Source organism: Stenella coeruleoalba (genome assembly GCF_951394435.1).
Source record: "Stenella coeruleoalba genome assembly, chromosome: 9".
In the NCBI taxonomy this organism is placed as follows: Eukaryota; Metazoa; Chordata; class Mammalia; order Artiodactyla; family Delphinidae; genus Stenella; species Stenella coeruleoalba.
In genome coordinates this window covers 104,031,152-105,173,627 of record NC_137155.1, presented here as the reverse complement: position 1 = coordinate 105,173,627, position 1,142,476 = coordinate 104,031,152, and the positions used below count along the sequence as shown (strand labels likewise).

The window sequence follows — 1,142,476 nt, the reverse complement described above, 5'->3', positions numbered from 1 at the left end:
CTACTTTGGAACATCACCTTTCCCTTAAATTCAGGTCCTTGTGATCTCAGAGAAGCAGCAGCAAGAGGTGGTATGAAGCGAGATCTTAATGCCCTGCCCAGGAATTGAACCTGGGGAGCCTGGATGAAAACCAGGAATCCCAGCCACCACACACCCTGGCTCTCGCCCCCACTGAAAAATGCACTTCTCACAGAGGCAAGACTGTAAAAAGAGGTACAAAGTTTATTATTAGAGACATAGCACAACAACAAGTGGGAAAGCACACAGAGAAACAGTTTGTTTAGTTAAGACAGAAACAAGGCAGAGATGCACACCTGGAGAGAAAGGGTGTGGACACCCTCCCTAACGAGGGGGAGCGCAGTAAAGAGGCGGTTAAGTCATGTATACAGGGCAGTTCTTCCGGGTCTTTGTTTACCTCTGGCCAATTATCTGGTTTCTTTTTCCACACCTGCCCTACCCTAGGACCCTCCCCAACATGCGTGTGCAACTTTTTTCCAAGATGGATTACAGCCCAGAGGCCTGTGGGACGGCCTTAGCATCACATATTATGGGGTGGTGGCCCCTCCTTTTTGACCCCCAAGGAGCCTTTCTGCGCATGTGCAATGTCTCCTTTGCCCCAAGGATGGGAAATGTATGACTTCTTGATCTTTTAACAGGGTTTAGTCCCACTCTGTCCCCGCCATAAATAAGTCCAATGTCCGGTTACCTACCCTATTCCTGTTGTTGTTTCTCACATCGAAGTACAGATCTCGAAATTGAGACAGGATTCTGGTCATAAATATGTAGCCCTGGAGCCCGTTTGTCACTTGCTTCAGGAAATGTAAACAGGGAGCTGGTAATGAATGTCTGGCCTGGAGCCCACCTTCTTCTCATTCCAGGAGGTGTGAACAGGAGGCCATTTGTAGGTGCCTAGCCTACAGCCCATCTATCTCCTGCCTCATTTGGTCCTAAAGATCATTATCTTGCTGAACTTGACCAACAGGATGCAGGCCTCAGTTTTTTCACTCAATGACCTGGGGCATGTCTCGTGCTTTTATTTATGGCTTTATAGTTAAGCAAGCCTGCTTCATTCCACAATGTTCCCATAGCTTTCTTGAGCAGTCATTCATTAACTTACAGTGGTCTCCCAAAGTTTCCTAGGTTTTCCTCTCTGTCTGTAATTCCCTAATGTGACTTCTACAACTACCTGTATAACTATCCTACTCTATCCCTATCAGGAAGACACTGCAAACATCAGAACCTCACACCCCATCTTCCTACCCATACTATTACCAAAGTCTCAGTCTCTCTACACTGACAGCAAATCAAAATCATGGAGACAGAGTTTGGGTGAAGAAGAAAAGAGTAGCTTTATTTCTTTGCCAGGCAAAGGACGCCACAGCAGGCTAGTGCCCTCAAGACTGTGTCCCCACTGAAAGGGTTTACTGAGTAAAACTTATACTGTTGGCTCAAATCAGGGTTCTTTTTTTTTTTTTTTTGGCTGCATTGGGTCTTCACTGCTGCGCGCAGGCTTTCTGTATTTGCAGCGAGCGGGGGCTACTCTTCGTTGCGGTGCACAGTCTTCTCATTGTGGTGGCTTCTCTTGTTGTACAGCATGGGCTCTAGGCATGCAGGTTTCAGTAGTTGTGGCACGTGGGCTCAGTAGTTGTGGCCTGAGGGCTCTAGAGCACAGGCTCAGTAGTTGTGGCCTGCGGGCTCTAGAGCACAGGCTCAGTAGTTGTGGCCTGTGGGCTCTAAAGCACAGGCTCAGTAGTTATGGCGCATGGGCTTAGCTGCTCCGCAGCATGGGGGATCTTCCCAGACCAGAGCTCGAACCCGTGTCCCTTGCATTGACGGGCGAATTCTCAACCACTGTACCACCAGGGAAGCCCCTAAAACAGGGTTCTTGATAAGGATCAGGGCAGGTGCTGGGTCTTCATTTTTCTCTGCTCATGGAACGTTTTAAAACCATCAAAGTTGGTGTGAGGAGGTCCAGAGATAGGCTCTGGTGGTCTCTGGGGTTATCGTACCATGACCTTCTCTCTGGAATGAAGAATGCTTACAAAGAAAAGGAGCGTTAGGGATTCACATGCTGAATCCCTAACCCCCAGGACCTCAGGATGTGACTGTATTTGGAAATGAGGTTTTTAAAGAGGTGATCAAGGTAAAATGAGGTCACAAGCCTGGTTCCTAATCCAACAGGACTGATATCCTACAAGAAGAGATTAAGACACATTTAGGCACAGGGGAGACCATGTGAGGACTTGGGGAGAAGATGGCTGTCTACACATCAAGGAGAGAAGCCCCAGGAGAAATGTTAAACTAAAGTTCCTTTGTTCAGCTCACAGGGAAATAATCTGACCCTGCCCACCTGTGAATGGCTGCAGAAGAGAAGAAATTAACACATCCCCTCCCTGAGGCTGGCCATTCTAGGAGATGTTCTGCAAGACTGATGGCCCTTTTTACTTTACTTCTTCACCACCTCTCCTGCTCTGATTCTATAAAAGAAACTGGCATCTAGACCCAGATAAGATGGATTTTGGGGACCCTACTCTGCCATCTTCTGGGTCTGCTGGCTTTCTGAATAAAGTCGTATTCCTTGCCTGAACACCTTGTTTCCCAATTTATTGGCCTGTCGTGTGGCGAGCAGAGCGAGCTTGGACTCAATAACAGAAGTCTCCGTGGCTCTAGGCTTCCCCCTCAAATGTAAGTGCGAACCCTGGGTTTTCACTATCTATCAGTCGTTTTTAACTTCCCAGGACTGTTCACTAACCCAAGTTCCTGTGAAGCTTGATCGGAAAGTCCTAACCATGATGAAACACAAGCGCTCTCTCCCCTGCAATGCTGCAGCCACCTGGCTGTGGGCATGGGGGAGGGAGTGGTGCCTCGTCGGCATCCCTGCTGTGCCCACCTGCACCCTTCTTTCCACAGCAGTCTCATGCCACCTGTTGGAGGTTCGTATTAGTTTCTTATTGCTATTGTCACAAACCACCACAAATATAGCAGTTTAAAACAACACACATTTATTATCTTACACTTCTGGAAGTCAGAAGGAAGAATATGGGTCTTATGATCCCAGCAGGGCCACATGGGGAAGCACCAGGATCAGTCAGGAGGCAGGAGGGGTTGGGGAGACACGCACAGGAGCCTTTGCTGGGGTTCCCACGGCAAAGAATGGGTGAAGCAAGGGAGCAGCCTTAGGATCTGCTAGTTGGAGTCATTTCAGCAGGCTCTGGGGTGCAGAGGCTGCCCTGTGCTGCCTGAGACCTGGCCCTGGGTGGTCAACAGGGGTCTGACTGGAGTGCAAGTGTGGCCTTGGATGCCGGGTTTGCATGTGAAATGCACACTGCTGGCAAGCTCTTCACCAGCTAACCCTGGTAGGAGCAGTCCCTTTAGTGTCAGGAAGGCTTCAGCATTACAATAAAAAGATACACTGAATACAGTAGGAGGAGAGGAACTGAAACATGCATTCTCAATCCACCCTCTTCAGCCAGAAACTCTTTAATTACATTTTACGGTCTTAAATCCTTTTGAGAAACTCATAGGGATAAATGTCTAGACTCGAACTTTTCCCATACGATTTTTGGGACCTTTTCCCATACGATTTTTGGGACCTACTTGCTAAGGTCCTCCCAGGGAGTCCTTTGGAAAGTATGTACCTGTGTATATAGACTTAGTCTACTCCTACATTTCGTTTCATTTTCATGGTCTTACTGCATACTATTAGGTCAACTGGTTCCTAGATGTTAAGACATCTGAAATATAAAAAAAATGAAGGCTGAGGAGGTTTGGGTGGGTTCCTGCATTGACCAAATTGCATGAATGTGGTGCTGTCACATGAGTGATCCCTGCAGTTTATCACTCACAGATGTGGTCCCTTCGCTCTGATTGTTCAGACAACAGCAATAACTGATTGGAAGCTGGCAGTCCAGTTCTGCCCATTCAGCCAATGAGTCATAGTGTGGGGCTATAAGAGTAAAAGCAAATCAACTGCATTGTAGCTGAGCCATCTGCTGAAACAAAAGGACGTTGGCGTGGGCTTGACGCCACCACTGCCTAAAAGACTCTGGCTATCAGGAAACTCACTTCCATTACTTGCCAGTAGGAATTGGCCACAAGCAGATGCTTGACCTAATGTAGAAGGGACTCAAATAGGTCTTCTCTTGTTATGGGTAAAGCATTGGCCCTTCTAGCTTGGTTCAGGGATTAGACTGTGCTATGGTCTAAATGTCTGAATCCTTTCAAAATTCCTATGTTGAAATCCTAACCCCCAAGGTGATGGTATTGGGAAGTGGGGACTTTGGAGGGGACTGGGTCATGAGGGTAGAGCCTCCATTAAAGGGATTAGTGCCCTTATGAAAGAAACCCCAGAGAGACCCCTATCTCCTACCACATGAGGACACAGTGAGAAGGCACCAGCTATGAACCAGGAAGAGGGCCTCACGGGAACATGCTGTCATCTTGATCTTGGACTTCTAGCCCCTGGAACTGTGAGGATAGATTTCTGTTGTTATAAGCACCCAGTCAATGGTATTTTGTTATAGCTTCTCAGACTAAGATGGGCTGTTGCATGGGAAACATTCAGGCTGTAAATGAATAGACAGTTCTGAAACATGAAATTTGACTAAAGGCAGTTTCTAAGTCTTAGGATAGAATCTGAAATCTCTGGAAATAGAAAGAACACTTGTTTCTTTATGGTTTACCTTCCTGAAATATCTTTGGGTGATAAAAAGTCCCTGAAGGTTGAAGCTTTTTAGTATAAAAGTGAAGCTCTTCACAAAACTATAGCTTGACACGCTCAGTTTGTGGTGGACAGTCATGTCAGGTTGAGATAAGAAAAACACGGGCATTTAGCTGGGAGAGGAGAGTCAGGGTGGCCCTTTGAGGATACTTCCCCTTTGTCAGAGTCAGGGCTGGGGCTGTGTGGAAAATTACAAAAAAGAGCAGTTTGTTTCCCAAAAGGGAGACTCCAATCATAGTATAACACAAATATTATATGTCCTGAAGGGCAATTTTTATTTTGAAGATCAAGGTGAACCATTCGTAAAAGTAGTAGTGAAAATAAAACTTAAAATAAAAACAGAAACAAAGAAGGGCTCTTAATTTCGGTTCACAATTATGAAACATATCTGTTTTTCATAACCAGATCCCCATTTTGCATGTGCTTTTTGTTGTTGTTCCACCCCCACCCTGTCTGCCCCTCCTCAACCCAGAAAATATCTTCACGGAGACGTTCACACTCACAGCCTGCCCCAAGGAGGAGCTGAGGCCCAGACCAGTCCCAGGCCCAGGGCTCCTCCCAGCTGCTATTTGTGCCCCTTCCATCCTGCCTACACTCAGTTTCCCCTTTGAGGGATTTAATAATGGTTGTCATTTACTGAGGGCTTCCCGTGGGTCAGGTTGTTTTCGGAGTACCTTAAATGTATTTTCTCATTTAATCTTCAAAATGGTTTTGAGATGGGTCCTATTATCTCCATTTTACTGGGAAAACTGAAGCCCAACTGGAAGTGGCAGAGCCATTATTCAAACCCAGATCATTTGACTATGGAGGTCACGTTCTTAGTCAATCAACTATGCTGTCTCTAAATAGTTGACATCTTTATGAATTAGATCATTTAGAAGTTTGGAGACCCTTCAAATGGAACAATAAATTTTAAAATCTTAGATAAAACGATATATCAATTGTAATATGTAATGTTGCCAGTGAAGATCTACTCTGAATTAGAATTCAGTTATTTCATAAATTGTACAATGAGTTTTAGGAGCTAGGGGATCCAGGGACCAACCCCATTCTTAGTCTCCCTTCAATCTGGTGGTGAGATGGCAACAAATTCTGCCATGTGCGGTCTGGAGGGTGCCCGTATGGGAGCAACAGTGAGTAAACATTAGCACAGCCCTGCCACAAAGCCAGCTCCTCCTCCGGGAAAACGCCGTTCATTCAATGTTTACAGATTATTTTCATAGAATAGTAAAAGTGTGACTTTGTTCATTAAAAAAAAAAAACTAGTACTTGGAAACTACTAAATTACTAATATGTTTTTTAAATTCTCAGGGTCAGTCTTAGGGTTAATAGATCATTATTGAATATATTCAGATCTAATTAGGAAACAATTATGATTTATAGTCCACTTACTTTCAGAAAGAATTTGTGTCAACTAACAGTATTAAAACCACACAAAATAGTCCAGGTCAGAGGAAAACATAATAAGAGTCACCAGCCACAAGAAGCAGAGAAGTATCCAGACGTGGCATTTACAGGAGTTAACTGAGCTTCCTGCCAGCAGGACCAGGAGGTGTTGAATCTGTGGATTGTCTGTATCTCAAATGCTCCAAAAGCCTCTGGGGGTCATCGGTCAGGCAGAGCTCACACCCTGTGCTGCACCTGGTCACTTCCTCACCAGACCCACCTTGACTTCTCCAGCCCGCTTCTCAGAACTCCCATTCTGTCCTCATCTTCTCCATGAAGCTAGAGCTTTGCATCTTCCAGTGATTTATAATCACTGGCTGCATTGCATTAGTTAGTCAGAGGCTAGGAGCGCCCTTAGCATCTCAGGGTTGGCGTCCTGGACATGGGGGCTGCCAGGCAAGCCCTCCTGCAGCTGCTACAGTGAAGGGCTGATCCAGTTGCTGCTGTTGAGACAGCCTGAGGCAGATGAGCCAAAGCCTTGGGCTTCAGTTCAGAGTTGCCCACAGCCCTTCAGCTATGACAAACAGCATGTGAGCACACCCTCCAAAGATACTTGCTGGTCCGATGTCGCCCTAGGAGCCATCTGAGGGGCAGCTATCATGTCAAATGCATGGAGTCAGGATGTTAGAGTAGAATGGGGATCAGAACTCCTGAGATGGAAACCAATCTGTAGACTGCCTAAAACTTAATAGTAGGCCAAGAACTATTTGTGGAACAAATACATGAATCTAAAACATTCCCTAGTTGTGCCAACGAAGACCCTAAGCTCAGATTAAGTACTTGCCTAAAGTTGTACTGGAAGTTGGTGACAGGGCTGTACTGAGATCCGAGGAGCCTCAACCATGGTTCCCCAGAGTGGCTTTACTAGAGCTGAAATCACCCACGTAGGCGACTCTTCACGTTGCAGGTCTGAGCACAAAGGCGATGTCGTCCTCAGAGAAACCTGCCAGGTTGTTGTGACCAGCCTTTGTGACGTGGATGGAGTCCTCAGCCATGTTCCATTTCAGAGTTTGTGTCAAGGTGTGAGGCCGCCCCTGGGGGGTGGGAAACCCACATGCCAGCAGAGGGAGGAGGGAGATGGAAGAAGCAGAGGGACGAGGGAGGGCGCCCTCTTCACTCCTGCCCCCAGGAGATACTTAGTGTTCAGCAGGACAACATCCCCAAGTGCCCCCAGAGCCTACACAGAACTCACGCCTCAGGTTTAAGCTGGGCTTCAAAGATGCAGCCTGAGCACTGGGCAGCTCAGGGTAGGAGGACAGGGTATAAAGGGCAACAAAAACACAGGATCAACAGATGTGTGTTCATGGACCATTAAGTTCCTTCAGATATATTCTGGAAAGATAAAAAAATTACTGCTAAAACACTGATACATTTATTTAAAAAGAAAGCCACACATATCACAGAGTAACACTCGTTTAATTAACAAATATTTATTGTGTCCACTTTGTACAAACAGTGTGGGAAATGATGAACCAACGAGCAGTAGGAAGGAATTCCTACCAAGAAGAAATAACACAGACTCAGGGAGCTGCATGCGAGGCGTGGCCATGTGCACAGATGCCAGTTCAGAAGCCCTTCTGAGGAGGTAGCATTTGAGCCAAGACCCAGTGAAGGGGGAGCAAGGCGTGTTGATGGCTATCTGGGGGAAGAGCAACAGAGCAAGTATACTTTTTATTAACTTTAAAGATAAAACATAATTTTTAAGATGTTTTAAGTTAGGTACCACTTCAGGACCTTTGGTTCTTCCCTCCAGCTTCTTGGGTTACATGCTTACTCTTCCTCTCTCTTAAATGCTCTAAGAAAAATGTCTTATTTAGGTGTTGACTTCTCTTATTAAAAGGCAAATAAATCAGCGCTAGTTGGTGATAGAGTCTTCAGAGAAGGGGCAAAACACAGTTGACTTTCATGGTTAAGGAAAGCCGGCCTGGAACAGCAGGACACAGGGGGCCTCCTTGTGCCCCTCAGCAAGGGTAGGAGGCCTTGAAGAAGATTCTTCCCTGGGGTTAGTGTCCTTCAGTGTCTTCATTCGGAGTTCTGCCTGCCCCATTGACTTTTCTCCCTCAAGCCACCCTGTCTCCAGCACCTCTCACCCAAATATGCCAGCCTGTCTTAATCCTTCCTTGTTTGAACTTCCAGATCTGACAGGTTTAGCATCTAAGGACTCCATAATTACTTCACGTAATAAAAGACTTTGCATTCCCAAGTAGACAGAAGCCTGCTTCAATGTGAGGCGCCAATTCCATCTGTTTACTACTTATATACAATGCTTTTTGATTGTCCAGAAAGGGAGAGGGAAGTGTAGGCTGTGATAACCACATGGGAAGAATACCATGAACAGGCCTAATCTGGGGCTGGGGAGAAAGCGGTGGTGAGAGGACGGGTGGAGACAGGAAAGCTCTTCAGCATTAGTGTAGGGGCGGGGGTTAGAGGAGATGGGCTACTGGGGCTCAGATCTGACCTGCGGGACATCCTGATGCCACCGGCACACCACCTCCACCTTTCGGTTAGAACTAGAGGCAAGAAATGCAAACTGTACAGCACGGGTTAGTGAGGAGCAGCTTTGGAGACTCCACTTCTTTGGTAAATAGCTTCAAATAAAATAAATTTGGGGCTGCCAGAGGGAGGAAATGAAAGGTCATCTTACGATTGAAGAGGCACATGTTGTGCAATACTTTTCTGGCATAAATACAGCTGAAATAGATCATTTTGTAAAGGAAAGTTGCTGATCTACACTTGTTGGCCTGTCCCAGATGAATAGACTCAGAGAGACAAGGAATGAAAACCAATGAAATGTGTGACACTTCAGACAGAGTGACCTCTTCAGGCTCTGGGTTTTAGTCTTTTATTGCATATAGGATAATAAAATTCAGGTTTAAGACCCTTCCAGCTCCAAAATCTTCTGACCCTGGTCTCATATTAGATTCCATGTCTAAGATGTATTTTTCTTATTTGTAGTAAACTCCTTAGGATTAGACACTTCTGTTGTACTGGATGTGTAGCAGACAATTGTGGATGAATATTCTACATTTAGGAAATGTCATCAGGCTGAAGAGTCTTTGACTTTGAGGTCAAACTAATCTTTTCCAAAAGCGTGGAGAAAAAGAGACTAAATTGCTTAACTTTCCCTTAACATCACGTTGAGTTTAATAGTGACAAAATATACCAAAACAAGTCAGACAACTATTGAGCAGAGCTTCAATAAGATAGTTTTTTTTTGTTTGTTTTGTTTTTAAGATAGTTTTTTTTTTTGAGGACAAACTATTTTTGAGGTAATTATCTTTTGCCCCAATTTATTAAGAAGCTGTAAGCGTCCTCATTGTACTGTCTCATACCGTTTGGTATATTCCTTCCTCCTTAGCTGACATGAGCAAGAGAAAGCAGCTTTCTGAGAGTCTATGTACCTGTTGTACCTACAGGTGTAGCAAGTGATTCTATTCCTGCAGCTTGAGAAGTGATGAATTTCTTCTGTGTTTTCTTAGAGGAGCAAACACATCTCTAGGAGAGAGCTGTGGAGAAGACGCTTGGCATCTTCTCAGCTGCCTCAGAGTAAGACACAAAGAAACCTCGCCAGTCAGCTACACTCTGGGCTTTGTATGACTCAGATCCCACGAGACCAATTACAGTGGCAGAATTTCACCATAATCCACATTGCAGTTCCTAGCAAAGTAGAACAAGAGGTGTCCACCAGAGGTCCAGAAATGGGCCTGCTCATCAGAATTACATGGGAAGCCGGACCAGAATCTCTGGGGTTGAGCATAGAAATCTGTATTTTAACAGACTCCAGAGGTGATTCTCATGGACTCAATCAGACACAGGTTTATGCATCAAGATTTGGGACTATTGACGGATATTGTGCAACATCCAAGACAGGTCTTAGTTATTGAACTAAATTTGGAAGAAAACAACCCAGGCAAAAGTTAAGGCAGCATTCCATTAATAATCCTATAGACTGAATGAAGAGTAATATTTAGAAATGAGGGGAGAGAAAGTATGCCTTTCTAGCCAATACTCTCCAGCAGGTCTGGTTCAAGGCATCTTTAGAAATGAGGGGAGAGAAAGCATGCCTTTTAGCCAATACTCTCCAGCAGTCTGATTCAAGGCATCTTCTGCATTTTGAATGATGCTTTCTGCCTGTATGAATCACATGATTCACTGAAGTGGTGGCAGTTCTCATATATTTCCTGTTTATAAAAATTTATTAAATAATCTATGATAAATGAAGAAACATTCTCTGAATGATTTTTTTTAAGCCCAACTCTAACCTGTTACTGCTATACCCAGAGATTGAAGACAGAAATAGTTGTACTCAAAATCATTTTGAAGAGCCAAGGCCAACCAAAATCTTCCTTCCCTTAGGAAGCTCTTCAAAATTGATTTACATTCTTGCCTAAAGTTACTTTTAATTTTCCACTGAACCAGGACCCACTTAAGAACTTTTTTTAAATTTTTTCAATTTTATTTTATTTTTTTTATACAGCAGGTTCTTATTAGTCATCAATTTTATACACATCGGTGTATACATGTTAATCCCAATTGCCCAATTCATCCCACCACCACCACCACCCCCCGCCACTTTCCCCCCTTAGTGTCCATACATTTGTTCTCTACATCTGTGTCTCAACTTCTGCCCTGCAAACCAGTTCATCTGTACCATTTTTCTAGGTTCCACATACACGCATTAATATACGATATTTGTTTTTCTCCTTCTGACTTACTTCCCTCTGTATGACAGTCTCTAGATCCATCCACGTCTCAACAAATGACTCAATTTCGTTCCTTTTTATGGCTGAGTAATATTCCATTGTATATATGTACCACCTCTTCTTTATCCACTCATCTGTCGATGGGCATTTAGGTTGCTTCCATGACCTGGCTATTGTAAATAGTGCTGCAATGAACATTGGGGTGCATGTGTCTTTTTGAATTATGGTTTTCTCTAGGTATATGCCCAGCAGTGAGATTGCTGGATCATAAGGTAATTCTATTTTTAGCTTTTTAAGGACCCTCCATACTGTTCTCCATAGTGGCTGTATCAATTTACATTCCCACTGACAGTACAAGAGGGTTCCCTTTTCTCCATACCCTCTCCAGCATTTGTTGTTTGTAGATTTTCTGATGATGCCCATTCTAACTGGTGTGAGGTGATACCTCATTGTAGTCTTGATTTGCATTTCTCTAATGATTAGTGATGTTGAGCAGCTTTTCATTTGCTTCTTGGCCATCTGTATGTCTTCTTTGGAGAAATGTCTATTTAGGTCTTCTGCCCATTTTTTGGATTGGGTTGTTTTTTTCTTTAATATTCAGCTGCATGAGCTGTTTATATATTTTGGAGATTAATCCTTTGTCCATTGATTCATTTGCAAATACTTTCTCCCATTCTGAGGGCTGTCTTTTCGTCTTGTTTATGGTTTCCTTTGCTGTGCAAAAGCTTTTACGTTTCATTAGGTCCCATTTCTTTATTTTTGTTTTTATTTCCATTACTCTAGGAAGTGGATCAAAAAAGAACTTGCTGTGATTAATGTCAAAGAATGTTCTGCCTATGTTTTCCACTAAGAGTTTTATAGTGTCCGGTCTTACATTTAGGTCTCAAATCCATTTTGAGTTTATTTTTGTGTATGGTGTTAGGGAGTGTTCTAATTTCATTCTTTTACATGTAGCTGTCCAGTTTTCCCAGCACCACTTATTGAAGACACTGTCTTTTCTCCATGGTATATCCTTGCCTCCTTTGTCATAGATTAGTTGACCATAGGTGCGTGGGTGTATCTCTGGGCTTTCAATCTTGTTCCGTTAATCTATGTTTCTGTTTTTGTGTCAGTACCATATTGTCTGGATTACTGTAGCTTTGTAATATAGTCTGAAGTCAGGGAGTCTGATTCCTCCCACTTCGTTATGTTCCCTCAAGACTGCTTTGGCTATTAGGGGTCTTTTGTGTCTCCATACAAATTTTAAGATTTTTTTAAGAACCATTTTTTAATTCTCCCAGTACATAGCCCAATGTCTCTAAAAAAGAGTTGCATTTTAATAGTAATCATTATTACTAGAATAAGATTATGGTAATCTTTTATGGACTAAAAATATAGAACAGTTAAGAAGACTAGGGCAATGTTATTTTTAGGGGCTGGCTTATCACAGATTGGATACATTATTTTTGGATGGGATAGAAACATTATATTTTTGGCCTCTTTATATTCAGACAAATTGATATACTTAAGTTACAAAGGATTTTCTGAAAGCTTTTTCAAATTTGTCTTCCATTGATCCCATAATCCAGACATTTTCAAAATATAGTGCTGTTGAAATACTGTTAATGAGGATCTGCATAAAGTGTTGGAAAATTCCAGGGCAACATAAGTTCTGAACAGAAAGTACTTACTCCACAATTTTTGCTGATGTCATTCCAAAATGTTTACTATAACAGCATACTTAAAATCACACATGAGACTTGTGAGCTTCAAACATTTTGTTTGTTTATATCAGAAGGAAAATTCATAGTACTATGCATTTTCTTGCATAGTTTTAAATTGACAGCTAAAATTTATTACCAGTACCTATAAATGATGTGATTTCCAGCATAATGTAAATGCTGGCATCCTAAAATGAAACTATTGCACCATTCTTTTAAATGTTACCAATGAAATCTAAATATACTAGCAGTTTGAGACCCACCATCATCCGTTTAAAAATACATGAACAAGTTCTATGCTAACAGATGGAAAATTTACACGGAGCTCATTCCCTTTGAACTCTTATTTACGTTTCCACAGAGTTTTATCTTAAAGTAATTTTTTTTGCTGTACAACACTTTTTTGATCAATTATTTTATACAAATCGAAATTAATATTTTCCCCAAATTTCCTGGTACCAGGTTCTAAGTATTAAAAATGTCTTCTGGATTGAAGTATAATTACAATTACTATTAGCACACAATGCATCAAAACATAAACATAAATTTTCATAATTATCAAACTGAAAAAGATATTTAATGAAATTGCCTCTCTTAGTGAGATAAATGGGACTAACCTCCATAATTAGTTCATGTATCTTTTGATGAATATTACTTATTGATAGATTATGACAGGATCCACTACTAATTCTATACCTAGCTTTCACTTTTATAAATGTAAGTGCTAAGAAATCTTATTCACATACATAAGTAGATGCAAATAGAAGGAATATTCTTGCAGCAATATCAATAAATTCTCAACTTCTTAAGAGTTTTTGATAAAAGTTACAGAATGAGTTATTGATGCAAATTAATTTTATAGGTGAGTTGAAGACTTGAATGATCCTCATCCAACTTTGTTGAAAGCAGTCTTGGAATCCATCTGGCCAACATAGGGCTTGTCACGTGGTCATCTGTTGCTTTCCTGGACAAGCACTCATGATTAAAACTGGCCCTTAGTGTGGAAAGCCTGCACTCAGTCCAAGAGTGGATCCAAAGGCAGTTCTCTTTTATCAGCGAGAACATAAGGCAGTTAGGAAGCTAGAAAACAGTTCCCTTAAAACTATCCATGTCCATGGAGAATCTTCACATATCCCCAACAATATGCATTCTCACTTTAAGACCAATTCTCTGTCCCTCAACATAAGTGAGCCAGCACTGTTTGATGAGTGATCATGATGTACTAGGTATAACACTTGTCTTTTCCTAAGATATTCAGATGTTGCTAACACCCCCTAACTGGGAATCAAGCTGATTACTCCATTAAGTGTCCTCTTTGATATACTTTAACTTTTCCAAAGGAAAAATTTGTTTAATCACGTTTGTTAAATCCAGATGTGTCAACACAAAACTAGAGAAAATCTTGCGTTTAAGTGAAAAATAAGCAAACTCTAGATTAACTCTCATGTACCTCATTTGAAAAGTTCCATAGCACAAAATCATCTGTAAGTCCTATTAAATTGAATAGGAGTGACGCATAGTCACCAAGTGCAGTTTTATTTTGAGTACGGTCAAGTTATTTCAATGCAGGGCATCTACTCCTTAGATTGTTACAGAGTGAAATCTTCTTTAAACATCAAAGTACCTCTCGTGAAGTAATAGTGTCCTTTTGAAAAGCAGTGCATAAATAGACATTTTATGAATGGAACTATATAGTCCATAATTAAGCAATTTATTATTTAAAGGTGATTTTTTAAAATAAAGAGATGTCCTTTCCTCATGAAAAAGCACTTGCTAATGTGCCTTTCTTGTTAAATTGTCACATAAAGTGTTTGCTCAGGGGGCCACTGCTGTCTCATTTTACTGCTGCTTTGCCTCAAAGGGTTTTGCCTTTTTTTAACTTTATAAAACTGTGCACTCTGTTCTCAGCTCTGGTAGAGAGCCCAACAACTGTCCTATGAAAAGAATATTACAATTTTTAAAATCAAAAAATGCATGTAGCACTAGTCATAAAGAATGACTTAAAAGTTATTTAAGAGCTCTCAGAATCTTATTTTTTTCATAATAAATATTATTTATTAAAAAACATAAAAGTGAAAATACAAGTTACAGATCAGAAGAGATTTTTGTAACTAATTGTACTCAAAGTATATTTAAAAGAACTTTTAGAACTTAGTAAGAAAAAACCCCACAAAGTAGAAAAATGGGCAAGAGACTTAACAAGCAATTCACAGAAGAAACCAAATTGGGAAACACAAGATATTCAACATCACTAATAATTGGGGAAATGCAAATAAAGACCACAGTACCTTTTTATACCCCCTAAATTGGTAGAAATTTAAATGTCAGATACGACCAAATACTAAGAATATGAAGCAGTGATAACATTCATACTCTGTTATAGGAGTGTAAATTGCTGCAACCACTTTGGAAAACAATCTGATATCTTATGAAGTTGAAGTGTATATACCCCATTACCCTACTCCTAGGTCTTGTTGCATGTGTGTACCCCCAACTCCAGCCATAGGCAATCACTAACCTACATTCTGTTTCTATAGTTTTGCCTACTCTGGACATTTCATATAAATGGAATCATACAGTATGTGATCTTTTGTGACTGGCTTCTTCACTTAGCATCATGTTTTCAAGGTTCGTCCATGTTATCATGTGTATCAGTACAGTTGACCCTTGATCAACGTGGGTTAGGGGTGCTGACCCTCCATGCAGTCAGATCTGCCTATAACTTTACAGTCAGTCCTCCACATCCTTGGATACACCAGGTATCATGTAGTACTGTGAATATTTTACTGGAAAAAGAAACCCATGTTGTTCAAGGGTCAACTATACTTCATTCATTTTTATTATTATTATTTTAATCTTTATTGGAGTATAATTTCTTTACAATGGTGTGTTAGTTTCTGCTTTATACCAAATTGAATCAGTTATACATATACATATGTTCCCATATCTCCTCCCTCCTGCAACTCCCTCCCTCCCACCCTCCTTATCCCACCGAATCTTGAGTCTTATTTCACTGGAACATAAATAAGCAGAGATTATTATAAAAGAGATTATTTTTGTTGATAGGATGTCAATTATATTCTTTACTGCTATGCAGATCCAGCAAATGAAGGATCTTAGTTCATAGTTTATAAGATTACTATTTTACTCAACTATATCAAGAGAAAGGGTGTTGATACCTTTTGAACTTCTGATGGAAAGAAACTGCATTCAAATTGTGTATTTTGAGAAAGACTCTCTCTTTATTAGTTAAAAAATACCAGTTGTTTTCATGCCCACCTGCAGGAATATATCTGGGGTTAAAATCATTTAAATAAGTTCTGATTGGTGTTTTATCTTAACCCTGGGTTACACTCTCCAGGAAGGATTGCCCTGACTTGGGAAAGCAAACACACTAAGTCCCTTAAAAATAATAAATGTAAACAGTTTTCACTCAGCCTTGCAAATAACAGTTCAAGCTCAGCAGGAAAAAATGCTGTTCAGATTGTGGTTTTGAGCCTGTGACGAGGACACAGATGACAAAAAAAACCATCACCAGCATATTGAATTTTGTATTATTCATATCCCCCATCTAGAGAAAAGAAAAAGAAACAAGAGAGGATGGGGAAAGTAGGGTCTATTTGGGAACAAAAGTGTGTTTTATGATTTTTTAAGGGTGTAGCTACATTTGAAAAAAAGTCTTGTTTTGGTATAATACAATGTTTTTCTGAGCCAGCTTCACACAGCTTTGTCTCAAGCAAACCTGTTCAGGACAGAGCTCTTGGCTCAACAAGATGTTGAAATGATGACTGCCTTCATCGGATTGGATACAAATGGGGCCACACCAGCAGATCTTTGCTTCAGATCTTTTAAATCCATATTGGACACTGCTCTGTTAACATGAAGTGGGGTATCAGCCCCCTTTCCATTTCATCAACTAATGCCCTCCACCCTCCATTTTTTCCCTTTAGCTTTCTTTTTTTTTTAATTTATTTTTGGCTGCATTGGGTCTTTGTTACTGCACGCAGGCTTTCTCTAGTTGCGGCAAGCGGGGGCTATTCTTAGTTGCAGTGTGCAGGCTTCTTATTGCGATGGCTTCTCTGGTTGCAGAGCACGGGCTCTAGGCACGTGGCTTCAGTAGTTGTGGCTCACGGGCTCTAGAGCGCAGGCTCAGTAGTTGTGGCGCACGGGCTTAGTTGCTCAGTGGCATGTGAGATCTTCCCAGACCAGGGCTTGAACCCATGTCCCCTGCATTGGCAGATGGATTCTTAACCACTGCACTACCAGGGAAGTCCTCCCCTTTCGTTTTGAGGCTTACAATTAGAGAATTATGGAACTATAGGTCTGGAATATTGAGATATCATCTTTTAGCATTTCCCACAAAAATGTACCTGATTTCTGTAATATGTTATTAGGTTATACGAGGAAAAAGTTTTCTAGGGTAGAAATGTTTGGAAGATGGGCTGACAAACGCTAATAAGTTTCCTAATTATGGGTGCTCTCAGAACTCATAATGAGTGGATGAATGTTGAGAATCTCCAAAGTGGGCTGGGTAGGCAGTGTTGATACAACTCGTTCAGTTATCAACTTTTTTCATGCGACATGTTCTAGGTCTCCCACTTTGCAGAACTTGAGTTGGGATGCTGTTCTGATTCACTGTGGCCGGTGCTTCTGTAATTAAATGTGGCTATGTGGGGGCCACCCTCCTGGACTTGCAAGGTCCTTGGTCCTCCCCACTGCCAAGCCTGACTGATCTGTCCATGGGCCATCTGTGTCTTTGCCATGGGTCCACTCATGTGGTATATTTTTGTTTGATTGTGAGCTCTTTGTGGGCACAGTTCACAGCTGAGCGTTCTTAGTACAGTGCACTTCTGGTATAATTCTACTTATATAGTGATTCAGTGAATATACTTACCTGGAGGATCCTCTAAACCCACGCTTTGCAAAACGGTGTGAATAAACTCCAGAGCAGAGCCACACATTTAAATATAACATGTTCCTTATGTGAGCTGCGTATGGAATTTAAAATTTTCTAGTAGACACACTGAAAGGGCAAAATGAAAAGATGACATTAATTTTAACAATACATTGTATCTGAACCAATATATCTAAAATGTTATATTTTCAACATGTAATCAACATAAACAGATTATTAATACACAATTTTGAATTTTTTTCATACCAAGTCTCTGAAATCCTGTGTGTTTAACACTGGAAACATATCTCAATTTGGACTGTCCACATTTCACGTCTTCAATAGCCACATGTGGCTAGTGGCTTTTTTATACATTACAGACAACAAATTAAGCATAATTGATATTTAATGCAACTGAGTCTGGGATACTAAACCAGCTGACTGTGTAGGAGTGGGTTCCTATTTTCCTCTCTTCACTGTCTTTCTAACCAGTTTTTCCGGGTCTGCCTGTGTCACGTCTAGATGGTATCTTAGGGGTCCAATTGCTTAGATTTTACAGTCTCTGTCAGGCTTCTTGGCCTCATTTTTATTTATTAAGAAGTTAAGATTAAACCAAACCTTTAACATCTGATCCACTTCAAAACATCACTTGGACCCCCCAGCCAGGGCCTGACCTGCCTCATAATCCTAAAGAAAGGAGGGAGAGTGTGGTCCGTGATCCCCTTGTGCTATCTCTCCACCTTACCCACGTGGTGTCTGAAGAGGCCACAGTTGGGGTGGAAGGAAAGAGGCACAGGACGGAGGATCCGAGTGTGTTGATGCAGATGCTCAGACACTGCCTCATTCTCTCCAGGGACATCTGTGCTCTGTGGAGACCTCTGGGCTGGAGACCCCCACTCCTGCTGTGTCCTGGTCCAGGCACTGCGCCATCTGGACGACCAGCTGCTGGCTCCTCAGCTCCTGTTCCAGCCACGCTGGCACCTTCTTCTGTGGAGACTAGTTCGACGTAGCAGGCAGGCCCTAAGGCTGAGGCTTCTCAAGACACCCTGGACATTCAGGCTTCTCTCTCGTTTAACCACCACGGGCAGCTCCAGCCTTCAGACATTTTGGTCAAGACTTAGGCTACAGTGTCTGTACTCCTGGAATCCTGGGACCACCGTTAAACTTCTTGACGAACTCACACAATGCTTTGGTCCCACAGAAGCACAGAGCAGGCCTGCAAGTTTCACGGCTCAGAGGGCATGTGATGTCCATCGGTGTTCCTGGAAAACAGGGGCTTCTCTGGAAGACTCCCTCCCTTGGTGTGAGATGGTGGATTTGAAGTACTCACTCCCTGTTTCATGTGAGAGAGAAGAGGAATTGGTCAGATTGTGAAAAATCTTTAAAGAAATCCTCACTCACTCTGATCAATCTTATTGTCTCATATAGGCTGGAGGTGGTCAGCAAGGGAAAGATCCCAGACCCGAGCTCGCTAGAGCTTGATGGTCCACCACCTTCACCTGGTGTGTGGGTGTCCCGCCTGCATGGGCACAGTGGGCATCTCAGGCAAAACTTTGAACAGTGTCAGTTAGCCTGTCACATAGGAAGAATCCCTGGTATCCTCACTCCTTACATGAGTTAGGTGATCACAGGCCAGACCAGACAGTGAAACATCCTAGGGGAGGGTGGGAACTCTACAGCAGGCGAAGTTGATTTGGCACCCAGATTCCCATTACCTTTTCCCCTTTAAGATGTGTTGCTATTTACAAATGTCCAGGTAGCAAATTTCTAAATTACAGTATCTACTTTTAATTAAATTGATCTGCATACTTGACAAAGCAATGAAAAATTCCTGAAAAAAGGCTAGATTGAAGTGAGGGAAATGTCAGAGCTCACACATATTGGATTACTTCTATTTAGAGTACTTCATCAGCCATATTATGAGATAAAACAACAATGAGCTAATCCCATCTGGTAAAAAGCCAATTACCATGATGACTTACTTGTGATATGGATTTACCTTTACTCCTGTTAGCAGTGAATCCCATCTTAATTTTATATTGTATCTGGAGATATTACCTAGTGAGGATGTGAAGTCGTCTATGATTAGTGAGACTTTAAAAAAAACTGGACATTCAAGAACAAAAAAGAAACTTCTGCAATTAAAGAGTGATGTAAAGAGAATGAATAATGAATTCAGTATTTCACAAGACTTTATGGGTAGAGCCTCCTTGAAGATTTTTACTTAATAGTGAAAAACAGGCAGATACACACCATTGGAAAAAATTTTCTTCATGAAAAGTTTATGTAACTTTTAATTTAAAAAACACAGTCATTAGATGTATGCATTCTAAAATTGAGTATTACATCATTAAGAACACTTGGAGACCACTGACCTAACAAACTTTCAGATGGTTAACTGCTCTTAAGCACAAGTCTGAGGATGAAGGACCCAGGTCCAGACCTAGAGGTTACAGGCAAGGCTTGCTTTCTTCTAGTCTTCATCATGGGACTGTGCTCCCCAACATGTTGGGGAAGGAACTGAGCAGAGGTCTCTTGAGTCAGGGGCTCAAGAGGTCTCCATCTCTATGTGGTACAGTAAGGGTCAGTATTTACAGGCCTCCAGAGTCAACGCTCACTTTTACTCTTCTATTCCAGCCCAGTGAGCACTCCATGTTTAGTCCATGGTCAACCAACATTTTATGTCTCCAGAATTTCATCAAAATATTAGAACCAAAATATTCATAAGTTCATTTCTGGTCACCATCTTTAAAGTTGAGCTGGTCATGAGTTTTTTCCTAAAACAAGACTTTTTGACTCTATGCCATTGCTCAAAATCCTGTGATGAATTCAGGGAGAGTGAGCCTGTGGGTTAGGAAGTGGACAGAGAAGCCTTGAGTGGGTAGCACAGCAAAGGGTCTGTTTTCCCAGCTCCAGCAGAAGTGGACGCATGGGGCCTGCTGCTTTTGGAAGATCCTCTTAGAAGTAAGGAAGAAAAATCCTTTAGGCTATGATCTCCTGAAAGATGAGCAGCTTCCTCACAGAATAAAGTAAGACTTTCCCAGTGGTCTGTGATGAGACCATTTCTAAGACACCAGCATTTATCTACAGGAAAAGCCCAAGTCTGGTCCCAGCACAAGAAGCTCATTTACTGAGGTGTGGGCAAGGCCAAAGAAATGATACAGACCTGTGAAACATACACAGGCTAGCAACAAATTAAAGCCTTTAATACCCACAGGCTATAAGGGGCCCACCAGGGCCAAGCTGTAATGGAAGAGGGAGTGCTAGGTAAGCACTCACTGGGACTAGGCTTCTCAACTGGGATGATTTTGCCCCATTTTGTAAATGAAAATCAAAAGAAAACCAGGGTAGCAATACTTATATCAGACAAAATAGACTTTAAAACAAAGCCAAAATAAATAAATAAAAATAAATCTAAAAAAAATCAATAAATGGTTTGGGAAATTTGTAGAGTTATATGCAAAAGAATGAAATTGGACCATTTTCTTACACTATTTACAAAAATAAACTTAAAATGGACTAAAGACTTAAATGTAAGACCTGAAAACATGAAATTTCTAGAAGAAAACATAGGCAGAACACGCTTTAACATTGGTCTTAGCAATATTTTTTTTTTGGATCTGTCTCTTCAGGCAAGGGAAACGAAAGTAAAAATAAATAAATAGGACTATATCAAACTAAAAACCTTTGCACAGTGAAGAAAATGATCAACCAAATAAAAAAGAATCCTACTGAAGGGGAGAAGGTATTTGCAAATGATATATCTGTTAAGGAGTTAATATCCAAAATATACAAAGGACTCATACAATTCAACATCAAAAAACAAAAAACCCGATTAAAAAATGGGCAGAGGAGCTGAATAGATATTTTTCAAAAGAGGACATACAGATGGCCAACAGGCACATGAAAAGATGCTCAACATCACTAATCATCAAGGAAATACAAATCAAAACCACAATGAGATACCATGTCACACCTGTCAGAATGGCTATCATCAAAATGACAACAAATAACAAGTATTGGTGTGGATGCGGAGAACTCTTGTGCATTGTTGGTGGGAATGTAGATTGATGCATTCAGTATGGAACATAGATGGAGATTCCTCAAAAAATAAAAAATACAACTGCCATACGATCCATCAATATCACTTCTGAGTATTTACCAGAAGAAAACAAAAAGCCTAATTTGAAAAGATATTTGCACAATCAATATTCATTGCAGCATTATTTACAATAGTCAAGATGTGGAAGCAACCTAAGTGTCCATCAATGGATGAATAAATAAAGAAAATGTAGTACACAAACACACGCACACACAGGAATATTATTCAGCCATAAAAAAATGTAATCTTGATAGGAACCAAGATGGTGGAGTAGAAGGATGTGCTCTCACTCCCTCTTGTGAGAACACCAGAATCACAACTAGCTGCTGGACAATCATTGACAGGAAGAAACTGGAACTCACCGAAAAGGATATCCAACATCCAAAGACAAAGGTGAAGCCAAAATGAGACAGTAGGAGGGGCGCAATCACAGTAAAATCAAATCCCATAACTGCTGGGTGGGTGACTCACAGACTGGAGAACACTTACCACAGAAGACCACCCACTGGAGTGAAGGTTCTGAGCCCCACATCAGGCTTCCCAACCTGGGGATCTGGCAACCGGAGGAGGAATTCCTAGAGAAACAGACTTTGAAGCCTAGTGGGAATTGATTGTAGGACTTCAACAGGACTGGGGGAAACAGAGACTCCACTCTTGGAGGGCACACACAAAGTAGTGTGTGCATCAGGACCGAAGGGAAGGAGCAGCGACCCCAGGGGAGACTGAACCAGACCTACCTGCTAGTATTGGAGGGTCTCCTGCAGAGGCAGGGGGTGGCAGTGACTCACTGTGGGGACAAGGACACTGGCAGCAGAAGTTCTTGGAAGTACTCCTTGGCATGAACCCTCCCAGAGTCTGTCACTAGCCCCACCAAAGAGCCCAGGTAGGCTCCAGTGTTGGGTTGCCTCAGGCCAAACAACCAACAGGGAGGGAACCCAGCCCCACCCATCAACAGTCAAGCAAATTAGAGTCTTACTGAGCTCTGCCCACCAGAGCAACAGTCAGCTCTACCCACCACCAGTCCACCCCCATCAGAAAACTTACACAAGCTTCTTGGATAGCCTCATCTACCAGAGGCCAGGCAGCAGAAACAAGAAGAACTACAATCCTGCAGCCTGTGGAACAAAAGCCACATTCACAGAAACATAGAAAAGATGAATGGCAGAGAGCTATGTACCACATGAAGGAACAAGATAAAACCCCAGGAAAACAACTAAATGAAGTGGAGATGGGCAACCTTCCAGGAAAAGAATTCAGAATAATGATAGTGAAGATGATCCAGGACCTCGGAAAAAGAATGGAGGCAAAGATTGAGAAGATGCAAGAAATGTTTAACAAAGACCTAGACGAATTAAAGAACAAACAAACAGAGATGAATAATACAATAACTGAAAGAAAAGCTACACTAGAAGCAGAATAACTGAGGCAGAAGAATGGATAAGTGACCTGGAAGACAGAATGGTGGAATTCACTACTGCGAAACAGAATAAAGAAAACAGAATGAAAAGAAAGGAAGACAGTCTAAGAGACCTCTGGGACAACATTAAATGCAACAACATTTGCATTATAGGGGTCCCAGAAAGAGAAGAGAGAGAGAAAGGACCAGAGAAAATATTTGAAGAGATTATAGTTGAAAACTTCCCTAACATGGGAAAGGAAATAGCCACCCAAGTCCAGGAAGTGCAGCGAGTCCCACACAGGATAAACCCAAGGAGAAACACGCTGAGACCCATAGTAATCAAATTGGCAAAAAATAAAGACAAAGAAAACTTATTGAAAGCAGCAAGGGAAAAACGACAAATAACATACAAGGGAACTCCCATAAGGTTAACAGATGATTTCTCAGCAGGAACTCTACAAGACAGAGGGAGTGGCATGATATATTTAAAGCATGAGAGGGAAGAACCTACAACCAAGATTACTCTAGCTGGCAAGGATCTCATTCAGATTCGAAGGAGAAATCAAAAACTTTACAGACAAGCAAAAGCTAAGAGAATTCAGCACCACCAAACCAGCTCTACAACAAATGCTAAAGGAACTTCTCTAAGTGGGAAACACAAGAGAAGAAAAAGGCCTACAAAAGCAAACCCAAAACAATTAAGAAAATGGTCATAGGAACATACATATCGATAATTACCTTAAACGTGAATGGATTAAATGCTCCAACCAAAAGACACAGGCTTGCTGAATGGATACAAAAACAAGACCCATATATATGCTGTCTACAAGAGACCCACTTCAGACCCACTAGGGACACATACAGACTGAAAGTGAGGGGATGGAAAAAGATATTCCATGCAAATGGAAATCAAAAGAAAGCTGGAGTAGCTATACTCATATCAGAAAAAAATAGACTTTAAAATAAAGAATGTTACAAGAGACAAGGAAGCACACTACATAGTGATCAAGGGATCAATCCAAGAAGAAGATATAACAATTATAAATATATATGCCCCCAACATAGGAGCACCTCAATACATAAGGCAACTGCTAACAGCTCTAAAAGAGGAAATTGACAGTAACACAATAATAGTGGCGGGTTTAACACTTCACTTACACCAATGGACGGATCATCCAAATAAAAAATTAATAAGGAAACACAAGCTTTAAATGACACAATAGACCCGATAGATTTAATTGATATTTATAGGACATTCTATCCAAAAACAGCAGATTACACTTTGTTCTCAATTCTCCAGGATAGATCACATCTTGGGTCACAAACCAAGCCTCAGTAAATTTAAGAAAATTGAAATCATATCAAGCATCTTTTCTGACCACAACACTATGAGATTAGAAATGAATTACAGGGGAAAAAACGTAAAAAACACTAACACATGGAGATTAAACAATACGTTACTAAATAACCAAGAGACCACTGAAGAGATCAAAGAGGAAATCAAAACATACCTAAAGACAAATGACAATGAAAACCCGACGATCCAAAACCTATGGGATGTGGCAAAAGCAGTTCTAAGAGGGAAGTTTATAGCTATAAAATCCTACTTCAAGAAACAAGAAAAATCTCAAATAAACAATCTAACCTTACACCTAAAGGAACTAGAGAAAGAAGAACAAACAAAACCCAAAGTTAGCCTAAGGAAAGAAATCATAAAGATCAGAGAAGAAATAAATGAAATAGAAACAAAGAAAACAATAGTAAAGATCAGTAAAACTAAAAGCTGGCTCTTTGAGAAGATAAACAAAATTGATAAACCATTAGCCAGACTCATCAAGAAGAAGAGGGAGAAGACTCAAATCAATAAAATTAGAAACGAAAAAGGAGACCTTACAACAGACACCGCAGAAATACAAAGCATCCTAAGAGATTACTACAAGCAACTGTATGCCAATAAAATGGACAATCTGGAAGAAATAGACAAATTCTTAGAAAGGTATAACCTTCCAAGACTGAACCAGGAAGAAATAGAAAATATGAACAGACCTATAACAAATAATGAAATTGAAGCTGTGATTAAAAATCTTCCAACAAACAAAAGTCCAGGACTAGATGGTTTCACAGGTGAATTCTATCAAACATTTAGAGAAGAGCTAACACCCATCCTTCTCAAAGTCTTCCAAAAAATTGCAGAGGAAGGAACACTCCCAAACTCATTCTATGAGGCCACCATCACCCTGATACCAAAACCAAAGATACTACAAAAAAAGAAAATTACAGACCAATATCACTGATAAATATAGATGCAAAACTCCTCAACAAAATACTAGCAAAGAGAATCCAACAACACATTAAAAGGACATACACCATGATCAAGTGCGATTTATCCCAGGGATGCAAGGATTCTTCGATATATGCAAATCAATCAATGTGATACACCATATTAACAAATTGAAGAATAAAAACCATATGATCACCTCAATAGATGCAGAAAAAGCTTTTGACAAAACTCAACACCCATTTATGAAAAAAACTCTCCAGAAAGTGGGCATAGAGGGTACCTACCTCAACATAATAAAGGCGATATACGACAAATGCACAGCAAACATCATTCTCAATGGTGAAAAACTGAAAGCATTTCCTCTAAGATCAAGAAGAAGAAGAGGATGTCCACTCTCATCACTATTATTCAACATAGTTTTGGAAGTCCTAGCCATGGCAATCAGAGAAGAAAAAGAAATAAAAGGAATACAAATTGGAAAAGAAGAAGTAAAACTGTCACTGTTTGCAGATGACATGATATTATACATAGAGAATCCTAAAAATGCCACTAGAAAACTACTAGAGTTAATCAATGAATTTGCTTAAGTTGCAGGATACAAAATTAATGCACAAAAATCTCTTGCATTCCTATACACTAATGATGAAAAATCTGAAAGAGAAATTAAGGAAACACTCCCATTTACCACTGCAACAAAAAGAATAAAATACCTAGGAATAAACCTACCTAAGGAGACAAATGACCTGTATGCAGAAAGCTATAAGACACTGATGAAAGAAATTAAAGATGATACAGACAGATGGAGAGATATACAATGTTCTTGGATTGGAAGAATCAACATTGTGAAAATGACTATACTGCCCAAAGCAATCTACAGATTCAATGCAATCCCTATCAAATTACCAATGGCATTTTTTATGGAACTAGAACAAAAATCTTAAAATTTGTATGGAGACACAAAAGACCCCTCATAGTCAAAGCAGTCTTGAAGGAAAAAAACGGAGCTGGAGAAATCAGACTCCCTGACCTCAGACTATACTACAAAGCTACAGTAATCAAGTCAATATGGTACTGGCACAAAAACAGAAATATAGATCAATGGAGAGGGATAGAAAGCCCAGAGATAAACACACACCCCTATGGTCAAATAATCTATGACAAAGGAGGCAAGGATATACCATGGAGAAAAGACAGTGTCTTCAATAAGTGGTGCTGGGAAAACTGGACAGCTACATGTAAAAGAATGAAATTAGAACACTCCCTAACACCATACACAAAAATAAACTCAAAATGGATTCGAGACCTAAATGTAAGACTGGACACTACAAGACTCTTAGAGGAAAACATAGGCAGAACATTCTTTGACATAAATCACAGCAAGATCTTTTTTGACCCACCTCCTAGAGTTATGGGAATAAAAACAAAAATAAAGAAATGGGACATAATGAAACTTAAAATTTTTGCACAGCATAGGAAACCATAAACAAGACGAAAAGACAGCCCTCAGAATGGGAGAAAGTATTTGCAAACTAATCAAGGGACAAAAGATTAATCTCCAAAATATATAAACAGCTCATGCAGCTGAATATTAAAGAAAAAAACAACCCAATCCAAAAATGGGTAAAAGACCTAAATAGACATTTCTCCAAAGAAGACATACAGATGGCCAAGAAGCACATGAAAAGCTGCTCAACATCACTAATTATTAGAGAAATGCAAATCAAAACTACAATGAGGTATCACCTCACACCAGTTAGAATGGGCATCATCAGAAAATCTACAAACAACAAATGCTGGAGAGAGTGTGGAGAAAAGGGAACCCTCTTGTACTGTCAGTGGGAATGTAAATTGATACAGCCACTGTGGAGAAGAGTATGGAGCTTCCTTAAAAAACTAAAATAGAATTACCATATGATCCAGCAATCCCACTACTGGGCACATACCCAGAGAAAACCATAATTCAAAAAGACACATGCACCCCAATGTTCATTGCAGCACTATTTACAATAGCCAGGTCATGGAAGCAACCTAAATGCCCATCGACAGATGAATGGATAAAGAAGAGGTGGTACATACATACAATGGAATATTACTCAGCCATAAAAAGGAACGAAATTGAGTCATTTGTTGAGACGTGGATGGATCTAGAGACTGTCATACAGAGGGGAGTAAGTCAGAAAGAGAAAAACAAATATCATATATTAACACGTGTATGTGGAACCTAGAAAAATGGTACAGATGAACTGGTTTGCAGGGCAGAAGTTGAGACACAGATGTAGAGAACAAACGTACAGACACGAAGGGGGGAAAACAGTGGGGGGGGGTGGGGATGGTGGTGTGCTGAATTGGGCGATTGGGATTGATATGTATACACCGATGTGTATAAAATTGATGACTAATAAGAATCTGCTGTATAAAAAAATAAATTAAATCAAATTCAAAAATTAAATTAAAAAATGGAATCTTGCTGTTTGCGACAACATGAATGGATCAAGAGGTATTATGCTAAGTGAGATAACTCAGAGAAAGACAAATACGATATGATCTCATTTATATGTGGAATCTAAAAAACAAACAAACAAAATATAATGAAAACAGACTCATAGATACAGAGAACACTCTTAGATGAAGGTAACCCCTCTGGTACCAGAAGGGAGGAAGGTGGGGGATGTGAAATACATGAAGGTGATTAAGAGGTATGAAATTCCAGTTTTAAAATAAACAAGCCACAGGGATATAATATAGTGCATGAGGAATATAGTCAATAATATTGTAATAACTTTGTATGGGCACCAATTGTTACTAGACGTTAAGTGGTGATCAGTTTATACTGGATGCGTATGTCAAATCACTACGTGCACCTGAAATTAATGTAATATTGTACATCAACTATATTTCAACAAAAACCCCACAAATTCTAAACATAAGTTCCAAGCAGACACTGCTGATCCCCTCCAGGCTCCAGCAGGCCCCACTTGTCCCAGCTCTGGGTGCTCTGTGGCTGGTCACTAGGAGGATTGCCCCAGATGTGGGGTTGCCTCGCCCAAAGAAAGCCCTACCAGAGAACCTCCACCTCACCTCCACCCTAAGACAAGCACCGCCTGATATGAGGGAACAAAACCCCAGTTCTTTCACCCAAAGGCAGGACCAACTCTGACCCCAACTGACCCTATCACATTCTGGGCAGGAGTGTGACAAGTTCCCAACCCACAGCCTCTGTTTCTCTTTTCATCCCAGAGGGGATAGGCCCAGAGGCTTAAGATAGCCCTCTGCTAGTGTATTTAAATAAATTTCCAACTACAAATTCCTATTACTTCTGAATTCTCAGACGTACATCTATGACTAAAACATACTTTAAAAAAACATACATCTCTCAAACTTACGGCCTAATGACTCTAAAAGATAGTACCCAGTGGTGGAAGGCCCATTGCCTGCCCCTGTAGTCTGGAGAATTTTGAAAGCAACTCAGAACTTTAAAATAACCCCTGGATAAAAGAAATAGCCTAGTTCCTGGTATAAGATACATCAGCAGTTTTGCAGGAGATGGTGATCTATTTTCAGTCTTTAAGTTGCTTAAAGAAACATGTGAACTTAGTTCCCTCCAGAGTGTAGCCTCAGTTCCTTCTAGTCTCCACCTGACCCCTGGCAAGATGTTGCCCTGCTGCCTACCTTTGCTCTTACCAGGCCAGAGGTCCAAACTGTTGCTCTCTCCCTCCTTTCTGCCTAGAATCTGAACTATTTTTCAAGACTTAACTCCCCATGGAACCTGCCTCAAGGACCCAACCTCTGAGAGATATTTTTCTTCGTTAGGGAGGACCTGATGGTAGGCGCTATGGGCCCTCACCCATGTCCCCATGGCACTCGCCACGCCCAGGCATGCCCGGTGGATTCCAACTGCAAGTACCTGTGCCTTTTCTCCCTGGAGCCTTTGTTTGGCTTCTGGAATCCACCTGTCCAGAGAGCAGGCTGGACATCCTGGGAGCAGTTCCACACCAATTGTGACATAAGCTGGTGGGTGAATGCTCCAGCTGTGGCACATGGTCTGGGGTAGTTGGGAGCGTGCTCTATACTGGCTCCCAAAGTCCCACAGGGGGCTTGAGCCCCAGGTAAGCCCTTCTTTCCCTTCCACTTTTCCCTTCCACTTTTCCCTTCCACTTTTCACTTTCCCTTCCACTTTTCACTTTGCCTCTCCCCCATGGGGGCTTCCTAAGAACATATCCCAAACACATTGCTTGCACACACATGTTTGTCTCAGGGTCTGCTTCTGGGGGGAGCTCAGCCTAAGACAATCCCCACAGAGCTTACCAAAGCACTCATTTATTAATTATGGCTTTTTGCTTTCTTCTATCTGTTATCTCATCTATGAGATCACAAACTGAAGACAGAGCTACACTTATTGCATCATCAATTTTCACTTACTCTAGAATAGTACAGAGTTCTATGTAGTAGAGATAGTGTGATTTAACTTCTCAGGTACAAAAGTTTTCTATCATATTGCAAGTTTTCATTCATATCACTTAGAATTTAGGAAATGGGATGCTCATGAGTTTACTAAAATGCATTTAAAATATGTAAATACTATTTAAATATAAGATGTTATTATTGGTACCCAAGCTCTTGTTTTTGGTTATACATAATTTTCTGTACATATCCAACAAAGGGAAGGTCAATTTGGAGAAAGTAGCCCATGCTGTCAGAGTCAATGATTTAAACATAACATGAAGACTTTTTTCCTTTTGAAGTGAAAGGTGGAGGGATGTCTGGTTGTTATTTACAGCAGTTCACAATATTATAGAGTCAGAAGGACCTTGGGACCATCTAGTATCTGACCTTCTCCTATCCAGTTGGTAATTTGCAAGGAGATCAAGATAGTCCTAATATTTCAACTGTAAGAGAATGAAATCTCCTTGGTAAGCCAGCTGAAGAAAAAAAAAAGAGTGGAAAATGGTCTCCCATCACAGGCTATTTCAATTTTCTCTGATTCTCTGTGTGTAGAATTATTAAGCTTTAGAGATGGACAGAACTGGGTCCTAGCTCTGTCACTAGTAATTAGTTTTAGAAAAGTCACTTTTCTTTAAACCTTACTCTTCTTATCTGTAAAATAGGGAAATAGTAATGGCAACACTTCATAAAGTGCTTGTGAGGATTAAAGTAAATGAGATGACTATGGTGTATAAAGTATAGTGTTGAGCACCTAATAAATTCTTAGTAAGTGGTCCTGCTGCTGCCACCACCGTCATCCTCCCCCTTAGCGGGGCCTTGCAGCATCCTTATAACAAGTGGGACGTGGAGCACATGCAGGGATTTAACAGCACCGCTGCGTGAACGAAGGCTCTGGTTCAGTGGGAAAATGTGGCAACTCTGGGAACAGCAGGTCCTTTAGATCCTTCGAGAGTTTGACAGAGTGTGGCTGCTGGGTCTGTAACCCGTCTTCTCTCTGGGGAATTTTATGAACTCCTCTCACCGGCTCCACCTTAAGCAACACTCTGAAGCTGGTGATGTTTTCTTGCACTTTGCTACATCCCCTTTATTCTCCATTCCCCATGATCTAAGCTCCTCCTGCCTGCTCCCAGTTTCTCCTTCTCAGTGAACATTTCCTCTCCACTGAGACACGCTTCAGTGACTATCTCAATGGAAAGGGTCTCACCATCCAATTAAACTAAAGAATTAAGTTTGCATTTTATCAGCACTCAATGCCTTAATCCAAAAAAATAAAATCTTACTGTGCAAGTTCATGCTTTTAGGAAAGTGGGTGAGCAGGGATGCAGATGTTTATTCGTAGACTTGACCTGAATTCTTCAAATAAGCAGCAGGATGCTTGAGACCTAGAATAATTCAGTCCACTAGTTCTTATGTTTACTGACCGTTGTACTGGGTTGAATAGCATCCTTCAAAAATTCAGTTCTACCTGGAATCTGTGAATGTGATCTTACTTAAAAAGAGCATCTTTGCAGATATAATTAAGATGTAAGTAAAGATGAGGCCATATTGGTTTAGGGTAGGCCATTAATTCAATCACTGATGTCCTAATAAGAAGAGACCAAAAGACAGACACACAGATATCATTGAGAGGAGAGGCCACACGCTGACGGAGGCAGACAGGACTGAAGCTGCCACAAGCCAAGGAATGGTTCTCCCCTGGAGCCTCCAGAGGGAGCGTGGCTCTGATGACACCATGATTTTGGATTCTAGCCTAAGAACCGTGAGAGAAATAAATTTGTGTTCTTTAAAGCAACTAGTTAGTTGTAATTTGTCAAGGAAGCACTAGGAAACTAATATAAACATCCACTGAGTACTAGGAACGTGATAGGAGCCTGGATAAAAAATACAAATAACTGGCCACTGACACTGAGTATTCCATGACATGGGGAATAACAACAGAGAACTGTGTGTATCTGTGCCACTCTTCTCACAGCCCTGGAAGGCTAAGCAAACCTGAATCTTAAACCTCCTCTCCTAGGTACCTCAAGGTGGGTGCATGGAGACCTACCTTTGCATTACATGGCAGCAGGGGCAGCAGCTGCTGAGCTGAGCATGACTGAGCACCATAGCATGGCATCATGAGTGGGGGCAGAAGGGAGTGATGGGTGACATAAAGATGGAAGATCACCTGGCAAGGATACCACTGCCCACAGTGACCAACATGATGAAATGGCTCCAGGTCATCACCATTTCTAGAAGTACAGGTGACTGGGCCTTGTGTGGGACATGGAGTGTCACTGAAATGGACTGAATATCTGTGCCCTCACCAATCCACATGTAAAACCGTAATCCCCAAGGTGATGGTATTTGCAGGTAGGGCCTTTGGGAAGTGATTAGGTCATGGTGGTGGGTCCCTTATGAATGATATTAGTGTCCTTATAAAACAGACCCCAGAGAGCTCCCTCGCCCCCTTCACCATGTGAAGACACAGTGAGAAGAAGGCCATATATGAACCAGGAACTGGGTCTTATCAAACACCCAATCTGCTACTGTCTTGATCTCAGACTTCCCATCCTCCAGAACTATGAAAAATAAATGTTTGTTGTTTAAGTCAGGGGTCCCCAACCCCTGGGCTGTGGACTGGTAGTGATCCATGGCCTGTTAGGAACCGGGCCGCACAGCAGGAGGTGAGCAGCGGGCGAGCGAGCGAAGCTTCACTTGCCGCTCCTCATCGCTCCCCATCGCTCGCGTTACCATCTGAACCATCCCCTCCCCTGCCCCCGCCCCGGCCCGTGGAAAAATTGTCTTCCATGAAGCTGGTCCCTGGTGCCAAAAAGGCTGGGGACTGCTGGTTTAAGCCGCCCAGTCTATAGTATTGTGTTGAGCAGACAGAAGGGAGTAAGACAGTTACGTTTCTAGAGTCTGCACCCTTTCCCTGTCCCTCAAGGCTGTGTCTGTTAGCTGAGGCCTCTATGTTGCAGGCCAAGACAATCATTGCCCAGGTGATGCATGAAAAGAGTTTAAGTGTGTTGATGTGTAGTGTATGAAGCACCAGTTGTGTTATATTTGACAAAGGAAAGCGGAAAACCTTGTGCACTCATCACACAAATGAGGAAATCAAGGCCCAGAGATATAAAATAACTTGTTGAGATGACATTCGTGTAGATTTGGAATTCAAGGCTAGATTCTTTGATTTCAAATCCAAGTACTAGCAGCAAGGAAGAAAACAACCAGACAACAAATTACATTAAAGCGGTGAGATTAACACCTAACATGGTCCCCGCCTGGGCAAATCCCTTACCTGTCATCTCATTCATACCTCTCAGTGATCCAGGGTAGTTGATATTATATTTTCACTAATTCAGTACAACCCTGAATATTTATTATAATGACTGTGAGTCATAAGGAAAAGTCCAAAGTGTGGTCAGTATTCTCTGATGAAGAAGACTTGCATGTATATGAGTGGAAATATGCGTTAGCTTTTTGGAAAATTCACTTATGTAAAAGAGGCATATGCTGCTGGTGTTAAACGAAAAATTCACACTGTAAATAATTTTAATAATACAGCTGGCTGTTTCTCTCCAAACAACTCAGTAATAATTTAATATCCATGAAAAATGGACAGTAAATATCTAAGATTTATTTCAGCTAGGCCCAGTAATAATGCTAGGCATTGTGAATAAACCCCCAGGGAGTCTGTTGCCTTGAAGCGTCACCTTCTAGAACAGTACTCTAGGCGTGAGCACATCATGTTCTGACACTGGGCGGGTTCTGAAGAACCCAGTATATATGTGAAATCTAATTTGTTGATGTATTTCTGGGGGGTTTCAACAATCCAAAACTTGTTTAAAATGTAAAATATAAGTATTTTTATTAAACAAAATTAAAGTACTAATGCCAGGATAATAACTTACTTTCAAAATCCCTCCATGGCCTGCATCAGATGCAAAATCAGCTATATGTGTTTCAAAGAGAAAGTACATTCTTCTAAGCTTTGTAACTTTCAGGATTAACTGGTTGTAAATATCTTTTTCTTTTTTTAATTTGGTTTTGTCTCTTGATGGGAAAATAAACATAAGCAGAGAAGCCCAGCACATAATACCTCCCTAGGCACATGGACTTCTCTCTGCAAATGCACTTTCTCTCCCTGGGTTCCTCATGTCAAGCATGCAGTGTGGTGGTAAACATGGCTTTGGGATCGGGTTAATTAATTAATTCAAACCAGCATTTATTGAGTTCCTACTGTGTGCTCACTGAAGACACAGTGGTGAACAAGACAGATTAAGCCCCTGCCTATGGAGGTCTTATTCTAGTGAAGGAGACAAACTAGCAGAGAAGGAAATAAATAATAGAATTTCAAATGGGAATACATGCTGTGAAGAAACAACGCAAGGTCAGAGATTGTTGAGGAGACACTGAATGTGAGAAAGTGACCTTATGGAGATCTTGGGGAAAGTTCTGAGGTCGAGAACATGGCAAGCGTCAGGGGCTGGGGGTAGGAGGAAGCCAGCACGTCAAGGCGGACTTTGGTGAAGAGCTTAGCTTTTATTCTCAGCATAATGGGAGCCTATTAGAGGACTGGGCAGGACAGAGCCGGGCTGCGATGCCTGTTTCAGGTAGGTGGCTCTGGGCACTGTCAGGGGAAACGGAGCAGATGCAGTCAGGAGGCTTCTCTGCAATCTGGGCAGAGACTCAGCTGCTGAGAAGCGAGTGGGCCAAACAGGGCTCTGGAGACACAGCCCCAGGATCTGGTGGCGAGCCAGGAGACGAGATAAAGTTTCCTTATCTGGGGAAATGTTTTTGGCCTGAGCACCTGTGTAGGCCATTACCCGAAGAAAAAGTCGATGATTGATGATTAGAAGATGTGGTTGGGAGTGTGGTGACATCCTTGAGTAGCTGCGTGGGGCTTGTTCCCTCGGAGGGACACAGGGTTTATCCGCTGAGACTGGACACAGTCCAGCCACAGCCTGTACATGGGTTCAGGTACAAGAAGGTAGCAGATTCCTGGTTGGAAGATAAGGTTCCAGTCTGACTGCTCATGTTTCATTTGTGAAATAAAAACAAGACATTGCCTGAGTCCGACACAGAAGAGGATGTGGTCGAATCCTGAGGCAGCAAAGATGTGACAGTGGCCTTGGGGGTAGAGAGGACTCCACACAGCCAGAGAACACTTAGGGTTTGTGGTCAGAGGCAAAGTGAGACCACTCAGCGTGTTGCAGCTTGGAGTCTATCAGATTAGGGTTACATAGAGCCAGAGGGGTCAACCCCGGGTGACCTGTGGATAGAAAGCGCAACAGGTCTACGAGGGCTGGTAGGACAGTGTCCCCATCTCTCCCGGGAAGGAAGAGGGAAATTAGCTCTAATTGGAGCTGCTCGCAGGATGTGTCCGAAGCATTTGGGAGAAAGGCTGTCTGGATCTTGGGGGAGGAGACAGTTGTACAAGGAACACGTGGGGCTCTGGGAGGCTTCCTTAAGTCCTGCCTTGGCAGGGTCACGACGAGGAGTGCTCGTTCCAGATGTGGGGTGAATCCAGCCCTGGCGTTCAGTAACTCGGTGACCTCAGGTAAGGCATTGCCCATCTGGAAAGGGAGGTAACAATCTTCCTTCGTTCAAGGTTGTTATTAATGCTGGAGAAATTGTTAGGCAGCACCTGGTGCATCTTCAGGTATAAAAGATCCATTCAATAACTGTTAGGTATTATTATTATCATTATTCTTATTATTTTAGTTTTTATTGGAGTACAGTTAATTTACAATGTGTGTTGGTTTCAGGTTTACAGCACAGTGAATCAGTTATACATATACACATATCCACTCTTTTTTAGATTCTTTTCTCATATTGGTCACTACAGAATATTAAGTAGAGTTCCCTGTGCTGTACAGTAGGTCCTAATTAGTTATCTATTTTATATATACTATTATTATCTTTCAAAATCCAGTTCTCTCACCAAAGATGAATCACCTCCATACTGTGTTGTTTCACTGTTTCCCAAAAAGGAGAGTGGATATTCTGAAAAACTGTCAAGTATTAGAAGGGCCCTCTTGAGAAAAGCACTAACTGAAACTCTGGCCAGATTTATGATAACAGCTTAGTGTTGGAAACAGTTTCTCCAATTGAGTTTGGGTGCATGTGCACAAGCTCACAGAGACACGTGTGCATGCACACACACACACTCAGGCGCCTGTGGGCTGGGTGCCTATGCAGACAGTTTACATCATGTGCTTTAGCAGGTGGAGGAGCTGTCAGGTCGCATCCTGGTGACCAAAGAGTCTGTCATTATCTTCCTCTCCTGAGTACTGCCCCATCCTCCCCTTTCTCTGTTTTAAAATTTGACTTCATTTTTTAAACTAGAAGAGTAAGCTCTCACCAGCTGAAGACTTGAGACTGTTTATATGGCTGAAACCTGTGGAACACAGCTGCTCACATCTCCAGCTTCTAACTCCTTACTAAGTCATCGGTGTAGACTTCCTGGTGGTGCAATGCTGTAATTGTGTTTTCTGCTGTGCTGGTGGAATGTGGCATCGACTACAAACAAAAGAATTGCAGATTATATTGATTGCCATGTGTTTCGTGGATGTTGAGTGTCCTGTAACTGAAATGGAGACGATCTAGCCCATGCTTTGTAAACTGTAGATGAAGCCGGCTAGCCATATGGGTTCAGGTATAAGCAAGTGTCAACCACCATTGACATTTCAGTGTGTCCCTTCCCACCACTCCCTTCCACATCCAGTTTTGCACAGGTGGACTTTCTTGGCAGAACTTAGGTTATGTATGGATCCCTAGCTGCAAGGGAATCTGGACAATGTAACCGTGACTTCTCATTTCTATATTTAATAATATAAGCATAGAGTGATGTAGAGTGAGCCAACCCACACAAGGTCTGTTCATGTTAATAAACACACTTCTACAATATCATTTTTATGGTTGCATAGTATTATTATTTAAACTAAATTTCCTTGATTGTTTCTTTAGGATATATGCCTAGAAATAATAATTTTGGTTTAAAGAGCCTATGATTTTTTTCCAAGGCTTTTGCTATGCCCTAACAAATTGCTCTGCAGGAACATTACACCCATGTGTCAGAGTGTACACTCAAACTCTAACCAATGCTGGATATTATTTTCTTCCAATATTTTCCATGTTCGTAGCCAAAAAAAGAACCACTTAAAAAAACATTTCTTCTAACATTTTCAATAGCCTTATTTTAAACTACAAAGCAGAAGTAGCATAACTAAGTAAAAACAAAATAAGGTAAATGGCAAGGATTCAGGGTTTGGAAATGTGTTAGGTTTCAAGCCGTGTTCTGGCTCATCACTACAATGACAAGAAAAAATGATTCTTATTAATTCAAGAACTTCCAATGCATTATAGCTATTTTCATTTAGGTAAACATTTCAGTACCAAGCTAAGCTCGATGCTTTTAAGTCTTATAAATGTTTTTATGATTCAAGGAGTTATCAATTTTACCCACTTTATCTGGTCCCATTTCAAAACATTGCACATTAAGGCTCTTGTACTTTATAAGCAGCACTAACAGTATTTTTTCTTTTCAATTTTGTATTCTGAATGCCTTTTAATCACTGAATTTATCCCAGGAAAGAGGCACAGACATTTTTCACACTTATAAAGTAGTTCTGAAAATTTCAGTCTTAAGAAATGTAATTGATGTCTGATTTGAGGTGATAACTCCTAAACCAGCAAACTCTAAATAACTGAAGGTAGAAGGCTGGATATATGTGTTCAAAACCTTTAAATAAGAAATCTTTATATTTTAATGCCTACTCTTCCCTCTTGTAGTTTAATTGGTTCAAACCTAAAGCACAGGATTATTCCTTGAGAATTTTAATTCCTAAGCTTTCAAAAAACCTGAAAAAGATCTTGCCTTGACAATTTAAAATATGATTTCCCATCACACAACATTTTTCTCAGTCCAGACTCTAGCCACAATTCGACACCTGTGTCCTTCCTTCTTCCTGAACATTTAAACAGTGTTTATGAGACAGATGGCATGTGCCCAGCTGGGTGTCGGCTTGAATAAGATGCCAGAGAAATATGAAACATGATTCATTCCTCAACTAACTCATAGACGAGGAGACCATACCAAAAAATAAATTAAAAAGTGGGGCCTTGGTAGCAATCACCTGGATCAGGGCAAACCGTGGCCCAATCTGGCCTGATGACTGGTCTGCACGTAAAGATCTATAGGAGCACAGTTGCACTCACTCATTTACGTCCTGCATTCAAGCCACAGCAGCACAGCTGAGTGGTGTGACAGAGCCGTGCATCCCACAGGCTCAGATGTTTACCTTCTGGCCATTCACAGCAAGTTTGCTGGCCTCTGGTCTAGATCACTGGACCATCTCCTGCTGAAAAAGCTGAATAAATGTATATATTTGATGTATATATAAATTGATATATACAATTATATACTAATGATGGTGAAGAATCACAGGGCCGAGTTCCCTGAGAGGACGAAATCAAGAGAAGTGACCGGGCTCTGGGGCCTTTCTTCTGGGAGAGTCTGTGGGACTGAGCCTCTGGGCTGGAGGGGGCGCTGACATCCAGGGCCCGGAGGGTTACATCAGTCCTGCTGGAACAAGCGTAACTGGAAGTAACTAGCTGACTACTGTGGTTACCACTGCCTAGCTATGAACCAACTCAACCCTGGAAAACTGACATCTGGCTGAGCGAAAAAAAAATACACCTGGGAGAAGGTAATGTCCTCCCAAGACTCAGATTATTTCTACAGCAAATTGTCAAGTATAATATTCTCAACATGAAAGAAATCTCACCACGTTCTGGCCATGATGGAATGAATGATACCGCACTTATTATCCTGCCACTAACAAATATAAAAGCTGAATAAAATACGCAAAGCTGCTCTTTGCAGGCCTTTGACAACAAATGCAGGCTGTGACCTTTGAGAGAAAAGAAGCACACATTTGTCCTTGCTTCTCTCTGAGAGCATCTTCCAAACTTTAGCACAGGGGATGGAGCTCACGTGGAGACCACAGGCTCTCTGGACAGAGGAACAGAGGTCAGAACTCAGGAGTTTTAAGTGGCTGTGATTTAAGTCAGGAAGAGTACAGAGCTGAAGGGAAGTTAGTCCAAAAGTCTGTAGTTTTCGTGCACCCTTGGCTTACTCAGAGCAGCAGACTCACGGGGCCCCCTGAGGGAACAGCTGAGAGCTGGCACTGAGCAGATTCCAGAGTTCAGAGATGCTGGAGACACTGGAATTTGGGCCGAGCCAGGATGGAGAGACAGGCCATGCCCTGGGAGTAAGGACCGCCTCTAGGAGTGAGCACTGGTCCTGGGGAGGAGGCCAAACGGAAGTAGCCGTGCTTCCACAGGAAGCAGTTGCTAACTTCAAATCTCAAGGAAAGGATTAAAACAGAATTCTAGCTTGACTGGAGCTTGAAAGATGAGTAACATTTGGGTTACTGAGATTGGAGCTGTTTAAAATATGCTTTAAAAATAATCAATGGGTGTTAAATTTCAACAAATGCCTTTTCTGCATCTGATGTGTTAGAGGCCTGGGCGTTCTCCTGGTTCTGTATAAATCTCAGGAACGCTTTCCACCACAAGCATCCTCTAGGGGAAGTCATAATTTGCATTTTATAGATTTTTGTGTAAGTGAATCATGTAGTATGTACTCATTTTGCTTAACTTTTTTCATTCAGCTTTTAATGATTTTTGAGGTTTATTCGTGTTGTACCATCTCTCAGTGATTCATTCCTTTTTATTGGTGGGTAGCATTCCACTGTATGGAAGTACAACACTTTGCTTACCATTCACCTGTTTATGGACTTTTGGGTTGCTTCTAGTTTGGGGCTATTACCAAAAAAACAAAATCAAAAACCCTGCCATGAGCAGTCATGTACCAGTCTCTGCATGGACATATATGGTTCTATTGTTAGGTTAAACATCCAGGAGTGGAATGGCTCTGCTGTATAGTAGGCGTGTGTTAGCTTTTTAAGAAACTACCAAACTGTATTCCAAATTGGTTGCACCATTTCACACGAACAGCGCGTGAGCGCTCCAGCTGTTCCGTTTCCTCACCAATGCTTGTACCATCAGTCATTTTAATTTTAGCCAATTTGAAGCATGTGAAAGTGGGATCTCATTGTGGTTTTAATTTGCACTTCTTTGATGACTGATGACGTTGAGCATCTTTTCATAGACCTCTTTGCCATTCGTGTGTCTACTTTGGGGAAGCACCTCTTCAGGTCCTTTCATCTGACCTGTGCATGACGCAGCGGTGCAGCTGAGATTGCATAGATGGTCCGAATGTCAGTTTTGTTCTCTGGGCCTTTCCTGTGCATGCATAGCTTTGGAATTCGGTTGAGACTTGTGCAGATTCATAGACAGAGTTGGAGCCCCTTTTCTGGCTCTCTCGCCCTTCTGCCATTTCCCCACATGCTTCGGCCTTGAGGGGCCCCTTTGCGTGGTGCCTCTCCAGAAGATAAAAAGGAAGAAAATCCACATAGGTCACCTCTGTAACTTGTAACTTCCTTTACAATCTTCCCGTTTTTATTTATTTTCCAGAATCTTCAGAGTTTTAAAAAATTTGTCCAGTTTTTAGTTGTAATCAGAGCGAGGAATGGGCTGTACTGTGCTTACCCCACCACAGTGGAACCGGAATGAAATTACTACCTTGTGGGTAATTGCTATGTAACCTGGTCTTTCTTAGCATATATATGATACTTTGTGTCCTCAAGAACATACAAATACATCAATAAATGAATTGGAAACCAGGACAATTTGCAGGTATAATATTTCAAAATTGGGAGCTACTGAGACTTGGAATTTTCACAGAATGCCAAATATTTCCCACCTTGAATTTATGAATTTTTCTCAAAAATGTCTAGGCATGTTAAAATTTTTACCAGGAATTCCAGCAATAATTTTCAGATATCATAGCCTCCACAAACGTAGACAACTGTTAGTAGCTAATGAATGGCTATTTGGTTTCGGCTAACCTACCAAACTGAAATTCAGTCAGATTTGGGGGGCGTGCACTAGGGTAGTTGAATCGGAAATATTTTTGTGCATTTCACTACTGAATGGTGAGGAGACATTCCGCACGTAATAGATTTCTCATTTTCCTGTAAACTGTTTACATTCTCTTTAGTAAGAATGAAAAGATTCCATGGGTTTGGTGGCAGATTTAGAGGGACGCAACTACTTGCAAGAATCTGAGTGGGCAACAGCAATTCTGTGGTAACAGTCCAGCCTCACGGGTGAGAAACACGTCTCTAGCTTTGGGTGAACTCCCTCCAAGGCCCTGGATTTCCTGGAAGAAGCATCAGAAAATAAGGGTGCATCTGTGCTCAATTGTAGATTTGGTAGTATGAGCCAAAGAATCAGCGGTTTAGTCTCTCTCACTTAGCAGGAAAGTGGAGTATGACTCTGAGTTCATCCCAGTGATAAAGTCCTGTGTGCTGATATCCTTCTGCAGAGATGATTAATCTGCCAGGAACATGTGTGAGGATTTGGACCTGCTTCAGAAAACATTTCAAATATATAATTGCTCTGCAGTTTCCCCTAACTGATTCTGAATAAGTAGTGCCGTAACAATACGATGACAAATGAAGCTCTGAGAGGTGTTAGCTGAGTGGTAAGGTGTGGTCAGTAATGCCTAAAAACTGGAAAGCAACCTAAGGAAAGACCAAGATATCTTCCTTTACCAAGTTTCAATTTTTATTGTAGTCATGGAAAAAACGCGACTTTATTAAATTTACTATGGAAAATAATCACTTTTCTTCTTCGGTGGGATTTTCTTTATTTTTAAAAATTAGATTGTAGATATTTTGCTCAATTGCGAGGGTATAGGCAGGTATCAGAACATGAACAATTATGTTTCTGCTATGAGTACAATACACACACCTGAAATACAGCAATTCTCAGTAACCTGCCAAAGACTTGAATCAGATTGAATTTAGAAACAAAAACAGCATTATTTTTATAAACTTTGAGCTGAAATAATCGGCTTGGCGTATGTCACGTTTAATTATGTGGTCTTCAAAGTCAGGAAGAACTGGGTTCAAACTCAATTTCGGTATTAATATTACTGCACAACTCTGGGCAAGTTACTCATTCTCTTGTAGCCTTAGGTTCTTCATGCAGAATGTGATAATATGATTGTCGGGAGAATAGATTTTAAGGTTTATGTAAAGGACAGTGTAAGTGCTCAATAAATGGCTTCTATAAGTATTTTTTAAATTATTATTACTTGAAACTGTGGGCAGTATAAAAATATACATAACTACTTCATTAGTGCTACTCAGAATTGAAACTATAGACCTAGTTTTGCAAAACAAAACTCACCAGGTGGATCTCTCATTTGATTCAAGTCCCTGAGTCGAGTCTTTCAACGGAGCTCGCAGGACCCAGAGCATCAACTTTCTTTGTCTAAAAACTCTCTACTCCATCCTGTTTGACCCCCAATTTTTTGTCTCTCTTTTCTCCACATCTGCCACTTTTTTTACACCTTGATCACTTTTTCTGTAAACAGTTCTGCCTTTCCTCACAAGTCAGATTTGTGTATGCCAAGCCCTGTGGAGCCCTCCTTTCCAGTTTTCTTGTGTGGTGTTTGGTGTCTGTCAAAAATATCTAAAATGCCTATATTGCCGAGAGTTACGAAAATGTGACAGGCAAATTTCCCCCGAGAAATGTGTAGAGAACACAGGAGATGCCAATCCTTCTCCTCGGATGGAGTTACTCCCTGAAACACGGTATCCAGAGCTTTCCCCGCCTCAGCAGAGCGTTCTGAGTGAAGAAAGCTTGACAGATTTCTAAGACAAAGCAGCCTCAACACAAGCTATAACGTGCAACCATCAAACCTATTTATCTGAGATACTTTGCATGATTTTATTTCTCTTATTAATGCTTTTCCATTATGTTAAGTTTGTATGTTACAAGAGTTAAATTTAATGCTAGGTTTATTATCCAGAAGATAATGATAAATATGAAAGTCTTTAATAATTTATCTTAGGGCTTCCCTGGTGGCGCAGTGGTTGAGAGTCCGCCTGCCGATCCAGGGGACACGGGTTCGTGCCCCGGTCCGGGAGGATCCCACATGCCGCGGAGCGGCTGGGCTCGTGAGCCATGGCCGCTGAGCCTGCGGGTCCGGAGCCTGTGCTCCACAATGGGAGAGGCCACAGCAGTGAGAGGTCCGTGTACCGCAAAAAAAAAAAAAAAAAAAAAAAATTATCTTAGAGGGCTAATTTTTAAATTCACAAACATATTCATCATTTTTTCATGAAGAGGCCAATCTCATTTTTATTTAGTTCATTTTCATATTGGAACTCTTTCTTTGTTTGAATCAAGTGAAAACATAATGTTTCCAAAATTCCTGTTTATACCTTTTATGTATAGCAGCACCAAGCCATTAGAAGAGAATGCATTTGCGCTGGTTATGCCTTAAAAACAAAATAAGCACAGTAAATTCTATTAACTTGGATCACATGGCAGACTATATTTTGAATGATCACATAATGATTTCAACATTTCTTATGTTTCTGAGAAGAAGCTCTCAGAAACTTTTCTCAGCATCTATTTTTAAGAGTCACAGAAAGCTTGAGAGTTTGTGTAATGATCTGTCTCTTGCCTGCAGGCAAGATTACACTTACGTTATCCCCAACAGGAAGCTATAGCACTCTGAAAATGTTTTTAAAACTGCCCTCATGTGTACAAAGTATTTACATCAGAAATGCCAGCAAAAAGAAAAAAACAGGCGGGGGGAGTAAAAGATAATCACATTATTTTTGAGGGGCTGCTGACAAGTCTTACTTTTCCTTCCCTTTGACTTAAAGCATTTTGCTCATTTTGGCTTAGCTTTTCTTTCATACTAATTTCTTTTCTTTTCTCCTTCTTATGGGTCTAATTATATTTTCCAAGAAAACTGATGATTCAGGAAGAGGAGCGACAGTTTGAGGGCAGTTAGGCTCCAATGATAAGTGAGCAGAGGTGGACGGTTTGCACATGGAGAGCTTTTGTGATTCAACTGTTCTGAACAGAGGCTGGGCTTCCTGGAACAGCCTGGCCACCCTCTGCTGCTCATCAGTGTCAGGTCCACTGATTGCCAACTGTTTAACAGGAACTTTTTGTGCCCCTCAGGCTCGCCAAGTTGATTTGGGTGCTTTGAAATAGAAGCCAAGTGTGCCTGCCCACAGCAGAGTCTGCACTGACCGGCCCCAAACCACCGATCTCTGGAGGGGGGAGGTGTGTGCAGGGGTGCGAAAGGCCACCAGGGGCCACGCTCAGTCCAGAGCTCTGGGCTGACAGCAGGGCCACTGGCCTGAAGGTCTCTGAGCCATAGTTACTGTAGTGGCAGCATCCTGAGAGCCACTGGAAGTGGAGAAGTAGGGAGGCCAGGTCGCTGAGAATTTCAGTTAAGTTGAACAAATGAATGAGCTGTACTCAATGCTTCTGCCACTGGAAATTAAAAACCACTAAGTCCTAGTAAGTTTCAGAGATTATCCTTGACTTTCAAATTCATAACCTGCATTTTAATGGCATCATAAGATAGACTGAGGACAGGAAGCCCTTTTCTCCTAAAGCTTGTGTTCTGGTTGGCCAAGCATACACCCTCTTCCAGTCACACCTGTCAGGTCCACATCAGTAGGCCGTTCCTGAGGGTTCCTGAGACCCTCAGGAACAGCCTCGTCTGTAGTCTATGGCAACTTTCAGACCACACCCATTATGTGAAGCTGCCGTCCATTCAAGCTTACAAACTCTAAATTTGTTGAGATCCATCTCTCAGAGTACCTTAAAGCTGTGCTCACTGCCCCAGATCCTGACGTTTTGTTTCCTCATCTCTCCAGAACAGTCCCACGGCCTCTGACTCTGCTTTAGCCTCACTGGCTCCAACTCAGTGTAACAACGTTCCTGGGGGACCCTGAGAGCCCTTCACTGTCTTGCCTTACTTCCATGTCCATCTTCCTCAAATTCTGCTTTCTCCTGTTCTGTCCTTGGTTGTTGAACATAGCTGGAGAAAGTAATCAACTATACCAAGGGGACTTCCCTGGTGGTGCAGTGGTTGAGAATCTGCCTGCCAGTGCAGGGGACACAGGTTTGAGCTCTGGTCCAGGAAGATCCCACATGCCACAGAGCAACTAAGCCCATGTGCCACAACTACTGAGCCTGTGTGCCACAACTACTGAAGCCCGCGCGCCTAAAGCCTGTGCTCCGCAACAAGAGAAGACACAGCAATGAGAAGCCTGCATACCGCAGCAAAGAGTAGCCCCTGCTTGCCGCAACTAGAGAAAGCCTGCATGCAGCAACGAAGACCCAACGCAGCCAAAAATAAATAAATTAATTAATTATAAATAAATAAATAAACGATACCAAAAGTCTTGCATTCCTTACTTGGTAAAATGATTGCTTTCTTCACTGAAAAATCTACAGGCTTTGTCTCCCTCCCCACCTATGACATATCATTCTGCCTTAATTCTTTACTTCTGCACATCTGTTGTACAATCCTTTCAGATGAGGACAAAGTCTTATTCATCTTTTTACCGCTCATAGTACCAGATCAATATAAAAGAGATAATATATATCTAATAGATAGCGTTTAATAAGTATTTATTAAATTGGATAAAAAGGAATGAAGAGAAGAATGGTTTGATTATTGCTAAAAAAAAACCACCTGTACAGGTAAGATTTGTGTGATCTGCAATATCTGGTTGGATATTGTCTTATGTTACGAACATATTGTTTCTTGTGTGTAAATCTCATCTAAATGAGCACATTGCAAGGTCTGTAAGTAAATAGTGCCATGCTATATTTATCTTGAAATTCCAACATCATTTATCCAATGGCTAATTATCCACCAAGTCACAGAATGAAAAGGAACTCTAGAAGTGGGTGCACAGACTAACTACATCAGAATCATCCAGGAGGTTTACGAAATATGATTTCTTGTACTGTACGCAGGACCCACTGAATCAGAATTTCTGGGGCACAGATTCACATTCCTTTAAGGGTTCCCAATGCAATTCTGTTCTAAAGATAGGTTTTGGAACCACGAATTTAGTCCAAGTGTCACAATTTACAAATGAATAATCTGAGGGAGGGCCAGGGAATTTAAGTGATTGCTTAAGGTGGAAGAGCAAGAAGGGTCTGATGTTCCTTACACTCTTGGTGAATTGACTTTGCCCAGGTCTGGCTGTTTCTCATACAGACCTCACACCCCCAGCCTCACCCTAGAGCACCAGGTCATCTCCGCACTGCTGCCCACTTGGGGAAGCCTGTGCCTTACCTCAAGCTTGAGCCGCACTTTCTGCCTTAGGGCTTCTTGATGCCTGTCCTGCATACACACACACGCAAGTTATAAGTGCACGGAGGCCATTTCCCAGCCAGTGGGAGGGGGCAGAGTCTGGGATCTGATGCCCTTCACCTTCACTCTTTAGCAGATAATTTTGAAAGGCATTTTATACGCCCTGCAGAAGGTCCTGGTGACCAATAGATAAGGCCTTCTTGTGTCAACTCTCCCTGTTTTCCTGCCTCACTTCCCCTGGTCTTTCATTTCTGCTTCCTGGGGTCACTTCTGAGGTAAATAATGTGCACGTAAGTCCCTGCCTTGGGTTCTGCTTTGAGAGAGCTCAGACTAAAACAGGACCTTAGTAGGAGATTTTGGAGCCAGGTCTGACAGCAATGAGGACCCCATTGCTAGTAGATGCCATGCACTAGCATCCTCAGTAAGACTCTTCCCTGGTAACTGGAGCGGATCAGTTGGAACACGGGACTCGCCGGGCTCTGGGAGCCAAGTGATTCAGGGACAGTATAAGTGAGATGATCATGGACTTAGCTGGCTTTGGTTAGCTGCTTGAAAGACTTGAAAAGAAAGAAAGTGGTCGGCTTAGGAATTAGCAACCCAGCCAAGGACCCCTGAGGCTGGTTCTCGAGTGTTGCTAGGGTGGCACCAGGAAGACACTGATATCCTCCAGGAAAGAGCAGAAATGGCACATCAGCCTTGCTAGAATCTTGAGGAAGCGTCAGAGTTTTGGAGAGGTGGGAATATTAAAGCAGATTTATCATGTGATACCAATATACTCCTTTGGGAGACCCTGGAGAACATCTGCTACAATAAGGCTATTAACAAGCCTCTTGATGAAGGATGCTGGCATCATACGGTAACGTGGGGTGGCTACTGAAATCTGGGGTTGACAGCAGGAGACGTAGCTGGAATTGGATTTTCTCATATCATTTGGGATTACAGGGTTCCAGAATGGCAGAGGCCAGGCAGTGGTACCAAACTTTAGGAGCAAAGTGGTCGAAATTGCTGTAAAGAGCAAGAAGGAAAGCACAGAAATCTGTGTCAGGCCACGGTGGGTCACTCACGGTGTCAGGCCACGGTGGGTCACTCACGGTGTCAGGCCACGGTGGGTCACCCACGGTGCTTCAAGTGGAGAGACAGATGAACGGCTGACTTGGTGTTGTTTGGGTTATAGAACAAACAAAAAATGAAGCTGTTGAGACAACTATCTTGTGTTTTCAAAAAGTCACTTTGTATTGTAGAAATTAGGATGTAAGTAGCAAATGTAGGTATAGGAAGACAGTTTGGGGGCTTTGAATGATTAAGGTGAGGTAGGAGGGGCGTAGCCCAGGCCAGTGGGGGAGATGAGGGGAATGGAAGGACTCGGAGGGGCAGTGTTTGCAAGTAGAGATGATAGAATTTGCTGAAAGACTGGATGCCAGGTAGGATGGGAAGAGGAACAAAGGATAATTCCCATGTTTTTAGCTCAAGCAACTTAGAGGATGGTGGTGCCAAGAACTGCCAGGGGAAACAGGAAGAAGAGCAGGCTGTGGAAGAAATGAGCATTCGCCTTAGGAGAGGCCACATTGTGAAGCTGGTACACATCCAGTGGTCACGCCAGATAGGCTGCTAGATGCAGGTGGACACACAGATTCAGTTAATACCTTCGCATCACTTAATATCACACTCTTGTATGAGAATTCCTGGAGAAACCCTACAGATAGGGAAGACAGAGATAGAAGGCCACTGACATACTCTGGTGCTCTCTAAAGTTTAATGTCTTGTGGAGGAGAAGGATCTAGGAAAGGATACTGAGATGGTGCAGCCAGTGAGGCCAGAGGAAGCCCAAAGGACTGTGTTGTTGAGAAGAAAGTGCTTTAAATGGGGAGAAAATAAAAAGGCCAGAGTGACCAACTGTGTGGAATCTTCTTGAGAGGTTAACAGCCAAGGACAGAGAAGTGACTAGTGGATTTGGCAAAATGGAGGTCAGTGATGATGTTGACAAGAGTCATTTCAGTGGCTGGACGCAAACCTATGGGAGGGAGGTGCGGCTACCACCGTAGGTAACAGGGTGGGACAAAAAATCTGCAAATAACACCACATTCATTACGAAGAGGCCACTAATCCTATTTAATTTCCTAGGAAAAACAGGTTCCATATGAGTCATGAGAAATTAGCAGATTGAGAACATTGTGTGTCTCTATTTTGAGACTGGAAATTCAAAAGGTGGTAAAGATTAAAAAGACAAGCCATGTATAGATCTGGAGGAAAAAAAAAATGGCTGGCAAATCACATGGGCATCCAGGAATAGTAGGGAGAGATGGAACTGAAGCCAAGAAAACATCCTGGGGCCACCACGAGGGTCAGAGAAAAGTTTAGCTGGGTAGGGCTTAACATGTTTCATAATAAGGATACTTTATTCGAACTTTGGAATATATCAATTCACTTTTGTTTTTACTATTTAATTTTTAAAAAGGAAGTATAATTTACCGAAACATACTGGAAATAAGGATTTATATGTGTGTAGACAAAACACATATGATGGATCATATATTATACTCTGATTCTTTCACCATCCAAATCTAACCACAGTTTATGCGCTATGCCTGACCCATGACCTATTGTTCGCCGTGTAGCACCTACATAAATTATAGTCGTTATGGCTGGGACGGCATGGAAAGATGAAATATAAACAAATATTCCATGAGGATTCAATTTTCTAACCATGAATACATGGAGAGAAGATAAATTAAATGTGGTCAATGAAGTTCAAGTTGATTTACTTGGAAAAGTTTTTTGTAGCCCTGCCATTATTATGCCTTACAATATTTTTAAGGTCAGGCAATCCAGCCATCACCCAGTCTTACTTGTAGCCAGTCACAAACACTTAGAGGCCAAAAGATGCCTTGAGGTACACTGGGAACTTTGTTCATGCTGTTTAGGCAGAAATGGAGCTGATGTGTTTTATATATAAAATTTGAATTGCCCAAATCATGTTTTTTTTTTTTATCAGAAGTGAGGCTCAGCTAACATTTAAGTGCTAATTCCTCTTGTCAAAGGAAAAGACTGCAATAAAGACATTTGTAAACTCAACAAGTAAAAAAGCTTTTTCATGGTTCTTCTCTGCTGTAAACATTAACTGGCTTTTCCTTTTTATTTTTAATTAGTAAATGTAGAGTCTGAATCTAGCCACCCACTTCAGGTTGCCTGTAGATTTGCTATCTGGAGAATCCCTAAATACGCAAGATGTAAGAATCCTGTAGTATAATCATGTGCTGTGATTTATTTTATAGTGCAAACATGTGACATAAGTAGATACCGAATCTTTTAGGAAAAATGAGATCTTGTCTCAAGTTCTCATGGGCAAAGCACGCTGCAGCTCTGTGGGAAGGAAGCTCATTTATGTGGGCCAGCTACTTTCTCTCATGTGACAGGAACAAAGAACAGCCAAGGATTTGGGATCCAGCAGCTAGCGTCTCTGAATCTTGGGTTGGCTGCCCAAAAGTTTTCCATTTTTATTCTCTGAGAAGTTGACTGAATTGTAGGATTATGTGCAACTTTCCAATTTATCTCTGCCCAGCAGCCAGAAAGTCCATGATTCCCAGAATTTCTTGAACAAAATGGTCCAAGGTCAGCTTCCCTGCTGTCTACTAATCTACTTGAAGGCAAGCTCAGAATTGACCTTCCCTTGGGAAGAAAGGGCAGCACCCCACTGATGACTGCATTGTTGTTTTGAATGTGTACGTGTCATGTGGCATGTCAGGCTTCAGGATAAGGCAAAACCAAAATAAACTCTTTGTTCCTCTGAGCCACTAGTACTGAAATTGCCTGAATTGGTTCCCTGAAAGACAATATGTGCTTTGAATAAAATTAGATTGAAATCGCTAGACTAGCACCCCAGATTTGTGTAGAAAATAGAATGGTGTGGAAATCTTCTCTTAAATGATTAGTTTACCCATCTGCAATCTGGTGGTAAGGCTGTTACTTATATCTTGGGGTTATCATGATAATACACACTGCTCATACCAAATCTTGGGCAAGCTCCTGAACTTAAATTGGAATAAAAGGCAAATACATATACCTAAAATTACCTTTTGAATAAGTTGACCATCTTGAAACCAAATGGTAATCAATAAGTGTTTTCACTTGAACAGAACAGCTTTAAGTTTTAACATATTTCAGTGAAACAAAACTATGATTAGAGTTTTCAGAGACCTAAACTGGGTGTAGAATGGCTAGATATTTTAAAAGAACTGTTTCTTATTTATTCTTCTTTTCACATTTTCTTGACTTGTTATAGATTTAGAAAATTTTTTGAAATAACTATAGATTCAGAAGAACTTGCAAAGATAGTACAGAGAGGTCCTGTGTACTATAACAAATATCAAAACTAAGAAAATGGACATTGGCACAATGTGTGTGTATAACCCTAAGTCATTTTATCAAAAGTGTAGGTTCATGTAACGATCATCTCCACGTGAAATGTAGTGAATTCTCTCAACACAGGGAGCGATTGCCTGTGGCAATGATGACTATCAAATTTAACAGTAAAAATCTACAGTTCTCGCCCTGGCTCCATCATTCATGAGCTACTTACCCAAGGAAGTGTCTCAGCACTTCTGCCTCCGTTCCCTCATTTTTCATGGGTTGGTTGTAATAAGTAATAGATAAATTAATGGACATGAAAGTCCTTAGTGAACTCGAACATAAAAATGCCAGGTGTTGTTAAGATCTATCGACCAGAGACCAAGGAATAAAACTCAGAATCCCCTGAACCTCATTGTGGAGCCTCATTCCTCTTATCACAATGTGTTACTCTAGCCCTAAAGGGTGGGACTGAAGACTGGGACTTGTAGCTCTATGGAACTTCATCTCACAGCAAGACCTGGGTGTATTCGAGTGTCAGCTGGGAGTAAGGACTCTCTCTGTTAGGTTTGCCTTTGCAAGCCTGGGTTGAAGAAGTCACTTCTACCCAGTCGACTGTAGGAGTAGATAAAATCTTTATCAACCAAAAATATATCTTCCGTTGACAACCATAGTTCTTTGTAATCTCACTTGAGTCACTTTGAAATCCGTGAGTCAGCCCATGACCAAAACAGGACTTTCATCATTCCTCTGAAAGACTTTTTGTAGCCATTATCAAGTTCATGAAACTGTAAGCCAATTCTGACCAAAATTATTGCACTAAAATTAGAATATTTGAAACTATACCATAGTTTGCAACACTGAAAAATGAAAAATTACTCGAATATTCACCATGGGTGATTTGTTAAATACTTTTTCACAAACAAAGTGAACTTTAAAAGACAGTATAGGAAGCATTTACTGACATATAAAGATGTTCACAATGTGTAATTACATGAAAAATTTATGAAGCAATATATTCAGTATATATTAATAGAAAATAATCCAAAACATTATGTATCAAGTTGTTAGACATTTCTTAAAGATTATTTTCATTTAGGAGAAGCAAATATATACTCCTGTTTCCTACAAGGAATGCATGTTCTTTCTTTTATAATCTGTTACATTGTTGTATAGTTTGAATGCAATAAAGTTCACTTATTTTAAGAGTGAAATTCAACGAGTTTTGAAAAGTGTATACAGTCATGTAAACATTAGCACCATCAAGATAAGAACACATTTCCATCACCTCTCAAAATCATCCTTTGCTTTTTACCACCAGCACCTTCCTCAGGTAACCACGGCTCTGCTTTCTGTCACTAGTTTTGCCTTTTCTAGAATTTCATATTACTGGAATCACACACTAGGCGGTCTGTGTGTCTGTTTTTTCTTCTTCACGTAACATAATACCTTTGAGATTCATTCACGCATGCTGTTGTGTTTATGAGTAGTTCATTTCCTTTTATTGCTTCATCATATAACGTTATACGGATATACCATAATCTGTTTATCCATTTACCAAGTGAAAGACAGTTGTTTCCAGGTTTGGCAGTTGTGAAAAAAGCTGTTATAAAATTTTTATTCAAGACTTTGTAAAAACCTGGAGTAGAATTGCTAGGTTAAATGGTAAATATACGTTTAATTTTGTAAGGAATTCCCAAACTGTTTTTCAAAGAGGCTGTACCAGTTTGCATTCCCAACAGCAAAATACGGAGTTCCCATTCATTCACATCGTCTTCAGTGCTCGGTTTTGCCAGTCTTTTTCATTTTACGCATTCTATTAGTTAGGTAATTGTATCTCTTTATGTTTTTCATTTTCATCTTCATTTTTCTAATGCAAATATCTTTTTTTGGTAATGTGTTCAAATCTTTTACAAAGGTTTAAAATCAGATTGAATGTCTTATTATTGGCTTTTGAGGGTTCTTCATATAGTCTGAATACAAGTGACTTACCAGATGTATTTTTCTCCCAGTCTGAACCTTGCCTTTTCAGTTTTTTTTAAAGAGTATCTTTGGAATAGTAAACTTTTAATCTTGAAGACAGCCCGATTATCAATTATTTCTGTTAAGATTTGTGCTTTTGGTATCATATCTAGTTTATCTTACCTAACGAGGTCACGAATATCTACTACATTTTCCTACAGAAGTTTTATAGTTTTAAGTTAACATTTATGTCTATGATGCATTTCCTGCTAACTTTTTTGGTATATGATGTGAGATAAGGGTAAAACTTTGTTTTTATCCATATAGATATCCAATATTTCCAGTAATATATGTCAAAAAAATGATCCTTTCTCTATAAAATTGCCTTAACTCCTTTGTAAAAAATAAATTATGTGGATTTATTTCTGGACTCCATTTATTTCCACTGGTCTATATAGCTATCCTTACATTAAAATCTCATTGTCTGGATTAGTATAGCTTTATTATACTTTTGTGTGTGTGTGTGTGTGTGTGTGTGTGTGTGTGTGTGTGTGTGTGTGGTACGCGGACCTCTCACTGTTGTGGCGTCTCCCGTTGCGGAGCACAGGCTCCGGACGCGCAGGCTCAGCGGCCATGGCTCACTGGCCCAGCCGCTCCGCGGCATGTGGGATCTTCCCGGTCTGGGGCACGAACCTGCATCCCCTGCATCGGCAGGCGGACTCTCAACCACTGCGCCACCAGGGAATACATTTTTAAATCATGTATTTTAAGTGCTTCAAATTTGAAATTTATCAAAATTGTTTTGGCTATTCTACATTTTTTAATTTAACGTGAAATTTTATAATCAGCTTATAAATTTGTACGAAATACTGTCTTGGAATTCTTTTTTTTTTTAATTAATTAATTAACTAATTTTTGGCTGCATTGGGTCTTTGTTGCTGTGTGCGGGCTTTCTCTAGTTATGGCGAGCAGGGGCTACTCTTCATTGCGGTGAGCAGGCTTCTCATTGCTGTGGCTTCTCCTGTTTCACAGCACAGGCTCTAGGTGTGCAGGCTTCTGTAGTTGTAGCGTGTGGGCTCAGTAGCTGTGGCACACGGGCTTAGTTGCTCCGCGGCATGTGCGATCTTCCCAGACCAAGGCTCGAACCCATGTCCCCTGAACTGGCAGGCGGATTCTTAACCACTGAGCCAACAGGGAAGCCCCTCCCTTGGAATTCTGACTGGAGTTTTGTTAAATCTTTACAGCACTTTCAGATAATTGACATTTTTAACAATAAGACTTCCAATGAATTGACATGGTATCTCTATTTATTTGTCTTCTTTAAATTCTTTCAGTAATGGCTGCTGTTTTCAGTGTATGGATACTGCAATACTTCGTTAAACCTGTCCTTGAGCAGTTTATGTTTTGTGATGCTATTACGTATGATGCTTTATTTTAATTTCCAACTATTTATTGCTAGTATGTAGAAATACAATTGATTTTTGAATATTGACCTTGTACCCTAAGACATTTCTAAACATACTTTTTAATTCTATGCAATAGATTTTTAAAGATATACTAGATAGATAGTTATGTTGTCTGTGAAAAAAATGAGTTCTACTGATTTCTTTTTAATCTGTATGGGTTAATTCTTTTCCCCCTTAGTGCTCTGGAAAGGACTCCTGGTACAACACTGCACAGAAGTGCTGACTACGGTGCCTAAGCTGCCTTGGTCCTGATCTTAAGGGGGAAACAACCATCTTTCACTATCAAATGAATGTTAGCTGTAGGTGTTTTGGAAATTTCCTTCTATTTCTAATTAGCTACATTACACTGCTGTTGAATTTTGTGAAAAAAAATGTTTCTGTGTCTTTTGGTTGGTTGGTTGATTCTTTTTAGTCTCTCAACGTGGTGAACTACATTCACTGATGTTTGGATGTTGAAACAAACTTGCATACCTGGGGAAGACTCTACTTAGTCATGATGAATTATCCTTTTTTTGTACTGCTTATTCAATTCACTTATATTTTGGTAAGGACTTTTCTATCTACGTTCATGAGGGATACTGGTTTTTGTAGTTTTCTTGTGATGTTTCGATTTGCTTTTGGTGTCAGGATGATGCTAATCTCATAAAGCAGTGAAGCGTTCTTTCCTTTTCCCTTTTCTGGAAGGGTTTGTGTAGAAGGGTTTTATGTTTCTTTAAGTGTTTGGTAGAGTGCACTAGGGACTAGAACTGGGGTTTTCTTTTTCAGAATGTTTTACCATGAATTCAATTTTCTCTAATAGATAATGGGATGTCAAAGTTACACATTGAGTGAACTTTAGTAATTTATGTTTTTCAAAGAATTTGTCCATTTAAGTTGTCAAATTTTTAGCATTCATAGTGTTTCTTTGTTGATAGTTTATACCTATAGCATCTGTAGCGATGTCCTCTCTGTTCCCCAAATGGGTAATTTGTGCTTTTCGGATGTTTTTTCTTATCAGTGTGGCTAGAGGTTTATTACTTTTATTGTTCATTTCAAAGAGTCAGCTTTTTGTTTCTAATTTTTTCTATAGTTTTATTTCTACTTCACTGATTTCTGCTCCTATTTTTATTTTTTCTTCCTTATGATTAGTGTGTGTTTAATTTGTCTTATTTTTCTTAGTTTCTCATGGTGGGAGAATGTTTTTGTTGCCCCCGTTTATTTGTCGTTTAAGTTCTTTTGGATTTTGCTACAATTTTCTGAAGTTTTAGTATTAGGTGAATACATATTTAGGATGCATATATATTCTGGATGAATCGATCCATTTGTCTTTATGAAACATTTTACTTTATACCTGATAATATTCCCTTTTCTGAAGTCTACTTTGATATTAAAATAGTTAATTCAGATTTTTTTTATTAGTGTATGCATGGTACACTTTTTCCTTTTTTTATTTTAAAAAATAGACATAAAATTTTCCTTTTTGCAGAACATTTTAAAAATTGAGTTATAATAAGTAAAATTCACCCATTTAAGTATACATTTCTATGAATTTTGACAAGTGCATACTGACACGTAACTACTATCAATATCAGATATAGAACATTTCCATCAACCTCCAAAATTCCTTCATGGCCCTTTTAGTCAACACCTCCTTGCGTCCCCAGCCCCTGGCCAACACTGATCAGTCTTCTGTACTCGGTGATTTGCCTACCACAGTTGTCATACTAGAGGAATTACAGAGTACTGAGCTTTTAGTTTGACTTCTTTCACCTGAATGAGGCATCTGAGGTTCACCTATGCTGTTGTGTCCTAGGTGCACCGTGCTGAACTCCCACGCATGCTTTAGACCTCCTCCACAAGTCTCCTGGCCCCTTCCCAGGCTGGCAACTCCCAGTTCTCTTAGGTTTCCCTCTTGGACAACGTGACACTACCGTCTTCATATTGTTTCACTATACTTAACAAACTATAGAAAAAACTGATTACTTATCTGCTTGTCTTCCTCACTAGGCTGTGTTCTTTGAGTGTTAATCTTTGCATCCAAAAGCCTGCTTAGTGCCTAGTTGTATTAGTTAAGGTAAGGCGGGATACTATTATAAATAAACCACAAAATGCCAGTGCCTTGGCACAATGAAATTTAATTTTTAACTACATTAACAGATAACTGAGTGGGTCCCTGGCCATCAGGAAGAGGGTGTCACTAACATGAAGTTCATCATGCCGTTCATCAGCTCAAAGACTGACTGATGGGCGCTCTGTTGCCTCAGCTTCTTCAACTCCTGGCCTCCAGTGTTGCTTGAAATATAGGTATTCAGCCATTAGAGGGGAAAAGAACATGGAGCATCACAGGTGGGAGGCTTTTCTGGGGAAGGCCTGAGAGTAGTAAAGATTATTCCTGCCACGTTTGCCTCCAAGTACTAGTTCACACGGCCACACCACGGACAGCTGAGAAATGTATCCTAGTCTCAGAGTGTCTGTGTTGGGCAGCCACTGCCCTAGGACAACCATGTAAGAAAGAGTGTAAACTGAGGTCTACAACTGTCTCTACACTAGCTGTGTATGGTAAGTACCCAGTAAACTAATTGAACGAGTGAAATCCTTTCCATTTCAATGTTGTGGCCCTAGGAGAGTTTCTTATATATGTTTATATGCTATGGAATATTTACATATGTAATTTTTATTAAAATTGTTTTAGAATCATAAATATTAAAGGTTTTAATATGAAATTATAATCATGAGCACAGATGTCCACAAAAGCGAGCTGTCAAATCAAATATAATCAATTGGTTCTGAGTAATTAAAGTTGGTATTCCTTTACTCTTTATTTATTTATTTTGCCATCTGCTGACACTTGCTTGTACTCTAGTGGTAGCAAGTGCCAAAGGTTTAAGAAAAATCAATAAGAGAAAATAAAATAAAGAACAGTCAAGCTACTTGCTCACTACATTTTCAAAGGAAAAGACCAGCATTGCTCATCTTTGGTGAGGGAACACTCAGGACCCACGGGCAGAACATCAGTGTTCCCTAGGACCACAGTTTAAAAAATCACTGGTTATGTGGAAAACTGGGTTCTAGAACGTGAGGTGCAGAAGTGGTCAAGAAAGGGGAGAAAAAACTAGCAAGATCCAGCATAGCTGGTAATATCTGAAGAGAGCAGATTGCATGAGACTCAGGAGAAGGCCCAGGCAGTGAGAGTGCAGCCCGGTAGACCCTGTGCTAGCCTGAGGTCTAGAGGCAAGTACGAAGAAGAACCTCTCTGGCTTTGCCTTCTGTCCTGAGCCTCGGCTCCAGCCACTGATTGCCTGCTGGCTGTTTCCATCTAGCTACCCTGATGCCCTTCAGATGCAGACAAATCCCCTTTACTCCCAAAGCAGTGCGCCCTCTAGCAGCCCCACTTCTGTAAACAGCGCTGGGATCTTCTGCTGCTGCTGGTTACTTGAGCTTGAAACTTTGGCTCTCCCCATTTCTTCCCCACTTGCCTGCCCAGAGGATTCTTCCTGGCTAATGCTCTTCCAGTCTCTTCCTTTCCATTGTCTCAGTCGACAGCACGGTCCTTGTCCTCAGATGTTTCCACTGACTGTGAGTAACTGACTCCTCTGATCTGTTTCCTTTCCCTCTAATCAATCCTATGTTTCCTCATCATGTTCTTGAATGCACTGAACTATTGAAGACACTGGGATAACTTGCTTAACTTTGTTTAATCAATTATTTCCCAGACTTTTAAACTGTGGATCTCCCCTTCTTTTTTGGAGGTACACTTATTAATAACCCAATGAACAAGCCTTCTGAAAAATAGTCTTTGGGAATGTGATCCACCAGATGAAGTCAAAATTTCTTGGTTTGACACTGGTTTGACACTTTCCCCTACCCCTTGCTCCAATTTCATCCCTCATTATTCCTTTCTATTTGGTGTTCTTGACTGTACTATGCACACGCACGGTCCGTGCCATTATGTTCTTTCTCCATGACCACCTCCGGGCTTCTGGCTTATTTACTGGTTTATCTCATTATGTTTAAGCCCAGCCAAACGTCAACCCTTCCTTCAAGGACACCTGACTGTTTGGTCCCCCGAAGTTATCTTTTCATGGACTCGTGTGTTACTCAGCATGTGTACCACTCATGTGTCATGCCTAGAAGAGGCACCTTCAATGTGGGAATTGTCTTGTCTCTACCAGGGCTGGTAGCTCTCTCCCAACCTGAGCTCAGTGTTTGTGGGACTGCACACCTCTAAGTTTCAGTCACATCCTGCGTCAGTAGGGTCTGTTCTCTTTTTGTATGGCAGCCCCTGCCAGGCCCACTATACTCTAGCTCTGCTATTTTCTGTGTCCCCAAGGATGTGTGACTATTTCTGGTTCTTTCCACAGCACAGCACACAGGAGCTACAAGAAGCTTAGGTGCCGACTCCCCGCCCCCACTCCTTCCTGCTAGACGTCCTCACATGTGTTGGACTCTGCACACAGGGAGAATATTCCCAGAGTTCTAGGCAGGGAGTGGGGCACACATCCTTATGCATCTGGCTTTATCCACAGCCTCTCTAACTCCCTCCCCCAGTTTCTGGCATTTCAACTCGGACTGAGTGAGAAGCAGAAGCCAAGCTACTTGCTCACTTCCTGCTCGTCTTCCTTCCCACTTTCCAGGCCAGAGCGCCCTGCTTTCCTGCTCCTCATATCAGGAGGAGTTTTCTCTGCCTTGTCTCCTTCTTCTCCCCAAAGCATTTGCCCACCCTTCCCTGATTCCATGAAAACAGAATGACATCTGGAGGACATACTCTTTGTGAAAGAGAAGAATTTTAAAAAATACTATCAGTTTAATATTTTCAAAATATTAATGTGTAACATATGTGGCGGTGTTATATAAATTATAAAGCTTGCAAAAATATAAGGGAGCATAATATTATTAACAATTATTTGGAGAAATTGAATGTGGAGAGAAAACATTGAAGGTGGCTTTGCCTTTTGCCCAAGTCCATTCTGGGCTCAGTCAGGACACCGGGGTGATCTGGGAGAACCCCAAGTCCATTGTCCAATGCCCTGAGAAGTCCCAACGGTGGCCACACTGATGTCACTTGGAGGCAGAGGCCAGTGAGCCTGTGTGGCTACTGTGAGCATCACGGGACCTGTGAAAGATGCTTCTCTCCATTACAAACTTGTTTATAAACTTCTCATGCCCCAGGCCTAGCTCTGCCAAGGATAACGCTGAATGTTTCTGTTTGGAGTGCTCCAAACTCAAGAGTCAGAGCAAGTGTCTTCATCCCTTGGTTATCACTAAAACAAAGCAGTTCTCCCTGTTACAGGGACATTCTGCCAAGTCTGACTGCAGATCTGTCCCCAGCAAAAACGCCACCACCACCAACAACAAAAAGACAAAAGAAAAAAACAAAAAAACAGATCTGTCCCCAGCATCTCATGTCTCATTACTGAATCACCAAAGCCAAAAAGTCAAATGCCTAAAAGCAAAAAGGAGATTTGGGCCAAAATACCCTCCAGAGCCAAAGCTCAAGTTTCTGAAGAGATAGATTTATTTCTAAAATTAGCATCTTTCCAAATGAGATCATAGTCTGTAAAGCATTTACTGTCACAGGCCAAGAAAACAGGAGCAGCATGAATTTGCATGTTTACTGAAAGGTGGTCAGCTCTTCTCAAAAACCAACCCAAAATTCCTAGGGCCAAGGGGGTTTGGATAGGCCTTCCTCACATAATAACTCCCAAAAAGAAGGCTCAGAAAGGCCTCAGGCACACTCTCAATTAGCATCCAAGTCTGGCAGCCACCTGACCATTTAGTCACCTTTGATTAACGAACTCAAACATTCACCAAGTTTGAGAACATGCCAGGCAATGCGCTAGGAACGCGGCAATGAGCCAGACAGGCCCCTCCTCCGGGGTGTCCAGGTCTGAGCAGAGCCATGCTGAGCAGAGCCATGTGCCCTCAGATGCTGTGCTGCTGTGGACGGGGGCACCGGCACTTTCCTGGACTGGCTTCCACGGCTGCTACGTAGCACCCAAGACTTAAATACACCTTAGGCTCAAACTCCACGGAAACAAAGCACCTCATTCTCTCCATCTCAATCCAATAGAAAGTCTAGCAGTAAATGAAGTTCCACTGACATCCAGCAGTTTGTTTCTTTGGTGGTTTATCTGGGTGGACATTCCTCTATTTTTGGACACAGACGAATCTTGGAAACATTTTGGTTGGTCAAACAAATCACATTCAGGGGCCGAATTCAAAGGTGGTGTGGCCACAGCCCCATCTCCCGCACCTCCAGCAGCTGCAGCACAGGCTGTCACAGGCCCTCGTGGCTTGACAGCAGCCCCTGATCCTGAGCCCACCTGAGCAGCCGTTAGAGCTGCTGCTCTCTCCAAGGAGCCCATTAAAAATCCTTGGTGGTCACTGGGACCCTCTTACCACACCCTCCAGGGCAGTTCTCAAAGCTCAGAGCCTGTTTCACCTCAGGTCTCAGGTGAGGTTTTGCCTTCATGCCACAATCCTGAGTCTGAGGGTCAATTTGCCTGCTCTGGGCCTGCAACCGGAGGCCTCAAGTCCTTGGCCTGTCTCTCCTCAGAGGGCGTCCACGCCACACCATCAAGCTGGGGTAGAGAAGGAGGAGGTCAAGCAGCACCTGCTGAGTCGTCTGTGTTCCAGCCTGTGGGTTGTTTGTGGCTGTGTTTAAAACTGGCTGATGTCATACAGATTCAGTCAGGGTATCATTTCCCCCAGGCGACAAGGACCTGGAGATTCTGCTATGGGGACTGTTACTCACTGCCTTCTCAAAAGCCTGAGAAGTTGATCTCCACTCTTTTTTCATTCCTCTTGACCAAGCCATTATAAGAACTTAAGAGGGAGCCTGAGGGACACAGATAACAAGTTGCAAACAGCCCATCACTCAAGTTTTGTGACTCCTCACTCCTGTCCTATGTTTTCTATCCTCTGACTCCTGGCCAGAGTCTTTCCTGGTCTAAGATGCCTCCACATCCCACCCATCAGTTTGAGCTCCATCACTCAAAGCCCGTTTCAAATGCCGTAAGGAAATGCGAGTACGTTTAAGCCTACTGAAGACTTCAGAGGCTCTGCCTTACGGAGATCCTAACAGGCGGTGGACTCGACCCATTAATGCAGAGTAGAGTCAACCTGAAAACACCTTTGGTTTGGAAAACATGTCTTACGGTTTGGAGATAAGTGTCCGTGCTTTATGTTGGTGTTATTGGCGTGGAGCAGCATTTCCCAAACTTTGGTCACTAGAGTGTTACCCTTATGATTTTCTACTTTATCTATATACAACCTATACTGACAGTTCCTTAAGATGTTTTTCTTTGCAATTGTTCCCTTTTAACTTACATTTATTTAAAAGGGTATCTTAAGTAATTTTCTGTTCTTTAAAATGTTTCAATTTTTTTTAGTTTGGGAAAATTACATCAATGGAAAAGCAGTATCACTTGTTTTATAGGAGGTAATTTTAAAAATAAATATTTTTAAAACAAAATAATATTGTTAATTACAAATTTAAATAACAATAAATAAATGTTTTCATGCTGAAAAGTAGGCAGTGAGGAGAAGAACCCCAGTTCGCAGGGTGGGAGATGAGCCCTTCAGGGAGGACCATAGAGAGGTAGCATTGGCTTAGGGGAGGGAGTAGACCAATGGACAGAAGAGAAAGTCCAGAAATAAGTCCACACATATGGCCAATTTATTTTCAGAAAAGTACCAAGGAAAGTTAGCAGGCAAAGAAAGCCTGTTCAGTAAGTTGTGCTGTAATTTACTAGATATCCTTATGGTAAAAAAAAAAAAAAAAAAAGGCTTAATCTCAATCCTACCTCATTCTATACACAAATGTAATTCAAAATAGATTTTATATCTAAATATAAAACCTTAAACTCTGAATCTTCTAAAAGAAAACAAAAACTTTCTTAACTCGAGGTAGGCAAAATTTCTCTAGACATGAAACAAAAACAAAACAACAATAAAAAAAGTAACCTGCAAACCACAATGAAATCTGATAAACTGGACTTCATCAAAATCAGCAACTTCTGCTCATAAAAATACACTTTAAGAGAATGAAGATAAACTACAGACTGGAATAAAATATTTACAATATATATATAACTGACACAGTACTCTAAAATATGCATTAAACTTTAATCAATCAGTAAGAAAAAGACAAACAATCCAATTAAAAATGGGTAAAAACTTGAGCAGACATTTCACAAAAGAAGATACATAAATGGCCAGTAAGCACAGGACAACTTGCTTGTCATCAGAGACAATCAAATAAAAACCTCAATGAGGTATCACTTCATACCCACGAGTATAGATAATAATCTAAAAATCAAACACTACCTTGCATTGAGAAGTGAGGCATCTTTCACATATTACTCATGAAGAGCAAGATATTAGGATTGCTTTTGGAATAAAGGTGGCATTTTCTCATGAAGTTAAACATAATTTATCCTATGACTTAGGCACTCCCCTCCTGGTATGGAACAAAGAGAACTGAAAACCTATGTCCACAACAAGACATAGAGAATTTCATATCATTTATACATAATATAATATTCCATTGTATATATGTCCTATGTGTTGTTTATCCGTCATCTATTGAGGGATACATGAGTTGCTTCCACCTCTTGGCTACTATGAATAAAGCCGCTATGAACAAAGCTGCTGAGAACCACAATAAAGAATAAAACAGCAGTGGGGGAAAAACACACTAAAAACCTGCTGAAGTAGAGAAACTTACCAGTAACATGGCCTTCCTGGCATCCTGCTGAACACTTTTCCAGGAGGAATTCTGCATGGTTTCAGTATTATGCTGAAATATAAACCAAATACCACACCAAACTTACCGTATGTCAGATCTCTAGCTGTTTAACTATGTATGCTCAGTTACTAAACATTCTACCCCCATTTACACCCGAAGTCAAACAGCGGGACAGAGTGTAAAATGCATATTATAGCGTGTCTTAATTGGCACTGAAAGTTGAAGAACCAGTTTCTGATTGGGAAGAAAAAAAAAGAATGGAAAATATCACTTAAAAATAAAATTCTCTCCTTCTTCCCTGTCAGTTTAAATATGTGTTAGAATTAAAGAAACATAATATACAAGTTCTACTTCCCTGTTAAATTCTCAAAATATTACTTTAAAACTTAATGAGTTAAAACCCTATAAAAAGCTTCTGCTGCCCCATCCTTTTCTCATACACTTAAAATGACACAGCTTCTTAAGCCAAGAAATTTTGGACCAATAGCTGGTACTGAAATGTTCATGTAGCTGATTCAGCAAAGTGACTCAGCTATATGTATACGTATATCCCCATAGCCCCTCCCTCCTGCATCTCCCTCCCACCCTCCCTATCCCACCCCTCTAGGTGGTCACAAAGAACCGAGCTGACAGCGTGGCAGGAGGTTGAACTGTTAACATTTTGTGTAATGTTAATTCATTTAATTTGTTCAGCATATGTCTATTGAATCTGTGGTACATGCTGGGAAATGTTCTGAGGATAGAGTAGTGAAACAAAACAGGTAAAATTCATGTTTTCAGGGAGATTATGTTCTAGTGGGGAGCCAATGTTTAATAAAAGAAGAAAGTCCCACTCATCTGCAAGAAGAAAACTCAATGCTTCAAAAAAACAGGCATTTAATTCTGGCCAGACTTGCCAAGGATTTCGGTTTATGCTCATGTATTTTAGTGGACTGACTGTGCAACAAGCCCTTCCCACCCCAGGAACAGCTAAGTGGCTCTTAGCACAGCTACTACTGAATTTACCAAAATCCTGAAACAGCCAGTTTTATGATTGCTGCACACAAAATTTTCAACTCTCTGAGTCTTACTAGACAAAATGTAATCGAGCAACATGTAAAGGCAAGAATTTTTGTGATTTTGCTTGCAGTTTGTTTGACATAACTCGCGGTACGCGGGCCTCTCACTGTTGTGGCCCCTCCCGTCGCGGAGCACAGGCTCCGGACGCGCAGGCTCAGCAGCCATGGCTCACGGGCCCAGTCGCTCCGCGGCATGTAGGATCCTCCCGGGCCGGGGCACGAACCCGCGTCCCCTGCATCGGCAGGCGGACTCCCAACCACTGCGCCACCAGGGAAGCCCCCTGACATAACTTTTTAAGAGCTCGAAAGTTCAAAACCTTTTCACCAAATCCTTAAAGATAATTGCTGTTTCAGGAAGATGCACCTACCTTAATGCACAGCCTCTGTATATCATTGCTTGATCCTGACCCCTACGCAACAGTTTGAGAAGCATAAGTGTAGAGAGAAAACAGTGACCTTTGGAGTCAGGTCAGCCAGGGTCTGAATTCCAGAGATGCTATTTATTCTGTCCCTAAAGTGGAGATAATGATGCCTGCCCCTTATATTTATTGTAGGAATTAAATGAGACAGGTGATGCAGGAAAAGTATCTAGCATAGTATCTTGCACGTAGTAAGTGCTCAGTAAATATTACCCATCACTTTTGTATTATTGTTCAACGATGTTCATTGCGCCTCCTTCATATGAACAATGGAATAAATCACGGGAATGCTAATTTCTCTATGAAGTAGTGTTTTCTAAGAAGGTCTCTTTGAGAGACTATGCAGTTAGACATGTGGCAGAAAAGCTGAAAGAGAAATTTCCTCTCTTCTGACACTTTTCCAACTTGGTGTTGGAAACTTTTGTTCCACTCTTAACTCCATAGTTTTTTCAGTCAACATATTTCCAAACCTTATCTTTTTGCCCATCTTTTCCTTCTCCCTCCCTTCACCCAACATATTGACATTTTGTTCAGATAACTCGAGAACACTCACACAGGACGTTGTGTGTTGGGATTAACTCAACTGTGAGAACTGGAGCCCAGGCAGCCCCAGGGAAGAACCGGTTCACACTCTGCAGAAGCAGAATACAGATTCCCCACCAGAGGTGAAACAATGTGATTCTCCTATTTAGCAGGAAGCTGTAGATTCTTTTGAGATAAACTTTGAATTTGGGGCTCACCATAGTCTCTGCTTCTGAGGGACAAGGACAATGATTCCCCCCAGAAAATCCTCTCATGGGGACTTCGGGCTGCTTTCCATGTATGTGGTCCTCGTCGTGAGCCTCAGCTGCTGGATCTGCTTCAATGATTTTGTTTACAGTTTTTCTCTATGTTCCTAATCATTGTTTTTGGGAGAAAAAAGCCACTTGTTTAAGGTAACTTATCCTCATATTCCCAGACTTAACTTGATTGCTGGCTATAAACACAAAGGATTAATTCTTCTCTTTTGAAAAGAATGTTCTTAAATATACACAGTAGAAAATGTAAGCACTCATGTTCCTTCATTACCTGAATTAGAAATAATGAGTGTAAGAAAAAAGTCAGTGTAGGAATTCTTTATTTTAAAAGTAAAAAGATGTTTCCAAGAGACATCTCACTCTTGACCTTGTAATTTTAGTGGGAGGGATTCATTCAACCCCATAACATTCAACTTCAATTATTAGAAACCACAGTAGGCTGGACCAGGGATTTATAAACCAGGGTCCTACTCCCGTGCAGTGCCCCAGTGGTGGGTCTTTGCTCGGTTCAAGTAGTTTGTTCCTGGCCTTCTTCTGAAAACTAGAAATGATAACATGGCTGCAGGTACTTCCCAGGTTTGCTGGTGGGGGCGGGGGGTGTCAAATCCTACAGCGCAGACTTCTCAACGGAGTCAGAGAGAATGTTTGTGGGAAAATGGGTTGCTTTGTCTCCTGCTTTGATTTGGTTTTAGTTATGCTCTTTAGTTGGAAATTTGAAGCATCATTAAGAGAGCTCATAAATAGTGGCGTTTGTCAAAGTGGGACATGGTTTTAAGAGTTTGAGAAGCGGTGAGTTGGGGTTTGTGCTTTGTGTAAATGATCTTATGCTAACAGCATTGTAAACATTCTCTTAAATGAATACAACTATTTTCCTCAAAAATAAAACACAATTCAAATATGTTATACTTTTTAAACTGAGGCAGAGAAGCAGTCAAGTAAACTTTTGAAGATTTCTGTTGGACTGAGAAAGCTTTCTGGGTTTCCTGAGTTAAAGCAAGAACTGCTTCAAATTCCTCTCACTTGGATTACAGGTGTCAATTTACCATATTGCTCTCGAATCTGGGTGGCTTGGGGTGATCTGGGGGGTGAAAGCATGACTACCCTGTGGGCAGATAAGAGGTCAGAGGGCTCATTACTTGGGATAGGACAGTGAGCTGAGGCGTCCGTGGGCCTGGGGGGCGGAGGAAGAGCGGCAGCACATTGTCTAGGGGGGTTGCTGCGGTCAGCTCTCACCTTCCCAGACCTCCGTTCCCATCTCCTCAGACAGAGGCCGTCTCCTTGCTTATTTTTACAGGATATCCATGGTTCTTTGCCCCAGCCCTGTGCCTCTTTAGGAAAGACCCAAGTGAAAGGGAACCTGAGAAGCCGTGAAGGACCCTGTCTCCCCGCTTCTCTCTGCCTGTCCACACCAGACCCTTCTGCCCGGGCTTTGTGTCCACTTCCACACCCAAGAAATGCCATTACATTCCAGGAACTGTGCCAGGCTCTGAGAATACAATGCTGACCAAAACAAATGAAGTTTACAATTTAGTGGGAGATACAATCGATTAAAAAGATAATTTTAAAGAGAGTGTGATATAGATTTGTATGGGGCTTAAAACAAGGAGAAAGAGACTCTCTCCTTTTCCCTGTTGAACTTGCTGTCAGTGCCGCTGCGGCTCAGATCTGCTGCTTCCTATCCACTCCACTGACACCCCAAGCTCCTTCCCCCTCTCACATATACACTTACTGGCAGCTAAGAATAGTACACAATTTTCAAGGGAATAAAGAGTTGCTTAACTCATAAGTGTTTTCCAAGATTATTTAAAAATCACATCCGTAAGTGATAATGTGAGACTAGATTCTCTGCCAAATTACCAGTTCCTCAGTCACAGTCTGGACTCTGTCAGGCTTGTTTTATTTATTAATCACTTAACATCTGGAAAGACTCAGTTGTCCCAGTGAACTTGGACACAGCCACCAGGAAATCACCTGACTTCTTTTCCCTCTGCAATAGTTTTCAGATGGTATTATCTTGTTAGTGTGGGTGATACCTCAACAGTGCTGCCGATATTTCAAATCATCCTGCTTCTTTTATCATCATCCGAGAGTGGAGAAGTCATGGGACAGACGACATGATGGTTCAACCCAGACCAACCCTTGGGCAAGATGGATCCTTCAACTTCTCCGCAGTGAGAATTTCCCAGCCAAGTGACCTTGCCACTTTTTAGCACTTGTTCCAATTAAGAATCCACAATTCCTTTTTAAAATTAATTTATTTTTTATTTTTTTATGTTTGGCTGCATTGGGTCTTTGTTGCTGCACACGGACTTTCTCTAGTTGTGGCGAGCGGGGGCTACTCTTCGTTGCGGTGAGCGGGCTTCTCATTGCGGTGGCTTCTCTTGTTGCGGAGCACAGGCTCTAGGCGCGCAGGCTTCAGTAGTTGCGGCTCGTGGGCCCTAGGAGTGCAGGCTCAGTAGTTGTGGCAGGCAGGCTCAGCAGTTGTGGCTCGCAGGCTGTAGAGCGCAGGCTCATTAGTTGTGGTGCACAGCCTTAGTTGCTCCACGTCATGTGGGATCTTCCCAGACTAGGTCTCGAACAGTGTTCCCTGCATTGGCAGGTGGATTCTCAACCACTGCGCCACCAAGGAAGCCCAAGAATCCACAATTATTTTTTAAACCCCCAATTCCTGGTATTGGTCTATTGATTTGTACACACAACAGATAGCATCTCTCCGGAGAAATGTGTGCTCGTTCAAGCTGAAACAAGACAAGTCCACCCAGCACGAGACAGAGTGAGGAAGCCCAACCTTCCAGCAGGGCTGCCGTCAGCTCCTCATAAGCCACTTCTTGTCACTAGGGTGTTGGTAGCTTAGGGCTTAAAGATTTGCCCTGAGTATACTACTTTTATTTTGATATGAATATCTAGAAATTTTTAAGACCCAACAGAATGAGGCCAGAAGGGATGGAATTTCAGATACCATCTCAGAAAATGCACTTAGTAAGAAATCTTACATCTGCCATCAGTACTCAGGCAAGTAGATGGTTATTCTCACTCTACAACCAGCAACTAAAATCGTTCATGGAGCCTCCACGAGGCTGAGGGAGTCACTGTAGGTCTGGCAAAATCAGCCCTACCCACATGCAAGTACACAGGTTCATCACTCTACCAAGTGGAATTTTAAAATCTATCCATGTTCCTGCTCCTGTACATCAGTAAAACACTCAAATGATGATACTGTAAGTGTTCAACCTAACAGGAGGTGCGATAGCATCCTGTTGTTGGAATACGAATCATAAATACACGATGACAGACTGAACTCCTGGCCTCACACCGCCGCCTCCCTCGGTGCGCAAGCTCTCTGCCATGGGACTCTGCAGTTCCTTCCATTAGAGGCAGGTGTACTGTCTCCACATTGATGTTAGGCTTGGCCTGTGCCTTGCACTGGCCAGGAGGACTGCAGCAGAGGTGATCTTACCAGAAGCTTGACATGGGGCTCATCCTCCCATGTCTCTGCTGACCCAGCCAGCTGATGGGTGGGGTAAGAGACAGGTAGAGCAGACCCAGACCCACCTGTAACTTGGAACCAACTAAACAGCCCAGATCTATTGACTTTCAGTCAATAACATGCTAAGGGAAGTGAATGACTGCTGTTTCCAACAGCAAGTGCCAACCGATAAAAATGCATATAAGTTATTGGTGGTTCTCCGTGGAGTGTGCAATTGCTGAAGATTGTTTTCTTCATTGTCTTTGCTGCGTTTTCTAAATATGCTGCACTTACGTCAATAAATGAGATGTTGCTGTGATCTCCACTGGCCTTAAGTGACTTGGAACTGAGACGGGCACTGAAAAGCGTTAGAGGTTTTCCCTGTGCTATTTCCCAAGGGCCCTGCTGTATTCCCAGAAGACAACCTTTGAAAACATGTGCAGTAACAGACATTTTTACTATTTCCACATTTGTACTATTTTCTCAGATTCGATAGCCACAGTCATAAATTAGATGCATTGTTTTAAGTCCAAAACATGTACCCACCATTAACTGTTGAACTTTGATTCCAAGAGGTATTTTTAGTGCTTACTTAAGAGGTAGAGGGGCATGTAGAGGAGGTCTTTCAGAGAAAGGCTGGAACCCCAATACAGATTTTCATAAAGACCCCAGGTTTAAACTTGACGTTTCATGTAATTTACTGTCTTTCTAAACACCAGCAGCAGTTAAAATGTAATTACAAAGAACTACATATATAATCCTAATAAAAATATGAGCTCTCGAGAAAAAAAATCTAACAAATTATGTGCAAAATTCTTACGGAGAAAGTGATATAATTTAATTAAGATTCATTAAAAAGACCTTAATAGAAAATGCACCATGTTCATGGGTAGGAAGGCAATATTATTAACATTTTCCATAAAAATTCATTATAAATTTAATTCAATACCAATCAAAATCCCAAGAGGGTTTCTTTGGTGGTCTTTAGTGAGTCAATTCTGAAATGTATATGAAGGAACAGAAGACCAAGTATAGTTAAGACAAATGCCTCCTAAGGTTAAAAATCTCACCACATGCAAGAGTGTTGCATAAAGTCCTACAGAATCACTTCAATGTGTACATTTCCTAATCTTGAAAAGTCAGCATGAGGTAATTTGATCCAAATACTACCAGTAACTTAATCCCACTCCCACCTTGATTAGAAGCAGGAAGCCCCATGTGTTAAGTCCTACATGCTGTTTGCATTTACCGGCAGGATAGCTGGGACTCAGAGGACGGCTATCACTACAAATGTGAAGGACCGTCATGTGGAAGAATCCCATCCCCAGAATCCTGGAGTGAGGAAGGGTTTTCTAACTATCGGAGCTTACAACAGCTGAGGTGCAGCCTGTGCAGAAGAAGGCTGCCTGCCACAGACAACGCCTTATCCCCCCTCCATCCATTCACTAAACAACCCATTCAACAACTGTTCACTGAACACCTACTGTGCACTGATGTAAACCGTGTAGATGCTGCAGAACAAAACAGACATGGCCTCCGCACACGCAACTCACAGGCTACTGGTGAAGACAGCAGTGTAAAGAAACGGACACTGATCACATTCTGCAATTGTGTGCACATGTCGCTACATATGCACGTAGTCATATACATTATTTTAGACTTACATACAATTTATAATGTGAAATATATAATTAAATTAATATATACTTAAATAACTAAATATACAATTGCATATGTATAATTATTATATGGCATATAATAATTGTAAGATACATATAATTAAAAACATGAAAAATATCTCAGTGAAACCAACAGAACACAGTGAGAGTGGGTAATGAACTGGGGCCCTATTAGGGAGGATGTTCAGGAGAAGAGTGACTAATGTGCGAGGGAGGTGACCTTCTGGAGGCGGGCAGTCCCTGGGCAGAGGAAAGAGCATGAATAAAGCAAGGAAAGAGCTGGGAATTCTCAAGGAAAGGAGAGAAGGCCAGTGTGGCTTGAGCTCAGTGGGCAAAGGGAAAGTGGCAGAAGAGGAGGCTGAAGAGGACATACACGGCCTCACAGGCTGCAACCATCAGCTTATTACTCTGAGTAAAGGGAAACCACTGAAAGGCCTTAGGCAGCTAACAGTGCTGTCTGAGTTTTGTGGGCTCCAGCTGGAGGGTGGATTTAGAACTGGGCAGGAGTAGTAGCAAGAAGACAGGCTCTTATCATTGTCCTTGGGAAACAGTGATGCCCTGGCTCCGTGAAGACATGACGGTGCCCGGTTCCATCGTGGTGGCAACTGAGGTGAAGGGCAGGGAATATAATGGCGATAAATGTAAGAGGGACAAGTCAGAATGACTGACTGGTGGCTTGACTGTCTGTCTTGAACAACTGGGATATACTGCTGTGCCATTTGTCTTGCGTCTGTTGTTGGTCGACTACTGCGTTATTTTCCAGGCACAGTGCTGAGGTTACAGTGATTAGTGAGATCAACACACAACAGTAAGGTGCTCCTGGTGAATATTATACAGGAGAACCATGCGACAGCTCGGGAGGCGCCCGAGAATATCTAGGATGAAGTGACATGTGCTGTGGGGCCACCTGCAGGCTGTAAATAGTAATGGAAGGTGGCACGGTTATGTTATGATTACGGTTCTACCACCTGATTCTCCTGAACTCTTACAATGAAGGGTTACCTTTCTTTTTTTCTTGGCTCTTCCAGTTATTTATTTATTTATTTTTGTTTTTTGGTTATCTATTTTAAATATAGCACTGTGTGTACATGTCAATCCCAAACTCCCAGTCTATCCCTCCCCACCACCCTTCCCCACTGGTAGCCATAAGTTCATTCTCTAAGTCTGTGAGTCTGTTTTGGTTTTGTAGATAAGTTCACTTGTATCACTTTTTTTAAGATTCTGCATATAAGTGATATCACATGATATTTGTCTTTCTCTGTCTGACTTACTTCACTTAGTATGATAATCTCCAGGTCCATCCATGTTGCTCCAAATGGCATTATTTCATTTTTTATGGCTGAGTAGTATTCCATTGTATATATGGACCACATCTTCTTTACCCATTCATCTGTCGATGGACTTTTAGGTTGCTTCCATGTCTTACCTATTGTAAACAGTGCTGCAATGAACATCGGGGTGCATGTATAATTTTGAACGAAGTTTTTATCTGGATATATGGTCAGGAGTGGGATTGCTGGATCACATGGTAGCTCTGTTTTTAGTTTTTTAAGGAACCTCCATACTGATCTCCACAGTGGCTGCCCCAGTTTATGTTCCCACCAACAGTGCAGGAGGGTCCCAGGAAGGGCTACCCTTAATTAACACCGAAACGCAGGGAATTTCTCTGGGCTGCTTCTGCCTTCCTCAGACCCATCTCCCACTCCTCGGCCTCCCAGCTACCTTTCAGTCAAACTTATTAATATGGAAGCTGATAAATGGCTTAAGGTATTGTTCTTTCTTGGAGTTCATGGATTTGAAATATGAATTTTTAAACACAAAATATCTTAAAGTTCAAAAGGAACAAATTTATAATAATCGATAACAGTATAATTTCAGAATGTGCATTACTAGTACATGTATTTGGAGAAGGTCCTGGGGATTATTTTCTAAATATACCTTAGCTAATGCCCTCATTGTGTGCATACCTGCCCCAGGTACATAGTAGAAGCCCTAAAAAGCAGCAGACTTGCTAGGAAACAGGTGCAGAGTGACTCCACAACAAAGAAATGAGGGCTCTGAGCCCCTGGTTCCCCCAAAGTCACTGTCGGCTGCTGGTAACACCTAAACTCACACTCCAAGATACCTCAGTACCTGGGCATGGCACGAGGGAGAAAGTGGAGCTAATAGGAGGAAAGGTCCAGAGAACGGAAAGTTTATGATCATAAAAAAGCAATTTTGGGGCTTCCCTGGTGGCGCAGTGGTTGGGAGTCCGCCTGCCGATGCAGGGGACACGGGTTCGTGCCCCGGTCCGGGAAGATCCCACATGCCGTGGAGCGGCTGCGCCCGTGAGCCATGGCCGCTGGGCCTGCGCGTCCGGAGCCTGTGCTCCGCGACGGGAGAGGCCACAACAGTGAGAGGCCCGCGTACCGCAAAAAAAACAAAAAGTGAGTTATGGAAGGAGCTGACCTCAAAATAGTAAGGTAGTTCATTACACAGTGTTTGGGGCTTGTTGACATCAGTGGGCGAGGAAGCACGTGTGCTGAGGAAGAGACGAGACACTTTGGTTCCTCTTTAGAGGCTCCGTTAAGAAGCCGAGGAGAAAGAGCTTGAAGGCAGCTAGGCTGAGAGCACATTTGAGAATGTTTTACACTTGTCTGATGTCTTATTTATTCCCCCTGGGATGTAAATTATTTGAGAACATTAACAGCCTGAGGTAAAGAGCTAAGAGAGAAAGAAACGCTGAAGCCTCAAGAGAGAAGAATAAAATGAAAATGATGCCAGTAGGCAGGGGAGGTTATGGAAAAGTCAAGGTTCCCGAACGAGCTCTGCACACCCTCCGTCCTCCACGGGCCTCTGAGAGACTCGCTCATCAGCCAACTGTAAATCCTGGGAGTTTACAGCCCTTTTGAGAATTGTAAAAATGGGGAAACTTGGAAAATGGAAAGAACTGTAAAAATGGCTGTTCTTTCAAGTTTGGTATCTGTGACCTCTTTCATGTTTACCATTGCTCATGAGATGGGACGGGTTAGCATAGGTAAATAGCAATTCATATATTAATCTGGTTTGCCTGGAAAAATTCAAAAGTCAGTGAGAACTTTATGAAAATCCTCCTATTTCAAAACCAAATCAGGGACTTCCCTGGTAGTGGTAAAGTGGTAAAGAATCTGCCTTCCAATGCAGGGGACGTAGGTTTGATCCCTGGTCAGGGAACTAAGATCCCATATGCCACGGAGCAACCAAGCCCGTGCGCCACAACCGCTGAGTTCACGAGCTTCAACTAGAGAGAAGCCCGCGCACCACAACGAAAGATCCTGCATGTCTCAACAAAGATCCCGCATGCCGCAACTAAGACCCGATGCAGCGAAAAACATAAATAAACTTTTTAAAAAAGCAAATCAATACTTGCTCTATGTGTCCCTTTTTAGGGGATGGCAGCTTGGACACCCTCGACCACAGAAAGTCGACAAAGGAGGGGATGTGGTTGGAAGATACAGTGGAGGCAATACTGAAAGGACATCAGGATCTAAACTACAACCCAGGTTAGTCTCCTTCTGAATCTAGTTGGCTGAACAGCCCTTGCATTTCATTCAATTTTCCTATAACATAAATTTGTCAGGCCGTCTGTTCTCATTTTATTTCAGCGCATATGGCTTAAATAGAAATAGGATTCTCCTTTTTTTCTACATTTCCATCTAAATGAAATTCTATTTTTATTCAAGTGAAAATTCATTGGTGATCAGAGTATGTCTGTTCTAAAGATAGAGTTCATTGCCTAGCGATTCCTTAGGTGGCCTCACCTCGGAGTGGAGCCTTCAGCCGCTATGCATGTGCGACAGTGGGTTTCTGCTGCGGGTCTCTGAGCCATCCAGTGCTACTCCTGAGGCAGACTTCATGGGTCGTTTCATTTTAACAACTGGAAAACAAGAGGTCCTGATTAACAAAACAAAATATTATATTGGGACCACCTGCTTCGTTAAATTTATGTTAACATTGTCTCTATTTTCTGATTCAGCTGTACAGTTTTCCTTTCAGCAAAAATGCTTTCTGTTTGCTATACAACATTGTATGGGGGATTCTCCCGCAGTGGTTAAGAATCCACCTGCCAATGCAGGGGACACGGGTTCAAGCCCTGGTCCGGGAAGATCCCACATGCCACAGAGCAGCTAAACCCGTGTGCCACAACTACTGAGCCTGTGCTCTAGAGCCCACGAGCCACAACTATTGAAGCCCGCACACCTAGAGCCCGTGCTCCGCAACAGAAGAAGCCACCGCAATGAGAAACCCGCGCACCGCAAGGAAGAGTAGCCCCTGCTCGCCACAACTAGAGAAAGCCCACGCCCAGCAACGAAGACCCAACGCAGCCGAAAATAAACAAATAAAATCTATATTTAAAAAATCGCACATATAGTCAACAATAACGTCTTGTGCACTTAAAATTTTCTTAAGAGGGTAAGTCTCATGCTAAGTATTCTTACCGCAATAAAATTTAAAACTTTAAATGTTATTTTTTTCAACTCAACAGGAATTTCTACCCTTCTCTGGCTTTAAATTTTTTCAGAGTAAACTCAGGAGCAACAAATAGTTTTAGCTTTTTTTTTTTTTATGTTCTCAAATCTAAATTTTTAACTCTATCCTATAAAAGTGAGATTTTGTACAATATCTTAATATGACAATTTCTTTAGTTAAGAAACAAGACCTTATTATCATCATTATTAATTTTATAAAGTCACTAAGTTTCCTTATCTGCAAGTGAACATGCATTTGTTTGGCGATTCCAAGACGAGTGCCTTAAAGAAAAGCAACTGAAATTTTATGCCAGATTGGTGGGAAAGAAGAGTTACTTAAATACAAACTGTGCCTTTGGGGCCCATTATTCCTGCAGTATTTCCTATCTTACAAGCTCCATAGAATGCCGAGATGTGAAAGTGGCTGAAATGGGTTAACACAGGCTGAGGACACTGTCCTCTCATTGTCCTGCAAAAGCCCTGATGCTTCCTACCCTCCAGGAAGCATCAGCATAGGTGTATGTGTGCAGAATAGGTAATTGGACCACAGGAGATGTTTCAATATTGGGGGGAATCTATTGGTCCTCCCAAACCCCAATATTACTTATTAAAATAGTGTTTTGGTTAATGACACATAGCCTAACGACCACAACTTACATTTATTCAATCTACTCTGTGCCAGACAAGTTAAAGTTCTTTCCCAAGTTCTGACTTATCAGTTCTAGTTGAATAGGTAGAGCCCTGATGCCACAGAGTTCTCAAGTGTAGAGACGGAGACAAGGGCAGAGGTCTTTCACGCTCTGCATGAAAAATGAGAGAAATGTAGAGAGACCTGAGGTGTTGGGACTGGATGGTGGGAGGGGCCGGGGGAGGTGAAGATGGCGCTCTGTGGGGCAGTGCAGACACAAAGCTCAGCAAAGGGTTTTTCACTCTCCACCTGTGAAATCAGGTTTATTTATGTTAATGGAATGATCTCAAGGTCTTGTTGGGGGGTGCACCTCGTGCTTACAAGGACCAGAAGTCACCTGTTGTCCAAGGAAGATGGAGTGGCAGATGGTGGGCCACTTTGAGTTTTAAATGCTCTGGGCTCTTTACTGTGCATCTCATATAATAAGCACCTAACAATTATGTGCAGATTGAATAAATAAAAAGTAAACAAATCTATGAAAAGACTTAGGAAAATGTATATCAAAACATTGCAGATACGATCCCTGAAAGATAGAAATGTAGACAGTTTTAATTTTCTTTGAGTCTACCAAGTTTTCTACAATGAACGTTTATTATTTTCATGATTAGAAAAAAAAAAAGATTTAAAAACAGCATCAACAACAAACTCATCAAGTGAAAGTAGCATCAGGGTAAGAAATGATGGCAGGCAGGGGGACAGAGGAGGCACCGAACACACCAGACTCTTGAGCACAGGTGTCCTGGGTGTGCGGGGCTCTCAGGGCAGAAACTCGGTGCTGCGAGGTGACTGCTCCTGGCCAGGTGCAGCTGCTGGGCACTTGAAAATGCAGATGTGCTGTACGTGCAAATTACACACCAGGCTTCAAAGAAAAAATGTAAAGTATTTTATTATGATAATTCCATGCATTTATGGCTTCTTTAATTCTCTCTGCATGTTTTGTAGTTTTCACTATACAAGTCTTTCACCTCCTTGATTAATTCCTAAGTATTTTATTCTTTTTGATGCCATTGTAAATGGATTATTTTGTAATTTCCTTTTCAGATTGTTCATGGTTACTGTATAGAAATGTAACTGATTTTTGTATGTTGACTTTGTGTCCTGCTACTTTGTCGAGTTCATTAATTCGAACATGGGTTTTTTTGGTGGAATCTTTAGGATTTTCTACATATAACATCATATCATCTGTGAACAGAGAGAATTCATTTCTTTTTTTCTTTTTTTTTTTTTATATAGCAGGTTCTTATCAGTTATCTGTTTTATATATATTAGTGTATACATGTCGATCCCAATCTCCCAATTCATCCCACCACCACCACCACCCCGGCCACTTTCCCCCCTTGCTGTCCATACGTTTGTTCTCTACATCTGTGTCTCTATTTCTGTCTTGCACACCGGTTCATCTGTACCATTTTTCTAGATTCCACATATATGCGTTAATATACGATATTTGTTTTTTTCTTTCTGATTTACTTCACTCTGTATGACAGTCTCTAGGTCCATCCATGTCTCTACAAATGACCCAGTTTTGTTCCTTTTTATGGCTGAGTAATATTCCATTGTATATATGTGCCACATCTTCTTTATCCATTCATCTGGTGATGGACACTTAGGTTGTTTCCATCTCTGGGCTATTGTAAATAGAGCTGCAGTGAACATTTTGGTACATGACTCCTTTTGAATTATGGTTTTCTCAGGGTATATGCCCAGTAGTGGGATTGCTGGGTCCTATGGTAGTTCTAGTTTTAGTTTTTTAAGGAACCTCCATACTGTTCTCCATAGTGGCTGTATCAACTTACATCCCCACCAACAGAACAAGAGCGTTCCCTTTTCTCCACACCCTCTCCAGCATTTGTTGTTTGTAGATTCTCTGATGATGCCCATTCTATCCGGTGTGAGGTGGTACCTCACTGTAGTTTTGATTTGCATTTCTCTAATAATTAGTGACGTTGAGCAACTTTTCATGTGCCTCTTGCCCATCTGTATGTTTTCTTTGGAGAAATGTCTATTTAGGTCTTCTGCCCATTTTTTGACTGGGTTTTTTTTTTTTTATATTGAGTTGCATGAGCTGTTTATATATTTTGGAGATTAATCCTTTGTCCATTGATTCGTTTGCAAATATTTTCTCCCACTCTGAGGGCTGTCTTTTTGTCTTGTTTATAGTTTCCTTTGCTGTGCAAAAGCTTTTACATTTCATTAGGTCCCATTTGGTTATATTTGGTTTTATTTCCATTACTCTAGGAGGTGGGTCAAAAAAGATCTTGCTGTGATTTATGTCAAAGAGTGTTCTGCCTATGTTTTCCACTAAGAGTTTTATAGTGTCCGGTCTTACATTTAGGTCTCTAATCCATTTTGAGTTTATTTTTGTATATGGTGTTAGCGAGTGTTCTAATTTCATTCTTTTACATGTAGCTGTCCAGTTTTCCCAGCACCACTTATTGAAGAGACTGTCTTTTCTCCATTGTATACCCTTGCCTCCTTTGTCACAGATTAGTTGACCATAGGTGCGTTGGTTTATCTCTGGGCTTTCTATCCTGTTCCATTGATCTATGTCTCTGTTTTTGTGCCAGTACCATACTGTCTTGATGACTGTAGCTTAGTCTGTAAGCTTAGACTGTAGTATAGTCTGAAGTCAGGGAGTCTCATTCCTTCAGCTCCATTTTTTCACTCAAGATTGCTTTGGCTATTCAGGGTCTTTTGTGTCTCCATACAAATTTTAAGATTTTTTGTTCTAGTTCTGTAAAAAACGCCATTGGTAGTTTGATAGGGATTGCATTGAATCTGTAGATTGCTTTGGGTAGTATAGCCATTTTCACAATGTTGATTCTTCCAATCAAGAACATGGTGTATCTCTCCATCTATTTGTGTCATCTTTGATTTCTTTCATCAGCGTCTTATAGTTTTCTGAGTACAGGTCTTTTACCACCTTAGGTAGGTTTATTCCTAGGTATTTTATTGGTTTTGTTGCAATGGTGAATGGCATTGTTTCCTTAATTTCTCTTTCTGATCTTTTGTTGTTAGTGTATAGGAAAGCAAGATAGTTCCGTGCATTAATTTTGTACCCTGCAACTTTACCAAATTCATTGATTAGCTCTAGTAGTTTTCTGGTGGCATCTTTAGGATTATCTATGTATCGTATCATGTCATCTGCAAACAGTGGTAGTTTTACTTCTTCTTTCCCAGAAAAAGTAAAAGAAAATCTTTTAGGATTTTCCACATATAACATTATATCATCTGCAAACAGAGATAATTTATTTCTTCCTTTCCAGTTTGGATGCCTTCTTTTTTTTCCCCCCCCTTGTATAATTGCTGTGGCTAGAACTTCCAGTACCGTTTTCCTCACACATTCTTTTCTTGACTTTCTTCACATCTTCTTTTAGTTCTTTGAGCACCTTTAAGGCAGTTGTTTTAAAGTCTTTTTCTGGTGTATCTGCCATCAGGTAAAGGTACAGTACATTCAGGGATGGTTTCTGTTGAATTTTTTTCCCTTTGAATGAACCATACTTTCTTGTTTCTTTGTATGTCTTGTGATTATTTTGTTGAAAATTAATTTGAATCTAATAATCTTGTAACTCTGGAAATCAGATTGTTTTCCCCTTCCCTAAGGTTTGCTTTTCTGTTACTGTTTTTGTATATTGCTTTTGTTTGGTTTGCTTTGGTTGTTATAGGCTGTCTCAGTGCCAAAGATCAGCCTGAGGTGTAAACGTAAGATGTTCTCAGGTCTCTTCTGAGCCTGCACCTTTCCCAGGCATGTGTGGTCACTTTCTAACTTACCCTGTATATGCAATTGTTTTTGAATGTCCTAGTCTTAATGTCTGGCTCCCAAAAAGTGAAAAAGAGAAAACTGTTCAAGCCTTCAATAGGCCCAAGATAGTTACATCAGACAGATTCTGCCAGTTCAGCTGTGGTCTAGGTGGGGGACAGCCTCCTGCTGCTCCTGCTTCACCAGTTTCCTGGAGCCCCCTGCAGTCAGCTCTGATGCTTTCTGCCTTTCCAGGAACCTGTTCATTTCACCCGAGTTATCAGTTGCTCTTAGTACTTCCTTGTACCGCCTTTCATTTCATGAGGTCAGTAGTGATGTCCCCTCTTTCATTCTTGGTTTCAATAACTGGAGTCATCTTTCTTATTCCCCTGGTCAGTCTAGCTAAAGGCTTGTCATATTGATACTTTCAAAGAACTGACTTTTTGGTGTCACTGCTGTTTCTATTGTTGTCCTATTTTCCATTTCACCTGATACTGCCTTAATCTTTGGGTTTATTTTCTCTTATTTTCCCAGTGCCTAACGGTGAAAGTCAAGGTTATTGATCTAAGATCCTTCTTCTTTTTTAATATAGACATTTAGAGCTATAAACTTCCTTCTAAGAAGCATTTTAGCGGCATCTCATAAATTTTGGTATCTTGTGTTTTCATTTCCATTAATCTCAAAGTATTTCCGAATTAACCCTCTGACTTCTTTCTTGATCCATTGGTTATTTAGAAGTGTGCTGTTTCATTTCCACACATTTGTGTGTTTCCCAAATTTCCTTCTGTTAATGATTTCTAATTTGATTCCGTTGTGGTTGGCAAAGATACTTTGTATAATTCAATACTTTTAAATCTATTTAGGCTTGGTTTGTGGCTGAGCATATGGTCTATCCTGGAGAATGTTCCATGTTCTCTTGAGAAGAATGTGTATTCTGCCGAGGTAAGGTGGAGCGTCTTAAAGATGCTACTAGGACCCATTGATTTATATTGTTGTTCAAGTCTTCTGTTTCCTTGTTGATCTTCTGCCCAGGAATTCTATCTAGTATTTAATGTGGAATTCTGAAGTTTCCAACTATTATCCTTGAATTGTCTATTTCTCCCTTTAATTCTAACAGTTTTTGTTTCATGTATGTTTGGAGACATGTTGCTAGGTGCATATATGTTATAATATCTTCCTGGCTGGTTGACACTTTAATCATTATGCAACATCCCTTTTTAATCTCTAGTAACTAGTTTTGTTTGTTTTAAAGTTTATTTCATCTAATATTAGTGTAGCTACTCCAGCTCTTTTATGTTTGTTCTTTGCCTGGTATGTTTTTTCCCATTCTTTTACTCGCAATTTGTTTGTATTTTTCAATCTAATGTGTGTTCTTTTGGACAGTACATAATTGGATCTTGTTTGTTTTTTTTTTAATCTAATCTGACAAATTTTGCCTTTGAACTGGATTATTTAATCAATTCAGTTTGAATGCTATCATAATATTGTTGAACTGACATATGCCATTTTGTTTTTTGTTTTTATATGTTTCATATTTTTTGTTCAAGTATTCCTCCCTCACTGCCTTCTTTGCATTTAGAGAATATAGTGTAACATTTAAATTCTTTTTATTATTTTTAAATATAATTTTTGTGTTATCGTCTTAGTGTTTGCTCTAGGGCTTACAGAATACATCTTAACTCATCGAAATCTACTTCAGATTTATACTAATTTATTCCAATGATGCATAGAAACTTTCTTCCTATTTAGCTCCTTTCCCTCCCCTTTTTGTGATATTACTGTTATATATGTTCCAAGTCCAATGATACATTTTATTAATTATTGCTTTATATAATCTTATGTCTTTTATCAAAGCTAAGGAAAGGAGCATAAGTATGCATTTGTAGCATCTGTCATATTAACCTTTTTAATTAATTCTTTTTGGTTTTCTTAAGTTATTTCTGTGGATTTGAATTAGTCTGGTGTCATTTCCTTACTCCAATGCACTTTGTTCCCTCCCAGTCCATTGTACAGTTATTGGCCAATATATTACATTTCAGTATGTTATTGGCCCCCTAATTTATTATATACATATTGTTTTATGCAATTATTTTTAATCAGTCAAAAGAAAAATGGAGAAGAAATGTGCAGTGTTGCTGTACTTTGTAATTGGCTACATAATGATCTTTTCTGATGTCCCTTTCATGTGTGCATGGATTTGAATTACCGTTTTGTGTCCCTTGTTTTCAGCCTGAAGAACTTACTTCTTGCAGGCAGGTCTTCTAGCAAAAAAGTCCCTCAGTTTTTCTTTATCCAACAAGGTCCTTGTCCTGACTTTATTTTGAAAGATAGTTTTGCTGGACGTTTTTTAGTTTCCACACTTTGAATATGCCATTTTGCCTCCTCTGGCCTCAACTGTTTCGGATGAGAAGTCAGCTGCTAATCTGAATGTTTGGGGATGAGTCGGCTTTCTCTTGCTGCTTTCAAGCTTGTGGCTGTCTTCAGCTGTCAACATTTCAGCCATGATGTATCTATTTGTGGATTTCTTGGCTTTTACGCTTCTTTCTTTTCCTTTAATTTTTTTGATGGGTAGATTAATAGTTTTCCTCATGTTTGGGAGGTTACCAGTTATCGTTTCTTTGAATAGTTTTTCATTTTCTTTCTCTTCTCCTCAATTACCTCCTTTGCACATATGTTGTGCACCTAATGGAGCCTCGAATTTGTCTTCAGTTTCCCCCCTCTGTTCTGCAGTGTGTGATGATCTTTCTTCAAGTGTGCTGATTCTTTCTTCTGCCAGTTCAGATCTACTGTTGAGCCTCTCTAGTGAAGGTCTGATTTTGCTTATTGTCATTTTCATCTCCAGAATTTTTACTTTATTCTTTTCAATAATTTCTCTCTTTATTAATATTCATATCCTCTGTTTAATGAGACACTGTCCTCCGACTCGCCTTGAGTTCTTTAGGCATTTAGTTCTTTGAACACCTTTATTATCGCTGCGTTGAAGTCTCTGCTAAGTCTACCATGTGGGACCCTTCAAAGGCAGTCTCTCTTGCCTGCTTTTCTCCCTGTTTATGGATCACACTTTCTTGTTTCTTTGCATATCTCAGAATTTTTGGTTAAAAACAGGATATTTCAGATAATACATTGTAGCAACTCTGGATACTGATTTTCCCTCCCTGGTGTTGTTGTTTGCTTGGTTGTTTATTTGTTTAGTGCCTTGGCTGACCCAGTTCTCTGAAGTCTATCTCCTCACCAGTTTGGCCCGCTGATATCAGGTGCAACCTCTAATATCTCCAACCAGATTTACCCCCCATTTATTTTTATTTCTTCTAGTCTGGCTACCTAAGTTTCACCTCTGGGTCAGCACAAGTCACTTTTTTTGTCAAAGGCCGTGTTTAAGCCCCCTTAGGGAGATTTTTCACCCTTTAACATGCTATGTGTGTGGGGCTTGGAAGCAGCTAACACAGCTCAGAAAGTTTACCTTCTTTACCTCCTACTCATCCAGACAGCGGGAGCTTGTGCTTTCCCTTTCTGACCTCTCCTGAGAGACACTGCATGAGGCTTGAATACAGTCTTTCTGCTGCCAGGGTTGACTCACTATTACTTACAGGCCTGGCTCCCTAGGAGTTACCACTGGGTCAGAACAGCTTACTGTTTGCAAAGTTTTGGTCACAAGTCCCTTGTGCCTGTGTGACTTTGCCATGTGTTGATGGTCTGTGTGTGGCTGGGAAGTGTTTTCAAGTCTGCTGTTCTTGAGGTGTGCACAGCCTCACTGATGCCCAGAATTGATGTGAGCCCAGCAGAGCCCTTGCTGTCCCTGGCTGTCTCCACGAAACTTCTGGCTGCTCTGCCACTTTGCTTACAGCGTGGAGCTACCAGCCCTCTTCTTAGTTTCTCTCTACCAAGATGTCTATAATTGTTGACAAGGCGCTTGGGCGAGGGGCTCCCGGTGAAGTCAGGCCATCGCGCAGGCTGCAGGGCTCCTCCAGGTTATGTCCTGCCTTCCTTCTGCACCACTGCCGCAGAGTGGTGTGGGGAGGGGGCCCTCTTCTCCTGGAGTGACACCCCTGCTCTACAAGTGGGTGCCAGGAGGGGAGAGGGGGCAGCCCTGATCTTCTGGCTTGGTTGCCCTCCCAGCATGGAGTCTCTGCCCTCGAGTGGGCTGGGGTGCAGATCATGGGACTCAGCTGCTGGGGAAGAGCTTCCCTCCTACAGATGGGAACTGAGGAGAGGAGAGACTGGTCCCTCCGGCTGCACCTGCTTCGGCCACGTGGTGCAGGGGGAGAATGAGAAATGGCGGCAGCTTGTCCTTCCTAGGATGAAACCACAGCCCCAGCCCGGGAGCTGGAGGAGAGGGAGCCCATGTGCTCAGCTGAACCTGCCCAGGATGAAGCCTCTGCAACGCAGAGCCTGGGGGACAGGAGGAATCGGCCTGGTCGTGGCTCAGATGTCTCTACATTAACATGGTAAGAAGCAGGCAGAGAAGTTTTAAATCATCGTGGCCAATGCCAGTTGAGGCTCAATCAGAAATCATGATATTAAGTCACTATAGACGCTTGTACCTCAGCAACGAGTGCTTTTGCAGAGCTTTAGTAAGCTAGTCTCAATTTCCTAAGCAGATGAGAGTTTTTGACAGGGCCCCCAAGAGGCAAGAGGAAACATGCAGGGCAGGGTGGGCTTCCCTCTGGGACAACCCAAGGCCCCCAGGCAGCTCAGTGTGCACAGGAGTCCCAGACAGCTCGGAGAGGAAAGGCAACAGAGCCAGAAGTCACGATGACCTGCTCAAAACTGTGCCCACAATTGACTCGAATAAATCAGGAGTCTCCTGCATTCCTGGATGAAAAATCTGCAAACTTTAAGAAGCTAGAATTTCTTCTGTCTGGAAAATAAAATCATAAATCCTGGTCAGGCAGGTCAGTCCACCCACAGGAAGTTCAGAAGCACTTTCTCTGGCTTGGTGTGTAGGAGTTTCTGGCTTAGATGAGGCACCCAGTAACGTACTGCTTTTCAGGGAAGATGGAAACTAGCAGGGCCCAGGCCCCTTGTTGTATTAATGAGGCCCAGAGAGGTGAAATGATTTGCTGACGATCCCCCAGGCGTGGGGGCCAGTTCCAGCTGCAGTCCCTCTCTCTGATAGAGGAGGAGCTTGAGGACCCAGCATCCCTCCAGCAGCAACTGGGCCAACAGGCTTGAAAGTGGAGGCGTCTGCTCTCCAGCAGAGACTGTGTCGGACTCAGGAGGGCGGGTTGGTAAGACAGGCTTTCCAAGATTAAAGTGAAATTTTACAGCTTAGCACATTAGCAAGTCTAGCCTCTCCCATCTCCACTTACTTTCTTCCTTCAGCTTTAATTTTTTAAAACTCACTCCTTCGGGTTAAAGCCTTGGAAGCTGGTATGAAAAGCCAAAAGCAGGTCACCTGAGTGGCTGCCATTGTGACCACCGTTAACAGCTTGGTGTTTAATACTTTGTTGGATTGACGCTTGCCCAGTTGAGGAACGTTTGGGAAAAGGCTCAGTGTGAGGAAGACCCAGGCTGGTCAGTCCACATGGGAGCCCCCGGGCAGGTGGGGAGGACGCAGGTGGGGAGATAGACCAGGGCCGTTAACAGAAGCAAGACCACCACGAGCAACTGCCAGCTCCTGCCAGGTCCTTACTCTGTGCCTGGCACCGTTCTTATTTATGTTTCATCTTATTTAGTCTTCACAGCAACCTATGTCAGTGATATTATTATTATCTTCATTTTGCAGCCCAGTACCTCTACTGCCTTGCACACAGTGATAGCATTGGGATAAACTCAGGTTACGTTCTGGGTCAAAAGCTATGCTCCGCTCCACTGCCAAAGCAAAGCAAACACGATGATTTTCCCTAACACCATCTCCATGGATTATTGTCTCCCGGGGGTAATCTTTATCAATGACTCTCAGTGACATCCCAAGTTACATCCGATGCCATAGGAAAGGCAAGGTGAAGGAGTATTTGCCAATGTGCAGATCCATCTCCACCGCTAGAGAAGTGAACCTAAGTGCCAGGCTTAGCATCAGGCCCCTGGTTGCATTTAGTAAAGGGCATGGAGCTTTATATGTTCCCTCAGTTTATTCCAGGATGCGACAATGTCAGTTTTGAAATAGGCAACGGTAAATCTCTAAGGGCCAACAACTGCATCTCTACGGTTTCCAGCCACCCAAACATCTTCTGGAAATTGGCCTGAAAGATGTAAACTTCAGAGCAGTTGCTTGTATTTCCTGGTCTTTTGCCGTTGGTCCGGCTCCCTGCCAGACTTCCTGCGATGAGGGCTGTGGTCTACACACAGCAGGTTTTTGTGGACTGAACTGAATTCTGGCTGTTAAGAGTAAATAGAAAAATTTTTTGAAGTGTTGCTCTCTCCTGGAAATAAATAAAACTTGAGCTTTGGAGGTCTTCACAGAGTCCTAATGGCTTCACCTTGCTGTGCGAAGCACTGGGGACTCTGTGTGGAAGGAAGACCGTGAGAGAAGCGGCAGACGCGCCCTACACCCCCCACACACCCGGTAAATGAGACATTCAGGAAAGGACTTCATTTGCACCAAAATCTCTTAATTTTTTACATCAGGAGTAGGGAGATATTGCCTGAAATACCCGAGTAATTATCTCCACTTCACTTTAGTTTTAAACCACAAATTTGTGACTTAAGAAAACATGACAAAGGTAAACAGAGGTTTCTTTGTTTCGGTTTGGTTTCATGTGGGCCATTTTTAAAGTCTTTATTGAATCTGTTACAACACATCTTCTGTTTTATGTTTGGGTTTTTTGGCCGCGAGGCATGTGGGATCTTAGCTCCCCGACTAGGGATCGAACCTGCACCCCCTGCATTGGAAGGTGAAGTCCGCACCACTGGACCGCCAGGGAAGTCCCAAAGGGAGTTTATTTTTATTTTCAGCTGTAACTTAGAAGCAATTCTGATGTCTGAGCACAGGGTGCATTGGAAATGCTCTCACGACCTCAGCATCCCCATCTCCAGGACATGTCCACCTCAGGCAACCCCAAGCCTCCACCTGGGACCTGGGGCAGGGGGAGCCCCAGTGGCACGTGAGAACTGGAGGAGAAAGGCCTTGGCATTGGTGCCCCTTGGATGGGACGACCCTGGGGCCTCTCCCAGTCATCCACAGTGATACTCCGCTTATTAATGACCTTCTCCTCCCCACGGCCCCACCAGTGACTTGGGGGCCACCTCCCAAATAAACCACTTGCTCAGAGTTAGCTGCAGAGTCATTTGTGACATAGAGAAAAAGCTATAATTTCCTACTGATGGAACCAAGAAGGGCACTGTTAAGAAACAGTGCCTGCTATTTGCTTCAAGAACTGTTTTTGATTGGCTTTTGTAGTATTTTCACTGTCTCTCAAAGCCATGTGAATGTATAAAAACATTAAAATATTCTTAAAATCCAACTAACTGGCTGAAAAGTATGCAAAAAGTTAAATGTTAGAGTCCTCAGTCCTTCTCCAAGTGGACTTGAGTGGACGCCATGATCTGGGCAATGAAGCCACTTCCCTGTGACGATAAAAATTGCTGCTTCAGGGGCTTCCCTGGTGGCGCAGTGGTTGAGAGTCTGCCTGCCGATGTAGGGGACACAGGTTCGTGGCCCAGTCCGGGAAGATTCCACATGCCACGGAGCAGCTAGGCCCGTGAGCCATGGCCGCTGAGCCTGCACGTCCGGAGCCTGTGCTCCGCAACGGGAGAGGCCGCAACAGTGAGAGGCCCACATACCACAAAAAAAAAAAAAAAAAAAATTGTTGTTTCAAATTTCTGGAAAAGAGCACATAAAATGAGCAAATTGTAAGTACATAAGTCAATGAGTTTTACACACACATACAACCCCATGTATCCAACCCCCAGATCAACATATAGAACCTTTCTGACACCCTCGCCACTCATGATTCTGACCTCTATCACCATGGTTAGGATCTTCTGTTCTCAAACCTGGTATCGTTGGGCTCACCCTTTCTAGACTCTTGTCTCTGGTTTCCTTCCCTTTTTGGTTTTCCTTTACTGAAAATTCTTAGGGTGATAAGCTGACAATGAGCTGTCCTGTGCCTAAATGATCACAGATGCTGAGCCACTGAGTCCCACCCACGAGAGTTCGCATGAAAATGACACATACGGGGCTCAGCCTGGTCCTACAGCTGTAGAGTCCTTGGTCCCGTCATCTGCGTGACTGCGGTGGGTCACGTGGACATGCAGGCACAGGTTCTGCCTTGTTGAAAGTTCACAGTTCGTGGCACTTCACCTACAGACACGAGCTGGGCATCCAGGTGCCCCCCGCTCCCCTCCCGTCCCTTCTGTCTTCTCAGAAAACAGCCTCGACTCCCATTTCCATAGCACCGTGCTGTCCAAATGCAGCCCCGTCATGGTTTGATTTGTTCCCGTGGTGACCTTTGAGACAGATGACAGGCATGACACGGCTGATCTCCATGGTGAAGCCGAGTCAGAAGAAGAGCGGGTTCCTGGCCGACGTGAGGCTGCGGGGCGTGGAGGCAGGGCTGCGGAAGGGCCATGTCTCTAACCCTGGCAGCTCTCCCCTGCCCCACGCGTCACCAGGTGGCACCCACTCCTCCGGGCACCGCCCACCAGGTCACAAGCAACGGAGCCCTGACGCCACCTCCCCTGCTGCTCAGGGGCTGGGAGAGGCCCCAGGTAGGAGAGGCCACGTGGAGAGACAGGGAGGCGGACACACGAGTGAGAAGCCGCGTGAGGAGTGGCTCCTCCGGCCTCAGCCAAGAGGGTCAGACAGCGGCCCCGTCCTTCCTGCACTCCTGACCCGGAGTCACGTGCAAAAGAAAACGGGTGTTTTAACCCCCTAAGTTTTGCAATAGCTTGTTACAGAGCAATAAGTAACCAAAACACACCCTGGTGGGGAGGGGTGCTGCCCACCTACGTGCTCTTCTGAGCACCCGATGCAGGGAGCAAACACCCAACCACTGATTTCATCCCAGAAAAGGCACTAAGATCTCTGCCTGGGGCTCAGCGACATCGTGTCTTCTGCGCTCTTCCCGTCTCGTCTTCAGTGACGTAAACCTCAGGAGTGGACATCGTGGAAGCTGAGAGGGGCCTCCGGTCAGGCAGCTGTGGGCTCTGTCAGCTCCTCCAGCAAAGTGAAGACAGAGGCTCGAGCCTCCTTCCTTAGGAACAGCCGTGCACGTGTGCAGTGAAGGGCTTGGTAAATGACACCCTGGTAACCAATGGCTCTAATTACGAGCCGGCGAGTCTTCTAAGGACTACTAGCTTGAGGTCTAAGGATAACATCCCTGGGGCTGCGTCTGAATCAGAGGCTGACCGGAAGCCTTCAAGAAAGGTGCTGGGTTTGTGGTCCCCGCTCACCTGGAGGCCTTGTGTTTGAGGCCCGAGCAGGACCCCTCCCTGCGGATCAGGTGAGGAAAGGGATCATCTGTCAAGTTCCTTTTGCAGCTGCAAGATGTTCGACATCACTAGGACCTGTTTCGGCTACTTCTGCAGAACAAATCACTTCACAACTTAGTGCCTTCAAACAAGCACTTTATTTTGCTTTTACACAAATCTGGGGAGCCAGGAATTTGGCAAGAACGTGGCTGTGCCGTTTTCACTTGGGGCCTTTCACGTAGTTGTGGCCCAATGTCAGCAGAGGCCGCAGTTGTCCAAGAGCCCTGGGGCTGGACACTCGGGGGGGCAGGGAGCTCACTTCTGGGAGCACGGCTGGGCACGGAGCAGAGACCCTCATCCACACGGGTAACTCCTCACACAGCCTCCCACGCTGGCTCCCCCACTGAGAGTCCCAGGAGAACCAGGTGGAAACCATGGTGACCCAGCTTTTAAAAAGTGAAAAATTCAGAGTTTATTTTTAAGGACAAATTGGAAGACTATATAAAAATACAGTGAATAAAATAAATTTAAAGAGCAAAATATTTCATGAACTTTAACTTCAAAAATAAGTTACAATTTCATTGGTTATTAAATTTACTGTGAAATTATTTCTTCTTGTGTGGAGCTTTCCCAAGCTCATCCAGACCTGCCGGAGGTGCGTCACTTTGCTGGGCTGCAACTGCCTGGGGGGCCGAGGGAGGGCAGACGAGAGCAGAAGCGACGGGGCCAGGTGGGCTTGGTCACTGCAGGGTGATTCTGAGTATTACTAAGGAAGGAACAGAGAGGAAGGAATGCCAGCATGGGAAATGGCTCCAGAGAAGTTGTGCCGGGTGGGAGTTCACTGCTTTTACTTGGACTGAGCAGAGCGTCGGAGTGAGAAGGTAACAAAACTGCGTAGCGTAGTGGAGAAGTCAGGAGAAGAGGCAAGAGGCCAGCTCTCGGCACTGAGCCACGTGGCTTCGCGGAAACACTCAAGGGAGAGCCAGCAGGGCTCCCCAACCCCCGTCCCTCCACCATCACCACACCGACCTCGCGAGTCCCCAGCCTTGGTCTCCAGCTCGAGACAGGGCGCTTTAGTTTTCTATTTTCCTAGGAATTAAATTCTAAGAAGATGGCATTAGAATTGCATTTTCAAAAGAGCGTTTCATAAACGGAACTGTAAGGAAATGGGAAATTAAAAGGAACATTTTCTTATTCAAAGGGAAGAGAATGAGAGCAGTGAAATTGCATTAATAAAGGTCACATGGGCCTGTTTCTCATGGATTCTTCAATCTCTTTAATTTGTCCTAACTTACTCTGATTCCCTGTCCAGAAATTAAGGGCTTGCTACAAGCCTTCTGGGTGACTATACACTTTGGCACCGAAATCAATAATTAAAACTATATATATAGGGCTTCCCTGGTGGCGCAGTGGTTCAGAGTCCGCCTGCCGATGCAGGCAGGGGATGCGGGTTCGTGCCCCGGTCCGGGAAGATCCCACAGGCCGCGGAGCGGCTGGGCCCGTGAGCCATGGCCGCTGAGCCTGCGCGTCCGGAGCCTGTGCTCCGCAACGGGAGAGGCCACAACAGTGAGAGGCCCGCGTACCGCAAAAAAACAAACAAACAAACAAAAAAATAACTCTCTCTATATATATACATATATATATGTGTATATATATATATTCCTTTTCCACCTAAAAAACAAAGAAAGAAAACGGGTCTACAGTATCTGCATCAGTGGCTGGCCTGGGCCTTGTCTCCAGCTGCGCAAGTCATGCGGCTTCTAAACGATAATGACCGTTTCTGGATAACTGAGGTTTTCTTCTTCGACGAACAAGCAAGGGCCCGAGCGTGGTGCCGGGGAACCCTCTCTGCTCGAGGACGAGGCGAGGTCGGCGGCCCGCTGGGCAGCGCGGGGTCCCTCCGCCCCAGTCCGCCTGCTGGCTGCGCAGGCCTGATGCGGCTCCCCACCCCGGGCCGGGCTTCACTCCGGTCCGTGAAGGGCAGAGGCTCAGCTGGTGCCAAGTTAAATCGCCAGGTCCTCCTTTCTGAACCCCAGAAACGAGGGGCCTCAGGAGGAGGAAGCATGAGGCAGACGTTAGTTACGGCCCGAAAATCAGACGCTGGGCCTCCACATCGGGCTCGCCTACCTCCCTTTTGTTTCCTTGTCACTGAAACGGGGCCACTGAGGTGGGGCTGAGGGCGTTTCCTAAGACAGTCACCGAAAGCGCCTCACAGTAAATACTAGCTGACGGCCTCTCGGGCGGGGCCAAGGACGGAGCCCTCCCTCGGGAGGGGCCGCCCCCGCCCGGCTCCAGCATCTCCCAGAAGCCGGAGCCGGACTGAACGCCCGAGGCCTCTCCCTTCTTCCTGCCCTGACAGAGGCTGGTCATCCAGCGCCGTCCTGCCCTCCGGGCTTGGCCCCCAAATCCTTGCAACGTGCGTGGCCTTCCAAGAAGGTTCGACCAGCGGGTCACAGACAGCCACGGCCTAGGAGGCGGCCTGGGGGGCTGCGAGGCCGCTAAGCATCCCCGCCCGCGGGTGAGGCAGGCAGCCCTGCAGCAGGCCGCCCTCCGCCGGCCCGGGCTGCACACCAGGGCTATCAACACCCTGGTGGTGCCGAGAAAACACCAGCTGCTGCGGAACCCGCGGGGAAGCTTACCCGGTGACGACATCACCACGTCCGCCGGTCGCACGCAAGCCGGATGCAGCCGCCCACACGCAGTGCGGAAATCGCCTTCCGCGGTCTTCCACGCAGGCGGAGGCGGGCGATGAACCGTCCTGCCCGCACCGTGCCTCTCGATCTCCTCTTCCGGTTCCCAGCGTTCTCGTACTTCACGAGCTGCAGAGAGAGCGCACTGCAGAAAGAAACAAAGCAGGATGTGAACCTCTGAGGGATGAACACCTTAAAGCAATCAGCTAAAGTGCCCTCAGTTACAACAAGGCCCATTCTCAGGAGAAGCGTGGGCTGCTTGTGGGTTTAACACAGCTTCGTTTTCTGCAGTCACATCACGTCCAACTTGGTTGTTGACTCATAAAGGCATTTGAGTTAAAGCTCAGTGTTTACTTCATGTATAATCATCTGAGTTCTCTGGGACGGGCTGGTTGAGTTTACCGGAACAAAGCACAAGGACCGCACAGCTCTTCCTGTCTCCCAGCAGACGGTAAACCCTCCGAGGCCTGTGATAAGTCTCCAGTTCTCAGGGTTGTTTCTCCTCAAAGGTCGAGCGCTGCCTTGCATGCACTGGGCTGGTTGCTAACCAGTTGGACATTCAGGTTTTCTAAACGGCATGCTCCTCCGAAGATGGGCTGGGGGTAGAAAGTTGCACAGATATGCAGCGAATACTGCATATTTAAGGCTTGACCCTCACCGTAGGGGTTAGCAGAAATGTGGGTCACGGCCCACCCCTGATGACTTTTCAACCCGGCTGAGAGGGGCGGACCTAAAGCAATCAGACAGCTGCGCAGATTGGCGTGTGATTAACTGTCAAAATGAGTGGGACAGACTCCAGCCATCATCTCTGCTGGACGGTCAGTCAGACCAGGTCCTAGCAGTGTTCTCCTTGCTGCCTTGCAGCTTCTGCACAGCTATATGGGGCGGTGAGATGGGACAGTGATGGGAGGGAGACAGCGGAGCCCCTGGGTTCTGGAAATGCCCTTGATCTGGTTCCCCAGCTGTTTACATACGCAAAACTCGTCAGCTGGACACTTGTGCGTTGTGCCCGTAGCTGTGTGTGATTTATGCCTCAATTTTTAAAAGTAAAGAGGGAAATGGTGTTTTTAAAGTACGGCCACGTGCACCATTTAGTTCATTCTGGAAACTTGTATATTTGCCGCACAAAAGCCTTGCTGGCGCCTGGCAGTATCCCCGGGGAAGTGACTGGCCACCGCCATACTTTTTCTCTCAGGTGAAGGGCTGACACCAGATTGCAGGTTGTAGGTCACATCGCACAGTGAGGGTAAGACCCTGCTTTGATAACAGGCTGCTTTCTCTGCTTCCAGGTGTGAAAACAGCCCTGAGCTTTTGTCTTTTAAAGATGCATAATAAAATAAATTATAGTAAAGGAAATTTTTTCCAGCTTTGAAAGCAAAGAAGGTAAAAAGCCGCATTCTGTTCCATTAAAGACTTTAAATAAATAAGAAAATGCAGCTGAATCTAATTTTAAGTATCGGTTTAGCTCGCTTCCAGAGTGTTGGAGGTATTCAGAATAACCTATGAGCCTGTCTACCAGCTCACTGTACAAGTGGGAAGGCTTATGTCCAAGAGGTAAAATGATGATACCATGGTCACGTGGCAGGACCGAGACAAAATTCCTGGATTCCAAGGCCCTTTTCTCTCAGCTACCACAGCTTACTTAGGGATTGGGCAGCTTTGTCCTTAGTGAGAGGGAAGCTCTAAGTAGCCACTAGCAGTACGAGGTCTCGGGAAAGCCTTATGTAGCTGTGGACAGTGACTGAGAAAATATTCTGTGTTCAGCGCGTGACTCGCAGGACCCTCTCCCCTCCCTTTGCCAAAGTGCATCTGGAATTATGGAAAGGACCTCATAACAGGAATTAGAGAATAGGAAAAAAGACTAAACAACAGCAAATATACAGCAATATTTTAATGAAAGGAAGTAGGACCAAACTTTCCGATATTTTTATTAATACCTCTGGTTTTGTGTGTAAAAGGAGTCAGGGATGGAGAATCATTAGGCAAGAACATCCTGCACTTTCACGTGGTGCTTCAGATGCTCCTGGGAGAACATTGGTAACCATCCAAAGGGGCCTTGAGTCATTAATTATCCTCCACTCTTCACTTTAGAAGCAAACTTTTAAATTTAGTCCCATTTGCCAGTTTACTCCCCAGAGTCTCATTTCTGCTGAATATGCTGTTAAAAACATTTCTTTATTTCGTCTTCCTTTAAACTTACTCATGTTCTTCTCTTCTCCCTAAAAAAAGACAGAAACAAGTCATTCGAAAGGCAGCACCATCTCTCAGATCCTGCGCGTGTGCGGTCTGTCCACGCCGCGGTCAGAGCTGCCCCTGTGAAAGAAACACCAGATGGGGCCCTTCTCAAAACTTTCCAGCCCTTTGCCCATGGGGCTCAGCAAATCCCACCCCGCGGTGTGGCCCCCGGGTCCTCCAGATCTGCTCCCCGGTCCCAGCCCCACGCTCCGCCGCCCCCGGCCCTTCACTGCCCAGTCCCTCATCTCTGCCCTCCCCATCTCTCCCTTTTCTCCTTCTGGCCCTCCTCTCTGGACCTGTCACCCCGTCGGTGCCCTCTGGGTACCCCCACCTGTCTCCCCGCCAGCCAGCTCTAAGGGAAGGACCCCGCTCTTGCACAGAGCAGACACGTGACAAGCCAAGGCTCCGCCATGGACGTGGATGGAGTGATGAGCATCCCCCCTCCCCACCCCCCAGGGCCCTGCGGCAGGGTGCTCGCTGCCCAGGCTTCTCCCCTCAGAGAGGAAGGGTCTGAGTTACCAATTCATGTTAGACATGGGTGCTCTAACATCTGTCACCTGTGCCCCAAGGCCGGGGCCTGGCGTAGACCACAGCTTCTCCTCGCAAGAGCTGCCGGCTATGCCTCTGCAGGTCCCACCCAGCCTGGTGAGGGAAAGCTGGCACAGGGGACACTCCCCTGGGCCCCTTCGTGCCCAGCTCCCCGCTCTGTTGGGTGAGGACCCCGGCCTGGCCTGGCACTAAACTCTGCTTAGATGGGTGGAGGGTCTCCATTTTTCCCTCAGCAAGGAAAAACAAGATTACTTGCCAAGCCTGGGGGTCGGGGCAGCCTCTCCTGTAGCAGGGACCCTGGAGCTGAGAAGGAAGGAAGGCGAGGTGCTCACCTGGGGCTCGGTGGGACCTCAGATGGCCCAGTCAGAAGGAGCAGCTGTTAGGCGAGCAGTGGAGAAGGGGGTGAGGGTAGGGAGGGGCCAGATCACCTGTGGCCTTAAAGGTACGGTGACTGTGGAATAAGTGCAAACCAGGACAGGTCTGAGAATGCAAGGGGCACTGGTAACGGTGGTGCTGGGGCAGCGGGAGGGGCAGGCATGGGCTCAGCTTGTGGTGCTGAAAGGTGTGTAGGTGGGCAGTGTAGAAGGGTGCTGGGCTGGGAGGTGTCGTGCGTGGTCACTGTGCATTTCGAAAGTGGGTTTGGCGGGTGTTCAGCAGCGCCTGTGTCTGCAGACCTCCCCCTGCCCTCCGCCCCATCCCTGCAAGGAGCTCATCATCGGGGCTGTCCTTCGAGCTCTGCAGGGACTCCGGTCTCACGCGCTCTCCTGTCATGGCCCCGACCACCTGCGCGGTGCCTCCCCCGGGTCACACCATCAGCACCTCTCACGGTGGCCTCGGATAAGGTCCCCACGTCACTAGATCTTAGCTTTCTAAGCTGATGATGAGTTTCCTTTGAAGGCTGTGCCTCTCCAGTGGCTTTGTTGACGGTTTTGGAGGGTAGGTCTTTACGGTGAGGAACTGTTTGCTGCATGTCAGGGTGCTGTGCCCCGGCCTCACTGCGCTGAGGCTCACAAGCCCCGCGCTTGCTGCACACAGCCTGGCGGGGACGGCTCCACCGAGACAGCCAGTGGTCTGAGGCCTGCGCCCCCTCCCTCACAGTTCGTCATCCTGGCGGCCAGCGAAAGCGAATCTGCCTTCCCGGTGGACCCTAGAGCTGGGGCTGAGGAAGAGGGTGCGGGGAGGACGGTAGTCGCGCAGGGCAAGTTCTGCCTGTCAGGACGTCAGCTTCGGAAAGGCTGCCCCGCCCCGACCCAGCGTCCTGGGTAGAAGCGGCCCTGAGCCCTCGCCGGTCTCTTTACAGAAATATGTGTGACTCAGGCACCAGAGACGCTAACCGCCACGGAGAGGCTTGTGAAAGAAAAGCTGAGGAGATGACAGCTTAACATGGAAGCAGCTGCCTCGTGTGGCAGTGACCGGCAGGCAGCAGAGGCCCTCGGAGCCCCCGGGGCCCCTCTGACGGCTGACCAGCCTGGGCAGCTCGGGCGCGAGCAGGCAGCTGCGGGGCAGTCACGGCACCGTTCGGGGTCATTTAGAGCAAGAGGTGACAAGCACACGTCCAGACTGCAGAGCCTGCGTCTTAGGAGGTGCATTGGAAGCTTTGCTCTGCTCTCCCCCTTCCCTCCCGCTGGGAGCGATGCACAGTCTGCGCTAAGTCCTGAGGATCTGACCGAACGGAGTCGGTGGAGCGGATGCAAAGGGCACCGTTCAGTCGAGGTCCCTACGCTCTCCAGGCTCTTAATCTTCAGCTTTTTTCTTTAATTCATCAGCTCTGGAAAGTCAGCCTGCCATGTAAAACGTTAAAGCTACAACTACCAAGGCTTTCCTGGTCTTAAAAAAGTACAGAATATCTCATCGCTTTGTCACTTAATCTGCTGATTGGTTAATCAGTTGATCTGTTTTCTCTGAACTTAACCAAATGTTGAGTAAATGTTGGAGTCCATCTGATTTATACTCTGCAAAGCACTTTGAAAGGTAATCCAGTACATTTATGAAAATATCGTGCTGTGTTCCACCCACCTCTGGCTTCCATAGGCTTCCAGTTTCTAATTCGGGGTGTGGGGAGCTTGGAAGCCATTGCTCCTGCCTGCATAGCAAGAAAGAGCTGAACAACCTGGACATCATCTTAGACACATCAGAAAATTGAGGTCAGAGGGCAAACCACTGGCCCCCCCAGACGAGAGACAGACCTGCTGGTACAGAGAACCACAGCTAACCAGACAAAAGCTCAGGTGCAGACACCTTCGTGGGAATCAGGGCTGGGGTGGGAAAACCTAATCTGTAATTTATTAATTGATGAAGGTTCACTGTGGACAAAGTTGAGAGTTAAAAACTCCAGGGGGGGCCCGGTACCAGGGGGGCCTCACACTTTTGTGACTTTTACCTTCAGGAGTGGACCAGGTGCTCACAGTGAAAATCCCTTCATGCTTCCAGCAGCAGGTGGAAAGAAGGAATCATTTTTCAGTACTCCAGAGCTACCTGTTCCTAACAAGGCCTGCCTCTGGGGGAGCTGGTTAACCAGAGCCTGACCTACCTGCAGACAGGGAAATACTCAACTCCAGCCCCCTCTGGCCGCCCCATCCTGCTTAAGGGGAAGAAGAAAACTGAGAAACACTTGTGAAGTTCAGTCCAGGGACGTGGGCTTCTGTAAAGACTGAGGCCTCTCACAGGCCTGTAAGCCCCCTCCCACACCTCACCTCTGCCTCATCAGTAGGACCCCTGTACAACAGCGGGGAAATACACTGAAAGACCTGCACACCTCAGACCTTTTTAAAAAACGAGATCTCTAATGAAAACCAGAGACAACAGAGGAGGAGAAAACCAAGGGCACAAGAGGAAACTTTAGCCTCCAATACCTACAGCTATAGCAAACAGTAAACATAGCCCAACTCCTAGCCAGATGATCCTAAAAACTAACACCAAAGACCAGTTTACCTTAGTTGTTTTTTTGTTTTTTGGGGTTTTTTTGCGGTACTTGGAACTCTCACTGTTGTGGCCTCTGCTGTTGCGGAGCAGACGCACAGGCTCAGCAGCCATGGCTCACGGGCCCAGCTGCTCCGCGGCATGTGGGATCCTCCCGGACCGGGGCACGAACCCGTGTCCCCTGCATCGGCAGGCGGACTCCCAACCACTGCGCCACCAGGGAAGCCCTACCTTAGTTTTTTAACCAAGTACATCATGTCCAACTTTTAACCAAAAAATTACAGGACAAACTGTAAGACAAAACTCAAAGTTTGAAGAGGCAAAGCGAGCGTCACTGGAATTATCAAACGTGGAAATTAAGACAACTGTGATTAATATGCTAAGGACTCTAAGAGAGAAGAGGACAACATGCAAGAACACACAGGTAATACGAGCAGAACGTGGAAATTCTGTGAAAGAATCAAAAGGAAAGTCTGGAGAATTAAACACCATTAACAGAAATGAATGTCTTTGATGGGCTCATCAGTAGTCTGGACATGGCTGAGAAGGAATCAGTGAGCTTGAAGAAATGTCCATAACAATGTCCCCAACTGAAATGCAATGAAGAAAAAGAATGAAAGAGATGGAACAGAAGCTCCAAGGACTGTGGGGCAATTACAGAATGTGTAACACGCACATGACGGGACGAGCAGAAGAAGAAGAAAAGGAAAGAGAGAAATGAACAGGAAATATTTGAAGCAGTTAGGACTGAGAATTTTTCAAAACTAATGATGGACACCAAAGATCCAGGAAGCTCAAGAACAGCAAGCAGAGTGTGTACCAAGAACGTCTGCACACAGACTTATCACATTCGATTGCAGAAAATCAGAGACAAAGAAAAAATCTTGAAAGAAGCCACAGGCAAAAACTCTCTTACATATAGAGCAGCAAAGACAAGAATTACACCTGACACATCTTCAGAAACCATGCAAGGGAAAAAGCTTCCATTGTGGACTCAAATCAAGATGGCAGAGTAGGAGGACACGGAACTCGCCTCCCCCTACAAACACACCAAAAGTGCATCTATGTGTGGAACAATTCTCCGTGAAAACTAACTGGAAACCGTACAACCAAGGCTGCAAGAAAGATCCTCATGGAATCAGGTAGGGAGGGAAGAGAAGCGATCAGGCCAGGACCTAGGCCCCTAGAGAGGCTCAGAGGGAAGGGCAATCACTCAGGCAGAGACCCTCCCTGGGGCATGAGCGGATCAAGCCACGTATTGAGCACCTCAGTCCTGGGGTCCGACTAAGGAAACACAGTCCCCTTGGCCGGTTGGAAGACCAGTGGGACAAACGGGAGGGCTGTGGGAAGCCTGGACTCTTGTGAGGAGCTTGTGGGGGGGGGGGGACATATGAGTGCTGGCTCCTGAAGCTGGGGCCGGGGGGTGGGCAGAGAGGGTGGGTTGAAACAGTGGCTAGCTGACTGCCCAGGCGCGTGCCCCAGCCCGAGCCCAGCAAACACTCCAGCACCGCTTGCCTCACGTGGCAGTTCCACACAGCAAGGGCCGCCATGACCAAGGAAGAAGCCTGGCTGAAAGATGCAGAGGAAACCCTATGCAGCGTCTGGGCAGGAAGGGCACAGCCATTGCTGGTGTTGGCACAGGCAGTGACCAGAAGCAGACCAGATTGGTGGGCAGACCGCCACAGCCCATGCCCAGACTCTCGTGGAAAACCCACAGCAGACCCTCTTGCTCCAGCACTGCCCCCCCTGGGCTCCCCTCTGGTGCCAGTGCCGGGAGGGGGAAGAGCATACGTTTAAAGGAAACTGAGCCAGCTCAGACCTGAACCTCAGGGCTCCTATGCCAGCAACCTGGAAGCTGACCCTAGCCCTGACAGAGTGGCGAAGCCCCTGAGCAGAGGGAGAACGCTGCCTCACAGCTGGCCCCAGCCCTAGCCCCTCCTCTCCAGCCCCCCCTCCTACCAAGGGGACAGCCGCCAGCACTCCCTGAGGGAAGACAGGACATGTTCACATCCAATCCAGCTCTCCCACCGAAGCCACTGGGCACACGCAGACTCCATAGGGATGCTCCCACATAAGGACACCCTTCAAGACTGCCAGAGGAAACTGTTTCACCTCATTTCATAGAGAGAGAAAGATAAGCAAAATGAGAAGAGAGAGGAATTTGCCTCAACTGAAAGGACAAGAAAAAAACTCTGAAGAAACAACAAATGAAACAGAAATAAACAATTTACTAGATAAAGAATTCAAAGCATTAGTAAGAAGAATGTTAACTGAATTAGGGAAAAGACTAGATAAACACAGTGAGAATTTTAACAGGAACTAGAAAATATTGGGTTGGCCAAAATGTTTGTTCGAGCTTTTCCATAAGATGTTAAAACCCAAACGAACTTTTTAGCTAACACGATATTAAAAGAACCAATCAGAAGTGAGGAATACAATAACTGAAATGAAAAACACACTAGAAGGAATGAACAGCAGATTGGGTGATACAGAAGACCATATAAGTGATCTGGAAGAGAGAATAATGAAAATCCCACAATCAGAACAGCAGAAAGAAAAACAAGTTTTAAAAAATTAAAAGTTTAAGGGATCATTGGGATAGTATCAAGCATACCAAAGTTCACATTATAGGGGTCCCAGAAGGAGAAGAAAGAAGGAGGTCAAAAATTTATCTAGTGAAATTATGGCTGGAAGCTTCCCAAGCTGGAAGGAGGAAACAAATATCCAGGTACAGGAAGCACAGAGGGTCCCAAACAAGATGAACCAAAACAGACCCACACCAAGACGTATCATAATTAAAATGGCAAAAGTTAAAGAGAGAAATCTAAAGGCAGCAAGAGAAAAACAAAGAGATATAAAAGGGAACCCCCAGAAGGCTATCAGCTGATTTTTCTGCAGAAACTTTGCAGGCCAGGAGGGAGTGGCATGATATACTTAAAGTGCTGAAAGGGGAAAATCTGCAACCTAGGATACTCTACCCAGCATGATTATCATTTAGAAAGGAAGGAGAGATAAAGAACTTTTCAGACAATAAAAAATCTAACAGAGTTCATCAATACCAAATCTATCCTGAGAGAAATGTTGAAGAGTCTTCTCTACGTGGAAAAGAAAAGGCTATAGGAAGAATGTCTACAGGAAAGGACAAATCCCACCAGTAAGGCAAGTATATAGTAAAGGCTGAGAATCAACCACTTAAATAAGTTAGTATGAAGATCAAAAGACAAAAAAATGTAAAATCAAGAATAACTACAGGGACTTCCCTGGTGGTCCAGTGGCTAAGGCTCCATGCTCCCAACGCAGGGGGCCTAGGTTCGACCCCTGGTCAGAGAACTAGATCCCACATGCATGCCACAACTAAAAGTTCACATGCCACAACTAAGAGTTCACATGCTGCAACAAAATCCTGCACGCAGCAATGAAGATACCACGTGCCACAACTAAGACCCGATGCAGCCAAATAAATTAAAAAATAATAATAGTAACTATAAACTGTAAAGGGATAAACATGAAGATGTATAAAATGACATTAAAAACACAAAGTGTGGGGGAAGGGAGTAAAATATATAGAACTTTCAGAATGTGTTTGAACTTAAAGGATGACCTGTTTAAAACAAATAGTTATAGGTCAGGATATATGAACCCCATGGTAACCACAAATCAAAAACCTATAATAGATACACAAAAACAAGAGAGAAAGGAACACAACATACCACTTCACCACCAAACCACAAGAATAAAAACAAAAGAAGAAGAAAAGAAAAGGGAAAAACACTAGAAAACAACTAACAAAATGGTAATAAGCATATACCTAGAAATAATTACTTTAAAGGTTGTCAACTTAAAAAAAATGCACAACGTGAGAGGTGGGAGTTAAGTATTATTTGGGGCAAAATGAGGACTGCAGCCCGGAAGACAGCATCCCAGATAGCTCTGAGAAACCGCTCCAAAGAGGCAGGGGGAAGGTCAGTATATACGTGATTTTGGTGAAGGGGGAATACAGGCAATCAAGCACATATTTTTTACAGAAGATTTCTGTTAGTCTCGTGCAGGTTACTGCTAGTCACGAGGACCAGGCATCACCATGAAGGATTTTAGTGCTTTTCTAGGTATGAGGAGATACAAGAACTGGGCTCATAAAATTGGCTCCTGAAAATATCTAACTATCTGAAGACCTGTTCTGCCAGTTTTTCCCAAGCACAGAGGGCCTCATTTCAGCTCTCCACGCTGAACTCCTTTCAGGGGGTGTTGAAAGTCAGCAGCTGCAGCAGCACACGATTTAATCCTTGTAGATGAAGGTGGCAAATGCCAATGGAAAATGCCAGTTTGTAGTTGACAATGTCAATGGACTAAATGCACAAATCAAAAGGGATAGGGTGGCTGATTGGATAATTATTAGAGAAATGAAAGTGAAAACTAAAACGAGGTACCACCTCACACCAGTCAGAATGGCCATCATCAAAAAGTCTACAAGTAATAAATGCTGGAGAGGGTGTGGAGAAAAGGGAACCCTCCTACACTGCTGGTGGGAATGTAAACTGGTGCAGCCATTATGGGGAACAGTATGGAGGTCCCTTAAAAAACTAAAAATAGAACTATTGTATGATCCAGCAATTCTCCTCCTGGGCATATATCCAAAGAAAATGAAAACACTAATTCGAAAAGATACAAGCACCCCAATCTTCATAGTAGCATTATTTACAATAGCCAAGATATGAAAGCAACCTAAGTGCCCATCAACAGATGAATGGATAAAGAAGATGTGGTATATATATGCAATGGACTATTACTCAGTTATAAAAAAAAAATGAAATTCTGCCATTTATAACAACGTTGATGGACCTGGAGGGTGTTATGCTTAGTGAAATCTGTCAGACAGAGAAAGACAAATATCATATAATATCACTTATATGTGGAACCTAAAAAAGTAAAGCAAATGAATAAAAAAAAAAAAACAGAAACAGACTCACAGAGATAGAGAACAAACTAGTGGTTACCAGTGGGGAAAGGGAAGTGGGGAGGGGCAAATAGGGGATTAGGAGACACAAACTACTAGGTATAAATTATGATAAGCAACAAAGATATATTGTACAGCACAGGGAAATATAGCAATTATTTTGTAATAACTTTAAATGAAGTATAATTTATAAAAATATTGAATCACTATATTGTACACCTGAAACTAATATGATATTTTAACTATACTTCAATTACAAGAAGAAACCATGCAAGCAAAAAGAAAGTAGAGGGAAATATTTAAAGATTTGAAAGAAAAAAAAACCCCATCAATCTAGAATTCTGTTTCCAGCAAATTAACTTTCAAAAGTAAAGGAGAAATAAAGACTTTCTCAGACAAGCAAAATTGAGGGAGTTGGTTGGAAACAGTCCTGCCTTGCAAGAAATGTTAAAATAAATTCTTCAGAAAAAAGACAAATTACAGGTTAGAAATCTGAATCTCCATAAAGAAAAGAATAGTGTTAAAGAAGGAACAACTGAAGGTAAAATAAAATCTTTTAGTTATTTTTATTTCTAATTGATCTAACAGGTAACAATTTGCTCAAAATAGTAAAAGAAACAGTGTATTTTGTTATAGCTGATGGATGAGTAAATTGAATGACGAATTATAAAGGACAGAAGGATTTATGTGGGATACTTCGTTATAAGGTACTTGTGTTATTTTTGGTTTATTGTTGGGTTTTTTTATATATATATAACTTTGTGAAATAAAACTTACTCAGAAGGACACTTCTATACTTTAACAGTTTCCCCCAAAAGACTTGTTAAAATTTCAAAGTGTTAGAACCAGAGTAGGGCTTGAGAGGTTGTCTTGGCCAACTTTCTTATCTTACAGATGGAGACTCCCAGGCCTGAGAGAGAAGGGCCACACAGTAATGCCAGTCCCCATCTGGGATGCAAACCCAAAGCTCTTGACTTCAGTGAGTTTTCTTTCCCTGTGTTTTGACCGTCTTGTGGTTACACCTATGCAGGGACGTGTCCTCTTTCATAATGTAGCATTATTTGAAAGTGGACTTGAATAGTTGTAAATGTGCATTATATACTCAGGGCTATCACTAAAAAGTAATTTTAAAAATGTATAATTGACATGTTAAGAGAGGATAAAATGAAACCACATAAAATGCTAAAATAAAACCAGAGAAGAAGAGCGTGGAAGACCAAAAAACAAAAACACCCAAAAAAGGCAAGGAATAGAAAACAGTAACAAAAATGGTAGATTAATCCAACTATATCAATAACCACTTTAAATATCAATGATCTTAATATACACCAATTAGAAGGCAGAGATTGTCAGAGTTGATTAAAAAACAAGGCCCAACTATAGGTTGTGTACAAGAAACTCCCTGGTGGCACAATGCTTAAGAATCCGCCTGCCAATGATGGGTTCAAGCTCTCGTCCGGGTAGACCCCCCGGGTAGACCTCAGAGCAGCTAAGCCCGTGCGCCACAACTACTGAGCCTGTGCTGTAGTGTCCGTGAGCCACAATGACTGAAGCCCGCGCGCCTAGATCCCGTGCTCCGCAACAAGAGAAGCCACTGCAGTGAGAAGCCTGCGCACCGCAACAAAGAGCAGCCCCTGCTCGCCGCAACCAGAGAAAGCCCATGTGCAGCAATGAAGACCCAACGCAGCCAAAAATAAGTAAATAAATAAATTTAAAATAAATAAATACATAAAGCTACAGCTAGATTAAAAGGAAAAGAAAGGAGAAAGATACATCTCGCTAACACTAATCAAAAGAAAGTCTGAGTAGTTATTTTAATTTCAGACAAAGCAGACTTCAGAGCATGGAAAATTATCAAGAATAAAGAGGGGCATTACATAATCATTAAAGGGTAAATTCTGAAAGAATATATAACAATCCTGAATGTGTATGTGCATAGTAACAAACCACCAAAATACAGGCAAAAACTGATAGAACTGCAAGGCGAAGTGGCTGAATCTGCTATTTCTGTTGGACTTCAGTACTCCTCAGTGAGTGGTTGGCAGATCAAGCAGGCAGGTAATCAGTAGAGACATAGTTGAACTGAACAATGCCATCCATCAACTGGATCTAATTGACGTTTATAGAATATGCCATTCAACAACAGCAGAATACACATTCTTCTCCAGGTTACCTGGAACATTCACCAAGATAGATCACATTCTGGGCCATAAAACACACTTTAACAAATTTAAAATCATAGAAATCATACAATGTGTGCTCTCAGACCACAGTGAAATTAAACTAGAAATCAGTAACAAAAAGATAGTTGGAAAACCCCCAAATCTGGGGAGATTAAACAACATACTTCTAAATAACATACTTCTAAATAACATACTTCTAAATAACATCTAACAGAAGTTTTGTGAGAAATTTAAAAATATTTTGACCTAAATGAACATGAAATCCAACTAATGAAGTTTTCAAGATACAGAGCAAACAGTGCTTAGAGGGAAATTTACAGCATTGAATGCATACATTAGAAAAGAAGAAAGCCCCAAACCGGCCATCTCAGCCTGCACTTTAGGAACTGGAAAAAGAAGTGCAAAGGAAACCCAAGATAAGCACAAGAAAGTAAATATAAAATGTAGAGCAAAAATCAAAGAAATGGAATACAGGAAGTTGATAGAAAAAACATCAATGAAACCCCAATGCTTTTTTTTGCAAAGATCAATAAGATTGATAAACTTCTAGGCAAGTTAACTCTGTGAGTTAACTAAGGACAGAAGACACAAATTACTAATATCAGAAATGAAAGAGGGGCTATCATTATTGATTCCATGGACATTAAAAGGGTAACAAATATTATGAACAACTCTGTGCCCACAAGTTTGATAACTTAGATGAGATTAACCAGTTTCTTGAAAGACACAGTCTACCAAAACTCATATAAAGAGAAATGGATAGGGTTTCCCTGGTGGCACAGCGGTTGAGAGTCCGCCTGCCGATGCAGGAGACACGGGTTCTTGCCCCAGTCCGGGAAGATCCCACATGCCGCGGAGCGGCTGGGCCCATGAGCCATGGCCGCTGGGCCTGTGCATCCAGAGCCTGTGCTCCACAACGGGAGAGGTCACAACAGTGAGAGGCCCACGTATCGCAAAAAAAAAAAAAAAAAAAAAAAAAAAAAAAAAAAAAAAGAGAGAGAAATGGATAATCTGAATAGGTCTATAACTATTAAAGAAATTGAATCAATAATTAATACCCTTCCAATACAAAAGCACCAGGTCCAAATGGATTGATTGGTAAATTCTACCTATCATTTAAGGAAGACGGTATACAAATATTCTACAATCTCTTCCAGAAAACAGAAGTAGAGGAAATATTGCTAACTCATTCTATGAGGCCATCATTACCCTAATAACAAAACTAGACAAAGACATCGTAAGTAAAGAGAATTACAGACTAATATCGCTCATGAACACAAATGCAAAAATATTCAACAAAATATTAGCAAATCAAATTCAACAGTGTATAAAAAGAATTATGCAGCACAAACAAATGAGATTTATTCCAGGTATGCAAAGCTGGTTCAACATTTGAAAAGCAATTAATATAACCTTTCACATCAACAGGCCAAAGTAGAAAAATTATATTCTCACATAAAGTAGATGCCGAAAAAGCATTTAACAAACCCAACTCCCATTCATGATGAAAACTCTTAACAAAGTAGGAATTGAGGAGATCTTCCTCAATTTAATAAAGAATATCTAGGAAAAAAATAAAAACCTACAGCTAATATTATACTTAATGGTCAGAAACTAGGTGCTTTCTTGCTAAGATCAGAAAAAAGGTAAGGATGTCCCCTCTCACCACTCTTATTTAATATCATACTGGAAGTCCTAGCTAATGCAACAAGATAAGAAAAGGTATACAGATTAGGAATGAGGAAATAAAACTGTCTTTTTCACAAGTGACATCATTGTCTATGTAGAAAATCCCAAAGAACCAACAAGAAGAAAAGATCACTTGAAACCAATAAGTGATTACAGCAAAGTTACAGGAAAGAAGCTTAGTATATAGAAGTCAATTGCTTTCTTATATACCAGTAACAAACAATTGAGACTTGAAATTAAAAACACAAAATACCAGTAACATTAGCACAAAAAATCTTGAACTACTTAGATATAAATATGTACAAGATTATATATAAGGAAAACTACTGAATTCGGATGAATGAAACCAAAGGAGAACTAAATATCAACAAATGGAGTGATATCCTATGTCCCTGGGTAGAAAGACTCAATATTGTCAAAATGTCAGTTCTTCCCCACTTGATCTGTAGATTCACCGCAATCCCAATTTAAATCCCAGCAAATTATTTTGTGGATATGGACAAACCGATTCTAACATGTATATGGAGAAGCAAAAGACCCAGAATAGCCAACACAATACTGAAAGAGAAGAACCAAATCAGAGGACTAATGCCACCAGACTTCACAACTTACGATAAAGCTACAGTAATCAAGACCAGATGATACTGACAAATAATTATCAAATAGATCAGTGGAACAGAATAGAGAACCCAGAAATAGACCCTCACAAACACAGTCAGCTGATCTTTGACAGAGGAGCAAAAGCAATTCATGTTGGTCTTTTCAGCAAATGTTGCTGAAACAACTGGACATCCACGTGCAAAAAAGTGATTCTAGATACAAATCTTATACCTTTCACAAAAATTAACTCAAAATGGATCATAGACCTAAATGTAAAATGCAAAACTATAAACTCCTAGGAGATAACATAGGAGAAAACCTTGGTGACCTTGGGTTTGGTGATGACTTTTTAGATGTAACACCAAAAGCACAATTCAGGAAAGAAAAATTTGGTAAGTGGAACTTTATTAAAATTAAAAACTTCTGCTCTGAGAAAGACACTGTTAAGAAAATGAGAAGATAAGCCACAGACTAGGAGACAATATTTGCAAACCACTTATCTGATAAAAGACTAGAATCCAAAACGTACAAAAAATTCTTAAAACTCAGCAATAAGAAAACAAATGACACGATTTTTAGAAATCAATAAAAGATCTGAATAAACATTTCACCAAATTAGATAGATAGTAAATAAGCATATGAAAAAATGTTCCACCTCATATGTCATCAGGGAAATGCAAATTAAAAGAATGAGACACCACTATACAAACATTAGAATGTCCAAAATCCAGAGCACTGACAACACCAACTGCGGGCGAGGATGTGGGGCAGCCGGAACTCTCATCCACTGCTGGTGGGAACGCAAAGCGGTGCAGCCACTTTTGAAGAGTTTGGCAGGTCCTTACAAAACTAAACGTACTCTTTGGGGCTTCCCTCGTGGCGCAGTGGTTGAGAGTCCGCCTGCCGATGCAGGGGACACGGGTTCGCGCCCCGGTCCGCGAAGATCCCACATGCCGCGGAGCGGCTGGGCCCGTGAGCCATGGCCGCTGAGCCTGCGCGTCCGGAGCCTGTGCTCCGCTACGTGAGAGGCCCGCGTACCGAAAAAAAACCAACTAAACGTACTCTTACCATACGATCCAGCGGTTACCCCCCTAGGTTTTACCCACCCAAATGAATTGAAAACTTTTGTCCACGTAAAAACACGGTCACAAATGTTTTTAGCAGCTTTATCTTTTTTTTTTTTTTTTTTTTTTTTGCAGTATAGTTAATCTACAATGTTGTGTTTGTTTCTGGTGTACAGCACAGTGATTCAGTTATACATACATATGTATATTCTTTTTCATATTCTTTTCCATTATATTGATAGTTTATTACACGATATTTACTATAGTTCCCTGTGCTGTACTGTAGGACTTTGCTGTTTATCTTAGCAGCTTTATTCACAATTGGAAGAAACCCAGACGTCCTTCAGTAGGGGAGTGGGTAAATAGACTGTGGTCCATCCAGATACTAGAATATTATTCAGTGCTAAAAATAAATGAGCTGTGAAGCCTCCAAAAGACATGGAGAAAACTTAATTGTATTTTATTAAGTGTAAGTAGCCAATGTGAAAAGGCGACACGCTGAGTCCAGCTTCATGCCATTGTGGAAAAGGCAAACATGGCGACGGTAACCACAGACTTTAGTTAATAATAACATTGGCTCATCAGTTTTAACAACGTGCCATGGTAGAGCAAGATGTTAATAAAGGGAAAATGTGTGTGGAAGGGTGAGGGATATGGGAACTCGGTACTTCCCACTCAGTTTTACTGTGAACATGTAATGCTCTAAAAAATAAAGTCTGTTTACAAAACCACAACTTGCCAGATGCGTCTCATACACCACGACCTTGCTTCCTTTCCTCTTGGGAACCCCTGAGGACAGGTCTCTCTCCAGATGTCTCTGAAGGCCTCCGGGCCGCGGGCCTGAGAGTTAATGTAACAGACGTCGGGACAGCTCAGCCAGTTATGTCAGTGTTCAAGCCCAAAGGCCAACACAGTTATGATCAAGTCCCCCACATCCAAGTTGAGGGGCTAGACCGTCAACAGCGTATTGCCAGGGGCGTGAGCCCGAGGGTCTGTGAGCTCCATTCGGGACCCACCTCCAGGCTGGTCAGAGAAGGCTCTGGCAGGGGGGATTCTCGGCAGCAAGTGTCCACTGGGCTCACCATCTCCCTTCTCCATAAAGGTGCTGGGCGTACTTTCCCGCCCTCAAACCAAGTGGAGGGGCCTCAAGATCCATTTGGGGAGCTCGGCCTGAGTCCTCTGCGGGCGGAAGGGATGGCTCTGACTCTGGCCTGGGAGTCAGAAGGAGGGGCCACAGCTGGCGGGCTGCCCAGCTGCCGCAGCCCGCTTCTTGTTTGGCAAAGCAAAGGATATGCTTTTCTTCTCATTAGCCAGATGCCGGCACCGGGGACCATCTGAAAGTCTTCTCCTGAGAGGACTGTCTGGGGAGGGAGGCTGATCCCGACGGAAGGGAAACCTCTGGGGGCAGCAGGCATCCTAAGAGGCGTCCTCCCTCTGCATTGAGGGGCTGCAGGACGCTGGGTCAGGAGAGGCCTGAGGAACTCACAAAAGCAGCCCCAGCTGTACCAGTAAGTAGGGCGTTCTGACGCCTCCCACCCTCCCTTTGACCCTGGAGGACGCCCAGCCTGCGGCAGTGGAGGGGGCAGAGGAGAGATGCCCCACCTCACGCTCACACCGCTGTCCACAGCTCCTAACCGCAGTTTCAGGGCCTGCGGCAGGACTGGGTTGTGGCGAGAGACCTTTCACCTTTAAGGAAGTCAAGAGCTTTGCCATCCCTAGTACTGGGCTTTTTCATGTCTGGAAGAAAGACTGTCACTAGAAAAGGGCCCAGGACCACTGGGATCTTGCAGGGATGCAGCTGTAAGGGAGCTTTGCCCTAATGAATCCGTCTCACTGGACAGGTCGGTTAGAGTTGAAAACAGAAGGGGCTGGAAACCACACAGAGCAGATGAGCAGGTCAAGCGGGTTGCTGACCTGTCCTGAGGCCAGAGCCCAGGCTTGGCCTGTGAGTGCCGAGGCGGGCACAGGGCAGCAGTGGGCCAAGAGGGGCCCATCCCCAAGGCAGCACTTCACATCTGTACCCTTTAAAAAATGTTTGTGAAGCCTTTCCATGGCTGGTATTTGATTTTATCTTCATAATCATCTTGAGAAGGAGGCCAAGCACGTGTTAGGAATTCTGCTCCATGGCCTGGGGATCTAATTCAGTCTATGTGACAAGCACGCGTGGGACACCAGCTCAGTGCCACACTGTAGTGCGAGTGCTGGGGCCACCGAGGGGCCAGGATGCCCTGTGCCTATAGGACCCAGGACACAGCCAAAGAAGACACGCTCTAAGTTTTCTTCCAGGAACCCACGAGGCACAAGGCCAGAGTCCAAGCTCAGAAGAGTGCTCCCCCGACCGCCTGCACATCCCCCCAATCACAGCTGTGAGTGGGCAAAGGACTTAAAGCTCCAACTCCCCTGTCTTTTTTAGGGGGAGGAAGAAGTAAATTTTTCATTGAAGTCTGGTCTCCCAGCTTTCAAAAGACACGAAAAGAGGGACACAGGCAAATGCTGTGTTTCTTCATAGGTACAAGTTAAAGATGTACCTGGGGGCTGTGGGCATGTCCCCTCCCTCCAAGCTGACGTGGTCCCAGAATTACTCATCCAGACAGAGCAGAGGGACCAGGCGAACCTCAGAGAGTCATGTGAGGCTTCCGTCCTCTTTTGGACAAAGTATAAAGTACCAGCAAGGCATTTATTTCTGAAGCGATTTCACTCTCCCGATCACGAAGGCCCAAGGCTTCTCTCACTGAATCCATAGGTTTCCAGGCTTCGGACATGTGGGGTCAGCTTCCACCATCAGAGATTTGGTTCTCTCCCCTCAAAGCTCAGCCTGGAAACCCGGGGAAGCCGCAGGTATGGGAGCGGAGAGGGGCGAGGGTGTCCAGGCAGGAGGGTGAGGAGGGCAACTGACAAGTGCCTCACAGGGTCCGCCCCACCTGGGGCCTCAGAACACAGGCAGGCAGGTGCTGGTGTCCAGGGCCGCGTGGCCCAGGTCAGAAGAGGCCGCAGGAGCAGGAGACAGAAGTGGGGTCCTTGGGACCAGAGAGGGGGCAGGGACCCACGCTTCCGCAGGCATCAGCACAGCACAGCCAGGGGGCTGCCACACCTTAGGGGGCCAGTGACAGAGGTCCAGAGACAAGACCACCAGTCCCACCACATCAGGCACCCACAGAGGAGCCCTTCTCCCAGAGGCCCTGGGTACACACAGACCACACTCCCTGCAAGGGGAAGTGGAAAAATTCTTGGAAGAATGGCCATTTACCCAAAAGAAACAGAGTAACCTTTAATTGACAAATATAAGTACCACCCATCCTAACATCCATTCCGAACAAGGAAAGAACAGTCAGACTATAAAGAACCTTGTGCTGTGCATTCTCAGCGTTTAAAAGTTTCTACTCTCATATAATCCAGATTTTGCTCTCCACTGAGTGAAGATTGTCTTTCAGGGCCCCAGGCCGCCGGAGTTGACCATCTTTCCTACTCTGATGCGCCCAGCACAATCCTTGTCCCTTGGGCTTCTGTCCAGGTGCTCCATCTGATTGAGATGCCGTCTCCCTCCATTCTGATCTCTCACTCTTAACCATTTTTCAGTCCCATTTAGACATTCACTCCACCAAGCTCCTCCCAGGAAAAATGGACTTCTCCTCCCCTCCCCTCCCCTTCCTCCTCCCCTCCCCTCCCCTTCCTCCTCCCCCTCCCCCTCCCCTCCCCTCCCCCTCCTCCCCTCCCCCTTCCCCTCTCCTCTCCCTTCCCCTCCTCCTCCTCTCCCTCCTCCTCCTCCCCCTTCACCCCTCCTCCTCCCTACCCCCTTCCCTCCTCCCCACCCATTTGCCTGTATCTCGTTCTTACCACACTTTTTCTCGCAATCACACACCCCCATCTGCTGGACTAGAGCACAGTATTTACACACACAGAAAGAATCTAGATTCTCACTGCAACCTGACCCTCGAGGTGAGGAGCAGGTATCGCCACTCTCATTTACACAGGCACTTGGCTCAAAGTTCATTGCTTGTCCAGCTTCAAATAGTGAGTAAAAGAAATATTTGTCAAATTGGATCCAGAGTCAATAAGCTTCCAGATCCCGAGCTGCATACCCAGAGTCCAGATCTCAGCCCGAGTCCAAATCCTGTCTCTGCTACTGTTCCCCACCAGACAGAAAGACAGATGATAGGTGATAGATAGAGGATTAATGGCTGATGGATAGAGAGATGACAGACAGACGAAGTTATTGATGGATCTATTGGGGCATGAGTGTGGTCAGAGAGAATACAAATGACAAAGCCAGTGAGGTAAAACTTTAATAGCTGAATCTAAATAAAGGGTGAAAAGATGTCCTTTGTCCTAGTCTTACTTTTCTGTTAGTTTGAAATTATTTTCAAATAAAAAGTTAAAACCACAACAAAATTTCCTGTTTTATTTTTCATTTCCAGCGCTTCTCCTTGTGCTGGATAACTACTGGCTTTTACGCCACACTATCCTTCCGGAGGTTCCGAGGCAGGTGTGGGATGAGGCCGGGTCCAAGGCCCCTGCAGCCAGCGCCACCCATGGCCCACCTCTGCAGCAGGGGGAGACACGGGCAGGACTGAAGACCAGCCACCGCGCCAAGTCTGCCCCCACCAAGATGCACTCCACGCGTCTTTTTCTAGGTTTTCGGTTGCCCCAACCAACTCCAGTGGCTTCCAAGGCAGCCCACATGCTCTTCCTGCCACCTTCTTGGGGGTCTTTAGGTTGTTTAACAAGGACACAAGTAAGGGCCGGTCTCTGACCCCAAAGTGGGTCCCTCCCGAGTCGCTCTCCCGTCCACCTCTTCCTCCGAGTTGTGCTGGCCCAGCACGCCCACCTGTGCGCACCCCTCACCCGCTGCTGAACTGTCGGGGGGAGCGAGCCCAGCACGGGGCTTACAAGGGAGGGGCCAGGGGCGCGGGGAGGGGGATACCGACGGAGGGGGCGGTAAGGGAGCGGGGCGGGACGTGGGGCGGATACCCGGCGCCGGGACGGAAGGGAGCTCGGGGGCGGGGGGCGCGGGGAGCGCGGGGCGGGGACGGGGTACCGCGGGGGCGGAGCGGCAGCCTCGGGGCACAACCCGGGCAGGGGACTTGTCGGCAGCCGCCGGGCGCCGCGCAAGGACCTCGGGAGGCGGGAGCCGCGTCGCTGCGCACGGGCTGCCCGGCCCAGGTCCGTGCCGCGGAGCCGGGATGAGGGCGCCCGCGCTGCTGCTGACCTGCTGCGGCTGGCTGCTCGCCCCAGTGAGTGCGACCCCAGCCCCCGCCCGCCCTGCCCTGCGCGCCGCCCTCCCCGGAGGGAGCGCCCCCGCGCCCGGCTGCGCTGCGCTCCCGAGTCCGGCCGCGGGCTGGGCTGGGGGCGCGGGGAGCGGGGCTGGTCTCGGGGTCCCCACCCGCCCGCCGGGCTCGCGGGAGGGAGCAGGGCCGCCGGGGACGCTCTGGACCCTCCCCGCCGAGCGCGAAGAAGCGAGCTCCCCGGCCGGCCGGGTTGGAGACGGGCTGGGAGGATGCGTTTGCTCTGTCCCCTCCACCGTCCCGGGTTCGCTGGGAATAAGATCCAGTTTCTTGCTCGACGCCCTTCCCAGCGGAGCGGGTCCGGCCGCGTCCTCCCGGAGGCTGTGGCCGGCGAGGACGGTTCGCGGGCCCAGGGACGCCCGAGTCGGGTGGTGGGTAGGGCTTGGTCACCTCCGCAGGCCTCACGTTTCCGAGGGAAATTGCAGTTAGCTTTGTCTTTAACTACTTCCCCTTCCGTCTCCTAGTACTGTTGCTGCTTTTTGTTTTGCTTCAGTGTGTGTCAGGGAGACGCTACGGATGTAGCTACAGAAAGTTGATTTTTTTAATCATTATTTAAGAGCACCGGAAGAAACGATATGCTGAATAGAAATTTGTTAAATGAGTGTATTTGTAGATTATTTAATTCTCAGCAATTCTTCCTTTTATTTGAAGACCCTTGGAAAAAAACCACAAAAACTGTGAACCCTATTTCTTGCTTCCCTCTCTGACAGACTGGAGTCAGTGTTGGCGTGTGTACACGTTCGCATTTTCTATCGCGGCCAGATCACTGTCTGTATTGACTCATATCCCCCTTAAGGTTGTGGAGCCAAGGATGGAGCTATTTAGAGAAAGTTGTCATTGCTGAGGATATTTTGGGTTCCAGGAGGGCATGAACCTAGCCCACCCCTCAGGGTTGCCAAACTCCCTTGTCTAGTGTGAAGGCAGACCAAGTCTTTCCTCCCTCAGAGGGATGCTGTGAGGATAAGAACCTCCCTACTAATTTTAGTGCTTTGAAAGAGCTAGTTAAAAGTACCAGGAATTATTACGGTTAATGCTGCTTTAACGTCTAGGATGTCCCCAAATAAGTCATTGCTGTGCATATTCCAAGAATGTCAGATATCATGGTGTCTTTTAATACCTTAACAGAAATCCATTTTTCTTTTTAAGGCAAAATAATTTCCCTAAATCTGAAATTTAAGCTGTTGACTTGTTCAGGTGTGAAAAATACGGCCTGAAACCAGGAGTTTGTACAGTGGTGGCTGCCCAGTGATGAGCCAGCGGGGGGGGGGGGGGGGCGGTGAGGGGGACCCAAGCTTCAGGTCTTTTTAAAAATGAGGGTAAATGTGGCAGAAGTATTCAGCATTAAGTTTCTTCTCAATTTTGTTAGGAAATGTTATTCCTGGTTAGAATTCTGTTGACTTATTTCAATAGTAGGATAATTAAACATAGATGGCCATAATATACGCAAGAGTATGGTTTTCTTTAGTAAAAAGTTTGTTCTTACATGAGAGCAGGGGGGCACAGCTCCAGCCTACAGCGTATTTGTGGGCAGTGGGAGGTGGCCAAAAAAAAAAGAGAAAGTTGGACCTTTGTGGAAATAGAGACCAGAGAATGTTGTCTTCCAAGACTGAAACAGTATGTGGCTTTGTCTTCTGCGCACGTTGATGGACAGTGTTGTTCACCGTTTGTGTCACATCTTTAGTCCCCGTGATGGAGCCTGACGGGAAGTCCCCCACGTCTTGCTCAGTGGAAACCTCAGTGCTGTGACTCTCACCCAGGCCTCTCCCTACTCACCCCTTATCTTTTTGAAAAGCTCCTTCACACCAGATTCTAAAGTTCAGTTTTGAATGTGACCTGCAGCCTCTAAAAATAAAGCTATCCTATTAGGGCTTTCCAGAGCCTGGCCTTAGATGAAGCACGCTGGCGTCTGGGGTTGTGTGCAGTCATTGAGAATGGGCTTAGGAGTAAACATGTATTTACTTTGATTAAATCAAGGGCTATGAAGTGGAGGACTCGAATATTGAAAGATTATTGGATTAAAGAGCTCTATTGCCACCAAATTAGTACTAACAACATAAAATGTATTACGTTAGTAAGTTTGTTTTCCTGCCCAGAAAAAAAATTCTATCAGGTTTTATATTTGTTTACTAATTCCTTTACAAAGTAAATAGTGAAGCTTTTTTTCCAATAACCATGCCAAAATATGAGCGTGATTGCTTTTAAATGAGTGTTAGTTTGGAAGCAGTTTAGAACTGTGAAGTTTTGAGGGCTTTTATGTAGAAATTTTACTTGACTTCCCCATTATAGTGGAATTTTCAGTTATTTCTGTTTCTTTTAACCTTGAGCAGGTGAACAGCATTCACCCGGAATGCCGGTTTCATCTGGAAATACAGGAGGAAGAAACAAGATGTGCAGAGATTCTAAGGGCCCAAACAGAAACATTCAAAGGTAAGGCAGGTCCCTGGCGAGTGGACTGTGCCCGGATGGTGTGCACGAGCTGACGTGCAAGTCGCTTGCACCTCACTCGGAGAACTGGCGTTTAAGGTCACCTGTATGTTTTAAAAAAAGTCTGCTTCCACTGTCGTTTAATGAACTGCTGGCAAAACTCATAGCATTGTGAGTAGTGGGCAGCGGGGTGTGTTTGGGGCGGGGGGATCATTCACACAAACCTTTTAAAAGAAAGCCTCACCCTTAACAGTGATAGTTTCCGTGGTCTGAGATAGTAGCAGCAGTTACTGAAGTAATTTAATGGGCGTTGTTACACTTTGCAAAAGCAACTCCATCTTCCATGGAATGAGTATTCATGCGATTTCTTGCATTTAAAATTCTTAAGTTACATCACAGATGATTTTGATCCAGTTAAGAATGGTGGGAATTTATCAGAAATCAAACAGGAAAATGAGACTTTTGCTTTCCTGAAGGACAGACCGGTTATGAGTACAGTGAGCTTGCTGACTTTACTTCTCTACGTCCCAGAAGCAATGCCAGGACAACGTGCACTCACCCTGGGCACCATCTCGTATCTGTAAACTTTGAAGGCTCTGGGATAACATCCAGATCATAAACAATAGCAAAAACCTCTTGTCCTTCCGTTTTCTTTTTCTCTGTTCTGTGTCATCATTTGTTCTCCTCAAGAAAAAAAAAATTAAAATCAAAGTACAGCCATGTGTTCAAAGTCTGGTGTCCTGCGGAGGCCTCAGGTGGGAGTCACAGACATGGGCGTGTTCAGACCTGTGCTGCCCAGTAGAAGCAGGGTGCAAGCCTCACGGGTGATCTTGAACTTTCTAGTAGCCACGTTAAAATAAGTGAAAAGAAACGTGATTTTAATTTTTAAAATATATTTTATTTATCCAAATATATCTGAATCATGATCATTTTAACTTGTAATCAATATAAAACATTGATGAGAAATTTAACTTTTTTTTTTTTTTTTTTTTTTTTTTTGCGGTACGCGGGCCTCTCACTGTTGTGGCCTCTCCCGTTGCGGAGCACAGGCTCCGGACGCGCAGGCCCAGCGGCCATGGCTCACGGGCCCAGCTGCCCCACGGCATGTGGGATCTTCCCGGACCGGGGCACGAACCCGTGTCCCCTGCCTCGGCAGGCGGACTCTCAACCACTGCGCCACCAGGGAAGCCCAAATTTTACTTTTTTGTACATTAAATCTTGGAAACTCAGTGTACATTTTGCACTCACAGTGCATCACAATTCGGACCACACATTTCAGGTATTCATAGGTGGCCAGCAGCTCTGGTGTGCCCCTTCCTGTGCCCCTGGAGCCTCCACTCCCTCGGCTGAAAAATGAAGACTCTGGCTGTAGGGTTCCTTCCAGCCTTCAAGACCTGTGATTCTGCAGTGTACACGAGATCCCGAGAGCCATGTGTTCCAAAAGGTCTGCTCGAACTCTGTCCAGAGGAAGGCAAGCAAGGTGGCTCAAACGTGGCCTGAGGATCTGTGCTGTGCAAAGCCACGTGTGACCACTAGCCAGCTACTAGGATCCATGAGGCCAGGTCTTGCCAACCAGGGTCTCAGGACAAGACAGTTGTCATGGCCACTGAGGTCTGTTCCCTCAGAGAAATTTAAGAGACTTAGGGGAGCTAAATGCCGAGAGGAGACAGGCTGAAACCCTTGGGAGCACCTAGTCGGTGGCAGGGACCAGGTCCAGTGAGCACAGCACGCTGTCCACGAGGCCTCCTGAATGGGGGTGGGGCACTGTCTGCCACATCCGCAGTGGGTGACCCTTGGCCTCTGTTGGGAGACTTCCGAGGGAGGGGCCTCTGCCCCCTCACGCCATTATCGGGCAGTCTAGTTGTTGGGCTCTGAGGCTGCCCATAAGCGGCATCCGCGCACTGGCATGAATGGGGGGCAGCCGTGAACAGAACCCCTTCTTCACGTGGGGCATCTGCGGGCACTGAGCGGGCTCACAGCTCTGCTTCCTCTTCCCGGGGCTGAGTACCTCCAGTTCCTACAGCTGTCACCGGACACGCTGCCGGGCCCTCGGCCACAGGCTCCGGACACATGCAGACACTCTCGGAGCAGGAAGGGAGGAGAACTTTCCCACTGACATAATGGAAGGCATACTGAATTGTAGTCAGTTGATGACTGTTGATAAATCCTCTGCCCACAGCCCACCTGTCCCTCACGTTCACCTGGGAACTGCTCCCCTCCCCTCGCCCCTCTCATAACTGCTGTTTTGGGGGAAATCTCCCGAAGTACCATCTTAGTGTTTCTTTCTTGTCACTCTTCACTTCCCATACTCACCAAGAACATTTTGTTAACACGACAAAACTGGCAGAGCACGCGGCAGGGAACACGTAACTTTTAAGGAATGGAGTTTGGCTGTGACTTTCCCTTGGAGGAGACGCCCTCGCGCTGGGTCAGGGTTGACCGGGCATCGGGTGCAGCACCTGCACGTTTGTGTCCACAACTCACCTTGACAGACGTGGCACCTGGGGGAACAGGGCGAGTCCAAGGAGGCTAGTTCTGTCCATTGTGCAGTAGGGTGTGTGATCCTTGATCAGGTTTCTTTAATAAAAAGACTCTTCACCTCTGGTTGGCTCCGGTAGATGGAGTGTGGCCTTAATTAGCTCAAAACAGTGTCCTTTTAGTTCTGCTCCTTCCAAGGGCTCGGGTCTGTCCCTGTTCCCTGGCCAGCAGTGCCCGAGTGTGAGCCGTGGCGTGTGGCCGGGCAGAGTGGCGTTTGGCCGCGGGGATGTGGGGAATGTCCCTCACCACCTACTTCTTGCTCTGGAGAAATGCAAGCGCCGAATTGCCCAGCTTCCTATTTTCACAGGACGTCAGAAATGCAAACTCTAGGTAAAATGCTCCAGTTCTTAAAGTTTGCAATGAGTACTTTTTAAAAAGTTCTTCAGGAGCAGGCAGACCTCCTGTGTGGTTGCTGCCTGAGCTGCCAGGTTGCTCTCTGCGTGGCAGCTGGGCCAGGCGGGCCCCAGTTGGGGAGCCCCTCGTGGTGCAAAGATGGGCCGGGACGTTTAAAACACTCAACAGGGCTCCCTCGCAGGCTCTGCTGCCTGGTTCAGCGTTCCTCAGGGTGACCTGTGTGTGACCCACACAGACGTGCTGGACAGTGGACGGCACAGCCTGTGAAGATCTTGGCATCAGCTTGAGCAGAAAGAACGTCTTAGGTAAAGGCCATAAAACATCTCCCCTGTTTGGAGCCATAGGGAAAGGTGTCATTCACTCTTTGCAATGACAAGTATCAGTCCTTGGACATTTTCTTATATTGAAGGCTCTTATTTTAATAATAGCTCGACAGCAAAAATACCTGCCCCTGAGCCCTTTCACCTTTGACCCGTGGCAAGAGCTCGCGGATGGCAGCCGCCCTCGGGAAGGAGGTGACGCCACGGTAGCCGGCCTGGTGCCCTCGGCTTTCTGTAGAAAGGCAACCCGTGTTCTAAATTCCCGTTTTTCTTGTTGCTCTTTGAGATCTGCATGGCTCGAATACCAAGGATATAAATAGTACTGAGTTACCAGAACGAAGGTACTATAGATGAAGCGAGCTGGGAGCTGAGTGAAGGCCTTGCAGCTGGATGGGGTGCGGGCGATTCCAGGGCCAACAGTGTGCACCTGCTTCACGAAATTGAAAGTGAGATGAGATATTGAGGGTCTGTAGGAGCTACAAGCGATGGGTGTGAAAGAGCACCAAAGACGCAAGAAAATGAGTTTTCAGTTCTACTGAGATAATTTGTATAAGTCTAACAAGGAATTCTTTTTATTACATGTTGAATCCAAATTCAAACAAACCAACACATAAATCTAGACAAAACCAATTTTAATTCTAAACCCCTTTAAGGGATTCACTTTGTAAAAAAGGAAAGCTTAGGAGGTATTTAGAGCTTTGTGAGCTAATACTGATTCATAGCTAAGACTAACTTAATCCTGCCAATGAGGCAGTCAGGCCACGGATGCCTGAGAATATAGCTCAAGGCAGCTCTGTCCCCGCACGGGGGGTGCTGACCGCGGTGGTAAGCAGTGACTCAGCTCTCCAGCTCTGCCCGGTGTTCCTGCCTGTGCGTGGGTCACATGGGAACTTCCCTGTGACTTCACATCATTTTTGCCCAGATCGGGGCGGGGAGGGGGGGGCGGTGGTGGTGGTGGAATGTGACCTATATTTCGGAAGGACAAGGAGGTACCCATGTTTCTTGACAGCTCCACAGTCTGGGCCAGGTCCTGAAGGACCCACGGTCCTGGGCCGTGGCTGAGGTGGGTATGACAGTGAACATTAGCTCAAGACCGGGGCCCCGGGGAGGTGCTAGACGAAAGAACTTACTTTTCTCTGACGTTTCTCAAACAAAGAATACTGGACTAACTTTGATCCACTTGTCAAGGAGCTGTGGCGGGCATGGATACTGCCCCCTTCAGGCTAACAAGTCACCCTGCCACGGTTTCCCGGATGCCCGCAGAAGGCACGGGCGCTGTCAGACAGCATCATCAGAGGGAACCTGCTCCTGGCAGCGCGGGCAGTGTGGGCGCCACGCTCCCACTCCTGTGGGTTCCCTTTTCCCCAGGCCCTTCAGGACCTGTGTGGAGAGGCCCACGGTGCGCTTTTGTCCTGGCTGAGGAGCCTGAACTTGGGAGACCCCAGTGTCACAAGGAGGCTGCTGGTGTCCTGCCCAAACTCCGCTCCAGAGAAAGATGCATTCTTGGTTATTGAGGTCAGCCTGAGGGCCGCACTCTCTGTCTGCCAAGGCTGTTGCTCTACAGACGTCCTCAAAAAGAGTCCGGAGCAAAGCTGCCAGTGCCTTTTCCCAAGACACGCCCATGCAGTGGGCGTGCTCCAGCACCAGCTCCAGCTCCAGCTCCCAGCTCCAGGAGGGCGACTCTCAGGAGGCGTGGACGTCCTGCTTCTCTTCTCCAGGGCGTGCTGTGGCCTCTGGGCCATAACTCCCCACTCTGTGCTGTCGGTCCCTCTACGACGTTGTCCACTGTCCTTGCAGCCACAAGATCCTGCACAGCACTTGGCATTTAAAAAGGTGTCAAATAAGCTTTTGCTGAACAAATTAATGAAAAACTTCATATTAAAAATTGTGATATATGCACATAGAAAAAATGCCATACATACACAGCATGTGTGTCCCTCCCTCTTAGAATTCACGTGTGCACAGTGTACGTGCATCCCTCCCCATTTCACTGTGCAGATGGAAGCCAGCTCTGGTCTGTACTTTGTTTTTCTTTTTTTTTTTTTTAACTTTAGCAATGTATTTGGCAACCGTTCTGAATTGGTTTATACTTTCCTTTTAAGAGCTATGTAGTATTCTAACAGATTTCCTTAGTCTGTCCCAGGCTCCTGGACTTTTAGGTAGCTTACAAGCAATACTCTAGTGACTGCATTTCTTCATGACAGTAAAATATTTCACCAGCAGTTGAGGGTTGACTTCAAGCCACTATGCATGAAATCAGAACGTCCTTCTCATATGACTAAATAACATCATTTTAAGAGACTTGCTTATTTCTGTGATGGTTGTGTCACACAGAATATAATTAATTACATCCCACTTTTCATCTCGTCTTTCCTTCCTGCATCTCTTTGTCACAGAGGAAACTAGGCAGCTTCCTGAGCGTGTTCTCTTCAGAAAGTCCCGTGGCGGAGTGACCCTTGTCTGCAACTCTTCTCTGACCCCCCGCCCCGGCCCCGCACCGAGGCAGCGCTGCCTCTGGCCCAAGGGCAGGTGGTGGTTGCCCCTCTCCCTGACGAGCGTCTGTTCCTGGTCCTTAGCTGACCTGCGAGTGGGACTTGTGAGCAGACTTCCCTCCATCTTACCTCCTTACATCCATGTGGGTCAGAGGGCGCCTGCTGCCTTTCTGAGGTCAGCGTGATGTGAGGCCCATCATTCCCTTTCAGTTTTCTCTCTGATGTAGTACGTTCTTGTTCTCGTCCAAATAGCTCTTTGAGCTGATAAGGCAAACAGCCTGATCTGTTTTTCCTTAGGGTGGGTCTTTTGTATGCAATTTCTTCTAACTTCTAAACTCAATAAGGTCAGCTGCCAGCCTTGGATATTTAAATAATAATCACGTATTGGTTTGATTTTCTGAAAGTAATGGCTTTAACTTTACTTTTTATAGGAAACAAACTCGCTGAAAAAAAGTCTACTCTGAGTTAAACTTTTATGCTTAAACTCATGAAAGGCATCATGCGTGAGAAGTCAATTACTAGCAGGTAGAGCATCAGCACACCTGGAAGCCACAGGTGAGGAGGCTGTAACCCGTGCTCTGCTGGGTCACAGGAAGGAGCTTTGTGCCACTCGGCATTGCTGCTGTTGGGGACCAAGCTACTTCTCCCGCGCATCTTTCTAAGGTGCTGGTGACCCCAAGACACAGCTCAGCCAGCTGCTCGCAGCCGCCTCCCCCGCGAGCACCTCTCCGCCTTCCATGCCCCCACTTAGTGTCACGCAGGCCGCGTCCTGAAAAGGTCCCGTCACTCTTCCCGCCGGTGGGGCTGGTTCTGAGGCTGCGGCCGCCCCTCCAGAGGAGCCTGCAGTGCAGGTTCGGGCTGTTGAGTGGTTTCCTGCGGTCCACCGTCTCGCATCCTGTGATGTGAAAGCGCAGGGTCCCTTTCTGGGGTGGGAGAGCCTGCAGGAGGCTCCTCGGCACACTGCACTTCAGTCACAAGCGGCCAGTGAAGCCGCTGTCCCTGCTGCAGCCCCCGCCGTCTGGCGCTGGCTCATGGGCGCATGGCCGGTGCTGCCACGATGGGGGCAGAGTTACACGTGTCAGCCACGCGCCCCCCCAGGTTCCCGGGGCTTCAGTTGTGCATGTTTTGGTCGCTTGGGCCGGTCGCAGCCCTTCCCGGGCACCCATTCACTAGCGAGTTTTTGTAGAGTTTTCTGGGTCAAGCATCCATTCCAGTGGTTGTCTCTGAGCCCTCGTAGCTGGGCCTGTTCTTGGGGGGTCGCCTTGGATCATGGAGTGGACTGTCATTGCTGGAGCCTTGGCTGGCTCTGTCGTTCACTGATTTTTCCAGCATGTTCTTATTGAGCAGATACCAGGCTAGAAGGGTGATGAGAAATTGGGCAGGACACGTCATCCCCTCTGGGAACTCCAAATCAGGCCCCCGATGGCAACGCACAGGGCGGGGAGCAGGGATAACGGGGCTTCGAGTCAAAGGACTGAAGGGTTTCTGGGGGGAAATCGGAGAATCTGAACATGGAATAACGTCAGTCTACTCTGAACGAGAAACTGACAGTGACAGAAAAATGGCTAAGGGCTTATTTTATCTTTACTCGGAGATTACGGCAGAAAAAAGGTGAGTGGGGAAACTACCAAGAAGAATGGAAGCTTTTTGACCATAAGCTAATTGGTGATCGGTACTTTGGTAATTGACTATATAAACTTGCTGTGTGTTCGGGGACGGTGGTCTCGGCTTCCATGGTGCCCTGTGCTCGGCCCTGGAGCAGCCCTGTCCCACCTGCAGCTGATCACCACCACCCAGCCCCAGCCGCCTCCTTGGCCTCTGCACTGGGTGTGGCCCTCCTCATGATGATGACCGCACCCCCTTGTACTCCAGGGTAGCGGCCCATCTTGGTTCCTCAGCCTCTTGGCACCAAGGCATCTGCCAGGGACCCTCCTGTCCGGCGTCTGTTGACCCAGGAGCAGACATACGGACCTTCCCGGTGCCCAGGACGGAGGGAAGGCTCCGAGTGTCCACTCTCAGGACAAGGACGGGAGATGTCCACAGAGCAGGCGTTGGGGGGTCCCAATCTTGATGCTGGAAGGTGGTCGTCAGCCCATCAAGGTGAGGAAATGGGAGTGGACTTTCCAGTCTCTCATCCAAGCTGGTGGCAGAGCCCAGCTCCCTGGACACTAAGTCAAGCACTCTTTTCACAAAGCCACACTTGGCATCTTAGAAAGAGAGCCATGCTTTAGATGAAGGTCTTCCTCTCCAAAGCCTGCTTCAAAGGTGAGGGGCCTCCTCTGAACTGCCATGGCTACAGGGAGATTGGCCTCATGTCCATCTAATTGTCTGCACCTTCCACTGAAGCTTCCCCTTGGGGTGAGGATCCCCACCAGTTCACTCACTTTGTGACAACAGCCCCTTCTCTCCTCCGGCCCACGGCGAGGGCTTTGGGGCAGCACGTTCATTTGGTGAGTCCTCCTTGACTTCCTGGCCATCAGCTTCCTCATGACACGCCTGGTTCTCTGTGTATCAACAGGAACCATCAGAGGCGGCCGGGGTTCAGCCGCAGGCGGAGGCCCCGCAGTGCAGGACGTTGAATCAGGGCCCAGAGCGCCCCAGATGTCTGCACCTTAAACATCGCCCGGGCTGTGACCTGCCCTGGGTAGGGCTCCCGCAGCTCAAGAACTGACACTCTCAAGGCACCTCTCATCCACCCCAGGGAAGGGTTACTACTGCTTTGCGAGCAGTCTCTGACTTCTTACAGCTACTTCCTTCTCTGCAAGGGAAGGACTGAGGCCTGTGTGAGGGGACACTGAGGGTGAGGCCAGGCCTCCTGGCTGCCCACTGGGCCCCGGCGACGAGGACAGCACGTGCCTCCTGTGTCCCCCCGGCAAGCGCTGTCGCTCTGCTCCCGTGTGGCCCCGTGCAAGGCACCCGAGCTCACCAAGTTCGGGGGGGGGGGGTGGGGAGCGTTTGCTCCTGGGGCTTGTTGCAGAGCTCGGAGCTGGTGGGCTGGCCGCGCGGGCAGGTAGGAGAGGTGTGTGTCGGCACCCAGAGCAGCCGGATCCAGCCGTCGGGAGGGCTGGGGGCACACACAGGGGATGCGTGGGTGAAGGAAGGAGCACAGCGTTGACCCGCAGCCTGGAGCTGGCCCCAGGGGAATTCTGAAAAGTGCGCTGTCTGCCATGAGCTGTTTCATGACGGTTCACGGAGCAGACACTTCTGAGAGGAGCTGGGGGGGGCCTCGCAGGCGGGTCACGTTTCAGGTGGAGGTGACGCAGGCATGCTCCACGGCAGAGGACGGGAGGCTGGCGGAGCAGAGGCCAGGCCGCAGGGAGAGGGTGGCTGAGAAGGTGCCGCGGCCACATGGTGGTGGGGGCAGCCGCCCCAGGAGCGCAGGAGAAAGGAAAGCACACAGGAGGAGCTGGGGCCCGGGGAGGGTGCCTTCGGGGCTGTGGTGAGCAGCGGCTGCTTCTGGGGAGCCTAAGCAGAGGCAGAAGGAAGGGCTGGGAGGGAGGCTGGAGCCTGCTCACCAGTGGGACCATCTGGGGCAGCAGGTCCTGGAGGCAGGGGGAGTGGCCAAGGGCGGACCTGAGGGGCTCGGCCCAGAAGGAGGGGGAGAGAGGGGACTGAGCGCCCGGCACAGCTCCCGGGGTGGACGGGGCTGGAGGGGCCAGCAGGATGGGACCCAGGGCACTGAGCTGTGGACGTGCCGGGGGCCCCTGGCCCCCAGCCCTCGCACACAGCCTGGGAGGATGGTCCCGCACGAGGCCGGTCTCGGCCAGGAGCTGTAGACGCCACAGCCAGGCGTCCTGCCCTGGGGGGCACTCGCAGCTGTGCGGCTGCTGTACTGTATGAGGACGATCTGTCTTGGCGCTGGTAGATGGATGTCCCGGCTCGATCCCAAGACATCGCCCAAGTCCTGCTCATAAATCCACGCAAGATTACCCTGGGAATAACATGGCAGGACTCCCCACGCATCCAGTCCCAGCCTGTCAGCTGAGTCCAGACGTCCCCTCGCAGACGCCGCTCGGCTCTGCTAGCCTGGGAGCTCATGTGACACCACCAGCAATGCCCCAGGTGGTCACAGACATTGGAGGGAAGGTTGTTGAGAACGTGTACAAAAGACACCAGCAGACATCTCGACGGTGAAAGGCACAGCATCTGCACAAATTTACCTCCCCAGCAGTTTTCCTAAACTGACCCTGTAGCAGGACCTCACCGGGACTCCCGAGGGCCCCCATTGTACGGATGTCGGAGGAGAGGCGTGAAGGTGCTGGGCCCGTCTCGGAGGGATCTGCAGTCAGTCCTCGGGCAGCCGTGCTGGCCGGGACGCCGACCGCAGGCACTAGGTTCACCCAGTTTGGAGGACATTTTGATGTTTGGGGTTTACTGGATTCAGCGTATTCTTTAGACAGGTTCAAACTGGATCTCCGGATGTTCCTTTGAAAAACTCTTTTGTTCAGTTGACAGCTTTGGTTAGTTCTGGGTTTTGAGTCTTGGTTTAACGTTAGTTCAAGTCCCAAAATACGACTCCAACTAATGGAATCCGTCTGAACTGAAGTTAAACTTCGCTACTTCCACATTCAAAGCTCCAAAGTGATTTGATCGAGGTGCCGTCCGGTGGCACTGCCCCCCAAGATGGTCTTTCCCAGGCTTTGGTTCATAGGTCGCCTCTAGCCCACCAAGGGTGGGATCATTGTAGCACCCTAGTTAGGATATTGGGGTGTCCAGGAGTTGTCTGAAGAATGAGTTCCCGGTAAAATACTCCTCGCAGCCCTCTAAGGCACTTGGAGTCGGAGCTCTGTCGTGGCGCCTGGGTTTGCCCCTGTGTAAAATCCAGGCTCTCATGCAGGGGGCCTAGGGAGCAGCATGGCCCTGGGCCTCGGTCCACACCCGAAGGCTTGACCTGCTGTGTGGACTCAGTTACAAGCAGGGGGATGTTGAAGAGCCAGCCCGCCTTGGTGCCCTGGTCGGCTTGTGAACTTGCAGTGTTCCTGCTGCAGGAAGACCTGGTGAGGCCCTCCTGGCCCAGGGCCTCCATCAGGTACCTCGGGCAGCCTCAGACCAGTGGGCGCTCGGGGAACATTTGTTGGAGAGACGAATGCTCGTCACTGCAAGTTTTAAGAAAGCATGGCTGCAGCTGGTCCAAACACTGTGCCGAGTCACGAGGAAAGGACAGTCTGCTGTTTGGAAGATGAATTGTTCCATCTCTGTCTGCACGGGCAGGGGTTTGTTATCAAACGCCCTGAGCTTGTTCTGTAAGTTGCTTTTGAGTCCTGATTGCAGCAGCTCCCCTCCCAGCATGTGGCCGGATTTCACCTGCACTGACTGTCTCTGAGAAGCGCGCAGCCCAGACATAGGCTGTGATTAGTTCTGGTGGGTTGTCACTCGGGGCGTTTCCCCTCAAAAGGCTCCTTTCCACTCTCTTCTGCCACTAGCAAGTACTGTCATCATGCCTGACTGCAGCATTACTAGAAAGGCCTTTGGCTCGGTACCCAGCATGGATGTAGCTCTCCTTATCTCACCACATGTATTTTAGGAATAAATGATGTAGATATGCATCCTTAGAGCAACAGAAAGAGAGACTCCTCCATTTGGTAGAGTTTGATCATCACTGTTAGTGAGAGATTAGCTGGACTCTGTAGGACGCAGAGAAACAGGATATTTGTAATTGGACCCCTGAACAGGAAGCATCAAAGGTGCCCAAAGAGCAAATCCAAAGCTGAGAGCGGGGCTGATGGGGATGTGGGCCAGTGTTGCAGAGCTTCCAGGTCCAGGGCAGGGTTCGCAGCGATCGCGTCGCCATCCGCAGGGCTGGGGGTCTGGACCCGCTCAGCATCATGTCTGCTTCCGCGGTGAGCGCTGAGACGCCAGGATGCAGCAGGTGGAACAGCGGGGCTCCCTGTGCCGCCGCTGCGGGGATAACGTCCACATCTCGACCCTGCCAACCCTGAGGTCAGGAAACAGACCCCCTTCTTGTGCTGTATGGCCAGCTCAGACCACTGGGGAACAGGGACTTGAGTGTCCAGGAATGGGAGTATTTGGAGGGGTGGTCTCAGCAGAAAGTCAAAGCAAGGTGATGGTGAGGATATGGCGAGATTTCTGCCGGTCGTGACTGCAGCTGCCCTTTGAAGGATCCAAACGCAGGACCAGGGCTGAGAGTAGAAGTTGCACAGAGCCCCATTTTGGCCGTGGGGCATAGGACAAATTTGACAGTGACCGGAGGCCCCAAGGGGATGGCTGCTCGTGGCCGCGCTGCTCTCGCGGCCCTGGGAGAAGTGAGAGGGTCGGGGCCGCCCCGGGCCACCTCTGTGGCCTTTTGAATTCCTCTCTTTAGAACGGTTAAAGCAGAGTTTTAGCGCTCAGAGGATCCATGGAAATCTCCTGGATCAGCACGGTCCCCTCACGGGAGGAGAGGCAGGCGGCTGCCTGAATGTCAGCATTCTGGTGCCCGTTATGGCCCTCAACATCCCATTATGCTGTTTGGTCACCGCTTGAAAGTGACTCCAGGATCTTGAAAATGAAATTCTTCTTTCCCTTTGCAGTTGGCAGGTGGTCTGTGGGGCTGCAGGTGGTCTGTGGGGCTGCTGGGCTTTCCCAGGCTTTCCCACCTCCTGGCTTTCGTGCCCTGTGGACGATTCACGCTCGGTCAGCCGGTATTTAAGGTCCAAAATGTCAGCTTTTAAAATTCTAACCATTCTTTACATGTATTAATTAGCGTTCTCTTGAAAGAAGAGCTGTTCCTCATCATTTGGGGAAGAACTACAGTCCCTTCTGAAAGAGTGGGGGAAAAGTCCAAGCACCTCGGGGGTATCTATTAAGTACTTAATAACTAGAATTCTGATCAGACAATTATTTCATCACTGCTATTCACAGCACAAGTAAAGTGGGTGTTGGAACATGTAGCCATTAAAAAAGATGGCACACATCACAAATGACATGAAAAATACGACATGTATATTGTTAAGTGAGAAAGCAAGGAATACTCCAGCATATAGGATATCCTGTGTTTGTGAGAAGAACGTACGTGACATCTCGGTGTATGTGGTGTATGGGCAGGTGTATAGGATGTCATCGGGCCCTGTAGGGGCAGGAGCCAGACGCCCATGAGGGGCCAGGAGGAGGCCGCTAGGAGGGGGTGTTTCCCCAACACTCTCAGCATGGAAGGCAAAGGGGGCGGGGGCAGGACTGTTTGGGGAGAGGGTTTCTTTGGGGAGAGTCCTTGGAATGCTCTGTGATGTCTGCTCTCCTGTGGAGGGGAGGGAGGTCCCCCACCGGTGAAAGGACTTTCATGTTGCTGGGGGACACAGGGATGAGAGGTGGCTGGCAGCCGTCTTGGTGCAGCTGGGCAGAGAGGTCCACTGGGTCTCTAGTTGTCCTCTACTCAGGAGGACAGCCACCAGGGCAAGGGCCAAGAGGGGTCAGGGGCCACAGCTGGGGGGAGGCGGCCCCTGGTCCATGGGAGAGGAGGTGCTGGCTTCCACCACGAGCACCTGTGCCAAGACCCCTGAGTGCCTCCAAGCCCCCTGGAGCCCCGAAAACCACCACCAGCAGATCCGAACCCCAGTCTGCCCTCCACTCCCACTAGCCTGAAATAAGTCAGGTGGAGAAGGCATGTTAACTAAGCAGACCAGGCTGTGCCTTAGACCAGAGTGATCAGAAACACGAGGGGCCTAACCTGAGTTTCCTGCAGGACAGAGACTGTGCCCTGAGCCAGTGGGAAGGGCCCAGCTCCACCTGCAGCACAGACGTCTCTCCAGGTAGTCCATAAACATGAGCGGGTTCACCGCCGCTGCAGGCTGCACACGGGCTCACAGCACGGGCCACACCTCCTCGTGCCTGGACTGACGTGCTGTGTGATTGCACGGTCCAGGGCGTGTGCTGCTTTCGTAATTTAAGATCGCACGCCTGGAAGAGTCTGTCGAATTTTAAGGGTGTCTCAGTGAGGGGTTCGTATTGTTCCCTTAGGTACTGAGAAGTTCTTAGTGGACAGAGGCTGGTGTAACAGGATGTCGCGAAGGCTCTGATGTGCATGTAATGGGTCTCAAGACCTTGGGGGGTCATTGAGCCTCTTTAGGTGTGGACCCCCGCTGTGAAGCAGCGTGTTCGCCGAGAGCCAAAAGGTCCTTCCCAACTCTGAAGTTCTGCGGTCCTTTTTTTTTTTTTAATTTTTTTTATTTAATTTTTTATTTTTGGCTGCGTTGGGTCTTTGTTGCTGTGCACGGGCTTTCTCTAGTTGCGGTGAGTGGGGGCTACCCTTCGTTGCGGTGCGCAGGCTCTAGGCGCGCAGGCTCAGTAGTTGTGGCTCATGGGCTTAGTTGCTCTGTGGCATGTGGGATCTTCCCAGACGAGGGCTCGAACCCATGTCCCCTGCATTGGCAGGCGGATTCTTAACCACTGAGCTGCCAGGGAAGCCCCTCTGTGGTCTTTTGAATGACCCCCAGCTGGCCCTCTGCCCCGAAGTCCTTGTTCACCAGGCAGAGCCCCAGCACTTACTTAAGGGGCTCACGAGGAGGATGACAGATGGAGTGAGGAAACGTGACATTGCTTCTTAAAGTGCTTTCTTCCTGTTCAGAGATGCCCAGCAGTTAGTGTGGCCTGAATCAGCGCAGACGGAAGCACAGGAAACAAGAGCAGCCCTGACAACAGCCCCTGCCCCCGAGGCACCGCCCAGCCGGCGCGTGGCCTCTGCGTCCTCGGCCCAGCAGTGCACCCTCGGACCCCACAGCAGGGAGAACAGCCCTCACCAGGGGCTCCAGGGTCAGGGGCCCCTTGGGGCCACACTCCACCCAGGAGGTGCAGGTGGGTCGGCGACGTTCCATGCTGCCCACCCCCAGGCCGGGCTCAGTGCTGCCAGGGACGGCCAAGGGCGAAAGCGGCCTGGCTGGGCTGGGCCCCCGCTGTGTGTCTGTGCCCCACCCAGCCCGACCCACAGCACAGTGGCGCTGTGGGCAGGGCTGGGGAGCCTCCGGCAGCTCAGCCAAGCTCCATTCAATGCCTCGTTTACTCGTCTGTGCGATGAGACTTGGGGACACCCCGGGCCTGTGAGTTTGGGGGATGAAATGAGCTCATGAGGGCGGGACCCAGCCCCGCTGCTGCTGTCACTGCCCGTCCCGAGAGCAGTGCTTTCCTCAGTGGGCTCGCGGGATGCACTGGTCATCAGCACTGCCTTCTGGGTCTGTGGAGGTGCTGGGGGCCGTCGGGTGGAGCGTCCAAGGACGCCCGGCCCTTCGGCGGCGGCGTGAGACCGGGAGTCACCCCGCTGGCCAGACAGGCCTCCATGTGCCAAGCAGGCCACTGATGAGTCGCCCGGTTGGCTCACCAGCACTCACCCGCCCTGCACGGGAAGAAGCCAGGCTTGGCGAGGTTGGGGCTGTGGCCTGGCGAGCTGTGGGCTCCAAGCCCGCCCTCCTTCCCGTGCCAGGTAGGGCGTGACTGCCATGAGCCCCTGAGCGGTTCAGCACCACCACAGGGACGGGGGTCAGCCTGGGTCTCTGGCGCAATGGCCTGGGGTGGGGCACGGGAACTTTCTAACAAGTCGCCAGGGGCTGCTGCTCTGGGGCCCCGTCAGCACCCGCACTTGTAATCCTTGAGGTCCCATCCAGCGCCTGCACCCCAGGACTGTGGGTCTCAGCCCTGGGTACACGCTGGAACCTCCAAGAATCTTAAAAACTGAGAAGTGCTGTTCGGGGGAATCAAACCAGAACCCTGGGTGTGGATACTAACAGCGGGCCCCGGGGGCGTGTAGGAAGGACCCGGGCACACCCTCCACTGCCGCTTGGCTGCCCCATCACCAGCCTGGGCTGAGGGGCACTGACCTGCCCTCTGACAGGGTCGTCCACGGGGCACACGAGGTGCTGCCTGTCAGGTGAGCCTTGGAGACCGTGTCGTTCTGGCCACGGCAGATTCTGTACAAGGAGTGACCGGGGAGCAAGAAGCGCCGTTTCTCTGCTTTCTCTCGAGCAAAGGTTAAAACGACAAAAAGCAAATGAAGATCTCTGTAATGAAGGGACTTGGCCTGGAGGGTGTGCTCATCACGGCGGGAGAGGCCAGTCGAGCTGAGCTGACCCCAAGCTGAGGCCTCTGCGTGGCTCTTCCTGCCGTCGAGCAGCAGCCACTCTTCAGTGTCCCTCGCCGTCTCCCCTTGTGTCGTCTTCACACTGACACCCGCGCTCGGCCGCCTGCCCACCGGGGTCGGAGCCAGGAGACAGGAGAGGAGGTGACGGGCCCTTCTTCCCATCTCGCCGCGCCTGTTCTCACCTGTTCACCGACACAGGCGTGGCTGATGCACAGAAGCGCCTGGAAACAAGTAAACGGTGTCCAGTGCTGCGTCCACCACAACCAGCAGTTGAAAGTCCTCTGACGGGACTGGACTGGGCTTCCCTGAGGCTCCGGCTTCATCACCAGGGGCAGAGGAAGTGGGATTGGGAGACCCCCACCCCAGGAGCTGCGGCTTGAGGGGTGTTGACAAGCCCGGTGATGAGGTCCCACCAGCCCATCCCAGAGGAGGACGGGTAGACCAGGTCCGCACCTGCTGTCTGCGGGCTGGGGATCCAGTGACCAGCACGGCTCTGGCCTCGGAGCCCAAGAGCACTTCCTGGGCTTCCCTGCAGCTTCTGATTCTGGAAGAAGCTTTGCCACTTATGACTTCAAATTTAAACTAAACTTTGGAATGGAAGGTGTTATTGGTAATGTTAGCTGTCGCCTGGCCTCATACGTTAGTGCCAGAAACAGTTTTCTTTCTCCTTTTCCTTTGCCCACGCCTGCTCCTGTGGCACCTCCCCTGCGCTCCGTCTTGAGCAAGGTGACCCAGGGGACGAGGCCTCCCACCACTGGATGCCCAGGTGCTGGTCCGCCCACCCTCTCCTCACAGGCCGGGCCGCAGGAGCGGAGACCTCTCCCTGGAGCTCCTGGTCGCGGTGGGAAGCACCTCCATCACACTGTGGCCACCGTCGAGAGTCAAGCCTGCCTGGGTACCTCTGCTGTCCCACTGCTGTGCTGTCTCTCTCTGTGCGTCGGTGCTGGTAGGGGACTGGATTTCTCTCTTGGTAAAAATGTGGACAGATCGGAGCACAGCCACTGCTGGGGATGCCCCAGGAGCCTCACCCAGAGAGGGCGGGAGACCACGTCAGTCGTGGTCACAGCCTCACCTGAGACATCAGCCCTGCATTCACTGGACGACTGCTCAGAGCCGTCTTAGTCTGCTTGCGCACCTGGACTCGGTTCATGCCTCTGGCTCTGTGTCCAGGGCTTTCATCATAAAGCACCTTGAACGTGGAAGACTGGAGTGGTAGGAGCACATCTCCCCAGGTCCCAGGAGGTCACAGAGGGCCAGTGGGGACAGTGGTCTTCCAGGGAGAGGGCAGTGACAGCGAGACGGGTTCTGGCCCCAACCTTGCTCTGCGAACCCATGAGCAGGAAACATAGTGTTTGTAAAACTCTGCCCTAGACGAAGTGTAACACCTAAGTAGTGACTCACCTGATTTTCTTGAAAACGAATTGCTGTTTATATCATTGAAATAATGAGAAAATAAACTTGGGACTCAAAACAACACGTGTACCATCATCTGTGAGAGTATGACTTGCTGGGGATATTTTGGAGAGAGAGTTGGTTTTTCGGGTACAAGTTTCTTTTCCATGGTGGTCGGTTCCTCCCCCTTCATAAGACTGCTTCAGGGGCTTCCCTGGTGGTGCAGTGGTTGGGAGTCCGCCTGCCGATGCAGGGGACGCGGGTTCGTGCCCCGGTCCGGGAAGATCCCACATGCCGCGGAGCGGCTGGACCCGTGAGCCATGGCCGCTGAGCCTGCGCGTCCGGAGCCTGTGCTCCGCAATGGGAGGGGCCACAACAGTGAGAGGCCCGCGTACCGGAAAAAAAAAAAGACTGCTTCGGGCCAGGTGAACTGCAGCTGTCTCCTCTGAGTTCCAGAACACAGGCGCGTGTTCTAATAGCAGCCTTTCCTGAGCACAACTCATCCATGTCCCGAGTATGTTCCACTCAAGCTGCCGTGAAGTTTAAGAAATTTCTGGAGGCTGCACCGTGCGTAAGACAAGTTTTTCTGGACCTCTTGATCTAGAATGTTCCTTTCAGGGGACTAAGCTGCCTTCCCAGGAGGAACTTAGGAAGCCACCCCCGCCGGTTTACGCTGGGCTCCTGTGCGCTCGTTCCTGCGAAGCCTGGCGGTTGGTTCACGGAGGCACCTCGCTCAGGCCCTGGTCGGGGCTCCTCCCACCTCCTCTCTGCAGCTTCTGGGACACTTTGCCAAGTGTACAACGTGTCAGTGCCTCCCGAGTCTGTTACTCACCCAGGTGCTAAATTAAACAGTATGGAAGCTGAGGAGTACAAAAAAAAGCACTTGTTTCTGGGAAAATCAATTTGTGTGCTTTGGAAAAACTGAAAAATTGAGTTGCTAAGCAGCCGTAGGGTTGGAGGTGAGCATGACGGCTAGGATTGAGTCTGGAAACCTAGCTTTGCGGGAGCCTACGTCAGCCCACTTCCAGTGCTCTGAAGTTGGAAATCACCGAGGACAGGTCAGAGTATGATTTACACAAGAAAAGCAAAGAGGAGCCCAGTCAATAAGCCCACACGCAAAGGACAGGCTTTGGCTGTGTGTTCTGTGTTGAAGTGATAGAAACACACCTTGTGTCTCAATCAATGGAAGACACTTAAGGTACTGAGCACCTACCGTGCTTTTCAGTTCCCCAAGCCACTGACCCCCACTTTGGATAAGAGACCTCCTCCTCCTTGTTTTGGGTTTTGAAAGACGGAGAAGATTTGTGTGATAAGTGACAAATAAATTTTTACCAAAAAATTCTCATTCTTGTTTATAATTTATTCATAAAATATTTCAGGTAATTTATACGGCCATTTTTAGCTGAAAAACCATGACCTGATGAAAGTTGCATCTGTTTGGGCTAATTTACCCCCAGCAATAGTTTATGTACAGTAATGATGGGTTTGTTATTTTCTCTCTTTGCTTTGTTTCTTGATAGTTTGTAAGAGTGGCTTTTTAGTTTTATTTTTTGCTCGTTTTAGCTACAGCTCGAGGGTGACGCTGTCCTGGGATGATGGAAATGTGTGTCTGAGCTGTGAGACGAGAGCCACCAGCCACATGTGGCTACTGAGCATTAGAAGCGCGGCCACTGCAGCTGAGGAGCTGAATTTTCCATTGCATTTAATTTCAGTCGATTTAGGCTTAAACGGCCACATGTGGTAACCACGTTGCAAAGTGCAGTTCTAGGGTTTTTTCTCTTCTTTATTTTAGCGAATCTGTTCAGTTCATTTTATCTATTGTTTTAGCTAAAGCGCTGATGTATCGTTGAAGCATGATGGTGACAGCAAGTGCCCAGTAGGGTCCTGGTTTGGGTTGTACACTGTGCTTAACCGTTTCTAATAATAGCTACTTCTTTTAACAAATGGTCTTTGCTACGTTAAGGCAGTCTCAGTATTTCGTTATTCTATTTAGAGCTTTTAAAAATTAGCAATGGCTGCTGAATTTCGTCAAGTAGCTTTTCAGTCTATTGATGTGAACAAAATTTTCCTCTTTTCAGACTGAGCCTTGATTTTGTTATCACCACCTCAAATATCTAGGTTGCTACGATAGTGGAACAAAAATAAATTCTCACGCAGACCCTGCTTGCCTCACCCACGCCACTTTTTCTCATGCAGTCTGGATTATTCAGCACTTTTCAAACAAGCCTCCTCTCCCCAGTCTGTCCTGGGTCCAGCTGAACTCTGCTGGGAGTCGCCCCTGCCTGGCAGCTCTCTCCCCTTTCTCCAAGCTGCGCCCCCACCCCCGCCCCGCCCGCCGAGTCCCTTCACGGTTGTGGTTTACGTTATTATGACCACAGTTGACCCTGTAACAGTCCCAGGCTCCTTTCCGGTGTAGCTCTATGTTATTCCTGGAACTATAAGTTAGTTTTCCACCTCTCTATCAATAATTAGCATCAAACTTTGTACCAGAACAATGGCAAGACACTCTCGCGATGATCTAGTACACAGGGTGGTCACCAAGTGCTGTTCTCGGAGCCACTCCTGTGCCCTCCGTCCCGTGCCAGGCGGCCTGGTTGGTCCGGGGCTCCCTGGTGCTCCTCCAACAGAGCTTCCAGAAACACCCAGCAGGGCAGGAAAGTCTGGAGTTCTCAGAGTTCAGAATTCAAACTCGATGTGATTCTCCCAAACGTAGGCCCCCTGTGCCCTTTAAGGGCACCCCCATTGCTCACCTCCTGCGGGCTGGGCTGCCGCCCCCTTTGCTGCACCTGAATCTTTAACACACATACATGCTGTCTGTCTTCAGTTTTATGACATCTCTAGGAACTGCCATTTCAAATTTCTCAACTGCCATTTTCATGAGACTTGGGAAATGGAGCGAGAAGCTCCTATGTCCCCAGTTGTCTGTCTCTTGCCCTCATCGCGTAGGCACATCCCTCCTTACCACCCTGCTCATCCGTACACTCCCAGGTCTGCAGGCTGCACTGCCCACCGGCCGGAGGTGTGTTTCTAGTGATGTCTTTGTCCTTGATGATGTGTCCTAAGTAGTTTTTCAAAAAGCAACGTTTTCTTTAAATATGTAAGAATGTTAATATAGTATGAATTTATGTACTCAATCTTCGGTAGGTAATTCAGTTTTTAGGATGAATGTATTTTCATTTTATTTTAAAAAGCCTTTAGAAAGTATTTTCATGGTTTCTTTGTTTGTGTTTTTAGCCGCACCGCGCGGCATGCAGTATCTTAGTTCCCCAACCAGGAAACGAACCCAATCCCCCTGCAGTGGAAGTGCGGAGTCTTAACCACTGGACCACCAGGGAAGTCCCTATTTTCATCTTTTTTTTTTGCAAAACTTGGTTTGTAGCCAACTTTTCATTACCTCTGTTCTTAGAAGTAAAACATTCCCGTGGTCAAACCAAAACTGCATAACTCCATTGATGTGTTCGCGCAGTTACCGTACAGGAGTGGGTGGCGTGTCAGAGAGCAGAACTGTTGTTTCTTTCTTTGTTTTAATTGAGGCTAGCACCCTGCTCCTCCAATACTGAAGTTTAAATGAAGTATAAAAGTTTAGAGGTCACAAAATACAGTAGAAACACCTTGGACTTGTGATAAAAATTTCCTGGGTTCAAACGTGGATTCACTTACTGTCTGTTTAATGTTGAGAGGCCCCTGGACCATTCAAACCTCAGTGCTCTTTGTCAGTGAGATGATTAATACAGTGTTGGTATGAATTACTGTCGTGGGGTGGTTATTAAACCAAATAAGAGATCTGAAAAGTGTTTTAAGCTATAACATAATGCAAATTAAGTTTTGATAACTCCACGAGGGTAGCCTAAGATTTCACCGCTAATATGTCGTCTTGACTGCTGAAATCAACTAAATCTTTTCAAATATTTAAATTTGCAAATTGTCCTTGAAGTCAGAATCCATAAACGCACAAGTATATGTGCATCTAGGGGACTCTAACCTCCAAGACTTACACAATACTCAGTGTTGCCCATTTTATCACATGGGGGGTGGGCGGGAAGCACTTCAGCAGGAAAAAGTAATGATTCTACTACAATTCGAAAGTGTGCAGTGCATGCTGGGTTCCTCAGAAACATTCTACCGCAGATCTGCTTATTCCTCCAAAGCTGATTGCAATGAACCCATGCCAAGTATATTCTCAATACTATCGTGGTGCGAGTTTCACAGAAAAATAATTTGCAAGATAATTACCTAATTAACAGGCTTTCTATTTGAAAAGCTTCTGAGCAGATCCGATCCCACCACCCTGGGCACCCCACACGTGGCCTGAGGGTGCTGCCCTTGTGCTGGGCAGAGGGCCCTGCTCACCCCCGTCTCCCCTCCAGCCTGCAGCGGCGTCTGGGACAACATCACGTGCTGGCTCCCCGCGGATGTCGGCGAGACTGTCACGGTGCCCTGTCCAAAACTGTTCAGCAACTTTTATAGCAAACCAGGTACTGTCGTCTGTGTTGTTTCTGAGCTGTGCCGGGGGTGGGGGGGGGTGCATACGAGGGGCCGGCTTCTCCATGGAGGCACAAGAAGCAGGGCGTCAGTTTCCAGTGAGTCAGGGAGCAGCTGTGCTGAGCTGGCCTTAGAGACTGGGAGCACAGAAGGCTTCCTGCCAGGTCGTCCACCCTACAGCACACACGGTGGGGCGGACAGGAGACCCTGGGCAGGAGCCAGACACACAGGTGCCCAGCGCAGACGAGGGGCTGCGGCACCAGGCAGGGAGAGAATAGAAACACCTGCCGCACTTGGGCACCCGTAACCCCCAGAGAGCGTCCTCCAGGGTGTCCCTTCTCAGCCGGGAACGCACTTTCTGCTTCACGGGAATCCTCTCCTTTCCTGGACCGACTCTCTGGGTTCTCAGCCCCACCCTTGACCCGGCCCCCTGTCACCTGAACACCTGCAGTCGCGGAGCTTCCAGCCTCAGAAGGTGCTGACCGAGATGGGCCGCCCCCTCCTTCCGGGGCTTGCTCTGCACACAGGCCCAGGAAACCCAGATGTTCGAGAAATAGACCCGTTTTTTATAAAAAGTTGTAAGTGGGAAATTGGGGGGTGTCTCTACACATCAGTGCGTGTTGTCATGGCAACCAGCACGTTGCTCTGCTGTCCCCATGCGGGTGAGCCCTGGGGCCCACGTGAGGTCCCCCTGAGCCGGGCTAGGAAAGGGGATGTGAACAGGCGGGTGGGAGACTCTGCTTCTGTGGGAGGGGAGAGCTGGGGGACTGGGCACAGTTCCGAGAGCAGGTCTTGGCAAGGGACAGTATCAAACCATCAGGTGACGGAGGGCCAGGTTCCAGGACTCGGAGGTTTATTCTGACGAACTGGAACCTTAGGGCATCATGGATGCCGTTAAGTATTAGTGTTCTCTCAGCTGGGGAGAAGGCGCCTATGCTCTGCGTCCAACAACGACACAGCCAGGAGCCCGTGCCCTCGGCCAGGCAGCCCAGCTCTGAGTTCTGCTCCCCGTCTTCTCCAGAAGCCACCTGGCCAGTCCCCAGAGGGCTGCGAGGGCCCTGGCCCGCCCCTGACTCAGAGCCTGAAACGGCCCGCAATGGGAGCACATCCGGTGGACCGGCCGCAACCTGGAGCCTGCCCATCACTCCCGCCTCGGCCCAAGCCAGGACCCTCCTGACAGGGTCTGAGCCCAGGTGGCCGTGCTCAGGGCCAGACGTGTGACTGTGGCCTTTTCAGGACAGTCACACTCAAGCATGCACTTAAGGACTGAGGACAGGAGTGTGCAATCAGCTTTAGGGAGCTGGGGTGGGGCTGTGCTGAGGCCCCTACACTGCAGCTAAATCGGGGCCACGGTGGGGAGAGGCATGGAGGTGGCGGGGTCCTCACAACAGCTGACCAGACTTCTGAGTCCTAAGCTGTGCCCCACTTTTGTTCTCAGGTCCCTCTCTCACCTCCCCTCACCCTCTCCCTGAGCTTCCCCTCACTTCCCTGCCCTCACCCCCCGCCCCCTCTCCCTCACCTCCCACACCCTTCTCCCTGAGCTCCCTGGCCCCGCTCTCACCCCTTTGTCCATCTCTCTCCCCCGATGCCTCTCTCACATCCGTGACCCGTCCCTCACCTCCCTGCCCCTCTCTCATCTCACCTCCCTGACCCCTCCATCACCTCCCCAGCCCCTCTCTTTACCATCTCAGGCATTTCCTGGAAGCCCACCTTCCACTTTTGCCCAAGGTTTCACTGAGGAGTGTGAAGCCAGGCAAGATGGCAACCCTGTGGGCGAATCTCGACTTCGTAGGATGAGGTTTATTTAAACGTCCTCCTTAGCGTTTGCCATATTGTAAGTGAGGGATGGCCAGCTCAGCACTCCTTGCCCTTACACAGAGCTTACGGTACAGGTCCCAGGAGCAGGTAGGTAGCAGGTGTGCCGTGCAGGTGAGGAGCTGACTGCCCAGGTCTGAAACGGGCGCCTCGCTTGTAATCTGGTAGCTTTGGGCGGGTGACCCAGCTTCTTTAAGCCTCAGGTTTCTCACCTGTAAAATGGGATCATCAAAGGGCCTCCTCATGTAGCTGTCAGGATGGCGTGAATTAAATACGGAAGAGCCGGGAGGAGCCGGTGAGCCCTACGCTGCCGACACCACTGTTGTTCTTGTCCTTTCTTGTTCCCGACTCTGACGGGCAGGTCATTCCCTTCTGTGGGCCTCGGTCTCCCTTCTGTAACGTGGGGCAGGGGAGCCAGACTTCAGCAACCTTGCCCCTTTCAGGTCTCTGTCTGGCCCACTGCACTGCAGTCCCTGTGCCCGAGCTGCCCGCAGGCCCCCCGGGAGCTGGAGCAGGAGGTTTCGGGTCTGGAATCGGAGGACCCAGGGGATGGCGGTGTTGGAGTGAGGCTGGGCCGGGAGAGCCCAGGTGCTCTTTTCCAGGGGCTTTGCTGAAACCGACCCAACCCACTTCCTCTCCAGCGGGTTGGGGTCTGGACTCCCCCGGCCTCTCTCCCCACGGGGAGCAGAGTGGCTTACGCTTCTCTCCTCCCCAGGGCGGACGCACCGCACTCTTGGTCCCATCTGATTCATCAGTCAGAGCAGGTGAACCGCTGCGCTGCCCTGGGGTAGAAGAAATGAGGGATTTTTAAGCACAAAACTCAGTTGTTACTGACCCTCAGAGCCTCACTTTTCCATCTATAAAATGGGAACTGTGATGCCACCAAGTGTGCAAATAAAAAGAGATGGTGTGAGGAAACGTTTGCTATTCTGAAAGCCCTGGGCCTGTGGTCCCAGCAGGAAGCAGAGACAGCAGGGCCAAAGTCGCCGCGCCAGCCTGGGTCCGAGCTCCCGAAGCCCACCCAGCAGGTCCATCCCCTTTCCCTCACCACCCTGTGTGTCATCTGCTAAAGACGCCTGTCCTGTGCAGGGGACCCTGCATTGCTGAGTCTGACGTGCACGTTAGGTTCCTAGGAGCAAACAGTGGGGCTGTAAAGTCAAAGCTGTCTATTTCATGCCACGTGAACCTGACGTCCACGGCCTTTCCTGCAGCCACAGCGGCCAGTGGTGCCTGCCCTGGCTGCTCTGGTCACTGTGCCTCGGGGCCGCGAGGTGAGGACTGGCCCAGGGGAGCAGGAAAGCGCAGGGCAGAGCAGGGCAGAACGGCCAGGGTCTGCCCACGATGCCTCTCAGTGGACGGAACAGCCTGTTCGCTTGCACCCCGCTCCGTAGTGAGTAGAACACACCGGCACCTCTGTCCCATCATAATTGCCCCGGACACCGCGCCCGTGCTTTGGCGCCGAATCCGCTCCCTCCAGCCGCCGAGGCCCCGGGGATGCAGGGGCCACTGCCCAGCCTTCGTGGGCGAGGATGCCAAAGAGGGGGACGCACCCTGAGCAGCTGCCCCGGGTTCAGGCCCGGGCCCCTAGCCGGCCCCGAGGGAGAGGGAGCCTCTCAAGCCAGCGTAGGTGCAGGCGGGGGCCCTGGCCACCAGGCCAGTCCTGACGTGCAGATCAGACACCTAGCCTTTACCTTCCAGGAAACATAAGCAAGAACTGCACGAGGGACGGGTGGTCAGAGACGTTCCCGGATTTCATGGACGCGTGCGGCTACAATGACCCCGAAGATGAGAGCAAGGTAAGGGCTGCGCGGGCCTCCCTTTCTGGTCGTTTTTCCGAGGTGCCTGGTAAACTGCGACCATTTGCTGCTCCAAGCCTAACTCAGGTGTTCTTTCACTTCTGGCCAAATCCTGCCAGTGAGGTCCCTGGTTTCAGTTCAGCCACCCAGCCTTTGGAATTATGTGCTGGTTCCGTAGTCTTGGAGCTGGGAAAGGCTGGTTTTCTCCACCTGCTGTGGTATATCTGGAAGGTGACACCGAGAGTGGCTCTACCTGCCGAACTGAGCTTAGCCAGTGTCCCTTCTGCCATGAGGGTTTCCTTGTTCCCTTTAGGGTGTTGCCACCCGTGGCTGTCGAGAAGCCACGCGGTTGTTCTCTTAGCCCTGAGCCGGCAGCGGGGATGGAACCACACTTGGAGCAGCTCTGCAGACTCAGAGCCCGCGTTGCTGGTTGGGCTGCCCAGGCTCTGCTGGCCGCTGCTGCCTCTCTCGGGCCGTGGTGGAGACTCGGCGTGGGGCAGGCATAGTGTGAGGAGAGCCTTTCTCCGGGAACGCGGTCCTTTAAGCGGTGGGCACCCGCACCCGGCCGTGCCCCGTGGTGGGGTCTGTTTCGTTTGCCACTGGGAAGCCAGGTCAGTGTCTCCCCTTGAAGCCCATCGCTCGCCCTGTGACCCCATGTGGATGGGTAAGGGCCTTGGGAGCCGGGAGCCAGGCTGTTTCAGACGTGCTCCCTGACGACGGGTGTGAGGCCCTGGGGAGTGCCTGCCCCCGACGCCTGAGCCCACACGGTGCGGGCAGACCGTGTCTGTGCCGCCGAGGCCCATCTCCTGCCCCCCGCCCATGCCACCTCACCTCCGCTGCCCCTGGGTCCTGCCCCCAAGTGAGGCCCTTAGGGGTGTGGCTGTCCCATCACTTCTCCTGGGTAACAGAGGGGCTTCCTTTGCTCTCCTCACTAAGAGTTACAATTTAAAGCCGGTTCTTTTCCTACCAAATTAGTAAACCCTCGGAAAGGAAGTTCATTGTATTTTAGCTGGTATCCCTCTAACTGGATGACAAGTGACCTGTCACCAGTGGTCAGCGAGGGTAATCATGGTGGTGCAGCTCTGAGCCCTGCATCATGTGCTTCTTACTGATGGACGTGGTATATATTTAACGTACACGATGTGATGTTCTCACATGTATACAATATGAGATGATTCCCCAGTCCATCGCCTCACAGATTCCCTTTGCTTTTATATATATATATATATATATATATATATATATATTTTTTTTTTTTTTTTTTTTTTTTGGCTGCGTTGGGTCTTTGTTGCTGCGCGCGGGCTTTTGCTAGTTGCGGCAAACGGGGGCTACTCTTCACTGCGGCGCGCGGGCTCCTCATGGCGGTGGTTTCTCTTGTTGCGGAGCATGGGCTCTATGTGCGAGGTCTTCAGTAGTTGTGGCACACAGGCTTAGTTGCTCCGCAGCATGTGGGATCTTCCAGGACCAGGGCTTGAACCCGTGTCCCCTGCATTGGCAGGCGGATCCTTAACCACTATGCTACCAGGGAAGCCCCTCCGTTTGCTTTTGGTGAGACACAGAACCTATTCATCTTATCACTGCAGGTTTGTGCTTGTTGACCGATGCCCCCACATTTGCCCACCCCTCATCTCATTTAGTCTGGGTGACAACCCACTTTACAGATGGAGAAACTGAGGTTTAGAGAAATGATGTGATGTGGCCAAGGGCCCCGCCATTCTGACGAGAGCCAGCCTCTTTGACCCCCTCCTCAGGGGCCGCTCCCGGGCCCCCCGCTCTCCCTACACAGGTGGAAGCAACAGCAATGGGCCTGGGACACACCTGGGCGGGCAGCCAGGCCAGGGCTGTGCTGACCCTTCCCAGCCATTGTCCCCCCCGCCCCGCCCGTGGACTTGTGCCCCTGGGGCATTCTGCACGAACCCCTTTTGTTCTACAGGATCCCACAGAGAAGGCCCAGCCTTTCCCCATGGGCGTGGCCAAGAGGCAGGTCTCGCGGGGCCCCCATGACAGCAGCACAAATGGTGAAGCCCCCCAACGCTGGGCCCGAGGCTTGGGCAGCGTTTAGCCTCTTCCGCCGTCAGCCGTTCCCCGCCCCCACCCCGCTCCCTGGAGGATGGGCGTAAATGCCACTGCCCACGTGCTTGCCGGTGGCCGGGTGCACAGTCAGGTCAGAGGCCGCTCGTGGAATCAGGGTCCAAGCACGTTTTCATTGGACAGTGAGGGGATCTCAGGTTCCAGACTCGTAGCAAACTGCTGTTCAGCTACTTTAATGTGTCCAAACCAGGAAGCCGTCCTATTGGTGTCTAAGAATAAGACCTTAACTCGTGTAGAATTTAACCCCAGTTTCAGGGCTGTTTCCGTAGAGAAAAGCGTCCCAGGCCCTGTTCTGAAGACCCTGAACTCTGACCAGGGGTGATGACAGCCCCACGGTGGCCGGGACCCTGTCACGTCCCACCTGCCTCCCAGGTGGCCCTGCAGGACGGGGACAGCAGCTGGAGAGTGTCCAGACTTCTGTAGGAGTGGGTGGGGTGGGGCCCCAGCAGCCGCCTTCCATCACCCACGTCTCCCTTCTACCTCGGCAGCCAGCCCAGCGTTCGTAACTCCGAGGCCTCGGGACACACGTCAGGGCGAAGAACACAGCGTCCTGAGGCCTCGCCAGCAGCATTTATTCAGAGCCTGTACTTGTTCCGCAAGTAAACATTTCCCGGAACCGTAACGTTCCGACTCTGTCCTTGGGTTACAGAGAGCCCAAGGTGGTTGTAAAGGACATCGTCGTGGGAACCATGTCAGCTCAGAGCCCACGAGGACAGAGCACCTGTGATCTCCTCATGCTTTTCTGTCCAGTGCCAAGAGCTATTTTTCTTCTCAATTAAACATTTCAGAGATTCTGCAGTTATCACGAATGCATATTCTCTGCCAATGGATTAGAAACTCAAAATATTTTAACGTGCGAAGGTGAAGAGAATAATGGCACAAGACCAAAATGAATCATTTTCTTCCTGGTTGCAGCTTCCACTGCTCTCACGCTTCGAATTCTCGGTTGCTTAAGGAGCCGCTTGGAAGATGAAAACCGCAGCTCGCTGAGCTGCCCAGAGTGAGGCCGGGACGGTCTTCCCCGGGGGGAGGGAGGGAGCGGCCCCTCGATCCACGGGGCCTCCTGCTTCCACGTCACTCCTCATCTCATCAGCCACTCTCTTTCTTCCCAGTTTTACGATTTTAATTGGGTTTCCTGTGCTCGGGCAGCCAAACTCTGCCCTGGGCACTGTGTGCGCAACCTTTGTTGGTTTCAAAATTAATTAAATTCAAGGGAAAAAATCAGCTTCCACAAAAGCCACATACAGTGAGGGAACTGAGAGACAAAGCAGTTGGGAATGGGAGTCTCGTGAAGGAAAAAAGAGTTTGAAGACCCCAGAGGACCCCTTGGACGACGCGGGAGCTGTGATTGCGAAGCTGCTCCTCGTTTGGACCATGGGAGCCCGCAGAGTCGTGGAGGGGGGGTGGCGGTGGCCCAGGCCTGCGTGTCCTGGTGCAGTGAAACCCTGACGCCAGCCAGGCTCGGCTCGGGGCGCCCGGTCACCACATCCCGCTTTCCATAAAGCAATGTCTCCCCAGTCTGTGTCGCTCTCCCAGCAAAACCTGCCTCAGGTGTGTGCATCTTCGTCTTAGGCCTTTTTTCTTTCAATCCTTGGATAGAGGGTTTAATCCCATTAAGAGGCTTTCAGGACCCCCTGCCAACCCCAGACCCATGGGGGCCACACCAGCAGCTCCTCTCCCCCTTTTGCCTTGTCCCAGCTTGCTGAAGCCTGCAGGGAGAGCAGGCCAGCCAGAGACCACGAGCCCCTCTCGCTGCCCCCACCCTTATCATGGGAGCCTACGGGTCTCCCGAGCCGAAGAGGCTTTCCTGGCATCAAGGTCTCAGCCTCAGGCGGGCGGTCGTTCCACCTGGTGCCGTCTGCCTGGTCACCTGACCCCCCAGGCCCCCTGACCCATCATGCCCCAGACCCGGGGACTCTCCTGACCCGGTGGCTCCTACTGCGGCCCGTCGGGTGGACCCTGGTATCCTGACCTCCTTCCTCCACCGACGGCTGTCTGGAGGCTTCTGGTCAGAGCACTCCCTGGCCAGCCTGCCTGCCTCAGTGTCCCACCCGCTGCCCAGCGTTCCCGTCTCTCTGATCTCCCAGGATGCTGAGAGTTGGCAAAACATGAAAAGTGCTAGAAATGAGCGCCCGTGACAAGCCTCGTGGGCCCAGGGGGCCTCCTTTTCCGTTATTGGGGGTCTCCCAGATGAATCCAGAAGGACTCCAGGGCTGTCCCCACTCCATGGCCACCACCCGCGACTCAGTCACCACATAGGATTCTGCGCCCGCCCTGCTGCCGCGCCGCCCTGCCGAAGAACAGCAGCGTCAGTGACAGGCAGGCACCCTGTGCTGGGTGGACACACCAGGCAAAGCGGTCCGTACGTCTCCTGCATTATATATTTGCTACTATCGTTCTTAAATAAAGAGCACTTCTGCTAAATTTAGCCAAGAGAACTGTTTGGCATTTCAGCCTTCCCGTGCTCCGAGTGCACACCTCTCTTCCACATGCGGCCATGTTCCCGTGCTCCGAGTGAGCACATTTCCTCCACACTCTGCCATATTTTCCTCAAAATAGTTTTGCAGTCTCTTCTCAGCTTTCGGACCATTGCAGTAACTCTTCGCCACTGACCGCTAACGTCACCTCCCCAAGGGTCCCTATCCCTGGCGTGCTCAGTCCTTCCATGTCAGGCGCCCTCGAGCTCTCACTCCCAGGCCCTGCAGGACCCTTGACGTACCCATGTCAGAGGACGGTCGGGCGGGGACATGCTGAGCAGCCTGTGGGAGGTGGAGGCCAGGACTGGAGCACCTGGAGGTGCAGGAGGGCCTCACACTCGCTTCCGCTATGGTGGCCGATTGCGTTCCGCTTCCGAACACACACCAAGGGCGGTGGCTTCGCTTCATTCTGCATCAAAGGGCGGGAAGGAGCTTCGCCGTGGCTTTCAGGGGCACGTGAGGGCCACACTCCCGCGTGGACCACTCATCGAACGATGGCGAAAATCCATTTTCCTCTGACCCGTCCGCACCAACAAAGGAGCGCTCCCCACAGTGACTGAAGACAGGGGCGGGTTTGGTCAGCGGCAGCGAGGCAGGCAGGGCAGGACCTGGGGGTTCAGGACGGGGGAAGCGGTGCCAGTGGGACTGGGCGGCAGCCATAGCCAGCACCACATACCACGCCGCGCGCTGACGGTCCAGGCAGAGATGTGACCGCCGGCAGAAGCGTGATCAGAAGATTCGCGAGACAGACGAGATTACTGGCCAGTTTCACCTGAACCTGTAAGCGTGATGCTTAACACTCGCCCGATAGAGGAGTGAGTCTTTCCAAGGCCAAAGGAGACCCAGGGCGAGGGAGAGGAGGTTAGCCAGGACATCAGCAGAAGCGGGGTAGGTGCCTGGCTCCGCGAGGTTCTCCTACAAGAAAGGACAGGAGGGCACAGAAATTAGGGTCGAATAATGGAGAAGCAGCTCAGGAGCGCGTAGGAAGCAATGCAGGTGTCCAGGGAAGTACAGAGAAACAACCCGCCTTCGGGGAAGGAGACGCAGGGTGCCTGCGAGGCAGGCAGCCCCAGCCTTGCAGGGGTGAGGGGCCGAGCCAGGAGCCCACCCCACTGCGGACACCAGGCCGTTTCTGTAAGACAGCCAAGGGGGCCAGCCGTGTCCACAGCCCTGGGGCATCAGGCAGGACTCGGGGCTGGGCCCCGGCACAGCACTGGGGGCACCGGGCCGGTCTCAGCCAGGAACAGGTCTCTGAGGGAGGGTCCGATCTCCCTGATGACCCCCTCTTCATTGGGCTTGTACGTGACAGCCTTGCCTGGGGGAAACAGACATTTGGGGCCCAGGCAGCTGGCAGTAGGCGAAGCTGGGCGCACCGGCCGTCCCAGCCAGGCGCTCGAGGTGGGGACGGGAGGGAAGGCACCGTTTCTGGGGCAGGTTGGGGGCAGCCAGGACATTCACTGGGCGATCCGGTCAGTTTCTCCATGTGACCTACAAGTTCAGGACTAAAAGTTTGTGGTCCTAAGAGATAATTGAAGAAGATATGGCAATTAGCAATATTTGCTTTACTGGGTACTCGCAATCTCTGTTAAAGACCTAGAAAAAAAGAAGACAGAGTTTTGGAAAGGTTCACCCACCAATTGTCAAGTTGACACTACCTGTCACATGGGTGTGATTTGGGGAATTCGAGCGGCTGGACATGGGCCTGGAGAGGCCGCAAGCCAGGAAATGTGCTGATGAAGGACAAACAGTGGCCCCGTTACTGCAGGTTCCCTTTAACAGTTTGCCTATATTTTCTACTTTCTCAAAAATCAGCAAATACTTAACTCTTGTGTTCAAATAAAATCAAATTTTAGGTCCCCCCCAAATCACTTAAATTTATGCTGTTTGACAAATCATTTCTCAGTGACATTTGCTTCCCACCAGGGACCCTGACAGGACAGCGAGGAAACTTCCCTCTGTCGTGCGTTTCCTGAAACCTGTTTTGAAGCGATGTAGTAGCCGGGTTGGTGCAGGGGAGCCGACTGGCCGGGGCGCCCCGCGGCCTCCGCGATCAGTGCGCGGGTGCGCGGCGGGCGTGAACGCGGACATGGCGCCCGAGCTGCGCACATGCACCGTCTCAGCTCGTGAACGGCGAGGCCGTCCTTCCTAAAGGGGCGTGTGCTGTGACGTAGCCTCAGCACCGGTACCAGACCTGGGAGGTTTCGAGTTTTACACAGCTGCCATCTAACCCGCCGTCCGGGTCCCAGGACGGTTCTCAGGGCATGTCTGCCAGCACAGGCGGCACTGGCGCACGTGACCCAGCCTCTTCCCACCCCTCAGCCTTGCTCTTTCATGTGTCGTGTTTGGAGAACATCGGCCTCGACCTCACAGACGTCACAGGCTCTCGGAGGGGTTTGTCTGATGTTTCTAGAATCAGATGCGCGTTATCTGCCAAAGGTGAGGACGCTTGGTAGCAAAACAAAGTCTCCCAGTCCCTCTGTCGTCGCCTTTTCTTTATCATAAACTCTGTGCTGTAAATAGGTCTCAGTGGGAGAAACTGCTCCAGAATATCTGGAGGTTTCTTTGCCTCAGAAACGTCGTATTTGGATTTTTAAAAGAAAATCCATTTTCCTCTAACACGTTCACACCAGCAAAGGAGTGCTCCCCGTAGCGACTGAAAAGAGGGGCTCTTTGCCAGCCGGTCACACAGCCCTGGCGACCGTGCCGACAGCTCCAGCCCCGCATCCCCAGCGCCACCTCCTCTGAGATGTCACCGCCGGGCCCACGGCCAGGGCTGCCAGGTGCCCTGCTCCCAGCTACACAGCAGTGCAGCTTCCATGGGAAATCAGCCCTGTGGCAGGTGGGCGTCAGTCACGATGAGCATCCGGACGCCCCCCCTCCTGCCCCTCCACGAAGCATCAGACACCTTCCCGACATCTCCGCTCGTCCTCAGGAGAGAGGTGATCTCGGGGACAAGGAGAGCAATGTCACCTGTGTGTCACCCAGACTGGCTGTGCCGGGTGCCTGGTCGCTTCCGCCCGGGGCAGTGCTGTCCAGCGCCCTCTGACCTGAGAGCCCAGCGCCCCCCTGGGGTCGGTCCGCTTCCTCAGACGGCCCTGAGGGCTGCAGCGAGACTGGAGGAGGCCCCCGCGCAAAGCCAGCGTGCTTGCGTCTCCCCTTTGGGTTCCTGCAGTGCCTCTGACCGCCCACAGACTGAAGGGGGCGCCGCCGTCAGCAGGAGCCCTGCCCGTCCGCCTGTCCTTGCGTCCACCCGTCCCCTCACCCTCCACCGCAGCGCTGGTCAGGGCCGCGCGGGCAGCGGGAACCACGCTGAGCGTAGGGGTGGGGGACCCCAGGTCCTCTGCGAAGCAGACTGTGTACAAAGGAGGCTTGACTCAGGAGGACTCGGGTCGTTGGGCTTAATAACCTTGAAGACCTCTTTCGTCATAAAAATGGTTTTTATTGTAAAATCAAACCCAGTCACATGAGTCACTTAGGGGCATTTACTAAGAGTGTTTACAAGCTCTTTACTGGGATTATCTCGTTTAATCCCCCGACAAGCCCATGAGGTAATGCGCTGGTTTTCATCATCCTTTTATGGTTGAGGGAAACTAATCCACAGCCTCATCAGTGAACAGCACTTACACCACAAGCCCCAGGGTCCTCACGCCCATTCGCTGTGGATTTTACTCTTGGTTGCGTTAGACCAGCCTGATGATACCGCGGGCTGTGCTTGGGTGTGGAGCACCTTTTCGTTTGCCTGTTTGCCATCCGGTCTGTTCTGTGGCGAGGTGCCTGTTAACGTTTTTGGCCCATTTTAAATTGGGTTGTTTGTTTTCTTATTGTTGAGTGTTAAGAGTTCTTTGTATGTTTTTGGGTTTTTAGTGTTTTTTTTGCGGTACGCGGGCCTCTCACTGTTGTGGCCTCTCCCGCTGCGGAGCACAGGCTCCGGACGCGCAGGCTCAGCGGCCATGGCTCACGGGCCCAGCCGCTCCGCGGCATGTGGGATCTTCCCGGACCGGGGCACGAACCCGTGTCCCCTGCATCGGCAGGCGGACTCCCAACCACTGCGCCACCAGGGAATCCCTCTTTGTATGTTTTGAATAACAATCCTTATCAGATGTACCTTTTGCAGATATTTTCTCCCAGTCTGTGGCTTGTCTTCTCATCCTCTGCATTTCTTTCACAGGGCAGAATTTTTTAACTTTATTGAAGTCCACCTTATCAATGATTTCTTTCATGAATGGTGGTGCCTTCAGTGCCCTATTTTAAAAAGCATCATCAACTCAAGGTCATCTAGGTTTTCTCCTATGTTATCTTCTAGGAGTTTCATAGTTTTGCGCTTTACATTTAGGTCTATGACCCATTTTGAGTTAATTTTTGTGAACGTGTAAGGTCTGTGTCTAGGTTCATTTTTTGCATGTGGATCCAGTTGGTCCAGCAACATGTGTTGAAAAGGCTGTCTTTGCCCCATTGTATTCCCTTTGCTTCTTTGTCAGAGACCAGTGACTATTTACATGAGTCTGTTTCTTTGCCCTATTCTGTTCGTTGACGTGCTTGTCTGTCCTTTCAGCCACACCAGTGTCTTCATTCCTGCAGCTTAACAGTCAGTCTCATGACTCTGCTCTGGGAACCCCCAGCTCCTGCTGCCACCTGTCCCCCCACTGTCCTGGGGCAGCTGTTTGTCCTGTGTCCTCCCTTCCCTCGTGGACCCAAGGAGATGGTTGATGTTCCAGTCCTTTCAGAGTTCTACTCATTGTTAGGATGCAGTGGTGACGTCCACGCTCCTTACATGCAGAACCGACCGATTCCTCTTAAAGGAAGAAAGTAACGTTCCCCAGGGAGGGCGGCCTCCGAGGGAGGGGACGCTAGGGTGCGGGTGGGCTCTCAGCCCTGCACCTTGGTGGCCTCGTGTTCTTAAACTGACCTGTCACCCCCAGACTCAGGTCCCCCATCTGTATAAGGGGAACGTGGCAAAAATACTCCGTCTGCTGCTTCACAGGCTGTTGGGAGGAGTGAATGAATTAACTTTTGTGTTATATTTTGTAAATTGCAAAGCACCCAGCACTACTAGGCTATCATTACAGTCTCCTAAGCAGAATAAGTGGGTCTTAAAAGATATTTGCCAACGACTTTCAGGCAGAAAAATTCAACTCATAACATTGTTGCAAATGTGACAGTGAGCCTCACTCGTCCTGAATCTGAGATGGTGCCTGAGTCTGGGGAGTAGCTTTGATGACTGCGTGCGCTTTGGACCACATTCCCATGAAAACAGGCTGTCATTTCTGATGGTCTCTAAAACATCTGCTTTAAAACAAAGAAGCCTCAGCCTTCCATTTTTCAGGTGAGAACAGGCACCTCCTTGCACCTGAGACAGAGGCTGTCCCTTGGCCCTGGCGAAGGCTGCTGGTCCAGGGGCTCCGAGGTCCTTCCGCAGCCCTGCTCCAAAGCCGGCACGAGAAAAGGCCCCGGACTGGCCACTCCACTCGGCGCACTCTGCTGAGTGAAGCAGACGCTGCCCGCTCGGCCCTCTGCCTGCTGCCACACAGGACATGGCGTGTGTGGGCCCCTGCAGCGCCCTCTCGGAGGAGCCCAAAGACCTGGCCGAGGAATCAGAGCTGAGGTGCTGCCCTGGGAAGCCAGGGAGCCGGGGAGAAGCAGAGTGAGCATCACCCGTGACTAATGTCTCCACGGGGAGCCCAGACGACCCTGCCGCACCGGCCAGCGACGTCGCCCGGGTCCCCAGCACTTGGCACGTCTCCTCCGGGCCACCCGCCCATCCGTGCTGCCCTTCAGCTACTAGGTGCCCCTGCTCATGCCTCAGCCACTCGCTCTGAGTTCAGAGTAAGAGACGCGGGTCAGCATTTTTCGGGGTCTGTGTTGGTCTTATTTACCCAACAAGACCTACATACCCCGGAGACAGGGGCTGTGCCTTCTGTTCCAGGGGGACCCGTCCTTAGACAGATGCTGGGTAGCCATGGTGGTTTCACTCACATTCCCTCGGCCCTTCGTGCGAAGGTTAATCGTTACTAAAAGGTCTGGGAGGAGCCACTGTTTCCCAGACAGTGATGCACGTGGCATCAGCAGGTTCAGAAGAGAACACGTCAGGGTGTTTCACGTCAGCCGAAGAGTGAGGCGTCAGGCCGGGCAAGGTTCTAATCAGAAAGTTTCCTGAATCAGGAACCTCTGGTCTAGCCAAGGGGCTTTCAAATTTTTTTAATTAAAATCCACAGTTAGAAATGCATTTCACACCGTGACCCAACACAAACATTTCACAAAGCCACATTTTCTGTGCTACCTTCTTTAAATATTGGTTGTTACCTAGGAAATTGATTGCGTGGCCCACTACTGAGTTATAAATAGGGTCATCGTATAAAAGGTCAGCCAAACCTGGCCTCTCAAGAGAAAAAGGGGCGCTATTAATAGTCACTCCGGGACAGCAGACATAAACCAGGCCTGGCCCAGGCAAGCGGAGGCTTCAGTCGCCTAGTTATGTCTCAGTGTTTGGAAACACTGGCCGGCCCGCAGTGTTCCTTGAGGAGGGCTATGCGTGTAGCTCCAGGGCCATGTATGATTATGGAAAGTTAGAGCTGGAAGACGACTTGCACGTCACCCGGTCCCACACACTTGCTGGGGACTAGGAAGCCGCCCTGGGTGACAGCCAGTGGGGAAGGGCCGCCATCTCCTCCCAGGCAGGACCCCCACGGAAGGCTCAGAGTGGCGGGTCCTGTGTTTGCCCACCGCAGTCCCCTCAGAAGCGTGGAGAAAGGGGAGCGTATTCCTGACCTGTTCTCCTCGCTGCCGGATCACGTGATGATGGCGACACATGTTCAACTCCTTTTTTACAAGTAAATCCAGTCTCAAACTTGCGATTGTAACGTGTGACTGTTTGAGGACATCTTCCCTGGTAAAACCTTGCGGTGACAGGAATCCTGGTACGTGTGCATCCGGTGTCGGTGGGGGGCTCATGCCGAAGCCCTGGAAATGTGTCCCCCGGCTGCCCCTCGGGCGTCCCACTGGCGACATTCTCAGGCCCACCATTGCGGACCGGTGTTCATGGACACCTGTCATTTAATCATCTTCGGGGGCAAGCGCCCCCCACCCAGGTTGTCCTCTGCTCTCCACACTGAGTGAGGCCACAAGCCCAGGAATCGTCCTGTGGGCCTCACGCTTAAACAGTATGAGGACTTTCTGTAAGAAAAAGAATACGACCTTAAATATAAAAGTGAATGTTTATTCAGGATAAGAAAGGAGATGGCAGGGTCCTTTTCATGGACCTCAAGCATAGGGGATGCCCAAAATACTTACAAAGAAAAGAGTTAAAAACTGCAGAGTGTCCTACATGTTCTTTGATCACCTTTTGTTGGCTTAAGGAAAACAAGCCCTTATAGATGTCCAGTCCTAAGACTTCTATAAACTCATAAAGCTCATAAGAATGAGTGTTGGGAGGATGTCATCCTATTATCCTGATAGTGTCAAAAATGAATATTAAATTCGCCAGACATTTGGAATAAATCTTTTGTGTATCAAAAAATTATCACAATGGAACATTTAAATAAGTCCCCCACCCTGACAGGGAGCAGCACATTCTAATCTCAAAGAAGTTACGAGGGGAGAGTGAGCCCTGGACTCACTGCGTTTCCCCCAAGGACTTGCGCCTTTAGTTCTGTTTTGTGAAGTTTGTGGTGCAGATTATGGATGTTACAGGTGGTAAAGAAAATAGGTATTTTCTCCCTTAGGGACTTGATAGTAATTTTACTAGGAACTGAAGACTGAAGGCCCTGTTACAAACCCATGAACAGCGGACTGTTCTCGTGTGGTGCGTGCGTAACTGGTTCCCGTTTCTGCCCCTCTGATCATACATGCACTAGTGTGAACAGGAAAGGGGGGACCTTCCAAGAGGAACACATGAGCAGTACACCACCCCTGTCTCTTCCCCGTTTTTATGTATTTACTTCAAAATTACCATTGTACTTAATGTACACTCTGCTTGTTTTGTTTTATAAAGTATATCATGAACATTTTCTTAAATCAGTCAGTATCCTTCGAAAACAAGATTTTTAAGGGCAGTGTGATATTCTATTTTATGAATATGCTGAATTTACTCAATTGTTCACAAATTAGGTTTTGTCTAATATCTTGTTATTTTAATCAATAAACAAACCTGTGCACAAATCTCAAATTCCTGGTTAAAGGATGTGAAGTAAGACAAGGATATTTTTCATCTTTTTAATTATACTGTCAAACGGCTTTCCAAAAAATGTGCCAGTGCATGTTTCCACTAGGAACAGATGTGATGCCTATTTAGCTAATACCTTCACCAGCAGTTTCATATTTTTTCAGTTATCACCAATTTTATAAAACAAACAAAAATGCTCTCTTATTATTTTAGTTGCACCTGGTTCACTGCTGATGGGCTCAGGCTTTTCCTCGTCATGATTAACTTGTTTGCTTCGCCAGCTCCCCTGCTGAGGTGTCTTCCTTCCCATCTACCAGGCTTTCCCGAGAATCTGTCGCGAAAGGTGTGCCTTCCTCCAAGTTGGGTTTTCTTGTTATGCTGCCCAGTATGGAAACTCTGAGCTGAGACATCCAGGTAGAGCGTTCCTGAACTGGTAGCATTGGGGAGCCTGGCAGATGCAAACACGGGTTCTTCTGGAAGAAAATCCTTGCCCAGGCCTCCCAAATTCCCATAGATCAACCCCAAAGATGAGCTCACACCTAAATGTACAAACTACACAAAGAACCAGTCAGCAGATGACGAACAGTGAAATTACATCCTCGAAACTGGAGACAATGGATTCATCTGGCAAAGAATACAAATAAGTGCATTTAAAATGTTTTGTTAGGGCTTCCCTAGTGGCGCAGTGGTTAAGAATCTGCCTGCCAATGCAGGGGACACGGGTTCAAGCTCTGGTCCAGGAAGATCCCACATGCCGTGGAGCAACTAAGCCCGTGTGCCACAACTACTGAGCCTGTGCTCTAGAGCTCATGAGCCATAACTGCTGAGCTTGCAAGCCACAACTGCTGAAGCCCACACACCTAGAGCCTGTGCTGTGCAACAAGAGAAGCCACTGCAATGAGAAGCCCAGGCACCGCAACGAAGAGTAACCCCTGCTCGCCGCAACTAGAGAAAACCTGTGCACAGTGACAAAGACCCAACACAGCCAACAATAAAAATAAACAAAATAAATAAATTTATTTTTTTAAAAAAGAGGAAATTGAAAATAACCAAAAATGAGATACTCTAAAAAGGACCTGATCTGGGGGAAAAAATAGACCTTAAAAAAAAAAAGAAAATTAAAACATACAGAAATCTGTTGCATTTCTTTACAGTAACAATGAAATATCGGAAAGGGAAAGTAAAAAAAAGATCCCTTTAAAAATTGCATCAAAAAGAAAAAAATACTGAGAAATAAGCCTGACCAAGGAGTTAAAAGACTTAAATGCTGAAAACTATAAAACATTGATAAAGGAAATTACAGATGATTTTAAAGATGGAAAGCTATCCCATACTCTTGGATTGGAAGAATTATTATTGTTGAAATGGCATACTACCCAAAGCAATCTACAGATTCAATGCCATCCCTATCAAATTTCCCATGACATTTTTCATAGAACTAGAACAAGTAACCCTAAAAATTATATGGAAGCATAAAAGACCCAGAATTGACAAAGCAATCTTGAGGAAAAAGAACAAAGGGGAGGTATAACCCTCCCAGACTTCAGATGATACTACAAAGCTACAGTAATCAAAACAGCATTGTATTGGCACAAAAACAGACACATGGATCAATGAAACAGAAGAGAGAGCACAAAAATAAACCCACACACCTACAGTCAATTAATCTTCGGTAAAGGAGGCAAGAATATACAACGGAGAAAAGACAGTCTCTTCAGCAAGTAGTGTTGGGAAAGCTGGACAGCTGCATGTAAATCAATGAAGTTAGAACACTCCCTCACACCATACATAAAAATAAACTCAAAATAGCTTAAAGACTTAAATATAAGACGGGACACCATAAACCTCCTAGAAGAGAACATAGGCAAAACATTCTGTCACATAAATCAAAGCAGTGTTTTCTTAGGTCAGTCTCCCAAGGCAATAGAAATAAAAGCAAAAATAAACGAGTGGGACCTAATCAAGTTTATAAACTTTTGCACAGCAAAGGAAACCATAAACAAAATGAAGAGACAACCTACGGAATGGGAGCAAATATTTGCAAAAAAAGCGCCCAGCAAAGGCTTACATTCTAAATATACTAACAGCTCATACAACTCAATAACAACAAAAAACTCCAAACAACCCAATCAAAAAATGGGCAGGGACTTCCCTGGTGGCACAGTGGTTAAGAATCCGCCTTCCAATGCAGGGGAAATGGGTTTGAGCCCTGGTCCGGGAAGATCCCACATGCCACAGAGTAACTAAGCCCGTGCGCCACAACTATTGAGCCTATGCTCTAGAGTTCATGAGCCACAACTAGTGAACCCCTGTGCCACGGCTACTGAAGCCCACGTGCCTAGAGCCCATGCTCCACAATAAGAGAAGCCACCACAATGAGAAGCCCGTGCATCACAACAAAGAGTAGTCCCTGCTCGCCACAACTAGAGGAAGCCCATGGGCAGCAATGAAGACCCAACATAGCCAAAAATTAATTAATTAATTAATTAATTTAAAAAAAACGGGCAGAAGACCTAAATAGACATTTCTCCAAAGAAGACATACAGATGGCCAATAGGCGTATGAAAATATGCTCAACATTGCTAATTATCAAAGAAATGCAAATCAAACCTACAATGAGGTACCACCTCACACTGGTCAGAATGGTCATCATTAAAAAAAAATCTACAAATAATAAATGCTAGAGAAGGTGTGGAGAAAAGGGAGCCCTCCTACGCTGTTGGTGGGAATGTAAATTGATACAGCCACTCTGGAGAACAGTATGGAGGTTCCTTAAAAAACTAAAAATAGAACTACCATACGACCCAGCAATCCCACTACTGGGCATATATCCAAAGAAAACTATAATTTGAAAAGATACACGCACCCCTATGTTCATAGCAGCACTGTTTACAATAGCCAGGACATGGAAGCAACCTAAATGTCCATCGACAGATGAATGGATAAAGAAGATGTGGTCCATATATACAATGGAATATTACTCAGCCATAAAAAGAATGAAATAATGCCATTTGCAGCAACATGGATGGACCTAGAGATTCTCATACTAAGTGAAGTAAGTCAGACAGAGAAAGACAAATATCGTATGATATCACTTATATGTGGAATATAAAATATGATACAGATGAACTTATTTACAAAACAGAAACAGACTCGCAGACATAGGAAACAGACTTATGGTTACCAAAGGGCAAAGTGGGGGAGGGATAAATTAGGAGTTTGGGACTAAGATATGCACACTGCTATATGTAAAATAGATAAACAAGATCCTACTGTGTAGCACAGGGAACTATATTCCGTATCTTATAATAACCTATAATGGGAAAGAATCTGAAAAAGAAAATATACGTGTGTGTGTGTGTGTGTGTGTGTGTGTGTGTGTGTGTACACACACACACATATATAACTGAATCACTTTGCTGTACACCTGAAACTAACACAACATTGTAAATCAACCTTAATTTTAAAAAATGAAAATCAAGTAGGTATATCAAACAGCACATCAGATACAGATGAAAAGAGAATTCTGGAACAGGGAAGGTAGAAACTGCCCGGATGCAGCAGAGGGACGAGGGGGCGGGAAATAGAGCAGTTTCTGGGCATCCGGTGGTGGCCCAGCGTCAATCGGATCACAGTCTCAGCAGGAGAAACGGAGACCCCGACCACCGCAAGCACCGTGAATAAAAGAAAATGCACAGCCAGGCCACTGTGATGAAACTGGAACACACCAAATTGCGGAGAACCTTAAAGACAGACTGCGCGGACGCAGCCGCCTCCCAAGTGGGGGCCTCGTCCGCACCCAGAACCCACCCGCTGAGCTGCTGCTCAGAATTGAAAGAGAAACAAAACCCGATGGGTCCACAACCAGCAGACCCCCACTAAACGTGCGTAGGGAGTGTGCTTCAGGGGAAAGAAGAAACCGGAAGGAAGAACTGAGAATCAAGAAAAATGTAAGACAAAAAGGCAAACATGGGGAAACCCAGCAAAGACAATGTAAAGCAATACTAAAGGGCGGGCAGCTAAGAACAGGGGGAAGCGGCACAGGACAGCAAGCAGCGCAGACACACGCGTGAAGGTGTGAAGGCTCACGGGGGGCGGGGTCAAGCCTCGGGGTCGGCAGTGGGCGCCCCGCAGTTTTACTCAATGGCCGGTTAGGTTCTGGCGTCTGTCAGCAGGTGCGTGTGCGGTCATCACGTTGTTTTCTGTGCTTTCAGTGGGTTTGAAATATTTCATTTTCCAACTGTTTAACCTGAACTGTTGCCACAGGTGACGCGGTGGCAGCTGCCCCGAACACCCCAGTCCTGCCTGTAATCCTGCGTCAGGAGGCGAACAGGAGAGGGACAGAACCTGAAATCAGGGTTTCCAAGGACGGTTCGGAAGCCCAGCTCTCCCTCTGCTTTCTCCCCCGCAGGCTGGAAGCCACGAAGCGACAAATCCCACACGCCGACCTGCGAGGCCTCAGACGGGGTCGCTCGAGGCAGGATTTGCTGTTTCTTCACACTTAGCTCCGCCGTCTTCGCTGCCTTAAGACCCAGATCACACCAGGAATTCACTGGGGGAGGAAGAACGCACCCTGCGGGAGGCAGGCGGCAGCCCCTACGTAGGGCGGTGTCTTCCTGGTCCAGACCCGCTTGGTTCTAGCGGGAGCTGGCAGGGTGGCCTCGGGGAAGACCGCAGGGCTGGGCCAGCGCCCACCTCAGCGGGCTGCTCGCTCCTGGAGGTTAAGACGGGCTCAGTGGTTTTCCTCTCTCCCACCCGGAAGGCTGAGCGCGTCCAACCTGCTGCTTCGGGGCGGCGCCTCGAGGCCTCCTCCGAATGTGGTCCCCACGTCCTTGCTTCCTTTGCTTCCCCAGGCGGCTCCCTCCATGCAGGTTTGCTTTATGGAAACCATCCCAGGTTGTTCACAATGAATTATAGGGGAACAGGTTGGTGTTTAGAGTGCCATTTTGGGCTCAGGATGGAGGTGGAACTCCAAGACAAGGCTGCCTCGTGTGTTCCAGCATCAGCAGCCCATAGCCCGACCTGAAGGGAACGCACGGTGAGATCAGGAACCCAGCCCGTTGTCCAATGCCAGCCACCAGTAGCTTACAGATGCACTTTCCTCTCTTTCAGATCACGTTTTATATTCTGGTGAAGGCCATTTACACCCTGGGCTACAGTGTCTCTCTGATTTCCCTTACAACCGGAAGCATAATTCTTTGCCTCTTCAGGTAAGTGGCAGAAATACGCAATCCTGCCAGAGACGTGAGACGGGAAATCATCCATTTAAGCCGTCTCGGCCCATCAGAGGAGGGCAGAAACCACTGTCTCGGCCCATCAGAGGAGGGCAGAAACCACTAGCTCCGAGCCCTCCTCTGTGCCGAGCCAACCAAACTCCCTGGGAAAATGCCAGCATGAAATATGATGCTAATGTTGACATTTGTATTTAAATCCTCTGCATTGCTCATATGAGGAGACAGTACTGACCACGGATAAGAATGCAGTTCAGGGGCTTCCCTGGTGGCGCGGTGGTTGGGAGTCCGCCTGCCGATGCAGGGGACACGGGTTCGTGCCCCGGTCCGGGAAGATCCCACATGCTGCGGAGCGGCTGGGCCCGTGAGCCATGGCCGCTGAGCCTGTGCGTCTGAAGCCTGTGCTCCGCAATGGGAGAGGCCGCAACAGTGAAAGGACCGCGTACCGCAAAAAAAAAAAAAAAAAAAAAGAATGCAGCTCAACTGTTATTTACTAAACAGCAATATGCAAATGCTTTGAAAATACAGAGGCACCCTGGCCTTCCCCTCCCACTCAGAAGCACCCACATCTGGGCCTCACAGTGGGTGCTGTGTTAAGAGACACTGTCATTTGTTCAGGAGCATGAGGACAGGTTCAAATCCTGGGTCAGTCTCTTAGCAGCTGTGTGACCTTGGACAAATTGCTTAACCTCTCTGTGCGTCTACATGGAGGCTGATGGAGCCTACATGGCATGTGGGAGGTGCTCTCTGAACGGCGCCTGTTTTTCCCCTGCTCCTGGACCCTCCTAGGTCTGTGCTAGGTCTCTGGGAGTTAATGACAGACGTTGTGTGGCTGGTGGTCAGGGTTCAAGGATGGAGGTCGACGCTTCTATCTGGGAAAAGGTTCTAGTTTTTAGGATTAAATCTGTGTCTTAAGCATCAATAGCCTTAAGTAAAATGGGTGATATCCAGCTTATTTCAACAGGGTTTTGATCACCTGTCAAAAAATAATCTGTAGGGCTTCCCTGGTGGCGCAAGTGGTTGAGAGTCCGCCTGCTGATGCAGGGGACACGGGTTCGTGCCCCGGTCCGGGAAGATCCCACATGCTGCGGAGCGGCTGGGCCCGTGAGCCATGGCCGCTGAGCCTGTGCGTCCGGAGCCTGTGCTCCGCAGCGGGAGAGGCCACAGCAGTGGGAGGTCCGCGTACCACACACACACACACAACAACAACAAAAATAATAATAATAATAATCTGTAGAGAACAGAGAGCATTATTTGGGGTCTCAGGAATTGCAATTCGAGAAACACAGACTCAGGTGAAGCTGAGAGGGTTCCAGGGAAGAGAAGGAGTCGGGGCTTGTAAAGGCAAGAGCCGCAGGTTGTTGAAGTTGTCTGGCAAGAGCTAGGATTGGCTCTTATGCAGAAGGAAATGTTGTCCTTAAGGGACAGGCTGCCACAAGGTGCTCAGGGGGTGGGGTCTGATATGTCCCTGAGTTTCTGGAACACTGTGCAGACCTTCTGGACGCCTCGTCAGGACAGTGAGTGGTCAGAGCTCAGATCCCGTCTGGCTGAGACGTGGTGGCCTCACTTCCTTGCGGCCTCTGGCTCCATCTGGAGGTTCTCTTGGCAACACCAACTCCGCTTTTATTTTCCTCCCACACACCACGTATCTTATTTCCCTTTGCTAAAGTATAGTTCAAATGTTAGCCGGTCTTCATATAAAATCAGTGATATAACAAATGGAGTGTTTTTAGAACATTAGGAGGTCCATACTTGGAAGAAAACTGACTGAGTGGAGGTGATGGAGCAGGTAGCGGAGATCTCAGCAGACGTTAAGTGGCGCTCCTCTAGTTTCAGGCATCTCGGCTGTGTGAGGTAGTTGATAATTCTCAGAAAGAATGAGGCAATGCCTTTAACCCAGAACTGCACTTTGAAAAGTGTGGGGAAGACCTATAATATTTTATATGATAAAAAAAGTTCTTAAAAAAACACTGGTATTATATTAATATTTGTTCTGCTATCTTCTGCATTTTATTGTACATTTTTAAATCTTGAAATTGTTAAATATAAAAAAGAAAGGAAACATTTAGGGAGGTAAGCCAGCACAGGGTAACTTGAATTAGAAAATTTTCAGTTTGTTTTGAAGAGCTCCCATGTTGAGCAATCCATATTCTTGACAGCAGTTTCCCTCAGGTTTGCACTTCATGATGTATTGAACAACTAGCCAGCAACAGCATTCTGGGATTATTGCAAATACGGTCATGATCCATTAAGAGAGTCTCCAATGCTTCTATGCGCATCACAGTCTTCTTTACATGGACATCATTCTTCAGCTGCAGGTGACACTTCTTAGTTAGAAAAAGGATGTGTCTGCATTGACTGTCATTCTGCTGGTTCAGTGTGCAATGATCCCAGGAAAAAGTGCCCAGAGCCCAGGGATGGAGTACAGTCCCAGGCTCTGCCTTCAACTCAGGCACCCTTCCCACTTCCATCTGCTGATGCCACCTCCCTGGAGAGCTGAGAGACTGAGTTAATTCTAAAATCCATGTTATAAAAATAACACGCTCCATTGTCATGGTGATTACACCCAGGAAACGGAATTCTTTGCAGTCATCGAACATTTATTCTCCAAAATATAGCCCATAAGCTACGAAAGCATCAAGCAACCATGTTCTTTTTTTTTTAACATCTTAATTGGAGTATAATTGCTTTACAATGTTGTGTTAGTTTCTGCTGTAAAACAAAGTGAATCAGCTATACGTAGACATATATCCCCATATCCCCTCCCTCTTGCGTCTCCCTCCCACCCATCTAGGTGGTCACAAAGCATCAAGCTGGTCTTCCTGTGCTATGCGGCTGCTTCCCACTAGCTATCTATTTTACATTTGGTAGTGTATATATGTCCATGCCACTCTCTCACTTCATCCCAGCTTACCCTTACCCCTCCCCGCATCCTCAAGTCCATTCTCTAGGTCTGTGTCTTTATTCCTGTCCTGCCCCTGAGTTCTTCAGAACTTTTTTTTTTTTTAGATTCCATATATGTGTGTTAGCATATGGTATTTTTCTTTCTGCCTTACTTCACTCTGTATGACAGACTCTAGGTCCATCCACCTCACTACAAACAACTCAATTTCGTTCCTTTTTATGGCTGAGTAATATTCCATTGTATATATGTGCCACATCTTCTTTATCCATTCATTTGTCATGGACACTTAGGTTCTTACTTTACAGTGGAGAAATGGAACATCTCATTTCTTCATCTCTTTCTTTCCCAAAGGGCATGCAGACTTGGGTATCAAACGCGGGGCCTGGTTCTGTGTGGGAGTCATGGGCGGTCACTGTTGCTGGCATCCTCGAGTGTGGCCTGTGGTCCAGGCACTGACGAGGCAGCCCCGGTCCTCACAGGCCCGGGAATAGCAGCAGTAATTGCTAACACGCTGTGCCATGCATTTCATAGGGGCTTGTTAATTGGGTCCTTACGACACCTCCACCAGGTAAGTGCTCTCACGTCCCAGCTTTACCAGTTAGAGGAGGAGGCCTCGGAGGTGCCATGTGTCCCAGGGTGCTGAGCGGATGAGCGCAGGGCCCCGATCCACCACCACCTTCACCCCGTTCGCCTTCGGGAGTCCATTCATGCCACCATCGGGGGGCGGATTCCAGCCTGGCTCATCTGGAGACACACTTTCAGTTACATCCGTCATCCGTTAGATCAGTACCTGGAAGTGAAACTTTAAATGTGTGGTGAAGGCGTCGCTGAGAGACCCGGCAACGTGACTCGTTTGGACAGCTTGCTGACCTGGGGGGGCTGTGCTCACCTGGGGGACAGCAACAAACCCCAGCCCCGCTCAGTGGAGAGACATGGGGAGAGGGAAAGGGAAGAGGAGTGGAGAAAAGAAGAAAAGAAAGAAAAGGGTTTGGAGAGATGAGAGCTCCCAGCACGAGGAGCACACGAGGCCGAGGCAGCGTCGAGCCTGCAGCCGTCGGACCACAGCGCAGGGTCACTGAGCTTCAGAACTGCTCCTGTGTCGTATTTAATGTCGTCATTACCGAGGTCTGGGGTCACGCTGAATACACAGAAATGGACTTTTCTGAGTGAAGTGTGCATGCAGGGACGTGGGCAGGGCTCCACATGCAGCGTGATGCTTGTCCCCAGGGAGCACAGCGCCCAGGTCGCCATCCAGCACGGTTAGCACCAGGAGCCGGTCTCCAGGCCGCTGCGTGTCCGTCACCACCCACTTCCCAGAAGGTGACCGCTATTCAGAGTTCTGACACCACGCACTGCTTTTGCCTATTTTAGGATCTTACAGAAGGAACGCCCCAGTCTCCCCAGTTCAGCGTTTTGCAGGGAGGTTCTTCCGAATTGTTGCGTGCAGTTATCCTGTTCTTTTTTATTGCTGTGTGAAGATAACACAACTCATTTCTTTGTTCAGTGTCCACGGAGACGTGGGTGCCTCTCGGTTTGGGGCGACCACAAGCAGGGCTGCTGTGGACATTCTTGTGAGTTCTCTCCTGCACGCGCGTACACAGTTCTTCAGATGTGCGTGTGTGTGTGCACACTTATATTTATATTCATGTTTACTTTACGTTCATATGTCTCTCCTGTCGTAGGCCATGCACAGGTGTAGTCCCTCCAGGTACTGCACGTGCCCACCTGCCTTGCGGAGACGCCTTCCACTCCACCTCCCCCCCCCATTGTCTATAGTAATATAGAATTGTGTTTTTAATGTGCATTTCCCTGGTGAATAATGATATCATGTGTTTGGAAACTTTTTTTCCTGCAGGACCATTTCAAGTGTTTGCTCATTTTTCTATTCAGCTGTCTGTCTTTTTTTAAGTTAATTTTTAGGAGTCCTGTGAGAGCAGCCTTTCGTCAGATATGGGTATCACAGATTTTATCTCTAGCACTGTGGTTCGACTTTACAGCCCCCTAATGAGTCTTTTGATCAGCGAAAGTTCTTCATTTTAATGAAGCCTGTTGACCATCTGTCTTGATAGTCAGAGCTTCCTGGGCCTGTTTAAAATATCTCTGGCATGTTCTTCTTTGTTATCATCTAGAAATTTTTATTATTTTAACTTCTCATGTACAGGTTTATGATCCACTGGTGATTTATTTTTGTGTATGGTGTGAGGTAGGGGTTAAGGTCATTCGCTTTCTCTGTATTCAGTTTCTCCAGGACCATTACCTGGAAAGCCCACCTGTGCCAGTGCGTTGCAAAGGCATCTTTGTGACTGTGTATCAAGGGACTGGATGCCCTGCTCTGTCCTATTTCCCTCTTTATCTATCACGTGCCGTTTTTACATTGCTGTCATTGCTGTGCCTTTGTAATAAGCCCTGACTTCCAGCAGTGTAAATCTGTCAGCTCTTCTTTCTCACTAGGAAGAGGCTGGTCATCTGCACTTACATGTGAATTGTTTTAATCAGCTTGTCAGTAGCCATTAAAAAAACTCTCCTGGGATTTCATTTTGGATTGCATTGAATCTGTAGATCAGCTTGGATAGACTGGACATCTTTACAGTTTTTAATCATCCAACCAGTGATTATAGTAGATCCTTCCATTGGTTTGGGCCTTCTTAATTTCTTTCAATAATATTCTGTGGTTCTCTGAGTAAACATCATGGACGTCTTTTGATAGTCATGCTGAGGTATTTGTTTATGCTGTCATATATATTTGTGTACACATAACGTTTAGAAAAGGAATTGACATTGATATATTGATCTTGCTTCAGCAGACTTGCCAAACGTATTTATGAATTTTATAATTATTCTGTAAACTCATCTGGATTCTTCTTATATGCAGCTCAAGTTTTTGTGAAGCACAGTATGAATAGAAGTGATGATAGAGGACCACCTTTTCTTATTTTTGAGCTCAGGGTGAAAGTTCTCAATATTTCACTTGTAAGCGTGACGTTTGCTGCAGATACTTTGAAGATACTCTTTACCAGATTAAGAGCATTCCTTTCAATTCCCAGTTTTCTGAGTTTTTAATCACAAATGGATGCTGAATTTATGATGATTTTTCTGCATATATTGAGACGAGCAGATGGTTTTTATCATTTGTTCATTTAATGTGAAAAAATACATAGGTAGATTTTCTGATATTAAATCTACCTTTCGTTCCTAAAATTAACCCTAGTTGGTTGTGATATATTATCCTTTTACTATATAACTGGGTTTAGTTTACGAGTGTCTTGTTGAGGATTTTTGTGTCTACAGTCATGAATTTGATATAATTTTCCTTTCTCGTAAGATAGGCTTTGATATGACAGTTGTGCTTGTCCATAGGTGAATAATAAAGTGCCCCCTTTCCTATCCTGTGGAATGATGTGGGTTAGATAAGGTGCTATTTCTTCCGTAGCGTTTGTGGAATTCACCAGTGAAGCCATCTGGGCAGAGAGCTGTCATGTGGGAAGGTTTTCTTTTAAGGTTCAAGTTTTTAAAACAGACATATGACAATTCAGATTCTCTGTTTCTCCTATGTTAGTTATAAGTTGTATTTTTCAAGGAATCTATTCATTTCACCTACATTTCTATATCTCTTATTATATTTTTCACGTATGTAAAAGCTATACTTATATCTCCTTTCTCATTCCTGGTATTGGTCATTTTTATTTTCCTTCTTTGTATCTTGATGAATCTTACTGTATAAAGCTTTATCAGTTTTATCAGTGTTTTCCAAGAACCAACTTTGGACTTTAATTTTCTCCCCTGTATGCTTATTCATTAATTGACTGGCTTGTGCGCTTATCTTTATTGGTTCCTTCCCTCTGTGTTCTCTGGCTTCCATGTGGTAGCTTTTTCTAGCTTAAGTTAGGTGTATGTTCAGCCTTCCTTTGTTTAAAATGCGTTTATTTATACCTACGCATTTCCCTCTCAGACCTGCTTTAGTTCCATCTTTTACATTTAAATATGTGTTTTCCATTATCATTGAGTTCTAATTTTTCTAAACTCTTTTTTTAAATTATTTTTTAACTCATAGGCTACAGAAAACTATAGATTAATTTCTAAGCTGAATAGAAAATTAGTAACGAGTTGGATTGTGGCTTAATTCATGGTAATCTGGCTTGATTCCTGGTAATCAGAGAGCATACCACATGAATTAAATCCTCTACAATTTGTTGAGACTTGATTCATGACTCAGAATGTGGTCTATTTTAGTACAAGTTTCATTTTCATTTGAAGACAATGTAATTTCCACAGTTATTGGTCTGTATGCTACATATGTCATTTACATAATTTTGATGATCACGTTATTTAAATATTCTAAATTTTACTGTTTGTTTTAACTACTTGTTCTATCAGTTACTGACAGACATGTATTTAAATTTCCAACTATAATTGTGGACTTGTCTATTTCTTCTTTTATTTCTTTCACTGTTTGCTTTATATATTTTAAGGTTATGTTATTAGGGGCATACCCATTTAATGTTTTATTTTCCTATTAAACTGTCCATGTTTAGTAATGTCCCTTGATTTTAAAAAATCTCCTCTTATATTAATGTAGTTATATTAGCTTTCTTTATTTGATATTTGCAAGATATATTTTCTGTGCTTTTACTTTGAACTTCCCTGTTTTATATTTAATTTGAGTGTTTTACAAGCTCCATTTATTTTTTTTACAAGCTCCATTTAATTGAGATTTGCTTTTTATTTCCAGTCTATTTTTATTTTTACATACAGTATTTTACACTCACATTTAGACTAGTTACTGACAACTTGGAGTTTTACTCCGTCTTCTATCTCTTTGCTTTCAATTGTCTCAGCTGCTTCATTGCTCCTGCACTCACTTCGTGTTTCTTTTTAAATTGTCAAGTATTTTTATTATTCCAATTTTCCCCTTTCAGATTGTTAGTTATATATTCTATTATTCTTCTGGTTTTCACCCCATATTAACAAAATGCATCCTTGTCTCATAGGTGTTAACCTCCAGTTACTATTTTTACTGCTTCCCAGTCAACTCAAGACTTCATAGCATTTTATAAGTACCACAAGGCATGATTACGGTTGTTGTCTGGAAGTCAGTGTTTATTTTCAGTTGCCTGTCTGTCTGTCCTGGTGCTCTTCATTCCTCCTTCAATTTTCATGTTTCCATCCAGGATCACTTTCCTCCTGCCTGAAGATCTCCTTTTAGTGTTTCCTTCGGCACAGGCCTCCCAGGAGTGAATTCTCATGATTTTTGATTGCCTGAGATCATCTTAATTTTGCCTTTTTTTTTTTTTTTTTGCTGTACGCGGGCCTCTCACTGCTGTGGCCTCTCCCGTCACGGAGCACAGGCTCCGGGCCCGGCCGCTCCACGGCATGTGGGATCTTCCCAGACCAGGGCACAAACCCGCGTCCCCTGCGTCGGCAGGCGGACTCCCGACCGCTGCGCCACCAGGGAAGCCCTGCCTTCATGTCTGAGGATGTTCTTGATAGTATTGCATTTTTTGTGGGCAGTTGTTTTCTTTCCTCACATTAAAGATGTGCATCATTAGTTCTTTTGAAAAAGTCAGCTGCCAGTCTCACCATTATTCCACTGAAGGATGAGTCTTTCTCTGGGTGCTTTGAAGACTTTTTTCTTTGTCTTTGGTTTTTAGCAGTTATACTATCATGGGCTCTAGTGTGGTTTTCTTTGTAATCCTCCTTCTTGAAGTTAGTGGAATTTCTTTAATCTGTTATTTATCAATTTCAAAAATTCTTGGCTGGTATCTCTTCAAACATTGCTTCTACTTTATCCTCTCTCCTCTCCTTCTGAAGCTCCATTTTCAAGTATGTTTAACATTTTCATCATTTCCCATATATTTCCTATTTCTTTATATTTAACATTATTTTGTTTCTCTCTATTTTCGTCTAGACATATTCTACTGATCTATTTTCCAACTTATAATACTCTGATTTACAGTGTCTACTCTAATGTTAGACCCAGCTATTTAATTCTTAATTTCAGGGTTTTTTTTTAAGTTTTCAATTTTCCATCTGATTTTTACAATTAATTCCATCCTCTAATAAGGTTCTCCATATCTTCACCAATTTTCTTGGCTATATTAATCAGAGTAATTTTACAGTCCATGTCTTAAAATGCCAGCGTCTGGATCTCCTTCTATTCTCTGTTTATTTTTGTTTTTGTTTTTTCCTTTTTAACTGTATTTGATCACTTGGTACTGTTTATAGCATACTTATTAATTTACTGAAATTACATATAATTAAATTGTAGAGACTTTAGATGATCTCTTACTACAGAGAGGATTTAATTTTTCTAGCAACATGGGCAGACCAGCCTGAGCCAGGCAGGGATTGAGTTGACTTGAGGCTGTATTTCAGGCTCTGTGAAGGCTTTTTTGTCATTATTCCTACGTCATAGCCTTTTAGGGGTTTCAGATGAAGGCCTGGGAATCTTTCTACTCATCCAACACATGAACACCTTAGGAAATGGAAAAAGGAAAGGAAAACCTCAGTAGATAACTGCGTGCTGAATTTTGGGCTCTCTGTGTTTTCCTTTTCTCCAGAATCATTGCTCCTGGAGTCTGTTAACTTGAAAGCCCTTAACTTCCTTTGTTGTCCATTCCGTCCAGTGATGATGTTACAAGCTCTGGGCCCCTGTTCTCTAATTGGCTGCTGTGCCCTGAGACATAGGTTAACCAACAGCCCAGGAGACAAGAGGAGGTGGGTGCCCAAAAAGCCCCAGTGCCTCCTTCCTCACCAGCACCCTGTCCTTCGAGTCCTAGCTGCTTCCGCTGCTCTCCAAGTAGATAATTTTTTAAATCACGTTGACCCCCTAGTGGGAGGGAAGTCAGATAAGCTTCCCTTCGTAGCCACAGGTGGAAGTCTATTTTAGTATACATTATTTAATGTTCTTCAAAAATTGTAAACTTTACTTAACCCTAAAGAGTTAATGATTAACAATGTTGGAAGTGCATCTGTGTGGGACAGCTTGTTTCTTAAAGACTCCAGACAATTAAAAGTCAGAGTTAAAGCAAGTATCCAATTAAGTCTTCTCCAAAGCAGAATTTAAGTGTTGTAAAATAACTATAAACAAAATGTTCTGAGCATTTTTTAGAGAAGCAAAATATCACATAAAGTTAAGTTCAGAGACAGGTCCTTTGATGTGGGTCTTGCCGGAAATTTGCTGCAAAGATGGGTGGTCTGCACATCTGTGAAGTGGGGGCATGCCACCGCAGGCTCGACTGAGCACGGCTTTGCTTTATACTTTTATGCTGAACTCCTGTTTCTAGGACTCTGATCTAAGGCGCTAAGTCAGAAATAAGGGAAAAGGTTTATGCACAAAAATATTTATCATAATGCAAAGCTGTAAACATCTTAAATATACAATAAGGAATAGTTAAATAAATGATTAACTTCCATAAAAAAGAAGCCTTAAGATTAAAGCCACACAGGCAACTATGAAAGTGTGCCCCAAATCAGTGTTTGATTATCTATTTCCTCCCCCTTCCCATCCCCCTCCAATTCCCCTCCAATTCCCTTCTGTCCCCATCCATGCCTCCCCCTCTCCCCCATCACCCTCTCCCCGCCATTCTACTCCCCTCTCCCCTCCCACCACCGCCTCCCCCCTCCGCAGGAAGCTGCATTGCACCAGGAACTACATCCACCTGAACCTGTTCCTCTCCTTCATCCTGCGGGCCATCTCGGTGTTGGTCAAGGACGACGTTCTGTACTCCAGCTCAGGGACTCTGCACTGCCCCGACCAGCCGTCCTCCTGGGTAAGGCTGTCCCTGTGGGCGGGGTCCTCTCATGGGGGGCAGGTGCCTGTGTGAACTCCAGCTCCACCGAACTCCCTCCCCACCGCCCATCCCTTTACTCCAACCCCACTTGGCATCGGGAAGAAGTCCCAGAGCCGGTGGTCCCCGTCAGGGCGCGGGAGCGGGCCTGAGCTCGGAGCAGGCCCACGGTGGCCAGAGACACAAGGTGGGCACGTGGGCACTGCCCGGTGGGAGGTCACGGCCGGAGTGCTGACCCCAGGCAGAGCCGGCCTCCCAAGAGGCCGCTGCCCCGAAGCACCAGCGGCAGCTCGAGCCGGATGTTCCTGGCACGGGTGGGCACGCACGACGCCGTTTTCTCCGCACATGTCCGGGATTCTGAGCAGTAGATGCTTCCCCTGACTGCTGGGTGGAAATCACCTGCGCGGTGAGTGCGTCCCCGCAGCACCTGCTGGGAGCGCAGTGCGCGCCCGTGACCCGCGGGCTCAGCTCTTTGCAAGAGGATGAATCTCCTTAACTGTTAGTTTCTGCAGTGCAGGCTTGGCTTGTGGTGGACATCAGTGGGCCTTTAAGGCATAGTTGAGTTTAGTGCGTTTATATTGAGCTCCTCTGAGATCAAGTCCTTCTACCCAGTCTTCCGACACCCAGTCGCACCCTCCACCTGGGTTCTACACGGCACCCTAGTCCTGGTCACAGCTCTTCCACACTAGCCAGAATGCTGTTCTCCACCCGCCTCCCAAGCGGATGGATTCATGTGCTGGCACCCTTGCTCTGGACTGAGCAGATTTGAGTCAATGTCGTTTTAACATAGTAAAGGCTTTATCACACCGAAGAACTTCAGCTGCTTCTTAGGTCTGCAGGTGCAATAAATACCAATATACTCCTGGGATAATCTTGACCAGGAGGCATGTGGACTGAATATAATAAAGAAATTAGCAACAAGATCCTCCACCTGGCCAGTCCCAGCCGCAGGTGGAAGTGCGGCCCCTGGGCTCTCGTCCCTAGATCGAGCCTCCGCTGCACAGCTGGGGGTGCACCCGCAGGCCTGGAGCAGGGGTGCCTGGCTGTCCTCCCGCTGAGGAGCCTTCGGTCCCGTCTCTGTGTCTCAAAGCTCTGCTCGAAGCAGCGCTCCGTACTTAGCTCTTCATTAAAGGACGTAGTGACCCTGACGGGCCCACAGACAGCAGGCCCTGGAGCGGTGCTCTCAGCTTTCTCCTGCTGTGTAGACGGAGGATCTGGCTGAGGGACGGGCAGCAACAGGGACCTGGGTGTCCCTGCCCTGAGTCCCACCTGCCTAGGGGTAAGCTAGGAGGCCCTGGGCTCTGCAGTGAGGCTGACGCATCTGAACAGGGATGCACCCGGCCCAAAGCTGAATGCTGACCAGCTGCTTGCTGTCACGGGTGGGTCGGGGGGAGGCGGAGAGCCAGAGACAAGGGCTGGAGGCTGGGCTGGGGGTCTGCACATTGCAGAGGGTCCTGGGCCCACTGAGCTGCCACGTAGGCCCACAGCCCAGGCCAGAATGGCAGAGGGGGCAGGAGAAGGGGAAGTGAGAAGAGCCCATCAACACACACAGGTGCACAAGTGCACACACACGCAGAACACATGCACACAGAGGTGCACAGGCACGCAGAAACACACAGGCATGCGTACGCTCACACAGAGACACAGGCGCACAGACCCAGGCACACACACACCCTTCAGACTCTGTCCCATCACGAGTTTGGCTCCGTCCCTGGAAAGACGGCTCCAAAGGAAGGGGCTTTGCATGGTGCTGGGGGAGCCCATGTCCTCAAGTGTGGAGCAGCTGTGGACACAGGACGAGTGAAACTGCACACGTGGACATCACCACGCCATCGCCTCTGCCGCTCACTGTGCACTGAGGGCTCCAGGCATGAGACCCACAGAGGCACCAAGGCCCATATCCCCAGCCCTGCAGCTGTCATCGTCACATGTTTAAACAAAATATCCTGTTGACTTGCTCTTAGCCAGCACCTGAAGATGCTGTAAGTCTTCCCAGCACTCTAGGGAAATGCCGTCTGGCCCCGTAGAGCCTGAGAGGACACGTATCTCCAGCTGTGACACCTGATTTTGCCTTTGACAACCCTCATGGTAGGTGCTGTTTTCTCGTCCTTTTCAAGGAGTTGGGCCTCAAAGAAGCCAGTGTCTTTATTGGATCAAAACGTGGACCAGGAGACAGAACCCCTGCCTCCGTCCCCACCTAGGCCAGCCCGCACATGTGTGGGCGCCTCGTTCTCTGCACTTGTTGGTCTGGGTTTGATCTAAACCTGTGGAAACCGTGCTCCAGTCTAGAGAAAATCCTCCAACAGGATATCCTGGAAATCCTCTGAGTCTAGCGGTGTCTCAGGGTCTGCTTTGAATCTACCGTGCAGGTGTGACGTAATCTGCGCGACACCCTGTTTTTGTATCTTCTGTCCCCACAAGCGTCAGTGTACGTGTATCTTCGTGCACCAGTGCTCTCACCTCGGTCAGGTGGGTCTGGAGAGAGACTGGAGGGACCAAAGGGCACACGTGTTTACACTGCGACAGATAGTGCTGGACAGCTTTCCAAAGGCAGAGATGCCACGGGTGCTACGGATGCTGCGTGTGCAGGACGTGCCCTCTGCGCCGGCCAGCAGGGCTCACCACAGGTTCCCTCCACCCGTGGGTGTGGAGCTCTTCCCTCCTCGACACCCAGCACGCGCCTCTGTCACTGTCCCAACGAGGTCTTGGGTCGCTTCTCCTGTCTCCACAGCAGTGTTGTCACGTGCGGCTTTCCACTTACGGCGGCCCAGCCCCGATGTCCAGAGGGCCGCCTCCACATGCAGACCCCCTCCCCGCCCTCAGCATCAGTAAACCGTAACCGCCTTAGAAAGAGACGGAACCACACTCCACTTAGGCAAGAGAGACCTGGTGCGAGGTCAGGGGCTGGAGCGTCCTGGAGAGGATGGAGCCGCTGTGAGTCCAAGCGCCTCATGACCCCGGGGAGCCAGCTGAGAGGCTGCCGTGCATTGCCTGCAACTCTGTCCACCCCATACACGTGTATGAGTGTGTCCACATATATGGAAGTACATCCACCCATCAGCCACATACACATATTAGGGGAGGCGGCTGCAAAGATACAGAAGAAGGATAGAAGTAAAAGTACTGTTCTTGTTTTCAGCTCACTTACATAAGCTTAGTGATTGAAAGCCTCAATTTCATGTTTGCTCATGACGTGGAAATACCTGATATGTTTACTTATATGAAGGTCTGAGAGATTAAAAATGCCTTTACTTTATGTAATACATAATTTTTCCCTTTCAAAACTCCTGGGGAAATAATGTATTTGGTGGGTTTCTTGTTTATTCCTTTATTTTTCCATCTCTTGTTAAGAGTGCACAGTGAGGAAGAACAAAGGAGAAAAAGTGGAAGTGAGTGGAGGGTAAGGATGCAGCGAGGAGAGGGGGATGCAGGGAGGAGAGGGGGATGCAGGAGGAGAGGGGGATGCAGGGAGGAGGGGGGATGCAGGAGGAGAGGGGGATGCAGGGAGGAGGGGGGATGCAGGAGGAGAGGGGGATGCAGGGTGGATGAGGATGCAGGGAGGAGACGGGGATGCAGGGAGGAGAGGGGGATGCAGGAGGAGAGGGGGATGCAGGGAGGAGGGGGATGCAGGGAGGAGAGGAGGATGCAGGGAGGAGAGGGGATGCAGGGAGGAGAGGGGATGCAGGGAGGAGAGGGGGATGCAGGGAGGAGAGGAGGATGCAGGAGGAGAGGGGATGCAGGGAGGAGGGGGATGCAGGGAGGAGAGGAGGATGCAGGAGGAGAGGGGGATGCAGGGAGGAGAGGAGGATGCAGGGAGGAGAGGGGATGCAGGGAGGAGAGGGGATGCAGGGAGGAGAGGGGGATGCAGGGAGGAGAGGAGGATGCAGGAGGAGAGGGGGATGCAGGAGGAGAGGAGGATGCAGGGAGGAGGGGGATGCAGGGTGGAGAGGGGATGCAGGTAGGAGAGGAGGATGCAGGGTGGATGAGGATGCAGGGGGGAGAGGAGGATGCAGGGAGGAGACGGGGATGCAGGGAGGAGAGGGGATGCAGTGAGGAGAGGAGGATGCAGGGTGGATGAGGATGCAGGGGGGAGAGGAGGATGCAGGGAGGAGACGGGGATGCAGGGAGGAGAGGGGATGCAGGAGGAGAGGGGGATGCAGGGAGGAGAGGGGATGCAGGGAGGAGAGGAGGATGCAGGGAGGAGAGGAGGATGCAGGGAGGAGAGGGAGATGCAGGAGGAGAGGGGATGCAGGGAGGAGAGGGGGATGCAGGGAGGAGACGGGGATGCAGGGAGGAGAGGGGATGCAGGGAGGAGAGGAGGATGCAGGGAGGAGAGGGGATGCAGGAGGAGAGGGGGATGCAGGGAGGAGAGGAGGATGCAGGAGGAGAGGGGGATGCAGGGTGGATGAGGATGCAGGGAGGAGACGGGGATGCAGGGAGGAGAGGGGATGCAGGGAGGAGAGGAGGATGCAGGAGGAGAGGGGGATGCAGGGTGGATGAGGATTCAGGGAAGAGAGGAGGATGCAGGGAGGAGAGGGAGATGCAGGAGGAGAGGGGATGCAGGGAGGAGAGGAGGATGCAGGGAGGAGACGGGGATGCAGGGAGGAGAGGGGATGCAGGGAGGAGAGGAGGATGCAGGGAGGAGAGGGGATGCAGGAGGAGAGGGGGATGCAGGGAGGAGAGGAGGATGCAGGAGGAGAGGGGGATGCAGGGTGGATGAGGATGCAGGGAGGAGACGGGGATGCAGGGAGGAGGGGGATGCAGGGAAGAGAGGAGGATGCAGGAGGAGAGGGGGATGCAGGGTGGATGAGGATGCAGGGAGGAGACGGGGATGCAGGGAGGAGAGGGGATGCAGGGAGGAGAGGAGGATGCAGGAGGAGAGGGGGATGCAGGGAGGAGGGGGGTCAGGAGGAAGGAGAGGGAGGTCAGCCAAGCGTGCCAGGCCCCACATGGTCACTCTCAAAGTTACATGTCACCCTCAGGGACACTGTGCATCTGCCTGGGCCCCATGCTGCCCTCCAGCGAGTTCCAGGGCCTCACCTGAACAGGCACACACCTCCAGGCGGCACCTCTGTGTTGGGTGGCCACGTGCCTCGTGCAGCACGGGCTCGCGTTGGGGCCTGGAGCCGGCTGCCCGCCCCGAAAGTCCTCATCCAAACGCAGTGTGCTCTCTCACTCTGTCTGTGGCATCCAGGTGGGCTGCAAGCTGAGCCTGGTCTTCTTCCAGTACTGCATCATGGCCAACTTCTACTGGCTCCTGGTGGAGGGGCTGTACCTCCACACCCTCCTGGTGGCCATCTTCTCCCCCAGCCGGCGCCTTGTGGCCTATCTCCTGATTGGATGGGGTAAGGACTCCCCCCGACAGCCCACTGCCACCCCCAAACCCCCCAGGTTCCTGATTGCTGTCCTCTCTGACCTATAAATGCAGGTGCTTTCAGCTCAGAAAAATGCTGTGCCGCCCCTGTAGGAAGAGCTTTTCTAGAGCCAACAGCTTAGTATTTCTGGGAGCCAGGACCTGATTTAAAACTGCTCTGACTCTCATTCCTGGGGCAAACCCTGATGGTGGGCAAGTCAGAAGGAAGGGGCCTGGGAGGAGAAGAAGCAGGGAGGCCATCCATCACGAGGTCCCACTAACGTGCCCATCAGCAGGGCTGTGTGTCAGCTGCGGGACCCCCACCTTCACAGCGAGGGACTCCCCTGCAGGTCTTTGCCAAGTCTGAACACAGCCTCCCAAGCACATTGACACCGACACCCAGAAACACAGAGATGCGTTTCAGGACCATGAAGCCTTCAGACACATACTCAGTTATCTTCACTGCTTAGTAAGGCATGAGCATAAGCCTGTATGTATTTATGAAGAGCTTCCACTTGATCTTTTCATCGGAAGGCCCTTGTCCCTGACCATCAGGCTAATGAAAGCTCCCACGTGTGCCCCTGCTGGGCTGGTGCAAGTAACCAGCATGGGGTTGTGGTCACCAGGTGTCTTTCTGCAGGCATCCCCACCGTCTGCACAGGTGCGTGGACTGCGGCCAGGCTTTCACTAGAAGACACAGGGTGAGTGCCATGCCTGTAAAGAGAGGTCAAGCAGCACTGAGGTCCTGGCATCACTGGTCTTGGGAAACCAGAGAGAAGCTTCGTATCTGGTCAAAGGCAGCCTTTGGACACGGATGGGGAGGACGTTGAACTGCACGGGGAGGAATACGGGTTGGAGTGCTTGGAGAAGAGCCCAGGGACAGGTGGGGCTGAGCTGGGCCTGGCAGCGGAGCTGAGGTTGGGGTCAACCAGGCAGAGACGGAGCAGCCAGCCCAGCGAGGAGGCCGGGTTGAGAGGCCAGCTGGGGCGCAGCTCTCCGAGGTAGCGCGGTTGGACCAGGGCCCAGAGCACTTCTGCCTCGTGTGCACAGTGAGCCAGACCGTGGCCCAGACCCAAGCACCAAGAGCTCCCACCACCGGCGCTGTGCCTCATGCGGGACCCAGGGTCTACCAGTTGTCCACTACCAGTAACAAACCACCCAAAGCTGGGAGCTCACATAGCCCCAGTTGATTTGGTGTGTTTCTGTCCCTGGAACTTGGGGCGGTTCTCCTGGCCTCAGCCTGGCTCACTCACACGCCACAGGCACCTGCAGGGGCAGCCAGGGCCGTGGGTCTAGGCAGCGTACGCTGGGTTCCAAGGACTCCACATCCTGCTGTCAACCAGCTAGGACCCAGGACGAGGGTGGGTCTCTGCCCCTGCTGGGAAGGGGTGTGGGTGACGGAGTGAGCTGGAGGCATTTTACAAGCCGCCCACCCCAGCTTCCTGCTGGAGAGAGCGCGTGGCAGTCAGGAGGGACCCCCTAAGGAGCCGCGTGAGTGAGAGGGCTCACGGCCGGGGCGCTTTGTTTCGCAAGCCCCCGGGGAAAGTGTTCAAGCCCCCGGGGAAAGGGTGAGTCTGCAGCGTGCTTATCCTCCTGTGCTTGGTTTGTAGATGGAATTGGTGGTAACGTGATTTTCCTTCTCTCTTTTCAACAGTTGCTGGGATACCAATGACCACAGTGTTCCCTGGTGGGTTATACGAACACCAATTTTAATTTCTATTATAGTAAGTCATTTCTGTATTGAAACGTGAGTTGCCTGCCGGGTTGCACACTTGGGCAGAGAGCGAGCCCACTGTCTGGTAGTAACTATAAGGGGCCCGTTCTACTAGGTCTTCTGAGACAAGTACCCTGAGGCTGAGCTCTTGCATGGTGGGCTTGGCCCACCTTCAGGACGAATTCTCAGTGAAGCGGAGGGCGAGAAAGAGACAGTCCTCCAGGGGAACCTCGGGGTGGGGTGGGGGTCAGAGTCAGGTCCCCCAGGTGTGCAGCCTTAGAGCAGAACTGGATTTCCACCTGCGGATTTCACGTCTCAAAATTAATTTTCTCAACTCAGCTGCCACGCCCTGGGGTCGGAACGTATGTGATGCAGCAGAGAGACACCGTCTGGCTCTGACTCAGGGGGGTGGGGCAGGGAAGAGCAGAACTAGGGGCAGGGCCCTGGTGCTTCTGAAACAGCAGAGGCACACACATCCCGGCCACACCACCTCCCTTGCAGGGGGACTTCACACACAAACGTGTCGTCTCTTTTTCGTGCAGGTCAATTTCATCCTTTTTGTTAGTATTATACGAATTTTACTGCAGAAGTTGACATCCCCAGATGTCGGCGGCAATGACCAGTCACAGTACAAGTGAGTATTTGTTTAGCTCCAGCTCTGAGCCACCCTCACCAACCTCAGGCAGCCTGGAAACTCTGAGTATATGTGTGGAGAGCAGCAAAACTGGGGTGCGAGACCCTGCAGATGACCCCAGCTTTTCTCCTTTAGTCGCAGGAGTGTGCTCTTGGCCACTTTACAGGGACCCCCGGAGATGGACTGTCTTGTCCAAAGGCCAGCGTTGCCATGGCAATTTTTCAAGCCGTGTTCCTCTCCTTCATTCCAGCGTGGATGTCCTCTAGAGAGCAGCTTATTGAAGTGTTCTGCCCGCTCTCCTGTTCTGTAATCTGACTTTTCTCTCCTTGGCCACATGTTGTTTGTATTTTATATTTAGTTCTTTCTTGCCCATCAGACCACAGGGTCCAGGGGACACCTCATGTCGCGCCCTGTACTTAATAATAACTCAAGTGATGTTTGTTGCCTGGATGACAACATGAACATGGCTGTCATCATCTCCCTCGTGGGGAAGAGAAGTTAAGTAAATCACTCCCCATCATCCAGCTGATTAATAAGGGTCTGAGAACTCCGTAAAGGAACTTGAGGCTCATATGAATTTCTATCAAGAATTTATAAAGAAAAGATAAAGCCCACAACTCGAGTATAAAATAAAGCCAGGTTAGTGTGGAGTGGTTGGTCCAGCTGATAGGAGCCTTGGATACAGGCAGATTGGGGTTGGAATTGCAGCTGCAGAAGCTGCGTGACCCTGGGTGGGTTACCGGACTGCCCCTGCAGGGTGGGCCCCCCCTCAGCTGTCTCCTTCCCTCCCCTCCTTTAGACAGCAGGGTGGACCTGGGGAGACAGGAGGCATCCCCTGTGGTCAGCAGCCCAGTGCTGGGTTATGTACCAGCTGGAGGCCTGGGGGAGGTAACTGCACTGCTCTGCCTCGGTTTCCTCACCTGTGAAGTGGAAATAATAATAATACTTGTCACAAGGTTATAAGGACTGATAGAGTTAATATTCAAAAGACATTTAGTGGCTGCCACCAGCAAAGTGTTGCGATAGAGTTTGGTAAACATATACATATAACTGTGCCCTGAGGTGTGACAGTCTCTGCCCAGCCCACATCAGAGGTCAGGCCTAGAGATAGGATTCCACGTCAGACCACAAAGGATAAAGTGGTTTCAGCCGAACCTTCCAAGTAGCATCTTTACTGCTCAGGTGAGAAGCCGGGCTGGTTCCTGGACTCGCCCCATGCCTGCAGCTCAGGCTGCCCTTCCAACTGAACTTCCAGTTTCTGCACGTCTTGTTCAGGGCCACGCTGACCTTTCCTCTGGGCTCTTTGGGAGCGTTCCTAAGCGGATCTTAGAGATGGATGCTTTTACTTTGGAAACAAAATAAAGTGGGCATGATAGAATCTGTTCTTTTTCCAGGATAACAAAAAGGCAGAGCACATCTTTTCTGTGTATCTGTCTCGTAACAGTAGTGGCAGATGTCCAGGCACAGGGCCCCAGGGGTCCAGCTTCTAAATCCCTTTTCTAGAAACTAGCACAACAGCAAATTCCAGATGGATCAATAGTGAGAATCCAGGCAGGTTCTCTCTAACATTTAACTAAAGGGCAGCTCCCTGCAGAATCCCAGCCTTCACTCACTGGGCTGGCAGAGACCCGAGGTAGTGAAGGCAGCAAGTGCACCGTGGGTGTTGCAAAGTCAAAGGTTCAAAGCTGCACGTGGTGGCAGCTGGGTGGTCAGTGAGGCCTTCCCTGCCCACCAAGGCCCAGGGCGTGCTCACATCTGCTGCAGAGCGGCTGGGATTCAGAGTCTGTGCAGATTGCCCAGTACAGAGGAAATCTTGTTGTAAGTGCCACAGCGCCTCAAAAATATGTAAAGCAAAGGGTGACTTTTTTCCGAGTGTGGGCTGGGGTCCACCAAGCAGAGGAGACGCGGAGGAGCACGGAGGTGCCTCCCGCCTCAGTTCCCACCGCTCAGAGTTGCCAGGATGAGGCGGGTTGTTTTCCGAGTGTGGGCTGGGGTCCACCAAGCAGAGGAGACGCGGAGGAGCACGGAGGTGCCTCCCGCCTCAGTTCCCACCGCTCAGAGTTGCCAGGATGAGGCGGGTTGTTGGAGCGGCTGCCGGTTCTGGGGTCACCCAGGGGCCTGGACATGCACACGTACCACCTGGGGGCCCAGGCCCCTGCATTCCTGACCAGCCCCGCGGTGGTCCCAAAGCTCCTGACCCTTAGAACGTGCTGGGCTTGCTACACCAAATGTGGCCAGGTTGAGTCACCTGGGAAGGTGCTGGGCCACCTGCAGAGACCTGATTTAACTGGATGAGGGGCAGCCTGGACTTGAAGAGGTTGAAAAGCCCCCAGATGATTCTCATGTCAGAAGTGGCTTATAGAAGTGGTCCTCAAAGTGGGGTCCCGACAGCAGCCTCGGCATCTCTGGGCACCTGACAGAAGAATTCTCAGGTCTGCGTTTTAACACGACCTCCAGGTGGTTCTGGTGCAGGTAGGGCTGAGAAGCCCTGACTTAATGTGTCCTGTACCTGCTCGGGGAGCGGGAGGGGCTTCGAAGGCGGGGGGTGGGGGAAGATTGAGGTCAGGTATTTTATTTTCAACACAAATGCAGTGAGAAGAAAATCTGCTCTTTGATTAGGGAGGGTAAGAGCTCTTTGATAGGCAGAGAAATTAGATCTGGTCCAGGTTCCCTGATTCCTCGGACTCTGTGCGATCCAGAGCAGGGTCGCCTGCCAGGACCCATAAACAGCCGTCTGTGGGAACACTTTCTGTCACGCTTGTGCTCAGGGGGCCACCCCTGCTTTTGATCTGAAAGTAAAACTTGCCCCCATCCTCCAAAGGCTGGGGATGGTCTCGGCTGTTAAAGCCAGTGGCACACGGGGCCGTCAGACCCGCTCAGAGCAATGTCATCCTTGGCAAACTCGTCAGGATTTCTTGGAAGAGCTTTGCTGCTTTATGAGGCAAAGTGGTGGCCATCATCGCGTTTGCACACTCAGTCCATACGGGGTGGGGTGGTGTCAAAGCTAGGGGGCCCCTGGGCTGGCCAGCAGGCGGCCGTCGGGTCACCTCGGGAGCTCGGGCCCCCCCCTGTGGTGCAGGAGGCTCACCAAGTCCACCCTGCTGCTCATCCCTCTCTTTGGAGTCCACTACATGCTGTTCGCCGTGTTTCCCATCGGCATCTCCTCCAAGTACCAGATACTCTTCGAACTGTGCATCGGATCCTTCCAGGTGCGTGGCAAGGGGCTGGGCATCCCGGGGAGGGGAGGGTGTGAGTGAGCTCTGACCCACCGCCCTTCTCGCTTGCTTGCAGGGCCTGGTGGTGGCGGTCCTCTACTGCTTTCTGAACAGTGAAGTAAGTCCTTTGACCTCCTCGGGAAGCACAGGTTCTCGGCTTGTGAGGGAGTCCCTGAAACGCCCCTGAAACCCCTGGGGAGGGCCCGCCCTGCTGTGGGGTCAGTGCCGTTGCCCGGCGCCCGCGGCGCTCGGCTCCGTCTTCCCGCACACCTCGACCGCCCCCGCCGACCCGCAGCGTCCCAGAGCCTGTCCGCAGGCGAGCGCCCGGACAGCCCCGCCCCCAGGCGGCCGCGCCCCCCGGACAGCCCCGCCCCCCAGCCAGCCCACACCCCCGGCGGCCGCGCCCCGCCCACCCGCCGCTTTGCCTCTGCCGCGCCCCGCATATAACCTCGCCTCACCTGGGCGGCGGCTGCGTCTCCAGCGGCTCGCTCGGCGCCTCGCGCGTCTTCCTTGTCGCCCTGCGCGGTCCTCAGGGTCCCCTCCCTCCATCGCTTTCCTCGCTTCATTCGGGGCTGCCAAGCGGGAGCGCCAGCCAGCATCGGCGGCGGGAGTAGCAGGAAACTCCAGGCCGAGGAAAAGCGCCGGCTCTGCTCTGTAAACGTTTCCCATCCCTAAGCAGCACCTCCGCGCAGAGAGTCCTCAGATAGAGGAGGGTCAGCCTGGAGACCCCTCCGCGCCCAGAACCCCGGCTCTGGACCGCGGGCGGCGGGGAGGCGGGCAGGGGACGCCTGGCTCCCAGCCGGCCCCGCCCCCTGCGCCGGGGCGTCCCAGGTCCCCCGTCCGGGCCCCACCCCGGCTGTGTCCAGCCCTCTCCGCTCCCCCGGCCGAGCCGGCGTCTGCTGCGTGCTCCGTGCCTCCCTGTCCCGTGTCGTCTGAGCGACTCCTGCACCTCCCTCCCCTCGTTCTTTCCGGACCCCCCTGACACCCCCGCCCCCCGGGAGCCAGGGAGCAGAACCAGGACTGTAGGGCAAAGCGCTGGGGCCCCGGCTTCCACGGGAGGTCTTTTCTGAAAAGGCGAATTAGCCCTCTCGGGCTCTCGGTGTAGCGGCCGCTGCCTCTGGATTGAAGCCTTGGGCTCCGTAGTCTGACCTCCTTTCTCTTGGTCCCTCGTCTGGTCCCGCATCCTTCTCCGCTTCTTCATTCCCAGGCCCGTCTGTCCCCGCCCCGCGTCCATGGATATCACACCCTCCACACCCAGAAAAGGGCCGAAGGGGAAGCGTTCATCCACGGGCATTCGCCCTAGGGGGAAGCTGGGGTCTCGGTTCCAGCTTGCCCACCGCCTGAGCCCCGCCTGCCCTCGCCCCCGCCCCAGGTGCAGAGCGAGCTGGGGAGGATGTGGCGGCCGACTCTGTGCCCCAGCCGGCCCTCCGGCCGGGACTGCAGGCTGCACAGCTTGTCCGGCTCGAGGAACGGCTCGGAGGGCACCCTGCAGGTCCCCCGCAGCTCCCGCGCCCTGTCCTTCCTGCAGACAGAGACCTCGGTCATCTAGAGGTGCCTCCACACCGCAGCCCGAGCCCCCAGCCAGGGGTGCCTGGGGTGAATCGGTTCGGACCCACTGGAGCGGGCTTGGCGTATCCCCGCCGTGGAACCGGCTTACCTTGTAACCGCCCGGGGTTTAAACCTAACGGTTGTTACACTCCAGCATTTCCGTAGTTTTGTGCTTTATGTTGTTTGGCCGTGCAGACAGACCCATTTTCAAAGAGACCAGGAAAGATCAAGGTGGCAGTAGCCCAGGACTTGGGTCCAGCGACTGTGGAAGAAAACGGGGGATTTTCTGATCTCAGTGCCTGTTCTCAGGGGGCACAGGCCTGGGCTGGGATGCTGGCCCTGAGTGACGTGGTCACCCTTCCTCTGCATGACCTACATCGCCGGCCTCAGCCCCCAGGTCCCACAGGGCAGCCCCTTGTGTGCAGGACACACAGGCGCCCGCTGAGGGCTTCCGTGGAACCCTCCCGCAAGCCCAGGTGGGCCCCGCCTGGCACAGTCATGCTCACACCGCCATCCAGGCTCTTCTTTCTGTGCCGCTGCACTCGGTTCTCCAACCCCTTTATGATACTGGTCCCCTTTAACAATGAGGCCACAGAGTCTTCGTTCTGAGGCATCACAGACCTGAGCGCAAGTGCCAGCCATCGGGATGACTGGCTCCAGGGGGCGGGGCCTGGCAGGCAGGGCCAGGCTGGGCGGGGGTGGTGGCTGGACGTCCGGGGGCGGGGGTGGGGGGCGCCGCGAGGCCGTCGCCCTGCAGCGTCCCTCTGGGGTGTGCACCCAAGCCCCCTGTGAGAGGAGCCTGGTCAAAGAGCGGCAGCGTCCACCCGGAGCCCCCGGCAACCCGGCTCCCCAGCTCAGGCGATTTGCTGCGACCAGATCTGCACGAGCCAGCTCCCAGGGTGCCCGGGGCCGTTGGTGGAGCGTGGGAGTCAGATGTGCACCTGGACGTCCGTCAGCTGCCGGGAGCCAAGGCCGCGGGCCTGGAACGGGGAGGCCTGGCCTGACTGACAGCAGAGGGGAGAGTGAATATCACTCACTGTTAGCAGAGGAGGGGGTGACCAAATAAAATGTTGTAAACGCGTGTGGAATGTCCTCAAGCCGCCATGTGTGACCGCTTGAGTGAAACCCATTTCGTGTCTGTTCGCTGGGTGACCCTGGCCAGCAAATGCTGAGGCCCCAGGATCTCAAACTGAGGACATTCGGAGGAGATCTTCCCGTGTCTAAAGCGGAGCCTGGATGGCGTGCGGGGTGGGAAGCGGGGCACGTGGCAGCTTGCGGCTTTTGCAAGCAGCCACCTTCCCCAGGGCACTTACGCCGCCTGCCTGGATGTGCTCCTTGCAGCATCCGGTCAGCGGTGGGGGTGATGCGCGGGGCGCCCGGCAGCCCTGCAAGGGGGCGGGGGGCACCTGCGGCTCCCAACACACCCACCCCACAGCTCCACAGAACCTGAGAACCTGCTAACTAGGGCCAGGGCTGAGCACATGCGTGCCTGCATATGTGCACGTATGTGTGTGTGCCTTCTGGGAGCTAACCCCTAACTGCATTTGTGCTACAGACAGATAAAATCTATTTCTAGTAAGCTCCATGTTCAACCAAACTGCTTCATTCCAAGAGGAATACCGCACACTGCTAAAGGTCAAGTTCTCCAAAAGCTGACTTAGAAATGAGCAGACGGACCAGCCTCCTGTGAGTTTCTGAGAGCCCCAGGTGCCAGGTGATGGTACATTGTCAGCTGTCCACTGGTGGAAAGAGCTTCATGAGAATTTGCTTAAGGTAGGAATACGTTGCATTCGCAAGGAAGGGAAGTGAATAGGTGATGTCGGGACGGGCAACAAGCACCTTCCTTTCTTAGCAAGAATGGCGTTTTTTCAATGGTGCTTTTTATCAGGTTTTCAGGTTAGAGAAATTATACAGAGGAGTTACCAAACCTCAGATATTATAGGCAGATATTACCCAGAAGGTGAAAAAGCTCTGAATTTCGCCCTCCATCTGGCTCTTACTGCTTGAGAAGTAAACATCCAGAGTGAATCGTCTTGTTCCCAATAGTTTCCTCTACGTCTACGCAAACCTCTCCCTCCCTCCCTCCCGCGCTTTCTTCTTTTTCTTCGTGGAAAGTAGGTCATATTGTGTAGAAGTTTCTGCTTTTTTAGTTAAGACGGGCTGTGTGGGTCTTGCCTGTCTGCACACAGATGTGCTTTACTTGTAACAGCTGCGTGAAGTTCCATGGCACGGACGCGCTTGGTTTATTCCACACCCCCGTTGATGAATGTTTGAGCGCTTCTGCATGTGCTGGAGCATCGCCACAGAACAACGTCCCGGAAGTGGGAATGGGTTCCGGGCCTGCGCTTTTGGCTCTGGGCGGGTACGGCCCTGGAAGAGGTGGCCTCAGCGCCGCTCTCACCAAGCTGCGGTAGACACCAGCATCACTGGGGTTCCCATCTCTCTTCGCCCCAATCTGCTGTCTTTAGTCTTGGAGACAGCGAGCGTCTCTTCTTTACAGAGAGCTTTCTCTTTAGTTCTGAGCCTCAGCCTGACCCACGGACGTAGACGTCAGGTAGCCAGGCCCCTGCTTCTCCAGTCAGCTGCCCCACCTGGATGCAGGTCCTGCTGAAAGTTTACAGATTAACTTCCTTATTCGTGGAAATGGGGACAGGACTCCGCAGAGGTCGTGGGCGGTGTGTCATCGTCATCTGTTTGCATCGCCGACCACCGGGCCCTGTAAGAGGTTGGGGACCTGCTTAGCTTGGGGACGTCACAAAGGATTTAGGGCATCGTTTATACTGAAGAGTGTTCTTTGCAAGATGGAGAGAAAAGGGCCTGTCACTTCCATTATCTTCTCTAAAGGTTTAATGAGGAAAGTGGAGCAGGCACAGGTGGTGGGGGCCCCCACTCGTGACAGCAGTCCCACCACCCCTGCCCAGGGGCGTCCCGGACTGAGCCCTGGATAGCAGGCCTCAGCGCCAACAATGACCCCAGAGCTGTCACTGGGATCTTGGTTAAAGCTACTTATATTCATTATATTCAACCCCTGACACTGAAGGACCAACAGGGCGAAATAAACTATTGGAATATAATTACAAAATAATGAGGCCAAGTAGCACCAATTTCTCTTTTGGAGATTTAGGACTTTACAAATCCTTATATGCTGAATGCTATAGATAGCAAAGTATAAGAAGCAGCAAGTGAACTCAATACACCTGAAAAACACAAGCTTTCCTGGTTTTAATCATTATAATCATGAGTCTATAATATGCAAAATTTGTGATTTTCAAGTCATCACAAAAATAATTACAATTCATTCAGATTTAAAGGCACACAATATACTAAAACCCGTCATAATGTGACTCATCACTGCAGACTTTCACATGCATGGGCACATGTGTTCTCCCAGACCTCTCAGCCTGCTGTGAAAACCCACGTACCATCTGTTCTGGGCTCTGTAGGAGCCCCAGCTCTGTAAGTTTAGTCCCAGTCTCTGTGCGCGCATGAAACACACTCATGAATGCTGGACTAGGCGTTTCCGGAAGCAGCCCCGGCCGCCTCCCCGGGGCCTTTGGAAAGGGTTTTGGCTGTCTTCCCTCCCCACCCACAACCGAAGAGAGTCCCTCCTTGTCAGACAGGCTTAAGGCTGGGGGATGGAGAAGCTGAAGGAAGAGGAGGGGGGCGGAGAGCGTTTACTCTTGGGGGGGCGATGGGCAACTTAACAGAGCAGCGCTGCAGATAGCACGTCCGTGAGCAGAACAGGGGTGCAGGGAAAGGGAGCTCGGGAGTTACCGAAGGCACCAGGCACCCACTGGTACAGAAGGTAGAGAGGGGGCTTCCCTGGTGGCGCAGTGGCTGAGAGTCCACCTGCCGATGCAGGGGATGCGGGTTCGTGCCCCGGTCCGGGAAGATCCCACATGCCGCGGAGCGACTGGGCCCATGAGCCATGGCCGCTGAACCTGCATGTCCGCAGCCTGTGCTCCACAACGGGAGAGGCCACAACAGTGAGAGGCCCACATACAGCAAAAAAAAAAAAAAAAAAAGAAAGAAAGTAGAGAGGGACCCAAGTTACTTAAATTACCTTCATGGACTTCGCTGTGGCTCACGGTCCTCGACCGCAGCAGGTCTGCATTGTGTCTCCTTCTCCATCCCTCCATTTGTCCATCTGGCCGTCCATCTGGCCGTGAGACCATGCAGGGCTTTGCGGACAACAACGCCGAGAGCTCAGGAGGGGAAAGAAGGGTCAGAGTGCAGGGCAGAGGCAGTGAGGGGCTTCAAGCCCACAGGAGAGGTGGCGGGTGGGGACAGCTGTGGCCCGAACGCAAGGCTGTGAGGGTTCAGCAGCCCCACACCCTGTGCCCAACTGGCCGCTGCTGAGAAAATCTGTGAGGCCGGAGCCAGGCTCGTGCTCAAGAACCATGACTGGGTGTCCACTCTGTGACCACCAGCCGGGCAGTTGGAAAGCGCATCCTGGGGCCACCTCTCCTGGCATTCACCTGCTGGCCCGTGCCCTTGCAGCGCTTGGAGCAGGGGTCAAAGCAGACTGTCGGTGATGCCACCGACCCCCACCCCACGTGGCCCCATGCCGCCCCCGGACCTTGGCTCCCAGCCTCGCCGGCCTGACGACAGCCTTGCAACGGCAGAGGGAGGCCACAGCCCAGGAGGGAGCGCCTTTGGCTGAGGCCACGGGGTAAACGGGCCGAGCTGGCCCAGGGCAGCCCCGCCCTCAGCAGCCCGCGGCATGCCGGTCACTGCAAGCTGCCTAGGCTCTGTGTCAGGTGGGATATCCATAAAGCACCAGCCCCCCTGTGTGCCCAGCCCCTTGCTCTGGTCCCCAGGCCCCGCCCAGGGTGAAAACTCAGCAGGGAATGAGAAAGACAAGTGAGGGGGCCTTGAGCTTCTTCAGCGTCTGTGCGGGGTCACCTTCGGGCAGACCTGAAATCAGATGATGTGAGTGGCCTCTGCCAAGCTGCCTCTACAATGTCCCAGCTGCTCCAGAAACGCCAGGGCTCAGGACGCAGGATGTCACCCTCCTCTGCGGCTTCGGGCAAATTTCTTGAATAACCTGGGCTTCCGCCATCTTCCCTGCAGAACAGGAGCGGGGGAGGAGAGGACGCGGGGCAGGTTCCCCTAAATGCCCCAGCGCCTCCACCTGCCCCGCCTGCTTCCAGGGCCCTCCCATCCCTGCTCACGCCCCCCGGCCCTGTCCCCACACTGATGAGGCCCCCGTGGAGACCAGTGGGCAGCTTGCCCACCAGACCAGCGAGGGCTAGACCAAGCCCGGCCTGTCCTGCCGGAGACACTCGAGGCTGCCTGGTAACTGAACCTGGGTCAGCGAGAGGGCTGCTGGGAGGCGTCACGTGCCCCCCCGCTGATCCTGAAGGCACCGTGGTGGGCCGTCAAGAGGGTGACCAGGAAAGGAGGACGTTCCCCACGGCACCTGCTCAGTCCCGGGTCAGGGGGCACCTTTATCCCTCGGAAGCGCAGGGTGACCCTGCGGCAGGCGCCCCCCAGGAGCGGGAGGGCAGGTGACCTCATGTCTCCGTCTGCCCACCCGGGGCTGGGGAAGCATCTCCGAGAATGTTTTCTAAATAATGTTTAAGAGCAAGTTGAAAGGACGCTTGTTTGCAAAATATACCAGAAGAGTGAATGGTGTCCCAGTGGCGTTTGACTGTGATGTCATCTGAGCAAAGTTCCCGATGGGCTGGGACTCACCCAAGCCTCGGCCCCCTCTACGCCCCCTCCGGATGGTGCAGGGGTCCAGGCCATCATGGCGGGGACGGCGTTTGCCCCCCGGCAGCCCCGTTCTGGCCCTTGGCTCTCAGAGGAGCCGGGATAGGACGGGTGCCCAAGCCCACTCCCTCCGTCATCCGGGGACCTCCCCCAGGCCCACCTCCCTCCAGCTGACCAGCAAGGGGCCAACGTAGGGAGCACTTCCTGACAGGCACGTGAGGGGCGCGCTCTGGCTCCTCCCACACGGGACGAGGACCGCTGTGCTTGTGTGCTGATGCGGCTGCCTCCGAGCTACAGCCTGGGTGTGGGGGGACTGGCAGGCTGGGCCCCGAGCCCACTCCCAGCCTCATGACCTCTGTGGGGACAGACTGTGTCCACTGCAGATGCCCTAGAACCAGCCTGATGCCAGTAAGAGCTAAATGAGTGTCAGCCAGTCCCGACTTCTTCTTGTGGCAGAAACTCCATCTCCCCACAAGGAGCTTCTAAGTAAGAAAAGTATCAACACTTAGAAAACCGACTAACAGAAACAGATAATCAATGGTCAAAAATTATAAAAGACAGAAAGGATGAGGAAAAGGTTACACTCCCCATAAGTAAAATAAAAAGCTGGATGCCGTAATTGCCTGTAAAAATGGCACTGTTCAGAGGCTACAGCTGTATTATGTGGTGTGGCATCACAAACTTTATATCTAGCGGCTTTATTATGCCATAGCATTATCATAATACAATACAACTCATATCATATAGCATGTTATTATTCCATATTTACTCTATAAACTTAAAGATATTCTAACTTTAAAATGTTCATTTCATTTGGCCCAGTAATTCCATTTCTAGGAATTTTTCCCATTTAAGTATTCAGTTGTGCACACGATTCATGTGCAAGAATAGTCGTCACGCTGTTATTTATGATATCAATGTCAAAGAGAAACAACAGCAACATTCAGTCATTCCAGAGCGATTAGATGTTGCGACTGGACCACAGCGAGGAGACTGAGATGGAAGGCACAGGTGGGAAGCCTCACCACGTCAGCCAGGAGCCGCTGGGTGCTCTTCAAAGAGGCCAGAATCCTGGGAAGGAAACAGCTGCATAATCTGAGAGGCCATCAGAGGTAGCCCTCAGGGATGGTCAGCTGCAGTTCCCACCACCGTGCACCCCTGCAGTAATGAACTCGATCAAGCAAACCATTAATAGTGCGACACAAATTGCATGGTCCAGTTACTCACCTAGCAAGGGTATTTAGGGATAAAGTTTACAACAGCCATGTTTCGATCAAACAAACTGGGGAAAGGAAACGGCCAGCTCATCTCGCACAGGTGGGGTCACTTACAAAGCAGAGACAGGTGTGTCTTCCCTTATGGCTCGGTGTCTCTTCCTGAGATCCAACCTCAAGTTTCCACTTGCACATCCGACATCATCCCCTGTACACCCACATCTTCTTCCCCTTCACGGTGATGAAGGGTCGATTCATCAGGAAGACGTAATAGTCCTAAGTGTGCCAGCACCTGGGGACAGAGCTTCAGACACACGAGGCAATGGACAGAACTAACAGAAGAAATAGACGCATCTATCACCATAACTGGAGATTTAAACACACTTCTCTGTGACTGATAGAACAAGCCTGCCAAAAAGTCATTGATACAGAAAGTGTGAACAAAACATTAACCAAAAATATCACCCAACTTGGCCTAATCAACATATATAGAACATATACATAGAGAGAACATATATAACACACAAAACACATAGAGAACACATGTAAAGAACACACATAGAACATATCTACATATGTAGAACATATATACAGAACATATACATATGGAACATATATAGAACACGTCAGCCAACAACTGCAGATTGTGTATTTTTCTAGTGCACATGGAATGCTCACCAAATAGACCACATGAAAGTCTAGACAAACTTCACAGAAATAAAACCATACAGAGCAGGTTCTCTGTACGAAATTAAGCTAGAAGTTGATAATAAAAGTTAACTAGAAAATATCCAGTATGAAAAGTTAAACAACACATGTCTAAATAGATCTGAGAAGAAATCACAAGGGAAATTATAAAATATTTTGAACTGAATGATAACAAAAATACAATGTATCAAAATTTGTAGGACTGAACTAAAGCAATCCTTGGCGGAAATTTTATAACTTGAAATACAGATAGAAAAAAAAGAAAATTAGGAAAATCAGTGACCTAAGCTTCTACTTCATGAGAAGAACAGATTAGTGTCTTCCTCCCAAATCGGTTTGTCCCCTTACACTTTCACGCAGAAGCCCTGGAATCACCCCGTCCTCACAGCCAGGTCATCAGGGCGTCTCGTCGGCTCCAGCCACCACCTACCCTACCCCATCCCCTCGTTTACAGCCTCATTTTGTGGGTGTTAACCAGCAGCTTCTTAGCTGGTCTCTCCGTGAACCTTCTCCCCCCATATTCTTCCCCAAACCAGCCGCAGGGTGACCTTCCTGAAGTGCAGCTCGGCTCACGCTGTGCCCACCAGCACCTTCCAGGGCCTTCACCCCCTTCGGGGGCTCTCGCCGTCATGAACACTCTAGTCCCGTTTTCCGCTGGACTCTAAGTCTCCTGGGACAAGTGATGTCTTGGTCACCTCTGCACCCTCCGAACTGAGGCGTCACTGCAGAAAGCAGGCCCCTATTAACTTGCTCCCTGTTGATTTGCTGGCGGTGGCCGAGGCCGCATGCCGCCTACAGAAGTGTGTAGGCATCTGGCCCAAGTTAGAAGTCACCCCTCTCTGCCCTTGTCATCAGGACTTGTAAACCCAGGAGGCAGATACTTTGGGACACAGAGAAACAAACGGGCCAAGGGTCTCCTGCTCCTTCTATTTCCAGTGAAGGGCAACATCCAAAGGATCCCTAGACGTTGACCTGCTAGCTTTCTCTCTGCTTGGAAGTAGAAAACCTTAACTCAGTCACAGAATTCCTAGACACTGGCCCTATTAGATCTTTCCAGGGAATAAAGATCCGGGGGACTCTTAAGCCAGTTCCTTATAAATCTGTCAAAGTCACAGCACACCCGGCACTGCCTGTCTGCACACAGTGGTGAGTAGATGAGGCACCTGAAGGCTTTGAAGGGCCAGAGTAGGGGCGGCCTGGCTGGAGCGGGGGGAACAGAACCCTGAGGACTCGCCCTGGGGGCCGGGCTTGATCACCGCCTCTGCTTCTGCATCCATGGGGTTCTGGGGCGTCGTCTCAGTTCATCTACAGGCGCCCCATCTGCCTTGGTCTCTCTGGCCCTGGACAAGCTGGTAAAAAAGATGCACTTTAACTGAGCATCATTTAAAAAGAGGTGGAACATTCCCAGTTCGGCAGGCTCTATATTTTAAAAGACATCAACCAGAACCTAATAAATCTAACGGCGTAATTCCAAACAAAAGGCCAGAGGGGCGCCACTCCTGCAGGCTGGACAAAACAAATCTGACGCTCGCCTGCAAGAGTAAGTGCACGAAAGACTGGGACGCGGCTCCAGTTTGCAGACAAAGGAGCCAGATCATCAAGGGCAAGGCACTTAGGTTAACAGCGGTGCTGCGTGAACGCTGTTTCCAGTGTTGATGGCTGAGTCACCCGCCGCGCTCCTCTCCTCCCACCCCAGCTGTCGGGGCAGGATGCCGTGGCCTGAAACCTGCTCAGCGGGGAGAACTCGCCCCAGAAATCAGCAAGCCCCACCCATCTCCCGCCACCCCGCGGCCCCTCCCCGCCCTGGGCCAGCCCGGGAGCCCCGGCGCCCCAGTCCGTCCGCACCTGCACCCCAAGCCTCCAGGCCCTGACCCGCTTCCCAGGCCCGGCCCCTCCGCGGTCCTTCTCGAAGTGCCCTCCACCAGCACCTGTCAAGAGCCCACATCATCCACGGTATTTGCAAAAAGATCCTAGGTTTGGGATTGGAAAACGTGACCTCCACAATATTTACGTGGCTTATTTTGCAAGGAACTTCTCTAAACCTTCAGTGACGTAACGATGGTGTGGAAACACGCAGGTGCTCACCGCGCCCACGTCCTGGTCCCCAGCCCCAGGCCCACCTGCACCTCCCTCCTGCTCCTTGGGGGCGGCCCGGGGCTGTGCGGGAGGCGCCGAGGGCCCCCAGGAGGGCCCGCACCTCAGGCCCCTCGGAAGGCTCAGCGAGGGCAGCAACTGGCCCTGCTGGGGGCTGACCCACTAAGTAACGCGGCCCATTTGCATTTTATAAGCGAAGGGCCAGGGACGGAAATGCACGCGGTAACAAGGGTTTGAGGAGAGGAATTTAGAGGAAAAGCCATCTCCATTAAACCTCTCAACCCGCCATCCACCTTCACCGCCACCGACTCAGCCCCTGTGACTCTGATGGGGACCCAGGGACACAGACGTGCCCAGGGACCCGCCACTGTCTGGCCCCTGCCCTCCGAGCTGCTCCAGGAGGTTGGGGATAAAAGGACATTAGCACTGCACACACACAGACCCAACACACATCACTGCTGAGGCGATAATGCGTAAAGCCAGGAACAAATGGTTTTACTCACAAACAAACTTTCTTTCCCCTCAAAGACTAGGACCGAGCAGGCCTCCAGGGAGCCAGTGACCAAAGGAGCAGCACTGAGAGGCTGGGCCTGCTCTGGGTCGTGCCCCAGCCTGAACGGCCGGCGGCCTGGAGCTCGGAGGGGAATGAGGCGCTGAGCTGGAGACAGCAGCCAGGGTCCTTGCTGGGGGGAAGCAGAGACGCCGGGCTGCCCCCAGACGGAGACTGGGCCACCCTGTGGGCCGAGGGGGCATGTCCATCAGAGCAGCTCTGAAGCCACACGGACCAGACTGGGGCCCCGGCCTCCCCCTCAGAGGCTATGCTGCTCGGGGCTCATGACTTGGGCTCCCAGAGTCACGGCAATGGGGAAAACCCTGCCTCCCTCTGTGGGAGCAGCAAGTGTTCAAATGGAGGGACCGGCACATCACGGGGCCCAGTGCACATTGACTCCATGCTACCCCTCATGGCCACTCAGACTTCAACACAGAGAAGCTACAGAGGAAAAGATAAAAGTGCTTCAGTGCTGAAACTGTAGCTGACAACTCAGGAAGGAAACAGCCACCATCGCCCTTAGATGCACAAAACAATGTCCCGTGGTTGAAGGAAACCATCGCCCGCCTAGGGACCTCCAAGCCACCGTGGGACCCACCTGTGTGAGTCCGCTCAGGACAGTGGGTGACAGACCACAGAAAGGCGCTTCCCAAGTTCTGGAGGCTGGAAGGCCAAGGCCAAGGCCCAGCAGACTCAGTGTGTAGTGGGCCTCTTCCTGGTTCACAGATGCGACCTCACGGGGGGTGGGGGGTGAGGGACAGGGGTCTCTCTGGGGTCTCTTCCTCTAGGAGCTCTAAGCCCATCGTGGGGGCTCCACCCTCCTGACCTCACCACCTCCCCAAGGCCCACCTCCTGACACCATCGCATTGAGGGCTTGGTTTCAACATATGAATTTGGGGGCACAGACATTCAGCCCACAGCACCAACAAGTGTGTAGGGCTGTTAAAGAGAAGGTTCAGAGCAAGCGTGTAGTAAGAGGGAAATGTTTAAGTTGTGGTGTCAAGTGTGAAGACAGATCAGTGCACATGGTCCTACGGGCGCCATTGTGAGAAGCCCAGAGGGGCTGTGCGGGACACAGCGCACACCACGCCCAGCTGCGAACCCAGCACTGTCAGGCCGCCTCTCCTGTGGCCTCTTCTCTTCTCTCTGCCGTTCTAAACCTTCTATACTTATGAGCATGAATTATTTTTATAACAGAAAAACAGATAGTAAACTGTTTTAAAAATAAGTTACAATTACAAAGAAAACAATCAGCTTAGTAAAGAAGTCTGGTTATATAATGAAATGGTAGGTTTCTCACCAAGACAGTCAAATGGGGCTGTTGTAGAAGAGATTCCCCTTCCAATGTTAATATTCTGAAATTCTAACGTACTTTACTTCCCATAATCAGAAAACTCTCCAATGCTTAAAAAAACTACTGTGTAAATTAGAAACCTCATTTCCAGGCCGCGGAAAAATTAACTGGGGACATCATTTTTTAACATATGCTGCTAATCTGGGATACAAATGCCTTTAATTTGGCATTTCTCTTCCATCAGCTAATCTGTTTCTCCCACAGTGAGAGTGGACGTTTGCCTTGTGGAGACAGTTTACATTTACACCAGCTGACAGGGAAGGCTCACCTCAGGGCCAGGAGGAGCCAGAGCTGATACAAGTGTTCGGTGCCGTTCTTAATACAGAAGTTTCTATTATTCTTAGTAGAAGGAGCGTACTTTAAATATTAACAACAGAATTACCAACATTAGCATTTTCTCTTTGAGATTTACGCACGGTTGTCTTGGCCCTAAACAACGCATTGCTTTCCTCTTTCAAATCCCATTTCATTCCCTGCCTTTTTTTCCCACACTACTGCGTTTTCAGAATAAGTTCTCTGACATCTCAGGCCATCGAAGTGAAGAAACCAGTGTAATTGATTGGTCTGCCTCGAGAAATGACGGAGATCCCAACTTCCTGAACTGAGTCCCCAGACACTGCCTCTGAGACATCGGAAGGTAAGAGGAGGGACGGTCCGGTGGTTTAAGGGATTTTCCTTCATCTCGTATCAGTGGGTTATTCACGCACAGTATCACACATGCCTGTGTACACACAGCGACATGTTGCTTCATTGTGGGGGTCCTGGACTCCTTCCTGAAGACTCGCTGTCCACACTAAGCCCTGAAGTCCAGCAGTCAACAAGCTCTCTGTCTTTAGTCCAGTTTTTCCAAATGCACTGTATCTCATTGACTCTAAGAAGCCATTGTTTGAAAACCTATGACCAGTTTATGTACTAAGTAAGAAAGAACAACTGATCACTGCTGATAAACTATGACACGCTTGCTATGAATGATAAAACACATCATGACTCTGAAAACGTTAAGACGTTCACACGCGCATCTTAGGATCTACTGACTACGTTCCCTCTAGGTGTATGTCGCTTACCTACTGCTGCCAAGCACAGCACCCAAAAGCGGCTGGCGTAAACAGTTGCTTTATTTGCTCAGATTCCATGGGTCTGCGTCGTGGGCTCCGCGGGGTGGCTCCCTTGCCCTCTCCAGGCTCTTCTTACAGCCACGGACACGTGCAACCCCGCGGGGACGGCTGGGCCCAGAACGCCCTGCCTCACGCTTCTGCTGGGCGGCCTGGAAGAGGCAAGCTCAGGGCCATTTCCGCTGTGGTCTCAGGGCTCCAAACAGCTGAAAGAGGGGGCCCCGGCGTGCGGGGAAGAGCCGGGATGAAGGGAACCCTGTCTAAAGGGCTTCCAAGGCCGATGGAAATCGAGGGGATTCTGGAGGAGAGAAGGGTGAGGAGCCCCCAAGTCTGAGTTTAGTTCTCTCAGACCCTTGCTGAGCCCTGACCTGCACAACAGGGAGGACCCCGCGGGGCGGGGGAGAAGGGGCCCTAGAGACCTGGAGAGCTGAGTGGACGGCACCTCCGCTGGGGCCACGGGGTGTGGATCCGAGTCTCACCAAGCTCAGAGGCTGGGCGCTCACTCCCCACTGAAACCCTGGGAGAAACACGCCTCACAGCAAAGATGACCAAGCGGTGCTCGAACCAAGGGGAAACTAAAATAGATCTGTCCTAGCGGGCTGTGAAGCCAGCCTCCACAAGTTCAAGACCCTCCAGAGCACAGCCCAGCACTCTTCCAAGAAGTTCAGAGAAGCCAGCCTCCAGGAGGTGTCCCTCACAATGCCAAGTAAACAACCCAAAAGTTCCTGCAGAAACAGGAACATGTGACTTATAGTTAAAAGTCAGTCAAGGGCTTCCCTGGTGGCGCAGTGGTTGAGAGTCCGCCTGCCGATGCAGGGGACGCGGGTTCGTGCCCCGGTCCGGGAAGATCCCACATGCCGCGGAGCGGCTGGGCCCATGAGCCATGGCCGCTGAGCCTGCGCGTCCGGAACCTATGCTCCGCAACGGGAGAAGCCACGACAGTGAGAGGCCCGCATACGTCAAAAAAAAAAAAAAAAAAAAAATTCAGTCAATAGGAAACTCACCAATGACTCAGAGGTTCTAACTAGTAAAAGGGGGCTTTAAAATAACTGTGATAAACGTGTTAAAGATTCTACAGGAAAAAGATAGACACAATGAGCAGGAAATTTCAGAAGAGATTTAGAAACTTTTCTAAAACGATATTCTAGACATGAAAAATATGGTGTCTAAAATAAAAAATTCATTGATTGGGATCAACATTAGATTAAACATATCAAAATAAAATATTGGTGAATTTGAAAACAGGTCAATAAAAAAGATTTATTTAAAAATGAAGAAAGGGCTTCCCTGGTGGCGCAGTGGTTAAGAATCTGCCTGCCAATGCAGAGGACACGGGTTCGAGCCCTGGTCTGGGAAGATCCCACATGTCACAGAGCAACTAAGCCCGTGCACCACAACTACTGAGCCCGCGCGCCTAGATCCCATGCTCCACAACAAGAGAAGCCACCGCAACCAGAAGCCTGCGCACCACAACGAAGAGTACACCCTGCTCGCCACAACTAGAGAAAGCCCGCGTGCAGCAACGAAGACCCAACGCAGCCAAAAATAAATAAATAGTTAATTAATTTTTTAAAAATCATATTTTAAAAAGCTATAAAAATAAAAGGAAGAAAGCCCAAATGACCTATGGACAATATCATATGGTTTACAGATGTGCAGCTGGAGTCCCAGAAAGAGAGAGACAGAGACAGAGACAGATAGAGACAGAGAACAAGAGAGGGATGGTGCATAAAAATTACTTAAAGCAAGTGTTGAAGAAAAGACTATTCGATGACACTTGCTAAAGATGGTGAGGGTCCGTCCAGAGGAGCCGACAAGGAACGTCCCCAGACAACAGCTCCCCTCCCAGGGGGCCAGCAGAGGTGCCTTCAAAGGACAAAGTTATCTTAGACTTTCCCCCATTTCTGGGTCAATGTTTGCTCTTCTGTTGCTGTGGCAACACCCAAACTCTGGATTGTTTTTGACTTCATGAGCAGATTTCTCATTCACGACCCCAAGCCAGAACATGCCAGGGGATCCTGACTTGCACTTTTTCACAGTAAGTAACCATACTCAACCATCACTTACCCATGTTACTCAACCATCACTTATCCAGGCACTCAGCTGTCCCTCAGAACTGACTCAGAATAAGGCTCACATTTATTCAGTTCTTACCACGCGCCAGGAACCGTGCTAAACGCCCCACGTGGAAGGTGAATTACTTCATTAAACTTGCCCGTCAGCTCCACGCAGGGGGCGTCATCACATCCCCTGTGCAGAGGGGACAGGAGCACAACCAGACCAGGAGGAGCCCCCAGGCCTGAGAGCAGACGCCAACGCACTGTCTAAACGCCATTTAAATCCATGCTTCCTACAAGAACCGAGTGTTGGAACAAGACAGAAAACAGGCCAAAGCAATCACGCTGCTACTTCCCTCAGGAAGTCTGCGTGTCGCTGGTGTCAGAAAGAAACCCGGGTTGGGGGAGGCTCATCAGGTGCCCCATAATGAAGGTACAACTCGGGGCCTTGCCCAGCAGCCGACCTCAGATAAGACACACACACACACACACACACACACACGTCCACATGTACAAATCCATACAAAGGGAACCATGAAAGTCCCTGGAACCAAGCAGGGTTCAAACATGGGAAAAGCCGTTAAACCCAGGCAGGAAGGTTGGTCACTTCCCCCAAAGCCGTCTAGACAGAACCTGCTCAAGGGCCAGATTATCTAAGAGGAGCTCTTATTCAGAAAACCAGTCGTTCAGTGGTCACCACGTTGGAGCACACGAAGAGTCTAGCTCTGCCCACGAGCGGGAGACAAAGGGCTCTGGGAGCCCCAGCAAGGCACAGGCGTGCGCACACATGCACCTCTGGGCAGGGTGTTGGAGCTGGCTCGTAAGTGACCAGAACATCTTGGCATGGTCAGCAGTGTGACTGACTGGGGTCCTCGGGGACCCCGGGACCTGGGATGTGCACTCACCGGGCAGGTGCGTCACACACTGCTAATTATACCAAGCTGCCGGCAGCCCACGGGGCCACTGTTCCAATGTCCCCTCGGTCGACACATGGCGTGGACGTCACCTGAGCATGGCCTCTTTTAGGGCCCAGGGTGCCTGTGACGACAGAGGCTGGTATTAATGACCAGAAAGGCTGGCCTGACGCGCTGCTAGGCCCTAATTTAGGCACAAACACCGTCTTGGCCTTTTGTTCCCTCCCCTCCTGTGTTTGAAGTCTGAGAGCCGGGGCATCTGCCCCGGGGGTCTTCCAGGCTGGGGACGGCAGACAGGGACATGCAGTGGGCAGAGAGGTAAGATGACTTCCCTCAAGAAGTCAGGTGAGGGGACTTCCCTGGTGGTCCAGTGGCTAAGACTCTGCACTCCCAATGCAGGGGGCCCAGGTTCAATTCCTGCTCGGGGAACTAGATCCCACATGCTGCAACTGCGTTCCCACGCCACACTAAAGATGCCGCATGCCGCAACGAAAAGAACCTGCATGCCGCAACGAAGATCGAAAGCCTGTGTGCAGCAACGAAGACCCAGAGCTGCAAAATAAATACACAAATAAATATCTTTTTTAAAAAAAGGAAGTCAGGTGTGGACAGCCAGCGACCTGATTTCACAGATCAGGATCCGAGCACGTCTAGGCCGGGGTGAAGCTGCCTCTAGGGGATCAGGCTCACGGCTGGAAGCCCCACGAGCTGACCGAGCACTCAGCATATTCACCAGGACAGATGCCAAATGCACCCCAACGCACTTCAAAAGCCACATCCCCTTCGGAGATACGGATTTCCCAACCATGTCCAAAAAGACAGTCACTGGAAGCCGGGAGGGGCCACTCTCCCGCCACTGGGGACGGCCAGCAGGGAGGGCAGCAGCCCCAGGAGGCCAGTCCATGGCTTTGGGGTGACCGGTCACAGCCACCTGGATGTGAACAGCCATCCTAAGGGGCCGCACTCCGTAAGCTGGACGGGGTGGGCATGGAGAGTCTCGGTCCCAATGGGCAGGCAGAGCCCCTCGGGGGCCTTCTTGGAACCTAGGCCCTTGGCCTCGCGGCCTTTTCATTCCTTGTGTGTTTCAGGTTGTTTCTAAACACAAACCCTGGCCCCTCCTGAGGTGAGAGGACCTGGGATTCGCCTCCCTCAGGGGACGGCAAAGGATCGGAGGCTGAAATCAAGAGGGAAAGCATTTATTGTTTCTAGATTTTTTGATGATGGCCATTCTGACCGGTGTGAGATGATATCTCATTGTAGTTTTGATTTGCATAAGAGTCATGTACCAAAATGTTCATTGCAGCTCTATTTACAATAGCCAGGAGATGGAAGCAACCTAAGTGTCCATCATCGGATGAATGGATAAAGAAGATGTGGCACATATATACAATGGAATATTAGCCATAAAAAGAAAGGAAATTGAGTTATTTGTAGTGAGGTGGATGGACCTAGAGACTGTCATACAGAGTGAAGTAAGTCAGAAAAAGAAAAATAAATACTGTATGCTAACATATATATATGGAATCTAAGGGGGAAAAAAAGGTCATGAAGAACCTAGGGGTAAGACGAGAATAAAGATGCAGACGTAGAGAATGGACCTGAGGGCACGGGGAGGGGGAAGGGTAAGCTGGGACGAAGCGAGAGAGAGGCATGGACATGTATACACTACCAAACGTAAGGTAGATAGCTAGTGGGAAGCAGCCGCATAGCACAGGGAGACCAGCTCGGTGCTTTGTGACCAACCTAGAGGGGTGGGAGGGAGACGCAAGAGGGAGGGGATATGGGGATATATGTATACGTATAGCTGATTCACTTTGTTATACAGCAAAAACTAACACACCATTTATACTCCAATAAAGATGTTAAAACAAAAAAAAGAGGGAAAGCAGCTCCAGGAATGGACAGGCACAGGCGTGGGCGTGGCGCAGCTTGGCCCCCCCCCCCCCCCCCCCCGCTCCTCCCATGAGCCTCTGGGCTGTGGGAACTCTCCCTTTGAAACGGCTGGTTCTTCATCCTTCTACAGAACACAATGGCCTGAGTTGGAAATGAATAATCACCACTTACAGTGTTGAAGAAAGGGATTTGAAATCCCAAACAACAAATTTAAAGGAGGTTTGGAATAACATCCATTCATAAATCCCAGATTATTTGCGTATAAATGAATGCATGATTAACTCAGAAGAAAAGAGGCTCTAATCTTGATAGATTAAGAAAAAAGACACCTAAAAAGTTAAACTTCAGTCATCCAGTTATTTGGAATTGGGCAGACAAGGTAAAAGAACCTTTCAGAAAACACAGAAGCTGAGTCTGATGAGAGGAGGTTATCCTACAAGACGATATGTAACACTGAGAAGGAAAATGAGGAAAATCAGCTAAAAAATCATTAATAGAACCAAGTAATCTTAGAGATGCATTCTCACTGAGTAATTTCATGCAAAACCTGTTACCCAGACTTTTGGGAATTCCCATGACAGCCCTCAAAGAACATACGCATCATAGATCAGGGCTTCTGTAAACTCTGCAGGGGAAAGAGAATCCATTTCCACACACAGTTTATTGCAAAACAGCGGAACAAGAATGTTGGTTAACCAGAAAAATTATGACATTAAACAGCGATAGCCACTGCTCATTTACTTCCATTGTCACTGTGCAGACGGCGGCAAGGACAGGATTTCTCACACCCTCGTCACCCGCTTCCCGCCCTCAACAGCCTAAACTCTAAGGACCTCCACTGGGAGAGGTCTTCACAGGAATTCTAGTCTAAAACCCCTGCAGTTAATTCAGTGCTGCTTTGCACATAAATTAGAAGCAATCTAAATACAAAAGGTTCTGCCTGTGGTGTCTGGGAAAGAGCCTGCTGGTCAGATTCCTGGTGGCTCCTTCCTCTAAGTTTTGCTTTTCCTCTGGGGCCCTCTTCAGGGTATTTATGAAACTGCCCCGAATCTAAGGCCTCCGGGCCCATCTCCGTGGAGACCAGGTCCTGCTCCCTGGATTACTGACACAAAGCCAGAGCAGTTGCCAGCCTTGGAGTGTAGGGAGGGACACGCTCGCTGCCTCGGCCGGTGCGGAGCTGGGCCCCGGGGAGCCGCAGCCACCCCCAAGGGGCAGACGGGTCCTGATCAGAGCCTGCGAGTCACCTGCGCTAATCAACACATCTCTCTCCTTTGCTTCAATCTGAGGCAGCTGTGGAAGCGCTTGCTGGGGGTCCCTCCTTCAGCAAACAGGAACGTAAGAGGCACCGTCCGTGTGAAGGTCCAGCGAGAGGCCACTTGCAGACCCCAGGGCGCCGTGTTCATTCTGGGAAAGGCCTGGCTCTCTGCTCGGCAGGACTGGGCCCCTCAGCGAGAGGCTCCCGGCCTCTGCCCGCGGTGGCCTGCGGTCCGGAAACACACAGACCCGTGTTGCGTGGAGGAGCCTGGTCGGGATCTCCCACAGAGGAAAGGGTTTAGTTCATCTTCAGTGTATCTCCCTCAGGTGCTCCAAGGTGTCACAAAGCACACGGACTGCCCACAGGATGGTGGTCTCGCGAGCGGTCTAAACAGTCGTAAATCACAGGCTTTTTAGAGTCAGAAGAAAGCTTGGAGCATCTACGCTGTGTTCAGTGCCTGGGATTTCATGCCGGGGACGCTCCCTGAGGGTCGGGCCCCCCAGGATTCAGCAGAAAAGGCTCCAATCACCAGGACAAGCCCAGAGGTAGGGGAGGATCGCCCTTAGCATGGCAAGAGCTGCAGGAAGAAGTTTATGTGTAAACGTTTTTACAAGAGGCGGGGAGGCCTTTGGGGATGGAAGCAGTTACCGTACAGGTTTTTGGGGGTGGGATTTAGACACAAACATGTCACCCACCCCAGATTATTCTGAGCTTTCTAGACGTGTGAAGCCAAGGAGCTGATGGGAGCAGGACAAGACGGGCACGACATCTGGGCAGCCTCCTGGGACGCCGGCAGCCACTCGAGGCAAGAGGACTCTGACCAGGAGTCCTGGAGCCAGAAAGTAGGCCCAGTGAGGAGGGAAGAGTGACCGTGTTGTGGGTCTCCAGTCGGCAAGTGGTGAGGTGATGCCACGCCGAATTCTCAGGCAGGACAGGCACAGACGTGCTTTCTGAGCCACAGTGTTTGCTATGCTTTGACGTTTCTGGGATCAAGATGCAGCTCGTAACCGATGTTAACAGAAATCAAGCAGGGTCGTGTTCACACTCCCGGCACCAGCCCCTCGGCCTCTTGGGGCCTCAGCTCCCTACGTCTGTCACACCACACGCAGCGTAACTGTAATTTCAATTTTAATCCCCAGTTATGACTTTAAGTAGTCTCAAAACATCTTCAGTCTGATGCGTTAAAATAAAAAGTGGGTGTATAGTTGGCTACCTGTCGTCTGCACAATAAAATTAAAGAAAATTTTCCTGATCTCTCAGAATACGTCACAAAATTTTCAAAATGAAAGTGCTAGTGTGACAAGTTCCTGTAACACAAAACGCATATCCCGACCGCTGAGCAGCTGATGGAGCTGGCGGCGGATGCTGACAGGAGCCATGTAACCCTCCACCAGTTCAGCTGCAGAAACGCGTGGACCTGCAGGACAGACCCCGGAAGGCAGGTGACACCCATCCCCAGGCAGCATCACCCTCTCCATCCTGAGGGTGCCAAGGAGGCCGAGACTTTCCAGAGACAGCAGCCAAGGCAGGTTCAGGGGGTTCAGAGGGCAGGTGTGTGACACCGGGAAGAGCGCTCCCAGGGACGATGACTCGGAGAGGTCGGGGCTGCCTAGAGGGGACACAAGCCGGCCCTCATCAAGGCTGCGGGAGCCCAGACTTTCTGGAAGACTCCACCTCTGAGAGGTGACAGGGCAGACGGGGGCTAGGAGCCAGAGGAGAGAGGCTGGGGCAGAGACATCTGCCCCTCCCAAGGGCCCCCAAACTTTCGGGGCCTATTATTATTAAATCACTAGCTGTCCAGCAGAGTGAGCTCAGGGCAGCTGTGGGTGCAGAGCGAGCGCCCCAGCCCAGTGGACACTGGGTGAGCTGAGGCGCTTCCGCAGCAGACAGAGGGGCCCCCGGGGACACACAGAAGCGGAGGTGATGGTTGGCGAGTACGGCAGCAGGGGTTCGGAACAGTCCATCTTACTGGAAACCCGGGGGGCAGAGAGGTGTCCCCGGCATCTAAGTTGCCACATACAGTGTCTGTTCAAAACGTGTACATGTGTTGTTTCCTTTCCCCCTGGGATGAGGTTAGTGTGACCCACAGGCCGTGGGGGGCAGGGGATGTGGTGTCGGCGCCTGGGCTGTTGGTGGTCACTGACTCCACTCCAGGTGCTTGCAAAGTCTCCAGTGACCCCTGTGTGGCTCAAGGCTGGTGGGAACGGCTGGGAGCAGACAGGCAGGGGCCGCAGCTGTCATCCTCCAGGTCAGTCCCATCAGTTGGAGGAAGAACAGCTGGTGACCGCTGGCTCACGGGATGCGTTGGGACGGCAACGCTGATCACGCGTGTGCCAGCCCAGATCAGGGTCGGGGAGAGACGAGACGGCCCCGCAAGAGTCACCCCTACATGAGCAGGGCCCCCAACATTTGGGAGCTGCAACCGCAGGCGACCCCTTGGAAAATGGAATCACAAGAGGATGTTATTATCTAAAACTGTAATAAACGTTTGGATGATATGAATTTGGGATTGCCCATTTTACAAAAGCATAGACCTCTTAGGTTTAAAGAAGACGCGGCAAAACCTCCGTTAAGTGGGATTAACATGGCCCAGAGACAACAGACACAGGACAAACGGCCAAGTCTGGGAGAGGCAGGGGCCAGGGGCCAGCAATGGCATAGACCACAGCCAGCAGCACAAGCTCACACACAGGTCTTGGGGGAGACACTGGCGTCAACACTGAAGCCAATAAGCAAACAGGGTTTGGAACCCAGGGTCTGGAAGGAGAGAGGAGACAAAGAAACTGGTCACAAGGAAGGACCCCAGGAACATGCCAGCAGGTGCCCTCACCTGCTGTCTGCCCCTGGCTTGGCTCAGACAGGAGTCTTGAGCCCCAGTAGAGACAAGTCCACCAGCTGGAGCAGATGAGGGAACCGAGGAGCCACCCTGCAAGCGTAATAGGCGCCCCAACATCTACCAACACTTCACAGGTCACGGTGTAGCACACTTGTGGAATCTCACGCCCACAACAAGTTAAGGAGGAAAAATACATCACTCTCATTTCACAAGTGGGATGTAGGGTCTGAAGAAGTGAACTGACTGGGCCAATGACAGGGAAGCTGGGAACCCAGGTCTTGTGAGTCCCCACCATTCATCTTCCCATCTCACCTGCTTTGTGCACAAACGCCAAGGAAACAGAGGGAACATGCGCTTCTCTGGGTGCTGAGAGACCCCATGCTGGCTTCTGCCTAAAGGTCCCCATGTAGGGCTTTGCCCCCGCCCCAGAGTGAGAGGCCCTGACCTTCGGTGGACACATTTCTAGCTTCCCTGCAGGATGGCACGCTCCTGAAGAGGAGTGGATTATAGGACGGACCCTACCACTGTAGACGGTACACACGCTCCTGAACGGGAGCGGATTATAGGACGGACCCTACCACTGTAGACGGTACACACGCTCCTGAACGGGAGCGGATTATAGGACACACCCTACCACTGTAGACGGTACATACGCTCCTGAACGGGAGTGGATTATAGGACGTACTCTACCACTGTAGATGGTACATATGTTCCTGAACAGAAGTGGATTATAGGATGTAATCTACAACTGTAGATAGTACACACACTCCTGAACAGAAGTGGATTATAGGACGAACCCTACAACGGTAGATGGTACACATGTTCCTGAACAGAAGTGGATTATACGGAGTATCCTACAACTGTAGACGGTACACATGCTCCTGAATGGGAGTGGATTATAGGACGTACCCTACCACTGTAGACGGTACATATGCTCCTGAACAGAAGTGGATTATAGGACAGACCCTACCACTGTAGACGGTACACACGCTCCTGAACGGGAGCGGATTATAGGACAGACCCTACCACTGTAGACGGTACACACGCTCCTGAACGGGAGTGGATTATAGGACGTACCCTACCACTGTAGATGGTACATATGTTCCGGAACAGAAGTGGATTATAGGATGTAATCTACAACTGTAGATGGTACACACACTCCTGAACGGAAGTGGATTATAGGACGAACCCTACAACGGTAGATGGTACACATGTTCCTGAACAGAAGTGGATTATACGGAGTATCCTACAACTGTAGACGGTACACATGCTCCTGAATGGGAGTGGATTATAGGGAATACCCATAAATGTAGACGGTACACACGCTCCTGAACGGAAGTGAATTATAGGACGTACCCTACCACTGTAGACGGTACACACGCTCCTGAACAGGAGTGGATTATAGGACGTACCCTACCACTGTAGACGGTACACACGCTCCTGAACGGAGGTGAGTTATAGGACGTACCCTACCACTGTAGACGGTACACACGCTCCTGAACGGGAGTGGATTATAGGACGGACCCTACCACTGTAGACGGTACACACGCTCCTGAACGGAAGTGGATTATAGGACGGACCCTACCACTGTAGACGGTACACACGCTCCTGAACGGAGGTGAGTTATAGGACGTACCCTACCACTGTAGACGGTACACACGCTCCTGAACAGGCGTGGATTATAGGACGGACCCTACCACTGTAGATGGTACACACTATCCTGAATGGGAGTGGATTATAGGACGGACCCTACCACTGTAGACGGTACACACGCTCCTGAACGGAAGTGGTTATGGGACATACTCTACAACTTAGTCTTTACACACACTCCTGAACAGAAATGGTTTTAGGGTGTACCCTGCAACTGTAGACAGTACACATGCTCCTGAACACTGGCATACCCTACAATTGTAGACGGTACACACACTCCTTTGGGAACTAAGGGAAATTTTTCCTGCATCTGGACGGATTTGCTTGCTATTAGAGGCTCTGTTTTTTGGCTGCAGACTGAAATCTTAGTACAGTGCCCGCTGGACTGCAAAGCACAGCCTGGATGACGGCAAATAGATCTGTGCGAACTATAAACACCTGTGGAAAACAGCTCACGGGGCGGACCCTGCAGAGAACGGGTCAGGAGTTTCCTTCATAAATAACGGGGTTGAGCATTATGGAACGGGTGTGTCGGGTGATTTTAAGAAAAATTATGCTTCACTAAGACAACACTGCCGCCAGCATCATTTGATGCTCTTTTTCGTAAGAAAATAAAAGTAACCTTTCTATATGCCTCTTTGCGATATACATTTAAAAACACAGGATCCTTTGGAAATGTCTTCACATCTTACTTTCCATCCTCACCTCTACCTCCTAAAATCACCCCAAAATACCAGTCCAGAAGAACTGAATGTCCCACTTGAATGGAGACCTTGGTGTAACAACACAGAACCATTAACTTTCTCTTGAGGAGAGAGGAGGCTGTGTCTAAAGATGTAAGAGGGCAGGTGCTCTCTCTGGGCCTTGCATGCTGCCGGCTGCCGAGGAGGGATGACCTTCACCAAGGACGGACCAGATACATCTTCAACAACAAAGAAAAGGAACAGGGAGTTGAATTTTCACGTCATGAATAGATTTACTGTACACATCCCGACTGCATCCGCGTGTGTGTATATATCTCATTAAAAAGACCACGGTATAGCCACATTCAAAAGAATGACATTGAGCCCCAGTCTCACACCATGTGAGAAAATTAACCCAAAATGGACTAGGAAATAAATTTAAGAGCTAAAACTAGAATATGTTTAAAAAACCGAGCAGTAAGTCTTCGCAATTTCTTGTTAGGCAGAACCTCTTACATGACACCAGAAGCACATGCACCAAAGAAAAAGAAATGGATTTCGTCAAGATTAGAAACTTGCGCTACAAAGTAAACCATCAAGAGAGTGAAACGACAACCCACGAGATGAGAGAAAACAGCTGTAAATCATATACCTGACGAGACATACCGAAAATCTACGAAACCACTTACTATGCAACAATTAAAAGATAAATAGCCCAATTTAAAGAATGGGAAGATGATCTGAATAAACTTTTCTCTAAAGAGAATATACAAATAACCAATTAGCACATGAAAAGATGCTCAACATCATTGGTCTTTAGGGACACGCAAATCAAAACCACAGTGAGATACCACTGCGTACATGCTGGGATGTCTATAATCAAAACATCAGATGTAAGTGTTGGCAAGGATTCCACTCTGAGGTGTGCACCCAAGTGAAATGAAAACATGCACCCACGCAAAAGCTAGCGCACAAATATTCCTAGTAGCATAATAGCCCCAGAGTGAAACAATTCAAATGTCCGATGATGAATAAATAAAATGTGGGAGATCCATACAATGGAATAAAACGAGAGGAAGTACTGACACGCAGATGAATCTTGCAAACGTTATTACGTAAGTGAAAGAAGCCAGTCATAAAAGACCACATAGTATATGGTTCCATTCATGTGAAATGTCCAGAATAGACAAATCTATAGAGACAGAAAGTAGATTAGCATTTACCTAAGGCTGGTGGGACTGGGGAACACTGGGGCGAGTCTACTAAGGGACACAAGATTTCTTTTCACAGGTATAAAAATATTCTAACTTGGATGATAGCAGTGATTGTATAACCCTGTGGTTTTAACACCCAAAGCCATTGAAGTGCACACTTTATTTTTTTTTTAATATTTATTTATTTTGGCTGTGCTGGGTCTTAGTTGCAGCACGCGGGATCTTTTAGTTGCGGCATGCAAACTCTTAGTTGCTGCAAGCATGCAGGATCTAGTTCCCCGACCAGGGATTGAACCCAGGCCCCCTGCATTGGGAGCATGGAGTCTTACCCACTGGACCACCAGGGAAGTCCCAAACTGCACACTCAAAATGGGTGAACTGCATGGTATGTGAATTGTATCTCAATAAAGCTGTTTAAAAAGTGCAAAAACAAAAAAGACACTGGAAATAAAAGTAATAAAACTAAAGAGTATTTCCCTCTGGGTGGTCCAAGTACAATTATCTTTTTCTTATATTTTTAATATAATTCTCAATTATCTTCAATATGCACATATTACTTTTTATAATTTCAGAAATAAACCCAATTTTAAAAGAATATATAATATCCCTGATGCATGATAGGTTACGTCTTTATTCAAGTAAAACTGGGGGCAGAGTCACGATGATGGCAGGCGAGGATGCGGAGTCTGTGTCTCCCCACAACTAGGGTGGCTGCCGGACACTAGTGTGGGACCTCGAAGCCCAAGGAGATGGGAGGAACCCTCGAGCGACCGGGTAGGACGAAGGGGGATTGATGGGGGAGGAGAAGAGGAGGCCAGACAGGACCGGCGCACCTGAGGGGTGGCTGGGAGGGGGAGGGGTTCCCACGCCTGGAGGGACCCTCAGGGGCTCAGAGAATCAGGGGGAGCGCAGCTAGCATCTCCCCTGCCCAGGCAGGCCTGCTGGGCTCCCAGGCCAGGTCCCCCGCCCACTGGGCTCCCAGCCTGGTCCTCCATTCTCTGGGGCCCCCTCCGGCCTTGTGGGTCCTAAGGGCTGGGAGAGAGGGAGGGAGGAGGGGGGAAGATAAGGAGAGGCAGATGGTGGTGGGGGGACCCTCCAGGACCAGAGGATCAGGGGAGGCATGGCAGGTGTTTCCCCCCATCCACTTGGGCCCCAGGAAGCCTGCTGGGCTCCCAGGCTGGTCCTCCATTCTCCAGGGCCCCCTCCGGCCTCATGGGTCCTAGGGGCATGGGAGGGAGGGAGGGAGGAGAAGAAGAAGAGAGGCCAATGGGAAGGGGCCCTCCAGGATCGGAGAATGGGGGAAATGTGCCTAGCATTTCCCCCGCCCACTTAGGCCCAGTGAGCCTGCTGGGGTCCTGGACCTGGTCCTCTGCCCTCCAGGGCCAGAGGCACACCTGGGCCCCTTCTGCTGCAGCCCCTCCTGCTGCACCTAAGCCCCACCCCCAACCCCCAGGGCCTTTTCCCACCCTGTGGGTCCTAAGCATAGGCCCCACCCAACACCTAAACCCCGCCCCTTCCTAAGCCCCACCCCCACAGCCAAGGCCTTGTCCAGCTTTTTTTTTCTCTTCTTTTTTACTCCTGTAGGTCTGTTTTAGGTCTGTTTTACCTTCTGGTTGTTGTTTCATCTATATTCTTATTTTGTTAATTCTTTCTAACATATCTCTGAGTTTTCTAATCTAATTTTATTTTTTACTCTTTGTTATTGTTCTCCTCCGTTTTTTCTTTCTGCTCCTTTTTTTTTTACCCTGCCCCCCAGGGCTTGCAGGATCTTGGTTCATGAACCAGGGTTCGGGCCAGAGCTCCTGTGGTGGGAGCTCCGAGTCCGAATCACTGGACTAACAGAGAACCTCAGACCCCAGGAATATTCACCAGAGTCAGATCTCCTGAAGGTCCTCATTTCGGCACCAAGACCCAGCTCTACCCAACAGCCTACAAACTCCAGTGCTGGACGCCTCAGGCCAAACAACCAGTAAAATAGGAACACAATCCCACTCATCAAAATAAGTAAATAAGGTGACAAAAAAATATGTCACAGATGAAGGAACAAGGTAAAAACCTACAAGACCAAATAAATGAAGAGGAAATAGGCAACCTAACTGAAAAAGAATTCAGAGTAAGGATAGTAAAGATGATCCAGAATCTTGGAAATAGAATGCAGGCACAGATTGAGAAAATACAAGAAATGTTTAATAAAGATCTAGAAGAACTAAAGAACAAACAAAGAGATAAACAACACAGTAACTGAGATGGAAAATACACCAGAAGGAATAAATAACAATAACTGAGGCAGAAGAATGAGTAAGTGAGCTGGAAGACAGAATGGTGGAAATAACTGCTGAGGAGAATAAAGAAAAAAGAATGAAAACAATTGAAGACAATCTCAGAGACCTCTGGGACAACACTAAATGCACCAACGTTTGAATTATAGGGGTCCCAGAAGAAGAAGAGAAAAAGAAAGAGATCTGAAGAGATTATAGTGGAAAACTTCTCTAACATGGGAAAGGAAATAGTCACCCAAGTTCAGGAAGTACAGGGAGTCCCATACAGGATAAACACTAGGAGAAACACAACAAGACACATATTAATCAAACTAACAAAAATTAAATTAAAAAAAAATACTAAAAGCAGCAAGGTAAAAGCAAAAAATAACATACAAAGGAATCCCCATAAGATTATCAACTGATTTTTCAGCAGAAACTGCAGGCTAGAAGGGAGTGGCAGGATATACTTAAAGTGATGAAAGAGAAAAACGTACAACTAAAATTACCCAGCAAGGATCTCATTTAGATGCGAGAGAGAGATCAAAAGCTTTACAGACAAGCTAAAGCTAACAGAATTCAGCACCACCAAACCTTTAGCATTACAACAAATGCCAAAGAAACTTCTCTAGGCGGGAAACACAAGAGAAGAAAAAGACCCACAAAAACAAATGCAAAACAATTAAGAAAATGGTAATAGGAACGTATATATTGATAATCACGTTGAATCTAAATGGATTAAATGCTCCAACCAAAAGACACAGACTGGCTGAATGGATACAAAAACAAGACAGGTATATATGTTGTCTACAAGAGACCCATTTCAGACCTAGGGACACATACAGACTGAAAGTGAAGGGATGGAAAAAGATACTCCATGCAAATGGAAATCAAAAGAAAGCTGGACTAGCAATACTCATATCAGATAAAATAGACTTTAAAATAAAGACTGTTACAAGAGATAAGGAAGGACATTACATAATGATCAAGGGATCAATCCAAGAAGAAGATATAACAATTATAAATATTTACACACCAGACATAGGAGCACCTCAATACATAAGGCGAAGGCTAACAGCTATAAAGGGGGAAATTGACAGTAACACAATAACAGTAGGGGACTTTAACACCCCACTTACACCAATGGACAGATCATCCAAATAGAAAATAAATAAGGAGACACAAGCTTTAAATGACACAACAGACCAGATAGATTTAGTTGATATTTATAGGACATTCCACCGAAAAAGTGGCAGAATACACTTCTTCTCAGGTGCCCATGGAACATTCTCCAGGATAGAGCACGTCTTGGGTCACAAATCAAGCCTCAGAAAATTTAAGAGAATTAAAATTGTATCAAGCATCTTTTCTGATCACAATGCTATGAGATTGGAAATCAATTACAGGGAAAAAACCTGTAAAAAACACAAACACATGGAGGCTAAACAGTGTACTACTAAATAACCAAGGTATCACTGAGGAAATCAAAGAATAAACCTTTTAAAAAATACATAGAAACAAAGACCACAAGAACATGACGACCCAAAACCTATGGGATGCAGCAAAACCAGTTCTAAGAGGGAAGCTTATAGCAATTCAATCTCACCTCAAGAAACAAGAAAAATCTCAAATAAACAATCTAACCTTACACCTAAAGCAACAAGAGAACAAGAAACAAAGAAAACCCAAAGTCAGTAGAAAGAAAGAAATCATAAATATCAGAGCAGAAATAAATGAAATAGAAATGAAGAAAACAATAGCAAAGATCAATAAAACTAAAAGTTGGTTCTTTGAGAGGATAAACAAAATTGATAAACCTTTAGCCAGACTCATCAAGAAAGAAAGAGAGGGATTCCCTGGTGGCGCAGTGGTTGAGAGTCCGCCTACTGATGCAGGGGACACAGGTTCGTGCCCCGGTCCGGGAAGATCCCACATGCCGTGGAGCGGCTGGGCCCATGAGCCATGGCCGCTGAGCCTGCGCGTCCGGAGCCTGTGCTCCACAACGGGAGAGGCCACAACAGTGAGAGGCCCGCATACCGCAAAAAAAAAAAAGAAAGAAAGAGAGAGGACACAAATCAGTAAAATTAGAAATGAAAAAGGACAAATCACAACTGACATCACAGAAATACAAAGGATTATAAGAGACTACTACAAACAACTATATGCCAATATTCTTGGAAATGTACAATTTTCCAAGACTGAACCAGGAAGAATTAGAAAATATAAACAGACTTATCACAAGTAATGAAATTGAAACTGTAATTAAAAATCTTCCAACAAACAATAGTCCAGGACCAGATGGCTTCACATTCACATTTAAATTCTATCAACCATTTAGAGACAATACTGATCCTTCTCAAACTCTTCCAAAAAATTGCAGAGGAAGGAACACTCCCAAATTCGTTCTACAAAGTGACCATCACCCTGATACCAAAACCAGACAAAGATGTCACAAAAAAGAAAACTACAGACCAATATCACTGATGAACATAGATGCAAAAATCCTCAACGAAATACTAGCAAACAGAATCCAACAGCACATTAAAAGGATCATACACCATATCAAGTGGGATTTATCCCAGGAATGCAAGGATTCTTCAATATATGCAAATCAATGTGAAACACCATATTAACAAATTAAGGAATAAAAATCATATGATCATCTCAATAGATGCAGAAAAAGCTTTTGACAAAATTCAACACCCATTTATGATAAAAACTCTCTCCAGAAAATGGGCAGAGAGGGAACGTACCTCAACATAATAAAGGCCATATACAACAAACCCACAGCAAACATCATACTCAGTGTTGAAAAACTGAAAGCATTTCCACTAAGATCAGGAACAAGACAAGGATGTCCACTCTCACCACTCTTATTCAAAGTTCTGGAAGTTCTAGCCACAGAAATCAGAGAAGAAAAAGAAATAAAAGGAATGCAAATTGGAAAAAAAGAAGTAAAACTGTCACTGCAGATGACATGATACTATACATAGAAAATCCTAAAGATGCCACCAGAAAACTACTAGAACTAATCAATAAATTTGTTAAGGTTGCAGGATACAAAATTAATGCACAGAAATCTCTTGAATTCCTATATACTAACAATGAAAAATCATAAAGAGAAATCAAGGAAACAATCCCATTTACCATCACAAAAAAAACGAATAAAATACCTAGGAATAAACCTACCTAAGGAGGTAAAAGACTTGTACTTAGAAAACTATAAAACACTGATGACAGAAATCAAAGATGACATAAACAGATGGAGAAATATACCATGTTCTTGGATTGGAAGAATCAATATTGTGAAAATGACTATACTACCCAAAGCAATCTACAGATTCAGTGCAATCCCTATCAAACTATCAAACCAATGGCATTCTTCACAGAATTAGAACAAAAAAATCTTAAAATTTGTATGGAGACACAAAAGACCCTGAATAGCCAAAGCAATCTTGAGAAAGAAAAACAGAGCTGGAGGAATCAGGCAACCTGACTGCAAACTATACTACAAAGCTACAGTAATCAAGACATTATGGTATTGTCACAAAAACAGAAATATAGATCCATGGTACAGGATAGAAAGCCCAGAGATAAACCCATGCACATATGGTCACCTAATCTATGACAAAGGAGGCAAGAACATACAATGGAGCAAAAACAGACTCTTCAATAAGTGGTGCTGGGAAAGCTGAACAGCTACATGTAAAAGAATGAAATTAGAACACTACCTAACACCATACACAAAAATAAACTCCAAAAGGATTAAAGACCTAAATGCAAGTCCGGACACTATGAAACTCTTAGAGGAAATCATAGGAAAAACACTCTCTGACATAAACCACAGCAAGATCTTTTTTGACCCACCTCCTAGAGTAATGAAAATAAAAACAAAAATAAACAAATGGGACCTAATAAAACTTAAAAGCTTTTGCACAGCAAAGGAAACCATAAACAAGACGAAAAGACAACCCTCAGCATGGAAGAAAATATTTGCAAATGAAGCAAGGGACAAAGGATTAATCTCCAAAATATATAAACAGCTCATGAGCTCAATATCAAAAAAACAAACAACCCAATTAAAAAATGGGTGGAAGACCTAAATAGACATTTCACCAAAGAAGACATACAGATGGCCAAGAGGCACATGAAAAGATGCTCAACATCATTAATCATTAGAGAAATGCAAATCAAAACTACAATGAGGTATCACCTCACATCGGTCAGAACGGCCATCATCAAAAAATCTACAAACAATGAATGCTGGAGAGGGTGTGGAGAAAAGGAAACCCTTTTGCACTGTTGGTGGGAATGTAAATTGATACAGCCACTATGGAGAACAGTATGGAGGTTCCTTAAAAAACTAAAACTAGAACTACCATATGACCCAGCAATCCCACTACTGGGCATATACCCTGAGAAAACCATAATTCAAAAGGACACATGTACCCCAATCTTCATTTCAGCACTGTTTCCAATAGCCAGGACATGGAAACAACCTAAGTGTCCAACAATAGATAAATGGATAAAGAAGATGTGGTACATATATACAATGGAATATTACTCAGCCATAAAAAGGAATGAAATTGGGTCATTTGTAGAGACGTGGATGGACGTAGAGTCTGTCATACAGTCTACATGACTCTTATGTCATACATAAGCCAGAAAGAGAAAAACAAATACTGTATATTAATGCATATATGTGGAATCTAGAAAAATAGTACAGATGAACCTATTTGTGGGGCAGGATAGAGATGTAGACGTAGAGAATGGACATGTGGACACAGCGGGGTAAGGGGAGGGTGGGACGAATTGGGACATCAGGATTGACATATGTACACTACCATGTGTAAAATAGATAGCTAGTGGGAACCTGCTGTATAGCACAGGGAGCTCAGCTCAGTGCTCTGTGATGACCTACATGGGAGGGAAACGGGGGGAGGGAGGTGCAAGAGGGAGGGGATATAGGTATACATATAGCTGATTCACTTCATTGTACAGCCGAAACTAACACAACATTGTAAAGCAATTTTACTCCAATTAAAAAAAAAAAAACCGGTAATATCCCATTTTATCATTTTAAGATGGTACCATCATATTTAAGAGAATTCTTCTATTCTAACCACTGTACATAAATTAAATATTCCCGATGGATTTAGAGGTTCCGGTCAGTTTGGCTCAGCCCAGTGGAGCTGGCCTTGCGGGAGGCTGCTGCTGACCCGGGCAGTGGAGCGGACTCCGGGGCTCCGGGGCGGGTCCCGTCTGGCGGTCCGCGCGACCAGGTCCCGGTCTCTGGGGGGAGAGGGGGGCGGGGAGCTGGATGCGGGGCTGGGGAGCGTCGCCTGCATGGGGGTCGCCCTCTCCGGCCTCTGCTTTGCACTGTTCACTTCCACCCGTTTCAGACTCTGTTGGTTCCCTGGGAATTGACACGACATGACACTCTCGTTTGCTGTTTCCCGGGACCGGTCGGCGGAAGGAACAAAGGCCTCGGCGGGCGGGTCCGCGTGTCCCGAGGACGGAGCCCAAACCTGGGTGGAGGAGACCCTGGACTGGACCCGCGAGAAACCCCCGGGGAGCCGCTGGGGTGGGGGGCTGCCGTGAGGGGCTCCCACGAAGGTCACCCACGGGAGGCACCCACTGGACACCGTCTAGGTGAGCGCCCGGACCCCCGACACCGCCCGACCCCTCTTCACCCCGCGGCGCTGGGTACGAGGCGTGCCGTGCGTCGAGCTCCAGTGGCGCAGGAGGCGAGCGCAGGGGGCCCGCATGGACCCCACGGTGGGCCGTGAAGGCCCGACGCCTCCGTGCCCACAGGTCGCGTCGCCCGGGTCCTGGTCCTTGGCAGGATCTGGGCAGCGCCGCAGTTCTGAGGTGTAGGCAGGGCGCAGCAGCCTAAGAGGACGATGGGAAGTTTAGGGATTCATGAGAAAGTCGGTGAACAGCGCTGGGTGCTGGCCTGCTGAGGGTGCCCCAGGCCCTAGGAGCCTGACTGTTCTCTGCCTGGTCCCAGTTCTGGGGTGAAACCGTCCCATCGCTGGCAAAGCAGCAGCCACATGTGGCCCAGAGAGAACAAACCTGCCTCCGGCACTGAATGCTCACCTGTCACTGTGTCAGTGACACTGGGTGTAGGCAAAGGCCGTCACCCCAGAATTCTCCTGCCCTTAAATCCCTATAACTGTACAATTAAGAGAATTTATATATTTGCATCATCTTTAGACAAAACTGATTTTTAATAATAAAGCATAGTACAAATGTGTCTGAACAGACATCCCAACATTACCAGCAGAAGTCCAGCAAAGTATTAAAGAAACACAGGTGGGAGGTCATTTCAGCAGAGTCAGTCCTTTAATTTAAACCTGTGAATATGTCATTTTACGTATGACTAAGAAAACTGTTCATTAAATACATTTTTATTTGGATTGTTTAAAAATCTAGTAATAAATGTTACAATATTTTAAAGCTGCTCTGAAAATCAGTAGAAATATTCTTGGAAAAGAGCATCCTACCTGGCTCTCTGTTGCCTTTGAAGTTCAGTATACACTAAAATGTCTGGTGTTTCCATTCAAAAGTAGTAATTTATTTATGGCATATTGAAGTGACATTCTTGAAAAATGAACTCTGGACAGACACATGCCTTCTATCTACACGAATGTACACCCATCAGCTGTAACATCGGGGTCACCACACGGCTTCCTCGCGGCGTCCCACGACCTACAGGGCTTCCCGCAGCAGCAGCCGCAGCCTCTGCAGCTCGTCGCCCAGCGGGGCCACCCACTCCCGCCGCAAGTACTGGACGTCCACGTCGCCTGAGGCTCTGGCCAGCACCAGGGCCAGGAAGCCACTGCGGGTCTTCTCTACTTCACCCACGACAGTCATGGCCACCAGCCTGAAATCGAGAAGCACACGCCGCGTGATCCCGAGTCTCCGGATTACCCACCTTCCCAGGGGGGAGCAGGAAGAGGAGAAACGCTGGAAACACAGGGGGGAGGAGCTCCTTGGCATCAGCCTGGGGATGACTTTGGATCTGGCTCCAAAAGCAAAGGCAACAGAAGCAAACAGGTGGGACTACGAAGCAGCTTCTGCACAGCAAAAGAAACCAGAAACAAAATGAAAGGGCAACCCACAGAATGGAAGAAAGTATTTGCCAATCATACATCTGTTAGGGGGTTAATAACCAAAACATAAAGATCTCATACAACTCAATAGCCAAAAAACCAAGCAATCCAATTACAAAATGGGCAGAAGATCTAAATAGAAATTTTTCCAAAGAAGACACACAGATGGCCAACAGACGAGTGAAAAGATGCTCAACACATCATTAATCACCAGGGAAATGCAAATCAAAACCACAATGAGCTATCACCTCACACCTGTCAGAATGGTCATCATCAAAAAGATAAGAAATAACAAATGCTGGAGAGGGTGTGGAGAAAAGGGAGCCCTCCTGCACTGCTGGTGGGAATGTAAATTGGTGCAGACACAGTGGAGAACAGTGTGGAGGTTTCTCAAGAATTAAAAATAGAGCCAACATACAATCCAGCAATTCCACTCCTGGGTATTTATCCAAAGAAAATGAAGCCACTATCTCGAAGAGATATCTGCACTCCCATGTCCAGTGCAGCATTATTCAGAAGAGCCAAGACATAGAAACAACCTAAGTGTCCATCAAGGGATGAATGGATAAAGAATATGTTTTGTGTATATATATAAATATATATGTGTGTGTGTATGTGTGTGTATATATATATATATATGTATCTCCATATACATGTGGAATATTTTTCAGCCATAAAAAAGGAAATCCATTTGTGACAACATGGATGGACCTTGAGGGCATTATGCTAAGTGAAATAAGTTAGACAGAGAAGGACAAACACCGTGTGATCTCACTTCTGTGTGAAACCCCACCTCCACCCTGCACACATACACACACAAAACAGGCTCACGGAGAACAGCCTGGTGGTTGCCAAAGGAAGGGGGTGGGGCATGGCCCAAACGGGCAAAGGGGTACAAGCTTCCAGTTACAAAATGAACAAGCCATGGGACGCAGTGTACACATGGCAACTATGGTTAATAACACTGTATTGCATATTTGAAAGTGGATGAGAGTAAATATTAAAAGTTCTCATCACAAGATAAAACTTCTGGAACTATGTAAGGTGACAGACGTATCATAAGACAATATATACAAACTTCACATCATTATGTTGTGCGCCTGAAACCAATATGTTTTACATCAATTATACCTCAATATAAATAAATAAATAAACGATAGATAATATAATTCTTTGATCCTTAGACTATTTTGGACTAAATATGAAACAAACACACTTTAAAGTGGTTTTTTAAGATCTTACTCAAATATATAAATATAAAACTAATATTTAAATTTAAATATAAATAACCATACTTTAAAGTGTGGTGGCCTTATACATAAATCAAGTAAGAAAGACCATCAGTGATGCTTCTGCAAAAAAACACCTAGGAGGGCTCATCCTGAGTTTCATCAGACTTACCTGTCTGGATAGACGGGCTGTTTGGCGACAGGACCCAAATCGCTCTCTAGGAGGTCCCAAATATACACACAAGATGTGTCATCCTGGACCAGGAACACAGCCGGTCTCGTCGAGGACCACTGCAGGCCAATGACGGCGCGGCCGTGGGTGCTCTCGTCCCACTGCAGGAGCGCGTGCTCGGCCGTCAGCTGGTGCAGCCTGATGCTCCCGTCAGAACAGCCGGCCTGGGGGAGGCGGGGAAACCTTATCACAGTTCTTTTCTCTTTTTTACCCAAGCTCAGTAGCCAAGGAAAATTTTCAGGACATCAGCTTTTTTTGTTGTACAGCAAAAATATTTGGTTTATATTTTGTTTTCCAAACATAAAATCGTAACATTAAATCTTGTCCTCACAAATCACGAAGGTGAGCGTTTGGAGATTCTGATACACTTTGTACCCCCTGCCCCTCCCCAAAAGGGCTAATAATCGGCGAGTTCAGTGAACATATAAATAGGTGTTTATTTTTATCAAAGCTGAATATTGCTGATTGAAGCATAGGACATTAAGATTGGCAAGACGGACATCTTTTTTCAAAAAATCACGTACGTTTGCACGTATAATATGGCTTTACATTCCTTTTGGATTGAAATTTCCATAAAACAAAACTCAGCTGGCCTAGTTAAAGACTAAATTTTTAGCCTAGGAAAAGGAAACAATTCCTTTTTACTCAATATATTTAATTCTTCACATATTTAATCTTTCAAAAAAAGCAGAGGCAAGATACAGCAATCACGAAAGCTCCTAAAGTAAATGAACCGATTTATGCATAACAAGGCCAGGTGCCCACTGCCGGGAGGGTGGAGGGGACCCTGGGCCAGCCGGGGACTAGGGTGTGCGTGCGACGCCGGGTGGGTGGTGAGTAGATGGAGACCAGAGGAGATCTCGATGTCGTGTCCTGTACACAAGCACTTCTGACTGCCCAGGTCTTGGGACTTCAGGGGACCAGACCCGAGCGCTGTGGATCCCAGCAGACGCTGCGAAAGAATCGGTGCTTAAAAAACAGGCGTTCTTACCAGGAATATCGGTTCTCCAAACGGTGAAAAGTCAATCACGTTCACCTTCACTGGCCTCATGCCCTGCTGCTGGGGCCTGAACAACCTGGGAGACACTCTCATGTCTTGTCTGGTGCCATGGCTGATGAGGCCCTGAAGGGAGAGTAAGGGGGGAACCAGGCGGGGTAAAGCTCGTATTCTTGAAACAATTTAATCAACATTCTGATTAAAGCAAACAGTAAGTTTATTTCCAACAAAAATACTTAGGGAATGAAATCTAGACCGTTACTCACCGTGTCTGTGCCAACAACAAAGCGATTAGAGTCTGAAGGCAGAAATTTAACGCTCAGTGTCTGCGTGGAGCCCCAAAACTCATGACCTTTATGGGAAAGGCTGGAAAACAGCAAAGAGGAACAGAGGGGCAGTCTTGAAACTGTCAGTGCCATCTGCCACTGGACGCGCTTCTAGTTCCTTTTCCCTTCGGTTACCGTATGCTCTGCACAGTTCCTTCAGCCCGTCCTCTTGCTCTTTCTTCTACTGTCTAAGCCACTCTTTCATTCGCAGACTTAAATTTCAGAGACACCAGTTCCATTTCTAGAAATGTCTTTCTGATCGCACAATGAGAGACATACCCTGGTGGGTGTCCCTCACATGGCAGCGTCGTGACCCTCCCCACGAGCCTGGCCATGGACATGCCCCCCACAGGCAGCTGTCCCAGTGCTGACAGCCCCCAGGCACTAGTCTGCCCCACGCTCGCTCCTCAGCTGCGGACCCCTGACCGCACCCCGACTCGGCTTCTGGGATTCTCCCGCTGGAGAGGCAGTGCGTCCCAGGGTCCCAGGCAGCGGTCAGCTGCAGCTCGCTGCCCAGCAGGCCTGACACATCCCTGGTCCCCACGGGAGCCAGCTCCCAGCCCCACCACTGCCCAAAAGCCTGCAGGCTGACTTGAAGCTCCACCCTTATTCTGGCACTTTCCCCCTTTCTTAAAAGACTGTATTTAGTGTGCTGTTGGCTTTCTACCTTGCACAGCGTTTGTACTGTAACAACCAGGGCCCAGGGCTGCTCCTGCCACGCTGCCCCAGTCCCGGGTCGGGGATCTGGCCCCTCAGTCTCTCCCCTCTCTTCTTACCTCCAGCCGAGATCCCCGCCTCGGGGCCCGCTGCCCTGGTCACCTCCACGCTGGGCCGACCAGGTCCCGCCCGTCCCGCCCTTCCCACCCCCAGGCCCCCTCCTCCCCCCTGGTCCTCAGCTGCACGGTGCCCCTCAGCTGAGCTGGACACCTGGGCGAGAGGCAGGCTCTCCCCGGTTCCTGGAGCCAGCCGGCCACCAGGTGTGCTCAATCCCACCCTTGACTGAGCCCAGCCCTCCGTCCCCACGAGTGCCGCCTGGTTCAGGCTCTCATCTCGGATCTCCAACCACCCCCACAGCAGCTCCTGAAGCTCTCCCCGAGTCCCCTCCTCTGTTCCAAGCTTACACTGCTGCCAAGTTCATGGTTCTAAACTGCAAACAAGACACACCCCTCCTTATGTAGAGTTCCGAGAAGAGTCCCCGTCACCCTCGAGAGAACTGTCTGAACCCTCGGCGCAGCGGACCCTCCTGAGGGTCAGGCCACCGACTCTACCCTTCTCCAGACAGCAAACCTACTGGCAGGTCTGAAACCGTCGGCGTCTTCATGCCTCTGGGCTCCCTCTGCCCGGGGCAGGCTCCCTGACTCTCATCTCAGCCCCCGTCCCATGGCCGTCCCTCCTCCGAGCCCCCACTCAGCATGGCTCCCCCCAGCACCTCACGCGTGTGCTGAGCCACGGGGATGAGGAGACGTGCCACCAGGCCACTCTCAGGGGAGGCCTTGCTGCCCCAGGGACCAGGGGCACTTCACCCAAGGTCCCCCTCCTCCCCGGAATGCCCGTGTTCGGGGCCGAGGGAGGGAGGCTCAGGCCTGGCAGGGGGGCTCTGGAGAGCAGCTCCTGCTGAGCCCCCGGGCCAGGCAGCTGCCGGGGGGCCTGCCTCTCAGCCCAGCCCCCTCGCCGCCACCCCTGCCGGACACTGACCCCAAGGCTGCAGTGGCTACTGGACACTTGTCGGCACTTAAGGGCCCTCCCTGAGGGAAGAGGCACCACGAGGCGGCCGGTAGAACACACGCCACTCGGCAAGTGTGCGGACACGGTCTGGACAGATGTTTGTTACACCCGGACCTGGGGGGGGCAGTGCCACACGTTTAGCGGGGAAGACCCAACATCAGCGACGGGTGACACTTTCCTTTAAAGAGCGCATGGTTACGCACAGGAGAAACTTATAGTTAAAAGATGAATGCAATGCATGGTAGGAAGTGATGCGGCCATAATGGAGATGAGGATGGTCTCACAGAAATTCAGTGGGCCGTCGGGGGCCACCCGTGGTGGGGTCTGCAGTGTGCTAGATGGGTTTTTTCAGGTAACTCACTCCTTGTCATAATTACACTGAAATCAACGGCAGGTGATTTACAATCATGAAGCATGTATGAATGCACTGATACAACCCAGAGGTGTTCTGTCTGATGAGGAAAAGTCAGGCTAATATCAAAGCGTTTTCCAGGGTAAATCACAGGCTGATAGCTAGGCCCTGACTGCGGTGAAAAGATGAGAAAAGACATCTTCGGGAAATAAATTAACATGAAATATATAAATACCACAGACAATATTCATACATCTAAGATTTTTACATCATATTAAGTTATTTGAGTAAAAACAGAAACCGAATTTCTGAATAAAACTTTCATACCAATGCTTCCAGTTCCTGAAACTTGTCTATTTAACTTCAGGGTTGTATTAAAACTGGATGAAAAAGAGTCAAATCGTACCAATTCATAAGATAGAAAATATTTTAATCAAAGAAAAATGTTAGCTCTATACCTGGCAATTGCATTTATTACTTTGATTCATTAATAATAAACTAAGTAGCAAATAAACTATTTAGCAAAAATACAGTTGGGGAAGTTAGGGTTCTTCGGTGCCAGCCTGGCCATGCCTTACCACCTAACACTATTTCCCCCTGTGGGAAACGGCTTTGTGAGCAGGGATGCGGCACAGACCTACCTGTCGCTCAGCTGGATCGCGGCACTGTGCACCAACTTTATCCTCCCTCCAGGTAGTAAACCTACAAACAGAGAAACCAGAAATAAATGCACCTCGTAAGACAAGTTAACCAAAATCCAATTACATTTGCCTGGGATTATTTTTCATTGCTTAAATATCTGTGTTAGGAAATAATATAAAAATGCAGATTGATGAAGAGTGTTCTGTCCCTCACGCAGGGGAGGTTCCTGCAATTGCCTTAGGATATGAATTAAGAATTTGCATTTCAGGGCCTTAGGGGAAGAGCGTTGGTGGAATCAATATCAAAAAGCCTTTACATTTTTAGATTTGATTTAAAAAGGGAAGTACACTTAAGCAAGAAAAGAAAAAAAATCAATATTTAACAAACTGCCAATTCCCCACAGAAACGCTCTTCCCGCGCTGCTTTCAGCTCGCCATGCAGGTGGGGAGGCCCCCTCCGGCCCCTCTAGCCCCGTCCGCCCCGCCCGGTGTCCCACACCCACGGCAGCCCCTGCTCACAGGGAGCAGAGCGGATGCTGCACGAAGACGAGGCTGAGAAGAGAGGCCCCTCAGGACGGTTTCCACCGCATCCTTTCTCCAGGAGAGGGGGGTCCACAGCACCGGCCCCTCCTCATTTCAAGAAGTCAGAGTGACTCTGCTCCTATTTTCTGGCTGGCTCTACGGGGGTGCCCCCGGCCCAAACAAGGTGAAGGGGCCGGTCATTAAATAAGTGGCTGGAGCTGCTGAGGAAGTGCAGGCGGGCGGCCCCTCGGTGCCCCAGCCCAGGGCATCGGGACAGCAAACTGCCGGCCGCAGAGCCCCCCCACCCCCGGTGGCTCCAGTCTCAGAGGTCTTGGGGGTCACACACACCCAGGCCTTAGACACCGAGTCTCGGGGACGCCCTCAGGGAGCACAGAGCAGATGACACACACGGGCCTCCCGTGACAAGGGCATCAGGGGCCTGGTCAACAGCCGACAGGTTATAAAATACAGAACTTAATCTTCATTTTCCATGCAGCTAATCACTGATTCTTCAAAGCGGTTATCGGTATCTTCAATCTTTATTGATTTTAGCAACCGTTGATTAAACTGTTTTTATTTAATAGTTACCTAAGTCACTTACTGCACCTGCAGTATCTGCTTTTGCTAATTCAACCACCACCTGAAATAGAACACTGAAGATGAGTATCAGCACGTGTAATAATCGTGAAACGGTCTAAGCAAAGCGAGCTCTGATTAAGGCACTAAAAATTTAATTGCTCCAGAAAAAAGACTAGCGTTTAAAAGTTATAAATTCCCTTCTTCGACCTGTTCCTCTACACTCTGTGACCGGTCAATGCCCTGTGCATCCTCCGGCCCTGACACTGCTCCCCTTTCACTCCCACAGGCATTCCCAGCAAGCCCGTCTCGTCCTGGTTTCCCTGCCGTAGCTGACTGCATGGTCGCCCCTGCTCCGCACACATCTCCCCCTGCCACCCCGACCACAGAGCACCGACCACCACGCAAACCCTGGGGTGAGCGCTCGCACGTCCGACTCACCCACACGTTGAGAACCCCACTCTCGTCCAAGGAAGCGACGTGGAAGGACAGGCCTGCTGGCTCTAGTGAAGACAGAACCGGGGAAGGACCGGCTCATAACCAGGAAACCACATCTCACAACTTGAGCTCAGGATTTTATGGAAGTGAAGGGTCACATACCTTCTTGAGTAGAAAACGGTGAAAGCACACAGCTCTGTCTTTTGCAGACAGACCCTGCGATGGGTTCTATTGCCTGGAGGGGACTGCGGTGGTTTACAGACGTCAGGACACCATCTGGGGATGAAAAGCACAGGCACCACATGCACGTAGTGAGTCGTGGAATACAGTTAACATTGTGCAGGGACAGGCACATCTTCCCAAAGCACAAGGCCACGCGGACCACAGTGAAAGGACACGTGCCATGGCTCTCAGCATCACCGAGGAGCAGAGGCCGCAGACCTCGTCACACTGTGAGAGGCGGGCCCTGTGTCTGCACGACGGCAGGTACAAGGATGGACAGAGCGGGTTGGGGGCTCTCCACGGCAAGAGGGAGTCGCAGAGACAGAGCAGAAGCTGGGGCCTCCCCGGCTGCGGGGGAACGGGGGTCTCACAGCCAGAGCAGCACAGGGAACGGGGAGTAGGGAGACTCGGGAGCTGCAGGCTCACCACCCCCACCAAGAGCAGCACCTTTAAAGAAACGACACCTCACGGTCCAATGGAACAGAGCTCCTCTGACCTGGCATATCCACCTACAAAATGTCCCGGAGTAGAAAAGAACAGACAAACTCCACACAAAGCTACCGAAGGAACTCGAGAGAAAATGCAAATGAAAGCATTTCAACCCAAGAAAATTCCCCCTCCAAAAAACAAGCATGAAACAGAAGACCAGAATCCAACACTCCAAACTACATCACACCTCTTCAAAAATACATTTGGAAATGTATTTACAGCACGTAAACAAACAAAAAGACCTGGAATCAGAAACCCAGAACAAAAATGGATTAAAAAACATCAAGAAAGAAAATGAGAGTTGGGGCTGAACTCAGGAAAGAAACTGAAGAAAAAGACAAAACGGTCTCAGGAATGAAGAATAAGTGACAGGGTTTCAGATTCAATGAACTTGAGGGAGGCCAGCTGAGGAAGGGGTGTCCTCTGGACCTGAGGTTACTGAAACTTCGCAGGTTTTAATGACAATGTTTAGATGGCAAAAGAAAACGAAGGCAGCATGTTAATGGAGTAATTAAGTTTAAAAACTTAAGAGTTTTAGTGTTTTGAACACGGTGGTGAATTCAAAGTTTAATTAGTAATATCAGCAGCAGTTAGAAAACACACATTCTTAAAAGATATCTTTTCTAACAGCATCAAACCCATAAGGTACCTATAAACTCATACATTCTCAATAGTGGCAATTTCACCCCCAAAGCGGCAAAAATTGGTTGTTGGGAGACAAAAGAAACCTTGCCCTTCTATGTATAAAACACAGATGTACTCAGAGAACGTATAGAGATACGCAGTATATGTGTGGCGCTCCAGGCAGGGGCGATCAGGCTCCTTGGCGAAGAGGAGGCACACCCAACACGCCTGACACAGGACTGCGTCCAGAGCATACAAGGCCTCGGAACAACGCAACAGTAAGAAGCAACAAATCAATTTACAAATGCGTGAAAGACCTAAACACACCCCACTGAAGACAGACGGCAATTAAGCACCTGGAGACGCTCCGCATCCCACGTCCTCAGGGAAACACAAAACAAAACCTCGAGACACACTCGCACCCACCAGAAGGGCAGGAAGTCTGCCGGCCCCACGGGTGAGGACGTTCAGCCCGTGGCGCCTGGGGTGCAGGCTCCAGTCCTGACCGCCAGCCACGGGAATTAACCAGGAGCCCGCCCACCAGCCGGCACAAAAACCCACGTGGTGCCCAGCAGAGGACCCTGCCCAGAGAAGGAGGGGTGACGTTCTGAGCCCCGCACAGCCGTGACTGCAGGCACATCTCCCGAAGGGACGGAGGCCAGGCTTGAAGGTCTGGGCGCTGCAGGGTCCCATCATTTGCCTTCTGAGAAGGTAAAACTACAGAGAAAAAGCCGAGCCTGGGAACCATGAAGACGGGGAGACGCAGAGCCAGCTGTGTGTTGGGCGGGGGGGTGGGGGTGTCCCTGGGCAGGAACAGGGAGAAGGACGCTGAGAGACGGTCAGGTCTGAGTGCAGGCCCTGCCCCGAGGTCACTGTGCTCGTGGACGAGCCTCCCACCCCTGAGCACTGGCAGGTGGGCAGAGACGGGTGCTGAACAGGTCACGTCCACAAAGCACTGAGAGAAAACCCCGGAACACAAGTGCCTACGCAGGGGCGGGCAGGGTGGGGTGGTGGTCGTGCTTGTCCTTGCTTGTGGTTGTGGTTGTGGTTGTGATTGGCTGTGGCTGGAATTGTAATTGTGGTTGTGGTTGTGGTTGTGGTTGTGATTGGCTGTGGCAGCAGCCGCATTGGCATGAAGTATTCACAGGAGTCTGACTAGGGGTCCTGGCAGCTCCAGTGGTTCTGGTTCCTTTTGACCCCTGAGAGGCCACTACTTCTCTCCTTCAGCCTCCAGTGGGGCTGTCTGAGCCACAGGAGCGCACACACCAACGCACTTCAGACTGATTTAAAACCGGGCGTCATCTCACTGAGGACCTGAAGTCCCCAGAGCTAACAGGACAGAGCGCTCCCATCACCACTGCCGCTGCCCGAGTAGCTGCCGGAAGGAGGCTGTTTCTCCTGTTTATCACAGGTCTCTTTTGCTCTTAGGTCAGAGCCGTCCTCTGGATGACCTGCATGAACGATGCAAAGGGATCTCACGGCTGCTCCGGAAGACCCTGGGCTGGCGGGCAGTGTCACTGACCGGTGGAAAAGGTTGCGGTCCTGAACGTCCAGAAGCACCCGCTCAGCTTCACGTAACGATGGATCCTGGCATCTTCCCTCAGATCCCACACGACCACTGAGCCGTGCACGGTCCCAGCAAACAGCAAGAAGGCTTTAAAGGGGCTAAAGCAGCAGCACGTGACCTAGAAGGATGCACAGAAAGCCGGAGCTGACACGTGGAGGCACCGGTGCCCGTGGACCTTCCACCTGGAAGCCGAGCGCGTCTGCCTGTCGTCTCCCCGGGTGACGGGAGGGATGGCGGCTGCGGGGCGTGGCCACGGTGCCTCCGTCCAGCCCCATCAGGTGGCCCAGAAGGGCTGATCCCTCTTCTGCCATTTCATTTTCATCCTGCATCACAGTAAGTTGTTGTTTTCAAGCCCCCAAAACTGATACCCATAAAGGTTATCCTTCTCCACAGCTCTGGAGGAAATCGACGACTCTGAGGTCAAGGACCACATGACTAGAAACACACGCGTAAAAGGGCAACTCTTCCACTGTACCCGCGTGGTCGTCACACCACAGCCCCACTAACCAGGGGCAGGAAACACACGAGGCCAAGGACCTGGAAAACCTCAGGCACATTAAGAAAGCTCTACGAGATCCGGACCAACTGGAGCAAGCCGGGAAGCACACTTCTGGGATCCCAGCGGCGCCAGAGCCCATGTGTCCATTAAGTCACAGGCACGACAGTGCTGAACGCCAGGGACTGAGAGGCTGCGGTAACCTGGCCCCTCCGTCCAGCTGGTCCTGCCAACTAGGAGTTTCTGCACCTCGTCACCCTGCACACAGCTGGGGCGGCAGGGACAGAAAGCAGTGGCCTTGGAAGCCCTCCTGGTGCCTGCCCTCTGCTAGTAACACCACGGCTCTCCCGGGCTGTACCTTCGACTCGCATATCAGGACCTTCTGGGGCCCCGACGGCTGCCAGATGTCCCACACGCAGAGCACGTATCTGCCATCCAGCAGGGGCGTGAAGGCTTTCCCAGGTCGCCCGTGCACGGACACCACCATCCGCCTCTGAACCTGAGAGGCATGCAGGTAGGATACTCTCCGGTCTGAGGATAAGACAAGAAAAACGTTTCTGCATTTAGTGATCTGCCAGGATCCACGTTAAACTAACACACTTCAGATTATTCAGATACATTTCAGCTTAATGAAGAAATAAACATGGTCTTTCAAAGATGCCCGCACCTGAAATCGGGGTTTTTACAAATGGCCAAGCTCGACTTGAAAACGTCCAAGTTGGCCTCGTTTGCTAGAAGCCACCCTCCTCCACACCCGGCACAAAGCGGCCTGGGACTCCGCTGTCCATCAGCTACTCCCACGGGCCCGCAGGAGCGCAGGTGACCTGGGTGGGGCGTCACAGCTGCCCCAACAGTGCCTTCTCCCCCAGCAACGGGACCCTGCCTGACACCCATCTTCCTCCTGATATCTGTCCCTCAGACACACTGTCTGTTCCCCTTGTTCGGTCCACTTACAGAGGCAGGATTTCTGTCTGTCTGTCCGCTGTGGCCTGGGACACTGCAGACACTCTTGAGTATCTGTGGCACCCAGAGAAGAATGAGGGGGCCACCAGCGCCGCGCGTTTCCTGGCGATGGTGGCATCGAGCGGACTCTGTGAGGGTCCCGGGTCACTCCCTCGGAGCTCAGCTCCAGGTAACGTGAACCAGGCCCAGGTCAAGGACACCTGCCGTCCCAACCTCCTCTCCCGTTACCTCAAAACTCACTTTACTAAAACAAAACACAAGAAAAACCTCCACTCTGCCCACACTCGGAACTAAGGGGCAAGTTCCGGACAACACCCGTGCATCCTCTGTCTCTAACTAAGGGCTCTGGAACAAGCACACCCGGCCCCCAGCCCCGGATCTGTGAAGCTGCCATCGCTCATCAGCTCCTGGAGGAAAGGACTGCTTTAATTCCTGTTTCTTGGGCTGCAGGGGGAGGTGGTGGTGTGGACAGCTGTATTTTGAATGCTATAGATGCAATGATTTATTGTTTTTCTAATAGGATAACTCTTACCTTTTAAAAACAAAAATACCCTCAAACAACATGAGTTTTTTAAATTAACAATGCCATTTGTGTTAATCGTCAGTGCAGAGGCAGGGATACGAATCTAGATCTCTACAGCAGGCAGGATAGAGGAACTTCTAGAACAAGCGGCACCAATGCACCGGGTCACGCAGGCCCAGAAGCACCCGGCACAGCTGACTGCGGGGCCCCTGCACTCCTTGCCCTTCTCCACGCAGACCAGGACCATGGTTGCCACCCAAGCCCTCACCAGACACTTGTTTTAAAAGCAAGGAGGCGACCCACTTAAGCAATTTACACTTGGTCACGCACACGCAGTTTGTTTCGTTTATGACCACATGCGGTTACACTCCATGTGTGACGACACGGGCTTCACTTTTGTGGATTTTATGCTCTGTAACCATGGATCAACTTAAATCTAAGTCAACGCTGGGCTAAGTTAACCACACGACTCCCACCTGGACGCTCCCTCATGCCGCTCCCACCGTTCCTCTACCCGTGAGTGCCCGTCATTCCTGTAACACACGCGCTCGAGTCTGCAGAAGCTGGACCTCCGCTCCCTGTTCAATAATCCCCCTGCTAACACAGGGTGTAACAGTAAGGGTCACTGCCTCAACGTCAATGTTGACTTTGAGGACCGCTTACTTTGAAGGAACGGCAAGCTGGTATTCAGCTGCGCGGAGCTATCGCTGAAGCGCAGGAGGCAGTCCTGCGCCCGGGGTGTCCAGGTCGGCTCCGACGCCACCCGGTCCTCTTCAAGCAGAACCGCAATCACCTTCCAAAGACACATGAGCAGTCCTTCTTCAACACTCTCAAATGGACTCATCTTACAAGATAAAACAAAGCACTACCTAATCTTACCTGTTTCTTAAAATAACTGCCTAAGTCCAAGATATCGTATAAACGGACAGAATGAAATTATTTTGTCCTTTCCACACAATAATAGAAACTACCAGGTAAAGTTCCATTAACATAAACTCCAGAGCCATTATTTAACATTGGATGTTATTTTTCATAGTAAACCTTTTGCTAAAATAACGGGAGTGGGGAAAGGGACCCTCCAGCTTTTCTAGAAGAAATAGGGGCATGGAAATGCCACCTACAGCACCACGTCCTGCTCACCGGGCTGCGGTAAGGACCCAGTGTGACAGCAAATCGCCGTCACTGCCCTCATGGGTCGTGGGTCACGCTCAGGACGACGATGGGGAAGAAAAAGGTGAGGTGGACTCGGGAGAGGTGCCCACTGAGAACAGACGGGACAGGGCGGGAGGCCCAGCAGCGAGACCAAGGTCTCCGACCCCGGCCGCCCCTGCTTCCTGCTCCAGCCCACCTTTCCTCCACGTCACCGGCACCCGAGCGTGTGAACTCTCACTGAGAGCAGCTGACGTCACGTGCAAGCGTGTGAAAGCACGGTCGTATCTCGTAAAGCACAGACGCTCCGCAACGCAGCTCGGAGACCAGCCCCAGGCGTCCAGCACAGGGCTGAGGACAGGCTCATTCTGAATCTACATGTCAGGTTCATGTGTATTATACTTATCGGTGCTTTACACCGATAAGAAACACCCACGCAGGACCAGGATGGTGACCGTGGTTTGCTTTGACATAATTGAGGGGTGGGTGGCGGGGCTCAAGAGGTGAAGGGCTGCAAGCTGGGACCTCTGAAGCACGCGGCGGCCACCTGCCGCCCCTCGACCTTTGTATGGACTTTGAAGATTTCCATAACCAGTTTTTAAAGTCATGAGTTTACTAGTTTCAAATACCCTAGATGTGTGCTCACCTTGCTGACTTTGTATGTCTGTTTTTTAGCCTATATTCATTTTAAAATGCAAGCAACCAACGTTACAGTACAGAATCCAAACGTACAGACAGTGCCTGCAGCCACAGAAGCTGCTGGGGTCCCTGCCCAGGGCACAGCGCACCTGGCAAGCGGCCCGGAGGAAGCTGCACAGGCGGGGCGTGTTGACCTTCGGGACGACGGCGGCGGCATCAAGGGGGGCGGTCCGCTCACTCCCTGAAAAAACAGCGCACATGAAACCAGCCAGCGCGACTCTCACAGTCACGGTCGCACATGTCAAAGGGCGTACGAGCGAACCAGGAGCCCTGGAGGGGAAGCCAGGGGGTTCCAGCTCATCCTCTAGATCGCCTCCTGATTTCTCAGAAGTCTGCAAACAGAATCCTACCTAAAGCACCAGTTTATCACGGATGTGTTACGTTTAGGTGTGTTATTTTCTTAGGATGAGGCTTCCCTGAGGAAAGGGAGTAACAGAGGTAATTCCTCAGAAGGAACAATCCACCACCAGTAAAGCAATATTTAGCACATAAATAACCGAGGAGAGCCCAAGGTGAGCAGAACTCTGCATATTCCAGGGGCTTCCATCTGTCTTGATATGACATACCTGGAAAATGTACTTAAAGATGAAACTTCTCTAAGAATGAGAACAGACTACCCCAAATTAAGAGCAGAGAGTGTTCTAGAAGCCCATCTGCAAAGTGCTGGTTTGGCGCGTGGGCTCTTTCCTTTCCGTTTAGGAACAAGTGTTGTGAACCCTGATCAGGGCCCAGCCCAGGCCTCCAGCTCCGCGCAGGTGCTAAGGGTGGTGTCTGGAAGAGCTCTGGTGTTTCCACAGCCACGTGGTGATAGCCACACTCGAGACGGAGGAAAGAACAAGAAAGGGAGTGAACACAACTCCCAGGGTCGAGAGCAGAGGCTGGTTACCCCCAGACACGGCCGCGCCTTCCCCTGGGTGCTGGGTCCACACTTCCTGAGTCTCAACTTCTTCAGTCTGGACATTCCTGTCCACGTTATCTTCGTTATACTGAACGTAGGCCTGAAAAACAAAGCTGGGCTGAATTAGCCTTGGCTCTCAACCTCAGAGCCATTTCTCATTGCTGAAAACAACTAACAATTTTTAAGTTAATGACGACAGTCTTCTAGTCTATCAAAAGTAAGCATATGGCATGAATAACAATCATGCAAAGACTGGTTGTGTCTTAAACATTTGATAAATAGGGGCCTAAATTTCAAAAGCGTTTTCAAAAAGTCACAACAAACAATTCAGCTCTGGCTTGAAAAGATGATGACCTAGTCCACCAACACCCTATTCTCTTAGAACACAGCAGCTTTGCAAAAGCAGACACAAATTTATTTATTTCAAAAATGTACATGCTTCAGCAAAGACAGTTTTGATACTAATAGCTTTAAGATGAGGAAAACAAGCAAAAGAAGTTAGATAGTCTGCTCAAGGTCAGAGTGAGTCAGCTGCAAAGCCAGGGTTAATCAGTCAGCTTCTTAAATTTCCTCCTGTGATCTTCTCACCAGTGAAAGATTACTGACTGATATATCCAAGAGCATGTTGATAGGTGCACTGTGGGGACAGAAGAAAAATGTCCCAGGAGATCCCTGACTCCAAGACTTCACCACCTTGGGAGGTGGACTGTCACACAGTCAACAACTGGAAGTACTACAGGGAAAGACAGGGCTGTGTGGGTCGTACTGTAGCAACCCTGGAGCCAGAGGACACAGCGTTAAGTCATCGGGAAGGGGTCACCTAGTTACCTAGAGGGCAGGACAAGGACAGAGAGCAACAGGCAGGTAGATGGCAGGAGAGGCTGCGTGGCCTAAGCCAGGTGATGGAGAAAAACAGGTAGATGACAAAGGGACCTGGCAAGAAGGATCCACAGGCAGGTGACGGGGGGCCTGGGAAGGTAAGGGGGATCCACAGGCAGGTGACGGGGAGCCTGGGAAGGTAAGGGGGATCCACAGGCAGGTGATGGGGAGCCTGGGAAGGTAAGGGGGATCCACAGGCAGGTGACGGGGGGCCTGGGAAGGTAAGGGGGATCCACAGGCAGGTGACGGGGGGCCTGGGAAGGTAAGGGGGATCCACAGGCAGGTGACGGGGGGCCTGGGAAGGTAAGGGGGATCCACAGGCAGGTGACGGGGGGCCTGGCACAGGAAGACCTTGAGAGGAGGGTGAGGAGAATGGACCAGGCAGGAGGGATACTGAGGTGAGCCCAGTGTCTTGGGATTTGGGAGGCACTCGGTCGCTGATCTTGGAGTCCCTACATGCAGGAACATACGTGCAGGCCTCGGAGGCAGTGCAGGACGCTACAGCCCCACAGGAACCCAAGCAAGTGATCCGAGGTGACTTCCCAGTGACCTTCAGTAACCCCCCTACTTGGGGCTGTCCTCAGGGCTTGGGAGCGATCCACATCCGTGCCCAGGAGCCTCCAGGGCGCCGAGGACGCTGGCACAACCTCCAGGTGACGAGCGCATGACGTCTGCGTCCCTCACAACCACTCCCAGGTCTAACGTCCGGAACAGGACACAGCGCCACACAAACTCCTGCCACGCACTGTACTCGCACTTGGTAGCTAACCTTGTACTCACCTGCTTGGTGTTTCTTTTCCCGAAGTTTCTGATGTACATGTCGTACTCGTTCACCGGTGGGAGGTCCAGGAGGGAGAAGGTGAAGGAGAAGTCCAGGTCGATAAGCCGGAGCAGCTTTGTGCTGCGTGTCCTGGAAACGAGATGACGTGACAACCACGTGCAGAGGGAAGAATGGGCCGGGGGAGGGAGCCTCAGGAGGAGCTGGCGGCTCTGGCCAAGGGGCTCGTGAAGGTCTGTCTGGTGGGAGCCTGAGATACTGACAGTCACTAAGGTGGGAACTCACGCGTGTACAGCGAGGCCCCGGGGCTGAGACCCCCGCCTGTGCCATCGGCGCCCTCAGGCCCCCATCCCACCTGCCCGCCACCCACCCCGCTCTGAGGGACTGAGCCCTGGCCACTCCCGAGGGACGCGTCCAGCCAGGCGAGCCCCTGTCCACCCTCACCCCCGCCTTCATCTGATAAGACACTGGAAGAGCCGTGCTGCTGCAGAGGTTGGCGGCCGCGAGACCCGGGGGCGGGAGAGCCCGCTCCGCCACTGTGTCTCCCTGGCCGATCCCACTCTCTCTAAACCTATTGCATCCATCCCAGATCCGGGTGGACGCTTACATCTGCTCCCAGACTGTACTGGGTTTAGTACAGCGGACCACAGGCTGAGATTCTGTTCTCCACTTTCATGAATCTAGGAATTCTGCAAATTTCTGAGTTCACAGTCGTGTGACTCTGACGCCTGGCGGCCCTGGCTGTTCAAAGCTCACATCCACCTCCACCAGAGGCTAACCCGGGGCCTGCGCTTCATCGTCTACACAACTGGCCTGCGGCACCCACGGAGGACATCAACACAGGAGGCACAGCGCCCGGGCCAGCGTGGGGCTCTTCACCCACGAGTCCCCAGCTTCCTCACGCGAGAAACAGAGCGCCGGCCCTGAGTGACGCCAACCACAGGGCAGGAGGGGGCAGCACCACAGGCGCAGGCTGGGCCAGGCCGACTCTCTGCTCGGGGTTCCGGCCACCAGCCTCGCAGGCCCCTGACTGTGACGCTGCCGCAGCCGTGACGTGGGGGCTCCCAGGGCCCCCCGGAACTAACACCAATGCTAGGGCCGAGCTTGTCTACAGTACTGCACACCCGCACCAGGACACAACATCTGGACACAGGGAAACGGAGCACAAATGAAATCACGTGCCTGAACGCCAGCAGTGAAAACAAAACAAGAGCTAATTTTTAAGGGTACGTTGAAGAAAAGTGTATTAAAACTCCCTAATTCCTTCTGCAAAGTTCCCAACACACCTACTTTTGCTTAAGGGCCTGAGTCCGACTCTTCTGGCGGCGTGAGGCTGTCGCAAAGTCCAGGAAAATCCCACAAGCAGGGGTTTCGGAGGGGGAAACGTCTGCAGCTGCACACACACAAAAAGCGTTTTCGTGACACTGAAACATTTCTTCAAGCAAAAGAAATCAAGAGTAAACCAGCCAGAAGCATGCAAACCAATTACGTTCAGTAAGGTCTTTACACATAACTAGTGTTAAACATCTTCTACGAGCATTTAAGAACCACTCCAGCTACCGTCATCTACAACTTGCAGCAACAAAGCAAAACTTCCTACGCATGTGCCAATCACACTACGTTTAGAACTATTTAAGAATACACATACAAGGCAGTCCTCCACTCCCGCCCCACTCTCCCCCTCCCCCTCCCCAAGTGTGTCCTCTGGTAAGGGAGCTGAGACGTGAACGCACAAAACCACTGAAGAACAGAGACAGATGCAGCTTAATGCTGCATCAGCCACTCACTGTGGCAGAGAGAAAACAGGCAGACGCGGGCAGGGGTTCGTCAGGTCACAGGGTGCGGAGGTCGTTGGCCTGGTGGCCCACCATCAACTGCTGAAAGCTCCCGCCAGGACGGACAGCTCGGGCCTCGCCCTCCCACGCACACAGCCCCCGCTGCCTCTACCCTCCAAGGACGTCTGCACTCCCCGTGCAGACTGGGCCCGTCTGCCTACACATTTACTCCAGGTGTATCGCACTCTGTCTTCTCACTCCTCTTGGATACGTGTTTGAACTCCTGCAAAGAGCGTGCCCTCCCCTGCCGTCTCACAGCTTGATCAGACCGGCCAGGCACAGCCGGATCCGAGCCAGGGCACCGGCCTGGAGGCCGCGAGCAGGTTGCTGACGGAGCGCCTCCTGTTTCTCATCCCTCAGAACACCTGGCACTCAGGACCGTCAGGAGCGTTCATGAAAAGAACTCTCCTACCCTTACAAGTAGCCCTATCATACCCAGATGTCAAGAACTTCTGAGCGAAATACATTTCCAATCTCCTAAAGAAAATCTCCGGGCGAGGGCAGCTCCCTGGGGAACAGACCCTGTGCCGCCACGCTGCCCCTCTGACACGCCCGGGCCTCCAGAAAAACAGCAGCCTGTGCAGCTGACGGACGACACAGCGCAGGGAAGGAGCAGGGCTGCGCCCAGGCCCCCCGCGCTGAGCACCTGCCGGGCGCCGTCACGGGGGCGGAAGGGCTGGGAGCGACACGGGACCAGCATGCACTCACGTACCCGGCCCCGGCACCCTGCCACGCTCCGTCCGGCCTTGCTTCTCAAACAGCTTCGAGGACAGCTCGCCGACCCGTTCATTTTCTGCATGGATGGCTTTCTGAATTTCCTGTATCTCCCTCCTTCTGGCCAGAGGAAGCTCTTCCGCTGTCTCTTCTGATTCAGGCTCATGTGCAACATCGTCATCGTCCCCGTCACAGACCTCAAAGTCATCCTCGTAGCCCTGCAAACGTAGCAGACACGCACACAGGACGAAACGCACAGCTTACAGCCTGAAACAGACGTGGTCCTCAGTGTGGCTCAGGGCGACTTCTACAGCTCACAGATTTCCACATCATTGCATCACAAATCTGTATGAACTGCTGCGTTTGTTTTTCTGCATCTGTATAAACTCTACAGAACCACGTACACTGAGAGCTCTGAACGAACAATAACGTGCAAACGCCTTTGTGCTGAGAATGGGAGTGTATGTGCACGTAAACGTGTGCTACATGTATACTCCATGTAGACGTACACATATATATGCATACACACGTGCACACATACGTACACATTTGATTGCAGTGCACCAACAATAGCTTAAATAGAAAAACCACTTAATTACATCATATTGGTCAGCAATGGTAGACATACAGCAAACTTTTTATAGGTGCCAGACCTAAATCAAACAGCTAAGGAGTATTGAGAGCAACAGAAAGAAAAAAAAAACTATTAAGTTACTGATTTTAGAACAAATTACCTTTAAGCTGAGAAAATTTAAAATTTTTATACCTACTTCAAAATCATCTTCAAAACTGGCTGCATATTCATCAGCTCCAGCATTTTCTAAGCCAATGTCTTCCTTTTCAATTTCCTAGAGGTAGAAATCAAACATATAATTAAAATATTCAATCATAAGTTGACTCTTGCAAATCGGTTGGGAAAATACATGTTTTCTCAGATTCATTTGATGTTGCTAATTTTAAAATTCAAATATCTATAAAATGAACATAACCTAATTAAACTCTTAAAGAAATACCCTAACTTATAAGTACAGCCAGAAAGAGAAAACAGTGAACAATCATATTCTTTTTGGGGAACCTCTATAATTCTGGTGGCTAAAGAAAAAAGGTGTGGTACTTCCCTGGTGGCGCAGTGGTTAAGAATCCGCCTGCCAGTGCAAGGGACGCGGGTTCGAACCCTGGTCTGGGAAGACCCCACATGCCGTGGAGCGACTAAGCCCACGCGCCACAGCTACTGAGCCTGTGCTCTAGAGCCCGTGGGCCACAACTACTGAAGCCCGTGTGCCACAACTACTGCAGCCCGTGCACCTAGAGCCCGTGCTCCACAAAAAGAGAAGCCACCGCAATGAGAAGCCCACACACCACAACGAAGAGTAGCCTCCGCTCGCCACAACTAGAGAAAGCCCACGCGCAGCAACGAAGACACAACGCAGCCAAAAAAAAAACAATGGAACAAAATTTTAAAAAACAAAGAAGAGAGAAGGTATTATACAAATAACCCACAGACTGGCATTCAGCACTGCCTTCCCCACTGTGCCTCTCACCCATGATCACAGCCCAGCATCTGCAGGTAAGAACAGACACACTGACACATGTGCTCAAGCACACGCCAGCCAGGCCCCGCGTGGCCACCACAGCTCCAGTGACCGGGACCAGCCCACAGCCCTGCCCCACGAGCAGGCACATGGGCTGCTCTGCCCCTGGCCCGGCCATCACTGGCCACCGCCAGCCTCCATTTCTCCCCTGAAGTCTGAGTAAGTCCTGCAGTGGACGTGTGCTCAGTCGTGCTCTGCAGGTTTGGGGAGCTGCACGTGTCACCCTCAGGCCGACCCGGTCTGGGTCTGAGGGATGAGGAAGAGGGTGCTGGGAAGACGGAGCAGAAGGACGTTCCAGGTCTCCAGGGCAGGAGGTGGCAGAAACGAAATACAGGTTCAGGCAACTCACACTTTCCCCCAAGGCTGTTCCTTCTCTTGTCCACCTCCGCTCCCCGTCACCCGGTTTACTGGTGACATGGTACCTCCACCGCGCACAAGCCTACACACCAGGAGCCCGGCGGGACCCCGCTCTCCCCGCCCACCGGCCGGCCCTCCGCCCCAACCCTGCCACCCCCCAGCCTAGCCCCTACCGTCCCTGCCGTGTCCCCTCTCGTGCCCTCGGAGTTCAGAGACAACCTTCTGAGCAGGAAATCTGATCACACCACAGCTGCTTCATACCCACACAGCTCCCCAGCACCCGTGGTGGACGCCCCAAGCCCCACAAATTCAATCACCGAAGGGGCTTCCGTCTCCATCCCGGAGGAAGAAACAAAACATTCCTGGTGCCTGCAGGCAGGACAGACGTGGGGAGGTGAGACCCACCCGCAGGCCTGCTGCAGAGGTGGGCACTGCTGATCTGCCCAGGGGCAAGGAGACGACTCGCAGGCTTTCGGGTTTCACACAGGATAGATGTTGGGGATGGAGGGCAGAGGGTGAGCCTGCGGAGTGTGGACCGTCCAGGAGGGGCCGACAAGCTTGGAGCTCAGGAAGGGGGCGGGAAGGGCTTCATCTTCTCTCCAGAACCTAGTGCCCTGCTGTGTGGTGACCAATGCCAGGAAGTCAGTGATCGGAGCCACAGAGAAGCCAGCTGAGCCTCAAAGTGGACATTCGGTTCTGAGCCCGGGGATAAGGACGTGCCCCGCAGGCCCAGAGGACCAAAAAGCTGCCCCACGAGCAGGTGCTTTGAGCACATCGTCATACAAAGTCACCGTACGTGATGGTGCGTGACATGCCACGTGTACGGTACCAATAAACAGGACCCTGCTGATTGAGAAGAGAAACTAAGACAAACGTCATGCAGGAGTTTTAAGCAAAACTCACAGCATCGCTAGCTCGCTGCGTGCCGACAACGCATCACTCGGCAAGCACCCAGGGCCTCACGGTGCCCAGGGCGCCCGTCAGGGGCAGACAGGAGGACGGTGCCAAGGAAGTGTTCCTCCACCTCCCACGGGGGCCCCAAGCACACCGCCTTCTGCTTCACTCCCCAGGTCTGGAGAGAGTGCCTTGGCGTCACCAATGGCCTCTTACAGGAGGAGGGCCGTTTCCTTTGCCTCTGCTTTGGCTTTTGTTTTTGAAAATTATCTGCTACATGGAATATGTCTCACTGACGATGGCCAGAACTGTCTCTGTGATGCCTCTGTTCAGTTTCTTCCATTCTCCCCAGACCTGCTTTCAACGCAGAGCAACAACGAGAAGGCTGAGGACGCATCCAGCCCACGCTCCTCAGGAAGCCGCACACCCGAGGGCAGCGCGGGGCAAGCACGCACCTCCCCCTCCGTCCTAACGTCCTGCTGCCTAAAAGGAGGAGGGTATCACCCCCAGGAAACACACCGCGAGAGCCGGGACACGAGTGACAGCGTGCGCTGGGACAGAAGCAGAGACACGTCCTCTCCTTACCAAGGCCTCTTCACTCCCTTGCCTCCAGGCCAGCTTCCACGCCGAGGGGCCCTCTTCGCGGCCATGCTGGGGGACACAGCACAGCTGGTCAGCGCGGAGGGACAGAGGGAGGGTCCCAGGGCAGCCACAGGGCCCACCCCCCCTCTCATGGGGACGCAGGTCCTGGCTCAGAGGGGCACTGGTGGTGCGACTTCACACAGGAACTCAGCCTCTCTGGGCCTTGGTTTTCTCTTCCAAGAAATGGGGAGAACTGTGAACCTTCTTCCTTGTGCCAGTGAGGCGGCAGGTAAAACGGGAGAAGCTGGCCATCCTGCTGTGGTCACTGGCCCCAGGAAGGCACAGCTCTCAGATGTCACTGCTCAAAACCATTTGGTGCAAAAGAGTGGGGAGTGCACAGCGTATCACCATGAAGAAAATGAGCAGTTTTCCACGTGTCCATAAAATTATTCTGGCATATTGTGGGCTCTCCACAAATGCTGAAGCATGTTGATGCTATGAAATATATGACCCAATCACAAGCCAGAACGAGCTGCCAAACATCTTCAAAATCACCGCTGGGCTCCCTCAGGGGAAAGAATGTAAAATGTCTCATTCATAATTCTTTATATCGGTTACATGTTGAAAGAATAACATTTCAGAAATGTTGGATTATATATGTTATTCAAATTAATTTTATGTTTCTTTTTTAAGGTGCCTACCAAAAATTTAAGATTACAAACGTGGCTCACATTGTACGTCTAGTGAACAACGCTAACACTCACCAAAAACATTGGGAGACAGAAGGAAAACATTAAAAGCTATATATTTTCATCCAATAATTCCAGTTCAAGAAATTTAGGGCTTCCCTGGTGGCACAGTGGTTAAGAATCCGCCTGCCAATGCAGGGGACAAGGGTTCGAGCCCTGGTCCGGGAAGATCCCACATGCTGCGGAGCAGCTAAGCCCGTGTGCCACAACTACTGAGCCTGTTCTCTAAAGCCCGTGAGCCACAACTACTGAGCCCATGTACCACAACTACCGAAGCCTGCGGGCCTAGAGCCCGTGCTCCACAACAAGAGAAGCCACCGCAATGAGAAGCCTGCGCACCGCAACAAAGAGTAGCCCCTGCTCGCCACAGCTAGAGAAAGCCCACGTGCAGCAACGAAGACCCAATGCAGCCAAAAATAAATAATAAAATAAAATAAATAAAAGCCCTTCTCTAAAAAGCAAAAAAAAAAGAAAGAAAGAAAGAAAGAAATTTACCCTCGAAAAGTAGGAGGGAGATCTGTATCATCAGAACTGGAGGGGTTTCCACAACAAATTAGGAAAAACAGTATATGCTGCATGGGGTGTATGTGTATACAAAACAAAAAAAGGCATTCAAATCCCCCAAACATATATATCAAAATAGGATTGTGAGAGATAATATAGAAAAAAAGGTTATGTGGGAAGAATTATTTGTAAGGCTAACTTTTTTTTCTAAGGTGTGGCTACAGCTAGACAGTAAGGAATCCAACCACTGCCCCAAACTGAGTGAATAAAACATCCTCACATCAAACAATACATGCCGCATGACCTGGTTTATGAAAGATTACTGTGCTTTTGTGTATGTACGTGGAATAAAGGTCTGTAAAGACATGGCACGAGATACTAAGGACAGGTATCTCACAGGCCAGGGTTTCAGACAACTATCAGAGAGAGAAAACGATTACTCTTCACAGGTAACAGAAGCCAAAATCTGCTTGCCGCATTATCTATAAGAAGACAAAAACCGAGGAAGCGGTTTGATAATAATTTTAACACCACAGTATACAATTCTAGAGATACCAAAGAATCATTATGAAGACTCTTCTGATGATAATTATGAAAATGGTATACAAGATGAAGACTGGGAGTTGTGGTGTCCTGAGTGACACCGTATCACCGACACGTGCTTCTCGAGTATACACACACGCGCACACAAACACGTGCTCGCACACCTAGTCCAGAACATGAAACAACTACATAAGGAGCAGGGCCATGAGGGTGTCAGTGATAATAACAAATGTTTGCCATAATTCGCCAGTGAGGTCATCTGAGCCTGGGTCGCTTTGTGGAGAGATTTCCTATACTAACACAATTTTGCTACTAACCACAGATCTACTCAGACTTTCTGTTTCTTCTTGAGGCAATTTCACCAATTTATATCTTCCAGGAATTTCCCTTTCATCTAAATTGTCTAATCTGTTAGCATGAAATGTTGTCATTCTATTAGTGAAAGTGGGGGCTAAAGTCTCAATCACTGTTGAATTTTCTATTTCTCCCTTTAATTGGGTCAGTTTTTACTTCTCGTATTTTGTGTCTCTTTTGTGAGGTGCATGTTCATTTATAAATGTCACATTTTCCTGCAAGCTAATTATTTTATTACTACCATACGTTCCTCCACCTCTAGTCCAGCCACTCAAGCTCTGTTACAGCTGCTGTTTGATGGTTTACCTTGTCCATCTTTTTACTTTTAATCCATTTGAGTCTTTTAATCTAAAATGTATCTCTTATGTGCCTCCTGGAATAGCCAATCAAATAAGCCATCCGCAAACAAGGCCCGCCTCAGGGTCTGAGTCGCAGGACCACGCCCACTGCATAACAGAATCAGTGTGAAGTGTCTTACCTTCCTTCTGGAGTCTTTATCTTTCCCATTATTCCTCTCTAAATTCTCTGCATGCCTAGGAAGCAAATATGATCAAAATCAAAATTAATTTTAAACAAAGACTTGAAAATTAAAACATTGACATCCCAGTGAAGGCTCAGCAATTGATATGATTAAGAACGGCAGTAGTTTGGCATATTGCAAAGCACGCTATGTTAGAACTATGAATACTAAAGCCTTTTTTAAACTATTTTTACTATTTCAGCAGTAGTACAAGATAGGAAATATCTTCAGAAGAGAGAGAAGAAACTATGTTTTAACAAACTTGTGTTTGTGTATGACTCTATATCCTTATAAGAGTTCTAGAATATTCCTGTAATTTTATTAGAGAATCTCCCAAATGTTATTTTGTGTTTAATATAATATTTGTATTTCCAAAAGAAAGATTTACCTTGAAATATGTTCTATTCTTTAATCATATTTTATATGTTTACCTGGGACCTAAAATAAAGGCTTTCAAAATTGCAAGTTGATTTTCAATTTTTGGAACTTACATTCATACCAATTCAATATAGCATATGTTTAAAAACGTACAGAACCAAGCAAAAGCTTCACTGTGCATTCCAGCAGATCTGCAATATAAAATCCAGGAATCTGCACCCCCAGGTTTAAGTACTAACTTTGTTCAAACTTGTAAGAATTTGGGCAAGGCATTTAACCTGAGTCTTCCTAATCTGCGAAAAAGAATTACCAAATATAGTTGTCACAAAGAACAAATTATAACGCAGAGCTCATATACAAAATGAGGGTTTACACACAAACTCTAATCTGTAATCTTCATGAACTGCACAAAATAGGTATCATCCAAGCTTCACCAGAAAAGATGAGGCTCCAAAGGGCCACCCAACATCCCAGGGAAGATGCAGATGTGCAGCGGCCTGGCCAATGCCCTGGCCTTTGTCTGCCTTGCAAACACTGGGCAGCGGTGGTCTGCGGGCGTGTCTGCGCTTAGTGTTTAGGGGAGGTGAACCACAGGCCGGTAAAAGGTGCCCAACAGCCCACCTGCAGACGCTCTCCCCTCGCAAAGCAGAGACTCCCAAGCGAATCGGTCCCCCACGTGAGGGTGGACAGTCTAATGCTGCATGAGCAAGTATGTAAAAGGCAGAACAGGACTAATGATTCATTGATACAACAAGCTTCCAAGCTCCACGAGTACACCAAAAATACAATTTAGAGGGCTTGCATTGAGAGTAAATGAGGTGCATCTATAATTTATTCTCACTTACTGGCCCTAATCAGGCCCAACAAGAAAAATTCATTTTGAAGCACTGTGTGAGAACTGTGTTGTAAACAGAATAAACAACCAAAGGACGAATATTCCTTACTCGCTTCCAGTCCCATCTCTCTTCGAACTTGCACCTCGATTTCTGCATTCACCATTCTATCAAAAAAAATTCCATAACCATTAATTAGTATATCATAATGAATTAACCATAATTAGTGAGCTCTGTAAAAGAAGTCATGAGCTCAAAATTTAACAACAGCATCGATGTTACAGGCGTCTCTTAAAATAACGGTTTTTACAACCTCTCTTTAGTAAATAAGGGGCTTGACATAAGGGAGATGAATAAGGTACACCAAAAGGGGATGCGCCTTTCTCTGAGGGGGCTGACGCGTCAGGAAATGGTACCTCGGCCTCCCTCCTCCTGTGCTCCTTCTTGCCCACGCTGCTTCGGCGCTTCTCCTCGTCCACATGGAAGCCTTCTTTGTGGCGTTTTTCTTTATGCCTTTCTTCCCCTTCCTTGTCAGAGAATGAATTGCTTTTTTCTTTTGAATACTTCTCTCTTTTCTCCCTTGTGCTGCTTTTTTCTCGATGTTTCTTTTCTCTGTCTGGCTCTTTCTGCTTCCTGTGTCGTCTTTCACCTTCTTCCTTATAAAGCCAATACTTGAGAGGATTGTCTTTGCTGTCACCGTACTGCAACTTTGGACGTGACATTGAAAAACACATGAGCGTATAAAACAGACGCCTGCTGTCTCATATACACATTACAGCAAACACAGGGGAAGACACAGAGCTCCCCTGGCTCTCACTCCCCTGTCCTGCCGCGGGCACCTTCCCACACTCACCTGGCGATGGGAAAGGAAACCGCGCAGACACCCCCCCCCCGACACACACACACACACACACACACACACACACACACACACACACACGACAACAGACAGCGCAGCCAGCAGCCTCACCCTAAGGAGGAGCATCGTCCCAATTCCTCTGCATGGCGGACACCCTTCCCTTCCTGCCGCCCTCTCCTCGACTCCCCCGCGTCCTGAGCGCTACCAACACGCAAGGCCCTCCTGAGAGAGCCATGTGACTTGTCTGGAAGGACATCCGCTTTCGTGGGCGCACCCTGCGCCTCTCTTCATGGCACACAGCTCACATGTCTGCCCCCACCCGCAGGGAGATGGTTCAGCCATCCCTGCATCCCCCAAGCCTCCAGGGATGTCCAGGGACCACGGGTGCCGAGGCCACAAGGCAGCGATCTGCGAGCTTACACAGTGGGTCATGAGCGCCCGGTTCGGGGAGCATCACCACCATGTCTCAGCAGGACCCAAACTGAACCGTCCTTCTCCGTTCACTCAGGGCCTCCTCCGCCTCTGTTCCCCGTGGTTCCATGCCCTCCAGCCCCCACCCGCTCTGCTCATGGCCACCAGGATAACCTTCCCAAAGAGAAACGTGGAGAAGCTCCTCAGGTGTGAAGCTAGATTCCTGCACACCCATCACAGACTGAATTCGAAGGGAGTTAAAGATTTACCGTTAAAAAATTATGAGGACCCAGAACAAAACACAGGCAACTCCTTACATGACACCAGCATGGGGAAGAGGGCTCTCCAAGCATCACAACAACAACAGAAATAAGGAAAGACAGACCTGACTACTTCATAACTTTAAACTTACTTATAAAAATAACAATTGCACAGTAGAACAAACAGAACACTGACATATATAACTAGCAGAGAGTTCATCTTTAAAGTACTCTTAAAGTTAACAATACACCCCACTAGACAAGTATGCAGACATACACAGGTAGTAACTAATAATAGGACAATAAACCCTTTCATAAAATGCCCTTTGGGGACTTCCCTGGTGGTCCAGTGGATAAGACTCTGTGCTCCCACTGCAGGGGGCCCAGGTTCGATCCCTGGTCGGGGAAATAGATCTCACATGCATGCCGCAACTAAGAGTTACATGCCACAACTAAGGAGCCAGCGAGCCACAGCTAAGGAGCCTACCTGCCGCAACTAAGACCCAGCACAACCAAATAAATAAATAAAAATAAGTATTTTTTAAAAATACCCTCTGCTTCTGAATCAAATTAGCAAATGTTAAAAATTATGATAATGCCCAGTTGCTGCTTAGGACATGGGGAATCACACTCTGATGTATGAACAATTACAGTCTAATGTAAAACAAATGGGGTAACACTTACTTTGATCTAGCAAGTTCACTTCCAGAAATTAATCATAAGGAAATAATTATGAATAAATGCAAAAAGTTTACACCATGGATGTCTTTACCAAAGACATTTAGAAGCAACGTAAGTATCCAAAAAAAAGCAGATGTGTCCAGAAAACATCATTGAATACTGTATTATGCAGGTATTAAAATACTATTGACAGATATGACAGCTTAGAAAAAATGCTCGAAATGTATCAAAACAGTTATAAAACAGTAAAAATCCAACTTAAGAAAATACAGTTTCTATGTACATATCCAAACACATACACTTCTATGAACATATGTACATAAACCTACAGGGCACATAGCTAAACATTATCAGTAATTATCTCTGTTTTTTATTTTTTCTCTTATTATTATTTGCATTTTGTAAATTTTCCAAGATAACCAAGGTTTACTCTTGGAATTGGAGAAACACACTTGCCTGTGAGAACTTAGTGCCTGAGAACTGTCTTAGGTCTTAGATTCCGTTTTACAGTATTTTCCAGAAGCCCTCTAACGCCTGTGCCTGAGCGCCCTGAGCTTTGCAGCTGGAGCCCCTCCCAGGCCTCGCCCTGCGTACCTTTCTTTCTCGGTATCTTCTTTCTCTCTCCTCATCTCCTCTCTCAGAGTCTTCATCTCTCCGTTCCCCCTCTGCAATTCTTGCTTTACTTACTACAAAAATAAAACGGACTTTTAACATTCTCAAACTTTAGCACAGCAAAAATATCTTCTAACATCCTGCTGCAGTCTTTACCGTAGATATCACACAGTAACACATATGAAAACATATTCTTTAATTAAAACACATTCTCCAATCTCAATAATGGAAAGTTCTAGAATCTAAACTTAAAATGGAATAAAGAAGAAGGAAACCTGGAAAGCATGTCAGAGGAACGCCTGGGAACCCGAGAGGAGCCCCGGCCCAAACACAGGCCTTTGGGGCTCCTGCCCTGGACTGAGATGCTCAGGGAAGCAAAGTCCAGTCCGGCTGGGCAGACTGCTTCATTCATCTGCAGGGAAAGGCGGCTTCGGATGACTGGGGGATTGCCCCCCACCCCAGGTCTCCCACAGCCCTGCTGCCTGGGGTACATGGATGCAGGAGGGCCTGTGATGCAGGTGGGTGCACCCACCCCACCCCATGATCTCTCCCTGCCATGGGGGAGCCCAATAGAGCCACCTCAGTCACTGGTGACGCCTGCAGCCCCGTTCAATAGTGAAAAACTAGACTTTCATTTTTGAATTTGCACCAAGTTATTAGGCTTAAAACTAAAAGAATCCACATTTTTAAAGGTGAGGACAAAATTCAACATACAGAGATCATCGAAACAAAGTTCATTCACTCCAGAAGTATTCACCAGGGGCTTCCCTGGTGGCGCAGTGGTTAAGAATATGCCTGCCAATGTAGGGGACACGGGTTCAAGCCCCGGTCCAGGAAGATTCCATATGCCGCGGAGCACCTAAGCCCGTGTGCCACAACTACTGAGCCTGCGCTCTAGAGCCTGCGAGCCACAATTACTGAGCCCAAGTGCCACAACTACTGAAGCCCGCACACCTAGAGCCCGTGCTCTGCAACAAGAGAAGCCACCGCAATGAGAAGCCCACGCACCGCAACGAAGAGTAGCCCCCGCTTGACGCAACTAAAGAAAGCCTGCGCGCAGCAACGAAGACCCAGTGCAGCCATAAGTAAATAAATAAATTTATTAAAAAAACAAAAAAACAGAAGTATTCACCAAACCTGACCACTTTCTAGGAGCCTGGGGTACACAAGATCAAAACAACCGGTGGGGGTCTCCTGGGGGGACACAGGAGTGAAGGGCTGGGTTCCGAGAGACGGGAGAGAAAGAGTGGGGGGTCAGGATGATCGTCAGGATTTCTGACCTAAGGAAGGAAGGGAGGGCCCCGGGGATCCAGGGGAGACACAGAGGAGACGAGGGAAGAGGCACGAAAACAACCAGGGGAGGAGGGAGGACCGTCAGTCTAGTTGTGCAATGAGTCTCTCCAGAGCAGCCCACTCAACACTGCACTGAAAATCCAGATCAGGCAGCAGACCAAAGGACTGATCTGAAACCAAAACAGACTGTATTACTAAAAAGTACCGGGCTTCCCTGGGGGCACAATGGTTAGGAGTCCACCTGCCAGTGCAGGGGACACAGGTTCCAGCCCTGGTCCAGGAAGATCCCACATGCCGTGGAGCAACTAAGCCTGTGTGCCACAACTACTGAGCCTATACTCTAGAGCCCGTGAGCCACAACTACTGAGCCCGTGCACCACAACTACCGAGCCCACGTGCCACAGCTACTGAAGCCCGCACGCCTAGAGCCCACAAGCCACAACTACTGAGCCCACGTGCCACAACTACTGAGCCCGCATGCCACAACTACTGAAGCCCACGTGCCACAACTGAGCCCACGTGCCACAGCTACTGAGCCCGCGTGCCACAGCTACTGAAGCCTGCACACCTAGAGCCTGCGTGCCACAACTACTGAGCCCGCGAGCCACAACTACTGAGCCCGTGTGCCACAGCTACTGAGCCTGCGCACCACAGCTACTGAGCCCGCATGCCTAGAGCCCACGAGCCACTACTGAGTCCATGTGCCACAACTACTGAGTCTGTGTGCCACAACTATTGAAGCCCATGTGCCACAACTACTGAAGCCCACGTGCCTAGAGCCCGTGCTCCGCAACAAGAGAAGCCACTACAATGAGAAGCCCATGCAGAGGAACGAAGAGTAGCCACCGCTCGCCGCAACTAGAGAAAGCAACGAAGACCCAACACAGCCATAACTAAATAAATAAATTTTATTTTAAAAATAAAAAATTTAATTAAATTTAAAAATACCAAGAACATCAAAATAATAATCCTAAAGAGAGGCAATGGATAGTCAGGTAGTCAGTGTTAAACTTAATTAGAGATAACCCTCTTAACCCCAGCTCTGCCCCAGCATTCGGCCTGGCAGAGATGCACACTCGGGTCCTCGGGGCCTGAGCCCCTGCACAGGAGGGACACACTCCAACAGGGGCCACAAACCGAGGTCCTAGTCCCATCGTGTTCACAGCCTGAGGATTCTAAGAGTCACTACATGCTCTTCTCATATGTTCCTTTTTTGTTTATGTTGGCTAGTTTGAATTTTTTTATAGGAAGCAGACACTATTTGCATACTAAAAAATAATGAAGATACTTATTTCCATTTTGGGGAGGAAAAAGTTATGTACCTCTACCTTAGAATGCCTAGGAATTTGGACAAATAATATTTAAATACGGCTTAAATCTGACACTTTTGAGGAATTCTTTTTTATCAAAGAGCATTATTTTTGTTTATTTACAACGTGGATTACGATCTATTGAGGTAATAAACCTAAAATATATTTCAATGGTAAAACCCCAGCAAATCATGAGAAAACTGTTACTCCTTTTGTTCACTGAAATGAGTTTTTAAAAACCCGAAAGAAGGCTTCCCTGGTGGCGCTGTGGTTGAGAGTCTGCCTGCCAATGCAGGGGACACGGGTTCGAGCCCTAGTCTGGGAGGATCCCACATGCCACGGAGCGACTAGGCCCATGAGCCACAACTACTGAGCCTGCGCGTCTGGAGCCTGTGCTCCACAGCAAGAGAGGCCAAGATAGTGAGGCCCGCGCACTGCGATGAAGAGTGGCCCCTGCTTGCCACAACTAGAGAAAGCCCTCACACAGAAACGAAGACCCAACACAGCAAAAAAAAAAAATTAATTAATTAATTAATTAATTAACTCCTACCCCCAACATCTTCTAAAAAAAAAAAACCCGAAAGAAAAGAGTGCAAAGAGCACACGCGAGCACCACCGGGGCCTCCCACTTCACAGTCAAAGCCGAGACCTTCATAAAAACCAGGAGAGAAAACAAGCGGGGAGGGGCCACCTCCAAGGAGGAAAGTGCCCCCGAGTCACAGACCTGCCCGCCTGTGCTCGGGCCTGTCTCGGTCCCTGTCGCGGTCGCGGTCGCCGCCCAGCCGGCTGCGGTGCGCGGCCACCTGCCGCAGCTCCGCCGGCCGCGCCCGGCCCCTCTTGCGCTCCTTCGCTCGGCCGTGGGGCTTCTCCGCGTCCCGCTCCTGGTGCTTCTCCTGTGGCCGGCCCCTGTCCTTCCTGCTGTCCCGCGGCTTGTCCCTGTCCCTGTCCCCGCGGGGGCGCCCCCCGGCAGCCTGGCCGTCCCTCTCGGCCGCGCTCTCTCTGTACTCGGCGTCACGGTCTGGGGCGCTGGGTCTGCGCTCTTTGCGGTCCGCCCGGTCCGCCTCTGACTCCCTCCGCGGCTTCCTGGCTCTGGGCCTCGTCTCTTCCGTGGGACTGGCTGATCGAGCGGCCTGCGCGAGAGAAGGACAACGGGGCTCTGAACCCAGGCTCATACTCACTGAAGGGCCCTAAGAAGCGCTGGCGTCAACTGCTCCCCATCCCGGCACGACGGGCCGGGACGCAGACTCTGAAACCCGCAGAAGCGGGCTCAGCTTGGCAGCCCGTGCTTGGCGAGGCGCCCACTTACAGGGACGTCCCCGTGTGCTGGCAGATCAAACCTAAAGCGCTACGTGAGTCAGAAAGAAAAGAAAGGGGCGCTGAGGCTGTGCGGGAAAGTCTCCAGGACACTATCCGCCGGGGGCCCCCCTCAAGGAACAAGGACCCTTGTCGGAAACTCTCAGGAGGTCTTTTGTTTGGCCATGCTGCGCAGCATGCGGGATCTTAGTTCCATGACCAGGATCGAACCCGAGCCCCCCGCACTGGAAGCATGGAGTCTGAAACACTGACGGACCACCGGGGAAGCCCCCTCTCAGGAGGTCTTGATCGCAACCCCTCAGCCCCGCACACACATGCACACAGACCACACACGCGCACACGCACTCACACACTCACAAGGCCCGAGCTCTGAACGCTGACAGGAACCCGACTGGTGGAATGCTGGGCCGAACTGGGACGGAAAACCCGATCCAAGAGGGTTCCAGAGCAATTAACCACATGGCTTTATCTCTGAGTCAAACCACCTCTGAAATGAGCCACATGGAAGCAAAGTTGTGCAGAGCTGAGAACCCGGTAACACTGTGCACGATTACCATCCAGGGTCCAAACAGACCCCAACTCAAGTCTGTTCTCCCAAATCTTTAAAATGTATTACCCAAAGGTGTTTTCTGAGCTCATCTTCTTTCCAAGTATCATCTTTGGTTCTTCTCTAAAAAGAAAAGTATAGAGTTAGAATTTTTAAAGTTTAAAATATCTAATTTTTTATGCTCCAGTGAGCTGATTTTTCATCAGACCATTTTAGTCAATGGCAATCCTCGGTATGCCAGAAATTACTGTCTATCTACAAGAATAAAAGGCAATACGAACACCGATTTTTTAAAATTACCCACAAATGATCACAGGCTACTTCATATTCATGCTGCTCCGTGGCTCGGGCCCACCACAGGCACCCAGCCCCACCTCCCCTCGGCAGACTCAGGGCGGACTCCTCGGTGGGATCTGTGCCGGGCAGGTGCCTCTTCGGGTGCTAAGAGCACACAAGCCCACAACCAGGGGCTCCAGCCACGTGCACGGGGTGATAAGTAACAAAAGCCACCAAGGATGTTTTCCCATAGAGAACAAGGTAAATCTACCCTGTCTACCTCATTTCCCTTTGAGACACTCTGCCTTATACAGCGTGATTTGGTGTGTTTAAAATTTAAAGCAAATGGAGTACAAGTGAAAATGAAAACATATTCACGGATCAGCCACCAAAAATTTTCCTGTTGATGTGAAAATGAGGGAAGCAGAAAAAAATTCACAACAGCTCATAAACACTCTAAGGAGAAATAAATAAAAAGCAACCAGGCCAAGAATCTACCAAAGCACAACCAGAAAGTACATCGTGCCCTGCTGTCACTGGAACACGTATTCTTTTCTGATAAATCGGTCGATTTAGCAAAAGGGGTCCACGGTAAGACATGGTGAAGATGGTCAGCGGCAGTTAGCATAGCTATAACCTGCAGCTGCTGAACTTTAAAATGTTTTCTCTCTCAAGTTAACGGCTCTTTAGAGAGGTTTAATACTTGACCTTTTCCAAACAAATGGGCCAAACCGACGGAGAGCATATGCGCTGCTTGTGGAGCGGGTAGCCTCTGTGACGAGTGTGTGGGAAACGGGCTCTTAACGGCTGTGATTGCATTACTGAGGCCAACAGAGTAAAAACACCTGAAGGCAACAGATCACCAGAGACCCCAGGGCTTCCCTGCCGCCTCTTCCGTTTTCATCAACAAAACCCAGCTTCGGGCTTTACTTCATCCTGAAGCTTTTCTTCCTTTCCTTTCTTTTTTCTCTTGTAAATTTTTAAAGCTGTAAAATGACACAGAGCTCCTCGTGCCCAACACAGCCCCATTTGTCACATGTATCCCCAGAAACTCCACGCACAGCCCGTGTATGTGAGACCACAGCACTTCAGACCAGGAGCCCCCCTGCCCCATGCCCTCCACTCAGCCAGGGTCCTGCCCTGTGAGGCAGGCAGGCAAGTAAATTAAAACTGACGCTCCAAGTAGGCAGGCAGCATTTCCTCCTGCGAGAGGAAGAAACCCCACCCTGAAAACAAAAGAAAACCCCAGGAGAGCTGCCTGAACAGCAGAACCTCCAACCTCCTTGTCTAAGGGTAACCTAAATACAGACGTACCCCTCCTACTTACCTGTACATACAGATATGTACGTGTTCACACTGCTCGATGCCCTTCCTGATGCAATCACACTACATAGCTCTACAGTGGACACTGCCTATAGAATCACCGTATGATAACTGATGACAGACTGACATTATAATGCAGTGATCCCAGTTCAGGCAAACAAAAGCGGTGGCCATTGAGGATCTGGTCTCAGACACGTACCTGCGCCACTGAGAACCTGAACTTGTCCTGAACTGCGCCAGATCCAAGAACACTACCAGTCATCAGAACAGCGCCTGCCAGCTGCGAGGACCCCAGCCAAGCCCTCACTTCTTCCAAGCGCCAACGATCATTCTTGACAAACAGCTCATGGAGCTAACCGTTTTGCCTTTATAAGCCGCCCTCACTTTGCAGTTCAAGAGCTTGAATCTGTGTCTCCCGGGCTGCAGTCATAACAAACGCCAAATAAACACGTTTTTATCTCAATCAAGTCTCCATTTCTAAAATTTTGGTTAACACAACTTTTAAAACATCCTATAAACAAATCACAGAAAACTTAAGTTATGGAATAACTTATGAAAATGTAGAGAGATTGGTTCAAGATGGCAGAGTAGAAGGACGTGCTCTCACTCCTGCTTGCGAGAACACCGGAATCACAACAAACTGCTGAACAATCATTGACAGGAAGAAACTGGAACTCACCAAAAAAGATACCCCACATCCAAATACAAAGGAGAGGCCACAAAGAGACAGTAGGAGGGGCGAAATCACAATAAAATCAAATCCCATTACTGCTGGGTGGGTGACTCACAAACTGGAGAACACTTATACCACAGAAGTCCACCCACTGGATTGAAGGTTCTGAACCACACGTCAGGCTTCCAAACCTGGGGGTCCGGCAACGGGAGGAGGAATTCTTAGAGAATCAGACTTTGAAGGCTAGCGGGATTTGACTGCAGGACTTCGACAGGACTGGGGGAAACAGAGACTCCACTCTTGGAGGGTACACACAAAGTAGTGTGTGCATCGGGACCCAGGGGAAGGAGCAGGGACCCCATAAGAGACTGAACCAGACCTACCTGCTAGTGTTGGAGGGTCTCCTGCACAGGCAGGGGTGGCTGTGGCTCACCATGGGACACTGGCAGCAGAAATTCTGGGAAGTACTCCCTGGCGTGAGCCCTCCCAGAGTCCGCCATTAGCCCCACCAAAGAGCCCGGGTAGGCTCCAGTGTTGGGTCGCCTTAGGCCAAACACCAAAAGGGAGGGGACAGCCCCACCCATCAGCAGACAAGCCCATTAAAGTTTTACTGAGCTCTGCCCACCGGAGCAACAGTCAGCTCTATCACCACCAGTCCCCTCCCGTCAGGAAACTTGCACAAGCCTCTTAGATAGCCTGATCCACCAGAGGGCAGGCAGCAGAAGCAAGAACTACAATCCTGCAGCCTGTGGAACAAAAACCCCATTCACAGAAATATACAAAAGATGAAAAGGCAGAGGGTTATGTACCAGATGAAGGAACAAGATAAAAACCCAGAAAAACAACTAAATGAAGTGGAGATAGGCAACCTTCCAGAAAAAGAATTCAGAATAATGATAGTGAAGATGATCCAGGACCGAAAAAGAATGGAGGCAAAGATAGAGAAGATGCAAGAAATGTTTAACAAAGATCTAGAAGAATTAAAGAACAAACAAACAGAGATGAACAATACAGTAACTGAAAAAGAAAATACACTATAAGGAATCAATAGCACAATAACTGAGGCAGAAGAACGGATAAGTGACCTGCAAGACAGAATGGTGGAATTCACTGCTGTGGAACAGAATAAAGAAAAAAGAATGAAAAGAAATGAAGACAGCCTAAGAGACCTCTGGGACAACATTAAATGCAACAACATTCGCATTATAGGGGTCCCAGAAGGAGAAGAGAGAGAGAAAGGACCCGAGAAAATATTTGAAGAGATTATAGTTGAAAACTTCCCTAACATGGGAAAGGAAATAGCCACCCAAGTCCAGGAAGCACAGAGAGTCTCATACAGGATAAACCAAAGGAGAAACATGCCAAGACACATAAAAATCAAACTGGCAAAAATTAAAGACAAAGAAAACGAATTGAAAGCAGCAAGGGTAAAATGACAACATACAAGGGAACTCCCATAAGATTAACGGCTGATTTCTCAGCAGAAACTCTACAAGCCAGAAGGGAGTGGCATGATATACTTAAAGCATGAAAGGGAAGAACATACAACCAAGATTACTCTACCCAGCTAGGATCTCATTCAGATTCGATGGAGAAATCAAAAGCTTTACAGACAAGCAAAAGCTAAGAGAATTCACCACCACCAAACCAGCTCTACAACAAATGCTAAAGGAACTTCTCTAAGTGGGAAACACAAGAGAAGAAAAGGACCTACGAAAACAAACCCAAAACAATTAAGAAAATAGTCACAGGAACATACATATCGATAATTACCTTAAACATGAATGGATTAAATGCTCCAACCAAAAGACACAGGCTTGCTGAATGGATACAAAAACAAGACTCATATATATGCTGTCTACAAGAGACCCACCTCAGACCTAGGGACACATACAGACTGAAAGCGAGGGGATGGAAAAAGATATTCCATGCAAATGGAAATCAAAAGAAAGCTGGAGTAGCTATACTCATATCAGAAAAAATAGACTTTAAAATAAAGAATGTTACAAGAGACAAGGAAGGACACTACATAATGATCAAGGGATCAATCCAAGAAGAAGATATAACAATTATAAATATATATGCACCCAACATAGGAGCACCTCAATACATAAGGCAACTGCTAACAGCTATAAAAGAGGAAATTGACAGTAACACAATAATAATGGGGGACTTTAACACCTCACTTACACCAATGGACAGATCATCCAAACAGAAAATTAATAAGAAACACAAGCTTTAAATGACACGATAGACTAGATAGATTTAATTGATATTTATAAGACATTCCATCCAAAAACAGCAGATTACACCTTCTTCTCAAGTGCACACGGAACATTCTCCAGGATAGATCACATCTTGGGTCACAAACCAAGCCTCAGTAAATTTAAGAAAATTGAAATCATATCAAGCATCTTTTCTGACCACAACACTATGAGATAAGAAATGAATTACAGGGAAAAAAACGTAAAAAACACAGACACATGGAGACTAAACAATACGTTACTAAATAACCAAGAGATCACTAAAGAAATCAAAGAGGAAATCAGAAAATACCTAAGGACAAATGACAATGAAAACACGATGATCCAAAACCTATGGGATGCGGCAAAAGCAGTTCTAAGCGGGAAGTTTATAGCTATACAAGCCTACCTCAAGAAACAAGAAAAAACTCAAATAAACAACCTACCTTACACCGAAAGGAACTAGAGAAAGAAGAACAAACAAAACCCAAAATTAGCAGAAGAAATCATAAAGATCAGAGCAGAAATAAATGAAATAGAAACAAAGAAAGCAATAGCAAGAATCAATAAAACTAAAAGCTGGTTCCTTGAGAAGATAAGGAAAATTGATAAACCATTAGGCCGACTCATCAAGAAAAAGGAGAGGACTCAAATCAATAAAATTAGAAATGAAAAAGGAGAAGTTACAATAGACACCTCAGAAATACAAAGCATCCTAAGAGACTACTACAAGCAACTCTATGCAAATAAAATGGACAACCTGGAAGAAATGGACAAATTCTTAGAAAGGTATAACCTTCCAAGACTGAACCAAAAAGAAACAGAAAATATGAACAGACCAATCACAAGTAATGAAATTGAAACTGTGATTAAAAATCTTCCAACAAACAAAAGTCCAGGACCAGATGGCTTCACAGGTGAATTCTATCAAACATTTAGAGAACAGCTAACACCCATCCTTCTCAGACTCTTCCAAAAAATTGCAGAGGAAGGAACACTCCCAAACTCATTCTATGAGGCCACCATCACCCTGATACCAAAACCAGACAAAGATACTACAAAAAAAGAAAATTACTAGAAAACTACTAGAACTAATCAATGAATTTGGTAAATTTGCAGGATACAAAATTAATGCACAGAAATCTCTTGCATTCCTATATACTAATAATGAAAAATCTGAAAGAGAAATTAAGGAAACACTCTCATTTACCACTGCAACAAAAAGAATAAAATACCTTGGAATAAACCTACCTAAGACAAAAGACCTGTATGCAGAAAACTATAAGACACTAAGGAAAGAAATTAAAGATGATACAAACAGATGGAGAGATACACCATGTTCTTGGATTGGAAGAATCAATATTGTGAAAATGACTATACTACCCAAAGCAATCTACAGATTCAATGCAATCCCTATCAAATTACCAACAGCCTTTTTTACACAACTAGAACAAAAAATCTTAAAATCTGTATTGAGACAAAAAAGACCCTGAATAGCCAATGCAATCTTGAGGGGAAAAAAAGGAGCTGGAGGAATCAGACTCCCTGACTTCAGACTATACTACAAAGCTACAGTAATCAAGTAAATATGGTACTGGCACAAAAACAGAAATACAGATCAATGGAACAAGATAGAAAGCCCAGAGATAAACCCAGGCACCTATGGTCAACTAATCTATGACAAAGAAGGCAAGGATATACAATGGAGAAAAGGCAGTCTCGTCAATAAGTGGTGCTGGGAAAACTGACAGCTACATGTAAAAGAATGAAATTAGAACACTCCCTAACACCATACATAAAAATAAACTCAAAATGTATTAGATACCTAAATGTAAGACCGGGCACTATAAAACTCTTAGAGGAAAACATAGGAAGAACACTCTTTGACATAAACTAGAGCAAGATCTTTTTTGATCCACCTCCTACAGTAATGGAAATAAAAACAAAACTAAACAAATGGGACCTAATGAAACTTAAAAGCTTTTGCACAGCAAAGGAAACCATAAACAAGACGAAAAGACAACCGTCAGAATGGGAGAAAATATTTGCAAATGAAGCAAGGGACAAAGGATTAATCTCCAAAATATATAAACAGCTCATGCAGCTCAATATTAAAAGAACAAACAACCCAATCCAAAAATGGGCAGAAGACCTAAACAGACATTTCTCCAAAGAAGACATACAGATGGCCAAGAAGCACATGAAAAGCTGCTCCACATGACTAATTATTAGAGAAATGCAAATCAAACCTACAGTGAGGTATCACCTCACACCAGTTAGAATGGGCATCATCAGAAAATCTACAAACAACAAATGCTGCAGAGAGTGTGGAGAAAAGGGAACCCTCTTGCACTGCTGGTGGGAATGTAAATTGATACAGCCACTATGGAGAACAGTGTGGAGGTTCCTTAAAAAACTAAAAACAGTATTACCATATTGACCCAGCAATCCCACTACTGGGCATATACACTGAGAAAACCTTAATTCAAAAAGACACATGCCCCCTAGTGTTCATTGCAGCACTGTTTACAATAGCCAGGACATGGAAGCAACCTGTGTCCATCAACAGATAAATAGATAAAGAAAATGTGGTATATATATACAATGGAATATTACTCAGCCATAAAAAGGAACGAAATTGAGTCAGGTGTAGAGACGTGGATGGATCTAGAGACTGCCATACAGAGTGAAGTAAGTCAGAAAGAGAAAAATAAATATCGTATATTAACGCATATATATGTAACCTAGAAAAATGGTACAGATGAACTGGTTTACAGGGCAGAAATTGAGACACAGAAGTAGAGAACAAACATACAGACACCAAGGGGGGAGAGCGGCGGGGGGGTGGTGGTGGGATGAATGGGAGATTGGTATTGACATGTATACACTGATGTGTATAAAATGGATGACTACTGGTAACTGACTACACTGCGGAACTGAATGAATAAGCATTTTCAGAACTCTAATGGAAAACTGATGAATTCATAAAAGTCCTAACAAAAGATCAAGATAAAAAAAATTAATTACATGGGACTGAGCGAACTGATGAGGATGATTATAATTTTTGTTACTTTCTGTTTGAATACAAAAAAAAATCCCACAAGGACTCAGAGGCAAAAAATATACAAATCAATTTTCACTGCAAAGTAAAGGAGCTGCGGGCTTCCCTGGTGGCGCAGTGGTTGAGAGTCTGCCTGCAGATGCAGGGCAAACGGGTTCGTGCCCCGGTCCGGGAAGATCCCACAGGCCGCGGAGCGGCTGGGCCCGTGAGCCATGGCCGCTGAGCCTGCGCGTCCAGAGCCTGTGCTCCGCAACGGGAGAGGCCACAGCGGTGAGAGGCCCGCGTACCACACACACAAAAAATAAGTAAAGGAGCTGTTACAGTGGAGGATTCCTGGACTGAATATCAATATTAGGACACAGTGTGAGTGTGTTTCGTGTTTGGTAATTGCAATCATTGTTGCTTTTGTTGTGGTCATCCAGTTACAATGCTTGGTGTCAGTTTATTTGTCTCTTGTAAAAATAAAATACAGTGTGTGTGTGTGTGTGTGTGTGTGTGAAAAAAAATAAAATGAATGACTACTAAGAACCTGCTGTATAAAAAAATAAATAAAATAAAATTCAAAAAAAGGAAAGAAAATGTAAGGGGCCGGTGTAGAAGATGACAGCGGTCAGGAAGTTTGTGAGCTTAAAAATAAATGGAGGGCAGCCAAGGCACTAACTTCCTAATCCATATTATTAACATTATAAAAGTGGATGATAGAAAAAAAATGGAATAGGAGGGAAGGTACGAAGAAATGCATGCAAACTAAATTCCTCGTCTTTTAGCGGGAATCCACAGACAAGCGGAACGACTACAGTTCACAGTTAGTTAATAACACCATTCTAAGCACTTTTATTTGTAGAACCTCATCCAATCCTACTAGTACTGTCCCTATTTATTCGCTGGGAAATAGACACGTCGGTAACTTTCCCACGGTCGCACGCGCAGCCAGAATTCCAGTCCCGGCCCTGGTGCGACCTCCGCCCGCGAGCAGGTGGACGGTCCCGGCGGGGACGGGTCTCCCCGCGCGGCGTTCACACTCACCTTCCCGGGCTCCATCGCCGCGCGCAGGACCGGGCGGCCACGCTGCCCTCAGCAGGGCCAGGCCCCGGGAGGAGACGCCCCGGCACCCGCACCCTTGGCCGGGCCGGCGTCCCGCCTCCTAGCAACCGGCAGGCTGGACAGCCGAGCGCCAAGCGACCGTCGGCCCAGCGTGCCCCGCGGCCTCCTCCAGCGCGCCTGCGCCTCCCCGCCTCCTGGCAACTGGTAGGAGGGGCAGCGGAGCGCAGAGCAACCGCCGGACCGGCATGCCCCGCGCCGCGCCTGCGCCTCCCCGCCTTCTAGCAACAGACAGGCGGGGCAGCAGAGCGCCGAGCGACCGCCGGCCCGGCATGCCACGCGGCTGCCCCCAGCGCGCCTGCGCTTCCCCGCCTTCTAGCAACCGACAGGCGGGGCCGCAGAGCGCTGAGCGACCGCCATCCTGTGACTCCCGGGAGGCCCAAAGGAAGCGGGGGGAGGTGCAGAAGGAGGCTGAGCGCCGCGGGGACTCTCGTCGGGTGGGATGTGTGTTTCCGGGGGCGCGGGGTCTGCCGCCTGCTGTGAGGCCCGGCGGTGCTCGGGGCGGGGAAGAAGCCGGGCTGAGCCTGCGGGCTGCCGGCAGGACCGGAGCTGCAGCAGGGAAACAAGCAAACCCGCCTTTTGAAGCGGGAGCGGAGGGAGCTTTCCTTCCGCGGAGGCTCTCGATCCTCGAGTTACTTTGTCTGTGGTTGTCGTTTCGTAGGACATATTTTGCAGGATTGGTAGGAATCACAAAGTATCTGAAAAAGTAATTGTTGAAAGACGCAGCTTTTATACAAATCAAGAGACGAGAGGACTGAAATACTGACACATGGTCTGCATCTCACATTTATTTTACCACAACTATTTTCTTTAAAGCTTAAAATAAAAGCCAGCCTTAAACCTGCAAGGCTGGAGAGGTGTGGGTCCCACGCCCGTGTTGCACGTTATAACTGACATTTAGCCCTGATTCTGCAAACTGTTTCGCGTCTGTTTAGCCTGCAAATGTTACTTAGAAAAGATTCCACTTACCGTTTTCACACGAGAGAGAGAGAGAGAAGGCTCTCAAATCGTGTGCTAAGGAGCACATCGGTGAGCGTGTTACTAGGGGTCTGTGCTTTTGATGTCATGGTTTTTCTGTAGACACACTATTTTTCAGACGTTGTGTTTTTGAGTCACATACTATTACGGTTTATGGATCAATCTACATAAAACCCATTTACTCAGCTCCTTGCCTTAGAGAAGTTAATAACAGATCTAATCGTCCTTTTATATTTAATTGTGCTCCGGTTTTGGAGTTTCCACTACTACCTTTTTCATTTTCACTCAGCAGGGCTTAGGAAGAACCAAACAGGAAAGGATGGTAGGAAAGGTAATTTCAGTGATAGCTATGATTTATTTAGGAACTGCTCCAAAGGAGGCACCAAACTGAAACCTTCCCCTTGGTAATTCATTTAATTCTCATAGCGTCCCTGTGAGATAGGCATGTTACTGTTTTTCAGATGAGGAGACTGAGGGCCAGAAAGATTAATTCAGTTGCCTAAATTCAGAAAGCTAGGGTGGTGGATGGTCTGACGCCAAAGTCCATTCTCTGTCAGCTGAGAAAACAGCTCATATTGGGAAAGCTTCAGACTGTTGACTGTAATGACAAAGTCATCAGCCACAGTATTAGATTAAGTCACGGACACGCACAATGCATGAATGAGCTGGGCTTGGCCCTGGAACCCTCAGAACCCTTCTTCCTCTCCCGAGTGCAGTCAAAACTCCTGTCAAGATGTGTCTTGAGTCTCTTCCTCATTTTTTTCCACTCCAGCCCCACCAATCCATCCTCTGTTGCAGGCAGCAATCCAACAGGTGACTCACCTCACCCCCTGCTTCTGTCTCCACCTGGCTCTCACTCGGTTGCACTCTTTTGTCACCAAACAGAATGATTTAGGGTTCCCCAAATGCACCATATTCACAGGGCTATCTCCTCTCTCTCACCATCCCCACAATATTTGCCGAAAAAATGTCAATAGAGGAAGTTAAAACGATCTTTCTCTCCTTGGACTTCTTAAAACAATTATTTTCTAAGTAACTTATTTGCCAATCACATTTTATCTTGTGGTGTTTCTTCTATCATTTTTCTTCCATAGATGACTCACAAGTTCATTTGATGACATGGGGACTGTTAGAGTGCTGGAGACATAAATAAAACACTGCCTGGACCTCTAGTTGCTCATAATCGCCAGGAGCGAGAAATATGCAAACAATTATTAAATAATGTGAAAGTGTAAGAGCTACTCATAAAATGCAGTGCATGAGGAAGTGGCAAAATGTGCCTGGAGGAAAGGAATGAGGATGGGAAGGGCCTCATTTCAGGTGGAACTTGAAGCACAAAAAACCCAGGCAGAGACATGCAGAGAACATCTTAGGGGAAAAGAAATATAGGTGCAAGTGCAGAGGGAGGGAGAGGTTTGGAAATGTAATAATTGTATCTGTAACAGTGCTGTCCAGTAGAAATATAATACGGGCCACAGGGGTTATCATAAATTATCTAGTAGCCACATCTTAAGAAGTGAAAGGGGCTTCCCTGGGGGCACAGTGGTTAAGAGTCCGCCTGCCAATGCAGGCGACATGGGTTCGAGCCCTGGCCTGGGAAGATCCCACGTGCCGCGGAGCAACTAAGCCCGTGCACCACAACTACTGAGCCTGCGCTCTAGAGCTCGCGAGCCACAACTACTGAACCCGCGTGCCTAGAGCCTGTGCTCCACAACAAAAGCCACCGCAATGAGAAGCCCACGCGCCACAACGAAGAGCAGCCCCCGCTCGACACTAGAGAAAGCCCGCACGCAGCAACGAAGACCCAACGCAGCCAAAAATAAAAATTAATTAATTTAAAATAATAATTAAAAAAGTGAAAAACACAGATGAAATCAAATTTAATAAAATATTTAACCAAATATATACCAAATGTTATCATTTTGTCATGTAAAATATATTTACAATATTGAGTTGTTCTATACTTTTTTAATACTGGCCTCGAAATCCGTTGTGTATTTTGTACTGACAGCACACCTCAGTTCAGACTGGCCCCGTTTCCTGGGCTCACAGCCCCACGTGGCCAGTGGCTTCCACACTGGGCAGTGCAGGTCAGAACACAGGGTGTGTGAGTGGAGCGGGATGGCAGGAGACAAGGCTGGAATGGGGGACTGGGCCAGTTTGTCAAGGGCCCTGGAAGGCAGAGACTAGGTGGCGGCTTGGTGGCCTTTGGGCTCTGTTCAGCCTCGTGGCCTTTGTGCAGGCTGCTTCTCTGCCCGGATCCCTGCAGCTTTACCCCCTGCTCACGCCAGAGCCTCCTCTGCTTCACCTGTGTCTGATTCACTTGTCACAGTCTCCCATATCCTCTTCCGTGTAATTTAAAAATGTATGTCTGGGCTTCCCTGGTGGCGCAGTGGTTGAAAGTCTGCCTGCCGGTGCAGGGGACACGGGTTCGTGCCCCGGTCCGGGAAGATCCCACATGCCGCGGAGCGGCTGGGCCCGTGAGCCATGGCCACTGAGCTTGCGCGTCCGGAGCCTTTGCTCCTCAACGGGAGAGGCCACAACAGTGAGAGGCCCGCGTACCGGAAAAAAAAAAAAATGTATGTCCAACTCCTTCACTAGACTATAAACCAGTACAATTGCAGGTTGTGATAGAAACAAAAGCGCTTTTTTTTTTTCACAGTAATAAGTAACTTTATTACAAAAGTCGCATCACGATAGTGTCACTGTAGTGTGTGGATATGAAACCTACCTGCCATGTTAACTAAGGGCTGGTGAGAAGTCACTAGCAGCGTGTTTTACAGCCTGCAGTAAAAGTGGGAATTACAGGGTACCTACTCTGTAGGGATTGTGAGGATTGAAGGAGTAATTCTGTAGAATAGTTAGCATTTTGTGTCTGGCGCAAACTGAACCATCAGTAAAAGTTGTTATTAACACTTTTATTATTGTTGTTCTTATAGGTTATCGCCTAACCTACAAGCATTTAGAGATGAAAATGGGTGGGATACCAACATTATAGGCTTCCTTTGTAAATTCACAAATTATCCACTACCATATGAAACCATAACTGGAGCACATTTTGGAATTTCAGAGAGCCCATCAACACCCCTTTCTTCTCTTAACCCACAGAGACTGTAGTGGCAGAACCCTAAATGCCCCTCGAGTCCGTGGTCCACTCTCCTTGAGACTGTGATGAGTTCACGCCGGAGACTAGCTTACTAATCAGCTAAGTCAGAAAGGAGATTGTCCTTAGTGGGCCTAACACCAAAAGAGGTGACGCTTCAGAGAGACACTCCTGCTGTCCTGGGAGAAGAAGCAAACGGCCACATCAGGAGGGGTCATGTGGAGGGAGCCGAGGGGGACCCCTGACTGTCAGCCCCCAGAAATCAGGACCTGAGTCCTACAGCTGCAATGAACTTGGGAGAGGATCTCAGGTGAGAGTCTCCAAGAAGACCACAGCTCAGCCAATGCTTGACTTGCCTTTCTAGGCCTGAGCAGAAGGGCCCAGCCAGGCCGCGCAAGTATCATCTTCATTATTGGTAAACACTGAAACAGGGCTTGTGACTCAGTACTCGGCTCCAGTTGGGGACTCTAATAGGTACCGCCTAATTCAGACTCCTCCACAAACATCAGGGCTCCCCTCACAGGCACAGAGCTGCTTCGGGGCTCCTGAAGCCTGAGCTGTACTCAGTAGATAAGTTTCATCATGGAGACAAGCCTAGACAGGATTAACTCACTGCCACAGAAGGCTTTCCACGGGTGGAGACATACAAACCAGGTTTTGAAAGATGCATAGGAGTTTTGCATAAGGACAGAGGAGAAGGATAGTTCAGACACAGAGAACAGCAGTGCAGGTGCAAAGGCACAGAGAGAGTAGACAGTGGTTTGGGGAGAGTGAGAAGCAGTGAGACAGTGCAGGGCACAGACCCTGGTTGGGGGGGGCGTGTGAGGTGAGATGCAGGGTCAGAGCTCTGCTTGTTCTGCAAGGGATCTTTTTTTAAATTATTATTATATTTAATTTAGTTGGCTGAGTTCGGTCTTAGTTGCGGCACGTGGGATCTTCGTTGCAGCGTGCAGGATCTTTAGTTGCAGCATGCAAACTCTTTAGTTGCGGCATGTGGGTTCAAGTTCCCTAACCAGGGATCGAACCTGGGCTCCCTTCTTTTGGGAGCGTGGAGTCTTAGCCACTGGACCACCAGGGAAGTCCCTGCAGAGGATCTTTAATTTCACAGCAGAAGCAAAACAAACAGTTCATAAGCAGGGAAGAGATTCAATCAAATCTGCATTTTATATTGGCCATTTGATAGAAATAGGAACTTTAAAAAATAATTTTCCAAATAATTTCAAATTTGGAGAAAATATTTGAGTACAAAAGTCTCCATCACCCAGATCATACAGCATGTGCTTCCACTCGCCTGTCCCTGACTCACACTTATCATCTATCTACACACACACTTACCCATCATCACTGGTCTTTCTCTGAGTCATCTGACAAAAAGCTTCAGATATGATTACTCATCACCCTGAAATACTCCAGGGCCTGTTTCCCCAAAGCAAGGACAGCCCCTGCTCCACAACCCTCCCAGTCCAGAAGTAAAGATTGATACAACTCTGCTGTCTAATGCACAGGCTGTTCCCCAAATATTTCTTTTCCTTTGTGGCCCAGATCCCACTCAGGAACATACATTGCATGTAGTTGTGCCTCTTCAGTTTCCTGCAATCTGGGGTAATTATAGTTCCTCAGTAAGAAAACAGGGGGCCCCCCAAAATATAAAAAATTAAAAAAATTAAAAAAAAAGAAAACAGGGGCCTCTAACACTTCACCTGTCCAGTGAGCCCCCAGGCCACACCTGGATCAAGCTTTCTGGCAGAGACGCCCAGACATGCTGCTCTACTCCTCTCAGCTCGTGGAGTCAGGACGCAAAATCCCAACGTGTCCCTAGCTTGCTGGCAATATGTAGCTGGGTCACACCTGCCGGCTTTTCCCTTTGGGATTGACGAGTACCTAGTAGCAGGTATTAAAACCTCCACCTACCATCCTTAGCCTTCACTGATAACTCACTCCAGCCCTACGGTGACCGCTAAATGCCGATTTTCTGCTTCCGTCACTCCAGTGATTTATTTCACATGCATTCCTCACTTGCTCGTTCACCTACATCGGTATGGACTCGTGGGTTCCTGTTTTACTCACTGGGTTGTAATCTGCCAACATCATCCTTGATTTTGCTGCTCAAATTACCCCAGATTTAATCAGTGGGCACCCCTCCCGTCGCCTCCTATGTCCTTAGGCATCATGTGATTCTTTGAAATTTTTCTTACTTTCTGGCACAACAAAATATTTCAGGCTCATCTGCTCCAGCCCTGAAGTCAACTGTTTCTCAGAAGATCCCTGGCTCCTTTTGCTGCAGAATGGTATTTAGAAGTGAGATCTGGAAACTACATGTACGTCTACCTGTACACTTACATCAAAACACACGAGTTCATACTCCCTCCAACTCCAATCCAACACCTCAGGGCTCTTTCCACCTCCCCCTTTGCATGCTTATGAGATCTCCAACAGCAAGAAGCCTGAATTGCATTATCCTGAATAACGCATCATCCTTGCACTATCCAGTGTATGTGTCTATTTGCCAGTATAGCCAGGCTGACTGGTCACCAGTACTAGGCCTAACACTGTCTCCTCCGTGCTGGGGAGCACAGGTCTCTAGGGAGCTTTTAAAGAGGGCAAGATTAAAGAGATACCAATCAATTAAGAGAATGTTGTAGTAATCTGGGCAAGCAAGCAAGGACCAAGCTTTTCCTGATTCCTCTAGTTGCACAGCAAAGAGACACACTCAGGTGGCTCAGGTAAAGAATGTGTGATTGTGTCACCAAAGAAGCATCTGAGAAAAAGGAACAGGAGTCTTGATGAGTCTGGGAAAAATGAGACTCGTTGGTAGTGCCAACTAAAAATTGTCACTCGCCACCTGTCTCTACAAAGATGAGGTCACCAGCCACTGCAGTCGCTGGCCTTCCACACCCCCTGAAAGGAGTTCAGGGCAGAGATCAGGAATGAGGCCCTTTGTGCTCTGCAAAAACTGGCAGAACAGGTCTTCAGATAGTTAGATATTTTCGGGAGACCATGTTATGAGCCCAATTTCTTGCATGTTCTCATAGCTAGCAAAGCACTAAAATCATTTACAGAGACATCTGCTCCTCGTGACGAGCAGCCACCTTCTGCCAAAATGTGTGCTCGATTGCCTGTACCTCCTTCACCAAAATCACACATATGCTGAACAACCCTCCGTCCCCACCCTGGCCCGCTGTTTGGAGCAGTTCCTCAGAACAATCTGAGAGGCTGTCTCCTGGGCTATGGTCCTCATTTTGCCCCAAATAAAACTTAACTCACAACTCTCACTTTGTGCATTTTTTTCAGTCGACAGTAGCATGAAAGGAAGGGAGGCAGACTGTGCCCCTCCCCTCTGCACTGAAGCCCACGTAGAGGTGCTGGGGAAGGAGCTAGGACAGGGAGAGGGGAAGAGGTGGACGAAGGGTTGATAAGGCCCAGTGCTAGGCAGGAGGGGATCTAAAACAAAGCAGAACGGATTGAACTTAAACTGAAGGCAGCACTTTTCTCTGAAACTAGAAAGGAGGCGCGCAGAGGCTGAACCTTCACAGTTCTGCACTGGAACACTCACAGTGATGCTCCTCTTTCCTCTGAGAAAGCAGTGCCTTTCACTGGAGAATTGTCTACAGAGAAGGTAAGGAAAGAGGTAACATGAAGAGGTCACAGGAGATTGAGGTAGAGAGTAAAATGTTAGCAAAAACCTAAGAACTAGGCCGGGCCTGCCATTAGACTCAGCAAAGAATGAGATGGGTTCTGCCTTGCTGGGAAGTGGCCAGAAGTTCAGTGGGGTCACAAAGGCAGCAGAGGCTGGAGGCTGATTGGTGCACAGCATGGGCCTGTCTCTTCAGTGTATTTTACATCCCTAGACCGCCCAGGTCAAACGCTTTATCACAGACATGCAGGATTCCTTGTGTGGCTCATGTTCACGCAACTCTTTATCTATAGGATGTGATTCTACAGCTTTTTAGAGGAAAGACTGCAAGACAGAAAGGGTCATGCTCCTTCCTGTGTTAACAAGGCAGCTACTTGTTTTGAGGTTGTAACTTGGTCTTGAGTGAAAGGTGGCATTAGAGCTTTAAGCTGTTGCGTAGGAAAAGGGGTAAGACTCACCATTTTACATATTTGCAACTCACATCATGTAATTTGGGGGAAGGAAAACCATTCCTTTCCTTGCTTGTGGTTTAGTGCCCTTGCCCAAAGCTGAGTGTTCTAGCCCCTGGGGCAATGTTTATGAGATTATATGTTTATATATATATATATCTCCATAGCCACACACACATATATGCATACATAATTACATACAGACTCACAGATGAGGTGAGGGGAGGTATCCTTTATTCATTCAGTACCTGCTGTGCCAGGCACTGTGCTAGCGTGAAGATATGATGATACACATAATACAGTTCTTGCCCTCATAGACTTCAAGCCTAGTTGAATGATTAATGAGACTCTGGCAAAGTTACCAATGCACGCAGATGCTTGCCTTCCCACTGCCCCCAAAGTTCATGGGAGCAGCAAGTCTTCACTCACTGCGTCTAACAGGGCTGTGACTGCAGTTCTCTTCAGCTGGTGATCCTCTTCATCTTTCAGCCTTTCACTCTCCTGTCTGCACGGCAAGATGGTCTGTGGGATATCACTGTTTTGTCCTGAAAATGGCAGTCTTTGCCCCTGCAACTACTGCACAGTTATCGTTATTCCAGAATCCCTACAATATGGCAGGGAAGGGCCCATGTGACACGAACACATCCACCAAGAACTTAAAAACATGTAAGCTGCTACATTTCTCTCCAGTAGTCCCTGCCCCTCCTAAAGATGATCACGCAAGGCTCCCAGTAACATAAAGATTTGAAGAGCAAGAGAGGGGAAAAAACTAGCCCTATTGTTACAAACTGAATTAAAATATCCTTGGAACTCACTTAATATGCTTAAAAAACTTTCCTAGGCTGTCCTCTGCAACTGTTTGGCTTTAAGGAGACTACAAAATAAATATAATTACCCTGATGGAGTTTTGTGGAAAGCAAAGCGATCAAAAGCTGTCTGTGCTTCTAGAAGCGATTCAGAAATCGCGGGCAGGATGTCAGCGCCCGCGGCAGAAGCTCTCGGGCACGGACAGCATCCTGCTTAGTGAGCGGGCGCTGGGTCCCCGCTGTCCCGCCGGGCGAGGACAGTTCCTGTCCCACGCGCACACAGGGGCCTATCCCGCACGCTCCTCACGCCTCCGGGACCGCTGAGAGAGTTCCATCAGTAAAACGTCTGCACGCTGGGGGCTCTCACCACAGCCGGGGACCCACAGAACCACTCGGATTTTCTAACAGCTTGGAAGTGCCTTTAACAGTGACACCTTAAAACTTGGCAAGTGTAGCGCAAACTCAGGAGCGTGTACTTCTCCTTCCACAGCAGCCCTGCACGAACCGCGACCCAGGTGACGGGGCGAGCTGAACCCTCACCGCCCGCGGGTCCAGCCCCAGGAGCCAACCCTCACCAGCCACAGAACCCACCCCTTCCAGACTCACACCCTGCGGCCAGTGAGTTCCGCTCCTTGACGTCCACGCACGCCCCGCCCACATTCACCTTATGGGCGCCCCGCCCCGCGTGTGGACGCCCACGCAGGACCCGCCCCCCTCGCCTCATCGGCGCTCCGCCCGCCCGCGCGATGACGCCACAAGGCCCCGCCCCACCCGCCTCAGGGGCTCTCAGCCAGGCCTGTGGGGTGACACCCACGCCGGCCTCGCCCACCCTGTGGCAGTGGCGCCCCGCCCGCCCGCGCGATGACGCCACACACCAGTCCCGCGCACCAGCCTTCGCGGGGCTCCCGGGTCCTGTGGGATGACGTCCCACGCTGGCCACGTCCACCCAACGTTAGGCCGCGCCCAGGCCCGGGGCCACGCCCGACCGCCGCAGTAGAAGCCCCCGAACCCTCGCCGCCGCCGCACCGCCCGGCGTGCTGACGTCGCACGGCGCCGCGGGCTGAAGCGCGGGCGGGCGGGCAGGGCGGCTGCGCTGTCCCCTCAGAGGGGCGCTGGCGGGCGGGCTGAGGTGCGTCGGCCCGGAGCCAACCGGAGCGCTGCGCGGCGGGGCGATGAGCGGCGCCCGGGCCCCGGGCCCCGAGGCCAGCGCCGCCGGGGCCGAACCCCCCGGCGCGGCGCTGAGCGTGGACGTGGCGGGGCTGCTGGTGCAGCTGGCGCGCAGCTTCGCGCTGCTGCTGCCGGTGTACGCGCTGGGCTACCTGGGCCTGAGCTTCAGCTGGGTGCTGCTGGCGCTCGGGCTGCTCGTGTGGTGCCGCAGGAGCCGCGGCCTCAAGGCCACCCGTCTGTGCCGCGCGCTGGCGCTGCTGGAGGACGAGGAGCGCGCCGTGCGCCTGGGGGTGCGCGCCTGCGACCTGCCGGCCTGGGTGAGTGGGCGCCGCGGAGCGCGACACGCCCCCGGCCCTTACCTTCCTGTCCGCCACGGCCCCGCAGGGTCAGGCGTCCCCGCCCGCCCCAAGTCCTCCCGGGTCTGGGGTCCGCTCACGCCCCAGCCCACCCGCCCACGTTGGGGCGTCCTGACCAGGGGCGGCACGTACGCCTGGGTGGGCGCCGGCGTCGGGCCTGGGCCTGTGTACCTTGCGGGGCCTCGCCGCTGTCGCCGGGCCCAGCCTCCCGACCGCTCTCGGCCCGCGAACCCCTTTGGGTTGGCGCCTTCCCTCCGCCGCGCGGGTCCCGAGCAGGGCCGCACAGGTGAGGCGCTGTCTGCGCTGTCTTGCCTTGGCCACGTCGTCACGCCTCGCTGTGCGGTGCCGTGACTCCCGCCTGCGGAATGTGAGCTCGCGGCCGCCGGGTGCCCTGCGCGGGCCTGGACGCCACTCCCTGCCCCCTGCGGAAACGGCGGCCAGCGGTGTGGGGAGAAGGGCGGTTTCCTCCTTGCCTGCGAAGTCTCAGCCGTTCTTGGTGGTTTCTGGCACAGTTGAGGAGCAATGGGGGTCCCCCAGAAGATTTGCTGGTACGATGATTGGAGGTGTGTTCCGGTTCTTTGGAAGTAACGTTATAAGCTGAGTAACTTTTATGTAGGGTGAACTCGAATCCCAGGTGAATTTGGGGGTGGGTGGGGCAGGCGTGGTATTGATCGTTTGTGCCCCAAGCGGTTCTCTGCATATTTTAGTTAGGCAGCGTGGAAACTAACGGAGTTGGTTCCCTCGTTCTTTCTTAACCGTGAGTAGGTGCCAGAGTTTCGGACGGTAGGAAACAGTGCTTGTTTAAGATAAATGATGCTGCTGTTAGGCTTGATGTAAACTTCCGGGAAGATGGCCAGCCAGTGAGTTTCAAAAGGGTCGTTTTCTCTTAGAGGAGAAAAGGGCTTGCAGTACGATCCCTGTTTCCAATCAGAAGACGCTTGTGAAGCAAGGCATGGAGTGCATGACACAAGGCAAATAGGTTGCAAAGCAGGAGTGCCCACGGCCAGGAGGAACTCAATGGCTACTGCCTTGTGGTGACAAGTTGCAATTGCAGTAAGAACCTCACAGTCAGGGACTTCGGAAATTTAAAATTCCGTCAATACGCGGTGGACGTGTGGCACAGGGCTACTTGGAGCAATCACAGTAACCAGCGTGGTGTAGCTTTTTGCCAGAAGCAGGAAAGAGGAGGGTGGTGTAGAAAACGGGAACTCAGTAACAGAGGTGCGAAAAGCCAAGAGCAGAGGTGCACTTTGGAAACGCAGAAGGACTTTCAAGTGGTGTCTGGTATCTTGTGTCACACCGAATTAAGTGATTCCAGAAAGTAGCTAAAAACAGAGTAGGGGCATTACCAAAACAGCAGACATAATCAGGGCAGAGATTCACAGAAACTGGGGGTGCTGACATTCATAGATGCTCGGTTATGGAGCAGTCGGCTAACATCAAATTTGCTTGTAAAAGCTGTGAAATGCAGCCTATTTTCACATAATGAATTAACAAGTATCGTTGTTACCATATTGAAGGACAGGGCAAATTATTACTATTTTTAGCAGAAGAAAAGGGTGATTAGCCAAAGCTTCCTTCCTTGGGTTTCTCCTCGGTGTGACTTAAACTCATGAACTGTGGTGTTCATGTTGTACAGTAAAGAATTTATGTTTTTTCCAAAATTTTTTACTTGTTCATTCCAAATTTGTGTTTGTGCTCACGTCACACACAGATGTATACTTAAACATGCCTGTATTGCTTAGAAAACTACTGTGAGGATTCACATGAAACTTGACGGTGATCATATCCAAGAAAAGCACTAGGAATCTGGGGTTTGAGGCAGATTTTTTAATACTTTTTTAAATTGTAATACCCATGTGTTGTTTTCACGACAAAACCAGTGAATTACACTGTCTAGATGTGGACCTGCTGTTCTGCTGTAGCCAGGGAGTCCGTGCATAAGAAGAGCTAAGTTTTCTGTATCAGTAGTTCTTTGATTTTTACGGTACATACTTCGGTTCTTGGGGTTCAGAACTTTGGGCTGATGTTTTGCTTTGAACAACATATGTTTGTATGGATTTCATAGTGTGTCATTGACAGCTGTGATTCACAGCAGGGTAGAAGCAGAGCAAAACTAATGTGGGGCTCACTTCCTAACCTCCCTTTTGAATATGTTCACTGACAATTTTTCTTCTGCTTATTTAGTACAGTAAAAATTTATACTGGCTGTAAAATGAGATGATTAACAAATATGAATACTTGGAGAAAAAATACATATACTGTTTCAAATTAAGGCTATTAGCATATGAAAAAGGGCTCTCAACGTGATAATTCTGTAAGACCTTGATCCTACAGCTTTAATGTGTACTACATTACTATTCATTCTTTACTTTTTTTTTTTCCCCCCATTAACAGGGAAAAGGCCTGCAGGTTGGAGTTGGTAGATTGGGGACTGGCCTTTTTGTTGTATCGGTGGTCTCCCCTTGTTAATTGGGCCCTTGTAAAATTAGACTGTGGTTGAAGAATATTGTTGAAGAGCTTTTATAGACGTGAGTAGGGGTGATTGTCCACTGCTAGTTTTGTTTATTTGAAAAATTAGAACTTGGTGTGAAGTTTGTCCTTTTCCTGCTTTCACTACTGCCAATAAATGCTGATTCCATGGCTGCAAATAAGTAGAGACCCAAACCTGTCATAAATGACAACTGGTCTTTTATTCCTCTAATACTTTGATGATTGAGATTTAAAGTATAGTGAACTTCTGTGTTCTGTTTTTGTTATTATGCACCAGCTTTTCTTTAGGGAGAGCTTTCTTCCCATGGTTCTTCTGGTAAGTTCAGGAGAATTTAACTCTAGCCAAAATTTAATATGTATAGGCTAAGAACCAAATGGACAAAAGAAAAGAATACACTTTGGTCTCATGTAAAGGAAGGGCAAGTACTTTTATTCTCAGTGTTAATCATTGACTTATAGTTTAAAAAATTTTTGTGAACACTTGTAACAGACTTGTAGCTAAATCGGGATCCACAGTTCAGCTATTTTAAACTGTGGTTGCAACTTTAGCATCTAGATCCTAGAGCAGTTATGTGCTTTGAGAAGATGTTAGAACCTCCTCAGAGCTGTGAAGGGGATATGGAGAATCTTTGGGTTTCTTGTTTATGTGCACACTACTGCTGTTTTTCAAAGAGAAAAAGGACAGTCACCCTCAACATCTCTTATGCTGTCTAAATGCTTCATGAAGTTAGAGCAGAAGGCCCCATCGTTGCTGGAAACAAAGCAGTAACTATTTGTTTTTTAGTTTAAGCTAAAAACTGGATTTAAATTTAGGATATTTGCATCCATCAGATTGTGTGCTCTGGTTTTTCTGCATCAGACGAATATTAGCCTCACTTTACATTCAAGATGGGAGCTAGGACTGAACTATATATAATTTAAGTAGATACAGGAATTGAAAATATATGTAGTATATTTATGTTAAATTATATTAAGTTAATACATGTTGTGCTAAATTATATTAAATATGTTTATAAAATATAGACCTTGATCCTGTGAAGAACCGATGATGAACAGCTGACTCATGAGTTATTGTTCTCCTTAGGCCTGGTGGACCTCTTTCCTATTTTCTCTGTGGGTTTTCATGATTTCTACATTGGTTGCAACATTTAACCTTGAATGATATCACAGACATTGTGAATAGATTAAAAACCATTGAATTGTACACTTTAAATGAGTGAATTGTATGGTATTTGAATTATATCTCAGTGCTGTTAAAAAAAATTATAAGCATTGAATTTCTCTTAAAAACAAAGAAGTGAAACAGGTGAACAGTTATAGTACAAAGTAAGCCATACAAACCTCCTTGCTTATGGAATTCCAGCCAAAACTGATACAGTTTTTAAAAATTATTGTTCCAATATAAATTTGGAGACATTTACATTTTAAAGAATATTTAATGAAAGTGGAGGGCTTGTGAATGAAAACAGTTAACTAAGTAAGTGTTTTTACGTTAAACCTAATGTTACTTTACGCATTGATACTACATTAGCTAAACAAACAGAAATTGTGCTTCAGAGATATACATAGCCTAAATGTGTGTTTTTTGTGTGAGTTATTCTAAACTCTTACTTTAATTCAAGTACTGATATGTAATTACGATGTGCGTTTGGGAAGTTTAACCTATAAATTGGTTTGTTTTCTACAAATGTATCCTATCATAGCATTATTTTATTTATTTATTTATTTATTTTTGCGGTACGTGGGCCTCTCACTGTTGTGGCCTCTCCCGTTACGGAGCACAGGCTCCGGACGCGCAGGCTCAGCAGCCATGGCTCACGGGCCCAGCCGCTCCGCAGCATGTGGGATCTTCCCGGACCGGGGCACGAACCCGTGTCCCCTGCATCGGCAGGCGGACTCTCAACCACTGCGCCACCAGGGAAGCTCTTTATTTATTTTTTTTAAAGGCCCAGTTTTAAAAAAAATTTAAATTTTTATTTACTTATTTATTTAATTGGCTGCACCGCTCGGCATTCAGGATCTTGGTTCCCTGACCAGGGATCGAACCTGTGTTCCCTGCAGTGGAAGCTTGGAGTCCTAACCACTGGACTGCCAGGGAATTCCCCATACATTTTAGAATGTACTATTTGTAGTCTCTTGCATTTTGTTATGTTTTGTTAAATCATTACCTTTTTTGGTGTCCATGACAATGCTGCCTCAGATGAATTTTCCTTCCCCATTTAAAGATCTGAGGACCCACTATCTACAGAAGTGTTAGAGATCACCTTGCCTTCATGTGTGTACTTCCCGGTAGATACGAGGTGGGGTGTGATGGCCGAAGAGTGCCCTGGTGGGTCAGAAGGTGGTCAGTGGTGGGGGCGTGCATATAGACACACTAAAGGACATTGAAGAATAAGTGGGAACAGCAAGATAAAAAAGTGCAGGATTGGGAAATCAGGCATCTCAGGGGATGAAAGCATCAGAGCCCAGTAGGACAGCAACATGGGTACCTGGGCCCTGCCGTCGGGAGGGAGCTGTAAGGAAGGTGAGGAACTGTCAGCTGGGCCCAGGGGTGAGGAGTAGAGCTGCTCTGACGGGGGCCTGGCCGCCTCTCAGGGCAACACTCGCATTTCTCAGGGAGACGTGGCACGTTTGGACATGGGAGGAGGGGGACATCGTGATGTACTCAGAACCCATTTGTGAAGTCAGAAGGTGGAAGCTCCTGTGCAGTGCCGATTACTGCTGGGTTGCCCTGCTCTACACCCCGAGGTCGCTGGAGACGCCTGTCCACCTCCCCCAGATAGACTTTTATTTTACTCTGAAGGGTCTTACTGTGCCATAAACACTGCGTCATCCCCTGCTCTTTTGAAACTGGGTGGGCATAGTTCTTACATAAACAGTGTCAGTAGTTGTGTTGCATGGAACCATTTTTCCATTTAACATGTTTTATTCACAAGTTTTCTCATGGTCTTTTGCCCTCTCAGTGTTTTTTCTTTCTTAATTTTTTTTCCCCTTAAGTGTTAAAAAAAAGTCCTGTAAGTTTTTTAAAGAAAACCATCTATTTTGGTGAATTTTTCCTAGAGTAGATCACATTTTAAGGAACAAGCCCAGCTTAAGTGCAGGGATCAAAAATGAGCTTTCATTGATTCATCTATTCACTCAGCCAGTATTTATTGGATCTTTCCTGTGTTCCAGGTACTGTACTAGGTGATGAGTTAGACAAGGCCTCAAACTCAAAAATTTACTAGCTGGTGATTACACAAATCTAGGGATAATCCTAGTTTTAGTCATAGTACGCACTGGTAGTTTTTTTCTTTTTTTTAAATAAAAATAATACATATTCATTTTTGTTAAATCCAAAAATATATAAAAACATTATTCATAATTCCAAACCACCCATCATAGTAGTTGGTAAAAACTATAACAACTTTGAATGGAATTGTTAGTGTGTATTCATCTATTTGTACTGATAAACCATACTAAAAATCATTTGTTCAGAAAAATATGGTTTAGTGTTTAAAAGTTTTCTGGACTCTTAACTACATGTGGAAAAAGAAAGGCAGACCTTAATTAGGTCTTTCACTTGGTGAAATGGTATGTTCATTTTTTAAAAAGACTATGCCTTTTAGAGCATTTTGTACATTTATTGAAGTAATAGCTCAACTCTTTAAATCAGTGTATTGTAAAAGATTTTACTGATGAGGATTAAAACTTTTTTCTAGGGTTTGTAGATCTAGCTGTGCGTATAAGTTCAGTTTTATGCTATCCTGTCTTTCCTATTTTGTGAAAGGCAGTCTTATGATTACTCATAGTGGACGCCTCTGAGACCTGTAGTTCAATATCTGGTGTCTTTTTTTCTTTTTAATTAATTAATTAATTTATTTTTGGCTGCGTTGGGACTTTGTTGCTGTGCGCGGGCTTCTCATTGTGGTGTCTTCTCTTGTTGCGGGGCACGGGCTCTAGGCGCCCGGGCTTCAGTAGTTGTGGCACGTGGGCTCAGTAGTTGTGCCTTGTGGGCTCTAGAGCTCAGGCTCAGTAGTTGTGGCGCACAGGCTTAGTAGCTCCGCGGCATGTGGGATCTTCCCAGGCCAGGGCTCGCACCCGTGTCCCTTGCATTGGCAGGCAGATTTTTTTTTTCAAGATTTTCAGTTTTATTTTTTTTCTCATAAGCCTAGTCATATTTTTTTAAGACATTTAATCTGCGAATAGAAAACCCTGAATCTTAAAAAAGCTAAGGGTTTGGGTTTTTTTCTTTTTTAATCTTTTTAACATCTTTATTGGAGTATAATTGCTTAACAATGGTGTGTTATGTTCTGCTTTACAACAAAATGAATCAGTTATATATATACATATGTTCCCATATCTCTTCCCTCTTGCATCTCCCTCCCTCCCACTCTCCCTATCCCACTGCTCCAGGCGGTCACAAAGCACCAAGCTGATCTCCCTGTGCTATGCGGCTGTTCCCACTAGCTATCTACCTTACGTTTGGTAGTGTATATATGTCCATGCCTCTCTCTCGCTTTGTCACAGCTTACCCTTCCCCCTCCCCATATCCTCAAGTCCATTCTCTAGTAGGTCTGTGTCTTTATTCCTGTCTTACCCCTAGGTTTTTCATGATATTTTTTTCTTAAATTCCATATATATGTGTTAGCATATGGTATTTGTCTCTCTCTTTCTGACTTACTTCACTCTGTATGACAGACTCTAGGCCTATCCACCTCATTACAAATAGCTCAATTTCGTTTCTTTTCATGGCTGAGTAGTATTCCATTGTATATATGTGCCACATCTTCTTTATCCATTCATCTGGTGATGGACACTTAGGTTGTTTCCATCTCTGGGCTATTGTAAATAGAGCTGCAGTGAACATTTTGGTACATGACTCCTTTTGAATTATGGTTTTCTCAGGGTATATGCCCAGTAGTGGGATTGCTGGGTCCTATGGTAGTTCTAGTTTTAGTTTTTTAAGGAACCTCCATACTGTTCTCCATAGTGGCTGTATCAATTTACATTCCCACCAACGGTGCAAGAGGGTTCCCTTTTCTCCACACCCTCTCCAGCATTTATTGTTTGTAGATTTTTTGATGATGGCCATTCTGACTGGTGTGAGATGATATCTCATTGTAGTTTTGATTTGCATTTCTCTAATGATTAGTGATGTTGAGCATTCTTTCATGTGTTTGTTGGCAGTCTGTATATCTTCTTTGGAGAAATGTCTATTTAGGTCTTCTGCCCATTTTTGGATTGGGTTGTTTTTTTTTGTTATTAAGCTGCATGAGTTGCTTATAAATTTTGGAGATTAATCCTATGTCAGTCGCTTCATTTGCAAATATTTTCTCCCATTCTGAGGGTTGTCTTTTGGTCTTGTTTATGGTTTCCTTTGCTGTGCAAAAGCTTTGAAGTTTCATTAGGTCCCATTTGTTTATTTTTGTTTTTATTTCCATTTCTCTAGGAGGTGGGTCAAAAAGGATCTTGCTGTGATTTATGTCATAGAGTGTCCTGCCTATGTTTTCCTCTAAGAGTTTGATAGTTTCTGGCCTTACATTTAGGTCTTTAATCCATTTTGAGCTTATTTTTGTGTATGGTGTTAGGGAGTGATCTAATCTCATACTTTTACATGTACCTGTCCAGTTTTCCCAGCACCACTTATTGAAGAGGCTGTCCTTTCTCCACTGTACATTCCTGCCTCCTTTATCAAAGATAAGGTGACCATAAGTGCGTGGGTTTATCTATGGGCTTTCTATCCTGTTCCATTGATCTATCTTTCTGTTTTTGTGCCAGTTCCATACTGTCTTGATTACTGTAGTTTTGTAGTATAGTCTGAAGTCAGGGAGCCTGATTCCTCCAGCTCCGTTTTTCGTTCTCAAGATTGCTTTGGCTCTTTGGGGTCTTTTGTGTTTCCATACAAATTGTGAAATTTTTTATTCTAGTTCTGTGAAAAATACCAGTGGTAGTTTGATAGGGACTGCATTGAATCTGTAGATTGCTTTGGGTAGTAGTCTTTTTCACAATGTTGATTCTTCCAATCCAAGAACATGGTATATCTCTTCATCTATTTGTATCATCTTTAATTTCTTTCATCAGTGTCTTATAATTTTCTGCATACAGGTCTTTTGTCTCCTTAGGTAGGTTTATTTCTAGATATTTTATTCTTTTTGTTGCAATGGTAAATGGGAGTGTTTTCTTGATTTCACTTTCAGATTTTTCATCATTAGTGTATAGGAATGCCAGAGATTTCTGTACATTCATTTTGTATCCTGCTACTTTACCAAATTCATTGATTAGCTCTAGTAGTTTTCTGGTAGCATCTTTAGGATTCTCTATGTATAGTATCATGTCATCTGCAAACAGTGACAGCTTTACCTCTTCTTTTCCGACTTGGATTCCTTTTATTTCCTTTTCTTCTTTGATTGCTGTGGCTAAAACTTCCAAAACTATGTTGAGTAAGAGTGGTGAGAGTGGGCAACCTTGTCTTGTTCCTGATCTTAGTGGAAATGCTTTCAGTTTTTCACCATTGAGGATGATGTTGGCTGTGCGTTTCTCATATATGGCTGGCAGGCAGATTCTTAACCACTGTGCCACCAGGGAAGCCCTATCTGGTGTCTTTTTAATGAACTACAGCAGGATGTCCAGAGCAAAGTGTCAATGCAGAGTAATAGCACATCTTAAGTGCACCCCGTGTGTCAGCAGCAGTGATTCCCTTTTTTAAAAAATGCCATTGTTGTACCTGGTGACTACACTTGAGAATGGGTGATAACCACACAAATGGCAGATGTGGAAATACTAGTATGGAAGTTTTTATTATGCTTTCTTTTTTATTATTTGTAAAAATGTCATTGAAATTGAGCTTGAAGTTATTTTGTTTGTTCAGTCACTTAGTGAACTTATCTTTCTGCTTTTAATGAACATGCCGTTGTGTTTGCCTTTATTTCTTATGTTATGACTAGACAGGGTTTAAAAACATGATTTTTCTAGTATGAAAAGAACACTTGCTCATTGTAGAACATTTCAAGCTTTGGAGAGTAAAAAGGAAAAAAGCTACCTGGAATCCTACTAACCAGTGATAGCCATTATTAACGTTTCGGTGATTTTCCGAATCTTTAGTATGTCTGGAGGTACGTGGATATTGTATTTGCTTACACTAAGGATTATGTTGTGGACGTTATATCATTATTCTTCAGAAATATGACTCTTTTTTTTGCAGTAGTATCTTTTATTTAAATTATGTCTGGTGGACAGATTCCAAAAATCAGATTGTTAGTTACTATATGTTGAGAAAAGGTAAAACTAGAGTTTAAGATATTTAATTTTCTACTCTTTTCAAGTTATAAAAGATTATTTGCTTGAACTATTTGTCAGATTGTTCAGGATATATGAACTATTTTTGAATTCATAAGAGTAGCATGATAATTTTATAAACAGAAGTCTAGCTTTAGGGGGCAGTGTTTTTTTTTGAATGGTGTGATGTTAAAATAAGCACTGTAGATTTATCCAGATCCCCTCTTACGTACATAACCTTTGGAAGAAGAGAGTTCTCCCACGCAGAGTCGCTCTTCCAATGGCTTTTCTTCCTCTGCTGTGTTGGGATGTGAGAGTTGGTTAAGTTGGAGTCACGGCTTTGTGTAGCACAATGTTGGGATTGCTATCTGGAGACTGCTGAGAAGGCTCACTGCACTGTCCTTGATCTCATCTGAAAACAGCAGCCGCGTGATTGGTGTTGTCAGTGTCACTTGGCAGCCCTGGGGCACTGAGTGATGTGGGCCGCCCTCGTGGGTACCCACGTCACACGTGCCGGCGTGGCTGCTTGGGCACACACTCGAGAAGCAGGCTCTGGATCTGATAGATGTAGGTTCCTGTCTGAGACCCACCCACTCCCAACTCTGTGCACTTGGGCAAGTTGGTCACACCTTTTAGAACTTTAGTTTCCTCATCGTTAGGTGGGCATTGAAATGAGCCCGACCCTGTGTTGTGGTTGTGAGGCTGGAATGAAGAAAGGCCCAGGGATGTGGCAGAGGTGGCTAGTGGTACCCTGGGTTAGTGATCCCAGTACTGATGCTTCCTTTCAGCTGCACTGGTGTTAACGGGCCAGCTTCCTGCTGCCTGTGGCGCTTCTCTGACTCACCTTGCCACTTCCTCCCGACTTCAGCCAGAGGGGGCAGATGAGATCAGAGCTTCTCTTTTACTGTGGTTTGTTTATCTGGTGTTGTTGCTAAGAATTTATCTGCTGTAATGCTTTGTTATTAGTCACACTCTAAAGTATTCCTTGTAATTTCTTTCTCTTTTTCTCTGTATATCCCTAAAGTAATTACCCCTCATCCTTGCTGCTTCTTCCTTAAAACAAATTCTGTCCTGAGGTTGTGGTTAATCTCTCCTTGCTCTGGTTGCAGCAGCTGCCCTGATGCAGTAGATAACCGTAGTTAGTTCCATTATGACAGTATCATGTTGTAAAATTTTTAAGTTCTTGTAGTCATTTCCTTCATCTTGTGAATAAGTGTTGGTTAGTGACTAAAGTGGGGATTTGAAAATGTATATCCTATTTCTGGGTCAGTTGTAATAGTTTAATTTAACCTATATTAGATGTGGAGTTGTTTTCCTTCCATTTGCATCCGAGGGGTTGAGATATGTTTTAGGTTTCCCAGAGGATGGCGGATCTGCAGAAGATAAATCCAGTAATGTGGGAAGAGAACATCGTCCAACTTGCTTCATGCCATAAATATTACACTGGAGTACGTGTTGTATACTGGTTTTCGGGTCTGCCACTCATTCTGAGATACCAGCATGAAATTGCTAAAATTATTTCTCTGAGTGATACTTGTACCTTCTGTTTTCTTACAAAACTTTGCTTACATATTTATTAAATCATTTAGTTAAGTGTGCTTAGTCCTGTAATTGTGTGTAGGATCAGGAGTTTGAAGACAGGGACTTTTTATATCTGCCATAGCATCTAACAGTATTTGCATGGAGTTTGCACAGTAAACCTAGTGAGTTGTTGGAACAGTGAGCTACTAATTGCTTGTTTTATTAGGAGTGTCTATACCCAATTATAAATTGTCGTATAATGCCTGTGTTGCCATTATTACACATATTTGAGGTGAGCTGCCTACTGAGATCATTAATTTATTTCATTTGTGCTATAAACATTTAAATGCCTAGCAAGCAAATGCGTAAGATCTGTTAATAGTAAGTTAATATCTGACTACTGGGTTTTTAAAACCAAAAACCCAAATATAATCTGAAACAAAAATGAGAATACAGTCTCAATTTTTTCACATACATAAAGAAAGGTCTTGAAATTTATCCAGAGCTATTAGAAAGTGTTGATTTTACTTAATAGCTTGAATCAGATTGTGGTTTTATATTGGGTGAAATGGAGTGAACACTGCTGTATGTATGAAGGACGGTTTTAACAGGAATTATCTGTAGATTGTATTTCATGGTGGATGGTGCAAGAAGGGAAAGGTAACAGCTCGTCTTTGCTTGCTGCCTGCACTGGGGCCACTGTAAGAAAACTAGGCAAACTTGGTGGCTTAAAAAACACAAATTTATCATTTACAATTCTGGAGGCCCAAAGTCTGGAATCAGTTCCTTTGGGCTGAAACCAAGGGATCCGCAGGGCCGTGCTCCTCTGGAGGCCTTTCCTAGCTTCTGGAGCTGCGTTCCCGGGCTCATGGCCCTTCTGCACCTTGAAAGCCAGCAGCTGCTTCGATCATCACGGCGCTTTCTGTTTTCTTTCTGTGTCATTTCTGCCTTTGCGCCCTCTTGAAAGGATATGTATGATTGCATTAGGGCCCACCCAGGTGATGCAGGATAATTTCCCCAACTCAAGATCCTTAATTGATCACATCTGCAAAGTCCTTTTTTTTTTTGTCTCATAAGGCAACACTCAAGTTCTAGGGAGTAGGACATGGATATCTCTTGAAGGGCCACCAGCACTGCCCTACATCTTGGAGTACTCAGGAGCCAAGGTGGCTGAACACAGTGATGATGGCTCAGCTTTGTTTCATCGGTTCTGAGAGGCACTTTCCCTCCACTTAACATATCTGGTCTCAGATTCATCTCATGACCACGTGTGATTCAGTTAGTGTACTCTTTCCTTCTTAGTGGCACAAAAGTGGTGGTGTGTCTTATAATTGGTCATTTCTTGGATTCAGCACTGTGGCTGTTCCCTTTTTCTGCCATAGCCCTGGTGCCTGAGAGTTACCTGTGGTCTTGGAGCGGCAAATGGGGGAGAGAGAGGAGCTGAGCTATTGGATCTTCGAAGGGCGGCCCACTTGGGCCAAAGTGTTTGCATTGGGAGATGAGGAGAGGCTCCCGGGGAGGGGCCTTACGCCCTGTGAGTGCAGGAGTTTGGGCTTGATCTGGATGACGCCCGGAAAACACCAAATCATTTAAAAGAGTGGTGTGTCCCGATTTTAAAAAGGCATGTGTAGCAAGGTAAATCTGGCAGTGATGTCCAGCTGGACTGAGGGGACTGAGTGGTGGCCAGAGCCAGGCACGAGAAAGGAAGGAGTCACCCTGGGAGGATCTGATGGGATCACACTGGGAGGGAGGGAGGAAAGGAGCGGGATGCGGGAGTGAAAGGTGGTTCCAGGTCACTTGCTTGGCTCCTGGGTGAGGACATGATGATATTTGCCAAGAATGATTCTGTAGGAACAGTAGTTTGGAGGCCTAGAGATAAGGATGGGAAATTGTTAATTTTGTTTTTTAAACGTTAAGTTTAAGAACCCTAAGGGAGTTCCAAGAGGAGTTATCAAACAGGAGCCAGCGGCTGGTAGGTGAGATCTGGGGGACACACCCGGACACTTTCAGTTCCTAGGTGACGGGTGGCTGAGATCACGCTTGAAGTGGAGAAATGGAGAAAGCATGTGTAGACAGCATAACGAGACCAGAGGGCCCAGGACAGACCTTTGCACTCTGGAGGAAATCAGGGGATGGAAAATGAGGGGAGGGAATTCCCTGGTGGTCCAGTGGTTAGGACTCAGCGCTTCACTGCTGTGGCCCGAGTTCAGTCCCTGGTTGGAGAACTAAGATCCTGCAAGCTGCAGTGTGGCCAAAGAAAAGGAAAAGAAAGAAAGAAAATGAGGGAAAGGGTTCATTCATTCAGTGCTCACTGTGTGCAGGTTCTCTTCCAAGCACTCTGCGTAGACACCTGTTACCCTCATTTTACAGGTGAGGGGACAGACCACCCTAACACTTGTCTTTGGTTCCAGGGCATAGTTTGAACTGGGAAGTCTCTTGGTGGTGAGGAAGAAACTGGGAATTAGACATTGTCTAATCTAGTTATTTTGATAATTTCTACTTTTCAAAGGAGGAGGCTAGGGCCCAGGGGTTCAGCGGTCACCGCAGTCACACAGAACTGGAGGCAGTGCCGGGCTGGGGTCTTGTCCCTGCTGGCCACGCCCTCTCCACTGCCCCTCGGCCCAGCTCACTTGGTTATACAGCGTTAGCCTAGCCGTCTCAAGTATCTCAAGTGTTAGGCAGCGGGGTAGGCTGTCAGTGTTTTCAGTCTCTATAATTGGGACAAGTCCTTTTTCCGTTTCCAAGTTTTTGTCTGGGATCATTTTCCTCCTGCTTGAAAAACTCACTTTAATATTTCTTTTAATGCAAGTTGGACAGTAACAATTTTTCTCAAGTTGTGTTCATTTACAGAAAAATCAAGCAGATAGAGTTCCCATATCCCACCTGCATCTAATTTCTTGTATTAGCGTCTTGCATTAGTGTGGTATATTTGTTGTAATTATTGAACCAGTGTTGACACATTATTAAGTTCCCGGTTTACATTAGGAGTCTCTCCTTGTTTGTAGAATAGTTTCACTGCCCCTGCGCCCCCCGCAATCCCCCGAGTCTTCCCTCCTCCCCATCCCCAAACCTCTGGGTGGCCACTGATCTTTTTACTGTCTGTAGTTTGGCCTTTTTCAGAATGTCAGAGTTGCAATCATACTGTGTAGCATTTTCACATTGGCTCTCTTAGCAACATACATTTAAGATTCCTTGTTTTTTCCTGGCTTGAGAGTTCATTTATTTTTATTGCAATAAAATTCAAATAACATGCAATTAACTATTCAGTGTCATTTAGTACCTTCACAATGTTGTGCAACCATCACCTCTGTCTGGTCCCCCAAATTTTCATCTCCCCAAAAGAAACCCTGTATCCTTGAGCAGTCACTCCCACTTCACCCGCACCCACATGCAACCACAAATTTGCTTTCTGTCTCTATGATTTTATGTATTCCGGATATTTCATGTAAATGGAATCATTACAATATGTGACCTTTTGTGTCTGGCTTATTTCACTTAGCATAACATTTTTAAGATTTTACCCTGTAGCATGCTTTGTTTCTTTTTTATGGCTGAATAATGTTCCATTGTACAGATATACCCCAATTTGCTTATCCATTCATCCTTGGAAGAACTTTTTGGGTTGTTTCTGTCTTTATGAGTTGTTTCTGTGCTATTATGAGTAGTGTTGTGAACATTCATATACAAATTTTTGTTTGAATACCTGTGTTTAGTTTTGTAGGGTATATACCTAGAAGTGGAATTGATGAGTTTAACTTTTTGCAGAGCTGCCAAACTGTTTTCCATAATAGTGGGAATATTTTGTATTCTCACCAGCGATGTAAGAAGGTTCCAATTCCTGCTGATGCTTGCCAACACTTGTTATTTTCTGTTTTTTGATTCTGAGTCATCATAGTGGGTGTGAAGTGGTGTCTCATGGTGGGTTTGACTTGCATTCCCTGATGACTTATGTGCATTTCCTCTCAGCTCCACATTTAGTGAGATTTTTTTGGTAGCTCGAAATTGGCCATGGCGGGAATATTTACACCCTGGAAGTTGGCAGTCTCAAAGAATTGGTTGTGAACATGTATAACCAGAGTAGCTGGCTATACCACTGCTCTGAATGATGTTTGTTCCCCTCCTCCAGAGAGGGTGCACCCCAACCTCTAAAGGCAGAAGGGGAACAGATCACCTTAACCTAGTAGGGTTTGAGCTGGCCTGAGGATGGGTTGAAGGGAAAAGCTCTCTGTGTTCTGGACCCATCCATGCTAGGGTTCCATCCAACAGAGGCTGTAACTGAAGACCTGCCGTGTTGACCGAGTGCCCCCTCAGTCCACCTCAGAGTCCAGGCCGTGCTTACTCAGTGCAGTAAAAGCTCTATTTTGCTTTTTAATAGGCTAGCTTCTTGCCCTAATAGCTCAAGAATTTGGCAAATGCCTGAAGGGAAACTCAGCCGGCTTCACCTCCGCCTCCCAGGATCTGGGCTCTCAAGTCTGGTCACTCAGCTGACCCAAACTCCAGTTCCTGTCTCCCTGCTCTGGTGAGGTTTCTGTAAGCTTAGCTGGCTTCTTAGCCACATTTCTCTGGATTTCTCAACCTCTGGTACCACAGCCATGGGGGAAAAACAGCCACAGAATGTCACACCATTGCCCTGTGGGGGCTTCTGCCCTGCGTTTTCATCTTTCACGCCTTGAGTTGCCCAGTGTCCTCTCGTGGGCTGGTGAGTGGGTCTCATCTGGCTTTTCCCAGTGTTCTCAGCGGAATGGGTTGCTGCAAGGTGCTCTGATCATCATAGCTGGAAGCCAGTGCTATTTTTAGGGAAAAATAGATTTGAACTCCTAGTGTATTTCCCTGTGAAAGTTAGGAGAACAGATACTTCCTGTTGTTGAGTGTACACTTTGGACAGGGAATGGGGAGATAGGTTTAGGAGAAAGAGGGCAGGTGTTGAGTGTTCCTTGTATAATTTATTTCAGAATGTTTCCCTGGATAAATATTTTAAGTTTAGCTGGGTTTCATGGTTTTGGGGGTTTGTTGCTATTATTGTTGCTTTCAGGAAAATACTATTACTGTTAAACACAATGTGTGAGGTGATTTGTAAATTTTAAGCAGTGGAGCTTGAAGTAAACAGCTATAGAAAAATTCCAGTTAAGGCTTCACTTATTTTACCTCTGAAATGTCACCTGACAAGTCAGGTAAACTCTGGAAATACCTGTTCAACATGACCGTGTAGTGAACTTATCTTTTTATGAGTGGTGAGTATTATTTGTTTCATTCATTTTATACTTTATAGCTTCAGCCTGAGAACACTGGGAGTGTTATAAATAGAGGAGGAAAAAGGTTTTGAAAAATTGATTTTAAAACTTTTCACAAGAGCCCCCTTCCTGTGTAAGGAGGGGCAGGAAATCTGGCCGCCCCACGGGACAGTTTGGCCCAGCACTGCCTCAGGGACCCCAGGAGTTGGCCTGGTGCAGGTGTTAGATCTGGAGTCCGAGGCCAGTCTCAGTGTGGCCACCCGTGCTCCATGGCCAGTGCCTACCTCGTGGGACTCAGACTCTTCACCCGCAAAGTGGTGAGGAAGTGCAGTGATTGATCTGTCGGGTCCCTGCAAGCTCTTAACAATAAAACAAAAAATGAGCCAGGAGCTGGACCTTAAGTGAGGGGTGGGGGCAGGCGGAGTAGCGTAGATGAGGTAAGAAACTGCTCTGAAGTGGGCAGTGAATGTTGAATAGGGTAGAGGAGACTGAAGCAAGAGATTGGGTGGGAAGGAGTTGTAGGAGGGAAACATAAGCCCTGGTCGTTTAATACACTATATCATACGATAGGGCAGTTTATTCACGGAATTTTATGGCCTCACCAAATATTTTGGTTCCGATGCTTATATAGGTTTTTAATTTCAGAAATCATTTGGGGCCCACAATGGCATGACTCTGCTCTTCCTTCATCCCGGGGGCCCTTTAAGGCCAAATACATCACTAATGTGTCCTTGTTTGTTGACTAATTGACTAACAGCTCTGAATCGAGCTACTAGTTTACCTCGAGGCCACTGGAGTTACTTATTTGGTCTCTTATTATTTGGGGAAATATCTGATCCACACGAGTGCAGATACTACATGATCCGCGGTTGGTTGGGACCGAGGATACGGAGGGCTGACTGTAAATTATATGTAGATTTTTGGCTGCGCAGAGGGTCAGCTCCCCTAACCCCCAAGTTGTTCAACGGTCAGCTGTATACAGTTCAGTGTTTCGGGTATATTCACAGGATTGTGTAACCATCACCAAAATCAAATTTTATAATAGAATGTGTTTGTGCGTATGCAGTAGCACTCACTCTCCATTCCCTCCACATTCCTCACGCCAGCCCTGGGCAACCACTAGTCCACTTTCTGTCTCAAGGCTTCCCTGTTCTGCACATCCCATGCACATGGAATCAGACAGTATGAGGTCTTTGTGGCTTTGACTACCTGTGTGATAGATGATAGAGATTGCTAGATAGGTGATAGAAAATGAGAGAGGTGACGTGATTGATAGATACAATGGTGATGGATTGATAGATCGATGATACCCCATCCATCTCCTGCTGTGATGTTGTACTATAGCTGTATAAAATGTAACCATTGGGGGAATCTGGGTGAAGTGCACACAGGGGCTTTCTGTGCACTTTTGCAATATCTGTAATTATTTCAAAAGAAAAAAATTTTGAGGGTGATCTTGTGATCTAATTATTGGTTTCTATATAGAGGTATGCGTTTATAGTAAGTAAACTAATGGGTCTTCTAGGAAGAATTGGAGAGAGTTTGGGGTTTGATCAAGAGATGTACAAAAATTTTTGTAATTTTTTCCTGAGGTACCTTGTTATTATTTACTCTTTTGTATGGAAAACAAAGAAAGATAGCGAAAGCCATAGTGTTTCTCCCTGGATCATCACCGTAACACCAAAACTGAAGGGTTTCTTTTTTGTTTTCATTGTTGTTTTAGGTATTTCTGTGTTGCATGATCACAGTTAATGACAAACAAGCACTATGGGGGATGTACTGGAACCTTGGTCTCAAACATCCAGTAAAGATAAATGATTATATTCAGGAAAAACATCTTAATGTTTTCAAGTGCCAGATTACCTATTGTTTCTCCATTGCATACAAATAAAGGAATAAAAGGAGAAAACAAGATTTTAGGTTGGTAAATTTCTCTGACTTCGTTCTCATAACTTTTGAGATATTTACTGTCTGTGTGAGAGAATAAAAGTAAGCTTTTAGAAATATCGTATAAGCGTATTTCTTTTTTCTTTACTGTAAATCAAAAGATTTATTCATAGCCTTTCTGAATTGCTTTAAAAAAACATAACCAGGGCTTCCCTGGTGGCGTAGTGGTTGTGAGTCCGCCTGCCGATGCAGGGGACACGAGTTCGTGCCCCGGTCCAGGAAGATCCCACATGCCGCGGAGTGGCTGGGCCCGTGAGCCATGGCCGCTGAGCCTGCACGTCCAGAGCCTGTGCTCGGCAATGGCAGAGGCCACAACATTGAGAGGCCCGCGTACCGCAAAAAAAAAAAAAAAAACACCAAAATAAACATCCCCATAAACATCCCCCCCTAAAAAAACTCCCACACAGATTCTCTCCAGTATAATTTCTCAGAACTCTAAGATTTTGCCACACTCATTACAATGGTAGTTTTTCCCCAGGATAATTCTGTAGGTTTGAAATACTGCAGAAAGTCACCCTATGTTAAAGTTCATTTATAGGGTTGCTTTTTCTCCTTAGAAGAGTATTTTAAAATTTAATAAATATTACATGGTACTAAGCCTATTTCTTGAAAATGGAAAATTCACAGTAAAATTTCAAACATGATGTGACTTCTGATTCCATGTAGATGTTTGGTAAACCTGTCAGTTCTGTAATCTGTAAATTTAATCCCAACTTCACAGTCTCATACTTCCTCCTTCCCTCCCTCCCTTCCTTCTACTTTCCCCTCCCCTCCCTCTGCTCCCCTTTTTTTATAATAGAACAAAGCTGGGTGGATCCCACATAGTACACAGAATGTGTGCAGTTAATTCAGTGCTACAGTTACATCTCTATCTTCTTGTCCATCCCAGTCAAGACCTAAGCTTGTAAATTTGAATAGTAGCATTGGATTGGAATTTAAAATAAAAAACAACCAGTTTTTTTATGTGTTTAGTGAGGGAGATAAGAAGACGTGTTTTCTATTCTTGGACTCATTTTAGTTTATGAGATTGATATATCTCATGCCAAAACCTCAACTTTAAATCAAGATTGTCAAATAATTTCCTTGTGTGATTTTTTTTTCTTTTAGCAGTTACAGAAAGAATGTCTAAATGACTTTAGAATTTTGTTAAAATATACTTCAAGTCTTTGAAGACTATCATAAACATGCATCTATATGTAAGGCATTAAATAAATCTCTTGGCATTAGTATTTTGATGAAGGGATGTCTAATTGTTCTGCTGGGTAGAAGTTAGATGTATCCCTCTTTTGACCCTGCCACTGACTCTTAGTCCTGGCTTAAATTTTCTTTTCATTCTATGCGTGCACTGAAATTTAAGTCCACCTTCAAAAATAAATGGATGGATGAATAGTATATCTAACATAGCAGATATATTATAGAAAGCCTGATAGTAACATTCCTTTTTAGCAAATTAGAAATAAGAATTGTTTTTCACATAATTTGGACAGCTTTGTTAGTTATAGGAGGTATGCTGGGATAAGCCTAGCTCCACGTGGCATGCAGGATCTTAGTTCCCGGACCAGGGATCGAACCCGTGCCCCCTGCAGTGGAAGTGCAGGATCCTAACCACTGGACCGCCAGGGATTCCTCAAGGCTAGCTTTTTTTTTTTTTAATTTATTTTAGGCTGCATTAGGTCTTTGTTGCTGCCTGCGGGCTTTCTCTAGTTTCTCTAGCGGCAAGCAACTCTTCGTTGTGGTGCACGGGCTTCTCATTGCAGTGTCTTCTCTTGTTGCAGAGCACGGGCTGTAGGCGCATGGGCTTCAGTAGTTGTGGCTCGTGGGCTCTAGAGCACAGGCTCAGTAGTTGTGGCGCACGGGCTTAGTTGCTCCACAGCATGTGGGATCTTCCCGGACCAGGGCTTGAACCCATGTCCCTTGCATTGGCAGGCGGATTCTTAACCACTGCGCCACCAGGGAAGCCCCCAAGGCTAGCTTTTTAATTTTTATTTTACTGTTTACCGATTTGCAAAAATAGTGGTCATTTATATAACAAAGAAATAGTAATGAATTATTGGGTGATAAACATGCTCTAAACAAGCATTTGTCAACAGTTGTATATAATTATTTCCCCTCTCCTGCCACCTCTGCCATCCTTGAGCCAGGAAGAGCCTCGGGTCCACGAGCTGTGGCTCTCCACTGTGGTTTCAGCCATCTTTCCTCTTGTCAGCAGCCAGTTCTTAGAAATGACAGAAGAAAGCAACAAATTTACCCTCACTCTGGTGATTTGTAGTGAGCAAGTAGGAGAGGTCCGGTCACTCCCTACCTGTGGGTTCAGGTAAAGACGGCAGGAACAGTAGTGCTTCTTCAGACTCCCTAGTGAAATTTCTCATGAACGACAAAGCACCTTGGAGAGAATTTTGAAAGTGTTTCCTGGTAGGAAAGGCCTTAAACAAATGGCTTTTCCAATTTTATTTTAATGTCTTTGTACTACAGTGTTCTTGGTGTATCAAATCACCCTGTTACACAGTAGTCAAAGTCTACATAAAACTGGTAACAAACCACTGGGAAAATTGTAATGCTGTGGATGTTGAAAAATATAAATTGCTGTATTTACTGTGTGAATTAATTGATTGCCTACTTTTTATGTACACTAGAAATAGATAAATCCAGTTATTTTGTGCAATTTCTTTTTACCATCCAAAGGAGTAATTTGGCTGTACTGTTACCATTTGATAGAGGTTCTGAGAGAGACATTCCTCTCTCACGTTTTTAGCCTTGAATACTTTCTTCTTTATAGAGTAGCTATTAGGAGGAAGCATCCCAGTATTTTAGAAAACATATCCTATTAAGACTTCTTGATCCTATTTTTCCAATTTCCATGCATACTGAGTCCCTGGAGAAGGTGGGAGGTGGCAGATTGGAATTGGGGTTGTGAGGAAAGACGGAGATGGTTTAATGGGTAAAAAAATGTTAATGTAAAAAGGTTGGAGGGCACAAATTTATGTTGGTGCCAGTTTACGTTTGAGTCGTTTTCTCCTGACATGCTCACCAGCCAGTCTTGAGGAGTGCTCAGAGCTCCCCACTGCGGGGCCACAAAGGGGTAGCATGGATGCTGCAAGATGCTGGTGGCTTAACATTGCAACTTTGTTTAAATCCTCTTATTTGGAAGTCTTGTCCAATGTCAGTATTTATTAGTGTTTCTAATGATTTTTTCCCATGATAATTACATAGCATGAAGAAATTGTAAGGGGCTTTCCTCTAAGACCCATACAGATGCTCCCAGGTCCCCCTAGTTTATCTCAGCAGACTGTATACACATGGTTTTCTGTGTCTGTCATGATTGGAAAGCACTGGCATAGAGAGCTGTAGATGGCCGGTTGACCCAAGGTCCAGAGAGGGAGAACGACTCTCTTTCCCCATCAGTGACAACAGCTCCCAAATCCTGGGTTCTCCAGGGAGCCCTTCTATATGTTGGAACCTTGGACTCGCTTTGAATTTTTCTGGGCAATTTTAACTGTCTGTGAGTCTGTCCTTTCCCATTTGCATTGATTTTAAGACTAATCCATATGCAGACAAAGGAACATTAAACATTTGAAGATTTCTAGTTAGTCTCTCCCCAGCCTGTGAACTCTTTGAATGCAGTCAGGTCTGTTTAAGTAAACTGCAGTGTACTTCCAGGTAGAGATATGTGTTGATTGCTTAAAGGCTTCCTGAAAACAGTTTCTGTTGTGAGATGATAAAGTACAGGCTTCTCATGGTTTCATAGAACCTGTGGTTCGATTGTCCTAGTCTTGCCTCATCTATATTTTTTTTTGTTTTTTTTAGTGGCTTAAAACACAGTTTTTATCTCTCATGGTTGTGTGGGTTGATGGGATTCAATTGGCCCATTCTTCCTCGGCCATGCCTCATCTATTCTTATTTTTGAGATGTAAGTGTTAGTTTTAGACAGGAAAACAAAACTCCTGCTTAGATCTTTTCAGCTTGTGGACTTAGGTAGAACTCTTTGCATTGTGCAGGAAGATTGGTGTTAGGGGATCGACGACAGCGGGTGACACTCTGGTGTGCTGGGTGACCGGTGAGGTAGCACCTGGAGGGCCGGCTGCCCAGCAGGGACCTCTTCTGGGCTCCAGGGCACACATCTGTCCCAGATGAAGTGAATTCTGCCACTGGGATTTTTGATGTTGATTTTTTAGTTTTTGGTTTTTTGAGACACTGCTTAAAGGAATGTAGAAATGAGCAAAGCTCAAATCCTTCTTGGAATAAGGAAGAATATGAACAAGTGAACTTGATTGGCCAGTTTGCTATTCGAAGTTTAATGACATTTGGTTTCTAAAATGATCATTTTATCCATTATCTTTTGTATTTTACTTAAAGACATTAAATCAGTAATGCTTCAGGTGAAATAGATATGTTATCTTCACTTGTATTTCCCAGACATTGACTACCTTATTTTAGATTTCTAAAATAAAGGGATGGGTTAATTTACACTGCGTGTTTCACCACCACTAGTGGTGGTGGGATTTCAGCAGGACTCCCTGCAGCTGCACTTTGTATAGTTGCCTTAGACTGAGCAGGGATGTTTGCACAAGTGCCGACTATTAACAGGGTCTTCAAGGGGAATGCTGTTTAAAGAAAGACAGTTCTTCTGTTTAGCTTCAGTTCTAAACATTATCCCGTGTTCAGAAGTGGGTGAAATATGATTTAAGTAGAAAATTTTAGCTATGTATAAATTTGTTCCATCTTTTATACTTTAGGGAGGACTTTAGAGCCCTGTGGGTCTGGGCCTTTTCCCTCTAGTTCACTTATTTCCCTGTGATTTTAACAAATTATCCTTCCTGTTTCCTCATCTGTTAGGTGGGGAATTAACTGTGGACAAGGTTGTTGTGAGGATTAAACAAGACATTGTCTGTAGGTAGGGTTCTGGCACACAACCAGTGCTCTGTCTTTTGTATTTGGTTTATTTTTTTCTAAACAACTTTGATAATATCAATATCATATTAGAATCCAAAATATGTCTTTGTTCTTTTTAAAGAAAAGATTAAAAAAGATTTCTTGGGTAGTGTCAACTCTTAAAAATAATCAAAATTTCAGTACTCATACAATGGTTATTTCTAGTTTGTAAAGATACTATGAATAATAAATATGAAAACTTGTTTCATAATTAGACTTGTAGAGGAGATTTGAGTGGGTTTTTTTTTTTTTTTTGGTGATGTTTTGTTTGTTAGGTTTTGTTTTTCAGCTGAAAAATTAGATTTGAAACCGAATGACATGTGTTCATCATTCCTGTATGCCTTAGGAGCACATTTTCTATTTTCCCTGTACATCTCTACCTTTCTCTGTGATGTTTTAGCTACTTTAAATTCTGTTTTGTGGAACATAAACAAGTGTTTATGAATATGTATTAGTGAGAAGCAGATTTTTGACTTAGTGAACAGAATTAAAATTTGGTAACAGATTTACTGTCTTCAATTTTGATATATTCTTTTTCTTTGGCACTTTGAAACCATCCCTTACAAATTAAAAACCTCAGAATTATTGAATGTCCTGGGATTCTCCACTAAGAGATGGCTTGACTTTCAGAATTCATCTCACATAAACTATAGTGATGTGAGCCAGTTCACTTGTACTGGAAGCCTACTTGTGCAGATGGTTTCTCTGCCTTCTCCTCTGGTAGTTCCAGAATACGTTTCCTCAAATATTAATCTTACATAATTTCCCTCCTGAAAACTCCAGCGTTGACCCATTGCCAGTAGAACAAAATCCACACTCCTTTGTGTGGCACAGAAGGCACTTCAGGCTGGTTTTGACCTGATTTTTCAGCTTCAGCATCTACCATTCCTCTCTTCTCTTAATCCAACCAGAGTAACTTGCATGCACCATTATTTCTGCTTAGTGTATTCTCTTTGCATGGCAACCCCCAGCTAACCCTTTCAAACCCATCTAACGTAGTCTTCCTGAGTCTCTCGTGGACCCTTGGAGGCAGCATCAGACCCTTCCCAGCCCGCACTGTTCTTTCTTCCTAGGCTGGCGGTCATACCTCTCCACGCCCGTCCACCCGCCAGCATGAGCCTCTCAAGGACAGGACCACGGCCAATTCCGTGTCATGTCCCTGGCTTTGGGCACAGAGCCAGACCCAACTAACTGCTCAAAAAATGGCTTCTTCAGCCTGTTTTTCAAAAAGAACAATCTATACGTTTGTGGTAGGTTAAAGCACAGTGACGAAAATGCAGTAACAGAATCAGAATTCACACCAGGCGAATTGTATTTCTGTCCTGGTGCATGATGGTGAGTAGAGAAGCTCTATTATTACATGTAGGTGACTCGTGGGACTGGTGTATGTCTTGCCTGAGGTGTGACAGGATGAATAGGAATTGCTGGTGTACTGGCAGACCTAACTTGAGAAATACCGGTGAACTTAAGAGAAATCAACTACTGTTAGGGAAGGCGAATATTTCATTTTGGAATATTTTTTACAGGAGTCATTATTGTTTTTGGTCATTAAAGTGTTTGTTTCAACATAGTTGTACTTTACCTTTAAAACTTGATGATTCAGAAAAAAAATTTTTCAAATCAGATTTGGAGTAGATTACTTATAAGAGCGTCTTGTTTCTAAGTATCATTCTCGCTAATATAATTAAAATGTAGTTTATGAAAAGTCTATTGTCACATAATTTCAGAGTCATTTATTGTATAAAGTAGTACTTTTGTGTTAGAAAATTCTTAGTTTTAATTGTAAATTACAAAAATAACTAGAAAAGTAGTTTATGCTTCTTACAAGTAATTCAAACATATAGAAATAGAGGAAACTATAAAAGCCTCATTCCCCTCCTTGTATTTTTTTTTTTTTTTTTTTGCGATACACGGGCCTCTCACTGCTGTGGCCTCTCCTGTTGCAGAGCACAGGCTCTGGACGCGCAGGCTCAGCGGCCATGGCTCACGGGCCCAGCCGCTCCGCGGCATATGGGACCTTCCCGGACCGGGGCACGAACCCGTGTCCCCTGCGTTGGCAGGCGGACTCTCAACCACTGCGCCACCAGGGAAGCCCCTTCCTTGTATTTTTTAAAAATTAATTAATTTATTTATTTTTGGCTGCATTTGGTCTTCGTTGCTGCATGTGGGCTTTCTCTAGTTGTAGCGAGCGGGGTCGGCTCTTCGTTGTGGTGCTCCGGCTTCTCGTTGCGGTGGTTTCTCGTTGCTGAGCACAGGCTCTAGGCGTGTGGGCTCAGTAGTTGTGGCTCGCGGGTTCTAGAGCGCAGGCTCAGTAGTTGTGGCCCACAGGCTTAGTTGCTCCGTGGCATGTGGGATCTTCCCAGACCAAGGCTCAAACCTGTGTCCCCTGCATTAGCAGGAGGATTCTTAACCACTGCACCACCAGGAAAGTCCCCTCCTTGTATTCTTTTTTTTTTTTTTTTTGCGGTACACGGGCCTCTCACTGTTGTGGCCTCTCCCATTGCGGAGCACAGGCTCCGGACGCACAGGCTCAGCGGCCATGGCTCACGGGCCCAGCTGCTCCGCGGCATGTGGGATCTTCCTGGACCGGGGCACGAACCCGTGTCCCCTGCATCGGCAGGCAGACTCTCAACCACTGCGCCACCAGGGAAGCCACCACTCCTTGTATTCTTGCAAACTTTTTCTGTACATTTATAAACTTGTATAACTTATATAAAAGTATATGTTTATATGCACACATACAAACATAACAGTATTTTTAAGAATATATGGCCTCTACTAATAAATTTTCATTAATTGGAAAGTCTGGCAATGTTTTCTATTACCAAACATAGTAGTAGTTTCTTGTAATGCTTTAATTGAAAGTAGAAGTTCATTTGATGGTATTTGCACACATGAATTTGGTACGACATACTGACTGGAAGAGAGAGGGACTAATACGGGCCCAGTTGGTAAATTAAATCACTTGTTTGATATCAGCAGGAATTCTCTGATGCTGGGAAGATTAGAAAGGAACCACTTAAGTGTGCCAAGGATTTTAAGAGTTGGACTTGGAGGCAGGAGGTGAGGGTCTGCCCCTGCCCATGGTTGTGTAACTCGAGGCCTGTCTGCATGGTTGTGGTGGTGGCTGTGAGGATGGCTGGGTGTGTTCCCAAACAGGAGCAGAGCGGGGTCCCCTCCAGTGGGGCTGCACTGGGCACTGGGCAGGGTTGGGGGGCTTGATTCAACCTAGGGCTCTTCTCATGCGCTTGTTTCTTCTACCCTGTCCCCTTCTTCCCTGGGCAACAGTGTTTTAAGTTTTTGTTCATTTTTTATTAAAAATTTTTTAATATACCCGCCCCCCACAAGATGAATGGTAGCAGTTGTACCTGCTTTTCTCCATTTGTACTTTCACTTAAAAATAAATCCTGGGGCCCTCCCTGGTGGCGCAGTGGTTGAGAGTCCGCCTACTGATGCAGGGGACACGGGTTCATGCCCTGGTCCGGGAAGATCCCACATGCCGCGGAGTGGCTGGGTCCGTGAGCCATGGCCGCTGAGCCTGTGCCTCCGCAACGGGAGAGGCCACAACAGTGAGAGGCCCGCATACCGCAAAAAAAAAAAAAAATAAAAAAAATAAAAAATCCTGGGAGTTATTCCACAGCAAGTATTCAAACAATTCTGGAAATCACTGCTGTGGAGCCCCTCCCCACTTCTGTAGCTGCGCAGCACTTCAAGTGTGGGTGCAGCATCTGTTCCACCCCGCGGTCCTGGCCGCTCCTGCCACGGGCAGTGCTGTGCATGCATCTTCTTTCTAGAAGAGATTCTCAGAAATGGAATTGCTGGGTCACAGGGTGGTTGGATGCACATGGAATTTTGTCATTACTACTTAATTATTAATTCGTGTTGATGGATACTAGCTCTTTCCTAGGAAGGAGTTTGAATGTTGAGTGAAACCAGTCTTAAATCGCTCTCTTCTTAGTCTTGGGTGGAACACTGGGTCTGGTAACAGTGTTTTATTGTGAACTGCTATTGTGTTTGCTGAACTTTGCCATCGGCTGTTTCAGGATTTGTGTAACCTCTGGAGTTACTCGATGAATCACTATTAAACACAAAATTTTCTACTTCTGGCTGGCACTCAGGACCTCGTACATTTAAGGCATGGAGTCGGAGTTTCAGGCTCTACTCTGATCGAGTGTGTCCTCCTGAGGGCTCGGCGAGCTCCACGCACTTTGCACACCCCTTAGTAGTGAAGTGGCCAAAAACATGAGCAGACCAATCTGGTTTTCATCCCCCTTCTGGCACTAGTAGCTACCCTGCAAATATGGGATAGTAATAGTTCAAATTTGTAGATCTGTTGTAAGAATTAACTCAGATACTATGTGCGTGACTAGCGTAGCACAGAACCTGCTGCATAGATAGCAACGCATACTCAGTAAATGGTAGTTACTTGTATTATTTTACACAGGTATAGTTTGTGGCTTAGTCATGTTGCCCTCATTGATCTTCCAGAAACCTACTTCAGGGGAGATTTACAATCTGTCCGTTGGCTGTCCCTCGGCATCTGTCTTCCCTCACCTTCTGCTCCTCTGAACCTTTCAGCTGAAAGGCCTTGAAGAGAGCTTGCCCTCCTCAGCCACCTCATGCCGCGATCTAACCCTCTTGTGGCCTAGCCCAGCTAGTCTGGTAAGCCCTCCAGTTCTCCCCATCCCCAGCCCCAAATGCCTCCTGCCTTCTGGGGGGAAAGTGCAGTCCAGTTCCCTTCCGGTCAAACCTCTGCAGTGACATGGCCTCCAGATCTGAGCAAGCTTCGCCAGCAGTCCTTTCCTGAGCCCTTGCTTCTTGAGCGTCATCTTTCTCAACTCTTCAGCCTTTTCTTCATTCTGGAAGGTTGCTATCCATTTGGTTTTGTCCCAGGATGGATTCAAACTAACTTAATTTAGAAAAACTTATTTGTCATGCTAGCCCACCCTCGGGTTCAAGCAAATTAAAAGCTTCACATCCTGCAGCGTAAAGGAGTAGGTCTGCTTAGGCACGTGGACGTGGGGCACGTGGAACCTGCTGTGGCCTCTCCGTGAAGCGGTGTGACCACAACAGACATGATGACGGTGGCCTCTCCAACCTGGACCTGGCTGCTTCCGGCCCCACTCCATGGTTTGTGCTTAGAGCCCAAGCCTGAGAGTAGAGTTGGTCCTCAAAGAGGCATCTTCTTGGGGACACCCCCCCCCCACAGTAATATCCCCTGACCAGCTCCTCTCAGCCAGAGGATGGGGTGGGGCTTGTCTTTTACTGGCTACAGTATCTGTGTTACTTAGGAAGGTAGGTGTGGCAGTTCCAGACCATGTCCCAGTCACCGGTACAAACCTGCCTGAGATGCATCGTGCAGCTGTGCCAGAACTGCAGTTTTCAGGATATTAGTGTGGCCAGCGTGTTCTTCTTTCTTTGAGGGGTGGGGGAGTACGGAGCATTTCTCAGAGGAGAACTCCCTGCCCAAAACAGCTTTAGCCTTTTTCTGCAGGGGTTGTTTTAACACCACGTAGGTTTTTTCCTACCTCTGTGCTTATTTTCTCCAGTATACAGGCCCCATCATGGAGAACCATTAGAATTCTAATCCTCATCTGGGAGACGGTGTGGAGAGGAGCCGAACATGGAAGATTTGTGCTGGCTCCTTTGGGCCAGAAGGGGAGGGAAAGGTGGGCTTCTGAGGCTCTGAGCCTAGGTGCTGCAGGCAGGGGCCGTGCTGGTGGCGAAGGAGGAGCTTGAGACTGTGCGCTCCGGGAGCCCCTCGGCCCAGTGGCAAGGTAGGCAAGGGCTTCAGAGTGTCCTTAGAGCGTGGAGAGCCAGGGCCGCGTGGTTCTGTGTAGGGCTTCCCAGCGACGGGCTTAAACAGCATTTTACAAACAGTAGATATACAGGAAGAATACTAAATGGCCTGTGTGGCGTTTTACTTAGAGTTGTCAGGAGATTGTAAATCGTGTGTATGTTTTTCTTTTAGGTTCATTTTCCAGACACTGAAAGAGCAGAATGGCTAAATAAGGTAAGAGAAGAATACTGAACACCAGATAGCAGTGGGAATTAGAGGGTGAGGTGCCATATTTCCATATTTGGGGATTTGGACGCTGACAATATGTGAACGCATTTGGACTTGGCGGGTTGGCTTCTGCTCTCAAAAGAACTCGGTCGTAACTGAGACATTACTTTCCTTTTCTAAACAGTGCAGACTGTTTCTTTGACATGAGGAAGTTAATGATATACTCATAGTTGGATGTTTGGCCCTGTGTCTTCTTTTCTGATCAGCTACTGCTCAGATCTCTTTTATGATAGTCATAAGCGAAAATTTTGGAACATTATTGTGAAGAGGGAAATAACTCCCAAGAAATCTAGTGGTAGATAATCTTTTTTTTAAAGGTTATGTTTTTAGATCATTATACTTTGAAGTAGATCTCTTTTATCTCTATGTTTTATATATCCTTAGAGTTATATAGTAAAAACTAATGTGAATAATGATTACCCGAAAAGTAATCACTAGAAGTTAGTCCATCCTTAAAGAAAGCTCATTAATGTTGAGAACGATACAGTTTTAGAAAGTTTTTTAGCGGTGAGATGAAACCACAGGATTTTCTGACTTTTTAGCAATGATTAAATGTGATGATATGATTAAACAGCATATTTAACTAGAATAACTAATTCCTGCAACATATTGGTTGGTTAATCAATAGTTTACAGTTGTAATACATTTAAAAATTTTAGGTGCGTAGCAAAAAGGACGCCCCCCGTCCTTTGCTTTTCAAAAATTCTGGTAAACTATAGGAGCATAATTTTCCATGATGACTTAAGTACTATACCATCTTGTTTAACCTGAGCTCTTTCTCCTTTTCAGACTGTAAAACACATGTGGCCTTTCATTTGCCAATTTATAGAGAAGTTATTTCGAGAAACCATAGAGCCGGCTGTGCGGGGAGCACACACCCACCTCAGCACCTTCAGCTTCACGAGGGTTGACGTGGGGCAGCAGGTTTGTTTCTTCTTAAGTGTTCTCACCTGTGCACAACTGAAAAGAATGGTAAACTACCTGAGACTGTCTCTAGAGAAAGCTGTTTTGCAGAAGGCTGGCAGTGTGTGCGGGTCCTCCCCAGGTCTGCCTCCCATGGGGCCCTCTCCTCCTCTGTTGGGGCCTCGCCTCGTTCGTCCACTGTGGTCTCTTGGCCAGTCCAGGTCCGTCGGAGGTCCCTCAGCCCCAGAGAGTCTCTGCCCCACGTTCTTCTGTTAGAATTACCTTTGTACAGCTTTCTACCATCTGTCCTGCTGGAAAGGGAGTTTGATGTATAAGGATGATGAGACTGACAAAAGCTGGAGGTACCTGCTCCACCACAGCGTTTACAACAGCAGCTCAGGCTCCAGTGCTGGGCTTGCGGTGTGGCGGTAGTGACACAGGGGAAGGGGAAGGTAGGCTTTGTTGTTGGAATCATTATATACAAAAGAAAGTCACTAATTCCAACACTGCTAGGAAGCCTCAAGACCACCATTAAGGGCAAGTTTCCTTTTTTATGTTTTTAAGTCAGTGTTTACAATAATTAGCAACAGTTGAAGGTAATATTTTTTCTGTTGAGGTGTAATTGACACATAACATAGCATTAGTTTCAAGGTAACATTGTTTTGGAGTTCAGTAGTCTTTTAAACTCACACACCAGGGCAGAGCCCGACAACCCACTCTCACCACGCCCTGCGTCCCGATGTCTGTGCTTCAGCCTGTCGGGGTATTAGTGAATGTGGCTGAGGACCATCTGACCCCATCCATGTCACTGCCCCCAGACACGTTCCCATCCCACACTCCCCAGGCTGTCAGTCACCCTTCCCCATCAAGGCCTATTTTCTATGGGCAGAGAATGATCCGTCTCTTCCGCGGTGCCTCAGGTGTGTGTGTCCTGCCAAGCTGTGTTGTGCAGGCCGTTTGCCCGCTTGGCTGTGAGGTCTACAACATGCTGCGAGTCGGGGTGTGGGCATCCTTTTGTTTGAGCACACCAGGCCAGCACAGGACCACCATGGGACACTACCTTTAATTTTCACTTTACCTCAGTCACCTCAAACGATCACGACAGGAGGGAAGACACAGCTACAAGCTAGAATGCACGTGACTGTGAAGGGCGGATGGTGACTAGCTTAGGCCTCGACAGCCGTGTAAGGTCTCTGAGGCGCGTCCTTCCCCTGCCTGCCCCTTCTCCTCCGGCCCTACAGTCACTGTCTCCCTCTGGCTGGCGTTTGTGTCTCCCAGAGTTAGGTAAGCTCATGCTTGCGCAGATCTGGAATTCTCGCTCCAGCTGGGTTTGTCTCAGGAAGAATTACGTCCCTGTTTCACATGCGCTTCAGTTTGATGCTACGTAAGATCATCATCAAGGAGACGGCAGGAATGCAGAGAGTAGTGCGGGTTCAGTCGGGGAGCTTGGTGTCACCGTGGCTGCATGGACCTCTTTGGGGCACACAGGACCCGGGCTGTTTGATTGAAGGGACAGAAGAGAGGGGCAGGAGAACCCGAGCAGAAAAGCCCGGGACCTGGGATGGTAGGAAGTGTAGACTTAGAGTTTCTCCTGCAGCTGGTTGAGGAATAAGGTTTCAGGACACTCACTGTCAGAGTGAGCAGTAAGACTCCAGAGGTCCGGTAGTTCTTCAGCTTGAGTTTTTAATGCTCAAATGTCATGTTGAAAACTTTCTTAGGAGGGGTTTCAAATCAATGGGAAAAAGGTTTTGAAATGATGTTGAAATATAGCATCTATTGTAGGTTTTCCTTTTCTTTTTACAGAGTCATTTGATTGTGACCTTGTAGCATGTATTAGGTGTTGAAACTATAGCTAGTATTTTTGATTCACTCAAAAGCCCCATTTTTATTAAAATCTTAAGAAATGGAAAATTATGACATAAAGAAAAAATGAAGGGAAGTTATATTTTAAACAATTAGTAAGGATGGAGTAGAGGGAAAGGATCAAAGTCATCTGGAAGAGACAAGCGCCCAAGGCTCCTGGGAAGGAGCGAAGCAGGGTCATAGCGGAGCTGTGTCTGTGGCCTGTGAGCACTTGCTGTGCCAGGCCGTGCTCCTCGACCTGCATGGTCCTGTGTCCTGTAGCCTCGCTATTGCCCATGTGGAGCTGCCCTCCTGACCGTGTTTTACAGATGAGGGCGCTGAGGGACAGGTTTAACAACTTGCTGGAGGTGAAACAGCTAGTACATTGTGAAGCAGAGGAGTTTTCACTCCTGTGGCCTGATGCTGAAGCTCGTTGTCTCAGCTCTGCTGTGTCACAGGGCTTGGTTTTCCTTTCACCCTTCCTACGTTTTAAGTAAGCCAGTTCTTGTTTCAGCCCCTCAGGATCAATGGTGTTAAGGTGTATACTGAAAATGTGGACAAAAGGCAAATTATTTTGGACCTTCAGATTAGGTAAGTTTGTATTTATGTCATAGTTAATGATGTGTGATGTCACTTAGCTCTACCCATAAGGTGGAGGTTATAATGAGCACATTTCTTACCTGCTGTTTGATGGAATTGGACTAACTTCTTGTTGAAGACCTAAATTTATTTACTTTCTGGTTTTAGTTCCTGGCAGCCTAGATAATTGCTATCATTCATAAAACATGTTAAATAAAAGAAAGTAAAGGCACTACAAGAAAAGAAAACGACAGACCCATATCCCTTGTGAATATTGATGCCACAGTCCTCAAGAAAGTGCTAGCAAATTGAATTCAGCAACACAGTAAAAGGATTATACACTGTGACCAAGTGGGATTTATTCCTGGGATGCAAGGATGGCTCAACAAAGAAAAGTGATCAGTGTAATGCCCCACATTAACAGAATTAAGGGGGGAAAAATCCCCTGCATGATTATCTCAGTTGATGCAGAAAAAGCATTTGGTGAAATTCAACACACTTTCATGATAAAAACACTTAAACAGGAAGCAGACAGAAACTACTTCAGCATAATAAAAGGCATATATTCCCAGCAAGCGGCATGCTCAGTGGTGAAAGACAAACCTTTTCCTCTGAGATCAGGAACAAGACAGGGATGCCTGCTTTCACCACTGCTGTTCAACATGGTACTGGAAGTTCTTTTAGAGCAATTAGGTATGAAGAAAACGAAGTGAATGGCATACAAGTTGGAAAGGAGAAAGTAAAATTATCTTTGTACACAGGTAATATGATCTATGTAGAAAACCTGAAAGATTCCACAAAAAAAAGGTTTTAGAACCAGTAAATGAATTTAGCAAAGTAGAAGGATACAAAATCAATGCAAAAAAAAAACACATCAGTTGCATTCTATACCCTAACAACGAGCAATCCAAAAAGGAAATTAAGAAAACAATTTCATTTACAATAGAAACAGAAAGAATAAAATACTTAGAAATTAACTTAACCAAGGAGGTGGAAGACTTGTACAATGAAAACTACAGAACATTGCTGTAAGAAATTAAAGAAGACATAAATACATAGGGATACATCCCATGTTTGTGGTTTGGAAGACTTAACATTGTTAAAAGTCACCACTAAAAGCAACCTGTAGAAGCAGTGTAATCCATATAATCATATATCTGATAAGGGATTGAGATCCAGAATGTATAAGGGACTCCTACAACTCAACAGCAACAAAAAAAACAAATAACCTGATTCAGAAATGAACAAAGGACTTGAGTAGACGTTTCTCCAAAGAAGATACCCAAGTGGACACAGGCACACGAAAGGGTGCTCAACATCACTGTTAATCAGGGAGAAGCAAATCCAGACGACAGTGAGATACCGCCTCACAGCCATCAGGATGGCACCTATCAGAAAACAGATTAGCGAGGATGTGCAGAAATTGGAACCCCTGTGCACTGGTGACGGGAATGTAAAAGGTACAGTTGCTATGGAAACAGAATAGTTGTTCCTCAAAAAATTAAACAATTACTGTATGACCCAGCACTTCCATTTCTGGGTACATACCCAAAAGAATTGAAAACAAGGTCTCAAAGAGGTATTTGTGCACTTGTGTTCATAGCAGCTAAAACGTGGAAGCAACCCAGGTGTTCATTGACTGTTGAATGGGTAAGCAAGGTGTGTTATGTACATACAGTGGAGTATCATTCAGCCTTTATAAAGAAGGAAATCCTGCAGTGTGTAGTGTCCGTCCTGCTACAACAGGGATGAACCTTGAGGACATTATGCTAAATGAAATAGGATAGTCACGAAAAGACAAATCCTGTCTGATTCCACTCATGTGAGGCCCCCAGAGGAGTCAGATTCACAGAGACAGAAAGTAGGATGAAGGCTGCAGGGGGCTGGGGGAGGCGGGATCAGAAGTTGCTGTTTAACGGGTATAGAATTTCAGTTTTGCAAGATGCAGAGAGTTCTGGAAGTGATGATGGTGGTGATGGTTGCGCAGTCATCTGAATGTGCTTCATGCCACTGAGCCGTGCACTTGAAAATGGTTGAGCTGGTAATTTTATGTATATTTTACCACAATAAAGAATAATTGGGAAAAAAATTACTTAGGGGTCTGCCAGGTGCCTTGCCTGCATGGTAGAGAGGTTTTCTCTGGCTCTTGTCTTCACTGTTCGTGGGCGTTTTTTTCTTTTGCTTTTTTGGTGTCTTAGTGACTGCCAAGGTTCCGGCTTTCCCTGAGGCCCCGGCCCAGCTGTGTGCAGGCCGCTGCTGAGCTGCTGACTGACACACGGCTCCGCAGGGTTTGGTTTGTTGTTTTGGCTAAGGATCGTTTTATTTTATCATCTTTGAGTTTCTGAAGTATATTAATATAGTAAATGAACAGTCAGTACCAATTACCTTTATTCTAGAAGGGAGCATAGAATGTCGTGATGATGTGATACGGAAAACTCTGCGTCTTTAACGTATTTGGAACTACTGCAAACGCTGCTGCTGTCAGTGCAGTAGAAGAGGAAGCCCCGCGTGTGTCTTCGGGTCAGCCGCACCCTGGGAGGGCTGTCCACTAGGCCGAGGGTGAGCTTCAGGAGCGTGGGAGCCTTGTTCTCTTGTTCCAGCACTGAGGGAGCACTTCATACACGTTCATTAAATAAACATCGGAGTGAATCTGCTACCGGACGCCATTTTGAAGATGCAGCCTGGCTTTTGTGGTTTCAGCAGACATGACGGCATACGCAAGTTATGCAGCTCAGATATTTATGTCTCTAAAAAGTCTGCATTCTGCTTTTTCCTGTGTTCCAGATAAGGACCGTAACTAGGTTACTGGCCATGGAGTTGGGGAAGGAGTAATTGAGAGCTATGAGGAAATCAATGATCAAGTCTTGGTGTGTGTGGGTGAAAACCTGTCGCTCACCATCTGCCCCTACAAGGGTGAGGCCGCCAGCCACTGCAGTTGCTGACCTTCCACACACCCTGAAAAGAGTTCAGGGCAGAGATCAGGAATGAGGCCCTCTGTGCTCTGGGAAGACTGGCAGAACAGGTCTTCAGATAGATATATTCAGGAGATGATGTTATGAGCCCAATTTCTTGCATCTTCTCATAGCTAGAAAAGCACTGCTGTTATTAACTCAGATGTCTGCCCCTCGTGGCTAGCAGCAAATTTCTGCCAAAATGTGTGCTTGACTGTACGTCCCCTCTTCACCAAAAGAACCTACAGGTACTGACTTTTACATCAGAACTGTGAATATTGGAAGACTTTCATCCCAGACGCCTTCTGTCACTATTTTGCTCATGTGCTTAGACAGTCTCTCTCATGATTATCAAATTGCCCCCCCCAACGCTCCCACGCAGGAGTCAAGAGTCCAAGAGTCAAGGGTGGGAGTCAAATCATACGGATCCCACGCAAAATGTAGTGGACGTGCCATGTTCACAGTACAGATGGGTGCCAGCCTTACATTCAGCATCAGGCTGTATTCATGTTTGTTTCACATTAACGATTGAAAAGACTTAATCGTTGAGTAAAATTGATACCTCAGATGGATGTAATGTCTTTAACCTTTGACATCAGAGGGCCCTGAGCACTGCTCGTTTCCTCAGTACGGGGAGCTTGGGCGCAGCGTTTATTGGTGGTGCAACACAATCTCAGCATTTTTTATGTTTTAAACAAGCATAGTTGTTTATAAAACAAATGAAAACTACGCTCCGTCAAGAGACTGCTCCAGAAGCTGCACTTTGAGAAGTGACATTTATACCAAGGCCTCTGGCCAGCTGCCTGCCTCGCCACCCATGCGGCGGTCCTGACTGGTGTCCGTGACCGCTCCAACGCAGGCGCTAGAACACTCTGGCACGGCCAGGCTGCAGGTTACAGCTTTGCCCACAGTCTAGTTCTGGCTGCTTTACTGTCATTGTATTCAGATTATATAGCTTGCAGGTCTGTGGTGATTAAGAGAATGTAATACAGAACTTTTTCTTTGCTAGTTTTGTAGGAAATTGTGAGATTGATTTGGAGATCAAGCGATATTTTTGTAGAGCTGGTGTGCAAAGTATACAGGTAAGGTTTTTTTAAGTTTCATAGTCTTCTCAAATTCTCTGTGCTCTATTCAGAAAGAAAATCATGAGGTTTTTATTAACTCAGAATTTCTTTGAAGTTAAGTTTTTGTTTATAGGTTATACCTTGAGAGAAACCTGAAGTCAGATGCTCAGGAATCACTGAGAGGATCCTGCATCCTCCTTCTTGCGTCTGTAATGGCCTGTGGAATTGTTTTCTGTTAACGTTTCGGTTTCCCATTTGAATTTAGATTCATGGTACAATGCGGGTGATCCTGGAACCACTGATTGGAGACATGCCCTTAGTGGGAGCTTTGTCTATCTTCTTCCTTAGGAAGCCAGTAAGTCAATGTTTATTTCATTCTTTTCTTGCCATTCACTGACAAGAATGTGTACATATCGAAGAATAGACAGAGTGGAGAAAAAGAGCTTAACTCACTTTATTCCCTTTGATGCATGAATCCTGCGTGCTTTCATCTCTCTGTCCTTAACGGAGGGCTTCACATCTCTCGATAGACAACTTTTTTTCTCATTATAAAAATGTTTGCTGCAGAAAATTTGAAAGCAGACCTTAGAAAGTATAGGTTGTAACTAACATTCAGCGCCTATCACTGAGTATGATATATATTTACTCATTCAATCCTCATAGCTCTGTAGTTAAATAACTAACACTAAATACTTTTGCTGACCAGGACCTGGGAGTCTGATTTGTCCAAGTCACAAAACTAGTAAGTCTGGGGATCTGCACCTGGACCTGCCCTGGTCTGGCAGAGTTGCTATCCTCATACTCACCCTAAGTCTCCCTGTAGCTGTCCCCCACCCTGCCATTGCCTGCCTCTCGGGGTGTGTTGGATGAAGCACACAGTATGCCGTGTTTTTAAGAGTCACAAAGATTAATTTTAACTAAATTATATTTTAACACTTGGATAAACCATGATATTATTATTTCACATTCCATTTTTGTTATAAGTCGTCAATACTTATTACTCATTATTAGCCACAAAAGTAAGACAACAAACATGTCACCTACCTAGACTCTCCCTCACTGAGACCCTATCTCCTCGCTGAGGCCCCTCCCCTCACTGAGACTGTCCATCCTCACCTGGGCGGCTCCATTCCTACAAGGCTCCTCATCTGGGCTTCTGCAGCCTCTCCTTGGCTTTCTGCCTTGGCTCTGTCCTCAGTGGACTTCACTGCTAGGGGCCTTGCCCCGGCAGACTGACCCGCCAGGGGCCGGCTCTCACTCGCAGATGGTCATCTGTCCAGTGCAGTGGTAGTACCACCCCCACCCCCTCCCCCATCGTCCCTTCCACCTCCCTCCTTCTCTCTCTCTCTTCTCCCAGAATGCTGCCCTTCCCAGGACATGGGCAGCCAGGTTCCCTCCTTGTCCCTGTGCCTCACAGTACACTTCTTAATCTTTGGAAGCCACAGCCATATCTGTCTCCATACAGTTCAGTAAATGTCTGATGAATGAATGGATCTGTTTCTCTGATACTTCTTCACGGTGTGCCATTTTTGTAACCTGCAATGAGTCCTTTCTGGAGGTGTCATTAACATCATGTGTAGTGTAAAATGGGGATATTCATTTGTATAATTTGATTCAAATAACTTAATACAAATTATTGTTGCTGGTTTTTAAAATACAAGTTTATCTAGACCAAACAAGTGGTGCTTTTCTGCATAAAAACATAAGAAGTAAGTGTCATCACTTTTTGTTACCACTAAAATTATTATTCTCATTTGCTTTTTATTGCTTAAATAATTGGCTTATTTTGAATGTATCTTAACAACACAAAGCATGGTAAAATTCAAAAGCTATTAAGGAACATCTGTGTTAAATTTTAATTTATTAAAATTTTGAGAAATGAAGAAATCCGTAAAAGATTCAAAATTCATGGGTTTTTTTCCCCCACATACAAGTTATTGAAAAGACAGTACGTTTTAAAAAATTCCTTCATTAATGAATATAAAAAACTAATCCTTAGCAAGTTGATAAGTATTTTTAGTTTGCAGGGAATTTTTAACAGTTTAAAGAAAGTGTTCTTTATTCAGCTCAGAATGTAACAAAATCCAAATCTTTAAATCTTCCTCAAAACTTTGTAATATTCTTCATTGGATCTTTCTTAGGTATACTTAGTTTAAAAAAAACATTGTAGGGACTTCCCTGGTGGTCCAGTGGTTCAGACTCTGTGCTTCTACTGCAGAGGACCCAGGTTCAGTCTCTGGTCAGGGAACTAGGATCCCACAAGCTGTGCAGCCAAAAAGTAAAAAATAAAATAAAAATAACATTATAATATTAATTTCCAAATGAAATTTTAGTACTCAGAAAAGCAGGATGAGGCTGTGAAAGGTTGAGGATCACTTGTATCCTTATATGGTGAATTACAGTCACCAAGCACAGGCTTCAGAGAAAAGGGACTTTTTCAGTCGCTTTCATCTGGAAAATGTAAGAGCAGAATTCCCTGCTGGCTGCCAAGTCCTTCCTCACCCCAGTGAAAAACAGAAAGATTTGGGGGTTTGACTATTCAGATGATTTAGAAGCGTGGCAACCTTCAGAAGAATATGAAACTTTCGCACATTTTTTTGCTCGTTTATTTGTTTAGATTAGTTCTGATAATGTGCTACTTGTTTTTAAAAAAATAACCACAGGTGTCTGCAGTGCTGACCTCGTTGAGCACAGTGGGGGCAGGGCGGATGTACTGTCACCTTATTTCAGGTTAAGTGACAGATGTGAGCGCCACACAGCCTCACTTTCTGCTCCTGGTTCTTTCTCTCCTTTGAACTGCGTGCTTTGAGCAAACTACCATCTTCTCCCAGTATCCATAGGGGATTGGTTCCCAGACTCCCATGGACCGAAATCCGTGGGTGCTCAAGTTCCTTATTAAATGGCGTAGCATTTGTACATAACCTACGCACATCCTCTCGTATCCTTTAAATCATCTCTAGATCACTTATAACACCTAGTACGGTGTAAATTCTGTGTAAATAGTTGAAAGTCCAATGTAAATAGTTGCCCTAGTGCAGCAGATTCAAGCTTTGCTTTTTGGAACTTCTGGAATTTTTTCTTTCTGAACACTTTTGATCCGTGTTTGGTTGAATCTGAGGAGGCAGAGCTGGAGCCCTCAGATACGGAGGCCCAACTGTATTTAATTTCTGTAAGCCTCAGTCTCCCCATCGGTAACATGGGGAGTACACTTATACCTCCCTCAAAAGATTAGAGGTGACGATTAACTGTAAAACACTTGGTATAGCACCTGGCACGTAGTGAGTCTTCAGATGTTTCAGAAATTAAATATTTTCCTGTACGTAGGGTTAGCATTCTGGTGGGATCCTGACAGCAGAGGCCGAGCACTGGTAAGCACAGAAGCTTGGGTTAAGGTTCTGGTACGAGCCAGGGCGCGACCTACTCTCTGCCCTTGGACGTGTCCCAGGGAAGTGGCGGCCACCTACATGCTAACTTGACAGTTGTTGGGATTGCCTCTGGCACACACTCTTAAGGGTGTTTCACAATCCTTAGGTCATTTTCAGGTTTGTCTCAGGAGTATGGATTAGAGTAGACTGAGTCAGGAGGTCCTTTCTAGAACTTCTCCAGGAGATGGTCTGGGGCTCACTCTGAATGTGTTTATCCTAAAGGGGTCCTCCCAGCTAGCAAAGGACATGCCTGCTGAGGCTTTGATCCACAGATTGAGTTTCTTCATCTATAAAATGTAAATAACATCTTCCTTTTAGAGTGATTGTGAAAAGAAATTGAATCCTACTAGCTAGGACTCCAGCAATTGAGGTACCTTAAGCAAAGGAAGGGGGAGAAGGGGAGGCTTTATTTAAAAGCAAAATGAGCATATATCGATGTCTCATGAAACCCATGCAGGGGCTGCAGTTGGGAGTCAGGAACAGGATGGAATGTGGACGCCGTGGCCACTGTCTCTTGTGCCTGTTCTGCCTCAGCTTCGTTCTTCTCTCACCCTGAGACCAGCCTCCTCTGGTCCTTCAGGCCACAGGCCAGAAACACTGGCTGCCGGTGCCCCCAGGAGTGAGCCTCCCGGTCTTCCCTTGGTCCTTGCCTGCCCTATTCCAGCTGCATCAGATACAGACCCTTAACCCCGAGACCAGGAGTAGGAAGGTTGCAGCATTCGAATGAGGCGTCCTGAAACCGATTCCTGCAGCCCCGCATGGGAGGCGGCCATGAGGGGCGAGGCAGGGCTGGGCTGGCAGGTCCATGGAGCCCACTGGACGGAAGAGGTCCAATCTTAGGCCACACATTAAGCCACTGGGGAGTTTGCGGCTGTTTATCCCGCCAGGTGTTCTCTGCATTTCTTGGATCTGGGGTTTGATATCTTTCATCATTTTGGAGCATCTTACCCCACCACCATTGTTGTGGTGCTCTTTCAGTGGCCCTGCCCCCTCCCTGTGACTCTGTCTTTGGAGGGTCTTGTGCAGGAGAGAGTGTCGCACCCTCTCCCAGCAATACTGCATCTCTGTGGTCAAGGCATAGAGGGTGAATTCTGTTCCTGTCCTCTGAGTGGCTGTGGGCCCTCACCTCTCGAAGGCAGGGCTTCTGCCTTTCCTGCAGCAGCTGTGCTCTCCCGGGCCCGCCTTTTTCTGTGGATTTCACAGGGTTTACTCTGGCTCTCCTGCCCTGGGATGGCCCTGTCACCTCAGCTCTCCATGCATCCAGGAGTGATGCTCTTCCCAGTTTTCTACATCCCAAGTGAAAGCTGGAAGTCCTAGGAGCTTTAAGACATAAGAAAAATATTCGTGACCTTTACCACCAGCCCAAATCAGAAAATTCAGAAACTCTGGAGAAGGGCGGAGCCACCAGTCTGTTTTGTTTTGTTTTTAAATATTTATTTTCTTTTTGGCTGCATCTGGTCTTAGTTGCGGCAGGCGGGCTCTTCCTCGTGCCGCGCGTGCTCAGTAGTTGTGGTGCGCAGGCTTAGTTGCTCCGCTGCATGTGGGATCTTAGTTCCCTGGCCAGGGATTGAACCCACGTCCCCTGCATTGGAAGACGGATTCTTAACCACTGGACCACCAAGGAAGTCTCCACCAGTCCGTTTTTAACAGACTTCCCATGTAGGACACCTGGCGTGTAGTCAGTGCTGAAATGAGCAGTGGCTGTTGCCGACTCTTCTGCAACCCGCAGATGGCACGGAGGGCAGAGGGCAGCTGGCTGAGGTTCCCGTGAACACATGCTGCGCTGGTGGGGTTCCAGTTGCAACGTGCCCACCTTATACTCACTGTTCCTCGGCAGCCCAAAGAGCTGATTTCCTGTCCTTTGGAAGCACGTCTCACTGATTCTTCAGTTTCCCGAAAGGAGATCCCAGTCATCCAGACTTGGTGGGGGAGGCACTAATTTTAGTAGCTTTCCCAAAGCGCTGCCTGGATCTGCCCCTCCCGGTGGCTCCCCCCTGTGCCCCCGCCCTCACACCTGTCCACCTGCTCACACACTCACTCTCGTCCTCCCACACACGGTCACTCACACTCCCACCCCCTCAGCTTGGCTCTTCTGTCCCCTGGCCTCCCTGTGTTCATGGACAGGCCAGCTCCCCCTTCAGGGCCTTGAACGTGGAGGCCCTTCCCCTGGGGCCTTCTTTCTTGCATTCAGATCTCTTCTTTTCAAACTCACCTGAGTCTGTCCTTCCATGAATTCTGCCCCTGCCTCCCAGGCATTTTGTTTCTCAGAATTTGGGTAGCATTCAGGTATATCTTATCATTTTGACCAGGGTCCTGCAAGTAGGCCCTCTGTCACCTGAGAGTTTGTAATCTGGTTATATTCCCTTCCAGGTGACCGCCCTTTGGGAGGGCCTTTGAGTGCTTCTTTACTCCTGATTCAGCAGGATGCCCCAGGCTCACGTTAACAGTTTTTGTCCCAGACCTGGAATCAGCCATTTCTTCAAAATCCCCTGTTCCTTTTAGTGGAAAATGCGTTTAGAGATCATAGCCAGGGTGCTATAGGGAGTCCTAGGGAGGTTAGTGTTTCAGGACTTTATTAAAGTTGTTGCTTTTGAGTTTTGCTCTGTCCGAAAGAATCTTGACCCTTCCAGTTCATATTTATAACCACCTACTCCCCAGCTTTGTCACTCCAGCTATATGGGTAATAGAGGTCATGCAGTTTCACTTAGCATCTTCTACAATATAAAGCACAAGTAATTTCATCATGTGCAGTATCCATCTTGACAGGAAAAGCAGTGTTTCCAGCCAGTACTTGTTACTTGTCCACATCCGTTTAATAGAATCTCAGCCAACTATATAGGAATTATTCTAAGATAAATACCACTAGAAAAATGAGCAATAAAATACAGATGTTGAATGAATGAATGGAATGTGTCCCACTAATATAGGAATATGCAGACTGAAACAGTGATAAAGTACCATTCTTCAACTGCTGGATAGACTGATTTTTAATATAGGTGTAAAATATGATTTTTAATTGGGTGTAAAGAAAGGACATTTTACACAGTTTTGATGGGAATGTAAGTTTGTACAATATTAGGGCAATTATGTAGCATCTATCAACATAAAAAATGAACATGTATCTTTGACCAGAATTTCCACTTTTTGAATGCTAGTCTCCATGTGTATGTAACAACACGTGTTCACTGATTCATTACTTACAATAAAAGAGAAATTGTAAATATTCTAAGTGCTTGTCAATAGGAGGATGGGTATATAAATAATTATGATTTTACTGGAGTAAATTATGACATCAAAAGAACAAAACAAGAACAGGCAAGGTATCTATACCAACAAGGGACAACGGCCTTGATGTTTTACAAAGTGAAAAACAAGGTATAGGACAGTATTATGTACCTAACCCATTTCATTTATAAAGAAACAAGCCTGCATGATTTGATATGAAAATTGGAAATAATTTGCGTACTTAATATTTTTGCCCTTTCTTTAAAACAGCTTTTAGAAATTAATTGGACAGGACTGACTAATCTTCTCGATATCCCCGGATTGAAGTAAGTACTCTGTCACGTCCTGTGGGTAGCTTGCTGGTGGTGTCATGTGCGTTTCCAGTGTCGCAAAGACGACACAGATGTTTGAGAGCTGTGTCTTCCGAGCATGGTCCATGCTTTCTGGGCGGGCTCTCTTGGGCTCTGGTGTTGTCGCCCCATCTGAGGCTCTGGGTCAGAGCTGCATGAGAGCCCTGTTAGGACTAGATGGAGCCTTTTCATTAGTCATGAGGTGTCTTTCCAGTTTTGGTGTTTTGATATCCCAGAAAATTAAAGAGAACTTTAAAAAGTTTTCAAGCTTAGATGTTTCAAAAGTAGCCCTTTCTGGAATCTTTTCGAGCTGTGCTGCGCCTTCCCTTTCTGCGTTATGTGCCTTGACCCGTGCCTCCCTGGAGGGGTAGGTGTCAGCCCTGGACCTGGGAGCTGCATCGTGTGGCTGGGAGGCCCTCATTGTTCCGTGTACCCTAGTGTCTGAAACACGAGGCAACCTTCCACCACGAGCATGTGAAGCCCTTCAGGGCTTGTCCCGCCTGTGAGAGAAGTGAGGCTTCCCAGTCGCGTCACAGAGTCCATCTGTCCTCCAAGGTGGAAGGTGGTGGCGGCAGACCTGTTAGCCACCTCTGAGCAGGAAGGTCTGAGGCTGCAGCCGCCAAGCCTGCTTCTGCTGGTTTCACTGTTGCATTTGAAGGTTAAAGTGTGTTGCTTGTTGGTTAAAGTTACATATGTTTCTAGTGGACACTGCTAATCTGTGGGGGGGTTTTCCCCCTAAAATAGCTTAAAAATTGAAATACGAAAGCCTTGGTTTCAATCTGTTTTTTTCTCTTCCCGTGTATTTGTTTATGCCTTTGAAATGGCCATTAGAAAGAATTTTATTTTGTTTCATTATAAGGGAAAAATTAAGACTACACTGAGGCATAGTCATAACAATAAAAGTCTTTTTTAGGTGCTGTGGTTTATTGGATATAGAAAAATACTGTTATCTTTAAAAGATTTTTGGAACGAAAGGAAAACTTGAAAAGAGTTTTGTTAAAGTGTTGATTAGGATTCTTGCTTGCAACAACAAACCCAACTTACCTGGTCTTCATTAAGTGAGTAAATAATTGAGTAAACAAATACTGTTTTTTAGAGACAGTCTATTCACTCATCCGACAAATGGGTACGGAGTGCCTGCTGTGAGTGCCAGCCGTGGCCGTGAGCAGAGTGGAGCCTGCGCCCTCGGCTGGTGTCGCCGAGAGGCCTGTGGCCCTGTGGGGTAGCCAGGCACAGCCAGGTGCTGGCGTCCACAGGACGGCTCCTGACTGCTTTTCTGTGTGTGGCTTTGTTGCCAGGCAGACTCTTGCTGTGAAGTAGCAGCTTCTAGCTTCTATTCCACATGCTCAGCAACCTCAGTTGGAAAAAAACCTTTTCCCACGAGTTCCAGCAAAAGTTCTAGGGTTGACTTCTGTTTGTCTGCCTGTCCTTGGACAGACCCTCCTGGTTCTGAGGATCAGGTTGGGCCTCGTGCCCACGCTGAGAGGAGGCAGAAGTGCTTGAAGAAGCTCCAGTGAAGGGGGGTGGGCGGGGGGGGTCCCCCAAGGAAGGGTTCCAGAAGTCAGAGGAGAGGGTGCTGCTTAGCTGGCAAAAACGGCAAATCCCTGCTGTCGTCTAGTGTAGAAGAGTGTGGTCTGCTTTCCTCCCCCCTGCGTCCTGGGAGGGGTTTGTGGAGCATCTGCGCTGCAGGCCGCGTTGTGCTGGCTCCCTGTAGAGAGGCAGAGGGCGGGCTCTGCCGCATGAGCCTGCAGCACAGCTCGGGGGTCAGTCCCAGAGCATTCAGTTAGAAGGGAGAAATGCATGCGCACTCGCACGACGCACACATACAACTGCAGCGCCATTTCATTGCATGATTTTATATGAAGGCAGGCTCTTTTTGTGTAGTAATAACTTCCAGCTGTTGTTTTGTATATGGGTTTTCATATATACAGTATATAAAACCTATTCTTTTATATTCATTATGTATAGGATTGCATTTGTCATTAAAAGTATCAATATATACTCATATATATGAGAAATACAGACAGAAATAGACACACACCTTTCAAAAATGAGACTATGGTATAAAAGAAATATGGTAAAATATCCCTTTTAAATTATATATATTATATGATACATAATTATGTAGATTTTATGTGATACAATATACACATATCTACTTAACGTAAAACTTGGGCTACTATTTCTCAAAGATTTTGTCAAACATCTCACAGCTGTGGCAAGCCTTGTCTTATAAAAATAGATATTTAATAACTTTGAACCTAACATAATGAAATCTTGTGCCAAGCTTTACAAAATGAACATCTACATGCTCTATCCATTGACTACAAAGCAGAATCCAAGGTATTATAAAGTAGCAGTGATGCCTGAATCACTTTACTTTACCACAAATTTTAGCTATCCTTACCATTTTTCAACGAAGAGCCATAAACTGAGTGTTGAAGGGATGAAGGTTGTGACAGAAACAGAAGTAGGGTGATGAGCAGGGTCGGTTCCAAAGGACCAGAAGGGTGGGACACAGTGGAAGCTGTTCTGTGTGCTGAGCCCCGGCGTAGTCAGGACGAGCAGAGCGGCTCAGGGGATGCCCAGCCCCAATTGGGAGGCCGCGGGTGGGGCTGCCTAGCTGAGCCTTGTGCTGGCACCGTAGGCGTTAGAGAGAGGTGAGGCAGTGGCCGACCACCATAGCAGCTAAGGGATTCTTGAAACATTTATGTCATCAGTGAGGGGTCTTCTGTTTCAACAGATTTTTCAATATAAACAAAATTGGTACTTCTGCAGGGAAATGCCTGAAGTAAGACTATGCTTGGTCTTAATGCTTTGAAGGGCCACCTCATCCTCTGCTTGGTGAACACTGATCCAGTGTCTGCCGGCTTAGACCCTCTGAGTCCCCCTGGACTGTTAGCGCCTGAGTTACTGGCCTCTTCAGCAGTAGAGTGGAGCTGTCTGTGTGGTTTGTCTTCTGCCCATGTCGGACTGAAAGGTGCTGTGCTGAGGTTCCGCATCTTGGCCTTGCATTTGGACCCCCAACCTGCAGTGAGGCTCAGTTATCACTCAGTGAATGACCGCACTTTCACTGTGTCCCAGTGGATGTTCCGTGTGTAGTTACTTTACATCTGCATGTTCATACTGTTAACATCTGAGAAGTACTGGCAAGAAGTAAGGTTCTTTTAAAACTTTGCACTTCTGGCTAAAGGTGTCCTTCTATAGCAATGAAACTTGGTTTACGTATGCCATCAAAAGTGCTGTCACACATACGTTGCTCGATTCTCACATTTACACCAAAGAATAGACAAAAAGCATATTGAAAGTACATTTGTTTCTTTAGCCTCCACAGTTTTATTCTTGCTACTGAGATCTCTGTGCAGTGGTGTATAGTATTTCAAATGGATTACAGTATTCAGTACCCAAATAAAGTGTGAAGAAAGAATGAACTGTAAATTCCTTTACTTCATTGGGACCTCTGCATATATATCAGGAAAGATAAATTTAATGTAATAAACATGGACTGAGTAAATAAATGGATGCTTGTTTTGGTATTCTCTGTACTTTTATGGGTGTTTGAAATAGTTTATGTTAAAAAAAGATTTATTTAAATGTATCTTACTTATTCAATATTAAATCAGTGATAAAGTTATGTGGAAATGTATGAGATGTTATTTAGAACGTTGTGAAATATAGCCAGAATAGTATCTTGTGTTCTCAGAATAAACCCCACATAATGGTCACTGTGGCAGTGCTGCATCTAAAGTATTAAACTGCTGGCTTCAAATACTGTGTTGGAGGGTCAGCTCCGCGCTGCCAGTGGGACATTGTGTCATGTCTCTGCTAAGTTCACTGTGAACAGGAGATAACTAGTATTGGAGTGTCTGATAGTTGGTTTGTTTGTTTTTTACCTCCCGCCTAACAGTGGTTTGTCAGATACTATCATTTTGGACATAATATCAAACTACCTGGTGCTTCCCAACCGAATCACAGTTCCTCTTGTCAGCGAAGTTCAAATAGCACAGTTGCGGTTTCCTATACCAAAGGTAAGCATCCGTTCATTAACACTTACAGACAGACTGGAGGAACTCTTCACATACTTGGGTGTTGTGACTTCTTGTATTTCTCCTAACAGCAGCCTTGCCACGTGGATCTTTTTTTTTTTTTGCGGTACGCGGGCCTCTCACTGTTGTGGCCTCTCCCGTTGCGGAGCACAGGCTCCGGACGCGCAGGCTCAGCGGCCATGGCTCACGGGCCCAGCCGCTCCGCGGCATGTGGGATCTTCCGAGACCGGGGCACGAACCTGTGTCCCCTGCATCGGCAGGCGGACTCCCAACCACTGCGCCACCAGGGAAGCCCCGCCACGTGGATCTTGATGCAGTAAAGGTGGTCTGTCCTGCCCTGTTCCTTAGGAGATTGGCTAAGGGGCATCTGGCCGAAAACTTTCAGAGACTTGAGGAGAGTTCTTAAACCTCAGCTGTGAACCTCAGAGCTGCTCATAGGGATTTAATTCTGCAGATATCATTGCAAGTTGTAAAGAACAGCTATGACAACTTACTTATTGCCTCAGAAAGCACTTCCTATTTGTATGTATCAAGATGTAACAGTTCAGCCTAAGCTGGGAACGTTGTACAAGCCTCCCCTCAGATATGACAAAGTGGGCATCTTTGAGGTCATTCAGTGAGGGATGTGGCAGGCACGTCGTTAGTGTTACAGCTGCCCTGGGTGGGATGGAAGGGCATGGCCGGGGCTGAGTCACAGCCCTGGGGTTAGGCAGCAGCTTCACTTTGGGAGCATATTCCTTGGTGTGTCTGGGCTGCTGTTTCTTCATCTGTAAGTTGGGGTGATGCCTGCACACAGAGGCGGGTCACACATGTTGGAGTCACCTTCGTCTGAGTAAACTAAACAACCTCTGTCTGAGACTGTGAGAGCCTGCTGGCCAAGGACGTGGAATTCTCTGCTGGGCACAGAGCTGGAGGGTCGGCCCCAGTTAGCAAGGGCTTCTCCCCCCTGGGCTTCACCCCACCCGTCTGGTCTGACCAACCTTGGGCTCCAGAAGTGGAGTGGGCAGCCTGTCACATGGTGTCTGGTCCTAGTTCAGTGTTTGTTTCCTGAAGTAGAAGTGGCCAGCCTTTCCCCACTGCCCGTTACCCTTTCTAGGTAAATTCTATCTCAGTAACAGTGCGCAAACCAACAAACGTGCGTGAGCTCCTGTATTGTTTCGAGTAACAACACCCCAGTCATTCGTGCCCGAATTAGTTACACTGCTGGCATTCAGCAGATGTGATGGGCCACCATGTATGAGACAGGGATGTCTTTTTTTCCTTAACTTAGGATTCTCATCTCTGGAAACGCAGGCCTGCCTTTCCACATAGAAATCCCCATGCTCCTAGGCCGTTAGGCTTTGTATTCTCTGAGTACAGGTGACCATCTAAGCCTGCCCGGATCCAGCCTCCCTGCTGCTCAGATATGTTTGTTGCCACATTATCTAAGCTTTAGACCTGTGAAAATATAAGCCAGGGATTTTGTTTTGTTATGGTTTTAAAAGCGTATTTATCTGTAAAAATGTCATCTTTCTATGCTGGTTGGTTCAGAAATACTACCTGGTAATTTTTTTAAAAGTGTTTTGTGGTGTAGAATGCTACCCTCCTAAAGGTAACTTTACAGGTTGTGTTTGCCTTGAAAGAAATATGAGTGGAGATTTTTAATTCTATCAATTAAACAACATTTTTGAAAAAGATAACGATGTTAAGTCTGTGAGTCATATGTATCTCAGATTTTCAGTTTCCTATCCATAAAATAGGTTTAATGACAGTATTTCACAGGATTGTTGTAAAAATTCAGTGAAGTAATTGGAAAGTAATTGCACATCAAGGACTTAGGAACAGTCTCGTGCATCCTGTAGTGCCAGTTATCACTGGTTATCACTGCAGTTAGCACTAATGTTACAACTACCGAAACACAGGACTGTTTGGTGACCCATGAGGCCCTGTGCCATCTGACCTCCTGCCGTCCTGCCCTGCCCAAGTTGGGCGCCTGGGGTCCCTGGGGTACAGTGCCGCTCTGGGACCCCCCGTCCCAGGAGAAGTCTGCAAGAGGTGGTGGCTCACGCTAGCCCATCCTGTCTCTGGCTCCGGTCAGACCCCTGGGACCCCATTGTGCTGCTCCTGGCATCACGTGTTTGCCTTTTTTGCTCAGGGAGGAGGAGCTGCCTGGTCCCTGTGCACAGGCTTCGCTCCATGTCTGTTGGGTGAGCCAGTGAGCAGTCTGCTCTGTCTTCCTTCTTTCCAGGGTGTCCTGAGGATACACTTTATTGAAGCTCAGGATCTTCAGGGAAAAGACACTTACCTTAAGGGACTTATCAAGGGGAAGTCAGACCCCTATGGAGTGATTCGAGTTGGCAACCAAATCTTCCAAAGCAAGGTCATCAAGGAGAACCTCAGTCCAAAGTGGAACGAGGTGTACGAGGTGAGGGAGTGGGTGCTGCTGCCGTCCCCCCTCCACATTTCTGTTCCACTCCTGCTGCGGGGTCGTGGTGTGCTTATTTAGTTCAGGGTAATCTCAATTCTCTTTGCTTTCATTTTCCATTTTTAAAACTATTGTACCTTGTATCCCTACCTCACACAAAATTTTAAACCTTAATCGCATCAAGCTATCACAGTAAATAATTAGCCCTTAATACACGTAAACGTATTCCAAAATGAGGTTATTTACCATTTTGTAAATTTTCATTTAATACATCTGGACATCTCTACATGTCAATAAATATAGCTGTTCACTTGAGTAGGTACCATCATGTTTTTACTCAGAGAGATCTGGGCTTTTGGGTTCATTGTAACCAGTGCTGTATGAGTGTCGTGGGTTTTCTGCATTTGGCCAAGTTTTCCCCACATTACGCTCCTCAGAGTGGAATTGCTGCATCACAAGGTATGCGGTTTGGAAAGAACTGAGAAGTGGTGCAGTTTATACCCATCAGCTTCCCGTCCTCCCAGCCTGGTCTGTTGCCAAATCTCTCAATCTCGGAGTGGTGGTGAGTGGGGCACTTGCGGCCACCCTGCAGCCAGCACTGACCGGGGCCGCTGCCGGAGTGGAGAGACATCCAAGCTTGTGGCCCCCGGTAACTGGGGACAAGGCACAGTGGCCCATGGCCATGTGCGCAGATACAGGTCCCTAGCAGGGACCCTGCCATCCAGAAGTGTGTCGGGTCCGGCAGCGGGGACCTCAGTGCTGTGCAGCTGCTGTCGCTGACTGCAGTCACGTACTCAGTAGACACGATACTAGTGAATGTGAGATAACTGTGAGCTGCTACCTTTCAGGCTCTGGTCTATGAACATCCCGGACAAGAATTAGAGATCGAGCTCTTTGACGAAGACCCAGACAAGGACGACTTCCTCGGAAGGTAAATCCTTCGTGACTGAGGAGAGCGTAGACTCTTTTTCTTTGATAATCACTGTTAAACATGTAATATAACTTCAAAAACAGGATTATGTACATGTGATGTGTATTTTAAAATGGCTCTTAGATGTAGCGTTGCTTCACCTTAGATTTCTTAAAACACGGTTTGTTCCTAAAACATTCACATTTAAGTAAGTAAAGGAAAGCTGCTAGATCTGTGTCCATCATAGCAGCCACATGTTGCTATTTAAATTAAATTGATTAAAGTTAAGCAAAGTTTAAAATTCATTTTCTTAGTTGTGCTGCCCCATTTTAAGTGCTCAGCAGCCACGCATGGCCCCCAGTCCAGCCCAGCTCTCCAGCCTTTACACCACGCAGGCAGGTGTGCGCTAGGTTATAGAAACAGGTTTTTTAACTTTTGATTTGTTATTGGGTTATGGGGGCGGGGAGTAGATAGTAATTTATATTGTGCCTATATACTGGAAAAGCAAATATTGACCTGTTTGCTTAAATTGAACAACCTGTACAGCTGAAAAAAATACCAAAAAACACACTTCAGCCTAACCTTTATTATTTAACTGAATTTCTTGTGGCAAAAAAGATATAAGGATAGATGACATTGGACATGTCTGGCTTCATCAAGAATGGCCTGTGTGTTAGGCTGTGACCTCAGAATTCATTCATGAGACAGTTTAATGAGGAGCAACCAAAAGATTTCAAGCAAGGCAGCGAACAGATCAGACCTGCATTCCAGTAAAGCCACTGTTAGGTTATCAGGGACCGAGACTGGGGACTGGCCGGCCTTCAGGAGGCTGTTGGGATAGATCAGGAGAGAGATGTCAGGTCGGACCTGGGGCAGAGCTCGGGGGCAGAGAGGAGGTGTGGCTGCAGAAGAAGGGGGTGTCACTGTCCCGTCCTGGTCGTCTCTGGCTCGGGGGGGCCGGCTGCATGCTTCCAGCAGTGCAGGATTATTGGGGGAAATGGAACTGGCTGTCGGGGACATGCCGAGCATGAGGCAGAGGCCTCTGTGGCCACAGAGACTCTGGTCAGAGCTGAGGAGCGAGTCTGGGGAGGCAGTCAAGGCCTAACTGAGCGTGCAGGTGGCTGAGCCGGAGCGATGGGCAGCAGCTCGGAGGGCACGCCAGGCCCAGGGCGGAATATGCCTGCACAATTGGGGTGCGTGTGAGCAGCTCCGTGTGGGGAAGACCAGCCCTCCCAGCTCTGACCGCAGCTGTGCCTCACCGAGTGTTCCTACCTCCCCGCTCTTCCCTACCTCGCTTCACTCTCGTGGGTGGAAGCTTGGGGAAGCTTTTGGAAGAAGTCTGTTTCTTGACAAACTAGCATTTTGTTGCATTTCTGGAGTACCTTTTCATAGACTAATGCTTAAGGTTATTTCAGTTGTAAGAAGTGTGTTTCTGTGTTCTAAAGTTGTTGTATTGTTATTTCTATAGTCTTATGATTGATCTTATTGAAGTTGAAAAGGAGCGCCTTTTAGATGAAGTAAGTTTCCTTTGAGTATTGTTCTATTTCATGAGTGTTGACAGAGCACCTGCTGCCACCGCCACCCGATGGTCTGAGAACTTAACATCCGCTCACAGACGTTGAGGACTTAGGCCTTCTAGTAACAGCAAAGTGAAAAGAAGTCAGCACCTACCAGACACTCGAAATTCCTGAGGATGCAAACACACCAACTTTGTTTCAGGCAGGCACGCTCTCCTTCGGAGTCAGGGCAGAATCTGGGAGAAACTCCCCAATAACAGGCATTTTAAAGATAGTTGGAGTTCACAGCAGAGCTGGCACAGTGCAGTTGATGAGAAATTGTCCCATGAAAGATACCCACAAATACAGTATGAATTGACAGCAACAGACGTACTTCAAGCAAGATATTGCTATCAGAATAAAAAGGATAAAAAAGGAAGTTTGTGGTGGCTTCTAAAAGATGGGTAAGATTTGGATAAGTAAAGCGTAGTTAACCAAATCACTGCTGAGATCTGCTTTCAAAGTAACATGTTTCCCTTCCCATGCACGCCAGCACACACTCAACAGGTATCTGCAGTTTATCATGTTGTGTGCCAGGTGCTGTGTGCAGTGACAGGCAGAGCAGACAAAGCCCTGCCCTCGGGGCAGTCTCTTCTTAATACTGAGTGTTTGGGGACCATCCTCGATTAATTGCTTTGTGGCTTTTAAGCTGAAACAAGTGTATACTAATTATTAGTATATAGTGATGAGGAAAAACAGACCTGTTAATGTGTCTGATATTGAAATTCAGATTTGGGATCAATGTTATATTCTCTCTTGGCCCATAAATTCTATGGAAGTCCATACATAAAAGCCTGACAGTGTTGGGTGGTATAAGAGGACATTTGAGTCCTTGCATGTGAATCGGGGGTGGAATTGGGAGTCAGTGAGTTAAGACACGCAAAGTGGCCACTGCTGTTGGTGTCTGGGGCCAGCAGCTGGTTCTCAGGCCTGGAGCTAAAGGTGGCAGGACTCAGGCCTTCTGTGTTTGTGGAGACTGTTCAGTTTGCGTGTCTGATCCAGGAAGACTTTGGCTGAACTGTCTTGCTTTCTCTGCAGTGGTTCACCCTGGACGAGGTCCTCAGAGGAAAGCTGCACTTGAAACTGGAGTGGCTCACGCTCATGCCAGACGCTTCAAACCTCGAGAAGGTGCTGGATGGGGTCCCATGACAGCCTGCACTCCTGATCGCTAAGATTAGTACCTTTAAACTGTGCTGCTGCTCACTTAAAAAAAATACAGCAATCATTTTGACTCCTGTGCTGTAAATCACTACAGTAGTACCAGGGTTAAATTAGAGATAATGGAAGTTTACAGGTCATTCTCACCTGTTTTATGAGATCTTTAAATTTTGTGCTTGATTATTGTATAGGAATTTGAAGAGCCACAGGTGACCCGAATGCTTCGTTTGATTGATCTGAATAGAATCTTATGTTCATTCTCTCTGTATTGCATATATCAGATGCTTATTTCTCCACTTTTCTTATTCTCTTGAGGATTATAGACATAATCAGGAAGAAATAGGAACCTTGGAAACCCACCTGCTGAAGCTTTTTCCTTTCCTTGTAGGTGCTGACAGACATCAGAGCTGACAAAGATCAAGCCAATGACGGGCTGTCCTCCTCGCTGCTCGTCTTGTACTTGGACTCAGCCAGGAACCTCCCGGTAGGTGCCTCCGCGAGAGCCCACTGGGTGCTCGTTTCCTGGCAGTGGATCCTGCTGTGTTCAGCCGCGCCCACGCCATGTCCCCATTCTTGTTGCTGTGTTTTCACTTCACTCCAGTCCAAGAGAGCAGCAGTGGAGAGGGATACGTGTGCATTTCCTCCATGAGTGTAATTTTATGTTTACATCTTATTGGTTTATCCAGGATGGTCAGAATTATCTTACATGTTTTAAGAAGAAATCTCCAGTACATAGGAAAAGAATACACCTAGTAGTTAGAGAAGAAGATTTTCTGTAGAGAATCACTAATTATTAAAATGTAGTGCCTAAAGATGAAAATTATATCCCTTTGGCATCATCCTGGAAGTAGCACAGCAGGGTGACGGGGCAGCGTCGGGTGATCCCCTGCACACACGGCTTCTGGCCCAGAGCAGTGCCTCTCCTCGTGGGCGTCAGAGTCATTTCACTCTCAGAAAAACTGTAGAGAACAGTTTTTACAGACAACGACTAGAAGCGTGGAGAAGGGTCGATCAAGCCCTGGTGTGATGCTCGCCTCCACACTGAGGCTAGTGTGCTCGTGATCAGTGTTTATCGTTTTGATAATGTTTTTTTTTTGCGTGGTTTTGTTTTTGTTTTTGTTTTTGTTTTGCGGTACGCAGGCCTCTCACTGTTGTGGCCTCTCCCGTTGCGGAGCACAGGCTCCGGACGCGCAGGCTCAGCGGCCATGGCTCACGGGCCCAGCCGCTCCGCGGCATGTGGGATCTTCCCGGACCGGGGCACGAACCCGTGTCCCCTGCATCGGCAGGCGGACTCTCAACCACTGCGCCACCAGGGAAACCCTGATAATGTGTTTTGAGTGCCCATTCACTTGTTCAATAGATGGCCTTCCTTGTTCCATTTCACTGTTGGAGGCCAGTTTTGTTGAAAGAAAGACAACTACCTCCAGATGAAAGGTGTTTCCTCCTGAAATGATACTGGTTCCAGGTCACCCAAGTGCACCTGTAGACAGTCCCCCAGGGTGTGTCCTTGGTGCGGGTGGACGTCTGGGCATCTCACCTCACTGTGATCGCACCATGCTGTTCCTTTACCTCGTGAAATGCACACCCTGATTCTGTTTAGCACCTCTCAAGGGTTTAAAATTGTGCATTACTTGGGCTTTGTTCACAAGCAGAGTCAATGTATTTTGGGCATCTCTATGTTTTATTTAAAGTTTTTAACGATTAAAATCTGATCATGTATTTTTTTCATATTGGGAAGATGTAACAATTGTGTGTATAAATGTATATAATTGTACTCTTTCTTTCAGTGAAGGTTTAACCTTTCTGCAGAATTACTTGTACGGTAGAACTTTTTGCTTTTAACCACAATAATGTTTTAAAGTCTTTCATAATGCCTGATGGAAGTGAATTTGTTATGTATTTTAGGATATAGAGCAAAGTGGTGGGGAATTGGCCTCTCTTTAGAACTGTGTGTTTTGTCACATTAAATTAAAATTGAATAATGTCATGTAAGCAAAAGACAGAAAGAAAAGTGATTGTACAACCTTCTGTTAAAAGGGCACTTTGTGCATGAAGGTATGCTCTGGCCGTCAAAGGCAAAGGATCTTTACAAAACCACTGCCCGGTTGGGCCTGTCTCCACGGGAGTGCGTGCTGTCCCCTGCGTTTCTGCGTGATTCTTTGACTCTGCCTGTTGCATCCTGGTTATTAGTGCTCTTGTGCCTTCATTGACCACAATCCACCATTCTTTGCTTTCTTCTCCCATTTCCATTTTCCCAAGAGTATCTACGAGGGAAACTTTGGGTGTGGCTACTTAAAAGAGAGGCGAGCGTCGGGACTAGTGTTTTGTGAAAATACTGCCTCAGTCTGTAGAGCACTATTTGTGAGTTCTCAGTGTTCTTCCTTCCTTCTGTTTGGTGGAGACTGCTAGAATGTGGACTGGAGCTTCAATGCCATCTGCTCAGTGGTGGAATGACGTGCATGCTTTTTCAGCTTCTTGCATGATTTCAGTTACTGGGCATGTTTCTTTCGTGCTTGTTTTGTGAAACGTAACACTGCTGTAACTAATGTTGGTGACTGCATCTGATACCGAGGTGGACAAACCCCATGAGCCATGGGGGAGCCTTGGGCTCTGACGCTGCTCCTGGCCCTTAAAAAATTAACAAAAAAAAATCATCTGAGGAAAAAGTAGTGAAGCCATAATGATTAAAATGGATTTTCTTATGGTTCATCTCAATGTGAGATGTAAATATTTCTTTGCAAGCTTTCAAAAAACTTCCTTAAATCTACTTTCTCCTCCTGACCAAACACAGAAGTGTCAGAGCTTGGCTTTCCATGAAGTCCCCCGTGGCCTTGGGGACAGTCAGTGAAGACAGAAACTCACTGCTGCTCTGAAAACACGCCTTCTCCCTCCCCATTTAACCAGAGCTCCTAGGGTGCAAAAACATGTTGAGTTTATGATTCACTTCTTTTAAGGAACTTAAAGAATTTCCTGGGGTGGGTAATTGAGCATTTCTACCTTTATCTGGGAAGCTGATTTTCATCTCATATGTTTCCCTGAGGCCTTGCTCTGGTGCCTTGATTCCTGGCACTCTTCTTGGTCCTTTTAGCAGTTATTTTCACTTGCTTTGGGGTCAGAGAAAGCCACCGATGGCTTAGTCATTAGTCTAGAAACTAATTATTGATTTAATTCAATAACTAGTGAGATTCTTAAAGTTCATTTGTTTCATTTTAATTTGTTATTTCTATTTCTGCATGCATTCTCAGTTTATTCTTATTTAAAAAATAAAAAAGAAGGGGGAGAGCAAAACTGAAAGTATAGGCATTTTTGACCCATTTTATAGGTGAGGACAGTCAAGCCCCTGAAGAGTGGGTGAGCTGCTGTTGCGTCTCCTCGCATCCCCTGCCCGCCTTCTGGGAGGTCAGAATGAGGGCAGTCATGCATATCAGCAGCTGTTTTCTGTCACTTCCAGGTGTTTCCTAGTGGAAATCTGTGTTGTAAGCTGCTGTAAATGACAGTCTTGCTCAGCTGCATGAGTTACTGTTTTCTGTAACTGCTTCTTTTAAAGGAAATATTTCTGAACTTGTGTCAGGATTTTTTAAATTGCTTTGTAATATTTAGCTAAGATGTGGCTGGGTTATCCAAACTAACTTTCCTCCCACATTACCAAAACCACATGTTCTGCTTGATGATTCAGTTGTAGGAATCAACAAAATGTCCTACAAAATAAATTCGAATAGATTGATCACTTTTCTCCCCTTTGATTGTCAGTGTGAAGTGAGATCAGTTGTCAGTTGTCCCTAAAGGCTGAGCCTGTTGCTATTTCCAGTAGAGGTTTTGGGCTGCTGCCAGCCCGTCGCTCTCTTACCTTTTGCTGCTCAAAACTCTCTTCATGTTCAGCCTCACCAGTGCATTTCCACCAGTGGTCCTGTCTGGAAGCCTCAGCACAGCAGGACTTTCTCCCAAGCTGGGAACGGCCTCTTTATCCTGTGGCCTTAGCACTCGGGCCTCCTCCTTCTGGCCAGAGGAACGAGAGGGTGATTTCTGACCCCCGGAGGCCAGCTTCAGACCCTGAGGCCTCCATGACCACATGCATTTCCCAAGTGCTTTCCAAGGGCTCTGCGTGCACAACTCATTGAGTCTCAGGCTGGCAGGATCCTTTCTCAGATGAGGCACTGAGATTAGAGACCCAGGGTTGCCACTAGCAAGCCACAGAGCCAGGATCTGAGCACCGCTGTGTGACCCAGAGCCCACGTTTTCCACCCTCCTGTCTGGTCCATCCGTGTATAAAGTGAATTTGTTACCACTTCATTAAGTTTGTAAGTTCATAGTGCGGTATATGGAGTTTATCTGAGGGGAGTGGTGTTTGCACTAATGTCCACTTTATACATAAAAACGTTGGCTGTATAACATGGAGACCCTTGGGTGTGATGCTTCTAGGTGCTCTGTGAAAGTGATTTTAGCTCTCAGTTTAAAAAAGTGCAGGTTGCTGTTACTGCCCCTGCTTACGGTGAGCAGCCCCAGAGTGGACGGTGCAGTGATGTCTGGAGGCCCCACGCTGGGCCCTCACCGAGTGCACCTGAGCAGCCTGATCTGTCTCACCCCAGGCCGGTGCAGCTTCCCACGCCCACGCTCACAGGCTCCTCTTGCACCCCTGACGCCCACCGTGGCTTCTTTCTTTGTTTCACTTCACTTGATGCACTTGGAATAACATGTGCACAGTACAGGTCACATCCTTGCAAAGTTAGAGTTTCCTTGGTGCCCGCAGAAGGTCTGTCCTCACAGCTCAGGGCAGCAGTTCCCAGCCCGGCCCGGCCCCCCCCTCTAGGGGCATCTGCTGGGGCTGGTGTTTCAGGCTGCTTCACAAAGAATAGAATTCAATTTGAAGTTAATTACAACTCAAGTGATCAAGTGATCACTTGATGAAGTGATCAAGTTTTTCATCTTAAATGTTAATCCTCAAAGGATCTTGCAAAACAACTCAGTCTTGCCCTTTTGAGGGCAAGAAAGTAATGAGTTTTTAAAAATCAATACAAGTAGGACATAAAACCTGTAATACTAGAACTTTAAAGCGAGGAGGAACTTTTGAGGTGATCTAATCAGCCTCTGCATTTTGTGCTTGGAAAAGAATGGGGGACGAAATAGATCGGGTCCCATCTCTGCTGTGGTTTTCCACTAGAAGGTAAAGTTCAGAAGGAGGAAAAGTAGGGTTTGGTGTTATAGGATATGATTTGGTTTGAGAGCAGTTGGGGTGTCTGTGGCCCATTCATTTGTACTTTAGGTAAAACCTTTAGGTTAATAATGGTTGATATTTTAGGGGTTTGTTCAAGCAAAGGATAGTAAATAGAACCCTTTCCTCAAGTTTCACTCTTGGATTTTTCAAATCCCAAAGACAGGAGGGGTGGGGGAGTAAAGGAACAGTAATCATAGAAGGTAAGGAAATATGTTTTGATATTTATAAAGGTTTAGTCTAAGATAAAATCTTGGGCAATAAGAATACTTTTACAAATGGTTTATACTGTTTCTTTGTTTAATTCTTGGTGGTTTTTGTTTAAAGATTTTTTGTTGTTGTTTTCGTAAATTTTCATGTCATTAACCTTAACATAAACTCCTCATTGCATGTTTTATTAACCCTTGGTGTATTCATTTTCTTCTGACTTGAAAGAGTAACCCATTAGAATTTAACCCTGATGTCTTGAAGAAGGCTGCAATTCAGAAAGCTTTAAAGGTAAACTAATAGTTTTCCCTTCGAAAGTTAATTAAAACATATTGAAAGAGATGATGCTCTAACCTTTATCGGTTTATTGACAAATTCTTCCCAAAGTAATAGAGTAATTACTTGTTTAGTTGCGGAGAGCCTATTTTTGTTGTCAAAGAATTCGTAGTTAGAAGAATTTAAGTCGATTTTGACAATAAACTTTACAAAATACCAATATGGTAAATTAGACTTTTGTCCTGTTGGCCTTAGGCAGCAGTATCTAAGGTGGTTTTAAATCATCTGTACTTTAATTGGGTTTGAATTTGTGAAAATGGTGAAGTAAAGTTCTGTTTAAAATCTTAACCAGTTTTTAGATTATGATTAAAACGTATGCCCGATGCACTGTGACTTTCCATTAAAAAATCACCTCTTCCAATATGCTGAGTCAGGGCTGTCTCTGAGTCAGTGACCTCATGGCTTTTGGTGCTGCTAGTTTGGGTGACAGATCTTTTAAGAAGCTTTAAATCTCATTAAATGAGGTATATTGAAAACTAAGCTCCACTCCTGAAAACGACATGAGCATGTATTTTCTGGCTAAATTGTTAAAGGTTTTCTATGGCTTACAAATGTTTTATTATTTTTTTCTAATTTCTTTGAGCATTTTAGACTTAAATATTTTGGGGGGTGAGGGGTTAAATGTAGTTGCTTTAAGAAAATTCTATCCAAAGGAATCAGGAATGGTTTTTAATCAGTTTCATCCAGAAGAATAAGTTAAATTTCAAAAGTGAAGAAGACTAGCATTCTGCTTTGATGCAGCATTTAGTAAGCCCTTAACCCCACCCCACACTGAGGAGGTGAGGTGGCCTACTCCTTTGGAGTACTAGTTAGTTAGCAGAGTAGTCGAAATACCTGTTCAGATAGAAAGCCCAGAGATAAACCCACGCATATATGGTCACCTTATTTTTGATAAAGGAGGGAAGAATATACAGTGGAGAAAAGAAAGACAGCTTCTTCAATAAGTGGTGCTGGGGAACCTGGACAGCTGCATGTAAAAGAATGAAATTAGAACACTCCCTAACACCATACACAAAAATAAACTCAGAATGGGTTAAAGACCTAAATGTAAGGCCAGACACTAAAAAACTCTTAGAGGAAAACATAGGCAGAGCACTCTATGACATAAATCACAGCAAGATCCTTTTTGACCCACCTCCTAGAGAAATGGAAATAAAAACAAAAATAAACAAATGGGACCTAATGAAACTTCAAAGCTTTTGCACAGCAAAGGAAACCATAAACAAGATGAAAAGACAACCCTCAGAATGGGAGAAAATATTTGCAAATGAAGCAACTGACAAAAGATTAATCTCCAAAATTTACAAGCAGCTCAATATCAAAAAAACAAACAACTCAATCCAAAAATGGGCAAAAGACCTAAACAGACATTTCTCCAAAGAAGATATACAGATTGCCAACAAACCCATGAAAGGATGCTCAACATCACTAATTATTAGAGAAATGCAAATCAAAACTACAATGAGATTATCACCTCACACCAGTCAGAATGGCCATCATCAAAAAATCTACAAGCAATAAATGCTGGAGAGGGTGTGGAGAAAAGGGAACCCTCTTGCACTGTTGGTGGGAATGTAAATTGTTACAGCCACTGTGGAGAACAGTATGGAGGTTCCTTAAAAAAACTAAAAATAGAACTACCATAGGACCCAGCAATCCCACTACTGGGCATATATCCTGAGAAAACCATAATTCAAAAAGAGTCATGTACCAGAATGTTCATTGCAGCTCAATTTACAATAGCCAGGACATGGAAGCAACCCAAGTGTCCATTGACAGATGAATGGATAAAGAAGATGTGGCACATATATACAATGGAATATTACTCAGCCATAAAAAGAAACGTAATTGAGTTGTTTGTAGTGAGGTGGATGGACCTAGAGACTGTCATACAGAGTGAAGTAAGTCAGAAAGAGAAAAATAAATACCGTATGCCAACACATGTATGGAATCTAAAAAGCAAACAAACAAAAAGGTTCTGAAGAGCCTAGGGGCAGGACAGGAATAAAGACGCAGCCGTAGAGAATGGACCTGAGGACACGGGGAGGGGGAAGGGTAAGCTGGGACGAAGTGAGAGAGTGGCATGGACATATAAACACTACCAAACGTGAAACAGATAGCTAGTGGGAAGCAGCCGCATAGCACAGGGAAGATCAGCTCGGTGTTTTGTGACCACCTAGATGGGTGGGAGGGAGACGCAAGAGGGAGGAGATATGGGGATATATGTATACATATAGCTGATTCATTTTGTTATAAAGCATAAACTAACACACCATTGTAAAACAATTATTCTCCAATAAAGATGTTTTTAAAAAAAAAGAAATACCTGATCGTCACGAAAACACTGGGAGGAATCATATCCATAGCCTTCGCTCACCATTTCTGTAATAACTGAAGATTATTGACCCACAGAGCGTGATGGTTAGAATGAAGTCTCTCCAGTTAGGCTAGACTGTCTGGGCTTGAATCCCAGCACAACTGCTCGTCAGTGGGACCTGCAGCAGGCTGCTGAGTCCTCCCTGGTTTGTTACTCAGAGTGGTAGTGATATTCTCTTCTGTATGGGAGTGTTGAGTACATTAACTAAATACATGCATGTAAAAGTGCCCAGTGTAGCGAGCATAATATATATTTTTAATTGCTATTCTATTATTTAAGCCTAACAGCTGAGTTCTGGAAATGATATTATGCCCATTTTATAGATATGAAAACTGAGGTTCAAATAAATACGTAAATCTCAGTAATCAAGTGGTAAAAAGCTAAGATTTAAATTCAACACAGTCTGACTTAAACGCTTATATTTTCATTATACCTTGTGTGTCTTACTTGTGCTCATGCATTTTGAATATTGCGTCCTGATAGAAAACTTAGTCACTGATTTAACCTTATTTCATAGAATCCAAAACATCATCCATTTTAGGATGCAGGTTTCGCATCCACGGGTTCAGCCAACCGAGGATCGAAAATATCCTGAAAAAATCTACAGATAAAGTTCCAAACAGCAGCATTACATTGTGTTTGCAACTATTTACATAGTGTTTATACTTTATTAGGTATTATATGTAATCTGGAGATGACTTAAATTATATGGAGGATAACACCAGGTCATTTTATAGATGGGATTTGAGCATCCTCGGATTTTGGTATCCTGGGGGGTCTTGGAACCAACCTCCCACAGATGCTGAGGGACGGCTGTACACCATTATTTTATGTACTGCTAGGAAAGAAAGTAAGGTGATAGTGTTTATTTTATACTTACTGAAAGAATTTTTAGACTTAGGATAAACATAGATTTTTATCATGTCACATGCACACACAGAAGGAAAATATAAGCAAAATAAATTGATGAAGGCAGTGATAACTACCGCTCCACTGTAATCTGCCCAAAAACAGGCGCTTAAAGTCATCAATTGTAAGTTTCATTTTGTTTTCAGTGATGTTAGAAAGTTTAAAAGGTGGGGAGGAGGGTATATTGAAACTGATGAGCTACAGTAAACCTCTAGGAATGAATGGCTACTTTTTCAGAGGTTAAGTAAGTGTATTAGTTAAACTCAGCTTCTGTATCAAAGACTCAAGAGTAGCAGTAGCTTAAGTAAAGACAGAAGTTTATTTCCCTTGAATGTCGCAGAATTCTGGCCTGTGGCTTCGCAGTGCTCAATGCCTCCAGCCAGAAGGGGGGCACAGCAAAGGCCAGACCTCCCCAGACTGTTACAGGGCCACACCTGACTACAAGGGAGATTCGGAAATAGAATCTGTGTCACAGAGGATTTGTGTGCTCAGCTATGACGCTAGGACTCTCGTGTTAAGGGAAGAAGGAGAAATGGATTTAGGGGGGAAATTAGTATTCTCCCACCGTAGTCTGTAGCCTTGGATTTTTTTTAACAGTGTTTATTTCATTTTGCAGAATTCATTCACATCAAAAAGATGAACCAGAAACTAGATTATCGCAGTAGGTTTGGGCTAGTAATATTTTATTCCAATAGTCATGAATTTGACGCCTCTGTCATCGTTGCAGTGTTGAGGACTGACTCTAAAATTATTTAACTTAAAAACATTTTGTGACCTTCTAATTAATTTCCACTAACACAAATATTTAACAGCATCTTCTTGTGGGGCTAAGTTATAAATAAACCTCATGTCCCATATATGTTGCATTTTACTATGTATTCTTCTATCGGCTGTCTGTGCTAAAGTATGCTTCCTACCATTTTTTCTTATTCCTGAATTTTTCTCATTGCATTTGTATCTGCTTAAATGCAATTTAGATGGACGTTTATTCTTCCAGTCAAAATTACTTAGCAGCTGGTAAGCAAGGTTCGATAATCTGATAGGTACATGTTTGAACAGAAGATACTAAATTAAAAACGTGAAAATGTGCCTCTGACACTTTATTATTTTTATGATTCCAACCAGAAGACTGTTCTGAATCACACACTCTCACATTTGTCCTTCCTGTGCTTTTCTGTTTCCATTTGTTGCACTTTATTCATTTTGTTACCCTAGTAAAATAAGTTTTGAGAGCTGGAATTAACATTAAAGATTTTCGGAAGATTCCGTTTTTCCAAAGTTGCTTGCTTTAAAAAATAAAAGACCTTAACGTTTTAAAATTGTTTGCAAATACAAGTTTTCTTGATTTATTTTATGTAGATACAAGTATGGCTTTGGGGTGTGTTAGCAATTAATTGTTTTCCAGTTAAATTGTGCCTAGATACTCCCTGTAACTGAAGTATCAGAAGTAAATAGAAATGACTGTTAATATAAGCCAATAATCCCATTTTTAGTGATCCCCATTTCAAGATGTGTTTATTGATTTTTATCTGTTTTTTGTTTTTGGATAGTCAGGGAAGAAAATAAACAGCAACCCAAATCCTCTTGTCCAAATGTCAGTTGGTCACAAGGCCCAGGAGAGCAAGGTAAGGCACCAGCAGTCTGACTGGGGCACTTCCGTGTGACCGTGCTGTCACTGTCACCAGTTGGGGGTGGCGCAGGCATCAAGACCATTGATTTATGAGTCTTTCTTTTGTTTTCTCAAATCAGTTGTTGGATAACCAGCTACTTAATTTCGTATCAAATATATTCATTTAAAAGTAACATTAAAAAGTGACACGAATATGTTAATTATGCTTTTGCTTGATTTCATGGGTAGATGACATGGGACAAATTCTAAGTTTCCTTTGAATGTCCTGTTAATATTTTGTTTAAAAGACAACCAGCAGTGCACAGGAAGTCCCCTACATACGAACGAGTTTCTTTCTGAGAGTGAGTTCGTAAGTCCAATTTGTTCGTTAAGTCCCACAGAGTTAGCCTAGGTACCCAACTAACACAATCGGCTATATAGTACTGTACTGTAATAGGTTTATAATACTCTTCACACAAATAATACATGAAAAACAAACACACAAAATAAAGAAAACATTTTTAATCTTACAGTACAGTACCTTGAAAAGTACAGTAGTACAGTCCAACAGCTGGCATCCAGGGGCTGGCATCGAGGGAACAGGCGAGAAGAGTGACCGACTGGAGGAGGGAAAGGAGGGGTCGTCAGCAACAGGAGCCAGAGGGCAGGCTGCAGTTTCCCTCCGCCTGATGTGCACGACACAGGCTCTGGTTCCTCTCTGGAACCGGATACACATTCGCGTCTTTGAAAGTTCACAGCTTGAAGGTTCATATGTAGGGGACTTGTTCAACAAATACGATTCTGTTCAAAAACTGAGAGAGGGCATTGCTGTTGCTATAATATGTGCTACTTTCAGGAAACATTTCAGGAATTCCTCCCTTTTATTAACTGCTAACCATTCATCTAAGAAACTTCCTGACGTGCAGCAGTCCGCTGGCCTGGGGAGGTCGTGGAGTGAGGACCACACACGCAGATGTCGCATTGTCATGGGGCCTGGGACCCAGGCTGGAAGCTGCTGGCAGCTCATCCGCTGACACGCTCCGGACCTTCCACAGTTAACTCTTGATAGGACAGCCCAGAGGATGGGTGTCATCCGTAGCTGCCAAGTGCGATACTCGATAAACACAGTGTGGTAGTGCTTTGCCACAGCAAATATCCCAGAGCTGATTTTGGATACTTCTTTCAGATTCGGTACAAAACCAATGAGCCTGTGTGGGAGGAAAACTTCACTTTCTTCGTTCACAATCCCAAGCGCCAGGAGCTCGAGGTGGAGGTAAGTGATTTGCATATTTACGTGGTTGTGTTTGTATCTCTGCGTCACATAGGCAACACAGGGAGAACCGCCATTGTGGGCCCACCAGATGTGTTCATGCCCTAGGTGTCGGGCGGGGGGCTGTCAGTTTTTAATTGTCAACTTTTGACTGACTGTTACTGGCGTCCAGAGGTGCAGTGGGTGTTGGTGTTCACATGTTGGCACCACTGTCAGCCCTGCTGGACGTGTGGATACCTCAGGGTACTGCTCGTAATGACACTTCCCTTCCTGTTCCTTCCCCGCTGCCAGCCCGGCCTCGGCGTCAGTGGACACCTTTGCCTCCTTCCAGATCCTAAGGGCAAAGCCTTTGTGTTCCACTTCCTTCTACTCCTCCTGCCGGTTTGCTGAGTGTTTTTGTAATGAATGGATGTTGAATATTGTCAGAGACTTTTCTACAAGTGTTGAGATGATCACGTGATTTTCCTTTTTAAGTTTGTAAATATGGTGAAATGCAGTGTTGACTCTTAAATCTTAAATCTTGCAAACATTTACTGGTTTTCAAGATTTAACATGAGAAAACCTTGCAGACAAACCTTTATTTGGACATAACCCCACTTGTGATGTAGTGTCCTTTTTATGTGTTCAATTTAATTTGCTAAAATTTTAAGAATTTTTGCATCGTAAGTGAACAAACAATAAAGGTATATTGTGCAGCACAGAGAACTAGAGCCATTATTTTGTAATAACTTTAAATGGAGTACAGTCTATAAAGTTAATGAATCACTTTTATATACCTGAAACTAATATAATATTATAAACTGTACTTCAGTTTAAAAAAATAAGATGGGATAACCTTTAAAACAAAGAATTTTTTGCACTCCTCTTAAAATAATCTATAGTAACTGGACCTTGGATTTAAAAAAGTAATTTTTAACATTCTGTAAACTTAGTTATTTCATTAAAAAATGCTTTTGCGATTACAGTTTAAACAATAAGCAATCAGGCTGTTCGGTTTTTACGTGTAGTTAACTTACTTGATCATTGCTGTAGAGCCTATGAAACCACCAAAGTTCTTACCCCTTTTGGTTAAACTACCTGTATCGCAGCAACCTAACAGGAGTGGTTCCTGTTGCAGAGGCAAAGCTGAAGGTTATTATTCAGGAGCCAGAAATTGTCATGCAGTTAAAGCAGATATTGTACATTTTGAGTAGAAGTCTTAAAAGAAACTTAGAAATGGGTCTTCTCCATGAACAAGTGTCACCACTAGAACTTGGCACACCACTAGGCATGTGTTTTGTCACCGTTTTCACAGGACTGAAGACATTTCCTTCTCATCTTCAGATTTGTGTGGACTGCTGCCTCTCAGCTCAGGGTCCTTGTAATGGATTCCTCGAACGGGGTTTTCTCTTTTTCGTGCTCATTATGACTATGTGATTGGGAGATGACCGGCCCTGTGACATGGCTACACTGTAGCATCACTATTGGCAATGTTCTGAGTCTCCCTGACGGGGTTTCCTACTGCGTTGTGCATGGCGACAGGATGTAGAAGGAGGTGGCCGAAGATGGGGTTTGGGGCCTTCCTGCGTGTTCTGTCTCCATCCCCAGCGTTGAGCGCTCTGTCGTGTTTGGCAGGTGAAAGATGAGCAGCACCAGTGTTGCCTGGGGAACCTGAGGATCCCTCTCAGCCAGCTGCTCGCCTGCGAGGACATGACCCTGAACCAGCGGTTCCAGCTCAGTAACTCAGGCCCCAACAGCTCACTGAAGATGAAGCTCGCCCTCAGGGTACTGCCGTCTCCAGAGCGCAGCTGGGGGAAGGGTCCTGGGTGGGCAGTGCCCGTGGTGCTCACGGTGCTGGGCGCGGGGCAGGGATGACAGGGACGTGCTTTACGGGGAGTGTGAGTTTTCACATTGCTGCTGGCTGTGTAGCTCAGGAGAGAGATGACCAGGGCTTGGACTCCGACACCAACAGCAGCAGAGTTTCCAGGTTGCTTGAGCAGGCCCGGAATTGTTCCTTGGGCTTTCACATGAATCCCACCAGCGTTTTTTTTTTTTTTTTTTTTTTTTTTAATCCTTTTGTCCAGAAAGTATTGCTATCTGGATCAATGAAGTTTTCTGCTAATGTTAAATTTTCAAAGGTCATTCAGAAAAAAGAATTAAAAAAAACTCTGCAAGACGGTAGAGATTACAGGAAAAATATTGTCCAAAATAGACGATGATTCATTTGTAAGTACCTAAGGAAATGCTGAAAATAAAACTGGCAAACATACGGGAAAATGCTAAAACTCTCTAATTTTTAAAATGCAAATTAAAATGCAGAACCAACTTTTTTTTAAAGTAAAACAAACTTAGTCTGTGGAAGGTGTGATGGAAACGGCCTCCTTGTGCCTGGTCACAGCCTTTCCAGAAGGGACTTCAGTGTCTTCAGCTGTAAACCACAGAGCCCTTTCTCTGGAAATCTGACTCCTGGTAATAACACAGAACTGGGGGTGTTGGCTGCAGCTTTACTTGGTAAAAGCGGGAAGAAGCTTCAGGCCGTCGGGATGACCCCCAATGCGGGGTTTAGACTGCTCAGGTACATGTGCACGCTCAGAGCTAATGTGAAGGGAGGCAAAGCGGGGAGGTGTTGCTCCCAGGTCAACCCTAGGGGTCTGGCAGCCTCGCCCCGCCCCGGTCGCTGGTGGAGACGGTAGGATAAGGGTCAGCGTAGGATGGGGTTTGTGGCTCGGGCTCTGCCACTGTCAAGCTGTCACCACTGTGCAGAAGAGTGGACAGGAGGAGGCCGGAGAGAGATGCACAGAAGTGTGGCTGGCACCACGCGGTGCTGTGATGCTTACCCGCATGTGCCTTTTTCTGCACTTTCTGTAATATGGTAGGATAGCTGAACAGAGAGGCTAGATTGTTTTTCATGTTTTGTGCCAAGCTTCAAAGAAACGTTTGCAAATGAGCATCTCTAAAGCTGTTCATGTATGAGGCTGTTACCAGTGTCACCCGTTTTAATTTTGTATCTATTTTCACCTCAAGGTACTCCACCTTGAAAAGCAAGAAAGGTCTCCAGACCACCAGCACTCAGCTCAAGTAAAGCGACCCTCTGTTTCCAAGGAAGGGAGAAAAATATCTGTCAGATCTCAGATGTCTGCATCGCCAGGCACTGCTGACAGCAGCACAGCCCCATCCACGCCGGTCATGGGGGGCTGCGATAATAAGCCAGGTGTGGAAGAGAGAGCCCAACCCGCAGAGGCCAGCCCGCAGGGTCCGCGGGACCTGGGCAGAAGCTCCTCCAGCCTCCAGGCCGGCAGCACCGGCTCCCCCAGCCACGTCTCCGTCAAGGAGCCCACCCCAAGCATCGCCTCAGACATCTCGCTGCCCGTCGCCACACAGGAGCTGCGACAGAGGCTGCGGCAGCTTGAGAAGTAACTAGACGCCCCTTGCTCTTGCTGAATTGGCTCTTGACCCGCGGGCTGCGGGGAGGGAATGCGGTCCTAAGCCAAACAGCTTTCAGGCAGTGTGGCCCTTTCGCTCACCGAGCCTTTGGCTTTCAAAGTAAACCTGCCATTTTCCAGGGCCTAGTATTTGGCTTATTTAAAGCTTAGGAACAGTGGGGGGATCCTCAGACCAGGAAGGCAGAGTCTGAAGCTGACCTGACGCGGAAAGGCTTGGCGGAAGCTGGACACGTTTGTCACATGAGAACAGGCCCTGCTCTTTCATGCTTGGCCGCCACCCATTTCACCGCCCAGCGGGTTTGTCTGTCTGTGGATGTTTGTGTGGATTTCTCACTTATGCCCCCTGAGTCATGGGCGTGTCCGTGGTTTCCTTAGATAAGGACAAAGTCTGCAGTTACCCTAACGTGAGCCTTTTCCTCTCAGCAGGGGGAGTGGGTTGCCCTTTGGGGCGGTCTCCTCTTTGCTGCCCTGCGGTGTGCTGAGCACGGAGCAGAGGCCGAGGTGTGGAGCCTGTGGCCCAGGGCTCAGCCGGGGCAGGCGGCCTTAACCCATGCGCAGAGCAGCTCTGCTCGTGGCTGCAATTTCAGGAGAAAGGAAGGAATCCCTGTCTCTCCCTTGCTCTAGAAAGAAATAGAATTTTAAATAAGAAACCAGTTTTTCCCAGGAGCTAAATTTGAGGAGAAACCGAGAAGATCTCAGAGCTGAGTCAGAGCCGTCATTGGTTGTCCTGGAGCTGGTGCCTCAGCCTGAGATGGGGATGGAGGGGAGGGGGTGTGACCTCATCAGACGACCCGTGAGGTGCACAGCAAGGGGCTCTGAGAAAGGAGTGCAGATTTGGGCAGTTCTAGGGTAGACATAGCTTCAGAAACTCTGAAGAGTGGATGCTTGTAAGGAGAAGCCTGTGTCTTGTTCTCACTTTGGGCTACATGGTTGTCAGCAATTGGGTTATATTGAACCCTCGGAGGAAGTATGAATCCAGCTGGTCCGTTCATACCCAGAAGTTCAGACTAGGTTCATGTTCGTGGGTGCTTTGCTTCCCGCTTGTCTGAGTGAATGAACGTGCTCACAGCCGCTGTGCTGTCTGAGGAGTGCTCTCACTCTCGGCTTTGTTTCCTCAGTGGGACGACCCTGGGACAGTCCCCGCTGGGGCAGATCCAGCTGACCGTCCGGCACAGCTCGCAGAGGAACAAGCTGGTGGTGGTCGTGCACTCCTGCAGGTGAGCCGGGCTCTCGGCTCTCGCGTCACGGACAGCAGTTTGTTTCATTTACAGACGAGAGCAAGTAGGCAATACTGCAGTTAGATACCGTAGTCCTGGTTTTCAGGTTCTTAACCTTGTTTCATAACATTTTCTGTTACTAACCGTTTTGGTTGCTTTGCAACACTCCCTTAAGCTGCCATATTGCAGTTCATAAAACATTCCCTGTGGTTGAACGTTTACAACATGATAATAAGCATAGTTTTCTTTTAGTGAAGTGTCTTTTGGGGATTCAATTTCCAGGAGTGGATTTATAACAATTCAGAGAATTCAGGCAAGTCTGTGGGATAGTGACAGGAATAGCTGTAGTTGTTCGGGAAGAGCCCACGAGCTCTTTTCCCCACAAGCAGGACGGTTTGTACTGGTTCAGTAAACATAACGTGATGTGACGGTGTTGCTTCAGTTTGTGTTTGATGACTGATGATGGTGTGGCGCTGATTATTTTCCTTTATGTGACTTGATTGTCTCACTAGTAGCTGTGATGGAGATATGTGGTAGAAATATTTGGACGTTATAAAAAGACGTGGAAACAGGAAAGTAAAATTAGTAACATTTAGAAACATGATTATATAAATGTCGAGTTCGCTTCACTACCTATTTATTGAGCACCTTCTATGTTCCTGCTGCCGAGATAATTACTATGTGAGATTCCGGAGCAGCAGTCTGATTCAGAGGACTCTCCCTCGTGGGCTTTCGGTCCATCAACAAGTGAACAATTGGAAGTGGTTGCAGGGACAGCTGACCCTTGAACAGCGTGGGTTTGAGCGGCATGGCTCCACCTACACGAGGAGCTTTTCAGTAGTAAATGCCACCACCCTACACGATTTGCAGTTGGTTGACTCCAAGGATGCGGAACCACATATGCGGAGGGTTGGAGCCCTTAACGTCCACGTGGTTCAAGGGTCGGCTGTAATTAAATACTAGCGTGTTTGGCCCAGTTGTCCGAGGACGAGAGCAGCATGAAGCTGCGTGAAGGAGGTGGGCCTGTGTCTGTGAAGCGTTCGGGTGGACGAAGGGCAGAGGGTGGGGTCCGTGGCCTGAGCAGGAGCCGGGGAGGGGTCTCCCGCGAGGCTGGCCGCGTCCCCTCACTGGGAGGGGACAGTGAAGCAGTGTGGAAAGGTGATTCTCTGCGGGTCAGAACATCCCCCAAACCCTGGGCGCAGGAAACGGGGCAGAGGCCACCTCTGCAGAGCCGCTGACTGAAGTGCGCGTGGGAAGGAGGCAGTCACGGGATGCAAGTAAAACCAGGTAGTAAGTTCCAGTGCGGTGCTCCTTAGATAGATTAGGTATCTAATTAGGTATCTAATCTTAGGTAGATTCTAATACCGAGCATTCTCTGGTTTGTGTTATAAGAAATCTCATTGCCTTCTCTGAAGACGGCTCTGATCCCTACGTCCGCCTGTATTTGTTACCAGACAAGAGGAGGTCAGGAAGGAGAAAAACACACGTGTCAAAGAAAACGCTGAACCCCGTGTTTGATCAGAGGTACGCGTCCACTCAGTGGGGTGGACAGTTGTGTTCACCACTCAAGGAAGGCCTGGTGGTGCCTTGGAATGATGGAGGCATTTACACCAGTGAGAGCATGAGTGAAAAACGCCTCCCGAAGAGCGGTCATAAACTTGTTAACATAAATAAATAAATAGGCATTTGAGCATCACATCGTGAATCCTCAGGCCACACTCCACCAGCCTTGGCCTGTGCACATGTGGAGAAATAGTAAGTTGAATGGTGTTGATATCCATTAACTCAGTTACTAGTCACTTAATCATGGCTTCTCACCAGTGACTTTATTTACGCGGAGATGAGAAACCGATGGGCAGGCACCCGGTCCTGGTGTGGGTGTCTGGCTCAGCCGCAGCCTCTAAGAGTTCCTGCAAACCTGGGGTTCAGGCTGCTCGCTCTTGGGAAGGCCGGCCATGTCCACATGTCCCCGTGTCCCCACAAGGCCTCCGACCTTGTCCTCTGCTTTGCCACCTTCGCTTCTGGAGGCTTTTGTTCTGCAGCATCCGGTTTCAGGCTCCAGAAGGTGCCTGCAGATCCCCTCCTCTGTGAGGCTGCTTCTCGGACACCCCACTTCTGTTCACTTGCAGGCTTGGAGCTCACCCTCTTTGGGGGAGCGGACTGCCCTGGGCCCCGCAGTGTGTCGCACACCATGGCCCACGTTTTACACCGGGAGTCAGGCATTGTGTCCACACGGGGGAGCCACAGGGTCAGCCTTTCGCAGGTTTAGGATTCCAGTCTCCTCTTATGTTTAGAGAATAATGGAAAAAAAAAAAACTTTGAGTCTTCCTGAAGGGCCAGGTCCAAACATCTAGCAGGAGAGATCAGTTTTATAATAAAAAATGAACATCACATTTGGAATGGTCTCATAAGCAGCAATGTCATTTTTTAGTTACGGTAAAACAGCAAAATTATGGAGAAATTTAAGGATGATCCTCTGTTTTCCACTTCAGCTTTGATTTCAGTGTCTCGTTGCCGGACGTGCAGAGGAGAACCTTGGACGTGGCCGTGAAGAACAGCGGTGGCTTCCTGTCCAAAGACAAAGGGCTTCTCGGCAAAGTAAGTTCGAAAAAAAAAAATCCTACGCTTTGTAAAAATTAAACACTTAACCCAGAGTACTCTTTTTAGACTAGATTTATGTACGTGGATAAACCACGTCAGCTAAGCTGCTGTGAGTGGTTTGTGAGCTGGTATCAATGTGAATTATCCCCCCTGGTACTTTGTGATAACTTCCTGTCAGGACTGTTGGATACAGGAAGGGCCTCTTGGGTATAATTGACCGTATAGGTCATGGGTGGATCATAAGGGTAGAAAAGTTGAAAAGTGAGAGGCTGAAAATGAGGGAGAGTGTGTTGCCAGAGAAGATCGGAAGCGATGGTGAGAGGCCTGAAACCCACTGTTGCAGGCCTTTTCTCACCACAGGTCCTGGTCGGTCTGGCATCTGAAGAACTCGCCAAAGGCTGGACCCAGTGGTGAGTGCCCCCCAACAGACAGACGCAGAGCCCCGTGCGTCCATTCAGCAGCGCGTCCCCTGTGACCGTGTGTCTTCCTGTGTCTCAGGTACGACCTCACGGAGGATGGGACGAGGCCCCACGTGGTGACGTAGGCTGCGCTGGCCGAGGAGCCCCCGCTGTATCCGCCAGCCCCGTGCCGACACGCAGCCCACACAGACGCACCCATGCTCTTTTTATAATTTCATGTACTTGGTTACTTGTCCCTTAGTGGTTTTATAAAACATTGACGTTTTAGGCATATTTGGCCATTATTAGCATTAAGTTTTGTATGTTTAATTTCCTCTAGTATTTGACCAGTTTTTTCGGCGTGCATAGGATAGTGGTCAACCGTTGTGTGCGTAAAGCTGTATGTCAGTTGTCTCTCCTAGGAAGCCGATATATGGTTGTGCTTTTTTATTGCTTTGTTTTGTATATCACTGAGGTGCACTATGCTGTGTAAATAGACTATTTTTTATAATCTCTACATGCTGGTTTGAATTCAGAAGAAAATGGATCAAGGAAATATATATTTTTTTTCTTCTAAAACTTATTAAATTCTTATGACAAATAACCGTTTTTGTCTCTGCAGGAAAAAGCTCTCAGTGACCTATTTTTTGGTGTTTCTTTTTAAAAAGAAAAGCTGAAAGATTAGTAAATATTAGTATATTTCTGCCCACTATGAATGATGAAAGAATGTATTCAAAGTATTTACACTTTCATAAATATAAAGATGTATTATTGAGAAGTCAGTTGAAGTGCTTATCAGGAAAAGTGTCACATAACTGAGTTATATAAAATATTAAGAGCTGTCATGGTTCATAAATCATAGTGCACTAATCTGAAATTTCTTACATAAAATGGAATGTCTCAAGTTTATTCCTAGTTGCTTGTTGTAACTTATTCATGAAACAGTGCAGATACATAATCATACTCTTCCTGAAATGTAATACAGACGGATTTTAAATGTTAGCAGTTAGTCTGTTGTGAAATTTACAGTGTTTTTCAGCCCGAAAAGAAAGACAAACTCACGTTGTCCCCGTAGAGGCTGTGAGGTAGGTCGGGGTGAGTAGCTAGGAAGTCGCGGCGGGAGCCGACGCCGGCCCGTGATCGTCAGCGTGAGGCACACAGAGGACAGAGCCCCCGAGCCGGCGCCAGCCACCACCGCAGCCCCGGGGTTCCGGCACAGCGGCTGCTGGTTGTAAGGAACCCCTTACTGGGTTTCCTCACTTTATGCCATGACTGACCTCAGTATTGGAATATTGTTATACAACTTTTATTTGGGAATATTTTTCTTCTTAGATTATGAAAAGCATGTTTTAGATACTTAAAGGCCGCAAGCCTCTTACAAGGTGAGGCTCCATAGCCGTGCGGCAGCTGTGCATGCCCCGAGCACAGGGTGCACGTGTGCAGAAAGAGCTTTAAGGATTCTGAGACGTGTGGTGCAAATGACTTCCTTAGCCAGAGGGCACCCTACAGCTACGTAGTAATCCCGGGGAAAATAGAGCTGTGAGATTGAGTCAGAGACCTCACTAGGGCCCCCGCCATGGACTCCTGGGCGTGACCGGCCTGCCCAAGTGCCTGTGTGGACGCCACCGCTGCTCCTGCCCTCTGGCGGGTTTCAGTGGTGTCCACCGCACACCTTGAACCCTGGGTGTGCGTGTGATGGGGCCTGTAGCCTGCGGTACGTCTCATGCAGTCGTGCAGACCCGGTGCTCTCGCAGCTTCCTGGGTCATGAAGCTTCTCCGAAGCCCCAGCAGAGACCATCTCCTCTGTCAGCGCGGGAGGGCCTTACGAACGTGGTGACACTCAGGGGTGTGTGCTCGGGAAACACCTAACTCTGGTACTGCAGCAGCGTGAGGAAGACAGGTAATTCCTAAATCTAATTGCCTGCCCGTGATACTAGATCTTTGGAGATTTTTTAAAAATTAGGTTTGTTGTGGGAATTCCCTGGTGGTCCAGTGGTTAGGACTCGACGCTCTCACTGCCAGGGGCCCGGGTTCGATCCCTGGCTGGGGAACTAAGATCCCACAAACCACGCGGTGCAGCCAAAAAAAAAAAAAAAAAAGTTTGTTGCAGGGCTTCTGGCAGTGGTCCCCAGCCTTTTCGGCACCAGGGACCGGTTGCGTGGAAGACAGTTTTTCCATGGACTGGGGGTGGGGTGGGGGAAGATGGCTCGGGCGGTAACGCCAGCGATGGGGAGCGACGGGGAGCGGCAGGTGAAGCTTCGCTCGCTCGCCCGCCGCTCGCCTCCTGCTGTGAGGCCAGGCTCCTAACCGGTCCTCCTCCCCGGGGTTGGGGACCCCTGGCTCCTGGCATATTTCTAAGACAGGAGAAACACTCACTGAAATGTAGCATACCAGTGATTTCTACCAACATCCCCAGCTTTTGGGTTTTGTAGCCACGTGGTTCACCTGTTCAATGTGTATTTTACATGGTGGAATACTTCAGTTAAGCAGTTAGGCAAAATAAATGCCGTGAAAGGTACAAAGCCCAGACAAAGCCAATTAGCAGCATGATGTCCACCCTCTGTGTGGATCGTGGGGCTGGACACAGACCCAGCAAACAGCTCCATTCTCTTCGAAAGGAAAGCGATGACTCTGAGGTCACTGAAACACCTCCCAGGTGGGATTCTGTCTTGATGGCCGATGGGTGTTTTGGGAACCTCTTGTGTCCAGTTGGGCAGCTGAGAATCAGTATCAGGCCAGACCTCCGCCGGGCTCCAGGATCCTGGCGATGGACACTCCGTTCTCAAAACCTTCATGGCCGGTGGTTCTGAATAATTGATTCATCTGGGAAAAGGGAACTTTAGCTTTTCTACCTGGAGCCAAACCAATGGAGGGGAAATTTGCGTTGGTTAATTTGAATTGTTACTTTGTTGCTTATCCTGTGCCTTAAAGTAGGAAGTGTGAGGCAGTTGCTTCAGGTTAAAACAGAAGGAGCCTTGCAGCTGAATTCACCACAGTTTCTTCCTTATCCAGAGGTCAGCCCTCCTTTGTCAAGCACTGAAGCCAGATGCAGTCAGCGTGTGTGTTTATATTGTGGTTGTTGCTTTAACTCCAGTCCAGCTGGATGGCCTGCTGTGGATGGAACACAGCAGAAGGTTTATTGTAGAATGCCCTTTCCACTCAGCTAATTTTACACGACAGTGCATGTGTTTATTCAATAAAACGTTTCTGTTAGCTCACTTGTGATTTGTTCTTTCTTTGTCTTTTGGAGTAAAATTTTTAGTGTGGAAGCAGATAATTTGAAAAGTGGTTACAGTATAGTATTTATATTTGCTAGTTGTTAATTCTTTCATTTTCAGAAGAACTACCTCAGGGCACTGATATTACTCCTTTTGTTTCCATCTTCATTTGACTATTCTCTGCCTACCTCAGACTCTGAGTTTTGAAAACAGCTCTTCTGAAAGATAATCATGAGTAGAAAAAACAGTCTTGAAAACCAGAGCACTGAGAAGGAATGAAAGAGGGTCTGGTTTGAACAAGTGGAGGGGAACCACTAGAGGTGCCACTGCTGTTGGCATCCCCTGCCGATGGTCGGGGTGACTGAGGCGAGTCTCAAGAGTCTAGCGCCAGCCTCCCTGTTAATCAGCTCACTCAGCACCATCACAGTAGCATAATCCCAGTTTAGCTTTATTTAAAACCATTTCGCGCCTGGACTGTAAGTGTCCAAAGCAGAGGTTATGTGGGTGTTACTTAAATCTTTTCCAATTGTTTATCACTGTTCCTAGCACACAGTTGGTGAATGAATATCAGTTGAATAAAGGATGAATAAACCTGGCAGACCTTAAATAACATTAATTTGTCCTAACAAGTTTCCATTTAAGGAAAGGTGGGCACCTATTGATAGTTCTTAGTTCGGGCTAAAGAGAAAGGTGCTGGTGAACATAGTAAAGAGTACACCCTATTGAGACAAAGGCCATAGTCTGAGAAATAATTGAGAAACAATTGAGGCAGAAAAGTGGGAAATGAGCCAGGAGGTCTGTCTGTATTTAGTGTTAATCTGGAAATCCTGGGCAATACGATAGGGAAAGAAAAAGATTATAAATTTTGTATTGGGAAAGAAGGTCATTTTCAAATATGAGATTGCCTGTGTGAAAAACCTAAGAAAATCATGTGAAAACTTTTGGATCGAACAAGTATTTAATAAAGGGTCAGTTATAAAAACATACAAATTTCTGTGGTTTATACACTAACATTGATAGCGACTAGAAAATATAATGGAGAAAAGAGTACAGCAGCCCTGGAACCACAATAGCAGTGAAAACCTGCAGCTGTCGGGAGCGGGCAGGGCGGGTTCATCGCTTCCCAAGAGCCCCGTCCCCAGAGATCTGCCTCTGTTTGGCTCAGCTGGCTCCCGGGGAGCCACGTGGAAAACAAACAGTGGCAGGTGTTTAACACATCAGCTCCCTGGGATGGCGACACAGGTTGGGACAACAGGAGGCTGACCAAAAAATTTTAAAGGAAAACGGGGGAAATTGATGTCCAAAAGGGGCTTGGGAAAACTGGCATTCCTGGGGCTCTAGAAAGATGTGCAAGTGCAGGGCTGTGAACGTGTCCGGAAAGGCCTGTGCGAGTGAGCCTGGACCCGTCACCTCCAGCTGGTGTTGAGGCACCGTGCAAGCAGGAAGTGAAGGCTGCGGCAGAGGTGTCAACCGCATGAGGGGATGTGAAAACAGACTCCCCCCGCCCCCCCCCCGCCAACACACACCAGCCCTCAGCAGATACTGGGAGATGAGTCCAAAGTACTAGAGAGACCTCTGCCCAGTCACTAGCTGACCAGGTCGGCTAACTGAGCAGAGACTTCAGAGGCAGCACAGAGCAAAGGATATAGCTTTTAGGGGACTCACCCAAGAAGGTTACTAAGCGAAAAATATCTAAGCTGTGGAGAGGGCTCTTACAGTGTTGCCACGGTATTATTTTAAATGTTCGGTTTTCAACAACAACAGAACATGAGACGTTCACAGAAACAGGATAGTATGGGCCACACACGGGGAAAAAGCAGTCATGGAAAGTGCCCCCAGGAAGCCCAGATGTAAGTAGACGGAGACCTTAAATCAGCTATTATGTAAGTATGTTCAAAGAAAACCGTGTCCAAAGAATTCACGGAAAGTATGAGAATGATTCTCAGCAAAATAGAGAATGGCAATAAAGACAAAAATTATCAAAAGGAAATAAAAATTCTGGAGTTTAAAATACAGTAAGTGTAATGTACATTTCACTGAAGTTCAACAGTAGATTTGAGCAGACAGAAGAATCAGCAAACTTGAAGATGAGTCACTGAGATGATCTCATCTGAGGACAAAAAGAACAGAATGAAGAAGAATGAACAGGGCACCGTCTTACACACAGTGAAGTCCCAGAGGGGAGGGGGAAGCAGGGCCAGAAATTACATTTAGGAGATGATGGGCAAGCATGCTCGGATTTGATGGAAAACATTACACATTAAGGAAACAATGGACTCCAGGTGGGATAAACTTAGAGAGGCCCACGCCAGGCACATTTCAGCCAAAGGGTGGAAAGTCAATCTTAGACCATCTCCCACAAGGATTCTTCGATGAGATACTGCTGACTGCTTACCTGAAACCACAGAGGCCGGGACGGGGGTGACGATGCAATGTGGTGGAAGAGCCCCACCTCCAACAAGAGTCCTTCAGAATGAAGAAGGGTGTGGGTATCCCCAGGTTCTCTTTTTTCACTGTTGTTGGCCCACCTGCCCTGTAAGAACCACTAAAGGGATGGATGTCTCTGCATCCATACGTCTCGTTAGATGTCCCCTTGTTTCTACCTGGAGTGGCCCAGGGGCTAAGAGCGAGGTTCCCAGGTCACGCTGGGAGCATGGAGGCTCCCACACTCAACCCGCCCCGCCCCATGTGACCTGGAGCAAGTGCATCATACATGCATGCAGGAGTGGGCACGCATATGTGTGTTGCGTATGCACGTTGAGTGTGCATACATGTGCCTAGTGTGTGTGCATGTATGTAGTGTGTGTGCATATGCACGTTGTGTGCACGTGTGTATGTGTAAGTATGCACGTGTGTGTTTAGCTCCTCCAAGACCATCTTCTCAAGCCCAGGGTCTCAGCCTGGATCCCCCTGAAAGTAGAGCCTAAGGCGCGGCTTGGGTGCATGTGGTTGTTCAGAATGTGGGCCTGTGAGGGAAACTTCTTCCTTTTGTTCTAGTCTCTGAAGCAGTTTGCATAAGACAGTGATCATCTGTTTCTTAAAAATTTGGTGAAATTTGCCTATAAAAATTTCTGAGCCTGATGTCTTTTAAGAAGATTTTGATTACCCATTCATTTTAACATTTTGTATTAGTTTATTTTCAATTCCTTATCAAATCAGTTTTGAAGATTATCTACCTCATGCTTTCCAATTTATTGGAAAACTATTTCTTATGAATTTAATATCTTTATTATATTTGTAGCTGCATCTCCTTTTAATTTCCTGACATTGTTTATGTGTACCTTCTACTTTTTTCTTGATTAGACTTGCTAGAAATCCACTTATCTTACTAGTTTTGTAAAGACCTTGCTTATTATTTTATTATATCAATTATTTTTGTTTTTGTATTAAATTCTGCTCTTGCCTCCCTTTCTGTCTTCTTTGGTTTACAGAGTTGAACATCAAACTTATTTTCCATCTTTCATATTTTTTATTTTTATTTATTTATTTATTTTTTGCGGTACTCGGGCCTCTCACTGCCATGGCCTCTCCCGCCGCGGAGCACAGGCTCCGGATGCGCAGGCCCAGCGGCCACGGCCCACGGGCCCAGCCGCTCCGCGGCACGTGGGATCCTCCCGGACCAGGGTACGAACCCGCGTCCCCTGGATCAACAGGCGGACTCCCAACCACTGCGCCACCAGGGAAGCCCTCCATCTTTCTTTTAAAACAATTACGTTCATTTAAGGCTAGAAATTTTACTCTACATCCTGCTCCAGCCTCACCTCCCAAGTTTTGGTGAGTACACACTTTCATCTAGATCTAGGCATGTTCTAATTTCTATTGAGATTTACTCTTTATTCCTTGAGTTACATAGAACTCAAGGAGTAAGTTTCAAAGCATGATGCCCCACCCCCCCTTTTTGGTGTTGGTTATGAATTTAATTGCACTGAGGTCAGAGAAGATGTCTACACGACATTGATTCTTTGGGGGGAGATTGAGCTCATCCCCTTGCCCCTGTCTTTGCCCTCCTGGCCCCTGGTCCAGAGCAAGTCTTAAAGGATGTTCTGAGACCCCACTCCATGGGGAGAGTTGAGATTTTGAGATAGTTCCTGCGACCAAATGAGAGAGGGACTTGATGTGGCTGCTGGTCGGGAGCTGTGTCTGGGTCTGTGGCTCCTGTGCCAGAGGCACTGGGTTTTGAGCCTTTCTGCTTCTTTTCCTGGGCAGGTGGGTCTGCCTGGCCCTTGGCTGCAAGCAGACAGCCCAGACCTGGTCTCGGTCCACCGTGGGGCATGCCCAGCCCACTTGCCCGAGGAACCTCACTTGCTGCACCTGCCTGTCCGTGGCCTGCACCCTCATGGCCTCAGGACCTTGTTCTGCATTCGTGTTTGAACCATTTATGCTTCACTGGCACAGAGATGCATTTTCGGTTTTGTCTGTTTGCATCCTATCTCCCGTAGCTGCTAGGAGCAGGGGAAGTGAGCAGAAGCATGCACTCACTGCGCATCGTAACCCACAGCACTCATGTCTGTGTCATCCTGCGAGAAAGGAGTCACCTGACAGTCTTGGGCTGGTGACTGACGCCCCCTCTCCCTCAGAAGCCTTGGTCCCACCAGGTGGCGCTGCCACCACTGTGATGCCTTGCGGCTTTTAAAGGTTCCCGTAAGGAGCCATTTCATTCATTTCTGCGTGTATTTTAGAGCCAGAAGGAGCTGCTAGTTGTTACAGCTCTGCCTCCCATTTTCCAGGCGAGGAGCCAGGCTCTCAAGGAAAATGATTTGCGCAGGATCTCGTAGCTAATTGCCAGAGCCAGGTAAGCCCCACCAGCGTGCCTTACAGGCATCTCAGGATGACAAACTTGCCAAATAAGGAGGCTTCTTCTAAACTAGAGGCATAGCCAAATCAAAACACAACAAAATACTTGCAGTAGAATTATTCTCACAAGATTAAATGGGTTGATGGTCCATTACTTCAGTTATTATTTTACTAAACTATCTCAATATCACAAAAATATTTAGACCATCCCTTGAATTTAATTTTTCAGTAGCAGCCAATAATTACAGTTTCTTTACTCTTTCACAAATGGACTTGTAGGAAAATATCCAATAGAAATAAGATAAACAGAGTATATGGTATAAAGTGATTTAACAAGATAGATAGTTAATGTTAATTTGGATAAGACAAGACTAACCTCTGAGCCATTTACTATAGGTGCTCTTAACATGTGTATTCCTGGAAAAGGCTGTGAAAGGCAATCTTCACTTTCATGCAGACAAAACGCTATGCAGAGGGCTCTGCTCCTGACTAAGGGGTCCGGGTAGAGTATTTCATAGAAATTGCTGGCAGATTTAGCTGAGTGTGAGTGACACATGGAGGAGCCCCCGCAGGAACAGCAGTGCTCAGGGGCCCCTTTCCCACCTCCCGGGAACTGGCCACCCCGTGCATCTGCTGTGCAGTGAGAGAAGCAGACACAAAATGCCACACAGCATGTGATTCCTAGGAAATGCCCAGAACAGGCAGATCCACGGTGGCCTTGGGGCCAGCTCGTATTCCTGCCTTCTCAACACTCTCCCCTGGTCCCCTGGGTGCACGCGGGACCCGTCCCCACCTCCAGAGAGCCTGAGCGGGCTGGTCTGGGGAGGCCCAGGCTGGGTGTCAAGGACTCCAGGGTGATTGTGGTGTGACTCAGGGGTGAGAACTACTGTTGCCGGGTGCGGCTCCCTTCCGGAGGCTTCCTCAACGTCCTGCTGCCCGTGAGCACTGCCCAGGGGTGTGGGCTGTGCAGATATTCCCACACCAGCCCTGCTTTCCCACCCCAGTTAACTCGGATTCAAATCCCCAGCTTGGCATATCTGTGTTGGTACTCACGCTGGTGAAATTTGTTTATAACAGCTTTATTGAGATACAATTCGTATGCTATAAAATTTACCCTTTTAAAGTGTACAATTCACTGGTTGTTAGTATGTTCATGAGGTTGTGTGCAACCATTACCACTGTCTGATCTCAGTTCATTTTCATCACCCAGAAGGAACCCTGCACCCACTAGCAGTCACCCCCGTATCTGTCAGCCCCGGCAACCCCTAACCTACTTTCTGTCTGTGGATCTGCCTGTTCCGGACATGTTGTACGAATGCAATCACTCTGTATAGCCTTCTGTGTCTGCTTCTCTCACTGGGCATCGTGTCTTCAAGCTCATCCACGTTGTAGCCTGTGTCAGAACTTCGTTCCCTCTAAGGCTGACGAATATTCTGCTGTCTGGATGGACCCGTCTTGTTTGCCCATTTGTTGGTGGACGTTGGGTTGTGTCCAGTTTCGGCGGTGCTGGTGCACTTTGAGGGCACAGTGATCACGTCCTGTGTTGGACGTCTGGCTGGGAAGGGTGCTGGCAGGGTGCTTTCCCCCACCCAGGCCATGCTCGCTCACTGTGTGCTCAGCACTATCGGTTCTATGCTCGTGCCACTCAGGTTTTATCTCTCTCCATCTTTTCTGCTATCGACTTCTAACCTGCACATTAGGATCACCTGGGGATCCTAATACTCGTTAAAAACACTAATGCTCGCTGTGTCCCCCAGTCGTCTGACTTAATTGGTCTGCACAGGTATAGGTTCGTGGTCTCATAAGCAGCTCACTAAATTCCAAACGGCAGCTTGGCGGAGCATGCTTTGCTTGGGCCATCTATCTCGCTGTCCTCTGAGTGACCCACGCAGGAGACCCCACCCAGCTCTGCGGTGGCCTCCCCGGGAAGAGCTGCCCCGTGCCCAGAGCCGGGAGGAAGATGAAGGCGGACAGCTCCCCTTTCCCCTCATCTTCCCAAGGTCATCACGGCAGGGGGCGTGCAAATGGCGCCTACAGAGGGGCGCCGTCTTCACCCTTCCCCCCCTCCCCGGTGTTTCACTCGGGTCTCTCAGTCTGGGGCCCAGTCCCTAGGGTAGGGCAAGGGTGGGCATCCGGCTTCCAGTTGCTTCTGCTTTTTCTTTCACTGTTGTTCAAATACATCCACGTTTCCCAGCCTCAAACTTTTAGTGACAGAGACAGTACAGTATAAAATCACAGAAAGAAGGACGTATTTCTGCACGTGACTCCTCTTTAGCCCTGAGCCCGCCCCCTTTGGGCTGTGGCTTCAGAACCTCCTTGTTTTATCCCTTTCTACCCAGGAGACAGGACCCCGGAAGAGTGGACACGGGGATGGAAAAAGGGAGGAAAGGGAGCAGGTTCGGCGCCCGGGAGGGCGTGAGCGCCCGCAGCCCGTCGCGCGTGCAGGCAGCTGTGGGTTCCGAGGCGGGAGTGGACGCCTAGGACGGGGTGACCGGCTCCAGAGTGAAGAGGGGGGCCTGAGCTGGGGCGTGGCATTCGGGGAGCCGGGGCTGCGAGGAAAGGCGACGGGGTGGGGGGAGGCGGAGGGGCGCGCTAACCGCCCGGGGACACGGCCGGCCTCTCCACGCGCCCGGTGGGGCCCTCCTGCCTCACTGCCGCAAGCTTCCTGACAGACCAGGACCACCCCCAAAGGCTCTGCTTTCATGTTGTTGTAACGACAGTATTTTTGATCTCATGGGTTTAATGAGGCACGTGGTCAAGTTCATTTCACCTGTTTGTTTTCATTTTTGCTAGTGAGGTCCCTGGGGTCACAGCTGCAGCTGTGGCTCCCGTCATTTTGCCATTGGACAGCACTGTACCGGGCCGGCGGTGACCACCCTCCCCCTCCCCAGACCGCCAGTTAGTCCAGAATCCCCTCCGGAAGGTTCCAGCCTGAGGGAAGGCAGCTGCAGGGCTGCATCCTCACAGAGAGCGGCTGGGCAGGAGGGGACAGGGTTTTGCTGGCGAGGGCCTGGGGGTTCCAGGGCACAGCGGAAGGATTTCTGACGTTGGGGTGGGTGGGGAAGGGCTAGCACGGGGTCTCATGGGGACCGGGGCTGGGAGGTGGGCTGCAGCTTTGCGTGGCGGCCGGCTTGAACAGGGCAGGGGCCCAGGGCACCTGCATCACAGCCAGGCCCTCACAGCAAAGCCCAAAGCCTCAGGACGCGGGGTGATGGGCTCACGCTGGACCCCTGGGGACAGTCTTCCTCCAGGCCCTGACTCCAGGTGGAGGACAGGCCTGGGGTGAGCCTGGGGCCTTTGCTGCTTGACCCTGGTGTCCGAGTGGACCCATGGCCCCCATCTTAGAGATGCATTCTGTATTCCTCAGTTGTTTATAAACAGTTCCCGAGGCTTTTCCAACACAGTTCATTCTGATTTGGCCGATTGGCTTAACGGTGAGGTCTGGATTTATGGATCACATTGTTTCCATAAACTGAGTGAGTGCCATCTGCAGCTCTTCAAGGTGTGAGAGAAACATAAAGCAAGCAATAGAAGATTTTATTTAAAAGAAGTTGTATTGGCAAAAGTGCCTTGAAATAAAAGAGTAACTGATATAATTAATAGTAATTCAATGTATCTGGCTAAAGGTTTTTTGGAAACCGAGAAATGATTTTAAGTGACTGGATAAAAATTCTCTTTGAAATTCAGGTGGTTTCCAAGTTTTTGAACAAAAATTGAAGGAAAGCCCAGTTAAGTTATTAGCTGATACAAGTTAAATTCAAAGAAATTGATGATAGATCAGTATGTGATTTTTGGCATTTTATTAAAATACATTCAAGGAATAAGGTACATTGCTATTAATTTTTTTTTCATTTCTGTCTGCTTTTTTTGGTGTGAACAAGTTTTCTCAGTATTTACATCTATTAAAAAATAAGAATAGAATATTTATTCTTAGAAACATAAATTGATTGAAAAAATAGTCTTAACCACAGCATTAAGAGGTGTGTTTCAACAAAATTTTAGTTTTATATTTGATAAGTACATATCAAATTTATAATCAGTTTATATGGCTTTGATCTATTTGTATCCCTAATTAATAAAAGTGTGAATCTAGAGCATTTTGGTCACGAGATGTTAAATATGTATCTGTATATACGTATATGTATTTATATATATATATATATATATATATATATATATTTGCTGGAGACATGGTCCATAGAAGCTGCGTAGCAAAAGTAGATGCTACGTTAGGACAGAATTATGTGGGAAACGTGGAATTGACATATGCGTTCACGAACACTCGTTGTCCAGTTGCTAGAGAATTCAGACATCACTTGATATATATAAAGGATGATGTCACAGTTTTATTTTGAGTCAATCTTTATGTCAGAGATTGCATCCATTTCAGTCATTTAAGGCAAGACAGATTTTGATATCAGGCTAAAAAATGTCAGGATCCGAGCTCGCGTGGAACAGGCGGGGCCCGGGTACGGGACCGGGAGTGGTGGGCCTTGGGGGAGGGGCTACGGGCGGGGTGGGGCTCGGGCGCACACTGGGAGGCGGAGGCGCACGCCCTCCGGAGGCCCCGCCCAGACGCTTCCAGTTCTCGCGAGAGCGGCGCGTGATGACGCGCGGGCTGGCGGAGCGCGTCGAGGGCGCCGGCGCGCGGGTTTGAATCTGGTCCGAGCGCGGGAAACTGCGGGTCCCGGGGACGAGGTGAGTGCCGCGGTGCCGGCTCGCGAAGGGCTGGGGGCAGAGGCCCGGGAAACAGCGGGGTCGGGCAGGTCGGGCCCCTAGCACCACAGCCCCGGCATGGGCCGTGATCTGAGCCCGCGGCCCGGCTGGCAGCTCTGAGGTGGCCGAGGAGGTGGGCACCGGGACCGGGAGCGCGCCACACTCCGCGCCTTCCCTCCAGGACTGAATTTAGAGGATATCCAGCTTGGACCCGGGACTGACACTGGACAGGACCCCCAGCCTGGGCTGGGAACTGACCCCGTATGGGACCCCCTGAGCCCTGGACCTGGGACTGACCCGAGACGGGACCCCCCCGAGCCCTGGACCGAGGGCTGACACCGGACAGGACCCCCAGTCCTGGACCCGCGACTGACCCCAGACAGGACCCCCAGCCTGGACCTGGGACTGACCTCAGTTCCCTGAGCCTCCGTGCTCTGGGAAACCCGTCCTCAAGTATCTCTCCTACGTCTGAGATGAATGGTTTGATCCAGGTGACGAGGGTTTTCCATGGTGACAGTGTGACAGGGATCTCTTTTTAATGCTCGTCTTAATTCAGTGCCAGACCTGCTGTGTGAAGAGCACAGTGCCATGGGGACGGTAGCTGCATGGTGGGATGGTCTCTCACCTAGAAGGTAGCTCTGGCTGGAAGGGTGAGGTCTTGTGCACATAGTAGTGCGTCACTTTGAGAGAGAGAGATTGCGCGTAAGTTAAGAAATTAGTAACCCTTGAAGAACTACAGTCAGAGAGACAGTGGGGAGTGTGACAATAAGTCTGGTAGTCTAGTGGCAGTGGATTACTGTGGTTAAGACCAACATGCGAAGAATTACACTTGGAAATAGAGCAAACCAGAAAAGTTAGCAGAATCACAAAAAATCCAGGAGGGTCCCCAGTTTAAGGTATATGATTCCATGCAGTTGATCGCACCTTTTTGGAATATTGTTTATTTAAACTCTTGAAATGGCACTGGCCATTATCACTCATCAGGCTTGTTGCTGGTGGCCCTCCTGCCCGCTTAGCCAGTCACAAGTTATGCTCATAGCTCAGGCATCTGAGTTGAGGGGTGAGGTTACCACACTTCAGTGGTACTTATGTGGAGAAGTTATTTTCTATCCTTGTTGGTTTAATTTAAATGCTAAGATCTTGGAGTTCTGTATTTAAGATGACTCTATCCCCATAATTATTGCCGTTGGTACCAGTAATTTTCCATATTGCTCTCCTTATGACCGCAGGAGGTTTTCACTTATTTTTAAAGTGAGCGTCCTGTTACATGTATGGTCCATCATTTTGCTATTACTTCATTGGACTGATGTCTTTCAAACCGGGCACTGCTAGCACTAGGTGGTGTAAATGGAAAATACGATTTGTTAGGGGAAACACGGGCAGGGAGGGAGGTTGCACACAGTCCCTGAGCTCTCGTCCCGCAGGGGTGGGGAGGAGGGTGCTGTCGTTGGGAGCACCTGGTGCACACCCTAACAAGCTCCCAGGTGAGCCCAGGGCCACACTCTGCGTAACAGTGTGACTGTGACAGGGATTTTCTTGATGGAGGAATGGTGCTTTAGGAAGGAGAGTCTTCAGGATTTAGCAGCTGGCCTTGGTCTGTTCTGAGCTGACTCAGACCTGAAGGAGCATGTTGCGAAGGTGCTGAAAAGGGGGAGGAGGTGAGCCTCCTAGAGCTGTCGGGTTTCTCTTTCCTTGGTTGAGAACTGCGTTAACATTCGAAGGAAACATGATGTTATGTTGTTACTATTCTCAGGAAAGAAAACATGGAAGTTATTTTTATTTTAAATTAATTTTTATTGGAGTAGAGTTGATTTACAATGTTGTGTTAGTTTCTGCTGTACAGCAAAGTGAATCAATTATACATATACATATGTCCACTCTTTTTTAGATTCTTTTCCCATATAGGTCATTACAGAGTACTGAGTAGAGTTCCTTGTGCTATATAGTAGGTCCTTATTAGTTATCTGTTTTATACATAGTAGTGTGTATATATCAATCCCAGTCTCCCAGTTTATCCCTCCCTCCCCTTTCTCCCTTGGTAGGGAAGTTATTTTTTAGATATTATAACTTGTTTATGTCAGAATATTGTTAGAAGCTGTCTATCATCGGTGGTACAGGGATTTTCTTGCAGTTTTGGATACTAACTAATGTACCGAATTATATCTTGTAGGAAAAGGTATATTTGCAAATGCAAGTTTCAATATGATTGTGGTTTTTACTAGGGTTACAGAATAAATGCCACATGAAAAACAGTTTGATCTGCCATGGAAAAACGTGAGACATTTGTACAAGCAGTGTCTAAGGAGCTGATTGGAGAATTTTTGCAATTCATTCAACTTGATGTAAGTTTTATGTTTAGCTTTATTGTGTTTGTGACTGTTAATGTAAGACATTTTCCTAAAATCATTATATCCACAAATGAAATATAGTCATCTCAGTGAATCTGTAGGGTCTAAGGTTTATTTAAAAAAGTAACACAAAACTATACTCAAATAGACCTGCTGATGGGCAACTACTCCCAAGTGGTATTCCCTCCTTTCTTTTAAGAGGGTTGCTGTAAGGATGCTAAGTGGTGTAGTGCAGTGTGCTTCTAATTACTTAAGTCTTTACTGACCTCTTGCTACGTGCGTGGCACAGTGAGGAAGACATCCTTTTTGTCCTCGGTTATCTCCCGGGTTGTGGTGGATTCAGGCGTGAAACTAGAGCAGGGTAAGGGCTAAGCTGGGACAAGGATGGGGAGGGTCAGGGTAGTTTTATCAGGGATCTGAATGGGCTGCGTGGAGACTTGGGGAGAGAATTCCGGACAAAAGGGAAAGACAGAGACCCTTGAGCAGCTCGGGTGAGCAGAGGAGGCTGGTAGGATTAGGATGGAGAAGTGGCCTTGGAGGGCCCTGGGGGGCTGCCCCGCCCCTTGCCTAGTGAGGAGCCCTGCCAGTTCCACCTGCCCCTCCTCTCCAGCGTTCTTAGTCTTCCCGTATTCTTTTTGCATCATTGGAGAGTCAGTTGCAGGCCATGTCTCATTATCCCTCAGTATTTCCCTGGGTTTCCCTAGAACATAGACACTCTCCCATAGAGTCACAGTAAAACCTTCAAAGAGGGAGCTGGACGGTCACCTGCAGGGTGTTTGCGGGTCTTTTTGCCCAGTCCCGTATCACACTCTGTGCTCCACTGTCTGACTTGCTGGTCTCTTTAATCCAGAGAGTTTCACAGCATCCCTTTTCATGACTGACAGTCTTGAGAAGTGCAGGCAGCAGTTCTGTGGTCTGTCCTTCCTTTACCCTTGTTTGCTGATGTGGTTAAGTTTGTTTATGCGTTTTGGAGGAACTGCGTACATAAGTGGTGTTAAGACCTCCTCACTGGGTAGAAGTAGTTGACGATTCTTGCCTGAATCGATTATTACTATGATAGCTACAAAATTGTGATTTCCCAATCTCATATTGCTTCTGTATTTATTCATTGCTATTATCAGTATGGCCTCGTTGATTCTTGTCTTATTCAAAGGGTTACTATCCCTTACTGTCGCCATTTCGGTGCTCAGATTGTACCAGATTGGATTCAGGGACGAAGTCATGGCCCATGTTAGGTTGGAGACCAGAAACTCAGCATGCAGTCCTTGGTGTGGATGCATTATTATCGGTGTTGCTTTTGTTCTTACTTTAGCGCTAGCATACTTTTGTAACCTAATTATAGACCTGGAGATGGTGGACATCTGGATGGATTGATTTCAGGGAGGGTTTTTGCTGAGTGGGTGAAGATTACTTTAGCAGGACTGACTGGGGGGAGGAGGAATCTGCTACTTTCTGCCTGATAACCCCTTTGCTTTTCCCTTTTAAGAATGGACTTTGTGAAAACTACAGCCAAACTCTTGAACTTGTAACTAAGTTAGTGCATAAACTTTTCGTGAAAACTACAGCCAAACTCTTGAACTTGTAACTAAGTTAGTGCATAAACTTTTCGTGAAAACTACAGCCAAACTCTTGAACTTGTAACTAAGTTAGTGCATAAACTTTTCGCTAAGGCTAGAACTAATTTTTTGTATTTGGAATGTAACAGTTGCTGTTTATTTTGCAGAAAGATGCTTCTGACCCTTTCAACTTAAGTGAATTGCTAGATGAATTGTCAAGGAAACAGAAAGAAGAGCTGTGGCAAAGACTCAAGAATTTATTAACAGATGTGTTGGTGGAGAGCCCGGTGGACGGGTGGCAGCCAGTGGAAGCCCCTGGTGAAGGCAGTATGGAAACAGAGCAGGGGTCAAAAATGGTAGCACTGGTCTTTCAAAAATCAATTTCCTTTTTCTTTGTTAAAAAATAATTGTTTTTTGTGTATAATTGAATTTTAAGTTAAGGAAAAATTTAAAGGTAGAAGTCAAGAATATCAGAAGTTCAGCTTTAATTCACTTTTTAGAATAAGTGTCAAATGTGGCTTGATTTTCTTTTACATTTAAAAATTAAATTTTAAGTTGATTTTAATTTACTTGTACTCTGATTTTTTTTATTTATAGAAAAAAAACATAGAAATAATTCATGCAATTACATCTGTGATTCTTGCTTCTGTGTCTGTTATAAATGAAAGTGAGAATTATGAAGCCTTACTGGAGTGTGCTGTTATATTAAATGGTAAGTTGACTCAGCTACAATGTGGCGTGTGTATGAGTGGTGTCTGAGTGACACTTGGTACAAGGGACCCTTCAGCAGCGGAGAAGCGGAACTTTGCAGTCAAGCTCTTGTACTTCAGCTAAAAGAAAATGAGCAAAAGAGCATTCTTTTAGGCGCTATCCTGAGTAATTATTTAGTGTAAGCCACATATAAATGTTTCACATGGTGAAAATGTGCGTTACTGAGCAACTGACTGCTCTTTAGGGGCTTTTAGAGATGTCTTATTTGACCTTCAGGACCAAGGATAAGAGCTGATAAAGGGGAAGCAGTCTGATTATAAATTTCTCAGCTAGTGATTACTGCCAGACATTTCAAGTTAGCCCAGCATTTGTGACATTGCATTTGTTTCTTTAAGTATGTTATGAACATGACCTGAGGAATAATTATTGACTCTTAGGGGAGTTTTACTATACTAATATTTATATCATGGTACTTTTCAAATTTTAACTAAAGTGTAAAACTGTAGTTATTAGTTTAGTGGGAACACTAGTCTGAATTAATGAGAAGATCTGATTTTGTAATATTATATGTGTAAAATTATAGATATAAAAGATGCAAAAGTAACTTTTAGTAACGTTCTTTAAGAAAAATATCCCAAGTACCCTCACCTCCACTGTGTGAATCTGATTAGTTCCATGTGACAGATTCTCAGCACCACTTGGTTTATATATCTGTTTAGTATGCTGTTTTATTAAGAATTCTTGTGTTGCAATAATGTGTCTTATTAAGAAGTTACCCTAACCAGTATGAAAGTAGCTCCCAAATGCTCGTGGGTGTTACCACCAGTTTATCTTCAGTCTCCCTACATGCTTTATAAAATGATGAGTGCTAATATTGTGCATCAATCCCTTGGGCTTCCCTGGTGGCGCAGTGGTTGGGAGTCCGCCTGCCGATGGAGGGGACGTGGGTTTGTGCCCCGGTCCGGGAGGATCCCGCGTGCTGCGGAGCGGCTGGGCCCATGGGCCGTGGCCACTGGGCCTGCGCGTCCGGAACCTGTGCTCCACAGGGGGAGAGGCCGTAGCAGTGAGAGGCCCGTGTACCGCAAAAAAAAAAAATCCCCATTAATTCAGGAATTTTACATCAGAGTAATGGCATTCGGATGTCTGTGGATTACAGTTATGAGCACATTATCAGTATCTTAAATTAGTTCTTGAGCTCTTCTGTTAATAACAGTACTATAGCTTTTGTATTCGTTATAATAGTTGCTTTTACTGTTTTTCACCAGTGAGCCAGAACTTGAGGCCAACAGACTGAGGGATGGTTGTAGTGTGTTGCTGATTACTACTGCTGAGCGTTGCCCTGGGCGTCTCTACACTCAGATTTGGAGCCCAGCGTCTGCCTCTTGTAGATTAGGAGTTTGGACAACAGGCCCTCTCTGGGTCTTCCAGTTCTAAAATTCTCGGTTCTACTGGGTCTGCTTTTTTTTTTTTTTTTTTTGTGGTACGTGGGCCTCTCACTGCTGTGGCCTCTCCCGTGGTGGAGCACAGGCTCCGGACGCGCAGGCTCAGCAGCCATGGCTCACAGGCCCAGCCGCTCCGCGGCATATGGGATCTTCCCGGACCGGAGCACGAACCCGTGTCCCCTGCATCGGCAGGCCGACCCCCAACCACTGCACCACCAGGGAAGCCCTGGGTCTGCTTTTATAACAGTGGAAAACAATTTTGTAATTAACACCATTTGTTTCTCATAACTAATGTGTACAAATCTTTGGCAAGTTAAACATAAGCTAATATTTGCTTGGCAAACCTTTTAAGCCATAGTGCTCTACACAGCTGAATATGGCCTAACACTGGTTCACTTTACTCATCGCGCAATGACTGCTCCATTGTAGGTATTTTGTATGCGCTACCCGAGTCTGAACGAGAGCTACAGGGCTCCATCCAGGATCTGTGTGTGATGTGGTGGGAGAGAGGCCTTCCTGCCAAGGAGGACATGGGGAAGACTGCTTTCGTCATGCTGCTGAGGAGAAGTCTCAAGACGAAAACAGTGTGTTCGCTTTCTAAAGTACATGCTGCGTGTTACTTGAAAGTGCAGGTGTTTATACCAGTTAGTAATTGTGTTTGCTTGCGAGAGGCCTGGCCCAGGGGCTTTCAGTTAGGGTTTTGCACTGGAGGATATTCAGAGGTGGGCAGTCGAGGGTGGGCAGAGGCTCCACGTGTGGTCGTACGCAGGCTTTCTCCCCGTCTTCCTCGGTATGTGGCCTTTGAGAGGCTGTCCCCATGGTGAGAATTGCTCAGGGAAGGACAGAAGGGGGTGGGGTGGTCAGGGAGGGCCTGCAGACCCGAGGGGGCGCTGGGCAGGAGGGCAGCCAGGGTGGGGCTGTGGACTGCAGCCCAGGCCTGAGGAAGCTTCGGCGGGGCCAACAGAGGGCATGGTGGGGGTCGAGTGTAACTTGGGCTGTTTCTCATCCTTCAGTCTTTGGTATACAATTCAGAAATCCAGAAAAAGAGCAGTATTTTTCCCTGATCAAACAACGGCAGATACTTATGTTCATCTTAGAAAATTGGGCAAATGAAGAAGAGGGAAAATGAGGAAGAGAAAAATCGTCCATAATCCCACAGCCAAGGTGACCCTTGTGATTCTAGGGATCTTTGGGGATTTCTCTTTGACCGCCCCCCTCATATCTGTACTTACTTGTCACAGGTTCCTACAAAGGTACCTACAAAGTGAAATTTGTAGGTCAGTGGCTTTGAACTTGGAGCTCTTGGTACACATTGCCAACAGCTTTCTGTAAAGCTCGCAGCTGGTCCCGTTCTTACCACCTGTGGGAGAGTCCGTCTCACTGTGGGCTCCCAGGAGCAGTCAGCTATATGGCAGAGAAGAACATTTTTGGCTATGTCCTCAGCTAGTGCTCTGACTTTCTCTGCTGGCCATAGGAGTGATTTGAAAAATCCTGGTTTGTGTCAGAACTTAGCCTTAAGCCATCACTGGTTTGCCTTTTTAAAATCCATTTTCACTGCCCTTTTTGTTCAGCTTTTAAATCAAGACTCTCTTTAACGTCTTCCTTATGTTCTACACCCGTGCCTTTACCACAGTAGCCGCTAGCCACACAGGGCCATTTACATTTCAAGTTAAGAAAGTTAAAGCTTTGTTTCCTCGGTGGCACCAGTCCCATGTCAGTTGCTCCATAGCCGGCCGTGGCTGATGCTCCACACTGGCCAGCATAGACTCATCCTCGTCGCACAAAACTGGCGAGCAGCACTGTCTGTCAATGTCTCTGCTTGCTTTTGCCTAGGTTTTAAGAAAATGTTCTCTAGAGCTCCATGTGCAAATTTTAAGACGTTTTCTCTTGTCATTAGTTCTTTCTTTGATGATACAAAATAGTCTCATAGTTATTTTGAAATGTGACCTTACCCTTTATAAAAGAAAAACTCAGGCGTTTTTCTTTTCATGTCATTCCCAGGGTGCAGACATCTGTCGGCTATGGCGTATCCATCAAGCTTTATATTGCTTTGATTATGATTTGGAGGAAAGTAGAGAAATTAAAGACATGCTGCTCGAGTGCTTCATAAATGTTCATTATATCAGAAAAGAAGAGGTAAATGGTTTTTCTTTTTTGGTGTGTTTGTGAACTGCTTTTTAATGGAAGTTTTTCTTAAGTTCATGTGTTTGCTGTTTGCATCATGCTCAGTGTATTAATAAAAGAGTCAGCTTAACTATCAAGAGCTATTGTATTTTTTGCAATTCATTTTTACTGCATGGCAGTGTTAAGCAAACGTTTTCCAAGTCCTTGCGTATTTCATCATTAAATCAGAAGGTAACAGGTGGCTGTGGGAATCCTGGGGGAACCATGATTGCATTTTAAATTAAAAATGAATAAAAATAAGGTTGAGCAAGCACTTCCCCATGGATCTGACCCTCTGCCCTAATTCCAGGTTAATTGGCATATAACTCAAACCCATCATCACACAGTATTCTTGGTTTCTTTTTCCTACCCATCCAATAAATCCAAAGAGAGACTTCTGGCCCAGTGCTACATTGTCCACTGGTGGTGACTCCCACATGTGGCTATTGAGCAGGCTCATGAAATGTGGCCAGTCCAGTTGTGGCCTTGAGTGAAAACTACACACGGATTTGAAACTTAATACGGGAAAAGAATGTTAAATATCTCACTAATAATTTTTATATATTTATTACATATTTAAATGATACTTTGGATATATTGGACTATATAAATATATTATTAAAGTTAATTTAATCTTTTTTACTTTTATTAATGTGGCTACCAGAGGATTAAAAATTGCAGAGTGGCTTGTCTGGTTCTCTTGGACATGTTGGTCCGTTGTCTTAGGAGTTTTCTGTCGTTGTTGTAGATTGACTGTATCTCCATGCGGGGATGCAAAGCCCATTTTTTTATTATAGAATGTAGCCTTCTTCTGATTACTTGTGGCCTGACAGATCTGATTGGAGGCAAAAGGAGGCAGTTGTCACCCCCCCGAAGGATGTGTGGGGAAGGACCTCCCAGAGGAGGGGGGGGCCCTAAATGAAGAGTTTGCTCAAGGTTTCACCCTCACAACTGGCCAGGGGAGCGAAGGATTTGACCCCAGTTTGCCCACTCCCCACGCACAGTCTCTGCTGGCGAGGTTAAAGGGCTGTACCAGATGACTGGCCACACTGGCCAAGACCTTCAGCTCTCAGGGTCAGAAAGGCTGTGTTCAGACCCCTGTTTGTCCACTGAGTAGGTGGTGACCTTGATCACACTCCTTTCAATCTAAGTATTTCCTTCTGTAAAATAGGAGCAGCAGGTGCCCTCTCCCAGGATTCCCTTGAGCGGCACACGAGGCCATTCATAGAGCTTTTAGTGCCTGCAGGACAGGAAGTGCCTTGATTGTGCTCTTGCTACTCTCCCATCATCATTGTTGGGAAGACGCTGGATGCATGGCCTCTGCCCTGAGTATCCCAGGGTTGTGAAATTTGGGAGAGTAAAGAAGTTACGAGTGGATTCAGATAAATAGACTTTATTTATATTGACTTATACGTAGCAGTGGATGAAGTGTGCTTGTCTCACACATACATATGTGCAGGTGTAGACATAAATATATACGCGTGTGTCTTAAAGCTCTCTCTTTTTTTAAATTGATGTGCTCTTTTGAATTTAAGATATCTAAACTTAGTTTCCTTATCAGTCATTAATTTGGTCATGTCAGTTTCCAGTCATTCTTGGTAAACAAGAAATCTCTTCTATACTCTACTGGCAAGTTACTTCCAGTAAATACTTTTTTTTAAAGTTTATTTGGCTGCACTGGGTCTTAGTTGCCACAGGTGGGATCTTCATTGCCACATGTGGGACCTTTAATTGCGGCATGCATGTGGGATCTAGTTCCCCGACCAGGTATTGAACCTGGGCCCCCTGCATTGGGAGCGCAGAGTCCTAACCACTGGACTGCCAGGGAAGTCCCAGTAAATACTTTTTAAAAAACTTACCTGTTGCAAGCATATGGTTACCCTGCCTTTTGTATCAAAGTGTGTTGTGTGTCTGTAGGACTCCAGACACTGGTGTGCTGGTAGCAGTGAGAAGGTGATGGTGCCCTTCACAGGCAAACTCTGGGCAGATGTATTTTATTCCCCCTGTAGAGAGTAAATATAATCTTCCTTTTTAGGTTCACATGTGTAATCTAGTAGTATGAATAAAAATTAATATTACATGATATATGTATGACATTTATAACTACATATAATATATGGGGACTATATGTATTTGAAGATTCTACCTTGGCAAATACTCAGCCTCTTAACTTCATAAGCCCTCGGTTTTGTCGTTTATAAAAGATGAAATGAAGTGATGTTCAGTTCCATTCCCACCCCAAGATGCTAGATTTCAAGCATTCTTTGATTTTGGGTTGTGGAGACATCAGGACAGAGCCAGAGTGAAGTGCTGATGCATCATTTAACTTGACTACTGGGCTGTGGGGTAGCTATCTGGGTCACCCTGTGGTCGGATAGGAGTAGCCCAGAGGTGCCTGCTGCTCCGCCCTCCACGGGGAGCCTCCCACCTTCTGCTGCTGCCCAGCTCGGTCCCTCCGAGGCTCCCGCCGCCATCCCCACACAGGGCTGCCACCGGAAGCACTGTGCTCGAGTGCAGCTTCAGTGTGTAGATTCTAACTTAGAAGTATGGATGCTTCCTTGTTGGGTGTAGCAAACTTCAGTGTTACTACACTTTCAAAGAATGTTTGTTTTTTGGTTCCTGGGAACTTTTTATTTGGTTGCAATTTTAACATTATATTCTATTTTTTTAATTTGTAGGGAAGAAGATTTCTTAGTTCTCTCTTCAACTGGAATATAAATTTCATTAAAATGATCCATGGGACCATTAAAAACCAGTTACAAGGATTACAAAAGTAAGTATTAAGGGTAATTAATATTTTGTGCTTAGTGTGGTTTTGAAAGTTTCTATGTGACCTGACTTTTTTTTTTTTTCGGTACGTGGGCCTCTCACTGTTGTGGCCTCTCCCGTTGCGGAGCACAGGCTCCGGACGCGCAGGCTCAGAGGCCATGGCTCGCGGGCCCAGCCGCTCCGCGGCATGTGGGATCTTCCCAGACCGGGGCACGAACCCGTGTCCGCTGCATCAGCAGGTGGACTCTCAACCACTGTGCCACCAGGGAAGCCCGAGTGACCTGACTTTTAAATTATATTAATGCATTAGAAGCTTAAAAAATTATCTCTTAAACTATTATTTATTATGTACTGTTGTATCACTGGATATTTTTTTTCCTTGCTATAGGAAACCATTTTTTTTCCGTAGTGACACTGAAATTAAGATTTTACTTTGTGGTAGTTCTTTAAATAGTCAAATTATTTACCAGTTAAATTTCAGCTTCAATCATAGTAAAGCCCATGTCACTAGCACTTTTGATACCTTTGGACGTAATGTGCACTGTGCAGTTTCCCGTGGACTGAGCTATGTGGTTGGTGGGAAGAGCCCTTGGGGAAGGGGCTTGGAAGCATGCCCTTGTACGAGCTCCCAGCCTCTGGGCCCTGAGAGCATTTGGAGCTATCTGCTGGATTCACGGCCAAGTACTTAATCTGCTCCGGGGCTGAAGGAGGCTGCATTATTTATTTATTTATTTATTTATTTACTTATTTATTTATTATTGGCTGCGTTGGGTCTTCATTGCTGCGCACGGGCTTTCTCTAGTTGCGGTGAGCGGGGGCTACTCCTCGTTGTGGTGCACGGGCTTCTTATTGTGGTGGCTTCTCTTGTTGCGCAGTACGGGCTCTAGGCACGTGGGCTTCAGTAGTTGCGGCACACAGTCTCAGTAGTTGTGGCTCTCAGGCTCTAGAGCGCAGGCTCAGTAGTTGTGGTGCACGAGCTTATCTGCTCCACGGCATGTGAGATCTTCCCGGACCAGGGCTCAAACCCGTGTCCCCTGCACTGGCAGGCAGATTCTTAACCACTGTACCACGAGGGAAGCCCGAGGCTGCATTTTAAAACCAAATCCTTGTGTTTGCTTTGGCAGCGCATATAATAAAACTGGAATGATACAGAGTAGATTAGCATGGCTCCTGTGCAAGGATGACACCCAAATTCGTGAAGTGTTCCATATTTTTTACAGATTGCCTACAAACACATGAAAGGATGCTCAACGTCACTAATCATTAGAGAAATGCAAATCAAAACTACAATGAGGTATCACCTCACACCAGTCAGAATGGCCATCATCAAAAAATCTACAAACGATAAATGCTGGAGAGGGTGTGGAGAAAAGGGAACCCTCTTGCACTGTCGGTGGGAATGTAAATTGATACAGCCACTGTGGAGAATAGTATGGAGGTTCCTTAAAAAACTACAAATAGAACTACCATAGGACCCAGCAATCCCACTACTGGGCATATATCCTGAGAAAACCATAATTCAAAAAGAGTCATGTATCACAATGTTCATTGCAGCACTATTTACAATAGCCAGGACATGGAAGCAGCCTAAGTGTCCATTGACAGATGAATGGATAAAGAAGATGTGGCACATATATACAATGGAATATTAGCCATAAAAAGAAACGAAACTGAGTTATTTGTAGTGAGGTGGATGGACCTAGAGACTGTCATACAGAGTGAAGTAAGTCAGGAAGAGGAAAACAAATACTGTATGCTAGCACATTTATATGGAATCTAAAAAAAAAAAACCGAATCCTCAAACTCTTGAGGTGGGCCTGGTTGCATCAGGCAGCTGTGTAAGTATGGAGCCGGGATGTGATTCTGGATCTTTGCTTGTTTACTAGAATGCTTTCTCCTGTTCCCTCATTTGCAGAATGTTTAGGTTGAACCAGCAGATTTTCCTAATTATGGATCTAAGTCAACCCTGGTATTTTAGGGCTCCCTGTACCTGAGCGAACTAGTCCGGAAAGTCCAAAATGACTTCAAGTCAAAAAGTGTACTTATATTTAAAGGCTTTTTACTTAAGGATTTGGTTCTGGGCTATGTGTCATAGTTTTATAGGAAATAATAAAGTTCTGGGGAAGCCGGACTGAGAAGGAAGAAATGGTTTGATATTTCAGTCCTCCTTCTCTGGACTTTTGTTTTCTACTTTCTGCTGCAGGTGGATAACATATCTCTGTTTTGCAAAGCACTAGTCCAAAACAGTTTCTTCTTCCCTAGGAGAGGAGAGTTCCTGAAATGATACACATTAAAAATATAATTCTTCTGACTTGCATTAAAATTTTTTGATTTTTTCTTCTAGATCTTTGATGGTACACATTGCAGAAGTTTATTTCAGAGCTTGGAAAAAGGCTTCAGGGAAAATATTAGAGGTATTTCCTTTTCGTTTTATGAAATGTTAACGTTTTTATTGTGTTCTGGTTACTAAGTAAGTAGCTACAGTAGGGCCGTTTGAAACCTGTGCTGTTGCTTGTCTGTCACACTAAAGCCCATGGTGAGCGTCCTCCACGCGCATTCAAGGTCACGTCCGTGCCTGAGCACAGCCTCAAGATGCCCGTGACTCACTGTGCTGTGTAGTTTGAGTGGAATCAAGACTTTTGCCCCAGGCATTTTGGCAGCTCTAGACCTGTAGTGCCCAGCCACATGTGGCTGCCGGGCCTCTGAAACGTGGCCAGTCCAAACTGAGATGGGCTGTAAACTCACCAAACTTGGAAGACAGTGTGGGAAAAGAAGAACGTAAAATATCTCGTGGTTATTTAAAAAAGAATATTGATTGCATGTTGAAATGATAGTGTGTTGGATATATTGGGCTAAACAAAATATATTATTAAAACAAGTTTACCTTTTCCTTTTTCTGATTTTTATGTGGCATCTAGAAAGTTTAGAATTGTGTTTGTGGCTTGGGTCCTGTTTCTTCTGGCCAGTGCTCCTCGGTACCCTCTGGCCACCTCTTTCACATCATCTGAGAATTTAAAGACTGTGTTTGAATACAGCTAACCTGTAATGACTATAACACCTACATTCTGGCTGTGTAATTCACAGTCACAATTAAACATTCACAGGCTCTTTTGGAAAAAAATCAAAAGAAAGTGTCTTTGTCTGATATCCCTTATGTTTTTCTCATACTAGGTTCTTAGATGTGTTTTTTTCCTTCTGAGAGTAAAATTTTTACTCTTAAGTCATAAAGGGGTCTTTCCTCCTGGGGGAGCAGGTCCTGGACTGGTGGAGGTGGGGAGAGGGGAGGTTAACCACCGGATGTTTGGAGTTGATTTCTGCCCACTCTGCTCTCCTGCCCAGCTTAAGCTTTGGTTAACTATACTGGGGTCTACCACTGACATCTACTTCTAGAAGACTAAAACTTACCACTTCTGTTCCCCTGCTGACAACTTGTAGAATAGTTTTACAGTGTATAATTTTTTGGAGAAATGGCAGAACTGGGACAATTGTTATGCATTTTTTGCATTGCTTTATTACTGCATGAAACTTGTTCACAGGAAGGAGTATTTGTTCCCCTTTTCTCCAATAGTGGTTTAAAAAATAGGAGTTTGTAATTTAAAAGTTAATTTTGACTAGATCTGTACCAAATTAGTACTAGCAATTTGTACTTCTCAGCTTCACTCCCTTCCCTCTCTTCCCTCTGTCCCTTCAAGTTTTTAAAGCAAATTCCAGACGTGACACCTTATTTATGTGTACTTCAGTATGCATCTCTAAAAAGTATGGTTGTACAGTGCCATTATCATACTTCACAAAATTAACAATAATTCCTGCGGATTTAAAAAATTAATTGGGTCATATTTAAATTTCTCTGCTTTGTTTAAAAAATGTCTTTTTATAGTTTTTTTTGGAATCAGGATCCAGCAAGTCTCCCAATTGCATTTGCTTGTTACAGCATTTAAACCTCTTAGAGCATTCCTCACTCTTCTCTTTAAAAAAAAATGTCTGCCATTGATAATGTTGAAAAGCCTGGGTCAGTTGCAGGATGTCCATGTTCTGGTAGTTAGCTCTCAGGGGTCAACTTCTGTGGCCCAGACACTTGACTGGCAGTGCCGTGTGTCTCCTATGTCATCGCAAGTCAGACAGTTCAAAGTTAATGGAGAAGAGGTAAAAATGTTAGTAGCAAATTTTCCTTATCTCCTTCCCTAAAACCACGGAATCCTGGGTATGGAGGCAGAATGCAGGCTAACACACCAGGCCTTCACAGTCCTGGCTTGAACGAGGAGCTGCCACATCCCCGCCCCTGCCCCGCCCCTCTCTGTGGCAGCCCTGAAAGGTGGTGTTTTGGTCAGTTTGGAATCATGGCCCCCACCTTAGAGGTAGTTCATTGTCTGTTCTGGGGGGGCTCTTGGAACATATCCAGTCTTCTGAGATTATCAGGATGACTCAGGAGAGGGTGCTCCCCGGCCCCCCTCAGTCTCTGAGCCCTGTCTGGCTTGAACCAGGCTCCAGTGCCCTGCTATTTAGCACAAATGTGATATTTCATCAAATAAGACAAAGGAAACTAAAAGTTCTCTTTGGTATATGAAGATGAAAGGAATTCTAAGAGGTGTAGACTTAAAGTCGAAAAGCTCTGATGAAAGGATCCAGGCTTTTTCCCTCATGAAATAGAAGATGAACAGATCAGACGGTCCTTTTGTGCTCTAACCACTGTAATGCCTGTCCTGCCGTCTGTGGGAATGCACTCACCCAAGTTCTCGCGTTCGGTGTCGTTGCAGGCCATCGAAAATGGCTGCATCCAGGACTTCTTGTACCATGGGGTCCACCTTCCTCGGAAGTCTCCAGTGCACACCAGAGTGCGCGAGGTGAGCCACACTCTCACAGCACTTTTGAAAATCATGTCTCATCTTTTTTGTTTTCAGATAATTGTTTTTGTGAAATTTTGTTAAGCTTTCACAGGCATCCGTTAAAAGGATTTCTCGGAATCTTGATACTTGGAACCTGGGACTTTTACCCTGCCACCAAAGTTTTGATTAGGAAAACAAAGGTCTACTGTTAAGACGTCAGAACTTTATTCAAACAACTTTAATTGAATTATTCGACATAAAAATGCATAGAATCGTCACTTCCTTACTGCCGCTACCACTGTTTCCAAGAAAGGCTATTCAAGATTATCTTTTGTTATTTACTCTCATACATTACATTTCCACTTTGTATTCTGCAAACCAAATTGAGTAAATGCTGTGATAGTTTCTCTTGATACAATTTTATTTTTAAAAGGTAGTCTCAGAATTTGGATATGGATTTTATCCTCATGTTGTGCGTGATCTGACTAAACAAGGCTCTGCTGTCAGTGTGGTTATTACACTGATAGGAGTTGGCTAATCACAGTGACCCTGGACTGACTAAACAGGGCTCTGCTGTCAGTGTGGTTTTTACACTGACAGGAGTTGGCTGATCACAGTGACCCTGGGGAAGGAATTGGAAGGTCTGGTCTGTGGTGCTGGTCAGTGCCCTAATCCAGGGGCGACGCCTTCTTTGCTTTCTGTTAGTCTTGGCAACTGTGTGTCAAGCTAAGGGAAGAAAGGCTACCTCTTCATTTTTTTGTATAGTGAAACTATTATTTGTAGGACGTAAATTTACTAATTATATTAAGTTTGAATGGACAAAAAACATTTCTTTTATGTTTTTGATGATTTACTTTGCATTATCCAAAGATAAAGAACCAGGGATAAATATATCCACGTGCCCCTTCCAAGCCCCCAGCACACACACAGCCCCAGGTGCTTCATAAGCTGTAGGACAGTTGGGGTCACTTACTTCATGTGTATGATTTGGCGTTTCAGATTCTATTTAATCATAAAGAATAACGTCATGTTAAACTGTACAGATGTGTGGTGTAGTTGCTTCACTCTTGGACCAAATAACTAAAGACTTTTTCATACCTGATTTTCTGCTGTGATAGTGTGAGTGATTAAGGTATTATAAGTATAGGTATCATCATTTGTTAAATTTATGGAAAAATGCACAGAAGGAATTGAAAGGCAGAATATTAGATTTCACTTTTCAAATGAAATGTATTCCTGGACTCCAAGTAATTGTTCCTACTGCTTATAACACATTATAGCTTCTTTCTCAAATCCTTTTTTTGATAAATATCAAATTTACCTGATAAGTCATTTTATTGCTATATTGAAAGAAGCTTCAGGAAATACCTTAGGAGTCATTTGAAAGTAAGAAATCGTCATATCGTTGATGAAAATCTTCTAAAATTAGGTAGTAGTAATGGTTGCACAACTCTGAATATACTAAACCCCACTGAACTATATACACTTTAAAAGAGTGACTTTTATGGTATGTGAATTGTATCTCAGTACAGCTGTTTAAAAGCTTTCTATGAAGTGAGTATACCATTGATAACAAATTAATATTGTACACAGAAAGACAAATGATAGACTAAAATCTCCTAAATGAAAAATTAACAATCAGAAAAAAATAATCCCCAGATTGTAGTTTTTAGGGCAAAATTGATTCAAGTTTGCTTAAAGTATAGTCTGTAGTTTTATAGCCTAATTTAAAATTTTTTTCCATTTTTCATTAATATAATTTTAGCTCCAAGAGTTGTGAATTAAGGAAAAAGGCAACATTGATTGTTGTTGGGGGCAGGAGTCTGTGAAGAGTTGCTGGAAGATTCTGGCTGGTTAAAAAGGGAGTAGAAGAGAACAAAGGGATGGAGCTAAAAGAGCAGTGTGTTTTCTGATTATCCATGAGTTTGGGGATGAACTTGACATCAAAGTTAAGTTTCTCCTGGAAAGGATCACTAGGCAGTGGCACCTGTTTGAGATAAAGTCACCCCTCGGGATCTGCGGGGGATTGAGTACCAAATGCACGGATGCTCCAGAGCCTTATACATCCCCGTACACTTTACATCATCTCTAGATTACTTACAGTAACCAATACAGTGTAAATAGTTGTAAATACTATGTAACTATTATGTAAATAGTTGCTAGTACGCAGCAAATTCAAGTTTTGCTTTGAAACTTTCTGGAATTTTTTTTTTCCAAATATTTTCTATCCAGGCTTGGTTGAATCCACAGATGCAGAATCTGTGGATATGAAGGGCTGACTGTATATCCTGTTTTTGAATGCCCAATATAGGTTCTTAAAACAAAAGACGGTTGTAGCCAGTGCATTGTAGAATCAGAATGGGTTGTAGAAAGCACTTAGGCTGACTCCTTTTTCATTTGACCCTGAAGGTCAGAGGTGTAAGTGACTTTTTATGAGGTTTTGTGGCTACTGGTAGAAGAGTAGAAGCTGGAACCCAAACCTTTGTACAGCCCAAGGCCGTGGGTCTTTCTCTCCACCATAGATGCCTTTTGCATGATTTCCATGTTCCGTGCTGTCAGCATGTCTTTCCACTGTGGTTCCTGTTAGAAAGATTTGTCAAGACTTATGAATAAGGTGCAGCCTATGCTCCCTGTTGTTTCCTCAAAGTAGGATCTTAGATGCTTTTTTGAAAACACCAATGTTACCATTCTGTTCTTCTGTTCTTGGCTCTTAGGTGCTGAGTTATCTTCATCGTCAAAAGGAAGTTCGGCAGGGAGTGGAAGAGATGCTTTACAGATTATATAAGCCCATCCTTTGGAGAGGATTAAAGGTACACGTCTTCAATAGTCTCTCTGTTTAGAATGCTAATTATGCTTTTGAGTTTCACGTACTCTAATTCAGAATTGCAGTAAGGCACTAAAAGTAAGACTCGAGGCTGGGAATGCTGTGAGATTTCGGGTGAATATTTTATTCTTTTATTAAAAGCATTTCTTAAACTGGGAATCTGAATTGGTTTAGTGCAGACTGCACAGCTGGAAGGAGGGTAGACATGCTAATAAGTAAACCGGCAGAGCTGGGCTGTACCGTCCTGGTCCTCAGGACCTCCTGCTGGTGACTGGGGGACAAGATGACAGCACTCTGAGGAGTGGTCAGACGAGCACACGGGTAATTTTCAACACAGGTGACTCTGGTGTTGGGAGCGGGACATGATGGTCACTGTTTCTTAATGACACAAGATGGGCTTTGAAGCAAGGAAACATCTTTTAATATCTGTCGACATGGAGCTGGGAGTTCAGCTTCACTTAAGGAAGGTCTCACAAGTTTGGTTAGTTTAAATGTTACAGTTGTCTTTAATTTGTAGATAAGTCTATATTGAGACACTAGAAGCATTACTTTAGGAATTCTACACTGAAGCCTTTGAATGTCAGCTCGCTCTTTGGATTCTGAACCTCTTCTTTCAACTATTCCAGGCCAGAAACTCGGAAGTCCGCTCCAATGCTGCACTGCTGTTTGTTGAAGCATTTCCTATTAGGGATCCAAACTTTAATGCCATTGAGATGGATAGCGAAATTCAGAAACAATTTGAAGAACTCTATGTATGTATTTCATGTGGTCGAGCTCTTTAAGCCTTCAGCTCTATCTGGGCCTCGTGTGGGTCCTGGCCATCCCCCCGTAACTGCCCTGTGCTGACCCCACATGGCAGACTTTCCGGATCTTGACATTCTTCAAGGAAATCCATTCTCTCCCTGGTACCTCTGTGACAGTGTGGACTCGTAATCTGTTTCCTCTTCCTCTCAGTCTCCTCTAGGACATCTAGTCGTTTATTGTGGGTAGTTCTAAGCGTCTTACGTTTGTCCCCGTCACCCTAGCAGAGAGACATTGTAACAGTGGTTAGGACAGACGCTGTGTTTGATTCCATCCCTCGTTTGATAGCTGTGAAGCTTGGGGCAAGTTTGGGCACTGACTTTCCTGTCTTCATCTGTGAAGCGGGCACGGTGATAGTGCCTGCGTAAAGTTGCGTGGCAGCGTTGTGAACAAACACACACTGGTTGTGTTTTAAGGCAAGTGACGCCTGTTGCAATGGATGTTTTTCAGATGACTGACTTTTCGAATGAGACGTTAGGACATCAGGATGCGACGTTTATTTCCAAGGGGTGTCTCGAATCTTTTCACCTGGTGGGAGAGTGTGAGCCTCTGCTTCTTTCTCTACAGCCCTTTACATTTGCAGGGTCTCCTGACACAAGCTAAGAAATATTACTTATTGTCCTAGTTAGTAGAATAACATTTTAGGAGGTGATAGCAAAGATGCCATGGTGATGGTTACCCGTAGCAGCCCTAGGCAGCCCTACAGACTTCCTCTAGGCAGCCCTACAGACTTCCCCTAGGCAGCCCTACAGACTTCCTCTGGTTTGTTTGTTTTCTGATCTCCTATGAAAAATCTCAGACATGCAGAAAGTTGAAATAATAGTATAATGAGTATGTGTCTACTTACCTCTTCACATGCATTCACATATGTGCATTCACATATACATGCATAAACACCCAGCCACACACACAGACACACGCACCCCTAAAATGGACAGTCATTAGTATTTTGCCATGTGTGCCTCACCTACATGTATGTTTATTTACAAGTCCCTTTGAGGATCATGGTTAATTTTGTGGAAAGATGTTGTTGGGCAAACCAAAACTAGATTTTGGTAGCTTTTAGCCATAAAACTATGAAAAAAACTTTTGCTCTTTTTAATGCAGGTGTCCAATCTATGAACCACCTCTGTTTTTGCCTGAGTGTTTAAGTCTCTGCATTTGAATGCAAAGATGGAGTGTGTGGCGGTGGCCCAGCTCCCACCCCTCCTACATTGGACCCGTTGTGTTACTTGCCTACAGTGATTGCTTGGCCCCAGCCGCTGACCTGACTGTATACGAGGACGACGTTGCAGGACTGGGGCCACCTGTCAGCCCGCAGATGGCAGTTTGCACAGTGATTAGCGTGGGGTCAGGCATTTTGTTCCGAATGCCGGTTCCCACCTAAGAAGTCTGATCTCTTTCAAATTACTTCCTCTCTCTCTAGTCCTGGTTCTTCTTTAAATCTGGGAATAATATTTTATAGGATTGTGATGAGGTTTCAGTGAAAATTTGTGTATAAAGCATTTAGCTCAATCCCTAGCCCTAAGATGACAGTGGTTATAGCTGTACAAAAGGACATTAAAATATGTAAAGGGTTGTAACTGTCACACACAGTCCTCTATAACTCAGAGCAGTCTATATTCGGATTAATCACGGTGAGTTTTGTATTTGTTTTATTAACTATTTAAAAAATAAAAATTATTGCATGCTATTTTGTTCGAATTTAAGGAAAGAAAAGCACTAAAAGATTGTCAAAGTCACTTAAGTGTTTTTTTTTCAGAACAAGAAATATTAAATTCTAAATAATTCCTTTAAATTAAAAAAATGGTAGGTTGTAGAAAACATGTTATGCATGTACATGTATAATATAACATGTACATATTATACATGTACATGTTATAGTTAGTTTTTAAAGTTGCATATGTCTTAGTGGAGACAGGGTTATGTTTTTCAGGTAGCAAAACTTAGTCAACAATCTAAGAAAAATGAGATGTCACTGTCAAAACATATTTAAAACAGCAATAACAGGTTTTCCACTCTAAGTCTTGTTTGGGATGAAAACTGATAGGGAAAGGCTCATGTGTAAGCAGCAGGTCCTCTGGAAGCCTGGAATCACCTTCGGAAGTGCAGTGAACGTGCTGAGGGGGTGATGGTAGCCAGCGAGTGTGAGAGCCGAGAGAGTCTCGGTGGGTCCTACCTTGCCGCAGGGCGTCCTTGGGGAGGCAGGTGCCTCTAACTGTTTGAGCCCTAAAATGTTCTTTATTTTTCTGTGACAGTTTACAGTTTGTCCAGGTCGAGAATTTTGTATTCAAAATCATTTTATTCCAGGACTGCCAAAATATTTTGTATTGTTTTCTAGTGTCGAGGGTATCTGAAACTTTAAGGATGTTTTCCTTTATCTTTTGATTTTTTTCTGCTGCTGTAGCATGCAATTCAGTCCATTGGTTTGAATCTTAGACAAAGGGAACCTTCTTAATCTTTTTCTTTTCTACTTTCCAGTGTCTGTTTGTTTCTAACTTCTTTTATGAAGCAGGGCAATGTAGTAGTTAAGTTAATAACAGTAGTAGTTAAGAGCAGGAGTTGTTTCTGTAGAGGACCAGACAGAAGTGATTTTAGGTCTGTGGGCCACGTGGTCATAGCTGTCCCATCTGCCGCTGTGGCACAAAGGCGGCCACACGTGTACAGGGAGGAGCAGGGGTGGCTTGTTCCAATGAAACCAATCCACAGACACCAAAGTGTGAATTCCATGTAATAGTCTCGTGTCACAGAATATTATTCCTTTTACCAACCATTCAGAAGTGAAAAACCATTCTCACGCCCTGTGGACCACACAGGGATAGGCATGGGCCAGTCTGGCCTGTGGGTTGGTGGTGAGTTCATGACGCTGCTGGATCAGGGCCTGAGTAGGTGGCAGCAAGTCTTGTGGGGTGGACGGGGTGGGGGGAGTCCAGGAAGTGAGGGCAGCGTTGACCCTGTGTCCTGCACGCTTTCTGCTCTGCTGTTTCTCCAGCTGGAGTGGAGGGAGGCCTTGTTGGAGGTGGCAGATCGAGGCCTCCATGCATGCCTGTGGTTTGGGAGGTGCAGTGGTTCTCCTCATAGAAACCGCTTTACAAGTCAAGTGCCCTCGTCTTGGTGACAGTGTGATTGATTGGAGACACAGATGTGGGCCCTGACTCCTGTGGGACTGTGTGTTGCAAGGTGATTATCCAGAATTATTTTTGAGGAATAATGTTGGAAGTAATTCATAGAAAACAAAAGCCTTAAAACCTGTGAATTCCTAATGTTCTCTTCTGTTTTTTATTTTATTTAGTTTATCTTTTTTCCTCACTGTTTTCTCAAGTGACCTGTCGTCTTCACTTTTCCATCCCTATTTTGAATAAAGGATTGGGTTGAAGAGGCAGCTGGCCTGGGTTTTCTCTGGTTGTGCAGAGCTGAGTATTAGTAGCTTCTTCCTTGTCTGCTGAGTTGGCCGTGGTTTTTCATCCATGCACAGGGCTTGTCAGCAGACGGGGTTCCCCTTGGGCTCTGCGTGAGGAACAGGCCAGCTGGTGCGCACCGTCCCTGGGTGGGGAAGGAGGGGTCTTTCCTGCTGCGTGGCGTCCTCTCCTTTCTTCTTTCTCGTGGAGGTTGTGGAGTTATTGTTGGCTCTCCTGTGAACCTGGCCCCCAGCGTCTGTTTCGAGACCTTCCCGGCAGGTCGCTTACGCCCGAGCTGCCCTGTGTCCGCTGAGTCCTGACCCTGGGCTGGGGCTGGTCTGAGCTCTGTGTGGGCTCAGCAGGGTCCGCCTGCAGCCCTCTGTCCTGCGGTATGTGGAGCGGTCCCTTGCTTGCTCTTTCCCGCAGGACCCCTTGGTGTTTGCAACACCGCCAGGGAGGAGAGGAAGGAAGTACTTACCCATCCCCAGCTCGGCCTTCTTTTGGTCTAGTCATGGAGTAAGGGTTATTTTTGTTTTTAAACTTTGAATTAGAAAGTTTCACATGTAGCAGTAGAGGGCCTTGTACAGTGAACCCCATGTGCCCCCAGACAGTCCCGGTGATACTGACCTGGGCCCACTTGGTTTCCTCTTCCCTGTTTTGAAGCAGATCTGAGCAAGCATTTCAACTCTAATTACTTCAGTAGGTATCCCTAAAAGACAGGGACCCTTTTTTACTTTCATTTTTATTTATTTATTTATTTTTGCGGTACGCGGGCCTCTCACTGTTGTGGCCTCTCCTGCTGCGGAGCACAGGCTCCAGACGCGCAGGCCCAGCGGCCACGGCTCACGGGCCCAGCCGCTCCACAGCACGTGGGATCTTCCCGGACCGGGGCACGAACCCGTGTCCCCTGCATCGGCAGGCGGACTCTCAACCACTGCGCCACCAGGGAAGCCCCAGGGACCCTTTTTTAAAGCATAATCCTACCACTGGCACAACTAAAGTAAGGTGAATCGTGATTCTTTGATGTCATCAAATATCCAGTCATTGTCTTTCAGTGACATTTCAGTGATGTTTTTTCCAGTTTTGTTTGAGTCTGTGTCCGGATGAGACCTGTGTTGTGGTCGGCCGGTGTGTGTTCATCTCTTGGACGATCAGTTCCCACTTAGCAGTCACTCCCTCTCCCTCTCTCTTTTGTTCTTTCTATTTTGCTTGCTTTTGTTGTTGTTGAGGAAGCCCAATTATTCTCATTTCCCACAGAACCTAGCCTGCTTGTCACTGATACGTGCCTCTGCCCTTTGTATTTCCTGTAAGTTGGTTAAACAGAGAGTTGACTGGGGTAACGTTTGTTGTGTTAGATGCTCCACGGCTGTTGTGTCCGTCCATCAGGGGTGCATAACATCGTCGCCACTTAATGTTGTTAGCAACCCCGGACGCCCACTGCCTGGATCGGTTCTTTACAAGCAGGGTCCCTTTATTCTGGGCTTAGTGCATTACAGCATTTTGGAAATTCATGAGAGTGGTTTAATAGGTTGTGTCTCACAGGACTGACCGAAGTCCCTGAGTGTCCCTCTGCATGGCAGGGCCTGTGTCGGGGGCCCTGCTGTCAGCAGAGTCCAGCAGACAGAGTTGGCAAGTAAGGCACAACCTGCGTCTGGATGTCCTTAAACACTCGGCTGCAGAAACGACAAGAAACTGAAGATCCCCGAGTCTGTGTGTGACTCTATGACTTGAAACGTCTGTTAGGTTGTGACTGCCCACTGTGCCCGTGTGTAAAGCCAATATTGATAAAAAACGAACTAATATAAGATAATTAAGGCTCTTTCCCTCCTGTACTTATAGAGCCTTTTAGAAGATCCTTATCCGATGGTCCGTTCCACAGGGATCCTTGGTGTTTGTAAAATAACTTCCAAATACTGGGAGATGTTGCCTCCGACCATTCTTATTGACCTTCTCAAGAAAGTAACTGAGGAGCTGGCGTTTGACACGAGCTCTGCTGACGTGCGCTGTTCTGTCTTTAAGGTAAGGTTTTAAATTATATAAGCAATGCCTGTTTATTGTAGAATAGTTCTCAAATACAGAGAAAGAATAATTTAGAAATCACCCATAGCCCTACTCCATAAATATAGCATTATTGACATTTTCGTTGTATATCCAAAGTAACCTTTTAAAAAAACAAAAGAAAAGTGGTTTCTAAAAAAATAGTCTACTTGAAATAATACTAGTTTTTAGTGTATGTGTTGGGGGGAGGGCATAGCGTTTTAGAGTAGTAGCTGCGTGTATTTAAAATTGTTTAACGTTTTTATACATTAGAATGGGCTTTGTGTGTGTACTGTGTGTCACTCTATGCACTTTAAGTAAGAGCCTACAGAATATTCTTTGTCCATCACCCAGCTTCAGCAGTTCTCAGGGTGCACCTGCTCTTGTTTCACTGTAGCTGCAGCCATTGTCCCACACACACCATTACTTTGAAGCAAATCCAGGACATTTATCAGCTCATCTGTAAACATTTCAGTGATCTTTAAAATATAAAGTCTCATAAAAATGTATATCCTAAGAGATGGAAAGAGAAGGTGGTGGAGTGCGTGAGCTCTTCAGACGTGCGTGTCTGGCCTGAGCTTGCGCCGTCTCGCGGACGCCTGTGTGAGCTGTGGGCACAGCCGTGCGGGCCCTGTGCCCCCTCGTTTTCATGCAGCATCGAGTCAGGAAATACAGGGAATCTGGGATGTTAGGAGAACCTAAAAGGACTCATAGACTCCAGCTTTGGGGCCTCTCCATCAGGGTCCTCTGGTTTCTTTCAACTGTAATAAAACCCTTTAAAGTGTAGTTCAGAGAAAGCACCGAAAAATTATTTTGTAACCACTTCAGGCTTGTTTGAATGAAGCAAGGGATGAGCTGATTATCAGGCACTGAAGCCATACTCATTCATTAAAATATGCTTTTTATATGAAGAGGTGTTAGAAAAGAGTTATTTTCTGTGGGTATGTGTATTTCACTAGTAGTTTTAGTAAAGATGGAACTGAATTTTTCTTACCGGAACTTTTCGTGGTTTATGTTCTAATTTTGAACTGTTTATCTTTCTCCTTTCTTGTAGTGCCTGCCGATAATTTTGGATAATAAATTAAGCCACCCGTTACTAGAGCAACTTCTGCCAGCGTTAAAGTACTGTCTCCATGACAATTCGGAGAAAGTGAGAGTGGCTTTTGTTGATATGCTGCTGAAAGTTAAGGCTGTGAGGGCTGCTAAGGTAAGGTGAACAGAGATTTTCTTACTTAAGACACGAAATATATAAGTACATTTATTTTCAACAACAAAAAGACAAAGCAGTTTTAATTCCAAGAGTTTCAGTGACTGCATTTTAAACCAGTTGGTGTCTGGTATATTCTACTAGTTGGTTGTGTCATAAAATTTTATTTGTTTTGTCAATGTATGTTTTCTTTTTGAAAGACATTAATGCAAGCAGCCCCCACCTTAAATTATATTTTTATCTTATACATGAAAGTTTTTGTTGAAATATTTAAATGCTTGGCACACAGTAAGCACTTAAAATATTACTTGAGAAAATGGTGAGTATGAGACCCCCATCCCCCCACGTTTACAGGAGGAAGCAAGGAGGTATTTGTTGGTTTGTGTGCATTTTGGTGTAAACTACTGAGGGGAGAGTGTTTTCCCTTAACTCTAGTTCTGTTCAGCTTTTGGCTAAAAATGTTAGTTATAAGGTTCTGCATTGTTATTTGCTAACACTGAATTTTCTTCTCTGCACAGTAGCTCTCTGAAATTTACTTTAAAGTGCTGTTGTGTCGAGGCCCAGGATTTGGGAACAAGCTGACGTGTCGGTCAGCGTAGGGTCAGCGCATGGCCCTGGGGTGCACTCGTGCCAGGAAATGCTTCCATGCGGCCACAGAGAGGAGCGCACTTAGGAGGAAGGGCCACTCAGCGAGGCGCGTGGGAGCGAGTGCAGGAGAGCTGTAGGGTCTGCCGGCTCCATAGGACGGGGAACATATGTGTGCATTTGCCCAGCTACGGCTCACACATCCCTGGCAGAAAACAGGAAATCGGCACCAGTCTCTGAGGCGAAGGGAGGGGACTGGATGTCTAGAGACAGGGTGCTGGGGAGGCCTTACCGCTGCAGAGGATACGCATTATTTTATGCTTTTCAAATTTTGAACTGTGAACTTTTTTCATGAGAAAAATAGAATATTTTACGTGACCCATGTGGTACAGATACCCCACGTCATGCCCAGTTGTAATGCCTTGGTACGTTTGTTGAAAATCAGTTTCTTGTGTGTGGTCTGTTTCTGGACTCTGCCTGTCCATCCTCAGGCCAGGGCCGTACTTCCGAGCTCACTGCAGCTTGGCAGGAAGTCTTGCAGTGTGTGTCCTCCCGCTCTGCTCTTCTTTCAGAGCTCTTGGTGGTTTGGGGCGCTTGTATTTCCATATAAAGTTTAGAATCGGCATGTCAATTTTGTTAATAAAAAGGCTGGCTGCAATTTTGGTTGGCTTTGTTATAACAGCCTGTTGAAAGTGTAGTTCTGAATCTGAAACGGGAGTTTCCGCTAGTGTTTTGTTTGAAGTGTGCATCTGTTTGCAGAGGATCACTGAGGTGATGGCTGGTGAGGCAGTGGGCAGAGCAGGTGTTCTGAGGTTTGTGGGTCTTCCCAGGAGAACAGGGAAGACCTGGACAAAATGTCTGACTGGAGAGTTTGGGGTTTGGGGGAGTAGTAAGAGCAGAAAAGGAAGAGTAATGTTTTAATGAGGTGGTTCTTTCATGTCAATCCTTGGCTTGCACAAGCAAGGCAGAGCGTGATTTAGCTGTGAGGTCTCTGGAAAGGTTTGTTATGGGCGCACCAGCTAATTCTCCTTGAAAATCAAGGTCAGAGATTGACAGGCCTGTGGAGAGGCAGCTAACAGGAAGGGGGTCGATCATCCAGCAGGTTGGCGTGACAGGTAGTGTGCCACTGCAGTGTCTGACACTGGCCGTGCTTGCGTTGTTAGCGCACGTTGGCGCAGCCTGGCCTCCTACATATTGCTTTGAAGGAGTGAGGGGTATATATACCTCCTTACTTTCCTTGGTGAATGCTGGCAGTGCTGCACTCAGGATCTAGGAGCCACATCTTATGTGCGAAGGCCCTGGGCACGATGACATGGTAGAGAATTAAAGCTGATTAGATAAAATTATGTCCTGTGGCCAAGGGGCAGTTACCAACTTCGTTAAGTAGGCTTCTGTTTATAATTTTCATTGTCAGTGCTAGGGGTTTCAAGTTGTTTACTGTTGGTTTCGAAATTCTACATTTTTAGTATTGTATACCTGAGATTTAGGCCAAATCAACAGTTACTAATATTGAAACGTCTTTATTAAAAAAAATGGTTTTTTTAAATATGCAGTTATTATTTTTTAATTAATTAATTTTATTTATTTTATTTTTGGCTACGTTGGGTCTCTGTTGCTGCGCGCGGCTTTCTCTAGTTGCGGCGAGCGGGGACTACTCTTCATTGCGGTGCACGGGCTTCTCATTGCTGTGGCTTCTCTTGTTGCGGATCACGGGCTCTAGGCGCGCGGGCTTCAGTAGTTGCGGCTCGCGGGCTCTAAAGCGCGCAGGCTCAGTAGTTGTGGCACACAGGCTTAGTTGCTCCCCGGCATGTGGAATCTTCCCGGACCGGGGCTTGAACCCGTGTCCCCTGCATTGGCAGGTGGATTCTTAACCGCTGTGCCACCAGGGAAGCCCCTATGCAATTATTTTTAACATTAGGAATGAAACACCAGTTAGCAATTTTGTTTATGGTCTTGTCTGATGTTAATATCAACCTGTGGGTAGTATGTTTAGATAAAATAAAACCTCAGGTAATTGAAGAACCCTAAACTAATCAGAATTGTTCTTCATTTTATTTTAGAAAAAGTGAATCAAAGAAAAATAGGTTAAAATGGGGAGTTTCTGGAAAGGCAGACTTGCGGGGAATGTTCACTGCAAGAAAAACCCGTGGAACCTTGGCATTTGGTGTAAGTGCCGATTGCTAGTTTCTGTTCAAGGTCGTCTGGTCTCCGTGAGGGCTCAGGAGCCAACCTTTCCAATGTGAAAACCCTCTCTTTTAGGCACTGCCCCTCGATCCAGTCTCAGTGCTGTGACCTACAGTGTTTCTTGGGTATATTGGTTTCAGCAGGTCTGAACTCTGCGAGGTATTGAGGCTTGAGAAGCCCCTGGTCTCCTGAGTGCCTCGGTTTCCCTCTTGGGATCTGTCTGTCACTGTGCCGGCCGCTCCGGGGTTGACACTCAGCTGGTGGCATGGCTGTCGGGCGGCACTTGTCTTTACTACAGTGACTATTTCAGAAACACCAAGTGTGCGCATGGAAGTGTTCTGGGAGCATGTCGGGGAACGGTCGTAGTGTCGGATGCTCAGACATTTCCTCGGGAGAGGGGGAGTATGTTTGTCTGAATGCGCAAGGTCCTTCTGACCTGTAGGGTGGACTGAGGTATCGTGGGAGTGAGGACAGGGCCAGGCGGGCAGCTGGCGGGGGGCGGGCAGCTGGCGGGAACCGGTCCCTGGGTGGGGGGTGGGGGGGAGGAGACCGGGGAGCATACTTAAGTGCTGATGAGAAAGGTCCACTGGAAGTCCTGGAGAGAGGGGACGGTCATGAGAACCAGGTCCTTGAGGAAAGTCTGTGTCAGTGGTGCTGTCCCCTTTACACAGATGAGTGTTAAGTGTTTGCACAAGTGACAGAGACAGGATTTGAACACTGTACCGTCAGAGTCTATTTTATTTCCATTATTCTGTGGTGTTTCCCCTTGTTTTGCATTTCTTGCTGAGAAGTTTGGCCCTTTTCTGTGGGCAGTGGACGACTTTGATGCTTTTACGCTGAGGGGCAGCATGACAGTCCTGCCGTGTGCAGGTGTGGGCAGTGGCTGTGAGGCGGCTCGAGGAGGCCTGTGGCCACCCGGGCAGCACTCAGTAGAGGGCGGGAGGGGTGACCGTGAGGGGTGGCTCTGTGTCCGAGGTGGGAAACGGGAGACTCACTTTAGCTTTCTGTGCCAAACCTGTTGTAGATGTTTAAATTCACTTTTCATATTAATGGGCCCAAAGTTGTGGTGTTTTAGGAAATTTTAAAATTATTAGACTGATAATCATAAGTGTCATTTGAGGGTCCACTGATGGTCCTGATGGATTATAATTAATCCCAGCAGCCTTGTGCTTATCTGCCTTATGTGTCAGTGCTTTTTAAAATACGGGTTTATTTTAATTTGTCTACAGAAGAGTCACAGATTCTGGTATAATCATTTGAGATGAATTTCCTTGAATGTAGAAATTAGTTCCTTTTTGATTATACTCTCCTTCTGCACATGTGCTTTATCCACAGTTTTGGAAAATATGCCCCATGGAGCACATTCTGGTCCGTCTGGAGTCGGACTCTCTGCCCGTCACTCGGCGCCTGGTGGGCCTTATCTTCAACTCCTTCCTGCCGGTGAACCAGCCCGAGGAGGTGTGGTGCGAGCGCTGCGTGACGCTGCTGCAGATGAACCATGCGGCTGCGCGGAGGTTCTACCAGCACGCGCACGAGCACACGGCCTGTACCAACATAGGTACCCAGCCCCGCCCCACGCCGTGAGCCTGGCGTGTTTGCTTCGTGCTCGGTGTGGTTCTTAATGAGTTCCCGTAAAGTAACACTTTAATTATTTGGGATTATAATTGCAGTGTTAGAAAATTTTGTTGAAGATACACGTAAATTAATTATTGGTTGTCTCACACATTTTAGCAAAGCTGATTCATGTGATTCGCCACTGCTTGAACGCCTGCATCCGGAGGGCTCTGAGTGCATGCGGGGAGGGCAGTGAGGAGCCGGGGAAGGAGAACGTGAGCGTGAGTCGAGCCGCCGCTGCCCGGCGCCGCCTTGGGGCCATGGGGCTGGGGCCTGGGCCACGGGGACGGGGACGGGAACAGGGCCACGCGGACGGGGTCGGGGCCACGGGGGTGGGGACCCGGACGGGTGCTTCTCCCGCGGGAGAAGGGCAGGGCAACAAGGCAGAGGTGTTATTTCCACAAGCCGTTACCTTAGCAATAAAATTACTTATTCCTTTAGTGCTGATACTTCACCTAATTATTTTGGAGGATCATAAGTAATTTTCTAGAAAGAATTTCTGTGTATCCTTTGTAGTTCACTGTGGAGTTTGAGTAGGATTTAATACAAAGGAAAAATTATTATTGCTGACACTCTTTTCCCAGTTTTCTTCACCTTAAGCTTCTGTGTGTATATATATATATATATATATATATATATATATATATTTTAATTGCTTTACAATGGTGTGTTAGTTTCTGCTTTATAACAAAGTGAATCAGTTATACATATACATATGTTACCATATCACTTCCCTCTTGCATCTCCCTCCCTCCCACCCTCCCTATCCCACCCCTCCAGTCGGTCACAAAGCACCAAGCTGATCTCCCTGTGCTATGCGGCTGCTTCCCACTAGCTATCTACCTTACGTTTGGTAGTGTATATATGTCCATGCCTCTCTCTCGCTTTGTCACAGCTTACCCTTCCCGCTCCCCGTGTCCTCAAGTCCATTCTCTAGTAGGTCTGTGTCTTTATTCCTGTCTTACCCCTAGGTTCTTCATGACATTTTTTTTTCTTAAATTCCATATATATGTGTTAGCCTATGGTATTTGTCTTTCTCTTTCTGACTTACTTCACTCTGTATGACAGACTCTAGGTCTCTCCACCTCATTACAAATAGCTCAATTTCGTTTCTTTTTATGGCTGAGTAATATTCCATCATATATATGTGCCACATCTTCTTTATCCATTCATCCGATGATGGACACTTAGTTTGTTTCCATCTCCGGGCTATTGTAAATAGAGCTGCAATGAAGATTGTGGTACATGACTCTTTTTGAATTATGGTTTTCTCAGGATATATGCCCAGTAGTGGGATTGCTGGGTCATATGGTAGTTCTATTTGTAGTTTTTTAAGGAACCTCCATACTGTTCTCCAGAGTGGCTGTACCAATTCACATTCCCACCAACAGTGCAAGTGTTCCCTTTTCTCCACACCCTCTCCAGCATTTATTGTTTCTAGATTTTTTGATGATGGCCATTCTGACTGGTGTGAGATGATATCATTGTAGTTTTGATTTGCATTTCTCTAATGATTAGTGATGTTGAGCATGCTTTCATGTGTTTGTTGGCAATCTGTATATCTTCTTTGGAGAAATATCTATTTAGGTCTTCTGCCCATTTTTGGATTGGGTTGTTTGTTTTTTTGTTATTGAGCTGCATGAGCTGCTTATAACTTTTGGAGATTAATCCTTTGTCAGTTGCTTCATTGGCAAATATTTTCTCCCATTCTGAGGGCTGTCTTTTGGTCTTGTTTGTGGTTTCCTTTGCTATGCAAAAGCTTTTAAGTTTCATAAGGTCCCATTTGTTTATTTTTGTTTTTATTTCCATTTCTCTAGGAGGTGGGTCAAAAAGGATCTTGCTGTGATTTATGTCATAGAGTGCTCTATGTTTTCCTCTAAGAGTTTGATAGTTTCTGGCCTTACATTTAGGTCTTTACTCCATTTTGAAGCTTCTGTATATTTTAATTTGACCTGGGGTTGGCACACGTAGATTGGGTCTGGACGTTACCGTATTTTACAGCTAGATGGGTGGTGGCGCTCTTATTCACCGCCACTGCCCTAAGATTCTACTAGAAACGTCGTGGGGTTGAATTTTTGGGAATGAGCTTTATTTAGAATTGTCTTTGAAAAAGTAATTTATCAAGGAAGCTATATAGCTGGTATTTCTTCAGAATCCAAAGTGACCAATTATATCATTAAAAAAGGAACATTTAAGACTTAGAAACGTATTACTTATAAGCAGTATCTTAAGCTTGTAAACAAACTCTCATGCTTGTATGTACCTCTGAAGTAAAAATTTTGGGTAGTTTTGTGGTGCTATGTAGATTAGGGTACTGGCCTTTAAAAGAAAGTCACAAGATGTTGAATATACTTCAATTAAAACCAAAAAAAAAAGGAAGTCACAGAAGATAGTTTTGCCCTTTTGATGAAACGTGGTTCACGCTGGCTGCAGGGTGAGGCTCCTGCGCTGTCCGGCCGCTCCTGTCTCCATGTCCCCGCCCTGGATGCAGGCCCTCGGCCCTTGAGAGCCAGGAGCCTACAGGGCCGCCCCGCGCTGAGGCTGGGGCTGCGCCGGCGGGTGGTGTGTGGGGCTCAGTCGGCCTGCCTGGGGGCTGGGGGGAGCACTCCCCGGACCCCACCTGCCCCCCGCTTCAGCATCCCCTGCCCTGTCTGTCCGCTGGGGCAGAAGGGGGAGGAGAGAGAAGAGCCTGATGTCATCTTAACGGCCGAATCTGCCTGGCAGATCCATCAGTTCATAGGCCTGTTCAGCTTGGGCTCAGGAAGCCCTCAGCCGGGAGCGTCTGGAGCTCGTTCTGCTTTCTTGGTGGGATCTGAGTTCCTCTTTTCAGAGTTTTCCCCTCAGGATATGGGTTGGGTGGGCAGGATTTTTTAGGAAAGTGATCCTGTAACTTTAGAAACCCTCACTGGGATGCCAGCTCCAGGCTCGCGGGGCCCTGCGCCTCTGGGCCACCCCTTCACACTGATGGATGGATGGTGGAAGTGGTTTCGCCAAAAAGTGAAAACTGTTACAGTTCTCAAATACTGAAGGAACCCTCCACCCCCATATTGAACCTAGACATTATTGAGAAAGCTGCACTTCTCACATTTTAGGTCAGTTTCTGTACCGTTAGAAAACACAAGGGTGCTCTATTGTAACCGGTAGTAGAAAAAAAATACAATTTGCCGTCTGGATTTTGTCATTCTAAGAATATTTAATGGCTTAAAGCATAATTTTTTGAATTGGTTCTTTTACCTTTTCACATTGCTATCTACTAAAAATCTCTGCTTTCTGTTTAATGAAATCTTACTTAGGAACTTAGCATATTTTTGTAAAGGAGAAATGGTGGCTTTCTCAGGGGACTTTAATGATAAGAGTGCTATGCTAATCACTAGAATGTAAAAAGTAAAATTAAATACAGATTGCAGTTTTGTCAATTTGTTATCTATGTCATTCTCATAGTAGTATCTAAGCCTTCAGTAGTTTCATTGCTTTTTAAATTTAGCCACAAGTCATTCCGGGTATTTAGTGCCTATTGAAAAATCTAACTTTATATAGCAACTACTTTTGTTTTTTCTGTGTGCCCTCATTAGTTAAGTTAATTTGTTCGCCGTATCTTTTCCCATTACATCTGAGTAGCACAAAAATACCAGCACCTGAAATGAATCCTGCTTTGCATCTCAAGGTAGCCCCTTCCAGGAAATGGCCTGTGTGGCAAGTTGTCAGTTTGTCACAGTCACCGGACAGGGCTGGCATCTGAAGTGGAGCACGCGCAGGCGAGCGTGTGGTGCTGGGGAGGCGGCCCCACCCCTCTGCGCAGACAAGGAAGGATTCGCTAGAAGACACGCAGACACCTGGTGCTGTCACTCCCTGCCAGCCCACAAACCAGAGCAGCCCACGGTCGAGGGGGAGTCGATCCCATCAGACATCACACCACAGTCTTAGGGGTTCTATCTGCCTCTCCTTCCATCTCTGCCTTAGGTCTGGAATTCTGAGATGTGCTTTTAGACACAGTGCTGTTCTCTTCAGAGTGATTATGATTTCTTTCACAGTACAATTTTTTGTATCTTAGGCCCTGGACCAAACGCTGTCAATAAGTGATACTGCGTCCATGGCGGGTTTGTTAGAGATCGTTGTGATTCTTTGGAGAAGCATTCACAGGAGTATGGAGAATAACAAAGAGGCCAGAGTGTACACCGTTAGCAAGTTCGCCTCTATGCTGCCGGAGTACATGAAAGCGTTTAAGGTAAGACGGGCCACCCTGCTAAGGCAGGCGCGCCAGGTCACATTTGTGCAGGACCAGCCTCTGGACCTGCTCCTCCTCTGCAGAGGCGGGGGCTGAGCCACCGTCCACCCCGCAGGACGCTCGGCCTCTCGCCCTTCACGGGGTGAGGCCACGTGTCCTCCAGCCTCCATCCCTTCACCCGGAGACTTGTCTGGGGAGCACTGGTTTTCTATCTCTAATGGCCTGACACTATTTTAGAATCTGGTTTGATTTGCTGGGAATTGAGAAAGGGGAGTTTGTGAACATGAAGATGTAGTAGCACCTTGGTTTTGTGGGCAATTTTAGGCATTTGACAGCATCCGGCAAGCACATGTTTCTGAAGTATCCGAGTTGTGTCTGTGTTATTGAGACAGACAGAACTGTGTGCATAACTTCTGTTTGGAGGAAGGAAACCTCCTCATTCCTTGACTTTCTATTTCTGAGTAAAGGCCATATTTCAAAACCGATGGAAATAAAACTGCTATGTAGAAATGTAAATTTATTCCTAATTGTGAAGAAAGCGTGGCTTAAATATAGAAAGGTCATAGGTCTTAGGAATCACCCTTCTCTTGGTAAAGTTTACTTTTGGTTCTTCTACAACTGCTTATGTGACCTTGGACCTCTTAGCTTTTCTGAGCCGTATTTCTGTGACTGTTATGTCTCCGAGCTCCATCCTGCCTCTGAAATGCAAACGTGACCTGTCTGTGAAGGTAAATAGTCAAGGCTGCCCAAGTCACTAGGACATTTAAAAGCTCAGATAATCACATGGGGTTGAGAATTAGAAGATAAACATAGAGGCCATAGGATACCAGACGAGATGACAGGTGAACAGTGTGGCCTGGGTGTGTCCAGGAAAAGGGAGGTGGTGAATTAAGTCTTTAATCCCGAATTATTCTGGCCAGAGAGCTTCTCTGCCCTCAGTACCTCCCAGAACCTTGTGGTTGACCCATAAGTAGGTAAGGCATCTGTAAGCCACACATGGAGTGGAATCAGGAGTAGCTGCCAGCCGACTGTTGTAACATCAAGAAAACATTTTCTTTATTGGGAGTTGGGGGTGAGGGTGGGTTCACTCTGACTGAATGCAGGTTAATTACAGGCCAGATGGTGACATTGCACCTGTTTCTGTTTCATGTATATGTCCAGGAAAATTGTTGTTTCTTTTCCTTTTAGGGCCCATCTTCCTTCATCCTCTCATCCAACCAAGGGTGTTTCTTATTAAGTGATCTTGATGGAGTCTGGTCTGTCTGCTCTGTTACTGTGATAATACTAGTGGTGGTGATGTAGCTGCAGTGGGGCCCGAGGTGGCATCCTCACTTGGTTCCTGCCAAAGTCCCGCCCTCAGAGACCAGCCCTTCTCCGTGTGTTGTACCAGCTGGTTGGGGTGTGGCATCTCATGGGACTTGGGTTTGGCCAGGTAGCTCCATTGCACTGCGCTGTCTTCCTAAGGTGTTCTGTTCTGATTATTTTACTTAGGAACTTTTCTGACTAGTTTCATTCCCTTGAGTTTTATACTCAGGACACACTGAGTATATAGAGTTGGGTTTTTTTTCCTTTCATCGGTATTGTTTTTCAAATACCAGTCAGTGCCTTGACAGCAAGGACTTTTGTCTCTTCTGGTTACTGCTGTATTCCAAGGATCTCCTGGTACACAGTAGGTGCTTAATAAATATTTGCTCAAATAATTCATCACAGAAAGTAGTAAAGTGTCCTATAAAAGTTTGAGAAGACTTATCAAACCTAATGCTTCCCAAGGGGTTAAGTCCTCCTGTTGTGTGTTGAGAGCATCACTCTAATTCCTACCAAGCAGCTTTGAAAATGGGTTCCTGGGAGTCATGGGGCCCTCGGGATCCCATTGTTTACGTTCCCTGTTGCTGTGTGTCTTTTCATGCTTTCAGGATGATCGCTGCAAGACCCCTCTGTCTGTGCTGGCCTCCCTGATGCCGGCCTCGGCTGTGCCCACCTTCAGGTGCCCGCCCTCTCCGTGCACTCCTGGTCTCACTTGGCGACTCCTGCGTGACCTTCAAGCCCCCAGTGCTGTGCTCCCTGCCCCTGGCCTCCTCCCCTGTGGCAGGGAGAGCAGGGGATGTGGCTTCCAGGGCTCCGGGACTGCTGAGGGACACAGCAAGCCACCACGGGAAACTGAGAGTCTGGCGTTGTTCAAGTGCCAGATGGTGAGACGTGAGCCATCCCGCCGTCCACCACGGAGCCTTGGCCACACGTGACTCTGAGTGCTTAGAATGTGGAGTCTGGGTTGGGGCAAGCTGTGTGTGCATCCTGGTGTGATGCAGACTCGGGACCTGGTGTGAAAGAGGGATGTAACATGTTTCATCAGTAGTTTTCTACAGTGACCATGTCTTAAAGGATGTTGGGGGTAGGCTGGGCTAAATGAGACACATTATTGAGATTAATCTTGCCTTTTTAGACGTGGCTTCTAGGACCTTTATAATGACACACGTGGCCTGCTTTTGTGGCTCACATTGTGTTTTTTATTGGGCAGCATTGCGCTAGGGTGTTGGTTATTAACTCAGTAAAAATTACTTATTTTTATTCATATTTATAAAAAAAAAGAATGTTTTGATGCTAAACAAAAAGTATTGTCCCCAGATTACGGATCTTTACTCTAGAGTCTGACAGAGGCAACACAGAAACAAAAGGCCAGGGTTTGTAAGTGCCTGGTGTGTCCTCGGTGCCTCACATCTGGGGGCCCCTGAAGCTGCTTTCAGAGTCAGCATTTTGTACTGGACCTTGTCCTGCGTAGTAATTGTGGGAAAACAGTGTATTTTTCCTGCGGTGGAGAACGTCTGAGAGTTCCCATGATAGGAAGGGCTTATGTACCCTCAGTTTTTAGCTTCTTCATTTTCCCCGCCTTTTAGAAAAGTGAGAAATTGCTATTGAGATATTAGATCTGATTTTATATATGTGGCATTTTCAGCTGTGGTGTGATTTCCACACTAAGAAACCAAGAGGAAGGAACAGCCGACAAGAGCTACTGTATTCTGTTAGACTGTCTCTGCTCCTGGGGGCAAGTGGGACACATCCTGGAGCTTGTTTGTGACTCGCTGCCGGAAGAGCAGCCTCAGAGCAAGGTACACTTGTGTCATTTTTAAAGTTTGCTGAAAGAGGGTAGCTGTATGCTAGAACTCACGTGCTTTCCTGCTATGTGCCTCACTCACTCTGCGCTTTCAGGGTAACTCCGCGTCTAAGCGGAAGGTGCGGGTCCAGGACCCGCGCCCAGTCAAACCCGGGCTGGCGCTGGTCTACGTTGAGTACTTGCTGACCCACCCGAAGAATCGCGAGTGCCTGCTTTCCGCGCCCCAGAAGAAACTGAACCGTCTTTTGAAAGCCCTTGAAACATCCAAGGTAACTTTGTAGAACAGATGCAGATGCCGTGGAAGTTGAGCGATAGGGTAAGGTCTAAGTTTTCCACGTTTATAGTGTAAAATTTTCACCTGGGGGCGGGATGGGACTGGGTGAACACTTCCAGGCCCTGGTCTTTCTAGCAAGTCGTGTTCAGAGCCCAGTGTCCTGTTGAGGCCAACTCTGAGGATGAGCCGGTCTGTCGGAACAGGCCCGACAGCAGGAAGACGGCCCGCCACCCCAGGTCCCCTTGCTCTGGCCCTGCTCATCGACGAGGGAATTCCAGCCCCCTGAGTCCTGGGCAGGCTTTTCTAGGGCCCTTTGGAGAGCGAGTCCCGTGAATTTCCCATCTCCTCTCCCCGTCCTGGCTCTTCGGCCGTCTCCTCCAGGCCAGCCCTCGGAAGCAGCCTGTTACTGACACTGCTGCCAGAGGCTCCCGCCTATCAGCACCAGACATCGGATGTCGGCGGGTTGGAGGTGGGCAGCGGGGGCTGCAGGGGGCAAGGGCTGGACGAGCTTGATCCTGAGGGCTCCTTGAGCAGCACCTATGAAAAGGTGTCCTCTTGTCCCTTTACGGGAGGCTTGGAGGAGGGAGGACACTCGCCCTGCTGCTCTGGCAGCCCTCTCCAGGCGCAGCTGTGTCCTCACTTCATGCGCTGCCTGCTGAGCCGGAACCTTAGCCTGCAGATGTCCTGTTTCACAGGTGGATCTGGAATCGATTTTGCAGTCGCCAGGTGGGAGCCCTCACCACCTGAGTGAAGGCACTGCCCTGCGAGCCTTCAGCCTCCACTGTCGGTTGAGTATCCATCTTCAGCATGAGGTGCGTCCACCAGCTTGGGTCAGGACATGGGGCGAATTGGCCCAGCGGCTCTGTGACTAACCTGTCTTCTGTTGTTGTTGGACAGTCCTGCTCAGAAGGCAAAGTTTACCTGTCCACTTTGGAAGACACTGGGTTTTGGTTAGAAAGCAAAGTTTTATCTTTTATCCAAGATCAAGAAGAAGAATATCTGAAGCTTCACAGGGTCGTTTATCAACAGATTATCCAGGTTAGAAGTCTTTAGACACAGAGACCCTTCTCCAAATTGTGATGTGCTTCCAGGTTTTATTTTCTAATTTAAAGCTGTAACTTTAGTCAGTACTGCTGCTCTTCTTAAACACTTACAGTGGCATCTGAATATCTAGAGTTTATCTTTTTTTTTTTGTATGTTTATTTATTTATTTCTTAGTAGTCATCCATTTTATACACATAGTGTATACATGCCAATCCCAATCTCCCAATTCATCCCACCACCACCACCCCGCCGCTTTCCCCCCTTGGTGTCCATATACGTTTGTTCTCTGCATCTGTGTCTCAATTTCTGCCCTGCGAACCAGTTCATCTGTACAATTTTTCTAGGTTCCACATGTACGCGTTAATATACGATATTTGTTTTTCTCTTTCTGACTTGCTTCGCTCTGTATGACAGTCTCTAGATCCATCCACATCTCTACAAATGACCCAATTTTCATTCCTTTTTATGGCTGAGTAATATTCCATTGTATATATGGACCACATCTTCTTTATCCATTCATCTGTCGATGGGCATTTAGGTTGCTTCCATGACCTGGCTATTGTAAATAGTGCTGCAATGAACATTGGGGTGCATGTGTCTTTCTGAATTATGGTTTTCTCTGGGTATATGCCCAGTAGTGGGATTGCTGGGTCATATGGTAGTTCTATTTTTAGTTTTTTTAAGGAACCTCCATACTGTTCTCCATAGTGGCTGTATCAATTTACATTCCCACCAACAGTGCAGGAGGGTTCTCTTTTCTCCACACCCTCTCCAGCATTTGTTGTTTGTAGATTTTCTGATGATGCCCATTCTAACTGGTGTGAGGTGATACCTCATTGTAGTTCTGATTTGCATTTCTCTAATAATTAGTGATGTTGAGCAGCTTTTCATGTGCCTCTTGGCCATCTGTATATCTTCTTTGGAGAAATGTCTGTTTAGGTCTTCTGCCCATTTTTGGATTGGGTTGTTTGTTTTTTTAATATTCAGCTGCATGAGCTGTTTATATATTTTGGACATTAATCCTTTGTCCCTTGCTTCATTTGCAAATATTTTCTTCCATTCTGAGGGTTGTCTTTTCGTCTTGTTTATGGTTTCCTTTGCTGTGCAAAAGCTTTTAAGTTTCATTAGGTCCCATTTGTTTAGTTTTGTTTTTATTTCCATTACTGTAGGAGGTGGATCAAAAAATATCTTGCTGTGATTAATGTCAAAGAGTGTTCTTCCTATGTTTTCCTCTAAGAGTTTTATAGTGCCCGGTCTTACATTTAGGTCTAGAATCCATTTTGAGTTTATTTTTGTGTATGGTGTTAGGGAGTGTTCTAATTTCATTCTTTTACACGTAGCTGTCCAGTTTTCCCAGCACCACTTATTGAAGTGACTGTCTTTTCTCCATTGTATACCTTTGCATCCTTTGTCATAGATTAGTTGACCATGGATGCGTTGGTTTATCTCTGGGTTTTCTATCCTGTTCCATTGATCTATGTTTCTGTTTTTGTGCCAGTACCATATTGTCTTGATTACTGTAGCTTCGTAGTATAGTCTGAAGTCAGGGAATCTGATTCCTCCAGCTCCTTTTTTTTCCCTCAAGACTGCTTTGGCTCTTCGAGGTCTTTTGTGTCTCCATACAAATTTTAAGATTTTTTGTTCTAGTTCTGTGAAAAATGCCTTTGGTAGTTTGATAGGGATTGCATTGAATCTGTAGATTGCTTTGGGTAGTAGAGTCATTTTCACAATGTTGATTCTTCCAATTCAAGAACATGGTATATCTCTCCATCTGTTGGTATCATCTTTAATTTCTTTCATCAGTGTCTTATAGTTTTCTGCATATAGGTCTTTTGTCTCCCTCGGTAGGTTTATTCCTAGGTATTTTATTCTTTTTGTTGCAGTGGTAAATGGGAGTGTTTCCTTAATTTCTCCTTCAGATTTTTCATCATTAGTGTATAGGAATGCAAGAGATTTCTGTGCATTAATTTTGTATCCTGCAAATTTACCAAATTCATTGATTAGCTCTAGTAGTTTTCTGGTAGCATCTTTGGGATTCTCTATGTATAGTATCATGTCATCTGCAAATAGTGACAGTTTTACCTCTTCTTTTCCAATTTGTATTCCTTTTATTTCTTTTTCTTCTCTGATTGCCGTGGCTAGGACTTCCAAAACTACGTTGAATAACAGTGGCAGGAGTAGACATCCTTGTCTTGTTCCTGATCTTAGAGGAAATGCTTTCAGTTTGTCACCATTGAGAATGATGTTTGCTGTGGGTTTGTTGTATATGGCTTTTATTATGTTGAGGTAGATTCCCTCTATGCCCATTTTCTGGAGAGTTTTTATCATAAATGGGTGTTGAATTTTGTCAGAAGCTTTTTCTTATTTATTGAGATATCATATGGTTTTTATTCTTCAGTTTGTTAATATACTGTATCATATTGATTTGCGTATATTGTAGAATCCTTGCATCCCTGGGATAAATCCCACTTGATCATGGTGTATGATCCTTTTAATGTGTTGTTGGATTCTCTTTGCTAGTATTTTGTTGAGGATTTTTACATCTATATTCATCAGTGATATTGGTCTGTAATTTTCTTTTTTTGTAGTACCTTTGTCTGGTTTTGGTGTCAGGGTGATGGTGGCCTCATAGAATGAGTTTGGGAGTGTTCCTTCCTCTGCAGTTTTTTTGGAAGAGTTTGAGAAGGATGGGTGTTAGCTCTTCTCTAAATGTTTGAAAGAATTCACCTGTGAAGCTATCTGGTCCTGGACTTCTGTTTGTTGGAAGATTTTTAATCACAGTTTCCATTTCATTACTTGTGATTGGTCTGTTCATATTTTCTGTTTCTTCCTGGTTCAGTCTTGGAAGGTGATACCTTTCTAAGAATTTGTCTATTTCTTCCAGGTTGTCCATTTTATTGGCATAGAGTTGCTTGTAGTCGTCTCTTAGGATGCTTTGTATTTCTGCGGTGTCTGTTGTAACTTCTCCTTTTTCATTTCTAATTTTATTGATTTGAGTCCTCTCCCTCTTTTTCTTGATGAGTTTGGCTAATGGTTTATCAATTTTGTTTATCTTCTCAAAAACCAGGTTTTAGTTTTATTGATCTTTGCTTTGTTTTCTTTGTTTCTGTTTCATTTATTTCTGGTCTGATCTTTATGATTTCTTTCCTTCTGCTAACTTTGGGTTTTGTTTCTTCTTTCTCTAGTTCCTGTAGGTGTAAGGTTAGATTGTTTATTTGAGATTTTTCTTGTTTCTTGAGGTAGGCTTGTATGGCTATAAACTTCCCTCTTAGAACTGCCTTTGCCGCATCCCATAGGTTTTGGATCGTCGTGTTTTCATTGTCATTTGTCTCTAGGTATCTTTTGATTTCCTCTTTGATTTCTTCAGTGATCTCTTGGTTATTTAGTAACGTATTGTTTAGCCTCCATGTGTCTGTGTTTTTTACGTTTTTTTCCCTGTAATTGATTTCTAATCTCATAGCGTTGTGGGCAGAAAAGATGCTTGGTAAGATTCCAGTTTTCTTAAATTTACTGAGGCTTGATTTGTGACCCAAGATGTGATCTATCCTGGAGAATGTTCCGTGCATACTTGAGAAGAAAGTGTAATCTGCTGTTTTTGGATGGCATGTCCTATAAATATCAATTAAATCTATCTGGTCTATTGTGTTATTTAAAGCTTCTGTTTCCTTATTTTCATTTTGGATGATCTGTCCATTGGTGTAAGTGAGGTATTAAAGTCCCCCACTCTTTTTGTGTTACTGTCAATTTCCTTTTATAGCTGTTAGCAGTTGCCTTAGGTATTGAGGTGCTCTTATGTTGGGTGCATATATATATATAATTGTTATATCTTCTTCTTGGATTGATTCCTTGATCATTATGTAGTGTCCTTATCTATTGTAACATTCTTTATTTTAAAGTCTTATTTTATCGGATATGAGTATTGCTACTCCAGCTTTCTTTTGATTTCCATTTGCATGGAATATCTTTTTCCATCCCCTCACTTTCAGTCCGTATATGTGTCCCTAGGTCTGAGGTGGGTCTCTTGTAGACAGCATATATATGGGTCTTGCTTTTGTATCCATTCAGCAAACCTGTGTCTTTTGGTTGGAGCATTTAATCCATTCACGTTTAAGGTAATTATCAATATGTATGTTCCTATGACCATTTTCTTAATTGTTTTGGGTTTGTTTTTGTAGGTCCTATTCTTCTCTTGTGTTTCCCACTTAGAGAAGTTCCTTTAGCATTTGTTGTAGAGCTGGTTTGGTGGTGGTGAATTGTCTTAGCTTTTGCTTGTCTGTAAAGCTTTTGATTTCTCCATCGAATCTGAATGAAATCCTAGCTGGGTAGAGTAATCTTGGTTGTGGGTTCTTCCCTTTCATCACTTTAAGTATATCATGCCACTCCCTTCTGGCTTGTAGAGTTTCTGCTGAGAAATCAGCTGTTAACCTTATGGGAGTTCCCTTGTATGTTATTCGTCGTTTTTCCCTTGCTGCTTTCAGTAAGTTTTCTTTGTCTTTGATTTTTGCCAATTTGAGTACTATACGTCTCAGCGTTTTTCTCCTTGGGTTTATCCTGTATGGGACTCTCTCTGCTTCCTGGACTTGGGTGGCTATTTCCTTTCCCATGTTAAGGAAGTGTTTGACTATAATCTCTTCAAATATTTTCTCAGGTCCTTTCTCTCTCTTTTCTCCTTCTGGGACTCCTGTAATGTGAATGTTGTTGCATTTAATGTTGTCCCAGAGGTCTCTTGGGCTGTCTTCATTTCTTTTCACTCTTTTTTCTTTATTCTGTTCCACAGCAGTGAATCCCACCATTCTGTCTTGCAGGTCACTTATCCGTTCTTCTGCCTCAGTTATTCTTCTATTGATTCCTTCTAGTGTATTTTTCATTTCAGTTATTGTGTTGTTCATCTCTGTTTGTTTGTTCTTTTATTCTTCTAGATCTTTGTTAAACATTTCTTGCATCTTCTCGATCTTTGCCTCCATTCTTTTTCCGAGGTCCTGGATCATCTTCACTGTCATTATTCTGAGTTCTTCTTCTGGAAGGTTGCCTATCTCCATTTCATTTAGTTATTTTTCTGGGTTTTTATCTTGTTCCTTCATCTGGTACATAGCCCTCTGCCTTTTCAACTTGTCTTTCTTTCTGTGAATGTGGCTTTTGTTCCACAGGCTGCAGGATTGTAGTTCTTGCTTTTGTTGTCTGCCCTCTGGTGGATGAGGCTGTCTTAGAGTTTATTTTTTTGCAAAGCATAAACTGCATAATTTTAATGTAATTTGACACATTGCACGTAACACGTGTTCAGTAATGTTTGTGGATAACATAAAATGTGTTTCTAGATTTCTTATGGAAAGAGAAATGAGAATTAATGTATTTTTATGGAAATTCCTTTTTAAGCATCTTTGTAGACATCTGCTTTATGAGACCCCTAGTGGTACCCTTACATGTTAGGACCTTGACCAGCAGGATGTCCCCTCTTGTCCCTTCTGTGGCTTTTGATGGCAAATCACATCATCATGTCTACCTCTCTTACAGACCTACCTGACTGTATGCAAGGATGTCATTGTGGTCGGCCTTGGTGACTGTATGTTTCAGACACAGCTTTTACAGCGGAGCCTGGGAATCATGCAAACAGGTACTGCGTTTATTAAAGGACTAGTTTAGAGCGACTAGCAGTCAGAACCAGCCCCTCTCTCCCTCCCTCACTTCGCTGGTCAGGACTCTTGTTTTTAAGTGATAGATGTGTAGCACAAACTAGCTGACACCAAAAGAGGAATTAACAGGCTGAGGCAGCCAGGAAGTTCAGAGCTGTTTCTGGCTCGGACGTGACCAAGTGCGGAGTCTCTGGCAAGGTCTTATGCTCCTCCCCCGGTGGTTTGCGTGATTGCAGCTGCTTTGCCGTGTGGTCACCAGCACGGCCCCAGCCTGTCTGCTGCTCCTGTCTGGTGTCTGTCATCGTCTGCGTGCAAGTCAGGAGCTGTTTAATGTCCCCCCCCCCCCGCCCCCCGAGACCACTGGGAAGTTGCTGTCACCCCAAGGACAGGATCCCTGGTAACTCATACCATGGCGTCCACACAAGTTAAATGTGTTCAGTGAGTGAGTGAGAAGTTGGCCTCCTTCCAGGTGGGCTGGGCTTCGATTATCTGGAGCATCGCATCCAGGGGGGCCGGGCCAGATCCTTGCAGCCCCGTCTCATTGTGGTGGGGGGAGTGTGGGTGGACCCAGGATGCCTCCTCTGCCTCGGGTCATGGGCTGGCTAGAAGGGCACCGCAGGGCTGTGACCCCTGCCCGCTGCCTCCCTGGGGCAGCCGAGTCGGCACAGAACACCCCGTTGCTACAGTTGGTTCTTCCTGAGATCCCTAGAAGCTTGGAAATGCATAATTTGAATTTCTTTAAGCCTAAATATTTGCTAACAGAGATTGAAAGTATTATCATTTACCAAATTCAACATGAAGTTTGCAGTTAGCTCTCTGGGGTCTTTTGCTGTAGTCTTGACTATCGTTGTGCAGACCCCGGGGAAGTCTTGGCCACAAACCCCACAGCTTCTTTCTTTCATGGTTCTGCCCCTGAGGTTGGCACTTGGCCTGCATGGGTGCTGGGGTGGCAGTCACTCTGCTCTGCTGTCTCGAGTGTACGTGTCCTTAATCTGTAATTATAAGCAAGATTTTACATCATTTGGTTACAATATCCACAAAGACTAAATATTAAATAGAATAAATGTTTTTTGTTTTAAAATCTTTTTCCTTTGTTTAAGTCTTTATAACTCTCACTTTCTATTGTGAAAACAGCGTTTTAAACTTAAGCTTAATGATTGAAACATTAAAGATGATTTGCATTGTTAAACTCAATTTATCATTTAAGAATTATTTTCCCCTAAGGATTAAATCTATTTTTAGTATTTATAAAATTTTCCAAGGAGCTAATAAGAATTTTAGATCTCCAATGTAGCCCGTAAGCTACTGACCTTACCTTCGACCAAGCTGAAATGATCTTTGTATTTATACATTCTAACAATCGGGATTTCCCAGGAGAGAATCAACTGTGTGCTCATTCTTTGTAGTCCTGTTACAAATGAGATTATACTTTGCAGTTTTGCTAGGTAAGCCCAGAGCCTGTTCTCTGGACTTGCTCCACTTGAAAGAGTCCTAATAGAACATTTAAATTTAAAACTCAGTCACATTATATTATTAACATTTGAGCATGGCGTTCTCCATGCTGAAATGCATATTCTGGAAGAGACGTCCTTGAATACAGCTGAGTTCCCACATATAACCCAGATGTAAACAGCTCGGTTCAAAAATGCAGGTGTTTCTGCTATAACACAACATGTGTGTTTTGAAAAACTCTGTGTGTTCTGCAAAATCAGCCACTGGAAGTGACGGGGCTTGTGAGAGAAGATGCCTGCGGTGGACTGTGGGCCGGTGCCGCGTGACAGCACCAGGAAATGATAATGCCCCCAAAAGTAATTAGCACGACTACGAGGAAGGTTGAATTCCTAATAAGTAAATATTACAGTAAATAATGGGCTTTGTGGTCAGTGCAAAGGTAAAGGGGGATTGATGGGGACCACAGCCTCCTGTGTAGAGCCGGGCAGGAGGGGCTTGCAGGACAGCACACCCCATCTGAGACAGAAAGGGGCCTGGGTCCACGTGGCTCTCGGTGGCTGCTGCCCTGAGATGGGCTAGTGAGCGTCTCCTTGCGTACAGACTCATGGTGGCCTGAGATGCTGACCGTCGGTGCTGGGCCGCGTGACCCCCCAGCTTAGCCATCCCTGTGCACCAGTCACTCTAGAGAAGCAAGAACTTCCAAAGTGAGGGCCTTCTGTTTCCCATGGCTGCAAATCCTGACCTACCTTAGTAACTTATCATACTCTGCTTAACCACTACCTATATATATTTGGTTATAACGCACATATGGCTTGAATGTAATGAAATAACTTTCAACTAAAACTTTCAACATTTCAGATTTTTGTCAGTAGTAAAGACACTAGTTAGCATGAGGTTCTCCCACTGCACCAGGACCTTGAGGGTGGATGCAAGGGGACAGGCCCCCTTGTCCTCAGAGCCCCGTCACCCTCAGCGTGTTGGCCTCTGCTGAGCTGCTGCCTCACTGCCTGCTTCACTGAAATGACTGATATGTGGAGAATGTATCTCTCTGCCTTCTTCTAGATAAAGAGATTTGTTTCTTGAAAGTTTCTGTTAAGTTTGCAAAGACTCTCCAACTTTGTGTTGATTCTGGTAGCGCCATACACCTTCTGAGGGGCAAACTCAACTGGAACGTGACCATTTCTTTTATTACTTTAGTAGATAGATTTGGACTTGGGGTTAGTTTCTTACTTCTGTCTCAAGCAGAGCTTCTATGTCTATTAATCTCTTTCATAAATCAAGGAGCTTCCCTATTAGGGCCACATGATTCCTATGTAAGGTAGGAGAGGTCATAACGCTTTGTCCCCTAGATACTAATCTTTTAACGAGGAGCATTATTTCTGTGCTTTTCTATGTGACAGGTTTTTAAAAAATATACATGTATAGTTTATATAGTATATACTTTTAAATGTATATAAGGAAGAATCATGGTTCCGGCCCAGTCCACCAGGGATGCAGCCCTGCATACGGACCTGAAGGTTAGTCAGTGGTGGGCAGTGCGAGGTGCAACATGGGTGCAGAGTGGGGCAGGGGCATGGGAGGGCGCGGCCTCTGGCTCTGTTTGCAGTGCAGCTTACAGGCCAGTCTGCGTAGAAACAAAAAAGAAAATTGAAGGTCCTCAGCATGAACTGTAGAATTGAGTTCACACTCTGAAAACATTTTACCAAATTTTTACCAAATCATTGCCACACAGGAAAGGAGAGAAAGACACCAACAAACTACACAGTGTTGGGGATTTAACAGAGTTGGCCTTGGAGATTCTTAGGTCATAGACTGAGAGCTCTAGGGCCTTTCCTCTCAGACCCGTCAGCGATGTCACCATCGTGTGAAAAAGTAAGACACATCCTCTACCCAGGTGTTCAGGGAACCACACTGTCCACACATGCAGTGCTTCTCAGTGCCTGAGCCAGGTGGGCTGTTACTGTTATTGAAGGCATCGGCTTTATATATTTAATAAAAGGAGCAAGTCGTAGGTATGTATGTCTGTTAGATTTTATGTTAATCTGACCAACCTGGTATTGGCTCACCAGTAACAGTCTCTTTTAAGTTACCATAATATACATGTGTTCAGTGAAAAATATATAATAATTTCAACTAAATTGTGTGATTAAATAACTGATTTTTTCAACTTTCTTTCCAGTGAAGGGATTCTTTTATGTTTCATTACTTCTTGGCATTCTGAAAGAGGTAACCAGAAGCTCCTTGACGCAGAAAGCAGATTCAGAGAAAGAAGTCTCAACACTGTTTGATTTGGTGCAGAAAGTATTTCAGCAAATGTTGGAATGTATGGCGCGGAGCTTCAGGAAGCAACCAGAAGAAGGCTTGCAGGTACTGGAGCCTCCCCAGGGTGGGACAGAGGGACTAGAGGGACAGCGCCCACCTGGTGGAGCAGGGTGCGTGGAGCCAGGCCTGCTCACACGCTGGGGCTATCGGGTGGGGAGAGGTGCCACGCAGACAGGAAGTGGCTGCCAGGTGCCACCTTCAGCTGGTGCTGCCAGCCCTCTCCCTGGGGTGGCACGCTCTGGGGCAGGAGGCGAGGGAGGCCAGGGGCTCACCTCCGGCCACCAGTCTGGGGACAGTGTTGACGTGTTCAGGTCAGTAGGCCAGCGACCCGAGAGCTCCTCTGCCCAGCAGGACAGAAGCAGAGAATGAATACAGTAGCTTGTGAGTGCCCAGCTGTTAGTAGTAAAGGTTTAAAAAATGCTTAAATGGGAGGATGTTTATGCGCTATTGAAACTGTCAATTTTGTCCTGTTTTTTTTATCTGGTAGAGGTAATCGAAGGTTATTGGCCATATTTTCTGTAGCCTAGCTCATATTTGAGTTAATTTGAAATAGTCCTGTTTTTGATGAGTTGGTTCAAGTGTCTGTGATCTATTTACGGAATTTGTGCCAAAATATTTTTCTTTTCTCACCATTGTCTGTACAGCTTCGTTCAGAACACGTGGCCTCATAGTGGGTGTCTTCCCTTAATGTCAGTGATGTTTCTTCATCTCTCCTTTCGAAAACTTTATTAATGTTATTGATACTCCTATTCTTGGGGATTTTTCTTTGCTCTGGGGTAAGAGTGTCGTAAAGGTCCTTCCTGGCGGGCTTCAGTCCTGTGTGTCGCCTTCTGGTCGCGGTTCCCATCAGCTGCAGAGAGGAAGGTGCGGCAGTGAGGGTGGGCAGACGAGACGGGCCCCGGGCCCCCGGGGGACAGCAGGAGGAGGCCTCATTCTTGAAAGTGGTCTTCTAAGCACTAACAGTGACTGATGTGTTTTTCGTAGCTCCTTTATTCTGTTCAGACCCCTCTTCATGAATTTATCAGCGCCGTGCAGTCCTGGCACGTGGACACGCCTGTCCACCGGGGCGTGCTCTCCACTCTGATTGCCGCATCCGTGGTCGAGATAAGCCACCGGCTCCGAAAGGTGAAGTGTGTTGTCCTGAAACTGCTGTGTCTTGTTTTGACTATTCAGGAGGCTGTTTTCTGCTGGCAGCACATTTTTATGCTTTTCCAAGTATTTTTTCAGAACTCAGGTATAGCGGGAGGTCTGCTTCTCCTGCAGCTTCACCACACAGTTCCGTGGCTGGTTTGTGTTTAGAATCACGTGACCATGGGGGGGACCCATGCTAAGGATGTTGTCGTTCTTCATTAAAACCAAGCTGCTCCTTGCATCTTGAATACTTCTTTTTGCCATATTTTAGAGGCTTAAGCGAGTTGATACATTTCTTAAGATTCCCCTCTCCTGACAGGCAGAAGTGGCCCTGGTCAGTGGCGAGCAGGGTGCACGAGTACCTTGGGCTCTGTTTCTGGAATAGCTCACATCTCTGACTGCCTTGCTGTACATAAGCCTTACTTTTCTTTTTCTTTTACGCGTAGGAAATTTGAACCTCTGATATCAGTTTAAACAGATAGTTTGTTTGCCCCTGCTCTATAAAGGACTGGCCATTTTCCTAGCAGTAGCCTATTTTATATGATTAGCCTACTTGGTTCAAGATTGACATAATCAGGATGGTAATTCAGGTCACAACAGAAACCACTCTTTCACGGCATGGAATCCTGGTGGTAGCGAGTGAGGGCATGGAAGAATGCCTTAAGATAGTTAAATAATGAGGCGTTTTCTCAGTATGAAAAGCTGAAATCTGATAGGAGATATCTTTGAAATATAAAAATGCAAACATATAATTTGTATAAATTTTGTATTATAAAATCACAAATATAAAAAGAGTTGACAAAATTCTGAGACATTGGTAACATTTAAGGCCCTCCTGAAAGCTTGAAGAGAGGTCATTTTGGGTTAGGAGCGTGATTCCTGGACTATACACAGCCCAAGAACTGGAAGTTATTCAGGCCTGTGAGCTACACAGCTGATGACGATGAATCCGTCAATGGCCTGTGGGCCATCGTGGCCCACTGTCTGTTTTTGTAAATAAACTTATTTTGGGAAACAAACAAACAAACAAACTCATATTGGAACATGACCAAGCCCATGTATTTACCTTTTTTCTATGGCTGCTTTGTGCTGTAACAGCAGAATTGAGTAATTGTGGCAGAGATCGTTTTGCCCACAAAGCCGAAAATATTTACTCTTTAAATATTTACTATTTACTACTTTATAGAAAAAGTTTGAGTTGAGAAAACCTGATCTGGACTAATAAGAGTAACGAGTTGTTTGCTTAGTGTAGAAACACGTTGTTTACAGAAGGTAATAGAATTAAAGGGTGTTCGACAGAAGGCTTGTTGAGTGACGTGTCTTTTTTCTTCTCTCCAGTTGATTGACACCACTGTGTATAGTAATAGGTTAATCATAATTATGGTAGGCATTGCAGCAGTTAATAAAAATCATTGTTTTGAGTTTCTGGAAAGCCTTTCTCAAGTTTGGAAGAAAACCCAGGGAAGTGTAAAATGAGTGATCAGTGCAGTCTCAGTCTCAATTCATGTTACTGACTTGACTTTTTTTTTTTTTTAGGTTTCTGATACCAAAGAGCTTACTCCCCCAGAGGGTCTTTCAGCCCTTCCACCATTTTCAAGGTGTTTAATAGGAATAATAATAAAATCTCCGAACGTAGTCAGGTAATCCCTTTTTCTTTGCTGTTCTCTTAATCCTGTCATGGCTGTAAGCTCTCAGTAACTTTAGCTCTATTCCTTTTACTCTCACCATTTGTCAAAAGTGCATTTTTTTCCTAAGAGAAAACATTTCCATACAATTTTCTCTCATTTTATCAGAGATTAAAAATATTAGCATTATACTTATACAAAGTGAAATTCTAACTCTCTGAAAGATATATTCATCCAAATAGTCTCTGGTTATGCTTTATCATAACTACAGTTCATTTAGAGGGAAACATTTAAAATTTTAATGTCACTGAAATACTTCCTACAATGGACACTTTCAAAACACGACTTGGGTAAATTCCATGTGGTTTTCATTCGGCACACAGCTGTTACTCATTTCTCCATGCCATGTGTCACCTGACCTGCTTCTAGGGTTTCTTGTGGCACATGCAGGACTGGTGGGCTACAAAAGGGATAGTTTTGCAGATACCTGATACCTGTGGAATTTTAATAGTACATATGTTCCTTGAAAACTTCAAAAAGCATTGTTTTTAACAGCTATGAATTATCTTTCAATAGCATATCAAATCTTTTTTGTGGGCATTACGAGTATGCAGAGTGGCTTTATTCACTAACCAGAACAACCCTCTTCTCTTTCTAGCCACGCCCTCTGATTTTAGTGTCTCACCTGTATGATTTGGCATGCTTACAGCGAAGAGTATGGGAAGGGTTTAGTCAACTTCCCATGTTAGCTGAAAACTAGAATTCATGGTGGTTGATGAATCTTGGCTATATTTGTCTTTCTGTAAAGTATTAAGATATACTATAGAGTAATTTCAGTTGTTTTTTACTTTTTTGCAGGTCATTTTTAGATGAACTGAAGGCATGTGTTATTTCTGAGGATATTGAAGGCATCGTGTGTCTCACAGCTGTTATGCACATTATCTTGGTTATTAATAAAGGTTGGTTAAATTTTCTATGGTGTCGTCTGGGACATTGCTGGGTGCATCTTACACAGAACTGTTGTGGAATGTTTGGGAGTGAATCCCCTGCTAGTTAGGCTCTCACGGCACTTTCCCCCAAGCGCTCCACGCGCTCCACGTGTGCCGTCTGCCTGGGCGTCTGCTGTGTAGCTGCCACGTACCAGCTTGAATAATGGTAGCTTCTTAATGCAGCTCCTGTCCACTTTCCCCACTGGACCCATTACGTCTGCCTCTCTGTGCCTTAGACTGAATTTCTATTGATTTGTCATTTATTACCTTTGTCATGTACATTTAAAAATCTGAATTCATTTTTGCTAACGATGGTGTGTTTTGGTATTAATATTTAATGTATCTGTGTTTTGCTTAACTTTAACTGTGCCTATTCTGGGTATCCCAGCCAGTTGAAATAGTATTGGAAAAATAATTGGAGATACCTAGGAAGTGCTTACCTAAGTGTAAAATATGGTAATGTCCCTGCAGATGGACTACTATTAAGTTTCTATATTTTTGGACCAGTTTTACTAATGTTGAAATTATTTTCTAAGATATTATTCATAGAGTGATCCTCTCAAAACAAGCTCTCCCCATAAGCATGAATGCATAGTACGGCTGTAGATTCATGACAGGAATTTGTAACTAGTTTGACCCAGGCCAAGCATCAGGAAAGACTTGCCTGAGGCAGCGTCTCCTGGGGAGACATCTGCAGGAAGAGGGACGTTCTCCATGTGGAGGGTGTGAGGATGGCGGTTGGGGTGCAGATGACCACCGTGTACTTAATAGGTACTTAAACATTTGCCAAACAGATGATGACTCTGAAATGTGTTAGTTCCGTTACTGTTGAAGGTGTTGGTGATCATCAAGTCTCATGGCATGGACAGACCTCACGGGATCACGGCCTTGGAAACTACCTCAGAGCCAATGAGGTGCTTTGTAATCACTCATTGGATCTTCTAACATCCCTTTAAAGGGATCATTACTGTTCTGCAGGTCAATATATGCACTGACTCAGAGGGGAGGGTAGGAGGCTCTGTCTTACTGAAATTGAACCTGCATTGAGAGTCTGTGTGCTTTTTGTGTAGTTGTGTTCAATATTTTTCTGTCTTTAACAGGTAAACATAAGAGTTCAAAAGTGAAGGGTGTTGCAGCTACTGTTCACAGAAAACTAAAGACATTCATGGAAATTACTTTGGAAGAGGATAGCTTGGAAAGGTAAAGCACTAGATACCCACCAGGTGTGATTATCTGAACACTGCTAGTTATTCCTTAGGTATATTTTAGAACACGTTTTCATTGCTGCTAGTTACAGCCAGGTAGAAAACTGGGGATTGAAGGGATAGAAGTGTTTCTGTTGGCAAGACCCTTTGAGCATATGTTTTAATTACTTCCTCATTCTGTCTTTAAAAACAAAAACAAAACTGTCACTTGCAAGATTCTGCCCTAGAAAAGGAAGGGCATACAAACTCATTCTATATGGTTTTATTTTATTTATTATTTATTTATTTTTGGCTGTGTCGGATCTTAGTTGAGGCACATGGGATCTTTCCTTATGGGCTTCTCTCTAGTTGTGGTGCATGGGCTTCAGAGTGCGTGAGCTCAGTAGTTGTGGTGCATGGGCTTAGTTGCTCCATGGCATGTGGGGTCTTAGTTCCCCGACCAGGAATCGAACCCGCGGCCTCTGCATTGGAAGGCGGATTCTTACCCACTGGACCACCAGGGAAGTCCCGTCATTCTATATGGTTTTAAACCTAGACAGATTATATTTGGTGGTTTGCTGTATTTTTGAAACCATGAACATTCATTCCTCGGTTATAATTACCAGTTTACAAGTATCCATGTTGGGAATGGGAAAGGTCCCTCCAGAGACTGAAGAAATGTGCACTGTTTTCTACTTTCCAGGTAGCCTGTTGCTGCTGCAGGGACTGCTATCTAAGAATGTATTCATTGGGCTATTTTTCCAGCCAGGTGTTTTTCCTGCTGTATAATGTTTTTGACATGCTGTGCAATTTCCTGTAGACTCTTTTCTGAATTGTGTTTGACTCTCAGACCAGCCACAGAAGCAGTGTTTTTCCTGCTGTTTTCTGAACACCATACAGTTAAGTGTTACAGAGCTTTGAACCAGGTAATTAGTTTTATATATGCCTGGGAAATAAGCCACTTTCCATAGCTACTTTCTCCTTTGGAGAAAGGCTTTCAAAATCCTAAATTGCTAACTTATGAACAAAGGCAGTTTTATCTCTTCCTTACCAATCTGTATACCTTTCTTTCCTTGTCTTATTGCATTAGCTAGGGCTTCTGGTACGATATTGAAAAGGAGTGGTGAAAGGACATACTTGTCTTGTATGTGATCTTAGTGGGAAAGCTTCCCATTTCTCACCATTAAGCACAATGTTAGCTGTAGATGTTCTTTATCAAGTTGAGGAAGTTCCCCTCTATTCCTAATTTACAGATAGTTCTTATCATAGTGGGTGTTGGATCTTGTCAAATGCTTTTTCTGCATCTACTGACAAGGTCATAGGATTTTTCTTCTTTAGCCTGTTGATGTGGTAGGTTACGTTAGTTGATTTTCAGATGTTGAACCAGCCTTGCATACCTGGGATAAATCCCACTCGGTCATGGTGTATAATTTTTTAATACGCTGTTGGGTTTAATTTGCTAATATATATATATATATATATATATATATTGGGGTTCGCGGGCCTCTCACTGTTGTGGCCTCTCCCGTTGCGGAGCACAGGCTCTGGACGCGCAGGCTCAGGGGCCATGGCTCACGGGCCCGGCTGCTCCGCGGCATGTGGGATCCTCCCAGACCAGGGCACGAACCCGTGTCCCCTGCATCAGCAGGCGGACTCTCAACCACTGCGCCACCAGGGAAGCCCATAATTTGCTGATATTTTATTAAGTACTTTTTGCATCTATGCTCATGAGTGAGATTGTTCTGTAGTTATCTTTTCTTGTAATGTCTTTGTCTGGCTTTGCGACTAGGGAATTGCTGGCCTCATAGAATGACTTAGGAAGTATTCCTTCCCTTCTTCTGTCGTCTGAAAGAGACTAAAGAATTGGTATAGCTTCTTTCTCAAATATTTGGTTAGAATTCACCAGTGAGTCCATCTGGGTCTGGTGCTTTCTACTTTTGGAAGGTTATTAATTACTGACTCAATTTTTTAAATAGATGCCTACTCAGATTGTCTATTTCTTCTTGAGTTAGTTTTGGCAGATTGTGCCTTTCAAGGATTTGGTCCATTTCATCTAGGCTGTCAACTTTGTGGGTATAGTATTCCTTAACTGTCTTTTTTTTAACGTCCATGGGATCTGTAGTTATGTACTCTCTTTCATTTCTCATATTAGTAATTTGTGTCCTCTTTTTTTTTTTTTTCCAGCCTGGCTAGAGGCTTATTGGTTTTATTGATCTTTTAAAAGAACCAGCTTTTGGTTTCATTGATTTTCTCTATTGATTTCTGTTTTTCACTTCTTTTTTTTTTGCTTTCTGCTCTAATTTTTATTATTTCTTTTCTTTTGCCTGCTTTGGATTTAATTTGCACTTTTTTTTTCTTTTTTTCTGGTTTCCGGAAGCCTAGATTACTGATTTTAGATGTTTCTTCTTTTCTAATAGTCAGTGCTATAAATTACTCTCTAAGCACTGCTTTTGCTGCATGGCACAAATTTTGATGTTATGTTTTCATTTCCGTTTAGTTAAAAATATTTTAAAATTTCTCTTGAGATTTCTTCTTTGCTGCATGTATTCTTTAGAAGTGTCTTATTTAATCTCTCAATTTTCCAGTTATTTTTTTGTTATTCATCTCTAGTTTAATGTCTGAGAGAAGACATTGTATGGGTTTCTATTCTTTTAAATGTATTAAGGTGTGTTTTATGGCCTAATATGTGCTCTGTCTTGGTGAATGTTCCACAGGAGCTTGAGAAGAATGTGCATTGTGCTATTGTAGGGTGAAGGAGTCTTTAAATGTCAGTTGTATCCTGTTGGTTGATGGTGTTGAGTTCAGCTTGTCCTCACTAATTTTCTGCCTGCTGGATCTGTCCATTTTTGACAGAGGGGTTTTCCTTTATATATTTTGTAATCCTGATATTAGGAGCATATGATTTTAGAACTATTCTATCTTCTTGATTGGATTGGCCCTTTTATTTTCATGAGGGGTCCCACTTCTTCTCCAGTAATGCTTTGCTCCGTAAAAGCCATTTTGTCAGGTATGAAGATGGCTCCCCAGCCTCCTTCAGTGAGCATCTCTGGAGCGTTCGTGGTGTTTTAGTCAGGAGGCCGAAACCCCACGGTGATGGGACAGTGTAAGCTCCAAGTCAGGAGCTCCCATCAGGGCACTAGTGCAACGGACTGGGGGCTCGTGAGGGTCACAGCGAACTGTAAAGGGTGGGCTCACCCTCATGGGCTCAGCAGCTCCCCCAGCACTACCCCTAGGGAGGACGCACACCCCAGGCTGAGCCTCTCCAGGATGGAGAAGTCCTCAGGCCTTCTGGGGGGACTGCTGGCCATCTGGTCTCCGGGGGTTGGGGCCCGTCCATAGGGAGGTGCCAGGGGAGCTGCTGAGCCCATGAGCCCCACCGCGGGTCAGGCAGCCGCCCTGTGGGGCCTGGGTGCTGCCTCTGCTGCTTGCACCCCCCCGGAGAAGGCTGGACCTTGTGGGAAGCCCTCTGGCGCCCCTGCTGCTAGGGCTGGTGCTGTGCCTCATGAGCCCCAGTGGGGCCGTGGAGCGGGGGCTTGCTCGTCTGCGAGCCAAGGACGTGCGTTCAGTTACAGGCTTTACTGCAGAGACTGTTGACTATTTCCTATGCAGTTCAGGAAGGGTCTTTGAGGGAGAAACCCAACAGACTCTAGGGTTATGAACTTGTTTAATTTCTAGGTATGGGAGGAAGAGGGAAGTGAGCTAATTTGGAGGAAACTGAGGAGTGTTTGTATGTTTCTGAAAACACAGTGCAGTGCAGATACTAAATAAGGCCATCAGAATTACAAACTAGGTAAATGATAGGTTATTGTCATGGGACATGGTCATAACCTCGGAAATGCAAGCATTTTACAAGATTTCTCTGTTAGAAATACCATCTGTAAGGATAGTTTTTTGGAAAAGAATGGTATGAACTGCTCTGAGGGTGTAAGGAAAGAGGGACGTTTGCAGTTGTACAGAGGTTCAAGGCGAGTACTTGAATTGTGTTAGTTACACTGACAGAAATAAAGGCCTTAGAAGTTCAGAACTTACTCCATGGAAAAGAAAAGGATATTCATAGAAATTAAATGCAGGGCATGTAATATTTTGTTTCTTCATTGTTTCTACAACTATGCAGTTTTCTGTGCTAAGCTGATACACAGATGGCAAGAAACAGTTCTTGCCTTTAAGGAGGAAACATCCTAAAAAAGTAGATAGGTAGAGACTGAAATATTGGCTTCTTACTTAAATATGCAAGAAGCACACTGTACAAAAACCAGTGTCTGGAAAATAAAAAAAAAAGAACTTAAAAAAAATTGATGAAACAAAAAATCAATCTAATGGAAGATAAGCAGTTAAGATTTAAGACTCTATTTTAGAATATTATTTATTTTTGTTGGCATAGAGACGTTAAGGCAAGTCTGCATCTTTAAGACTCTTGGGACCCTTTGGTCCAATGAATATTTTAGGAAACGGGGCATTAATTTAGAAGTGAATGTTTTCTTAACAAATACACTAGCTTTCTCTGCAGCAGGGTTAGTATTTTGTTGACTGGTCTGTTGGGTGCTGTCTCATTGCACTTTCAGTGCTTCACCTGGCATAGTGCTCTGTAAATTCTGTAAATTGTGTAAGCTGGACTGTTTTCTCAGGAGCAACAGCATGCATTCACCAACGCACTCATGCATTTAAGTGTCAAAGGATGTCACCTTTATTACTTTCATACATAGTATACGAGTAGCACTATAATTAGAGATTATTTCTTAAGGTTTGTGTTATATCATGAATTTTTCCCACTAAGTGAACTGGAATCATATTATAAACAAGTTAATTACCAGCATTAACTGTGTTTTGGCAGCTTTGGTGGTGTATGTGCGTCCCCAACGTTAAACCTTGTGATTAGACTTGAAGCAAAGGAGTATTCCCTGGAACAGTGGCCTCTTTTTTATTATCACGTATGGATACGTAATATCACCTTATTCCACTGTATGTAATTTTCATAGTCTTTGTGAAAAAATGAACTCGAGGCTGGATGCTTTTTGTAGCTCATTTAGAAGCATGCATCGAAACCTAGGGACCTTGGTGTGGATAATTAAAAACTACTCATAAATAAAACCCTTCTTTAAGTAGAAAACATACGTTGCTTATCTTACCGATTGTTTTTCTCGGAAGGCTGATTTTGTGCCTCTCCTGTGTTGGCGTCTCCAGCCATGAGCACGGCCGGCCTTGGGCCGTAGGAGCTGGAGGTGGGCGGGTCGTGGGGAGTCAGAGCTCAGTGGGTGACATGGGGGACCCTGGACTAGGGCTGCCACTGTCCCTTCCAGCTCTGAAATTGTATGCTCATTTATTTTGCCCCTTAATAATTCTGATTCCTCTGGTCTATACAGTGTATCCAGCCCTCTTCCCAGGTAATAGGAGAATGACTGAATTCACAGGAGAGCAGAAGAGCTTGTTGGTATCCGAGCCCCGTGGGGTAGTCAGAGGCCTGGTTTGTACCCACCGTACCTTTGCTGATGCTGGGGTCCCAGGCAGGTTGCTTTGCCTCTCAGCCTTGGTTTCTGGCCTTGGAAGGAGAAGTCAGGATGCCCGGAAGCCCAGGACTGGCCTGGTGCTCGGTTCAGAGGTGACCAGAGTCTCAGACTGGACTTAGGCCAGCATGAGAGGCTGATTACCCTATAGTAATTTAATAAGTCGTTTTGCCAAGGTAACCTAACATTTTTCTTTAAGGGTTTAAAAATTCTTACATAAGGAGACAATATTTTCGAGTGATTAAAAATAAGTTTTAGATTGTGGAGCGTTGGTGACTTACCGTGTCCTGTGTCCCTCTGTCTCGTCTCCTGGGTGGGACAGTGCTCCCCACCTCTGGCCACCAGGGAGCTGGGGCCTGGCTGGCGTGTTGGCCCTTGCAAGCGTCCTAGCCTATAGCTCTCGAAGAGTTGATGCAGGAGGGTGGTGCCGTCGGGCACTGATGCTGGGAGGCCGGAAGGGATGGGGGGCATCCGAGTCTCCTGGTGTTTCTCCGGATGCAGACAGCTGCTCGCTGCTGATGGGGCGGCTTCGTGCTTCCCACCGTCCGCCGTCTCTGCTCAGCCTGAGACGTCTGTGGGGCGCAGACAAAAATGACTGCACACGTGCAGCGGTGGAGCGGTGAGAGACAAACAGGACAACCATTAGTAAAGCAGCAGTGCTGGGCCAGCCAGACACTTAATGACAAGAGTCTTCAAAGAAAAATTAATCGTAGCCCAAAAGAATGATCTGGAACTAAAAACCCTTGAGTTGGAAACATTGCTGAGGCACTGGAGCCTCAGCTCCCAGGTGGTCCAGAAGGTCGCCGTGGAGGGTGCCCCCGAGCAGGACAGACACCGATGAGGGTCCTGGGGGAAGCAGACCAGGGAGAGACCCAGGGAAGCAGCGATCCAACCGCCGACGGGAGAGGATTTCCTGGGGCCAAAGAGATATGCAATTTTAAAGATTCATTTCTTGTTGTTGTTGTTTATTTAACTAAAGTTTAGATGGGACTGATGAAAAAATCATGCATAAGTCTGAATAAAATTCCTGAATTTTGAGACAAAGAGAAAAATATGAAAACTTTGCTAGATCTGTGTTAGCCCCTACGGGGCTCCTCGTGACGAGTGGAACAAGGGAGTGTGACTTGAGATGTGGCCCAGGTGTGAGGACCCACAGGCTCTGCGGCTGGTGTGCAGAAGGGCTGTGAGATACGTTGGTGATGTTTTTGTGTTGGTTACAGGTTGACTTATTTCGGTGTGTGGGGTTAAATAAAATACACTGTTGACTCTTGGACAGCAGAGGTCTGAACTATGTGGATCCACTTGAATGCAGACATTTTCCATAGTAAATGGCCCAGGACCACACAGTCGTAGTTGGGTGAATCTGTGGATGCAGAACCGCGGATATGGAAGAGCTGCGTTCTCAGAGGGCCGACTAAGTTATCCGCAGATTTTCAACTTTGCGGAGGGTCGCGTCGCCCCAAACCCCTGCGTCGTTCAAGGGCCAACTGTCTTAAGACGAATTTCACCCATTCTTTTCATCTCTTTGAACGTGGCTACTAGAAAATGTAAAGTTACCCCATGCTTGTGTTGATACTGGACAGGGCAGGACACGGGCAGACCCGAGTGCCCGTAACAGCTCCAGGCTGAAGAGTGAATCCAGCTGAGTGGCCGTTTGGGATAAAGGTTGAGGTTTGTCTTGGCAGCAGTTCAGAGGCTGGCTGGCCCACACACCCTCTGAGGGGAGCTCGGGGGATGGAGAAGGAAGGGGAGTGGGTGACGGGCTGCCCAGCCAGTCTCGCCTGGGGACAGGTGTGCAGGGGGTGGGACGAGAAAGTGAGGTGTGTGTGCAGGAAGTGAGCAAGCATGGTCGCAGCAGTGCATCATGGGGGTTAATAGTTGTCGTTTACCTTGTGATCTCGCGAAGGAGGGAGACGAGCTAGCGATTGTGGGCGTGGGAAAAGGGGGCGCCCGGCCATACCCGTGAGCCTGCCGTGTGTCTCCTAGAGGAGAGTCCTTGTGAGTGAAAGAGGAAGCACGGCCAGGTGAGCACCTTTCACCGAGAGGGTCTTCTGTTCGTGTTCCTTGGGGACAGAGGACGCCTCCGGTCATGGATGGCTCTGTCCGTGTGCCGTGTGTCGTGCTAAGGTTTCTGCTGATGGTGATTCTTACTACTCCATTTACCTTTGAGAAACAGCGATTACTTCAGTTTTCTCTTTAAGTGTATTCTGTTCCAAACCATTTTTATTTAGATTTATCCTGTGAAAATGTAAATTTGCATACTTCAGTCACATTTTTCTGTAGCTAATTCTTTCTCTGTGTTTCAGGTTTCTCTATGAATCATCATCAAGAACTTTGGGAGCACTTTTGAATTCATAACCAAGCCAACATCTTGGTCATTAAAAATAGAGAAAAAGGACTTACAGAAAGCGAGATGGATGTGTATTTTCCTAGTGTTTTTTGTTTTTTTTTTTTTGCGGTACGCGGGCCTCTCACTGTCGTGGCCTCTCCCGCTGTGGAGCACAGGCTCCGGACGCACAGGCTCAGCGGCCATGGCTCACGGGCCCAGCCGCTCTGCGGCATGTGGGATCCTCCCGGACCGGGGCACGAACCCGTGTCCCCTGCATCGGCAGGCGGACTCCCAACCACTGCGCCACCAGGGAAGCCCTCCTAGTGTTTTTAATGTCAGTAACCCATATAGTAGAGAAGGGGTAGGATTTATTTTGGGGTGGGTATGAGTAGAAAACTCAAAGGTTCTTACATTTTTGCCCAGCGCCTGCATAAATGATACATTTAATGTAACAGGCTCCAGGTATGAATGGTGCAGAAACCCACAGAGCAAAGAAAAAAAAAAAAAGACACCTTTCTAGCAAACCCAGTTGTTTTAAAAATGACTTTTATATATAATATTGCTTGCAAACTATGAGTAATAAAGCAATGACAACACCTGTTTGTCTACTTGATTTAAAAATATTAGTACACGTTTTCCCCTGCAGGAACGAGGGCTGAGTTCTGGGCGGGCCTGCCTTTCTACCAGGGGCAGAGGTGTAAAGCGCAGGGAGCGGCTGGGTGGGTGCGGGGAAAGGGGCCACGCGCGGGGGCCTGTGGCTGTGAGTGCCAGGACACAGGTCCAGCCATGCAGCCTGAAGCTGAACCACCTTTTCTTTCCGAGAGCTGTCCCGGCTGACGGAGGACTGGCCCCCGGCTCCCTGGCTGCATCGTCCTGCGTCACCACCCCCGTTGCCAGAGTCTCCACGTTCAGATCCCGACAGCCACGGCCCAGGTCGAGGCCGTCAGCATCCTGCCGCCTGGGGTGCTGCTTCAAACGCACGCGTGTTCTTAGCCCCCCAGCAGGAAGGAGAGAAGTGCCAATGTCTCAGTGCCTCTGTTTCTCCAAGAAGGTACCTAAATGGACTGTGCACTGTGGTCATGAGCATTTAGCGCAAGGTTTTACCAAGGGATATCTGAGGACTGGGAGGTGGGGGGTTGATTACTCAGCTGGTTTTGAACATAAGACTATCTAAACATCTTTGCGAATTAACTAAGCCGTACTTTGTATTGGTGATTTTTTTTTTTCTTTTTTGCCCTTTCCTTGTTTGCTTTAGTTTCAAGAATAGGCGAGCCTCATAAAATGAACTGAGGAGTGTTCTGTCTTTTGGTATTCCTGGAAGAGTTTGTTCAAGATGAGAAGTAGTTCCTTGCATTTGTTGTAGCACCCTAAAATGGAGCTTGGTGTTTGTTCCCTTTGTGGGAAGAGGTTAATTGGCTTTTTAATTTGCATGTACGTTTTTAGGATAGTCGGGTTTTCTTTTATCTTGTGTCAAACTTGATGGGTGAAATAATCCAATTTGTGAAAAAATATAATTCCATTTTTATTGGGTCAAAATAGTTCAGACACTCCTGCTGTAGGCATACGCCCTAGAGAAGTCCCTACACGTGTGCACGGGGGACAGAGCGGGGTGCTCAGATGCGGAGTGGCGGGGCACCGGGGCGCTGGGGCTTCACTAGGGGAGCAGGTTTAAAGCACGCAGAACTGAACGCTGTATTCCTTATGCTCGCGTGTGTGATGACAGCGTGCGGATGCACGAGGAAAGGGCAAAGACAGGCTTCCAGTCTAGTCCACCCCACCCCTTTCCTGCCCACACGTTCACAAAGCCCTCCTCGCTGTCATTACACACGGAATAAAAGCAGGGTCTCCTGGCTAACAGGCAGGGGTCCCTTCATGGGGTGGGGAGGGGGTCGCCATTCCCAGCGGGGAGGCCCTCCTTGAGATTTCCATCCTCCGGGTCTCCAGAATCCTCTGTGTCCTGCAATCGCATGTTCACCCTGATTCCTCCAAGCTTTGGGGTGCAGCTCCTCCCTCCCCACTCTGGGCTGTGCCCTGGAGTCAGGCGGTACTCGGTGTGGGACAGAGCTGTCACCCCGGGGAGAAAAAGGGAGGCACGGTGTACTCGGGAGTGGGGAGTGGTGGGCGATGTCCCTGTGCTGAGTGAGGGCAGCCACGTGGGGTCCTGGCCTCTGCAGCAGTGGGATGGGGATCGTTTGCTCCCCGCCCTCTAGAAGGGGCTCCGTGAACGTCACAGGCTAGCAGCCGAGGGCCCGTTAGAGGCCCCTTTCCTTGGGGTCTGGCAGCCCACTTTCCCTCCTGGGTGGAACTGGGACCATCAGATGTCCTGATCAAGTGGAAATCCAATGGGCATTCCAGCCTAGCACACTGGGCGTCCACCGACACGAGGGAGGACACAGTCGGTGCTGCTGACGCAGTAAAAACCTTGGGATCCGTGTCTGAGCCCGTCTCCCGCCGGCTCCCATGCCCACCATCCCAGTGACTCACCTGCGGCTGGGCCATTTTTTTCAGCACAGAGAGGGGGAACCCAGCTCCCCCATTTTGAATACTTCCTGGTCCTAATGAGATGTCACAGATATTCTGGTCAGCTCCGAGGTAATCCAGAGCACTGACAGTCAGAACCATCCGGTTTGCCAACGGTTTGATCTGTCACCACTCAGGAGCATGAAGGCCGACAGAGCTGGTGCGCACAGGGCTGGGGTTTGAGCCCCACCTGTGTCCTCGCTGGGAGTTTCACTCTGCTCCCTCCTCAGGTGGACAGGAGGCCCCTGAAGGGACACATGGCTCAAGGGTCTTGAAAAATCTCCTTGAAAGAGTCATTCCTTGACCTGTGACTGCAACTATGTTCTCACTGTGAACCACAGGACGGCATCACATACAGACTCTGGCATGCTATGGCTGCTTGTCGTAAATATCAGCAAGTGTGACAGGAACGGACGGAATGGTTTCATAAGGAGAAAGGCACAGAGCATCAGTCCACGCAGGAGACGCCCACCCCCCAGCCAAAGGGCTCAGGGAGCAATAAGCGTGTGTTTGAAGGCTGTGCACACAGTGGACAGACCCATGTGTCTCCGTGCCTTGTACAGCACTCAGACATGTTCTCACACACACACGTGCAGTCACACACGCATGCAGACACGCTCCCGTGTGCACACACGCACATCTGCTTGTCGGGGCCCAGCACTGGGGATTCCTACCGTGCCCACGTACCCGGCCGGCACTCCAGAAAGGGCCGTGCACAGCCCTCCCGCCCATCAGAAATCTGGGCTGCCTCTGGAACGGCCCTGTGCTTCCCACGCGAGATTTCCTTTCCTCCCTTCCTCGCGCTCCACTTCTCCCCGCGTGAGCGTCCTCTGTCCCGTCAGCAGAACTCGGCCGCGCGGCAGGCAAAGCAGAGGCCAGCACGGTCTGCTCTGCTCAGAGCAGGGCAACCTCCTGCGCCTCCTCGTGGGTTTTGTGCTTCTCCCCATGCCCTGTTGCTGCGCTTTCTTTGCCTCTGGTCCCCCACTTTCCCTTTCTGGGGTGTTTCCCTCTAACTGGGCTGTGACTGCCAGAGTCCTGGAGCCGGGGCCCAGGGGTGACGCAGGACCGGCGACACAGGACCTGGTTCCGGAAGCCACCGTCAGCAGGAGCCGGGCAAACAAGGAAAGAAGGAACCCCTCCGCGCTCTTCCTGGGGCCCGTGTAAGGATGCCCGGGAAGGAGCAGCACAGCCCCAAGCGGCAGCAGTCCTGCAGGGCGCGGGCTCGGGAGGGGCTTGGCTCCTCTGGGTCCTTCACCGAGGCCAACCTGTAAATGCCCTCGGATTCGCCTGTCAGGCAGGCACCTGACGACGGAGACCTGCATCTACAAGAGGTGGAGTTAGGCCCTTCGGTATCACACAGACGTTGCTGGGCGGTTTCACGCCCCGCCCTCGTGCTTCCGAATCGCTTAACAGCCTGTCACGAATGAGCTCTACCTTCTAGCCCACCCTGGTCTTATTCCCTGCCTTTTCCTGTTGTTTCTGTCGCAAATGTATCACCAGTCAGCTCTCTGGACATCAGAGGGACAGACGTCCTGTCAGCCTCAGGCCTTCACCGGGGTGGGTCTCATGCCCAGAGCGCCCATTTGGGGTCAGCCCCATGGGCTTCCATTGCGGATGGCGGGGTGCTCAGCGTGGCTGAGGAATGAGCCTCTTGGATCCTTTCTCAGACGAGTCTGGGGATGAAGCATCTCAGCAGGTGCGTCCACTCCGGGAGGCTCGTATGCTTTGAGGGGAGAGCAGCATGGTGCTAACGCAGGTCTGGCTGCGGAGAATAACGCGATGAACAAGCTGTGCCCTGAAAAGCCCACTCCCCAGTGCTTTTCCCCATCCGGTGGGCCACCCTTTGTGGGGTGCCGTGGGGCCACGATGGATGGTGGCGGCTGCTGCATCCTGGGGAGGGACGGTGGCCCCACAGGGTGGACAGCGCTTTCTCTGGGGGGCGGTCCCCTGGGCCGTTGGGCCAAAGAGAAGATAAAACTCCCCACCCACCCGCCTGCTAGGCCAGGAGACAGGAGGGGGAAGTGCTCTCTTGGGTGCTGCGGAACGGAGGGTGCCGAGCAGGGTCGGGAGGCGGACGGGCCTGGGGTCTGTGGGACAGTCGGGCCCAGTGTTCAGTTCCACATGCAGGTGGGCTGGCCGAGCTGTCACCCCCAGCCCCAGCGTCTGGGCAGCCCAGCCTTGCCTGGGGTGGGGAGGCCGCAGGAAGCCTGCCTGGATGAGGGCCCGGCAGGGGCCAGGGACGGGTGGGAGTGGGCACAGCTGACCCTGGGGTCAGCCACACCAGTCAGCAGAGAGGGGTGACTGAGGGGATAAGCCAGGGTAGGGTGCGGGGGACACTCAGCTCAGCCCCGCACACGCACACCCCCCCTCCTCTCTCAAACATACACAGCCCCCATCTGCTGAGGGACCCCGCGCTGTGCCCAGGTCTTTAGGGAGTGGAAGTCTCCTGGGGAGGAACGCAAGGGCCCCAGCGCCCCTTGCTGGACCCTCGGACGGTGGCCCGTGGAGGGCAGGCTACAGGGAGCAGGGAAGGACCCCCGCTGACCCCACCTCAGGGCAGGGTCCCCACTGTGGAATCCTGGCCCCGCTGGCTGGAGCTCAGGGCCGCAGCCTCCGTTCCCGTTGACCCCGCAGGTTAGGCTCCCCCAGCCCCTCCTTCCCAGACTGAGGACCCCCACACCCGCAGGCCCTGCGCGGCTCCAGCCCCTTCCTGGGGAGGCCCGCACTGCCCGCAGCAGGTGCGCTTCCGACTCAGGCCTTGGGCCGGCGTGGGGTACGGGGTGGGCGGGGGCTGGGCGCCCTCACGGGCGGAGGGGTCGAGGAAGCCCTGGGACGCAGGCGGGCCTGGGAGGCTCGGCGGCCACAGGGCAGCAGAAGGCCAAGGGCGGAGCACGGGGGGCTGGGCGCCCGCAGAGATTCGGCGGGGTTGGGGGCCAGGCAGGCCGGAGCACGTTTCGCGGACCGCTCCCCGCGGGGGGGGGGGCGGGGCGTGGGCGTGGCCGGCGGGCGGGCGCGCGGCGTGTCGGGGGCGGGGCATGGGCGGGGCCGGGCGTGTCGGGGCGGGGCCGGCGGCGCTGTCCGGTGCTGAAACCGCGGCAGCGCCGGGAGCGCGGGGAGGGGCGGCCGCCATGGACTGAGCGCCGCCGACATGGGGCCGCTGCTCGCGCTCCTGCTGCTGCTGCTGCTGCTGCCGCGCGCCCCGCCCGCCGCCCCCGCGCCCCGCGCCCGCCCGCTACCGGGGCTGCTCGGTGAGTGGGGTCGGGGTCTGGGTCGAGGCTGGGGAGGGGCTCCCGTGTGACTGAGGGGAGCGGCGGGGGGGGGCCCGAGTGGGGGCGGGGGTTTCTCGGTGCTAGAAGGCGGTGTTGGGGGCGCCTGGGAGATGAGGGGCAGGTGGGGGAGGAGGTGAGGGCCGCGCGGGCGTCGCGGGTCCGCCCGTACTTCTCCTCGGTTTGCGGCCCCCGGCGGGCGCGGGGCGGTGAGAGCGCGCTCTGCGTGGGCGACCCCCGCGTGGTCGTGCCGCGTGCGCCGCGGGCCGAGCCGGGGGGCGGGCGGGGCGCCCGGGGGGGCGCGGGGCCTTCGCTCCCCCGGCCTCGGTCCCCCGCGGGGTCCTTCCCGCCCCTAGCGGCCTCCTCCCCCCTGCCGGCGCTCGCAGTCGCACGGACATTTTCCTCCCGTGACGGGAGTGGGAGGGCGAGGGTGGGAAGCGCCACGGGGAGCGCCCCGAATCGCCTTCCTACAGGCGTGGCCTTTGACACTCCGCCCCGGGAGCAGTCGGGCCCCTCCCTCCCGCCGCGCTCATCTTTGTGTGCAGGAGGCCTTCCAGCCGCCGGCGTGCCCGCGGCTTCAAGGCCGGAATAAATGGTGCTACAAGACTGAGCGCAAATCCAGGTCCAGGGTGGTGGAGGGGGCCTCTCTCCGCCGCCCACCGCCTCCTCCTGCCTCTGGTCTCCTTGGGCGTCGCTGTCCCAAACAAACGGAAACTGCAGCGAGCGGTGGACAGGCGGTCTCCCCAGACTCCTCGCTAATGCGGCCACTTGCCCTGAGTCCCTCTCTGCTTTCCGGGTCTTCACACTCACTCCCTGGCCTGGTGGGCAGCGTGGCACAGTTGGAGGCAGAGCTGGATCCAGGAGGAGGTCCTCGCCTGCTGGGGTGGAGTCCTGGGGTGGAAGGGTGTGTCTGGTTGGCCACATCCTGGGGTCCTGTTGTCAGAGTCACCTCGGGCCCTGGGGGCCACTCCATGCACAGGTGAGCCTTGCCAGGTGAACCCTGCTTGGCGAGGCTCCGGGGCCTGGCTCACTCTGCCTTGAGCTCCAGGGCCTTGCCCCCGATCAGCAACAAAGGCCGAGCTGCGGGCTGGTCTGCTTTGGCTGGGCTGTGTTCCCTCCTTTGTCGGGCCGGAACTGGCATATCACCTCACGTGAGAGCTGTTTGCTCAGCTCGCCAGATGCCACCCTCCACATACACACACGGTCAGGGAGAGCCAGGATCAGCTGACACTGGCCACTCAGTGTTGCAGGGAAGGTAGCTTCTACGAGATGCGGGGGAGGCTGGTCCTCGACTATCCTCTTTCCATTGTAATTGCCAGTTCATAGCATTTTTCAGAAATCGTAGATAAAGGAGGAAGTGGGGAGGGGGGTGGTAGCTCAGGGAGGGAGCAAGGAAAACCCAGGGCCGGACACATGTGAAGAGAAGAGAATCGCTAAGCTGCCCAGGACAGCACTGCCCGACACAGCAGTGGAGTTCCGGCTACAAGCAAAGTCGAGTCATATCACTGAGAAGGGGTGACTTATTCCCCCTCTGTTCACGATGTGGCCCAAGGGAGCCTCCTGGATGCAGTCTTGATGTGGGACAACATTAGGGGCCCAGGCATTGTTACAACTGTCTCAGGGACTCCAGGTGATCCGTTTAACCTGCTGTATCCAGGGATGATTGGACACTGCCACGGCAGAGTATACAGGTAGTCAGATGGAAGTGTGGTCTTCCCATTTGGGGCCCCAACCCGGGCTTGCATGTAGCCGTGTCTACCTATGTACGCTCCCAAGGTTCTGTTCACCCAGCCTTATGTCCATGCGCCATCCGCACCCGGAGGGCTGCTGCCTTATCCTCAGGATTCACATACACAGTCTCCAGAAAGTGCACGGGGAACCGTGGTCACCCATGAAAGGCATATGCTACTATGTTTCTCTTTCTCAGCCATCTGGAACTTGTTTGTTAGTGGTCGCACCAACTACAGTGTTCCAAATAGTGATGGACAGGGAAAGATGCACCAGAGACCTTAGATCTGGCCCCAACCATGTCACTCGTACCTATTTTTCAATTTAGCTCTTCACACTCAACTTCACGTTAAGGCCTACACAACACGTGGTTCAAGGAGATAACACGTTTTTGCTCCTCATTTGCACCATGAAGTTGTAGGTTAGAATAAGGGGTCAAATGTCACCAAGACCTAAGACCAGTTCTTTTTGCACCGGATGCCTTGCCTTGAGCGAGGGGCCTCTTCACATTTAGACAGTGAAGGAGCTCTTGTTGAAACCCTGGGTTGACAGAACTACCGCATCTGAGTTTAACTTCATTGCTCTGAGCCACGTGCCATGGCGAGGCCTTATTTCCACGGCAGCTGATGGCAGCTTCCCACTGACAGTGGGTGTTGCACCTCTCCCTTTCTCTTCAAGTGCACCCTTCCACCTTAATCACTTAAGCTTCCTGACCTTGCACCACCCATTCTGCCCATGTCTTTCTGGTGCAAAAGGCTCCCTTATGGCCCAAGGTGTCCCATTATTTGTGACACTATTATCAGGGTTGAATGGGGCAGGAATAAGGCACCCCTTCTCAATGATATGACTCAACTTTGTTTGTAGCTAGAACACCATTGCTGTGTTGGGCATTGCTGTCCTGGGCAGCTGAGTGATTCTCTTCGTATAAGTCCATCTTTGGGTTTTCCTTCTCCCTCCCTCTGCCTTTCCCTGTGATTTTACGACGTCCTTTTGTTCAGGTGCTCAGTACTTTTTCCATAAGGATGATGGGAACATGAGCCTTTTGTCTTTAAGCCATTCTTCAGTTACAGGGAGGCCAGTTTGTGAACCTGCTCCAGCAGCCTCCACGTTTAAGGGCAGTCATGTTAAAGATCTTCCTCTTTTGCTAAAGGAAAATGAATTTCCTTTGCCAAAGGACAGAGTCAACCTTTCGTGCAAATTTTTCTTGGAGAATCCAAAGTCAGACCTACCCAGTGCACCTGGCTTTGAAGATGGGCGGCTGTTTCTTTTTTCTCCTTTGTTTTTGCCTCTCGATTTGCCCACACATAGTTTTCATTCGCTAGTGAGCCCACTCCCGGAGCAGGAGTCGGCTTGCTTTGTCACCTAGATGGCACGACATTTATTTTTGAATCAAAGCATCCTTCCTGCCACAAAAGCACAAATCCATCTTTGCTCCTTGGGGTCCGGAGCTGTTGATTTTGTTGGCTGTATGGTGATGAGCAGCCTGCCCCTCCCCCCGAGAGAGCCCTGCTGCCTTCTCTCTGGCTGTGAGCCTTTCTCTGCCTGTTGTTTCCTCCTCCTGGTCCGGCTCCTGCAGCCTCAGGTGCTGGTTGATGTCCCCATGCAGAAGGATTGGGGCACAGGGAAAACCCCAGGCTTCCGGGAAGGGGAGGTACCAGACAGTGGGCTCACCCACGGATGCAGAGGTGTTGGGTGGAACTGTGGTGCGGCTGTCTCCTGTGTCCAGAGACAGCAGTTCAACGTGTCAGACTCGGGAGGAATGTGTAGGGAAATACAGAGGTTTTTAGATGGCTTCCTCTCTGTGCTAAGCTTAGCTGTGCGTCTCAGCATCTTGCATCTCTTCTTTTAAAAGCTGATCTCTTTTTGCACCTGCTTACCAGGATCACCGTCAGCGGTACCCACCAAGGAGGTGCAGGGGGTGTGCTAAATTCGTAGTGGTCTGCTTTCTACTTTCCTCTCGGGGGTGGTGCTGGTCTCCGCTGATAATTTCTGTACGCCACGAGATGTGCAGACTTGTTGGATTCCTGGCTTCCCGTGAAGAAGGGCAGTAGGGGCACAGTGAATCTGCAGCTCAGGCAGGATGGAATCCAGGGCTCGTCACCCCAGGGCATATGTTTTGATGAACTCTGTGGCAGTCATTGGTTCTTTTACATGATAATAATGTATGCATTCTGAGTTTATTTTGTTCTGTGTTTTACATGCAATATTACCTAACTTGAAAATGCAGTTATTTATCCACTTTTCTTAGGATTTTTGAAAGTTAGGAATATGGGGTGAGGAAGTGGAGTGAAGTATGGAGAGGTGGGGTCAGCTGAGCTGTCATTACGCATATGGTCTTATTAAGAAGGGTTTCCATTACCACGACCTCTTGGAGCATTACCTTAGAATTGCAACATATTTTATGAAAGGGTGTTTGTAACTCAATGTGATCCAAACTAAAAACAACCCTCTGGTTTTGGGTGGTAGGTATTTAAGATGTGCCTGGTTAGGTGCAAATATTGCTAGTTTAAGAATTCTTTACGTGTGGAGAGGTGAAAAAAAGCTTAAGAAGAAAGTGGACAGAAGGGTTTTTTTTATCTAGATGTATCCCGGTAGGTGAGGCTCAGCTGATCTTATCTCTTCTGACAAGACGTTCCGTTTCCTGAGAAAGCAGACAGTTGAATTCATGGCAGATAACTCTCTGTGCCACATAAAAGCACCTGGCAGCTGTTTTCACATTAGTCTAAATTGACCTTCATAAATGTAGACCCAGCTGGACTTATTTTTCAAATCTTGGTTGATAGGAGGCCAGACAACTGGAGGAGCAGGAAACAGTCAATGCACTTTTCTGCTGGCTGGAAACAGAGTTTGTGGAAGGAAGAAGGAAATTTTTTCTTTTAACTCGTGCTCTAACAACTTGGCCAGGATCACTACTTAAGTATCTAGGGCAGGAAGTGAAAAGAGGTGTGGTTCTCCTGGAAACACTCATGGTCACGTGTTAAGTGACATTTTCCTTTGTTAGTTGTGGTAAGTAGGTGACTCCCATGTTAACCAAAGAAACTGAACTTCGGGCTAGAGGTGCTGACGTGTGAAACATCAGGGCCTATAAAACGCCCTCCGTGTGTGATGTGCAGAAATAAGGAAGCTGTTGAGGGTTTTGTGATGATCACTTGGCGTTAACTCTCCTGTGTGGAGGTGGGTAAGAGGGCATTTGGTTTACTTATTTTGTGTTTTATCTGTTCTCTCCAGTCGTATTGACTGTGATTCAGAAAACACAAACACACGCCCTCTCAGCCTGTGTGACTAATAATGGTTTCCGTGAGGGCAGCTGGAGGGTGTGATGGGCTGGGGGGGATGAGCTAATAGTTGTAAAACAGATTGGGGTGATTTCTCTTTCTAATTTAATTAAAAATGATCACATAGTGAAATGGTGTTTTCCTTTTGGTATATGGTTCTATGTAGAGATTCCAGTGACAGGAGGTAGCCCAGTTCCATAACCCCAACACTGCCCCGTGCCCTCCCTCTGTCCCTTGAACCCTGGCAACCCCGGGAGCACTCTACATGTGGCTACCTGGACGCCCCCGAATAGCTTTGATAGGTAAGCGTTTCTATCTCCATTTCACAGATGGAAACACTGAGACTTGGAGTGGCTAAGAAGCACGCTGTAGGACACCCAGTGCTGGGATTGGGTCCTGGGCCTCTGACCTTTTCCAGCAGATGACCCCAGGATGGGGCAGGGACACCTCTGTAGGATGCAGGTCCCAGCAGAAGGATTCTGTGTGACGTTAGAACTTGTCCCTCTAATTCCACAAGAACAAGCACGTCTGGGGCGGGGGACATTGATTTTCCAAGTTGGGATTTGTTCTGAGTGTCAGATTCAATTATTTGGCTAGCTGTTCTGGAGAATTTTGGTGTTTGGAAGTGGGTGACTTGCTTCTGGACACCTTTAGCCTTCCCAAGACGGCAGGAGTGCACGTGCCACCACAGCATCACAGATTCATGTGTCCATAAACTCTGTTCAGAATGCCTCTGGGTTTCCATCAGATTTTTAAAATGTAGTAATACCAACACCAAAGAAGCTAGCTCTCATTTGAGACTTGTTACACCAAACGGTATACTTGAGAGTAAGGCACGAAGGAGGGATTACTTTCATAAGAAAAACTTAAGAGTAGGTTCCGTCTAAGCTTGACATTTAGAGTGGTAGACAGGCAAGGGATGGGGCATTCTGGTCACTCATTATTCTTTCCTGAGGTGTGCTGGCAGGCAAGAGAATGAAGCTTCCCTCATGCGACATGAGCAGTCTGTGTCACCTCGTGGTCCTAAAAGCCCATTTTGCAATGTCCTACGTACAGTACAAAGGATGTGTTTAGAAGTTTGTTTGGCGGAAGGAATTTTCAGAAGAAAGGCTGACCTGGCTGCCAAAGGGAAGAGGGCTTGACATTAATGGTACAAGTCAGTTCTGACTCTAGCAGTGAAATATAGTCAACTCATAAATGGACGGAGCAGCCACTAAAGTTGGCCCTGGGAGGCTGATGCTTTTTCCATCTGGGGCTGTGGCTTTAATCCAGCTCAGAGCAGTAATTAACCTGAGGTACGGCTTGAAGCCAATTCAGTGATATGTATGTTCCCTGAAATAGCTGGTATTTTAACGGCACCAGACGAGGCAGACCAGCGAAAGAAAGCACAGTTTCTCCGTGGTGGGTGGGAATGGGAATCTGGAGAAGAAGTGGTGCAAGTTGCCGTCCCCCAGCCTTCCCATCTCAAGCCGTCTTCTGTCCTGCAAAGGCACATCGCTTTTACCAAACAATACTTCGGGTCTTCTTGAATCTCCTTTTCTGCTTTTGCCTGAAAATAGGCCAAGGTTCACATCACCAAACTTCCATCTGAGCTAAGTGTTGCCTAAGCAAAACACAGGGAAGTCCCAGGGTCAGTTCCAGGGGCCCGGGGCCCAGCCTTGTGCCTGAGCCTTCCCCAGCCTCATACCTGTCTCCCCAGGGCATCCTGGTCCCTGATTCCATGACATGGTCCACGTTGAACCAAGAGAGGATTCCAGTAGTTTCCAAACACATGGTGGGGACTGAGTGGATATGGGTCCAGGACACAAACTACAGGAGCAAAGATACCATTTCAGGGGGGCATGTGACTGACTGAGGGCCTGCCTCATCCTTCCATCTGGTAATCTTTACAGTTTGCACGCACAACAGGAGTCAAGAGAAATGAAAGTACTTCACCTAAACCACTCTGAATTTATACCGTGATAAAAATGCCAAATTCTTTGTGTTTTTGAGAAGATTTTATGAGCTGGTGGGAGAGCCCTTGGTAATGGCAGTCCTAGTTGTAACCCTACTTGTTTTTAGAAGCTCCAGGTTTCTCCAGCTTGGTGGCCACACAGGGTGGAATATTGTTATCATTGAAAACAGTGCGACTTTGCTGAGTCCAAGTCTCAGCTGAACTGACTACTGAGGTTTTTGCAAAAGCAACCATTTAAAACAGCAATATCGGGAATTCCCTGGCGGCCCAGGGGTTAGGATTCCGTACTTTCACTGCAGAGGGCCCGGGTTCGATCCTTGGTCGGTGAACTGAGATCCTACAAGCCTTGTGGCACGGCCAAACAAACAAACAAAGTCATATGATTTATGTTTTCTAAGAAGCGTATTTAAAAAACAGTCACCAGCCCAGCTAGAATGCATTCCTCATTATATTGTACCAATGAGAACAAATAACGGTGATAACACGTCTGCAGGTTACGTCACCCCTTCAAAGAGCTTCAGGCCCTTGAATAAAAGAAAGAGGGCGTAAATAATAGTCACACGAATTCTGACACGTTTGAGTGGAGAGTGGAATCAAAAGGGATGGTCCATACTCTTTTTCAAACACAGTAAACACTTCCTTTTAAATAATATTTGATATTTGATAAATGCAGAAATCAGAGCACTTTTGGGGGTATATTTGACATGACTAGTTGGCACTGTTTTTAAGTGTCTGGATTTTTGTCTCGTCACCGAAGCATAAACATATTTGACGGTAGAGACTGAAGGCCTCACACACCTTGCAGAAGCGTTGGGGGTCACACGCAGCACTCGGGACCCAACTTGCTGAGCACGTCTGCCTTTTGCGCCTGACACAACGCACGGTGGCCGCCCTGCGAGGGCACCACACGCAGTGTCCACGGCGGCCCCGCAGTGCCCGGTTCTCGTGGAGAGAGGGCTCCCCCAGCGCAGGGCTCCCGAGTCCACCACCGCCTGCGCCGCTCACCTGGGGATGTTCTGTGCCGCACGGTCCGTCGGAGAAGATGGCCGCGGCGGCGACGGTAGCCGCGGAGCGGGGGCCTCGCTGCCTCCGGGTCCGACTCCGCTGTGTCTCTACTGTGAGCCCTGGGCTCAGGCCTTCGGATTTGGGACCCGGGGTGCGTGGTCCTGGCACCACCAAGTCCCCGCCGGTGTCCGGCGGTCACTGCAGGCTGTCCCTCTCTGCTTGCCTGTGTGGCTCCGCTGGCCACCCCATCCCCGCTCTCCCGAGGGGAGCCCGGTGACTCTGGCCGGTCGCCTGCCCTCTGAACTGCAGTTTGAGGGGCGAGTCTCGCCGCCCCGTGTTTGGCAGGCCTGTGGGAAGGCAGCGCCTTCCACCTGCGTGGGCTGTCGGATTCCTGCTGCGAGGTATCTGCTGGGCGCTGGTCAGTGCCCCAGTGTGTTCCTGTGCTTTGCTCCCCAGGTCCACCCTTTCTTCCCCGCAGCCTTTCTCTCAGAGGAAGGACGGTGGGGACAGGCGCTCCCTCGCTCTGCTCCTGGTTTTCGTCAGGCTCCTCAGGTTCTGGGGACCCGGCCCATTGGTGGGGCGGTGGGAGGTCAGGAGCTGAGCTGGCTGTCTTCCACCTTGCCTGACGGTTCCTGCCAGGGACAAGCCCTGGTGCCCCGCAGGTGAGCGCGTGTGGCCTGTGGCTCGCTGCCCGGCCGCCCCGCCCAGAAACCTCCCCCCAGGAAGGTCTGACTTTCACCCCGTCCGCGGTCCCTGGTCTCCACTCCGGGAGCTCACTCCCAGCCCTCTCCAGGCTGCACCCCACTCCTGTCCTCGCCGGGGGTCCCGCCGCGCGTCCCTCCCCAGAGGAAACCGCAGCGCGTGTCTGTGGGGAGGGGAGGCAGAGGTGCCAGCGGGATGTCCCGTGGGGAGCAGACGGCGAGGCTGGGGTCCTGGTGGAGTCCTCCTGGGGGGGCACATCCTGGGCCTTGCCCAGCAAGGATTCCAAGTTCTTTGCCCAACTTCGGTGTCACACCCAGGGCCTGGAATATGCTTTTAAAAAAAGACTTTCGGCAGAGTGTAGGTGGAATAGGGAAACTGTGGTATCAGAAGCCAAGGCTTCCATCTCTTGCAGAACCAGGTGTGGGCTGAATTTCTCTCTGATAGGAGCCAGGCGGGGTGCCTGTGCAGGGTGGCCCAGCCCCTGGCTGTGCCAGCGTCTGTTTCCCCGGAAGTGGCCATGCCAGGCCTTGGGTCTCCTGTTTGCTTTTGTCTTGTTTGGGGCAAGCACTTCAAAGGGCACGTCAAGTGCGGATGCTGAAAGCCCAGAGAATGCTCTTTTACGTGAGTTTTTCATCACTGGGAATTTAAGCAGGAGGAAGCATTTTGATGACTTGAGTAAAGAAACCTTTTTTAAATGGAAAAATTATTTTTCAAAATAAAGATTAGATTCTTAGTTTAGTCTACTAGGAAGCCGAATCACTTATTTTCTATCTGTGATAATTTCTTTTTTTTTTAATTGTTGCATTTTATTTTATTTTTTTATACAGCAGGTTCTTAGTAGTCATCCATTTTATACACATCAGTGTATACATGTCAATCCCAGTCTCCCAATTCATCCCACCACCACCACCCCTCCCCCCCACCGCTTTCCCCCCTTGGTGTCCATATGTTTGTTCTCTACATCTGTGTCTCTATTTCTGCCCTGCAAACCGGTTCATCTGTACCATTTTTCTAGGTTCCACATGTACGCGTTAATATACGATATTTGTTTTTCTCTTTCTGACTTACTTCACTCTGTACGACAGTCTCTAGATCCATCCACATCCCTACAAATGACCCAATTTTGTTCCTTTTTATGGCTGAGTAGCATTCCATTCTGTATACGTACCATATCTTCTTTATCCATTCGTCTGTCGATGGGCATTTAGGTTGCTTCCATGACCTGGCTGTTGTAAATAGTGCTGCAGTGAGCATTGGGGTGCATGTGTCTTTTTGAATTATGGTTTACTCTGGGTATATGCCCAGTAGTGGGATTGCTGGGTTGTATGGTAGTTCTAGTTTTAGTTTTTTAAGGAACTGTTCTCCAGAGAGGCTGTATCAATTTACATTCCCACCAAAAGTGCAAGAGGGTTCCCTTTTCTCCACACCCTCTCCAGCATTTGTTGTTTGTACATTTTCTGATGATGCCCATTCCAACTGGTGTGAGGTGATACCTCATTGTAGTTCTGATTTGCATTTCTCTAATAATTTGTGATGTTGAGCAGCTTTTCATGTGCCTCTTGGCCATCTGTATGTCTTCTTTGGAGAAATGTCTGTTTAGGTCTTCTGCCCATTTTTGGATTGGGTTGTTTGTTCTTTTAATATTGAGCTGCATGAGCTGTTTATATATTTTGGAGATTAATCCTTTGTCCATTGATTCTTTTGCAAATACTTTCTCCCATTCTGAGGGCTGTCTTTTCGGCTTGTGTATGGTTTCCTTTGCTGTGCAAAAGCTTTTAAGTTTCATTAGGTCCCATTTGTTTATTTTTGTTTTTATTTCCTTTACTGTAGGAGGTGGATCAAAAAGGATCTTGCTGTGATTTATGTGAAAGAGTGTCCTTCTGCTGACTTTGTTTCTTCTTCTTTCTCTAGTTCCTTTCGGTGTAAGGTTAGATTGTTTATTTGAGATTTCTCTTGTTTCTTGAGGTAGGCTTGTAAAGCTATAAACTTCCCTCTTAGAACTGCTTTTGTCCCATCCCATAGGTTTTGGATCACCCTGTTTTCATTGTCATTTGTCTTTAGGTATTTTTTGATTTCCTCTTTGATTTCTTCAGTGATCTCTTGGTTATTTAGTAACGTATTGTTTAGCCTTCATGTGTCTGTGTTTTTTACGTTTTTTCCCCCTGGAATTGATTTCTAATCTCATAGCGTTGTGGTCAGAAAAGATGCTTGATATGATTTAAATTTTCTTAAATTTACTGAGGCTTGATTTATGACCCAAGATGTGATTTATCCTGGAGAATGTTCTGTGCGCACTTGAGAAGAAAGTATAATCTGCTGTTTTTGGATAGAATGTCCTATAAATATCAAATCTGTCTGGTCTATTGTGTCATTTAAAGTATGTTTCCTTATTAACTTTCTGTTTGGATGATCTGTCCATTGGTGTAAGTGAGGTGTTAAAGTCCCCCACTATTATTGTGTTACTGTCGATTTCCTCTCTTATAGCTGTTAGCAGTTGCCTTAGGTATTGAGGTGCTCCTATGTTGGGTGTATATATATTTATAATTGTTATATCTTTTTCTTGGATTGATCCCTTGATCATTATGTAGTGTCCTTCCTTGTCTCTTGTGACATTCTTTATTTTAAAGTCTATTTTATCTGATATGAGTATTGCTACCCTAGTTTTCTTTTGATTTCCATTTGCATGGAATATTTTTCCATCCCCTCGCTTTCAGTCTGTATGTGTCGCTAGGTCTGAAGTGGGTCTCTTGTAGACAGCATATATATGAGTCCTGTTTTTGTATCCATTCAGCAAACCTGTGTCTTTTGGTTGGAGCATTTAATCCATTCACGTTTAAGGTAATTATTGATATGTATGTTCCTATGACCATTTTCTCAATTGTTTTGGGTTTGTTTTTCTAGGTCCTTTGCTTCTCTTGTGTTTCCCACTTAGAGAAGTTCCTTTAGCATTTGTTGTAGAGCTGGTTTGGTGGTGCTGAGTTCTCTTAGCTTTTGCTTGTCTGTAAAACTTTTGATTTCTCTGTCGAATCTGAATGAGATCCTTGCTGGGTAGAGTAATCTTGGCTGTAGGTTCTTCCCTTTCATCACTTTAAGTATATCATGGCTCCCTTCTGGCTTGTAGAGTTTCTGCTGAGAAATCAGCTGTTAACCTTATGGGAGTTCCCTTGTATGTTATTCGTCGTTTTTCCCTTGCTGCTTTCAATTAGTTTTCTTTGTCTTTAATTTTTGCCAATTTGATTATTATGTGTCTTGGCATGTTTCTCCTTTGGTTTATCCTGTATGAGACTCTCTGCACTTCCTGGACTTGGGTGGCTATTTCCTTTCCCATGTTAGGGAAGTTTTCAACTATAATCTCTTCAAATATTTTCTCGGGTCCTTTCTCTCTCTCTTCTCCTTCTGGGACCCCTATAATGCTAATGTTGTTGCGTTTAATGTTGTCCCAGAGGTCTCTTGGGCTGTCTTCATTTCTTTTCATTCTTTTTTCTTTATTCTGTTCCACAGCAGTGAATTCCACCATTCTGTCTTGCAGGTCACTTATCCGTTCTTCTGCCTCAGTTATTGTGCTATTGATTCCTTATAGTGTATTTTCTTTTTCAGTTACTGTATTGTTCATCTCTGTTTGTTTGTTCTTTAATTCTTCTAGATCTTTGTTAAACATTTCTTGCATCTTCTCTATCTTTGCCTCCATTCTTTTTCGGTCCTGGATCATCTTCACTGTCATTATTCTGAATTCTTTTTCTGGAAGGTTGCCTATCTCCACTTCATTTAGTTGTTTTTCTGGGGTTCTATGTTGTTCCTTCATCTGGTACATAGCCCTCTGCCTTTTCATCTTGTCTGTCTTTCTGTGAATGTGGTTTTTGTTCCACAGGCTGCAGGATTGTAGTTCTTGCTTCTGCTGCCTGCCCTCTGGTGGGTGAGGCTATCTAAGAGGCTTGTGCAAGTTTCCTGACGGGAGGGGACTGGTGGTGGGTAGAGCTGGCTGTTGCTCTGGTGGGCAGAGCTCAGTAAAACTTTAATGGGCTTGTCTGCTGATGGGTGGGGCTGTCCCCTCCCTTTTGGTGTTTGGCCTAAGGCGACCCAACACTGGAGCCTACCCGGGCTCTTTGGTGGCGCTAATGGCAGACTCTGGGAGGGCTCACGCCAGGGAGTACTTCCCAGAATTTCTGCTGCCAGTGTCCCATGGTGAGCCACAGCCACCCCCTGTCTGTGCAGGAGACCCTCCAACACTAGCAGGTAGGTCTGGTTCAGTCTCCTATGGGGTCCCTGCTCCTTCCCCTGGGTCCCGATGCACACACTACTTTGTGTGTGCCCTCCAAGAGTGGAGTCTCTGTTTCCCCCAGTCCTGTTGAAGTCCTGCAGTCAAATCCCGCTAGCCTTCAAAGTCTGATTCTCTAGGAATTCCTCCTCCCGTTGGCAGACCCCCAGGTTTGGAAGCCTGACGTGTGGTTCAGAACCTTCAATCCAGTGGGTGGACTTCTGTGGTATAAGTGTTCTCCCGTTTGTGAGTCACCCACCCAGCAGTTATGGGATTTGATTTTACTGTGATTGCGCCCCTCCTACCGTCTCATTGTGGCCTCTCCTTTGTATTTGGATGTGGGGTATCTTTTTTGGTGAGTTCCAGTGCCTTCCTGTCGATGGTTGTTCAGCAGTTAGTTGTGATTCCGGTGTTCTCGCAAGCGGGAGTGAGAGCACGTCCTTCTACTCCGCCATCTTGAACCAATCTCTGTGATAATTTCTAATGGTTGTTTATTCCTAACATATCATAATGAACTTAGATTTTAATTTACCCTCATCATAGAAGATGTGGATGCGTACATACAGATGTATAACCAAGATGGTGTAAATGACATGGGTGGTGTGCTGAAAACCATTGTACGGAATTCATATGACAAGCAAATGTCTAGGAGAATGGACCAATGCAATATCAAAGGAACAGTCTGGGAATGAAAACCTTGTTAGTAAAAAATATAGTAAGTGTGTACGGGTTAAAGAGTATCGATACTTAGCAATGAAACTAGATCCTGCCTGGTTACATCTGTTTTGTCTCTGAGAAGAAGTAGTTCTGAAGGAATATGTTGATTTGGTGCTATTCTGAGAAGATGAAAATGTGCAGTCAAGCTGAAAGTTTGGATATTTATGCAGATATGCCTGTTCTTATCCTCCAAAGGCTTTGAGGGAGTGAACTATAGATGTAAAACCCATGTTAGGGTGCTAGGAGACTACATTATTGACACATCAGTACATTAATTAAGCAGTCTATTGGTGATGTTAAAAAATGATATGTTTGGTCTAAATTGATATTGTTGAAGAATATGTAGCATTTGTTTAATGATTAAATGTTTTCCTTAGGAACTCCTAAAGAACATCAGATATCCAGGGTACATTTAAAGGCAAACACTGGGAAAAAAAGAATGTTCCAGATTCTTAGAGGTGATCTTACATAAAACAAGATGTTTCACAAAGATTGTAGAAGATTAAATGGGTCCTAACTCCAAAATCAAAGCCTTATTTTGAAAGATCCGATGTGGGTATGGGTGTACGTGTTTCAAATGGTGTAATAGTTCCTCCAGTATATCAAAAGCTGCTGCTTTGCTGTGTAAAATGAATAAAGGGGGAAGAATACGTCCTTTGAAAAAAGGCGGAGCGTTGTTTTAAGTTTCCCCTGGAGAAGCGGGTGTGCAGTTCCTTTATGTAACCCAGTGGTTTTCCACTGGGGTCTCAACTGTCTTGGTGACATTTTTGGTTGTCCCAGCTGGGGTGGGAGGTGTGCTGCTGGCACCTCCAGAGAGGGGGCTGAGATGCTGAATGAATGTCCTTCAGTGCACAGGATGCCCCCACCCCGGAGGACTGGCCGGAAGGTCAGCTGGGCTGGCTGAGGAGCCCCGATGCAGATGGGGGGCTTGGGAGGAGCTGCTGGCTGTGTGCTCACCTGCAGGAGAGGGAGAGGAGGGCTGATGGGGGTGGCAGAACAAAGTGTAACACAAAGAAGTCTTGTCTCCTCTGCATGCCCTCCAGTTCTGGTGCAGTGACCGGGGACCTGCCCCGAGAATCTGACCCTGTCACTGTTCTGCTGGAAACCTCCCCTCATGGACATGGCCCACGCCATGTGTATGTGTATATGTAGAGGTATACACGTATGCGTATATATATTTGCAAATTACCTACATGCTCTACTGAACTAACGCTTATTATAAAACAAATTAAAAATAAATTTAAAAGAATGAGAGATAAAACATTGCCAATGATTAATTATTATTGTCGAAGGTACAAAAACTTTTTTTCCTCACTAAAATTATTAATATTGTTTCAGATGCTTACTTTTTAAATGTCTTTTCAATCTCAGTGGCTTCAGGGTATACCTGCTGTCTCAGGGCACAATGTGCGGTTAGAACAGTGTCCGCCATTAACGATAATGTATGTAAATCCATGTGTGAAGAAGTCTGGAGGATGGCGTTCCACCTTTCTGACTGCTTCCTTGCTGGGTCTGATTAACTTGCCGTTCCTTTGACCTCACTGTGTCTGAAGAGCTCCCGCTAGGAGAAGCATCAGCTCATCCCGTTTTCTGTGATAGTGTCGTCATTAACCATCCATGATCTCCTTGCAAGGATCCCTTCAAATCTGGTTCATATTGTGCTTAGTTAAAATGGATCACCAGTCACGCCACCGGGCACACGTGAGCGGCAGCGCATCGAGAGGACCGCTGGAGGGTGGCCCACGCTTCTGCACAAGAGCTCCCGGGCCTGTTTGCCACAGACCTCGTGCGGCTGCAGAGTGAGCCCATATATCAGAAACACTTAGCTTTAAGCCAGTATAGTGGTGGGCGTATCTGAATATATACACTCAGTCGTATTTGCTGAATAAATGAATGAGCCAGTTACAGACTGTGAGGCTGGAGAAGATTCCCTGGTCCAGCTTCATCAATTTATAAACAACTTCTAAGTAAGGAGGTTCAGACCTGGGGATGTGGTGGTCACGAAGCCTCGCAGACTGGCCCAGACAGAGCCTGAGGAGGGATACGGGGGGTTCTCTTGGTCTGGAAGTCTTCACGGGCAGAATAAACAGAGACCTGAAGTGTGGGCGAACACTTGCTGGAAGTCGGGACACTGGCCCGGTTATTCTTCCAGACTCCCTTCCAGTTACTCTGGGATTGGACTCTTTATTTTCAGAAGTGATACTTTTGGGGACTTCCTGGTGGTGCAGTGGTTAAGAATCCGCCTGCCAATGCAGGGGACACGGGTTCAATCCCTGGTTGGGGAAGATCCCACATGCTGCGGAGCAACTAAGCCCGTGCGCCACAACTACTGAGCCTGTGCACTAAAGCCCGTGAGCCACAACTGCTGAGCCATGTGCCACAACTACTGAAGCCCACGTACCTAGAGCCCGTGCTCTGCAACAAGAGAAGCCATTGCAATGAGAAGCCCACGCACCCCAACGAAGCGTAGGCCCTGCTCTCCACAGCTGGAGAGAAAGCACGAGTGCAGTAACGAAGACCCAACGCAGCCAAAAAAAAAAAAAAAAAAGTGACTATTTTTCACAAATACACGTAATCTTCTTGTGAAAATTTCTTGACTCTCTGAACCTCTCTCTGGCCTCATCAGCACCCAAAGCTGATGTTCGTGCGTCTCCAGGAAGCAGATTCCCTTTCTTGTTCCCACCCCACTTCTCTGGGTTGGCATCAAAAGCCAGTGAAATACAAAGGACTGTTGATTATCCGATGACTAATTCCTATCAACTATTCTTATAAAAATGGGATGAGGGAAGGGAATACATTTCTACATTATAAGCATCAGATTTTCTTGCTACTATTCATTATGCATCACTCTAACCTCCAGAAGAACACTTTATAAAATTCAGATTCTCATTCTAAGAACATTTCAAAATGAGTGAATGACTAGTCTTCAGCTTAGAAAATGTCAGGAAGTGAGGTTTGCTTATTCAGTTGGAATAAAATGTAAATCACTCAGAAAATATAAACTCACATGTGGGAGCTTCCTCTGCCGGCATCGATCAGTGGGCTGAATGACCCATACCATGCTCTTATCTTCATCTAGAAACCACCATTTTCATGTTAGCTTAATTGCTTTCCACTGAAGACCAAATCTAAAGCTATTTCAATGCCAAAGATTCCAGGGAGTTCTGTGTCCATTACTGGTGGACTGAGGCATTTGACTAACCCAGTAGAACACAGGAGAATCTGGACAAGGGGTAGGAGATAGAAAAAGAATCAGAGTGAAGAGTTAGGGGTGGAACTCTGGGAGAAGATGGATCAGAGCATCAGCCAGTTCTGGGGAGGGCTCCCTGCTTCCCAGGCAGGCGTCCTTGGAGTGTCTCTGAGGTGCCACTTGGGACCCAGTGGGCTGTGGACAAGAAGCGGTTCAATGGAGAGAGGACAGGCCTCGCAGGGACAGAGGTCCAGCTGCGAACCATCTTATCCTGGCTGGATAAGGCTCTCGGGGCCCTCAGTCCTTAGTCACCAGACGGAAGCCAGAACCAGGCTTCTCTGGAGGAAGGCGACATCCTTAGAGCTTAGAGGCAGCGCCACAGTTCACATCTGTGCCCAGGACTAAGCAAGACAGGCCACCTTGAATGGCTTTGAACTGTGTGGATCCACTTCCATGTGGGTTTTTTTCGATTAATACGTTACACTACAATCTGTGGTGGTTTGAATCAATGGACGAGGAACCACGGATACAGAGGCCCAAACGTGGGACTTGAGCGTCCGTGGATTTTGGTGTCCATGGTGGGTCTTGGAACCAATCCCCCCCGTGGATACCAAGGGACAGTGGTACATTTTGAGGAAAATTTAGATATTTATCCTTTGTCAGGTTTCTCTATTCTCATTATGAACACAGAGTGTCGGTTTTCCTCTGAACTATACAGGTAGCCATGTAGAAAAACCTCTTACCGCTGCAGTGGACTGAGCACGTACTGTGTGCCAGGCCCTATACTGGGCACTGGACGTGCAAACACAAACAAGTCAGTGTCTCCCTGCCCTCCAGAACCTTCCCTGCCTTCCCAAACTGTTACCACACCAGGTTCAACCAAAATGCTGAGATGCTGAGGTTGGCAGCAAAGAGAGGGTTTATTTGCAAGGCAGGCCTCTCCGAAGGCAAGGGGCTCGGGGGTATCTATGGGATAAGAAAGAAGGACGGCGGTCCAAAGCCTGGGAAGCATGGGGAGGGTGGAGAAAGGTGCTTGGGAAAAGGTGCGAGGATCGTAGTTCTGCGCAGGTGTAACTGGGCTACAGGCCTCTGCATGTTCAAAAGGTCACTGAGTGGACACTCGTGCAGGCCCAGTTGGAGGGTTGGTGGTCCTATCCTGTCTCAACCAGCTCAGCTCAAACTAGGCGCAGCTGATTCCAGGTTCCTGGAAAACAACTCAGGCAAACATCTTATTGTTTAGGCTACGTGCTGCTTGGAGGACATGCAGATCCTAAAACGACCTGGATTAGTGAAGGCGGGTGAAATGGATCTGACTAATTACCCGTGGTTTCAGAGTGTTCCCTGTTCCCAGAACCTCTCCTGCCCTCCAGAACCTTCCCTGCTTCCAGAAGATCACCGGGGCCTCTTTCCTGTAAATTCCCAGTGCTTGTCGTATAACGGAATTTTATTTAAGTTAATTCACTTAATAACTGGAGAATTTTCCATGCCGCACACACGTTGTTGGTTTGGGAAGTCCTTATCTGGAAAGGGCTTCCCGTGTGAGAAGACCTCCATGTGTAAGTACTACATTTTTTTATTCCATAGATATTTATTTTGTTCTGTTTCCTAATTCTTGCCAGGAAATGGAAGTAGCACTTACGAAGTTGACGTTTACCTTTTGGGACCCTGCAGAAATAGGTGTTTCCCATGTTTCTCATTAGCTGTGCTGACGAACGCGGGCCTTACTAAAAAGTAGCAGCACGCCGAAACAAACAAAACTCCCAAGCCCTGCAACAGGCGGAATAAAAGGAGCGAAAGAGGGACCCGATTAGAACCTGAAGACTCTGCAGGCGGAGTGTCAGGTCCAGCTTGAAAACACACCTTGCAAAACGCTTTTGTATGAACGTGGGGCCCCAGGGCGGGCGTCTGGAAAGGCAGGGCTCCTGCGTCCTGGCCTTCCTCCCCACCTGCTCGTCCTTCACGGCCTCTGTGATTTGTCTGGGTCCTTTGGGGCTTTGCACGGGGTAGCTGCTGGGGTGAGAGAAGAAAGCTCTTCTGTAAATCCCTGACGGAGGAGCCGTCCCTAGAAAGATATAAACGTCTCAGCTTCTGTGCTATGAATTGTTCCCTTGGCCACGAACTACCATTGACCTCAGTCTAGCAGTTTATAAAGTGTTCCGGGTATCAGCACTGAGTGGCTGAAAGGCGACCCATCCTCTTTAGGCGCCTGTGCTGACTGGCAGTGAGTTCAAGGGCCTGTAAGGATATTCTCGATTTCTCTGCTCTGTGCTCTCTGCATGGCTTGTGTTTGGAGTTGACCTTGGGCTTCTCTGGGCTGTGTCCTAAATGAACAACTAGGAAAAACTGAAAGTGAAGTGTTTGTGGAAAGGAAACGAGAGTGAGAAGGAGGGGTTCTTGTCTAGATTTGCACACTTGGTGGTGCCGGCAGGGGTGTGAGCGCTCAGTTGTCTTGTCCTGACCGCACAGACCAACGTGTGATGTTCGGCGAGTCGTGACCTTCTGGTCCCACGGCCCAGGCTGTGAGTGGACAGCATCTGAATCTGCGGTAGATTTGTGGCCCGGAGTTGTGAGCTTCCTCTCTCTGACGGCTCTGGTTTGGCTCGGAGGCTGCCCCGGTTTCTGGTATGTGGGGCTCCAGGTCTTGGAGCAGCACCCCTGTGATAAGACCTGGCGGAGCAGCCCGGGTCCTGAGACCTGAAGACAGTGAAGCCAGAGAGGGAGGCGGGGGTCAGGGCAGACCCGGGCCTCCTGCTTTGTGAGTGAAATGCCCTGGAAATGGGGCTTATCACACACTGTTTGCAGCTCTGGGGCAGGAAGGCAACATTACTCTGAGCAGAGGCTTCCTGATCTTTTGAAGCAGGCTTTTCCCATCGCTCTTGTCCTGGCCTGCCCCGTTTGCGGGCCTGGTGCTCTGAATTTTCTGACAGGAGTGAGGTGCAAGGTGGCATTGGCGGGCTTAGAATTCAGACTGACCATGTGTGCTCGCTGCTGGAAGCAAGGGGGGCAGCAGCATGGTCTGGGCCAGTGGGAAGGACAGCCAGCGCCCGAGGGGCTTCTCAGGCGGTGCGGCCACCATGGTTCCTTGGGTCTCTGGAGAGGACGCCTCCTCTGTAGCAAGAACGGCGGGGGCGTCAGCATCAAGTGGGCCTCTGCTGATCCTCCGCTGCCGGTCAGGGTGATTCTGTTTCTCCCGTCACTGTGAACAGCGAGGCACATTCTCTGTGGGCAGCGAGCTTAGGTGGACGCGCGCACACACGCACATGCACACGCACACACACACACGCACGCACACACGCACACACACGCACACACACACACACACACACCCATTCAGTGTTCCCAGGCTTGCCGAACTACCCTCGCTGGCTCCCCGGCTTCTGCCCCAGCTTGCAGCGATGAATGTCACGTCAGGTCCCTGAGTGTCAGGACGGCGGGGCTGGGTGCGCCCTCTGTTTTGTGGAGGCCCAAACTTGATTTCTTTCCAGGCTGCTCAGTGAAGATCCAGTTCTTGGAAGTCAGTCCACACTCCCTTACAAAGCGCGATTTATAGCCCGAAACCTTGAGAGGCCGGGGGATGTGCACCCCGGCAGTGACTGGCATGGATCATTTCCCCTGGGCTGCCCCGAGGACCGGGTCTGAGCACCTGGTGGGGGCGGGGCAGACCTGACATCCCCGGTGCCAAAGGGACGACGAGCGACTCGTTTCCATCAGGTCAGATCTATTCACTTCGAAAGACTTAAAAAAATTTATTATATTCTCTTTTTTTGTTGTTAGTGATTTTTCTTTTAAGAAGTGATCGTGGTACCAGGTGGTAGGGTTTTTTTCTTTAAGCATTTTAAAATTGGAACTGTAAAGATTTGGCAACTTTGTGTCCGTTCTCCAAATTTGAAAAAAATGGTTACTAGTTTGCAGGATTAAAAGAATACAAATGGCTATTTTAAGGAATGTTTATGGTTTTCAATTTCAGTTTTATTGAGATACAGCTGACATACAGTACTGTGTAAGTTTAAGGTGTACAGCGTAATGACTTGACTTACATATATTGTGAAATGATTACAGTAAGTTTAGTTAACATCCATCATATAGATAACAAGAAAAAAAGAAAAAGAAAAAAATGGTTTTTTCCCTGTGATGAGAACTTTTAAGGTCTACTCTCTCAGCAACTTTCAAATACACCACACAGCAGTGCTCCCCAAGGCCCCTGCGCTGAAGCAGTATTTGTGTGCAGTGTGACAGGTGAATGAATGAGCTGCTCCAGAAGCATTTGTTGAGGTATTTGTGGTAAGTATCCCAAATTGTGCAGTATAAGTGAGGCATATATGATTGACACACTGCAGATTCCCTCAGTATGTTGGAAAAAGGAAATCGAGACTAAAAGTTGTTTTTTCTCTCAGACCAGGGACCCCAGAAGGAGTTATTTAATGTCCCTATCATTAAATTATCTGTGATTAACGGAAAAAAAGTAAGGGGTTTCACGCTACTATGAGTGACCAAATTATCCACTTTGTCTGGACCTCAGTTTCCCTGAGGTCCAGGGAACCTAGATATATGCATAGGTATACAATTTATAAACACTAGTTTTTGACGAGTAAAGGGAGTCCCCCCCCTGCACGTGTCTTAGTGGCAGTCGTGGGCATAGCTGGCAGCGGGCGGGTCAGCTCTGTGTCCAGGACGACCTGCATACCCACCCTGCACATCTGGGCCGGGACCTCTCCAGAGCCTCCCCTTCCCCGAGAGCCCCCACGTCTCTGCTCCTCCTCGGAGCACTTTCGGCACGAAGCGCCCGCCTCTCGCCTCCATCCGGAGGCTGTCCTTCCTCCAGAACTTTCATCGGTTAATCAACTTGGATGTTGGGTTGCTGGCTTCGGGGGTGGGCCAGGCCGCTCAGCACAGGGCAGGAACATGTGCGTGTGTCAGATAATGAGCGAGCCTGGAGGTCTGGAGGGCGCCCACGGAGCCTCAGCCCTGGCATTTTCCATCGCCATAATGAAAAGCCTTCCTAAAATAAATGCTGCCTGGGTAATGTCTGATCTGTTCCGTTTGGAGGGGGAAATGCAGTCGCAGGCACAGCGGCCTCAGCCAGCATGTTTGTCACAGTGACAGGACAGCCTGGCGAAAGCTCAGGAATCTTCAGGCCTAGAAAAGATGGGAATAAACACCATAAATATCCAGGGGAGCACAGGGCAAGATACATGTCATTCATTCAGTTGGATGAAGGCCATTTGGCTTCCGTTAATTTCTGATCACTTCCTTGGTTTTCGTGTTTGCTAAGGGACCGGCCACGAGCAGGGCTGTCTGGTAACCTGCAGAGACCAGGGGAGCTCTGCCCTCTCCCACCAGGAGAAAACCATGTCTCCTTCGGAGACGTTTGAAGGGAGGAAACCCAGAAGCTCAGAAAGGACCCCAGTTTCGCTAGTGCTCGGCCCCCCACCCTTGAAGGTCACGAGCACAGGGATCGGGTGTCCTGGGGTTCAAGGTCGGGGCTGCCCGTGCCGGGCGGCGGGCCGTGGGGCTGTGCGCTGACCTGGAGAGGGCTCTGCGGCGTCACGGGTGACCCGCTGTCTGATGCTTGTCTTGGAGACTCGAGGACCCAGCAGGACCTTCTGACGGCTGTGGTTGATCTTCAGCGTCTTCAAGACGGATTATAATCTCAGGGAGAGCTTTTCAGGAGGAGGAAATGGCTCAGACGCAGGGAACTTCTTAGGGGATGGTGCTGTGGTGGATGCCTAGGTTGGGGTCCATGCCTCAGTCCGCTGTCCTGTGAGGGGGACTTGGCGGTGAGACAGCAGCCAGCTTGTCCCTGTTTATTGCGTGGAGTCCTGACATGACAGAGCGGCGTCGGGACCCCAGCGGCCAGGTGTCTGCTCCCGGGGGCTCCACTTGGACTCTCGGCCGAGGCCGGGGAAGTCTGGCGTCCAGTTAGGGGCCCTCCCCACACTGGGCTTCCAAGGGAAGCTGCACTTCTGTGGACGTGGCCACTTAGTGCCGGGCCAGGCGGAGCCTGATGGCCCGTGGGGTGGAGATGACCGGTTGGGTGGGGGGTGGCTCTCGGCCATCTGCAAAGCTCCCCTTCCGGATGGCTGTATTGGAAAGTTGCTTATTTAGCTGTTTTGACAATCTGTGTCATGTAGCCACAAATATTGCCTGTATGAACCGTGTATTTGGAGGTAAAAGTTAACCATCTGAAAGTTAACCCTCGCCAGATCCCGTTCCCCAGACCGGATGCAGCGTGGGCCACCTTCTGTCCTGGGAACCTCATGGTTTTAGAAAGGGGGAGCCTCATGCCTGTTTGGTCAGGCCTCGCCTCTCTCCCCAGGATACGGGGTTCCAAGCCCCGCACAGCCCCAGGGCTGCGGCAGACAGGATGGGCCTTGGACCTGGGTCTCCCTGTGGTTTCTCCCGAATGCAGATCCCATGGAGAAGCGAGCACTCGCACACGGGCGCGACGTGGGCCCCGCTTGCCCCACGGCGCAGTTCTTCTCGGGTTTGCACGTGCTTCTCCTTGCTCCAGCAAGACCCTCGTTCTCCTTCGTGTCCCTGGCTGATGTAGGTCATGGAGCCTTTCCTGGGGCTAAAGGACTGGCGGCCTGCTGGCTGAGCTGGTGCCGTCCGGGCCTCACCTGCCCTATAAGTAAACATGTGCCAGGTGCAGCTAAAGCAAAAGGTTCTAAACGGAGATGGGGGCACGGTGGGAGGTGAGGGGACCAGGGCAGGTGCCCCGGGGGGCTCAGCTGGGACGGGGCAGGCAGGAGCCTGGCAGCCACACACAGCCTGGCGTCCTGCTGGCTCGTCACCCTGGGCTTGGGTGCTGCTCATGTGCTCGTTCGCCTCCAAGCCTCACACAGCACAGCGGGCACGGGCGGGGGCGTGGGGTGCCCCACCCTCATGCCCTCTTGGTGGGAGTAGAGTTGCTTCAGCTTTTGCAGTGATGGTTGTGCAAGGATCTTCCCTGCTGCATTTTTCTGTTACAAAAGGATACTAGAGGGACTTCCCTGGTGGTACAGTGGTTAAGAGTCCTCCTGCCAGTGCAGGAGACATGGGTTCGAGCCCTGGTCCGGGGAGATCCCACGTGCCACGGAGCAACTAAGCCCGTGTGCCACAGCTACTGAGCCTGCGCTCTGGAGCCCGCGAGCCACGACTACTGAGCCCGCGTGCCATGACTACTGAAGCCCACGTGCCTAGAGCCCGTGCTCCACAACAAAGAGAAGCCACCGCAATGAGAAGCCCACGCACCGCAACGAAGAGTAGCCCTGCTCGCTGCAACTAGAGAAAGCCTGCGTGCAGCAACAAAGACCCAGCACAGCCAAAAATAAATAAATTAATTAAAAGAAGAAAAGGACACTAGAAACAACTTACTTTTTCATAATAAGAGACTGGTTAAATGCATGCTGTATTCGTACCACAGAATCCGCAGCTGTTAGAAAGAATGAGGTGGGAGAGTCTTTGGAGCTTTGGCGAATGATACTTGGAGTAACAGTTAGCTCCCACGGAGAGCTTGCCGTGTGCCTGGCACTGCTCTGCCCTTCATCCTGGTCGTCTTGTTTAGTCCTCGCAACGGCCCTGTGATGGAGGAGCTATTCTGATGCACGTTTCATAGATACACTCAGGCACTGTGGCTTCGGCCCGAGTTCTTAAAATGATAGTAAGTAGCCAGGTGTAAAGCATGACCCCACTGGCAGGTTTTAAATATATATACATACAGCCTGTAAATAGAAAAGACCGTTCATTAAAACATAGGAATCTTACGAAAGATGTCACCATCTTTTCAAAGCTTATTGGGGGATGAGACGAAGGGAGGTGAGACTGGGCCTGTAGAGTCCCCCAGGGTCTCGGGCCCCCTTCTCCTTTCCCTGCCACACTGGGCCTGCTTCAGGCCACGGGGCTCACAGAAGGGGTGTGGCCCAAGCCGACAAGGAGGCCCAAATGTTGGAGACAGGAACGCACGTCCGGTGCTCCCGTGCAAGCTGCCGGGAGCAGCTGAATGCTGTGTGATTAGCTCCATTTGGGAGAGGCGTTCGTTGTAATCAAGTTGTATTTCCAAGGGTTTGCAGCCCAGTTGTTTTTCCAGCTTGCACCAGCTGGGTGTTGGCACTGCCTCACCCAAACTTCAGATTATGAAACATCACGGCCAATTTGCAAACTGCTGTAAGAAAAAGCCTTGCATTTCATTATGCTTTGGTTCTTCCTGATGCTCCCTGTGTCTGTCATGTTTGAATCCTTCCTGTGTCGAACTTCAAGAAAAGGGCATTGGTGAATAGTTAATGCTGGATGATCAGTCAGTGATTCTGCCTTTTCCAAGAGGCCACTTCAGGCTGCCGCCCCCCGCCGCTGCCCCCAGGACTTTAGCTGTGAGTTTGCAGTTGTGCCTTGGTGGCAGGGATTTCAGCTCTTGGGTCACGCCACGCTGGGGGCGCCTTCTTCCTTGCCTGCGTGAGGCAGAGGGGGCGCTCTGTGCGTGAGGGTTTGGCCGTGGTGGGCAATTCCTCTGCAGCCAGGAGGACCGCTCCCTGCCCCAGGGAACAACGGCTGTGGGAAATACCGAGCTACCAGTGTTTCCAAACCAAGCTTGTGTCCGCTCACCAGACGCGCAGCAAAGCCAGTCTACTGACGTGAGGTTGTAGTGAAGGGAAATACAGTGTTTACTGCAGGGCCAAGCATGGAGAACAGGCAGCTCGTGCTCAGAAGACCCAAACTCCCTGCTGGCTTTCAGGGAGGGCTTTTAAAGACAAGGTGAGAGAGAGGGTCACAGGGTATGTGATCAGCTCGTGCACAGTTCTCTGATTGGTTGGTGTTTTGGGACTCTCAGTCATCAACCCTCTGGTTCTAACTGGTCTGGGGTCTGTGGGCTGGTGGTCAGCAGTTAACTTCTTCCACCTGGTGGGAGTTTCTGTATCTGCAAAACAGCTCAAGGACATGGCTCAGGACATTATCTATAGCCCTTGGGAAGGAACTGAAGGTCCTCGACTTTGTTTTATGGCTAAACTCTTATTTTGTCTTGCTTGACTGTTTTTCTTTGTCTCTGCACTTCCTCATTTTTCTGATTAAATTTGCTCTTTGGAACTTGGGGAGGGCCTAGGTGGCTAAACCTTTTTTATAAACGAGGTGGGGGACACAAGGGCGGTGGTCTGTCCCCAGGAAGGCCCCTCAGGGTCCTGCTTGGTCTCACCAGCCTCTGCCATCCACTGATGCTGAGACAGATCAGGGAGAGATCCTGTGCTTTTGCAGGACATGGTACTCAGTATAAAGAAGGCTTTTTATGTCTTTGGTTTGGTGTTTAGTTAATCTGCTCCATCCACATATGTGGTTTTGAGCTGGGTCCCATCACGTTCTGGCACGGGCCCTCTGCAGCGCTCATCACGGCGTCGATCCTGGATTCCTGCTGCAGGCCTTCCAGCCCCGTGTGACCGGTGGGGTTGGCGGTACAACAGAAGACGCGCTTCGTGAGTTATTGAGCCGGTGGTAGCTGAAGAGCTTCCCTCTCACGGTGTCTGTCAGCACACTGTCCTTCCTCAGGCCTCCCGCGCGAGTGCCAGCACGTGTGGGGAGGATTGGAGGTGCTGCTGTCAGCGCTAAACGACTGTTTATAGGGAGACTTTACCCTAACGCTGGCTTTGTCTGTGGGAGGTGGAGGGGGTGTCCTAACGCAGACAGGCCCTGGGTGTGACTGTGTTGACTCAGATTTTGTTTGCTGCTGTGGTCAATTTCACGATCACTTCTCGTGCGAAGGGAAGGTGGAGCCAGGCTCTACGCCCCTGTCCCCACCTCAGAGGACGGGGGCTGGAGGTCACGCGAGCCCCTTAGAAGACTCGTGTCCGTCGGCCTCTCTGCTGACGCCCTTGGCACTAGATTTGCGGTCGCAGGTCTCACCCTGTTGAAATGTGTCTGTGGAGACTTCCGTCTGCGGGCGTCCTCCAGGCTCCTCTATCAGTGACCACACTCACCCAAACCGTGGCATTCGGGCCAAGCATGCGCAACGGGGAAACCAGTGTGATTTCAGGCGTGGCATGTTCGCCCCGGGGATATCTGCCTCGTGAGCAGCGTGTTGTCTAAAATAGGTGCTCAAACTGAGACGTTATTGAGTCACCGGGGATGGTGTTAGAATGTGGCTGCAGGTTTGGACCCTCTGGGGCCACGCTTAGAAAGTGAGGTCTGAATCACCGTTGAAGCAGTGGGCTAAGCAAGGAACCCCATGTTGCTTGGGGATCAGGAGAAAGTTTGCTTTAAAAGAGAGAAATGAAATAACACTAAAACTTGCTGGACCACTTGGTCTTTTCTTTAAAAAGCCTGGTGTGCTCAAATAAAACACGCAGATATTGGAGGTTGCCCACGGCCAGCTGAAGCAGACGTTTCCCCATCTCACAAAGGAAGGGCTGAGAGCCCCTCCCCAAACAGCTGTCAGGGGCTCATTATCTCGCAGACCTGAGGCGCTTTGCTTTTCTATAGCAGTAGGTGTTGCAAATCTGTGATTTTGAAAAATACCCTGAAGTGTTCATCAGAGCTGTTGCGTTGTTCCTTTTGGAACATTGCAGAGTTCTGGCTTCAGGGAACTGTGACAAAGTTGGACACGTGCCCTGAGCCTCATAATCGTTCTGAATTTTTGAGATGTATTGACTTGGTCAAGTTTACAAGGGGGGGATTTAGTAAAACTAAAACCCAGGGCTCCTGACCCGCAGACCTGGGCCTTTCACCATTCAGCTCCCGTTCGTGGAACACCTACGTGTGCGGGGATTTTACTGGCAGGTGTCAGTGAGCCTTCCTGACGTGGATGAAGGGAAGCACTGAGCGGGAGCTGGGCAGCTGCACTTGAGGCCTTCAGGGCGGGGTGCTTCTGGGAGCGAGAGACGCCATCACCAGTGGCCTCACTGCGATTGGGCGGCACTGCGTGGTATGGCCAGGCCCCATGGCTTTGTCCACTTGCTCCAAGGCCAGGTCTGTTATGGGGCTTCAAAGGTCCACTGTTTCGTTTAGCACTTCCTTGACAACAGCATCCGGGGAACAAACCCAGGGGAAGTCACGGCACCTGCCAGAGGCCACGCAGGGCCCGAGAGGCAGGGCGGCACCCTTGCTGGGGGGTGGCGTGGGACCTGGGGTCAGGGTCACCTGGTGCCACGGGGGCCTCTGGGGGGGACCCCGGGTGCAGAGGGGCAGGAGTGGGAGCTGCCGTGTCTAGGGCAGAGCGACGACAGCCTCCTTTTTAATCCCCACCATCGCCATGTTCTCATCGAATCCCAGTAGCCAGTGGGCTCCATGTGGACCTGGATGAGTAGTGGCGGGCCATCCTCCTGGCCTGTGCGGCGGGCGTCCACGCAGGGCTTTATCTGCGGGCGCTGGGCAGGGACGGGCCGCCCGGCTCCTCCCGGTCTTAAGTTTGGCTCAGCGCTGTTGTCGTAACTGATACCAGGCCGGGGTTTTGTGCGCTCTGGGTTTCCTTCCCTTGGAGTCTGTAGATCTGCCGGCCTTTGGGAATCTGCTGCCTTGCATTATTTACGGAGGAATTGGATCCACAGAGAAAACTCCTGGGGGAGGAGCGACAAGTGTTGGTTGTGGGTCTCTCCCTTCCGAGAGCACACACGAGGTAAACGGACATTTTTATTCAGGGACCGTGGCTTTCCCAGGGGGTCGATTAGCCTTTACGTTTATTGCTGCAGACGGTGCATGGAGCCAAGCACAGCCCTTGACAAGTGTCTGCAAAGCGCTGTGGACGGGGCAGGGCTGTGGGTAGACTTACGGTTGACGGCTCTGAAGGTGGACAGAGGACGTTAGGGTGCAGCGCTGGGGTGAACTCAGTGTTCCCAGAACTCTGCATTAAGGGTCCTCCATTTCCAAGGTGAATCTGCTGTCTGACCCATTAGAAGACCGCTCTGAGGGGCTTGGGTCTTCCAGAAAAGGAAGCAAAAATAAACCAATAAGAAGAAAGTCACCTTTGCCTGCACAGAGGTGAATGCCGTGGGGTGTCTGCTGTGCGGTGAGCAGGACGGGGGACTCTGAGGTTCGCGGCGGGGAGAGCAGGCGGTTCTGTGCGTTTCCGGCCTGCTTAGCGGCCTGCCCGCCTGCACTTGCTTGGTGGCCTTGCCCTGGGGGAGGAGGGCTCTGGACACGCCTGGGCCGCTTTCCCGCTCAGCCAGTGACTGCCCCCCACGCACGCGTCCTGGGGAGTGATGGTGTGACCAAGTGGCCGCGACGGTGGGAGACACACAGGAGCGCTGATCAAGCCCACGCCCTCCCGGCTGCTGGCACAGGGGGGCACTGGTGGGGGGTGACAGCTGGGGCTTCCATGCAAGGTCATTCTGGCCTGTCTCCTTCCTCCGCATTGGCCCTCTGAGCACCTCAGAGATAATTCATTTCTCCGGGGACAGAGGCTGCCTCTGTCCAGCGAGCATGTGCTTTCAGAGAGTGACGCTGGAGGGCAGCCAGCTGGACTCCTCCAGGGGTCTTTACGTGTTGCTCGCGGCGATTTGTTAAAAGGTCCAAAGCTGTGCTCAAAGCTTGTGCTTCAGGAACCCTCATCTCCGATGCAGGTGGGAATCTCAAGATGCTGGAATGTTCTCTGTATGTGGAACTGAAGCCGGGTCCTCTGTGCCTCTCACCCAAGAGGGTGCAGTCAATGGCCGAGACTCCCTTTTGCTTTCTCGCTCCAGGAGGACACACCCAGTCCCCAGATTCCTCATTTCTTGTCACTGTGCCCTGCTGGCGTCTCAGAGTCCCCCTAGAACATGACACAGGCTGGCCTGAGCCTCTGGCCGTGTTGCTGTCCAGTTTGTTGTGGGCTCTCCCTGGGTGTTGGTGAGGAGCTCAGGCTTGTATCTTCTGATCTACTGGATGTTCCGGTAGCACCAGGAATTCCTGTGAGAGTGAGTGGCTGACATGTGCCTTGGAAGTCTACATTTCTGAGTCAGTTTCCTCAAATATAAAACGGGCAGTGCAGTGCCTACCCCATAGGGCCGGGAGGAGTGAATGAAATAACGTGGAGTAACATCGAGCACTGATGGCACTCAGCAGGCTAAATTTATCACCGGCCTGTCACTCAGCAAGCTGGTCAGCTGGAGCTCAGTTGCCAGCTGCTCGGGGTCAAACGTTTTGGCAAAGGCCCAGAGTGCAGATGTTCCAATTAAAATGTAAATGCTTTGCTAACAGAGGTGACACAGTTATGTCTTAATACTAAAGTGAGTGCTGAGCTTCCTGGCAGACAAAGCAAAAACAAAAACTCATCAGATGACGCGATTTATATTTGCCGATCAAAGGAAGCGTCGCAAAGAAATTGAATGTGCACCTTTGTCTTGGCAAAGGCCCCGCCCCGGGCGTGGGAATCACCTTTGAGCTTCTCGTGGGAAAGTTCACTGAAGTGACCTCAGGTCAGAGCTGGGCCCTGAGTGGGAGAAGTGCATCCAACCGCACAGAGAAGGGCAGAGAGGACGCCAGAGGGCCAGGTCCAGCATCACCGTCCCGCTCCTGCGTCGAGCAGAGCCGGCCTGGCACAGGTGTGTGTGGGCGTCTGACCAGGCTTGGTCTCCAGCTGTTATTACTGCTGAATTATGTCTTGTAAAACCTGAGGGTCTTAAAGGAAAAGGGGGCGTGATGAGATCCGGAGGGGACAGCAGCCGGGAGCGGCGGACAGTCCACTGGTCGTGGGCTCCTTGGCCGCGGCTCCTTGCTTCCCCTCAGGGGGTCTTGTGTTGCGTCTGCACCACTCCGGTAGCTGGCGCAAAGGCTCAGGAAGCAGTCCCCTGGCGATGTTTCGAGATGGCACTAATTTGAGGCCCCACAGACGCCTCTCTGGGACGGAAGGTGACCGTGTCAGTCCTGGGAAGGGTGTAGGGAAGAGGAGGAAAAGACATGTGAATTTGACTTGGAAGGAGGGTTTCTGTGGGAGCGAGAGGTTTTCTGGGCTTTGCGTGTGTTCTGAGCGGTTATTCTGGGCTTTGCGTGTGTTCTGAGCGGTTATTCTGGGCTTTGCGTGTGTTCTGAGCGGTTATTCTGGAGGGCAGGGTTTGATGGAAGCACCGACGTGGCCAGCGGCTGCACCCCACCCGCCCCCTCTTCGGACCTTCGTTGGCTCCACCTGGCGTTGCCTCGGTGTTGCCAGGAGCCCGGGAAGGCCGGCAGTGGAACGGCGCGGGCACCGCCTGCTCCTAGCACCTTCTGGAAGCATTCTCATGCGGGTCCCCGTGATGTGACACAGGCCAGGCAGGAGACAGGATGGTGGTTCCCCAAAAAGCCAGATGTTTTTACATGTCTAACTGCCCCTCGATGTTACTCAGCTAGGTAGAGGGTTAGGTACTGAGATTTGGGGAGTTAAACTATTCCTATTTGCTTTTTTAAAGGGTTGGTGATAAGATAAGTTAAAAAAACATGTTAAGTAAAATCTTAGAAAAAGAGGAAACCATCAAATTCCCAAAGCTGACTGGATAATGAGGCTGCTGGCTCCAGCAGTGACAGACGACAGCCAGGTGTCTCAGGTGGAAACGACTTTCTGACCGTGACACACTGAGCTGCGCGGGAGGGCTCTGAACGCTTCGCATGGCGCTCGTCTGGGCTTGGTGATTGCTCTGGGTGGGTTTGTGGGGGAAGGCGGAGCCCCCCAGGGTCGCATCTCCGCACAGCCCCACCCTTTGTGTGCCAGGCTCACAGAAAGCCCCTCGGTCTATGACGACACAGCCACGGCCCCCACACGCCTCCCCGAGTCTTGGGGCGCGGAGCCCGCCGAGGAGCGCCCCTCAGGGGAGGGGAGAGGGCTCCCCCGACTTGTGGAGGTTGGAGGTGGGTAGGGCTCCAGACACACCAGCCACGGTCCTGGCTGCACTTTTGGCAAAGGACTGGGAAGCTGTTAGCTAGGAACTAAAATTGCCTCTTCAAGTTAAGGACTGGGTGAAGGACACCAGAGGTCTACCCTGCAGGGTATCCAAATGCTTTCTTCTGACGGACGCTCTGAGGTCACATACAGGGTCAGCCTGGGAGGGGTTGTCCCCTCCCCCTGTGGCAGCGCTCAGCCCCACAATCACAAGGCAAGGCGGGCTGGGGCTCAGGCCCGTGTGCAGGGCCCCGGATGCTGGTTTGTGTTAAGTATTTCCTGGCGCTCACTGCGTTTGCAATTAGGCCTCACACAGAAGTGAAGTGTGGTTTTGGATAATGCTGGATTAAATGTAAGATCGTGTTTGTATCTGCACGTGCCAAAGTGCAAATATTATAATTTCAGATGTTCGGCCATCTTGGCAGGAGTTTTTTTTTTTTTTTTAAGATGATGCAGTTACCCTCAATCCTGTTTTTCCATCACATACCAGGGTGATTTTAGTTATCATAAGAAGGGAAATAAGATACAAAAAAAGAAATCGAGCTGTTTGTGGCATGCTGACCTTTCTGAGGGTTTTATGAAACCGAAACAGTGATGAGAGGGATAGATGGAGTGGCTTTGCTCTGGCTCCGCCCACCTTCCCGAGCGACCTCCGCGGGCTGCGAGGGTGCAGCGGGCTGTGCCCGGTGAGGCCGACAGCAGGGCTCCCACCTTCCCTGCTCGGCTCTGCTGTGACCAGTGGCCGACAGCAGCTATTCCCTCAGCTCCCTGGGTCTCAGTTTTCCTGTTTGAAAAGTGAATGGATTGAACAGACCAGTATTTTTAAAGTGGGAGAATCTTTTCTTCAAACGAAATTTGATGAAAGCGTTCACAGGGAAAGCATGCTTACTGTCCTGGGAGCGCGCAGGGGCCGCGGAGGCCCTGGCTTACCCGCCGTGGGTCGCCTCCCGGCAGTGCCTGCCCAGCAGCGACCTTCAGAGCTCGGGGATCGGCGAGCTTGTATCTGCCGCGAGGGCCCGGCTCCCCTGTTCCTGGAGGCTTCAGAGCAAAGCCTCGATAAATCAGGAAGGAGCCCTTCTCTACACGCAGAACCCGAAGGCGCAGATCCGTCGACAGCGAGTATTAGCGTTTCATAAACGTGATTGTAGAGATTTCCATCATTAATATCTGAAGAAGAAGAAGGCGGCTTGCAGGCTTTCTGACAGAGTGCGGTTGTGGCGTTTAGCATGCAGCTGAAGGGCGGCGGGGCTGGCACTGCCGTTCCTCCCCGGCTGCGCCGGAAAGCGGCCGTGGGCAGCTGGCTGCTGCCGGCTCTGGTCTGTCCTCGCCCGAGAGCCACGCTCACTCGCAGAGCCAGAGGACCACCCACCGGCGAGTGTGTGTGTGCCCAGAAAAGTGCCCCAGAGAAGTCAGGATGAAGTAACAGAAATAAGGGAGCTGGTTTCTTGGGACTGATGAAAGATCTAGAAAACATGTCCAGTTTTATTTTTTAAAGAATGTAGCTAAAGCCAGACACATATTTTTGGTCTCCTCTTCTTCCTTAGGGACCTTGCTTTATGTATCTGTATACACGTATGTATATATAACATGTATATATATATAAATGCTAGTAATTAGCATATTAATTGGCAGTTTGCAAGTGCATGCTTGTACTCAGGCAGTGTTTGTGGTTTCAAGTAGGTGAGGCCAGTTTGCTTCATAAACCAATCCAACAGACCACACCTTAGCAACAATCCTAAATTCTGTGCAAATGCCGTGTGGGAGTGAAGCCTGGCTCTTTGTGTTCTTCTGTCGTTCTTTCAGTTTCTCCAAGTTGGCCCCCTCCCCCTTCCAACGCAGTCTCCTTTTGGAGCACTGCAGCCCTTTTTCATTCTCAGCTGTGGCAAGCTTTAGCAAGCGTTTCGATTTTCTTCAATTCACTTAGCTAAACCTTAAAAAAAATTAACTACTGTTCACAACTTGGTAGAATTACAGCCCGATTTTGCAGAGAGCTTGTGAAAGGGCAGCCGGGTGGCTATGCAGTCTGAGTCTTACTCTGGAAACCGTAGCAGGTTTTCTGTCTTGATGGCGTTCTGTGTGTGAGCTCACCTGGTTTGGGGGCCCGACACCCCGTTTGTGCCAGCGACGCTTGTGTCACACAGCGGGACGGAAGGAGGGGGCACCCGGCCCTGGGGAGAAGCATTGGGGCAGGACTGGGCAGGACTGAGTGAGTAACTGCTGCTCTGCTGGTGTTTGGACTTGAATTTTAGAAAACAAACTATGCTTGCAGTGCTCCTGGGCAGATCAAGCCCGGTGGGTTGCCTGCTGTTGCAGTCCTGGCTCTCAGGACGGTGCTGCCCACCAAGCACCAGCTGAGGCTGTGGGCACTTCAGGTGGCACATGGTGGCGGAAAGCCCTACAGGAGCCCACGAATGTCACTTCGACATTTATAACAAAACTCTGCCCTCCATCTTGCAGAGGAGAGGCTGGCATATGAAGTACCGTAGTGCCGGGCACTCTGACGGTGCGGTTTACTCGGGTATTTTGTGACCACACGGCCAGGATCAGACCTGGATTCCAGTCCCCGCACCGATTATTGGCTGTGCAGCCTCAGACAGATCATTGAACCTCTCAGAGCCTCAGTTTCCCCATCTGTGAAATGGGGACTTCTGTCTTGCTGGTTGTTGTGAGGGTTAAATGAGGTCATTTATGGAAAGCACTCTGTGGTTGGAACTCAAGAAATACTTGACAGGGACTTCCCTGGTGGAGCAGTGGTTAAGAATCTGCCTGCCAATACGGGGGACAGGGGTTCGAGCCCTGGTCCGGGAAGATCCCACGTGCCGCGGAGCAACTAAGCCCGTGCACCACAGTTACTGAACCTGCGCTCTAGAGCCCATGAGCCACAACTACTGAAGCCCGTGTGCCTTACGCGACAAGAGAAGCCACCACAATAAGAAGCCCGCACACTGCAACGATGAGTAGCCCCTGCTCGCCGCAACTAGAGAAAGCCCGCGTGCAGCAACGAAGACCCAACGCAGCCCAAAAAAAGGGAAATACTTGATAAATGTGACACATTATCACTAGATGTCAGATGGCCATAACTGAAGGTGTAACCCTGTAGATAGATGCGGGCACATGATAACTTGTTTGGTTGATCTGAATGGAAGGAAAAACTCGTGAGATTTTAAGGGTGGAAGAGGCACCAGTGGTGGGTAGGTGTTTGGGCACCCCCAGGGTGCACAGGGAGGCCTGGGGCCACCACGTCACTGCCCCGAAGTCCCAGGGTCTGTGCTGCCTCCATCCTGGAGAAGGGAGGGCGCTGTGCCGGATGTCCCCGAGCCCTGCACTTGCCAGCCCTCCTCAGGCGCGCGGGGGAGGGGCGCCCTCCTTAGAAATCCCAGCGCTCGCAAGCCCTGTTCCCCGGATGATGGAGGGGGCGTGCAGCCAGCTCCTCACCCACGAGGCCCCACCTGCGGACGTGCCTTGTGTCGTAGACTCAGGCAGGGAGCCAGGTGCCTTCGCAGCCCCGGGGACACTTGGCTGGTAGCCTGAGCTCCAGGCTGAGTCTTCTGTTTGAGGGTGATGTCAGTGACTTAGGAGTCTGAGGCCCTCTGCAGGGAGACAGCCGGTGACGCTGAAGTGGACCCCACAGTGTGAAGGGCCAGCGTGGAAATGCGGACCAGGGCGCGCCCCGGCCAGCCGGACGAAGTGCAGCTGCAGCGGGGGTGGAGTGCCCACGCGCACAGCTACACGCAGGCTGCGGTCCTGCCACACCAGGCTTCGTCAGATTTACCCCAGCCTGTGGCCCGGCGGCGGGCACTGCAGGTGTGGGCACTGCAGGTGCGGGCACAGATGGTGCAGACAGAGGGGCCCCGCCCAGATGGAGAAGGCGCTGCCCTGACCCGGCACCGGAGGCGCCGTTCTCTCCAGTCACACATCACGGCTGTGCGTCCCCCCGCCCCAGGGGCGGCCCTTGGAGATGCCTTCTCTTCCCTGACCCAGAGGTTGGAGCTGAGTGCCTTCCCGGGTCCTCAGTCAGGGCGAGCTCTGTAGACTCACCCAGGAGTCTGCACTGAGCCCGCGGGGAGACGGGAGCGGGTCAGCCAGGCTCAGGGCTCCCACGTGTGGCGCTGAGCTGCTCACACGTACATCTCTGTGGCAATTAAACACTTGCTTTTTTGTTTTGTTTTGTTTTTAGAGCCTTTGAGTAATTAGCGTATGAGACTGAAATAGGACTTTTTTTCTTAACCCATACACTTAAAAAAAATTTATTTATTTATTTATTTATTTCTGGCTGCGTTGGGTCTTCGTTGCTGCGTGCGGGCTTCCTCTAGTTGCGGCGAGCGAGGGCTACTCTTCATTGTGGTGCGCGGGCTTCTCATTGCGGTGGCTTCTCTTGCTGCGGAGCATGGGCTCTAGGCGCGCAGGCTTCAGTAGTTGTGGCACGTGGACTCAGTAGTTGTGGCTCGCGGGCTCTAGAGCGCAGGCTCAGCAGTTGTGACGCCGGGCTAAGGTGCTCCGCGGCACGTGGGATCTTCCTGGACCAGGGCTCGCACCCGTGTCTCCTGCACTGGCAGGCGGATTCTTAACGACTGCGCCACCAGGGAAGCCCGAAACACTTGCTTTTAAAGGAGCACCTCCAAGGGTGTTTAAAGCAACCCCCTTGCCAGTTTGCGGGGTAAATCTATGTTAATTAAATGCGCACCAATATTACTATTAGTTGTGGCTAAAAGCACTGAAAATGTGAATAAGATAAATAGTTGAGTCCACACTTCAGTGCATTTGAGTATAAATTTCGCAAGATTCTCAGGCTCATTTGAATTCATAGTCATATTTTTAGATGCAATTTGGAGAAATAGTTCATGGGAAAATGTGCCGGTTTACTAGCTCGTTACCAGTGTAGGTCTTTGCAGTGTCTAACTATGGAGAACTACAGCTAACAGCCAGAAGCATTATTTTCCTTGGGACATTTCTGAATCTGTAATTTAGTTCCCTGCAGAGCTTTGGGAAGGAGAAGGGTGATCACCCCACTGGGTTTGGAAAGACTGGCCTGCAGGGGTGGGCCTAGGTTTGGGAGTGAGACCTAAGGATGCAGGGCACCCAGCCTGCCGCCGCCTCTGTTTGCTCACCTCTAAAATGGGAGTAGAATGCTCCCATTGAGTACTCAGTGCTGAATTGAGTAGAAATTCATGTAATTGTTTGAATTACGAGATGATGAGGTAAAGCACTGGACCCAGTGCCCACACGTGGTCAGTGGTCACAAATGCCAGCAGCCATTCTTCCCAGGCCCAGCCTGGCCTTTCTGCCTGGTGTCCTCCTTTTGAACCATGCAGTGGACACAGGCATGTCCGGAAGGTTCAGAGCAGCAGAGGGCCTGCTCTCGTCTTCACTGCTTAGGGAACAGCGAGATCCTCCTATGGGATTCCAGGGAGCACTGCAGAGCTTAGGGAATCAATCCCATCTATTAACTGAAGCAAATATGCGTGAGCCGTGCTGGACTCCTGGACACCTGCGCATCACGAGCCTGGCAGGTCGCTCTTGTCCTCCGGGAACTCGAAGTCATGCCCTGCTTGGTGTGGAACACACAGGACAGTCAGACACAGATGCGAGGTGTCCATTAGTGGGATTCCACAGGACGACTTCAGCACAGGAACGATGAGTGGCTAGGAGGGAAACCACTGAAAATCAGTGTTTATAATTGCGCTCATCACTTACTTGGTAAACAAAAGAAGACCCTTAAAGACAGTATCAAAATGAGATGCGGTTCACAGTCCTGGCCGTCTGCTTTGTGAAGCATGAAAAGAAAGCAGCTTAATGGGGCTTTTCCTAAAAAACTGCCGCTGGTGCGGAGCTGCCTGCACTGTGGTGTTTAGTCTCTGTCCAAAACAGACTTCTCCATCGCCCCAGGGGGAATATGAAATTCCCTGGCGTTTTTACTCATTGCAGCTCTTGGAAAGCCAGAGTTTTGCTTCCAAAGCTAGAAGAAATAAATTATGAGCAAAACCGATTATTTTCCCTCACCAGCTCTAAAATGACGGCTTTTCAGCATTTTGAAAAGCTGTTCTGCCACTAGAATTTGAAACAACAAATTAAATTTATGAGGTCCAGGTGAAACTAGGAAATGTAACAAGGGAGAGAACATTCATAAACAGAAATGAAGAAGAGACCGTCATTCATCAGAGAGCTAAATAAGGACTTAAACTGAGAGTGCTGTCAGGCGAAACTGTTGGTATAAGGGTAACGTAGCCCAATATTCAGATTTTTATGCAAGAAACAGAGTTCAGCAGAGGGGCCCAGAGCAGGCTGGTCGCTTTGCTGGCGGGACGTGGCCTGGTGGTCTCTGTCTTTCCAGGGGTGCTGTCTGCTCTCCCCATCCTGCTCGAGCCACAGGCTGGTCTGGCGTCCTGGCAGCCCCCTGGCTAGTGGCCCTGGTCCACTGGCAATGGGAGCCCAGCAGGCACTGAGAAGGAGCAGGGGTGTCTGGGCTTCCTTCCTCGGACCCCCTCCCAGTTGGCCCTGTCCTGGGGCTGCAGGTCCCCGCCCCTCCCCCAGCGTCTCCATCTTCTGGGGCCTTGGACGCTGACCGGGACCTCCCGCGGAGCCCCAGCGGTTCCTTGCGTCCTCCACACACCCTTTTAAGTGGTCCCTCTATTAAACCCTCTCCACGTGACCCTGATGTGGCCGGGCCATCTGTCTTAGTCCCTCTGGGCTTCCGTAACAGAATACCATGGACTGGGCGGCTTCAACAGCAGACGTTGCTCATCGTTCTGGAGGCTGGAAGTCCAAGGTCAGGGTGCAGGTGCTGCAGATCTCATCTGGTGAGAGGTCTCTTCCTGGCTTGCAGACAGCCGCCTTCTCGCTGTGCCCTCACGTGATGGAGAGGGAGGAAGAGGCAAGCTGCGGGGCCCCAGTCCCACCACGAGGCGCCCCCTCAGGACCCCGTCCCCACCTCCTGACCGTGATCACCTGGGGGACTAGGCTTTCAACGTGAATTTGGGGGACACAGCCGCGCTGTCGGCAGCTCGGCTGTCTTATCTGCTCCCTGACTGGTAGACCTCCCTGAGGCCTGGCTCAGTTCCAAGTTCCGGCTCAGTTGGCGGTGGAGCTGGAAGCCCACGCCGAGTCAACTGCCCAGCTGCTCTCATACGTACCTGGTGCAGAAAACAGACGTCATCCAGGCAGGCTCACTTATTTAGTTTCTTCTTACTGTTTTTCCTGACAGTGTCATCAACGCTATGAACCCATCAATGCCTCAAATCTAAAATCTTCAGTTTCACCCGGCAAGCTTGTTTACCCATCCTTATCTGGACCCTGAGCCAGAGTGAAGGTTTCCAGCAAACCTTAAAGAGCATTTCAGACCTTCCTGTCTTAATTTTCATGTTGTCAAACTTATTATTTTAATTGATTGGATCAGTGCAACTTCGGGCACTGCGTCCCCACAACCACAACAAGTCGATTGGGGGCTGGGCTGGGTGTGTAGTTGCTTTAGAAGATCCCAGCCTTGTGAGTGTCAACTGAAATCTTATTTTCCCTGTTCATCTTACCTCAGGCTTGGCCTTTCTGATTATTCATTTTTGAAGTATTTTTCTGAAATAAAAATAACACGGGATCATGGTGGAAAATTTAGACCTTCTGTAAAGAATGAAGAAGAGAAAAGTGATACTACCAAGTATAGCCCCTGTATTAAGATTTGCTATCCCTTCTCTCCTGTGTGTCCCTGCCTGTCCCGCGTGTCCAGTGCCTGGTGTGGACCCATAACTGCCCCAGGCCCTGGGCTCCGGGCAGGGACAGCTGTGCTGTGGTGGACGTCCTGGAGCTGCCGCTGCACTTCTGAGGGGGGCTCTGCCCATCCTTCGTCCTCACGGCCTGGCACGTCCGGGAGCTGCAGGGCCACTGCTCAGGCTGCCCGCCACAGCCCCTGCCGGGACAGCTGGCTCTGCCACGCTGGCCCTTACCGTCCTGGCCAGAGCTTAGGGGTGTGGCTCGCTGGTCGCCTTCCCAGAGACGTGCTGCTGGGTCAGCAGAGACCGCGCACCGGTTCCCACTCTGCACGCTCAGGGCAGACGGGCGTCAAGAGGCCACACCCACGGGCTGAGCCACAGAAGGCGCCAGCGCTGGAAGCGGGACTTGTCGGCTCGGAGCAGAAGCCCCTCTCAGATCTCAGGCCCCACGCCACACCCTCGGGGTCTGAGACACCCACCGGCTGCTTGAGCCCCGCTCCTCCTGCGTTGTCACCCCAACGGTTCCCAGCCTGGAAACGGCAGGTCTCCAGGGGCTTCCTTCCTGTGGCTCGTACTCATATGATCCGAGGAAGGGTCTAAGTTCCAAGTTACCCTGTAGAAAAGGCAGTTCGTGTTCCTTCCGCAGTCTTGTCAAGGAAAAAAGTAGCTTTGGGCTCTGATACTTTTGGCAACACAGTACAGTGGGGAACCGTGGGCTTCGGCCAAATGGACCTGATTTAATCCCCACGCCATCCCTTCCAGCTGTGAGAACCTGGGCAGGTTATTCACACTGACTGTGCCTCGGTTTTCCTTTCTGTGAAATGGGGGTTGGGTGATGCCTACCTTGTGGGCGCCGGGGAGAACCTGCACAACAGTTGACTTGGGAGCCCGGCTTTGCCTCTCTCCCCACCCATAACTGCTTTTGAAACCTTGCCTTCAGCAACTGAACTGCTGTCAACGCACATTTAACTATAGAGAGAAAGCCGGAGGGGTGATTAGGGCTTCCCTGGGGACCAGATCATGGCATAGGTGACTCCCTCTCACGGCATTCAGGTGGTTATTTATTCAAAACGTATGAAAATACTCACTAGGCAGACATTAAAAACGAGGTTATAAAGAGGTTTTCGCTTACTTGGTAACTCGCTTACACAATGCAAAGTGAAGAAAACGGGGTACAACTTGTGCGTCAAGCACATCCATGACCGTGGTTTTTCCTGACCGGCTGTCCCGGCAGGGGCTGTGGCGGGCAGCCTGAGCAGTGGCCCTGCAGCTCCCGGAGGTGCCAGGCCGTGAGGACGAAGGATGGGCAGAGCCCCCCTCAGAAGTGCAGCGGCAGCTCCAGGACGTCCACCACAGCACAGCTGTCCCTGCCCGGAGCCCAGGGCCTGGGGCGGTTATGGGTCCACACCAGGCACTGGACACGCGGGACAGGCAGGGACACAGCCTCCAGGCACGTCTGGGTGAGGTATCCCTCCAGCAAGGCCCACCAGCTGGGGGAAGCCTGGGATGCAGGCAGCGGGAGGGTTAGCGTTGCCGTGTTGCTCGTGTTCAGTTCATTCGGCGTCCATGTCTTGAGAGGAGATCCCTGGGGCTCTGTGGAGAGCCCTTCGGGGCACCTTGGAGAGCTTGGTAAAGGCTTCGTGGGGGGGAAAACAGCACCCACTGTAGTTGGGAGCTTTCATCATCGATGGGCTGATTGACACTGGCTTCTTCTCCGCTGCTCGAACCCCTGTGAGCCTCGGTGCTCCCGTGCAGCTGCAGGCTGGAAACCAGCCAGGGTTGGGGTGAACTTGTCCCTCTTTCCTTCCGGCTTTGTGGTTTGTGTGCAGTTTTAATGCAGCAAAAACCTATTTTAAGAACAAAATAAGCATGTTTTATTACTGGTGGAATGAGAGGACTCAAGACTGCTGTGGCCTTTTGCCCCCATGTTCTGGAGAACCACCAGCTGGGACACCTGGGCTGTCACACCTGGGCGCTCACACCTGGGCCCTTACACCCAGGTGAATGTGTAGGCAGCAGGTTTGCACTGGGGAGCTCAGGCTTCCAGGTGATTTTGCAGAGGCAGGGATGGTGCTGTTTGTCTTACGGTGTTACCTGGCAACACGCATGAGTGGGCGCATGTTTGTGTAAGAGCGGTAGGAAGTGCACTGTTGCACAATTGTATTCCTTCACTCTCTACCCGAGGTTGGGGCGGCAGGTGGTGGAACTGAGGCTGGTGTTTGAACGTTGGTTTCACGGGATACACTTTTCATAAGTTATTTCTCCGAAGGTGGTATTTTAATGGCTTATTGCTTTTCTTTCTTTCCCGAACTCTCTGAAGGCTGTGCACCTCTTGGCCAGGACAGTTTATTTTCATCTGCTGCTTTCCAGGAGGCTGTTTGTAAACTGTAGCTTCCACTCACCCGCAGTGGCTTTGTGGGGGGCCTTTGCCCACTGCTCCCCTGGGGCCTCTGTGAGTGCGGGGATGGGGGTGGGAGGCTGGGCCTGGGCCCTATGGGCGCCGTGGGGCGGCGACGGGTGGGCGGGGGCGTCCCTGGGTCTGCGGTTTGACCTTGGCTCACAGACCTACATCAGGACTTTTTCCTGCCCCCATGATCGTCCTTGGAGTGGCTGCCGCCCGCGGATGTGACTAGACTGTCGCAGAACTGAGCAGGGTTCCGGGCCGGCCTCCTGGGTGCTCCTGCCGCGGGGCGTCTCTGGTTTGGAGCACAGTCTTGTGTTGTTTTTTTTTTTAACATCTTTATTGGAGTACAGTTGCTTTACGATGGTGTGTTAGTTTCTGCTGTATAACAAAGTGAATCAGCTATTCGTATACATATATCCCCATAGCCCCTCCCTCTTGCGTCTCCCTCCCACCCTCCCTATCCCAGCCCTCTAGGTGGTCACAAAGCACCGAGCTGATCTCCCTGTGCTATGCGGCTGCTTCCCACTAGCTATCTATTTTACATTTGGTAGTATATATAAGTCCGTGCCACTCTCTCACTTCGTCCCAGCTTACCCTTCCCCCTCTCCGTGTCCTCAGGTCCATTCTCTACGGCTGCGTCTTTATTCCTGTCCTGCCCCTAGGCTCTTCAGAACCTTTTTGCTTGTTTGCTTTTTAGATTCCATATATGTGTTAGCATACGGTATTTATTTTTCTCTTTCTGACTTACTTCACTCTGTATGACAGTCTCTAGGTCCATCCACCTCACTACAAACAACTCAATTACGTTTCTTTTTATGGCTGAGTAATATTCCATTGTATATATGTGCCACATCTTCTTTATCCATTCATCTGTCAAGGGACACTTGGGTTGCTTCCACGTCCTGGCTATTGTAAATAGAGCTGCAGTGAACATTTTGGTACATGACTCTTTTTGAATTATGGTTTTCTCAGGGTATATGCCCAGTAGTGGGATTGCTGGGTCCTATGGTAGTTCTATTTGTAGTTTTTTAAGGAACCTCCATACTGTTCTCCACAGTGGCTGTAACAATTTACATTCCCACCAACAGTGCACGAGTGTTCCCTTTTCTCCACACCCTCTCCAGCATTTATTGTTTCTAGATTTTTGATGATGGCCATTCTGACTGGTGTGAGGTGATACCTCATTGTAGTTTTGATTTGCATTTCTCTAATGATTAGTGATGTTGAGCATCCTTTCATGTGTTTGTTGGCAGTCTGTATATCTTCTTTGGAGAAATGTCTATTTAGGTCTTCTGCCCATTTTTGGATTGGGTTGTTTGTTTTTTTGATATTGAGCTGCATGAGCTGCTTGTATGTTTTGGAGATTAATCCTTTGTCAGTTGCTTCGTTTGCAAATATTTTTTCCCATTCTGAGGGTTGTCGTTTCGTCTTGTTTATGGTTTCCTTTGCTGTGCAAAAGCTTTGAAGTTTCATTAGGTCCCATTTGTTTATTTTTGTTTTTATTTCCATTTCTCTAGGAGGTGGGTCAAAAAGGATCTTGCTGTGATTTATGTCATAGCATGTTCTGCCTATGTTTTCCTAAAAGAGTTTTATAGTGTCTGGCCTTATATTTAGGTCTTTAATCCATTTTGAGTTTATCTTTGTGTATGGTGTTAGGGAGTGTTCTAATTTCATTCTTTATATGTAGCTGTCCACTTTTCCCAGCACTACTTATTGAAGAGGCTGTCTTTCTCCATTGTATGTTCTTGCCTCCTTTATCAAAGATAAGGTAACCATATGTTTGTGGGTTTATCTCTGGGATTTCTATCCTGTTCCATTGATCTATGTTTCTGTTTTTGTGCCAGTAACATACTGTCTTGATGACTGTAGCTTTGTAGTATAGTCTGAAGTCAGGGAGCCTGATTCCTCCAGCTCCGTTTTTCTTTCTCAAGATTGCTTTGGCTCTTTGGGGTCTTTTGTGTTTCCATACAAATTGTGAAATTTTTTGTTCTAGTTCTGTGAAAAATGCCTTTGGTAGTTTGATAGGGATTGCATTGAATCTGTAGATTGCTTTGGGTAGTATAGTCATTATCAAAATGTTGATTCTACCAATCCAAGAACATGGTATATCTCTCCATCTGTTTGTATCGTCTTTAATTTCTTTCATCAGTGTCTTATAGTTTTCTGCATACAGGTCTTTTGTCTCCTTAGGTAGGTTTATTCCTAGGTATTTTATTCTTTTTGTTGCAGTGGTAAATGGGGGTGTTTCCTTAATTTCTCTTTCAAATTTTTCATCATTAGTGTATAGGAATGCAAGAGATTTCTGTGCATTAATTTTGTATTGTGCTACTTTACCAAATTCATTGATTAGCTCTAGTAGTTTTCTGGTAGCATCTTTAGGATTCTCTATGTATAGTATCATGGCATCTGCAAACAATGACAGTTTTACTTCTTCTTTTCCAATTTGTATTCCTTTTATTTCTTTTTCTTTTCTGACTGCTGTGGCTAAAACTTCCAAAACTATGTTGAATAATAGCAGTGAGAGTGAGCAACCTTGTCTTGTTCCTGATCTTAGAGCAAATGGTTTCAGTTTTGCACCATTGAGAACGACGTTGGCTGTGGGTTTGTCATATATGGCCTTTATTATGTTGAGGTAGGTTCCCTCTATGCGTACTTTCTGGAGAGTTTTTATCGTAAATGGGTGTTGAATTTTGTCCAAAGTTTTTTCTGCATCTATTGAGAGTATCATATGGTTTTTATCCTTCAGTTTGTAAATATGGTGTATCACATTGATTGATTTGCATATATTGAAGAATCCTTGCATCCCTGGGAGAAATCGCACTTGATCATGGTGTATGATCCTTTTAATGTGCTGTTGGATTCTGTTTGCTAGTATTTTGTTGAGGATTTTTGCATCTGTGTTCATCAGTGACATTGGCCTGTAGTTTTCTTTCTTTGTGACATCTTTGTCTGGTTTTGGTATCAGAGTGATGGTGACCTCGTAGAATGAGTTTGGGAGTGTTCCTCCCTCTGCTGTATTTTGGAAGAGTTTGAGAAGGATAGGTGTTAGCTTTTCTCTGAATGTTTGATAGAATTCACTTGTGAAGCTTTCTGGAGCTATCCTTGACTTTTGTTTGTTGGAAGATTTTCAATCACAGTTTCAATTTCAGTGCTTGTGATTAGTCTGTTCATAGTTTCTATTTCTTCCTGGTTCAGTCTTGGAAGGTTGTGCTTTTCTAAGAATTTGTCCATTTCTTCCAGGTTGTCCATTTTATTGGCATAGAGTTCCTTGTAGTAATCTCTCATGACCCTTTGTATTTCTGCAGGGTCAGTTGTTACTTCTTTTTCATTTCTTATTCTGTTGATTTGAGTCTTCTTCCTTTTTTTCTTGATGAGTCTGGCTAATGGTTTATCAGTTTTGTTTATCTTCTCAAAGAACCAGCTTTTAGTTTTATTGATCTTTGCAACTGTTTCGTTCATTTCTTTTTCATTTATTTCTGATCTGATCTTTAGATTTCTTTCCTTCTGGGAACTTTGGGGGTTTTTTGTTGTTCTTTCTCTAATTGCTTTAGGTGTAAGGTTAGGCTGTTTATTTGAGATTTTTCTTGTTTCTTGAGGTAGGATTGTGTTGCTATAAACTTCCCTCTTAGAACTGCTTTTGCTGCATCCCGTAGGTTTTGGGTCGTCGTGTTTTCATTGTCATTTGTTTCTAGGTATTTTTTGATTTCTTCTTTGATTTCCTCAGTGATCTCTTGGTTATTTAGTAGCGTATTGTTTAGCTTCCATGTATTTGTATTTTTTATAGTTTTTTTCCGGTAATTGATATCTAGTCTTACAGTGTTGTGGTCGGAAAAGATACTTGATACGATTTCAATTTTCTTAAGTTTACCAAGGCTTGATTTGTGACCCAAGATATAATCTGTCCTGGAGAATGTTCCATGAACACTTGAGAAGGAAGTGTATTCTTCTGTTTTTGGATGGAATGTCCTATAAATATCAATTAAGTCCATCTTGTTTAATGTCTCATTTAGAGCTCGTGTTTTCTTATAGTTTTTCATTTTGGATGATCTGTCCATTGGTGAAAGTGGGGTGTTAAAGTCCCCCACTATTATTGTGTTACTGTTGATTCCCCCTTTTATGGCTGTTAGCATTTGCCTTATGTATTGAGGTGCTCCTATGTTGGGTGCATAAGTATTTACAGTTGTTATATCTTCTTCTTGGATTGATCCCTTGATCATTATGTAGTGTCCTTCCTTGTCTCTTGTAACATTCTTTATTTTAAAGTCTATTTTATCTGATATGAGTATTGCTACTCTAGCTTTCTTTTGATTTCCATTTGCATGGACTATCTTTTTCCATCCCCTCACTTTCAGTCTGTATGTGCCCCTAGGTCTGAAGTGGGTCTCTTGTAGACAGCATATATATGGGTCTTGTTTTTGTATCCATTCAGCCAGTCTGTGTCTTTTGGTTGGAGCATTTAATCCATTTACATTTTTAAAAATAAATTTATTTATTTTATTTATTTTTGGCTGTGTTGGGTCTTCGTTGCTGTGTGCGGGCTTTTTCTAGTTGCGGCGAGCAGGGTCTACTGTTTGTTGCAGTGCATGGGCTTCTCATTGAGGTTGCTTCTCTTGTTGCAGAGCAGGGGCTCTAGGCATGCAGGCTTCAGTAGTTGTGGCTTGCAGGCTCTAGAGCACAGGCTCAGTAGTTGTGGTGCATGGGCTTAGTTCCTCCTCAGCATGTGGAATCTTCCCAGTCCAGGGCTGAAACCCGTGTCCCCTGCACTGGCAGGCAGATTCTTAACCACTGGGCCACAAGGGAAGTTCTAATCCATTTACATTTTAGGTAATTATCAGTATGTATGTTCCTATTATCATTTTCTAAGTTGTTTGGGGTCATTTTTGTAGGTGTTTTACTTCTCTTGTCTTTCCTGCCTAGAGAAGTTCCTATAGCATTTGCTGTAAAGCTGGTTTGGTGGTGCTGAATTCTCTTAGCTTTTGCTTGTCTGTCAAGGTTTTAATTTCCCTGTTGAGTCTGGATAAGATCCTTGCTGGGTAGAGTAATCTTGGTTGTAGGTTTTTTCCCTTTCATCACTTTAACTATGTCCTGCCACTCCCTTCTGGCTTGCAGAGTTTCTGCTGAAAGATCAGCTGTTAACCTTATGGGGATTCCCTTGTATGTTATTTTTCCCTTGCTGCTTTTAATATTTTTTCTTTGTATTTAATTTTTGATAGTTTGATTACTATGTGTCTTGGCGTGTTTCTCTCGGATTTATCCTGTATGGGACTGTCTGCGCTTCCTGGACTTGATTGACTATTTCCTTTCCTATATTAGGGAAGTTTTCAACTATAATCTCTTCAAACATTTTCTCAGACCCTTTCTTTTTTTCTCTTCTTCTTCTGGGATCCGTATAATTCGAATATTGGTGCATTTGGTGTTGTCCCAGAGGACTCTAAGACTGTCCTCAATTCTTTTCATTCTTTTTTCTTTATTCTGCTCTGCGGTAGTTATTTCCCCTATTTTATCTTCCAGGCCACTTATCCGTTCTTCTGCCTCAGTTATTCTGCTATTGATTTCTTCTAGAGAATTTTTAATTTCGTTTATTGTGTTGTTCATCATTGTTTGTTTGCTCTTTTGTTCTTCTGGGTCCTTGTTAAACATTTGTTACATTTTCTCTATTCTCTTTCCAAGATTCTGGATCATCTTTACTGTCATTACTCTGAATTCTTTTTCAGGTAGACTGCCTATTTCCTCTTCACTTGTTTGGTCTGGTGGGTTTTTACCTTGCTTCTTCATGTGCTGCATATTTCTCTGTCTTCTCATTTTGTTTAACTTACAGTGTTTGGGGTCTCCTTTTCACAGGCTGCAGCTTCGTAATCCCTATTGTTTTTGGTATCTGCCCCCAGTGGGTGAGGTTGGTTCAGTGGCTTGTGTAGGCTTCCTGGTGGAGGGGACTGGTGCCTGTGTTCTGGTTGGTGTAGCTGGATCTTGTCTTTCTGGTGGGCAGGGCTGTGTCTGGTGGTGTGTTTTGGGGTGGCTGTGAACTTAGTATGATTTTAGGCAGCCTCTCTGCAAACAGGTGGGTTTGTGTTCCTGTCTTGCTAGTTGCTTGGCATGGGCATCCAGTGCTGGAGTCTGCTGGCCATTGGGTGGAGATCTCTGGGAGAGCTCTTAGCGTTGGCTTAGCGTTGAGATGGAGGTATCTGGGAGAGCTCTCGCTGATTGATATTACATGCGGCCAGGAGGTGTCTGGTGGTCCAATGTCCTGGACTCTCCTCCCCACCTCAGAGGCTCAGGCCTGACACCAGGCCGGAGCACCAAGACCCTGTCATCTACATGGTTCAGAGGAAAAGGGAGGAAAAAAAGGAAAAAAAATTAAAAAAATATATTAAAAAAATTAAAAAAAATTAAAAAAGAAGAGAGCAACCAAACCAATAAACAAAGCCACCAATGATAAGAAGCGCTAAAAACTATACTAAGATAAACATAAAAATCAAAGAAATCACATTGGGAGGTCAAGTGTGCCCCCTGCACTTTACGTGGAGTCTGAAGATCATGAGATCCATGGAGCCCAATGGGATGGTGCAGGAGACCAGTCAGATAGTGCAAGGAAACAGCTGTGGGTGGGAGCTGAGCTGCTGTGGGTGCATGGCCCATCCTCGAGAGGACGCTGTGCAGTGGAAGATGGAGGTGTGCAACCTGCCTGGCCTTCACTCACGGGGTTCAAATAAGAGGATATCCGGTGCCTCCATGGCCTTCGAAAGCATAGTCTCCAAGTTAACTGGCAGCTCAGAGGACTGCCATGGGGCCACTGGGGAGACAAGAGGAGAGGGCCCCGGCCGGAGCCACAGGCCGGCCCCTCCCCCACACCTGGGTGAACTTCTGAGGCTAGACTGTTACCCCAGCCCCGGCATTTCTCCTCTTCACTGCTCTTCTCCATCTTGTCTTCCATGTTTGTGGGGGAGGGGAAATGACTCGGTAGAAATAAACACAATCAAAAAAAAAAAAAACATAAAAATCAGAAGTCAGTCACAGTCAGCAAACCCCAAGTCTACAGTTGCTCCCAAAGTCCACCTTCTCGATTTGGGATGATTCGTTGTGTATTCAGGTATTCCACAGATGCAGGTACATCACGTTGATTGTGGAGATTTAATCCGCTGCCCCTGAGGCTGCTGGGAGAGATTTCCCTTTCTCTTCTTTGTTCTCACAGCTCCCGGGGCTCAGCTTTGGATGTGGCCCCGCCTCTGCGTGTAGGTCGCTGGGGGGCGTCTGTTCTTCGCTCAGACAGGATGGGGTTAAAGGAGCCGCTGATTCGGGGGCTCTGGCTCACTCAGGCCTGGGGGGGGGAGGGCGGGGCATGGAGGGCAGGGGGGGGAGAGGGCGGGGCATGGAGGGCGGGGGGGGGAGGGCGGGGCATGGAGGGCGGGGCATGGAGGGCGGGGCATGGAGGGCGGGGAGGGCGGGGCATGGAGTGCGGGGCGGGCCTGCGGCGGCAGAGGCCTGCGTGACGTTGCAGCAGCCTGAGGCGCCGTGCGTTCTCCCGGGTGAGTTGTCCCGGGATCCCGGGACCCTGGCAGTGGCGAGCTGCACAGGCTCCGGAAGGGGGGTGTGGAGAGTGACCTGTGCTCGCACACAGGCTTCTTGGGGGCGGCAGCAGCAGCCTTAGCGTCTCATGCCTGTCTCTGGGGTCCGCGCTGTTAGCCGCGGCTCGCGCCCGTCTCTGGAGCTCCTTTAAGCGGCGCTCTTAATCCCCTCTCCTCACGCACCAGGAAACACAGAGGGAAGAAAAAGTCTCCTGCCTCTTCGGCAGCTCCAGACTTTTTCCCGGACTCCCTCCCGGCCAGCCGTGGCGCACTAACCCCCTGCAGGCTGTGTTCACGCCGCCACCCCCAGTCCCCTCCCTGTGCTCCGACCGAAGCCCGAGCCTCAGCTCCCAGCGCCGCCCGCCCCGGCGGGGGAGCAGACAAGCCTCTCGGCCTGGTGAGTGCCGGTCGGCCCTGATCCTCTGTGCGGGAATCTCTCCGCTTTGCCCTCCGCACCCCTGTGGCTGCGCTCTCCTCCGCGGCTGCGAAGCTTCCCCCTCCGCCACCCGCAGTCTCCGCCCGTGAAGGGGCTTCTAGTGTGTGGACACCTTTCCTCCTTCACGGCTCCCTCCCACTGGTGCAGGTCCGTCCCTATCCTTTTGTCTCTGTTTATTCTTTTTTCTTTTGCCCTACCCAGGTACGTGGGGGGGGGGGGGGTTCTTGCCTTTTGGGAGGTCTGAGGTCTTCTGCCAGTGTTCAGTAGGTGTTCTGTAGGCGTTGTTCCACATGTAGATGTATTTCTGATGTATCTGTGGAGAGGAAGGGGATCTCCTCGTCTCACTCCTCCGCCATCTTGAAGGTCCTCCCACAGTCTTGTTTTTGATGTGTCTTTTAGTTTGTTGTTGGCCTTTTGGTGGCAACTAGAGTTCATGTGAATTCCATCGACGGACTTCCACCTGGCGGCAACACTGACTTTTCTTTGAGGAAAAATGAGAGAGAGATGAGCTCTGTCTGCAACTCTAAAGTTCCTTATTGGTTTTGCCTTTATTTTTTCCTTTTTAAATTAAAACAACTGGAACACAGAACAACTGCAAGTTCTTTGACTTCTGGGTTCTGCTTGTGTCACTCAAGGAACCAGTGGTGCTTAAACCACAGAGACTTGATTGTAAATATCTTGTGTGTGCACGTAAAGTTGGTTGTGCATTTCCCCTCCCCCAGCACATGCCCTCCCACGCACGTGCACACATGCACTTATGTTTCGAGGTGACTTGCCCACTCGATCACCCGCTACCACCATAACGCCCACACTGTTCTGAGTGAACAGAGGCTGCGTCGGGAATGTAGGGGCTGCACCGCCCTCAGAAAGGGTGAAGAGATGGGGGTTTTGGTGTAAAATGCACGTCAGGAGCGCAGTGTTCGTTTTCCTTTGCTACCAACTCTTCACGGTGGGTAATTCCAACCCTGGCTCTGCTTTTCCATACATTTGCTTAAACCTGCACACACACCCTGCCCACACACATGCACTCACACTCACCGCACGCGCGCGCACACACGCAGGCCCTGTGGCTGTGTCCCCGCCTTTCTCTTCCGACTCTCGCTGTCAGCCTAGGAGAGCTCTCCCGCCCTCTCCTTGCAGCCCTTTCTCTTACCCGCCTTCTCATTTACACTGTGAGCTGCACAGCGCCCCTCACAGCCAGTAAATGTGAGAACAGCGCCATTGATTCACCCCATTGCAAGGAAAAGGAGTAAGACGACGAGAGGCGAAGTACAAGATGCAGTGAGTCATGTGCCGCACGTCGGGGGCTTGAGTTCGCCCGGAAGGCTCTGCAGAACCCCCGAATCACCGCCCTGGTCCTCAGCCTGTTCTCACTGAACCTCAGGTTCTTGAATCAGCACTCAGTATGAATAAACATTTATTGGGGGTTCAATTCAATTGTTTTTGCTTAATTATTGTTGCAAAGAGCTGGTTTTCCATTGCTTTTTATTGCAGATATGTAGTATTTAAAGTGTATTTTGGATTAAACAGGTTTCGTGGGCTGGCCAGGCCACCAGATCACTAGTTCTGAGCTCCAAATATCTGACTTAACTCTCCTTCTTTGTAGGGGACAGTCTGTCCTAAGAGTGAATCTCAGTATCTCTTTGTGTTCTCTGTTTCCGTCGTGGCCGCAGCAGAAACCCTGAGGGGTGTGCTTGCGTGTGTGTGCGTGTGTGAAGGGGGTGGGGGAATGACAGGGGCTCATTCCGTGTTTCTGCTCAATTCCTTACCTGCCCCCTGGCCCCCTTTTGCCAAATGGTCGGGACCCCCATGGAGACCCCGAGTGGTGTAGGAGTGAGGGAGAGTCTTCAGGGGTGAGAGGCCCCCTCCCACGTTTGCATCTCCTCATGTTCGTCAGAGCTGCCTGCTGTGCAGCTTCCCACTGCCCCCTTCTCCCATCTGATTCTTTCAACCAAAACACACAAAATCCCTGACGTAGAGAACTCAGGTTGTTCCAAAGGACTGTAGCCCCTTCAGGAGAAGCGAATTTGCAGTCACATCCACGTGCGGTGCCGTGAACATGCACCTCTGTCCCAGCGGCACCTCTCAGTCATCCGCCTGTGGGTTATCTGAGGGGAGCTCCTGCTGGGCTCCTCCTGGGCATTTCCACTTCGTTTCTGTTTGCCTGGTGGGCAGATCAAGGTGTGGGCAGGGCTGGTTTCTCTGAGGCCTCTCTCCTTGGTGTGCAGTTGGATGTCTTCTCCCTGTGTCCTCACGTGGTCACCCTGTGTGTGTCTGTGTCCTGACCTCCTTTTCTTATAAGGACACCAGTCATATTGGATCAGGGCCCACTCATGACCCATGGTTTTAACTTAATCACCTCTTTAAAGACCCGCATCTCCAAATGCAGTCACATCCGGAGGTCCTGGGGTCAGGACTTCAACATACAAATGTAGGGGGACACAGCTCAGCCTGTCGCACCCACACATAGGAAACGAGGTCAGGAATGCAGGAGGACAGAGTCAGTTTTCCGAGCCCTGGTGAGGCCCCCAGAAGTGGAGAAGCAGAAGACAGAGGAAGGGCGAGGCCAGAGCCAGGTGGGTTCACAGGCCTCTCAGCAGCGGCAGGAGGGGAGACACTTTCTCCCATGTCGGCGGTGGCTTTCAGGAACGCGAGTCTTGCCGGATCACCTCTGGGGCGTCGCGTGGGAAAGCCCCTCTGGGCTCTCGGGGACTCTGCATCTGGTCAGCTATGTCCCCTGGGGCGTAGTGGAGGAGGGAGGCCGCGCCGTCCGGGAACCCCTTTCCCCCTAGCAGAGCCTGCGCCCCTGGTGCTGGCAGGCATGCAATTGCTGTTGCAGGAAGTCACGTCTCTGCGCCTGTGTCTGTCTGGGGCCCCGCTCAGAAGTTTCCAGAAGTTGTGACCCCCTCAGGGACTCAAGGACACGCTTGCTTCCCCAGAAACCCGTGGAAGCCTGGCGCCAGGAGGGCCGTGTCTGTGCCTTTTGCAGAGCAGTGGGTCCCGAGCAGGGCCTGGGTTGGGGGCCTGCAGGCCGCGTGGGGAGCCATGTGAGGAGTGGGCGCCGCTGCCAGGCCCCGAGGAGCCTCCGGTTTCACACCATGGAGCCGTGGGCCCTGATGTGAGGCCCGGTGTCAGGGTGGCTCTCGGGGCACTGTGTCCCCGCGAGGCTCCCTGGAGGCCTTCCGTGAGCCATGGCCTCGGGCTTAGGAGACGTGCTGTGGGGGAGCGATCAGCAGAGCGTTGGCCTGAGACTGGGGGCGGGAGGAAGGCGGACCTGCCTCCACGGGGGGCCTCTTGGAGAAATCCGTGCTCGCGGGTACACGCGTCTCTGAAATCCTGTAATTCACGGAATTACGCTAAATAATAATTAAGCGTTGCGGCTGTCAGCCTTCAGGTCCCTGAGGACCTGTAGCTGAGACTCCTCTCAGGAGGGACAGGAGAGCAGGTAGTGTCGCTTCCGGAGAACAGACACCCTGGGCTGGCGGGGAGGCCGACTCCCAGCAGCTGCAGAGAAGCGGGGCTTGGGCTGGAGGAAGTTCGGTCTGCGTGTCTGACATTCCTTTTCCTCTTTCCTTTCTAAACCCATAAGGGGCCCAGGGGCCAAGCGGGCAGGGAGAGGGTCAGTGATCCGAGGTCTAAAGGGGCCGGTGGCAAGAAGGGCATTCCAGGTCCCCGGAATAGCATGAGCAAAAGCATGGAGGATGCGGCTGCCCAGAGCTGCAGGCAGTGGGGCTGTGAGGGAGGTGGGAGTGGGTGGTGACAACAGGCCCGCCGAAGGGGCCCGGTGGCTTTTTATAGGGCCCATCACTGGAGGGTTCTCTTCACTGGACGCAGTTCATTTGGTGTCGCAGACGGTTTCCAGTCGCAGAGAGAAGAGCTAGCAGGGCAGTGGCTTAAAGCAGAGGGACTAGTTAGTAGGCTGTTGAGGCAGAGGCTGGGGGGATGGACGGGAGAGGAGGAGGCGGAAGAGGGGCTTTCAGGAGATGTAGCCGACGTGGGCGCGGGCATCATTGGTGAGTGAGACGGGCAGCGGAAGAGGAGTCCGGCGTGGGGCCACTCAGGAAGAGGTGCTCGTGCCGCGGAGGTGACGGTGTCCAGAGAAGCGCGATTCTGCCTCTGGAGCTCTTGGAAGAGTTTGGGAATGTGTTTAGGACTCATGACTGATGAAGGCCGTCCACGTGGAGGGGCCCGGGGAGGAGTGTAAAATGTGAGAAGGCGGGGCGGACAGTAGAAGCCTGGTAGACGCGGATGTGTCGGGGGTGTGTGGAGAAGGCGCAGTGGGAGGGCGATGAGGGCTAGCGGAGAAGCAGGAAGACCCGCGCGCGGACGGCAAGGCAGCGTGTCGGGCACCAGGCGGAGGAGGCGGTGATGGAAAAGCCGTCGGAGGCCGTGGGCGCCGAGGACGCGGCTGGTGAACTGAGTGGGAGGAGGTTCTTCCTCGTGTCAAGACGCTGTTATTTAACAGTTAAATACGTGGGAGGGAGAACATCCACAGGCGCCAAGGACCGCTCTCGCGCTGGAGCCGCCTGCCCTCCGCGCCCCCCCCCCGCGTCCCCCGGCCCCCCCCGCCCCAGCCTTCCGCGCGCCCTCCCGCCCCTGCCTCGGACTCTCGCTGCTGCTCGCACTCTTCCTGAGCATCTGCAGTGCTGGCGACGTTTTTAACGTTGGGTGGAAGTTATCCGGGCAAGAAGCGGTACTGCGGGTATAAACTGAAGTGACACCGGTGGATGGTTTCCTTTCCTTCGGGTGCTTTTCCTCTCACTGTCTCCCCAGAGGCTTTTGTGGTGAGAGAGGGCAGGCCCGGCTGGGTCCCCAAACCAGACACGCGCCAGCATGACTTAGGCGGGTAGGTGGTCGTCGTTCTGGTCAGCCATGTGGTCACATTTGTGATGTTTTCTGTCCCTATTTTCCTTTTAAAAAATATTGTATGAACTTTGAAAGGTAAAGTTTCAGAGGGAAATATCTTTTGACCTTGAAATTCCACAGAAACTGTTCCTGTTTTCTTTTTAATGAAACAGATTAGGGCAGATCTGTCCTCTAATATTTTCTTTTCATAAATATTTCCCAAATCTTCGAATAGCTTTAAGTGAGGAAGAAGCAAACTCAAGCAGACAGCTGCTTGCATGTTGGTGGCTGCTGTGTCCAGGCGTCGGCCGTGTGTTTGCGTGTCGATGGCTGCTGTGTTTGGAAAGTGCGTTTGGTTCTCACCTGTGTTGCTTTGACCACCCTCTGGGCACGGGGGAGGAGGGGTGGCTGTTGCGCACATGTGAGCTCTTGCCGATGAAATGGCGACTCTTCTGTCAGTGGGAGCCATCACCTTGCCCTGGGGCGCGGCGGTATGTTATGTCCCTCGGGGACGCCCACAGCTGGACACAGCTGAGACCGTCTCCTCTGGGGCCACGTGGGCTTAGTTACTTCACCAGCGCTAAGCGGCACTCTGCCAGGCCACTCTCGTGGGGCTCACAGCCCCGAAGGTCCCCCGATTGGCGCCCACCCGTTATCCCAGGCTCGTCCCCACCAGCTGTGTGTCCTCTGTGTGAGCCCTCCCCATTTACTGGTATGTGTTCAAGCGCGCTCAGCCCAGAAGCCCCGACATTCCTGGGGTGGGGTAAGGAAACCCTCGGGGACAGAAGGAAAGGTTAGGGCCCGTCGAGTAACCCTTCTTGGAATCAGTCTTAGACGGAGCATCAGGAAGGTAATGTGGTCACAGCTTCTCTGTTCAGTATCTGCGTTGTTCAATTCAAGGTTTGTCGACACAGGGTTCTCGGCATTTTAAAGATGAGCCAGACCTTCTGGTTTTCTTGGGGTGATGGGCTGAGCGAGTGAGCAGTCAAAACCACTTTCAGACTGTGAAGAAATCAGGATCGTTTCCTCAGCTTCTTTTATCCAATGACTTTTTGTAAATCCAGTAACTGAAAACCTGTAGAATATTTCATACTACAAAGGCAGTAACATTCAGAAACACAGATTCACAAAAAAGAAGAAAATAAAATGGCGGGTATTCCCACTGCCCAACGTAGAAGCAGTGTGAATGTCAGCGCTGCTTCCTACACCCTTTGTATTTACAGCCACAGCTTTTCAGAGCTTCATTTAGCATCAGCCTATTATTATGCTAAGAAATATTAACTTATAGAACGTTTGATGGTTTCGTATGTTCCATTGTGTGGCCATACTATATATATGTAAGTGTATGTGTATGTGTGTGTATATATATATATATTTTTTTTTAAATTTATTTGAAAACAACTTTTTAAAAGAACAGTTTAAGATTTACAAAAAACTGTGACGCTAGGACAGAGAATCCCATATACCCTACACCCAGTTTCTCCTTACTAACACATTAGTACATATATTTGTGATAATTAATGAACCAATATTGACATATTACTATTAGCTACGTTCCACACTTTATTCAGATTTCTTTAGTTTTTCTCAGTGTCCTTTTTCTGCTCCAGGAGCCCATCCAGGTACCGTGTTACGTTAGTCATCGTGTCTCCTTAGGCTCCTCTTGGCCATGACGTTTCCTCAGACTCCCCTTGTTTCTAGTGACCCTGACCTTGAGGAGTGCTGGTCAGATATTTTGTAGACTGTCCCTCAGTTTGGCTTTGTTGATATTTTTCTCGTGATTGCACTGGGGTTATGAGTTTCTGGGAGGAAGACCACAGAGGTGAATGCTGTTCTCGTTACATCATGTCAGGGGCACACACTGTCAAGATGACTTATCCCTGTTGACGTGGACCTTGATCTCCTGGCTGAGGTGTGTTTGCCAGGTGTGTCCATGTGAAGGAACTCTTTCCCCCTTTCCACACTGTACTCTTTGGAAGGAAGTCGCTATGCCCACATCTAAGGAGTGGGAGCTGTGCTCCCCACCTCGAGGGGGAGAATCTACACACATTGTTTGGAATTTTCCTGCACAGGCGGTTTGTCTCTTTTCCTCGTTTATTTATTCACTAATTTCCTTTATACTTTGGATAATAATCCACTACTACTGTATTTTTTTGGCTCCGATTTCCAGCTTTGGTCAGTAGGAGCTGTTTCAGTCGGCTCTCTTTGAATACTCCCATCTGTATGGCTGTTGTCTCGAGCACTTTCTTACTTTCTGGTGCTACATGATGCTCTAGGCTCATCTGGTGTATTTCCTACCCGAATCTCAGAATTAGCCGTTTCTCTAGGGAATCTCAGTGCCTTTTATTTGTGAGTGGGGTTAGAAGCCAGGATCTGAGCACTGGGCGTGCTCATGGCTACTGTGGTGTCATTGCTGTGGACGTCTTAGCTAACAGAGCGAGGAGTCACATGTGTGTGCACTAATCACACTCATAAATATTTCTGTCTGTGACCATCTGTATCTGTATCAGGCTAAACAGCGGCGCTTATCGGTGTCTCCAGCCCTAGTTCATCGCCACGGGGGTCCTCCTGTCTCCTGCCTTTGCTTCTGTCGTCTGCAGCTGCAACAGTGAGAGGTCTGGCCCCCACCAACTGCAGTCTATTTACTTAATTGTTGGACTTCAGTGTGAGAACTGCTAGTCTGTGCTCCTGGTGAAACTTTATCAACTAGAATACAGGGCTTATGTACAGTCTCTTTTGCCAGTAGTTTTATAGGCTCTCCTCGTTTCCAGAGTTACTTAGGTCAGCATCTTTCCCGCAGCCCCTGAGAGGTGGTGGTTTCTCACATTTGTAACACAGTTACATTCTTTTGTCATAGTCTTCATTCCATCCCGGTGTCCTCCTGCCTCACTGTTAATTTTTCGTTAAATTTGCATACATTTAGGTTCATCTTTGTGCTGTAAGTTCAGTGGGCTTCAACGGGTATGTAGAGTCATGTGTCCACAATTACGGAGAAGCTTCACTGCCCAAAAAGTGCTCTGCGCTGCACGCAGTCAGCCCTCCCTCCCGGGACCCCTGGACACCACTGATCTTTTCCCTTCTCTATAGTTTTATCTTTTCCAGAATTTTCAGACTGGCTTCTTTCACTTAAGGATGACTTCTTTTTAAATACTGCGATAACAACCCTGTTCTACCCAGGGGCCCAGTGAACAGGCTCCCACGCACATGCTTGAGCTGATCCCATGGGGCTGCAGAGACATGATGCTTGGGAAACGTGTGGGGACTCTGCGTGTTATCTGTGGGGCAAGGCTGTGCGGCGAGACTTGCCTGTGGAAGTTTTCCTTTTTCTTCAGCAAGGTCGTGGATGTCTGTTGAGGTATGTTCAGGGGAAAGGGCAGCACCCTGTTTGTATGGTCTTTCACGTGGGTACGAGACGTGCACGGTTTAGAAGAGTTGGAGGAACAGATCATTCTGTGGTTTATGGGTTCTCTTACCTTCTGAATTCCACGTAAATTGATGTAACCTCCACGTTCGTATCTCAGCGCGTGGCCTTTGTCCAGTCACTTAAGTGGAATCACAAAACCATGCTGCTCTCTGTGGGCCCTGGGACGGGATGAGGCTGGGGATGCTAATCCTGGAAACGGACCTTGAGATGCTATTGCCAGTCCTGACACATCAGCTCGCTCCACCGCCTCTTTGTTTTTTGAGGTCGGGGGAAATGAAGAGAAAACGTGGAGAGGGGAGGGAGGGAGGAGAGGAGGTTCTGCAGTCACAGACATCAGAAGGAAAATTAACCTGGCATTTCCTGCTGTCCCCGAGTCCTAGGCACCTGCTTTCAACCTTCCGACCTGAGGAAAACAAATTGAAAATCGTGCATCCATGGTACATGTTATGCTGCAAACTACATACGGTCTCACATGTGCGAGAGAGTAAGGCTTGCTGTGGGAGGGGTCGTAAGACAGCAAAGTGCCTTGGTTCTCATGGCTCCTGCTGCCCCGTGCACAGCAACGAGGACCCGTCACTTTCTCATTCGTTAATCGTCTCTGAAAAGAATCCAGTCTCATTCTGTCAGCGTGTTCTTTGTGTCCTTTCTGGTGGCTTTTCGCATCCCATCTGATCTGCTCGTGATTGTCTTTCTCCTTCTGTTCCTTCTCATTTTTGTAAGAATGTGGTTGCTTCTTCGACATGGAATTCCAGTGTTTTTCATCAAATGGGAGAATTTCTGATGTCTCTGAACTGCTTTACTGTTACAATAGGAAAGAAAGAGCCTGGGCTAGAATAGAAGGGGGAGTTACAGTGGATACGAAGAAGGGTAGAATTTTCTTTTTGTAATGAAATCTTGGAAAACGTAAAATAGCCTTATTCTGAATGTGTGAGAATGAGAAGGGGGGCACTTTGAGGGCGTGAGGCTCTCACAGGGTGAGAGTTGGGGAAATCGCTCATTTATTACTGAATAAATGCAGCAGAGCTTTTCGTTCCTCTCTACTGAGCACCTGCTCTGGGTTGCGTAAGCGAAGCAAACTTTCGTCAGCGCACCGGGGACGTCCGAGTTATTCTGTGTCATGGGGGCTGTGGGAGACCCCAGAGGGAGAAGCTAAGATACAGAGTCATCACATTGAGAACATCCAGTGTCCCCTCTGAGAACCAGGCCCAGAGGAATGTTCCCTAGCGTGCACAGGACAGGGCCCATTTTCTGGCATGCCCTTGACACTTTGGGGATGGAGGCCTTGAAACGTTACTGGTGGGTCATCATCACCGATGTGAGGTATGCAGATGCACTTCCCTTAGTGGCTTCTGGGGACGGGTCTCTGTATTTCACTTGTGTCTGTCTGTGTGGCCCATAAGGGACCTTGAATGGATGCTTGCTGGGTGGAATTGCAATTTAAGACGCCCCTAGTTCACAGCTAGGCACGGAGAAGGAGGTGGGCGCGTCACCCATCACTTCTCCTGTGCAAACCTATAGGCAGCTCTGCTCCGTGCCACCGTCAGTTCTCGCCATGTGTGGCCACCCAGGGCCTCAGGCCAAGCTGCCAGCACCAGACAAAGACAGGGCTCATCGCACTTTCCGCGCGGCACTCTGCCCGTGAGCTCAGCCATGCCTGCTGGGTGCTGCCTGGCAGTTTGCCTTTTCCTATAGTGTGTTGTCAGCAGAACCCATAATATAGATGTAAATGAGGCCGTGGAGACTAGAAAGAAGGAAAAGAAATCTTGAGAGTTCATTTCCCCACTCATGCAGTTCTGGTCCTGCTTTTTGAAACAGCACTCAACTTTGGTTCTGTGTCACCTTGACCTTTTAACTCTGCTTGATAGAAGGGGGAAATGGGTTGGATGTTGGGCCCTTGAACTGAATCACAGAGGTGACTCCGTGAGGTTCGTACAGCTCCTACTGGGCGGGGGGCAGGATGGCACACTGACCACAGTCCTGCTTCCTTCTCTGGAGGAAGAGTCCCGGGCCTGCCCCGCAGGGTCAAACAGCTGTGGCAAGTGCGGAAGAAGGCTCGTAGGGGCATTTGCTGCAAGCTTTTACCAACGACGTTGGTGGTTAGCCAGCCCTGGATGTGGCCCCAGGCCCAGTGCAGACCTCAGTTGACCCTGCCTGTCCAAGACTTAGACATAGATGGGAAGGATGGACCGGTTTATTAAATCTGCACAGGACGCAGAGGGAGGGGCTGGAGAAAAGCTGCAGCTGCACAGATGGAGTCCAGAAGATTTAGGCTGTGGCTACGACAAGTGTGGATTCCCACGAGAATGAGGACAGAGTCCTGTTCTGGGGTCGAGAGGTCAGTGGTGGGAATGGTCCAGGACGGTCCAGGCTGGGTGGCTCAGCAGTGAATGTGGAAAAAATCAGCTTGTGTTCTGAGGTGAACTTGGAGTCCGTGGTGTCCTGGGATCCTGGAAAGGCCCACATGCTCTTGGGCAGCGCAGTCCAGGTTTGGGGGCGTGTGGCTGCCCCTGTGTGAACTGTGCTGGGGCCGTGAGGCCACCTGCCGTCGGCGAGGCCAGCCTTGCTGTGCCCGAGCTCTGAGCCGTGCGGCGAGGAGGGGCGCCTGAGGAGTGTGCAGGGCCTGGCTGCTGCAGAGTCCCATGGGGGCGCTGCGTCCCTTGTGCTGTGTTCTGGAGGTGTCCTGTCTTGGTTCCCGCCTATTTTTTCAAGCCCAGTTTCTAACCTCCTTTTGGTCCCATGAGCAACCTGCTTTCCTTCTAAGGGACTGGGGCCAGCTCAGTTTTCTGTAAACTAATTGAGGCTTTTCAGGCCCGTGGTGTCTGTCACAAGTATTGAGCTCAGCTGTTGTAGGAGAGAAGCAGCCATAGATGAGGTGTGAGCAGGGGGGTGGGCTGTGTCCCAACAGCACTTTACCTGCACAAGCGTGTGGCCGTGCTTTGCGTGCCCCGGGTGCCCTGAAGCTCCTGGGGCTCCTCTCTCTGACCCCCGGGTGGCTTGATGGGCTCCAGCTCTGGTGAGGGGAGGGGAGAGGCGGAACGAGGGAGAGGAGTGTCCACCGCTGCAGGTGGCCTGTCGCTCCTGGTCTCTGTTCACCCCTGAACTGCGTGCCTCACTGGAGACGGGGATAGACGAGAGCAGGGAAGGTAGACTGAAACCTTGTCAGCTCACGTTTTTCAAGTGTAGCGGCCCCAACCCTTTCTGAATAAAGCGTATTAACGTACCGTGGCCTGTGTCCTGCGGGGTGCCGTTGCCAACTGGACGCTGCTTGTTCATATCACTGTGACACAGTTTGCAGTCATTTTTCTTCTCTGTTCCGCTATGTAGTCTGGACCTACCGTGGACAGCAGGGTGCGGGAGATCAAGGATGCTGAAATACAACAAGTTAAAGAGGAGGACAAAACAGTTACTGCTCAGATTCACCCGGACACCCTTCCTAGCCCTTCAGCCCCATCCTCTGTAGCGTGTCTCCGTGTCCCCAGTACTTCAGGTGTCAGTGTTAAAAGGATGTGCAGTGACAGTGGTCTCATTTGGGATTTCATGTTTGGCACGAAGACTACACTTACCACCATGCTTCTTTTGTGGACAGGTGCTCACAAATAGCAAACGTTCTTTCTTATCTCATCATTTAAAAACAAAACCAGAAAATTATCTGAAAAAGACCCCTGATGTCCTTGAGCTCGTAGTGTGAGAATTCTGAACATGAAGCCGCAGGAGCAGTTCTTGCCTTTTAATCCTGATTAAAATACATAGAAATATGCATCTATCTTAAAATGAAACCTAGGGCGCTCATGAATGTTAGTTGGTGTATGATTTTTTTCCTTCATAGATAATACAAGATAATTTGAGTAAGGCATGTCACTTGGTGCTTGGGAAAGTACAGAGTTTGGGTCCAGAAGATGGGCCTAAAGAGCTCGTCAGGTTTACTGTGTGATGCAGTCGCTAATAATATGCTCCTTCAGTTTATTGACTTGTTTTTGGGAGGGGATATGCTGCTATTTATTTAGTTAGTTATTTGGCTGCGTTGGGTCTTCGTTGCTGCGCGCAGGTTTTCTCTATTTGCGGTGAGCAGGGGCTACTTTTTGTTGCGGTGCACGGGCTTCTTATTGCTATGGCTTCTCTTGTTGTGGAGCACAGGCTCTAGGTGCATGGGCTTAGTAGTTGTGGCACGTGGGCTGTAGAGTGCAGGCTCAGTAGTTGTGGCATGTGGGCTCAGTAGTTGTGGCTCATGGGCTGTAGGGCGCAGGCTCAGTAGTTGTGGCTTGTGGGCCCAGTAGTTGTGGCTCGCGGGCTCTAGAGCGCAGGCTCAGTAGTTGTGGCACGCGGGCTCAGTAGTTGTGGCTCATGGGCTGTAGAGCGCAGGCTCAGTAGTTGTGGCTTGTGGGCCCAGTAGTTGTGGCTCGCGGGCTCTAGAGCGCAGGCTCAGTAGTTGTGGTGCATGGGCTTAGTTGCTCCACGGCATGTGGGATCTTCCTGGACCAGGGATCGAACCCGTGTCCCCTGCATTGGCAGGCGGATTCTTAACCACTGAGCCACCGGGGAAGTCCTAAAAATTTTAAATTAAAATTATTTCTACATGTTGTGCCCTTCTTGTTGGAAATGCAGAAACCTGGGATCCACTCTGGCTTCAGGAATCCACGTGGCATTTTATCAGGACCCCGGTTGATTCATGGGCACTACAGTTTGAGAACTGTGTGTTCTATCATGTGACGATGGCAGAATAAGATTGATTTCCTAAGGAGGGTCCTGAGATTTTATGTGACTGTCCAGGGGCCCCATGCATCAGGAATGGCTGAGCAACTGAACGAACCTTTCACTCTTTCACCTGAGACCCGAGGCAGCCCAGCACTGTGACAGTCCCTAGGCCATGCATCCAGCACAGCCGCGGAAGGCTGGGTCTGCAGCGCACGTGCACCACACTCGCAGCCTTACTTTTGTATGATCTCCGTCAGTTGTTCTCACTTCCACGCTGTTGTTTCACGGGGAGCTGCTGTGTTTGGCCTGGCTCATGACTGCACCAGTCGGGGGGGTCTCTGGGGTTCCATTTCTTTCTCCTAATGCAGTGTGTATTTGCACCCTCAGTATTTGACATTCAAGGCTCCTTGTTAAATATTTTTTTCAAAGCTTTTCTTTAACTTTGTATCTATGGAAACAAGGTTAGAAATGCTTTCTAAATCCAAAAGAATAATTCAGCAAATACCCTTTTTGGGGAAAATATTATTGCATCTCAGAAAACCTGTCTGAGAACAAAAAGCAAAGAGACAGTTAAAATGCCACTCAGAATACACCTAGTCCAGCTGGAGCGGGAATGCACGGGGCTGATGTTACTGAACCAGGTGCGCTTTGGCCGCCGCGCAGCAAGCCGCCCAGGTGTGCTGCAGAGAGAGGTTCGCGTGGCCCTGGGGTGGGAGGTGTGGCCCTGGCAGAGCCCACACCTAACAACCTGGGAAGGTGAAGGTGGAACGTGCAGGGCGTGAGGACGAGGGCTGCCACCCCCGGGCCGCGGGCTGGAGGGCTTTGTTCCTGTCTCCGCCCCTGCACCGTCCCTTTTGTGGACAGAGACATGCTGGTGGACGGCTGCACACAGCAGAGGCGATGCCCGCCCCCCTCTCTCCAGGGGGAGGACGGGCCTGTGACGGGAGCTGCGTCTCCTTCTGGGGCGTCCTGGGGGGCGGGCAGCCCCGCTGCTTCCTCTCCCCCTTTTCCTCCCCACTCTCTTTGAAATCTCCATCAGGGCTTCGATCTGAGATCTTGTTGCCCTTGTCTCCGGAGGGAAGCGCCAGTTTCGGATTGCGCAGCCCCTGGGCTGGTGCCCTTTAATCTCTTGCTTGCTTTTCAGGGTCTTGTTCCAAGAGAAGTGGATTTTTAATGTGGAAGTGGTTTTCTGTTGCTGCCTGGACACCCTGCCCTGACACGTTTTTGCCTTTGATCCGACGGAAGCACCCAGGCAGAGCACAGTGGGCGCAGGGGGCCTCGTTTGTGTGGTCTGTGCCTGGGGCGCGGTGATGTGGAGAGCAGTGCCGGGTGCAGGGAACCCACCCCTTCACCTCGGAGGAGACCGAGCGGAGCAGGCCCTTTGCTTCCCCTTTGGGATATTAGAGATGAAGACGGCTTTAAAGAGAACCTCTTTTCACTCTTACGCCTTCGTTGCTAGAAAAGTGTATAATGTGGTCCCCAGAATTCAGGGTTTCAAGCCCTTCGTGTTTCCCGTGAGGGAGACGATGAGAAGTTGATAAGGGGCGGCCACTGCCGGTGGGTGCAGCGGTCACGTACCCCGGGTGCAGGGGCTCACGGCCCGGCTGCGCTTCCTGAGGCCCAGCAGAGCCAGGCCGACACGACGCTGCTGCCAGGGAGCAGCAGTGGGCCTGAGGGCCGGGGCTGTGGGCAGCGGGCTCGACGCCGTGCCGGCAGCGGCGCTCACCGTGCCCGGGTGTCTCCGAAGTCAGGGGAAGGCGGGGTTTCTGTCATGTGACTTTGCCGTAGATGTTTAAGTCGTGACGTCCGCCGTGTTCCCGTACCAGAGCCGGTACGGCTGTGGCGTAAAACGCCCTCGCAGACGCCATGGCCACGAGGGCTCGAGTGTCTGTCCCGAGAGGCTGCCTTCCGTGCTCGCACCACTCTGTCCCCCGTGTGTGTGGCGATGGGGGCAGCTCCGGGGCTTCGCCGGGTACCAGCCTCAACGTGGGCCCCGTGGAGAGCCGCTCGGGGGCGAGGGTGAGTGCGTGCGTGCAGGCTCCCGCCCGCGGGCCTTGAGGAAGCCGCGCACAGGCTGCTGAAGAAGCGGGCGACGGCCCGGGCCCCGCGGGCCAGGTGACACCTGCCTCTGGTATTGCCCGGTTCCTGCTGTCAGACGCCAGCTCCCTTCAGCCGGGCGTGACGGGCGTCTGTGAAGTGGGCTTAGTGCCGGACTCAGAGCTGCCTGTGCGCCCCTGCGGCCGTCAGGGAGGGAGCCGGGCTGCGCCTCCCACCCCCGCCCTGGCACGGCTTCTCTGCTCTTTTAGGGGTGGCGCCCCCCGGCTGGAGAGCTCGGCAGTCGTGGTGGGAGAGGGGACCTGTCGCCACCTGGTCCACCAGCCGCCCCTGCCCGGGACCTCTGCCCCGTCAGGAGGGGCACCCCCTGCTGCCTAGTGGGCCGGCCAGGCACTCGAGACACGTCGGGCCCCGGGGATGGACGGTCACGGGATGAGGGCGGTACGTGCTTTACCAGAGGCCTTGTCCCTGCCACCTGTGTTCCGACGCCACTTTTCCCAGTAAAGGGAACGGCTGAATCGGGCGAGCCACAGGCTGAGTGTGGACGCCTCACGTGTGGGAGCTGGAGGCCTCGAGAGCTCTCGCCCGGCTCCCTTTAGCAGCAGAGGAGCGGCTGGTGGGCTCGGTTCGCCACGCGCCGGCCCTGCTCCCGGGCGGGCCCGGCGGAGGACCCACCTGCGCGCGTGGGCACCCCGTGGGCCACGGAGCCGTCCCGGCTGTCCTGGCACTCGCCGCGGGGAGGTGGCCCTCAGGACCCACACCCGCAGGGGCCCCCTGGCCTGCAGGCACTGCGCCGGGCGGGCCTGCACCGCTCCCACTCGGGTCCAGCGGCTCACAGCTTGGTGCAGGCAGGAACCTTCGCGTTCCAAGGCCGCACACACAGCTTCTAGGTTGCTGCTACTTAGACGTGTGGAGCCAAGAAGCAGCTCCCGGAAAAAGAGGAATGGTCCAAGTGAGTGGAGAACACGCTGAGTATATGACAAGTCAGCGCCCAAACCAAAGCCTGGAAAACAGACCAGCCCCGCAGGGGAGGAGCGTGTGGCTGCAGGGGCTCTCCCGGGGCCAGGAGCAGAGCCGAGGCAGGGGTGTGGCCGCAGGGGAGGAGCGTGTGGCTGCAGGGGCTCTCCGAGTGGAGGGGTGAAGGCGGAGGGCTGGACCTGCCGTCCCATCAGGTGAAAGTCCGGTGGCCGCACCCCTGCCTCTCTCTGCTCAAGTGACCTTGGTGAACACACACCCTCTTACCCGGAACAGCGTGCAGTAGTGGGGAAGAGCATCTTTGGGGCAGGGACAAACCAGGCTTTTGGCTGTGGACATATTACCTTTTTGGGTCCTGGTTTTCCTCATCTGTAACATGGGAACCAGTGCATTGCAGGGTTATCTAGGACTCGACACAGTGTATGGAAGGCACAGGTCACAGTGTTCAACTGACAAGCTCAGGAGCACAACTGAACAAGGTAGTGGGAAGGTCGCTACATTGTATTGTTTACTTGGGACAAGTGACAAAGTAACGGAAAATCCACGTATGAGAAGACATGTTGTGGAAAACTGCCACTGGGAAAAGGATGACATACTTGTCATTAACGCATGCCGTGCAGTCCTTGTGCCGCTGGATTTCGCTGTAGTTTTATTTGGCTGTGATACTAAACCATTGGCTTCGTAGCGTTATCAGCTCTCAGTTTTAGCAACATTGGGTGAGACTACTCTTGGTTTCTGAGTCTTCCTCTTACCTTGTAGAAGGTCCACAATCACGCTCTTGTTCTTGTGGTCCATCTGAGAGGGAAGCTATTTTATTTCTGGTGAGAGAATTCACTTTACATTCGGCTTTTTCTTACATTATTCAGTCACAAAACCTCTGCATTATGTTAGTGCATGTTTATGTCTGTCTCAGAACTTTTGCAGAAACCCTGAGGGAGGGGAGTGAGTTCTTTTGATTCTGGTTTGTCAGGCGAGAAGACCAGACCCAGGTGGGTGAATGGCTCCACTGTGGCTGGTTGGAATGGAGGTGATGGAGTTGGCGGGGCTGGGGCCTCTGGCCCCTGCAGCGGAGTCCCACCTGCGGGGACCCCCAGGAGTGGAAGGGACAGGTTGGGGCAGGTGAGGGTGAGTCTCCGATCGACAGGGCGGTGGGGTCCGGCTCACATGAACTGTTTCCACCACAAAGTACAAAACCCTTTCTGAATGCCTCTTGGGTGTGGTGGGGTATGAGAGGCAGAGCCAGCCTGGCTCCTCTCAGAAGAGCTGGATCCATTTTGATTCTGAAAAGGATGAGAAAAAAGAGGCACCAAGGTGGTGACACTGCACCTCTCAGTGTTCAGAGTAAAGAGGAAGGAGAATTTGAACTAAAAAAGCTCAGGAGTGTGTGTGTGTGTGTGTGTGTGTGCGCGTGCACGTGCGTTTGTGTATGTGTGCGTGTGTGCGCACGTGTGTGTGCGTGTGCCTGCGCTCCTTGTCTTCACGGACAGTGTGCAGCACACCCTTAAGTGAGGAGCTCTAGTCTGAGCACTGGGCCCCAGGAGATTCAGGGTAGGTGGCTGGCTGTGGCTTTCTTCATGGATTTAACTCTTGCCTTCAGAGCGGCATCTGGACCCGAGACCATCCATGCACTTGACCTGAGGCAGCAGCGTGAGCGGTGACCGCCCAGGGTGAGGGGGCAGCGCCGACCTGGGGATGGGACTCTGTCTAAACCAAGCGCCGTCAGACAAATGTCTCTTTCTTTCTCTCTTGATGGTTTATGGCTGATATTTAAAATGAAATATGGTCTTTCTTAATTTTAGTGCAGATAACGACACAAGTAAATTAGCAGTCAAATTAGCATGTTGCCTGGCTGGGCGAGATGTGCACAGCATTTGCAGCTCTGGCCGTAAATAACTTGACATGCTGCCGGTGGCGGTCTCTCTGACGCATTTTCTCCGGCTCCCTGGGGTAGTCCAAGCCAGGTGGACACTCTGATAGCACGCTGTTGTTCCCAGGTTGGGATTCAAGAGTGAATCGTGATGCACGTCCCATTCAGATCGCATCTCACTGTTAGCCGTGATTAGAGCAGGACGGCGAGCGAATAAAGCATTTTCCTGATGCCTTTTCAAGCAGTGTCACCTGCCGCTTCCACGTGACAAGCACAGAGTTCTTACTGTGAGCGAGTCTCTGGCCTGAGCCGTGCGGCTGCCCTTGCCCCTCTGTCCTGTCTTCCTCTGAGGTCTTCTGCGATCGTCCTGGGCGGTAATGGAGAGCGGCCTCCCCCCGAGGGCCTGGGCCGTGGGAGAGGCGGCCCGAGCCCCGGGCTTCTCGCAAGGCCCTTGGCCGTTGCTTCTGGTCACCCAGCCGAGCGGGTCTCCCTCTGGGTGGATGAACAGAGCCTTGGCGGTTGGCTAACCTGGCCCTGATTTCAGTGATCGGGATGCTGAGACCAGAGGGGCCAGGTGACCTCCTTGAGGTCACTGCTTTGGGGGGAACCAGACTGGACTCAGTCTCCCCAAGTCTCCCTGTGCCAGACTGTCTGGGGGGGGCATTCGCGCAGCTTCCCTCTTAGGGTGTTTTCCTCCTATCCCGCACTCGGCCTGGCTCTGGAGGGAGGGGGGAGTGGGACAGGAGGGCGCAGCTGCGAGAAGAGGGGAGCTGAACACGGGGGTCAGTTCACGGTGAAGGAGGCGGTAGAGGTGTGCGTTGGAACTAGACTGAAAAAGGAAGTGCTGTTTCTCGCGAGGGTATGAGGTTTCAGGAGGATGGAACCTCTGCTCCGAGCTGAGGCCCAGGGCAGTGTCCAGCTCGCCGCGGGTCTGCACCCTGGGCCTGCCTCTCAGGGCTTCTCCTCTGCAACGAGGGGACTGTAAGTTCCGGCTCTGAAAGTTGTCACAAGGGCAGGGTGAGACTCCGTCTTCTCGTGAATTTGGGCCGTTCCATCCTCTGTGAGACTCTCTTCCTTGGTTCTGGGACCGTATTTTGCATCCTCTGCGGATCCGGGTTCTGGGCCTTCCTCAGTCCGTATCTGTTTAAAGGAATGAGTGCTTCGGCTGTAGGATCTTAGAGCAGTTCCCTGATTGGAAACTTTACAGTGACCCTGGGGGTGAATCCCCTGTGATTAATAACTTCCTCTATTTGTCATCCTCTTTCACTCATCTGTTTACTCTTGAGCACCTGCTGTTCTCCAGACACACGGGTAGCCATTCACGAAATGGTAGAGGATAAAAACATAAATTTATGTGGTTTCTCACCTTGAGAATCTCATAGTCAGAGAAGTTATGCCTTTACGTTGACATCACAATACAATGTGGAGAGTCCTACAGCGGGTGCCTGGACAGAACTAATTGGCCAGCCTAGTCAAGGGAGTTTCCAGGGGGCACTATCGACTTGGGTTTCAGTGGGTAAATAGGAGTTTGTCAGTTGGAGGAACAGGAGTGCAGGCATCACGCTTTGAAAGTAATGTGTTCTCTGCGTCGCTGAAAGGTGCGGTGTGTTCAGGGTACACCTGGCGCTCGTTGGCTCACGGCCCTCCGCTGGGGCAGGTGTGCCCGAGGGGACCTTCCCGTGAGCGGCAGAGGGGGCGCCGCCCTGGGGCACCCTGAGGGGGGCCCCGAGGACCACTCTGACTGTTGCTCCCGTTGTTCACACCCTCGCCTGACCGGGTCGCCCCACCGTGGATGGATTTGCTCTTGTCCTTTCCCTGCGTCGCAGATGTACTTGAAGGCAGAGCAGGAGGCCCGCCTTCTGGGCCCTTCCCCCGCCCCCCGCTTGTGGGTAAACTTGTCTGGCGTCGCGCTCGCTTCACGTTCTGGTCTCTTTATGGAGCCTGTGCCTCTCTCCCTCCTCTTCCCCATTCGTTGGCCACAAACGCAGGCTGCCTGTCCATTTCGGGCGTGCACGTAGCGGGTGTTAGGACGTTTGAGAGAGGGACCCAGGGGCGCTACCCGAACGATGTTGCTCACAGAGCCCTGTGGGCCTGGCCGTGACGGGGAGCTCGCCACGAGGTGTCTGCCTGAAGGGCCCGCACCCGGCGTCCCCTCTGCCGCTCACGGGAAGGTCCCCTCGGGCACACGGCCCCTCCTCGTTGCCAGAAGGGACAGGATGACGGTGACCATCCTCCTGATGGAGAAGCTGCGCCTGCATTTATTCCCTCTCACTGACTCAAGCCAGGGGCACGTTGTTCTGGCTTCCAGATGATGCAGCAGCATCTCAGAAAGGCCAAACCCTCAGAGCCCGCGCAGGTCTGCACTGCTTCTCTGGGACGCAGGAGTCAGCAGATGCCACGGCCCCGAGGGCTGCATTGCTCGTCTTGAGGCTCTGACTCCTTTCTCCTTTGTGTTTCCTCCCCAGGCTGCTTACTCGAGGATGGCCTGTGCACACCCTCTGAGACCTGCGTGAACGGTAAGTGCTGGTGCCACCGGACACATGGCTGAGGGTGTGGGTTTGCCTCTGTCCCACCAGCCCACTGTGACTCCAAGCGTGGCTTTTCGCTGTGTGGAGCGAAGGTTCTGGGTGAGGCTGAGTTTGTTTGATTCTTCCGAAGAGCGTCGTGGAGCTGAAACTTCTCTGGACACTACTAAAAGGAGAGGAAATGGGAAATTAATGGAAGTAGAACAGGTTCTTTCTGTGAACGTGTGTTTGTGTGTCCGTATCTTTATCTGTACCTGTACCCCAGTATTTTAAGCTGATTCGTGGGAAGCTGTTTGTTTGTATTTAAAAGTTACAGGTGACTGCCCAGACGAGTGTCCGTGAAAGTAGTTAAGGCTCATGAACCCAGAATTCCGGAGTAGGGCTGCTTGATCTGGGGGCTCTCAAGTTCTTCCCATCTCTCCTCTTCCGCAGCTTTATCTTTTCGGCCCCCTCTTTTCCTCTCTTATTAGGTGGAGGAGAAGACGTCTGGTGCTTTGTGTTTTCAGGTAGGGCTCGTAGCCCACAAATGGGGGACCTAAAATGTCAGAGCAGGGTGTCCTCCCAGGCCTGGGCTCTGGAGCCTTTGCTCAGAGGGGCTGCCCCTTAGAAGAAGACCCAGCATCTTGTTAGATTGGCAGCAGATCCGGGCACTGCACACGTCGATCGTGGCCCAGCATGAGGCAGGCTTTCTTATCCCTCACTGCCCGTCCCCGTCGTTAGATTATGGGTGTGTCTGGGGTGGATTTTTCCCTGCCTGGCTGGACACAGGCGCTCTGGCTCCACCCGGCTCTCTGCGCCACGCGGGGCTTGTGGGTGGACCCAACTTGGGAGGCCGTGCGGCCCTGGGACCCTTCTGTCCAGTGCAGCGAGGCCCTCGGGGTGAAGGGGCCTTTGCCTGACCTTCGCTGAGCCCACTGGTCTTTGCCAGGCCCACGGGGGACACCGTTGAGGGGCTGAAGGTCAAATACCAGGTGCGCCAGGCATTCCAGGGTGAGAAAGTCCTGGGTCGGAGAGTGCGGATTTCAGGGCTGGGAACAACTTTGTGCCTGTGTCCCGGCAGCTCGCGTGCCCTGGGGACGAACTGCTGACGGGCTGGATGGTTCGGTTTCGTGTCTTTGCTTGGGTGGGGGGGTGCTGTTCAGTCATGACAAGCAGTGGCCTGGGCTGGGGTGTGGCCTCTGTGACCAGAGCTGTCCGGTTTGCGACGCTGCAGGGCTGTCCGGCCTGAGCGCCTCGGGGTGCAGCCTCGCGGCCGGGCCTCTCTCTGGGTCCCACCGTGGCTTCTTGCGACGGTGCCTCCTGAAGCTTTTATTTGGAGGCAGCTTTAAAAATAATTTTATTAAAAAAATATGTCCTCTGCCCTGGCTTGGTGAAGTTTGATTATAAAGGAAACAGGTGTGCCTGTTTAATTTAATTGGAGGCCAGGGTGGCCCCAGCAGGATGAAAGCTGTAGCTCTGTTCCCCCCCTTTGTCCTTGACACAAAGCAGGCCTGGAGGCCACAGCTGTCCTCGCAGGCTTTCCTTCCCTGACCCCAGCTGGCCGCCCTGGCGTGGGATTACATTAACATTATATAACGTAATAGCTTTGAGTTCTTTGGAAAAGGAAAGCGATTTAAATGGAAGTATAAACACACAGGCCTTGATTTATGGAGACAGGCAATGTTTGATATGTTCTCTAGTACAGTTGAGAGCCAGCTGTGAAGTGGCAGCGTGGGGTGATCGGCAGTAACACAAAGCGGTGCCGTCCTGGATCTGTGCTCCCCACGAGCGACTGCACGAGTCACCCTGGCAGCAGGTGGGTGTGGCCAGAGAGTGTGGCCCGGCAGCCAGGACACCACAGGGGGCCAGTGTGGAGTCCAGAATGTTCTGCGGTCAGACTTGGTTCTTCTCTCTCTCTCTCTCTCCCTCCCTCCCTCCCTCTCTCCCTCTTCCCCCCTCCCCCTCTCCCCCTCTCTCCCTCTCTCCCTCTCTTCTCCCCTCCCTTTTCTTGGGATACAGGTAGAAATATATGATCCTACTAACCTTATATATATTTTCAAAAAGCCCAACAGGCGTTGTTAAGCACAATTAAAATGCTTGCATGGAATAAGATACTTTATAAAGAAAAGTCAAAAGAAATAGACTCACCGCCTCACACCTGTTATGGTGGCTACTGTAAAGAAACAAAACCCAGAAAATTACACGCGTTGTCAAGCATGTGGGGAAATTGGGCCCCTTGTGCACTGTTGCTGCGAATGTAAAATGGTGCAGCTGCTGTGGAAAATACTGTGGTGGTTCCTCAGACAATTAAAAACAAAGTTACAGTGTGATCCAGCAATTCCACTTCTGGGTATATACTCGAAAGAAAGGGAAACAGGGACTCAGAACAGATATTTGTACCTCCAAGTTTACAGCAACGTTACTCACAGTAGCCAGGAAGCAGCCCAGCTGTCCACTGATGTGAATGGGTAGACAAAAGGCAGCTCATCCACACACGGGAACGTTATCCAGCCTGAAAAAGCAGGGACGTTCTGACACGTGTCACAACGTGGGTGAACCTGGAGAGCACGATGCTGAGTGAAATAAACCAGCCACAAAAGGATGAATACTTAATGATTCCACTCATCTGAGGTCCTGAGAGGAGCAGATTAGTAGAGACAGGAAGTGGAATGGGTGGGGGGCACCAGGGGCTGGGAGGGGGGGTGGGGAGTCGTGTTCAGTGGGGGCGGAGCTTCAGTTCGGGAGGATGAGAAAGTTCTCAAGGTGGATGGTGGTGATGCTGCATAGCCGTGTGGATGTACTTAATGCCACTGAGCTGTACACTTAACAGTGGTTACGACGGCACAGACTGTGTATAGTTTGCCACAGTTACACAAAAGATACACAGATTGGGAAAACCGTTAGCAACGTGGCAGACCAAGGGTTTGGATTCTTAACTACAAAGAACTCTTACGCATTATAAGAAAAAGGCAAAGAGTTCCATAGGAAGGTGGGTGAAGATGTGAATACAGTAATTTACAGAAGAGGAAATTGTGAAAATATGTTAACCTTCAATAGTAATTAAGGAAATATAATTATAACCCACACCCATCAGATTGCCAACACTTAAAAGATGAATAACATCCAGTGCGGGTGAGAACACAGGGAAATGGGCACTGACGTGCTTAGATGGTCAGTATGTTTGGTGACGTTCTTTCAGAATGTAATCTGGCAATATTTACCGAATGAAAAATACACTGATAATTTGATTTATTTTTGAGATTCACACATATAAAAGCAAAGGCATCCAACAGTATTTATAGTGGCAAAAACGCATGACAGCCGTAAATCCAGTGATGTGGGAATGGTTTATGGTAATGGTTTCATAAATTATGGTGGATCTGTGGTATGGAATATTACAAAGATACTTAAAATGTGTAAAATGTCTATTTTCTGACCAGGAAAATGTCCATTATATAGTAAGTAGAAAAAGTAAGTTGCAGAGCAGTGGTTATAATATGATGTAATTTTCTGGGAAAGCCCATCTATGTATCTGCATTTCCCCCTCCCTGTATGACCAGGAAGAAGGGTGTGAAGAGGACCACTGGTATCTTTTTGGGGAACTAGGGACAGTTTGGGGCGGGTGTGGATGGGGGGGTCCCAGGAAGAAGGGTGTGAAGAGGACCACTGGTATCTTTTTGGGGAACTAGGGACAGTTTGGGGCGGGTGTGGATGAGGGGATCCCAGGAAGAAGGGTGTGAAGAGGACCACTGGTATCTTTTTGGGGAACTAGGGACAGTTTGGGGCGGGTGTGGATGGGGGGGTCCCAGGAAGAAGGGTGTGAAGAGGACCACTGGTATCTTTCTGGGGAACTAGGGACAGTTTGGAGCGGGTGTGGATGGGAGGATCCCAGGAAGAAGGGTGTGAAGAGGACCACTGGTATCTTTCTGGGGAACTAGGGACAGTTTGGAGCGGGTATGGACGGGAGGATCATTAACTTACGTTTAAGTGCCTTTGCGTTGCTTCATTCACTAAAGCAATCATGTGTTACTTTTGTAATAAAACTAATCTTATAAAGACATTTCAGAGTCTGATTTAGAAAGGCAGATCTTGGACTTCCCTGGTGACACAGTGGTTAAGAATCCACCTGCCAATGCAGGGGACACGGGTTCGAGCCCTGGTCTGGGAAGATTCCACACGCCGCAGAGCACCTAAGCCCGTGCGCCACAACTTCTGTGCCTGTGCTCTAGAGCCCGTGCTCAGCAACAAGAGAAGCCACTGCAATGAGAAGCCGGCACACAGCAACGAAGAGTAGCCCCCGCTCACCGCAGCTAGAGAAAGCCCACGTGCAGCAACAAAGACCCCAACGCAGCCAAAAATAAATAAATAAGTTTGTAAAAAAAGAAAAGAAAGGCAGGTCTGGTTAAGGCCTGCTGCCTTGGGTGCTGACCTGTGCAGGCCAGGACTCTAGCCAAGCCCCCAGCTCCCATGCAGAGGGCAGCCCTGGGGGAGGCCTAAGACCCCATTCTGGCCTCAGATGGAAGCTTCTTGGTGGAAATGTCTTGGGTGTCTGAGGTGGGTGGGCAGGAGGACAGATGGTACCTGATGGTCTTCAGGTGGGGTTAACACTGGGTGGGCAACTGGACGAGAACCTGGGCACAAAACAGCCCCTAAGTCCAGCGATGAACACTAGTGGGGCCAGGGGTGGAGAAGCAAATGCTGGGGCTGGGGAGGGACCTCTAGGACGGCCGCCTCGCTCCCCTAAACAGCGTCCATCGCCACAGCAAGAGCCTCACTGGGCCCGGCTGGGCTGGCGGGCCTCCGGATCTGGACGAGGCCTGGGGTCAGGTCCACCCACTGCCTCTTTCTCGAGTTGGCCCTTCTGGGGTCTCAGAAATGCAGCTGCCGGTCCCCAGCAGCACAGGCCCCTGGGCCCCGAGCACGTGAAGGAACCATCCTCCCTCCTCCCTCCCTTTTTTCTTCTTTTCCTTCTGAAGCTTTCTTGGGGTCTGAAAGAAGCAGACCAAATCAGTACTTTTGTTGGAAGCTCTCAGAACACTTTTCTTTTTTTTTCATTTTTGTGTTTAGCGACCACAAGCTGGGTTTGTCAGCTGCTGGTTGTGATCTACTGGCGTACCCAGCATGCCCTGGCAAATTTGATAAACGGAGCTATTCTGTTTTATTGCACTGGAAAATATAGAATAATAAGATGCTTTAATTTGACAACTTGGAGACTATGAAAAAGTACAGTCAGTTTGAAAAAGAGATTAGGTAACAGCAATAAAATCAACACGGTATGAATCATGGGCCACCCGGAGAGCCTGAAAAGGCCCATGTGATCTAGACGTTCTGAGGCTGCTGGCTCTGTGCGGAGGGGCTGCCCCGAGGGCGGGCTCGGCATTCCGGCTCTTAAGGCCGATTTCCGGCGCTTAATGGGATTTCCGTGGAATGGCTTTACAAACTCCACTTTGTGAGAACCATTTTCACCCCCTTCCAGGAAGATGATGCTCCTGTGTGGCTTCTGCTGTTTGGGTAATAAAAGCAGCACTGAGGACCGATCAGGTTACTGGTTCTTCACTTGACGGTGATATCCTGATTGGGCTTCTAGACTCCAGGGAGGTAGAGGCTGATAATAGTTTTGTCTGGATAAGTCAGGTTCATGGCGCTTTGAATCTTGGATAAAGATGTTGAGGATCGTTTTATCAGCAAGATGTGGAGGCCAAGTCTGCGGGTTTTGATCTTCACCAGTGGACCATTCTCTTGCTTCTCTTGGGCTATTCCAATTCCTGAAGCATGCTCTTGGGAGTTCAGCCGCGGTGTTTGCAGGTCGGCCTCTGCTCAAGGCCCTGGGGGTGTGTCTGAGGAGGTCCCTGTGCTGGGCAATGAGGACCAGTGGCCAGTCAGCCCTCGTCTTGCCCGCTTTCCCACAGAAGCCCTCGCTGAGCTTGCTGTGGTGGAGACTACAGATGAGACCCATCACACGGCTCCAAAGGATCAGGAAGAAATTCAGGATTTGAGTACTCTGAAGTCGGTCAGTTTGGGGGCAGCCCTAGTGCTTTCTGTGATCCACGTTGCTCTGGGCCCACTGAGCAGGATTTTCCTTGAAAACTTCCTGAATCCTGGGAGAGAAGTTGTGCCCATCTGTCTGTAGTTGGCCCACATGGAGGGGCCGCCATTTGTAACCTGGGGGAGTCTTCAAGTATCCTGGGAGTCCATTTGTCTGCATCAGAGAAGCGATTCCTTTAAGGAAGCACAGTTCTCCTGCTGTGTCCTCGGCCATTCAGTCTTACATCCTCACTTCGCTGTGTCCTCAGTTCTTGATGATGTCCTGCCCTTTCCGTGGAGGAGGGGCTTGGGGAAGATGGAGTGTCCCGGCCGCAGGAGAGCTTCGTGTGTGGAGGAGCCCCCTCCTGGGGAGCGAACCCTGAGTGGTGCCACGGCCACTGCCCCATGAGCAGCTGCTTTTGCCACGACCACCCGGGTGCAGAGGGGAGTCTCAGTCCCTGCAGCAGAGCCACAGACTCTGCACGCACACCGAGCTGGCCCGGCTCACTGAGCTATGGGGATGTTGTCATCGCAGCACGGCTCAGCCTTGGCCAGCTGACCAGGGAGTGAACAGGTGGAGTGTTTTCCTGCCCTTGAGGTTTCCCCACCTTCCCCGGGCAGAAACGTGAACTTGCCCCCTGGGTGTGCGCGCGTCCCCACGCCTCTCCCGGGTGCTCACCCCGCGCTCCGGTGCCTCTGCTTTCTCCTTCCTGATTTCTTTAGTCATTTCCTCCCACTTCTCTTCTTTTAATAGAGACGGGCTCATATTAAAAAGTTTCAAAAGCTGAAAATATGAGGAAAGTAGAAGTCACTGCCCAGGGGAAGCCTCTGTGTGAATAGTTTAATGGAAGTGCTCCAGCCGTGTTTCCTGTGCAGATTTCTGCATAGTCGCCAGCATATTAAACCTACAGGTTTGTATCCTGAGCAGTCAATAGTCTAAACCTGCATTTTCTGATGCTACGAATAACTGTTTGCAGACCTTCTCTTTAATATCTGCCTAATATTCAAATCATGTGGGTGTAACATACCTTTAAAGAGCATTTCCATGGTTTTTAATATTTAGGATACATCCACTGTTGTTTAAATTAATGTAAGTGTCATAGCAAAGAAGGGCTTTGTGCCTAAGGTTTTCAGCAGTAGTTTGCATTGGCTTCCTAGAATATATCCTCACACCCAGAGTACTGGGTCGTGGTCTGCGGGGCTTTGGCGGCTCGTGGCGTGTGCTGGCAACCCGGCTTCTATCACGCGGTCCTGATTTGTGCTCCCATGGCAGGCGTGAAAGCAGACATCTCACTTCTCAGCCGAAGCACGATCTTTTAAAACATCTTTGCAAATTTGATTTCCTTTTTTCTTTATGTATGGAGTAGTTGATAATTAGACCTTCAGCATTTATTTTGAGGACATAACATCTGTTTTTTGACTGTCTCCCATTTCGAGTTATTGGCCATGGAATCAAATCTACTTTTAAAAAATTTGGGAACCTGCTTTCCTAACATTTAGTATACCTATGGGATTACACCTAAACTCTCTTTTCTGTTCCAGGATGACTTAATCTTTCTCTCGAGTCACTTCTGGAACACTTACATTTGTTCTCTAATGGCCAGAATTATTTCAGTTTGCTCTTTAAAGTTGTCCTTTTCGTCTGTCGCCCTAGATCTAAGGGGCCCCTCATGCACCGCGACCCGCAGTCCTGCCAGCTCCCCCTCTGCAGTATCTTCTGATTCTCTGCGTTTCCTGCTCACAAGGACCCGTGCTGCCGCTTTGCTGCACTTCCCTCCTGACCGGTGGACCTGCCCCCAAGTCCCCTCCCCCTCCGTGCGTCCCACCCACTTCGACTGCGGTCCTCAGTGCCTCTCTTCCCACAGAGTCGCGTCTAGACCCCTACGGCCAGTGCGAGCTTTTGAGGTCATTTGCCACGTGGCTGCCGCCGCCGGGTTACCTTTAAGGTGACCTCCCTTCACCGGGTTGCCTTCCGAGCTGTTCTGGCGCTCCTTCCTTTCCCGGGCCTCTTCCCTCGTCCAGCCCCGGCCCCTCCTCCTGCAGTTCCTGCACCCGCTGATCTTTCCCTCCTGCTGTTCACCAGAACACCTACCTTGTCCTGCCACGGGTCTCAGTGCCTGGAGTTGTTTTCAAGGGTTTGTGTTTTAACTTCCCTTCTCGGTTGAAGTTTGTCGAGGAGTCTCGAAGTACTGCCTTTCCTCTGCTAGGGGTCTGCTATCACGCGCATGCAGAAGGTATTTACTGATTTCTGGACAGTTTGCATCCAGACACGGAGGCCTGTTGGAGATGAACGGTGGCGGCCCATTGAGTGAGGGGTCCTTTCCTGATCCAAGCAGTTGCTGGGAGCACAGCACTTCCTCTTCAAGGACATGCCCTGGACCCACGGGGGGCGCTGGTCAGATGGCACCTGTCGTGGGGTTAGCGCACAGAGCACCACTGCCCACCCACCCTCCTCCTTGCCTCTCTCATGGGTTCCTGCCCAGCAGTGCCCACCTGCCGTGGCCCCTGTTGGCCTGGCCTTCTTGCTTTCTGCCCGCAGGTGCGACCTCCATCCTGGCCACAGACAGGCACGGCACATGGGCTACGTTGCTGTGCCGAGTCGGGCCCTCACTCGGATTCTCTGCTGGTTGGGGTGACGCACAGGACTTGCGCTCGTCCCGGAAAAGGCATTTCTGGAACCCGCTTGAGGGCCTGCCTGCCTCCCGGGACCAGACCCTAACACGGGTGTGAGCATGGGTCCTGCCGGCTGCGGATGGGGAAGCAGAGGAGGAGGGGCTTGGAGAAGCTGGCCAAGTGCGGCTGGATGCGGCGGTTGGCAGGGGAGACGGGGGGGCCCTCCTCTCCCCCATCCCGCGCTGCAGGGTCCACCTCTGCCCTCAACAGCCCTCCCGTACCCCCTGCTCCAGCGTTGGATTCCGTTTTACACGTCTGTTGAGCTCTAAGGAGAGAAAGTAGGGTTCCCCATCCAAGCTCAGTTTGTCCCGCTGGAGGGTTTTCATGTGACACGTGACGCCAAGGCGAGTCCTCTGCAAGCAGCATCTGAATGCAGCTGCATCCGCACCTGCTGCGTGGACCAGGCTGCTGCCCGCCTGTGATCGGAGGGGCAGCACCAGGTGGGGCTAACCCGCCCTCCTTCTCATACAGCCTCGAGGGTTCTGGGTGGAGAGCGTAGGGCCGTTCTGGCCGTCCACAGGCGTCCCTGGTGATGGGGAAGAAATGAGGGGACGCCCACATCCGGGTCGGTGCGTTTGAGAACCAGAGCTGTGGAACGAGGGGCTGTGCGCCTGTAAAAGTCTGTCCAGAGCCCTTGAAACTTACAGAAGGGGCGCGTTACTGAGGGCAAAGATGTTTGTCTGTTTTAGTTTTGCTTTAATGGAGAGTTTGGCACCGTCTCCTGAGTCAACAACATGCTTACTTATGTGTGTTGGTTTAAAGCTGAATAGCTGTTCGGAGGGTAGGAAATGGGAACCAAATATGTATTACCCATAAAATGTAAATGGCGATGGTTTCCAGAACTTTCTAGTGTACCAGTTTTTGCAGAGACATACTGTCAGGTAGTAAAGCACTCCCAGAGTCCTTAAGAAGGATTACCATGCTGTGAAGCTTATTTAAAACAAAGCTTATGAGAAATAAAATTGTGTCTTTTGTCATTTTCTAGCGGACATACCCCATTTAATTGAATGTTAGTGACAACGCCAAAAATCTCCTCTTCCAGGAAGTCTTCCTGGTTGATTTAGAACCCCCTCCTTCTCTGCCCTGAGCAAGGTGCATGTGTGCACCTCCCTCACCACAAGCTCCAAGGTTGGGGCCCAGCATGTCACCTGACTCACGGGCGTCGTCTGTGGCAGTTGGCAGAAGGAAGGAGATTGTTGGAGATCAAGGAGGAAATGGCAAAGTCTAATTCTGCATTGAGTCACAGCGTGTAAATTCTCACTGCTTATCTTCACATCTGTTGAGTGGATTTTTAAAAATAAAGACTTTATTTTTCCTAATTATAACTTACAAAATCTGGAAATAAAGAAAAGAATAAAGGACACATAAAAATTCCCCTGAAGATAACACCACAGCTCCATTCTGTTTCTTCCACGTAAGCAATTCTCTTATCTCTTTCTCAAGTTTTCACACCGCGTGTGGTGTGTGCACACAGGACAGTGGGCAGCGGTCAGCACTCGGCTCCCTTGAGAAGCAGAGCATCATTGTTACTCCTGAGCCCACTTCTGCGTTATTGTGATGATAGAAGATGGCAGCAAAGTCTCACTGTATAAGAAAGGAAAACGTTAGTTCCTGGAGTATTTACCTGCTTTTCTCTTTTTGGCTTATCGTGTATTGATTCAAAGTGGATTATACTGGTAATACTTGGATACATTCTCATTAAAAATGAGCAGTTTGGAAATACGTAGAATAAAAAGTGAAGTGTTTTCTCCACACCCCCGCGTCCACCGCATCTCAGCCCACCAAGAGGCAACGGCTTTTACCAGTTGCCGTGCGCCCTGCCAGCCTGTTTCCTGTGTATGCTGACGTGGAACGTGCCCGGCGTTTCCTCAGGAAGACGGTCTAGCAGGGAGCATGTCTGAACGGTCTCACCACCTTTGTTCTGTGCTGTGATGGAAGCATCTGTGTCATCCGAGGCTGCTCTGTGGGCAGGACCACGGCCCCAGCTGCAGCCCCGGAGCCCAGAGGTGTGGGGCTGCATCCCTCGGCGTGGCCGGGAGGCTTGTTCCGTTCCCAAACCCCAATTAATCAAAACTCAGAGGGAATGGGCATTAATTACTGAGTTAAATGGTGTGAAGCGGAGTTTAATTTGGCATGTTAACAGGAAAAGAAATGCAATTTTGAGCCTCACGTGAATGACTGGAGATGAGTTAAAATTGATTCTGCTCCATTTGCGTGCCCGCCGCACGCACACGCGTGCTCAGAGCGCGGGCACGACCGTAGGCGCCCAGGGCTCCAAAGAGCCCTTTGCGCCTGTCCCCCAGGCTGGGCTGCTGCAGGGGAGGCGGGAGGGGCAGGACCCGGCTCCTCGCTCCTCCTCTTACCTCCTTGCCGCTCGGGAAGCAGGAAGCTGCACCCGGAAGTGACCCGCTTTCCTTCCTCTCAGCTCCGGGGCTGTCTGCAGGTCGCCAAGCAGCCCCTCCCGCTTAGCGGCTCTCGGCCCTGAATTTCCAGGGAGATACGGGCCGCTTCTTCCGGCACCTGGGCTGGCAGTTATGGGGGGATTAAAAGACATTCATACGTCGGAAGCTGAGGACTCTGCTTCTTTGCGTCTTCATGGGGCACCGCGTCAGCATCGTCGATGGCGACCCTAATGTGTCGTATCTGGTGTGGTTTTGTAACTACAGTAACCAATACTGGGAAACGACGGGGGTGTTTTATTCTGAATAAACAGCGAGAGGGTACACGTGAAAGTGTAGTTTCAGGCCTAGCTGTCTGTGGTCTTCCCTTGAGCCAGGGCGTTAAGGAAGCAAAGTCCTGGGGGTTCGTCCCTGCACAGCGTGGCTCTGAGCGTGCCTATCCCCGCACCTCTTCCCCAGCAGACTGCCCGACGAGCCTCGCTTAGCCCGTCCCGGGGCGCCCACCTCCAGACTCGGTTAGGCTCAACTGAGTGCACCCCACCCCTTGGAATTTCAGGGTAACGGCCCAAGGCCCCGTGCCCTGTCCCCTGGTCCCAGGGCACAGAGGTGACCTGCTGCAGTTCCCAGTTGCCCGGTCATCGTGCGTCCACAGGGAACAGTTAAACTGTCTCACTGGGGGCCTTCGCCTCGCCAGGCCTCATCCTCCAGCCAAGCAGCCCGTCCTTCCGCCACAGCCCCGCTGCCGCCTTGCCCACCCGTCCTCAGGTGTCGCCCTGCCGGGGGTCTTCACCTCCACCTGGTGGGCCCTCCCCCGCCCCAAGGAGGAATTAACAAGAATGAGAGGCGGTGTCTCCATCTCACGGGTGGGCCACCGGCTTTGAGGACAGTGCCCCAGCTGGGGATGTGCGTGTGTATGAAGACGCTCTTGAAATACTATTTTTCCCTTTTGTCCCTGTTTCTAGATTGATTTACCAATTACTCGAATTAACCCTTCAAAATCTGTAACTGCGAAGACAGTCGAGGATAATGAGTTATCTAGTAGATGAAGCCTATTTTCGGGTTTTCTGTTATATCCAAACCAGAGCTGTTGAGAGCTTTCTCTGGGGGAAAGTTAACTCGAAGGGCCAGTTATGGACAGTGTCTCCTACAGGGTCCAGGGTCCATGGATCCGCCGGTGATCTCGGTGTGTAATAGCTTCTTGATGAATGAGCAGATTCCGTGTGTGGAGTCCGGAGGCCCTGTGCCTCTTCTCCTGGGATGAACGGCCAGCTGCCAGTGGGCAGCACTGCCTGGCTGTGCAGGTGGGCGGGGGCTGCGGGGATGAGAACCTGCCTCCACACCCTGGTAGCCGCGCTCACCAGGGCTTTCTTTCTGGCCTGAGCCTCTGCTGATTTGTTTATGCTGCGGTTTGGGTTGGGGTCTTGTAAGCACTAGCTCTTGTGTCTGCCTAAGAACGTCAGCAATGTGAAGAGGAGCGCTATTGTACAGGAGCATCTGGGGCCTGGGTGGAGTGAGTTCAGCCAAGTAGACTGTATCAGAGCCAAGAAGTGTCACTATTTGAGGTTTATGTTGGCCTGGTATTTGCTCTGCAGTTTTCTTCTTTTCCTTTCAAGTGCCTAAAACATTTGGTTTTTAAGATATTTATGGCAACCTGTTTTTTTCTACATTAATATTTAAAACAACATTTTTTTTTTCAGTTTATCATTATCAACTGTTAGACAGTTGGATGGTCTGAGCTGTCTTTGGAAGCCAAGATTGGAGTTTTAATTAGCTCATTTCAAACCACCCTAGATTTCCTGAGCCTACGACCGTGCCCTTCTCTGGAGCCCTGCGTCTGGGGATGCATTTTTGCACTTTAGGAAGCATCCCCTGCTCGGAGCCGGGAACCCTTTCCTCTCCCCCGCCCCGTCCAGTTGCCACGGCGATTATAAACGTGTCGCCAACGGGGGCAGGGCTGCAGCAGTGTGGTCCAGTCTGCAGGGTGTGGCCTTCTCCCAGCGGCAGCAGCCCCTGCTGGGGCGCAGACCCCGTGGTTGCATTCACCCTGTCTACTCTGGGGCGGGATCGGCCCGCCTCCACGGAGCTGTCCCAGGAGTGGGCTCGCGCCTCCCGGCCCTGGGGACGCCCACCCTGTGAAACAGCTTTTTACAGACACAGTTTCTTCAGAGGATGGACGTGGGTTTGTGGCAGGAAGGGTTTTAAAGTTTTAACGTATTTCGTGGCTGCCCCTTCTCTGTTAGTAGGACTCTGAGTCTAGAATTGCTGCGATCTTGAGAGAAATGTGCTACATCCTCGTTCAGTTTTGGTTCATTTTGCTGGAGGCGTTGGAAGAGATTGGGAGCTGGCGTTGGGGGTCACGAGCTGTTGATGTTTTCAGCCGCGACCAGAGGCTAGATGAGGGGCGTGTGCCAGTGGTCACGCCACTGTGAAAAGCACAGGACTATTTTTAAAGCAAAATTTTATACTAAACTTGAGTTCTAGAGATGATATATTTAAAAAAAAACTTTTGTTTTTCTTTTTTGATCTCTAGGTAACCATGTGGGAATTTCAGTGTTTCAGCCAGTGGTATGTTGGTAAATGTTCAACAACCAGCTCTGGCCGGGGGTGTGTTGATTTGCAGTCAGTTTCCATGGCCTAAATGTTGCCCCTGGGCTGATTTCCACCCAGCCGGCTCCACCACAGGGGCGTTGGGCAGACACAGCAGCTGGGGCCATCCCGGGGTGAGCCTCTGTTTCAGAGGTGCCGTCTGCCCGTCCTGGGACCCTTGGGCACACAGGTTCCACAGGGGCGGGTCTGTTGAGTGTCAGTTGACGGCTGGGTGATGGCAGAGGTCTCCAACGCAGGGGTGATTTTCACGAGGTCAGGCTTGGCGTGGGGTTGTTTTGAAACATGGCCTGGTCTGTTCCCCGGGCTCAGAGCTTGTGAGGGAGTCCAAGAGGGTTAACGCCCCGCATGTCTCTTCTGTAACTGAAACAGGGTTATGTGATAGCAGTGTGTTTGCATCGGGTTATGTACTTTTCTGAGTGTTTTCACACGTTATCTTCTTGGATTTCTGCAACATTCCTGAGCGATTCTTTTCTCCTGAGATAATTTCGTTCTCATTTAACAGGTGGTAAACTTGGTCACTTAGATGTTAAATTGGGTGAATGCGGCAGAATCTAGACCCAGGGGTGCCCCACTGTTCCTCCAACTGAATCATCATTTGCTTCCCACAGCTGCACAGAAGCACGGGGGGATCACCATCATGGGCCTTCAAGGGGCAAGTTCTCGATTTGCTACTTGTGAACCCTTCATGATGTCGGCAAAAGTGAGGAAATGGTCGTTTATGGTGAGATGGGTGTTGAAGTGAGAATAACCGCGTCGCGAGCACTTTGCAGGAGCCGAGCGGGGGCTGGTGGTACCAGCTGGGCAAGCTGGTGACTGGTGTTGTCTTTTTGCTCTGAAAACAGATTCCGGTGATAGAATGAGCCAGGAGCCTCACGCTCACCCAGACCCTGGAGAAGCCCTGGGCCAGGGAACCCCTCAGCTGGGACGGTCTTGGTTGCCTTCACTTTCATGAGTAAGAGAAAACGATCTGCGGAGGGGCCTCCCCTTGATTCATTTGGCTCGAAATCAGTTTTGTTAACGGGGTTTTAAACTTGTTCTCAGAATTGGAAGAAATCCCAGAGACTGGAAACTGGTGATGCTGCGTGGGTGAGACCCTGTGGAAATCAGGCTGTGGCCGGCCTGTGGGCTTTATTAGGAGGGCGGGGGCGGGAGAGGGAGAGGGAGGCTGGCCCTGTGGCCAAGGACAAGGTTCTTCTTTCATCTCCAAGGAGGAGGTTCACCGGCTCAGTCACCTTCCACCGTGGGGTGGGGGAGGGCTCTTCCTCAGCTCCCTGCTGTGAGGTTTGATGGGAGGACCGTTCGCTTTCCTGTTTTCTTCCTCCATCTTGGAAAAGAAATAACAGCTCTGATTTTTGCTTAGAATAGAACTGATCCTCTGAGAGTGCTTGGAGAGAAAGAGGGGGAAAGCGTGATTGCCTGAAGGGCTCTCAGTGGTGGGATTGGCCTGGACAGACCTCAGGCTCCCCAGACCTCCCACTGCTCTGGGTCTGTAGCAGTCAGGCCAGCTCAAGGTCAAGAGCCCAGTGTTTTGAGCAGCGTAACGTGGTGAAGAGATTGGAAGTAGTACAAGATTAATGGATGCGTTAGAATAGTGATTACCCGGGCTGTGGTCCAGACGTGGACTGGCCTCATCAAGATGACCAGGGTTTTAAGTCCTTGAGGGGCCAATCTGACAGAGTTGGGGCGGGGGTCTGGTCACCAGGCGGGTCCTGGCCCCTCCCTGCAGTGTTGCCCTGTCCTCCAGAAGTCCCTGGCTGCCTGGTGGGCTCACCTGGGGATGGAGCAGACCCTCCCCACCCCCATGCCTTCTCTGCCCACCACCAGCATGCAGCTCACCCCTTCCTTAAATTCTGTGTGATGCACGAAAAGCCACCGAGATGCGCACTCAGGGTTGTGTGTCTCCCTCTCTGTGCGCTACACGCCAAGTAACGTGGGGTCCTGAGCTTCTCTCCACCTGGGCCGTCCGCACCGCCCTTCACCTCGGCCCTCTCTGGCCCACACCTCCCGCCTCAGACGTTTGTTCCTCTGTTGCTGAGTCCTGTTCTGTCGATGAGTGGGCCGTGTTTGGGATGTTTCCAGTGTTTGGCTGTCATAGGAAGGCTGCTGTGAACACCCTGTGTGGGCCTTTGGGGGTGGAGGAGGAGGTAGGGCTTGTCTTGGGATACCTGCCTGGGGAGTTCCCCTGAGTCTGGTTACCTGAGATTCTGGTAAGATGCAGAAACGTAAGAAATAAAAATAAAGAAATAAGAGGCAGATTATCACACATGCCACTAGGAAAACACACAGTTGGGAAAACACACAATAGGATTGCCTATTGGTCGGTCTTAGTTCTTCAGCAAAGTGGAATAAATTTTATGTTCCCAGTTGTTGAAATGAAACACCATGACCTTATTTGATTATAACCTATGTCCAAATGGAATTCTTCCATCTCTACTTTATTACTTTCCAATATGTCAGACCTTGTTATGATGGTAGGAAAAATCCCCGTTCCTTATGTTTTCCTTTGGCTAGACTTTCTCTCTCACTTGCCGAGTGGCCTGAACAAATCCTATATGGCAGCTGACCTGGTAGGATTCTCTTGTTCTTATTTGTTTCAGTGAACAGAAATGCACTCGAGCATGATCAAGACCCTCGTGGGTCGTGGGGCAGGGGCGGGGGCCAGTCGTCAGCCTCACCTGTCTGGAGCCCAAGTCATCAGAGCCCTGTCTTTAGTCTGATTGGCTCTGCCTCTGTGGACTTCAACCACCAAGTCTCGTTTCTCCTTCTGGCCCAGGCAGGTTGGGGGCTGGGGAGTCTTGAGTTGCTTACACCCGTTGTCTCAGCAGGGTGGTGGGCTCTTCTCTGCCACAAACAAAGGTGCAGCAACAGTTTGTATTTCGTTTCTTCACTCTTTAAAAGGAATCACAAACAAAACAACTAGACCCAAACTTCACGCGTTTTGGGTCTGCTCGCTGTGGATTAATGTTTTCATTTTCTTAATCTGAAAGCCTGGTGCCGTTGGTTCATCTGGCACGTGTGTGTGTGCACCGCCGTGGACACAGTGTGGCCATGATATCTGAAGCACGAGCATGTCGGACTGAAAGTCAGAAAACTCAGGGCCAGTCTAGGCTCTACCAACAGACATTTCCTTGACCTTCTACTTAAGTGAATTCTCCGTGGAAGGAGCCAGTTTTCTCACCTGTAAAGTGGGGAGTTTGGCTACATCAGGGGTTACAAACCGTGGCTGCCCATTAGAAACACCTGGAAGCTTTTAAACAACTGATGGCCGGGCGTCGTCTGGCAGAGTCGAATCAGAATTGGGGAGGGGGTGGTCGGCATCAGTGTTCTTTCTTTTTCTTCTTTTCTTCTTTTTTGTAAGCTCCCTGAAGTGATTCTAATGCACGGTCATAGTTGAGAACCTCGGGGCCAGATGATTTCTAAGAAACCTTCCAACCCTAAAAATTCCATGACATCTACACTGAAATGCCAGCTGTGCTTTGTGCAACAGAGCCAGAGGTATGGAGGGGGGTTCAGTCTCCTCATTATCGCTTGTATGGCTTGTTAGAAAGAACATCGTTAGCATAGAATGTATTTCTCTGTGGACATGCAAATCAGTGCAAATGACTGATCTGCCATTTAAGAAATCGCAGATTGCAGCACAAAACTGTCTTAGGTAAGTAGCCCTAGTCCAATTAGTTGACAGTATTCTGTACTTCGTTATTAAGGAGACTTGCCAAAACACAGAAGACTGTAAAAATGCTACAAAATATTATTAATACCTGCACAGTGTTTTACAGTTTATGGGAGACTTCATACTTTATTTCACTTGAGCCACAACATTCCAGTTGTACCCTAGACTGACTACTTGTATGGCTGTTTGGTCAGGTAGAAATAGGGTAGGGTGTCAAGGAAAGCAGGGATGTAGACAGTTGGCAACAACTCAGTACAACCCAACCCAACAAGGCCAGATCTGGGAGGGGGGCTACCAGGTCTTTGGCAGTAGAATTACCTAAGTTTTGGAGGCCAGTGACTTACACATATGCTATGTAAAGTGAGGGGGTGAATTCTGTGTTTGCCCCTTATGTGCGTCCTTTTTGTTGCTGCACAGATGCAGATGCATCATCATGCAACAAAGACCGCCGGGCGAGAGGGCAGGGGATCTGGGTTCGAGATCTGAAAGCAGGTCCCCAGGGGAGCAGCTTAGCACGTGTGACCCTGGGAGCTCTATGCTGTAGACTCAGGAAGTCAGAGACCATGTGCCCAAGTCCGGCAAGCGCCTGGCGTGTGACTGGGTCTTGGCAGGCATCTGCTGGAGGCCATATATTTAGGGCAGCGTCTGGCGTGTGGCATCTGTCACCAGGCTGGATGCTGGTTATGGGTACGGCTTACAGTCTGTCCGCCCCTGGAATGTGAGCTGCACGGGCAGGGTCTTGACTGTCTGGCTAATTGATGTTTCTGGGCATCTACAACAGCGCCCACTGCAGGGCTGGCCGAAGCAGAGGTCAGTGTTTACTTTGTGTTTATGGGACATGGTGCTTTTAACTCTCCCTCAGGTAACTTTATCAAAGCAATGTATATACGTAGTTTCGAACAGTCAATTAACACGAGGTTCCAATAAAAGCAGAACAACCCCCCGCCGCCCCCCCCACCCCGGGCTGCCTGTCTGGGTAGCATTTCCCACAGGAGCATCGCCTGGCCGTCCAGTCTGAGGTCCGACGGTTGCCTGTGTGTATTCACGTTGGGCACTTCCGCCCTCGGTCACCGTGGTCCCCTGGTCCTTCTCTTGTTCCTGTTGTAACAGAGCAGGACCCTATGGGGCCTTCCCAGGACAGACCCCCCATGTCCTCTGCCTGCCTTTTGTCTGTAGGAAAACTTTAAAGAATAAATTTAATCAGAGAAGTCAGAAAATGCAGAAGCAAAGGAAAACAGTGAAACAAGCAAAATAGTAATAGTTTAGTCGTTGAAGTCAAAGCCCTTCAGCTCCTCCTCAGGGCCGCACATCGTATTCTGAGCCACGTCCTGTGAGCTGCTTTGTAGATCCTGAAGCGCCCCCACTAGGTTCACTACGTGACGACCAGACGTAGCCATGACACAAGCTGCCACAAGTCCGAGAACTGGCCTCGAAGAAACAGCAGCGAACTGCCCTGGACCTGAAGCCTAACTGTATTAAAACAATCGAGACGACGCCGGTCGGACCGTTGCACGAGCAGTTTCAAGGTGGCTGTGGGAGCTGTCGGAGCTGCCCTGCCGTGTGTCCCAGCAGCGGGGCGGGGTGGACAGGCCGCAGGCATCCCGCGAGGTGGGGGATGGAGCCAGGAAATCGGCCCCCCACCCCGGAGGTGGGAGATTCCTCTTGTAATTCCTCCCCGACTCCTCGAGGGTCGCCCACGGGCTTCTTGGGATCAGGCTGAGCCCCTGTGGGGCGGCGGACGCGCGGGGGTCTCCGAGCGGCTCTGCCCCACCGAGGGCGCGCGGCTCTGGGCTCCCCGGCAGGGCGCCTGGCCGGGCGGGCTGCGGGGCTCCGCGCTCCTTCCTTGGGCCGGTTCGCGCAGCGCGCGGTGGGGAGCGTTTCGGGCCGGACTGCTCTCTCGCCGATTCTCGGGGTCCCAGCGGGCCGAGGGGCCTCACGCCCGCTTGGCCAGCTGCTGGGAGTGCCCAGGCCCTGGACGGCCAGGTGTCCTCCGGCCCCACTGCCGGGCCCTCTCCTTAGGTCTCAGAGCTGCTGCCCCGGGTAGCAGGAGCGAGTACCGCCCTGCATGCAGCCCGTGGGCAAAGCCAGCTGCTGGGGCACCGCTCGTGGGGAGCCCTGCGTGCAGACAGGGTGACCCTCCCCCCGACCGCGCCTGGCCGAGCGGGCAGGAGGCGGTCCCCGCATGACCTGCCTGAGCGTCCCAGAAAACGGAACGGAGCCGTCCATTCCCACATCCACACAGCGGTGCCCTCAGATCCTGGTTATCCAGGGCGCGGAGAACCCCCGAGGCGTAACGCAGCGTTATCTAACGTTTAAGTGTCAGTGCTTCATGGCACCTCATAAAATGTAAGTTAATCTTCTAAGCATTGGCACTGACAGTGAGGATGGCGTGGGAAAAGGCTGGATACTTGAGTAGAGGTGGGATCCAGCCAAACTCGATGAAAAGTTTCCACAGATACTCCTCTGGGCAGAAGTAGGTAATAAAAAGCATAATACAGACTAATAATTATTAAAAGTCATTCAAGAGTGATTTTTCTTCTGCACAATCCTGTTCTCAATTTTAACTGATTCCCTTAAGATCAAAGTTTTAAAAAATGTACTTTGGTTTTCTCCTTCATTTCCTTTATCCCACTACAGGGCCCCTCTCCAGTCGCGGGTAGAGGCGGTCAGTCTGCCCTGCAGGGTGAGGCCTTGCTCCCTGGGACCTCGTGCCTGCCGGGCGGGAGTCCCAGCGAGTCCCTGAGGGCTTCGGTGTGGCACAGTGGCGTGTAGGCATTGCTTATTTTAAGCGAAAGGTGCTGACTGGTAAGGCCCAAAGCGCAGAGTTTTATGGAGGTTTTATTTATCTCCCATTCTGAAAGCACTATTCTTCATTAAAGAAAACTTGGGAAGAAGACGAGCCCGTGGTCCTGTCACCTGAGACAACTTAGTTTTGATCTCTTTTTTTCTGTGTTTTTCCTGCATTTGGACACGTTTTGTGCATTTATAAACATATTGTTACTATAATTCTCTCTTGAATTTATACAATACATATTTTCTATCTAATTCACTCTCTTCCTAAATATAACCTTTAAAAGAGTAATAGTTTTGGGTCCTAAAATTAATATCAAAATCACAATCCCTCTTTACTACTGCTTAGGAAATCCGTTTGTTCATTAGTTCATTCACTCACCGTTTTGTGAAGGGACATTCATTTATGAGTGTCAGTGCCAGAAACTGACTGGAGCTGGGGTTTCACAACACCCCAAGCATGCAAGGATGTGGGAAGGCAGACATTTGAATAATGGTAATGGGACAACACCCTCCCACCCCAAAGATGGAGCATCTAACCCCACCTCATGGTGGGAGAACAGGAAGGTCCAGGCTCACAGGTTTAAGGATGAGTAGCATTGTGGAGAGAAAGAAAAAATTCTAGGCAAGAGTTACTAAGTTTTTACAGCTGGTTTAAATGTCGCCTTTTCTCTGAATCTTCCATGATCTTTCATAGTGGTTGTTTGTATCCGTTTTCCTCCCCTACCCCCGGGGAAGGGAAGTTTTTGTATCACCCGTGACCCAGTGCTGGCACATGTGAAGCGTCAGTGTGTTTAGTCCATTTGGCGACACTGACCATCTCCACTTACGCAGCTTGAGGAGAAGGGAGGCTTTCCCATGGGCTCAGCTGCTGTCCAAACGGACCTGCATCTCCGGGAGGGCTGTGTGTGGTACCACTGCCCGCCCATCCATATATGTGTGCGTACGCATGGGGGGCTTTGCCTTAAGAAGTCTGTTTTAGAAGAAATGAACAGTAGAGAGCACGTTATTACAGTGACATTGTTTATAAAACACCATCTTTCTATCCAACTTCCAAAGCATTGATAAATCCAGTGGTAATTAAACAGCTTTGGAGCATAGCACTCAGAAAAGCTTCAAATTCTCTATTACAAAACAGCGTTGATACAAAAAGCTGTAAAAGATAGCCCACAGTCAAAAAGATCATAGCACAGTACCGCTCAAAGAGTCCTGTACACACCCTAAATACAGTATTACTAACATAATGATCATAGCACAGTACCACTCAAAGAGTCTTTAAATAAACTATGACTAACATAACAATCACAGTACAGTACCACTCAGAGAATCTTATACACATCCTAAATAAAGTATGACTAACATAAAGATCATAGCACAGTACCACTCAGAGTCTTATACACACCCTAAATAAAGTATTACTAACATAAAGATCATAGCATAGTACCACTCAAAGAGTCTTTAAATAAACTATGACTAACATAACAATCACAGTACAGTACCACTCAAAGAATCTTATACACATCCTAAATAAAGTATTACTAACATAAAGATCATAGCCACTCAAAGAGTCTTTAAATAAACTATGACTAACATAACAATCACAGTACAGTACCACTCAAAGAATCTTATACACATCCTAAATAAAGTATTACTAACATAAAGATCATAGCACAGTACCACTCAAAGAGTCTTGTACACATCCTAAATAAAATACGACTAACATAAAAATCATAGTACAGTACCACTCAGAGTCTTGTACACATCCTAAATAAAGTATTACTAACATAAAGATCATAGCACAGTACCACTCAAAGAGTCCTGTACACATCCTAAATAAAATACGACTAACATAAAAATCATAGTACAGTACCACTCAGAGTCTTGTACACATCCTAAATAAAGTATTACTAACATAAAGATCATAGCACAGTACCACTCAAAGAGTCTTTAAATAAACTATGACTAACATAACAATCACAGTACAGTACCACTCAAAGAATCTTATACACATCCTAAATAAAGTATTACTAACATAAAGATCATAGCACAGTACCACTCAAAGAGTCTTTAAATAAACTATGACTAACATAACAATCACAGTACAGTACCACTCAAAGAATCTTATACACATCCTAAATAAAGTATTACTAACATAAAGATCATAGCACAGTACCACTCAAAGAGTCTTTAAATAAACTATGACTAACATAACAATCACAGTACAGTACCACTCAAAGAATCTTATACACATCCTAAATAAAGTATTACTAACATAAAGATCATAGCACAGTACCACTCAGAGTCTTATTACACACCCTAAATAAAGTATTACTAACATAAAAATCATAGCACAGTACCACTCGAAGAGTCTTATACACACCCTAAATAAAGTATTACTAACATAAAGATCATAGCACAGTACCACTCAAAGAGTCCTGTACACATCCTAAATAAAATATGACTAACATAAAAATCATAGTACAGTACCACTCAGAGTCTTGTACACATCCTAAATAAAGTATTACTAACATAAAGATCATAGGACAGTACCACTAAAAGAGTTCTGTACACATCCTAAATAAAGTATGACTAACATAATCTAGTAGCACGTTAGAAGAATAGTATGTCAGAATCAGTTGGGGCTCATTCCAAGAATGAAGAATAATTCCATAGCAAGGAGTTAATATGACTTTTACCATATTAATAGGTTAAAGGGGGAAATACATGTGTTTATTTGCAGAGTACCAAAATGAGATTTGAGAACTTTAACATCTATTCCTTGACATGATAAGATTTATAGGTAGACAGATTGAGTGTCAAAACCCAGCTTAACTACGTAGATTTCAGCGTCCACATGTACATGTGTACCAGCTGTACACGTGACTTTAGTTCTGTCACTGAGCACAGTGTCGACAGCACCAGCCCAGGGCTCTCAGCCTTGCCTCTCATTAGTGTCACCTGGGAGCATTCAGGGGCCTCTGTTGTCTTCATTCTGCCCCAGATCAGTGGAATCAGAATTTCTGTATTAGCCAATCAAATAAATGTGAAAAACATAAGAGGTATAAAACCAAAAGGAAGGGGCTTCCCTGGTGGCACAGTGGTTGAGAGTCCGTCTGCTAATGCAGGGGACATGGGTTTGTGCCCCGGTCCGGGAGGATCCCACATGCCGCGGAGCGGCTGGGCCCTTGAGCCATGGCCGCTGAGCCTGCGCATCTGGAGCCTGTGCTCTGCAACGGGAGAGGCCACAGCAGTGAGAGGCCCACATACCACAAAAAAACAAAACAAACAAAAAAAAAACAAAAACAAAAGGAAGAGACAACCTGATCATTGTTTTCAAATGATATGATTATTTACCTGGAAAACCTCGATGAACCCATGGGAGAACTACTGACAGTATTCAGTGGGGTGACTGGCTACATGATTAATGTAGAAATGAAGAATTTTCCTAAATACCAACAATCAACAGAAGACACAGTGGAAGAGAGCAACAATGAAAAACGTTAAACCATCTGGGAATAATCTGAAGAATGTGCAGGTCGTTTATGAAAACCCCCTCAAGTTCTGCTGAGCAAGTTTCTGCTTCTGAGTGTGATGGCCAGTCTGCAGCAGACCCATTTTACCTAAAATGAATAGAAAAGCTGGATAAAGTAGGGAAAACTTCCAGTAGAAGACACCAGGGAGTTACAAAGACAGCCAGGACTTGAAGGGCCAGGGCCGCAGGAAGAGGAGCCAGTTGAGGCCCGTCAGTAATCGATGCTCTCAGAGGGATGGCAAGAGAGAAGGCAGCCACTCCGAAGCAGTTGTGTTGACTTCTGGGGGCTGGAGAGCTGTGGTTCAGGGCCTGCCAAAGTGCGGGGACCCTGGCGGGCAAACTAGGCTTTCAGTTGGGGCCCCTGAAAGGCCGTGAGTACAGCAGGAGAACCGCGGATGGGAAATAGCCCAGTGTCTCAGCCCAGACCAGCCCACGATGCATCCAGGCCCTTTGCCCTGCGCTGCTGGCTGCGGAAGCTGAAGAAAAGCCCTGTGTGGGGTAAGATACCAGCGAGAGCCTATTCCACTGTTCACACGCTGGGTCAGCATTTGGTCAAAACTGCCTCGCGTGTCAAGTGACCGGACTGAGAGAAGACAGGCAGTCGGTACAGGCAGATGCGAAGTGGTGCAGGTATTGAAATCATCAGCCTTTGACGCTGAAATAACGATGATTCAGGTGCTTGAAGCAATAGTTGATAAGTGGAGAATTTCAGAGAAGTACAATCAGCAGAAAAGAACCACGTGGAAATCCTATCCCTGAAAAATGCACGTACTGGATTTAGGAATGTAATCGATGGGTTTAATAGCAGATCAGACATAGTGGAAGTGGGGATGAGCAAAGGAGGTCAGAAGACCATATCCAGAGAGAATAAAGGATGGAAAATACAGAGAGAGGGAGAGACCCATGAGCATTGTAAGGAGGTGGCTTACTGTGAATTATAGTCCACGGAGGGGAGGACACAGAGACTGGGGAGAAGCAGTGTTTGAAGAGGTGAAGACTAGCAGGTTTTTTGTTCCAACTTTCGTCAAACAAAAGTTCAAGAAGCACCACGAATCCCAAGAAGAATGTGCCCGCGTGCCCCCTGCACACACACACGCACTTTGGGAACAGTATAGTGAAATTGTTGAAAATACAAATTTAAAAAAGCCAGAAAGGGCAGAGAAAAGACGTATAACCTCAGAGGTTCTAAGAAGACGGCAAGGAAAACAGCAGTAAGTCCCAGGTCTTCCTCTTTCGCTGCACTTGTGTCCTCGGCCAAGCAGCTCTGGTTATAGATGGTGCTCGTTCCCACTGCCTTATTCTGGACCCAGCTGCTGGCTCGCCTTGGTCAGCCAGATGAGGATGGAATAAGGAGGTCCTGACATGGGGGCCTCTCTTGCTTCTCCAGCGTTGTCATGAAGATATGACTGAGCCACTCCCTGGCCCCAAAGGACGAGGAGGGTCACCGGGAGCACAGCCACCCCTAGCTGACCCCTGGCTCGTTCACAGACTGATGCGAAATTGCATGTGGTTGTTGCTTTCAGCCCGTGGGTTTTGGGGGAGTTTCCTTATGCAGTTGACAGCAGCTTTGACAGAGTTGGGGGCGGCTAGAAGATAATGGAATGATATCTTTAAAGAACTGAAAGATAATAACTTCCAGACTGAACTTCTATACCCAGAGGAAGTATCCTTCTAAAAGGAAAGGGAAATTATGACATTTTCAGGCCATCAAAAAAAAAAAAAAAGAGAATTTATTGCTAGCTGCCCTGACTAGAGAACCATCACCAGGAGGTCTTCAGGCAGAAAGTCTGTGACCCTAGATGGCAGCAGAGGGAGAAGCGCATGGGGGGCAATGGGGAAGGCATGTTCACAGCCCGTCTGGACTGCGCCAAATTCAGGCTACAAAGGGGTGAATTGCTGGGAAGACAGTGTTTCTGGGTAGGAAGGTTTAACATGATAGCATATCAGTTCTCTCTGAATTAACCTTGATGTTTAAGTGAGCACAACAAAACGTTAACAGAATTTCTTTTGAAACTGAGCAGACTAGTTTTAAAGTTCATGTTGAGAAATTACGGGAAGGTCGTGAAGCAGGGAAGTTGTACGGGGGCCGCTAACCATCCCACCCCTGGTGCTCTGAGATGATGGAGTATTTCCACCCGAGTGGCTGTGATCATGAACAGACAAACGGATTGAAGGAAAAGAATAGAAAGCCTAGAAATAGACCTAGTGCATATGAGTATTTAGTATATGATAATGATGACATTTAAAATAAGCGGGGAAAGATGTATTATTCAATAATGATTTGGGGACAACTGGCCAGACATTTGGAAAATATATAGCTGGATCCCTCCCAGATTTCTTACCCCAAAATAAAATCCAGATGGCTCAAAGACTTAAAAGTATAATGGGACTTTATAAGTACTAGAAGAAAACTTGGGGGAATTTTTAATAATTTTGACAGGGAATTAATTTTATAAAGCAAGACAGAAAACCCAATATCTAAGAAAATGTAAAATGCACATCCTTTAGATTCGCCAGGCCTGCTCCCATGAAAGTCCATGATGAATATGCTTAAGTATGTTTGTAAAGAATTAAATGTAAAATGATTCTTTGAAAAATTGGAATAGAAAAAAAGCATCCTAAATATCCTTCAAATTATGGCTTATCCTCAAGATGGAAACTGTATGTGTGCAGATACAGGAAGAGCTGAAGATATGGCTTATCCTCAAGATGGAGCTGTATATGTGCAGATACAGGAAGAGCTGAAGATATGGCTTATCCTCAAGATGGAACTGTGTATGTGCAGATACAGGAAGAGCTGAAGATATGGCTTATCCTCAAGGTGGAACTGTATATGTGCAGATACAGGAAGAGCTGAAGATACTTTGAATGAAAAAATGAAGATGGAGAACAGCTGGAATCCATATTAGAAAAAATGAAATTGGACCTGATTTCCTTCACATCGGTCAACTCCTATATACTTAAGTGAAAGTGAGAGAGATGAGATGAGAACATAACATTTTCATGACCTCAGAGTAGATAAAGTTTTTGAAACGGGATTTAAAAAACACCAACCACAGAGTAAAAGATTGATAATTTCAACTACATTAAAATCAAGAACCTCTCTTAATACAGACAGAGTTAAGACAAGCGACAGTCTTGGGAGAAGGTGAAGTACGTGCACCCAGAAAAGGCCTCACGGTCAGTAACATAAAGACTCCCAACAGATCTTTAAGGAAAAGGCAGACAACCAAGAAAAAACTGGAGAAACACTTGAGCAGGAACTTCTAAGGAGGAAATGCAGTGACACAAATGTATACGATGGTGTTCAACTTGGTTATTGAATCAGAGAAGTGAAAGGGAACCACGTGACACGCAGTGGCCCGCTGACTAGATGGGCAGGAACTCCAAGTCCGCCAGCTCTGAGAATGCAGAGCACGAGAACGCTGGCCTGGTGGTGGAGTAAACAGCACCCGAGCTCCAGCAGGTCCCCGGCTGGCAGCAGGCAGCACCCCGGGGCACTGAGACGCACATGCGACAACGTCCATAGGTAGGGTTGTTTATTAGCTTCTTCGCAGTCTGGAAATCCTCAAGCGTACTTCAGGGGCAGAAGAGATGAAGTAAATATTTCATACAATGAAATGTGTATGTTTTGTATATTGTATGGATACTTTCCATATTCACGAATATAAGCTGAATGTACTGTATATTCGTTACCTTCATACAACAGGAACAGCCCACAGCAGTGAAACTGAACGAACCACGACGACCTGGATCACATATGAAACCGAGTGAAAGAACACGACGACCTGGATCACATATGAAACCGAGTGAAAGAAGGAAGGCACGAGAGGTTCCATGCCACGCGTGTCCAGTTCTAAGAAGGGAAAGGCTAGCGCACACAGCGGCCACCTGGGCAGGTGTGCTCGGCGAGGGGGCTCCTGGCTGCTGCAGGATTACACTTCTGGGCCTGGGGAGTGACTCTATGAACATTCACTTAATAATTGTTTGTTCTGTATTTTTGTGCACATTTCTCTATGTTCATTACATTTCACAGGAAGACTGAAAAAAAATGCAGGAATAAATCCCTGTTGTGTTTAACCAGTGTGTGTGTGTCCTCATGTGTGGGAAGACAGTCTCTGAAGGATCCCAAGAATCAGCTGGCGTCTGTAGGTTGGGGGACTGGAATAGGAAGAAAATTTATATTCCACTGGTAATTCTTCCTTATTAATTTTTTAAACGAAAAAAGAAAAAACTCACCTTAGACTTCTACAGTGCATGTGAAAACCCTACAATTTCAGAAAAATTCACCAACATGCAGCTTTTGGGAGACCGTATCTAATTTGTTCAGATATGAGGGGAGGGGGGCAGGGCGAGGCCGGGCGCGCACGGTGGGGCTGACCCCGGCGATGCTCCTGCCGCTGTTGGAGGAGAGCTGCTGCCCGGGTGGAGCGGGAAGCTAGAATCTGCTTAAACCTCCTCCGGGGGCTTCTTTGGCAGAACTTTTGGCATGTGTCCTGAAGGCCGTACTGCGCACGTGTGGTCGTTCTGACAGGCAGGTAAGTGTGCCCGACGTGGACTCAGGCCCCTCTCCCCCTGCAGGGAGGACGCTGGCACCCGAGCATCCGCTGGGCTCATTTCAGCGCCTAGCGCCTCCTAACTTGTGCAGTGTTCCGAGTGGTCTGTCTTCCCCCGTTTTCACCCAATGAAACAATTTATTTAAAAGCCCTCCTGTTTCAGCGTGTTTAGCAGACAGTAATGAATATTTTTCCAATTAAGAGATAGTATGTACCTAAGTTTCCCTTCTTGAGGAAGAAAAAATTAAATTCAAGGATATGCTTGTGGTTTCATTCTATAAAGTGGTAGAACTTAACAAATGAAGGTTAGATTCATCCTCAACATGAACGTTGCTTAAAGAGCTGCCCTCAGATTGGCTGGGGGTCACTGACAAATGACAAGATTGCCGTTCTGAGAATAACAAGTTCCGGCTCTGAGGCGGGAGCGGGAGCTGGGGCGTCAGCGTCGGGCCCAGCGGCTGGAGGCCAGACTCACCACGCACACCGCTCTCTCTTGAAAGGGTAAGAAAAAGAAGACGAAGAGAGAGAAACTACAGGAATCTACATCAGTCTGGAACTGAACCTGTGATGTCTCCATCGTCTGCCTGTTCCTATTTTTAATTGATTAAAATTTCGAAAAAGGACCAGAAAGCAGAACAAACATAGAGAATGGGAATATTGGCCAGACAAAAGCACAGAAGAATGGAATGAAAGACAAAGAAACCACACTAAAGCGCAAACTTGGACAAGTGTTGCCATTAAAGACAATGTGAACAGTCGTCTGCAGACTTGGACATGGGAGCGCACAGCTTCAAGAACCTCTACAGGCACATCAGGCCAGAGCTCAGTATGCTGGGTCCTTCTTTGCTGCTGGGAACCAAAGATAGAGTGGAGAGAAGTACTAGATCTTGAAGAGCGATGACTGAAACGATGAAATAGATGGGCAGTATAGCCTGTGGTGAAAGGTAAAAAGATTTTAATTCTTTTGTTCCGAGGTGAATGTTTATAACTTGGACCTGAGATTACAAAGCCATGAAACAGGATACTAAATGAAAGGATGGTTCTTTGATTCCTACAAATTTTTAAGGAGAATAGGGATTGTGATCTTTTAAAGGATTTGTATGCATTATATAGTTTTTCTAAAGTGGAAATTGGGGCCTAATCTATTTATGCCCCTTGAAGAATTGTGGTTCTGTGAAACTTGCTTAACTTCCTTCCATCACGTTCTTTTTAACTTTATGTTCTTCAGAATAATTTCATGACCTTAATTTGGCTTCATAGATAGGTTTGTTCTAACGGGAAAGGAATACGTTGATGGAAAACAGGAGGAAGGTTATCTAGGTAGTTACAATTCCCATGGTAAATGAATACATAGACCTTCTCTTTAGCAAATTAGTGTTCTGTGAATTTGGTAGGTCTATGGCAGGCTGTTAGGGCCTAATAAACCCTTCAATCATGGAAAAAAAGACTTGAAACTGAGGTAATTAACTCTAAGACTTTTAGGGACAAGGATATGTGCCACCAGAGGAAATCTGTACGCAGATAACCTAGCATTTGCGGATAGAAGCTAATGTTGTTCACTGTTATCTTACCTTGGTTCTTGGATACTGTTGAGACGTGTTGACCTTGGCATATTAGCAGTGCCCAAAATGCAGCACAACTAACTTACCAAAATGCAGCTAGCTGAATGGATTATTAATAGAATCATTGCTGTGGGCACTAATTAAGATGAAAATTAATTTCATGACCTGGTATAAGGAAACATCTAATCACATAAATTATCACCATTATAGAAAACCGTTTGCCTTAAGAAGCCACATCTTTAAAAGGGTGGGAATAAACCACCGTATAAAAATTGCCTATCGGGCTTCCCTGGTGGCGCAGTGGGTGAGAGTCCGCCTGCTGATGCAGGGCACACGGATTCGTGCCCCGGTCTGGGAGGATCCCACGTGCCGCGGAGCAGCTGGGCCCGTGAGCCATGGCCGCTGAGCCTGCGTGTCCGGAGCCTGTGCTCCGCAACGGGAGAGGCCACAACAGTGAGAGGCCCGCGTACCGCAAAAAAAATAAAAAAATAAAAAAAAAATAAAAATAAAAATTGCTTCTCATAGCTATCTAGTCACTGTCCTTGGATACATAGTAAATGCTTATGATATTTCATATGACATATGTTAGGGTTAACAGTGATAGAAAGGTACTATTTAGAATTTTTTTTCAAGATCTTTATTTCAACTAAGTGGAAACCTAAGGAAATTTCATACTGTATTATCACAATAAACTGTTTTGCACGTGCAAATAAAAGAGTAACAAGCTCCGAAAGCCCGCGACATTGCGGGTGCAGTGCCGCCTTTGCTGATGGAGCAGCGGGAGGCGGGTGTGTCCCTGGCTGCCCGGCTCATTGCCGAGCACGCGCTGTCCTGTGACTTTGGCCGCGGTCCACTGTCGCTCTGCGGTGCTGAGGGCCAGTACTGCGTGCTCCTCCCTTTGCCGCCTGGCTGGCTGCCCCCAGGAGATGGCTGTGAGCATAGGAGAGTGTGGGGAGGAGACACAGCTGTCCTCCTCTCCTGCTGCTCGTTCTGCAGCGTATGTCACGGCAGCAAGACGCCGGAACACTGGGCACGTCAGAAATTCCACCGCCCACAAAAGGCTGGGGAGAGGAAGTGCTCCGTAAACAGGTGCAACGTGAATGCATCGGCAAAGATCTTCCTCTTGCGTCACCAAAGGCTGTTGAAAGCACAGTGGAACCACGTGGCTGGCTTCGGGAGCCCCTCTCTCTTCAGACCCCTGGAGAGCACGTGCTCCTGTGTGAACTGCCTTTTTGCGGGTGATTCTGTGGGCAGTGCACACGCCCACCAGCCTGTTGACCGACGCATAGCCAGGAACGCATAGTCTCCCCAGAGCCCAGCCCAGGGCTCTCCCTGGGACACGGCTGCCAGAGGATGGCTCCCGGGTGGGCCACCTGGTGCCTGCTGTTGCCTCCCAGCCTACCCTCTAGACGGTTGAGGCCACCTAACAGGCAGCATGACCTCATCACACGGTGTCTTTCCCGTCAGCAAGCGTGTGGGTCCAGTGCTCAACGGAAGGAGACGAGGTGAGACCAGGACTTGAGTGAAGTCAGCCCCAGCCCACAGGCCCACCGAGTGAGCTCATTCTCAGCTCAGGCCAGACCCTCCCTGCTGCGTGGGCAGTGATCTTGCCAGATCAACCCGAGTTTATTCAGAGTGACGTGGATAAAGTCGATGAGCCGATGCGCAGTGAGTGAGAGGAAGAAGGAAGATGGCAGATCCCGCTGCCGTCGCTGTGGCGCTGCAGGAGCGGGGTCTCCCTGCTTGTGTATCTGGAGGGGGCACCGAGGGGCGTGGGCCCTTGCACGCAAGCACAGCGCTCTTGTCTACGTTTCCGCCTCTGTTAGAGCAGCGTTTCAGGTTGGTCCTAGCTCTGCCGTCTTCATTTTAATACCAATTATAACATGATTTTGAAAAGCAGCTACTTTAGGAATTTCCTGTATTCCTGTTTGCTGGGAAAATCACAGAAGGTTACTTGATCACAAAGATGGCTGAAAGGCCACAGCAAGTCGCATGACCGCTGAAAACAGCGCGACTTGTTAGCGGTTTCCTTAAGCTGCTCCAGATGCGTCGCCAGGCTGCCGAGACGCAGAGGACACAGCGCTCAGCTTCACCGCGGTGACGGCCATGTGGGTGATCTCAGAAAGGACCAAGCAGAAGCCTAAGCCCTCAGCGCTTTCACTGCCACAACTTGAAACCTCGTGGTTCAGTCCCACTCAGCTGGCAGTGCCCTGCGCGTCTCTGTCCATGGGGGCCGGCCCTGCGGGTTCCTCCCTCCTTCGTGACCTCGGGGATGTCCCTGTCCCTAGGGACGGTGAAGACTGAGTACGGTGATTCCCTTTGCCACGTCCCAGGCGGTGCGGTTCCCTTTGGAGCCTTGCTGTTTCAGGATCTAGGAGGTGAACGGTGCGAGTTACGGTGGAGCTGGCATCGTCCCTTCCGAGCGGGGCTGGAGGGGGAGGGCCGATCACCAGGTCACTGTGGTTCTTCTGTCGTTCCCTGTGGCTCTCCAGCCGGCGTGCTTTTGAAGTGATACTCATTTGAGGAAACCAAGCGTATCATAAAAGTGTCTGTTGGAAGCTGTGGTCCTGCCAGCTCAGCCGGTGCTCACACTTCTGGAAGATTCCTGTGAGTCGAGTGTGTGAGCTCGGCTTTGGACTGGGTGAGTCTTACTGGAGACCTGCCGCCCGCCCCCATGACCTGGGCGACACGGGCTTCCTGCTTGTTCCCCTGCCTTGGTTAGTTGGGAGGAGAGAAGAGAGGGAGCCGGTTTGTTTCCCCTTCCGCGTGAAGGTTCCTGGACCGTGAACTTGCCCCGTGGGTTGCCAGGAGCTGTGGGGGAGGCTGCAGGGTCAGGCGACTCCTGGTCACCTGGGTTTCGGTCCTGCGCACCACGGTGACGGTGCGCCCACGTGTCTCTCCCCGACTGCGGACACCCAGAGCGTCCCCCCGGGGCCTAAAAACTAGTCCCCTCGTTCACGAGAGCTTGAAGCGCAGGCGAGCCCGGCCGTGTGTAGTGGTGGAACCAGCCCCAGGCTGACCGGGCAGGCTTGTGAGGCTGTTACCTTCTGCCCAGATGCAGAGGCCAGAGCTCCTTCCCTGGGGGCTCCGCCCTGGACGCCCCCCTGACAGCGGGAAGCACGGCAGCTCAGGCCAGGGGCGGGGCTGGCCTCCTGCTTCTTGGCACCAGGGTGAGGAAGGGGATGGGGGAGGGAGGGTCACCTGCGGGGGAGGTTCACGGGGGCCAGGCATTTCTGCCCACGGCTTGGCAGGCGGCGGTCAGCAGGACGAGATGACGTCTGTCCAGGGCGTGCAGCTCTCACGCGGATGTGAGATCAGCTTCAGAGGAGGTCACTGTGCAGTAGCTGAAGCTCCAGCTGGGCCGGGACGAGGGGAGGAGGGAGTGACTGCAGCCTGGCTCTCTCTAGGGAAGGGATGGCCGAGTAAGAGGCGCCGGAGGGGCCCGGCCTCCAGGGCTTCCCACCGGAGGCCCAGCAGCAGGGCTGGTGTGGAGCTTGGCTGCAGGCCTGCCCTGGGCAGCTGTCCCTGGCCTTCGTCCCCAGGGCACCTCCCAGCAGACCCCTCTCTTCTTTAGCACCGGCCCGTGTGGCGGGTGGGAGGAGGGTGGTGCCCGATGGCGACGACGGGCACCTCAGAGTCCGGGAGGCGCGGCGTGCGATGCTGGGAGACAGGTGCCCCCGCCAGGAGCACTTCGCGCCCCCCCCCCCCGAAGGCTGCCAGCTGCCCCCCCTGGTCGGGCCCCGCGGGCCCCGCCGAGCGTTGGGCCTCACACGGTACGGGGTGCTCTGCCGTGGGGACCGTCTCTGCTGAGGGTCACTTGTAGGAAGGGACCCTGTGGGTGCTCTCAAGGGGAGAGGGTGGCCCGCCCCTGAGGGACAAGTGGCTGCCATGCCCAGTGAGGAGGAATTCGCCCAAGTGTGGCTCTAGCAGGCCAGTCCCTCTGCTTTCCTCCCCCTCCCCCAGGGCCCTCCTGGCAGCTGGAAGCGACACAGGTGCTCAGTGTAACGAGCTCCACGGCACGATTAACCAGGTGGGCAGGGAGCAAGCCCACAGCTCTTAAAGATTAATTCTCCATTGACTCATTTTATCCTTTCGGAAGAACTTTTTTGTGTATCGATTTGATGTAAACCACCCCCGCCCCCCGGATTCACGGGCAGCTCGGGCAAGAGGAGGTGGCCCTGAGCGAACCCTTAGGTGCCCTTTGTTGAGAGTTCGCCCTTCAGGCTGTGGCTCCAGCCACAGGTGAGCATCTGGGGGGAGCTGCGGTGATGGAGCGTGTTCTGCGCGTGGGTGCTTTCCATCCCCACCCGTCCAGCGATCTGGCATCCCTCGGGTGGGAAGAAGGAGTTTGCTCTGTGCTTGTTGACCAGGATTAAACAGAGCAGAAAGTATTAAAAAAAAAAGAGGTACAGCTATGTCCCTGAAAAAAAGAGGTACAGCTCTGTCCTGCTTTTTTTTTTTTTTAATTTATTTATTTATTTATTTTTGGCTGTGTTGGGTCTTCGTTTCTGTGTGAGGGCTTTCTCTAGTTGCGGCAAGTGGGGGCCACTCTAAATCGCAGTGCGTGGGCCTCTCACTATCGCGGCCTCTCTTGTTGCAGAGCACAGGCTCCAGATGCGCAGGCTCAGTAGTCGTGGCTCGCGGGCTCTAGAGTGCAGGCTCAGTAGTTGTGGCTCGCGGGCTCTAGAGTGCAGGCTCAGTAGTTGTGGCTCACGGGCTTAGTTGCTCCGCGGCACGTGGGATCTTCCCAAACCAGGGCTCGAACCCGTGTCCCCTGCATTGGCAGGCAGATTCTCAACCACTGCGCCACCAGGGAAGCCCCTGTCCTGCTTTTTTACTTATCTTTCTGGAAACCCTTTGACATTTTATATTTAAAAAAAATTTCTTTTAACTGACGAATGTGGTCAGTTTTCTTTGGGCCCCTTTCCTCTTCTTATCTCCCATGATTTGGGAAAAATGGAAGTAGATGGAATCTGTTTTAATTTTTCCCAAAATTGAAATGTATTATTTAATTTGTTGATGAAAAAGGAAATATAAGTATATTTCCTTTCATACCTTTTTCATATGCACGTTTCCCATAATATTTCCCATAATTATTCCCATAATTAAAACATATATACAATAAAAAAGAAATATGCTAAATGGTGGACCTTTGAGTTGTACAGAAAGGTGTAAGGAATAAAAGAAAAATCACGCACTTATCCTAAAACCCCAGAATAATCATCATGAAGGACACTTCGGTGGATAGCCTTTCAGATGCTTTTCTGGCACAGAAATGGAATCCTGTAGTTCTGCAAAGTTTTCTTGTCACTTATCAAAGGACCGACTCTCTTACCCCAGTTTGCTGAGTCACGTTCCACTGGCAGGTACTGACAGGCAGTGCCCATTGTAGGGAAATGCTGTTATGGCTTTAACTAATTCTCTAGTGATGAAAACTTAGGTTTCAGTGTTCTGTTTCAGCCCCTTTAACCCCTTCATTACCATATGAAGATATTCTCAGCTCAGATTTGGGGAATCCATTACTTTATTTTTTTTTTTTAAACCATGTCACGTGCTCAGAGAATGGTATTCTGATCACCACCGCCACCACCGTCATCATCACCCATGTTGAGTAAATCTGGCTGCAGCTGTGTTGACACCCTGAAGGTACCCGTATGAAATCTGTGGCCCTTCACAGGCACCAGGGCCTCCAGTATAGGACCTTTCTGGAGAGTGTGAGCTCTTGGGGGCTGGACCTGGAGGGGTTTGGCGTCTGAATATCAAGCCTGTGGAGCATGTGTTTGAGGTGGTGTCTTTGCCTACAAGGAGACAGTTTCTAGTGTGGTTCTCCACCTCTGCGGCTGTGGCCCCCCAGGCTATCCTGGTGGGGTTAATGCATCGGTCTCTGTTCTTACAACTGAGCTTGGGGGGAGTGTCTGATCAGAAGTGGTGACACATTAGAGTGAGAGGCCAGGAAGTTGGCAGGACCCAGTAGGACTCATGTGAGCATATAGAAATGAAGCTATTTTCTAAGTGATTTAATTAGTTATGTCCAGGAAACGCAGGTGGTGTCTCAGCATGACATTATAGAACCTGAAACCAGCTTTCGCTTGGGGTTTTCCTCGATGGGTCTGGTCAATCCCAGTTACTCCCAGGACTCAATATTTCCACTTTGCAAAATGAGTTCCGAAAGACCCAGCCTCCCTGTGAACACTGTGAGATGCACCGCCTCAAATAAGCCCAGAGGGCTCTGCAGACCCTGTAGGCCTGTTGTTGGTCTTTGAAAGACATGTCTTGCAATTAGAGCAAAATTATTTCTGTGTCCTACACTTTCTATAACTAATATATTTAATATATAATATCTATATTAATATACACTAAGAATTCACATTGAAAGAATGAGAGGTGGGATAGAATAAGGGTTGGCAAACTGCAAATTATCAGATGATAAATATTTTGGCTTTGAAGGCCATGTAAGGTCACCGTCTCCTCCATTTCCTCCAACTCCTTTTTCTTCTTCCCTTAAAAAATGTAAAAATCACCCTTAGTCTAGAGGCCCTATAGGGAGAGGTCAAGGGCAGGGTTGGGTCTGAGGGCTCTAGCCTGCTGACCCTGGTCAGTGTCTCTCCCACGACGTTACTGGTAGCCGAAGTTGTCCTGAGCCCTGTGTTGCTCAGCTGCGCATCCAGCTCAATGAGCGTTTTAAAGGATGGCTTCACACAGCATGTATTCATACTTGTCAATTTCCAAGAAAGTTTACAAGAATCAGAATTGAACTGCACACTTCTCCTCTTGGACATGATGAGCAAGTTTGAACAGATCAGATTTCCTGCGGAGAACAACTAGAAAACCTGGATAAAATACATAGGACGTCTGTTTGAAGGCGTTGGGCAGCTTCTAAATCAACCAGGACTTAAGAGGCCGAGATCCCACAGGGAAGGGGCCAGAGGAGGACTGGTGCTGTGTTTCTGGGGAGAACAGGCTGAGAAACTAGGCAGGGGTTGTGGGGAAGAGGCATGAAGAGAGCAAGAAACCAGTAGGGCATCCTGCCATGTCACACAGTTGTGAAGTCCTCTGGCTCCCAAAGAGAAATAGGTACAGAGAAGAGAGGCCAGGGCCTGTGGCTCTCTCCTTCCAGGTGTTTGCCCAATTATTGGGTTGCAGGGCTAAAGCCTGATCAGAAAGGAACAGAGAAGCAGAACAGAATTTTTGGCTGTCTCATATATCCAAATAGACAAGACTGGAGTTCAAGGACTTCCAAGGAGGAGAGGTCATAGCCCACACCCAGGCCTCAGCTGAGACTCCTGAGGAGTTGCACCCCAGGCGTGTGTGTGACCCCGAGGTAGAATGGCCCTTGACAAGATGACAGTCCTGTCTTGTTGGCTTAGTCCTTCACTGGATTAAGTGACCTGCGCCTGGTCTGGCTGCCTAACCAAGGAGGAAGTAAGGAGATAAAATCACCCAGAGCTGCTGCAGTTTCATTCATGATATCTGGCGTTCAGTTGTCAAGAATGAATGACCAAAACCAATCACAAAAATAGGTGATAGAAGGATGTCCACACACAGTTCCTGTACTTATCACACTCAGATTTTAAAATAACTGTGACTGATATGTCCAGGAACATAGGTGACAGGATATAAACTTTTACTGAAGGAATGGATTCTAGAAGTAAAATAATCAAATGGAAATACTTGCACTGGATTTAGGAACTTAATGAGGGTGTAACAGGAGATTGGACACAGCAGAAGAGGGGATCAGTGAACTGGAAGTAGGTCAGAAGGAAATAACCAGGCAGAGCAAACGGATAAAAACTACAGGAAAGAGTGTATGAGACAAATGGGACATGTTGAAAGGTTTGCTATACGTGTAGTTGGAGTCACAGAATAGGAGAGAAAGTGGTGCAGAAGCAATACTTGAGGAGATAATGTCTCAGATTTCTTTCCAAAACTGAAGAAAGACACCAAAACTTGGATTTTAAAAGATTTACTAAATAACCATTTTGCAGGTAAAAAAGGTGGAATAAAGGCAGTGTTTTATGGTTCAACCCCATAGAATGAATATAAAGAAAACCACACCTCTGAAGACCATAGTAAAATTAGTGAAAACTAAAGTTGAAGAGAAAATCTGGGAAGCGACATTACATTCTGTTAGTTTTACATTCCATTCCATAGTTTCTGTTCTGTTTGAACAGAAACTATGGAAACCAGAGACAGTGTAAAGACAATTCTGGTGTGGTGAGAGAAGGAGCTCTCAGCCTAGACATAGAATATTCTCTGAAATTATTGTTCAGATATAAAGGTGGCGTAATTATATGTCGAGACAAACAGAGCTTGAGAGACTCCATCAGGAGAAGACTCTCAGTAACATGTAAAGCGAGTTCTTCTGCCAGCAGGATGTGAAAATGACGAGGTGCAGGAAGGAGTGGGGAGGGGCCGGTGGCAAATACACACAGACATGGGCCTCATGGGAGGTAAGGTGTCCTCAGGTTCTAGCACCACCTGAGACATGACGACCATGCTACACTGTAGTGAGTCAGGGACCATGCTGTAATTTCTAAGGTGACCACAGAAAGAAGAGCTAGCAAGCTGAGAAAGGGGAAAAAGGAGTAATAGAAATACTCAATCCGAAAGAAGGCAATAAGAGAGAGAAAGAAAGGACACATAGAGCAGGTGGGACAAATAAAAAACAATGATAAGGTGGAGGTGCAAACCCCAATACACCAATAGCTGTGTTGAAAATAAATGGGCTAAATATTCCAACTGAAAGTTAAAGATTGTCATTGAAAAACAAAACCCTTTTATATGTTGCTGATTACCACTTTAGCTTCGGGGATATAAAAGATTGAAAATAAAAGAATGGAAGAGGATACCATGAAAATACTCACCTAAGGAGAGCTGGCATAACTATACTAAAATACAAGTAGATTTTAAGGTAGGAAACATTTTTAGAGATACAAAGCTCATAATAAAACATGAGGGTCAGTCCGCCAGGAACATGCAGTAATTATACATTTGATGCCCCGATGATATAACTTCAATGCACAATGACAGAGTTTAGCATGTGTCTGTAGATAACTGGTAGGACAAATGGAGCAGACAGTCATCCGTGAAGACAAGAAGACGAAGAACCGATGAGCGCACCTGACCTAGCAGGCTCGCGCAGAGCCCTGCGCCCGTCCGAGCAGAACACACACTCGGCCCGTGTGTGGAATATTACCCAGACTGATCAGGTGCTGGGCCAAAAGAATCCTAAAGATTGAAATCACTCACAGTAGTTCTATGACTTAAGGAATTAAGCGAGAAATCAATAAAGATAAGTAGAAAATCCCTAAATGTTTGGAAATTAAGCAGTATTCTTCTAAATACACTGTATATCAAAGAAGAGACATCAATAGAAATGAGAAAATATCTTGAGCTGAATGATAATGAAAACACAACATGGTAAGATTTGTGGGATACAGCTAAAGCTATGGTTGGAAGGAAGTTATGATCTTAAATGCTTTATTAGAAAAGAAGAAAAGTTAAAAATAAATAATTCAAGTATACATCTCAAGAATTTAGAAAAAGAGCAGGAAATTTAACTAAAAAAAAAACAGAGGAAGGAAATAATAAAGAACAAAAAATACTGTAGTAGAAAAAACCGATGTACAGCAGAGAGAATGCAAAGCCAATAATTGGTTCTTTAAAAAGATTTTAATGTTTATTTCTGGCAAGACTAATCAACAGGGCTTCCCTGGTGGTGCAGTGGTTACGAATCCACCTGCCAACGCAGGGGACACGGGTTTGAGCCCTGGTCTGGAAAGATCCCACATGCCGCGGAGCAGCTAAGCCTGTGCGCCACAACTACTGAGCCTGTGCTCTGGAGCCTGTGAGCCACAACTACTGAGCCTGTGCTCTAGAGCCTGTGAGCCACAACTACTGAGCCCACGCACCACAACTACTGAAGCCCGCACGCCTAGAGCCCGTGCTCCGCAGCAAGAGAAGCCGCCGCGACAAAGTGCACACTCTGCAACGAAGAGTAGCCCCACTCGCCACAGCTAGAGAAAGCCTGCGCGCAGCAATGAAGACTCAATGCAGCCAAAAATAAATAAATAAAATAAATTTAAAAGAAGACTAATCAACAAAAGAGAGAAGGACCAAATCACCAATACCAGGAATAAAAAGTGGACATCACTATAGATCCTACAGACATTAATAAGACAATGAGGGAATATTGTGAACAACTTTTGCCTGTAAATTCAGATAAAGTGGCAAAGCTAGGTATGTAAACTCTTCCCCCATGATTCAGCAGTTTCACTCCTAGGTGAATATTCCCAACAGAAATGCATACTTAGTTGTACAAAGGACATATACAAAGATGTTCCATATCTGTGAAAGCTGAACATATTCATCTCTTACGGTCCAGTAATTCCACTCCAATTATATACCCAGCAGATGGTGACCAAGCGGGGCAGGGCGTGCTCTGAATTATGGGTCTGTGTCTGAGCGTGTGCGTCCATTCTGTGAAAGCCATCAGGCTGGGCGCTTCTCATTCGTGCACTCTTTGGAATGCATGTTATACTTTAATAAAAAGTGGTTTGTTTTCATACCACTTTAAACATATTCCAGGGGCCTTAAAATATATTGTCTCAGCTGAAACTCACAAAAAACCTTCGTAGGAGGAGACTCCAAGCTTTCAGTGACCTTCATTCTCACCAGTTAGGGGGCGTCTGAGCCAGCTCCGGCGTCCCAGCCCCAGCCCCAGCTCCGTCTGCGTCCCTCCCACTCTTCAACATGGCCTGGAAACACACAGACAGACTCATTTTTTCTAGGCTACATGTTTGAATTCTGATGTGTGCTCCCTTTACGAGGGACTGTTGTTTGCAGTCTACCCCAGCTTGTTAAGTTTGGGTGCTCATTCAGGGAACAAATCCACTCTTGCTGAACACCTGTCCCGTGTCAGCCACCGTGCAGACACCTGCATGCATCACTTCCGTTGGTCCTCTCCGTGTCACTGCAGGCATGGCCATCTTTCTTTTCTCCCTCACATTTCGTGAAAGGTACTCGATCCTCTGGGGAGTCTGGAGAACATTCCGTGGTCCTGGCGGCAGTGATGGGTCAGGAGGGGTCATGGGACCCCCACTATCCAGTCATGGTGAATTGTAGGAGTTCCCGAGAATGCAGGGGGAAGAACCCTGTTTCTGCTCGGGTGGACAGGACAGCAGGTGTGAGAGCTGTGCAGCTGTCGTCACCCAGAGGAGGGAGCCTGCAGGTGAGCCCCGTGACACAGTGAGCGGATAAGAGAGGGAAAGAAAGCAGACTTGCAAACGCAGCGGAGCGGCTGCATGCAGCTCCCTAAAATCAGCCCTGTCTTCTGGACGCTTCAGTTACGTGAACCAACACATTCCCTGATTTTAAGCCAGTTTCAGTCACATTTTCTCAGATTGGCAACTGAAAGTGTCTTAATTGATACAGAGGCGGAAATTTTAATCGGTTCTGATTTGTTCAAAATTGCACAGCTAACAAATAGCAGAGCCCAGAACTGGAGCTTATGTTTTTCCCAATCCAAGGCCCCTTTCCACTGAACCACCCCCGTCACTGAAGTGCAAGGAGCAGGCCCTCTAGTGCGGTGGCCTCAGTGCACGGCGCCCAGAGCTGTCCCCAGACAGCCAAGCCACCGCGAGCCCGGTTGCTAGAAGCTTTCTCGGCTAAATGAGTTCCACATAAAACATAGGCCTAGACATCACCCCTCTGGGTGGGAGACCACACTGCACCTTAGCAGGGGCTGACTGCGTTCCTTGGGCAATTACAATTCAATTTGATTCTCTTGCCTGTTGGAGTCCTTACAAGATATTGTTGTTTGATAAAACTCCATGTTGCGCGAGTAGGTGTTTCTACCTCGTGTTGTCCGCCGGGTCTGGGGGTGTCCTTAGTCTCTGTGCCCTGTGGAGCCTTCCTGTTATCCCCTCGCCCACCTCCCTGTAAGTGATCGCTTTTGCCCTCGAGCGTTTTTCCTCGGACAGGACTCTGTGTTTGGAAGGCTGTGTGTGTGCATCTGAGCACTGGGGGACCCGAGCCACAGGTAGACGGGACTCCAGGCTGGGAACGGGTGAGCCTGTGGGGCCTGGGTGGACCTAAGACATCTGTAGATGCTGAGGAGCTGGATGGTGGGAAAACCACGGGAGCCAGCGAGCGCTGGGGGCTCCCGTCAGCCTCCAACCTGTGCTCTCTGCCCACACGGCCTTCCCTGGGGTTTCTTGGTGCCCCGTTTCTTCATGGGTCTGCTGCAACGTGCCATGCTTCTGATTTAAACATGCTCTTCCTGGAGACGCTGGGGAGCCCATGCTGTGGAGAGAGGCTTGAAACTCAGTTCTGGGTGCTCTTGGCGCTGACGACCCCCTACCCCCAGGTGCCCGGGACTCGGGGATGGCCGCTCACTCAGGTGTCCGTTACCCACAGACAGAGTATTCTCCAGGAGCAGAGCAGTTGTGAGGACGTTACGAGTTAGTAACTAAAAGTTAGTAACTAAAAGCCAGAGCTAGGAGTCAGACCCTCGAGTACAAGCCCAGGCTTTGTTGTGGACCAGCTGCGCGCCCCAGAGGGATCCGTGGCCCGGTTAGAGTTTGTTAAGCGCGCCCTCCCGCCTGCAGTGAGGGGTGCTGACACCGGGGGCCGAGCACACAGCGGCCGATGGTTGCAGGTCAGCTTGTTTCACCGTAATAGTTCCTTTTATTGCTGCAAAAAAAACCAGCTGTCTCTATTGGAAAGAACTCTGAAAGAAGTGACTAAATAAAATGTAAATACGTGGGCGGAACTTTCTGAGCAAAATCAGGAATGATAGCTGTAATCCAGTTGTAACTCCCTTCCTGTTGGGTTTTGTTTGCTGCCCGGCCCTGCAGATCTGCCGCAGCCCACTCAGAGGGCATTTGCTAATTGGGAATGACCTTCCTATGCAAAAGAGAGGCATGGCAGGGTAACCATGAGCACAGGGTGGTGCTATGTGCCTTTAAGATGATAGTTACGAAGAGTTTTCTAAGGGCAAAAGAAACTTCTCGTGGCATAATGCTAAATGAAAAAGGAAGCTGTACAATTGTACAAATAACGTGACCTCAGCTATGTGAAGAAAGCCTGAATGGAAAGAAAAGGAACTGTGCCAGATGGTAACAGCAATTCTGCAGATTGGTGGGGTTGTGAATACTTTTACTTTTCTTCTTTACAGTTTTCTGTGTGTGAACAAAAATTCTTTAAAAGGACAACCTTTGACAGGACTTTCAGGAAAGCCTTCCTTAAGGCTCTCACCACCTCTCTCTCCTTCTGAGCCGTAGGGAATGGACCCTTTTTCTCTTGGATGCTCTGTGAATTACACTGAATCTTGTATGCACTTAACCACCTTATGCTACCCTATTTGAAAAATGACTTTCTTTCACTTTGGCCTAAAACGAAGTGCTCCAGCTCCTGTGTCCCTCTCTTAGGAGCCAGTTTCATACGTGGCCCCAGGTTAGAGATGGGTTTGTTGGGTTCCATAACACCTCTTTTGAACACTTGGTTATCGGTTAAGAGAACCACTGAAATTTGGAGACTAAGCAGAACTTAAGGTCTAGGCAGAATTATATACTGAGGCATCAGCCTCTCTCCTGATGGCAAATCAGACAGGACTTCTCCAGCGTATCGTTCCAGGTTCTCGCTGCAGCCAGCAGATGGGATCTGCTCTCCGAAGCCCTTTTCCCCTGTACTTCTAGCAGCAGGCAGCACGGCCCCGAGGGGTTGCCTGTCTGCCTCCACCCAGCCTCCCCCCTGTGTGGCGTCTCTGGCCCGCACCCGCTCTGTGTGGATCTGGACCTCCCCCTTTTACCCTGCTGTGTCCGCTTGGTCACCTAGTGTGTCCAGCCCACCTTCCCAAGAGCGTCTCTCTGATCCCAGGTTCACAATGACAAAGCCTAGTGCGTCTCCTCTGCACCCCGAGTGCTTGCACGTACCCCTCGGTCAATGCCTGTCTCGTGACATTTTGTTGTAATGACATATTTGCACCTCTCTCTCTCTCTCGCTCTCTCTCTCTCTCTCCCTCTCTCTCGCTCTCTCTCTCTCTCGCTCTCTCGCTCTCTCTCGCTCTCCCTCTCTCTCTCTCTCCCTCTCTCTCCCTCTCTCTCTCTCTCTCTCTTTCTCTCTCTCTCTCGCTCTCTCGCTCTCTCTCTCGCTCTCTCTCTCTCTCCCTCTCTCTCTCGCTCTCTCTCTCTCTCCCTCTCTCTCGCTCTCTCTCTCTCGCTCTCGCTCTCTCTCTCGGCTGCTGTATTGTGCGGTTTCCAGAGATGCAGAAAAAACTGTGTGTGTGTGTGTGTGCGCGCGCGCGCGTGTGCAGATATTTATCTTAAAGGACTGGCTCTGGTGTCTGTGGGACTGGCAAGTCCATACTCCGTGCGGCAGGCCTGAGGCTGCAGAGCCCCAGCAGGGGGGGACGTTGCAGTCTTGAGGCAGAATTCCTGCTTCTCGGGAAACCTCAGTCCCTGCTCTCCAGGCCTTCAAATGAATGGACGAGGCCCAGCACGTTGTGGAGGACCCTTTACTTACAGTCAGCGGATTGTGGATGGTAATCACATCCACAGAAACCTTCACAGCCACACCCAGATTAGGGTCTGTTTAAAGAGCCAGTGCGACGGCCTGGACCTGCACAGGACCGCGCGGGAGCCCCTCCGGTTGCCCGGCGCGTGCAGGGGTGTGAACAAGCGCTGCGCCCACACCCTGCTCTAAGGACTGCTGCTGCTGGAGGAGGGCTCCTGACAGCGGCGTCGCACTTGCAGACGTGTGTGCAGTCTGTTCTGTGTGCTCAACACGTGCTTAAATTGGGCCAGAGACCCGTTGAGAACGGAATCAGGAGGGTCGGTTCTTTACTCATCTTTGTCTCCGGCGGTCCTGGACTCTCTCTGCTCCCACGCAGGATATGCCCTTGGGTGCTCTGAGCCGAGGTTCTAATCACAGACTCAGGCGCAGCAAAGTGCTCGGGGCGGGTTCTGACGGTGTTCCCCCACTTGGCCCCCTTGACGGAGTCCTTTACAGCCGAGAGGCGTCAATGCCACGTCCTGTTTTGCCCCTGCTTTTCTTTCGCTTCACGAAGCCGAGTGGAGAACAGAAGCCCAGTCGGCAGAAAGGGCGATGCCGCCCACCCTGCTGCCCGGGCCGTGGGCTCCACGTGGGCGGGGCCTGAGTGAGGGTCATGGGCACCCCGGGCCACGTGCACGTGTGCACCTGCGCTCAGGAGAACTGCTCAGCACCACCGGGTGGGAGAGCCGAGCAGGGGTCAGCGTCACCTTCCTCACTGACAAAGTGCAAGTGAGAGGCAAGTGTGAGGATGAAGTGAAATAGTGCAACCGCTGAGCACAGGCTCAGTGCTGCTTTCTGATTAAATTCCAGTTTGGCCCTACTCCTCTGTCAGGCCTCTGCTTCCCCTTTCCTCGTCTGGAAGAGGAGGAGTCAGACAGGCCCGTTTCTAAGACCCCCGGGACAGTCCTGGGGCTCAGTGAGGCCTCGGGGGTCCAGGGAGGTCCTCACGGCCTCGCCACCCAGTGCTGGACACGCTGAGGGTTCGCTGAGGCGCCGCCAGCCCGCAGCCCGGGATGAGGGGTGGTCGTGCCTCCCCCCGCCACCCCCCCCCACCCCCTGTCTGGGCCGCTCGTCTAAGTGTTTCCCAAAGGCTCGCCTCATCCAGCTGACCCCACTCGGCCTTGCCTTTGTTACCTTAAAAAGTGGCGGTTTTGAGACACATTTGCACGTGAGAGGCACTAGCCTCCGGTTTTCTTTCCTCAAAGCTTCGGGCCCCTGAGTGGAGCAAGGGGCCTGTGGTCCAGTTCCGTCCGGGGAGGTGGCTTGCGCCATCGCCTCCTCTCTCATTTCCTCTTTGGGGACGGGCAGGACCTGTCTTGTCCTCGCCGCTGCCGCGCAGGGAGCGTGGGACGGGGTGCTCTGGGCCGGCTGGGCTCGGGAGTGACCAGCCCCAATCAGCGCCACCTGGAGCCTGAGTCGGCCACAGGCCCTGCAGGCGGGGCTGCGGGTCACGGCCTTGCAAGTGGCACCTGCCGCTTCGCGAGGAGGAGGGGCGCTTTTCTTGTTTTTTTCTTATTTCCATCTTCCTTTGACTTTGCTTTCTTTGAGACGTGTCTGTGAAGTGAGCACCGCCAGCACGCAGCGTCCCGGCTCGCGCCCGTGCCCAGGTCTGTGTCTCAGCAAACGAGAGGGTGCTTGGCGGCCGCTGGCGGCTTGCTGGGCCCTCACTGCACGCGCCCCAAGTCTCCGCCAGCCGAGGGGGCCGGAGCGCAGGCCTGGCCTCGTCTCTCCCACCGCGGGTGCTGTCTGCGGGGCTCAGCAGCCCTCCTGGGACTGGGAGTCTGTGCATTTCTAAATGTTGTGGGTTCTTCTTGGGAGCGTGTGGGTTTCGCTGGAGACCGGCTCTGTCAGGCTTCCGTCTTGGAGGCAAGATGCAGTAACTTGTGAAATGAATGCACTCCTGTCAGTTTGCATTTCAATGGCACGTTGCTGTAGGTGTCCTTTGAATGGTGGATTTTATTGAAGTATTTCTGTGATGAACCTTAGTTGCTGGTGAGCAAACTTCCTCTTTAACGGTCACGTGGCCTCCCCCAGCCCCTCTCTGGAGGTGACTTCACAGATCCGACAATGAAGGAAGGGAAACCTAACTGTTTAGAGTTAAGACAAACTTTGTTTTCTTATCCCCAATAGTAATTCTCTGTTGCCTCACAGCTATTGATGAATATGTGGCGTAAATGTTTGATCACTACTTCTAAATGTAAAAAGTTTCCATTCCAGTTATATCCCACATACATCAAACAGAGCATATGGCTCTCAGAGCAGCACAGAACATATTGGAGAGAAAACCAGCGACCTGCTCCACATTCAGCTTCATTTCTCTTTCACTTTCATCGAAACCATAGATTGTTTCTGTGTTTCAGATCAAACATGTTTTTGAGCAAAGAGTACATTACCCAGCTGTCCTAAAAGCCATTACTCGTCACTGTTCAAATTTAATCCAAGCCATCTGTTACACTTCTTTCTCTGCATTTATTTTTGAGGCGCATCGCAGGAAAGCTGCTTCTTGACATATCTCACTTGGAGAAGCTACAAAAAGGAAAATATGTCAGAAACTTTGGGTATCGTTTTGTCAATGCATTTTTGCATAAATAATTAAGTTATATTTTTCACTTAGGGTTCAGAAACCCAGTGCTATTACCCCAGCTTAGAAATAAATTTGAAGACTCCGTGAAACAAAACAAGTCTTACGTATCTTAATGGGGTGGGTCTCAATAATATGCAGCAGGTTGAATTCTTCCTTTTAAGTGTGATTCTGTTGAAATTTCTATCTGAAGACTTGAGACTAAACGGTAATTAGTGTGTAATGTATATACTAGTGTATTCGTAATTGGTCACGTACCTGGTAAATGGGTATAACTGGTCTATTTATATTCTGAAGCCTGACGTAAAGATCTGAGCCACAGGGGCTTACGGAGGTATGAATCATCTCTCCAGAAGTGAACTCGAGCTCAGTCGTGTCGTCAGATGACCTTGGCGGGACTGGGCGCGTGGCTGCCTCCCGCATCGGCTTTGGAAACGACGGGAGGATGGAGGTGAGGTTCTCCGCACGGCTCGGCTGGAACCGGGGCTGTTTCCTTCCCCAGGGCCGCGGTCCCCGTGGTTTCCCGCTCTGTGACTCAGCCGCACTGGGGATGTGGACACGTCTCGTTAACAAGGACAGGGAGGACGTGGGCAGTGGTTGCCGCAGCCCCGGTCACGACGGCTGCTACGGTATCACACGCTTCAGGACGGGGTGTGGGACGAGGGAGATGGAACCTGTTTCTCTGGAAGCCCGTGTGGTTTAGAGTGAAGACGTTGTTTTCCTGATTCCCGTCCGTGACAGCCCGTGTCTTGGGGACGGAAGAACAGCCCAGGAGCCTCACCTCCGTGTGTAAATTGATGGCGTGACGTTGCTCAGGCCTCCCCTTCCTGGAAGGACCTCTCGAACTGAGAGCAAAAGCCAGCTTTGCAGATGCGCTGCTCTCCTTTGCCTTCGAGGAGGAGGGAGGCTTGTGCGGACCCTCTGCTGGGGGAGGTCCTGGGCTGAACCCTCAGGAGGGCAGGCCGAGGGCCCGAGCTCTGAAAGCAGCCCCTGGGCGCGCCGAGGGTGAGGAGGTCGCGGGGCCCACCGCGGGTCGGCCGTGGCCCTGCTCCTCCGCTGGCTGTGCCTGAGCCCCAGGCGAGGCCGTCGCCGTGCCGTGGACTCCTTGCCTGCCTTGGGGAGGATGGCCGGCAGTAGCTGTGTCGGGAGAGACGCGGCCTCGCTGTTCTTGCCGTCTTCCCACTGCTCAGACCCAACCCGGCAAAACCCATTACGAGGTGGCTTATTCCCACTTAGGCTTGGGGACGAGACGGATGACGTCACGTTGCAGAGAGCGTGACAGTGGCTCATGCTCGGCCAGCATTTGCTGAGTAAACGGCAGAGGCGGTAAACGTCTGTGCAGCCCAGCGCGTGCTCTGCTCCCCCCTGGTGGGCTCCGTCTCAACGCTGGCTCGTCCAGGCCTCCCTCAGGAGTGCCTCTGAAACAGAGACCACCACCTGCCTCTGGACTTGGAGGTGGTGGAGGGATGGAATGCTGAGCTTCTGGAGACATTAAAACGTTACTTCTGGGCCTCCCTGAGGGCGCAGTGGTTCAGAGTCCGCCTGCCGATGCAGGCAGGGGATGCGGGTTCGTGCCCCAGTCTGGGAAGATCCCACATGCCGCGGAGCGGCTGGGCCCGTGAGCCATGGCCGCTGGGCCTGCGCGTCCGGAGCCTGTGCTCCGTAACGGGAGAGGCCACAGCAGTGAGAGGCCCGCGTACCGCAAAAAACAAACAAACAAACAAAACAACATTATTTCTGAGCAGCCGTAGAAGTCTCTTGGTGGGGAGCATTGGTACAGGAAGGAAACCGTGGGCTTGTTAATGGGCGTTTACCCTCACATATCATTTTAATTCCAGCCGGCAGTACGCTGCCGACTGGCCTCCTGGCGGGAAGCGGAAGATGGTGTCAGCCCCTGAGGAATAATGATTGGGAAGGAAAGAGCTGACACTCATCTGACTTTCCACTCGAACAGTGTTTTTGTGAAGATGTGCACTTTAAGGGCTCGCTGATGCACTTGATAAAGACTTCCTAAGTCTGTGATTATTAATTAAAGCAGTGAATGGATCCTGGTGTGTACTGTGTGTAATGTTTGCAAAACAGCCATTTCCTAAAGTGGGGCCTTCTTGGCCAGAAGGACTTCCTGTTAGAAAATAATTATCAGGCCCGTGCTGTCCTCCCAGTAACATTTTGGAAAGATGGACGTGCACGGAGGTGCTCGTGCTGGTCAGTCGTAGGAACCAGGCTGCCCAAGACACAGGCTTTCAGGCCGGACGTCCCTGTCCACGCCTGGCGGCGATGCTGTGGCTGTGCTGAGCAACGTGCTCGAACACAGAGGGCACTCACGAGACCAGAGCCCACGGTGCTCACTCTGCACAGAGGCGCTGGGCCCAGGTGAGGCCCCACCAGGGTGACTGGGACTCAGGACCATTACCCACCAGCGGGGAACATCACGGTGGTTCCGGCGCCTTTACATTTTTTTTTGTAAAAAAATGAAGTCTCTTAATGCTGGTTTTGTGTGTATAAATGGAAACAGAAACAGTCATATTGATTGAATGCGTGTAACTTAAAACGTCAGACACATTGAGGGTCAGCCGTCTTAAGTCTGGTTCCAACAGTGCTTCCTTCTCGCGTTACGACTTGTGAGGAGGGACCAGCTGTTCTACGACGTGGCGACTCGTCCTGCACCTTTCCGAGTTTAGCTCAGCTTCTAGCGTCTTATCCTTTGAATGTTCGACGTCGTGCAGTATCTCCGAGCGTTCCTCACCGTGAGTGTTTCTGCCTCCCCCGCTTGGCCCTTTTCCTCGCAGACACGTCCCTCGTTTCTGTGGATGAATGGCCTTCGCCACCTTCCTGGGGCCCCGAGTTGAGTCTCTCAGACGGTGGCCGTGTCCGCATTCCCTGGTCAGCTGCCGTGCTCCATGACTCAGGTTTCACTTCCGGCCGTACCTGCTTTTCATCTCTCTGCCGCACTCTGTCTTCCTTGGTCAGTTTCCTGTCTTGATGACCCGTTTCTGTGAAATGTTATGTGGTTTGTCACCGGGAGCCAGGGCGCCAGCACGCCTGCGTGTCGCTGACAGACTTTGGAAGAAGAGCCGTGAGTGGTGACCGGTCACGATGCAGCTCTGTCACGTACGCGGCGATTCGTGGACGGAGGACCTGGCAGCAGACTTTGTCATTTAGGCGACCGTGACCGTTACCATCCGTGGGAACTGAAGTGTGAGCGTGTGCCTGGGGATGGCGCTGTGTAACGAAACGAGGGGGTGAAGCCAGCATGGCCATCAACCCATCACGGACAGCAGGGCCTCGGACCCGGCGATTACCAAGTGGAACCGAACTCTGGTTGCTGGGCCCCAAGGCAAACCTGCCAGGTCGTGTACACGCGTGGAAACGCTCTCAGGCAACTTCGACGTGCAGTCAGGTTTGGGGTACACTGACAGTCAGGGTTCAGTGTCCACGAAGCCCCCCCCACAGTCAGGCATGGCAGAGAAGCAGGCCAGGCTCAGTACACGGTGTTGCTGCAGAGGGCGGCCTCACTGAGATGGAGGCCAGGAGGCTGGCGCAGGGCGTGGCCCAGAGAGCAGCCAGGAATCCTGGGTCTCACAGCTGCAGGGCCGCGGAGGGGACACCCAGCCCCCCGGTTAGCAGTCTCCCACTGAAGGTCCTTGTGCACACGATCGTAGGACCTGCTCTGAAGTCAACTCTTGGTGACTAAATCTAGGCTAAATCAACCCGATCCACTCAGTTTTCCTTAAGAAACTTTCTTGTTTATCATGCAACAAGGAGGAAGCACGCCTGGCCGGGGAGCCTTGCTGAGGGGTCTTTGCTGAGGGGTCTTTGCTGAGGGGTCTTTGATGAGCGGTCTTTGCTGAGGGGTCTTTGCTGAGGGGTCTTTGATGAGGGGTCAGGGGAGAGGAAGTCGTCAGAAATAATGCTAGGGTAGGCGCCGTGGCATCTAATTTGTGTCCATGGGATCGGCCCAGGGTTCTAAACCCTTACTGCCCGTAGAGTCTCCTGGGGAATTTGTGCTGGAGCCAGTGTGGATGCCACCAGACCAGTCCCATCAGAGCCTCCAAGGCAGGGCCCAGGCACCTGCGCTCTCAAGGTCCCAGGTGGTCCTGGTGTCAGCCAGGGCCCGGGAGGTGGGTAGGGGCTTCGAGGGGCCAGCAGTCGCGGCCGAGGTGACCCCGGGCCCTGGAGGCAGAGGCGCTGGCCCTCTGCGCGGCTGGAGCAGGCGGGCTCCCGGGCGGCCTGCTGGGGCACGGCTGCTTGGCCTGCAGCTTCGCACCAACGCAGACGAGGGGTCCCAGAGCGGTGACCGGAGGGGAGAAATGAATCTGGAGGCACGAAGCAGATGGTACAGCTTGTGGCCCTGCCGTCAGTCAGGAAGGTAAACGGCTGGGCTCCTGTCAAAGGGCCTTGTGCCGGAGCAGCCCATTAATTTCCAGTCCAGCGGGGAGTCTCCTTCCTGCCTCTTGCGTGTGGAGGACTCATAACAACTTCCTTCCAACGACCCGGCCGTTCCGTTAGTGGGATGGATTTGGGGAGGACGGAGGTCCTCCACCCCGGTGTCCACAGCCCTGGGTGTTGGTGGGAGCCTCGAAGCATTAACCACATTGGTGTGGACCCTGCAGGGGAGCGGGGCAGTCCAGACAGTTACACTGGATGTGGGACCTAGGGGCGAGGCCCTGTGGGCCACGGAAGGGGACTGCGCCCCGGTATTCACAGCACAGGCAGCCAGCTTCTTAATGGGAATTCTCGGCAGGTGGTTCCGTTACATTACTTGCGGCTGAGTCCGGAGGTGCCTGATTTCTTTCGCATTCCTCTTTCTCACAGACGCAATTACTGCAGTGAAGTGTGGTCCAGGAGGATGTGATGAGGTTCTATTTTAAGGTGATTTCTTTTCTCTGGAGGGCAGGCTCCAATAGCCACCGTTAACACCCTGCCCGCCTCCCGACCCTCCATTCTGGCTTCAGTGTTCCAGCCCATTGATTTGCTCTTTACTTTCTCCCAGGTGGGCTCTCCTGGTCAGCGCCTTTGTCTTAACCCCACGGTTAGTGCCGTCCTCCTTCCTCATGTGGGCTGGGAAGCCCGCCTCCCTCTGGGGGTGGTGATGAGGGGTCAGTCCACACAAGCCCCATCATTTGAAAGCTCTCTGGTCCGTGGCTCCCACCTCCCCGACTGGACCCGCCGGGTGGGGCCCCGCCTCACCTTCAGTCCGTCCTCGTGCACCCGGTGCTCTGGCCATGCCGTCCTGCAGCCTCCTGGGAGACTGCTCACTGCAGAGGAAGGCTCCCCCGAGCTTGCGGGGAAGCCCGTCACTCAGGGCTCAGGGAGCCCAGGTGGGTGCCCAGGGCCCTGGACTAGGGAATCACCTCTGACCTGAGGTCTTCCCAGGGTGTTTTCTCTAGAAAAAACGACCAGTCGTTGCTGGGAGGCCGTGGAGAGTGCCTGCTGTGTTTCCTCATCTGGACTGTCCTCTGGGAAGGTGGCTGGAAAGCCCCAAGGCTGGGCCCCGCCGTCCGTCAGCGTCCAGTCCAGGAGGCAGGCGGAGGAGAGGGCAGCAAACCGATGCGCTAGGTCCGCACCTCGTGTCTGCTTAAGGGTAACGTCTTACTGTCTTTTACTCTTGTCTCCATTTGGGTTCAGGTGCTAAGTGAACTGTGTAGGAAATTTAAACATACACTAGGAGTTGAGTTCTCCTTTTTTATCATAATGCCCTACAACTTGTTACAAATCAAATACAGAGGGTTCTTTTTCTCCTGAAGTAAACTTCAGTTCAGAATTTGTCTTCCTTGCTGTAGATTTTGTCATGGGTCTTTAGCCAGCTCACCTCTGTTAGACTGGAACTGGAAGACTGACGTCTGCTCTGTGGAGGGTCCCAGAGGCGCGGCGTACTGGGTGCTGGCCGGGGCCCTCCACCAGGCTGCACATGTGTGGTCTCCTGTCACCCTCACGAGATGGTCCTTCTGGATCACAGACAGCCTGAGGAGGCAGCTCACTGCTACCCAGGTCACACAGCCCTCCGGCGGGCTGGGAGGCTCACCTGCGGGAGGTCAGCTGACTTTGGGTGGGGGGCTGGAACTCCAGGGGGCCCCGACCTCCGTGGGCGACTCCTTGCCGCGGGCCCAAGGTGGGCAGTGTAAGCCTGGGGGGTGGTGTTCCCACCCCCACGGACTGCAGTGGATCCACAGGTGGCCGAGTGTCCCAGTTTGAAGTGAAGGTGCTTTGAACGGTGTAAGGAGAGTGACTCGGCGCTGGTGTTCTCTGACGGCGGCCGCTGCTACCAGGGGACTCGCCTCTTAGGAACCAGAAGGGGACGTATGGGGTGCCTTCCACAGGCACAGTTGGCCCCTAGGATAGACTGAGGGTCATGATGGTGGAGCTCCTGGTGCCCTGGCGGGAACAGTGGGGAGACTGCCGGGCACCCACGGGAGTTGGGGCTCTGAGCACAGTAGATGGGCCGAGTGGAGCCCCATCCAAGGTGTGGGGCCGACAGCGGCCTCTGCTGCCATCCTGCAAAGGGGATGCTGACATCCACAGCCTGGTAGAGAAATAGACTCTGTAATTTAAAAAGTAACGAGCTTTGTCACTCTGGACAGGAGAGTTTATTAACGGGCAGGCTCCAGGCCTGAAGACAGCAGCCGATTTTAGAAGGTACTGAGTGACGATTACAAGTGCAGGCTTCCCAGCAGCGGCTAATCCGGACATGTCGAGCCCAGAGGGACGGCTCCTGATTGCCCCACCACTGCTGCCAGCTCCTCCCTCACAGCTCAGGCGAGCTTCAGAGATGGAAACGCGAGACCTCCTGGGTACAGATCCACCGGCAAGGGCCTGGCGACAACCCCATGGCTCCTGGCCCTCCGCCGGGTCCTCAGATGGATACGCACGGAAACGCACGGTCACACGCAGGGCCGAGAACGTAGGGCAGGCGCTTCAAGGAGCATGTTGCTCGGGGTCTCCTGCTGAGCTGTGTCCCCCCCCAACCTTGGGGAGACCAGGGAAGTGTGACCGTCGAACCCAAGCCTGCAGGGGGCATTGAGGGACCCCTTGGCGAGCTGAAGTAGTTCCTGCAGACGCCGAGGACTGAGCCTGTGGAGTGAGGTCTCCCCCCGACCCCCAGAGGGCAGGACAAGCTGCCGGGGCTGTGGCTTCCTGTGGCCCCATGTGCCGTGTGGAAGGGAGAGATGATGAGGGTCCGGAAGGGCACGGGGACCTTGGTGGGATGCGGTCGGGTGGAAGAAGGAGCCGGGAGACCTGCGGCCGAGAGGAGCTCGGGGCTGACTGGCTTCGGGGCGGAGGCCCAGGGCTGCGCACGTCTCCCAGCGGGGTTGGAAGAGACAGGCCCCATGGAAACGCTCACGAAACTCGGGAGCTTTGATCACGGTGACGCGCTGTGTTCCCTGGGTCCCCCAGCTCCCTGGGGTCCATCTGGTGTCCGCTCCATGAGAGGCTGAGCTGCATGTGAGACACAGTTGGGTCCTCATCTCGGGGCGCCGGCCAACGAAGAGGAAACTCGGCCCAGACCCCCGGCCTCCACCCTGTGCACTGTGTGCATCTCTTTTGCAAGGACCGCAGGCATTGGGTTCTGGGCCCACCCTAAATCCAGGATGATCTCATCTTGAGGTCCCTAACTGATAGCACCTGCAGAGACCTTGTTTCCAAGTACTGTCGAGTTCTGAGTGGACATGAATTTTGTGGGGACTCTGCAGCGCATCTCAGGACCCTATTCCCGAAAGGGTGAAAAGCCACGGGCGTCTTTGCTCTCACTTTAGGGCCGAGGAAACGGCTGCTCGGAGAGGATGGTCTCGCTCAAAGGCGTCAGCTGATTCGGGATGCCCTGGGAGCCTCTGCCCCCTGGTGCCCACAGGGCCTCAGAATCCCGGAGCTTTGGCAGGAAGGAACCTTGGCTGGAGCTGGAGGTCGGCTTAGAGAGCATCCACTCCATCACCCTTCTTCTGCAGAAGTTTGGGGTCGGCTGGGTAACAGGGCAGTGATGGGCCCTGCTGCCGTGCCCTTCGTCTGTCCTCTTCCCTCACCGCCCCCCCCACAAGGGGACCACGTGTGCGTCCTCATCGCTCCTGATGAGGCTGACGCTCTGGGGATGGGGAAGGAGCTGCAGGAAGAGAATGGGGCTCCTGGGTGGGCATGTGCTTGGCCTGTGCCTGGAGGTGGGAGCAGAGGGCCTCGGTGCCGCAGAGGGCCTCGGTGCTGCAGAGGCGGGCTGCGTGTTTCTTAACCGGCGCTAGGGAGGGAGGGTGTCCACAGACCTCGGTGCACCAGCAAGTGCTCTCGAGTTCTGCTTGCAGCCCCTGGAAGATTTCGAGGGCGAAGTCCAGACCCTGGGGTGAGTCAGGAAACCGCTCTGGCGGCGAGGTGAGCATCTGGGTGGGTGCCACGCAGGTTCCCAGGGGACTTGGGGAAGCAGGTGCGTGGCATCTACTCAGACAGCCACCAGCTTTCTTTTTAACGCTGGATTTTTGGACAGGTGATGTCAACACATTTTTCTTAGCTCTTTACTTCAGTCTTAAAATACTCCTCAGATCCTGCAGGAAATATTCTGAATGTCTGCACTTTTGTAAGACCTCCCCCAACCCCGCTCCGCAAGCCTTGGGCGGGCGAGGTCTAAAACCAGCCAGAAGTTACCTGCTCTCGGGACCTCCAGGGACGCCCCTGCCCTTCCGTCAGGCCCTCACAGGTTAGCTCTCCAATGCTTCCTCGCCTGCGCGGACCGCTGTCTGCTCTGGACATCTCCCGTGTATGGCGTGATGGTCTGTGGGCTTCGAGCCTTGGTCCTGAGGAGGAGGACGTCCTGCCCAGCCCAGCGTGCCGCCAGCGGCTTCAGCACAGAGGCCAAGGGGAAGCGCTGCCTGACCCCGTCTTCTCCAGCCTCCGCCCGGCGTCTCTCTTCTCGGAAAGAGAGAGTGGCTGCCTAGTCCAGCAGCTGAATCTTGGCGAATCCAGCTTAGAAACAGAGCCCCCCACCTGGAGAGCGGCCACGTCACCTCCTTCCAGACCTGCGACAGCGTTTATTACTGATGTGACTCCGCGAGGGCCGCGGCCTGAGCTTCCTTCTCAGGGGTCATGACTCATGTCCGGGTCGGCGGGTTTTCCCCTCTCAGCCGGTGTGGCCCTGCTCGTTTCTTCAGAAGCCGCAGTAGCCCAAACATCCAGGGCCTGGCTGGAGCCGCAGGGGCGTCGGCCCAGCGCGGGCCGGGTCAGGAGGAGGGCCCGCCGCGGGGGTGGGTGAGGGAAGGGGGGCTCCAGCCGCAGATGCCGACGGCTGGGTCTGCAGGGCCCCCTTCTGACCACGCAGGGTGCTGGGCATGCTGGCACCTCCGCAGCCGGTCACAGTGCTATCAGCCCTGCAGCCTGTGGTACCCGAGAGCCAGCCTCGCCTGCAGGGCGGGGCCTGCACTCCTGCCTTGGTGCGATTCGCACCGGGCTCTGGGTTCCCCGCTGTTGCCATCGCCTTCCAGGTTCACGACCAGGAAAGGAGCGGAGGGGGTCAAGCCAGGCTTTAGAGGGCGGTAGGCACTTGCATCATTTCAGCACGAAATACAAATGTCCACAGTCACGTTAGGAGATGACGGGGTGTCCAGTGTTAGGCACCCTGCTGGCCTCTGGGGTGACCCGGCTGTTGCTGTCCAGTGGAGCTGCTGAGGAACATGGCGGGACAGTCCAGTGCTGACTGTGGACAGTGGGACTGGCCTCAGGGACCACAGTAGCCAGCAGGGAAGCGAGCTCTGCACAGCCTCGTGACGGTGTGGACGTGAGCCCTGGGAGCCACGGCGACGTTAACGCAGGAGTGCGCGTTGCCCGGGAGGAGTGGCGGCAGGGAGAGGGACACCTGGGCCGGGCCCTGGGGCCACGCCGCACGTCCAGGGAACTGAAAACGCCCCCTGGGTCCGGAAAGGAAAGCTGGGATGGACGGCCGCTCTTCACTGCCTGGAGATGCCGCTGGTTCATCTGTGAGACGGGAGTCACTCCTGGGGTGCAGCAAAGAGTGGATTGGATGGTGCCTGGTGAGGGGGGCAGGGATGATGACCCTTTGATGCGTTTTACAAATTAAAGAGAGTAAAGCTATTACCAGAATGGGTGGCAAATACGGGGATTAACTTTGTTTCTTTTAGGGGAACATTTCCAGTGACAGAGTTTCAAACTGTGTTTGGAATCTGTAGGCACAGACAAGCAAACACATACAGATGTTACTGGGGAGGTCCCGTGTCTGTGTTATCGGTATTTTATATAAACATATTTGACCTTTGACCAACTTTGAAATTTCCATCGGGCCTCCCGTCTTCTCCGTGGGTTACAGCTACCACCGCAGTCAGATTGAAAGGGGTGGGTGCTCGTATGTTTGAGTGCAAACTCGGGAAACACATACACCACGAAATCACCTCTCCTTATGATTTGGAGTTTTCTGAGCCCATTGAATTGCCCACTTTATTAATTTAACTTTGACACACACAGAATACACATCACTTTGCGGAAGGAAGTGATGAATATCCACTTTCTCCTAATCTCACTGCTGGAGATGCTCCGGAACGTGCAGCCTCTGTGTGTGTGGTTCTCCCCAGAGGAGAGAGGTCTCCTGCTTGGTGCCGCTGGGACTGACTTCTAACCCCTCCACTTCTTGTTAAATTCTGTTTGACAAGTTCCACTGTGCACGGAGCTACTCCAGCCTGGCTGTTAAGAAGCTGTGGCCCAGGAACAGGAAAATCATGCTTTATTCTGTTGGTTTATTAAAATGAAAAGGCATAAAGATGTGCTCTTAATAATTTCTTCATTATTTTATTAACGTTTTCTACTGCCTCTGGTGGCGTTTGCTTTCAGCCCCAAAGAAGAGGTGAAGACGTGTCTTGATTGTATGTGTGTTTAGATCACAGAGCGAGAGACCAGCAGATGTCAGTGTAACTCAGGGTGAAATCTCAACGCCGTGTTGCTCTGTCAGGGGGTCTCTGCTGACCTGAAATCCGGAGCTTTGGGGACTGTGCACACCGCCCTGCAAGGACTTGAGTCGTGGAGTGTCACCGTCACCCCTGCAGAGTTTCTAGTCCATTTCCTTTGCTCTCAGCAGCATGGAGGTCCAGATGAGGAGGGCGGCCCCCGGATCAGGGCCAAGGCGGTTCAGTCCGGGTCTCGGGGTCTTTGTCTGAACTTTGACCTCCTCAGAGATGCCCCCCCTCCCCGAATCAGTTTTCACTCCAGGGCTCTTGCTTACAGCCCGAGGGTGTACAGGCCTGTCGAGGGTGTGTGGGCTCCTTTTCTTTCCAGGGCTGTGGCTCAATATTAACTGTGGGTGAACCCCTGGGCTGTGTATGCTTTGTCCAATTCATATTTGTAAGTTTCTCTCCACATTTCGTAGTTGAGGGAAGTGAAATAATTTGTCTCAAGTCACTGATCTGTCCGGTTCAGAACCTTGTTGTCTAGGCTCTGATTGACGTCAGGTGAGAGAAACAAAGCCAGCTGAAACACAAACCTAAGAGGCCCCCGCCTCAGGAGCATTTATTGGGCACAGCAGGTGTTCACAGAAACCGAGTGCGGAAGTAGCCAGCTGCTTGTTCAGCAACACGGTGGGTGAGAACGTGGCCTCCTGAGGGCCCCCGGCAGGACAGGCGCTGGGAGAGGAGTCCAGGCTCAGGCAGGAAGCCGCGGAGGCAGCGAGCGGGGTCCCGACGGGGGCCGGCAGCCGGGCCTCTGCGGGAGCTGCTGCCCTGGCCGCCGGGGGCGGGAGCGGGGAGGGGGAGGGGTGGTGAAGCCCCTCAGGGCAAGCAGCCCCCCCCTCCGGGTCACGGGTGCCGCCCCGCGGATCCCACCTCAGCCGGACATCTCAGGAGCCTTGTCGTCCTCGGCCTCAGCACACAGCCTCCCCACTTTGCCTTTGCAGAGGTTTTCCAGGCTTCCTAAGGAGAGGCTTCACAGAGGAGTTTCACTTTCTCAGGCGTGGAAAGAGCGCAGATCTGGCCGAGTTCAGAACAGTAAGTTCTGAGCACGATCAGGGAAATACCGGCTACCACATAACTGGATGCATCTTACTTTGCAACAGGGAGAATTGTGTAGGTGAAACACTGTTTATTGCAAACTCGTGCAGCTTGTGGTTCGTCACCTGCCGATTAGGAGGACGGATCAGACGCCTGCAGCTTGCTTTGTGTCCCCGTTGAGCGCAGCGCCAAGCAGGCACTTCCTGCAGAGTGTTCTGGAGAGGCGGGCTTCGCAGAGCCTTGCGGACCAAGCTTTGCTTTACAGCCAGAGTCTCCGAAACCTCCGTGGCCACGTCCAGCCTTCGCTGCAGCATCTGTTGTTTGAGTGTTCTGTTGTTCGACACTAGCATTAGGCATCACATTTATACTCAGGAAATTTGACATTTAAAATTCTTGGGGGGGGCTTCCCTGGTGGTGCAGTGTTTGGGAGTCCGCCTGCCGATGCAGGGGACGCGGGATCGTGCCCTGGTCTGGGAGGATCCCGTGTGTCACGGAGCGGCTGGGCCCGTGAGCCGTGGCCGCTGGGCCTGCGCGTCCGGAGCCTGTGCTCCGCAGCGGGAGAGGCCGCAGCAGTGAGAGGCCCGCGTACCGCAAAAAAAAAAAAAAAATTCTTGGGGGGATAGTGCACTCTGAGCAATGGACTTTTATAAAATTAATGTTCCTTATTGACACAGCGATGCCTTTTAACCTAGAAAGTTCAGAGGATACAAATGATCAATAAGAAGAAGGTCTGGGTCACCCCCGTGTTCTATTACTGTTTTTGTGTGTGTCCTGTCAGTATTTCTTTTCTTTGGTAGGTGCACGAGTATTCATAAAAGTGAAATCATCATGTACTTTGTGACTTTTAACCTGCATTTAAAATGTTATTACCTTGATTAGTTGAATTTTTACGTTCAGCTAAGAGGAAAAGCAAATATCCATTTCCGCCCTTTCAACAGTTGTTGATTTTTCCAAAGTGTGTTATCCTAGCATCAGCTTCAGAACTCCGGGGAATCCAAATGAGGTCTCGTTCAACGGGACTTTGGTGGGTGTAGGGCTCCTCCAAGTGGGTGGTGGCCAGTGTGATTCTCAACCTGCCACGTTGCCCTCACCCCAGTTAGTCTATTCAAGTGAATCTCTCCGCGCTGAACGAATCCGCTGTCTGGAGTTTGGGCCTCACGTGCACGTACTACTGGGCCCTGGTTCTCAACCTGCTGCCCAGGAGAACTGCCTGGCAGCCTGACTCATCGTCCGCACCGTCCACATAAAAGCCCTCAGTGGACTCGCATGTCCAGCCGGGATGGAGAAGGGCTGCTCTAGCTCATGCCCTGGGATGATTTTTTAAAAAGCGTTTTTGTGTCACTGGCTTCTTTGGCCTAGGAGGTGGCTCCTTTGGACCTCTGTTAGCAGAGGCCCGCCGGCCCTGGCTCTGCGCTCGGCCCTTTGCTGCTGCAGGCCGGCCCTGTCACGTGGCTAGGTGTGCTTTGCCTCACACGCACTGATCGTGAAAGGCACCACAGCGCCTTCGTGGGGCTTTGACCGAAACTCCTGAGCTGCCTCCAAACCGTCTAACCAGGAAGGGGCGGAAGTCCATCCTGGCTGCCTCGGGACGTCCTGAGATGTGGCAGGTGTGCGGGGGACAGAGTGCCAGGAGGTGTCCAGGGCCCACACGCTTGGAGAGCAGCACGAGATCAGGAGGCACTGAAGAACAAAGCGGACCAAGAAGCAGCTGACCTACGCGTCCTCTTACGGCTGAGCTGTGCCCCAAGGCCACGTGTTGAAGCCCGAACCCCGGGCGCTGCAGAACGTGGTGGTTACTTGCAACAGGGTTGTTGAAAATGTAATGTATTGAGATGAGTCATTAGGGTGGGTCCTACTCCCATATGACAGGTGTCCTTGCAAGAGGAGGGGTGGCCATGTGAGGACACAGGGAGGAGATAGCCATCTACACGCCAAGGAGAGAGGCCCCAGGAGAGACCAGCCTCCAGGAGTGAGGAAGTGCGCTTCCACTCTTCTAAGCCGTCCGGTCTGAGGGACTTGGCTATGGAAACTGCTACAGGTCCCGTCTCCTTAGCTGGGACTCAGCCGCTGCCCTCTCTGGGGCTGTCGTCTGGCTTCTCCAGGGCTCGGAAGCTGCCGCGGCTGCCTTTGCATCTCTGACTCCAGACTTGCACCTTTTCTCACCCACTAGCTCGCAGCTTCCCTGCCCCCGAAACCAAAAAACTCAACTTTCCATTCGAGCGCCAGATGGAGAAAAATGCTCATTTGGTCTTTGCCCAAAAGTAGCCTCTTTTTTTCTCCTGAAAATCAGACCAGTCTGTCTTGAGTGACAAGAACAGGGAGAGCCTGTGAACTTTTCTTGCGAGTAAAAATAATGTCTTGACAGGGTTGCCACATCCATGCTGGTTTGATGGGAGCTAGTTTTCGGAGTCTGATCTCAGAGTGTTTTTAAACATATGGATACAGAGTTGAGTATTGTGGGGGGAAGGACAAGTAGCAGATGAGGCAGCTGGGCCGGCCCTGGAGTCTCCGCGGCATATGAGGTTGTGCCTGCCTTGAGAAGACAGGAGTGGGGGAGTCTGGCTTGACTCTCACGTCACAAGCTGTGAAGGACTGAGCTCCCATTATGGGAGCCCGAGCGGAGGACCAAGGATAGTCCCTCCAAGGCGGGGCCTTGAGAAGCCCTGGCTCGGCTGTGCCTGTTCCCCGTTTGGTGCAGGCTCGCAGTTCTCCTTTCTGCTCAATTGCTACAAACCCTGAAGTTAACCCAGAACGTGCAGCCATCAGGAGGAAACGCCAGTGGCCTACCGTAATTCCACGGAAAGGAGCGTTTCTCCTTGCATGTGTCCAGTGGCCTACCGTAATTCCACGGAAAGGAGCGTTTCCCCTTGCATGTGTCCAGGGGCCTACCGTAATTCCACGGAAAGGAGCGTTTCCCCTTGCATGTGTCCAGGGGCCTACCGTAATTCCACGGAAAGGAGCGTTTCCCCTTGCATGTGTCCAGGGGCCTGGGGTGCACGTAGTGCTTGTAGCAGAGTGCCATGTCTGCTTGGCGGACAGAGTCGGGGGGTGGAAGGTGTAGGTTCCCTCTTTCCACCTGGAGTTGTTTTTCTGCTTCAGATGGCACCTTGTGCCAGCGCTGCGCGTGCTGGCATTCAGGGGGTTGAGGCGGACTGACGTGAATAGACGCCGTAACGATAACCTGCCGGACGGCCAGTGGGACGGAGGCCACAGCTAGGTCATCGGGTGGCAGAGGAGCATCTGGTTCCTGCTTGTCTGCAGTGACTGTGAAGGTGGTCAGGTGGGAAAGGAATTTGGAGGTGGCTTAACCATCGACGCTCCTAATCGAAGACCTGCTCGTGTGACCTGGAAGTTGCAGGAGGGAGACTGGGGACTCGGCACGCTGTACCACACAGCCAGCAGCCGCCACGCTGGCTCGGCTGTCAGGCTGGAGGGCCAGGCCACCGGCCCGCTGTGCCACAGGGGCTCTGTGTTGCAGGGAAGCCTTTAGGAGGGAACTTCATCGTTTGCTTTGCACAGTTTATCAGCTAACCTGAATCTGGCCATGAGGGAGTAAGGTGTGTTGCAGGGAATGGCACTAACGATAGGCAGGCTTTTGTGAAGGACAGTTACTTGTTATCTCAGGAAGGACCCGGTGCCTTAATTATATCTGCAGTTATGAGATGTGAAAATTCTGACTGATGTCCGTGGACCTGCTTGCCAAATGTCGGTGCAAAGACACAAGTACCAGGGAAGCTCAGGCACATTGTTATTCCCCACCAGCCCCTCAGGTGTGCAGAGAGAGTGGTAGTTCAGTCCCAGAAAAGAGAGATTAGAGTCATGACAGGAGTGATTGGAAATTACTAATGGGATGTCTATCCACAAAGGACTCAACTAGATTCTACTTAATCACATGCAAAAATTGTCCAGGGCTGTTCAGTAGTAACTCAAGTCTGAGGACCCTGGGAGGATTGCAAGTTCAATTGAGGGGTAAGTTCTATGAAAACAAACAGGGGGGTCGGGGGTGGTGAAGCAGGAAGCACCCCAGTCTGTCTTCCGCCTGGACAGCAGCTGTGCTGGCAGAATCTCTCGGGTGTAACTGTTTTGGAGCTGTGGAGTCTCTTGAAGGCTTGCACCTTCCAGGAGAAGCCTTAGACGGTCACTGCGGTTAACTTCGGTCATTTTCAGCTCTTAGTGCAGTAGCAGCTGCCCGCCCCCCGCCCCAGCCAAACAGCAGGTGTGCTCCTGGGGCAGCCTGCGCGCTGACTGTGGGAGGGGAGCAGGACCTTGTCCTCCAGGTGTCCTCCTGGGGCAGCCTGCGCTCTGACTGTGGGAGGGAAGCAGGACCTTGTCCTCCAGGTGTGCTCCTGGGGCAGCCTGCGTGCTGACTGTGGGAGAGGAGCAGGATCTTGTCCTCCAGGTGTCCTCCTGGGGCAGCCTGCGCGCTGACTGTGGGAGGGAAGCAGGACCTTGTCCTCCAGGTGTCCTCCTGGGGCAGCCTGCGCGCTGACTGTGGGAGGGAAGCAGGAGCTTGTCCTCCAGGTGTGCTCCTGGGGCAGCCTGCGCGCTGACTGTGGGAGGGGAGCAGGACCTTGTCCTCCAGGTGTGCTCCTGGGGCAGCCTGCGCTCTGACTGTGGGAGGGAAGCAGGACCTTGTCCTCCAGGTGTGCTCCTGGGGCAGCCTGCGCGCTGACTGTGGGAGGGGAGCAGGACCTTGTCCTCCAGGTGTGCTCCTGGGGCAGCCTGCGTGCTGACTGTGGGAGGGGAGCAGGACCTTGTCCTCCAGGTGTGCTCCTGGGGCAGCCTGCGCGCTGACTGTGGGAGGGGAGCAGGACCTTGTCCTCCAGGTGTCCTCCTGGGGCAGCCTGCGCGCTGACTGTGGGAGGGAAGCAGGACCTTGTCCTCCAAGTGTGGGGAGTCTGTGCTCTGCTCGTGCTGCCGCTTCTGATCACAGAGGTGAGCACTAAGCCCGTGGAGGCCTCTGCTGTTGCACCTCCCCCGCTGTCACGTTACCCTCCCCCTCCAGCTGAAGCCACTTCTGGGGAATTTAAAAAGTCAGCATCCTTCTATTCACCCCTTCATTTTTCACTTTTCCCCTTTGGGAGCTAGATGTTAAAGACTAGGACAACTGCATATATGGGGAAAATTAGAAAGTGACTAGGAATGCCCAAGAAAAGGCCCAGAAAAGACCTAAGAAGACATTAAGTTTAGACCTCAGGCTGATCCTCAGCATAGAGCCAGCCCAACACTCAAAATAACAATAACAAAACCCAGCAAACCCTGGGAAGGGGAGAGAATTTGATTTCCAGACTCACCACATTATTAGATTCAAATGTCCAGTGTTCAACAACAACAAAAAATCACAAGGCATGCAAAGAAGTGGGAAAGTATGGCCCAGTTGAAGGAAAAAAACCCAACAGAATCTGTCCTGAAAAAAAGCCTAATGGCAAAGGTCTTTAAAACAACTGTCTTAAAGATGCTGACAGAACTAAAGAAAGATGTGGGGAAAGTCAAGAAAACGATACGTGAGCAAAATGGAAATATTGATAAAGAAAAAACCTAAAAAGAAATTCTAGAAAAAATACGATCTATTGCTATTTGCAACAACATGGATGGACCTTAACGGTGTTATGCTAAGTGAAGTTAAGTCAGAAGGAGAGACTAATGCTGTATGATCTCAGTAATATGTGGAATCTAAAAACAAACAAATAAATGAACAAGTCAAACAAGAATGAACATGTAGATACAGAGAACAGAGTAGTGGTTACCAGAAGGGAAGGGACAGGCAGTAGGAGGGCAAAATGGGGGAAGGGGATCAACTGTATGGGGATGGTTGTATGGTGGTGAGCGTGTTGTAGGGAAAACTGAAATAGGAACATAATGTTGTACACGTGAAACCTATACAATGTTATAAACCACTGTTACCTCAATTAAAAAAAAGAAAGAAATTCTGGAGCTGAAAAGTACAGTAACTGAAATGAAAAATTAAGTAGAAGGATCCAAATGCAGATTTGAATGGGCAGAAGAAAAGGTCAGTGAACTTGAAGGTAGGACAACAGAAATCAAGTCTGAGGAACAAAAAGAAAAAAGATTGAAGAAAAGTGAACAGAGACTCAGTGGATCAGATATGCCCTGTAGGATTCCCAGAAGGAGAAGAGAGAGAGAAAGGGGCAGAGAGAATATTTGAACAAATGCTGGCTGAAAACTTCCCAAATTTGTTGAAAGGCATGAACATAAACATCCAAGAAGTTCAGTGGACTCCAATGAGATGAACTCAAAGAGACCCACGCCAGGACACATTATAATCAGACTTTCAAAAGCCAAAGGCAAGGAGTAAATCTTGAAAGCAGCAAGAGAGAAGTGAATCATCACATACAATGACCTGAATAAGATTACCAGCAGATCTCTCATCAGAAATTTTGGAGGTCTGAAAGCAGTGGGCTGAGATATTAAGTGCTAAAAGAAAAGAAATTAACCAAGACTCCTATATCCAGCAAAAATGTCCTTAAAAGTGAGGGATAAATCAGGACATTCCCAGATAAACAAAAGCTGAGGGAGCTGTGACCACTAGACTTGCCCTTCAAGAAATGCTCAAGGGAGCCCTGCAGGTGAGATGAAAGGGCACCAAACAGTGCCTCCAGGCGATACGAGGAAATCTCAGTCAAGGTAAATACATGAGCTGTTATAAAAGCAAGTGTTATTGTAACAATGGGTTGTGGCTGCACTCTGTTTTCTCCATGATTTAAGGGACTAGTGCATTTAAAGGAAAAAAAATTAGTGCAAAAGCCAGCCTTACTGTAGCTTTGGTTTGTAACTCCAAATCTCATTTTCTACATAATTTAGCGGACTGATGCATTTAAGATAATTATTATTTATGTTTTGAGGCACACAGTGTATAAGGATGTAATTTTGTGACATCAACAACTAAAAGGTGTGGAGATGGAGCTGTAAAGGAGCAGAATTTTTGTATGTTTACTGAAGTTAGGTGCTGTGAGTTCAATTAGAGTGTTATAACTGTAGGATGTTAGATGTAATCCACATAGTAAACACAAAAGAATTGCTATAGAACACACACAAAAGGAAATTAAGAAGGCATCTAAATATTTCACTCAAAAAATCAGCCAAGCATAAAAGAAGACAGAAATGCAGGAAATGAGGAACAAAAAGCTATGGGACACATAGAACAAAAAGAGCAAAATGATAGAAGTAAGTCCCTCCTCGTAGTAATTGCTTTAAATGTAAATGGACTAAATGTTCCAATCAAAAGACAGAGCTTGGCACAATGGATAAGAAGCACATGATCCCACCATGTGCTGTCTACAGGTGACTCAATTGAGATCCAGAGACACAAAGAGATGAAAGACTGAAGTGGTGAAAGACTGATGGCTGCTATAAAGAAGGAAACAGGTGTTGGTGAGGTTGTGAGGAAACTGGAGCCCTCGTGCACTGGTGGTGGGAATGTAAATTGGTGCAGCCATTGTGGGAAACAGCGTGGAGTTGCCTCAAAAAACTAAAAACAGAACTACCATATTTATTTGAAGAAAACAAAAACACAAATTCAGAAAGATATCTGCATTCCCATGTTCATTGCAGCATTACTTACAATAGCTAAAATGTGGAAGCAACCCAGGTGTCCATCAATAAATGAATGGATGAGCAAAATGTGGTCCATCTATACAATGTCCTGTTATTCAACCTTAAAGAGGAAGGAAATTCTACAACATGATACATGGATGAACTTGAAGGCATCGTGCTCGGTGAGATAAGCCAGTCACAAAAGCACAAATACTGTGAGGTCCCTGGGGGGTCAAATTCACAGACACTGAAAGCAGGTGGTAGGGGCCGGGGGCGGGGGAGGGGAATGGGGCATGAGTGCTCCGTGGGGACAGTTTCAGTTTATAAGATGAAGAAGTTAGGGAGGTGGATGTGGGGATGCTGCACAGCAGTGTGAAGGCACTTGATGAGCCGTGCACTTAAAGGTGGTTAAGATGGTAAAACAACAACAGAATCAGTGATGCCATTGTGCGGTGCTGAGAGAGTCAGGTTTTGAGGGCAGATTTTGATGAATTGTGAAGGTAACAAGCCGTTAGGGATGGAATGGGTTTATTCTGCTTGGTCTGCTACAAGAATCATGACGGACAGGGCCTTAAATCTCAATAGTTTCGGGTGTCTGGTCATTCATGGCAAAGATGTATGGACAGATGGAGGAGGGGAGAGCATGAGTGAGGCCGCCTAATTGGTCCTACCGACCACAGCGACCCACCTGGACGTGGTGATGGGGGGAGTGGCCGTCAGCGATGAGCCTTGCACACTGTCCTCCTTTCCTAGAGGGTAAAGCCTTGTGCGGAGGCCCTTGAGGATCCGGCAGCGGTGGTGAAAAGCCTTAACCGGGGGTGGCGGTCTGCCGTGCTTCCTGCCTGTAAAATGGGGCAACAAGACGGGCCTTCAGTGACGGCCCGAGGCTGCCCTGGCCCCGACTCCAGTCCTCCCAGAGGCGAAAGGGAGCAAGCCGGCCGCACACAGGAGCTCGCTGTGCCCGAGCACAGGCGACATCACACACGCGACACCGCAGACTCATGGACACGGTCAGCTGCTCTGGGTGCGACTCAGCCCTGGAAGGCAGGGCCGGGCTTTCCTGAACTCACCCTTCTTGAGCAGGCTAAACTGGGCCTTGTTTCTCTCCTTTGAGATGGACATGGCGTGTCTACCTCACTGGGACTTTCCTGACTGGGCTGAGCGTGTGTGAAGAACTGAGGCACAGAGATCCACCCAGAAGGGGAGCCGTGGGGTCGCACCCTTTGTTTAGGTCGAGGAGGTGGAGAGCCTGCCTCTGGCACGGCACGCGCTGCCCGCCGCCTCCCAGCTGCTTCTTGGTCAAACACGTTTGCTGTGGACGCCACACCCACCCATCCCTCCATCTCTGGCGGCGTCAGACCTTGAGGACCCTCCGCCAAGACTTCCCTTTCCCGGGAGGGAGTAGCAGGGGCTGCCCAAGGCGAGTCAGCCTCAGGAGGACTTGCACGACCCTAACCCTCTGCGTCTGGGGGAGGGGTTTACTTTTATCGGAAAGTGTGGGCTGAGCCCCTGCATATAGGACGTTGGGATGTAGTCATGCTGCAACGTCGGTTTCTGGCGCTGTGGTGCGTGGACTCCTGCAGGACACTTAGATTCTCACTGATCTGAACTCAGCAGAGCGGAGGGTGTGGGTGCATTAGCACAGACCCCACAGCACGGCCGCCCGCTCCTGAGACTCCAGGTGACCTTCCGGCGGGACGCGCCTTCCCGCCTGGACGAGCGCGCGTGGGCTACACCGAGGTCCGAGCCTCCCTAGCAGGGAAAACCCGGGGCAGCCCCGGGTGCCCAGGCCCCGAGCCTGCTGCTCGCCTGTCCTGACGTCAGTGAAGTCACGGCGACCGCTCTCCGTGGCGGGTCTCTGGGATTCTCCCGAGCTTCTTGGTCTCCTGGCCGCTTATGGTGTGGGTGCTGACCCTGCCGACGTCCCCAGCCCCTCTCTATCCCCAGCCCCTCTCTATCCCCAGCCCCTCTCTATCCCCAGCCCCTCTCTATCCCCAGCGCTGGGCCTTCCCCAAGCCCTGTTGGACACCGACCAGATCCTCCTTTCTCAAGTGCCGCTGACTTTACTGAAGGTGGGGACCGAGGCAGACATCCCACAAGACGACTCACACGTCCCAGTTCTTAGGCTCCCATGTCCATCCCTGTGCGGGGCGGGGTGTCTGCTGTCTGCCGGGTCCCATCAGTGCAACCACTTGACTTTCTCACTGTCTGCCTCTCGGCTCCTTCAAGCCATGTCTTAGCTATTCTTTCCTCCTCTAAGATACATCAAGGTATTTTACTGACTGTACTTTTCCCACAAGATTTTGCTGTCGGCTGTTAAGCCAGCACTTCTCCCCCTACTTGTGACTTTCTAGTAGAATGCAGTCACAGCTGTGACACGGGTACCGGGGACCCCCACCTTCACACTCACCCCAGGGCCGAGCCCCTCCAGGTCACCGCCTTCACTCCTCGGCGCCGTGAGGGTCCAGCTGCTTCCGTTGTGGTAGCAGAACGGGAAATGAGCTCCGGCTTATTTTCTCCTCTGTGGAGGGTTTAAAGACTTGTCACTGTAGAAGGAGGGGAAGCAGCAGAGTGGAAACAACAAAGGAGGAATAAGTCGCAGGTCTCTCGCCTTCCTCTGCTGCACCAGGAAGGAGCATGGCTCTGCCTGTCTTTGGTCCTTGTTTCTGAACAACCGTCAGAACCTCACGAGTCCCAAGAACCCTCAGGCCGCTTAGGATCGCTGCTGCCAGCTGCACCCTGTCCCCGTGGAAGGGTTCCTCTTTCCCTTTTTATCCCGTGCCTCTCAGTGGATGCAGAGAGCACCCCTCGTGATGATGCACCTTTGGGTCAGCAGAGGCTGGAGCAGGACACAAGGGCAGTTTGGAGGAAATCCAGTTTGACTGCTTGGTCAGATTTACTCACAAAAGGAGAATATCCCAGATCCAGGGCATTTTTCACAGCATCTGGGGAGGGAAGGAGCGGGATGGGGGTTATCGGTTGGCGTTTGGGGAGCTCACCCAGAGCCAGACTGCCCCCGGAGACCTGTCCCGGCTGGCGTGGCCAGTGTGGCTGGTGTGGCCGGCGTGGCACAGGCGGTGCCTCCGTGTGTGTCCAGGACACTGTGGTGTGAAGCTCCCTGGAACTTAAAGCCCGACCCTGGTCAGGTGCTTCAGGGGTTATGAACAAACGCATCCCGTCTGCATTTGTGGCTGGAGGGGTGGCCCCCAAGTCTGCTGGCTCCTGAGGTGAGTTTCAGCTGCTGGAGAGATGCAGCCCACAGTGCAGACTGGGAGCTCACGGGGACGGCAACTTCCGACCATTTTTCACTTTGGTCTTAATTGAAACCAGAGACCAGAGGTTAATGCAGTTCCTTTGTTTTCATCGGATTTACATCGACCTGACCCATGCAGCATTATGATGTCAAGATGGCTTTGAATACCAGAGAAATTGACTTGAGTGATTATAAAGTGATCCCATTGATTTTTATGGGTCTTGTTTTGTTGTGGTGATGAAAGAGATTTTTCTGTCCGGTTTTTGAGGAGCTATATGTCTGATAAAGCATACAGCAATACAACAACAACAACAACAACAGAAATCTGCACAAACCCCACGTGTGGAGGTAATAGGAAAGCGTGAACTTTGGTTACAGATGCTGCTCCGTCCATGCGAGTAGTGCCTCCATTCATGCTCCTATTAAAAATGTGACTGGGTGGGTCCAGACGTAACCAAGACATCGCTTTCAAAAGAAATATTTATCAGTTAAGCTTTTCCTTTGGGCAAAATTCATGAACTTTATGGGGTCAACATTAAGCTTGGTTGTGTTAAGTAGAATGTCTAAGATTAAGTTTCAGGCTATCAGAAAGGGCAGTGGATACATTTTTAGAATTTCTTTCCCGTTTGGACTTTATTTCTTGGATTATTTACATAAAAGCATCTATCATATATAAAAGGTATTTATCTACTCTAGGTAACCCCCAATACGAAAGGGAGTACAGGAGCCATGTAGATATAGTGGAAGTGTTACAATCAAAGCAGATTTTTTATATCCAGGTAGTGTGACAAAATCCACCTAGAGACACTTGCCTGGCAGAGCTCATGCCCCGGCCCCAGGCCCTTCAAGGGTGTGACCCCATCTGCGATCCTTCGGGACTGAACATGCAGGGGACTAATAAGCCCTGCTCCCCGCCCCTCTTGCTGTAGGATCCCCAACCAATGGCCAACGGAGGGGGTACCCCAGCTACCCCCTCCTTGGGTGGGATGATTCTGAGGCGTGTGGTCACTTTAGTGCCCAGAGTCTCCCCGTGAGGTTAAGCTCCAGACGCCCACAGTGATAACTGGCTTGACTGTGCCTCTGTTGTTGGAAGCCTGCCTTGCCTCGTCTCGCTGTCCCAGCACCAGTATTTCTTATTTCGGAGTCTGCTTCTGGGGGAACAGAAACAAGGACAAAATTTGCCCAATGAAACGGCCCAGTGGGATCGCTTGTACTGACACCACCGGCAGCAGCTCCAGGTGCACACGGCTCCCGGTCAGCTGCTTGTTGCCTCGGTATTAAACATGAGCAGGCAGTCCAGGGTCACCGGACACTTACAGGAAACCTGTAGGAAGGGACAGGAGTCCAAACAAACACATGGAGGAACACAGTGAAAAATAAACAGAGGCTGAAAACTAAGCAAACACGTGGGACTTTTACAACTCCAGGATGAGAAGGAGGATGAGAAAGGGATACGAACCACGGTATATTACGTGGCCTAGCTGGGAATAGCATTTACAAAGTGATAATATTGCAATTCTAATCTAATACTGACCTAATGAAAATTACATATAACTGAAGTGGGACAGTAGGGTGTGTGTGTATGTGTGTGTGTGTGTGTGTGTGTGCGAGAGAGAGAGAGAGAGAGAGAGAGAGGGAGAGAATGCTGGAAGCAGTGCTGTGCGATAGAGAAGCCCATCGCCTGTAATAGGAAGTCCGCAGGTAACCCTGAATCAGAGAAACTGAGGAACAGTAACGTGGCTGTGACACTCAGGGATGCGGAGATGCAAACCAGAAGAGCCAACTCATTGTTGAGAGCGCTTGACTCTGAGGGTTAGGAAGAAGGTGAGGGTGAGAGGGTTAGAGATTTGCTGGTTTTCCTAACAAGACTTGGACTTTCAAACTACACTGCGTATGGTGTTAAAAAATAAACCCTAAGATAAGAGGCAGGAGTTAGGCTTTACAGCCGCAGCAACAAAAACCCAGATACGGTTTATGTATTTCTTCTGCTCTTCGTTCCAGCGAATGTGTCGATCGGCCTCCGCCATCACTGGGGATAGATGGGTGGGCGTCATGGACCCGACCTTCCGCCCGGGGCCGAGCAGTGTGGGCCGCAGAGCCAGCCAGCGCCTTAGGAGGTGAGCGGCCAGCCCTCGGCGCCCGGCCTTGGAAAGGCTGTTTGGGGAGGACAGCCTAGTGATGGGACGTTTCCTGCTCCAGATGGGAGAATAATATCGCGTATTTATTGGGCACTGTCAGCTTTTCTGTCACACTAGTTCTGGAAACATGCAGTCAGTATGCGGGGGACGCTTTGAGCGGAATGCGATGGCTTATGGACGATGAATGACGTTTTGTACTGTGGTCGGACATTTCCGGACAGGTTTGTGAGTTTGACTGCTTCCCTCAGGACCACAGGAATATATAAAAGTGTCCCCACTGGAGCATCTCTGAAGCGTCTGAGCCCCCTGGCCTGAAGGTGAGGCCTCCTTTCCCTTTGCTGTCCTCAGCCTAGGCTTCAGTGAGCGGCCGTCCTCTCCCCACCCCCGTCAGCGCCACGCGCACTGGCCGCTTCACGTATGCAGGCCCTTTGCGCCGTCCTGCCCTCCAGACGGCACCGTCCTGTTGGTGCCTTTCCAAGGGCGCTGCGTTCGGTCTGCTTTGCACGTTTGTCTGTGTAGTCAAGTAGTTGCTCTTATTCTGTGGTTACACTTTTATTCTATATTTGTTTCTTGCTCCTTTTTGGTTGAAATACCTCAAGAGGCCTTTCTTCTCTTGAGGGTGGAGGAACGCAGCCCGGATAGAGGCTCAGAGGTACGGCAGTTGGTTCACTGGGGGCAGGACTGAGGCCCTACCCTGAGCTCTGGGATTCCGAGACCAGTGTCGTGATTTCATTCCGTCTCTTCCCCTAAAGTCTACTTCTGGGAGGCCCGGGTGCGAATTGCTGGAAGGATGTGAGGGGCTCAGATGGTGTGGCCTGTGGGCCCCCAGCTCTCTGGGGCAGAGTCCTGTTTCATCCCTCCTTTGAAGCAGGGACACGACGAGCTGTTTCTCTGGGAAGGAGGGCAAAGGTGCTGGGACATAAGAGACGCCGGGGCTGCAGGAACTGCCTAGACCCGGGTGCCAGCCCTCAGCATCCAACCTCACTGCCCCAGTGACTGCTGCGAGGGCTGGTCCAGGAGGGGTCCTGCCGCTGGCCATCCTTACGTCATGGGGGCACTAGTGGGTGCCTGTACAGTTCCAGGAGGTCTGGAGGGAGGATCCTGGCAGCCCCCGTTAGTAGGATCAGCTCAGAGCGGGGTTTTCAGCAGGGCCCAGCTCCAGTCCTGAGCCCGCCTCTAGAAGTGGAGCCCGTGTCTCTGGCCCAGGACTCAGGCAGTGAGTCTCTCTAAGCCTTGTTGGGTTTGGGAGTTATGCAGGGAAGGGAAAAGGCAGAAGTCTGAGTTTCGGGGTGCAGGCAGAGTGGGGTCCCGGGAGGGGAGCCCACAGCAGGAGGCTTTTCGGGATCAGCGAGGAGACGGGGGCCGCTTCGGTGGAACGGGTGTGTCCAGGGGAGGCGTGCTGGAATTCTTCCCGAAGCTGCCTCAGCTGCCTGTACGTCACCCTTTTCTTGGGGTTTCAGCTCTTTGGGGGCTGTTTCTGGGCTCCCGCCGTGTTTTGGGCGCTGCTGGCTGGTTTTGGAGGCTGAGTGTTCTTTCCTGACGTCTGCGGCTGGAGGGCGAGGACGGGACAACCCGCGTGCAGGTCTCACCCTCTCAGTGCCCATTTCTGAAGGACTTTTGGTTTCAGGCCATTCTGCCCGTTTGAAAGTAAAAATGTACATAGTAGTCATTACCCCACACAGTACTTCCATTCTGTGTGTCACACAGCTGCTTTTTTTGGTGAAAAAGCTCGAAAGCCGTTTGATACTGACAGTGAGAGAAGCAGCCCCAGTGGGTTACAGCATCTCCCCTGGAGGAGGGCCCTCAGCCCCGTGGGCCTGGTGACCTGCCCCATGGCCCCGAGCAGTGTCCCCACGGCTGTCCCCAGAGCAGTCTAGGGGCAGCATATGACCTCCTCTTCGGCCTGAGAGCTCGGGTAGCCAGGTCACAGTGCGGGGAGGCCGAGGCCAGCCTGAGTGTGAACAGCACCTGGGACGGAATGGCCCCCCCACCTGCTCACCTTGGACTCACTGGAACCACCTGGGTAGCTTGAAACGGTCCCCTCCTGGGCTCTTCGCCAGAGGGTCTGGGTGGGCCCGTGACGGGGACCTGCCTTCCCCGCCCCCCCCCCCCCCCCGCGAAAGCCCGGAGGGAGGAGCTGAATTCCCTTCTCCCTGCAGCCCTGGGGAAGCAGCCCACGCCTCCCTCACCTGCTCTCCCCGCTCTGGAGGGAGGGCACTGAGGGGCAGGTTCACCTGGACCTGGGGGGCGGCTCCCCACACCTCCCGTAGCAGGTGCGAGGCTGTGCCCGGGGTTTGAGGTAAGGCCTCTCTTGGATGCCATCTTGTGACCGCTTTGTGGTATTGCAACCCTCCCACTGGAGCCAGGATCCCACAAAAATGGGTAGAATTAATTCCACCCTAGCACCTGGAAGGGGGAGTGGAACTCAAGGACGACCAGCCAGATGAAAACAGAGGCTGCTTACCTGGAGCCGGCTGCAGCAGGCCGGGGCGGGGATGCTTCCTGGGGGGGCAAAGGGGAGGGGGCAGGCCTGGGGGCTGCAGGGAGGCAACCCGGGAGCCGCGTCCCACGTGACGTTAGGGGAAGCAGGGCTTCCTCCGGGGTCCTGAGCCCGTGCAGCCTGCCCGAGGGCTGTGCTTGATGCCGAGGCTTCAGCACCACCCCCCCGCACCCGCCCACCGTGTCTGTCCTTTACAGCCTTCGTTGCTCTTCCGAGAATTGGAAGGTTTGACATTTATTTTTCTCCTCCAGTAGGAAAGTTTCTCTGTTCGCTCAGCTCACCTCTGTCTCAGCCGCTCCCTCTGCTTTGGGGGCCCGCAGCAGGTGGTGGGCGGCACCTCTGGGGCAGGGGCGCAGGTCCTGAGCAGCCCCGCTCCCAGCTCAGCCCGGTCCTGGAGGCAGCGACCGCGACGACCTCGCCCCCCAGGGCCTTTGCCTGCAGGGCCCGCTGCAGCTCTGAACTGGGCCGGGCTTTCACCTGGAAGATTCCTCCTTGCCTCTAGGCCTGACCCTAACCCCGCTGGCCCTCCCAGAGCGTCACTCCCCGCGTCCTGGGGGAAGGACGAAGGTGGCGTTTGATGGTTGGGGATGTGTGGGGGAGGGGGAGAAGGGAGGCTGCGGGAGGCGCCTCGTGCCTTTCCCTAGAAGCTAGTGCGTGATGTGCCGTCGTGAGGCGCTTCGCTGCCGCGCGTTACAGTTACACATCACAGCTCCATCGTTACGAGTATTAGGTAATTAAGTTAGAGTGAACACCGTTAGAGTAGTTACACCATTTGGAAGGCTCGCCCAGGAAGCCATGAGAAGTTGCTTTGAAAAACAAGAGGCTTTACCTGATGAAAATTACATTTGAAAAATTTCAGTTCCAAGGTGCAAATTCGCCAAAGGAAGAAGGCCACAGCAGTGTCAAGTCCCGAGCAGGCACCCAGGCAGGAGGCCCGCACGTTGTCTCACAGAAATGCTTCAGTCCCCAAATTGTGCCCTAACCATCGTCTTTCCGCCGCGTTGTCCCCGCGAGGCGGGGACTGGGTGGTCTGGGTGGGCCCGTGATGGGCATCTGCTGAGGGTAGATCTGCAGGTGTTGCTCGTGGCATGGGTTCCCCCAGGTGCCCCCGGTGGGTGTGTCTGAGAAGCCAGGCTGCCCTGTGGTTTCCCAGGTGGGAGCTGGGGCGTGTGCTGAGTCCACGCGACCTTCTGAATTTAGAACCACACTAGGTGTCTTAGGTGTTTGCAGGGTTTTCAAAGGCAGGTGTTTGGGCTAAAGGAAGCCGCGGGGTTGGGGAGGGGCCGTGGAAGTGGCCGAGCCCTCGTGAGGGGCGTCCGCCAGCTCCCTGTTCCCCTCCTGCCCCTGGCTGCTTTCTGGCCCAGGTCACAGTAGGACCACGGTCCCCTGTCGAGTGCAGGGGCCCTGTGAGGACTGGTCCCCGCCGCTTTTCCGGGGACCCTGGGGGTGGGGAGAGCGAGGCAGCATTGGGGGGCTGCCCGGTGACCCTCTCCCTCCTGGCGGGCAGGGACCTCTGCCCACTTCGGGGGGGCAGGAAGGTCAGCAATGTTGACAGGTTGCCCTCCGTGCCCCATCACCCTTTCCCCTAACGGAAGACTTACGTCCCGAATTCCACCCAAGGGGCTGCATGGGGCGACGCCCCCAGGCGCGAGGGGAGACCTGGGAACATGAGGCAAAGCCAGGACGGAGGCCCAGTTTGCGGGTCCAGCTGGAGGGGAGTCTCGAGGCGGCGGGGGGGGGGGGTTGGTGAGGGGCGGGCGGCAGGGTGTCCGGCTCGGCTTCATGCCCTGGCAGCTCACGTTTCGGCGTCGTTGCGACGTGATGGGGTCCCGGCACCTGAGTCAGCTTGACCGCAGCTCGGGTGCACCTGGGCTGATGGGTGGGCGCTGGGGCAGTCCCTCCCCACGCAGGCTGTGCCCTGGGTCCCTGGTCAGCTGGGGGGGTCTGTCCCTGACCTGACAGCCCTGACCTGGCCCTCCTCACATTGGGAGCAGCGTCCACTGGATTTGTTACCACTGGGACAGGGCTGAACACGTGGACGACCCTGCTTTCCACCCTCCTCCTGCCAGCTGAGGTGATGGGCTGACAGATTAGTTCTTTCTGCCCATTTTTTCAGCCACTCTTTCCAAGGTGAGCCTTGACTCCTTTCTGCCTCAGCTTCCCGGATTCACATCCCTTGGTGGTCCCACCAGAGTGCCTCCTGCGTGGCCCCCAGTGTCTGTCCCCCAGGTCTCTCCCCATGGGTGCCCCAGCCAGGCTGTTGCCCTTGGGCGAAGGCCAGCCCTGTCCACACCACCCACCCTGTCCCTGGGGTGTGGCCCCTCACGGGCCCTTACAACCCATCAACCCCGGTGCTGCACTGGCCCCCAACCCGGCTCTCGGAATGGCCCGCCACTAAAATCCCCGTAGCTGCCCAGGTGGGGTTTGCCATCTGTCTGTCCGGAGCCCATCCAGGGCGGGTCTTAGCTCACTGGCAGGGCTCTGTCAGCCCCGGGAGCTAAGGCCAGGGAACCCACCCTGGCAGGAGAGTGTTGTCTGAAGCCGTCCCTGGTTTATGGGGCTGGAAGCCCACCCTCACGGAGAGGCCTCCTTTCCACCCGCACCTACCTGGCCTCCGCTCATTGCACCCCCGGGACTCTCGCCCCTCATGGCAGGTCTCAGGGGGCATCAACACCAGCTGTGGGCATCTGAAGGTCCCTTTTCCTGTGGGTGGTTAGATGTCGCTCATCATACAGTGAGCCATCTTATCCCCTAGTCTGGTGACTTTTGTTCCAGGAAGAGCAGGGGGCACCCTGCTGTGGGTGGAGATCCTTCCCAGAGCTGGGCTGCCTCCTGAGTCAGAGTCCCAGAGGAGGGGCTTCGGCTCAGAGACTGGAGCAGGACCTGGATTTCAGGAGGTAAGGACTGGCCAGGAGAGGGCGCTTCCTCCGAAATCGGAGGCTCTGCTGGGCCAGCACTCCTGCCCAGAAAGCTTTGCAGAAGCAGACGTTGAAGCCTGGGTGTCCCTGTGTCCTAGAAGGAAGAGCAGCCATGGGTTAGGGCCTTTGGATAAGAAGGGTTTGTTCTGGCTGGTAATTGGCAGTTTTACACTGGAGCTTGTAAGTGTAGCAGCTGCGTTCAACCCTCATAGGCGGGAGTAGCAAGCTAGCCTGTGGTTGGAACATTGCAACTCCACACACTCTGGGGATGTGCTCAGTGGTTTGCAGCACAAGCACTGAGACCTGCGGGAAGCCTGCGGTGTAGACAGCGAGGGGACACCGCGGTTTTCCAGCTGCCTTTCCTCCTGTCTTTTGCTCGGACGTTAGTACAAGCACGCTGCACTTGGTGAGGCTTAGCAGCAGAGCAGACGTGGGCGCGGGGAGGCGGGACAGGCGCTGCGGGCGGCAGGAAGGGGGGTGACTGTAGCCGCAAAGGCCCCAGGGCAGTGCCCGGCGGAGGGAGTGATGCACAGCCCCGAGGACACTCCCGCTCAGCCGGGTTCCCCCCGTGAAACGAGGCTGTCAGTGCCCAGGCTCCGAGTGCTGGGTCTCTGTTGACTTAAGTCACATCTCGCAGGGGTACAGAGAGGAAGGGCCAGGCGTTCTGGGGTCCCCCATCCCGTGGAGGAGGGGCTCCTCTCTGCCGTCACCCTCCAGCCCGTCCAGCTGTTGGTTCCACCTGGCACTTTCTTTGAAGGCGGAGCCTATTTTCCATAAAGCAAATTAGTTTGCCTTGACCTTTCCGTGGTCCCTGCCTCCAAATAACTTCTCAGGAAGGACGTGTCCGTGCTTCTCCAGGGCTGCGAGGCGCGCTCAGCAGGCTGATCTGAACTGAGCTGAGCTCAGCTGCAGGACCCGTCAGACAGGACGAGACCCAGGATGGACGATGCCCTGGTGTCCGGGTGGACCCGCGTCTGCACACATTTCAGTGCCTCTGGCAGCGGGGTGATGGGGGTGTGGGTAGGGAAGGAGGCCTGTGGGGACGGTGGATTTGAATGGAAGTGGCTGAGAGTTGAATAGCTTTTAGAGACTTGCCCCCTCTTAGGCCCCATCAGGTCTTGGGAAGGGATGTAAAGAGAGTCGTTACCCAGCCCCTGGAAGGGGAAGCAGGAGCCCCGTGGCTGCAGGAGGGAGGCTGGTCTCCAGGGTGCGCTGCCTCGGCCAGAGACCCGGCCCAGGTCTCCTGCGTTTGGGATGTATCTATGAAGACTTCATAGCCTTGCCCGAAGACCTCTTGACTCCTACCTCTTTTCTGCCCAGTAGCCCCCACTCGTGAAGGTGAAGAAGACGTGCTGAGGAGGGAGGGGAGAAAGCGGGAAGGGAGGGTGGGTATCACTCGGCTCTTTCTGCCCTGGGGGCTGTAAGGGGCGTAACAGATGGACAGACGCGTTACCATACCTTCAGGACCAGAGGGGCCAGGGCCCTGCTCTGGAACCAGAGCCCGGAATTAGGTTTGTGAACGTGGCGTCTCTTCATGTTAAGTGTGCTTTTCTTACGGATCCATCTCACAGATCCTACCTGCTATTCTGATTTACTGAACGAGAGGAGTGTTTGTTTCATGGCCCAGAATCGGAGCTGTGATTGTTCACATTGACCTCCGTACCTGTGTGAGGGGCCATGGGTCCCCGTTCCCTGTCCCTCAGTGACAGAGACTTGGCGGAGGTGCCGCCACAGGAGAAGGTGCGCCTCGTCTCTCTCCTAATGGCTTTGCACGTCGGAGCTTAAACCCAAAGGAACGGAATTTTGTAGCCAAGTGTGTTTTACTTCGTGTGGTTAATGAACGCAGCCATGTGTCATCCACAAGTTTTCTAACACGTGTGCTGATTATATCAACAGAAACAACTTTATGAAAAGTGGGTGTGTTGTGTTTTATTTGTTTAGGAATCACTAACTGAAACGTGGGCCAGGTCTGGGGTGCGTCAGCAGGTCCTCCCCAGGTGTCGGCCTCCAGTTTCCCTGTGTTCCTGCAACTTCTGCCTCCAAACACCAAGTCCCAGGGGCCTCCTGGCCCACGCGTCGGCAGCATCACCGTCAGCCGTTTCTTCTCACGTTGGGTTAAGACCCTGCCCTTAGGTTCCAGTCACCCTTGGGGGAAAGCCATCCCTTCAGACCTACCACGGCTGAGCCCAGCGCTGGGGATGGGAGTAAAGCGAAGTTCAGTAGAATCTGTGTGTGCTGTAATCAAAAAGGTACTTTAGGTCTCTTTTTCTGAGCTAACAATTAATTTTTTAGTGCCGTGTGAGGCTCACAGTGAAACTGGGCGGACGTGCAGAGTTCCCACGTGTGGCAGCCCCGCTGGCATCGCTGTCCTGCGTCAGCCTGGGCGCTCGGCGTCATGACTCGTCATAACCAGAATGAGGACCAGGGTGAGGCCGACCGCGAACCCCAGGCTGCGCGGTGTCTGGTATCTGTCCTGGTCCCCGACTCGCAGCCCCTGAAACACTGGAATCTCTGAGTGACAAATAAGGGTCTCCTGTAGGCTGATGCGGCAACTGGTGTCTGGGGCCCAGGGTGGCTTCAGGATGGGACTGGTCCCAGAAAGATCAGGGCATGATTAGAGGGGTGGAACTTCCAGCCCCACCCTGACCTCCAGGGGAGGCGAGGGGCCGCAGGTTGGATCAGTTGCCAATGACCAGTGATTTAATCAGTCGTACCTGTGCAATGGAGCCACCGCAGAAGCCCCTAAAACCCCTTAAATGACTGCGTTCAGAGAGCTTCGGGCTGGTGAAACATGGAGGGCCGGGAGGCTGGGCACCCTGAGGGCATGGAAGTTCTACCCCACCCCCTCCATCGGCAGTTCCTGAGTTGTGTCCTTACAGGGAGCAAAGTGTTTCCGTGAGTTCCACAGGCCATGCTGGCAACTTACCAGACCTGCGGAGGGGTTGGTGGGAACCCCCGGTTTGTAGCTGGTCGGTCAGAAGAGTGGGTACCCGGCACACGGAGCTGGCGTCGGAAGCGGGGGTGGCCTCTGGGACTGAACCTGTGACCTGGGGGTCTGCACTAATGCCGGTGTGAGTGTCAGATTTGGGTTAAATTGTTGGACATGCAGTCGGTGTCGGGGAGTCGGGGGACTGGGCTTGGAAGAGACGCCACGTTTGGTGTTGGGGGAGCCTCAGGCTGTGCTTCCTGCAATAGAGGAAAACTTAGACGTGATCGTGTGCGTTTACATGCAAGTTACTTGTTGAGGGATACAGTCCTCATCTACGTGTCTTGGCTTGGGGAGAGTTTTATGAACATGTGGAAAAACCGCCTTCTAAACGTACCTGGGTCTACGTGAACAACTCGGAAGGAGGGCAGGGCCAGGGTGTGGGCTGACAGTCCCGGAAGAATCCATTAGTTGGATTTTTGTGATCAATTTAGTAATAGATACTGTTGGGGGAAGAGAGAAAAACACTCATAAAACCATAATGGAAAATGGAAAACTATGAATTATGGGTGAGAGAGCGCCAAAGTGGCACGTTACGAGCGTTCTGGTCTCCAAATCGTTCTTTTGCTTATTTTTATTACATGAGTAATTAAATATAAACATTAGTTTATATTTATATTAACTAAGGTGTATATTTAACTACCCCTGTAATACATCTTACTATAGAAACACGACAAACAGGGGAAAACAGTGATCATCTCTGCCCCAAACACGGCAGGAGCTGTAGGTGTGATTCTCACCACCTGAGATTTAGGACCCAGAGTGCTGGGATAGGTACCACCTCCTGCGATCCTTGGCAGGTCATAGATTTACACTGGGTGACAACGGGTTGTTTTTCTTACAGGTAAATACTAGGCCTGAGGGAGTATTTAATCCAGGGCTGAGGCTGAATCGCATCACAAAGGACACATCTGACCAGATTCTCGGGAGTGAACCCGTTATAGTGTCTGAGGGTCCCTGGGTGGTCATCCCATCAGATGGGAAAGAATAAGCTGGAAGGAAGGGCTGCCCTGGGGAAGCAGAGCGGTCCACGCCCAGACCCCTTGGAGCAGGACCCACCGCCCCGCCAAGCAAGTGCAGGCAAAGTAGAGGGATGGAATTCGTCCATCCAGTCCGGGGACAGAAACCCGTGATATGGCCAATTCAGAGCACACTTCACTTTGGGAGCACATTTGACAAGAAATAGGTGATTTGAGCTTTCCGGAGAATGGCCTCAAGTTACTCTTCAGTTCAGAGGAGTTGTAACCCTGGCCCTGCCTGTCTTGGGCACAGGCCCAAGGAAAGGGGGTACAGGGTGTAGGACTTCCTGGGAGGCCGGGGGCTGCCCAGAGATGCCACCTCAGTATCTCAATGTCACCCAGCATGGCGGGGCCACTTGGTTTGGCCACTGTTGCTTGAATGAAAGAGGGTGTTTTCTGAAGCTTGAAAATTAAAGATGAAATGACTGGCATTCTAATCACCGAGAAAAATGATACTGTGGTCTCGATTACCTGATTTTCAGTTAACTAGGATGTTGTGTGTTTGCCCAGGCGAATGTGTGGTCTTTGAGTTCGATTACCTCCGAACAGCTCTCCCTGGTTGCAATGCCGCGAGATGTTTTTCACAGAAATAAAGACAGACGTCAAATTCTACTTTGGTTGTTTTGTGTTGACCTTTAAGTCCCTTTTCAAAGCTGAACTTCCATCAGAGCAAATTTTCATGGGTGCAATCAGAAAAGTTTCTCTGTGGTGTCTCACCTTAATCATAAAGGGATGAAACAGAATTGGCCGGAGCTGCCGGAGCTGCCCCCAGGACTTTATATCAAAGCAGCTTTTGTTATCGTGGGTCTGAAATAGTGGTGGCCTACGCAGAAGGAGTTTAGGTCCTTGTCTGTGTTACCAGAAGGAATGAATTGTCTCCTCTTCACCATTCAGGGTACCCAGCGCACTCGGGAGTGGGGAACAGAAAACTCAGAGGAAGGAAACCCCATCCGGGACGCTGAGGTTCCGGTGGGATCCAGTCCAGCGAGCTCTGCTCCCGTCCCTGCACGGCTTGGTTGTCCTCCGAGAATTGTCACTTCAGTGCTTGTGCCTTTTGTGCCTTGTACACGAAGGCATATTCCAGAGTTAAATATCATTGTTTTTTTTTCTTTTGTAAATTAAACTTATCTTAAACATACAGATACAGAGTTTGAGGTGATTTGGGATGAGGTGAAGGTTCTCTTTGCTCACGAACACTCTTCCGGCCCGACGGCCCCTCTGAGGTGGCCTCCGCAGTGCAGAGCTCACCTGGCCTCGGCTCTGGAGGTGCGCGTGCTCCTTGCCTTCTGCTGCAGGGACCTCTGACTGCCAGTGACCCTCGCCCTTGCCGCAGGCAGCGGCGTGGTGGGAAGAGCCTTTGGAAGTTGGATCATGGCTTCCGCAGTCCTAAGAGTGGCTTTTCCTGCCCGTGGTCCCTGCAGCCTGGGTGCTCGTTCTGTGTTGTCTCCTGAGCTTGTGCTGCCGAGAGCGCCTTCCTGGTCTTCAGGCTGCCCCGAACCCTGGAGCTCAGTGGACTCCTCTGCTTTGGAATGTGTGGGCACAGACCCCTGGCTGCCTTTCTCCTTCAGCTCCAAACGCTGCTCTCTGGGGGCCGTCAGTGGACTCAGGCCTGTCCGGTGCGGTTGAATGAGAAGGCGGAAGGCGGCAGGTGGCACACGTGGGTCACCCGCGCAGGACGCGTGAGGACGATCAGTGACAGAGGCAGAGGGCACCAAGGGTGAGTCCTCAGAGTCTCCTGTTTGCCGCGGCCTCTTATGTGCTTAATTTAAAATGTTCTTGTCTCCGGAAATGTTAGGAGTCAAGAGTTCTCAACAGAAAGTAACACTACAAAATAGGGAGGCTTTTCAGACCAGGGGTTCAAGCAAAGCCAGATTCCTTCCGTGTGCTCAGACTTCCTGGATCATAGTATTTCTCACACGTCAAAGGATTGAAAAAACATTAATGGCCACGCTTGTTGGTGTCTCTGCACGTTACAGGCAGAGGTGGCTCGGCATCTGAGCGTGTGCCGCGCCCACCCCAGCCTGGCCCTGCTGCCCGGGCCTCTCGTCGGCACTTCTCTAAGCTCGCGCTCTGGCTGTTGACTGAGTCGATGCCCGTTTTCCCTGACCATGAAGAGGCCTTCCTTTGCCCCCCTGTTTTGATGGCTCTGTTTAGACTGTTACCTTGACATTTGAAGTTCACATTAAATTTCTGACACTCTGGCGGGTTCGCTTCAAAATCATTTCTTGGATTCCCTGCCGGACATTTAGCGTCTTTGACGCCATGTAATTAGTGAGAACCGAAAGCACGTGCAGTGGCCAAACTCTCCGTCTCGCTCCAGTGGCGCGGTTGGTTGGCGCGTGGAACTTACACAACAAACTCTCCGCGTCGCCCTGGCAGCTCCAGAGGGCCGGGAGGGAGCTCTTCTTGAGACACTTGTACTTGAAGAGTTAAGTACGTGCAATTTTCTGTTTTGTCGATGGGAGTGATGTTATTAATGTCAGTGCTCCAAAGCAAACGCTGGCCCCGTAGATCGCACCAAACAGACACACTCAGGGTTGGAAGGGAAATGCCCGGATCCATCTGCCCCTTTTGCCTCTCATCACTTTTTTCAAGTGAGTTGTAAAAATAATTCTTCAAAGCAGTTTAATAAGAATTTTAAGTTAGGTTTGCCTTTGAGCTCTTGTCAGATGTTCAGTTCAGGAGGTGTGTCTTCAAGGAAACCCTGGCATATTAACACACACATTAATATTCTCTAGGTAGCATGTGATGATAAACGTTAATAGACTACAAGGAGAGTGAAGGGAGTGTGTATCATTTATTAATGTACCACAGGAGAAGAGAGCGAGAGGAAACGTTCTTTCCTCGGAAGGGAGATTCTCTTCCGTGGTAGTTCCTGAGGAAAGGGGGCGTCGGTGGGGGGCTATAGCACTTTTAGAGGACGTGGCGATTCGGTGCGGTTTCGCCTGCGTTGGGCTCACAGGGTCCTAACCCAGGGAGCCGCGGGGCTGCTTTTCGACCCCGGTGTCTGCGATCCCAGCCCGGGCTGGTCAGTCTGGGGCTTGGCCCAGCCTTCTTGTCCTCCTGCACGTCTCTGAGGGGCTTCCAGGCTGCCCCACCCCCGGGGCCGGAGCCTGGGCTCAGCGCCCGTTGTGGGGGCGGGTGCTCGGAGGGCCGGCTGGTGCGGGCGGAGCCGGCCCCCACCTGACCTTAGGCACGTCCAGTGAGCCCGTTGCGAAGCGCCGGCTGTCACCCTGCGGAGCCTGGCTTTGGAACCGTGGCGTCTTTCCCCTGCCGGTAGAGTCAGTGCAGTTCCCGGGTGGACCTGGCTTTGCCCAGGGTCGTGGGCGGCTCCCCTCCCCTCCCCTCCCCTCCCCTCCCCTCCTGTTTTGTTTTCTTCTCGTTCTTCCCTTTCCACCTTGCCTCCCTCCTGCCCTGCTTTCAACAGTGCTTTTTGAGCAAATACTGTTTGCTGAGCCCTGTCCCCGCCCCTGAGCCCAGCTGAGCGGTGGCCTCCAGTAAAGGTCAAAGGTCGGGTGGAGCAGTGGAGTCGCATCTCCCCCCCGCCAGTGCCCCAACCTTCGTGCCCTCACCCCGGGTCCCTCCAGCAGCTCCTCCGGGTGCTGCCCGGGGAGCCCTAGGTGCCGGCCGCTGTCACGTCCCAGCCCCTCGGGAGCTCCCCCGTTGTCCTTTCGGGGAGACGCGCTCGTAGGGGCCGTGGCTCTCCAGCTTCAGCTCCACTGGGCGGCGGCCGGAGCCCCGGGGCCCGCGGGGGGCAGGGCCGCCTCTGTCCTAGACTTTACTCCCCCCCCACCAGCGGCTGCGCGGGCTGGGGCCGCCTTAGGCCAGGTCTGCGGGCAGGGGCCCAGCCTCACCCCAGGGGCCCTTGTCAACCGTCTTCTTCGATGCGCTCCATGAGGGCAGGGGTTTAACCACATGAGCTCTCGGTAAATGTTTACTGGTAAATGAACTCACAGACGAGAGGGCTCTGGAGCCGGAGTTGCCTCCATTCTATGAAAGTCCCTCAAGTAGCTTAACGCTGTCACCTTCATCATAATGGCCGCCGTCACTGTTTTGGTGAGAAGCTCTCTAAGCATTTTGTGTGCATTATTTCAGCTGTTCCTAACAACAGTGCTGTGAGGGTAGGTGGTACTATTATCCTAATCTACTGATTAAAAGAACTCTTAGATGAAGCACCTGTCCAAGCCCACACAACCAGAAGACCCTCAAGTCCACAGTTCTGCCCTGGCCCCAAAGCCCAGGGTTTTGAGTCCTTGCTTTGGAAGCGTGGAGGTGCCACGGCAGGATACCTGCATGAGGACTCTGGGGCCAGGTGGACGGGGTGCTCGGGCCTTCAGCTCTGGCAGAGAGGACGAGGTCCCACGCTGGCCTGGGTGCAGGTCCGTGGGATGGGGGACTGCGTGCTGCACAGGCGCCTGCTGCCCACCCTTCAGAACTTCCCGTTTCTGTGAAGAGCGCCAGGCTTCCTGCAGCAGGCGGGCGTCCGATGTGGGCTGAGCAGGTGAGGGGTCATCACGAAGTGCACTGGGATGTGGAGCCCGACGGCTGGATTAAGTGGAAACACCGTAGTCAGGGTCTGTGGGCTTGCCAGCAATAGCCTCCCAGAGTGGCCGGCGTGTCTCATGTCGGGTTTACTTGGGTAACGATCTATGTGACTTGCATGCAGTCAAGGTCATTCTTGTGGTGCCCACTGAGTGGTGCTCTGTCTATGGGGACGCAGATTCTGTTTATGGATGCGACATCTGCTTTCCTGTGGATGGACATTTCCTCTTTCATTTTTGGTTATGAATGAAGCTCCTTTGAACATTCTCGTACAGTAATTTTTATGGACATGTTTTCATTCCTCCCGGGCAGATACCCAGGAGTGGAATTGCTGGGTTATTGGGTAGGTGTGTGTTTATCTTATGGACATGTTTTCATTCCGCCCGGGCAGATACCCAGGAGTGGAATTGCTAGGTTATTGGGTGGGTGTGTGTTTATCTTATGGACATGTTTTCATTCCTCCCGGGCAGATACCCAGGAGTGGAATTGCTGGGTTATTGGGTAGGTGTGTGCTTATCTTATAAGACACTGCATGTTGTTCCCGAAAGTAGCGTTCTACCCCATTTTACTAGGAACATGGGAGCCGGTCACTCTGCATCCTGGCCAGCATCTCAGTTTCTGTTTGCCACGTCCCTCTGGGGCGTAGCTCCCCATCTCAACAAGAGCTTGGGGTCAGAGAGGTCAGCGTTTGGAACCCAGCTCTTCCCGGAACTGCTGCTGGGACCTTAGCATCTCATCCCTCATCCCCTCATTCCGAGGTCCTCGGGGGCCACCTGGGGCAAGGCCGAATGTGGCCTTGGGTAGGAGGCAGGCTGCACAGGGGGGGACCTCTGGGTTCAGAGGGGCCCTGGCCTCTCCCATGCAAAGCACTTTGCGTTTCCTTCTTGCCAAGCTGGTCTCTGCTCTTCAGGCGACCTTTATTGGAATGTTCCGGAGTCCTGTTCCTTCTTCAAGTCTCATTTGCTGGGAATTGGCTCCGCTGCAGTATAACCCTCCATTTCAAAGATGGATGGGTCACATCAGCCCAACAGAAAACAGCAATCTCGAAACCAAAACAACCAAATATCTGTGCAGGAGAGACACACTTCACTTGATTCTGTGGTAGCTGGTGTAGCTTTTCCTCCGAAGAGATGGAGTAAAAGAACTCTCAGTAAATACGTGTGCGTTACAGAAATGGCCTGGCCGCCTCTGAGCCACTAGTTCACTGAAAGGAAACATTTTCCTTTAAATCAATCTGACTTTACTTAAGGGCATGCGGGGTGGTGCTGTGGAGGTCAGGGCGTTCACCCTCAGCCGGGACAGGAGTGCCTCCGAGCCTTCGGCAAGCCCGAGAGCAGATTGTAGCGGGAGCTTCACGTCAGGGGTCGTCCAGAGCAGGCCGGGCCGCGGCCCCGTCTTCAGTCTGGGGCTCCTTTTGCATCAGGCAGTTCTGCGGCGCACGGGTGTTATGATGGGCCACAGGGCTTCCGTTTCAGTTTCGTAAAAGCTGTGTTAATATTCCCTTCCAGACAGAGCCGCCTTGGTTCCTATCTGCACAAGTTTCTTGTGTGACAGTCCTGGAGTCCAGACGCCACTGGGTGAGCTCTCTGTGGTTCCACTTTGTCGAAGCGGGTCGAGCGGCCGTCTTCATTTCCAGCAGGGCCGTTGGGAAAGGCACTCGGAGGCGCCGTGCAGGGCCGGGACCGTGGGGCTCGGCTCATCTGAGGCTGCCGGGCACGCGGGGCGTCTGGAGGGCAGGGGAGCCCCACTCTCCCTCACTGCATTTCCTCTGGGTTTGCTTGCCTAGTAATGTCACCTCCTGCACTTAAAAAGAACACAAACTGTATAAAAACCAGAAGAAAAAGCAGGTGGGCTTTCCCAGGAGGACGTTGAGAGGGCGCTCGCAGGGGACCCCGGGGGCGAGGGGGGGGGGACGGGCAGGCCACTGGCGGCTCAGCCTCGGGCAGGGGGCCGGGGGCCCTTCCGAGCTGGCCCGGGCGGGATAGACGGGGTGGCCCCGGGGTGCACCGCCCTGAGCGCTGAGCTTCCAGATACTCAGCACAGGCCTGGGCGCCCTTCACACGCATGCCAAGGTGGGTTCCTAGTATTTCAGGCTTGTTCTAGTTTTCACTTCTTGTGCTGAGAAAGTTATGTTTTTCGTTTTGTGAGTTCTAGCGGTGAAGGTTGTTTCAGGTATTTGATCCTGGATGTCGATTGTATTCTCTACATGGTTTATAAAAAGGTAAATCTTTATGAGATTAAATTGACGCTCCCCTTTGCTTTCTTTTTTGCTTGGAAGACTTTCTCATTCTAAGATCTGATGACTAGTCACCTCAATTTTCTTCTAGTTTTTTAAAAGGTTTTATTTTATTCTATTTATCGCTATTTGGCTGTCAGGGGTAAACTGAGAACTTATCCTGGTAACACACCTCACTTCATGCCTCTGTTTCCTTCCTATGTAGCTGGTCGTGTCAAGGTTATTCCTAGGTATTTAAATTTTTGATTTACTTTTGCGAATGAGATTATTTTTCTCCATTACATTTTCTAAATGGTAATTCCTTGTATATTTTTAACTTTCATCTTACAATGGGCTGCTTTACCAAGATTCTGTAATTTTAATAGTTCATTTAATTCTTTGTAACTCAAAAAAGTTGCATATAAGGACTTTAAAAACATTATTAATTTAATGTGGTGTTTAGTAAACTCTTCGATCTTCAGACTAGACCCTTTGGTCCTGAAAGGCTTCCCGACTTACGGCCTTGATTTTGCTCCCTTTCCACTCACCGGGTTTCCTCTTCCGCCTTGTCCTTCATCCCCTTCCTCTCCCCCTTCCCTTTCCTCTTCTTGGCATTTATCCTGAAGCTGGCTCTCATTCTCAGTCTTCTTTATATGTCACCTTCTTCACCACAATTCCCAGCACTTTGTTTTGCACGTTAACATAGTTTTTATTTTTCCATGTTTGGCTTCTGTGTGACCGATTGGATTTTCCGTGGGGACAGTTCTGTCTTGTGAGTCTGTGATCCAACTCTCCATTATTCTCTCCTCATACTTTTTCTTATTGAACTTCGTTTTTTCTGTCTTTCATTGAATTCCCTTTACATCTGGTCTGTTGTGATATTATCTCCTTTTTTTTTAAAATTTATTTACCTTATTTTTGGCTGCATTGGGTCTTCGTTGCAGTGCGCGGGCTTTCTCTAGTTGCGGAGAGCGGGGGCTACTCTTCGTTGCGGTGCACGGGTTTCTCATTGCCGTGGCTTCTCTTGTTGCGGAGCACGGGCTCTAGGCGTACGGGCTTCAGTAGTTGTGGCATGCAGGCTCAGAAGTTGTGGCTCGCGGGTTATGGAGCGCAGGCTCAGTAGTTGTGGCACACGGGCTTAGTTGCTCTGTGGCAAGTGGGATCTTCCCGGACCAGGGCTCGAACCCGTGTCCCCTGAATTGGCAGGCGGATTCTTAACCACTGCGCCACCAGGGAAGTCCCTCTGATAGTAATTTTTAACAATATTTTGCTTGCACTGTCCATGCAGGTTTACCTTTTTTGTGTTACAGAATTGCTTTTCAGCCCTCGCATTCTTGTTTCTGATGCTGTTTGTGGCTGTTTATAACTATTTTTTATCCTTGCACGAGGAAGCGTATATTCAGGCTGGTAGTTTCCCAGAACAGGATGTGTGGGCCTCCTGGGTGCAGGTGGAGAGACGCGTGCTCTCGGCTGGGCAGTGGGGCTCCCTCTTCCCGCATGCCTGTGGTGACCGGTTTCTCTCTCGGCGTCCTGCTCCGGCCCCCGGCTGCTGGCCGGTGTGGAGGGCTTGGTCCTCGGATGCTGGGTCGTAAGGCAGCTGTTCCCACGCACGAGCTCCCAGTTCACGTCCTCTTTCTTCACCTTTGCCCCATACGCTTTTGTCCTAAAACTGTAGCTCCCATGAGAGCACAGGGGTGGAGAAACCAGATCTGCAGATTCCCTGTGGCCTAGGCACAGGCTCATCCCCTCCTTCTGGGTGAACTTGCCTTTCCTGGAGGCCCACAGGGACTCTTCTGAGCAGAGTCAGCTCCCCGGCCCCTGCAGTGATCCTTTTCAAGTCCCAAGAAGAAGAAGACAGATCTTTGCAGCAACGGTGCGTTTGTGCTGCTGCAGTAGGAACACGCACCAGAAATCAGGAAAGGCACGGCTTCACCCTCGCTTTCCTTGGCACGTCCTCGGTCATTTTCAAGGTTTATTTCTATTTGCAAACCCTGGAAACAGAAATCAGTTATGTGGCAGCAGCCTTTGGATCTCTGGTGACCAGAGGCAAAGAGAAAAATCCAGGGGCAGGACCTCCAGCTGTGAATGACGATTGATTTAGCAGGAAAGTGCCCTTGAACCAGACCCACCAAACGTGGCGGGAGAACCGCCCGTGATGACGTGGCCTCCCGTCCTTCAAACAGCATGGGTGCCGGCCGCTGGAGATGCCTCCCTGGCGCTGCGTGAGGGAAACCAGCAGTGTCGTGCTTGTTCAGGGTTGCCATGGTGATTCCTCATTACCGTCAAGCGGGGGAGAGCCGTGCACGGGGTCCTGGCAGTTCACGTGTGTCCTGCTGCTGCTTCCAGTAGTGATTGTGCTCACGTGCGTGTGCTTTGCACCCAGTCAAGACGGGATCCTTCCAGCTGCAGGAGTCCCACCAGGACACACGCCCGGGCCCTGGGTGGGCACAGGCTCCTGGTGCCGAGGGCCACACTCGACCTGCACCCCTACCCTGGAGAATGAATACAGAGATGTTCCTCATCGCACCGTGTGTGGTATAGGAGGGAGGGAGAGACAGTCCACTGCTTTTCACGAACACAGAACTGTGTAGACCTGGGCTATGAAAATACATACCACTCATTTCTGTAAACATTCTTAAACACAAAACGTTTATCATACACTTTCTGTAGAAAACTGGTATGCAAACCTGAAGCCCGAAACAAAACCAACACCTCACATTTGCAAATGGCTATTATTTTTCTACAGAATCAAAAGGAGTTTTTCTGAAATAACTGAATATTCTCTACAAACTGAGGCCGATAAATAGCTCATCAGTCTTAATATGATGATTGAAATGTAATAGTGACGTTCTTTGAGACTTTAAGAATTTAGGACACTTTATTGGATCTGCCAGTCTCACCCTGTTGTTGTAGCTGCAATGTGGTGACAGGCAGAAGAGAAGCTGAGGTCACGCGGGTCATTTAACAGTGGCCGATTGAGCGCGGAGCCTGGTGTGTGCGCCTCGCTGTCTCGGTGAGCGAGCAGTGGGCTCTCTGAGCTGCGACGGACATGCCGACGTCTGGCGAGGTCCTGCTCTGAGTGCTCCAGGCGCTTTAGAGAAAGGTCTGAATATTTTAAACCTTTTGATCAGATGGCAGAATTGTCCTTTAGAAAGAGCGTGCCCCACTTGCACGCCCCCAACAGTCATTATTTGGTATTAAAATGGGTGAGCCTGAACGCTCAGCAAACAGCAGCGGTCAGAACCATCGCCACACAAAACCCTCGCCGACCCTTTGGGCACCTCCTTCATTACAGGTGAAGAAAACACGTTTTTCTCCCGTGTGTGTGTGTGTGTGTGCGCGGGTATGTGTGTGCTCCTTGCACCAGCCTTCCTCTGGCCCATCCATCCCTGTTGCCTGATCCCATGGGGGGTCCTGATGTTTGGTGTGGCCGCTTGGGGGTAGCCTGGCTGTGCGTCCGTGTCCTTGGTGGGCAGAGGGACACCGCTGTCCCTGCAGTGCCCTTGGAAGAGCTTGGAGACGGGGGGCGGGGGCGGGAGGTGCCGCAACTTTCTCACCTCTCCAGTCTGGGACTGGGTTTCAAATTGCATAACAGAAAAGGTCTGGATCAGGTGGCACAGGCTCAGGGAGCAGGAAAGAAACTGTGGCGAGCGGGGAGCAGGCGCCTGAGGGTCACAGCGGGAACGGCCCGGAGGTCAGGGCCAGCGCAAGAGGCCAGGCACGGTTCTGCGTCACCGCTGTCAGCACGGCACTGGTTGTGCCGGCTCGAGACGCCCCGGAGGGCCCGAGTCTGTGCCAGAGCCCCGGGGGACTGAACGTGGACAGGGAACGCCCTGGGAGCCTCCTGCCCGAGGCCCTCGTGAGGTCAACTGTGGAGCCAGCGGGGACACTAGGGTCCAGCCTCTCAGTACCTTCACGTCCGTACCTGCTTCAGGAGCCACCTGTAAGGTCACCTGGTGTGACTTTCCCTGGACGGCTCCGGGCTGCCTGGGCAGCACCTGAGCTGCAGTCAGGCGGTGCCCTGCTGTAAAGTCTTAAGAACCTGCTGTCTGTCTCCTGTGGCTACTGTGTGTGGTCTTAGAGTCTGAGAATTAGAGCCCAGGCTCTGAGGATTCTGTCAGCGGTACCCGCAGCGTCCTGGGTGTGGGTGGACACTGGGCTCTGCGCCCCCATCTGAGGGACCCTCTGTTGAGTGTGGTCTCGGTGAGGCCTCACTAGATGTGGTGCCCTTGGCGCCCTGCTTCTGTGTGTGTCCCAGGTCCTGGGTTCTGAGAGGACACCCCGTCTATTAGTGCAGTTACTTGATATTAAAACTGTCAGAGAAAGGAAAGCGGTTCATCAGGGCCTCAATGAGAGCTGGCTGCACATTCCTCTCCTTAGGCATCTGGGCTCTTGCAGGGCTGCCATTCTTAATCATATTTTAATTTTCAAATAAATTACTTTCATTATCCTTTCATTTCCTATACCATGTGTGCATCGCTGCTCATTAATGTTTGTCAGCTCTTCTCTGAGCTTGGTTTTTAAATAGCCTCGGCTGCAGTGCAGTAATTAAGGGCGATCCATGTTGGTTTATGGGAAATATTATTTTTAGTCTTTGAGAAAACGACGTAGAGAGTTGCTGAAATTGGTCCTTTTGATGGAAGCCTGTGAAGGCCATGTGAGGACGGGGACTGTCCTTGACCTTGACTGGACGAGGCTCCTGGGTCCAGCTGGCTCTTCTCAGGAGGTCTGTCTGGGGTCTGGCAGGGACCAGACTGGCTGTCAGCCTCACCAGAGATCTTTCTGCCAACAGGAAACCAAATGAAGTTGTTTTTGTAAATCCACTCTTTGAGAAAACTCATCCAGGACTTCCCTGGTGGTCCAGTGGTTAAGACTTCACCTTCCAGTGCAGGGGGTGTGGGTTCGATCCCTGGTCGGGTAGCTAAGATCCCACATGCCTCATGGCCAAAAGTCCAAGACATAAAACAGAAACAATATTGTAACAAATTCAATAAAGACTTTAAAAATGGTCCACATAAAAAAAAAAAATCTTAAAAAAAATAAATAAAAAAACTCATCCCCCCAGGAGGTGATCTTGTTCAAATCAAAACCAAGACACTTTCGAGTTAAATCATGGGCTCTTCCCCTGGATATGCTTGTCCCTAATGAGGTCTTGGGTTCTGATGATGCGTTCTAACCCACACACGGACGGCTTTGGCCCACGAGGTTCTGGATCGCGGGCCTCGGGGAGTAGCGCTGCTTCTTCCTTATCCCTGGGCAGCTCTCTGACCATCACTTCACGCCGTCTCGAATTTACAGCCTGGTGAGTCTGCAGGCCTGTCTGCCGTCACCCTCCTCCAAGTGGGGGGCTACTCTCTCATTCTCATTCGTTCGCCAAGTTTCTTATTGCTCCTTTAGAAACGTAGTAAAATATACGTAACAGAAAATGTGCTGTTTATTTTGACCTTTTGGGCCCATAATTCTGTGGCATCCAGTACGCTCACATTGTTGTGCAGCTGTCACCACCGTCATCTCCAGAAACTTCTCATCTTCCCAAATTAAAACTCTGTCCCCATTAAACACAACTCCCCTTGCCCCCCCGCCGGCCACTGGGACCCACCGTCTACTTTCTGTTTGTATGAATTTGATCACTGTAGGTGCTCGTGTAACTGGAATCATACAGTATTTGTCCTTCTGTTGTAGCAGCTGTCAGGATTTCTTTCCTTTTTCAGGCTGAATCATGGGTGGACCACATTTTGTTTATCTGTTCATCCGTCAGTGGACACTTGAGTTGCTTCCTGGGTGCTGTGAACATGCAGGTGCAAATATCTCTTCACGTCCCTCTTTAGATTTTGGTACATTATTATTAAATAATTTCCATGGGCCAGGCGTTCTGGTGAGTGGGACCCACCTTCCCTACTGCAAGGGGACAGGTGGGCACATGATGGTTTCAGAATGCAGGGCTCACTGGACGCCAGGGAGGGTAGGTGATGCCGGGGGTCGGAGGGGCCAGGAGGTTGAGACCTGGGGGAGCGGTGAGCCGATTCCCAGCTGCACGGACTGGACCCCGCGATGTGGAGAGCGTCCTGGGACTGTTGGGAGGGGTGAGGTGAAACAGGAACCTCCAGTACAGCAGGGCCCCACTGCCCCCCCCCCGAACGCGCAGAACGCTGAGGGAAGGGAGACCAGGGCAGTAGAGCCCCTGACCCTGCACTTTCAACGTCGGGAGGGTGAGGGTGGGGTCATCTCCAGGATGCACCCTAACGCATTCCCTGAGCACGTGGGGCCTTGCTGGGTCTGGGGGGCAGGCACGCCCACACGTGCATCGCCATCCCAGGAGAGCTGGGCTCCCGGCGGGCCAGAGGGCAGGCCCCTGAGGCGAGGCTCTGGCCTGGGGTCTGCGCCTCCTGGACCCCCCTGAGGGGAAGGCTGGTGGCCACAGAGCCACCCTCCCCCGTGTGCCTCCCTGGCCACGTGGTCCTCCTTCCACCAGCTTGAGGACAGAGCTGGGAACAAGGCGGGGAGAGGGTCTCGGTGGGCTTGACCTTGGCTGGGGCATCCTCCTGAGGCTGGAGCCAGGGGCAGGCCCTCTGGGCTTCCCAGACTCGGGGCTGTGAGTGGCTCGGCTGGGTGGCCCTGGGCTGGAGGGCATATATGTGGGTGACTCAGCATGCAGGACCTTCCGTTCTGAGGAGCTGCCTCTGTCTGTGAGAGTGGAGGGGGCAGGGAAGTGGGGAGGGGGGAGGAAGAGGGGTTAGGGGAGAGAGAGAGGGAGGGGGAGAGGTGAGGGATCCTTACGATAAACCTGGGTATGGACAAGTCCCTTCCTCCCTCTCCCCTCCCCCTCCCTCCCTCCCTCCCCTCCCCTCCCTCCCTCCCTCCCTTCCCTCCCCCTCCCTCCCTCCCTCCCTCTCTCCCCTCCCCCTCGCCTCCCTCCCCTCCCTCCCCTCCCTCCTCCCCCTCCCTCCTCCCCCTCCCTCCTCCCCTCCCTCCTCCCCCCTCCCCTCCCTCCTCCCCCTCCCTCCCCCTCCCTCCTCCCCCTCCCTCCCCTCCCCTCCCCTCCCTCCCCTCCCTCCCCTCCCCTCCCCTCCCCTCCCTCCCCTCCCCTCCCTCCCTCCCTTCCCTCCCCATCCCTCCCCTCCCTCCTTCTTCCTCCCCCTCCCTCCCCTCCCCATCCCTCCCCTCCCTCCTCCTTCCTCCCCCTCCCTCCTCTTCCCTCCCCTCCCTCCCTCTGGAAGGTGGGCAAAACCCTCTTCAGTAGGTGGGACAGGAGTGGGTGCAGAGGCAAGTGATGGGTGGCTGTTTTTGAGTAACTGTCACCGTCCAGATAAGACGAGGGCTACAGATTCCGTCCCCGTATCCCGCATAATGTGCCATTTTCATTCGGTGCTGCTCACAGCCCTAAGCGCCAGGCCTTTCTGTTCTTCTCTGAATAGTCAGTGGAACGTTCCGGGCTGATAAGAGAGGCAGCCTGGTTCCCTGGCAACGGGCTGGAGCAGAGAGTTGCTGATGGGAGATTAGCTGCCTCAGATAAACCACCTTGCTTCCTGCTGCTTGTCTGTGCGCTCAGGACAGACGGCAGCAAAAAAGCCTGGCCGGTGTGTCAGCCCAGGCCGGCCCTCGCCTGTGGGCAGGGACACCCCACCCAAGAGCTTGCAGCTGAGGCCTGCAAATCGGGCGCAGTCAGTGGTTTGGTGTTTGCTTCTTCATCTTTTTTTTTTTTTTGCGGTACGCGGGCCTCTCACTGTTGTGGCCTCTCCCGTTGCGGAGCACAGGCTCCGGACGCGCAGGCTCAGCGGCCATGGCTCACCGGCCCAGCCGCTCCGCGGTATGTGGGATCTTCCCGGACCGGGGCACGAACCTGTGTCCCCTGCATCGGCAGGCGGACTCTCAACCACTGCGCCACCAGGGAAGCCCTGCTTCTTCATCTTTTAATTGTCTTTCTTCCAGTAAATGCCCCTTAGTGTAGTTGAGACCCTGCCAGCGTCTGGGAGCTGTCTTCCTGCACACAAGCCCCGCGTCCACTCCACTCTCCTCTGCCCTTGAATCTTGCCTTTTATTTCCTGGTTGTTTGTACAAGAACGTGGGATTGTAGAATTGGAAGAGAGGTTCAGATCATTTGGTTCCTCTCTGTTATTTTCAGAAACAAACCAACAAAATTCAAACCCCAAGCCCCTGACGACCAGAGAGGCTGAGCATAGGGTGAAAGTCACACAGCCCTCTGGGCTCCTCCAGGCTGTGCTTCCGAAGGCGCTTCCTGCTTCCCAGCAGCGATTTCGAGGGTGACGATGGTGCGTTTTGGTTGGTCTGCGTGAACATTCTCTCCCCGCGACAGTGCATCTAACTTCCCCATAGAAAATGCAAAGACAACTTGGCTATTAGAAGGTGTGCTTTAGCTTTTTTATGATGTTATCGCTTGTCCACATATCTGACTCCTAGAGAAGACGTGAGGCTCCATCTCCATGTCTGCGAGGCTGGTGCGCGTTGAGACGGGCCTCTTATTCACTTACTCAGAGGCGTGCCTTGGGCCTGTGTTGCAGGCCAGCGCTGGGTTTACGCTAGAGTTCTGGGCGCCTTTCAGTTGGGAGTTTACTATCATGATTTTTAATTATGTTCTGCTTTCCTCTGACGACAGTAGCAACAAAAGTAAGGAAGCAGCAAAGAGCTGTAGCGTGAGTCGGATGAATTTGGAGTTGAAATGGGAAATCCTAGCCGAGGAGCAGAGGGAAGCGGCCGTGCTGCCCTCGGCAGTCAGGCTGCTGCACCGACTCTTACACTTGCCTGGAGTCCCTGGCCTGTGGGAGAAAAGGGGGAAACAATAGGCTGTGTGCGGTTTTCTAAGAAATATAAACGTTCACATATGAGGTGAAACAAAGAGGGACGAGTGACTCAGAGTCCAGGGAGGGTTTTATCCACAATTCTGCAGTCAAACCGGCTTTATTGTCCGTATGCTCAAAATGACCATCTTTTACATTAGCTGTCTGTATCCCAACAGTGGGGATTTTAATAATTTATTGAACTGCCACAGAGGCAGAGCCACAAAGACATCTGGCATGGGTGTATGTGTGTGAAAGAATTCTCCACCATAAAAAAAGGTTGGACGTAAGGCTCAATGGCTGTGACCTCAGTTCTGAGAATGAGACGCCTGGAGGCTGGTCAGTGCTGGGTCCTGGAAGCGGGGCAGCAGCCGAGGGGCCGAGCTCGCCCCCGTCGGAAGCCGGCTCCTTCTCCATGGTCTCAGGGGCCACAGGCGCGGCACTCCTCTCCACCTAGGGTCCTCTGGATTCCGTCCCCTCGGGCCGCCTGTGTGCACAGCAGTCCCCGTGGCGTCCAGGTGGTGGACACTGGATCTTGAGCGTGGCTGAGCAGCTCTGCAAAGCCTGGTGCTTTGGGGACTGGAGTGAACCTCCGCCCGCCCGGTGCTCTCGGGCCGAGGCCCCCGGCTACTCGAGGGCAGCACCACGCAGGTCTCTGGCTGTGGCGGCCGCCTCTGTTCAGTTCTCTGTTCAGACACAAGTGGACAGACGGGCCCAGTGCAGGGAGGAGCCGGTGCTGGCGGGGGCTGGCTGCCACTCTCGGAAGGGGTGAAGGTGGGCAGTTCCTGGTCTCAGAGCACCTGCAGTGCAGAGGCTCCTGGTGCCCCACGGGCTTTCACGCAAGCCCAGAGCGTTCAAACCAGAACGGATCTTGGAAAATATCTAATTCAGCTGCTGTGTTTTAGGAACTGAGGCACAGAGAAGGGAAGTCGCATGCCCGGGGTTGCACAGCAGGCTGGCGGCAAAGCTGGGACTGGAGCCTGTTTCCTGCTGTTGTCTCCTCGCCCTTTAGTAGAACTCGGGTATGAGGCAGACGCAGTCCTTCAGGCCTGCAGCGAGCATGAACTGCAGCTTCAACGTCGTGCTCAGCAGTGTGGAAGCCGTCCGACCAGGATCTTCTTAGGACTTAGCCCAGAGTGGTGTGTTGTCTTCCCACCCAGACTTTAAATTTTACTCTGTTGTCACTGGTTGACGGAAAACCGTGGGCGCCGAAGCATCAGACCAGGGCCAAGGGTGAGGGTGGCTGCAGGCGGCGCGTGTCCTGGTGGTGAGCGGGGGGCAAGGGCGGCGGCGACCCGGGCAGGTCACCCGGCCCCGCAGGACTTCAGCCTTTGGGTCTGTAGGACGAAAGGGCCTGAACACAATACACGCTGCTGCTCTCTTCAGCTCTGGTTAAAAAACCCCGTGTATTCCAGAATCCCGGGGTGTGGTCTGCGGGCTGAGGCGCAGAGACCCAGGCGCTGGGGCGCGAGCCTCGGGCAGGTGGCCAGGCCGGGGTCTGGCCGTGGTGGGAAGAGAGCAGAAGCCAGGAGGACGGAGGAAGCGGCTCAGAGAGGTTAGCGCCTGCACTGGGGATCTGTTGCTGCCCCGCCTAGACGGTCCGGTTCCAGCAGCTGGAAGCCGTCCCCGTGATGCTGAGTCGGGTTTTCTTTGCAGGAAGGGCTGAGCTTTGGAGGCGCAGGTGTGATTCGCCTTTGACGGTCAGTGCTGTGCTCAGGATCCCAGATGCCAGCTCCCACCGCTGGCTCTGGAGACCCAGAGCTTTCTGTGCCGGCGCCCCAAACACTTCGGTCTCAGGGGTCGGAAGTCCCTGAGGAGTTTAGCTGCAGCCGGGTGTGGGTGGCGGCCTTGCACAGACCGGGCCCCGCCTTGGCTGTCGGTGATCGGCCGGGCTGTTCTAAGGGAAGCACCGCGCGGAGCCGGCGGCAAGGTCAGCGGAGGAGGCTCCCGGCGTTTGGGGGGGCCTGTGCGCCCTCTCCTTGGCTCTCTGCGCGGCCGGAGCCTAAACCACCGCTGAGGAAGGCCTCCAGGTCACGCGGACGGCCTTCCACGTCGGGGTCCGGCTGTGCGGGGGCAACCCCGGGGGGATGGGCAGCAGGGCCCCCGCCGGCCCGTGGCGCCCACCAGGCTGCAGGCTCTGCCCTCTCCCACCTCCCCAAGTGCGTTCCTGAGGCTGTTTACCCCGGAAAAGTGCGATGCCCCCCGGGGTCCCCAAAAGGTAGCTTTGGTTTTGTTTAATGGGATCCCCGTGGGTCCTGGAAGCTGGTTCTGATGGGCCCTCAGCACGAGGCTGTACAGTTCACACCTGCGGGTGGGTGGGTCAGCAGCCGCCAGGCGTCTCTCACCCCAGGGTCCCGCTGGGAGGAGGGGCCCAAGTGAAGCCGGAGGAGTGTTTCCTGGCTGGCTGGGGGCTCTCCCCAGGCCTCCGCCTCCCCGTGTGTGTCCCGGGAGCCCTCAGAAGCGGGCCTGCTGAGCCATGCCCTAATTCTACATTTAAGGTTTTGAGGGACTTCCGTACTTTCCACAGCGGCCGCACCTCTGTACCTTCCCAGCAACGCTGCACGGGGACTAGCTGTGTGGACTGTTTGCTTCCTGAAAGAAAATCGTATCTGTCTTGATACTTTACCTAGGTTGTTAGTTTCTTAAGGTCCGGGTTCCGTCGAGTTCTCCGATCTGTCAGACGCTGAGCACGTCCATGAGTCACGGCGACTATCGGATGCTTTGCCTTTGATTTTGTTTCCTTGGGAAACACGGAAGCAGCTGAGCAGTGAGGACGTCCTGGCCTCATCCAGCCCTCAGCCCTGAGCTGAGCTGGGAGTGGCGGCGTGGCAGGGCTGACCGCAGGTCTGGAGGCAGCACCGGTCTGTGGGTCCCTTTTCAATCGGGGGAGCCCCAGCTGCCTCAGTAACCCCGCGTCTCGGCGGTCACCACGGTGGAGCTGCCCTCGCTCACCTGAGCCCAGTGGGTGGGAGGCGCCGCTTCCAGGATGGCCGCGCACAGGGGTGGGGAACGACCTCCAGAAGGCCATGGACGCTTCCTGTGGCCGCGGGGGCGACTTGGCCGAGGTGCGGAGTCCACAGAGAGCTGTCGCTGGTGCCCACTGGCTACGGGAGCCACGTGCTGGCCAGCCCCCTTTCTCCTTCCGTCCTGGATGTGGGCTCGGGCAGTCACAATGGCGAGGGTCCTTGAGCTGCCTGAACCTGGAGCAGCTGGCCCTGCTCCCCATGCCCCGGCTGCGTGCTTCTCGTCGCAGCCACACGAGAGAGCTGGCGTGACGGTAGTAAAGAGCATGGACGCTGGAGCCAGCCTGCCACTTCCTGTGTGACCTGCGGCAAGTCGCTCAACCTCTCTGGGCCCTAGTTTTCCCGACAGAGAAAGGGGACCGTGATAGCTTAGACCACTGAGGACTGTCATAGGATTAACCGGGTTGAGTGTGTCAAGAATGGGGCCTGGCACCCCGTAACCGTCCATAAACGTTCACTCTTATTTTGAGAGCTGACATACACGGGACCACAGGGATTTTAGAGAACAAGACACTCCATCACTGCAGCGTAACTATGACGACCACGTTTTCTATGTCAAAAACTGGGATCACGTTCTGAAAGGAGGCTTGTGCTCTGCTGATGCCAGACAGTGCAGGGAGGCCATTTGGAGGATCCTGGCTGGACCCGCAGGCATTACGGTGGGAGCTGGGGCTGTAACTTTGGGTGACTCCGGACCCTCTGTGTGAAGTGGGCTGATGGGGCCCATGTGCAGCACGTTCCTGGGAGTATGTCTGGGACTCGACGAGTTACTACAAGTAAAATGCTCAGGAACGCGCTTGGACGGGAGCAGGCTCTGTTCTTTGCCGTCTTCACACTCTCCCCACGTGGGCGGGCCTGACCTCTGCTTGGCTGTGCCCTGACCCCCAGCCCGGCCCCTTGGCCTGGGGCTCAGTACCAAGTTTACCTTCCCGGACCTCGTTCCACTTTGCAGGGTGGGGAGGTGGACCACGGACATTTGCAGAAGGGGTGGTGGGGTGTCACCGCCTCCTGAGCCCGGGGGCCGCGGCCCGGCCGTGCTGTGCGCGCGCTGCCCCGTCTCAGGAGCCTGGAACCGCGTTCCCCGAGAACAGCAACAATTTCACGGCTTCGCCGCACGAGCGTATGTGGAGGGTATTCTATCAACTCCAAGAAAAGAGTTTTCTCTTCTCCGGAGAATTCTTTTCAACAGGGCAGTGGTTCCGGGCTGCTGTTACTTTTCTCTTCTCCAGAAATGTCTGGGGAGGGCTTTTTTCTTGCTGCTGCACCCCTGGGGCTCTGAGGGAGCAGTGGGTTCCTTCCTATGCGACGATAGTGTAAGAGGTCCTGTGCGATCAAGGGAGCCCTGGGCAGCACGGTAGGGCAGCTTCCACCTGGAGGGGTGGGTGGGGAACCCCTGGGGTTCTGAGGGGTCCCAGAAGGGGAATCAGGAGAGAATGAAAGGGTGCCCCAGCCTGGAACGTCAGGACACTGGAGCCTGGGGCTCCCCGGACTGGCCTGCGAGCCTGGTGCAGGTGGCTGTCGATAGACGGGGTGACTGCCTGCTCGTGGACTCTGCAGACGCGGGACTGCAGACCCTGGCTTGCTTCTCCAGGGGCGAGGGGTGTGTGCGTGCCTGAGGCCTGATTAACAGGCCGCGGGCTTGGTGCTGAGGGGCAGGGATGCCTCTGCAGTGGGGCCCTTGGTGTGGCCTGTGCTTGGCACTTCCTCTGTGGTGGCAGCTGTCCCGCCGGGCATGAGGGGCGCCTCCAATCCAGAGGGGAGGGCACAGGTGCCCTCGGCCCGTCAGGCTGAGCCTGCGCTCTGAGCACCCACAGGGTCTCCCGCAGGGCCCCGCACAGTGAGGTGCGCCCACGTCCGTGTAGCCCGGGGTCCGAGGCCCCAGGCTGGCCGAGGTGGAGCCGCGAGCGCGGGGAAGGTGAGGCTCGTGCGCGTGCGCCCCGCTCTGGGGAGGGCTCCGCAGGGACGAGGCCGGGTCGGTGCGCCCAGTGCCCTGAGGGTCGGCACAGGGTCGGCGTGGGAAGGCTCCCAGCTGCTCTTCTGCGTGTGCACGGCGAGAGTGCGCGAAGCTTGTGCGACTGTGCACACGTGTGGCGGTGTGTGCGTTGTGCACGCACGTGCTCGTGTGCAGTCGTGAGCGTGTCAGCTTGTGTGTGTGCACAGGCGTGTGTGCGAGCCTGTGTGTGTCTTGCTGCCCTGCCTCCCTAGTCGCAGTGGCTGGCGCGGGTCCGGCGGGGGCGTCCACAGCCTGAGCGGCAGAGCTGCGGCCGAGGCTGCCGAGGACCCGGCGCTGCCTGCGGGGCGGAGCCGCGAGGGGTCACTGTTGCCGCCTTGTCCTTCCTGCCACCTTCCCGCTGGGAGAGGGGACAAGCAGGCCGTCTTACCAAGTGTGACGGGCAGCTCTGCGTGGAGCAGCGGGCGTGGCCCGCGGGCCGGGCGTGGGCCGGGTCCCCTGAAGGTGCCGCCGGAGGCCCCGTGGCCTCGCCTGCTGTGCCCGCCTGCCTTGCATGGGCTGCTGTGGACAGATTCCTGTTGTTACTCTCATCCCACGGCTCCCCTCACGAGGGGCATGAACATGAGTTTGGTGCCTGCTGTACACAGCGTTTTGAGGACCTGCATGATGCCACAGCGTGTGATCGCCTGCGGTTGTGGCAAGGGGCGAGGCTGCTGCCTCGCAGGCTCGTGGCCTCTTCCCTTTGAGGGAGGGGATTCTGACGCAGGTGACTCATACTGTGTCTCTCACCGGCCCCATGATTACTGTACAGCCGCCTCTGGTGCACCCTCATTTCCAAGGACTTTATCATTGTGGCGCCTCTGCTGCCTAATCTCTTCTTGCTGCAAAATCAAGAACATTGATCTTGAGGTTTCCAGGGAACCAAGATAATACGTTTACACACGTGTGTTATGTACGCGCATAAACTATTCACACAATTACTGAGCAGTTGTGTGCGTTGCAATAATTTGTAAACGTGCCCTCAGCTAATTAGCTCACTTTGAGAGTCGAGGTTAGGTGATCACATCGTCTTTATTAATCCCCCGTCCTATGATCTCTTCCCAAAGAGATAATGAAGAAATGTAAAAAAAGACATATAACAAACAAAAACAGGCAAAGACCTTAGAAAAGGAGGAAAGAGGATGGAATGTTATGGGAGCAAAGAAAATATTGACTTCACTGAAATGAACAGTACCAAAGCCTGCACAACTGAGAAAGGTTGGTCTCCTGCCGGGCCCAGGCTGAGAGGGTCCTGGAAGGTGGAAGGCAGTCCATCCCAGCGCTGGGGTCTGGGTGGGGGGTCCTCCCATGGTCTCAGGATAAAGATGGCCGTGACACCGGGGGTGACTGTTCTCAGCAGGCGCACGATTACGTTCCATAGGCTTTTTTCTTAGAAGCCCCTTTAACGCCAGCCCGAGGCACGTCACTGAAGGGACACGTAGCAAAAACAGGTGTCTCAGGGGGAGCCTAAACCGACTTGTTCCAGCCCATGGCTGCCCGCTGGCCTGACCTGATGGTTCTGGGTCGTTCTCTGAGACACCCAGCACGCAGCAGTCCCTGAAAGCCATGGCATCTTGAGGGTGAAGGCTCAGCATCTCCACGTGTCCCTCCCCCAAGCAGAGGTGCACTAGGCCCGCCTTCTCCATGTGTGAGGCTGGGAAGTGGATGTGCTCAGGGCGGGGGGGTGGCAGCACCTGAGCCTGAGTATGAGACGGGAGGAGGTGCAGTGTTGGCTGAGAAGATATGGGGACACGTGCGCATCGTTTGCTGTCCCCACTGTGAGCCCTGGTTTGCCTCAGTGATTCGGGTCCCTAACCCAGCCGGGTCATCTGCTGGGAGTTGAAGACTCCTAACTCTATGTGAGGGTCTAGCTGGTGGTGTTACACATTTCTCTGGGCATCTCTGTTTCATTCCAGGCAAACGCAAGGTCACCAGTTAATCAGATACAGACATTTATTTCATCCACGGTGGCTGCAGGGCGCAGTGTCAGACGCTTGGGAGGTTGCAGGGGCGGGAGCTGTGACGCCTGCCTCCTAGGAGCTCGGGCACTCCTGGACCAGAGAAGTATGTTGGTGCCCAAGGGTTGGGGGGTGAGGGGGGGTCCTGTCGACATGGAGATGTGAGTGCATGTGTGTGCACACGCATGTGGTAGTGAGGCTGGCGACACGCAGTGCCACATTCTCAGGGGGAAGTGATCTGGGAAGCTGGTCCAGGAGGAGGCCTTGAGACGGGCCTGCGTCGGTGTTGAGGGGATAGTGATGGTTATGAGTGAAAGTGACGTTTGCCTGTAGAGATAGTGCTCTGAGGGCAGCTGGTTAAAACAGATGAACAGACAAGATAAACAAGCAGTTTTTTCACATTCTTCCAAAAATCCAACCAAAAACTTGTTAATGTTTTCCCTTCACAGCGGAAGAAATCAGCCTCCCAGTTCTAGGTGACTGACAATCAGAGTGTCTCTAAACAGAGCTTTTGCTCCCAGAACTTCTGGTCTGTGGTGCTTGGTTGGCTGGGAGATGGCCATCTGCTTTCTCAGGGCCTCAAACATCCCTTCCATTCCTATCTTTAGACCCATCCAATCTCTGGTCCCCAGAGGCAGTGGGGATCCGTCTTCTGCTCTGCAGAATAAATGGGGGATGTGGGGACAGCTTCAGAATTCCGCCCAGTTCCCCAAGTTTGGGAAGTCCAAGTCCGTGCCTGCATCTGTGGTTGCTGTGGTCACCTCCCACAGAGGTCTGGGGGGTGACTTTCCCCTGGAGGGATGCAGTCTCCCTCCCCTGGAGGCCCGTGGGCAGTGCTTGGGGCCAGTGGCCATCAGGAGGCCGCCGCTGTTTCCCCGCCTCTGCCCGCCAGCCTCAAGAGGGCTTTGTTACTACTTTGGAGAAACACACGTTCTGTGAGCCGCCTCTCAGAATACCCCCGTGAGCCCAGAGCCTCTGTGGGACACAGACACGGGGGTGGGACCGTCCTGTAGCTGGGCAGCATCGGTGTCCTGCGGGCTCACCTCCGAAAAGCCTACGGGTCTGGCTAGTTCTTCCATCTCCACCGCCCTCGCTGAGCCACCCCCTCTGCACGAGCAGCCCCCTTCAGCCCCGTGGCTCCTGGCAGAAAGCGGCCCCTGCCTGCAAGGCCCTGGCAGCTCCTGCAGCTCCCGGAGGAAGGCCGAGCCCTCCCCATGCCCTTGTGTCTGCCTGACCTGCGCAGCTCGCTCCAGCCTGGAGCTCTGTCACTCTTGGTCCCGGAGCCCCAGTGACCAGGCGCCTCCCTCCCTCTGCAGCTCCAGCTCCCCAGCCTGCAGGTCCTCGCCAGCCCTGCGCGGGCCAGCCATTCCTTAGGTGCCGCTTCTCTGGGGCCTCTGCCTGTGGCACGGGGCTGCTGCCCCTCCTTCCTGCTGTCCTTGTAGCCTGTCCACTGTGGCCCACGTCACAGTTAGAGGTGAATAATTTGCGTGTGCTAGCGCTGTGGGGCCGTCTGCCCTGTGAGCTGGAAGCCCCTGAGAGTGGAGCCGCTGTTGTCCGTCTTTGCCCCGAGTGCACGTCCCACGGCTGTGCTGCCTGTTGGTCCAGCGGGACGTTAGAGCAGGGCCGTGTCCGGGGGTCAAGGGGCAGCACAGAGCAGCGTGCATGGGGACGAGTCCACTCATTGGAGAGGGAAGGGGCCTCACAGATTCGCTGTGGACACGGGACCGGACATGCTCAGAGGTGTGCCGACGAGAGTGTACGCCGTCCTCCAGCGGAAGCAGAGAAAGAAGTAATGAAGTTGTTTGTTGAGGAATAAGTGAGGGAACCAGGTTTCTGGGACAGAGGTATTAGAAACATCTGTTTCTGGGGTGAGTTTAGAGGTTGGAAGAGCAGCTTCCTTGTTCTTGTGGTGAGTTTGGCAGTTAAACAAGTGTTAGAGGCTGTGTGTGTCTGTACGCACATACACACATGTGGACACCAGCGCACACACACACACATGTACGTACACGGTACACACGTATACGCCCATACACACATGGAGGTGGACACGCACACAGTGCATGTACACACATCCACACACATCCACACAACACACATCTACACACATTTGCAGGTGTGAAAACACACATATGTAGACACACAGTACATAGCACACATGTGCGTACACTTACGCCTTGGTGGCCTTTAAATATGGTGGTAAAGATGAACGACATTATCGAAAAATGCATTGGGTAAGACAGTAATGAGCACAGCACACCTACCGGAACAGCCAAGATCCAGACGCTGACACCAGACGCTGGCGAGGAGCAACAGGGACCCTCCCTTCTGGTGGGGACGAAAGCTCGGTGGTCAATTACAAAACTAGGCAGACTCTTACCATAGGATCCGGCAGCTGTGCTCCTTGGCATTTACCCGGAGGAGCCGAAAACACGTCCACACAAAAACCTGCATACGGATGTTTATAGCAGCTTTATCCATAGCCGCCCAAACCTGGAAGCAACCAAGATGTCCTTGGGTAGGTGAATGGGTAACTAAACGGTGGTGCGTCCAGGTAGTGGAATAGTGTTCATTGTTAGTAAGAAAGGGCTGTTGAGCCTCAGAAAGACATGGAGGAACCTGAAATGAATGTGACTGAGTGAAGGAAGCCCGTCTGAGCAGGCTGTGTTCTGTATGGTTCCAACCATATGACATGCTGGACAAGGCAAATGTATGGAGACAGTGAGAAACATCACTGCTTGCTGGCGTCAGGGAGGAGGGAGGGATGAACAGGTGGGGCACAGGGGATGCTAGGGCAGTGAGAATACTCTGTATGACACTGTGATAGTGCGTACACGTCAGTGTACGTTTGTTCAAGCCCATAGAAGTACAGCACCAAGAGTGAACCCTAACATGAACTGTGGGTTCCGTACCCGTATGCTGATGGCGTGTCAGTGTAGGTTCGTCAGCTGTAACAAACGCGCCATTTGATGGGGATGTTGATAATGGGGAGGAGGAGGATTATGGGGAACCTGTGTACCTTCCTCTTAATTTTGCTGTGAACTCAACACTGCTCTGAAAAACAAAGTTTATTAACTAAAAGAAGCTCTTGGGGACAGTGTCGCTGCCTCACCAGTGTGGCTGGAGTCTAGGGGTGAAGAGCGCCCAGGGCTAGCTTTCAGACGATCCAAACAATTAAATGATTAGCTAACACTGATTCTAAAAGCACAAACAATATTATGTATCACGTTATCTATAGTCTAAATATATGTTTAAAAGAAAGGTTTCAAGAAAATCTGATGAATATTTTTCTTAGAATATATTTACAACGTGTACACCACAAACCAGATTGAAAGAATGAAGCCGTCACACTTGAGAAGGGAGAGAATTTACCTGGAACACTCCAAAACAGCGAGGCAATGTCTTTGCCCGTATTCTCCTCTGTGACAGCCTGAGTGGTGGGGTGTCTCCTGCGGGAGGGGCTCTCAGACACGTCCCCGGAAGCGGGGCTACCCGCAGGCGCTTAGCTGGTTGCTGATACGGACCTGACTTCTCTGCCTGCCACTCAGCTCAGCTACTGATCCCTCCCTACACCCCAGCCTCAGTTTTCTCATCTAAAATGTTGGGTTGGACCGTTTTAATGCTCCTTCCCTGGTTTCAAGATGTTTCCACTTGAAGAGGGACATGAAAGTTCCGGTGTATTCTGGGGCTTCTCACTCTTTCCTTGCCCCACACCCCAAGCACACCGCCCACTGGCATGCAGTTCTTTGCATGAAACGGAATCGGAGAACAGGGACACTTATCGTCTGTGTTCCAGCCGAGCAGACCGTCCGTCCTGCTGGGGGTGGCAGTGGGGAGGAGACCCTCCGTCCGAGACAACTGTCCCCGGATCTCTGGTGGCAGTTGGGTTAATTTCAGCGGCGCTCACCGAGCGGGGGCAGAAGCTGAAGGTTGAACTTCTCACGTGGCCGCTGTCTGCCTGCTCCCAGCAGCCCAGCAGCCCGGCAGGTCGCCTCCCGGATTCTCTGGGCTTTGCAGAGGCCCACGGAAATCCGGGAGGTGCTTGTGAGAGGACACTTACGATGACTCTCTGCTGCTCACGCGCGGCGTCCGCCTTAAGCACACGTGGACTATGGACTGCCAGCAGCAATCAGCCTGGCGCTGGGCAAAGCGCTTCTGCTAATTAAACTGGTTGCATTTGAAAGGCAGTGAACAATGGAAGCGCTTTCCCCCTGCGCCCAGCCCTGGGCGAGGCCCTGGGTCCTGAATTAGCCTTTTGTACCCAAGGCGGTGATTTGAATGTTTGAACCCCCATAGGAAGCTTGTCTCAAAGTGAACAATTCGCTGAATAAAGACTAATTAGGGTCTAAATTAATTAGAAGGTGCGGTTTGAAAAGATGTTGATGAGCAGAGTCTGTCATTTCAGACAAATAGGACAGAGCAGGATAATGGGTCCCCATTAATATCTCACTGTTCCTGGAGCCCCCGTTCTTCACTGCGTTCTGAGGAGGCCCCCTGGAAGCCAGCCCTGCCAGGGCTCCATGGCCCCGCCACCAGCGCCTCCTGCAACCGGGCACTTAGGTTCCTAGGCGTCCTGTTTCTCATCTGGAAGACGGGCCTGAAGACTATTGACCATTTGGTCACTGGACAGGCAGAAGCAAAGCTTCACATGGAAAGTGTGAAAGTCTCTGCTGGCAAATGACCAGAAGGCGGGGCCTGGGCAGGGAGGGCTGGAAAGTAGACTAAAAACCCAAACCACGCCGGACTCAGCCTTTGCATCTGTGGTTTCCACGAAGCTCTGCTTTTCACCTAAAACACTGTCACTTTGCAGGTGCTTCTGATCCTGGCAGCCCCTCGGAGCCTCGCCACCGGCCGTGGCCAGGGCTTCCTGGCCGTCTGTCTGTCTCCTCTCTTACCTGACCCGCCTCCCTTTGTTGCAGATGGAGCGTTTGGACGGTGTCAGGAGCTTCCAGCCGTAGACGTGCACCACTACGAAGTGTCGCCAGGGGTCCTGCAGCACCTGACAGCCACCCTGAGGGCGCTCTCCCGCACAGGTACGCAGGCCGGGGCCCAATCCGCGCCCTGCTGCTGGGCCAGCGGCCACTACGGAGCCAAGTGCTTGGAAGACATGTTGCTTCTTCTTAAAAGCCCTTGGCCTCTTAGGTGGTGAGGAGTCAGAAAAGGGCCGAGCCAGCCAGTGTGCGATGGGCGGGGGCAGGCGGCCTGGGTCCCTCCTGGGTTTGAGGTGGTCCCGGCAGCCGTGGCTGGCGCTGCCGGTCAGTGAGGGTGGGGGTGTGGCCGTGTGTGTCGCTGCAAAACGGCCGCACCGCCGGAGCCCCGTTCCTAGTGTCCCAGCCCAGCCGCCCGGCTGCTCGTGGACCACGGGCAAGTGTGCAGTCTTGAATGAGGCCCGGGAGCAGGCCAGGCGCAGCCTCCCCAGGGAGAGACGTTTTCTGCAGAGGATGAACCCTGAGGGTCTGCGCTGTGATTCACCTGCCGCGGCCTTCCCGGGCTCCTGCAGCATCGGGTCTGCCGTGGACCCTCCGAGCGCAGGCATCTCCCCTGGGCACGTGGGACCGTGGCTGCCTCCTGCCCACAGTGTCCTCAGTGTACCGGTGTCCCCTGCATGAGGCCCGTGAGAGGAAAGGCGATCAGGGTCCCAGAGCCCCGGACGGCGCCGAGGGCTGGAGCGCTGACACGTGGCGCTGTGGCTGCCCTGGCCCGTGAGAGCGGGCTTCCTCTGATGACTGCTCCCGCGGGCGGGGGAGCAGGTGCCGTGGGCTGTGCCACTCGCTCCGACAGAGAAGACACGTGGCGGCAGCGGCGGTGGCGGTCGGCCCCATGCGGGTCCCTTCATGGGACCCGCCGCCATCCGCGGACGGGCGTGGGGAGTCCTCACCCTGCTTCACCCGCTCCAGGAGTGGGGTGTTGCTTTTGGTCTATGATGTTGTAAGTGGAAACTGCTGCGTGTGGTGGCCTTAAGTGGAGGCGCTTTGAGTGCCTTTCCCGTGTGATACCCTCGCTCCGCAGGTCAGGGACCAGGGTGGGGATTCTGGTAGCCGCTGAGTATGTGCATTCCGGAGCCGGGGAGTAACCACAGCATGGGTTTGCTCACCTGCCCCGTAAGCCCCTCTGTGCCTGGCGGGCCTTGGTGATGTTTTGGGTCTTCTGGTGTTACTGTCAGTTGAGAGCCGGTGTCCAGCGGTCACGGAAGAGTGTGCTGACGTCCTTTTCCTCAGTGCACAGCTGCCCCGGTAGAAGGCGGCAGGCCCCTGCTGGAGGCTGGGGGCGAGATGAACAGGATGAGTGTCTGGCTCGTGTAGCAGAGTCTTTCCTCCAGGGGGCCTGCTCCCACCCATCCTTCAAGGGGCTCTGGTCTGTGACATGGAGGTTCCAAGTGTGGAAATGGTGGAGGGGCTGTGACTATGTTGGCGATTCAGTAGGTGTAGAACTTTCCTGCTGGTGCAGGTCCCTGGATGCTGGTGGAAGGCCCACCTCGTCCAGCTCTGCGAACACTGCCAGCAGCTAACCAATGCCCCAGGCCTCGTGGGCCACTTGCTCTGTGGTGACCACATCCCCTTCTCTTTGGCACTTAGGTGCCCCCACTTGGCCCCTGCCTCCCCAAGGCGCCATCATCCTGGTGCACTCAGGGCTCCCAGATGAATGGAAGCAACTCCCAGTGTATTCCTGACACACGTGGGCATCTCTGTGAGCCCTTCGAGGATGCTGGGACCCATGAACTTATTTCTCGTGCTCTCTGGACCCTCCTGGGGTCATGGGCAGGTCGATTGTGCTGCTCTCTCTAAGCCTTTGGGCACATGCCTCTGTCACGTAAAAAGGGAGTTCTGGTGTTTCCACTTCACTTCAGTAGGGACCTTGTGTCCCTATTTATGTCAACCAGCGGTGGAGACTGCTGGAGCCGTTGGCTGGAGAATCTGTGCTTAGGGCCCCATGTCAATAAACTCTGCCTGGTCCAATTTCTGTTCATTCCGCCTTGACCTCACATCCTGAAGATCCATCCCCACATGTGTTTCTTTTGCTACAAATTGGCAACATCATGCAATTCTTTCATGTGCTTTGCACTCTCTCTGTGGCCACGCCTCACCCTCTGGGCCTGCTGGGACTGCCGTCCAGATGCGGGTTGAGATGCACAGAGAGGTGCAGGGTCAGCAGGGCAGCATAGAGTAGTTTCACTGCCCTCCAAAGCTTCCGTGCCCCACCTGCTCACCCCTCCCTTCCCGCCAGTCCTTGGCAACCACTCATCTTTTAACTGCCTTTTCCAGAATGTCATGTAGTTGGGCTCATACAGTATGTCACCTTTCCAGATTGGCTTCTTTCACTTAGTAAAATGCTTTGACGTTTCTTCCATGACTTTTCATGGCTTGACAGCTTGTTTCTTGTTAGTGCCGAATAATATTCCATTGCTGAGTGACCGATTTATTTATCAGTTGACCTACTGGAAGACATCTTTGTTGCTTCCAAGTGTTGGCAATTATGAATAAGCTGCTATAAACGTCTGTGTGCAGGGTTGTGTGGACATGAGTTTTCGGCTCCTTTGGGTAAATACCAAGGACTGTGATTGCCGGGCCGTTTGGTGAGAGCACGTTTAGTTTTGTGATTCACTGCCTGCCTGTCTCCCGGCAGCGGGTATGGAGGGGAGTGGAGTTACTAAACCTCTTTGAGGGGCAGTTTCTTCGTCTGGTAAATGTGGATGATCAAACAGGGCTGTTGTGAAGGTCAAACGCTGAAATCAAGTAAAATATTTTAAACCCTTTTATAAACGTAAGTATTTCCAAGTGTTAAATATTATTTATTTGATACCCTGTTTCCAATTTATGGAGCTATCACACGGATCATACCCACCTATTTTTTTTCCAGTGGAATTATTGCAGAGTTTCTGCTAAGTTGGTTAGCTCTGTGCATCAGTTCAAAGGCCAGAAAAACAGCCATTTTCCAAGGGATGAGGATATGTTCTGGTTCTTTCCTTAGAACAGTGGTGAGGATGATGATGATACCACAGGTCCGCTCACTGACCGACGAGCACGGCTGTGCCCTATGGGAGCCAGTCTGGAGGTCCCCTTGATCACGATGCGAGGGGACAGGCAGGAAGGACATTCGGGGCCTGGAGCCGCATTCCCGTCCTTCCTGAGCCCAACTCAGCCCCTCCCCGGAACACCTGGTCCCTCCCGGGAACACCCTGTCTTTAAGCTGATTCCCCCGGCCAGTCCTGAGCAGGCTGCACTCGGTGTCTCGGGAGCCCTGTGGTGCCTCGCACAGAAGCTGGAGGAGTTCTTTTGGGCCTGGGGTCCTGGATGGGGATGGTGTTTTGACTTCTGCTGCTGGTGGCTCTTTGCTGCTGGGCCACTAGAGGGCGCATCCGAGTGGCTGGACAGGCCCGTGGCGTTGCGCTCTGTTACTTTGTACCTGGCAGCACGTTGCATTTCCTTCTGTCTTAGCGGCAGTGGAGGACTTGCCGTAGTAAGCCCGGAGGTGTAGGCGTGAAATAAGGTTTTATAGGCTAGGTTGAAAAGAAGCATCATGGGGACATTTGCGCTCTCCTAAACTGCTTGTTCTAGTACTTTCTGGACATGATTCTGTGTTTCTCCCTGGGCCCCTCTGCCGCCTAATGCTGCAGTTCTCCGTGCTCCATGCCCCCTCCGCGGGCGGCTGATTCCGGGACTCCTCTGCCTCGGCCCCCGCTGGCCAGTGTGCTGGAGGTGGCGGCCCCAGGCCTTCCAGGTAGGCTCCCCTCCAAACTGCCCATCGTCCTTGGGTGTGAGGGTCAGTTTCTGGAGGTCAGGTCTGCAGATGTTATGGGGCGTAATGAGGGATCTCAGGGGAAATCATCGTCCAACTGGAGAGTCTGACGCCTGGGACCCATGTTTTCACCCTCTCGTGTGGAAAATCACAGGATGCAACCTCCCTGCCATCTCGCGGCCTCGGCAGCCGCGTCCACGGCAGAGTCGGCTGCGTGTTGCTATCGCTCGGCCTCGTCGCGGCCACTCCTCAGAGATGAGGGTCCGGTCTCAGTGACAGACGGCAGCTTGCAGGGCCTTCCCCTTGAGGAAGGAAGGGGAAATGGGGTTTCATCGTGCAACTTGCTTCTTCAATGTAAATACGTGCGTCAAGGAGCAGAATATGTTCCCTTTTATTCGCCATCCTTGTCTCCTGCAGGCAGCAGTGTTTCATGGGTGGACACATTGTTCTCTCGCGTATTAATTTTTTTTTCTTTTTAAGATTTTTAGGAATTTCATGTGATGTCTGAAACATTTATATTAACATATTTCCATACAAATAACCCAAAGAAAGTTAAGTATTGGTTGTTTTTTTTTATTTTTTAATTTTATTTTTTTATACAGCAGGTTCTTATTAGTCATCAGTTTTATACACATCAGTGTATACGTGTCAATCCCAATCTCCCAGTTCATCACCCCCCCACCCCCACCCCCCTGCGGCTCTCCCCCCGTGGTGTCCATATGTTTGTTCTCTACATCTGTGTCTCAACTTCTGCCCTGCAAACCGGTTCATCTGTACCATTTTTCTAGTTCCACATACATGCGTTAATATACGATATTTGTTTTTCTCTTTCTGACTTGCTGCACTCTGTATGACAGTCTCTCGATCCATCCACGTCTCAACAAATGACTCAATTTTTTCCTTTTTATGGCTGAGTAATATTCCATTGTGTGTATGGACCACAGCTTCTTTATCCACTCGTCTGTCGATGGGCATTTAGGTTGCTTCCATGACCTGACTATTGTAAATAGTGCTGCAGTGCACATTGGAGTGCATGTGTCTTTCTGAATTATGGTTTTCTCTGGGTATATGCCCAGTAGTGGGATTGCTGGGTCATATGGTAGTTCTATTTGTAGTTTTTTAAGGAACCTCTATACTGTTCTCCATAGTGGCTGTGTCAATTTACATTCCCACCGACAGTGCAAGAGGGTTCCCTTTTCTCCACACCCTCTCCAGCATTTATTGCTTGTAGATTTTTTGATGATGGCCATTCTGACTGGTGTGAGGTGATACCTCACTGTAGTTTTGATTTGCGTTTCTCTAATGATTAGTGATGTTGAGCATCCTTTCATGTGCCTCTTGGCCATCTGTATGTCTTCTTTGGAGAAACGTCTGTTTACGTCTTCTGGCCATTTTTGGATTGGGCTGTCTGTTTCTTTAATATTGAGCTGCATGAGCTGCTTGTATATTTTGGAGGTTACTCCTTTGTCCGTTGATTCGTTTGCAGATACTTTCTCCCACTGGCGGCTGTCAAATTGTGTGTCTTCAGTTTTTTATCTGAATGTTTTAGGATTTTCAGATTGCACGTTTGACATCATTTTAACCCCATACAGTAAGTTAATGTATATTTTGTTACAATTTTCATAGAATAACAGAATAGCAATACTCAGTATAGTATAGAAGAGTATAAGTTTAAATAGTTGTAATTTCAGTATTCCACCCATGCTTTCTTTCTGCTGTAAGAGGAATGCACCTTTTTATTTAGTCCATTAAAAAACAACAACAGAGGCACAAAGGTTGTTCCCAGCGTCACTTAGCTGGTGCAGAATTGGGGTTAGAACTCCCAACGGCAGAGTGTAGAACAGTAGTTCTCAAAATTCTGATCTCAGGAACCCTTCATACTATTAAAAATTACTGAAGACCCCAAAGAGCTTCTGCATTTTTGTGGGTTTAGTGCTATCTGCATTTACTGTCTTAGAAACTGAAAATTGAGAAAATTTTTAAAAGCTGTGTTTTAATTCCGTTTAAAATAAAAATAGTCATAATAAACTTGTCACATAATAACCATGGTAACTCTGTCTTCCAAAACATTTTTTTAAATGTGTTAAGTGTTATGTTTTTGTTTTGTTTTAATTTTTTGCATATTTCTTTAACGTTTGCCTTAAGAGAAAACAGTTGGGTACTCTTATCTGCTTCTGCACTCATTCTAGGCAATTTCCACCCACATAGCCTCTGGAAAATTCCAGTGTAAGAGAAAATAAAATGAAAAGGGTAAATAGTGCCTTAGTATTTTATGAAAATAATTTTGACCTAATGCCCACCTTAGAGCCTCAGGGACCCATGGAGGCCCTCAGGCCACACTCTAAGAACCGCTGTAGAGAGAAAAGGGGGTGGGTTTGGAGTCAGAAGGAAGCATCAGCTCCAGCTGTGCTCCAAGCGGGCCACATCAGCTCGGCACACACGTTCTGACAGTACCCAAGCTCTCCTGGTTTCCGTTTCCCTACCTGTGGAGTGTGGGCAGCACCACACGCCTTTGGTCGGGCGCCCTGGAACCAGACACTGAAACCGAGGTTCACTGTGGTCAGGTCCCTGGAGAGTGCTCAGGGCATAACACCTGTGCAGGTGATGGGAGCCTGGTTGGGCAGAGGGGGGACGCAAGGGCGATGCCGCGCAGGAGGTGCGGAGCGGAGCCCAGAGGAGCTCTGGGTCTGGAGCTGGGCACAACCTTCAGAGGTGACCCCGTGGGGCCGCGGGGCTCGGCCTCTGTGCCCAAGGAGGGCCAGGGCCCTGGGATACGCTCTGCCCAGGAGGAGGCTCGGGGTGGTGACTTAGGCAGAGGCCGTTCCCCGTGGCTGCGGGAACGGAGCAGACAAGGCCCCAGCTGAGAGCTGCCGGCCTGCCAGTGTCAGAGGCCGAGCCCCGGGGAGGCATGCGTGCAGCACGACTCCACCCCACAGCCACTGCATGGCGTTCCATCGTTTCTCAGACGCACTTTGTGTTCACATCTTAACACCCCTGAAATCAGGGGTGCATCTTACATCAAGAGCACGCCGTCATTTAACCAGCAACATTTTGGCTTTTTCTTAGCAATACTGAAATGATGGTCTGTCTCAAGATCAAAACTTCTTAGCGTGGATGAAGTACAGTAATACCGTCTCATAGGACTGTTCCAGTCCCAGGTGATGCGGGTGGTGCCGTTCACTAAATGCTCAGGAAATGGTGAAGCCCTTTGTCACCCACACTGAGTTGTGGAGAGCCTTCCCTTCCACATGGACTCTCGCAGCTCAAGCCGGCGTGAGCTGGGCGGCCGGGGAGGAAGACTGCACGTCCTCAGCGGGGTGGACTGCTGGCTCGGTGTGACCATTCTGTGGGTCAGCTATGACTCTAGAGCATTCTATCTCAGGAGCTGGAATGATAAATCAGAATTGGGTACTGTGGTTAACTGCTTGGGATTCTGAATACATACATTTGTTCAGCTTTTTACAGTTGGGCGCAAATTAACACAAGCAGATGGAAAAAGGAAGGTGGGGCCGTAGAGCATCGCGGCGGGGAGCCTAAAAGCCGCCCTGAGCAGGAGCTGACGTCTGCACATGCTCCGCCTGCGCCGGCTCCGTAAGCGCAGGCCCAGTGCTGGGGAAGAGCAGAAGCTAAGGCATCAGACGTTCCCTCCGCAGTGTCCCTCCACCTATTCTGGTGTTTTTATTTGCTGTTCCACGTCATTCTAAGTCAAGAAAAATTAAGAAATTATTAGCACGGACTTTTACCATTTGTCTTTATATCGTGCAATTCTGGTTTTAAATGCAAGTATAAGAGCATTTAATGCCCACGCAAAATCACCAAAATTATCCAACTCCTATTTCATGGCTCGAACGTGCATACATGCTGTCCATGTTAGACGGCGGAGACGCTGCTCTGTTTCACTTCTCGACGCGGACACATCCCACGAAGCCCGCCTTCGGCTCCCCCATGGATACGTAGGACCGAGGGAGAGGAACTCTGGCCCCCCTACCATCCCCTCTCCTTCCCTGTCATCATTCAGCATAGATGGCTGGGAACTCGGGGAAGTGGCGGGAACCACTTGGGGATGCGACAGGGCCCCCCTTGTCTGTGTTTCTCGGAACACCACTGCTTGCTTTCTGTGTGCGAAGTGAGTCCTGGGCAGAGGCGAGCTCGTCTCCAGGGGCCCCCTGGGATCTGAGTTGAGGGCGTCTCCGAGTCGATGTGTGAGCGGGCCAGGAAGGGCGGCAGTGTGTTCATTGCAGTCGCTGATGCACGCGTTTACTAACGTGTTAAGGGGGCACCTTGAGCGTGAGAGGGAAGAAGCAGTGGCCGGACTTCTGGGGAACCACTTTCACACCAGAAAGGGGGCGCACAGGAAGGAGAACTGACATCCGGGCAATCAGGAGGTACAGGTGTTGATGCAGCTCGGAGGGGGCTTCCCCCCACCCCCGGTCACGCTCGACGGACTGGAGTTCTCACAAAGACACCTGCCTGCAGTGCTGGGGCTCCTTCATGTGGCGGCCTGGATGCTGCAGGGACAGAGGCAAGGGGAACGTCACCAGCCACAGGGAGATGTGCAGCCGGTCAGCCATCGGTACTCACGTGCTCATCCGATAAACCTCCAAAGCAGAAACGTCGCTTAGCGGGTGGCATCTGGACACAGGCCTGGCCGGGGTCGGCCCCCGCCTCTCCCTCTGAGCCCGCTTAGTGGGTGGCGTCTGGACACAGCCCTGGCCGGGGTCGGCCCCCGCCTCTCCCTCTGAGCCCGCTTAGCGGGTGGCGTCTGGACACAGCCCTGGCCGGGGTCGGCCCCCGCCGCTCCCTCTGAGCCCGCTTAGTGGGTGGCGTCTGGACACAGCCCTGGCCGGGGTCGGCCCCCGCCGCTCCCTCTGAGCCCGCTTAGTGGGTGGCGTCTGGACACAGCCCTGGCCGGGGTCGGCCCCCGCCGCTCCCTCTGAGCCCGCTTAGTGGGTGGCGTCTGGACACAGCCCTGGCCGGGGTCGGCCCCCGCCTCTCCCTCTGAGCCCGCGTAGTGGGTGGCGTCTGGACACAGCCCTGGCCGGGGTCGGCCCCCGCCTCTCCCTCTGAGCCCGCTTAGTGGGTGGCGTCTGGACACAGCCCTGGCCGGGGTCGGCCCCCGCCTCTCCCTCTGAGCCCGCGTAGTGGGTGGCGTCTGGACACAGCCCTGGCCGGGGTCGGCCCCCGCCTCTCCCTCTGAGCCCGCGTAGTGGGTGGCGTCTGGACACAGCCCTGGCCGGGGTCGGCCCCCGCCTCTCCCTCTGAGCCCGCGTAGTGGGTGGCGTCTGGACACAGCCCTGGCCGGGGTCGGCCCCCGCCTCTCCCTCTGAGCCCGCGTAGTGGGTGGCGTCTGGACACAGCCCTGGCCGGGGTCGGCCCCCGCCTCTCCCTCTGAGCCCGCGTAGTGGGTGGCGTCTGGACACAGCCCTGGCCGGGGTCGGCCCCCGCCTCTCCCTCTGAGCCCGCGTAGTGGGTGGCGTCTGGACACAGCCCTGGCCGGGGTCGGCCCCCGCCTCTCCCTCTGAGCCCGCGTAGTGGGTGGCGTCTGGACACAGCCCTGGCCGGGGTCGGCCCCCGCCTCTCCCTCTGAGCCCGCGTAGTGGGTGGCGTCTGGACACAGCCCTGGCCGGGGTCGGCCCCCGCCTCTCCCTCTGAGCCCGCGTAGTGGGTGGCGTCTGGACACAGCCCTGGCCGGGGTCGGCCCCCGCCTCTCCCTCTGAGCCCGCGTAGTGGGTGGCGTCTGGACACAGCCCTGGCCGGGGTCGGCCCCCGCCTCTCCCTCTGAGCCCGCGTAGTGGGTGGCGTCTGGACACAGCCCTGGCCGGGGTCGGCCCCCGCCTCTCCCTCTGAGCCCGCGTAGTGGGTGGCGTCTGGACACAGCCCTGGCCGGGGTCGGCCCCCGCCTCTCCCTCTGAGCCCGCGTAGTGGGTGGCGTCTGGACACAGCCCTGGCCGGGGTCGGCCCCCCGCCTCTCCCTCTGAGCCCGCGTAGTGGGTGGCGTCTGGACACAGCCCTGGCCGGGGTCGGCCCCCGCCTCTCCCTCTGAGCCCGCTTAGCGGGTGGCGTCTGGACACAGCCCTGGCCGGGGTCGGCCCCCGCCTCTCCCTCTGAGCCCGCGTAGTGGGTGGCGTCTGGACACAGCCCTGGCCGGGGTCGGCCCCCGCCTCTCCCTCTGAGCCCGCGTAGTGGGTGGCGTCTGGACACAGCCCTGGCCGGGGTCGGCCCCCGCCTCTCCCTCTGAGCCCGCGTAGCGGGTGGCGTCTGGACACAGCCCTGGCCGGGGTCGGCCCCCGCCTCTCCCTCTGAGCCCGCTTAGCGGGTGGCGTCTGGACACAGCCCTGGCCGGGGTCGGCCCCCGCCTCTCCCTCTGAGCCCGCGTAGCGGGTGGCGTCTGGACACAGCCCTGGCCGGGGTCGGCCCCCGCCGCTCCCTCTGAGCCCGCTTAGTGGGTGGCGTCTGGACACAGCCCTGGCCGGGGTCGGCCCCCGCCTCTCCCTCTGAGCCCGCGTAGTGGGTGGCGTCTGGACACAGCCCTGGCCGGGGTCGGCCCCCGCCTCTCCCTCTGAGCCCGCGTAGTGGGTGGCGTCTGGACACAGCCCTGGCCGGGGTCGGCCCCCGCCTCTCCCTCTGAGCCCGCGTAGTGGGTGGCGTCTGGACACAGCCCTGGCCGGGGTCGGCCCCCGCCTCTCCCTCTGAGCCCGCGTAGTGGGTGGCGTCTGGACACAGCCCTGGCCGGGGTCGGCCCCCGCCTCTCCCTCTGAGCCCGCGTAGTGGGTGGCGTCTGGACACAGCCCTGGCCGGGGTCGGCCCCCGCCTCTCCCTCTGAGCCCGCGTAGTGGGTGGCGTCTGGACACAGCCCTGGCCGGGGTCGGCCCCCGCCTCTCCCTCTGAGCCCGCGTAGTGGGTGGCGTCTGGACACAGCCCTGGCCGGGGTCGGCCCCCGCCTCTCCCTCTGAGCCCGCGTAGTGGGTGGCGTCTGGACACAGCCCTGGCCGGGGTCGGCCCCCGCCTCTCCCTCTGAGCCCGCGTAGTGGGTGGCGTCTGGACACAGCCCTGGCCGGGGTCGGCCCCCGCCTCTCCCTCTGAGCCCGCGTAGTGGGTGGCGTCTGGACACAGCCCTGGCCGGGGTCGGCCCCCGCCTCTCCCTCTGAGCCCGCGTAGTGGGTGGCGTCTGGACACAGCCCTGGCCGGGGTCGGCCCCCGCCTCTCCCTCTGAGCCCGCGTAGTGGGTGGCGTCTGGACACAGCCCTGGCCGGGGTCGGCCCCCGCCTCTCCCTCTGAGCCCGCGTAGTGGGTGGCGTCTGGACACAGCCCTGGCCGGGGTCGGCCCCCGCCTCTCCCTCTGAGCCCGCGTAGTGGGTGGCGTCTGGACACAGCCCTGGCCGGGGTCGGCCCCCGCCTCTCCCTCTGAGCCCGCGTAGTGGGTGGCGTCTGGACACAGCCCTGGCCGGGGTCGGCCCCCGCCTCTCCCTCTGAGCCCGCGTAGTGGGTGGCGTCTGGACACAGCCCTGGCCGGGGTCGGCCCCCGCCTCTCCCTCTGAGCCCGCGTAGTGGGTGGCGTCTGGACACAGCCCTGGCCGGGGTCGGCCCCCGCCTCTCCCTCTGAGCCCGCGTAGCGGGTGGCGTCTGGACACAGCCCTGGCCGGGGTCGGCCCCCGCCTCTCCCTCTGAGCCCGCGTAGCGGGTGGCGTCTGGACACAGCCCTGGCCGGGGTCGGCCCCCGCCTCTCCCTCTGAGCCCGCGTAGCGGGTGGCGTCTGGACACAGCCCTGGCCGGGGTCGGCCCCCGCCGCTCCCTCTGAGCCCGCGTAGTGGGTGGCGTCTGGACACAGCCCTGGCCGGGGTCGGCCCCCGCCGCTCCCTCTGAGCCCGCGTAGTGGGTGGCGTCTGGACACAGCCCTGGCCGGGGTCGGCCCCCGCCGCTCCCTCTGAGCCCGCTTAGTGGGTGGCGTCTGGACACAGCCCTGGCCGGGGTCGGCCCCCGCCTCTCCCTCTGAGCCCGCTTAGTGGGTGGCGTCTGGACACAGCCCTGGCCGGGGTCGGCCCCCGCCTCTCCCTCTGAGCCCGCGTAGTGGGTGGCGTCTGGACACAGCCCTGGCCGGGGTCGGCCCCCGCCTCTCCCTCTGAGCCCGCGTAGTGGGTGGCGTCTGGACACAGCCCTGGCCGGGGTCGGCCCCCGCCTCTCCCTCTGAGCCCGCGTAGTGGGTGGCGTCTGGACACAGCCCTGGCCGGGGTCGGCCCCTGCCGCTCCCTCTGAGCCCGCTTAGTGGGTGGCGTCTGGACACAGCCCTGGCCGGGGTCGGCCCCCGCCTCTCCCTCTGAGCCCGCGTAGTGGGTGGCGTCTGGACACAGCCCTGGCCGGGGTCGGCCCCCGCCTCTCCCTCTGAGCCCGCGTAGTGGGTGGCGTCTGGACACAGCCCTGGCCGGGGTCGGCCCCCGCCTCTCCCTCTGAGCCCGCGTAGTGGGTGGCGTCTGGACACAGCCCTGGCCGGGGTCGGCCCCCGCCTCTCCCTCTGAGCCCGCGTAGTGGGTGGCGTCTGGACACAGCCCTGGCCGGGGTCGGCCCCCGCCTCTCCCTCTGAGCCCGCGTAGTGGGTGGCGTCTGGACACAGCCCTGGCCGGGGTCGGCCCCCGCCTCTCCCTCTGAGCCCGCGTAGTGGGTGGCGTCTGGACACAGCCCTGGCCGGGGTCGGCCCCCGCCTCTCCCTCTGAGCCCGCGTAGTGGGTGGCGTCTGGACACAGCCCTGGCCGGGGTCGGCCCCCGCCTCTCCCTCTGAGCCCGCGTAGTGGGTGGCGTCTGGACACAGCCCTGGCCGGGGTCGGCCCCCGCCTCTCCCTCTGAGCCCGCGTAGTGGGTGGCGTCTGGACACAGCCCTGGCCGGGGTCGGCCCCCGCCTCTCCCTCTGAGCCCGCGTAGTGGGTGGCGTCTGGACACAGCCCTGGCCGGGGTCGGCCCCCGCCTCTCCCTCTGAGCCCGCGTAGTGGGTGGCGTCTGGACACAGCCCTGGCCGGGGTCGGCCCCCGCCTCTCCCTCTGAGCCCGCGTAGCGGGTGGCGTCTGGACACAGCCCTGGCCGGGGTCGGCCCCCGCCTCTCCCTCTGAGCCCGCTTAGTGGGTGGCGTCTGGACACAGCCCTGGCCGGGGTCGGCCCCCGCCTCTCCCTCTGAGCCCGCGTAGTGGGTGGCGTCTGGACACAGCCCTGGCCGGGGTCGGCCCCCGCCTCTCCCTCTGAGCCCGCGTAGTGGGTGGCGTCTGGACACAGCCCTGGCCGGGGTCGGCCCCCGCCTCTCCCTCTGAGCCCGCGTAGTGGGTGGCGTCTGGACACAGCCCTGGCCGGGGTCGGCCCCCGCCTCTCCCTCTGAGCCCGCGTAGTGGGTGGCGTCTGGACACAGCCCTGGCCGGGGTCGGCCCCCGCCTCTCCCTCTGAGCCCGCGTAGTGGGTGGCGTCTGGACACAGCCCTGGCCGGGGTCGGCCCCCGCCTCTCCCTCTGAGCCCGCGTAGTGGGTGGCGTCTGGACACAGCCCTGGCCGGGGTCGGCCCCCGCCTCTCCCTCTGAGCCCGCGTAGTGGGTGGCGTCTGGACACAGCCCTGGCCGGGGTCGGCCCCCGCCTCTCCCTCTGAGCCCGCGTAGTGGGTGGCGTCTGGACACAGCCCTGGCCGGGGTCGGCCCCCGCCTCTCCCTCTGAGCCCGCGTAGTGGGTGGCGTCTGGACACAGCCCTGGCCGGGGTCGGCCCCCGCCTCTCCCTCTGAGCCCGCTTAGCGGGTGGCGTCTGGACACAGCCCTGGCCGGGGTCGGCCCCCGCCTCTCCCTCTGAGCCCGCTTAGTGGGTGGCGTCTGGACACAGCCCTGGCCGGGGTCGGCCCCCGCCTCTCCCTCTGAGCCCGCGTAGTGGGTGGCGTCTGGACACAGCCCTGGCCGGGGTCGGCCCCCGCTTCTCCCTCTGAGCCCGCGTAGCGGGTGGCGTCTGGACACAGCCCTGGCCGGGGTCGGCCCCCGCCTCTCCCTCTGAGCCCGCTTAGCGGGTGGCGTCTGGACACAGCCCTGGCCGGGGTCGGCCCCCGCCGCTCCCTCTGAGCCCGCGTAGTGGGTGGCGTCTGGACACAGCCCTGGCCGGGGTCGGCCCCCGCCGCTCCCTCTGAGCCCGCGTAGTGGGTGGCGTCTGGACACAGCCCTGGCCGGGGTCGGCCCCCGCCTCTCCCTCTGAGCCCGCGTAGTGGGTGGCGTCTGGACACAGCCCTGGCCGGGGTCGGCCCCCGCCTCTCCCTCTGAGCCCGCGTAGTGGGTGGCGTCTGGACACAGCCCTGGCCGGGGTCGGCCCCCGCCTCTCCCTCTGAGCCCGCGTAGTGGGTGGCGTCTGGACACAGCCCTGGCCGGGGTCGGCCCCCGCCTCTCCCTCTGAGCCCGCGTAGTGGGTGGCGTCTGGACACAGCCCTGGCCGGGGTCGGCCCCCGCCTCTCCCTCTGAGCCCGCGTAGTGGGTGGCGTCTGGACACAGCCCTGGCCGGGGTCGGCCCCCGCCTCTCCCTCTGAGCCCGCGTAGTGGGTGGCGTCTGGACACAGCCCTGGCCGGGGTCGGCCCCCGCCTCTCCCTCTGAGCCCGCGTAGTGGGTGGCGTCTGGACACAGCCCTGGCCGGGGTCGGCCCCCGCCTCTCCCTCTGAGCCCGCGTAGTGGGTGGCGTCTGGACACAGCCCTGGCCGGGGTCGGCCCCCGCCTCTCCCTCTGAGCCCGCGTAGTGGGTGGCGTCTGGACACAGCCCTGGCCGGGGTCGGCCCCCGCCTCTCCCTCTGAGCCCGCGTAGTGGGTGGCGTCTGGACACAGCCCTGGCCGGGGTCGGCCCCCGCCTCTCCCTCTGAGCCCGCGTAGTGGGTGGCGTCTGGACACAGCCCTGGCCGGGGTCGGCCCCCGCCTCTCCCTCTGAGCCCGCGTAGTGGGTGGCGTCTGGACACAGCCCTGGCCGGGGTCGGCCCCCGCCTCTCCCTCTGAGCCCGCGTAGTGGGTGGCGTCTGGACACAGCCCTGGCCGGGGTCGGCCCCCGCCTCTCCCTCTGAGCCCGCGTAGTGGGTGGCGTCTGGACACAGCCCTGGCCGGGGTCGGCCCCCGCCTCTCCCTCTGAGCCCGCGTAGTGGGTGGCGTCTGGACACAGCCCTGGCCGGGGTCGGCCCCCGCCTCTCCCTCTGAGCCCGCGTAGTGGGTGGCGTCTGGACACAGCCCTGGCCGGGGTCGGCCCCCGCCTCTCCCTCTGAGCCCGCGTAGCGGGTGGCGTCTGGACACAGCCCTGGCCGGGGTCGGCCCCCGCCTCTCCCTCTGAGCCCGCTTAGCGGGTGGCGTCTGGACACAGCCCTGGCCGGGGTCGGCCCCCGCCTCTCCCTCTGAGCCCGCGTAGCGGGTGGCGTCTGGACACAGCCCTGGCCGGGGTCGGCCCCCGCCTCTCCCTCTGAGCCCGCGTAGTGGGTGGCGTCTGGACACAGCCCTGGCCGGGGTCGGCCCCCGCCTCTCCCTCTGAGCCCGCGTAGTGGGTGGCGTCTGGACACAGCCCTGGCCGGGGTCGGCCCCCGCCGCTCCCTCTGAGCCCGCTTAGTGGGTGGCGTCTGGACACAGCCCTGGCCGGGGTCGGCCCCCGCCTCTCCCTCTGAGCCCGCTTAGTGGGTGGCGTCTGGACACAGCCCTGGCCGGGGTCGGCCCCCGCCTCTCCCTCTGAGCCCGCGTAGTGGGTGGCGTCTGGACACAGCCCTGGCCGGGGTCGGCCCCCGCCTCTCCCTCTGAGCCCGCGTAGTGGGTGGCGTCTGGACACAGCCCTGGCCGGGGTCGGCCCCCGCCTCTCCCTCTGAGCCCGCGTAGTGGGTGGCGTCTGGACACAGCCCTGGCCGGGGTCGGCCCCCGCCTCTCCCTCTGAGCCCGCGTAGTGGGTGGCGTCTGGACACAGCCCTGGCCGGGGTCGGCCCCTGTCGCTCCCTCTGAGCCCGCTTAGTGGGTGGCGTCTGGACACAGCCCTGGCCGGGGTCGGCCCCCGCCTCTCCCTCTGAGCCCGCGTAGCGGGTGGCGTCTGGACACAGCCCTGGCCGGGGTCGGCCCCCGCCTCTCCCTCTGAGCCCGCGTAGTGGGTGGCGTCTGGACACAGCCCTGGCCGGGGTCGGCCCCCGCCTCTCCCTCTGAGCCCGCGTAGTGGGTGGCGTCTGGACACAGCCCTGGCCGGGGTCGGCCCCCGCCTCTCCCTCTGAGCCCGCGTAGTGGGTGGCGTCTGGACACAGCCCTGGCCGGGGTCGGCCCCCGCCTCTCCCTCTGAGCCCGCGTAGTGGGTGGCGTCTGGACACAGCCCTGGCCGGGGTCGGCCCCCGCCTCTCCCTCTGAGCCCGCGTAGTGGGTGGCGTCTGGACACAGCCCTGGCCGGGGTCGGCCCCCGCCTCTCCCTCTGAGCCCGGGATGGGTGAGGTGGAGCTGCTGTCTGTGCTCGGTTCCGGGTGGAATCCACAGTTTCTGCTCCCCGCCTGCCAAGTTCCCGTGCCTCCTGGTTTCCTTTCATCGCTGTCGTCTGTTCCCTTCTTATTAAATTTTTGGCATGAGGGCCCGTGCTGGGGGTGTTGGCGAAGGGGGCTGTGGCCTGGGCGGGAAGCTGGGGGACCAGCCTGTGCTCCCTGCAGGGCCGAGCTCGCCCGGTGCTCTTTCCAGAGGTGGCCCGACCGGGTGCCCAGCAGGTGGCTGAGGACCCCAGGCTGCTGCTTCTCTGTGGTGAGCGGTGCGTCCGACTGCGTGTGGTGACTGAGCGCAGCCCTCGCTCCGGCCGCAGTCAGCCCGGCAGACGTAGAACCGGCGGCTCTAGGCCACGCGGCGGCATGTCTGGTGCTGCCGAGCCCCACAGGCCGCCTCTGTCTGGCCGCAGCCTCCCTCCGGCAGCCTTCCCTGGTTTGAGGCCCCGAGCTCTCCTCCCTCCAGGTCCCCGTGCACCTCCACGCCCCACGCCGTGACCTCTGCAGGAACAGTGCACACCGGGTGGCTTTAAGTCAGGCTTTAAACTGCAGGAAGGAGGAGGGATTGAGACGGGAGGGACTGGAGAGGATGATGAGGGGAGGCTCATCCCCTGGTGGGTTGACCGCGAGTTCCGTGCAGGCGGGGGGAGCGGGGCACCCCTCCACGAGGGCCATGCAGCGCGGGAGGCACAGGGGCGGGGCCGGCCACGGGGCCGGAAGGGCCTGCTTTTCAGGGCTTTGCCCCTTAGGCTTGTAAGAGCCCCCCGGCCTGAAGTGCGAAGGTCTGTGTGTGGGGAGGAGACGCCGTAAGGTCGGGGGACAAGACCGCTGCCTGAGCGCGGGTGTGGGCACAGGTCCTCTGAGCCCGAAAGAGGCCCCCGGCTTTCTGAGTTTTCACACATGTTGCCGGTGGGAGTGGGTAGCCATGGGAAGAGGCCCAAATGTGGAGGTGATGTGGGCCCTGCTGATGGGATTGGCCCGGCCACCAGCCCCTGGCGTGTCTGTGCTGCGCCCTCCCGCGTGGCCGCGAGCTCGGCCCAGGCCCACCTTGCAAGGCTGACGTGCTCAGACTCAACGCACGGGGCAGCGCGGGAGCCGGGACAGTTCAGCAGTCAGTTCCCCAGAAGCGTTTCCAAGCTTAGCCAGCAGTCTACCAGATATCCTTAGGTGACATGATTTGCTCTGCAGTAACGTGAGCTCTTTTGGAAAGTTAATTTTCTGTTAAACGAGTTCAGACGGGGTACTGTGTTCTAGTCTGGCTTCTTCTGGAGGTGGGGGTGAGCATTGGTTTCCCCTGTTAATGAGCCCCGTCTCACATTGGTTTCAAAGCTAGTGTCGCCCTCGAGCTGATCCAGGTGTTAAACATCTGAGGATGGTCACCTCCACAGTAGGTTCCTCAGATTATACGCTTATTCTTTTTTTTTTTTTTTTTTGCGGTACACGGGCCTGTCACCGTTGTGGCCTCTCCCGCTGCGAAGCACAGGCTCCGGACGCGCAGGCTCAGCGGCCATGGCCCACGGGCCCAGCCGCTCCGCGGCATGTGGGATCTTCCTGGACCGGGGCACGAACCCGTGTCCCTGCATCAGCAGGCGGACTCTCAACCACTGCGCCACCAGGGAAGCCCCTATATGCTTATTCTGATTAAGCTACCTCTGCTAATGGACTGCGGGGTCAACCCTTTGAAAATGTGATCAGAGACTAATGCGTCTACTTGAACATTCACTGAAAGCAGAACACTTTACACGTGGAAAAAATACGTGGAGAGTTTTAGAACATCTAAATGTGATTTGGAGTTAAATACAACAATCAGGAAGATTTTTGGTGAGAAACAACATTATACAACCAAAAACCTGGACTGTTTACGTGTAACTATGAAGACAGTTCCTGAAGGAAAGTCTCGGAGTTATTCTGAAGGCTGGCGCTGCTAGGTGAGTGTTCATGTGCTCCTTTCTCAGAGGACTGCGTTTATCAGGACGGTTCTGTAGAACCACTGAGATCCCAGAGGCAGATGGAAGCCACACTTCCCTGACTTCGGATCTGCGACAAGCTGGAAACCGGACTCAAATGAGATCCCAGGAAGAAATCACCCACTAGGATGAGCCAGAAGGAGCAACAGATAAAAGAATCCGACGCTCAGAATTGAAATCATGGGATAGGCTGAAAGAGGCTGCCTGTTCACTGTTCGAAATAATTAAGGAAATAATGCAAGCAACAATAAAAGTGCAACAGAATGAAAAAGGAATGAGAGGTTAAAACAAAGGTACCAGAACTTGTGGAAATAGAAAATATGGTCCTGCTAACTAGAAACTCTGTGGCTGGATTAGACGCTGGCCAGACGCCCACCCATAAAGCGGGTTATTGAGCTGCCCCGCAGATCGCAGGAGGCGACCCAAAGTGCAGTGTCAAGAGCGACAGGGATGGGAAACGGACAGGGACAGGCAAGGGGTGGAAGGTCCGCATGGCATCACGGGCACGTTCCTGGAGGGGAGGGGAGGGCGCAGGAGAGGCAGTACTTGAAGGGGTGGCCACGGGGCTCCCAGAAGTGCAAGGAGGCGCGAGGCTGCGTGCTGCTGGAGTGCCCGGGTCCCCAGCAGGGTGTTGCAAACTGGAAAGTCAAGGTTGGACACATCGCAGTGGGTCAGTGGGAGGCCAGAGTCCAAGAGAAGAGACAAAATATGTGAGAAAGGACAATATTTAGACTGCACCTTTCTCAACAGCAAGGGAGGCAGGAACAGTGGGGATTCTTGCAGATCCTGAGAAAAGATAACTGGCAGCAGGAATCGTATGTCCACTAAAGTATAATTAAAAGCAAAGGGATAAATGACAAATGGAAACTGAGTTTCCCACTAACAACTCAAGGGACTTCTAAAGCATGGGTTTCAGGAGGGACAAGATACAGAAAAGATACAGAAGTACAGGCCATAGGGGAGCGAGACCGGAAGAGATCCAAGTGTTGTGACGGACAGCGTTTGTGTGTGGGCACAGGAAAGTGCAGAGCAGAGCGCAGGCAGGGTGGGGATTCTGTGACACGTGGTCAGGCAAACGTCAATGCCCGGCACGTGAAGAACATGCGTAAGTCGGGAAGAAATAAAGGCTGCCCAGGCTCACGAGACATCGGAGAGTTAAAGCTAAAAATCACAAGGTATTATTTCCTTAACTGTAAGGTTGGAAAAAATGAAAGAATCTGGCAATCCCAAGTGTTGGGCAGAATCTAGGGCAAATTGGAAATTCTTAGACACAGCTGATGAAACCATTTTCGATGCTGTTTCGGCAACAACAACAAAAATGATTTCATGAAAGTCCTACATGGACGCTCTTCCATTTGTAGTTATTCACTCCAGGTATTCGGGGCACTAGGAAGCCTGTGCCTAACAGCCATGCCACATCCGTCTTAACAGCAATCAGATGGGAGTTCCCCGAACACCCATCAACCGGAGAGCAGTTCAACACCACAGAGTAACGGTCATCAACCGCCCGGAGGCACACGTATCAGCGTGTGTGCGTCTCACAAGCGAGGTGAGCAGGTAAAGCACAGAGCACACAGGGGTGGAGAGCGTGTGAGGTCGGAAGAGAAACCATACCGTGTGCCGTTTACGAGACCCACACACGCAGTGAGCGTGGAATGGGGAGTGTGGGATGGCGAGTACGGCAGCAGGACGGTTGTCAGCTCCGGGTGAGGTGAAGACAGAGGCACAGTCAGAGACGAATCGCTAACGGAATGTTTTATATCTTCCGTAAATCAGTGGTGTGAACAGGCTCTTCCTTAGGTTTCTTCATTCCTTTGTGACCCCCCCTGGAACGTTTCATAATAAATTAAGTAATAAAAAGGCCAACAGAGCAAGCAAAAGACAGAAAGAAGGAAATAATGAAGAAAAGAGCAGAAAATGAGAAATAGATGGAAAAGGCAAAGCGTCAGAAAAACAAACAAAAACCTAGTTCTTTGAAAAAACACATAAGACAGACCTCTGTTTAACCAACAACAGTAACAAAAGGGCATAAATACGCAATTATTGGGAAAAAAGGGAGCATCACGATAGGTGAGCTGAGTTTAAAAATCACAAGAGAACACTATGGACAATTCTGAGAAATGTGAAAAGATGACATAAAAAACTATAAAACAGTAAAGGTGGCTCAAAAAGGTCACTTTTGAATTAGCCTACAGTCGTTAAAAAGTCATATCCCTAAATTTTCAAAAAGTTGTTTTTGTAGATTCAGTGAGCATAGTCTACATTCATAGTGGAAAATCCATTCTGTCCCCAAACTACCCCATTGTGATGATGCCCCAAACCTGGGACCGGCCCCCAGAGGTGAGGGGCACCTCCACCGGAAGTCGTTCTGGCCTGGCCAGTGGTGCACGTGGAAATCTAAACTTTGCAAAAGCCGCTGTGAGTCTAAACACTGCCCATCATCTCCTGTTTGGTAAGAATCCCCCGAACTGTATTTTTCTCTAGGGCCGTATTTACTTGTAACATTTCCTTATTGGCTCTAACCCCTCCTTATTGGTGAGTTTTGCAATCAAAGAGAAATGAGGGCCTTAATTAAATGAAGACCCTTTCCAAGACAAATGCCTTCTCTGTCCCTAAAGAAGTAGAAAGGATGGTCAAAGGAGCTCGTGGTGTCCTGGGCTGAGGGTTGCTGAACTGAAAGGAAGGACAGTGTCCCAAACGAATGCCATAGCTACATCATGGACATTGCAAAGGGGGCTTCCGAAAGCATTCTTGGCAGACTTCCCTTGAGCAGGAGCTCCCCTGGTACATTTCAGAATTGGTTTCCAGATCCTGACACCAGCGCAGACATGTGAAAGCCAGAGAGTTTGCAGCTAAATGTTGATCATCCTGGAATGAAGAGAGAACGGCCCTGTGGTTAGAACAGAAAATACGATCTGTTTCTAAAGCTCATCGCCCGGACGCTTAGAGCTGTGGTACCGGGAACTGCACGTCCGCACCTGCTCCTCTGGGACGCGATTCTGAGAGAATCAGTCTTGCTTTGCACGTTGCATTTGCAGCATTTCCTCTTCAGGAGCAGAATAACCTGGAAGACGTGTGTCTTTGGATGTGGAGAGCTCATATTTTCTGTGACATCTGAGGACTCCCAGCACGTTGCCGTCTGGCCAGCACTTGCCCGGCCCCCAGCCTGGCCTTTTGGGGTCTGAGTGGCACGAATGTGAGGAGGACCCCACGGCGCAGGTGCACGGCCTCTGCGCCACAGACCACACGCTCTGCCCCACGAGCTGCTGCAGAAAGATGGACAGCGGTCACGAGCGGATGGGCCGAGAGGGCTTAGATTAATCAACACAAGTTCACCCTCCGATTATTTAGCTGCCTGACCACCTCTGTCATGTATCTGAGAGCCGACAGTATGATGATTTGCCACTGGTACCAGCTGTCCGTGAACAAGCTGGTTGTCGTGGAAATGCAGGAAGGGGCCGACAGGGCAGGTGTCGTGGACGCCCCGCGTCCGGGTCTCAGCCGGGTAGGCAGCCCAGCGGCGGCGCGGTGCAGCCAGCTTCTCTGCCGCTGGGGATCCCCGCCGCAGGCTTCCGCCACGGCCCCTTCGCATCACAGGCCCCGGGTGGCTCCTCCAACCGTCAGAAGAGACGCGGACACGTTTCTGAGGCCACAGTGTGACTTTCTGGAGCGGATGGCTGGTGTTGCATGACTTATTCTCACCGCAGAGGAGACGCAGAACAGGGAGCTCTGGCACCCGAGCTGGGGTGCCATTAGCTGACACCAGGGCGGCCCTTTACTTCACACGGAAGGCTTCGAATATGGGAAGCAGAAATGCAGACAAAAACCTCCCACGAAGTGTTACCACTTTGGGGGCAAACCACAGACATTCTTATTTATATGTATTTGAGAGGCAAATTTTTCTCTTTTAGGAGATGCCTAGGTATCTCTGTAGGTTCAAGGAACATTGAGAGACTGTATACTATTGTAATTAAAACTAGATTTCTTACCTTTGAACACTCTTAAAGCTTATATTTTTTTCTGATGCAAACTAGAGATTTTTGCTTTTTAATTTTAAAGTATGAGGTCAGGTAGATTTCATCTGCACTAAAATTTCATAAAAGCTGAAGGCTTGGTTCAGGGCACTGTTGAGCACTAATGCAACAGCTGAAACGGAAGGCAGGCGGGCATCTGCCTTTGAATGACCCGGAGGGGGGCTTCGTGTCAGACACGCAGAGCCTTCACCCTCAAGAGAATTGGATGTAGCAACAGAGGCGGAAATTGAGACCTCCAGAAAGCTGGAAGCTTCCCAGACGCACTGAAAACCTGCGTTTCTGGGAACAGCAGGAAGGTGGGGAGAGGGTGTCCATTTTGGGGCTGTATGGGCTGTAATTTTGTCTTAAACCTCACTAAGAGCTATATGGGTCATGGAGACAATCAGGCTCTTATTCTCTGAAATAATTAGCGTTACAGGCTTGTGTCTTACTTCCCTTATCAAATGAAAGCCTTTAGCCTCGTGTGGACACATGATTACAGACTGGTTTCTGGGCCCCTCGTTTTGGAAGTGGTTTTTGCCCACCTCTTCTGTCTCTTCCTCTTACGTTTCTCTCTTCCGCAGCGAAACTTTGTGGTTTGTAGGGTTCTGGGGGTGCTAGCTGGCCATCTGAGTAGATGGCAAAGCTATATGAAGAAGTCACTTTTATTTGAACTCAGGAATTGAACTACAAAGTGCAGGAACATTGGTGCCGAGAGAGAATTTCTTTTAACACTGTCTTCAGCCGCTAAAGGACCATCACCGACCAGAAAGCAATAAACCAGGCAGCCGGTGGTGCCGGCAGGGTCCAGCGTCCCTCACAGCTGCTCTGGGATGTGTTCTTGACACTGAACTCTATTTTACTCAACCCGGCAAATCTCAAGTTTCAGGACAAAAAGCAGATGGATAAACACCTTTCGTACAACATTAGAAGCCAACCACAGTCTAGTTTATTCACCAAAACGAAATGGGGGAATTGGAGGGTCCCAGACCTTGGACTGAAAAAGCAAAATAAAACAAAACAAAAATAAACACACTCCAGTAAATGAAATCTCCATTATTTCCCAGATCTGCAAATATGTGCAGTTCTGTTCCCGACTCTGCCTAGAGCCCTCAGGCATGAGGACGGTCGGCTGTGGTCAACTGTGCAAAGTAACACGGCCGGACCCACAGCAGAGTCGACAAGACGGATGGCAGGTGTGCTCAGAGGACCACAGAACAGGTGGGTGGGGCTGCTGCCAGCCTTGCCGGGGGAAGGGGGAGGGCAGTGGAGATGCCTCTCCTCCCCCCGCAGTTCTGAACCCCCTCCCCGTCCGGGAGGCACTTCCTGCTCAGCTGGTCACCTCCTCCCCCACCGAGTCCCTGCTGCCTTAGGAATCAGACGCCCTTTGAAGACTTGGCAGGTGCTCCCGTGTCCATCAGCCACCATTTCTGGAATGTTCCAGGGTTACTGGACACGGAGATGGGCCTCTCCAGACCCTCTCTCTGGAAGTTCGCCATCGAGCAAAGAAGGCTGGTGACAAGGGCGCGATGCTCCGTGGGCACAGTGGGAGGTGCTCTCTGGACGGAGGACATGGGAGGGTGGTCTTCCTGGCCGTCGCAGGCCAATTGCGCCGTCTCTCCCTGCACAGCCGCCAGGAGCCGGTCTGGTTCACTCGTCCCGTGCAGTGCACAGCAGTGCACGCTGACCCCACGGCCGCAAGGGGAGCCCGGGCGTGCCCTTCCGCCCCTTCCGCGCGGACATGTTCCCCCAGCAGAGGACCCGAGCGCCCTCCTGCTCGGCCCCAGGGTCTCTGCCCCTTCCCCACACCGTCCCTGCAGGAGCGTGACCCTCACGGGGACGCCCACACTCAGCATGTCGGAAACACCTTATGTTTTCAGTGGCACGCCAACAGGACAGGGTCCGAGTGTTCAAAACCAAAACCAGAAACGAACAAAAGCCAAAGCGGAATTACGGAGCTGCCTGTTGTTTCGTCGGAGGATGTCGTCACCCCGTGGACTGTTCCCGGGAGATGGCGTCGGCGTGGACAGAGAAGGCCACATGGCGCAGCAGGGGTAGAGGACGGGTGTGGGCAGAGGACAGGGCTGCGTGTGCACACCCTGTGTGGTACTGCTGTGTGGCACACGTGCAGGAGCGGTGCTCGCAGGCACTCACGGCTGCACACTCAGAGTCCTCACCTGTTTGCTCAGGAACGTTCTGGCAGAGAAGCAGGATGGGAGGACACACGGGGAGGTGGGGGGGGGGGCCGGCCAGGAGGAAGCGAACCCTGGGGGGTGGAGGGGGTACAGAGAGAAGGACCTGGTGTTCTAGGAAAGGCCGCGATGAGTTGGGAGTCGTCCTAAGTGGTCACGAGGAAATGCACGGCCGGGTACTGAGCATCAGTACTGCGGGTGGTGGGGTACCTGGGAGAACGGCCCTTCCCCCTGCTGCAGCCTGACTGGGCGAGAATGCGTGGAGCCGTCTAGGCCTCGGGCTCCCCGTCCGTACTCGGGGAGCGTGTGCGAGGGGATTTGAGAGTGTTGATGGTGGAAACGCAGTGGCCTCAAAACAGAGCTATGGTCACCTCTCTAAAGCATGTTTTAAACATGTCATTGACTAACATATGATCTGCTTTTGATTTTCTTCAAGTCAAACAGTTTTTAAAAGCAGGAGAATCATTTTGAAGAAACTGTGGTCCATTTTCGTGTTTGCTCCTCTGGGACCCGGCAGTGAAGATGGAGACAATTAGAGTGCATTTTGGTGGAGTGTCTCACCTTTTCTGCGGTTCTGGTGCTCCGGGATCCTCTGGGGGCGTGGGCTCTGTGGGAGGGGCCTGTGATTAGGCAGCGGCCTGTGAGTGTGGCTCTGCCTCGGGGGGCGGGCTGGGCCCCAGGCAACCTCCCGTCAGTCCCTGAGCAGGACACGGCTGGTTTCTGCTTGCGCCGAATGTAAACTCAGTCGCAGGTGCCGGTACCCCTGCTGCCGGGAGCACAGCCGACTGCACCCTCCTTCTGGCCGCCTGCCCTTCTTTTCTGTGTTCCTTCCGTCAGGGTGTTTTCCTCCCCGAGTCTGGCGGTCGGGGAGGTGGGGGAAGCCCTCACTTCCGTCGTGTTGTCCCCTTTAACGCTCAACACGTCTCACAAGGTAAGTGCGGCTTCCCCAGGTTCACAGCTACGGCCGCAGCCTTAGGAAGGGTCAGGTCTGCCCTCGGGGCTTTGGGACTGTGAACCCCGGGTCTGCAGTCCCCGCCCACGCTCTGTGCCCACAGCCCAGTAATAACTGCGTCCGTGTTCGCTACGAAGCCGCCCACTGTGTTCCCAAGTCATCTGCTTCACCTTACGTTTCGAAACCGAAATGTACTTTCCCCTCCACTCTCGGTGAATCATGTTCCCAAGACGACGGGAAAAGGCAGGTGACTCAGCTGTAGTGTTTCGGGCTCTGTACGGCCTATGAGAATAGGGTGCTGGGGAGACTGTCGAGAAGCAGCAGAGCCGGTGTCCTGAAGCTTTTCTGGGGCAGAGCCAGTGTCCTGAAGCTTTTCTCGGGCAGAGATGCCTGTTTCTTCTGTTCTGCCGCTTTACAAGAGAAAAGAGCCGCCACTGAGGGTGGTTGGATTATGAACCATAGGCCCCGTGTCAACAGGCTCGGTCGGACCGTACAAAACCGTTCAGGGGAGACTCCTGAGGCCGGAGCCCCCGCTCAGAAGGCAGCAGCCCCCCAGACCAATCCAGAGGAGGGAGTCCTCACCCTGGACAGGTGTGCACTTTCCATGAGGCCACAACGTCTGGGAGACCGTGGCTGGGCTTTGCATCCCTTGAAACCATAAATCCCCTTGTTCTGTTAGGGAAAACGAGCTGTGTGGGATCGGGGCATCTGAGACCACGGAAGCCTGAGGAGAACGGTCAGGGCTTCTGTGGGTTTCACCTGTTACTGATTCGCAAGCCTGCCTGGAGAGCCGTCTTTGCCAGGAGCGTGGACTGGGGGCTGCGGCCCTGAAGGACTTCGGCTTCCAAGACAGGGCTCCTGTGTCCTTCGGGGGATGTGGGGGGAGGAAAAGCCAGTCCTCTCCTGTCAGGGCCTGGGCTCCAGGTCCGCTCCCTCCCGCTGCCCCTCAGGTGTGTCAGGTTAGGGGTGTCAAGCACCAGAGTCTTGAGGTTGGGCGGGATGGTGCTTGGAGGGTGACAGTTCCTGTCCAAGCTCGAGGTCGGCTAGTGACCCTGTTCTCTGTGAAAGGATAGGGAGTTCGCACGTGTGTTCTTATGTAGGATCTGTGTGCCACTCCGGTGTCTGCGGGCCACCCTGGGTTCTAAGTGAAGGGCACAAGGCCCACATGAAGTCAGTGCTTCTGAGGTTTGCTCTGTCCTCACACGGCCCCTCTGCTTCGCCCGTTGTCGTGCCCCACCCCCATTAGGCCTGGCTTTTCATTTCTTAAAAGCTCTCCGCAAAAAATGATTCCATTGTTCAACGTTCGGGAAAATTTAAAAATTGACAATATGGGGCTTCCCTGGTGGCGCAGTGGTTGAGAGTCCGCCTGCTGATGCAGGGGACACGGGTTCATGCCCCGGTCCGGGAAGATCCCACATGCCGCGGAGCAGCTGGGCCCGTGAGCCATGGCCGCTGAGCCTGCGCGTCCAGAGCCTGTGCTCCGCCACGGGAGAGGCCACAGCAGTGAGAGGCCCGCGTACCGCAAAAAAACAAATTGCTAATATGGCCCTCGAAGGAAAGAGGTCTGTGATGTTCCCTCGTTGAGCTAGTGAACCCGCTCCAAGGACCCGGGGGTGGGGCAGCCCGGAGTCCGTCCACGCGGCGTCCTCACGTGCCTTCTTTTGTCATCCGTTCGTCACTTCATCTCCTGCTTCTCATTTTATCTGCTCTTGCCTCTCTCGATAAACCCCTGCTCTTTCGGGCTTTATCTCAGTGCCACAGTGAAAGGTCTTCAAAGAGCTCGTTTCAAAAGCATCCTGCAGAGAGAGCCAATTAAATACATGCAAATGGCTTGGGGGGGAGGCTGGAGTGATTGGGGTCACGAGAGCGCCTGGAACTTCCACGTGGAGCATGGAAGCCGGGACACCGCAGCCCCGCCCCTACCTCCCCAGCAGAGTGTCAGAGCCCCGCGGCCCGCGGGGGCCCCGTCCTGTCCTGCGTGGGGCCTCCCGTCCGCAGCGGGCAGGGTGTCTCCAGCAGCCACTTGGCACATTGGAAGACACGGCACCAGCTCTCTGAGCTCCAGCTTCTGCGCGGGCCCCTGATCGGGGAGGCTGCGATCCAGGACCTGTGGACTCCAGTGCGGAGGCCGGACTGGACGGACACAACCGAGCCTGGACGTTCCCCGGGGCAGGAGCTCGGCCGGCCCTGCCTGTCCGTGTGGCTGCACACGGGGAGGTCCTGCTCGCTGAAGTCTGGTCCAGTCAGGAGGAGGGCCTCCCTGAGCACAGAGATTGATTTGGGGGTGGGGTTAGACCTCGAGCCCCTCTTTTCTGGGGGAGGCGACCTAGCGGGAGGCAGGTAGTTCCCGCTGCTTCATCCGAGAGAAGTTGCATCTGGGAGGGGTGTCCCGTCCTTCTGGAAGCATCCTCGGTGAGGCTGGGGGAGCGGCCCTGGGCCCCCAGGGAGGCTCTGAATCCCACACACATCTCTCTGGGGGGCCACACCCTCCTCGAGGGCGAGGAAGCAGCCACCCCGGTCCCTCCCGGCCGCGGGCTGTCTCCTCTGTCCTGGGAGACCTGGCCTGGAGGCGGCTGCCCGCGGAGGTGCCCCGAGTAGGGGCCCAGCCCTGGCAAGGCAGCAGCATAACGTAGCACCTTGCCGCTCACCAAAGAGCAAAAACTACTCGCAATTACATGCAGTCAGCTATTTTAAATTATTAATGGTGGTGAAATAATGTGTCTATTCAACAAGGAATCTGTCATGATTTTTAGTAATTGAAAGTAATTTCTGGCAATTAAATCCTAGCTTAGTGCGTTTTCTGGGGGATGCCTTTTTCAAGGGGTGCCTCTGAGTTGTACTATTGCGGCTTTTTTCCAGGCGCTTTGTTCAGTAAAATTTGCTGGGTAGGATACTTGGGGGAGCAAAATAACCACCTTGGAAGCGAAGCAAGAATAAAGGGTTGATCTGACTAACGCAAGGCCGCGTTTGCCGAGGGTGTGAAAGATGTGTGCCCGCCCGGTCTTCCCCACTGGGTCACCCCCTCTGGGTTTGTTCAGAGTCACTTACAGGAGACTGGTCTGGTGAAGAGCCCCAGAACGGGGCCGGCCCTCGAACCAGTGTCCAGCGGGCGCATCCTACCCACCCGCTCGCTGGGTTCCAGGACACAGTCCAGGGCGGCCGCTGGCCCTCTCGACAGCCAGGCTGGAGCCAGGGCAGCACAGGGCAGCGCAGGACACAGGTGCTGCCGCACAGGCCCCAAGTCTTCCTGTTTACTTCTTCCTTTAACATCCCGAACTGAGCTCTCGACTCCGCAGGCAGGGTGCTGGGGGGGAGCTGGGGCCAGCGAGGGCGGGAGACCCTGGCCGCACCAGGATAACTTCCTCATGGTGGGTTTGCCTGTGGACGGCAGGCAGGAGACCATTTTGTCCACCCGAGAGGGGATCTTATCCCTGATAAAATCTTCCACCTCCTTTGTCAAGTAGCAGATAAATATTCTGAGTAAATTCTTCAGAAATTAACTGACTTGGGCTCATCTGGGAACCTTGCCAATTAGTCATCTTAACTGTGCACGACTTCTGTGTCCCGGGTGGTAGTTGAACCTTGAATGTGGTTCCTGCCCTCCTGTGTTTATTTTCTGTCAGGAACAGTGGTACCAGCAGCCCAAAACAAGAGATGAAAGGTGACCGTGGTTACACACGTTTCTCCAGGGCAAACCGGACTGGGGTGACCCCCCCCCGCCCCTCCCGGACGGCAGTGCTGTTCATACCGTACACACGGTGCCCTGCGCTTGGGGACGAGGGCTGCCCCTCCCCTCGCAGCTGCTGCCGTCCACACCATGCCACGCGTGCCCAGGCTTCCCACCCGCTGTCCTCCTCCTGTCGCTCAGATTCCCTTGCCAAATCTGCAAGCCCCGCCCTGCCTGGCGACCCGACTCCTCAAGCCCGAGCCCACAGCCACTGCAGAGAGTCACGGGAGGCCCACACCTGGCCCACGCGGTGGGGCTCAGCCTTCTCAGATCCGGGCCTCTGTATGTGAAATATTTTGTCATGTCCCTTTAGTGCCCTGAAATGATAACAGCATCCCAACACACAAGCATTTTGAAAAATGAAATGCTGTGGTAGAAAGGACAGGCAGGAGAAGGACGGGTGATGATAAAGCAACACAGGTTTTTTTGTTTGTTGTTTTTTTTTTTGCGGTACGCGGGCCTCTCACTGTTGCGGCCTCTCCCATTGCGGAGCACAGGCTCCGGACGCGCAGGCTCAGCGGCCATGGCTCATGGGCCCAGCGCTCCGCGGCATGTGGGATCTTCCCGGACCGGGGCACGAACCCGCGTCCCCTGCATCGGCAGGCGGACTCTCAACCACTGCACCACCAGGGAGGCCCCCGCGACACAGGTTTCGATCTGTGTGCGCCCGTGCACGGCAGGGCCGAGGGTGGAACAGAGTGCCTGGTGCAAATCTCAGGGCCGTGTGCTCCTCTGGGTGACGTGGGGCCCAGTACTGAGTCTGAGTTATAACAAGGGCCCCGTAAATGACGAGCAGACGAATGAAAATACGTTCTGGAAGCTGCAGTCCTGCCCCAAGTCTCCAAAGGTGACCAGGTCCGGAGGCACACTCTGCGGTGGGTCCTTTCAGGTCCGGCCTCCTGGCGGCCGGGGGCAACCGAGAGCTGAGGCGGGCGGTGTCCCCGGAGGGACTGGGCGAGGCCGGGCTCCCGGGGGTCACCTGTGCGGCCCAGCGGGGAGGAGGGCCGGATGCCCTGTCTTCTCCCGCCCGCCCTCTGCTCGCAGGCCTGATGCCGAGCCCCGGCTCCCAGGCGGAGGTGGGCTGCTCCCCGAGGACCAGGCAGCAGCGGCGGGGTCACTGAGACAGGCTTCAGTAGCCACACCAGCCGGAGGGCCTCCAAGCTGTGGAGAAGCCGCAGCGCCCAGTGCATTTCCCGGGTCGTTTTTTGGGGGAGCCCGGGGCACTGACCTTTTCAGCTTAGCTGCCAGCATTTCTCAGGCAGAGCGGTCTGGGTGGAAGGAAGCAGGGGCGGTAGGTTCCCTTCCTACAAACGTGACCAGAGGGAACAGGGAGCCGCCTGTGCTCTACACACGAGCAAGGCGAAGAGAGAGTGGCAGGAGGACCCACGGCCGCGCCGTGGCCCTGGCCTCGGACCCTGAGGGGCAGCACCTGCCCAGTGGCCGGCACACAGCGGGGCCTGGCCCCAGGCTGAGGGGAAGTGCCTGCCTGAGGGCGCGTGTCCATTCGGTCCTAACTCAGGTCTGGGTTGATGCATTTAACACCCCTGCTTCCTCTGCCGGGTGAGCGGCCTGGACCCAGAGTCTCTGCTGGGAGGGAGGCGTCCAGCTTCGTGTGTTAACTGCGAACGTGCTGAGGTCAGTTTGCACGGTAGCATCACCAAAACCTAATACGGAGGAGATTGAGTCTAGGAACAACTCATAATGCTGCCGTGTGATGACTGGAACAAAAGCTTGGCGTTCACGGTGGATATATAATAAGAGTCTCGTGAATGCCAAAATTGATTAATTAACTCTGTAACAGCACATAATGTACTCCTTAAGATGGTAAAACTATAATTTAAGAAAGTAAGGAAAATTTCAGAGCCTCAGTGATTCTATATGAATAGGACTAAGGAAGTTTAAATAAAGATACAGAAATATTGCCGCTAAACTAAACCGTGTCACATTGTTCCATTACTCAGTGCAGTTCAGTGCCTCGCCCCCTGCAGGCATGAGCAGGGTCTGTCGGAGGTTGGCTCCACACGTGTGGATGGGTGGAGGTGATGATGATGATGGTGATGGTGAGATGCACGGTGTGTCGAGGTGAAGTCGCGACCCGGAGCTGGGGAAGAGCTCCGGACTCCGCACATCAGCCGGGTCTCCAGGAAACGGAAAGGGCAGAGCAGGGGGAGGGGAGAGCAGGGCAGACAGCACAGGCGGCGGGGGCGGCGCGTCCTCCAGAGCGAGTTCCCTCCTCCCCACGCTGATAATTGCCTGATCTGGAGCAGTTTTAGGACTCGATGGACTACTGCTGCCGGTGGAGTCAGCTGGGGCGCCCTGGGGGGCGTGACCGGCAGGGGCGACCAGCGGGGGGCGACCGGTGGGTACCCGTGTTAAGTCCTCCTCCTCCGTCGGCGGCCTGACTCCACCCTCCCCTTGGCCAGTCCTCTGGCCCCTCCGGTTAGCACTCTCCATCACGCTCATCCACGTCTAGGACACCCTCACCGGGCACTTGTGAGCTTCTCGTCACCGCTCCACGCAGGAGATCCAGCGAAGTCAGGTGTCATCGCAAAGGGCTCCCCGGCCCACAGCAGCTATTTCAGATTCCTGGCGCCCGGCACTCAGAGGTTTACGCCCTTGTAACGGTGGCTCGTGTCCAGACTCGAATTTCACCCCCGGTGCGCTGTGTGTAGTGCGTGGAGGTGGGACCACGTGCTGGTGGAGAGCGAGGGGAGCACAGTGGGGACGGGGAAGGACGTCCTGACCGTGGGGTGCAGGGACTGGATCTTCTGGGCAAACCCGTTGAGTGTCTTCGGTAAGCAAGGCCTTCAGTGTATTTACCTAGAAAACGGGCAGACAGGAGATGTGAGGGCAGGGCGTGAGCAGGGACCACACCTGAGCCCTCCTGGGTCTGCTGTAAAGAGCTGGCGATGGTCACCCTGACCCTCCTGACAACAGGACGTGCAGCACACACTTTGGAACCACTGCAATTGTCGGGCCTGGCCGCTGCTTTCAGTGACAGCGTCACCGGGTGTCCCGATAACAGTGTCCCCAGGCGTCCCCTGCCTGGCTCGTGACTTGCCCACGGGCTGACCTGTGTCACTGGCCGGTAGGATGGCTGCTGACCCTCTGCCCGCACCTCAGGGTCTGTTGTGCCCTGAAGATCCCTCCGGCTGCAGCACTAATGTCCCCAGGTGCACTCAGCTGGGCCAGTGGTCTGTGTGTCACCAGCTCCCTAGGTGTTGAAGTGACAGGCGGGTGGAGTCCACTGTAGCAGCTTTCATATGACCTTTGCAGCAGAGGAGGGGAGGGGATATTACAGAGCAGGAAATAATATTTCTGGCACCACGGGCACCACTAATGTAGAGGAGTGCCCAAAGCCCTGCCTTGGAGACGGGAAGAGCAAGAGCCAGGCTGGTCGCAGAGGCTGGACTTCGGTTGCTGCCCGTGGGTCCTCACAGCCCGGGCACTGAGGGCACTAAGAAGTGGGCACGCTTGCAGTCATCCACGCAGTGATTTAACTTTGACCTTAACTTACGGAATGAGGACATAACTTGTGCAAGGAAAGGGGGAGGAGGGGCCGCAGGATTTTGGACGCCTTTGTCCAGAGAGGGCAGGTAGGGGCTCAGCTCCGACCGAAGCAGGCCCCCCAGTCTGCCGTCCTCAGTCCTCTGCGAGCTGGCTGCACCGACAGCCCTGTGCTGCCCACCATTAGCTCTGGCTTCACCGCCGTTGGCGTGAGGGGTCCCGATGGAGCCCCCCCACCTCCTCTCAGGGTCTCCGCGGCTCCGGGATGGAGGATTCCTGTGCCGACGGGGCTCTGGCACCTGGTGCTTTGTGGCCGGGAGGGCGTTGCCCACGGTCACTGCCGACACACTTGCTCGAATCCTGAAGACACGGAGATGGGGAGCGGGTCCTCCCGGGGTGTCCGGCGAGGGCGGCGTCCCGCCCATGGGTGGCTCTGCGCCGGCAGGTGCTGACCGCCGGGGAGTGTGGGCCGTGGTCTGGCGAGAAGCCGGCGCTGCTCTCCTGGGTCTTTGTGGCTCGTTCCTGATTAAGCACTTGGCGAGACCACAGCAAGGTGTCGGCGCTTCTGAACCTCGTAAATGAAAGAGCTTCCTGAGTGTCAGGCGGGAGCTGTGGCAGGTGTCGCGGCTGTATGATGTATAAATCATTAGAAGGGGGCTTGGAAGCAGGCGAGGCACTTTTGCTGCAGCTCCTCTGCCCTTTAGCAGCAAAGGAAGTGGAAAAAAGCTGCACGTGTCCGATGCAGAGGGGAGCAGGCTGGGCGCGGCCCACTGGAGTCCGAAGGGCAGGTCCCCCGGCAGCGGCTCCCTGTCAGCACCCTGATTAACAGCCGTTTAAAGAATGCCACCACTCGTCATGACAATTGGAGCCTATTTCTTCCCTTTCGTTTGGCCAATGGATGAGAATTTTAAAAATCTGGCATAATTGAACTCCATCTCTTTTTTTTTTTAATGATTTTTTTCTTTCTGGCCGCACCACGCAGCAGGTGGGATCTTACCTCCCCAGCCAGGGATCGGACCCGCACCCCTTGCCTTGGAAGCATGGCCTCTTAACCAGTGGACCGCCAGGGAAGTCCCTGAAGCCCATTTTGTGATGGTGTCATTTGACGATGGTCCTTTGAGTGATTGAACTGACTGTGAATTCAGCCTTCAGAGATGACAGAGCTTCACCTCCACTCTAATTGCAAGTGCAGTCTTGCTCCAGCGGCCAAGTCTGTGAGGTGCCTTCCCCACGCCTCCCCTTAATTGCACAGAGTCAGGCGCTGCCTACAGCCCTTCTCACACGTGGCTTCCTTCTGCCACGTGTCACGGAGCCAGGAAGGTGCCCGTGGCCCCGCACGCACCAGCTCTGCGCCCCGCGTCCCCAGGGCGGCTTTGGACCTGACAGAATGTCCTGGCTCCTCCCTCTTCCTTGTCCCGTCTGTCTGATTCCAGCAGGCCCCGCAGTTGTCCCACTCACCTTCCCCCAGGAATGTTGGGGAGCCAGGCAGGAGGTGAGCGCGGCCTGCATGTGGCCCCTGCATCCGTCTTTGTGGAGCCCAGGCTCGGCCGCTGGCAGTGACCGTGGTGATGGGCAACAGGGGGTGAGCGTCCCACTCTGTCTTCCTTCAGGACTGTTCCCAGGTGAATAGTGCTGGGTTTGGGACACGTGTATCCCTCCCACCCCCCAAAGAGAGGAGGGGGGAACCCAGCTCGCTCAGGCTCTGAAGGTGCACCCCAGCTTGGGGAGAGGGCTTCCTTCCTCTGCTGAACGCTTCCCCCGGGAGGGAGCGCTGCCTCTGCCCTTCCTGCCCCGGGGCCACCTGGCAGCCAAGGAGACGTGTGCCTCAGTGCAGAGGCCTTGGCAGGACCGCGGTTCGGGGAGGAGCTGGTGCTCAGGCCGAGGCCCTTTGGAGAGGTGTCTGGACCACCGCCCACCTTCTCGTTCCTTCCGTCCACCAGTGCTCGTGGCTTCCGCCGCAAGCGGGTACGGCTTTCCCGGCCGCCTGTGCCACCACCTGGCCAGGGCCACGTGTGCCGGGGCGACGCCATGCGGACAGCAGGCCGCCCAGAGGCTGGGAAGCCTAAGCCACAGCAGGAGAACAGTGCTCGGCGCCTGCCTCGGCGCCGCCTGGAGGGTCCCCAGCAGAATAGCCAGTGTGGGTGTGGAACCGAGGCCGCTGGGGTTTCAGCTGAGACCACTGCCCGCCAGCCTCTGAGGAGTCACCACAGCACAGCCCCCATGGTCAGGAACAGGCTCCATGCTGGAGGGCTACGCTGAGCGCATAGGAAAGTGACCCCCGGGCCGGGGCACGCAGAGCAGAGAGCCCGAGGCTTGCAAGGAGGCACGTGGAGGGAGACGGTGTCTTGTCTGACCCGCACGTGAGAGGGTGAAGCAGGGGCCGTCTACACACAGGGAGAAGCAGGAGGAAAGAAGCAAAGTTTGGGACCTGAAGCACCTCCCAAGATTTTGAGGGAAGTGCCCAGAGTGGACGGGGCCCTGGCGTGGACATGACACTGGCTGGGTGGCGGTCACGCTGTGGAGAGGGTGTGCTGGGCACCGTTCCAGGGCTTTCTACCGGAAGGCACAGAGCATAAGCCCACCTTTAGAGTTCGGGAGTTTGCAGCACCCAGCTGAAAAATGGGTTGGAGCTCTGGTGAGGAAAGGGGTCCTGGGGAGAAGCCCCTGGCCCCCACCCCTCCTGTTCTCCCGTCCTGACAAGGGGATCTGGAACCGTGTCAGGTGTCCATCCAGAGGCGGCCTCTCTGGCCTGGACTGTTGCAGTAGCCCCTGAAATCACCGCTCCTGCTGCCCTTGCCTGCCGAAGTCTCTGCACAGGACCTGCTGGGCAGCCTTCCTGCTGTGAGCAGGGCCAGAGAGGCCGTGTGCCCTGAGAATTATGAGTGTCCAACGCCAGGCGGTGGAGGCTGCAGTGCGCTGCGTGCAGTAAGAGCCCAACAAGTAAACACACTTCTAGTAGGACGCGACTTCACACACGAGGGTCAGCAGCGCCCACAGGTAACTCTGCAAGTCTGGATTTCCGTGCCCGTGTTTAATTCCTCTGCTGAGTTGGGTGGTTTTATTCCCAGAATGGGAGGCAGCTGTCGCCTCTGAGCAGATGAGCACTGACTCTGCACAGGATGCACTTATTGACCAGGGCCAGCGATGTCAGGAGGCTCGGAACGTAGGAGCGAGTCACGCCTGGGCCTCCGGCCTCCTCCCACGTCGCCCTTCCCAGGGTGCAAGATGCGAATGTCGGAGGGTAAGTGGGGAGGCCAGACCTGGTCTGACTCTAGGGAGGGAAAGCCAGCACCGGTCAGCTGGTCAGTGGGCTGCAGGTCACCGTTAGTCGAGTGAACAGGCACAGCATGTGCTGGGAAAACATTGCCGTTGGGTCAGCGGTCCTCGAGAATGTCTGTGGAATCAGTGTGACCGGACATGGTGCAGGGAGAGGCACCGAGCTGGATGGCAGGGTCCTGGCAAGAGGGTGTGTGCCATGTGTGGAGAGCCCAGGGCGCCCTGGGGCAGTCACTTCAGCCGCTGGGCCTGAGGAGATGGCCCCTCCTCCGTCAGGCAGCAGGTCTCGGGCTCTGAGGCCCTGGGGCCCTTGGTGCTGCTGGCCTGAGAGCAGGGGGCCCGGGACTCCCAGGGCAGGATGTGAACCGCGGTGCGGTTTGGGGTTTGAGGCCGTGCGTGCCCCAGAAGTCCTGAGCGCTACACGCAGAATTGGCTTGTCCTGAAATTGTGGGAAACCCACCGGGATATTCAAAATGCAGCAGACCCGTTTCCTGAACACGTCTGCACAGCCTGGAGGTCGCATCTGAAAGGTGTCCGTGTGTCCTCGTCTGCCTGGGTGCCGGCGCCTGCATCTGCGGGGGTGGCCGGTGTCTAGGGGCCCGTCTTTCCCACCTCGGCCTTCCGCTCAGGCAAGGCTGCTGGGGTCCTGAGCTCCCAGCTGAGAGCTGCTGCCCCTGCCTCACTGCCCCCGCACCCCATGCCCCATGCCCCTCGGCCTTGGCCCAGTACTCCTGGAATGTGCCCGGTCTCCTGCAGGGGCCACGTGGTGGGCGCAGGGAACGAGCGTCTCTCGAGTCCACATGCTGTCACTCTCTTCTGGGCGACGTTTACCTCAATCCTGGGGGTTCCCTTGTGCCCCGCGCCTTCCTGGGCCACCTCTTCTGCTCCAGCCTCAGCCACCCGGAGCTGGGGTGAGGGAGCTGCCGGCTGTTCTGCTCCGGCCTCGCCCACCCGGGACTGGGGTGAGGGAGCTGCCGGCTGTTCTGCTCCGGCCTCAGCCACCCGGGGATGGGGTGAGGGAGCTGCCGGCCGGCACAGCTTCCCCCTTGCGCTGCGTCTTCTGCGCCGTCGGGGAAGAGCCTGCTTGTCCTTCTCTCCGGGCCACTGTCTCTGCCACTTACAGAAATGTGAGCCGTCCAGGTGGGGCTGGTGGCTCCCTGGGTTAGACGCCCAGGTCCCCGTTGGAATGAAGCTGCTCAGAGGACCGACTCCTGCTCTCACGCCGCGGGTGCTGGGCTGCTGAGCTGACCCCGGAGCTGCTGCCTCGGCTCCGCTGTCTGCCCGTGGCTCACGTGAGGCTGAGCCGCGTTCTTGGCCTCGCTGTTCCCTGCCCGGCCTGCTGACAAGCCGCCTCTAACGTTTTAGCCTGTGGGTTTCCCCAGCCTGCTTTTCCTTCTCAGAGTTTAGGAGGAGGAAGCCGCACCTGCACCTGCCGGCATCGCTCTTCGGTGCAGGTGCTGAGTATTGCTCCGCGGGCAGGGATTTTAACCTTATCCTGACAGTTTGAACGGCGACAGGATACAGTGCTGCGGCTGTTTTGTTTTGGAGGTTGTGGGAGCACACACTTTGGATTTTCTAGCCCTTCTGGGCTCTATCCAAATAGATGATTTCCCTGGGCCTTTAGAAAAAGTCATATCCAGCTGGGCTCATGGCTGCTTAAACCATGATTCAGGAATGTGTGCATCACGATATATTACGGGCAAATTATTTATAAAGCAGAGTTTTGTGTATAAAGCCTTATTTCTCCGTGGGATTATTTAATAAAGTGTGAGCAGTGCTGAGAAGGCAGCCTTGCGGGCACTGATATGAAACCTTTTGTCAGGCCTGCGGTGGATGCAGGCAGGCAGCCCGTGGCAGCATCCTGGCTCCGGGGTTCTCACGTCGGTGATTTCCTCAGCTCTGCTGGGTTTAGAATGTCTGGTGGCTGCACAGGTGTGAGCCTCCAAGCCCCACGGATGGACAGACCGGCGTCTTGGCCATCAGGCATAGGCACTCTGTTCCCGTTTTCAGACTCGAATGCCCCACCCATGCACACACATGCAAACATGCACATGTACCCGCACACGCGCACACATGCAAATGTGCACACAAACACGCCAGCACACACGGATGCACACGTGCGCATGCATGCACACACATGCACACACAGTTGTGTCCGCTCCCTGGCAGAGGCTGAAGGGGCGCCTTACCCTCATCCCAGAGTGGGAGGGGTGGGGTCCACAGAGAGGAGTCACCCCGCCCCCCTGGGCTCTTCCGTGCCAGGCGTGGAAGTGTTTGTGCCGCACAGCGGTCGGGGCGGTAGAAACACTCTTCTCCAGCTTCCGAGCGAGACGTTCCAGCCGTTGGTGAGGACATACTTAGGCGGCCGTCGCAGTGGTCCATGTAGGTTCATCCCAGGGACTGAGGGGCATTGGGACCTCACTGCCCTTTCCCGTAGTGCAGTGGGGGCTGCAGGAGCCACTGAGGGACCAGAGGACACCCGTGTCCTGCGCTGCCTTCCCGCCTGCTCGCACGCACCTCAGCTGCCGCCCTTGCTGTGCAGACGCCAGCTGTCATGTGTTCATGCTCTCACAGCCTCTGCCCGAGCACCTTCTGCTCCCAGAAGTCTCCACAGGTTCTGCTCCTACCAGACTGGGGTTTGCGAGCGGCTTCCGTCTGGATGGAATATCCAGCATCAGAGAGAAGAGGCATCAAGGGGCCTGTCAGAGCAGCGTGTGTGCTTCCAGGCCTGGCTCTGCAGGGGGCTGCCTGGAGGCCCCCTGGGCCGCGGGCCCCACTGGGTCTCCTGTCCCGCCTGTGCCTCCTTCACTCCACGTTAGAGCTGTTTCGTTGGCGTCACCGCCTCCACAGCGTCTCCTCATGGGACCGGGACGTCCAACAGGGTGCTGTCCACCCACCAGTCAGCGCTGCGTGCACCCCAGTGCCCGCTCATGGGAGAACTCTCACGGCCATGGCTCCTGGTTTAGGGGGTCACGTGAAACCACATCTCCAGGTGTTTCCCCACAGCTTAACAATATGAACAACAAGCAGCAGAAACAGACAAGTAAGAGTCAGAAAACCACAGGTGTGGGCAGTCCTCGAGAAGCCCGGTGATCCCACAGAAGTGGGCCCGCTCAGGGTCACTCCTCATCCTCCCGGAAATGCGTGCAGGAGAGTCTTACCTGAGCTGCTACCCAGGGTGTCCCTTTGGGTGGAGATGCAGGGGTGCAGAGCAGAAGGACGCTGAATGCACAGATTCACATTTCTGCAGCAACCAATAGAAATCCAATCCATGCCAACAACAGGAAAAAGAAAAGTCATCTGTGAGGACTGGAGCAGGAGGGAGGCCCACAGAGAAGAGGGTCCCCGTGGGCAACCTCCCTGCCGGATTCCTCACCAGCCTGCACGTAGAGGAGGGGCTGCAGGGGAGATGCTGGGCCACAGGTGGGGAAGCTGCTGGCTGGCGTTTCTGGAAGAGTCTGAGGCTTGGCTGGGTTTGGGAAAAGGTGCTAAGGCAGAGAGAGTGGAGAAGATGCCAGGCAGGACATTCAGCAGAGCTGCACCAGGAACAGCAAGTGAGAAAGAATCAAGTAGCTTGATAAGCCTACTTGAAGACAAATTGTACGCGGGGTCTCTCAGCAAATGGCTGGTTTCCTGAAGTAGGTTAGTGCTCCACCTGGAAAGGAAGAACTTCCCCATAAATGACTCTTAGGTGGCAAAGAATAAAAAACGCATTACATTCAGCACTGGGGGGGTATGGCTAAAGCAGCACTCAGAGGAAAAGCCATAGCCCTTACCACCCACATTACAGGCAGGAGTGCTTCTAGCCAAAGGAAGGAAATCCAACAGTGGGTTGAGCAATACAGGTAGTTCTGATCTCTCCACACAAGGAAGTTGGAAGTAGACGTCTGTTAACTGGTCCGTGATACTGGCTCAGACCTAGATTCCTTGTCTGTGCTCCAGAGTTCTCAGCACATTCTTTCTCAACCTTCTCACCCCTGTCCTTGTTACCTAATGACCCCAAATGTCTCCTGCATTCCAGGCACCATATCTGTAATGAAAGAGGGAGGACCAGACATGAAAGGAATTTTCCTTGAGTGGCTCTTTCCTTTTACAGCAAATGAAATAATTTCCACCCCAGCCCAGCACACCCTCCCTGGCTGGACTCCCGTCTTTTTCAGTGGTCAGAACTGGTCACCACCGACCCCCAGGCATGTGGTCAGCTCTTCTAGCCTTGACAGGATTAGTAAGGGATGGCCCGGGTTGGCCATGCATGGTGTCCCCACGATGTCTGAAACAGAAAGGGTGGGGGAAATGAGTGAAGCGTTTGGTCAAGAAGTGAGAAGAAGAACAAGACACACTCAGGAAAGCATAAGAAGTAAACAAAGACGAAGATGAAGCAGAAATTAATGGATTAAATATGGAAAGTCAGTAAAATCGACAAATAACGTCAAGTGCCAGCTATCTGGGAGAAAAGGAGAACAAGAAAGTAAACGTGCAAAAGCTAATCAAGGAAAAACAGCGATGACAGACACAAAGCCACAGAGCCAGATGCAAAAAAGACCAGTCATTAAAACAGAGAACGGGAGCACCTTGCAAAAGCATACAAATACACTCAAAATCTGAATGGAATAAATTCTTTTAAAAGAAAAGTTATTAAATCTGATCACAGAAGGTGAGGGCTACCTAAACAGACTGCTGGTACTGGGAGAGAGATCAGTTCTACACCCAGCCCCACCCACCACCCATGAAGTAACCGGCTAGTTGGTTTCAGAGGTGAATTATTTCAAATCTTGAAGAAATGGATAATTTCAGTGTTATGTGAGCTATTCCAGAATATAGATAAATATTGAAGGTTTTCAAGTTAAGCATCATGCTTCATAGCTTATTAGAAAAACAAAGGAGAGTCCAGAAATAGACTAAAATACGTATGGAATTTCAGTCTAATAAAGGTAGATTTTTAAATCAATAGGAAGAAGACAAATTGTTCAATAAACTGTGTTCTAATTGGGGAGAAAAGTACGTTTGAGTTCTTATTTCTTTTGGCAAAAATAAATTCCAAACGCATCAATAATTTAAATGAAAGTAATACAAAAAAGTTGTAGAAGAAAGCATGGGCGAACTTGATTTATGTTGTGGGAGCCCTTTTTAATTGTGATGCAAATCTAAGAAGCCATAAATGGAAAGAGTGATAAATTGACTATATAAAGCTTCAAAAAAGTTGAATGGAAAAATATCATAAGAAAAGTTGCGAGACACGTGGGACTGACAAGAGCTAACCTCTCATGTACTTGACGTCTCCTGCAAATGGGCGTGAAGAGCAGAAACAAGCGACTGAGAAGTGGCCCAGGCTGTGAGCAGGCGGCTCACGGGAACAGGGGATGTGCGCCAGCTGCAGGTGTGTGAACTCAGCCTCACTCGTAATCAGAGAAACAGGCAAAAACAAAGGGACCGAATTCCTCACTCTAAGATCGACAAGAAATGAGACCTTTGGTGGTGCCCAGTGCCAGGGAGAGGTGTGGAAAAAGGAACTCCCATACAGAGTTGATGGGGATTTAAATCGGTACAACTTGCTGGGAGGAAAAGTTGTCATTCTCTCTTCAGTTACGAGTTCAGGTACCGTTTGCACCGGCGTCCTCGCCGTGGGAAGCGACCTGCGCGCATCCTTGCAGTTGTGTGGGTTGCTCAGCACTGTTGTGGTACAGGAGCCGGAGACAAGCCAGGTGTCTAGGACGGCGGACGTTCCCGCGGCGGTGCAGCTCCCGCCCTGCGCGCACGCTTCCCGTCCCTCCCGCTCGCGGCCTCGCGCCTCGCGACCGCACACTCAGGGCCTCAAGAGGCCGGCTAGGCCCCCTTCCCTCCTGCTACCCCCCGAAGGTGGCAGGCAGCCCTGCGCTAGGTCCCCCTCTCCCCCGACTTACCCTCTGACTGTCTAACCCACACACTTCCTTTAGTCCCATCCGAAGTATCTCTTGTTCTGACCCCGCGTCCAGGGTAGACCCCAGGGAGCCTCCTTCCCCTGAAGGCTGGGCCGTGGGGGGCAGCCGTGTGTGGACCTGCTTGTGCCACTGTGCTCTGCTCTGGAAGGAGGGCCCATCTTTTCCTGCTTACACCGCCTCTGATTCGCCTTGATCTCCTGCCCACAGACTCCCGGGACTTCGGATCTGCTGTGCGCGACGGGGTCAGGGTCCAGGTCCCAGCCTGGGCTCCGCCAGGCCTTCCCGAAGGAGGTGTGAGGTCTGCGTTTCTCCGCGTAGAGCGGACCCTCCAGGGCATCCTGAGCAGGAGGGGCTCAGCACGGCTTATTCTAAAGGGTTAGGGGTGCCGCCCATTCGAGCAAGAGGGCTCCCGCTACCCGGGCCCCCGGCTGGAGCTTGGCCGTGTACCTAGCCAGGCAGCGCGGTAGACGTGCCGTCAGGGAGGGAGGACGCAGCCTCCGGCAGTTGTGGCTCTCACGAGGGCAGGGAGGGCTTGGCGCGGGCTCGCCGAGGCGGCGCCGGGCACCTGGGACCACGGCGCGGGTTGGATCGGCGCCTGCTGAGTGGAAGGTCCTTGAAGGCTGGTTGTGGGGGCCGTGGCTGGGGCTCCGCAGCGCAGCCCCTCCTCTTCTCCTGCAGGGCGCCCCAGGCAGCCCCACCCCCTTGCCAGCCCACCCTCCGCTCCTCCCCGAGAGCGTCGGATGCTGCGTCCCACAGGGACCAGGGCCCTTGGATGAGATGAAACATCACCGCCGACTCGCTGGGGGCCGTGGCTGCAGCGTCCAAAGTTGAGACTCGTCAGAAGGGTGCTGCAGCAACTGTTCCAACCCGTCGTGTTCCAGTGGGTGACGTGAGGCGGTGACGCTGAGAACTGTCCGATGGCAGGGGCGCACAGCCACACGCAGACCAGGGGCGGGGGCAGAGCAGGCCCGGAGCCGCTGGGAGGACCGGCTGGACGTCCAGGCAGGGAGGGGCGCGCGCCCACACGCAGCCGGCCGGCGCCCGAGCCCCGGTGCGCGCTCTCCTCCGCTGCCCTGCGCGGTGCGGGCGGCTTCGCCTCGTTGCCAGCTCCTCACGGTGACAACTGACGTGATCCCGATAAGGAAGAGGACCTCCCTGCCCTGAGGTCCGGGGGCGTCCTCTCGAGGCTGCCCTGGGCGTGAACCCTCTTTTTCTCTAGGAGCTTGGCCCTTCGGGGTGAACACATTCAAACAGGGCAGGTCTGTGTGTGTGTGTTTCTTTTGTGGTGTGACCTGCGGGACGCTTGCGAGAAGGGTCAGAGAGGCCCCAGTATTTCTCCCAAATATGCTCGGGTGAAACCCCATTATTGGTGTTCTTTTGGTGGGGAAACCATAGCCTTGAGCGGGTTCTTTTAAAGAAGCATACGCCTGCGTCTGTGTCCATGCACGTGTGCACGTATGCGTGTCCTAGCAGGCCTGCGTGGGCTCCTAGTTGGGAGGGCCTGGGCGTTCCGCCACACTGGGTGTCAGGCATGGACAGGAGCCCCACAGGAGGAGAGGCTGGGAGGCCGGTGTGGAGGGGATGCCGAGGAAACAGCCGGAGCCTTAATTTTATCCCCTTTTCAGTTGTTTCCTGGGATGAGCCCACATCTCAGATGTTTCCCTGTAACTCTACGATTTGTATTTCTTATTAGTTTTCAGGTCTGTTTTGCTAGATAAAGCAGGTTTGTCTATGTAATAAATTTCAGGGCTCAAGGAAGTTGAAGTACTTGGTTTTCCAGGAGCAAAGGTGACTGACGTTGCCCCCTGTCCCGTGGGGAGTTAAGCCCACACCCTCTCCGTCAATGTGGGGTCAAAGGCCATCTGCATCTCCGGGAAGCAGAAGGTCTGTGCTCCTCTGAAGACAGCTGTGGCGCTTAGTGTCCAGCTAGGTACTCGCTGGGGCTGTTCGCCGTCGCCCAGGAGGTGTGTGAACCTCTGCAGTGTCGTTTCAAGAGTCGGTCCACCCTTCTTTGAGCCGTTTTCTCAATGTCTGCCTCTTTCTGGAGCATTTTTAACACTGGGCGCCTTTGTTCGGAGAAGTCCCAGATCCCAGCTGTGGACCCAGCAGCCACCAAGGGCAGCAGCAGAGTCAGCAGGCAGGCTGTCCTGTGCTGGCCGGGGCGGGGGGCACCGTGTCCGGTTCTGTGCAGGGTTCTTTGTAGAAGGAACACACGTGACCGTAATCATGGGGACCTGCCAAGAACGGGGCTAGGAGGCTTGCGTTCGGCGCATCCCTTTCTCCTTTCTAAAAGAGGGTCCTGTGACAGGAATGGACTAACAACTAACTAACTTAACTACTCGCTGATGACTGATGACCAGGCCCCGCTCTGGTTGCTCGCTCGGCCTGGGCAGCTTCAGCTACGCACGTCCAGGTCTGGGTCACCCAGACAGTGACACGGCCGAGGTGGGTCTGCACGATCCGGTCAGTTTAATGGGAGCAGAGATGCACGCGTTTATTTTATTTAAAGTCTCCCAGTGTTAGCGCACGATACATGTTTAAAGCGCTTGGAAATAAAAGGTAGAATAGTTCTGGTTTGATTTGCTCTGCACAGTGAATTCCCACTCAAGGGAGTCGTGCCTTCCCCTTTGTCTCTGGTTCTTGGCTCGTGAGTGGGAAGTAAGGAATTCTGGATCAAACTGGCTCCTACCCGGCAGGCCTCAATTCAGGCAAGAAGGAGCAGACCGCCCTGAATGAATGGCGTCCATCTGGGAAGCAGGTCTGTTTGCCCAGCGTCTAAGCCACCTCATCTGTGGCTGGCGCTGTGGGAGGCATGGAGTCGAGGGCAGGCGGAGGCCCCGGACTGGGTCTGCCCATTGCTCACGTCCTTCAGGGAGCTCGTGCTGTTTTCTGTCCAACACTCGACCTCACTGGATTAACTGCCTAGCCCTTCTCGATTTCGGTGCTCAGCTGTGACCACACCCCGATCCGTCCCATTATGCGATGCCACGGCTCTGCCGGCCGCCTCCCCAGAGCCCCTGCCTCGGGCTGGGGGCAGGGCTTGCGTCCCTCGAGGGGGTTGGCTGGGGGACGCCAGTCCCCTTTGCCCGTGGTAAGCAGGGCAGAGGTGAGGGTGGGGAGCAGAGGCTTCCTTGTTTATTGAACACCTTCTGTCTCATTCTGCTCTGGCTCTGGGTAGAAGCCCAGGCTGGGCTGACAGAGCAGGCGTTCACTGCTCAGCATCTGCGGGCCAGAAGGCCAAGGTCAGGGTGCTGCAGATGCCTGTCTGGTAGTGAGGGCGCTGATTCTGTTTTGCAGGCGACCTCTCAGGGCCGAGAGGGAGCGAGAGTCTTTTCCTCCTCTTCTGAGGGCACTGATCCCACCAGGGGGGCTCCACCCTCAAGACTACATCCAAGCCTCACCTCCTCCCAGGAACATCCCCTGGGGGCTGGGCTTCGGCTCATGGATTCTGAGGGACACAAGCCCGCAGCCCATGCACCTTGTATTTCCCTTCATCGCTCCCCTCAAGGAACCTGCCTCCGGGTCATCAGGAGACCCCCCCCCCCCACGGGTTTGCACTGTCGTTTCCACACGCTGGCGCCCTTTCCCCCTTTAAGTGCCGACTTTAATTTTTGTGGGCTATTTATATTTTGCTACCTGTACCCAGAGGCTAGGAGAAATGTGTATTTTAAGTAAGTCTAATAAATAAATCCATCAATCTGTGGCTGCAGCCTAGCCCGGATTATCCATTTTTAATGTGTCCTGATGTCACACGGTCTTGTGTCATCACTGGAGGTAGCATCATGCAGTATTTATGCCCACAGGTGGAGAAGGCGTCTCAGAAAATCTCGCTGCTGCCACCCTTGTCGGTTTGTGCCTCGATGTAGCTGGAAATCATGTTTCCTCCGAGAGGCTTTCCCCCCTGGGGGGGGGGGGCGGTCAGGCAGGCGCCTACCCTGAGGGTGCTCGTGGCGCAAGGTGGATGGTAACGAGGACTGAGCATTAGGGCCGCCGTGCGTGCTGTGCCCACTGCTTCCTGTGCCGGCTCGTGAGTCCTGCCAGCAGCCATATGGATCCTGTCCAAGCCTGGGAGAACAGCACCGAGGGTGTGTGAGCCGGTCCCACCGCCCTGAATTTGGACGTGCGGAGTTCCATTCGTATCCGCGGGTCCTGCTGAGGAGCCTCTGTTCTGCTTCGAGGCATCTGCTCGGCTGAAGCCTCTCTGCGGCCACGCAGGTGAGGCGGGGCGCGGCTCTCTGACCAGCTAATCAGTCAAGGCCACGGGCCACAGCGCTCAGTCCGTTAACCGGGCTCATTCCGAAACAGTGAGCCCACCGGGAGGCTTCTCGTGCGGCAGGCGCCCGAGCTCCTCCTCGCCTGGGCCCCCCAGGATGCGTGGGAACAGCTGGCATGTGGGGCTCTCCTGGCCTCTTTTGAAAGGTGACTTCCGGTCACATGGGTTCTCCCCTCCCACATTACACGTCTCCATGGATACCCGGGTTACAGGACAGCAGCATTCCAGGTGTAAATGAAACATTTTGTCTGCTTTAACGCTTGAGGCAAACTTGGGCCGGTCCTCTTACATGTGAGGAACCCGGTCGCCTGAATGGGTGACGTCACTGCCTGGAACAGGCAGACTGAGGGTGGTGGGGCTTCCTCCCCCTCTTCCTCCCCTCCCCTCCCCTCCCCTCCCCTCCCCTCCCCCTCCCCTCCCCTCCCCTCCCCTCCCCCTCCCCTCCCCTCCCCTCCCCCCCTCCCCCTCCCCTTCTCCCCCCCTCAGCACCCACGACACATTTGTTACATCGGCCACACACGGGCTCAGAGAAAGTTCAGTTCCTGTTAAAACGCACACGCACACACATGCAAGCACACACCCACACTCTCACGTGCATGCACACGCACACTCACACACTCATACGCACATCAGACAACACAGTGTCTGAATGTTCCACGTCTCTTTCTGTCTCCTGTTTGGCACTTGTAAGCAAGGCACGTTTGTGGGAAATTTTCAGCCTCTGCTTCAGTTCAGTGCCTGGACTTTCTCACTTTTCATTTGTTTCTACTTTGAGGTACTTTCGTGCTACCCCCTGCCCTAAAGCATCATTTTGAAATGTAGTTTCATTTTCTGCACTTCTGAGTTAAGAAATAAAAGCCCTTATGGGAGTTCTTCCAAGTCCCAGGGAGGATGCCACGCCGGACGGGACCAGAAATGTTTGTCTGAACTTGAGATGCCCTTTGGATGGGGCCTCGACTTGCCCTCCTGACTGAGCAGGAACCACCGTGCGGGTCCCTGGGAAGGAGGCCACTTGCTGTCTGCCCAGGGCCGGGTGCTGCAGCCATGGTCAGAGGGGGACGTGGGCCGCGGCGGGAGAAGGGAAGGAGGGAGGGCGGGCAGTGACAGGTGCCATCTGAGAGGCAGGGTCAGGACCCAGTGGATGCTGTGAGGAGGAACTTAGTCCCCGGCCGTATTTAGGCCTCTTAGTACCCAGTAGTACTTAGTCCTCAGTGGAGACAGCTGCTGAGCAGGTACTTAGCACTCAGTAGTGCTTAATCCTCCACAGCAAAAGCGACAAGACAAGCAGCTTAGTGGAAATCTGGTCTCCTGTGTGAGACACATCTTGTGTCTGAGAGATTGCAGATCCCGCTGGAGCCTTGCAGGCCCCTTTTCTCGCAGGTCCACGTGCATTTTTAGGAACGTTGAAGCTGTATCATCTCCTTGACTTTAAAAAATGTTCCGAAATATTTTCCTACTCAGTAAGCACTTGAGGGGCCCTGAAGCTGTGATTTCTCATCAGGGGAACTGTGGGCCATAGAATGTGAATTTAAAATCAATCACAAGATTCCGGTAGAATCCTTCCCCGGTGGACCCAGACCAGAGGGGTAAGAATTTCAGGAAACAGTGTCATTATGGTGAGTGTGGCTGGGGTGACTTGTACTTTGAAGTCTGTGTCGAGGGCAGTGAAAGATTGGAAATAAAAGGCGGAGTCCATCAACAGTCTGCTCTGAAGTTGCCAAGCCCAGCCTGGTGCTGGAAAGAACTGATAAGATCCCATGAGCTGGAAAACCGTGAGGTCTCCATTGTGAAGGTGGACCTGCGTGCTTGCCGGTCCTCAGCACAGAGACCACTGTTGCGGGGGCTCTAGCCCGAGGGTGCCTGCGTGAGACTGTGGGGGCCAGCACCACAGATGTGCTTGGGGTCTGTTGCTTTGGCGGTGACATCCTAAGAGTTCCTGGACTTGCACGGGGCCCTCCACCAGGCTGTCAACGCAGCCTGCACTCACTCCCTGCTCCGTTCATGAATGGTTGAGAATAGGACTTTATCTCAGTCGTTTAATGGGGTTTTTCTCATTTGCTGTTAGAAAAATGTGGTTCCTCGCTGAATGGGTCTTCAACAGAGTAATAGGCTCTGGTAAGTGCGGAGTTTGAAGGAGATGCAGCCTTTAATCACACCGGCCTTTCTGGTATGGCTGTGTTTGGGGTTTTTATTTAATAGCTCTGAATACGGTTCCTTGCTCTCTCTACCTCCCTTCTCATACTTGTTTAAAAGACCAATTTGCTGGATTTATGTCCTTGTGCCTCCCCCTTTTTCTCATATATTCCCCAGTCATTTCACTGGGCCTGTTAACAGGGGAGAAGTGGAGTTACCCTAACCCGGTTTCCTCTGCGTCCACCAGGGTCGCAGGCCTGAGACGAACGCTCTGAGTCCCACTGAAGGGGCACGGGAACCCGCCTGGCTCGCTGAACTTCCCGCTGGTGTTTTTCCCTCTTGCATGGAACGTGTAGCTCTGGCCGTGGGGACCCTGTCCTTCCCTGGTGACTGCAGATGGCCTGCTTGTCGGGTCAGACTCTCCAGCTCCACGTTGCCACTGCGCCCTCTTCGCGCGAGCAGGTGCCCGTGGTTAGCGAGGCTGCGTCACCAGGCGGCCGAGGGAGACTCGGGGCCTGCTGTCGTCTCGCTGGGTGGTGACTGCGCTTCGTCTCTGCCCTGTCCAGCGGTGGCAACACGAGTCTCACTTTGTGCACCCGCCCAGGCAGTAGCTAGGAGAGCCGTGTGAAGTGACTCAGACATCATTTGACGTGTCCTTATTCTGGAAATGGAAGTCTGCGGTGAGATGAGGGTGGTGGCTGGGGACTGTGGAGCAGCGCCGGGGATAGTCAGGCCCCCGTGTTGACCCGCCAGTAGTGAAAATGGGCGAGAGCGCTCACCTGTGCCCCGCACATTCCTGACGGGATGATGGCCAGGGCGCAGGTGTTGCAAGGAGCGAAACAAAGCATCAGCCTTAGGAAGGGATGGAGGAGGGGAGGAGGGAGGGGGATGGGAGGGGAGGGGAGAGAGGAGGGAGGGGAGGGAAGATGGGAGGGGAAGAGGGAGGAGGGGAAGGGAAGGGAGAGAGGAGGGAGGGGAGAGAGGGGAGGGAGGAGGGGAGGGGAGATGGGAGGGAGAGGAGAACCAGGCTCCAGGGCTCATTGTGAGGGTCGTGGCTGCAACCGTGTTTCTGTGTCACTCCAGTAAAGCAGACTTGCGCACTCTTGTCTGGCCGGTGTGGTCTGCAAGCCCTGTGAGGCCGACACACTCCCCCTTGTGAAGTTTCCTGATATCCGGGGAAGGCACGGAGGACCTACTGCTTTGTGACTGACGGCAGAGGAGGTGGTGGCCTCACAGGGGTCTCTGGGCCCACGAGCGCCTGCAGCCTCTTCCAGGAGGGGCGTGACGCGGCCTGGGCTCAGCATCGGGTGACCCGTGGACAGATGCTGCGTGGGGTCTGCACCTGCTGTCACAGCACTGCCCCGCCTCTGTCTCACATCCCATGTCACTGGGTCCCTGATTTGTGGCCTCTTCCAGGGTCCTTTGTTACTCAAGGCCTGCGGTAGAGGCCCTCTCGCTGCTAAGTCACTCGCTGGAATGCTAAGGCTGCTGCTGGGCCAGTGGAGCTCGTGTCCCGGGGGAAAGGCCCCAGCTGGCCCCCTCCTGGGGGACTTGCAGTACAGTAGGGAGGAAGTTCCCATTAGTGAATGGGGGAAAGGGAGTCACAGAGCAATGAGTCAGAAACCTGAGCTCTGGAATAAGGTAGTTTCCAGCAAACAGGACTCCTGCTCGGACTCATGTCGGGTTGAGAGGGACGGTGAGCCAGGGAAGGAAAAACGCATTTGCAGTGGGCAGGTGGGCCGAGCAGACCCTTGGGGTAACTCCTTGCCCTGCCTGAGTCCTGCCGTGCTCTGCTTTTGCTGCCAGATAAACCCACTTTCTGTTTTTTAAAAATATTTTAATTTTTAAATTTATTTATTTATTTTTGGCTGCACTGGGTCTTCGTTGCTGTGCACGGGCTTTCTCTAGTTGCAGCGAGCAGGGGCTACTCTCATTGTGGTGCGCAGGCTTCTTACTGCGGTGGCTTCTCTTGCTGCAGAGCATGGGCTCTAGGCACGCGGGCTCAGTAGTTGTGGCGCACGGGCTCAGTAGTTATGGCACACGGGCTCAGTTGCTCTGCGGCATGGGAGATCTTCCCGGGGATCGAACCCTTGTCCCCTGCATTGGCAGGCGGATTCTTAACCACTGAGCCACCGGGGAAGTCTCCACTTTCTTTTAAATTGATGAATAGGGTATGCTTGGCCAGGGAAAGGCAGGCAGGCTGCTTCCCTGACTCCTGGGAACCTTCAGGTGGAAAGTTATTTGCTACCGGGTGGGATGAATAAGTTATTTACAACCAACTCAATAAATAAGTTGATTATCACAGTTTTCAATGTGAAAATGAAGTGTGAATATATAATAACAAGACTGATTTCTTGTATGGCTTGTAAATTGTCTCTGCAAACATTTTTCAAAGAGGCAGAGAGAATTATCTTGACCATATGGTACCATCTGTGAAAGTCCCGGATGTGCAGGTTCCAGCCTGACTTACTGCTTACTGCAGTGCCTGGATCTTCCACAACTATGAAAACCTGAGTTAAACCCGCTCAGGGGCTTAACTCTGTTGCCTCTGACCTGGAGCTCCCCGGTCTCCGGACCAGGCTCACACCCGCAGCCTCAGGGATACACTGTGAGTCTGGACTCTCCTCATAAAGGAGAACTGGCTGACGCCTATGGTCAACCTTACGTTTCTTGTCGAGAAGACGCCCCTTTCTACCTGGGGTCATCCTCCATGACATCCCCAGGTCACTCCTTGCTGCAGGTTCGGAGCGCTGTGCTCCTCTCCAAGGACAGGCAGCTCCTGCCAAGGGGTGACTCCAGGTGCCTACCACCATGTCTTCCCATGAGCCTAGATCCTGCCAGCGCTGCTGTCCCCCCAAAACCTGCTTGCCGCTGAGGGCCACCCTCTGTGACCTCCCCCCTCCGCTCTGAGGTCCCCCCTCCCCTGTGAGGGCCCCTCTCTCTCCTCTGTGAGGTCCCCCCTCCCCTGTGAGGTCCCGTCTCTCTCCTCTGTGAGGTCCCCTCTCTCTCCTCTGTGAGGTCCCCTCTCCCCTGTGAGGTCCCCTCTCCTCTGTAAGGTCCCCCCTCCCCTATGAGGTCCCCTTTCCCCTGTGAGGTCCCCCCTCCCCTGTGTGGTCCCCTTTCCCCTGTGAGGTCCCCCCTCCCCTGTGAGGTCCCCTCTCTCTCCTCTGTGAGGTCCCCTCTCCTTGTGAGGTCCCCCCCATAAGGTCCGTCCTCCTCCTTCAAGATTTTTTGTGCCTAGTGGTGCAGCTGCCAGCCTTTGACCTCACCTGCCCCTTTACTGCAGCTCAGACCACCTGCACCATCAGTCCTTGCGAGCCCAACCTCATAGTCTCTTGAAATAGACAATTTTTGTTTATTTATTTATTTTTGCTGTGTTGGGTCTTCGTTTCTGTGTGCGGGCTTTCTCTCGTTGCGGCGAGTGGGGGCCACTCTTCATTGCGGTGCGCAGGCCTCTCACTATCGCGGCCTCTCTTGTTGCGGAGCACAGGCTCCAGACGCGCAGGCTCAGTAGTTGTGGCTCACGGGCCTAGTTGCTCTGCGGCACGTGGGATCTTCCCAGACCAGGGCTCGAACCCGCGTCCCCTGCATTGGCAGGCAGGTTCTCAACCACTGTGCCACCAGGGAAGCCCAAAATAGACAATTTTTACACCTCTTACCCAATGCTTTTTTCCTTCTCTCTACTATCTTTAACTCATTATTCACAAATCATTAGGATAAAAACAGGAAGTACTTAGAAGAGTGCCTGGCTTATGGGTAGATATTTTTATTGTTTTAAAATTAAAAACTTTTTCATGTTGTTATTTTATCATATTTCTAAGACAGAGTTGTTTATTTTTGTCCTACTCAGAACGTTTTTAAGGCTCCGTACTGCATACAGAAAACGCCAGCCCTTCCTCGTGTGGCGTCCAGGGCCTCCTGTGGCCTCACACCACCCTCCCCCCGCCTCTGCCCCCTCGCTGGACTCGCGCCCTCGCCAACCGTGTCAAGCCCTGCCCTAGCACACCGTAACCTTTTTGGATTGGTTTTTCCACTCGGCAGAATTTTCTGGAGGTTCATCCAGGTTGTGGCTGTGTCTGTAGTCCCTCCCTTTTACTCCCTGCGTCATTTTTGCTGCTGAGTACTGGTCCGTGGTGTGGATGGACCTGTTTGTTTAACCCTCACTCACTGGACGGCATCTGGGCTCTTTCCCGTTTGGGGTATTATAAATGAAACCGCGATAAGCATTTGTTTGCAAGTTTCTGTGTGAACATTAAGTCTTCGTTTCTCTGGAATCAGTGGCCAGGGGTCCAATCGCTCGGTTGTATGATGTGCGTGTTTCGTGTTTGAGAAACTCTGCCAGACTTCTTTCCAGAGTGGCTGTACCAGTTTTCAGTCCCACTAGAAATGTAACAGTGGCCCAGTTTCCCCAGACCCTCGGCAGAATTTGGCGTTGCCGCGACGTTTCATTTCAGTCCTTCTGAGAGGTGTGCAGTGATGTCTCACTGTGTTTAACTTCCGTCTGCCTGACGGCCAATGATGTGGAACAGCCTTTTGTGTGCTTATTTGCCATCCGCACATCCTCTTCGGTGAAATGTCTCCTCATGGCTTTTGTCCACTTTATAATTGGATTTTTTAATGTTTAATTCTCAGTGCTCTGTAAACTCCAGATAGTAGAGTCCCTTGTTGGATGTGTAGTTTGAATTATTTTCTCCCACTCTGTCTTTTCCTCCTCTTAATAGGACCTTTCACAGAGCAGAAGTTTTTAATTTTGACGGGATCTAGTTGATCAGTTTTCCTTTTTATGGACGGTGTCTGGTGTCAAGTCTAGGAACTTACTGCTTAGCCTCAGGCTCTAGAGGTTTTCATCTTTCTAGTCCCCTAAGATTGTTGTTGTTTTATGTTTTGCATTTATATCCGTGACCCGTTTTGGCTACTTTTCGTGTGAACCATGAGACCTGTGTCAAGGCTCCTGTTCTGGCCTCTGGATGCTCCGTTGCTCCAGCACTATTTGTTGAAAAGGCAATTTTTCGACCATTAAGTTCCTTTTGCACTTTTGTCAAAAATCTGTGTGGGTCTGTTTCTGGGTTCCCTGTTTTGTTCTGTTGATCTGAGTCTCCTCCCACCAGTGCTACACGGCCTTGACTACTGTGCCTATTAATAAGACTATAGGTATAGAATTATTAGGTAGAATCATTCCTCCTGCTTCATTCTTCTTTTTCCAAATTGTTTTAAGTTCTCTAGTTCCTTTGCTGTTCCACGTAAATCTCTTGTCTGTATCTACAAAGAATTTTTCTGGGATTCTGATAGGAATTGTGTTAAACTTGTATATCAATTTGGGGAGAGTTTACATCATTATTATGCTGCGATTTCCAGTCCATGAGCACATTATGTCTATCGTTTATTTAGATCTTTGATTTCTTTCATCAACATTGTGTAGTTTTCAGTGCACATGTTTTGTTAGACTTACACCTAAATATTTTACTTTGTGAGTGACTGTAAACAATGTTTTAGTTTCAGTGTGCTCATAGCTAATACAGAAAAATAATTTATTCTAGGAGGTTTTTGTAGATTCATTGGAATTTTCCATGTGGAAAATTAATGTCATCTGGAAATAGGTACAGTTTTATTTCTTCCTTTTTCACCTGCATGACTTTTATTTCCTTATATTGCCCTCTTGCACTATTGAGAACTTTTGGCTCTGTTGAGTGAAAGTGGTGCAAGAGGACATCCTTGCCTTTTTCCTGATTGTAGTGGGAAAGCTTCTAGCTTCTCACCATTAAGTATGATGTTCGCTGTAAGGCTTGTGTAGACGTTCATCGCCAAGTTGATGAAGTTCCTCTCAATTTCTATATTTGTGAGAATATCCATCATGAAAAGGTGTTGAATTAATTGATTTATTTTGGATTAAACCAGTCTTGCATCCCTGGAATAAACCCCATCGTGTACAATTATTTTTATATATTGCTGGATTTTATATGCTAATATTATGGTATGGATTTTTATGTCAGTATTCATGAGGGATATTGGTATGTAGGTTCTTTTTCTCTTTTTTTGGTATTGTCTTTGTCTGCTTTTGGTATCAGGTTAATATTAGCTACATAAAATTAATTGGAAACTATTTCCTCCTTTTCATTCATATTAATTCTTCCTTAAATGTTTGGTAGAATTATCCAGTGAAACCATCTGGGTCTGGAAATATCTTTTTGGGAGGTTTTAAATTATGAATTCAATTTTCATAATGGTTATAGGGTTATCAAATTATCTATTTTCATATTGGATGAGTTGTAGTAGTTTGTGTTTTTCGAGGAATGGGTCCATTTCGTCTAAGGTGCTATGTTTATGTGTGTACACTTGTTTGTTCCCTTATGAGGTCTGCAGGGTCTGTACTGATGTCCCCTGTTTCGTTGCTGTTATTGATCATTTGTGACTGGTCTCGCTTTTTCATTGTCAGTCTTGCTAGAGGTTTGCCAATTTTACTGATCTTTTCAGGAAAGCAGCTTTTGTTTTCACTGATTTCTCTATTTTTTAAATTTCAATTTTGTTGATTTCTGCTCTTTATTATTTCCTTCCTTCTAGTTGCCTTGGGTTTATTTTGCTCTCCTTTTCCTAGCTTCTTCATGTGGGAATTTAGATGATTGATTTGAGACTTTTTCTAATGTAAGTATTTAGTGCTAAAAGTTTCACTCAGTGCAGCTTTAACTGTGCCCCACAAATTTTGATATGCTGTATTTTCATTTTCACTCAGTTCAATGTATTTTTTTCCCTTGGATTCTCTTTGACCTGTGGCTTGTTTAGAAGTGCTGTTTAAGTTCCAAGTGTTTGGAGACTTTTCTTGTTATATTTATGTTACTGATTTCTAGTTTGACTCCACTGTGATTGGAGAACATACTCTGAATGATTTTGACCCTTTTCATGTTGCTGAGTTTTATTTATGTTCCAGGATATGGTCCACTTTAATTGGGTGAAGACGCACATGTTTAGGAGGGTAATTGGGATGATGGCAATGTAGAAACTTCTGTCAGTTTCTGCTTCTCACATTTGCAGCCCTGTTGCTTGGTGTGTACATATTTAGGATTGCTATATCTTCTTGGCAGATTTACCCTTTTATCGTTATGTTATGTCCTGTCCCTGGTAATTTTCTTTGTTATGAATACTAATTTATCTGCTATTATGATAACCACCGCTACTTGTCTTTAATTAATGATATATCTTTTTTTATCCTTTTACTTCAACTTGAAAGCTGGAGTGAGTTTCTTATAAACAGCATATGGTTGGGTCATGCATTTTTAATCCACTCAGTCGATGTTTGTCTTCATTGGTATATTTAGCCCATTTATATTTAATGTAATTATTGATTTGTTAAGACTTAAACTCCTATTATATCTTTTTGTTCTATTCTATTTTTTTGTCTGTATTCTTTTTCCTGCATTCCTTTAGGTTATGTTCACCGTTTTTTACAAATGCATTTTGATTCATCTGTATTGTTTTTGAGTGTATCTCTTGATAGCCTTTTTAGTAGCTGGTATAGATAGTACATACATTATATATAAAACTATCGCAGTTTACTGGTGTTATCATTTTACCATTTTGAGTGGGGTATAGAAACCTTACCTCCTTTTATGGTTTTCCCCGTTTATTATAATTATTTTAAATATTTCCTCTACGTATATTTAGAAGCACATCAGACAGTGTTATCATGTTTGCTTCAACTGTCAAACATAATTTAGAAAGCTCCGAAGAAGGAAAGCTTATCGTATTTACTCACACCTTTACTTTTCATGCTCTTTTTCCATCTTGGTGTTCCAAGTTTCTTCTATCATCACCTTTCTATTTAGAGAAGTTCATATAGCAATTCTTTTGGGATAGGTCTGCTGGCAAAGTATGCTCTCATTTGCATTTATCTGAGGATGTCTTCATTTCCCTGTCATTCCTGAACAGTGTTTTCACGAGGTGTCCGGATTGGTAGACTTTCAGGATTCTGGATTGACAGCTTTTTCTTTCAGAACTTTCACGTGGCCTCTGTGGTTTCTGACGAGAAATCCTCTGTCATTTGAATTATGTTCCCCTCATAGGTAAGGTGTCATTTCTCTGGCTACTGTTAACATTTTCCTCTTTGCATATGGTCTTAAGAAGTACAGTTATCATGTGCCTTGGAGGAGGTTTGGGTTTATTGCATTTGGGGTGCTCAGCTTCTGGAATCTTTAGGTTTATGTCTCTTGCCAAAACTGAGAAATTTTCAGCCATCATTTTTTTGAGTACCTTTTCAGCCCTGCTTTCTTTCTCCTCTCCTTCTGGGATTCTGATGACATGAAAGTTAGATCTTTTGTTATAGCCCCACAACCCAGAGGCTCTGTCCCTTTTTTTTTTCAGACTATCTTCTCTGTATTGTTGAAATTGGGTGATTTCTGTTGTTCTCTCTTCCAGGTCACTGATTCTTCTCTCTGTCCCCTCCATCCTTCTATTAAGTGCGTGCAGTGAGCTGTTTATTTTGGTTATTGTATTTTTAAATTATAACATTTTCACTTTTTTTTTAATATTTGTGTCTTTATTGAGGCTTTTCCCGTTGTTTCATTTGTCTCCAGCTCACGAATGTTCACTTAAGTGTTTCTGTCACGGCTGCCTTATAGTCTTTGTGAGATAAGGCTGACATCTCAGGTTTGGTGTGTGCTGACTCTTTTTTCCTTCAGTTTGAGGTTTACTTGGTTTTGGTAAGAGTGGTTTTCTGTTGAAACCTGGGCATTTTTGTATTATGTTGTGAGTCTCCGGATCTCATTTAAACTTGTGTTTTAACTGGCTTTTTCTGGCTCTGCTCTGCTGGGGTAGGGGCTCTGTTACTGGCAATGGAGGTCGAAGCCCAGGTTCCCCACCAGGTCTCTGCTGGCACCTGAGGGAGGATTCTTGTCCTCGCTGCTGGGCAGCAGGTAGGTGGGAGTCTGAACTCCCCACACGGTCTCCACTGGCACACCAGGGGGTGGTTACCACGCAGTGGGGAGGGAAGTCCCCCTCCCCACGTGGCTGCTCTGATGACGCTGGCAGAGTCACTCTGGCCTCACAGGGGAGGACGCCCAGGCTCCCTGTCGGCCTTTGCGCTGTTTGGTGGGAGTGGAGCTGTACTGTCTGCAACGTGCTGAGTCACCTCTCCCCGGGCCCTCCAACTGGAGAGAGGTAACTGCAGCTGGGCCTCATTGGCACCAGCGTCGGTGGCTGGTTCAGTTCCAAGTCTGAGATCACAGCCCAAGGGAACCCCAGGGGGCCCAGCACCTGTTTCTTGGGTCCCTGGGTCCCGAGCCAGTCTTCTTTCCACACTGCACAGCCTTCCACACGCATAGTTTCCAGGGATTGGCTGTACCTGGTGGGAACAGTGTCTTCTCGTCTTCCAGGCCCGGACCCTCTCTCCCCAGGGCTTTACCTCCTCTGACTGGCCTTGGAGAGAACTTCAGGGAGGACGTCTAGGCTCCCGGACCTACACATTCCTTGTTTTTCTATCCAAGTGCCCAGTTCCTGCCTGCTCCCAGGAAAGCTGAGAGATCTGGGCTGGGGCTCAGGTTCCCCCCACGGCCCGTACAGACCACCTCGATCAGGTGCACCTGTTGCAGCTGAGGCCTCCTCACAGGCCTCAGAGTTGGCACAGCTTAGACTTCTGTGCTCTTTAGATGAAAATATTACTGAAGTCCTGTTATTTAAATTGTAAAAATGATTCTTTTTCACAGAAAGTTCTTTTTGCGCTCGTGATTTTTTCTGTTTCCTGGTGGATGTTGACGTGAAGGCCGTCCCTTAGGGAATGGTGTGGTTAAACCACGCCCGTTTTCTGAGCCAGCAGTGCTAGATGTTATGCTACTGTTGCAGATGTGCTTCCCATTGTGAATACTCCTGGGAATGGACCGATAATAGCCGCACAAACACATTTCACGTGGGGCGTTTTCTAGTTGCTGTTGGCAGATGGAACAAACTTGCTTATTAAGCACATTGAGTCCTGAAGTTAGGGTAGCGGTGCCAGTGGGGCCGGGTCTCCCTGCACGGCCCGCTCTCGAAACGTCACGTCGCAAACTGAGCCGCTTGCTGGTTGCTGTGGATGGAGTGGCGGGGGGGGGGGGGGGCGAACTTCCCCACAGCTCCCACTTTGGATAATGCCATCGAACCTTCTGAGATTCAGAACTATTCCAACTGCTTGAATCTTGCCGCTTGTAAATTTTAAAAAAAGTTAGATTTGCATTTGAAAACATATTCCAGTGTGTTCATGAAGGCAGCTTATGTGTAAGAGCCGTGCTTTTCATTCCACCCAGAATATGTGTTCTCAGCGAGTTCTGGACCTTCTGGTACCACACTCACACACACACACACAAACAAGCACAGCGGTCCTGATGTGAAGATTTTGGTAATGTGTTTTCGTACAAGGCATAAAAATATATCTCTGTAATTACATGATATTTAGTGATTAGATAATTACGGATAATTGCATGGGGTAGTTCTAAGTGCTAAAGTGTTACCATAAGATCTAAAACGTACAAATTGCATAATAATTATTCTTAGGGGTTATTTGCTAATTCTGAGCATAATTATCATGTGATCTGCAGTGCGTGTGATTAATGCGTAATCACATGGATTTTGCCTTCATGACTACTTCGCCCTTGTTATAAAGCTCTTTGTCATAACATTTGAGTATAAATATAATGTAATTGGCTCCCGGATACAGTACATTGAGCCCCGTGATAATTGCTTTCACAGTAACAATAGCCCTTATTTCACTTCAAACGCGTGGCTCTCAAGCAGGGCGGGGTCGCGAGGAGCAAGTCGCCAGGGCGTGGAGGCAGAGTGGCGCTGAGTGGCGGCCACTGGGCGGCTTCTGGGTTAGGAACGTCTTTGCTGTGACCAGACCTTTCCAGGTAGAAGAGTTTGCATCTTTGACTTGGAGCCTCTCTTCCAACGGCGGCGCGCGCCCCCGCCCTGCAGCAGCCGGCCCCTGCATACAGCAAAGCACCCACCGCATTTCAGGCGGAGGGGCCGCAGAGGGCTGGAATTTCTGTAAGGAGAAGATCTCGTAATAAACTGCAGTGAGCGGGACCTTGCCCGATGGATGACATTGTGGGAGAACACCTGGAACAGCAGCGGTTACTCAGGGACGGAAACGGGAGCTCTGGCTCGACTTCCATGTCGTTAACGCAGTTCCTGCAACTCTCCCCGCAGGTCTCACGTGGCAGGATGGCTACACCCAGCACGTGATGGCGCGGGAGCTCGCCAGCCTTCCCCAGACCTCCCCGCGACGCCCAGAGGCCTCCGGCGCAGCCAGGTAAAGTGGGCTCGGTTTACGGCGCTTCGCCGGCAGCCCTTTTCCTTGTTTCACGCGGCAAAGGGCCCTGTCTTTCTGTGTAGACGTTCCAGGAGGCTGGAACGTGTGTGACGGAGCAGCAGGGACTCCCCCCACGGGCTGCTGGCCCTGCCCCGGTAAGGTTGTAGGAGCGACCCGCCCACAAGGGGCCGTCCTCACCAGCAGATGTGCCCCAAGGTCCTCCCCGCCTTCCTGAGACCCTCGGAAGCTCTGCATCTTCAGAGCCTTGGTGGAAAGCAGAGGAGTCAGTAATTCTCACTTCCCAGTAAGAATTTATGTCCACTTCAGTACAAAAAGCAAATTAAACCGTGAAAGGCGTGCCGTTCCCCAAGCACGGCAGCCCGTGTGAGCTGGTTACATTCCATCTCGTCCTCTCTGCACACGTGCGGAGGTGCAGACGCCTTGCCCACTCGTGCGGGGGGACACAGACCCCGGCAGCTGAGGACTCGGCCCACAGACAGAGCGCCGGGCGCGGGCCGCCTCGACCCCGAGCCGGCGTTTATACGGCAGGGAGACAACCTTCCCCCCAGGCTTCGCTTGGAAGTCCGCTCTTCCCTCAGACAGTGAGTTTTCTCTGTCCGTAGCCTCAGTTAAAATAATCTCAGTGACAGAAACGTCAGCCGTCTGCCTTCCTGCCCGTGCTGTCCGAGGAAGCAGCTGGGCCACCAGGTCCTGCAGGATTAAACGCACCGAACGTGAAAGCACGTTCACCGTGGCGGCTCTCACTGGCCAGACCGTGAGTTTCTTGAGGGTCGCAGCTGGTCTTTCTTGCTGGTATACTGAGCTTTAACAAGGAGAGTGTGCCACTGTAGTCTGTTCTGTAAAAACAAAACACAAAAACCAAAGTCAAGCTGTCCTGAATTTCCATTTTCATCTGGGTGAGTTCAGACTCGTCACGCTGGTCTTTCAATGCCATCTGGGCATGTCAGCACCGCCCGCCGCTCCTTCCCTCCTGGGAAGATGTACCTGAGTGGAGTGCACTGTCCCAGACAGCCCTGACCTCCACTGAGGAGGCCAGAGGGCAGAGGGATAGGAGAATTGGGCAGACGGAGCAGGAACAACTCTTTACATAGTCTAGACAGTCAGCAAGTACGGCGGAAAGGCCAGACTGTCGTCAGGGAAAGAGCACTTCCAGAGAGAACAGCCCTGAGAAATCAGACACGGTGAGACCACGGACAGACACCTGGGTCACCACGTTCTTACCAGCGTTAATATTGTCATTAAAAATAATTGTCCATTCATTATGAAAAATGGTTACTTCACTGTTTTAGATTACAAGTGAGATTAAAAGTTTACAAGTACACATATGTAGGGATTGGAATTCTCTGTATGGATTTCCTGTGCGTGACCTTTGTCCACATACAAAGTATTTTTTGTATTTTTCTGCTTGGTTTCTTTCTGCATAGTCTTGTTATTTAAGGCTAGGAACTCTTCACGTGCCATATTTTATAGAAGTAGCTTTCCGGTCTGTTCCGTAGATGGCATGAGGTACAGTTGCCAGCGGAAAGGGAGCTCATAGCCCTCTCGAGGTGGGAGTTCTAATTTCTTCCTTGAGGGTGTTAATTCCCTCCCCCCTCGCCCGCTCTGCCCCGGAGAGATGGGCTTCCTGGGCGGCACCAGCAGGTCCTTGGCCTTGGGCTGGGTGGGTTTGGCCGTGATGCACCCCTGGCTGGGAGGGCGGGAAGGCATCGCACCCAGGGCTCTGCCAAGGTCATGGCTGCTTGGACCCCCGCTGTGACCCATTAACTCCTCCCTCCCATAGACCCAGCCCTTCTCCACCGTCAGCCTGTCGGTTCTCTTGGTCCTGCTCTGTCTTTGCGAACAGTTCCTTTATGAAACTGCTGGACGTCCCGTTTGGAGATGCCGTGTGTCCTATGGGGCCTCTGCCTGGTGACAGGAATCCTGGTCACCCACCCTCTTCTTCCTCAGCTTTTGTCAAGGTTACAGGATTGTCATGATACACACGTAATAGTTTTCCTTCTTTTCAAAAACCTTCTGCAAAACTTTCTTTAGTGTTGAAATTGTCTGCTGCCTGGTATATATTTTTAAATGATCTTTCTTTGTAGGTAAATCTCATAACACTTTATTGTCTTCTGAGATTATTGGTGGAATATGCTCACAGATTTTACATTTTTGCAGAGAACTATTATCCTTTTCATAGGGATTTCCAAATTGGTTAACTTAGTGTGAGTCACAGTACTGTGTTATAATTTAAAAAATCATTCACCATGTGTGTAATTATCACACCTTTGCCATTGATTTTTCTCTTTACCCTTTTAACACAATTTTTAACAATAATTATCTCTTGGACTTTTCTCTTTCTACCATTCTTAGATTTATTGTTTTTATGAAACTTCTTGAACTGAAAGTTTTGTTCTTAATTTTATTTATTCATTGTTAAAAAGCAGTGAAATCACTTAAGGCTATGCATTCGCCTATGAGCTTGGTTTTGGCATCATCCTGTAATGTTGATGGGCTCATTTGCTTTTGTTCTAAATTATCTGTAATTGTAATTTTATATCCTTTGGGAGCAGTAAGTGTAGGCTCTTTCCTTTGTTCATATTTATGTGCTCTTGTCTTTAGACTTTAAATCAGTGTCTAGTTTTATTACATTTTAGTTAGAGAATGTGACATGTTCAGTTTTTACTTTTTAGAAATTTGGGGTTCTCTTTGTGGCCTAGTTTATACCACACTTTTATTAATTTTCAATGGATACTTCAAAAAACTATTGTATCAGGCTTCCCTGGTGGCACAGTGGTTGAGAGTCCGCCTGCCGATGCAGGGGACACGGGTTCATGCCCCGGTCCGGGAAGATCCCACATGCTGCGCAGCGGCTGGGCCCGTGAGCCATGGCCGCTGAGCCTGCGCGTCCAGAGCCTGTGCTCCGCAACAGGAGAGGCCACAACAGTGAGAGGCCCGCGTAAAAAAAAAAAAAAAAAAAACAAAAACAAACTATTGTATCCACTATTTACAGTGTACGGATTTTTATATATAGTTTATAATCATATATAAAATTTATAATTATGTATAAATATAAATTATATTACTCAAAATCAAATATCCTTATTTATATTTTTATTTATTGAAATTTCTCAGACAGAAACTATTTCCATAAATTTTCCTTCCATTTTTAACATACTTTGCTTTACGCACTTTGGGTTCTGACGTTCAGCCCATACGCACTCGCAGCGTTTCTCCTTCACGGCGGATCATCACACCTGCTGCCGTTTTTAAGTGGAGACTGCATCATCTTTAGTGCTTTTCGTCTTGATCCCACTTTTCTAAAATCAGTATTACATTCCTGTGTTGTCTCTGTTTTGCCGTCTAAGTAATCCTTTAAAATTCTGCCCTTTGGAGCCTCTTACGTTGCATGCAGCGTTTATAAATGACGTTAGGTGGCATTTTTTACAGCCCCTCTGGCCAGAGGCCCCTGATCTCTCTGCTTCTTTCTTTCCCTCTCTGGCCTGTGACTGGTCTACTTTCAGCATCTTCAGTGTTTGTAACTATGTATCTTACTTCAGATTCAGTCCGTGGCCATCACCTTTAGGCTTTCCAGGCAGTTTCTGAAGCGACAGGTCTGAGTCACTATTAATGGAGGAATCCCACCTTCGGACCCCCCACCCCCTTCCCAGCGCATCCCTGGCGCCTGGCACATGCCGTGTACAGGTGGGTGTCCAGCCCAGAGCTGTTGACTAAAGAAGGAAGGAAGGCATGAAGGGTCTTGTGACACTTTTGTTTATTACATGGGTAACCACACCGACCAAGAATCCTGCCTGACCTTCATTCCACAGGGTACTTCCAGAGCTTTCTGTACCCTGTAGATGTGTGGATATCCACAGTCAGCAAACTTGTGACAGAACAGGTGACCTGAAAAGAGATGAAGGAACTGGCCCCAAACCAGTGACACATTCAGGAGGTAGCAGTAAGCTCAGAGTGTGGTGTCAGGACACCCAGCCCCAGTCTTGGGGGGAGCAGAGCAAGCCTGCCTGAGAGCCTGGAAGAGGCAAAGCCGTGTCGTGGATGCTGCGTGAGGGACAGATGCCGGGAGCCTAGGGACACCCTCTGCTGAGGCCCCTGATGGCCAGAACAGATGGGGGTGGGGTGGGCAGCAACGTTATGGAGGACTTGACTGAGCCGTGAATTCTGTTTATGTGAAAAATAAAATGGCACCGAAATGATCATTAGACAAGGTTGGGATTATGGAGAAAGGAGTGAGAACCAGGTCACTGTGTGCTCTTTGCAAAGATTCTGTTTATAATTCGGATTTTTTTTTCCCTGAGCACATTGGGTGACAGCTTAAAGCATCGCATGTTATTGGAGCCTGCAGGTCAGTGCAAGGAAGTGGGAAAGGGACCAGTGGAGACCGGCGTGCAGGGACTGCATTCTTCGTCTTTTGAGGGAGAAAATGTACACTTAGAAAGTTGTGACCTACTTCAAGCCGAACGACAGGGCAAAAGTCAGTCTGAGAGCTAACTGCTACAGTGTCGCACACAGAGATGGACGCGCTCTTCGCTGCTGTGACGTGTTACAGTGTCACAAACAGTCCTCCAGCAGCGGACACGCAGGGAAGATGAATGAGACAATTTCAAGACACATTTATGAGGTGGTTCTATCTGCATTGATTAGCGATTAGTGAGAACAATAGATAAAGTACCAGAAAAGTAAATTGACTTCCGTTAAATTACACCCAGAACATGAAATTTCATCCATTAAAAAATGGTCAAGGAAGCCGTAGCCGTGATTGAGACGCAAAGAACCGTGCAGCCCCTGATCGTTTATATGCCTGTTAAGTCTGAGCCAGTGTAACTTGAAAAGGGCATCAGAAATAAAAACAGGACAGTTTTATCAATCGCAATAATTAAACACAAACGTGAAGATTTTCTGTAAGTCCCAGCTTCTATGAAACACGTACAGATATCAAACCCCTGACATTCTTGAAAGTGAGACTTTCTACATGGAAACACTAGCCGGGAGCCTGTTCTCCGTTACTCCAAGTGGGAAATCTACAATGAGGTACACACCCGCCTAAAACCCCAGTACATTCCCTAAATCACAGTAAAGGCCCACATGCAAGGAACAGATTGTCATGTCTGGATATAAAATACTTCAAACATCGTTTCCTGGTCCCTGGAAGTGGATATGGTTGTTAGCAAACAGGCCCTTTATCTGTAGTAACACAGCCTCACCCAGCATCTGCAACACACATAGGCACACACAGATACACACGGACACACACACACACACACACAGATACATATACACACCCAGGCACATACAGACACGCAGACATGCAGACATGCACGGACACACACAGAGACGCACACAGACGTACCCTCATAGACACGCATGCAGGCATGCACGCGTGGTGACCCCACCCTCGGTCACTGCAGACGCCTCGTTGCCATCAGGATGGAGGTCACTTCCGTTACAGAGCACCGTTCTCACTGTTGGACTGCGGCAGAGTGCCCGGATCAGCCTGGGAGACAGACCTGAAGAGGCCACGGACGTCCCGTCCCCATGAGGAGTGGGTGTGGCCGGGGCCGCTGACCCTATAGATCCCCGACTGGGAAGAAGCCCGGTTTTATTTGTCTGGTTTCTGGGCGCAACCAGAGCTGGCCTCGCCACGTGACCCAGTGATGCGCCAGGGCTCGGTCCCCTCAGCTGGACGATGGGGCGATGATTCTTCGTCCTCAGGTTGTCGTCTGAGACGACACCAGGCCGGCGGGGCAGCAGACCCAAGCCCATCGGGATCCTGACCTGGGGCACCCAGGGAGCTTGTCTCGCTTGGGTCCTGCGCTGCGCAGGACATGGGCTCCGGTGTGCAGTGGAGTAGAGGCCGGGCAGCCGCAGTAACAGAGGTTCCGGAGCCCTGAGGCTCCCGGGCCTGGGGCTGGCGCACATCTTCTGAGGTGACCTGGGCAGGCCGGGTGGCCCCCTCCGGGCACAGGCCGTGGGCTGTATTCTAGCTACAGCGAGAGGCAGCGGCCGAACAGCAAGCCAGCCCTGCTGTGCTGGACGCGGCCCTGCTTTCAGCTCTCAGGCTGTGGGTAGCCGCAGGCTGCCCGCGTCCTCTGTCCCTCTGCCCGCGCTTACGGCCTCTCCATCCCCACCTACCCCACCCCATCCAGGCCAGGAAGCCGCAGGACACCCACTTCTGCACGTAAGAACACCTCCTTTTCTACAATTAGCATGGCTTTTGTCACATTTGGTACATTTGTAAATAAAAGTGAAGATCAAAAGCTATGTCTCTCCAAATACAAAGTCAGAGAAAAGGTGGGAATAAATGAAGAAAACAGCGAATGCGTCCTTGTCCTTCCCACGTGCCGAAACCACACATCAGCGGCGTGTAAGCTCTTCCTCTTCTGGTGGTCTGGGATATTCTTGTTCACATCTAGGGCACTTGCGGCGGTTAATAGAAAATAGAACAAACTTAAAGCCCCATATCTGCTTACATGAAGATCAAATGGGTTTAGTAGGTGAGGAAACCCCACGTACACTGTATGTAAACATCAGGGAGCACTTGTGTGCAGTTATTTATGATTCACAAGTCACCGCACGTTTACTGAGCCCCGGCACAGAGCACAGCTTGAGGTCGTGTGTAGTCCAGCACTTTCCCCACAGACAGTGTCTGTGGTTGTCAAAGAGTTCGACAGGGACTGAGTACTGTGTTTTATATAATTTAAAAAGTGCATTTTCTTAAAAGAAAACAAGACATGTTTTTTCCAAGTAAGTCCATAATCTGCATCACTGCCATTCACCACAATAATCAGTTTGTTTTCCGAAGTTCACTCCCAGTGATAAACGATCTTAGTCACAGAGACGCTTTTCCTAACGCTGCAAGAGTGCCATCGGAGAGGCCAGCGGTGGGAAAGGCTACAGCTGTGAAGCTGACTCGGCGTCACCCCAGAGCCTGCCAGGTGTTTCCAGGCTTGTTCTTTCAGTGGACGCTGCTCTCAGTGCCGACGGTGACTCGGTCTCCATGCAGATTCTGGGCAGAGCAATGAACAAGAGAAACCCCCAAGAACAAGGTCCCTTCTTCCAAGCAGGCTCTCGGCATCGCTTCCTGCCTTTTGCGGTCCTCGCGCCCCGTCCTTCACAGCTGGAGGTCTTTCTCATGACATCACTCTGACACCAGCCCTCGACCCCCTCTTCCTCTTCTAAGGACCTTGTGGTCACACTGGGGTACCGGGAGGGCCTCCCTTAGGGTCAGCTGAGTAGCAAGCTGATGCCCCCCGCTCTGCCCCCCCCCGCGCCATGCCACGGGACCCCATGCGGTCACAGCTTCCGGGAGTCAGGATGTGCCGTCGTGAGCACGACCCCCTCACGCAGTGCGCCCCTACCCCATTCCTCTGCACGTGGGGGGCGCTGGCTGAGATGGTGGGGTCCCAGAGCCAGTGGATGGTAGGAGCAGGGCTCTCCAGTTGCCCCTCCCCACACTGAGGAAACCTCTGCCACTCAGGTTCTTGCTGGGCTTGAGTAAGGCCAGCTGCTCCCCACATTCTAGTTTGTCTCCTGTCCCCGGTGGTTGGGGACGCTTCTTGAGAACATACTCTAGGGCTGGCCCTCTTCTCAGAGTCACTCACCAAGTCCGCACAGTGTCCAGCCGCCAGGCTCAGGGGGCGCATGAAAGTTTCCAGCTGCAGTTGGTGAAAGCAGCGGGGGCCAGGCTCTCGCCACCTGGCCTGATGCCCGGGTCCCCACGTGGTCCCTGCGGCCACCCTCCCTCGCCGTGGCAGCGTCTGTCAGCGGAATCAACGCCACGCCCCATGGACTGGCTCACGCTTTCCTTTTGCTTTGCAGGAGCTCAAAGCAGAGTGTCCAGGACAAGCGGAGCCTCAGCCTGGAGGGCGACGTGCTGGCCGAGGCCCTTCAGCGCTACCTGCCCTACCTGGAGGCCCTGTCCCAGGCCGCCGTCCCTGATGTGCTCCCCGGGCTGAAGCCGGACAGGCCGCCGGCCCAGGTGACCCTCAGAGCCCCTCTCTGGTCTCGGGTGTGTCTGCCGCTGCTGGGGGCTTCCTCCGGGCACACACAGGGAACGTTTCCTATGGCTGTGGCATCACTGGGCTTTTCTCCTGTGTCTCGGGCTAGCGGCGGGGGGGGGGCTGGGGAGAGACAGGGTGCGTCTCCACCCTTTCGGGAGGACCTGTGCTTACCACCTGGACCCGGGACCCGGCTGCGGGGTCCACTGTGAGGCAGGACAGCAGGACGTCGGTGGGCACAGGGTGAGCAGCCATCCTGGTTGCCCGAGACTGTCCTGGTGTCGGCACTGAGGTCCTGTGTCCCAGGGCGGCTCTCCTTACGCAGCCTGCCCTCGGGGGCGCCCCGTGTGCGGCAGCTGTCAGGTCCTCAGTGCAGGTTCATTCTGTACCAAGGCCAGTCTGCTCTAGAGCCATCCAGGACTCGAAGCCCATTGAAAAGAATAGTTTATAGAAACGGTGAGAAATCTCATAACTTTCTAGATGGGAAAGTACGCATGATTTTATGACAACCAGTTAAACCAGAGTTGCCAGCTTTTGACTAGCCTAGAAGAGACGGGTCTAGAAGTGGTGTCCAGGGCCAGAGGCCCTCATGCATCTTGAGGGTGGACTTGGGGAAAGCATGGAAGTCCGGGTGCTCTGGGCACGTGGGGTGTTCGGCAGCCACATTCACGCGTCTTTCTGCGGAAGGTTATTTCCGCCAGTGGAATTGGACCATTTTAAGCCTGATGCCGTGCTGGAAGATGGATGAAAGCCCGGGACGCTTCGCTCCTCTCACACCCCCCAGATTCATCCCAAGGCGGCCGGCCCTGGGACACCGGGGGAGCGATTTGGGCCACGCCTTCACTCGCTCTCCTGTCACTTCAGCCAGCTCTGGGCTGGATGGTGGGTGGCACACACGTGGTGGCCGTGCGGGGTGGCTGAGCTCGGTTAGCTCCCTGGACCAAGAGTGGCCTGAAGCCAGCTGGAGGGGCCTGAGTGGGCCCCTGACTCCGCCACGCTCGCCTGCTGTCCGCGCCCGCGAGACGCGGGAATTAGGAAGAAGCTGCCGCGACTGTAGGGACTTGTGGACGGCGGGGCCTTTGAGCCTCCGGGAGGTGCAGTGGTGACGCAGGTGAGCCACCGACACGGCTCCGGGGGCAGATGTGCTGCTCTTCTGGCTGCGCTCGGGCCCTCACACGGACCCGGGGAGCTTAGCGCAGAGCCCTTCCAGCCCTGGCTCGTGCACACGGTGGGCCCAGCCCTGCGCGTGTTCTCCAGGCGCCTTCCCCACTGGAGGAGAAAGGTGACTGCTGTCTTTGCCAGGACCGTGCATTCCTCCCAGACTGTACCCTCGGCACCGGGCTGCCTCGGACAGGAGTGATCACATCCCGACCTGCCCTCCCTTCTAGGAAACATTGATGGGGAAACAAAATGGCTGTCCCTGGTCTTGTCCAGCGTTCCGTCAGCAACGGCCACCGCCCATCAAGTTTGCCCTCCGTAATCTTTAAAACTCCCACCCAGGGGAATGACCACACCTCGTGGTCCGGCTGGACCGTGCCGGTTTGTGCCTGCTGCCCCGTCAAAATTACCAGCAAGCCCCTTTTCCCGCTCAGAAATGTCCAGTTTGAATGATGAATCCTGTGGTCACCTCACCACACGGCGGTTTCAGCGTGACAGTCACAGGATTATTCGAGAATGAGCACCTGGCGGCACTTTGGCTTAGGTGTTGTTATCCTGTGTTAAGAGGGATGCTTCTCAATATTTAAAAATGCATGAAAACCTGGAACTCATTATTTTCTCTGTCCAGGGTTTAAATGAGGAGAAGGCTCTTCATCGTCCCTGTAATAAACTGAGACAGGATAAGGTCCAAGAAGCTCTTCGTGCAGACTTTTGCCCGGGATTTGGGCAGTGTTTTCTGATCCCCTCCGCTCTCGGGTGATGAAGTATTTCAGTTGGAAATGCAAGCTTTCTACACGATGATCTTTCAAGGTGCAACAATTTGCAGTGAATTTGTTTATGAATCATCTTTTCTATGTATGTGTCATCAAAAACCTAGCTATCATAGACAGAGGGATGCTGTGAACTTACCATCTTTAGAGGTTTAGTATAAGTACTTCCTGAAAGAAGCCAGAGGGTGTAAACTCACTCTCCCCTTAGACAGAACCGCCCAGCCCCGAGCCCTGATGCACAGTTGTGCTCTTACCGTCACCAAATCAATGCAGTTACTGCTTCTGCATTGTTAGTGGTGGAAACCGGCTCCCACTTTTATCAACCACAGTAGCGCTGGTTCATTACAGAAAACATTGCAGGTCCCAGTTTATTCTATGCCTTGGAGGAGGTTTAAACCGAAATTCATCATTTGGAAATACCATGGATTAACCGATTTATTTGGAATCCTTGTTTTACGCATTTTTATTGTGCAGGAAGCTGTGCTGGGTGCTGGGACTTCACATTCCTGCCCTCAGGATTTTACAACCCCACTGAATGAGGGAGACACAGAGATACATTTAAAAGCAGAGCAGGTGCTGTAATGGAGGGAAGGCTGAACTTGAACCAGGTAGGCACGTGGGGTCAAGGGCTTCCCAGGGGCTGGGCGTTGGAAGAGCAACCAGAAGTCGGCAGCTGAAGATGCTCAGATGAGCTCAAAGTGCAGCATGTCAAGAAGTCCCCCCGGTCTACCGCGACAGCAGGAATAAGCCAAGTGAGCTACTAAACCACAGCCTTCAAAGACAAAAACAAAACCCAGAAAGCTAGGACACAAAGAAACCTGAACGAACTAAATTCAGAAAGGGATGAGCTCATTCTAGGGGAAAGAAGACCTCCGCTGCTTTCCCACAGGCAGGAACCACAGCGGGGAGAGGAAGAAGGCGGCCTAGGGTTTAAGGACTGTTGGCAGCGGAGCCTGGCGCAAGGGGAGAGCCCAGAGGCAGGCTGCACAGAGCACTGAGTGCTGGAGATAGGACACTGGAGGGTGGGAGAGGGGGACAAGGACCGAGAGATGTCCTTCCAAGGAGCTCCAGGCCTTTCTGAGCACACCTCAGCCCTCCGAAGGGTTGGGATGAGGCTGCATGGTGGAGAAAGGTCTGTGAATGGCATGCCGAAAGCCAGGAAAAGAAGTCTTCAGCGACTCACAACGGTACTGGGCTGTGAATCAGAGAGAGCTCCCCTGGTTCAGAAAACCGGCAGCTGTCTGCAGAGCATGAAGCAATCCTCAGGTTGCACTAGGGCTTGGATCTGCTGAAGAAAGGGCCCCAGTCCTGCCCTCAACATCACTGTAGTCAGTAGTGACTGAATCTGACCGCCTCTGCAACAGAATCCACACCAACTTCAATGACAGATTTCATGGCCTCAGCCACCACATCAGCAGGCTGAGAAAGGAAGGGACCCTCCGCTTTCTAGGGTTAAATGTCATTTACTTCATCCTCCTTTACTCTTAAGCAAAATTTCCAGCGTACAATAACAAAGTGGGAGACACATGAAGGAACAAGAAGATGTCACTCTTGGTCAAGAGAGTAAAGAGTCGATAGGAGAAGATCCAGGTATGACTCATTCATTGGGATTATTGGAAAAGGATATCTTAATAATTAGGATAAATACGTTAAAGGATTGAGTGGGAAAGGTGGGAAAGCATAAACGAGCAAGTGGAAAATTGTAGCAGAGAGACGGAAAGAGTGAAACAGAACCAAATGGAAGTGCTCCAGATTAAAGTAAGAAGACCAGAAGTAAAGAATTCATTTGAGGAGCTTAACGATAGACTAGAGAGAGTAGAGGGAAGAATCAGTGAATTTCAAGTCAGCTCAATTGAAATGGTCAAAAGTGAAACAAAAAGAACATATTGTAGGGCTTCCCTGGTGGCGCAGTGGTTAAGAATCCGCCTGCCAATGCAGGGGACACGGGTTCAAGCTCTGGCCCGGGAAGATCCCGCATGCTGCGGAGCAACTAAGCCCGTGTGCCACAACTACTGAGCCTGCGCTCTAGAGCCCTGAGCCACAACTACTGAGCCTGTGCACCACAACTACTGAAACCCGCACACCTAGAGCCCGTGCTCCGCAACAAGAGAAGCCACCGCAATGAGAAGCCTGCACACCGCAACGAAGAGTAGCCCCCACTCGCCGCAGCTATAGAAAGCCTGCACGCAGCAACGAAGACCCAACGCAGTCAAAAATTAAAAAATAAATTTATTTTAAAAAAGATTATATTGTAAAAAAGAGTGCAAAATGGAACAAAACATCCAAGATACATGGTGCAATTTCAAGTAACTCTAACACAAGTATAATTGGAATCCTAGAAGGGAAAGAGAAAGAGAATGAGGCAGAAGAAATATTTAAAGAAATAATGGCTGGGTTTTTCCAAAATTGACAAAACTTATCAAAACATAGATCCAAGAAACTTAGTGAACCTCAAGCAAGATAAATACAAATCTAGGCATATCATAATCAAATTGGGGGAAAACCAAAGATAAAGAGGAAATCTTAAAGGTATCCTCAGGGGAAAAAGACCCCTTACATCTAGGGGAATGATTATAAGAATGAAGTCTTACTTCTCATTAGGAGACCATAAAACAATGGAAGAACATCTTTAAAGTACTGAAAAGGAAAAAAAGACCAAACAAATCCTGTCAATTTAGACTTTTATATTGTTCAAAACTGTAGGTGAAACAGGAAGAATCTGTGTCTGGAAGACTCATACTCCAGAAATGCTAAAGGAAGTTCTTTAGCTTAAAGAAAAATGATATGATATAGAAGCCAATATCTACAAAGGGGATGAAAAGAACCAGAAATGGTAAATTTGCAAGTAAATATAAAAGATACACACACATAACATATATGAATTTTTGGATAAAAGCTATTGGATATTTGAAGCAAAATAATAAAAATGTATTTGTGGGGTTTTTAGCTTACGTGGAAGAAAACTACATGACAACAGGACCACAAAGAGTAGGTAGGAACACTGGAATTATACTGTTGTAACTTTTTGTTGATTTGTGAAGTTCTGTGATATTATTTGAAGGTAGACTGTGATAAATTAGACACATTATAATTTTTACAGCAACCATTTTAAAAATAGGTATTACTGAAGGTCAATTCAGAGATAGAATGGAATGCTAAAAATGCTTCATTTGTCCATAGGAAGGAAAGCAAGGAGGAAGAGAGGAAGAAAGATCAGATGGGTTGAATATAAAGCAAATATCAAGAAAGTAGAGTTAAATCCATCCATATCAATAATTATATTAAATACAAACGGATTAATCCCTTCAAATAAAAAGCAGAGATGTTCAATCTGAATAACAATTAAAAAACAAGCTTCAACTATATTCTACTAAAGCCATCGCACATGAAATAGAAAGACATATACAGGTTGAAAGCAAAAGTATGGAAAATATACACAATGGAATCTCTAAATATAAGAAAACTGGTGTGACTGTATTGATAGTAATCAACGTACACTTCAAGACAAATATTATTATTAGATATAGAGACTTTTTAATGAGTAAATGGTCAATTCATTAAGATGGCATAGAAATCTTTTTATGAACCTAATGTCAGAGCCTCAAATACATAAAGCAAAAATATGAAACTATTAAAGAGAAATGTACAAGTCCACAATCATTTTTAGAGATTTCAACTTTCCTCTCTCAGTAACTGATTATACAAACAGATTAAATATCAGTAAGGATACAGAAGATTTGAACAACACCATCAACCAACATAACCTAATTGATATTTATAGAATGATACACCTAAAACCCGCTGAATACACATTATTTTCAAGTACACAGAGTATTTCCCAAGATGGATCATGTGCTGAGACATAAAGTAAGTCTCAACAAATGTCAAAGGATCAAAGTCATACAGAGAAAGAGATTAAAAGAAGAGAAAACTGCAGATGATTATCTCAGAAATACAGAAACAGAATTTCTAGACAAACCAAATCCAACAATATAAAAAACTAATAATACATCATGATCAAGGGAGATTTATTCCAGAAATGCAGGGCTGGTTACATCTGAAGATTAATCAGTACAACCTACCATATTAACAAGGAAGAGAAAAGCTACATGATAGTCTCAAAAGTAAAAGCACTTGACCAAAGCCAACATCATGATGGAGACCTACAGCCGACACCGTACTGAATGGGGAAGAATGAGTGCTTTCTGCTTCAGATCTGGAATTCCACAAGGATGTCTGCTTTTACCTCTTCTGTGCAACATTGCCCTGGAGGGCCTAGCTCGTGCAGTAAAGCAAGCAAAAGGAATCCAAGGCATCCAGATTACGTGATCATCTTTGTAGAAAATTTGGTGGAATCTACAAAAAAGCTACTCAGACGAATAAGCGAGTGTGGAAATGCTGTGGAATGCAGAGTAAATACACAAACATCAATTGTATTTCTATATACCAGCAACAATTAGGTATTGGAATTATAAAAATATCATTCGTAATAGCATCGAATATTATGAAACAACTAGACGTAATCTAACAAAAATATGTGTAAGGCTTTAAACGTTGAAAATTTTGAAACGTTGAGAGTAATTAAAGAAGACCTACATTCGTGGAGATATACACCGTGACCACGTGTGGGAGGACTCAGCAGTGCTAGGGTGGCAACTTCCCCCAAACTGTCCTATAGACGTGACACCTCTGTTTACAGAGGGAAACCGAGGCTGAAAAAGACAGAGTGAAATGTTCACTTTCAGATGCTTAATTGGTGGTAGAGCTGAAATCAGGGCCCTGGAATTCTTGTTCAACTTTTTCATGTTTGTTTTTTAAGCCAAAAAGAAGGTCCCCAAGTTGCCTTCTTGGAAGCCAGTTGAGCACAGTTCTGCGTTTTCCGTCAGCCAGCCTGCAGGATGGGCCTGCTTCTCTGTGGCACTGCCTGAAGCCAGGCCTGGGGCCACATCCAGCTCTGCTTCTACTCACCAGAGATCCTGTCTCCTTACCCACAAAATGAGGAGTCTGCAGACACCAAAATGTCATGTCTGTTGAGAGGGTCAAAAAGAAGTAAAAACGCATGAAGCCAAAGAATGGCCTGGCGCTGGCACTCAGAACACACCACCCACGTGGGATGGTTATCCTGAGGTCCTCCGGGTGGACGCTGCAGGCAGCTGACCTGCAACCCACGCCTCGTGCTCACCCGGGCTGGACAGAAGGGCGGACTGCAGCTCTGCCTCAGTCCATTCCCTTTACCTCTGCGGGCATGAGGGTGTGGGGTGCAGCTGCTGCAAAGGACAAAGTGCAAAGCGGGAGGAGCGCCCAGTGAAGCAGAGGTGACGCAGCGAGAAGGTAGTGCCACGGGGAGACGAGAACCAACGCGCGTCCTGTCGTCGGCCGTCTCTGTGGACTAGTTCCAAGCTGTGTAATGGGGCATCGTTTGCAGATATCCATAACTTCACACCCACGCTTTGTACTGCTGTCAACTTCCTGCAAAATTCATTGATCCTGTGGTTTAGAACTTAACACCTCTTCAACCTCAGATTTTGTGAACCCTAGAAACTGGGGACTGATTTTTCTAACTGATAGTTCTGTATGTGAGCAGCAGACAGCGTAGCTGTCGTGGTCAAAGCTAGACCAGTGTGAGGCTCCTCTGAATGCAGGAATGTTTTTGTCCTGGGGACAGTGCTGTCAGTAAGAATGACACCTCCAGTCTACTGCCCCTGAACGTGGGCGGGTCGCTGAGAGCCTGAACAGGACTGAGCACTGACAACCTTCCCACTGTGTGGAGACAGAGACAGAACAGCTTGCCAGAATTACCCTCTACGGCCCGAGCCCAAAAAGGCAGAGCAGCGTAACCCCAACTCTCCATTAATGAGCCGGAGGTGAGGGTTGCCGGGACCCACCCCCAGCTCCCCAGTCTTGCCGCCTCCAACGGCATCACGGGGCCATCTCATTAGGAGGCCTGTGGACAGCCCCACCACCGTGTGCTCGGTCACGCCGGCAGCAAGTGTGTCTTGATCAATGTGCTTGTCAACGCTGCCTTCGGGCTGTGAGACACACCGGAGGAGATGTTTGCTCTGTGGTCGAAAGATGGCTCAATTTGGGTTTCCTAATTTGTTCTGGATCCTTGGCACGAGAGAATATTTGATGAGCACAGTGACTAATGTATAGACAAAAGTCTCATCCACTCAGTGTTTGCTGGCAAGCGGGACTCGGAGGGCCTGCAGTCGGAGCTCATAATTGTGCAATCTGGGACTGGGCAGGTGCATCTCCATGAGAGGAAGGGGCCCTGACTTTCAGCTCTAGTGCCCAGGCCCTGGCACGGCTGGGAGCCACGCAGGCAGGGGACGTGATGCAAGTTGTGGCTCTAGGAAGGGTGTCACCTGGCTCCAGGAAGCTGCCCTGATTTCCCCAGCTGATTATGGTCACTTCCTTCCAAGCTCCGTATCCCCAAACCTCTTTGATATACTTTCCATTACAGTTACTAATGTCTATGACTTGACTCCCATTTCAGTCTGCAGGCTGTTTGAGGACAGGTCCATGTTGGAGGCATTCTTCCCCTGGAGAACATAGAACGTGGTCCAGAGCTCAGCACACAGCAGCACTAGTGGCTGTGATGCTGCTGGTGGTGGCGGCGCTTGGTAGCAATGACGCTGATGCTACTACCATTTATCCAGTGCCCTCCTCTGAGCCATGTGCTGAGCTAGGTACCTGTACTCTCCCTAATACAACTGCTTCAGGAAAAAAAGGACTCCACCCCCCGCCCAGTTTTGTAGGGGCAAAAGTGGAGCTCAGAGAGGTTAGAAAGTTCTGAAGGTCACGCAGAGCTGTGCCGACGGCACTGGGTCAGTCTCCCAACCGAGCCTCCTGTCCCCTTGGTTTACTCAGCAGACCCTTGTGGGATGTGCAGGGAGTGGATCTGCGCCGTCTCGTGTGGAACACCATGGGCTGAGGAATGTCGTCCCAGGGTACATTCCAGGGAGGCTGGCAGCAGTTCTCAGCTGCTTCACACACATGGCGCAGGCCACACCAGCGACACCCAAACTAGACCGGGATGACACACGGTATGAGGGGTGAACGAGCCGGAAGTGGCTGTACCAGCCAGTCCTCGTGCTCCCACAGGTTGCTAGTCTCCAGATTTGGGCAGCTGCAGCCGCAGCACTTACTCAGCATTATCTTGGGAAACTGGACATCGTAGCTTGTTGGACTGAGGTTTAAAACGTCTTCAGAATAGGGGGTTGAAAATGGTTGTAGAATTTTAGACCCAGAGATGGGACAGAGTCCACTTGGATGGCTCCCTCAGGGCCGGTGCTCAGGTCCCACTGCTCTAAAGGAAATGCGGCTATGACACGGGCGAGTGAGTGACAGCCACTCGCTGTTAGTAGGCTAGCGGTAAGCCACTAGTAAGTAGGGGCTACTAGCGCTTCTGTGCCAGGTGCTACGCCCATCATCCCCATTTTACAGGTGACTTGGAGGCTAAATAACTCGTCAAGGCAAAGGTCACTAAGCAGCAGAGGTGAGACCCAAGCCCGGCAGCCTTGCCCGGAGGCCAGCTCCCTCTACGTGCTCACTGCGTCCGGATAGGAAGACTCAAAGAGGGAGCGACCGAGAGGATACCCTCCTCGCTGCTGCCCCCACCCCCAGGCTCTGGGTGACCTGGGCACCCTCACCCGGGGCCGCGCTAAGCTCTCCCACTCTCAGAGGACCTGGAGTCACCTGTGAAAACTGAAGTTTTTTTTTTAATTATTACTTTTACAGTCTGCCGACTGAAACATTATTTTTCCCTCTTCACCTTAATTTGGTTCAGAGCATAGAAGACCTCACGCAGACTGTTTACCCTGGTCCACTGCACGGATCACACTCAGCGCTGATTGTCTGCGCTGTGTGCGGCCTGCTGCGCCCGCCCCCCGAGCTCTCCACTCGACTCTAATGAAAGGCCCTTTGAGTAGAAGGTGCATTCGCGGCAAAGAGGGTCGGTGCTCGTGGCACCGTAATGAGGCTCTCGGAGGCCGTCCCAGCCTCCAGCGCTGGGGCCCGACCAGGTGTTCAGAGACAGCCTTTCTCCACGGAAGTTCAGGCTGAACTTGAGATTGACACTTACACCCAATTTGTGCAAGACTGCTGGAGGGCTGCTTGTTGCGGAGGCGTCCCTTCTCTCTCTCTCTCTCTCTCTCTCTCATGAATCTTACTTTTTCTCTTCTAAAGGAAAAGCAGTTGATTTCAGCCAGCACTTGAACAAAATTATACCATTTGGATGACAACTAAAATCACATCATTTAGAGCTAAAAACAATCTTGGAGCTAATGGCCAGTCTCCTCTGACAGGAGAAAACCGAGTGTCAAGAGGTCAGGTGACCTGCCCACGCTCATATGTGAGAACGGAACGTAGCACCATGTCAAGCCCAGCTTCCTGCTTCAGGCTGGCTACGCGAAAATCTGTCCTGCAAGGCTGAACGCAGGTATTTTTAAAATGACAGATTTGGGAGTCTGAGCCACTGTCTTAAGTTCAGTGACGGCCGCACATCTTAGCTAGATCCCCAGGTGTGTGCCCACTGACTAAACACCGATTTGTGCCCCAAGGGAGGTGCATGTAGAAAATATGAACGGGCGAGATTTTAAAAGTTTATGGTCCCTGCATGAAAGCAGCCCTGAGTCATCTCCGAGTGGGAAATTACTGTTTGTCCATGAAATTCTGACGGTGCCGTCGTCAGAGGCAGAACATTGAGACTTCTAACGTTTTTACAGCTGTCCCAGACGTGAGGAAACTGGGCCTCGTTTTGTCTAGTGGGCAAAACAAAGTGTGATGAGATCACGTCCGGGGAACGTTTACTAAATGAGTGAGGAGGCAAAGTGGGTGGAGGCTGAGGGAAAGGCCATGGATTCGACATCATCTGTAAAGCAAGAGGCCCTGGCAGCTTCACCGGCCAGAGTATCACTGCAAAAAGGATTGGATGGATGGAAAAGGGATTTAAGTGGTCAGTGAAGACAGGAGCTGGAGTGAAATAAAATCCGTCAGACGACGGAGAGAGTCCGTCGCAGGGGAGGCTACTCCGTGGAGTTACAGTGCGCACCAGTGCCTGGCTATGACGAAGGAAGACCGCTGTACTATAAAATAAAAAATAGTAAGAGGAGAAATGGAGCCCTCACATGCTGCCGGCACGGTGATAGTGGCGCAGCCTCGCGGGAACACGTTTTGGCAGTTCATGCAGAGCTGGCCACTGCCCAGCACCCCACTCCCAGGCACGTGCCTGGGAGACATGAAAACAGGTCCACACAGAGACCTGTACACGAAGGTGCACAGCAGCGTTATTCACAATGGCCCCCAAATGGAAACAACCCAGGTGTTCACCAGCTGAGGAATGAAGAAACCAAAATGTGCTCTGTCCTTAATAATTTTCAGTCATCAAAAGGAATTTGGCACCAACGTGCTACGACACGGATGCACCTTGGAATAATCACGCTCATCGAAAGAAGCCAGACACAAAGGCCCCACTGTGATTCTGTTTACGTGAAATGCCCCAGAATAGGCAAAGTCAGGGAGAAGGAGGTAGATGAGCAGTTGCCTGGGGCCGGGGGAGGAGGAATGGGGTGATAGAGGGTTCTGTACCGGGCCATGTTTGCACCGCTCTGCGGATCTGCTAAGAACACTGAATGGGGTGAATCTCATGGCGTGCGAACTGTATTTCAATAAAGCTGTTATGAAAAAACCACCGTGGGAGGAGTGTGGACGTGGGACCTGGCCCATCGGTGAATTAAGCCGTGGCGCCTGTTTGGGGTGCGCGTTCCGGGTGCCAGGTGCTGTTTAGCGCCCGGAGGTCCAGACCCGGTGCCACTTCAGGGCCTGCCCGTCGATGGGCGCTCACCTGCTGTTTGTCCCCCGGCCCCTGCAGGGTGAGGACCCCCCGGCCGACAGCGTGCTGACCTTCATGGCCCGGACGTCCGCCCTGACCTATGCCCCCGCGTCCCGGGCCGATTTCCCCGGGGACCGCCCGCTGCGCACGCTCCGCAGGCTCCAGCCCGACGAGCTCAGCCCCAAGGTGGCCGGCGGCGCGGACAGGCAGAGTCTGGTCGCCGCACTGGGTGCCTACGCGGCCCGGAAGCCCCCCGCGCCCCCCAGGGATGGCGACCCCGCAACCCGCAAGCTCGTGCGCGCGCCCTGGCGAGAGCCCAGGGTCCTTTCGGCACCGGCGGCCCCCCAGAAATGGCCCTCGCCTCCGGACCCCAGGGACGCCCTGGGCACGGACGACGGTAAGTACCCTTTGCGTGCTTGTCGTCGGCTTGTTTCTGCCTCTCGGGCGGCTGCCCAGGCCGGGCCTCCGAGGCTCTTTCCACGCGCGCACCAGGCTCCGCCATAGAGCGGACAGAGGCCGAGGGGTGGGAGGGGCCGTCCGTCCTGGTCCTGCTCCTGGGTCGCGGGGACTCAGGCGGCCAGTGCCTGCGGCGGAGGGGCCTTCGGATCTCCTGGGGGAGGCGCCCTCCACGTTCAGTTCTCGCTGCCCCGACAGTCTCGCTATTTCATGACTTTATTGGTGGAGATGATGAGGGAATACGACTCACAGGCCAGAGCTGGCCCCGCCCAGCGTTTGGTAAATTGAATATAAACGACTTAGGAGTCCACTGCCCTTTCCTTCTGTCTCTGCCTCTCCACTCCTGTGGTCAGACTTATGCCCAGCTCCTTGGTTTATGGGTGTTTGCTGGTCCCCAGAGACCGGCCTGAAACGAACGCTGCCCCCAGTGCCGTGAGTGTACTTGGGCCCTTGAAGTGACCAGCCCTCGAGGCCGCCGCTTCGGCCCTTGATGTGAGTCACCCCTGCTGTGGTCGCCCCACGGGAGGAGGGCTGTTGGCCGGTCCTAGCCTCTGTGAGATGCCCAGGGGCCTCATCTGTTTTCTAACAGCCTTTCCCTAAGACCGTAAAATATAAAGTGCGATTTTGATAAAATATGACTTCTCCTATGAAGATACACAAATAATAACATGAAGCAGGTAACAGATTAAAAAAATATTGAGTGTCCGTCCCCATTCGCGCTCCCTGTCTGTAAGTGGAGGCTTGATCGGGCCGCTCTGGTGGGGCTCTTCGGGGAACATCCTCTGAAGATGCTCTCTCCGCTCTCCAGGGACCCTTATTAGCGGCATCATTTGGTTGGCGTTTTCTCCTGGGCTACGTTGCAATGTGGGTTATCTTTTTATATATATTGTCTTCCCAACTGCGCTGTATGCTTTAAAGAGTCATGTAAAATGTTAGTCTCAGAGCAAACAGAGAGACTTGTAGGATGAACGCCCACACATGCATTGCTGGGTTCCTCTCGCTACTTCTGTGACCCCCTCCTCCCCTACGCTGACGGATTCAATCGGACGCTGTCAGGTTTCACCTGTCACACTTCAGTATTGCACTGCCAGAGATACGACTCTTGAATAAACCTAACCAAACAGCTTTATCCCATGTTAACCTTCATACTAATGTCTTCATATCACCAAGTATCTAACCTGTGTTTAAATTTCTCACTTGTAAATTTTCTTTACAGTCGGTTCTTTGAAGGCAGTATCTGAAGACGGTCCACTGAATTGGTGGATGTACCTGTTAAGCGCCTTTTAAACTACAAAAGCTTTCTCCTCCCTCTTTTATTCTCTTGCATCATTTTTTTAAAATAAATATTGTTTCAGGTGTACAACGTTTTAGTTTGACATCTGTATACACTACAGAGTGATCACCATCAAAGGTCTAATTACCATCCATCTCCATACAGCTGACCTCTTCACCCGTCTTGCCCCCATCAGCCCCTTCCTCTCTGGTAATCACTAATCTGTTCCCTGTATCTGTGAGGTTTTGCTTTATGTTCTTCTTTATTTTAGATTCCACATATGAGTGAAATCACACAGTATTTGTCTTTTTCTGTCCAACTTATTTCACTAGCTTAATACCCTCTAGGTCCATCCATGTTGTAGCAAATGGCAGAATTTCATTCTTTTTCATGACTGAGTAATATTCCATTGTATATGTGTATGTACCACATCTTTTTTGTTTTAAGATTTTTTTTTTGATGTGGACCTTTTTTTTTTTTTTTTAAGTCTTTACTGAATTTGCTACAATATTGCTTCTGTTTTATGTTTCGGTTCTTTGGCCCTGAGGCATGTGGGATCTTAGTTCCCCTACCAGGGGTCAAACCTGTGCCCCTGCCTTGGAAGGTGAAGTCTTCACCACGGGACCGCTAGGGAAGCCCCACCACATCTCCTTTATCCGTTCATCTGTTGATGGATACGTAGGATGCTTCCATATCTTGGCTATTGCAATGAACATGGGGGTGCATATATCTTTTTGAATTGGTGTTTTTGTTTTTTTTGGATAAGTACACAAGAGTGGAATTGCTGGATCATATGGTAGTTCTTATAGTCTCTGCCCCTTTGTTACGTTCTGGCTGTGTTCATCCGTGCTGCTTCTGGGTTCAGTGAGCATCTTTATGACCATTATTTTAAACTCGTTATCAGCTGAGTTGCTTTTCTCCCTTTCATTTAGTTCTTTTGCAGAGGTTTCTGTCTTGTCCTTTTGATTGGAACATGCTCCTTTGTCTGCTTGTTTTGCCTAATTCTCTGTGTCTGTTTCTCTGTGTTAGGTGTATCAGCTCGCTCTCCCAGCCTTGAGGAGTGGCCTTTGTAGGAGACATCCTGTGGGGCTCAGAGGTGCAGTCCCACCGGCCACCGGAGCCCGGGGCTCAAGGGGCGTGCCCGTGTGGGCACCTGCCCTCCTGTTGTGGTGAGGTCAGGGTTGCGGAGGGGCGCTGGCGGGTGGGGTTGCCGCCTGCCTGGTCATGAGCCCTGCCGAGGTGCAGGGGTGGCAGCGCTCTCGGTAGGGGGCTAACGGGTTAGGTGGCGATTTCCACAGTGGCGCCTGCAGTGTCTCAGTCCCTGGGGAGCGTCCCAAGTGGCCCATGTTTCTCCAGCAGGTACTGCAAGATAGTGAGTGGGTCTCCTTCCTCTGTGACCCAGATGCCTTGCAATCAGGCGCGTCTGCGTTGGTTTTGAGTCGAGTGAGTCTGCACAGGGGCCCTTTAAGAGCGAATTTCCCATTCTCTGCAGTTCTGTGGTTTGCTTAGATGTATCTCCTGTTGGTTTTCAGAGCCAGGTGTTTTGGGGGCTCATCGCTCCTGTGCAGGATCTGGGGGTTGGAGAGCCTCCTGTGGAGCTCGAACCCCTCGCTCCTCACAGGAGGGCTTCACCCTTTGTGATCCTTGGCATTTGTGGATCGCCGTGGCAGTGGGTGTTCTCTTGGCGAGACCACCTCCCTGCCTTCCTGCCTGCTGATGCTGTCCTGTACTTTCCTGGTTGCACCCCAAGGAGGACGTGTACTAGTTCCTCTGTTCCACACGCCCTGTGAGCTAGGAGCTCGGAGATGTGACCAGCGTGTCCAGCGTCCAGCAAGAAGCCTTCAGGGGGACAGCGACCTTCTGTGAGGGGGACGCTGCCTCCCTGTGTCTCGTTAGCGTCCAGCAGCCCCGGCCACGTAACCTTTCTGGCACATTTCACCTTGACTGTTTGGAAAGTGCTCGATCCCCCAACAAGAGGAGCTCACCTCACCCTACCCCACCTCGAGGGAAGCCCTCGCAGGGCTGTTCTTTTCTCTGGAGCGTGTCTCACAGTCTGACTCACGCGTTTGCACGTATTGGATAAATGTTTGTCTCCGCTTGTAGACCGTCAGCTACGGAAGCCAGCAAACTGTGCTGCTTTTCTCACATTTGCACCCGGGACTCAGCATGTGCCTTGCAGGGTGTTTGCTGAGTGGGTGAGTGGTATCATTTGCTCTTCAACCGTGAAAGATGGTGTTATTGTCAGCCTCGTTTTCCTGATGAGGAAACTGCAGCTTGAGATAGCAGGTGATAGCGTTTGTCCCAAAGTCAGGTCACTTAAGGCAAAGTGGATGGAAGCCTTTAAGAACCGTCTAAAATGCAGATTTAAACACAATTTGCTTTATTTCTTGGGCTTATTGGTCCCAGACTCTAATGTTTTAAATGCCATTCAGCTCCAAAGTCTAGCTTTCTCTGACTGTTCATTGTGTGCAAAGTTGTGTGCTGAGCCTTTAGGGTGAGCAGAGGAGTAGAGAAGGGTCACCTGGGGGCAGGGGTGTCAGCCAGGGCTGGAAGGAGGAAGGGTTCTCTTCTTACATAGTGAAAAAGGACAAGGCAAGAAAAGACCAGCCTTCCTCTAAAGCCCCAGAGCTTCCCAGGGTTACCTGTCCGGACCAGTCCCAGGCAGGCCATTCCACACCACTCGCCCCTGGAAAACTGCCCCTGCCGTTCGGTCTAACATCCTTCAGAACCTCGGGGAGCGTTCAGGTAGATTCAGTGGGCCACGAGCACAGGATCCCTAGGAAGGCGCAAGACACAGCAGCCCTGTCCTCAAAACCCAGCTTCACCTGGAAAGCACCAGCGAGAAAGTCAGAAGGGAGGCCCAGAGGGCCAGGGTGTGTGACCTCCCCGGGGGCGCAGCTCTGGAGAGCTGGCTGTGCCGGGCACCCAGCGGGTGTAGTGCGGAAGACAGAGACGTGGGTGACGCAGATAGTGGCTGCCCTTCTGCAGGACAGTCGAGACCAATTAGTAGCCCTCAGGGCTCATGAAAACCCACCCATCCCTGCTCCCGAATCAGTAAATCAGGCCACAGGCTTCACGTGCGTGGCAAATGTTCATTTGGTAAAAACTTAGAAAGGAGACCCTCTTCCTTCATTTATTCATTATTTACACCGTGTCGCCTTTGAAAAAGCTTTAATTCACATAAAATTAAAAGACCAGTGGGCAGTAGGATAATGGCAAGGGCAAACGGCAAAGTGTGAAGTGTGGGATTCAGACACGGCTGGTCCAGCTTCTCCTGTTTAGGACACGGTGTCTCGGGTTGTGGCCCAGCTGGCAATGCCCCTCGTTAGAGTGTTGTTCTGCATTCTGTGATCAGTTCTCTATGGAAACCGGAATGGGTAAAGGATTATTTGTTGTGCTTTTTATCAGTTGTAGAAGTAGTAAATGGTTACCATGCAATACCAGAATAACAGATGGACACCCTGGATCTCATCACCACTAGGCAGGTGTTGTGAGCGCTGGTGTGCCTTTTGGTGCTCTGTGTGTGTTTGTGAGGCCTGGCACCGCACGGCTGACCCGGGTGTGGCCGTGCGCAGCTGCTGCTTCTCCTCTGCACGTCCCTGCAGTGCATTCGCCAGGGCTCGTTCTTCCTCCATCGCTGGGTTAAAATTCAGGCAAGTCCCATGAACTCCAGTCACTCTTAGGTAATAAAAAGTGCGAGGCCACTTTTGTATTTAAAGTTTTAAAAATTGTGGCAAATACACATTGGTTTGGCTCTGATCATAGACTGAGTTCCTGTCTGCAGAACTGCAGCATGAAGCGTGCACACCTGGGCATCTCCCATCCAACCTTTGCTGCGGGGAGGGAGCTCGGCAGTTCTCACATTCAAAGGGTGTTTCCGTGAATGGGATCCAGATGCCTTGCTGATTCAGCCCATTTAGTTAATGTAGACGGATTTCAGGGGCTGCCCCGGAAGCCCTTCCTGGGAAGTTTCCTCCTGTGGGGTCTGCATTTGCCACCCAGCCCGTGTCTAGGCTACTCCCCTGAGTGTGATAGTGGTGAGGATGAGGGTGATGAGAGTGGTAATGGTGATGGTGGTGATGGTGGTGATGATGGTGGTGATGTGTGTGTTCGTATGTGCCTAAACTGTGTACTTTCATGTACACGTGGTGGTAAAGGCACTTAGGAGCAGAAACTGTTGTGTATGATCACATCCTCTTTGTGGAAGCAGATTTGTGTGAGGTTAACCGCACACCATTGCTTATTCTCTAAAGCTTGTAGCATTTGTCTGGGGGACCCTATTAAGACATATAATTTCTGTAGGTCAGGCCTGCAGCAGTTGTTCATGGGAGCTGATCTCCTACTCCAGGCCTTACATATTTGATGTCCTGACATTTCATGTAATTGCTCTGCTAGAGCCCACTTGGCACATTGAAAGCTACTTAAAATGTCATTATAAGCCGGCCGGATCTCGGAATTACATGGTGCGGCAGCCGGAACAGAGCGTCTCACTTTGATGCATGTGGTATTTGATTGTGCTCTGCGCCACGGTCCCTCCAGTCCACCAGGGCTGGCTACACTCTTTAAAGAGGATTTCCTCATTTCTCCTCATCTTCAGAGGACTGACAGTGGGCGCCTCTGAGCTGACTCACTGTGGTCAACCGCAGTTAGCGGGAGATGATCGCTGACACGAGTTAATTGCTCTCCTCCTAAGTGGTCAGCCGCTTAGCATCTACCATTGTATACCTATGGGTTTTTTAGTTATTTTTCACTAATGGTAATCTGAAAAGTTTCTTTTTTGGATGAGAGGAGACAGTTTTAGGAATTATATTTTATGATACCATTTTGAAGATGGATGTGTCTTATTATAGTTAGAGAGGCCCACGGAAAGTCTCTCCCGTTCTCTGGTCTTTATCTTAAAGAACGTGAGTGTTTTCACGCTGCAGGTCTGTTTCTGCTCTTCCCTCCAAATAAGGAGAATAGAGCTGAGGGAAGGTAAGGGAAAGGACATGAGGTAACTGTAGGGAATAGAGCTGAGGGAAGGTAAGGGAAAGGACATGAGGTAACTGTAGGGAATAGAGCTGAGGGAAGGTAAGGGAAAGGACATGAGGCAACTGTAGGGAACAGAGCTGAGGGAAGGTAAGGGAAAGGACATGAGGTAACTGTAGGGAGGGTTTCTCTGAGTTGTCAAATGTCAGCACAGATTATTGGAGGAGGGGCACAACTTCCCCTTAGCTATTTGGTTGTTAGACGTGGTAGACAGTCTAAACATTCGATTTCGCTTTCTCAATAACCCCTTCAAGTGGGAGTTACTGACCCATCTACACAGACAGACCCCGAGACTGGAGCCTGGGTGTGGCTGGCTGCAGAGCACACTTTGTCCCGATCGTGACTCCCTGTTTGTGGTGGGTCTTTTAGGATTTCTGACTTGCCCTGTGTTTGACCAACATCCTTCCTGCCCTGGGTTGCACAAAGCAAAACATCGCCCTGTGGGATGCTTTGAGGGGCTGCCGAGAGCCCCCACCCCTTCCCAGCCCCCCAACGTTGGGAGCTGACCTCACACAGCTCCTCCAGCTTTGCTGTCTGTTGTCACCCACCTGGGCTCTGTTCCGTCCCCTGAACCTCACATCCGGTCCATCTGGACCTGCCATAGAAACACATAGGCTCCCGCCAGCCCTGCCTGCTGCACCGCCATCCCCAGCTGGGTTCCTGCAGGAGCCGCCTCCGGCCTCCCGGCTCTGACCTTGTCGCAAGCCTGCAGGCCTCTTAGAATTGTACACCAGATGACGACTCACTGCTCAAAACCCAGCAAGGGCTTCTCATCCCACTCAGCAAAAATCCAGGTCCTTTTCATGGTCTGAGACCCTGTAAAGTGCCCCCGACTTTCACGCCCCGCTTGTTGCTCCAGGTCACCCACTCTGGCCGCCTTCCTTCCTTCCAGTGCTCCTGCCCCAGGGCCTTTGCGCTTGCTGTGTCCTCTGCCCACAGAGCGTTTCCTTAAGATAGTCCCTGGGCTCAGGACTTCCCTTCTTTGGGTCTCTGAGCTTTTCTCCGACAATCCTGTCTAACGCAGCATCGTCCCTCCCCACTGCCCCATCCTCCACGCTCTGCATTATTGTTCCCACAGCCCCGTCACCGCCAGACATTGTATGTGTTTGTTCTTAATTGTTTGTTTTGTTTCTTCTACTATAGATGAAGCAAGTGGAAGCAAGTGCTTTGCTAACTGCATTATTCCTGCACCTTGACAGGTAGCTGAGCACAGAAAACGTGCAGCGAACATTTGTGGAAGGAAGGAAAGAACGAAGGGTGGGAGGAGAGTTCCTGCTCTTGAGCTCTGCCGTTTAGGTTTGAGACCCTCTGGGAGGCCTGAATCCCTCACTGATTATCCACCTCCCTCATGACCTGGAATGTGTGTCTCCCACCCAGGCAGCCTGAGAGCAGCTGGGGGCAGGGGCGTGTGTGGGCAAAAAGATCACAGGGCGGCGACAGGCCCTGGCCCCCTGCACAGAGGACAGCACCAGGGCGTCAGCAGATGCGGACCCGGCCGCCCACAGGCCAGGCCGTGCCCAGGAGAGTCCGCCTGCTTCAGCCACAGTTCGGTCCGCGGCGACTTGCTACCCAGGGTCTGAACTGTCACCCTGACACCCGTGTGCCCCCATTCGCACGACGGTTCTAGTGCAGTAACCCCACTGGTCCTGTTCCTAAATCTGGAATCGGAGAGAAAGTGGACTCTTAGAAGGACATGTTCTGGACCCCTTGAAACCGGCCAACAGTGCGACTCAGGGGCTTAACCGCGAGGTGGTGAAACATCCTCGCAGGGCCCAGTCGGGGCAGGGAGTCCACCTTGGACCCTTGTTAGGAGGGACACAGCTCTGCGTTGAGGATGGTCCAGCGGAGAACAGGAGCAGATCCTCGGTGAACCAAGGCCCTGGGGAATGGAACGTTCTCCCCAGCTGAATTTCCTGGTTAAGTTTGCGTTCCGCAGAAACACATTTTGGATCCAACACTTGTTAAAAGACGTCTCGTAAATGTACTGATCCATTTCCTTTGCCTTGGTCGGTGTCCTGGGACGCCATGGTGGGTCCTGCCATGCTGTGGCCCCTGGCAGGGACCACGCCTGCAGGGGCCAAGCCTCGGCCTCTAGTTTCAGGGCATTGCGTTTCCTCACCTCTTAGGCCATGGCCGCGACAGTACAGACCCCTGAAAGTTGACGTGTCTATAATGCTAGAGGCTTAATAAACAGCTCGGTGTTGTTTCTCTTACTGTTTACTCCACCTTAGTTTTTCTCTTTTCTACGAAGCAACCTGTGCCCTTTGTCGTCCCAGAGAAGCAGGAATTCTGACGCTGTGTGGGGTCGGGGTCCCTCAAGCCTTCAGCCTCCTGCCCTGGTCTGGGTCAGGCTTGCTTCTCTGTTTTTACAATGTTTCTGTTTATGAGGAAGTGAGAAATATTTTTCCAGGTTCACTGCTGGAAGGCAAGCGTTTGGTCCCTAAACGTGTCTACGGGGCTGTGGGGGGAGGGATGCAGGGGGAGGTGGGGATGCAGGGGGGCAGTGCCCTCCCCAGGGGCTCAGGTCGGGGTCAAGGACCACGGAGGCAGCAGCCACAGGGAAGTCATCCGTCTGCATTTCCTTCCACGGGAAGCTGTTTCAAAGTGCAGGTTTTATTACCGTTCAGGTGTGGTGAGACCAACAGATCAGGAGAGGGTTATCGTGAAAAAGGTTGTTTCCCAGAGGCGGGGGCCACCCGGGGAAGCACCAGGCTGGTGACGGGGCAGAGGGAGGGGAGCCGTAGGCAGGGCCTTTCTGTGGGTTTGCAGGAAGGAGCAGGCGAGGCAGCACCGGCTGGTGTGAATAACGTCAGCGGCTCTGGGGCAGAGGGGCAGCCCCTAGTTGTTGGGACCCGGGCCCGGGGTGCGCAGGGCAGGGGGCCAGTCGCCTGGGGGCGGGGCGGGGCTCTGGGTTGGTTGGTTGGCATTTGGAAGCCGCGTCTGCTGTCTGTACATGTGGGCGGCCCCGGGAACGTCAGTCTCTCCGGGACCGGCGAGGCCCAGAGCTCAGAGCCTCAGGAGCTCCTGGTTGACTCGGAATCAAGGCCGGGGCTGTCACCACCCTGCAGCAAACCTTGTGGGGGACTCCGGGCCACCCCACTGCTCTCCAGCTAGCAGAGCTTTTCCTAGCATCTCCTGCACTGCAGGTCCAGGGTGAGGGACCATCGTAACTCTTTTCTTTTCAATAATATGAAAATGTCTTTCTTCCACTCTCACGTCTGAAGGATATTTTCGCTGTGTAATCTAGACTTCTGAATTAGACACCTTTTCTTTTAGTGGTTCAGATGCATCCTCATATGTAAATGATCCAGTGTGTACTTGTGTATCATGTCACGTATGTCGTGCTTACAGGGCGCTGGGTGTGTCCTGGGGCACCGCCGTCCTGGCCCCGCCTCTGGCCGATTTAGCGTCTCCTCCACCTCGGTTCTCTGTGCGGCCTTGTGAGCTCGGCTGGGAGCGGCCGTCGTGTGGCTCTCCGAGTGCCTCGAATCTCTGAGTTAATGCTCTTCACCGATTTCAGGGCATTTGTGGAGGTTGTTTTCTTTTCTTTGTCCCCTTCTCTCTCTCCTTTCCCTCTCAGACCCAGTCACACTCGTGGCGCCTGAAGCTGTACCACGTTGCCGAGGTGTGGCCAGCCCTTTCTCCCTGTTCCACGGATGAGAATCGTTTCCATTGTTTGTCCTCAAATTCACCAGCTCTTTGTTCTCCATCATCCAATCTGCGGTTAAGCCCATCCAGGGAGCTTTTAAATTTCAAATACTGAACTCTTCACTTGCAGAATTCCATTTGGCCCTTTTTTGCTCCCGTCCCTCTGCTGCGCTCACCGTTGCCACCCATCTGCATCATTGTGTCCTTGTTCTAACGCTGTCCCTTGTCTCGGTTTGTCTGTTTCGTGTGTGCCGTCTAGGGGCACGTGTTCAGGCTCTGCTGAAGGACCTGCAGGAGCGCCCGGGCAGCGTGGAGGGTCTGAGCGCCCTCGATGTGGCCGAGGCAGCCCGTGCGATAGCGAGCGCGATGCCAGGCGGGCGCGCGGAAGGGGAGCAGGACGGCGCCGGGAGAGGCGGCGGAGGGCCGAGAGGCCAGGCGGGCCGCTCGGGGGCCGTGCGCCACAGAGACGGCGTGCCAGGTGAGTGCCTCCCGGCCGCTCGCCGCGTGTGCGCGTGGTGCGCTGGGCTGCATCCTTTCTGCTGCGAGGTGGGATTCATGTTAACGATTTGTGTCTGTCTGAACTTTTGCCTCTGAAAGCCTCCTCCGCAGGCTGAGCCTTCCAGAGCACGTAAGCTGAAGGGCGAATTGCTCTGTGGAGGAGGGGGCTGTGATGCCTCCGGGTGAGGTTCCGGGTGAGCAAAAACAGGAGAGAAAGAGGTTTTGTCCGACTGTGTGAGCGAGTACAACATGGAGGCAAACATTTGAATAATAAAGTGAAAGAGGTTCATTCAAATGTCTGCTCGAGGCCACACCAGCCTCTGGGACTGCTCCAGGGAGAAAGCAGAGATCCCCACCCCCTGGCACATGCCCACTGGCGCACACTGACACACACACACACAGACACGCTCACACCCCGGCACATGCACTCACACACACACACAGAGACACACTCACACACACAGACACACTCACACCCCGGCACATGCACACTCACACACACTCACAGAGACACGCTCACACCCCGGCGCATGCATGCTCACACACACACACACACAGAGACACACTCACACTCACAGAGACACACTCACACCCCAGCACATGCACACTCACACACATCCCAACATTCACACTCACACACACTCACACACCCCAACCCGCTCACATACATGCACCCACTAACAGCCGCCAGGGAGCCTTGTGCGAGGGCCGAGCAGGGCAGGCCCCGTCTCCCCGCCTGACCGCTTCTCAGAGTTGCGGAAGCTACGTTAAAGCATGTAGCGCAGTGCGCTGCACACAGTAGGCACCAGGAACATGCCAGGCGCAAGGTGCATGTCCCTCCCTCCTCTGTGGGCTGGGACGAGGCTTGCCTGGAAGCTGGAAGCGTGGCTTGACCGATGCAGGAAAAGATGCTGGGCTGCTACTCGGACGAGATGGTCCCTGTCCGGGGCTGGGAGCGTCTGCAGGAGCACAGGAGCCACACAGCGACTCCTGCGTGTGTCTTCAGAGGAGTGGCCACCACAGGAAAGGACCCAGTCTGGAGGCATCTCAGCATGAGGCGTGTGGGTCGACACTTCACTTTCCTTTCTGTAACTGCGCGCTGCGCCTGGCCCAGCGGCTCTTTCTGCTCTGAGCTACCTGAGGATAACGCGTGGCTCCCTGGAACTGGCATCGCGACTGACTGACTGACTTCGTGTCTGAGTTAGTGTGTCAGCCCTCCTCTGTCGTGGACTTTACGGAGCGCCACCTCTGTACTGTAAGCGGAGGTTTTCGTTGTCGTGGGAATGAGGCCAGTTTCACTGTGCCTGACCTACTCGGTGGTCACCCTGTATGTCCTGTGACCTTTGTGCTGACATGCTGGACCGGGATTTTTTTTTCTCATCTTTATTGGAGTATAATTGCTTTACAATGGTGTGTTAGTTTCTGCTTTATAACAAAGTGAATCAGTTATACATATACATATGTTCCCATATCTCTTCCCTCTTGCGTCTCCCTCCCTCCCACCCTCCCATTCCCACCCCTCCAGGCGGTCACAAAGCACCGAGCTGATCTCCCTGTGCTATGCGGCTGCTTCCCACTAGCTATCTGCCTTACCTTTGCTAGTGTATATATGTTGGGCCAGGATTTTGATGAGCTCGTGTCTTTCACAGATAACAGAGTGCGAGACGGCGGTGCAGGATTTTACCAGGAGGTAAGATGGGGCGTGTTCGGGTCCTGTGAAACCCAGAGTCGCGTTAGTTTTCTTGTCCATAGTTTGGGAACGTACGTGAAATACAAAAAAAATTTTTTCCAGAAAAAGATAGAAAAACCCTCATAATCTCAAATTAATATTCCTCAGAACCACCCCCCCATCCACCCAGGGAAACGGGAGGACAACACCGCCTGATAAGACTTCACACCCACTTTGTGTCGTTGAGGTCGTCCCGCGTGTCCTGGTTTCTGAGGTTCATTTAACGGACGTTCGCAGGCTCTGGACCATGTACACCCACGGCGCTGTCCATGGTGGAGCCACCAGCCGTATGTGGCTGCTTGAACTTAAACCCACTAAAATTAAGTCCGTAAGACTTCAGTTCCCCAGCTGTGCCAGCCACACGCCCCACGCTCCCTAGTCACTGGGGGGGATGGGGAGACCACTGCTCCGCTGTCGTTGCCAAGGGGCCCCTCGACAGTGTGCTGGTCCAGAGGGGTCTGGAACAGGCTGATGCGTGTGCAGGTGTGCGCACACGTCCACCCACGGAGCGCTTTGTTGGTTTTCCCTGTTGGAGAACTTTTGCTCATTTGTATTAGCCTTAAGGATGCAGAAAGTCAATTCATAAGCAATGGCAGTGATGTGGTTCTACGAAACTCTATTTTGTCGGTGGGAAAGAAGAATTTCTGGTTAGTACTTCTCTTGTCAGATTATGTTAGTGGTTCCTGGTTCAGTGCCTGTTAGCACGTGGTGAAGAAAACACCAACAATTCTTTGACATGTCCATCAGAAATAAAAAGTGGAGGGTTCGGCTGTCCGAGTTGCGGAGGGAGCCATGGGGTCTAGGGACACGTTTCTAATTTGGGACGCAGAGGGAGAGGCCAGCAGAGCTTGGGCTCTCCAGACGACATGCATTCGGCCGGACGCCGAATTTGCCCCGTGTGGCCCACTCCAGCCCCAGGCTCACGTACGCCAGTGCCCGCTCCCCCGAGAGTCTGGTGCTGATGCCTCTCTGTGACTTGGGGCACATTCTTAGGCTGGTTTCCTTTCTGCCAGGTCAGCCGTTTGGGCGTCAAACTCGGGGACCTCCTGCAGGGTCCTGGGTCTCCATTCCTGCCTGGAGCCCCCCATCTTGCCGGGTCTTTCAAGACGGAGATCAAGAAATCGGAGGACCCTGAGGCCTCCCCGTCTTCAGAGGAGGATCGCGTTGGGGTGGAGAACATAAAGAGTCAGACCTACTCCAAGGAGCTGCTGCAAAGGCCGCCGCACCCGGAGCCGGGGCCGGGCGGACTTGGGGCATCGCAGCTCCGGGCTCCGGCGGCCCCGCAGGAGGACCAGCGCCCCGGCGCCGGGGCCCGGGGACCCCCCGGCCAAGGCCTGCGGCTGGAAGTCCAACCTCCCCAGGAGGAGTACGGCTACATTGTGACGGAAAACGAGTGAGTGGGAGCTTTTCATCTCTCCGTGGGTGAGATCCTGGCCCTGCGCAGGCTGGGGAAACGCTTTCATATTTTTCCCCATCTTCACCTGGAGGTGGAGGGTGGGCATCCCTGGTCTTGCAGCTGTGGGAGGGCAGCCAGGAACCAGCCGTCCCCCTGACTCCGTGTTCTGGACCGGGAACCCGAGCTTCAGGGTGATTCTCCACCAAATAAACCCCAAACAAAGCCCTGCCCGGCTCCTTGGTCCTGGCGCCATCACCTGCAGCTCAGGCCACAGGGTGCCTGTTGGAGCTGGAGCCGGGGTGTCTCAGCAGGACGGGCGGTGCAAGGGGCGCCCCGGGCAGCCCACGTTGGCTAGCACTCCAGAAGCTTCAGGTCGTCCGTATACTAGGGTATGAGTCACTCTTCCGAGGGAAAAACGTGCCGCCCACCATGGAGTGTTCTGTCCTCTCCTTAATTTTGTGCTGAGCGCAACAAGGGACAGAATCAATGCCACGTGCCCAGCAAGTGACAGGTGGTCGGCCTTGTTCTTCAGGCCATCTCACTAACGAGCCTGACGTTTGACGCTTCGTAACGGTGCGTTTCCTTCAAGGAATGGACGTGGGGATTCCGAGGGAAGACACGTGTGTCTGGCTGCATGCACAGGCGTGCGTGTGTGCAGGTGCGTGTGCAGGCGTGCGCACGCGTCCACCCGCGGTTTTGCTTCTGCGCCCTCCTGTGCCTCTGGTCTGCATGCACAGGCGTGCGTGTGTGTGCAGGTGTGTGCAGGTGCGTGTGCAGGCGTGCGCACGCGTCCACCCGCGGTTTTGCTTCTGCGTCCTCCTGTGCCTCTGGTCAGGCGTCGAGTGTGCTTCGGTGGTTGCTCCCCGTGGGGAGGGGCTCCGTCAGAGCGGGAACCGTCTCTCCTGCTGACTCCGCGGCCTCTGCGCTCTCGCCTCCGCGCGCGTTCACCGTCGCTGCACCGCGCACGGCAAACCCAGACGCTGCGTCAAGGCCCCGTGAAGCTGAAGGTGGTGTCTCGCCTGGGTTTGGAGGCTTCTGCAGCACTGACGCCTCGTTTCTCCAGCCTTTTCATGAAGATGCGCCTGCCCGTTCCGGCCTCCACACCTCCGGGCCGTGCTCCTCGCACCCTGTCTGCCTTGAGCCCCTTTGCTCAGAACTGGAACTCCCGCTGGGTGTGTCAGAGTCACACGTGACCCAGCGCGCATGGGGGCCTGGATGGTGCTGTTGCGTCAGACCCTTCCAGCAGCCTGCTGCCCGGTCTGACCTGTGCCGTGGGTTTTCCCTTTCTCAGCAGACATTGCTCTCGTGTGTGTGTGTGTGTGTGACGTGTATGTGTATTGTATGTTTCTGTGTGTGTGTCTGTGTGTGTCTGTGTTGTGTGCACATGGCTGTGTATATTTGTGTGTGTGCATGTATGTATACACGGGTGCACATGTATGTGTTGTGTGTGGGATGCATGTGTCTCTGTGTGGTTGTGTGTGTGCATGTGTGTATGCGTTTGTGCATACGTGTGTCTGTGCATGTGTGTGTAGTATGTACGTGTTCCTGTGTGTGTGTGCATCTCTGTGTGTGTGTGTGCGTGGTCACTGGAGGGACCCCTGTGCAGCTGCTCTGAGCACCTTTCCTCCCGCCAGGATGTCCTGATGCCCAAGGGCTGGTCCCCGGCGCAGGGTACGGGGCTGCTCCTGTCTGGGGCCTGGGGCTTAGCTGCGCACGCAGGAGACCGAGGCCCCATGGAAGTGCTGGGAAAGGATTCTGATCATTGGGAAGACTTTTTGAGTCTGCGTGAACAACGGAGAACAGAGGATGATGAACTTTAGAGCAGGACCATCCAGGCCTACCGTTCTCAGCATCACAGGAAACCCAGCGTGCGTGGACGACACCTGGATGGAGGGAGACCCATCTCGCCGGGTGTCTCCTCCTGTTCTTGCTGACTTTCCTGTAACGCGAAGCCACTTCTGAGCGTTTCTTCTCTGCGTCCAGAGTTCCTTTTCCTGAGAGCTTTTCCTTGGCCTCACCTTCGGGGCCTGAACACTTACCTGCTACAAGCGCGGGTTAAAGAAAAGGATCATTATCTTATCTTGGCTGATTTCCCGTCTTCCCTTTTGCTGTTTCTGTCGGATGGAAGCTCTGTGGTGCAGCCGACAGCCTTATGTCCAGAGCTCCATGTGTGTCACAGGGGAGACCTGCTCCAGAAGCGTCTCCCACCCTCCCTCCACGGACGGACGGAGGTTTCCGCCTCTGCTGTCAGAGTAACTGGGAACTTGGGATTCTCGGGGGCAAGATTTCACCAGATCTCAGTTTAAGCCTTAATGGATCAACTATTTACTGACAGGAATCCGACACTGTTCTTTTCTTCTCTTTATTTTAGTTGCTTGGTTCTTCCTGAAAGGAGGAGGAGCGTGCCGTCTCCTCCCTGACGTTGGCAGGGATGGCGCGGCTGGCCTCGCGCGTCCATTTCCTGGTGGGCGGGGCTGTCGTTTAATCCTTTGCCACTTGCATTTTCATCCTCTCTACAAACTGGATGGATTATTCAAGACGCGTGAAGGGCAGGGCAGCCATCCCAGGTCCTCCGAGGACGATTTAAAAGTAATTTCAAGTTAGGTTGGCAGGAAGTGACCACGGGACGGAGGCTGCATGTGAAGCAGAGGGGACGCTCACCCGCCAGCAGAGGCCAAGCCGCTTTTACAGCTGAAACCCTGGGAGCTACGAGGTGCGCTGGGCAGGGACGCCCCCCTGAGGAGACGAGCCCTCGTGTCCTGCAGGGACCTGTTCCTGTACAGGGGTCGTCCGAGCCGCGCAGACCGAGTTTGCGTGAGCACGTGCCGCGGCCCCCGCGCCCTCACGGATCACCTGGAACCCCCAAGGTGGGGCGAAGCCCGGGTCCCACTGGCGGCTGCCCCCTGGGGCTCAGTGCAGAGGCCGCGGAGGCCGCCTCGGGGTGGGAATCCCACAGCGGCAGATGACCCGGGTCGCGGCGGCGGCGCGGGAGCGCATGGGGGGACGCGCTCACCAGATCGGGGCGTCAGCCGCAGCGCTCGCCGCGAGGAGGCTGCCCCCGGGGAGAAGCGGAGCAAAGGCTGTGGGTCGGGGGAGGCTGTCAGGAGGGCGCCCAGGGGCGTCGGGCCGCGCTGCGCCCTCCCTCCTCCGGGCAAGGGTAGGGCCTGGGCAGTGGAGTCCGGAAGAAGGGGCCCCTTGGGGCAAGGCCTCGGGAGCGTGTGCCGCCCCAGGCCCGTGCACCAGGCTGCCCTGCCGGGCCGGGTGCCGTCCTTCTCCTCTCAGACACCTGCCGCTCGAGCCCTCGGGGAAGCCTGCCCGCCCTCCGCCACCCCTCACCACAGTGGGAGAGCCGCCAGCGCTGGCAGCCGGGGGGGGGGCGGGGAGGGGGGCTCCGCTCAGCCGCGGGAGGGGGGTGTCCAGCCCTGGTCTCCCTCCACCCTCCACCCCGCCCCGCCCCGCCCGAGCAGCCCCTCAGAGCTCACGTGGCTGCTTCCGTGCTCGTGGGCAGCCAGGAGTGGGTCCTGCCCATCTCTGCGGTTCCTCCCTCCCTCGCTGGAGAAGGAGACCTCCAGAATGTCGGGGGGCGGTTCTGTGTATACGGTGGCAGCGCAGACTGTAGTTACTCGGCGCCTCTCTCAGGCCGTGTCTCGGTGACGTGTTCAGGTGTGGCCGCCTCTCTGTGCGGAACCTTCCTGGACAGCCCTCCCATGACACCATCCATCCTTGCGTTCGTTTGTCTTTAAAAGACGGTCTTCGGTGTGAGGGGCTTACTATCACTTCAGATTGGCGGGGGCGGGGGGGTGCCGTAAGGAGTGAAAAGAATCATTCTTTGTGTATTAAAAAATGGTAAGAAAAAGAAACAAAAAATATCCCAAATCGAAAATTCTTGACTGCATAGTTGGTAGTTCTGGGAACTGTCAGTGAGAAGAACGGTGAACAGTGGTCTTCAGGCCCCAGAGGGTGGCCCAGTTCTGCCTTGTCTGTTTCCTGCCGGCCCTTCTGGACTTGGCGCCCCAGCTGTGAAATGGGACGAGTGTTGAGGACCCACAATGACCGAGACACAGGAGGTGCTCACAAAAGGAAAGAGATCCGGACGTAACACGGTGTAATTTTTCCCCTGAGGCAGTCAGACATATCTCCGTTCAGCTTGGTGGGTTGTTTTGAAATTCAGCTGAGGAAAGTACAAAAGTAGGCTGTGAGATTCAGACACCCCGGGGTGTCTGTGTTGTTAATGAAGGCGTAAGCAGTGTTAGCCGGGTGGGTCCCCACGCCCGCGATCCCGTGTCACAGCTCGAAACAGATCTTTACCTGTAAACGTCTCACCCCGACCCAGCTCTCTCCACGTCGCTCTCCTCGTACTGGTTGCAGGAGCCCAGGGACGGCGCTCAGCCCACCCCCGCCCGCTTCCTCTGCCGTCACCTGGGGTGAGGTACCTCCCTCCCCGCCCCCAGCTGACCGGCTCCTCTCCTGTCCGGGAGGCTCTGCCCACGCTGACGCTGCCGTTTCCACGCCAGCCTTGCCCCTGCAGGACCCCTCCCAGGTCTCCCCGCATCCCCTCCAAACTTCCCCCTCAGGAGAGCGCTCCGTAACCTAAACGTGACCGTGTCATTCTGTCCCCGACGACGACGGCCTTGCCCAGGCCAGGGCCCTGCAGCTCCATTTCCCTCCCCAGCCTGCTTCCTTTCCGCTCTGGAATGTGAGGGGTCCTGACAGGAGGCCTTGGGTTTGCTCCTGGCCCAGCACGCTCAGATGCCACCTCCTCCAGGCAGCTCTCCTTGGTCAGGGTCCCTCCTCCAGGGCGCCGCCCTCCCCTCAGAACCTTACCTGGAGGTGGAATGACACACCCTGTGGGGTTCTTCCGCTTCGAGCAGGGGCCGCACCAGCAGTTGCTCAGCTGCGTCCCAGCCCCTGGCGCCTGGCTCCTCCAAAGGCGCTGGTGGTCTGCGGTGCTTTCCTTCCCCCTCGCACCCTCTGCAGTCCCCCACCTGCTTTCCCCGCACGCGTCCCTCCCTTCCTGATGTAGCCCCAGTGCTGCTGTAAGATCACGCAGGCTCCCCGGCTCGAGGCCCTCACCCGTCCACCCGGCTGCTGTCACCTCAGGACCCCGCCCTCCAGCCACCCCCGGGCTCTCATGTTCGTGGTTCTGAATCGCTACGGGAAAACACTGACTCCTCAGGTGGGCTGGGCTGGGCTGGGCTTCTCTGTGGAGCCCCCTCTGGATCTGTTTACTTAGCTGCAGACCATGCCTTCATGCAGACATCATGCTTCTCGTGGCGGCTGCTCTGTCCGTCTTGGACCCCCAGTGCCAGACAGGCACTGGGGGTGCTGGGGGAGTAAGTGACAGGGTGAGGAGGGACTTCCGGGAGCTGAGGCCTCCGCCCGAGGATCAGCCCGCTGGGGGCGGGCTGTGCGTAAATGCTAGGAAATGGTTGTAGCTGATGTGGGAGCCCTTCCCGAGGCAGTTCGAGGCCCCGATGGTAACGGAAATCCAAGTCACAGAACTGAGTCTTCAGAAGCGCCAGTGGCAAGGCTTTTGCCTCTGAACAGAGGTTCTGCTTAGAAAGCCCTACATCTGCATCCTCAGTGATGGTCTAAGGGAGCCTGGGGGTCTCGAGGATAACCTGCCGGTGGCCGCGCTCCAGGGGCCTGGGCGGTGTCCCCACGGCCTCGGCTCGAGGGCCTGGGCGTCCTGGGCGCCGAGATGCAGCCACGGGGCCCCCGTCCGAGAGGCTTCCCGGGCTGTCAGTTTCGTATTTTTCACGAGGCAGCAGATCTGTGTTTGCTCTTCCCTGTGCAGAATTTTGAACACACACAAGAGCAAGATACTGACCCAGGCCCGGCGACCCAGACAGCCCAGGCCGGTCACACCCCACCTACTTCCAGCTCTCCTCCTTTGAAACAAATCCCAGTTATACTGTCTTAGAAGCATTTCATGAAATATCTTTAAAATAGAGGGATTCTTTCTTTTTAACATACCGTAATGCCATGTCACACCTACAAAGGACCCCAGATCCCTTAATATCGTCAAATATGTAGTCTGTGTTCAAATTTCCAGTTGTCACATCAGTGTCAGAACTTTGTTTTCGTTTATTAGCTTGTTGGCTCACGTCTGCTGAGGTCATAGAGCCGTGCTGGAGTTTGACGTCTGCTCTTGGCTGGAATTTTAGACCTGGAGGGTAGCTCACATTTGCCTGGCCTCTAACCGTGGTGGTGGACGGAGTGAGAAAATGCCCTAAAGGTGCAAATGTGATGGGTGTTGAAAACAGTTTCAGTGCCTCTCTGGCCCAACGCCTTCCAGGTCAGCTTGGCCATGTCTGGCTGCCCAGAGGTGCCAGAAGGGACGATGGTGCCAGGGGACCCTTATGGTCTCTGACTGTGAGCCCCCTTCCCGCACGGGATCCTTCTGCTGCAGCAAAGGGCGAGATGTGTTGTTGGTGGGCGGGGCCGGGCGGGGAGGGAAGCCCGGCCCGCGCCGAGCAGGCCTGGAGCCTGGCCCTCCAGCCTCTGTCCGCCGCATGGCTGTCCTTAGAGCCCGACTCCTACCGGCTGGTTCTACAGCCCAGCCTGGGAGTGCGGAACGTAGGAGCGTCTGGTGACGTGGGGACCCTGCTCTCGTTTAGCCATGAAGACCTGTACCTGTGTGTACGTGTCTGCAGCTGCACCTGCGCGGATACCTGTGTCTGTACACCTGCATCTGTGTCGTCTGCTTAGGTCTGTGTCAGCTATATCTGTGTACTGACATCTACCCCTACGCCTACATTTATCTCTATCTACGTCCATATCTGTGTCTGCATGTCTGCACCTACAGGTACACCTGCACTCATACCTATACCTACGTCTGTACCTCTGTACATCTCACATCTGCGTCATCTATTTGTGTCTGTATCTGTCTGTCTACATCTACAGCTACACCTAACCTACACCTACACCTATATATCTATAGCTACACCTATATATCTATACCTACATCTATATATCTCTACCTACACCTATATATCTATACCTACACTTATATATCTATACCTACATCTATATATCTATAGCTACATCTGTATCATTTACATCTACATCCATAACTGTATCTACGCAGCCCCCCAGCTGCTTTGCTGTTGGATTTCCATAATCGTTGGGGAAGCTTAGCTTTTTGTCTTCAGTGATGCCCTGAAATTCCACAGTGATCCCCACAGACCCTCACACCCTAACACCTGCAATTGATTTTTTGCAAAGTGTCTCAGCTGTGTTATAAATGGGCCAAGACTTGAATCTGTCAGAAGTTAAGCAGTTTAAATTCCACTCCTACGTATGAAGGACTAGGAAAGAGGGAGAAAAATATGAAAAGATGAGATTTGCCCTGCTGTCAAAATAGTAGTAAGTCTGCAAGTGAATAATGAAGCCAGAGGGAAAAGGAAAACTGGAAAAAAAAAAAAAAAAAGTATCCAGAGAGGAGACTCGGTTGAGGCAGATAGGCTTACGTAGAACGATGACTTGAAAGCTTTACTAGAACGCTAGCTGTGGATACTGGTTACGTCGGAGTTGGTTTCAGGCTTCAGATGAGCTTGCAGGGCCCCTGCTTGGAGCTCTGCGGGGGCAGGCGGGTGGAGCGGCACAAGCAAAGGCCCCGCCTGCGTCAGGAGGCGCGTGGGCACCTCAGGGGCTGAGATGAGGCTGGAGGACGGGCAGTGAGCGGTGAGGTCTCCCCAGCAGACGTAGGACGGCCCTGCAGGCGCCAGGGGTGGGTGGCGAGGTCAGGGTCCGCTCTGCTGGATCCTCTGCTGCCCGTGGAGGAGGGATAAGGGGACCTGCGGTGGATGGAGGAGACCGGCCAGTGGGCATGCTGGCCGTCAGCACCGTGCCCGCCTCGCCCTCTGTGCTGCGGGCATCGTCTGTGCTGTGACCTCGGCTGGACGGAAATCTAGCTCGGCAGTTGCACCGCGACTGCTGGGGTGAGGAGTCCGCCCTGGCGAGGTCTGGGGTCAGCCTCCGGGGCCCGGGGGTGGGACGGGGGAGCCAGCAGAGGGCCACCCGCTGCTTCTCGCTGCGGGGCTGCGCTGACGGAGGCCGTGTGTCCCGAGGGGGCTCGGTGGAGGGTCCCCACGAGTGGGTGCCGCTGGAGGTTAGGGCCGCAGGAGGGGCAGGGAGGAGAGTCACGAGAGGGGCTCCCGGGAGGAGATGGTCCCTCCCGCCCCCCACTCCTCCCGGACCCTGATCTGCGCTGCGCTGTATGGGACACACGGCGTGTCTGGGCTGCATGGAATGTCTTGGAAGCAGATGAGAATGACCATCTCAAGAGATGCAGGAAAAGCATTTGACAAAATTCAGCTTCCTTTTATGATAAAAATTCTCAGCAAAGCGGGCATAGCGGGAACATACCTCAACGTAAAAAGGCCACGTATGACAAACCCACAGGTAGCGTCACACTCAACGGTGAAAAGCTGAAAGCGTTTTCCCTTAGGTTGTGCTACTGTTGACTTGCTCTGTGGTTACCATGAGGCTTACATGAAACATCTTCTCTTTACAAGTCCCTTTTAAGTGGATAGCAGCTTCACTTTGCATACAAAAGCTTTACATTTTTATGTTTTTGACGTCAATGCACTTTTTATAAAGGTGACACTCTAAGACGTTGTATACTTAGATTTGTATTAAGCGGTTGGCAAATTTTTTTTTCCTGGAGAATAAAATTGTTTTGGAGAATATATTTATTCAAATATATTATGGAGAACATATTTGTTAAAATTTTGAATATATTTATGTTGAGACGCACAGTCTCATCTTGATGTTAAAAAATGCTAAGTTGTTAACATACAACAGTTTTTTATCTATTTATGATTTACCTGTGAAGAGTTGATGGTTGTTAGCAGGTTGTTAGCAGGTTTTAATAAGAGTAATTCAGGGTTGGCAGAGACTCGGGGTGAATTTGCCTGTGCTCCGCGATGCCGGGGAGCTCAGCCCTCACAGGAGCTCAGTGTGTCTGCCCAGATTGTCATAGGCTCACTCACTCACGCTCTGAAAAACGGGGCCTTCATTCGACTCCTGCAGGGAGGACAGTGGCGCCAGACGGGAGTTGGGAACTTGAATCACTGTGACGCCAGCAGGATTGTCCTCATCAGAAGCGTCACTTCTCTGCATCGGGGAGAATTCCTGTGGGTTAGCAAAAATTTTAACTACCTTATAGGATGATTTAAAAAGAGAAGCATCATTTTGTGTTGTAGTGATGGGTGCGGATAACTGGAATAATCGGTGAGTCCCGTGAAAATCTCATTTTGTTCATTGATTTCAAGTATCATCTCAAAAAACGTTGTATCAAGGTTGACTCGTTTTCATTTTGTGACCCATCACTCATTTGGTTCCCAACCTTCGGTGAATTTTCAAATAAATAGTGAGATGTCCGCAGTGAGGAAGTGAAGCGGCGGAAGCGCGGTCGGCTCCTGGATGCAGAGTCCTAGACGCGAGCGTGGGGCTGGCGGGGCATCCGGCCCCGTCGCCGCATCCCGTTCTCTGCTTGGTTTCACGTGTCTCGTAAGTAAGAGACGATAGCACTTGGAAAAATAAGACCTGGAGAGGTTACGGGTGCAGACGCTCTTCAGTCCGGTTGGGCTAAAATCCAGGCAGAGGTGCAGCAGTTGGGAAGCCGACATCCCAGCGTTACCTTGACATTTTCCGTTTCCATCTTTCTTTGGGGATTTACTAGCGTGATCTTGGGCAAGGGATTTAATTTCCCGAGTCTCAGTTTCCACCTCTCTCGAGTGAGGTTAATACGGGACCTTCCTCCCAGGTCTGTGTGAGCAGTGAATGAGAGAATTTCCGTGGAGTCACGCACGGCCGAGGGCGGAGGGACGCCTTCCAGAAGCCTGCACTGGTCCTAAGCTTTCTGCCCCTTACGCCGTTTTCACTAGTCTTTATTTTCAGAGTGGCCTCCGAAACTCCCTCATCACCTCCTCGTTTTGGCCCCTTCCTCTAGTCCAGCACTGACTCAGGACACTGCGGCCATCGTGGGGCTGTGCGTGTGGCCATCAGGCTCTCCTGAGAGCGGGGCGCGGCTGCCCCTCGGCGGGCTTCCGTCGAGGTCAGGACGCCGACGCAGTCCATTTCGCCTGTTCTGCTGACTTGGTAGCTCCCGGCAGCAGCCTTGTTTAACGCGGTTGAACAGCAGGAACGTGCGGCTTCAGAAAGGAAGTGACTTAGTGAGGAGGCCCGGCCCAGCTGTCGACAGGAAATCCTTCCTGCCGCTGACAACCAGGCAGGCAGGGGACCCCCCGGCCGCTGCCGGCTCTGACCTCAAGCTGCTAAAAGCGCCACCTCTCTCTTCCAGGCGGCGCTGGGCGTCCAGGTAATCAGGGTGGCAGCTGTCACAGGCGGGCCCCTGAAATTGCACATGCTGTATCCGTCCATTGATTTTTGAAATGAACCCCAACTGCTTTCTGAGGAAGTTCAGACCATGACATGACAGCTGATGGCCACATAGTTTAAAAATAAAACAGAAACAACTGCGTGCTCGTTTTGAGTACAGTCAGCACCTCTCGTTTGTCCGACTTGCACGAGAACGGAGCCGCTGTTGTCCTGAGCCATCTGCCTGCCGGAGCCGTGACAGCGAGATGGGAGGGGCCGACGGGGTCACCGCGCGGCTCCGGTCATCGAGGTGTCTCCTTGGAGAGCAAGCCGGCCACTGAGAACATTCTGGGCTGGCGAACCTCATCATTATCTTCAAGGCTGTTTTAGATAATCTCGTAATGGAGGAAAATGTTCAGTTTCTGGGCTGTGAGGGTGGAAGAAGGTAGGGCCAGGAGGCTCACAGTGGGCCTGACATCCACGACGGAGGCGCCGGACTCCGCATCTCCTTACGTTACCCCTTGTTGAAGACAAGCTAGGAAACGGGGTTCGTGGAATCTCGTAGCAACCTGGTAGGGAAGTTGGTTTGTGTCCGGACTCTGGAGAGAAAGGAAAAGATAAGAGCTGGTCACGCCCTCCGCAAGCCTGCAGCTCGTGGACAGACAGGACCGAAATGCGCAGAATCCTCAGAGACCTTTGAAAATAAGTGGTTGGAGTCAACGTGCAGGGGGGGTTCGGGGAAAGGAAGGAGCTCGTGGCCTCAGGGCTGAGAGCTGGCGGGCCTGCTTAGTGGCCAGAAGCCGGGGAGGGGGGGCAGGGCCCTGTCTTCCTGACGCCGGGCTGTGGGACTCGTCCCCCTCTGATGTGGCGGTATTTCTCCTGCGCACTGAGCTGGCGCTGTGGTCAGCACCGGATGGCTCCCTCGAGACCCGTGCCCCGTCACCAGGGCACAGGTGCCCGCAGGGCTGCCGTGCAGCCAGGCCTGTCCTCGCGCGGAGCTCGGGGTCCCAGCAGACTTCATGTAGATGCAGACGTGCTGGAGCACCAGGCTGGCTGAGGGACAGACGGACCTGACCTGCAGCTCCTGGCAGGCAGCGGCGAGGCAGGCACCAGGGTTCCGCGTGGACTCCTTTCCCGGTTGGCAGCTGACCTCCCGGTGGGGCTGAGATGCCAGCTCTGAGAGGTGTCCCTGGGATTCCGTGAGTGAGGGGACGGGGATGCACACACACCTCTTTAAAAACATTCTTATTTTAAAACCTCTGGAGAGCGTGTTTGGGAGGTTTGGGGGACTCGTCCACCCTTGATGGGAGGGTCCCCAGCCCTGAGGGCTACCTACTCAGGAAGCAGGATGGGGGTGGGGGGTAGCCCCTCAGCTGCAGACCGGGACCGACCTCTCCTTCCTCACCTTCGGAAGAACGGCTTGGAGGTTGCAGAGGGTTTGGAGTCACCAGAGGGGTGTGGCGAGCGGGCCTGGCACAGTCAGTAAAAGTGGCGCCGCTGGCAGCAACCGGTGTCCCCACCCAGAGAGCACATTCCAGCTCCTTGGCTGGGCTGGCGGCCCGTCTGCCCCCAGGGAAGAGGTGGGTGTAGCGCGAGGCGCCGCGGTGGGCGGCGTGCCTCGCGGCCCAGACCTGCCGCCAGCTCGCGGTGGGACGCGCTGATCGCAGCCTCCCGAGCGCTTCCTCCACTGGGTGACAGCGTCTTCTGAGGGACGCGGCGGTCAGCCTGGGAATCTCAGAGCAGTCGCCCCCAGTCCCGTCGCTGCGCCTGCTTCTCCGCATCTCCTCGGGGCGCAGAGGCGTCTGGAGCCCTCCCCTGACGCCAGCCGACGTCACAGCCCTTGTCGACGCGTCTGCGCGGGGATTCTGCCTCCGCCCTTACCGAGGCGTCCCGCTCGCCCGTGGTCTCGCTCACCTGCTGGTCCGTCCTGCCCGCACAGCTGAACCATCTCAGCAGGCTGCAGGGCCTGCCCGGCGCCCACCTCCACGGCCCCCGCCTCTGGGACCCCCCTCGGTTCCTTCTCGTGCCCTGCGCCCCTGCTGTCTCTTGGAGTCACGCGGTCCTGGGACAGCCCATCGGGCACCCCCTGCATGTTCACCGCCTTCCACTCACACGGTGCCGCCCTCTGTGGGGGGCGGGAGGGGCAAGCGGGCTTGGCACCTGGGTCCTCGCGGCCGTCCCCCGGGCGTGTCTGTGTCCCCACCTCCTCTTGCCATGGGGACCCCAGCGGTGGTGGATGAGGGCCCACCTGATGACCTCACGGACCCTGTTTCCACGTGAGGCCACATTCTGAGGTTCCGGGTTTACGACGTGAAGGTGTGCGTTTTCGGTGACGCGGTTCAGCCCCCAACGACACAGGCCCTTTCCCTTGTTGGTGACTTTGCTGCTTGTGTCCCCACTTGGATATAAACCCCAAGAAGCAGCTCAGTGTCTGTTGCTGAATTTCCCGGACAGCGCCCGGCACCCAGTGGCTTTCTTGCACATTTGCTGAATGATGAATGAATGATAGGCTGGGACGGAAACCCCAGCTGTCGACGGTGCTCACGTAACCGCAGGCGAGTTCTCCTCTGAAGGGCGCTGACGGGCTTTCACGGGCAGCGCCTGGGGTGCGAGACAGGCTGGGCTCAGGGACCTGAGTCACATGCGCTGCTGGAGGTGCCCCCCTGGGGACGCTGGCCTTGCTGGGGGTCCGAGGCTCCATGCTGTGGCACATGGGCCCCTCTGGGGAGTCGCTGCTGCTGCACTGTCCTGCCATCCTTAAAAGTGTGACTTTTCAGTATCCTCACTGGCGCAGAACTCATTTTAGAAATGAATCCGAATCCACTTAAACACATGCATTCCCTCCGCACGTTTGACGCCCCTCCTGAACTTGGCTTCCCGGCCTCCGCCCTCCTCTCCCACCTCCACCCCGCTCTCCCCCGCTCCCCGCTGAGATGAGCCAGTTGCTGGCTCCTGGGCCCATCACGCTCCCCTGACAACCCCGTTCGCATTGTGGTGTTGGTCTTCTTGCTGGAAAATGCAGGTGGTTCATCACGGCTTGGAGGCCTCCGCTCCCGGGTGGCTGCAGCCCAGCCCTGATGTGACAGGGGTACAGCCGGGGCAGTTCTCCGAGCAGGGCAGGGCGGGAGGGTGGGCTGCGGGGGTCCCTGCTCCTCGGGTGCGACAAGCCCGCCGCGTAACCCTGTGCTCTCCCCGCAGCCCGCTGAGCCCAGAGAAGGGGACGGAGGTGCTGGAGGACGTGGCGCGTCTCCTGGACATGCCGGCGGGCGTCTTCTCGGACATCGCGTGAGTGTGGGCGGGGCCCTGGGCGTCTTCTCCGTCTGGTGGGTCCACCGTGCGCTTGTGGGCTTCGTTAATTGTGTCACAGAGAAACTGGTGAGGGAAGAAGAGGAAGGAAAGGCCCAGCGGGCTCAGGTTGTTTCTGTAAGAGCAGCTGAAACCCGAGCATCATCAGAAGGACCACAGTCCCCTGAAAGAACCCCGCCCCAGGCTTCAGGTCTCCCCGCTGCGCCAGGAACCACCCAGGAGGCTCTAGACCGTCAGGACGGCCTGGCCCCCGCAGGCGAGCCAGGGCCTCGGGGCTGGGCCCTCAGCTAATGAGGCTCTTCTGACAGCTCTGCGCACGTGGTGGTCCACGGGGACGGTTATCGCTGCACAGATGTTTACCGAGCGCTGAGTGCCCGGGTGGAGTGGAGAGCAGGCAGGGTTCCTGCTCTGGGGAGCTGAGCTGCCAGCAGAGGTGGACACATAGACAGAGCCAGAGAAGGTCAGGCACCTTCCGTCCCGTCCCCGTGAACAGAGGGATGAGGCCAAGAGGGAGGAACCTGGGGCAGGAGACCCCACCCACGGGGGGGACGTCCACATGGGAGGGTCATGCGGCCGTGGGAGCCCGGCCCGGAGCCCAGGTGGCCTTGGTCCCAGTGCTGGAGCCAGCGCGGATGTTCTCCAGGAAGGCGCCTTTCCAGCCGCCTGGAGAACGAACTACAGGGGACCCAGGTGGAGCCCAAGTGCCGTGAGGCTGCTGAGGTCTCCGGGGACGGGCCGTGGCCTCGGAGCGGGAGGGGCGGCGGGAGGGGCGGGTGCGAGATGAGTCACCCGCTGGCAGAGGGTCCATGTCTGTTCCGTTCAGCCGCACGCGGGCCCCCGAAGCCACTTGTATTCCCACCTGTAACATCAAGGGTCCGTTACAGCTGTCCTCTGTCAAATCGCATTGATTGGCTGTGCGTCCGGCACCGCTCCGGTGTGCAGGACCTCCAGGAGGGTTTGGTCATCAGACTCAGGCCCTGGAGTGGGAGGGCCTCACGCAGCCCAGCGGGGAGCCGTTCCTGCTGCCCGTGGCCACTTCCACAGGCCCTTTGGCCCTGTCACGGTCTCCGCGTGGCCCAGTAAGCAGGACAGACGGCCTGACCTGGAGGTTCTGACTGTTCCCTTCAAAGAGGAGGAGGGGGTCCCTGGAGCTTCCTGCCCCGTTCCTGGCTCCTGTGGGCAACTCCCCTGGGCTGCACACACCACGGGGTCCCCACGGGCTTGGCCACTGAGAGCCCAGCTCAGGTCCAGGGTTCCCTGCTGCATGTCTGCATAAGCACGCCTGGCACGCTGACCGCACGGCGTGGGTGCGTGTTACACACACACATGACGGGACACACGCATGACGGAACACGCATGGCGGAATGAGTGATGGCACAGGCGGGTCTGGCACCCCAGACGGCCCCCAGTGACACTGCACCCCTCCCTCTGTAGAGGGGACATTGAATGTGGCCCAGGGCTGAGGGAGGGAGGGAGGGAGGGAGTGGGTGCCTCCTTCGTCAAAGGCAAGAACCTCGTGCGAGAACTCTGAGGGCCTCAAGTACCAGGCAGAGGGGTCCTGAGACCGGAGCTTCCAGGAGCAGCTGGCGGCCTGCAGCGCTGGGAGACCGTCCTCGCACCTCAGAAGTAATCACCCGAATGAGCTCTAGGGTGGGACTCCTTAGGCCCCCGCGGGGCTGTGTTCATTGAACCTGCATCATCTTCCATTAGCAAAACCCTCCGTGGTGACCAGGCAGCAGACGGAAGGCAGAGGTCCCAGCCCCGGGCTGTTTCCTGGAGACGTGCCCTTTGCTGCCCCCCTGCCGCCCCTTGTTTCTTAGAAACCTTCCAGATGGGATGGAGGCCGGGGCTGCGCGCCCCCCCACTGCTGCCACGGGAGCGTTTGAGGGAGGGTTGGAGAGGAAAGGGAGTTGTGGGAAGTGGCGTCAGTCCTGGGGGGCTCCAGTGGGGGGGGCTCGGGCCTGGGGCCTTCAGGAGACGCTGCCTAGCCTGCCTGGCACCCCTCTCTGGCCCCTCACCTGGGTCTGCGGCTCAGTCCCTCCAGGTCTGGAGACTCTGGGGACACGGGTGTCCTGGGGGCTTTCCAGCCTCGGAAGCTGGGCCGGTTCCCAGACCAGCTCTTTTGTAGACATCACCTGCCAGTCTCTTTCCTGCTCAGGGGACGGGGGCTTCCGACTCCCCCGGGGCCATGCTGCACCCCGCTCTTTCAGCCTTTGGGAGTCTGGTCCAGGGCCCTCGCGCGACTAAACCCCCGAGCGGCCCTTTCCCCGCAGCCTCGCCCGGCCCTGGAGCCCCCCGTCTGCCCTCGAGCCTGCTTCTGGGCGCCCAGGCCCCTTGGGAACCCCCGTCCTGCCCAGTTAACGCTCGTCTCGCACGTCTGAGTATTTAATGCTGTACGTGGTCTGCGGGGGTGTGTGTGGTGTCCCATGCCACACATGCACGTCCTGTGTGTCGCCCCCAGGACCCAGCACGTGAGGACACGCACCAGCCGCAGGGACTGACCTGGGGAGGCCTGGGGGGATGACCGCGTGGCCAGCATGCTCTCAGGGCTGGTCATCGTGGCAGGAGAGGAGAGGAATCTGCCCCACGAGGCGGCACTTCCAGGCTTGTCTGCGTGTTTATGGAAGTACTAGTTATGCTTCATATGTTTTGTTAATGGTCATGTAGCTGTCAAGCAAATTTCATTATTTCTTATTACATCGTTAGAGGCCATTAAAACGGCATCAGCGCACTGGTGGAATTACGCCGGCAGACGCACAGCGACCGCGGTTGTGATTTTATAATCTAATCATGGCTGTCCGAGGAGGCGGTGCTGATTGATGCGGCTCTTAGTCAGGTGGGCGGTGCTGCAGGGCCTCGCGGACTCGCAGCCAGTGGGGGCTTCAACCAGCTCAGGGAACGCAGGCGCCAGCCTCATCCCGGGTCCCCCTTCGGGTCCCCCTTCGTGAGTCCTCGTGAGGCAGGAAGCGGTGTGATTTCCCTTCCGTGTGGTCGACCGCGCTGACGAAGGGCGATTCCTGAAGACGCAGCGGGAACTCACGGCCTGACGTGTTCACGAGGTCCTGTGCACAGGCCAGGTCAGCTGGACCCTGCAGGAGCCCGGCGAGGACGCGGCCCCCCTGTCCCGTGCCCACTGCCGACCCTCCACACCTCCCTCCCCATATGAGGACCCCGCAGGTTTGGAGGATTCTGGAAGACGTGTTTCAGCTTCCTGGAGCAGAGATTGTACTTATTTGCCTCCTGTCTTGTTTCCCTGGCGACTTGCCAGAACTGCCCCTGTTTTACAGCCGGGCAAACCGAGGCCGGGGAGGTTAAGGCTCAGCAGGGTGACAGATGGCGACACAGGACGCGGCTGTGCAGCAGAGGCTCTGTGCAGAGGCTTTCACGTCCCCGCGCGTTAGAGCAGGTGCTGGGGAGCGAGCACCCGAGCCCACGTCGTGTTCAGCCATAAGGGGTTGGATATGCCCCGTGCAGCGGGGTGACCCTTCCCTCGCTGGTGCCAGGGCCAGGGCTCAGCTGCGCAGGGGCTGGGCCGTCACAGACCGGGTGTCAGGTAGGGAGTTGGTGACGGCAACACGGACCCTCCATTCAGGGCGTGCTTTCCACGCTAGGCGGTCCCAGGGTCACGGCTGTGCATCCCGGGGTCGCATGTGTGCATCCCAGAGGCATGTGTGTGGCGTCCCGGAAGGAAGGAGGGCCCTGGTGCCCCGTCGGCCTCTCCTGCTGGTCCCGCAAGTGTTGGGGCAGGTGAACAACCCCTGTGTGCTCCATCTTTGGGAATCCAGGGACGTCCGTGAGATCTTTAGAGAAAACTGTCGGCACCGGAGGGAAGATTAGATTTGGGGGGTCCCACGGGCCTCAAACTCTGCAGATGTGGTTTAGATTAGACACGTCCCAGAAGCCACGCGTAAACCCAGAGCCGTGCCACGTGGGTCTGCTGTTAGTGCGTTGGTGGTGGGTGTGGACGCTCGAGTTGGCAAGGACTTTCTCCTAGTTTTGGAAGCAGTTGCGCTAGATGTCGGGACTCAGTCCCAGACGTAGCCCCACCATCCACACGCGTGTCAGGCGCCGGCGGGAAGCGTCGTCGCACGAGTGACCTGTACAATAATTAACGTTTAATTCGAGCACAGACATCGAGCAGTCGCTGCACTTGCTAGGAGGTCCCAGAGCAACGGTTTTCAGAGCGTTTGTGGAAGTGGGGTTGGAACTGAGGGGGCGGAACCCAATTCCCACGGCGAGGGGGGAAGACGCCGCGGCAAGAAGTCTCCAGGGGCAGGGAGGCCCCCTTGTCCACCCCGGGAGCATCCAGCAGGGGCCGGGGAGGGGTTTGCTGCATCCCCTCGGACCCTGGGGCCTGGGGAGTCCACGGAGGGTGCTGCATGCGACGTGCACGGAGGGTCGGACAGGTCCTCCGGGTGCCACACGCGGGGGGGGGGGGTGGGGCGGGACCCGGGAAGACTCGGCTCGGCCGCGACAGCGGGGGTGGAGAGGGAGGGTGGCGCTGCTGCCGGACGTGGTGACGTTCCTTGTACAGGGAGGTGACCGGGAGGCCCCGTGGCTGGATGAGCCACCAGAGCTGTGGGCGCCACGGCAGGAGCTGCTTCAGGAGCGCTCGCTGCGCTTGCGGCGAGGCCCAGGCTCCTGGGTGGAACGTCCGACAGCAGAGGTGCTGGAAGGACGGCCATGCTACCCCTGGGGGCTCCGCAGTTCCCTCTGCAGAGGACTCGGCTGGCCAGGGAGCTGGGCCAGAGGCCGCCTGAGGGACAGGACCCAGGCCGCCTGAGGGTCACGAGTGGAGGTAGCCCCTGAATGCCAAGAAGCCCTGAGGCTCGTGGACGCGTGGTCTGAGCTCCCACGACCTGGAGCAGCGGGCCGGCCTCTGGATGACGCGCTCGGGAAGGAGGGGAGGGGACAGAGTGGATGCAGAGGAGGTGGCACGTGGCGCACGGCTGACTTGGGGATTTGGTTCCTGCTAGCGGCGTTTCTGCCGTTTCCGAGAGTGTCGCTGTCCTTTCCACGTAACTCTTCTCAAGCGTGGTCCCTTTCACTTGCGTCTCACTCTCGTGCACTTTTCCTTACATCACCCTTATTAGGAGCGCCTTTGAAATGATCCTGTCATAGACGCTGGAACTGGCGTGGAGTGGGTGGGAGGCCCAGCAGGGGGCAGGGCCGGGTTAGAACATGCAGGTGACGGGCGGCCTGGCGGCGTCACCTGTGACTCAGCTGGGCTCCCTTTAAGGGAGGACAGCCCTTGGGTCCTCAGGGTCCTCGTCGTAAATGGAGGCGACGGCGCCTGCTTTGCTGGAGAGATTAAACACGGTACACGCGAAGCTCCCGTGCGCACGGAGGCTCAGCAGATGGCAGGCACGTGGTTTTGTTCTCGGCGGTGTTATTCGGTGGTTGAATCTGTGCATACTGATAAGACTCCATGGCATCAGCGAGGAAGGCCCAGCCCCTGGACCAGGCGAGGGCAGTCGAACTGAACACAGCCTGTTGTGGGGAACCTCACCGATCACCAAGAAGAGCACTGCCTTGCCAGGGGCATCGTGACGGCCAGGAGCCCCTGGAAACCACGCGTGTGCCGGGAAGGGCCACCTCTGAGCGGCCCGTGCCGTTCTGGCCCCCTCGACACCAGCTCCTGGGGGTTGTGTCCGGGAGATGATGGCCCAGGAGATGCGGAGCTGGGACAGTCCTGACAAAGGCGGCCTCCCTGCCCCCCTTCAGACGAATCAGTTGTTAAAAGGGGGATGTACTTTTCAAAGTCATGTGCAATACAGTAATTAAAAAGCTTTGAAAAATTTTTTTACCAGATATTCATTTTTAATTATTATTTATTTATTAATTAAGTTATTTATTTTCGCCGTGCTGGGTCTTCGTTGCTGCATGCGGGCTTTCTCCAGTTGCAGCAAACGGGGGCCACTCTTCATCGCGGTACGCGGGCCTCTCACTATCACGGCCTCTCTTGTTGCGGAGCACAGGCTCCAGACGCGCAGGCTCAGTAGTTGTGGCTCATGGGCCCAGCCGCTCCACGGCATGTGGTATCTTCCCGGACCAGGACTCGAACCCGTGTCCCCTGCATCGGCAGGCGGACTCTCAACCACTGCGCCACCAGGGAAACCCCCCTGCCAGTTATTTTTTTACTGAGTAGTTCTAAAGATTTCAATAAGTTTTTTAAACAGCTCCTTTCAGGAGAATTTTAAAAATACCCGTCTCTTTCCTTTCTGCTTTTGGTTCCTGCGGCTCCCTTGGGAACAGAATACTGAAAACAGTTTCCATAACAATTTTTCTTTTTCCCTTGCAAGAATATCTGCTTGTTATTGTTGGATATTGGGGTTGATTTGAACTTTTTGTAAGCGCCCTGCCGTGTGTGTGTTAGAAAAGCGAAGCCTGTGGATAGAATTCCTGGAATCTGGGAACAGAGTCACAGTGACCCCGCAAAGCCACCCCCGCGGAGGTCGCGTGTGGACGAGCAGCGCCTGGGGTGCGTGTGGCGTTCAGGGAGGAGGCCCGTGTGCTGAGCGGTTCTCACGCCTGTTAAACGGTCTCTTCCAGGGTCTCGGGACCAGCGGTGACCTTCAGGGTGCGCGCCAACCTCCAGAACGTGACAGCGGCGGACGCTGCGAAGGCGGCAGGTGAGGCTGCTTCCGCGCAAGCGCACACACCCGCCCGGGCAGGGGAAGGGGGCCGGCTGCTCCGAGGACAGCCGTCTCCCCAGAACCCCGATACTCATCGGGTGGGGCCCGGAGGGGAGTGGCTGGCCTCCCGGGGGTGGGCGGTGGCGACCGCACTGCTCGCTCGGATAGAAGGTGGTGTAGGGGCGGGGCTCCGGCCTCTGCGAAGAGCCCGTGTGGACAAAACGATGCCCTGGTGCTTTGAGGTTTTCCGTCCCGTCCCAGCCCAGCAGCTCGCACGGGCTTCACCGTGTCCACCTGGCCCACGAGAGCACGGGACGAAGGTCTGAGTAGCCCAGTGCTTGACCTCGGCGTCCCTCCTAGAGCCCAGCCCGTCACCCGCTCACACATTTTGCGATCTTCTGGGGTGGGGGGGTCCCAGCGTGTGGTTGGTGTGTGTCCCTGAATGAAAAGCGCAAAGCGCCGAACGTGGGGTGTGTACGGAGGCTGCTTTCCCCTGCAGCCCACGTTTGTTTTCAGCTACTGAAAACTCGTGTAACATGTACAGTCTTTCCGCCCAGTAAGAAAAATACAGGAAACGTAACAGAACCTGAGCCTCACGTTTTCCAGTAACTCAGGGGGAAGGACTCTCGTGCTTTATGGTCGTTGGTAAGCGCAGTGGCTGAATGCACCGACCCAGACGCAGCAGAAAATGACTCTTTGTTTCCGCCAATCCTGTATGTGGCTAAATATATGAACTATTTTTAATGAAACCTACATTTTCACCCCAGTGTACAATGCAGCACGGTATTTGGGCTGACTTAGAGATCTGGGCGTTTAGTTCTCGTCCATTGAGGTATCACCTTATGGCATCTATTAAAGTTTCTTTATCCAGTGACGGTCAACAGGGCATAAAAATAGCTGTAACACCCTCTTTGGTGGAACAAACTGTAGCTCTTCTCTATTTTGGTTGCTGTTGGCTTTTCCTTGTAGGATATTTTGATGCCCTTAGGAACTCTGATTTGCTGAAAGGAATGATTTGGGGAACAGAATTTTTGGTTAAAGAAGAATTCCTTGCGGAGTTGTGCTACTTCCCAGAAAGCCTGTGGAGAGCTGACGCGCACGCCCCCAGCCCACATGCCTCCTAGGCTTCATTTCACTGTAACGGGTGGAGCTCGGGGTCCAGCTGAGCAGAGCAGAGCAGAGCAGAGCAGCCTTTCTCCGGGGTTCCGGAGAAAGGAAGTCAGCAGATTCCATTCTAAACACTCCGCTGGCTGAAAAGGAGCGGAATTCCGTGTCAATGGCTTCACCCTGTGTGACCACGGGCTCTTTCCCTGCACAGCACCCATTTTATGGTCCTCGTTCCTCAGCATAAGAGATTATTGAATATATTTAAGACCAAATCAGTTATCACTTTTTACCCAGAAATGCATTAACAATTGTTCTGTAATTGGCAATTCATCCCAGTGCTGGGAAGTAATACTTTCAAAATTGGATTTGCTGGAACTTAAGGGTGCTCTGAATGGAGTAAAATGGAACGAAGTCTTTCTATCTTTTAGAATTGTGACAATAGATTCACGACAATGGCATTTCACTTATTTTATTGCTTTCTGTGGGAAATGAGGTTGATTATTTGAAGTCTGCTTCCTTGGTCATTTGAAATGTGTTCACGTCAGGTACCGAGGGGGAAATTGCACGTGCGGTTTGAGTGTCCTATCGCCAACCCTCTAAATACTCAAGTTTCTGAATTACGTTTCCGTGAACCAGCACAGCTGTGCCAGCCAGGGTGTTTCTTGCTTGTGCAAAATGGATGACACACGTGCATGATTTTAAAACTTCGTTTCTTTTGTATTTTAAATAATTTCGTGATGTTGTGGACGTACCTGATGCTGTACAGGGAAAGGATTACGGAGAAGAGCCTGTGACCGTAGGATCCGAGCGTTTGGCGGCAGAAATACCGAACTGTAGTGGCACCTCGACCCCGGCCACCTTGAGGGCGTGTTTGCTGCCACCCGGAGAAGCAGCCTCCTCCAGTGCGGGGTCCTCCTAGGGGTGGACGTGACCCCGTGTTAGCAGGAAGAGTTTGAACTTAGAAGGACGTTTTGTGGCTCCGGTTTTAGAAGATGATGTGGAATCTTACTAGTGTTGTTGTGGCAATGTGGGCGGGGCCGGCAGGATGGGCCGCATACAGACCTCACAGCCTTCCGCCCGCGTGTCGGTGCCCCTGCAGCTCCCAGGACCGTTTGCCTTTGCTTCTCGCCGTGGGACTTCCTGGCACTGCGCTGTGCGCCCCTCTTGTTACCAACAAAGGGAGACGTGACCCTGTGATGGAGTTCAAAGGGCGTTTCCTTTGCCTGTTCTGCACAGGGTGGTACAGAACTTAATGAAGAGTCATGTAGCCAATGACACGTCTGTCCCCGTCAGACATGGTCCGTGTTTGTCCTGAAAGGTGGATGCAGTGGGTTTCCTTATACGGGTGGTTCTTTCCTGGGCGTTAATTAGTGAACTTGGGCGTGGACGTCAGGTGTGAGTGAACAGTGGTTCCCAGGAGACACTTCCTGCGTTCAGAGCACACAGAGAAAACCAGTGGTTACGTTCAGTCTTCGTGGCCACGTCATCTAGTCAAGTTGAGCAGGACAGAAAAGTCCTTTTCTCGCTCTTCATTTTCTCGGGAGCTTATCCTTAAGTAGCGTATTTCTAACCCGTGTGTGCGTCTCCCTTCAGGGAGGCTGTGCTTGATCACCTTTAGAGGAAGCACACGCGCTGCTCCCCGCGCCCCGTGGAGACGCCTGCCCCGTGGTCCCCGGGGCCGTGGCCTCTTGCGTGCGCTGCGCATCCCTCCTGCCCTGAGATCGGCCGTGTCTGCGACCCTCCCGGGGGCCTTTTCGGCCTCAGCTCCTCTTTGCTGGGGTGTTTGACTCATGACTGTCCGGCAGGTGATGGGCCGGGCTCAGCCGCTTGTCTCCCTTGGTCTTAGCAGCACCAGCTGCGTCCTGTCTAATCCAAGCTCTGGCCTCAGCACTCGGCTTCCATTCTCCCTCTGGGCTCATTTCAAGTAACACACGTGATTTTAAATCCTAGCATCTCCCGTTTGGAGAACGATGCCTTTAAACACTGTCGGGTGTGGGCCCAGGGCTGGGAACCGGGACAGCTGGACGCCAAGACCCACCCCGGACCGTGAGCTCTGCCCAGCCTTCAGGTGAAGGGGGCAGGCGTGTCCTTCTGTAAAGTGTGATGCCGTCGCTCCTGCTGTGATGCCCACGCAGCGCAGCCGTCTGGACGGCCGACCAGGCTTCTCCCTGACGGGAGCACCACATGAGGCCCAGGCCACAGGGACGTTTGCAGAGCCCGGCCTTCGGAGGAGGGGACGCCTCACCTGGGTGCTTGTTGGGGGGCTCTGAGGACCGGCGTGCGTGCCAGGTGGGCTGGAGGGGAGAAGGGGGCCGTGCAAGGGGCAGCCACGGGGCCAGGCGGGGCCGGCAGCTTGACTCTCACCTGACTCAACTCGTGGCAGAGCCTTTGGGTCCATGAGGAGGGCTCAGCGAGTTCATGGCGGCTTGTGGGGTCAGCGCTGCCTTCCTGACACCCAAGGGGCTTGGCCAGTGGCCCAGGGGCCCGCACCTGCACAAGGAATCCCGGGACAAGGAGGCTGCTGGCCCAGGGGGGGAGGGGCTCCTTGCGGCAGCGCCAGCTGCACACGCAGGTTCCCCCGACGGCCTGGCCTGCTTGCCGCGGTCACACCCTCCGTTCTCGCCGGGGATGCGGTGCCTGCACCTGTGAGTGTGGGCCGGCGGCTGTGCGTGTAGGTGCCCGGAACCGGTCTTGCACCCAGTGTGCTTTCATTGTGATTGAGAGCCCGGAATAAATGGTAGAGGGGCTGGTGAGCCCTGGAGCTGGAAAGAAGGCTGTGCTTTTTCAGCGAGACTGAGGAGGAGGCTTTGGAAGCGCTCGTGCAGTCCAGCTGCTGAGAAACCGTGCTCTGCGGGTGAGCGGGACGCCTGTTAAAAGCTGGGAAAAGCCAAAGGCTACAGGGACTCTCATCTCCTCCAAGACGTAACGTGAGAGAATCGGAGGGTGTTTAGGTAAAAGCGACGTCGGGGTTCCTCCTGATCTGTGCCTTGTGACGCAGATGAGAGACACAGGCCAGAGCGGCGGTGAGCTCGTGGTGGGACGCGGGGAGCCTGCGGGGCCCGCTGACCGGCCCGTGGCAGAGGCGGGGAGCGGCCTGTTCTCAGCTCTCCAGGCAGTTCTGGCGCGGTCGCCTCACAGCCTCGGGCAGGTTCCAGGTCGAGGGCCCATGAAGCCTGGCTGAACCTCGGGGGTCACCAGCAACGGGCAGGGGGCCCTGCAGGGTCAGCTCACCTGCTGCTCCCATTTCAGCAGGTGGGTTGGCAGACACGGCACCTGCGGGCTGAGGCGGGAAGACGGGCAGCAGAGGAAACCGGCTGGGGGTCTGGGGACTCGGCAAGGGCCTCAGACTCCAACAGGGCGATTCTGGAAAAGAATCTGAATAATTTTCCAGCTCTGTCTGTCGTATGTCCTGTGCTGTCGCCTGGAAGGGACGAGCTTGCTTTATTTCGCTGAATGGATAGACTGCGTGTTTCCAAAGTGAAGCGCGCGACAGAGGCCCGTCCTCCCACTGGCCGTCGGATGCACCCTCCGTGTCTGCCGTCCAGGAACGAGGCTCATCTGGGCCGGGGGTCACATGGCCGAGTGAACGTTCCCCCTCCGCAGAGGGAATGTGGCCTGGAGCCCCTGCTCTAGCGGGTGCTTGTGCTTTTCCTGAGGATGAGGAAGGAGTCTGAAGACAGAGCCGCGGTCCTCACGCCTGTTCGGGAGGAAGCAGGGGTGGTGACGGCTTCGTCCTGGATGGATTCGCGACCAGCTGCAGAACACGCGGCGGGTGGAAAGGTGCCGCTCTTGCTACTGGAAACAATGAATCTATTAACAGTGAAAACACGCTGTCACTCGGGGGATAGTTCAGTTTTTGGAGAACGCAGCTCAAGAAGTCCCTGTGATAACAGTCGGGGCTGCTCCCTCTTCATACTTACGTGAAGACAGACTCTGCTTCTGTTCGCACAGACTTGGAGACCCGTCTGCAGACGAATCTCGTGTCTCATCCTCGGTCCCCGAAAGGCATTTTCTGGCTTCTTTTGGGCACCCTTCCCACTGCTGCAGCCCGCAGCGGAGTGGACGGGAGGCTGCGACCTGACGTTTTCCGCGCACGGGCCTCCCTCTCCTCCTGGGATCTGCTGGCTGCCCCAGAGTTGGATGCAGCCCAGAGCCGAGGGCTGTTCGTGGGCAGCTGTCAGTGTCAGAACCAAATGCCGACACGATGCGATCCTGCAAAGGCAGAGAGTTGGGGTCAAGCCAGAGTCGGGACGGGAGTGGAGCCCAGAGCTTGGGGGTCCTGGGGGGCCAGACCCACACAGGTTCTGGAAGCTGTGAGCGTTGGCCGGGGCTGGGCGTGCGAGGGTGGAAATGTGGACCGGGCTGGCCTGCTTACTCCCTGGCCAAACGCGCGTGCAGAACCGGGGAGTGGGGAGGGGCCGGCTTAGCTTCGAGGTGTCCACGCCGAGGACTTCTACGTCCTGTGTCTCTGGGGTCGAGGCGTCTCACGGAGCTGCTCTTAGTCGAGGCCAGTTTCCCACTTACCAGTCATCGGTTGGTACCAACGCAGGGCGGCCAAGTGCCAGGCCCTGTGCCGGCAGTGGGGATGCTGGGGTGACGGAACAGAGACTGGGCTCTGGTGGAGGCGCGGCCTAGCGGGAGAGATGGAGGAGGAGGACGTAAACATGCAGCGCGATGTAATGTGGCGCGGCGTGGCGTGACGTGACGCACTCTACAGCGTCGTCCGGTAAGATGCCAGGAAGGCAGTGTCGCATCGCGTGCACCGTCACATGATACAATTTTGCCATCACGTGGTTATTTGATATTACCGACATCGTATAGTACACGGTACAGCGTGACGTGGTGTGTGGTGTGTTACAGCGTAGCGTTGTATGCAGCAGTACGATGTAACATACTGTAAGACGGTACACCGTACGATAGTGTACTGTACGTCACGTCACCTCAGGGAACGTGGAACGGTCTGAAGAGAAACCAGGCAGGGCGTGGGCGCTGGACGGGTCGGGACGGGAACTGGTTTAAGTGGCCAGACAAGGCCCCGAGCGGCCGTAGAGACAGAAGCTGAGGCCGCCGGCAGCCGGGCCTCTGCGTACGAGCAGTGGGATGTCTGCATCTCTGGGTCGGGGCCCTGGATCTGGGAGCTGGCGACACGATGCCCAGCACATCCTTGGGGTCTGTTTGTGGTTGTCAAGGTGGGTTTTGTAGTCTCACACTTATAAGCCCCGTTTCCTTCCTTCCTTCTCCTTCCCTCTTCCCGCTCTGTGCTGGTGCCAGGAGTCACAGAGAACCATACACAACAGGTCTTGTCCTCTCCAAGCCTGGAGTCTGCTGGAAAGAGCGACATAGTGGCCCAGACAGCCTGGGGAGGCAGGGAGGGCTTCCTGGAGGAGGCATCTCGCGGGAGCACTGGGGTTCACGAGGGGGCGCGATGGGCTCAGACCTGCAGTTTTAATTGTGATACATGACACTTCTGAAAGCTCCCGGCTTCAGCTCGAGGGATGTATGGGGAGACGAGGTGCGCTAGAGGTGTTTGTGTGGTCCAGAGGGACACGCGTCACGGATGGGGACACGGCGACGTCGTGGGTGAGGTCACGGGCCCTGGGGACACGTCTGCTGGACCTGGTGTATGATGACGGTGCTGGGTGTGCGAGAAGCGTCCAAGCCGAGGGCACCAGATTTTCTGGCTGGGTCACCCGGGCAGAGGGGCGTTTGCTGGGCGGTGGCGGGGGCGGGCAGGAAGCACTCAGGACAGGACGACGTGTTATGGGGACGCGGTAAGTGCGGTTTGGCCCATGTGCGTCTGGGGCCCCGAGTCTCCAAGAGGGACACGTGCAGGAGCAGCTGGAGAGAAGCGGCCCCGGCGGCCCCGAGCTGACCCGAGCCGGGCAGGTGCCACCTGAGCAGCTGCTGTCTGCGGAGGGCAGACTTCTCGGTCACACGGGCCCCGCCCAGCCCTGTGACCTGTGGCCCAGCGCTCTGGGGCTAAGTCCCAGTTGGCTCGTGTGAAAATGACGCAGGAACCCTGATCCACAGGACAGTCGAGTGCTGGGTAAGGGCGTGCTTTGGAGCGGGCCTGGCACGCGGGCCCCCGGTGGGCAGGGTCCTGTGAGCTGCCCCTGGGATGTGGTTGCCAGACTCCTTCCCTACACGTGGGCCTCCCCCTCCACTGCCGCAGCCCTCGGCCCCAGGGGCTCAGTGCTGATCTCAGTGGTCAGGGCATAGCCGGCCGCCCTTGGAGGAGGTGACCCGCCACGTGCAGGGCTCAGGTGGACGCTGTGTCCAGTGCCGGGGCTCCGGGCCCCCGGCGACATGCAGAGGACACGCGCCGCCGTCCCTTTGCCCTTCTGCTTAGTGAGTGTCCAAAACCCCAGTCCTTCCAAGTCACGCAACTGTTGCCACAGTTGATCGTTGTGACGCTTCGTCGGCACGTGAACGCTGTTCCTCCTCTTCTCAGCACAAACCTGAGCGTCTTTGTGCCTAAGTGGGAGGTGGCTGGTTTTAAAAATAGGGCTGTGGCCGCAGTGCAAGACAGGCACCCGTGGGAGGAGACGCAGTGACAGCACGGCGGGCCACCGGCAGCGTGCGGGGAGGGACAGTGTGGCCCGTGGCCGGGGCCTCCTTCAGCAATTTCCAGCGGGCCCCCTGCCCCCGGCCGCACAGCTGGGCGAGCACAGTGTGTTCCTCCCCGGGGCTCTCTGGCTGCACCAGTCCCCATGGCAACGGCGGAGGGCGCGCAACAGCGGAGCAGCCATGAACGTGTTTCCCTGTTTCTGCAGGCTGGCTGCTCCAGGTGGGGTCTGAGTGGAGGCTCCCAGCCCAGACCCTCCCTGGCCCCCACAATGCTGGGTCGGTAAGCCTGGAGCCCCGCACAGACCTGGGGGCCTCCTTCCTCCTGGGTGGCCGTCGGACCAGCTCTACGGCCAAGCTCAGGGCTTTGACACTTGAGGTGTCCTGATGCTAGAATTTCAGAGGCCCTGTGACGCCTAACTGTTTAACAAATTCTTCCCACGAGCCCTTCGGTGTCTGAGCGCCTCACCATTTCTCCTAGACGCACCTGCAGTGTGGAGTCCCTCCGCACAGCCGCGGGCGGTCACCTGCCTGGCCCAGGGCAGGTCCCGCAGATGCTGGGATCAGGAGAGGCACCTCTCGCCGCAGGACAGAGGGTCAGGAGCTGAGAGCCCCCTGCAGGGGGGGCAGGGGCTGGGCCTGGCTTTGTCTGTTGGCACTTGGGCAGGAAGCCCTTGGAAACGGGTGGGGACGTTTGTCACAGGCAGGTCTCTGTTAGCAGGCTGCTGAGGCCAGCACTGCCTTCCTGGGCTTGTCTCCCACCCACTCGCCCATTTTCCTCCTGCACAGCGACACTGAGGCTCCAATGGCCCATTCTTGAAAGTGAGCCCCTAATTACAGGGCGCGCTGGTACCCCGGGTCCATCTAGTTACAGGGCGCGCCGGTGTCTGAAGGGCATGTAGTTCACAGGGCACGCCGGTACCTGAGGTCCATCTAATTTACAAGTGACGTTGGTACCCCAAGTCCATCTAAGTCACAGGGGATGTTGGTACCCCAAGTCCATCTAAGTCACAGGGGATGTTGGTACCCCAAGTCCATCTAATTCACAGGGGATGTTGGTACCCCAAGTCCATCTAATTCACAGGGGATGTTGGTACCCCAAGTCCATCTAAGTCACAGGGGATGTTGGTACCTCAAGTCCATCTAATTCACAGGGGATGTTGGTACCCCAAGTCCATCTAAGTCACAGGGGATGTTGGTACCCCAAGTCCATCTAAGTCACAGGGGATGTTGGTACCTCAAGTCCATCTAATTCACAGGGGATGTTGGTACCCCAAGTCCATCTAAGTCACAGGGGATGTTGGTACCTCAAGTCCATCTAATTCACAGGGGATGTTGGTACCCCAAGTCCATCCAAGTCACAGGGGATGTTGGTACCCCAAGTCCATCTGGCCCTGAGACACAAGTCTGAAAAGGCACCGTGTGCCTCGGGGAGCTGCGGTAACTCCGCGGGTGGCTGTGTTACGGGACAGCAGCCCTTGGGGTGATGCTGAACATGTGACATGCAAATCAGCCAGCAAACAAAAGGCTCCGCGGGATGGCGTGTGAGCCCCGCTGGAGCAGCTCCCACGGCCCCCTCTGTGGGCAGAGGCGTCACACGGTGGGCGCCGGCTCCCAGGCGAGCTGGCTGCAGCATCGCCCGCACGCTAAGGGCCAGTCTGCACGGGCTCCGTCCCAGCCTGGCCCGGCGCCCCCTCTGCTCTTTCTTGGCAGCCGAAGTTGGGGACACAGACCCGCAAGAGTGGGGACCAGGGTTCAGAGCTGAGTCCCAGCCCCCGTCCTGCAGCTCCGTCGTGTGACGGCTCCTTTGTCGGGCTCCCGGCTCCTCCTCTGTGGGACGGGACTGGGAATTATGCCCCTGGGGTCGCAGTGGGATTACACAATGGAGGAGGAGTTGGGTGCGAGTGAAACTTTGCTTCTGCAGGGTTGGCAGGCTGCTGTCGCCGCCCTCCTTGGATTTCTGTCAGCTTTGCTTGCCCGGAGTGCGTGGTGGTCTCCGTGTGGCCGGAGCTGCATTGGTGCTTCGTGGGGTTGGACGAAGGGGAACTGGCCGTGTGTGAGGATTGTGGGAGGGTCGCAGGCTGATGGGACCATTGCGTGGTCATTAAACGTGGACCCAGGTCTTCCTGGAGGGGGAGGGAGGTGTGTGGCCACCGTCTGCCCCGGACTTCCTTCTGCTCGAGGACCGAGGCCCCATCGTGAGGGCAGAGCCTCGGTGTGGATGGTCGCCCAGGGGAAGGCAGCTCAGGAAGGACGCCCGCGGGGTCGATGCCCTCGTGCTGATTAAGGTGGTTGTACAAGTCCTCCTTTTGCATTTAAAGGCGGTTTGCTCTCTGTCAACACCTTGTTTTATTACAATTGCAAAGCATGAAAAAGCAAATTCACAATGAAAAGTCTTCAGCAAAAGCAATGATAGGATTCCCTCCTACAGGATAGAATGGTACAGATAAAGTCTTGCCAATGTCACAACCAAATCGACATCCCCAAACTGCCCCTCGAGGAGGTAACCCAAGCTGCCACTTGGAGAAAACCTGGTCATGAGGAGCGAATACAGACGTCCCGGCTGGACGACGGGGAGCCGCACCCTGCAGGTGCTCACCCGGGTGTGGTGCTTTATCTAACCTGTGACTTCTAAGAACGAGAACAGTGACGCCGTCAGCGGGGCTTCCTGCAGGGGCTGCTGTTCACCTCTCTTGGCTGCAGAGCTCGGAGCAGGGCTGCTCTGCGCTGGGCCCTTCGTGATTCTAGGGACCTTGGCAGAGACAAGCAAACCACGGGGCAGCAAGGGCAGCACCCCTGGCGCTTCCCCGGCTTCCTCGTTTCCTCCTCCTGCACAGTGAGGGAGTGAAAGGAAAGGGCAGGCCAGGCCCGGAGCCCCTGCAGAGGGGCCGCCTGCTTGCCAGGGCTCTGCCCGGGCTGCTGCCCGGGACCCCACCGCCCCCTGCCTCTGCAGCCCAGCCCTTCATGTACCTCCACCGGCTCCTCCTCCAGCCCCCGTGCTGCCCTTCCTGCATCTCCCAGCCCTGCCTCTTCCCCGGACCCCGGACCCCGGATCCGCACCAGCTCAGCAGGAAGCCGCCCAGTCCACCCGTCACTGCCCATTCGACCCACAAGGCCTCCCCCTCCTCCCCCAGGGGCGGCCCTCGGCCAGGCTGGCTTCCTGCGGCTCCTGGGCAAACCACGGTTGGCGCCCAGCCAGGCTCCCACGTCTGCGTCTGGCTGGCAGCTCTCACTTCCGCTCAGCGGAGCGGTGTGGCAGAATGACCGTGTGGCCCCGAAGGCTGCACTCTTTACTCCGTGGCCCTTTGCAGAGTCCTAGGACGGTGGTTTTCAGCGTGTGGTCCCCCAGAGCAACCACATCAGTATCGACTGAGAACTTGTTAAAAATGCAAATTCCTGGGCTTCCCTGGTGGCGCAGTGGTTGAGAGTCCGCCTGCCGATGCAGGGGACATGGGTTCGTGCCCTGGTCCGGGAGGATCCCACATGCCGTGGAGCGGCTGGGCCCGTGAGCCATGGCCGCTGAGCCTGCGTGTCCGGAGCCTGTGCTCCACCACGGGAGAGGCCACGGCAGTGAGAGGCCCGCGTACAGCAAAAAAACAAAAAACAAATTCCTGGGTCCCCAGGTGTCCTGAAGCCCATCCTCTGGGGAGGGGCGCAGTCCGTGTTGGAACCAGCCCCGCGGGGGCACTTGGGAACCTCTGGCTGCTGTGGACGGACATCCCCAGACACCCACCTGAATCTGCAGAGGTCGCCAGACCCGCCGCCCACTGGGGCTTTGCCATGCAGGGGCGCAGACGGTGTCTGTGGTCGGCGGGAACAGTAATGTGGACAGAAGGGAAATGTGGGCGCTCGAAACGTGCGTGCCCTGTTTCAGGAGCCGCCCTGAATGGAGGCGTCCTGATTGAAAGTGCGTTTATACGGAAATAGAAACTTCATCCTGACCTCCCTCCCCTCCCTCCGCCCATCTGGACACACCTCTGACTGTCCAGGCCGTCCCAGCGCTTCTGCGTTGGCTTTGCTGCTGGTGGAGGAGATGGGAACAGGCCTGCTCTGTCCCCAGCTCTGAGGTCATCATCTGTGGCGATGACTGCTCCCCTGTGGCGCCGCCCAGGACGAGGGGAAAGGCCGGAGGGTCTGGTGGCTGCTTCGCGCTGGTCAGCCTTAGGGACCTGCTACGGGGTCTGGTTGCCAGTGGGACCCGGGCCCGCTCGGCTCCCGTCACCGGCTCTTTCTTGAGGCAGCCCGAAGTCCCAACAGGGCAGGCACCTCCAGACGGCGGCCCACTGGGTGGGAGCTGGGACCACCCAGAGGCCTAGAAGCAACCTCAGCCTTAACATCTTCCCGTGGAAATCATTTTTTGTGTTTCACAATGTTTTGGAACGTCTCCACTGCGTGTTGTAAGTGCCTCACGTGTCCTCCTGGAAGGCGGGACCCCTTCTAGTGCTCTGAGGGTCTTTCTAGGTTGAAGACCTTGGGAGACATGCGAAGACGCTGCAGAAGAAGCGCAGCCCTGGGTGTCTGAGCCCAGCCTCCTTGGGACGCACGCCCAGTTAAGGCTCTTTCCCACCTGGAGCCAGAAAGGCGGGCGCCTCGGGAAGGAGGGAGGAAGCACCTGGCTCAGAACTCGGCGACCTGGGTTGGGCTGGAACCTGAGGGTGGAGCGTACCCTCACACGAGTCCTCCTTTTTCTCGACTTTAAAGAAACATTCTCAAGAACCAAATGATCATGTAACTTTCTTCTTCTAAAATAATGCAGAGAAACAGTGACATTCTCATGCTCTGGGGTAATTTCCATTCTGAATATGAAATGTCTCATCATTTAAGAAAAGTCAGATTTCGTTTATCTGTAATTAAATCTAGAATGTGTTATTATTTGAAGGCCCTGGTGGATTTTCAACTTTGTTGTTCTAAAAATGAATTGAGTGAGGGAGTCCCCTGGCGACCCAGTGGTTAGGGCTCCGCGCTTCCACCGCAGGGGGCGCGGGTTCCCTCCCTGGTCGGGGACCTAGATCCCACATGCCCCGCGGCACAGCCAAAAAAAAAACATGAACGAGTGAAACGGTTCCCAGCGCCAGTTTAATGAATGGTTCCACTTGCTGTACTGTCCACCCATCGTGGAAGCAAGAGTCCTGAACCGTCGTGGACTTGACCTGCGGCTGTGCTGTTGCCGTGACCCCATCCCCCCCGCGCACAGCACCGCTGGCAGACACCATCCTCATAGGGCACAGCTGGCGGCCTCTGTGCCTCTCAGACACTTACCTGAGACTTACCTTCATGCGGCCAGAACACCACTGGAGAGCAGCTGGCACTGGAGGCCTGAGTGCCGAGGGTGGTTCACCAGCCACTCCTGGAGGTTCCCCAAGACGTGTCCATGCTGGCCACTGAAAGGAGCCCTCGGGGGACAGCACACCTGCAGCCGGTTAGGGAGCTTCTCTGCGGCTCTCCGCCAGGAAGCTCCACGATACACCTCGGAGCTCGCGGCCAGGGTAAAGGCTGTGTTCCGGGGAGCTCTCAGGATTCCTACCGGGAGGCGCTGAGAGTTGCTGAGCCCATCGATTCTCTTCGCCCTGACGGCCCGGAGCCTCACGCTTGGACTCCGTGCCCACGCCTTCACCATTTCCCACCCGGGAGCATGGCGTACAGTTTCCTGTCACGTGTCACGTCTGTTGTATCCTGTCTTGCTGTGTCCCATCCTGTACTGCTGTTTCACACTGTCCTACTATGTCGTGTCACTGCCCCAAGCTCCTTGGAAGCTGCTTTCCATCCCCTCGGAAGCAGGCAGAGCATCGGCCATCACTGCCGCTAGCTACTCGTGCCCCACGTGGACCGTTGGTCCTGACTTTCTAGGGGACACCAGACCACCTGCAGTTCTGTGGACGGTCACGTGCACAGGGCCATGAGGACCCCGTCCAGCTGCGCTTGGAGGACAGCGCGATGGGCCGGCAGGCGGTCCCGCTCATGGGAGGGGACCTTCCACCCCTGCCTATAACCAGCAGGTGTCCCCCAGCAGATGGCCTTCGGGAAGTCACTGCAGTGGGTGGGGTCAAGGTTATGTGGAGGAAGACAGTGTCATTGAGAAAAGGGTTGTTCTGAGAAAGATGGAGCCATTGGCATCCTTCAGATACAGTGAGTAGGCAGCTCTGTGCAGACGGCTCTCTGTGCAGACGGCTCTCTGTGTGGACGGCTCTCTGTGTAGACGCCTCTCTGGGTGGACGGCTCTCTGGGTGGACGGCTGTCTGGACGGCTGTCTGTGTGGACGGCTGTCTGTGTAGACGCCTCTCTGTGTGGACGGCTCTCTGGGTGGACGGCTGTCTGGACGGCTGTCTGTGTAGACGGCTCTCTGTGTGGACGGCTCTCTGTGTGGACGGCTCTCTGGGTGGACGGCTCTCTGGGTGGACGGCTGTCTGTGTAGACGCCTCTCTGGGTGGACGGCTGTCTGGACGGCTGTCTGTGTAGACGGCTCTCTGTGTGGACGGCTCTCTGTGTGGACGGCTCTCTGGGTGGACGGCTGTCTGTGTAGATGGCTGTCTGTGTAGACGGCTCTCTGGGTGGACGGCTCTCTGGGTGGACGGCTCTCTGGGTGGACGGCTGTCTGTGTGGACGGCTGTCTGTGTAGACGGCTGTTTGTGTAGGCAGCTCTGTGTAGACGGCTCTCTGTAGATGGCGCTCTGTGTGGAGAGCTGTCTTTGTGGACGGCTAAGCAGTGATTCTGAGCGGAAGCAAATGAGGCCCCCGGCACAGAGCCGCCCACGGCAGCACAGTCAGTGCTGGGCCTCCCACCGCCTGGGCCCCTTAGATTGCCCGCACAGACCACACGCAGGTGAGAGCGTGGCGCAGGCACCTGTGTTATTTTTCTCTCACGCCTGGACCCGGGTGCTGTGGCCGCAGGGCCAGGAAGCGGGCCTGGCCAAGCATCGCACAGAGTGACGCCAGCCTCCGTAGATCAGTGGTAGTGGCGGGCGTACGCCGTGCTTCATGGACTTCCGAGCGCTTGTCTTAAGAGAGGAGGTTCGTCTCAAATCACACTTTCCCAAAAGTTGCGTGATTCTGGCTGGAGAAATGGATGTGGTGGGATCGGAGCCTTGACCGAGGCCCCTGCAGGCCGGACTAGAGGAGGGGTGTCTCCGGCTCCTTCTGGAATTGCCAGCAGGGGAGCCAAGCAGGTGAGGGCGTGGAAAAGGGAAAGAGGAAACGTGGGTCCCGGGCGCGGACGGAGGCGCGGCAGTGCGGCTGCCCGCCTTGCACGTGGCGCGTGTGAGGCCGGGAGGGCTGTGTGGCCTGCCGGCTGCCGCGGGGCGGCGCGTGCGGGCATCGCCCCCGGACCCCAGTCCCACCTTCGGTCAGAGGAGCTCTGAGGGCTGCCGAGCTCTGAGCCCCGGCACCTGACCAACGCCCCGTCCCACCTGGCTTTATAGATGTCAGGCAGTTCCCACCTTCCCTGGTGAGAGCGTTGGCTTGTGAACTGTTGGGAGACGACTGGAAGGGTGTTGATGAGGTGACGCCTGGCAGCCAACCTGTCGGGTTGACCGTAGTCACTGGAGAAGGGTGCTTCGAATCGGAAAGAAAGTGGGCCTTGGGGGCCTCAAGTGCCTGACCCCACCTGGGGCCCAGGGCAAGAATTCGCGCTGAAAACAAATCCAACAGAGCCTTTTCTGAAGTGGTTTTCCCCCCACTTTCCCAGGACTGACGGGGGCTGAGAGCAGCACGGCCCCTTGGGCACTGCGCACAGGGCCGGCCCACCCCGTCCTTGAGCGTCTGTCTGTAGGAGACGCACATCTCACCGCTGAGGGGCTGTGATTTACGGAGCATCTGTGAGGAGACCTACCGAGTCTGCAGGAGGAGGGCCTCCCTTTGCCTCGAGATGAGTGGGGTTTGATGGTGTTGACAGAGCCAGTGAAGGAGGGTGGCCGTTCCAGGCAGAGAGCAGGCAGGAGAGGCAGGACCCCGTGCAGAGGTGTGAGCCGGGCCACGGGGGCCTGAGGAGGCAGGTGGCTGGATCGAGGCTGCAAGGAAGGCAGGGCTGGGTGGTGCCGGCTGGAAGCATCCCTCTGGCGGCCGACCACCACGGGGGCTACCGAGCAGGCAGAGGCGTGGAAACCAGGGCGTCTCCTGGGCTGGTCGGCGCTCGGGGCACGGATGCAGGCAGCAGGGGACCCCAGTGGGAGCTGATGGACTGGACGGAGGGACAGAAGCGTCAGGGGTGAATGGCTCGCAGGATTCCGGCTCTGTCACCTGGCCGCGTCCAGGTGGAGGTGTGAGTCGGGGGTGCAGAGTCCGTCCCCCCTGCCCCCCGTGGGGCCTCCTGTGGCCACTGGATGCTGGAGAGCTGGGCTGCCGGCAGGCCTCTCCCACCAGCCACGGGAAGGTGTTCGGAAATGCTTGCAGGATAAAAACTGCGTCTCGGAGTGTAATTTAATGTTTGTAAGACCCTGGACTCGGGCAGCTTCGTGGACGTGAGCCCCGCACGGTCCCCGTGGGAAGGTCTGCTCTCCCCCCGACCTGCCCTTCTTTCTGTGGCCGCCCTGGCATGGGGCGCACGCCCCTCCGGAGGGGGCTTTTCCCCATGCGCCTGTGCGTGAGGCCGCCCACCGCCATCCCCGCTGGGGCGGCCGGCTGAAGCTCTGCCGCGTCAGCGCCGTGTGGGCCAGGCCCTGTGCAGCCGTGGTTCCGCCCCGCCAGGGCGCCTCCACCTCCAGGGACCCCAGGTCAGAGGCCCCGTCCATCCAGTGTCTCTGGAAAGGCGTCTCCTCCCCACAGGATCCCGCGGTCTCTCTGGAGTTTCCTTAAATCTTCCACAGTTGGTTTAAACACTATGTAAACAAAGGGAAACTTCCTTACACGCAGCCTCCACAACATGCCTGTTATGGTTAAATGTTTTTCCTTTACCGCACGAAGCAAATTTAATCGCTTTAACAGTTTGTAATAAACACGCAGCAAAGTTTGTTTCCCATTTGGTCGCGATATTCCTCGCTCTTTGGAGCACCGCGCGTTGGGCGTAAGATGCTGCAGTGGGTCTTGAACGTGTTCTCTTTTTCTCTTTCTCGAATAACCTGTTTTCTTCTATTCCACACTAAGTGCTGGCCTTCCCCCAGAAGCCACCCCGGTGTCACAGGCCTAATGAGGAGATGCAGAGCCCCCGCCCCACTTTTCCTGCTCCTCTGGGAAGCCGCCGACGTCGCTGCAGCGGTGGCTCTGACCCCGCGGGCGCCCCTCCGTCGGGTCCTGTGGCGCGTCTGCCCCATCGTGAGCTTTTCCACGGTCTGAGCTCCTCTGACGCCCACTCTCTGCTCCCTGAGATTCTGTCCCAGGCGGACCTTCCGGGTGAGGTTATGGGAACTGCCTCTACTGACGTGATCCGAGGTTGAAAGGACAGCCCCCCCCCCCCCCCGACGACGTGGTGGTGAAAAAGCAGAACTTCTGTGCCGTATGGCCGCCATCAGGGCTCCGAGGAGGGCGCCGTTCAGCAGAGCCCCTGCCTCGAGGCTGATGGGAGCAGGAGCCGGACGGGCGCTCACAGCCCCACGCCTTCCATCCCCGGCTGGCAGCAGCCTGGGGACCTGGGCCTCGGAGGGAACAGCTGTACCCCTGCAGCAGCTTCCCTGGCCGAGATGGGGGCCCCTAGGGCCCCCGCATGTGGCAGGGAGGCGAGGGTCAGCCCGAGAGCCCCCCTGGGCCCCGACGTTTCTGACAGTGAACCATTTCATTATTTTAAGAATGTCCCCCAGTCACCCACAAACTCCACAGTCATTGCTTTTGGAGGAATCCAGGGAGAGCCCTCAGTCCTTCCTTAACTTTCAAAGCCCAATTTCCAGACAGTTTTTGCTCCCTTCTGAAGAAAACGTCAGAAGCCAGGGAACAAGTGAGGGGGCTGTCAGCGGAGGTCACTTACTATAGGAAGATGCTGCACATGATAAACGTGAGCACGTGCTCGACAAAGAGTCTCCGCGTAGGAGTCGTTCCACGTGAATTTAATCCTGCTGTTGGAGAGAACACCGTCTGTCGGAACAGCCGCTCGACTTCACTGCCCAGGACCCTCTCTGGATCAGAGGCTGAGTGTCCATCTCCTGATGAGCTCGTCCGAGGTGACAGCCTCCGGTGCAGACGGGGACCCTCCTGTCAAGGGCTTCTCGTCAGAGACAGAGGCCCACGTGTGTACTCACCCCTCCCCTCGGGCGTGAGTGACGCCAGCTAGTAGCTGTCCTCCCACCGTGCCAGGTATTCATCGCAGGTTGAAACTTCAGCCTTTGTGCTGCGAGCTGCCGCTGCCCGCAAAGCCGTTTACAGGCCTGGCAGCCTTGTCTGTGTAGGTTCAGTGTGTGTTTTGACATGTCAATTTACATGAGGCATATGTAATCAGCCACAGTGATATGCTAATTGGATTCATCTGTGAACTGAATAAGAAACACATTTGAAGAAAAATGCAGTGAACTTATTACCAGCTGAGACACTTTGTAATCAGCGCTGTGCGTCGTCAAAATGCGGAAAGGTCAAGTGCCAGGTACTCGTGGGGCCTGGCTGCCCCAGTTCAGGTCGGCTGTTTTCCTCCTTCCGTAAGACGCAGCGTGACTTGCGGACCCTCAGCAGGGCCGTGTCACTGCCCTGGGCGCTGATCTGCAGGAGCCCTGGGGGCACCCGACACCAGGGCAACCCGTGAAGCCATTGTGGACGTGTGAGTGTGTGACCATGAGTGTGAGCGTGCAAAACAGGGTGAGTGTGCAAGCGAGCGTGCAAGGATCCGCGTGCAATGTGAGAGCACTGCCACGCGTGGGCGTGAGCATGCAAACACGAGTGCGGGTGTGAGGGAGTATGCCAGCAAGCACGCAGGCGCGTAGAAGTGGAGAGGAGGGGGGCGTCCCCGGCCTGTCCCCAGCGTCACACCGGACCCCAGGCGCTGAGCTTTGCCCAGAGCACCAGACGGGGCTCCCGCCCTCCACGTGCACAGCACTGTCAGAGCCTGGGGCCCCCCACGGGGAAGCCACGCCCGGCTCCCCGGTGACAGCACGCGCCCCCTCGCTCCCCCAAACACACACCTTCTGAGGCGCTGCCAGCCACGGTCGCCCTGCTCACCATCACCTCTGCTTCTCATCCTTTAGCTGGAACCGGCGGAGGGAGGCTGGAGCTCTCAGACGAGAGGACCTCTGGGCCTGGGCGCCCCACTGGGGGGGCAGCATCTCTGGGTTCCACCCTCTCTGTCCTCATAAGTCTGCTCACCAGCACCCTGCACACGGTCATTGGGGGCGGGGTGCTTCCCGGACTGTTCCCTGCAGGAATGGCTTTTGTAAATGCAGCAGTGGGTGGAGCGAAACTTACCCAGTGGAGCAGTGGTGGACAGAGACGGTCAGTGCAGCTGGACGGAGACGGGGTTGGCGGGGCCTGTGATGCGTCGAGCGTCTTTGTAGGAGCAGAGGTGCGAGAGTGATGAATGGGCTTTTCCTTTGCCGTGGGCAGGTACTTGAGGAGCCGGGAACAGGCAGGCAAGATGGCGGGAGAGACAGATGGGATGGGGCCCTCCCCCGCTCCCCAGCCAGGGATGCCTCTGAACCCTGTGGAGAGAGGAGCCCAGCCTGGCTGCAGAGACGAGGCCGCAACAGGACCGTCGGCACCGGGAGGGTGTGCGCCTGGGGAAGCGGGAGGCCACGGATGCAGGCGCATGGCCTGTGGGTGGTGAGGAAGCCCCAGGGGAAGCCTCGGAGCCTGTCCGTGAGCCCCCAGAGGCCCCAGAACAGCAGGACCTCCTGAGGTGGGTGGCTTCAGGCCTGCAGGTGTGAGTCGTAAAGTCAGGACAGAGTTGAGTTCCACTTACTTCTGCTGGTTAAGCAACAGGGCACTGGGCCAGGGGAACGTGAAGCGCAGCGGTGCCCGCGGGCGGGGAGGACGGGGCATGGGGTAGAGGCTCCGCTCTGTGGCGGACGGTTTTTCTTTGATTCGAAGAGAAGATAGAAGATGATCCACGAACAGCTGCGCTCAGCGAATGCTTCTGCTCTTCGGAGTAAGTCTATCAGCAGGTTTAACTGTAACTTTCCTTAGGAGACGTAAGCAGCGGTTTGGTGGGACACATCTTTCTGGGCATGTGTTCTTGGTCAGGGCACCCACCAGTTGTTCGCAGTGGGTTAGTGTCCTGTGTTGTTTAACTTCTGGGGCCCCGAAGGTGGCTGAGCACCGAGCATCTCCCGGGCAGCGAGGGGCAGCCCTGGGCTGGCGTGCGGGAACTCGAGCCCCAGAACTCGGGGGTCAGCTGTGGCTCTGAGCGCCAGGTCCGGCCTCCGGCCTCGGTGTTTACACAGCCATTCGAGGGTCTCGATGAGCAGGTGAGGAGACAGGGCAGCGTCCACCAGTAGAGCGAAGGCCTCGGGAGCTGAGACGGGGTGGCCAGGAGGCAGCGGGGACGGCCAGCTGAGGGCGGAGGAGCCGGGCGGGCAGAGGCCAGTCCCCGGAGCCGCCGAGGCCCCGGGCGGGGACACTCAGGAAGGGGCCTGGTGGCGGGACGGGCAGGACTTGGCGGGCCTGGGGCACTGGAAAGGGGGCTTGGCGGGGGCCTGCCTTCCCTGCTCCATCCGCCCGGGGCCCTGACCCCGGCACAGCCGCCCTCTGTTCCCCTGCAGTGCTGGTGCCAGGATGCCCAGGTGGCCCCTTGTGTCTGGCGAAGAGTCCAGCCGTCTGCACGTGGCCCCTTGTCCCGGCTCTGGCCCCCTCTCAGACCCGCCCTCCGGCCCCAGCACCACCTGCATCCTCCCGGGCTCCCGCCCTGGTGCCACTCGCGCTGCCGGGCTGCGTGTCCCTGCCTGGGACAGGCAGGCTGGACACTCCGGCCCTTCTTTTCCTGGGGCTACGATGACGTAATTGGTCATCATGCGTGTCCCTCGTCTTCCTGTCGGCCCAAAGGCCTCTTGAGGGGGAAGGAGGCCCCTCGTTGGCCCTCGGCCCACTGAGCTGTTTGTGGCGCTTGGCCCCTACACAGTCCTTCCGACTCTTCCCGTTACTCCGCCACGGCTGACCCCGCCCGGAGAGGGCAGCTGGTGCCACAGAGGTGCCGCGTGCAGAGCAGGCGCTGCGACGCTCTCTGGGAGCAGAGGGGTCAGTGTGGGTCAGCCATGTGTCTGGAGGTTCCACCCCAGCTGGGGGCCACCCGCCCTCTCCCGGTTGGTTGTAGCCTCATGGCCTGCCCCTCTGCCGATCCAGGTGGACCAAGGTTAGATTAGAAATAAGCCTCGGTAGGTGGGGACGGCCTTCTTGCAAGTCGGCGGGACGGGCACCAGGCCGCAGGTGCACAGAGGACAGGGCTCAGTCTGTAGGTGGCGGGTGAGGGATTATGGCTGGGAAACTCATGCCCAGTTAAGGAGGCGCAGGAGCCCCTCGGGTGGGCGCTCCCCCTGCTCTGCCGCCTCGTCCAGAGGCACCAGGTGCCCACACCCTGCAGTGTCGGCGGGGCTTACGTCATTACCGCAGGGACAGTGTCGGGAATGTGCTCGCAGGTAAGTCCAGGACGGACTTCGTTACCTGAAGGGGGCTCTTGGAAAGGCAGTGTCAGGACCCCGGGGTTTAGGTTTTGCCCCTGGGCCTGTCGCTAACCGGTTGTGTTAGTTGTCGCTAACTCGTGGTGCAATGATTACCAGTTGCTCGCTCTCTCAATTCCTCAGGCCCCTAGTTATAAAACAGGAGGTGTTTGCTAAGTGATCTCTGGAATCTCTGCCGACGGAAGGATGCTCTGAATCCAGGGCGTGTCCGCACCCTGCACTCACCTCCCCGCTTTCCGTCCAGCATCCACTCTGCCTCTGCATCTCCTCCCGACGTGAACATTCACGGTGCCGACCCAGGCCAGCACCACCAGGGCATTCGGGATGCAAAGCCAGCGTCTACCTGCACAGCCAGGATCTTTACCGCTGGAAGTGGAAATCTGACGAATGTGAACATCTTCCCAATTTACTTTTTTTAAATAAAAACAATTATTTCTCCAGCCGCCTGGAGCCGCCTGACACAGCGGCTGACTTAGCTCTGCTTGTTCGCTGCGTCTTCTCCGGAGACAGACGCCGTGCTGCACGTCATGTGCCTGTTTTCCAGAAAGCCCTTGACTTTTTTAACTGCGTCGGATCCCCAGCTGTACCTTTGGGTGGTTTCAGCATAAATTCCCATTGATTTCGGGGTCGACGCACATGTGTAGCTTCAGCACAGGGAGGTCTAACCGAGGGGCCCCTTTTTGTTTTTAATATGGGAAGTTGGCTTAAAAGCCACCCAGCGGGGATCGCCTCTCCTGCGAGCCTGTTTCTCCTCTCGGCTTCCAGCTGCTCCTGGTGAGAACGGAAGACCGCCCTGCGTCCCCTCCTCGGTGTTTCGTGTAATTAAGCTGAACCTCTGGCGGCTTGTGTGCAGGAAGGGCATCTTTCCCGGGCGGCCAGCATCCGGCCGGTCCCATCGTGGTCATCTGGGGCCGCCGTTAACTCAGCTGCTCCTGTGCCCCTTGCCCTCTGCCGCCGAGTGTGATGTTACAACGACTCGGGGTCCCGAGCCCCTGCTCCCCCAGGCCTCCTTCCCACCGGGTCTTCCGCGACCCCGGCTGTGCCTCCCTCCCAGGCCCCTGACCACCGGTCTCCCTTTGGGGCTGCAACTCATTTAGACCCGGCTCCCTGTTTAGTAGGAACTGGAAGGACACACGTGTTGGAAAGCGGCTTCGCTTTGTTACTTTCCGGTTTCTGCAGAGGTGAGGCGTCTGCAGGGGGAGGATGAGGGCCAGACACTGGGGAGCTGGATAATGAGAGTGCCCGCAGCTCCTCCCCCTCTCTCTCCGCTTCTTCACTCTTCATCTCGTCAAGTGCTCCCTAGATAAGCCAGCTTAATAATTTCTCTCCTGTTTTCTGTGCCACTCAATCATTTTTTATTTAACCAAAGACTGCTCTGGACATTTCATGGGCTGTTGGTTTATAAAATCCTATAACTCAGATAAAGTGTTTTAAAATTTTCTGATCTCAAGCATCCTACAGGGTTGCTTTGGGGGTTAATTAATTTTATGAACGTTGCACGTGCCGTGGTGTGGGACAGGAGTGTGAGACGCAGTGTTGGTGGCGGGCCTGTCCTCGCCCATGGAGTCCTCACCATTCCCTCCGTCCCCTGTGCACGTAGGTGCTCGGCGCGCCTTTCAGCGAGTGAAGTAAGTTAACCTTGCACGTTTCATGAAGGCTGTGTGGCCTGTGTGTGAGCCCTGGGATGCGGCAGGCACGTCTTCCCGGGTCGCGTGCCCAGCTTCAGAATCTCTTGGCGTGTTTAATTGCATCTTCCTGTAACACAGACATCTTCCTCTTGACATTGACCTTCCAGAAGGCTTCTAACAGGTAATATCTATACAGGAAGACCCCCAAGCCATGTGTTTAATAAGAGCTTTGCAAGATAGAAGCATTAATAAAGGAGCTAGACGTGGCTTGAAGGCAATCTGTCTTTTCAAACACGAGCTTAGTCATCGGTAGGAAAGGATGTTATTGAGAAGAATCTCGTGACAAAGGGTTAGGAAAAGCTGAGAGCTGACCTTAAACGAACCAAATCCACATAAACTTAGTTCCTCTTTCTGGACCTAAGTACTCAGGTCTCTGTCTGGCCAGAGGTTTTCCAAGACAATAAATATCGACTATTTGTAGCTTTCGATTGTTTCTTTATATTAATGGTATTAAGAACTACTTGGGAAAAAGCAGTCAACGATTTTTATACAGATAATGTATTTTTATTCTTGTTTTCGACGTCCCTTTAATAACAGTAGGTCCATTTCAGCTCCCCCGGCTTTCTTGCTGCCTCTCGCACATTCCAGGCAGGCTCCCCCGGGGGCCTCTGCACTGCCTCCCTGAAGCCTGCAGTGTTTTCCCTCGATATTTGCATTGCTTCTTTACGTAGATGCTCCTTCCTTACCTACGTCACTTTCCTTCTCTCTAAGGAACTTCTTTCAACATTTCTTTCAAGGCGGATCAGCTGTTGACGAACTCGCTCGTTTTTCTTCTATCAGAAAAAGTCTCTATTTCTCCTTCACCTTTGAAGGATCCGGAACCGCTCGGCTGGTGCGTGTGCTTCTTCTGTCGCACGTTAAGTGTCTAATTGCATTCCCTTCCTGCTCGCGTGGTTCCGGAAGCAAAGTCGGCGCAAGTCTGCCCTTGCTTCTCTGTAGCTGCTTTTCCCTGTGACTCATTCCGATCTTCTCCGTCTGTGGTGTCGTGTAGTTTGAATGCGATGTCGCAGGTACAGACTTTGTGGGAATTTCTCGGGCTCGGTGCTCTCCGAGCTTCCTGGACGTGTGGTTCAGTGTGCGTCACTCATTTGAACGTTTTCAGCCGTCATGTCTTCAGTTGTTTCTTCTCCTTCCGGTTTTCCCATCACACGAGGTAGGCCTTGTGCAGCCCCCTCTCATTGCTGGGTAACCTCCTCTGTCTTTTTCACTCTCTCTCCGCAGAGCAGTTTGGGGGCCCCTTCCTCAGCCCTGACCAGCTAGGCCTTCACCGTCTCTGCTACAGTGTTCCAATTTCTAGCATTTCTTTCTGATTCCTTCTGAGCGTTTCCATTTCTCTACTTATACTACCCATCTGCTGTTACACGCTGTCCATTTTCTCTGTTAGCAATCTTAGCATATTGATCATAATCATTTAATATCCCTGGTCTGATAATCCCCAATCTGTGTTTTGTCTGAGTCTGAGTCTGGTTCTGATCTCACTTTGCCTCTTCAGGCAGTGATTTTTCTTTCTGTTTTGTTTTGTTTGCCTTTGAATGTGCTTTGGGATTTATTTGTTGCTGAAAGCCAGGCACGATGTATGGGGGAAAAGAAACCGGGGTAGGTGGGCCTTCTGTGCGAGGTTCTGCATCTCTCTGGCTGTGAGTCAGGTGGTATTTACTGTTTACGTGACCATGGGAGTCGGAGGCTAGTAGTTTTTCAGTTTGTTTTGTCTCCTCTGTCCTCTTTGGGTTTCCCTAGAGACTTCTTCTTAAATGAAGTCTGAGAGGCTCAGTTCTTTACCTGTTACTGTGCAGAAGCCCTGTGATGCAGTGGTGAGGCATGGAAGGGAGGGGCCCGGCCCCTAGTCTGTGGCCGGGTCTCAGTCCTCAGCGAGCCTGGGCGGAGACCATCGCACATGCTTCTCAGCGTTTCTCTCCCTTAAGTGAGCGTGAAGTCTAGAGGGGCCTGGAATTGGGAACATGTACATGTCGTTTATGCCTCATGAATGGTGCATGCACAGTATTTGCAGTGTGTTACCTGGACTGCATTATACATGCATGGTAAATGCCATATGCCTTTTATATATTCCATAAATGTACACAGTTGACCCTGGAACGACGTGAGAATTAGGGTGCCAGCCCTCCACACAGGCACGAAAACCTGAGTGTAACTTTACAGTCAGTCCATCGTATCAGCGGTTCCACATCCATGATTAAACCAACCACAGTCCTGTATCTACTACTGAAAAGAACCATGCAGTTCAAACCAGCGTTGTTCAAGGGTCAACTGTCTTACATTAAAATATATAAATATAATGATTTACATACAAGTGTTGTCTATTTTTATATATGGTATAATATCTGGTTATATAATCTTATAATATCATGTTTGAATACTAATAGTTTTTCAGCTCATTATATATGTTACAAAGATAAAGGTATGGCTTATCTTTTGTCTTTTTGTATGGCATCTTTTTATTGCATAGAATTTAAAAATTAATCCCATCAAGTTTACCAATATTTTTCTTTATAATGTTTTACTTTACGTATATGCATGGAATATTACTCAGCCATAAAAAGAAGGAAACCCTGCCATTTGCAACAATATAGTCAAGTTTGAGGGTGTTGTGCTAAGTGAAATAGGTCAGACGGAGAAAGACAATTGCTGTGTAATCTCTCCTCCATATGGAATTTTAAAAAACCAAACCCATGGAAATGGAGAGTCGATTGGCGTTTCCCAGGGCAGGGGTGCGGAAGCCACAAGATGGTCAAAGAGCACAGATTTTCACTTAGAGGATGAGCAGGTGCTGGAAACCTGGTGCCGGCCTGGTGACTGTGGTCAGTAACACGAAAGGTGCCGAGAGGAGATCTTACACATTCCCGCCACACACACACCAGGTAACAGTGTGAGGTGATGGACATGTCAGCTAACCTCGTTGCGGCCATCATTTCACAGTGCGTACGTGCAGCAAACCATCACATTCCGCCCCTTAACTCACACGGTGGTGCGTGCCATCTGCATCTCAGTACAGCTGGAAGCACAGTCAGCGTTAGTTCCGCGGCAAACAAGGTCGAAGTATTTTGCGGCTGGTTTTGCTGCTGGGATGTGGGCTCGCGGTTTTGGGTTTTGGCCTTGTGTCTTCCATCCTTAACACAAATCACGTATGAGTTATACTTGTTTGATGATAGATTCTCTGAGCATTTTCACAGATGTATCATCTGCAGGGAATATTTGCTGTCTTCCTTTCTAATCCTACACATCTTGTCATTTTTCTTATTTTATTAGTTATGTAGGACCCTCTGTATAGCGTTAAATAAAAGGAGTGACGTGAGACCCATCGAGTTGGCAGTATTTCATTTTGCCAAGGATGATGTTTGCTGAATGATTTTACTAGAAAACCTTTATTGAACTAAGGAAGCTGTATTCCTAGTTTTTAACATTTTTAAAATTTTGAACGGATGAAATGCTTATTCTTGATCTCTGAGACGTTACTGGGTCTTTTCTCTCTTTAGCTCTTAGGAAAGCAAATGACATTGACAGACGTCCTGCTGTAGGAAGTCTGCAGTCAGGTTAGACCCTTTTTGGTTGAAGTTTTGTTGATTTCCTTTGTTGGATTCAGTTGCTAATCTTTTCTGAGAAGTGAAATTCACTTATTTTTCCTTCTCATATTTTTGTTGTCCGATTTGAGCATCAAGGTGGCTCTTGACTACAGGAAAATCTTTGAAAGACGGGGAATAGCTGATGCTGTGGGTGCGGGCAGTCTCCTGGGAGCCGAATTCCGACGCAGCCGTTTAATGTTGTGAGAACGGTCAGGTTCTACTCTCTTCAGTTCAGTTTTGGAACTTTGTATTTTTTCCTGAAGATGATTCATTTATGTTTTCCAATTATGTTTATATTGCTCATAATTTTCTCTTGTGGTTTCGTGACTCTCTGCTGTGTATATTGTCACAACCCTTTTTCATTCCTAACGTTATTTATTTTTGCTTTCTCTTCTTTCCTGATAATCTTGATTAGGTGTCTTCCGAGTTTACTAGACTTTTCAATTGACTGGCTTCTGGGTTTTTGTCAGTGTTCTCTGTTGTCTTCCTCTTCATTAGTTTCTGCTGTCGTGGTGCCTTTCAGATGATTACATTGTGGCTCGGTTCCTTATGGCATTAAATTCTCTCGTTCGCCTTTTCTGTTACATTTTGCCAACGTTGCCTCATTATGGATCATTTTCTACGTGGTTTATAAATTTCATTGTAAACTTATCTTCGATGTCTCCCTTCCTCTTGGGAGAACCGTACGGAAGACCCAGGAACCCTGAGTGTGGGGAATGTTCCTCCGAAGTGGTTTTAAGGAGAGTGATCCCAGCTGGCATGTTAAGTACACAAGAGTTTTCCTGTATTAGGGTGTGACACCCTATATGATGCAGACTCTTGGTCTCTCTTGCCCATGAGAGATATTTTTGTTTCCATTCAGGGTCTGAAGACAAGGCATCCTGCCCCCCGCCCCAGCAAGGGCAGGTTGTTCTGACCCACTTGCACGCCAGGGCAGCAGTTCCGTCCTCCGTGTGGGCGTCAGGACCCGTGTCTGCGTGCCCCGCCTGTCAGGAGCTACCCCAGACCTTGCCGTGCTTGCCTGTGGCTTGAGCTTGGGCTTCTCTGTTTGGGGGCGTCTGGGGTTTCCCTCTGCTTCTTCCCAGTTTAGTAGTGGATCAAGATCTTGGCCCCATTTTATTTAACATGCTTGTGCGTCAGGCAGGGAGCAGCGTCCATGTTGTTTTTACAGCGTTTGCTTCAGGCTGAAGTTCCTCTGGACTCTTGAAGTTCTGTGATACGATGCTTGTTGACTATGAAATTGAGTATTTGAAATGCACATTTTTGCCACACGGCTGCTTACAAAGACAACCGCACGTCAGATTTCCCAGACAACCAGACCTCAGATTTTCGGTCCTCCTGAGCACAGACGTACTGGACAGGCCACGTGTTCTGAATTGGAGTTCCAAAACAGGGGTGACTGTAGTTATGAGAAGAATTACTAAATCGATCCCAGTTTTCAGCGAGAGCATTTTGTCCATCGCGGGTGTGAGGAAGGTTCCGTGTGGAACGGTGGCTGGTAGGCAGGTGTCCGTGTGCACCTCCTACTGCAGCTCGCGGAGCCCGGAGTCCACTCTGCCAAACGCTGGCAACGTCCTGTCATCTGGTCTCCACGCCAACAGGCCAGGCCTCTGCTGGGACCCAGATGGCATCATGGGTTCTGGAGTGGGGAGGGGGAAGGAGCTGGGGTAGGTGAGGGGTCCAGGGTCCCCCCAGCTCTGGTTCCAGGTCTGGTGGGGCCTCCCGTCGGTCCCTCTGTGTGTCCCTCTTGTGCTGGGGTGCGGAGAACAGCTGAGCTGCAGACGTCACAGACCGGATGCCGTGCGAGGCTGCCGTGGATCAGGCCCTGCTACCCGGGGTGAACCCCACTTCTCGGGCGGAAGGCACAGCCCCCAAGGCTGCCCTTGCTCAGACCCCCGCTGCAGGCTTGAGAGTCCCCAGGCCACCCACACTTCTGACCACCAACTATAAATTTGGGGTTCCCACAACTCCCTCAGGGTCAGTAACTCCCTAGAGCGACTCGGAGAGCTCAGGAAAGCACTAGCCTTACAGCCAAAAGGGGTACAAACCAGGACCACTGAAAGAAGGGACCCAGAGGACGAGGTCCGGGGGCTCCTGAACGTGCTTCTGTGCCCCTCCCCTGGGAGCTGGGACACGCTCTCCCCCACGTCCACTTGTCAGGACAGCAGGACACGGCCAGCCACGACGGCTCCCGAGCCTGACGCCAGGGTTTTCTGGGGTTTCGCTGGGTGGGCGAGGTGGCTGAGTCATTGGCCGCAAGGCGGGCACTGGTGGCCAGCACCCCAGCTTCCTCTCCTGCAGGGTCTCTCTGGGGGGCAGCCCCATCCGGAGCCCTCGTTGGCATCAACCGCCAGGTATGGTCCAAGGACTCGCCCACCACAGGGAAACTCCGAGGATTTAGTGGCTTCTCCCAGGAACTGGCACAAAGCAGCCAAGTTCTAAACCACCCGCCAGCTAAAGTGGGTGTCGCTCAGCCACTGCCTCCCGGCCCTCGCCCTCCCCTCCCCGCAGGGGAGCTGGGTCCCCAGCCTCACGCCTGGCCTCACCGAGCCTCATGTCACCAGATCCGGCCTCTGGCCCAGAACTGTCTGGCCTCCAGCCCAGGCCCTTGTTCTGCTCTCAGCACTGGACCTACAGCTTGGCCAGCTGCCTCCGTGAACCCTTCCAGGAGAAGCAGTGAACAGACACGTCCCGAGAAGCAGCTCACAGAGGCTTCTCGCGAGGAGCCCGGCCCCGTCCTCTGCGGAGCCTGGAGGTCAGAGACGGTCCGCCTCTGCTGTGCGGGAACCAGCTCCCCGGCCCGTCCTTGAAGAGTTCGGGGTGGGGGTGTGAAGAGGCCACGTTGGACGCGTGGCCTCCCAGGTCCAGAGTTCTGCTCGGTCCTGTCATTTGCACTGTCGGCCCTCCGGGTGTCACCCCGAGTGACCAGCGGGAGACCGATGCCTGCTTCTCCGTGAACGCACATCCAGCATGTCGGACCTCTTTGTGTCGACAGTCGCACAAACTCACCGCCCAGCATCGTACGCCCTGTGTCCTGAACTTCCGTAGTCGGAGCCTCACAGGACCCCATCTAATTCTGATGCGTGAAAACCTGCCCAAGGTGCCCCTAGGTGCCTGCGCGTGATTCAGAACTTCGCGGCCTCTTTTCTACTCTAATTACGGACTTTCTCCCTTTAATTTGCTCTACCTCGCCTTCCTCTGAACTTTAGTTTAATTCTGAGATACACACACACATACACACACACACAGTTAACACACAGATACACTCACACACGTGTACACACACGTGTACCTGCTACTACGCTGATTTGGTTACTTGATTTGCTACCGTTCCGTAATATCTCCCCAATATCGAAACTTTGTGCTGTTTTCCACTGGAAATAATTCTGGCTCCAATTAAGTCTGAGGTGATCCCAGCACCTGGAGAGCCAGAATATGACTTGACGTGTAAGTTACTTCAGCAGCATTTCTGATGCTTCAGGGAAACACACGGCTGCAGCGTTGCTGCCGTCTTAAGGGACAGGACAGGCCCTACTTGTCCGAGATTTTTGTGTCTTGCTCTGTGTCCAGATGAGTTTTAGAAGGATTATTTTGGTAAATATTTAAACGACAGACACTCATAAGGCCTTCTTTAAAAGACGAAATATATGCTTTTAGTGGATTGACTCATAGAGCTACATTTTGAGCGGATTGTAAGTGGATTGTAAATTTATGCATCTGCCTGGGATTATGTCCTCTTGGGGGCCGAGAGCAGTCGCCTGTTCCGTGGCCCCATGGTTTAATTGTACGTGCGATGGGATTTCCTGCCTGAGTCTGGGGTGTGTCCGTTGGGGTCACTTTTCCCTACAGATGTACCGAGGCAGGTGGCACGGAGTGGGGTCGTGGCCGCACACCGTCCTGGGCTCCCTCTGGGTCCCTGTCGCCAGAGGAGGACCTGCTCTCTCAGGCGTCACACCACACTCACGGGGCGGGGGCACAGGAGGGGCCTGGAGACAGGGCCAGACCCGCCTCAGAGCCTTCCCCGCCCCGCCCTCCCTGACCAAAAGCATCTCGAGCTCCAGGAGAGGCAGTACTTACCGAAGGCGGTGAGAACAGCCAGCTCAGTTGCCCCAGCGCGAGAAGCAGAGGAACCGAGAAACTTCAAGGGTTTCGGTGGGGTTGACGCCCCAGCTTCCCTGGGGCGTGTGTCTTGCAGTTTCCCTGCAGCAGTGTTAGCAGGTCCCGCGTCGCTGCTGTAAAGACCGCCAGGTGCCGGCCCTCTTCTCCGGTACGGTGGACCTTGTCTTCCCCACTTCGTCTCTCATGTTATCTAGCGGCTCCTGACCTCTCTTCCTGTTCCTTCTTTTTTAAAACAAATGAATAGTAACATCCATTGAGGACTCAAGTACCTTTTGAAGGTGTGTGAGGACGCCATTCCCACAATATATACTCTGCCTGCCCTTCACTTAGTTTTTCTAAAGTCAGAAGAAGCATTAATTTCCCAATTCCTGAATATGCATTGATATTATAATTTTTCGTTTAAAAAATAAACATAAAGCAGCTTAAAGGGCTTTTTTTTCACACTCTCATCTGTGGACAGTATTTTATCACAAAGTGATGGCATTTGGTGCAAACATACTGGTTATCAGTGAATATCTTATTATAATGAAGGGCGTTTCTGCGACTTTACTGTTTGTCGCTCTACCCTTGGCAAGACCTGTCCTCCCTTGAAAACAAAATAGACCCCAGACATCAAACGTGGGAACCTCTGAGTGCAGGAATGCAAGACAATCCGGAAAGGCGTAACGTAAAATTTACTGTCCTGGAGTTGGTGTTTGTATCATTGCAGGATCGAGGTCAGGCACACATCTTCCAGGACAGATGTTTGGCTCCGCTTTTCAATTTTAGAACAGCTGGACAGACAAGGAAGACATTAAAGAAAGCAGTGGTTCAGTGACCAAGCCACGTTGTTGCAGCCTTCTCCACCCACACCTGGCTGAATTAAACACGTTACCTTGGATCTTCAGCGTATATTGCAAATTACTAGATGGTGTTATTTAATATGATTCCTTGTCTTCTCTTTCCAACTTAGCAACCACAGGGTGGAAAGGAGGGACGGCCTCTGGAAGAGAGCCCCGGAGGGCCGTGAGGAGACCCCCGGTGCGGCCCGACCCGGCCGGCAGCATGGTGGGGAGGAACGGCCGCAGGGCTGTGTTGGTCCCTCGGCTGCCGAAGCAGCACCACAAGCAGGTGGCTGAAAACTGCAGAAACGATGGTGTCGCCGCCCGTGGGTGCCGGCAGGGCCAGACTCTGCAGGCTCCTCTCCCAGGTTCTGGGGCTGCCGCGTCCCTGGGGCCCCCCGAGTGTCGATGCATCACCCCGTCCCCTGTCCCCACGTGCTGTCTTCCCTGTCTGCATCCAGATTTCCCACTTGCACGAGGACACCGTCACGCTGGGGTAGGCCCAGCCTGTAACCTCGTCTTAACTCGCTCACCACTGTGAAGGCCCTGTTTCCACATGAGGTCCCGTCACAGGGCCTGGCAGTTAAGCCCGGCGCGTCTCCTTGGGGCCACGAGCACACAGTGTCGGCCGCGCCCTTTCCCGGAGCCGGGGCGTGGGTCGCGGGTTCACCTCACAGGCCTCTCGGGTCTGCCCCGTTCGTGCGACTTGCCTCTTTGGGGGGATTCACGTCTGTACTGTTTGACCTTTAAAAGGAACCGGTCTTGATGGGCAGGTGAGGTCCCATGTGGCAGTCGGCCTCGGAGCACGTCATCGTGGGTGCTCTCCGCTCGTCCCTCAGCTGTAACCCTGGTTGGGTGTTGCTTCTGCTTAGGAAGTTTCTTTCAGTCTAACGCGATGTTATTACCGTTCTTACTTGTGTGTATGTTTCCTCTCTGCGTGTCCTCGGCTGTCTTTGGAACGGGTGCGCTCATGGCTCACACACATCACGTCCTCCGGGTTTTGTCGGGTGTCTGACTGCTTCGTGGGGGGCGGGGCGAGGAGAGGTTCGGGGGTCGTGCCGGGAGGGCCACAGAGCCCCCAGCCGGGCTGTGCTGGAGGAGGTTACGGGGCGCACGTGGCGCCGAGCTCCCCCCACCACCCGCCTCTTCTTGGGCCAACTGCCCCGCCTCCCCGCACCCCTGCCCCGGTTATGTGTCACGTTATGAAGCACGCGGCTCAGGGACGGGCAGAGAGGAGGGGCTCCGGCTCGGAAGCTCCCCCAGCCCCGCGGTTTCGGGGTGTCAGGGAGGCTCTGGGGAGGGTCCAGCTGCGCGGAACCCTTGGCTGTCGCCGACGAGCTCAGAGTGTCCAGCCTCTCCCCCCGGAGGTTGGGGGCTGAGGCTGAAAGCTGGGGCCTCTAATCAAGGTTGCGTCTCTCTGGTGCCCAGCCCTGTCCTGAAGCCCAAGCGTCGCCTCATTAGAACAGAGATGCCCCGTGCTTGTCCCTCCAGAGACGTGGGGCTTGTAGGAGCTTGTGCCCGGAAGTGGGGTGCAGGGCCAAGGCGGCCTCGGGGTTCAGGAGGCCTGGTGCTTCCCTCAGCGTCGGTGGGGCAGTGCAGGAGGAAGAAGGTGGCGGACGGGCATCACCGTCGAGGGGGGCTCAGAGGAGACAGGACGGGGTACCGGGGGCCTGCTGTCCCGGGAGGTAGGGCGAGGGCCGTGAGCAGGACAGACAGATGTGTGTGGTCGGCCTAGAGCAGCCTGGCTTGTCCGCCCACTTGCTGGGGCATCCGACCGCTCCGAACGGGTGACTGGCTTGAGCGGGCAGCCCGATGTTCTGATTCGGGTGTCAGGACGGCTGCTTTCACGGGGCTGAGGTATTTTCAACCAGGTGGCCTTTGCAGCATGGGCAGGGCCGTGGTCCTCACCCCCTTCAGGGGTCCTGGTCTCCTGCACAGGAAGGGGGTCTGGCTTCCCCTCACCCTGCTCTGTGCTGCCCCCTTCTGTGGATTTTGATTCTTCCCTGACGGTGCTGATTTAGTCCCTGTGGCCCGCCCAGTATTCACGGGGCTGGCCCCTCTGTCCCTCACATGGTCACCCTGGGGCAGGACGCCCAGCTCTGGTGGGAGAACAGCCCGTGAATCAGTGTTTCAGAAAATGCAGGGCCTTCTTCCTAAGGTTGCTGTTCAAAACTTCTTTCCTTCCAAAACTTTAGTCTCCCCCCACCCCCCAGTTAACATCAGTTAATTTAATTCACTTCTCTTTCCCTTGTTCCAAATTCTCATTTGACTCCGCCATCATCTCTTCGGTTTAGGCCAGTTGGTATTCTGGGTACGGCTTCCTTCCTTCCTTGTCTTATCTAAGTGGATCTCTGCCAGCGTTAGGGAGGGGCGGACCGGCCAGTCCTTGGTGCTGCTCTATAGAGTGGCTTCTCGGTACTTCTTTCTTTGTTTTTAATTTTTTAGCGCCTTCTTTGTTTTTCTTCTCCTTCTTTTCTCCTCGAGCAGATTTTTCACCCGTGTCTCGTTCATGTAGGTTTTGCAAGTTGCCTGGCATTCAAAACAGTGTCAACATAATCTGAGCCCGAGATTCCAGGAAAAAACTGTGTGAACGCTGGGCCGTGGGTGGGGCTGCTTGTTACGTGGTGCAGCCCTGCCTTGGGCACCCAGGGCCACCTGGTAGAATCGCTGTCTACAGGCTCCTCGTGTGCTACACGGCCCCTGGAGGAGAGGGCAGACGTGTTGTCAGGCCTCTTTTTATGGAAAACACCACGAGGTCACCCTGGAGTTGAGTGTGTGGAACCACCTGTGTGGCTGGGCAGAGCACTCAGGGGATGCAGGTGCCGGGCTGCACGGTCTCAGTGGGGCAGGTCCAGAACCAAAGGCAGCTGTGGTCCCGGCGCCTCTGGTTGGGAGTCTCTGCCGCTTCAGTGTCTGGAGCCCTGGCGCACCTGCCGGCGGTGAATGGGCCCTTTGTCTCTAACTGGTACGTTGCTTTAGCTCATGATCACACAGGAACTGCAAACGTAAGGACTTTATACGTGTCTGAGTAAGAGAAGAACAGAAGGAATTTGAGCCAGTGCTGAGACCAGGGGAGTCTTGCCTCTGAACGGGGTCTGCCCGGCTTGGTTCCGCAAAGGCGCTGCCCCGAGGGGTCCTGCCCGCGTCTGCACAGAGCCCGGCCCCGCCACCCTGACCTGACTGCTGGCCAGAAACCGCCACACGTTCTTCAAAAGAGCCCGGGTCACCGGACCAGGGCACCTTCTTTGGAACTTCGTGCACTTGTCAGTTCAGTAATCCCTAGCGTTTGACCTGCAAATTAATATTCTGGGAGACGTATCAGCAGCAGCGCTGTGGGTTCTGTGATTTTCCCTAAATGAGCGTGTGCTCTGGATGAAGCCACGACATCTCAATGTCGCGCCAGCTGCTCAGCCCTCCTGCACGCGGCCCCCGTTTCCATCCGAGCCCAGCCCTGTGCCGCTGTGACAGGCAGGCGTGCCCTGTGCCGCTGTGACGGGCAGGCGTGAGCGCAGCTGGGCGGCAGCAACAGCAGCTTACAGGACGCCGCTTCCCAGGAGCGTGGCCGCCTCGGGAGGTTCACGATCACGGGGGGTAACACCCCCAGCCTGTTACAAAGGGAACCGAAGGCAAAGATACGACCCAGACCAGGGGAGGAAGCACCGGAGCAGAGCCCCCCTGGCTCCGTGTCGGCCGCCGGGCCCAAGGGCCTGCTTTCTGCTGTGTCCGTTGCTGCCCGCACACCTCACGGCAAAGCCTTTGTGGAAGACCTTTAGTTTTTGCTCTGCGTTTTGCTTCTGCTTCTGAATCTCACCTGCCGATACCCCGCTGATCAGCTGAGCAGGGCGATGCGAGCACAGGAGCCGAGACCGTCCCAGCGGGTCCCCTGTGCATCTCAGCCCCAGTGGGGTTTTTGGCTACCTATACCTGCTCTGTGCACTGGGCTGGCCGGGTGTGGACGGCAGGCTACAGCTCAGTGTCTGAAATCTGACCCTGTTTCCGGGGTAAACTGGCCACAGGACAGGGAGCCCCAGGTGCCACTGGTGTGCCCTCAGGGGTGGGAGATCAGAAACCAGCCCACGCGTGTACCTTGGGGACCTCGGCCTGCATTTCTTAAGTGTTAAGAATGCTTTTTAGCTAATGGGGCAGGCGAGGTGTGGTCGGTTGCATTGTGCCTGCGCGGCGGTCTCCATCCACACGGGCAGCGGGCGGGCGGGGGCCGCCCCGCCTCTTCTGGAATCAGGCCTTCCACCCCCTGCCCAGACACTGACGCTCGCCTGCGTCCCTCGGGGGCACAGTCACTCTGACCCTGGTGCCCTGACCACCTTGGAAGGGAAATCTAATCTAATGGCCACAAAGCCACACAACCACCACTGACTAAGCAGGCCGGTACCCTGCAGCCCCCAAGCCCACTAAAGCTTTCTGTTTCTAGGTAAAGTCTGTTGTTTATTGGGAACCTACTGCGTGACGACATTTGTCCAGATACAAGGCAGACACAGGGAGACCGTGGGAAGGCACCCGGTGATGCTCAGCGCCCGGGTCAGGGACACCTTGGTGCGGGCGGCCTTCCTCAGCCCAGCCGCAGGCCAGCGGGCTCGTACCCCGTGGTCCTTATCCACTTGTCACCAGAGCCCTCGCTTCTGCCCCACAGCCGGGGACGGCCGGGTCCAGAGCCTGTCCTGGTCATCCTGTTCGCACAGGGCTGGAGGTGCACCTTGGGCACGGCTGGGCTCACAGATGCAGGATGCGTGTCCGCGGGAAGGCCGGGGTTAGGTCGTGTTATTGTGCCCTTTTCAGTGGCCACAGGCGATCTTCTGGCAGTTTTTTTTCTTTTAAAAATTTAAATGCACACGTTTCCCTAGATCGTTAAACTCCAGAGCCACCGCCTGATGATTTCAGCTGAGGGGACCGTTCAGGGCAGCGAGCTGCACTTGTGATGATCTGCTTCTTGGTGGTTCGCCCAGACCAACCAGTCCATTAGGTCAGACCCTCCGTCCAGGTTCCAAGGGCCTGGGTGCATCGCGCCACTGGCCTCGAGGATTCCGAGCTCCGTAGCCCTCAGCTTCTCGGGCGCACACGGGGGCATTTGGACAGAACACGAAAATGGCCCTCACGCTTCACGGGGAATTGACACGCTGCTAGACACAAGCACTGAGCAGTTCTGTTTACAGTATCAGCTGGTACCCAGCGCCGCGCTCTTGCGAGCGTGTGTGCATGTGCATGCCCAAGTGTTTGTGAGTGTACGTGTGTGCACGTGTGTCAGGGAGGGAGAGGGAGTGACTCGAGGGGCAAGAGTGATCTGGTGAACACCCGGGACGTGACGGCTTGCAGCCTGATGTCGAGACTTGCTGCGGTAATAATTTCATGTTAAAGACGCGGGTATCCACAGGACGCGAGGTCAGGGAGCCTTACGTCCACGGTCACCTTTGCCGTGGTGAACGCGGATGCACTGGTGCAGATCACAGGGCGGAGGATGAGCCAGCCAGGATCAAACCGCTCTCTGCCCTCCGCTCCCGTGCTGACGGCGCACGCGTGGGATCTGTGCCTTTGGAAAGTTCTATGAGTTATTAAAGAGCCCAGAAATAGAAAAAAATTGAAGTGTCACTTATACAGAGAAAAGTACGCACGTCCAGGGAGAAGCCCAGCAGCCATCCGCGGAAACCCGCGGGAGCTCGGCCAGGACGCGGTGCTGGAGCCGGCGGCCATCCTGGGAGCCGGAGGAGGAGGGCGCGCCCTCGCGAGTGAGCCCCTGGGACAGCTTTGCGCAGCGACCAACACAGTGAACGCTGGTAATCGGCAAGGAGTCGCAAGGGAACAGCAGCAGTTTCTGCAGACGGACCTCAGCTCATCACCGGCGGGCTTTAGGCTGTGGTGTTATTTATTAGGGACGAACCTAAACTGAGAATGCAGCCCGGAGACGCAGGTGCCTCTGCTGTGAGCCGCTCCTCTGGGGCCCTCCCCTGCCTTCTCCACCAGCTCTCTGGGGCAGACGGTGGACGGCCTGGGGTGGAAACTCTGCTCCGAGGGTTAAGGTTCTGGCTCAGCCCTTTGGGGCTGCTGTAACAGAACCCATCCTGCGTGCAGACAGCAGGCGTTTGTTCTCCCCTGTCCCCTCTGGGGTCCTTCTGAGGGCACTGACCCCGTCACCAAGGCTCCCGCCTCGTGAAGGCCCCCCCTCCTGCTATCTCAGCCTCTGGGAGTGAGGATTCAGCATGGATTTGGGGGGACACACGCAGACCACTGGACGGTGCCCTGCCCTGGGGGGCGCTCGGGGGCAGCTGCGCTCCTGCCTGAAGTCTCCACGCACGGGACTCGGGCCCTGTGATTCGGTCGCACGCAGAGCCGGCCGCCCCCAGACACGACGCTGGGCATCTCCTCCTCAGAGAGAAGCGCGTTGTGGGATCAGCTTCTGTTCCATCAGCGAACCCCTTTTAGGACAGGACTGGGGGAAGGGGGAGGGGCCCCCGGAGGCCCCGTGACGGGAGACCGTTGGGAGGAAGGGCTGCGCTCCGAGGTGGGCAGCTTCTGAGTCACTGGAGTCAGGAGGAGCCGCCGCGCCTGGTGCCTCTTCCCCAGGCACCCCCAGCCCTGGCCTGCTCCCCAGGCGGCATCCTCTCCCTGCCCCTCCAGACGCTGCTTCCCTGCTGGTGCAAAGCCAAGGCTGACGGGTTCAGGAGCCCGTCACCTGTCGGGTGCCACGGAGGAGAGGCCACGTGGAGTGTGTGTTCAGTCCCCTGTGGTGCCTGGCAGCCGGGGGGCGAGGCCGGACCACGGAGACCGACAGCCCCCTCCCCCCATCCCTCCCTTCCCCGGGGCACCTTGCGAGACCGCTTGCGCGGTTTGGGTTTAACTCCGGAACAGATGTTGGCAAACTCTGGCCCATGAACTGGCCGCCAGTTTTTATAAATACAGCTTTTGTTGGAACTAGTTTTGTTATTAGACGTATCAAGTCTCCAGGGCTGCTGTAACCACCACAGACTGGGCAGCTTAAACAACAGAGATTTATTTTTTCAGAGTCCTGGAGGCTGGAAGCCGGAGGTCAGGGTGTCAGCAGGGTTGGTTCCTCCTGAGGCCCCTCTCCTCAGGTGACCTCCTTCCCGCCGTGTCCCACAGGTCATCCCTCTGTGTGTGCACATTGCTGTCTCTTCCTGTGTCCAAATCTCCTCTTCGTACAAGGACAATCCTAGCAGCCTCATTTTAACTTAATCACCCCTCTAAAGGCCCTGTCTCCAAATAAGTCACAGTCTGATATACTGGGGACAAGAGTTTCAGCATCTGAATTTGGGGGGGACACAATTCAGCCCATGATTTCAGGGTTAGCAGTTAAACTACAGGACAACAGTTAAATTTCAGATAAATAGCAAGTTGTGCATAGGAAATACTTATTTTTAAAATTCTTATTTATATGAAATTCTAGTTTAACTGGAAAGCTTACCTGACAGCCCTGATTTGAACCTAGTCATACCCATTCGTGTATATTTTGCCTGTGACTGTCTGCATGTTACAGTGGCTTGAATGAGTTGAAGCCAACCCCAATTCCTTTTAAAGTTCACATGAAAAATTAGCCACCGCCCTGGGAGAAGGATGTGGAATTTGTAATTAGTTCCCAGGACCAGGGCTTTGAGCACAGTACAGAAGCTAAAACAGCACATCAGAGTTAAAAGTCTGTTCCCCTAGACATTCAGTATTGAGTCTGTGTTGACTTAAAACCTCCAAAGACCCAAGACTGTATAATTGGGAGAGGGATCCATATTCCGTATCAGTTACCTACATGTCCTTCTGTCTGTTTTCCTTAAGGGCTTCCTAATACTCTCTTTCTTGATACGTAGTTGTTTTGGGCCATCATCATTGATTGAGTTTCTCATTGTCTCGTCCTGAATTAGAAAAGTGTAGTCTGTCGGTCATTATTGTGATTTTTTTTCTTTCTTTCCCTTCTTACTTGCTGTTTTCATTCAAGGCTTTTGAACTTGTTTTCCTGTAACTACGGTGGCTTGAATCTCATCCAACTCCTTCCTAATACCTGCTGTGTCCTAACACAGTAAACACAGGCGTTTAAAACTTGAGAAGGCAAAGGATGTCACCAAATTGGAGGGAATTCAGAGAACAGCACGGAAATGGTTAAGAGGCTGGAAGATCTACTTGTGAGAAAGTGCAAAGGAGCTGAGTGTGTTTGCCTTGGAAAAGCAGTGACCAAGATGGGCAGAAGCACAGCTGAGAATTTTGAGTGTGACGATCCCAGGAGAGAGGATTATTTTCGGGGCCGTTTGACTGGAGGTCGATGGGGGAAGGTCCTCTGTGAAGCTGGGTCCGGCGGAGGGGAAGGAGGAGGTGGGGAGAAACCAGATGCGGCAGGACGTGAGGTGGCAGGCGGGTAACGGCCATGCTGAGCGAGGCCCCGACCCCCATTGGCTCCTAAAGGCCGTAGGGGACCTCCTGCCCTTTGTGTCTAGCAAAGTGCAGCTTCTCGGTGGCCTCTGCCTGGACTTGGCTTCTGCCTGTCTCCATCCCTCCTTCCATTTGAGAATCTATTTCTGCCGTGGTCCTGGGAGCGCCAGTGAGGCGGGGTTTGGGGACCTCACCAGCCACGTCAGACACCACCACGCCGCGCCGATTTCACCTCCAGGATGACCCTGGAGTCTGCTCCAGCCACTCGGCTGCCGACTGCATCCCCCGTGTAGGCCCATCACGTCCCCCCAACCCAGTCCGGGCCCATCCCTCGCCAGGTCGGAGCCCGCAGTGGCCGCTGGACGCAGACAGAGCCCGCGGTCCTTCCGGCTCTTCCCTGCCTCGCCCCACAGGCTCCTGGCAGCCTCACACGCTGCTTCTCACTGCCAGGCTCTGCCACTGGAGGTCTCCTGCCTGGAATGGCCCCCTCCCCCTCCCCTGAGTGAGACCCTGAGAGACGCAGCCGAGGGGGCCGCCCTGGGCCCCGCGTCCTCGCCGTGTCTCTAGCGTTGCACCCAGAAGGGATTAAGATGCAGGAACGGAGTTGCATCGAACTGTGGTGATAATAGTATGATGTTCTAGGTAGGAGAGGGCAGCGCTGGACCCTCAGGGATGCCCCTCGGTCCAAACCACACTGAACAAGGGTGGGGCCCCAGCCCCGGGCCCTCCGGGAGGAGGAGAGTGACACAGAAGTCCAGGGTCAGCGCGGTGTCGGGATTCCTGGTGACCCTGGGCAGTAGCCAGGACGTGAGGCGTGGGGCCCAACCTGCAGGAGATGGTCTGGACAGGCTGGGGGGACAGTGCGAGCAGTAGAGCTCCGGTGCCTGGCCAGCCTGAGGCTGGCGCTTAAGGCAGCAGGGCTGACCTCCGGGGACACTTGGTACTGGGCAGGGCAGAGCGCTCCTGCATGGTAGGCTCCGCCGCTTGGTTCAGAGCTGACGGGGCCTGCAGAGGTGTTTAGTGGGCCTGTGCAGGGAGCAGATAGGACCCGCACCCCCTTTCCCATCAGATGCTTGTCGCTAACTCCTGAGGTTGTTTGCTAAACACACGTCTTCTGCGCAAGGGGCTCGTGGGAAATTCTGGGTTTTCTGTTTGATGCTATTTAAGCTCCCTCTCCCATCCTTGGAATTCTTTAGAGGAAAGAGACTAAGGAAGACAAAGGAGTCATTGTATAAACAAGCTGAATCTGTCGGTCGGTCACGAGGCAGTGTTTTGCTGCATCCTGCCCTCCAGCCAGGGGTCTGTCCCCCGTGACCCTCCGACCCCCATTACGTCTTCACCCCGTCTCCTGTGTCCACACCTAGAGGAGAGGGGGCTTACGGACACTCACCGTCTCCCTGTTTCCGCCATGTATCCTGTGTCCGATCCGTATGCTGTTTAGTTACAATGCTCATTATTTTGTATTTGTACACTGGAAATACTCGATACAAGATAGTATATGGTGAGAAGCACATTGCTACGACAACAGAGAGCCCTAGAATCAGGAAAGCTTCCCTTGAGCCTGGGACCCATGTGGCAGGTTGTTCCTGGGAGCTGCACCGTGGGTGGGACGGTGTTTCTACCCACAGCTCAGATGGATCCAGAGCCGCGTCCCTCGTTCTGTGTTACGTGCAATCGTGCTCATGTTGTAATGTGTTCTACTTCGTAATTTTAGTGAATTAATTTCACTTGACTTATACATTTCTTATAGTCTTTAAAATATTTTTAATTTTTTGTATAATTTTATGAATTGAGGTATAGTTGATGTACAATATTATATGTTTCAGGTGTACAGCGTAGTGATTCACAATTTGTAAAGGTTACCCTCCATTTATAGTTATTATAAAATAGAGGCTATATTCCCTGTGCTGTACAATATATTCTTGTAGCTTGTTTATTTTATACATAGTGGTTTGTGCCTCTTAACTTCCCACCCCTGCTTGCCCCTCCCCAGTTCCCTGCCCCCACTGGTAACCACTGGTTTGTTCTCTGTATCTGTGAGTGCTTCTGCGTTGTTATATTCACTAGTTTGTTTTATTTTTTAGTTCCACGTATAAGTGGTAGCATACAGTAGTGGTCTTTCTCTGTCTGACTTATTTCACTTAGCATAATACTCTCCAGGCCCATCCATGTTGCTGTAAATGGCAAAATTTTATTCTTTTTATAGCTGCATAATATTCCATTGTTTATACATACCTCACGTCTTTATCCATTCATCTGTTCTTGGACACTTAGGTTGCCTCCATGTCTTGGCTGTGGTAGGTAGTGCCGTTGTGAACATTGGGGTGCATGTGCCTTTTCAAATTAGTGTTTTCATTTTCTTCAGACAGATACCCAGGAGTGGGATTGCTGGATCATATATTAACTCTATTTTTATTTGTTTGAGGAACCTCCATACTGTTCTCCATAGTGGCTATATCAATCTACATTCCCACCGACAGTGTGGGAGGGTTCCCTTTTCTCCACACCCTCTCCAGCATTTGTTATTTGTAGACTTTTTTGATGATGGCCATTCTGACAGGGATGAGGTGATATCTCAGTGGTTTTGAATTGCATTTCTCTGATGATTAGTGATGTATAGCATCTTTGCATGTGCTTGTTGGCCATCTGTATGTCTTCTTTGGAAAAATGTCTATTCAGCTCTTCTGCCCATTTTTTAATTGGGTTGTTTGTTTTTTTGAGTTTGTAAGTTATATGAGTTGTTTATGTATTGGGGATATTAACCCCTTATCGGTCATACCATTTGGAAATATTTTCTCCCATTCAGTAGATTGTCTTTTCGTTTTGTTGGTGGTTTCCTTTGCTGTACAAAAGCTTTTAAGTTTAACTAGGTCCTATTTGTTTATTTTTCCTTTTATTTCCTTTGCCTTAGGAGACAGATCCAAAACATATTGCCGTCATTTATGTCAAAGGGTGTTCTGCCTATTTTCTTCTGGGAGTTTTATGGTTTCTAGTCTTACATTTAGGGATTTAATCCATTTTGAGTTTCTTCTATGTATGGTATTAGAAAAAGTTCTAATTTCATTCTTTTACGTGTAGCTGTCCAGTTTTCCCAGCACCACTTGCTGAAGAGACTGTCTTTTCTCCACTGTGTATTCTTGCCTCCTTTATCGTAGATTAATTGACCATAAGTGTCTGAGTTTATTTCTGGGCTTTCTATCCTGTTCCATTGATCTATGTGTCTGTTTTTGTGCCAGTACCATACTGTTTTGATTACTGTGGTTTTGCAGTATAGTCTGAAGTCAGGGAGCATGATACCACCAGCTCTGTTCTTCTTTCTCAAGGTTGTTTTGGCTATTCAGGGTCTTTTGTGTTTCCATATAAATTAAAATTTTTTTTGTTCTAGTTCTGTGAAAAAATACCACTGGTGTTTTGCTAGGGATTGCATTGAACCTGTAGATTGTCTTGGGTATTATGGTCATTTTAACAATATTAATTCTTCCAATCCATGAACACAGTATATCTTTCCATCTGTCTGTGTTGTCTTCAGCTTCTTTCATCAGTGTCTTATAGTTTTATGAGTACAGGTCTTTTACATCCTTAGATACGTTTTTCCCCAAGTATCTTATTTTTTGGATGTGGTTGTAAATAGGATTGTTTCCTTAATTTCTCATTCTGATAGTTCATTGTTAGTGTACAGAAATGGAGCAGATTTCTGTATATTAATTTTGTATCTTGCAAATTTACCAAATTCATTGATGAGATCTAGTAGTTCTTTTGGTGGCATCTTTAGAATATTCTATGTATAATATCATGTCATCTGCAAACACTGACAGTTTTACTTCTTCCATTCCAACTTGGATTCCTTTTATTTGTTAATCTTGTCTGATTGCTGTGGCTAGGACTTCCAAAACTATGTTGAATAAAAGTGGTGAGAGTGGGCATCCTTTTCTCGTTCCTGATCTTAGAGGAAATGCTTTCAGTTTTTCATTGTTGAGTATGATATTAGCTGTGGGATTATCCTAAATGGCCTTGATTTTATGAGGTATGTCCCCTCTATACCCACATTCTGGAGAGTTTTTATCGTAAATAGATGTTGAATCTTGTTACAAGCTTTCCCTGCATCTATCTATTGAGATTATCGTATGGTTTTTATCCTTCAGTTCATTAATGTGGTATATCACATGGATTGATTTACAGATACTGAAAAATCCTTGCATTCCTGAGATAAATCCCACATGACCATGGTGAATGATCCTTTAAATGTATTGTTGGATTCGGTTTGCTAAGATTTTGTTGACGATTTTTTCATCTACATTCGTCAGTGATGTTGGCCTGTAATTTCTTTCTTTCTTTTGTTTTTGTGATACCTTTGACTGGTTTTGATATCAGGGTGATGCTGGCCCCAGAAGGAGTTTGAAAGCATTCCTTCCTCTGTAATTTTTTGGAATAGTTTGAGAAGGAGAGGCATTAACTCTTCTCTAAATGTTTGGTAGAACTCACCTGTGAAACTATCTGGTTTGTTTCTTGGGAGTTTTTTAAATTACTAATTCAATTTCATTACTGGTAATTGGTCTGTTTATATTTTCTATTTCTTCCTGATTCAGTTTTGGGAGATTGTACAGTCTAGGAATTTGTGCATTTCTTCTAGGTTGTCTACTTTCTTGGCATATCATTGTTTGTAATAGTCTCTTAGGATCCTGTGTATTTCTATGGTGTAGGTTGTAACGTCTCCTTTTCCATTTCTGATTTTATTGATTGGGGTCCTCTCTCTTTTTTTTTTTTTTTGATGAGTCTGGCTAAAGTTTTTTCAATTTTGTTTATTTTTTCAAAGAACCAGCTCTTATTTTCATTGATCTTTTTATTGTTTTTTGTTTTGGGTTTTTTTTTTTTTTAAGTTTCTATTACATTTACTTCTGCTCTGATTTTATGATTTCTTTCCTTCTACTAACTTTGAGTTTTTTTGTTCTTATTTTTCTAATTCCTTTAGGTATAATGTTATGTTGTTTATTTGAGATTTTTCTTGTTTTCTGAGATAAGCTTTATCACTATAAACTTCCCTCTTAGAACTGCTTTTGCTGTGTCCCATAGATTTTTGGATCATTGTGTTTTTGTTTTCCTTTGTCTCCAGGTATTTTCAAATTTTCTCTTTGATTTCTTCAGTGATACATTAGGTGTTTTGTAGCATATTGTTTAGCCTCCATGTGTCTGAGTTTTTTTGCAGTCTTTTCTCTTGTAGTTGATTTCTAGTCTCACAGCATTGTGATCAGAAAAGATGCTTGATATGATTTTAATCTTTTAAAATTTATGGAGACTTGTCTTATGGCTTAGCATGTTATCTATCCTGGAGAAGGTTCCATATGCACGTGAAAAGAATGTGTATTCTGTTGCTTTTGGATGGAATATAGATATCAATTAAGTCCATTTGGTCTCATGTGTCATTTAAGGCCTGTGTTTCCTTATTGATTTTCTGTCCATTGATGTGAGTAGGTGTTGAAGTCCCTCTACTATCACTGTGTTACTGGCAATTTTTCCCTTTATGTCTGTTAATAATTTCTTTATGTATTTAGGTGCTCCTATGTTGGTTGCATATATATTTACAATTGTTATATCTTCTTGGATTGATCCCTTGATCAGTTTTTAGTGTCCTTCTTTGTCTCTTGTAACAGTCTTTGTTTTAAAGAATATTTTGTCTGATATAAGTATTGCTACCCTGGCTTTCTTTTGATTTCCATTTGCATGGAATACCTTTTTCCATCCCCTCACTTTTCAGTCTGTGTGTGTCTTTAGAGCTGAAGTGAGTCTCTTGTAGACAACATATATATGGGTCTTGTTTTTGTGTCCATTCAGCCAGTCTGTGTCTTTTGGTTGGAGCATTTAGTCCATTAACATTTAAAGTAATTATTGATATGTATGTTCTTATTGCCATGTTGGTAATTGTTTCGGGGTTATTTTTATAGCTCTTTTTTGTTCCTTTCTTCTTCTTTCGTTCTTTCTTGTGATTTGATGACTGTTTTTAGTGTTATATTTGGGTTCCTTTCTCTTTTTGTGTGTGTGTATCTATCATAGACTTCTGGTTTGTGGTTACGTGAGGTTCATATAGAGTCATCAGTTGATATAGTGATTGTTTTTAGTTGCTACTTCTTAATTTCAAATGCATTGTAACAACCCTGCCTTTGTGCTCTCTTCCCCTCTTGGTTGCTGTTTTTGGTGTCATGTTTTACATCTGTTTTGTTTGTCTCTTAACTACTTGTGTGGATACGAATGACTTCACTGCTTTTGTCTTTTAACCTTAAGAGCTTTGTGTGCGGATGGCTCACTACCTTCGCTGTATATTTGCACTTAGCGATGAACTTTTTCCTTTTATAATTTTTGTGTTTCTAGTTGTGGCCTTTTCTTTTTTGTTTAGAGAAGTCCCTTTAACATTTCTTATAAAGCTGGTTTGCTGATGCTGAATCTTTTAACTTCTGCTTGTCTGTAAAACTTTTGATTTCTCCATCAAATCTGAATGAGAACCTAGCCTAGCCGAATACTATTGGTTGTAGGTTTTTCCTTTCATCATTTTAAATATGCAGAGGCTGCCTGTCACTGGTTGTTGGGGCCAGGTCATGAGGCAGCTGGCTGTGGAACCCCAGGGTCCTGGGGGCTAGTACTGGTTCACTGGTGGGCAAAGTTGGGGTCCGGGATACCTTGGGGCTTGTGCCCACCCACTAGTGGGTGAAGCCAGGTCCTGGGGCTAGTGCCGGCCCACTGGCGAGCAAAGCCAGGTCCTGGGGTCTGCCTGCAATGTCCGGGGATATTGGACCCTTGGCAGGTGGGCCCACTTCCTGACACAGACGACTGTGGGATCTACCTTGTCACAGAGTTTGTGTTAGCCCAGCTGGTGGGTGGGCTGGGTCTCCTGGCTAGAGCAGGCTCACGGGTACACAGAGCCAGGGATTCTGGGGCTGGTGGCTGCCCCCCGGTGGTTGGGCTGGGGCCCAGGGTCTCTGGTTGCAGGGCCCTGGGGGTCCGAGGTCTGTTGCCTGTGCCCTGGGGTGTGGGGCTAGGTCCTGAGCCCTTTGGTGGGCAGGGCCACGGCCGAGGGCAGCTGTGGGCTCAGGGGTCTGAAGGTGGCCTTTCTGCTGGTGTGTGGGGCCGTGTCCCTGCCTGGCTAGCTGCCTGGCCTGAGGCGTCCCCGTACTGGCGCTGACATGCTGACAGTGGGGCCGGTCCTGGTGCTAACGAGCTAGAGGGAGGACTCCACGGTGGCTCTCGCCTGCTCCAGTGTCCACGTGGCAGAACGAGCTCCCAAGGTGGCTGTGGCGGCGTCTCTTCCCCAGGGGGAGCTGCGGTCGCCTCCCGCCTCTTGCGGACTTGCCCAGATCAGCGGGTGTGTCTAACCCAGGCTCCTTTCAAATTACTACTCCTGCCCTGGGTCCCTGAGCTGTGAGATTCTGTGTGCGCCCTTTAAGAGTGAAGCCCCTGTTTCTCACAGCCCTCTGGTTCTCCCGAAAGTAAGACCCGCTGGCCTTCAAAGCCAAACATTCTGGGGGCTCGTCTTCCCAGTGCAGGACCCCAGGCTGAGGAGCCCGATGTGGGGCTCAGTCCCCTCCTTCCTTCGGGAGGGTCTCTGCAATTGTAATTATTCTCGCATTTGTGGGTCACCCTCCCAGGGGTATGGGATTTGACTATATCGTGACTCTGCCCTTCCTACCCTTCTCATCGTGGTTCCTTCTTTATATCTTTAGTTGTAGAAGATCTTTTCCGGTAGGCTTCAGTCTTTTTCGTCATTAGGTGTTCTGTAAATAGTTGTAGTTTAGATCTGAGAGGAGGGGAGCTCAGGGTCTTTCTCCTCCTCCATCTTGGCTGACTTTTCTCTACGTTTCTTATATTCTCAAAGAGAAACCGACTGAATCTTTGAGTAGAGATGGTTTCTACCAAACATGGTGATGTTGCAACACGTGGGACAAAGCTCCCACAGAGATCTTCCACAGAGACAGGCATTTTCTGAAGAAAATTTCAAGTCCGAGGCACACCATATGTCACAGGCTACGAAATCTTCGAGCCTTACAGATTTACATAAACAATGAAGCGCCTCCGTACCCAGGAGTTACGGTTCCAGCTAGGTCCCGTCAGCGTGCACGCGGCCCTCAGTGCTGCCGTGCCGGTGGCAGTGACACCTTACAGCGCAGTGACTTGTCTTGGTCAGGTGCCGCCCATCGCAGGTCCTTCCTCAGCCTCGGTGCCCGTGCTGGGCATGCACGCCTCCCCGCCACCCTCCAGTCCCAGCGTGTCTCCTCGAAGAGGAACTAGGCTGGTTCTCCTCTTTGCCTTCGCCACCTGCTCTGAATGTTGGCAAAGCCTTCTCCATCCTGGCCAGATGAGCAGAATTTCGCAGGAACCCTCCCAAGGGCTCTGGGCTGGTGATGGCCGCGCCCGGCAAGCGCCCACGTCTTAGGGACACTGGGGAGGGTGTGCTGTCACTCGGGGCCAATGCCACCAAAGGGATGGACGTGGAGCAGGGACTCAAGTCCACTTAACTCGTGTGTCCGCAGTGATGTTGCTGCAATGAGAAAAAGGAAGACAGGGACGGACTCTCTGAGAGGCCGTTTGTTGGCACAGAGGAGTCATGTCTGTGTCCCACTGTGCGTGGCAGGTCGGCTGGCCAGTCAGGTGCTGGCGTGTACTTAGAAAAGACGTGGGGTCAGGCATGGGGCAGACCTGGTGTGGGTGGGCCCTGGGGGCTTCTGCGTGAGGGTCGGATTGCCGTCGCTCAAGGTGGAGGGACCGTGGGGCTGTGTCCCTCACACCTTCCTTCCCCACCCACCTCCATGGCCTTCTACTTTCTCGGATTTACTGAGGAATCGTTGACAAGTAACGTAACGTATGATGATTTGCTACACGTATACATTGTGAAACTGTTCCCCAGACCAAGTTAACTAGCACATGGCTGCTAGTTAGTTACCGTTTTTCCCCTTTTTTTGGTGAGAACGCTTGCGTCTACCCTCTTACTAGCCCATTTCAGGGACATGACACAGTGTTACGAGCCATGACCTCCACGCTGCGTGTTGCATCCTCAGAACGTGCTGCGCCTCGCTCCCAGGAAGGGGCCTCCCACGAGGGCCTGTTGCCCGGCTGCTGGGAGGAGGGTAACTCCCCTCACCCAGCCCTTTTCTCGGCTGCTGGCTTGTTCCTCGATTACTGCCCATGCATTTTAACATGAACTTAGGCAGAATCGGGGCAGTTTATTTTGAGAAATGAGAAAAAGAACATAAATTCTTCTGAGGCACTTTCAAACCAAACCTAACACAACGTGAGCACCCCTTCCAGCACTGCTTCTGCTCAGAGCCCTGGGGTGGCACCAGCGCAGTCAGGAGACCTGGGGGAGAGAGCCCCCTGTGCCCTGGGCCTGGGTCCTTACCCCCGCGGAGGTCCCCACCCCGTCCCCAGCCTGGCTGCCGGGTGCTGACTCAACGGGGTTCTCAGGACGTTCCTTCTCCCTGACTTGAGGACGGCCTCTCTGTTTGATGTTCCCTGTTGGGAAAATCAACAGCAAATAATTATCATGACCTTTCTTCTCTAACAGGTTTAAGCCACACTTGTCAGGACGCGCTGGCGTTCATTTGCAAATGCACCTTTCTGTAATCTTCAGGCAGAAAATTCATTTCAAGAAGCACCGTCCTGCCCTTTGTCATTGTGTTTGTTAACGTTATTAATCTGATTTAAGTAAAAATTATCCTTTATATTGCTTCCCACATACGCACATTTTCCCCTTAAAGTTGGGAGGTTATACCAAATGCTGTGTTTTCCTTTCCTGCAAAGACACACAGGGCTGCTCTAACACAGATTAGTCCGAGTGCAGTAGGGAAGCACTGTAGGTGGTGAGACTCACTTAGCATTCGTATGATTAGTTTCACCTTGTAGCTGTGTCTCCGAAAATGCAATTAACAGTTTCACATTCAGCTTAGCCAGCTTTTATTTCTGCTGCGTGCTGTGCGCATTTGCATCATAAAAAAACAACTAATTGGTAAACACAGTGTTGCCAGCTTCTCTGCAATCCACCCAGTTCTCCTCGCGTTAATTGGCTCACAGCTTCAACACACACTGGATGGAATTTCAAAGGCTGCTGCAGATGAGAGAGCTTGCGAGCACTCGTGTTTCACAGGACCGACTCCAAGGAGACTGGGGGAAAGTATTTTAAATTAATGCCGAATACAGGCAACTCTCTTGTCCAGTAGTTGCCATGGAAACCATTTTGTCTGCTAATCTGATGGGGGTGTGTGTGTTTACTGGGATTCGTCCCTAATGACCTTCAGAGAGGAAGTGGGCTCTGAGGGCCCAGTGCCCTCCGCCGCTGAGGGAGGAACCCCCTGGGCCACTTCTGGGCCTCTTAGCCACATCCTTTCTCTGCCCCAGCTCAGCCGCAGCGCACTACCCTTCTGCACGTGTGTGAGCCCAGGTGGCAGCACTGCGGGCAGAGACGCACACGTCCCACGCGGAGACGCGGTTCCCTGTGCAGGAGCGCCACCCGCCGTCCCCTCCTGTCCACGTCCCTGCTCGCGAGCCTTTCACAGCATCAGGTGGCGCCTTAGAGATAAGCTTGGTTTCTCCTTCTCTCAGAGAAATGCTGCTTGTTGGCTTGAACGGACAAGGTCTCGGAAGCAGTTCTTGTTCCTCAAGTAGGGGGCCATCCTGTGCGACCCGCGTGCCACATGTTTTCCGTGGAAGTTCACAGAGCCTGAGCGGCAGGGGCGACAGTCCACTCAGGGTCATTCCCTGCAGCCTGTGAGGCGCTCAGAACTTGCCCAGTGACAGGAGGTTCCGCTAGCCTTAAAATTAGACCCTTGTTTTCTCTGCTCTGTCCTCCTCCCCCTCCTCCCCTCCCCTCCTCCCCTCCCCTCCTCCCCTCCCCTCCTCCCCTCCCCTCCTCCCCTCCCCTCCCCTCCTCCCCTCCCCTCCTCCCCTCCCCTCCCCTCCTCCCCTCCCCTCCTCCTCTCCCCTCCCCTCCTCCTCTCCCCTCCCCTCCTCCCCTCCCCTCCCTTCCTCCCCTCCCCTCCCCTTCCTCCCCTCCCCTTCCTCCCCTCCCCTTCCTCCCCTCCCCTCCCCTCCCCCTCCTCCCCTCCCTTCCCCCTTCTCCTTCCCATCTCTCCTCTCCTTTCCTCTCTTCCTTTACCTCACCCCTCCCCTCCCTCTCCTCCTAGATCCTAGACTCTGGCTGCTCTGTGTTAATTACCAGGCCCTAAGGAATAGATGTTTCCCCTTACTGTTTACCCTGAGGACTGTCAGACAATTGTAATAGAGGCATTTGTTATTTGTTTTGAATTCCTATAAATAGCTATTTGCTTGATCTCAGAGAAAAGGAAGAAAGACCCCATATGTTCAGCTTCCTTTGAAAGTGGATTATAAATATGTAGATGGAGAGCAAGGGGGGGGGGATGGGTGCAGATAGCAGGTGTTCCTCCCTGTCGTGAGCAGGTAAGAGTGAAAGGAATTGAGAGACAGGGTCATAGTGCAAGGACGCAGAACCAGGCTGAATCCAAACTAGGCAAACGGGGGTCTCCAGCACCCGTGCTTCCCCATCAGACGCTGAAGGTAGTGCCCTCCACCCCAGCTCCTCTAGAGACACAGCTCATGCTTCAGCCCTGTCCTCTCTCTCACTTGTCACAAATTTTCTAAAAGTACCTTGAATACTTCTTTATCAATAGACTGGGGATTCACTCATTTTAGTATTTAGGTTAGAAATAAAATGAACAAATGAGGACAAATGGAGAAAAGGTAACAAGATACTATGGTTTAGAGAAACTCAAAGACAGGCAGTCAAGTCATTGGATCCAACAGGGAACACAGATGGGGTGTGGATTGGCACTCGGCCGTGCCTGTGAGCACAGGTCGGCTAAGTGCGTGAGCGTCCTGGGCAGTTGGAGCTACAATCTTCTTCCTCTGCTCAGTCCAAGCCTCCAATTTCAGCTATCCACTTTTCCCTGTGGGATTTTCAAGATAAAAGGGAAGAAAAAGAGAAACAAATGAGAGAGTAGAAGAGGAAGAAAGACTCTGAAAAGTTTATATTAAAAATTAGGAACTGAAAGTAAGTTTTTGAATTTAAAAAAGAGATTTCAGGGAAAACAATAGCCTTAACTCTTTTTTTTGTTTTGGAACAAAGGGAAAGATAGATGAAAAGAGGTAGATAATGGATGGATGGGTGACAAATGGATGACGATGATGGATGGATGGGTGGATGGAAGGTTGATGGGTGACGGATGTTTAGATTGGATGGATGGTGGGTGATGGATGGATGGTGGATGGATGGGTGATGGGTGATGGATGGATAGAGTGGATGGTGGATGGATGGATGGACAGATGATGGATGGATGGATGATGGATGGATAGATAGATGGATGGATGGTGGATGGATGGGTGATGGGTGATGGATGGATAGAGTGGATGGTGGATGGATGGATGGATGGACAGATGATGGATGGATGGATGATGGATGGATAGATGGATGGATGGTGGATGGATGGGTGATGGGTGATGGATGGATAGAGTGGATGGTGGATGGATGGATGGATGGACAGATGATGGATGGATGGATGATGGATGGATGGATAGATGGATGGATGGTGGATGATGGATTGAGGGATGGATGGTGGACGGTGGATGGATGAACGGATGGTGCATGAATGTATGTATGGATGGGTGGGTGGATGATGGATGGATAGATGGATGGATGGACAGGTGAATGGATGGATGGATGAATGATGGACTAATGGTGATGGACAGATGATAGATGGATGATTGATGGATGGATAATGGATGGATGGTGGGTGGGTGGATAGATGAATGGATGGAAGACTGGATGAAAGGAACATGGACAGCAGTGGCCAGCACCCCTACAAATCCTGCCTAATGGAATGTTAGCTTGGAAACTTGACCAGTCTGCTCGGGAGCTGACTGGATGAAAGAGAAGGCACTGGGCTACGATTCTGAAGTGGAATTCAGGGAAGAGTCTTCCTTCAAGAAGCATGCCATTCAGCTGATGGGAGCCTTGGTGTGCTGGAGCATGAGTGGTAACATTAATTTTTCTCATCTGGCTAAGTTTTTGGCAACCCTGTGCATTTCCTCCTGTCCAGTGAAGCAGCTCTCCAGGGCCCAAGGACAGATCCTGATCTCCATCGTGAGCATCATGGGTTGAAAATGCAGGCGGTTATGAACAATGAGTCCTGCAGATGGGCATTTCCCTCAGAGCACTGCAGGTGTATGTGCTCCTCTGAACCACATGTGAGGACAAATGTAAAAGGGCCTGGCCCACTGTCCGTGGGGGGAAGATGGGTACAGAAACGGTTCTAAGTCTCTGATCACTGTGACTGAATGTTGGTGCACCACCAAACCCCGGATGCTGAAATCTTAACCCCTGGTGAGACATTAGGAGGTGAGGCCTTTGGGGGTGATGAGGTCATGAGGGTGGAGCCCTCTTGATGAGATTAGTGCCCTTAAAAAAGAGAAGGGCACATAAGATCATTCTTTCCCCATAATGAGAGAGTGTACAGTTAGAGGGCAACCATCTGTAAGCCAGGAGGAGGGCCTTCACTATAACCCTGGCAACACTGGCACCAGACCGCAGACGTCCAGACTCCAGAACCCTGACAAGTAATCGTCTGTGGTTTAAGCCGCCCTGCCTGTGGTCCTGTTAGAGCAGCCGAGCTGACAAATGCTGATCCTGGGTTTATTTGTCTCCGCTCGCCACCACGTCACATACAGAATGCTGTGCTCTGACGCCCACCCCCACATGGGTGCTCTGAGCCCAGCATCTTTTGTCTTCTTCCTCAGTCATAGAACCGTAGTTGAGTTTGGGCACATGCCTCACCCCAGAGTAAAACCTACATTCCCCAGCCTCCCCTTCATCTAAGAGAGGCCGCTGGACGAAGTCCTGGCCAGTTGGCGTCAGCCAGAGTCTTCTGCACACATTCTTTGCTCCTCCCTCATTTTTGTGTCTTACTCCCGTTTCTAGAGGACAGATGGGATGGCTGGAACTGATGCCACACCACGTTCCATGAGGTGACTTGGGAATTGAGGCCATAAAACGAGAGCAGCAAGAGAGGGAAAGGAGGGCTCGCAAACCCAAGCCCACATATTAGCCCTGAACTGCCAACTTCCAAGCTTTATGTGAGAGACAATCTGCTATGTTGTTACTTGGGTCTCTCCTGTCACTCGCAAAGTCAGTGCTAGCAGAGACCAGAGGCAGCGTGTGACCTTCGCTGATGTGGGTGTAAAGGGAACCCCACTCGCCCGACCCCAAGCTGATTAGTTGCTACACCTTAAAAAGTCCACCTTCTACATTCTGTGAATTTGGGTATTTCTTCCATGGGCATTTAGTATCCCTTACTTTGTAATTTTCTACTCTGGTTAACTAAACACCATAGGTTTTTTTTTTAAACATTGCTGCCTAAATTCTGCAGGCTTTCTTGCATCTGCCTCACTGTGACTTACTGGGTATGACATTATCATTACGTCCTCTGCGTATCACACGTGGTCACAGGTGTTTCTTCCTTCTTCCTCCATTTATCCACTCACACACCCAGCAGATGTTTTTAAACATCCGCTTTGTAAAAACTGTATATCAAACACTATGAAAAATACACAGCTGTGGGCCCTGCCCTCTATGCTCCTACAGTCTGTTAGGGAAGGTTCTAGACAGGGAACAGTTATCTCATAATTACACAATAAATGACTGTGTACAAAGCAGAAATTTGAGTGACTTTCTTAGTAATCTTGGGTTCATCCACATGAGTAAAAGGCTTCTGCTCATTGTCCCAGGTTGAGTCTGAAATCCTTGGTAAGTTATGAAATTGCTATTTTTGCTCTCTTATTGTTACAGTTTTCTAAAAAGGAAGGGAGGGAGGAAAGAAGGGAGGGAGGAAGGAAGGAAGGAGGAAGGGAGAGAAAATGAAAGAAAAAAAGAATTCTACACTATGATTAGACTGAGGAAGAGCTGGAAAAGGTACCTTACTGTAAAATAATTACCTATGACCAACTAAACCAGTCTTTAAGCCATTTTGAGTTTATTTTTGTGTATGGTGTGAGGGAGTGTTCTAACTTCATTGATTTACCTGCAGCTGTCCAGCTTTCCCAACACCACTTGCTGAAGGGACTGTCTTTTCTCCATCGTATATTCTTGCCTCCTTTTTCAAAGATTAATTGACCATAGGTGTGTGGGTTTATTTCTGGGCTCTCTATTCTGTTCCACTGATCCATATGTCCACTTTTGTGCCAATACCACACTGTTTTTTTAAGTTTTTTTATCTAATTTATTTACTTTTGGCTGCGTTGGGTCTTTGTTGCTGTGCATGTGCTTTCTCTAGTTGTGGTGAGCAGAGGCTACTCTTCGTTGTGGTGTGCAGGCTTCTCATTGCGGCAGCTTCTTGTTGTGGAGCACGGGCTCTAGGCACACAGGCTTCAGTAGTTGTGGCACGGGGCCTCAGTAGTTGTGGCTCGCCAGCTCTAGAGTGCAGTCTCATGAGTTGTGGTGCACAGGCTTAGTTGCTCCAGGGCATGTGGGATCTTCCCGGACCAGTGCTCAAACCCATGTCCCCTGCATTGGCAGGCGGATTCTTAACCACTGCTCCACCAGGGAAGTCTTACCATGCTGTTTTGATTACTGTAGCTTTGTAGTATTGTCTGAAGTCTGGGAGGGTTATGCTTCCAGCCTTGTCCTTTTTCCTCAGGATTGCTTTGGCAATTCTGAATCTTTTGTGTTTCCATATCAATTTTAGGAATATTTGTTCTATCAATTTTAGGAATATTTGTTCTATCTGTGAAAAATGTCATGGGTAATTTGATAGGGGTCGCATTAAATCTGTAGATTGCTTTGGGTAATATGGCCATTTTAACAATATTAATTCTTCCGATCCAAGAGCATGGGATATCTTTCTATTTCTTTGAATCATCTTCAGTTTCCTTTATCAATGTTTTATAGTTCTCAGCATATAAGTCTTTCACCTCCTTGATCAGGTTTATTCCTAAGTATTTTATTTATTTTCTGATGCAATTTTAAAAGGGATTTTTTTTTTTACTTTCCCTTTCTGATATTTCATTGTTAGTATAAAGACATGCAACCAATTTCTGTATGTTAATCTTGTATCCTGCTACCTTGCTGAATTTGTTTATCAGTTTTAGTAGTTTTTGTGTGAAGTCTTTAAGGTTTTCTATATATATTATCATGTTGTCTGCATATAATGACAATTTTACCTCTTCTCTTCCAATTTGGATACCTTTTATTTCTTCTTCTTATCTGATTGCTGTGGCTAGGACTTCCAATACTATGTTGAATAGAAGTGGTGAGAGTGGGCAACTTTGTTTTGTTCCAGATTTTAGCAGGAAGGCTTTCAGCTTTTCACCAATGAGTATTATGTTGGCTGTGGGTTTGTCATAAATAGCTTTTATTATGTTGAGATATGTTCCTTCTATACCCACTTTGGTAAGAGTTTTTATCATGAGCGGATGATGAATTTTATCAAATGCTTTTTCCACATTTATGGAGATGATCGTGTGGATTTTGTCTTTTCTTTTGTTGATGTGCTGTATCACATTGATTGATTTGCTTATGTTGAACCATCCTTGTGACCCTGGAATGAATCCAATCTGATGGTGGTATATGATCTTTTTTTATCTGTTGTTGGATTCAGTTTGTTAATATTTTGTTGAGGATTTTTGCATGTATGTTTATCAAAGATATTGGCCTGTAGTTTTCTTTATCGGTAGTGTCTTTGTTTGGTTTGGTATCGGGGTGATGGTGGCTTCATAGAATGACTTTGGAAGTGTTCCCTCCTCTTCAGTCTTTTGGAAGAGTTTGCAAAGGATTGGTATAGGTTCTTCTTTGTATGTTTGGTAGAATTCCCCAGTGAGGCCATCTGGTCCTGGACTTTTGTTTGCAGGGAGGGTTTTTTTTTATTTTTTATTACAGATTGTTTTTCACTTTTAGTGATCAGTCTGTTCAAATTATTTCTTCTTGATTCAGTTTTGGTGGGCTATATATTTCTAGAGACTTGTCCATTTCTTCTAGGTTGTCCAATTTGTTGGCATATAATTATTCATAGCATTCTCTTATGGGTTTTTGTATTTCTGTGGTACCAGTTGTGATTTCCTCTCTTTCATTTCTTATTTTAATTATTTGGATTCTCTTTCTTTCCTTCTTAGGGAGCCTGGCCAGAGGTTTGTCAATTTTGTTTCCCTTTTCAAAGAACCAGCTCGTGGTTTTATTGATTTTTTCTATTGTTTCTTAATCTCTATTTTATTTACGTTCTCTCTTATCTTTGTTATTTCCTTCCTTATGCTGACTTTAGGTTTTGTTTGTTCTTCTTTTTCTAATTCTTTTAGGTGGTGGGTTAGGCTGTTTACTTGAGATTTTTCTTGTTTTTTAGGAAGGCCTGTATTGCTATGAACTTTCCTCTAAGAATTGCTTTTGCTGCATCCTGTAGATTTTGTATGGTTATGTTCGTTTTGTATTCTTTAATTTTATTTCTCTTGGCTCACATCTTCTTATGAACCGAAGCATCATAATATGTCCTTAGCCTACTCTGTAGTTTTCTATTACCGGATGCTGTTATTCTGGTCGTGATGACGATCTGATTGTTCAGGGTCTTTTAAACATGTGCTCCCTCTTCTGGTTGGAAGATGATTTGAACTGGAATGGAACCAAACACATGTACACCTGTGATTGAGGGTATTAATACTTTAAAAAAACATTCAAGTAAAGGATTTCAGAAACAAAGATAACAGAGAAGAGCTTCTATCAGCTCTTAATGATAATTGGGAGATAGAGACTATGGTGCTGTTCTTTTATAAAACTCCCCATCTTTAAGCATCATGGGAAAGCAGAGGCCACCGTGAGAGTCATTTTCAATGGCACACAGAGGCCCATTCTGTTTTCTTTAGCAATGACATGCAGGCGGGATCTTGGGTTGGTAAAGACACCATGGAAATCCCATAATGAACATCTTTGATCATTTTCAAGGACACCTTTTGCCGTCACATTCCGTGATCCCATCTATGTTCGTAAATTGGTGAACTTCTAAAATCTTCTGTGTGTAGAAGTGGGTTTTATTCAAAGCAGAAAGATGCTATTAAAGTAGGGGTGTTCCTTCCCTTCCACAGCCAGATGGAACCATTTGGAACAGGGGCAGCAGCCTCCTTGTCCCACAGTGTCTCAGGCCTTGGGTTTGGCACCAAAAGCACCGTGCTAATACATGAACTGAGGGCTCTTGAGTCATCAAGAATAAATTAGTCTCTGTTCATTCTACCAGGCTTAAGGCATCAGAGAAATAAGCAATACTTTTACAAAATAGACTTCCATTTTAAACCTCTCAAATGGGCGCTTATGTAGGTATGTTTTAAGTTACCCTGGAAATATATTTTTTTGGAATGACCTTTACCTAATTAATGCTAAATAAATGAGGTGCTGCCGTATCTTCTCTGAAACCTGAACTTTTCTGTGGTTTTCAATATTTGCAAGACTCTTCCATTGCCTGTTACCTGCGCGCACGGGAGTCACTGTGAAACGGAATTGGCACCAACCTCTGTTCCCCACTTTAACCACTGATCTTGGGATTCTTACTTTTTCAAGTATAGAAAAGATGTTGTGTGTGTAACCGACGGGGAAAACACCCAATGCTGTTAATTCAACTTTAAAAATCGAGGGTTTGTGTATCTGTGGGTCCATTTTAGGCATCTGTGGACCGGGGGTGAGTGCTGAGCTGGTGGGTACACCTGTGAGTGAGCAAAGGCTTTTCACCCCCAGGACCCTCTGCTCTTGGGGAGCAGACAGACGCCCCCACGAGCCCTGTTGAGACTTCGCCCTGAGGACCAGTGGGGATGCCCATGCACAGGGCGGTCCTCCCACAGTGCCTGGATGGGAGGCGGCAGTGTAGACGGGAGGAAGTCTCTACCGGAGGCACGGGCATGCAGGGAACGGGGAGGACGGGGAGGTGGGGAAGCGGCCCCGCTGGGGCTGGGGGGCGGCGTCTCCCCGGCAGCATGAGCTGGTGCAGAAGCGCGGGATTGGACGCGGGCGTGGGATTCCGGAAATGGTACCCCGTAGCTCATACGTGAAGAATGTGAAGCATCATGGGAGGGTCCCTTTCGTGGGGAGGGTGTCAGCGGTGGTACTCGTGATTCCAGATTGGAGACTCACACGCCTGCCACTGCCTTGGGGGTCTTGCCTGTGAGGGACACCCCCTCCGCTGCTCTTCTCAGCCCAGGCAGAGCTGAACCCGGCGGACACTGGAGAAGGGGGCTGGGGGGTGCCAGGCTTGTGGACAAAATTGCTTTCGGTCAGAATTTAAATGTGTCCTGATGCTCAGTGCAACACCGGGGTTTTCACATAAGTGGGAAATTTTGGCTTGTCTAAGATTTTTGGTTAAGAATACCCAATTCTCGTTAAGACTCATGGCCTCATCGCTGGAAGCTTTTTAATCTTGTATATTTTACTGTGCTGCTGCTTCAGATCACATCGCCACCATTTCCCTCGTGTGTGGGTCCCACTCTCCACGCAGAATTGACTTTATCTGCATTTAAAATAAAAGGGTAACTCTCCATGGACAGAGCAGGTAACTGTGTAAGGTGGAGGCTCGTTGGCACAGAACTTAGACCAGCAGCGCGGTTAACGGAATGAGTTCTGTGGGTGTGACGTGCCTCAGAAGTGCCGGCCCACACTGGGTGGATACAGATTTGGTGATTCATGAAGGTGTTTTCAAGTCCAGCCCGGAGAGAGTGGTTGTAAAACGATGGAAACACCGGAAACACCGAGCAGGGCGTGAGTGCCAGGTGCTCGGGGCACCTGGGCCAGGACTGTTGCTCCGGATGAGTGAGGAGAATTCCCGCTGCTCCGTGAGGACCAGTCCTGCAGGGAGGCCTGTCGTGCTGGGCTCCGAGGTCCTCAGAGCCCCGAGAGGAGAGGGTCTGTGCCTGTAACTTCAGAAGAAGGTCACGGGTCAGTGTTTGTGGTAAAATTCCCTGAACATCAAACATTTACTTATCACATTTACTACATATGTACTTAAGAGTGAAAACACTTAGAGCGACTAGACCATGAGAGCAACGTACCCGTGAGACAGGAGAGTAGAGAAGCAGGAGTGCTGTGGAAGCTTATTTAAATTCTGGGCACTTGGTAAGTGCCTGCAGTGCCCCGGGCGTTGTGCAAAGGTGTGCAAGAAAGAGGCGCTGGCTCTGAAGCCTCACAGCCCTGAGTGGAGGCATCCCTTCAGCCGCAGGCTTCGCGGTCAGGGTGCAGTCTGTAGAATAAGACCCAGGCTGAAGGAGAGGCAGAGCTGGACGTGCGCAGGCCGGGTGGCCGGCCCTCTGCTCGGGGCTCCCAGCCCCTCTTTGTCTTGAGGATGAAACTGGGAAGCGCCAGGACCCCGTGTCTCCCCTCTGTGGTCTCAGGAGGAGTTCCGGTTGGTGTCATCCCTGACTGTCTGGTCCGTTCGTTCCCCAGAACTCACCAGGCACCCTGTGTGCGTGACGGTCACTCACCACACACACATCACGCACCTTCATATTCTTCTGCCTCGTGTCTTGCCCAGCTGTCCCTCTCCCTCCCAGATCCACCCTGTGCCTTTCAGCTCCTTTATGGACTACGTCAGGGCCCTCTTGGTTGGGAGCACCGCGCTGACTCGCTGCGATTTTAGGTCCGCTGACTTTGGGGAGCCCCTCTCGGGGTCTCTGACTCTCCCGTCTGTCAGGTCGTCCTCTCTGACCTCCGCCCTTGGCATGGCCGCCAGTGGCGAGTGGGCTCACGTGAGGCTGGAGAGGAGCCCTGGAGCATTAGCACGGGACCCCCTGCCCCTACGTGCAGGCCAGCTCCGCTTCCTTGACTCCCCTCATCTTCCCGGTTATGGCTGAACTGTGTGTCCCGGAAATTTGTATGTTGAGGTCCCCGAGCCCAGTGTCCCGGGATGTGACTGTATTTGGGGTTGGGGTCTTTAAAGAGGTGATTGAGATGAGCTCATATGGCTGGGCCCTGACACAGTCTGACTGGCGTCTTTCCAAGAAGAGGAAATGTGGACACACAGACACCAGGGATGCACACAGAGGGCCACGTGGGGAGGACACGGGGAGAAGACGGTGTCCACATACCAAGGAGCGGCCTCAGGAGGAAGCAGCCTGCCCACACCCGGATCTCGGCTTCCAGCCGCCGGGATGTGAGGCGATGTTTCTGTCGTTTGAATGTCAGCCTGTGAAGGGGTGACGAGGGACCCGCCCACACAGCACAGATTGCACGTGGGGGCCATCCCAGCCGAGACCGCGGGGCAGCCTTGGATTCTCAGGCTCGTGTCTCTGATACCGGCGACCTTCAGTGTCTCTTCTTGGAAAAGCAGTGACAGTCGGGGAGGCCCACGGTCGGCATCCCTCGCTACAGTGACCCGAACAAGACGGTCTGACCGTGCCTCCTGTCCCAATGAGGACGCGCAGGTCTCACGGGACAGCTGACCGCCCGGCGCTGCAGCCTGGTCTCTGCACCAGTTGCAGGAACCACTTTAAAAGAGAAGTGAGACCCTTAGAGAGGCAAGGGGCACAGAGCAGGGAAGAATGTTCGAGAAAGGGCACGTGAATGATGAAAACAGTCACACTGGGGACTTCCCTGGTCCAGCGGTTAAGACTTCGCGCTCCCAATGCAGGGGGTCCGAGCTGGATCCCAGATCCCTGGTCGGGGAACTAAGATCCCACGTACTGCAACTAAGCCCGCGGGCCGCGGCGAAGACCCAGCGCAACCAAAATAAATAAATAATAAATCAAAATAATTGTTTTAAAAAAGCAGCCTCATCAAAGACAGCTTTTTCCTTCCTTATGCTTTGCCCGGGACCACCCCTCGCTGGGGCCTAGGCAGCGGGTGAACCCCGAGAGGCTGGCACGACGGGAGGCAGCCGCGCTTCAGGAACGTGGGGCTCCCGCCCCAGATGCCCTAGGGAGCCTCCAGGTCTGACTCCAGACCCCTCAGTGCTGGAGCCACACCGAGCACGGGACGAGCAGAGACCTGGACTTTTCTCCTTCGAAAGGAAATGGGTGCCGAACGCAGTCACTGCCCAGAAAACGTAGTGCTGTCGTTTCCTTAGGGGCGCGGCCGCCTGCGGGCCGGGCACACCCACGCCGGGGAAGGTTGCGCGCAGCGCAGCAGGGCCCGCGGGAACCCAGGCGGGAGCGCGTGCCGCCTGCGGGGCCTGGAGGATGCGACCTTGCGTGCTCCTCGGGGCGGCCAAGGCCAGGCTTTCCGTCCAGAGGACGGGACGTGAGTGTTCTGGAACCGCAGTCAGGCCCGCGGGAGCCCACTCAGCCTCTAGCGGTTGCTTCCGGGACGGGCTCCAGCTGCAGGTACCTGGGCGGAGGCACACTGAACCGGGTGCGCCCCAGCCCGAGGTTCCCGGCCCAGACGCGCCCCCGGGGCGCAGGGTGTCTGAGCGGCTGCTCAGGGCGCCGCTCTGAGCTCCGTCTGTACGTCCCTGCCCGCTCGCCCGTCTCTGACTCCCTGAAAGGGGACGTGAGGACCCAGCGGCCTCCCATCCCGTTAACACGTCTGAAGGGGCCCCATTAGCAGCTCTGTGTTTCCGTCAGTGTGGGATCACTGGATTCCAGACGTGACTTACTGACCTTTCTCTCCGCATTTGCTAGAAGAAATCAACAGAGACAACAATAGTGACCTGTCTGCGTTCATTACTATGAGCTGCAGGGACCTTAAGAAGAGGCCTGGCAGCCTAGGGTCCCGGCACTCACTGCGGCCTGGGCACCGGACGCCTCTCCTCCCCTTTCCATCTGGAGATCCGGCTGCTTCCAAGGAAACAGGAAATTGATTGTTTTTCCCATTCTGTTTATGAGACCATTAGCATTTCTGCAGCACATCTTATGCTCCTAGAGGCTCTAAAACCATCATCACGGGCATCTCTGTTGTGCAAAAGCGGAAATAAGCATTTTGAAGATGAAATTCGGTGGCGTGGAGGCAACGCTGCTCAACCCGTTCTTTGAAAATGAACTCAGAGTCAGGGTGAAATTTACATTCATTTGCTTGAAGGACATGGTTTAGTAAAGGCTCCAGGAGTGTTGTCAGGAGTGTATCGTCAGGAATTTTTTAAAAATGGAAACAAATTTAGGGAGCGCAGGAAGCCGCGGTCCTGAAATTAAACTGTCAGCAAAGTGATGCAATTTGCCCATTTCTATTATCTCAGGGAAATATTAGGAAACAAGCAGCAAAACCATAGTGAAAACTAAGCTGACGTTTAACCCCTTTGCGTGTGTCCGGAGGGGCGTCAGTCACAGCGGAGGACTGCACACACCCTTTAGTAAGAGACCCGGGGTTGACTTTACCTTTGCTGCTGAGAGCAGTGGACCCCCAGAGGAGGCAGAGGCCGGCGGCGAGGTGTCGGTGGGAACCCCGGGCGTGGTCAGAGCGAGGATTCTCCCGGGGCCAGATGGGGCGAGCGGACCTTTCCAGAAGACGCACAGAGATGGCTCGAGCCCGCCGAAACCCCGCATACTTACCTCAGGCAGAAACATCACTGCTGGTCTCTTTTTCAGGTGATAACATCCAACATGCATTCTTCACCCCCAGATTGGGCACTGGAAGCATTAACAGAGCCATTTGTGCCTTTTCTGTGGCTCCCGGCCCGAGGCGTTTTACATGAGGAGCTGAAGCCCTGCTTCTATTCGGACCCACTTTCTTCTGGCTCAATATAGATTTTCCCGAACTCAGGGAAATGAGAGGCATCGGCTCGGGATGGCGGTGCTGACGAGTTTGGTGTAAAATATATGACAGTAAGTGGCAAATGAGTTCCGCAGTTTATAGAATTGTAAATGAAGTTTCTGATTAAGTCGGCAGCATGAAATTAATAGATACTCTCAAAGTAATCAGACAAGCAAGCTATTCTTTGAACAGGAGAGAGATGGAAAACTGTACTGCGTTTTGTCAGGGACCTCGGACATCTGGGAAGGGAAGGGCCGCTGCGCCCAGAAGGGAGGCCGCTGCCCCCTGAGGGGGCTCCAAGCCACACTCGGCCGGAGAGATGGAGTCCGTCCTGCATTGGTCAGCTGCCCTGACAGAGCCCACGGCCCCCGGAGGTGGCCCAGCTGGCCACACCGGGCACCTCCAGGGCCGCTGACCCCCATCGGTGACCAGTGAGGGGAGGGCGCCCAGGCCTGGCTCCGCGCTCAGGTGGGAGTGTCTCTGAAGCCCATGGGCTGGTGGCGGCCTTCCGGGGCCTGACCCAGTTGGCCCTCTGTGTTCCCCGTCCCTCCCCGCGGCCCCTGCGCAGACCCCCAGGTGCCTCTCTGAACAACCGCAGGACCTCGAGCACATGGCCCAAATCACCGTCCCCCTCTTCACTCCTCAGCAGGCTGTGAGCTCCCGGAAGGGGGCTGGGCAGGAGACCCCTGTTCCTACACCCTCCACGTTTGTATGTGTTTGGTCTGGGCCTCTTGTGCTGCATGGTGATTTCAGGGGGTTCTTCATCCATGTCGTCTGTGCGTTTGTTTGGCATCTTTAAGCTGTCTGAGTGCCGCCCGCTGTGTGATGCATGGTCCACCGAGAGGCCGCAGGTCCAGCATTCTCGTCGCCACCGTCTAACACAAGCCTTTTAACCGGTCACCCTGATCCCGGTGCCCCTTCCACTCTCCAGGCACTGGTTCCTGCGCCTTCCGTCCCCAGCTGAGTCATTGCTTAAGACAGCTGCCCCTGAGTGAGTGAGGGAGGGAGGGAGTTTGTGAACGAGTGAGTGACGCAGCAGCACAGAGCTCGCTCGGGCCGGACGCCGCCTCCATGATGTGGGCTCTCCCTGTGGTGCGTGGTCTCAGCTCAGTCCTGGACATGACCGCTCCTGCTCGGGTGGCCGGGCAGCCTGGCCCGAGTGCAGGTTCCTACATCGTTTCCCGTGAGGGGGTGCGAGCGAGGACGCAGCCCCCACCTCGCCCCGTGTTTCCCGTGAGGGGGTGTAGCGAGGACGCGGCCCCCACCTCACCCCGTGTTTACGGTGGGCGTGTTTCCCGTGAGGGGGTGTGAGCGAGGACGCGGCCCCCACCTCGCCCCGTGTTTACGGTGGGCGTGTTTCCCGTAAGGGGGTGCGAGCGAGGACGCGGCCCCCATCTCGCCCCGTGTTTACGGTGGGCGTATTTCCCGTAAGGGGGTGCGAGCGAGGACGCGGCCCCCACCTCGCCCCGTGTTTACTGTGGGCGTGTTTCCCGTGAGGGGGTGCGAGTGAGGACGCGGCCCCCACCTCGCCCCGTGTTTCCCGTGAGGGGGTGTAGCGAGGACGCGGCCCCCACCTCGCCCCGTGTTTACGGTGGGCGTGTTTCCCGTGAGGGGGTGCGAGCGAGGACGCGGCCCCCACCTCGCCCCGTGTTTACTGTGGGCGTGTTTCCCGTAAGGGGGTGTAGCGAGGACGCGGCTCCCACCTCGCTCCGTGTTTACTGTGGGCGTGTTTCCCGTGAGGGGGTGCGAGCGAGGACGCGGCCCCCACCTCGCCCCGTGGTTACTGTGGGCGTGTTTCCCGTGAGGGGGTACGAGCGAGGACGCGGCCCCCACCTCGCCCCGTGTTTACGGTGGGCGTGTTTCCCGTGAGGGGGTGCGAGCGAGGACGCGGCCCCCACCTCGCCCCGTGGTTACTGTGGGCGTGTTTCCCGTGAGGGGGTACGAGAGAGGACGCGGCCCCCACCTCGCCCCGTGTTTACGGTGGGCGTGTTTCCCGTGAGGGGGTGCGAGCGAGGACGCGGCCCCCACCTCGCCCCGTGTTTACGGTGGGCGTGCCCCGCGGCTCCTCGTCTTATGCACAGGGAAATGGCAGCAAATGTTTCTTAGCAGGAAGCTCACAGCCCATGGCTTTATTTATAAGTTCCCGTCCTGGTAGTTGGAGACCATTTACCTAGCTTATGGTGTTTCTGGTTTCTGAATCCACGGTGCCAGGACGTTTGTGTTCAGACTGTCTGAGATGTGATACAACCCATGGTGTCCTTCAAACAGGTCTGGTTCTGGGTGAGATACGGCAGCAAGTAAGACCGAGTGTCTAGAAGGCCTGCCGCCTACACACATGAGCAATTTTACAGACCTTTTACAGCGGTAGTGCACGTTTAGGGTAGATTGAGAATTACATCACGAAAGTGGTTGAACTCTCATCAGTGCTTGAAACAGCTCGTATCCCACCAGTTACAGCACTGCCTACATCTGTTTGCAAGGTCGAAGCACCCAGCAAGGATGGGAGTCAGCCCTGCAGCCGTCCGTCCCCAAGGACGTGGCCTTGGCTTCGGCTGCCCCTGTTTCCAAATTCTGGCTCTGGTTTTAGTAGCTGTGTGAGCTGAGGAAAATCATGTGGGTCTCTGAGCTTCAGACGCCATACTCGTCAAGCAGACTCCAACTTCTGCATCTCAGGGGCGACCGTGTAAGGTGCGCAGAGCACAGTCTCGAATGCCAGGCTGCTCCTTGTGGAGCAGAGGGAGGGACAAGGGACAGGAGGAGGATCAGTGCATCGACAGGGGCTCTCGGCACATCGGCCGGCGCCTTCTCACGGGGCCCCTGCTTCCCGGCGTCTCTGGGCTCCGCACCCACCTGCCTGCCTGCTTATGACTGTGAACTGATGACTCACCTTCCTCTTTAATTGTAGTTGTTCCCCAGTTGTAGCCTGAGGCTACCCTATGGCTGTAGAAAACAGTTTATCAGTGAGGTGAGCACTTAGTTGTCAGAAAGTAGGAAACAGAGGTCAAGTTCATCAGGTAAACGCTGAGCTCAGATACGGGCGCCCCTCACCCCCCGGGTCACAGCCCGCGAGCCTTGCCAATGCGCCTACTCACGGGGTGACCGTGTCCCCCACGTGGGCTCCTTCTCTGCCGCCCAGACACCCCCAGGCCGCCCGCCCCGCCCTGCCCGGCCTCGTGGAGGCCCCGAGGCGTGGGGAGGAGAGAGCAATCGCCCGGCGGCCTGTGGAGTTGGCGGAGCCCGCCGCTCGGCCAGCGAGAACCGGCCTCCTTCGGGAGACACGCGGTGAAGACGGTGCCATTCCTCTGAATGGAAGACGAGGGAGGACAAGCGCACTCGACCCCCGAGGCCTGAGCGGGACGACGCGCGAGCAGGCGGCTGTGGCTCTGGGGCGCGAGGCGGGTGTCTGGCGGGGCCGCGGAGTGGCGAGGCAGGGGAGTGACGGGCAGCGGTGCCAGGCGTGGTGCCGCCGTGGCCCGTCGCCCTCGGGGGCCCGGGTCGTCCCACAGAGCCCGGCCGGACAGCGGGGAGACGGCCTGTGCATGGGAACACGCCTCATGGGTGGGACGGAGCCTGGGAATCGGGACTGGAACCCTCGCGCGCTGAGCTCCCCGTGCAAGGCTGGGCCGTGTGTCTCCGTCCAGCGCGCACTTGCCCTCTCAGCGAGCCGCCCTCAGCTCCATTTCCCAGGGAGCCGGCTGCTTCCGCCCAGACCTCTGCCCCCGCCTGCGCCTGGGGGACCCGACCCTGCAGAGCCTGTGCTGTAATTCTGGGAGGATTGCGTGGCCCCTTTCCTATCCTGCAGACGGACACAAATGGACCACCAGTTAAATGGGTCCAACAGTTAAAAAGGTGGAGAAGAGGTGGGAGGCGTGCCCGGCGTCCACAGCTTATGTGCTTTCAGCACTAAGTATGTCATTCATTTTATTCTCATCTGTTCCGCTTTTCCCCCCAAAACATCTAAACGTACCTGCGTCTCATCGCCCCGACCTCATTAAAAGCCGAGCTTCCCATCGGTCAGAGGTGCCCACGTGCTACTGATCGGCCGCCTTGCTGCATGTCCGCAGCGCCGTTCAGGAGAACTTCGGTCCCACGGCCCCGCTGCCCAGCAGGAAGCCTCTCGCCACAGGTGGCTGTTAGGCACCGGCCATGTGGCTGGTCGGGTGGAGGGACTTAATTCTTACTTTACTTTAGCCGCGTGTGGCTTGTGGCTCCCCGAACGAATAGGACAGGCCCTGCGGTTCAGTTTTATACAGGGAAGCGTTTGGAGCTAAGATTGTGGACGGAAAGCGTTAGAGTTTCACCAGCCAGCTGCCTGCACCGGTGGACCCACTGGACTTCGCTGTCTCCTCTCCCTGTCCTGAGGAGGGAGGGGGTGAGGGAGGGAGAGGAGGGGGAAGGGAAGAGGAGGAAGCGGGAGGGGAGGGAGGGGGGAGGAGGGGCCTGCACAGGACTCTGGGGAGGGTGAACACGTCGTGTCAGGCACCTTGCGCTTTGTCTCCACCAGGGGAAGTGAGTGGCCTGCAGAGCCACGGACGTGTAGGGCCCAAGTTCTCACCCAGGACCTCCTGGTATCCAGTATTGTTGTCATTGTTTTGACGTTTGATGGTAAAGCCTGGGTGACTTCCGGGGTCCAGGGGAAAAGCTCTCAGCTCAGAACTGGAAACAGATACCCCAGCTCTTTTTCTGCGGTACGCGGGCCTCTCACTGCTGTGGCCTCTCCCGTTGCGGAGCACAGGCTCCGGACGCGCAGGCTCAGCGGCCATGGCTCACAGGCCCAGCTGCTCCGCGGCATGTGGGATCTTCCCGGACCGGGACACGAACCCGCGTCCCCTGCGTCGGCAGGTGGACTCTCAACCACTGCGCCACCAGGGAAGCCCCTAGAAGGCCATTTTATAGGGGGTTTTACCCATGAAGAAGACGGGTTCTCTGAATGTTGGGATCCTTTTAGGCAGCTTCATCGCCAGGCTTCTGATCAGATGAACAAATAATGAATCAAAACGTTACGCCGAAGTAGCCGCGTCTCAGCCGCCACAGGTAGTTCATCACCCTGAACGGCACAGACGCAAAAACGGTTTTCATCATCTCACAGCCCACTCATGGGAGAGAAAGCCTCAAAGATGCTGGGTTCTCAGGGTCGGGGCAAATTGTTGAAGCAGGTCAGTGACATTGGAGACAAAAAGATTTAATCAGTTTTCTTTCCCAATAGTCCCTATTTTCATAGGGCTTTTGGGCCAGCCCCTGTCGGGTACCCAGAGTACCCCCAGCCTCGCCAGCCCTCAGCTTCGCCTAAAACAAAAGATAGAGCAACTGGTGCAAACGCTGGCCTGCCTTTTGCTTTGGGGTAAAGGTTGAGCTCTCCTGCTTCCCCACTGGGAAGGCAGAGGACTGAGCTGGGTCACAGCTCTGCGAGTCCCACCCGGCTCCCTCGTGTAACGGGCCAAAGACGTGCTGCTCTAATTCAGACCAGAAACGGCCGTGAGTCCTGTATGATCATTCTTTTTTATTTTTTTTAACATCTTTATTGGCGTATAATTGCTTTACAATGGTGTGTTAGTTTCTGCTGTATAACAAAGCGAATCAGCTATACGTGTACCTATATCCCCATATCCCCTCCCTCTTGCGTCTCCCTCCCACCCCTCTAGGTGGTCACAAAGCACCGAGCTGATCTCCCTGTGCTATGCGGCTGCTTCCCACTAGCTATCTATTTTACATTTGGTAGTGTGTATATGCCCATGCCACTCTCTCACTTCGTCCCAGCTTACCCTTCCCCCTCCCCGTGTCCTCAGGTCCATTCTCTACGGCTGCGTCTTTATTACTGTCCCCTAGGCTCTTCAGAACGTTTTGTTTGTTTGTTTGTTTTACGATTCCATATATATGTGTTAGCATACGGTATTTGTTTTTCTCTTTCTGACTGACTTCACTCTGTATGACAGTCTCTAGGTCCATCCACCTCACTACAAATAGCTCAATTTCGTTTCTTTTTATGGCTGAGTAATAGTCCATTGTATATATGTGCCACATCTTCTTTATCCATTCGTCTGTTGATGGACACTTAGGTTGTTTCCATCTCTGGGCTATTGTAAATAGAGCTGCAATGAACATTGTGGTACATGACTCTTTTTGAATTACGGTTTTCTCAGGGTATATGCCCAGTAGTGGGATTGCTGGGTCATATCGTAGTTCTATTTGTAGTTTTTTAAGGAACCTCCATACGGTTCTCCATAGTGGCTGTACCAATTCATATTCCCACCAGCAGTGCAAGATTGTTCCCTTTTCTCCACACCCCCTCCAGCATTTATTGTTTCTAGATTTTTTGATGATGGCCATTCTGACTGGTGTGAGATGATATCATTGTAGTTTGATTTGCATTTCTCTAATGATTAGTGATGTTGAGCATCCTTTCATGTGTTTGTTGGCAGTCTGCTGTACGATCTTTCTAATGCCCCCATTTCATCGGAACATTTGCTCAGGCTGGGGAAGCTGGCTGGAATTCATGACAAGCTCTCCAGGGCTGAGCCCGAGGTCACAATAGGGTGCCAGGCTGGGCCTCTGGAAGCCAGGAGTTGTTGAAGGGGAGGTGAGGGGCAGCCAGTCTTGACCCCACGGCTGGGGTGGCTCTTCCTGGGGCCTCTCACACCCCCTCTGCCCCTCCTCCTGCAGTCCCGCCAACCTTCCTTTCAGCCCCTGCCTTACTGCCCCTTCCTCGAGGGAGCCCCCAGCCCCCGACGGCTCCCGACCTCCCCATCACTCTCCTTCCTGGGACCTCCCACGGGGACTCTAAGGTCTGCTGTTTCTTGTCTCCCCTCTAAACAGAAGCTGCCCGAGGCCGAGGCTCCTTCCCCTGGTTCACCAGTTACTGGGGCAGAACCGTCGGGGGGGGGGGGGCGGCGAGGGGGCCACAAGTGGATGCCTCCCAGGGCCCTCGGCCGGTCCTCGTAATCAAGAGAAAAGCTGCGGCTGCCCAGGCGCATGCCTGGGACACTGGGGGCCGAGAGGCCACGGACGGGACTCCTCCCGCAGACGGCGGCGCCCCGGAGGAGAGGCCGAGGTTCTCCTTTGGGGCCGGCCGCTTCCCCAGCAGCCTTTCCCCTTGCGTCTCACTGAGTTGACTTGCAGCCAACATCCAGGCAGAGCCACTCGCCCGAGAACAGGGGCTGGAAGGCGTGGAGGTTCACAAGCCCCTGCCCCCGCCCCACCGTGACGCAGTGTTCTGTGCGGAACGGGCGTGGCCCGGCCCCCAGAGTCACTCCTCCCAGGGGGAGGAGCTCTCAGGGGCCTGAGCTGCCTGGAGCCCTTGGCACGGCCTGGCACGGCCCGGCACGGCACGGCACGGGGAGCCCCGGGGGGCAGCCGGGGCCCAGGTCCCTCCCAGTGACGCGGGAGCAGCTGAGGCAGGGGGCCGCCCCACGGGCGCTGGGGACCTGGTGTGGAGCCCAGAGGGCCCCGAGGACGTGGCAGGTGCTGGGGAAGCTCAGGCCCCTCCCGTGCCCGTGGTTCGGCCGTGGCCGGGGGAGGGAGGCTCCCTGCGTCCAGGCAGAGCGAGGACACACGATGTCCACACGTGAAAATCTGCATCAGTAGTAGGTGACCCACACCAAAGCTGTCCGTGGAACCAATGGGTTTCCACTCACCTTAACGAGAATTTTGAAGGATAGTCTAATTTTAAAATTATTTTTCCTGAAACTTGAGTCTGTGCCAGAGAAATCAGGTTTCGATGGGTGACCTTTCCTGTGTGCACCGAGGGGCGAGCAGGCAGATGCCGTCCTCCCATCAGGGACTGGAGCCCTGCACGCAGGGCGGACCCCACATCCTGCGGGTTAGGGTTTGGGCTAAGGTTAGGGTCAGCTCGTGCTTTCTGGATTCCCTGAAACTGGGGGCTTGCTGCCCTACAGGAATTTGGAATCGGGGTCCCAGACGTCAGAATATGTTTAGTAAATGCCAGTTGAATTGAGACGGGCAGTTCCACAGTGCAGATGGTCATTTTTATCTCCCAAATGTGGCCAGACTGGCCAAACAGGCCCCGGGGGGAGGCAGACGGGAATAAAACGGGACAGAAGCAGTAGAACACGACTCAGCGTTTCTAAGTCAGGAGGCTGACCTGTGATGTGCGGGAGGAATGGCTGTGGAGACCTGGAACCACTGATCAGAGAGGCCGGCCCAGCCCCGATGTCTCGTGCTCCTGCGCCCTGAATTCTTCTTCTGGGGCTGGATGCTGGCTTTCTGTCGGCCTGTTTGTGTTTCATCAGTTTGAAGGACAAAAACATTGGGAAACTTCACTGGGCTTCTTACTTGGAATAAATCAGACAGGAAACAGGGAAGGATGTCATTGCCACCCAGGAACGCTGGCTGCGGTGGTCAGAGAGGTGTCGCCTGTCCCGAAGCTGTGATCACTTTCCCTCTAGAAGCAGAAGACTATTGGAGGCCCGGGTAGTGTTGCCGCCAATGAAATATTTAAAGAGGATGAAGCCAACATTGGAATATGAGGTCTGTTCTACTGGTTTCAGAGAAACACCTAACATGCTATTTGACAATATTACAACCCTAACAATAAATATTCAGGTCACATTTGCTGTGTAAATTGTAGCCGTGCATGTGAACTTGGGGCAGTGAAACAACAGCTGCACGTGTGGTGACGTGTGACATGCGACCCGGGGACTGTCACCGAGACCACCTTCTTTTCGTCTCCCACCAGCCCTGGGCACTTCGGGGGACAGTGCTCTGGTGCTGGGCCGGCCATGGGTCCAGCCCCCGGGGCTCCCCGGCGGCCCTGGAGCCTCCCCAGGCCTCCCACCCGCTCTGCATGCGGGTAGGCTTGGGGAGGAAATGGCTCTTCTTGGCGGGGGGCTGTGATTCACAGGCAGGTGATTAAAATGGCATCTTTCCTATCTTCCTGAGCAGTTAGGGGAGCCTTGGAGGTTTCCTGCTGTGCTTTCTCTTTCGCAGTCCCAGGTCCTGGGTGGGTACATCATGGAAATTACTTTTCTGAAAGGAAAAGAAAATTGACACCCACAGCGAGCATGTCAGCTCTGCCCCAGCTCGGGGATGGGCTTGTAGGTCTTTTCCTCCGCAGATGCTCGTTGCTGCTCAGATACTAATATTATTTAACATCAAGTTGTACCACCTAGGAAAAAAGTCTGTTTTTCTTTATGTCCTTGGACTTAATCTTAAGCTGGACCAGTACAGTGATAGGGAAGCTTGCTCTACAGAGAAATCTGGGTCTATTTATGTGTGATGGAAAACCTTTCGAGTAGCCCATAATATATTGTGGGAAAAATAAGTCTGAGCCGGCCATCAGAAAACGGACGCTGTGATACACGGCCTGTTGGAGGCACACCGGGATGCTCCTCGAGAGAGCTGGGTGCTGGCAGGAGGAGGGGCCGTGGTCCGGTAAGGGAGCCCTGCCTCCCTGGGCGATGCGGCTCCTCCGTGGGGAACTGCTGACTCCTGGTCTGTTTATTCTCCTTCAAGGGTGCCCGTGTGGAAGATACAGAAAGTACTTTCCGACGCTTCCTAAATGAAGACCTTGAGGGGTCCTTTTATTCATTCTTAGTGCTTAGCTGTTCACAGCGATTAAGCCTAGACACTGGAGACACCTGAACAATTATCTGGAAACCACACGACACTGATGGGCTGTGATCCGGGGTCCTCAGGCTCCTGGTCTAGCTTGGCCTCCGTCTCCGGCCTCTGCTCTCGGCCCACTCTCAGCTGACAGCTGAGCCTCCCTCGACGGGTATCTTCCAGGGAAAGTCGGGTCTGGCTTTTATTTTAGTTTCTGTGCGTTATGTAATGTGAGAAAACCTCGCAATGTGAACTGCGATTTCACCAGGACTGTGTGGAATGAAGGGCTGCAAGGTCTTCCTGATGGACCCCGTGTCCTGCTTCCCCTGAACAGCTCAGCCTCCCACCCAAACTGTTCAGACGTGGCGGCCACCAAGGGCGCCAGCCCTGCGACCCCCGACTCCACACCCTCACGTGGGATCAGCTCCAGACCCTTCTTACTCGTTAGCACGACCCACCCTCTTCTTGTTGAAGGCCGGGTCCTCTTGCAGTATTTTACTGTTGTTGTTTTTTTAATTTAACATAACACTGTGTTTTGTTTTCATTGTTCTTATCTTTAGGATCACCTTCCTGTAGCAACAATGCTGGTTTTCATTTACAATAGTGATATACACTTTTCCTATAATGCTAATTTATTCAATTAAAAAGTGAGACTTTAGGGACTTCCCCAGCGGTCCAGTGGTAAAGAATCTGCCTTACAATGCAGGGGATACGGGTTCGATCCCTGGTCAGGGAACTAAGATCCCACATGCCGCGGGGCAACTACTGAGCTCGCGCACCTCAACTAGAGCCCACGTGCCACAAGCTACAGAGCCCACGCGCCCTGGAGCCTGCGCGCCACAACTAGGGAAGGGAAAAACCCACACGCCACAACTAGAGAGGAGCCCACACGCTACAGTGAAGAGCCCGCTCCACAGATGCCTCAACAAAGATCCCGCGTGTCACAACTAAAACCCGACGCAGCCAAAAATAAATAAATAGTAAATAAATCTTTAAATAGAAAGCGAGACTTTAAGGGAATTCCTTGGCGGTCCAGTGGTTAAGACTCTGCTCCTACTGTAGGGGGCATGGGTTTGATCCCTGGTTGGGGAAATGGTACCCTGTGTGCCATGTGGCATGACACCCCCAAAAAAGTGAGACTTTCAAAGACCTCCTGTACATAACAGCTCAGGTGGCTGGCGATAGGCCTGGGGAACAACGACCACTCGTTTATTGTAAGCACGCGTCCAAGTCTCCCGAGTGCCCGTCAATGTGCCGTGACCGCGGGCACCTCTGTGGGCGTCAGCCTCTGTGTCTCTAGAATGAAGAAATTGGACGAGCTGACCCCTTTGGCCTTTATGTGCTCCAAAGTTCCATGATTTTAAAGCTGTCCAAAGCCAGCACTTGGCGGTTTTGCCTGAGGCCTCATGGTAGAAACTGCAAGCTGCTTACCAGGTGATAACTTATCAAACGGTTCGGACTCTGCGGCGCCTCCTGCACGACCTCCTGCCGCCCACCCCCACCCCCACCCCCACCCGTGTGGTGGCCCAGGGCTGTGGATTAGAGCATCTCATAGCTCCTCAAGCTGAGAACCCGAGATGGGGTGGGCGAAGCCCCGCCCCCACCCCACCGCCTGCGTGGGGCCGGCGTACGGGGATTCTCGCCTTCCTCTTGTCAGTACTGGAGTCAGTTGTCACATTTCAGCTCCAAATGCCCCAGGGAGGGCCTCCTCCGAGGGTGGTTTCCGAGGAGCTCGGAGGAGGCTGGTCAGGAGTCATCCTCACGGATGGACCAGGTGGGGGGGTCTGGCTTGCTTTTCCTGCTCTCAGTTTTTGGGCTGATGGCTTCTTACCGACACCTGTCCCAGCACTTTTCTGGCTCTGCAATATGCAGAAGACACACTTGCTGTGTCCCACACAGAAGAAAACATTTGAAAGAATAGAAGAAGGAGAGAGCCTTCCGGAGCACGGTGATGGGTCTGAGGGCGATTGAATCTTCAGCACTCTACATATTCCCTTCCAGCATAACTGCATTTCTCATCTCTAATCACTAGTGCTACATGTCAGTATCTTTTATTTCTTTCCCATTCTGAGTGACACAGTGTGATATGTCTAATGACAACTAGAACAAATTCTGGTAATGAGGTCACCTTGGGCCTGTATTACTGTCTGACTGCTGTTTTCCATAGAAATTATTTATAAAAGCACCCCACGTGCTCAGAATAACTTCCTCCACATAAGTGTGGGTGTCGACAGGCAGATATGTTAAAACTTGCAAGATACAAATGGCCTGCTTTGGCCCCTCTAGTTTAGAGCTGTAAATTGGTCTGTAATGAGACAGCTTCTGCTTTCATCGCGAGCAAAGACTGATTGGTGGTGATTAAGTTATTTAGTCTCCTTTAGACGCAGGCTTCCTATGCAGAACGTACTGAGTGGTTTAAGCGTAAGCCGGGCCCAGGGCATCTCATTAATTTTTTAAAAGGGAGTTTTTAGTGAACATATAATAGCACGTTTCCAGAATGGTAGAAAGCATTGTCGTCGGGGTGGGTGTCCGGGAAGAGACAGAGGGAGGCCGTGGGGACCTGCGGAGATGGGCAGGACTTGGGGCGGAGAGGCGTGGGCCTTTCAGCAAGGAGCGCGTCTCAGGCACGGGAGGGGCTGTGGACCAGGAACGAGCCTGGAGGACGTGGGGCAGGGGAAGCTGTGAGGGGCTGTGGCAGAGACCCCGAGGGCTCGAGCCGGGGAGCGGTGGAGCGGGGCTGGGGTGCTGAGTGCAGCCCAGACTTGAGAGTCACGAAGGCAGACGTGAGCGCTGGACCTGCCGCATTGTTCCGCTGGGAGCCATCCCGGGCATCACAGCGCTCTCGAGTTGGGGGAGACGGGCTGCAGCTAGACTGGGGGGAGGCCAGAGCCATGGAGAAGGGGTCAGGAGGACGCTGCTGCTTCCAAGCAGGTCACATAGCGTGGGTGCTAATGCTAATGAGGACAGGCCATCTCCAGGGACCTGGGCTGCAGGCCGGAAACCCTGAGGGCCCAGCCCCTCCCTGCCGGGTCTGGGGGCTGTGTCCAGGGCCCCACATGTGCACCCCAGGTTCTCAGACTCCCAGCCAGAGCGGGTGGTCTCTGTCACTTGGAGCTTAGGCTTGGGGGGCGTACCCAGAGGCAGGTGATGCTCTTTTAGAGGAAGTCATCCTCACCTGGGCACCACCTTCCGAATAATGAGGGAGCACGAGCTGTAATACAGACGTGCGGTGCTGATGGCTGAACCCACGGCTTGCCTTTCTTCGCACTCGGCTGCACAAGTGCCTGTAAATCTGCTCTGTGTTCTAATCTCCAGGGCCGCGCTGGCACCGGCTGGGCTAGTGACCTTTGCCATGACCCGTGACGTTCCCAGTCGTCACAGGCAAACAGCCCATCCCGGTGCAGCAGTCACATGGAGATGATCAGGGCAGTGTTCAGCCCGTGTCTGTGTGCAGACACTCACGTGTATGGGCACCTCAGACCCGCGCGGGCGCGCGCACACACACGCTCACACACACGCTCACAGGCTGGCTGCCTCTTGCTGGGTTGCAGGCCCCCTGGGGACCGTGTGGATGTGTGACTGGAGGCCCTTTGCTCTTGGGAGGGTAGTGAATGGGTGAAGAGGCACATCCTTCAAAACCGTGTTTCAGCCTCTGGCTGCGTCAGAGTCACCTGGAGGGTTTGTGAGAACAGTGATGACTCCTGCCCCCTCCATCGTGATTCCTTAGGTTCGGGTGGGCCTGTAATTTGCACTTCTAACAATTCCCAGGTGACGCCTGGTCTAGGGGCTACACTTGGAGTACCTTTGCTTTAAGAAACCCGTGGAGAATTGCTTCAATTGGTAGGGGAGATACAGTTACATCAACTTGAGGTGTTCAGTTCGTAACTGTGCCATTCTGAAAGTATTGTCAATTAATTAACTTGGACACAGATCACACGTAATACCCAAAGGCAATTCTGGAGCAAGCCTTGCTTCTGCAATGGGTAGAGGTCCTGATAAGTTCTGCACCAGTAGGATTTTAGAACATTGGATCATTAAGTCATTTGGTGTACCGATTTTTTTTAATTTGGTAAAACTGGATTATTAAAAAAGAAAGAAAGAAATGGAAGAACTCCCTAGTTAAAGTCAAAGGGAAATTTTTCTTTTTTAAAAAAGAAAATTATTAGTTTTTAGAAAGAAGTTGTCATTTTTTAAAAATCTCCTCTTTTATCTGTGACTGGAGTCAGATTTTTTTCTGTTTTAAAGTTTGTGAGCTGGTTTTATCCCAGTGAGCTCCATCTGTACTGGAGTAGACGTCTGTCCACCACAGGAAGTTTCCCTGTTTTCCACCAGCACACCGCTGTCTCGGTGGCGCTCCTGGTACACCTCTGTCTGCAGGTCCTCCTCTGAGTCTGTGTGAAGACCAAGGAAAGGAGGGGCTCTTGCAGGGTCCGAGGTCACTGCCGGGGTAGAGCCGCTTTGTCCAGTGAACACTGGTGCATATCTGCTGCATGTTCCTGATCTACACTTCTTGCCAGAGGACAGAAGGGGAGATTGGCGGTTGGGTCCATGCATCCCGGGCATGCATGGGGGGCTGGGCTCAAATGGCCCTCCCTGACCCCACCGACCTCAGCATGTCTCTTCCTGCTTCTCAGGTCGGCTCCAGTTGTGGGAAGATCTTTGTCTGTGTTAATTGTACAGACTCAGAAATGACACCTCCTGCAGGTGAGGTCCTTGCAGAAGAGAATCTCTTCATTTTCCTTTCAACCCAAAAAGCCCAGTGTAGAAATTACTGTTTTTAAAACATCTCCTATTATATCTATGATTGGAGTCAGATTTTTGTATGTTTTAAAAAGGTATTAGCTGGGACCCAGGGAATATTAATCGGTGTGAGCTCTCTCAGAGGTCCTCATCTTGGCACCAAGACCCAGCTCCACCCAACTGCCTGCAAGCTCCAGTGCTGGATGTCTCAGGCCAAACAACCAGCAAGACAGGAACACAGCCCCACCCATCCACTAAAATGAGATGACAGAGGAATATGTTACAGAAAAGGAGCAAGGTAAAAACCTACAAGAGCAAATAAATGAAGAGGAAATAGGCAATCTACCTGAAAAAGAATTCAGAGTAATGATAGTAAAGATGATCCAAAATCTCAGAAATAGAACGGAGGCATGGATGGAGAAAATACACAAAATGTTTAACAAGGACCTAGAAGAACTAAAGAACAAACAGTGATGAACAACACGATAACTGAAATGAAAAATACACTAGAAGGAATGAATAGCAGAATAACTGAGGCAAAGAACGGATAAGTGAGCTGGAAGATAGAATGGTGGAAATAACTGCCGAGGAGCAGGATAAAGAAAAAGGAAAGAAAAGCAGTGAGGACAGTCTCAGAGACCTCTGGGGCAACATTAAACAGCATTTGATTATAGGGCTCCCAGATGAAGAAGAGAAAGAGAAAGGGTCTGAGAAAATATTTGAAGAGATTATAGTTGAAAACTTCCCTAACATGGGAAAGGAAATAGCCACCCAAATCCAGGAAACACAGAAAGTCCCATACAGGATAAACCCAAGGAGAAACATGGTGAGGCACATGTTAATCAAACTAACAAAAATTAAATTCAAAGAAAAAATATTAAAAGCAGAAAGGGAAAAGCAACAAATAACATACAAGGGAATCCTCATAAGGTTATCAGCTGATTTTTCAGCAGAAACTCTGCAGGCAAGAAGGGAGTGGCACGGGCTTCCCTGGTGGCGCAGTGGTTGAGAGTCCACCTGCCGATGTGGGGGACACGGGTTTGTGCCCCGGTCCGGGAAGATCCCACATGCCGCGGAGCGGCTGGGCCCATGAGCCATGGCCGCTGAGCCTGCGCGTCCGGAGCCTGTGCTCCACAATGGGAGAGGCCACAGCAGTGAGAGGCCCGCGTACTGCAAAAAAAAAAAAAAAGACGGGAGTGGCAGGATATATTTAAAGTGATGAAAGGGAAAAATCTACAACCAAGATTACTCTACTCAGCAAGGATGTCATTCAGATTCAACAGAGAAGTCAAAAGCTTTACAGGCAAGCAAAAGCTAAGAGAATTCAGCACAACCAAACCAGCTTTACAGCAAATCTAAAGGAGCTCCTCTGGGCAGGAAACATAAGAGAAGAAAAAGACCTACAAAAACAAACCCAAAACAATTAAGAAAATGGTAATAGCAACATACATATTGATAATTACCTTAAATGTAAATGGATTAAATGCTCCAACCAAAAGACAAAGACTGGCGGAATGGATACAAAAACAAGACCCATGTATATGCTGTCTACGAGAGACCCACTTCAGACCTAGGGACACATACAGACTGAAAGTGAGGGGGTGGAAAAAGATATTCCATGCAAATGGAAACCAAAAGAAAGCTGGAGTAGCAATTCTCATATCAGACAAAATAGACTTAAAAATAAAGACTATTACAAAAGGCAAAGAAGGACACTACATAATGATCAAAGAATCAATCCAAGAAGAAGATACGACAATTGTAAATATTTATGCACCCAGCATAAGAGCACCTCAATACATAAGGCTAATGCTAACAGCCATAAAAGGGGAAATCAACAGTAACACAATAATAGTGGGGGACTTTAACACCCCACTTACACCAATGGACAGAGCATCCAGCAGAAAACTAATAAGGAAACAAACTTTAACTGACACATTAGACCAGATAAACTTAACTGATATCTATAGGACATTCCATACAAAAGCAGCAGAATACACTTTCTTCTCAAGTGCACACAAAACATTCTGCTGGATAGATCACATCTGGGGTCACAAATCAATCCTTGGTAAATTTAAGAAAATTGAAATTGTATCAAGCATCTTTTCTGACCACAAATGCTATGAGATTAGAAATCAATTACAGGAAAAAAAAACTGTAAAGAACACAACACATGGAGGCTAAACAATATGCTACTAAATAACCAAGAGATCACTGAAGAAATCAAAGAGGAAATCAAAAAATACCTAGAAACAAATGACAATGAAAACACAATGACCCAAAACCTATGGGATGCAGCAAAAGCAGTTCTAAGAGGGAAGTTTATAGCAATACAATCCCACCTCAAGAAACAAGAAAAATCTCAAATAAACAACCTAACCTTACACCTAAAGCAACTAGAGAAAGAATACCAAACAAATCCCACATCTAGTAGACGGAAATAAATCATAAAAATCAGAGTGGAAATAAATGAAATAGAAATGAAGATAATAATAGCAAAGATCAATGAAACTCAAAGCTGGTTCTTTGAGAAGATAAGCAAAATTGATAAACCTTTAGCCAGGCTCACCAAGAAAAACAAGGAGAGGACTCAAATCAATAAAACTAGAAATGAAAAAGGGGAAATTAAAACTGACACTGCAGAAATACAAAGGATCATAAGAGACTGCTACAAGCAACTATATGCCAATAAAATGGACAACCTAGAAGAAATGGACAAATTCTTAGAAAGGTATAACCTTCCAAGACTGAACCAGGAAGAAATAGAAAATATGAACAGACCAATCACAAGTAATGAAATTGAAACTGTGATTAATAATCTTCCAACAAACAAAAGTCCAGGACCAGATGGCTTCACAGGCAAATTCTATCAAACATTTAGAGAAGAGCTAACACCCATCCTTCTCAAACTCTTCCAAAAATTGCAGAGGAAGGAACACTCCTATACTCATTCTATGAGGCCACCATCACCCTGATACCAAAACCAGACAAAGATATTACAAAAAAAAGAAAACTATAGACCAATATCACTGATGAATATAGACAAAAATCCTCAACAAAATACTAGCAAACAGAGTCCAACAACACATTAAAAGGATCATACACCATGATCAAGTGGGATTTATCCCAGGGATGCAAGGATTTTTCAATATACGCAAATCAATCGATGTGATACAGCACATTAACAAACTGAAGAATAAAAAGCATACGATCATCTGAATAGATGCAGAAAAAGCTTTTGACAAAATTCAACACCCATTTATGATAAAAACTCTCCAGAAAGTGGGCATAGAGAGAACCTACCTCAACATAATAAAGGCCATATCGCATATATGACAAAACCACAGCAAACATCTTTCTTAATGGTGAAAACTGAAAGCATTTCCTCTAAGATCAGGAGCAAGACAAGGATGTCTACTCCCGCCACTATTATTCAACGTAGTTTTGGAAGTCCTAGCCATGGCAATCAGAGAAGAAAAAGAAATAAAAGGAATACAAATTGGAAAAGAAGAAGCAAAACTGTCACTATTTGCAGATGACATGATACTATACATAGAGAATCCTAAAGATGCCACCAGAAAACTACTGGTGCTAATCAATGAATTTGGTAAGGTTGCAGAATACAAAATTAATGCACAGAAATCTCTTGCATTGCTATACACTAGCAGCAAAAGATCAGAAAGAGAAATTAAGGAAACCCATTTACCACTGCAAAAAAAAAAGAATAAAATACCTAGGAATAAAGGTATTTATTGCCTCCTTAAGGAGGCAAAAGACCTGTACTCAGAAAACTATAAGATATGATGAAATTAATCAAAGATAACACAAACAGATGGAGAGATATACCATGTTCTTGGATTGGAAGAATGAATATTGTGAAAATGACTATATTACCCAAGGCAATCTACAGATTCAATGCAATCCCTATCAAATTACCAATGGCATTTTTCAAAGAAGTAGAACCAAAATTTTACACTTTTATGGAAACACAAAAGACTCTGAATAGCCAAATCAATATTAAGAAAGAAAAACAGAGCAGGAGGAATCAGGCTTACTGACTTCAGTATATACTACAAAGCTACAGTAATCAAGACAGTGTGGTACTGGCACAAAAACAGAAATATAGATCGATGGAGCAGCATAGAAAGCCCAGAGGTAAACCCACATACCTATGGTCAACTAATCTATGACAAAGGAGACAAGGATATACAGTGGAGTAAAGACAATCTCTTCAATAAGTGGTGCTGGGAAGACTGGACAGGTACGTGTAAAAGAATGAAATTAGAACACTCCCTAACACCATACACAAAAATAAACTCAAAATGGATTAAAGACCTAAATGTAAGCCCGGACACTATAAAACTCTTAGAGGAAAACTCTTTGCCATAAATCACAGCAAGATCTTTTTGACCCACCTCCTAGAGTAATGAAAATAAAAACAGAAATAAACAAATGGGACCTACTGAAACTTAAAAACTTTTGCCCAGCAAAGGAAACCATAAACAAGATGAAACGACAACCCTCAGAATGGGAGAAAATATTTGCAAATGAAGCAACTGACAAGGGATTAATCTCCAAAATATACAAACAGCTCATACAGCTCAATATCAAAAAAACAAACAACCCAATCAAAAAATGGGTGGAAGACCTAAATAGACATTTCTCCAAAGAAGACACACAGATGGCCAAGAGGCACATGAAAAGATGCTCAACATAACTAATCATTAGAGAAACGCAAATCAAAACTACAATGGGGTATCACCTCACATCGGTCAGAGTGGCCATCATCAAAAAATCTACAAACAGTAAATGCCGGAGAGGGTGTGGAGAAAAGGGAACCCTTTCGCACTGTTGGTGGGAATGTAAACTGGTACAGCCACTGTGGAGAACAGTATGGAGGTTCCTTAAAAAACTAAAAATAGAATTACCATCTGACCCAGCAATCCCACTCCTGGGCATATACCCAGAGAAAACCATAATTCAAAAAGATACATGCACCCCAATGTTCACTGCAGGACATGGAAGCAACCTAAATGTCCATCAACAGAGGAATGGATAAAGAAGATGTGGTACATATATACAATGGAATATTACTCAGCTATAAAAAGGAACAAAGGTGGGTCATTTGTAGAGACCTGGATGGACCTAGAGACTGTCGTACAGAGTGAAGTAAGTCAGAAAGAGTAAAACAAATGTCGTATGTTAACACGTATATGTGGAATCTGGAAAAATGGTGCAGATGAACCTATTTGCAAAGCAGAAATAGACACAAGCGTACAGAACAAATGTATGGACACCAAGGAGGGGAAGGGGGGTGGGATGATTTGGGAGATTGGGATCGAGATGTATACACTACTGTGTAGAAAACAGATAACTAATGAGAACCTACTGTATAGCACAGGGAACTCCACTCAGTGCTCTGTGGTGACTAAATGGGAAGGAAATCCAAAAAGGAGGGGATGTAGTATACGTATAGCTGATCCACTTCGCTGTACAGCAGACACTAACACGACACTGTAAAGCAACTGTACTCCAATAAAAAAAATGTTTTTTAATGTATTAGCTGGTTTGTTAACCTCAGAAAAGTGGATGCTGGTCAGTTGTGCCACTGCCCGGCTCTCAGCTGCCGCGTGGAGGGGAGCCCGCCTGCCTCTCGGGGTCACCATAGGCTCAGTGCTGACCCTCGCACGCAGCAGAAGAGCTGCTCAGGCCTAGGAGTCTCCCTTTTCCCTCTGCAAAGAGCTAGGGTAGTCTAATTTGGCCTTTGAGAAAACGACTGCATTTCTAAGATTTTAGAAGAATATTCTTCCCTGGAATAAAAAGAGTGTGTGGTTTACGAACTTTCCTCCCCAGGGGCAGAGATACTGGATAACTGTCAGTGTCCAGCTTCGCCCACTGGTCTAAGAGTCACAGACTGCAGAAAAGGAATGCCCTGATCACTGTGTTACCAAGTGTCATCTTTTGCGGGAAAATCTCAGTGATGTGCTGACACACTCCTCATTGTCAACACTGCTGCATTTTTACCAGGTTATCAAAGTGTGATGCCGTTGGACTTTGATGAGAGTGGAGTACGTTACAAAGGCTAAGGGATGTTCAGTAGTGACCTTTACAACCCTTTCTAGAAGCTTTTCTTCACTCATTAAGGAATATACTGTATTGGTTGTCTGATGCTGTATAATGAGTTATCCCACACTTGCCATCCTAGAACCAGCATTTATTATCTCACAGAGATCATTTCTGTGGGCCAGAAATCCGGGAGCTGCTGAGCCCGATGATTCTGGCTCAGAGCCCTTAGGAGACTGTCATCAAGCTGCGGGCCTAGGCTGGAGTCTCCCCCGAGGGCTTGACCAGGGCTCAGGATCTGCTTCCGACACGGCGCCTTCACACACCTGCCGGCCAAAGGCCATGGTTCCTCGCTGCACGATCCTCTCCAGAGGGATGCCCGTGGCAGGGCAGCCAGCTGCCCCAGGAGCAAGTGATCCGAGAGAGAAACAGAGCTACAGGAAGCCCAGCACCTCTTACGACCCGATCTCTTCCGTTTTATTCTATTCATTGGACGTGAGGTTTTAAGTCCAGGTCACCCCCACTGTTGGGGTGCACCGGGGACTCGGGAAGGAATAAGCCCAAGCACACTTGGTCCATTTTCTGGCTGTAGCAGCATCCTAGCTGGGTAAGCTTGAGCAAGCCACCGTGCTTCCCCGACCACCAGGCCCCTTTGTGTATAATAGAGCAGAGACGTCCCGCCTCACCGGGCGCTCGTGCAGATCAGAGTGGCTCAGAGCATGGAGCCAGGCCCACCCTGAGGCTCCGTCCCTAGTGGCTGTGCTGCAGGGGCATGGAGAAAGCGCGATGGGCGTTCCGCAGAGCGAGCGTTGACCTCACCAAGTGTGGAGCACTGCCTTGCGCCCTGAGAGGAGTGGGAGGGAAGGGCAGGAGGACGTATTTGAAGGAGTAAGAAAGCGTGTGGTTCCGGGGGGAATCCGGGAAGGCTGAAGAATTCTCTCCTGTCTCACAAAGCGTGAGTCCTTGAAAATGTATCAGGTGTGATCAGCACTCAGCTGTGAGAGGTTAGCTCCGGTTTCTGTTCTTCTGGGTTTGTGACTTTGAGGGGTTTGTTCAAGTTGCCAAAATTAATACCTTCCCATTATTCTCGCAAACGTTATAGCCGTGGGCCTGAAGGAACAGCTGCCTTGCCGGGAACTAAGACGCACGGGAGCTCAAAGCCTTCTGGGAGTGAAGGACTCGGGGCGCCAACCAGCATTTTCCCCGATGGTCCGTGATTTCTCTTTGTTGGGGAAGGATTTTGGTCTGTATTATCTAGGAGGAGAGGCTTGGCCCCTGAAAAGGAAGGTCAAGAAAAGTGTGATGGACATAACGGGTTATCGTCCCGTGCGCCCCGACGCGGACCGACGGCACGAGCCTTTCCCAGCCGAGCTGGTTGAGGATCAGGCAGGGAAAGCAAAGCGTGGAGCCTCCTCAGGGGAGACGTGACCAGACAGAAGCAGGAAACCCCGGGGCTGCCTGCAGCCTCCCGCGGCATCCCGTCCGCCCTGTTATCCCAAACGGTGGTAACAATGAAAACCCACCGGAAGCAGCATTCACCTCTTTTTAAAAACCTGTCCGCGTCCGCCCGCCAGTCACCTCCTCGTCAGAGCCGCGGCAGAGCTTCCGGGCGAGGTCGTTTTCGCTTTGCGCCCGTGGCCGCCACGGGGGATCTCTGGAGCACAAGCAGCTCACGCGCTGTCCTCCTGAGATGCAGCCGGGACCCCACACCTCATGCCCACACCTGCCTCCCCCTCCCCCGCTGCCCTCCCCCGCCCCGAGGGCCCTGAGCCCTGTCACTGGCGCGTCAGCCCCAGAGCCCCTCGGCAGACCTTGCCTGGCTCCCGTGTCTCAAACAGGCCCCCGGCCCTGCTCATCAACGCCCTCACTCGGTTCGGAGCCGTGTCAGGATCTGAAATTGTCTTGTTCAGTTATTGATCTGCTCTCTGACGATCAGGGGTGCTGCTGACGGGGAGTTCGGGGCCACCTGCCCACGGGGTCCACCTGCCGTCGTAGCTGTGCTCGATCAATGCGCCTTCGTTAATTAGTCCACGGATGAATTAGGTGCCAGGACTGTTGCCTCTGGTTCATGTCCTTGAATCTGTCTCATTTTCCGTAACTGCTAACAGTTTTTGATCGAAAGTATTACTGTTAGTAATGATATATGCCTTTGAAATTTGGTGAAATCTGTAACAGTTCATAACAGTCAGCGACCTTTGTTAATGACCTCCGATTTGATTCAGCTCACTTTTCTTGCCCTAAATCTGGCTTTGGTGACTCTGGAGCTCAAGCAGAAACAGTTATATTATCTACTGACTTTGTAAAATGCTCCCCACGACCATGCAGTTTAATATAAACTAGGTAAAATGGGCTTAGATGCCTTTAAAAACAAAAGATTAGAGTTATTATTAATTACATCTTAACATTTTATCTTAATTATCTGATGTAAGAATATTTAGCTCGGTTCAGTACACACTTATCAAGTGCTTGAGTCGTATTCGGGGCATCGCTTAGATGGTCTGGAAGACACGGGGCGGAGGAAACAGGTCCCGGGCGCTGTAAGGAAGTGACAGTACGTGCACGACGGACCCGGGGGAAGGCAGGGTTTGTAGCATGCTGTGGAGGTGCCACCAGCACTGAACACTGACTCCCGGCCGGGGCTCCCCGGAGACCTGGGGGGAGAAGGTGGCCACTGGGGAGACCGTGAGGGCGGAGACGCGGACGAGGGGACTAGACAGCACGGCGCTCGGGGACCGGAAGCCGCCGCTTACGGTGGGGCACGTGCGGGGACACTGAGGAGAGGCTGGAAGGGGAGGCCGTGGCTCCCGGGCTGTGCAGTTCATGCCTAAGCGGTAGGGGCACCTACCAGTAGGTCAGGAGGTGAGGCTTCATCCCCCCACCGCCCTGCCAGCCTCAGATGGCCAGGCTGATGGAGGCTCGGGCCATCCAGGGGCCCCCGCCACCGAGCCCCACGTCTGGGCCTCTGCCTGTGCCCCCTGATGTCTCACATCAGCCCAGGAGCACCTCCCCGGAGCCTGTCCCTGCTTCCCTGCCCTGTGCGTCTGCTCTACCGCGGCTCTGATGCCCTGCGTCGTGCGCTCAGGCCTCTGGCGTCTTTGTCTCCGTCTTGTCTGTGAACCCCTCTGGACAGGAGCCCTCTCAGCATTGCTGGTACGCAGGCACACACCAGGCACCGGGACACTGGAAAGAAGGGCAGTGGAAATGGGTGAATTCAGATGAAAGAGGCGCAGAGAGTTTCTGTTCTGAGGCCTTGGAGCTGCCTGTGGCCCTCAGAGGGGAGGCCTGGGCCTGCACTGCCGAGTGGTCACTCAAAGAGGGCGGGGGCTCGGGAGCGGACAGGGGAGGAGGTGCTCGGAAGTGGTGGTGGACACGGGGGGCAGGACGGGGTCGGGGGAGCGCCAAAGCCCTGGGGACAAGACGCCGAGTCAAGGACCCGGGAGTGGGGGGAGCGCAGAGCCGGTGAGGAGCCCCAGGGCGGAGGGCGTCTGGCTGGTGGAGGGTGGGGGGAATGTCCAGGCTGCGTCTGCCCGCACGCGGCCCCGGCCCCGGCTCGCCCGCCAGCCCGTGGGGGCTGCGTGTTTCCGGAGCCTTTCAGGCCGATGCAGGGCCGGGCACCCTGGGTTTCCTCCGTCCGATGTGCCTACTCCTTCTTCTGTCCCCCAGGGCCTGCCTCCCCCCAGGTGGGAACGAGTGAAACGGGCTCCCACGCTCAGGACGCCTAGGCACCCGCAGGCCCGCCCCTGCCGGCCAGGTGCTCCCCTGTCCCCCAGTCTAGGGGCCCCGCCCGCCTGGGCACCGACGCTCCCCAGGACCTTCTCCGTCATCAGACAGCCGGGTCCCCCCGCAAGCTCTGCGCGCCCTTCCCAATCCCCTGGGGTCGAGGTCCCGCCCAAAGGAGGCAGATCTCTGGCGGCTGAAACCAAACGTCCCTCTCGCGTCACGGCGTCTGAGGGCAGTGCCGACTGGGGGCGCCCCGACTCTCTGCCCGCAAAGGGCTTCGTCCTCGGACCTTTGCTCCGTCTCCAAAGCAGGCGCCCCGGGTCCTGCCGCCTCACGGAGGTCGGCCGCGCAGGCCCAGGGCCCACTCCCCAGGGCGGCCTCGGGGAACCGCCCGCAGATCGGGGCCGAGGTTGGCCGCACTGGGCCTGTCTCCGGGGCATGCCCACCGGAAGACCCGAGGGCGGCCGAGGCTTCCCGTGAAGCCGGGGCGCTGGGCTCCAACGTAAAGAGCGGCCGCCGGAGGGGTCTCGTTACGCGTGTGTCCGTCAGCGATCGTTCACAGAGAAGCTGGCCAGAGACGCTTAGTGCAGCTGGCAAGTGAACCCTCCGGAATATACTTCCGGTTTTTGTTCTTCATCTTCTTTTCAAAACAAACTGTTTTATCTTTGTTTTCTTTTTTTATTTTCCATTGGCATTAAAAATAAGTACAGATTTGAAAAACCTTACGACGCTTTTTATCGTCTTATACGCTTGCACCTGCCCGTGACCTGGAAGCTGGGCACTCGATATTTAAGGAAACCGTTGTAGCTTTGAGTGAGACCCAGGGGCAGCCTCCCAGCATCCTCGGCTGTTGCAAACCGGTTGCTCGTTAAGGAATAAGTGGTGCCTAATGGTTATTACATCTCTCGCGGGGACCCCGGCCCTATGCCAAGTCTTCTCTGTAAAGCCTATGGTTACTTTGTGAAGTTTCTAAATGATGTTCAGCCTCCTGCCTTATCTGCAGGGGAATGGTTCCTAGAGCCCCTGTGGATGCCTGAGACAGACGGTGGTACCTACCCCACAGATACTACGTCTCTCCTGGGTGCACACCTGTGACACAGTTTAATTTGTAAAATCGGCACAGCAAGGGTTTAACAGCAATAACTAGATACGTGTGTCCATCCTATCGGCCCATCAGCCAAAGGAGGCCAGGCAGGGCGGTCCTGTTGGAAGCCCCCTCCCACTCCTTGACCCCAAAGCAGGTTTGGGGCTCGGGCATCCATCCCGCTCTGCTGCCCGGGGTACAGCTCTGCGGGGCCCCCGTTCTCATGCTGTGACATCCCAGGGGTTTCCCCAGAGGGACCACAGCCTCCCTCTGCTGTCTGGAAGGTATCAGCCTATCCTCGTCCTGGGTGTTTGTCAGGCGGCTCCGGGTTCGCCCTCTAAGATCTGGGGCCTGACTCGCTGGAGGGCGGGGGGGAATGTATTCCCAGTGCTGAGGGTCTGTCATCCCTAAAAAGATGCGCATGTGAAAGAGGCGCGTAGAACCAGCAGAAAAAAGAAATGGGATGATTGACGTGGCTTCTGACACGGCTCTTGTGCGGGCTGTGGCAGCCATTTGCTGGGGACCCTCTCGTAATGATGCCTCTGCACTGCAGCTGTGCGGCCCCGTGATACGCTCCTCTCTGCACCTCGACAGCCAAACGCCAGTCATTGGGGAAAATCGTGCTCCTGAATGAGGTGGCATGTGCAATTTATCCTCTGGAAATTGAACACTTACCTTAAGTGGTGAGAAGGTGTTTTCTGCACCCTGATATAAGTTTGCATGTAAATCTCTGCCTGCGTGCATACCGTTCACGTCCACTGAGCGTGTGTCTTTGTGGCTCGTCCTCTTCTATTTCACTGGAGTGTTTAAGTCCGGGAAAAGGTGTTTTCAGTCTACGCCTCCCTTGGGGAGTTCAGTCCCAGCAGCCAGCGTGGCCGCAGGTGGTGGAGCCTGGGCCACCTTGCCGAGGCTTTTCTCACCAGACGCCAATAGGGTGTGTGTTTCTTTTCTCCCTGATTTTCTTCTTTATTGGCTCGGGATTTGTGTCTTAATCAAAGTGTACAAGAAACACGCTTAATCGTAAGGCATGGCGACACTGTTACAAGATGCGCCAGTTAATTAACGCGGGATTGCTGTGGAATGTCGCAGGAGCGCCTGCGATCTTCCATTTACACCAAATGAGTTTGCTGTGATTAATGTTATCATAGGAAATACCAGAGGAATTAATAATGATTAGGCCATTACTTCCAAGTGGTGCTAAAAACTCAGAGATCTTTACTCATTACAGCAAGAGCTTTCGAAAAATCCACCAACTTGAGTGTCTCTGTTCTGAGTGTACAATTTGAACTCGGCGAACTTGAGTGAAACAAGTCCCCGGACTTACAGCTGGCGTTTGGTCTTCGATTCCTTTTTCTCCCAGAAGTATTCAAATTCGGGATCATGATGGGTCAGAAAAAAAATGTTGTTTGAGGGGTTGATGTTCAAAAATTCATTTATTCATTTCAAAAAATATTAAATGCAAATTCGAGTGTTCATTGTGCGCGAGGCCCTGCGTTAGGTATTCAGGGGACGCAGAGTCGAACATGATATGATATGGTCCCTTTTTGGGGGGACCCAAGGAGGAAGCACCACACACAAGGTAAGTGAGGACCAGATGGCACAGAAGCTGAGATGGAGACGCCTGGGGCGAGGCGGGGGGCGGCCAGGGCTGACACCCCAGGACTGTCTCGGGGCCTATAGGACAGAAACTTCTCCAGCTTCCAGCGATGGCGGGGAGTTTGCCAGGCGGATGAGCCAGAAAGCGGCCTGGAGTTTGATGTCTTCAGGGCAGGACGACTTGGACATGGCCTGGGAAGGACCCTGCACGGCAGGTGGAGCCGGGAACGCCAGAGGGCGCTCTGCAGAGGCAGCGTGGCTGCCACGGGGACTGAGCTGCAGCCCCTCTGAATGGGGGCAGAAACCACGTGGACAAAAGCACTAAAGGGGCTGTGCCCACCGCGCAGCTGCCCCGAGCGGCCGAGAGCAGACGCCACGGCGGCTGTGCCGGGACCTCCGAGCTGCTGTCCTGGGCGCCCGTCTGGAGTGCGAGCACCGTCTGAACTCAGTGGGTGGGGGTGGAAGGGGGGCAGCGTGCGGGCAGGGACGGCCACCCAGACATCGGGTGGACAGGGCTCTACCCTCGGGCCGGATGGGACCGGCTCACCGGCCGAAGGTGATCCCCGCCCGCTCTCTTCCAAGCCCGCCTGTGCTCGGTTCTCCTCATAACATCGTGTCCTTGGTCGGGAGTGGAGACGGGGACTCCCTGCCTGCGGCGACCTTCACCTCCTGGGCAGTCAGGGCAGAGGGCCTGGAGCTCGGCCTGCATCTCCCCGGCTCTGCTGTCTCTGGGCACGTGCGTTGAGCTCTGGGAGCCCCTGCGGCAGAGGTGGCGAATTCGCTGAAACTATGCCCAGATTGTGATTTCCTCTGCTTTGCGCCTCGTCTGAAGAGCTGAGTGGGTCGGGCCGTGACCGCGCAGGATGTTAATTCAGGCTGTGTGCTTCCGGGCCCAGCCCTGCCTCTGCAGTCGCCCTGCGGCCGTTTCCATGGACACCCCCATTCACATCCTCCCGTCCTGCCTGCTCCTTGGGTCCTTCCCCGGCCCGCTCCCTTCAGCCCTGCGGGGACCCCTCACTGCTCTCCAGACCTGCGCCCCCAGCCCTCTCGGCACCTACAAGCTCCAGGCCGTTGATGGACATTTCCACTGGGCTGCCTCCCTGCCGTCTGTGCGATCCGCCTGACACCTGACCCGCCAAGGTTCCGGGGCTGCTCCAGGAACCCTTTTCACTGGCGACGGGAGCCCCAGGGCTGCCCCCTCCGGTCCCCACATTCAGGCCACATTCTCAAACCTTCCTTCCAAGACTCTCTCCGCTCTATTCGTGCTTCCTCGTTTCCATGGTTACCACCTGGTCCCTAGAGATCTCCTCAGGCGTTCTGATGAAATGCAGGCAGTCCCGGCCCCAGCGCTGGCCGGTCGGTGCCCACCCACCCAGGGCAGACCTTCCCTGCTGTGGTTCCACTTCAGCCCAAGGCAGCCCAGGGCTGGACAGTGGGGACCCGACGGGGAGGGGGACGGGGGGCAGCCCTGATGCGCCTCTTCTTGGCGGGGGTGTGTGTAGACTCATCATTTAGCCTGGATTAAAAGATTAAACAAGAACAGATTTAAAAGGGAGATGACTACGGGGCTTATGGGACAGGGCGGTCTGTCGCTTGTTCTCCGCAGCTTCCTCCGAGCTTGGGAAGGAGGCGTCTCCCCAGGGTAGCCTCGAGGGCCGGGCAGGGACTCGGCTGCCGTTGGCGTGAACTCCCCGCGATGTGACAGCAGCTCCTGCGAAAGAGCATCTGCTCGACGTCTTCCTGGCCCTTCGTGTCTTCTTCTTTCTTCACTATATGCATGGAAGTAAAATAAGTGAAACGACATCAGGAAAAACAAAACAACACAACTGCTAGGCTACATCCTCCGTCTCTGCTGATGGCCCTGGACACACAGAGCTGGAGAGTCGGGTGAGGGCCTGGGAGGGCCTGGCCCAGTCTCCAGCCTCCGAGAAAGAGGAGAAATGGAGGCCGAGAAAGTCACCCGCTTTTCTGAGAACTCGAAACCTCCATGGGCTCTGATCACCCTGACCGCAGATCACAGTCACCTTGGAGAAGCCCTGACTTCTGAGGCCTGGTTAGCGCCTCTGGAAACGGGAACGAGCTGCCCTGGCCCTGCCCTCACGCGCAGCCTGTCCTCCTGATATCTACTCGAGAAGCCCCTGGAAGCCGAGCATCTTCTCAGGGCCCACCGCGCAGCAAACGCCCTCAGCTGCCGTGAGCTCCGTGCTGACTGTGGCCCACAGCCTGGCCTGTTCTGCTGCAGGGAAGTCGGTGCCGGCGTCTGGGGTGCGCCCAGACCTCCGCCCACGGAGCATGCTGAGGGTGGGTGGAACCGTGCCTCCCAGGACCTTCTGTGTCCCCGACGGTGTCCGGGCCTTGGAGATGAGGGCTGGGCCTGTAATGCCGGCTTCTCACGGTTAATTTGAGTTCAACGGTGTAAGGTGGGCAAAGGTGCTTTGTAAACCACGGAAGGTCAGGCAGCTGTTTTTAATCTGCCTTTGAGGACACCCGCACAGGCTGGGAGGGCGCCCCTGCCCGACAGTTCACTGCCCCTGCTGGGTGTCCGAGACGTTAAAGACGAATGCTCTGAATGATGTGGCGTTAAAACTCTTGGAGCTGAGCACCCTGTAAAAGAGCTGACCCAGCGAGCCCCGCCCCCGCCTTGTATCTCATCGCGCAGCTTAGACTCCTGCGTCGCCTCCGTTGCTGCTGGTTTGGGACTTGGAAAACAGAGGGCGCGTCTGCAATCCGGTGCTTCGGCGGAGGAGGCCACGTGCGTCCCGTAGTGTTTGTGTTTAGCTTTATCCCTCCTGATAATTCAGCCCGAGGCACGTTTGTCTTCACCACAGGAGGCAGGCTGCTGCTGTCCTTTCCCTTTCCACCCCCTGCCTCGTTCCTTTGTCCCGCCTCCTCTCTGCGTCCAGCAGCTTTGGGGGCGTAACTGACGCAGTAGGCGGCGGGTCTCCTGCTAAACAGCCGGCTCGGTCGGGAGCAGCGGGCGCCTCGGCCCACAGCCCCGCTGCCCAGCATCCAGTCCCAGCCAATCCTCCGCCTTTTAAAGGTCTAACAGACGGGAGCGGCTCACGTCGTCACCACGGTTCCCGCTACACGAGTGGGGCTCAGCTCCGCACACAGGTTTCACGTCCCTTCCCCATCCGGTCTGCGATCGGCGTGTCCCTGAGGCCCTGGAGGCGCGAAACTCGGTCGGTGATCAAGGGGGCTGAGAGCGGGCAGGCCGCCTGGCGCTCGTCACCTCCGAGGGGCCGTGTGTCCTTCACCCCCAGGCTCTGTCTCACGCCTGGAGGAACGACTGTCCACTGAGTAACAAGCCCCCACTGCCGTGAGCGGACGAGCAGGAGGGTGCCGCGTGGCTGCCCACCTCCTTTTCGGGGGACCAGGACCCCGCGCTCAGGAACCGGCAGCACATCTGCTTTGTCCACGAAATGGCCTCTCGCTCTGGGTGGGAGAAGCACCTCGCCGGCGCCCTCACCCTGATCGCCGGGAGCCGAGAGCGGGTGCCCGCACGTGGCACGTGGGACTCGGCAGGTGTGACTCAGGCGGGGCCCCGTGATCGGGGTCATGCCCACAGGCCGGCACGAGCACCGGGCTCCTTACGGGTGACGGGCCAGGCCGCGGGAGGAAGGCCCCGAGAGATGCAGCCTCGGCGGCTTCGGCGGTGGAGTGGTGGGGCCAGGCGCCCCCGAATGCAGGAACCTGGGGAAGGTGGAAAAGGCTGGACATGGATTCTCGCCTGGCGCCTTGGAGGGACCCGGCCCCGCCGCACCTGCAGACCAAGACGTTTCTGCTGCTTTAGGTTTGCGGTAATTTGTTAGGGTGCGAACACACGTTCAAACCCGGGACTTTTCAGGCCTTTTGGGGAAGGATGCCGAGGGTGAAGATAAGAAGCGGAGGCAGGGGGAGGTGTGGCCAGGCACCAGGCCGCAGACTCTTCTTTCCAGGAAAGCCGGCGGGCCGCGGCCACGCAGAGCTGCCCCGTGAAAAACGGACGGAACGTGCTTGCAGGCTAATTCCAGATGTTATAGGCACCGGGTGACCCTTCTCAAGAGCGGCCTCCAGGTGAACTGGCTCTCCTGTCACCTGCCTGTGAATTAGCCCAACCTCCCTCTGTCCACGGTGGTGAGACCGCAAGGCTAAGACCCTCACGCGTGGCCCAGTGGAGGCCGTTCCCCAGGGTTTGCCAAGGTCCCAGCGCACGGGAGGGATTCAGGGCTGGTGGAGGTGCTGGGGGTGTGGATTTTCCGTCGTCTTCTTTAGGAGATGTTTGGGGAAGTGTGCTTTAAGATTTTGGTAATTAGGGGCCTCCTGTTTTTCAAGTCCGGAATTCTTCAGAAAGACGTAAAGTAAGACTGTGTTCTTTGAGCGTCAGAGGGGTGTGGGGTGGAGCACCGCAGCGATGTACGCACGGAAGAGAATGGAGAGCACGAAGATGATAAACCATGACTCCATCCTCTGAGAACTGGAAACCTCCCTGGGCCCTGATCGCCCCTAACTCTGAATCCCAGGGACCCACCAGCCTGAAGAACAAGGGGGTGGGGTGAGTTGAGTGGGACCCAGAGTCATCACGGGTGTGGGGGGGAAACACCCCAACTTTCCAGGCAGGGCTGACTTGGATCTGAACGCTGGCTCCGCCACTTTTAACTGTGTGAACCTGGGGAAGTTACCTGACCTTCACTGTGAGATGTTTGTCCGGGTCGTCGTAGCTCACCCAACCCCAGCTCGGCCATCTGTGAGACACACCTGCACTTCGTGTGCCCTCAAGAGAAGGGCTCCCATTCCCAAACTGTCTTGCCATTGACAGTAAGATGCATCTTGAGTGCAGAAACGTTAAAACGTGCAAAGCTGCAAGTCGGGAGTGATGAGGTGTGACGGTGCTCGTCTCCCATGTGAGCGCTAGACGAGCATGTAGCGCAGAGGGGGCGCTTGCAGGATACCAGCTCCTGTACCACGTGCCCCCCACCCAGGTCCACCTCCTTACTCTAAACTTCCTCCATGGAGCTCACTTTCCGGGTTTCAGCAGGTGACTCCTGAACTTCCTGTTGAGTGAAGACGTGTCGCCTATGGATGGGGTGACCGCATGTCCAGTTTCGGGGGGACGGTCCTGTCTCAGGCCTGGGCAGCACCCACTCTCAGAGGTCCCCTCTTTGCAAGATGCATCGTATTGTGACCTGACTTGCAGAGAACAAAGGGCCAGCAAACCCAATCCCAGACCTACACGTATGGTTAAGAAACGGCAAGAGGAGGACGGTCACAGAGTGCAGGTGGTGACAGGCTGCCAGGGCTGGTGGAGGTGGGGCAGCCGAAGGGGGCGGGACAGTCGTGCTGGGACTGAGGTAGCTGCATCCCAGGCTGGTGTGGGTGGAAGCAGCTCCCGGTGGGGAAGACGGTCGGCTCTGGACTTGGAGGGGGTCAGGGGGAGACATACCCAAGGCCACTCTGTCCTGCCCAGGGTCGCTGACTGGACCGTTTGACCAAGCTAACTGATCGCCACCGTGGAAGGCTTCAAATGCAATCAGTTTAACTCCAAATTGATTAATTCCTCTCAAGGCCAGGCTGTCCTCAGCTGTTACTGTCTTGACTAATTCAAAAGACCCTTTCATTTTTGTAGTGGTCAGAACCCAGTTCCAGCCAGCGAGCGTCTTAATGTCGTAATGACCAACCTCTTCCTGCTCTCAGGAATCACCTAGGAAGACTTTTTAAGTTATTTTACTTTATTTATTTTTATTTATTTATTTGGAGTATAGTTGAGTTACAGTGTTGTGTTCGTTTCTGCTGTACAGCAAAGTGATTCAGGTATACGTACGTATATATGTATTCTTTTTCATGTTGTTTTTCCATTATAGGTTATTACAGGATATTAAATATAGCTCTTTGTGCCATAGAGTAGGACCTTGTTGGTTAACTGTTTTTACGTATAGCAGTGTGTATATCTTAGTCCCAAACTCCTAATTTATCCCTCCACCCTTCCCCTTTGGTGACCGTAAGTTTGTTTTCTATGTCTGTGAGTCTGTTTCTGTTTTGTATGTAAGTTCACTTATGTCACATTTTAGATTCCACATGTAAGTGATGTCATATGGTATTTGTCGTTCTCTGTGTGACTCACTTCACTCAGCCTGATAAGCTCCAGGTCCATCCACGTTGCTGCAAATGGCACTTTCCATTCTCTTCTTCATGGCTGAGTAATATTCCATTGTATGTATGGACCACATCTTTATCCGTTCATCTGTCGATGGACACGTAGGTTGCTTCCATGTCCTGGCTATTGTAAATAGTGCTGCAGTGAACATTGGGGTGCGTGTATTTTTTCGAATTAGAGTTTTCTCTGGACATATGCCCAGGAGTGGGATTGCAGTATCATATGGCAACTCTATTTATAGTATTTTAAGGAACCTCCATACTGTTCTCCACAGTGGTTGCACAAATTTGCATTCCCACCAACAGTGTAGGAGGGTTCCCTTTTCTCCTCACCTTCTCAAGCATTTATTATTTGTTGACTTTTTTCAATGATAGCCTTTCTGACTGGTGTGAGGTGATACCTCACTGTGCTTTTGATTTGCGTTAGAGATGTTGAGCATCTTTTCATGTTCCTGTTGGCCATCTGCGTATCTTCTTTGGAGAAATGTCTATTTAGGTCATCTGCCCATTTTTTGATTGGGTTGTTTGGTTTTTGAGTTTTGTTTTGGTTTTTGAGTTGTAAGAGCTGTTTGTATATTTTGGAAATTAAGCCCTTGTCAGGCACATCATTTGCAAATATTTTCTCCCAGTCCGTATGTTGTCTTTGGTTTTGCTTATGGTTTCCTTTGCTGTGCAAAAGCTTAAAAGTTTGATTAGGACCCACGTGTCTATTTTTGCTTTTATTTCTATTGCTTTGGGACGCCGACCTAAGAACACATTATGTCACAGAATGTTTTGCCTATGTTCTCTTCCAGGAGTTTTACGATGTCCTATCTTATATTTAAGTCTTTAAGCCATTTTGAGTTTTTTGTGTGTGTGTATCTTGTCAGGGACTGTTCTAACTTCATTGATTTACATGCGGCTGTCCAGCTGGGGAAGATTTTTTAAATGCTGACGTCCAGACCCCAAACTCATGAATCAGGCTGCAGGCGGTGGAGTTCAGCTTCTGCCTCCCAAAACTCTCAAGTGATCCCACTGTGCACACAGGCTGGAGCCCGGGCTAGTCTGGCATCCTCACAGAACGAGGATGTTGAGGACCCTGGCGCTGGGGCCCAGGGGGTGGGGGGGGAGCCAGCACAGCACTCAGCATTCCGCCCCCCAGTGCTGTGGGGAACTGGTGAGGCACCGCCGAGGGAAGGCCAGGAGAGGATGAGTTTCTCCCAAATGATAGTTCCCTTAACTGCCTCTTACAGATGTGGAATAGGATCTGTTAAGAATAGTCTTCACTTAAAGACAGACGTTGTTCAAACTTAACCAGGACAAATAACATATAAATAGGATGTAATCATAGAAATTACATTTCATCAACGTGGCAATCACTGCTGTCAAATTGGAAAGGTACATGGAAACCACTTAGTGACTAGAATTAATACTGATTTGGCCTCTTCATCGTGGACTTTCTCTCCTGGTGCTAAATGAAGTGGTCTTGGCTGTAAAAGGCGTCATGCCCTTTGATTGTGAGCGTGAGGCCCTAACCAAAGGTCGGGTGTCAGGACTTGTGCCCCAAGACAGAACTGTCCTCAGGCCAGGTTGGGAGCGGATTCTTTATGTTTATGGAACACATTCCCGGAGAAAGTGTGAAGTAATTAAGTCTAAGCTAATGGGCTATTTAGCAACTGAACTGATGTCTTTAATGTGTATCCCATATAATTCTTTTTAAGAACTGAGTCTTAACCACAGCCAGAGTGCTTAAAGAGAAATAATACGACTGAATCGATTCTTAATTATTTCAGTCCTAGAACACAAGGATGCCTTCAATAAGTGAAATCCACAGATGGCTCCAAAGCCTTGTATCTGAGGTTCCAGTAACTCATCTCCCGTTTCCCGGGGACAGACTTGTCTGTTTCTCGTCCGCTCCCTGCTGGACTCAGCGGTGGAGCCTGTGCACCCGTCTGTGCTACAGCACTGCCCGTGGGGCCACACTTACACTCACGTGGCCTGGGAGGTGCGGGTGGGTATTAACTGAAGACGCCCGCATCCGCCTGCTATCCTGGGGAGGGCACATCACGCCCACTTTGCAGACGGAGCCCGGGACCTGTCTGCCCGTCCACTTTGCACGCTGCCAGGTGGTTTGTCACATCACACGTGGTTCACCTGACCCCATGGTCCACACAACAGACGGTCCCCAGACTGGATGGTAATAGCTGTCCAGAAACGGGGCCCCTCACATTAACCTCCGTAAATCCCTTCGGACCATGGCTGAGATCGTTCCTGACGGCTCAGTCGTGAACTTTCCCCACAGCGTCAGTAGCGAGAGAGAGAGAGGTCAGGAACCTTCCTCTTCCACGGGCTGCCATCCAGATGGCTTCCTGGAGATCCCTCCTCTCCCATCACAGATGTTTATCGAGTTACCAGCCTGGGCTGGACTCCAGAAAGGCTTACAGTTCTTTAGGGTAGATACTCAGAAGTGTAAGCGCTGGGTCTTATGGTAATTCAATAATTTCAACGATTTCAACACTTTTTGAGGAACCGCTGTACTGTTCTACATAGTGGCTGCGTGGTCTTACATTCCCACAGGTGAGGGTTTTAATTTCTCCACACCTTTGCTAACACGTATTATTTTCTGGGCTTTTTGGGTAATAGTCATCCGAAGGGGCATGAGGTGGTACCTCATTGTGGTTTTGATTTGCATTTTCCTAATGATTGGTGAGGTTGAGCTTCGTTTCGTGTGTTAATGACCACTTATATATCTTTTCTGGAGAAATATCTATTCAAATCTTTTTTTTTTTTTTTTTTGCGGTACGCGGGCCTCTCACTGTTGTGGCCTCTCCCGTTGCGGACCACAGGCTCCGGACGCGCAGGCCCAGTGGCCATGGCTCACGGGCCCAGCCGCTCCGCGGCATGTGGGATCCTCCCGCACCGGGGCACGAACCCGTGTCCCCTGCATCGGCAGGCGGACTCTCAACCACTGCGCCACCAGGGAAGCCCTATTCAAATCTTTTGCCCATTTTTAAATTCTTTTTTTTTTTATTGAGCCTGAGAGTTCTTGATATATTCCATATACTAATCCCTTACAAGATCCATGATTTGAAAGTATTTCTCCCATATTGTTTGGTTCTCTTTTTACTTTCTTGATGATGTCCTTTAATGTGCAAACGGTTTTAATTTTGATGAAGTCTAATTTACTCCTTTATTGTTTTGTTACCTCTGCTTTTGATGTCATATCCAAGAAATCATTGCTAAATCCAGTGTCATGAAGATTCCCTCCTACGTTCTCTTCTGAGAGTTTTATGGTTTAACCTCGTACAGTTAGGTCTTTGAGCAATCTTGATTGCATATTTGTGTATTAGGTAAGATACAGGTTCAACTTCATCCTTCTGCATGTGGATATAAAGTTGTCCCAGCACCATTTGTTGAAAAGATTGTTCTTTCCCCATTGAGTGGTCTTGGCACACTTGTCAAAAGGTATTTGATCATACATGTGAGAGTTTAATTCTGAGCTCTCTATTCTGTTCCATTGCTCTGTATTTCTGTCTTTCCTCCAATATCACGTTGCTCTAATTACTGCTGCTTTATTGTAAGTTTCAAAACCAGGAAGTCTGAGTCCTCCAATTTTGTTATTCTTTTCCAAGTTTGTTTTGGCTATTCGGGGTCTTTTGAGATTCCATATAAATTTTAGGATGGATTTTTTTTCATAAATGGAGCACTGCAAAAAGTGGGGGCACTGCGAAGAATGTCATTGGGACTTTGATAGGGATTGCATTGAATTGTTGCTTTGGGTAGTTTGACATATTAACACTATTAAATATCACAGTCCATGAACATGGGATGTCTTTCCATTTATTTGTGTCTTTTAAAATTTCTTTCAGCAACATTTTGTAGTTTTCACCATACAATTTTTCACCTCCTTGGTTAAGTTTATTCTTAGGTATTTTATTTTTTGATGCTGTTGTAATTGGAATTGTTTTTTTTAAATTTCCGTTTCAGATTTTGCATTGTTAGTGTGTAGGAACACAGCTGATTTTTGCATGTTGATTTTGTATCCTGCAACTTTGTTGAATTCGTGTTGTTAGTTCTAAAATTTTTGTGGAATTTTAAGGTTTTTCTACATATAGGATCATGTCACCCACCTGCAAATACAGCTAGTCTTACCGCTTCCTTTCCAGTTTAGATGCCTTCTACTTCTTTTTCTTACCTGATTGCTCTGGCCAGAATGTTCAATACTGTGTTGAATAGAAGTGGTAAAAACAAGGATTCTTGTCTTTTTCTTGGTCTTGGAGAAAAGCTTTCAGTCTTTTACCACTGAGTATGAAGTTTCCTGTGGGTTTTCATATTTGGCCTTTTGGTTGAAGAAGTTTACTTTTACTCCTAGTTTTCTGAGTGTTGTTGTTCTTTTTTTTTTTATCATGAAAGGGTGTTGAATTTTGTCAAGTTCTTCTTTTGCATCAGTTGAGATGATCCTGTAATCTTCTTTTCCCTCTTCATTTTCTTAAAGCGTTGTATTACGTTGATCAATTTTTGTATGTAGAACCATCCTTAAATTCTAGGAATAAATCCCACTTGGTCACAGTGTATAATTCTTTTAATACCCCACTGAGCTATGTTTGCTAACATGTTGCTGAGGATTTATGCGTCAGTATTTTAAGGGATGTTGATTTATATTTTCCTTTTCTTGCAGTGTCTTTATTTGGCTTTGGTATTAGGTTAATGTTGACCTCATAGAATGAGTTAGAGAGTGTTCCTTACTTTTTATTTTTTTGGAAGAGTTTGGTGTTAATTCTTCTTTGAATGTTTAAATATGATGCAGGGCTTTTCTTTGTTGAGAGGTTTTTGATGAATGATTCAGTATTTTTACTAGTTGTATGTCAGTTCATATCTTCTACCTCTTCATGATTTAGTCTTGGTAGGTTGTCTGCCTAGGAATTTGTTTGTAGTGCTCTCCTGTAATACTTTTTATTTCTTAGCATACTTTGAAAGTGTCAAATATTACTATTTTAAAGCATTACTTAATTTGATTTTTTTCATCTTTTATCCAAAGATATTATAAATATTTTTCTCTAGAGATTATTTCACCATACTCTAATGCTTATTATATTCTATAAATATACTCCCTTTTAAGTCTCTTATCCACTCACTGCCTAGTATGTAGTTTGCGGGCTTCCCCCGTACGGATTAATACCCCAGCTGCCATGCGGCGTGCAAGCGCATTACAGGGCGCTTATGCTGTACTGGGGGAGCTGGCGCTGTGTGTGGGCGCCACCATTCTGGGATGGGAGCACCAAGAGCGTCTGTGGAGACCTAAAGCCCCCTCGTGTTGGCCTCGTGTCCCCTACTAGTGCTGTGATGGGATCAAAAGTGCAGAACCCCCAGAGGAGTTTACAGACTCCGCCCACCTCTCTGCTTGCTCTCCGGATGTCAGTGTCAGACACTCGCGTTCTCGGAGTGGCCGCCTGCCCTGCTCTCACCCCAGGGAGGACATTCCCTGTCGTCTTCCATCCTGTTCCTCCTTAGGGGACCTTCACAGAAAACAGAACCCGCTCAGACACAGGGTTTTGCGATGGTGTGGCTAAGGTGTTCCAGCCGGGACGCACGTTTAAATGACCCCTATGCTCTGTGGCGATAGATAAATCCTTTCTGTGAATTTCTGACGTGAGTCAGTCACACAGATTAACTCCAACTCTCAGGCCCAGGAGCCAAAAGACAGCAGGCCCTGTATGTGCAAATGTATCCTCTGGGAAAGTAAGATTTTTATTAAAAACTGAAGCAGTGACCCAGGACACTTGGCCACCTCTGTGGGCCTTTCATGCCCATGGCGTCTCAGTGCCTTGCGGTCGTTCCTCCCCCGGGGGCTCGGAGCTGCGGCCTCTCTAACACACGTCATGGCTAAAGGCTGGAATTTGGCTGACGCCCGGGACAGGCAGAGCGCAGAGGGCCCAGCATTCACGTGTGTGCTTATCACACACCTCTCGTGTTCGCTGGTGCCCAAGGACTGTGTGGTGTTTCTCAAACCAGGGGCCCCGCCCGTCACAGACTCACTGACCGAGCCTGAGGAACAGTGTGTTTCTGGCGGTTCACACAGAATCTGTCGATCGATGTCCTGCTGACCTGCCCTGTGAACCCGGCTGTGGGCAGGAGCCACCTCTGCCCCAACAGCAACCCGGCCCGCAGTCCGCAGACTCTGCTGCGTCTCTTACTGGTCACACGTGTCGCTGCGCAGCACCCCGCGTCCGCCGCTCTGGCTCCACGCTGCCAGCACTGCGACCCAGAGACCCCCAGGAAAGCTCTTAGCTTAAACCCAGCGTGCCCTAGCGTTTCTCACAAAACGGCCGCCAGTAGCCGTGTGCTGACTGCCAGCATGAGGAACGATAAAACGTCCTGCCAACGCAGCACAGATGCATCGTGGTGCCAGGGGCACACGATGTCCCAGCAGCTGACGTCGGGATTAGAGCACACACTTGTCACAACTTGCATGTTTCCTTCTTGGCCTCCCGGGTTCCTGCTGACCCGAGTCCCCTTAGAAATATGCAAAGGCCACTTTTTGTTGCTGGAAATTGCACCCATTTGAGGGCTTTCTCGGGTGTTATTTCGGAGTCTCCTGCCTGTGCTTCGCAAGCCGGGAGCGTGCTGCGCCGCTGGCCGTGGCGCTGGGACTTGAGGGGGGCCCAGGAGTCGCGCTGTCCCTCGGGGCCTCCCGGTCAGCCCCCTGTGCCGGGCTGCCGTGCTGACCTTACCCTTCCCGTCTCTCTTTTCGGAGTTGCGCCCTGCCACTTAAAACCAGACTGACTGAGGGGTGTCTGAAGCAGGGATGTGACTGCAGCCCGTGTCTTCCTTCCAGTGCTCGAGTAGCCCCCGCCGTGTGCTGTGGGAGGCCGACGCGGGCGCAGGACCAGGTGGGGACGTGCTGCTCTCCTCCAGGGGCCTGAGACTGCCTGCTGGTGCCCGCCCGGCTTCTGCCTTTAGAGAAGTTGACGTGGTTTAGAAATTACTGGCAGGGCCTCCCCGTCCACTGATTAGATCTAGAAGTAGCCCTGCGCGGGGAAGATGTGAGCCTGTCTCATGTTCTGTGATAGGTTTCCAGCTGCAAGGAATTTCAAGTATCACAAACATGATACAGCTTTGGCTGTAGTGCTTAGAATTGCTCTTCTCCACCAAAGTACTTACGACCTGGCATAAACTCAAGATATTTATTGCCAGAGAAAGGTTGCCTAATCGGTAGTGAGCAGTATGCCAGGATAGAAAATTCCAGGCTCTTCTGAGTTACGTGGCGCTCACACCAGAGCAGCATTTGTATGTGTGCTGTTTCAGTGCACGAGAGTGGCCTCGGAGAATCGATATTTCTGGAATGTAGTGTGGAGGGTGTTCCTCTCACAGAAAAAAGAGGTTTATTTACGCTGACCCAGTGGCACTCCGCTTCATCCCTGGGCAGAATGTGAAATCGAGCAAAGAAGCCGAGCTTTGTCAAGCTCGAGGAGAGTGCCAGAGACGCCCCGATTTTTATATTTTAAATCTATTATTTTGCTGTATTATTCCTATTTATTTTAAAAGACAATTTAGTAGAAATAGACATAATTACTGTAAAGCACATGGGATATATAAACCCATCGCCTGACTTGGTTCCAGAGATTCAGAAGGAATTGGTCTGGGTCCCCCCAGGGGCTCAGAGTGTGACAACCCCCCGACCGGCGCACAGGTGCCGTGGGCCCCCTGAGGGCACCGAACGTCCCCCACTCCCGTCCCACCTCTCCTCACTTCTTGGTCTTGACATCACTGGCCTCCCCTTGCCCCCCACTATCTAAAGGTCCTTCAGGCAATTAGGAATGAAATAACAATTTAAGATCAAACGCGTAACATTCACTTTTTAGCCCAGAAACTGAAACTGGTTCACTGTCGCTGGAACCTCCGCTAATGTGACATTTCAAAAAAATACTCTTCGAACTGCCTTTTAAGAGTGTCCTCTGGGTGAAGCTGCCCCTGTGAGCAGGCGTCTTCAAAGGGAGTCTGCGGCTCAGGGAAAGGGGAAAACATTCAAACCAGTGGTTTCTGCTTCAAAATGCTGATTTTCCTGTATTCCTCCAGTGTTGCTTTGTGGCATCCCCTTCTCAGTGCTGTCACGCCCCTTCATTCCTCTGTCTCTCCGTAAATCTCTTCCCTGGGCCAGTCCTACGTCTGAGCCCTGCTTCCTGCCCGGCCCCTGGACCTCAGCATGGTATGCAGGCTACGCCGCCGTCCACAGCTGCCCTCAGACCTTCTGAGGACCAGGCTGTGGACAGGAGCTGGACCACTTCTGCAGGCCTGGAGCAGAGCGGAGTGGGCAGGGGGGAGAACCAGAGCTCAGCAGTGCAGGCAGGTGAGTCGTACCCCGAAAGACGCGGCCATGGCAGGTGGTGTCGCGGGGCAGCTGCAGCATCAGACCGACCAGACCATCCTTCCACTCGCGTTTGCACCGCGTGGAAGGGGAAGGACCAGGTTGGACACTGGGGTCCCTCAGACGAGGCTCTGGGACGTCCTAAAGGGTTTATGGGGCAGCGGTGATGGCGGAGATCTGACGGGAACTCAGGCTGCAGCGTGGGTGCAGGTAGGAACCCTCAGATCAGAATCCGGTGGCACAAAGTTGGATGGATTCCTGAGCCCCCAGGCTGGGCTCTCCGGCCGGGACAGCAGGTATGCGTGCCCTGTGCTCTCGCCCGGCATCTCCACTCAGCTCCCCGTGTGCTGGAGCAGGTGGCAGGCCTCCGGGGAGGGTCCCATCTGGTCGCATCCTCCCCTGAGCTCTGGGCGTGGAGCCCTCCCCGGCCAACACTGCACGCGCTCAGGACCGCGTTCACGCACCTGAGGGGTGGCCGCGAGTGTCACATCAGATCTGACCTCACCATTAACACAGGACTTGCCAGAGACTCCGCTGTGAGGAAAGCCCAGGTTCCAGAGCGTCCGGGGATCTACTTTGAATGTCACCCGTCAGTCCCCTGGGCTCCTGGGCCTGAGCTTTGGGTGTAGGAAGCTGTAGTTTCTCGTTCATATTTCGTTTCGGAGCTCATTCCCCGCCCCGTCTGTCTTTGCCTCTCTCCATCTCTATCGCTGTCTCTCTCTCACACACAGACACACACACACACAGACACACACACCCTCTGATCCCTCTGCCGCCCCCCTGCATCCAGGCCTCTCCTTCTCTGAGGTTTGCCTTCCGCCTGCGACGCCCAAGGGGGCCGAGCGAGGCCCAGGCAGTGAGTGTCTCAGGGGAGCTCTGGCCAGAGGTGTCTTCTCTTCTGCCAGCTCTCCAGCTCAGCCTCGATTTTGTTCTGTGGTTTGACCCTCGAGGGTTGCGGGGGGCCGAGGAAGAGGGGCACAGGCTTGGGGCGTTGGCCGTGAGCTTTGGAGACACATGGCAGCAAACCACAAAACGAGACCTAATCTGCAGGACGCAAAGCGGGGCGTCTGGAGAAACAGAATCTCCCCCCTCTCTGTAGCTTCCAAGTATATTGACTCCGAGTGAAGGGAGTCTTGTCAAATGAACGTAATTTGTAGGAAAAGCATAGGATACCTCCCTAGCGTGAGTGTATCAGGGGACATTTCCGAGAAGGGCCTGCCTGCCTGCCTTCTTGGTGGCTTCAGAGCAGCTGATCTCTTCAACCTTGTTTTTACAACCAACGTCAGTCACAAACGCAGAGAAATCCAGAGTGACCTGGTCCTCGGGGAGACGAGCATGGACAGGGCCACCCGGCACCTCTGTCCCTCGGTCCTTCAGCAGCCGTTCACCGAGGGCTCCAGGGCCTGCCTGTCCCGGGGCTGTGAGGGCGACAAAGCTTGTCAGCGGTGGTCGAAGGTGGCCCTTCCAGAACCTCCTCACAATGGGGGAGCCGCAACCTGCAGAGGAACCGGTGCAAGGAGACGGGACGGGGGTCCGCTGCTCTCTCAGCTTGAAGTGCTGGCACGGGGGGTGGGCCGTGACCCCTCCCGCGGCTGGAGGTGCCGGCAGGCTGACCCTCACGGCCACTGTGTGGCCAGCAGTGTGGGTCACTCGGTGATGTCACCGTGCTCACTGGTGCCGCCGACAGATTTTCTCAGGCCAGGCACCAAGGTGGCGACACCACAGATGAGGAATACGGCCCCATCCATGCTCTTAAAACACCCGTAATCCACGGCAGCAAATATATGGGAAGCAGATAAATGCAGCACAGCTAAATTGATGAAGCCCTTAAAAAAACTGAGCTTAAATTCACATGGCATGAGCTTGACCGTTGTAAAGTGAACAGTTCAGTGGCATTTAGTACATTCACCGTAATGTGCATCCACCCCCTCCGTCTGCTCACTAAACGTGTGTCATCCAAGATGCGCCCTCTCACTGTCAACTTATTTGTGTCTCTGGATCTAACGTGGGTCTCTCATAGACAGCATACAGTTGGATCAGACTTTTAAAAAAAATCTATTCTGCTAGTCTGTCTTTTAATTTTCGAATTTAATTCCTTTACATTTAAAGTAATTTCTGACGAGGAAGGGCTTACTTCTTCCAGTTTGCTGTGTTTTCCTCTATATCGTACATGGTTTCTGTTCCTCACTTCCTCCTTTTTTTGTTTTTGATTGATTGATTTTAGTCTACCATTTTGTTTCTTTTTCTTTCTTTTTTTTTTTGCGGTACGCGGGCCTCTCACTGTTGTGGCCCCTCCCGTTGTGGAGCACAGGCTCTGGACGGGCAGGCTCAGTGGCCATGGCTCACGGGCCCAGCCACTCCGCGACATGTGGGATCTTCCCGGACCGGGGCACGAACCCGTGTCCCCTGCATCGGCAGGTGGACTCTCAACCACTGTGCCACCAGGGAACCCCTAGTCTACCATTTTGATTCCCTTCTCATTCCTTCTCTGTAAAATTTTTAGTTAGTTTTTTTTTTTTTTTTTTTAGTGGTTATCATGGGGATTACAGTGAACATCCCATCTATTTTGAAATAATACCAAATTAATTTCAGAAGCTCCTGTACAGCTGCTCACCCAGTTTTACGTTGTTATTGTTGCAAGTTACCTCTTCATGGTCCCTTGCCCATTAACACGGATTTATAATTACTGTGTTATCCATGTGTCTGCTTTTAGATCGATTAGGAAACAAAAGAGGAGGTACAAACCCAAAATACAGTGACGCTGGGTTTCATATTTATCTATGCAGTTATTTGATTTCTTTGTACGGCCTCGGGTCACTGTGTACTTTTCTTCCATGCCAGCCTCACTGACTCCCTTTAGCATTTATTGTAGAGCAGTTCTGCTAGCAACAAATTCCTTCAGTTTTTGCTTATCTGGAAATGTCTTAATTTCATCTTCATTTTCAGATAGTTTTGCCAGATATAGAACTCCTGGTTGACAGGTTTTTTTTTTCTTTTAGCACGTTAAGTATGTCATCCCATTGCCTGAAGGCCTCCATGCTTTCTGCTGAGAAGTCAAGTCTCGATCTCATTGGGGCTCCCTTGTGCGTGACAGGTCGCCTCTCTCTTGCTGCTCTCATGATTCTCTGTCACAGTTTGACTAGGATGTGTCAACGTGGGTCTCTCTGAATTTATTCTGTGTGAAGTTAATGGAGCTTTTTGGATGTGTACATTTACGTTTGTCACCAGGTGTGGGACGTTATTGGCCATTATCTCTTCTAAGACTCCCTCTGCCCCTTGCTCTCTGTTCCTCTGGGGACTCCTGTGATGCATATGTTGATGTGCTTGGTGGTGGGCACAGGTCCCAAAATGTGGGCTTCCTCAGGAACAGTTTCTCCAGTTGCTTTTTCACTCGTCAATCAGCCATACTTTCCTGTTTCTTTGTATGCCTCATAGGTTTTTTTTTTTTAACAACTGGACTTGTTGAATATTATAACGTGGTAACTCTGGAAATCAGATTCTTTTGTTTCCCCAGAGTTTGCTGTTGTTGATTTTTGAGGGCTGTGGTCATCCATTCGTTTAATGACTTTTAACAAACTCTTTTTGCAAAGACTGTATTCCTTGCCATGTATGGTCACTGCAGTCTCTGTTTCCTTCTCTTCACAGTCAGCCAGTAACCTGACAGAGGTTACCTTGAGTGCTTGAGGCTAAGAGAGGGATTGCAGATGGGCTCTGAGCTGACCACTCCATCACTCAGCCAGGCCACCCGTAGCTCCTCACTTCTTGCTTGTGCAGAGTACAAAGATCTGCTGGAGGTGTGAGCCCAGTATCCCCTCAGCTCTTCTCTGGGATGAGTCTGGCCCTCGGCACGTGTGTTACACTCCGAATTCCCTGGGACATGCTTCAGCCCTTCAAAGCCCTCGTTCCCCAAGAACATCCTCTCAGCCTCCCCCTCCCCCAGCCTTCTGGTCTCTCTCTGCTTGGCCAGCTTTTGCTCCAGGTGGTCACAGCCGGGATCTCTCTAAATGCTTTCAGCAGACGCCTTCCAGAAAGCCAGTCCAGCTAATCAAAGGTTACACTCTGTACGGTCCCTCAGGGAATCAGGTTACACTCTGTACGGGTCCCTCAGGGAGTCAGCTTACACTCTGTACGGGTCCCTCAGGGAATCAGGTTACACCCTGTACGGGTCCCTCAGGGAATCAGTACAGGTCAACACACACGACCACAGCTTTTTGAGAATGAGGTCAGTAGCCTCCTGGCACCAGCAAGTCACACTGGGAAAGGAGGCCACCATCCCCATGGCCTCTGTCAACTTGGGAGCCAAGGGTAATAGATGGGTAAGCAGAAATGCCACAGTGCCTTCTCGCCAAAGTTAGTCATCACTTTCTCCTTTGAACGCTCCCTTGGTCCTCTGGTGCTATGTTTGTTTACACTGTGCTGTCTGTTTTTGTGACCTTAGTGGTTATTTCAGTGGAGGGACAGTCGTTGAAGACACCCACTCCAGCACCACCATGGTACCATCAGTCTGATAGAAGCCCGTCTTGGAAGAAGAACTCTGTAGCAGACCCTCAGCCCTACCCACCTCCCCCCACCCACCTGGGCCCACCTGCAGCTCTGCTGGGCAGTTCCTGGTTATGCCGACGGCTTCGGGCCCTAAGCCCCTGCGTCCCTCTGGCTGAACAAGCCCATTTGGTCCATGTCCAGGGTGGGCCAGGGCTGCTCAGCGGTTAACTCCTCCAAGACCCTCAGAGGATGAGGCATGAGAGCTGACGGATAAACACCCTGCTCTCTGCCCCTCAGACAGTTCTGGGGCGCACTCTGGAGTCCCCCCGAGGACCCTGCAGTGCATTCATCCCCTTTGTCTGCTCCCTCCCCAGTCTCACTTCCTCACCCCTCAAGCTGTCTCCTGGGACCCCCTCCCAGACTAACCACAGGTCCCCACATCCTTATTCCAGGATCTGTTTCTGTGGAAGGTGTTGAATCCACAGAAGTGCCACGGTGTGTGGAGTCAGCCTGGCCGCCCGCTCAGCAGAGGCGCCGGCGGCTGGGGCGGCAGGCGGGGGCCTGTGCCTGTCCCTCAAGGTTAGGACCCTCCGCTGCTGGCTGTGGGCCTCAACATCCGGGTTAGTTAGTAATTAAAAGCTGCTCCTTTGTGTACAGATACGTCACAGTGGTGAAGTACAGAATCCTTGCCTCGGGACAAAAATAGGCATGTGTGAAACGGTGTAGAAAAAAGTGGTTTATGGTGTTCTTGGTGTTCATGACCTCAGTCAGTGCGTGAGCAGAACCTCCCAGATGAAGAAAACTTGCTCTCTAAGGACTAGCTGGATCTTACCCTTTTCTTTTTTTTTTTTTTTGGACTGTCTTCTTGGAAAAAGGATCTATAAAAGCTCTCGTGAGGACTTCCCTGGTGGTGTAGTGGTTAAGAATCCGCCTACCAATGCAGGGGACACGGGTTTGAGCCCTGGTCTGGGAAGATCCCACATTCCATGGAGCAACTAAGCCCATGCGCCACAACTACTGAGCCTGCAGTCTAGAGCCTGCGAGCCACAACTTCTGAGCACACGTGCCACAACTACTGAAGCCTGCAAGCCTAGAGCCCATGCTCTGCAACAAGAGAAGCCACCGCAACGAAGAGTAGCCCCTGCTCACCACAACTAGAGAAAGCCCGCCTGCAGCAATGAAGACCCAACACAGCCAAATAAATAAATAAATATATTTACTTTAAAAAAAAAAAAGCTCTCATGAGGCATGAGCCACTGATGAGACTTCAGAAAGCTGGTTTGGTTATTTTACAAGAGCAGAAAGTTGGGGTTTTTTCCTCCACTTTCCTGGAAGTGAGTTTGGGAGCAGCTACCTGCTCGCTCTGTGGTTCTGAGAAATGATTCAAGGGCTTCTCTCTCCTTTTCTCCTGCTCCTGTCCCCGTGCTCAGAGGCGAGCCCAGGCTTGTGGAGGTTCCAGCAGGGAGCTGTGTCCTGGTTCTCCTGTTGCTCTGGGAGCTGCACCCCTGCCCTGAGCCCTGGGTTAGCCTGGGACCTGGCAGCGGGGAGCCTCGGGCTTCTGGTGGGGCGGGCGGGGGCCCGGGAGTGGAGACAGCCCACCTGCAGTCACACACTTTTCTGGCGGCTTTTCTTAGCTGTGGACCTGATGTGGTGACCACAGCACGTGGACAAAACCAAATGGGAGCTGGTGACGTGCCTGGTAGACTCAGGGCAGGAAGGGGCACCTGAACCCACGCGGGGGGCCCCACAGTCTCAGCTGCCCCTCCCCACTCTCTGCTCCTGCTGACGGGCGCCCCATTCCACACCCAGCCTGGGCCACGGCCACAGCCCTGGGCTGTGGGGAGCTGTCAGTGGGGCTCACTCAGAGCCTGGTTTTGGCTTCCTCTCCCCCGGTGGCTCAGGGCGGCGGCAGCTCTACCGTCATCTGACGGGGGTTGGTGTCTTAGGGATGTGTCCTCTTGACAGGAGCCTCCAAGGGCACAGACACCACTGTGGAGCTTGAGAGTGCCACCCGCGCAGGGGTCCAGCAGGAGGCAAGAGGGGGTGGGGGCAACGTGGCCCCTGAGCTGATTCTCCTCCCGTCGGCACGTTCTGCCCGTACAGAGGCTTCCAATCCTCAGTGGGTTCCATGCAGACATACTCGCGGCGCTCAGAGGAACCAGCGGCCGGTCCCTAGGGCAGCGCTGGCCCAGAGCTTCCCGGGATGACGGGACGTCCTAGATTTTGCTGTCAACGTGGCAGCCGCCGGTTAGGCTACTGAGCAGTTGGCGTATTGCTAGTGTGGCCGGGGACCGTAACTGTGGTTCCAGTTGACGTGATGTGAACAGTGGCGCAGCCCTGGGGCTCCTGGGTGTGCCTGGGTGTTCTCGTGGTCTTGAGGACCCGGCTCATTTGCCTTTAGTGCCGGTGTGACCGTCTCGACCAGGCAGGTGTTTCTTGTCGGCTAAATCCATAGATTTAAAAACTCTCCGTCTCACTCTTAGAGGTTAGAGCACCTGCATGACGAGGTGGAGCCCCCAGGTGGTTGTTTTCATTAAAAAGTGACCATGGGGCTTCCCTGGTGGCGTAGTGGTGGAGAGTCCGCCTGCCGATGCAGGGGACACGGGTTCGTGCCCCGGTCCGGGAGGATCCCACATGCCGCAGAGCGGCTGGGCCAATGAGCCATGGCCGCTGAGCCTGCGCGTCCGGAGCCTGTGCTCCGCAACGGGAGAGGCCACAGCAGTGAGAGGCCCGCGTACCGCAAAAAAAAAAAAAAAAAAAAAAGTGACCATGTTCAGTGGGTCAGAAAGATGATGTATCTTTGATATTAAATAGAACTTTGGGGAGGAGAGTTTCTCGTAGTTCCAGCACTCTGACACAACCCGAACGTTGAATGTTTAACGTATTGCTGTGGTAGGTCTAATATTGAACGTGGTAGTGTTTGGTGCAAGACAGACCCGGGTCCACGTCCTGCCTTTGCATCTTGTGTGTGGCGGCCTCCGGGTCCCTCGTCCCCATCTGACAGGGGAAGGGGCAGCGTCTGATCCCCATGCCCGGCACGTGGTGGGGCGTGGAGGGTGGCTGTGCCCGGCAGCCTGTTTCTCATACCTGACCCTCCCCTCTCCCGAGCAGACGTGGCTGAGCGATCGCATCACCCCAGGAAACCAAGCGTCCCCGAGACCCGCCCAGATGACACGTCACTCGTCCACTCAGCACTGCACCCACATCCTTCTCCTCCACGGCTCCCCGTTCCCCTGCATTTTCACTTTAGTTCATGTGGGATTCTCCACGCGGTGGGTGCTCCAGCTTTTCTGAAACTGCCAACTGTTCAGAACAGAGGACGCCTCTCATCAGATGCAGTCGTGTGCGTTTGGCAGCCTGAGTGACCAGCAGCTTGGAGCTGCCCGCTGTCCAGAGCCCTCTGTTCCACGCAGAGAGTGGCTCTTGGCTTTGCACGGCTGGGGTCAAGCTGTATGTAAAAATGTGGCACAGCCCTGCCATGCATTTGGCCTCAGATCTGAAGGCTCCATATGTCACGCTGTTTCCAGATTTTAGATTGACGTCGTCAGAGGAAAGCGAAGCAGGGGAGAGAGAACAGGGAGCGTGTCCAGTAGTAACTCAGGCCCCCATCACCGCTGTTGTAGTCGGGGCTGAGGAGCCCAGGTCACTGCCAGGCTCCCGCCGTCGGATGGGAGAGGACGGATGGAGGAGAGCGCAAAGCGCAGGGCTGCTCAGGCCGCCCCTGCAGCCCTTTGTGAGCGTGGATCCGCCCACCTTCTCGCAGCTCCATGGGCTCAGGACTCGCTCACACCAGAACCGGAGGCCAGCCTCGCTCCCAGCGGTGAACACAGTTGGTGGCAGTTGGGAGCGGAAGCTTTGGACTAATGAGCCCATCCAGCCCCTCTCTGGCTCTTTGAACGTCGTCCCCCGAGTGTACAAGGTTAAAGCCCTCCGTTCGGTGCCTTGTGCCTGGGTCACCATAGAGCATTGCATTTGGAAAGTGAGGCCATCAGAGCCGCACCGCAGAAGGCTGTCTCCTCTCGTCAGACCCTTGGGTCGGGCTCCACCGTGTAGACGATGTCAGTTCATCTGTTCAGCGTGGCCACGCGAGCTGCTCCAAAGCTCAAAGACAAGCATATTCTCATACCTTTTCACCTCCTCGTGAAATCCTCAGATCCCCTCACGCTCAGGTAGCAAGAGGTCCCGCCTTCCCCTCCTCACTCACAGGTGTGTGATGAGTTCTACATTCGTGTTGCCACTCATGTTTAGGACCTGCAGCAGTGGCACTCACAGAGGACCTCAGCTCTTTAGATGTGGAAGGAGGGTCAAGATACCCTCAGGCCTGATCCTTCGCCCTAAGGTACACGGAGCACCAGGAGGCCTTCCTGGAGAAGGTGGCTGGGATGGGTTCTGAAAGATGAGGAGGAATTACTCAAGGAAAGGAGGTCAGCGTGGGGGTGAGAGAGGCAATCACATGCAAAAGGTCCAAAAGTGAATGAGAATACGGTGCGTTTAAGAAGATGCACGTGGTGGGGCCTGGTGGGAGGGCGGCTGAGAGATGGGATCATGGCGGTAAGAACCTGAAGGACTCATTCATCAGGATGGCACTCTGATGCTCCCTGAGGACTGGGACATTCTCAGACGGGAGTGAGCAGCCTTTGAAGAGTCCTGCCCAGGGTGTCGCGTGAGCAGACTTGCGATTCAGAGATCTCAGTCTGGCTTCAGAGCCAGAAGAAGTGCTGGAGTGAGAACTGCTGGCGTGAGGAGAGCAGCGAGGAGTCTGCGTCATGATCCAGGAAGGTGGAGGCTTCGTGGTTGGGGAGGAACAGCGGGGTGATGGGAGAGCAATTAGTAGGAAGTTCCGTAAGATCTGGTGAAGTGACTGGGGTGTGGGGAGAAGGGAAAGGGAGCAGCTCCACAGGTTCTAGGGCATCGTGTGGAGGCAGCAGCACCCACGGAGCCTGTGATCTCGTGTGCTATCTCCCCGGGAAGACAGAGAGCTTAGCCCAGTAAATCTGTCTTGTTTTTTGTTAATTAGTTGCAGCAAAATACCTTTTCAGACTTTCATGTGGTAGTGTCATGGTAGTAGTAAGATTCAGTGATGACTATTAAGCATCCCTGTACAAGAAACTGTGGTAGTGAGGTAAAGTAAAAAGAATATGTTTGCATTTACTTTAGTGGCGGACATACGATTAGTTCACTTTTGGATTGCAAAGCGTACATGTCAAAATAGTGTTGGTGCACATTCGAGGGATAACTAAACAGCTCTAGAAAAAGAGAAACAGATAATAGTGAATGCAGACACTAGTGACTCACAGTTATTTCTGATTTAAAAGGCAACTGATAGGTGTAACTAGATTTCTATGATGTCCATTCAAAATGTCCAGTATACAATCAAAAATTACTAAACATGTGAAGAAGCAGGAAAACGTGCCCCAAAATGAAAAAAGAAAGAAAGAAAGTAGTCAACAGACACAAACTCTGAGATAAACCAGGCAGGGACTGTAAAACAACTATCACAAATACGTCCAAAAACTTAAAAGGAAAATACGGTCATAATGATTGGATACATGGGCAAACTCAGCAGAAAAATGAGGGCCATACAAAACACCACATAGAAATTTTAAAAAAGAAAAGTACATGTAAAATTTTAAAAAGTCACTCGATGGACTTAACTGCAGACTCAAGACTGCAGAATAAAGGATTGGCGAATGTGAAGAAAGACCAATAGAAAATATCCAATCTGAAGAACAGAGAAAAATGGTGAAAAAACCACACAGAACCAAGGTGATATGTAGACACTATCAGGGGGTCTAACGCTCATGTAAGAGGAATCCCAGAGGAGGAAGAAGAGAGATGGAATGGGACAGGGGGAAAAAGAAAGAATGTACACCCCCCTCCAAATCTGTGAAAAAAGCAGCTCAGAGAAGTCCATGCAGGATAAATGAAGAGAGAACCAGCCTAAGAGCATCACAGTCCAACCAAGATGTCTAAGGTAGAAAATCTTTTAAAAAACCACTGGGAAGACAGACACATTGCTTTCTGAGGAGCAGTGACGTGGATGACAGGTGACTTCATTTCACACCAAAAACAATAGAGGCCAGAAGACAACTTAGCATCTTTAAAGTTCTGCAAGAGGGAGAAAAAGTCAACCCAGAGTTTTATATCGTCAAAGATATTCTTCCAAATAGGGTGAAGTGAAAGCATTTTCATGACAGCTTATCATGAGAGAATCTGCAGGTTTGGACCATAACTCTCCAAATGCCAAAGGAAGCTCTCCCACTGAAGGGAGGACCCAGCAAGGGGAGACCCAGCTCTGCAGGAAGGATGGGGAGCCCGGGAAAGGGCAGGTTCTCGGTGACGCAGGCGCAGAGCAGAGCTCAGGATGCAGTGGGGAGGAGAGGGAGATGACCCTGCAGCGGGGCAGGAACGGTCCCACGTGTGATGGTGCCATGCTCGTCTGCTGCCCCGGGAGGAGGGTCTGACCAAAGCGAGTCTGGGCAGGTGGGGGCAGAGGAGACGGAGAGGGGAACCTGCAGAGACCGCAGTCACGTGCCTGTCTCAGGCACACGACAGCAGCAGAGACAGGCGCAGACGGCTCGTCTGCTCAGACCCTCCCCTCCTCCCTGGTTACTCCAGGGAAGGGAGAGTAAAAGGCACGTCTCATATTCGACATCCATAGCTATTAATACCTAAAATCTCCTCCCATTTGATATTCTTTATAGTAAAATCTAATAAATCTTGATAGTGCTTGATTCAGACAAGAATCACCAATGCCTGTGAAGATAAGCGGGTACAATTCTGAGGGATAACAGGGTGGATCCCGCCACAGGTATTGACGCCAACGGGAGCATGGTGACATTTACATGGAGAGACCTGGCCGGTGCCACCCTAGCACGTTACAGACGTCCGCAGCACCTGCAGTGCTGAGGAACGGGGAGCACCCCTGCCCCTTGACGCATGCCCTTCTGCAGTCTTCTTGCCAAAGTGCAAAACTTGCCTCTCAGACAAACTCGAATAAAAGGACACAGTGTAAAATAATGGACCGGCACATGGTAAAAATATCAATATCAATATTAATATTACAAGAGACAAGGAAACACTGAGAACTTGTTCTTAATTAGAGGTGGTTAAGGAGACACGACCACCTAATGTGATGTGCGATCTAGGCTTTATCTTGTCATAGAAAATGTTATTGGGATAATTGGACAAATCCAAATAAATTCTATTGATTAGATATTGGTACCCTATCAATGTTAATTTCGTGATCTCGATAATTGTACTATGATTATGTGGGAGAATGCCTTTGTTTTTGGAAAATACACACCGAAGTTTTTAGGGCTAAAGGGATATCATGTCTGCAACTGCCTCTCAATTGGTTAAGAATAATAAAATAAAATATAAGTGTAAATATAAATATAGAGAGAGGTTGGCAGGAAGAATACAGTGTGATAAAATATAGGAGGAATCTGGATGAAGGGCAGACAGGACTCTAATCTGATCTTCTTACAACTTTTCTGTAAATCTGACATATTGCAAAATAACGTGTAGCAATAGAAAACCAAGGCCAACCTAAACCAGTTTCCTAACGGTGGAATTGGGAGAATTCCCATCTTAGGCACCTGCTTCTGCAGTTGGCCCTCGGTATCCACAGGGGACTGGTTCCAGGATCCCTTGCTGACGCCAGAATCCACAGATGCCCAAGTCCCTTGTAGTATTTGTGTATAATCTGTGCGCATCCTCCAGTGCGCTTTAAATCATCTCTAGATCACTTCTAATACCTAATACAAGGTAAGCACTATGTAACTAGTTGCTGGTGCGTGGCAAATTCAAGGCTGCTTTTTGGAAATTTCTGGAATTTTTTTCAAATATTTTTGATCTTCGGCTGGTTAATCTGCAGATGCGGAACCCACAGGTATGGAGGGCCAACTGTGTACGGTAGGAGCTCTGGAACGTTGCTGAGCCCGGGGTCAGAATCAGTGGTAAACTCCAGTCATTTACTGAATTTAGTTTACCAAACAATTTGCTGTAAAGAGCCCTCAGTCATATACAAAAACCAGAGTTTATGGAATTATCCATAAAATGCTGAAAAGGACTTGCATGTTTGGATGCATTCATGACCCATTGAGATGCCTGTCAAGTTCCCCCAGTGGCCGTGGAGTTGGTGTGAGGAGCGCTTTCACCCCAAACAGATGCCTGGGCCTCTGTAAGCAGGGGAGACGAGCAGTCCAGCTCCCATTCACACTGCCTTTCTCTAAGTGTTCAACGTTTATTTGGAGGAAGCCTGGGTGCTGTGTGGAGAGCAGAGACCGCTGTTGCCTTGGCAGTTCTGCTCAGGCCCCAGACTTGCACGCCCTCTGCAGCAGAACAAAACCTCCTTCCTGGACCTGGCTTTCAGAAAGAGCATTGACTGTTATTTGAGCGTCAACCTCTGGAGACCTTGTCCCTCGCCTCCAGCATCTGGTCAGTCAGGATTCGTACAGATAAGCAGCAGAACCTAGTGTAGGCAGCAAATTCGTTCTGAAAGGTGTTGGTCGGACCCGAGGCCTGCCGGGAGAGCTCCAGAACCAGGCCCTACAGCCTGGGAGACACTGAGACCATGTCCTCGAGCCGTGGCCGCTGTTGTTTACACCACGGCGTCTAGAGACCCCTCTGGCTGCAGCCCCTGCAGCTGCCAGCATAGTGCTGGTTTCCTCTGCTCCCAGCCCTGGTCCGTGCAGGAGGGAGGGCCAGCCTTGGCCCCTGCACCCTCGCCATCCGGCTGGGGAGAAAGCCTTCGTGTCAGCATCCGGGCTTGCGTGCGGGAAGCTGCCTCTGCGTTCTGCCGAAAGAAATGTCTAAACACAGGAAGGCAAGCAGACATGTGGGCGACAAAAAGACTTCCTATTCGCACTGACATAGACGTTTCATCCCAAGTAGCCGTGTCCCGTGCGCAGCCCTGGGAGACACACGTTGGTTCTCCGTGTCGCGCGCTTCCAAGGATGTGGCCTCCCCATGGGCACAGCCGCCCCGGGAAGGTGTCCAGCTCCTCTGGCCCTTGGTGCGTGCCGCCTATGGAAGCCCCTTCATTCCGACCCACGAAGGAGAGCAGAGCAAGGGACCTCGCGCCGAACGCGGCGGTGCCCGGAGAGCCATCAGGGCCGCTGGATTCCGAGGTGTTTGTGATCAAATATTAATAAATCAGACCCGCTTTAAGGACTACTATTTAACACGGCGTGTGCTATGAATATTTCAGAAGTGTGGTCAAGGGGCCATGAGGAAGCGTTTCAAGAAGGTGCGGCGTCCGCCAGGCGCCGGGACGCATCCCTCCGCCACGCGCCCCGGGCTCCCTGCCCCCCGGGCTGCCTGCGCAGGGCCGTCTGGGTTCACCCGGGGCAGCTGCGAAGCCGGTGCGATTCCCCGATCCGTCCTCAGGCTCGTGCGGGCACCATTAGTGCCCGTTTGTGGCCGCAGCACCCGGGCTAAGCCTCTGAGCTGGGACGCGGGCCCGGCCGCCCAGGGGAGCTCCTCACCGGCCCAGGCGGACGTGGGGCGGCGGGTGGGCACCCCTAGGACACGGGGGCAGGGAAAGCCTGCATCCAGGTCTTCTGAGGAAGCTGGCCTCTGGTGCGACGCATTTCTACGTGTGGGGGGCGGGAAAGTCTCCGTGGCAAGAGAGGTCGGAGCACCGTGAACAAATGTGTTTAGGGAGGGCAGGGGTGCCCCGCGCGGCCGGGACGCCACGTGGCAGGTGTGGAAGAGGGGGTGTTCCACGCGTAAAACGTGACCAGCCTCGGGGCCAACAGTGGCGGCTCTTTGAGCTTGAGCCGGGAAACCGTCTGCGGCTTCATCACAAGAGGAGCAAAAGCTGAGGCCCAGGGCCTGCAGGAGACGTGCCCCCAGTGATGGGGAGCGCCCCCTAGAGAACTGGCATTTGGGTCTCCTGAACCCCAGCCAGGGTCCCCACCAAAGAAGCAGGAAGGAGCAGGGGTGCCGGACAACGGAGTGCCTGTGTTACCGACCAGGGTTCTTGACGTTACCCAGTCAATAGAAATTGACTAGAGGCCACACGAGAAACTCAGGCACGGCTTTATTGGGGCCCCTGCTGCAGCCGGGGGAGTGAGAACAAACAACAGGTTCCCTGGCTTGCTCGCTCCCCCGCGCAGAGGGGCGAGCTTGTTCCTTATGTGGGGTGAGGGTAGGGGTGTGTCCGGGGGGGCAGAGGAGTGGCTGAGGTGTTCTGCCCACCCCTCTGGTGGTGGTGTGTGCAGGGGGCATGCGCGGCTCCCTGCTTGTTTCTGCTCCAGGCTCTTCAAAAGTGGCAGTTGGGTCTTTTTGTCTCCTTGTATCTTTGGGGTTTAGAATTTGCCCCAGCTGCTCATGCGTGCAGTTATTTTTAGTAGCCTACAGTTTCTTTGTATTTTGCTGCTCAAGGAGAGGTGTGTCCAGGTGCAAGCATTGCAACACTACGGCAAAGAGTCCCGAGTCCCAGCCTGTCTCGATTGGAGCAGAGGGGCCTGGTTATGGGGCTGAACGATGTGCAGCAGGAAACGTGGCGTGCAAGGAAGGCTTTTGCTCGCTTGTAACCTTCAGCAAGTCACCTGTGTTCCTGGGTCTCGGTTTTCCTGTCTCTAGGCAGCTGTGTTGGGTCACTTCCTCCTGCTTCACGTTATGGGACGCTCTGGGGAAGCTGAACTGTGAACACTCACTGAGCCTTGTTCTCCTCTGCAGGCAGAGCATGTGGGTGGTGGATGGATGGATGGATGGATGGATGGTGGGCGGATGGATGGATGGAAGGATGGTGGGCGGATGGATGGATGGATGGATGGAAGGATGGATGGATGATGGGTAAATAGACATGGAGATAATAGATGGTAGACATACAGATGCAAAGATAGATGTAATAAATAAATGTAAATCAAATCCATTCATTTGTGTCACAGATGTACTCAATAGCTTAATAAATTCTGTCCCAATATGCCGTAATTATAGTGCATATATTGAAAATTATGACAAAAGTACAAAATATGTTTTGTGAGGAAATAATCCTCTCATCCCTGGTAGAAGAGGTTTTATAATTACTCAGAGTAAGAGAAGTCTGATGAAGAATGCTTTGAATAGCTGCCCTTTTTTCCTCTACAGTTTCCTTTTTTTAATATCGATTCAGTTTTTCCTCTTTTTTTTTTTAGCATCTTTATTGGAGTATAATTGCTTTACAGTGGTGTGTTAGTTTCTGCTTTATAACAAAGTGAATCAGTTGTATATATACATATGTTCCCATATCTCTTCCCTCTTGCGTCTCCCTCCCTCCCACCCTCCCAGTCCCACCCCTCTAGGTGGTCACAAGCACCGAGCTGCTCTGCCTGTGCTATGCGGCTGCTCCTTCTAATTTAGGGCGGGGCGGTTAGGTGCCAGCTTTGTGTGGCCTCCACGCAGGAGCTTGGCAGAAATGCAGGATCTCCTGAGTCAGAGTCTGCATTTTAACAAGATCCCAGGTGCCCCTATGCCCATAACAGCTCGAGAAGCACCACCCAGGGTGTCTCATGGTTCCCACTTGCCTCCCAGGGGGCAGTCACACCCCAGCCCCCAGCCACAGAGACGGAGCGTCCGGCAGCTCCAGAGTGGAGGCCAGGCTGGCCTGAGGGGTGCAGGGGCCGTCAGGAGCAGAACCCATCGCTGGCCGCTCTGACAGCAGCGTCGGGCGCAGCAGACACAGGCGTTTAGACGTTCCGGATCCAGAAGATCCTGGGAGAGATTTAGCCCAGTAGAGTGAGAGCTGACACAGGGCCCCACATCCGGACGGCACATCAGCGTTTGCATCTGCCCTTTTGAACTTCGGCTGCAATGTCTTCATCACCTAGACAGTGAGAATTACACACCTTCATTAAGTGAAGCTGGGCGAGCTGGAGAGTTGAGTCAGGTACTGGTGGCTTCCTGCTCCACCCCCAGCGTCCTGAGGCAGAGGGCTTCTTACCCCTGGCATCACCCGAGGACACCAGAGGCGCCTCTCCAAGCCTGGGGAGTCTACACTCCGTCTCCTTTTGGGCTCAAGGATGGAAATGGCCATCACGGGGTCAGGGACACCTCTGTTGGCTCTGACTCGGGCCCACACTTGGGGCCTTCGTAAGCAGGTCCCTGTGAACGGGGCCCGGAGGCCCTCCCGGGACAGGGGTCCCGGCTCAGAGCCACGCTCAGAAGGAGCCGTTGCCTCGCCCGATGCTGCCCGCCTTGTCGGCTGCAGTGGAAGAGGACGCCTCCGCTCTGAGCCCAGGATTCTTCCTTACCATGCTTCAGCGGAGAGTCCCTCCTGCCGGGGAGAAGGAGGAGGAAAGGGAGGGTGTTTCCCACGAGCGGCCCCTGAGGAAGCCCCGTGGATTCCCCGACCCCCTTCGTGCTCTTGTCCTGTCCCTGCAAGGCGGGTCCCCGCTGAGACTGGAAAACACTCAGGACTGTTGGCTGCTCTGAGCCCCCCGCCCCTCCCCGTTTCCAACACAACCTTCATGATGAGGTTTCCAGACGCCTCCATTCCCGGTGGTCCTTCCCTCCACGGGCCACGGGGGCCTGAAGAGTTGCCATCGGAATTGAAAACCAAATGCAGATGGTTTGTCTTAACCGAGAGGCAGTTATCTCACTTTATCCTTTGCCATCCGCTCTCATTGGCCTGACGAGCAGCAGTTCTACCTGTCAGGGCCCTTTGCAGAAGGGATGTGGCCTCTCTGAGTTTCTGGCTTTTTGTCCAGTGGTTCAGGGGATGGGATTCAGGTCCTCCGAGGTCTGCCTTTGCCCCAAACAATGTGCACAGACTTCAGAGCTCGGTTCTGGCCTCAGTTTGGACCAGCTGGCACATGGGGAAGATGTGGACGATGCTCCTTGCGTTTCCAGCTAAGAGCGGGTGCATGTCCCACTCTCCGCCTCCTCTGAAGAACCGGCTGGCCTCCCCCGGGACTTCCCGAGCGGCGGCGGGTCCAGCCCCTGTCGCGCCCCGCCCCCCCCGGCCACGCCCAGCTGGTCTTTTCTCCGGGCGCAGGCGTCACAGTAGTGGATCGCCAGCTGCGGCCCCCACACCCACGCTGGCTCGTAGGAAGGTTCCTGGCGGCTTATCTGATTTTCATAGCTTGGGGTTAGAAGCATTTCCCGGTGGAACTGCTCTAAGGTTGCGCTCTGCAGAGTGTTGGAATAAAGATGAAAAACCCAGAGTGATGTTTTATTTACAGACCTGCTTTGAAACACACACCATTTAGGCTAAATTTTATGTGAAGCCCCGGTGACAAATAAACGTGTCCATCTGAGTCAACAGTCTCTGGGGTCTTTATTAACATTGCTTTAAGGAGAGAGGAATTTTTTAACTGCCAGTGAGCGGAAGCCACAGAGATGCCTGGGCCCGGGGCCGGTCGATACTGCTGGCATCGCTCGTAATAGATATTTTCAGTTTGCTCTGAAGCAGAGCAGACAGACGCCTGTAAGCGAGGGGCCTTGCGGATGAGCCGTGTAATTTGTGACTTGGGGAAGCCGTCAGTTGAAATATTGACAGTGTTTTCCCTGCTCAGCTGAGTCCAGTGCTGTGCCCGCGGGACGTTGGCCTCACACGGTTTCGAAGGGAAGGACTTAACCTGACACTAACGCTGCCTCCTGGCCCCAGCGAGAGGGGCTCCCAGAGCGAGAGTGACGGGGCGAGGCCACCTCCCGCTGAGACAAGGTCACCACACCTGAATCAGCACCTGGCTGTGGGCACGGGTCTCCCCACCCATGACTCTCTCTGCAACCCTAATTTTGCAGAGTTGGTTGGACGCTCCGCCACTGGCCTCTCGGGCTGCAGGACCGTGGCCCGGACGTCTGTTTCCTCCTTTGCTGCAGGCCAGCACGCGCAAGGGCCCCGCGGCGCAGGGCGAGGCGGCAGCCAGAGCTCAGCCTTCTGTGTGGCGCCTCTCCCCTCTGCCCAGTCCCCCGGTTTTAAAGAATTAAAAATCCCATATTTGAGATGTTAGACGCAGAACACCAGTCAGTTGAGTTGGAAAATAATAATCACTCTTCAAAATTCTCTTCACTTTCCTCTGCGGTGATCATCTTTGGAGGAGAGGATGCCCTTTTCCTAAAGTTCTTAAGACACTGAGCATCTGCCCAGGGCCATCTACGCTTCAGACAAAAGCAGCTGACTCCTCACTTTGCTTTTAGAGCAGTTGTCCGTTCACAGAAAGACGGTCGAAAGCGGAGAGAGTTCCCTGTGTGAACGTGCTTGTCCTCCCTCCCCACAGCGTCCCCGTTGCCAACACCTGGCTCCGGCTGTACGTAGGTTGCCTTGAGGAGCCACTGTTTACACGTGATTATCGACTGAAGCCCCCAGTTTACGTCAGGGTCACTCCTGGCGCTGCACGTTCTGTGGGTTTTGACAAGTGTGTGATGTCATGTCTCCACTATTATGGGATTGCCCTACAAATCCTCCGTGCCCCCCCATTCACCCCTCCCCTTTCCCCTAACCTCTGGCCACCACTGATCCTTTCACTGCCTCCATAGTTTTGTCCTCTCCAGAACGTCATGTAGTTGGAATCATACAGTGTGCAGATTGGCTTCTTTCACTTAGCAATGTGCATTTCCGGTTCCTCCATGCCTCTTCATGGCTTGCCGGCTCGTTAACTTTTAGTGCTGAATACTGTTCCATTGTCTGGATGGGCCGCAGTTTCTTTGTCCCTTCACCTGCTGAAGGACATCTTGGTTGCTTCCAAGTTTTAGCAATTATGAATAGAGCTGCCATAAACATCCACGTGCAGGTTTTGTGTGTGGACATAGTTTTCAGCTCCTTTTTGTAAATACCAAGGAGCGCGATCATATGGTAAGGTTATGTTTAGTTTTGTAATTAACGGCCAAACTGTCTTCCAAAGTGGCTGCACTGTTTTGCGTTCCCACCAGCAATGAGAGTTCCTGTTGCTCCACATCCTCGCCAGCATTTGGTGTTGTCAGTGTTTAAATTTTGGCCATTCCAATAGGTATGTAGTGGTATCTCATTGTTTTAAGTTGCATTTCCCTGATGACATGTGATGTGGAGCATCTTTTCATATATGCTTATTTACCATCTGTCTATCTTCTTTGCTGAGGTGTCTGTTCAGTTCTTTTGCCCACTTTCTTAAAAAAAGTATTTATTTACTTGGCTGTGCCTGGTCTTAGTTGCGGCACCTGGGATCTTTGTTGTGGCATGCGGGATCTTTACTTGCAGCGTGTGGGATCAAGTTCCCTGACAAGGGATTGAACTGGGGCCCCCTGCATTGGGAGTGTGGAGTCTTTGCCACTGAACCACCAGGGAAGTTCCTGCCCACTTTTAATTGGGTTGTTTGTTTTCTTACTGTTGTGTTTTAAAAGTCCTCTGTATACATTTTTAATGTATTTGTATGTGTTTAGTATATATAGACATCCTTGGTCAGATACATCTTTTGAAATATTTTCTAGCTTGTCTTACCCTTGTCTTTTGCAGAGCAGAAGTCTCTAATTGCAACAAGTTCCCATTTATAGATTGTGGTTTTCATGCTGTGTCTAAAAGCCATCACCCAGCCCCAGATCACCTAGGTTTTCTCCTCTGTTATCTTCTGGAAGTTATTTAGTTTTGCAATTTACATTTTCGTCTAACTTTGGATTAACTTCTGTGCGAGGTGTGGGGTCTGTGCCCAGATCCACCCTCTGCCTGTGGACGGCGGCTGCCCCGGCACCACCTGTTAGGCGCCGGCCTCCCACTGCGAGCTGCCGTGGCCGCTTTGTCAGAGGTCAGTCAGCCCCGCCTGTGCAGCTCTGACTTGCAAACGCAGGGAGGAGATGGACCTTTCACTCACGAGCTTCTGGAGTGTCAGCACCTGCACCCTGTGTCCACAACGTCACACTGAAAGGGAAGAAGAAACAGGCAGGGCCATTAGCTCACAAGCCACGGGCCACAGTGCTCTAGGCGAGCTCCCCGGCTGCCCTCGGCTGTCAGCGCTTCCCTGTTGTGGGGGTTCTGGCCCTGACTGCTCACTCCACGGGCCTCCGTGCTGGCCGCAGCCCTGTGAGGGGCTGACTAGGGGTCGTTCACTCCTTGGAGTCTCAAAGGTGTTACTGAACCAAACTTGGGTCCATTCACCTGTGCGCAGTAAAGCCAGTCTGCTGACCCCAGGTTGTGGTGGAGGAAAGCACAGCGTCTACTGCAGGCGCCAAGCAAGGAGTCCAGGCAGCTAGCACTTAAGAGCCCTGACCTCCCCGAAGGCTTTCAGGGTTAGGGAGAGGGCTGCAGGGTGTGTGATCAGCTCATGGACGTTCTTCTGATTGACTGGTGGTGAGGTAATCGGGGGTCAACATCCCTAACTCTCTGGTTCCAGCCAGTCTGGGGTCTACGTGCTTGTGGGCAGCATGCATTCAACTTCTTCTACCTGGTGGGGGTTTCAGTATCTGCAAAAGAGCTCAAAGGGCACGGCTCAGAATAGTATCTCGAGGAGGAACCAAAGGTCCTTGACTTTGTTCAATGGCTAAACTATTATTATTTTGTCCTGCTTGACTGTTTTCCTGTCTTTCTGCATTTTCTCACTTTTCTGATTAAATTTATTCTTTGACTGAAGTTTTTCTACAGACAAAAGGCAGGCGGAGGACAGGGGTAGAGGGTCTGTTCTGGGAAGTCCCCATAGGGTCCTGCTCGGTTACAAAGCCAATTTGCTTCCTCACAGTCTGGGCCTCATTCTTTTCCGGAAGGAAATTTCTTTGACAGTCTTTTCTATTTCTTCATAGTTTCCGTCTTCACACTTTGCCAGTTTAGTAATTTGTATTTTCTTTATTCATAATTCTGTTCCTTAAGAGTTCCAAATTTTTATACACTAAGCAGTATCCTTACCTTGTAACTCTTAAATTTCCACTGTATCTGTGTTTCCTTTTTCATTGTTAATTTTTGGTAATTTTTGGATGAGAGGATCTTATTTTTCCCCATATTAGACGTCCAGTAAGAGTTTTTGTGGGTTTTTCCCCCTGAAATCAAGCTCTTGGGTTTATTCATCAATCTTGTTTCCCTTGTATGGCTTATTAATTTATATTTTTATTACTTATTTCTATTTCTTCCCTCAAGTTTTAACTATTTTACTTTTGACTCTTTAATTCAAATGCCTGGTTTGCTGTGTTCATTATTTCTTATGTGGCAGTGACAGCATGGGTGCTCCACACCCACCATGGTGGGGGCGCCCTGGCACCTCCACAGTTCTCACATCATTATTTTCTAAGTATTCTGTAATCACAGTTTAGATTTATTCTCTAACCTAAGAATTATTGAAGAGTGTACTTTTCAATGCCCAACTGATTGGAGAGTTTTATTTTCTGTTGTTCTTCATTTCTAATTTTATTAGGTTATGATGAGAGGTGCAATTTGTGTGATTTTTACTCTTGGAAATTGTGAAGGCCTTCTCTGAGGCCCAGTATCTGATCAGTTATGATGTTGTTTCTAGACCATGGAGTCTGAGCAATTGCTACCGAATTATCTTTATTAATTAGGTTGTTAAGACTCTCTGTATGTCCCCCATGTGGGTTAGGGAGACTAGTTTCAAGTCTGGCCTGTCATTTACCAGCTGTGTGACGTGACTTGCCCTGTAAACCTCAGGTCTCCTCATCAGTGCCCTGGGGCAGCGGAAGGCGTCTGCCCCAGAGACCACCGTGAGGGTGTGCTGTGCACGCAAAGTGCTGGGCTCGGCTCCCAGGATGACGTAACTAGTCAGCAAGGGCTCTGTCTCCCGAGCCTGAGAGGCACGTCTACTCTTCTTTATTAATTTCAATGTTTTGTTTTATTTCTTGTCACATGCTGGTGCATGAATACTATAACTTCATTTTGGATTTCTTTGTTTGTTTTTTGGGTGGGGGTGTTGCCTTTTTTCTCCATCTTATTATTTTTTTAAACATCTTTGTTGGAGTATAATTGCTTTACAATGTTGTGTTAGTTTCTGCTGTATAACAAAGTGGATCAGCTCTATGTATGCATATATCCCCATATCACCTCCCTCTTGCGTCTCCCTCCCACCCTCCCTCTCCCACCCCTGTAGGTCGTCACACAGCACCAAGCTGATCTGCCTGTGCAGTGCAGCTGCTTCCCACTAGCTCTTTTACAATTCGTAGTGTATATATGTCAAGGCTACTGTCTCACTTCGTCTCAGCTTACCCTTCCCCCTCCCCGTGTCCTCAAGTCCATTCTCTACATCTGCGTCTTTATTGCTGTTCTGCCCCTACGTTCCTCAGAACCATTTTTTTTTTTTAGATTCCATATATATGTGTTAGCATACGGTATTTGTTTTTCTCTTTCTGACTTACTTCACTCTGTATGACAGACTCTAGGTCCATCCACCTCACTACAAATAGTTCAATTTCATTTCTTTTTATAGCTGAGTAGTATTCCATTGTATATATGTGCCACATCTTCTTTATCCATTCATCTGTCGATGGACGATTAGGTTGCTTCCATGTCCTGGCTATTGTAAATAGAGCTGCAATGAACATTGTGGTACATGTCTCTTTTTGAATTATAGCTTTCTCAGGGTGTATGCCCAGTAGAGTGATTGCCAGGTCATATGGTAGTACTATTTTTAATATTTTAAGGAACCTCCATACTGTTCTCCATAGTGGCTGTATCAATTTACATTCCCACCAACAGTGCAAGAGGCTTCCCTTTTCTCCACACCCTCTCCAGAATTTATTGTTTGTAGATTTTTTGATGATGGCCATTCTGACTGATGTGAGGTGATACCTCATTGTAGTTTTGATTTGCATTTCATTTCTCTAATGATTAGTGATGTTGAGCATTCTTTCATGTGATTGTTGGCAACCTGTATATCTTCTTTGGAGAAATGTCTGTTTAGGTCTTCTGCCCATTTTTGGATTGGGTTGTTTGTATTTTTGATATTGTGCTGCATGAGCTGCTTGTATATTTTGGAGGTTAATCCTTTGTCAGTTACTTCATTTGCAAATATTTTCTCCCATTCTGAGGGTTATCTTTTCATCTTGTTTATGGTTTCCTTTACTGTGCAAAAGCTTTTAAGTTTCATTACGGCCCATTTATTTTTGTTTTTATTTCCATTACTCTAGGAGGAAGGTCAAAAAGGATCTTACTACGTTTTATGTCATAGATTGTTCTGCATATGTTTTCCTCAAAGAGTTTTATAGTGTCCGGCCTTACATTTCGGTCTTTAATCCATTTTGAGTTTATTTTTGTACATGGTGTTAGGGAGTGTTCTAATTTCATTCTTTTACATGTAGCTGTCCAGTTTTCCCAGCACTACTTATTCAAGAGGCTGTCTTTACTCCATTGTATATTCTTGCCTCCTTTATCAAAGATAAGGTGCATGGGTTTATCTCTGGGCTTTCTATCCTGTTCCATTGATCTATATTTCTATTTTTGTGCCAGTACCATACTGTCTTGATTACTGTAGCTTTGTAGTATAGTCTGAAGTCAGGGAGCCTGATTCCTCCAGCTCCGTTTTTCTTTCTCAAGATTGCATTGGCTATTTGGGGTCTTTTGTGTTTCCATACAAATTGTGATATTTTTTGTTCTAGTTCTGTGAAAATTGCATTGGTAGTTTAATAGGGATTGCATTGAATCTGTAGATTGCTTTGGGTAGTATAGTGATTTTCACAATGTTGATTTTTCCAATCCAAGAACATGGTATATCTCTCCATCTGTTTGTATTATCTTTAATTTCTTTCATCAGTGTCTTATAGTTTTCTCCGTACAGGTCTTTTGTCTCCTTAGGTAGGTTTATTCCTAGGTATTTTATTCTTTTTGTTGCAGTGGTTAATGGGAGTGTTTCCTTAATTTCTCTTTCAGATTTTTCATCATTAGTATATAGTAATGCAAGAGATTTCTGTGCATTAATTTTGTATCCTGCTGCTTTACCAAATTCATTGATTAGCTCTAGTAGTTTTCTGGTAGCATCTGTAGGATTCTCTATATATAGTGTCATTTCCTCTGCAAACAGTGACAGTTTTACTTCTTCTTTTCTGATTTAGATTCCTTTTATTTCTTTTTCTTCTCTGATTGCTGAGGCTAAAACTTCCAAAACTATGTTGAATAATAGCAGTGAGACTGGGCAACCTTGTCTTGTTCCTGATCTTAGAGGCAATGGTTTCAGTTTTTCACCATTGAGAACAGTGTTTGCGGTGGGTTTGTCATATATGGCCTTTATTATGTTGAGCTAGGTGCCCTCTATATGCACTCTCTGGAGAGTTTTTATCATAAATGGGTGTTGAATTTTGTCAAAAGCTTTTTCTGCATCTGTTGAGATGATCATATGGTTTTTATCCTTCAGTTTGTTAATATGGTGTATCACATGGATTGATTTGCATATATTGAAGAATCCTTGCATTCCTTGGATTAACCCCACTTGATCATGGTGTATGAGCCTTTTAATGTGCTGTTGGATTCTTTTTGCTAGTATTTTTTTGAGGATTTTTGCATCTATGTTCATCAGTGATATTGGCCTGTAGTTTTCTTTTTTTGTGACGTCTTTGTCTGGTTTTGGTATCAGGGTGACGGTGGCCTTGTAGAATGAGTTTGGTAGTGTTCCTCTCTCTACTGTATTTTGGAAGAGTTTGAGAAGGATAAATGTTAGCTCTTCTCTAAATGTTTGACAGAATTCATCTGTGAAGCCATCTGGTCCTGGGCTTTTATTTGTTGGAAGATTTTTAATCACAGTTTCAATTTCAGTGCTTGTGATTGGTCTGTTTATATTTTCTATTTCTTCCTGGTTCAGTCTCGGAAGGCTGTGCTTTTCTAAGAATTTGTCCATTTCTTCCAGGTTGTCCATTTTATTGGCATGTAGTTGCTTGTAGTAATCTCTGATGATCCTTTGTATTTCTGCAGTGTCAGTTGTTACTTCTCCTTTTTCATTTCTAATTCTGTTGATTTGAGTCTTCTCCCTTTTTTTTCTTGATGAGTCTTGCTAATAGTTTATCAATTTTGTTTATCTTCTCAAAGAACCAGCTTTTAGTTTTATTGATCTTTGCTATTGTTTCCTTCATTTCTTTTTCATTTATTTCTGATCTGATCTTTATGATTTCTTTCCTTCTGCTAAGTTTGGGGGTTTTTTGTTCTTCTTTCTCTGATTGCTTTAGGTGTAAGATTAGGTTGTTTTTTTTAGGTGTAAGATTAGGTTGTTTTTTTGAGATTTTTTTTTTGTTTTCTGAGGTAGGATTGTATTGCTATAAACTTCTCTCTTAGAACTGCTTTTGCTGCATCCCATAGGTTTTGGGTCATCATGTTTTCATTGTCATTTGTTTCTAGGTATTTTTTTGATTTTGTCTTTGATTTCTTCAGTGATCTCTTGGTTGTTTAGTAGCGTATTGTTTAGCCTCCATGTGTTTGTATTTTTTTACAGTTTTTTTCCTGTAACTGATTTCTAATCTCATAGCATTTGTGGTCGGAAAAGATACTTGATAGGATTTCTTGATAGAATTTCTAGTTTTCTTAAATTTACCAAGGCTTGATTTGTGACCCAAGATATGATCTATCCTGGAGGATGTTCCATGAGAACTGGAGAAGAAATTGTATTCTGTTGTTTTTAGATGGAATGTCCTATAAATATCAATTAAGTCCATCTTGTTTAATGTGTCATTTAAAGCTTGTGTTTCCTTATTTATTTTCATTTTGGATGATCTGTCCATTGGTGAAAGTGGGGTGTTAAAGTCCCCTACTAATATTGTGTTACTGTTGATTTCCCCTTTTATGGCTGTTAGCATTTGCCTTATGTATTGAGGTGTTCCTATGTTGGGTGCATAAATATTTACAATTGTTATATCTTATTCTTGGATTGATCCCTTGATCATTATGTAGTGTCCTTCTTTGCCTTTTGTAATAGCCTTTATTTTTAAGTCTATTTTGTCTGATATGAGAATTGCTACTCCAGCTTTCTTTTGATTTCCATTTGAATGGAATATCTTTTTCCATCCCCTTACTTTCAGTCTGTATGTGTCCCTAGGTCTGAAGTGGGTCTCTTGTAGACAGCATATATACAGGTTTTGTTTTTGTATCCATTCTGCCAGTCTGTGTCTTTTGGTTGGAGCATTAATCCATTTACATTTAAGGTAATTATAGCTATGTATGTTCCTATTACCATTTTCTTAATTGTTTTGGGTTTGTTATTGTAGGTGTTTTCCTTCTTTTGAGTTTCCTGCCTAAAGAAGTTCCTTTAGCATTTGTTGTAAAGCTGGTTTGGTGGTGCTGAATTCTCTTAACTTTCTCATGTCTGTAAAGGCTTTAATTTCTCTGTCGAATCTGAATGAGATCCTTGCTGGGTAGAGTAATCTTGGTTGCAGGTTTTTCCCTTTCATCACTTTAAATATGTCCTGCCACTCCCTTCTTCCCTGCAGAGTTTCTGCTGAAAGATCAGCTGTTAACCTTATGGGGATTCCTTTGTATGTTATTTGTTGCTTTTCCCTTGCTGCTTTTAAAATTTTTTCTTTGTATTTAATTTTTGGCAGTTTGATTACTATGTGTCTTGGCGTGTTTCTCCTTGGATTTATTCTGTATGGGACTCTCTATGCTTCCTGGACTTGATTGGCTATTTCCTTTCCCATGTTAGGGAAGTTTTCAACTATAATCTCTTCAAATATTTTCTCAGACCCTTTCTTTTCCTCTTCTTCTTCTGGGACCCTATAATTCAAGTGTTGGTGCATTTAATGTTTTCCCAGAAGTCTCTGAGACTGTCCTCAATTCTTTTCATTCTTTTTTCTTTATTCTGCTCTGCAGTAGTTATTTCCACTATTTTGTCTTCCAGGTCACTTATCCGTTCTTCTGCCTCAGTTATTCTGCTATTGATTCCTTCTAGAGAATTTGGAATTTCATTTATTGTGTTGTTCATCATTGTTTGCTCCTTAGTTCTTCTAGGTCCTTGTTAAATGTTTCTTGAATTTTCTCCATTCTGTTTCCAAGATTTTGCATCATCTTTACTATAATTACTCTGAATTCTTTTTCAGGTAGCCTGCCTATTTCCTCTTCATTTGTTTGGTCTGGTGGGGTTTTTACTTTGCTCCTTCATCTGCTGCATATTTCTGTCTTCTTATTTTGTTTAACTTACTGTGTTTGGGTCTCCTTTTCATGGGCTGCAGGTTCATAGTTTTTGGTGTCTGTCCCCCGTTGGTAAGTTTGGTTCAATGGCTTGTGTAGGCTTCCTGGTGGAGGGGACTGGTGCCTGTATCCTGGTGGGTGGGGTTGGTTCTTGTTTTTCTGGTGAGCAGGGCTGAATCCAATGGTGTGTTTTGGTGTGTCTGTGAACTTAGTATGATTTTAGGCAGCCTCTCTGCTAATGGGTGGGGTTGTGTTCCTGTCTTGCTAGTTGTTTGGCATGGGACGTCCAGCACTGTAGCTTGCTGGTTGTTGGGTGGAGCTGGGTCTTAGCGTTTAGACAGAGAGCTCTGGAAGAGCCCTCGCCAATTGATATTACGTGGGGCCAGGAGGTCTCTGGTGGTCCAGTGTCCTGAACTCGGCTCTCCCACCTCAGAGGCTGAGGCCTGACACCAGGCCAGAGCACCAAGACCCTATTAGCCACATGGCTCACAAGAAAAGGGAGAAAAAAAGAAAGAAAAAATAATAATAAATAAAATAAAATAATTAAAATTAAAAAATTTTTAAATAACTAAAATAAGAAAATAAAAAGATAATTAAAAAAAAGAGAGAGCAACCAAACCAGTAAACAAATCTACCAATGATAATAAGCTCTAAATGCTAAACTAAGACAAACATAAAACCAGAAACAAATTAGATGCAGAAAGCAAACCCCAAGTCCACAGTTGCTCCCAAAGTCCACCGCCTCGATTTGGGATGATTCGTTGTCTATTCAGGTATTCCACAGATGCAGGTACATCACGTTGATTGTGGAGCTTTAATCCGCTGCCCCTGAGGCTGCTGGGAGAGATTTCCCTTTCTCTTCTTTGTTCTCACAGCTCCCGGGGCTCAGCTTTGGATGTGGCCCCGCCTCTGCGTGTAGGTTGCCGGAGGGTGTCTGTTCTTCGCTCAGACAGGACGGGGTTAAAGAAGCCGCTGATTCGGCGGCTCTGGCTCATCAGGCCGGGGGAGGGAGGGGTACAGAATGTGGGGCGGGCCTGCGGCGGCAGAGACCAACGTGACGTTGCACCAGCCTGAGGCGCACCGTGCGTTCTCCCGGGGAAGTTGTCCCTGGATCCTGGGACCCTGGCAGTGGCGGGCTGCACAGGCTCCCCGGATGGGAGGTGTGGAGAGTGACCTGTGCTCGCACACAGGCTTCTTGGTGACGGCAGCAGCAGCCTTAGCGTCTCATGCCCGTCTCTGGGGTCCGCGCTGTTAGCCGCGGCTCGCGCCCGTCTCTGGAGCTCCTTTAAGCAGCGCTCTTAATCCCCTCTCCTTTTGCACCCCGCAACAATGGTCTCTTGCCTCTTAGACAGGTCCAGACTTTTCCTCAGGCTCCCTCCCGGCCAGCCGTGGCGCACTAACCCCCTGCAGGCTGTGTTCACGCCGCCAACCCCCGTCCTCTCCCTGCGCTCCGACCGAAGCCCGAGCCTCAGCTCCCAGCCCCGCCCGCCCCGGCGGGGGAGCAGACAAGCCTCTCGGGCTGGTGAGTGCCGGTCGGCACCGATCCTCTGTGCGGGAATCTCTCCGCTTTGCCCTCCGCACCCCTGTTGCTGTGCTCTCCTCGTGGCTCTGAAGCTCCCCACCCCCGCCACCCCCCGTCTCCGCCAGTGAAGGGGCTTCCTAGTGTGTGGAAACCTTTCCTCCTTCACAGCTCCCTCCCAGAGGGTCAGGTCCCGTCCCTATTCTTTTGTCTCTGTTTTTCCTTTTGCCCTACCCAGGTACATGGGGAATGTCTTGCCTTTTGGGAGGTCTGAGGTCTTCTGCCAGCATTCAGTGGGTGTTCTGTAGGCATTGTTCCACATGTAGTTGTATTTTTGATGTATTTGTGGGGAGGAAGGTGATCTCCACGTCTTACTCCTCCGCCATCTTGAAGATCCCCCCTGGATTTGTTTTAACATTAATATACAATTACCTTATTTATTTCACTAAAGAAACATTGTACATTATCTTGATGTTAACGCCATGACCACTCCTTCATATCTGTTTATATGTACCTCATGTTTTCCTACCCTTTCAATTTTTAATCTTTCTGAACTGCTGTGTTATAGATGTGTTTTCTGTAGGTAACATATGGCTTGGCCTGAGTGAGAGAATTTGTCCTAATAGTATAATCTAACCTATTTACATGTATTGTCATAATGATATATATTTTAATTTATCATCTTGTTTTGTGCTTTCCACTTTCTATGCTTCCTTCCTGTTTCTTCTGTTGTTTGTCTTCTGCCGTGTAGATTGTGTTCGTTTTATATTGTCCTCAAGTGAGCTGCAGTTGATCTTCACTCTTTTATGTTCCTCAGACTTTTCAAAAACAATTTGATCTGCATAATTCTAATTATCAGCTTCAGGAATTAAACTACTTATCTCCCCTTCAGAGGGCATTGAGGACATCTGACACCCATATTTTATAACATGGAGGCCTGGTTAACTTCATGCTCACCTTAGCAAAAGCATGCCTTTACCAGTGTCCGTGCTAATAGCTAAAAAAAAAAAAATTATAAGAAAGCACAGAGCCTAAAACTGCAACAGTGTGTCTGGAAGAAGCTTTTGTAGGGCAGGTTGAAGGCCTTGTGGCCGCGAATCATCAGAAAATGTGTTGACGAGGAATGTGGCTGTTTAGGTGCCTTTTAATAAAAACAGCTTTGTCAGATTTCCCTGAAATTTGCTCCAGGAAAGCCAATTACACAGTGAAATTGGTGGAAAATCTTATTATTATGAGTTCCTAGCCCTGGCTGTACCTGCTTACTTTAATGTCTAGAGATAAACGATAAGACGAATTTCCATCTCTCCAAAGCACCAGGGTCCCTCCCTCCCCCGTCACTTTTATTGAACGAGCAGTTCGCCAGGATCCATGCATGGAAAATTGCTGAAGATAAACACCGTATTTTAAATTCCTCCAGGCAACCAGGCAGACTGGAAAAAATCATTGGAACAAATTGAAAACTGAAATGTTGATATCAGATATTAAATTAATATAAGTGAGATTGAAACAATATCTAATTAAAATAATTTGAAAAATGAGTTGGAAATTGAAGCTGACATAGCTTTTACCAGCTTGTCACTGTTGTCACGTTGCGGTGAAGCTCTGTCCTCACCGAGCCCAGCCCGCTCTCGGGAGACTTCACAAGACACCGGGCAGATCAAAACCTCCCACATTCACTCAGTCAGGGCTGGAAGACAAGGCCTGAAGGACCTTTCTGGGGACCGCGCGGTGGGGGTCTGACACACTGGCCTCTGTTTCCAAGGGAGGATGGCTCTCAGACGTGCATTTCTGCATTTGAGGCTGGACGAGTTCAGTGCTTCGCTTCACACAGGCAGTAAGGAGAGAAAGGGCAGGTTTGGAAGGCAGAGTGCTGAGGCCGCTCCCCGCTGCAGGGACCCCATGAGCGGGCAGGATGTGTGGCCCGGGGGTGTGCGGGGCGTCGCGCTCTGGTGCCAAGTGAGGGCTCCAAGGACGGGGTACCACGCCGCTCTCCGGATGCAGACGGGGCAGCACCTGGTGTGTCTTTCCTGCTCCTCTCACAGCCGCTTTGGGACCGTCCGCGCATCTCTGCTTATGAACCAAAGATGATGGGAGGGGAGCCGTTTGTGGCGTTGAAACGCGCACTTCTTCGTGATCCCAGGTGTCCTGAAGCGGAAGATGGCCTGGAGTCTGGACGCCTGCCTGTAGCGCCTACAGCCACACCGAGGGCCTCGGGGAGGAAGCGCGCGTCCACCTGTCTGTGCGCCAGGGCGTTCCGGGGTGTGCCTCAGCCCCAGGCTGCTCCCTGGGGCCGAGGCGTCGGACACAGAGTCTGCACGACCCTGCCAGTTGTGGGTGGAGGGACGTCGACCGGACTCTGGGCACGCCAAGGGGAGGGGTTCCTGACACGCTCCGTCTCGCGATCCAAACAGGAGTTCCTGCGGCAGATTGCGCACAAACGTTGAAGAATCTGACGATCTTATAGCCACATTTACATACAGGTGCAGAAAACTGCTGACCATTTGATGTCTTACGCACCTCGTATGTATCACTCCCCGAGGCTTTACTCAAGCTCACTTGAGCCTGGAGCAGTGGAGGATGGAGTGCAGACTGCCCAGAGGATGGCTGGGGTTTCCCTGCTTCACCAGCGCACTGAGAGAACTAGATACTGGGACTGATCGTCATTCAGAAAACAAGCCAAAATGCCGGAATATGAAGATAAAAAGAGACAGTTTCAAACATATTAGGTATCTGGCAACATTGAAATCCTTAGAGATCCCAGTTAAGTGAAAGCAGGAGCCTGGGACGTAAGGGGGAGTAATGTGGACCTTTATCTTGAGGGTAGTTTCCAAACCAGGTGAACTTGAACTTTAACATTCATGACCCCATAGACTGTGGAGGACAGGAGGAAGACCCAGGGTGGGACTAACACAGCGAGGCTGGTGAGGACCCACCACAAGCAGCCAGGGCTACCTCCAAACCACAGGGGGTGACAGCAACCCCTGACTTCCCCGTTTGACCCTGAGGATGGGAACTGCCTGTTTCCCGAGTTGTCACCAGGTATGGGGCTGGCACTGGGCACTCGCAGCCCCATAGGAGTGTGCCGTCCACCTGCACACCCCCTGGTGGCCCCAAACCCCAAGCTCGCAATTCAGTTTAAACTGGTCCCAAGTTGACAGGGATTCCAGAAGCCTGGAAGAAGGAAATGCAAATCCTTTGAAGAATCCTCCATTTTCTCTGTCCTCAAAGGATTCCCACAGTTAAAATTCCGAGAAGGAGGAATTTCAGAACATGCTGGAGAATAAGGCACCATGAGAAAGGTCACCTGAAAGCATGGACAAAATGAAACCTCAGACACTGACTAGTAGACATGGAACGTGAATTCAAGAATCATGGTCTGTTTAGAGGAATACAAGAGAGAGAAAAAATATGACCTAAAAATGTCATATTAAAAATGACCATTTTTGTCTTAAAAGTGACCAAAAATACTTCTTAAAAGAATAGAATTTTTTAAATGAAAGATACAATTATAGACATTTTAAGCTCAGGAGGCGTGTTTAATGACAGATTAAATCTAGTTGAAGAGGGAATTAGTGAACTAAAAGATAGAACTGAGTAAATTATCCAGGAGGCAGCCTAGAGAGAGAGAAAGAAATGGAAAATATGACAAGAAAAAAAGGTAAGTATTCCTAGAACACAAAGGAAGATAATCTTTTATACACTTACTAGGAGTTCCAGAAGAAAGCAGAAAGTGGTCAAGCTGCAATGTTTGAAGAGATAATGGCTGAAAAAGCCTGTCACTGATGGAAGACACCAGTCCTCAGATTCAAGAAGCCTATTAGAGTGAAAACAATTCCACACGTAGGTTCATAACAGTGACACTGCAAGACACCCAAGACAAAGAGAGGATCTGAACGGCAGCCAAGGAGAAAGACAAGTGATGCAGGAAGGAATGAGAATTTTATTCATGGCTGATTTCTCAGCAGCCAAAATGAAACAGATGACAGGAGAGTAGTGTCTTCCTATTACTGAAGGGAAATTGTTGTCCACCTGGAATTGTACCAAGAGACAGCATCTTTCAAAAATGAGGGCTTAACAGAAAATAAGGTTGAATGATGATACTTTATTAAAAAAAAACAAAAAGAGTTTGTCACCAAGAGGTTCTCATTTAAGTTAATTCTAAAAGATTTACTACAAGCAAAAGAAAATAACCGCATAAGGAAGACCTTGAGTGCAGAAGGACTAATGAGCAAAGGAAACAGTAAATGTGGGAATGCAGCTAAACAAAGTGTACTGTTTGAAATAAAAATGTTTTGTGAGGCCAAAACAAGGGAGGATTGAAATAGTGATCGTGAAAGCAGTAGTATTTAAACTGAGATCACTTAGGGTCTTTGTAATGTTTAGGAAGAGAGCATAGATCTTTACTAACATGAGCGTTCGCTGCCTGTGGGTAATATAGTCTCTGGGAAACCACTGAAAAATAGAAATAGAGAATATTACTTTCAAACATAAAGACAACAGAGGATGCTAGAAATAAATTCAAATATGTCAGAAATCACAATAAATGTAAGCGAACAAAAGTTCCAGTAAAAAACAGAGATTTACAGACTGGAAAAAAATATATATAGGTATATGTTCTTTTTGAGACATAGGTAAAAGAACACAAAAAGATACATATATATATGTATATATAGAGAGAGAGGGAGAGAATATATATCAAAATGGAAATTTAAAACATATAATCAATAATAATGAATAATAGAAATACTGAGGTATATTTTAATACTTGGGAGTTTGCTTTAAAAGCAGAAACTTGAGAGAAATTTATTGCTTCAACTGTTCATATTAGAAAAGAAACAAGACTTAAATTAATTAAGTTTTTAATTTAAGAGTTAGAAAAAGAACAATGGCATAAACCCAAGCAAAGTGGAAGGAAGGAAATAAAAAAGATAAAAGGAGAGCTGACTGAAATAGAGAACAAATATAAAACAGAGAGGATAAGCAAAGCAAAATATTTCTTCTTGGAAAAAACTGATAAAATTGAAAAATCTCTATCATAAATGGTCAAGATAAAAGAGAAAGAAAGCAAAAACTATATTGGGAATTAAAAGTGGAATGTAAATAAAGATGCTTTAGTGCATGAAAGGATAGCAAGAGGGTGAACAATGTTGTGATAGTTTATTTGAAAATTTAGATAACATAACCATAATGAAGAAATAGAAAACTTTAATAGTCCTATAACCAAAGAAGAAATTGAATTTATAGGTAAATGTCTTCCCATGAAGAAAACGCCAGGCCCACATATTTTATAAGTACACGTTCCTTCTACACATTCAAATAAACCCAGTCTTACACAAAACACCCCTGTCTCCTCAACTCATGAGTTAGGATAACCCTGATACCAAACTCGACAATGACAGTGCAAGGAAGATAAATTAGAGATGGATTTCCTTCAAAAACACAGATACACAAACTAAACCAAATACAAGGAATTAAATCTAGCAATTTATTTTAAAAATACATCATGAACAATGTAAGGTCCAATATTAGAAAAATAATGGATGTAATCTACCACATGCATAGATTAAAGAAGAAAAATCGTGGTTATCTGAGTAGATGTCGATAAAAACATTTGCTAAAAGTTAGCATTCATTCATAAAAAATGCTTAGTAAAGGAGGATGAGTTTGTTAACTTGATTTTAAAATCCTACAGAAATATCATACTTGATAGTGAAACATTGAAAATATCCCCTTTAGCACCGGAAATCGACAAAGATGCGTGCATCCACTACGTTTATGAAGTGTTCTACGGGAGGGTCCCGTCAACTTGCGGTAAAGCAGGAAAAAGAGAAGGTGGGGTTAGAGAGGAGGAAAGAAACCCATTACTTTTTACAGGCAATCTTGTTGTTTACTCAGAAACACAAAGGAAAATCCAGATAAATTAGTCAGATAGCTGAGGGTTGCTGTGTATGAAATCATGTGCAGAACTCAATGGGATTTCTATACTTCAAAAATTTAGAAAATATAGTTTTTAAAATGATAATTGTTTACCATAGAATGAAAAAGAGGTACCAGGAATAAATATTTTTCTGTGCAAGACCTTTATGGAGAAAATTATAAAACTTTATTGAAAGATGTGAAAGAAGGCCTTAACACCTGGGAAGATTTACCTGCTCACAGGTTGAGAATAATGATGTTAATTCTCCCAAACCTCCAGATTCAATACAATTTTAACAAAAATCTCAGAAGATTTATTTTTTTGTGTGTGTTTTATTTTTTATATTTATGTGGAAACTTGACAGACTGATTCTGAAGTGTATTAGAAAATGCAAAGAGCCAGAACCGGTAGGGCACCCCTGCAGGAAAGCAGCGGGGTGAGAGGCTGCCGTGCTGTGATGCAGCAGGTACCAGGTACTGGGGCGTGTGAGACGGGGCGGGTCTGGGCGCACAGAGACTGGGGGACCCCGAGCCTAGGAGGCCCGGAAGTGGGCCCTCCTGTGGAATTGGTTGCTGTTGGAGCTGGCATTGCAGACTGGAGGGAAGAAGGGCCTTCTCTTTAAATTGTGTGGCAAAAACTAGGTGTCTGCTTAGAAAACGACCTCTCCTCATCCACAAAATCAGCTCCCAGAGGTAGGACTCACCTGTGAAGGGCAAATCTTAAAGAAAATATACAATGATATCTTCATGATCTTGGGGTAGAGGAGAATTTTTTAAACAAGATACCTGAAGTGCAAACCTTAAAGAAAATGATAAACTAGACTGTATTAAAATTAGGAAATGTGGAATAAGCCAAATGACAAACTGAGATAAGGTAGTAACACATGTAACTGACCAAGTATTCATGTGCAGAATGTCTCAAGACCCCCTACAAAGCAATAAGAAAAAGACAAACAGCCCAACAGAAAAATGGGCAAAAAACACCACAAAAATTTCATCTAAGAGGAAGCACGAATGGTGAACAGACACACAAGGGGCTCAACCTGATCAGAAATGGAAGACACACACATTGAAAGCACCAGGAGATACAATGTAACGGCTACCAAATGGGCCAAAATGTTCATCTACAAACTGCTGAGGGTCTGGAGCAGGGGGAACGCTTGTGAGCTGATGGCAGGCGTGTAAATTGGTGAAATCACCTTGGGACTCCATGTCCTAGCGATTCTACTAGAGAGCATTCTCTCCACCTGCCTGGAGTTGGGCAGGGATGCTCACGGCCACACCGTTTGAGAGGCAGGTGAAGAAGAAACAGGCCCGTGGCCCCTTGATTGGACAACTGGCCGGAAAAGTCAGTCCGGATGTGCTGAATGTGTTAATGCAGCCAGAGAGCAGTGAAAACACACAAACCACAGCCAACGCAGGACCCAGTCGGGCCTCAGAAACGCCAGGGTCAGCGCAAGGTGCAAGTTGGAGGAGGACCTGTTTGATGACGTTTCATCTCATTAAATTCAGACCCAGCAAAAGCAAACATTGTGCCCATGTGTGAGAGAAAGTCTGCAGAAAGGGAAGCCGTCACCCCAGAATTCAGAGGAGTCACTGCGTCTGATGGGGAGGACCAAGTAGGGCCATGATGGGTGCTGCGAGTACTAGGTGCGACGGAGACGCCGCATTTCTTTTGCAGAGGGTGGGTTAGTAACTGGGCGTTTGCTGTCTTATTATTCTTTATAACCAATATATATTTTATAAACTGTCTAATCTTTAATTAAATACCGATATAAAATATTGATATTTTTGAATTACACATTAACAAAACAATATTTCTAACAGTCAAGAGAACGTCCCGTCCCCACGAGTCGGCAAGGGAGATGCTTTCCAGGAACCTGTGACACACATGTAAACACGTGGTGTATTTCGTACGGACGTAAACCAATACGCGTTTATTTTATCTCTTTATCGACCATGTTGCTCTTTTCTCTCTCAGCACGGGAGCCTTGGGTGATGTGGAAACGAGCCCTTTTGCATCGTGTAAATGTGTCAGGTGGCGTCTCCTCAAAACAGAAACCCTTTTAGGAAGCCAGAGGGCGCTGCGGCCCCTGATGGGGAGGTGCCTGGAGGCCCGTCCCTGGTGCCAGGCCTCACCGCGGGCACAGGGACACAATGATGCAGGCTCTTTGGGGACGGCCAGCTCCGCCCCCTTTGGAGACCAGACTGAAGGTGCAGAGGAAGCTGCTGTAACTTCCGTCTGCAACACTCCCCCACCCTCCTCCTTCCCTCCCTGGGAACGAAGCCTTAAGTGCTGTCTCTGGTTCTGGTATATTCGTGGCAGGGAAGCAGTTATGCTCCGGGATTATTTTAATTCTCTCCGACAGTAGCAAAATCCAATCCCCAAATATCGTGGCAGCACGCTACTGTAGGTGACTCAACATGAAGTGATGGGCAGAGGACACCTCCCGGGCCGCGCTGTCACGGGCGGGGCTGCGATCACAAGAGCCACCAAGCGCCCCCCTGCGGCCGCTCAGCCGGGTCTGGACCTCCAGTCCCGCGTGGTCCGCGTCACACTCGGGCAGTGGGTGCCGCGTGGGAAGCGGGAAGCCTGAGCCGAGGAGCCTGAGGGCGTCTGCACTGCGTGCAAGCTTGAGCCAGAGCTCACAGCGGGTGGGGGGCGGGGGGGAGCGGGGGGTGGGGAGGGGAGACCCTCCGTCGTGAGCATGCTCCGTCCAGTAGGCATCCTCGGACTTCTTTGGGTCGACGCTTTATTCAAACACTGGAACTGTGGGTGTGGAAAAGCTCCCCCCAACACACACACATATGTGTGACGGTGATAACCTGGTGATTCATGGTCCTGGTAAGAGTAACAGGGCAGAAAACACCAGCAGGGCCTAAGTTCGCTTGTTCGCTGTACGCATCGCGTCCCGGTTCCCCCGAGCGCCTCCTGTGTGCTGACGCTGTCCTAAGCCTGGGCCCACCCTGCCTCCAGGGAATGTCCTGTCTGTTGAGGCACGTTCGCGCACATTCTGTTGTCTGGGGATAATGGCTCTGGGGAAAAAAGCAAAGCCGGCCGGGGAGCGGAGGACCACACCGGTGAGGGGCGGTTTGATACTGGGTGGAAGTAAGGTGACTTTAAACCAAGGCGTGGAGGAGGCGAGTCATGTGGACCCAGGGGCCCCGGGAGCAAACGGCAAGTGCAAAGGCCCTGCGGCCGGAGCGCCCCTCCCCACCCCGGGAATGCTCAGGCTGGATGGGGCACCGCAGCGGTGGTCAGGGGTGCCCGCAGGGCAGCGCCACCTGGGCGTGAAGACCTTGCACCTGTGACAGGAGCCTGAGACCTGACCGTGAGTGAGGGGTGCCCCCAGGAGAGGATGATGTGACCAGCTCGCGTTGTCACGGGGCCACCGGGCTGCCTGCTGGGAATCAGCTGCCCCAGTGCTGGGGACCCAGGCCAAGCACGAACCAAGGCCCTGCACTGGGTTTCTAACAGTGAAAAGTCTGCGTCAGGCTAACGAGCTGTTGACATTCTACCTTTATACTTGAAAAATATATATTCGTAGTGAAAAAATGTTTAAATATGCAGAAAGCTATGGGGTTTGCTCTATGGGTTTTGCAGCCAAATATAAAAGACAGCTGGATTGAATTATTATCTTGCATGTTTGGGTATTGTCTTAGTGAGTTAGCAGGATTTGGGCGGGTAATGAGTTAAAGTATACACAATCCCTAAATGATAGCGCAGTGATTTATAAATGTATTTTCTTCCCTTTGTTTCACAGAATCACTGATAATATTGTTTAAAGGACATTTTCATAAAATCTGTGCATCTAGACAGAAATGATCCAGCTGCACACGGTATATAAAATGTGACAGTGTTTTCTTCAGAAATATACATATGAAGTTGCAAATTAAATTTATATGCCTTCAAAAAGGCATTTTTAAAAAACTTCTAAATGAACTATTGTCGTTATAAAAACAAAATATAATTAATAAACAGCAAAGCTTTGAATCTAAAGTATTTAAATAAAGCTGAGTTTTTTATTCTATTTTTTGAACATGTAGTCGAATTGTAGTTATTTTTATAAAAATGAAGTACGTGCAGTTTAGCTTCAACGTGCATCTGGTGGCCAACGCGATGAGCCAGGAGCACAGTTCGTGGCGTCCCGTCCAGACTGACATACCGGAGACGGGGAACCAACAGGTGTCATTCCAGGAGCAACATACTTTCCCGCTGCTGCAGGTACTGGGACGGTCCGTGGAAACTTGCAGAACCGCAAACCGAGATGCAGGGAAACTCGAGAGTTGGGCATGCAGCCCCCTGGGAAACGGGGCCTCTCCGGGCACGAACCCTTTGCTTTTCGGCCGAGAGGCAGGTTTGACAAGTTAATTAATTTGTGTCTCCTCTCCCCCGGCCCCTCGCCCTGCACTCCTTCCTGCCCTGCCGTTCAGACCCTCCCCGGCCCCTCCTCAGCTCAAAACCCTCGCGGCGTTAGGTGGCAGCAGCGTGTTGCCCAGAGGACACGAGGGCGTGAGCTCAGCCAGGGTGGCCCTGTCGATGACGGGGTCAGCGCCTCCGCTCGGGTCCTGCTGGGGCCCCGTCCACTCACCCTGCGGGTCTGCAGGGCACAAGCTGCCAGGGCCCCTGGGGTATGTGCCTCAGTGCGGCCAAGCCCGAAGCGGGGGCTCGGCCCGGTGCCTTCCACCTGTCCTCGGGCAGGTGTCGGGCAGCTCACCTCTGGTCCTGGGAGGACCGCTGCTCGTGTGGCCGCCTGCTCTGAAACACCCCCTTGGCCCTGAGAGAAAAAAAGGGAGGTGCGGGCAAGATTGCCCAGAGCGCCGATGAGGGGGCCAGGCAGCTGGAGCGTCGGGGTCAGCCTTCTCTCAAGCCTGCTCCCCTTCCCAGGACTGAGTTCAGCCCGACAGGTTCCGAGCAGTGGGAGTCTGTACGGGAGGGTCGAGTCACTTCCCGGGCTGGTGACCAGAGGCCGTGCGATTTCAATAAGGCTGATCCCAGGGCGTGGGGGACAGTGGGTCCAGTCAGTGGCTGGCCCCCGAACGGTCTAGACTGTCCACTTCTGCAGACGCCTCTGGGTGGGACCAGGTGCAGAGCGGATGCATGTGTCTCGGGGTGGAAATACGCAGGGGATGCAGATCGGTAGCCCCAGGAGCAGTGCTTTTGGCTGTGCCAGAAGCCGGCTCCACCCTTTCCCCAAGGACCCCAGCCCCCTGGTGTCTGCCCACCTCCTGCACCCCCGCTCCCCGCCCTCGGGCTTTCTAACGGGCCACGGCCGTTAAGTTGTCCCTGTAGCAATTTAGATCACAGAAGAGACTTCTGCACACCCTTTCAGGTTAAAATCACGAGGATAAAGAAAGAGGCAAAATTATTCCACTGTAGCTACGTGTTTAAATTATATGGAATGCTGCATAAATTGTCAAGTGCAAAGAATTACTCTGATAAATTAAAATACTAATTAAATAGGCTATTGCAGAATCTTGAGAACATTGTAGGGTTCTGCTCCTCTGGCTAATTTGCATATCCTTCATCTAGTGGATTTCATTTTAAAGGGCTTCTCTTTGTGTTTGGAAACGCTTTTTGTCTCCCGCGAAGATAAGAATGGGCCTTAGCATTGTTCTCGCCTTTATTAAAGCAGCTCCTCCTGGGGTCTCTCGGTCCTGGCCTGCTGGTGGCTCACGCCCACCAGCTCCGGGTCTGCGTTTGGCCATGAAATAACTTGGAGCCCACATTCGACAGAACATGTAGCCACAGCAGAGCTTTTCTTTTCCTCTCAGAGGCCTCAGCAAAGCCTGAAAAAGTGGCAGTGAGTTTCACGCCCCGGTGGAGGGTGATGCTGCAGTTGAACGTGTTTCCAGAGACGAGTGGTTGCTGGCCGGGAGGGGAGCCTGGGGGCTGGTGCCCGTGAACCAAGTCTGAATGCCTGATGGAGGGCACGGCGTACATCCGGGTGAGGGAGACCACGTACGAACGTATGAGGTCCAGTCCCACTGAGCAGAAGGGATGGGTGAGAGGAAGTCCATGCAGCTGTGCAGGGAAGTCTCAGAGGAAATATACACAATGGTGAATGTGTGAGAATGATGCTGGGGAAGGTTCCGGAATGGCCTGAGAGTTACAAAATGTGCTCGAGACTGCTGGGCTTGTTGCTCTTTTAGGTCAGTTTGAGCCAAAATAACTAAGTAGATAAACAAACAAAAAACCCCAAGGGCTGCGCTTAACCTGTGCACCTTTCACACATGCTGGAGAAAAGGCACCATTACAGTGTCTCTGGCGACCATCCCCACCAATGAGAAATTTCAGAGAACGAAAAACTTAAAGAAAGAGCGAGACAGGCTTTGTGGAAAGGACGTGATGCCCAAGACTGAGAAGTTCGCAAAAGAGCACGAAACCACGAGCAGTGGGTTGAAGTCCCACGGACGCGCGTGTGCCAGCCACCAAGGGGACTTGCAGGTGTGACTGGAAACCGCATCGGCCGTCTCTGTGGGCGTTTCCGGCTGAGGGCAGGAAGATGGGGGCCCTGGGTGGGTTCTCGGAGGACCCCAGCTCCAGGCAGGCCCTCGGGGCACTGTCGCTCTCTGGACGAGGATGGAGGTGGACTAGAGGTGGATGCAAAGGTGGCATGCTTCACGGTTCCGGCTCGCGTTGTTAGGAGGTGCCATGGGCATCACGGCAGAGGCTCCTCGTGTAAACAGCCCCTGGTGGGGACAGCCTCAGCGAGATGCAGAGGCTCATGCTGTCCTAGGAAAATACAAGGAAACGTGGACAAAGTGGGGTTTGGGGGGCAGATTCACCACTTGCTGAACAACAGCCTCTATAGAACAGAACCTGTGGGTTAATGTAAAGCTGAACAGTGGTGACCGGTCCCCCCCGCAGGGTGCCGCTCCTGGGTCTGCCCTTGTTGTGTGTGTGTGCCCGTGTGTGAGCGCCCACGCGTGCAGTTACTTGGAGGAGGTCCACTTTGGGGAGGGGTGGTTAACACCCTGTGTCACGTGAGGAACATAATAGGATCGGAGGATGGAGCAGAGCGGGGACAGACGTGGCGTCCTGACCCAGGTGACAGTGATGGGCCGCCTGCCCCACCTGATCTGTCACACCTGCGGAACAGGTGACACTCCTGGGACTCCCGTAGCGGTTAATGGAATGACCGGGAAGACAGCGATCCCTCGTGCTGATGCTGGAGGGACGAGGTCACGTCCAGGCCACTTTCCAGTGGATCCCGGACGCTCTGACTGCCCTCAGGACGCACCTCCAGCACGTCTGTCCCATCCATCCCAGGGTTTTCATTTCTCAGGGACAATTCCATGGAGTGCTGTGTCAGTTCTCAGTGACAAACCCTTAATGGACGCAACCCCTTGTCAGCACGAGTCTGGGTCCCTGGGCTCCCTGGCTGGACCCTCAGGCAGGACGTGGACCCTGAGAGGCGGTCAGCCCGGAGGGTCCGCAGTGGCGCACTTGGGGACGGGTCACCATGAGGGTGAAATGACATCACTTTCCAAGGCGACGCCCGTGGTTTTCCGAGGATGGTGCCGCCATCAGGAACGTTGCTCAGGTAGGCTCCGGGGTGACCTTCCAAGCAGATGATGCCCCTTCTAGAAGTGTCTGCTTTGTCGGAGGTGCCCGTGGGAAATTTTCTGGTAGAAACGAGGACGCGTGTCTTTCCTCCACAGCCTCTGAGGCCATGAGCTGAGGTCGGTCAGTAGTGGGCCCCGTTCCCACGACGGGGAACTGCTGGAGCAGCCCGACTGCAGACGTGTTCAGATGCGGGGAAACACGCATTTTAGAATCGAGGAAACGTGACATGTTAAGACCTAGACTTTGGGTAGAAACAAAGTACTGTACGGATGGGGCTGGAGCCGGCTGGACCGGTTACTGGAGCTCGTCTTTACTTTTTCAGGAATTTTGAGCCGGTTATTAAACAGCCATTAGGAAAAATTACGTTTCACACACTTGCAGCTAATTACGTTAAAGACAAGAGGCCTCGATACCCAGCCAGTCGCCTGTACATTTCACCACTGCCGGGCGCTGCGGCTCCTCTCCCCCTCCGCACCCCACTGGAGCCCGGAGCCGTGTTCACAGAGGGGAGAGGTTGGGGGTGTGTCTGGTGGGGAAGCGGCTGCCAGGGCCTGGGGCGAGGAGCCCACCGGACCCTGGACTGGCCTGTGGCAGTGGTGCTTGGGGGACACAGGGCAGCTGTGCCGAGACTGACTCTCCCGCCACGTGTGGGACGGGGACGGGGCCCAGGCACAGACCTTCGGCGCAGCGTCGGGAGCGGGCATGGGTCTTCGGGCAGCGAGCGAGGCCCACAGTCACCTCGGGGCTCCGCGGGCTTGTGCGGACACAGTCAGGACCTGTCCCTTGTCCCTCAGGCCCGTCCCGCAGCTGTCACACTGCCCGCCCGGTTGGGGACCCACGGCGGCCGAGCCTCAGGTGTCTCCACCTGGCCTTCGCAGCAGCTCCGCTGACCCCTGGGCTGGGTCGTCTGCGTCTCGCTGCCCGGCTGGTTTGTTCCTTCCTGAGCCTGGAATGCCTGTCGCTTCTCACAGCAATGGCGGAGCGCTTTAACTTCCATCTTTACTTTGTGCTTTGTGTCCCTCCGCCTATTAAAGGCTCACTGTTATCCCCAAGGAGCCTGTCATTCAGCAAAATGCCTCCTTTGTTCACAGGGGAACGTGAAAATCAATTGCTTTTTACTCTATCTCTTAAGAATATTCTCCTCCATTCAAGGTTTACCTTTGGGCCACTGGCCCTCCCTGCCCCTCGGCACCCCCCAGCTTGGGGGCTCTTAAGGTGCTGGTGCTCTATCTAAGCCTAGGTTGGCGTCTGCCCCCCCCCCCCCCCCCCCCCCGCCCCAGTGCTTGCATAATTACCTAAATGTAAGAAATGACGTTGGTTTGTTCAAAGGAAAACTTTCTACCAGACGGTGAGAGAGCCCCAGAGGCCGGGGAGGCAGGCCATAGCAGGATCCGGGTTGTATCCCTCTGAAAGATGTAATTTCATTACCCAAGACTAACGTAGGTGTTTTACAATAAGAGGTGAAAGTAATTGCTGTTTTCCTGCTATCTCGTTCTGCATTAATCACAGTTGCAATGCACTCTTCCTTCTTAGGGTTTGCAATAAAATCTATTTTTTTCTGGGTTTCATTTCCAAAACGACAGGGGCTTTATCCGAAAGAATACTTCTGCAGAATCGTAAGCCAAGGTCAATTGCTTTGTGACACACTCCTCTCCAAGAGGTGGGGACCGCGGGTTGCCGTGCTGGCGTCGGGATTAACTGGGCTTCCTCTCCGGCTGCTAACTGCTACCAGGGCTCAATCCGCTTGGTCTGACACGGAGGGTAATTTATTCTCGGACAGTCTTCCTCGCTCTAAGTCAGGAGCAAACTAGGATGACGGTTGATTGTGGTGGAGGCAAATTATTATAGGATATTCTCCTGGGGCAGGAGTAAAAGGGGTACAGCAGCTCCCAGGACTCACGGAACGAAGGCGCCGTTCAGTCTCGCCTGCTAGCGAGTCTATCTTGTGAACGCGGAATGCGTGTGAATGGAACCCAGTTCCCAATGATTATACACTTGTAACCATCATATCGTTCCAAAGTAAAGCTCTACAGTTTGCAAAGCAGGTCTGCCCACCATTTCTCAACCAGTCTCCACAAGGATACTGTGAATTTCCTATGGACGTTCTGTGGGCAAAGCTGGAGGGACTCACGTCCTGGTCCTACATCTGCCGGCCCCTCGGTGGGGAGCCCCCTGCCCCGGTTTCCGCCCCAGGCTTGTCCACAGCACCCGTTAAAACGGCGATCTGGCAGTGACTATGGAAGTGTCTGCAGAGGGGGACGCTCAGGGTGTCTGGAGAACGCTTGCCTCTCCAAGCTGACCGCTTACTTCTTAATTTCCCCTAACAGTTGACAACAAGGACCAACTGGAAAAAATGTCTGGACTGAGAGTTCTTCGGACCGGCGTCGGCTCGGTGAGTAGCTGCGCGCAGTGTGGCCCGGGCGGCCTGAGGCTCGGGCCGGGGGCAGAGGCCAGTCGGCACCAGGCGGGGGGCTGTGGTAGCGGCGGCCCTGGCGTCTGGGCCGGGTTAGTCCTCCCGTCGCGTCGGCAGAGGTGCTGACGCGCCACGCCAGGCTCGCCTGACACTGTTTGGTTGCCTTTGAAATCGTGATTCGGTGTCTCCCAAGGAAAAGCGGTCGTGGCTGAGAAAACGTTGGGTGCTTCCGCCTCCAGACGCTTCTCAGTGGCTGAGTCTATATAGCAAAAGAAGTTGCTCTTTCCTCTGGGTCTGGTGGGCACGCTTCCGTCTTCCTTGCTAAAGACGCGTATGGGGTGGGGAATGAGAGGAGGACTGCTGATAGATTTAATGACCCTCAGAGGCGTCGTGTCCCGACGTCGCTGCGCTGGCCTCAGAAGCAGGTCCTTGACCAAACTCTCCATCCGCAATTAGAGCCGCTGGCACTCAGCCCCAGGCCCTGGCGGACGCCGGAGCCCCACATCGTGGGCAATTGATGAGTCGTACGCACAGCGGCGGACGCGACTCCTCTCGGGGGTGGCTGTCTGTGCTCGCGCGTCTGAAATCCCAGATGTCACGGTGCCCGCCGTGACGGTAATTAACTAGTAAGGGCACTTACTTACGACGCTCCTCGCCCAGGGCGGAGATGCCCCCACGAGCCACTCCAAGGCCAGCCGCTGTCTTTGGGGGGGGCTCCGCTCGGCCGGCACGGTCCCGGCTCCTGAAATAAGAACTTGTTTAGTGGCCGGTCCTCCGCAGACGGAGCCTCCAGCGCTGCAGGCAGTGGGCGGGCGCCTCGCCGGGCGCCTCGCCGGGGGCGCGGGCCTTGAAGTCACCGTGTTCCCGGCACGCGGCGGGCAGCTCGGTGACCGCAGACTCATCAGAGCGTGGGGCGGGGTTGATGAGGCTTTGACAGCTGAGGACATCCTGGTCTTTTCTCCCGAAACTCACAGTAACTTTGGCGGCCAGGGAGGGGGAGGGGGGCGCCGGGAGTCTGTGGGTCCCTAAGACCATCTGTACCACACGGGGTGCAGTGACTACTGGCGGGAAGGGCCAGAGGGCTTGGAGGATCCGGGCCCGCGACGGAAGGTTCTGACCCGCAGCCCCTCCCCTCCCCCTCGTCCCTTGGCCTCCGCAGGTGTCCCTCCTTCAGGAGCAGCCCTGGTGCCCAGCGGCCGGGGGCAAGTCCAGACTGACTCGGGTTGGGGCCCTTGGTGTTCTGGGGTCAGAGGAAGCTCAGGCGCTGGGCCTAACCCTAACCCCTCCCTGTGCGGGGGGCAGGAAGTGTGTTCCATAGAGGCGGGCTGGGCCGCCCTGGAGCAGGGGGCAGGCAGGGCCAGGGGGGCAAGGTGCAGAGCCGGGGGCTGGGAGGTGCCTGGAGCCGCCCGGTCCTCCGCCCGGCCCGTGGTTGCGGTTCCTGGGCAGCGGGGAGGGTGGCGGCGGTGTGCTAGGACTTTGCAGACTCATCTCACTAGAGGTCACAGGCACAGATCCCAGAGGATGCTCACCTCCCACCACCCTCCTCGCGCCCAGCAGGCAGCGCCCAGCGCACACACACACGGCCACCCCATCTGTGACCTGCCGCCTGCATCCCTGCGCGGAGACCGCGCCTCCCTCGGGGAGCCCACACCCCCTCCCTCCGGGCACGGTGCCCCCCCACAGCCTCCTTCCTGTCCTCTCGTCCCCTCTCCTGCGTCGCCACTGCTCCATCTCCCTGGCCCCATCCGGTCAGCACACAGATATGCTCCAGTGTTTTCTGATTACTAAAGTAAGAGCTCCCGGGACGCTGGTCTCACCACGTCAGCGCTTTTGCCTCCCACTGGCTCCCCGTCTCCTTCAACACAAGCTACCCTCACGTGTGTCTGTATCGTGCGGACACATCAGCACCTGTTTGCTCCTGACACCCGGCCAGGCCTGGTCCCCACTGTCCACTGGACGGTCCACCGTCTGCAGCCCCAGAACCTCAGCTGTCGGCCCATCTGCAGTGGTCACTGTCCTGAGCGTTGCTGACTCACCTTCTGAAGACCGGCTGCTCTGAGCGCCTCTTTCTGTGGGATCTGCGTCTCCCTGAGGCCATGGGCTTTATATTGTTTGTATGGGGATGACCCCAGAGTCTACCTGCAGCCGGGCCCAGTCGCTGTGTTCCAGGCGCGCACAGCCGCCAGCCCCTGCCTTTTTGTCCTTGGAGACCTGTGACGCATTCCCCGAGCCCGGGCAAAGCAGGGTTCCTAACGTCCCGCCACCACCTGGCTCTGCCGCGGCTCCTCGGCCCAGTAGTGGAAGCTGGTGACGTGCTGTCCAGGAACTGGGAGCCTGGGTTGCTCTCGGCTTGTCTGTGAAGATGACAACCTAACCTCAGAGGGACGTCCTCTGCCTGTTCCAGGTGCCCGTCTCACGTGGGGGCAGGAGGTCCCGGCTAGACTGGGGGCGGGAGGCGGGCGGTGGGCACAGGGCAGAGCAGAATCCCCGCTGCGCCACTCCTGCATTTTCATCGAGTCTGACCCGCGTCCTCTCTGGTCCCCAAGTGGCCAGAGCCTGACCTCACCCTCCCTGGGGGCAGAAAACGGCCACCTCCCAGACCATTTATTGGTACTTCATTCACCGATGGAAACGTGGGTGAGAAGCTTGTCCACCCTAGTTCTCCCTGAGCCGCCTTTGCCTTCTTAGGGCCCCAGGGGTTTCCTTGGTCCACGCAGACCAGCTCTCCAGTCTCCTGTCCTCTTCCACGTGGCAGTTTTCCATTTCAAAAGGCAGTTCTGCTGTCACTTTTAAAGTTGTCTGGGGTCATTCTGATGGGTTCTCAAGCCCAGAACCCACATTCATGCAGCTTTGCCTGACTGGTCTCCAGTCTGGACGGAGGGAAGGAGCGTTCGTATATTTGGAGTGAGTTTTGGATCGTGAAAACGGGAGCAGAGACATTTTTAAAAAGCTACCAATACTTCCTTTTCTAACTTTAGTTGCCTCCTGCAGTGTTGAGCCTGACTTTGACGCTTCTGGTTTTCTTTGGAACGTATTTGATATGAACGTCTCTGCTAATTCCTGACTCTGGAAAGTAAAGCAGAGTTTGATTCCTCGAAATCTAGCAGCATTTACCGCGTGTCTCCCTGGTACTTGTGATTCCACATGTGATGACAGATAGCGGAATTAAAACCTTTTAAGCCAAATGGAAACATCTCAAAACAAAATTTAAAGGAAATGAAAGGCTACAGTACACACGCACGTTCCTGATAGATTGGTATTTTGACGTGTTTCAAAATCTAATTTCTGATATCTTGAAAGTATTCACATTTTTTCAGATGAATAAAGTCATGTTTCTTCCAAAGGGAGATTATGATATTACCAAGAAAAACTCAAATATTTGGCAGAAAAATAGATGATTGTCCCCAGGCGAGCATTTCCATGAGTGTGGCTTCCAAGGTGTATCTGAAATAAGTGATAACTTCCTAAGTTCTCGATAGTGTGATAAACGCGGTATGATTAACGATGAACTTGCCCACGTTTCAGCAGGAGTCTCAGCGCAGCCGCGGGAGCCTCGGGGCTTCAACAGGGAAACCCAGAAGCAGCGCGTTCCCGGTGCAGACGCCCCGCTCAGCCCCGGACGGGCTGCCTCCCGGGCAGAGTCAGGCAGGAGGGGACAGGCCTCCATGCAGGTTCTGGAAGAGAGAGGAGGAGGTTTTCCTGGACCCGTTGAGGGTCCTCGGCTCCAAAAGGTAAACTGATGAAGACAGAAAACAGGAGCGAAGCAGCACCTTTATTTAATCTGAGTTTCACGGGACACGTGAGGGGGTGAAGCCTGCAGACGTGGGTAGACCGGCCGCCTTCTGACGGGTTGGTGGGGAGGGCCGGGGGGGCGTGGGGACCCGAGGTGGGTCTGCAGCAAACCGGGTACAGGGCGGGCACAGCTCCCACGAGGGTCTCAGGCCTGCTTCGGGGAGAAGGGGGTGGAAAGGTTGGAGACACCTTCGGCCGAGGTGTCGTGTTTGGGGCAGTGTGTCCCGCACCCACCACTCATGCCGTGGGATGTCAGACCTGGTTTCAGGTACTTCAAAGAGCCCTGGGCTTCCAGAGCTCTGCTCTACGGGGGCGGGAGGCCGCAGGGCCCCAGCAAACCGCCGTCCACGCGCTGGTTTAACCCACTGAGCTTCCCTTGCTCAGTCACTGTTTGGGGTCCTGGGTAGGATTTTGTCCAAAGAAAGGATTTTTGTGGCCAAGACTGTGTCAATCCCCAGAGCCCCTTCAGAGTCTACGAATCCATGGTCGTGCTCCGGCCCCCACAAGTCAGTGTGACTTTGTCGTGCGATGTGTGTGTTGGTGGGTGTGTGTTCTGACGGCCGTCCCATGAGGCCGAGCGGGTGGGACGGGGGTCCGTGATGGATGTCTGAGAAAATGGCTCGTTTCCTCTGCAAACCCCACTTGGTCATCACCCGTCTGCTGGAAGGGATGCTGCTGCTTTAATGAGCGTTACCAAAACCTGAGCCCAGTGGTTTAGGGATTTCTGAGAGCAACTGGGCATCACACGTCAGTGGACGGAGAAATGCAGGCGGGGATGGCCCGAGTCACGGGGACCCTCGGGGGAGCGAGTGTCCAGCCGAGTCCCCGGAGACCCGACCACAGGTCTGGATGGACTCGGGGGAAGACTTGACGTCGAGGGCCCTTTGCCAAGGCGTGGAGAAGGCACGGAGTGACCCCACCCCCAGCGAAGACGGTGGGACGCAGCTCCACGTGGTCCGCAGTTTGAGGGGAAGCTGTCACCCCCCACGTGTCGCTTTTCACACGTGGACGGAGCCGGCACCTGCCTTGAGCACACTTAGTAAACACCAGCAGGTGTGCAGTCGGGACTCACAGGCGATGGGGCACTTGGCTTGCGGGAGCGCGTTGTGGCCGTGTCAGTGGGTGACTGGCTCTCGGGCCTGGGGGGCGGATAAGTTTGCGGTGAGGCGGGAAGCCCCGTGGCAGCTGGGGGCTGGGGGGCGGACGCGTCAGAGGACCCTCCAGTAAGGAGCCTGCGGGTACCTGGTAACATCCCGGCATCCAGTCCGAAGCCTCATCCTTGGAAGTGGTTACAGAGGTACTTACGGGTAATAGTCTCGGTTCTTTAATAAAATCAAAAGTGCTAACACTTAACCTCGACTCTTAGAAAGCAGCATGACAGTGGGAATCTATTGCTTTAAAAAAACTTACACTTCAGGCTTCCCTGGTGGCTCAGTGGTTGAGGGTCCGCCTGCCGATGCAAGGGACGCGGGTTTGTGCCCGGGTCCGGGAAGATCCCACATGCCGCGGAGCGGCTGGGCCCATGAGCCATGGCTGCAGAGCCTGTGCATCCGGAGCCTGTGCTCCTCAGCGGGAGAGGCCACAACAGTGAGAGGCCCGTGTACCGCAAAAAAACCCAAAAAACAAAAAACACTTACCCTTCAGATCAGTAATCATACTCCCAGAATTTTATCTTAAGAGTATCATTCACTAGCTAAGAAAAGGAAAAAACAAAGCTTTGGAAAAACCAAAACTGACCTAAGTATAAAACAGAGGAAGGTAACTAATTATATTATAGTAATCAAATAAACGGACTCAGTGATTTCACTAAAAATCGTTGTGACACCTCTGAACTTAAGGGCAGCTGTGAAAACTGTCTGTGCCCACAGATCCGGGCTGGAGGACCACATGCAAGTGTGAGGTCAGCTCTAGAACGGGGTTGGTGGGACTATAAGCGAGTTCTCTCCTTTTCCAAAATTTTTGTTAGTACCATTCCCTGGACCGGGGCACGAACCCGTGTCCCCTGCATCGGCAGGTGGACTCTCAACCGCTGCGCCACCAGGGAAGCCCCCATTTTTTAACTTTTTATTTTGAAATCATTACAGATTCACTGGAAGTTGCAAAGACGGTATAGAGGTGTCCGTGCACACTTCACCAAGTCTCCCCTGTGGTTACATCCACATAATTCTAGGTTTGGAGTCAAACTGGGAGATGGATATCGGTTCAATGTGTGTGTGTAGTTCTTTGTCGTTTTATCTTCAATACCATTTTTAGTTTTAATAAAGAAAAAACATGCAACCAAAGTAACCGAGCACATCCTCGCTTTTCCATCAGTGAGGACACAAGAGGAAACACCACCCCGTGTGCGTGGCGCGGCTCCCAGGTGGCGTAGAGAACGTTTCAAGTAACTTGAGTCACCGCATATTTATGAAGACGGTGCTGTGTGTGTGGGCACAAGCAGGACGCAATAAGTAATCAGAAATATCCTGGGTTCAGATCAAGGCCCATATTTAGAAATTCAGGAGAAGGAGCCCTGGCGTGTGTGGACAGCAGAGGGGCAGGAGAGGCCTGGAGGATCCCACCTGACGCCCCGGGCAGGTGCAGGGCTGCGACAGGTGGAGGATGGGTCTTGTCAGATAGAGACAGAGCCGCGGACTCGAGCGCGTGAAGGAGAAGTCGGTAGCGTTTGCAGTTAAGTATAACGAATAAGACGGAGACGGTGTTGGAGCTGACAGGGTCTCTTGGGTGAGGACTCCGAGTTGAGTCTCAGATGATGCTGGGTTCCCAAGTGCGCGCTGGAACCGTGAGGACTCCGGGACTCCTCGGCGGGGCTGCCATCCACCCTCCACCCCGGCGGCTCCCGCACCCCTGCCAGCCTCAGGCCGGCTGCGCCCGGAGAGCAGAAGGTGGACACCAGCGGTCACCTGGGGCGAGGGGTGTCCTCGGCCACCGTGGGCCCTGCCCTGTGCCCGTGCGCGTGGGCCCGGGCTCCTCAGCGTTGTAACTGTGGGCCCTGCCCTGTGCCCGTGCGCGTGGGCCCGGGCTCCTCAGCGTTGTAACTGTGGGCCCTGCCCTGTGCCCGTGCGCGTGGGCCCGGGCTCCTCAGCGTTGTAACTGTGGGCCCTGCCCTGTGCCCGTGCGCGTGGGCCCGGGCTCCTCAGCGTTGTAACTGTGGGCCCTGCCCTGTGCCCGTGCGCGTGGGCCCAGCCCCTTGTTTTATTCAAATCTGTGTTTCTAGACAGAGAACATTGATATTTTTTCTTCTCAGTGCAAAATGTGCATCAGTCCTTGTTTACTTGTCAGTATTCCTAATTTATGTTTAAAGAGGGAAATCTGCCTGAAATTGCATTAAAATATTTGCAGCGGCCTGCCCGAAGCTGCCCCGAGGATTCCCCACACGGGCTGAGGTGTCGTGATAGAGGTCAGAGTTCAGGGGCGGCCGTGCACCCTTCCGTGGTGGCACACCCCCACCTCTGCTGGCGGGGCCCCCTCGGGGCTCAGCGCCCTCCGCCCGATGCAGCGCTAGCCACCGCTGTTCATACCCGTCTCTTATTTCTCAAAAGTGAAGAAAATCACACGCAAATGCGTTCGGTGTAATTAACCGCGCTTGACGTATTGGCAAATACGGGCTTATCACGCAGCGGCGCCCTTCTCTTCTGAAATGCTGCATAGAGCAGCCTGTCACGTGGGCCCGCGGGTGTCTTTTCAGTCCTTTTCGTGATTAAAGCGGGCGAGGTGCCGTGTGATGAGGCAGTTGCTATAGTGACAGATTCGATTGTTATTCAATATCAAGGTAAATAGTCACGGAAAATGAAATAAGTATCGTCTGCCGGTGGCAGCGGCAGCTCAGGTGTCCCCCACCCCCCCTTTCTGACATTTCAGCCACGTTTATCTAGAAAGTGCGTGATGTGTGTCTCCTTGCCAGGCGTGGCCGTGGTCCGGCTGGGACTGGACGGTCGTCCCCCTAAGACACGGAGGGGCCGTCCGTCTCAGTAACGCAGCCGGTAGCGTGGAAGCAGAAGTTAATTCCCATGTAAAAAGCTGAACTCTGGAGACGCGCGTAAGAGCCCTCGGAATGTAATATTCCAGAAACGCCTTTTCAGTCCTCAACCCGTAAGACTCGGAATTGCTTGAAGGAGGGGAAGAAAACTAGAGGCAGGCCCACAGGGCACACCCCTTCCCACTGCCCAGCTTCCTACAGAGCAGCTCTGTCGAGCCGTCCTGGGCGCCCCACGCGCATCCCCTCCAGGGTCCCGCCAGGCGGACACACTTCACGTATGGGGAGCCAGGCACAGAGGAGTTACGGTTAAAACGCCCTCCGGGTGGTCACCTCCAGAGCCGGAGCCTCGCCGGCCTTGAAATCAGAGAGTCTTGAGTTCCGCCTTTAGTGAAAGGGTCCCAGCGGCGTCTATCACTTGGAGACGCGTCCACTGGAGTCCTCAGAGCTGTCTTCCGGTCTCCTGCCCACAGATGCCTGTCCCCCTGGAAGCCCCACACCAGCTGCCAACGCGTCCTCGGACTCTTGCCCGAGATTCCCGTAGGGGAGGGCGTATCGGGGGTGCGTCACTTCGCAGGAGCTGCAGGAACCCGGGGCTCAGGCCCACCCTAGTGACCTCACTGTCACTTGATCCCCTCTGTAAAGGCCGCGTCCAGAAGTCCTGGGGGTCAGGACTCCACTTTATCCATCCCGAGGGGGTACGCGGCTCAGCCCGTAGCAGGCCGGTGGTGCCAGCCCTCCTGCCGCGCTGAGGACCGTGCTTTCAGAACCTTCTTCCCGCCCCCCGCCCGGGGATCCCGGAGTCGGGGGATGGGGGAGCTGCTCCGGGTGGATTGCTGAGAAGGTGCGTGTCACCCAGGGCTCCCCCGTCCCCTCCCTCCTGCCCGGCCCCTCCGCGGCGTTCCCCAGAGTGTGCTGAGTCCCGTGAGTTCAGGTCTGTCTCTCAGCCTGTGAGCTCTGGAGTGAGCCCCATGTGTGTCTGTCGCCCGGTGCCTCCTGACACGTGGCAGGAACTCGGGAACCCCTGGCTGGGCCAGTGAATCGCGAGCCCTGGGGTGCAGGTGGACGCCCACCCTGGCGCACGCCGGTTCGTCGTGCTGGCTTCTTCCTGGGTCACTCGACAGCTCTCCTGCTGCTTTGAAGCCTCCCTGAAAGCTGCGTTGCTCCGGAAAAGGTTTCCTGCTGACCCGGGCCCGCGTTCTCTGTCATCCCTGAAATAACAGGGCCGCCTCTTCCGTGTTGGCCCCAAGGCAGCTGTGGCCCTTCTGTCTTTGACTGCAAGCACCCCAGGCCACATCTCCATGGCAACTGACATGAATCCCTCAATTGCTGATTTGAATACTTCCCCTCTGCTTCATCCATGGGTTAAAATAAAAAGGCGGTTTTCACCCGTGTGAAGTAATTAGTAATCAGTGTAACACAAAATATAATCAAGGGCCACATTTAAAATAATCTCACGTCGAACAGATATGCAGCCAGTGCCATGGTGGCGAGCGCGGTAGAGGTGAGTGTGGTTTAGCAAGATGGTCCACACGTCTCCTGCAGTGAGAACGGGGCCCACCACACAGGCGTCTCCTTGACACTGGGTGTACCTGGCACCGGCAAGGCCCCTGGTGTTTCCCCAGCAGTCAGATGCCTCAACCCGCGTGTAAGCAGAGTGGGTACAGGTGGGAAGGGCGGCTGGCGCTGGGACGGTGGCCCCGGCCGGGGCTCGGTCCTGGGCAGCATCCGGGGAGGTCAGAGGCCCCATGGACCCAGCAGAACCACCACTCCCTTTACCTGGACTCCGGGACACAGTGCCCTCTCGGTGGCTCCACTCCAGGCCCTGAAATCGGTCCACGAAACCCCACCCTCACCGGGGCCACAGGTCCTGTGGGGTCTCCACATCCCTCCCAAATGGGACCCTATTAATAAGCCTCGGTGCCCGTGTTACCCCACGTCACTACAGGGGTAGCATCTGCGGGACTGGCCTCGTGACCTGCCCTTGTCCTGCAGGGCTGCCCACAACTGGCGGGTGGCCCTCAGCCCTGGGGTCCTGCTGCCCAGACCGGGCCACCGCTGACCTGGGTGTCAGGGTCCCAGGGCTTCTGTAACAAAGCGCCACTAACTGGGGGCTGGAAACAACAGAAATGCACATTCTCTCGCAGTTCTGAGGCCAGACGTCCAGAACCCAGGCGTCAGGGCCAGGCGCCTCCGGGGGCTCCGGGGGAGGGTCCTTCCTGCCTCTTTCTGCTCCTGGGGCTGCTGCGTCTGCAGCTGCATCCCTCCAGCCTCTGCCCCATCCTCTCACGGCCTCCTGTGCATCTCCTCTTTTGAGGACATGGGTCATGTTGGATTAGGGCCACCCTGCCCCACTGTGACCTCATCTTAACTAGATCGCATCTACAAAGACCCTATTGCCAAGTAAGGCTCCTTCCCAGGACTGCGGGTTGGGAGGTGCACACACCTTTCTGGGAGACACCGTGTGACCCTCAACACCAGAAAATCACAGGTGTCACCCAAGCACCAGGAGCGATTATCAACTGACCTACAGCTGAATCTCTCCTTTTGGGGTTACAGTGACTCATAAACAGAGTTCGCCTTTCTAGCCACGTGGGTTTCCCGGTTAACAGTCAAGTTTGATTGAATGGACCTCAGGCTACTTTGGGTCCCCTCCTCCCCAGGCCCCCTGCCCATACATGCACACATGCACACGCATGCTCCCCAGACCCCCCTGCCCCCCGTCTGCCATGCGTGAACTATGGTGGGCAGATTGAGGCTGAGGAAGGAGACAGCTAAGGTCCACATCCAGGGCTGGGGCTGTGACTCATCTCAGCTATCCTGCTAAACTTCACTGGGGGAGAAAGACATGGAAACGGTTCACTTACAGGCCTTTTTGATAATTGCATATTTTCAAGAAAACATGAAAAGTAAATAATTCGTTATTTTTATAAAATTAGCTAATTCTCACTGTATTGTCATATTGTTGTCTTTTTCTCAAGATTCTTGGAAGTTGATTCTTTTTATGGCTGAGTAATATTCCATTGTATGTATGTGCCACATCTTCTTTATCCATTCATCCGATGATGGACACTTAGGTTGTTTCCATCTCCTGGCTATTGTAAATAGAGCTGCAGTGAACATTGTGGTACATGACTCTTTTTGAATTATGGTTTTCTCAGGGTATATGCCCAGTAGTGGGATTGCTGGGTCGTATGGTAGTTCTATTTGTAGTTTTTTAAGGAACCTCCATACTGTTCTCCATAGTGGCTGTAACAATTTACATTCCCACCAGCAGTGCAAGAGGGTTCCCTTTTCTCCACACCCTCTCCAGCATTTATTGTTTCTAGATTTTTTGATGATGGCCATTCTGACTGGTGTGAGATGATATCATTGTAGTTTTGATTTGCATTTCTCTAATGATTAGTGATGTTGAGCATCCTTTCATGTGTTTGTTGGCAATCTGTATATCTTCTTTGGAGAAATGTCTATTCAGGTCTTCTGCCCATTTTTGGATTGGGTTGTTTGTTTTTTTGTTATTGAGCTGCATGAGCTGCTTGTAAATTTTGGAAATTAATCCTTTGTCAGTTGCTTCATTTGCAAATATTTTCTTAGTTACACCCCTGAGGCACATTGACACCTGCTGTACTCCACAAATAGGACGTATTTTTAAACTAGGTGGTAGGTTAACTGCACAGATAAAATTTTCACCTGCAGAGCTCACGAGACAAGTGTGAAACCCTAATTTCCCAACTTCCGTATACACTACGCCTGCTCGAGCCTGGCGGGGCCCACGGTCACCTCGGGAAGTGCCCTTGGGGGCGGCGGGGGCCCCGGTCTGGTCTCGGGGTCACAGGGGCATCCTCGGTGCCTCCAGACGTTCCTCCTTCCTGAGCCCCCGGCACCTCCCCTCGGGCCCCCGCCGCTGGGCAGGTGACAGCTCGGCACCTGGAGACAAGGCGGGCGGTCCTGTCCCACACGGGGCCCCTCCGGATGCCGAACCTGGACCAGAGCCCCGGGGGGCTGTCCTTCCGGCACCTGGACGGCCCTTCCCGTCTGCTGGACGTGCCTTACCGTCACTCATAGGGGACCCTCAGGACAGCGGGCACGGGGAGAGCCCCTCCCTGGGGTGGCGACCCCAAGCTGCTCGGGGAGGGGCAGGGGCACCAACTCTTCATCAGTCTGTCCGCACAGACTTCACCTTTGTTCCTGTGGAACGAACGCTCAGAGGCAAGTTGGGCTTCTGTGTGTGCAAACCCTGAACCACAGCTCTGTTTTCTGAGTGACAGCATAAAGCAAAAAGCAGTGTTTTAAGAGGTAAAAGACCATGATCGCAGGGGAACACTGCCCGCGAGCACGGAGAGGGGGCGGCCAGGGCTGGGTGTCTCCATGCCACCTGCGCTGGTTTCCCGGGACGGCCTCAGGGAGTCCCACAGTCGGGCCGAAACAGACACCCATCGTCCTGGAGGCTGGGATCTGACACCCAGGCGTCGGCCAGGCAGTCCCTCCTGGGCCTCTCTCCTCGGGCACACTTGCCATCTTCTCCCCATGTCTTCACGTGGCCGTCCCTCTGTGTGTGTCTGTGTCCTGACCTCCTCTTCTTATCAGGACACCAGTCAGTGGATCAGCGCCCACCCATATGCCCTCACCTTACGTCAATTGTCTCCTTAAAGGCTCATCTCCAAATGTGGGCAGATCCTGAGGTCCTGGGGTAAGGCTTCAGCGTATGAACTGGGGGGACATGGCTCAGTCCCTAACGCTGACCCTAACCCTAGGGTTAGTTACAAAGGATCACGCTTGGACAACTCAGCTTCTAAGAAATCTATGTGTCCTGTGCTCTACAGTATGCCAGACAGTAACTGAAAAACTGAAGACTTCTACGTGCCCGTCAGGGACATAAACATAACTAAATAAAATGTGGTGTGTATGGCTAGAAGCATCATGGGATCGTCTTGTCCAAAACCCCATCAAATCCGTGGTTTGACCTGGGACACCAGTCACAGCACTGAAGTAGCAGCTACCACGGGTGTAGATGAACGACTGTCCCCATTGCCGGTGGGCGTTCAGGTGAGAGGGCTGGCGTGCTGGCCGCTGGCCGGGCCCCCGGGGCGGTTTTGCAGCGCAGGTGTGTCTCGGGATGTGAGGACCGGGGTGGGATGCGGACGCTCCCCTCCACAGGGCTGAGAGGGCGGTGAAAAATTCTTGACGTTGAGACAATATCAGTTGTGTTGCCATTTTATTTATTTGGCAAAGGGCGTCTGTTTCTTTGGCACATTTTCCTTTGGGTGTGCGGCAGGCAGACTGAAGAATTTGTTGTAGAATTTCCCCGGGGGTGTCGGCGGGCTTTGTGAGTAGCCCTTTGGCAGCAGCAGAGAAGGGCCTGCTTGTTAAACTGCTAATTTACAGATCTTCTCTAAGTGAGTGCAAACAAGCTGAGGGCCGCAAAGCCCTGCTCATACACAACGTTCAATTTTTAATTTCCAGTCCATCGTAGATTATGGGAATGAAAAACAATATTTAATCCCTCGTTAACACATGAATAAGCGGAAGCTGTCGTTTTCGACCAGACAATAACGGGATTATCTCAAGAACTGTCAGTTTATGTGAAAACATTATGTTGCCCAGATTTTCATAAAAATTAGCAGTGGATGATATTCAAGATCAGAGCGATGGAAAGAGGGAAGTCCGCATCCGTGGTCATAAATATTCATACTTGTCTGCTCAGGAGATGGAAATCTAATCAAGGGGCTATTGAGGCGCTGGCTTTTTTTTTTTTTAACCAAGACGTTTCATCTAAATTGGGTTTGATATGGAAATTCGTCTCACTGGAGTCCTCCAGGCCGTGAGCACGCAGGGCTCACGGGGCAGGGCGTCCGCTGGGTCAGGTATGGCCCTGGCACGGGCCGCTGGCATCCACCTCCACCTGAGCGATGGCCGTTGCCAACAGCTCGCGCCACTCAGCGTGCTCCACATTTAATGTGTGCAGTGTTTGGGACTCTCCCTCCCTTTTTTAAGGAAAAAACAACATAATTTCATGCCGGTTAACTCCTAGCTACTGCAGGGTTAAAAACCGTCTGTGTCTTTGCTTTTGTTGACAATTACCATAAATCAGAAGACACTCTGCATGAAGCTTAATGAAATATGTATGATTTTAAAAAGAAAAGATGGTGACTGCAGGACGCTGCTTTGTGTGTGTGTTCCTGCGACTTCCTCGAAGGCTGTGCTTGTCCCGACCCGTCAACAGGCGTCTGCCTGCGAGGACCTGCCGCCGTCCGGTGCCACCTGGTCTTCCGTGCACGTGGCAGGCGAGCGGTGAGCGGTGTCCTCCAGCACTGGGCCAGCGGTCGGAACCCTGTGTCAGTCAGGGCTCCCGAGAGAAGCAGCTGGCCATCGATTCTGGGGCTGAAGTCCTCTGTCTCCAGGGTGGAGGCCCAGGGCAGCTGGTGGTGTCAGTTCCGGTCCGGACCCAAAGGCCGGGGCCCGGGGGAGCGAAGGTGCACATCCCAGCCCACCTCTGAAGCCGAGACCCCGAGCACCGTGGCCGAGGACGGAAGAAAGGACAAGTGCCCCCAGGCAGATAGCAGTCACCTTCCTCCGCCTTCCTGTCCTGTTCAGACCCTCGGCAGACGGGCTGATGCCCCCACGGTGATGGGTGACCTACTGATTCACGTGCTAGTCTCTTCCAGAAACACGGGCACGGACACACCCAGCCGCCTGGGAGTCCCTCAGCCCGGCCATGGTGACGCGTGAAATTAACTGGCACACTCCTAAAGTTTCTCGTCTTCCCAGCGGCTGCCCTGAGACACTGAGACCGCTTCCTGCTTCCCCAGGAAGGGCAGGGGCAGTTCCAGGGCTTGGGGTTGGGCAAGAGTTTGTGTCTCACACTGTGCTGCTTCCAGGTTGGGTTTCCGCTGCCGCGTGACCTTGGGGGGCCGTCCTCATTGAGTTAGGAGTGACAGAGGCCTGTGACTTCCAGGCTAATCCCGCCCTGGCGGTAAAGACTTAGCATCACAGGCTTCCGGGGTGCCTGTTCCTGGTGGGCGGAGCAGAGCTGCACAGCCCGGACGCCCGGCCCGGGAGAGAAGCAGAAGGGTGGGGGCAGGGTGAAATCTCTGTTGACTGTGGTCCTCGGAGGGGAACTTGGTGTAACTGGGGTGATTTGTGGTGGTGCTGATATGAATTCTGTTCTTTCAAGGAAAGGGATAATTTGCCACAGGAAAAAAAGAAAATAGTATTGGATTTGGACGCGCTTCTGGTGACGCTGCCAGCCCAGCACCACTGCTCGCTAGTCCCGTCTCCTTGGGGCCGGGGGAGAGTTTGCGGGACGTTGGCCCAGAAGAAGCGCTGCTTCTCAGAGTTGGCCCCAGAAATGCAGCGGGAGAGGACTCAGCACAATTAGCAAGTGGTCCCCGCGGCGGGGGGGGCCAAAGAGGAATTTCTGATGAAATCCCCGGGCACCCGTTCGCTAGGTGTGGTTCGTCCAGATGTTACCACGGAGGAAGGAGGCCCGGGACGGCAGAGCGAGTGTAGGAGGGAAGCGGGTGAGCGAGCAGGAATCAGGATCCTGACCTTGTGGGGAGGAGCCGTAGCGGGTGTCTCCCCAGACGAGGACCAGCTTCCGTTCTCCGCAGACGTGGCCGAGGCCCCTCCTCCGGGGGAAGCAGGACTGGCCTCTCCTGACCTCCCCTCCCCGCGGGGCGGCCGCGGCTGCACCACTAGGGTCACACACCCCTGTATCCAGAGTCACAGGGGCCCTAAGGCGAGGGGGCTCCATCTACCGCGAGCTGGCAGGACTCTACCGGGATCTGAGGGGGGGCAGAGGGACAGCCTGGACGTGTCCAAGCTCTGTCTTCGGGGAAACCCGGCTTTCCAGAACTAAGGCTCCCGGGACTGCGCTCAAGCCTGTGGGTGGAAGGAGTTACGGGGACTTATCCTCTCGCGCTGACGCCACCGCCGCAGAAGGGTGATGTGCGACCTTCAGCAAGGTCGTCAGAAATCGCCAGCTTGTATTTTCCCCTCTTCTGCTGTAGGTACTTGAAGCCAAGGGGAGGAGGGGCTCCCCCAGTGCCTGTGGAAGACCTGCCTGCTGTCTGGTTTCCTCGGGCTTGAGGAACTAAAGGCTCCGGGGGAGCACGTGGGACCCCCCCCGGCAGCCTGGACAGGAAACCCACGGCGGGTCAGCTGGGGCCGCAGGGCACAGGCGCTGCCCTCCTACGAGGGGCTCCTGCACGTAACCCCGGTCTTCTGTTCGTGTGCGTGTGTGCGCATGTGTGAGTGTGTGTGCACACGTGTGAGCATGCTGCCTGCACACAGACCCGTGCCGCTCTGGAAGCCCGCGGGGCCGTCCTCCCCACTTTTTTCTCTTGGGGGCTCAGAAGTTTGCTGACCGAGGGGCAGTCAGGTGGGCCTGCAGCTTCTCTAAAGTGAAAGTCTCCATTAGGGAAAAATGGGAATTCCTTGAGAGAAAAGTGGTTGTGAACATATCAGAAGCAAGAAGGACACTGTGCACTGGTGGGGACACGTGAGCCGCGCTGGAGCTGGAGGCTGTGGGGTGGGAGCTGCGGGCTGGGGGACAGAGGAAGCAGGTGGGTCTGAGGAGAAAAGGAGGTTCGTGTGCCTAATGGACACGAGTGGCTGTCAGAACAGGACTGGAAAGCAGTGGGACCTTAGGTTCCAGGCGAGGGAATTCCAGGTGGGTCGGCAGCCATGGGGGTGGTGAGTGCTGGGTGGGCAGCAGCCTGTCCAGTTGGGCCCGGGGGTAGAGGGAGGAAGACGAAGCCCGGGGATGCCGGGGGGTCAGGGAGGGCTGGAGCCGCGGGGCTGGGCGGGGAGAGAGAGCAGGTTGGCCCGCCGCCCGACCCCATGGCTGCTCAGACGCGCACGCGGTGGGTTGGCGCAGTTCCCCCCGTCACCCCTGTCCTCAGGCCCCAGAGCTGGACACAGGCTGTGGAAGTCTGGATTTGGGGGCAGGTGGGCGGCCAGGTCAGGAGGAGGGGAGAGACCATGGTGTGAATCAGGGAAGAAGTTAACCTTTGGAGCCGGGGGCAGAGGCCCGGGGGAGGGACGCATCTCACCCTGTGTCCCACGCGGGACGCATCCCAGAGGCCCCAGACAGTCGGGATTCGAAAGCACGGTCCCCGTGTGTGTGCGCACATGTGCGTGCGCGTGCTCCAGCCTGTGTTTAAGGGAACTTTAACCCCCTGACACTCCAGCGTACGTGGAGAATATTCCCCAGTGAAGCCACGGAGGAGCTCGAGGACTCAGTGACGGGAGGGGAGGTGGGGGAGTCATGCGGCGAAGCGGGGCTGCTCCCTGAGTCCCGGGTGCGGACGGGGCAGCGCCCCTGCAGGCGCTCCATGCACCTCCCCAGCAGGTCGGCCCAGAGCCGCCCACGGGCAGTTCTCGCCCGTCACCGAGGCAGGAGCGCCGACGCTCGGCACAGGCTCTGAGCCGCCCAGGGCCTGGGGTTCAGGGGCCGGGGGGCCAGGCCCGGGAGCTGGGAAGCAGCGCTCCGGGGCCCGGGTCTTAGCAGGTGAGAGGAGAGGGGAGCCGTCCCCACCTCACAGTCAACCTCGAGGGTTCCGGGCAGCCTGGCTTCCTCCCGGGGGCGCTGCGTGACCAGTGGTGTCTTGCGTAGCCAAGGGCACCGTGTGGCACTACCAGTCCCCAGAGCTGCCCCCCACAGATCATACTGGGAGGCCCCAGCTGGAGGACATTCTTGGCATCTTGGAGCCCAGGTGAGCTGTTCCCCACCGTCTGGCATCAACAAGCTCAATGGCACGTCCGCCCGCAGGCCTCGCAGAGAAACCGGCTGTGGAATACTCCGCGAGGCCGGCGGGCGCAGCACAGGGCCGGTGACCGAGGGCAGACGGCTCCGCCCCGAGGGGCCGCGAGCCTGGCAGGAGGGGAGCGCCAGGAGAGCATCGCGGCCCGACCACGGCCCCCGGGGCGGGCCTGGCGTGTTCGTCCCAATCTGTCCTTTCTCTGAGTTCATCCAACGCTTAGAGCTGTCATCTCGGTCTGTGACATGTTTGTCTACTAAGTGAGGGAAAATGTAAACTGCTTGGTCTTTACTTTGGCGCTGAGTGGGGAGCCCTGGACCTCTCTCGTCAGTTGAAGCAGTTCACAGGATTCCACATGAAAAAGGGACAACTGAGGCGGCGGGTCCCCAGCCCAGACCCCCACTCCCGGCAGAGGCTCCAGGCCCTTCACAGGCCTCCCGGGCGTCCACGGGCCGGGCTAGGTGCCCGACAGGTGCGTGAAGTGCTCATTCGGGCCCCAGCAAAGCGGAGGATCTGATGTTTCAGTGAAAGACCTCGTACTCCTTCTGACACCTAATATGTCTAATTTTTAATTGCGTGTGGTGTGGCTGCAGCGGCGCCGGGAGTCCGTGACCTTGACTTCGAAGTCTTTATGAGTCTAGGCTCGGCCCTGCGCGGAGCCTGGTGTGAGAGCAGCTGGGGTTGTGGTGGGCATGGTGGCCGGGGCTCCCCACGGCTCCCTGGGAACGCTGGACCAGTGGTAGGGTCCTGCCGGCCCTGCTCCCTCGCCACCGAGAGGGGAAATGGGGCGGACGACCCTGGAGGAGCCATCGGGTGGACCAGCGCTTGCTCTCGGCCCCCGCAGGACCCGTTTGTCTCCCAGCCTGTGCGTCGAGCCCTCAGTTACCTCGGCGAGGGCTCCTGGGTGCCGTCCCTAAGTGGTCCCAGGAGGTGGTGGCATGTGTGTCCTTGTCCTGCTGTTGCAGACTCTGCAGGCTGTGTCCCCAGGGCCCGGCCTTCGGCACGGCTCTGTCCCACATGCCCCTGGACTCCGGGCCGCTGAGCTTCAAACTGAACCGTGCACCAGCAGGACCCGGACCTCCGGGGGTCTGGATGGGGCCGGCGCCCCGCTCCCCGCCTCCCCGCCAGCCCGCTTCGCCTTGCACAGGCCCATTCGGTCTCTGAGATCCATTCATGCTGATTGACGGGGATCCGGTCCGTCCTTCCGGCCCTGGCGTCAGGTTCCAGGTTAAATGCAAGTCTTAGCTAACCCATCCACCCTGAGAACGGCCCAGCTGTCCCACGGTGTCAGAGCGGGGCTGTGGTGGCGTCTTTCTGGGCACGGGAGCTGTGGCTTCTCAGGATGCGCGGACGGGGAGGGGTGGGTCCCAGGGGAGGCCGCCACGCTGAGCTGGTGGCCCCGCTGCCAACCTTGATGCTGCCACTCACGGGCGGTGTGACTGCAGGAAGGTGGGAGCTTCTGCGAGTGACGGCCCTCCTTGTCATTGCGAGGACGGAGGGGCGCACGCGGCGGGAACGAGAGCAGAGGTGGTGGGCGCCGTGCGTGCGTGCGTGTGTTTTATCTGTGTGTGCATGTGTATGTATGTGTACATGTAGAGTATGCACACGTGTGTATAGTGTACATACATACAGCATGCGTGTGCACATGTATAGTGCGTGTGTGTGTACATATGTGCAGTGTGTGTGTGAGCGTGTACAGCGTAATTTCCTTTTCGCCAGTTTACTGACACAGGGGTGCATCAGACCAGGGGGACCAGAGCCTCGGCTTGTCCTAAGTACTTAACTCAAGCCCACAGGCGGCTGCCTCGGTCCCTGTGGTTGGAGCGTGTCCATCACTGAAGCAGTGTTTGTATAAAAGGAAAAGAAACAAAGAGCAGCAAAAGCGGCGCACCCGGCCCCCAGCTTCTAGCCGCTGCTCTCAGTGTGTTAACGCGGGAGCAGAGGCCGTGTCCTGAGGAGGGACATGCGGGTGCGCCTCCTGTGATGCTGGCTGTGAGGGGGGGCTGTGGGGAGGGCCCATTGAGGCGTTTCACACGTGTGTTCTCCAGAACCCTGGTTCTATACCAGGGTTCGGGAAAGGGGGTCGTGGCTCTGCAGGTATGCTGGGCGATGTCCCACCTGGGGGTCCTCAACTGCCACTGTTTCGGCTGCAAATCCTCGGTGAAGTTTAAACAGACAATCCCCTGACCTCTGGTGCCCACTGCAACCAGAGCGCTGAGGGTTTCTGGAGCCAGGAGTGACCCCGGAGACCGGACCCTCCACCTTCTTGTGAGGACGCAGCCCGTCTGCCTGGAGCCCCATCGCTTGCCGTCCAGATTCCTCACTGCAGCGGCTGTTTTCTGAGCATTTGCGCTTGGCCACCGGCCCGTACGCACTGCCGGGCTGGGAGCGGGGGGCGTGACTTTCACGGCTGCGGTTGCAAAGCTCTGCCCATCGCCACCCTTGTGCTCCCAGGACCTGCGTCTGAACAATGCACATCCCGGATGCCAGCTCTGTAGATCCTTCGTACAAAGCATTTCATGTTGGATAAGAGGCCCTGGCGCTTTTTTTTTTTTTTTTTGCCTATTTGTGAGTATTAAATATTCATTCTTTCATCCCATAAGCATTTTGTTAACCTCAGGAACCATGAACCACACACACTGAAGGCTTCATTCTTAAGGCTTTTCAAGGCAAGGCAACATCTGGGCACCAATTTCTGTTCTGAAAATAGAGGTGAATTTAAAGGTGAAAAGTCACAGATCCTGCCCTCAGTTACCTTATAATCTAGTGGGAGAAATATGATGGATGCGTAAAAATTAGACAAGTCAACAGTGTTGTGATGACTTAGGGTGTGTGAAACAAACGAGAAATTCTTTGTGTTCAGAAAAGACTCCGGGGGCGTGGGCTCTAGTCCCTCCATGGAACTTCGGAACAGAGGAGGTGCTTAAGCTGCTGTGGACGGTCGGATCCTGTCCCATGAAAAGACGTGTGAAGTCCCCACCCCCTTTTTGGGAGCTAGGGTGCCTCCAGTGTCACTATTTCAGTTGAGATGAGGCCATGCTGGGGCCGGTGGGCCCTTAATCCAGTGCGGCCGTGTCCTTAGAAAGGGGACAGCACCTGGACCAGGCAGAGGCCGCAGGAGGCCCCTCCCCAGGGACCATGGGGTGGGAGCTGGCAGCCCTGCCACATCCTGACCTCAGGCTTCGGCCTCCAGACTCTGAAAGAATAAGTTTCCGTTGTTCTGGGCACTCGGTGTGCGGTGATGAGCGACGGCCACCCCAGAGGACGAACGCAGCTGGATGTCAGTACGACGCGAGGTGTCTGGGCAGAGACGGGGGACGGACAGCAACCAAGGGTCCCCGGGAGCTGGTGAGGAAGCCGGTCTGGAGGCCAGCGCCGGCCCAGGGAGATGGTAGGAGATGGGGCTGCTCTGATGGGGCCGTGCCGAGCCCAAGACTGACCACCGGACCAACCACTGGACTGACTACTGGACGGACGCGGGAAGAGAGGCCTGGTCCCCCCAGGTGCCCATCGGAGCACCTGCACCTGCTCCCAGCAGGACGCTGGCCTCCCACGCGTGGACCGCCACCGCCCCCCGACCAAGTCACACCCGACGGCTTCCAGGCAGTTGTCTAGTCTTATCAGCTTCACTCACCCGAAGAACACGAGACTTCAGCGCCTGGGCCTCACGGGGGTGTCCTCTCCGCTGGGAGGAGGGGCTCTGCTTCCCCTGTGGCGGCTCGTCCGGGGCCCCTTTAAGAGAGAAGAAGTCGCTCCCCCCTGTCTCCTCGGCTGCCTCGGAGGCGCCGCGTTTCATTTATCCTCCTCTTGATTTTTAATTAACTTTAGGCTGGTCCAGCTGTGCCTGCTCTGGACTCCAATTTTGACAACTATCGACTGAATTGCCTGGTCAGTTCCATGAAAAAATAAAAATGGGCCCAACCAGCCAGTTGCTGATGGAATCGACCAGCCCGTGCGATCAAACGGTTTCTCAAGTCGCCGGGTGTGAGACGCCACGAATGCATTCAGTTGCTTTATTTAAAGCTTGCGTATTTATATAAATGTAAAGGACGGTCTGCTCTCTGCCCACAGAGTAATTGTCTAGCTCTGTCACCTAATTATCTCAACACGGTTAGCGATTGAGATATTAAAGCAGAAGGTTAGGTATTAAAAGCGTCGTTAAAACACAGAAATGAAATTTGCATAGATGATGTCAAATTCCAAACCGGAAATGCGTCCACAGAGGACACGGTTAGATATCGAGCCCCAGCTTGGAAAATCCGCACAAGAGAACAGGTGAAAATTCGTGACTACGTCCAAAACATAGGAACTCTGCCATTTTTTTAAAAGTTGCAATGCTGTGGATGTCCCAGAAGTGCTGGGTGATGAGACAGCTGAGGGATTCTGTTTGCAGAACATGGTCCAGCCCTGGAGAGGGGGCAGGAGGAGGGTGGGGCAGGGCAGCTGCTCCGTGGTCATGTCCACGCCGTCTGGAGAGGCGACCTGTCATGGCCCTGGGCCTCGTGAGTCCTCACCCGGCCAGGGGGCCCTCCCTACAGGGCACGTGAGGAGGCAGCTTCCTCACACCGGGGTGCCAGGGAAGAGCCGCTGCCCAGCCTGCGACCGTCACCCACAGCCGGGACCTGGACGTGCCCCCGGGCTGTGCTGCCGCTCGCGTGGACGCCCCCGACCCTGCCAGCGAGCACCGCTTCCCTGCCAAGGCTGGCCGCTCACCAGCTTTGTCGTGGGGCGAAATGCCAAATGGACTTACCGCGGGTTTGAGGGTCTGTGCTCAGAGCGGTGCTGAGCACATCTCGAGGTGCACACTTTGTGACCCTCCAGAGGGAAGATGTAAATAAGATCAATTCAACAGAGCAGACACGATCCCTCATAACAGCCATGCTCTATGGGCAAAAGAATGTCTTAAAATTGGAATAACTGTGGGTGAAGTAACTGCTGTGGCTGAAAAAATACTTCAGAAAGATTCTGGGGTGAAGTTACAGAATCTATACCACATATGAAATCCATTCCCTAAATTATTCAAATTAATACAGCAATAGCTTAATCTTATATATTTAATGTATTTGTGAGGTTTTATAAACTTTATAAAAACAAGACCTCTAAACTGTTGTACAACCTTTGTAATAAATTTTGTAATGAAACAGGGAGGAACCAGAAAACACGTGCCACACAAGTTTGCTTGTTATGTGGCAAAATATTTTAAGAGAGTTGAAGGGCCGTTTGAACCCGTGTCCACAGCATGTGTCCATAGGTGCTGACTTGGGTGGATGGGTGCTTCCCAGAAAACGTCTGCAGATAAGGTAAACCTTCAGAGCGAAAGAGGCATTCGGAAATATTTCCCTTTCTGTGTGACACCTTACAGCTTCAAGAGCCGTTAAAACAAGTGTCAAAATACTACTGCATTTAGACCTTCAAATATCTTTAGGACAAAATATAAACCCAATCCTAGCAAAAGCAATGAAACATGTGCACCCATATGACTGTCACTGAAGTGCATTTCAGAGAGAGCAAAATGATCTTCACACCACCACGTAAGACAGGGAGTTACTTTTAAATGTTGTTTATTTCATCTTTTTCTCGTCCTTTAAAAGTTAGTTAATAAATTCTCTACAGTGTACACCATGTATCAGGACAATAGTAGATGGATACGTGGCCAGTAAATCAATAACTATTGGCAGGTGTTCAAAGGTTGTAGCAAGAGAACATTTCAAAGCAGAGCCAGGTGATTGATGGTGGTTTGAGGGCTGGAAATTTTTTTTTTCTCGTTCATCTCTATCTCTGCTGTTTCTCAAAAAAATACTGACCGTTGTGATTCCGAGACCTCCGACCTACATCCCCTTGGGGGCAAAGGTAAGCGTCCCGCCCGCGTCCCGCCGGCCCCCTGTCTGGCCAAGCTCCCCAGGCCCGGCCCCTGCTCTTCTCAGTGCGGCCCCAGTGGCAGTCGGCACGGCATTCTGCATCATCCCCAGCAGGGGCCTCTCCTGTCTTCCCTCCCGGGAAAGCCACACTTGGACCCCCGGCCTGCCTCTATCTGGGTCAGTCCACGTGGACAGTCTCCATATCAAGTCCACGTGCAACCACGGTCCCGGCCTCCCAGGTCCACAGTCCAGACACAGAAGCAGCCCCGCAGGCCCAGGACACCAGAGACTGGCCCCGGGGCTCCTGCCCTTGTTTGGCTGGTACGCGCGCGGTGGGGACCCTGGGAGACCTCCTTCCCCGGCATCAGGACGGAGCAGGCAAGGCGGCTTTGGTCAGTGGTCTGGCTTAGGCGCTCACGGTCAGCAGGCTCCGGGTTCTGTCTGGCTCAGGCCAGGCAGCGTGAGGCTAGGCGTCCCCAGCACCGCCCTGCCACCCAGCAGACGGCCCGTGGCTCTGACCTCATGGAACCACGGCTCTCAGCCCACCTGCCTGCGTGGACGCCTGCAACGTCAGTGCCGGGGCAGGCCACCCAGGCTTTGCTGCCCAGAACGTTCCGCAGGCCTCACAGCTCTCCTCTGGTCTTTCCTCTGCCTCTGTGTCTCCTGCTGCCCCGTGGGGCGCCCGCTCTGCTCTCAGCCCCGTCCACGGAGCCGCTCCAGGGGACTCACGGGCAGACCCCCAGCACAAAGGAAGGTGGGGTCCGTGGTTCCCCACCCAGGTGGACTCAGTGCCACGTCCTGGTCCCACCGTGAGGACCAGAGGGCTCCGTGGCCTGACACTGGCCCAGCCTGCGCCCCGCAGCTTTCCCGGGGATGTGGGCAGGTCCCACCCGTACCTCCCAGCCTCCCGTGCAGCCCAGAGATAAGCCCAGGTTTCCACGTGCGGGACCGCACCTCTTCCTCCAAAGGCGTCAGGGCACTTGAAGGTACTCTCTTACTTTTGCACAGCCAAGAAGCGGCCTGGTCCCTCTGGCCTCTGCAGGGCGCTGCTGTCTCCTGGGCGGAATAGCGAGCAGGAGACGTGGACATGGCTGGTTGGGAGGGACTTGTCCCAGCGGCTCCACGCAGGCCTCCCTCCCGAGCCAGCCGGCACCCTGCTGGGCCCTGACCCGGAGCAGCGAAGGGGGAGGAGGGTGGTGTCTCCACATTTCCCAAGGCTGCTGGGACGGCCGCAGACCCGGAGGGTTAAGCAAGACGTGTATCTCTCACACCCGGGGCCCGGGATCTGGGGTCCAGGTGAGGGCAGGGCTGGATCCTGCAGAGGCCTCTCTCCTTGCCGTGTAGATGCCGTCTTCTCCCGTGTCCTCACGTGGCCGTCGCTCTGTGCGTGTCTGTGTCCTGATCTCCTCTTCTTATGAGGACACAGTCCTCTGGGCTCAGCGCCCACCCGTGACCCCGTAACCTGATTACCTCTGCAAAGACCCTCCTCCAAGTGCGTTCTGAGGTCCTGGGGGTTAGGGCTCAACACGTGATTCGGGGACACAATTCAGCCCTAACGTGTGGGAAGTGATGTCTCCTTTTCAAGACCAATTTCCCTACAGACACCAGAGGATGGAACTCTCTCCACATATTTCTGTTATTGTTGATGGAAACGCCCGTTCGGTTGTGAAGGAACTTCCGGGGAGAGCTCCGGCCCCTCCTTTTCTCGTCTGATCTTCCAGGCCCGCTTCTGATAAAGCAGCATCACCAAGGAAACGCGGCCGTGACAAAGGGCCGCCTGCCCATCGGGAAGGGCTTAGGGTGTTGACTGGAGGATTTTCCACTTCACATTTACACAGAGGCAGACACAAAGGCGCCGAGTGAAGTGTGTGGGGAAGAGGAGCAGACAAAGCACAGGCCCTTCTCCTGGGCTGCAGCCCTGTCCCCTGGGTTAGAGGGTCCCGTCTCCCCTTCCTTCCTGGGCTGATCTTAACGGAAACGCGCCTCCCTCCCGGCCCCGCGCTTGGCACGCGGGGGGTAGCCCTGCGGCCTCCCTGCCACGCGGGAATAAATTCCCCCCAGAAGAGCCAGGCAGGGCTGTCCCCCAGGCCCCCTGGTCACTCCTCGTCTCGCTCTCCTGGACAAGCCCCTCTCTGCCCCTTGCGCCTGGCGGGTGGGGGATGGACTGTGGGTGGGATCCTGGGCAGGAAGGCTGCTGCCCCCGTGGTCCCCCCAAGGATGGGGACACCTCCCTTCCAAAATAAACGCTTTTCTTGTGGGCCTGGGGAGGAATGACCCTCCAAAACTGATGGGTTAGCGTGAACCACTCTGAACCTCACATTCTGAATGGTTCGTTCGGTCATCAGTAACATCTGCGTCACTACCCGTAGCTTTTAAGGAAGCAGGAGAGAATCTGAAAAATCTGACCTGCCCTTCGTGAGCACCGACAGCCCCACAGGAGAAACTGATTCCAACATGTAACTTAAAAGCAATCACTTGGGGGGAGAAGACGGCTTGGTGTGGAAACCGTAAGATTAACATTTCTTCATCCATTTATGGCCTCGTCGCCTGAATGCTGTTCATAAACGTATCTCAGCGTCAGTGGAGCTCCCTGTGCATTTTTAAGTAATGGGTTGCTTAATACTTGTTTTCAACAGAGATACACAAATTCACTCTTTTTTTTTAATATGGTGGTGCCTTTGACTGCAAGCTTATGTAATTGGGCAGAGAGGTTGCCAACATTTAGACTTTTTTAACAAGATAATCTCCGTAGAAATACAACTTTCCTTAGTTCTGTCACTGTGATGTTGGGATATTTTTAGCATATTTTAAAATCTAGACACAAAGGTGGCACCATTTTAAGCAAACTCAACCCTAAAGGCTGATGACTCTGTACTCTACAGTTTTCGGCACCACATAAACTCCACACAGAGGTTATTGGTTCTGTTTTGTCTTTACCAGGCAGGTATGCGTCACATTTAGAATGTAATTTGGGGAAATGTGTGTTGTCTACAGTGAGCCCGGTAGGCAGGTGTGTGCACCAGCAACGCAAGGGGAGGAGATTTTGTTCAATTACAAATACAGGGCATTGAGGTTTTGTGCCAAAGAAGAGAAAATTTGCAACATAGGCATCTTGCCTCTCGTGTAAAGGAGAATCCAGTGCGTCGGAGGATCTGAGGACACATCAGTCTTGCCTGAGAGGTTCCCACGGCCTGATTGCTTCCCGGGTCTGGTCTGGTTCCTTGTTGGAAGTCGCTCGTGATGACCGACACCTCCTGCCTGCAGGACACCTGCTGCTTCTGCCCCCCTGGGGCAGGAAGGGGGGTGCAGCTGGGTGTGGGCCCGCGGGCTGGGACAGTGCCTCCTCAGGATGGGCTCGTCTGCCGTGACCCAGCCTGGCTCGAGCAGATTCTGGACGGGGAAGCCCCTGGACAAAAGAATCGCTCCTAGCACCCGGAATCAGGGCCGGGGACGCCCAGAGGTGGGTGTCAGGGAACTTCGGTCCGTGTAGGTTGGTGGCTAAAAAACAAAGGCGCATTTTTATTCATGATCTGTATTTGTGTGGATTTTCAAGTGCGTGTTGTGATTATTCTGAGAAGTTAAGGGATGGTTTAGATTCTTAGCCGATAGTCTTTTTATTACTTGAATAGCACACGCGCTTATCAAGCATCCCCTGCCACCGCGTAGGGGGCGGGACCCAAAATGGCCTCATTAAAGGGATGATTCAAAGGCCCTGGTTAAAGACCCCTCCTCAGGGGCGGTAAGGACCTGCGGCCACCGGCGTTTACTGGGGCAAAGGGCGGGAGCGGGAGGAAGCCTCGCCCCTCGACTGGACCTCCGTCCTCAGCCCTGCATCTCTTCAGCCCCTCGCCCTGCGCCTGTGGGAACTCACCTTGCTTTGGGCAAATCAAGAAGAGTAAAGCTCTGAAAACCCTAATTTATGGAACATTTCAGAGGTGATCATTCACTTTCCTGAAAGAAAAGCATTCTGCACAGCTACGTGGCGTGAATTTGCGCCCAGGTGTCTACCTGCTGCTACAGGGAGGCTCCACTGGCCCCGGCCTGGGGTCTAGACTCCGTTGTCTCTGGAGAAGCTGGGGGTCGGGGGCCTCCACCGCCCCACAGTGGAAGCCTAGTGAAGGAACTCGAAGCCAGACCCGGAGGGTCGAGCAGGAAAGACGCTGGATGCCGTGCCCGACTGTCCTTCTTCCTCCCTCCTCCTCCCTCTGTCCGTGCTTCTTTCTCTCTTGTTCGCTTCTTCCAACTTCCTGCAGCAGCCCAGCTGGGAGAACCTTGCACGTGGCTCACAAACTGAGCTGCTGTGAAACACCAGGACCCCTGGGGCTGCATGCAGGGTCCCCATGTGGGAAATGGCCAGCAGTGGCTCCATCACCGTCAGAGAGTAGCCTTGTCTCTATGTATTAGGAATATCCCTTTCCCTCCATAAAATATTTCCAAGCACATTTGATCTATAATTTATTTAAACCAAGGCATTTGAGTAGGTGGTATAAACTAAAACAAGGAGAGTTTCAACATGTCGGTTCCTGGAGGACAGTCCGAGGTGCAGGGGAGCCTCCCGCAGTCTGCGCCTTCCCTCCCTCCCGAGACAGACCCAGCTCTCATCGGGGCCCCGCCCCGCGGCCAGGAGAGGGCCGCGCCGCTGCCCTGGAGTCTGCGACCTGAGATCTGACCTCGAGGCCACATGGACGTCCCGTCAGCGTGGACGGACCCTGCATGCGGATGAACGCTTCCCCCCGTGGCCGCCAGGACAGGACAGACAGCAGGACTCAAGCCGGCGTCTAAGACGGCCAGAGAGCTTGGGGCGGAAACTAGGAGTGAGGCCGAGTGGGTGGAGGGGGCCGCCGGCTGCCCCGCCCAGCCCTGGCTTGTTCTGTGCAGGAGAGAATTGACCACTTGGGATCCGGCCCGCTCCATAGAGGTTTCCTGCTACGTGCAGCTGAAACAGCCCTGAGCCATGCCTGGGTCTAAACGACGGCCAGCCAGAATGCTCATTCCCGAGTGCGGGGGCCACCGACGGGGGGGGGGAGCCCAGAATGCTCATTCCCGAGTGCGGGGGCCACCGGCAGGGATTCCGACGGGCGGGGGGGGCCCTGACCTTCCTCAGGATTCAGCTGTGCAGCCTGGAGCAGACACGTAGCCCCTCTGGACCTCCTGCACTCCTCCTCCCGGCCCGCCCCGCCTCCCCCAGACCCAGCGGGGACCCTCACCTCCTAAGGTTTTACCTTGGGAAGGGAGCCAGAGAATCACCCCATCACCTCAGAGACCACCATGTGTCCAGGGTACGGACTCGGGTGTAGAAGCCCTGAGGTTCTGGAAACCAGCCGAGTGGCCCTGCCCACGGGCCTCACCCCTGGACCCGCACTTGGGCCAGAATGTGGGGCTGGGGTCAGAGTCCACGTCGGGGGCTGTGCGTGTCCAGCCTCCTTCCCTCCGTCTCAGCGCGCTGTGGCCTCGCCGGTTAGGGGCAAGTCTGGGCTCCACGGTGTGTGTGGCCAGTGTGTGCGCCGTGGATATAACCAGGGGGCCCGGGGCCCGGGGATGGCCGTCAGAGGGCGGGCCTCAGTGTGACCCTGAGACGTGCCTCGTTTTCCTGCAGTTTGGAGGCTGCCATGCTGCTGACGACCTCCTGGAGGGTCAGGACTGTTTTCTCACCTGTGAGTGGGCCGTTGTGACTCACAGGACGGGGCCCAAGTCCGTGATCTCTAGCAGGAGCTCCCGTGACGGTCCCGTCAGTCCCCGTAGGCTGACCCGTCCTCACAGTGCTCACCCCGGCCGTGCTGGGCCCAGGCTGTGCCCCACGGACCGGAGGCAGGGGCGCCCCAGCCGTGCTGGCCTCCCAGGCGTGGTGGGCCCCTGACGGCTCACGCTGTCGCCGAGGGGAGGCCCGGGGCCTGCTCGCGGCCCCCGGCTTCCCCCTCACTCCCCGCAGCCGCCCTGAAGGAGACCTGGGCTGTTTAGGGCCCCCTGAGAGCCCGACTCTTCCCGCAGTAAATTACGAGGCTCTCCATTTTCAAGATCAGTTTTTGACCCTTTACCTAATTTCCCAGGATGCAGACGTGAGTCATAACTGGAAGCTTCTGAAGAGCCCTTCCCATGATGCCTGCTTTGTCCTGTAAAACTACCGGCGGCTCCTCCTCTAAGTGTCCTCGCTGCCCGGGGACGGGGGGCAGGAGCCCTAGTTCTGCCCCGGGGACCTCGAGTTTCTCCTCCTGCCTTGAGATGCCCACCCCCCTCCCGACTCTCCCATAGTGTCTTGTGAGGCCCAGAGGCTCCTCCATGAGTCTAACCACATTTTGTTCCCCTTTTCCTTTGTGGTTTGTGCTCCCCTGCGTTCAGAGCGGCATTTGGATGTTTTCCAGTGTTTCCTTTGAAGCGGTTACCATTCCATGTTCACATTTAGGCTGTCATTTGCCCAGGGTTGCTTTTTACATGTTGAGGAAAGCGGGTCCAGCGAAGCCTTCTTCTTCCCCCTGTGGCCCTCCCGCTGCGTGGCCCTCCCTGCCCTCTGGCCCGTGGTGCCACCGCCACGTCCTCGCGTGTCTGGGGTCCCCCCGTGCCCCTCCCCCAGTGCCCACATGGGGTCCTGCGGCTGGGCACTGAGGCCCCGGCTGTCCAGGTGGGGGGGTGTTCCCCGCCTTGTGTGTCAGATGGTCTCTGTTCGTGGGCTGTGCGGCCGTGAACACACATGACGCAGAGCTGCGTGTCACAGGGAGAAGCCTCAGAAACATGAAGTGAATGGAAAAAGGGCAAATTTCAGCGGCATCCACACGAGAGCGACCGTGTTGTGTGTTGCCCCTGTGAGGCGTGGGACGCGGGAGCCGCGAGGCTGGGCCTCACGAGTCTGTTTCCCGCTCTCCCCGTGGCTGGCTGTGCACCTCCTCTAGGTGGAAAACTGTCCACTTGGAAAACAGGAAAGAGAATCTTGGTCCCTCGTTGTCTTTCTTGATCACCATGCCCTCGTGTCCAGGTCCCCGCCTCTCGCCTGTCTGATTTGACGGAGTCCAGACCGTTGAAGGGCACCCAGGTGTCCGCTCTCCTGTGGGGTGGGTGGGAAAGCCGGGCTCCTGTGGGACCACCCGCTGGACCACCGTCAGAACCCACAAGAACATGATAATAACAGTAAAACAAGAGAAACGGAGCCCGTGGGGTGCATGGCCACATGCAGGTGTTGGGGGTGACCCGTCCTGGCCCAGCGTCTGCTCCCTGGCCTGTGGACCTGAGCTCGGCGTCTGCATTCGGGGGTCACGGTTCCCCCCTCTGGCCCCCGCCCCTCCACCGGCGAGGCCTCTGCCCTTCAGCAGGCAGCTCTTCCCCGGCATCAAAGGGACCTGACGCGGAGACGTTGTGACCCGGGAGTCTGGAGACGATGCTGTCACCACGCCGCCTCTCCTCGCCCTTCCCCTCTTTATCAACAAATCTCCGTCGGTCCGTGCGGAGGGATCTCGGCCGCGGGTGATGAGCACCGAGGCAGGGATTTCTTTTTAAACTACGTGTACGAAGCAGGGAGCTGTGTGTCAGCCTGTGTGGAGCACTTAGGGAAGAGCCCGAGGGCGCCCACGTGTGTTAACACTCCCTCAGCGACCAGCCCCCAGAACGTGGCTGTTCTCGCCTGGCCTCACCCAACCCACGGGGGGCGCTGCCTGCAGTGTCCAGGGAAGGTGGTGCTGCAGGAAGGTGACCTTGCCTCGCAGGAGCGCCGCAGGTGGAGGCAGGTGGGTGCAAACCCAGGAAGCAGCGCGCCACCCGGAGCCGGCACGCCACCCCCCGGGGACGATTCATTCATTAGCGCCCGAGCCAGCCTGCGCTGTTTCCTTGTAATCACACCCACCTCCCACACTTGCTTTTGAAGACATTAATTGCATGATTAGTTTTATGATTTCTTCTGATTACCAGTTAAGTTACCTTCTTTCGTATTTCCTACCTGCCGTTACGGTTTAGAGTGCAGCTTTTTAATTTCTCACCCAGCGGGGGATCTCACACATTTGAAGGCTACATTATCCACTCAATAAACAGAGAGAGTTTAATTTTCTGTGCAAAGTATTGGTGTGGACCTGGGAAGACGACGTTTCAGATATTATGCTATCAGGAGTGACGTTTAATTTTACAGGGGAGAAATCTTGTTTCTCGCTGTCACAACGATGCCCACAGAGCGTGACCTTAGTGCCACGTGGGGACCCAGCGTGGGGCTCCGGGGTCTGCTGCGGACGGAGCTGCCGCACCTCCTTCTCTCAACGGTGCTGCGGCCCTTGTCCTATCCGCTCCCAGATCTCCCCCTTCCCGCAGGAGAAGAAGTGCAAATAGATCTGTAATCACCGGCCAGGCAGGGGGACGTGGTGCCTCACTGGGTGCACTGAAGACCCCACGAGCGGGGACGTGTGGGAGGGAGTTTAACCGTGCGATTTAGCCGATCGATTCACAGCTTCGAGCACAAAGGGGCCGCTGAATAATGCCGTTTACAATATCGTGTGTGGGTTGGAGACCTTCACGTTGGTTTAAAATGTACGTGTGGGTCCGGTGCTCTGACAGCCAGGCCGCCCAGCAGGGGAAGCTGCTGGAGGTCTAAGGTGGTTCTAATTGGATGTGGCTACGGAAGGACAGAGTTCCAATTCTGATGTTGGGCCCTGAAGTATCAGCTTGACAGAGCTCTGCATTCTGGTGGAGGGAAAGGGAGGGGACCAAGAAGGGGGGGAAGGCCCCTGGGAGCCCCTGCGTCCCGCGGGCACCCTGGGGGCTGGAAGGTGCCCACGGTAACGGGGGGCGGCTGCACCCTCGAGCTGCAGTTCTTCCTGAAGCGCAGGAGAAATTGTAGGGTTTCTTGGGTAGCATTTATTTACTCCTGGCTTCCCTCCGTAACCACACTGTCTCTCTCTTTTGAACGCCGGCCGGCTTCACGTACAGCCCCGAGTAATGTATGAGCCGGCCGGCTCTGTCACAAAGGTGACAGGGGCACAGAGGGCCCCTGGGGCAGGGTTCTCGGGCTCAGCGACCCCTCCCTCCACGGCCTGGGAGTCAGTACCGCTTCCTGCCCCATATGCTTGCGTCTCCGTCTAAGGCTAATTTAGGGTTTCTAATTTAGGGGTGCTGGGAGAAGCCACCATGTGGAGTGGACGCGGGAGGGGAGGGAGCCTTCCCCCAAGTTTTAAATGAAACTTAGGTTTCATTTAAAACCCAAGTACAATACTGTAAGTTAAAAAATCTATCAGGAAAAGAGGCCAGTCCCGTCGGCCGGCCTTGAGCCGTCCCGAGGCCCCAGGTGGTGCCTGTGTGGGACTTTGTCCTGAGTGGGCAGCGTCTGACCAGCTCCCCCAGGGTCCTGGAAGCACAGCAAGGATGAACGGGGCCCAGACGCTTCGGGACCCGGCAGCCCGTCCAGAAAACATCCAGATGGAGCTAAGAGTTCCTGTCCTGCGGGCCGACAGCTTTCCCGGTGAGGGCAGAGCTGCTTTCGGACCGGCCCACATCCCTGGGCTTCACGTAGGCCGCTGGCAGGGACCTGGTCTGACCGCTGCGCAGAGGCGAGCGGGACGCGGTGCCCGCAGCAGGAAGAGGGGCAGGGCCTGGCGACCCTCCGGGGTGGGCGCAGCTGCTCCCCAGGAACCTGGACCGAGCCCGCCCCTCCTTCCCCCGGGCTCCCGTCACCGCTCAAGCAGAGGAGAGTCTGACGGGGAGGGCTGTGGCGCCGGGCCAGCGCCGCCGGCCAGACCAGCAGCAGGGGCGGATGCACAGCAGAGCCACCTTGGTCGGCGTGTTTGTCTGGAGCAGAGTCTAAACGGACTCCCCTCCCACTCAGCGCTGTCCTCTGACCCTGTGAGACCTGGGCCCCCACGCCCGGCCGGCCCCCAAGGGCCTGTCCTCTCCTGGCCGCCCCCGCCTGGAGCCGGGAAGCATCAGTACTCACAAATGCCTGCTGTTACGTGAAGGAAAATGAGCCTGGGACGAAGAGGCAGCCCCGCTGGGCGATGACACCCTCACACCCCGCACAGACACACTCACAGTCACACACGAGTGTGTGAAAGCCACTGGCTTCTAGAGACTCGCACAGTCTGGCCGGGTCAGCGCCACCAGCGGTGACTTCAGGAAGGCAGTGGATGCTCGTGGCTCGTGGGAGGGAGGGAGGGATTTGCACAGACATCAGGAGGGGCAGGTAAGTGCCAGGAAACACTTTCACGCGTGGGCTTAGCACGTGGGGGATAAGATGTGTGGGACCCGGCCCCGTGCCTGCAGCTCCCGGTCTAACGGGTGGACAGACGCATACCCTTGGCCTTGCAGTTAGGGGCGGCAAGTGCTCAGAACTGCGGCCTGTGGGCAGAGTGTGGATGGAAGGAGCGGGTCCCCACGTCACAGTGGAGCCCTCTGCTCTGGGCCTGGGGCTTGGTAGGATTTGCTGACCAGGCCTGGCCCAGGAGGACATATACACAGGGCAAGAGGAGCGTGAACCACGCTGCAGCCAGGGCTGTAGGCATCACTGGTCTGTGTCCAAGGGAGAGCCAGCCGCCTGCCCTAGCGGCGGTCCCCTGCCCTGCTCCGGTGACACCCTCTGCTTGGCTGGCTCCTGCGGCTCCACGTGCAGCCACCTCCTCCCTTACCCTCTGCATCCCTCAGGGGCGCAAATTCCGTCCTAGCCGTCCTTAGACCCCAGGAGTGCGCCTTAAACCTGGCCCACAGTGCGCTGCAAGTGGAAGTTCATCTGATCAGATGGATGGGTGGATGGACGGGTGGATGGAGGATGGAGGATGCGGACGTAGGGGATGGGGGCATGGATGGGGGGATGGGGGGATGGATGAGAGATGGACGGGGGATGGGGGGATGGAGGGTTGGAGGATGCGGACGTGGGGGATAGGGGGATGGATGGGGGATGGGGGATGGATGGGAGATGGATGGATGATGGGTGGATAAGTGGGTGGATGGTCAGACGGATAGACAGGTGGGTGGGTGGGTGATCAGGTTGTCAGATGAAGGAATAACCACACAAGCAAATGCAGCTTTGGTGACAGTATTGGAAAGACTCTGGGGAGATAAAAATGGTCTAGGCCAGTACGTTGTGTCATGGCATGGGCCATAGGAAGCTTTCTACATCTTCAAAGTCAGGAAATGCATATTTTTGTTAAAACACTTGTTTTATTTTATTTATACTTGTATGGAAAACTTAGAAAATGCAATAAAACAATAAAATTACAGTAAAACAATAAAATAAAGTCACTAATATTCTAATAAGCCATCCAGATTTGCTCACGAGTTGGTATTTCTTTAAGAAGACGTGTATGAGACACGCTTCACAGAGAGTTTTATCTGGCGTTTTACTCAGCGTGTGTGGCATTATCAGATGGTCTTTAGAACATTACTCTTAGGAACCTTAATTTATCTATTAACCAATCTGCTCTTGCTGAACGTTTGGGTTGTTTCCAGAACTTTTATAAACCTTGCAGCAATTAAAGTCCTTATACATAAGTTTGATCTCTGTGACTTATTTCTTTAGGACACATTCCTAGAAATTTAACTACTGTGTCCAGAGGTGCACAGTCTCTTGGTTCTTATTATCCAGGGGAGCCGCTGTCTCCCCAGATCCCAGGACGTCCAGGAAGGCGGTGCCTCTGATGTGCTCTTAGCAGCACTGAGACGGCCATTCAGCTTGCGTTTTTGGCATTCCTTAAGGCGAATTATGGCGTTTTTCATTGCTTTGATTTGTGGGTTTGAACTCTTGTAAAGGCAAACATATGTTCTGATGCTCGCTCATGAATTGTTCTGCTTCTGGGAGTGATCTGCTCAGAAACCTTTGTCGTCTCTCTTCCTTGTGGCAAACGTCCTGGGGTCTCTGCGTCTCAGTTTCTTTGTTGTAAGTGTTTGAAGTGCAGAATATGAAACTTTGGTGCATTCAAATATATTTGTCATTTCCTTTCAGATTTTCACCAATTGGCTGTCACGTTCAGAGGGTTCTTGATCTTCTTGGTCAGTTCAATAGGGATTTCTTCCTTTAGTTTTCTTATGGTTCATGTTGTTCCAGTTAATCTTTTAATTCATCTGGGTTGTCTTGGGTTGCTGTCGTCATATATTGTGAAGTGAGGGATAAACATGGATTTTTTCCCCCAAATAGACCCTCGTTTGTTGAGTAACCCATCACTGGCCCGGTGATTTGCTACGTTTCCGGCAGCTGTGTCATTAATTTTGCCTAAAACGAGGCTGCCCGGTGGAGAGACCTGCTGAACCCTTCTGTAGAGCCTTGAGATTTTCACGCCGGCGTCTTCTCAGACCTGGAGGCTCTTCTTCGAGTCTCCCCTTGCTCTACTGGCGAGCCTGGCCTCCTTCCCAGTGACGCCCAGGCCTCCTGGGCCCTGCAGCTGCGCCCTCCCCATGCTGGGGCAGCACTCCCCACCCACAAGAATCCCAGCTGACCGTCTCCCTTTCCTTGCTTTGTCTGCACCCCCAGGCCCGCTCTTTGCCTTCCTGACTGTGTACCTGCTTTGCTTGCGTTTCACCCCGTGTTTAGTCACCGCCTGGGCCTCTGCCCCGCGCCGTGGAGACCGTGTCTCCGCCAGAGGCCGGCACGGTTGTCCCTGGTCTAGAACGTTCCTCCAGACACCGCGGCGCTGCTTCTTGCCTCTGCTCCTGGCTGTTCCCAGGCGGAGACCCGCCCTTCTGGTGGCTCCCCAGCCCCGGCCCGTGTCCTGTGCTCTGGTAGAGCCCCCTCCCCAGACGCACTGCTCACTTGGGGGTTGGGAGAACACTCGTTTGCAGCAGAAAGGCCCCGTTTCCAAGGCAGGTTTGGTCAGCTTTCCTGATGATAAAATCCACCAGTTGGACGAGTTTTGACAACCATGTACAGCTTTGAGCCCTGATCCAGATCTAGAACTTTCCCAAGCCCCTCGGGGCCCTCTCCCTACCCCCCCGGGGCTCTGGCCACCACCGACTTGCTTTCTTTACTCTAGTCCTGCCTGTTGTGGAATTTCGTAGAAGTGGGAGCGTGTGGGATCCAGTCTTCTGTTTCTGGGGTTTTCCGTGGGGCAGGTGCTGGGCGCTCCCCTCCTCTGGGCAGAGCCTGAGGACCAGCGGGTGGCCTGTGCCCCCCCTCCCTGTGCCTTCAGGCCAATGAGGAGCAGTGGGTTAGGGGGCAGGACACCCCCCGCCTTCCACATGATGTCCAGAGGCCGTGCAGCCCTCCAGCCTGGCTCCCCGGGCCCAGGGACGCGCGATCCTGAGCCCCGAGGCCGGCCGGCTGTCTGCAGGTTGACGCTGGTCGGGTGCTGCCAGAGAGCAGAAGTGAGGCCACGAGACCGTATTTACACACGACTCACACTTAATGGGTTTCCTGGGGGTTTGCTCTAATTTTTATTGGAACATAGTTGCTTTACAATGTTGTGTTAGTTTCTGCTGCACAGCAAGGTGCATCAGCTATACATATACACATATCCCCTCTGTTTTGGATTTCCTTCCCATTTAGGTCACCAGAGCACTGAGTAGAGTTCCCTGAGCTATACAGCACGTTCTCGTTAGTTATCTATTTTATACATAGTATATATGTACGTAGTGTGTATATGTCAATCCCAGTCTCCCAATTCATCCCACCGCCGCTTTCCCCCTTGGTAGCCGTACGTTTGTTCTCTACATCTGTATCTCTATCCCTGCTTTATAAATAAGACTGTCTACACCAAGTTTTTCAGGTTCCACATATATGTCTTGATATATGGTATTTGTTTTTCTCTTTCTGACTTACTTCACTCTGTATGACAGTCTCTAGGAGGAATCAGTCTCCCTGACCTCAGACTATACTACAAAGCTACAATCATCAAGACAATATGGTACTGGCACAAAAACGGAAACATAGATCAATGGAACAAGATAGAAAGCCCAGAGATAAACCCACAGACCTATAGTCACCTTATCTTTGATAAAGGAGGCCAGAATATACAATGGAGCAAAGACAGCCTCTTCAATAAGTGGTGCTGGAAACCTGGACAGCCACATGTAAAAGAATGAAGTTAGAACACTCCCTAACCCCGTACACAAAAATAAACTCAAAATGGATTAGAGACCTAAATGTAAGACCGGACACTATCAAACTCTTAGAGGAAAAGGTAGGCAGAACACTCTATGACATAAACCACAGCAAGATCCTTTTTGACCTTCCTCCTAGAGTAAGGGAAATAAAAACAAAAATAAACAAATGGGACCTAATGAAACTTAAAAAGCTTTTGTCCAGCAAAGGAAACCATAAACAAGACGAAAAGACAACCCTCATGTTTAATGCCTCTTCTGGGCCGTTACACTGAGGGTATTGACGCGTTTACAGGACGCCCTGGATGATGAGAAAAAGCCAGGCTCGTCTCAGCGGCTCTTTCCTCCTGGGATGGGGCTTCTCAGCCAACGAGGGTCTCCCATCCTCTGAGCTGCGTCACCCAGGCCGTCCCTGCGCCTCCGACACACCTGGCTCCTTGTGGGGAGTGGCCAAGCTGAGCCCCCCGGGCCCAATCCCATGACCAACAGAGCTGGGGATACAGGGCAGGAGGGTCCAGGACCTCAGTGGGAGCCCATCCTCCGCCCCTCTGGGCTCCAGGTGGAGGGAGGGTGTGAGGCTGCAGGACCAGCCCCCAGTCCCGTCCACTTTCCTGAGCACAAGCATTCTTCAGGCACAGTGGAAAATGGAATTGTCAGGTCTGCCCGCTTTCTGCCCTGATTTGGCTCGCGAATACCTGCTGCTTTATGGAGCTGAGTGACTTGTTAGTCCTCAAGTTTCCATAAGAAAGAGTTTGACCAGAAGAAATGTGGAATACTGATTTCTATCTGGAAAGAGATCCAGGTGTATCGGTTAAAAGCACCCACGGCCAATCATCGTCTCCAGCCCTGCACCCGGATCCCGGGTCCGCCGTCATGTCCCTCCGCCCACCACCCCCGCTTGAGGTTCCTCGGGACAGACGCCTCCGTCCGCCTTCCTGCTGAGGAATCTGGTGACGGACGTTGTCCTGACGACTTATCCACTTTCCCTTTGGTAGTTTTCGTGCCGCCACATTTGAATTTACCCCAGAGCTCGGGTTCTCTGCGGCTGCTTTACTACTCGGAGGAGAGCGGGTCCAGGTTCAGAAACATCAAGGCTGGGCCTCCAGCGACAAGAGAGCCTCCAAATCAACCCCAGAGTCCTGCTCGAAACACGTGGTTTTGAGAACTGCCACAGACCGTGCATCTTCCCTCGCGCCCTCCCTCCCCACACCCCTCGTCTCCTTCGTGTGCTTTGGTTTCCTCCTTCCTTTTTTTTAATGGCGACTTTTGTGCAGACAAGTGCAGTGAATCTCTGGGCTTCAGGAGAGCTCGAGCGCACGCGCCAGTCGCGCAGATACGGGTCCTTGGACGTGGCGGGGACATCGACCAGCTCAGCTGAGCCCCCGAACCTCCTTGCCTTCCACCTGCCGCTCAAATTCGTACTGAAAATAAAAACAAAAGCCTTCCGTCTCCAGTTTACAAAGATGCAGCCATCCTTAACAGCCCCAAATGGGTTAGAGCCGCTGCATCAGCAGAGCCCACTTAGCAAAGTGTGAAACAGTCACAGCACAAGGTAATTTGCAAAATGCAGTCGCCTCTGATCAATCTGAAATAATCCGCCTGTTTATAAAACAGAACATAAGAGGCGCACCGAGCCTGACGCCAGTTACGCTGGTAACATGGTTTTAAAGTGGCTCCCAAACCCCAGCGCCTGGGGGCTGGCCAAGCGTCGGAGCCGCCGGGCACGCCCGGATGGTCCCTTTCTGGGGAGACCGGAGGAGAATTAATCACATGGTTGTGGGAGCCGTTTCCATCCTAGGGAATTAACGGAGGCGCCGGACACCGAGCACGACCACCGTGCTGCCCGGCCGCGGCGCCCATACAAATGCCAGCAGGAGCCGAAGCTTGTCCCCCACTTGGTCAGCAAGCACGGCCCGCCGCGGGGGCGAGTGTCCGTGCCCCCTTCAGGACTCCGCTGGCTCAAACCTTGGCCCTCACTGTGCTTCAGGTTCAATTCCGGCTCTGCAAAGGGCTCCCTCCAAGGAGCGGCAACCGCTGCCTCGTGGGACGAACTGTGTGTTCCAACATGTGACACCTGTAAGGGGACGTGAGCCTGGGGGCTGCACCCGTCCCTCCCTGGGCCTCTGTTCCAGCCCCGAAGCCGAGAGGAACTCAGTAGAGGACGTTCGTTTCTCAGGGTGGTTTCCTGAGGGCTGAGTGTCTCCCCGAGTCTGACCTGGTGAAGGCGGCTCTGGCCCCTCCAGGTTCCCCCACACTCTCTCCCCATCCCCCGTCCCCAGGAGAGCTCCCAATGTCCAAGCCCTTTAGAGCTCTTCCCTCAAAGCATCAATCTGCACCGTTAGACGCTTTGAAGAAACAACAGGAAAGCCAGGGAGAGGGCTGACCCCGCAAGCGGGTATCCCAGCCGTCCCTACGGTGGTGGCTTCTGTCCCGCGCTGTCACAGGACGTGAAGCCGTGCCCGGCACCTCCCCCCTCCAGCCGGGCTCATGGCAAAAAGGAGGAGTCCCTCTGCACGTTTCTCCTTTTACCCTCGATTTTATTTTGCAAATTTCAAACTTGCAGACCAGCTGAAAGAAGAGTGAAGTCAACCCCCGTTCCTGTTCATCCAGATTCACCAGTCGTTAGCATCCACCCCGTCACTCATCTGCTACCTGGATGAAATTGTTGAAAGTATGTTCCAGACATGAAACTCCACCGTGAAGTAAGTTTTTAAACGTGTGTCTTCTTCTACATCATCGCCCAAAGCACAGCATTGACGCAGTCATGTCATTAACACAGTTTGTGGTCAGATTCCCCCGCCTTGTCCCAATTACGCTATTCATAGCTACTCTCACTTTTGATCCAGACTCCAATCAAGGAGCAGTGCTGCTTCCTGTTGTCACACCTCCTTAATTTTCTTTATTCTGGAACACTCTTCCTACCTTCTAATTCTGTTTCATTTTTAGTCGTTCCTAATATAGTGGTTTTTCAAGACACGGGGCCAGCTGTCCTGTGAAATACGTCTTGATCTGGGTTTGTCTGATGGTCCCCCAGGGCTCAGGTGCAGAGGAAGGGTTTGGGCAAGAGCGCTGCACATGTGGGTCTGCGTGTGCCCCCCGGGGCGCCACGTCGGGAGGTGGATGGCGTGAGTTCCCCCAGGTTTGGGCAGCGGCGAGTGGGCCTCCTGGGGAGTGTGGGGTCCGGCACGTTGCTCCGCTAGGAAGGAACCTTCTCTCCTTGGTAATTAGCCAGTATTCTCGGAGATACTTTGGGACAGTGGGACCCCCCTGGTGCCCTGCTACCTCTCCCCGGGCGCCTCTTGTTTCTGGCCGAGTGGGGAACCTTTACGCGGAGGAGGCTGGGCACTGCCTGTGCGGCCCTGAGGTTCTCAGTGGCGTCTCCGGCGGCCGTGCAGGCACAGAGATGCCAGCACCTCGTCTCACGGAGGCTGGAGCTATCGTGGGGCCCAGGCAGGACACCGAGGGGACCGGCCGGTGGAGGTGGGAGGAGTGTTGCAGACCGGCGCGCTGGGGTCTAGAAGGCATGGCGCTTTGGAGCCGGAGGACAGAGAGTGTCCCCGAGGGGAGGCTGTCCTCCCAGGGGGAGAGCCTGTCCGGGCGCGTCTCGGGAGAGGAGGGGCTCCAAGGGGCGGAGGACACCATCATACTACAGAAGGCAGATGTCTGGACGGCATGGCCTTTGCCCAGGGCCGGGTGTGCACCTCCCCGATCTGTGTCCTTGGCCAGGTGCTCGAAGGGGACCAGACAGGCCCTTCTGGGGGAACCCTGGGACACGGCCGTCCCGTCGGGGCCTGGGCTCTTCAGCGAGCGCCCAAGCAAGGGCCTGCGGTAGAGCCTCGTCCAGGCCCCGCTGTAGACGCGGCACAGCTCAGAGGCGTGGTCCTTTCCAAGTGTTTGGATGAGGCCTCCATAAACGTAACCTTCCACCAGAGCTCCCTGTTAGTCTTGCTAGAGCCGCTGAACAGCAGAGCTTTCCTGCCATTTAATGGCCCTCCTCTGGGGACACCCTGTGGGGCACAGACTCACCAGCAGGTGGTTCTCACGCCCTGGGCATGTGAGGTCTTGCCCACGCACACGTGGTCACGTGTGTGCCTTAGGGCAGCGTGACCGCGGAAGGGTCCCCAGATCACAGCCTGATTGATGTGAAGAAGCTCTGTTTGTCATTTTTAAAGACACCTACTTACCAACCAACTTTGTGAATCACTGTCAAATGTGGTCTTTCTTTTGTGCGCCAACAAAGTCAGGGAGTAGGTAGCGCCTATGCGAGCAGTTGCTTCGGGGATGGAGGCCTTAGTCAGGGAGTAGGTAGCGCCTATGCGAGCAGCCGCTTCGGGGATGGAGGCCTTACATGTTCGCTTTTGACTTCAAATGGCTTCTCTTTGTAGAAGTCAGTTTATTATGGATGCTTCAAAGTACACATCTAAGGCAACAAGTTCAGCCGTCCTTATCAAATGTATGACGTATTTCAAAATTAAGCGGCTCATGAGGACGCCGGGCTCAGGAGAGCAACACGTGGGGAGGCGCTCCAGACACATTTGAAATTAAAATAGTGTTTAGTCTTGAGATGAGGATGTAATCAATTTCCCTTAGAAAATTATGAGAACTGAGATGCAGGGAGAAATGTGCTTTGAAGAAACAGTGATGCCATCTTGTATGAATTCATGACTCGAAGCACCTGCCCCTGGAGATGATGGTCGCAGCGCTGCACGAGCCCCTCTCCGTGGCGTGGATGCATCTTCTGCTGCCGTGCCCCCCTTCCCCTGACTCGGGCATAATCAGGAGTCCCTGACCCAGGAGCTTCCCCTGTAACCTGTCAGCTGTTTGGCAGGAAGTTGGTACCTGCCATGGAGTGAAGTTGGCATGGTTTTGCTTAACTTCTCGTAAGCACACGTTTGACTCAAATTTTCACATCTGCAATAACCAGAACCCCCGCCCGGCATCTGCCTGAGCTCTGGACCACCTCTGCCCACTTCCCTTCGCGCCACCCTCTGGGGCTGGCAGGGCTGCCAGTCCGAGAGGTGGCGGACAGGCCGGGAGCGGGTGCGCACGGGCTCATCTCCTGCCTGACGGCCCGCTCGCTACACACGCCGGCTCCTTGTCTACTTGAACTCTGACGTGAGTCCCTGAAATGCAGATCGTGTCCAAACGCAGACGCAGTCCAAGGCGAAGAGAAGACCCCCCAGTATCCAGACGGGTCAGAAACGGAGGCTGGGGCTCCGGAGGGTTTGGTAAGAGGCCTCAGCCCAGCCGGGGCGGTGCCACAGGTCCAGGGAGGTCTCGGTGGTGCCCGTGGTCTGTCCCGGGGCTCAAGACATCTCCCATGGACGGCAGCTGCTCTGATCAGGACCCGTCTGCCTTGTCTGCCAGGGAACCCGAGTGGCTACCCCGGGGACCCACGCGATGGGAGCTTGATGACGTATTAGTGAGGGAGGGGAGGGAGGAGGACGGGCGTTCTGGCTCTTTATTCACGGGTTTTCATGGGTGGAGAACGTCATAAACAGGTTATCAGCATGTCCGCATGTGTGTTCCCAGCCCTGTTGCCGGGAGGGGTCGCAGACCCTCCTGGGTCTGCATCCCAGCCCCGCCACTGCTGGCATTCTCGGCGCCTCTCCCCTGGAGAATCTGCCTCTCACAGCACTCGGGATCTGGAAGTCTGGTTTATGGTTCAGGAAACTCGCTAAATTGCTCCAAATAAGGCAGCCAGCCTCCGGTTCTTCACCTCGAACTCCCTGAAACCAAGGCCTCTGGCTCTGACCAGCCGTGATCGCTTCTCTCTGCTGCTTGTGCCGTACGTGTCCTGCTGCCCACGGGCAGCCCTCAGCCAGCGCTGGACTAAATTCTCCGAGTCCGTGAGGTAGTGCCCGTCTCTCAGATGTGCGGTCCGAGGCCTAGAGCAGCTGGCCGTCGCCGCTCAGCGTCGCTCAGAAAGGGGCCCACTTCCACGGCGTCCACCCTGGGCGGCTCCTGCCGGCAGGAGCAGACTGGATCTGAACTTCTTTGGCTGGATTACATCCCTGCAAGCCTGGGTCTGTCTCTTGCATCAGCTCTGAGTGAGACTGAAGGACCACTTCCAGGGTGGGAGGCCCCTTCTCTCCCCGCCCCTCATCCTGCAGGAGCCGGAGCTGGACTGCAGCGCGCACGGGGAGGGACAGCCGTCGCCTCAGTGTGTGTGAGACGCTGTGATGATTAGAGGCTGTTTTCTTCTAACCCAGAGAATCAGGCTGGTCCCAGCTCGTCTGAAGCTGGGGAAACTTAACCTGAGGAAGGAGGGGAATCAGGACCTAACGTGCTCTGTGGTGGGAGGAGGGGAATCAGGACCTGACGTGCTCTGTGGTGGGAGGAGGGGAATCAGGACCTGACGTGCTCTGTGGTGGGAGGAGGGGAATCAGGACCTGACGTGCTCTGTGGTGGGAGGAGGGGAATCAGGACCTGACGTGCTCTGTGGTGGGAGGAGGGGAATCAGGACCTGACGTGCTCTGTGGTGGGAGGAGGGGAATCAGGACCTGACGTGCTCTGTGGTGGGAGCTTGCTAGGATTTTACTCTCTTGGTGGTTTCTTCTCATGTTTTCTCTCTGACTAACATGAATAGGGGCCTAATATGGTCTTAAGTCTTACGCTGAAATGGGGGCAGTAGGAGAAGAAACGAGAGGGGCGGGAAACAGGTGCAGCCACGCGCGAGCAGGGTCGTGAAGGAACACGTGCGAGAGCGTGTGCGTGTAGGTGTGTGCTCAGACACGCGTGAGCGAGAGAGGCCGCCGCAGCACAGTGTCGTCGCCCTGTGTCTCCACACCGTGTCCCCTCTGCGTGTCCCAATGTCCCTTTTTATAGGCACTGGTGACGTGGGATCAGGGCCCACCTGGGGGGGCTCACTGCAACTTGATCGTGTGCAGAGACCCAGTTTCCCACATGAGGTCACAGTCAGTGACCTGGGGGTTAGAAATGCCGCATCTTTCGAGGGGACACAATTTAACCCACGACACCCACGGACACTGGCTTTTGCACCTTGGTGACAAGTTTTCCCCAAGTTGATCCATAAATACTAAAACGTCAGTGGAACTGTCGGGCTGTACCTTCAGTTCCCACGCACAGAGCCCACGTCTAGGCCCAGGTCACAGCGGGTGATGGGCCGGGAGAACTGCTGCCTTGGGACAGGAAGGGCTGGGGCCGGGACAGCCCTCCATCCAGGCCCCTCGGGCAGTTCACCCCACCCTCTCAGCCTCTTTCGGGACCCCACAGCCAGACATGTCCCCTAAACATGCCTGTGGGCGACCTCAGGGCAGAACGGGTGGAGCTGGTGAATCCCAGGTGAAAGGAGAACCACAGAGCCGAGCCTGTGGTCACGCCCCCACCTTCCAAAATCAGGGAGAGGGAGATCCGCACCGGAGCGGAGCGAGTCGTGCCCACCCCCACCCCGTTCTCAAGGGCGGAGTCTCCTGAGGCCACACCCACTGTCAGGTGCTAACAGTGATGATTTGCACGTGACCGTTCAGCCGCACTGAAAGGAATACTGAAAGTTGGGGAGAGAGCTTTCTATCTGCTGGCTCTGCTGGGAGTTAAGTGCCTGAGTCTCGCACTGTTTTAGGACCCCAAACCAGTTTGAAGATTGAAAGAAGTTTGCACTTTTTTCATGTCTCATTTTTTGAATAATGGAATTCCCGTGGGTGTGGGGCTGGGGGTCTGAGGGTGACGATGGTGAGGGCGCGAGGGACACCTGTGCAGGACCCTAACCCCGCCCGAGGCCCCGCCCTCCGCTCTGCCAGCCCTGGCCCCAGCAGGTCCCTGTCGCACTGTCACCCCCTCCCACCTCCCATCAAACCCGCAGGGCGTCCAGCACAGGGCAGATCGCGTCATGTGGATTTGGCACTACTTGGCGGCCACCGACTGGCCGTACTTCCTCCACAGGGATGAGCACGCTCTGCTGCATAGATGTGCTCTGGGAACGAGCAGAGGGCGCGGGGCCGGCACGGGGCCCAAGGGCACGCCCTCGTCTGCCCACTGGACGGAGGGGAAGCCGGGGGTCCTGAGGAGGTCGCAGGCTGCAGCTCTCCAGCTATGGCTGCAGAGGCAGAGCAGACCCCTGGGGCCGCCGGCCGCGTGCGGCGCCTTCCCTGGGGACAAAGCCCGGGCCAGCTGGGCCCAGAAATGCCGTGTTGCTAGTGGCCCCGGCTGGCCCGTCTTGTTAGGAAGGACAGAGCTGCACCAACGCACAGGAGGGGCGGCCTCTGGACACCTGTGTCGTGTGGCAGTGGTTCTCACGGGGGGGGGGGGGGGGTCCCCGGAGCAGCAGGAACTTGAGGGAAATGCAGAGTCTTGGGCCCCACCGCAGACCCAGTGAACCAGCATCTCTGGGGTGGGCCCAGCATCGGTGCTTTAACCAGCGTCCAGTGATTCTGAGCCATGGCCAGGTTTGAGAACCACCTGCCGCAGGTGTGCTCACCGTGTAGACAGTGACACGGGGAACAACCTCAGTGCAGAGGTGGTCCGCTTGGAGCAGCGGCCATGGGGTGCTGAGGCCCGTGTGTCAGCGGTGACGAGCTGCCTGCCGGCCGGGTTTCCCACATGGTGACCCCAGGCACCTCCCCCTTCCTGCCTGAAACTCTCAGTCGTCCTGCCTCCCGGGTGCAGACTCCCGTGACTGTGTCACTGTCATTACTGGACGCATTAGGAATGCCTTTGGCTGCAGGTAGTGGGCCGTGAGGGCGGTCAGGTATCTCACTGGAAATGGGAGCAACGACGGGGGGCCTCCGTAGCACTTCCTGCCACCTCCGCCCTGTGCGCCGGAGCAGCAAGGCCTCGGCCCAGAGCCGGGGCAGCAGGGTCCCCTGGGGCCTCGAGTCTAAGCTGGTAGCGCCTCACCATGCAAGGAGGGACTTGGGGACTTTGTTTTTGTAACTGCGATCCCGGTGCTGGACCAGCCACAGGGGCTCCTCTCCGACGCCTGCTGGTCGCTCTGGTGCCCCTCGCTCACGGTGGTGCCCTTGGCCCAGCTCGCATCCCCCCACCTGCCCGCACCTCGAAAGCCACATGCCGTCTCGCCAACCCCGGGCACCATAGAGCTCGTCGTAAACAACAAGCAGTGGAAACCCAAGACCATTGGGCCCGAGTAGCAGGGACTGCAGGGTGAGCTTAGAACGGCATGTTCAGTGAATATTAAACAATCTCATGAGAATTCCAGCCAAGCGGCTCTGACTTCCAGCGGCCCCTCCCATCCCGGGGCAGGCCCAGGGCCTTGCGGTAGCAGCTTCGGAGCAGTGACCATGAAAACACGCACGTTAGCTGTCCACAGGTCAGACCTAACTTTAAAATGGAGCTGATCCTTGCTCCGTGGAACAAGTTACGTCCATTATATTTGTTTGCAAAGAAGATTTTCGTTAAATATTTTCTAATAAAGAATCTCCTTGGAGTCGGAAGCCTTGTGCAGGCAAGCTGTTGAGGTGCTGGTCCTCCCGGGACACGCCGCCCTCCCGGCCTATCCCCAGCCCGGCTGGGGCCCTCTCCCCACTGGGGGGCCTCTGACACCAAACCAGTCGACTGTTTGCTGAGTCACAGCCGCAGGATGACCTTACACGTCCGGACGTGCGAGGCGGCCTGAGAAGCTGGAAGGTAGAATACGGAAGTCTGCAGACCGTGCCGGGCCTTCGGGCGACAGTGGGACGTGAGGTCTTCACAGCCGTGGGAGACGGGGCGGAGCCGAGCCCTGAGCCCAGAGACGCTCCCCCCACCCCACCCCACCCACCCATATCCCCGGCCCTAAAGCAGCCCCCGCGTGACTGCTGCTCAGATGCGTCGTGAAAGGCCTTTTGGCGGGGGCAGTGGGGACGCTCTCACGGGAGGGGGTGGCGGGCCACCGGGCTGCAGACGTCACCACCTCCTCCTGGGGCCCCTGCCCGGGTGTGCATCACCCCCGCGCCCTGCACCTCCACAGGGGGAGCCGTGAGGCCCCGGGGGCCCTGGGCGTCTCCAGCCACCACTCTGGACCCGTGGACGCGGCTCCTGCATCACCTCGTCGTGAGGCTGTGGTCCTCCTGTCCTGGCACTTCTGCGGGCATCTTTCTGCCTCTTTGTGACCTCTCTCCGTACTGACTCACGTTGCCACGGGCAACTAGACAGAATGGAAGAAAACCCGGGTCCTGCGCTGGCCTGGGTCTCACCAGTGGTTGCTGGCAGACGAGGCCAGCCCGGGGCGCGTCCAGGCGCGGGACCTTCTCTGATGAGCGGGGGCCGGATCTTGCCCGGTACGAGCCCGCCCGCGGCACCTTTCAGACCCAGCGCCCACCATCGCGGCAGGGGCACCTTGCCCTCGAGCTCAGCCCCCGGCCACGTCTGTCCTTCCCGTCCTGCCTGCACTCGGCCCCATGTGGTCAGCACAGGGCTAACCCAGCAGGGCCGTGTCCGTGAGTCCTCCCCATGGCTCAGGGAGAGGCGGTGCCCGTCCCAGATGAGGACCAGAGCCCTCCGAGCCCAGAGCTGAGCTGTGGCGGGTTTGGACCCAGTCTGCTGAGTCCCAGGCCCGTTGTCAGAGCCCCCTACGTGGCCTCGCTTGTTGGAAGCCACCCGTCTCCCAGCTCCTACGGAAGATGTCCTGGAGAGGCTGCTTGCACGGGCTGAGATTTTCCTGGAAAGAAAATGAAATAAAACAGACGGCCGTGCTGCAGAAGTCCCGGGCGGGATGAGCTGAGCTGAGCCCTCCCGGGAGGCCCCGCAGTTGGTGCCGAGACGGAGGGGGCAACGGCCACATGGGGAAGGTGGGCAACCCCACCACCCAGAGCACACGGACCCCTCCTCCACGCTCCTGGGCACCCCCTGCACCCTGTGGCCGTGATCCTTAACCCCATCTAACCACCGAGTAATGCAGGATCCTCATGGGACGTTCAGAGAGTCCCGCAGGCCACGAGGACAAGGAAAGTCACCTGTCGCCCCGCCCCACAGGAAGCGGCTTCACCTTCCTCCTGGGCATCTCCCTGGGCTTTTTGTGTAAAAGCGGGACCACCAGGTTTTGCGCATTGAGCTGCGGAATTTAACAAACAGCTCACGTTTCCCGTGCTGTGTGTGCACCTGCTCTCGTACCCTCGGAGTTCTCCTCTCTGTTGCATCCAGGCTGTCCCCCTGCACCGGCTGCCCCGGCGGGAACCCCACTCCTGACCAGCCAGAGGAGACAAGGGCCCGTCCCGCCTTCTCTGAGGCAACTCGCGGCCCTAAAGTGCGTGCTTACGGGTTTGCTGTCTTGTTGGAGGGATAATACCACGCATGTGAGCAAGGAGCTCAGCGCGTGCCCGGCCGACGGCCGTGCCGGAGTCGCTGCTGTAATCCCTCACCATCTCCTTTCAGGCACCTGTTTTCCTTTTTAAAATCACAGATGCTCGTTAGAGGCGAGGGGCCGGATTCAAATGATAAGCCAGGATGAGGGTGGAAAGCGAACAGGAATTTGTGACTCTGAGCAAAAGATGGAGGGCTGCTGGATGGGGGGCGGGGACAAGTTTTCCCCATTTTGATGCCAGTTTGCACAGTATTGGTTCCAAAGGGAAATCTCAACGCAAAGGGAAGATGACAGTAAACGCCTTGGGTTCCTTTTCCTTGAGCTCAATTGCTATTTCCACGAACCCCTGTCTCTCCCCTGTTGTAGGTCAGACGGATGAAATTACAGGCCTCTTTTACTAGAAGTTAAATGGAACTTGGCTGGATACCTGGCGGTCGTGGGCTGACCGTGGAGGACTGTGGGCATCTCTCATCTCTTCCCGTGCAAGTTTCTCGGCCAAAAGACAGTCCCCCCGGTTTCCTCTGGCAGTTTCTCTCTTTTTACAATTAGGAAAAATTCCGAATCATTCCGATCGGCTGTGCATTGATGCTGTGTGCACAGGCGCGTTGAAAGAGCTCTTTCCCCGTGCGCTCACGAGACCCCTCGGGAGGGGTGTTGCTGTCCCTCCAGGACCCCGGGGAAGGTGCCTCTGGTCTCCCACCTCCTAGAGGAGCACAGCTGGGGGCCGAGGGGCCACCTGGCGTCTGCGGAAGGTGGGCGGGAGTGTCGGCTCACACCCTCCGCCACAGCCCCCGACGTGTCTGCCTCCTGGGCCTGGGCCCCGGGCGGGCGCACGCGAAGCCTCCTGCCCCCCAGCCTGGGAGGCCCTCGGCCGGCCCGCCTGGGCTCTTGAGCGAGACGTGGGCTCGACTCTGACCAGTGCGCTCCGCCCAGGGCGCCTGGCCTCGCCAGCCCAGGGGCCTCGCACGGCCCCTCTGGGTTCCCTCTGACCAGTGCGCTCCACCCAGGGCGCCCGGCCTCGCCAGCCCAGGGGTCTTGCACGGCCCCTCTGGGTTCCCGAGGGCACAGCGGCCACCGGATGCTCTTGTGTGACTTGGTGTCAAAAGTACCCGCCGCTTTGGGCCGGAGAACAGCAGCCCTGTATGCACAGCCCCTGCTGGGCGTGCGTGGTTCTGAGGACGGGGGCCGAGCTCAGCAAGACTTGTATGTCTGCTGGCAAAGGGTATCTTTCCCTTAAAAAGGACGCTGCTCCCCACAAGCTGAGCATGAGGACAGACGGTGCATCAGGGTCCTGGGAGCCGGTTTGGGGAGGGAGGGGCACTGATCTCCATGGTGACCTGGAACGGCCTCTGCTTCCCCGGCTCTGCGTTTGGGCCTGGACAGTAGACGGAGGGTCTGGGGGATGGAGACAGGGCGGGGGGGTCGGGGAAGCAGGAGTGGATTCGGGCAGGTTGAACTTGGTAGGTGGGTCAGCATCCCAGGGGGCCATGGGGTCCGGAGAGAGACCAGGCCGGGAGGCCCCGGGACAGGCCGACAGGAGGACAGAGCCCCAAGGGGAGGAGCAGGGATTTGAGAACTAAGACCCGGGGTCCCAAGGCCTGGTGATGAGGGCTTGGGGGATGAGGTTTGGGTTTGCTGGGGTGATTTGCTGCCTGGGGGGAAACACTGACCTGATAAGAGCGGTTCTCTGGGTTCCCCAAAGTGCGGTTTAATGATAGATGGAAAGCCCCAGCCGCAAATCCGTTCAGCTTCCATTTTCCCGCCATACTGTGGGCTCAGCAGGAGGCTCTCAGGGCAGATCTGAGGGGCTGGGCTGGGCTCGCTCTGCGTGGAGCTGGCGGTGCCCGGGCCCAGAGCAACCGGAAGCAGTTCGAAGCCTCTGCTCCGGCCTTCAGGGCTGGGGACGCCCGCACTCCCTGGCCTTCGGAGGTGCTGTCCGACCTCCAAAGGCGTTTGTTTCCCACCCCATGGAAGCCCTGAACTGAGAGGTGCCTGGAAGATTTAAACCCCTCTGCACGTGAGGGTGGGAGACAGAGTGAGGCCGCAGGCTCGTCCTCCTGGGGGGCGGTGGGGGGCGTGGGGGCGATGGAATGATGGGGTCGCGGGTGTTTGAAGCATCTCTGAACTTCTGAGAACACCGGAGGGCCTGACTGTCTGCAGAGGACCTCGGCCTCGTCAGGAGGCGGCCCCTCCCGGGTCTCTCCCCTCGGTGTGTAGACACCGTCTCCTCCCCGTGTCCTCACGCGGCCGTCCCCCTGTGCGCATCTGTGTCCTGATCTCCTCTTCTTACAAAGACACTGGTTACACTGGGTCAGGGCCCACCCATGCCCTCATTTTACCTTCCTCACCTCTTTAAAGACCCTCTCCAAGTGCAGTCACCTCCTGAGGTCCTGGGGGGTCAGGGCTCCAGCATGTGAATTTCAGGGACACAGTTCAGCCCATGACACCCTCAAAGCTCCTCACCCATTCTCGGGGCAGGTGGTTTCAGCATGTCTGCAAAGCGCTGGTGAGGGCCGTGCGGTGCCCTCGCTGGACATTCGGAGAGCGGAGGGACTGCAAGTCCATGGTGCCTGACTTTGGGCAAATGTTTTGACCCGTCTGGATGTCGGGGGTGTTTTATCTGTAAAAACCGAGACTCGAGGTACTTAGCAGAATTGACAGGAAGAGAAATTTGCAATTGTGAGCGACTAGAGCCGACGCAGGGCTGCTGTCCCATGGGCGTCGGTCTGTCTATTGTCCCGAGGCCCTGCCTCACCCCCGCCTGCAGGCAGCACACGGGTCCTCTGTCTCGGGAGGGAGAAGAGGGGGCGGCCTCGTTCCCGCAGGTCCTGGAGCCTGGGCGGGACCATGGCAGGAGAGAAGGTGGGACCCAGGCCTCCCGCCAGGCCTGCCTCTCAGCGCACAGATGGGCGTTGGCTCATTAAGTCGGGACCAGCACAGAAACAGGACTTACCTCCTGCAGGTGGAGAGAGTGGGTTTGGAAAGTGAACCTAAGCCACTTGGATCTCCGCTCGGGAAGCTGTCCCTGGAGAAGACCTAGGCCTCACAGCCTGAATCTCAGGGCTTCGGAGCACGTGAAACGCTGGTCTGCACACACAGCTCCTCCAACTCGAGGCCTGTGGGCGTTTACCGCGGAGCAGGTGTTTCTGGTGCGTCCCCTACGCAGTGGCCGGCGCCACCGACACTAGGCACTCTGATAGGGCTGGGCTCGGGGGGCAGCCACGGGCCATGTCTCGCCCTTAAGCTCGGAATTCTCAGGACAAGCTCGAGGCACCTTCCCGGGTACGCGGTGCTGCGCCAACAGTAACAGGAAGTAACAAACATTTGCTTTTTACTGAGGTATAATTGACGTGGAACGTCATGTCAGTTTCAGGTGTAAGGTTCGATATTTGTATACATGAAGCTTTGGGGTAAAGTTAATTTGATACTAAAACATACATAGTTGTATTAGAGGCCGATTGCAAAAGCCACTCCGACTTCTCGGATCAAGGATGGGACTCCAATCCACGTCCCCCGGGGTCCCGAGCCCCGGACAGGCCGCTCTGTGTGGGAGTGAAGGCGGCCGGCGGGCTGGGGTCCACGTAGCAGCCGAGCAGCCCTGGGCCCCGTGGGCGTCAGGCTCCCGAGGGTCTGCCCGCGGGTCCCGTACTGTGGACGGCCGCCCTGGGGCATCCGGGGGCGTCTGCGGCAGAACCGTCCCGCGCCCGGCCGTCGGCAGACTACCAGGGAACTGTTCAGAGCGTCCCTCCTGGATCTCACTGGTAACACTGAGGCTGCTAGGCTGCGTCTCAGCAAACGTCACAAGGCGTGACGCTGAGCCTCTCCGCCCCTCCACCGGCAGTGTTTCTCCGCGTCACCCCCGGGGAGCCCTCCCATCACGGGGCTGCAGGAGCGGGAAGGCAGGGTCACGACGTGGCCAGAGTCCCCCTCGGGCCCCTCCAGCCCCCCTTGTCCTGCTGCCCCACGAGCTGCTTTCCCAGCGGCCTCCCCAGCCCCACCCCGGGCTCTGCCTCCCACGTGGGGACCGCGAGTTCGCGGTCTGGGGCACGCAAGTCTGAGGTCACGGGGTCGGGGGCCACACTGCCGAGAGGGTCCAAGGAGCCTCCTTCCTGCCTCGCCCAGCCTCGGGGTGGCCGGCCGGGGGCTGGTGGCCGCCTCCCTCCAGTCTCTGCTCCGGCCTCACGTGGCCTTCTCCCTGTGTGTCCCTCCCCGTAAGGACACCAGCCCTCTTGGGGGTGTCCTGCTGTGATGGCCCCACCCTAACAAACTTCCCCTGCAGAGACCCCCCTCTCCACACAAGGTCCTTCACAGGGACCCGGGTTAGGATGCCGACCTAGGTTCTGGGGGACACAGTGCCACCCACACGGTCCTCTGAAGTCAACCCCCCTCGTCCCACGGGGAGCCGCCCATCTGGACCCGAGTCCGGCCCGCCTGGGTCCCACACTGCTCGCTTAGACACGGCGTCCCACCTGCCCTGAATCGTAAAGCACCTGGTCCTCTGCTGCGTCTTCTCTTTAAACTGGCTCAGCTCTGAGAATCTTGGTACTCGTCTTAAGCAGGAGTGTCCATGAAATCACGTTTCTGATACACTAATATGTTTTCCTGATACACGTTAAAAGAAGCACATATTTGAAAACAATTGTCCACAGTCTACCTAAAACCGACATTCCACACTTCAGGAAGTACGGGTGGTGGTAGATGCTGAATGTCTAAAATGTGACCCCTCCTAGGCAAGAGCTGCGCTTCGTGAGAAGCGCGTTCCACAAAGGTGTTTCCAGGGGTGGCCGTTCCGGGCCCAGGATTCGTCCAGTGGGAGGAGACTTGGGGGCCCGTGTACTATTCCAAAGGCCATGAGCTCTGGGACCAAACAGGCCTGGCTCAGACCCCAGCTCTGCCCTCCCTAACTTAGGGGCTTGGGTTAGGGTACGGAACCTCTCTCGGCCTCAGTTTGCTCATCTGAGCAGTGTGTGTGTGTGTGCGTGTGCGTGTGCGTGTGTGTGTGTGCGTGTGCGTGTGCGTGTGCGTGCGTGTGCGTGTGCGCGTGTGCGTGTGTGTGTGCGTGTGCGTGTGTGCGTATGTGTGTGTGCGTGCGCGTGTGCGTGTGCGTGTGTGCGCGCGTGTGCGTGTGCGCACATCTACACATACACACATATACATATATGCAAGTATACGCGGACACACACCTATACATTTGCACACCTGTGCACACATACAGCTTTATACACGCATATACACGCGTATGCATGTGCACACGTGTGCAGACGTACATTTATACACATCTGCATGCGTGCACATGTGTACGTGTGCACACACATTTGTCCACATGTGCATATATACACACACGCACACGTACATACAAACATACACCCGTGTGTACACGTTTTTCACGCCTTCTGCTCTCCAGCGTGTGCTCCTCTCCGCGTGGCGAGCCAGGTGGTCCTCCCTGGGCCCTGGCACAGCCACAGCGACCGGCACAAACCATGTGGGGTCTGCCATGGCCTGGACTGTGCGCTGAGGCCTTGGCTCCCAGCTGGACGTGACCCCACCATCCAGGAGCCCTGGGGTCCCCAGGGTTCTGGAGCCTATGGTGTCCTCACAGGTGGCAGAACAGGTCAGAACTCGCCAGGCGCATCTGGGCCCTCCTGGCCCTTTTGAACAAAGCCCCGCCCTCCAGGGCCCTCTGTGTGTGGCGCCCACGGTGGGATCACGCTATAGGCCTCTACCCGTCGCTGTTTCCCTCCCGGTTTAATTACTTCTGTTCCACCTTTGCAAAATATGTTTCTTTTACTAAAGTTGCATCGTTGAGCTAATTAATTAAGATTTCTCTCTTACATATTAGTCATGTTGCGCCCTGCCCCCCTCCCCCGGTGAACGAGGCCAGGAGACCTTCCAGCTGACAATTCTACTGCACCTTAAATGCCAAGCTTTGCACGTCTGATGCACGTTCCATGCGTCTGATTTTCCTCCCTGCTGCCCATTGAAATTCTTGGCATGTTTTCAAATCTTATTTCTTCTTTTCCCATCTCCCTGAATTTTACACTCGCCTAATTTATAAGAAAAATGTGCTTTGAACTTTTAAGTAGGATGTTGGAGAATAAGCCATCTTTCATTCTTGAGAAGCTGACGTCCTTTTCCTTTTCTTTAAACCTTGAATTGCTGATATTCTGTCTATTTTTTTCTTCACTTCTTAACAAAACAAGAAGGTCTTTAAGAGACCTTCTGCGTATGGGAGGGAAATTAATAATTATTATTAAAGAGGGAGAGCTGATCCTTAATTCTTAATGGAATTTGCGGTTTTGTGGAATTCGTGGAAAACGTGTCTGAGCGTATGGGCACGGCTGTCAGCTGCGTCCTGTGGTTTTGCTGTTGTTTTCAAGAGCTGAAGGGACAGGATCTTGGTAGTTAGCGCTTCACATGCCTCCACCACCCTGCGATGATTCGGCCAACAGGACCCTCTGGTCACTCTGACAGCCAGGACAGCGGAAGCCAGTATGAGGACAGAGAGCATGAATCACAATAACAACAGTGGGGAGAAAACAAACCCTCAGCTGGATGAGGCCCCGACCTGGGGCTGCAGGTGGGACTGGGGAGGGGGTGACATCAGAGCTCTCAGGAAAAACCACGACTGCAAAGGAGTCAGGTCTTCAAGTTCTGACCGAATGACGGCTGTTGGTCTCTTCCAGCACCTACTGGCCACCTAGTAGGGTCAGAAGGGCAGGAGGGAGAAGGGTGTGTGTGTGTGTGTGTGTGTACACACCTACACGTGTCATGATCTCATCATGAGCTGTTTAGTTGGGAACATAAAATTCCCTCTGGGAGCAATTCCCAACAAGTATCAAGTTGTTTCATGACCTGGGAAATTCATCTTTTCCGACCTTTGTCGCTGGCCACTACCAAGCTATGACACTGCAGCCTCTTCTAGTGGGGCTGGTGTGTACTTGACGAGGATGTGTGGACTATTTGGAGACCAAGGGCTTGAGCCTGCTTCTTAGGGAATCCCAGACTGCAATTTCTAAATTTCCCATAATGAGGTCTTTTATTTCAACTTTCAGTAGGTTAAGGATACATCAGCATTACCCGCCCTTGCATCTATTTATACCAAATGATTTCAACAGCTCCTCTCGAGAGGCTTTTAGAAGATGTTTATTTCACCGTCAAAGGAAAATGTGAGTTGGCAATGAAGAACTTACACCAAAAGAAACAGTTGGCATGTTTTGCTGTCATGAAAAACCTGCCCAGAATGCAATTAAAGATCCTGCAACAGCTTCTGATCTCAGAATACATTACAAAGCTCTGGTAATTTAAACAGTGTGACACTGGCATAAGAACAGACCCACAGGTCAATGGAACAGAATAGAGAGCCTGGAAATAAACCCACATGTATATGGTTGACTCACATTCTACTAGGGCGCCAATGGGGAAAAGACAGTCTCTTCGATAAACGTTTTTAGGTAAACTGGATATCCACGTGGAAAAGAATGAAACTGGACCCCTATCTTTTACCATACATAAGAATCAACTCAGAATGGGTTGAAGGTTTAAACGTAAGACATAAAACTGTACAACTCCTAGAATAAAACAGAGGAGAGCTTCCTGACATTTGGCTTGACAGTGATGTCCTGGATATGACACCAAAAGCTCAACTAACCAAAGCAAAAATAGACAAGTGGCATTACATCAAACTAAGACGCTTCTGCACAGCAAACAATCAACAGAGTGAAAAGGCAACCTGCTGAATGGGAGAAAATGTTATCATACATCTGATAAGGGGTTAGTATCCAAAATATATAAGGAACTCCTACAACTCAATAGCAAAATAATAATCATAATAATCTGATTTTTAAATGAGCAAAGGATTTGAATAGATACTTCTCCAAAGAAAACATAGAAATGGCCAACAGGTATGTGAAAAGATGCCTAACATTACTAATTATCAGGGAAATGCAAATTAAAGCCACAATGAGATACCACCTCGTACCTGTTAGGATGGCTATTATCAAAATGAAAAGAGATAACAAGTGTTGGCGAGAATATGGAGAAATTGGAACTCTTGTGCAATCTCGGTGGGAATGCAGAAGGTACAAAATATTGCAAAACGTGTATGTTCCTAAAAAAACGAAAAATAGAACTGCCGTAAAATCCAGCAGTTCCACTTAGGCTTGGAATTGGAATCAGGATCTTGAAGAGATATCTGCGCCCCCGTGCCCACTGCAGCATTATTCTCGAAAGCCAAAATATGGAAACATCAACAGGTGAACAAATAAAGAGAACGTGGTGTTCCCGTGCAGCGGGCTGTGATTCAGCCCCCAAAGAAGGCAGCCCTGCAACAGGTGCCAACGTGGCTGGACCTGGAGGGTGTGATGCTGAGGGAAATAAGCCAGCCACAGGACAGATACGCCTGATTGCATTTCTGTGAAGTATCCGAAACAGTCAAACTCACAGAAGCAGAGGGTGGAGCGCTGGTGGCCGGGGGCGAGGGGAGGACACGGGAGTTAGTAGTCAGCGGCACAAAGTCTCAATTATGAAGACGGACGAGTTCCAGAGACCTGCTGTGCGACCCTGAACCTGTGGTTAATGGCACTTAACATGTGCTAAGCAGACAGATCCCGGGTTACGTGTCCTCACGGCACACGGGAGAGGCCGCCGGGAGGGGGCGGAGTCGGAGGGGAGCCAGGCGCTGGCTTTGAGGGGGGGCGAGGGAACCCTGAAGGCAGTCCCGGAAGCTGGGAGAGGGAAACCAGCCCCGCGGTTTCTGCAGCAAAGCCATCTGAGACGTCTGGCCCCCAAAACTAGGTGAGAATAACTGTACAACAGTGATAAAAGCGTGCAAGTTTCCAGTAAGGCCGGTTTGCTTCGGAGGGAATCCGTGCACCTTCCGTGCCCTTTACCTGAGCCGCTGGGGCCCTTTCTGTCCCAGGCGACACAGTGACACCCGCCTTGCATGGCGGCGTCAACCGCCACTTCTCCTCCTGTGAACCCTTCTCAAACAGCGTTTGGCAGTGATGATACCATGTCCATCAAGCGTCCCCAGAGTCAGTAATCGTTGTGCGCCTTTAAAGCGTGCACCCCTTCCTTCTTCCACGAGGACGTTGGCTTTCGAGCAGGCTGGAGACCTGGGCTCCTTACGACACCCTGTCACCCACAGATTTCTCAGCCCAGTGGGGCAGAAATGGCGATGTGTGCTGTTTGCACGTGGAGTTTGACATTTAAAAAAATCTATGCGGCTCCTCCCCCAGGGCAGCCTGGCATCTCTCTCCAGCGGATTAATGAGTCACTCCCACGACGCGTTCACGACAGAAAGAGCCCAGTGAATGAATCGCCATGGTCCTCTCTGGAAAGGAGGAAACAGTGCTCTCTAAGCGGTGGTGTTTATTCTGAGTCACTGTCGTTGCTCCGGACGATGGAGAAGCTGGGAGACTGCTGTGGGAGGGGCACCCGGCGGAATCCATGACACTTCAGTATCTGAGGTTGGGATCTTGTTCTGACACCACTCAGCAGTGGGCTGATTTCTCCTCGGCCCTCGGCCCTGGAAATTAACCAGTCCCTGAAATGCCTGGATCTCACAGCCAGTGAGTTTCCGGATGAGGGTGTCAAGTTGCTGTGTTCACTTGCTGTGTTGCTGAGACACCCAGTGTGTTTCCTGCAGAAATTGTCATTGGAAAACTGTCACCTTACAGAAGCCTGTTGTGAGGAGCTGTCTTCTGCTTTGATTGTCAACCAGAGGCTGACCCACCTGTGCTTGGCCAAAAACAACCTTGGCGTTGGTGGGGTGAAAATTCTGTGTGAGGGGACGTTCTGTGCCCCGAATGTCAACGACAGACCTTGGTGCTGTGTCGCTGCGACATAAACAGACACGGCTGCAAATGCATCTCGAAGCTTCTCCAGGGAGACTCCAGCCTAACAGACTTGGACCTGGTCTCGACCCCACAGCCACTGGATTGTGTTTTCTCTCTGAAGTTTGAAGAAACCAGATTGTAGCCTGAAGTTCGTAGGGCTCTGGGGCTGCTCCATCGCCCCTTTCAGTTGCCAGGATCTCGCCTCTGCTCTCATTAGCAAGCAAAGCCCGGAAGCTCTGGACCTGGGCCAGGACATCTTGGGGCAGAGTGGAGTAGTGGGGCTCCTCGAGGCTTTAACACGGAAGAACGGCCCCCTAAAGGCACTCGGGTTGCAGATAGACACGTCTACCGTGGCAATCCGGAAGCTGTTGAAGGATATGAAGGAAAGCAATCCACAGGTGACGACTGAACGCGGTAATGCCAGAACAGCCAGGCCCTCGGGTGGTGACGCCCTGTCCTGAACACCCCGAGATAACTCTCTCGCATGTCCGCAGAGGGGGCCATCTGATATCCGTAAGACATCTCATGAATGAAGACCGGGACATCAAATGTTAATTACTGGTTCAAAATGCAGAATTGAGCACTGGTTTTTCTCTCTCTGGTTTCTGGGGAATTCCGCACAAGTCACATACCCACTTGATGTTAAAATGTTCTCTCTCACAAGGATAAAAAAAAAAAAGCAAAGTGCTTTGAAAAAAAAAAAAACCGAACTTTGTTCACTTTCCGGTTTGGAGTCACTTCTACCTGCACCGCATAATCACATGAGACGCACAGATCGCACTGTAACACCACCGTGAGGGTAAAATGTGAATTGGAGGTTCATATTTTAAAGGTTTTTTTTTAAGTCCTCTCTTTAACAAAGTATTGATTAAATTTAAAATGAACCAGGGAAAGCAGGGAAAGCAGCCTGTTTCGCAGAGCGTCTACACCGGGCGACCCCGCAGGGACAGCGCTGCCGGCTGCCAGATGCCTTCGGGGCGGGGGGGGCAGGTGGCGACACATCAGGTGAGCCTGCCTGGCCATGTAACTCACGTTCTAAACGAGCAGATAATGAGCGATTCAAAGAAAACAGAACAGTGATGAGACAGAGGCTGCCTGCAGCGGGAGCCCCCGACCAGGGTGACGAGAAGAAGCAGCCCCGGCCCCCAGAGAAGAGCAAGGATGGGCAGCGCCGAGACCACGGCGGGTCTGACCGGGCACAGCTGGGACCGGAAGGCAGGCGGTCCGCGGGAGGCCACCAGGCTTGCCCAGCACCGAGGGGCTTCGGGTTCTGTCCCAACAGGTTGAGAGCCAGGAGGCGGTCAGTTAGCAGAGGGACATGTTTAAATGATGACTTCGAAAGATCAGTGGGCTTCCACCGTAGGGACGGAGTGTAGGGAGGACACAGCAGGTGCACGTTGGATGGGGCCGAGCGACTGCCCAGCAGAGAACGGAGGACCCCGAGACCAGGCTGCCCTCCCCTCGGCTCTGATGAGGCTGCAGCCAGTCGTCCCCCTCCCGCCACGGGCTCCACGCTCCTGACCAGGGAGGGGCAGACCCAAGTGCCCCCCGAGCCCGTCCCGTCGGGCAGCCGGGAGCCCTCGCGACTCTGAGTCAGGCCTCGAGCGGGACCCCAGGCCTTTCCCGTCCTCCTCGCACATCCAACCCCGTGGGCCTCCTGGGAGTCTCACACGCGTGTGTCAGCCCAAGTGCAGCCGTGCCAGGCGGCCTGGGGTTCAGAAGCTCGGGCAGGTGGACAGGTGGGTCTCGTCCTCAGCGGGGGCCAGCAGGCGGGGCTGCGGCCACTGCCAGCCTCTCGGCCAGTGAAGGGAGGGCGTCCTCGCGTGGTGACACAGCACAGGCGGGAGAGCTTCTCCCGGAGCCCGTCCAGCCGCTCCCTGGAGCAGCCGTCACATCTTCACCTGTTCATCCTCCAACCTCGGTCTCCCCTGCAATAGATGGGAACGACAGTGACCATCTCAGAGGCTGGCGGTATAATTTACAGGCGTTCACACGTGGCCGAGTGGAGCCCGAGCTCTGGCAGCCCCTGCAGCCCCCTGACTGGGCCGGTCACCTGTGAGAACACCAAGCAGAGAAGAGTCTGTCGTACTTTACAGCCTCAGGGTTTTTCACATCAATAGGCCCAGAGCTGCCGGTTCCTGAACCTTTGGGTTTCCCTTGAAGAAGCAGCAGCCTTGTCTGCGGCTGAGGGCTAAATGCCTTAGTTATCTACACACGATATATAGGTCGTGTATATACACACGACCACACATAAGGTAGACAGCTAGTGGGAAGCAGCCACGTAGCACAGGGAGATCAGCTCGGTGCTTTGTGACCGCCTGGAGGGGTGGGACAGGGAGGGTGGGAGGGAGGGAGATGCAAGAGGGAAGAGATATGGGAACATATGTATATGTATAACTGATTCACTTTGTTATAAAGCAGAAACTAACACACCGTTGTAAAGCAATTATACTCCAATAAAGATATTAAAAAACAAAAAAAGCCTTAGTTGATGTTCTACTGGGGGTCCAAACGCCCCAAAGCAAGGCTGTCGTCCTCGTAGATCGGGTGAGCCATCAGCAGATCGGAAAATGGCGTGCTTGGCGTGTCTGTCGCCGTCAGGAAGGTTCGGTGGGAAAGAATGCCATGAATGCCTCACCGGTGCTTGTGGAGAGAAGATAACCTGAGACGATGTTCGGTCCCGGGTCTGAGGAGGAGATTTACGTAATTCAGAGGGAGAACCCATGGGACTTGGCGTTCCCTGTAACGTGGGTGAGACCTTCTTTCCCAGCTGGAACGTGTGCTCGCTGGTTCCCACGCTGCGCTGGCCACTTGTCTGCAGCAGGGACGGGGCTGGGGGACTGGGGGCTGCACGCACTTCGGCCCCCAGCTGACCCGCCCTCGGTCACCCTGCGGACTGCAGGTGGCACCAGCCCTTCCGGTGCCCGTGCTGTGTCACACGCCGTCACTATGCTTCCTTAGACGAGTCAGATTTCTCAGGAGGTCAGAGAGGCTGTCCGCTTGGTTCCCCGAGTGCTGTGTTCCCGTCTCCCTGTGTCAGGGGTGTGAGGGCAGCAGCCACGACCCTGCTGGGAGCCTCTTGCCCTTTGTCCTTTGCCCTGGGCGGTGCCTCGGCCCGGAAGCCTCGCCCAGCAGGTCTCACTTACACCAGTGGGCTTCCCGAGGCCTCTGGGGGCTCACCCTGGTGAGTGGGCGACGGCTGGCAGTCCTAGCCCTGGACCGGTCACCACCAGGAAGGTGTGGCCTGTGCGGGACCGAGCATCCCCCGAGGGGTCCCCAGATGCTCACCTTCTGGGCCTCAGCCCCAACTCTTAAGGCTCGGGGGCTGGTGGAGCTGGGCAGTGTCTGCGAGGCCAGCAGGGAGCTTGGCACCTGGGCCGCCAGGCGGCGTGTGTGCTGGCCAACCTTGGCAGGAGGTCCTGGGGGAGAGCGTGGCCCGGCAGGACAGGGCAGCTCCTTCTCGTCCTAAGGAAGGACGTCGATCGGTCTCAAATGACTTGTTCTGAGGAAGACCAGTGTCACTGCCGGCGGCAAAGCCCGGGCTGTGCGGAGTGAGTGCTGAGTTACTGGTTGATTGAGTGGCTGTGAGTCTGTACGTGTCCCTAGGTCTGCAGTGGGCCTCTTGTAGACACAGCATACGTACGGGTCTTGTTCTCACGTCCATTCAGCCAGTCTGTGTCTTTTGGTTGGAGCATTTTATCCATTTACATTTAAGGTAATCATCGATACGTATGTATGTTCCTATTGCCATTTTCTTAATCATTTTGGGTTTGCTCTTGTAGGTCTTTTTTCTTCCCTTCCTCTTTTGTTCGCTTCTCTTGTGTTTCTTGCCTAGAGAAGTTACTTCAGCGTTTGTCGCAAAGCTGGTTTGCTGGTGCTGAACTCTCTTAGCTTTCGCTTGTCTGTAAAGCTTTTGATTTCGTCAGATCTGAATGAGAGCTGGATAGAGTATTGGTCGTTGTAGGGAGTGGCTCTGAGTCTTAATCTGGGGGGAAGGAGAGCCGTAGGTCCCTTTGATGAAAGCTATGGTCTCTCGTAGGAAAATGCACAAACAAAACTCTGCATACAGTCTTAGGAGTTACAGGAATCCCTGAAGTTCACCCGTGAGTCTCCTGGGGAGTCGTGACACCCTCCTGTCCCCCAGATGAAGCCCCTCGGGCCCAGAGCGGGATGGGGGTGTAGTTTCCCGCGGTTCTGAGCTCACCACACGGAGTGAGAGGGCCACACTGCCCCCGGCCCCCCGGCTCCCAGCGGTGGGGACTCAGAACGCAGCGCAGGGATCACGGACCTGCCTGGTGCTCCCCGGGTTCTGAGGCCACCGGGCTCTGCCCGCCACTTGGGCGCTTGTGCACCGGCCGTCTCAGGGAGGGGCTGGGGGGAGGGGGCACACCTGCGGGCGGGGGACGCCCGGGTGGGTGGCTGAGTACCTGCTGAGAACCCAGGGAAGCCAGCTGTGCGTCAGCGCAGACCTGGGAACCCGTCCCCCTGTCCGGTCACCCGTGGCACCCGAGAGGCATCCAGTCCCCCTGGAAAGAGCTCTCCCAGGGCTCTGCGGACGCCCTCCAGAGCCTCTGCTTCCCACTGCAGCTGTGCTCCCGGCCCCCGCTTCCTGTGCTCCGTGTTAGGAGCCGGGCGGTGGGCCCCTCGCACCACCCAGCAGGGGTCTGCACGTGGGCCGGCCCCTCCCACGAGGCCGAGGAGCTGGGGCAGCAGGTGGGACACGGAGGAGCTGGGCAGCTGTCGTCACGTGAACCACCGCACCGCACCAGCAGGAACACCCCTCCCCCAAGGGACGCCGCCACACTTCTTTTGGAAACTCCTCCCACCTGGGCCCCTGTGCTGGGGATGCGGGAGGAGTGGCCTGTGGTCCACCGAGAGCAGCTGGGGAGGAAGTGAGAGGGGAACGCTGCTTCCAAGCTCGGCTCCGGTGCGGCTACCTGGGAAGTTTAGACAGAGCCCAGCCCCTCCCTGGCTCTGGGGTCCAGGCGGCCAGGTGTGGCCAGGTGTGGCCAGGTGTGTCTCACCACCTCAGTCACGGACACACTGGTGTCTTGGGCCTGGAAACCTTTCTAGGGAGACGGTGGGGCTGAGCCTTTGCAGGACAACGACAGGCAGGGTTGTCAAGTGCTTTGTGATTCTGCTTGTGTTATTTCAGAGAGGTTTCAGCTGGGAAAGGTGTCTGAGGAGAAAGGTAACACCGCTCTGCTGGTGAGGGTGTCCCACAGCCCACAGCAGATTTCTTTTTTTTTCAGGCTGGGTGTTTTTCATGCTCCTTGGGCTACTTTGGAATAAATAACATGATAAAAAAATATACAAAATGCATCAGGCGCCGATTCCTTTTCTGGTTTTCCTGTGTGTTCATGTCAGCAGTGAAGAAGTGAAATCCCAACACGTGAACGGAGCAGACACGGAGCTGAGTAACAGTCCTGAGGTTAGCTGCCCCCCGTCACTCACGGGGCCGGGAGGGGCTCCTATCAGCATACTCACCCCAAAGCAGCGCGGCTTCAAAGAATACAAACGACACAACGGCTCCTCGGGGGAGACAGCTCACCGCCGCCGCAGGCGTGTAATCCGTGCCCCTGGTGCCCCAGCGCCCACAGGCAGCTCGAGCAGCTGGCTCTGGGGGGGTGGCAGGGACCCCGGGGTGGAGCTGGGGCAGGAGGGCTCTAGAGCAGGGAGGTGCGAACTCCCTTGGTCATGGGACCCGGGGCCAGGAAGCCCAGAGTAGCCCCGAGACGCTGCCCGACAGCGCCCTCCCCGCGGACTGTGCCGCAGACGCCTGCCGGCCCCGAAGATGTGGGAGCTGCGTGTGAGACCCCTCCTCTGCCTGGCGCTGTCCCGCTAGTTGTGGGCGCCGCGGGCCTGGAGGATGTCGGGGCACCCGGGGCAGCTCAGAAACTCCCAGAGCCTTGACCTTGGGCCTGGTTGCCAGGCAGCAAGGCGGTGGCCGTGGAGCCAGGAGAGGCAGATGAGCGTCCCCACCTCCAGTGGGAGGGGCCCCGCTTCCGCCCCGGCTGGAAGGAGGGGGACGAGGGGGTGGACCCCCCGCACGCACCGTGGCCCGGGCTGCACAGGGGTGCCCTTTCTCCTCCAAGCCGTGCTGCCAGATAGGTTCCGTCAGGCACAGGTGAGGACGCCGAGGCCCCGAGAGATTGGGTGCATTTCTGAGGACTGAGCGGCTGGAAGCGCTGACGCAGGGCTGGAGCCCAGGCCCGTCCGCCTCCGACATCGACCCGCGGCCTCCACGGGGCCTTCGGAGGCCGAGCCGTTCCCAAGCACTGCCCTCCACCGCCAGCCCGGGTGGATGCGGGAAGGGGCCACATTGATCTCTCTGCGCCCCTCGCGGTGCTCCTGGCCCACGGCGGGCGGTCTTAAAGGCTCTGGAATAAACGGCAAGCAAATTCACAAAGAGAAAGAAACAAGCCAACAGAGGCCAAGCAGCCCGGCGCGGGGCGGGGGATGAGGACAGCGTCTGTGGTCACGTGCGTTCTCAGACACCCTGGTGGGTTCAGGCTGGGCATCCGCGCAAAGGCCACCTTGCGGGGGAGGCGAGTGCGTGGCCTCCGTGGGACGGCGGGAGGCCTGCCGGCCAAGACGCGGCCATGGACGTGCTCCTGGGCTCAGACGCCAGGGCCCAGCGACCCCGCAGTGACGGTGTGTCCTCGAGGCTGGGGCTGCTGACAGCACGTGCGACCCCACGGAAGCCACGGCTCGGTCTCTGAGCAGGACAGCGGTCTCTTGCCTCTCCTAGCTCAGGGGGGCTTGATGGAATCTCACGCGGATCCAACTACACGTGCCCCTCCCATCACCTCCCCAAGAGAAACCGAAACGGACGTGTCACATGTAGGACCCTCGGAGCCCTGCCTGCCCCGAATTTCTGTGATGCTGGGATTTTCATACGTGTGAACGGCTCAAGAGTGAAATTCCACCCGCAGAAACACACGCACCTGCAGCGCTAGCACAAAAGGGGAGCCCGGGGAGCCCCCAAATGGAAACACCACCACCGTCATCTCTGAGCTGGAGACTGAGGTCTGCAGTCTCACATAAAGTACCAGTTAAACTTCTCCAGAAAACCTTGCAGTTTTTATTAATATATGACATTCACTTTCAGTAAACACAGTGCTTGGCTGTGCAAATGTAACTGCAGACGTGCAGCTGGGCGCTGTCCCCAAGGCCCCAGAGAGCAGCTCACAGGCACACCCCACCTCCACCCAGCACGGCACAAAGGGCTTCCATTAATTTGAGCCGAAACTCACCCTACAAGATATATAGAAAATTCATCTCATTTATTTAAGCTCATCACTGTTGATTAATCCCAGCCGAAGTCCCTGGCTCTGCTTTAGAAAGAAGTGATGGGTTTTAAAACTGCATCAGTGGCCGCGTGAGCATGACACAGAAATTGATCCTCTGCGGTTAAAACGGAGTGTTCATTGATTTCTTGTGTTAAATCACCAGCAATGCTTTAAAACGTAAAGCCCACGGGTAAGAAGCGCCCCAGCTCCTGCGGTCATTGAAAAGCACAGGCTCCTGCCCCGCTGCTCTCCCGTGGGAAGTCACGCCTCCCAGGGCCCCACATCCGGATGCGGGAGCAGAGGGGGCTCCGGCAGGCTTGGCAGGCCGAGGGGCGAGCGTCATTCATCACTTCAGGGCTGCTCTGTGAGCACCTGGCATTCCCCAGGTCCTCCTGGTGGGCTTGGGGGAGCACAGGGGTCTCACAGCCGCCCTGGCTGCTCGGGGAGCCGTGCCCTGGCCGGACCCCTTCTCCAGCCCCCAGGATCCCCCGCTGTGCTGAAGTTCAGACCTGGCCTGGCACGGGCACGTGGTCTGTTCCTGGTTCACACGCAGCCCCCTCTCCTCTCCCCCCACAGACAGCCCAGGAGAGGGAGCGCCTCTGTAGGGGGAGGTTAAGGCCCTGGCCAGGGGCTGGCCTGGGATGGCGACTCAGTCCCCCCCTACCCTGCGGTACCTCTGAGCCTCTCCATCGGTGCGTGTGCTCCGCTCTGAGCCTCAGGAAAGCAGAGAATGTGGGCCGAGCTCGGCTGCCTGCCCGGGGGCGGGTGGGAGGTGAGGCCACGGTGCAGAGCCGGTAGCCTGCAGGAGCCCCGGACGGGGAGGGCACCCGGGGGGGGGGTGCCCTCGCCCACTTTGACTGTGGGACGTGGAACAAGGGAAGTGTGGGCAGGCGGGCAGCAGGTGAGGGCACGCTTGGGTGTAAGGCCTGTTTCAAAGGTCAGGTCTCCGAGAAAGGTGATCTGCAACAGAAAGCTCCTAGAATAATAATCTGGGTTTCCAGCAAAACCAAGAATTGTTGAAGTTCTGAGCAAGGTTACAGCTAATACTCTTTTCGTTGCCAAATTCACTTAAAAGCCAAGAAGGTCTTGGTGGAAAGGCTGTTTCTCTGAAAATAAAGAAAGCCCGAGGGGTGGCTCTAGCTCTCCTTGTCCCCGTGAGCTGGGCTCAGGGTGAAACTCAGGTTTGGAGGGAGCAGGAGAAAGTGTTCGTGGAATCTCGGCCCCTGAGCCCAGCAGGCAGACGCCTGGGACCCGAGGGAGGGGCCGCCTGCCCCGGGCCCAGCCCGACGCGCCCTTGGGGCCAGCGCCCCCCAGGCTACGGCGTCCACGCGCGTCCTGGCCTTGAAGCCACACTCAGTGCCACCTCCGCCGTTCCGCGAAGGCAGGCAGTGTCTCTGCACACGCGGCCGCCTCCCCAGGGCGGGACCTGCATCCACACCGCTCACACCACTCGTTTACCCGAGCCAGCCGAGCACTTGTCCTTTCCGGCTTCTCTGTGGCTCAAAAACTATCAAAAACAAACAGAAGGAGAAAATGAGCCTTTCACCCTCCCTCACGGTCAGACTCCACAGAGCGCGTGAGGCTCTGAGGGTCTCACCCCGTGACCCCTGCCCACTGCAGCCCCCAGAAGCATACACTGGGATGTGTGTCTGGGTTCCCTCCATGCGTACAGTGCTCAGATACATGGGTTTGGGTCATTGTTTCTTGTTAGATTTTGTTGTTTTTGTTTTCAAAAGTGAGATTGGGCGTTGGCTATGGTTCCACGATTCGCTTAAAAGACTTACCAACAAGCAGTCACGTATGGGTCTTTCCCATGAGGACCTAGAGACACATCTCCTTTTTAAGAACGAAACGTTGAAATACCCTCAGTGATGGCTCGTTTCCTATTTGTTTATTTGCCGTTGCAGGCAATGCTGGAGTTGCTCTTCTTGTACAAATATAGGCATTTGTGCTATAAGTTTTGTAAATTAGATTTACAAGAAATGGGATTTTTTTGCTCATAGAGTATGTGCATTTTTATTGCCAAATTACCCTCCAAAAGGGCTTTACCAATTTATACACATAATAGAAGTATACGGGAAAAAAGATATTATCAAGCTTTTTAACTTTTGCCAGTGCGGTGGGCAAAATATTGTTTAGTGTTCATTTTGTAATTATTACAAAGTTGAGCATCGTTTCACGCACTAATTTCCCCTTCATGTCTTCTACCATTTACTCGATCATAATCGATGCTCATTTTTCTTTTATTGTTTTCTTTGCTGATTTGTAGAAGCCATTTGCACGTTGGAAATAGTACTCTTTTAAGACTTACGGATTTGTAAGAATAGCTTAGGTTTTGTGACAGTCTAGCCCCAAGGCAGGTATTTTACTCTTCTTTCTAATTGCTTTGTAGTTCACTGTTTTTTACATTTAGATTTTGAGCCATCTAACTTTTCACGTGGAATGTGATAGGAATCTCACTTTATTTTCTTACAAAAGGATACTTCATTTTCCCAATTGTGTTTATTGGATCATTCCTTCATTACCCATGGGTGTGAAATGCCACCGTTATCACTAAACTCCCTGGTGTGATCAGCTCTGTTTCTGGACAATCTATTTTATTCCACCGATGCAGATGCTGGTTCTTGCGCCGGCATGATGCCACCTCGGTATTTGATGATGTGTTTTAATATCTGCAGAGCGAGTTGTTCATTCTTCCCCTCAATTTCTTGCCTGTTCCTACATATTTATTCTTCTAAGACCTGAACCCCAAGGATCTCTCAGAGCCAGCTTATCGAGACTCCCCGGATCAGGATTCTCATCACGAACGTATTAAATTATATGTTCTCTGTAATGAGTGGCTTTTCACCACTGAGTCCTCCAGTCCAGCAGTGTAATTAATTTTTCCATTTTTGAAGGATTCGCTTCAAGTGTTTCAGCAAAGCTTTGTGTTTTCTTCGTAGACAGCCCACCTTGCCTGGGTTTCTCTGGTTGCTGTTGCTGCGGGTGGGATTTTCCCCCAGTTCGGTTTCTTCCTGACCAGAGGGGCAAAGGGACACCCTTGACCGGATGTCACCTCGTCCACTGATCACGCTGATTCCCGTCAGCACCAGCAGGTCTGGTGGGGCCTCTGGGGCTCTCCGGATGCCCAGTTGTATCTCCCCTAATAATCACTTCGTAGTTTTCAGTGTTCATGTGCGCGTCACCATACGGCAATGGCTTGAACCTGTGAGTGGCACGTGCAGTGCCCACTTGTGACGCCCAGTCGTGGCCCCCGAGGCCCCACAGCCCCGCGCTGGCTTCCCGGTTACACCCCGAGTCGCGGGAGGAAGGGGCTGCTTCCCCGCGCCTCCACCCCAGCTCTGTGTGGTGCCGTCTGGTTCGAAGCGCCTGAGAGCGGTGCCAGCCGTGCGATCTCTGAGCGTCACAGGTAAGATTACAGCTGCCGGAAAGCCTGGAAAGTGCGTGAAGCCCTGGACCCTCGAGGCCGCCCGTGGAGCGCGGTGGTGTGGCTGAACCCAGACTCTGTAGGCGCCCATGTCGGGAGCTCAGCCTGTTCCGGCGGCCGTGGGGCCAGCGTGGCAGACGTCCAGGGTGGACTGAGGGCGAGGCGGCGGGAGAGGACGAGGGGCCGGACTGGAGGGTCCTCAGGGGGCCCAGCAGGACTCAGAGGGGGGTCAGAGTGTGGGGTGAAGACAAGGCAGGACGGGAGGACAGGGGGCCCTGAGGGAGGGGCTGGCGGGGGGCTGACGGGGCTGATGTGCCCGCTCTGGACCAGGTCCAGCTGGTTGTCCACATGGGGCTCAGGTCATCTGCCCGTAGAGCCGGGGGAGGTTGGTGGAAGGTGGGTGACAGGCCTGGGAGCGTCAGAAAGGAAGGAGGTAGGGAAGGACCTCCAGGAGGTGGCGGGAGGCGAGGTCAGGCTCTGCTCAGAGCAGCCCAGGGTGGTGACCCGGACGCGCAGCCTACATTCAGGGACATGGGACCAGGGACACGGGGACACAGGCCGCAGCACTCGGGCCACTGATTCCTTTGAACCTTGGTCCCCGCCGACCCGACCCTCTGGTCACCATGGCTTCGGTTTCGATCTGATCCCAGGGGGTTTGGGTCCTGAATTCTGCCACCAGGTGCCGGCTGTCCTGAGGGTAGGAGGCAACCCAAATGCTAAAATCCCCTCGTCCAGCCTCCTCGGGCCAAGGAGGGCCTGGGAAACAGACCCTCCATCTCAGTGCCGTCCGGGGAGCCGTCAGCCCCCCTCCATCCCGTTGGTGGCCGTGCACTTGCTCCTCAGAAGAACTTTCATGGCTCCCCTCCCAGGAGAGGGGCCACATCTGAAGGCTGTGGAGAACTAGGCCTGGCGGTCGTTTCTGTTGTAAAGGGGTCATTCAGAGGTAATAAAATTAGTCCCAGGACCATCTGACTTTGTGATGTCACCAAAGAGGGTCAGTTAGCCAGAAAATGGTGATTTTCCCCCCACCAAATGTAAGCGTTACTTAGAAGATGCTGCCCTAGAATTTCTGTCACACTTTCCAGGTTTAACAATTTTCCTAAATCCCACAGTTTTCACACATGTGTTAGCTCCTGCCGCGACTCCTTTGGGTAAGAAAGCTGGGGAAACAGAGGCAGGAACAAAGCAGGCCTCGTGTGGGACCGGATGAGGTTGTCTGTGCATCTGTGGAAGAAGGAAGAGGGTTCTTCTCTCTTGAGTGAGGGCAGGTGCCACAGCAGCCCCTGTGTGACCGTGTGCTGACAGGTGACAGGGCCAGTGAGGCTGCGTCCCCACCCTCCACCTGGAGGGGCCTGTGTCCCACCGGCCGGGCTTCCCATGGTTGAAACTGCACTGGGGCGTCTTCCCTGCACGTGGCTACTTAGGGTTCCGCAGGCGGGACCTTCAGAGCTTTGGCAACTGCGGTGCCGGGCCCGTGCTGGGCTCCTTTCTGAAGCAGAGCCTGCTCTGGAGGGCAGAGTGGATGGTACCTTCATCCAGCCCAGCTGCTGGCAGGTAGGTGCTGTTCCTCCTGCCGCTCCTGCCTTTCTCCTCCTGCCGGAACTGGGTTTGAGTTTGGAGACTGAGGTGGGACAGAGAGGAAGGGGGTCCAGGGCACCCAAGAGGAGATCTGTTGCTGGGACCACCAGAGGGACCTGGGCGCCGTCCTGAGCCCGGTGCCAGGATGGGGGTGGGGGCTGCCCACCAGGACCTCTGGACCCCGGCGCAGCTCCCTCAGGCCACTGCTGGCCATGTGACACTGGAGAAATAAGGTCACCACGGGGTGTGTTGTCCCTCTGCTGTGCGTCCAGCACCTCCTGTGGGCCAAGCATGATGGAACCAGTCAGGCCAGGGTTCCAGGTGCAAGGAGTCCACAGATAATTTAAAAATGGATAGATTAGGAAAGAGCTCCTTGACAATTCAGTCAGATTTCTGGGTGATCAGATACCTGAATCCAGAGGAAACGGCTAAAATGTCGAGACGTGGAGCAGGCGGGGCGTCAGAGGCAGCTGCTGTCACAGCCTCTCCGACCTTGGACTCTGTGCGTCAAGTCACTTTAACAGCAATGCGGCCAAGTACTCCCGCGCTCCGGGCTGTGCCCCTGGGGCCCCCGTACCCGCCCCCAAGGGCAGGTGCGCGCCAGTGCCTCGCCTGGTCTTGGCCGTCAGGCCCTGGGGGCTCGGTCATGGCCTCACGGGCTCGAGCCAGGCCTGGGGGAGGTGAGTGGGCACTAGGGGCCCCACCCACTGGTCACTAGAATGGGGTGCAGCCCTCCCCCGATGCCAGAACCCCACATGCCCTGCGCCCACTGCCAGCTCCAGGGGAAGGAAGACGCCTGATTTCTTCTCTGAGAGACTCACCAATCCCTCCTTCTCTTCCTCGGAAGGTGAAGGTTACTGGGCTCTTGGACCCTTTGTCCGTCTCCTGGTTGCAGTGTTTTGCTCCAGGAAAAGCAGACCATCACGTGGGGATCGCCAGTGTCCCCAGATCACTTCTACCCTACTTGCGTTTCCTTATTAAAGTAATATTTTCCTATTAAAAAAGAAACCCCAGTGGGCACCCGAGCCCTGCAGCTCTCGGGCTCAGGCCACTCTGTCCGTGCCCCCGGGAAGCCGACCTCACACGCGGCAGCAACAGGACACCAGGACCACGGCGGCACGTTTATATGATTATCTTCACCTTCTAGAGGCTGGACTCAGCACCACGGAGGGGCTGACACTCAGCCTCTCCCCAGAAGGGCTCCCACGCTGACGGAGGATGCGCCCCGGGCAGGGGTGGGAGGGACAGTCCTGCAGCTCAAGCCCCGTTGGGCTGCACCCCGCAGGCCTGCGGGCCCTGCCGTCACCTCGAGACCCAAGACAGAGCCCGGGGGCAGCGGCAGGGAAAACAGGGGTTTGTTGGATGGGGGATCTTACGCGTTAGAGGCAAAGGGTTCCGGAATAACACCCCCCGCCACCGTGGACAGCAGGCAGGACAGGGCAGCAATCTCAGCTACTCAGGGGACAAGGAGGCCGCTTACAGGGGAGCGGATGTCCGTTACCAGGGAAACCAGCAGCTGGGTAGGTCCCTCCCCGCCCTCAGGTTAACCATCACCGCGAGGGCAGATGTTTCCCTTTAATAAACTAGCAGGTGGAGCTGTTCTGGCCTGAGGATCAGAACAGTCGCTGGGCGGGGGGCCAGGAGCCGGCCAGGCACGGTCACAAGCGGGGCGTCGGTGAGGCGGGGACGTACAGAGAGTGAGAGAGCAGCCGTTCCGCGTGGCCCGACCACACGCCTGCCCTCCCGGCCGCTCCAGGAGATGCGCCTCTCCTCGGCTTCATTTCCTACTTGGACAAAAACAGGGCAGTGCCTCAGGGGCCTGGAGCCAAGACAAGACGTGAACAGACTCCAAAGGCTGTGGTCCGAAAGCAGAATCCTACGGCGTCTTCCAAGATTCACGCAGGAGAGCTGGTCCAGGTCGGCCGTCGGACGAGAAGCCAAGGTCTGAACCAAGGTTGCACGTGACAGCATGAGCCGCGATCCGTGAGGTTGTTCAGCTCATCCCAGAACCTTACTTTTTTCTTTTTTTTTTTTTTTTTTTTTTTTTTGCGGTACGTGGGCCTCTCACTGTTGTGGCCTCTCCCGTTGCGGAGCACAGGCTCTGGACACGCAGGCTCAGCGGCCATGGCACACGGGCCCAGCCGCTCCGCGGCATGTGGGATCATCCCCAACCGGGGCACGAACCCGTGTCCCCTGCATCGGCAGGCGGACTCCCGACCACTGCGCCACCAGGGAAGCCCCCGGAACCTTACTTTTGACGGCGACTTTTCAGCTTCAGTGTGGATCTGGTGGACACCATAAGCTCTGAATTAGCGGAGTTCCTATTAATAAGATTATTTTACACCCAATTAAATAAACACGGTGTGGTACTCAGAGTCGTAACACCAGCTCAGATACGCGTGATGACCCCTTCTTGTCGAGGGTGCCGGGAGGGTTTCATGTGTCCTTTTGGAAGTTCCCACCATAACGCATCCTAGTAACATAATCCCGTAAATCACAGCAAAGCGAGAGCTCCGGCGGCCCCATCCCAGGCGAACAGCACGGGGTGCACTGGGGTCCCTTAGCAAAGGAGCCAGGTTATTCCACCACCCGACACCTCTTCTCTTTAAGGAAAGGAAACGAAGCTTTCATCGCCCGCTTTCCTGACGCCTCTCTCTGCACGTGACATTTGTGCGCCAGAAGGAAGTGCTGGACATGGATGAGAATTTGTGCGATCGTCATTTTCCGAATCCCTTCTTTGAGGGCGGACGCTGGTTTCCCTCTTTGAGGGACAGCTGGGACCAGTGGGGACCTTGCACACGTATGAGTCTGTAGCTGGTCTCTGCTGTCTCTGCTGAGGTTGTAGAGAGCACACCCGGACGTCTGACTTTGCAGGGCGGCCCCAGCAGCTCCCGTGCCTGGATGACCGTGTTCCTGCGGGGTAGGAGCTGTGGCTCTTTCCTCTTCGTGCTGACTCCCTCCCTCTGGCTCCAAACACGGCTGAGGGACGCCTCCTGCTCTTAGCAGGTCACCGATGAGTCTGCAAATCCCACCCCCGAGGGCACCGTGAGCCTGCCGACCTCCTGTGGACACGGCAGCTGGAGGACGACTTTGTTCCCTGAAAGCTATCCTTTTTAGACATAATATTGATCATTTTAATTAACAGTAATTTCAACAAAGCTGCTCCTCACTTATAACCCAACCTCCCTCTGTTCTCGACGGGCAGGAGAACCAGTGACCATCAATACATTTGTCTGAGGAGAACTTCTGGGGATACGGAGCCCAGACCCGCCCATTCCCCTCCGCCGCACGCCTCTGCCTCGCTGCAGAGCCCAGGAAGCCTCCTGTCCGACGCCGACACAGACGCGGAGCCCAGCCCCTGACTCAGCACCTGTGGCGGCAACGCCAGGTGGGGAAGATCGGAGTCGCGCGAGCCTGGCCGTCCGCCGCCGGTGCCATAGACGCTTTTATGGGTGTGGACCAGGGTGACGATTTCAAGCTGTTTACTGTTCACGTTCGAGCGTCTTGCTTAAGCGACGCACGTCGCTCATTTTTAACAACCGCGGGGAATTAAGTCGGCAGGTTAATGGCCCACAGGCTGGTCGATCTCAGGGGTGAATTCGGGGGGGCGGGGGGCCCAGTTGGTCGGTCAATTAGGCCGAAGTCTTCATCCGCTGTGACCCAGGAAATACTGTGCGTCAGGCCACTCCAGGTGGCCTGCGGCTCAGAACGTACACCCGGCCGGCTTCCTAGCCCCACACATCTTGCTGTTCAGAGTCGAGGGCTTGTCTTTGGCTTTCTGAGGCCCCAGGAGTAGCGCCGGCAGCAGGTTCTCGCCCCTCGGCCGTGAGGGTCGCTGGAGGGGCAGGCTCCCGGGGCAGTGAAGGCAGATCCTCGCTAGGGGTAGCCCCCCTGCCCTAGCAGGACGGGAACGTGCCACGTCACGTGGTGGGCCCGCGAGGAGGGTTATTCTAGCCGCCTGCAGGCCCCCAAAGAAACCCGGCCCTCCCTGACTGGTCAGCTGAGAAACAGTGCTTTGTGTGGACACCAGCCCACACCCTTCTGCCCCGGGCCGCCCCTGAGGGGCACGGGACCCACTGAGTGCCGGGCAGACCCTCGTCGGCAGGAGCTGGGCACCCAGGGCTCGACTTCCCATATCAAGGAGTCACCGACCCTCCAGGACTGTCAGCCACTATCTGGCATTTTCGACGTAGCATTGCTACCTAAACTCAAGAGGTGTCCTAAGCTGGTTGGCGCCACGGTTATATTTAAGGCTTGCATCCTGGTGACCAAAAAAAGAAAGTTTTGCGTTCAAGTGGCATTTGTTTGAGGGGCCCAAGAGCCCGGGGAGGGGCCTTCCGAGGCCCTGATGAGGCAGATGGACATTTTCCTCAAACACAGCATCGCTTCAAGCTGGGGCTTTGCATGAGCGATTCGGTCTGTTTCCGGGCGAGGTGGGAGTTGAGTGCAGCAGACTGACCGGAAGCTGGTCCAGTGGACGGGCTGTTGCTTGTGTGATGACGGTTCACAGAAGGAAGAGCAGCTTAAAAGCACTGAGTTGTTGGTTCCCGGAGGGACTCCGAGACCCACGTTACAGGGTAGGTTCTAACCCGCCATCTGGAGCCGAACGGGGAGGTTTGGTTTTGACATTTTGGTTGTTTTCCTCGTCCGTCCTTCACGAGGTCATCAGAACATGGGTCACCGCTGGACGCTGCGGTTTTCACCCGAGTTTGCTTCATTCCCTTTCAGCTTTTGTTCCGTGACTTTTAATTCCTTAGGTGGTCCTTGTCGGAGTTGATTTTTACTCTAATTTGGTTTGAATTTGGGTGTTCTGCACCGTGCTGTGGTGATTTGTCTAGAGGTACTTTAACACTGTAAAAGTCAATTGTGTATCGATATTATTGATCCAAACATTTTCCTTGGCGGTGGTTGAGAAGAACCAACTTTCAGGTAGACGCTGCACTCTGCTTTTCCTTTACATCCAAAGCTAAAGGGAAAAGTAAAGAACAGTCAGCAAATTTCCACTTGTTTCGAGATCTAATTTTGTGTGTCACATATGAACGGATTATCAGAGATACTGTCCCTTGTAGGCGAAGCTGCGTCTCACGCTGGGACGCAAGCGCGGGCAGTCGTGTCCAGGAAGGGAAGGGCTGTCCGGGCCCGAAACGCAGGTCGGGATGCTGTTTTCGGTCTGAACCTGTGGGCCATGGGCCTGGCCACTAAGGGAGCTTCCTGCCAGGGCTTCCCAAGAGGCAGGACCAGCTGGGCAGGCCCCGCGTTGCTGCCCCATTCGCCAGTTTGGGGCGTGACTCACCTGGGACATGGGGAGCCTGCAGAGGGGCAGCGGCCCCTGCCGGGAAATCCCACGACGCCCCCCAGCGTGTTTGTGACGCTGCTGTTTCCAACAAGGATTCGTGGATCTGTTTGCTCTTGAGGGAAGGCAGCCATCCTCTCTGGTGCGCTGTGTGTGGAGAGAGATTGAGGGGAAAATACTGGGACGAGAAGGCGGGGAGGGGCGTCATCCAGGCCTTGAGTGCCGGACCTTCCTCTGGCAGGACTGTCCTCCGGGTGCTCCGGGGGTGGGGGTGGCCCTCGCAGCCTCGCTCTCGTTTCCAAAGAGCAGGCCGTCGGGTTCTCCTCTAGGAAGCGCCACGCCCTCCCGTTGCCTCCACTCTGGGCCTGGGCTTCTTCTCAAAGACGGAGTCAGACTACACGGCCTGTCTTTCCTTTATCTCGAACGTTTTTATTTCTTCAGGCTCTTCCCTTCCATCTTTAAAGAATTCTTTCAGATGCGGGATGGGGGGCTTCCAACGAGTGCGTTGACCGCAGCGGGTGAGGCGGGTCAGCAGGAGCTGCCCCCGCGGGGAGGTCTCTGGGGAAGGGGGGGGTCACAGCCTCTCAGGACCACCAGCAGGCGCTTATTCGTCACAGGTGGAGGGACCCTTGACAGCGGGGTCCGATGGACAGCACCCAGCCCCCTAAGCTGGTGCAGTGGGGGGCACGGGACACCCTGTGTATAATAGTCTTGCTGAAGATGTTTAACCTGAACCCAGTAATGAGGAAACAGGCAGACAAACCCAAATGACTGTTTTCGCACTAGACATTCCTAAGTGCCCCCAGGGTCGGGGGAGGGGGGTGTCCCTGGGTCCTTTCCTTCCCTTTCCCAGGGCAGGAATTTCCCAGGCACCAGCAGAGAAGGGCCAGCTCATGAATGCTCATAGAAGGTTCCAGAGTGAGGACTCCAAACGACCTTTAAAAATCTTCACAAGTACCCTGAAGTGGTCCCTCTCCATTCGTGTTTATAAATGAGGAGGGGTGTGTATGCGTGTAAATAGGGAAAAAACCTAGAGAAAAAATGTACAAGAATATCCCTAGTGATAAGTAGCTTACTTTCATTATAACTTTCTGTAGTTTTCAGTTTTTCTTTTTCAATCAAAAAGAAATAGCTTCTTTTGAAAGCCATGTTCAAACCCTTCAAGCCATGTTCAAAGCCATGTTCAAGCCATGTTCAGTACCCTTACTTGACAGCTGTGCTGCACTTGTGTGCAGATCCCAGCGGCCGGGGCGAGACCACCCTTCCCCCAGGAGGGCGGGGGGCTTGGGGCTGCTCCGCCCAGTGAGTCTGCACACACATCCAAAGAGAAGCGGTGCCTCTTACAACACGTGAGCTGGAAGCTCCTGGACAGCGCGTCATGTGACCCCAGGCTGTGGAACTGGAGAGCTCAAGGTGCCCCCAGGACGCGCCCGTGGTCCGTGCCTGGAGGGGATGGCTGAGCTCAGGTCCACCTGCGTCCCCCCTCCTCCCCTCATGGTTGCATCTTCCTCTGAAAGTTCTGCCTCTATTCAGCTTCTTCCAGCAAAACCTTCCCCAGACCCTCCATCTCTCTCAAGTGCCCGCAAGGAATCTGAGCAGGTGCCTCGCGGGGGAGCAGCTGTGTTTAGGTGTCAGACCCTTACGCTGGGCAAACGTGACATGTTCTAAGCATTTCTCAAGCTGGGGACCCCCTTCGCGGAGAAGGCAGGAGAGGGGCAGGAGATGGTGTCCAACGACGTTAAAAGGCACCTTGGTGGTAGCTCAGCTGCCAGCTAACCTGGAGGGGGGGGTTTGCTCTGTGGTGGGAGGTGAAGGAAACGGGGCTTTTGCTGAAATAAAGCTCAAGCCAGGTGCATGGACGCCTGCTAACCTTTGACCCTGACTTGCCTGGGTCTCCACACTGTCTCCTGCTCTCAGCTCCAAGAGCCTCCACCCGGCACCCCTGCACACGGGTCTGTCCCCGTGCCGGGAGCTGGGCTCTCAGGGGGCGGACGCCCAGGAAGACGGGACACCGTGTGTCCGCCGAGCCCAGGCTACGCCCCCAGGAGCTGCTTGAAGGCTCCTTGCCACCAGTGCGTCCAGGGTCTGGAGAAACGCTAGTAAAACCAAACCCCTATTCGCCCACCGATTGTCCTCGCTCTCCCCGGCCCCGGTTTGCAGAGGGCAGGGTTGACGCTGTGCTAGAGAAGCGCTGAGACGAGGGCGGTGCTGCGGGCAGGCCAGTGGCTGCCGGCCTCCTGCGCGCCATGCCTGTGACTTAGACCCTGGCAGGAGGGCAGCCCCTGTCTCGTTTCAGTAAAGGGTGTCGGAAGCTACTGTGCGGGGACTCACGCGTCTGGGCCTCGAGGCCGTCCTGCCGCCGGACGCGCGTCTGCAGGAGCATCTGCTCAGGGGCCGGGTTCCGGGGCCTCGGAGGTGCTGCCGTTCATCCCCGCCCCATGCCCAGCCTTCATGGCGTGCGTGCCGGGGATGGCGGCCCTGCCTGGGGACACAGGTAACGGAGGCGGCCTGGCCCCTGGGCGCTCCCTCCCAGACTGTGAGGCAGAGAGCAGGCAGGTCACTCAGTGTGGTGTGGCCATTTCCCAAAGCACTTCAGAGCCCGCGGAGCGAGCCGCGGTTGTGGACAGGCTGCGCGAAAGCAGGCCTCGGTGTTCTCCGGACTCTGAACCTGCCTTCCCCCCTCCCCACTTCTGCTGCCTTTTTCTGTAGGGAGTTTTTGTGAGTGTGCGGTTTAAATGAATGGCAAAAGGTCGTCCGTGTCATAGCCTAAACACTCAATGGCGGAACGTGTTAAACCTCTCAGGGATGTTATAAGAGAGGAACACCCCAACGAACGCATCTCTGGTGGTGGACATGCAGTAGAGAAAATACTTACTATGCAGCCAGCAAAGTACAGCAGGCCCAGGGGAAGGGTGGTAGAGGGATAAACAAAGCAGGCTGCGGCCTGGCAGAAGCTCCTTCCCCTCTGGGTCTCTTCTGCACAATCCCCTTTTCAATTCAGAATTCCTGACGTGTGGCTCCCGCAAAGCGTAGCAGCTCCAAGTGGTGGTGGGTCCTAACGGAGAGGGAGGAGAAGCGGACGGTCAGGAAACGGGCTGGGGTGCAGGCCCTCAGGAGCTGGGTGCACAGAGGTGGAGAAACCTGGTCAGGGCCCCTCCAACCCCACCCACAGCTCCCAGAACTGCCACCCTCCCTGGGATCAGCCCTGGGACCCTCCACTGCATCTGGTGCTCGGCTCCTGGCTTCCCAGACGCCAAAGACACTGCAGCCCTCTCCTCCTCCGGTCCAGACTCTGCGTCTCACTCGCTCCCTCCGGTCAGGAGGCGGAGGTCTGGGTGGGGCGGCCGGAGGCCAGCTCTGGGGACTGTCTCTCATGCTTAACGGTTAGCATCACACCCCTCACCCCGGCCTGACCTCCGTGGGGCAGGAGCACGGAAGGTGGCAGCTCTGTTACAGGTTATAAATGGAAACTCCTCGCACCATCCAGGAAGTACAGCTTCAGTGACCTCAGAGCTTGTCAGTGAGCAGAGTGCCGTGGGAATCACAGCCTGGAAGGGCAGGTGCTCCAGCCTGGGGGCCCCGCCGGGTGAGACAGCGGGCCTGGCCTGGCCTGGGTCCTGAAACCCACTCAGGAGACGGCCCAGCCAAGGACACGGGGCCTCTGTTCTCCAGCTGCAGCCTCACCTGCTGCGTGACACCAGGCACTGTGGGGACACCTCTTGGAGGCCACATGACCCCTCCCTCTCCTCCCCCTCCACCCCCCTCCCCCTCCTCCATCCCCCCTCCCCCTCCTCCATCCCCCTCCTCCATCCCCCCTCCCCCTCCTCCATCCCCCCAACTCGAAGCTGAGGGTCATGCTGCCACCGGGGGGGGGGGGGTAGATGTGGCGAGGCCCCTGCCCACCCCTCCAGGAGTCCGCGTCCCATGGTGCCACCTCCATTACAGAGCTGGATCTGGGTGAACATCCAGAGGGGCGAGTCCCTGGGACCCAATGGCTCCTGACCCTAGAGGAAGCGCTCCCCATCCCTGGGGCCCCTGGAGTCATGGGTTTGGGAGCTCGGGCCCTCCCGGAACTCACGGTCATGATTGGCCGTCTTCCTACACAGCAAACAAGTTCTCCCGAAGCCCAGGGGCTGCGTGATCCCTTGAGTTGCTCACAGATCTGTAGTTTTGGCAGAGATGGTGGGGGTGGGCGTGAGGTGGGCCCCCCAACCAGGGCTGGAGGGGTCACTCCCAAGATGGCGGGTTCACACAGCTGGCAGGTGGGGCTGGCGGTCAGCTGGGAGCGATGCCCGGCTGCTGACCAGGAGCCTCAGCTCTTACCCAAGGGGCTGCCTGCCCAGGGTGGCCTGAGCTTCCTCACAGAATGGAGGGGAGAGTCCCGGGGGACGGACCTCGAGCCCCTTGAGCCTGGGCCCCGACGCCAGGCACTGCGGCTGTCACTCCTGCTGCATCTACTGGGGACACAGAGGCCTCATGTCTGGGTCAGGGGTGTCAGGGGATGAGTCAGCCTTCGGTCCCCCCGACGGTGGAATAGCCCCCGAGTGCCCTGACAAGGCTGCTCGGCCCCCATGGTGCTGCGGAGTGTCTCTGCCCAGTGTCTCCCTGGAGCAAGTGTCTGCAAAAACCCACAGACCACTGCAGGGAATGAGAAGCCACCAGCCTGGCAGCCGCCGTGACCCTCGTGGTGGAACCTGAAGACGGAAGCTGCTCAGCTCTTCCACCCAGAAGTTCTTAACCGAAGATGTGGTTCCTCCATGTGTCGCGGTTAAGAATACTTGATTAGCATTATCATTAAGCAATAATCGCTTGTCACAATGACATCATGTGTCTGTGACTGATGCGTTTAAACCAGTTCTATCTCTGTAAACCCTGCTCTGGAGCTAAGCTTCGTCCTAACACACTTCTGAAATTAAATTACTGGATTAAACAGATAGAATTAGGGCACAGGATTGCACATCTAAATTACACGCTGAGTCTCTACACACTTCCGCCTGAAAAGAAGCCGTGACCTACAGTCGCACAGTTTGTGGCTGCAGCGTCTTTGCGAAAGCTCTGAAGTGGATTAGGCCTCTGCGTCATCCCTCTAGACTTGGGGTCCCTGCGTCAGACAGCACCTGAGCCTCTCCCCAAACCGTCGTGGCATCTTACCTCCTTGACTTTTTTTGAGGGACCTGCAGCCGCTACGTGGGCCGCCACTGGCGACATTCTCCGTGGAATCGCATCAGCTGACGTGCGTCGTCCACACGATGCTGTGACTCTCGTGGCTGATTATTTCTGGGTTTCGCTCTGGCCTCTGGGAAGCTCGGGCTCAAGTCCGCAGGTCAGGTTCAGCAGCCAGAGGGGACGTACCGCCTGCAGGTCTGCACTCTAATCTCCCGCCAGGATTTTTTCCTGTCTTATTTTTATCAATATTTTCCCTGGACCTGTTTTGTTTTTTTATTTAGATATTTTTCCATTTCATCATCTGTATTCTTTTGTTTTTTTGTAGACTAGGAAAAGATACAAATAAATTTTAGGAAAATTACAAATAAATTTTAGTGCACACATAAATGGATAGATAAGTAAACATACAAAATGTTGGCTTTCATTGTATGAGGAGTTTGGAGGATCAGGTACACATTATACCTTTAATATTTTGTGACATGGGTGTGAAATTAATGCTGTGTGAAGAGCCTACTTTGTGTTTATTCATTCAACAAACAATTACTGTGTGTCGACTCCACGCCTGGCCCGGGTGACGATGGCCAGGTCCCAGCTTAGCATCTAGTGGAAGGGACAGTCTTCACTGTGGGACGAGGTGCCCTTGCCCAGCCGCACGGAGGCCAGGGAGGTAGCAAGGGGGTGGAGGAGGGGTGCGGGACGGGGCTCTAGAAGAAGAAACGGCCACGGCGGAGGCTGCGGCAGCGGGAAATGCAGCCCTTCCCAAAAGAACGGCCGGGAGGCGAAGCCCGGAAACCGTGGAGAGTCCTCGCAGGTCAGAGTGGGACTTCCCAGGCCGTGCTGGGGATTCAGGGTCTTCACCCTAAAAGCAGCGGTAAACCATTGCAAGTTTAATGCAGGTCAGGCAACACCATCTGATAGGAGTTTTCAGACTGTCCCCGGTCTTGGGAAGAACAAAGGGGCGGGAGCAGAGTGGGGGCGGGGGGGTTGGTGCGGAAGCTCCATGTTTAAGACGCAGGCGGCAGGCCCTGGGGAGGAGCGGGGCAGACGGGAGTCAGGGAGACCCTGGAGGGGGCCCCACGTGCAGGAGGTGCTCACGGCTCTGTTTTGCCGGCTGGAATCCGAGGGAAGGTGTCGAGCGTGGAGCTGAGTACACGGACCCCAGGAACCCATGACGTGGCTGAATCCACGTGGGCTTCCGTGCCCACGTCCGCCAGGGCCTGGGGTCTGTCAGGGACCCAGTGGGGCCTGTGGGAGCAGAAGCCCCAGACGTTTGCAGCTTATTGATGTTCACCCCTTGGCGTGGTTGGGACGCATGTTCGAAATTGCAGGTTTGCAGGCTTCATGGTTGCACGACTGCTTAGTCTCCCGTCCCACCTGGAGGCCGACAGCTCCAGGGAGCACAGCGGGGCGGGCGGGCGGGCGCAGGGAGGCTGCGGAGGCCTTTGTTGCGGGGCTGCTGGCGGCTCACTAGCACGCCCCCACCCCCCCCCGGCCGGATTAGCAGTAATTAAACTGTGAAATCAGACCAGGGCCGTAAGCCCAGACACCACACCAGGCTGTCGAGAGCAACCGCGGGGGATAAATCACCGGCCCGTGCCCTGCACCCCCCTTGGCACGGGCAGGGCAGGCGGGAGCCGAGATAATGAGGACATTCAGCATCTCCTCCCGAGTGGACGCGGGCAGCCAGCTCGCCAGGCGTTGTCATGACGATGACGGGGCGCCGGCAAGCGCTTCCCGCTCTCGGTGCTTAATGAAGACGACCGTGAAAAGTCGTGCCAACACCAGGCCACGCTGTGTGCCGACGGGCACACGCAGCCTCACGCCCAACGGCACCGCACAGTGTGACAGTAATTGTGCCTTGACAAACGGGGCCGCGATGCCGGGGAACGTCTGACTCAGGCAGGACTGAGTCCGCTGAGTCATCTCTGCGATGACACCCTGCTTTGTTCTCCGAACCCTCGGTAGGTGGTCTTGGCCTGTGGGTGCCAGAAACACCTCTGATCACTTTTCACTGTTTACTAAAGAAGAGACGCTGTAATTAAAGTGCAAACTGCTCCCCTCAGCAGAACCGATGAGATCAAGATAAATGAAAATGTTTTTTAAATTTTTAAGGAAATCAGTATCATTTTCAAATTATTTTTCCTGTGGGGTAATGTTTTTAGTTTTTTCTTTTTAGCTGCTTTTCTCTCTGGACTGAAACATTTGGGCCGGGCTGGGCTGGGGCGGGGTTGTCACCGTCCCTGGCACGTCATCACCGGTCACCCCCCCACCAGCACCTCCCAAGCGCCTCGTACTTGTCACCGTCACGGCACCTTGTGAAAATGAGCCCTGAGGCTGAGGGCACACGTCTGCGTGGCCGGGCTCGGTGGGCCTCCAGGCCGTGGCCACGCTCTGCCACTGGGCTGTAGTCACTTCTTGGCGTGTGGACACAGTGGGTGCTCTGCACGTGGGCGCCGAGCTGCCGTGGACGCTCAGGTGGCACAGACGTGTGCAGATGAGCCACTCGGAGGGGCAAACAGCCATTCACTTACTGTAAAGTGAACTTGCTGGACCGTCCTCTGAGCATCTCCTATGGCCTGAACTTGAAGTTCTGGCCATTTAGGGATTTCACAGAGATGCACAAAGAGAGGCTGTACCCTGTTCACCAAATCCTTTGCTCACAGTTAGTATAACAGTTGGGCTCTCGGGTGGCGTCTGCCCTCCCAGCGTCTGGGTTGGGTGTGTCTGGGAGGACGGCACCGGGGCCGTGCTGGCGTCTGTGACTCAGGACAGCACCTCTCTGTCCATTGCTCGTCTTCAGCAGCAGAAGTGGCAGGAGGACACACTCCCGTCACCGTGCCCGAGGGCCCTTGATGCCCCAGCTGAGCTCCCGTCAGGTCCTACCTGCCTTTCCACAGTGCTGCAAGTCGCTGCTTCCTGTGCGGCCCCTTCCCGCCCGGATTCCTAAATATGCAAGAACCAGTGATGCCAGCGCTGCACCCCAGGCCAGGAACTGACGCCTGATGATTGAAAACAAAGCTGAGCCTGACTCTGAAGGCCTGGCTGAACCCGGCTCCGTCATGAAGTGGGTGCCCGTGACATTCACCACCCTCTGGAACTGGGTTTCCCTTTTTGATCCATTTTTATTGGAGTATAGTTGTTTTACAAGGTTGTGTTAGTTTCTGCTGTACAGGAAAGTACATCAGTTATACATACACATACATCCCCTCTTCTTTGGATTTCCTTCCCATGTAGGTCACCACAGAGCACTGAGCAGAGTTCCCTGTGCTATACGGCAGGTTCTCATTAGTTATCTGTTTTATACATGGTATCAATAGTGTATATATGTCAATCGCAATCTCCCAGTTCGTCCCACACCCCTTTTCCCCCTTGGTGTCCATACGTTTGTTCTCTACATCTGTGACTCTATTTCTGCTTTGCCAATAAGTTCTTCTGTACCATTTTTCTAGAGTCCACATATATGCGGTATAATACGGTATTTTTCTCTGTCTGACTTACTTCACTCTGTATGACAGTCTCTAGGTCCATCCGCCTCTCTGCAAATGGCACTGTTTCGTGGAACTGGGTTTCCTAACTTGTAAGTATGAGCATGAATGATCCCCAGCTCGGGCGTCCCGTCAGGCGGCTCGTGTGAGGGCTTCCCAGACGTCTCTATGCAAGCACTGTAAAGCGCACAGATTTAGGGCAGGTTAAGGTGGGAGAGGGAAGGTGGTCACTCCGAGGAAGCAGGTGCTGTGGACGGTCAGTCTAATGATTAAAACCAGGTGCAGGAAGAGAATGGATGGACGGTCAGTCTAATGATTAAAACCAGATGCAGGAAGAGAATGGAGCCCCTCCCTCGTTGCTCAGGCCTCAGCGTTCCCGCTGTGGGTGTGAGGTCGGAGGGTGGATGTGCGTGGCAGCGATCTGTAAGCTGACCCGGCAGAGATGCCACCTCAGGCTCGCGGCCTTTGAACAGCTGAGCAGGCAGTACCCGTCGTGCCCCTGCTGTAAACACGGGAGGGGCATCCCCGCCCCAAAGCGCCTCGTCTCCGACGGGAAGTGGTGGCGGGGACTCACATCCCACATCGCTGCTCCTCGCCGCATCCCCCGGGGCCACAGGTCTGCACCCGCGTCCGGGCTCCAGCGTGGGGGGAGCCGGGCGTGGACCAGGGAGGGGCATTCTGGTGCCATGGACCCCGTGAACAGATTCCAGGGCGAGTCGGAGCCACAGGGCTCACTCCTGTGTCACCGCGGCGGCAGCAGGGGAGGGTCCTTGGTGAAGAGGCTGGGAAGGCTGGGACTGGGGGCGGTGGTCGGGGAACCTCGCAGGGTCAGCGGCAAATCCTTCTGAGTCACTGAGCCCCGAGCGCCCTCGACTCAGCTGCGCCTCCCCTGGGAACTGGGGTGAGAACAGGGCCCACAGCACAGGGTCTTGGTGAGGGACCCCAGGTCCCACACGAGCCCTCGGGACACAGCCTGGGACACACGCTGTAAGTGGAAGTGACAGCAAGTCCCCTGGAGGAGAAGCTCCCGCAGAGCCCGGGCTCTGCTCCGCTGTTGTCTCTGCAGTGGGATGTTTGTTGACCGGCTGGCTGGCTGACTAGGAGGAGGCTATGTAACGATCCTGTGCCAGATGGGACGGTGCTGCCTCTCCGGGACGTTGCCGGTCTGTCTGGACCAGACCCACGAGCCTGCTGTGGGCTTTCCGAGGCCGGGAGCACGTGGACAGGCTCTCCCTCCCCGTCCCTGGTTCAGAACAACCCGCCTTCTCCCCCCAGTGGCTGAGGGAACCCTGGGGACTTGTGTCGACCCCTCGGTGGGAAGGGGCAGTCAGACTGTGTCCTGCAGGCAGGCAGGCCCAGGGGCAGCCTGGGTCCTGAGGGGGCTGCGTGCCCGGTGGGGCAGGGAGCCAGGGCCCCAAGACCAGCCCTGCCGCGTTCAGCAGCAGGGTCGGATGCAGCTTCCTGGGGACAGGGACAGAAACTCCCCACGCCCGGGATTGGAGAGCATCGCCCCTCGGCCGACGGTTTCAGGCACAGGAAGACACCCGGGGCTGGGCCGGGCCAGGTGCCCTGGGCCCCGAAGAAGGGGGCTCTGGGCCCCGAGAAGATGCCCACAGCCGTGATTCTGGGGGAGGGCCGGTGAGTCTGTCCCCTTGACTGGGGTCTGGCTGGGGTGGCGGTGACAGGCCGGGAGGCAAGGGCACAGGGATCCCAGAGGCTGGTCCCCTGACGCTCCCCAAAGCCCTCACGCGTGGGCGTGGGAACGGCCCTCGTCTCGTGTTGGATAAAAGTGAGTGGGGAGCAACCACGGCCGGGGGAGACGCGCTGGACTCGCTGAGGCTCCACGGCAGGTTCCACACCAGGGGAGGGGAGGCAGCTGGGTCAGGAGCCTGGTGCCCGGGCGTGCGGGCGTCCCACGTGGAGGGGAAAGTCCCCACCTGCAGACACCCGACCTCTCGGCCCCTCCGGAGGGGGACGTTAGGTGCATCCGCACCGCCCACCTGCCCAACTTTCTCATCTTCCCAGATTGTAGCTCTGTCCCCATTAAACGCTGACTCCCCAGCCCCTCCCCTGCCCCGTTCTCCGCCCTCTGCTTTCCGCGTCTGTGACCCTGAGCCCCCCGAGGCCCTCACAGAAGTGGGGTCACACAGGTCTTCTCCGTTCGTGAATGGCATACTTCACGCAGCATGACGTCCATATGGTTCCTCCATGTTGTAGCAGGTGTCAGGGTGTCCTTCCTTTTCAAGACTGAATCACGGCTGGGCCACACTGTTTATCCGCTTATCCCTCAGTGGACATTTGGGTTGTTTCTCCCTCATTCTTGCGAATAGTGCTGCTGAGACCATGGTGTACACAGATCTGAGTCCCCGACTTCTGGGTAAATACCCAGACCTGTGGCCGCTGAGTCACAGGCGGCTCTACGTTCAGTGCCTGAGGCGGCTCCGCTCCGTTCTCCACTGTGTCGGCACCAATCTGCAGTCCCACCGGCACTGCACAAGGCTCCAGTTTCTCCGCACCCTCGCCAGCACTTGGTATTTCCTGTTGTTTTTTACAATTACGCCCTCGCTGGTGGGTGGGCACGCAGCCTGTCTTGACCACTGCTGCTCCATCTTGAGTGGTTGTGACTAAGGCCACCCACGCTCGGGGCAACGCGGGGCTCAGCCCAGCATGAAAGAGCTCGGGGGCAGGTCACGGGTCCGATTAGATGGTAGGTGTTGTGGTTTCTCCGAGGTGTGGGCGGGCTGGTGTGAGCCGGGGCTGCGCCGGGTGGAATCAGCTCCCCGCGAGCACAGCTGAGGCGGGAGAGCCCCAGGCAGAGCAGGGAGCCGGGGTGCAGCCCGCCACGGATCCTCACCGCAGCCCCGCACCGACCGGGGCCCGCTTCCCACCCCGAGGAGACCTGCGCGCCCACAAGGGCCTCCTGCCCCCGGCCAGCTTCTCCCCCGGGGCGAGAAGTGGGGACAGCGGGGGCCGGCCCTCCCTCCCCGGCACAAATCCGTCCCCCGCGGGGCTCCCCGCCTTCCTGCCCTTGGCGACTCCACGTGGCAGGCGTGAGGACTTGCCACCAGCCCTGGCCAGCCGAGTGAAAAATTAATTCCTAATGAAGAGAAATCAGCCGACCGAGCGCTAAGCCCTTAAGCGGACTTTCATCTGCAGCAAAGAGCCCTGTCGGCGGGTTGGGTGCTGACCTGCAGGCTGGGCCGCGGAGGCCGCGGCTCCCGTTCAGTGCGGCCCAGCGGGTCGGGAGGGGGGCCTGGGGGCCGTGGGGAGGGCGGCCGCCCCGGCCACCAGACCCGCTCCAGCCCGGCCAGCCGGCCAGCTGTGCTCCGGGCGACAGGCGGGTCACAGTTACGGCGACTGGCCGCTGGCCACCGGCTCTCCAGCCGCGAGAGCCAAGCCTCTGGGCGTCACGGCGCCTTCGTGCACGTAGGAGGTGCTCCTTTGTTGGGAAACAGGAGGGAAGGAGGCATGAGGAGGGCCGGGCCCCCGCCGGCTCCGACTGCCCGGCACCCCGTCCAGTGTGCCCTGTGCCCATGGGCCGGGGGAGGGCCAGGCTCCAGGGCAGCAGGACGTTGAGGGGCTGCCCCACTGCCTGCCTCCTGGTGCCCTGGTAACAGGCAGGTATCCCAGGATGTCCGTCGGGGGTGGGGGGCGAGCCTGACTGCCGGACGCAGGTGGTGAGGCCAGGCCACGGGCCCGGATCGGATGGGACAGGGGAGCCGCCACTGGTTTCCTGCTTCACGGTTTTCTTGTGAGTCGGCCCCGGGTCCGGATAACTGTCAGTTCAAGAGCCAGGCTTGCTGTGGTTTTATCTGCAGTATGAGCACTTAGGAAGCAGGGGCCACGTGTGCTTAGTAGGATTTAAGGCCGAGGGAACGTGGCTGGTGACGCTGCACCCTGACCACGCAGAGTTCGTTTCTCTGTGGGAGCCCGGGTCACAGCCTCACCAGGGCCGTGCTCCACGTCAGACGTCCGCCCCACGTCAGTAGGGGGTGGGGGCGAGGTCCTGAGCCCCCGGCAGACAGGAAATGACCACGACTGGTAGGGAGGTTGTGGGAATTCAGTGCACATGTAGGGGTACCTGGGTCAGAAAGCGGTGCTCCTGGCGCGGCCGTGTGTCCACTGCCCACGCCCAGGGTTCTGGTGGGCCGTGTCTGACGTCCCCAAGGCGGCTCCACAGCAGAATGACTGACGCTTGTCCAACGACGAAGGGACGACGAGGACCACCCGGGTGGGGGGGGGTGCAGGGCGGGGCTGAGAGCGACCCAGTTTGCCAACCTGGCCTCAAGAAATGATGGTTCCCACCGGCGCTGCCAACGCAGACACACAGGAGGCCTGCACGGCCGTCCGACCGAGGTCCGCCCAGACCCCGAGGGGCGCGGGGAGGCTGGACCAGGACAGGTGCCCCCTGCGGGTGAGCCTGCCCACGCGCGGTGGCCTCGTCCCAAAGCACACGAGCACCCTCGGCTAGGATGGCTGCCCAGGTGCCCGACATTCGAAACAGCATTTTTTTAAACCTGCAAGTCACAAGCCTAGAGCGTGCAGATCTGAGTGTGAAAGTCATCGACCAATAAAGCACAGCGTTGAAAATGAAGGGTGTCCAGGTGGAGCCGGGCCCACCCCTTGGGAGAGCCGTCGCTGTCCTGGCTTCCACCAAAAGGAGGCGTTTGAAAGGGGAGCACCGTGTTCCTTAAGGTCCGGCTTTCAGCTCTGCACGATGAGTGAGGCTGTTATGTTCCGACGAGGTGCTGACGGAAGCTGGGTAAAGACCGGGGCCGTCCTGCAGGTGCAGAGCTGCCACATCTGGGGCGAAGCCACAGACCTCCCCGCGTCTCCCCAAATGTGCAGGAACGTTGGCAACACCAGGGAGTGTCTGGCTGTCAACACCGCTCGGACTTTCTGCAGGAGCCTACGCTAGTCGAGCAGAGAAGATACAGCAGCCCACACCCGACCCGAGACCCCGCGTCCAGTCCCCAGAGCGCAAGGAGGCCAAGCGGCCAGAGAGGGGGAGCCCCGTCAGTCCCAAAGGCTTCTAGTTACCGGATTTTTAGACCCAAGGAGGACATCAAAACTAGTCCTCGTGACTTGTGTAACTTTGAACGTGCGACATCAATTCTAAGTGCAAAAATTCCAGAATGATTCCTTCCTTCGGTTGTTCCACAAGGACCTCACGACATGAGTGAAGGGGAGCCTGGCTGGAAGCGGGGGCCCAGCTCGGGCCGCCCAGCTGGAGCAGAACCACGGGACGGGATAGGAAACAGGGATCCGCCGTCGGGGACCAGGGGCGGGGCGGGGCGGGGCGGGGCGTGGCAGCTGCGGCTCTGCGTCTGGTGGGTCCTGAGCCCCTGCAGGGCAGGCGGCCAGCAGGAAGCGCTAGAGGCCAGAGCGGCCACGGCCTCCTCTCCCTGCATCTGAGCTGATGACGATGACAATGACGTGGGCGTGCAGGAGAGACAGGACTCAGCGGGCCGAAGGAGGGCGTCTGCGCTGTGCCCGTGCGTGGGGCTGCCTGTCCCCGCCGGCCCTCCCAGCACAAAGGGGCCACTTCGTCTCGCTGGTTCCCTTCGGACCTGTGCAGGGTCACCGCAGGGATGATGTCTGGGGCCTCATGCAGGCCGAGCCGGGGCACCGCCCCCCATGTGGCCTCGGGCCGCCCGTTTAGCCTCCCTGTGGCCGCATCCTTTGTGGAGACGGGTTACCCTGGCCCTCCCGGCAGCTGGGATCCAGGGAGACGCAGAGGGAGGGCACCCAGGGCTCCCGAGGGCGGGAGGACTCGCGAGCGTCCGCGTTCAGATCCGGTTTTCACTGGTCTGTATCCAGCAGCCAGTGGAGGAGACCTCTCCCCGCCCCTCCCCCAGACCCGCCGTGGTTCTGCACCCGTGTCTCTTCCCCTCGGGGTATCGGCCCTACAGGCCATGCCCGCTGGACTCCAGGGGCTGAGTTCAGACAACGTCCAGCAGGTGGTTGCCTGAAAGGCTGGACCAGAGAGGTCCCTTAGGGCCACCCGGGAGCCCTGCTGCCTGGGCTCCAGGGTCTTGGCTGCGGGGGCGGAGCCAGGTCCCTTGAGACCCTGTTTCAAGCCCAGTCACGTGGCCTCTATTTGAAGGTCTCTGCAACGATCTGCTCGTAGAGCAAAGGGGTCTTCGGGTAATTATTTCTCTTATTCCTTGAAATACGTTTTGCAAGTTTAGATTTTCTTTTAATAATATAGTGATGAGGGGGATTCTTAAAAAAAAACAAAACCACATTATTTAGGAAACAATCTAATCCACGAGTGAAACGTCCAGTGTCCCTGCCCCCCTCCACGGGCGACGTGATAGGCACCCTAACGAGAAGTGAACTACGCCTGCTCTGAGCAGGTCACGTCCCAGAAACAGTCAGCGTTCCGAGTGCCGCAACTTCACGCTGGTCCGTCCTCCTCCCACTTCCCAGGTGGCCAGGGGCTCGTGCAGAGCTCAGCCTGGCCCCCACGCCTGCCTGCCCCTCCTTGCTGCCATCAGTCACCCTGGGGATGCCGAGTGGGCTTGCCTGGGGCCTGGGGGATGCGGGGTCCCTCCGTGAAACTTCCTTCAGGGCCTGGCCTGCCTGTGTCTAGTTGGGTGAGCGCCGTCCCCACAAAGAGGCTGCTTCTGTTGTGCGCACCTGCGTATCCCGCCCGGAAGGTTCACACCCCGCGCCCTTGGGGTCTCACACCCTTGCTCTGCTGGCGTCTCCCAGTTTCCTGCCGGGAGCCCCGTGCCCGCCTGCCCACTGGAGTCCTGCCCCCTCCCTGGCCCTGGGCCACGATGGACTCCTCCACGTGACCCGTCCTTGGAGAGCTTTGCACACGCAGGCTCCTGGGCTCTCGCGGAGACCACCTCCTGGGTCTGAACTGTTGACCAGCCAGTCGGTCTGTCCACATTGGCCGGAGAATGGTGGAGTGGAGAAGCCGTTTCTTGTTTCTCTTGAGCGCGTTCTCGTCCATCAGGAGCAGGCTGATTTTTCTCTTTTTTTTTGCCTCCCTTCTCCCGACACATTGCTTCTCGTGACTCCTGTAAACTATAGCCTTGGCCAGTGTTTGTTGAGTCGCTGCGCTCCCAGCTTTCCAGGCCTTTTCTGGTCCGATCGCTGTGGCAGCTCTGTGGTCCTCACGCGGTGGCAGTGACGTTGTTACGATTACAAGTCCCCCACAAGCAGGACAGAGCCAGGACCCTGACCCGGAGCCAGCCACGGTGGCCAAAGTTTACTCGTTTATGGAAACTCCTTTTCGGAAATACCACTTTTCCAGAGAATTCCACTTAAACGCACACACGCACACACTACTACTTTCTAACGTAAATAAGTCTTATCTCGGCACTACATTTTTCACACGGGTATTTTGCTTAAAACTATTCTCGTGTAGGGGGCTTCCCTGGTGGCGCAGTGGTTGGGAGTCCACCTGCCGATGCAGGGGACGCGGGTTCGTGCCCCGGTCTGGGAGGATCCCACACGCCGCGGAGCGACTGGGCCCGTGAGCCGTGGCCGCTGAGCCTGCGCGTCCGGAGCCTGTGCTCCGCAACGGGAGAGGCCACAACAGCGAGAGGCCCGCGCACCGCAAAAAAACAAAAAAACTATTCTCGTGTGTTTGCACAAATCCTGCCCATGAACTGTCAGAACGGTCAGCCACTAAGCGCCACGCTGTTTTATGTCCGCGATGCTCACCCCTGACGCTGCCTGGGGGCCTGGGCATAAGACACGACCATGGGAAGCAGTCTTGAAAATAGAAAATTCTCCCATTTTTCTGGTGGTCGAATGGAGATGGTTCAGCTTTAGAAACTCACCCCCAAACCGAAAGCTGTAAGTATGAAGCTCTGAAGTTTGAGGAGCTTCTCAAAGGAAGGCCCTTGGTACCCTCGTCAGCACCCTAGCGCTAAATGATAATGTAAAAATAACAAAACCCATCAGAAGTCATTTGAATCACATTCTTTCTAGTTTCCTCAACGTTTGGAAGCTATCAGCTTCCCGGGTAAGTGTCTTTCCAGCTCGCATAATCTAAAATTTCCGTGTTTGTGTTTTCCACAAAGAATTTTTTAAAGTAACATTTCATAATGTTAGACCTTATTTCCATTGAAGCAGACCCCACCGCAGACTTTCCATCACAGACCTTAATTTCAGTGCAACTTAAATGTCTGTTCCAATTTTTCTCTGAAACGGTCAACTTTGTGTAGCCCGAGTTGCCTGTTTCCAGGCCTGGACAGGCACCAGGGTCCTCGTCCAGAGGACCTTGTCCAGAGCGAGCAGCGTTTCCCGGACCAGCCTGAGCTCGGGGGACCCCAGAGAACAGGCTGTCCACCAAGCACCGTTCTTCCTAAACCTGGAGGGTGTGGGCCGAGGGGGCCTGCACTGCCCTCACCGTCTGCCCTGACCCCAGGGTTGTCGGCTCCTGACCTCGTGGCCCCATCAGCCTGGCCTCTCCCAGCGCCCACTCACAGACCCAGTGGGCGTCAGGAGGCTGGAGGGCGAGGCTTTCCAAGGATGGGGGTCGTCGGGGGGAGGCAGCCGGCTGGAGTGAGCGCTCAGCCACAGCGGACGTGTGCACGCAGAATGCTGAGTCAAGGCCTCACAGCTGCTGGAGCTGCTCCTGGCCTCCAAGGAGCCCAAGGTGTGAGCTGGAGGTGAGCAGGGTGGTGACAGGACGGAGGTGAACGTCCACATCAGCGGTCGCAAAGCAGGAGACCTCTCGCAGACCGGAGAGGTGGACGCTCCCGAAACAGGACGGCCAGGAGCTGGGACGTCCACCTGGATTCTGATGGAACAGAAAAGCCCCCATTATATGGCCTTTTTCTAGGGCCTTCTGATGGCACGAGGGGGGAACAGGCTGGCAGGAAGATAAGCTGATGTGCAGTAGATGGTACTTTGTGTTTGTATGTTGTAACAGTCCAGATGACGTGCGGTAGATGGTACTCTGCGTTTGTACGTTGTAACAGTCCAGATGACGTGCGGTAGATGGTACTCTGCGTTTGTACGTTGTAACAGTCCAGATGACGTGCGGTAGATGGTACTCTGCGTTTGTACGTTGTAACAGTCCAGATGACGTGCGGTAGATGGTACTCTGCGTTTGTACGTTGTAACAGTCCAGATGACGTGCGGTAGATGGTACTCTGCGTTTGTACGTTGTAACAGTCCAGATGACGTGCGGTAGATGGTACTCTGCGTTTGTACGTTGTAACAGTCCAGATGACGTGCGGTAGATGGTACTCTGCGGTTGTACGTTGTAACAGTCCAGATGACGTGCGGTAGATGGTACTCTGCGGTTGTACGTTGTAACAGTCCAGATGACGTGCGGTAGATGGTACTCTGCGGTTGTACGTTGTAACAGTCCAGATGACGTGCGGTAGATGGTACTCTGCGGTTGTACGTTGTAACAGTCCAGATGACGTGCGGTAGATGGTACTCTGCGGTTGTACGTTGTAACAGTCCAGATGACGTGCGGTAGATGGTACTCTGCGGTTGTACGTTGTAACAGTCCAGATGACGTGCGGTAGATGGTACTCTGCGGTTGTACGTTGTAACAGTCCAGATGACGTGCGGTAGATGGTACTCTGCGGTTGTACGTTGTAACAGTCCAGATGACGTGCGGTAGATGGTACTCTGTGTTTGTACGTTGTAACAGTCCAGATGACGTGCGGTAGATGGTACTCTGCGTTTGTACGTTGTAACAGTCCAGATGACGTGCGGTAGATGGTACTCTGCGTTTGTACGTTGTAACAGTCCAGAGCAAAGGGTCCTTCAAGGCACAGTCGGCACGGCTCTATCACCGAGGGTGTGTGTTGCACGTCAGCTCCTCGAAGGTGACCCTGCAGGTCCCTTGGTGGTACCACAGGGAGGCCGCGTGCTCTGGGGGCTCCACACGTCCCCACAGGCCTGGCACGGCCACCCACGGGGGGTCGGTCCGCCTCGCCCTGACCTGGAAACGGAGGACCACCCTGCGTGCCAACACCGTTGGCCTCGGCAGAAGCCGTCTGGGACCGTGTCCCTAGCAGGACTTCCACAATGACAAGGGTGTGAGCCGAGGCCCAGGGCCTTCTGAGCGATGGCTGGGCCTCGTCCCCGGCCCTGAGGAGGAGCCGTCTCATCTCTGGTCACCGTGTTTCCAGTGCCGACGAGTCGCTGCCTTTGACTGTAGTTCTTTTGTCCTGAAATACTGTAGAAACCATCAGAGCCGGCAGTCCAGGCAGGACAGGAAAGGCCTGGACACCAACAACGAGAGCAGTGTGACTGTGCCTGAACGGGGGTTTAGACCAGGCGGGGTCTGCAGTCGGTCAGAGGTGGCACTCGATGAGGCAGGAGCCGACGTCTGGATGCGAAGCATCTGGAAAACAGCGAGGCTAAAGGGTCAGAGCGCGGTGGGCAGGGCCTGCGCGGGCCGGGGGCGGGGCGGCTGCCCCAGGAGGGGCCGGCGGGCAGGCTGAGGCTCAGGCAACCCGGGCCCCTGGAACTGGGAGGGGCTGGAAGCGGCCGCGCGGCAGGGCTCGATGCGCAGGAGCCCCCGTGCTGCTGGAGCCCCGCCCCCGCCTTGCTGGGGACGCCCAACCTCTCCCCATCCCGCTGGCCTGGCCGCTTTGGTGTCTCTGCCCCGGAAACAAGGCAGCCCCACGGAGCGGAGCTGCAGAGGGAGTGGCCGCGGGATTCGGAAGGTCCAGGGAGGAGACGCGGGCCCAGCGCAGCGGCGTCTGAAGCTCAGAGCCTGAGGCTGGGCTTGGTTGCAACTCCTCTGGCCCACGGGGGTCAGGATCGCTCTCAAGGCCTCGTTCTCCGGGCGATTTCAGGTCCCCGTGGGCGCACGCTCTCGTCCGTCCACGTCAAGGAGCCGAGCTGTGTGCAGGTTGGGGGCCCCTTCACCTACCCCCATCTCACCCCCAATCCTTCCTGCTTCTCTCTTCTGTTCTTTCTCCCTCCTTCCTCCTCAGGCCTCTTTCCAGGGCAGGAATGTGTTCAAGCCACTTTTTCCCACAGGAAATGGTCCCCTCTCTTTGGGGGGCACGGAAACCCAAGGGCGGTTACTGCGTGGCTCTCCTCCACCTGCATTTACTGACGCCCACGTCGGCGGTGGAGCAGAAACAGGGAAGAATCTCCTGCACTGAGATCTCATCTATTCCAGCAGCCGTGTCTGGTCTGCACCTTTGCAGAGACCCTCCCCTGGAAGTAGATGGAAAGCCCCCCCGCCCCCCATCCGAGGTGTCGGAAAGGGCGCGAGAGGAGGTGCAGCAATTAACCACTCAGAAGAGCTGTCGGCCTCGCGCGCACCCGCAGCCGCGTGATGCCTCCATGCGAAATTATATCTGACATTTAATTTAAATGCACAGAGCCTTCATTCAAAAGTAAAGGCAGCCGCTGAGGCCGGGGTGCTGCCGGTGTGGATTTCTTTCTCTCCGCCCGCTCTCCTCGCTGACCCGGCCTCACCTTCCCCGGCGCATGCAGCTGTCTCTTTACTCTGGGCGCCCAGGGCTTCCCTGCGCCTGGCAGAATGTCTCCATTTGCCGTCTGTAACCGAGAAAGAAGCCAGTTCCCCGGAGGGCTGCGCGCGCAGCCCCCGCGCCATTAGCGGGCGTTTGGGAGGCTGTCTGCTCCGGCGCCTTCGGAATCAGGGGAGCTCCAGCTCGGGGGGATTCACCCGGGGGTGGGGTACTTATCATCGAGTCGTTTATTTAGGGAGTCTCCGTCCACGAACCCTTTCCGTGCAGACGTGAGACGTGGTCCGGAGCGCTCCCATCCAGCAGGGTGGGCCGATGCCTGCCCCCCCTGCCCCCCGCCCCCCTCCCACGTCACGGGCAGACAGCATCTCTGCAGGTTGGATCCTGGTTGGTCTGCTCGTCTCAGAACACTCGCGTTCCGGCTGCTTCTAAACCAGTCGACTGAGGCTTCCAGCCCCCGGCATATTTAAGCAGATCCCTCTTAGGAGGTGGTGAGGTTCTCGGCCGCGGAGCCAGGGGAGAGGCTGCGCTGGGAGCCATAGGCGTTTGTTTAGCCGCCAGAACCTGTTTTCAGAAGAAATGGAGACGTACCCCGATCGATTCCAGATGAACTGGGGTGCGTTCCAGGGAAGGGGAGGGCGTCTAGGGCCCCCCCGGCTCTCCTCCTCCCCTTGCCGTGCCGGAGCCCCCGGGGCGCCCCCGGGGCGGGAGGAAGGAGCCGTCAGCAGCCGTGAGGTGTCCGCACCCTGAAGCTGGTCTCCTGGGGCAGGTCACCTGTTGGTGGCTGAGCGATGTCCCTCTTCTCGACCCCAGTGACGGCCTCGGGGAGGAGGTGAGGGGGGAGGACACTCTCCGAGGAGCAGAAGCCCTTCTCACTCATCCCCCAGCTCAGGGCTCAGCAGGCCCCGGGGGCGCTCTTAGCGTTGCACTGACAACCACTGGGGCCCCAGCCCTGGAACGTGCGGGTCGTGGGCACCGTGGAGGAGCCAAGACCCAAGGGTAGACGGCTTAGCTGAGACCACAGACGAATGAGCAGCAGAGGCATTTGGCGGGGGAGGGGGGGCACCTGGGCCTCCCGCACGTCTCTGGGCAGGTCCCGCGGGCCACGTGGGGGAGGCCGTCGTCTTACAGCCGTGTTGGCACCTGCCCGGGAAGCAGCGAAACACCACGGCCTGGTGGCTTGCACGTCTGATGGGGGCCCCGGGCTTACAGGTGGCCTTTGCTGGGTGCAGCTCCCGGAGTCTCTCCTTGAAGGACACTAATCCCATCGGGCCGGGCCGCCCTCAAGGCCTCGCTCGGCTGCAATTAGAGGCCTCGTCTCCGAGCCCAGCACGCTGGGGTCTGGGCTTCCACACGTGAACTTGGGGAGACATAAGCCTTGGCCCACAGCAGGTGCATCGTGGACCCCCCAGCTGCTGGGAGGAGCCGTCACGTCTGTAGTTCAGGGTCTCTGCTCCTCTCCGAGGCCCACGCCGAGCCCCTCTCCTCCCAGCACAGCAGCGTGTCCCTCCCTCGTCGTCCCGTTGATGTCCCTCCGCCACCAGGCACACGGAGCCCTTGTGCCGGCGCCCACACCCAGCCTGGGGAGTCCGTCGTCAGTGAGCCCAGAGAAGGAGCGTCTCTTTAAGCAGTTAATGGATTTGCTGGATTCTGTAACCCTTTTGTGACACTGGAGTTTTACCTGCGACCCTTTGGGCCTTGCAGCCCCCAGACCCTCTCCGTGCGGGGAGCCTCAGTGCTGCACTTCCTCCACCAAGTCCTGGGCAGAGTCTGGGGAGTCTGGGGTCCTCAGGGACCCATGGGCGTAGCGGTTTTCAGCGAGTTACCTGGCCGGGCACCACCTGAGCCACCGTGGAAGCCCAGCCCCACGCACCTCCGTTCCCTGAGACTCCGGCCACCACGGCAGCCCCCCAGGCTCACCCGTCGCTGGAGGGGCCCCTCCCTCCATCACAGCCAACCCCCCGCCCCAAGACAGGGACGGGCCCTGGCTGGAAACACGCGATTCCTCCAAGCCCCGGATCCCGGTCGCAGAGTCCTTGCAGACGTGGCGGGGCCGAGGGGGGAGGGTTTGCATGGTTCCTGGGGGCTCGTTCCCAGCAGGTTAAAAGGGGGCCTTTCCTCTCGCCAGGGCAGGGCTTCTCACTTCCTCTCCGTCTCCCCCGCCAGCCAGGGGAGCAGCCGTTGGCGGCTTCGTGCGTAAAGACCGCTGATTACGACCCCGCGGACCGGGGGTCAGGGTGGACCGCCGGGCCCCGCTTGCTGCCCTGTGGGAGCAGGAACAGAGGGGCCCTCGCTGCCTGGGGAGCCCCCGAGGGCGCCCACAGAGACCCACGCCACCTCGCCTCTTCTGCCGGGCCATCCATGCGGGGGAAGCAAGGGGTGGGGGTCGCGAGCTCTGCCCGGTCGCAGTCCGTCCCCTTCCCCAGCCGCCCCTCTGCTCCTCGGGGAGAGAGCAGGTGTCTGGGGCCTGGAGGGGCAGCTTCACGGGAGAAATTCCTCTCCAAGCATATGAGCTGCTGTGCCCACCTGGGTGTCCAGGGGCAGAAGCAGGTGGGGGGAGGGGGCCCCCATCGGGCCCTGCCTCTTCCCCGCGCGACGCTAGGCCGCATGGCCCGTGGTACGTCCTCGGGGACGCGGGGCAGCACTCGGTCCGCCCCCTCACACGTAGTGTCGGGGGCCCAGAAGCACGGGGGTGCGCACGAGGACCGTGTGGCCCGAGGAGGGGGGTGCTCAGCCCGGGACCCCCAGAAACCCTGGGAGGGGAAGGGGCTGCACGACACAGCGAGGGGCCGGGAGCGAGCCCCAGACGTTCAGTCAGAGGCGTTTAGTCCGCTGGTCCTGCCCGCTCGTCTGCGTGAGGGCAATGGACTGGCTTCCCAGCCCCGCCGGATTCCACGTGAACCGGCCGCGCGCACTGCCTGCCGCGTCTCCTCTTTCCTGGACGTTCTGAGGTGCTTCACACGTGCAAAGAGCAGACTTTCATTGTTTCCTGAAGTTCGAAAGCAGACCCGTCTCCCGTCTTAAATTGAGGCTGTAGATGGCTGCAGTATCCTAGCTCTGCTTGTGTGTTACGTATAGAATTCGTTGTAACATTTCAGTATTAAATGGGATTCTGGGCATGTTCACAGAAGAGCCGTTTATCATCCCCAGAGTGGATCCCCTTGTTGCCACACATCCACATATGGCCTGGATGGTAAGAACGGGGGTCAGGTTCCCTAAAAACTAGCCTGGGGCCCCAGTCAGCTGCACTTAGGTGGATATTCCAATATCTTCCATTTCTTTGGATTCCAAACTCTTTAATCCAGATCGGCGTCTAGGAACGCTTTTCTGAGCGCCTGCCCCCACCCTGGGATGTCCCACTCCATCCTCCGTCTCAGTGGCCTCTGTCTGTCCCATCAGCCTGAACTGCTTCTCCGTCAGTCGTGTGTGCTCGTGTCTCCACCAGACTTCACTAACACGTGCAGTAAGTATTCGTCGAGTTAAGGACTCGGCACAAAAGCAGAGAACAGAAAGCATCCCGACAGCGTCAAGCGTTAGCTCTCCCCCGTGGTCAGAGACGCAGCCCAGAAAAGAGCCAGACGGAGCCGGTGCCTGACTTGCCGTCGGGTGGTCCTCTCGATGCACGTGGACACACAGCGTGGCAGGAGCTCACGGTTCCCACTGGGGCCAGTGGGGAAGGCAGGTTAGCATCTCCTTAGCATCCTTGCCGGGGCCTTGCCGGAACCTAGCTTGGTCAGCCGGGAAATAGTCATCTCACCTAAGCGTGAGGAGGGTGGGTGATGGAAGCAGGGCAGTGGGAACCATCCCTCCCGAAGCCACTGGGCGGGTAGGCGGTATTGTTCTCAATCAGGCTCTGGGCTGGAGCCCCTCCAGAGGCAACACCTTCCCAGCAAAACAGAACGAGGAGGATATTTTAGTGGACTGGCGTTTTTCATCTGCCCCCACCAGGTGGCACGGGGCCGCTCTGCTGGGCCGAGAACCCCACCGTGTCGTAGGAAGTGAGGGGTTTCCAGAGCCGCGGCTGAGGAACGTGCTTCAGTGGTTGTCTAGTGGCCTGTCTGTGGCTGAGTCCCCGACGGTGATCGGGTAGGTTTGTGTCTCATGCGCTATGAGAACCTACCATCTCGGAGAAAATGTTAAACGAAGAAATTTGTAAGTTATAGTATACCTACTTCCAGGAAAAGCAGTTGAGGTAGCTCACCGTTAAAAGAAAAGCGTGTCTGTGTGTACAATAGGGTTAAACTAAAGGGGTAGAAAGTCTGTGGAGGAAGGGGGCCTGTGGGCCGGCAGAAAAGCACCCTTAAAATACATGTTTGAACAAACACAGAGATGAGAAGTCAGTAAAGGAAACCGTGGCTGTGCAAAGTGTAAGCGCGCGGGTGGGCCCAGTGGTCCAGCTCCACCTGGAACCTGCTGAGCCCTCACTTCTAGACGGGAAAGATGTTGGTGGGAAGGATGTTGTCTGTGGCCGGAGGCCACCGGCGGGCATCCCCCACGAGGCCGTGTGCAGAGACTGGGTGTGTATGTGAACGAGCTCAGACCTCGTGTCGTCACTCCTGAGCTGTCCAGCAACACCAGAGCACATCCCACAGAAACCAACATGGCGACTCTAGGGAAGAGTTGCTTGCACAGTGACCGAAATTATCATCTTCCTTATCCAGTATCTGATTCAATGACAGCCTTGAGGGTTGGCACGTGGAGGAGAGCTCGGGGTTCTGAGTCGGCCCTGGGCCGCGGGGCCAGGGCCACTTCAGTGACCGCAGGCCGCAGAAGGGCTGTCACGACATCCAAAGGCTCCGCGCGGCTTCTAATTCCCACGTTAGGCTTTTTACGGGAGCCTATGTTTCCTCCCCTAAGGAAAAAGTAGGATGCGATGCAGGTGCTCTGGGGGTGATCTGAGGACCGCCGCCCTCCTCGGGGTGAAGGACTCAGCGTGGATCCCTCCCCAGAGACGTCCAGCGCTCGGGAAGTGGATGTAGGAAGTCAGGGATGACCGGGGACAGGAGGCCAGGCCACCGACGAACGTGCACACGTTTTGTAAATTTCCCTGGGGCAGGGCCAGGCAGCGTTACAGCCGCTGCTGCTTCTGTTTGCTTTGAGCTGCTGTGATTTTGGGAAAGGAAGCTTCAGACCCGGCTGAGAACCCAGGACTGGGCTCTAAGCCCAGGCGCATCTCGGTCACATGTGACCTCGGGCAAGTCGAGTCTCCCGCTGGGCTTTGCTGCTGCTTCTCCACCGTATTTTACAAAGTGATATGTGTCCCCATGTCACGGGGACTTGGGGACAAGAAGTGAACCCTTGTGCACAAAGTGCTCAGAGCTCCCTGGAATGAGGACGCGGTCTAAGTTGGAGGCGCCGATAAAAACAATAACCTAATGCAAAATTAACCTTAAATTCAGACATTGGGGGCCGTCCCTTTCCTCTGCTTCCCTCTCTCTGCTCTGAACGCCTTGCACCCTTCCTCCAAGCCGAAGTTGACCGGGGCCAGGGCAGACGTCTGGCGGAAGAGCCCTCTTTTGACCTGGTAACATGTTAAAACTCTGGTTGCCTTCCCGCTTCGTGTAATTAAAATGACAGCACGAAACCATAAAACAAGTCTTGAAACAGCACAGTGTTCTGATCGTTCCTGTGATGACGATGACTTAGATGCTCAATGCATCAGATACCAGGTGATCGGGTCCTAAGCTACGCTGGGGCTGCCTCGTGGGAGGCGGCGCTGGTCACGCTGGAAACACCCCTGGCGGCTGCAGACAGAGCCCCGCCCACCACCCGCCGCTCTGCCTGTCCTCTTGTGTCGGATTCAGAGCAGGGGAGATGCCCCCCGGGGGCCCGAGGACTTCCACAGACCACGGAACATCCGGGCACCCCGGACCTGCTTCTGTGTTGCCCAGGCTGGCAAACCTCGTGCCAACAGCAGCCCTCCGCCCTGCCCCTGGGACCTCTCTTCTCTCCAGTGGTTCGTCTGCCACGTTAGGGTCCACGTGCGCTGACTGTGTGACGTCCGCCTTCCCAAGGCCCTGCGGGTGCCGTCTGTGCTTGGCATGTGCGTCACGGGCTTGTGGTTAGCTGGCTGTGACAGCCTTATTCTAATCAGTGCAATAAACGGTCAATAAACAGACTTTTAAAAGAAATACGGTACCAAGAGGGCTTAATATTGTTTAAAAGTGAAAGCACTCCTGACAAAATGAAAATTTTAAAGGACAGTCCAGACAAGTGAGGCCCTTTGGGGCCTCGGGTATGAATGAGTCAGAGACACGGCCCTTGACAGCTGCCTCCCAGAAGGCACGTGTGAGCAGGGCCCCAACCGAGGGCCGGGGGGGGGCCTGGGTGAAGAAGGGCTGATGGCAGGGCCTTCTCCTTTCTGGCCTGTGGCCCTGAGCCATCTGGGCCACCGAGAGTCTCCTGGAGCCCCCGTCACTGGCCTCAGACGCGGCCGCTCCCTGCTGGTGGGGGTGTGTGTAGTTTAACACACGATGTCCTGGTTCACAGGCAGGTCTACTCCAGACATTCCAGCCGGCGATGCGGCACTCGGGGTATCTTGCCCTGGAAATCACGGGCAGCTGTTCGGCCAGGACACTGAGTGCGCCTGAACACTAATGCCCGGGTCGCGTGCTTACCACACCGCCATACAGGGAAGCACGGGGTCCTTTCGGTCAGCTCTAACTTGGGACCGCGGAGCCAGAACGGGAGTGCCGACCCCGAGTGGGAGTCAAGGGGCCCTGGAACCTGCCTGCGGGGCTTGTGCGTCACAGGAGCCGACAGCCCGGGGGGCCCTCTAGAGCTGGAGCATCACAGGGACAGGGCAGCGGCTGCATGCCCCCCACGCCCCCTCCATGGGCAGGTGCCAGGGCTCACTCTCTCTGAGTGCTGGACACTGACAGCCACCAGGCTGTGGGGTAACCCTGCGGGGACCCCGGCCCAGCTGTAATTGGGAGAAGCCTTGCCAGGCTATCCAGCGAAGGAAAAATGTACCAAGATAAAAACCGCGAGCCAGGGCTTCCCTGGTGGCGCAGTGGTTGAGAATCCGCCTGCCAGTGCAGGGGACACGGGTTCGAGCCCTGGTCCGGGAAGATCCCACACGCCGCGGAGCAACTAGGCCCGTGAGCCACAACTACTGAGCCTGCGCGTCTGGAGCCCGTGCCCGGCAACAAGAGAGGCCGTGATAGTGAGAGGCCCGCGCACTGCGATGAAGAGTGGCCCCCACTTGCCACAACTAGAGAAAGCCCTCGCACAGAAACAAAGACCCAACACAGCAAAACTAACTAAATAAATAAATAAATAACCCTTCCCTCTAAAAAAAATAAACCGCGAGCCACTTAAGCGCGTACTGAGGCTTCATGAAATACTTGTCAAGTTAACTTTGTAATGAACACGTGGTGCGTGCATAGCTGGACCCAGGGCCTCAGCCCGCTTGTGTTTGTCCACGCACCTGTGTGCCTGTCTGCCAGGCTTTCCTCTCACTGAGGGGATGTGTCACCCTGGGGGCTCCTGTGGCCTCCGCAAAGGGCAACCAAAGCCAAAGCAAATTTATTCTACCCTTTAAAAATGTCACGTCCCTGTTTCACCAGGACAGAGAGCAGCCTTTGTTTGTGGAGAGAAAGAGCTGCCCCTCGGCCCCGAGAGCAGTATGCGGCCAGCCTGGCATGGGTAGAATTATGTCCTTCTTGATTTTTTTCTCTCAAAGTGGAGGGAACTGCACATAAAGCAGGTGAGCAGCACACTGTACGTGAAGCAGAGAACGGAAGACGTTGCAAAACGTGGCTCTAATGGTCCCAAGGAGATGCCAGACACTCTTTCACCCAAAGGTGGACACTGCATTCCTAGAGCTGCCCAATGCCCAGTGCACCCTTTGTCTCCGTCAGCTCAGGCTGCCGTGTAACAAATACCACAGACGTGTATTGTCTCACAGCCCTGAGGCTGGAAGTCCCAGATCTGGGTGTGGGCTGGGTTGGTTTCTCCTGGGGCCTCTCTCCTTGACTTGCAGATGGTCACCTTCTCGCTTGTTCTCACGTGGTTGTCCCTCTGGGCACATGCAGAGACAGGGGGAGATCTCTGGTGTATCTCTTCCTCTTCTTTTTTTTTAAAGAAGATGTTGGGGGTAGGAGTTTATTAATTTATTTATTTTTGCTGTATTGTGTCTTCGTTTCTGTGCGAGGGCTTTCTCTAGTTGCGGCAAGCGGGGGCCACTCTTCATCGCAGTGCGCGGGCCTCTCACTATCGCGGCCTCTCTTGTTGCGGAGCACAGGCTCTAGACACGCGGGCTCAGTAGTTGTGGCCCACGGGCCTAGTTGCTCCGCAGCATGTGGGATCCTCCCAGACCAGGGCTCGAACCCGTGTCCCCTGCATCGGCAGGCAGATTCTCAACCACAGCGCCACCAAGGAAGCCCCTTTTCCTCTTCTTACAATGACCCCAGTCCTATCAGATCAGGACCCACCCTGGTCACCTCATTTAACCGTAATCATCTTCTTAAAGGCCTTATCTGTAAACACAACCACAATGGGGATCAACCCGTGGACTTGGGGGACACAGTTCAGTCTAGCTCCTTCTGAAACAGCAAGGCCAGAGCTACACCCTCAGTCCTGTGCAGGTTTAAGCCTGCAGCACGCAGGCCGTCTAGCTGGTATCCCGTCCCCTTGCAAGGGGAAGCGAGGGGAGGGCTGGAGTCCGTGAGATTTACCACCCAAGGGGCCCTCCGGCAGTGCAAGGGGCTCCCGACCCTGCAGACCCGGGTCGCAGCCTGGTCTCCACCCGTTTCTCGCGCAGCTCAGGGTCCAAGAGCAGGGGAACGAGGTCGTCTCGGACCCTCCCGGGAGACCCCTCCGGTGAGCTCTCTGAAGAACGGCGTCCTCCCCTCCCACTCTGAGCTGCCTGGGTGAGCGCACAGCATCCTCCTCCCGAGACAGCTTTGATGAGTAGCTGATCGTTCTCAACACCGTCCTCGATCGGAGCATCTCCCAGAGTCATGACGGTCCACGTGTTTACCGGGAATTAACTCAGCAGATGCTTCTTGGACAAACAGAGGAACAAAGGGATCCTTCATTCCCAGCACTTGCTGTGCGTCTTCCACGTAAAAGGCATCAAGATGGGGCATCAGAACACACACCTCTGCCCGGAGAAGTTAAATCGTGTTCTGTAAATTCAAGTGTTATGAGGTCACTCGACCCCTTCGTATTTCTTCAAAATATTTTTTTAACTAGACTTGCATTCAGCCAGCCCCAGCTGCTCCTGTGTGTTGAACGCCGCCGTCGTTGCTGAGGGGCAGACTCAAAGCCTTATTCTCGAACCCGGTCCACACGCGCTCTGTGCCCCGGGCTCCCGCTCGGGTGAGCGGGGCCCAGGCAGGAGGCATGCTGCCGGGAAAGGTGAATCCCCTCCGACCTCTCCGTTGCCCGGGGCGCTGGACAGATGGCACAGAGAGCCTGCCTGGGCCCCCACGGCCAAGGGGATGCTCTCACCCACCGACTCGACCACCCAGTAGCCACAGGTCTGGGGGGTTCCTGGCCAAACCCAGTCAAGGCTGGTCCAGCTCGTCTGTCTGCCCATCCAGGTGCGGGGGTGAACGGCACTCAGCAAGAGGCTTCCTGTCATACGTGAAACTCGTGACTGTTCCACCGCGGCCACTTGAGAATGCCGCAAACAAGGCGCCCATCACAGGGTCGGAGGCTGCCAGCCTCCCCCTCGGGGCCACCCTGTGCACATGGCTCCCACCAAGGCCCACCGAGGTGGATGCACCTGAGACACAGTGGGTCCCCCCTGCACCGCGTGTCAGAACCACGGCTGGTGGGCGGATATGACCCCCCACAGGGGCAGTAAGTGGCTGATCGCAGGGTCTCACACACTCACCTCCTAAGAGCAGCCGGAACGGCTGGGGTGGGGACGCCCGTGGGTCCCAGCCTGTCCCTGCCTCCGGCTGGCCAGCCCCACGTCCTGCACGTCCAGCCGTGATGTGGGTGGGGCTGAGTGACCGGCAGGGACGGCCCTGGTAGGTCCAGATGATCACGATGGTTTCGCGGTATCATTTCAAAGCCAGATGAAACGTTCGTATCCCAGATGTAAGTATAGCCCTGGGACACTCGGTGAGACGGGAGCAGAGTTAAGAATAGAACGCTGTTTACTCAGGGCGTGTTGGCTGAGCCACTGTTTAGTCAGTCATTGGGATGTTGTTAAAATATTTGTACGTCTCTGGGCCTGAAATGCTGAAAGTTCGTCTCTGCCGCAAACCCGCGGAGCCGAGATTCGCTGTGAAGGGTACCGCTCTCCTTAAAGTACGTGTGTTACTGAAGCGGGTTATAAATCTCCTTTAAGGACTGTGGAATAAACAGTCACGGCGTGCTCCCTGTACGTCCGCTGCCGTGCCGAATGCCGGGGACGAAAAGGAGGGCGACAGTCTCTGTGCCCGAGGACATCCCGCTGACTTACTCCCTCCTTCAGTAAGTTTTCACTGAGCATCTGTTACGTGCCAGACGCTGCCCAGCAGCTGCGCAGCGCACAGTGGGACGAACGGGCGCAGGCCGGGGTGATCGGGCTGCCGTAGGTGCGGACCAGCGAGGCCAGGGCTGCACCCTGAGGCACCACGCTGGGCGTGTGGACGGGGCCTCACCACGTCACCGGGACAGCTTCCAGGCCGAGGCGGCGCGTGCACACGTGGACTCAGAGGAGCCCAGGACCCCCCGTAAAGGCGCCCCTAGACCACATCTCAACCCCGCACGGGCACACCTCACCCTGGAGTGACCTCGGCACCTCAGGGAAGGTAAACAGGGTTGAAACCTCGGCAAGGGGACACTGCGGAAGGCGTGGCCTTGGCTTCAGCGCTCGGCGGGGAACGGCCTGTGACCTCCCGGCCCCCAGGACACGGCTGGGGGCTCTGCCGGGCTCAGCGGGGCCCCGTCACGTTTGCCACGGGGTCAGTTCAGCTCCCCATCCCCGCTCCCCAGAAGAGGAGGCCTCCCAGACAGTCGTCACACGTCACAGGAGTTGTTCTGAGCTTGGTCTGTAAGCTGAGCGCAAACTGCTGCGGTGGTGGCACGGGGGACCCTGGGTCCGGGGTGAGGTGTCCACGGTGGCCGCAGCCCCTGGACCTCGGTGGTGGGTGCGGGAGAGGGGGCTGGGCTCAGGCCCTGAGGTTGCAGACCTGTGGGGCTCTGTCCCCTGCCTGCTCAGAATGCTGTGTGCACTGGGCATTCACTACACGACAGGGCCATTTTGGGTTTTAACGTAAAAATAACTTCCCCAAATCTTCCAATAAAACTGACCTTCGAGGAAGAATGACAGGTTTATCTTGAAGCTCCGAACACCTCTGGGAGACAGGCAGGCTCTTTAATACGAGTCTTTTGTTTTCTCCTGAAAGAAAGACAGAGGGGGAGAGGCAGAGACAGAGAGAGGGAGAGCCCTGGGACCCTGCGCCCCTGCTCTCCCGGCGCACCCCGAAGGCACCTGGACCTGCCGTGGGGCTGGTCAGGCGCAGGGGCCCCGCACCCCACTGTTCCAGCCCACAGGCTGAAGGTACCATGTCTGTTCTCACCCGTCACAGTCCCGGAGCCAGCTCAGCGCCTGGCTTACAAGGTCACTGGGTGTAAAGGTCCCGTCTACTCTCGAACCTCCTGAGTCTGCCCTTTAAACCAACGGCAGTGTTTACACAAGTTTTAGCAGCGGAAACCTTTCTGCAAAAAGCAGCTTTCTAGGAATTCCAATACACAACAGAGTTCAAGGCGCAGCTGGGGTCCAGGCAGGCGTCCAGCCCCCGAGCCCTGGGCTAGAGTGCAAACTGCAGTCACGGTTCTGGAAAACACTGCGCCGGGCTCCCACGTGCACCTAAACAAATCTGCACCGAAAGATTAGCGTCTTCAATTTCTTCTTCCGTCAAATACATGGAAATTTAAAATTGGGCGGAGGGAAAAATAAAATACTCGATATTACATTTAACGAAGCTTCTACCCCGTCAAAGTAATTAGTGACCTTCCACCTTGGATAGTCTCCTCCCTGTTTATTTTCATTTCCCGATGTTATCGCCTGGATTCCAGAGGCCAGGGAGCCGCCCGGAATCTGCCGTGCTCCGGGGCAGCCTCTCTGTGTGGTGCTGGCGCGTGAGGCTCAGACCTCATCACACTGTGCTGCACGCCCACCCCTGACAGACGGGACCTCTGCCAGGCTGGGCCCTCCAGGTCTCCTGGGGAAGTTCATGGGGGCAGAGCGTGACCAGGTGTCACCACTCCAGACTTACTGGGAGGGAGGTCTCCAGGCTGGGATCGGATTTGCCTGGGACAGGCAAATTGCGAGACCAGTTTAAAATTTGAGCTCCCTTTTTTTTTCCCCCACTTCTTCAAAAGCTTCTCTGAGGATAAGATAAGAGTGTAATCCCTTAGTTTGGTACAAATGTTTTAAGACTTTGTGTTTCTAAAAATCCAATTTGAATTAACCTTGAACTTGAAAGCTGTTTTGTCGGCTGAACCAAAAGACATCATGTGACACGTACAATGGACAGCATTGTACGGCCTCCTTCGCCCCTCCTGACCCCCACGAGGACACGCCAGGAAAGCCGTCCAGAGGCAAGTGGCACAACTTCAGGAAGCTACAGCGCTTGTCTCTTTTCAACAAAGACTTTGCTAAGCTTCCCTCCCCGTGGCCTTGAGGAGTCTGACAGTGTGATAGCTGCCCCGCTCTCAGACACACCTGGGCCCACCTTGGCACCATCAGAAGGTCACTGGGCGCTGACGGGCTGGCACAGGCCCTGCGCCCACTGCTCCTCACGTAGTCCGCTCTGCCCGTCCTTGCCTGGGCCCCTGGCAGGGCAGAGAGAGGGCGCCTCCACTTGGGGGCAGTAGCCGCCCATCACAGGACTTCGGGACACTCCCTGGGTGCCCATGGGGTCCCAGGCGCCACGCGGGAGCCTGTGTGAGCCTCAGACGTGGACAGAGTGAGGCCCACGGGGCAGGACAAGGCCAGAGCTGGGCTGAGCGGAGGCCCCGGCACTGGCGAGAGGGTGGCCCACCGGGTGCAGGAGACACCCAGATACCCAGGAAGCAGCCCCGCAGCACAGGGGTCTGACCCAGGGGGTTCGCTGGACTGGATGTGGGCAGAGGCCGGGCAGCGGGTCTGCCACAGGGCCTCCCAGCTCACCACCCGCAACTTCGCGCATGTCCATGGGCCTCTCGAGACTTTGCCAGGAGTGGATCATCCCTAGAAGCTCTGTAGGTTGGATCTTTTTCCCACTCTTACATCCTTTTTTTTTAAGTTGCGATAAAATATGCATAACCTAAACTTTACCATTTTAACCATTTTCGGCTGCAGCTCCGCGGCCTCAGGTACACGCACGCTGTCGGGCAACCATTGCCACCGTCACATCCAGAATTCTTCATTTTACAAAACTGAAACTCTGTCCCCATTAAACACAGACTCCCTGCCCCGGGCCCCCTTCTCCTTTGTGTCTCTAAGGACCTCATATGAGTAGAGTCATGCAATATTTGTCCTCTTGTGAGCGGCTCATTTCACTGAGCACAACGTCCTAAGGTTCATCCGCAGTGTAGCAGGTGACAGAACTGACTTCCTTTTTAAGGCTGAATCCTGTCCCACTGTCTGTGTGTATCGCATTTTCTTTGTCCATCATCTGTAGATGGACCCTCGAGCTGCTTCCATCTTTTGGTTATTGTTCACAAGGGTGCACTAGGATCTGTTCGGGTCCCTGTTCTCAGTTATTTTCAGTATATAGTGAGCGGTGGAATCGCTAGACCGTATGGTAATTCTATGTTTAACTTTCTGAAGAATGACCAAGCTGTTGGTGTTTTCCATAGTGCTTTCCATAGTGACTGCACCAGTTGACGTTCCCATCAGCAGTGCATCCTCCCCAAATTGTGGTATTTTCTGTTTTATTTTATAGTAGCCATTCTGACGGGCGTGAGGTGGAGTCTCCTTGTGGTTTTGGTTTGCATTTTCCTGATGACTGCCGACAGCAGAGCAGCTTTGCATGTGCTTATTGGCCATTTGTGTACCTTTCAACTCTGTCTGCTTTTCAACTGGGTTGTTTAGTTGTTTGGTCGTCGGGTTGTAGGAGTTCTTTGTTCTGGATGTGAATCCCCTATTAGACACGTGATTTGCAATTATTCTTACTTGTTCTGTGGGTGTCTTTTCACTCTCTCAGTGGCATCCTTTGACTGATGCATAAGAGTTTTGAAGTTTGATGACGTCAAATGTATCTATTTTTTCCTTTGGTCGCCTGTGCTTTTGGTGTCGTATGCAAGAAATCATGACCAAATCCAACGTTATGAAGATTTTCCCCCATGTTTTCTTCTAACGGTCTTGTAGTTTTTCCTCTTATTTCGGTATTTGATCCATTTTGAGTTAATTGTTGTATCGGGTGTGAGGTGAGCGTCCAGCTTGGTTCTTTTGCATGTGGGTGTCCAGTTTTCCCGACACAATTTCTTGAGAAGACTATCCTTCCCCTCAAAGGATTTTTAAAAGTCAGTTTGTTTCTGTATAATATATGGAAAAAAACAGGTAATTTTTAAGTACAAGAGTTTTATTTCATGTTGGTATATTTTTAAAAAACGATATTATAAAATTAATTTAATATTATCTTATAAATATTGATAATATGTAAAGCTGAATTTTGACTGCCCCGCCTAACACATCACATGCTATTCAGTTGGCTTTAAATTAATTATGTAAGAAAAAGTATAATTCATGAAAAGTCAACTTGACAATAATATGTCATGTTTAGTTTGGGAACTGAATACATATTAAAATGTAAATTGAAATTTAACTCGGTGTTATGACTCCAATATTAGACCAAAAATGCTCTAATGACCTGATGTGTGAAAATTCTTTCTTTTTCAATTAAAAAATGGTATATTTTCATAATTTCTATGTTTTATTTATGAATTACAAGATAAAATGAAAAGTTTCAGGCCACTATTGGTGAGGAAGCCTTTGCAAATAAACACATTTCAGGTGTGGCTTGTCTGAATTCTTAATAAAGTAAAAGCCAGGTTGGACATAGTCGCCTGGAGTTTCAGCTCTGAGCGTGTCCCTGGCGTTGGGGGGGTCAGGATGGCGGGAGGGGCCTTGGGAGCGGGCGACTCACAGATGCGCTTGGAGCCCATCCTTCCAGGTCCTGCCTGCTGCCAGTTCTGCATCCTGGGAGCCGACTTCACTGCCTGCCCCTCGGTAGAAAAGCGGAAAGTTTAGAGCTTGTAAGTGTGTGAACCTTCCACGCTGGCCGGCAGCATAAGGGCCGAGACGGGCTGTCTGAGGGAGGGTACTCTGGGGGAGGACGGTGTCTGAAGGGGACGGAGCTGGTGGGCCAGGCAAGAACACGGGAGGGACAAAGGGGTCTGGGAATGAAAGCAGCAGGACGGGACGACGGGCTGGTTGTGGGTTAGGAGAGCAGAGGTCAGGGTGCTGGTTTGGGACTCAAGCCACTGTCCATGAGGGGCTGAACAGGGGGCACCTGAGCCCTGTGAGGACGAGCCTGGGACGCCAGGGGAGATGTCGGGCCAGCCCGGCCCAAGGCTGGAACCAGAGAGTGAACTTGGGGCGCTCAGGTGCCGGAAGCCAGGGGCAGAGACCGGGGGGCTGTCCGCTAACAGGGGCCCCCAGTCCAGGCACAGCGCCGTGGTCCCCGCCCCAGCGCCTAGCTTTCAGCTTGGTCCAGTGACTCGTGCTTGAGAGAGGATCTCTGAGCCCTGCCTCACGGACCAGGAGGGTCTCTGCAGAGCTCGAGGAAGCACTCCCTGCAGTGTAGACAGAGCGTGTGACCCGCGTCTGGCAACGTGTCTGACGGGTGGGGGCGAGGACGGCGTGTGAGTGTGCGGCCAGTGTCTTGATCCCACAGCTGCTCCCCAAGCATCCTCCGGGGGCCTTTCAAGCTGGTGAAGCTGGTCCAGCCCACGTCACACCCACACCCAAAGCAGAGGAGCCCCTCCTGCGTTTCCACCCATCCCGCCTGACCCGTCCCTCCACAAGGCCGTGTCCTGAGCCCCCAGACACCCGTGGCCACGGGCACTCGCACACAGCCTCTCCCTGACGCCCCAGGAGGTGAGGGATGCCCTCCTGCTGAGGACCTGGCCGACGGGTGACTCCCGAGCTCGCAGGGCACAGCCCGTGCCTCGTCACAGCCTTGCCCGAGGACCCCAGGCTGCCAAACTGGACGGGGTCCCCCTTGGGGGGTGCCTGCTGTCCCTGGCCCTCACGTCTCTCGGCCTCACTAACCTTGCTCGCCCCCCGAACGTTTGCAGTAAAGGGGGTCTGTGTGCCACAGGGGGGACAGCAGGGGTGGCCGCAGGCTGGGTCCTCCAGAGCCCACGGGCCTCGGAGCAGGACAGCGCCACCCCGCTCGGCTGGAGGAGAGCTGGGGACAAGCGGCGCCCCTGCCCGGGGGTCTCCCCGCAGTTCTGGGCTGCGGGGCCGAGCTTTTCCGCGTGTGTGGACCTGACGGGAGCGAGGGCGACCTCCCTTGCAGACATGGGGCTCGGGGTGCCAGTGGAGACCAGCCCACGGAGGGGCCCTGATGGCAGTGGGGGCCTGTGATGAGAGCCCCTGACACGGGCCGGCCTCTTGGAAGACGCCAGAGGGGCCTCGGGAGGGCGGAGTCACCACCCGCCCCACGGCTGCCCCCGGAGATGCGCGTTTTGGGCGGTCCAGCGACCTTTGACCTGCATATTTGGGGAGGCCAAACAACGTGCATGTTATTTGGACAGGAAAAGGCATCTGTCCCTGTCTAACCTGAGGGCAGTGACCGCTGCGGTCACAGACACCGGGGCAGGTGCGGAGGGGTTTCTGCCTGGGCTGCATGCCCGTCTAGGGTCCCCACCTCGGGGGTCAGCGCGGCCTCGGCCTGGAGCTGGGCAGCTTGCAGACGAAGGGACGGGGCGGGGGGACTTGCCCAAGAGGCACGGGTCACCTCTGCTTGCATTTCAGGGCGGGGAGGACAGCCCACCAAGTCCTCTAGGAGACCCCGAGGGTGGGACAGGCCGCACGTCCACTGACGGATAGGAGGAAACCAGCACGTGAGGCCGAGAGGGACAGGCCCATACTCATGGGACAGTGCGGGCTGGCCCCGGTCCCTGGGCCTCTGCTCCGTGAACCTTGCCCTCGCCTGTGACGCGGCCCCAGGGAGGGTGGCATTGACGGGGGGACCAGGACCCCACATGGACAGCTGAGCCCCTGGGGTCTCGGGGCAGGATCCCTGGCACGTCATCCCGAGAAGCTGAGGCTCAGGCACCTTCAACTCACGTTCTCTCAGCCTGGGGGTCACACTGGGTCCCACCTGTAAAACTCATACACCACGATTCATGAGTCAACGTTCTGAAAAGATGTCCAACCGAATATTTCCTGGTTTTGGTCATTCTTTCTTACTTTAGTTTTCTTCTATGGGCTTTTCAAACCAAGGAAACTTCTGGGGGTTGGGGGGAAGTTACATATTAAAAGGTTTAAATTTTATTTATTTATTTATATAAACTTATTTATTTTTATTTATTTATTTTTGGCTGCATTGGGTCTTCGTTGCTGTGCGCGGGCTTTCTCTAGTTGTGGAGAGCGGGGGCTACTCTTCATTGCGGTGCGCAGGCTTCTCATTGCGGTGGCTTCTCTTGTTGTGGAGCACGGGCTCTAGGCGCACAGGTTTCAATAGTTGTGGCTCATGGGCTCTAGAGCGCAGGCTCAGTAGTTTTGGCTCGTGGGCTCTAGAGTGCAGGCTCAGTAGTTGTGGCACGTGAGCTTCAGTAGTTGTGGCTCATGGGCTCTAGAGCACAGGCTCAGTCGTTGTGGCACACGGGCTTAGTTGTTCCACGGCATGTGGGGTCTTCCCGGACCAGGGCTCGAACCCGTGTCTCCTGCACTGGCAGGCCATTCTCAACCACTGTGCCAGCAGGGAAGCCCCGGCTTAAATTTTAAATAACTAAATAAACGTTTTCATTTAGGAATTCCAGCACTAAACCACTTGAAGAATTTCAGGTGACCATTACTGTGGATTTTCAGCTGGCTGTACGCATCACAAAATCACTCAATAAATAGGCACGTGCTGGAGAGATCTTTTTTCTCTGCCTGTATCTTTATCCCGGAGCTGCTGTAACAAAGTGCCACAAACTGGGTGACTTAAAAAGACAGAGATCGATGCTCTTCCAGTCCTGGAGGCTAAGTTTGCAATCAAAGTGTCAGCAGGGCCAGGCTCTCTGAAAGCTCCAGAAGATGATCACATGGGGTTTTTTGTTTGTTTTTGTGGTGAGAATGCTTCCGATCTGCTCTCTTGGCAAATTTCAAGTATTTAATACAGTTTTATTAACTGTACCATGCTGTACATTAGATCCTCAGACCTTAAACACTTATAACTAAACTTTGTACCTATTGACAGGCAGCTCCCATTTCCCCACCCATACCCTCAACAGCCATTCTACTCTCTGTTTCTGTGAGTTTGATTTTTTTTTGATTCCACATACTAAGGCGATCATATGGTATTTGTCTTTGTCTGATTTATTTCACTTAACCATAATGCCCTCAGAGTCTATCCATGTTGTTGCAAATGGCATTATCTCATTCTTTTTTATGGCTGAGTAATATTCCATTGTATATACGCACCACATCTTCTCTATCCACTCGTCTGTCGATGGACACGTAGGTTGTTTCCACGTCTTGGCTATTGTAAACAGTGCTGCTGTGAACATTGGGGTGCATGTGTCTTTTCAAATTAGTGTTTTTGTTTTCTTCAGATGTACGCCCAGGAGTGGGATTGCTGGGTCCTATGGTGGCTCTCTTTTTACTTTCTTGAGGAACCTCCACACTGTTCTCCGTAGTGGCTGCACCAGTTTACATTCCCACCAGCAGTGCAGGAGGGCTCCCTTTTCTCCACACCCTCTCCAGCATTTATTGTTTCTAGATTTTTTGATGATGGCCATTCTGACTGGTGTGAGGTGGTACCTCACTGTGGTTTTGATTTGCATTTCCCTGATGGTTAGTGGCGTTCAGCATCTTTTCACGTGCCTGTTGGCCGTCTGTATGTCTCCTTTGGAGAAACGTCTGTTCAGAAGGCTCCTTCCTTGTCTCTCTAGTTTTAGGTGCTTCTGGCCACCCGTGGTGCTCCCTGGCCTGACAGTGCGTCACTCCCGTCTCACCTCCATCAACGTTTGGTGCTCTCCCTGTGTGTCTGACCTTCTTCTTATAAGGACACCAGTCATATTGAATTAGGGGCCACCCTTTGACTTGGCCTAACTACATGTACAACAATCTCGTTTCCAAAAAGGTTACAGTCTAAAGTGCTGGCATGTCTTGGTCCATCCAGGCTGCTGTAACAAAAAAATAGACCAAGTGGTTTAAACATCGAACATTTATTTCTTATAATTCTGAAGGCCAGAGTCTGAGACGAAGTTGCCAGCAGATTCGGCGTCTGATGAGGGCCAGCTTCCTCGTTCATAGACGGCCGTCTTCTCGCTGTGTCCTCACGCGGAGGAAGAAATGAGAGAACTCTCTGGGGTCTCTTCCTTAAGGGCACTGACCCCATCATAGGGGCTCCACCCTCCTGACCTAAACACCTCCCAAAGGCACCACCTCCGAATACCATCACACTGGGGGTTAGGATTTCAACAGATGGATTTTGGGGGTGATACAAACTCAGTCCATAACTTGGGAGCTGGGACTTCAGCATTTCTCTTTCCGGAGATGACACAGTTGGACCCATAACACTACCTGAGGGTGCTGTTTACTTTCGCATGAGAGAGAGACCTTCACTCATGTATTCTGAGAGTTTTGTATTGTTCTCAGGTGGGCGGGAAGGGTAGGTCCCAGCTGCTCGCCAGCCGCTGCCCTCCCCACAACCCGAACCTCACTCTGAACCCAGGGACACCCAGCTGGGTAATAGCCAAGGATGCAGTCAGGGTGGACTGCCTGGCCTGCTGGACAGTGACCGTGTCTGGAACCAGCCACTTTGGGAATGGCCCCTGCGGTACTGGGTGGCTGATGAGAAATCAGTCCTAGAAATGAATACCTGACCCCCAGCCAAAGGCATTACCGTCTCCTCTAAGATCCAAGAGTCTGTCAGTAGTTTACCTGTTAAAGCATTTATCACCTGTTCCACACGTCGGGGTCGTTTATGTTGACGGCAGTCTACCTACCTCCCTGGGTGAAAAGACCCTCAGAAAGGGAACCACGTCTCCCTTGTGTTTACGGCCCTCGCGGCACAATGGAGCCCCTCGCACTTACAAGGACTCAAATTCCTGCTGAACAGACGCTAACGGATTAGTTAGCTAACGTGCGGCCTTCTCGGCAACGGGTCTAACGTACCTCTTGGTCCAGTTAGACTGCAGATTAACGAAGCCTCTGAGAAATGGGGGAGATAAAGGGGGATTCCAGAAGACAAGCTACTGAAGAAGATTTTCTTGGGACAGGAGGCTCTGTAGCAGCCTCCCTGCCCACGCCACCAACACGTGAAGCCCCGTCGCTGGAGGGATTTGGAGGAAGTCGACTCACACGTCATCACGCACTAACACCTCAGCGTGTTTGCCTCTCAAGATAGAGGAGGGGTTCATGCCGGAGGTCCTGCCTCAATACTTGATGAGTGTCCTGAATTCTCATTCTGAAAAAATTCTCGTTAACCCTCCAAAAATTTTTCTTCCGTCGACCTGCTCAAACCATCAGCCTCCTCTTTGCGTGGCCCTTCCCGTGGTCTCCCCCCTGCGATCTTAGGGGGAAACTCGTTCCTGCAGCTTCCAGGCCTGTCAGTGTGGCCTGGGTTCTGCCTCTGTTTCTCTGAAGCTCCTAAACGCTGAGAAGCAGACAGGAAGGGGGAAGTGGTCCCACATCCCAAGAGAAGGGGCTGGTAGGCCCCAGCGTAGTTGCTGGGGGTTGGTCAGGACTGCAGAATATGGGGAAGCACCTCTTTGGGGCCCAGGAAGAGCGTGGCCAGCGCTTTCCTCCCACTCCACAGGGGCTCTGGGGTCCCCTGGAGAGCCTGACCCCCTAGCTGGAGTGGAGACTGGGGGGACACAGGCTTACGGAGAACTGGACTGAAAAGCTGGAACGGTGGCTGCCGGTGGGCAAGGAGGCAGGGGGCTCCCATGACCTCAGGGGGCCCAGGACCCAGGTCAGGAGGGTTTCTGCTCGGGGGAGAAACTCCATCAGAAAGACCTGGGGACTCTGGTTTGGGCTGCAGAACCGTGTGGGCAGCCAGGCCAGGGAAGAGGCACCATGGACGCGTGCTGGGGATACCTCCTCGGGACCCCTGCGGTTCGGGACATCCTGCAGGAGGGCGAGGCCCAGAGAGCACCACCCAGCGGGTCAGAGGCCAGGACAAGAAGGAGGGGTGCCTGCCTGGAGGAGGAAGGAAGCCAGGAGCTCAGGTGGGTGTGGAGGCCTGAGTGCACAGGGATCACACGTCAGGGGCCGCCGGCCAGACTACAAAAGGACAGACCGCTCTGCACTGTCCCCGAGGACCACAGCAGTTGTGTACCACCCAGGAGCCACCCAGAGCAGAGAACCAGAACCTGCGGGGAGGCCCCGGCCCCACAGAGGAAAGCCCTTGCCCTGTGCAGTGCCTTGAGTGACCGTGTGTTTCTAGCCGCGTCTGTACCCACCTCTCAGGGAAGGTCAGCGTGGGACGATGCCCTCAGGATCCCCGTTGTACGTACACACGTAAAGGCAGGGCCGATGAGCTGTTTTTAAAACAGCCTCCCTTTCTACACGTGGTTATGTGTCGAATTAGCTGATAGTTCAGATGCTGCATGCACTGGACACGTTCGTTCAGATGATTCTGATTTTGTCATTCTTCCCAAATCCCACGTTTATTGCAGATTTGTTTATTCTTTGCTGCCGCCTCCCTCTGTGTGGTGGGGAGAGATTACAAAGGTCATTTATGAGAGGTTAGAAAAGAGCAGTCACCCCGCAACGTCAGGCAAAGCAGCCTCTCGCCCGAGGTCAGGCGTGGATTGGGGGGAGGTGCGTGGGGTCCTGGTGGCCGCCAGTGGGAGACAGAAGTGGGTGACGTGTGTCATGGCCGCTGACGAATGGCTTCGCGGCAGCACCTTAAAGCCACGTGCGGCGCTTTGGCACCTGGAGGCCCCGAGCAGGCCGAGCAGGCGTCACGGCGAGACATGCGGATGAGGCTGAGTGGACGGGGCCACACCCACTGGGAGGCCGGGCTGCGCCGTCCACCCGCGGGAAGTGACCGGGGTCCTCCAGGGGCTGAGCAGAGAGGTCCAGGCGCTCGTCCCTGCAGAACTCACGGGCCGAGGACCCGGAACAGGCAGCCTCCTGCGCGGCGTCCCCCAAGACGGTGATGTCAGGCCACGGGTGCGGGCCCAGCGCAGCTGTGAGGCCAGGACGGGGTGTGGCTGTGCCAGTGCTGGTGACTGGACCCTCCCGCGTCCACGCAGAGCAGCTCAGCCCTGCGGGCAGGTGACGCTGACCGGCCAGCCCGCTGTGCTCGCCGACACACACAGGCATCACTTCTGCCAACGCCGAGAAGGCCCTGATCTCCAGTCCCGTGGAAGCGTGGCGTTTACACGTGGGCAGTGTGGCCAGTGTGTCCCTCCACCACCTGCTTTCTTGTGTGGGACCTCGGGGTCCCCCGACGGGGTCTCTGCCGGGCACCCCAGCCCGTGGGCTCTGCCTCTGCCAGGGCTGTTGGGTCCCCACAGGCTCTTGGGGTTGTGTGGTCTTCATCCCTTGTTCTGGGGGCAGTTGGTAGGAGCCCCCCGGATGGCAGGGCCACGTCCTCCGAGCCCGCACACCCCTCGGCGTTGCCGGCTCCTGGCGGATTTGCTGGGAGCCGCTGTCGTCCGCATCCGGGGCTGATGGTCCCTGGAGTGGCTGAGAGTCAGGAGATCCGAGGGGAAGGACCTGATACCGAGGCAGGACCTGTACTGTAACTGCTGGTCCCTGTTCAGGTTGCAGCTGGGGTCAGCGGAACCCGGAACCAGCCAGAAGAAGGCTGTGCGCCGTGCAGAACCCGTGGGGCCCGGCCCGCTCCTGGGAGCTACGCCAGCAGCCTTAGGTCTGTGCTCCCCGCCCGCCCTGCCCCTTCTCCCATCCTGCTTCCTTCGGGGCCTTCGCAGGAGGAGAACACGTGTCCCGAGGACCTGGCGGCTGGGACCCACGCACAGACCCCAGGCGGCCCCGTCCTCGCTAGGCTCCAGGCCCTGATGGCCCCTGGCACCCGCGTGGGTGTCCGCTGTCCCCGAGGCAGTCCCGTCGTGGACCCACCCCCAGGCCTCTGGCTTCCCAGGGTGCGTCTCCCGACCTGCGGGGAGACAGCTATCGTGAGCAGCCTCACTCGTCAGGACAAAGGAGCCACAGAAGGCCCCAGATGCAGATGTGGAAGCGGGACGCGTAGCCCTTCCAGGAGGAGCTCGCCAGGCTGGGTGACGTGTTTCCCTGGGAGGCGGGCTCCACACGGTCGCCCGTCTGAATGCTCCCGTGAGAGCCCACGCCGGCTTTTCTAGGGCTTCAAGATGCTGATTTTCTGAGGAAGAAAATAGTGTGAACGTTGTGCTCAATGGCAACTACGTACCACAGTTTCTAAATTCATGATTTTTTTCCACTTATTTTAAGCCTTGTTGGGTGTCCTTCTCACGTCCCCAAGCCTGCATCACGCCACAGCTGGTTCTCCCTGCGGAAGGGGTCACCTCTCTCTCGGGACCACCGGCGAGGTTTCCCGGGGTGGTCACAGCCCGCCCTGCGGGAAGAGGAGGGACCACTCTGATCACCCCGGCCTGAGTCGTGAGGCCAGCCTGAGCCAACAATCAACGAAAACACACCCGCGTTTAACCGGCCTACTACGCTGGCAGCGACAATGACTAACCTGCATCTGTAGGGTCTCCGTCAGACTCGATCATGAACATAAGTTTTCAAAGTAATCTGATTTAAGCTTCCGCGGTGTTAAATGTCACTCGTGAAATCACGCAGGCAGTCGAGCTACCTAAGACCAGCCACCACCTTCCGGTCGAGGACGAGACGCGCAAGGGGTGCCTTAGTCCCGACTGGTACTTGCACACCTCAGGCGAGGACCTTTAGCCCTTACGTCATTCTTTTCTTTAAGACTAATCGCCAAACCTGTAGCTGGGGGCGGGATGCGTCCTAACGGTGATGGCAGCTCGGCCGCTTCCACGTCGTTACGGCTCCTTCACCAGGTGGACGGAGCCCACGCGGCCTGGGTGATCCGCTCCGTCCTGGGTCTAAGTCTCGCCAAGTGAATCCTGTCTCAGGTAGGATTTGGAGGGAGCTGGGTTGGGGCCCGTGTCACCCATGACAGAGCAGCAGAGAGCAGGGGGGTGGCAGATGGCAGAGTCAGGCGAATGTTCGCCCAGGGTTAAGGGCGGGTTCGGGGGACACCCGCCAATGTGCTCACTGTGATTCTAGAAAACCCGAGACCCATCACTGAACAGGTGGCTCCCAGCCCTCCAGGGTGGGTGTCAGGGGTTGCTGGCCTCTTCCTTGAGGCTGTGATTCGCTGGGGGTGGGGGTGGGGGTCGAGGAACTGCCGCTGACCAACAGTATGGGTTCCGGGGATTCGGTTGTTTATTTCACAAAATCTCCAAAAGCAAAGCTAGAGCAGTGGAGCGACCGCGCCAACCCAGCCTGTGCTGACAGGGATTAATCAAATAACAACCAATGAGGGAGCTGGGCTCTCCAGAGGGGCCCCGACATCGGGCCGTGGGGTGTGTCACCTGAGTTCTGTTCTGTTCAACGTCTTTGCCAGGGACTTAGTTAAGGACATCTCATTGGATTTAGTGAATGTTTGAATGGTTCGGGCTAGGAGGGCAGTAGGAACAGAGAAGGTGTGATGAAAGTCCGTCTCGCGTTGGAATTCTAAGGTGAGGACCCGCCCACCCTGAGTGCACAGGTCAGCAAGAAGGACCACGGGATTCCGCAGCTCCCTGAGGCCGCCGTACCGGTTACCCACACCGGAGGACACACGCTGGCCCCGTGGCGGATGCTACCCACACGTGTGCTTTGCGTGCCCGGTGTCAGTCTCCAGGGCTGCAGTAACGGAACCACAAACCACAGCCCCAGACAACAGAAGGGGACTGTCTCGCGGTCTCGGGCCAGAGTGTAAACCAAGTGCGCACAGGCCGTGCGCTCGGGGAGCCTCCCTGCCTCTGCCGGCCCTGGGCGCTCCCGGCTGGCAGCCGCATCCGACCCCGTGTGCTTCCCCATTGCCTGCTCTCTGCGTGCGTCTGTGTCCAGACTCCCCTTCTTATAAGGACACCGCCCACCTGGAGCAGGGCCACCCTAGTGACCTCCCTTGATCGCCTCCACGAACACCCTGTCTCCAAACAAAGTCGCGTTCTGCGGTACCGAGGGTGAGGACTTCAGCGCGTGAATCTGGGGACACAGTTTGGCCCATAACAGCCCACTTAGTGTTTCCAAAACTGAGACGTTTTACTTAGATAGTTCCGATGTCCGACGTTTACCACCAGGCCCACCTTGCCTCCTGGCGCGTCTGCTGAGCGGGTGGGGGTTGGGGGACTCGCAGGGCAGGCTCTACCCCGCCTTGGCTACACCGGCCACTCCACCTACAGGACCGGCTCGGCCCCCAAGCGCGTGGCGGTCACAGCCCCTGACTTCCACCGCGCCATGCCCCAGGAGGCCTTTAGGCATCTCGTCAAAGGAATATGTGCCCTGAAATAATGATGGAATTAAAAAAGAAGTAGAGAGAGAAACATGCTAGCACACCCTGAACGTCCTCGGGCAAAACCGCGGTGTCCTGCGGAGGGGTCCACGGCCCCAGGACTCGCTGGCCTGGCCGCCTCCGAGGGGGGCCCTCATTGCTCAGCTCTGCCTTCAAGCGGCCGCGTGAGAGTCAGGAGAACCAAAGGGAACGGACTGGAAGGGACCGCACGGCCGGGGGCAAAGGAAAGGACGGGAGGAAGGGGGTGGGTTAGCGCCTCAGGTCACAGGTTGGCAGCGTGGCAGCTGCTCCCGCGGGCAGGAACGTCACAGCGTGTGGACTAACAGCCTTATTTCGGCCACAGGCACCGGCTTCCCGGCATCAGGGCCGCTCCACTGAGCCGCCGCCTCGGGACCACCCGCCCCGGATGTGGTGAGGTCCACCAGGCCACAGGGGAGGGCCATGCCGATGAGGCTGTTTCCTAGGTGGCAGGGTTCAGAGGGGCCGTGAGGTCATGGGACGGGGGGCCTGGGAGACCTGTGGGGACGGGCACAGGGTGGCACAGCGCCGCACAAGCTCCGAGCCCGCTGTTCCATGACACGGGACTCCCGACTGTGACACAGGACACTCAGGGGACTCTCGCACGGTGGGGCGTCCTGCTGTGTCCCTGCTTCCGCCCAGCAGGTGCCAGGAGCACCTCCCCTCCCGCTGTGCAGCCAACGCTGTCCCCAGACGTGGTGGAGGCCCCCCGGACGGGGGGGAGGGGTAAATCACACACATGTGCACACACGCACACGAGACCCGCTGCTCTGCCCGTGCGGGGCCACAAGGACCCGGCCCTCCCACAGGAGTCCAGCACGGGGTCCTGGACCAGTGGACTCGGGGACGTCAGGGTCAGGCTGGGCCGTGCTCAGACCCCAAGCCCCGCCGGCGACGTGGCCTCACACAGGGTCTCCGTCCTGATGCACCTGCCTTCCATCGGGTTGGAGACAGAAACGGAAAGTGCAGAGCACTGTCGCTGCTGGGTTGTGTCCAAGACAACTAGGTATTTTTCTCACCCAAGAGAAATGCTGAAGAAATTGTCAGCGCACAGCATCGACAGAAGTCTGGTAGGATAAAAACACGCCCGGTTTCATCTTCCAGGGGACGTGGAAGACCAGGGTTTACTCCTTATGGGCTGGTAAAGAGATCCATCTCCCCACTTCTGTCATTTTGCTAAAAGTGGGAGGCTCACTCCCGGCCCCCCCGACCCATTCAGAAGTTTAGCGACAGCGTCAGCTTTGTTCCCATGAGCGGGGTTGGCGGCCGTCTCCGCTTTTCTGGGAACTTGGCTTCCCAGGGGTCCTGGGTGTCTTCCGGAAGCTCAGGCTCTGTGCTCCTCGTGGAACTAGGCCTCCATGCTCACCGCCAGCCCTCCTCGCCTCGGGGGACAGCCGAGCCCCTCGCGACAGGACCGGAAACTCTTGGGGACAGTGCTGGAAAAATAAGTGTGTGTGTGTGTCTCTTAAGCACAGCCTGTTTTCTCCTCCTCTTGGACGCCCAGAGATCCCATATCTCCCAGGCGCCCTTGCAGCTGTGTGTGCCCACGCGCATCCACTCAGACCCGCGGGACGTGGCAGAAGCGACCTACACGATTCCCGGGATGGACTCTAACGGCCTCCCCGCGGTCGTCCGCATTCCGTCTCTTTCTGGTTCAGCCGTTTGGAGGGGGAACCAAGGAGGGTGCCGAGGCCCCGTGGGGCTGTGCAGGCAAGAAACAGAAGGAGTTTGGTCCCCTGGGTGACTGAGCAGGGCCAGTCGCACCACGACTGACGTGCACTGGACGGCACAGGGAGGAAAGCAGTCTTTAGTGGGTCAAGTGCCCTGAGATGTTGAAGTTGCTGTAGCAGTTGGTCTACCTTGACTACTCTCTCCCTCAAGTAGAAAACTGGAAATTAGCCTGAAGTTTCTGCTCTCTCGCCTCCTACGTGTCACTTTAATAATACGTCTGTTTTAGCACCTAAATATATTTCTTCTGTTTCTCACCGTCCCTCTTGCCACTGCCTTAATTCAGGTCCTGATAACCCTGCATCGGAATTATTGGGGGAAATAAGTTTTGAGGAGCACCTGTTTGAAAGGCCAGACAAGGAGAGACGGGGATTACGTTTGTTCCGAACGTTCCAGAAAGCACAGCTAGAACTGGCCGGGGGAAGTGGAGGGGGCTCACATTTGGGCCCGAAAGCTGCCTGGCTCCCCCAGCGTGTGGAGGCTCAGTGTCTCCCGGTCCACAGAGTCCAGCCCCCTCTGGCCCGGTGCCTGCCGCTGCCGACCCGGGATCGCAGCTCCTTCCCCTTCCCGGTTTCCTTTGGGAGCCTTGAGCTTGCTTCCCACGTAGCCCCCCTCCCTCCTTTCTCCTCTGCCCCCCTGCCAGCCCCTCTCCTGACTCTCCTGACCCGGCCAGCCCTGACTCCGCAGCTGGAGAGGTTGCCCGGAGCCCTGGCCCCGTGGCCTCGCCTTCCAGGTGAGCAGACCCTGCCGGATGTCTTCTTTGTTCACTTCTGGTGATTTTCCCCTCTGGGTTTTCATTGTTCCTCCTTGAATTCTAGCGTCCCAGGATGCCCCAGCCCAATTAGGGACAGGGCTGTGTTCTGCCCCCTGGGACTTCTAAAGCCCGCACAGTCAGGGGGGATCTGAACAGAAGGAGGTGACATTTAGCTCCGGGAGCAGGTGTGTGAAATCCTAAGCTCTACATCCCCGTGGCTGCACCGCCGTGGATGAGACCCCTGAGGAAGCAGAGGCTGGACGCTACCAGAGAGATGCCCTCTGTGGAGGGGAGAGGGTCGCTGGCCCTCCCACCACCGCGTCTCCTAGATCGCTGAGAAATCCAGCTGTCGTGTCTGTCAGAGAGGATTTTCTAACCCAGCACACTGCCTTCCATGCCTCACACGTGCTTTTAGTTCCTTGCAGGAGGAGAGGGGCTAAAAGAGTAGTCAGAGGTCAAAATCGTCTTTGTCATTTGCTGGGAAGTAAAATTAAGCAGCTCCTTCCACACCATCAGGTTAGGAGCGTTTATACAGAATGTCCGTGACCTCTGTGATCGCTTCTGCCACGCGGAGCGCGGGGAGCGTCTCGTGCAGCCCCAGCAAACAGGCCTGGCTCCGTCCAGAAGGGGACTCGGCGCAGGGCAGCATCTCCCTCCGGCACGTGGCCTCCCTCCATCAGAGGAGGTGGGATCGCAGGTGACCCTCCCGGGCTCACTCAGCATCCGGCCGTGGGTGGCCTCTCGTCGCCCTGAGAGGGGTGCCAGTTCTCAGGTGACAGTCGATCTCTATCCAGGACCCTGTGTGAGAGCCAGACCCTGGCGGAGAAAATTCATGGAAGAACACTTCCAGCTCTTGACGATCATTTTTATTGAGCCCCATTTGGTTTGTTGCTAAATTGTGACTATGACCCATAATGTGTCTGAAAGAAGGATAAAGATATTATGTACCTGCGGGTGATTACGTTGCCTTCTTTGGTTTATGAACCTCCAAGTCCCACAGAGAGAATTATCCGTCACAAGGCACCTTCATGGCTGACGTTAAGTGTCGAATCAATTGCCTGAGAACGTGTAATGGCAGGGCGCTCACTTCCGACAGCGCTTGTGGTCACACACGGAAGGCACGCCCGGCGACGGGCATTTCAGATGCAACCAGGGACGATGACTGTCCCAGGCCCCTCTCAGAGCCCCTCCCACGGGCTCTACACACGGTCTCCCGGGGGCCCGCGGGGCGACCCTGATGAGCTCCCGCAGTGATCGTGGCAGACACGCAGGAGGGGCGTGGGCGAGGGTGGATCACAGACAGCACCCTCTCGAGGGGAAGGGCAGGAAGTCTCACTGGATGGGGAAACCAGGTGTGGAGGGAAGGGAAGCCGTGCAATCAGGGGGCACGATCACAGCAGGGAAGGCCTGGCTTTCAGGGGAAGCCGGCCGCAGAGCCCAAGGATGGGCACCGGCCACTCCCCTCGGCTTCTACAGAGTCAATGTCAGCGTCCTAGGGACTGTGGTTTCCCCACCTTTTCAGCGACATTTGCAGAAACTGGATATAACCACGAGGATTTTATCTTTGAGAATAAAACCCAAAGGTCTTAGATCTCTCACGGGTACTTTGTCTCTGAAGTTGCGTGAGGAGCTCTGGGTCTGATGCTGTTGGAAGGAAGAGTTATCTGCTGCCGTAAGCAATGCAGAGGGCCCGGGAGCCTCAGGGATCCTGTCCAAACGCAGCCGTTTGCTGTCGCTGCCACCGCATGGCGTCCAGGGGGTGTGATTTGGACACGCTCCCCACAATGACCTGCACCGTGCGGTGGAGCCTCGCTCTGTGCCTCTGGCCTGTCCCTGGATCTGGGGAGACACGAGTGACCGCTCAGGGTCCCATCACCCACCAGATGCACAAGCACAGGTGGCAAGAAGCACTAGTGCCCACACCCTCGAGTGGATCCTGCCCACAGTGCTTCCGCGAGCGAGACACACGGCCACACTGGCTTCCGTGTCCTTGTCTGGAAAGCAGAGGTGAGCACAGATCTGACCGCAAAGGATCGTTGTCAGTTTTAAGGAAGACGCCTCGTGCAGTGCCCGTGGGCTGGGACGTTGGCACAGAGTTCATGGTTCACAAGCGTGGTCAGGGCAGGTTCCGGTCGGGAAAGGGCTGTTCTTAGACGGCAGGTGTTTAACTTTGAAAGTGACAGAGCGATGGAATGGACACGGTAAACCCCAATAAATGCAGCATCAGCAGGGCCCGAGGCTCCAGGACCTGCCCGACATGTGCTTTCCCAGGAGGAACTAGTGCACCGACCTGAGCTCTCTCCTCCTTCCTCCGGATGGCCCCAGGAGAAGCTGCCAGACCAGGAGGTGCAGGGGGGTCCCCGAAGCTGGGGCGACACGTCCTTCCCAGTTCAGACATTCGGTGTCTGCATACCGTTGGGCTGGTGCACCCCCTTTATTGCAGATGTTTTTTCCTCTTTGTATTTCTACTACTGAATTATATCTCCTTAAGCTACAGCTTCAGCATTTGTCTGAACACAGAATTTCCGTTTCCCTCCGTGGAAATGAAGGTGGAGCCCACACAGTGGAGAAAATGATAATAACAAGTAGCGAGACAGGCCCGGCGCTGACCTCCGCCCTCCTCCGTGGCTGGACCTCTCTTCTGACCCTTCCCACAAGCCCACGAGGCGAGTCCCACCTCATCATCGTTTCCGAGGCAGCGAGAAACTGAGCCCCTCGCTCGGGTCAGAGTCAGGAAGTGTCAGAAAGGGGTTGGAATCCTTTCTCTAAGCACCACACGGGGTTGCCCCCGGGCCCCGTGATGTGATCAGGAGTTTCTCAGCAGGCAGCACTGAAATGTAAGAGAAATGACCGTCCCGGTCACCTTCGCCCCACGCAGGACGGCAACAGAAATTCCAGTTCGAAAGTAAGAGCAGCCACTTAGCTAGACGCCAGCTGAGCTCTTCAGGGGACCCCAGAGCCCGTCGTGATGAGGGGCTCGGAACGGCTGCTGCACTCGGCCGCACCAGCATCACGGAGAGAGCAAAGGTGATTCGCGGGAGGCCGCTCCAGCCAGCGGCTCTCCGGGCCCCTGGCGTCGAGGGGGCAGGATGTGGAGGGTCCGGCCCCCTCCACGTCGGCCCCCGGCATCCAGTGTGATGGGCGGGCAGGGGGCAGCTGCTGGGAGTTGAGCAATGACAGGGCTTGACCTGCGGGGACAGCCAGCCTGCGTGGGCCAGGACTCGCAGAGAGGCAGCTGTCTCAGCTGGGACCCGCACACAGGCCTTGGAGGAAGGTCCATCTGGGGACGTGCCCAGTCGGCCTCTTCCAGACTCCGGGAGCGGCTGGACTTTGCCTGCAGAGCCTCCTGACGCCGTCACTGTCCTTTGCGGCACAGCGGTGCCCGAACGCGGCATCTGAAGACCGCGGCTGTGGGCCCGGCCCGACTCACGGCTCTGGGGGTCCAGAGCGTTGGCCCCCCGCCTAAGGAGGCCGTTCCTGTCACAGGGAGGCCGGCTTCCCCGGGGCCGGGAAGATGTGTCACCTCCTCCTTGGAGCAGCTCCCATCACTGTGCCGGATTCCACCCGCCGGCGTCCAGTCCCCGGGTCCAGCCCCCTCGGGCGGCCCGCGGCGCCGGCAGCTCAGGAGAAGCAGGCCTAGTGGGACTCCAGTTACTTTCCACAGGTAGAGACTCACGAGGAGTCTCTACCAAACTTTCTGGAATGCAGTTATATTCTTATCTTTTTAATTTTAGTCCAGGGCCAGTCCTCTCCTAGGACCTGTCCTGTTTCACAGTAGCAGCGGCTGGAGGCCAGCGATTCCGGCCACGCGGCGTGTAGGGCCCCTGACGCCCGTGGGCGCCCGTCCCCTTCAGCAGGCAGAGAGCGGAGGGCAGGTGTTTCTGAAGTGGCGCAGCTGTTCTTTCCTGGTTGTGTGCGTTGTTGTAGCAGTCATTTGACAAAGATCAGTTTTTTAAAGCCACAGCTATGTAGACGTGATCAAGAGAGGACACCGTGACCTGAGCGAGTGTGCCCTTCACACTGTCAGAACGGGCCATCCCGGGTTTGCTGGAAGTCGCAGGAGGAGCCAGCGGCCTGGGGCCCTCGCCACGGCTGGGCCACGCCTGGCGTCTGCGGGGGTCGAGGGCCCCAACTGGGGGCAGGAGGCTTTGCACGCAGGGCAGTTGGGTAAGAGGACACGGCGCCTCTGCCCGCCGTGGACCTTCCTGTGTGGTGAGCGCAGTGCCCATGCCGCCCGGCGCCAGAGCCCATCCTGCCCAAAACCCCTGCCCTCCCGGGACAGGGGCCGCGCGGGACCGTGGGCGCCGCTGGGGCCCCGGATGCGGTGGCGGAGGCCAGGGGGCCGCGTCAGAGGGCGCAAGGACGGGCACGTGAAGTGGCATCTGTGGCGCCGATCCTTTGGTGACGGGTGCCAGAGCGACAGCAACGGTAAAGCCTGTAAGATGCCCGCAATCTCGTTTCATAGAAGACTGAGACAGCGCCAGCTGTCTTTTCCAAAGACAATTATTATTACTGAATGAACAGTTATTACTATTACGGGGAGTTTGGGAGGAGCCGATGGCGCCCTCACTGCTCGCCCGGAGCTCGCAGGGTCCGTGGTGAGAAACCGAGTTCTCCCTGTAAAATGGTGTGTGCACAAGTCTGTGCATGCACGTGCACACGTGTGTGATTGTGTGTGTGTGTGTTTACTGATGTTCTAGCCTTGACCAGCTTGGGACACTTAGTTTACCTCTCAAAATTTTGGTTTTCTCATCTGTGAAAATAGAAATAGCAACGCACAAATCTGGGGCTTCTGGGGGGCCTCCGGGGGCTCCATGAGCCCCACGTGGAAAGGCAGCAAACAGGGCTCAGGTCGCTCAGCCCTGCTCATCATGGGGTTCTCTTCTCCATGTGCACAAGTGCACACATGTATGTGAGATGGCGTGTGTCAGATGCTGTATGCACTTGCGTACAAGATATGTGTACGTGTGTGAGATGATGTGTGAGAGAGGATGTGTGTTCACATGGGAGGTGATGTGTGTACATGGACGTGAGAGGACTGCATGCATGTGACATGGCTGACACGGTTGTAGACGGTGTGTGGCTGTGTGAGGTGGTGTGTGCCTGTAGGCGAGACGGTGTGTCTGCCTGTAGGCGAGACGGTGTGTCTGCCTGTAGGCGAGATGGTGTGTGTTCCTGTAGGTGAGCCTGCGTGTGTGCGTGTAGGTGAGGTGAGGTGTGCACATGTTTGTGAGAGGTTGACAAATCAGGAGCACCCAGTTATTCTGAAGGCAAGGGATTCAACATAGGGTTTCAAATAAGAAACTTTGAGCTCAAAGCACAGGGGCTGGGGGAGCAGTGTCAGGGGCAGGGGTTCTTAGATGCGGAGCCAGTACTGGCAGCCGACACAGGGGCCTGGTGTGGGCAGCCAGGAAGCAGGTGCTCTGAACACACTGGCTTGGTTGGTTGGAGGAACGGGAGCCAACCTTCGATGGATCTGAGGAAGAGTTGGTGCAGGTCAGAGTGAGAAGAGAAGGGGGTCAAATGGATTGAGGTGAGGATCCCGAGGACACGGGGCACAGGATGAGCCTGCACTGGTGCAGGTGGGGCCAGGAGTGAGGTCAGAGCACATCGTGGCCTGAAAGAAGGGACAGACCTGATCACGGGAGGACGAAGGATAAGAAAGCCTCTAGCCTCACCCCAAAGAAGGACATTCAGGACAGAGAGGCCGTTGTCATGGAAACCGGGACACCCAATGGGAGAGAAGGAACTGAGTCTATTCTGAACGTGCTGAGCCCACAGGGCCTCTTATTCTCCCGACTGTCACCTGGGGAAGCCGCCCTTCTCCCCACCGTGCCAGTGTGGCTGCCACATTTAGGCACTGCTTTTGTAAATGGCCTTTTAAAAAATATTCTTAATGGTCAGAAGTGATCTTTCTTTTTAAAGGTTTATTTTATTCTTAAAAATACTCAAGAGCCATTTGGAAATAAGAACCATGAAATAGGGGGTGATCAGGTTAAATAATAAGGTCTTGGAGGAGGCAGAAGCACAAAATGTTAGAAAACATAAAACTAGATTTCGAGTTTGTTTGAGCGTATCTTCAGATAATTCTGAATGAGGACTTCAAATATGACAGAGAAAGGTCGAAGTAAATATGTAACTTCCTAAGGTGTTTGAACTGAAAGATCTCAGGAGACTATATATATATATATATATATTAGTTTTGCAAAAATTTTTACAGCTGTCTCAGTACATGGTAGCACCCTATGTAAGATGACCTGCTCATTTGTACCCTACTTGCTAAAACGTGAATGTGCATAACACTGCACCCACAGGGGAGATTCGACCATTTTTTACTCAGTTGGCTATTGGGCGGCTGTGGGTGAATTCATACGCAATTCTGAAGGGCCATCACTGGATTTCTCAGAGTGACAGCTAACCCCGAACCTTCTGGGACTGCTCCATGTTGTGTCAGAAAGACAAGCCGCTGGCTCTTTCCAGAAACTTTGTCCCCATTAGATCTCGATACTTGTACACATGTTTGCGATGTAAAATCAGAAGCTATCACTTTATAGTGATTCATCTTCCGCAGGCTTCAGGTACTGAGCCAACTTGTCAGGCTGTGACAGTTTTACATTTAATGGGAGCCCATTTTCATACATTAAGGCACACGTCAGTGTTTTCCTTAAAAGTATATGTGAACAGGAGAAAGCTGAAGTGCATAATTATGAAATAAACATTTGCTTGAATTGTTGTTCTACTTTTAATTCCAGAGTAATTTCAGGAAAAAAACTGTTTTCCAAACAATTATAGTGGACATGTACTATGTAATTGACAAAGTATGTGGAAGCACTTTTAACCCAAAAAGAGAGAGAACCCACACATTCTTCATAGCACTACTGTGTTTCATCTGTAGATAACGGCATGATTTAGCCATTTTCAAAAAAGTTAGATTCTTGTTCAAGCGGTAATGAGTCTTTCTTGCAAACACTCGCTCTAAGGAATTTTAGCTCAGTTTTGTGAAGAAGAATAAAATCTAGTCATGAACATACAATATATTTACTATACTGGACATCAATTATTAAATATGTATTTTATAGCTTTATTTTGTAAATAATAAAAGGTTAGATCTTTACAAAGAGGGAAATTGAAAGTAATACATCTTCTAGACTCTAGAATCTAGAGAATAAAAAACAAATTAAACTGTAGGGAGACTGCTCTGTTTGTAAACATCTGTCCGTATGAAGAGTTTTTCAAAATGCTACTTTTAATGGACAAACCATTAATAGTCATAATCAGGTTTTGAAGCTTTTCTTGTCCTTACAGGAACTGTAATTTCAAAGTTTGAAAAAGAAAATCTAAAACAAATTCCTACATATTTGTTAACCAGTCCTTCAAGCATAAATTCTTGCTGAAATACATTTTTTGGTTTTAATACAATGGTTTCATGTGACCCTGTTAGGCCATTGGAGGGAGTAGCACCTCTATTTCATAACAGAGTTCCTGTTTTTGTATTTTGAAAATTCTAGATCGATCTGAATATAAGCTGAGATGAGAATAATAAAAGCTGAATTACGTTGGTGATTTTCTCTCTGTTTTGAGGAAAGAATTCAGATTTTTCCTGAAATAAAGTAAACGATTTGAACGAATAATTTTATTATTTCTCCATTCCTCTCCATTTTAAAGATTTTATCGCAATACGTTAAAGTTGCTCAGGTGTCACCCCAGCTGGTGAATTTGATTGCCCTGCTTCCAATATGCAAGGGAGACTGGTGAGGAATCTACTCAAATGCAGCCCCTCTTGTTGCAATGGACTTGGCTTCTGTCTCCATGAATAAGGACTTGTCATTAGTGTCTAAAACTCTTCCAAATATTGTCCTTGAAAATATTGCTTTTCACAACTAATGCGGTTCAATTGAGTCATCTATACTGACCTGTGCAAGCATCCTTTCTAGAAAATTATCTCAGTGACAGTTACTGTTTCACTAGGAGGTTGACCAATAAAACATCTTGCTTTTCAAAATTCATTCATTGATATAAAATGTTATTTTCTTTAACATTATATCGGTATGAAAATACAGTATACGCATAGCTACAGTATGAAAAGGATCAAATTTCACTTTTATAACTTAAAATCATTTCTATAAATGGATTTACAAATCAAAAATATTTTAAATATAATTCATGTACCATTATATTTTTTAAACAAAATTGCTTCAGATTTTCTGAAATCAAGCAAGTATCCCAGAAGGTCTTTTTGCCACTTTCTATCTTACCATAATATTGAGAATTCCTGATGTTTCCCATGACAGTCTTTCTCTATTTTGTTTTAAAATACATTTTCTCTGATAATTTAGTTCATTGGAAATTTATTCTGATCAGTTAAATGTGTGATCTATAACAGTTTGGTGCTCCCTAAGTTGAAAATGAGATTTCTAACACAGAACATTAGGTTTACACATAACAAATGTGAACTGCACTTTAAAAGAAGTCTTAGCAAGATCAACATATCATTTTCAACTAAATTGTTTAGATATTTTGTAGGTTTGGGTGAATTTTACATATACTTCTTATTCATCAGCTAAACAATCCTAATTTCTATATGAATAATATACGCATCAGATATAAATGATTCAATCAACATGCCTCTCAAAAACATTTTGCATCATGTTTAAAAGTTTTCTCTGAAAATGTCATTGAAATTTATTATTAAATGAAGTCTAAGCTCTCATGACAAAAAAAAAAAAATCCTAACAGCACCATTCATTCTCCAAGATATTAGCTGAACCTAGTCTTACATTGTTGTCAAAACACTTTCCTACTAAAGTATTTTTAAGAATTAAAAGATAGACACATTTTTCCTGCCCTGGATGTAAGAAAGCATTTTTAAATAAAGGGAAATAGAGTGAAAATCTGGTGGATTAATTTATCCGTTTCTGAAACAGACTTGAAGGATCAGAACCTAAAATACAAATACATTCTTTTAATGAATTTCCTGGGCAACCCGTTCATCTCTAAGCTCTGGGAGCGAGGGCTCCGGACTCAGACGCTGCGTCCTGGGGGGGCGGGGAGGAAGGTGTGGGAGTACTTGACAAGCGCTACCCCACGAAGAATACACTGTGGTGTGCACCAAGGCGTGGGTGAGAAAACAGACTTTTCTGCTCATAAAAACCTACATTAAGAGTTTAAGGCCCTTCTAACTGTTTAAAAAGTGACTACAGGCAAACTTGAACTGTGCCACCATCGTGCCACCCACCCTTCCTGAACGCACAAGAAAGACAGGGCATTAAATTCAGATTAAATCGGGAATGTGCTGCTTTGAGGTTGGAAGTGAAACCCTTTGGGACAACTGAAAAACTAGCTAAATAAAATGAATGTATTTGCTTATTATTTACTTATTTAACATGTCATATCGTGTTTGTATGGAAAGCAGGACAGTATCTGACTTCGAGCTGCACGCCCTCTCTGGGGTCGTCGACCCTCTGACCGCCCCCAGGGGCCCTGGACGACGCGGCTGGGGTCCTCCTCGCGCTGTCTGTCGGGCCTCCCCTCGGGCCGCTCCCCTGGCCATCCGAGCAGGGTCCTCACAGCCGGTTGTGGCTCCTGGCGATCGAGGGCAAGGAAAGTGACAGGGGCGTGCAGCGGGCGGCCGGCCGGCGAGGAGGGTGCCGCCGAGGCCGGGCCCCTCGCGGGCTCCCGGAGCCTCTCGGCGCCTCACCGCGGATTGGGAGCTCGCGCAGGTTCCCCTTCAGCGCGGGTGAGCAGGCCGGGCGCTCCCCGAGGCGGCGCGGTCCCCGGCCCCGCGAGCCCCGCTGCCCCCGCGCCAACCCCAGGTGCGCCTGGCGGACCTCTGGCCAGCCGGGGAGGGAGGCGCGGCCGCACCGGCCGCCCGGCCCCGGCCCGGCGCGCCGCGCCCCGGGAGGCACCGCGCTGGGTCTCCGTGAAGATGCACCGACCGCGCTCACTCCCGCCAAGTCCCAGGGCCCTGTTCGCAAGGCAGGCGGGCCGACAGCGAGGGCCGGGCGCCCAGGTGCCCCCACGGCCGAGCACGGGGCCTGGGCATGTCCCCCCTGCCCGCCCCCGTCCCCTCTGCCCGCCGTGTGCCTGGCGCGGCGTCTCCTGACCGCCCGGAGTCCCCAGCACCTCAGAAAAGGCCGGCCCTCCTGTCCCGGAGAGGACGTCCCCGGCCCCGGCCCCCAGCGTCCTGAGATCCCCCCACGCGGGCTGAGGCGGCCCGGGAGCCCACTCCCCCGCACACAAGCGAGCGCGCGCGCGCACAGGCGGTTGCTATGGAGAGGCCGGTTCCCAGCCAGGCTGAGGGCGGCAGGTCCCCTCCCGCAGGCCTCCCCTCCCTGCCGGCCCCTCTGTCCGCAGTCCTACCCCCTCCCCCGGCCGGGGCTCTACGGGGCCCCTCCCGCTTCCTCCCCTTCCCCCTCCTCTTTCCAGGAGGTACCGGGCCGACCCGGGCCCCCCGGAGGGCAGCAGGGAGGAACAGCCAGTCGGGTCTTGGTCCCCAGGTGGCGCGGGGCGTGGGCTCCGGGGATGGGAGCGATCCGGCGGCTCGCGGGAGGCCCGGCGGGTGGACAGAGGACGGGGGGTCTGTAGGCCCTGACCCGGCGTGGGGATGCGAGAGCAGGGGTGGCTCCCCCTTCCTGGCCTGCCGGCTGTCCGCGGGCGGTGTGCGCCGTGGTGGGTCGCTGGAGTGGAGCCGCGGTGCCCCTTTGGCCGCCCCGGAACTGAGTTTCCCCTCGAGCTTCTCGAAGCCCGGCGAAGCGGCCAGCAGGCCTCCAGCCCCCGCGAGCTCGGGCCGCTCAGGCCTACCGAGCCCGGGTTCTCGGAAGCGCTCGACTCCCGGCCCCTAGAAATAGCAAATGCAAGTAGATCTCAGCTTAGGCCTTCGGTCAGAGGAAGCGAGTCCTTCGGACACTTTAGACAGAGGCAAGCACTTCGCAGGCACTCGTGCCCGGAGCCCTGGCCCGGGGAGGGCGGGCCGGGCGCTTAGGCACTTCTGTTTCCGCGAGGGGAGCGCGACGGCGGGGACCCTCGGCGCGGGGCAGGTCTGGGGGCAGCGCCCGGGGGAAGGGAGGGGGGAAGCGGTGCGAGCTCGCCCGCGGGGCCGACCGGGCTGGGGGCGGGGGCCGCGGCTCTCCCGGGCCCCGGGGCCGCCGGGTGTGGGCAGAAGGGGCGTCGGGCGAGGAGCGGCCGCCGCCTCCAGCTGTCCCGAGCGCGGGAACAATGGGGAGGCGGTGGGAGAGGGGCACTGGGAGGAGGGCGCCCGGGTTTCCAGAAAAGGAGAAACTAAAGAGCCCTCCACAGACTGTCATCTGCATGTGACAAGATCTCCCCCCCACTCCTTTCTTTCTTCCCCTTGTGCCTGCAGCTGTGGGCCTCGAGAGCGCATTGTACGCACAGATGTTGGGTTTCAGCTCTCGCGCTAGGCTGCTCGGCGGGGGGCGCCGCGCACCGGGGGTGCCCCGACCTGTGGCTGCGACCAGGGGTCCAGAGCGGGGAGAGTGGGGGTGAAAGGGCGGGGGAGCGGCCGCAGCGACCGCGAGTCCGCGGGAGGCCGCTCACCAGGCCCAGACGGTCTGGTCGCCCCCCAGGCCCCTGCTTGGCCTCGGGCGCCGCCGGCCCGACTTAGAGTCGCGCCCTGGGCCCGCGCCCGGGGTCGGGGAGCTTCGGGAGGAGCGAGCGACTGAGAGCGCGGCCTGCGACCTCGCTCCGCTCCTTCTGCGGGGCAGTGGGCCAGGCCGGGCCTTTGACCTGGGGAAGCGAGGACGCAGCTCGATTCCTTCCTTTCCCCGCCATCCCGTCCCGACGTTTTGGGCTGGCGGCCCGCATTTCGCCTGGACCAAATGGCGGCAAAGTTCTCAGTAGTTCCTGCGTCCGGCAAGGCGCTTTGTAGGCGCCTTCGAGACCTAAACACTCGAGCGGGATTCCTATAAGGGGCGGGGGGCGGGGGCGTTTACTCGCGATTTGCCCGGCGTCATTGGCCAGCTTCAATTTGGAAAGGGAGCAAAAGGCCCCCAGGGCAAAAGTGTCAAAACTAACTCGGAAGAAGGATGTATCCTGAGTTTTTCTCTTGCAAAGAGTTTCGACGCCACCCCTCCCATAGCAGAGGTCACAGCAGGGCCGTGCAGGTTGACATTTCTTGCCGTGTCCCCTCTCCCCCGGGTGCTACCCTGAACTTGCCCAGTCTGAAGTGCGACTCGAACGATGAAAGGGAGAAAGGCTGAAAAGAAAGAAAAGGCGAAGGCCCGGGCTGCCGCGCTGTACAAATGACTGACAAAGCCGATGTCCATTCATAGTCTCGGGCGGGAGAGGGTGTTTGGAGAGCCGCGGCCCCTTAGCCAATTGCTGTCAGCAACCTGTGTGTGTGCGGGGGGGACATCGCTATAGCAACCGGTGGCTGGGCCGCGAGCCGCGCCGCCGCCGGCCGCGTGCGCGCCGGGCCGGATATAAGGCGGGGCGCGGCGGCCGCGCAGGATGGAGCTGCGCGCGCGACCGGTGGCCCTGCGGGGACCGTCCCGCGCCCGGCCCCGCGCCCACCCTCTCCGCGCCCTGACCCGAGCGCCTTGCCCTGGGGCCGGGCCCCGGCGGAGCGCACAGAGCCCGGCCGAGCGGCGGAGCAGAGCTGCGGGCTCCGAGCTGGTGCGGCCGCCGCCACGGCCCGTGGAGCTGCGGCGCGCGGCACCTTTGTCTCCGCCGGCTGCCGGAGAAGTTTGTGGTCAGAAGCAGGATGGCCCCGCTCGTCTGTGGCTCCGGCCCAGGGAAAAAGGCTGACGGCGGTGATGGCGCCGCCGCTGCCCGCGGCCGCCGCGCCCCGAGGCCGTTCGGCCGGGCACACGTCCTCCTCTCCTCCGGCTTGGGCGCCCGGCGCCCGCCCCGCTGCAGGTAACCAGGGGCGCGGGGCCGGGGCGTGGGCACTGGTGGGGCCGTAGAAGGGACAGGGGCCGGGTTGGGGGCCGGAGGGAGCGGGAGAGACCCACCGAGGGCATCGCCAAGGCATGTAGGTGGCGCGGCGAGGAACCGGAGCCTGGTAAGGGTGGAGGGTGCGCGCGGGGCGGGGGGCGGGGGCGGGGGCGGGGTGAGGGGCTCGGATGGGCGACCTGGGCGTCGGAGAGCCCAGTCCTGGGGCTAACTGACTCGCAGCAGGCTGCCTGTCAAGTGCTCTGTTTGGCCGGGGAGGTCTGCGTCTGAGGTCATTCCCCAAGTGGGACAGGGGTGGACATCCCGTGGTGACCCGGTCGGTGGCAGTCCCACCCCAGAGCTCCCCGCGAAGACGGGCTGGGCTGGGGCCACTGCCTCTCGGACTCCGCATCGCCAGCCACTCCGGGCGGTTCGGACCAGCGAGAGGGCGGGGGCGGGGGCGGGGGTCGCAGATGGGGAGGGTTGTGGGAAAAGATGAAGGACGGGATGAGCAGCCGGCGTGGAAGGGAACCAACGTGGGAGCATTTTCCTCGCAGCCCGTTTTGGGGCGCTCTTCGCCCTTCTTATCGGGGCCGGAGCGCGCCTCTGTGCTGTCGAGGCGTTCCAGTTAGAGGACGCTGGATGGGCACCCAGGCAGGAGAGTGCCAGGGGCAGGTGGGGCCGTGTGTGGGAGTGCAGGGTTCTCTGATCTCCCCGGTCCGGTGGAGAACGCCTCCGAGCGGCCACCTCCCCTCCCCCAAAAGGAACCGGCGCTGTCTCGGCGCCCTCCCCGGTGGGGCGGCCGCGCGCTTGCCAGAGAAACTTCTGACGCGGAGCTGTTTGAAGGAGGGACTTTATTTATTGACTGCCTGTGTGGTTCTGAAGTGGGACTTGCCTCGGGGCTTTACAGAAGCCTCGGTCTCGGTCGGGGCCGTCGGGCAGACCCCGAACTAGGGGTTGAAACCTCAGCAGAAGAGATCCTGTGGAGCCGGAGCCGGACTCCCGCCCTTTTGTGTCATCAGTGCTCAGAGGTCGCTCCACGCTGGACGGCTGGGGGTGTCTGTCACAGTCGCCAGTGCCTACTGCACCCCCAAACGCACAGCCGGAGGGTGGCCAGGAGCCATCGGCCGCAGCGGGCACGGTGCCCCCGCCAACCGCCCAGCTCCCCGGCCCGGCCCCTGGCCCCTGCCCCCGCGTCCTCCTGCTCTGGGGTCCGGTGGCCCCGCTAAGTCCGCAGACAGCGGCCCCTGGTCGGCACCGGGGAGCCTCCCCGCCTGGGGTCAAGGGCGCTGCGGGGCCCAGTGGTCTTCGGCAAACCGGCCTTCTCTGGATGAATGCGAACGAAAGTGCGAGGCGGTGAAGGTTTGCGTGCAGGAGGGACACGGAAGCTCCCCTCTCTTTATCAGCCTCGGAGGGGCCGCCCGCACGCAGCTAAGCACACCCCGCTTGGCTCCCGAGACGGGCGGCGAGGTGAGGCAGGGGACCTGTGCGGCTCCGCGGGGCCCGGGGTGGGCGGGCGTCGTTGGGCACACTGATCCATGCCCCGCGGCCGGCGCGCTTTGTGGCGGGAGGGGCTGGGCCCCCCGCACTGTCCCCGCGGGAAGCGGGCTGGGGCCGCCTGGGGACCCCTCCGCGCTGTGAATACCAGGAACCCTCGACCCTTTGTGTCCGGCGCTGCGGTCCGATCTTTCCCACCTCGATGCGGATCGCCTACAGGAGAAAGGCGGGAGGGACTGGGAACGAGAAGTGAGAAAGCCGGGGCCTGTCGAAGGGGAGGGGCCGAAAACGGCCGTGCGCCCCCGGGACCCGCGCTCTGGGCGGCGCCGCGGCAGGGTCCTGACCCGCGACGCCAGGCGAGCCTCCCAGAGGCGACTTCTAAGCCTCCGCGAAGGAGAGAAGCAGAAACCCCAGTGCTGAAAAGGGCTTGATTCTTGCGGAGGGAAAACTCCTTCCAGAGCACGGGTGACCCAGGGGACGCCTGACCCCGGGGGCGCGCGCCCGGGCCTGGGCAGGCCGCGGGCCGACTGTACGCTTCTGCAGCGCGGGCCCCCGGCCGCGCTTCAAGCTTATTGGTCGGGTTTGAGTTTGGATGCGATAAACATGCCGACGGAGCCTGAGAGGTGGCCGGGCCGGCTTTCTCCCCGGTCGGGCCACGTCGTTCCCTTCTCGGAGGGTCGCCCTCTGTTTCCCCCGAGACAATTTGCTGCTTATCAAGCTCTGCTAAAAATTAGTTCACACGGGGGTGTTTTTCCCACTTTCAACATAAATATCGTAAATCTTCCCTGACACCTGAAAACAGAGTATTTCCCCCAAACTGATCTTCTAGGAGTGCTTAAAGATGCAAACAGACAATTTATAATCTTCTGTGTATTTACTTTTACGCCTATGCCTGAACAATACCTCATAAATAGACGATTTTAAAACAGCGTATCCCCACTTTATTTTCATTGAGGTTTATATTTAAGAATAATTGTTTCTTGGAGATTGTTTTCTTTTGCCCATATAAGCTTTTTTTTTTTTTTTGGCTACTTGAATGGCAGATTTGCAAGTACAATTTCATCTGCACAAACGAACAATAGCCTTCAGCTGCACAAAGGATTCCTCCCACCCTGAATTCAGACCGCAATGCCTCTTGCTCTGATAATAGCTTCTGAAAAGATTTTGTAATGCAGAGAATTAATACATGATTATTTCCGCCTGACTTCTCTCATTTATTAGAATTCTGTGGCCAGTTCCAAATTAAAAATAGTTCAGTTAACAGCTTTAAAAAATACTTTTAAAATATTTTAAGACACCCCCCCAATATTTTTAAGTTTGGTCATTCCTGTGGCTTGAAAGCTGTTAAAATTTTTGATCGGCTTTAAAGTGATAGTTACTATATCTTAGTAAATATATCTTAGTAAACTTAGCGTGAAATTTCCAAATAATTCTAAGATGGTTCATCTGGGAAACCAAAGACAGACTTGTTTTTAACCATTCATTAGTCTCTGAAATTAATTTCTAAATTTTACAGAGAAAAAGATCTTTACAATTATAGGAACATAAAAGTGCAGAGGAACACGGGATACGGCTGGGTTTGCAAATCAGATTCTTTAGAAATGATGCAAATGAAAACATCCACAATATTAGAAGTTTAGTATCAATGAAATTGCTGCATGCCTGTGCCCATAAGTTTTTGGGTACAAGTGCGTTTTAAAATTGAAGTCAGTGATTTCGATAATGAATTGCTCTTGCTAACTGGTTGCGTAGCACAGCCTTGGGAAAATGCTACATTTTCCTACCCGTCAACAAATATTTTTTACCATGAAGTTATATATTGGTGTGGCTGCCTCACGATCAAGTTCGGGTATACAATGTTCTTTTTTCCTCTTTCTTCTTTTATTTTAGGCTTACCACGTGGACAGCTTAAAAAAAAAGTTTTGAAGGCATTTTGCCATAAATGGCAAAGAAGATAAAGGAAGCCCCAGGCACCTTCACTTATAAGCACAGATCAAAATAGTTTAAATAGGTCAGGACAATGTCTGCAGATTCTAAGAGCAATTCCGCTGATTGCCTCTGTGGTCACATATGCATTTCAAATCACAGCTTTTGCAATATTTTATATTCTAAGTTCAAGGAGCTGCAGGTGGAGATGGTTGAGTGGAAGAAATATGCAATGTGCTTCAGTTTACTCTCGGTGCCTCTAACCTGATATAAAGTTGACTTACTCTTCCTGATTCTTATAAAAAAATCATACTTTTCCTGCTTCTGCAACTTAGTATTAAGTGCTTGTATATGTGTCGCCTGCACCCTGGGGTACACAGACACCCCGTGCTCCCTGTGTGACCAGGCTGCTTGGGACGGCTGCTTCCTCCACCTTCCCCCTCACCCCTCCCCTGCTCCGAACTTTCCGGGGGGTGGGAGCTGCCACTGTACAGAAGGAGGCGGCCTGACTGTAAATGTCAAAGTCATAAATATTTAAACATTATTTTCTTTCAATTTCAAGTCAAGACTGACAAGATGCCTCTAATTAGTGGAGGGCTCTCGGCAGGGCTCAGCGCCAGGACAAGACTGCAGGAAAGCACCTGTAGTTACAGCCCCTCGGCCTGGGGGAGCAGGGACCCAGGTCACTCCTGGGCAGGACAGAGGGTCAGACTCACTTTTAAGCAAAGGCACCCGTTGCTTTCTCTTAAATCTCCTGGTTAGCAGGGGTCCCTTAAGATGTTTTTTAACTCTACAATAAAGAAAGGCTATACAATAATCATAGTTATTTAAACTCAATCACTGTGCCGAGGACGGAGTTCACGCTCTTTAATTTTTTTAAAAAAGTGTAAATTTTTATTTCTTCCGGGATTCCTCAGTCCTGACTTGCAGCCAAGCGTTTTTCCTCCCCGCGTGACCCTCCCGACAGCACTAGGTAGGACGTTGGAGTCATTGAGGGCGCCCCAAGGAAGAGCGACTTTTCGGGCTCCAACCGAGGTGCCCAGGGGCCAGCGAGAGGCAGGATTCCCAGCCGAGCCCTAAGATCCTGCGGCCGCAGCGTCACAGTGGCCCAAACCGGCGCATCCCTCTCTGTCCCCAACAGGCTTCCTTCCTCTCCTGGTCAGATCCCTCCTCCCCGACCACGCCCGCCGTCCAGGCCCCTCCTTGACCCGGTGCTCGCCCTCCCCAGCCTCACCAGACCCCTCTCCTGGATGCGAGAGGACCACTGCCACCCCTTCCCTGCGGGGCAGCTCCGGCCCAGGCGGCGGGGAGCTGGACGGGACCGTAGAAAGTGGGACTCAGTGGACGTGGAGTCCCGTCCTCTTCCCCGGGAGCACCTGGGACCCAGCGGGGGCTGCGCAGCTGGCCGGAGACAGAGCGGGGCCCAGGGAGGAGGGACCCGGGCAGTCACTCTCCTTGACATTTTTCTTTGACCTCTGAGTAAACTCCAAGCGCTGCGTGAGGGGAGGCCGGGCAGGCCCCTTTCCGCTTCCCCGGCCGAGAGCGCAGCCTACGGGTCACGGTGACCGTCGGTTTCCGGCAAAAAGGGACGAGCCGGCCGGGCGGCGACACTTAGGGCTGCCCGGCCTCCCTCCCGGGGGAGCGCCCCGCCGGGGTCTCTCCTGCCGCCCCAGACCCGGGCCAGGGTAAAGTGCGGGCGCCGCTGCCGGCCTCCTTAGAGGGCCTCTGCGCGTTCACGGCCTCCCACCTGGAACCGAGCGACAACCGGGCTACGCTTGTGCCTCTTACCCAGCGAGACCCCGCGCCTGGGCCGGACCCTGTTCAGGTCCTCAGTCCTCCGCGCGCTGGCGACCGCCCGTCGGCTGCGCACTGAGGTGGTGGCCACCCACCGAGGCGCTGCGCGTCCCCTCGGAGCCAGGCTGGTCACCGCGCGCGTGTGCGCTTCACGTCGCGGGGCAGAAGGGTTCGGGAAGTCCCCGTACCCGGGCGCGGTCAGCCACGTGGGCGCGCGGGGTCCCCCCGACGCCTGGACTGGCTCCCCTGGGGGGGGGCGGGGCGGGGGCCGCCGGTCGCCTGCGCCGGGGCGGAGTGGGGGATGCAGTGACGGCTGGGGGCGCCGAGCGGGGTCTAGCGGGACGCCCCCTCCGCCGGCCGCGCGCCCTCCTTTGTTGTCCCCGCTCGTCTGCGGAGGCTCGGAGCCGGCCTCTCCCGGGAGCGGAGGAGCGCTAGTGGGGGGAGGGGCGCATCGGCGGGGTGGGAACCCGGGCGGCCGGAGCCTCGCCGGCCTCTCAGGGGAGCGTCCCGGGCCGGAGGGCTTGGAGAGGGGCGCGCTCTTCTTGAACCGGCCGCGGGAGGACGGGCGTGAACCAGCGGCACCGCGCGGGGGCCGAGGAGCCGGGCACGTGGGTGTCGGGCCCCCTCCCAGTCCGCCCGCGTCTCCGGCACCGCGGCCGGGTCCCTCCGGTTTATTTCTGCGGTTCGGCCTGTCGCCGCGCGGGGCGGGGACACGGTGCCGGGGGGAAGCGGGGCCTGCGGGGCTGGCAGCCGGCAGCTCTCCGGGTGACTTCTTTCTGGGCCGGGGAGGGAGGGGCGAGGGGAGGGGTGAGAGAGGATGGGGAGGGGTCTTCCGCCCGCCTCTCCCTCCAGGCCGAGGGCCGCGCGCACCGGCCGCACTGGCCGGGGGGCCCCCGCGCCCCGCTCGCCCCACCGCCCGGGCGTCCCGGCTCCCTCCCCCGACCCCCCCCCCCCCCCGTCCGCGTCTCCCCCTAGCGTCCCCGCGCCTCCGTCCCTCCCGCCGCTGGCGGACCTGCTGTCCTCCTCGGAGCCTCGCATCCAGGCAAGAAAATCCGGCGTCTTTTCTCATTTCACCCGCGTTTCCATTAACCCAGTCCCGGCACCAGCTAATCCGCGGCACCGAAGGCAAAAGGAGGCTAATTAATGACCAGCTTTTCCAGTCAGGACCGGCGATAATTGCTTTGGTGGCCTTTATGATTACAAGATAAAAATGGCCCGGCCTGACATAAGAGGCCCTGTGTACACTCGGAGACAGGAGGAAATGAAGAGTTGGGAGGCTGAATACGGAGCAGAAAATTACTAATAGAAGAGAGATAATGAATAGGCCGGCCAGGCATTCATGGGGAAAAATCCATTTTGTTACCACGCGAAATTAGGTGGTGGAAAGGAGTTTGCTAATTGTTCTCATCTTGTAGCAACCAGGACTGGGGCGGGGGCGTGCATTTCTATTCATTCCCCGAGTAATTGCGGAAGGGTGTGCTGGCCGAGTCTCCATCGTCCCCTGGCGTTTTAATTGTTGCTGATATTCCTTATAATGAAGCTAATGAGGGCGCGCACTGTGCAACTTTGTGTGCATGGAGACTCGTGCAACGCGCCGAAAGGATGTTCTTACCCACCCCCATCCCGCCCCGCGAAGCAGGAGAAGCCGACGGACCTGGGCTCCCTTACCTTTCACCCGCCGAGAAGTGAACTCCTGGACCATAGTGCGCCCCTGTCTCGCAGCTCCTTTCAAGGAAAAGTGCCGAGGTGCGAAGTGCGGGGTCTGTGCGGGGTGTAGACGCGGCCCAGGTCCGAGGTCTGGACGAGGGGACGAGGGGACGTGCCTTGGAAGGCGAGCGGAGGGGCTTCCGGGATGGCAACTCCCTGCAATATGTGCAAGAATATTAGCCTGACGCTTCACAGAAGCAGGCTCAGTGGTTGGACTTCTGCTGGTACCCTTACGCACAGCAGGAGCTAGGCACCCCCATCCGGTCTATCCACCCCAGCCCCACCGTTTGTGAGGCATCCGCTCCCCGCGTACCTCTTGAGAAGGGACGAAGGCTTTATTTTACTTAAGGCAGTGAATTAGCTGCCGAATACTTTATACCTTTAAGTTTGAAAAACGGCGGCCGTTAAGGAAACAAAAGTGACGCCTGTAATGACGTTCCTTGTGAAAACATTGCCGTCTGCGGCGCGCTGTGTTGAAATGACTGTAGCTTCCGGTCCGAGGGCTGCTTTCCTGGATGCCCTCCTGTTGTCTCAGTGCCAGCCCAGAGCTTTACGTTTTAGGTTGCGTTTGGAAGGGCTGGTTTTCAGGACTCATGATTCACCGGGTAGTAACCTGCCCCCTCTCCTATTCTGCAGAAAAGCAAACCCAAGCTTCTGCCTCACCAGGCAGAACGAGAGGACTCGACCAAGTTCATCGTGCTCACTCTGGTCTCCGTCGTCGCCATCGTGGCGGTCCTGCTGGCGTCCGGCGTCATCTACTGCCTACGACACAGCTCTCAGTACAGGCTGAAGGAGAAGCTCTCGGGACCTGGGGGCGACCCGGACCCTGATGCCACCAACGCCTACCAGGTAAAAAGAGACTTTTCTAAGTGCTGTTTCAGTTCCATTCACCACTGGAATGGACGGATTGTGTAAGTCGTCTTTGGCCCCTCCCCCATTCCCAGCAGTTGTTCATTTATTCATAGTTTGGGTTCTTGTGTGATGACGATTTGAAACTTCTCATTAGCATTCACGTAAATACCTTGAAACCCTAGTTTTCCTGCTCTAAATTAATCTTATGCTGTTCTGGGATGGTCTCATGTTAGCTGTGAAAGCGGGCTGCTAATTAGAAATGTGGAAAAAGTGTAATACATGAATTATGTATTATCTGTTATCTTCCTTAGTTTGGCCACTATTAATAAAAAATGCCGGAGTTGCAAGACAAATTGGTTGTGTAGATGTATGAAGGTGTCTCTTAAATCATCGGCTTCCTCAGGATCTCATGTGAAAAGATCCTCTGACCTGATCTGTTGCCACCTTCGCTGTTATTTGGATAAAGTGGCATCTAAGGCCGATAGATGGAAAGTAAACCAAGGATGTCTTCAGGAGAGCAGTGGTGGAGCCATGCACTGGTGATGCAGAAACGGTCCAGACACACCTGGAAAAAAATTGGAACCAATGAGACTGAGGGGAGGAGGTTCAGACGAAACTGGACATAAAAAAAAATTCACAGAATGTTTGGGAGTTCCGTAGCACGCACTCCAGATTTAATAATGTTCGTAATGAAAACACATCTTCACGCAAGCCCAGAATATATACCAGTCAGGGCACTTGATTTCTTCTAACATAAAATATAACGCAACTCCAAGTATATTTTCCCGTTTGGGAAGGTAATTTACTTAATCATCGTTTCCTGAAGTTCAATAGATACATTTTGTAAAGCGTTTCTCCCATTGGAGTAGAGTCTTTGCTTTCTGAAGTCACATGACCGTGACATGGAATATGTCGTGTAAATACTGCATCCTGCTTTACAGTCACGGCTGTAAATGTTATCATTCTGTCATCACAGTTGCACTGCTGGGGAGCGGCTCAAGCTCTGTCTAGAACACCGCCCCCCCCCCCTCAGGAGCTTGTCTGAGAGCCGCCCTGACCCTGTCTCACATAAGGTGCTGGGATGAACTGATAAAATCGCTCTGCTTAAGAGAGACCAGAAAGTGCTATTTTCCCTACTTCAAAACTCTCGGTGGTGTTGTTGAATGAAGAAAACCTCTGGTTTTCTGGAGGGGGTCAGAAGCCTGGTCAGTACGATCTTTTCTTATAAAGAAACAGCAACTTCAAATGTGTGGGAGATGGCATTTCAGGGGCTAGCTTTGCTTCAAAGCAAAAGAAAAAGCACATTTGAAGAAGCAGCTTGGGGAAAAATGTCACACAAACTAGTAAGAATGTATCCAGAAATTCTATTGAGCAGAACCAGTGTAGGCGTTTGGGTCTCTTCTGGGCCAAGCCTGTGCGGGACATAAATAAATTATCACACTAGTTCTGTTAGGTGTGTGAGAGATGGCAGATCGTACGGGCGGAGGTTTGTAGAAAGCATGGCATCCTTTGATATGCTTTGAAATTTGAATATAAAATATTGATAGAATGGAAAGGTTGGACTTGCATGCAGAAGTGACTGATTCTGACAAAAGTGCAGGTTGCAAATGCACACTTAGGACTGAGTTTGTGATAATTAACAGAAAAAAAAGCTTCCCAGTGACAGCTCTAATTAATAGTATCTGTAATTAAAATCATGCCCTTCCAGCAGGAAAATTGTTTGAATTTCTTGGAGTGACCTTTATGTGGTTCTCCTGGGGGCATGGTGGTTAAGTTGATATTGATTTTATAATGAGCTCTGGTTTGTTTAATAAGAATCTGTAATCCAGACAATAAATGAAATGTGTGCTTTTCTTCAATCCAGATTAATAATAATAATAAAAAAAAGGTAGGGGGGAGAACACAGAAAAAAACTTTTCCTTTAAAAATAGGATCTAGGAAAATTTGGAAATGAAATTATTGTAAAGATTTTCTGGTGGGCTTAGTTTTGAAATTACTACAGGGCACCCTTGTGGGAACTACTTTGATTAAATGTGGAGGTTTGCCCCCTCAAAGTGGCCTGTTTACCGGTGAGAACATGCTGGCACTAGGCTGTTGTGTTGTTTTGATTTGTTTTTAGCAGAACACACTCGGGGATAAGGGTGCCATGATTTTTAGCTCTCCATTTAGCTGAGTCATGGATTAAGGACTTGTAAGAGTGTAGTTACGCGTAGAAGATTGTACATTTGTGAACGAAGCAGGTATTCGTTCATTCATGTATCCATACTTTCTTAGGTTTTTCTGTAACTGCCATGGAGACCCCCTTCAAGTGTAAAAACCTGTCTGAAAAGTTTTTTAAAGTATTTCAAGCACAAAACAGTCATTTTAGGACAGTATCTTGTTGCTTCCACACTTCGTTTTCAAATCATTGAACTTCTGCACTTTGCTGATTCTACAATACAGGTGAGGTTATGGATAACCTCAGTGTAATTCTCATCATGGAGTTACAAGGAAAATTGAACAATTTAATATTGTGCTTTATTTCATGGGGACATGATGGAAATATTCAATTCATTTTATAAAGTTTCTGAAGGAGAAAAAGAGTATTGTGTAAGTATAGAAGTAAGTGAATGGCCTAGGAAAGGTGGAATGGTAGGTGGCAGTGTCATAGGTTTTACCGATACTGGCATATGAGGTCACCCTTTAAACGAAAGACCTGAGTGTTCCCATGCAGGAAGGATGCAGGGCACAGGCCTTGGGAGAGAGGGGAGGGGAGGGGAGGGGCTGGTGGTCTGGAGGAGGGACTGGGTGTGTGATTCCTTCTTCCCAGAGAGCCAGAGAGGCCACGCGTCCTAATTAAACTGCACAGCAGTAGTGTCGTTGCCAGATTCTTCTAGTGGGAAGGCCCTCGTGTGGTTGGCCCTTCAGGAAGCTCTGGTCTGCGTCTTCCAGTATCCATCCCCTGCGGTCCCCGGTGGTCCGTGCCATGCCCCTGCATGCGCGTAATCTGTGGTTTGGGGTTTGAGGTTCCAGCGGACTCGTGGAGGGTTCCTGAAAAATCAGTGGGCTTTTCATAAATTGTTTCCAAACAGTGAGTAGTTTGCATTATTAGCTTCGAATGCAAACACGTTTAAACATTTTTTTTTTCTCTTCTCCCTTAAAATAGAGCTATCTCATAGACAGAGTCAGCATGTTAAAGGTTCTTAGTTAGTTTACACGCGTAAGTGTGTGATATTTTTGTTTGCTTTACCTATTGGAAAATCACATCTTTCTTAATAAACTCTTATTTTAACACTTAACAAGGTATCAATTTCACCAGGTAATCTATCAAAGTTTAATTTGCTCAAACTTGAAAGATTTGGGTATGCTAACTTGTAGAAGAACTGAAATCCATCTTTAAAGGTCATGTTTTAATGGAATTCCGCTGCCAAACTTTTCCCCTTTGTTTTAGTAAATGTTATTTTTGTCCTCTACATAGAGCAACATAATGTATTTGGATTAAGTCTGTATTTCCTGATCTGAAAAGCCAATTTCTTTACTTTTATTCCTGTTTTCCCCCAATTGGCATGTCACGTGACACGTATGTTGTCCGCACACGTGAGTGTGTATTTACACACGCGCGCTCCCCAAGGGCATCCGGCGGGCTTGTGAGGCGAGGCTACCAGCACATTCTGTGTTCTGTCACGTCGCTGTCCTACTTCTGTGCACGGGGATTGGGTAACACTGCGCAGAAACAAGCTGTTGGATGATTAGACGGCGTCCCCGCCTTTCTCTCCCCGAGTCTCTTTGAATGTTGAGTCCGTGTCTCTGAGGCTTTGATCCTCCCAGAGCAGCAGCCACTCCCCTTCCCCACGCGAGGGCACAGCCTCCCGCGGAATTGCCGGCGAGGCCTCTTTTGATGGTTTGTCTCCCAATGCCCGCAGGCTCCCTGGGTACCTGGGGGCCTTTGGAAGCGGACCCAGAGGAGAGGAGAGGAAGCGGTCGGGAGGCGCCCTGCAGAGAGCCGCCCAGGGCCCAGCCCGCTAGCTCCAGACTCTTCGGGAGACGACGGCCACGGTCCCCTCACCCCGACTCGGGCTGACGCACCTGGGAGCCCAGAGGCCCCCGTCCTCGCGCCTGAGAGCAAGGAGAGCCGGGCTGTCAAAGAGAGGGCAGGTCCCACGTCGGCTGTTCTCCTTGCCTTTGATTCAGGGGCCCTTCTAGGTGAATCTCCCCTGCTGGGTGTAGCACTTGGCACAGAAGCGTTTCCCAGTTGAGGTGGAAAACGGTGAACTCCTGGGGTATACTTGACCCACCACCAGTTTCCACCATAGCCCTTCCCACTTCAGTCAGCCGTGCGTCTTACGGTGCCCTGGCCTGGCTTTATGTTTAGATTCTCAGGTCAAAATACTTCTGTGTGCAGATTTCCAATAAGCAAAATCTGTCCTGCTTCAAACATGGAAGGTGCCCTGAGATGCTATGAAAGAGCAGTTCTTTCTGTGATGACCCAGTCGAGCCTGACAACTGGAACCTTTCAGGTTTTGCCTTTGCAGAAGTAGCTGGCGGTACCAACGTCCACAGGCAGAATTCACTCGAAACTTTCCCAATTCTGATCGGTTTTGCAAGGGGGTGTATTGTCAGGTAGAAGCCTGGCTGCTGAAGACGAGGCCCGGGGCCTTCCTGCCTCCGCAGCCCCCAGACAGGCCCGGGCTCCCCGTACTTTAAGTCACGCCATGCTCGTCAAGGCAGCCTTGTGAGAACCCAAGGAAAACTTGCTCACTTTTGGGGTGATGAGAGCAAAGGGACCTGTCCGCCTCGAGCGTTTCCGGGACCTGCTTTTCGTCTGTGTGTTCAGTGTCAGGGGATCAGGGCCAGGGCCAACAAGCTGTTCTGCAAACTCAGTCAAACCTTCCGGATCCCTTTCTACTCTGGGTCTGAACGTGTTTCTGGGAGACCTGAATGGGTAGCGTGTTTTGCTCATACATCTTAAATTTTCCAACATGTGGTTTCCAAAAGCAGCAACTCCATGCTCGTTCTCTGGTTTCTGTGCAACACGTTCCTCAAAAATAGCTCCTGAGATTTGGAAACAGATCTTCTAGGAGAGGCTGAGGTCTGGAGAGATTGCCAGAGAAATATCTAAACACGTAAAGAAAACATGTTGCCGTCCTGATATAGCAGCCGCTTCCCTGATCAGACATTGATAATTAGATCAGACTTCATTGAAAATAACAGACCCCTCGCTGAGATATGTTGAAAATAAAAGACTGGAGCCTCTAATACGAAGATTTCTGAGGCCTGGGTTCTGCGGCTTCTTCTGGATCCTGCATTACTTACTCTGGTCTGTTTTCATTTTCCTGGTGTGTCAGCAGATCCGGATTTTACTCAAATAAGTGTTTCTCAAGGCTGGCCAGGAAGTTACGTCTGGGAAGCGGGGGCAGCAGGGGGGCTTATCCTCCCTCCTCTGTGTCCGGCGACCTTTCCCAGGTCCTCCCGTTTTGTTCTGTCACAGCCAAGGGAAGAAAGTGTGTCCGAGAGGGAGGTCTGGTTCTCACCGGCTGCTAGGTGGGGGGCAGTTTGGGGGGTCACGAGGGGAGGGGCATCCTTTTAATCGACTCCAATACGGGGAAGGTTCTAGTCTGCCTTACCCACTCGCTGTCAGAATCAGAGCACCCCTCCACCTTGCAGAAGCCAGAGGAGCAGCCCAGATGGTACCCTGGGCCCAGGAAGACCCCCTGAGAGTCCCTGCCCTCCGCCCCCAGCTACAGGCTCCCTCCTAGCGATGCCCACGGAGGTGCTTCGAAAGCCGCCTGTGGCCACTGGTCCACACGGCGTGGCCGCTCCGGGCAAGCAGCGCTCATTGTACGCGTGGAGGAGTGGCCTGGAGTAGGCCGTGACCCTCCCCCGCCCCCGGATCTGAGGGCCCCGCCTTCCTCCTCGTGGGGGGAGACTTAGGAAGAGTCGGCAGCGTTCATCTGCTCCGCTGATGATTTCATTTGCCGTAAACCCACGTGAAGCCCTGGTAAGCAGCACGTCCCAGAGTGACCAGGAGGCAGCTGGCACGGCGTGGGCATCAGTTGGCACGGCGTGGGCATCAAACACTGCAGGGTCACGGGGAGGAGCGCAAAGCCCGCGGCAGGTGGAGAAGGCATGGGGGCCCACAAAGATGGCCCCCCGGGTGCATGGGGGGCGTGCCGGGCAGGAGGATGAGCTCAGACCCGGTGTCCTCGTGGCTGTGGCTGTGGACCCAGCAAGGGTGGACCTGTGGAGCAGGGCCTGGAGGCAGGAAAGCTGGGCGGGGCTGCAGGGACAGTGCGGGGCGGGTCTTCCTAATCTCTTTCCCTGTTGCTACACTTTCCATTTTTTAAATTTCTTTCTCTCCCAATATTTAAGTTCGTTCAAGCCCGTGCTCCCCCCCACCCCGTGACATCGGCTGGAACTTGGGCCGAGCCCTCCTCTCCTCACCACAGGATGGGAAGGAAGGGGCTTTGCACTCTTCACTGGGCTCCTGAGGGTCAGAGAAGGTCGTGGAGGGGCCAGTGCATCTCACGTCTGAGTTCTGTTTAAGGGGCCTCTGTTCGTGGTGACAGTGGTTCTCGGGAGCGCCTGTCGGTGGGTGTGGGATTCGTCTCAGCTGCTCGGCTCTGGGCCCAGCCCTCCCAGCCCAAGTGTGCACTTATGACCTCCTCGCCTTTGCATGGGCTGCTTTCTCTCCATCAGGCCCTGGTCCAGAGATGCAGGCGCGTTTACTAAACGAAAACTTGGCACATACAGTCTGCAACGAAAGCAGTGTACCTCTAGGGAAAACCGGAGAGAAACCTGGAGATCTGGACTGTTCCAGGAAATCCAGTCATCGTGGGGAAGGCCAGGTGTGGAGACAGCGTTCCAGGGACTCTGTGGAGCACTTCTCCCCCGTCTGTCCAGGACCAGAGATCAGTCAAGTCATCAGTCCACTGTCTGGAGGGGAAGGTGGACCCGGGGTGCGAATTCGGGTCTAGGCCACCCTCAGTCAGAAGGAGCCCCCGCTCCCCGCCCCCCAGGCCTGCCCTAGTACGAGTGTCGCCCCTGCCCGGTTGAGGGGCGCAGCTTGGGCATCCCTTGGTGGGGGAGGTAGCCTGTGTGCAGCCAGGTGTCCCTGGAGACCTGCTGCCGTCGGATTCTCACAGAGGTTGCTGAGCCATCCTGAAAGGTGGGCGTTGGGAGGAGAAGCCTGAAACAGTAAAGGGAAGTGTGAAAAATGGATTAAACGGGGATTTAGACCAAAATGGTAGGAGGGTGGGGAAGGAATTCTAGAAGGCAGGTAATCAGAGACCGAGGGTCACTGTAAGTGGGCAAGACGGTTCTCCGCGAAGTTTAACAGGCCCGGAACACCCGTCTCCCCTTCTGAGGGCTTGTCTCCCAACTTCTTTAGCTTCTGCTCACCCGTTTCCCCCGGGACGGCGTTTGTCCCCAGGAAGAGGTGAGGGCAGCTCCCCAGAGGCCTCTTCAACCAGAGCCCAGCTCTCTGCAGGCGGCGTCTGCAGACCACGGCCCGGGGCAGGCCGCTGACAGCAGAAGCCCACAGACCTGCCCGGTGCCTGCTCCCGGAGGCTGGCCCAAGGCACTCCACTCTCACGCACCCCCGATGGGCACCATCCACTCTCAGGTGGACTCGATGGGTACCAGGGGACGTCTCTGTGCCGCGTAGCATCACCTGCAGTGAAATGCACTAGCCTGTCAAAACTGGCCAAGCCCAGCTCCTAGCACAGCACGGACCTGGCGTAAGAGAGGCTAAGAGATTACAGAAGGCGGTCAGAGGGGGAACGACGGCTCGGACCTTCAGAGGCAACAGGAGGCGCGGATGTCGAGGCAGGCAGGCTTCAGAAAGAGCAGGTGCACAGCCCGGCCCAGGAGCCTCGGGCGGCGACAGCAGTTTCCGGGCGTCAGAGGAGGAACGTTTAGGGACCTGGCGGGGAGGACAACTCCAGCATGAGCCCCCGATGCAGGCCGTCTCTCCCATCCAGGGGTAGACTGGACGTCAGCGTCACTTTCTCCCGAGGCCCCTTTGGTTTGGAGTCTCTGTGCCTCAGCCCCGTGACTGCCCCTCCCTTCTCCCCACCCCTGGCCAGCAGCTGCCCCGGCCTGGGTGTGGCCCCAAGAGCCTGCGTCTGTGTCTGCCTCCCTGTTGGCGTGCGGGTCACCCTTGAGGAATGAACACCTCAGAGAGCCTTGGGGAGGCTGCGTGGCTGAACTTCGAACTCTTCCAGAAAGTGTCTTTTGCAGAATTGATTTCTTCCAATGATAGAGTCACAGTTTCTGAAACAATAGGGGCAGAAGAGAACTTTATTTCCCGTTGGAGTTTACAGGCAGGACCGGTTCACACTGGGTTAGGCGTGTGCTTCAGACAAGCAGCTCTGTGATGGGCCCCAGCGAGCCTGGGGTGGTCAGGGAGGGCTTCCCAGAGAAGGTGAGCGAGGGACTCAGACGGAGAGAAATGGAGGCAGGGGTGCCTGGGAGAGGATGGAGCAAAGCCAGAAGGCTGGGCAACAAACAGACGTCTTCTTGGAGCTGAAGCCTCTGTTGAGGAGAGAGAGGCGATGGGGAAGCTTGAGCCCAGATTTGAGAGGGTCACGGACGAATGGAATAGAGGGAATTTCAGGAACCAGGCAGGGTTTGTCCGTGCCGCACGTGCGTCTGTGCAGCGGTCAGTCACTTTTTCAGGAACATCACAGTAACGGCGTCTGTGACATTAGAGAAGCTATGTAACAGTGTTTCTCTTCACCTGATTAACTGTTCATAAACTTCGTTGCTCAAAATATTTAAAGTCTCCACTGGGGTTTTCTGCTTTGGAAGACTTGCTGATAATTAAAAATGGAATCTTGGTAGGTTATTTCTTTATTAGCAAGGGCAAGATTTTCATAAAGGTGATTTCCAATTAGGGAGGCGACAGTTGTGAAAAAGTATTCTCTTAAGGTTTCTGAATGTAAAAGATACTGCAACCAGCAAAATGAGGTGTCTGGGTACGTTTGTGTGTGTCTGTGCTTGTGATTATTTGGAAAGTAGGAAAAGGAAGATTCGCACATGATTACATCAGGAAGGAAGTCCAGGTGCTCTAACACGCACAGCTCTCTAGGGTGTTTGAGGGTTAGGGACGCGAAGCACAGGTTTCAACTTGGATCGACTTTGCGATGTTTAATCGCAAATCAGCGAGAGGAGTTTGTGTGACAGGTGCGGGATTATTAGTGCGCAGGGTGTTAGTGTCAATATGTAACTAGATGCAAATCATCCAATTAAAGTTTAAAATTTTGGATTTGCTCTATAGGTAAGCATTTTATCATTTTTTTCTAAAGACAGTGAAGCAGAAGAATAACCAACAAAGGAATATTTTTTAAATTACATCTTTCATAAGCCAGCGCAACACACACTTTAACTAGAACCCAAGAGGGTCTTGAGTGGGAGGAAATCAAATGCAGATTTGTTTGTAAAACAGTCATCAGTTGGCAGGGAGGTTACAGCTGGTTCACCTGCTTCAGGACTATCTTCCCCACCCTGGCCTCCCTTTCCTCCCCCACCTTCAAGAAGAAAAATACTGAGTTCAGTGACCACAGATTTGAAATTGAAACGTGAGGGAGAAAACTAGGGGGAAAAAATCTCAGATTCTTTGGTCGGTTGCTTTTGAACTGCCTCTTTTCTGACCTTGGACCCCGGGTTTCCCGGACAATAACTGTGAAATGGTGCATTTTTTCTTTTTTTTTTTTGCGGTACGTGGGCCTCTCACCGCTGTGGCCTCTCCCGTTGCGGAGCACAGGCTCCGGACGCACAGGCTCAGCGGCCATGGCTCACGGGCCCAGCCACTCCGCGGCACGTGGGATCTTCCCGGACCGGGGCACGAAGCCGTGTCCCCTGCATCGGCAGGCGGACTCCCAACCGCTGCGCCACCAGGGAAGCCCCAAATGGTGCGTCTTAATTCCGCCTGCTCCCCACCACCCGCTCCTGCAGCCCCTGCCTCTGGAGGTGGATTTCCCAGGCACGTCTTGCGTCTACAGATTTCACATCAACTCAAGAGAGGCAGCAAAGCAGAGCTGGTGCCCTGCACGCGACAAATGGCTCTTGTCCCCCAGCCAGCAGTGCCCCGAGCGTCCACTTGCTCCTGGATCCTCTCCCAGCCCCTCCTCCTGAGCCCCAGGACACCCCCATCGCTGGTTTTACTCGAGGGCCGTCGCCGACTCGGACTTGCTGTGGAAGTTCGGCACCTGTCCCCTCTTGGTGGTAGGTGACAGATTTTGCGGGCCTTAGAGGTCAGAGCCCTCATTTCACAGCTGGGAAAACTGAGATAAAACAGACTGAAAGTGACTTGCCCACAGTCACCAGCTCATCAGCGGTGCAGCCCCCAGACCCAGGTCTTCAGAGCTCTGTGCGTCGTGCTGCAGGATCGCCGTTCACAGCGGCTTCACGTGGAGCACTGGGCCCCAGAATGGTGTGCGTTTGTTTCTGAGAAGCAGAGGCAGCTGCTTCCTACTCTCCGCCCCGCCTGGGCCCTGCCCTTTGCCTTAATGAGGCAGCGGCCGCAGAATGGGGAGCTGTGAATACCTTTTGTGCTCCTGGCTGGTCCGCATCGCCCCCGGACTCTCCCTTGTGTGCTTCTGTCTCAGAACCTTTGTGCAGACCGCGGCCCACACCCTGAAAGCCCTCCACCTGCTTTATTCTCCAGAGCATCCCATCTGTCCGCCAGCCTGGACCCTACACCCTCCGCCCGCCCCGCGTGGGCCCCTGCCGAGAACCCTTTCCGGTGCCTGGAATTACCCTTCACACCTGGAGGGCCTTTCGCATCAGGGGCTGAGACAGACCTGGGTTCAGAACTCGGCTTGTTCCTTACCCGGCGTGTCCTCCTGGAAGGCGAGGAAGTTTCCTGAAACGCCGGGTCGGTAGAATGAACACACCGCACCAGCAGGGACCTCTCAGTGCTCAATAAAAGCTAACTGACACGTGAATCTAAGGTATCGATATGAGAGGAGCTGGTTGGGGGAGGTGTTTAGAACTCTGGCGAAAACCATCCCCCTTGATTTCCGGCGTCCGGAAGAGCGCGGGGCACAGGGAGCGTTGAGCTCGGAAGATGTGGACCAGAGTGACGATGGTGGTGATGACAGGTGATGGGGATTCAGTATTTTTTGCGCAAGAAGAAAACTAGGAAGGTGACAAAAGTCTCTCACAGAAAACAGCTGCTAATGCTCTCAGGCCACGTCAGGCCCAGGCTGCTGTGAAGAGGCGGGCGGTTTATTTCCACCTGACTTGGTTATTTTTAATCGTCTGAATATGAAACTGAAAAGCCGGTGCACACAGGTGGGGCCGCTCCAGGCCACCTTCACTCACAGAGGCCGAGCTGAGCCATGAGCTGTGAGGCATCTCTGACTTTGGGGACCCTGGAAGCACAGCTGTCTGGTGAGTCGTCCACCGCAGGAGTCCAGGTGTTTACTGTTTTATTTGTCTTACGGATGGCGGCCCTGCCGGGGGGCTTGGAGCTGGACCGGAGCCCTCCTGTGAGAGCTGGGGTCTTGCAGGGGTTGTGTGTCAGACACACTCTGCCCTGGGTCTCAGATTCCAACTTTCAGCCGAAGCGTCAGAGATCGTTACGGAATCCACGGTAACTACGGGCTGGGGAGGGGGAAGATGCTCGCTGGAGTCTGTGTTTTGGTTGTCACGGCTCTTTCCCGATTTCGCCCTGAGGTTGATCGGGGGCAGAGCAGACGGAGCGTGTCTCAGGTCTGAAAGGACAGACGGGCCTTAGGTGGGGTGCGGCGGCACCTGGTCCACAGTGGGCGCGTCCCATGCGTTCTGGAGGAAGTCCGTGCACTTAGTAACGCGCCTTCCAAGCCCCCTTCAGGCGACACGTCAGCTGCAGATTTCCTGACCGTGCACCCTGCACCGTAAAGCTCTGGAGAACGAGAACACTCGAGCTGCCAGCTCGGGCTCACAGGTGACCTCCCAGCCCTGCCTGGTCTGAGCAGGAAGCCTCCGCCTCCAGCCGCGGGGCCTGATTCCAGCTCCGGCAGCATCTCGGCCGCCGCCCAGGGCTGGGGACCTGGTCCCCTAGGGGCTGCTGGCTGCAGGCGATGCCCACCAGTGAGCGAAGCCTCCCAGATCTGTGCCGGACGCCGAGGGAGGCAGAGAACAGGAAAGTGACCGCTGTCCTCAGTTTGGGGGGTGAGAGGCCGTCCACGTGGCGATGACTGCAGAGCAGGACAGGGCTGGGAGCGAGCACAGGGTGGCTGGGAGGGGCAGACGGGGTCGGGGTCCTGGGCCTGGCTTTGTGACGGTAGACTGTTCCGGATTTAGGAGCCAGCTGAACATCACGTTCACCTCTCTTAGTTGAAATGTGTCTATAACTTTTATTCTGAGAAGACATTTACAAGATGGGAACAGTTACTCGATGTCGCCTGGTAAACACTGCTGGCCGTGGAGCTGTCCTGGGCAGTTGACTGACGCCGTGGGACCTGGCACTTAACGCAGCTGCAGTCCGGCCAGAGGAGCCTGGGTTTGCGGCCGAAGCTGTCATCAGGGTGTCGGGGTGCGGGTGAGGGTGCCTCATCCCTAGTTAAAGGTCTGAATGAGCACCGCCCCACGGAGGCTCTGGAACCCGGCTCAGGGTCCACCGTGGAGAAGTGCTTCTCCCCTGCGTGTGCACACGGGTGTGTGAGCACGTGTGAGCGTGCTGTCCCGCCGCGGAAAGGTAAACGCTATCTGGGCATCACTGAGCAGCCTGGTGGAGGTGGTGAAGAGCGTCCCAGGACGGGTGGTGGCGACCTCGTGACACACGCCAGTGACGGTGAAGACGGGCTGAGTGCCGAGCGCCCCATCCTGGAAGCAGGATCTGGGCTGGGCTGGCCTAAGGACGGCCGCGCAGTGCACCTGCTGCGGCTCTGACCTCCGGGGCCGTGTCCTCTGCTTCTTGCCCAGAAATGGCCGTGTTCCCGTGGCCCCCAATCCCTTAGGAGGCGGCACCGGGACCCCAGGACCCCGGGGGGAGCCGTCCCGGGGCACAGAATATGCGCCCGTGTTTACTCCCCAGAACAACACTGAGCAGGTGAGCTACTCGCAGTGAGAACGTTCACGTAAAATCCCTCCCCTAAACCGCTTCACGTGTCCCCGGTTCTGTGCTCACAGCCACCCCGCCGGCCTCGAAGACCAGGCCATTCCTTCCGTGTCACACTTGCTGTGCACTCACAGCTATTGGAGGAGAGCCGGCTGATCAGACAAGGCTTTGCTTTTCTTCCTACGCTTTTTCTTGACGACACGTTCCTGGCCCCTGACCATCCGGGATGTTCTGTCCCCTGCTTTCCCCCAGACGTTTCACTCAAGTTTAATCATATTCAGTGTAGAATTTGCTGTATTTTAAACACACCTTGTATGGGTTTTGTTTTACAAAAATAATGCCTTCTCTAAATTGAGCACAATATAAACACCACCTGTGCCCCACCCGAGGGGACTTGCCGGGGCCCGCCTCCTGCCTTGTGGGGCGTGGACCACAGTGCTTGCATTTACCGTCACCGCCGGCGTCTGTGTGACTGCTGTCTGTCGCAGCGGCTCTGTGGCCGCTGTTGGTGCCCTACGAGCTGGGCTCAGGCCCCTCCCAGGGAGGCCGCTCCTTTGAGCGTTTTCTCCATCTGGAGAGTAATTGCCCCCCCCCCCCGCGCACACCCCCTAATGAACCCATTTCGCTTTCTCCCTGGCTTTGTGCATCCTGCCTTGGTTTTGCCCTGTTACCACTAATTACGCTCCCCAAATAACCCTAAAAACCCGGCCGCCTTTGTGTGCGCACTCAGGCCGTCCACTGCTTTGTTCCCGTTGTTCCTTGAAAGGTACAAAGAAAGAGGTTTTTCTCAAGCCTGTGGAGTCCTGTCTGTCCTTTGGCAGAATCTGGGGATGGCGAGTCTTTCCTCTCAGAGTGAGTCCCACTCTCTGCAATTTCCCCCAGCAGATGAAGGTTCGAGAGATGAGACATTTGATGAGACGTTTGTTTGTCTCACACATTTGTTGTTATGCGTATGGATGGATTTCTTCTGCCGGAGTCCTAGTCAGCCTACTTTGCAAATTGTGTTACAAAGACCCATAAGACACTTGGAGGCTCTGCAGACACGTCCCAGGGCCTGGGCTCCGTAGGTAACAGAGGAGCAGGCGGCTTTGCAGAAAATGATGACGGCACATCGGAACGTGCCGTGTGCTCCTGTTTTCTCAGCCCGCGTCCTCGTACCCTAAGGACTGCCTCTGAAAATGCGAAGCTCTCGGACCTGAACAGATCCTGCGCTGACTCTGCTCTGCGGACCTGCCCCCGCTCAGGGGTGGCCAGCAGGGCTGGCGTGTCCGCTGCGCTGGCTGGACCTCCGGGAAGCGCCCCCAGCGGCACCAAGATGGGCGAGTCACATTTTTTGATGGGGAGTCTGTGCTCCTGTCTCACCTTTCTTGACCAACGAGGCGCCATTTGGATATTTTAAGATAGCGGGGCACAGGCTTCACACGTTTATTTTGTGACTGAGCGTCTGAGTTTAGGGGGACTGTGAAAATGCTGTTCTTTTCTCCTTAGAAACTTCTAAACTCTGCTTTCCCCAGGAAGGGAGGGGAGAGATTCTTCTTGCTAAAGACAGCGGTCGGTTGGCAAACTGGGTCCCCACGGCCCTTGTGCCATGGAGCAGAGGGACAGCCCGAGTGGATCCGCGTCTTTCAGTTCTGGTGCCCCGGGAGCAGGACCTCACCTGGTGTCCCGACTCCCTTCCTGCACGCGGCTGCAGACGAGGAAGCTCGGCAGGGAGGCTGCGTCCAGCAGAAGGAAGGTGTGGATGGGGGCTGCATGCTGGCCTCATGCCCAGCGCTGTGTTAACAGCTTCACATGTTCGCTCGTGGAATCCTCCCCGCAGCCCTGTGCAGCCATCCCCACTCCACAGATTAGGAAACTGAGGCACTCAGGCAACTTGTCCAAAGTCACGCAGCTCCTAAGTGGCTGACCCGGGATTCAGACCCGGGTGACGTGGGCCCGAGTCCCTGCCTCGACCCGTGATGCACGGCGTGGACCAGGGTCTGTCTCGGGCGGCGTTCTCTCCCACTGGTGGATTTCATCTTCTCCCTGGGACTTGTTCCTAAGACACAGGTGGCCCTAGAGCACCTGCTCCCCAAGCGTGGAGGCCCCGCCGTCGTTGGTGGCACAGACGTGGGCTCGGCAGCAGAGTCGCAGCATCTGCCCCGACTGTGTGAGCGTCCTCATCGGGAGCTGGGGATGACTTGCACCTGTCTTCCTCAGTGATTTTTCTCCACACCTGCGGGGGTCCAGCAGCTAGAAAGGCACAGCCACGCTGAGATGAGTCACCTCTGGCCCGAGGCCCCTCTTCAGAGACAGACATCCTGAAAACCGAAGCACCACGGCCCCCAAATAAGTGATTTCCCTTCTGCTGTCGGAAAACGACTTTCTTTCCATTCACACACACATCGGTTTTCTCTTTCCTGCTAAAGTGTAGGCACTGGATGAGAAAACAGACTTGGCCAAACTCCTGGTGGGAGTGGTTTGGGACCCGGGGCACCGGCTCACAGCCCGAGTGAGCGCTCGGGTGGGAGAGGCGCCCCATGTGTGCGGGTGCAGCCCAGAGGGTGTCCGGCTCTGTGCTCGCGGCTGGTGGTCCGCAGCGCTGGACGGGGGACACCCTGGGCGAAGAGCCGTTTGAAGGGAGCCCATGGATGGCTGGCTGACCCCACGTGTAGGTCTGCCTCTTGGTCATTGGGTGTGTGACTCACTCGCTACACGAGGATGTACTTGCGTTTATCAAGTCAAGGTCATCGAGCTAAATGCTCAGGATCATTTTTACGAAGGTAGTGCCGTCCTAGATCATAAGCAAAGCCATTTTTTAATTAAAGGCGAGTCAGTCCGGGTCTTAAACACCTGAAAAGAGTCTTTTCAATGGAGGGGCTGGAAGGTGCCGCACCTCTTTATCCAGCCAGGTAAAGACTCTTTGCCAAACTCTCCTCTGTGCTCAGGACGAGGCCCCGCGGAGGACGCGCTGCATCTGTGAAGTCGAAGGGAATTACGATTTTAGTGAATTCGCACCTTAGTTAGTACCTCGATGGGCTTGGTGTCATTTTGGGGTTTCCATGACCTAACCCGGGCGGTTGGTGTTCCGGGTGTGGATTCTGCCCTTCCCGCTTGCTGCCAGGATTATAAATTAGGAAAAGTTCACAACTTAAGTCTCCAGTTTCTTTCAGAGCAGGTTGTGTAGTCCATTTAGCGTTGTCAGTTACCTTTTGCTCAAATAAGGTGCCCTCCACGATGATCACGGCTCTGAACTTTAAACTGCCCCCACAGGGCATTACTTCCACGAGGCTGATCCGGTTGATGGTGGTGTTTGTCACTCGATGACATGAGTGTCCTGTCCTATCGTGCGTGGCCCTTATCAGTAATAAACGCAGGCAGTAAGCTCGGGAAAGTGCTTTGACCTGATAGCAGTTCCCTGCGTGATGGGAACTTCAAATTACATTTAAAATAAATGTTTCAGCCCAGCCCGTGGCTCAAAGGGGTCAGTGGGGTCGTGCCTTCAACCTTGCCTTGTGGACTGCAGATGCCTTTTTAGGGAGAGATGATACTTTTAAGTGAAGAAGGAGGCTCACAGCGTCACCGTCTGGTCTGGGGAGGGGAGAGGCATGGAAGCAAGAGCTCCCTGGTAAACCCACGGCTGACGGCCCTCCTGAGGGGTCCAGATCTGCGGAGTGTGGGCTGAAACGTCCCCACAAAACCATAAACCTAAGGGATTTCAAAACCATCCAGTTAGTGTCCTGGCCAGACCATTACTAAGGCAGGTAGTAATGCTCTAAAAAGAAGTTCATTTTTCCTTAGAAATTTTAAAGCAATAGTGCAGAGCATGGACAAAATATAGAATTTCTGTTATTAATGTAGAAGCTATAATCAACATAAAGGACTAATTTGAAGGCCATGCAGTGACTCCCCCGGAGATTTCTGCTTCTCTTTGCATCGTGCCTGCCTCTCTGGGGACACCTAGAGGGTCCTGTGGCAGGCCGAGGAGGGTGACGTGGCAGGAGTAGGGGAGGGTGCGTGTCCAGACGTGAGAGCTCAGGGCTCGGGGGCGGGCGGCGGCCACAGGGACGCGGAGGGACTCTGCCTGGGACCAAGCAGAACAAGCCATGATTGAAGAGTCAACTGAGCCCCTTCCTCAGGCAGCAGGACTGGTGTGTCTCCTCCTGGGGGGCGTGATCACCAGACTTGCTCTCAGACTGAACCACTTTCGAGGGATCCCTGTTTCTGTCACAAACAGATAGGTCTGGCCTTCTTGTGTGAAGCTCCAGGGCAGCAGTGGAGGTGGACCTTGCCACCTTACGGTCCAGGCGTGTGCGTGGCCTGGCTCCCCCAGCCCTGTCGTTCTGAAGCCAGTGGCAGCTCTGGCCCTGCTCCGGCTCCCCAACGGCCGCTCGTGCAACAGCCTAATCTGAGCCAGACGTCGTTCAACCTGTGTCTCAGGTCAGGACGATGTGGCTCGGACCCCGGCCTCGCGGAGGGCGGCAGGCAGACCCCCGTGGGCGAGCTGAGCTGCAGGCTGAAGGGACCAGGAAAACTTCAGCCACAGCCACGAGCCACGCTGCCTCAGGCGCGGTGCAGGGAGATGCCAACCGCAGGTGAACGGTTCCCTCCGAGGTGTCCAGAGCCCATCAGCGCAGGTGGGCCTTGGGCCACACACACACGGCTTGCTTCCAACATCTTAATTCCAGAAACCCAAGCACCTTAACGGGGGCAAAGCGAAGATGTGGGACGGGGGCACCAGCACTGCCGCCCCAGGGGTGACATGGGACGGTCCCGTCCCCCTGCTCCCCGACCTGCAGCCCCACCCACGGGGAAGCTCTTGCAGCCCCGCGGGCCCTAACCGCCCATATCCCAGCCTCCAGAGCTGTTTTTGTCCCTCCGGGTCCCCGCCCACGGCTCCACGCTGACCGGGGCTCCCGTCCTGACGCCTCCCTACCTCTTGTCACCGCTCAGCTCCGCTGGCCTGTGAGCCCCCGGAAGTCGGGCCCTGGTTGCATCTGGCCGGCGTACCCGGCATCCAGCGCAGTGTTGGACGCGTGGTTTGCTGAGGAGGTTAGCGACGAGGGCTGACAGTCACCCAGACACGTCTGCCGAGAGCTGCCAGGTTGGTGCCTCTCTGAGGCCCAGAGAGGTTTGGTGGTTTGCCCAAGGTCACACAGCCAGTAACAGCTGCAGCCAGGACTCAGGGTCAGGCATCGCCAAGACTCCAGGATGTGAGCATATGGGAGTCTCCCGGAAGCTAAGAAAGAATCGACGTGAAATGTCTTACCTTCTCATTGCAGCCTCTGGAGGAACAGGTGCACCCTGGGCCAGGTTCTAGGAGGAGCTGCCTCGCAGCCTGGGTGGCCTGGTGGGCGTGTCCCGGGCAGTTTTTTGGAGGCAGGGCCTCCCCTAATGTCTCCTCACGGCCCTCGGAACACACCTCTGCTGGTGGCTCACGGAAGGTTGGGGCACGGGGGCTGCTGTGCCCCAGGTGTGTCACACCCCCTCCCACCCAGCCACCGGGGCTGGACAGGACCCCCCCAGGCCTCCCAGGAGCAGTGCTTCCACCGTGGGGGTCCCACCACCGCCTGACCCTTCCAGAGACCCTGGCTTCACCACCTCTCAGGTAGTCCAGAGGTAGAAACGGGACTACGGTCGGTTGGAGGTCAGGCGTCCCACCTCAGCAGGTGTACCTATTTTTATTTGCAGATGGAAGCACGTGGTGAAGGCCTGACGCACCCCCCCCACCCCCCCGGGGTCCCTGCGCAGCCCGGGAACCTCCCCTGTGCACAGGCAAGGCACCGTCACCCGGGCTGCCAGCCTCCGGGCTCCTCTCTCCAGTCCAGGCCCCGATGTCCAGCATTGTTTGCTGTTGGAAATGGGGGTGACGGGTTTTTCTTGGATTTCTTGTTGGAAATGGGGGTGACGGGTTTTTCTTGGATCTTTGCTGCAGCTTTTATTTTTAAAAAACAAAGACCCACAAGGGGAATCCGCTCTCAGCAGCAGCGGGAAGAGTGCTGGGCCTGAGTCACAGGTTCAGTCCCCGGGGACCACCGGGCGCCTGTGAGGCCTTCACCGAGCCTGCAAGTCAGTCTAATCATCTACCAGATGAGGAGGCCTGAGCGGACGCTCTGTGGGCACCTCCACCTCGAAAATTCCTGCTTCCTTTAGAAATACCTTTGAACTCGCCAAGCCGTCGAGAATTTGTTCTGGTTTAAAGAGTTATTCTTATCTTCACTGCACCAGTACCTCTACCGTTGCACTGATTGACTATGGGACCTCGTGGCGGGCACCGCACCGGGCATCTCACACACATGAACCCTTTTCATCTTCTGTGCTGTCCTGTTCCTTCCATTTTTAAGTGACAGCACTCAGGCTTGGGGGCCTTGAGCGCCTGACCCAGGTTCACCCCGCCCAGGGCACTCCACTCTCCACGGGGACCGGAGAGGGACGGGGATCCAGGCCTGGCCGTCACTCTTCATCCCTGGCACCTCCACGGGCAGACACCCAGCTGCTCCAATGTTTTGCTTTTCAGAAGGTGAATCGCAGACATCTCACGTCTTCGCCAGAGGAGCCGGTTCTTGGAGGACGTTTTCTGAGCTCTCTCAGCCTGAGCTCTTCGGGCCTGTTCTTCTGGGTGAACTAAAGGAAGCCACAGAAATTACTGCAGAAGCATTTTTTGGTGGGCACTCCCAGAATCAAGTAACGTTCCACATGCGGAAGCGGGGAATCAGTGAGACGCGGACTTGGTTCCTAGTGTCATCTGCCTTATTACAATCACCCGACGTGTCTGGGTTTCTTTTTGTTTTTAAGACTCTGAGGAAACGTGGGTGGAATTTCAAACATTTGTTGTTTAGAAGCCGTGTGAAATTCCTGAGCCCTGGGCAGGGAGACCCCACCCTCACCGCTGGCCCTGTTTTCTTCTAGTTCGTCTCTTCCGCCGCCTCCTCCAGGTGCCCACACTGATCCCCGTCGCCAGGTGCTCTAGCGGGGCTGGGGGTTCACATCCAGCCGGCCCCCCTCAAAGTGCCTGAGCCGTCCTCCGACCTGGGGAGGAGCCGGCACCGCGTCCCCGGGGAGAGCGAGACCTCAGCGGCCTCACGACGACCCTTAGTGCCCAGTAAGCGGCAGCCGCGTGAGAGGACAGGAAGCGGGGACCAGCCCGTGGCCGAGGCCGTGCCCGCGGGAGTTGAGAGGCCTGTGGCACGCGGCGCTGGTTGGGCGAGCGGGCTGCGGCCCCCTGATGGCACCAGGTGAAAAGCAAGGGGCGTGTGGGGCCTCAGACCTCCAACGAGTCCTTTCGCCCCTGAGCAAGCTTTCAACTCTTGGGCTCAGATGCTCAAACTTCTTGACGTCGTTTTGTTCGACGGCTCGGGTGACGGTGACGTGTTCACTGGGCAGAGGCTGGGAGTCCCCGAATCGTGACTGTTGAATTCTCCCCAGGGCGCTTGGTCGCTCAGAAGTGGGGGGAGCAGGGCGCCCGGCTGAGTCTCCCGGGGGCTGCGTGGCGGCCGAGACCCGAGTCTGGCGGCTGCAGGGCCACAGGCACGGAGGGGCCTCCCCGGCCAGCTGGTCACGCGTCCCTGTACGAGGCAGCCCGAGACTCCGTACTGACCCAGCCGAGCTCTGTCGGGTGGGGGGCTCGTCCGTCAGCGCGAGCCCCGTGTCTGGGGTCCGCGCAGGGGGCCGTGTTCCCCATCCGCCCGGCACTTTCCCTGTCATATGCGCTTCTCTGGATTCCCTCCCGTGTGGGCTTTCCAGTCGGAGCGATGTTTTGAGAACAAGGAGAACCAAACAGAGGGTTTTTTCTGCAAACATCCTGAGCCTGGTACCCTTTTCTGTATTTCAGTCCACAGTGTAAACTCCCTTCCCTCCCGCCTGGGCCCACGTTCTGATAAGGAAGGGGCCTGAGTTAGTGCGCGTGACACGCCATTCTGAGGGTCCAGGGAGGCCGGAGTTGGCCCAGCGGCCCCTTCTGAATCTGTGCGTGTCTATCTGTGTGTGTCTGTGTATCTGTTTATGTCTGTGTGTGTCTATGTGTGTCTCTGTGTACGTGTGTATGTATCTGCGTGTGTCTGTAGCGTGTCTATCTGTGTGTCTCCGTGTGGCGTGTATGTATCTGTGTGTATCTATGTGTGTATATCTGCGTGTGTCTATAGCGTATCTATCTGTGTGTATCTGTGTGGTGTGTATCTGTGTACATCTGTGTGTATATCTGTGTCGGATGTGTGTGTGTCTACTGCGTATGTGCCCGTGTGTGTCTCTGTGTGGTGTGTGTACATCTGTGCGTGGTCACGGGTGGATCCCGTCGGCCCTGGCCCTGGTAACGCAGGTAGGGAGGCTCTGACCGGCGCCCGCTGTCTTGCAGGAGCTGTGCCGGCAGCGCATGGCCGCGCGCCCGTCCGAGCGCCCGGAGACCGCGCACACGTCCCGCGTCAGCAGCGTGTCCTCCCAGTTCAGTGACGGGCCAATGCCCAGCCCCTCCGCGCGGGGCAGCACCTCGTCCTGGTCGGAGGAGCCCGTGCAGCCCAACATGGACATCTCCACCGGCCACATGGTCCTGGTAAGGCCTGCGCCCTCTGCGCGGGGTTGGGAGGGAGTGCCCGTGAGAGGCTTGGGGGCCCAGCTCCCTAGCATGCGGCCCAAGGCGGCAGGAGGAGGGCACCCCATGTCCAGCCCCTCTGCCCAGGGCCCCCCGAGGGAGCGTCGTCCCGGCTCTGCACAGAACCCTCGCCCCCCCCCCCCGGAAATGCGCACGGGTGAGCGCCGACCGTGTGCACCCGACTCCAGACGCAGTCGTCTCCTCCCTCCAGCCCCCAGCTCACTGAGCAGCCTTCGGTGAACGCATGTCGCTCACAGGCTGCTTCTCGTTAAACGTGACGTGGGCGGGGTCAGCTGCTTCGTACGCCCTTCAGAGGCCCTGTCCGGTGCAGAAGCCTCCTGGCAGGGAGCCCCCTCCCCGGGATGAACCCGCCCCCTGCCCATCCTGGAGCACGCGGTGCGTGATTACTGCCCAAGTTTTATTAAGAGGGTTTGTTCACAACTCAGCGCTTCTTGCTGTGTGGACGAGTGCTGATGGCTGCGTGGACACCGCCCTCCCAGGGCTCCAGGCCACAGGCCTCTCTCTCCCCGTTCAGTTACCGTCACACTGGCCGTCGTCTCTCCTGCTGGGGATGGGGCTTCGGGTGACGAAGGGCAGAGCCTGAGTCACTAACCCCCGGAGCATCCGGGCTCTCGTGGATCAGGGGAGAGTTTCCACTGCACAGCTAACTTCCCAGGAAGGGGAAGGGACTGGGAAGGCCAGTGTCTTGGTCCCTTCTGGCGGCTTGAACAGACACTTAATGAACTCTCTGTCTGGAGGCTGGAAGGCTAAGATGGAGGCCCAGCGGGTCTGGGGTCTGGTGGGAGCCCGAGTCCTGGCTCACAGACGGCAGCTTCTCACCATGTCCTCACGTGTGGGAGGGGCAGCGAGCTCTGTGGGGTCTCATTAGGGCCCTGACCCCGTCATGAGGGCCCTACCTCGTGACACCATCACCTTGGGGGTTAGGATTCCACACGAGAATGTGGGAGGACACAGACAGTCACCCCAGAGCAGCTGGGAAACCACGTTTGCACTGAAGAGCCTCAGTGTGGAGCCTGGAGGTGGGTCTGGGGACGCCCCCAGGACGTTGGGGGGTGGAGACGCCCACTCCCGGGATGTCCGATCCGGGGGCGGGAGGCACAGGTGCCAGACGTGGGGACTGAGGGGCACCTCAGAGCAGAGATAACAGACGAGGGGAGCCGGAGTCGAAAGGTTCAGCGCGGCCGATCAGTGCGGCTGAGCTGACGCCTCCCTCTGCCTCCTCCCCACGCGGACGTGGACGGAGGGCCCGGGCTGGGAGCACGCGGCGCCCCCAAGGCTCCACCGTGGTCACGTGCGGCTGGGGCCTGAGTCCCAGGGTTCGCGGTTTCCGGAGGAGACGGCGCATCGCTCAGGTCGCAGACGTGTGCTGCCGTCCTACTGTGCGCCCACAGCCAGGAACTTGGAACCTCTTCTCCGGACAAATAACAGTTATGTTAGTTTAGAGCTGCCTTTTTAGAGAACGTTTCAACGTGCGTCGCTTTTAGAAAGGGAAACTCCACCAATCAGTCAGATTTCTGATGAGATCCGGTGTTGGGGCCAGCATACAGCCAGGAGCGTTTGTCTGACAGGTTGGGGGCGGCGAGATGCGTCTCGAGGGCCTTCATCACATTCTGGTGTCTTCCTATGTCAAGACGACTGAGCGGCAGCTCGACGGTATCTCGCCTCCACACGGGGCGCGAACACATTGTCGTTTTCGTCGTAAACCGTGTTTTGTGGTACCCGTGTGGGATGGCAGATGTGACGGGGAGCCTGCTGGTGGCCTCTCAGCTGAAGTCCCCGCGCTACAGAGCGGACCCGCCGTCCGCAGGCCACCCGCGGCCGAGCCCAACGCGAGGCGTCCCCCGGGCGGTGGCGGCGACAGTTTCCAAACCCCGTCCACCGCCGACCAACCCAGAAACCTGAGGGCGTTTGGCCGCCGCCCGGACTCAAGGCTGCTTCTTGTTAACCGACCGACGCTTCATCTGAATTGGGGTCACCGGCTACTCCTCCCGACCCTGAGTGGGGAGCAGGTGCCGGGCACCGGGGAGGGGGTCCAGCTCAGCCACGGGGACCCCACCGTGCACGCCCCAGCGTCCGGCCCTCACGCCCCAGTCCTGTTTTCTGCCCTCTCACCCACTTACAGAGGGGTTTTCTCGGCCCCACCGTGGTCTTCGGCCCCCCGTACGGGACCCCGAGGTGTGCAGACGTGGCAGAAGGGAGCCCCACTTGGCATTTTTACACCTTCTCATCCACGAAAGCAAGTAAAATGGCTCGTCTTTTAGGCTCCGAAACGGCCGCCCTTTCTCACGGGAAAGGCCATGGGACACATTCAACCAGACCAGAGCCACGTTCACAGGGCCTGTCTTGTCACTGGCACGTGGATGCTGGCTTCCCATCTGCGAGGGCTACAGCGAAGCCGCCTGTGCCGGACCTCAGGACACACGGGAGCCCCGACCTCCCGACTCATGAAGGCCACAGGGAGACCGGCGTGTGGTGCTCAGCCACCGGCCCTCCGTCAGGACCGTCCCGGTCGTCAGACGGCCGCCACGGCCGTCTCCCTGAAGCACGCGCTGAGGTCTCAGAGGCCCCGAGGTAGGTTATGCGAAGTCCAGGCAAGTCCCAGGAACCCGCCGTCCCTGACGCTTAGCTGCTCTCGTGAACGTGACACAGATGTGACATTTCAAATTAAAGACGTGGTGGGACCAACCGCCAAGCTACTCACGTTTGGACAACTGGGTGGAAGCGAGGAGTAGCTCAGAGGCCAGTGTGCAGAACTGGAACGTTCTCCTCGGCAGAGGTTGGAGGTGCCTTGGGAGGAACGAGCGGCGTAGGAAGCCGAGAAGCCAGGTCCTGACCTGTCGCTGGAGGGCTGTCGGGGGCTGGCCTGGGAGGCGCCCTCCGCGCCGAGCGCCTTCCCCCGCTCGCTGTCGCTCCGCCACTGCAGTGTGATGTTGGTGTACGCGCTGTGGCTTCGCGCTGGGAGCCGTGGTTCAGGACTCTCGGAACAGACGCTTCTCCTAGGGGTGAGCAGAATTCGCCCTCCCCTGGAAAGGAGGCAGGGCTTTCCGTGGAAGAACGAAGGTCTCCGGCTGGCGGGAGGTCGCAGGCCGCTGTGCAGATGACAAAGCCACTGCCGCCAGCCCAGCTGCTCCGGGCGGTCTTCGCGGCGGAGGAGGCCGAGCGTAGCTGAACTGCAGGGAGGGACCTAATTACCGCTGAGCCAGGGGTCCCAGCAGGTGGACGAGACACAGAGGAAGGGGCCAGGGAAGCAGGTGTTGACTGAGGCCGAGAGGCACTGAGGTCTCAGGGACACGAGTGTCGGCCGGTGCCGGGAAGTGGGGAGGGGAGGTCCTGGCAGCTGCCCGGTGGACACATGGGAAGGGGCAGGGCCGGCCGTCGAGAGCCCCTCCTCCCAGGAGCCACGTCCTCCTACCGAGACCAGCACGGCCTTCGAGCTGCCGGGGCCCAAGGGGTCGGTCTGGAGATGGGAGCATGCCGCTGACGGCAGGGACGCTGCGGCCCAGAAACTGGGGTGAAGCTGGAAGCTCAGCTGTTTCCTGGTCCCACGTCCCCGCCAAATCCTTCGACCTCCGTTTTCTCATCCCCAGGACGGGCTTAGTAACAGCGCCTCCTTCGAGGTCCCTGTGAGGGTTAAACGAGACAGAGTGTGCGATGCTGCACCTGTGGAACCTACAGTTGTAATGATGAAGGCTGAAAGGATCGTGGCAAAAAATGGAACCAGTTCTCCTTTGATGACACTAAGGGGAAAAGGGCCTCCACAGGGAAAATGTCACATGCCCTGGAAACTGCAGCCCCGGGCACACGGTGACGGTGCTTTGGGGGCATTTGCAAGCCCAGGAAGGGGGTGCCCGGGAGGCTGTGCCTGACAGGCTCCCCGAGCCATGCGGCGCCCAGGCCTGGGGCGAGGTAGGAGCCCCCGGACGTTTGCAGAAGGAACGACGGCACCGGGAGAGGAGGGAGACGGGAAGGGAAACACCCTCAGCTGTGAACCTGGTCGGCTTCTGAAGACACGTTTTCCAAGGCAACGTGGCCAGGCCTGACCAGGCTCAGAGCAGAGCTCTGGAAACAGGTGGCCTCGTTCCAGGGACTCCATGGAATTATTGTCAACATCGTCATGTTTTGCATAAGCTGAGTGGTGGGACTCAGCTTCATGAGAACTGCCATCCGTCCTTTTGAAAGGTAAAGGATCACGTTTGAACCTGTCCTTCGAAAAGACCTGTTTCCAGAGCACATTTGTTTCCAGAGGCTGGCGTGGCAGCATGGCGCTTTGTGGGTGGTGGCAAGAGCAGGTGTCCGTCCTGGTTCCTGGGTCCTCGGAAGCCAGCCGCTGGTCACAGGGGCAGTGCGCGGCACGCAGCTGTGTAGACGGAGGGGCCACGCCTTCATCCAAGTTGAAGGCGAGGGTATGGACTGGATCTTGCAAAGTACGATACAACAGGAATGAGCGTCACGGAGCGTTTACGTAACAGCACTGTCCTAAGAAACCATGAGGTAGGAACTGGTTTCAGCCCATTTCACAGATGAAGACAAGAAAACCAAGAGCAGTGATGTAAACACCTGAAAAATGGGAAGTTACCACATTGCAAAACGTGACCAAGCCGCCCCATCGTCACAGAAGGGAGGAAACTTACGGAAGCAGAAGGGTTGGGTGACAGACAGCTGCCCTGGCCCTGCGAGGGGTGAAGGATGCCGTGTCCACAAAGGAGACAGGCTACCTCCGACCTCACAGCCCAACCCGCAGGGCTCGTGGCCTCTCCACGGTGTCCGCCTCCTGCGCTCCTTGATCGGTGGACATTTGCGCTGAGTGGACGCTCTCGTTTTATCTGGCGTCAGCCTCCTTAGCTGGTACTTTTATACCCATGGGTATAGTGAGTTAAATGCTTAACCAGGAAGCAACGTGTCTTCCCAGAGGCCGAGGGTCTGTTTCGAGGGGGGGGGGGCGACCCCATTTTCTTCGTCTTTAAATCAGCACCTATGTTCCTAAGAGTGTCGCCCAGGGTCCTTGCCGTGCACCCTGGTCCTGCTCTCTGTGACCCGAATGTGCGTCTGAGACTCAGCTGGCCGCTGTCCTCATGGTGAGGGTGACGGGGCCACCGAGAAGTTGACGCAGTGGCCGGGCTTCCTCTGGCCATGTGCCTGCTCGAGGGTGTCAGGTCCAGCTGAGCCGGGGTCTGCCTGCCGCCGTAGGACCCACGTCCAGGCACCCGGAGCTCTGAGGCCGTGGCTTCCGCCCGCGGTGCTGCTCTCCGTGGTCTGTGCTTGGAGGAGCGCAAACTCACATGGAAGCTGTTTCCTGCCACGTGAACCCTGCCTGAGGCTGAGACAGAAGCCGTCCTGGGAGTAAAATGGCTCAAATGCATCAAACGCTATGCTCTCGGCCGCCAGCCCTCCCAGAACTTTGGGGATGGCCACGGGAAGCCTTACAGGCCAGCCACACAGGGCATGTGGTCAGAGGTCCAGGGCTGCATTGACTGTGCAGAGCAGGGAGACGGGGCAGGAGGTGATGGAGTCAAGGCCAGAGGAAGGTGCGTCCGCTCGGGTGGGCTGCTGCCGAGGTCGTGCGGTGAACCCGAGTCCCACTCCCGTAGAATTGATCTGACCCCCGGCGGCGGCCTCGGCAGGCCTCGGGCAGGCCCTAACCCAGAGTTCCCGCGTCGGAGTGGCTTGGGGCTTTTCTAGAGCCCCCTGTGTCGTGCATTTCCTCACCCCGGGCACTACGTCTGCAACCCGGAAACACCTGCCCTCGAGGTGAGCTTGGGGGCCAGAACCGCTCGGCACCCACTTCAGACTCTGCTGACGGCCCCCCAGCTTCCAGGAGGACCCAGCTGCTCAGACAGGACAGTTGCGCGCGCGTGTGTGTGTGTGTGTGGTGCCCAGCGTGTGCCTGGCACACGGCAGGGGTTTAATCAGTCCTCGGGACCCTTCCTCTGCCTCCTTGGAGTTCTCGGGTGGCCGCCCATCTTCATCGTCACGGGAGGGTGGTCATCCAGCAATCCCCAAATCGAGAGCAGCAGCTAGCTCTGCATCCTGCATCTTCGTAAACCAAGTTTACAGTGACCTACGTTGACCATTCTCTCAGCATTTTCCTGTCGTTTGAGTCCCAGCCACCCAGGTTCCAGGACTGTGTTTTGTGTTTGTGTTCATGGAAACATTTTAATAACGACCTGCACAGCTGGTGGGAAGGTAGGCCGTGGAGAGCTTGTCCTCCGTCCATGTGACGACTTCTGGGATCTCAGCCCTCCCCGACAGGCAACACTGTCACCGGGAACCACACACTGTCCCTCATGCGACGCTGTGTCTAGGAGACAGCTCCACGTGAGTGTGTGTGACTCTGCTTATCTTAACGGTCTATATTATTCTGTTGTTCAACGTGCAGTCACTTATTTATCGTATGGTAGTAAAGGTCATGTAGGCAATTTTCAAACGTGGCCACCGCAACATCACAGCAAGTGTAAAAATAACTGTGGGCTGAATTTCTGGAAGAACCTAGGTCTTGAGGGGCATTGCCAAGCTTCCCGCCAGAACGTTTGACTAACTGATGCTCCCACCAGCTGTGCAGAAAATGGCCCTGTACCCCCAGACCCTCCTGAGGCCCGGGTACTGGCCAGCTTTGATCTTCCACTGGTGAGTGGAAACGCTATTTCAGAGTAGTTTAGTTTACACTTCTCTAGCCGTGTGTGACTTGTCATAATTTGGGGAGCCATTTATTGTTCCTTCCAAGAATGGTTTTTGAAGTGTCCCGCGGGGACGCCCACCCCGCGGGTAGGATTCTCCGTGTTCCACGGCACCAACCACGGATGCCAGCGCGAGTTTACTAACTTGGTGTCGGAATGAAACTAGTTCACTCTTGTCCGTCTTCTGTGCCCGTTTATTAGTCCACACGTGAGAGTCAGCCGTGGACTCGGAGAGCTGACCTGCAGCCCCTCCTGAGGGCCCTGGCCGCTGGGGTGCGGCCTGTGTTGCGGGGCTGTGATCGTGTCTGCTGCCCACACTCGGCCGGCCCCTCGGCGCCAGGGCTCCTCTGGCATCTGCCACGTCAGTGACTCTTGACAGTTTGGTGTTGACACAAGGCAGCGAGTACCGTTTCCACTGCCCAGTCTTGGGGGGTGCGGAACTACTTATTATATTTTTGGTGAGGGATGTAACTTGCCGTGTTATTTTTAAAAATCTGATTTATCGTTTAAAGTGCTAGAATGATGCTAGAATGGTTTCCTTGCCTGTTAGACCTTCTGCTGGTGAGAAGATAGGGTCAGATAGAGTGGGATCAAGCATCCGGTTGGTATTTGTTGAATTAGATGGAATAACCAAACACTAGACTTGGTAGCAAGTCTGTGAGTTAATGTTTCTGAGGGGAAACAATTGAAACTGGTGTCCGAATAGCACTTGGAAAGTGTCCGTTCATACGTATGGACAAGGAACGCTTCCGGAGTGCGCGGTGGCCCACGGGGACCCCTCAGGTAAACCCGATGGGACGCCCAGGAAAGAGGCTGCGTTCTTCCAGCCCATCGGGCTCCTGGGAACTGAGTGAGAGCAGCTACCAGGGCAGACCCAGGGCAGATGATCTGGTCGTTCCTGCACAGACTCGTGCGTAGAATGGATAGTATACAATACGTAGCTTTTGGAATTGCACTGAAGCACAGGCGTTTCCCCAGTAATTCACCCATGGACCACTTCTGCTCACCCTTCTACACTTGGCTCTGGCGCAGCTCTTGGACGTAGGGGGTTTTCAGTAGGAGTTTCCTGAGTGCCTGAGTGAAGTCGATGGCGGTGTGTTACCCCTGAGAAGTTTTCAATCTACTTGAAACGAGGAGGGGGGCACGGCTAGAACACACTAGACTCAGCGAAGTGCCAATCACGTTCCTTTGCTGGGAGACGTCTCCGTCCTGGGGCGCCTGGTCGGGGAGGAGCAGCTGTCCTGGGGCGGGCAGGAGACAGCAGGAAAGGTCACGGCGCCTCCAGGAACCCTGCTTCCGCTCACAGGGTGAGAGTCCGTGGGAGAAACGGGACATGCACGCAGCCTCGAGCGGCTGTGACCCTGGGCCAGACGCTGGGTGGCTGGAGCGCCAGCGTGAGGGGCTGTGTTCCATCCGCGTGTGGCCGCTGCGGCTTCTTGAATGAGAAAAGTGACACCTGGTTATTCGTTTGTTCACTTACTTGAGTGCGTCTGCCAGAGGGTGAGGGCACTGGTGACAGACAAGCAGGAACTGAGTGGGTCGCGACCACTGTCCTCCGATGTCTTCTCTTCCGGAGTCAGAGGGGAGGGACCCAGAGACACTGATGAAAGGTGGTCCCAGATGCACAGGCTGCTCCCCAGGGTGCCACCTGGGGCGGCTCAAAACCGTCCCCTCGGGCTTCCCCACCATAGAGCATGACGGCTTACAAAGCCCACGTGATCGTACGGTTGTTGGGGAAAGAGAGTCGCTCAGGATCTTCAGTGCTGTCCAGACGTCCTCAGAACTAGAGATGCTGGAGGTGAGGTGCCGGTATCACGGTGTGCCTGTGGCCTCGTTTCCTAACCACTGCTGGGGTGACGGCGCTGGCCTTACCCCCTCTTTCCCCTCTACCGGCTCAGCAGTTATAATTTAATAACTGTCCTGATCATTTTGCCGAGCATAGCTCTGCCCTGCTCCCAAGTAAACTCAGAATCTCTGACTCTGAACCCAGCATCTCCCTCTGACACACGTATTGTCATTGCCCGGTATTTTAGTTTCACCTTAACATTTATACCCTTAAATTAACCATTTTTCTTACTGATTTGCATAGTCAGCACTTGTTCAGATTGACTGTTACTTTTTTCATCACCGTCACGCCTTACTTCTCAGTTCTTTGTTTTGATTAAAATCTCCTCTTTTCCAAAACTATATCCTTCTTTCAGTCTTTTAATAGGAAAGTCTCCCTGTCTTTGTCTGAAAATGTCTTTAATTCGTCCTCACACTTGCATGATAGATTAGACAAGGATCAAATTCTAGTTAATTTTCTCTCGTGACTTTAAAAATCCTGTTTTCTTGCCTTTGACGCCATAGCTGTTGAAAAGGCTGTTCGTTGCTGGTCCAGGGGCTGCTCCTCCGTGGGTCCTCTTACTGCTTCCTGACTTCTACACTTCCGCTGTTCTGGAACTTCTTTGTGCCTTGCCTTGGTGTGGACCTATTTTACTCTGTGTGGGTTTTTGCGGGCGGGGAGGGGTTGATTTTCAGTTCGTTTTGTTTTTGGCTCAGGAGTTACTATGATTCCCGAATCAGAGAATTGCTATCTTCCATCAATTCTAGAAAATGACAGACCATTTACAGTTTAAATTTGACTGTCTTCCATTCCCTCCGTTCTCTCCTCCAGTAGAGAATGCTGGGCGTTCTTACTCTGCCTTCCGTATTTTCTCTCTTCATCCCTCTGTCCTGCATTGCAGCGAATTTCCTCAGACAGACCTGTCATCCAGTACGCCTGCTTCTCTTTGGCGGGGTCTAGTCTACTGTGTAATCCATCCACTGTGTCTGTAATCTCCAGGAGGACATTTTTCATTTGCAGCTGTTCTGTTCCTCTTTTTTAAATGTCTGCTATGTCGTTCTTGTCTTATCTTGTCAATCCTCCTTTAACATCTTCAGTTCCTAGAAATGTCCATTTGGCTGTTTCCATCTAATACTTCTGTTTTCTTAGTTCCTGTGACTCGAAAGCTGCTCGTGGGTATGTTTGCCGTCTGGTGGGCTCTGTAGTGTCGGATTATAAGCTCCTCATGAGTGGGGCTCTATCTCTCGGAATTTTGTGTTAACCTCAAAAGAGAGGTTTTGAGATTGATATTCTAGCCACCCCAGGCTGACATGAAACCAGGACCATCTTTACATCAGTTCCCCACTCAGAGATTCCCAGATGATGTATCTATTGTAAATTTGACCCTCGATCCCAGGGGAGGCCCAGGGTCCAAAAGTCTTCCCATCTTGAATCCACGTGGAGACAGGTAAGCTTTCTTGCGGCCTGAACAAATGTTTTCACTGACGGCGTGGTCTTCTGAGGGTCCTGGATCGTGTGTGGTCTCACATCCAGCCCCCTGACTCCTGCATGCCAGACTTCCCTAAGGCCCCACGTGGACAGGGGAAGCGCAGACCCCCCGGGGCTGAGGAACAGGAAATCGTTTGGCCCTGCCCCTCCCCCTCCCTCAAAGGCTTGAGTGACTTCAGGTCACGTGCCTCCCTCTTCATGTAGATTCCTGGGGATTTCCCTTAATTTTGTGAAAGGCAGACCATGCCATTTACACAGCGTCTCTAGACATCTTATAGAGGAGGCCCTTCAGTCTACCCGGTTCTTCTTGTCTCCGGGAACGTGAGACTCGTGGCAGGTTAAACACAGTGCAGATGCTGCTACCAGTTAATTTCATGTCCCCTTGACAGTCATATCTAAGACCCAACTTCATGCTCTGCATAATAAAGAAAGACACCTCAAGGTGGGTCCCTGTGATCAAAGAGAGTGGTCAGCCACCTCGTTCAGGCCGGTTCCCACGCTTCCCTTTTGTACGTGGGCAAAGGGGTCACCTTGCTTCTGGAGGTGCCTGTGCACCCGTGTGTGCAGCAGAAGCTGTCTGTGGGTGTGCACTGACAGGCGCCTTGGTCAGCGGGCAGGTGGGCAGGTGAGTGGAGCCGAATGCTAGGGGCTGTAGCCATGGAGAGATTCCAGGGGTGCGTGTTCCGCAGTGATGCTCAAGGCAGCTGTCAGGAGGGGTGGGTACCAGTTCTGTAGCTGGAACGGAAGGGCAGGATGGGTGACAGGTGCTAATCCTCCCGCTTCACCCATCAAAGCTGGAGAACTCGCGGGCGTGTAACCTGGGCAGCACGCAGTATGATTGGCAGCTGAACTGGGGAGAGATGAAAAATACATTTGATAGTCTTATCTCCTAACTTTTCACCCTAAAAAGTGAAAATAATTTTTGATAGATCAACTCTTCTCTCTTCTACTTTGAACTCCCCGTTTCGAAGCAATTGCGCAAAGAAGGCTTGTCAGCCAGCTCCTGGCTGTTGTGGCTGACCGTTGAATCTTCATTTTCCCTTTTTCTTCACTGTATTTTAGCTGTTTCACTGCTGGTTGGAAGGGCTGGGAAAAGAGAGGAGATGGACATCTAGGCTTCGTTCCCTTTTAACGGTTTTGCTTGGTGAAGAGAAGATAAATTTGTGTGTCTTGTATGAGCTTTTCCTGTTTGGTGCCATTTCTATTCCCCCATTCTCGTCTTATTGCTCACGAGCATGTAGCCTGTTAGTCTTAGGAAATTAAAAACCAAACATTCTACTTCCAAAGGGCACTTTTAAAACGTCTGCAGATATTTTCCAATAACGTGCTGTAGAATCCAGAATTTCCCGTATGGATATGAAGAGAAAATCCGTGCCTGTGTTGCTGTCCTAGGTAACCTTTACCGCACTCGCTGGAATTCTTTGTTCTTCCTCAAAACTTCATCAGAAAATCATAATGAGTACATCATCGCTACAGAACAGAAAAGGCTGCTGCTAAGAAAAGACCTACTGCTTTGTGGTGCGCGAGATGCTGTCTGTGTGTTGCTAGGCAACCATCCCTCCCCCTTCCTCTTCCTGAAAGGTTTCCCTGTTAAACCGCTGTCGTCATCTTTCGAGTGAAAATTGTCTCCTCTGGGCTTTTTCGTGTCAGTTGGGTGATAGTGAAGGTGTTGGGTCTTAGAGAGGATCTGCTCTTATAATTGTGACTTGGAATTGGCCGCTAGAATTTTGTAGGTGACCATCTGGTTGGGGAGGCATGGGTGGATGGCCCTTTAAACACGTGGATCTGCTGGTACACACATACAGAAACATTATTCAAAACTGCTTTTCAAGAAGATCTTAAGGAAACACTGCCCAGTGTTTCACTGAACGACAGTGAAAATGTAAATGATTTCTTCATCACTCAGCTTCTTGTCTGGGGTGGTTACCCATCAGGTACCACTCCTCCCCCACATGCTAGAGGTAGCAGGGAGGCGATTTGGAGGTTCTTTTGTCTCCTACAGTTTGTTTCTGTATTAGAAGATCTTTGAGGGTTGGTGATCTTAAAACTGCCTTATCGTGATTCTTTTTTCCTCTTATTTCCTGTCAACTCTGGAATCTAAGGTTGGTTTCCAGCTGCATTTTGAACATTAATGGGATTTCTGAATAACTCATGGCTGAAAGGATTTTTCATATGTCAAAAAGACATGATGGAGGTTGGAATCAAATTCTTATTTCCTCATTGAATAAAGACTTTTTATTAATCTATATTAATAAAAATGTGTTGTAAAACTAATATTTGCAAATTCATTTTTACATACTGTCTGAGTAATTTATAAAAAGGAAACAGAAACGTAGCTTTAGCCAGAGAGTTTACTTTTCTAGTTAAACTGTTCTGATTTCTCTTCCACATCAAAGTCTCAGAAACATTAACTTTTCTTTGTAAAGGTTAACATTGGCTTCTGCACTAAACCATCTATGGAAGAACTTTGATTATCCAAAGAAGAGAGGATTTAATTATTGTTAAACACAGAGGTTCACAATGGATGAGAAATGATTTAGGAGAGTTTAATCTAGTCAGAATGATTGGGGTTTATCTCTTCCTCTTTCTTGCAGTTTCTTCTCAGTTTTCTAGCGTTTTCTGTGTATCTATGAAGACGAGTACATCGTTGGTAGGAATAAGACAACTTAATAGTAATTTTTTGTTGGATAAACAGCTATTTCAGCCGTTTAAAACGCCATGGATAGACATCTTAAACTGCTAGAAGGCAGAAATTAGTAGAAATGTCACAAACTTGAACGAATTTTTCTTTCGACTTGTGTTAATGGAAGTAGCTGCAGCCTGGCAGACTGATGCTTAAAATCGCCACATTATCAGTTGTGAGGGTTTTTTTTTTTTTTTTACTGTTTTAGACCAAAAGTACAAAAAGAAGAGACGCACACAAAAGATATTTGGTAAAGGCAGGTGGTCTGGATGAATAATGTTTCTTTCATTAACATGTTTCCCATATTAACTGTATAATTAACTGTACATGGCCAAGGGAGGCTATGGAAATTGCATTTTGAGATGTATCAAAGCTGCCTTATGCTTCAGATTTCCATGCAATTTACCATTAATGAATCCAGAGATGGGAGCCTCGAATCTATAATTATTACTTACTATTTGAATGACAAGCAAAGAATTTTATCAGCAGAGTTTTAAATGAAATGGGATTAGCCGCTAATGTTGAAATGGTTCATCTTATGAAAATAATTTTGAAGAAAATGTTTTAGTGGCAAGAGAGGTCTGAGGAAAGCATTTGCCGTTAAAATAGCCATTTTCCGATACTCCACGTGAATGTGTCCACGTTTGACAGCAGGGTGCAAATATTTTTGAAAGCGAATGAATATTTTATAGGCTCCAGAGCTGCTCGTGCATCCCAGGAATAGATTATGCAATATCCCCAAACATCCTGGCGAAGGTGAGAGGGTTGGTAAGGTAGCCAGAGAAAACAGCGAGGCAGAAAAAAGACAATCTATGAGAGTATTCTGCAAGAGGTTAAAATTTGTTTAATAGCGTAGAAGTCTGCCTTTCCCCCTGCTGAGTGCTCATTCGATTTAAGATTGTAAACAGTAAATATTGTTGAGGAAAACTGTAAAACGAAGCCCTGAGACCCGTTTTTCCAAAAGGGTTTCATTGGCAGGGCCTCCGTGGTTCCATGTCTTTCAAGGTGACCCTGGTGGTCACTTACGCCCACATGTCCGCCGTGCAGCCTTGGCCTTGGCTCCGGGGCTGAGTCAGAGGCTGCGGGAGCTGAGCCTCTTCTCCAGGCAGGCTTCAGTGGGTGGCGCACCCTTCATCCATCCGGGAAGCGTTTCTTGAGCACCTAGGCCGTGCCAGGCTCTGCACCAGATGCTGGAGAGGCCATAAGGGGTGTAAAACAACGGGCGCACCGTCAGCGCCTGGAAACGCATCTTACCTTTATTTCTTTGTCCTGGTTTTTCCCACTGAGTTGATGGCAGGGACTATAATACCCAGTTTATAGCGTCGCCCAGTTAGAGCCCGGTGTCCTGTGAACAGGAGAAAAGCAGTGTTCAGATCTCCAGAAGCTCTGGAAGGCTGGTCTGGCAGGGACGTCGCTTTTAGGGCCTGGGGCGGATCCCACGCGTGCTCTGGGCTCACGGTCCTGCTGGAGCCCCACGCAGGCTGGAGAGAGCAGCTGGGCGCGAGCTCCGGGTGGTTCTCTGGGAGCGCTGGGCTCCCTCCCACGCGGCACCCAAGGGGAGCGAGCAGCAGATGACACTGTACAGGTGTGCGCTCTTGTCGTGCCTTAAAAGTCCTCGTTTTCTCAAACCTAGGATCATCTTGGTTTCATCTGAATATGTCTGAACGCGCTGGGCCTGTGTTACTCCAATGTGCGACTCTCTCAGAGGCTGTTTTTGTGTCATCTGGGAACCAGTCCATGATTGCTGTGGGAATGGAATACGTGGAACCCAGGTGATCTGAAAGAGCTGATCAGTATTTCCCACCCACCGGGGGGAGTTTGCTCCCGGGACTGTGACTGGTTACTTCGTGCTTCTGACGTGGCTGTGTTTGTGTTTGTGTTTGGAGATGCACACGTGCTCGCACGCCTCTGTATTTCAATAGTTGCCTTATTTGTCTAAGTAGATCTAAATATTCCACATTGCTTCAGTTGTTCGCTTGATTTTACACGTTAAGTTTGGGTTAAGCTATTGGCTGGTAGTTTTCTGTGGTACTTCGGGCAAATTGATCTTCAGTGAGATTTTGTAGAACAGCTAAGATAAAAACTAGTCTCATCAAATATCTGAACATTTCATCCAGGTAACAAAGCATGAAGATTGTTAGAAATATCAGGGTTGTTGATGGAATTTTCAGATTCCTACCCAGATTTTTGACTTCTGGTGAATTTAAGCTGCGACCTTGTTTCTGAGGTGAAGCCTTTCCTCATTGTGCTTGTGTGAGGGGTCGGGGGTTTAGACAATTGCTAAGTTTGCAGACGTTTAGGAGGATAAGGAATCAGGCTGGATAACGAAATGCGCAGGATCTGTATTAAACCAACTCAAATCCTCTAATTTGCTCCGTTAGTAAATCCTGGCAGTTCTGCCTGCACTGTTGTCCCCCAAGTCCCAGCCCCTGAGCTCCCTTGCGGGAACGTCCAGCTGGCGTCTTCAGTCCCTGCCCGGAGCTGGCGTGACCTTTTCAAAGCATCTTTATCGTCACGTGCCTCTTCTGCATGAAGCTCCCCGCGGGCTTCTCGTTGCTCTTGAAATAAGCCTCAGACCCCTCCCTGTATGAAAGCCGCCCCGGCTTTCAAGCTCCCTTGGCCCAGGCCACCCTGGCCTCCTCTCTGATTCAGAACTGCTGGACCCATTCCCCCCCAGGACCTTCTGTCTCCTGGAACACACCCACCGTCCTCTGCGCCTCCGGCCCTTCCCGTCTCTCAGGAGGGACCTCGCTTCCTGGACTCCTCAACCACCCTCCACCCCAGTCGCCTTTACATTGTTGTTTTACGCCCTCTTACACTTACTGTTGTCGGAAGTTATCTTTCTGTTTAGCTACTGGTATGTGGTCTGTTCTCCAGCCAAAGCATCAGCCCCATGAGGACAGTGTTTCCGACCAGCTGCCTGCTGGATCCTCAGAACATACGACATCCCCAGCTCATACGATATGCTTTTGATGAAGTTAGTTGAATGAACAAATAAATGGCCAAACCCACCAACAAATGAGCGGGAGCCTGAAATAATACTGCAACTCTTAACTCTCTCTTCCACAATTAGAGGCGGAATCCTGGTTTCACTCATAATGCCAGGCAAACCTCTTTTGTCTTCAGTTTAAATATAAATAGCTGTACATTTCTGGAAATACGGTATAAGTCTCTTAATTATTTTCCATTGCTTATAAGTATTCACCTTTATATTTTGCCTATGTTCATATAACCTTAATTTTTAAGATGTTAACTAAGATAATAAGGTTCATCAAATTGCTCATTTAAAATTCTTTGAGCTTCTTGAAAATGACAGCCCGAAAGTACGAAGTGAAGTTATTGTTGTCGTTACTATTATCGCGTGGCTTCTCTCTCAGCATTTCTGCAGAAGACCTTTGTCACCCTCTCCTATGCACACACCCGAAATTATATCGCACTGAAGTACCCAGCATGCAACAAGCTCTCAGTATAAAAGAACGAGCCTTTCCCTTATTTAGGAAGAGGAGGTGGTAAGGACAAAATTACTTATTTTTTAAAGTTTACTAATTAGAACATTTCTGGAACAGAATGTGTCCATTATTAACACTTTCCACCAGGGTTTCAGTTGTGAGTCTTCATAAAATTGTGATTTTCCTTTTCCATAAATCTATAAAGTAAGTCGAGTGCCGGTCACAAAGAGATCTGATGGGCACGTGATTTAGTGCACGAGGGCCTTTGAGAGCGTCTCTCACAGGCACAGCCCTCCACGGAGACGACCTGGAGGGTAGGCTCAGGGGTTCCTGACCCCAGGAAACACCCTGCAGGTCATTCAGAAAACTGTCTCTTACAATCGGTATGCTTTCTCACAGGCTGGACTCTTCTAGATTTAGAATACCAAAACTCAAAATTATTATAATAAAAATATAGTAATTGAAGATTCCAATTAGTTAAGCTCTACAAAATAGAGATTTAACTCGTTTTCATGTCCTCTTAACTCACTGCTCTGCGAGGAGTTGCCTTTTCCTTCTCTTCACTCTTCCAAAAGCACGTGGGGTGCATGCGCCCCGTCTCAGTGCCACATAGGAGCAAGGAACTTGTTCTCGGGGAAACCGTCCCAGCAGTACTTTGTAAAAACACGTGGTGTTCTCTAAGGCAGGGGTCCCCAACCCGTGGGCCACAGACCAGTACCAGTCCGTGGCTTGTCAGGGGCTGGGGCCGCACAGCAGGAGGTGAGCGGCGGGCAAGTGAGCGAAGCTCCATCTGTATTTACAGCCGCTCCCCATCGCTCTCATGACCACCTGAGCTCCACCTGCTGTCAGATCAGCGGCGGCACTAGACTCGCATAGGAGCGTGGACCCTACTGTGAACTGCGTGCGCGGGGCATCTAGGCTGCACGCTCCTCACGAGAGTCCGGTGCGTGATGATCTGAGGTGGAGCTGAGGTGGTGACGCTGGCGCTGGGGAGCGGCAAATGCAGACCATCGTTAGCAGAGAGGTTTGACTGCGCAGAGACCATAATAAATCAGCTGCTTGCAGACTCGTATCAAAACCCTATCGGTGAGTGGCAAGTGAAAACAAGCTCAGGGCTCCCACAGATCCTGCATGAAGGTGAGTGGTATAATTATTTCATCATATGTTACAATGTAATAATACTAGAAATAAAGCGCACAATAAATGTTATGCCCCTAACCCCATCCGTGGAAAAATCGTCTTCCACGAAACTGGTCCCTGGTGCCAAAAAGGTTGGGGACCGCTGCTTTAAAGCTTTTATTGGTTTTCTTAGCTCTTCCACATATTTTATTTTTCAACTAGAAAAAGGATTTTAAACAAAACAAGATGATCCACGGTTCACAGCCTCCAAACCAGCGCAGCGTATTCTGTTTCTCCTTCTATGCTGCTTCTCTGTCCTGGGGTTTTCCTGCTCACTGTCTCCGCCTAAAATGAGTGTTAAGCTGGGGACTTACTCTTAAAGGCTTTGCATTTGGAAGCATATGAACTTTTCTCTACTATTTTAACAATTTAAAATCTCTATCACTGCACAGCCCGCTTGGTTACCACACAAAGAACGGGAGCACATTTCTAAATCACACTGAGGCAGCGTGAGAACAGTTTTCAGGGGTCGCTGGGCCCGCAAAGATCCTAGGCGGTCTTCAAAACAGCTCAGCTTGAGAAACAGAGCTTTCGGGGGAAGGATTTGGAAGAAACGGCATTGATTCCCATTTATCAGCGAAGCCAATTCTGCTGCCCACGCTCGGGGCTTTTGCTGGTCAATTTCATCTGTTTCTAACCACGTCCCAATTCACTAGGATAAGGAAAGCGAGTTGCCCACTGCAAGTTCACGTGGGAGTGTTTCCTCCTCAAAAGCAAATTTCCACGGAGGTGATACCTAAAATGTAATAAAAAGAGAAAAGGCCGCGTGAAGGTCTTTCATTTACTCTTTCTGATTCCTTTGCTCCCGTTCGTGCTCCTTTAGGCTTAGCACACGTGACCCAGAGGCTGGATTCCAAACAGTGCTGACTTCTCCCACGTGACCCCACGCTGCCAACGCAGGACCGTGCGCTGAGCTGGCCTGGTCTGGGTCTGCGTGTTTTCCTTTTTTTTTTTTTTTTTTTTGCGTTACGCGGGCCTCTCACTGTTGTGGCCTCTCCCGTTGCGGAGCACAGGCTCCGGACGCGCAGGCTCAGCGGCCATGGCTCACGGGCCCAGCCACTCTGCGGCATGTGGGATCCTCCCGGACCGGGGCTCGAACCCGTGTCCCCTGCATTGGCAGGCGGACTCTCAACCACTGCGCCACCAGGGAACCCCTCCCTTTTTTTTTTTTTTAATACGATGTGTGCATAGCTGCTCTGCATCTTAAGTTCCTCGTTTGAAGGCGATAAAGCGGTGCGTGTTTAACTATCCGGTGAGACCAGGAGCCCCACGACAGGTGAGACGTTGGGCAGGTTGGGCAGGTGTGAGAACAGAGGGTGAGTCACGGGGGCGGAGCCTCACTCGTTATTTTTATCGCAGTCAGATGGCGTTTCCAATACAATTGCATGGTTTGTGATTCCATTCAAGCAAATCTTTCCTAAGCTAAGAAACAGCAAAACTACCCTCTGATCATTTAACCGTATCTGTCCTTCCTTGAGCTTGAACGGACTACTTTGAATTTCTAATTCCAAATATCTTAGCCTGCCTGATGCATAATATTAATAAATAACATTTAAAATGTGCCAGATGCAGCAATCTAGAGACAACCAAAATACCTTTTTCATCGAGCAGTTTGCTCTTCCCGCGTCTCTGTGTCCATATGTGCTAAGCCCAGACAATTAACCCCATCTAATTTCTCCTTTCATCTTTTCATATTTTTTGCTTGGAATTTAAATGTCTTACTTTTGGCATTCAAACATGTAGCATAAACATTTCCCTTCAATGTATTAATGAAGACGGGTGACAATGATTATTTTTAAAGGAAGAAAGGTCATCGTCTCCCCAGATGGCAGCAGAATCAGCTTACTGGCTTTTAAAAGCATTCATCTGACTCTGCCTGGCTTTGAAACACCAGCCTATGGTCCCCTCACAAGGAAGGGAAACGTAAAGGCTGTATTCTTACTCCAACAAAAGGTCTGATTGTTGTAATAGGCACCCAACCCGAGAAGGGCATAGAGACAACGCTTTCCTAATAATAATTGGATCTTCCAAAAACCCACCTTCCTTTACTACACCTGCTCCTCAGAGGAAGAAGCTTGTTCCTGGCAGCATCATTGTGAAATGAACTTTCACTGGGACAGTTTCTACTTGTTTCACGTCTGAAGACTCACAAAGCAACAGAAGTCTCCCAAGATCTGTGCGGACACGGTTTGATGCTGACATTACTGGTTTCCAACTGTATTGAGCAATGCGACATGGTGCCAACTGGATCTTAGTTTGCTTGTTTTCAGCAATGGTCCACCATCCTTATGAGTTCTAGTATTTTGTGTTAAAAGGTTATTTTCATTATTCTCTTTAATAAGTCCTCTTGCCCCTCCCAGTATGTCACCCTCTCGTTGCTAGCGGTAAGAGATGCCAGCATACATCATTTCTGTGCCCTTTAACAGAGCTAAAACCGTGTGGTCCACCCGGGCTCTCGCGGCCGCCCCCACGTGGGTTTGGTTGAGCACTTTGGCAGCCGGGATCCCAGCTCTGCGGGCTGGATTCAGACGAACTTGCACAGCTCTCCAGACCCATCCTCCCAGCATTCGGAGGCGGACAGCAGCACGCCTGTCCTGCAGCACGGAGGCGGCCAGGGGGGCCGCGGAGCCAGGTGCCCTCAGCTGTTCTTAGAGCAATCATGGCCCGAAGCCCTTGTTACATGTGGTGAAATAGAAGATTTTAGTAAGTGGGATTCTTTCCTTGTGACCCTGAAAACTGATCCTTGATGTTGACGCTAGTAAAATGGTGCCTGTGAAACAGTCCAGATCCCGACATGATCTGAGGTGCCAGGGCAGAGCCCCACACGGCATCACGAGCTCTTTCCACACCAGAAATCAGCAGCTCAGCTTCACGTCCATCATCTCCTAAACTGGCATTTCCAGTGACTCCTCGAGACTGGTCAGGAAACGCCTCCCTATTAAACCAGCAATGAGAAGCACGTAGAAGGGACGAGCTCCAGGGCCGGATCCGCGAGATCCACGTGGTGAGAAAACTGCGGGCTTGTGAGAAGGACCACTGTCCCTTGTGGATCAGAAGCAGTGTTGAAACCACAAGCTATGTACTTAGTGGCATTGCTTCTCATCGGTTTAATAGTACCCAGCAAGGTTGACCACACCGACAGCAACGTCTGTCCACGGCGACGCCCCTCAAGTTCTCCACTCAAGCTGCGGACTTAACGCATCACATTTCATTAGATAATGGTTTTCATTAGATAATGGTCAATGTCCCCAGAGCCGTGTAGTCACAGAATACAGAAGAGACATTACGAGATTTTCTAATGAGAATCACCATCCCTTCCATCTGTATATACTTTATAGTTACAAAGTATAGTTGATATATGAACTCAGTCAAGCGTCAGAACCACCTTAGAAATACGTACTATGATTCCCGGTTTTATGCAGCAGTAAATTAAGGGTCAGTGAGGTTAGATGGTTTGCCCAAAAAGTCGTCGTGTGGGCACCAGACCTCTTTGTTTATCACACTGTTAAGAAGTCTTTCAGAATCAAGCCGAACGCCTTCTCCATTTATTAGAGTTGCCTTCCTATTGGAGAAGCTCCCTCAGGCACTCACAGAGACTCTGTGAGTGATGGGTGAAATTAATCTCCCAAAGACACAAAGTGCTCCTGTGATTAACAAAACTCTATTGTGCTCCACAACCCAGATTCCATATTCCTAGGAATTGCTTTCTTGACCTGAAGATGCTGACAATTTGATCAGAAGACAGTGCAGAATATATCTGAGTGATAGTAACAAATTGTGGACACAAGTCTCCACTTTATAATGGCAGTAACCCTTTCGTTCCACAAGTTCTGGGATTCTGTGTAAAATGATTCCAGTGAACCTGGAAGCCAGTGGTTTGTTCAACACGCGAGAGCATTTCCTGAAAAGTCATCAGGTGGTACGTGGTCCCCCTGCCCCAGAAACTGTTGGTCATTTTCCTACCCAAACAGTCGAATTGTGTGGGCTAGAAAAGGGGATGTGAGCTGCGGCGCTGGGAGGATGAAGTCGGAGATGAGAGGCAGATTAAAGAGGAAAACCTTAGACTGAGTCAACAGCTCATAAAATGGGTCTCGTGAAAGCTGACGCGATCCTCAAGGAGCAAGAAACTCAGAAGAAATGCAGGTCCATCTTCAGCCTGTTGTAAATGATGGTGTTGTGTGGTCGGGGGTCACGAGGTCAGTGTCAGCGGGTTCGGCTACAAACTTGGAAAGCCCATATCTGAAACCTCGGGATATGGGGATTATCTTTATGCAAGTACATCAAACCTAGGCCCTTGAAAATATCACAATTCAAGAAGGTTTTAGAAACCTTTGCACTCGGGGCTCATCTGGAATTAGCTCGAGTGAAATTCCCCTGACAGGCTCCAGGAGCATGGAAACACAACGCTGTGTCCTTCCAGCCGAGAACCCTTGCAGTCCCCCCACCCCCGTCACCCAGAATCTAGCTGAGTGGAGTGAGTAACTCTTCAACATTAAAGACTGACTTACTTCCAGACGTTCTTTAAGAACCGGGGTAGCTGTCATAGCTCATCTGTATAAGCTCTTCAACTTGAACCAACTGGTGCGGAGCCCTGACTCCACTTGACAGAGGTCTTCTGCATGGACATGGCGGGGGATCCCCTTCACCTGGCTGGCCCCCCGCTACAGTGCTGGCGATTCGTCCTGCTCTGCTCTGTGTATCCCAGAGCTTCCTCTGTGCAGGCTGATGATGTTGGTATAAGACGGGTCCCTAACCCCCAGGAGCTCACGACCCATGGGGAAGACAGGCTTCTTACACTAGTGACAGTGCATGGAACGTCCCCAGTGAGGGCCACTCGTTGAGGGCACAGGAGTCCACAGAAGCGTCTCAGGGAGACAGCGCCAGACCTGGACCCTGAGGATGGTTAAGACCAAAACGGAGGAGAGTCTGGGAGAAGCGCTTTCTGACCTGGGGCTGCTCCTCCAGGCCTGTGAGACCGCCGCGACCTCGGGGCTGTCGCTGGAACGTCAGGACTTGGAGCCACCCGTCGACATGAACTGTGAAGCTGTTTGGTGGCTAACGCAGAAAGGAGGAAAGCAGCAGGAAGTATTCAATGAAACGTTCCGAAGTCCTTTGGTACTTTTGGGGGCAGTTCTTCCAAGTTTCAGAAGATTCATTGGCAAACTTTTTGGCATGCCAGCCATCAATATACAATTTTTACCTGGAGCACAAATTTCTTACAGAATTTTCCAGGCTACGATCAGTCATTCAACACATATTGACTGTTTGCTAAGTGCATGCGACACGGGCCCCACCCTGAACAAGTGAGCTCATGAGAGGAGGGGGGGTGCCCACAAAGCCGACTGGGGTCCCACAAAGCCGACTGGGGTCCACGTCACGGAAATGCAGCTTTTAAACTAGTGTCTGAGGCGGGGGTGGGTTGTAGGAAAGCAAGATGAGAGAAGGCAGTGATGGGCATGAAGGAGGAGGACGCATCCGTACTGACCTGGACTTCTGGGTAGATTCATGACAGAACAATCGGCTTGAAGAAAGCGTCCAGAATGATGGTGACGGCGGAGGCTTCAAACAGTGGGACGTGTTCTTATTGGGACGGAGTCGCAGGTTAGTAAAGTGAAGTCTGGACAAAGGACAATGCTATCTGGGCACCATTGGTGGCTTTTGAAGCAGGTGGTATTGTGACCAGAAATGCCAGCCTGTGAAGGAACCAGAAAGGGGATGTGAGGGAGGATGGAGGAGGAGGCCACGGCAGCAGGAGGACACCAGCAGTTCTGTGTCTATAAGACCCTCATCTCAGCATCTTTTCAACTTAAATAAGAAAAGTCTATAATACTGATGTCGCCCAAAGCTTAAGCAACGGTTGTCAGAACAGAAAAAAAGCAGCTCACACCTGTGCCCGAAATGGTGGAGTTTATCCCAGGCCTTGCTGTTTGGCTCCAGGTGGAGACGTCAGCAGCAGCTTCTGTTTTCATTCTGCTTTCCTTCGTTTTCTACATGTGCTATTTATGGAATAAAAAGTTAGTTGTTGTTTTTTAAACTAAGCCCTCCTCCCGTTCCTACCACACACACACACACACACACACACACACGCACGCACACACACGCACACACACACGCACACACGCGCGCACACACACACACGCACACGTTAAAGGAAAGTATTTTAAATGTCACCTTTTAGCACACCTACAGTCTGGGGGAAGAACGTGCATCGTGTTTAAATTTCATGTTAACTCACCTAATCATTCCGGGCGGTGATGGTGTCTGGGGAGGATCGCTACACCTGTTCTCACACCCTTGACGAGAAGGGGCCTCGTCGTATTGAGCTATGGTGGCAGGTTTTGTATTTGTATAAAACACGTTAGTTTACTACCAAGGCCTAGCTTCCTGACAGACAACATGAAACATACTCTCAGGTCTCAGAAGAAAAACATCTAATCCACAAACAGGAAGAGCAAAAGCTCCTCAGACGTGGATGGGAATCATGTCCATTGAACACAGTGAGTGATGTTCTGTAAAAATACTAATAGGGAAACAACGAATAGGTCAAACTGAAATGACCGGAGCAGGGCAAACACAGACGAATGTAGTAATACGTGCTGAGAGGATGAAAACTTTATCTCAGTTTTCATATAATCAAGTGTATCTTTAGATGAGCTCATTCTCAATGAAACAAAGTAATAATGTTCGTAACGACTGTTTCCTCCCTGTGTCACTCAAGCTTGCGTACTACAGTCCCAGTTGATACTTCTTGCCATAAGTTTAGAAATTCAAGTCCACTTGCAGCATGATTTCACTTTCCACAGTTAAGATAAATGTGAAACTTAAAACAGCTGCGGTTTACAGGAATTACGATATAGCCGATGCCCCTTTTGCAGACAACATTTGAGACCTGATTCAACCTGCCAGGGTTTATCATTTTAGAATCCATCACATTTTATTGAAAGAAGCTTATTCATTCATGATGGACTCTGTGAACAGAGTATTTTCCAAAGAAAAGTGAGGATCCCAAATCGTTTTGCCAGAAACAGTTTTACATCCATTTGTAAGACTGTACATTAACCAGTCTTGGGGAAAGTAACCACAGAAGCACTGAGACTGTACACTTTACGCAGAACTACCCCTCCTTCCCGGGGACCCCCGCACACACCATATTTTAAGCTAGATAATAAGCTAGTTGGTCTTTCCCCAAACTTAAGTGTCATCCTTATTAGGGTAGCTTTGGTACAAGAAATATGTATCTGATATTCCATAATGATTGTCCCAAAAGAAAGCATTCTGTGTTTACACGTTCTAGATTGTGCCCTTAAGTTTGCTTCTTCCCCACCCAAAGAAACCTGTGAGCTGTGTGGGCACCAGGGGCTGGCAGTGGCCGGGCACTTAGAACTGCTGCGATGTTTCTGTTCCTGATGAGGGTGAGCTTCTGAGGTTCACGGTCTGTGCCTGAAAAGGGGTTCATGGTCACAGTTCTCGGTCTTCTGCATAGAAGACCATCTGCTGGTTCCCTAAGCGGCTGGAGCAGGGGGCTGAGGGATATGTGACCGTCACCCAGGGCCCCGTCGCTGGCCCTCCCGGAGCCATACCTGCCGGGGGGCCCTCAGCTGCTGGGCCAGGCGGCCCCGAGGGTGACTTCTCCCCTGGAACATCGCCCACCAGGCACCCGGCTTCCGAGCTCTGGTTCAGCTCACGCACATTGATACACACACCAGTCAGACCAACATGGACTACAGTCAGTGTTTGCTGAGTGAATAATACAAGACAGTTCAAGTCGCTGTAGTCAACATTTCCCTGAGAAGTGTGGGACCCCAGCACGACTGTCTGGTGGACTGTCCTTCCTTTTCTCATGCCTCTCTGTCCCCTGGAGTGGGTGCCGATGAGCCGGGGTGGCCAAGAGCAGTGGGGGGGATGATCCGAGCCGGGTGGTCAGCTGGAGTGAGTGGGCGAGGGGGCTGACGGAGGGGTCGGGGTGATGTGGGACGGGTGTAAGCTTTGGCCGGACATCGGGGTGCCTGACCGCTGGAGACCTGGCCTCGTGTGTGCGTGTGTGTTTCATTTTGCTGTGCGGGCATGTTTGAAGACCCACAAGCAAGATGTTAGAGGATGGGACCACTATCTCCTTTGGGTGCGATAAAGCCGCCCGGGTTGGTCCTTTGAAACGCTCTTCCTTAAAATCACAGTCGTTTCTGGACTGAACAGATCAATAAGGTGAGTAGGCAGCACTGGCTGGGGAGTCTTTGTGGAGGGAACGTTCTGGAGGCCTTTGTCTCCCCATCCAGTCCTCCTAGTATCGCTGCCAACAGACAAGTGCCTGACAAATTAAGATCAGAGCAGCTGTGGGTCAGATACTCGGGTTGTTGTTTTTGTTTTTTAACACTGCCAGCCACGTGACGCTGCGCACATCAGAGCAGCCCAGTGTCTTAAATGCAGCACCCCCGGTGGGTTCAGAAAAGCCAGCCAATTTCAAGAAAAATGACTTCTGTGCCAACAGAAACGGGAGCGGGGGCAGCCCTAGCGAAGGCCCGTCTGAGCTCCCTGCCCTCGACTGTGTGGCGAGTGGCGGGATTGTCGTCACCGCTGGTGACACCTGTGCTCCCTCCCTGGACTGGGGCCTGTGCGCATAGGCAGCCGTCATCTGGGGACTAAACGGCAGCCATGGTGCCGGGCAGGGTCCCCCCGCCTCCTGGCTGTCCCCACCGGGACCCCTGGCTGAGCGCCTGGCCCAGGCTCTGGAGGATCTTGGGAGGGTGTGGTTTCCGTTTCTGTCCAAGAGAAACCACTTGGACACGATTTTGCTTGGATAATACAATAGTTTTCAAACAGTGTGTTCCGTAGTTTTCACTGAAAATATTTCAAACAATTATTGCATCATAGTATCTGTTGGTAAGCAGTGGTTCTCTGCGATGGGGAAAAAGAAAATGAGACTGAGTGCAGAGCATGACAACTGAGGTGCTTTCTCAGACTGAAGTTACCGACAAACACGTTTCTGTGGGCCCTGCTTTTTAACCCAGCTCCAGCTCGCTTCCTCCGTGTAGCACGGTGGTAGCTTCTTCGTGTATCTGAGCACGTTCCTTCTTTGATGCAGAGAGCAGGGTCCTCCTGTGCGTGTTTCCAAGCACAGAGGCAGACCCGGCTCCCAAACCTCCCTTACTCCTGACCTCAGAGCCTGGATGCCCAGCCAGACATTCAGGGCCCCTGGGCGCTCTCTGTCCCCAGCCGCACCGGACACACCTGCACGCGTGCCTGCCCCTCCCCCGCGCCGTGTTAAACCTCTTCCCGCAAAGTGCGGCGCCATGAGCCTCCGTGACTGCGCCCATCCCGTGACCTCGCTCCTGGCTGGACACACATCCCACCTCTGGGCTGGCGCATCAGACCTGGTCTGCGGTGTGTGCGTCTGTTTTCACGGTCGCTGGGTGTTCTCACCGCCCCCCTTGGCACCGCGGCAGACGCAGCGTGGCCACCTTTGAACCAACCACCAAAGCACGGGGCAGCCTTTGCCGCACCCCCTGCGTCTGGTTAGCCCTCGGCCCTGCACCAGGCCCCGAGCCAGCCCTACCCCCCTTCAGCAGGGGAACTGTGGGCTGCACCCCACGGGCCGCCCGGCGTCCCGTCACCGCCAGGGGCCCGCGCCCTCCCGGCTGGCGCTCCTGACTCTCGTTCTCCCTCCAGGCCTACATGGAGGACCACCTGAAGAACAAGAACCGCCTGGAGAAGGAGTGGGAGGCTCTGTGTGCCTACCAGGCCGAGCCCGACAGCTCGCTCGTGGCGCAGAGGGAGGAGAACGCGCCCAAGAACCGCTGCCCCGCAGTGCTCACCTGTACGTACCGCCGGGGCTCTGGCCGGGAGGGCGGCCAGTGGCGGTAGGGATGGGCCGCACCTGCCCCCCGGGATTTCCCGCTGCGCTCGCGCGGCTGCAGCGTCCTCCCCTCCTGCCCGTCTGCCCTCTCTGCCAGCAAACGTCCTCTCACTTCATTTTTTTTTTTAATTTTATTGAAGTGTAGTTGATTTACAATGTCATGTTAGTTTCAGATGTACAGCAAAGTGATTTAGTTATACATGGATAGATAAGTAGATAGGTAGATAGATAGATGATACATAGATAATAGAGAGATAGATGATATATATAGAGATGATAGGTAATAAATAGGTAGATAGATAGATGATAGATGGATGATAGATAGATGATAGATACATAGATGATAGATAATAAATAGGTAGATAGATGATAGATGATAGATAGATGATATATAGATAGATGATAGATAGATGAGAGATGAGAGATGGATGATAAGATAGATGATAGATGATATATAGATAGATGATAGATAATAGGTAGATAGATGATAGATAGATGATAGATGATAGATGATAGATAATAAATAGGTAGATAGATGATAGATGATAGATAGATGATATATAGATAGATGATAGATAGATGAGAGATGATAGATGGATGATAAGATAGATGATAAGATAGATGATATATAGATAGATGATAGATAATAGGTAGATAGATGATAGATAGATAGATGATAGATAGATGATAGACAGATGATAGATAATAAATAGGTAGATAGATGATAGATGATAGATAGATGAGAGATGATAGATGGATGACAGATGATATATAGATGATATATAGATAGATGATAGATAATAAATAGGTAGATAGATAGACAGATGATAGATATTCTTTTTCAGATTCTTTTCCCTTACAGGTTATTGCAAAATACTGAATAGCGTTCCCTGTGCTGTACAGCAGGTCCTTGTGGGTGATCTATTTTATGTATGGCAGTGTGTACATGTCAATCCCATGTTCCTAACTTATCCCCCCACCTTGCCCTCTGGTAAGCATAAGTGTGTTTTCTATATCTGTGGGTCTGTTTCTGTCTTGTAAGTAAGTTCATTTGTGTCATATTTTAGATTCCACATGTAAGTGATACCATATGGCATTTGTCTTTCTCTGTTTGAGCTACTTCACTTAGTATGATGATGTCTGGGTCCATCCATTCATCTCACATAAAGGGCAGGGAGACCACCACCCTCTGAGCCAGCCCCCGACACCAGCCTCGAAACACAGAGCCGTCTCTTCCTTCCGGCCCCGCGGCCGAGTCCTGGAGCCACGGGCGGGACACAGAGATCCCAGCGAGCACTTGCCGTTGCTCTGGGATGCGAGGCTCGTTTCTGAACCCTGGAGCCTCATCCTCACCTGTACTTGGCCTCACACCGTCGTCCTTGAACACTTAGGGCCATGAGGAGTTGACAGGCAGTCACGTGGGCCGGGCAGGATGTGGGCACAGCAGGAGCAGACACAGGTGCCCCCGCAGCCTTCAGCCCGACAGTGTGTCCCCAGCATGGCCAGGAGTCACTGCCAGGAGATGGGGACACAGGAAGGTACCAGCCCTGCAGTCTCACACTACGTGAGGTGACGAGTGACCTACAGGTGCGGAGGCCCACGGAGGACTAAAGGAGGGGCGGGCCGAGTCTGCGTCTTCCCACCCACCTGCACCTCCTCTCCTCCTGTCACTTTACTAGAGACACCAGCCTCCTGTGTCCTAGCAGGTTCCAGGCCGGTCTGGGCTGTGGTTACTACACATCCCCCTGCAGGGGGAGGGGATCTGGGGGGTGTCTGTGACCAAAGTGTCTGACGTAAATGCCGACTGCACGAGTGACTGTCGTGGTGACGGAAGACGGGAGAGATGCGTGCAGACCTCACACACGGCGGGAGGAACTTTGTGGGCTGACTTTTCGAGGGCTCAGCAGAGCCACGCTGGGGCTCACAGGCAAGACCAGCCCCCTCGCAGGGAAGCACGCCCGGGGTCACAAGCCCCGTCCCAGCCTTGTGGAGCCAGTGGGGACCAGCCTGGCACCACCCAAAGGCGCGGCCAGGCTGCCATCCCGACGCCCCCCGGCCTGGGAGACGCAGCAGCAGATGTCCTGTCTCGTAGCAAGTGGCAGCGACTCCACGCCTGCTCACGGGACAGCGAGAGCAGAGACACACTCCTGTGCTGCTCTAGCCCCAGCCTGGGAATTACACACCTTTGTAAAATCCTAACGCGCTGCTTCTGGGTGTAAGTCTTTTCTAACTGTTTAGTCAGTGTTCAGACTAGTTCTGTGACGTCTGAGGGCCTTTTCCCTAAAGAGCTCTAAAAATAGGAGCTGTTGCGATTTGTAAGTTTTATGTTTAGTAGAAAAGACAGTAACTGACACATGTTTATTAAGCACCTACTTGTGCCAAGAGCTGCTGACAGACGCTGGGTCACCCAGTCAACCAAGCTTGGCCACTGTCCTCAGAGAGGATCCAGGATAGGGGGTGCGAGGGTGTTCCAACTACACCCTAAATAATGTGGTGTTGGGGGCAGACCGTCAGCCTGGATCCAGCGTGCTCCCAGGCCTGGAGGCTTCCTCAGGTGTCAGGCCCTGTAGGGTAAATACTCAAGTTCAAAGCATCCCTTCCACCGAGCCAACCACAACACGGCACGTTCCCGTCCACGCGCCCTGCAGCCCGGCCGGCCGCTGGGCTCCGTCTGTGCCGAGTCAGCGATGGGTCCACAGGCCAGGACCTCAGGCACGTGGGGTGTCCTGTCTTCAGCCTTGGGGTGGTGCTTCAGCCCCACGGGGACCAGGGCCTCGGGCCTGCCGTACGTGGGCCGGAGCCAGGGCTCTGAAGGGGAAGCGCCTTCCTGGCTGGACTCTGGCGCTGGGCGTTAGAGACAGGCCACTGTTCTTGACCGGCATGGCCGTCCCAGAGCCTGACCTAGGTTGTCGCCTGTCCGGGGTCCTGCAGGAAGTAGGGGCCAGTACCCTGCAGAGACAAGCGGGCAGATAGAGCCTCCCCAGACGCGCAGGTCCAGTCCCAGCAAGTGCGTCCCCACCTTTGTCCTCCACACTCCTGCCTCCTTAACTTTTAGAGGAAATCCTGTCCTCAGATCTCCACCGGCATCTCTTCCCAGGCAGGACCCTCCGGCGATGGCCTCACTTAAACTCTTACTGGTCTCGCCAAACTCCACCAGGGAGAACCGCCGCCTCTTCCTGAAACCTCTCCGTATTGTCCGGCTGTTCACTCCTTATGGCGCAGAAACGGTCCGTGATGGAGCGTAGGGCGTTGACAGGGTGGCCTCCACGCGCCCCGCTCCCTGAAGCCGACGTCGACGCCCCAGCCGGGGACAGTGGGGTGTGCACGACAGCGTCGTGTGTTCGACGTGCTCCCCGCAGCACCCACCCGTGTCACTCAGCCTCACTCGGGGCTTGGGATGGAAACCCCGGGGCCATCTCTCTCTGCATTTGCTCCTTTTGCCCTTATCCTCTCCCGTCACCTCCAGCGAGGCCCCTCATTTCTGGATCTGACGGTACCGGCCCACTCTGCTCCCCCCTACCCCTGGCTGGACCCCACCTTCCTGCCTTTACTTCCCTCCATGAAGCAGCTCTGCTCCTGCCCCGCTTCTCCTCATGTCCATCCTCCACCCGGGAGAGGGGAGTTACTGCCTGGCTCCCTGGTCAGCGGCCCCCCAGGCCACCCACCTGGACCCCGCCCAGTCCGGCAGTGTGCAGGCTCCCCTCCTCCCAGCCCCTCCACATCTTTGCTCGTCTGCTGCCCCCGAAACGTCTCTCCCCCCACCTCCGCCAACACGAGGGCCGTTCCAGCTGAGGCTGGAAGACGTCCCAGTTGGCAGTTTGGTGGGAAATTCAAGGGCGGCCGGGCTAGCGACTTTCCCATCGCTGACAGCCCGGAGATTCTAGCTACAAGTGACTTGTCTTTCAAAGGACAAGGCAGCTAGCGTTCATGAGATGTTGGCTGGCCATGCGCTAGGTCTAATTCTGTAGCTCAGAAGTTTAAAGAATTTAATTTTTAAATTCTTTTTTTTTGCCTTTTTAAAAAGAATTATGCAATATTCCGCTCGTCTGTTTTTTAAATTAAAAACAGGAATATGATGCTATTTTGGTGTGCAATCTTAAACAGAAAAATGTTTGTGATTCTGAGTTATAATAACAAGAGAGACACACAGACACAGGAATACTTAGACGTGAACCCAGAGAGAACGTATAGCCGAAGACACGGGCACGTGAAGATGGACAGAAGGGTCTGTGCTGCCGCTTCCCGCAGCTCAGCTTTCGCGGGCGTTGCTCCTCACCCAGCTCACAGCTCGGCCCCCCGCCTTGCCCCGAAGACGGGCCGGGTGAGGGTCAGAGCGACTCTGGCCCGGCTCTTCCTGGAGCCACGTCACCTGGTGGCACCAGGCTTCGGCCACGTGTGACGGAAAGGCCAGCGGCCAGGCTGAGCACATCGAGTGCGGCCCCCGAGCGCCCTGGGCCCGCCCCCCAGCCCTCCTGCATCTCCCCCCCGTCGGGCAGATGAGGGTGTTGGGGTTCGAGCCCGGGTGCCCTGTGCTGACGGGACACCAACCCCTTGTGCTTTTGTGGACTCACCTGAGACTTTCTGAGTCGTGAACAGGAACACAGACTTCGAACTTCCACAGAAGGAACGTCTGAAATACATCCAGGGCCCACGGTACTTGACAAAGCATCGCTTCCCTTGAAACACACAGAAAACTATCTATTTCCAGACAAACCTTTGGTTTCCATATTTTTCCCAACTCCCAGCAGAACCCCCGCAGCGAGTATTCTGGTTCAGCCACGTCTGAGTGACCTGCTCAGCCTCTAGCCATCAGTCGTGGGAAATTCTCCTAAATCCAACAAGCAAGCAGGATTTTCTTCCCCTCACGTAAAGCGGCTGCACGAGAAGCTAAGTGTCCAGAGAAGTTGCTGACTTGGCTGTCTTTCTGTCGCTCCCTTTTTTCGGCCTCTGAACCAGCTGAGTAACTGCCTCTGGGTTTGGGAAGGCTGTAGGTGTGTTGGTGGCGACAGGAAACTATCCAGCCAGTTCCGTGAAGGCTTTTCCTTTGCTACATCACAGCAGAAGCTGGGCTGCCGGAGACTGAAGAGCTTTTAAGGGACATGGGGAGGAGGCGCCCGGGCCTTCCCGTGGGGCTGTGCATGTGCGGAGCCTCTGGAGGGGGGCCCCTGGGCTGTGGGAGCGCCCCGCCGGAGCCTCCCCAGGGCAGAGGGGCTGCTTGCGGGCTGGGGGCCGCGCCACCGTCTGCACCGTTCAGCACTCAGGTTCAGCTTCTGCCCTCTCTTCACTCCTTTCCTTGAAGGTGGGCCACTGGATGTGTAAGACATCCAACCTCCTGTCACCGGGTGTCTGTGCTTCTCCCCGTCCCATTCCGATGCTGCTCGCAGAGGCGGGAGCCGGGGCTGGGCCCCTCTTCTGAACCCGCTCTGGTTTCTGCGCCCAGAGGCCGATCACAGCCTTCAGAAGGGCCGCGACGGGCTGTGTTTCCTCCTTGACCTGCACGTTTCCGGTTTCCGTTCATCGTGCAATGGGCACATCACAGGGCACAGCCCCGAGCCGTCCATCCTTATACGGAATTGAACTCTGCATTCACTGCTGATAAACGAATCCTTGTTCAAAGTCAAGGGGAGTTTGACCTCTGGTCACCACGGTCACCCTCAGCCTTTTTCCATCCGCACGTTTTATAAACACGTTTTACCTGCCTTCGAGTGACGAACAGAGCCACATTCAACGGGATGAATACAGGGTGCTGCCTACCAAGGCCCCCCTCAGGCAGACTCGGATCCAGGAAGGAATGTCCCAGGGGCTGCTCCGTGAGCCCCTCTCTGCCTGCCGCCCTCCCGTGCAGCCCAGGAGATCCCCGCACAGCAGACCGTGCAAAAGGCCAGGTGTGCAGTGTCCCATTTACACCATCACCCACGAGCCTGGAGCCAGAGGTGAGCCGGGGCGTCAGGGGGCGACGTGGCTTGCCCCCTGCCCTCCTGACCCCGGGGGGACTCCTTGCCGGCCAGTCCAGAGGCACTTTGCAAAGAAGCAGTGTCGCCAGCTTGGCATAATTCCCCCCACACGCTTTTTATCGCAAAAGTTTTAAAATGCTCGGGTTGAGATGATCATCTGACGATCGCCTACATTCCCACCAGCGAGAGTCCGCACAGCTGCCGCTCCGTATTTTGCCTTTTTTGTGTGATCAGTGTGTGTGCTTTACTTCTTTACTGGCTGAACTATTTCAAAGTGGGGTTTAGGCATCGTGATATCTAAATACGTGAGCCTGTGTCTCCTAAAAGTAAAGACCTTCTCCTACGTAACTACGACCCCACTGTTGTGACTAAGAAAATCAGGAATCCCCTATTAGCCGCTCATTCCACTCCATCTTCCAATGCTCCACATATTGCAGTTATATCATCTACAGCGGTTAGTTAACTAGATGCAGTCAAGGTTCATAACTGCTTTTTGGACTTCGCGTCTCTCTAGCCTTTGTAACTTTAGAACAACCCCCTTGGTTTTCCGACGTGACTTGATCCTAATAAGCTCCTCTTCTCCTGGCGGCCACCCTCCCTCGAAACCCTCACAAGCTCTCCAGTCAGGAGGCTGGCCTGGTCCTTGGGAAGCTGACTGCCTGGTTCCCAGACCCGCTATTTCCCCTCTTCTGGTCACGCACCTGAGACCCAGAGGCCCAGGGACACAGTGGGGTTGAAACCAGCCGTGGCCAGACTGTGCATCCCGAGGACACGCCGTGGACGTGGCCAGCACCCGCTGCAGCTGCACCCAGAGGACTCGCAGAACCTATTCTGGTCACGGGACCGGAGACCAGAACCTGCCCGTGAACATCGGCCCCCAGCGTCTGTCGACCCCCTAACTGTCTCTTCTCTGTCCTTGTTGGTTTGAAAAGGTATTCTCTGATAGAGATGGCCACAGCGAGACAGTAATTGAGTAGATTTTCTGTTTGTTATCTACCAAAATGATTTCATCTACACCAGACAGAGGCTTCACTCGGTTTAAACAAACACAGGTGCACAGACTCTCCTGTTATCCCCTGTGTGTTTTGCACCGTCCCCCTCGGGACGTCAGCCTTTCTGATGATCCTGGTTTGCGTGCGCGCTTCCGTCTTTCGTATGTGGTCCTTCACACTGCGGACCACCCTGGTCTCTTTGGATGTCTTTCTCGTTTTCTTACTCAGGATATTTACCACTGTGTCATCAGAACTCTGACGTTTAGGGTTTCCCATCTCTTTGGCTCAGCGCCCTTTTGGAGTCTCTGGAACAGAATTCCCTCATCTGGTTATGTGTTAAATGCCTAGCATTCTCTTTCTTGGCAACTCAAAACTTTAAGGTGGTTTGGCCACTGTCCTCTCAAGGTTACCATCAACCGAGCAATTCTTTCCTTATTAGAGTTCAGTTTAGACGTGTAGCAATACTAGCCTGGGTCCCCGTCGGGTGCTGTGACTGTCAGCTGAAGGTGACACCTGTGTCCACCCCCTGTCTACCCTTGGTCAGCACAGATGGAGACCGGGATTGCTTTCTGGTGACAACACTGTGCTCAATAGAACACAGACTTGTGTCACGTTGTTTCAACATGTGCGAGCTGCCCCCGACAGGGGCCCTCCGAGGCCACGCCCTTTGCCGTCTGTGTCCGGCCCTCCTCAGCTCAGCGGGGTTGGGGGGCAGTGGGGATGCAGGCCCTCACTCAGAGAAGATGCGTGACTGAGGTCCGTTGATTGATGGTCTCTGGGTAGAACGGTGCAGGTGGCACGGTTTTGCTTGGTTGGTGTCTGCTCTTATTATGCAGAGTTGTTCTTGGGTGTGTGCAACACGCGTGCTGCCAGCAAACATTTGCACACTGCCGCACGCCATCCTGCCCTCCAGGCACGAGGACGGTGCCCTGGTGCCACCGCTGTACCCACCATGGCCCAGGGCTGGGTCCCGGAGCCTCTTCCCACGCAGTCACCAGGGCTGCTGGGACCTCTCTGCAGAGCTACCCTCCCCCTCCTCCCTTCCCCTCCCCCTCCTCCCTCCCCCTCCTCCCTTCCCCTCCCCCTCCCCCCTCCCCTCCCCCCTCCCCTCCCCCCTCCCCTCCCCTCCCCCCTCCCCTCCCCTCCTCCCCTCCCCCTCCTTCCCTTCCCCCTCCCCCTCCTCCCTCCCCTCCCCCTCCTCCCTCCCCTCCCCCTCCTTCCCCTCCCCCTCCCTTCCCCTCCCCCTCCTTCTCTCCCCCTCCTCCCTTCCCCCTCCTCCCTTCCCCTCCCCTCCTCCCCTCCCCCTCCCCCTCCCCCTCCTCCCCTCCCCCTCCTTCCCCTCCCCCTCCCCCTCCTTCCCTTCCCCCTCCTTCCCCTCCCCTCCCCTCCTCCCCTCCCCCTCCCCCTCCCCCTCCTCCCCTCCCCCTCCTTCCCCTCCCCCTCCCCCTCCTTCCCTTCCCCCTCCTTCCCCTCCCCTCCCCTCCTCCCTTCCCCCTCCCCTCCTCCCTTCCCCTCCCCTCCTCCCCTCCCCCTCCTCCCCTCCCCCTCCCCTCCCTCCCATCCCCCTCCCCCTCCTCCCTTCCCCCTCCCCCTCCTCCCCTCCTCCTCCTTCCCCTCCCCCTCCCCCTCCTTCCCCTCCCTCTCCCAGGTTCATGAGGGACCACCTCACACCTATTGGCTAATTTTCTCATAGAAAGCTAACATTTTTTAGCTGGTAGGAACTTTCTGGTTATCTCGGTCAGCCTCATCATTGAAGACGTAGGGAACTGGAAGACGTTAGACATGTGAAAAGGGCAGACAGGACGTTGTGAGAAAGCCAGGCCCAGACGGAGGCGCGACTCCGGGGGCGGGAGCGTCCAGGCCACAGAGCTGTGTCCTCACCATCGGGAGGCCGGGGTCCAGGACAAGGGTGGATATGACAAGGCTGGCCCCTCAGGGCTTCGAGGGGGTGTCTGTCCCAGGCCCTCTCCTCGGCCTTCGTGTCTACGTGTCATCCTTCCTCTGCCTGTGTCTGATTCCAAACTCCCCCTTTTATAAGGACGCCAGGCACGGGCTGAGGCCCACCCACATGACCGTGTTGTCACCCCATCCCCTCTGTACAGACCCATCTCCAAATAAGGCCACATCCGGAGGTCCTGGGGGCTAGTGCACCCACACATCTTTTTTTTGGGGGGACACAATTCAGCCTTCGACACCAGGCGCCCCTGGACGGCTCAGTGGTTGGCAGGGCGGTGCCAGGCCACCTCCTGAAACCTTTGGGCCTGTTCTGCTCGGCACGGAGACCGAGCCCAGAGGGACCTTTTCCTTGCACGTGCTGAGCAGCAAGGTTGGAACAGGGGCTCCTGCTCTGCTCCAGCCCCGTCACCCGCCTGTACGGCCAGTCACCCGCCGAGCTGCATGGCGAGCCTATTTTGGGATTGCTTTCTGAGAGATCCACAGAGATGCTGGTGAAAGTAAGAAATGAGACACGAGATGAAGTCTTCGGACCACGTTTCAGGCCATGCGTGTGCCTCTGGGACCTGCTTCGGGCGTGTTTGGAGCCGGGAAGCCAGCCGTGAGCCTCGGGCTGTGGGCCGTCCCCTGCGGGGCAGCTTCTTGGGTAGGGACGGAACCCCTGCGGGGCGCCGGCAGGTGTGCTGACCCTGGGCCCCAGACGCCCCGGTCTGCCCGGCACTGAGCCGTGGAGGCGCAGAGCACGAGTGTCTGCTTTCCTCCTTAAACGTTTGATGGTCCTGTGGTTTGAGGTGTGGGTTTCTTCACGGGAGCAGAGCCCTTGCTCACGGGCTTCCTGAGGAAGGGGCGCTGGTGGAAAGAAGTGTGAGCTGAACTCCAAGGAGGACTCGCCGCCTCAGAGCAAAAGTGCTTCGCGCTCACGCCGTCATCCTCCGGCTCCTGGGTCTGTGGAGGAACGTGTCGTACACTTAGCTCCTCAGAGTCCTGCAACAGACATGATACAAACATTTATGGCTTTGCCTCAGCTGTGACAAGGCCAAGTCAATGAAGACGTTTCCAGGTGTCACTGGCTTCCAGGTGTCACTGGCTGGGAACATGCGTCTGGCGTTAACAGCTGGTGGAGAAGTTCAGGTGATGTTTGCGGTTTGCTCACCCGTCAGGGGACCCAGGAAATTCAGGAAGGAAGTGGTGGCGCTGGGGCCATTTGTGAGCACAGCCCGGTGTGTGGGGTCTCCAAGAAAGACTCAGAGCCCTCCCGGCAGAGCGCTGGCCCGTCACAGATGCACCGCACGCTTGCACCAGCCATACCCTCCAAGTAGAGGAAATGCCATCAGCCAGTGTAATGGTTTCATCTCAATCTTAACAGAAAATTGAGACAGCTGCAGGGCCCCAGGGGAATATTGACAGACCTTTTGGATGAAGAAATCCCATGGCAGGTGCCAGTGTCCACCCACGGCTTCTGCAGATGCCTAACTCGTGTTACCGCCAGCGTTACCGCCGGCAGCATCAATGACTTCGCCTATGTTGACTCATGCACGTATCGGTGCGCTCGGTGTGAGGGACACGATCAGGGAGGCTAAAGAAACGCTATCCTTAAAGATCCATGTTAGGAGACGATGTCACAGGCGGGGGAGGCCTCCACACACTCTCCTTGGGTGGGTTCCGGTGGAACGTGGGCACGGGCTACGCACGGCACGGGCTAGGAAGAAGCCTGAATCGTTAAGCCACAGTGTCCTCCAACGTCTCCCTCGCTCCAGGCTCCTTTGCCCTCGTCATGATCAAGAAGCAGTTCTAGACCTTACTCCTTCCGTTGGCATTTATGAAAACCATCCTTATTTACTACAACTCGTCCTATACCACACAATGAGTTTTGCCGGTTCAGCTGACTTTTTGTCACTTCGGTGTGTGTCCCTCTGTCATCTTTTGAACTGGTTCCTAAATCCCTTGCTCTCTGCCAGGCCTTCCGTGAGCACTTTATAGAAGCCATTTATCACAACAAGCCTGTGAGTTAGGTATCGTTTTCCTACATTTTAGGTGACAAATCCGACACTTCCAGGTACTGAATCATTTACCCGACTATCGCCGGGCCAGCAGGTGGCCAGGCTGGGTCAAGCCTGGACCCTGAGCTCTGGGTCTTTGCCAGGTCGATTACTGGACGTTTCAGAGCCTCAGTTTCTCAGCCTAAATGGGGAAAAGGGACTCTGTTCCGTCTACGGCACAGTGTTCCAGGAAGGAGGAGGACGATACACGTGAAACATTAGGACAGGGAGAAGCTACAGACATTCAAAGCACCGCTCTTGAACACGGGGACGGTACACAGATTCTTCAGGGCTTCAGAAAGGGAACAGGCACAGAGGGTTAATTCAGCAAGTTTCTCCTTAGTAGGTGTTTTTCTCCTTCCCTCCTCGATAAAATTTACTACTGTGGGTCTTATGAGAGGAAAATAACTGGGTTGTAGAGCCAGGTACAGCGGGAGACACCACCTGAATTCCCTTGCTTCCTGGCGTCTGAGTGAAGTCTCACAACAGGATCTTGGAGGACACACCCAGCTCTTCATTAAAATGTAAGCGCTGTAGTTGTAAAACTTCTTGCTCTGTGGTTATAACGGAGAAGACAGAGGAACGGTATTCGCGGATCCACAGAGGAGGGGGGATTATTTGCTCAGGAGCCCCGCCCTGGCTTCACCTCCACCCCGCTGTTGACCTTGAGTGAACCGGTAATCCCGCCAGGCAGCCTTCTCTCCCCTGGGCATCACAAAGAACACAGCAGCCACCCTCAGAACAGGAACAGTGAACCACAGAATGGCTGAGACTTGCCCGGCTGAGTGAAACGTCCACTGGACCGTCCCTGCTACACCAGCCGACCCTCCGCCGGACTCTGGCCCTTCTGGGATGGCCCCCAGTGTTTCAGAGAGAGGTTCAAGATGGTCCCACGCTAAAAAAAAAAAAAAAAGTTCACTGTTAATTTTTTTTTTTTTTTTTTTTTTTTTGGCGGTACGCAGGCCTCTCACTGTTGTGGCCTCTCCCGTTGCGGAGCACAGGCTCCGGACGCGCAGGCTCAGCGGCCATGGCTCACGGGCCCAGCCGCTCCGTGGCATGTGGGATCCTCCCGGACCGGGGCACGAACCCGCGTCCCCTGCATCGGCAGGCGGACTCTCAACCACTGCGCCACCAGGGAAGCCCCACTGTTAATTTTTAAATCGACACATTGCTGCAATATGAAATATGTGATGGGAAGGTAGAACTCTGAGCTTTGGAAGCCCTTGTCCCAGGCCCAGTGGCATCTTGGAAAGAGTGCCCTGCGGGGATGAAGGTGGCTGGACCGGTGCCCGCAGGGACGCAGGACGCTGGGAGCTGTCCTCACAGCGAGCTAAGGCTCCGTCTCTGCTCAAAACAGGTTTTCCCATGAACCGTCGGGGTTCAAGCTCACCGAGACTCCCAGACTGAGGACACGTTTTCTTGATTTTCCGACTAGAAAATCCAGCTGGCCCTTGTTTACTGAGCCTGGTTGCTTGCAGGGCCCCGTGGAGATGAGAGGGACCCGGCAGCCCCCCAGTCCTGGGCCTGTTCAGTGCGACCAGGGGGCCACTCCGCCCTGGGTGTGAACGGCACCCTCTGAAGCTCCGGGCCCTCCTCCCTGGTTCCCTCCGTCGCGATGGCCAGCAGCCCTGCCCTGGGTAACGGGTTCTCAGACACTGGGAGCAGCCCAACTGCTGCTGTTAGCGACACCTGAAGTGGGCTTGTGGAGAATATTTGCAGTGAGGGGGGCTCCTGGGAGACCTCGGGAACCCTTTGGAATCAGCTAGAAGCCCTGCTCTGTGTATCCAGGCTTCAGTGTGCAGGCAGAAGGCATGGTCCCCATTCAGAGAAGGGCCCGGCTTCTGAGCGGCTCCCGCCGTCTCTGGCTTTGACATGTCTGGACGCCCCCACACACATACACTGAGAAACTGGGCCTCTTGAACTCCATCTTGGGGTGAGTGTTTGTAGTGCTTTGGAATGTCAGAGTTGACCGACTTTTCTCGTGGGTTTTATTTCAACTTCCTGCCACAGCCAGTTTTCAGTCTCTCAGGAACAGATCTGTGCAGGACCCCAAAGCCATTGAGTCCCGGGGACTTCTGAATCGTTGGTCACACCTTAGCGGGGGGCTTTGGCCGCTGCCATTGTAAACACCTTCAGAACATTCCACAGCGTCTGGTCCGTGTCACCTGTGATCAGGTAAACATGTCAGGCGTGAACCCCTTCCCCGTCTCTAGATGTTTCTTACCTGTCTTGTCTCTACTGGGAAAAAGCCAACGTTAATACCTCAATAAGACGGATAGGATGGCGTCCAGTCTCCAGTGGACGATACCTTCCAAGTTCAATCAGTTTAGGCCTCGCCAAGTTTCCCAAGCCCCAGAACTGTTTAAAACAAAAAATAAGTAAATAAGTAAGATCTCCCAGAGAAAGGAAGGAGACACAAACCACAGCAAAGCCCCCGTGCGTGCTCTCCTGACCCCACTGCCGAGCTGCTCCCAGGGCTGGGAGCAGGAAGTGGGGAGACGCGGCTGAAATGCCGGGAACCTGGACTTGGGGTAACACACTCATCGCCGTGGAAACCCTGAGCTCTGGGGCTGCAGCCAGGCTTTCTCAGCAGAAGCGGGTGGTATGGGGGCCGCCGGAAGGCTTTCCCTGCCGTACAAGATGATGGAGCTCGGCGCGTCCCATTTTCAAGTTTGCACCTTGCGGAGGAAGGGGAGGAAGGTGGGAGAAACGGGGACTCTCGGGGGTGCCCTGCTGGCCGTGAAAGCTCCTGAAAACGGGCAGAGAGCCGTCACTGACCGCAGGAGGGTGGTTAGTCCAGAACCAAAGTCAGGGATGAGTCACATAGCAAACACATTAAGCTGTGACCGATCACATGTCCTTAATCCCCTCTGAGCGTCTGGTTTCAACACCCGTCAAATTGCTTTGCCCGTTTTAGGCACGTTTCTGTGTCGGTGAGTCCCCAGTGAACACTGCTCCCCGCACCCTCTTCCGCTGCATTTTCTTTTGCTCTTTTCTCCTTGTAAAGCTACATGCTTGTAATCTCGAGTATTTCACCTTCTCTAGACGACAGAATTGTATGTACTGAAGGATGGTCTAATAGCTTCATGTCCACGATGATGTTTATTTTCTCTGTGTTACCAAATACGTGTTATTTAAAGGCAAACACTACATGAGCTACTGCCCAGGAGCACCCAGCCTTGGCGTTGGAACTTGACACAAGAAAAACACGAGGTTCCCTGCACACCCTGACGCTCCACTTCGTGGGCTGAAGGACCCTCGGTGGGGGAGGGAGGGAGGGAGGAGGTGCGGTGACGGCCTTCAGCGGGACCTGGGGGCAGGGGGCAGCGGTGGCCCTGGATGACGCCCTGCACGGGTTAACGCTCTGCTTTGGGGCTTGCAGACGACCACTCCCGGATCCGGCTGAAATCAGAGAACAGCCACGGCAGCTCTGACTACATCAACGCCAGCCCCATCGTGAGTACTGCCCGCCACGCACCAAGGCTCCCGGGGAGGCGGGGCGGGAGCGGGCCGGCCGGACACTGATTCCATAGCAGATAGCCGGTCTGTGTCCACCGGGTAACCGGCCTCCACCAGGGACCAGGGCTGGCGCTCTGCCCCCTGCCCACTCCTGATGGCGTGGTCCCCAGGCGGGCCGAGTCCCAGCAAAGGGAACGTGGTGCCGGGATGCTGAGCCCGGTCACCCCAGGGGCCCAGCAACAGCGCCCTGACGAGTTACTGCTGGAACCCGAGGCTTTGGGGAAATTCGTAGCTGGTTGTGTAAGGGGCTCCTAGGCCCCCTTGTTCCCTGTTCGGGGGAAACAGGAAAACCCAGACCCAACCCTGGCACGTGTTGAAGTGATGGATGACGTAGAAGTAGGTCGGAAACTGCTGGCTGGTCTCCTCCGGTCTTTGCAGCGGGCGGGGTCTTCCCTTCGAGGGAGGGGGTGCGGCAGCGCCTCTCTGGCAGCAGGTGTGATGGAGGACGGGGGCAGGTGAGACCTTCTGGCCGGCAGGTGTTCCCAGCCTCCGGAGAGCCCCTCACGGCCACAGCCTGCCGCTTCCTCGCGGCTTCCCGCCCTGCACCCGGGGAGAGGCCGCAGGGGAAAGTCGGGGGCCGCCCAAGGGGAAGGAAGAGGGGCTGGCAGGGGGTGAGTGTAGGTCAGCAGCTGGTGGGAGGAACCTGCCAGGGGTTCTCAGGGCACGTGGTGGGCGCACCTGGGCCCAAAGCAGAGAGGCAGGAGCAGGTGGGGCTGTGTCCCCCTTAAACCGTGGTTCTTGACGCTGGTCTCCGGGGAGCGTCAGGGCAGCTCAGTAAGTTCTCACATTGGCTTCAGTCAAATACGGGCGTGTAGGACGCAGCACGTCCTGGGGGCTCCGGCGCTGTGAGGTTATGGGGGAGGGGGCAGGTGGTTATGGGGTCATCTCTGGATTCGTGAGAGCGCCCTGGGTGAACGACAGACCCTGCCGTCCTCGGTGGTGACCTTGGATGAGACAGTTCGCCGTCTGATCGCAAGCAGAACCGCTGTCATCGTGGTGGTTCTGTTTTTCAGTGCATCTGCTGTATAAAACTTATTGTCATGACTCCAGCGTGCCGTGGGTCGGCCCCACTTCCTGACACCGCACAACCACACAGCGAGGGCACCGTGTAACACGCTTGCGGTGCGAAAGGGATTTGGGGGGCAGCATCTTGTCTGCACCCGTCTGAGCTCAGGCCTTTGTTTCTGGGGTTATTTTTAAGGACGCACTCCTTTCCCTCCAGCAGAGTAGACCTCAAACGTTGGCTCCGTCTGTGTTCAGAGGCCTAACTGGAGCCGTTCAATCAGTCTTTCTAAATAAACACACTTGTTGAGTTTGGTATTTTTCCATCAATTCTAAATTCAAAAAACCAAGGCAAAGCCCCATTGATTTACGCATCTTTCACCTGCTGAGGGCGGGCTTTGTAGCTGCCTGGACCTGGTCCCTACACAGGGGTCGTGGTGATGGTCTGTAGAAGGGAAAGAGCTGCCTTCTCCTGCTGGGCTCCTTCCCTGGGATGAACCCCGTGACAGGGCCAGAATGAGCAATAAAGCAATCCTTTTCACGTCTCAGAGACGGGGGTTCAGTGTTGGGGGGTGCCCGACCCTCCCCCATTTTATGGGTTCCGGCTTCCAGACGTTGGAGCTATTTCAGGCTAAAGTTAGGACTCAATGAGGACAGGGTGCTGGTGAGAAACTGCATCTCTCCCGGAAGCCGCCCACCAGCAGCCCCTACTCCTGTGCCTTCCCCGTCTCTCTCTTGTTGGTAGAAATTCAGAACAGCCTTTCAGGCTTGACGGGGCAGGGACCTGGGTCAGAAGGTGAGGCCAGGAGAGGCAAGTGATCTTTCGGTGTCTTTTATGTGCTCCTTTTATTTCATGCCACAGTTCTTTTTTGTGCAAATTTGGGTTGGAAGCATGAGCTAGAAGAAATCCTCGGTACCTCCTCCTGAAATGACTGAAGGTCTGATGTTGATGAGTTTCCTAGCAGAATTGAGTGAGGAGCTTACAACGAGAGCCCAAGAAGCCCGTGACGCTGCAGAATAAAACTACGATAACTACGTCTGTCATATCTGTACTTAGTCGTCACTAAATTTCAGGAAAGCCATCCAGTAGTGAATAATGTGCAACCTCTGCTCTGAAGTGAGAGGTCATGAAAGTAAACAGGAAGTCCGCTTCCCCGCGTGGGGCGTCTGCGGGAGAACTCCGTCAGCCGCACCGGAGCTTGGTCACTGCCAGGCGTGGACTGAGGGGTGGCGGGCGTCAACACAGCAGCACACGAGTCCCCTTACCGGGGGCAAGTCTGAACGTCCCAACAGCACTTGAAAGTAAACTTACTCTTCATTTCTCTGTTTATGAAGGGGAGAAATGGTTTCATTTTTAAACTCAGAATGCGTTTAACAAATTTAAGTAGATACAAACTGACTCTTCAGAAAAGGATGGCTGCTCAGGTGCCCTGAACGTCCTAAGAAATTGGCCAAAATGGGGGCCGGTTCCTTGGTTTCCGGATTTACAGGCAAACATCTGTATGTGTATAATTCTGGTTTATAGCCAATACTTTTCTTAAGTAAATCTCGACTCATAAGAATATGAAGAAAAAGCCAGACTCTCTCCCACTGATTTTACTAATGCTACCATTTCCCAGCAAACTCTCACATTAAGACTTGGTGTCTGGGAAAGTGACTTGAAAACTCAGGCTTGATGTTCTCTTGTTTTTAAGAAAGTATCTGTGGAATTTGCTTTACATGTTAGGAAAAGCAGGTGTAAGGTGGGCAGATAGGAATACAGGAAGATAACCTGCGTGTTCACCTTGAGTGAGATTGCAGGGTAGGAGACGTGACCCCCGTGGGCCCCCTACCAGAGGCTGGCCCAGACCTCCCCTGAGACTTTGGGCCACCAGGTGGTCCGGGGGCAGTACCGGCCCTGCCCTCGCCTGCGCACCAGCCGGCAGCCCCCCCGCCTGTCGCCCTTCAAGGCTTCGGAACACAGGCGCCCTGGTCTTAATATGCTGAAGGCTTAGCTTTTAGGATGAGTTTTGTTTGGAACATTGGGGAAATTTTGCTGCATTTTTGAATGCAGATTAGAACTAGTTACTCATGGCCATTTATAACTGTCATTCATAGGGATATACCTTGTGGGCACCCTAGTTCATGTGGTGTCTTCATATAAGACTCAGCCAGCCACATGAACAGTAGACTGAACACAAACTTTGCGGGTCTGCTTTTTCTGAAAAAAATCCCAGAATCCCAGAGCTAAAGGGCCCGTAGAGACCAAGTCCCGCCTCCCCGCCCCCGCCCCACCCATTTTACAGACACTAAGACTGAGGCCAGAGACCCTGACTTCATTCACAGTGCTGGACCTTGTGTTTATAATCACAACAGTCCTACAGATAAAAAGTACACTGCAGAGACGTGGGAAACAACAAGGAAGAACGGGGGAAGATTCAGCTCAGATGTCGGCAGAAGCCAGCGCTCATCCCCACCAGGAGCTGGAGGTGGGGGCGTCATCACCCGCCACGCTGGGCTGGCAGCCAGAGCTCCCGATGGAGAAGTCGTGTCCGTAGAAACGGACGCAATTTCCTCTAGTTATGCTTATCCCACCTTGGAGATCCTAAGTGTAGTAAGACTTCAGTGCCTTTAGTTCCATGTTTGCTTTACTTTCATTCATTCAAAGTTGCACAGAACTGGGCTGAGGCTCCCGTGGCCTCATCTTTGCTACACGCACAGAGTACTTCTGCCCAGAATTATTTTCTGTCCAACAGGATGTGCACGGGATGAGGCGATGGTGGTGTGGTCATCTCAGTCACTGTTCACCTGGTGGCACGTCACCGCTCTGTGATCACTTACTGCCTTCCAAGAGGCAGCCACGTGACACAGCCAAGGGGGAGGGGAGTGATGGGCCATGAGCCTCCCCCTCCCCCTCACCCCAGCCCTGTGTCCTCTGGTCCCGGTGTCGGATTGAGCAGTGGATGGGGAGATGGGAACACCATGACATCAGGACCTCCCGCAACAGGGGGCTTATCTACCCTCCCGAAACCCTGTTCCGATGTTTACTTTCAATCGCATATTTCTCACTGTGAAAGCCACTAGATGTGCTAGGCTGAACGTACCCACGATGTTAAACTGTGTTGCTCTCTGAATTGTTTGGGCAGAAAAGCACACTTGAGAAGGGGGCGGGGCTTTACTTTTCATGCAGAACTATTTGCAGGGAAGAGACGGGGTCTCCATAAATAGCTGTCACCCCCAACGAATGCATATTTTGAACATAAAACTCCTTATTTCTGCCAAGCGTTTTTCTACTGAAACATTTTAATTGGGGCTTTCAGCTGCAGAGTAACGTAATTTTACCCGTATGGTGTGCGTCGTGCATTTCCGGTTTCGGTCATGAATCTCACTACATTAGATGCACGACGAGCTTTTTCTCCTGCCCCTCCCCCCCCAGCTAGCGTCAGATGTTGTTCTGTTACGGTAACTTACGCCTGTTCTTTTGTGCCCTTTCCCCCTTTCGTGGAGCACATAATTATAAGGTGCGCTGGGGCATCCTTTCACGCTGACACCCCTCGGCCCCAAAAGTGTTGACGGGCGGGCGCTGCGGGAGGGTTCACGGGATTCGTGTTAAGGCGGACGCGCCTCACGCAGGCTCTTCTCACACCCAGACTCGGAGGGGGCTTTCAGGTGACCCGGGGCTTACAGCTGACGTCCTCACACGTCGCCGTAGAATCATGTGTGGTCGCACCCTCTGTGTTTTTCACTGTATCGGGAGATGTATTCTTAACAAGTACCTTCAAGTGCGGAGCATTTTAAATCTTTCATCAAACGCTGGTGTCAGCAGCGTAGAAGCTGGTGCTGGATGGGTAAGAATGAAGGATGCGGTGCAGTCTGATAAGTGAGCAACCGCCTGCCCCCAAGGGGAGACCCGCCCACTCCCTTCTGGGGGAGGCCTCTGCGGGCCTCAAGGCGGGGACAGCAAGGGCGTCTTGGCTATAACACCTCGCCCGGTCCCTTCCTGTCTTCTTGGGACGCCAGCGTGAGGGGAAAGAGCCCCGTCCGTCTGATTCAATCCTGTTTGCTTCTCCAGCCTTCGTTCTCATGTTCCTTTTTTTCTGCTTAGTCTTTGAATTAGATGTTATAATGAAGGTCTTTTAAGCCAAACTCCCTCTCTCAAAGCCAGCAGGCTGCATTCGGACAGATCCCCTAGCCAGGTAACCCCCCACGGCCTTCTCCTTTGTTTGTTTTCGGTCCTTGTCTGGCGAGGTGGAAAGAGAACAGGGAGTCAGCTGCTGGCAGACTAGGCAGCGTGTGTCACGCTGGCTCTCAGGCCCCAGGAGGACTCTGGGCCCGAGCCCCTTTCGGGGTGGAGAGAACCAAGCCCGCACGGGAGGGGAGTAACTCATCCTGGGGGGCATCGTTGCTAGATCCCTCCAGGCCCCCGGCAGTGCCCCTGCCCTCTGCCCAGCACAGTGCCCTCAGCGCTAACCTCGGCCGCGTTACCTCGAACCCTGCGCATGGCCAGTGGTGGCCGTGAAGCCTGCGCACACCGGCCGAACTCCTCTGCGCTCACACGCGTCCGTGGACGGGTCACCGTGTTGTGGCCGGGGTGCCGCCCCGGGTGCCCTCGCTTCGTCCCCACCACCCTGCCTAGCGCGGCCTGTGCGTGGGTTAACGCTCTGGTATCTGGTCTCTGGGTCACTGGCCTCCTTTCCTACCGACACTGCTCAGTTACCTCCATCCCGGGGTAAGGAAAACATTCAGCCCCAATCGCCAGGCTCCAGGCGCCGGGGAGCCCCAGGCCCCGCCTAAAGCGCAGGCAGGTTGGGGTCAGGAGGGGCCGTGGGGAGGAGCGGCGGCGTCTCCCGCTCCGCACGCGTGTGGGTCGAGGGCTGGGACTGTCAGCACAGGACACGCCGCGCCCCTCCCCTCAGCCGGCCCTTCACTCCCTGGCTCTTCAGCTCATCTTTCTTCTGCGGTCTTGTCTCCGCAGATGGACCACGACCCCAGGAAGCCCGCGTACATCGCCACCCAAGGACCGCTGCCCGCAACCGTGGCCGACTTCTGGCAGGTGAATCTTTTTAAATGAAATTTTGTTCTGAAAATAAGATCTTAACACATTGATCATGAATAACGCCTTGGAGTCAATTAAGCCAATTGAGATTTGTTTCCAGGTGTTCATCAGATGTGCCTTGATTTCAGAGTTTATATGAGCCCTTTCATATTTTTTATTATCCATCTTTTTTTCCAAAACGTGAGTGTGAAAAATTCCCTTTGAGAGATTTAATACTTTAAAGACTCTTACCTTTTTAGCCACTTTACTTTAGCCACTTTATTTTATGAACTATAAAGAAATGAAATAAGAAATGTTTAAATTATTGTATTTTATTCAAATGCATCTCTTGTCTATAGTTTTAATTTTATGACGGTAAAAGATGGCGCTCAGATTACAGTCTCTCTCTTTGTGGCTACTCTGTAATGATGCATCTTACAGCCCAGGTTGGTCTCTTTCTTTTCATTCAGCAAAATCCTAAACACTCAGACGAGGCTCAGACATTGAGAACTCGTGTCAACACTGGCCAATAAAAGGAAAACCAGGAGGCCGGTGGGCTTCCCTCTCCCAGCCCCTCTCTTTTTCCCCGTTGTCCACAGCATGGCAGAGCTCCGTAGGAACAGCTCTTGGAAGGTGGCACCGTGGGGTGTGCGCGTGAGGTCACGTCGTTGCTCGGCGGCTGTAACAACCCCCTCCTGTGTGTCGGGCACATCGGGTGTCCCCGGAACCGGTACAAAGGGGCCCCTGAGGACAAGATGAGGAAGATGTGCCTTCTGGGTCCCGGGGCACAGGTGATAATGGGGCCGGAGCAGCGTGTGGTCCACAGAGCTGGGCTGTCTGGGTCCCGTGGCCATGCCGTCTCTAACCCGGTTGTGCATCCCGACAGAGGGACTAGCTGAAGTTAGCAAATTCCGTGTTCCCTGTTCCCTGTGGTCTGACAGTCGCTTTCCCAACTTTCCAGTCAACCCTCTCGTGACTCTGCACCCCAAGGAGGGACAGTGTTCCTCTCCACCCTTGAGAACGGTCTCTGCAGGCTTTTCCGGAGAGTCAGGAAGGGATCCTGGATTTGCTGAATGTCCCAGGGCTCATTGCCTTGTAAGCGTATCGATGCACAGGTGTCAACATCCCCAGTTCCCAGGCAAGACAAGCGAGCATCTGGGAGATTGCATAACTCACCCAGCGAGTAGGAAACCAAGACTGGACACGTCTCCGTGGCCCTGCTCTTTCATGGTGGCTTCACGCTATTAGAAAAAAAAGACCGAGCTGAACCCTGTGGTCATGGCCTAGAGCCATCAGGCTGTGGCGTGAGGACAGTCTGAGGACAAGCTGGTCCCTCCACCCTTGAGGGCTGAGTCTCCTCCCCGTTACACCTAACCTGCCGAGGGGTCACGCAGGCCAGGCGGAGCTGCTCCAGGAGGGGAGCTTGGGGCCCGGGCCCGAGAGTCTTCCTCACGCCATGCGGAGCTGTGTTCCCGAGCCGTGAGCCCGCTGGTCCTGGTTCTGCCCGCAGAGCGTCGCTGGAATTCCGTGGAGGCCCAGGGTCTGCTCAGCCCCCTTCCCGGGCAACCCCAGGCTCCCCGGGCTCAGACAAGCAGAATAAAGAAAATCCCGAGTCGTGCGGCAGAATAAGGGACGCACAGAATCCCACTGTCACCGCAGCTTCGACTGTGCTTTGACCCACATCCCAACGTGCACAGTTACGAGGGGCGTGTAGTGCCCCCAAAGAGGGGAACTTCCATTTTTATCGGTTTCAGGTCCCGGCTGTAACTTCACGCGTGAAAGCGTCTCTTGCCAACAGCATCACAAGTGTCTGAGGGCGTAGAGATGCTCGGCGTACTCATTGCTCACATCCGTGGACCACTTACCGTGGACCAGGCCGTGTGTCGAGGGTTTTACACGTTCTGTCCTGTAATCTTGGCAGTCATGAGACTAGAGGCTCATACTCTGCCCCAGCGCCCCGTGGCTGGTACGCAGGAACACTGGTGTGTTTTTCTTTCTGCTTATTCCGAGTAGTTGCCATTGTTGGGGACAATTCACTTTGTCAGTATTTATAATCAATATTTGTCAGTATTTATACTGACAAGTATTTGTCAGTGTTTATACTAATAGGATTCTAGAGCACTTATGGAGGTCTAATATCAAGGAGCATACGTTCTCGAAATGGAAAGAAAATATCCCTAAATGACACAGCTGGAGAAAAGCGTTAAGGTGAGATGAAGTGCAGGATACTTTGAGACACAGTCAGCATTTATCAAACTGTCCGGGAAGCAATGGCATCCCTCAAGGTGGGAGCAGATACTCTGTGGCCAACAGGCTGGCCCTCCCGGGATGTCTGGGGCTCGTCAGCCCGTCACAGCCTGGGAGCCGTCCTGCGGCAGAAAGACCTGCCTCACTTTGTCTCCTCCACAGCCCTTGGGAGGGACGCATGGTCTCCACACCCGGCCTCCGGGCGTCCGGATGCAGGCAGAACGTAGGGAAGACGTGTTGGCCTTGGGACGGAGGGGCTTCATCGCTTGTGATTGGCTTCCCAGCACAGTCACATTGGTTGGGTTGGCCTCTGAATCATATTCTAGAAGTGGGCATCTAGCAAGCATGGCTCTTATTAATAACTGGACGAGGTCACAGGCTCGACATCCTCAAACATTCCAAGTCCAGCTGCCCCCTCCGCCTCGGGCCCGGCAGAAAGCGCGAGGAGGAAACAGCACCGGCCTTGAAAACTCCTTGCAGAACTTCTCAAAAGCCACAGTGAGGTGCGAGCTCTTTTGAGAAGAGAACCCGATTTGAAACGTCAGAAGCTTCCTGTGTCCAAGACAATAGGCTGAACGGAAACCCCTGGGCAAGGGTTCATGTCTCATCACGTCTGGATTCGTGGCCTTTGATAAGTTTTGACCCAGGAGCTCAGCACCTGTTACAGAAAATATCGAAGCGTCTTCCTCTTATTGGAGCTCGTGGGTGCTGCTCTGAAGCCCCTCCCAGGGACGAGCTCACGGGGGCTTATTCTGTGTCTGTGATGAGCAAATTCCCATAGGAAAGGCGCCTGTGAGGCGGGTTCACGTGAACGGCGGTGTCCCCTTTCCCACAGCACAAAGGAGCCCAGGCTGGGAGCTGAAGACAGCAGGTTGTTCTTTCTCCTGTTTCCAAATACGGCCACGTTCACAGGTTCGTGGACGTGACTTTGGGGGACATTATTCCACCCAATACGATGGCAAAGAAGAAAACAGACACTAAGCCCCGAACGTAGCAGCATCGCAACAGGACGGGTGGCCGCAGCAGGAGGCCGCAGGGCGGGCAGGTGGGCGGAGGAGGGCCAGGGATACGCAGCGACGCCCGAGGTCATCGGCAGCCTCGGGACTGAGGGGCAACATGCAGAGGAGGGATCGGGGAGACTCCGTCTGCACGCAGACACGGCATTTCCGGAGCATTCCATCGTAGGTGTGACTCAGCGGCAGCCCTTCCGCCCTGACTGCGGTCACCACGAGGCAGGGGGCTCCCGCGCCAGCCAGGACCCTCACTCCTGACTCCCCACCCCAAGGGCTCTGCCGGGACACACAGCACCGTTCGCCGTCCCGCGATTAGAATTCTTTCTCTGAATTCACATGACGTGTTCTAAGAATTTGACTCCAAACCAAATGCACGCCCGACCCACGACCTTCCTGTAGAAACATGTTCTGACCTGTGGACACAGCCCCACGTGTCCCCGGGACCTGAGGTGGCAGCTCTGGGAGAAGGCAGGCCGACGTCCGGGTCCAAGTTCACGTGAGGAAAGAAGCAGGAGAGAGGGAGACAACAGCTATTGGGCGCTTACCGTGTGCTGGGCCCGGGGCAGACGCTCGGGGTGCGTGACCTCACCCGACGCCCCCGACAACCTGGGGTAAGGCTGTCGCGAGTGTGTGATCCCCCCCAGACGGGGTCCCACAGAGACAGGGGGCTGGTGGGGGGCTGGGGAGGGGTCGGGGAGTTGGTGTTTGGTGGGGCAGAGGCTCAGTTTGGGGAGGTGAGAAAGTTCTGGGGACAGTGGTGGTGATGGTAGCACAGGTGAGCGTGCTGAGAGCCCTCGAACCGCACACTTAAAACTAGTTAGGAAGGTGTTTCTATGTTACGTATGTTTCACTAGAATAAACGAAAAGCAGGACCCCAATTCCAGCAGAAAAGCCGAGGCCCAGGGATTCCAAGCGACCCCCGCAAATGCACGCGGCAGCTGCCGGCGGGTTTCAAACGGGATCTGTATGGTCCGAAATGCTTCTTACTGCCCCACTGGCCTTAAAGCGAGGAGGGGGCGGTGACTGGGCAGGTGTGTCTCCGTGAAGAGGAGAGAAAGGCCATCCCGCTGTGGGGACTGTCGGCTCTCGCGGGCCAGCCCCCTGCTGTGACGGAGGGGACATGGTGCCTCCCCTCCAGGCACAGAGGGTGTGAGCTACATCTCCCAGGTGTGCGTGTGCATGTGCGTGCGTGTGTCCAAGGCTAGAACTGGGGGGAGGCTTCTCCAGGAGCCGAGGTTTCCCTGCAAGGAGGGGAGGCCTGCACACCCGCCAGGAGCCAGGCCCGCTGGGCTCACACACGAGCTCCAGGTGCCTCGAGAGCTTGGGGACAGCCTTCCCGGAGAACAGCGGCCTCTGGGCTGTGAGCAGGGTGGGAGGACGAGCCCCGGGCGCAGGCTGCCCGGCCCTGGGCTGTCCAGGCGGGCATCACCCATTGGTCCTGGAGCTGCTCCGGCCCCCGGCCCTACCGTCCCACCCCCGCGTTCCAAGGAGCCCCATCCACGTGGGCCGTGGGCTGTCTGCCGTCTCTCCTTCTGTATTTTCGGACAAAGCAGAAATTCAGGCAGCGCGGTGGCTGGTTCAGGTGCGTGAGGACTCCCTGCGGATGTGGACCCTACGGTCGGCGCGCGAGGTCCCCAGCCAGCCAGCGGTGGCTGAGCTCAGGGCCGGGGCCCTTCCAGGGCAGGGGCTGGTGGCCGTTCCCCGCTCACTGGGGGCTGGGTGAGGGGAGACGCTCTAGAATTTCCAGCCTGGCCCACCTTGTTCGACAGACTTTTTGGTAACTTTCAGACAGAATCAGAGGCTGGAGAGCTGGGCCACAGACTCCAGGGCAGAGGCCTGCTGAGGTCCGCAGCAATTCAGCTGGTGCCCAACTAGTGTCGACATTTATTATTATTATTAACATTTTACCAGGAAAGTAGTCCACCTGTTGATTTCTGTTTCCCACCTTCTGAAAGTATATTCTGCTCTGAAGTCTTAACTGGGGAAGTGCACTTTTCCAAACGGATGGGCTTGATTTAAATAAAGTGTTTTTATTCCGTAGCACCCATCAATCATCGTTCTTAGGATGGTCAAGGAAAAGCCCGAGCGAAGTACCGTGGAAGACCGAAGGAACAAAAAGATTTTTCCTCCAGGGACTTGCTGCGCAGGGGGGTGAAGCAGAAATGCAGTAGAAAGGTCATGACGAATTACAGGAGTGAGCCGTGCGCCGGGGCCACGCTGGGTCCAGCAGACAGGGAGCCGGAAGGTGGCAGCCCCGTTTCCATAGCGCGCCCGGGCTCCCACCTCTGGGCAGGTCAGCTGACAGCCAGCGTCACCGAGGCCCCCAGGAGCCTAGCCTGGAACACCCAGAGGTGACCCTCGCTGGGCGTGCCCGTGCAGACACCCCAGTGCCCCCCAGTCGGCAGGACGCCTGGTCACGTCAGGGCTCGTGATGTCAGGGTGTTCTAAGAGGCGGGACCCAGCGTAGGAGGACGTCCTCCAGTCCCCGTCCCGCAGCTCATGCTGAGTCACTGCCGGACGTTCATCCGGCGCCAGCCCTGGGCAGCGAATGATGGGAAAGAGAAGGATTTGCAGCCTTTACTGATTCTGGAGTGTTAGGAGATTGTGGTCAGAAATGTACTCAGGAGCCCTGTGAACTTCGACGTTAAAGCACATCATCTGATTAACTTAAAGGATTTGAGGACAGTGAATTTCTTAGGAAAAACCTGATCTTTCATTTCCACGCGTTCACAAGTACTTTAACCACGTGCCCTAGATTTTCCAGGATATTTTGCCTCAAATATTTAGTCTGGTTGAATTCTCCGTACATGAATTCACAAACCTTTAAAGATAAAAGGAAACCTTTGTCAGATCATCTCGTGTAAACGTGGGTTTGGAGACCGTGCTCTGCGCAGGGCTGTGCGCGGTCGTGTGTGGTGAGCCCGGCCGGGCGTCCTCGCACCAGACACGGGGCAGAGCCTTCGCTCAGGCTCGGGTAAGAAACACAGCCTGAGTTTCCTTTTTTGTGGACCTCAGCTGAGAACACTTTGCTCTTCTGTGTACTACTGCTTCCTTAGTCTGCCTTTCCTTTCTTCTTTCTTTCTTTGTTTTTTTCTTCTTTCTTCGTTTTTCTCCTCCCTCCTTCTCCTGATGCATTTACATCAGGTCCTGATTTTGAAAAGAAGGATGGCAGCCTAAGGAGCACTTTCTTTACCTAAGAAGTCAAGGTGCGCATTAAATTTGAAACACGAACGCAGGCCAGGGAGCTGTAAGTGATTCTAAGGGACAAGAGTCCGGGCCCAGGTGTCTCCCCATACAGCCAGATACCTGACATAAACACCTCCGCAGCAACGGCACAAAGTTCGGATGAACAGGTGACTTGGTGTGTGAGTGGCCTCGCTGTGGAAACGCTGAATGGCCACGCCAGCCACATCGCCTCTGCCTGACGCACAAGCAGGCTGTTGTGTCTTTGTTCGGTTCCAGTGAAACGCCAAGTACCTCTCATGGAGACAGTTTCTCCTTCCTGCTGGTGGAAAATGTCCAGAGGTGGCTGCCGCAGTTTATCCAGAGTCGAGACTGGCTTGGGCTCCGATCTTAATAGCTGGGAGGTGCCTTCCTGCCTGCTCAGCCCTTCCTGGGTGTCAGCATTTAATATCGGCTTTGCTACCGTTACCTCAGGGTTTTGTCTCCAAGGGAGGCCCACGCTGACAGCTTTGTTTACTGAGAAGCAAACCAGGTGGGTGTGAGTCGCGCCTGGAAGATGTGATCGGGATTTCAGCACCTTCGTCCTCATTTAGGCAGGCCGCCGCCCCCGGCGTGCACAGTTTGACTCAGGGCCTGTGACTGTGTAGCCCAAGCAGACCAGAGTCTGGAAGGGCTTAATGGCACGTTTCTTACGACCGTCCTCTGGACGGGGCGAGAGCGGGGCTGGGCGTCTGCGCCGCGAAAGGTACCATAGACACTGCTGTTTCTCTTCTTTAATAGACTTCAGAGCACGCGGTCACAGCTGACGGACGCAAAATGCAAGCGCTCCGAGACCTCTTTGAGTCCTTATCGTTTTCAAATTTGTCAGCACCTCATCGCCAGGCTTAAGCTGATCTCCGTTCAACCTTTGAAAGGAAGTTGGCAGCGGAAATGGGTCGTGTGGCGGGGTGGCGAGGATGCTCGGCCTGGTCTGGAGAAAAGCTGCCCCACTTCCTGCAGTGGCAGCTGCAGTGGGCGTGCAGACAGCGCATGCGCTTCGAAAAAACCACTTTTCTCTGCACTGAGCGAGTCCTAGGAGCACTTCTGTCAGGCGAGCCTTTGACAGCATTTTCTTTGAGTTCTCTTTTTACGGAACTATTCAAATGATCTCTTTTTAAAATATGTATTGTTTTCAACTAAGCATCAACTGTAATAAGTCCCCGTGCCAGATGCCTTGGAGGTAGAAATGGCAACCAGACAAGGCTCTAGTCTTCAGGGAGATGACAGTCTGGTAGTAGAAAGTCGTGCCAACACAGACGAGGCCAGTACAAGGTGGAAAGGGGCTCATCACAAGAGATCCAGGTAAAGGGAGGAGAAGCTTCCTGCCGGGAGAGACCAGAGTGCTTTGCAGAAGAAACCCTGGCCTTTTACCCGTTCAGGTGGATTGCCTTGCCCGACCCCGCTCGGGTCTCAGCGAGCCTTTGAAAGAGTTTTGTTTGCTAAACACTTGGTGCTCAGGAAAGACTTGGAATGAAGAGACCCTGTGGTTTCTTTCCATCTGCTCTAATTAGCTTAATATAAGGAACTTGGTGCTGATGCCTTTCAACCCCTGTGGATGATTTGGGGCTGGGGTAGAGGGCGGGTATCAGTGCGTGTATTCCTTTCCTGGGGCTGCCGTAACCAATTTCCACCAACTGGGTGGCTTGAAACAGTGGAAGTGTATTCTCTCACTTCTAGAAGCCGGAAGTCCAAAATCCAGGTACCGGCAGGGCTGCTGTCCGTCGGAAGCTCTGAGAGGAGGACCTTCCAGCTTTTAGGTGCCCCGAGTGTTCCTGGCGGCGTCTCCCCAGTCCCAGCCCGTGTTCACATGGTGTTTCCCTCCTCTTGTGTTGGATTAGGACCCTCCCTGATGGAGAATCACCTCGTCTTTTTAATTCTATGACGTATGCAGAGACTCTCTTTCCAAATAAGGCCGCATTCATAAGGTGCCAGGGGTTAAGACGTCAGCATGTCTTTTCAGGGGACAAAGTTCAACCCCTGCGGGGTTGCAAAGAGCGATACGGTGTTTGTTTTTTAACCACCAATCTGTAAATTACTCAGTTGGATCAAATTGCCTCCAGAGTATGTATTTCACGTCACTTGGGCCGACGGTCTGAACTCCTGCTGCGTGTGACCTTCTCCACTCGCCTGGGTCTGATGACCATGAACAGGTTCCCAGGCTCAGCTGCACCAGCTGCGTTGTCACCATGTGTTCCTTCTCTGGGTGGCCTCTGAGTGCCACTTGGGGCTGGGAGCACAGGCGTGGGTGGCGGGGTGTAGCTGGAGTGTTTTATGACAGCCCAGGACCTCGGAGATGGCCACCCCGACCCCTGTGACACCACCACCAGTGAAGAAGTCGGTGGGCACGTCACCACCGGTGGTCCCGCCACTCCTGCCCACAACCCCTGTGTGCGGGGTGATAACGTGCCTTCAGGGTGGGCTTCCCTGGCCTGTGCTGGTGCGTTCTAGGAGAAGCTCACGAAAAGGGGGGCATTTCCGGTTCTTCTCCAAACGCAGCACCAGGGACTTATCCTCGGGATCCCACACGGAAGGCCACGTTTAATCCACGCTGACAGCTTTCTTCTGACCCAGGGCTGACAGCACCTGCTTCCTGTTCGGGAAAAGGAACCCACTTTATGCCAGTAAAGGACTGTTATGGCCAGGACCTCTCTCCCCACCCCTGCCGTGGCCTCTGATGGCCTGACCCGTGCTAGGTGCCCGGTGAACCGGGAGGCGACCGCGCATGCTGTGTTGTCTGACGTCGAATCAAACGGAAAGTGCTAGGAAGCGGCGCTCCTGGCATTCAACCATCGCACCTTAATTCAGCAGAGCGCTGGCTTCAGTGGACCGCAGCAAGATCTGGTAGGGAATCCGGGTCATTATTTACTTCCTCGAAGAGAAAGATGTAGTAGGTTTCTCAGAGATTGGGCACAGAAATCGCGTCTTCCTCACGCCAGGCATGACCCTGCAAAACCAGGCCAAGGAAGAGGGTGGGAGTGCAGTCTCCTGTTCAGAAGCGGAACCTGCTCAGCTGGGCTTTCCACCAGCTCCTCCGAAACCCGCCGCAGCTTTCCCGGTGTGCTCGGGGGTCCAGCTGGCCAGGCAGCGCGGTGGGAGACCGGACAAGGTGGCGAAGGGGGCTGTCGCCCCGCGCACAGGCTCCAGGCCACGGGCAGGGCTGGCGGGGTGGGAGCCGCCCTGTGATGCTGGTGCCCACGCGGGCTGAGATCGGTTTGATTTAGTCAGTTCCCCTGTCTGCTTTCACACAGTGACCTCAGAAGAAGTATTATCCCCAGGAGGGCCTTTGGGGCTGTTCGTTTAAATTATTTCATTTAGATTCACTCTTAACCAAACCTTCAGAGAGCCAGGCGGGTCCCCAGACGGAAGGACCTCGGTGGGGGAGGGCCTTCCTAACGCCACTCCTGGGGGCCACAAGCAGAGCCTCGATGATTAGTTTATGGCCTGGATCATTGTATTTTTATTACACTCATAAAATCTGTGTTTCTCCTATTTTCGTAACGGTTTCACTAGGCTTCTGCACCTTCTCCAGGCACATTAAACTGCTACGCGTTAGGAGGACAGATCAGCGGGTAGGTCTGGAGGCCTGAGAAGCTTAGAGCAGGGCGCTGGCTTTGAATTCTCATGTTGTTGGATTTGCACTAAAGAGAAGGAAAGCATGTGGGTTTGAGCGTAATTCACGTTTATGTGGGCTTTTTTGTAAACGCTGCAGCAAGTCCCCTTGAATTCCACTACAGCTGATACACAAAGAGGGGCCTTAAGAATGTTGACTATTTCTATCCCTTACGTTTAACCCATAGAATCAGCGGTTTTAGCAAAAATGCTCCAAGCACGTAGGCTCACGGCCGCACGTTGGGAGTTTTGTCTGAAAAGAAGCCAAGTTGGAGAGCCTTTGTGTCTTTGCCACGTCTGGTGTTTAAACATGGGTCCGTTTGTTTCTTGTGTCTCGGAGCTGGTTTTGGTGTGGCTGTTATGCATGAGTAAGTCGGTTTGGGGTGCGCTTTCCTTTGGGCAGTATTGCTGTATTTTGGTAGAAGGAAACAAAATGCCGGTGGGGACTCGTGGCTGTAACGCACTTGGGAAGAAGTACTTTCAGGGCTGTTTCCGATAGGATGGCAGCTCCACAAAGCAAACTGTTTGTCTAGTCGCACAAATAATGACAAGTACTGGAAAACGAACACGTCCACTAATTCCTGTTTGTGTCCCACGGAGAAGTGATGTGTCCGAGTCAGGCCAGCCACCCCACTGTGGGACCAGTCACCTGTTTGTCCTGCGTTACAGACCAACACGGGGGGAGTCAGGCAGCTGAATGTACAACTGAGGAGGTTTTACAAGGTGTGGAATGAGTTTACTAGATTCTTTTTTTAATATTCCATGGAACATGCAAATTACGGGGCCAGCATATTCGGAGATGCAAAGGCAGCTGCAGAGTCCGCTGTCTAATGGAAATGAAATAAACTCCCTGTGCATGGAATAGATTTGGACTGTGTCTCTGGGGCACTAACTACGCATGTCATGGGGCTCAGCCACTCACACTGGTCTCTGTCTGTCTGCAGATGGTGTGGGAGAGCGGCTGTGTGGTCATCGTCATGCTGACCCCCCTCTCGGAGAACGGCGTCAGGCAGTGTTACCACTACTGGCCAGACGAGGGCTCCAACCTCTACCACGTCTACGAGGTACTTCCCCGGGTGGCCGCCGTGGGCCGTGGGCTTGGGGGCCATGGGCTGTGGCGGGCACTGGCAGGCCTGCCGTGTGCGGTCGCCAGCCACTGTCCCTTGAAGCCTTGCTGTGCAGTCGGTCCCCATAGGAGGTGTCCACAGGCCCGTGGTCAACAGACACCAAGACCCTCCAGTCATCTATGCCATGGGGACTCTGGCAGAAATGGTTTTCAGTTTTTTAATTTTATGAATCCAAATTTGGACAGAAAGGACCAAAAAATGACCTCACTGGGTGGTCAGTTGAGCCTGGTTCTGGAAAACAGGCCCCTACTGGGTCCTTTTTCAGAAAGAAGCCTCTGTTGACACTGTCCCTAATTCTTAGCATCCCGCCTGCACCCCAGCCCCTGCTGCTCTCCGGTGGTCTGTGTCCACAGTGCTTGGCCTTTTTATCTGAGGGTCCCCTGCAGGCAAGCTCATTTCTCCTGGATTTTTGCCCACATCAAGAAGGAACTAAGGAAACTTGGGCAGTTAAGCCAGTACTGGAGTGTGTCCTTTGACCCTGTTTTGCATGAAAATTACTCAGAATGCCAAAGTCCCACAGCAGGACCCACGTTAGAAGCGCAGAGGTTCCCCCTAAGCCGGTCGTGGCCTTGGGGTCCCTGCCCTGGGCTTCCAAGCTCAGGGCCCGGCAGCATCTGTGTAAGCCTTTGGTTTCCTCTTTCTACAGCCAGGTGGTACCTCCCTGATGACATGTCAGTGAGAGTGGAACCTCGTGTGGCGTTTGTGCTCAAAAGTATAATTTTTCTCGGGTGATTTTTGTTGAAGGTTTACATGGCTTAGAAAAGACAGAAATGAATCGTTTGGATTGTAACAGGTTTTTCCAGTAATTTGACTATTATGCCCCAGAGTGACATTTAAAAAACACACAAAAAACAAAAAAAACACCAAGTGATCTTTTGCGTAACCTACGTTGAAATTGGGAAGGTAGGCGGGGCTGCTCTCCAGCATCCCCCGCCCGCCACGTGCCCCCGCGGTCCCCACCCCTCTCCGCAATGCGGCTCCGCGCTCAGCTGAGCTGGGCCCCCAGCCAACGCCTGTTTCTGCACACACACACCCCCGTCCGCTCTCCCCCCGCCCAGGTGCATCTGGTCTCTGAACACATCTGGTGCGAGGATTTCCTCGTGAGGAGCTTTTATCTGAAGAACCTTCAAACCAACGAGACTCGCACGGTGACGCAGTTCCACTTCCTGAGCTGGTATGACCAGGGAGTGCCTGCCTCCACGAGGTCCCTTCTGGATTTCCGCAGGTAAGACCCACGGCCCGCCGGCGGGGTAGCGTGCTGAGTGCGGACACGGAGAGAAGGGGTTTCCTGGGTCCCAGGGGCCGTTTGCTGTAAGACGTGTCATCTGCTAATACTTGTATGTTATAAATCTATTGATGTCGTGTGTAGGGGAGGGGAGGGGAGATTACGTTAACTCACACGTTAACTGTAAGACGCTTTCTGGCTTTAGCGGTGTTAAGATGTGAGGGCGGAATGGGTGTCTTAGAATTGTGGAAACGTGGCCATTGTTTTCGATAAGGTTCTTCAAGTGGTGAAGGACCCTAGGGTGTGAATTTCACAGGCTATTGGTGAAGAGAGCCCGGTTTTCGTTTGGGTGCTCAGCTGGTTAGCTATGGCGATGAGAGCTAGGCCCAGCTTCTGAAATGGATGACCTTGGATGAACACCTGGCTGGAGTTCCCACAGTACCGTGTATTTGTGGTGCGGTTTGGAAGCTGACAGTTTAAAAATATCTAGAGAGAAAATGAAGGTGTCGAAGGCCACCCATAACCACGTTCTGAGCTTTCTGGAACCTCCCTTACGTTTAGCTGAGTGGAAACCTAGCAAGTATGGAAAACAGATAAATATTCAAAACAAGGAATTAGAGAATAAAGGCAAAACGCTCTTTAAACCACTTGAATCGCACGTGTTCGTAAAGTGATTTGTATCTGAACAGTCACGGATACGTAACTTGAGGGAGGTTGAAACGGCGTGTTGTCATAAAGATGGGGTTTCGGGTATAACTCTGGATTTCTTGTATTTGTGTTACAGATTCTTACAGAAGGTTATTTTGATACTATTTCTTTTGCCTTTTAGCCCACTTTGAAAAACAAAACAAATTTCTTTATTTGAATAGCCCTGTGTGTTAAATAGCATGTGAAACAGCTCCAGCAGAGACGCGAGTTTGGCGTCTCGCCTGTCGCCCTGTCCCCCTACCCAGGGAGGCAGAGGGCGCGAGCGGCAGGGGGTCCTGGACGCTCTTGGACAGACCCACTCCATCCCGATTGCCTGACCATCACTTACATTTTCTTAATACGAATTTATTTCTAAAAATCTTACTTAGGGCACATTTCCTGAGATAGACTCTTCAAGAAACAGTCATTACTGGCAAAACGGATGCAGCTACACACACGGCCGTTGCCGTGTCGGTGCTCATGCAGTGTGTCTGTACATATATGCATATGGGCGTGTTTCTAGCTCCGTATCCATATATGGAGTTGGACAACACATAACCCACCCTCTGTGCTTACAGTTCGTCAGGAAGAAAGATCTGATTCCCCAAATTCCATTTCTCCAGAGTCCCAGGAGATAGGGCCCGAGAAGGTTTCGGTAAATAGAAAGGAACGCGAACCCCAGACCCGGTTTTGAGCATCTCGTTAGAGAGAAAGGTGTCCTGCCCTCACTAGCGGACAAGGTTGCTCTCATGTACTACCTGGGCCGTGGGTACGATCACATTCTCAGAGCACATCGCGCTCAGACACGGATCGCTGCTCGGTGGTTTTCTGTGTCCAGCAGCCCCACATGTCAGCCATCGGAAGGCGAGCCGGCTTCTGCAGACACTGGTCATTTCAATGCAGCGGGGCAGCTCAGCTCCCTCTGAACAATAGACCCGCGTTCGTTCCCGTTCTGGCCGAGCGCGTTCGTCAGACACCCCGAGATGTGTAATTAAATATTTCTGGCGCCCAGAGGGAGCACATTTACACTTTAAAGAGAAACAGCTAAGCTAAGAGATAATTAGCATCACATGTGAGGGCTTTGCGGTAGAAGAATTCTCTCTCTCTGCTACTCTCTCACTCCTGGCTGTGTGCAATGACGTCCACTAACGCTGCTCACTGTAAAAATGGACAACCCTTACTTTGCCAGCTAATGAGCGGTGGCCAGTGTCATTTTTGTGATGTTGCAGCTAGTAATATGAGCCCAGTTGCATAGTCACAAAAGTGATCATTGGAAACTGTGACTGTACTGCAGGGACAGAGTGGGAAGCCCCCTTTCTGAGCCTCTAACGACCTCTGACCTTGGCTTGCTGTTGGTTGCATGGCGTTCCTTCTCACTCAGTGACCCATGGGTTGGTTTGTATTACTAATCGTTCTTTCTCGGCGAATGCCTCCTGTTGCAGTCTATACTGATGATTTGTTCCAGTAAAGTAAAACCAGACAGCTGTGCATTCCTCATCTTCATGAATAATCCGCAGCTCTCTCTCGGGTCGACCAGATGAACGCTTTGGTGGACTGTGTGATGCCTCTGCTTTTCTCCTTGTGATGCTTTATGTGGTAACAATACAAGTACTGGTTCTGTGTAAATAAAACTCGAAACCATGGCCGCACCTGGATTTCCACTCGCGCCTCCTTGACTGCTGTAGCTGTTGGTAAATAGGTTTAGCACAGGGAGGGGCTGGCACGGGTGTTAACATCACACTGAAACCTTCTTGGGTCCTGCCGAGGCAGCGGTCACAGCACGCTGGAGAAAAGAACACTTCAAACGCGTCGTACGATAGAGACCAGAATTGCAGTCTGGAGAAGCAAGTCACGGCCAAAGTAGCCGGTAATTTGCTCTCTAGCCACATTTCTTAGCCAGGGAGGTGATTCCTACTGCGTTTGGCCAAAGGGGGCCCGACCGGCCGGCTGTACATGGAGCACGGCTGGTCTGTTGCTTCCTTATGCTGTCCTTTCCTGCAACCAGCACGTTTCAAAGAAGGGCATCTTGTTGTTGTGTTTATTTCTTTTTCAATGTACCTTTTTTGTGCTTGGCCCCATCAGAAAAAATGAGCAAAACCGGGGCATTGGCCGAAAGTTGAGTTTAGCCTTTAGAGACACAGACAGGCCCGGCAGGTGGGAAACATAACAGGGTGTTGGAGGTGCCGAGCTGAGGTGGTTCACACCTGAAAGAGTCCGTGACTGAGAAGCGTCCAGGAGAAAGTTCTGTTTGAAGGTGCAAGGCCTGTAAAAGTAAGCCACCCCGGCTCTGGTCTCACGGGCGAGCAAGCTCCGTGCTGCGCACACGCACACACAGCGCGTGCATCATGCCTGGACGCACACGCACGTGCACACGCACACACACGGCCTTCATCGGGCTGGCGGGCTCCCCACTGCTCACGCTGGAGACACGTCCTTGGGGCCTGGCATCTATTCTGTCGGAGCTAAAGCTCACCGTTGCCTTGACAACCTGACTGGAGAATGGGAGGTTTTAGAAGGAGCTGGTAGATCTCTTTTCCAATCTCTTCTTCTCAAAGGGCTGAGGACTTTCCAGGGATCCTGGCACAGACGTTCCCTCAACTTAATCACTTCCCCTTTCCTCTCCCTTAAACCCTAACACTGGGGTGTAGGTCAAAAGCAAGGATAGGCTCCAGCAGAAGCAGTGCCGTGGCCACGAGGACGCTGGGCCGCCTGTTGTACCCGGGTTTCTGGGTCCTCACCTCCCAGGCTCCCTGAGGTCCGGGCTTGAAACCTGGCTCTCAGCCGGGGAACAGCCACAGAGCACGTGCCGCTGCCCCGATGGCCCCGGGCGTGGCCGTCTCCGGGCACATCTTACGTGGACCGCACGGCCACCTCCTGCCACTTCCCTGGTGCCGCTCTGGGGGTGGAGTCTCCCTTCAGAGGCGCCTACTCTGTTCACTCCATAGCGGAAGTAGGAAAGCAACAGAGCTCTGACATTTGGGCAATAAATGTCATTTTATGTGACGTTAAAATACCCGCTCAGCTCACCCATCAGCTACAGCACTCGACTCCCTCCCAGTCCCACACTGTCTCAGGGGTTCGTAGCAACAGAACCCGCTGATTGAATTTCCACTTTCAACTATTTCCATGCTGAGCAGACAAGCCTTTGCAGAGAAATGTGACCTCCCCCCATTTCCGGCGTATGAAGGAAGAGACTTTTCTCTACTGCCATGCTGTTTAAACTTTAACTTCGCGTCTTATATCACAGACATTCTCAGCACAGTTTAGAGCACACGCCCCTCACACATTTTTCCCTCCAATTAACCAAAATTCTGCCTTTAATTTTCTTTATTTAGAAAGATTTTACTGAGAATTTGGATATAATTTGTAAACATGATTAGTTGTTTCACTGAATGACAAAAACTACCAAGCTTATACAGTGAATTTCCTAGCAGTGCTCTGTAGTGATTTAGGATTTGGTTACAAAATCTTAATCAACGCTTCTTGTTAATTTTCATAAATTCTAACCTAAAATCTGCACAACCGAGTTGTTTGCAACATAATCAGATTTATAAAAATGGAAATATGCGTCTTGGACATAATGAGGCTTCTCTGTAATTTCGATATCCTTACAAAGCTGACAGATCAGGAAGTGTCTTTAAGATGCTGTCTTGAGACATCCCAGTAATGTTGCATTCCAATGTGACGTCTAGACTGTAAGAAACGCGGAGTGTAAATTGCAAAACTCAAAAATTTAAGTGAAGGATCTAGACATATCACAACAACAACGGAAGTCAAATTAACCAGAGCAAGGGGTGGGGAGTGGAGAGGCTCACACTGATGGATCTGTTGACCTCAGGCCAGAGTTCATACTTGTAAAGGGAAAAAGAAAACTGTGAAAATGTAAGAATTGTTTTCAAAGCTCTGTTTAATAATTGAATATTGAAAAGAAAAATAAACCTTTGAAAATGTGTGCATAATTTTGATCTTCTTTGTCAAAACAGGGTATTGCAAAATGATGTCCAAGAGCCGGTCTGTTTGCTTTGGCGTATGGGCTGTTGGGATGGCTGCTACAGAGTCTGGTACATAATCATAACTTCTGTGTCTCTCTTTATTTCAGAAAAGTAAACAAGTGCTACAGGGGCCGTTCTTGTCCAATAATTGTCCACTGCAGGCAAGTACAACTTTTAACCTGGATTAAGAAGTGTTCACTACCTCAAAAGTAACCACTATTAAATATAGGAACTGAACCTCCTGATTGCTTAATAAGTATATCTAACTGGTGCTTCTAAAGGCAACCGAGGAGATAAACTTATTTTGTCTTAAACCCTCCTGGGACCGCTGCGCAAACGCTGTGAGACAGTGTGTGTGGTGTGTGGAGGGCTCTCGGCCCAGCACGCCTCGCAGACATTTGGAAACCTGCGCAGATGCTGGGGCCAGTTATGAACAGGACAGACCTGGAATCAAACGAGTGGCCTTCGGGTGAAAGTTCAGTGGCTCAAGTGTCCTCGAGTGGGTTCCCCCCAACCAAGAAGAAAGATCCACTGGAAGAAAACTCCCTCCGAGGGCGAGCTCTTCCCCGGGCTCCCTACCCACCTCTTCTGGTGAAGAAGTGTGCTCCATTGTCTAGAACTGTCTCGCAGAGTATTCCTTTCTGCCTGGGATCAAAAGGAGTCAGGTCTCCAAAGATCAAACACCAAGTCTGTCCAGTCAGTCAAGAAGTCTGTGCATGCATGTGTCTGAGTGTGTGTGTGTCGGAGTGTATGTGCCTGTGTGTGCGTCTGTGTGTGTGTGTGTGCACCTGCATGAGTGTGTGTGTATCTTAGTGTGTGGGTGTGGAATGTGTGTGCACCCGCATGAGTGTGTCTGAGTGTGTGGGTGTCAGAGTGTGTGTGTCTGTGTGTGCGTATCTGTGTGTGCACCTGCATGAGTGTGTGTGTGTCTGAGTGTGTGGGTGTGGAATGTGTGTGTGCACCTGCATGTGTGTGTGTGTGTGTGTGTGTTTCTGTGTCGGTCCATGAGAGAAGACGAGGTGTGCAGAGTGTGGTCTGCCCCTCTCGAGGTGTGGATACACCTCGAGAGCTGGACCAGAGCACCTTTAACCCGCCCGTGGAGAACCGTCTCCAGTTCTGAGGCAGATCTGGGCAGAGCTGTGTGACGTGAGCTGAAGGGAACTGAGGAAACCCTCGGCCACAGGCCGGTCCCTTGGGCGTCGGCGACACTGGCATGGCGGCATCCCCACCTCTGGAGCGCAGGTGGGCACAGCGCAATGCGGAATCATTCTCTTTCCAACCGAGGCTTTTTCCGCCGTTTGTTTGAGGCCAAACTCAGCGACTCTTTGCTGTGAAAGGATACGCGGCAGGCTCCCGGGCCGCTGGCCGGCCCACAGGCCCGAGACTGAGAGCACGTTCACACGGCTCCCCAAGTCCTCAAATGGAGACGCTGGTCTTCTCCTTAGGTTGGCTGATTCTGCCAGGAGTAACACCATCCTCTTACTTACATGCTGCCCGTGGGCGTGAGGACAGCCTGCTTGACCTAAGGACCATCTCAGGGCACATGATGCAGGAGGAGCGATGCAGGGCTACTTCCTCCGAGAAGAGGCACCTTCCTTTTCCCTCATTGGCTATTGTCGAGCCACAATTCAGAACGTTCTCACAACTCTCGTCCAGGTGGTGATTATTCCCATTACAGCTGGGGGACGAGGGGGGATGAAGAGAGGCTCCGTTGCAGTGACGGGGGACATGTGCACCCCGCTCCTTAGAGGGACGGACAGACGGCCCCCCGAGGGTGTGGACACATGAGACCTGCACCCGTCCTTCTTCCCCTGCTCACAGACACTTTGAATACAAATGCCATCCACTCTGACACTGCTGGGCATTTCTTTGTTTCATTTTTTTTCTGACAAAATTCGCTGAATCTTTGACCAAAGAGGGGAGAAAAAAGGAAGAAAGGAACAAATCAACACAGGCACAACAGCTAATCCGCACCACTGTTAGCTCAGGGCTGAAAGCGCTCCAGCCTCCCCTCTGCCCCTCCTCTTCCCCCTCCCCCTCCTCCTCCTTCCCCTTCTCTTCCCCCTCCCCCTCCTCCTCCTTCCCCTTCTCTTCCCCTCCCCCTCCCCTCCCCTCCCCTTCCCCTCCCCCCTCCCCTGCCCTCCCCCTCCCCTCCACTCCCCTCCACTCCCCTCCCCCGCCACTCCCTTCCCCTCCCCCTCCCCTCCCCTCCCCTTCCCTTCCCCTCCCCCTCCCCTCCCCCGCCACTCCCTTCCCCTCCCCCTCCCCTCCCCTCCCCTTCCCTTCCCCTCCCCCTCCCCTCCCCTCCCCTTCCCTTCCCCTCCCCCTCCCCTCCCCTCCCCTTCTCTTCCCCTCCCCCTCCCCTCCCCTCCCCTTCCCTTCCCCTCCCCCTCCCCTCCCCCCTCCCCCTCCCCTCCCCTCCCCCTTCCCTCCCCTCCCCTCCCTCCCCTCCCTCCCCTCCCCTCCCCCTCCCCTCCCCTCCCCTCCCCTCCCCCTCCCCTCCTCTTCCCTTCCCCCTCCCCTCCCCCTCCCCTTCCCTTCCCCCTCCCCTCCCCCTCCCCTCCCCTCCCCTTCCCTCCCCTCCCCCTCCCCTCCCCTTCCCCCTCCCCTCCCCCTCCCCTCCTCCTCCCCCTCCATTCCCATCCTCCTCCCCTCTCCCACCCTGACCCCCCTCACCCCCTTTCTTTCTCTTCCTCTCCAATTCTCCACCCTGCCCTCCTCTCCTCTCATGGGCCCCCCTTGAGCACAGAGGCAAGGTGCCATCGTTGGCGTGTGGGGAGTGGGGACAGCGTGGTGCGTGTGTCCTCATCTCTCTCCTTCTATTGACAGTGACGGCGCGGGCAGGAGCGGCACCTACATCCTGATCGACATGGTTCTCAATAAGATGGCCAAAGGTAAGGCTCGGAGCGGGGCTGCTCTGTGTGGCTCAGAGCCGGCTGGGGTTGCCATGGCAACCTCGGTGCAGCAGTCACAGAAATCCTCGGGGAAAATTAGCCTGAGCCGCAGGAAGGCTGTTTGCGGCAAAGCGCGTCCATTTCTAAGGTTCCTCCTTCGTCACCTCCGCCCGGGGTCGCACACTGGGCTCAGCGCACAGTCGGTGATGCGTGAGTGCTCGCTGAGGACGTCCTGTGTTAACACCAGGAGTGAGGAGAAGGCAGCCCTGATCTTCCAGCGTTTCAGCAGCTCAGAATAGCCTTAAATCCTCCCTGTTATTCAAACTATATCTGCAAAATTCAGAGCCACCTAAAATCTCTTGGAGTGAGTGTCTCTAAAATAGGTCACCTTCGGATGCCCCTTTGTAACATCCTTTTAGCACATGAATCGCTCTCCGTGGTCCTGGGCCTTTCCCTCCTAAAGACAGCGTCCGGGGACTTGGGGTTAGAGTGCTGTGATCTGAGCACAGACCTGGGATGAGTTCATGGCTTGGGTGGAGTTTAACCCATGAGAGTGCAGGGACCAAACGGGGCTGGGGCTCCCCAGGCGTGGTCCACAGGACAAACCCGTGAGGTGTCCCCTTAGAGGCCAGTAGTCAACTGGGAGAAGATTCTCTCAGACCCGCCTCTGGGAGAACCACGCACCCGTCAGCAGGGAGACCCTAACCTGGCCTGAAAAGGCGCTTCCTTGTTCCTGAGCTGCCTGTCAGCCTCCAGGGAACTTGGGCAGGAAACACTGCGATGAGTGACGTCTTACGGTCTCCTTCCCACCTGTGAAAACGTCTTCCTCTCCACATTGACACACACTCACGCACACACGCACACGTGTGTTCTTAGCTAGGGCACCCACCTTCCAGGACGCCCACCCTCCATCCTGTGCCTGCAGTAAGAGCAGACACTGATTACGAGATGCATTTCCACACCTTGTCACACCACTGTCAGCAGCTCTGAAATAGGCGTCTTTCTCACTCCATTTCTCCTGGTTAAAAGAAAAACAGAACACATCTTTAGCCCAAGGATATCGACGTGTGAGGATCAAATAAGAGCCATTGTGTTACACGCAAGGACTAGAGAGCTTGAGCGTTTCCAGCCCTACAGCTGGTAAGCATGTGACCAGCCGGGACCCAGGACTGGCCCCCTTGTGCCGCAGGCTCCCTGCCGGCTCCGGGGCGGGGAGGCGGGGGTGCGGGACGGTGGGCCGGGCTCACACCACCAGAGACCGTATTTCACGCCCTGAAGTAGCTCTGAGCTGTGATGTGCAAACAAAGAAACAACGAAGCAAATGCAAATGCTCTGACGGTGCTTTTTAATAACATGTTTTGGCCTTAGATCCAAAAAGCGAACTTTTTTGGCGGAAAGGTCATTTGTTCCCCGTCCAGTAATGCCTCTGTGTCCCATCGACTGTATCTGTCTCTTCATTTGCAAACGCGCCGTCACTCCGAGCCGGCAGCCCACAGCGGAATTCCTGCTTCTCCCCCATCCTGCTCCCCTGTCTGCTGTCACATGTAGCGTTTCCCCGTCTATCAAACCAAATGCCTTCCGAGAATGCAGATCCCCTTGCGTGTTTGCGGTGCCGCCTTTGTGTGTAAGCAAGTGACACAGGAACCCACTGCGTATACACCGTGTGGCATGGCGCCCGGCTCGTCCCAAGGACAGGCGCCCCAGCGGTACCGGTACCGGGGCGGGGGGAATACCCGGGTGTCCACGCAGCAGGTGTGAGGGCACCTGCAGCAGGACAGTGCCGCAGCCCCGGGGGCGGGGCCGACTCCATCCCAGCTGCCCCCCGCCCCGCCTGCCCCTGGGCCCGAGGTGCCCGCCCCGTCCTGTCAAATCCCACTTGAGGCTCGGCTGCGGCAACAGTGCGAGCCCAGCCACGTGGAACTGACCCGGGAGGGCGGTCTCCAGGCTCTTTCAGAGATTGGTCACCCCTCATTCTGCCCCTGACCTGCTCCCCTCTGCCCGGGGGCCCGCGCTGTGAAATCCCCTGACCCGGGGCCCAGGCTGCAGTCTCGGGCCAGATCAAAGGGCAGGGCGGCCCCTCGGCCTGCGAGGTGGGCCTTTCCCAGGCCGCCCCGGCGAGCGGCCGCCGGGGTTTTGTTCTGGGCCGGGCTCGCGGGGCCGGGCGGCCAGGGCCACCTTTGTCTGGCCTGAGAAGCCGGAGGCCCGTGCTGCCGGCCCGCGTTCATCAAATGATCAAAGGCTCTGGGCCTGGACACGAAGCCTTTCTTCCTGTTCCCTTTTTCTTAAAGGAATGAATTGCAGGAGGACCGAAGAATGCCTCTCCCAAGCTGTCCTGCAGCCCGGCGCCTGCGTCGGCCTTGGGCTCTGAGGCTGGCCGGGGACACTCGGGCAGCCCAGCCAGCCACAGCCTGGAGCCTGGGCCGGGCACACGGGCTTCAGGGAGTAAAGCCTTTGATGCAGCAGGAATCGTAAGGGGCTTTCGGCACCGTCTGGTCTGTCAGCGAGCAGACAGGATGCGGTTGGAAGTCTGAGTTGGGGGGCTGGTTCTCTGCCCGGGTTTGTGGCGGGAAAGTCAGGGGTCAACCTGTAAAATTCTTCCACACGTTTTTCCCATGGCTGCGAACACGCGTCTAACTCGGGCTAATATTTTGGGTCAGAATCAAGGTTCGGTAGCGTTCCTCTCTCACCTAGGGACTGAGCTCAGACGTAGCAATGTTGCTTTTGCAGCCGAGATATTCTCCAAGCTTGTGCCTCTTACGTTTTTGTCCGTGACCTCTCTTTGCCCGGGGTCACCACAATTTTTCAAACAAATGGAGAGCACCAGGCAGATGATGGGGCTTCCCGAGGACCACATGTGCTGGGTCACCTGGAGGTGGCCTCACGGGCTGTCCCTCACCGGGGGCCACGGAGGAAGCCCCACCTCTGGGAAGCTGGCCGTGCCGCCCTGAGCCTCCCGGCTCCTGGGGTGTCCGCAGGCCTGGACTGTCCTGGGGGCCTGTTCCTGTCGTTTGGCAGGAACTGCAGCAGGACTGGGATTTCATGGTGTGACGTGGGGTGCCGGCCCGAGTCGGCAGGTGCGCCTGGAGACGCCTCTTAAGCTTGCATCGGCCGCGAGTTCGTCCTAAGCGGTCTCAGCACGGAGTGTGAAGGGATGTGCAGCGCCCGCGTGGCCATCTGTCCAGCTCCCGGTCTCCATCCTCAGGAAGCTCGTCTTCCTTACTATGTCCCTGTCACGTGGTGGCGTCAGTAAGCATCTCCTCATGCACAGTCTCCATCGTGCCTCCTGTGTCTGTGACTCTGACAGCTCTTGGGACCTCACATGAGTGGAATCAGACAGTGTGTGCCCTTCTGTGCCTCGCTTATGTCACTGAGCATCACGTCCTCAAGGTGCACCGGGTTGGAGCCAGTGGCAGGATTTCCTTCCTGCTGAGGCTGAATGACGTTCCGTTGCAGGGGTGGGGACCACGGGTAGCTTATCCGTCATCCATCTGTAGACACTCGGGTCGCTTCCACCTTTCAGCTGTTGAATTAATGCTGCTACGATCGTGGGTGTGCAGACATCTCTTTGAGCTTCTGCTTTCAGTTCTTTGGGGTTATACACCCCGTGTGGAATTGCTGGATCGCATGGCAGTTTCATTTCTAATTTCTTGAGGACCCTCCGTACTGTTTTCCACGGCAGCTGCACCATTTTCCATTCCCACCAACAGTGCATAAGGAAGGGCTCCAGTTCCCACACCCCCTTCAACACTTGTGTCATTTTCTGGGGTTTTGATAGTAGCCGTCCTCATGGCTGGGAAGCAGCATCTCGCTGTGGGTTTGCTTTGCATTTTCCTAAGGACTAGAGATGTTGAGCACCTTTTCATGTGTGTGTCAACCATTTGGACCTTTTCTTTGGAGAAGTGTCTATTCAAGTTCTTTGCCCATTTTTTAATTGGGCTGTTTGGTTTTTTGTCATTGAGGTGTAGGAGTTCTTTATATATTGTGAATATTAAACCCTTATCAGATGTGTGATTTGCAAATATTTTCTCCCATTCTGGGAGAAGTAACACTTCGTGGCTCGTTGAACTTTTAAAACCCAGCACTCCCCCAGAGCTGCACTGTTCAGGGCATTAGCCATCAGCCACGTGTGGCAACTTACATGATAAGATTGAAAGGCTGACCACATGCCAGGCGCCCCAATACACAGGTGCCCGGGGGCTGCCAAACAGGCGGTGCAGACGGAAAACGCGCCCGTAACGGGAAGTCCCGTTGGGTGGCCGTGCTCCAGGGAGCAGAGCTGAAGGTGGTCGTCCACGTGTGTCCGGTCCTCCATCTCTTCTGTCTCTCGGCCCTGCTCCCTCCGTCCCTCCCTCTGTGGCCTTGGACTGGCCTCCCCGCTCGCTCCTGTGCCCATCTCTTCTGCACACAGCGGTCAGCAGGATGTTAAAGAGAGAGATCTCGGGAGGCCCCACGTGTTCGTAGCCCCTCTCTCTGGGCCACGCCGGCTCCTTCCTGCAGAACCCAGGACCCGGCCCTGGTCTGCGGGGGACGTGCCCCCCACTCCCTTTCCCCACTCGTGGACCCTGCTGTCCCCCTCGGCCACCATCGCGGTATCGTTCCCCCTTTTGGCAAATACGGGCTGAACCACAGAAGTGTGTTCCAGCCTAGTACTTACTGAGCACCCAGAATACATGGTGAGCAAGGGAACGATCTGCCCTCCTGGGCTTTACACTCCATGCGGAGAAGCAGGTGGGGGCTGCAGCTGTGACTTGGGGCCCCGGGATGCAGGGGCAGTGGCAGGGTCGCTTCGCCCCACGCCTGTCACAGAGCCCCGTACGCGTCTGTAGCCCGTTCCTCACAGCCCCAAGGGGCCCTGAGGGCTCATTTATTCCGACACTTGGTTGCAAACTGAGGAAGCAGATCCCCAGAGGTTTGGTGACGTGCCGGAAAGCAACCAGCTGGCCAGCCTGATGCGGAGCCCGGTGTTTCTGCAAATGCAGAGCCCAAGAGCTTAGGGGGTGGCACTGCAGAGGCACGGCCAGGCTGCGCGCTCAGGGGACAGGGGCGGAGCAGAAACTCCGCCAGGGAGGGGAGACAGAGGTCAGACCACGGGGACCTGGAACCACAGGCTCGCTGACCGGATCCATCTGGAGCCGCTGGGGAAGGAGGACGTGCAGTGGGTCCCAGCAGGATCGACTTGGTGCCGCTGGATTCAAGGGCTGGAGCGGGCAGGACCCCAGGGGTCTATGTGCACAGGGGTCTGCACAAAGGGCCGAGCCCACCCCTGGCCATGACCGTGCACGTGGACGGCGCTTCTACAGACAAGACTAACTGGGAGAAGCAGGCTGCACAGAGCAAGGCACGTCGAGGGGGGAACGTCTTGTTTTTATGCCTGTGGCTGAAACATGAAGACCCAGCAGAGAATGAATTCTACGGACCAGTCTGCCTCCAGCGTGGCTTCCAGGTGGTGACGCCTCGTCTTCAGCGCATGCAGGTTTCAGGCTGAAAAAAGTGTCCAGAACAGGGTGGGGTGGGGAGGCCTTTCCTTTACCTGGAGAAATTGTGTCCCATGAGGTGACGGGTGGATATTTCCTCCCTGGTCTGTTCATCTGGCCAGTTGGAGCTGAGGCTCGGGTGGGGACAGGGGTCCCGGGAGCAGTATCGCTGGGGGTGTGACCCAGGCCCGGTGACACAATAGATGAGGGACTAATAGGCGAGACACGAGACAAAATGGGACAGTTGTTCCTGGAAAACATCCTAAGCCCGTCTTTTCCGGGTCCTCTCGTGAACCACGGTGCAGCCCGTAATCGCACGCTTTGCCTCCTAAATGGTCTCTATCCTGTGGCTCATTCCTGGGCAGGTAAAGCTGACGGTTCTGTGCTCTCTGACCTGCTGATGGGCGGACAGGGGCCCCGTGGACTTTGGCACCGCAGGGGGCACTCCTGGCCGGTGTGGAACCCCCTGCATCTCATGGGTCAGATCTGCTCACGTGGCTTCTCCTCCCTCCTGAGTCACCCGTGGACACGGTCCCACGCGGCCGATGAGAAGCCGGGAGACCTGGCTGGACCCCACCCGACGCCGGTCCAGGGCCGTCCCTCCCATGCGCGCTTCCTTTGCCCGGAAGAGCGACAGCCAGCTTGTCGCCCAGGTTTTCCTCTCTCTGGTCCCCAAACCCAGACTGGCCCCCCACCCCGTCCCCGTGAGCATCGCCACCGTCCGTCCTGCTGGCCCCTGGCCCCTGGCTGGCCATGTTTGGCAGGGTCGCCACGGCTTGGAGGCCACGAGAGTCCTTCAGCATTGCTGGCTGCCCGCCGCCCCGGAGTCTCCCTACCCCGGAGGCCCCGGAGGCCCAGCAAAGCTGCCCTGGCCCCTCTCAGCAGCAGCTCGCGGCTCCTCCCCAGACAGTGAGGGTCCGTCCCCTCTCCTGCCAAAGACCCCTCGTCCCTCCCTGGTGGCAGGAGGTCCCCGCGCACAGCAACCCCGGTCGTGGGGCAGCGACGGCTCAAACACTGTGAAGTAGGACCTGAGGCCTGTGCCCTGGCTGAGCGGCCGCGCTCTGCGGGTGGGCAGTGGCGTTGAGGACCACGCCTCTGTCACTTTGCATTAGTGACCCTCCCGAAAACTCCTGCCACAGTCGCGTGAACTTGTGTAGAATGTCTGGGACAAGTGCTGACCGTCTGTGTCGTCCTTATGACCTCGTGGTGCCCGATGAGGCCTCCCCGGACCCTGCCTCTCCTTTCCTGGGCGGAGGCGGTGCGAGGAATCCAAGGACCGTGGTCCCCGTGCTGCCGTCAGCTGGGCAACTAAGTAGCCCCGTCCCGGCCAGGCCACGGGGCCGGCCGCACCCTCAATTTCTGAACCAGACGTAGACTCGGGGGCCGAGGTGGGAGGAGGGGCACGGAGAGCCTTCGATGGGGGTTTTGTGAGTGGCTGAGCGTCCAGCTCCCCTGGAGCACTTGGCCTCGGCTCAAGGGTAACAAGGGCCCAGCTGCTCGGGGCGGCCATTGGTCCCACGAGGCCCGGCCGCCTGCCCGCCCTCCTGCCCCTGTGCTCTGATCGTATGGGGGCTCAGGCGTGTGTCTGTGGCCCCAAGTGCAAGACCCTGGGCGGCACGGGAGGGCCGCCTCAGAGCCCCCCTGCTCCCCTGAGACTCCCGTGTCACTGTGGGCTCCCAGCCTCTTCCCTGCAGCCACGGACATCACCCGGATGACCCACCCCTCGTCCCCTTCGTAACTCTGACCCGTCCACCGAGGACCTGAGTGTGTCCTGGGGCTTGTGCGTCCTACGTGGTTCCTTGTCACGTGGGTGGAACCGGGAGGTAGTGAGGTCCCCGCCATCAGCTTCCCATGCACGCGCTGTGTCCACGACGCCTGCCTTCCCGGGGCGGGTGGTGATCTGAACGGCGTGCTCGTGGCCGTCACGTCCATCTCTTCTTACAAGTTTAACGGTCGCCCCTTCCTGACGCCCTCGTTTTTTTTTTGACGCCCTCTTTTTTAACCACTGTGCACTCGCATGCACTTGGGTGCCGGGTGGTTCTCAGCGTTGATGCTGCCGGTACCTGCGCAGCGTCATAGACGCTCTGGCGCCTCGTTGAACATCGCAGGATGCGTCACACAATTCCGACACCGCCTGGAGCGTAAGTGATGGCAACTTTACAGGCAATACACCCAGTCCTGCTTTTGTTTACTTGTATTTTTTTAGAAAGATCTGGAGGCATCCTAGCTTCTCCTGAAAAATGATTTCGAATTTGTTTTTAAAAACATGAAAAATACCTAGTTTGTTTGGGTTCTGAGGTACTTGATTTTCAAGTGGATATGATGCCAGTTTGTCTCCTTTGATCCCAGTGAAACCTTGTGAAAGGGAGATGATCGTTAATCTAGAAAGCCAGCAAAAAGTCTTCCTTTTTAATTTTGATGAATCTTCAGTCGATTCAGAGCATCCGGAAACATGAAGTAGAAACTGCTCGGCACGGAAGACCCAGGACAGAGTGTGTGCGTGTGCGTGTGTGCGTGCGCGTGTGCGTGCGCACCGTGGGGGAGTGTGTGGGAACGCGCCCACGTGTGTGCACAGTGGGAGGCCAGGGTCTGGAGGCGGCACCTGCACCCAGAGACACCCAGAGGCGGGAGGAGGGCCGCCCTCCGGCTGTGGTGCTCCCTGACTCGCGGCGCCTGGGGTGAAGGCTCGGTCATCCTGCTGACCCAGAGGGAGCCCCAGCTGTGACCTCCAGCCCTGCCGGTTGCAGGGCTGAGGCCTCGCGCTGTCCCTGCCCACCCCTGCTCAGCCCTTCCTTCCCAAACGGAGCTCGGCCGAAGACCACAGACTCTCGGGACCCAGCTCGGCGCCCAGACAGCTCTGGCTTCGTCCTGGGACACAGGCAGTGCCCCTTGCGGGCTCACGACCGTCACCGCTCTTCCTTCGCCCCTTTAGGTGTGTTTAGCGAGGAGCAGCGCTTTCCTCAGTTCTCCCAGAGGGTGGAATTGAGACAATTTCCTCCTGCAAAATAAAGGCCTCTCTCTCTCGTGCGCTTGACGCATGAGGGCTTTTTTTAACAAGAAAAAAGGATACATTGCATCCCTGCGGTTTGCAAGACCTTCTGTGTAGAAGCTCTGCAGCAAAATGTATTTCTGTTTATTACGTGATGTTGCTGAGGACGCCGTGGACGCAGAGGACGGGGAGAGACAAGGGCGCCCCGTGCACTAGCCAGCAGTCACCGGGGGGAGTCAGAGCAAGCCTCATAGGAGGTACCAGTGGCCCGTTCGCTTGGCTTTCTTTCACTCGCATCCTAAGAAACTGTTTTAATATTGTGCTAATACTAAGTTCTTTCAATGATGACGAATACTTTTTTATCTAAAGCTTAAAAACCCCTGTTGTCTTAAAAATGTATTTAACCAATAATGTGAACTTCGGCGCCAATGCCCCCCACCCCACCGCGCACACTGGGAAGCCGCAGCGGCAGCCCTTCGGGTGTGTTGGCCGGTGCCCGGGGTGGCGCCGGGCCAGTGTCTCTCAGGACCCCGCCGGCCACTCCGGCCTCGAGTCTGCAGCGCACCTGCTGGGTCACTGGTGCCGGGAAAGGTGGGTCAGACTGACTCACAGTCGCCCTGTGCGGTGCTGGGCCCAAGTGCTCAGGCTGCCTCTGTCTATGCTGTACATTCATGGAATCAGCTTCGACCGACCGCAGGATGACTTAAATAAGCACATACGTTCCTCTCGTATCCAAATATCCAATAGAAAATGCCAGAAACCTCTCCCTGAAATCGCACCCCGTCTTCTGTCCGGGTTCTATTTGCATCTGTTACAAGTAATTCCTCAACTAGTCACATGCTTTTCGACCTGAGCACCGCACCTCATGTGTCTGTTCGCCTGGACCTTGACATGCGATCAGCAAAATGGGATTTGTAGAGAGCATTCCATTTTAAAAGCACTAGAGGGAGCTTCCTAGCTATTGGGGGATTTAAATAAATCCTTTTACCTTCAGTAAAGCCTGTTATAAGGTGAAGAGGACGCACCCCCCTCCCTGCAGCCCCAAGGCTCTGGTTTACCAACGCAGACTGTGTGTCTCGTGCACCTCAGGGTTACCAGGATTGCCGGGGTCACCGAACAGGATGCAGGGCCGTGCCTCCCGCCCTTCATAGAAGATCCTGCGTGTGTGTTCTGTTAAAACTTCTCTCTCCACACACACTTCAGATGACTAACTCTCCTCCATCCTAACACGCGGGGAGACAGCAGCCGTCCACGTCGGACACTGATCTACCTGATGAATCCATTGCTTCTCTATTTGCAGCGCCGTACGGTTTCATAAGCTTCAATTTGATTCCCTCCACTGTTGAGCCTTGGCTTCAGGCTAAGCGTGATCTGAGACGTGGTCCCCGGGCGTTTCGCGTTCCCCAGACCCTGTCTAGGGAAAACCTAAGTAGGCCTCCTCCTTCCTCTGTCAGCGGTCGTCCGAAGGAGAGTGCAGTGAAGAGAGAGGTTTCGTCCGTAGCACCTGATCAGAGCGTCACCCGGTGGCCCTGCAGTCTCCCCACGGAGCTGCCTTCGGAGGGGACCTGCACGTGGCCCCAGGCAGAGCCCTGCAGAGTCGCTCCAGGGTGACGGAGGAGGGACGGGGGGTTCGGGACGTCATGCTGGTTCTCTTGTTCAGACTAGCCCTTCGGAAGAAAAGGGCTGTTGAAAGAGTCTTTCAAACGAGTTTCAAGGACTAAAGACGCTGCCCTGAGCAACCTTAAAAAGTGGGGGGTTAAGTCTGGACCCCTCAGGATTTTGTTTTTAAAGGACTAGGATCGTCTCTGAGCTGATGAATCAACCTCCACTCCACACCTCGTTCTCCTGGCGTCCACGGGACGGGAGGACAGAGCTGCCCAGAGATAGCACTTCTCCCAGAAGGCTCTGCTCACAGAATCCACGGGGTCACATTCACTGAGCAGCTGATACGTCCTGTGCATCGCGCGGTCACCACGCGCTGCCTCGCGGCTCCCCGCGAGGCCCCTCGCTGCTCTGCTCCCGCTGGAGCTTCGCGCCCGCCCCGGACGCGCCCAGGTGGGGTTTTCCGTGTCCTGCCCACAGCCGGGCCTCTTCACGCTTGGAATTAAACTGCAGCAGCAGCAGCTCCGTGCTGCGTCCAGAGGGGCCACGCTGACCCGGCAGCTGGGTGTTTCTGGGGGGACGAGAACTCAGGTCTCGGGTGGGACACCCCCTCCCTTGCTCGCTCTCCACGTAGGACTTCACTTTCTTAAGGCAAACCTGTGGTTTGAAGAAGCCCATTTCCGTGTTCCTTTGGGGAGATGAGGAGGCAGGTTCCTGGCACAGGGGCTCCTCGGGGGGCTGCTGCACACGTGGCCGGGGGACCCCCCCCCGTAGCTCCTCTTTCACCCACTGTTTCAGGCTGTTCTGGGCTCACAGGTCCCCCCCAAACAAGACTGTACATCTTGTGACCTTGTCAGCTTTCGAAAACTTCTGACACCTTCAGAGGAGCCTTCAGGCAAACAGAAGGAGACCCTGTCTTCCACCTGGACGAGTTTCTCGGCGGATCCCCCAGAAAGAAAGACTTCCTAGAAAGACTTTGACTTAAGAGTCGGGGGGGCTTGGGGTGTTCCCATACCCGACGGAGGGCGTTCATTGTCTGGAAGGATGGCCAGCTTAGATGTGATGAGCTCATGCCACACTGTCCCCACACCTCGAGGCACTCGGACTGGCCACCGTGCTGGCCGAGGGGGGTCAGCCCGGATCCTGGCCTCCCGGTCTCAGCGACTTACTGCCGGATTCCCAATACTCGTGGCAGTTTCCCTGATGCGAGCACAGCACCTGGTTGGAATGTGTTTCCTCCCAGCCGTCCCCACCTTCCCTCCAGCCGCCAGCCCCTCCCACTTCAGGCACCCTCTCCCTGAAACAGTGTGCGGTCGCCCCACCTTCCCTCCCACCCTCATCCGTGTCCCCAGCGGCATCTCCCTGCCACTCGGAAAAAGGCGCTGGCGGCTCAGCTGTCACCCACGTGGGCCTCAGGCCTCCAGGATGAACCAGGGCACTAAGGCTGCCGCGGCCTTGGACGTTTTCAGGCGCGCCTCCCAGCTCCCGGCCAAGGGCAGGGCTGTGCACACGCAGGTGTGATGGAAGTGGGAGACCAGAGCCGTCCTGGTGGCCACCAGCCCGGTCTCTCTTCCACATCTGGGTCCGATGAGCATGGCTACCTGCTCTGCGTGACCGGGACGAGCCTCAGTTTCCCCTGAACAGGGAGTGGTGACAGTTCTGGCACCATGAGACAAAATGCTGCACGTGACATGCGCTTACTGGGGGTTGGTGGGGGGTCCCGGCTGACTTCAGAGGTGCGCCCCGCCCAAGCCCCCAGCATTTGACAGGATTGCACAGCAGACGTGAGATGCTCCCCTCGAACCGTAAGAAGCTCGCGAGCTCGGGACCCGGTCTCGTTTGTTGTCCAGCTACCAAAGGACCTAGCGAGATGCAAAAACAAAAAAAAAATACGCGGAATGCGTAAGGTTACATTTTTAAACTCAAATAGTAGTATTTCTGTGGCACCCAAATCACCTGGTGTCAGGTGGGTGCGTCTGTAGGAGGGGATCTAGGCCACACGACTAACCCGTGAGCACGTGGGGCGTCCTGACCTTTTCTTAACATTTGGAACACACTTCTAACAGGCAGGGAACTCTGCCTTTAGAAGCCAACATTTAGATGTATAAGATTAGTTCTCTGAATAAAAATCCTATGCAATAGAAATTGAAGTTTATATGCTACTTCCTATGACTTAAAACATTGTTGGGGGCCTTCCCTGATGGTCCAGTGGTTAAGACTTCGCCTTCCAATGCAGGAGGTGTGGGTTCGATCCCTGGTCAGGGAATTAAGATCCCACATGCCTCGCGGCCAAAAAACCGAAACATAAATGGAAGCAATATTGTAACAAATTCAATAAAGACTTTAAAAGTGGTTCACATCAAAAGTATCTTTAAAAAAAAATTCGTGGGCATTCCCTGGTGGCCTAGTGGTTAGGATTCCGGGCCTTCACAGCTGTGGCCCGGGTTCAATCCCTGGTCGGGGAACTGAGATCCCGCAAGCTGTGCAGCACAGCCAAAAAAAAAATAAAAGTCTTAAAATGCCACCAAAAAAAAAAAAATCAAGAAAGCCTTAGTCGCTCCTGGCGACAGCTTGTTGTGGGTATCTGTATGGGCATCTGATAACATTTTTCAGCCCAGCCTTCTTGAATCAATGCTAATGAAAGCCGCCTTGCCCTGTTTTCTTGTGTGAACCCTGAAATTGCCTGCCAGCCGGGCAGCTGAGGGATGACTGTCGTTGTCATTTGGCCGCTGGGCCCTGAGGGACCCGGCAGCAGGCGAGGGACGCAGAGCGCGGGTTGTCTTGTGCCTGGGCTGAGCCCCGTTTGTGTGTGTTGCAGGCGCTAAAGAGATCGACATCGCCGCGACGCTGGAGCACTTGAGGGACCAGAGGCCACGCATGGTTCAGACAAAGGTACTGTCGGCCAGTCCTCGGGGCTGCCAGGGCTTTGCGGGGGTGGATCTTTGTGTGGAGGTTTTCTCGAGAGGAGCGAGGGTCAGGCCGGCTGGCCTCCTCCCAGGCCAGGGCTTCACGGGGCAGGACGCGGGCAGCGCCTCCCTGCAGGGTCGAGGGCAGCTCCGGCAGCAGCCAGACATTTCAGCCTGAGCAGGTGCAGTCGGACCTCAGGCCCTGGGAACTCTCCATGTGCCAGGTTTGGGGAGGGAGGGAGAACGTTGCAGTTTTATAGTCAGAGGTCAGTGATAAACGCCGGCACCCCTGCGTGGAATGTTCTGCGTTCATGCAACGTTCTGCCCACCTCCCGTATTTCCAGCTCCCACAGCTGCAGCTCTGCCGTGCGGTCATCAGGACAGTGGTCACCAGAACGTCCCAGGTGCTGCTGGGTCCCTGAGCACCCTGAGTAGCTCGTGTGCATACTTATTAAAAAGGCCAAGTCTGCAGCAAAAGAGCAAAGACAAAAGATTCCTGGTTGGCCTGGGGTTAACCAGAGCTAGAAACAGGTCACTGTGATGACCCATTCTCTCAGCATTCCAGACATATCTGTGTCCAGCCACAAACACTCCCACACACCCTGCAGCCGTAAAATAGAGAATCTTCTTCTCAGTGTGGAGTCCCGACCCTCCGCTGCCGTTAGCGCCTCCACCAAAGGCCACAAATCGCGCAAGATGCCCTTGCAAAGCCGCTGCTCTGTACTTGAGGAGACTTCAAGCTACCGTAAGCTCTCCTGTGAGATCAAGCTGGGCTGTGCTTTGGTGCCTGGTGGTGACGATTCTGGGGCCCCAGTCATCCCGCCTCGGGGTCTCACTGTCCCCCACAAAGGGCAAGCAGTTCTACGCCGTCCCTCCCTCGCTGTCACTGTGCGAAATCAGGCAGGACAGTGCAGTGTCTGAGCCTGAGGGAGAGAGAACAGTGGAAATGCCGCCCACTCCGTTGAGGAGGGAGAAGCCAGGAGCCTGGTGAGTCCAGCGAGCACGCTGTGACCTTGGAGATCACTGCAAGGGCCCTTTGGCTGGTTCCGCGTTGTCGAAGCCCCAAGCACTGAGGCAAAGCCAGCTTATTCTCCTGTAGAATCAGAAACCTCTTCTGAGTGGGACCAGAGGAAACACTCCGTGGTCAGGATCTCTGCCCAGCCCTGCCCTGTCCAGCTGGCGATCACAGCTGCCCTGATCTCTTCCCGCGTCTGGGCTGGGGCGGGGGGGAGCGGCTTGACGACACCAGCACCGACGGCCCCTCTGTCCCTCCGCTTTATTTCGGGCCCTAGAACGTGCAGCATTGTCACCAGACCCTCCTGTGGGATCTTATGTGAGAGTCACTGCACACTGCATGTTTCCTTAGACTTTTTGAAATCTGAAATAATTTCAGACCTGCAAACACTTGCAGAAAAAATACAAGTAATTCCCGTGTGCCCTTCACCAGCTTCCCACGGTTACGCTTCGTAACCGCGGGCAACAAGCGAGGCCAGGAAGCCGGCACGGATCCGATGCCGCTGACTCACGTACGGCCCGCGTCAGGTCTCCCAGGGGCCTTTCTCTGGAGCAGGGTCCCTTCCAGGAGCAGGCACACGTGCGCTCACTGGTCACGTCCCCCTCGCCGCCTCTGGTGGACGGCACCGTGGCCTTGAGGACCGGCCAGGTCTGGTTGTGCTTCTTGGACTGTCTCTGGCTGGGGTGTGTCTGGTGGTCCCGTGATGGGGTCCGGGTGTGCGTCTTGACAGGAGCGTACCGGAGAAGGTGTGTGACCTCGCTGGAGAGGTGAGCTCGGCCCCTGGGCTCAGGGCGCGGCCGCCAGCATTCCCCGCTGGTCACTCTTTCTCCGTTGGCAGTGGTGGCGTCCCGGGGAGAACTGGACCCTGATCACACCTGTTTGTTTGCGGTTCAGCTTTACCACAACGCGATGCCGTCCCAGTGCCCCGTAGCCCACGGGTTTAGCGCCCGTGGGACTGACCGTGCTGGGGGTAGTGGCCTGGTCATGCAGAAATGCGGGCTTGGTTCACTGTCCTGGACGGTCTGGGCCCTACGTGGCCACCGGCAGCTGCACAGCTTCACACGTCCCAGAACCGGGGCTGGGGCAGCGGGGGCGACTTACAGCCAGGAATGAAGAGCTGATTCTATCTCTGGTCAAATCTGCCTTCCATGTCACACCGTTGACTGCTGTGTGAATAGTGCGTAGGACCCTGAATTCAAACCCGTCGCTTCCCTCCTTGCAGCTGGGCCCCTCCCAGGCGGGCCCGTCCGCCCCCCAAGGGCCCAAGGGTCCTCAAAACACACGGACTCTGGGATGGATCTGGGCAGAGTTATTGAGAAGAGGAGCTTCTCTCTCAAACAGAAGAGAAAATTTCCTAATACATTACAAACCCCATTCAGCCCTCTGTGGTCTGCAGCCCGTTGGCCAGAACGAGCCCAAACGGGTGGTTTTCCAGCCCCGCCTGGAGGAAGGGGCCCTGCCCTGTGTTAGCGTCACGTACCTTATGGTCACTAACATTCTGATTTCTTTAAGTGACAAACGGACGCTAGTGGCCAGAGGATTTTGCCCCAACATTCTGGTGCTCCCAGACGGCAGAGGCTGGCAAGCTGTGGCCTCCTGTGTGGACGGACTGCCCCGGACACCCGCCCTTTTCCTGGGCTGCGTGTGAGCTCTCCGAGGCTGCCGGGCAGAGCAGAAATTCAGCTCCTGGAGCCTCAGGGATAACGCACAGTAAACACACAGGCGCCCCCGTTCTTTCTGCATCGATGGCTGCTCTGCCCAGCATCTCACTCCGTGAAGCTGAGCTTTCCCTAAAGTTCAGTTTAACAAAAACGTAGGACATTTCCTCGGACAAAACAGCGCCGTAAACCTGAATGCTGTTTCCCACGAGCCACGAGAAGGTCGACCACAGTCTGTTCATTTGAACCCAGTTAGTCAAATCGCATCATTTGAGCTGAATACAGTCAGAACAGTTAACAAGCTCTGAGCTCGTTGAGGCTGGGGCCTGGGGCAGCCACGGAGCCCCGACGCCTAGCCGGGCACAGAACTTCATTAGGTTGTAAAAAGTCACAGAGAGCTGTGTTTCCACCCGGAAGCAAGCTCTCAGTCAAACCAACCACGGATGCCTGGTGGACGGCTGTGCCCCGTCACTCAGAGGACGGACCCAGCCCTGCGGGGTGGGGGCAGCACAAGGGCAAGAGGACGTCCAGGCAGAGGCGTCACGTGGGTGCGTGACGTCCACCCGACCCCGTCACTGTACGTCCATGACAGGCCCAGCAAAACGCTCATTTTTAGGAAGAGAGGTGAAGTCAGGGGCTGCAATTAAAATCACACACTTCAGAAGATGAGTGAAGCTGTCCTCCGTGTGTGTCTTGTAAACAGACTCCTTCCTTCCCCTTCAATGCATCTCCTGAAAGAAACGTGCCCTTTTAATCAAAGGCCTTGACACTTGCTTTTCCATCATAAAATTTCCTCTTACAGTTGTCGCTTAGAAATAAGCGCCATTCGACTTGTGTGTTCCGTCACCTCCAAGTAATGATGTCACGTTTGCCCCCTTGGGATACACACAGGTGCGTCCATGTGGTCTCCGTGCACTGCCTCCCCCCCACCCACCTGTCCCCTTTCTGCACTTCGACTTCACCCCTGTGTTTCCCGCTGCTCGGGTCCGCCCCTCACACCCCTACTCGCCTTCCTGGAGGCGTGTTTACGCCTCCCGGTCTCTGTGTCTCTCTCTCTGTCTCTGTCTTTCTGTCTCTCCCTCTGTCTCTGTCTGTCTCTCTGTCTCTCCCTCTGTCTCTGTCTGTCTCTCTGTCTCTTCGTCCCTCTCTGTACTTCTGTCTCTCTGTCTCCCACCCTCCCCGTGCACACACATGTACACACGTGCACACGGCACGCGGGCCCTGTGCCCCATCTCTGTCTCTGGTGTCCGAGGTCAGGGGTGGAGCTGGGAGAGGGCATTCCGTCCTGACCCCTTTTAGGGCCGCACCGCCCAGTCCTGTGTGGACGCAGGGCTCGGACGTCCTGCCTCGGCGGCTCCTCACGCGGAGGGGCAGGGACCCTGGGAGAGACAGCGGACCGTGTCCCGCGGGTCTCCTGTGTTGAGCACATCTTCCTGCTTAGAGTACCCCAGCCCTCCCTCTGATTTCCTATCCTTGCAAACGCGGTCAGCTCAGAGGTGTTACAGCCAGGACGCCCCGAGTCCTCCCTGCTCAGACGGCTCTTGTCCTGAGCTTGAGTCCAGGCCAAAATGGTCACCTCGTCACTTATTGAATTGTATTCATTAAGTGCAGCTGCTGCCTTTATGTTAATGGTTTTCTTAAAGTAAATTTCTATCTTAAAAGGACTTCAAACGCTAGGTTCTTCCCGATTTCTGGCGTCCCCACCCAGGCATCTCAGCTAAGGCGACGCTGCTCAAAATGTGGGCCACACACAGTCCCCACCTGTGACAGGGGAGCAGCTGGGGGGGCAGCTGGCGCCGGAGCCTTCCAGGATGACGGCCGGGCGCTGACAGCCCCTCTCGCCGCGGCCCAGCCCCGAGGGCCCCGCCTTCCGGGCTTTGCCGTCAGAGCCCTCTCGGTAGCTTAGCGGGGACCATCGCGTGGACCCCGCGGACCTGCGTCCCCTCCGCCCCACGGTCTCCCCAGCAGCGGCTTAAACTGCACCTGCTTCGTCCCACAGCCCGGTCCTCTGTGTGGTCCTGTGAACGGAGAGTGTTTAAATGATTACAGTCAAGACACAGGGGCAGGTCTGCCTCCGCCTTTGTCACTTCACGTGGTGGCAGAAGTGCTGGCTTTCTTATGAGACACTTTTCTATAAAATAATTTACTTCTCTTTGGCGTTGGGTGTTTTCCGGTGTCTTGTATAAGCAAGGCCACAGTGCGTATCTCTTGCTTGTCCATTTCTCCCTTTGAAGACAAGCTCTAGGGTGGATTCCCGTATAAACACGCGTGGGAAATGTACAGTGAGATTCCCAAAGAGCCCCCTTCATGTTTTCACATTTTTGAGTCATCACGGACCTTGGTCTGCCCATCGGCAAGTCATCGTTTGGGAGGAGGCGTCCGATGGGGTTGCTCCCGTGTCTTGGACCAAGTCCTGCATGTGACACACCCTGCTGGGCCGACCACTGGCTCAAGAGACGGCGGCGCAGGGCGGCCTCCCCAGGGCACGTCGGTCCTGGTGGCAGCAGGCCTGAGCACCAGGCCTCGAGGGGAGGAGAGGGCCGTCGTGCGGGAACACGGTGCTGGGGTGTGCTGGGCCCACGTGGGCGCACCTCCTGCTGCGCCAGCCCCGAGGGGGTCCCTGCACACCGGGAGGCTCTTCCGCGGGAGGGTCCACCGTGTCCGCGGGAGGCTCGTGGCCGCCAGCAGAGGCTCCGAGTTAGAACCCGGCAGATCATCCCTTCAGTGTCAGGTCAGGGGAGCACTGGTGAGAAACTGGCCTTTGTCCCAAAGTGAGCGTTACGTTAGGTTGACTCTGCTGTTTTATGTTTTTAGCTAGTTTATTTATTTACTGTCAATTTTCTAATTGTTATACAATTTTCAAGGTTACTTTCCACCTGCAGTTGTGACGGAGCTGGCTTTGCTCCCTGTGTTGTGTGGTCCACTCTTGAGCCCCTTCCACCCAGCAGATGCAGCTGCCACCCCCGCCCTTGTGTTGCCCTCCCCTCCCGCTGGAATCCACAAGTGTGTTCTCTACAGACGTGAGTCTGCTTCTTCTGTGTCTGCTGTTTCAACTGGAACTAGTTTCTATGTTTCTATTACAAACTGGCCATTCAAAGTGGAAATTGATCACTCTTTTGGGCTTTGGACTCAAGTCTGTTTATGACTGGAATTATCAAGTATTTAAGCCATCAGTAGGGCTTTCCTTCATCAAAAATCCTTAGCTAGGTGATCATTTGCATAGTTTATTATTTTTGTGACTTCTTTGGTGTAGTGGGAAGTGCTTGCTAACACTACTTTTGAGTGTTTCATGCAGAGTTTGGGAGCAGGGGTGGACCCAGGAGCCCGGGAAGCCCTGCGGGAGAGGTGGGCTCATCCTCTGTCTGCCGCGCCCTGGTCTCTGGAGGAGCGGACGGTCCCGACACCCTGGACTCGCCCCTCGTTTCTACCCAACAGTCCTGGCAGGTTTCAGCTGCATGAGAGGCGTGTCCCGTCCATGGTGCGCTGGCGTCTGTGAGCACGTGTGCGCGCATGTCTTAAGTTGGGACGGTTGAGGGTGACATGAGGGTTCCTAGCAAACGGAGCGGAATCGGGTTGAGCTGGGTGATGGGTGGATTTCCAGAGCAGCGAAAGCACCACCCTTTACATCCTGAGGCCAGGAAACCCCGAGGGGTCGTGATTGTGACCGTTTTCGTGGTGAGTCTAGGAAGGACCGGCAGCTGCATCCAGCCCCACCCATCGGGGGGTCCGCGCGTTGGGCGCTGCCTCCAGAAGGAGCCTGGCGGGGTGCGTGGAGCCTCAGGCAGCCGCTGTCCCGCTCCTGTGTCTACTGGCAGCTTCTTGCAGCCATAAAACACGAGACTTTCCCACACGAGAAGTGTGGCCCGTCGGCATTGGGTCTCATCCTGCAAACCAGTGCCCTGTTCTCCTTTCCACGGAAATCTGCGACCTTTCCCTTTTTCTCCTAAACAGTTTCTTTCTGCAGAATAACACACGGGAGCCCAAGGCTGGCGTAGAAGGGACCCCCGCTCACATCTCCTTCCTTCTGTCCCTCCAGGAGCAGTTCGAGTTTGCGCTGACGGCCGTGGCCGAGGAGGTGAACGCCATCCTCAAAGCCTTTCCCCAGTGAGTGCGTTTCCCGAGGCCCCGGGGAAAGCCGTCTGCAGTCACGGGACGACGTAACCACGTCTCCCAGTGCAGCTGCCTCGTAATCGGGTCCTTACGACTCTGTAGTCAGTGCAGTTTAGCAGTTACAATGTGTATTTTTGTTCAACCAGACAATAATAAAGAGAGATCTGTGGGAAGATGCACTTACCGGGGGCAATCAGTTCATCTATTTTCACTTTCTTGAAAAAAAAATTTATTTTTCCTTAAAGCACCCACCCACATTCTTAACCGCAATCATGTCGTACTGATGGTGCAGTCAGCGTGGGCCCCGGAATAGAGTTGGCTCGTGACCTGTCGCTTCCTGAAGGAGTGTCAGCTGTGCAGGGCGGGGCCCGGAGAGGCCATGAGGCACCGCATGGAGGCCACCGGCTGTAAGAAGCTCAGTCAGTCGGCGTTTGTCTCGCCAACCGTTTATCACTGGAGACACCGCGGCTTATTCAGGAGTTAGGTGGACAGGATGGTGACGTTCTGCAGCTTTGGGGCAGATAATAAGAAAGTCGTCCCAGCTCTTCGTTTGATCCCGCCGCTCAACAGCCTCCCCGCCCAGCACTGTCGACGGCCCCTCCCGACCTTCCACCCCCGAGGATGGGCAGGGCCGCTGGGGGCAAACACTTTCCCACCCGGAGTGCCTGCTCCCAGGCCAGCCGCCGCAGGGACGCCTCACCTGGGCAAGGTAGGGGGCGAGCCCCAAACTCCAGACACGGTTATGAACTACAAATAGGGATTTACACAGACGCAGCTAAACGCTTCCCTGCAGGGCGACCAAAATCAGAGGGGGTGCGGGGCAAAGCTGGGCACTCGGCCAGCTCCCGGCAGCACCCGTGGTCCCCTCTCCGGGAAGGCTCGGGCCCTGCTGGCGTCCAGAGAAGACCAGGGGTGCTTTCACCATGGGAGGAACGCAGGGAGACCCGCATTTTCTTTGCTTTTTACCTATGTGGGATCATAGCAGCTGGGGAAGAGGGATGGCCCGGGCTCCCCCCAGGGCCCAGACTGTTCATCTCTTTGCCTGCCCCCTTGTCTGATGTCACGGAGACACACATCTAGCAACGATCTGGATTTGCCAAAATACCACTTGAGCGCCAAATGTACCACCCCCTCCCCGAAACAGAGAATGCGCTTCCTTAAACTGAAGATGCGTAAACATCTGGGAAGGTGTGCAGGCGGCCCTGGGTGTCGCTGGTCTCGTTTTAGGGAACAAGACGCTCCCCGGTCACCCTGGTACCTCTGCTTCCCGTGCTGCACACCGTTCTTTCCATCTTAAATAGGTGTTACGTCTCAGAAGACAGGAGAATAGGGAAAGCGGCCGGCTGAATGGGGAGAAAAATGCCAAAATGTTGTTTGTGTCTTTAAATGGTGTTGTCATGTATATCTGCTTTAATATCTATAATTTCTTTCCCAACGTTGTTTCTCTCTATCTGGAATCTAAATAATTAATAGAAACTAGTTTATCTGAATATAGGAAGCATATACCTACTTGTAATTTCTAACTTCTTATGTTTCTTCAGTGTGAGATATATAAATATATTTAATTGTGTCCGATTAAACTTCTGATTTCACATTTGAATCGTCGTTATTTGGGATGAGAGAGCAGTTTTTTCCCATCCGTCCTGTTTCCTGAAGGTGCGGGCGTTTGGATTCCTGAAACAATGTGTGTGTATTCCTTAGAACTCTATACTGAGTTGCTATTTTATTTGCAGAGTTGGGTGTGTACAGGGGGGTGTCGAGTGTCACTGAGATTTTATTCATTAAAGAGTGATTTTTAAAAAGAAGTGATTAAACAGGGGACTTCCCTGGCCGTCCAGTGGTTAAGACTCCTCACTTCCACTGCAGGGGGTGCGGATTTGATCCCTGGTCGGGGCACTAAGATCCCGCATGCCGCACAGCGCGGCCAAAAAAATAAAAAATAAATAAAATGAAAAATGTTTTTAAAAAAGTGATTAAAGGATCTCAGTCAAAAGAGGGGAGTGGTCTGTGCTCTGTGCGTCCCTGTCCCCTCTTTAGTGCGTGCCTGCCCAGGGAGTGTCGGGGAGCAGTGGTGGCCCTTTGTTGGCTGCCTTCAGAAGAGAGGGGGCCCTCCACCACTTCACAGAGACACAGGCTGTCCCAGGAGCCTCAAAACTGGAGAACACACTGGGAGCAGTCAAACCCTGGCCGCGGAAGGACAGCGCTGCTGGGTGTGACCTGGCGGCTTCCCTCTTGTCCTGTGCTGGTCTGTCTCGGCGGGCAGTAGCAAGACACGTGGCCTGTGGTGTCCGACTAAATGCTGGTGTTTGTATCTCGAGAAATCCGACCCCCGATCTCAACCGATGGGCGTCCACTTGCACTCTGCTAGCTCGGCCCCACCAGCATCTCCTTGCCCGAGTTTGCTTCTTGTTAAAATCCCGCCCAGGCATCCAGGAAGCTTCTGCTTTCCGTGTGTTGGAAAGTTGCTGTCACTGTTTCATACAAGCGCACATAGCAATGGGTGACACTCCTCGTGATAAACACGTGTCAGAATCTGCATGTGACGTAAAGATGCCCCTCCGGCCAGGAATATCGAGGGATGCTGGGAGAAATGGACCTTGCAAACGTTGTGCGTAGGCAGCTCTAAGGACAGGTGGGATATGGAAGGATCTGTGTGGGCAGCGTGATCGCTGCTGAACCCGAGGGGGCGGAGGCCCGGGTCCACGCGGTCCACTTGGGGTCAGCGCAGGGGGTGCTGGGAATGCATGCAACCGGCACCAGTAAAAACACACAGCCTTCCCTGTTGTGGATGCCACGGAGCTAACGGATCCTCGCGGGAGGCCGGCTTCGGTTTTGTGGGATTCCTGCGTCCGTGGCCAACCCGTGGTTCCAGCTTGAACACGGGTTGTTTTCACCTTAACAGGTGGTGTGGTCAGAACTCCCCTGCTCACCAGTGGCGCCAGCTACCTCTTTGTGGAGCTGGATCGTGGTTCTGGGGCCTGGAGGAATGTGTCCTCTGTTTTCGTGTGCTGTTCAGATGTGACCCTTGCAGACACCACTCGCGTTTAAGTCTAATCGCATTAGCGGTGTCTTCTCCAGCCCTTACTTCAAGTCTAGACGATCAACCGGACAAAGTAAAGCATTGACTTGTCATATTTGCTCCTTTCTGTGATGTAAACACACCCACTATGAGTGACTTTAATGTGGACTCCCTGGATGAAAAGGATCACACGAGAAGACAGCTGTAGAGTCGTGAGAGTGAAATGTAGTTCACACAATTAGGAAGCGATAAGTTCTGAGTATTCCTTACCTGTGTGTTAATCTAGTTTGTCAGTTAACATGATTGAATTTTAATAGTGGCTATATTTAACAACCAGCTCATAAAATTCCTAAAAAGTTAACAGTCTGGTCCTGCAAGTGCACACAAGCTGGCTGTGATATGCCCCTGCCTCGGAGCCACAGAAGGGAGGGAGGAGTTTGAAGAAGGGCCGGCCCCGCCGTCCAGCCAGAAGAAGACAGGCGCCGTCTGCGGGGCTAGGGCTGGTTCCCCACGTCCATGGGGCACAGGGAGTCCTCGCTGAAAAGCGGGGTGAAAATCTGATCCGACCCCGACAAAACCCTGAGCTCCCAACCTCAGTGGAGGCAAAACCACTTGGATGGACCCTGTGCAACCCCCAGAGGAGATGCCCGCATGACAATCAGCTCTTAATGAAACGTCGCAAAGCACAGGAGGAGACGCAGCGCAGTTGGCGAGGGTCACTGCTGTGAAGAACCGCGGTAACACGACAAGGGGAGGTGGTGATGGGCTTAAGCATCTTAAATGGCTTAAAGAAGAAGAACAGCGTGAAAGAGCAAGTGGCTTTGAAACAAAACCAACAAACAGCAAAACAGAGTCACAGAAACAGAGCAAACGAGTGGTTGCCAGAGGGGAAGAAAGCAATGGGTGCGGGAGATGAGGAGGGACAAGCTTCCAGTTACAAAGTAAGTGGGTCACAGGGCTGAAATGTACAGCGTGGGGAATGCAGTCAGTAACTAGGTAACGTCATCGTATGGTGACACGTGGTAACTAGACGTCCGTGGTGATCATTTTGAAGTACAGAAATGTCGAATTACTATGTTGTGTGACGGGAGCTTACAGAGCGTTGAAGTCAGTTATACTCCAAAAACCAAAAGACTCGTAGAAAAAGAGATCAGATTTGTGGTAACCAGGGGCGGGAGGTGGGAGGGAGGGAAGTCGGATGAAGGCCGTCAGAAGGTACAAACTTCCAGTCATAAGGTAGATGAGTCCTAGGGGTGTGATGTACAACACGAGAAGCAGAGTTAACACTGCTGTGTGCTGTAGAGGAGAATCGTTAAGGGGGTAAATCCTGACACTTCTCATCACAAGGAAAAAGATGTGTCTATTTCTTTTATTTTGCGTCTACCTGAGATGAGGGCTGTTCGCTGAACTTACTGCGGTCGTCGTTGCGTGATGGATGTGAGTCAGATCGTTGTGCTGCACACCTTACGCTTACACCACGCTGTTTGTAAATTATATCTCAATAAAACGGGGAAGAAAAAGTAAAAGAACCCAACCAAACTTTTAGAGGTGAAACCCAAGGGGAGCAGTTATTGGGAAACGAAGGAGAGCTCGCTCTCGAGACACAGGCTGTCCGGGTGAAACGGAGGGTTGGGAGCCGCTGAAGCCGGAACGGTGGACCGGAAGGCGGAGCTGGACACGCGAGGTGAGAACGTGCAGGAGAGGCTCAGACACGGCGCGACCTGAACGTGGCGCCGAGGGTCTGAGGAGCGGCTGGTCTCCTCGGCGGGCAGGGCGCCCGTTCCACTTCCTGGCGCTTCCGTCCCAGGCCCGGCTCCGCCAGGACAGCTGGGACCTCGGCACCCATCCCGGCGGGAGCTCCCGGTCAGAGCCCGCAGTGGGCACCTGTTTGAAGTTTTATTACTGAGATGAGACTTCCTTCTCAAGTGGCACCAGAGACCCGGGCTGTGCGTCTCCCAGCCACAGGAGGGCTTTCGTCCCTGACAATACTGACAGTGTGCACCAAGTGTATACCCCGCTCGGGGGGGCGCGGGTACAGCGGGAGCTACCGCCCCTGGTCTTCAAGACCAGCTAGAAACACGGGGACCCGGGAGGCTACGGGGCAGCCTGTGAGGCCTCCTGGACCCGAGTCCTCACCAGGTGCCAGTGAGGAGGGACAGGCAGGGGACAGTCACCCCGCTTCACAGGGGGCGGGGCTCAGTGGCTCTCAGAGCGAACGTGGACGGCACAGGCTCTGAATTCGTCCCGACCCTCGGCCACTCCCCCGGCGTGTCTCTCTGGGCACAGAGCATGTCCTGGGGTGGGGAGGTCTGACTGTTCACCTTTGCGACACCACGGGGCTTAACCGTCAAGCGAGTTAGGGATGCGTTCCTATGAAATTGTTGCTTGAGACCAAGGTAAATTTTACAAGCGGTTAGATGCGATCTTACAAAGAGAAAACAAAAGCTCTACGTGCTGCAGTTCTGTCACCTAGGCACGTCACGGCGTGCTCAGTGCGCCTCTCCACCGCGACACCGTGAGTCTGTGTCGGGGCCGGAGTGGGTTCCCTGGAATTCCTGGAGAACGCACACGTGGGCCCACCTCCGCGCACCAGCTGGCAGATCAAGCCTTGTTGAAAATGCCTCGCTCTCCTGGGAGCTCTGAGCCCTCGTGTGGGGACATGGCGGTCCCTGGGGCAGCCCACAGCCTGACTGCGAGTCTGGGCCTGTCTTATCACACTCTGCTCTCAGCCTCCAGCCCCACCCACACCCACACTAACTGCATCGTTTCTGCACCGCAACCTGCCCTCGGGCGGGCACGGGAGGCACTCGAACAAATTCTCCATCCTCTCCTGAGCCCCACCCCCAGGTCACGGGGAGCCAGCACTGCCCTCTCCTCCCACACTGAGTCCATTTGCCACCTCGGCCTTGTGCCGGCTGAGGTCCCGCGGCCGGGGTTCAGGGCCCACTCCCGTGTCCACCCCCATATCCACCCCGTGTCCACCCACGTGTCCACTCCCGTGTCCACCCACGTGTCCACTCCCGTGTCCACACACGTGTCCACCCCGTGTCCACCCACCTGTCCACCCTGTGTCCACTCCCGTGTCCACCCCCGTGTCCACCCCGTGTCCACCCCCATATCCACCCCGTGTCCACCCACGTGTCCACCCACCTGTCCACCCTGTGTCCACTCCCGTGTCCACCCCCGTGTCCACCCCGTGTCCACCCCCGTGTCCACCCCGTGTCCACCCCGTGTCCACCCCCGTGTCCACCCCCGTGTCCACCCTGTGTCCTCCCGCTCCGTCTCCATGGCTGGGAGCAGCGTCTCCGCTGCAGGGTCCGAAGTGAACGCTGCGGGTGACAACCTCCCCCCAGACCTCGGCCACAGCCTGGCGCGCTGTTGAGCGCGGCCTCCAGGCCACCGGGCTGGGCCCTGCCGTGTGAGTCGATGCTGTTCCTCTGCTTTACTGGGTGGTGTAACCTGATAGGATCCGTCTAAGAAGCTTTATTTTTCTTACAAAATTAACGTCATACTTTTAAAAAGCCGTTTTGCTCCCTCTGTGCTCCCAGTCACCTCCCCCTCTCGCTCTTGCTTTCAAATGCGATCGAGAAACCACCGCATGCGTCCCCAGGGGGAAATGACAGCAACGTTATACGTAACGTGTGTGTGCTTTATGAATCAAGTAGAACGCTAATAAAAAACCTTCCTAATTAGTGGAATGGGCGTTAATTCAAAGATGTTTGCTGGGATAGAAAATGAGCATTTGATGACGCTTTTGTTCCTAAACCACGGCTGGTTTCCATTTTATTCGGGGTACTTGTTTCGAGACTGTTCTTCGCCGTTTAGGTCGCTCTGTTAGACAGACCATATGGCGTGTGTCGTCCGTCCTCGTAGCTGAACGTGCTGGATGGATGTTGTGGTCATTTCTGGACGGTGCTCTCGAGAGGCCAGGACCACGCCCTCCCCTCCCATGGGGCCGTGACCGCCTGTCCCCGGGGACGGGCCAGGCCACGGTGGAGACTCGGTCCCGGGGCAGGAAGGGGACGCGGTGAGGGCCACCCGCAGGCACAGTCCCCTCCCATCCGGAACCTGAGCGGCACGGAAGCTTCCAGAGTCCGCCCTGCACGGTCTCAGGGGACGCCGAGGGCTGGCGGGTTTGCTTCTGGCTCTGAGAGAAGCCTGGCCTCCAGGGAGGCCACCAGGCAGGAGGAGGCCGGTTCTCGGGGGAGAGAGACAGGATGGAGACGCCTGGCGGAGCAGCTGCCTCCCTCTGCCTGAACTTCGCTTTCACGCCTGTGGGGCTCACCTTCCCTCTGCTGCCTCTGCTGGGGGACGTGCTCAGTCCTCTGTCTGTCTCTCCTCCCTCCTGGGGCGTCTACGTTGAAGGAGTAACTTACACACAAGTCTTGGGGTTTGGAACGGCACAGCTTCTAACTCCAAACCATCTTTTTTGAACCTTTCCTCCCATCTCTATTTTATTTCCTGACATAATTATAATCACAATATAGTGGTAACTTGTTTAATTTATCAGGTCACTGGAAATAGCTTCTCCCGTCCACAGATGCAGTTTTGTCAAACCCCGCGTCCATCAGACCGACTTTCTAATAAGCCTGGCGGCCCGATACTTGGGGCTCTTTCTTTTCACCAGGAGCTGAGCCACCCACGTCTGCTAACGTGGGAGCCGCTGAAGGGCGGAGCTGCAGCCTCTTGTGTCCTCACCCCCGGCCCCTGCCTGCAGCCTGAGCCCTTCGTTTGTGCCCACGTTGAGACAGAAGGGGGGAATCGTCACCTCCTCACCGGGAGGACGGGGGCTCGGCCACGTCTCCAGCCCGGCCCCGGGCAGGCAGGCCCACCTTCACCCGCCTCGGCCACACGAGCTTGGGGTCAGCTTCCTCCTGGGCCGCCTGGACCCCCTCTGCCACCACCTGCCCCCCCTTGAGGGGCTCCCCCTTCCACTTCTCAGCTGCCCAGACTGTTTCCTCCTCGGGCCTCTGAGGGCCTTACACATCCTCTTTTTCTTTTCCTTTTCACGGAAATCAGAAAATCGATCCATGAGCAGTTGGACTGGCCGGGCCCCATAGAGGAGGACCCGCAGCCATCCCTGAGTAGGGCCCTGGGGGCCTTTCCCTGCGGACCAGGGCCTCCCCAGGCCTCCCCAGCGTCCTGCAGGCAGAAGGCGCCCCTGCGGTGTCCGCCATGTGCCGGGCCGCGAGCAGGGGCTGCCGGGGGGGCCTGTGGCCAGGCAGGCGTGTGGCGGGCGTGAGGACACCCCACTCCTCGCCCAAGACGACAGCCGATGCCCTGTTTACTAGCGTTTGATAAGTGTTTTGTAAGTTCAGGTGTGTATTGTTTATTATCAGAAAACTTTATCCCTGAGAAACAAGGAAATTTTTGAGGAGAAACGAGGCTGTTTTGGTCACAACTCCCAAATCCTGAAATCAGGATTCATGGACGATTCCCACAGTCTCACAGCAAACGGGACCCAATGGAAGGCTTGCGGGCCCTGAGCCCTCCAGGTCCGGGGGCTCTGTGTCCGGGAGGCCCAGGCTGGCTCTGCAGGGCTGGGGGACACCCCGACGGGGGCTGTCCAAGGGGCTGCGAGACCCCCGTTCAGAAGCTGACCTCACAGGAGACCTCCCTGCCGGGGATGGGGGAACGCGGAGGAAGACGGGGTTGGCAGGCGGGACGGGGCGCACACACACGTGCGTGTGTGTCAGTGTGAGCAGGTGGAGAAGAGCAGGGGAAGCCGGGCGGAGAGGCCCAGAAAAGGGGCCCTGGGGGCAGCAGTAGGGAGGGTCGGGGAGGCACCAGGGAAAGCCGGGCCCAGCAGAGAGTGCAAAATCCTCGCAGAGCGGAGCGGGTGGGCGATGGAGGAGGTGGGATTGGCCCCCGGGGCCCCTGTGCTGGAGGCTGACGAGGCCTCTGCTGTGGTCAAGCTCCTTAGCAACGTGGACGACTCTCGGGCACCAGGGCAGCTGGTGTGCTGCGTGCAGCCCATGGCCAGGGCTGGATTTCAGCCCCAGTTTGTCCCCTTAGCCAAGGGCCCTTGTGCAGCACACAACATGCACAACTGCACTCGGGCGGCAGGAAGCAATGTTGCCAGGTCTGCCGCACACGAGGCTGACCAGCAGCTGGACGTGCACAGGGAGGTGGCCAAGAGCTGATGGCACAGAGAACCCCCCGCCGGCTGTCCAGGCTTGGGACACGGGAGCCCTGTCCAGCTGTGAGGGCCATGGGGAAGCCAAGGGGCAGATTCCAGGGCCCAGCGTACTGAGTTGGGGCCTGAGGGAGGAGCTGGGCACCTAGGGTTTGTTAACAAGCGCCGCAGGAGCGTCAGGGTCCGAGGTCTGGAGAAACATTCAGCCTCGGGCTTGGTGGGAACACGGGCGCAGAGAGCGCACGAGCGACCAGGGGCGCACAGCCTGGGCCACGTTCCCCACCCCGTCATCCCTTCCCTGACCCCTCCATGTGTCAGTCTTTGCAAACTGCTCCAAGTTCTATTTTGGAACAAGATAAAAGACTGAAATAACACTTCGAGACAACGCCCATCACACAGAGAACTCGTGCTCCGGAGGCCACCTGACACCACCACCCCCGCCAGGGTCTGCTGGTTGTCTGCAAGTGACTCCTTTACCAGGAGCCAACCCCACGTCCCAGTCCTGTCCCCAAACCCAGAAGGGCTGAGAAGCAGATGGTAAGTTCAGACAGACACGGATATGGGTCCTTGTTCCGCGACCCTCAGGGACCAACGCCTCCCACACGCTCTCGTGCACCTGAAATGCCCCGTAAAGTCCCTGGAGCCCGGGCCTGCGCCCTGACAGCCTTGGCGCTGTCCAGCTGCCGTCCAGACCTTACGAGGCCACAGCCAGACTCCCGGTGGCCCCCTCGGTCCTCCCGTGTCCATGGCGGCAGCTGCAACGTGCAGATGCCCAAGCGATCTGATGGGGTCCATGGTGGCCCCTCTTCCTCTCATGCTGTACCCCGACAAATCTGTGGGCTCAAGAGTAGAGACCCACCCAGAGCCCAGGCGCCATGCCCCCTGCGGCAGCTGCACACGTTCAAGCCGCCACCACTTCCCCAGTGACGGCTGCGCGGCCTTGAAGTTATTGGTCTGCTGCTGCCTCTGCCCATTGGGCCGCTCCACATGAGGTGGCTTGGCCGGGGGTGGGGGGGGGCACAAAACCCAGGCGCCTCTTGCCCCTCCCCTTTCCCTCCTGAATAGTTAGGGGGCCACAGGCAGGGAGCGCCCCGTGTGGCGGCGCGCAGGGCAGAGCACTCCTCTGCCGCAGTCTGCGGGACTTGGTGGCGGTGGCCCCGAGCCGAGACGGTGACTTTGCTCTGGGGGAGCTTTTCTCGGTCAGTCTGGGGAATGGTGCACACAGGCCTCCTTTCCCAGAAATGTCGTGCGTTCAGTTCGTGTGAGCGGTCAGCTAACGGGGTGGCCCGACCACGCCACTCCCGCTGTCTGTGCCCTACCGCTGAGCACCCCCAGAGGCGTCTTCCCACAAACCAGGAGTCCCCGCGGGGAAAGACCTCCTCCTGTTACCAGGCCGACAGCGAAGCCCCAGGCTGGGACGTTTATGCATCGAAACCTTTGAAACAAAAGGTCAGGAAGGGGGTCCCCCCAGATTACCGAGTGCAGTTGGAGGGAGACCCCTGCCCCATGAGCCCAAGAGGGGAGCTTCTGGTTTCCAGGCTCCAGGCTCCCCCGATCGTGGGAGACGTGATCATCACAGCATCTGAAAGGTCAGAAACGAGACGAAGGGCAGTAAAGTCGGACAGTAAAAGAAGCTTTACCAGCGCAGTGAGCGCTTGGCCCAAGCCGGAAATGACTGCGTCCTTCCACACAACTCACTAAACTTTGATTTCAGTACCGGGACCCGAAGAGGCAGAGACATTTTGAGCAGGAGACAGAAGTTGCTCTAAAGGTCAACCTTCCAATTTAGTGTTAACAAAAATAGGAAATCAAAAGTGTCTTCTTTGATCTGAAGTAAAGGCGGAGCCCACAAGCCCTTGGCATGTTTGGGAGACACCCGTCTTCTCCCGGCAGCTCTCGGCCTCCCAGGCCGCACACCCCTCCCGCCCCAGCGAGACGCAGGTCACAGCTTATCAACCAGCAGGGGTGGAGGGGACTGGGGTGCAGGACCGCAGGGACTGTCCTGCAAGGAGGCCGTGGCATCTGCCAGCCTGGGGGCCGGGGACCACTGACACTTAGGTGAACAGGCAGAGAATCAGTGGGGAAACTTTGGGGGGATATTACATCCCTTGGGGGGGTCAAAAAATATGCATAAAAATATGAATGATAACACGAGGCAGAATAACAGAGACCAACTTAGGTCATATGTATAATCTCTATAAAAATGTTTGGTGTACAAGTATAAAAGTAAGCCAAATCACGTTAAGAATCTTCAATGATCTGCCTGTATTTAGAACGTCAAAAACAATTCTAACTTGAGAATACTTCTCAGCTTTTGAGAACGAATGGAAAGCTGAATGTTAACTCTGCAATTTCACAATTTCACAAATAGGAAAATGTCCAGATTGACATCCAATTAAGTCCAGAAAAACGTCACCTTTGGTTCAGATGTGAAACATATAGTGATTATGAGGAAAAGAAAACTGTATGAGGGACCAAAAGTCTCCTGCTTCCCATGGACCTGGGTCAGAGGAAAGGTTCTCTCATGACAGACGTGTGACACGGGGACAACAGGCACGGGCCAGCAGCTGGCAGTGCTGAGATGTAATTGCTTTGCTATGCAAACTTCTTACAACTTTAATACTGACTGCTTTGATTTCTAATAATAAAGTTATAACTATGGAATTATTGGTCCAAAGCGCTTTCTGTGATGGAGCTGTTTGGCTTCTGCTCAACATGGACTGGCTCTTATTATAATGTTTGGTCATAAGCCGTTTGGCCAGAAGGTATTTTTTTGTCCATCTGGTCAAAGCCCTGATGGACCCAGACAGTGACCTGCCCTGCCAGGTCCCTCATGCCTTTGTCGCTCCCCACCCCATGATGACCCTGGTTCCGGCAGATCCTGGGCAAGGCCAGCTATGAGCCGAGATGTGGCACCTACAGCAGGGACCTGGGCCTGGAGACGGCCAAGGAGGGTTTGGGAATGAGGGAAGGGGGAGGGAGGGAAGACCACCCAGGTCTGTGGGCCGGAGCCCCTACCCTGAGACTTTGCCCGTGTGTCACCGGCTCTCAGCGGACACGGTGAGAACGGCCTCTGTGTGCATCAGGGCCGGGCCCTCGAGCGGCAGCAGGAGACCCGCTCTACCCCCCTGACCGCGGGGTGCCAGCGGCTGGGAGAGGACCCTCGAGGGCATGGACGGCAAGCGGCCGGGAGCCTGGGAAGTGCTCCCAGTTCACGTCCAGCTCTGCTGAGCCAGGGCAACAGCAGGCCCTGGAGACACCGCGAGCCGGGAGGCGTGAGGCCCGGCCCCCGGGGTGGGAGCGGGTAGAGGCAGTAACAGGAGCATCCGGCCGCTGTGCGCCCGTTATCACCTCCCTTCAGCGACGGGGACCCCGAGGCACAGAGCGGGGCCTGCCCGAGGGCGCAGGGCCAGTAGATGGGGCAAGTGTTCAGGCCGCCTGGCCCAGGACCCGTGATCTTACTCCCAGGTGGTCGGATAATAAGAGGGGTGGGGCCGGCGGGGATTAGCGCAGCACGTAGGGCCCCAGCCTGGAAGTGAGGGTGGATGAGACCCGCCACTTGGCTGAAGTCTGGGGTTAGCCTCGGGGGGGAAAGAAGCAGGAGGGAGGTTCCGGAGGTCGAACAGCACGTGGGCGGGGCCACCCAGAGAGCAGCGCAGCTTGTGCACTGCACAATTCCCATCGTGGCAGTGTCAACGTGCCCCCTGAACTGGGCAGCTGGACCAGGCCAGTAGAGAGCGTGGCAGGGAGGGGAGGCCATGAGGGGGAGGGGTCGTGAGTGGGGACGTGAGCTGGAGCGCGGGCTTCACGGGCCCCGTCTTTGGAGGAAGGCGCTGGACTCTGCTTCCGTTGGGGCCACGTGAGTCCCTACCACGTGCACTGTTCTGCAGATCTAACTGCAAACCCTGGGGGGAAATAGAATCTACCCACGGCAGTAGATAGTGAAATCCAGCGGGCAGAATTCTGGAGGGGGTCGACCCCTGAACAAGAGAACAGCCAGAATGAGTTCCTCATTTTATCCCAAGGGCAGCTGGTAGCTGTTGCCTCAGTTGCAGCTGTGCTGAGCAGGCAGATCCCGGAATCCGGGGCAACCACAGCCTCTGAAAAGTGAGGGAGGATCCGCAAGGGGGGCCTTCAAGCTCGCCCCAATCCCCAGCAGCCCCCGCAGAGGCCAGCGCGGGGCTCAGAGCAGCCCCACCGAGGACGAGCTCCTGAGCTGGGTTTGGAGCGGCCGCCCCAGGGGCAGGGTTTGTAGTCTGAGGTCAACCCTTGAGCTGCTGCTGAAACAAATGAACGGGAACATGAAAGCCAGAGTCTCCGGCTGGGCGGGCGCCTGGCCGGCCTTCGGAAGGTCCTCCACCACAAGGAAGCAGCAGGGGTGACGCTGGAGGCCAGGTGACTTCCGCCCTCTCCTCTGTCTCACGTGGTCACCCACAGACCCAGTCACTGTGTGTGCGGGAGTCCAGGCCACGGGAGCCCACGCGTGGGTCACCTGCCATTCGCCCAGCCAGGCCCCGGCCCACAGCCATCACTGCTGGCCAGGCGTGCGGGGAAGGCATCTCAGATCAGTCGAGGCTCCGTCTTCCAGCTGAAGCGCTGGACGCAATGGAGAGAGGCAAGTGGTCCCCGCAGTACCCTGTGTAAACTGCTCAGCCACAGAGACCGTGCAGACATAATAACTCACTATTATTCCTGTGGTTTTCTTCATTGAAGTACAGCTGATTTACAATGTTGTGTTAGTTTCAGGTGTTCAGCAAAGTGATTCAGTTATACATATAAATGCATATATTCTTTTTCGGATTCCTCTCCATTATAGGTTATTACAAGGTATTGAATAGAGTTCCCTGTGCTGTACAGTAGTTTATTTTATATACAGTAGTGTGTATATGTTAATCCCAAACTCCTAGTGTATCCCTCGCCCACTGTTTCCATCTGTCAATACCACATTTGGGGGTCATTTGCCATGAGGAAGAAGAGAATAACACAGAACCTCAGGAACCTGCAAGACCATATCACCAGGTCAAACATTCGTGCGATTGGAGTGCCCGACAAAGAGGAGAGAGACAAGGGGGCAAAAGAGACGAAGCTCAATAGTAAAAAGATTCCAAAATTTGATGAAAGACACAATTTTACAGTTTCAAGAAACTCAAGGAGCCCCAGGCTGGACAGATGCAAAGAAGAACTTGACCGGGTGAATTCCGGTCAACCTGCCGAAATGCCTGGAACATGTTTAGTAAGAATGACCCGCTCTGGAGAGGGAAGTGGGTTCAACCTGCCACCTCCTTGCAGCCCCACTGCTGCTGTGGGTCCCAGGGACCCACGGGCACTTTTAGGGACAGGCCTGGACGTGGCCTCCAGGACTTGGGTCCACCTTCTAGAAGCCAGAGGTCAGGGCCGGGCCCCACTCAAAGCCCTGGGGAGGCTGGGGAGGCGGGAGGTTGTGGGAAAATATGGGCTTCCTGAGCGCCCCGAGGGGGACCGGCAGTGAACTCAGCTGAGAAGAGGCCGTCTCTCCAGCCATAACTTCCTAATCACACCTGCCCTGCTGATCCGACCTCTGCACTCGGGGAAATCTCCGTCCATACAGAGTTGCTCCGTTTCATTCTCCCCTTTGAAAATTAGAAACCTCTCTAATTTTGCTGAAAAGCTAACGGTCATTTACACAGAGCAAAGTTGAGCCATGAATCTGAAGCTGCGCCAGGCCTGTCCGTGGGCCGGGGACGTGCCCCGCAAAAGCCCTTTGCTTCCAGACTGCCCTGCAGCATTGCCCAGCCCTCGCCCCGCAGACCCCTAATCCAACATCCTTCCTTTGCCCACCAGGGAGCAAAATAATTTTGTAAAATCTCATGCTACACCGTGGGTTTTGGTTTTGCCCAATTCCTGATATTTCAGCAGTGTTGTTTTCTGCCACTGAAGGTGTTTTCGAGCCAGCAACACCATAGGTGACGTTGTCTCTGAAGGAAATACATTCTGAATTTCAAACAACTGACTTATTAAGACATTTGCGGTTTGGAAATAAGGCACCAGCTGCATTTTAACTCTTTGGAGACTTGTGCTCCACGTGTAGGAAATGCAGTAACTTCCAGGTCCCCAAGCTGTTCATTTCACCAAAACGACCCATTTCCTGACCATCTCACTCAATGGAAGCTACTGTTGCCAAGGCCTCCAGGCCTCCAAGGCACAGGTGTGAAGCCCTGAGGTAGCAACTTGCAGGTGTCTTCCATCGCCTGGCATCGTCGCAGGCCCCACGGCTCCCTCGGAAGTCACAGCCTGGGGTCAGAAGCGGCCACGTCAGAAAATGATCGAATTCTGGGGAAGTCCCGGTAAAGCACACAGCGCTGAACCGATGCAAGGCCACTGAGAGTGAACAACTTGCCGGGATCACCGCATGCTGGTCCCAAAGCAACAGCAGGACCGAGGCTGCGGCAGCTTTAAAACTAGAATCCGAGGGCCTAGCAGTCGCCAGGCGCCCTCCGAGGGCCTAGCGGTCGCCAGGTGCCCTCCGACGGCCTAGCAGTCGCCAGGGGCCCTCCGAGGGCCTAGCAGTCGCCAGGCGGCCTCCGACGGAATGAAGGGAGCACATTTGCCAAGGCCACCGGAGGGCGTCTTGCAACTGGCAGACACACGTGCGCACAGCGGTGCACAAATACATACGCACTGCGCGCACACACGTCTACATACGTGTATTCACACAGAGGCGTATACTTTCACGGGCACACACACACCCATACATGCACCACGATGCACATGCACACACGTCACACGCACACGAGGACACGGGGCCCAAAGGGACTGCATGAGTCCCCTAGGTTAAAACATGGGCAACATCTGGGAAAAGAGAGAGAAAATTTCTAGAAATATGTTAGAATCCCATAGACTTGGACTCCATACGATTTCTCACTTGGCCTGCGGCCCCCTTTCCCAACATGGAAACGCCCCAGGAAGAGGGCTGGCGGGTCAATGACATGTCTACACAGGAGACAGTCAGCTGTCGATTCTGCAGAGAAATCAGCTGTACGGACCAGCCAGTGGGAGCGACTCTGACCCTGCAAGGCCCCCAGACGGCCCGTGGGGCCGGTCACCGCTCAGGAGAGGTTGGGACGTTCACCGGACACAAAGGAAGCGGCTCTCATTCTGCACACGCAGGGCCCGCCGTGCAGGTGGGCACGTGCCCTGCCCCGTCCCAGAGGGGGCCAAGCACACACCACGGCTGGACCCAGGCGCGCCCGCTTCAGAGCCTGCTGCTGGGGACCTGACGCTGGGAGGAGCAGAGATCTGGGCGGCTCCCCGGATCACTGCCGGCTACATCTCTGCACCAGCTGCCGAGTGACAGCTAGTCTGCCCCACGTGCATTGACTCGGTGAAAGCATTTCTATCCAGATCCCTCCGGCTCCCAGGCCTTGTAGACACAGTCAGCGACGAAGGCTGTGTAGACCGACCTGGGCAGGCCGTGGGCTCCTGGCCCAGCACAACCGCACTGGGGGCTGGGTCTTTTCCTTTAGGGGAAGCTCACATGTGCCTCCTTTGCTCACGTCCTCAGGGGGCTTGGTCTGATTTTGTGCAGAATCAAACCTCCGGGACTTCTGAGGGCCTAAGGCTTCTGCTGTCCCCAGACACGGAAGATCTGACCTGGAGCCTGGCCACGCTTGCTCTTCTGTCAGAAAGGCGACTAGGAACGTCGGCCTCCATCTCCGGGAGCCCGAGGACGCCGCGTGTGGGGCCGCCCTGCCCACCCTCAGCCCGGATCACATGTCCCCCGCTGTGCCGGCTAACACTGCCCAGGGATCCCATTCTGCTGGGGGTCAGCTGCTGGAAGGCTCCCCCTTTGGACTCTGAGGGTCACTTCCAGCGGAGGCCCAGGACCCCGGCCATTACTAATATTCTCTGCAGTTTTTGTTTTTCTGCTGCGGTGTTACGTGGATCTGGTCAAGCCAGGGCTGGGGCCGAGCCAGGGTGGGCACGGCTGCGAGAGTGGCTCTGCGCTCCCCGAGTCTGGGTTCTACAGCAGGTGAGTCGGACGTGATGGTTTTCAACGGCCCCGATCTTCCCTAATTTTATAGATTGTTTGGGGTTCATACAGGCCGGTGAGTGCTCGCAGGGTCAATGATGTGAGTCGATACCATAAACTGTGCCCTTCCCCCCAACCATGCCCGCAGAGCCCGCGTGGACCTCCCTTCTGTTTTCCCAACAGCATAAACAGCGAGCAAGGGGACACTGCCGCCAGGATTTTCTGAGCTGCAAAGGCGCCTTCCACGCGCAAGCCTGGGAGCCGCTGGGAGCCGGGCCTCTGGAGAGGCCGGGAAGAACCCCGGGGCTCACTTAGGCTGCCAAACCCTGGCTGGGCCGAGGCATGCAGAGGTGCCCGCAGGAGGGAGGAGTTCATCCTGTCGGGTGGAGAAGACATCCCTCTCCCAGCCCCTGTCCTGCCCGCAGAGCCCGCCAGCCAGCACTCATTAGTACGCCCATCTCTCATCCAGGCTTCTGGGTACGATAAAGAATTAGGGGTAGCAAACTAGGTGAGGAGAGGGCATTTGGAAGTGACACCACGGTGACTGATGCTGTTAATAAGCCTTCAGCCGGGAGAGCTCCAGCCCCCGCCCAACACATCCCTCCCGCACCCGCCGGCGGCTGCGTTCCTTCCCCAGCGCAGGCAGGGAGCACCCGGCCCGGCCTGTGCCCAGAGGCGGCGTGGCCCTGTGTCTCTTGAGGGCGGCTACAGGCCTGCCTTCCAAGACTGGGTCTTTCTCCTCCCATCCTTCCCTCGTCCCTCCCTCTCCCCAAATACTCACACGTCCCTAAATCAAAGGAAAAAGAGTGCACTGCCCCCCATGCAAACCTCTCGAACACGACCCCATCTGCCTCCGTCTGCGTCTGCGGGGTTTTCTTTCCACTTTTTCTTCCCCTCTGGGAACCGCAGAAGGTGTGTCCATGGCGGTCGATGGCCGGGCAGTGGTGGCGCGGCCCCGCTGAGACTGCTCCGTGGTGCAGACCCAGCGGCCACGCTGCTCGCGACTCGGTCCCCGTTTCTCCCATGAGGGACTGTAAAAGCAGCCCCACTTTTGGGCTTCCCTGGTGGCGCAGTGGTTGAGAGTCCGCCTGCCGATGCAGGGGACGCGGGTTCGTGCCCCGGTCCGGGAAGATCCCACATGCCGCGGAGCGGCTGGGCCCGTGAGCCATGGCCACTGAGCCTGCGCGTCCGGAGCCTGTGCTCCACGGCGGGAGAGGCCACAACAGTGAGAGGCCCACGTACCGCAAAAAAAAAAAAAAAAAAAAGCAGCCCCTCTTTAGAGTAGTTCCCGTTAAGGCACAACACATTTCATTCTAGGAGGGAAATGTGTCCAAACGACTAAAGGGTTTTTTCTTTTTAATTCATTGTAGGTAAGCACCTTCTCAGAGCAAAACGTTGGCCTGGGTGTAGTGAGAATTCAAAGTGAAATAAACAGGTCCTGCCCTTCAGAAAGTGACAGCAGTGGTCACAGAGCAGGTCACCCAAAAGTGTCCTAAAAACTAAGGTAGGGGATTGGGCAGCAAAAGTGCAGGAGTCCGGCCAAGGGGTGCTCACCTGGGGAGAGATTCAAGCTGCCCCAGTAGCAGGGACACGGGGGACGTGGGCAGACCTGTGGGTCGGAGCAGGGCACCGGCTCCAACAGGGAACAGCTTGGCAGCAGGCTAAGGACTTAGAGTTTTCCTGGAGCCATCGGGAGCTGTTAAGGGTCCTACCCAGAGACGACTGACACAGTAAACTACGCGGCCTTGTTGGGCTGAGCCATCTTGACAAAGAAGAAACAACACGGGGGGCCGGGGGGGCCACAGCTGAAAGGCTGGCGTGTCCCTCCCATGAGCCAGCGGCCCCCCAACCTGGGCGGTCCTCTCCTGACTGCCTTCACACATCTACCCTGCCTGGGATGCCCTTGACCTCTCCTGACTTATCTTCCTCTGCTCCAGTATCGTTCCGGATAGCACAAATTGAATCATTTCACTATACTGACAACTCTGCTCCCGGCATCCACCCCGGGTTCCTGGAAGGGTGGTCGCGTCTTGGGAAGCTCCCGGGGATCCAGGCAGGGAGATTCATCTTCACTCGTGTGAGAAGTCTTGTCAAGTGCGGTCCTTTCCCACGGAGGGGCTGGTGGGAGATTGATGGATCGCGCTACGGGAAGGATGCAAACACATCTGTCGATCGAATTACGGCGACAAGTAAAACAATGGGTGCGGGACCCTGTGCAGACGGAACGGCGTTACCTGCGTCTACGGGGTGTTGTGATGTGATAGAGATTCTGGGAACGGCTTCAGGCGTCCACCACAGGCACCGTCTCCCTTTTTCCAAATTGGCTACATTTCACCCGGAAGGCCCCCACGTCAGCTGCTGATGCTACACACACGCTGGCCGAGCGTCCGTCCTCGCCCAACATCTCCCCGACCTGCAGCTCCACGTGACTTTTCCACCTAAAACCTGCCACACCCCCGACTCTATGTGGCAAAACGCAACATCTTCCCCGTGAGCCCCCTGTTTGCCTCCAAAGTAGAGGACACCCACAGAAAGTCTTCCAGGACTTTCCTCTCTGTCCCCCCAACCTCCTCATTGCCCCCCGTCTTAAGTTCCTCCAGACCCCCTCCCTCCATCCGCACGCCGTCGCCTGGGGCCACCCTCTCGCTGCTTCTGCTGTGTCTACGGGACAGCCCGCCCCTCACCGTCTCCCTCGGCCACTCATCCACGTCCGCGCCGCCACGGCTCCATCTTTCCAAGGGCAAATCTGATGGTGTCACTTCAGCCGTCAGCGGCTCCCCGTCCCCTGATAAATGCATCCAAGGCCCTCTACACCCTTCCCGCTGCCCTTCTGCTGGCCCTCAACCCCCCCCCCCAATCCGGTGCAGGTTGTGCTCTGGTCGTGCTCCACTCCTGCAGCTCACGGACCCCCACTTCTTCCACGCTGTGTCCACGATGGCAGCGCCCCCCGCTCCCTCCAGGAACCCCTTGCTGATCCTTAAAGACGGGCTCAGTGTGGGGACCTCAGCCTCCCAGCCCCTGACGCCCGCCAGCCGACCACTCGTGCATCCCTCCCCACAGCGCCATCCTGGGTTTCTTTACACCTCTCCCCCCAAGAGACTGTAAACTGCCTTATGGCAGGATACTCCCGTTCTTCTGGGCATCCTCAGAGCCTGCATGTCAGGCAGTCAGTGAATGTCTGTTGAATGGGGGAAACCACGAGCTCTTCTCCTTCCCCTGGCTCTGACATCCACCATCTTTACAATTCTTATTATTTCTATCCTGCCTTGTTCCAGAGGGATCTAAAGATACTTTGATCAAAACTTCACAAAGACCCATTTGCCAGGACTCCTGGATTAGCAAAGAGATCCAGAGGCTTAAAATTATAAATTCATCCATTCGACCAACAAATACGTATCCAGCTGTAAGTGCCGGGGATGCATTCAGCTCCACGTCCAGCCTCACCCGAGACATCCTCAGGAAGCTCAGGTTTTCTCATCGATTACGGGAGGTTTGGGTGCGAGCAAAAACTACCCGTGGTCTATACATGGTCCCAGGAGGAGGTGGCAAGAAGGCCCTTATCCATTCCTTGAGGAAGAGCTGCTGGCGACACCAGGTCTGTTCATCCCCACCTTGAATCCTGAGAACGCTTTCCAAGGAGTTAGTCCATCCCAGACGGCAAGCTTCCCAGAGACTTCAGCAACTCCGGCCAAGCGGGAGTGATGGGAGGGTCCTGGCGACCACCCGTCAGCTCCAGCATCCAGGACCCACATTTATCCCCAGTAAAAAGAAGGCCTGGACGGGATGCCGTCCAAGATCTTCCCATGTCTGGGATTCCGGGATTCTGAAACTGCCCCACAGGAGAGGGCAGGGGAGCCCACTTGGGTGGAGCTGCTCGTCTTAAAGCAAACCAGCTAAGAGGGATGCGCGTGGCCTCTTTGAAGAGACCGCCGCACAGGAGGGTCCAGGGAGGGGGTTGAGGGAGCAGAGGTCTGGAAGGACCGCGCTGACAGCTTCTGCTTTGTCCGTCCACTCATTCAGCAAGCGTTTGTTGGGATACTTACCTGAAAGACACTGTATGGACAGAGGGGCACAGCAGCCGTGAGCAGGGTGGGCAAAACCCTGCCACGTCACACTCAGCACGGGGCAGGGAGAGTCGTTCACGAGGCTGTGACGGAGCTGTGGAGGGGCCGGAGCAGGTGGGGAGGCTGGGGCGATGGTGGACGAGGAGGAAGGATGCGGCCGAGCCCACCCGGGGAACAGGGACAGCTTCCCAGACGGAGGGCGGGCCAGGTGTCAGGACCCAGAGGTGGGATGGGAGGCGGCCCCTGAAGGGGACGGTGCAGGTGCTGGGACGTGGTCAGACCCAGGACCACCCTGACCGTGGAGCTGCCGGCCGGGCGGTGGGTGCGGTGGGAGAGCAACGAGCAGGGGATTCCAGCACGAATGTCAGTGTTCTCGTTTCAGCAGCTCCGCGGACGGGGTGGGGCTGCTGCGGGATGCCAGGTCCTAGAACAGTCTAGGAGGCCACTTATCTCAGAGACAAAGAGCTCCTCAGGCACTTTATGTGTGTTTTTTTAAAGACAACCCAATTCTTTTTTTTTTTTTTTTTTTTTGCGGTACACGGGCCTCTCACTGTTGTGGCCTCTCCCGTTGCGGAGCACAGACTCCGGACGCGCAGGCTCAGCGGCCATGGCTCACGGGCCCAGCCGCTCCGCGGCATGTGGGATCTTCCCGGACCGGGGCACGAACCCGTGTCCCCTGCATCGGCAGGCGGACTCTCAACCACTGTGCCACCAGGGAAGTCCGACAACCCAATTCTTAAAAAACATTTATTTATTTGCCTGTGCCGGGTGTCAGCTGCGGCATGTGGGCTCTAGTTCCCTGAGCAGGGATCGAAAACCCGGGCCCCCTGCACTGGGAGCGCGGTGTCTCACCCACTGGACCACCAGGGAAGTCCCCCCAGGCTCTTTTCCCACGAAAAGGCTGCCATATTCCCAGCTTTTTGCTCTCTGTGGGATCGCCCTCGAGGAGAAAATCAGGCAGAGTTGGTGTTGGGTGGCCACCTCTTCCTCCTGCGGCCGGACGCACAGACGGCACAGGCAAGGCGGGAAGCGGGACAGGTTGGAACCAGTCGGCCCGTCCTGCTTGCCCCGTCTCATCCCAGGTTGCACCCTGCGTCCCGGGTTCTCCACCGTCAGGACCCCGGAGGCTCTGGCCCCAGCGCACCCCTGCAGCTGCTTGGCCTTTTCCTAACAGGATGTGGTCGCACCTGGAGGGGCACCCACGTGGGACCAGCCCTGACAGGAGAGAAACAGGGGGCCTCTGGGCTTGAGCATGGTAAGCAGACAGCACACCCCCGTGGGCCCAGGGACACCCCCACAGGCAGAGGCGGGCCAGGACCACGGAGCCAGGGAGGGCCCGCAGTCCCACACCAGGCGCCCGCTCAGGTGGGCCATTTCTGCCGTGAGACGTCAGCTGACCGTTGCCTTAATAACCTCAAGGACACCTCCCAGCTCATCTTCTGCCCCCGGTCCCAGGACTGGCGGCTCAGCAGCTGCAATACTAGCAAATTTCACGTTGATCCTTAGCAAAATTCTAAAGCACTTTATTAAATGACAGACTGGGAGTATTCGTGTTATTAAAGAATACGCAGCATTTCATGAGCCCAGTGTTGCCTGATACCAGAACCAGGCAAAGACACCACAAGACAAGAAAACTACACAGCGATGTCCATGTGAATATGGACGCACAGCGACGTCCATGTGAATATGGACGCACAGATTCTGAGCAAAGCACCAGCAGACTGAATCCAGCAACATGCAAGAATTATGCACCATGACCAAGTGGGATTTATCCCAGGGAGGCAAGAGTGGCTGAAATCTGAAAATCAATTAAGGCAATACACCAAATCAACAGAATAAAAAGTAAAAACAACACGACCATCTCAACACATACAGAAGGAGCACTTGACAGACCCGAGACCTTTTCATGATAAAAACACTCAGCAAACCAGGAATAGAAGGGAAATCCCTCAACCTGACAAAGGGCATCTAAAGGAAAACCCACAGCTAATGTCACACTTCACCGTGCAAGTCTGAACGCTTTCCCCATAAGATCATGGAGACAAATGTCGACTCTCACCTGCCCATTCATAAATGTGCTGGGAGCTCTACCCAGGGCAGTAAGGCAGGAACAGGAAATAAAAGACGTCCACGTGGGAAAGGTGGCATGATACGGTACGTACAAAATCCCAAGGAATCTGCTAAAAAACTATCACAGCTAATGAGTTAGTTCAGCAAAAGAGTACGATACAGGGCAACATATAAAAATCAATTATATTTCTACACACTTGCAATGAGCAATCTAAAACATGAAATTATGAAAACAGTTACATTCACAATAACATCAAGAAAAGTAAATTACTTATGAATAAAGTTAACAGATGAAACATAGACTCTGAAAACAACAAAGTCCTGTTGAGGGAAATGAAGCTCTAAATAAATGGAAAGACATCCCATGTTCATGAATTGGAAGACGTAACACCGGGAAGACGGAAGTATTCCCTAGGCTGATCAGCAGATTCACCTCAATCCCTACCAGAATCCCAGCTGACTTCCTCATGGAAATTGAGAACCTGCTGTAGCAAGGGCTGTACTGGGGTGCACGCAGAGTCCCGCACGGTTCTGAGGCCAGAAGTGTGCGGTCGGGTGGGTGAGTCACACTCCCTCTGCAGCTCTGAGGGGAGAGGCTTCCTTGCCTCTGTGGTCATGGCGGGCTCACAGATGCGTCTCCGCAGTCCCTGTCCCCATCGCCAGGTGTCCCCTGCAGGTCTGCATCTCCACTTTCCTCTACGGATGACTGTATCGGACTGGGGCCCTCCTCCAGGATGCCCCCCTCTTAACTCAGTGATAACGGCAGGGACCCTGCTTCCAAGTACAGGGTCAGGACTTTAACATATATTGGGGGGGCACAAAATCCAGCCCCCAACTGGCCCCAGGAATTTGCCTTTACGACGTGTTTTACTGACTTCTCCTCTGTCCTCGCAGGCACCTGTGGGAGGGAGGCTGCGTCACCACGAAGCACCCGCCCTTCCGCTGTCTGTGGTCCTGTCGTGTCCTGCTTTGTTTGCTTCGCCTTCGCGGATCCCTTTGTGCTTAACTTTTCAAGTTTTTCTCTTTTTTTCATCAAACAAGGTTCATTGTACCAACATCGAGCATCACACATGCATTTTGAAGGGTCTACTCCCTACTTTGTATTGGAACTTGGACCTGGAATGTGCCCTAGGACGGATGTTTCAAGAATTAAGTGCCACCCTAAGGTGGAGGGAAGACGCCACTCCTCCCACCGTGGCCAGAGCAGCGAGGGCGTCAGGAGCACCGGGTGTCTGGATGAGAGCAGGGACCACCCGGGCTTGCAGGATCAGATGAAGGGAGGCAGCACCCTCAGTTCTATCAGCCCTCTGGGAGGTCTTCAGCAGAGGCGGGGCCTCCCCACTCTGGTCACCTCATTTTGCTGCCTTTATTGCTCCGTGTCTGCTGTCCTGGGGAGGGGGGACCCTGCCCGCATCACCTGCGTATTTCCTGCCCCCAGCACACACTGGGAACATTTACAGATGCTCCATAAAAGTATCTGTGGAGGGCTTCCCTGGTGGCGCAGTGGTTGAGAGTCCGCCTGCCGATGCAGGGGACACGGGTTCGTGCCCCGGTCTGGGAGGATCCCACATGCCGCGGAGCGGCTGGGCCCGTGAGCCATGGCCGCTGAGCCTGCGCGTCCGGAGCCTGTGCTCCGCAACGGGAGAGGCCACAACAGTGAGAGGCCCGCGTACCGCAAAACAAACAAACAAAAAGTATCTGTGGACTGACAGCTCACAAGCGTGGAACGATGCTGATAACGACATG

The 1,142,476-nt window shown here is 51.7% G+C and overlaps 5 protein-coding genes across 17 annotated transcripts; 4 read left to right on the top strand and 1 right to left on the bottom strand.

The window, feature by feature from the left end:
• Positions 1-112,094: 112,094 nt before the first annotated feature.
• Positions 112,095-181,706, top strand: VIPR2 (vasoactive intestinal peptide receptor 2). Of its 4 annotated transcripts, none has more exons than XM_079931684.1 (11): positions 112,095-112,244; positions 114,623-114,722; positions 136,246-136,353; positions 139,874-139,971; positions 173,815-173,965; positions 174,614-174,674; positions 175,628-175,697; positions 176,230-176,321; positions 179,401-179,530; positions 179,613-179,654; positions 180,909-181,706. In XM_079931684.1, the coding sequence occupies exons 1-11, from the start codon at positions 112,194-112,196 to the stop codon at positions 181,083-181,085; spliced, it is 1,080 nt and encodes a 359-aa protein (XP_079787810.1). In that variant the 5' UTR covers positions 112,095-112,193; the 3' UTR covers positions 181,086-181,706. The 4 variants fall into 4 exon arrangements, with proteins under 4 accessions (XP_079787810.1, XP_079787813.1, XP_079787811.1 ...); XM_079931687.1 differs by lacking the exons at positions 179,613-179,654; positions 180,909-181,706 and adding exons at positions 157,810-157,907; positions 168,461-168,602 and having other exon boundaries at positions 175,628-175,660; positions 179,401-179,497; XM_079931685.1 differs by lacking the exons at positions 179,401-179,530; positions 179,613-179,654; positions 180,909-181,706 and adding exons at positions 157,810-157,907; positions 168,461-168,602 and having other exon boundaries at positions 176,230-176,370.
• A 32,696-nt stretch (positions 181,707-214,402) lies between these two features.
• Positions 214,403-257,897, bottom strand: DYNC2I1 (dynein 2 intermediate chain 1). The gene is made up of 24 exons (XM_079932419.1): positions 257,776-257,897; positions 249,243-249,296; positions 248,037-248,442; positions 244,692-244,783; positions 242,303-242,593; positions 241,998-242,053; positions 240,634-240,688; positions 235,351-235,428; positions 234,579-234,798; positions 233,322-233,424; positions 232,034-232,163; positions 230,363-230,474; positions 229,566-229,657; positions 228,292-228,421; positions 226,501-226,673; positions 225,602-225,764; positions 222,907-223,020; positions 222,748-222,809; positions 222,319-222,370; positions 221,209-221,269; positions 218,431-218,530; positions 218,159-218,290; positions 217,108-217,331; positions 214,403-215,477 (listed from the first exon to the last, which is right to left on the bottom strand). Exons 1-24 carry the CDS (start codon positions 257,788-257,790, stop codon positions 215,303-215,305), a joined length of 3,090 nt encoding a protein of 1,029 aa, XP_079788545.1. The 5' UTR covers positions 257,791-257,897; the 3' UTR covers positions 214,403-215,302.
• A 9,698-nt stretch (positions 257,898-267,595) lies between these two features.
• ESYT2 (extended synaptotagmin 2) lies at positions 267,596-344,969 on the top strand. 4 transcript variants are annotated; one of them, XM_079932505.1, is made up of 24 exons: positions 296,174-296,383; positions 297,271-297,498; positions 297,693-297,734; positions 298,578-298,712; positions 301,048-301,124; positions 305,073-305,145; positions 305,393-305,482; positions 312,048-312,103; positions 316,035-316,155; positions 318,401-318,577; positions 319,426-319,508; positions 320,956-321,004; positions 322,082-322,171; positions 322,590-322,685; positions 327,846-327,908; positions 332,790-332,864; positions 334,035-334,121; positions 335,733-335,882; positions 337,122-337,510; positions 338,659-338,757; positions 340,150-340,281; positions 341,250-341,355; positions 341,719-341,768; positions 341,857-344,969. In XM_079932505.1, exons 4-24 carry the CDS (start codon positions 298,590-298,592, stop codon positions 341,900-341,902), a joined length of 2,232 nt encoding a protein of 743 aa, XP_079788631.1. In that variant the 5' UTR covers positions 296,174-296,383; positions 297,271-297,498; positions 297,693-297,734; positions 298,578-298,589; the 3' UTR covers positions 341,903-344,969. The 4 variants fall into 4 exon arrangements, with proteins under 4 accessions (XP_079788628.1, XP_079788629.1, XP_079788631.1 ...); XM_079932502.1 differs by lacking the exons at positions 296,174-296,383; positions 297,271-297,498 and adding an exon at positions 267,596-268,304; XM_079932504.1 differs by lacking the exon at positions 296,174-296,383 and having other exon boundaries at positions 297,080-297,498.
• Positions 344,970-354,367: 9,398 nt separating this feature from the next.
• Positions 354,368-416,351, top strand: NCAPG2 (non-SMC condensin II complex subunit G2). Of its 4 annotated transcripts, none has more exons than XM_079931239.1 (28): positions 354,368-354,466; positions 356,707-356,826; positions 358,556-358,744; positions 358,986-359,100; positions 360,971-361,125; positions 362,543-362,677; positions 365,383-365,477; positions 367,818-367,887; positions 370,228-370,314; positions 373,011-373,106; positions 373,747-373,872; positions 379,159-379,338; positions 380,411-380,563; positions 384,668-384,890; positions 385,064-385,167; positions 388,998-389,171; positions 391,085-391,155; positions 392,122-392,275; positions 392,376-392,549; positions 393,250-393,366; positions 393,452-393,592; positions 399,110-399,209; positions 402,860-403,047; positions 403,987-404,127; positions 405,670-405,773; positions 406,617-406,717; positions 407,848-407,947; positions 415,739-416,351. In XM_079931239.1, exons 2-28 carry the CDS (start codon positions 356,749-356,751, stop codon positions 415,788-415,790), a joined length of 3,423 nt encoding a protein of 1,140 aa, XP_079787365.1. In that variant the 5' UTR covers positions 354,368-354,466; positions 356,707-356,748; the 3' UTR covers positions 415,791-416,351. The 4 variants fall into 4 exon arrangements, with proteins under 4 accessions (XP_079787365.1, XP_079787363.1, XP_079787366.1 ...); XM_079931237.1 differs by having other exon boundaries at positions 360,971-361,173; XM_079931238.1 differs by lacking the exon at positions 354,368-354,466 and adding an exon at positions 356,057-356,142 and having other exon boundaries at positions 360,971-361,173.
• A 5,032-nt stretch (positions 416,352-421,383) lies between these two features.
• On the top strand, positions 421,384-1,119,003 carry PTPRN2 (protein tyrosine phosphatase receptor type N2). Of its 4 annotated transcripts, none has more exons than XM_079932273.1 (23): positions 421,384-421,529; positions 491,587-491,637; positions 600,343-600,456; positions 659,748-659,850; positions 667,690-667,849; positions 679,668-680,025; positions 690,293-690,511; positions 692,181-692,221; positions 693,274-693,653; positions 707,181-707,267; positions 713,841-713,920; positions 863,433-863,497; positions 1,008,219-1,008,431; positions 1,029,788-1,029,982; positions 1,057,004-1,057,151; positions 1,071,511-1,071,584; positions 1,077,604-1,077,681; positions 1,088,699-1,088,818; positions 1,089,940-1,090,106; positions 1,094,893-1,094,946; positions 1,097,615-1,097,679; positions 1,110,563-1,110,636; positions 1,117,360-1,119,003. In XM_079932273.1, the coding sequence occupies exons 1-23, from the start codon at positions 421,430-421,432 to the stop codon at positions 1,117,429-1,117,431; spliced, it is 3,018 nt and encodes a 1,005-aa protein (XP_079788399.1). In that variant the 5' UTR covers positions 421,384-421,429; the 3' UTR covers positions 1,117,432-1,119,003. The 4 variants fall into 4 exon arrangements, with proteins under 4 accessions (XP_079788399.1, XP_079788400.1, XP_079788402.1 ...); XM_079932275.1 differs by lacking the exon at positions 421,384-421,529 and adding an exon at positions 475,892-476,109; XM_079932274.1 differs by lacking the exons at positions 1,110,563-1,110,636; positions 1,117,360-1,119,003 and adding an exon at positions 1,099,968-1,100,178.
• Positions 1,119,004-1,142,476: the final 23,473 nt, after the last annotated feature.

Coding starts and splice junctions, on each gene's coding strand:
- PTPRN2 (XM_079932273.1), top strand. CDS start 421,430: ATGGGGCCGCTGCTCGCGCTCCTGCTGCTGCTGCTGCTGCTGCCGCGC. Junction 1,029,983..1,057,003: donor CCACCGGCCACATGGTCCTG/GTAAGGCCTGCG, acceptor TTCTCCCTCCAG/GCCTACATGGAGGACCACCT. Junction 1,094,947..1,097,614: donor CCAATAATTGTCCACTGCAG/GCAAGTACAACT, acceptor TTCTATTGACAG/TGACGGCGCGGGCAGGAGCG.
- DYNC2I1 (XM_079932419.1), bottom strand. Junction 228,422..229,565: donor TCCTCCGGGCCGCTTGCCAG/GTGCGCTGTGCC, acceptor TGTCTTTGGAAG/GTGATTGCGGTTCTGCTTGA. Junction 226,674..228,291: donor CAGCTTGCCGTTCCTTCAAA/GTAAGCGGTCCT, acceptor TCTTATCCTCAG/ACCGGAGAGTATCCTACCTG.
- VIPR2 (XM_079931684.1), top strand. CDS start 112,194: ATGAGGGCGCCCGCGCTGCTGCTGACCTGCTGCGGCTGGCTGCTCGCC. Junction 112,245..114,622: donor GCGGCTGGCTGCTCGCCCCA/GTGAGTGCGACC, acceptor AACCTTGAGCAG/GTGAACAGCATTCACCCGGA. Junction 173,966..174,613: donor CTATCTCCTGATTGGATGGG/GTAAGGACTCCC, acceptor GTCTTTCTGCAG/GCATCCCCACCGTCTGCACA.
- NCAPG2 (XM_079931237.1), top strand. CDS start 356,749: ATGGAAAAACGTGAGACATTTGTACAAGCAGTGTCTAAGGAGCTGATT. Junction 365,478..367,817: donor CAGTTACAAGGATTACAAAA/GTAAGTATTAAG, acceptor TTTTTCTTCTAG/ATCTTTGATGGTACACATTG. Junction 379,339..380,410: donor TGCGCTGTTCTGTCTTTAAG/GTAAGGTTTTAA, acceptor CCTTTCTTGTAG/TGCCTGCCGATAATTTTGGA.
- ESYT2 (XM_079932502.1), top strand. CDS start 267,993: ATGAGCGGCGCCCGGGCCCCGGGCCCCGAGGCCAGCGCCGCCGGGGCC. Junction 305,483..312,047: donor TCTTCTTCCTTAGGAAGCCA/GTAAGTCAATGT, acceptor TCTTTAAAACAG/CTTTTAGAAATTAATTGGAC. Junction 334,122..335,732: donor GCCAGGAGCTCGAGGTGGAG/GTAAGTGATTTG, acceptor CGTGTTTGGCAG/GTGAAAGATGAGCAGCACCA.